Below are 1,115,704 nucleotides of genomic sequence, written 5' to 3'. Positions count from 1 at the left end.
TAAGAGCACCCGGCAGGCTCTGCTATCCTATCACAGATGCCCCTTGACTTCTGTAAGTCGGTGCCACATTGCAAACAGTCCCACAGGTGGCAGATGAAAATAGAAAAGAAGGGCAAGTGATGTGAAAGCAAAGGAGGAGATTTACTTTCATGCTATTGGGTTGCATGACCCGCCTAAAACGACCGGCTGATGAAGTCACAAAGACTTCATTTCCCACCCACCTAGAAAGCAATCCCCCCCCCCTGCAAATCCTCAGTATGGGTCTGAATTTCATTGTGTCACACAAATTCTCCCCTGTTTCTCCCACACTGCTACAGTGATATCCAAGACCAAAATGTTGTCTGGTATTGTCCCAGCCAATGAGGTGAAGTTGGAGAAAATGCCACAATATTAGAAACAGATTCAGTGCACACCACCAGTCATATTCTGAGGTATTTCAATAAACATAAAATTGGAAGACTGAGCACTCAGTGGCATGAGGAATTTGCAAGTAAGCCAGGCTTAAACACTTATATGGGGTGTTCCTATTTGCAGACCCAGAGTTCATTTTTTCATACAGTTTCGTAAATGAAATTGCTTATATTTCTATTATATCAGTGAGTTTGCACTGTTTTGCATACAAAACAACCATGAAAAATTGTGGAGGAAAAGAGGGCTGGCTAACTGATTATTTGTGGGGCGGACTTTTCGGTCTGTGCAAGCCAAATACGGTAACTTTGTGCCATAGCATTTGTGTCTGCAATCTGCACAGAACTTGGGAACTTAATAAATGTAGATGTTTACGCTTAAAACAGTTTTACATGAGCATCTACAAGGGAGCCATTCCAGCAGTGACTCAGAGCCAGATAACAATGTCTCGGGGCTATGGGAAACCATAAATGCTAATTGCTTGAGTGGCGCGGTCCCTGAACGGAGCAACTGTAGTCACTTAAAGAGGAATTTCTGTGCTCTTCCCTTCCCTCTAATATTAAAAATGGCATCATCATACTTTAAGATACCTTGAGATGAGGACAATTCCCTACCCTTGGTGGTCTCTCTCTGCACTGCAATGCATAAAATGAGGCTGTTTGGGGTCACAGCACCATCACTTCCCCTTGGCCACTCAGAGCTGTGGAACTTCTGCTTTCCACTGAAAATAATGAAAAATGGATGGCCTGCCTTTCCTCAGTAAACACTATGGATTTCTCCACCTAATGCTGGAAAGTATACAAGGGTACTTTAGCACCCTTTGTTATTTATGGCACTGAATTATGCTGTCCCAGGGATTACTAGAGGGATTTCCAGAGGATTCGCCATGTTGGTTTGTTGCAGCAGAAACAACAAAGGTACCTTAAAGACAAAAAATGTTATAACAGGATAAGCTTTCGTGAACTGCAACCCACATCATCAGATGCAGGGCAAGTGGTCCTCAGTTGTTGGGCATATATACACAAGGACAAGGGTTAGGTAGGAGTTAAATGGCAACTGAATTTTAAAAGTACAGTACTAACTGACACTTCAGTTAGATCACAAATGTATGCAAAATGACCCCAGCAGAAATGATTGGGGATAGACTATCATCTTACCATTGCTGGGTAATTTAATACTTTAAGTGAGGCAGAAAACCACGATCTCTATTCAGACCCAGAACAGAATTGAATGTTTTGATAATTTAATTTGGAAAAGAGATCCTGTTCTTTGGTTTGATCAGTGACAATCTCTTCTGCCCCTTTTCTGGGTGGATATCTGCAAGTTCCCTGGGATGCAAAATATAGCTTGAAAGTGGGACGATTGATCAAGAAAACATTCCCCTCCTGGTGAAAGGATTAGTAAAAAGATCAGGGTCCTTAGATCCCACTTTCATTAGAGCACCAGTAGCAGTAACCATTATCACAAGTTGTGGAACACAACACTTAGGGGGAAAACACAAGTGGCAGGGGCGGAGCAATGGATTTTAATCAAGGCTGGACACTGTCTTACTCCAGTGTTAGTTAATCTTGAATAACTATCATCAACCCCTACACTTTGATTTCACCAATCAGCATGCACTGAAAGGATGGAGAAATAGTCTGGGACTTCACTTTTCGTTTGGGTGATGCAGCCCTGCCCTCAAGTGGTGGGATTCTTGCCTCACATGCTCAAGGAAAGGCACATCGCTATTGGTTGAAGGGCTGTGGTTTTGGGTTTTTAATATTTTGGGCTGAGGTATTTTGTTTTTAATATTTTGGGATTCAATTAAGACACAATTAAGGACTTTAAAGTCCTATTAAGCACATGTTTAACTGTGCAAATGATGGGAATTTATTGAACCAAGTGATAGCCCTAATGCACGTAATGTACGACGAAGGAAATCCTTAACCAACCTGCTCCTGGCTAGAGCTGATAAAAACTGAAGCCCAAAACAGTGGCGACTGCAGGACACCAGGTAAGCTAAAGCGGAAGGAAGTTCATCACCACGCACCAGACAATCGGAGTTCCCTAGTCAACAAAAGTTTATGTCACAATATATTGATTAGTCTTTATGATGGGATTCTGGGCCTTTTGCTACAAATATGATGTGCAGGAGGAATTCCAACAGGTAGCGCCTTCCACATCACTGCCTCTCCGTGAAAAGCATCACCTGTTGAACTTCTGCCCGCCATGCGGGAGAACTTCTGCCGGGTGGGAGAGCGGGGATTCCACATGGATCAGATTTAGCCGTGAAGGGGGACAGAGTCGGGGTCCAGCTCCTTTAAAGGCACACACGCGCAAAAACACGCGCACGCCGATTCCCACGCCGCCCATCTCCTTTCTCTGCGCCAAGTGCCTCCGCCAGGGGGCGAGAGACGGGCTGGCCCGGCGCAGCCAGCAGCAGACAAAAGGCCCTTGCGCTCTCGCGCTCTCTCCGCGCCACCGCCGCCCGCGCGTTTCTCCCACCGGCGGCGGAGAGCAATGTGCTTGGGGCGTGCGCGCCGCCGGGCGGAGGCCGCGCGATGGCCGGGCGCCGCGGGCTGCTGAAGCGCAAGCCCAACTTCACGTTGCAGGAGATCGACGTGCTGATGAGCGAGGTGCTCCGCTACGAGCAGCTGCTCTTCGGCGCCGCCACCGTCAACGCCTACGAGAAGCAGAAGATCTGGTGGCGCATCACCCACAAGATCAACGCGGCCGGGCGCAACCAGCGCGACATCGGCGAGGTCAAGAACCGCTGGCGGGGACTGCGGCGCCGCGCCAACGACAAGATCGCCCGGCACCGCCTCCTGCAGCGCCAGGCCCTGGCCGGGGGGCGACCCCGCCTCGCCCACCTCCCCGGCAGCGACGGCAGCAGCAGCAGCGAGCCCCACAGCTCACCGGAGCTCGGCCCCGAGTGGGCCTCGCCCGGCGTGCGCCCCTCGGATGCGCCGCCGTCGCCTGCCGCTATGGAGGTTGTGGCTCTTCAGGGTGAGTTGTTCTCCGCCCACAGCCAAAGGTGGGGGAACCCTCAGGACCCAATGAGGCCTCTCCATTTGGCCCGCTGGATGCCATTTGGCCCTCGGGATGCTCTGGTTTAGCACCGCCCCCTCCGTAGGCCACGCCCCTCGCGCGTGTGTGTCCTTTGGGAGTGACGAATACCTTTTGCTTGCCTGAATAGATGTATGAGTGTGTGATATGCCCTGTGCACTTAAAAGTGCATGCGGTGTGCTTTTAAAGCACATGGCTTCCCCCCAAAGAATCCTGGGAACGATAGTTTCCCACCCACAAACCTCACATTCCCAGTACGCTCAACAGAGTTCTGAGGATTCTGTGTGTGTGTGTAGAAACCTCTGGATTTCATCTCTAGAATGTAGCTTTCCTCTCAAACTAGAAATCACAGCCATTGGCCCACCCACCACTGACATGTGGCTCCTGGAAGGTTGGCCCACAAAGCTTCCCCACCTCTGAACTGACCAGTGACCCTTTTCATCCACCCAGCGGTGGCACCAGAAAAAAATGTTTCTGAGTAGGAGGGGCAGAAGGGGCAAAGTATATTTCTAGATGGGCAAGTTGTAACCCACATCACTGAAAGAAAATCAACAGCATATATTGATGACAGGAGCCCAGCAATGGGAGTGGGGCTTGTTTGGAGGGTGATTGCCCCCCCCCGCCCCTCTCTGGCGCCACCCATGTAGCAGCCTCATGGAAGCTGAGGCATCGCTCTAGCAGCACTTAACTCTGTTTGGGCTAGTATACTCACGGCATGCCCATAAGGCACATGTATCCAGTGCACATTTAAAGCACATGACTTCCCTCAAAGAATGCTAGGAGCTGTAGTTTAAGGGCACTGCGAATTTTAACTCTGGGAGGGGGAAAACTACAATTCCCAGGAGTCTTCGGGGGCAGGAGCCATGTGCTTTAAATGTACAGTGGTACCTCGGGTTAAGTACTTAATTCATTCTGGAGGTCCGTTCTTAACCTGAAACTGTTCTTAACCTGAAGCACCACTTTAGCTAATGGGGCTTCCTGCTGCTGACGTGCCGCTGGAGCACGATTTCTGTTCTCATTCTGTAGCAAAGTTCTTAACCCGAGGTACTATTTCTGGGTTAGCAGAGTCTGTAACCTGAAGCGTATGTAACCCGAGGTACCTCTGTATGGTGTGGAATTGCCCCTGGACAGGTTTAAAACAGGGATGGGGAGCTTGCAGGCCTCCACACATTGAATTATAGTTCCCATCATCCCTCACCAATGACATTGCTGGCTGAGGTTGGTAGGAATTGGGCATATAGACACCTGACCACTGATGTAAAAAGTCACCTGGGGTGTATTTGTTGGACCAGCAAAACAAGATTTTGGTATAGCTAAGAAACACGAGCATCCACTTAGTGGTGAGAAGTATTTTGATAATAGGTTTACAGTTGCTGAAATTAGAGAAGCAAATATATTTTCCCATGTATCCATTTGTCCAATAAAAATCAATCCAAAATCTCTTTAGTAGTTCCATTATTGCACACCCAACATAAATTTGTTATTGCTGCTTGCAGACACTGTGGGGAGGCGTGTGAAATCAAAGCCCTATCAAAGGGCTAAGCTGCACTGGGAATAACACATTTAAATACCTCTGCTTACACAAAGCCTACCAAACTGGAGGCATGTGGGGAAACAGAACTGTAATTAACTAGCAAGTTGTTATCACATTTGCCACTAGTTTATATATACCGGTATAAAAATATAAAAAGTTCTCTTACTGCTGGAGTGTGAACTCTGGAAGTCTCATTGCACTTTATATTATTGTGATGTTGGGTGAAGGCAATTATTTTTCCAAACAGAGGCCACAACCGCACCCTGATTTAAAGCGGTATCATCCCACTATAAGCAGTCATGGCTTCCCCCAGAGAATCCTGGGAAACGTCATTTGTTAAGGGATGTTGAGATTTGTTAAGAGATGCCTATTCCCCTCACAAAATTATAATTCCAATAATACTCTGGGAAGAGGACTTGATTATTTAGCCACCCTGCCAATTGCAGCACCCTTAACAAACTACACTTCTCAGAATTCTTTGGTGTGTCTAAAGTGGCACTGTAGCACTTTAAATGTATGGTGCGAATATGGCCAGCATTTGCTTTCATAGCCTGCTCTCTCAGCTTTCTGTTCATTTGCGGCAGCGCCCCCTCTGCCTTGATGTATTTCCTGTTCTTTTGCCCTCTTGGCCTTCAGGCTAGGTTCATTTTTATCAAAATCACTATTCTTAACAGCATGGATTGGTCTTTGAAGTGCTGGCATTGCCATGCATATCACATGACAAGATAGGAAGAAGTTGCATTGATGATACAATGTAGTAGAGAGTGGTATCCTGATAATGCGGAGAGGTATTTCTTCACAGCAACAAAGGATGAGGGAAGTTAGATACAGCAAGACAAGAGCCTTTTAGACTGAGGGGGAAAGCATTTCTTCCTATGGCTATGTACACATATTTTTGTCAAACTGTTTTTACAGGTTGTTGACATAGTGGAAAGCTCGTGGTTTTTCCCCAGAGGTAAAAATGGCCCAAGGGCATGCATACAATTAGAAATCCCTCTTTCAAGCTACCTTTGACTGCCTGGAAAAAAAACCTATTACAAGGACCAGTGGTCTAACCTGGTACAAGGCAGCTTCTTGTACTCCATCTTGCAGTGCATTTTTTTCTTTTCCACTTTCTTGTCGCCCTGTACCAAAACATTTCTGTATGCTGATAGAGCCTTTGATATAGGTTCTTGGGACAACTTGAAGTTGGCTTTCTCTCTCTACACCAGTGTGGTGTAGTGGTTAAGAGCGGTGGACTCGTAATCTGGTGAACTGGGTTCGCTTCCCCGCTCCTCCCCATGCAGCTGCTGGGTGACCTTGGGCCAGTCACACTTCTCTGAAGTCTCTCAGCCCCACTCACCTCACAGAGTGTTTGTTGTGGGGGAGGAAGGGAAAGGAGAATGTTAGCCGCTTTGAGACTCCTTCAGCGGGATATCAAATCCAAACTCCTCTTCTTCTCTCTCTTTTTAACTGCATGTTCGGATGTCAGGAAAGCCCTGAAAGGGCTCATTGTTCTAGCTGGCTGCTACTTTGAGTTAACCTGATCTGTCCTCTCTGCTCTGGGCAGGTGTGAAGGAGGAGCCAGTGAAAGAAGAACCAGTAGATGTGAAGTCAGAGCCATCCCACTTCCTTCCCACTAAGGCCACCCACCAGCGTGGGAGCCAGGGGGCTGAGACGCAGCTGCTCAGGAGCTCTGCCCATGCCCCCAATGATCCTTGTGAGGGCTGGAGGAGAAGCCCCTCAAATTCCTCACAGACTGAGCTCTCAGAGGCCCTGGGTTCGGATTATGCAAGCATCACATTTGACCATGAGTCACCACCACCTGGGCACCTAAGCGACTGCAACATAGGAGATATGGTTGCTCCTGAGACTGTGCCGATTCAGGAAGGGCTGTCAGAAAGCAGCAGCCTGAGCCTAGCAGAGAGGCGGATTGTCCAGTCAAATGAGCAGCTGGCACAGGAGGTGCGTGCCTTCCGGCAGGAATATGCTGAGAGCCACAGGGAGACTGCCTCCATCTTGCACAGCATTGCTGAAGCCCTGAGTGGCGTCTGCAGCAGCCTGTCCGAGATCCGGGACCTCTACCTCCGCCAGCAGGTGGTACCCAAGCAATGAGGGGTCCACTGGCAGATGATCCCGAGCAATCTGGATGCAAATGCCCTTTCGCGGAAAGGTGCCAGCTACTCCAGAAGTGACTAATATGGGGAAGAATTTATTCAGCTATTGTGGAGTTACAGGTTTGTTTGTTTTCAGGACAGGTTTTCCTTTGGATTCTCCTTCCATTCCCAGCTCAATAAAACAGTGAAATTGATATCTCTGCTTAAGAATCAGTTACCGTATTTTTCGCTCTATAAGACGCACCAGACCACAAGGCGCACCTAGTTTTTGGAGGAGGAAAACAAGAAAAAAAATATTCTGAATATCAGAAGCCAGAACAGTAAGAGGGATCGCTGCGCAGTGAAAGCAGCAATCCCTCTTGCTGTTCTGGCTTCTGTGATAGCTGTGCAGCCTGCATTCGCTCCATAAGACACACACACACATTTCCCCTTACTTTTTAGGAGGGAAAAAAGTGAGTCTTATAGAGCAAAAAATACGGTACCAAGCAGGGCATGTCTGTGCTATTGGTGGCATCTAGCTAAACAGTAGTTTGTGCACTGTGTCACCCTGCTTCTGTCTCCACTGAAAATCCAGAGTCCTTTTTCTAAGGGGTGAACAACCCTGATTTTTCTACTTCCATTTTACTTACTTGGTCTCATTGCTCCAACTGCCCCTCGACACTGCTCTTTTTTCCCCTCTGCCGATCACAGTAATCAGCAGAAGGGGCTTGGTTTGCCCTGCTGAAAATCATCAAGAGATAAAACTTGTTGTGGAGTCCACTTATGGTTGCCCTGGGGGCAAGAACAGTGCCCACTACAACAGAATTATTGATTGTTGATCTAGATGGCAATGCTCTAGCATACATACAGTACTTTTAAGCTTACAGCCTCAGGTTGAAGTGGCAGTGGCAGGAATACAGAGATCCAGTTAGATTCCTATGGCTGGGTAAGACACCATTCAGAGGCAGAAGAAAGATTTCTCATGACAAAATTTGATCCAAAATTAAAACGTCTGTTAAGTGGTTGTCCTTGCAAATGAAGTCAGTTACATGGGGGAAATGTGTGCACATTTGGTAAGGAATGCTTCAGGGGGAGAGAAAGAGAAAGCTCTGAGGGTCAAGGAGGAGAGCAAACCTGTACCTCTGTGATGGGGAACATGAGTGCCTTCACCTATTGTTGGGCTGTCAACGCCCATCAGCCCAACTGGGGAGACTGATGAGTTGCAGTCCAGTAACATCTGAAGGTCTACAGGTTTCTCAAACAGTGCTGTAATTAAAACATGGGGCTGCAGTTCAGGGAAACGCTGTAGGGATATTTTTGCACACCAAGAGCACTGTTCCAAATTCAAGCCTGTGTTACCATGGCAACCAGGCTATAGTTAGCTATTTTATACTGGCTGGGCTACTTTGGCCTATATTTCCCGCGGCCCCCCCCCCAGCTTGCTTGATAATTTACATTTTAGAAGTGGGAGAAGCTTACCTTTGCAGCTGTTTGTAAACATTAATACTCTGAGTGGCCTGTGGGTGCACACCTCAGTGCAGAACCACACCGACTCACTTTCCTTCCTTTCTCCAACATACTCGTATTTTCCCCATATCAAGCTCTTAATCCTTCCAAAAGTGAGAAAAGCGCTCTTAAGTGTTGTTATTCTCCCAGAACCAGCTTCAGGTTTATGTACCATCCTGTATGCCTCACAGAGAGGAAGAACACACACGTAAAACAGTTGCTTTATCGGTATTTACAAGTTTAATCCACATTTTAGCCAACATTTTGTGATGCCAACACTTGTCATTCTGACTATAACATGAGCTCCCGGAAAATAGCAGGGCCATACCCCCCACACAGTGGGAACAAGGCTTGACCTAGGGTAGGGGTGGGGAACCTGGGGTCCTCCAAATCATCCTTTCCCAACTTTGGATTCCCAGCTGGTTGGACTACAATTCCCATCATCCCTGACCATTGGCTTTGGCTGATGGGAGTTGTAGTCCAGCAATGTTTGGGAACCTGAGGTGGGGGCAGGCTGTTCTAGATGTTGCTAGACTACTGCTTCCATCATCCCTGCCTATTAGCCATGTTAGCTGGTGTTGATGGAGTCCAGCAGTGGAGGGCACAGGTTATTTATTTAAGCTATTTCTATACTGCTCCATACTTCAAATAAATATTTGCGAGATTCTCCACCCTAGAGACAGAGGTCTGAGCTGAGATGTACTCCCAGACAACGTTCTCGGCAGCCCAGCTCCATAAGACAGCAACAAACCATGTAAAGTTGTGCTCTGGTCTTGCAGTAAAGGTCACATGCATGGTGCATTTTCCCTCTTGACAATGGGCCCATTGGCCTCATCCATTCCTAAGAGCCATGAGCTCAAGGGGAACTGCTTCACTGCTGTGACATCAACATTTCCCTTTTTGCACACAATGACCGCTTTTGTACCCTGACTGGTATATTGCGCCTTTGTTCCACACTCTTGCCTTGCTCCCTGTGCCATGATTCTACTCCAGAGAATTAAACTGTAAGAGTCAGTTTCCAACACTATCTGCTCCAAAGGTTGGCGTCAATGAATCAGGAGAGAGACATCACCCTGGACCTTGCATCCTCATCTCCACAGACCGAAGGTTGCTATCGTTTGAGAGGAAGGGCTGGTTTAAGCCTGCAGGAGCAGATTGGTGAGCTGCTCAGCCAAGACAAAGAGCCATGCAGCCAGAATACGGGCAAAGCTGCAGGGAGCACCAATAACTTCCTGGGGAAATGTGAAATAATGGCTACGCTGCAAAGAACATCATTTAAAGTAGATGCTCTAAGCTCCACCCACCCCTCAAAGGCCACAGACAAAGCTGAAGTGGAAAGGGTTTGTGTAAGGGATGCTGGATAAGTACCCAGCTTAGCTGTTTGTAAAAAAAGGAGGGACAGTGGGTGAGTAAATTTAATGGCGCATAACAGCCACATGTGATATCAGGCTCCTGGGGTATTTGGGTATCCTCCCACCCCACTTTCCCTAAGTTTCAGGACTTCCTTAAGAGACAAAACTTCAACCTGGGGCCATGAACAGCAGACGTAATGGATCCTTGTGCTTTGTCAGGGAACAGGGTGGACCGGTGTCCTTCTGTGAGATACAGACAATTGCACTTTGTTCTTCGTTGCCACCTTGAGACACCTCTTCCTTTCCCATCGAAGAGGCTCAGCTGCACAGTCGATGGAACGGTCAAGTGACACATATGGCATTTGTGGCGGTCTTAACACATGCTCTTTCCTGAGCCCAGGTGGAAAGCAAGGGGGACTATCAGCTTCCCCACAGTGACACAGGCAGGAATTGCAAGAATTGGGGGTGGCGGGTGCGCAGGCAAAGATGTAGAGAGTCATGATGCCTCCTACCATGCAGAGCAAAAGGTAACTAGTAGGGACACTGGCAATTGCTGAAGCTTGGGCTGGAGTTTCAGTGCAGCGGGAAACCCAATACAGGTTCTGTGGAAACGGCAGACCCAGAGAGAAAGGGCTCCTTTGGATAGTCTCTGCAAGGTCCTCCTCAGGTGCTGGGCTGTGACGGCTGTGGTGGGATGTAGGGTGGGGGAGCTGCAGCAGAAAGAGAGGGGCAATCAGGATGTGGCCAGAAGCACTGAAGGTTAAAGTGAGACTAGCCTCATAGGGAGGGGTGGATGTGAAAGTCATCCCTCAGCAGTTGCATACTGCACAGTGCACAAGGATAAGGGAGGTGTTGTCCCCCCACATCTCAGGAATAACCAGAAGAAGCTCTCGGGCCACATTCACACCACAGATTTAAAGCACTATGATACCATTTTTAAAAGTCATGGCTTCCCCTAAAGAATACTGGGAGCTGAAGTGTGCTGAGAGTTATGAGAAGACCCAGATTCTGCCTCCAGAGCTACAATTCCCAGAGCTCTCTGTGAAGAGGAATTTATCGTTAAACCACCCAGGTAGCCGTGATGGCTAGTGTGCCCATTGGGACTGGTAAGACAGAAGGCAGAGAGGCCAACAACACATGGAGCCAGAGCCAAGGACAGCCGTACCTTGGAAGTTGAACGGAATCCGTTTCAGAAGTCCGTTTGACTTCCAAAATGTTCGGAATCCAAAGCATGGCCTCTGATTGGCTGCAGAAAGCTCCTGCAGCCAATCAGAAGCTGCGGAAGCCCCATCAGACATTTGGATTCACTTGCGGGTTTACGGCGTTTGGGAGCCAAAACTTTCAAGAACTAAGCTGTTTGAAAACCAAGGTATGACTGCAGAGCCAACTAATTTGAGTTTCCCACCTCCACATCCTCCTCCCTGCTGAGTTAGCAATGGCTGAAATGCAGCCTACCCTACAGATGTAGGAGTCAACAGCAACCCTGATACCTGGGAGGAGACAGTGCCACCCCCTGGAATGAATGTAAGTTAAGAAGGCAGGCAGAGGCTGGCCAATGTTGGTAGAAGAGTTCACCATTTGCCCTGTTGGACCATCTTCCACTTCCCGGTAGTAACCTCTGTTCTGGAGATGTTGGTCTAGAACAAGGTGGCTAATCTCAGAAACCTGCAGAAGTTTCTGGACCACAATTCCCGTGATCCCTGAGTATTGTCCATGGTAGCTGGGGAAGATGGGAGTTTATGTCTAACAAAACCTGAAGGTTCCCAACACCAGCCCCCTCTTTCCCCATTTGGTGGCTGAATGAAATGCAACACTTCAATTCCTAAGGAAGGTTCTCTATACAGAAGGAGAGGATAAGACAAAGCTTTAACTAAGGCTCACTTGTCTTCAAGTCTAATTCCCCCCCTACTTTCTTACCTGCAGGGTTGTAGTATGGTGGCCCAGGTGGGTAAAGAGGATACTGTGCAGCTGGTGCTGTGGGAGGATAGGAAACAACTGGTGTATAGCCAGGATGATATGGTGCTGGCCCAGCTTTGGGATCCATAGGGTAAGGCCCTGGAGGCTGGGCAGGATAGCCAGAAAGTGGGATCTCTTGACCTGGGACAAAGGAAACAGATTCTGTGAGCATATGCTGGGCTGATGAGTCTACAAGTCAGGCAAGGAAAACCTGTGATGCTCTAGATGTGGCTGGACTGCAGCTCCCTTCAACCCTTCACATTTGGCATGCTGATTAGTGTCAATAGGACTTTGGAATCCAACATGTGAAGAGCCACAGATTCACCTCCATGCTTCCCCTAACTTGCTTTCCGCCCCCCTAAATTAAACAGCCCCCGACATTGTACCTCTTAGGGGAGGTGTTCTAGCCTCTGGTCTTTTGGGAGTCTGGTTCTGCAACTTTTTGAGCTGTACTGTGTTGTTTCTTAAGTGCACAGATCAGAACTGTGCACAGTATTCTTAGTGTGGTCTCACCATGGATTTGTATTAAGGCATTACAACATCAGCAGGCTTGTTTTCAAACCCTTTCCTAAGCCTTCCTAACATGAAATTTACTACTACTACTACTACTATTAAAGTGGCATACTGAGCCAATGTTTTCATTGAGCTTTCCTGGTCAGTCACCTGCTGGCTCAGATCATATCGGTGTAAACATGAATGTAGTGTGCTCATCATTTTACACACATTTTGGAATTATTTATTTTGGGGGACCAAAGCTTTCCATTTAATCCCCATAGCTTCATTTGCTGTTGTTTATGTTTTCACATAAGCTTTTCAGGGAAAGACCCTGATGTTGGGAAAGATTGAGGGCACAAGGAGAAGGGGACGACAGAGGACAAGATGGTTGGACAGTGTTCTCGAAGCTACCAACATGAGTTTGACCAAACTGCGGGAGGCAGTGGAAGACAGGAGTGCCTGGCGTGCTCTGGTCCACGGGGTCACGAAGAGTCAGACACAACTAAATGACTAAACAACAAACATGCTTTCACAGTCCACACATGCAAATAAAAGCACAGCTAAGTGCCCCAATCTACTAATGTGTAGGTCTACTCTTGCAGGTCAGTTGTCTTGATGAATATCCTTGCAGAAGAGGCTACATAGAATATTTAACTGGACAACAAACACAGTATGCTATAGATAGATTATAACATCTCCAAGACAGAGAACATGAAGGCCTAAGCCAAATGTTCTGTAAGGCCTGCCTTGCTGGATCTGACCAAAGTTCCATTTACTCTAACACTCTCTGTCTTCCACAGTAGCTAGTCAAATGCCACAGGAAAAATTCCCCATTGGAAAGCACATCTGAACTGTAGAAGTCCCATTGAAAATATGAATGCATTTTATAGAAAATGGGCTGATCCCCAGCTGAAGCCCTCTCTGCGTGTTATATGCTCCATTATGAGACATGAATATATCTTGTTATCCAGAACAGGTTTAAAACCAAAGAAAATTTGATTTGTTTTTGCTTTGCATGACCTTGAACATCCTTAAGAAAAATAAAAATCATAAAACTTTGATATTATCAGACCTGCAGCTTACCAGAACACTTCCACAAAAGCATATAAACAGTATCTGCATAAGAATTTGCAGATTGTGGAGATTCATATCATCTCTAATCCTGAGCTACTTGTGAGAAAGAAGGTCATGGCCCACATCACCAGGACTTCTCCTACCTTGATAGGGTGTCTGAAGGTGATGCCGTCGCTGGTACAAGTAGCAGCAGGAGCACAGGAAGCAACAGACAATTGTGGCAACAATAGCCACAAAGAGAATCACAGCTGAAGCGATGCCAGCAATGGTTTTGGGGCTATAGAATACAGACAGAGGTGATAAATGAGCTGTGCATACAATAGCATCTGATACCAAACCAGACATCGGAGATTCCAGAAGTAGACTTGATTGAGGTAGAAATAAATGGAGTTTTTCTTAATAATAGCAGGAGGAAATTGTGTTGTCAATATAGATGAGCTAAGTGACAGATTACTTTTAGCTGTACGTAAAAAAAAAGCACTCTCCCTCTACCCCATACCTATAATTACATGATTAAGAATAACAGTTTCATGTATTAGTCTGCATTAAATGTGTAGTCAAATGCTGCTTCTAGTTTTTAGCTACCCTGATTGTGGGTTAAATGGAATAAATAGTTAACTCACCAGGGCATCAACAGGAAGCCTTGATAAGCTAACTGGAAGCTGATGAGGGCAGAGTAGAACCCAACAACCTTTGGAGCAGATCCTTCCTGGGCACCCTTTGGAGGGAGCAGGGCACATGCCATTGATGGACAGGGGCAGAGACAAAAAGTAGGTGGGGTCAGAGGCTAAAAATGGGTGGAGCAACCTTTGTATAGTAGGCTGCACTCCAGCTGCACAAATGTCAGAAGTTGCTCACACAGCTCATCTTCTAGCCAGGCAATCCAGAGGTAATATCAGAATTCTAGGATATGTTCCATCCAGGCAGAAGTACTTAAGGAGGACATGGAGCAGACCGGAGGGCCAGACAGAGAGGCCTGGAGGGCCACATTCAGCCCTTGGGCTTGAGGTTTTCCAACCCTGGAGTAGGAGATCCCATGAGGTTCACCTTCACTAGGGATTGATCTTACCTATAATATCCATGATTTCTAACTGAGGTATGAGCTCTGTACTTTATGCTCAAATCAGTGAGGTGTGTGTATACATACACGTGTCTGCAGTAGGGATGTGAAAAGGCAGGGTTTTTCGTTCTGCCCTGTATTCCCAGCATGCAGCACTGTTTCCATTCTGCTGCATCTCACCTTCTGCCAAAAACAATGTTATTCATCTCGCTGTCCACTGTAGCAAATTTATGTAACTTACATCATTTATGTAATTAATTAAGTAAATTATGCCATTACCTTGCCACTGCATTACTCCACCCCTGTCATTTCAATGCAAAGAGATGCAATGCAAATAGGGGGAGGGATGTAATTAATTGCTTATTGTTTGAGGATGGAAAGCAGCAGCAGCAAATAACAATCATGTTCACTGGATGGATGTCTATTTTGGACATGGGGCAAATAAATGAACATTGGCAAATCCCACTCCCATTTCTGTTTTGTCAGAATTTTCCAACATCCCTCAGGGGCCATCTCCATGGTGAAAGCCATTCCCAGCTAGCTGCACAGCAGGAATTTTGATTATCAAAACCTCTCAGAGGAAATTATTCCCTTGCCCCCCCCCCACAGCCACTATTATGATCTGAACAAATTTGCAACCCCTCCATGGCTGCGGGATAATAAGAAGTCTGCTCACTTCTTTCCTCCTCAGCTCCATCTGGTTTAGCCTTTTCAAGTATTGAAGCACAACCTTGATCCTTTCTTCCTCTCTCTCTTTTTCTCCCAGCCCCTCCCTTCCTTGGCACACATCTTGCCTGTTCTTACCCAAATGCTATGCAGTGCTTTTGTTGCCGTTCAGTGAGGAGTTTCCTGAGGTCAATGCAGCAGTAACGCTGATAGCAGTCACCACAGCAGAAGGAGGGAAAGTGGCAGTCGAAGCCGGGATGCCATGAGCCATTGCGGTCCATGTACCACTTGCAGTCCTCATCAGCTGAGACTGTGGGGAGGTTGAATAAGTCATTCGTTAGTCTTTACCTGCCTCTGAGCATGTGCAGAGTACATTTCCCTCACCACTTGCCAACTGCAACCTGTCTGCTTCCCTACCCACATGCTTAAAATAAATGGCAGTCATGCCATATAACAGCACAACTTTATCACTGCTAGCATTCATACCAGAAATAAAACCAACCATCTATTTTCTTTCACCACTGGAATACAGCCTAAGGAACGTACTAGAATGCAATCCAATAATACAAGATAAAGTCTTTGTAATCTAGCTATTCCCTTCTCAAGATCCACTTTTACAAGGACCAGGATATCAGGATATACTGCACATCTTCCTCTAAATGCAGTATAAATTTCCTGCATGAATGCATACAAATGGAAAATTCGTATTGCAATTCCATATCACAATTCTCTGTTCTTTCTCTGCGATTGCTTTCAGAGGTGGACAATTTAGCCGCAACCAAAACGCTGATGCTCGAAGTAGAACAGCAAATCTGTTTCCAAACTTCTAACACTCTTCAGCCAAGGGGACACTCCGCTTTTCCACAGCCCAAATGTTGGAGTGGGGCCATTTTCCTTGGGGCCATTATGTGTGAGGGAAGGGTTAAATACTCCCCTTTCACTGCACTGCCAATCATGATTGCCTCTCCACCATAGAAATGGAGGGGTTAATGTGATAGTGTTTATTCCTGACAGAGAAGAAAATGACTAGGACAATCTATGCAGGCCATAACTGGCCAAAATAGTCACCCAGCAGGTCATCTACACATGGGGAAATTATGCACCTATTCTATAGAGCTTTTAAAAGTTGGATTTTAGGACTGCTGAGAGGAAAACAAACAAACCAGAAACTAAACAGACAAAACATGAGATAGGGGTGTTTTGTTCTCTGTGCAGATGCCTTCATTTAAAAAAAAGTGACAATTTCACAGTAAATTCCCTACCAAAGTAAGAACAGCCGGGTCACACTAAGTGAGACAGCAACACTTTCAAATTCTCTGTGGCTAAAGAATTCCCATAAATAGAAATGGTGTGCAACATAATAGCTACCATCAAGGGTACTTTAACCAAAAACTTCCATTTCCACTGAAGGGAGCTAGTAAAGATATAGCAGGTCAAGATAAAATGCACTTGAAAGTTTCCACTGAAGCCCTCTATTTAAATGGACAAGGCAGTATTGACACCCTCTATACATTGGCTGGGACTCCTAAAATAGCTAATGCTTAATCTTCATCCAGTTTCCAATCCAATCAAAGCAACACTGTATCACCTAACAAGTGATCAAGAGTCCTAATGCTAGTAGTGTCCTTTGAAATAAATGCACTAAACCTCACATGAACTCCTCTCCTTTGTAAACCAGGTAAAGGTAATAGTCTTTATTCCACACTGGAGGGGAGCCCCATCTGATGAAGGATCTTGGGCCCAGTGGCAAAGCTTCAAAGTGACAGGTGAGGTGGGAAGCTGGGCAAGGAGACCAGGGCAGGCTATTCTCTCCAACCTGCTATTCTCCAAAACAAATTAGCATAACAAACCATAATATCAGAGATGAAGCAAGGATGTTAGGCCTATTCAGAATGTCAGAAGTATGACTGTCTGCCTGCTGGACAGATGTTGTGGGTGCTCAATGCAATGAGCTCCTGGCCTCCAGGTAACATGTTTGTTGTTCTAGAGCAGGGATGTCCAACCTGTAGATCAAAGGGGTGCCCCAGGTAGATTGCGGGACAATAGGAAGTGATCACTGAGAAACAACTCTGGCCTCCCCCCCCAAAAAAAGCTAAACAACCCTTGGCAAATCTCCCCCCATTTAGTTGCCACCTTTGATAGATCACTGCCAGTTTTTTTATACTGGGAGTAGGATCACAGTCTCTTGGGAGTTGGACATGTCTGTTCTAGAGTAAACATCTCCCAATGGGGATATGTAAGAAGCTTTTGGCACACTTTCGCCCTCTTCACTTTTTCAAGTCCTACTTCAATTCCCTTCTCCTTTTCCCTCGGAAGCAGAAACAATTAACCAGACAGCCTCCAATTCCCTATGTCCTGAGCAAGAGAAGTAACAGATCACTGGGACTATCCAATAAAGCCAAATGTTGGAAGGACAGACACAGCACATAGTTAAACGGCACACTGTTGAAAGGTGTTGTGATGGCCACCAGTTTGGATGGTTTTAAAAGGAGATAAGACAAATTCATGCAGACAAGCCTATGGCAATGCTCGCTAGCCATTATAGATATCAGAAGTAGTGTGCTTTGGCATACCAGTTGCTGAACATTGCAAGTGGGGTGGAAGAGTGCTGTAGACTAGATGGGGCTTTGGCCTGATCCAGCAGGCTCTTCTTTTATTCTTTTCATGGGCTGTATTAACTCATTGTCACTCCTTATCTGCAGTTGAACAAAATGTAGGACAAAACTACTTTTCCTGTTGTCCAGACAACATGGTGCACATGTAGCCATTCTGCTTTTAAAATAAATAGACGAGGGGGCAGGTGCTGAAGTCACATGGATGTCCTTCCTTCTTGGAAATGTAGATGAGCATGCATATATAAAGCCTGTCGCAGGCGAGAAAAATCAGGCACACATAGATCATATTACATCAGACCTGGCCGTGAGTCAGGGCAGCAGGGGAACAGGAAACTGAAACTCCTCCGCTCTTTGAGACATGTAGACTGGGCAGCTGCCGTGGTTTTATATTGCCACCTAGAGTATCATGTTTTGGAAGTTCATACTCACGCTCCAAGTCCCCTTCTCTTCCAAATGTAATCTCCACATATGGAACATGATCAGCCGCCTTGGAATGGATGGAAATGGTGCATGCCCTGCTCTATACACACAGCGCGGCTTTGATTCATGAAACCTGCCTTATCCAGCCAGGTCCAGCTCCTTACTCAGGAATCCCACCCTCCTGTCATTCTGCCTGTGACCTTTGGGCCATAGCAACTGTCATAAGCTCTAAAATCTTTTAGGAAGCTGTATCGATGCACTAGGTGCATAGAGCATGCAGGGTCTGCTTGTATTTTAGCAGTGAGGAAACTATCTAGTACTTTGGGGCAATGATGGGGCAAATTGGCAAATCCATCCAGTTCAAGCTTATTTCAATGCCATCATAATGACCTGCACTTAAACCATACGTTATTTTAATACATTTTGTTTTCAAACTATGCTGAACTTCTGAAGGAACTGTCATAACCATCTGTCGTACACAAGCTATTTTATTTACTTATATTTTGTCCTTTCGCCAAGTAGCTCCAAATGATGGGCATGATTCTTACCACCACCACTATATTTTCACAACAATCTTGTGAGACAGGTTAAGTTACAACATCACACATTGATGTGGAGATCTGAACCAGCCCTAGTCCAAAACACCAACTACTAACACAGCACTCTGTTTTTTGACAAATGTTAGTCCCTTCAACATCTGCAATTCTAAAAGCAGCCCCTCCCCACCGTGCAAGCAATTCCCTTGCAGAGAAGGTGTATTCTCACCATGCCACAGAATCTAGAAATGTGTTTGTAATCTCTGGCAGTAAATACAAGATTAAGGCAAATCTCAAAAGTAATGATCTGATGATTACTCAATAAATACAATTCCCATACAGTGACTTCTGTCTTTGTACTTTTAATAATAATAATAATAATAATAATAATAATAATAATTTATTATTTATACCCCGCCCATCTGGCTGGGCCTCCCCAGCCACTCTGGGCGGCTTCCATAAAAACCAAAAATACAGTAAAATCACACGTTAAAAACTTCCCTGAACAGGGCTGCCTTAAGATGTCTTCTGAATGTCAGGTAGTTGTTTATTGCTTTGACATCTGCTTGAAGGGTGTTCCACAGGGTGGGCGCCACTACCGAGAAGGCCCTCTGCCTGGTTCCCTGTAGCTTTGCTTCTCGCAATGAGGGAACCGCCAGAAGGCCCTCAGCGCTGGACCTCAGCGTCCGGGCAGAATGATGGGGGTGGAGACGCTCCTTCAGGTATACTGGACCGAGGCCGTTTAGGGCTTTAAAGGTCAGCACCAACACTTTGAATTGTGCTCGGAAACATACTGGGAGCCAATGTAGGTCTTTCAAGACCGGTGTTATATGGTCTCGGCGGCCGCTCCCAGTCACCAGTCTAGCTGCCGCAGTCTAGCTGTTATGTTTGCACTTTTCTCTTTGTAATGAATCAATAATATATATATACATTTTAATAAATACAGTGACTTCCCTTTATCTTGGGTGTGCTCAGTGTCCCCCAGTCCATGGAAACTACGTTTATTATTTACGAACATATTTTGCATTTCTATTATTACTGTTGTTGTTGTTGTTGTTGTTGTTGTTGTTGTTGTTGTTATTTTATTACCCGCCCTTCACCCTAAGGCACCCAATTAGCACTACCCTCTCAGTCAACAATAAATGTTAAAATCATTTTAAAAAACCAGAACCCTAAATATTAAACAGAAATAAACCTGCACTACAAAATTAAACAATTACATAAAACCAGGTGCAGCAAAACATATATGAAAACAACAGAATTAAAAATACCAAAAATCTTTAAATAATCTCAAAATGTCTGGGGGGGGGGAATAAAACAAAATAGACAATCATGATCTAGATGCCACGCGAGATTCGAGGGTGTTTCACAATTGGGATGCCATTGCTGAAAAGGCCCTTCCTCTGACCCACTGTCCCACCCACAATACAGACTGACTGAGAAACATTAGCTAGAAGTTGCATGGCTTTGTGGGTTAAGAAAGTTGAAAAACAGCTATGAGACCACAGAACTACAGGGCTGACAGACACCTAAAGGTCATAGCCACCTGGTTCAAAAAACAGAAATGGAAATATACTGGGTCTCAGGAAAGAAAATCTCATCAAGGGTCCATATTTGCTGTGCTCACTTACTGAGCCAGGACTAGCAGCCAGGAAAGGCAATATATAAGTTTTTTTTTTATTATTATTTTTTTGTAGGAGGAACAGCTGCACCTCCCTTTCTCTCTCTCTGCAGACCACAGCATCACTCTTTCCCCTGGCACTGGAAGCCCAGAAAAGAGAAAAGGGTGTGCACAGCCACCATTAACACTCTCATATTACTTCTTCTATAGGGTTTGAGGCATGCAGTAGGAATAGCTCTGCGATGACAGGATGGAAAGGTAGAAAAGCAAGCTAATACAAGCGTAGCCTTCTAACATGTAAGCTATCCATCTGTAGGAAGATTTGGACATCGGAAAGGAATTTCTTCAGTGTCTTCCAACCAGAAATCTGAATTATATACCTCCCTATCTATTTCAATATGATCTTAGAGACGCTCGTACAACAGACTTGTTTTTGGCTAGATAGTCGATTTACTGAGTTTAATCACTCTTTAGTATTTTGTGCAGAGATATTGCCAAGCATGGAAAAAGCACTCTTGCAACAGAGCTTGAATAATTAACGTTTCTGGCATCAACTCCTTTAGTGCAGTAAAAACATCTCTTCCTTATACAAAACTGGAAAAAAGGAAAAACCACCCTCCTAGTATTATTGGGGTCATAAGCAACACAGATCCAAGACAGAAACAAATGTCTATAGAAAGATAAGTGTAGGTATGGACATATTTAACAGAAGCATCTAGCCAGATCCACTCAGAAGTTTTTCAGAATAAAAAGGTCTTCACCAACCACCCAAAGACTAAGACAGATCCAATCAACTTGATTAAAAAACTCTGCTTCTACAGCTTGCAGATCACAAGTGCACAGAATGTGGGGGTGGGAGTAGGAATCTCAGTATGGAAGTTGCCCCATATTGGCTCTGAAGCAATACCTCACAATACTGTACCTGGTCATTAAAATGGTACCACAGATGGTACCATGGACAGCACCACCAAGATGCACAATTGGATGCAAGAAACTCACATTAAACCTAATACAATGGTACCTTGGGTTATGAACTTAATTCATTCCGGAGGTCTGTTCTTAACCCGAAACCGTTCTTAACCTGAGGTGCGCTTTTGCTAATAGGGCCTCCCATTGCCACTGTGTCGCGATTTCCGTTCTCATCCTGGGGCAAAGTTCTCAACCCAAGGTACTACTTCCGGGTTAGTGGAGTTTGTAACTCCAAGTGTTTGTAACCTGAGGTACCACTGTACTGAGGTAAAGAGCAAGAGACCATGGCAATCATTATTATGACTGGCAGATGGATGGATGGATGGATGGATAGATAAATTCAACCAAACTCATGACAGTTGCAACCTTCTTAAGGCAATTCAGCACTTGACCTCTTACAAGACTTCTATCATGGATCTCAAATGTCATATTTCTGCTCAGTCTCCCCCTTAGAAGCATAAACTGGTAGTATTGGGAGGAATCCCAAGGGTCATCTAGTCCAACTCCCAGCAATGCAGGGATCTCTTGCCAGATGTGGGACTTGAACCACAACACTGAGATTAAAAGTTTCGTGCTCTGCCAACAGATATCTGCCTTCTTCTATGCCTCCCCCCATGCTTTATTTTTCCTCCCTTGTTGATTTCCCTCCCTTTAAGGGTTCCCAGACTTCATTCTCCCAGCTTCCCCCCCCCCCAACAGCAATTTTTCATTCAGCCTTTCACATTTAGCTAGCTACAAAAGAATCCACTCTTGTTACTGTAAGTAGATCCATTTCCCCTGCTGTCTCCACCATGGGATTATCTTGTCTTCCTTTGATTAATATTTGTCTGATATACATCTTCATCTGATTATGCTCAGTTAAAGCATTTAGCTCTGAAGCCACCAACTCTCTCTCTCCCTCCCCAAGCACACACCCAACAGCAAGTGAATACATCCTCAATCCTCTAAGAAGGTGACAAGGAGCAGCTCAGCTGCAAGAACATAGGCATCATTTAATGACTAGAAGTCTCTTATCTTCCAGATAGTTTTAGACAACACAAAGCATCTGTTTTTCAAGAATTCCAAGTTTTTTGGGGGGTTTTTTTTTGTTTTTGTTCTGATTCTTCCTTCTCTTTCAATTCTATTATTTTTTGGGTGTTGCTACAGATAATGAGGGGGGAAATAAACCGTTATCAAAACAAAGCAAAACAGAAAACCCAGACAACCAATCTGTAGAAAGGACTCTATGAATTGCAAACAGATATGCTGTACAGTATGTACTTTTGTTATCCAAGAAAATATTTTAATAAAAGGAATTTTTGTTATTAAACAGGAAACCCACACAAGTGGCACTGCATTGTACATATAATTCTAGAGGCTGAGTTCTTTAACCAGCTTTTAAATGTATCTGACAGAGGGGAATCTCAAATCTATAACTTCTATGCAGTATTTCATATAGTTATTTAGTAAGGAAAAGATGGAACAGCTACTTTTGAAATCTATAGGATAGTGAACAGAAGAAGAATGTTTGCTTTAGAAAAAATAAAGTTCTAATGAAAGATTACACTGAGCCCACTTAAGGCTCCTGCTTTTGTGTGCTGGTGATAGGGGTGATGTGTTTCTCCTCTGGGGGGGTGCTGTTTCCTCCTCTGGCCTTTTTATCAGTGTTAGCCCCTGTTAGGGACGCGGTTGGCGCTGTGGGTTAAACCACAGAGCCTAGGACTTGCCGATCAGAAGGTCGGCAGTTTGAATCCCCACGACGGGGTGAGCTCCCGTTGCTCAATCCCTGCTCCTGCCAACCTAGCAGTTCAAAAGCACGTCAAAGTACAAGTAGATAAAGAGATACCACTCTGGTGGTAGCCAATAAAGCGAGATGAGCACCGCAACCCCAGAGTCGGTCACAAGTGGACCTAATGGTCAGGGGTCCCTTTACCTTTACCTTTAAGCCCCTGCTGCCAAAGCTGCTTTTCTTCCCAAGAAAGGAAAGAAATATAGGTATCACAGATGAAAAAGCAGTCAAGAGAGTAATTTTGAACAGTAAAATGGTCATGGTTAAAGAGACTCTTCTACTCTTGATCACAGCCTTCCATGGCTGATTTGATTTTTAAAGGAAGAGGCTATTACTGATCCAGAGACCATCCCACCAGATGTTGCTGGACTACAATTCCCATCATTCCTGACAGCCAGATATGGTTGGAGTTGATGGGAGTTGGAGTCCAACAACAACTGGAGGATCATAGGCTCTCCTTCCTGTCTGGCCTACACCCCCACCTGCACACTCTTTTTGCTCTATAAATTAGGTTTTCACCCCCTCCTTTTTATGCAATGAGGCGAGCCCCTGGTTTTAAACTGATTAGTCTGCCACCATTATGCGTAGTTTGAGCCTCAGTTACTTAGATTTGTGACTCACATTTTCTCCTACCACGCTGACTTGCTCTTGCCAGAACCTTTCCTTGATTTTTTTTTATTTAAAAGCCCATCTCTTTGCAGCTGTATTTTGTGTTGGGAATAGCAGCATAACTTCTGTATGTGTTTTTAATTGTCGCAAATTGAAAACTGCTTTGAAAACTTTTTTTAATCTCAAGTGTGGGGCAGAGACTGTGGGTGGAACTCAATTCAATGTAGCACTAAGAGAGGAAACAAGGTTTACTTACACAGTGGGACATTTCCCCCTGCACACCCCCTAAATCTGTTCTGGGATTTCCCCCCCCCCCAACCCTCCAGAGAAGATTTAGGGGGCAGAGGGGATAGGAAAGGAGGGAAATCCCACTGCATGAGCAGAGCTCATTCCATGCATGCAACGCCTCCATTGAATTCCACCCTATATCTAGATCTAAGGCAGGGTCATCTGACTTGCCATAGATCTTAGATTACTCCTCTACTGAACAAAACTACTGCCACAGACCAAACACAACAGACTGTTACAGAAAGAGCCCCTAACACTCCATCTGCCAAAGCACTGGAGAGGTTTTTCTGCCCAGTAAGTACTGTAGCTTCAAGAATAAAGGGTTTTTCTGCTCCTCAGTAGGAAAACAGGACTAATAAACATTGGGGTGCAAGAAAAATAAGCTTTCTTCTGTCTCTAGGAACTGTTATGGAACTGTTTATTTACATAAAGAAGCTGGGTAGAAATCAGTGTCTGAAATCAGCAGTAAAATTGTGACTTACTAGTAAGTCAGTTTGGTGGTTGGACGGTAAAAAAAAAAAAAGGTAAAGGACCCCTGGATGGTTGAGTCCAGTCAAAGGCAACTGTGGGGTGCAGTGCTCATCTCGCTTCAGGCCAAGGGAGCCAGCGTTTGTCCACAGACAGCTTTCCAGGTCTTGTGGCCAGGGTGACTAAACCGCTACTGGCGCAATGGAACACAGTGATGGAAACCAGAGCACACAGAAAAGTCGTTTACCTTTCTGCCACAGAGGTACCTATTTATCTACTTGCACTGGTGTGCCTTCCAACTGCTAGGTTGGTCGAAGCTGGGACAGCGCAACAGGAGCTCACCCCGTCGCACGGATTCAAACCGCTGATCTTACGATTGGCAAGCCCAAGAGACTCAGTGGTTTGGACTGGGACCCGGGAGATCAGGGTTAAAATCTCCATTCATGAGACTCACTGGGGGACCTTGGGCCAGAGTTGTTGAGAGGTCGGAATGAGGAGGGGAAGAACCATGTATGGCACCCTTAATTCCTTAGAGGAGAGTTGGGATATAAATGTAACAAACAAGTACCAGTAATAACTCTAATGGGTATGTTAAGGGATGAGTAATCTATATTAAGTTAATCTGAGACAGCAGTCTGGGACAACACTCTGAGGAGAGACCATTTTTCAGAATTGAGGAATCAATTCTGTATCTCTCTCTTGTAAATATCATTGCTGGCATTTACTTTGTTAATCACAGGCCCATCATAGTTATCAGCACAATTTAGAAAATGGCACCCCACAAGAGAGACAGAGTTTATAGATTCCATACAGATACTGTTTTCATAAAACATGCAGAAATATATTTGAGGCTCTCAGTACTACTTGTTCCATATAGCAATAGTTGTTACCATAGGATAAAACGTGTAAAAGAAACAACAAGTGCATTCCTGCCGATACAGGCTTTCCATTTGCTTCAGATTTAAAGAAAAGCAACTACAGGCAAATTATTGGAGGGGCCTTAGTTCAGTGACAGAGCACGCAACTGGTACATAGAAAGCCTCATCAACCCCTGGCACCTCCAGTTAAGCAGAAATACTTCTGCCTTAATACAGCGGAGAGCTGCAGCGAGTCAGAATAGACAGTATTGGGGTCATAGGAGCCAATTCCTAGGGGTTGTGGGGGCTTCGGCCCCCACAATAAAATATTTTAGGGGGCCAGGTCCCTGCAAAGTTGATGGGCATTCCCATTCAAATGGTGTGTCTGCATGGCATCATGTGATCAAGAGCCTAGGACTTGCCGATCAGAAGGTCGGCGGTTCGAATCCCTGCGACGGGGTGAGCTCCCGTTGTTCAGTCCCTGCTCCTACCAACCTAGCAGTTTGAAAGCATGTCAAAGTGCAAGTAGATAAATAGGTACCGCTCCAGCGGGAAGGTAAACAGCGTTTTCGTGCGCTGCTCTGGTTCGCCAGAAACGGCTTCGTCATGCTGGCCACATGACCCGGAAGCTGTACACCGGCTCCCTCGGCCAATAAAGCGAGATGAGCGCCGCAACCCCAGAGTCATCCGCAACTGGACCTAACGATCAGGGGTCCTTTTACCTTTACCTTACCTGGGCCCCCACAATATTTTATTCAAGTTGGCACCCGTGATTGGGGTAGATGGCTCAATGCTCTGAATAAGGCAGCTTCATATTGTCACAGAGGTGCCTAATGTGAAAATGCTCAGCGTTTCAAGCGTACAAAAGTACGCTTAGTATGTTTCACTCCCAGTTCTTCCATAACATCTAACATGTTGGCTTTTCATAAGCCTTCAGTGTAGGAGTGTATTAAAATATGTGGTCCCCCAATTCTACCTTCTGAAGTAGAAGGTAAGTAAGTAGCACTGGGAAGGGCCATAGCTCAGCAGTTCAGAGTCTGATTTGCAAGCATAAGGCTCCAAGTTCAATCCCTGGCATCTCCAAGTAGGGCTGAGAGACACCCCTCCCCCAAGTCTGAAACTAGGAGAGTTGCTGCCAGTCAGTGTAGACAATACTGAGCCAGATGAACCAGTGGTCTGACTCAGTATACGGCTGTTTCCTGTGTCATAATTTTTTTCCTGAGTATTTGAATCAGCTCTGCAAACCTCAAACTGCAAAGCAACAATCTGAATAGTCAATTAAAAGAGCACTAGCAAGTACACTCTGGCTCTTTCTATAGTATAGTCAGATAACCCTGCTTTTGGGGGAAATAGAAAGGAATTATTGAGAGAGTCAGACAGCAGCATGTTCAGCTGCCAGGGATAAGTTACAGCATGCACTCAAGTCAATGCTCAAATCCACATTTCTAAAAAAAGAAAGGCATAGTTATTTTTGAAACTCACACTGAATAAGACATTTAATTCTCTTGGTCCCCTCTAATTACAGGTTCAACATCCTTCCTTAGCCACAGACAAAAATTACCCACAAAGAACTCAATGGGGACGTGGCAGGAAATGGAAAAAGGGTTCAGCAGGTAGACATTGGTACTGTATGTGCATTTTCAGTGGCTTCCAAGAGGTGCCCAAGATGCAGCAACAGAATACAATACCTACAAAGTGCAAATTCCATTGAAAGTTTTTCCCTGCACAAAGTCCACTGAGATGAATACTCACATTCTTGCACAGCTCCCATTCACTTCAATGGAGCACACTCAGAAATTTTCAGTGTTTAGTACGGCAAGTTTTTATTTGACTCTTTTCTGGCTCCTAAAACCAATCCATGAATTCTACTTATTTACTTGGGAAGATTATATACTACTTAATACAAAAAAATAAGGATTGCAATTCAGTGGTAGAGCATTTGCTGTGCATGCAGACAGTGCCTGGTTCAATCCCAGACATCTCCAGGTAGGGCTGGGAATGTCTGAAGTCCTGGAGATCCACATTGTGGATGATACTGGGCAAGATGGACCAATGTTCTAGCTTGGTGTAACGTAGCTTCTTAATATATCTAAAAGTGGTTTAAGATCCTCAGTTTAAAAACAATAATAATGAAAATTACTAATTGAGGGAATACATAGTTTGAAGTCAAAACTCTAAGAAGACTTAGCAGATTCCTGTTGGGTTTGTTTCTAGGCAATCCATATGGTCAAGGACCAGTTTGGGCGCGATACTCTCCGTAGGGTGTCTGCCTCCATAGGAACAAATCCAGAGAAATTCTACAGAGGCAAACATCACATCACTTATAGGAACATAAGAAGAGCAGTGCTGGATCAGACCAAAGGCCCATCAAATCCAGAATTTTGCCCCTACAGGGGCCAGCCATATGCTTATAGGAAGTCCACAAGAAGGACATGAGTGCATTGTGATAACCTTTTCCCCAGGGCTCTAATTCTCCAGCAAGTGAGTTTCAGAGGCTTATTGCCTCTGACAATGGAGGCAACAGATAGTCAACATTAGTAGCCATTGACAGCCCTATCCACTACTATCTATTGTTCCTCTTGTCCCCCTTTTAAAGCAGTCCAGGTTGGTGGCCATCACCACATCTACCTGTACCAGCAGTTCTCAACCTGTGGGTCCCCAGATGTTGTTGGACTACAACTCCCATCATCCCTGCGCTCTGGCCTTGCTAGCTAGGGGTGATGGGAGTTGTAGCTCAACAACAGCTGGGGACCCGCAGGTTGAGAAAGGTTGCGTTTAACCAATTCCAGTTTTAACTACCTGCGCTTTCAAAAAGCGCTTCCTCTCTGTCCTGAATCTCCCACCACCCAGCTTCCTATACTCAGAGAGGGGTTAGGAAATTCTCTAGATCCACTTTCTCGCCACACCATGAATCATCCATACACACCTCTGGTTAGCTTCAGTCTAAGATGTAACTCCCAAGGCAGAAAAGCTTGAGAAATATATGGGGTGGGGGCAGCCCCCAATTCACAAGCAAGCAGCAGCAAAGGGCCCACAGACAGAGCCACCACGTGGGGATCCGCAGGCTTCTAGGCTTCCTCCCATCTAATGAGAGCTGGGGGCTGAGAGCTGGGGGAACAGAGGAACAATAGATAGTAGTGGATAGGGCTGTCAATGGCTACTAATGATGACTATCTATTGCCTCCATTGTCAGAGGCAATAAGCCTCTGAAACTCACTTGCTGGAGACTCAAAGCCCTGGGGAAAAGGTTATCACGATGCACTCATGTCCTGCTATAAACATATGGCTGGCCACTGTAGGAGCTGGCGGGCTTCTTTAACCCAGTCGCGATATAGGCATTTTGCACATGCTCAGAGGCGTGGCTTCTCAGGTTGAAAAAAACAATCTGGGGAACAACTTGCCCCGGGTTCGAATTCCGGGGAAGAAACAGGTCCCCCCCCCCCCGCAAGCTTTTCCTCCTCCCAGCAGAGGCGCGCCCAGACCCGTGACCCATATTTCCAGCGGGCGCCAGGACAAGGCAAGGCTTCGGCTCCACAGGTCGGGCCCGAAGCAGGCGTGCCCCCCAGCGCCCCTGTTGTTCTCCTGGGGCGGGAGGAGGAGAAAGGCACCTCGGGCGGGGCAGCGTGTAGCCCTGGGGCGGCCCATCCTCCTGCCCCCCTCCCCACCTCGCCCGGGCCCCCTTGCCTTCCCTTCCCCTCGCTTCTCTCGCCTCCACCGCCTCACCGAAGCTTGCAGCAGCCAGACTGCAGAGCACCATCGCCGCCAGGCCCCAGGCTCCCATCGCGGCAGCTCCCGACGGCTCAGACCAGCTCGGCGCGCCCCAGGGCGACGCTGCGGGAGAGGGCGGGAGCCGAGAAACCGGATCCGGGGGGAGGGCGGGAGGCGACGCCTCCTCCTCCTCCTCCTCTTCTCCCGGGAAGGGCGGAGATCCTCACCCCACCCCACTGGCGAGCACGACGATGGGCCTCGGGGAGCCAGACGCGGAGGCTGCTCAGCGGTGCTTCCCCTCGGTGCGTCTCCTTGGCGCCGCTGGTGGCGCGGGGCGAGATCGGGGAGGGAAAGAAGGACTAGTTTACACGGCAGCGAAAGGCTGGAAATCGATGGCAAGAGGTTGGAAACTGGAGGGCTCTCACGTTTTGCTAGGTATGCGAGAGAAGAGAGCCGTGGAAAGCGGGAAGGATGCCCCCCCCCCCACTGCAGAATTTACAGTATACCTACTGCGATTTTTGCGCGTCGTGCGTTAGTTTCGTGGCGATGTGCAATAGCACCATCAAACACCATTCAAAACTAACACAATTACGGTTGAGTCCAGTCAACATGCTGAACATTTCCACAGCTGCCAGCATCAACGGCGGGCAAAGGCTGTGTTGAACAAGGGAGAGTTTTAACATGCGCCGAAATTGTATCCACGCATCATTTTCTAAGTGCTTGCAGACTGTTTAATTCTCTGTTCTAGGACCTTTCCTGATATCAACGTCAAGTTAACCAGTTGGTAGTTGCTTGGGCATCCCCCCCTTCTTCTTCTTCTTCTTCTTCTTCTTCTTCTTCTTCTTCTTCTTCTGGAAGATAGGGACGTTTGCCTGCCTTCAGCCCACAGGAACCCCAAAGAATTCTCAAAGAATATAGACGGAGCCTCTAAAATTGCATCTGCAAGTTCCTTTAGTATCCCTGGGAGCAGCTCATCAGGCCCTGGAGATATGTATTCATTTAAAGTAGCTAGGTGTTCTCTTATCACCTTTTGGGCTGCAGCTCCCTTTATGAATAATTTATTCTATCATCACCATCTTGTTGGGCACTGTTTTCTTTTTGGGCAAAGCAAAGGCAGAGGTAAAGTAGGTTTTGAGCAGTTCCACTTTCTCCTCTGCCACTCAAAAGCATCTCTCCATGCTTAAGAGTCACCTGTGTGGCACACATACACCTAGGTCCCCAGGTACATACTTGGAGCATCAGACTTGAGAACAACCAAAACCATCCCCACTATGGTTCCTTAGTATTATCTCACCATGGCCTGAAAGAAATGTATTCAGCTCAGTCATCAGAGGGCAAGGTCCTTTGTTGCAGAAGGAGCTTCTGAAGTCATGCAGGTGAACCAACCTTACCAAGCTTCCACCAAACCTATTCTCATTCACAAACTGAGTCTGTGAGCAAAATCATCCAAAACAATTAATTCTACAGTTCCTTGATCATACTACAAAAGCCCAGATAGTTATTCTGGGTAAAATGAGAATTTCAACTTTTATATAAACATATATAGCTAGCCCTTAAACCAGAAATGGCCAGCTCATGGGCAGTATGTGGCCTGCCAAGATAATTTTGCTGGCCCAAAGGACCCCCAACATTTATTGGTGGCAATTTCAGTGGTGCTGGTTGGGGGGGATTTCCCCAGGTTTCCCCAAAAACCCTTGGGTATAATATGGGTATTTTTCATCTCTGTAATTTTCTAAATACACCCCCAAAATGGCTCCCTTTTAGCTCTTTATAGTTCCATGTTGTAAAGAATGCTTTGCCTTAATTTCTGGCAGCACTATTAACAGTGATACTTACTGCGTTCAATAAATGAAACAGTCCAAATATTTTCTTTGCACCATCTACATCTGTTGTTGCTGCTTTTTGGTACTGTTTCTATTCTTTTGCATGCGCACACACAAGATAAGATAAAAATAAACACAGCACTACTCAGTAGCTGCCTGCAATGCTATCAGCAGCCAAAGTGTGGACCTTCAGCAATCTGTCCAGAGTTCTGCTGAATACATCAGAGTGGGGACAAGCAGTTGCAGCCAGCAGCACCACTTTAGCACTTAACAATAAGCACTGGCGAGCAAATTGTGTGTTGTGATTTGTAGTCTTTGTAATGGAGAACAAATGGTGTTGGGTAGGGAGGGGCAGTTGGACTGCTGTCAAATAAGCTTGAAGGCAAGGAAATGAATTTTGGAAGAAGAGATTTATTAAATAACTTTTAGAGGGAAGAGGAAGTTAAATGTATTAAATTGATTGGGGAGGGGGAGAATAGAAGTCAAGAATTTAATTCTTGACCTGGAAAGTTAATGGAATAAATTTGGGTTAAGGGTGGAGCATAAATTGGTGTCCTTTTGGAGGTTTAGACAGCATGAATTGGTGAGTTTTGGTTGTACTCCAATGATTTCAGCCTGGTGGGATTTTGCTAGCAAGGTACTGTTAGAGCAGTAAAGGACCCCTGACCATTAGGTCCAGTCGTGACCGACACTGGGGTTGCAGCACTCATCTCACTTTATTGGCCGAGGGAGCCGGCGTTTGTCCGCAGACAGCTTCCAGGTCATGTGGCCAGCATGACTAAGACGCTTCTGGGAAACCAGAGCAGCACACAGAAATGCCATTTACCTTCCCACCGGAGCGGTGCCTATTTATCTACTTGTACATTGATGTGCTTTTGAACTGCTAGGTTGGCAGGAGGAGGGACCAAGTAATGGGAGCTCACCCCGTCGCGGGGATTTGAACTGCTGACCTTCTGATCGGCAAGTCCTAGGCTCTGTGGTTTAACCCACAGCGCCACCCACGTCCCGTTAGAGCTGTAGAGAATTAAAAAAGCATTGATGTTCAGGCAAATCACCAGAAACACCACCCACACCCCACTCCAGAATTATATACAAAATTGTTACAACCAAAGTAACACCATGTATATCTCTAACTGCTATTAAAATAATCCACATTGTAACCGGATTCAAAAAGCAAGTAAAAACAGTGCAAAAACATTGTTGAGATGGATATACTTTGAGCCAAGCATCTTCTCATGCACCCACCTCCAGGCTTGGTTTGTACATGTTGAGAAACGGAGTGGCAATGTAAACGATAGGAAGGTTGAGAAGCTAGGAAGCTCCTTTGTCTCTTAACCTCATAGTAAAACCAGAAGCTTTCCTGGCCCATAAAATGTCCACGAGGCAGGAACACACACTGATGCGGAACTAGTGCAAAACTTGAAGGTGAGCCCATAAACAAGGGCTCGACTTCCCAGCTGTGGCACCCAGTATTTCACAGCAGACTCCTACAGGAGTCATCTTGCAACAGAGCAATCCTAACTGTAGGAATTCTGTGCCAATTATGCCAGCATAAATAGCACTGGCACAATTTAGCCCCTATTCCATTCTGGAGGCATTTGATTTACACCACCCTTTCTGCTGGCTATGTCCTGCTGCGCCACGTGATGGAGCTGAAAGCGGTTTGGGCCCAGGGGTGCCAACTTGAATAAAATATTGGGAAGGAGTTGTGATGATACGTTGGGCTAAACCAGGCATAGGCAACCTTCAGCCCTCCAGATGTTTTGGCCTGCAACTCCCATGATCCCTAGCTAACAGGACCAGTGGTCAGGGATGATGGGAATTGTAGTTCAAAACATCTGGAGGGCCAAAGGTTGCTTATGCCTGGGCTAAAGATTTTAGATATACGGTAATATTCAATTAGAATCATGGGAAAGTTTATGGAAGGAAGGTATGAATTTTACTGCATGCAGCGCACTTAAAGAAAATGTTATGAAAATGATGTATAGGTGGTATTTAACACCAGCTCAACTTGCCAAAATGTATAGCACAAGAACTAATGAGTGCTGGAAATGTAAAGAAAAGGAAGGTATCTTTTACCACATGTGATGGACTTGTAAAGAGGTAAATGCTTTCTTGGAAATGATATATAATGAGTTAAAGAAAATGTTTAAAAATACTTTTGTTTAAAAACCAGAAGCCTTTTTATTGAGTTTAGTGGGTGAAGAGATATCAAGGGAAGATAAAAGACTGTTTATGTATGCAACAACTGCAGCAAGAATTCTTCTTACTCCAAAAATGGAGACAACAAGAAGTAGCAATGAAAGAAGAGTGGCAGATGAATATGATGGACTTTGCAGAACTGGCAAAGCTGAGAGGAAAAATCCGAAACCAGCAAGATCAAGTATTCCAAAAGGACTGGAGTAAATTCATACGATATTTGAAAGATTATTGTAAGCAATTAACATCACTAGCAGGGTTGTTTGAAGACTTGTTATTGAAGGGGACAGGTTAGGTTACCCAAAAACCTGTGTAGTCACCCCCCCCCAGCAGGCCTCAAGACTTTTAAATTACTTTCTCTGAGGAGGATTCAGTAGCTAAAAAAGCATTAGCTAGCATTAGCTTTGCTGTAACAAAATAGGCTGAGAAAACAATGCTTTTTTGCTTCCCAGGCTTTCAGTGGCCTTGTCTTACCAATTGCAACTTTCTTCCGGAACGGCGCCAGGAGAGCGAGAAAGAAACAATTCTATGGAAGATTGTTTCTGCCAACATTCATGTGTAAACTCATGAGGTAGGGCTCCTAAGGAGGGGGAGAAGGGGGGGCGCGGGAATATATGCTAAGTGCAATGGCTGTAAAAGTTGTACTTGCTTGTGAATCAATCACGCAGGTGCCTTCTGTCATAGGAATTTTATAGTCTTAGATATATGGCGATGTTCATAACCGCACGTACATAGATCAGCACAGGAAAGCCAACCTGGAACCATTTTGATTCCTAAACTGAGCAAATGTTTCTCTGCATGGTCAAAATGGAAAAGTTTCCCCATTGTCTCTTCCTTCACAAATCCTGTCTTAATCTGTGTTTGAATAAGGGTGTGAGCCTTATCATTACAAGACTGCCCATGCAAACAACATGCAAATGTTCTGTTTTAGACCGCCTTATCTGAGGGGTGGTCTTAGGTTACACCCCTTCTGTGATGAATGCATAATGTTTCTGGGGGTGGTCTTGATCTACAGGGTGGCAATTTCAATAGTCTTTATAAGGCCTTGCAGGCCATTGTTCTGGGTCCTCTTCCTCTCCTGCGTGTGAGGGGAGTACCCTGTTGCAACAGATCAATAAAGATCAAGCTTACTAGCTGCTTTGCTTCTCAATATTCTCTGGTTGGCCTCTGTTATTTTCTCCTACCAATAGGGAACCTATGTAAGGACTCTATATGGGCTCTTGGATACCCCATAAGGGAAAAGGGCATATTTTTATTTACAACACTTCTGCTACCCCATGGCAGAATAAAGCTCTTTCTCTTAATTAACCCCTCGGTGTCTGTATTGGCTCCTTCTTCCCTCCCCAGCCGCAATGCTCTTCTTACCCGTGAAAAAGGCCTAGAAAGGCTACATAATGAGAAGCTTCCTACCTTTCTATATTAATTTAAATTTTGAGTTATTTTGTAATGTGTGTAATTAGAATTGGAAAAGGTACAAAATGCAATGATATAAAGGTTAATTTTGAAAGTCATGAGGCGGGAGGGAAGGAAGCTGACAGGCCCTAAAGAGCCAGGGACGTAAAGTGGAGAGTAATGATGTGAACGTATATTATTACATGGAAAATAAACAAAAATTGTGTGTGAGATATTGGGGGGAGGACAGGTAAGCCCCGCCCCACATAATCGATCACATGATGTGGCACATGCACACTATTTGAATGGCAATGCCCAGCAACTTGGGGCGGAGGGCGTCCCAAAGTTTTATTTGGAGGGACCTCGGCCCCTAGGAGTAGGTAGATTGGCACGGGTGCGAATCTCTCCTTGCTCCATCCTGCCACGGGGTTGCCGTGATAGCAGCGCGGGATTGGGGGGCGGGAAGGCCATGACATCCAGCCAGCTGTCGAGGAGTTAAGCGTAGGGACGGAGAAAGGTATTGCCGAGGCTCCTCCTGATCCTCGCACCCGCGAGCTGCTCTCCCTCTTCCCGGCTCCACAGCCCCACTTCCACCAAGGATGCACCGCCATCCACGTGGTCCCTTGCGCCCTCCGCGCCTTTCGGCTCCGCCCCCCGCCTCGACGCTCCCGGGTTTGGCTCCGCCCTCTCAAGAATGCCGGCCACGAGGGAAAGAACCGGTGCAATGTGAATAAATGTTCGCCTCTCCTCGAGGCCTGCTGGGGCGCGAGGTCATGTGAAGGGCCCGGACCCCCCTGCAAATCGCCTCGCATATCTCACGTCGGTTACAGTAGCTTTTTATTTCATGCATGCACCCCAAAGCACTTCTCTGGGAAACGCAGCGAAGTGCCACATGAGACAATAGGAGAGCTTTGTGAACAAGTTAAAAAGTAGAGGTCTCACTACTGATCCTGTCTTAGAAGAGGTAAAGCTCTGAATAGGACCAAAGCTTTCCCCCCCCCCCCCCAGATACAGTTTGGAATTATTTATATTAGTAATCTTACTGAATGGCTAAAAATATCACTATCTCAAATTGCCTGGAATAGCACAAATATTATTAAACTTCTTTCCTTCCTTCTTGTCTACAATGTCTCTCCCTCTCCCAATCAACCATGAAAGCGTTTTGCTAAATTTGTACAGCTAAATGTGAAACAATTAGGAAAGTCTGCCATCTTCTGGAAGAAAAAAGGATTCCCAAGTTGGTAATTTCCAAAATATAGTAGTAGCATGTTGCAGCAAAAACAACAGTATTGTGACACTATCAGTGTGGATCCATGGGGGTAGGGGAGGGTGTGTGTGTGTGTGTGTGTGTTTGTTTGTTTAATTAATTTCTATCCTGCCCTTTTTTTTTCAGAGGAGCCCACACCAAAGTAGTAAAACAATACAATTAGGACTGTGTGACTTGTTATCATTTCTATTATATAAAAACTCTGGAATGTGTTACTGTTGTCTCTGGCCTGCTTTTTGTCTCTTTTTCAAATTTCATACCTGTTTTCTGTGATAATTTTGTTCCGCGCTTGCTTTTGAATTTTAATATATAACAGAGTGGCTAAAGACAAACAAAAATCATTCGGCCTCCCAATTAGGAAGATGTGACAGAACAGGACATGCTGATTAGCTCCCTCCCTCCATCAAATTAGCATCTCATTTGCATGCATAAGGTCACAGGTCGAGGTAGGACTGTCTGAAGTCCCTGTCAGCTGTTGTCAGTCAGTGTAATGCTGAGCTAAATGGACCAGTGGTCTGACTCAGTATAAGACAACTCCCCATGTTCCATTACCCTCCATGTGTTGGAAGGGTAACCTCTGCACTGGGGAGGCTATTCTACTGCTGTATGATTTAGAATCCAAATAACCCAATGAATACAGCAGGCTCCCCATTCCATAAGTTGCCCTTCCAATGTATAGAGAGCAAAATAAGTACAGTGGGGGTGGTATTAAGCACATCCCCGCTCAGGAACTCTGTCTCTAGTTTCGGATGTCATGTATCTGATCCTGCAAGGAAAAATCAGTCTTGAATTTCCATCCAGCAATATGTGGTGTAGGATCAAACTACATGTCCAGAAAAATAAGTCACATGAAGCCCTGATCTGGATCAGAACCATGCTGCACAGCCAAGGAGTGGGCTTACTCTTCCCTCCAGTTTTTGCTACCACCCAAAGGTGCTTTGCCAAAAACAAAAGAAAACCAACACACACACAAAAAAAAGCAGTCACTAGGGAAAGGCATGGGGATCCACACAGTTTGTTTGTTTTTAAGTGGTCTGAGAATATAATTTTTAAATGCACACTTAACTTAATATGCAAGTTAGGCCCTTAGCGGTTCACCAATAATGGCAACTGTACTCCCCGTTACCTTCTCTCCTGCCTGGTGAGAGACTGAGTGTATCATACTGGGCTAGATTAATAGTTCCCCCCGCAACACCTGAAAGCTTCATTTATTTAAAACAACAATAACAGTAATAATAATACAGTAGTCATGGCTTTTTCGATGCCTCTGCATGCAATCTGACCAGCCCGGAAATTGAGGCTGCTTTTTTTTTGGCAAAATCTCCCCCAAAATGAAGTTTTTTTACCTCTTTTTAGGGACATCGCAAAAAAAAAAATTTCAACACTTCTTATTTGGGCTGCCATACGCCCGTGGATTTACCGGACATGTTAGCCGCTTTTCCAAAACTCCGCTCGACGATTACCGGTTATGTCCGGGAAATTCAGGGCGTATGGCAGTCCAACGACGGCAAGAAAAGAACAGCTTTTTTTCTTTCTTTTTCTTTTGCAGCGTTCGGGCGGAGTTATCCAGCGAGCGGGAGCTGACATCGCGCAGCTTCGTTGTGAATCCCTGTTGCCTAGCAACCCAGGCCGAGCCGAATCCATCCGCCGCCGCCCTCCTTCCTATTTAAAAGATGGTTCCCGAAGCCTGCGTCCTGGCGTCCACCATAGTGACGTCATCGAGGTGCGCCAGATGCGAAGGAGGAAGGAGACGTGTGGGCCTGAGGAGCCGAGCCGGGAATCTCTCCCCTCACGGGGAGGGTGCGGCGGTGAGTTTGGACGGGGGAGGAGGCCCCGAGGGCAGAAATGCTGCGCGGCCCGCCCCCTTCCATGTGCTGCTGAGCGGAGCTCCTGAGCCCCCGCTCCCTCCGAGGGCTTCCAGGGGAAGAGGTCCATGAAGCCCTGGGGAAGAAGGGAGAAGGAGAGCTTCCCTTTTCGCTGAGCCACAGCTCCCTTCCCAGCCGCTGCTGCTGAATAGCCAAATCTATAGGTACCAGTATTTCAAAATAGAGGTCTTGCCCTGCTGTGGGTTTTGGCGACCGCACCGGGAATAGTACCAAATTGGGTAGCTAAATCTTCTCCTAAGCACTGATGGTTGTGGTAGGTCAGGAGCGGGAGCCCCTTTCAGTCGGAGGGCCATATTTATTGCCTTCTGGATAACCTTCTGGGAGCCGCATGCCTGTGGTGGGTGGGGCCAAAGGGGGCAAAGTAGCAAATTTAAATTTTGCCTTTATACTTTTAGGCTAGTTTATACTGTAGCTCTCAACTTTTCCCTTTTTTAAAGGGAAATTCCCTTATTCCAAATAGGATTCCTTGCAAGAAGAGGGAAAAGTTGACAGCTATGGTTTATACACACACTCACACGGCTCTCTAACCGCCACCCGGAAAAGCGTGAGGCATGATCAGAGGTCAGGGGTGAGTTCCAACTAGGATAAATACTTGGGCGTGAAGCAGGAGAATTGGCTGGTGTTGCATGGCGAGGCACCTGAAGGTCCAACAGAGAGCCCTGGGGAACTGCATTTGGCCTCTGGGCTGAGATTCCCCAATTATGTGCTAGGTAATGGGACCCATTGCTTGAACTGAGGTCTATGTATCTCATTTAGGAATGCCCAATAATTGCAATGTTATGAGGGAAGTTCTGTAGGTTTGTTGGAGAATTCAGCTCCAAGAGAATATTATTCCCACACAGGAATGGTCAATGAATCTCTTCAGTTAACAACTGTTTGTGGTAGGGAGCAGAATTAGCTCTGAAATGGATGTTCTCTGCTCACATTATTTGCAAATGCATATGTCTTTGAACCATTACTTCAGTTGCTGCAAGTAAACACCAAGTAAAACTTGTGTGTACAGTAAGTTATCTGTCGTTACATTGATAAGCTAGGGGTGGCTAGGAGGTATAGCCTTAACAACCTTTGAAACAAGAAAGATTAGGCTATTATTCTGAGTTGTGCACCCTTGTTTTGAAGTGAGTTCCATCAAATTCAGTGGTACTTGCTTCTAAGTAATTACTACAGCAGATTAATGATTTTTGAGTATCTGCTGTAGTAAGTTCTTGAAGGTTTATTAACATACATTTATACACTTTATAAAACAAAGGCAAAGCCTTTGATTGTAGAAATCTTGTTCTATTGATCTACATTAGGAAATATTCATATATTTGTCTCTTTTTTAACTTCCAAATAAAATTGAAGTAATTAACATGGGGGAAAGTTAAATAGGTGGCAATATATGGTTTAACTTTGGCCACACTGTTGTGCTTTCCTGGACAGGTGGTTCTCCACCATTGTCCTTCCACTAAATCTTGTCTTTGTCTTTATTAGTCTGTAGTTCTGAAATGCTTTGATGTTCTTCAATTTGCCTAGCACACATCTCACTGTAAATAAATGTGTACTGTTCTGAGATTTTATTGTATTAAAACATAGAATTTCTATGTTTTATGATATGCCTATGCTTCTGTGAGGTAGGGATGGTGGTCATCTGAATGTAGTTGAGTAGCGCAGTTAGAAGTGAATCAAGGTAGACGACAGGCCCATGGGATAGAAGAGGAGAACCAGCAGAAACCAAGATCCTCATTCTCTACCTCTTTCAAGTTTGATGCCATTAGTGAAGCAGACTCTTCTCTTAACAGGTTACTCAAACTCTGAACCTACCTTCTCAACGCTATTGTTGACTGGAGTAATACACTATGGCTCCTAAAGATATAATGACTAATTCTCATGCCAAGTCCATTCTCAATGCAATGAACTCTCTACGAAAAAGTAACACACTTTGTGATGTGACCCTTCGTGTGGAGCAGAAAGACTTTCCAGCCCATCGTATTGTGTTAGCTGCTTGCAGTGACTACTTCTGTGCTATGTTCACCAGTGAGGTAGGCAAGATGCAGAGTACACACATTTTTGTTTTTATTCATGCAAATAAGAAAGTAGCTCGTAATACAACTTAAAAGTGCAAAAATGTCATTAAGGTTGCAATTCTGTATGCATTTATAGCTTGCTCTTCACCAAGCAGCCCTAATGCACATTATGCACAAAGCCATGTAATGCTTTTCACTTACTCAGCAATTAAATCCATCTTAAATTGCAATTAAGGTCAACAACAGCACTGCATCAGGTCTTATTCTGTACCCCTAAAGATCTAGACACTTGCCATCAAAAATCATACTAAGACAAGGCCATTTGCCCCTTGGAATGGGGGGCATTCCACAGCCTGGGGCCACCATAGAATTGGTGCTCTCCCGCACTGCCACAAGAATCATATGGTGGCAGTCTTGTTAGCAGATCTCAACATCCCAGTACAGTATAAGAAAAGTTAAATTGTAGGCTTCCTAATGTTTCAACTTTATGTACAATTTAGCTTTCTTGGCTATCTAGGCTTAAAAAAATGTTATCTCTGTTGCAAATCCACACTTTTAAATTGTTACTAAGCTGGCTGGCAAATGTGTTTTGTCTTCTGGTCTACCAGGAAGGAAGCTTTACAAATGTTGGTGGTTCTTTTTTAATTTGGCTGCAAGTGACCCATGTAAGTACGTAATGGGTAAACAAGCCATGCAGAATTTTTGTAGGGTAGAAAGGCATTACTATGTTCTCCTCTCAACCCTGAACTCAGTGTAATAAGGACACTGCTGTAATTTATATGTAGAGGTACATGTTAATTACTTTTGGTGAATTAATTTGCCTGCCCCTTGACAGAATATATTTAAAGCATGTTGTTAAAGTCTGTTTCTCTGATATTTAAAATAACATTTTTCAAAGTCGAAACAAAATAAATAAATAAAAATTCCTTCCAGCAGCACCTTGGAGACCAGCTAAGTTTGTTATTGGTACGAGCTTTCGTGTGCATGCACACTTCTTCAGATACATGCACACGAAAGCTTGTACCAATAACAAACTTAGTTGGTCTCCAAGGTGCTACTGGAAGGAATTTTTATTTATTTATTTTGTTTCGACTACAGCAGACCAACATGGCTACCCACCTGTAACTAGAACTTTTCAAAGTATTATCCTTATACCAAAATGTCTGTAGGGTATTTGTTATATGTTCCATTTGCTGAAATATTCATGTGAGATTATTAATGCTTTATATCTCTTCCCCATTGCCTACACTGTAGTTTTCCAAGTTATGTTTTGGAACCCTGTAAAACCCAGAGAATAAAAAAGTACTTCCCTTGTTTATAATTCACAGCTTTCAGAGAAGGATAAACCCTATGTAGATATTCAAGGGCTAACAGCATCAACTATGGAAATATTGCTGGACTTCGTGTACACAGAGACCGTTCATGTGACAGTGGAGAATGTTCAGGAGTTGCTTCCAGCAGCCTGTTTGCTTCAGCTGAAAGGTAATGACAAAAACATACAGTGTAGATCAGGAGCAAAGAGCTTCTGAGAATCCTTGATCTGTATTGCCCATTTTTAAAGAGATTTACAAAGTGGTGAACACAATAAGAAAACAAATATATTTAGACTAATAAACAAATATAAAACCAGCAGCTCCTAATACAACATGAGCCTAACCTTGTCTAAAAGCCCACATGAACAAAAGCATTGTAGCTTGAGTGAACCTATTCAATTGAGTGTGTCAACCACTCGGGTAATATGATTGAAAATGCCACATTGCAGATACCAGTGGGTGATACTTTAGTGGGCTGGGGTCTGAAGAAATATTTTGAACCATGCTCTCAGCGGGCAGAAGGTTTTCCAAGGATTCACCAGAAGTGTAGCTTGATTAATAAGGAAAGCCAAGAACAATATAAAAGTCAAGGAGGGTTCCTTTTTAAAAGTAGAAATTTTGCCATAATGAATAAAAGGATCACAAACATCTCTGCTTGTTCTTATTCAAGCACAGTAAAACATTCTTCATCAGGTGATGTTGGTGGGGATGTGGTATTTCTGTGGTTTCATGCCTCATGCATTGATTTTGTAATTGGACAGCAAATAGGAACTGTTCTCTAGTGCCACACTTTTTATATAGAAACTGGAATTTATAAACCGACAATCATAATGCATTCAGAGGCAACGTACAGAAAATTATACTACCAGCACTACATATAAAATCATTAAAACCCAGATTACACCATAGTAAAAGGTATATACTTTTGCAGATTTTCATACACGGACTCTTTAGTGAGAGAGTCTCTCCATTTTAAGATTGTTAAACTTAAAATTAAAAGATTGTTAATATGCACACTAGGAACTGCATCCCTGCTAGCACTTCTCGCCAGCCCCACTGCTCCTTACCAACCACCCTCCTCTTAAGCCTGGCCAAACCCCCCTCCCTTTTATGTCACATTTTGCATGGCTGCCCATTGGCCACACAGACTTTAGCTTGATGACATCCTTACAATTTTATTATATACTAAGATACTGAACAGTCAGTTATCTGAGTTCTGGCGGAAGTGCAATCTTGAGAACAAATGAAAATATAAAATTGTAAAACTGCTGTTGATTAGTACAGTGGTACCTCGGGTTACATACGCTTCAGCTTACAGACTCCGCTAACCCAGAAATAGCACCTCAGGTTTAGAATGTTTCCTCAGGATGAGAACAGAAATTGCACGACGGCGGCGTGGTGGCAGCAGAAGGCCCCATTAGCTAAAGTGGTGCTTCAGGTTAAGAACAGTTTCAGGTTAAGAACGGACCCCTGGAACGAATTAAATACTTAACCCAAGGTACCACTGTAGTTTGGGAGCGTTTTCTGGGTAGTAAGATATTTATGTCTTTGTGAAAGGGTAGATACTGTTTTTGTAATATGAATAAAATACAATAGTTAATTAAGAATGTATTTTACTGATGTCACACCATTTTTAGAATTTATTACCACCAAAAAGAGCCTCAATATTAACTACCAAGGAAAATGACAGGCTGGTTAAGATAAAAAGATGGCTTTTTATTTACCAGATTTGGTGTTTGTTAGGAAAATGGATGGATTTGTTAAGCACAGTTTCCCCCCCTCTTAAACACTTTTCAGAACAGTGACTTAGCCCTCTGAAGTGCAAATCATGTCATTTCTCACAGGAGTGAAGCAGGCTTGCTGTGAGTTCCTGGAAAGCCAGCTGGATCCTTCCAACTGTTTGGGGATTCGAGATTTTGCTGAAACACACAATTGTGTTGACTTAATGCAGGCAGCTGAAGTTTTTAGCCAGAAGCACTTCCCAGATGTAGTTCAACATGAAGAATTTATTCTCCTAAATCAAGAAGAAGTGGAAAAGCTAATAAAATGTGATGAGATTCAGGTAAAATATTTCTTCTTGTTGTCCAAAGCAATGCTATTAAGTTCTAGTATTTGATACAGGAACCAAACACAACCTAGGAATTAACCAGTAAAATACTGTGGAGCTGACCAATGGAATTCATACTTTGGAGGTTAGCAATTTACAGTCCATGAGCACTTGTAAGATCTTACTAGAATTCTGAGAATCCTAGTTTTCATTTCAATATAAAAGCAAGTTGGTAGCCTTTACAGTTACCAAGATCTGTTTAAAGAAGCAATGGCAAAAGAGAGAATGTGAATAAAAAGGGGTTAGAATGGATGCAAGGCTAAAATTCAGAATTCATGGCAGAAAGGGGGGCAGGGTACAAGATGGAAGTCTGGAATAATTAATACAGATTTACAAGGAAAGTCCCTGGAAGACCTAGAGAAGAGCTCTGCACCCAAGAGGAGCCCTTACTTGCTTCTCCAGGAATGCTCCCTGTGACACAATTTGGGGGTGTCTCCACAAGTACAGGAGGTTTCCTGTTGCAAACAGTAGCCCTTGAACTCTCAGAGGAACATGGGAGTGAGCAGAGCTCATGCCCTTGTGCCCCTTTTCCCACCATGTGCGTGTGTGAAACCAAGATTCTGAATGGCCAAACAAGGCTTTTGAGGCACAGTGTGGGGGTTTTTTAACATTTGGTCCATGCTCTGAAAGAGTTACAAATCAATACTTAATTTTGTGCTACAAAATCATTGGCAGTAAATGAATGAAGCTGCTGAAGAATGTTAAAGTGAGAAGTACAGTCTTGCTAGTTACTCTGAAAGCATTTTGTAAGGCACCACCCAGATCTTAAGCACATTTGCGCTTGTAAATATGATCACCCTTTTATCAGTGGGAAAGAGCCCTCTTTGCACCACACTCATGCTAACACTATCTTGTAAAATATATGTTTGTCGAGATTAACATTATGGGAGATATTTGCTTTATGAACAAAACCTGATTGTCTCTTAAAAGAGCAAACCCAAACAAAGTTGTGTTGGGTGTGTGTGTTATTGTTTTTTACTTTGATATGGATTTTTTTGTTTTTATGTTGTAAACCGCCATGAGATCCTCAGAGAGAGGATTAGTATAGAAATTGAATAAAGAATAAAAATAAAAGGAACTGCACTTTCTTCAGAGAAAATGCTTTTTGAAAGAAAAAATCTTGCATGGTGATGGTGAGGAATGTGTGCTGGTCTTGGGCTAGGGTACTGTTTAGGGAGGGTTGCAGGGGGGAGTTGTTGCTGTTAACTGATTCTATCCTTATTTTTAAATCTTGCTGTGGTTTATGTGGAAATTGTTCAATTTGGTTGTGTACTTTTTGATGTGTTTATTGTTTTTGACTGCTATGGTTATATTTGTAACTATGTCATTTGTTTCATGCTGTAAGCCGCCTTGAGCATGGTTTTAGCTATGGAAAGGCGGCATACAAATAAAAGGAAGCATATCACATCATTGACATTGCACATTATATGCTTGTCACAGTTACACGACAAAGTTACACATTTCCCCCTCTAGAGAGCTGCCTGTGCTTGCTTTGCAAGGTGGGTCTTGCTTTCCAAACACCATAATTTTCTGTGCAAATGCAGCTTCCCCACACCAGAAGTACAATCTATGCTGCACCCCCCCTTAAAGTAATCCCTCCTCCCGTGTCGTAGCCATCTATTTTTCAAAAGACTGATTAATTCCATGCCTTTTCTTATAGGTGGATTCTGAAGAGCCTGTCTTTGAGGCTGTTATCAATTGGGTAAAGCATTCAAAGAAGGAACGGGAAGCATCCCTGCCAGAGCTTCTGCAGTATGTGCGCATGCCACTACTCACCCCACGCTACATTACCGATGTCATAGACACTGAGGTAGGGCCAGTTGCCCTATTAAGCAGCTCATGGAATAAGTCCTGCAGAACAACTGCTGTATTTAGGAAAACCTCACTCATAATAGTAACTTTGTAATGTGTTCTAGCTGATCCTTTGCATATATACATGTTAGAATATGGGAACAAAGATTAGTACCCCTACAATTCCTCCTTAAGAGAAACCCTAACCCCAAACCCATCTACTTTACTGTGTAAGAACTTGAAAAAATATCTAAAGCAAGTCAGGTGAACATGCCTCTCAGCAGTGAAATGAATGACCCAGCCTAACTGCTCCCCATTTCCCCGCCTTCCTTCAGTAACATGTATTAATACTGGAGGTAGCCATGAGTTTTGTGATGCCTAAATAAAGAAATGAGAAAGATAATCCAATTCTGGTGTAGCCTTTGTGCAGAAAAAGGGGGAAACTCTGGTCTGTACATCATTAGTTGTGTATTTTTAATTTCCCCATCCATGTAAAAAAAAAACAACAACCCATAATTTTCAGTTATTTAGCCACATGCCTTAGCTATTCAGATGACTTAATATAACAAAATAACATCAGTTCTAATAAATGTAATACAGTGGTACCTCGCAAGACGAAATTAATTCGTTCTGCGAGTTTCTTCGTCTTGCGGATTTTTCATCTTGCGAAGCACGGATGCACCCTGGTATTAACGGTTTTAAGAAAAAGGAAACAAACTCGCAAGACGTTTCGTCTTGCGAAGCAAGCCCATAGGGAAAATCGTCTTGCGAAGCAACTCAAAAAACGAAAAACTCTTTCATCTTGCGAGTTTTTCGTCTTCCGAGGCATTTGTCTTGCGAGATACCACGGTACAGCTAATTTGCAATCTACCACACAAGTCAAGGTTCCTTTGACAAATATTTGCAGCTGCCATAGAAAAGTTAGGCTGCTTTCAGTGTGGCCTTCTTTTTAGTTTTAGCAATATTTTTGCAATTTTGGCCAATGGGTTCTTCCCTCCAATAACTGAGGAAGGAATTTCTGTGCTGTATCCTTGAAAATTAGGACAATAGAAGGAAGCTCGCAGAAGGCTACCTGCTACCCTACCCCAGGCAGTCCTTTGCATTGCCTCAAAAAGGGGACCTTCCTGAGTGGTGTGGGATAAGGCACAGGGCTTTGCTAAAGGAAGAGAGAATGGGCCAAAATCAAATTCACAAATCAGTATCCTTAGTATATAATTTTACATTCAAACCAATTAAGTTAATGCAAAGGTCTTCTGGAACCAGTGTTTTAAGTTTTAATCCTGGAAACTGTATTTGTATAAAGATTTCTGTTTTATGCTCCACCAGCTTTATTTTTCCATATCTTTTATTTTACAGTACTTGAATTAATGTAACTGGACTAATTTTAGATTAATTTCATTAAATATTAGGGTTTTTTGCAGTGGGTCATAATGTGCAAGTATTTCCATTCTTCTACTAACTATAGGGTATTTTGAAGAATTGTAAAAGTGTATAAAGAATTGGATAAAGTGAAAATAATGCCTGTATGTCTTCTGCAGCCTTTTATTCGATGTAGTTTGCAATGCAGAGACCTTGTAGATGAAGCAAAGAAGTTTCATCTAAGACCTGAACTTCGGAGTCAGATGCAAGGTCCCAGAACCAGAGCACGTTTGGGTAAGCATCAGAGAAGTGCATATCAAAATAGCTGGGGAAGAGTATGATTTAATGTCTTCTGCCAATTGGCAGGCTCAGAATGAAGCAATGCTTCAAGTTTATAAGGAGTCTGTTCTCTAGTGTACCTGAACTTTGGAACTCCCTGCCTGTTGACATTACACAGGTACTGGCACTGTAATCCTTTAGATGCCTGTTGAAAACTTTTGTTTCAGTGGGCCTATCCAGACATATAATTTTGATATGTAATCTGTTCTTAATTTGTTAAGCTTTTATTGCTTTTAGATGTTTTAACCATTCTTGAAATATTTTAAATATGTGTTATTTTATGTTTTATAATGTTTTTATTATGGAAATGTTTGCCGCTCAGGACCTTTTGGGAGGAAGGGCAGGATATGATTTTTAAAAGTAAATAAAGCTGTGCCATCAGACCTTCCCCCGGAGATATAGGGAAGGATGTGGGGGGCTGCTGCTCGTTTGCACAGACCTAATAAACATGTGGGTACAAGGACCCAGATAGCAGCTGTATGATGCAAAAGAAGCACCTTCACAGCTTTGTCTAAATAACTGCTTTATAGGAATAACCAGTGCTTTTTTTCTTAAAAAAATGTTTAGGGGTACTCTCATTTTGACTTAAGAAAATCACCATTTTATAGTTCAAATTGGGAAAATAAACACAGTAAATGGACACAAGTACAAAGATTCACAAAATGTTTAGGGGTATGTTTATCCTTGCGTATCCCCAGAAAAAAGCACTGGGAATAGCAGCTGTTGCCCCAAACACACCTTTGGGGAAGTAAAATTGCTGAAAGCTACCTGTAGTTAGCCAACATATTCATTTACATACCTCAGGTCCTGCACAATCATAAACAATGCTCAGAAAGCAAATAATTGTCAGCTAGGTCTTTTAATTACTTGGATTAGTGTGTCTCTGTGTGTGGTATAGATGGATGTTAACTGCCTTGCAAATACTTCTGCAAACTGTCTAGCCTCAGAAAATTTTGCTAGCCTGTCTGTCCATACTTGCCCACATAGCATATGTGACTTAAAAGAGAATGAAATTGGTTAATACTAGCTTGCTTGCATGCATGCCTGGAAGCTATTGTTAATCATGAAAGACAGCCATATAAATTGCATCTTTCAAACCTGGTATAAATGATAAATATAATTCTTAACATGTGTTCCAAGCAAAAGGGAATCTCTGTATATGATAAGCAAGCATATAAAAATACTTCTGCTGCAGTGTGGTATTTAATATTACTCTCAACTGAAGCATTGTGTAATGAAGGCTTGTTAGAAGAAAATGGAAGTAAGTTATTAGATGATATTACAGCTCAGTGGTAATTTTCAGATACTCAAGCCTTTGCCTATGACAGGCATACAGATACTTACTATTCTTAGATTCTGTATAAAGCTGAAAATTCAACCTAAATTTGTTAATGACAAACTGATGATGCTGGGAGAAAGTCAAAGCATATTTTTTAAGACAACATGTTCAGGATGTTCTGTAAAGTGAGCAAAAAGGCTTCTCATGTGGTATGACAAACATCCTTGAAGCTTCACTATTATCTTCTGGATTGGAGCAATTAACTGGAAATTAATAGAATGGACTTGCCAAGGGCAAATATGGTTGGGAAACAAAGCCCAAGTGCACAGCTGCAAAATGGGCTGTAAGGTTGTCAAGAGAGAGAGATGAAGATTATATGGCACCAGCTAAGCATGAGTCATCTGCGGTGGTGGTGTTGAAAAGAAAAGAGCAAGGGTTATTGGCTTGGATTCACAGACATAGGATATTAATACAGTTCAGTTTGGCGTTAAACCAAAACTAGATTCTTATTGTCACATTTATCTAGCCTTTAGTAGATTGATGGGCAAAATAGAAATCTTAAGGCTGTTGTTAAAACAGGATTAACTATTCCTCACAATGATGTAAGAAAAAGCAAAATGCAGTGAAATACAGCAACTCGTAGATAGGTTTGCTTACATGCTATTGAAATATTTTTATTAAAAAAATGCTTAAGCTTCATGATTTGCAAATTATGTCCTGTGTTTAAAATGGAAGCAGTATAGATTTAGGCATAATTCAAGGGTGGCAAGTGGAGGGGGGGACTACTAAGACTACAAAGTGCTATGAAACCAGTTGCTTAATAAAATAGTCAGGTGTCTCTTGCTGGAGAGTTTAAAAAGGTTAGGCAATCTGTCAAGAGTGGCTTAAGAGTATGTAGCCTTATATTTAACAACTTACCTAGCAGCCATAGGAATTCTATGTAGATGCGTTAAAGGCCTGACTGAGAGACGGATTTCTCCATCCTCCTCAGCCAGCCCACTTGGTTTCCAGTCTAGCAACAGAGGAAGGAAAGTCTCTTCCTCCACAACCATCACAGAAATGCAGTGGGAGAATGAAACACCCTATCCTTTCACCAGTCTGCAGTTTTTTTAGTAGCCTGCATTTTCATGCTGACCACGGGTGATGGACTTCTGTTCTCCACAACTGGCATGAAAATGCAGGCCACTTAGCAAGTTATCAAAAAATAAAACAAAGGCTAGTAGCACTTGTGCTTTTATTTTCAAGGCTGAACTAGTGTCACTCAGTTCTACTATTCTTGACCCACTACTTAGAGTTAAAGTGAGGATCAGTACACCAATAATGGAAATAAAAAGTATATACTCTAGGATATTAACCTTAAAGTGGTCCGTTTTTATTCAGGTGCCAATGAGGTTCTCTTAGTAATTGGGGGCTTTGGAAGTCAGCAGTCACCTATTGATGTGGTGGAGAAATATGATCCGAAGACACAGGAGTGGAGTTTCCTACCAGTATGTAATTGTTTGTTTTATTACATTTTTTTGCAACAGTAAAATAACAGGTATATACTTTAATAACACATGTTTGACCAGTCTGATTAAGCCTGCTAAGGGGCTAACTGCACTTACTAGCTGATGCATGTAACAGTGCCTCAACACCTTTTTTAAAAAAGAGAGATGAGGGGATTTAAAACAGCGAAGCAGCAGCTGGGAGTGCTTTACCATCTTCCTGCCCTCTGTTTTTCCTCTCAGATTGCTTTTCCTCCTTGGGGTGGACATACGTTTGCAACTGGAAATGCTTCTTTTGAACCTTGTGGTTGGAAGAGTTGCTGCAGGGAGGGCTTCACAAGGATGTGTATAATGCAGGCATCTTCTTCACGTAGGAAAATGGATAAACCCTGTAGTCCCGCTGTTGTGAAATTGTGGGCTGGATTCGGCCTGCCAAACCAATGCAGGTAGCTCACCACACATTGGCAAAATCTAACCATCCCTTGCAGCACTGGGCTGAGAGGTGTTTAACTCTCTGCAATGTGCGTATCTCACATGTGTGTCTCAGTAGCATGGAGCTGGCTAACATCTGGCTGAAAAAAGGGTTAGCCAGCTCTGCTGTACAGCATCACCTGTGGGCAATAATACATGTGTCTCTGACCAGGAGCTGGATGGTGACTTCACAACAAGCATGTGGGTGGCACACATGCTAGGATAATAATTACCAAGAACGAACTGCGAGTCAGAAGTCCCCAGTTCAAATCTCATCTCTTCCTTGAATTTACTGGGTAATCTTGCACAAGCCACACTCTTCCATTCCCACCAACACTCTCCTAATAATTTCCACCATCAACTCTTTTGGGAGGAAGAGTGACATAGGCTTTTAATAAAATACTGCCCTTTTTTGCCTTCATGGGCCATTATAAGGATTGTCCAGAAAAGGCATGTGAAACTATTTGAACCTACGAAAGCATTGTATGTACATAAATGTTAGAAAGGCCTCTTGTGTAAAGTAGTCTGAGATGAAGAATTGGGGAGGTTCTGGATGATGACTCACAGAGCCATCTGAAATTTAAATTAATGTTTTCTAAATCCCCTGGTGAGCTGTTTGCTTTCTGTATGTCAAAACCTTTTGATACTGCATTCCATTGAGGCTCTTCTCGTCTCATGCAGAGAACCTCAAAAGTGTGCTGCGTACTGAAGATGTGAGTGTGTGAAATTGAATATATTGAACATATTGTTGTAGATAAACAGAATATATAGAAATGATAAGCCCTGACACATTAGTGCAGCATTGTCTGTATTGATCGCACTATCTCTGTATGGCATCACTAGGAAATTGCAGGTGCCCATCATACCTAAAGATACCCAAAAAAATTGCTTCCATTTTTTTCTTTATGCATAGAGTATCAGCCGTAAAAGACGCTATGTTGCCACAGTTTCCTTGCATGATCGGATATATGTAATAGGTGGTTATGATGGCCGTTCTCGCCTCAGTTCTGTGGAATGCTTGGATTATACATCTGATGAAGACAGTATCTGGTACTCTGTGGCTCCCATGAACGTTCGTCGGGGCCTAGCAGGGGCTACAACCCTAGGAGGTATGTATTGGTAAATGTATTCTAATTCCACTACTGATAATCATTGCTGGAAACAATCTTAAGTACATTCATTTTGCAGGGAAATTAATTCATTTATTCAACCAACCTAAGTGCATATTTGTAAAATACTGATTTCAAATACTGTGATTTCTTTAATTCAGTTAACTGTTGTGTTACAGACATGATCTATGTTTCTGGAGGTTTTGATGGAAGTCGGCGCCACACCAGTATGGAAAGATATGATCCCAACATTGATCAGTGGAGTATGTTGGGAGATATGCAGACAGCTCGAGAAGGAGCAGGACTGGTGGTTGCTAATAACGTTATCTATTGTCTTGGTAGGTAACCTCCGTGTATTTACAAATTTTTATATGGTAGTGCCTCAGCTGCAGTCTGGTGAAAAGACTATGCAAGAAGCTGTAATTAGGAAGTGATCTTGCAAATTTCACAGCATTTGTAAGTTCTGTTTTGCCCTGGAATGCCCATCAAGTATGAAAGGTTTCTTCCGTGGAAAGCCTTTGAATTCAGAATTTCAATATCTGAACGCAGTAGGCTCCATATATAAACGTAGAAACAGAGCAAAGGCAATGAATTTTGCAGGACAGAACTCAGAAATTGTTGCATTGCATCGGTCCTGTATCTTTTGGTTTTTAAGAGGTGACTTAATATTTAAGAAACCATCCCAAAGAAATCCTTAGTAGGTGCTTGAGTTGTTCAGCACAGTAGATGCAGCAGCCCTCAGCTCCACAGGCTTCTCAGTCTACCAACCCTGAAGCCTCTGCCTCCAGGATCCAGATGCCCAAGCCAGCCACTGCCACTACTGGCCACCTTACTTCGCCAGCCAGCTTGGGGATCTGCTGCTGCTTCTACTGCTGCCAGCTGGCCAGTTAGGACTCAGTCTGACAGGAGGAGTGTGGGAACAAGGAAAGTTGGTAGAAGCAGTGGACAGCTGGCCTGATAATCCACTGCTGCAGTCGCCACCGCCAATCCCTAGGCTGGCTTGCTGCTGCCTTTCTCTTCCTGCAGTCCTCCTGCCAGTCTGACTCTTCATTCTAAAACGTTTGGCAACAGCACAAGAAAGTCTAAGCCTTTCATGATCCACCCTGCACTCTTCCTTTGCACCTCTTGACATCAGGAGAGGCAAAGGAGAAGTGGTGGCAACCAAGGCTTTTGGTGAGCTCTTAAGGAGATGTGGGTGATTTTTGTGCAGAGGTTGGCTTGGTGAGTGAAGTGAAGCGAGCAGGGGCAATAGCCCCTCGTAAAAGTAATACAAATAATTTAATGGGTTCCTCTGTTTTCAGGTGGTTATGATGGTCTGAACATCTTAAATTCTGTGGAGCGATATGATCCCCACACTGGGCACTGGACAAATGTCACTCCAATGGCCACAAAGCGCTCAGGTGAGAGTCCTGATCAAGGTGGGGAGCTGTGGGCAGTATACCAGCTGTCTGGTTTAATAGGGACCATCTGATTAGAGTGAGAATTTTGTTCTTGCTTCTCCCTGCAACTGTACTCCTACAGAGTAGAGCTCCTGAAGCTTCCAAATAATGAATCTGGAATTTGCCAAGGACACCAGGAACCAGCCCTCTCTTCCCAGCAGCTCTCCAACTACCACAGGGTTGTATCAAACAGTGCATGGAGTTCTGCTCATGCAATGTGGCTTCCACTTCTCCTCTCCCTGCATGCTCCCAAAATCTGCTCCAGACAGTCGCCCAGCTTCCTGGAGCAGATCTTTTTTTGGGTAGTGTTGGTTAGGATTAGGGTTAGAGAAGATGTCCTATTACACTGCACAAGCCTGTTTTGTGAGGACTGTTAGATACAATTCATACTATCTGAATAGCCTTTACAATATAAAACATCTGTTTGCTCTCACTCCTTTATACAGTGAAGACAGTTTGCATGCTGTCTTTAAATGTATATAAATGTATACTTTTCTTGGATATCTTTAAGCAACTTTGACATCCTGTGCAAACATTACAGTTCTGGGAAGATTACTTTCCCCCTGTCACCTTTGCAGTGGGAGACTGTGACTATTAATAGAGGCAGGCATTATGATAACTTCACCCACCAAGGGGCTTGTTCATTTTCAGAAGGCATCCAGATATGCCTTATATCCATCCAGATATGCCTTATTGTGGTATTTGGTGCTACATTCCATGGTTTTTCTTTCCCAGGAGCCGGAGTAGCCTTGCTGAATGATCATATCTATGTGGTTGGAGGGTTTGATGGAACAGCACATCTCTCCTCTGTGGAGGCGTATAACATTCGCACAGACTCATGGACCACAGTGACCAGCATGACAACCCCCCGCTGTTATGTGGGAGCAACAGTCCTGAGGGGACGACTTTATGCCATAGCAGGGTAAGGGGGCCAAGCTTCACTCAGAAATACCTTTAAGCCCTAGCATAGCTGGGGCAGTCTATCTATACTTTTATATAAGTGTATTAGATGCCCAGTATCAAGGCAAAAGGCCCATCTGATACAGTGTTTGTTTTTGCGCACCGAGGCACATGATCAAGATAAAATATGCAGACGGGGTGAATACTATTGGCTAAGGCCTTGCTTGCAGCCTCCCTATAGGTATCTGTGAGAACAGGATGCCGAAATAGATGAGCTACTGGCATACCAGGCGTGAGTCTTCCTTCTGTGAAATTGTAAACTGGATTGGTCCATAGGGTGGGTTTGTGGTAACATGATCAAAGATGGACATGGTACGTGTTTCCTTGCAGTGACCTCTCACAAAATACAAGAGTTCTGTCATTGTATAACTTAATAGGGATGGGTGTGCCACCGCTCCAAACTATTATCAAGTCATCATCTCCTTTTTAAGAGTTCCAGACTTCAACATGTTCTCATCAGTAATCTTCTCTCACGTGTAGGTACGATGGGAACTCGCTTCTGAGCAGTATTGAGTGCTATGACCCTATCATTGACAGCTGGGAAGTGGTGACATCACTGGGAACCCAACGGTGTGATGCTGGCGTTTGTGTGCTGCGTGAGAAGTGACCTTAGGGGGAAAGGCCTTGCGAGAGCACTTCTGTGGAACAAAGAGACTATGGGAGAAAGTACTGGCTCACTTGCAGCTATTGCTCTTGTAGCTGTGGATGCAGTGACCATTGCTACCTGGCCTGCACTGCAGACCTCCAGGCTCATCTTCAAAGCTACTGATTCCATTTAAAAAACAATCCACACACAAGGCACTTTGAACTGAAAACAGAGAAATCACATCCTCATGTAATGATAACCCTGTGAAAGTGAGTTGCCTAAAGCAGTAAAGATGTCTGTGCTTTCTGGCCTTCTGCATCTCTAGAACATTGGCACATACAAGGAAGTTTGAGCATGGCACCAACGATTTGTGCCTGAATGTTTCCATGTACCAAATATGCTGCAGTGCAGACATACTGTTAGTGAGCATTGTGTGGGCACACTGTGTTTGTTTTTGGACGCTTTTTAAGTTCTGCACAGACTTGCCCATGGTGCTGGGGAGAAGAGCCAGGGGCTGATGCATGCAACTGATAAAGACTCTGTGTGTTGGTATAAGCAATCTGGCCTTCCACCATAACGGAAAAGGGGGCAGCGGAGACTATACCCTGCTGGAATATTCAGTCTTATCTGCTGGGAAGAAAGGCAAGCGGACAGGAAGAAAATACTGAATTTCGTGTTTTTACCAATTTTACCTGAAGAGAGGGTGTGTGTTCTAGTACTTGTGAACAAAAACCTGTTTACATCTGCTATCTAAGCCAAGTTTTTTTTAGTGTTAGTGGAGCAGTGAAGTAGCAAATCTTGACATATTGGCGGGAAAGCGTATAATGTGCTCTGGAAAGGGTGCATCTGCCCAGGCCACTTAGGCTGCATTGCGAATGTCCCTTCAATCTCCACAAATCACTGAACATCTCTTCTCAAACCCACACTGGTCTTAAGCCTGATACCCTGTGCAGGCCTTCTGCATGAGCATTGTCAGCACAGGTTGTCTTACACTCAGCTTTTATTGTGCTTCTGCTTTAGCATCAAAGTAGGAGCATGATACGTTATATTTCGTTAAGAGCACACTGATGTTTACAGTGCATTGTAGGTTTACCTGGTGTCATTTCTCTCCAGGCCCAGTTACAAGGCATTTCACATGAACTGGAACATTTGCTCAAGGCATCTCTTTCGTGGCATATTTATGATTCTCCTTGCCTATTTTAATACCCCTCTGGTGTGTTATGCAGCTTGTACTAGATATGTGAATTCACACCACATTGCTGAAATGGACACCTGAGCCTGTGGATAATGCGCCTCCAACCCCTCATGGATGTGCCCTAAACTTTCAGCATGATCCTGGAGCTCTCTCTCTCTCTCTCTCATGACCCACTGAGCCTCTTCCTGTGTCACACAGCTCTATTGGGAGCCAAGGGGTGAATGTATTTATTTGCTGGGTGATATTGACTCCTTGCTTTGGGGATATGGTAGCATGGGAGAATGATGCACTTTCGAATAACACTGAGTTTATAAGTCCTGTCCTATCACATCAGTGTTTGTGATTCATTTCTTACGTATTTTTTAATAAAAGTATCTCTGGTACATGTGAACATTTGGTTTCTCCAAGTAGGTTGACTTTATTATTGCAGTAGCATTTATTCTTTAAACCATTTTAAAAAATCTAAAGTATTTGTTGAAGTGTGCCTTTTATGTAGGCTTCTTCTGAAGAGGTGCCAACTGGGCATTGGTGGAGTCTACATTTGCCCACTTTTCTCTTAAGTCCATCTTTTTTTTACAGCTTATTTCTTAAAGAGAAAGTAAAGTGATGGGAATTAAGAAAATGTTTATAGAGTAATAGAATTGTAGAGTTGGAAGGGACCCCAAGGATTATCTAGTCCAACCCCCTGCAATGCAGGAATATGCAGCTGTCCCATATGGGGATTGAACCTGCAGCCTTGGCGTTATCAGCACCACACTCTTAACTAACTGAAGATTATTTTTACTTGGATGCGCAAACTGCATTTGCGGCTTTCTTAATCTTGCATATGTTCAGATCTCCCTTTCCACTCTTGCTTACATTATAGTATGACCCCATTGCTCCTTTCAGGGAGGGAGCTGTCATCTATTGAGGCAGGCTCTGAATGAAATGAATAATGCATCTCATCATCTGGTAAAGAAGTTGCCAAGAAATAATTCTGTGTCTTTTCCTACTCTTTTCAGCCCTTCCACTTTTCTCTGTAATATCTTACCATAAAACAGAGGCAGGGAGCTTTAGCCAGGTATCAATCTCCTTACCCAAGAAGCCATCATATTCTTCTTCCTCTTTAGTACTGTATTTTAATCGAACTCAGTGAAATACATTACAGGAGAGAAAACTGAGTAGTATTCTGAACAGAGAACCCATGAGCACAATGAGTTGTTTGGAAGGCGCAATGGCCGCATGTGTGAATGGAGTCACGTTTTATTTTGGGACGACTCTTTCCTTTCGGTTACTTACATCTACCCCTCTAATCCCACCCGCCTAAAAACACACACACATACACACACAGTACGGCATGTATGCCAGCCTTCAATAATTCCCCAGTTAGCAAACACGAACAAAGAAGAATCTGCACTAGCAGGGCGTTCTTCCCAAAACGAAAGTGGGATGTGCGCGCTACCACCTTTCCTGGCATAACGGGAAGCTGCCTTCCAACCACGCAGACGTGTTCGTGACATCTTGCAAGCTGCCGGTACTGGGAACAAGGGCGCAGAGCCATTTGCTCATCTCCCCCCCCCCCCCCGCACTGGGTTCGTAGCTGATGAATTCAGCCGGCGTCTACTTTTACTATTTCCGTTCTTTATTATATTAGTACTAAAAATAAAAAAAACCGAACTGGTGCAACGGCAGGATTGCAAAAAGAAGCAAAGAGCTTTAGCAATTGAGGAGCGCTGGACTGCGCCGCTCGCTCGCTCGGTCTCCTCTCCGCTTTCCCGTTCCAGAGCCGCCGCGTAATTTGCGCGCGCGCGCCTTGCCGAGCCGGCCGAGGGGAACAAAGCGGGGCGCCTCTCTCGTCCCCGCTGGTGTCGCCCCGCCCTCGCCCTCGTGCGCCTGCGTGGCTATGGCGGCGCCCGGTTCGGAGATGGAAGCGGCGGGCGCGGCGGGGCCGGAGGAGCTGGTGTGCGCGCGGGGCCGGAACCGCAAGGCCGTCCTTTGCCAGCGCTGCAGCTCCCGCGTGCTTCTGCCTGGCACCGCCACCTTCACCCGCCGAGAGGTAGGCAGCGGGCGGGCGGGCGGGAGAAGGGCTTGCTGGGGCGCCGCGAGACCGGCTTGCCAAGGCCAGGGCGGGGTTTTCGGAGGAGCTTCCCCGGAAATCTCCCGTTCCTCCGGTGGTGCTTTGCTTAATAAGAGCCAGAGGTAGAAATCTCTGCCTAGCCCTGAAGATCCCTCCGTTATTTGGGGCCAGTCATTCTCTCAGACTCAACTAATGCTACATTGCAGGGAGGTTGCGAGTTAAAAATGGGATATATTGCGGGTGGGGGGTGGGGGTTTGATATCTGCAATGTTGAGCTTGTTAAAGTCCGAGGTATAAGTGAAAATAATGGCTATGAAAGGAAAGACGCTTGGCGACTTGTCTGGCTGCAGAATGGGAAGACTGGGAAGACACCCTGCAGATCCTAAGAGGCATACTTATTATTAACACATACTTTACAGTTATGGAGATCAGTCTTGCCTAAAATGAAGCCCTGAATCCAAAACCTAGATGGAGAGCCAACTTTGCAGACAGAGGCGTACCCAGGCTCCCTTGCACCCTTTGCAGTGAGCTGTCTCGCCCCTGTCTTCCCTTGCACCCTTGGCAAAGAGATCTATTGGTGTGGAGAGGTACAATTTTTGCACCCTCCCGGGCCTGCACCCTTGGCAGGGGCCAATCTGCCCAGCCCCTAGGTACGTTCCTGTTTGCAGCTAGTCACCTTGTGTATGCTAGGGGAGGCTAACTAGTGTTACTGGACTCCGATTCCCATCAGCCCCAGCCAGCGTGGTCAATAGTCAGGGGTGATGGGAGCTGTAGTCCAACAACATCTGGAGGGCCACAAGTTAGCCACTCTTGATGCATATTCAAAGTAACAGTGAAGAGACAGGGAGTTGTGTGCTTGGGAAACTGTAGAGAGCTCTAACTATCCCATAGTAAGTACCAGCATATCATGCCAGCCATGTCGCTACTTTCACGATAAAAGCAGCTGACTTGCTTGTTTTGTTGCTTGACAGCTTTTCCTCCCTGCTATGAAGAAGAAGACCGCCCTGGTGGGTAACAGTGACTTGGATGGGGATGTCCTACAGGACCACTGGCTGGTTGATGACATGTTCTCTTTTGAAAATGTTGGCTTCACCAAGGATGTTGGAAATATAAAGTTCCTTATCTGTGCAGACTGTGAAATCGGTCCTATTGGCTGGCACTGCTTGGATGACAAAAAGAGTTTTTACGTGGCCTTGGACCGTGTGTCCCATGAATGATGTGCTGGCTGGTAACCAAAAGATCAATGATCTTCCTGTCGGCTGGTTCAGACATGTTATAGCTACTCTTCTCTCTAGCAGACTAATGTCTACTTTGTAATGCCAACATGCAGCCTTGAAAACGGCTCAAGAATGGTGCCCTAACATGTTGCATTGAAAGAAGTGTCTGCTTATATTGCTTGTCAAGTGACTTACGACTCCCTTGAACCCCTTCTTCCCCGTTTAATTCTTGCCCTGAGTCCTGTTCTTGTCTAAAATCTTGCAGATTACATTGGTGTAATTTGAAGCAAAGACCTCGCTTTATTTAATTATTGAGTAAAAGAAAAATATTGAGATACACTAAACCATCTATCCCCTGTATAGTGAGCATATTAATGCAACTGGAAGAATTCTTCTAGCCTTTTTTTTTTTGCTTTTGGGCAGTATCATATCCAGATTTATGGTTTTCTGCTGTATTTTGGACCAAAGGGTGCATACTTTTGACTTTAATGTTTACAGACTTGACTGCTATATCTCTGTCAATTGACATTTTATAATTGACATTTTATAATTTCTATCTTATAACTGTTATTGAAAGCCAAGTCTTGGTTGCGGGACTTTTTAAATGTGGGAAAATAAGACGAAGCTTTTGAGAGAGCAGAAGAAAAGTACAAGAAAAGAATGTCCTTGGATGAGCTAACCTTCTAATCCTTTACAAATATTTGTATTTAATTAAATGTAAACCAAGCTTTTCAATTTGTATGTTGTGATCTTTCTATAAAATGTTGCCAGAGATAATGATCCTAATGCATCTTAGCTAATTAAAAACACAGCAAATCTTGACAAAGAAAGAATGCTTCCACTTCTCCGCATAGTCCTTTTCGATTTTTATTCATTTTCCTTGCCAAAAATGACCCACTAGTTCTATAGAAACAGAATTCTGATGTTAAAACAAAACAATTATCTGATAATATATATTAAATGTAAATCTCATTACTTTTGTGGAAATGAGAATTATGTTCAATAACAGTGATGGATAAAAACAAAGTAGCACATGTAGAAACACCCATCATAGGAAGGGTTGAGGGAGTTGAGACTGTTTAACCTGGAGAAGAGGAGACTGAGAGGAGAGATGATACCCATCTTTAAATATCTAAAGAGCACGCTTGTTTCCTTCTCCCAAAGCTAGGACCTGAACCAATGGATTCAAGTTACAAGAAATGAGATTCCAACTAAACATCAGGAAGAACTTTCTGAGAGTAAGAGCTGTTTGACAGTGCAAGGACTCCCTCAAGAGGGTGTGGACTCTCCCTCCTTGAAGGTTTTTAAGCAGAGATTGGGTGGCCACCTGTCATGGATGCTTTAGTTGGGATTCCTGCATTGCATGGGGTAGGACTAGGTGACCCTCGGGATCCCTTCCAATGCTATGATTCTGTGATAGATCAAAGGAACTGCTTGTAAATTAGAACTACAAAACATTGCTAAAGGACTTCATGAAGAGAAATGTCCAATGCTTTTGTTAGGCAAAAATATCCTAGACCAGCAATAGCCAATGTGCTGTTTTCTAGCTATTGCTGGACTACAACTCCCATAATCCCTGACTGCTGACCATATTGGCAGGGGCTGGTGGCAGTTTGGAGCAACTTCTGGATTTTGGGCTACCCCTGTCTAGTGAGTAGATTTCTAGTGCCAACACCCTGCTTAGTTGAGAAAACCCAGCTTTAGAGCATCCCCACCCTCTCCTGAAGACCTCTAGCCCTCTAAGGAATTAGTTCTATTGTTGACATGCTCTTAACCATCAAAACATTTCTCCTAATTTAGTTAAAGTCTGTCCTCCTATCGTTTAAACCCATTAGATCTTGTCCTGTCCTCTGGGACACCAGAGAAGAAGCCATTGCCCTTCTTGGCAAGCATCTGAAATGACCTGGAAAGTAAAACGGAGAGGGCATGATGACATTTCCATTTCAAATGTACACCTCATGGTGGCACCACTGCTCCAGGGCTGTAGTGTGCATTTTTTTGCTTCTGGGATCCAGCATTTGTCTTGCAAATAAGTGAATGTGTCCCTGTTAAAGCAGTGGTTATTTCCAGTGCAGCAGCTTCCTTCATACCTCTTTACTACATTTTCTTAAGTGGCTGATTCTCCTCAGTGGCTTTTGATACCATTGGCCATGTTATCCTTCTGGGCCATCTGTGGGAGGTAGGAAGCAGTCCTTTGCAGGGCTTCCATTCATATTCTGTGGCAGCTTCAGACAATAGCCCTGGGTGACTTCTGCTTGGGCCAGAGCTAGCTTTCTTGTGGAGTCACACACAGTTTACTCTTAATTGTCCATGCTGTTTGTATGAAGCCACTGGAAACAGCCATCAGGATTGGAGCACCAAGTCATCAGTATGCTGATATCACACACAATGTTCTATTTTCCACTTGTACCATGCAAGGCACTGCAACTGCTCAGTCAGGGCCTGGTGGTGGTAGTGAGCTAGATCTGGCCCAATAATTCATCCTCAGTGTAGTGTAGTAGCTACAGTGTTGGATTGGGACCTGGGAGATGGGCTCAAATCCCCAATCAGCCATGAAGTTCACTGGGTAGCCTTGGACCAGTTCACTGTCTCTCAGCCTAACCTACCTCACAGGGTTATGAGGATAAAATGGAGACCCAATATATCTGCTGCCTTGATTTCCTTGGAGGAAAGATGGGATAGAAATGTAATACAGTGGTACCTCGGGTTAAGTACTTAATTTGTTCCGGAGGTCCGTTCTTAACCTGAAACTGTTCTTAACCTGAAGCACCGCTTTAGCTAATGGGGCCTCCTGCTGCTGCTGTGCTGCCAGAGACTGATTTCTGTACTTATCCTGAAGCAAAGTTCTTAACCTGAAGCACTATTTCTGGGTTAGCGGAGTGTGTAACCTGAAGCGTATGTAACCCGAGGTACCACTGTATAAATAAATTGAAGCTGACTCCAAACAAGGCAAAAGTGCTATGAGTGTCCAGGAGGTGGCAGAACTAGCTGTTCTTGATAGGGTGCACTTTTTTTGAAGTGTGTGTATTTTGGCGACACTCCTGAAATCGTCTTTATTGTCACTCAAGACCAAGGTGGCCGTGGCTAGAAAAGCCTATGTCCAGCTTCAGCTTATGTACCAACATAACCATTTCTGGATAGGAATACCTTAGCCGTAGTTATTCATGATCTGATAAGCTACAACCTGATTTGCTGTGCATGGGGCTGTCTTTGAAAACTGTCTCGAAATCACAAGTAATGAAAAATGCTGCAGTAATAATGTTAATTGGAACAGCAGGCCATAAGCACATTACTCCTATCTTGAAAAAACTACACTGGTTGCCAGTTGTTTTCTGGGCCAAAATCAAGGTGTTACTTTGATGTTTGAAGGCTGAAATGGCGTGGGATCCAAATACCTTCTGGTATGCCTCCTTTAAACTCAACCTACCTGTGTTTTAAGATCAGCAGGTGACACCCTCTTGGTGGTTCCTAAGCAAGATTGTGAGTGGCCCAGGGAAGGGCCTTTTCTATGGTGGTGCCTTGCAAGTGGATCACTTTTCCTACAAAGGTGCACCTGGCCCCACCTCTTTATAGTTTTAGGCACCTGGTTAAGATGCACCTCTTTCAATAGGCATTTGGAGGATAAATGGGTTACAGTGGTACCTCAGGTTAAGTACTTAATTCGTTCCGGAGGTGTATTCTTAACCTGAAACTTTTCCCAACCTGAAGCACCACTTTAGCTCATGGGGCCTCCTGCTGCTGCTGTGCCGCAACTGCCTGATTTCTGTTCTCATCCTGAAGCAAACTTCTTAACCCGAGGTAATATTTCTGGGTTAGCAGAGTCTGTAACTTGAAGTGCATGTAACCCGAAGTACCACTGTACAGTGGTACCTCTAGTTACGAACTTAATTCATTCCAGAGGCCCGTTTTTAACCTGAAACTGTTCTTAACTAGAGGCGTGCTTTCGCTAATGGGGCCTCTTGCTGCCGCTGCGCCATCAGCACACGATTTCCGTTCTCATCCTGGGGCAAAGTTCTCAACACAGGGTAACTCTTCCAGGTTAGCGGAGTTTGTAACCTGAAGCGTTTGTAACCTGAGGCGTTTGTAACTTGAGGTACCACTGTATTGGCAATATTATTATTATTTTCAGCATCATTATCATTATTATTTATTTTTTATTTATACCCCACCCATCTGGCTTAATTTCTGCATGCAAATTGGTTCAGGCCTCTGACTGGAGTGATGTGCCCCTCCTACAGCAGCCTGCTGGACATGCAACAGTGGGAGAGAGAGAACAGGGTGGCCTCCCACTGCTGCTTGCTCAGCCCTACCCATAGTCAACATGTGGCCCCAGACAGACTACCCTCAAGGGAATGTGGCCTTTGAGAGGAAGATGCTTGGCCGCTCCTGTTTGAACTGAACTGGTGTACCATAGGGTGTTTGTCCCCCAGCCAAGAGAGCTGCCTCTAAGAACAGTGAGGAAAGGGATGCCACATCAACAGTTTTCATCCCAGGCACCTGTCAGAGGAGGCTGCTTCAGGCAGACCACCCTGCGATGGAACAAAAGGCCCCTAGCTACTGTTTAGTGCTAGCCGGAGAACATTCCTTCACGAGATACGATGTGTGGAGCGCCAGGAAATTTTTCCTTTCCTTCATTATGGAATGATTCCTGTTTCTCCTTTCTGTGCAGATCATGACTTGGCTCATTCTGCCAGGACAGGCTGAAGAAGAGGATGAGGTACTGGCTCTTTAGGCAGTGAGTACCATAGGAAAATTTGGGAGGTGGAGGGTTATTATAAAGGAACTAGATTTGAAGAACATTGCAGTGGGCCAGATTCAACTAAGTAGGTCTGCTGGCTGGAGCCAATGCCAGGACTCCTGCTAGCACAATGGGACTTTGAGTTCATGTTTAGAATTGGAGTTTTACTCCCAATCAACCAAGTTTCCCTTGTTTTCAGTGGAACTTAACTCATGACTAACATTTGCTAGACTGGGGACTTATTCTTTAACAACAACAAAAAAAAAGGAATATCAAATATCAAGCAGCTTTCCTTTAAAACAATGTTTATCATATTTTTAATCAATACTTTTTATATGCTCATGAACCATTGCATATACATCCATTTATGACAGGCTACAGTCCTAAGTGCCTAAAAGGAAGCCCCACTGACCCCGGCTTAAAGTGGAATTATAAAGTAGCCGTGCTAGCCCATTTAAAAGTTTTGTCTGAGAGAGGCATTGGGATGCAACTCATCTTGCTTTGTAGGCTGGCATGGGAAGGGCAAATAGGGAGGAACCTCCAGTCTTCCCTCTGCTGATCTGTTTATTCAGTATTATACTGATACTCTCAGAGCCCCCGGCCTCATTTCCTACTTCCTTTTCTTCATGCTCATCCTGGGAGATGAGACATCTTCATGAGTCTCTCCAGCAGACATCAGTGAGCAAACATAGCTCTATGTATCTCCAACTGAGTGAGAACTAGGATCTTTCCTATCAAGAATGTGTTTCCTTTAATAAGCCTAGCTTTCTTATATTCAAAACTCAAGAGTCTCAGTGTAAAGTGTGCTTCAACGGTGTTTCAGTTAAGCTTCCAAGTTGCATGTTAACGCCAAATACCATGAGAAAGTTCCTTATTGACCTTGGAGCAGCAAGGCATAAGAGCAAATTTAAAGCATGCATTATTGCAATCAAAAACTTTTATTAACTATTAAATTCTACCCCTAGAGACAGAGATCTATTTGTGTACTAGCGCTCTATTTGTGAACTGGCAGAAATCCAAGAACATGTTAACTCCTGGGCTGTCTCCTTTGACAGCCACCTATTACAATACTGAATTCGAAGAAGAAGAAGAGTTGTTAAGCAATAGGTATATGTGGGGAACATCTGGTACGATTAATTCTAGAAGGGATACTTAAATCATGCTATCAGATAAGAAAAAAGTACACTGTCCACTGCACAACATAAAAATACAAAATGAAAATGCAAAATACATAACATTATAACATAAAAATTAAAGACAACATAAAAAAACCCTCCTACAAGCACATTTAAAAGCCCATCTTTCTTTGGCAATCACTTGTAGCCGAATAAGATTGTTTTCCAATAAAACAGTCTTAACAGTGAGTGTGTAAGTGACTGTGGAGGCCAATTCTGGATCCACATGTCCTTCCACAGTGGGGACATAGGTTTCCGCTGAGGGTTTGCCAAAAGTGCCTTATTCTTGGCTTTCTCCTTTTTGCCCCGAGTTCATGCTTCTTCAAAATCCATGGCACCTTTGGTAAAGTATATTCTCCAACTGGAATGCTTGCAGGCCAGTGTTCCCCAGTTATCTTTTTTTTTAAATCATTTTTATTAAGTTTTCCATTTTAACAATCCAATCAAATCACATTAAATATTCCAAATTATACGGATACATATCAAATAATCCAAATATTCTGCCGAATTATAATTTTTTTATTGGGACTTCCCATGCTTCAAGTTTGGCAGGGCTCTGATCATCTCATATCTCTACTGCTTTTAATAGTAATTTCTAATAGTTCCTTTAAATCTTCCTGTTGTTTTCCTTCTTTCATGGCCTCTGAGTTGTTTCCACAAGCGAGTTGAAGTAAAATGAGGTGTTTCTGTGTGAATTTTATGTGTATGATTCCCCTCTGTCCGGTGCAGCATCTCCTCACACACTGGTGTTTCTGCCAAATCAATCCAAAAGTCTTTTCGCTGCTGGCAGCTGCCATCTTCTCTCAGTCCCAATGAAATCAATTCTAGGCGTCTGCTCATTAATTTTCCCAGACCAGTTGCATCAAACATTAGCCTTTCCCGGGGAGATTTACCAAATTGGACTTGAAATACAAATATAACAACATATTAAAGGCTCACCTCCCCCTATGACTATTTATAATTCTGCAGCTCGGTCTTATTCCATCATGGCGGATTTCCAAATTAAAAAGTGTTCCCCAGTTATCAGTGTTTATACTACATTTTTTAAGATTTGCCTTGAGAGCATCTTTAAACTTAGTTTGTTGTCCATTTTGCTTTCCATTCTTAAGTTGGGAATAGAGTAGTTGCTTTGGAAGGCATCCGAGCAACGTGACCAGTCCAACGAAGTTGATGTTGAGGAATCATTGCTTCAACACTGGTGATTGTTGCTTCTTCCAGTACATTGTCATTAGTTCTCCTGTCTTCCCAAGTGATGTGTAAAACTTTTCGGAGACACAGTTGATGGAATCTTTCGAGGAATTGGAGATGGATTTATAAGTGGTCCATGTTTCGATTGTTTAATCAGGCAAAGACCTAACGGAAGAGGAACAATTTGGCCTGGTGCCTAAAGATATGTAATGAAGGCACCAGGCGATTCCCACTGGGGAGAGCTTCCACAAATGGAGAGCCACCACCAAAAAGGCCCTTTCTCTTGTTGGCACATGAAAAATATCAGCTTCAGTAAGAAGTAGATTCAGCTAAAGAAGTACCACATTGTATTTATTAAAATGTGTTACCTGTTGCTTTTTATTACAAAATAATCCCAAAGTGGAGGTGCAATACCATAAAACAGTGTTTTTCAACCTTTTTTGGGGAAAGGCACACTTGTTTCATGAAAAAAATCACGAGGCACACCACCATTAGAAAATGTTTAATATTTTTTTCTTTAATGGCAAACAAAAACGTTCTCTGCTCAGCAGGGATCGATCCGCTGATCCCCGCTGAGCCGGCGGATGACAGCTCCGTCTCCGCACTGTGTGCGGAGAGGGAGATGTCAGAGCACCGCTGCTCTCTATGGGGAACTCCCATCCCATCCGATCTGATCCCCACCCAGGACGGATGGAAAATAGGGTGGACACAGTCCGGCGCCCACCTAGTGGGCGAAAATTTGATATATATATATTTTTAAATATCTTTCAAATTTTTCTCGCGGCACACTAGTGTGCCACGGAACAGTGGTTGAAAAACACTGCCATAAAACACCATAAAACCATGCAAGCCATCAACAAACAGTAAAACCAGACACCAACTCTATCTGAGGAATAACCAGAGTGCCCTTCCTCGGGTTGCAGCATTTTCAATCCCTGACAAGTGTGGCGCTGTCAAGAGGGTGCCCCTATTAGCACTTAATACTTGGGCAGGCCCATAAGTTAGAAGGTGCTCCCTCAGGTATCCAAGTTCTAAGCCAGGGTGAAGAACCTTTTTGGCTTGGCAAACCAGATCTTTATCTTCCCACCCCAACCCTGTGCAGGCCAGCTTTGACTAGTGAACATTACTACCCACCTGTCAGTCACTGGACATCATTGCTGGTATGCAGCCCCTGGAGGGCTGCCCAAGGTTAGCCAAATATGGTTAGCCACCCCTAGTTTACTGCATACTCAAATGTTTATTCATTTTTGCATTGCATTTATTAGCTGGACAATATACCTTAATTTATTGATGGATATATAGAGATTTTGGGAACAATGTCCCCCCCCCCTGTAATAACAAAGAAAGGAAAAAAGTGAGGAAAGATGAAAGACCCGCGGACATCTTATTTACAGCTAGCAGCATTGTGTCCTCTGCTGCTCAGTAATTATAAGAAACCGAAACATCAGCGCTGGTTTGAAAAGTTCAGTCTGCTATTTTGATCGAAACTGCCATCCCATTGCATCCAAACATATTTGAAAACCTGCTCCTTGCTCTCCACAATTCCATGTAAAATTTGGTTATGATATCTTGAGATGTATCTAAATGCATAGCAAAGCAGGCAACATTGCAAAGTATATAGTAGATTGGGAGGTAAATCTCTGTTCACTCAAAGATCAGGTATCTACTTTACCAATTTAATATAATATTTATACTATTGTTCAGAATTCTTTACCATTTGTGAAAATTGTGCATCAGAAACATTCATTACAATTATCAACTTCTTTAGAAGTTCTTTAGAAATCTATAATGTCTATACCCTTACCTTGTGTAATATTAAAGGGGAAAGTGGGGAATTTATAAATAATTAAAAACACTGAGGAAGTGCTGATTCGTTATGGAGTGATATCTGTATCTGTCATAGATTCCTAAAACCCACTGATGAAACTAGACACCATTTTGGCACAATAAATGCAAATCATATGTAAAAATTAGACCCAGGCATATCTCCACTATGATATACGCCAGAGAATTTCACCTCATCATTCTTCTTGCAAACTCAGAACATCTGGTTGAACAGAAAGAGGCCCTTTGCAAGATATCACTATCTTGCAGAAGGAAGTATATAATTATGCATTGCCTGGAGAGAATGGAGAGAGAAAAGCTTTACTCCCTCCTCTTGTAATATTAGAACCTGGAGACATCCCATAATGTTGGAAGATTCGGGATAGCCAAACGAAAGTACTTCTTCACACACACATAGCATTTATCCACACTTAACTTTCCTCCATGCTTTTGAGGCACAGACTGTGCCTTAAAGCTCTGTGCCTAAGCACCCTTTTCCCACTCTAGATCTTTCCCCGTGAAAACCCACTCTTTAAAGCTCAATCAGAGCAAGCGGAAATCCACAGAAAACCTAAATGGACGTCTGCTCTGATTAAGCACTAAAGGGCAGATTTCTGTGGGGAAAGCTCCGGGGTAGGGGGACAATCCAACTTGGACACTGAGCTTTTAAGCGTGGGCCTGTGCCTGGAAAAAGAAGGGCAAAAGCTATGTGTGGATAATAGTTAAACTATAGAATTCGCTCCCACAAGAAGTAGTGATGGCCACCAGCTTGGATGGCTTAAAAAATGGATTAGGCAAATTCGTGCAGGATAAGGCAAACAACATCTACTTGCCACCTTCACTGTTGGAAGCAGTATGCCTCTGAATTCTAGTTACTGAACCATGTGGCAGTCCTGAAGTGACAGGTTTAGTGTGGTTACCAGGGGTCAGCAAACTTTTTCAGCTGTGGGCTGGTCCACTCAGTGGCGTAGCGTGGGTTGTCAGCACCCAGGGCAAGGCAAGTAATTTGCGTCCCCTAACCCAGGGCAAGGCAAGTAATTTGCGCCCCCTAACCCAGGGCAAGGCAAGTAATTTGCACCCCCTAACCCCTAACCTGCCGCCGCTGCCAGCTTCTTCTTGCTGCTGCCTGGTCTGGTCTGGTGTGGTTCTCTCCCGCGCTCAGCACTGCACTGGGCAGCCGCTGCACTGTCCCTCCCCCAGATAGTCCCTCGCTCTCTCTCCGCACCGCACGCCTGGCACCCACCCCCTCCACAGTGGGCGGTGACCCGGCGGCTCAGATCAGATTCGCACAGCCAGCACTGCAGTGAGAGAGAGTGAGTGAGCCAGGTAGGGGCAGAGAGCTGCGAGTGTGAGCGCCCCCCCCCAGATGTTGCGCCCGGTGCGGCCGGCCCCCCTGCACCCCCCACGCTACGCCACTGGGTCCACTGTCCCTCAGACCTTGTGGGGGGCTGGACTATATTTTGGAGGGGGAAAATGAACAAATTCCTATGCTCCACAAATAACCAGAGATGAATTTTAAATAAAAGCATAAGTTCTACTCATGTAAAAACAGGCTGATTCCCAGACCGTCCGTGGGCCGGACTTAGAAAGCGATTGGGCCGGATCCAACCCCCGGGCCTTAGTTTGCCTAACCATGGCTTAGATATTGCGTTCAGGTTTGCTACCTGTTGGCCACTGTGCAAACAGAGACACTGGCCTGGATGTGCCATTAGCCAGAACCAGCAGGCTTTTCTCATGTTCTTCTGAAAGAGCAGCAATTTCACTCAGAGAGCCCATTCAGACAGCTAAGCTATTTTGTCATGTATTCACTCAAGTGTATTATATTGCCAATTAATTAGGGAATGTGCAAACTTCAGGTGCAAACGTGTTTTAAATTTGCATTGAATGTGCTTGAAATGTGTGGATCCACGTAACAACTGTGCTTTCCTTCTGCAACAAAGTAGTCATGTGATATATGTTGTACCCTAAATGTTGCAATTCATTCCTAATTATGGTTAACATTGTTGTAGGGATTAAGACATATTTAAAAGAGCAGGTTTTCTGAAATACATTTGATGGAGTTTTTGTACTGGATGAAAGACTAAAAAGACATTTGGTAATGAATGGATTAAGAAATATTATGATGCAATTATGTAGGCCCGATTCCTTCCTAACAGGTTAAACAAGAAATAAAGTTCTGCAGTCTTTGGTATGCAAAATAATATGGTACGGTTGCAAGTCTCATTTTTAAATATAGTGGAAATCTCGTAAAATCATGCATTAAAATTTAAATTAAAGAGAAGCTGTCTATACTCTTTGATTTTCAGCTGACAAGATAAAATTAGGTGTTTGATAGTGATATATAAATATTTTATATGCAGAGAGGAAATGTCCACATGGAATCATAGCTTAAACACTCCACATGAGAGCCAAAGTTCAATGCTCTCACTTCAGGACTCCAGCCAGGGGGGGGAAACTAGCACTCCAAAACACTGTCAGCTCACAAAGTCCAAAAGCTAAGCAGTTCTGTGTCTCTGGGCTTTTCTGAAAACTCTGGTCTCACTCAAAACTGCAGTCAATTGTTCTTCTCACAGAGAGACACCTTGTCATGCTTCCCTTGACTAAAAGAAAGAAAATTTCCCAAGGCTCACTTAGTTTTCTTGGGCTATCTTAGTTAACACAGACACACACCATCTTAATATAGCTATCAATTGTCTTGTCAAATCTAAGAGGCTAGTCAGGTATTTCTTCAAGGCAACTCACATGGGCAGAAAACCCACTCATAGTGATCTAATAGAAAACCCATAATAATCCAGCATTGCTGTTTTACACCTCATAAATCACACATTTATTATATCAACTCTTGCAATGATTAAATTGAGGAAGACTGTCCTGCAAACAGCCAAGAGTGCCCTGGGGCCCTGTTTTGGTCATGGGATATTTCTCAAGTTTGAGCTGGATATAGCCCAATGTAAGTGTAAAGTTCACATTGCAGAGTATAGTCAAACCTCAGTTTTCGAACGTCTCGGCTGCCGAATGCCAAAAACCCAGAAGTGAATGCTTCCGTTTTCGAACACACCTCAGAAGTCAAATGTCTTCTGAGGCACATTTCTCCATTTTTTTCAATGGTTTTTGCTGCCAGCCCTTTGATCCTCAGTTTTCGAACGTTTCAGAAGTTGAATGGACTTCTGGAACAGATTACATTCGAAAACCGAGGTTCCACTGTACCAGAGGCTGATCAAGAATGTGAGAAGAGAGCCAGGTCTAGCATCAAGATAACTCAAACCTCCCGGTCTGCAATAGCAAAAGTCTGAAGAGAAATTAAACAGTTATGCTAGCTGAAGCTGATGGGAGTTGTCGTCTAAAACACACAGAGGGCACCAGACTGGGAAATTCTGCAGTAAGACATATTCAAATGTATTTCATTGGCCAATATTTACTTCCAGTTGCATCTTCTCTACTACACAAACCCATGTATTGGGAGCTCATGTAGTTCAAAACAGGCACATCAGTTATTCACACATGTGGTGGCAAACTTGCGCGTAAAACCAGTTACCATTGCTATAAACGTTTAGGGTGCACATAGATAGCAGACACACAAAATATTCCCTGAGAAAAATTACACTTTATTTTAGCAGACAGAACAATCCCAAAAAGCCATCTTGGCTTTCCTAATGATACCAAATATTTCCTCTGTAGAAGGAAATGTATTGGGGAAATCTTTCCCAACAGTTCTTTCACTTACAAATCCTTCAAATCCTGTCTTGAGGGCATATTTTGTGTATGAATAGGGTATGCCTGTTACCTAGATTCAAGAACTAAAGTATCTGCCATCTCAAAAGCATGGTCAGGCTGTCCAGGCAATGTAATCAGTAAAACATTATAGGGTATCTTAACAGACAGGAGAGAAGTCATGTACTCAAATTTCTGCTATGGACAGCCTCCTTCTGTGATGTATGTATGGTGCTTTTGGGGTGGTCTTTGGTTAAGGGGTTGGGCAATTTCAAAAGTCTTTAAAGGGGCTTGCACACCTTTGTTCTTGGTTGCTCATCTCCTTGCAAAGGGTGGAGGGGAGGACTCTGTTGCAACAGAAAAATAAATATCTTCCTTCTTTCACTGGATTTTGCCGCCATCCATTGACCAATCATAGACTTAGAGGGCTCTAAGTCCATTTGGAATTTGGGTTGCAAAAGCCAACCCCAATTTTTCTAAAACACCATGCACAGATTCAAGCAGACTCATAAATAAAATCTACAGCCAAAAAAGTAGCCAGATGCCATCAAAAATTAGATTTATTTGTTCACCCAATGGCTCTGAACCAAGTGTGTGATGCTCCCGATTGCTGCAAAGCACAAGTATTTAAAGAACAATGAAAGGAAAAAAAATCATCGAAATGTATTATGTGGGTGTTTAAAAATCCCTCAGCCTTACCTAACACACTCAAGAATGCAAAATAATCCCTGGTCTCTCTTGCCTGGCCTGTCTGACTGGTTAATAAGTAAGTCACATACAGCAATTACAGCAGGCGGGCAACTCCCAGAGCTGTAAATACTCCTCCTGTGTTTCTCTTGCCAATACCAGCCCACGTTCCCCTTGCACACACACATACCATGTTAATTCCTGGTCAGGTTCCTTCCTTCCAGAAACCATGAAGCAATAATTAAATTCTCTATAGTAAGAGTCTCCTACTGGGAAAAAGCCAAGGACAAACCAGGTTACATTTGCTGGGCTGCTTTAAACGAGAAAGAGGCTTGCTCTCTCACACAAAAACAATCAAGAACAGAGTCTTCGGAAGTCTTGCATTCAAATTCTGCTGTGACCTCATTAGGCTATCTTGAACAATCTATTATAATCTTAGCCTCTTGTACAAATCCCTTCTGCAGTATAGGGATAATAATTCTGATCTCCCTAAAGATGGTTATTGTAAGGAGGATTTTTGAGATCATGTTTGGGAAGTGCTAAATATCATTGAAAAATGATATTTAAATACTTCTGTTATCATTTACAGTGATTATGGCTCCTCCATAATCATGGTGCAGAAACTGGTGGTATTGTTGCTAAATGCCAGGTCTGTCCAGAAAAAAACATCAAGCATCCATGATTTGATTGTGGATGAAGGGGCAGACTTGGTATATTTAACTGAGACCTGGGTGGATGGGTTGGGTGGCCCTGTGCTAATACAGACATGCCCATTCCAGAATTAGTCAGGAGATAAAAACCTATAACAGGCCCAGCTGCAAGATGTTACTAGTTAGGAATAGGTGGGTGTCCTAGAAACTTGGGTACCAGCCTTGAGATAAGGGGCTGTAAATCTCCAGAAGCTGGCAGCTATTTCATGAGACACTCAATTCCCAAGAGCCCTTGATCTACCCAGACCTCCCCTGCTGCTGCCAATGAACCTCAATTTGTCCAAAGCAAATAATAAAACATAACTACCCTAACTAATATTTACATATCACAGCATTTTACTAAATGGTGACAGGGAGTTACTACCAAAAAATCCATTCTCTTATTATCATTCCTGGAAATAATAGTTTATCTATGATTAGTTAACTATCAGCATAATCCTATACATGTTTACTTTGACAGGTATGTATTCCCAAACTCAATGGGACTTACTAGTTAGTAAGTGTGTTTGGAATGACAATTCACAGTATGTAACATATTGGCACAACATCAGTTATATTGTATCTGTTTTCTATCAGATTTCTGTCAGCTGTCTGTGTTGCCCTGAGGCAATAAGTAGACTTGACAAGAGTGCTGGTAATGTGTTGGCATGGGAACTAATAACTAATTAGCCAACTGATTGTTGATTTGGACAACTATCAGAGAAGGTGCTCGCTAAGGATGTGTTAATCCATGTGTAAACATACACTGCAGTTTGAGAAAAACAGAGAAATATACAGAGAACTCAGCTTCGGCTTTAGCAATATTTTAGGATGCTACACCTGCCTCCCTGCTACAAGTGTAGGGAACCTTTGACCCTCAAGATGCCACTGAACTACAATTTCCATCATCCCTGGGTTTTTGCTGTGCTAGCTGGGGCTCATGGAAATCGTAGCTTAGGAACATCTGGGAGGCTGAAGGTTCCCCACACCTGTCTTACTAGATGAAAGAGTGGACAAGACTCCAACACCTTTAATAGTTATGTAGGAGAGAGAATTTTGGCATGTGTAACTTGCATGACAAGCCCAACCTGCTGAATTCCCTACACAATTATTAACAGAGTGGGAGCTCTGCCTGATATTTCACGCAAGAGCCCAGCTAGATCAGAGTAAATATCTTCTAGTTCAGCATCTTGTTTCCCACAGATGCCCAGAGGAAGCCCACAAGCAGGGCAAAAAAGCACAATCTTTATCTTCTGCTTGGGCTCCCCAGTGAATGACACTGAAAAGCAGGAAGCCTCAGATTCTAGAGGGAGAAATACTACACAGCCACCATGACTAGTAGCCAATGGCAGCTTTATTCTCTTGTTGAGTTGTCCAATTCTTTTTTAAAGTTCTCTAAGCTGGTTGCCATCACCATAGTTGTGGTAGCTAAATTCCATGGTCTAGTATTGTGTGGAAAAAGTAGCCCCTCTTCTCTGTCCCGAATCTTCCACAATTCAAGCTTCTAGTATGGGGTTGGCGGGGGTGGGGAGAGACTTCCCTCTATCCACTTTCTCTACACTGTGCATACATTTATGCAACTTTATCATATACACCCCCAACACACACACCTTACTCTTCTTTTCTCCCAACCTAAAAAAAAGCTCCAAATTGTGTTAGGGTATTTACTCCAGTTCCCTGATCATATTGGTTATCCCTTCCTTCAACTCTGCAAACTTCTTTTTGAAATACAGCAATGGGAACTATATGCAGTATGGCTCTACCATAGATTTCCATCAAGGGCAGTTTTTTATCTCTGTCCTAATGATCGCTGATATAGAGTTCGGCCTCCCACCCTGCTCTCATTCTTGGAGACGTCACACGGGAGCAGCGGCCTTTGTGTGCCTGCTGGAGTGTTTAAACTGGGCAGCCGGCAAATTTTTCCCCAAATGCAAATGTTACAAAGTGCCAGTGAGCCTCTAGTAACCTCCTCCCAAAAGGGACCCAAACCTGGAAACTCTTGGAGAAGTAAGTTCATCACAACCATATAGAGCGATGGGTTCAAACTAATTTAAAGTGGATTTGTTTCCCAATAGCATCGATGGTTCGAAGTGTGTCGGGAATGAATCGATCAGTGCATCAACCCGTCGGATTCACGTCCAACCCACCTCCCGCCGGCTTTCATTCTTCAACCTGATCCGTCTCGCAAGCTCGCGGGTTGTCGCCAAGTTGTGCAGAAAAGCGCAGCCAAAACAGGAGTGCAAGTGGTTCGGCACAAGGTGGATGGAAGTCAAAACAAAAAAAATTCCTTCCAGTAGCACCTTAAAGACCAACTAAGTTAGTTCTTGGTATGAGCTTTCGTGTGCATGCACACTTCTTCAGATACACTGAAACAGAAGTTACCAGACCCTTCTATATAGTGAGAAGGTGGGGAGGGGTATTACTCAGAAGGGTGGTGGGAATGGGTGATTGGCAGATAGCTGTGATGAGCCTGTTGACGACTCTTAACGACTGCAATAGGTCTTACAGGAAAAAGCAAGGGGTGAGAAGGTGAAAAATGGCTTTGTCATGTATAATGAGATAAGAATCCAATGTCTTTGTTCAGACCAGGTCTCTCCATGTAGGTGGACGGAAGGTTTGCCTGCTCAAGGGACACGTCCAGAAACAACTGACCAACCCCCAGCCTCTGGGGGACGACGCACTTAGAAATTTTCCAAAATCAAGGAAGCAACGCCTTGTGCTGGACTCCGCAAGGCCGCAGTCAACCCCAGGTATATGAACCTGACATAGAAGCAGGTTCTGCCAGTGGTGGAAATAGCACGAGAGAGCGAGAGCTTGCGGGGTTCGCTCCTATCCCGATCATTTTTCATTTGGCGGGAACTCGTCTCCCAGTTTTGCCTCGTTACGAATTATCCTATGGCTGTCCGCGAATGGGCAAATTCATATCCGCTGCCCAATGGCGGCGGGCCGGGGGCGTCTCCCTTTGGCTCCCTATTCAATGGGGCGCGTGGGGCGGGGCAAGGGGACTCTGGCGCTGTCCAATCGGCTGCGAGGAGAGAAGCGCTCCTTCGGAGCCCCTTATATAAGGGATGCCCGGTCCTCAGAGCAGCTGTTTCGTGGTGCTGATCAGACCCGTAGCGCGTCTGCTGAAGCCAGAGCACCGACAACCTCACAGACTCCTCGTAGCCTGTCGGAGACATGGTGAGGGTTGCTTGGTTTTTTCTTCCCTCCGGTTCCTGCCTCTCCCTCTATCTGCCTATTAATAAAGGCGCGCGTTATGTGGTTTTTTGCCTTACGTAATGTCATGCCGTCGGGCTTTCCAACATCTTCCTTTCCGTTTTCTGTGCCGCGCTAGCGACGTTGGGGCGAGTGGGGACGTCGAAGGGCTTCTCCGTGTCCTTCGGGGCGGGAAAGAGGTGCGTAATGCGCATTTAACAGCGGCAAGTCTTTGCTAAGACAACGATCCTATCCCCGCTTACATAGGAGCAAGACCTGTTTAATGAAGCGGGGACTTACTTCTGAGTAGACGCGGTTAGGACCGCAGCCCATGCCGTCTATAGAAAGCAGCTACGACAGAGATGCAGGACTGTTCAGAGCGGGTGGACTGTTCCCCTCGATCGCCGAAGGCCCACAGGTTTCCCTAAGGGTGGCCTCTGTGAAGCTAGTAAAGCAGGATCGGGCCCTTCTTCGTTTCCTGGTTCCCCGCCGGAGTCGCGCGCCCAGCTGGTGTAGGCTGAGTTGGGGGGGGTGAGCTTCGGGTTTTTGCAAAAGGTCAGTGTCCAAAGTCCTCGCGTGGGAGACCAGCCAACAGCTGCTGCTGCTGCTACTGCACTTTTCCCCGATTCACTGTCTCGTTTTGCCTCGAGTTGCCCCGCTTGTCCTTTCTGCCAGCTCCTCTTGAAACCTCTGCTGCTGAGATTCTCAGTCTTAATCGTCTCTGGGCCTAGACATGCATTTGGGGATATGCAAGAGATGCCTACATGCCATCAAATCAAAGGACAAAAAAAAAAGGAAGCTGAGACTTAAAATGGTTTGGGCATGACTCATTTGTCTGGGAGACTTCGAGCTGACATCTCCGAGCCCCTTTCCTTTGTCTGGAATGGGAAGGAGGGGCAGCAGGGGCGAGAGTTTTTGATCCACCACCCTCTGTCCTGCTTGCCTCCGTTTTAAGTCCTTCAAGACTTAATTGGTTATTTTTGACCAGGTAGTGGGTTTTTGTGGTTTTTTTAAAGAATGCTGGAAGCTTTCTTGGGTATCTGAACTAGTTTGACGCTGTGTTGGCCACTCACTGCACTCCCCTTTTTACAAGTTTATAAAGCAGCATTGCTGCAAAATGGTGGGAAGTTTTTAAAGAAGATGGCTGCCTCTCTCAGTCCTTCCTTTCCCTGGTATTTCAACATCCTGGGGTTTTAGGGTTGTTGTTTTTAAGTCTGTCTCTTTGATTTTTAGCCCAAAGTTCACATTGCTATTTTGTGTTATCCGTTAATGTGAATTGCTCCGTCCTGTCAAACTGACTGTGTGTGTGTGTGTGTGTGTGTGTGTACACGTACACACATGCACAAATACACACTTCATTCTTTCAAAATTGGCCCCAGGGCTTTCCTGTTACATTCCATCCTTTTTTGCTAGTGAGTTCTCAAAGTACAACTTTGTGAACACACACCAAAAAACCCCAAAAGGCAAGAGAAACATTGCTGTAATGGTGATAGACACGAAATCTTGAAATGACTACAGAGACCTGAATTCTGTCTTAGAGGGCATTTCTTAACATCTGGCTAAAGTGCTGTACTCTGTCCATCAAAATTATGGCCTTAGTTGAATTTTAGATTACAAATGTCTTGCCTCAAGAGTGACTTGCAAAGAATTCCGATTATGCCAGTTAAATAACTGCAAGAAGGGATGTGATTTCCCCCCCCCCCCCTGCAGACATGAAATAGCAGGGAGCACTGTAACAGGTAGCAGAAATTATTGATCATTCCTCCTCATGATTCCTTAGGCCAAGGAAACTCTAATCAACAACTGAAGATTTTATCTGCTGAGTTTATTCCATTATGAAGCCAGTAAGCCTCATACACAAGCAGACACACTCAGGGTTGCAGTTTTGATAGGATTTAACTCCTGTGTATGATATTTCGACTGAACTAATGTTTGCAGGTTTTCACTATAGCTACAGCCACTGCCAGCTAGCTGTGGACCTATTTCCCTTACTTTGATTAGAGCATCTTTCTGTCTGTGCTTCATATTTTTCATTCTGCCTTAGCTGAGGTGTGCCTGCGTTCCATTAACAGCTGTCCCTGGCATTGGGGGGGGGTGTAGTAAAAGACTTGGGGTTGTAAACCAATGTTAGTTCCACTCACGTAAAAACTTAAGTTGGGTACAACCCTTGAATGTGCACAGATATCTGAGAACTAAATATCCAAATTTTTGGTTGTAGCTGCAAATCCTGACAATACTGCTGGATTGCCCAGTAAGCCACCACCACTCTCGATGGGTGTCCTATGAAGTGCACTGCTTAAGAGATGAAAGGCAGATAGCAGGAACATGAATCAGCCATGAGGCTGTTTTCTCAGTGTTGGCAAGCCAAGGACTGGATGTTCCTGTTCTGTGCCTTCCAGCTTGCTGCAGAAATGAAGGGAGAATCCTGTGGCACTTTTCACACTAAGCAAATACTCAGCTTGAAAGATGGTGGGGGCATTAAACCTCATGCACTATATCCTTGGCTATTTATCCAGAAACCACTAATAAGGTGTCAGCAATGTGGAAGGTGGAAAGAGACCTTCTGAAAGGGGAGACAAGTTTTTATGGGGAAAGAGCAGAATGAGATTTAAGGCTAACATTAAAAATATATACAATTAAGTTATTAACTGCTGCTTAAGCTAAAACTGAAATACTGTTGTGTGCTGTATAATTTAGATCATTATCCTTCCGTGGTAGAAGAAAATTACCTAGTATGGATAATTGATGAGAAAAATATCTAAATGTAAGAACTGGAGGGATATCTCAAAATAGGCCTTACAAGAGTATCACCTGAGCTTTGAGACACATGGGAGTAAAGTTAACAAATTAGGACAGCTAATTAAAAGTGCACCAATAGCTTGCTAATTGAGTTAGCTTTATCATTATTTCTAGATAAAGAATACTTTGGGGACAAGCTTAACTTCTTTTTTGCGTTAAAAATCAATAAACCAAGAAAAAGCATCAGTTAACAAGTAGTATGAGAGATGAATATTTAAATTACATTTGGGGGAAGGACCTTGAAAAAAACAGTAACTGGAATGGGGAAAACCTTAACTAGGGTAGATTTAGGATTTGTGTTAGCCCAATTGAAACATAATTTCTGTATGGCAACATATCACCATCTGGCTTGATGTTTGCACATGAACATCACAATCCAAACTGATGACAACCCCCTTGGAAAAAGACTACTTTTTTCTTTAAATGGACTAATCTGTGCTTTATTTGGCATATTTGTATACTGTTCTTTAGTCAAGACTCCCTGGGTGACTCACAATAAATAATTATTAATGCTGTACACAGTGCATTATAGGAATGTATATGAGAATCTAATTACAAAGCTCAAGCATCTTGGGTTTCTAATATTTTTTCTCTTGATTGGTTCTAGAAAAGCAGAGCTGCCAGGGATTCTAGATGGCCAAGGACCTTTTCTACTTCCTCCTTGGGCAAGATAGTAACTGGGAAATAATTTGAGCAGTAGACATCCTATACCCTTTTAAAATGTGGCTCTTTGGGGCGGGGAGTGTTATTGGGTTATTATTTTATATACATTGTGATCTTTTCTGTGAACCACCCTGAGACCTCTGGGTATAGGACAGTATATAAATTCAAAATTAATTGTACAGTTGGAAGAAAACATGAGGCTCACCTAGTCCAACCCCCTGCAATGTAGGAATCTTTTGCCCAACGTGGGGCTTGAACCCACAACCCTGAGATTAAGAATTTCATGATTTACCGACTGAGCTGTACAGCAGCTAAAGGTAAAGGGACCCCTGACCATTAGGTCCAGTTGTGACCGACTCTGGGGTTGCGGCGCTTATCTCGCTTTATTGGCCGAGGGAGCCGGCGTACAGCTTCCGGGTCATGTGGCCAGCATGACTAAGCCGCTTCTGGCAAACCAGAGCAGCGCACGGAAACACCATTTACCTTTCCGCCAGAGCGGTACCTATTTATCTACTTGCACTTTGACGTGCTTTTGAACTGCTAGGTTGGCAGGAGCAGGGACCGAGCAACGGGAGCTCACCCCGTCGCGGGGATTCAAACCGCCAACCTTCTGATCGGCAAGTCCTAGGCTCTGTGGTTTAACCCACAGCGCCACCCGCGTCAGCTAGAGAGGTGGTTATTGGCAAGCTGAGTTTTCAACCTAAATTAGATGGGCTTATTTGTTTTCAACTGAGTAATTCATATATTGTATATGCAATCAATGGTGAGCCATCTGCTATCAGTACTATTTTCAGTAGTGGCTAGGGTTGGCAATTATGGGACACAGAGACTATTGAATCCTCCTTTTTTATCCCACAGGACATTGGTAACTGTAAATTGAATTGTGCTTGGCAGCTTCTCTTTCAGTGCATATTCCCCTTTTAATGGGTTTGGTGGCAGTTTGCATTTCAGTTTCAGTAAAGAACAAAAGAGGAGGAAACTGGGCATTAACCTTTTCTGTCTGTCTCCCTTCCCCACAGCGTGAGTGCATCTCAATTCACGTTGGCCAAGCTGGTGTTCAAATCGGCAATGGATGCTGGGAGCTCTACTGCTTGGAGCATGGGATCCAGCCTAATGGCACCATGCCAAGTGACAAAACAATTGGTGGTGGAGATGACTCATTCAACACCTTCTTCAGTGAAACTGGTGCAGGAAAACATGTCCCTCGTGCTGTGTTTGTGGATTTGGAGCCAGCAGTGATAGGTAAAGTAAATACAGCCTGTGTGGCTGGAATGGATGTGAGATGGAATGTGGGACAGTTGTATAATGAAAAGTCTGGAAAGTGAGGATTCAGTTTTTCTCTGTTGTATTTTAGATTCTGTATTAAACACATTGCATGACCTTAACTGTAGACATAGCCAGAGCAAGGCATAGTATTTCTAAACATGTGGTTAACATATTTATCATTATTTAAGTTTAGATACAGTAATCCTTGAGAAATTAGGTAGTACTTTGCTGTGACTTGGATGGAAGTGAAGCCTGGGTTAAGATGTCACTTATGAATATCTGTAATGCTTGGTATGTGAAATACTGGATTTCAGGACTTTTGCCTCAGTTTTTACAAGAAAGTGTTTACAGATGGGGGGACGGGATAATTCTTGTGGTGAAAGGTTATATCCAAGTAATTATTACTCAGAGTAGACCAATTTACATTACTGGACTATGTCATGCCCATTTATTTCAGTGGATTTACTCGTGAGTGTAACTAACGGGTAAAACACTTAACATACTTACTAATCTTTAAGGCAGGCATAGCCAAACTTGGCTCTCCATATGTTTTAGGACTACAACTCCCATCATCCTTAGCTAACAGGACCAGTGGTCAGGGATGATGGGAATTGTATTCCCAAAACATCTGGAGGGCCAGGTTTGGCCATGCCTGCTTTAAGGTGTTTCAAGACTCTTTGTTCCACTCTGCTACAACAGACTAGCATGGCTACCCTGTGGAAATCGTAGCTGGAAAAACATTTTAACCCACATACTGGATACTGTTGCCAGCTGTTTATACATTTATACTATACTGTTTAAAAATCAGTTGTTCTTGTACTAACAAAACTTGTTCTAGGCAATCACTAGCAGTGCCTGTCAGTAGAAAAAAAAGTTCTCTTCAAGTTTTATAAACCTGCAAAACTACTTAGGGTGCTTCAAGCACAAGCAAAATTGTAAATTTTATTTGTTTCATTTTTATTGTACAATAACTTGTGGTTTTGTTTTCAGACGAAGTGCGGACTGGGACATATAAACAGCTCTTTCACCCAGAACAGCTGATTTCTGGCAAGGAAGATGCTGCTAATAATTATGCAAGAGGTCACTACACTGTAGGCAAAGAAATAATTGATCTCGTACTGGAGCGCGTCAGGAAACTGGTAAGTTCTGTTGCTTTTGCACAGTCAAACTTGCATTGAAACATTTTGCCCTGTTTAAAAATTAATTCTGAATGTTCAGTGTTCACTTGTCAATCTGTGCCTGTCAAAATGTAAATATCCTCGAGCTCTTTTGTACCTCCATCTAAATTTCTTGGGGGGGGGGTTAATTTAACTTTTGATGCTACGAGAACACGGACTGTTGCTTCATGTATTTTTTACTCTGGTTAGGACCATGTGGCAGTCCTGAAGTGACAGGTTTGGTGTGGTTACCAGGGGTCAGCAAACTTTTTGCCGGTCCACTGTCCCTCAGACCTTATGGGGGGCGGACTATATTTTGGGGGGGTACATGAACAAATTCCTATGCCCCACCAATAACCCAGAGGTGCATTTTAAATAAAAGGACACATTCTACTCATGTAAAAACACACTAAATCAGCAGGCCAGATTTAGAAGGCGATTGGGCCATATCCAGCCCCTGGGCCTTAGTTTGCCTATGTTTTGAGCAAACATACCCTCTTCCTTCCCTAGCCACTGTACAACCTCTTTGTCTAGGAGGTCCATGTAAGGACTAATGCAATGTTTTACATTGGTTTCTGCCATTTGTTATGGATTTGGTCTCATCTCTCATGGTTTTAGAATTGAGTCAGAGGAATGAGGCTATAGCTAACTACAGCAAGAGAATTCTGGGGGCTATGGCTTTCTTACTCTCTAAAATATTTAGATTGCAATCTTTGTTGGTCTGGTATAGATTTTCGCTTTCTCAATTTTTATGTATAAAATAGTATTGGGTTAGAGAACTGAAGCGCGGGGGGGGTGTATTTTGTGAGTTTAAAAAATAATTTTCGGCTGTGATTGCCCAAAGAATGTAAGTTATTGGGTGACTTAAATACACTAAATAAATAAAACTACATATGGCCTGCTCAGTCGATGAACTTGCAAAATTTTATTGTGACCTCCATGTAATAAGAAATATCTACCTCCGACTGGCAGATCTGTTTGGTTGGTGTGGGAACTGCTCACAGTTCCTGCTGATGAGTTCTACATTTGGTCTCTGCTTTTTTCTTACAAATGCTTAGTGGTTGAGTTGAATGATAAATAAACTTTTTGTTGCTAGGCAGAATACTACACAAGAAGATATAAAGGTGAATGGGCAAAACCCATTCTCAAATGTTAGGATTACTAGCCTGCTATAATGTCCTTTCCCCCCTCCCCAGGCTGACCAGTGTACTGGCTTGCAAGGATTCCTGATCTTCCACAGCTTTGGAGGTGGCACTGGGTCAGGATTCACATCTCTGCTGATGGAACGCCTCTCAGTCGACTATGGAAAGAAATCAAAATTGGAATTTGCCATATACCCAGCTCCCCAAGTTTCAACTGCTGTTGTCGAGCCATATAACTCCATCCTGACAACCCACACCACCCTCGAACATTCTGACTGTGCCTTCATGGTTGATAACGAAGCAATCTATGACATTTGTCGTAGGAATCTGGACATCGAACGCCCAACCTACACTAACCTCAACCGCCTCATCGGTCAGATTGTTTCTTCAATCACCGCCTCTCTCAGATTTGATGGTGCCTTAAATGTGGATCTGACAGAGTTCCAGACAAACCTGGTGCCTTACCCCAGGATCCATTTCCCTCTGGTAACCTATTCCCCCATAATCTCAGCAGAGAAGGCCTACCATGAGCAGCTGTCTGTCTCTGAGATCACCAATGCCTGCTTTGAGCCATCCAACCAGATGGTGAAATGTGATCCCCGCCATGGCAAGTACATGGCTTGTTGTATGCTGTATCGTGGAGATGTTGTCCCCAAGGATGTCAATGTTGCTATTGCCGCTATCAAAACGAAGCGTACCATTCAATTTGTTGACTGGTGTCCTACTGGTTTTAAGGTAAGCGCTGCTGATTGCATTCAAAATGGTCTGTTTCATGTCAAGATTTATATGTGGTTGAATAAGCACATCCCAAGTACTGTATATAATTTTACAAATGGTGTAGGCAGGCTTAATTAACTGTGTTTCAGTCTTAAGATGACCTAAAGGCATGCAGCCATCCTCTGAACTGGATGGTTGATCACAACCTTGGTGGAAGGGCATCTACCATTTCATGCTTTTGCAGAACCTACATGAAGGAGGTTGGAAATACTCAGTCAATACTCAGCTTGCCATATATATGAACTAACTAAAGCTGATTCGAACGTTGACAATCAGGACTTTTCAATATAAAAATGCCTTCTAACATTAGTCATGGTAGATTAATGTACTATTTGTGAAGGCAGATTAAAATGGGAGCACTAGCTCCTAACAAAATTATAAAATGATGTAGGCCTGTAGAGAAAAGAGAATTACGTTGATGACTAATGATGTTTCAGCTTCTAATGTAGGAGTGGGAAACCTGCATCCCTCGTGAGAGATGCCACATGAGAGAAGTGGGCGGGAAACAAAGGAAAGCTGAAATGGGAGGAGGTAGAGAATCTCTCTGTTCTGACTTCTGGCAAGAGCTATTTGTCAGTCCTTCCTGTTGGGTGAGGAGAAAAGGGTGCAAGAAAGAACATGCAGCCTATGGAAAAAGAGATCCCCCCACTTTGCTCTAATAGGTATCTGAAAGTCCCATCCATGTGTCAATTAAAAGAGCTTCCCACTACGCTAGCTGTGAAGAATAACAGCACAAAATACTGCCCTTTACAAATGGGTAAAAGTTTTCCCCATAACACAAATGCTACTTTGTGGGGAACGTATCAGGATACCCCCGGGAAATGGATATAGCTAGACATCTCTTACATTTAAATGTGAAGTTCTACACTCCCAGTGTTCTTAATGCAGGGTGATCTTGACCTTGAGCTTGCTGGCTTGTGTACAGATGCAGCTCCTTTCTGACTTGCAAATGCACACAAATTAGATATTATTGTGATATAGGAAACTTTACATTGTCTGCATTTCTATTGGTTGTTTTCTAGGTGGGTATTAATTACCAGCCTCCGACGGTTGTTCCTGGTGGTGACTTGGCCAAAGTCCAGCGTGCGGTCTGTATGCTCAGCAACACCACAGCCATTGCGGAGGCCTGGGCCCGCCTGGACCACAAATTCGACTTGATGTATGCCAAGCGTGCTTTTGTCCATTGGTATGTCGGAGAAGGAATGGAGGAAGGGGAGTTTTCGGAGGCCCGGGAAGATCTGGCTGCACTTGAGAAGGATTATGAAGAAGTGGGCACAGACTCCTTGGATGGTGACGATGAAGGCGAGGAGTATTAGACTTGCACGCATGTCTGTTGTATGGCTGTTACCATTTGCTACTGTGTAATAAAGTAAATGGGGAGCAAATCTCAAATGTAAACAGAACACCTGGCATTCCATGCCAGAGCGCTTGGAATAAACACTTTTATAACTGAGGTATCTTGCCAGTTGATGATGATGATGATGTAAGCATTAAAGCATCCAGCTGGATGCAAAGAAATAAAACCATCTTGCTATTTACTAACATGGAGTACTTGTCTCATTGCTGCATGCCCTAAACACTTGAAGCAGGCAGATTTTAGGGAGAGGAGATAGATCTTTGGGAAGAAGTTGGGTTACGTTGGTGGCTTAGCCACTAACAAACTTCAGTGGTCAATTTGCTTGCTCCTGCACTAGCAAGTAGTTAACAAACAAAAAGCCAAGCTGTTTTCAAACGTGCTTGAAAATGTTAATCATTGTTGTGAGTAGTGCATATAAATTCTACTTGTAGCTAATGAAATACTCCAGTCCAAGACATGCTTATTCAGAATTGCCAAATGCTAAATAACCAAAACTTTTAAATATTGTAATTGATCTAATTAAAAGTAGAAACAAAATAGTAAATGGCTAGCCCCTCACAACCTGCCCACCCACTGGAGGGAAAAGACACCTCTAGAACAAGATACCACATGCAATAGGATGAAAGAAGGTGTAGAAGATGAGAAAAGTGGAAGAGAAGCTGCAGAAGAACCCAGGTAAGATGGAATTGCTGGTTGAAATGAAAATTTGGGTATACTGTATCAACTGCAGAGCTGCTCCCCTAATAATGTGAACCACTTGATGCCTGTTCGTATTGTATGAAGATGGCATATTTTAGCAGCCTACCTATGTATTTGTAAAGAGTTTTGCTTAGCTACAGGTGGCAATCTAAAGTAATCTGATAGTATCAAAGGTCTGATTGTGGCACATGGCTGCTCAAATTCTACTTAGTTATATAAAATGTCTGAGGAGGCGGGAGGTAGGCCTTAAAATTACATACGCTTCAGGTTACAAACTCTGCTAACCCAGAAATAGTGCTTCAGGTTAAGAACTTTGCTTCAGGATAAGAACAGAAATCGGGCTTTGGCAGCGCGGCGGCAGCAGGAGGCCCCATTAGCTAAACTGGTGCTTCAGGTTAAGAACAGTTTCAGGTTAAGAATGGATCTCCAGAACGAATTAAGTACTTAACCTGAGGTACCACTGTATATTTGTGGTGTTCTGCCACTGGTTACTGTTTGGCAATGTGCCAGAGATCTAATAAATTTGGTCTTTGTTACTATTGCTGACCAATTCCTGATGTTAATCTGGAATATTTTAAACACTATTTGTTAATGGGGGTTGTGGGAGGAGAAAACTACATTTCTGATCAGATCCACTTTTGTAAACGCATCATGCTATTGGTGTATATTTATAGTTCCACATTTCACAGAGCTATGATGTGATGGTGTGGGTACAGTCTGAGTTCCCTGTTTATAATTTTCTGTCATTTCCTAAAGCAGGCAAGGCCTTTTTTAATATGTCACTTTCCAGTCACATGCTGTTCCTGGCACAAAAAGAAAAAAGCTTAAGACTCCCGAAAATAGGTCATGCTCTTATTTGCCCAAGCTTCAGTGGAGACATGGAACAGAATGGGTTTGATGTATGTTTAGCCTTGTATGTTTGGCCTTGACTACCAGTAACAGACGTTTTTCAGAAAGCTATGTGGAGTTCATGATTGCAGTAATTTTCTAGGCATCTTTATTTTTCCTTTAGCTTATTTTATGGGGAGAGATACTTCTCTGTCACAGGGAGCATTGATGCCTTCATAGGAAATACTTTGGCAAAACAGTCTGCCTAGATTAAATTGGCATATACTGCAGGATCTTGTTCTTAAACCTTGCAGATTAAAGAGGCATGACATCCCTAAATTACTTTATATGGCAATACACTTGTCAATACAGCGGTACCTCAGGTTACAGACTCTGCTAACCCAGAAATAGTACCTCGGGTTAAGAACTTTGCTTCAGAGTCCAGCAGAGATAAACACAGACAGCTAGGCTGGAGTTGTGAGCACTAAAAGCTACTGTATTAAGCATTATGCAGACCAAAGGAAAAACATGTCTCCTCTCTCTCGCTCGTCTTCCTCAGAGAGAAGTCAGAAGTGAAAGCAAAAAGAAAAGGAAACAGTACAGTAAACACCCGTTCCGCTGATTCCAACAATTGGTGCTGGAATGCATAACACAGACATGTGATGAGCCAATCCTACACACTATCTGCACGGAGAAAGGAATAGAAATCCAACACTGAGTAGGTGGGTCCTAAGCAAAAAAAAAAGGTGGGGTCAGAGCAAAAGGGAAGCCAGCCAACCGCTTCTCTCAATAACTGCTGGCCACTGCCCTATGTGGTGAGCTGCATGAGCCTCTTTGAGAAGAATCTTCTAGTTCTGACCTGGTTCAGCCCAGGCTTCCCATTAGACTCTTTCCAGCCTAAGAGGAGCCAAAGGACTTCTTTTTCCAGTTGGATTAGCTCATGGGAAGCCCTGCTTGTGACCTATAGGCATCAAGTTGGCCACAGTAAGGCCACTTTTATGTTCCTTCTTGAACAAGGCCTACCAGAGCTCTAGCATGTCCTGTATTTCTCACCATGCTGCTCTAGCAGAGTACTGCTGTCTTGTGGTTTGATCTCTGATGCTGATTTTTCTTCAGCATTCTTTACTTTGTTTTCCAGCTCAGCCACTTGATCACTTTTGGATCCTGGTAAGTCATCTGACACTGGACTCTTGTTTCTGGCTTTTGATATTCTCCAGACTGCTGCCCATTGGCATACTCTGACACCCTTGCCTTGGCCCCTGCTCACCACCACCACTCCAGCCCTATTTGAGGCCAGTGTGGTATAGTGGTTAAGAGCGGTGGACTCGTAATCTGGTGAACCGGGTTCGTGTCTCTGCTCCTCCACATGCAGCTGCTGGGTGACCTTGGTCTAGCCACACTTCTCTGAAGTCTCTCAGCCTCACTCACCTCACAGAGTGTTTGTTGTGGGGGAGGAAGGGAAAGGAGATTGTTAGCTGCTTTGAGACTCCTTAGGATAGTGATAAAGCGGGATATCAAATACAAACTCTATGAAACTAGGCCACATGTTGCAAGCTGCCCACCCTGTCCTAGGGCCTATGTTTGTAATAATAATAATTGTACCCCGCCCATCTGACTGGGCTTCCCCAGCCACTCTGGGCGGCTTCCAACAAAGATTAAAAAGACACTAAAACACCAGTCATTAAAAACCTTCCTAAACAGGGCTGCCTTCAGATGTCTTCTAAACGCCAGATAGTTGTTTATCTCTTTGACATCTGATGAGAGGGCATCCCACAGTGCAGGCACCACTACCAAGAAAGCCCTCTGCCTGGTTCCCTGTAACTTGGCTTCTCACAGTGAGGGAACTACCAGAAGGCCCTCAGCACTGGATATCAGTGTCCAAGCAGAACGATGGGGGTGGAGATGCTCCTTCAGGTATACCGGGCCGAGGCCATTTAGGGCTTTAAAGGTCAACACCAACACTATGAATGGTGACTTCCGGGTCGGCGCCATCGCCGAATGGCGGGCTCCTTCCGAGCTCCGGAGGGAGCCTGCTCGGCAGGGGCTGGGTCCTACCGCACCGGCGATGCGGGGACCCTCAAAAACCACGGCCAGAGTGAGGCCGTGGACATGGAGACTCGGCTGGCACCGTTAGCGCCATCCCGGCTCGTGAAGAGCCTTTTTAAAGGCTACGGATCGGGCGCCGGGGAGAAGCGTGGTGCTTTGAGTTCTCTGCTATCCCTGCCGAGCGCAGCCGCAAGCCATCCGGCGGAGAGCGCTGGCTTCTTCTATTGAAAATCTGGACCTAAAAGAACCCGTGAGTAATTGGACTATGGATTAAAAAAAAGAGGGATAAATTTTTAAAAATCTGGAGCGAACGGGGGAGGTGGAAAAAAGGAAGTCAGCCTACCCCTCAATTGTAGAAGAGCTAAAACAAAGGATTTAACGACTAAGATCGAGCGTATCTTTATCTTCATGAATTGGCAACTTTGCGAGGGAAAATTATAAGTCTGTGCTGGAGGAGAAAAGTGGAATTTGTATCAAAAAAAAAACAACCCCCCCCCCGAATCCCTGGAGCGATCCGTGAAACTACCTGGGAAAGAGCATCGGGAGTTTTGACAGCTGTCAAAGGCTGTCAAAATGGAAGAATAAAGCAGGGACTTCGTTTTGAGGACTTTGCCGGTTAAATTGTATATAAATTGTTTCAAATAAGGATTTATAAACTAGTTGGACTAATGGATTTGATTTGGAAGGGAACTCAGTTACTGCGATCCACCTAGAGGAGCTGAGCGACACTGCATGTGTTTTTTTCAGGAAACCTGAACAGTTGTAACTTTTAATCTCCTGGGAACTGCAGAAATGGAACATTGTTTTGTCTACAGAGGGCTACAAACTACAGGAAACAATGGACTTTTCAGTTGGAAAACGAAAGGGACATGACGCTTTGCTTCTGAACAACAAGCCTCTGCAGAAAATAAGAAGGTCATGGAAAAAGAACATTTTTGCGGGAAAATAGGGAAATAGAAGGAAGAGAGAGAATGACAAGAATATGGAAACATCATGAACTGGACAGAGTTGGGAACATTTGGGACATTCAGATTTGACAAGCTTATGGAAATTAAATGGGAGTTTTTTACTCCTGGATAGAAAAATCTGGAGAGAAAAAATGGGCCCCTTTTTGAGACAGACTCCTTCCAAGATTGGACATTTGTAATTAAATATGACTGGCAAACTACTAGAGGGATATGGATGAAGCGGGTAGGAACTTCAGGAAGACATTAGGATGAAGGGATAGAAGGAACACAACAGAGAAAGGGGGGAGGGAAATTTGGAATCCAAAGGTTGTAAAATTATTTTCTATCTTTATATCTTTTTTTCTTTCTTTATAAAATTTTGAAAGGGGGAACTCGTGGAAGGGAAAAAATCGATCTTAGGGGATGGGAATTTGGAAAAATTGGGTTATTGATGCTAAGTGAGTTATGGGATAAAAACTTGTTGAACTTAATTGCTTATTCGGAAGATTTGGAACACAACTGGGGGTGGGAAGGGGAAGTCCTGGTTTTGGTTTTGGAAGAAAGTGTATGAATTGGATCTAATTTGTTTTTAATTTGGAAAACTTTAATAAAAATTATATTAAAAAAAAAAACACCAACACTATGAATTGTGCTCGGAAATGAACTGGGAGCCAATATAGCTCTTTCAAGACCGGAGTTATGTGGTCTCAGTGGCCGCTCATAGTCACCAGTCTGGCTGCTGCATTCTGGATTAGCTGTAGATTCCGGGTCACCTTCAAAGGTAGCCCCACGTAGAGCGTGTTGCAGTAGTCCAAGCGGGAGATAACTAGAGCATGCACCACTCTGGTGAGACAGTCTGCGGGCAGGTAGGGTCTCTACCTGCATACCAGATGGAGCTGGTAGACAGCTGCTCTGGACACATAATTGACCTGTGCCTCCAAAATGACTCCCAGGCTGAGCACCTGGTCCTTCAGGGGCACAGTTGCCCCATTCAGGAACAGGGAGTCCTCCACACCCGCCTGCCTCTTGTCCCCCCAAAATAGTACTTCTGTCTTGTCAGGATTCAACCTCAATCTGTTAGCCGCCATCCATCCTCCAACCACCTCCAGACACTCACAGGACCTTCACTGCCTTCACTGGTTCCAATTTGAAAGAGGCATAGCACTGGGTATCATCCACATACTGATAGTAGTATGTAGTAACAGTGTAGATTTCAGCACATCTACACAGAAGTATGTGCCACCATGTGGGGTTCCTCCCAGGGAAAGGTGTATAGTGGTGATCCTTACAGCTTCAAAATCTGGCTAAAGCTGAAGCAAACCTGAAGCCCAATTATTACTTCCAAAAAGTAATGGCTGTTGTTTTAGAAACATTGATACTTTTAAAAACACACAAATACTCACACTGGAGGCCCTTTTGGACATTGTTTTGTGTTGGTTTTTATAACTGTTTACAGAGTGCTACCAAAAGCATGATAGGACTTCCTTCCTGTGTTGATCATTTCCCGACAAGTCTTTTTTTGCCGCTGTTGCTTCTTGTTCCATGACCCATGTGGTCTGGTTTCTTGTCGCCCACATTAATTCAAGAGAGTTTCGTGCCGTGGTGATAGATGGCTGCAACTAGGTTCCTTTGAAGGTCTGGAATCCCAGACCAGCATATTAAACATTGGTCGTCAGAGCTTAACAAAGAAACTGAATTTGAACTAGAAGGGGGAAGGAAAGGAAACTGCAAACTTAATCCTTCTTGCCATACAAATGACTAAAGCAGGGTTGGTGAACCTGTGAGCCTCCTTTTTTTTATCCTCTTACTCCAAGGAGTGCAGGGATCCAGAACTGGCCTCCACAGTCACTGATGGACTCACTGTTAAAACCGTGTTTATGGAAGACAATCTTACTCGGCTATGAGTGATCGCCAAACAAGAAGAAGATGATATTTCCACATTGCTCCCCACAACAATAACCCTCTGGAGTCCATTAGCCAGAGTGACTGGCCCAAGGGCACCACATGAGCTCTGTGACTGAGAAGAAATGTGAAGCTGGGTCACCCTTGCCTAAGTAAAACACTTTAGCCATTACTTCACGCTGGCTCTCTTTTTGCTTCTCTGCACTTGCTGTCTACCTCTTAATGCATCCAGACCTTTTAATACATTGGGGGGGGGAGGGATCCAGCACCCAGTTAAGCTCTAGTACAGTGGTTCTCAACCTGTGGGTCCTCATATGTTGTTGGACTACAACTCCCATCATACCTGGGCTCTGGCCTTGCTAGCTAGGGGTGATGGGAGTTGTAGTTCAACAACATCTGGGGACCCACAGGTTGAGAAAGGCTGCTCTAGTACAAGGCCAGAAGCCAGTTTTGGCTCTTGATCCTCATTCAGTGGGACTACATCAGTTTACAGAGGGGAATGAGAAATCCTCTCATCTTCATGTGAGTGTATGCATTGAATTATGCAGCATACATGTTTCATTAATGCACATCTGAAGCTGCAGCAGCCTTAAAGAAAAAAGAGGAGGAGAGAAATGAGTGGCCAAAAAATAATTTCAGCTGCCTTAAACTGAAGACAGCGTGCCTAAAGTGCTGCCTGTAGAAACTGTTGAATTGGCGCAGTGCAATCAACCTCCTCAGAAAGCAATGCAAGCAGACAAACTCTGACCACAAGCCGTCTTGTGATCCACAATCAGCTATTAGGGGACCAACTACCAGCTCAGCTGTGATTGGGCCAGAGCAATGGTTTCTGCTAGAGGTTAATATGGGTGTTAACATCAGTGGTGGAGCTTCAAGCTCCAGAGAAGGGGGAGGAGAGCAGGCAGGTGCGTGGCTGGTGTGCATCCCCGGGGGCATAGAACACTACCTGCAGGGGTGTGTCATGCGTCCTGGTGGTGTGGTGTGCTGCCTGCAGGGCATGGCGCCCAGCATGGGTGGGGGGGGCAGCTATGATGGTACCCCACCGGGATTGTGCCACCAGGGGCGGTGTGCTCCCCCCACACCCCTGTTCCTCCACCAGTGGTTAACACCAGTCTCAATAGTATGTCTTGCCATGGCTCATGGCTCTTTGGTTGGTTGTGAAGTCTCTGGATGCTATCTATGTTTGGGTTTGCAGACTTTGAAGGTGCCAGGGAGGTATCATTGCACTGTGCAACAATTACAGATGATGGTTCTAGATAAAACTTATCCAATCCTTTTAGAAGTTAAAAGCTGAGGTCCTGTTGAGGTGCAAAGTCTGAAATGAAAGCTGTTAATTGCCATTCCGTATGATAGATGGTGAAAGCGCAAGGGAAACTTATGCCACAGCTGATGACTCAGTGCTATGTGGGAAAAGGCATGTGTAGGTAGGTTGTGTGCCTAGCAAAACTGGTCTGGCCTGATCAGAAACAGATGCTCTTCATTTCTAAATTAATTTGTTCCCAGGAGGCTATTTGGCAGAATGAGTTTTCTAAAATTCCATGTGCATTGTGGCAATTGAATGCCCTTACTTGCAAATTTATTTAAGCCCCCAAGTGGACAGAGAGAATACTTTTGATGTTTGGTCTCAGATAACTGGGTTCCATTCATACAAACAATCAATCAGCTACTTGGTAGCTGGTTGAAATTCCTGCATGAAGGCTGCTCTGCTTAACAAGTATTTTATTTTCTGATGGTTGCTGGATAAATCAGCTACTTGCCATGACAAAGTCAATGCAAACAGTCTCTTATGATGTGTAGAGATATGGTGCAGTTACTTGGTAATTTAACTGGCTACAAACAAAAGACTTCTCCCATGTAAAGCACCATACATGTAAAGTCACAATTTTAAGTAGCCACAAAACGCGTGTTTTCTTAGTTGTGAAAAGGTACATCTCAATCTTTCTGTATTGCAGAATGTTTGTGGAATACTATGTGAGATCTGGCCTCTTTTTTTATGTACGCAGCACAGGGGTTTGCAGAAGGGAGATACCCGGTTACTGGAGTTAATTGCTATCTCACAGCCTTCTCCAAATTGGTGTATTCCAGATGTTTTGAACCACAGCTCCCATCAACTGTGCTGGCTGGCCCCATGTAAAACTTTCACCTCCTGGTTTTAACAGAACAGGCTGTTGTGGAAAGTACACATGCAACCCTGGCTGCTCTTTTCTGGTTAATTGGCAAACCTACATTGCGTATGTCATGTCTGTTTTCTCTACAATAACTACCAACCCCCCTTGCCAATAAATAAATAAATAGAAATGCAATACATATTAAAAACTAATATTTATAGTGCAGCATTTAAGATGTTGAGGTTATTTATTTGCCACACTTATACACCTTTCCGCCAAAGCAGAACAAGCATTATGGGAATCATAGAATGAGAAAGGGAAATAAATTCCTTGAATCACATAGCCAGAAAATAAGTTCCAGACATTCAAAAACTTTCCTAAGAGATAACCTATCCCTCTCTTAAGCAGAGGCCACTTTAAGGGGAAGATTATTTGAGCTGTTACAAGAGCAATATCAGAACAGAAATATAGATGTGTTTGCATAGCTTGTTGCAGATGGCAGGAGCTTTAAAGAGAATCTTGTGTCCTGCCAGGGTGGATACATATCTGGCTGCCGATAAAAACTCCCTCCACAAATCCAAGTGCTGATAAAAGCATGTGAAAGAGGATGTCCTCTGTATGTGTGGCTTGTTTTATTCATAGATGTTTGTTTCTTATTGCCATTGAATATTCTTTCTTCCCCAATCTGAGGCTGCTGTGTTTGAGTGTGAGAGACAGAGAGCAAACTCTCACTGCCTAACATCCCATCCCATTTGTCACTCAGCTTGCTTTGCGCTGGCCTGTATTCCGAAGCAAACTTTTTGTGTCCTATCGTTTGACCATTAGAGGCAAATGCATCCTGTTTTATATGTTGCCATCTAGTGGAACATGTGAATAGGAACAGATCTGGTATATGAGGAGTTTATATGATGAGTTGGCTAGTTTGCCAGAAATCGTCATTTTACTATAAACATTACAAATGGTTTCCTGTGGATTCTTGTTGCCTGGCCGTTGCTAATCCGAAATCTGCAAAGAAATCAAGATTGGATTATATTCGTTTTGGTTTCAGATTCCATGCACCCTACTTCTAAGAATAAATTCATCCTCCTAGGATGGATCTTATGTAGTAGACAAAATAGCACCATTCACACATGAGTGTGAGATTATGAGTAGGCATGTAGGCTTGGGGGAACCAATATCTATATCTATATCTATATAAAATAATTACACCATTTTACTCTGAATACCCAGCATCCTTCCAGGATTTGGTCTGAAGGCATATGGCACAGCCTCTTTGGGAATCTTTTGCATATCTCAGTCTGGTGAGATCTAACTCTGACCTGGATAGGAGACTGCCTGCGAATCCCATTACGTTGCTGCGATTTCTGTAATGGAAGAAAGGTGGGATAGAAATGAAATAAAATAATGCCAGACATTCACTGGCCTTCCTTTTGGCCCTATTTGCGTGCTTTAACTTGGATGGAATGTGTCCTTGAGCTGTGATAATGCCTCTTGCATGCGTAGATGGCAAGATTTGCCTGCCCATGAGGTAGACTGAAGCAGCCGCCTCGGGCGACGAAATCCTGTGGGTGGCATCACTGCAAACTCCTTGCCTACCACCTCACAAGATCTCACCAGAAGACACTGCCACTTAACCTCAGTAAGCATGACCTTGACAAGAGGTGGCATTTTTCTGTTTCGCCTCAGGCAGCAAAATGGGAAAGGTGGAGAGATGTATGTAAAGATACCATTGATTTTTTAGTGGTTGGCATTTAGCCTTTTGTGTAAAGTTAAGAGTTGCATCCATTGCTCTGCCCCCTTTTACTTATGTCCCCCATCCTGGTCTAAGCATACAGAACAGAGTGAAGAAGTCTGGCTAGAATTTGAAGGCCATGTCTGGTCCACTATATATGAGTTGTAGGGAACCAGTCAGTGGGGGAAGTGGATTATCAATAATATGTTGGCCATTTCTGTTTGCTGTTTTTTTATTGCAGGAGGAGATTGCCTTGGAATTATTCACGCCTTGGAGTCAGCTGGGAAGATGTTTGCAAGAGAGCTAAAACAGAATTTCTCAAGATGTCAATGGCTGTTGAAATTTTAAAAATCCGCTTTGATTTTGAAATTTTATTTCAAAATGTGAGTGCTTTAGACTGTGGGGTGCATGCTTTTTTTTTACTGGCAATGCAGACAATGTTTCTTGATTGGTTCCTGAATCCCACCTTACCCCTTTCAAGAGTGGCCAATTGCCAAAGAAGACAGGGCTACAAACAATTGAGTAAAAGAGGGTCTTTCAGGAAGTGTGACTAGCATGTGCTGAATTGACCTTGCTATTTGTCACTATTTTGCTTTGTTGCTCTTTTACAGTTATGGATTATTTCTGCTGCTTTTTCTGCAGCTTTCCTATTGTTTTTAGATGTTCTATGGTGGTTTTGTATTTTTATTAAATATGATTCTGTATTTGTCTAATGGAAGTTGCCTTGTCAGGATCCTAGTCCTAAAAGACAGCCTAAAATATCTTAACTAATAAATATTGAATGCCAAATACCAAGTAGCATTAAATATTGTATACAGAAGTGCTGAGCATTGGATATCAGTATAAGGTCTACAGAGGAGGAATAGGATTTTAAGGCTGTGGGTTTATTTGTTTTTAATGCAGGCACATATATTTGACCTTTATCATGATCATACAAAAGCCTTCTTAGCATAATGCATTTGATGAAAGCTTTCTTTACATCTGTTTAATTCTGTGCATTCTCACTTGGAAATAAGCCACACTGAAATCATTAGCATTCGCTTCTGAGCTTCTGTGGTTAGAATTGTGCTGTTACCTGGGCCTTACTTTCGGGCATAATGGCCCTTACTTTTGAGTAAACATACAAAGGATTGTGCTCCACTGTAGCTTTTAATACACACATGCCCTTTTTGCTAATTTTTTATTTATCCATCATAAAACAATCACTCCCTGATTCTGTAGACACAGCAACTAACTTAGATTACAGCTGTGCTGAATTTCACCCACAGAGTGTACTGGGAGGTGGGGCAACGCCTTGCTTTCCGTAACTCAGTAACTTCCTCGTGAAGATGACCCGCGTGGCTAAAAGGCCCACGCTTAAGAGCTGGCAAACCCGCCCCCGCAGTGTGGAAACGACGTCCCCTCGAAATTCAGGGTGGCGCTGTAAGTTAAAAGACCTGATCCCATGTGGCTCGACGGCGAAGACTCCCCTTAAGCTGCTGCTACGCTGGAGAAGTTGCCTAGCGCATACTTAGAGAAGGGCGCGGGGCAATGGAGAAGTCGGGATAATAGAGGGGGCGGTGTCAGGACCGCGGAGAAAGAGGAGTGATGGCTGCAAGGTTGGACGGCGGGGTGGGGGGGGGTGGGGAGGAGGAGGAGCAGGCTGGCCCAGAAATGCGGGAGCGAATACACGTGTGCTACGTGCAGCTCCCGCTGCTCCCCTGGGTCCTAGAGAGTTCCTCAATGGGGAGCCACCTCCGTGGGGTGCGGTGGGGTGGCTGCCTTGTCGATCGGCTCTTTGGCTCCACCATCCCTCTTTGCTGGATCGACCCCCGAGGGGAGCCTCATGCCCCCCCCCCCGCCAGCCCAACACGCCCTCCCTCCCTTTGGTAATAATGCTCGATGTGTTTCTTCACCAATGGAGGCGCTTCCTTCGACTCCCCTCGCCGGCCTCCATAAGGCAGACCCCTGGCAGATGCGGAGGGGGTGGGGAGGGGGCCTGGCTGCGTCCGGGGTGGGTTGCGCCTCCCTTGGAGAAGCTGACACCAGAGGGGGCTTGCCCCTTCCCTTTGTCCTGTTCAGCGGCCTCGACGGGGGCAGTGGCCGGAGTAGGGGCCCGAGGGGGTGTCTGTTTGCTAACCTGCACGCCTTTAGGGCTGCTCACACCCAGGATCACCCGGCACGAACCCCAACTTCCTCACCCTCTCCCAGTAATGAAATTGGGGGTGCGGAGGCGGGATTAGAGTAGCATGGAAGACTACACGGGGGGGGGGCGATACTCATCCGGAGGGTTGGGACAGCTGCTGCAGAATTGCTGGAAGTGATACAGGGGTAGGTGTGGAGTAGCTTTGTGCAATACTAAAGGAGGGAGGCATAACTACTAAGGAGTTCAGGCTGGGAAGAGATTACAATGGGCGTCTCCAGATTTGGGGTGTGTGTGTTGGGGTACTATTGAGAAGATGGCTTGATCTGTTTTCTCTTTAAGTAAAGCCCCCGCCGGCCGCCCCCCACCTCTGAGGACACACTGTGGGTGCTGAAGGAGGAGGTCTGGAGCGGACCCCTTCAGCAACCTTTGTCAGTGGCTCCATTTGGGGATGGGGGGGCGAGAAGAGGAGGAACCTCTTTTGTGCACAACTTTTGGAACAGTTCCAATATCTCCCCCACCCCCTTGGAAGGGAGCCCGGTCTTTGCTGGAAGCGAAGGGGTTCTGCTGGGGAGGGAAGGATTATAAAACGGGGGGCGGGGGTGACGGTGTCAGTTCAGCTCATGGAGAAGGTATGGGGCGGGGAGGGGAAAGATTGTGGCCCGGTGTGGGGAGAGGAGCAGCGACAAAGCTACCCTTTTTTGGGGGGGGGGAGCCCCAGCAGGGAGAACAGATCAGTGGGCGGAGCACTGTTAACAACTGCCAGCTCCCCAGTAGATCACCGCCCCTCCCCCTGAAGCGTGGCACCGTTTATCAAAATAGCTTAGACGTTAAGGCTGCAGCCTTACGCTGGAGAATAAATGCTATTGAGCTCAGTGGGGCCTACTTCTAAGTAAACCCGTGGTAGGATTGTACGATAGTTGCGCCGAGCAATGCCCCCCCCCGCCCCCTTCCTCCCATCCAACCATCAATTCCCATTGTCCTGGGGACTCCAGTGATCTGCCTACAGTCCCCTCTGAACCAAGGGGCCTCCACGTCTTGTATGAGAGCTAGGAAGCGACGGGGATAGCAGCGTTACAGTGCGGTTCCCCCCCCCCTTTGCCCCACGCACTGCTTTGCACTGGAAAGGGAAGGCTTTCCCACTGCACAGAGCCAGGCGCAGACAATGAAACAGCTCGGCCTCCCTCCCCCTCTGACGTCCCCCCAAGCCCTGGCCTATCCCAGAGAATAGAGAGGCTCTTTAAAAAAAGAAGTGCCGGCACTGAGGTGGCTGTCAGCTGTGAAGGATCCCTCCGCACATGTAAACATAGATCATAAAGGCGAAGAAGGTGGATTAGAGAGTAGAGACCCATGTGGTTGGCGTTCTCTGCATGGAGCTCATTAGCTTAGAGGCCTCTAGTGATCCCCTGTTGCTGGCGAAACTGAAGGGAATCTGTCATTGCAGCAGTCACGTTGTACTCCCCACCCCCACGCCACAAAGACAAATCCTAAAGTTTTGCACAACAGGACTAAACGGGGAGATTGTGCCAATCCTGCGGTACTCCTGCTTTACTTGATTTAATAAGAAGTTTGGCAAAAGGCCTCTTATCTTTTGGTTGAGGAGCCATTAACTTACACAGAACATAATATTTTAGGGATAAAATAATTCTTGTGGTTTAATACTGGAGTCCTCTCTCTCTCTCTCTCTCTCTCTCTCACACACACACACACACACTTGGGATAGATTATATGTATCCTCATTTCATTCCTCATTAGTTCTAAATTTAAAACAGCAGTATTACTCTGAAGGAAATGGACTAAAGATTGCAGTCTTGTAACAAAATGCATGGTACTAAAAAATGATCCATGCCTACTTGAAAGGCCACCCACAATTTATATCATGTGATGTTGACTATGGTGATCAAATGTATAATCTGTGCATGACTTAAAATGTACAAGCCACACAATAAACTTCCCTCAGTGCACATGGTATCCTCCCCCACCCCACTATTAGAGCTAAAATGCAAGCATAAATGTATATGCCCAGAAGGAAGTCCTACTGAGTTAAATGGGGATTACTCCCAAGTAAATAAGTTATAATTGCAGCCTTAAGCATTCTCTTGGAATCAATACAAAACCACCTGATTTTGATCATTGCTTTAGACAGAACTTCCCAAATTTTTCATGTTGGTGATACACTTCTTAGACATGCATCATTTCGAGAAACAGTGATCCAGTTTTCCTAGCAAACCTGAGGTTAAACTAACCCCTTTCTAGCCCAAGCAGAAGCACTGGGAGTGTTTGTGCGGACACACCTACACACTGCAGCCAACACACTAACGTTTTGCAACACACAATTTGGAAAGCTCTGGCTTTAGAAGTCAAGATCAAGAAATAATTGGGTTATGGGAAGTTACAAAACTAAACAAATAACTGAAGTTGGTGGGCTTTACCCATAAGCCTACATACAATATACGTAATCAGGCTGTTATTTGGTTTAATTTGAAAAAAGCAAAGGTAATATTAGAAATGCATGAGAAATAAATAAAACTAATGTGAGAGAAAACATACTGCTAACCCTATTGGCTCAATCTCCATTTTGAATTAGGAATGGTTTGCACATAAAGAAACCAAAATTCTATCTATGAAACAGTATAAAGTATGAATATAAAGCAAACCCAAACTCAGTTTTAAATGTCAGACTATTATTTGTTTCATGTACTGTACCTTGCTGAGACACATTAATATATTTTTGACAATGAAGTATTTTTAAAACAATGCATGGCTAAATAAAACCACAGAGTCCTAATCTTCCTTGCATGTGCCTTATTCTCTTATAGAATTAACTACTGCATCTGAAAACATGTGGCTTTGTTGTAAGTTTATTAAAAAAAGGTAAGAATCCTGCCTAATGAAGCATATTTAAACATGTGAAGCATATTTAGGCATATTTAAGTGATTCAACAATAGCACATTTAAAACATTTAAAGTTTTTCAGAATTATGTAATTGCCAATCATTTGGCAGTATCAATGTGAGAATACAGCATCCTTATACAAAATGTGATTTTCATCCCACCATATGTGAAACAAACTTATTTTAAATGCAGAAATATGTTGTGCTTTGTTTTAAAGGTGCCTCGGGCTGGCAAAATTAAAGCTACTTCACTTAAAACCAGCAAGAAAATATGCTCATAATCAGAATGTCAATCTTTGCACATTTGGGTGTTATCACATAAAAATGGACATTTTCCTGTTATGGACAAACTGTTCTGTCATAATAAGTGCCGAGTAAGTCAGAAACAGATATTTAAAGCACAGCTAGTTGAATAATTTTATTAGTTATTAATTATGGAAAAACGATGAAATTAAGTTTTAGAGTGGAAGGCATGTAATGAAGAAGATTGTTAGGGGTTCCTGGTTTTGTCAGAGAAACAAAATGGAGTGACTATGTTGAGTGTACTGTGTACCCTGAAACAAAATAATGGGTACCCAGACGAAGAACGCGAATTGCAAAGGTGGCTCCTTTTTCCTCAGTCCCGTTTTGTCGGCAAACAGGAGTCCAAATGGACTCCTGGATCTCTGGATCGATCCCTCCAAAACAATGAAAGCCTACCATGGGGCCTGAAGGCCTAACCTCGTAGGGAGAACACGCTCCCTCTTTCCAAAACAGACACATTCCCTTTGGCGGAGGGGGAAAGAAACCCAGCTGAACCAGTCCCGGCTGCAATACTTTCTCTGCTCCTGCTGCAGCCCCATTACTTTTCACGCATATGGGCCCCATGGGCGTAGCCAAGTCGGGCCCTATACTCGGCCGTCCCAGAAGAGGCCTTTCTGCAAAGAGCAGCGAGCACGCCCGCACGCAGGCAACCCGTGTTTTGCGCAAGCTCTTTCGGACGAGAGAGCTGGGCGTCCGCGAGCCAACCCGAACAAAGGGGTGCGGTGGAGAAAAGGGGCTGGCACCCCATGTGGCGTGGGGGAGCGGGCGGGCGGGTCCCTCAGGAGGCACTTTCCATAGGGCCGGGCCTCCTCCTCCTCGGGACTCTTTTTCTCCCCCTCCCCCCCCGCCCTCGCTTTGGCGGAGGCACACGGCCCGTTCCAGCGGCGCTCGGCGACGCTTTGGCTGTTGGGGGATTGTTCGGAACGGCTGCCTGACTCGGCGCTGCCCGTCCTGCCGGCGACCCAGGGCTGACCATGGCCGAGTTCCTGCCGCCGCCCGAGTGCCCCGTCTTCGAGCCCAGCTGGGAGGAGTTCGCCGACCCCTTCGCCTTCATCCACAAGATCCGGCCCATCGCCGAGCAGACCGGGATCTGCAAGGTGCGGCCGCCGCCGGTGAGTGAGCCTGGGCGACCGACCTGTGCGCCGCCTTCACACCCCCCCCAGCAGCGACGCCGCGGACGGCCGAGCAGGAACCGGGGGGGGGGAGAGACTTGCGTGCAGAGAGTCTGGGGGCAACAACAACATCTCTTCCCCCTTCGAGCCTTTTGCCCCCCCCGCCGTCCAAGTTCCTAAAAACTCCCGGTCCCAAGACCCCTGCATGGGGGGGGGGAGGTATCATTTTACACATCCCCACTCAGTAAACTTGTACATTTTCCGTCGGTCCCCCTCCCCCCTTTAAGCTTTAGCGCGTCTCGGGGGGCTTCCATTCGCCCCCCCCCTGCACGCCTTCAAGAGCCCCCCATTTACACCCATTGACCCTTGAATGATGGGCAAGCATTGGGCTTCTGGACGAGCTTTGAGAGAGTCCTCAAAGGCGTCCTTGTCCCCATATGGACTCGCTTTGGAGGCCAGGCTGGCGTTTACCCCACAGAAACGGGGTCATGGGTTGGAGTGCAGAATGGCCCTCTTGTGTCGCTTCAGCCCAGCGGACTTTGGAGGTTTGGCTCCCCGAGGGAGACCCACTCTAATATGGCTGCCAGTGAGCTTTCTGCCTCTCTCTCTCTCGCCTCCCTCCCTCCTTTCCTCTCCCCCTCTCTCGCCCCCATGGCTCTTCTCTCACTTTGGCCCCTGGCTCACTTTCCACTCGGGGAGCTCCCCTCCCGCGGCTCCCCCATCTCCTCTTCCTCCACGACCCAAATAAAGTTGCCTTGTGTGTCTTATCCCGCGGGTTGGGGGGAAAAAAGCAAGAAACGCACACCGTTCACACAATGAGGCACGTTTCTTCAGCTGCTAGTTTTCCAAATCAAACGGGGAAGTTGGTCCCGAAGTGCTTCCTTTGGGATGACTCGTGCTAGGGAAGCTCCCGTGGCAAAAGCCTCTCAAGACCCAGTTGAGGCTTTTGTTTCTCTGCACAGGATCATATTAGCAGCTAGTTAAGTAATAAGAGTGTAGCTTTTAGAGTGAGTGGGGAAGGGGGAGGTGGAAGAAACTTTATTAAGGCTCAAAACCTGCCTTGCAAGCCCACTTTTAAATTGAGGGAACAAGTTTTACCTCATAGACAACTACAGTGAAGAAAGAACACATTATTTATTTATTTTCTAAAGACTTAATGCAGCAGAAGTAGTTGATTTTTTTTTTATGGCTAGAAAGAGGCAGCCATTGTCACCGTTTTACCTTTTTATAGTAGGGTATTTTGAAGCTAAATAAGTGTTTGTTCCACATGGTTTGTCTAACAAAGTTTAAGCATTGTCAAATTCTTGGGGACTGGGCTACTAATATCAAGAGAAATACTTCATAGCAGTCACTGTGTTAAAACCTGAGACAGCTGCTTGGGTGTTGCCCTCCATGTTGGCATTGTGGTTGAGCTAGGACTGTGGATTTTCTTATTTCCATGTTTTCTGTACCCACAAAAAGCTTTTCTGTGGCCACTTCAGTTCCATCTGGGTTAATGTTAATACTGGCACCCATATTTTAAAGTTGGGAATATATAAATAGAAGCCATTGAGTTTTCAGAAATATTTTCTTTCAGAATCCTAGGCAGACATGGCCACCATTTTAGAGTGCGATACATAGTGGGAAGGGTGATAAGTCTTCATCATTACCAGTATAAACAGACACTACAGAGGGCTATAGAAGGGGTTATTTTGAGCCACTAACTCAATTCAGTTTTTAAAAAATTGTTCCTCAGTATAATTTGCTTCAGCTTTATTACCCCAGTTATTTGCACTTCCTTTTAAAAAAGGGTAAACTGTGATTGAGGAAGGATTTGAAGAAACAAAGATTTGTTTGTTACAAGGGGTATACACTACTTTCACTAAAAATAAGGCAATCTTCATTTAGGGAGGTAAATATGGTATTGGTAAATATGGATTCAAACAACTTACATTCTAGTTTAAATACTTGAAATGTTAATTTGGAGCTTAGTATAAATGAGATACTGTATATTGATGAACTTGAGTTCTGCAATGAAACTTGAATTTTATTCATTCTCTGTATCCAGTTACATTTCAGTATGACTTTCAGTCCTAACTGGAAAACATAACTGAAGATTGACCCTTGACTGAAGAAAGTAGCTTGTAGGAACTTTTCTTATTCTACTAGGTGAAATCTTGTCAACCTTTGTTCCTGTTAAATTCCATTTATTTCAGTAAGGTTTGTGTGCAAAGAGTGATTGGTGGGTGGAACTCACATATACACTTAAGTAGGGCAGCCTTTTGATTTGAAAGTAACTCCATTTAATATATGATCTTTTAAAGTTTCTCTTCAGTTTCATTTTTATGTTTTAATTGTACATGTGTATGCATTAAAAAGTCTGTGACTGAACAAGATAAAAACTGCACCTAAGATTGTGTATCATACCTACCTACATGACATCCATTTTAAATCCCTGTGTTTGTAAAATTATTGTTGGTGGTTGGTTGTGGTTTTAGAGCCTTTGAATAGGGTGGAGGTAAAGTGTGTGTGTGTGTTATGTATGTTGTTAATGCTGAGATGGCCTGGCTTGATTGTTTGGTCCCAGTGGTCCTACCAATCAAGATTTACATTTTAGGAAAATAAGTCATGAGACATGCATTTCACAGAAATTACTTCAGGCTTAGGTACATTCTGGAAAGGTAAAGTATTGCCAGGCTGCCCTTTGAGGTGATTTTTTAAGGAAGCACATACTACAGGCCTTTTATCATATGAAAGCATTGTGTCCCGTATGTTTGGTGACACCATATTTATAAAAGGGCCTGCTCATCTCTGAGTGGGTCAGAGCGCACAAAATATTGATGGCCCATGGATTAGTATCTAGACTATAATATGACCCTCAAGGACACAAGTTGGCCATCTCTGTTCCAAAGGATTCTTTGCTGGATGTTTGCCTGTTGTTTTTTTGTCACTTAATTTTGGCAGCACTTGGTAGCAAATAATTGTTTATAGGAGCCTGCTTTCTTGCTTTCAGCTCTACAGAGACAAAATGACATCCCTTTTGTTTCTGTTGCCTTGCTGAAGAGCTTTTTAAAAAGGGGGGGGGGAGGAGCAATGAGAATTGTATGTATGTAATAATCCCTCCAACCCATAACACTAATGCTTTGTTCTGACTCAAGATGCAGTCTGCTGCCATTTTGAATGAGGTACACTCTACCACCATGTTCTTTGAGTGTGTTTCTTTTAAACTTGTTACTCCAACTTTTGTTGGTTATATGAGCAGACAAATATTTTTAAAAGAGGGACATTTGTGAGAATTGTATGTTTTCAAATGAAGGTGTTGAATAATGAAGCACACAAATAATGATGTACAAGACAAAATGCCCATGGAATTTAATGTTGCCAAATAATGCTACTCAATGCTACCTCATATTGGTGTATTTGATGTGACATTAAACTCTGGACCGTAGGTTCCATCTGCTTTTAAACTGAAGATTTTTTTGCACTGGTCTCAGAATACTTAATATTATAGGCTGTAGTCCAGCACACAACCTGATTGTGTGCTTAGGCATGCCTAAGACCATGGATTTCAAAGGGTTTAGATGCTCCTAACTCTGATCAGGGTGATTGTTACGGATAATTGAGTCTCACTGAAATTAGTGCAACTTGTGTACTGAATTAAATCTACAGACGTAAAATCCTGTACACCAAGGAGGGAGGGAGGGATAAAGGAAGCCAAAAAAGAAAAAATGGGGTGCTAACCTTTATATTTTTAAAAAAGAAAAGAAATGCCCACACCATAAATTACCAGTCCAAAATGCCACCCAAAGGATAGTGGGTTTTGTGGACACCATCTGCTAAATGCCTACTTGTTGTAGAGATGCTGTAAAGTTAAGTGGGATGGATGATTGTTTCTCTGGAGCTCTATCCAGAAGGCAGATGAATCTTCACTCCCAGGCCTTCCCTGGAAAAGGTGCTGTAGCAAGCGATGTTCTGAAAATTAAAGCTTGTTCCCAGCTGTAATTGTGTTGATGGTAAAATGACTTCCAGATCTCCAAATGTTTCTTTCCATCTGCACCAGAACTATAAAGGCAATGTTGATAATGTAACTGAAAACCTCCTTTCTGGACTAAGAATTCGTTTTCCTAATAGCCCAACCAGAACTCATCAAAGGGAAATGTTTGGATTCAAATAATGTTCATTTCATAGAAAAAAAGAGAGTTAAAATGGCTTAAATGATCACATTTCAGCATTTGACATTGCCTTCTTGGTGGCGGCACTGAAGTAGGTTGTTGTTACTTGAATGAGCTGGCACAAGCCTTGGATCAGACCCAGGTTTTGAGCCCAGCTTATTAATAAACCACCATTTGCCAAGTTTGTAAACCAACAAACCACAATTTGTTTCTAACCAGGATATAGAAGCTTTACATCTTTCTTTTTTGTATGAAGGGGAAAGGAAGTGCACATACCTAAGATTTGTTTGAGTTTGTTCATTATTACCCCTGATGAAGCCCTTACTCTGAACATAAAGAATATGCATCTTGCTTCCAATTTTATTTATTATCAAGTGATCCTTTGATGTGAACAACTTTTATTTAGTTGGGGTAGCAGAATTACTCTCAACATCACATGCCTTATTCCTTCCAGTTGTAGAAGACTTAATATACATACCTTCATAAAAAGGTGAAACTTAGTCTGTTTCTTAGGCATTTTGCTTCCTGAAATGAGGTTATGATAGTATTGTTTACTATTCTGTATGAAGTGTCATATCTATAGCAACATGGAGTACAGTCTTCTAGCATTACCATAAGACGATAGCTTTCAATCAAGCTTGTGACCTCTTGACTGTATTTGCCTGGCAAAGACATTGTGCCTTTGACAGCAAAAAAGGAATTCAACAGGTGCTTCTCCTGGAATGGAGTTAGGAGGTCATGCATATTAGATTTTTGCTGTCAAAAGGGCATGATCTTTGCCAAGAAAAACATTTTCACCAGACCTAAACTTGCCAAAGCTTGCCACACTGGTACTTTGATTAAGTTCTAGCAGTTCCCTGTGTCTATACATTCAGGTGGTATAAATGTTAACTTCAAAATGTATGCCTTTCAAAATATGAACATTTGGAAAATCTGAAGCGGGGACCTACCTGCTGATGATGGACATTACCTTAAATCTAATCTGTATCTTAGTTTTCATATTCTACTGTTGGGATGGCACAATCAATGAAAAACCTGTAATTCTGGAATAGTTTTCAACACTTTCCTTGTCCATGCTATTGGTCTCAAGAGTACACTCTTATTTTTGGGAGGTCCAACAAAGGGATGTGGGAACCAACTCTACATTGCATGACTTAAAATTGGGGCTGTGCAATTTTTCAAATGATAGCTTCTGTTTCTCTAAGAAAATTTGTAACATGGTCCTTTTAAGTTTTCTTTTCAAGCCATTGTTAGTAAAGGATCACCAGTTGCATTACAGTTCATTTGCTAACTGCCACTTCTCTGAACTTGCTTCTTAGTAGTCTCAATTTGGTTGACTGGTTGTGAAAATCTGCAGTTCTTGGTGAAGGAGGTTTTTCCCAATTGCTTTCTTGCCCTTGGAAAGTCCTCATAAACCCGACATCCTATCTGAAGAAATCCCAGCCAGCCTCTACCTTCAGGTTATATCCCCAATCTTGGTCTAACTATAAAAAAAACTTTTAGGAGTTTGGTCTAGGGCTTGATCAGTGATGCCTTATTGAACATCAGTCCTCCCCTCTTTCTCAGAGACCTAGAAGTGAATTTTACAGAGACTATACCTTACATGTCTGATTTATATTAATGTAATTTAATATTGCAATTTCATTCCCAAGAGAAACTTCAGCTGGTAATACACAAGTCTTGCTAAAAGGGCATACATAGATCAAAGTGATTTCTTGTGCAAAACCTGTGCATTATTATCACATCCCTGTAGAAACATGTAGAAACCAATCTGGTTATTTGTATGAACTGTGGCATGCTGAGGCATGCCTAATGTGTTATGAACCAGACAGAGACAAGTGAATGCACCTAAGGCAGTGAACACAGCCTGGAATTGGTATACTGCACAAACTAAGAAGCTTGGTGAACATACACACCTTAAAACAACCTGGGCTGGAGAGTTCAGTATGAGGCACTAATTGGGTAGTACTTGTAAGATGGCACTTGAATACAAAGTACTTTTTGAATGATCAAGCTTTTTTGGGTTATCTGTGTGGGGCAATTTAAAAAAATGGCAAATTTAGTATTTGAAATGCTGGATTTATGCAGGTAATGAAGTTTTCAAGACTTAATTGACCCTTTTCAATGCTATTAAAACAGTTCCAGAGCATGCCATCAAATATATCTTTTGGATATTCCTACCAGTAATTACCCTTATTATTATTATCTTTAACTTGGCACATCACTGTTTTATGCTGTGGACCATGTCTTTGCATGTTTTCTTATCTTGAAGGAACATACTAGAAAAATAATTTCATCACTGTACCACAGTCCCTCGCTGTCTGATGTTCATACAGCAAGACTCAGTTCTGTGAAGGAAAACAACAGTTTATCATTAATCCTTCTATATTAAGGAAAAGGACTCAAGCAAATTTTTGATTAATTTCAAGACTTTGTGATGAGCTAGAAATTATACACACAATATTGTTGTAGTTGATTTATAACTCATTCCAAAGTAGCTTTGGGGTTGACAGCTACTTTGCATAAGTGAAGAGAAAAGGGAGAACAAATGTGGAGAAAATTAACATAATCAGTATTGGAAAAGTTAGCAATATTTTAAAATCCAAGTCAGGAAAAGGGATGATAGGTTTGCTAAATTTTCACTGTCGTAATGTGTGAAAAGGTTATGTAGCAGAGAAAAATAGCACTTGCAGTCTACAGAATTGGAGAACTTTATGAGATTTCAGAACATACACTTAACAGGAAACAGAGAGAGTTACCAGAGTGGGCTTGTATCAGGACCACTTTCTATACGTCTGCTTCACAAGTCACATTAAACCACACTTCAAAAAAAATTTTTTTTAATGAATGCACTGTAGTGAATGCCACTGGAAAGTTTTTTGCTCTCTTTGCTTGCTCCTGATGTGCCTTTAGGAAACAAACAACGTTGGCTTGTCCTGGTGTCCAGACCTGGGCTCGTGGTTTGTTTTCCCAAAACAAATGTTGGCCACTGCTTGTGCTTTTGAAAGAACCAGGAATCCTTTTTGGATATAATCACAAGCCAGACTCTGGAAGGAGCTGGGAAGGTAGAGTGAGAAATCCTTAGCTTCATGTGATAGCATGATAAGCATTCATATTAAACCATAGTTAACTTTGAACTATGGCTTAATGTGATGTGTGAACTAGACCATTTGAAAGCCATCTTTATATAGAAAAAAAAATGTCCTGTGTGAAATGGACCAAACCTGAAATTATGGGAGAAAAACTAGTTAGTTTTCCAGTATTTTCCCTTCTAAGGCAACGTGGGCTGGGGAATATTTGCAGAAGAAAACTAGTGGGTTGTTGCGTATGGGGTGGGGTGTTCTTACCCATCGGTTCTCTCCTGTAGGTACTGTCTGGGCGCTTACTTTCTCTCTCTGATTTTTGATTTTAGGACTTGCAGAGGGGGAGGAGAAAATTACATTGTGGGTAGCATTTGTAGGAGAAATTGGCAGGTCCGGGAGAGATTACGTAGCCCTCCTTTCTGCTTTCTGATCAGCACCTCCTGTGTTCCCTACTCTATCAGAAAATTTGGGATTGGAACCTTATTGTTCCTGAGAATGTATACTTTAGCCCTTAATGTCAGTATGCTTGCTGTAGCAGAGAAGTGGTAGCTGTTGGATTCACTTTCACCAGTATGGGACTAGATTAATTCTTAAATCTGTAGCTCTTATACAGAGGGCGGGGGAGAAACATAAGTGATGTAGCCATCTTGAGTTTAAATAGATCCACCTCTGATTTCTAGTTTAGGCTGTCCTTACATATTAGTATGGCAGTTGTGTAACTCTCCCTGTAAATTTAAATTTCTGCTGCCTTGTCTTTCTGGATGACAACAGAGGCTAACTGTACTTCCTTCTCCTTCCATATTTATGGCTAGAGAAGGTTAAGATGGGATTGTGATGCTTCTCTGCTGGCCTCTGACATTAGAGTGAAGCACAGTTAGTGGCAGAGGTAGCTGTGTTCAGCCTGGTGGAAGGCTCCCACTGATGGTTCTCCCATTGGCAGAAGCAGGCAGTACATTCTGAAATGAGGTATTTTGAGGTTGGGTCCACAAATTCCCTGAGTTTAATCCTAAGGCTCTTTTGGCTGCTTGAGCAGTGGATCCACCGCTCCATCACTCACTGAAAAGATCACAAAGCAGTATGCAAAGAAAAAGCAAAAAATGCAATAAAAATAGATACATTATGGAAAATATAAAAATCTATAAATAATACAATATAAGAAAATATAAGAGATCAACCTCCAAAATGTAGAATTGCACTCACTCAGTACACTTATCCTCTCTCAGTATCCACATCTACAAACTCCTCTGTACATCAGTCAGCCTACAGCTGCACACATTCACCCACACTCATAGAATCTATGTTCTCTATATCAGTGTTTCCCAAACTTTTTTGGGCAACGGCACACCTGTTTACTGAAAAAAAATCTCACGGCACACCACCATTAAAGCCCCGCCCCGTGACGTCAGCGCGCAGCGTCACGCCGGGAGGGACGCACGAAAGTGAAAGTTTTTTCCCTCCCCCTTGCCGGGGAACCTCCAAGCTTTGGGGGTGGGAGGAGGCAGCAGAGCGAGGGACTGAGGGACGGCGGCAACTGAGGCGGCGGTGGCTGTTGTGGTGGTGGCGGCGATAGCGGGCGGAGGAGGGGGCGGCGGCGGGGCTTGAGGAGCCGTCGCCGGGAGTTGCTGCTGCTGTTGTTGCTGCTGCTGCCCGGACATGCCGGCCTCCTCCTCCTCCGCTGTCTCGCGCTCCTCCCTTTTGCACGCGCTGCCCCGCCGCTCGGCACCACCACCGCGGAGCCGCCCCCGGCTCGACGCGGATCCTCGCCGCCGCCGCCTCTCACCGCCCGACTCGCCCGCCTCCCTCCCACGGCACACCAGCCAATGTCTGACGGCACAGTAGTGTGCCGCGGAACACCGGTTGGGAAACACTGCTCTATATAGACTTCCATACTTCAAAATATTTCCATATAAATACATATTTACTTTGACTTGGTACACATTCTTTTCCTTTTAATTTTTATTATTAAATTTTAGAGAGTATTATAAAAAAAATTAAAACAAGGAAACAGTGAGTTGTATTCAACTTAATCACTGTGCAAGTGAAACAATTTTTACTCACACGGTGCAACTTCCGTTTCCTCTCCTCTCTCCACATGCCCTCCCCACCCGCACCTGTTCTGGGCCTTCCCCTGGAACAGATTTGGGGGTGGTGTGTGGTCGGAGAAGGATGAGAGGTTCCATTATGCAAGCTAAAGTTGTTCTGCTCATGCAATGACTTGGATTAATTCCAGTGTTTGAAAAGATTAAACAGGTAGTAATATTGGTGATGACAGCATTCTACTGTATTAGACTAGATTTCCAGCACTGGTGGTTTTTGACATGCATTTTCTAATGCCTATGAAATTTGCACTGTATGGTGTGAGGTAGCATTTTTACCCCATATAATATTTGTGTTTGTAGTATCGGATGAAGTGTGCTCAGCAGAACCCAAAACACCCAGAGCCAGAAAACATATTCATGGGATATTGTATAAACAAGAAAGTAATGTTTTTATTTTAAATTGCAAACAATTCCAAAGTGTAAAAACGATATTTTAAAAATGCTCTGGAAATACTAAAATGTCTAGAAATTACAACTGAGAATTAACTTTAATGTTTTTTGGGGGGAATGTTTTTCTTACCCCATTTAGAAACCTGAAAGAAAACTTCCTGGTTAAAGAAAGGTCCCCCAAACGGTGTGACATAGTTTGTGCCAACCGACTGACATTTGCTTGACCTTTCCATGACCATTTGTCTATGAAAAAACAGTGAAGTGTTTTACTACCCCAATCCACTAAATTGGCTGGCGTAATAAACACACCCCAGTGGCAAAATTCAATGCTTTTCTGGGCCATTTTATGCTGCAGGTGGTTTTTGTTTACACTACTAAATCACTAAGTGGTAACTGGCTCAAACTTGGGAATGCTGTACAGCTGACAATTTGTGTGTGGTTATGTGTGTGAGTAAATTGCACAGTGAGAAATGTGCCTGCAGTAAGTATCTTACCCTGCAAAGCTGGATGAAGGTTAATGCTAGTAAGAAGTAACTGTGAACTATATTTTTCTGTTAGATTTTTCTATATCTGAAAATAAAGTGAACAAGATCTTTTAAGTTGTACAGTATACCAGTTTTGGTCTGTAAAAAAATTCTCTTCTCGGTACTGAATTATTTTTCCCCCCTTTCCTAGGATTGGCAGCCTCCATTTGCATGTGATGTTGATAAACTTCACTTTACTCCACGGATCCAAAGGCTGAATGAGTTGGAGGTAATGAATTAACTAATCGTAAATACTTCCCAGTGGCCACTGATGGATTGGGTGCTTAAAACTGTTGAGATAAATGCAGTATTTTTAATTAAAATAGCAGATCTCCTTTTCAGACAAAAAGAGGAAAAAGGTGTGGTGATTAGCCACCATTCTGTTGTGATATGTAAGGCTGGATAGAGAAGTTCTAGAATGCTACCTCTCCCTCAACAGTTTGAGGATCTGACAAAGACATAAATTCTAGCTGGAGAGCCTCAGCTGCTAGCTCTCTGGCTGGCTTCTCAAACATTTTGACCTTTTAAAGATGTCTCTTTGGAGACAGTTTTTCTGCCTAATGTTCAGCTTCCCGGGGATATATTATTTAAGTATGCTTTCTTTCATTTGGCATCTCATGGTATACAAAGGTATAAACAGATTAAACAATTAAGAACAATTAAAATCAGTAAAGATCCATTCCCAAAATCTTAAAAATACAAAAGTGATCCAAGGAAAATTAAAGTTTGATACCCTATAGTGGAATCAAACACCAACAAAAGCCTGGGGGCTGAAATACACTAGTGTTGGTCTGCAGAAGATGTAAATAGTTCCATAGGGAAGGTGCTGCTACAGAGAAGGCCCTCTTCCTGGTTACTGCCAAATTCACGTCTCTAAAGTGTAGCGCAACAAGAGGACCACCTCATCTAAGTAATGAACATGAGGATATCCTAAAATAGTATCCGCGTAGGAGTGAGATGGGAAATAAGATACAGAAAAGTGGAAAGTTTCAAATGTTCTAGAAATGTGAAGAAGGGGTACTTCATAAGCCTGGAAAAACCACACTGCTGGTTCATCTGGGAAGGACTTCAGGAGAAGTCAATCTTAGATTGTATTTCTACCACTTTTCCTCTAAATATCTTGGCTGTTACATGTTCTATGTGACATTGAGTCATGCCTACCCCTTTCCAGAGGTTAAGACGTGGAGGTGCTTCAGAAGTGCCAGTCGATGCATTTTGGTGGTGTGTTGACAGCTATTTTGTTTTGAACAGTCATTAAGCTTGTTCTGCTCATTCTGCAAGCTCCTTTTGATTACTTTTAACATTCCATTCTACCAAAAATATCATATGATTATTATTTTTGTCACTTTAAAGAAGCAGGAGTAAATAAATATATGTAGTGTGTATTAAAATGCTATACAGTATTTGCATTTGTTCAGAAGTGTTTTCCTGTGCATGCAAGACATCAGGTGGGACTTAAATGCCACCTAGTGGTAGCAGGCAGAATTCACTGTTTTAAAATTCTGAATGCTCTGGAGCGTTAATTCTCTCATGGACCCAGTCTAAAATTCTATCTCGCCACTTTTTTTTACCTCTTCTGATTGCATGGTTCAAGCCTTCCATTGCAGCGCATTCTTCATCTGGGAGCCCTGGTGGACTCTGTTGTGGGAACAATGTCCTTGTCTCCAGAGAGGATAGGCAAGGTCTAAGCGGCACTCAGTTCTGTCAAAATCATGAGTGAACCTCAGGGTGCAAATTCTGGGTCTCATGGCAATACTACATTCTTGACCTCTTCAGTAGCTGCTGCGCTCTCATTGAAGTTCCATAGCTGCCAAGTGACATATCCTCATTTCCCTGCCAAGATTGGTATGTCACTCTTTTCAGCGGTGGCTTCAGAAATCCTCCCTTCACCAGGGATTCCCTCTCAGACAACCCCCTTGGACAGTCATCATTTCAGATAGACAGAGGGCCTCTCTCCAGCAGCTGGATGCTCCAAGGCACCTAGTCCTCAGAGGAGACTCTCCTCATCAACCTGGAATGAAGGGCAGCCCACTTCATAGTCCAGCACTTTGCAACCAAGGGACATTTGGTTCCTAATCTCAAGGATTGAAAATGCTCAAGCCAGCTGACTGAGCAGGGAGCACCTGCTTCGTGGAGAATGAATGCTTCAACTTGAGGTGTTTAGAAAAATTGTGTCCCGCTTTTGGGACAGTCCAGGTGGACCTCTTCACCTCCTTAGTCAATCGCTCTGTCCTCACCATGGCCTCCAGGAATGCTTTATGCCTTCCCCCCATTCCTACTCCCCTCCCAAGGCTTGAGAAAAGAGAGGGTTCAGTTCACTTTGCGATCCCATACTGGCCTTAGAGGCCATGGTTTTCCGAGATGGGGACGGCATTCCCATGGACTCTTCTTTTGCATGACAACCTCTTGACTTAGGGAGAGCTTCATTATCCAGTTCCAGCGTGGCAGAACCTGCATGTTTGAAGACTGAGTGGAAGTATCTTAATCAAGTTGGGCCTTTCTCCCAGCAGCTGATACCATGTTGTTCTCCAGCATCCTCCTTCCTTTGATATATCAAAGCTCTTGGAAAGTACTCTCTAAATGGTGTAATAAGAAAGGGCTCTTGCACACACACAAAAAGTTGGAATCTCCGAATTGTTATTGCTTCAAGCTGGTTTGAGCATGGGCTTCAAACCTCATACCCTAAAGCTCCAGTCACCAGTCCTTTCAGCTGTGTTGTCAGAGAATCTGAGCAAGACTCAAGGCTCTCATCCATATGTCAAACATTTCCTTTGTGGTGCTTTGCTCAAATGTTCTCCCACTCACCATAGATTCCACCCATCTATGGGAATCCACATGGTGCTCCTAGCTCTCCAAAGATCTAGTTTCATGAAAGGACAAGTGCTCTAGAACATTCAGAATTTTAAAACAGCAAATTCTGCTTGCTACAGATAGATAGAGCTCAAGTCCCACAAGATGTAGTTTTTACATGCACTGAGAAGAACTCACATTTGGGTGGTGTACATGGTTGCTTAAAAGCACAACAGATTCTTCCTCCATACTTCTGCTTGCATCCCAGGATAATGATTGCTTCTTAACCTGAAGAGACAGTAATCACCTTTATTTTCACTTTCTTTGCTCATTATGCATAATAGATTGGAGAATATTAAATTGGTACTTGAAAATAATAACTAAACTGTATAATAAATCCACACTCTGAACAGGCTCAGACCCGCGTAAAACTGAATTTTCTGGACCAGATTGCAAAGTTTTGGGAACTTCAGGGATGCACACTGAAAATTCCACACGTAGAAAGAAAGATCTTGGATTTATTCCAGCTTAATAGGGTAAGTTTCACATGCTTTTAGGCTGAAGTCATGCTAATTTTCAGTCATAAGCAAGTAAAAATAAACTTGTTTGGTCCTGAAGGCCCTTGCGTTGATAAATATTTTAGAATGTAGTATCTAGATAAACGGGGATTAAGTAGTTGTATTAATTACTTAAAGCTTTGTTTTTGTCTGTGTTAAGGTAATAACTTCCTCTGGATCTAACATTTATTTATAAGATAGCACCTGCTCACTGGAGTTAAGCAGTTTCCTTTTCTGAGTTATATTTGTCGGAAATGACCCTGTAAATTTGTAAATCTTGATGTGCAATCCTTTTCATTTGCAGCTAGTTGCAGAAGAAGGCGGATTTGACTTGGTGTGTAAGGACAGAAAATGGACTAAAATAGCTACCAAGATGGGGTTTGCTCCTGGAAAAGCTGTGGGCTCACATATTCGTGCTCATTATGAGCGCATTCTTTACCCTTACAATTTATTTCAGACTGGAGCTAGTCTGCTGGTGAGTATAGACTACTTTTCCTAGATTGTGAACTTCTTTACAAATTGACTATTTTTCCATTGTGGGAAAGAGTTCTCCAATTTTCTTTTTTTGGTGAATGCTTTTAGAGTTCTAAAAAAGACTTACTACAGCAGAGTTATGGAAATTTTAATATAATTTTTTAAGGTTTCACTGAACACAAAGACGTAGTTGTATATTAGCTGCTGTTTTTAGGGTTTTTATCTTCTTGCTTGATCAAGAAGTTGATACTTACAATGGCTATTCTTGCCTAGTAGAAAGGAAGTGGCTTGGATTGCTTTGCTCCTTCCTCCCAGTTAGAAACAAGGTAGCTTTTGAACCACATCTAAAGCTGTACTTTGCTTTGAGGGCTCTATGCAGCACTTTTTTACAGTACACATTTTCAGTGTGCTAATCTTCTTAGCTTACATTGGTGCAGTTCTAGCCTGCTTGGGTTCCTTTCCTACCTTCCATTGAATGGGAGTAAGTTTTGGGAGTAAGCTTCTTACTTTATTGGACCCCAAAGTGGTTAAAGTTTATCTGCAGTTTCTGAGGTAGTTGTGCGGTTGGTATATAGAAAGCTGGTATGTCTGAAAAGACATGACACTGCTTTACTGAAAGAGTAGAAATGTATGTAGAAAGGATAGAAAGGATAGGCTTCATCTGATCAAAAACCAGTTTAGACCATCTATAGGAACATAGGAAGCTGTCCTATACTTAGGTCATTGGGCCATTTAACTACAGCAGCTGGCAGCAGCTCTCCAGGGGTTCTGATGGGACAATCCCAGCCCCATGTGGAGATTCTTGGACTTTCTGCTTGCAAAGCAAATGCTATATTTCACTGAGCTGCAGTTCTTTTATGGCCAAGAACTCAATACACATGCACTGGGTACATCCAGACTAGACTACTGTAATTTTATGTATGTAGAGTTGTTTCTGAAGACAGTCTGGAAACAGATGCCAGGATGCTTGTGAGGATTAGGCAGTTTGATTATATAATACTAATTTTGTATTGGTTTCATTGGTTTACCTTTTTGTTACTGGACTTAGTGCTGGTACTGATTTCTAAAGTCCTATCTCAGCGCCATTATTCAGGCAGCCAGGTCCCAGGGACATGGCCTATATAGTGATGTCCCTACCCTTGTAGAATTCCTTCTCCCTAGAACTCTTTAATTGGGTCCTAAATATTTATTCTGTCTAGATTTTGATTTTTTGTTCCCTTCCCATCAACTTTATCTAATGCTATTTTTGTTATGCTGTATGTCAGTTCTGTTCTAAAATTGTTTATTGCAAGCCCTAAAACGCAGGGTAGAAATTTATCAGATAAATAAGTGAACAGAATGGGAAGAACTTCATGACCCAGGTTGATTTCCTAGTCACATCTCTCTCTCTCTCTCTCTCTCTCTCTCTCTCTCTCTCTCTCTCTCTCTCTCTCGTCAAATGAAAATCATAGAGGGTTCCCCCCTTACCCACAAATACAGGAGTTTTAAAGATTTACAGATCACTTCTGGCAATTTCTAAATAATTGAAGTATTTTGAGCAAAAGGAGAGATCCAAATTATATATGTAACACTAGCTTTAAAACTAGTTTGGTGTGCTAAAAGGCATTTTTATTTTGGAATTTAAGAGAAGTTGTATCCCTGTCTGTACAGACTCCTCTATACCCTTCCTTCATTTCTTTTACACTGATCTTGTTTTCTTTTGCCTTAAAAAAAAGAAAAATAAGTTGAAATTATTTGGTTTGATATAAATTCAGAAGGTGGATAGGCTTTTAAACTGAAGTCTGAAATTGCAAAGAAAGCTGCACATTTTAGTTTCTTTATCACAATTAAAAGGCTGTGTTTGCATTACCTCCCATCTTGAGCATAGCATATTTTGAATTAGTCTTTGTTCATTCTTCATAGGAGTTGTGCTATTTGATAGCACATTAGAGGTCATTCTAAATATCCATAGTATTGTTTTTTGTCTTTTAAGACATTTACTAACCTATCTGTAGGTCTGTGTGGCACTGTGGTGCTTATTCACTAAGTTAGTCTACACAGTAAAGGCTATGGATGTATGGTAGTAATCAAAATAGCCATCAAACTCTAGCTGTGTATGTAATAACAGGGATGTCTTCATATTCAAGGATCATGCAGAAAGCTGTTCTACTAATTTTATCCCATTCTGCAATATGACAGGCCCTTTAAACTTGATGGTCTTTGTGTCATAAGCTTACATACAGTGGCTGTGTTTGCACATCATGCATAGAACCACCTCATTCTGAGGGGACTGTAATAGGCCAAGTGAAACATAGCTGCTGATGAGCTAAAAGGGTTTAATTAACTCATAGAAAGTAGGTTCCATTGTTTCCACTAAATAACCATAATGGTATATTGTAGGTTGTAAAAATAAAACTCATATTTTCTCAATTAAGTATATCTATATGTGTGTTTTTTCAAAGTTCTGAATGTTTTGGTTATTTGTAAAAATGCTAATGATGCAAGGACAAAACCTTTGAAGTAAAAATAGTAGATTTTTGTAGCAGAAAAGCAATTTTAGTGTTTCTGTCATTATCTTTGTTAATACATTTCTATTGCTTGTCCAGTAGAAGCCAGTAAACCATTGCAGTCTGTGTTTTGCTCTAAAGGCTATATAGTCACGGTAGCATCTATGAAGATCTGCTGCTTTGGCCTTGTGTAATCAGGTTTTTATAGTTATTGTAATAGGAACTTATAGAAGAGGATCTTTTTGTTCCATCTTAAAACAGGGCTGTCTTAATGCCCATGCACTTACTGAAAATCTAGTCCTGGTATAGGTGTCTTTATATTCCTGAAATGAAAACTTGCAGCTTTTCAGAAAAGGACCACTTAGAAGGAAATGACTTTCAAATAGCTACTTGTGACCCCACTTCACAGGGTCACAATTCTTTAAATTGTAACTCTCCAAGCTCTCTCTTGCAATAGGCGCCAGACATTTGTTCCAAACTGATGTGTTTAGTGGATGATGCAGTTCTGGAAAAGGTATGTTCAACATTTTTTTAAATGATGATCCTTTCCCGTTTCTCTTCTAAGCTGTTTCAGGTGCTTCCTCTATATCCACCTGTGCAAAATAGTTCTATATTCTGTCAAGTGCATCAAGGAATTGTGTGAATCTGTGTTTTGGGCACAGGATTTCAATTACATGCTTTTCAATAATGTTTCTATAAAAGCATGTTACAGTAACTTGGTTTATCCTTGATCCATTGTCTCTGGCCAATTCACTGTATTTTAATTTAGTGTGGAGTGTTCATTGCCTAACTCAGACAGTATTTCCTGTATTCCGTGATAGTGTGTTAGTGTATAATACAGAGAGGGAGAACTGAAGGCAAATGCTGTATAAAAATTGCCTCTTATTAATTTCTTGCATTCATTTTTAAGCAGCTATATATTTGTGATATTATGAAGTATTGTGGTATTTGTTGTTGTATATACCTTTGCAATTATTTACTTAAGGTTTTTTTTATATGCAAAGCTTCTACCCTTCAAGCAAGTGCTGTTGTTGGATGCAAAATGATTCTTTAGCAGCTATGATTATTCTTCTCCCCTGTCTATTACTTGTATCTTCATAGCTTTTTGTTTGAAGTCTAAATGTTCCTCAGGAGAACAATTAGCATTGTGATGAGAATTGACAACCTTCTATGGAATTTTGTTTTATTGGTGCTTCTGTAACTTTTGGATTCTTGAAAGCTGTGTGAAAAAAAAGTTAAACGCCATTTTGTGCATGTAGAGGTTTATATAAGTAGTTTGGTGAATGATTAAAATTCTGGTTATTTAAAAGGCATGGTGTACTTGGTCAAGCAGAGAGAGAACTTTCAGATGCATCCAGGCCACTTTAGCTTTTTCCTTGTCTGGGCATCCCTGTGCTACCACCATGTGGTGTTTGCCTATGTACCACATTTTGATCAGGCAACACTTCAGTTCAATTGTAGATTTTGTAAGTTCAGTTGTAAATTTGCTAGGAAACATATTTCAATGCACAGCTGGCAGAAGAGGAATGATCAAAAGGTTGAGAACTGTTTCTCACTGTGTTTGTTAAATCTACAAAGAATTCAGGTTTAGCTTTTTATGACAATGGCACCTTGGTGTCAAACCAGATGTGCATTTCTTTTTTTTAATACTGGGAAAAGCAACACTCTCTGTTTAATATCCCCCTGCTTCAAATCTGCTGCTAATCCTGCTGGGGGAAGGTACAGGTACAGGTACACGTACATTGACTTAATCTTTCCCTCCATTAGAATAGCAGTCAAGATATTTTTTTAAAAAAAAGTGGGCATGGAGAAAAAGTGTATTTTCTACATCAAGCAGTGTATAACTTTAGTGAAATAAATACATAAATATAAATATTGTTCTCTTTTTTCCCGAGCAGTAAAACATTTATGCTTGGTAACTACTTGTGTTCTTTGCTTCTTCAGCAAAACATTTAATGATTTGTGCCTACCTGAGGGCCAGTGGTTGGAGGGCTGCAGTTAGTATGTTGTACCAGGACTGACCCAATTTCAGATTCCTTTCTCTTTCATGACACTCCTTGGGAGACCTTGGGCCAGTCACCACTCTATTCCTAACCTTATCTCACAGCATTGTTGTGACAATAAAATATGCATGGTATGGAATAAATGTACACTATCCTTCTCTCAAGGAAGGAAGGGTGAGAAAAACATGTAATATTTCAGTATTTTCATAGCAGGTTTGGTATTTTCGTCCCACTGCCCAGAAAACTCAAATGTTATTATCAATAGCAATCCACAGAAATGGTGAAATTGTCAAGAATTCTATTGCAGGTCCCATGCAGAGTACCTTGGATGTAAATGATCGCAATCTACTTTTCTTCTATCCACTGTCATTAGTCGCCACCACTGCAAAACTGCCAGATTGTTGGATCCAGATTTACTTCTGCAGTTACTGATGGAATGCCGTATAGAACGAAAAACTTGTAACAGATTTATTTTCAAAAAAAATTGCCATTATTAAACCATTTTAGAAAGTACAGATTGGTCATTCCAATCCATCTGTAGTGAATATAATCATGTATGGTTTTTTACTTTAGCTACTAAAAATACTTTACATTGGGTTGTTGTTTTTTTAAAAAAGTGTGAAATATTTGGTAGGAAATAGAGAGAGGAAAAAATCACTTTTGCTTGTTTTTTTAGTGTCTTCAGAAGCCAGATATTACCAGTGGCACAAAGGACAAGGAATATAAACCACATGATATTCCTCAAAGACAGTCTGTTCAGCTGTCTGAAACTTGTCCACCTGCTCGTCGAGCAAAACGCATGAGAGCAGAGGTAGGATTGACTTTTCATGTATTGATTTCTAAAATGCCATAATTCAAAGCCACAGAAGTACTTTATAAGTACAGTGGTGCCTCGCAAGACGAAATTAATTCGTTCCGCAAGTCTCTTCGTCTTGCGAGTTTTTCGTCTTGCGATGCACGGTTTTCCATAGGAATGCATTGAAAATCAATTAATGCGTTCCTATGGAAAACGCCTTCCCCCGACCTCTTCTGGCGGGCGGCATTTTAAAATCGCCCGGGACAGCGGAGGACTTCTCCGCTGTCCGGGGCGATTTAAAAGCCCCTGGGAAGGCAGGCAGGGGGGACAAAGGCTTTCTCGCCCCACCGCTCGGCTTCGGGACATCGTTCCGATGCCGGGCGGCGGGGGGAGGCTTTCCCGCCCCGCCGCCGGGCTTCGGGACATCGTTCTGAAGCCGGGCGGCGGGGGGAGGCTTTCTCGCCCGGCCGCCCGGCTTCGGGACATCGTTCCGATGCCGGGCGGCTGGGGGAGGCGTTCCTAACCCCACCGCCCGGCATCGGGACGATGCCCCGAAGCCGGGCGGCTGGGGGAGGCGTTCCTGCCCCACCGCCCGGCATCGGGACGATGCCCCGAAGCCGGGCGGCGGGGGGAGGCTTTCCCGCCCGGCCGCCCGGCTTAGGGACATCGTTCCGATGCCGGGCGGCTGGGGGAGGCGTTCCTGCCCCACCGCCCGGCATCGGGACGATGCCCCGATGCCGGGCGGCGGGGGGAGGCGTTCCTGCCCCACCGCCCGGCATCGGGACGATGCCCCGAAGCCGGGCGGCTGGGGGAGGCGTTCCTGCCCCACTTCCCGGCATCGGGACGATGCCCCGAAGCCGGGCGGCGGGGGGAGGCTTTCCCGCCCGGCCGCCCGGCTTCGGGACATCGTTCCGATGCCGGGTGGCTGGGGGAGGCGTTCCTGCCCCACCGCCCGGCATCGGGACGATGCCCCTAAGCCGGGCGGCGGGGGGAGGCTTTCCCGCCCGGCCGCCCGGCTTCGGGACATCGTTCCGATGCCGGGCGGCTGGGGGAGGCGTTCCTGCCCCACCGCCCGGCATCGGGACGATGCCCCGATGCCGGGCGGCGGGGGGAGGCGTTCCTGCCCCACCGCCCGGCATCGGGACGATGCCCCGAAGCCGGGCGGCGGGGGGAGGCTTTCCCGCCCGGCCGCCAGGCTTCGGGACATCGTTCCGATGCCGGGCGGCTGGGGGAGGCGTTCCTGCCCCACCGCCCGGCATCGGGACGATGCCCCGATGCCGGGCGGCGGGGGGAGGCGTTCCTGCCCCACCGCCCGGCATCGGGACGATGCCCCGAAGCCGGGCGGCGGGGGGAGGCTTTCCCGCCCGGCCGCCAGGCTTCGGGACATCGTTCCGATGCCGGGCGGCTGGGGGAGGCGTTCCTGCCCCACCGCCCGGCATCGGGACGATGCCCCGATGCCGGGCGGCGGGGGGAGGCGTTCCTGCCCCGAAGCCGGGCGGCGGGGGGAGGCTTCAAAAGCCGTCCGGGGGCTTTTAAATCGCCCCGGACTGTCCCGGGGCGATTTAAAAGCCCCCGGTTAGGCAGGCAGGGGGGGCAAAAGTCTTTGCCCCCCCTGCCTGCCTTCAAAAGCCGTCCGGGATAGCGGGAAGCGCTTCCCTGCTATCCCGGACCGCTTTTAAAATGCTGGCAGTGGGGAGCAAAGCCTTTCGCCCCCGCCGGCCTTCCTGGACCTCTTCTGAAGTCCGGAGGGGGGGGGAAGGCTTTGCTCCCCACCGCCAGCATTTAAAAAAAGGTCCCCGAGATTTCCCTATGGGCTTTCGTCTTGCGATGCAAGCCCATAGGGAAAATCGTCTAGCGAAGCGTCGCAAAAACCGAAAAACCCTTTCGTCTTGCGGGTTTTTCGTCTTGCGAGGCATTCGTCTTGCGGGGCACCACTGTAGTTATTTTCCTTGCCAGAAATTAAACAGCAGTTCCAATATTTCCACATCATCGCTGCCTATGGTTCTGAGGAGCACATACAGTTTTATTTATGGACTGATGCAGACATACTCTTTAAGAGATTATGTGTGGGTTGTAGCATCACACTGCCTTTCCTTGTGGGAACAAATATTTCAGCCTTAACCACAGTGAAGTCTTGTGTTGGCACTAACAGCAACTGGATAACCAGGGTTCCCATTTAACAAGGATTTGAAACTAGGGTCTAGATTTCACTAGCATTTCCTCATATTGTCTGAAGCTGTTGACATCTTAAGTAATGCAGTTTATGTTCATACAACATTTCTTATACACATTGGGGTTTAAAATCTCTTGTAGTCATCTATACAACAGCTCTGTAGAATATATGTCATAATTTCCACTTTTGAGTAAACTGAGGCTGAGAAATGCTGACTATCCAGAAATCATGAGTCACGCACAATTTGGGTTGCCCTTGAAAACCGATGGCCTTAAGCAACATAACATTCTTTTGAATTCCTACTAGAATCTAGTTTATGAAAAATTTCCATTTGGGTGTCTTAGACTAAGTGTAGCATCCCTAAAGTTTTACAGTTCTCTGGAGAACCACCAAGGTGACTTTATCAATTGTCTGAATTGGTGTGTTTTTTTGTAATTTTAATCATATACTAGCACATCTGTTTTAAAGCAGCTGAATCTAAACTTTATGAATAGTCTAGGATGCAGCTTTAGCCTGGATTGTGTGAATTACCTTGACTTTGACTTAGGCATCCACCTACAGCTGTGCAGGAGCAATATCAGTACATGAAACTCCTACCTACTTTTAGTAGGGAACAAAATGTCTATGAATGGGACTTCTTCATTCTTCTAGTTTATCAGTAAAATATTAATTGTAGATGTTGGATACTTCAGGCAAACATTCCTCAGCATTGTCGTTACTGTGCTTCCATAAGAGAAAATCAAATGCCAGCAGGTGAGGAGGGAGTCAGAAGCACTCCTTCCTTTTCACCTTTGCATAATCTTACTATTGTCATCAATAAGTTATGGGGCAGACTATACATTTGAACACATCCAAATAACTATTCCAGCAGCGGTCTACTGTTGCATATTATAAGCTCATGACAGGTAATTCTGTACTGAACAAAAAGGAAGAATAAATAAAGATTAAGCTTAATTCCCCTCCCCTCTAGGCTACTAATATTAAAACTGATTTGGAGGAAACTACAGAAACCAAAACTCACAATTTGAGACGTAGAATGGGAACCACACCTCCAAAGCTTGAACCTGAAAATGGTAAGTGTATCAATGGGGTGGGGGTGGGGAATAAAATAGTAGGCATTTGCTTTTTAACATCCAAATTTTAGCTTGACCAGTATTCATTTGGATGTAGTATTTGCCAAAATGGTGGTGGCTTTGAAGCAAAATCTTTTATTTTAAAATAAAGCTTTGAAATTTATGAACTTGCTGACCTTTAACAAGAGAAAATACATTGCTGAGACTGTTGGTTTTTTAAAATGTAACTTCTGTAAAAAAATTAATTAACAAATTGTAAGTAGGTTGGTAGGCACCATCTTAGAAGAACCTATTCCCTTTCTCTTTCTCTTTGTTTTTACCTGACACCCACCCTGCAGATTTAATAAATTAATAAATATTCACACAATTTAATCACTTAAGGATTCTTTAAGTGGGTGTCAGCCCCATTTAAACTCTTTTAAAAGCAGTTCTATTTTGTCTCAAACACTTTTGAGTAATATTTTCTAAATGTATTTTGCTGAATCAGATAAAGAGTCTCAAGGCCTTGTGAAACGGGAAACGGTTGAAAAAAAGCAACCCATCTGGGAAACAGAAAGAGAAAAACCAAAGGGACGTTCTAAGAAAAGCTTTAATGCAGTGAGTACTCTTCTCCCCCGCCCCCTTTAATGCTAATAGTAGAAAATTATGGGCTTGTAGTTTGAACTTAGTAGTCAGAAGAAAAATAATTTCTTGGTATTTTGTATTGTGAAATACAGTGATGCAATACTTTTGATTCTTGGTTAATATAGAAAAGATATTATGTGTTAACTGTAACAGGTTTTTGCAAAAAGTTGATCCAAATGAGGTTCTACAATTACCTCATTCATTTAGAATGAGATCTCAATTTTGGCATTCAGCTGTCCAGTAGCCTTATGGCAAATTCCATCTGATATCTGTGTCATGTGCTCCATCTTGCTATGCAAATGGGAAAGCTGCTTTTTCTGAAAAGCTGAGATGCAGGAAGCTATGTAACTGTCACTGGATCCTTTTTCTCTTCTAGGAGACGGACTGACTGCATATTTCTTTATAGCAGCCACAGCTGAGATGATAAAATGAGATGCCCCATGCATCCCATTGTGCTCCTTGATGGAAGGGTGGGATAACTATTAGAAAATAAGGGTGTTTTTGATGGTAGCCCACCAGGTTTTCTTTACTCTTTTTTTAAAATCCATCTATTCATAGATAACGCACTCCAAACAACTGGGCCATTAATGGTGCAATGCGAACCTGGCCTGGCATCAGTAGGGTTTAATGAAGTGGCAGGATGCTTCTGCATCCCTGCCACTCAAGCTGCCCAGGACCGAAGGTTGCACCAGTTGGGAGTTGGCACAGCTATCAGGCTTGGGCCCAGTGCCATCAAGTCACAGCAGTGAAGTCCTGGGGCAACACAACTGTTTTGTGCCCTGTTTTGGAGCTTTCTGTGGAGCGCTGCTAGTAGGTTATACTTCTTCTCAAACATTCAGTTCATGAATCTTCTCACCAGTTCAAAGGGTGTTTGGATCACAGTGCTTCTAGCTTGAGATGTTTGTAAGAATAAAGAAATGAAATGTGTTTCTGCATACACTTGACATATCTACATCATATCTATCTGTCAAGTGTTTTCTTACCAAGAACCATGCATAGACGTAAGCAAGGTAATGATGGGACCAATCCCCCATCCCTCACTTTGGCAAATTTTTTTACAGGTGGATTTGTATGTCTGTCTCTTGTGCGGCAGTGGTAATGATGAGGATCGTCTGCTCCTATGTGATGGCTGTGATGACAGTTACCATACCTTTTGCTTAATACCACCTCTTCATGATGTTCCCAAGGGGGACTGGAGATGCCCCCAATGCCTAGCTCAGGTAATAATAAAATATGGGTGAAATATTTCACCCCCTAGCTCTCACAAATATAAGGTTCAGCACCCAAGTAGACTAAAATACATTAAGCAAAAATCTGTTTTTCTTTGACTTCTCCTCTACCTTGGAGGTTACTGAGTGGTATCCAAGTAATATGTCCCATCAACACAAGGGTTTCCAGAGGTACTTTATCGGCACAAGTGCCTTGCGCCTTCCCCAGATCTGCTGTACAGGGTGTATGGAGGTGTGGGGGGAGGAGTTCTGTTGCACAAGTAGTAATCCTTCTTCTGATGGGACTGCAACTTAAGGCTACTCTGGAGACAATCCACTGTTGTACACCTTCATCCTACCCAACCCCATGGTGCAATTACTCATTCAGTATAAGAGTTTGTTTAGATTCAGCATACTCCTAGAGCCCCATACCCTTCTTATCATTCAACAAAGGGTTGTGGTGGCTCCATTGTTCCTCCTGGAGACAATTTAAGATTCTTCTCATCATAGGGCACCTGCACATACCTAATATAGTGTGTGTCTGCCTGGGTCTTGTTACAAAACCCCTTCCAATACTGTCCTGTATTTATGGAGTTAATTTCACTCCTCTTATCAGTAGCTTTCCCACTTACCTTTTAGGCAGTTCCCTCTCCAAGGTTAATTTATGGGTCTGGGATATTAGAAGGGGCCTTCTACTAATTAACTTTTAAAGTCAGTTGCTCTGTGTCCCGGTCCAGCCTTATTCTCTCCACACACACCCCGGCCACACTCTTTTATGTTGTCAGAAGGGTACAGAACATGTGCATGCTTGACATCTTCTCTTACTCAGGTGATTTGTTTTACCACTATGGTAAATGTACACTGCTGCACTCCATCCAGTTATGGTTAGTTTTTAAATACATGCCTCGCAGGGACCTTTGGTTTAGATAATTAGATGTGAGTGATTGAACCCTGTGACCCAGGATTGGTGGGAAGCTCCCACTGTCAGCCCTCTGTCCCCCAAACTGCCAATGAGCATTCTCCCCAATGGTTTGTACTCATTTTGAGAAAAAGGTGGTGGGGCTTTTGAAGAGCACCATCTACATTTCTCTACTCCTTGTTTATCCTTGTAGTGCAACCTGCAATTCCTTTTGTCAACCTGTAAAAATGGATCCATGCTAGTCCATCTTGGATGAAGTCCATTTTGTTGTTTGTTTAAAAAAAATACTTGCTTGATGTATGGTATGTTTTCTCTTTGTTAATTCAGTGCTGTATTTTAATTACACAGGAGTGTAATAAACCACAAGAAGCATTTGGTTTTGAACAGGCAGCAAGAGACTACACACTTCGCACATTTGGAGAAATGGCAGATGCCTTCAAGTCAGATTATTTCAATATGCCAGTGCATGTATGTTCACACTTCTAATGAGTCTGTTAACTTGGGTTTCATTATTGGTTTTATTAAAATTTGCATTTGGGGGAAACTCTTGTGTTGGTATCTAGAAAACAAAAATGGAGAATTTAGTTATGAATTTGGAGTGGGAAACTAAACGCTGGCAGTAGGGTTTCTATCTCATCCTTATAAAGTGGGTGGCGATGCGATTATTTATAAGACAGAATGGCAGCTGTTTCCCATTTGTTTTTTTACGTGATAAAGTTGAAGATTCAGAATTGACACTCCCTGGGCAGAACCAGTGTGGGGAAGGAGTTAAGGTGTTGAAAGATTCTTGCCTCCCTTTCCCACTGCTATCCTGGCATTTTAAAGGAATTCAGTGTAACTTGCATTTTAATGAACAGGTGGCTACTTTAACAACTTGACGGCCCCAGAAAGGATTTACCGTATTTTTCGCACCATAGGACGCACTTTTTCCCCTCCAAAAATGAAGGGGAAATGTGTGTGCGTCCTATGGTGCGAATGCAGGCTTTCGCTGAAGCCTGGAGAGTGAGAGGGGTCGGTGCGCACCAACCCCTCATGCTCTCCAGGCTTCGCACACCTCTCCGCAAGCAGCAGGAGCCCAGCGCTGGGCTCCCGCTGCTTGCGGAGAGGTGCCTGCATGCCGAAGCCTGGGCGCGCTGAGCTCAGCGCGTCCAGGCTTCGCGGACCTCTCCGCAAGCAGCGGGAGCGTTCCCGCTGCTTGCGGAGAGGTGCCTGCATGCCGAAGCCTGGGCGCGCTGAGCTCAGCGCGTCCAGGCTTCGCGGACCTCTCCGCAAGCAGCGGGAGCGCTCCCGCTGCTTGCGGAGAGCTGCCTGTTTGAGGGCTGGGGTCGGGGGAAGCTCTAGCTTCCCCCGCCCCAGCCCCGCACCTGGGGGGGAAATAATTTCCCCCCCTTTATTTCCCCCCAAAAAAACTGGGTGCGCCCTATGGTCCGGTGCGCCCTATGGTGCGAAAAATACGGTATATCCTGCTTGGTACTTATTTATTTGCCATGAAACTTCCATACCGCCCATCAGCTAAGTCCTTTGGTACTAGTTACTACCTGACAAACTTATCTTGTCACCTTTTCTAATGTTTTCTCTAGCATTTATTCTGATTTAATGCATTTGTTAAAAGAGTTTAACACTGAGTTGTGGAGTACAATATCTTCTAACAGTACCAATGAAAATAAAAAAAAAAATTTACTGACTCCCTAAAACTGCATGTGTTTGTAGTAACAGAAAGCGAGTACTGACCCCTGCAAAATGTTGAAATGACCAGTGATACTTGCATGCATGTATAATTCTTATTGATGCCCATTAGAGACTATTAAATCTATGACCCTAGGAATAGGATTTCCCCAACCTAAAATATTTTAACTATTAACCTGAGATACCTGAATCATCCACTGGTCCATCTCATCTTTCTCATTGGCATGTCTCTATTCATGCAAGGACCCCCAAGTTTCTTTCTATGTGGCACTTCAACTGGTCCAGGGAAAGTATGAAAGTGGTATTTTCCTTTGTTTTCATGGTTTTCACCACTAAAGTGCACTTCTAGTTCCTTTCCAGCTCTCTTTGTCTGTCTTGTTTCATTGTGGCCTCTCCTACTAATATTTGCAGCATACCTGCTACATTCCCTCTGTTTTTTGATAGGAGATGGCATTCTGTGTTAGGGATAGTAACACTTAACCCTCACCACCTTACAATTCCGTTTCGGCCCTTTATATTTATAACATGCTGCTGTTTTATTTTTTGTTAGTGAGTAACTTTTACCTGCCTCTTGTTCAGATGGTTCCTACAGAATTGGTTGAGAAAGAGTTTTGGCGTCTTGTTAGCACAATTGAAGAGGATGTTACAGTGGAATATGGTGCTGATATTGCTTCAAAGGAGTTTGGCAGTGGGTTTCCTGTGAGAGGTGGGAAAATCAAATTAAAACCAGAAGAAGAGGTACGATTTGATTATTAACTAATATTTGGCGTGTAGGCTGTTTAGAGTCATATATAAAATTTCATGGATTCAAAGTAAGAAATGAGCAACTCAGACTGGCCCCAGCCTTTTGGCGGTTTCTCTGCTTGTGAATTAGGTGGTGGTTATGGTATTTTTCAGTTCCAAAATGACCATCTTGCTGATTCTTCAAGAGGAGGGAGGAAAGCACTTTGCTATCACTTTAGACGTGAATGAAATTCTGGAACAACAATATACTCCCCCAGATCAAGTACTTCCTTTCCAATGTGGTAAAATAAGCCAAAAATATCTCAGATGGGAATAATTTGAAGCCAATTACTTAGCTGCTCAGAGTTTCTATGCTTATTTCAACCATGGAAGCTTTTAAACTAGCTATTTAGTCCCAAATCACAATCTTTTGTTCACATACTATTTTTTTAACAAATCATACAGATGACTTGGCCATCAAATTGTTTTTTTGGCTTTGTCTTGTTTGTCTTTCATTCCTTTTTGGAGCACATAAATTCCAACTGTTGCAAAGGGGGGGGGGGGGAATCAGAAGACCATTATAGCCCTGGCTGGTGTACATCACCTTTGTCCTACAGTCCCATACCTCACTTCATTACATTTTTAGCCCAGGTTTCCCACCCACCCTTCCTTGTTGCACTGGAATAGAACTACTGTCATAATTCCACCCGACCCCCTGCCCTTAGACTCCAGTTTGAAGGAAGAGGACTTTGTGTGGCACAAAGCTGGGGAGGTTTGCAAAACAGTGAAATACCTTTCGCAAATGATTCAAGGTAAAGGTAAAGGTACCCTTGCCCGTACGGGCCAGTCGTGTCCGACTCTAGGGTTGTGCGCTCATCTCACTTAAGAGGCCGGGGGCCAGCGCTGTCCGCAGACACTTCCGGGTCACGTGGCCAGCATGACGAAGCCGCTCTGGCGAGCCAGCACCAGTGCAGCACACGGAAACACCGTTTACCTTCCCACTAGAAAGCGGTACCTATTTATCTACTTGCACTCAGGGGTGCTTTCGAACTGCTAGGTGGGCAGGAGCTGGGACCGAAAGACGGGAGCTCACCCTGCCGCGGGGATTTTAACCACCGACCATGCGATTGGCAAGCCCTAGGCGCTGAGGTTTTACCCACAGCGCCACACGCGATTCAAAGACACTATGAAATCCCCCTCCTTTCTCTGATTCACATGGCACTGGAATTAGTGGTGCCCACCCTATGGAACACCCTCCCATCAGATACCAAGGAAATAAACAACTATTTGACTTTTAGAAGACATCTGAAGGCAGCCCTGCTTATAGAAGTTTTTAATGTTTAATGTTTTATCGTGCTTTTAATATTCTGTTGGGAGCCACCCAGAGTGACTGGGGAAACCTAATCAGATGGATGGGGTATAAATAATAATATTGTTTGTTTGTTTGTTGAAATCAGTAAGAGGTCCTGCTGCTTTTCAAGTCTGAGAAGGGAAGATCTCGCTCTCTCTTGCACTGGGCTGTGATGGAAAGCAGCAGGATCTCTTGTTGCTTTCTGATTTCTGCAGCTTCATGTGAGTTAGAAAAGGCAGGGGGAAATCCATGCCATCTGCACTGAGAGATATTTTACTGGTCTGATGTTCAGCACATCAAGGAAATGTGGGAGGAAGGAGTAATCCAGGGTGGGAAAACCTGTGGCTCTCCTGATGTTATCGGATTCCCATCAGCCTCAGTCAGTATGGCTTGTGGCCTGGGATTATGGGAGTTGGAGTCCAGAGAACCACAAATTCCCTGCTCCTGAATGAACCCTTCTTGCATCCCCTTCTCTTCATAAGTTCTGTAAAATTACAGTTGTGTGTGGACATCCACATGTACCCATCTTCATTTGGCCCTTCAGCATACGGGTGGGCATTCCTGGATGCTAATGGAAAAGAAGTACATAACTGCAGTATGGAACCATTTTTTTATTTTTATTTTACAGCTGATAATTATGCCTCAGCAATGCTAAGATATCCTACTTCCAAGCAGCCCGGGTGATCTGTAATACATGTATTAGGACACAAGTGCAATCAGAACTTAATAGGAATATAAATTTATTTTACTGGAAAAGCTAATGTTAAAGCAATAGCTGGACTTAGGGTGGTAAAGTACCCATGCAATATTCTATGGCATTTTTTAGAGTTACGAATTTAGCAAAATGTCCTTTTTAAATGTGGTTTATATTAAACCTGTGGACTCTCCCATTTGCTTTGCTTTCAGGAGTATCTTGATAGTGGATGGAATTTGAACAATATGCCTGTGATGGAACAGTCTGTACTTGCTCACATCACTGCAGATATATGTGGAATGAAGTTGCCTTGGCTATATGTAGGGATGTGCTTTTCCTCATTTTGCTGGCATATTGAGGATCACTGGAGCTATTCCATCAACTATCTGCACTGGTGAGTTTATAGGGAATGGAGTATATAGATATGTTTGTGCAACCTGATATATATAGGTCACCAGACTAAATTATAATGTTTCCTTTCCTTTTAACATTAATATCTAGGTATTTGTATCTCTGCATACCTAAATTGTCTCCCCACTTATAGGACATAATTATGATCCTAAAACCTGCAAATGGTTGATTATTGTAGTTTATCTGCTTTTTTTATGTTTGCAGGGGGGAGCCTAAAACATGGTATGGAGCCCCAGGATATGCAGCTGAGCAACTGGAAGATGTAATGAAGAAGTTGGCTCCTGAGCTATTTGAATCTCAGCCAGACCTTTTACACCAGCTGGTTACAATTATGAATCCCAATACATTAATGTCTCATGGTGTGCCTGTATGTCATTTTGTTTTCACCCCTACCCCTTCTAGTGCAAGGTTCATAGCTTAAGCAGTTGTTTTGTAGTACCTGACAAACTTCAAGCTTTTTTGCAAACACTGTTTTCATGAGCTATAGCTATAGAAAGAGCAATACTGTCCTTATTTCTCAATAATTGATTTGAAACTAGCAAAACCAATTTTTGTTTGCTGTTCCAAGCTCGTATTGTGCACAAAAATGAGCACAATTCGATAGTGGATGATTATTAATTCCTCTGTTGCACATTGCTTGCTTTTTGTGCAAATTGTAGTCTCCAGGTAGGAATTCTGTGTCTGTAAAATGATGTAATGATTTTTCTTCAAGGGCACTACTTTGGAGTAATTCCTATAAAGGACTAAATGTGGAAAGTTACATCAGAATGGAAAATCTAAATGGAAAGAGTTATTACCGTATATACTTGAGTATAAGCCGACCCGGATATAAGCTGAGGCACCTAATTTTAGCACAAAAAACTGGGGAAACGTACTGACTCTAGTATAAACTGGGTCACCACACCACAAACCTGGTGGTAGCAGCATTGGTGGAGAAAGAACAAGTAGTCTGAAAGGGCTGCTTTCAGGCTGCTCGTTCCTCCTCTGCTGTCCCTCGTCCCTCCGTCACCGCATCTGCCGCTCGCAAGAGCAGGCATAGGAGCCGCGGTTGGGAGAGATACAGTGCACCGCCTCTCCCAACCGTGGCTCCTGTGCCTGCCCTTGAGAAAGGCAGGCGGTGGCGGCGGGACCAGTGGCGAGAAAGGGCATTTGGGGCGCTCCACCCTCCGCCTCCCGCCTCGAATATAAGCCAAGGGGGGCTTTTTCAGCATTAAAAATGTGCTGAAATTTTTGTTTATACTTGAGTATATACGGTATTAGTCTGTCTCCTCTCTCTCACCGGATACTACAAAGCTTTAAAGGTGACTTGCAGCAAAGAAGTAAGATATAAACATTGTATGCAACAAAACATCTGTGTGGATAATACTGAGCTCGATGGACCAGTGGTCTGACTTTATGTGAAGATAGAAGCATCCTTATAACAGTGATTATATACCAATTATCAGCTATTGAAATCCCCCTTCCCCAGCTGCAACAGTAAGATAACCATTACAACAGGGAGCTAACAAAACTCTTCAAGCAGCGGGAGGAAACATTTTACAATAAAATACCGAGGCGTCTTGGCCTGGTGCCAAAAGATGTGGAGTTATGGGTTGTTTACATACCACTTTTTGGCTCAAAACCCCCCAAAGCAGTGAATGACGTGGTAGTACAAAAGAAATATACAATAGGTAAATCAAAACAATATAAAATAGCTAAAGCACCAAACACTCCTGAGAGCTGCATTTATGTTTTCGCCACAAAAGCAGCTCCACAGCATTACGCATCTCATTTAATTTGCATCATCTTGTTCAGCACCAGTAGCATGTTGTCACTGGAAAACAGGTTGTAGGCTGGGTAAAACAGGTCGTGTCCAACTTGGTTTTACTCGTAGCAGAGACATTGATTACTTACTTTATTTGAATGTTCTCTTTGTACTATTACAAAACTTTAATAAACATGTTTAAATAAAAAAGAGCAAACCTGTTTCAATGACTAGCTCTGGGCTAGTCATGTTCATTAATTTCAGTGGCTCTACGCTGAGTAAAAGCTTAGTTGAATAGCTTCCTTAATATTTAGCCCCTTTATGTTTGCCAACATAATGTGACAGAGAGCGTATTAGAGTTAGAGGCTGAATCACCTGGATAATTGAACCCCTCAGTATCCATGGGTTTCGACAGCTGTCCCATTTTGTGAGCAGCAATGACTTATTTCTGATGATGATGATGATGGCTGTCATCATAGATAGTTTGAAAAAAAGGCTTGGACAAAATCACAGGATATTTCTGTCAGCACCAAATAGATTTGATAGGTAAATGTACAGAAGCAGTCCATACTTCTGGATACCAGATGGTGGGGACAAAGAACATGAAGGGTTGTTTCTCCCTTTACACCACTTTTATGGGTTTCCTGGATGCAACTGAGTAACTATGGTTAGAATCCAAATGGATGCTTGGTCTGATCTAGATGGCTTTTTAAAAGATTCCTAAAAATTCTAAATTTTCAACTTCAGCATTTTCTGGTTTGCTTTGCTTTGCCATAGATTTACCGTACCAACCAGTGTGCTGGTGAATTTGTGATTACGTTTCCAAGAGCCTATCATAGTGGCTTTAATCAAGGTTTCAACTTTGCTGAAGCTGTTAATTTTTGCACTGTTGACTGGGTAAGTTTTCCATTTTATTGCCATCTTGTTGGAAAGCATATTCTGAAATTTGAAGGTGTGGCCATTGTTTCCTTTAACCTTCAAAACACTTCTGTGAGTTGGATCACAGTGTGGATAGTATGAGTTTTATTCTTTTTTTAGAATATGAAATCAGGTTTTAAAAGATCTTTGGACACCTTGTCATCATCTCACCTTAAGAAGCAAACTAATGTTATACATTTTGTTTCTGATTCAAAATTTTGTAGAAGGGCTTCATTGTGCATATAGCATTCTTGACTGCTGAGGTCTTCCAATCCACTGAAGTAAAATGGATATATCCTTGCCGATGTATTCCAAATGCTGTGAATGGTTGAAAAATTTCAGTTGGAAGTGTGCTGCCAAGTTTCTGGTTATGCTTCAGTTTTGCACATAGCACTGTACTATCTTAATTAGCATTGAATTCCTTTCTGCAGAGAATGGTTTTAAATACGTATTTGTACAGGGTCCTAGAATGGACTGTGCTTACCTTGTTTATTCTGGATCAAGTGGACTGCATTCATTTAATATTTTGGCCAGTGATGTATTGGCAAGAACCTGTTGCTTTATACAGCTTCACCTCTCCTAAGAACATTAAGAAAATCTGTTTCTTGTATTTTTTTCTTCTAGTTGCCATTGGGGCGTCAATGTGTGGAGCACTATCGCTTATTAAACCGCTACTGTGTGTTTTCTCATGATGAGATGATATGCAGAATGGCTGCCAAAGCAGAGACTCTTGATGTAGTAGTAGCATCTACTGTTGAGAAAGACATGGCTATTATGATTGAAGATGAAAAGGCTTTACGGGAGGCTGTGTGTAAACTGGTATGTTTTATGAAGTTAAGCGATTAGCAGTGAGATTGTTTCAAAGCAAGCAGCTCAGTGGTAGCCACCTACTTTGCTTGCAGGTCTCTCTAAGCAGGCCATCTCAGAGCCCTGAGCCACTTACAAACTTTTGAGGCCCCCTAGCCATTGGTGGCTTACTTCTGAGATCCACTGAGTTCCATGGGGATTGCTTTCTGATAAGTATGTATAAGATTGCAGCCTGAAACCGCTAGTGTTAAAGGTGCCACAACAAGGGCCCCCATGAACTTCCAAGCTATGAGGGGAAAAAAATTCCTCCCAAGGTATTCACTTCAATACTTAAACTGGTGTTGAATATTGAGTGGAATGGGACTTGGGAGATAAAGGGTTAAAAACACTGCTCAGATGGATGAGACCTCCTGGCCATAGCAGTACTTTTGGACTGAGTGACTGAGTTGTGCAGAGAGTTGATAGGCCAGTGAACAGGAGCTGGAGAAGGTCCTCCTGGAGAATACACACTTCTCTCAGAGTTTAAATTGGTTGTGGAAGGATATATGGAACAGGAAAAAATGTGCCTTTGCGATTTTTTGGGGGGTGGTATAAAGCACTTGGTGTTTTAAGCCCTGGTTGCCCTAACGGCTCCACTGCCCCAGCCATAATAACTATGAAACATGGCAACAAACAAAAACAAAATACGGAACCACAACAGAAAAATAGACATATTTTGATTTTTTTTAAATTTAGGCTTTTCTACCCTTTTCCTGTGGAAATGCATACCGTATTTTTTGCTCTATAAGACTCACTTTTTCCCTCCTAAAAAGTAAAGGGAAATGTGTGTGCGTCTTATGGAGTGAATGCAGGCTGCACAGCTATCCCAGAAGCCAGAACAGCAAGAGGGGATTGCTGCTTTCATTGTGCAGCGATCCCCCTTGCTGTTCAGGCTTCTGAGATTCAGAATATTTTTTTTCTTGTTTTACTCCTCCAAAAACTAGGTGCGTCTTGTGGTCTGGTGCGTCTTATAGAGCAAAAAATACGGTAAATTACTGAGGTAAAATGGTACTTTCATGTAATACGGCAGTTGATATTAAGCATATGACAGAACTCCATATCAGTTAACCAAAAATTGTGTCTTTTAGCAAATCATCCATTTGTTTAAATTTGCATTTCTAAGGTCAGAGGGTGTGTCACAATCTGGTCCAATGTATATAAAAACAAGTTGTGAAACTTATCAAATTCCCCCAAAATAACAAGTGTTGAATTAAATTTGAGGCTTCCTTTGAACTTGAGGCCTCAGGGCAAATGGCCCTCCCAGGTCCCCCTCTGTTTGGCCCTGCTTCCAGGTTCAATTTCAGCATCTCCAGGTATGGCAGGGAATGTCCCTTCTCTCAAACATGCAAACAGTAATGAGGTAGATGGATCAATGTTCTGACTCTGCATAAGGCAGTTTCCTACATTTCTATGTCCTGTACTCTCAACTAGCAAGGAGAGAGATTCCTACTTCTATTCCTTGCATAGTAGCTGCCTCATGAATAGTCCGTATTAGAAAAAACAATTGGAATGTTTAGTCGTTAATGCAGGTAACATTTATTTTTTTGAAAAGTTTTATTGTTTGTTTACTAACTTTGGTAAGGTAATTAATGTCTTAGCTGTTTAACGTCACTATTTAAAATCCTTAATTCCAAAAAATGATAATTGTTGATAATTTTAAACTACATGATGGGGTAATTTACTCATAAATGTACAGTTTACATGCAGTGAATCAGTTTATTTTTATGGAAAATAGCTATGCCTGAATCTCTCAGGATGGTACGTTGCCATTCTTGAAATTTACTTACATCCATGAACTGTTTTGTTTTTGCTGTCCTATGAAGTGAATGACTGTTGTTTATTACAGGGGGTTACTGATTTAGAGAGAGTGAATTTGGAAATATTGCCCGATGATGAACGACAGTGCATAAAGTGTAAAACCACTTGTTACATGTCTGCCGTCTACTGTTCTTGTAATCCTGACTTATTGGCATGCCTGTATCATGTAGAGGACCTCTGCACATGTCCCGCTTATAAATACAAAATGGGGTAAGATTTTGTTTGCAAAATCTATTCCGAGGAATAGAAATGTTTCTCTTAAAGTATAATTGCATTTCTTTTTCCTGCTTTTGCTGAATATTGTGTGTAGTAAAAGATTGCATCTTAGAAGCTTAAACAACAAATTTTGTTTGGTTTCTTATCATAGCCAATAATAGGTTATATTTTTAAATAAACAGCAACAGAGCATAGTTGTATGTATAGGAGGGAGGGAAGTTACAGAAGCATAGCTTTTTCTGAGGTAGTTCTAGGTGAATTCTTTGCATTTTCAGTTTCATTTGGGGACAGGCAGTATATCTTTTGGATTTGCTCCCCCCTCAGTGTTTAGCTAATAAATACTTTAATATTGTAATACATTATTTTGGAAGAAGCTGATGGATTGAAAAAATAATATGCTTGGTCCTTTCTAGCTTATGTCACTTAAGTTATGTATAGCTTTTCTCTGTAGTTGATTTTATGACTTCCTTCCCAAGTTTTCCCCATCCTTATTGCTCTAAAATACTGTATCTCTGAAAAGCAGGTACAAACTACCAGGAAGTGTTTCCATGCTGCTGTTTGCCACTTTGTAGGTTATTGGGGGAGGTGTTATATAGACATGGTTGTGTTGCAGACCTGTTGCTGCGGCTATCACACTTTAGGTATACATATACCTGCATATATATATGCAGCCCTGCCATTTGATTTACCTGTTATCCCTTCCTTCTAAAGCAGGGGTTGAGGAGAAATTTAAAGAGTAGAGTGACGCGTCATCTACGGAGGAGGAAAAAACTTAAACACGTAGCAGAGTTCCCATAAAATAGACCAGAGGCAATTGTACTTCATCCAGCAGAGCTTTACTTGCTACTGAAGGCAAATGGGCATAATCTCATTTGCATGGAATAATAATTTTATTATTTATACCCCGCCCATCTGGCTGGGTTTCCCCAGCCACTCTGGATGGCTTATAGCACATATAAAAACGTAGTAGAATGTCAGACATTAAAAAAATTCCTGATACATGGCTGCCTTCAGATGTCTTCTAAAAGTTGTATGGTTCTTTATCTCCTTGACATCTGATGGGAGGGTGTTCCACAGGGAGGGCAAAGGTGAAAGCAAATCCCTCCCCATCCCATTGTTTTCGGAATCACTTCTCCACAGCTGTCTGGACCTTTGGACCACTTCTGTGGTCAGAAGTAATTCTTGATGAGAGAAGAATAGAAGGGGGAAACTGTACAGCCAAGTTCAGTTCCCTGTCGTCCTGCACTTTAAAACTTGTCCTACCCCATAGGGAATTGACAGAGGGTGGTCAACCCCACATCTTTTCTCCTTTCCTTTTCCTCCCCCATCGATTAGTAAATAAAAATGTGTCAATATGACGTAACTGCATCACAGGCTTAGTGATCCCCAGTTCACATTATTGAATTCTGGCTGTGGAGGTGGGAAAGCTTTAAAACACAGTGACATTGCATCATTCATTTTTGTTTCTTAGCTCTTAGAAAGGGGAGAAGTGGATCTGCTACCTTTGGAAGTGGCTACAGTCTCCGTAACATTTCAGCTTACTGTGCAGATTGTAGTAGAATAGTACATGCCAAAATGCTTCGCTTAGAATTTCAAATTTGCAAGTATTTATAGAAATTCTGTACTGTTTCCAGATATCGTTACACATTAGATGAACTCTATCCAATGATGAATGCACTTAAGCTGCGGGCTGAATCCTACAATGAATGGGCTTCTAATGTAAATGAAGCTTTGGAGGCAAAAGTTAATAATAAAAAAAGTATGTATCTTGACCTTTTTTGTTTTTGTGCTATGACTACATATTGTCAAATGTTATTAGTTTGATCTTATCAGGCTGTTATTTATCACATGTACCCAGAAATTCCACTAAGTTCAGTGATACTTACTTTCCACTAAATGTACATATGACTGCAGCCTAGTTCTGTATAGGTTGAGCTCTGTATAGGTTGAAGATGAGGAAACCTCATCTGTTACCAAGCCAGGTTCAAGCTTTTTGTATTAATTTACAAAGCCCGGAACAACTTAGGTCCAGGGTATCCCAGAGCTCTCCTGAACCCTTTCCCCCCAGCTCAGTCACTGAAATTAACTGCAGGAATGCCATTGGTCGTTCGCAAAGTTAATGAAGGCTCATTTTACAACTATCACCAGGCCACGTAGGCAACTAAGAATACATTCTTCCACAGTGTTTAATTAATGTCTGTTTTATATATTTTTATATGGTTTTTATTGTACAGTTTTATATTTTATTGCTGTAAACTGCTTTGATAAACCATATTTCACAGTGTATAAGACTAGGTTTTTTCCTAAAAAATAATGTCAAAAATTAGGAGGCGTCTTATAAATCTGAGTCCCCCAAAATAGGGGGGGGTCTTATACATGGGGGCATCTTATAGACGGGAAAATATGGGATATATTTTTAAGACCTTGCATTATTTTAAATAAATAAATAAATAAAATAAGAAAGTAGAATAGTTTACTATAAAATTGCAGACCCAAAATAGCGCACTTTACTATTCTAATTACCAAAAATTTTGGTTCTCCCAAAGGTCTCATGAATTTCAAAGCTTTAATTGAAGAATCTGAAATGAGGAAGTTTCCAGACAATGATTTGCTGCGACACCTTCGTTTAGTTACTCAGGACGCAGAGAAATGTGCCTCAGTTGCACAACAGCTTCTTAATGGCAAACGGCAAACTAGGTATGTTTAATATGTGTCTTGTAGCTTGATTTCAAATTCCCAGGGGGTTTATTAGGAAAACTTGCTTCATGTCTTTAAATTATTGTGAGTGTTTAAACATTTTTTGCTTCTAAAAATGCTGAATATAACCCTACAGCATAAAGTGCTGAAAATAGCTAAATTACCTACATTTTTATTGAGGTTAAATGTGATAGAAACGTGCATATCTATGCTTGGCATCATCAGTTACTATGATGATGGGCATTAAAGGTAAAGGGACCCCTGACCATTAGGTCCAGTCGTGACTGACTCTGGGTTTGCGGCGCTCATCTCGCTTTATTGGCCAAGGGAGCCGGCGTACAGCATGACTAAGCCGCTTCTGGCGAAGCAGAGCAGCACACGGAAACGGCGTTTACCTTCCTGCCGGAGCGGTACCTATTTATCTACTTGCACTTTGATGTGCTTTTGAACTGCTAGGTTGGCAGGAGCAAGGACTGAGCAACGGGAGCTCACCCTGTCGCGGGGATTCGAATGGTTGACCTTCTGATCGGCAAGCCCTAGGTTCTGTGGTTTAACCCACAGCGCCACCCGCGTTGGTGATGGGCATTACCTGGAGCTATAAGAGAGCTGAGCAATGTTCAGTTTCCCTTTGGGAGGAGTGCATGTTTGCAACAAATAACACAATGAAGTAATTGTTTGTTCGTTCTGCTGTTCTCAGATAGCCACATTGACCTAATTAATAGGAAATAGCTGCAGACACTCCTGCATCATCAAAGGAACCTTGGTGGCAATCTCCCATATCTTGAGGGGAGGGGTGTTGGCAGGAACAGAGTGTAACTTTCTTAGGCTTCTTTTAGCAATGGTAAACACCAAAGGAGATTAGAAGGAGCAAAATGGGAGTGGGAAAAGACACAGAGGCAAGCATCACATGGTGCTGAAGAAAATACTTTCTTTCAAAAGCACTCAAGTTTTCTATTTTTACACTTAATGTATTTTGAGTGCACCAGTTCTTTCAGTGGCAGAAGCAGCTTCTCAGTTTTTGAATGAGGAATTTACTGGTATGTTTGGTGTAGCAGTAGACAATTGGAATGAGCATGGTAAGCAGTAAGATGGCCAACAGCGACACCAAATTATTCAAGGTAGTAAAAATAAAAGATATGTCTCCTAACAGGGCATTAAAATGGGAAATACAGCTCAGTGCATGTAAGTTTAAAGTAACACACATTGGCACTAAATAAAACGTCATCAGTGATGTCAGCTGATGGGCGGTTGGACGGGGTTTAGAGAAAATGGCCTTGTAGACCAGTTTTGACTCGGTAGTGGACCAGGTTTGGCCTGCAAACTGGATGTTCTCCACCCCTAGTGTACAGAAAGTAGAGAGATGTCATCCAATGAGGCGAAATGATGGGAGGTTCAAGACAGATAAAAGGGAGTACTTCATATAGCTAAACCTTGGAATTCACTATTGCAGGATCTGATGGTGGCCATCAGTTTAGCTTTTAAAAGAGATTAGGCAGATTCATGGACAATAAGACTTGCAATGGCTACTACTCATGGCTACATGCTGTCTGCAGGTTCCAAGGGTGGCCTGCGTCTAAACATTAATAATTGTGGGGTAACATGTGACTGAGAACTTTCCCCATGATGTCTTTCTTGTGGGCTACCCATAGACATTGGGTTGGCCACAGTGGGAAACAGGATTCTGGACTAACAGACTTTTGGTCTGATCCAGCAGGGTTCTTCTAATGTTCATGTGTTGCAGTGTGTTTGTAAAAAAAAATTAGACCATTTTCTTCTGCACCTTTAAGATTTGCCATTGTTGTATGAAACTTGTGTTGGTCTCATTATTCTCTCAGAAGAGTAAAATTACCACATTCACACTTCACTTGGCATTGACCACACGCTGTTCCCCACCCCTAGCTTATAGGAAGTTTAAATAGCAGGTGAAAAAGTATCAATTGCAACAAAATTCCATCTGCTGTAGAAATTTCATGGAACAGCGGGGCAGAAATCCCTTTAAAAAAATCATTTCTGATTATGCAAATAATTGGAAGCATGTTGTAATTATGTCTGTTGATTGCAGGTATCGGTCTGGAGGAGGAAAATCTCAAAATCAGCTGACTGTGAATGAACTCCGTTTATTTGTTAGGCAGCTCTATGCTTTACCATGTGTCATCAGCCAAACAACATTGCTGAAGGTAAATTAGAGTGCTCCAGATAATAAATACTAAGAAAACAGACTCAGATTTCTGAATGTTCCAAGAATTTGGATAGAGAAACAAATGCCACTAGAGCCAACAACTTATTGGGACTAAACAAACAGTAGTTAAGCTTGTTGGGCAGGGTTCGGGCAATCAAGCAGTCAAGTCAAGTAACCTTTATTGGCATCACATAAGAACATTCAGAATACATTTAGAATAGGTAGGCCAGTATGATCTCGTCGCCACCACAGCAGCACAGTCACCTGCCAAAGGGCAGAAGAGGCGAGCAATCTGCCTCATCTCTGTGGGTTTCCAGCAAGGGCGGGATCCTGTAGCATACTTCAGTGACAAAAAATCAAATAGAGGAACTTAGCTACTGTCTTGGTGAGCTCCTGGTCTCTCCCCTGTAATAATATGTGCTCGCTTCGGCAGCACATATACTAAAATTGGAACGATACAGAGAAGATTAGCATGGCTCCTGCGCAAACAAACAGTGGTTTTAATAAACTATGGGTTACTGTTTTGTGCAAACCAGACATATATCATATTTTGGTGTATGTATTTGAACATAGTTTTAAATGAATGTAAATTGGCAGGTCTGCATTACTAATTTTCTATGCTTTCTTGGTGTAGAAACCTTACCCCAGGGAGTTGCCACTTCCTAAGAACAGGAAGAATATGAATTCAGATTGGAGCTCTTCCTGACCAAAATCCAAATCTAATAAAGTTGACTTGGTTAACTCATACAAAATTCTGAAACACATCAGAATTTTTGGTCATTATTTATTTAAGCAGATCTTGGCAAAGTTGATAAGCTCTTAAAATAAGATTTGTTCAGAAATCTTAAAATCTGAGGAATTATTTTTTTTTTACTTCTTGGAAACAAATATGCCTGGCATTCTGAAAAACCTGCTAGGTGGCTTGCTGTTCAGGTGAAAGTGACAGAATAGATTTCATGATATTTTGGTGGGAGAGTTTTAAACCCTTGACATATTTTGCTGCTTTATATTTCAGGATCTTCTTAATCGTGTGGAAGACTTTCAGAAGTATAGCCAAAAACTCCTCTCTGAAGAAATTCCCAGTGCTTCAGAAATACAGGAACTGTTGGATGTCAGTTTTGACTTTGATGTTGATCTTCCCCAGCTAAGTGAATTACGGATACGCCTAGAGCAAGCCCACTGGCTGGAAGATGTGCAGCATGTTTGCTTAGACCAAAATTCTCTTACTCTGGATGATATGAGAAGACTTATAGACTCTGGTGTTGGGCTCGCTCCTCATCCTGCTGTTGAGAAGGCAATGGCTAAGCTGCAAGAGCTGTTGACAGTATCTGAACACTGGGATGACAAGGCTAGAACCCTGATAAAAGCCAGGTAAAAACTGAATCTTCCTCTTTCAGAACTATTGCAGTTACCACACACTGCTGTCAAGTAATTATTTTCCCAAACTTTCACAAAAATGAGGAAAGGTGAGTCTGCAGCACTCTGTGTACAGGAAAGAAAGTGAGATGGTATATTCTCTGTCCCAGCAGGCAGGAAATGGTTAACCCATCTTCCACTTGAAGGCATTTGGGTGAAGACAAGTCCTACAATAATGTATTGAGCCTAGTTTTAACTACAGGCATTAACTTGTTTCTGACCTGTACCACTTTAGACTTCAAGATGGAGCCTTATGTGTCTCCATGCTTCTCTGTATGTATGTACAGTATACATGCATACAGAATCTCTGCACATAAAAAACTGTTGTCAGGAAAGTGACCAGGCTAGAACTCTGCCCCGATTCAGGTAACCATGTGCACTAGTGAAGACCAGCACAAGGGCTCTCACTAGTGTATATGCTTCGCTCCTCCCCCACTTCCCCAAATCCACTCAGAAGGGTCAGGAATACTCCCCAGAGCAACACATAGGAGGAGGAAAGATCAGAAGAGTGCAATGTTGAATTCCTCCCTCTTATGTTTATGTTATCACCATTGGGCTGAGAGGATCCTCCAACTCTTGGTCCCCATTCCCCTGGTTAAAATGTAAAAGTTGCATCTGTGGGGGATATTTTCCTTAGCAAAAAAGCATTTTGGGGTGGGGGAACAGAGTCTCTGTGTGTGTGTATGCATGTGTTTGCTGAACTGCCTTGCAAGCAGCATATGCAGGCAAAGAGAGCATGGAAGGAGACAGCTGCTTTGGCTTGCTCCTGCTCCCCAGCTGGACAAGGCAGTGGCAGCCCAGTAGCAGCATCACAACAGAGCCCTTGCACTGCCTTCAGGGCTCTCTGATGCAGATGCTGGGCTGCCTCTGCCTTGCCCAGCCCATGTGCCAAGGTAGCCTTGGATGGGGCAAGTGCGCTGGCCTGTCTCAGCTGCTGCTGCCTGGCGGTGGGGGGGGGGGAGTCTAATGGATCCCCCACCTGGTCTGCCGGAGGCATGGTGGGGGTCTCCTTTAAACTTCTCCATTGAGAGGTGGGCAGCTGAACACCCCCAGTGGAAAAGTTTAAAGGAGCCCCCACCTCCCCAGAATCCCTCCCCCCGCGTCCTCCTTATTGGCCTTCAAGAAACCTTATGCAGGCAAACCTTATGCAGGGAACCTTATGCAGGCAATTCTCAATTTGTGCATGTTCAGCGTTGGAAGAGAAGCAGGGTGGGCTTACACGTGTGATGACCTGGAATGTGACCCCCACATAAATGGGGGATTGCCTGTAATTTAAACTGAATTATATATTCATTTAATTTGTCTGTTGACATCCCATACTGACAATAAGTGCCTTATGATACTATAATTGTAGCAATTTAGCACTAGTGTTTGAGTGATAATACAACATTTTGATCATATATGTTTGTTTATTTTAAGACCACGGCAGTCATTAAGTAATCTTGAAGCAGCAGTGAAGGAGATTGAGGAAATTCCTGCTTACCTTCCAAATGGCATAGCTCTGAAAGAGGCTGTAAAAAAGGCCAGAGACTGGCTACAGGAAGTGGAGGGCTTACAGGTAGGAAAGATATATTTACTCATCATCAGTGATGTTCATTAGTGATTTCACTCTGACTTCATTTGTTTCTGTAGACTGTGTGGTGTTCAACTGCTGGCAGAAATTTAAGTTGGACAACTGATGTTTCCTGAGGGTAGGGATGGGGAGCCTGTGATCCTTCAGATCTTGTTGGGATTCCCATCAACCCCAGCCAGCATGTAGTCCAGCAATATCAGGAGTCCCACAAGTTCTCCGTATCTGCCTTAGATAGGCATGCAGCAGAATAATACAATTACTTTAATGTTTTTTTAAATAATGTTTCTACACTGTTAGGTTGGTGGACGTGTGCCTGTGTTAGATACACTTGTGGAACTTGTGTCTAGAAGTCGCTCTATTCCAGTACATCTTGAATATTTGCCAAGATTAGAATCATTAGTTGCTGAGGTTCAAACTTGGAAAGAGTGTGCAAGCAATACTTTTTTGACTGAGAATTCACCTTATTCTCTTCTTGAGGTAAGCAGTTTATGGTGTATACATGTTTGCTTTCAATTCAGTATTTGTGATATATACCCACCACATAGAAATTAAGAGTCAAAGGCTGACTGAAATACCACAAGTATCTTGTTCACACCCACAGGGTACATCAACTGAAAGTATCCCACAAAACTGGACAAGACACCTGACATAGATTTGTCCCAACTATGGTATTTGGATCACTATGAAATCAAGAATTTTGGCCTAAAATTCCCTAGCAAAACTCCCATAGCAGGCTCCTGAGGGTTCCAGCGTTTTCTTTCCTGTGGCAGATATCAGCAAACCTTTCACCTCTTTCAAAAGCTCTGCTGGACAGCTACTCAAGGATTTGATGGAGGCTGCAAACTAAGCCTTCATTGTTGCCTTCACCACTATGCAGTAGGCACAATTATGTGTTCTAGTAGTAAATGTTCAGTTACCCTCACAGCAGGCCTTATGCCTATTGTGCTTAAGCCATTGTCTGGCCTGAAGCTCCACAGAAAACCACAGGGGCATTCAGGCTCCATTGTGCCAATGGCCTATCACATCTCACCATTCCACAGTGAAACTAAGGCCTCCACATCTTATGCTGCCAGGAATTCACCTAGAATGCAAGAATCCATATTGACAAGTTCCTCACCAAGGCAAAGACAAAAGTATATGCTTTCTGTATCAGGCCAGTGACAAACTTATGACTGATCCATGGTTGTCATGGAAGCCATGATGTCCTGAGCTGGACCACATTAATCCTAATTGCCCCTCCAAAAGGTGGCTTTCATGGATCAGAGAGGTCTATGAGGACGATGTTATACATGATTGTGTGCAGTAACTAGTTTGGCCCTTGAGATTCCCAGATAACTATGATATGGGAAGTGGGATTATACAAGAAGTAAGCGCTGGAACTGACAGCCCTCAAGGTTCAGGTGACTGATGACTATCAGATTTTAAAAGATGTATTTTCAGTCTTCTGTTTAGTGTATGCCCCCTCCCATGTTTGTTCTTGGCTACAGCTCATGTTTAGTGATCAGTTAGCTTAACCATGAGTAAAAGGTAAGGTAAAGGTAAAGGACCCCTGGACCATGAGTAGCAATTCTGGTAAAGCATTAAGCCAAACCTTGGTTTAACGAGGTGTGGCACAATAGTAAAAAGTACTTGGGAGGAGTAAAATTATTGTGAGCTCCTCTCCAGGAGCCTGCAAGTTTGTCTTGCTGTGTTTTGCTGAACAGGTCAGTGTCTTGTTGCATCTCTCTTTTTTGACAGCATGACCTTGCATAGAACATCCTGATTCGGATGGATCTTTATTGCTTTTGCCACAACAGACTAACACAGCTACTGTGGATTGGCCATTTACAAGGAGGATACGATTATGTTGTTTTACACCAGGATGAATAATGGTTGTTCTGACTCTTCACCAGGTGTTGTGTCCAAGATGTGATATTGGAACATTGGGATTTAAAAGAAAAATGAAGAAATTAAAAGAGCCTGTCCCAAATGGAAAAAAGAAGAACACCAAATTAGAGAGTTTAAATGATTTGGAAAGAGCTTTATCTGAGAGTAAGGAAACTGCTGCTGCGGTATGTATACTGTTAGAAATGGGTTTGGAAATAGGTGTTCAGTAGATTAAGCTTTTCTCTTGCTTTGTTCTTTTATGATGCTTCATTTCTTCCATTTCCTTCGGTGTGGAGATGCACACTAATCCTTTTTTGTCTAGTACAGTCATACCTCGGGTCGCGAACGTGATCCATGCAGGAGGCACATTCACAACCTGCAGCGCAGCGTCTGCGCATGCTCATGAGGCAATTTGGTGCTTCTGTGCATGATGTCATTTTGTGCTTCTGCACGAGTGCCGAAACCTGGAAGTAACCCGTTCCGGTACTTCTGGGTTCGGCACGGTCCGGAGCATTCGTAACCCGAGGTATGACTGTATATCTTTTTGTGTTCTCTCCCAAATAAAGAGGGCATGTTTTAATACATTTTAAAAAATTGACTTTCTGAGGATTGAGATAAGATGTGTTTGGGATGGAACTTCTGTTAATGAAAGTCAAGCCTCTTACTCTGCATGTAAGTGTATCCCTTAACATTTGATGAAGTGTCAGACAATGTGCCATTAAATAAAAAAAAAGTTCAAAAAGAACGCATCTGGTTTGACTCCCTAGTTGGAATCATAGAATTGTAGAGTTAGCAGGGACCCTGAGGATCATCTAAAGCTTTCTTGCAAGCTTTCTTGGAGTGCTCTGATGGTGTTTCCTGCTTGGTAGGGGGTTGGACTCGATGGCCCTTGTGGTCTCTTCCAACTCTATGATTCTATGATTCTAAGATTTGGAGAAAATTATAGTTGAGCCCTTCAGTTTAATAACCTTGCTCTGAGGAATTTGACTGTTTTCATGTCATTTTCTTCCAGATGGCCACACTTGGTGAAGCCCGCTTAAAGGAGATGGAAGCACTGCATTCACTTAGAGCAGCAAATGAAAAAAAAATATTCTCCACTGAACAGGATGTAGAGATCAAAGTTTGTCTCTGTCAGAGTGAGCCCGCAGCACCAATGATACAGTGTGAACTATGCAGAGCGGTCTTCCATACCAGCTGTGTTTCAGTGCCCAGAACTTTGCAGGAACCTCGGGTGTGGCTCTGCCCTCACTGTCATAGATCTGAAAAGCCACCTTTAGAAAAGATTCTACCTTTACTGGCTTCCTTGCAGCGTATTCGAGTGAGACTGCCTGAGGGAGATGCTTTACGGTATATGATAGAGAGAACCGTGAACTGGCAACATAGAGCACAGCAGATGTTGTCCTCAGGGAATATAAAACTTATACAAGACAAAGTGGGCTCAGGTATACTGTACAGCAGATGGCAAACCATGGCAGGCCAGTTGCAAGAGACAAGTAAGGTAAGGTTCTCCTTGATAAGGGGAGCTCACCAGGATGTGTTGCGCAACATCCAACTGACACATTTATCTAAACTCTGAGCCAACAATACTGTGGTAAATTATTAAGGAATTACATGCTAATTCCCAGCCTTGGTTCACACACATTTATTACTTAATGGATTGTCCTATTAGGCCATGAATTCTACTCTCCCTCCTTGATACGTAGCCTTGTTGTGGATTTAAGCTGCCTTATGTTCCTGTCCTAAACTGTATCATTTAGAATAAAGTAAATCCTCCTTATCAGTCTTGCGTCTCTGGCCCTTCATCAGCTCCTCTGTCATGGACCTCCAGTCTGCTTGTGGACAAGCTGATCTGATGTCGGTCTGTTTAACTGGGTTGGGATGAAACTTGTTTGACTATTTGTCTTGGGGGGGTAACACCCCCCTCCCCCAAGGTGTAATTAGATTTGACTATGTGGTATTACAAGGCCAAACTGGAGAGAAGGCAAAAATTTGCCATCATTTTAAAGTGGTGTAAATGTTGACCCCTCTAGTGTCTTCCCCAAATGAAATGGTTATGTGTTTTTCATGGAAAATGAGGCTCCTTTCTCCCCTACCTTAATGTGATAGTCTTTTGTCTGCAAAGGACAGGCACATCTTGCATGGCAATGTGTGATAAGCTTTGCTCAATCAGACTAAAGGTCTAGTGTGGTATCCTGTGTAGTACTTAATTTTGTATGTCATGAATCTACTGCCAAGGAGTTTCATTGAGTTACCCCAATTTCTGATGTTATAAGAGAGAGTAAAAAATAAAACACTTTCACTTTCTCCATAACGTACAGTATAACATTGTTAACTTCTGTCACATTCCCATTTAATCATTTATTCTTATCTAAAAAAGCCCCAAATCCATTCAGGAAGGTGATCAACAATGTTGGTTGCCCTTTTCTTTCCTGTTTTCTATGTGCCTTTTTTGAGACGAGGCAATCATAACATGGAATTTGCTTTTGTTACTTCTACGCACATGGGTTGACATTTTTCGTTAGTTGTCTCTTTAACCCCCTAAATCTCCCCCAAGTCACAGACAGATTAGATTAGACCCTATTACTGAATGTGTGGTTAGAATGTTTTGCCCCTTCACATTTCAATGGCTTTTCATTTGCTACTTTTTGCTGACCGTCCACCCAGTTTGGTGAGATGCTTTTTGGAGTTCCTCACATGTTTGTTGAGTTTTCACAATCCTGGATAAATTGGTACTGTATTTACCGCAAACTTTGCTACGTCAACCCTAACTCCAGATCACTTATGACTAAATTAAATAGCATCTGCTCCAATACTGATAATGCCTACATGCATTACTCTGTTGTGGAAAATTGTTTATTCCTCACTTCTGCTTCCTGTTCCTTAATCAGTTTCCAGTCCAAAAGAGGACCTAATCCAGTGAATTCAGTTTGTTTTAGATGGTTATAATATTGTGTTTTAAATTGTTGTAGCCAGACATAGCACCTTATGGTGAAGAGTGGCTAATAAATTGAAATAATAATAATAGAACTTTCTAAAACTAAGATATTGGGCATGTCATTTTAATCAATTGTCAATTTAAAGTTACGTTTTAACACCATGATCATTCAAGTTCACAGCATGTTAAAGAAATAAGGTGGTGTTTAATTGTTTCTCTTTAATTAGGTTTCACAGACAATTGGTGCGACATCTTTCTCTTTGCCACATGACTGGAATAACAGACCCATGCATTTACACTCTCCTTTCTCTACAGGACAAAACTGCATCCCCCTTCATGGTAAGTATGCTGTACTTCTCATTCATCAGTGTGAAATCCTAAACATAACATTATGAGCTCCTTTGTGTAGGGTCTTGTAGGCAGAGAGTTTGTAAAAATAATTTCAATTTGCTTGATGTGCTTTGGAAAGAAAAGTTTTAAAGCTTCACCATTTTTAAACTTCACCACTGATAATTAAAAATTATTTTGTTTGTCACTCTAGCCATTAGTGCAGAGCTGAATGAACTGATGATGGAAGCCCAACTACTACAGGTTTCACTACCCGAAATACAAGAGTTGTATGAGATCTTATTCACAAAGCAAAGCCCAGTTGCAAAGACAGAACAGAGGTCACCAGTAGGACCAACAAGTGAAAAGGTAAGCATTTAGGACTGGGGTCCATCTCAGAAAGGCAGTGATTGCTTGAATCTGCTGGTTTTGAAAATCTTGTTTTAATTGCTGTAATGTAAGTATAGGCTCCACCCCCCTCTCATCAACAGTGCACATCACACAGAAGCATTTTCCTGTGTATCACTTTTATTTCTTCCCTCCCTCAACATCAGCCACCAGGAGATGATAGAGAGGGCACACTAGAAATCCAGCTCAGTTGTTTCTCTGTACCCCTTCCCCCAAAAAAACACACCAGATGTGCAATTGCAATGGAATTCTTACAAATGTTCTGTTGCATAAGCTTTGCCAAACCAAAGCTCTAATGTCCAGGTTTTTGTGACATTGCTTACAAGCTCCAAAAGTGGTTAGGGATAGCTTGCATGCTGTGGCAGTTCACAGCCGATATGTGTGCTCTCAATATTAATTCCCTTGCACTTAAAAGGTGACAGGAGTTTTTTTGTGTCTGTGTTGAAAAAATGGTAAAACTTTTTTAAAAAAGATCTCATTCTATATAAGAAAGAGATGCTTAAATATTATGCTCTTTCTATAAGAAAGAGATGCTGAAGTATTATGCTTAATACGTGTTTCTCATTAAATGTGTGGATGGCTACTGCATAGCATGCAGAAGTATAAGGAACTGGCTACGTGGTACTTTATGAACTTCTAATGCATGTTTCTTGTAGACTGATTTTTGTCGAGGGAAGAGAGATGGAATTTGCTCTGTGGAAAGGAAGCTGAAGAGACATTTTGAGAGAGGAGATTTCTGCGGTGAGATGAGAACACGAGTCAGAAAAATAGCTCCCAACAAGAAAAAACTGAAATTATCTCATTTGAGGGAACTGGGTACTAGCAAGCTGGAAAGAAACAGGTTGTTTGACATACAGCGGTCTGGTGAAAGCCAGTTGCTTCTTTCGGATATGTCCTTCTCTGAACAAGAAGAATCTGAAGATGAGGATGCCATCTGTCCAGCTGTCAACTGCCTGCAACCTGAAGGTGATGAGGTAAGTTGAAGGAAATATCTGTAAAGGATGTAAAAATGCATGGTTTGGTAGAATCATAGAGATGGAGGGGGCATTGTAGGCCACCCAGGACAAACAAACCCAGTTCTTTCAGCCTTTCACCCTAAGACTATTTTCTGAACACCAGTTTTTCTGTCTCCTCAAAGTATTGTGCCCAGTACAGGATATGGTACTAGTAGACTGCTAGACTTGTAGCTACAGAAAACTTGCTAGCAAACAGATATAAAAGTGATGTACTATATTTGTTGTTGTGTGAAGACTTTTAACTCTCTCTTTGTGTCTAGGTGGACTGGGTCCAGTGTGATGGCTGCTGCAATCAGTGGTTCCATCAAGTATGTGTGGGTGTCTCTCCAGAAATGGCAGAAAAAGAAGACTACATATGTGTGAGCTGTACGGGAAAGGACTCCCCATATCGAAAGTAACATGCCTGATGAACATAAGGACTCTACAACAGAAGATTAGTTTTTTTTCCCTCGATAAAGCCACTGGGCTGGTTTTAGAGCCAAGTTGCAAATGGTGCTACTTCTATCCTAATGGGATCATTTTTCAGACCTTAAAACAATTTGACACTTTTGTATTTTTATCCTTTAAGCTGTTTGTGGTTATTGAGGTTTGAAATGCTGACTGTTCAGACAGGGGTTTTTCGCCAGTTTGAAGGCATCAAAACATGCACCTTTTCATGTATAGCATTAAATTACCTCTCTGAAATTTACCAGCACATTTAATCAACTCTGTTTAGGTGCAAAACACTGCACTAAGAATTCCCATAATTCCTCTTTTTGAAGAAATCCCTGTTTACTCTTTTGAACATTTTTGAAAACTTTAGATTCCCCCCCCCCCTTTGATTTTGTAGACTAGGTTTATTTATCTGAGCAATAACTTCTGTGTCTGGTTTCAGTGACTGGAATTCTATTTCTGAACAGCGTGTGGTGCTTTTAGCATTGGTTAATGTACAGAAAGCAAATGTTTAGGTTCTAGTGTCACTGATGGACTAGTGATGTAGGAGACAAGAAAGCTCTGTAAAGTAATGGCCACAGCTGTATTTTGGCTTTTTCTTCTTTTTTGGTAGCTTGTATCAAATGTTGCAGTTTATATTGTGGAATAAACCCTTGGTTATGTTACAAAATTCAATGCTGGTGTCTTCAAAGATGTTGCATTGCAGCCGTTTCCCACCTTGATCACTTTTATGATGCATGTTTTCGCATAATTATGTTTTTAAAAGCATCCATGCCATTGCATTTTGAGACGTCTTTCTTTCCTTAATCCCACAGAGCCTAGATCTGCCTTGTAAAAACCTACTTCTTCATTACCTGTGGCAAATAGGTGTAGAAACTTAACAAATCTGTTTCTTTTCTAAGACCACGAATGTGTAGGCAAGTGGGTTTTATGAGGTAGTAACTTTTGTAGATATGTTTTACAAAGGTCTCTCAGATGACATAAATGATGGAAGGGCCTTGCTCAGTGTAGAGTCCATGCTCTGCAGGCAAAACATCCCAGGTTCAGTCCTCAGCATCTCTAGACTTGTCACAGAATTCTGATGGAAATCGGTGTGGAAAATGCCGATGTTCACTTATTTGTCCCATGTCTGGAACAGAAATCAATTCAGTGAATATGGTTGGTATTTGCTCTTGTTTTGAGTTTGCCAGTGGTGCATGATTGATTGCGTCTTTCCCCATTTGTATTGAGTTCCCTGTGTATTGAAATGAATGACCATTGCATTGAAATGGTGTGTAATAACGTAATAATAGCAATTAATGTAAAACTCTGCCAAATTGGAAAGTGAGTCTAATAATGTCAGAAGACAAACTGCAGCAGAATGGACATAAATGTCTTCTTCCACCCCTAGCATCTCCAGGTATGGGTGGGAGAGACCACTGCTTTAAACCCTGAGTGCCACTGCTAGTCAGTACCTGAGCTAGATGAACTAATGGTCTTATTCAATATGAGAGTCAGGATTCATCTGTGAGCTTTGTCAGTACAAGCCCTGCCCATGGCTATTTATGTATTGGACTGGTGTTCCTTTTTGTGTCAATTCCTCATAGTATATACTGGCTCACTTCTGACTTCGGTAAGTTTTTGGACAGCAGTCTTCACAACCAGATGCCATTCTTTCCCAATTCATGGGTGACGAGAATACAGTTTGGAAGTCTTGACCAGTGAGAAAAAGGACAGAAATATTCCTATCAGCTTTGATCTTCTTGCTTCTATCTCTATATAACTGCCACTACTAACATGTCCGACTGAGTTCAGAATCAATGTTATGTTAGATGATAGCTCAGTCAGCAGAGAATGAGACTCTTGACATACATTTGGCCTAAAATGTAACTTGCTAGCAGAACGATAAAACATTGGCTGGCTGTTATATATTTTTTTAAAATGCCAAAAAAATGCCAATACATTTAAAGCATAAAACATACTTGTAACACAAAAATCAAAAACTGGAATTCTTATTTACAGGCTTCTTATTTCATTTTAACTTCTGGAATTAGTGGTGGGAATATGCTATGGGATTAGTTCTTAAGACTTGCGCTAAATCTGACAGCTAGTGAGTACAAGCAGTACAAATTATGGATGCTATAGTCCAGGAGTTTCTTCTGTCTACCTTCAGCCCTTGTAGTGGTTCCAGAATAGCAATGGAAACTGTGTTTTATAATAAAGTATTGTCCCAACTGCAATGGGTTGGCTGCACTGACCAGTAGCACTTTCAGAATTCCCATTACTTGAGAACAAAGCATATTAAGACAGCCTTCCCAGCCTGGCACTTGCCAAATGTTGGGACTGCAGTTCTCATAATCCTTTACCCATTGTCGTGATGGTTGGGGTTGAGGGCAGTTGGGAGTCTCAACATTTGGAGCACCAGCCTGAGGAAGGCTACCTGAGGGAAAGCCTTTCCTTGAAAGCCATGCCCGAAACAATCCTAATGCCACATTCATTCATTCATTCATTCATTCATTCATTTATTTATTTATTTATTTATTTATTTATTTATTTTAAAAAAGAGCATATTGATCAACACTTGGGCGGAGGGGCAGAATGAAAAATATTTTGCTCCTTTATGAAGAAACCTGTTCCAGAACTGTGTAGAAAAAGATTGTGTGTGAGAGAAATACTGTCCTAGGTGTGTTCCTTTCCAAAATGCTGTGTTGCTTGGGTGGAAAATCAGTGGACACCTCTGCTAGCAGATTCTGAGGGAACGTGATTTTTGCAGACTAGCTCTTCCTGCTGTAGTCAAACTATGCCACCTCCCATATTTTCAGAAGTGTCCCTCAAGATTCGCTCTGATTTTGGGGAAATGCTTGTACTTGTGGGGGCAAGGAAGAAATGGTGAACCACCCCCTCTGTGATCATTGGCTTAGCAGAAGCACCTGCTGAATCAAAAGTCCTCTTGTGAGCTTAAGAACACCAACGCGTATCTTTGAGTTGGCACAACTCATCCAAGTTATACAGTGGTACCTCAGGTTACAGACTCCGCTAACCCAGAAATAGTACCTTGGGTTAAGAACTTTGCTTCAGGATGAGAACAGAAATCACATGGCTGCGGCTTGGCAGCAGCTGGAGGCCCCATTAGCTAAAGTGATACCTCTAGGTTAAGAACGGACCTCCAGAACGAATTAAGTTCTTAACCCAAGGTACTACTGTACCATGAAAACACAAAGTAGCAGCATCAATAGAGTAGTAACAAAAGTTTTGTAGACTGTTCAGCCCTTAGATTTTCAGAAATGTACCCTCTTCAGACCAATAAACATCTCATTTCAATTGACAATGTTACCTTGGAGCTAGTGCTGCCAGCCTTTCCCCTTATGAGAGATGCATGTTTAAAGGTAAAAACATTATTGGCCCATGACAGTGTTTTTATTTTGGGGAGAGGGGAGCACCTATTGTATGGGAGTGTGAGAAAGAGGGCCAATATTACATTGTTTTGCCAGGTTCCTGCAAAGGCCCTCAGCTTCGAAAGCACTGCATTGTGGGAAGGAAACAAAAAACCAGACTTTATCATATCACCACTGCACAGCCAGCATGAAATTGGGTTACATACAGTGGTCTGGTTGGTTCCCTGTACAATAGTGAGGTTATTACAGAGAGATTGCCATCATTTTGACAGAATCGGATCTAGAACACAAGGACGCTGGTATAAGAAAACACTGATCTTTCATATGGAAGCACTTAAATAGGGTTGTTTTGTCACCATGCCGGTCTATGCAAAGCAGTGTTTTCAAGCATTTACTCTAGAACACATGGGTGCTGATCTAACAAGCCAGTGCTGGAAACATTTAAATTGTCACCGTGTTGATCTATGCAAAGCGTCCTCTCAGGCATTCTCTTTAGTGAAAGCCGTTGCACAACAAAGCCAGTTAGGGAGCTTTGTCCTAAAATAGCAACAATGAAATTGGGTTAGTACAAACACTGTATTGGTAATAGACCAGAAATAATAATGTCTCTGTTCATCTGGATGTTTATAGGCTCTGTCATGCACTTCACTGGCATGACACATGTCTCACTACTGCCTCCCCATGAGATCTGAACTGGCATATTTAATTCTGGCTACAACCCAACTTTACCTCAGATTGTGCTAGTTCAAAAGGAAGATGCCTATGCTTGTGGTTTCATGCATCCATCTGCAGGACAAACAATGGGGTATTTATAGTACATGTTGGATTTGAGAAAAATCCACACATTTTTTCCTGTGGTTTTTGCATGATTAATTAAATGCATTTCAGCCACTCTTAAGAAAAGCATTGCAAGCCATTCAGCAGTTTGCTTCAGCATACAATTGGGGCATGAGGGGTGGAGGAAAAAGAACTTTGCTACATATTGATGCTGCAGGACATTTAGTGTGGCAGCACATACATTGGAACTTCCTGTGAACGAGGTCAGGTAGTAGGCACTTTCACTGTAATCTTAATGGTGCCTGTTTGAAACATCTTTTGTTTAGGCAAGCCCTCCAGGCATGTAGAAGTTGCAAGTATTTTTTTTTTCTTTTCAGCTCTGATTAATAAAAGTCTCCTCTCATCATCATCATTATTATATTTATATATCAACTTCGATTTGAAATTACAAGGCAATGTACAATAAAAAACACAGTACAAAATAAATCAGCAGACAATAGACAAGGACAGACATAAAATTTATAAATGCAACCAAATTCTGGTTAATTCTTAGGGCCTCTCGGTGCAGCCTTTGTATTTTGTATCCTCCATAGCACCCGTCCAATCCATATAAGGGAAGTCAGCTGTGGCAATACAGTGTAGCCCTTTAGTTCTCCTGTTCTTCCAGGGCTGTATGAGCAGTTGGCTTAAGAAAGCAGCCGTTATTGGGCTTTCAGCAATCTTCTCTCTCTTTACTGCCTCACCACTATTTGAAGTACAGCCAAGAGAATCATGCCAAGCTACAGCTCTGCTTGCTTTTAGCTCATAGTTCACTACTGAGAAGGATGGGTGAGTGGGAGGGCATTTTAATTCTGAAGGTGGCAGTGAGGGGAAAAAATGCTTGGTTTTTTAGAGACACTATTGTGTATGCACAGTGATGGCTGTTCATTAATAGCAATCATGCATGCTATCCAGCAGGGGCCCATGACATGTATACAACCAAGTGCCATCTCAAATATATTTTTTTCTGGTCACCACCCACCTAACTTTTGATATCAGGGACACCCAGAGGAGTTCTGATTACCTTAATATCCAGACAGTGGGAGCTTGCAGTCCTTTCAGATGCCCCTTCAGTACATCTCCACATTTTACCACTGCTCAGCTGACTATCCAGAGCTTTGCAATGGCCAGAACAAATCAGGATGAATGTAAAAAATGTAATTCTAAGCACACATGAGAGTAAGCCCATTTCAATCAGGGTTCCCTAACTGGTCAGAAATAAGTTTGTATAGTCCCTCGACAGTCAAGAAGCAAGGCCATTTCTCCTCCCTGTCTTTTGTCTTGTTATTTATTTTAAATTTTATTGATTAAATTTGTATACCACCCTTCACCTGACGATCACAGGGCCGTTTGCAACATACAAAATGAAAACAAAAAACACATCATAATTATCCTCATTCTCATCAACAAACAAACCAATAACCAGTAGGGAGGAACATGTGATCTTCGTTGGACTCCAACTCCCACCATTCCCAGCCAGCGTAACCAATGGTCAGGGGGTGAAGGAAGTTGTAGCCCAGCAAGGGCCAAACATTCCCCACCCCCTGCTTTAAGATGTAGGTGAACAGTCAATTTTTGTATTGTATCTGCCCATCCCTGTTTCCAGCAAAAGCTACTGAGCTGGACCCCTAAGCCAGCCAAAAATGGATGGATCCCACCGTCCATTTTTTTATTTCAAAAGTCAGCCTGTTCAGTCAAGGCGGGCGAGTCTGAATGGGGTCAAGAAAGGAGCATGGTAGCGGGGACCTGCTGGAGACCTGCGAAAGGGGATCCATCTTCACCCTGGACAAAGTGGTGAAGCGAAACACCAACAAGGAGACCTGGCTGGTCATCAGTGGGCGTGTGTACAACATACAACATCACCCGCTTCCTCAGTGAGCATCCAGGTGGAAAGGAGATTCTGCTTGAACAAGCTGGTAGAGATCCCATTGAGAACTTTGAAGATGTTGGCCACTCTTTGGATGCCCGAGAGATGCTTGACCAATGCCTTATAGGAGAGTTTCATCCGTATGGCAGTAATCCTAATGCCTCCAAGGTTCCAAACAAGTCTTCCTCGAAAGAATGAAGTTTCTGGACAGTCTGGCTGATCCCTGTTTTGGGAGCCATAGTCTTGGGATTGATGTATCCCTACTACATGATGGATGGGAAATTCTCCTGATTTGACCTTGCTGAACCTTTAGGACTGGGAACCATGCCTTGCCACTGAAAATGGGGTTTTACTAAATTTGATGAACATAGATTTTGTCCTTCACTTGCATCAGCCAGTCCAGCAGCCCTGCTGTCTGCAAAGCTAAGCAGGAATTTGGTGGGGCTCACTGCTATCTTTCTTGTAACTGCAGAAACAGCAACTTCCTGCCATTCCATGGCATAGCATTTCTGTCACCATTGATCATGAGTTACTTTTCATCCAGCAGCTTCTGGCTTGTCGTGATGGTGCCTCTGACCCATGCCAGCCTGTCCCATTAAGTACCAGCAGAATGAGATGGCATGCTGTCAACATTCCTCTTTAGCAGACCAGCAAGAGAAATGGCTCCACCAGCCCAGCGCAGACTGGGAACAGCGGTACACCTGCCTCTTCTCGGGTGTTTTCCTTCAGCTTCTTTCCGTACATGGTTTTTTGAAACGGTTAAATGGGTACATTTTTCTTTCAGTCTTCTGCTTTACATAGTCTACCTTTTTAATCTGCCTGATCTGTAATAAAGGACTCCTCCAATTTAAAAAAGAAAAAGAAAAAAGTTGTCAGCCTAAGGATGCGATGCTTCCATCCGTGCTGCAGGGGGCGCTCTCCGAGAACTGGTTCCGGCGGGATCCTCGCCGGCGCCGCTCTCCGCGCGAGAGCACGTCGTTGCCTGCGCGTTTGGCGCGCGGTGGCGGCAGCAGCCGCGGCCCTCAGCCCGCCTAGTGCCGCCTCACCCGCACCCGCTGCTGCCTTTCCTCCTGCCTCGCGCTTCCTCCCCGCCCCCCCAGCCCCGCGGAGCTTCTCCCTCGCCTTTGCTGCTGCTCTCCTCAGGGGCGCGGCGGGATGGCGGGCGTCGCTTCGGGCGTGGGGCCGGGCCCTGTGGCTCAGGGTCTGAAGGAGGCGCTGGTGGAGACCCTGAACGGCATCCTGTGCCCGGTGCAAGGGGTGCGCGCAGCTGCCGAGGAGCAGGTGAAGGTGCTGGAGGTCACCGAGGGTGAGTGTGGGGGCAGCAACGGCCGACCGGGCGGCGGGAAGGCTCTGAGGGGAGCCGAGCCTCCCGCTTCTTCCCTTTTGTGGGCCTCGGGTCTCCCCGGCCAGGGCGATGGGCAGAGAAGGAGATGGAGCTGCTCCTCGGTTCCGCAGTTCTGGATTAACCCCTTTTTTGGGATGGCCTTTTGTGGGGCAGGGGCTGGAAGGGACTTTTCGCAGAGCTCGAGGTGGGCGGGGAAACTCGTGTCCTGCCTCTGCTGCCACCGGTTCCGCGCTCCCTTCAGGGTCCTGCCCCAGTCTCGCCTCTTCTTCGGCACCGGAGATGCCGAGGCTTCCTTTCCAAGTCGTCCGGAGTTTATATGTCTCGGAGTGGGCTGCCTCCGGCGGCCCCGCTTCTCCTTTCGTGCCCATTGTGTATGTAAGGCATAAATCGGCCTTCGTCTGGTGAGTGTCGTCGACCTGATCCTAAGGGTCGCCGCAGCGCTGCTACCACACAACTACTACAGGGTGCAGTTAAAAAGTGGCTCCCTCCCTTTGGGCTAACGGCGGGTCCTTGGTCAGAAAAGGTTGAAGGCCATCGGGAAAGAGGGTTCCTCATGGGATAAGGTTGGGTGATGGGGGAGGAGGGGGCTTTGTCTCGGCGCCTTGCTGAAGTTCGCCTATAAAGCAGCCTTAAGGGTTTCCAAGCTAAAGTATTCAGACTTTAAAGAGCAGCACTGAACTGAGTGAGATAGTAATATCTCTGTAGTAAAATTGGTTGGCCTAAAGGGTTTCGTACAGCCAGGTTTTAATGAGAAAAAGCTGTTCTCATTAACGTTAAGTGTAGTAGACTTAAGTAGAGATGTAGATCTTAAAGCCTTCTGCAGAAATGTTTCTAAAAGGCGTTCTCTCCTACTTAGGTGTATACAGTACTGTCACAGGGTATACTGTCTTTCTCCCACTTCTCCTCTGGAGCATTGTTATGCTCATTGTGATAAGATAGCTGTGGGAGTGCCTGGTATATAAATATTCCCACACAGATTTTGATCTACCATGTGAACTGGTGCAGATCAAGAAGGGCTGAAACATTGCATGTCTGAATTGCAGAGTCTAAACGTGCTGATACTTCACTCCATAATTTCTCCTACTGGTTTCTTACTGGTAGGAGAACACTTCAATCTCCCAGGACATTCTATGCAAGATCTCAAAGTAGCTGTTTTGCTACAAAGGAATTTCATAAATAGACTGGAAAGAGAAGCTGCTGAATTGCAACTTATTACCAAACTTAAAACCATGGAGAGACCTGGTCTGAACAAAGACATTGGATTCTTATCTCATTATACATGACAAAGCCATTTTTCACCTTCTCACCCCTTGCTTTTTCCTGTAAGACCTATTGCAGTCGTTAAGAGTTGTCAACAGGCTCATCACAGCTATCTGCCAATCACCCATTCCCACCACCCTTCTGAGTAATACCCCTCCCCACCTTCTCACTATATAGAAGGGTCTGGTGACTTCTGTTTCAGTGTATCTGAGGAAGTGTGCATGCACACGAAAGCTCATACCAAGAACTAACTTAGTTGGTCTTTAAGGTGCTACTGGAAGGAATCTTTTTTGTTTTGACTATGGCAGACCAACACGGCTACCTATCTGTTTTGTGATGCTGTTCTTGTTGTTTGAAAGCTGTCATTTCTTGAAGGAGAAGTACCAATATTTATGCGTATTTGTACTATATTTTCTGTTTTGGCAGTTTTAAGCAGTTTGATTATGTCACTTCAAAGGGAACTTCCTTCAGACACCCAACCCAGCTGAAGCTTCTCCCAATGTGGTTTCTTTCAGTTGATGGAACTTCTATATCTGGCACAACTTAATTGGAGATGTCTGCTCCAAAGTACAAATGTGTGTTGAGGTATTGGTGTGGAGGGCAGAAAGATTAATTGTCCAAAGAGGACAGAGATGACACTATTAAAGTGTCACTAATTATTGCAATAAAAGAAATCAGTTGTATAGCCTTCTGAGAAGGCTTATCCATGAGGCTTCTTCACATAGGATTAAGCATTAATGATGTATATTTTAAGATCAGAAGTAAGTTGCACATGTTTTCTTTGTAACTTAGCTTTATCTGTACTTACCCTGCAAGCCAGCCCACTTTTTTTTGCTTAATTCTTATATTTTAAGAGCTGATTGCACTAAGGAATGCTGGATTGAAGAGAATTTACAGCACCCTATTGTGTATGAAAGTAATAAGAGTGCCATAGGTCATCACAACAGGATAATACTAGCCTGCAGAAAACTCTAGGCTGCCTCATTTTTTTTGAGAGCTCGTTAAAATATTAAACAAGAAGCAGCTTTGGACTCACTTTTCCAATGCTTAGAGTAACCAAGTCATAAACTATCCTTAAAACACAAAACTTAACCATATTGTTGAGCATGTGGGGAAGAGTTTTATGAGACATTCCAGATAATTACCTTTTAAAACAATTGAAGCCAAATGTCAAACTATATGAAATTTTATTTGGTGAAAGATGAGGAAAAAGAAAAGGGAAGGCAAAAACACACATAGATTCTTAAACTTGACTTAGCTAGTTAGATATTTCAGAGCACCTAGCAGAAAAGAGATTCAGAGAGAAAGCATCTGTGGTCACCAGGCTGAACAGTTTCAAAACACTGTTGATGGAAACTTATTTTTATATACATAATTTGTATTAAATTTTATTTTTAAAAATTGACAAAACATCTATCTTACATATAATATATAAAAACCACTTCATCATCTTGGCTTGAGACTTCCCTCCTCCTTAAGTAACATCATATTGATAATAATTTATATCTCTAATCTTACAAAACTTCTTGTAGCCCTACTAACAATGTCAATTGTTTACAGTTGTCTCTCAAATACAATGTAAATTTATTCCAGTCTTTTGAAAAGGTCTGGTCCTGCTGGTTCCGAATTTTCCCAGTTAGTTTCGCCAACTCGGCTTAGTCCATTAACTTCATTTGCCACTCTTCTTTTGTTGGGATCTCTTCCTGTTTCCATTTTTGGGCCAATAATATTCTTCCTGCAGTTGTTGCATACAAAAACAATATTTTATCTTGCTTATGTATTTCTCTATCTCCAATACCCAATAGGAAGGTTTCTGGTTTCTTTACAAATGTATATTTTAACATTTTTAAAAGTTCATTATACAGTAGTACCTCGGGTTACATACGCTTCAGGTTACATATGCTTCAGGTTACGGACTCCGCTAACCCAGAAATAGTACCTCAGGTTAAGAACTTTGCTTCAGGATGAGAACAGAAATTGTGTGGTGGCGCAGCATCAGCGGGAGGCCCCATTGGCTAAAGTAGTGCTTCAGGTTAAGAACAGTTTCAGGTTAAGAACAGACCTCCGGAACGAATTAAGTACTTAACCCGAGGTACCACTGTATATCATTTCCCAGAAAGCCTTCACTTTCTTACAAACCTACCATATATGGTAGAAGGTACCTTCTTTTTCTTTAGATTCCCAACATTTATTATTTTGTCTGTACATTTCTGCTAACTTCACTGGTGTTATGTACCTCCTATACATCATTTCCATTACATTTTCTTTAAGTGAACTGCAAGCTGTAAAATTTATTTCATCTTTCCAAAGTTTTCCCCAATCCTCTAATTGTATATTATAACCAATATCCTTTGCCCAATGTATCATAACGGATTTAACTTCCTCTTCTTTCACATGCCATTCTAAAAGTAGTTTATACATTTTTGACAATATTTTAATTTTAGAACTCAACAAATCTACTTCAAACCTGGATTTTGTATATTCAAATCTATTGTTTTTCTTATCTTCTTTAAATATTTCATTTATTTGACAATAATGCAACTAATCTTTCACTAAGCTTTTAATTTCTTCATATATTTTAATTTCCACTGATTCTCTATTTCGATCACCAAATCTTGATAGGTAGCCCAATTTCCTTCCATATTTAACTTTTTTACCCTTGTAGCCTCCAATGGCGATAACCACCATGGTGTTTTACGTTCTAACAAACTCTTTTATCTATTTATTGATGGAAACTTAAACCCAATATAAACCATCCTCTTAATGAGGGCTGATGGTCGTTTGGCCCAGTCATGAGTTAATGCTCCTGATGATAGTGATGGCTGATCATAAATTTATTTAGACGTGGGTCCACCTCAACAGCATTAAACTTATATTACATAAGGCAAGCCACTTCAGATTAGCTGACCCACTGGAAATAAAGGATTAATCTGAGAACGTACTATTGAAAATTAAACTCAGGATATATTCAGGGACTGCAGGCAAATTGACAGAGGTGCAGGATTTCAGACTTTTGAAAGGATAGTATTGGTCTGTTGACACACACTCTTACCCTCCTCCCCATACAAATTCAATGATTCCTAACCTATTTCTTACATAACCCAAGTGTCAGGTGCTTGCACCTACAGGGAAAATTTATATGCAGCTTGTAGTATCAATTATGAGCAGAAAGCTGCTTTGAAGATCTGAGGTCAGCCCTCCTGTTACAGAACAAATGAGAATTGCTCATTCTAGGAGTGGCTGCTTCAAGCGAGCTTGGGAACATGTCACACTTCTAGTTTTAGCAGCAAGCCCAGACTCTGTTGCATTATATGATCATGTAATGGTACAGTATGGGGTGAGTAACCACCATTGGGCCCTCTAATGTGTTGTACCTTACATACATCATTCACAGCTGTCACATTTTCATCCTGCGCCTTGTGAATAGGTTATTTATTTTAAAAGTTGTAGTAGTAGTAGTATTTGGCAGAACCTGCAGATTTTGTTATGCTGAAACTGGAAACACAGGCAAATTAACACTAGTTTGCCCTAGCAATTATTCAAGTAGTTTCTTTTCCGCCCTTGCAATTATTCAGGTAGTTATTTCCTATCCAAAGGGCTCTGAGTTGAATTTTAAGAGTTGTGAACCTATTGCTAGCTGAGGTGGGCCCTGAATCTCTTTCAGGTTTGAAAACGGGGGCATTTTTGACCCATATCACAGCCAAAGAGTCCATTTGATGGGAAAGCAATGACTGTGAGATTGCAATTTAGTGAAAATAGTTAATGGTTTTAAGTAATAACCTTGAGAATAGGCTAGTGTGAAGCTTTCTACATAGCATTGCTCAGGAAGAGTTTTGCAAGCTTCAGTTGAGATAGCATATGACAGTATCACTGTCAGAGCACTTAAATTATGTGAAAGAGCGTGTCACATGAGATGTATCTCAGTGGCCACCCCACAGCTGGCCATCCCTATTTCCCTGGAGACTTTCTAAGACTGCCCTCAGTCTTGCCTCACCGCAAATCACCAATATGTTTTAAACGTATAAAACAAGGGTGGCTAACCCGAGATCCTCCAGATGTTGTTGGACTACAGCTTCCATCATTCCTGACCATTGACCATGCTGATTGAGGCTAATGGAATTGAGAGTCCAAAGCCATGTGGAGAGTCACTGGTTAGTCACCTCTGGTCTAAATCAAGTCTGCATAATTAATCTGTGCTATATGATCCTGAGTATGCACTTTTTATGACAGCGTAGGAAGCTGCCTTATACCATGGTTGGGCCATTATTTCATCTAGCTCAGTATTGTCTACACTGACTGGCAGTGGCTCTCCAGATTTCAGGCAGGAGTCTCTCTCAACCCTAACTGGTAGTGCCAGGGATTGAACCTGGGACTTTCTCCTTGCAAGCCAAACCATGTACCACTGAGCTAGGTTTTGCTGGATTAGATCAAGGTCCATGCAAGAATGTCAACAATCAGCATTAAGGATGTCATCTTCTGCTGTTATGTGAATAAGTTAAAGTACTTGGTTTCATTTAAAACAGTTTGAATGCAGTATTGCTTCTCAGTAGTTATGTCTTTGCTTCATTATAGATGTTTGTCTTTGCAGTGATAGCATAGTTTGAACTTTACTGTAAACAAATATATTTTTCAAAATATTTTTGTCTTGTGTTTCTGTCTTAGGTAAATATTCAGCTGCTAACAAAATATAATCAAATTGAAGTGTACATTTAAATTAAAAAACAAATGTAACCACAATTTTAAAATATCATGAATCAGTATTTTTTTAAATGGCAGTATCAGCACCCTATGATTAAAGTGTAGCGCCCAAAAAGTCTTTTGTAAGGATGTATGTTTACATATTTTGTACATACCTTTTTGGGGAGGGTGTTCAATATTCTTTGCGGCACAACAGAAGATCCTGTCCCTAATGCCCACCAGCTTCACTTCTTATGGTGGAGGGGCATAGAGTTGGGATTCTGAAGTTGACTTCTGTGTTCAGCTGGATTCTTAAGACTGTTCTTAGTATCTGGTCCTATGCTGTTTAACATCAATAGCAGAACTTTGAATTTAGCCCAGGGACAAATTGGTAACCAATGGAGATCAGATGACAATAGAGAGATGATCCAAACTGTGAGTCCTACATAATGCCTTGGTTCACAGTGTAGCTGCCCATTTACTACAACATGAATGAAAGAGGCCATGTGCCAGCTGAAACCATAAAATGTATTCTACCCACCCTCACTATCTGGCTTCTAGGCACAGAGCTGAATCCAGGAGCACTCCAGTATTGAGTCTGATGTTCAGGGTGGTGCAGTCCTATCCAAAACAAGTTTTACATCTACCTCCCAGTTTCCAACGTCCTCACCCAACAATATTTCCACTTTGTCTGGATTAAGTTGCAGTTTGTTTGCTCACTGCCAATCCAAAATTGACACCAAGCAATGCTTCAAATCCTCCTCAGTCTTCCTGAGTTCAGATTACTCCTATGGTTACAAGACTAGGTAACCATAGTGGTCATATAATGATTCCACTAACTTGGAACTGGAGGGGGAAATTGCTTTCCTATTCTCACTTGAGGTTTTCTGGATCTCTTCCAGTATAGCCTAAACAATGTTCTTCTGCGAAGGGAGAACCCTCGGGGATCAAGACTCAGTCCTGAGCATGTGGTGTTCACTGAGCCTAGCTGATGGAGCCTGTACTTGGATAAAGGCCAGTTTTGCAGTTTTTTACTACTAGTATTGGCTTTGGTTCCACAAGTAGTTTGAGAAAATATTTCTGAACAAAAGAAACATTTAACATTGCTTCTTATTTTAATTAGGATGCTCCTGCTTTTATAGGAACTGTGCCCCATAAAAATTCAGGAGCAAGAAAGATGGACTCCTTTTGAATTTTTCATTGCATTCTCTATAGCAGGGTGGGGAACCTATAGCCCAGAGTCCTCCCCGTATGTCCTGCCAGGCAATTTTGATTGATGCGTGCTTATCTGCCCTTCTGGTGTCAAATGTGGGACATGTAAAGTCACTGCTGGGCCAGAAAGGTGCCAGCAAAGCCCTCTTCATGGTGCTTTGAAGTCCCAATTATCAGCTGATTGTTGGGGTTTTGAAGCACAGCTTAGGGCTCTCTGCAGTCACAGATGATCAGTTAATATTTTGGTGTTGGAGAGAGCCCTGCACAGCTGCAGCCCATACATTCAGCTGGAAACAGCTCCACAGAAAGCCTTGTATTCAGAGAGTGCTGGAAGAAGTGCTTTGAATACAAAGGTGTTCTCTGCAGAGGAAAAGGTCTCAGTTTTTAGGATCATTTACCCCTCCTTCCTGCATAGTGGTCAGCATATTCTGAATGTTGATGGCTGTCAGTCACCTGACATAATGATGTGAGGCAGGGCAGTCCAACTTTTCATACCAAATGGGCTACAAGAGTACTTTGACACGGAACCCATGGGCTGCACACTGCCTTGTCATGCAGGGTTGTGGGAACGAGGCTAATCTTGACGTTGGGAAATCTTTTTTGCCCCCCAAGGGCCACATTCTTTGGGGGAAAACCTGTCTAATGCTGGAGCCAAAGCAAGATGTGGATAGGTAAACAGGGAAGCATGACTTGATTGAACAATTCTTTCAGTTACCCTATCCCCCCCCTCTCTTTCTCTTTCCTACCCCATCTGTCTCTGCTTAGAAGTGTGGAGTGGAGGAAAATTTAAGGTTTGCATCAGCAAAAGGGGAACCATTTCTCTGATTTGTGGGGAAGTCCATTTACAAACAAAAGGGTCGTATTGTTGGAAAGCTCAGCATACAAATTACATTTCCTGCGAAGATATCACATATCTTGGCAAAAGAAAGAATTAGTGCACAGGTTGGGGAGCAGAAATACTCAACAGCTCTGCTGCAAAGCAGCATCTTCCCATTTTTCTTTGTGAAATTGCGAGAATTGCGAAGGGGGTGACTGGATGGGAACACCCTGTGAACCAGAAGTCCCACCCCTGAGCTAAAAAACTGCATATATAAAATTGAATAAGATGTCTTATTGGAGAGGCAGATAAGAAACTGCAGAGATGATGTTGGTGGAAATATTGAGGGACGGTACTAGCACTGCATCAATCATCAGCGGATTTTGCATAGGATAATTACAGGATGTGAATGTGATCAGTACGTACCTGCTGCAATGGTGTCCAAGTGCAGAAGCTTCTCTTGTGCCATAGAACTGGCAGAACTGGAATCTAGCCATAGAACTGGGAGACATTAGGAATTATTTGTTTTAATTGAATGTTTATAGTTTTAAACTCATATTTATGTTAGCGTAGTTATAAGTTCCTTTGTGAAAGCTTTTTACCTTTTAAAGGAGGTAGAAATACAAAATTGGGGTGGGAAATCTCACACCTCAAGACCACATGTGACCCTCCAGGCCCTTTGATTTCTTCCTGGGCCACATCGCTTAGCGACCATCCTCCATTTCCTCCTTGTGAGTTGATGCTTGACTGGAATGCTTGTTTATCTGGATGGATGATTGAGAAAGGTGATATATATGCATATGCTTTTGGAAACTTAAGCATTTTGTGTGACTGGGTCATGTTTGTTGCTCCACGTACTTCTGCTTTTAGCCCCACTCACTACTGGCATGTGGCCCTCCACCTGAAAGCAGTTTGCTGTCTCTGATCTAAATAAATAAAATATTTACTGCTTAGATACACACAGGATTGTAATTTTAAAGCTTCACTTTCAAATTATATGAGCTTCTTGCTTTGTAATGACCTTTTTGCTCTGTAAATCATTTGGTTGGAATGTCTGGTCCAACCAGACATTATTTTTTATCATCTGTATTTGTGTATTAGTAATGACAAAGTGTTATTTCCTTCAAATGGTTCAGATTTCTAGATGTCCCCTCTTTTCTCCAACTTTCTGCTATAACCCATTCATTGAAAATAACTTTTGTTCATAGGATTTTTGAATTAAAAGGTTGGTGGAGAGAAGCTAAGAATAGGGCAGGAACTATAGGGAATGGACTGTGCAAGGAATAAAGGGTCACACATGAAAAATGACAATGTAGTTTCCCCAGCATTATAACCTCTTAAACATGATAGTGTGTTACCAGTAGCTTACTTTTTTTTCTTTTAATTTCAGAATTTGGTGTTCACTTGGCAGAATTGACTGTAGATCCCCAAGGAGCACTGGCCATTCGTCAGGTCAGTCTCAAATAATTTAAAGTTAAAGTATTTGTTTGCTGAGCAGCTTCCTGTTATCCCTATAACCAGGTGAGCAATTATTTTGGTACAGAGGATGTTCACTTTCATGTATTACGACTCACTTTTCCCTGCCCCTTCCACAGATGTTAATACCACAGAGCTGAGTAGGAGACCCTTAGCACCACTTTCTAGAAACAGCTGCCCAAATAGGAGTGGAACCACTGTAAAACAGTGCCCCAGTCTTCAACCTTGAGAACCAGTGCAGAAGAATGCAGTCATCAGAACCTTGCCCAAGAAGGGAGTATTAGCTATGTTGAGATAGAAGCACAACATACATATTACAAAATAGTAAGCTACTGCTGAAGTATGTCACATTTTCTGGTATAATCATGATCCCTTTCTTTAAATAGACAGACTGACATGAATAAGTACATTCAATTTTTAACATTTTAAAGTTAAGCACATTTAAGTCCCATTAAATCAAAAGCGAGAGAGAGCACATGCTTAAATTTCTCTCCTTAAAAACAAAAGTGCTTAACTTAGGAAGGATCATGCCAATCCAAAGGCGAGTGACTTCTCTGGAATGTTGATACTGGAAGTCCTTATCTCCCTTGTCAGAGTGAAGAATGTAAGAAAGCTAACGCATGAACATGGTATCGTGTAAGACAGGAGGATGTCCTTGTAAAAAGTGTTCTTTTTGTCTATTGAAAAGTGCATTTATTGCCTTGCCTCTGAACGTTTACATTGTTTTATTACTGAAGCACAGACCACAACAAAATCTTCACTCTTTGCACATACCATAGATTCCGGTGTATAAGACGACTTTTTAACCCTGGAAAAGAGGTTAAAAAGTCGGGGGTCGTCTTATACACCAGGTATGGGCGGCACAGAGAGGAGCCGGCCCCCGCTGCTGCAGTGGCGGCTCCGAAGTAGCAGCAGCGAGCGGCAGGCTCAGCTCCGTGCTGGGAGAAAACTGCCTGGTGCGGAACTCGCCACCCATTGCTTCTTTGGAAGCAGCAGCAGCAGGCGGCAGGCTCAGCTCCGCGACGGGTGGCTTTCTCCTGGCGCAGAGCTGCCCAGCGTATTAAGCGACTGGGCCTATAAGACGAACCCCCAAATTGCAGCTGCCAATTTTGGGGGGGGGTCGTCTAATACGCCCAGTCGCCGAATACGCCGGAATCTACGGTATCTATGATGGCTAACATTCCTTTTCTTGTACTTTGACACCAAAGAAGCAGGCATCTTCTGAATTAGCATGTTTATCTAATGTTGAGAGCTATGCCCTTTCTGTGGGCAATCTAAGAGATAAAAAGGACCTTTGAAGACCTAAATTTCAACAGCTCAGTTTTGTTTTATCTTCCTTGCTTTCCTTCGCAGCTGGCTTCTGTGATCTTGAAACAATATGTGGAAACTCATTGGTGTTCCCAGTCAGACAAGTTTAGACCTCCTGAGACTACAGAAAGGGTAATACTTTCATTAATTGCTCAGTTACATAATGCTCAAGTTTGGAAGAGAGATGTGTTTCCTTGATTTCCACGTTAAAGCCATTTATAAATGTTTAGAGAACTTATTGTATAGGATACATCTTAGCTGGATATTTACTGATACGTGACTTGGAATAGTATATCATCTGTACATCCTACTGTGTTGTGCTTGGTGTCCCTTGCTAAGTTCCTCCACCATTCATTTTCCACAGGCAAAAGCTGCCATTAGGGAACTGCTTCCTAATGGGTTGCGAGAATCTATTAGCAAAGTACGTTCAAGTGTTGCGTATGCCGTTTCAGCGATAGCTCATTGGGATTGGCCTGAAGCTTGGCCTGAGCTTTTCAATCTGTTGATGGAAATGCTTGTCAGTGGGGATCTGAATGCAGTGCATGGAGCTATGCGAGTGCTTACAGGTATGTGAGAATTGTGTCGTCTTAACTGAGTAGTTCTTGCAACTTGTTTTGGGGCTTCCAAACCATTTTAATATGTTGACTTTTTTTAAGATAGGAAACTTGGTATTGTCTTCTTTCTTTGCCTTACAAATTACATTGTTCATACTGCAGCTTGTAATATTGGAAATATACTTTTAGTTCCCCCTCTCCTTGTACAAATTTCTGGAAGCTGCATAATGATAAAAGAATTTAGGTGTAGTAGTAGATGAGACTGATGATTCCAGTAAATCTTCAGCAAATAATCCACTCTAGCCATCTCCCTTGCACGTAGTCACTAGTTCATCTGTCTAGCAGGGTACATATAACTATGGTGTTCATAAATGTTAAATTAAAACAGAAAAAAAATCCAGTAGAACTGGGATTTATTTTTTATTACCTCTGCAGGGTTGGGCTTTTACAGAAGATTGTAATATAGCATCAGGCTAACAGCATTTTTTGTCAAATTTGTTCCCAATTGAATCTTGTAGTCCCCTGTACCATTTCAACTACACTGAATTCTTGAAACTCTGTTGAGTGAAATAAGAATGTTAGATACTTTGGGTTTACTCAAAAGGCAATCAGTGATTGCTCTGTTCATGTACTCCACCATCCTCTTTTTGCGGATTTTCATAATGAACCTCTGTGGTGCTATCAAGCCTGAGCCTTGGCTATACAATGTGAGAATTAGGGTGAATGTTAAGTGGATAATTTCAAAGCAGTTGCATGTAACTCCTTAGAGAGAATTAATGCTGAAGTCTGATGACTCCTGTACTGGATATAAGCCTAGTTCTCACTGAGGTTGTAAAGCTATGGCTGGTTTAGATGTTGGGGAGAAGGCTAGGCTAGAACTCTTCAGCTTCATAGTTTAGTCCTCTGTGTACAAATATTTGTTATGTGAGCAACCACCTGTAGTCTGAAACAACCCAGATGCAGTTTAACACCTCAGAAGGAAGTTGACTTCTGCTTTATGTAATCCTAAAAGGAAACTTAACCCTTGCCCATTTGTGAATATGTGTGTCATTAGACTGAACAGTATGGAAGTGAGATGTTACTCTGAATAATCTCTGAATAAGTACTTTGCTACTTTTCTTTTTTCTAGAGTTTACTCGGGAGGTGACAGATACACAGATGCCCCTTGTAGCTCCTGTTATTCTTCCAGAGATGTACAAGATTTTTACAATGGCAGAGGTATGGGTGAAAATAGATGACTTCCATCTAGTGGGAATAACAAAATTTTCATTAGAGGAACCATCCTACTAAGTACTAATATGTTTAGATCTACTATGCTCTTGCATAGTTAACACATACTTCCTCTAGCTTCTCTTCTAAATATGTACTTGAAGGATCCCTAGACAAGTTGAAATGTGGATGTATGGCATGGGTGTAGCCAGGATTTTTGTTAGAGGGGGCAGGCCTTTTGTTGGGGGGGGCAGAACCTCAGGTAGCTATGTATTTTTATTGATGGGGGCAGCTGCCCCTCCCTGTCCCCCCTTGACTACGCTCATGGTGTGTGGCAAGAACTATCCTCTAGGTGTGTTTTTGGCTCTGCTACAAGAAGCTGGTGGCCCCTATGTGGTAGCTTCTGCATAATATAGACAGAGAAGATGCCTTTGGGCTTTGTTTTCATATTTCCAGGTCTAGAGTGATATTTATAAATATACTATTAGCTACATGCTATATCAAGGATTACACCAACACAAGTTGTATATAATGGTTTCTTCAATGCTTATCTACCTCCTAAGCCAATTCTGTTAGTGCCCCAGTGGTCCTAGTATTTTTCTCACAGAGAGTAGTGTAGTGATTAAGAGCAGTGGACTCGTAATCTGGTGAACCAGGTTCAATTCCCCACTCCTCCACATGCAACTGCTGGGTGACCTTGGGTTAGTCACACTTCTCTCTGAAGTCTCTCAGCCTCACTCACCTCACAGAGTGTTTGTTGTGAGGGAGGAAGGGAAAAGGAGATTGTTAGCTGCTTTGAGACTCCTTAGGATAGTGATAAAGTGGGATATCAAATCCAAACTCCAGTTATTTGATGATTCTAGATGAATGTCTTACAAAAGGAAAATTTCTTACAAAAATGAGTGTTTTGCTTATTTTGGTTGTACAAGGAAATGATTTTCTCTCAATAGAAACAAATTAACAAAGTATGCTTGACAGAAAATTAAATGTCAGAACATTTCAGCTAGGAGTGCTTTGAAAGGCTAGTTTGAAAGTATATATTATTCTATCTTAAAATATCAGGGAAAATCTGGTGCTGATTTTAGGTTGTCTGCACAGTGAAAAATTAGAAAGCTAACTACTTTTTACTAGATATAATTCTGCAGAATTGTAAAACAGGGAGAACTAGTATTGTGGGTGGCAACTGCTGATAACACATTAACAAACACTAGCGTTTTCATATTTTGACAAGTTGCTTTTCCTGTTAGGTTTACGGTATTCGTACAAGATCGCGTGCTGTGGAAATCTTCACTACTTGTGCCCATATGATCTGTAACATGGAGGAGTTAGAAAAGGTAAATTGTTGATTCCTTATCTATGAGTTGTGTTGATTGTAGTAGTATAATATTATTTCCATTATACTTGACACAGGGTTGTACTAACTCTGTGATAGGTTAAAAAAGAGGTGGCAAGATCAAAAATTTCTTCTAGCATCATGACTGAAAGGAGATTTGAATGTGAATTTTTATGTCCAAACCCTCTGATCTATACCCTGCATTGTATAGGACTAGAGTGTATGGAAGGTGGCCTGTTGGTGCGAAATTGTTGCCAAACTGAGAGATTGGTAATTTCTATAATTTTTGAGCATGACAGTCAAGGAATCTTTAACTTGGTTATAATGTGTGGCAAGGGGAGACCTCCAGCAGTCTCCCAGGAATGGAAGCTGGTATGCTTAATCCATTTTTAGAGTCCATCTTGAGAGTAAAAAGGTAAAGGGACCCCTGACCGTTAGGTCCAGTCACGGACGACTCTGCGGTTGCAGTGCTCATCTCGCATTACTGGCCGAGGGAGCCGGCGTACAGCTTCCAAGTCATGTAACTAGCATGACTAAGCCGCTTCTGACGAACCAGAGCAGCACACGGAAACACCATTTACCTTCCCGCTGGAGTGGTACCTATTTATCTACTTGCACTTTGTGCTTTCAAGCTGCTAGGTTGGCAGGAGCAGCGACCGAGCAACGGGAGCTCACCCCGTCGCGGGGATTCAAACCGCCAACCTTCTGATTGGCAAGCCCTAGGCGCCACCTGCATGCCTTCATCTTGAGAGTAGTTGGATTCAAATGAGGCTTGCTGAATATGCAATCCAATTGGTTGACAGTATTTGAGTGTATTGTGTTTGGGGGTATAGGGAGAAGCCAAGTAATTGAGGGTTTATAAAGGCAGCTGCTGGAACTCTAAGAGAGAAGGGAAGCCAAGGGCAAGCTGAGCCATTTTGGGTGGGATTCAATAGGTTCATTAATTTCAGTGGGCCTACTGTAAGTCTTAGTTGAATACAAAGTTTGGAAACTAAGTGACAAATAAATGAGATGTAGGCGCAAAACGGCAATGGCGGTCCTCTTTACTCAGTGAAGAGGGGCTCCGCGAAAAAGGGTCCTCCGCTACGGCGAAGCGGAGACCCATCCAGATAAACCGCAGGCAGAGCGAGCCTGTGGCCGTGGGACTCGGCGGGTGCCAGAAGCCCCCCCAGAAGCGAGGAAGGGACCTCGTAAGAGGCTCCGGATCGTGAACGGGGGAGCGGCGCTGTGAGTTCATCGCTCTTTTCGCGGAAGTGAAGCCGCGCTGCTGTTGCTGATGAGCGCCGACCTTTCTTCTTGAAAAATATCGAGATTGGCTGCAATCTACCCGTGAGTAAGGGGTACCAAAGAACTGATTAAGGATTAACTTAAATTTGTCTATTTCGGCTGAAAACGGGAGGCGAGTAACAGGAAGTCCGCCTTCCGGTCCTGCTAATCGGAGCAAAGCAAAGAACCCGATGCGGGCTGAAGCGTTAAAAAGAGATTTTGAAAGAAGTAAGAAGGGGCATTAATAGACTGTGTGTTTCTAGAAATCGAAAAAGAGTGAAGAAATAAATGTTTTGGTTCAGTGTGCTAGAGAATCTTCCTCCTATTGTGAAGAGATGTGGAATTGAAGGGGATAACCGAGTTATTGGACTGCCAGTGTTGCAAATGAGTACTGTCAGGCTGCTGAAACTTTTCTCTTAACATAAACTGTTGCATTGATGGATACACTATCGCTTTAATACTGTCATCGAAACCTCTCCGTTACCTTGTGGCACTAATTTGAAACAGAACTTTCTGAAATCCTCCTTTCTGAACTTGGGGATTTCAGTTGAAATAGGAGCTTTGATGGTGGAAAAGAAACTTTCTTTCCTTTGAAAACCCCCCCTAGTGGATTTGCGGAGGCATAGTGGTCTGGGAACTGTATCTTATTGGGATTTTTTGTGGTTTAATTGTTTATACTCTGGACTTGCCTTTCTCATGGATTGAAAGACTATTTGACCTTGAACAGCAGCTGGGGAATGAGTGGCCCAGCGAAAACAAGAGCAGCTAAAGCTAAGGAAGCTTTAGCTGAGGAAGCTAAAGAAAAGAAAAAAGACAAGAGAGCTGGGCAGCTTGTCCAAACAACCTTGATCCATCATCGTAGATCCTCGGTGCCAACTGTATTGACGGCGCAGGAGGAGGAAGTTGAAACGCCTGCTACAGAAGAAATGGCAGCTGGAGGAACTGATCCAGTCTTGAAACAAATTTTGGAACAATTGGCACTTTTGAATAAGAAGGTGGACGATCAGTCATCTAAAATTGATAGAGCTACATCTACTATCAGCAAGTTAACAGATCAGGTTTCGCAGCACACTCAGGCTATTGAGAAACTGCAAGGAGCTACGGCGGAGAACTACAAATTAGCTGCGGAAGCCAATCAAAAAGCCGAGCAAGCGTGCAAGAAGGTGGAAGAGATCAAAGGGGAAGTAAGACCTCTGAAAAGACAGGTAGGAGAACAGCAAGCCTACCTGTCAATGGTGGAACTGAAAAGTAAGGAATGTAATCTTAGGCTGAGGGCTGTCCCAGAGTTGGAACAGGGCAACCTAGAGAAATTCTTGACGGAGCTGTTTTCTAAATTTTGGGGGGTTGAAGAAGATAAAGATTTCAAGATTGTGACGGCCTTCAGACTGGGAAGATCGGTTAAGAAAGATAAGTCCAGAGACTGTTTGGTTTGTTTGAGAACAAGAGAGGAAAGAGACAAGATATTAGGCCAACACTTTAAAAAATCCCTGGAAGTCGAAGGCAAAAGGGCAGAAATTTATAGAGACATTCCTAAATATTTGCTGGATCTTAGAGCCACATACACAGACTTGGCCAAATTGTTAAGATACAACGCAATCCCTTATAGGTGGGAATTTCCTCAAGGTCTGTCATTCACCTATAAAGGAAAGAAGGTAAGAATTAAAACACCAGAAGACCACCAGAAGTTCCTACACGACAACGAGGAGGACCTCCAAAAGAGAGCCGTAGATTCTTGGCCTCCACCACCGGGATTACCACCAGGATCCATACCATCTGGAGGCGGCCCGGCACCACAGCTTCCGGAAAAGGACGACAAATTAGATACCCAACTGTGATACCCAAGAAGTAGACCGGGATGTCTCTACAGCTTCTTAGTTGGAATATAAATGGCGGGAATTCTCCAGAAAAACGCAGAAAAGTATTTCATATTTTGAAAAAAGAACAATTGGACATTATTTGCCTGCAAGAAACACATGTGACAAGACTCCATAGAAAAGTGCTAATCAATAAAAGGTTAGGCCAAGAATTTATTTCATCGGATAAAGTTAAGAAAAGAGGAGTGGTGATTTATGCAAAGGAGAACTTGTCCCCAAAATTTGTATTTAAAGACGAACAGGGCAGAATTTTGGCAATTGAAATCCAGACACAAGGAGAAAAGTTTTTAATTCTAGGAATCTACGCCCCAAATGATGGAAAATCGGAATTCTTTAAGAAGCTGCACGAGATTATGCTGGACTATTTGGACTATAACAACATTATCATGTTGGGAGATATGAACTGTGTCGCCTCAGTGAATATGGATAAGTCACAAAGTGCTAATATAACGAAAGATGGCAGACTTCCAAAAACCTTTTTTGAAATGACTGACAATTTGGATTTGATCGACATATGGAGGATCAAGAACCCTCTAGGGAAAGAAGGAACTTTCTTTTCTGAGGCCCATATGACATGGACGCGAATCGACCAAATATGGATAACTAGAGGGCTGGCACCTAAGACCAGAAAAGTAGAAATCTGCCCAAAAACCTGCTCCGACCACAACGCCTTGAGAATGGAATTGAGACTAAATACAACCGGATCGTTCAGATGGAGAATGAATGACGCCTTGTTAAGAGATCAGGAGATTGTTAAGAAGGCCCAAAAAGTTTTAAAGGACTATTTCGAAATAAACTTAAAGACAAATGTGGAAAAAAGAATAATCTGGGACGCAAGCAAAGCAGTGATAAGAGGGTTTCTAATACAACAGAACACGATTAAAAAAAGACTCTGGAATGAAAAGAAGGAGAAGATCTTGGAGAAAATAAGAGAAGGAGAGAGAAAACTGAGATCCAGGCCTAAATCAAAGGAAGTATTGAGAGAAGTGAAGTTTTTCCAGGCACAATATTCGAAACTGATAAATCAAGAGGTGGAATGGAAAATTAAACAAATGAAACAAAGATCCTTTGAATCTGCAAACAAATGTGGAAAATTGTTAGCCTGGCAGCTGAAAAAGAGACAAAAACTTAACACAGTTACAAATCTAGAGATTGAAGGGAGAATGGTTCAGAAACCCGATGAAATTAGAAGGTCCTTTCAGAGATATTTCAAAGAACTCTATTCTCAAAGGCCACAAAAAAGCTCAGAGGTGGACCAATTTGTTATAACTAATGGATTACAAAAAATACCCCAGGAAATGAGAGCAACCCTGAACTGTAATATTACAACCCAAGAAATTGAATGCGCCATTCAGAACCTCCAACTGGGCAAATCTCCGGGACCTGATGGGCTTACTTCCAAATATTATAAGGTACTGAAGGACTCATTGACACAACCATTGCTGGAAGTTTGCAACCAGATTATGGAGGGGAGGAAGGCACCGGAAACGTGGAAAGAAGCCTTCATCACGTTGATCCCAAAACTAGAATCTGAAAAAACTCAACTTAAAAACTACCGTCCTATCTCACTCCTAAATGTGGATTACAAAATTTTTGCAGACATTTTGGCAAGTAGGTTTAAGAAAGTCTTAAATGAAGTGATTCATAAGGACCAAGCAGGCTTTCTCCCTGGTAGGCATTTATTTGACAACACAAGAAACATCATTGACATTTTGGAGTTTTTACAGATTAATTCAAACACAAGAGCGGTGTTGATTTTTATTGATGCGGAGAAGGCCTTTGACAACATTTCTTGGCTGTTTATGAAGAAAAATTTGGAAAGGATGGGAGTAGGGCGGGGGTTTGAAAATGGAATAGAAGCAATTTATTCAGAACAAAAAGCCAAATTGATAGTAAACAACGTGGTGACAGAGGAGTTTAAAATTGAAAAAGGGACACGACAGGGGTGTCCTCTATCTCCTCTGTTGTTTATTTCAGTCCTGGAGGTGCTACTGAACATGATTAGAAATGACCGGTTGACACAGGGAATTGTGGTCGGAGAGAAACAATATAAACTGAAAGCTTTCGCAGACGACTTGGTATTAACATTACAGGAGCCAGCCTCTAGTACTAAAAGAGCGTTAGAATTAATTTCTGATTTTGGTCGGGTGGCGGGATTCAAGCTGAATAAACAAAAAACTAAAGTTTTAGCAAAAAACTTGACAATTACTGAAATAGAGGAGTTCAGAAAAGAAACAGAACTAAATGTGGTTAAAAAAGTAAAGTACCTAGGGGTGCACTTGACCTCCAAAAATTTGAATTTATTTAAGGACAACTATGAGAAATGTTGGTCAGAGATAAAAAGAGATCTGGAAACATGGTCAAGATTAAAACTTTCCTTGCTGGGCAGAATAGCTGCTATAAAGATGAATGTATTGCCGAAAATGCTATTTTTGTTTCAGTCCCTCCAGATCGTGGATAAGGTGGAATGTTTTGGAAAATGGCAGAGGGATTTATCTAAATTTGTCTGGCAGGGCAAAAAGCCCCGAATAAAGTTTAAAATACTAACAGATGCGAAAGAAAGAGGGGGGTTTGCCCTGCCGGACTTGAGGTTATATTACGAAGCTGCAGCCCTCTGCTGGTTGAAGGATTGGATCCTATTGGAGAACACCGATGTCCTTGACCTGGAGGGATTTGATAATGCTTTTGGGTGGCATGCATATTTGTGGTATGACAAGGCTAAAGTTCATAAATTGTTCAAAAACCATATTGTCAGAAGGGCAATTTTCATGGTCTGGTCAAAATATAAAGACTTATTGGAGAGTAAAACTCCGAGGTGGCTCTCACCGATGGAGGCCAAAGCACGTAAAAGACTCAATATGGAGGCCCACTGGCCTAAATATTGGGAAATAATTGAAAAAATTGGAGATAAATGGAGGTTACAGAGTATGGAAAAGTTAAAAAACAAGGTGCGAGATTGGTTGCATTATGCTCAAATCCAGGAAGTTTTTAAAGCAGACAAAAAAGTGGGTTTTCAGGAGGAAAAATCGAAACTAGAAACAGAGTTGCTTGAGCCAAAATCTAAGCTAATTTCGAGAATGTATAACTTGCTGCTTAAATGGAACACACAGGATGAGATTGTCAAATCCTCTATGATAAAGTGGGCACAGGACTTGGGGCATAACATTATGTTTGAAGACTGGGAAAGGTTATGGAACACCGGAATGAAATTCACGGCATGTACTGCCTTGAAGGAAAACATTATGAAAATGATATACCGGTGGTACATGACCCCAGTCAAGCTTGCAAAGATATATCACCTGTCCGATAATAAATGTTGGAAATGTAAGGAAGAGGAAGGGACATTTTTACACCTCTGGTGGACCTGCCCGAAAGTGAAGGCCTTCTGGGAAATGATACATAATGAACTAAAAAAGGTGCTGAGATTCACCTTACCTAAGAAACCGGAGGCCTTCCTTCTGGGCATGGTAGACCAGAGGATGGTCAAGAAAGATAGAACTTTCTTTATGTACGCTACTACAGCAGCGAGGATTCTGTTGGCAAAGCACTGGAAGACACAAAATCTACCCACATTGGAAGAATGGCAGACGCAGCTGATGGACTATATGGAGTTGGCTGAAATGACTGGCAGAATTCGAGACTCGGGAGAAGAAGAAACGGAGGAAGTTTGGAAAAATTTTAAGGACTATTTGAAAAAGCATTATAAGTTGTATGAATGTTAAAAAATGCTCCTTTCTAGGAAGGTATAGCTTCAGTATCGGCAAATTTCTGAATTGATAAATAAGACACTATAAGACAGAAGTGAGGTAACGAAATATTTTTATTGTGTGGAAATTAAAAACTAATGCAATTGTATTGAAATGTTTACATCAGATAACACGATAAAATGGAAGATATATTGTTATGTATAAAACAAGTTAACAAATTGCTGAGGTTTTGGTTACACAGGGAATGCAGTGCTCGGGAGATGGGGGGAGTCCATTGGATTCATGGAAGTATGTATTTGAAAGTGGAAATTTGTTTATTAAAAACCTAATAAAATATTTAAAAAAAAACAAATAAATGAGATGTAGAGATTATGTGTAGCTTTAAAATCTGCAGCGATTAGAACCAGTTAGTTGTTTTTAAGGAGGAGGGAGACCATGAAGAGCTTTGGGGCATGTGAGTCAGAAGTTTCCTTCACTGTTTTTTCCAGGGATAAGCAGTTTACACATTGCTGTAACTGAAAACCAAATGATACTTTTTATTCTGGTAGGGAGCAGCCAAAGTCCTTATTTTCCCTGTGGTGCAGCAATTCACTGAAGCCTTTGTTCAGGCCCTACAACTGCCTGATGGACCTACATCAGATAGTGGACTTAAAATGGAGGTTTTAAAGGTAAGTATATAAAATACACCTGCATGTAAGCAGAGAACCTTTTTTTGAAAGTCTTGCTGTAGTGGGCAACAAAAATTGTGTTCTTAAGCTTTGTTTTTATTTACATGGTATGTGACATTATAACAATACTAATATAGCAGTTAATAACAGGTGCCATTAAATTTAGGTAAACAAAATACAACAGAACAGAGTTTCAGGAAATATCTTTCTTTAGAAACCCTTACATAGGAGTAAAATAGCTCTGTTAGGGAACAAAAATAAGTATTCATTTTACAAATGCTACTCCTGCCGAAGTGGTATGCATGCCTTGTTAGAAATTACTCCAGGATATTTTATAATATAGTTAATTTATCTAGAATGAGATTGGAGCTTATAAGGCTAGGGGTTTGTGTGCAACCCTTTGCTTGTCCTTTGTCAGAACCCATGAATTAGCTTTTCGTAAGCCTGTAATATGTTTCCGGTTGGGTTCTTAAAGATGGACATGGCTTTCTAGATCTCCCATCAGTTGCCAGCTGCTACCTCCTAATGACATAAATGAATCTATGGGTCATACTATGTCTATGGATCATAGAATCAGAGAATAATTCATGTTTGTGTTCATTTAATTACCCATTTCAGTAATAATATTCACTTGCATATATATCAGACAAGTCTATTCTTCAGATGGAGAAATGTGAATATAGTGGTTTTTAGAGGGAAAATTACTAATTTTGTAAAAAAAATGATTCTAAGGATCCTTTCCTTCTGCAGGCAGTGACAGCCTTAGTGAAAAACTACCCAAGGCATATGATTTCCTCCATGCAACAGATCCTTCCTATTGTGTGGAATACGCTTACAGAAAGTGCAGCCTTATATCCTTTTTTCTGCATTTTGAAATAAGAGGAGATTTTCTAGAAAGAAGTACTAAGGCAAGAAAAAGTAAATAGCAGTGGTGGTGTAAATTTGAACATGCAACAAGCATTTCACTCACAAGCAAATGACTCGAGGCTGAAAGAATTAGTTCTGTGGCATTTCTGAATAATATATCTTACTGAGAAGATTGACATGAGAAGGTGAAGGCATGCTTAAATATTTTGGCTACTGGAACAAATAGCAGCTTTGAGGGGACACCCTCAACCTAGGTCTGGTACAGAATGGGCCTCCTCAAAGAACATAGATGCATCTGTGTCATAACTTGTTGTTTGGATCTTAGATTATCTCATTATCACTTTCTTTGTATACCGCCTCTTCACAAAAAGGTTATGCTCTAAGTGGCTTACAACCCTGAGAAAAATGTATCACATAATCAACAGTTGCAAGAAAAAAAATCATTTTAACGTCTGTAATAAAGATGGCTGTGATATGCAGCTAGTTTGTCTATTTAAAAAAAAAAGAATTACCCACAATATGGTATTGATTTCCTGTTCAAGGGGTATTGTTGCTCACTTACGCTGACTGAAGTATAGTAATTTCATTGCAAAGGATTTGGTCCTTAAAAAAAGGTGCCATGATCTGGTAGTATGTCAACTGAATATATTTCTCCTTAACTAACATACCTATGTGAGAACAGAAGTAAATTACACAGAAGAAGTAGAAGACCCAGTGGATTCTGATGGTAAGAAACTCACTGTTACAGGTGTGATTGAAAAGCTATCTAAACATCTATAAGAAACATCTGTAAGAAACTCACAGCACATGGATCGCTAGAAGAAAGAAGTCATCCTTGAAAAGCATGCTGTGTGAATATTATAAGATTAAGTACTATTTGCTGAAAACCTTGGGGAAAAAATTAAAAACTGACTAACTTAGGTGAAGCCAATAATTTTTAATATATTTCTATATAACTATAGTTGAGATTTTAAATGTTAAAACAGCAACATAAACAACAAGATACTTGCTGTTGGCAAAGATTTGAAACTGTTAAAAAAAAGAAATAGTTCGACTGTCATGCAATAAGTTGAGTTAATTTTGAAAACTATTCATAATTTTTTCCTATCACAGAAAAAGTTTGACTTTAACAATCTTTACTTTTTTCAAATTTAGGTGAAGTTTTGGGCTTTGAAAACCTAGTATTCAGCATATTTGAGTTTGTTCATGCTCTGTTGGAAAACCACAAATTTAAAAGCACAGTGAAGAAAGCATTGCCAGAGCTAATATATTACATCATTCTCTATATGCAGATTACAGAAGAGCAGGTAAATATATTTACTGTACATTATTATTTAGAAAATGATTTTTTAATGCTTCGGTATACAGCCTTTAAAGCTGGTTAGAACTTAGTGGTAGAAAAAACAATATTTATGATTATTGAATCAGTTCCTTTGTAATAGTCTCCAGTGATCTGAAAAATAACATTGGAACCTTTCTGCATGTGTTGGTTAATTTAGTTGACGTATTGTGCTCTCCTTCTTAGATAAAAGTCTGGACTGCAAACCCACAACAGTTTGTTGAAGATGAAGATGATGATACATTTTCTTACACAGTTAGGATTGCTGCACAGGACTTACTGCTGGTAAGAAATAATATGCAGTGTTTTTGCAGTAATGGTAAATAGTAGTGATTTTTCACATGCAGCTTATACACAAATACAAACCCATATACGTAGAACGTGAGTATTTTCTTTAGAGCCACTTCATGTATGATTTAGTTGAGATTCCTACATTGCAGGGGGCTGAACTAGATGGCCCGCAAGATCCCTTCCAACTCTACAACTCTATGATTCTGTGATTTCATTCCCTTTGGATATTCCACTAAGCATCTTGGGAAAAGTCAATCCGAAACAGAGAATGAAGAGTTGAGGGCATTTCTGTCATGCCCAGATTCTCTGTGTTCTGGGACTATGTACTTAAACCTCTAGCTTGATTTTCAACAAGGTGTAGTGTGAAATGAGTTCCCTTTTTTCTTGTCTGCAAAATGTATCTTCTTGTCATATTTCTGTGTAGGCTGTTGCGACTGATTTCCAGAATGAGAGTGCAACAGCATTGGCTGCAGCAGCTACAAGACACTTGCAGGAAGCTGAGCAAGCTAAAAACAGTGGTGCTGAGCATTGGTAAGACTGGGTGGCAGCTATTCATTTGATGGTACTATCTCAGATTATTTAGCAGGCAACGAAAACAAATCAGTTTCATTGATTGATGTAGTCAGAAATGATATTAACTGACAGTCTTAACTATTCCAGTTTCCAGCTGTTAAATTTGTATTTATAGTGCATATGCACTATATTGGTACTATTCAAATGCCAGTTAGATTATCCAAATTATTGTAGGAATTTTTTTTGGGGGGGGGAACTATGCATCTTATAATCTAAGTTCCCAATTGGGGGTCCATGTAATACACCTAGTGGGTCTGTGACACCATTCACATAACAAAAGCTACCATAGAGATATCAAAATTTTCAAAAGTAGGGGTTCAGTGGCTTGACTCCTGAAAACGGGGCCCTCAGTACTTAGCTAATTGGGAACCACTTATCTGATTAAATCTATTAATGGAGTCAGATTAATAGAAAAGCATAAATTCATTCATAATACAATTTACAGCCGTTTTGAATGGCTTAACTTTCCTCCAGTCCCCCCAGTACAGCATTTTATAGAAATTCTTTTCCACTTTCTTTTTAATTATACAGTACTCCATGTTTACAGTTAATATATACAAATATTTACCTTTTGTGTTATTAAGGGTAACAAAAGATATTTGTATAATTTCTCCAGAAGTAAAATAGAAAAATGAATATTGGAAGACCTAAGTAACTTATTTATTTATTACAGGTGGAAGATACATGAAGCTTGCATGCTGGCTTTAGGTTCTGTCAAATCTCTTATCACAGACAGTGTGAAGAATGGTAGAATACACTTTGATATGCATGGATTTCTAACAAATGTAGTTCTTGCAGACCTCAACCTGTCAGGTACTTCATCATTTGGTTTACTGATTGGTTCCTAGAAAATAACCAGAAACTCAAGCTGTATTGGAGAAATTATTACCCGTAGATTTCTAAACTTAAAAAAGATAAACTAGCCTAAAACATTAACATCAAAATATTAACGCAGGAGGGAGACATTTGCTAAAATGAAGTCCATAAAATGTAAATAGCGGGAGCTTCAGTGTGGGAGAGGCACTTTACTCTGAGTAGACCCATTACAATTCATGAAGATGACTAATTTAAGTCCATTAATTTCAGTAAAGTTACAATGAGTAAACAGTTGAAGACCATTCTGTAACTCTGTATACAGCTCTTCTCAATAATATATTGGATCCTTCTGTTTAATGGTAATGAGGGAGAAATGCAGGAACACTTTTTTCCTTCTTCCAGTGTCTCCTTTCCTCCTTGGTCGTGCTCTTTGGGCTGCCAGTCGTTTCACAGTCGCAATGTCTCCAGAGCTCATCCAGCAGTTCCTACAAGCCACAGTTAGTGGTCTTCATGAAACTCAACCCCCTTCTGTTCGAATTTCTGCAGTAAGGGCTATTTGGGGGTAAGTAGGTCAAGAAATAGAACCTATATTAGTTGATTGTAGGCTGATAGAAGGAAATGTTCACAATTTCTTTCTGTGACAGGTGAAATGGTGAAGCTGTAATCTTGACTCTATGATTATGACAGTGCATATCTACTCAGAAATAAGCCCTAACCAGACTTATGTCTGGATAAGTATGGATAGGATTGCAGCCTGAAAGAAATATTGGACACCATTACTATATTACTGACTGTTGATGTTTTTTGGGTTTTCCCTCCTAGGTACTGTGACCAGTTGAAGATATCTGAAAGCACCCATGTCTTGCAGCCTTTCCTTCCCAGTATCCTTGATGGACTAATTCACTTAGCAGCTCAGTTTAGTTCTGAGGTCCTCAATCTTGTGATGGAAACACTTTGCATTGTCTGCACAGTAGATCCAGCCTTTACAGCAAGCGTAGAGAACAAGATCTGCCCCTTTACCATTGCCATCTTTCTCAAATATAGTAATGGTATGTGCCCAGGCAAAACTATTAATGATCATATTATGGATACAGATAATCTTCATGATACTATCTTCAGTTAACAGGGTTATGTATGTATTGGCTTTCCCAATGCCTTGTTGTGAAAGACAACAGTGAAATTTCCGTGGATAGGAAAATCCATCAAGAAATTGTGTTTGACATTCTCATTTCTTAATCCGTGAAAATGTCCCAGCTAGAGCTTGGTGAACTTGTAGTTATAATAATTAGAGCTATATATTATTTCAATCCTGTTTTCTCGTAAATAATGCCAGAAATTTTGAGGTGTGGTTGATCAGAATCTCTGCATCTTTCTTCACCCAGTTCTGGTAGCACCTCTTCCGCCCTTTGCATTTAATAATTACTGTTAGTAGCTAGGAGCAAGGGACATATTTTAAGTATGTGGAAATCAAGCATTCTTTCCCACTGTTTAGTCTTTTACTCTTGATTGTTGATACTTCTAACCAGATATCATGACATTGGGACTGCAGATGAGTCAAGCTAAGGCATCCCCACATATAATGCATGAATCACCAAAGGCAAACATCACAGCTGTGACTTTCTTTCTGACCTTTATAATTTAAAATAAACTGCTTTGTTTAGGCAGAAAGCAGGAACCCAGATATAATGGAATATATAATCTTCCACATATAATGGAAGAGCATCATATTTGATCTAGGAGGATTTAAAATTAGCACGCCTCATTTCCTTACTTCAGTAATATAACTTGATGTAATTTTATACTCTTGGTAATTGGGCATTTTTTTTGCTTTAGATCCTGTTGTGGCCTCACTTGCCCAAGATATCTTTAAGGAATTAGCGCAAATAGAAGCCTGCCAAGATGCAATGCAGATGCGATTGATCCCAACCCTTGTCAGCATCATGCAGGCTCCTGCTGATAAGATTCCAGCAGGGCTTTGTGCAGTAAGTATGAGGGTATCTTCTCAGAACGTGAAATGCTTTATATATCCTAATGCGGTTTATAAAAACAAATACTTTTTATTATTGAAAAATACATAATCATGGAAGAGAAGGGCATACAGTTGGATCGTGTCTTATGTGTGGGTTTGGTTTCTGACAAAGCACATATACACAAAATTGTGTACAGGCAACTCCCAACTTGCACGCAATCTACTTGCATACAACCGCACACATGCACAGTGCCAGGAACCTGAAAGTAGTGGGAGAGACCTGGAAAGTCTGGCTCACAGGGAGACTCCAGAGCCCCAAAAGGACGACCTCTTTGGGCTCTGGGGATGGTCTCTTTGCAAGCCACAAGGACTCTCCAGGGTGTTCCCCACTTACGCGCATTTCACTTATGCATGCAGGGGCTCGGAACATAACCCCCGTGTAAGTGGAGAGTTGCCTGTAGGAAGAAGAACCTCCATCACCAGCAGCAACAGGTCACTCTTCCTCTCACTGGCAGCAACAAGCACTTGAGCAACCCGCCAACTGCTGCTACAACCCAGCAGCCTTTCCCACCTTCTTTGGCACTTGCAGATCTGCCCTGCCTCTTCATCCCTTCTCCCTGTCCCCTGCCACTATGAAGCCTAGCACCTCCAGCTACCTAATGGCTTCCAGAAGTACAGCACTGCTGGGTTCACCTTCTCTTTTATTGGCAGCCAGCAGGGTGGCAGAGGCTGGGCACCGCTGCTCTCCCACCTTCCAAACACAGCATGTTGCTGACACATACTGGAAGAAGTGAGGCAGGGATAAGGTGCTGTGAGTTCAGTATTGTACAATAAAGTGGAACCAGTCTTTGCACAGCTACAAAGTGCCGAGCTCCCTGTGCCTCTCCCTCCCATTCAAGCAACATGCTATGTTTGGAAGCCAGGAGAGCAGTGGTACCTCACCTCTGTTGCCAAGGCACGTGTGAAGAGGGATAGGAGTGATGGGGCCAGGTGGGGTGGGCCATTGCTAACTGGGAAGCCCCCGGAGGTGCCCTTCTCCACTCCACTGGGGGCTATTCGTTGTGGAGAAGTGATGGGAACACCATTTTGAAACGGGATCCCCCCCCCTCGCTCCCCACTTGAGGAAGACCCACTGCAGCTGGATCTGCATAAACAGAATGCATGTAAGATGTGCTCCCACTGTATATATTTTGAGAACAATGCACATACCTTGTCTTTGTTCCTTTAGGTATCACAGTTAGTTATTTCAGTAACTGTTTCTTTGTGAAAAATAAACTATTAACCAGATTGAGAAAATTTTTCAGTGTTTGGACCAGGACGTGTTAGTTGAATTTAAATATAATTTATTTCCATGAGAGCTAGTCATGACTAATGTAACACTTCAAGTTCAACAGGACCTAAGTTCAACATCTTAATTTGGTTCCAGCTGGCACACTAAAACTACCACTCTTCTGACTACTCTTGATGTGACCTTCTGGAAGAATGTCTGCAAGAATATTTTGCAGATGTCAAAAATGTTTTCTGCAAATTGATCTGCTCCTTTCCTGACTTTGTGCTTCGTCTCCTTATTCCAAAACTACTCACCATCTATCTGAATTTTTCTTTTTCAGACTTCAATAGACATATTAACAACTGTTGTGAGGAATACTAAACCTCCCCTTTCACAGCTCCTAATCTGCCAAGCTTTTCCTGCTGTGGCTCAGTGTAGTCTGCACACAGATGACCATGCTACCATGCAGGTAATCATTTTTTGGAAGAGGGAAGTTTTAGTTAGATCTTACATTGTCTGTAAGCTTCTGAGGTGAAGCCAGCCACTTCATACTGCATATCATGTTTAGGTTTATGGACTGGAAATTGCAACTGGATCTGTTATTGAAAGCACAAGTATCTTGTTTTTATTATAATTCTTGGTCATAGTAACTTGAAATTTACCCTGCTTAAGCCCCCAAAATACTAGAGCGAGTGAGTACCTTGTGCTCCTCTCTTTTTCTTTTGGTAATTTATAATAGAATGAATTAAGAGAAATAAATGGGTTTTATAGTACTCTGAGAATATTTTAGTAGCTTTTTATTGTAGACTGATACAACTTTTCATAGGAGACTTAGACTATTAACACAACTCGAATTATATGAATGAATTGGAGAGAAGCAAGAAACCTAAAGACGAAATATATTCACAGAAGAATATTTGAAAGGAGGTTGTGAGTTAAGTCCAAGCTCCTCACATAAACCAACCTGGACATTGTGATCATCATCTGAGACCCTTCTCCATGTACCCCCAGAAATTCTGAAGGGTGTAAACATGAGAATGGGCCTTCTCAGTGGTGGCTCCTGTTTGTGGAATGCTCCCAGAGGCTTGCCTGGCATCATCTTTATCTATTTTTAGGTGGCAGGCAAAAACGTTCCTTTTTACATGGGCTTTTGACCATTAATTTGAGTGTTATTAAGTACTTACGATTTCTTGTAGTGGGGCAGGATCTTTAAGATCTGTCTTCTGTTTGTGTAGATTTTAAAAATAGTTTTTGGTTGTTTTTGGTTGTGCTCTTGTAACTGGTTTAAGTAGGTCACTTTTGTGAGCAAAGTGATGAATAAATAAAATAAATAATACATAATAGAGTTTGCATGTACTTCACTGACCTTGATTTCCTAGGAAAGGTAGTTCCCATTCAAATCCAAAACAATAACTCATAAAGCACAAACTAATGAATTATGGGGTCCTGTCCATCATGTCTTTGTTGGCACTGGTACTACTGTGCCTGCAATACAGGTAAGTTGTCATTGCTTAATAAAACATTTCCCCAGTTGAGTCCTTCACAGCTGGCTGGCTGTAGATCATGTTTATATTCAGATATACCGTATTTTTTGCTCTATATGACTCACTTTTTCCCTCCTAAAAAGTAAGGGGAAATGTGTGTGCATCTTATGGAGCGAGTGCAGGCTGTGCAGCTATCCCAGAAGCCAGAACAGCAAGAGGGATTGCTGCTTTCACTGCGCAGCAATCCCTCTTGCTGTTCTGGCTTCTGAGATTCAGATTTTTTTTTCTTGTTTTCCTCCTCCCAAAACTAGGTGCGTCTTGTGGTCTGGTGCATCTTATAGAGCGAAAAATATGGTAGTTCCATGATTTGTCTCCCATGTATGCAGCAGCTAACAGGACCAGAAATACATCCTGTGTTTTCATAGCATTCTCTCAATGTTAAGTGCATGAGCTCAGAATATTGTCATCATAACAGATTGTTCCCAAATACAAGCTTTGCCAGATAAAAATGTTTTGGTGGCACTCAGGACTATTTCCTAGCCCTCGCATAAAAGGAAAGGAGGAAGTTTGCATGTAAAAAATATTCCACATACAATTTTTGACTCGTACAATCTCTTGCCAGTTAATTTGTTTCCTTTGGGCCTATAATGCTGTTTGTTAAATGTCTGAAGCACTTGGTAGGTTGAAAGTGTGTGTTCTCACGTGCTTTGTTCTTTCAGAATGGTGGTGAGTGTCTACGTGCATATATTTCAGTCGCTCTGGAGCAAATTGCACAGTGGCATGATGAGCAAGGCCACAATGGACTGTGGTATGTGATGCAGGTGGTGAGCCAGCTTCTTGATCCACGCACTTCAGAATTCACAGCTGCCTTTGTAGGCAGATTAGTTTCCACATTGATTTCTAAAGCAGGGAGTGAATTAGGAGAGAATCTCGACCAGATTCTGAGAGCAATTCTTAGTAAAATGCAGCAAGCAGAAACACTCACTGTAATGCAGGTAAGAGGCTCAAAACGTAAGTTGATGAAATGAGTTGCCTTGCCCAAACCCCTTGATGTATTTAGCTATCCTGTAGTTTTATACATGAAGATGATCTGGCTTAGAGCAAAGCCAATTTGGTGAGGGATATGTTCACTAATGCCTGGCGGGATGGCATTCCAGTTGTAAGTGGGTGTTCTGAACTGAACTCACAAGTTTGTTTATCCATTGCTTATCAAACAGTATATTCCCTATGATTACCACAAATATTGTATTACCGTACAAAACAACTTGTGTTCATTACTGCTACTTAAGCAGAGAACTTCTAAAATTCTAAAATTATATTTGAGATGCAAAATTCTAAAATTATATTTGAGATGCATCATGAAAGATGACTAAGCTTCTTAGCAGGGTGCATGGGGACTAGGTGCTTTGTAACTTTTTCAGTCAAGTTCAGTGACTGATCCTGCAATTCCTTTTTGGTTTTGCAGGATGTTATTGTTGAGTTCAGTTTCAAGCATTGGTAAAACTACTGAAATTCCCAAAATACAAAAGTCAAAATGTCTATCTTACTTTATCTCTCTTGCAGTCTTTGATCATGGTATTTGCTCACCTGGTTCATTCTCAACTTGAACCACTACTAGAGTTTCTTTGTAGTCTACCTGGGCCAACAGGCAAGCCTGCCCTGGAGTTTGTAATGTCAGAGTGGATGAGTCGACAACATTTGTTCTATGGACAATATGAAGGCAAGGTCAGGTAAGGTGTCCATCCCTTGATCACATGTATGCCTTGAAATAATTGAGCATGCTCATACCTTCCATTTTAAAGAATCCTATGTCATTATAGTTGTTTGTTCCTGGTTTTGCTTTAATAACTTGCTCTTTGAACAAACCACTCTGCCCCAAATTTATAGATAAGGGGAAACTAGTTCTAAAGTCTTGTAAATAGGATGACACTAAGAATGGAGCTGATTTTCAAGTATGTGACTCTTAAAATTTTCAGCTCTGTAGCCCTGTGTAAACTCCTCCAGCATGGTATCAATACAGATGACAAGCGACTGCAGGATATCAGGGTAAAGGGAGAAGAAATATTTAATATGGAAGAAGGAATACGCACACGATCAAAAGCAGCTAAAAGTAAGTGTTAACATATTCTTTCAAGATTGAATCAGCCAGAAGTAAGAGGCATAGAAAGTCCATTAAAATATGCTAAAACTCCCATCAAAACCAGTGGGACTTAAGTGCCACTGACAGAGAATTAAAAGCTTTGAAAGTTATGACATGTACATCTTTTTCTGGTCTTTTTCAGACTAATGTACAATGCAAGGCTTACACAGACATAAGAGATTTGATAGTAGTTGAATGCATTAAATGCATGTTGGTCAGAAACAATGAACAATTGCTGACTTATAAATAGCAATCGTATATAGAAGAGTGCCATCTTTTGAACAATAAGATAAAGTGATGGTGACTGTGCAAAGGATTGGCATTTAGTCATCCAGTTCTCTTTGATGCTGCAAATGTAACTGCTCAACAGGATGTATACTCAGTCATTAGTTTAGAAAACAATGTTAAAGGGATCATTTGTTGTTTAGTTGTTTAGTCATGTCCGACTCTTCATGACCCCATGGACCAGAGCATACCAGGCACTCCTGTCTTCCACTGCCTCCCGCAGCTTGGTCAAACTCACGGGATCATAGTGAATGTATAGTGTTGAAAAGAGTTGACTACTGCTGCTTTTTGTGACAACTTTAAAAACTAAAGAGTTTAACAGATTTGGAATGCCTCTTCAGACAGTTGTGAACGTTTACGTAATTGCATTGAGTTTCCTAAATTCTTAGCTGTATGTATAGATTTTTTTTTCTCTGTTCCTCTCAGATCCTGAACGCTGGACAAACATTCCTTTGTTAGTTAAAATCTTAAAACTGATAATAAATGAACTTTCTAATGCAATGGAAGCAAGCTCTTCTCGACAAACTGCTGCAGAATGGAGTCAAGGTACAACACTGATTTGACTTTGTCTTTATGGTGGTTATCATTTGGTGCCATCCAATATGCTGCAGTGGTAAAGAGTTTCGGACTAGGCCTAGGAAGAACAGGTTCACGTTTCTATTCAGACATGAATCCCACACTAGGGCCCATCACTGTCTCTCAACCTAGCCTACCTCACAAGGTAGTGGTGATGATAAAATGGAGGGATAGGGACCCAAGTATGCTGCAATGAGCTCCTTGGTAAGATATAAATCTAATACATTAAAATATATGACTGTTGCTTCTGTAACACAAAATGTCAACTATGCCCGCATGGGGGGGTGCGTGTGTGTGTCTTTGGTTTTAATTTTTTAACCCATAAATCATAGAGAATGCTCACATGCTGTGGACAATCTTAGATTTGCACTAAGCTGCATGAAAGTTCAGGTGTTTAGAGAATAGGAGTTCTGGGTATAGGTCTTCTTACTTAGCAATGAGAGCTCTGCCCCCTTTCTATGCCCCAATTCTATGTAATTTTCCTCAGTAACTAGAAATACTAAGTATTCCATGGAACAAATATTTTCAATTAGAAGTATGTGAATTACTAACCAAAACAATATAACAAATTTACTTGGCAATAAATACAATTTTAAAATAGTACTTAATTGTAGGTATATGTGCTTAGAATTGAGTTTTCTATGTACCTATATAGAGCATTCCATTGTCAACCATGGCACTTTCAGTATATTTTTCTTTTTGGTGAGAATTGCAGCTTCCTTGGTAATATTCTGCTTGCTCAGAAATGTACAGCTCTGTCCAAATTGAAATTTCCAGTATGCCTCCTAGTTAAAAAGGGATGTCCAGGTGGTGAACATCAAAGCAAAACAAAAACAAAAAAACACACTCCTCATGGCAAAACTATTTTCTCTTAATCAACAGAGGAATCCAATGATATGTGGGAAGATCAAGAAGAGGAAGAGGAGGAGGAGGAAGAAGGGTTAACAGGGCAGCTATTGTCTGATATTCTTGCTACAAACAAGTATGGTGAGCAAAGCAGTTCTAAACTTGTGAAAATTATTTGTGCAGGGAGTGGTAGACCCAAACCTTTAGTAAAGTATTTTACAAACCACTTTCACTGTGTTGTTTAGAAATGTGACTTGTATAAGAACTGAAATAACACCAATTTATTTCTTCTTTCAAATGTATTCAGTGTCTACAAGAGTGTTGTAGTTCATTTCAGTGCAAAAAGTGTATGCAAAAAAGTCAGATTTCTGTAATTGTGCATCTTTGTGTTTTCTTGCCAATATGATGGCTCACATATCACATTGTTGGTTTACAGATGACGATTATTATGAAGATGATGATGAAGACGATCCAGATGCACTGAAGGATCCTTTGTATCAGATAGACCTACAGGTAGGTTGAATGATCAAGGTTTTGTTGCTGTTGACTAATCTTTTTTAATACTTATTCTAATAAATACTTACTCTAATCTTTTAAAATACTTATTCAAATACCTGAAATACAGTTAATACTGTTGAATACTGACTTGAATATTTATTCTCATCTGTTTAACATGCCCTCACAACAGCATGAAGCTACTGTAATTACAATAATAATAATAATAATAATAATAATAATAATAATAATAATAATAATAATTTATTATTTATACTCCGCCCATCTGGCTGAGCCTCCCCAGCCACTCTGGGGAGCTTTATCTCACAGTAATGCATAGCACCACACATAAGGCTGTAGACAAAAATCAGTACATCCACCTGGTGGTCAGTAAATAAGGGGACTCGGAAAGAACAATCTAGATTTCTCTGGGTTGCCAACCGGTGGTCCTGAATATTGGGATGTAATAGTGCTCTGCTGCTGTTCTTTAAAGAGAAAGGCTTTTTAAATTTTGGGACAGGAAGCATCTGGAGTTCTAATTTTGAGTGGGAAAATGACTGAAAATGTTCTGCTTCTTTTCCCCTTCCCAAACTGCTTTGCTGTTATATTATCCCAACACAAATTTTGTAACTGAGGATTAATGCCATTGAGTTGTTGTAGTCAGTGGAGGGTTTGTATTTGGAGAGGAAGGTTCATCTTTCAGGAAAGTTTCTTTTAACAGCAAGAGAGCTATATAATACTGAGTCTGATGTATAAGAAAATGAAATAAATCAAAATTGAAATTAGAATTTGATAAAACTCCTCTTTGGAGTTAAAATGCAATCATTTATTTTAAAATAACTAGTAAAATCATACCAAAACAAAATAAACTAAAACAACAGAAGCAATAAAAGCAAAGCAGTGACAGATTAGTATTAGTATCTGACAGGGAGCAATTCAGGTGGAAAAATAAAAAGGTATTTTGCCTGGCATGAAAAGAACATTGCAGTAGGCACAAGGCTTAAGGGTTTAAGACCTTTAAACTAAGGTCTTGAGCATTTTATATTGTTATCACTCTCTTGCATTAATATATTGTTCTTCTGTATTATAGAATAATTTCACGTATAAATAATTGTGCAGTATCCTGTGGAAATGAATTGACAACTATTTGTCTTCCTTATAGGCTTACCTTACAAACTTCTTATGTCAGTTTGCACAGCAGCCTTGCTATGCAATGTTCTCAGACCACCTCAATGAGAATGAAAGAAGAGTTCTTCAGACCATTGGCTTATAAATCCTGAGCATTGTGAACATATCTGGAAAATATTTTTCTGGTTTATTTCACGTTTTGTGACTTGAAACATCTTCCATTATTCACCAGATGTGATTATCTTTATTTTGAGGAACTGTTCCTTATCTTATCATGATGTAGGGTTAAGAGAAGGATTGTTGAAGGCAACAAGAGGCAGATGTGCATAGAATTTTGCACACTGGATTTGCACAACGGGAACACTATTCTTCAGATCAGCTTTTCAGGAGAAAATTTAAGTATCGTGCCCTAAAGCCAACTTTCTCTCCTCCACTGAAAAAGCACTTCACTGACTTTTCACAGCACAGCTTACTAAAATGAGGAAGACATCACCATTCGTTCGGATGTGTATTGAAACTGGGAAGTTTTGTCCCACTTTGCACTTCTGTTACACAGGGTAAATTATCTTGATCTTACCATATGGCATCTTTTTACCGACACTTGGCTGGAAATGGAATCCAGTTACAATACAAGAGCTTGGATTAAAACCTGAAAAATAAAATTGTTTACCGTTCATATATAGAAGTAAACGACTCCTATGTGAGCTCCGTTATTCTCATGATTCTTTACTAAAGCTATCAGGCACCCATTCTGAGCAGCCTTGCTAAAAACTCAGTTCCTGTGGTTACTGATGACTGGTTTTGCAACCAAACATTTTTATACAAAATCTTGATTGTATTTAACTTGTCTATTTACTCCATGAATACAGCTTTCATATACTTTTTGCTTCCTTCACATGCACAAATCACACAATATGGCTAAGCTGTAGTCCACAAATTAGTACGTGTATTTTTATAGGGCCATAAAATTAACATTTACTGGCTAATCTGCAAGTACAGTGATGCATCTCACAACACCTCTTTGCCTTTTTTCCTCCCTTTTTGGGAAAGAAATTAAAAACAAAACTGTTCAAACCTCCATTGTTATCATTCTTTTAAAAATATCCAGGTAACAAAGTTGCATCCTTTGGTAATCTCTTTAAAATTCACGTGTGAAAAGCATACCAGCCTTTAATTGCCACTGCATTGAACGAGGTATAGGCATCTTTAATTTAAGGTATTGCACAGCTTGTTTCACTGGTTTTTATGTTAAAGGTTATATGAGTCTTCCAAAATTAAACCCAGAGTTAATGATATAATTTAGTCATGATCTATCAACTTTATAAAAATACAGTAGAGACAGTTCATGTGTGTATTACAACAGTTTGGATGAGATACTGTATGATGGAGGAGAGTGATGGCTGCCAGGTCTGAAAACTGGATTTATAATACTTTATTCATGTTCAATGGATAAAATTTAATGAATCATGAGAAGCTGGAGGTTTGGGGAGTGTTTCAGTTTAATAGCTGTCAGAGCTTTCAGCCCCAACTTGAGACTTCAACTGCATAATTGCAGGACACTGCCAAGGAGGAAAAAGCAATAGGGGTTCAGCAAGGGAAATAAGATCTCAAACGTGCTGGGGGCAAGCTTAGCTTTGCATGCTGAGTGTAAAAAAAGAGACTGTTAATTGAGGGACCAATATTAACTGTAGTTCCACTCTCCCCGTAATTCAGTCGGAATGTATGAGCATATTTGGACCAGGTTATTATTTATTCATCAATGAATTGCTGTTTGCATATGCCTTAAGGCAATTTACAAATATACCATAAAACCAACTAAAATAGTTTTAAGAACAGTACAAAAAATAATTGAAGGTAAGTTTATTTTGTATTTTTGTTAAATCTAATTGAGATACAGTATGTAGGATGCATGTCTCTCCAACTCAAGTTGTTTCCTGACAGCATTTTTATACTCGCCTAATTTGCCAGTAAGAAGCAGTCTCATTGAAGTTCTGTTCTGCATTAGAGGCTGTTGCCTGAGTTACAGAGTTTTACAAAATAATAAACTTTTTTAAAAATCTACAGAGCAACAATGTCTAATTTTCTTTGTAGCATCAGAAGCTATAACTTCACTTTCTTATTGTCAGTCCATACCAACTTAATCTATTACTGCACAACATTATTTTTTTAAAAAATGCTTACTGCATGAAGATTAAAAAAAAAAACCTGTTTGCTATGTATCCACTTCCAGAAAATTGCGAAAATAGCAGTTAACCACATGTGTATCTTCAGGCAAATATTAGGCTAGGGCAAAGAAGCTGAAGTGAAAGCAATGGTCTGACCTATCAGTCATCTCTCTCATAGTCGTATATGAGAGGGTGGCATAAAACAATGCAATTTCTAGCACTCCATAAATTTAGGACCACTGTGCCAAGACAAAATATATAGATAGCTGACATTCTTGTGAAGTTAGCCATCTTAAATGTCTTCCTAATAAAAACCTATGTATATATGTGTTAAGTATAGTGAGGGGTAATCCTCCTACTTATTCCTGTAACAACCATCTAGGCAGCAAGACTGGAGATAGCTGAGAAAATTTTTTTTTTTAATAGTTTATAAACCATTTCTAAATTGAAGCTGAATCTAGACTATTTTATGGAAATGGTGTCAAATAGTGACGCCAACTTCTTGAAGAGGGCAGTATCGAAAGCTACGACATTTGCAATTATTTAAAAGATAATCTTTGTTTTTATTGTCTTGCCAAAAATATTCTGTTGAACTGTAAAAAATAAATGCCTTAAGGCTTTTTTGTGCAAGTTAGGAAACTTGAAAAAAGACCAGTTAGCTGAGAACAATCTTGTGACACAACCAACTTTAAAGACTACGGATGGGATTCAACTACCATGCCCTGCTAGCACAAGGATTTTTGCTTGTGCAACAGGAATCTCCTCCCCAAAAATGTTCCAGAGTACATTTAGGGGGGCACACATGGGGTGGGGAGAGGAAGAAGAGGTTCCATTGTGCAAGATTTAGTGCTATGTTTGGTTCTACCCCAAGTGTCCACTTGAATGGTTTCCCTTCTGTTTTCTAAGGTATGTCTATAAAATGTGTTTTACATAGGAGAACTGTAAAAATCACAACATCCTGTGTTTGAAGTACATAAAGCTAAAATGTAAACTCAGGAGTTAATAGCTCAGGATAGCATATTAAACTATTATTTAGGATACCAGAAACAGGTTATGTCTCATACATTCATTGTCCCTTAAAAAATCATCCTGTAACCTTAAACTATCTTTGCACACTAAAGGATGGACTTTGAGTACCTCATGTTTTTATTGCTCCTTAAAATGAATGCCTGCTATACATCTATGCCAGACTCCTTGATGAAAGAAAATGCAAGCAACTTCCCCCTTTTTATATGTATTTATCTTGCTGAGGAACTCTCCGAGCTTCATATAAATTGAACAGAGGTTAGATCTGGTCAAATGCAATTTTAGAAACTGAGCTAAAGCTATCCATAAATATTGTTTGTGTCTTGATTCTATGTAGATAAAATTTAATAAACACTATAAATGTTCAGTGTCTGCTTTATTCTACACACAAAAGCCTTCCTGTGCTACTATGCATCTATTTGTTTAAATGATGGAGGAACTCCTGCCTGTATTCTGACGACTAATCCTGGATATGTTCTATATTTAGTTTTACAACAAGGCTTACCGTTTGGTTAACTTTGCACTGTTGTCTGGCCAGCATCTGTACAAGTGCATGTTGCCTTATCAATCTAGCAGGTAAAGAATCATAACAAGCAATTTAGAGTGGAATTCTATTCATGTTTACTCATAAGTCCTGCATTGAATGCGTATTACTCCCAGCTAAGTACATAGGACTGCAGCCTTAGTTCCTGATGTTCTTTAGCCCTGGCAGGGAGAAGCATAATACAATCCAGGCTACATAAGGGCTCTCAGGAAAAGATAACTGGAAGGATTTATTTATCCAATAGAGAATTTAATTGCCATAAAATTGTTAAATACAAGGATGCGGTATCTTGCCCTCCAGATGTATCTCCAATCAACCTCAACCACCATGGCCAGTGATCCGCTGCTGGAAAGCCATTAGTGCCTCAGCCCTGGTTTACCAGCTACTAGCTACCTGATATTAGAAGGTGTGGCACCGGTGCCTAAAAATTACATCTATTTGTTGCCATACACCCACAATATTTGGCTAGCACTGCATTTCTAGCTATCATGCCTGGTTTGCAAGCTTTTTCCAGGGCATCTGCCTGCCCTTTTAAAAACCAGTCTGTGACGAACTATTCTAATGCAGGGAAAATGCTTGCCAATCTTGATCTTTCCAAGACTCAAAATTCCAATCCTGAGTGTGCTGCATCATCAAGATTTTGCCTAGTGTTAGCTAATGCTCTTGATAACAGTTCCACAAATAATACAACTTGATTAGGTGCATGATTAGGTACAACTTGATTAGGTACAACTCTGATTCTGTGCATTCTAACGAAACGGGGCTGCAGGAGGCACACAGCCTCCAACGGCTCTTAATCTTATCTCCTCTCTATTCACAAGAACTTGATACCTGTTTCGTGTGATTCTTTTGCCTTATTGGACATAGGGAAGCTTGATAAACACCGGAGTCTTAGTGAGAAATAAATAAACAAACAAACAAACCGTCCAGTAGCACCTGGAAAGTATAAGTTTTCGTGTGCATGCAAAAGTGTGCATGCACACCAAAGCTTATACTCAGAACAAACTTAGTTGGTCTCTAAGGTGCTACTGGACAATTTCTTAATTTATTTCGACTGCGTCAGACCAGCACCTGAATCTTAGTGAGAAAATTCAAGTTAAGACTTTTTTCTGGATTTGCTTCTTAAGGGTTTTAGCACCAGTGTGGAAAGCAGGCTGTCTTTCTCGGAGCTTACAGAGCAGAGCAGTTTTCTCTTTGCTAAAGATGGTTAAATGCTTCTTAAGAACGTTCGAAGAGCCCGAATTAAAATAAAGGCGCATGTAGCACAAGGGCCAGCCAGCTGCGCTCTTCTCTCCCAGCTTACGATTCCTAAACTGCCTCCGATACTAGTAGGCATGGAAAGCCCTATTCTCCATGAATTTGGCTAACTCTCTTTTAAATGTTTGTGGCTGAATGCCACAGTTAAACCAAGAGCTACGTTTCTTGCATTAACTCTCCACCACAGTGCTCTTATTTATCTTTATGACCATTTCTGAAGCAAACATCCAGGTCTTGTCTGGCGCGCTGGCAAGAAAGTGCTGCACGTCTGGCGCGGTAGGACCTTCAATGTGGCGCTTCCTAAGATTTTTATTAAAGCTCTGGGTCTTCTTCGTTGCCTCTGTTCTATGGGGCATCTCTGAAACCGACAGAGGCAAAAAAATGCCATTTCCAGGCGACGTTTCTGCGCGGCTGCTTCATTCCGCCTTCTAGTTTACGGCCCGGCCCTCCGAATGCCGGCCTCAGAACGCGCTTGGCATGCTGGGGATTGTAGTCTCACGTGGGCACGACGACGACTAAAAGCGCTCCTGGGTAGCGTCAGTTCCTCTGAGGCGAGACGGGAATGCCGGGAAGTGTAGTTTCTGCTCCGCCCTGGCCTCTACCGGCCGTCGTTGGCCCTCCTCCTCCTCTCTTGCCCGGGCCATGGCGGATGCGGCCGGCTCGGGCGGGCGCTCCAAAGTGGCGCCCAGCGTGGATTTCGACCACAGCTGCTCGGACAGCGTCGAATACCTGACTCTGAACTTCGGGCCCTTCGAGGCCGTGCACCGGTGGCGCCGCCTCCCGCCCTGCGACGAGTTCGTCGGGGCTCGGTGAGGAGGCTGCTGGGCGGCGGTGTGAGGGGGGGGGGGGCGTTGTCGCTGAGGGGAAGCCCTGAGGGGGCGGCGGCGGCTGACGAGTTATTGGAGGGATAAATAAGGCCGTTTTCTCTTCTTCGTCCTCTCAGCCGCAGCAAACACACCGTGGTCGCCTATCGAGACGCCATCTACGTCTTCGGCGGGGATAATGGGTGAGTCCTCCTGCCGGGAATCGCGGATACCCCGTTGCAGGCGGCAGTTCATAATCCCCAGGTCGCCTTCGCTGATGCCGCCGTCGCTTTCTCTCTCCCTTCCCTCTGTGCCTTTTAGCAGGGCGTTGGGGGGTGGAGAGTTTTCACAAACTCCCCAGCCTTCCCTGTCACTGTCCCCCTACCAGAAAGGCTCCCCTGTGGAATTGTTGCTTGTCACACGCTTATATTCGCAGGAGCCCCGCTAGGGAGAAGAAAAAAAGTGAGTGGCAACCCTAAACCCAACTCGAAAGTGTGCGGTGATTGATGGGGAAGGGTTTTTTTGGCCGGAGAGATTTGCCTTGGAAATCAAAAGCTACGCATGCAAATAAAAATACTTTGGTTTCTGATGTTTGGTATCTAAAACAGGAAATAGGGAAAAACAAAGAGCAGCCCAGAGGAGCTGAATTTGCTGTTGCTCGCTGTTGTGCTTTGGGGGTGAGGGGAGGGGAAGATATATATTTTTACATTATTATTTCAGTTTATAATGTATATAAAACAGAGAGAACAGTTATAACAACAGGCAAAAATTAAAAGACGAAAAACAAAGCTATAAAATAGGCATGTAGTAGTTGCATGTGAATTTAAAATAACAAATAAAGATTTATTCACTTTATAAGATCATCAAGCATCCTTCTAGCTTTGCCAGGCTTGTGACAGGGGTTGCCCTAAAAATGATGGTTGCTCTGTATGTGTCATAAAATAATGCCAAATCATATTATAAGTGACTAGAGTTTGCGGGGGGGAGCGTTACTGGATTGTTGTTTTTATTTTGTTTATATATTTTGTGGTTTTATATTTTGATTTTCTTCTGTGAACCTCCCTGAGACCTCCAGGTATAGGGCAGTATATAAATTAAATAAATAAATAGTCCTTGTCAAAAGCTCAAATCATGTGTGATTTTAGAAACTGTTTTCACAAATTACAGTTAACAGAGATCAACCTCTAGTTTTGCTTTCAGCTGAATATAAAGAAGTTCTGACACAAACTCTACTAAAGAAGCAAAAACCCAAAAGCCTACTTACTATCTTTTGGTTTCTTATGTTTGGTATATAAAATCTCTGTTTTAGAGCAAATCCAGGCAATATGGGAATAATAACAATGTTATTATGGGTAGTATTAGTATAATGGGTAGCATTAACAATCAACACAAAGTTACTGGCAACATATAAAACTAACAGTAAAAACTGAGCATTGCCTTGTCTCCAACATCATTCCCCACTCTCATGGGGACAATAATATTGAACTGTATAAGCTGCTTCCTCTTAGCCCATTCCCAGCATTATGCCATCTTTATCCACAATCTAGAATATAGCTGTCCAATAGTATTCAGCAAGAACTGTTGGCAATGCTGTTGAGTGGTTTAGCCTACCAGGATTATATTCCACTGATCTTGCGCTACTGCCAATTTGCTACTGAGCCACATTCAGAGTATTAGTACTGTAATGACTTGTCAAGTCCTGTACAACTTGGGATTTAAGTATTTGGAGCATCGCCTTACATATTGACTTGCTGATGTAGTAAGATCATTGGTGGGGGACAATAGAAGTCTATTATGCAGGAAGCTGGGAAAGGGCCTGCTCTGTGGTGGCACCTCAGCTATAAAATGCTCAGGGGTTGGGGATGATGCCTGCAAATTACTAAAATCATGAATTTTCCTTCACTGTCTCGTATGATAAGATGTCATTATTGCCACTGTAATAAAGAGAAGGCAAAGACTTCAAAGATAGCTAGGAAAAATCACTCGCAAACAAAACAACCCTCTGTCCTGGTGTTGTCATATCTCTCCTGTAACTGCTGAAACTTGGTAAGATATTAGAAGTGGATATGCTGGAAGAAATTTATGTTTAAAAGCATTTTGATTATAAAATTGGATCTTGATTATGGGACTCAAAGCAAGTGGTAGAATTATTGTGGGAGAATATTGCAATCTTGACTTAGTCCATGTTGAGGGATGGCAGATCTGTATATTTTCTCAAAGCAATTTACTAATAGAGACGAATGCACATTATATATGTGTGGCAAATTAGTTAACAGTAATTAAATCCAAATTATGATAGGCATAGCCAGGACGGTTTCAGCAAATAATAAATGTGTCATATTTAGCAAATCAGTGTAATAGCTGGTAAAGTTAATTGTAATATAAACAAGTGCTATAAATAGCAACATTTGCATATATTGCTTAGCCATTGTTTGGATTAACCATGGTTCAGCAAACTTCAAGCCATCTCACAGATGAGAAAACACACTATGGCTTGTTTCACCAAATCTTGGTTTGTGTTTTGTCTGCTCTTGTCTTATGCCCCTGCAGCTTGACAAAGTCTGGGGCAGAGTAGCCAAACAAACCAATGTTCATCAAGATAGTTGTATTCAGACATAATGATAGGCCATAGTTTAATAAAGCCAAGATTTGTAACCCACCAACAAAGGATGGTTCAATATTTTGGCTTGTTGCCAGAAAACAAATCCTGGTAAGCCCATACGCTGGTTCAAATATCCAAACAAACTATACTTTGGTTAAACAAACCAAGGCTTTGTGTTGTGAGTGAACCAGGTCAGTGTGAAATACTGTGTTTGCTCTCATTTGTTTTGGGTACAAAGCATCTCTTTTGTACTTTCTGCTGCTTAGAATGGTTGGGGACTAAAAACTAAATAACATGTTATATCTGAGGATAACTGTATATATTATTTCCCTTATTCTGAAGGAAAACCATGTTGAATGACCTATTGAGATTTGACGTGAAGGACTGTTCTTGGTGCAGGTACAGCTATATTTCTAGTGAATATATCATATATTATTTTGGCATCCATTTTAAAGCCTAACCAATTAGACTTTATAAATGGATGACAAAATTAGATATTACTGGCATGCTGCATTTTTTTAATGGCTAATGTATACTTGATAACTATCTACTATGGGTTTGTAATTAAATTACGTTGAAGTGTTATAGATGGGAAAAGAACGGCAATTTTGAAACTTGTAATAAGGCCTCAACCCTTTGTGTATAAAATTAGGATACAATTCTAAACTTGGAAGTTTGCTAAAAATCTATATTTACAATAATGTTTTCTTATAGTAAAACAAAATATATCTAGTGGCTGCTGTTTTCTGCAGTTTGAAGACTCTAAAATGTTCTAAGAAAATTCTCAAAATACCACAAATTACATGCGTCTGTAACAGTGTGAAATGAATAAATTATTTAATCAGATTAGAGTCAATTGAGCAATAGAAAATGCACCTAAAATGCACACCAAACTATGAATATTTAAATATACTTACAAATAAAATATTGTCACATTAATGAGTACTCTTGCATTTGTACTGCTTTGTGTTACATTGCGCAGGGCTTTTACTACAGGGACCCCTCCAGCACCCAGATATCACCATTCAGCAGTAGTCTATGGAAGCAGTATGTTTGTATTTGGTAAGTTATTAATAAGCTACATCATTATCTGTGAGCAAGTCTGAATAAATATACGTTTGAGGTCTTGCTGGATTTGTGAAAGTGCTGTCCAGCAAATACTAGTGCAAGAATTGACAAGTGGAATCATAAAAGTGTTTGTGTCATCATATAGTAGATAATGGCCAATTTGCCAGTTTTGTAGAGAGGGCACACAACTTAATTCAAATGGGTACCATGAATATGGATATCCAAACGAACAGCTTAATTCTTTATGTACAGTATTCAGGATACTAAAATATATGAATAATGCTGTATTGAGCAATGGAAATTATAGATGACCATGAAAGCATACAGATGCAGTAGATCAGAAGTGTGTGTGTGTGTGTGTGTGTGTGTTTTTAAAAGCATCATAGTTGAATTTTGGGCTATGCTCTCTACTGATAGCTATATAGCAGTCTGCACCCCAGTTGGTTTGCCTTGTTCAGCTCCATAATTTTATTAAATAATATTTTCAATCTGAAATTGTGCCTAATATCCCTTTTACTGCAATAACATTATCATCATCTAGGTGGCTATACTGGAGACATTTATTCCAATTCCAATTTGAAGAATAAAAATGATCTTTTTGAATACAAGCTTGCAACTGGTCAGTGGACTGAGTGGAAGATTGAAGGAAGGTAAAAGTCTGTGCATCAGTGTAAACCTTTTAAAAGGAGAGTCACTATAGTGAATATGATTGTAAAGCCTGCAAAGATACTTGCAATATATTGTCCTTTTTTAAAAAAAAGCATCAGTGCTAGTCAGCCAATAAACAACAGCAATTTTTGCACTGTTTAAATTCAGTAAACTCCACTCATTGAGTTTTTAGGACCCCACTCCCAGTGCTATGCACCACAGCCTAACCCATTCAGCAGGGTCCCAGCCCTCAAGCAGTAGCATAGTGGGAGGGGGCCCAGGGGGCAATGCCCCCATGCCCACCCATCAGCTGACAGGTGCCTGGGTGAGCGCAGAGAGTGCTCTTCACCCTCTGTGCCCCTGCTCTGGTCTGGCAGCGGTGAGGGCTGGGTTAGCACGCTCCATCCCTGCTGGGTGGGGCGGGGGAGTTAAGCAAACACTCCTGCACCCGGTGCCGACAGACAGCACTTTGGCGCTGCCCTTGAGAGCCTTATGTGGGGACTGCCATGTTGTGAGTAGGGGGACACGAAAGTTACCTTTTCCCTTCTGGCATTTATCTAGATACAGTTCTTAAAGTTTAGATACTACTAACCACTTCTTTAGGCATCAAGGCAAATATTGCTGGATGGCAAGATATTCATTCAAAGTTTACTCAGAGTGGACTAATTGAAAATAATGGATCTAACTCAGAGGTGTTCATTTATTTCAGTGGGTATGTTCAGAGGAAAACTTAGTTGAATACCATGTATTGCCTTTATTATAAATGTGTGTTCACGTTGTCATGTAAAATGAGTGATAGGTCTGTTCTTATTTCAGATTACCTGTTGCCCGGTCAGCTCATGGTGCAACAGTCTATAGTGACAAATTGTGGATCTTTGCAGGATATGATGGGAATGCGCGGTAGGTAGCATTTTTCTGGTCTCTTCTGGTTCACACACAATAATCCAGCTTCAGTGTTGCTAAATATGAAACAGGGTTTTTTGTCTTTCTGAGTTGTAACAAAAACTTCTCTCTCAGGACATCTGTGCTAGGTCCTACTGTTTTCTTAATTAGTATTTTAAGTTGGACCATGATGACATCTAGAAACTAGTTAATAAGACCTGATCTGGCATGTGTGCAGCTCATTGAGCAACTGAAACTGATGTGAAGGAAGATCAAATAACATATTTAAAGTAGTTTTGAAATATGTTCACTGTTGGGAATTGATAATTCCCATCCTTTAGAGCCTCTTGTGCAGACAAGAACAAACTAGAAGTAATATACTTTGTGCCAAATGCCTTGCTAAGCACTTTTATTTATTTAAACATTAGAAACCACATTTTCATAACATACAGAAAGGCAGTGTAATTCATAAAATGAGGCGAGAGTATGAGTTCCACAGGACAGGGCTTGCCACACTGAAGGCTCAGTCCCTAATAAAAGGCTTGCTGACGTCAGGAGTGTGGGGAGCAGCACAAAGGAAGTGGCTAATTCCCATAGTGTCTCCTGTTCATATTCCCCTCTCCCCACAGCTGCTTTTTGTAGGGGGGAAGGTGAAAAAGGTTTGTTAGATGCATGTATCTGTAATGTCTAGATTGGTCTTTATTCAGTCTCCAAATTGGAAGGAATCTTATTGTATATGTGAAAGGAGTAAAATATACTCCAGTCTGGTTGTGATCAGCTTTTAAAGAGTATTTTAAAATTGATCTTTCCTCTTGATGCAGACTCAATGACATGTGGACCATTAGTTTACAAGACAGGGATTTAACTTGTTGGGAAGAGGTAAGAGGAATGGATATTTTAAAAAGTAACTATTCATTTTAATGCTTGATATGGTTTGTGTCACTTATCTGATCTAGAAAAGCTTAGTCTTGTCAAAATTAAATTCCTCGGTAACAGTGAAGGTTAACCATTTCTCCAGAACACCCTGATGGCTTTGATATACATTTATAATGGAGCATTTGCCACACATTCTTTATTGAATCCAAGGGCCCACGAATTGTGATTTGGGTTATCACAGAGCCTTCTCATAGAATTTTAAAGTTGGAAGGACCCCAAGGGTCATCTAGTCCAACTCCCTGCAATGCAGAAATCTCAGCTAAAGCATCTATGAGAGATGGCCATCCATTCTCTTCTTCCAAGTTCTTTGCACTTGCCAGAGAATTGGGGAAGAGGGAGCTTGTTTTATCAAGAGCTTAGCAGCACAGCATGAGTAGCCTTTCTCTTCCCCCGCCTCCTTCATGTGGAGAGGAAGGTGTCTTTTAGTGCTGAGCAAGGGTTCTTGCTAGAGAACTATGGATACAGAAGGCTGTTTGGATCATTCCCAGGTTGGAGAAAATATGGAATAGCATGCTTTTTAATTTTAATAAAAGGGGAGATGCGTTCAGCTGGACCCAAATAGCTTGAGCCACCAATAGATATTGTTTACACACTTTCAACATTTCTTCATAATAACAAGGGCTATGAACTTACTAAAGCTGAATGTTTTCAAAGCTTAAACTTTTTCAGCATTCTGAAATCTACTCCTTCATATTTGCATGACCTAAACTCTTACATTTTCATACAACCGAACACCTGTGCTGCTGTCCTTCTCAGTTGATGTCTTTACTACTTAATTCAGTAGTTTAAGTTAAAAAATGACTGAATTTTATATGTTTTGGTGTAGTAGTAAACAATGAATAGTTGAATTTGTCAAGAATATTCTTGATCCATATGCTTCATTGTTACAATATAATTTATCACCAACATTCAGTGCAAAAACTGTTATTGGCAATATCTTCTTATTGAAGTCTCCAAAGTTTCAAACTTAGTTCATCATGTGACACTGATAGTAGAGAACCAATGTTCATAACCAGGTGTGTGCAGTTACTTCAATTCCACCTATGTATTTCCTGGTAGATTGTACCTTAAGTAAACAAGGCTGCAGTCCTATGCCTGCTTACATGAGAGTAAACCTCATTGACCTCAGTGGCTCATATATCTTAGTGGATATGTATAGGATTGTATTGCAAGATGTTAGTAAGTTTTGTGTTTTTAATACATTTGGGGCATGTTAACAATTGCATGGTTTGCTAAGAACATAGTTGTTGTATATGTTTTGTATATGTATATGTTTTGAGTGAGCAGTCCAAACTTGAAATTGACCTTTGGCTTAATTTCAAGATGAAATATGGTCTATTTTGTGTTGCTGCTTTTCAGATTAAGCAAACGGGTGAGATTCCTCCTTCATGTTGCAATTTTCCTGTAGCTGTTTGCAAAGAGAAGATGTTTGTCTTCTCTGGTCAGAGCGGAGCAAAGATCACCAATAATCTTTTTCAGTTTGAATTCAAGGAAAAAATGTGAGTATCAAAATACCCAACCCAAACAAAATTTTGGCTAAATTAAAAACAATACAGGAACAACCATTTTGTGCATGTTCAAAGCACATGTGATGGTGCATGTGTGTGCCATTTTGGGACCCAGATGAGGTGTAAAAAGGCAGGGCTGACTTATGTGTGCTCTGCCATCGCACGTGACGACGAGAAAGGAAACCCCCACACAAATTGGGGGTTGCCTGTGCTGTGAAATAGAAGCAGTTGAAGTATTTAATGTGATTTTTATAATGTGCCCACAAAAATATGGGGGGGTTTCAATTCAATAGGAAAAAGTATGAAAATACTAATAAAAATGTAAAGGGGGCTATAGCTGCAGCTGATTGTCATTTGGACTGGGTGGAGCAGTTTTAAGCCTCTTCTTCCTACCCCAGCACTGTGTCTGCTTTTATATTTTTTCTGCTCCCATCAAAGTTAGTGGGACCATGAGAGTATAAACACTTGTTTGGTTACTGAATTAGGCTCCCAGTTTGGGAGTAGCCATCCCTGCTTTTGTGTAATAATATTGTGAGATGACATCTTGCATTGTTGATGCATTTGACACACCAGCTTGGGGCCAGAAAGCCAAAGCAGTGTAGCTCTCCTTGCCCATGAAGGGCAAGGCTTGTCATTACAGACTGCTCTTCTGCTCACTTGATGTATATTGGGGCACTTATAATATATGCACCTACTAAAGTCACTTACTCAGACAATAGCTTGTACTTCTTTCCCATATGTTGCAAATGTTTACATTTATTGCTTACAAGCAAAATTCATTGTACCAATGCATTTAAAATAAGTTTAAAAGAAATAGCACAATCGTATGTCTGTTCAGAGATAATCCCACTGTATTCAGAATTGTCATTAGGATTGCAGTCTGAGTGAGTATTGCATCTTAGACAAGACAACAGATCCAAAACACATAATATACACATAAAGAAAAGAGCTGTAGCATTGATATCATACTACAGCTTGTGGTATGGTATGAGAATGAAAGATAACATAGTTGTGTGACACTGTGGGTTAAACCACAGAGCCTAGGACTTGCTGATCAGAAGGTCGGCGCTTCGAATCCCTGTGACGGGGTGAGCTCCTGTTGCTTGGTCCCAGCTCCTGCCAACCTAGCAGTTCGAAAGCACATCTAAGTGCAAGTAGATAAATAGGTACCGCTCTGGCGGGAAGGTAAACAGTGTTTCCGTGCACTGCTCTGGTTCGCCAGAAGCGGCTTAGTCATGCTGGCCACATGACCCGGAAGCTGTACGCTGGCTCCCTCGGCCAATAAAGCGAGATGAGCGCCGCAACCCAGAGTCGGTCACGACTGGACGTAATGGTCAGGGGTCCCTTTACTCTTTACCTTTATGTCTGTTCAGAAATATTCCCACTGTATTCAGGATTATCATTAGGATTGCAGTCTGAGTGAGTATTGCATCTTAGACAAGACAACAGATCCAAAACACATAACATACACATAAAGAAAAGAGCTGTAGAATTGATATCATACTACAACTTGTGGTATGCTATGAGAATGAAAGATAACATAGTTGTGTATATGGATTCATGTGTGCCTTTAGGGACTGAGCCACTAAAACCTTTTGTTTTCTACTTCAGTTGGACAAGAATTCCGACTGAGCATTTACTACGGGGCTCTCCTCCTCCCCCACAGCGGAGATATGGTCACACAATGGTTGCCTTTGATCGCCATCTCTATGTGTTTGGTGGCGCTGCGGATAACACATTGCCTAATGAACTTCACTGCTATGATGTAGATTCTCAGACATGGGAAGTTATCCAGCCAAGCCCAGATAGCGAGGTAAAAAAAGTATTAAGATTTAAATCTGGTGTGGGGAACCTTTAGCCCTCCAGATGTTGCTGAATAACCCCCCAGAAAGTTGCGATAAGGGAAATGTGGCCTTTGGGTTGAAAAATCTCTGTTTTATATTTTTGACAGATAAAATGTCTGCTCATGTTGTGTGTCTTCCCCCCAACCTCCCCTTCTAGCTACCAACTGGAAGACTTTTTCATGCTGCAGCAGTCATCTGTGATGCAATGTACATCTTTGGTGGAACAGTGGATAACAACATTAGGAGTGGAGAAATGTACAGATTTCAGGTAACACGTTAAAACCACTGGTGTTCATTTCATTTAAGATTATGATAATTATTATTTTTCCCAATGACCAAGTTTAACAGCAAAGAACAATTTATTTTAAAAGTTGTTATATTTGGCTTCATTCTAAAGTATAACGTGAAACTTTAATCAATGTAAGTTCAACCATTTCATCAACATTTCAAACAATGTTCTTTAAATAACTCATCTTGAAGCATGGCCCTGTGACCAGGAAGAGAGTGCCACATCTATGTCAACATTCATATCCATAACAATAGCATTAGGCAGCTCTCCAAAATAGTTGCCAGTATGAGTTTGCACCCATATAAATAGAAAACAAAGATGCTTAAATGTAACAGGAGCTTCATATTAATTTTTGCTGCACCTGGCTGATATATGCGAACTTCCCTGCCAGAGCATATATCCTTCTACCTGAGCACGGGGCATCTCATCACAGAATCACAAGTATGTCATGGAAATGTGTTATCCTCTGCCTACTTAGCGAAAACCTGATTTGCAAATATAAGAAGTGATGTGGGTGGCTGCTTGAACACTGCTATTCTGAGATGGCTCAGTGCAATAAGCTGTTCATGTGAAATACTTTTGTTCTAGCTATTCATATATTCCTGATTTTTTTTTTTTGGTATATTTGTGTTGATGTATGTTGAAATTCACTAATACTACACACATTTCAGATAGCTTTCCATGCAGAGTTGCCCCCACTTGGTTATATTTCAAGTGGCCACCTACACTGCTGTTGGCACCTGTGAATTAGGCCTGGATGCTTCTTTCGCACTGCTCCTGTTCAAATGTTGTAAGTCATTCTACAGCTGGCTGATATATGCTACAACAATACATTGGTTCCAATGGCAACTTTAATAATTACACTCTTGTAATATGGCAACACAACGACAGAACTTTTCCATTTCAGACTTTTAACAGAACTTCAACTCTCATTTTCAGTTTTCTTGTTATCCCAAATGCACTTTACATGATGACTATGGAAGACTGTGGGAAAACAGGCAATTCAGTGACCTGGAATTTGTTCTTGGAGAGGTGAGTGTGTTCTAATGGAAATGTTGAGCACAAGTTGTTTCCTTCCTGGCTAAAGAGATACACTTGTGATACAATACTACATCAGATGTTGCAAATTGGCTTTTTATGTGCTTTTTCACTGAAGAGTTTTCTCTATGTATAGGTTATAGGGGTAGGTATGATAGTGCCATGTTCCACTGTTATTTAGGAAATAGGGAAATGGAGTAGTACATTGAGTGAGGTCCAGTCAGAATAGACCCATTAAACTTACGTTCATTGATTTCTGTGGATATACTTGTAGTATGCTTAACTGGATATTGCCCATTATCTCTGCTTGTCACTTTTTGTACCCCTGGTTTCAGGATTTTAAAATTGCCAGCAAGACTATGTTAACGTTTGCGTGATATCAAACATGGATGGTGTAATATTGATGTTGGAAAATATTGAAATAATGTACGGTTTATACTAACTATTGCACATCTGTAGCAATCTCATTTTGTACAGGTACCTCCCTATTTCGCACAGTTGGCATGTGCGTGACCGCTGATGCAAGCACCATTTTTGGCACTGCAAAGGGGCAGGCTTATGTGCTTCCCAGTGCCTTGGAACATAACTCCCATGTAAATGGGGAATTGCATGTATTTAAAATGAAAATAAGGGTGGTTTTTCTGCTGTGTTGCATCTCATCAGCTGTTACTGCAGCAAGTTAAAAGATTTAAAATTCAGCTATCTGTCAAATCCTATAACTGTCAAAGAGTGCAATTCTTTTTCTCTCAACTGTTTGACAGAAGGAAGAAAGAGTGCGAGGACATACAGCCATTGTCACAGCCCGCTGTAAGTGGCTCAGGAAGAAAATTACACAGGCAAGAGAGAGATTGAAGCAGGTATGATTTGCTGAGAAGGTTTCCTTGTGGGACGCTTAGCTATTATAGCCGTCATTGTCATGGCATGCATTCTGAAAAACATTTTGAAGAATTGAGTCTGTGGTTAATCTCATGACTTCCAGATTTACAGTTTCATTGACATGACACAGCAATATCTATCAAAAAGGGTGACACATTATTTCTAAGTACCTACATAATAAGTTTGTCTTGATAAATTGAAAGACAGAGGTTATGATTGGATTCCGTTAACCTGGATGAGCACCTATGTCAGAATTGTTTGTTTTGCTTAAGAAATAGAATGTTCTAGGTCAGGGATAGCTAGCATGATAACCTGAATGCTATTGGACTATAACTGTCATTATCCCTGCACGTTGGCCATCCTGGCTGGGGTTGATAGGAGTTCTAGCCTAACAACATCTGGAGAGCACAACATTGGTGACCCCATTCTAGATTTTTAGTACTGAAGTTATGTTAAAAACAAAAGTTGGTTTGCCTGATATTATCTGTACATGGTTAAATGCATGAATGGTTTTGGGGTGCTGTTATGCTGTAAGATTGCCCAGATGGTTCAGTCTTTCCTTGTTCCCATTGTGCTGTTAGAAATCTAAGCAAGATGTTGATGAAGAAGGAGAAGGGACACCCCAGATGGAGACAGCAGGCAACAATGTCAAGCTGTGCCGCCTGCAGCCGCTGCTGGAGGTGACCATCCGGGAAGCTGAAGCCCAGCCTTTTGAGGTGCTCATGCAGTTCCTGTACACCGACAAAATCAAATACCCACGCAGAGGTAGGGTAGCAGAATGGCTTCCTAGGAGAAGTGTACATTTTCTGTCTCAGCCTCTTTCCGAGTTTCTTCACATAATAACTATGTAGTTTCAATCCATAAGCACATTGTTATTTATCTGTGCTTCAAGGGCATTTTCATGCTATGCTAGTAGAGCCCAATTAAGTTGTTCTTAATATTGGAACAGGGAACCTTTCCCTGCCTGCTGTCACACTTTTCTCTTTGTCTTCAGTACATTAAATTAAATTATTTTTTATATATATATTTGTGTTGTACAGGGCACGTGCAAGATGTATTGCTAATCATGGATGTGTACAAATTGGCCCTTAACTTCAAACTCTCACGACTAGAACAGCTGTGTGTCCAGTATATTGAGGCCTCAGTCGATCTGCAGAATGTGCTTGTTGTGTGCGAAAATGCGAACAAGCTTCAGTTAGATCAGCTAAAGGTAGGTTTGTGCAAGACTATGAATAAGATTTCATTTAAAAACCCTAGTCCAAATAGAACCAACCTAATTGGTTAAAGAGGGACGCAGGTGGCGCTGTGGGTTAAAGCCTCAGTGCCTAGGACTTGCCGATCGAAAGGTCGGCGGTTCGAATCCCTGTGGCGGTGTGCGCTCCCGCTGCTCGGTCCCAGCGCCTGCCAACCTAGCAGTTCGAAAGCACCTCCGGGTGCAAGTAGATAAATAGGGACCGCTTACCAGCGGGAAGGTAAACGGCGTTTCCGTGTGCAGCTCTGGCTCGCCAGATGCAGCTTTGTCACGCTGGCCACGTGACCCGGAAGTGTCTCCGGACAGCGCTGGCCCCTGGCCTCTTGAGTGAGATGGGCGCACAACCCCAGAGTCTGTCAAGACTGGCCCGTACGGGCAGGGGTACCTTTACCTTTACTTTAATTGGTTAAATCCCATTCTAGAACATTCTGTGGGAGAATAGACTTGCTGGTAGATTCTTCAAAGATAACTTGCAGGAGAAATATGACAGACTTGTGTTTTTCTTAAAGTGGTGGTGGTTCTTCAGATGACAAGCAACTATTTGTTTCCTTTAGGAACACTGCCTGAATTTTGTAGTAAAAGAATCACACTTTAATCAAGTAATAATGATGAAAGAATTTGAACACCTTTCCTCAGCTTTGATCGTGGAGATAGTACGAAGAAAACAGCAACCTCCACTTCGAACACATTCCGATCAGCCTCTCGATATTGGTAACGCACCTTCCTTCCTGAATGAAAGATAGTTTGTGGCTCTTGATGAATGTAAATAATGACCCAGATCCTGAACATGACTGACTCCAGTTGTTGCTGTCATTTAATTCTGCTTGCACAACTACTTTAACTCTTTCAAGAGTTGATAGAGGGATGTAGAACAAAATTCAGTAAAAAAGTTATTTTGAAATAAAATGTATCTTAAGAGGATAGTGTAATAACAACAACAATAATAATAATAATAATAAATTTTATTTATATCCCACCCTCCCCAGCCGAAGCCAGGCTCAGGGCGGCTAACAACAATAATAGTGTAGTGGCACTTCGTAGTTTTTAGCGGGGAGAGAATGGAAATCTGATTGTTGGCTAGCTCTTATTGATGGGCTGACAAGAGGTTACCATCCACTAAAGGGTCATGAAGACCAGAGACCTTGTTGCTGGTCTTAGTAGCTGGGTTGAGTGATGGTGTAACTTTTACCCAGATTGAGAACTGGAGTACCTATCAGTATCTGGTTCTGCATACATAGTTAGTTCCATTGCATTTTATTGCATAATGTTGGTAGAGGGCCATCCTTAAAATAAAACTCAGTGGCTTGCTGAAGAGAATCATTTGACCAAACTATAGAATAGGAAAGAGTGAAACTCTTGGATACCATTTTTCTGTTTGTAAATTATATTTTTAAGCCATGCAAGTCCCCCTCATTACTGATGGTGATCAATTTGGTTGATTTGAGGTGATTTTCTCTCAACACCCCTAGCAGTTGTGCTAAGGGGGATCACAGTGTACTCTCCTATTTAATATCTACATGAAGCTGTTGTGAGTGGTCATTAGGGGATCTGGAGTGAGGTGTCATGTGTATGCTAATGGTTCCAGCTCTTTTTCTCTCTAACATCTGATTTGGGGGAGGCTGGGCAAACCTTGGACTGGCACCTGGATTTGGCAGTGAGCTGGACAAACTAAGTCAGAATTCTGACAAGACAGAAACACTGTTGGTAGGGTGGTTTCTGATACCGGATCTGTGGATGTGCCTGCATCCATCTCTTTCACTAGAGACCCAGGTGACCTTGATGCCTTGTGCTTTCAGCTGGTAATACATTTACAACCATTTCTAGAATGGGGTAGTCTGACACCCACGTGTGGAAAATCCAGTTTGGATTGCTGTAGTGCACTCTACATGGAGCTGCCCTTTAGGTTGACCCAGATGCTGCAACTTGTGCAAAATGTGTTGGCTTCCTGCCATCATATTACACCACTTCTGAAAGAATTTTGCTGGTGGCCAGTTAGTTTCCAGGCTAAGTTCAGGATGCTGGTACAAAGCCCTAAACAGCTTGGGACCAGGATACATAAAAGACTCCTTACATACCCAATCAGTCGCTGTGCTCTGCAGGTGAGGGCATCCTGCAAATACAATCTTATCAGGAGGTCTGTTCTGCACAGCATTGAAATCCGACCTTTAGTCTGGTGGCACCTACCCTTTGGAACTCCCCCCCCCCCCGCCTTTATATCAAAGAGACACTGTTTGTTGTTGGGGTTTTTTTTTCCCCCCTGTTGAAAACTTTCCTCTTTCAAAAAACCTTCTAAGTGGAGATTTTTATCCCAGACAGTGTCTGTATTGGCTTTGAAACTGTTTTATATATATAATTACTGTTTGTATACGTGCAGTTGTTTTTATATGTGGTTTTTATTGTATTGTGAAGCCACTTTGAGATTCTTCATAGGTAGTGAAGTGAAATAAGTACTAATAATTTTGGACTAAATTTTCCTTTAATAATGTGATATTTTGCTTACTTCCTCCCTCAAAGGAAAGCAGTATACAACTGTGACTCATTTATTATTACTTTATTTTATTTTATTTTATTTATTTTATATACTGCCCTATACCCAGAGGTCTCAGGGCAGTTCACAGAAAAGATCAAAGATTCATATTCATTTGAACTGTACATTGATCCATTATTGTGTGTTACATTTATTCTCTGTATGTTCATGTTCAGGAACCTCATTGATTCAGGATATGAAGGCCTATCTGGAAGGTGCTGGACTAGAATTCTGTGATATAACTCTACTCTTAGATGGTCACCCAAGGCCAGCTCATAAAGCTATTCTTGCAGCCCGCTCCAGGTATGTTCACTTAGATGTTTTATTATGTTTTTGTATATGCTAGAAGCTGCCCAGAGTGGCTGGGGCAACCCAGTCACATGGGCAAGGTGCAAATAATAACATTATTATTAATTATTATTGCTAGATCAGTCATTCAGTGGTACAGAGTTATACTTTCAGCTGTTGGGGCTTTACTTTCTCCTTTCATTTCTCTTAGGTTTCTGTTTCCTTTCTGTTCTCCTTGTTCTTTTTATGGCAAGTTCCTGAATGGAGGGAGTTCCTGAGTGGAGTTCCGCTGCTGTTGGAATGGGGATCTCCCTTGATGTGTTATGGATATTGAATACACAGTGCAAAACAGATTTGATATCCAGGAACATCTGAGATCCATGTTAAAATAATTGTGCCCTCTGCCCCGGTTTGGATGTTGGCTTATATGCAGAGATTGGGGGGGGGGGGAAGTATACTGAAATCTGCTCCTGTTCTCACAATCAGGAGTAATGTCAAACAGTCTCTAAGAAAGATAGTATCTTACCATAGTCTTTAAGATGCCACAGGACTGTTGCTTTTGCTGCAACATACTAACCAGGCTACCTGTCTGGAAAGCATAGGTAACTTTGATTGTAAATTTGACTGGATACCTGTGCCACTACCACACTTAAACTACCAACTTTTGATGGAATGTTTTGCTAAGAGAGGTTGCAGAAAATATTGGGGAATGAGAAATACAAAAGTAACTTTTTTCTCTGGGATATCCAACTTAGTGTGTTGCAAGGGAAACAACACTGTCTTGTCGCACCTTAGAAGATTAGCATATTTATTACAGTGGAATCTCGGGTTATGTACCATCCTCCTTATGAATGGTCCGGGTAACGAGCTCCGCTAACCCGGAAGTAGGTGCTCCCGGTAGCGAAGTTTGCCCCAGGATGTGAGCGGAAGTCGCGTGGCAGTGGGAAGCCCCATTAGCGAAAGCGCAGCTCAGGTTAAGAATGGTTTTGGGTTAAGAACGGACCTCCGGAACAAATTAAGTTCGTAACTGGAGGTACCACTGTATAGCAAAAGCTTTTTTGGACCCGAGTCCACTTCATCGGGTGTTTGATGTAAATTGGTCAGCTTGTGCACACATGTGGGGAAGAGTGAAGTTAGAGGGGAACCAAATGCAAAAAGAATATTAAGAGTTATGTAAAAGCAAAACAGGACGCAGGTGGCGCTGTGGGTTAAAGCCTCAGCGCCTAGGACTTGCCGATTGAAAGGTCGGCGGTTCGAATCCCTGCGGCGGGGTGCGCTCCCGCTGCTCGGTCCCAGCGCCTGCCAACCTAGCAGTTCGAAAGCACCTCCGGGTGCAAGTAGATAAATAGGGACCGCTTACCAGCGGGAAGGTAAACGGTGTTTCCGTGTGCGGCTCTGGCTCGCCAGAGCAGCGATGTCACACTGGCCACGTGACCCGGAAGTGTCTTCGGACAGCGCTGGCCCCTGGCCTCTTAAGTGAGATGGGCGCACAACCCCAGAGTCTGTCAAGACTGGCCCGTACGGGCAGGGGTACCTTTACCTTTACCTTTAAAAGCAAAACAGATAAAGTGGCAATTGACAAGACAGCGTTGGTTATAACACAAACATCCTGGCACTGGTACGATAACACATTGTGATAAAAATCCATAAGGTTGTATCTAAAGCAACACTAAATAACTTACTGCATGAGTCGAACAACAGATTTGTAGGTGGCACAGGGGGAGGATGAGGGCATTGTTCAAGCCACATTGTCAAGTGGAAGTCATTCTGCTTATGCAGTGATTTAGTTTGAAACCCACTTTCTGAAGTCAAGCTACAAGGGACAGCATTGAATTTCTTGAAGAATTGTAATACGGCATAAGCTTTCATAGAGCAGAGGCTACTTTATGGATGCATGTAGTATAATCCTAAAGCAAATTTGCTGAAGGAAAGTATAGGGAAATAGGTTATTAAGAAATAAATTTAGAAATGCTAGTTAGTTGGTATTCATTAATCATTGTTTGTTCAAGACATGATATGGGATGTGTTTCTGAAACAGCTTGTTAAAATTCTGCATTTTGATAAGCCTAGACTTAAGCAATTTAATATATAAAAGAGGCATTTAGAAATGCCTTAGGCCTCCCACCATCCACTTTTTTCTTGCTGGCTAAAAATTAGTGAAACAATCTTATGAAAAGCAGACAGTAGCAGAAAAATGCCTTAATTATTTTGGCTGACCCTGTTTCTTCTTGCATCACCACATTTGCATTTTTTTCCAGTTACTTTGAAGCTATGTTTCGCTCTTTTATGCCAGAAGATGGGCAAGTTAATATTTCAATAGGTGAGATGGTTCCAAGCAAACAAGCATTTGAGTCTATGCTAAGATATATTTATTATGGTGAAGTGAACATGCCTCCTGAAGATTCTCTGTATCCTTTATCTTACTATATAGGCTGGATCTATTTCCTTGATACTTTTATAAAAATGTACTTAACATTTTAGTGTTTCCAGTTCACACATTTTTCTCAGCTATAAATATGCAAAAACCATACTGAGGTGAACAGTAATTATTTGTCAATCAATATATTGTACATCTGGGCTAAGTCTTTGAATGAATCTTAAAGGGTGTAATAGGATTTTGGGGAAAGGGCTAGCTTTGCATAGTCAAACGGAACAGTAAATAGAGTATGTTTTTTGTGAGCATTAACTTAAAAGCTCAGATGAGTTCATTTTTCTTTTGTCTCTCAGCATATTCCAAACACAGTTAAGACTGGAGAATCACTGAATATTTGCTTTGGTTCTCCCATCTGATGTAAAAATACAGGGTAGTTTCCCCAGGGCACCTTTTTCAGACTTTTTTGTATAGTTTATGATAGTGCTTAGTGCTGTTCCTGGCCAAAATCCTTGGACAGACAAACAGATAGTTTCAGTTTAGGAAGCCAGTTAGTTGGCAGTTTACTATAAGAATTGATCCTCTTCAGGGACACCAGTTCTGTTTTTTTGTTCCACTTTTTGCTTATTCTGTCTCTCCAGAATGTTTGAGTTCACAGAAAACCTGGAAACAGCTGCTGCATATATAGCATGGTTGATGTGGCAGTGCTATGCATGGCCCAGAGCCAAAGACAACTTTCAAGGAGGCAGCCAGCAGCAATTATAACAATAACACATTAGAGAGAATGCAGCAGACAGAGGTCAAATCTCTGTTCATCCTTATTGCCATTCCATTTAGGTTTATGGTACCTCTGTTCCTTGCAACTTGAAACATGAATTCTCTTTAACTGGCTTTTTTAAGCTACCTCTTTGCTGCCCCTTATTATTATGGATTCTACAATAACCGACTCCAGGCATATTGTAAGCAGAACCTAGAAATGAATGTTACTGTGGAAAACGTGCTCCAGGTACTTATTACCACCTAATCAGGAACTAACTGTAATTACAATTACAATTAATAACTGTAATTACAATTAGCTCCTAACGTATTTTTTTCTATGGAAACTTGTCAAATAAAAGACCCATAAATTTTTGTCTTGAAGGTTTGTAAGATGAATTCACATTCCCAGATGAACATTACGGCCACTGCCTAAAGAGGGTTAAATGCACTCCTTCCCGTAGAAAATGGTGCATAGGTTAGGATTGCATCCTATTGGCCCCATGGTGTAAAGACACCCTACAAAGTGGCTAAATCCTTAATATATTTCTACAACAGACTTGAGCTGACGCAGTATCATAGGAATTGCCCCAATTACTATTTTATTTTCTAAATGAAAACTTTTTAAATAAAGTTTTGTGGTTGTTGTTTTTTTTAAATGTTTGTTTGTTAAGTTTTATGGAAGTGCCCCAATTACTTTATGACTGCCATAAGATTAAAAATGGAGGGTGCATAATCAGTATCTAGTTCTATGCTGTTTTCTGCCTCAACTACAAGAAAACACGAAAATCCTGGGAGCGATCCTATACACAAGAAGCTGGAATAAAGCATGCCTGGCGTAAATTAAGCCAGTGCAAATACACTAGAATTCAAACTCATTTCAGGAGTCAGGCTACAGCTGGCTGAGGCAGCCTAAGCCTAGCAGAGGGAAAACAAGTTTTTAAAATAGTGTGTTACACCACCCTTTTGATGGCCTAATTTACACTCAGTTGCCAGTTTCCTTGACTGAGCTGTATGCAACTCCCCTTTCTGAGGGCTTACATTGGCTTAAGAGTCACTGGGCTTGGCTCAGCCAGCTGGGTCCTGGTTCTGTTGGTGTCTCTGTACCTGAGCTGCAGATGGGGAAGCCAGTGTAGCCTGTCTGTACTGGGAACCTCTTAGCACAGCTGGAGATCTTTTGGATCCTAATCCTGCTCACCCCAGTGGATCTTACAATAGGATTGCACCATTAATCTATAAAGACTGCTCTTAAACAATTAAACATTTAAAGTGGTTTGGTTTGTTGTTGTTTTTAACATTGTAAAAATGTAGAAACTCTTGTTTCAGATTTTAGAGGCAGCTGACAAGACCCAGGCTCTGGATATGAAGAGACACTGCCTGCATATCATTGTTCACCAGTTCACCAAGGTTGGTTGGATGTTTTCTTGGGTTCTGGGCATCTGCTGTCCCCTTTCACTGCCATGGTTGAAAACAGCTTAAGGTAGTCCTCCATTTCATTCTTGTTCCTCCCTTTGGACTGTGTGCTATGCTTTTATAACTTGTCTTTAACACTGATAAATATATAGTCACTAACATGATTTTTACATGTTTGTGGTTGTGTTTTCCATTTCTTCAGTGCCTCTTTACCTTTTATTTGTTGTCTTCTTAAATACTGACTGTTCTATGTACCTTGTTTCCATGTGTTTCATTTGGCCATATAGCATACAATGTCCTTTCTGGTAATGAATGTAAATAGAACTCTCAGTTTTCTATCCCAGGGAAAAGATCTTCTGCAACTTTGCAAAATGCTATTTTCATGGAATTGCAATATACTTTTGTGTTGGTCAAGATTTTTTTTTAAATCTCTGAAAATATTCTGAGAATCTAAGGAGACTTTAGATATGTGTTTCACAAGCAGGAGTTCTGCCACCCACCCCCAGACACACAGCATGACAATCTGCTCTTGAAATGCGATATGTCATAGAAAGGTCACCTGCTCAAAGGAACAAATCCTCAAAATTCCATATTGCTACCTCTAGCCCATTTCAAGAGCCCAATAAGGATGAAGAAATGCATAGCATTTAACAGCAGTGAAGCTGATTTGAAGTACCTTTGCAGTGTTTAATCCAAACAAGCCTTTCCTTTCTCATGGTTTTTTTTTTGGGGGGGGGAGAATCTACAGGGCTGTAGTAGAAGCTGTTGTGCATTGGGCTGATGGGCTAGTGTCTGTGATGTCAGTAATAAACTCCCTGTCCAACAGCAGACCAATTATATATATATTTAAAAGCCTGTCTTCTAACTTTAAATTAAAAATTATTGGATAAACATTGTTGGTCCACACCTGTCATCTCAGTTGCAAAGCCAGCAAGAACCCAAGCTTCCACTGTGGCTCAGACTATCCTTGTATTATTATTATTATTATTATTATTATTATTATTATTATTATTATTATTATTATTATTTAAAGACATCTAGCTCTTTGTAGGTTGGCCATTTTCTTTTAATTATTTACATTTTTAGAGTGTTTTGAAATATTTATAAAACCTCTTTCTGTTGACTTCTGAAAAATATCATAAAATGAGTTCCAGAAACACCCTCTGCTTAGTTGCAGAGAGATGAAAATTAGAAGAGACGAAGGGAGATGCTTTTTTTGGGGGGGGGAGGTTCCATCTTCACTAAACCCGCTTGCGTAACAAGTAAAAAGTGTTTCGTTATATTGGAATTCTGTTTCCTAAACTGATCAGTTTTATTAAGCTAAAGAAAGATTGGTTTTTTTAAGAATAAAGCTTTACGCCTCATTACAAAATCTTGTTCAGAGTTTAGTAAGTGTTAAATCGTGTGCCCCCTCCCCCCTGGAGTTTTATGTTCTGTTATTTCTTTGTGTTGGAGACCTAACTGTCCATGACAATGCAGTACCTTTTTTCCTCCTTGATAAATGGCAGATTTCCACCAATGTTAACAGCACTACTCTCTTTTATCCCTTGATAATGCTACTGTCCCCTTTTTGGGGACCTTTAAAGTCAAATACATATGCTGAGGGTATAATAGATTCCTGAAATAGAAATTTTATATATGAATAAGCCAATGTATTGTAATCTTAGTGAAAAGCCTTTTCCACCCTTGATGCAGAAATTGGTGGATGAAACTAGCAATATTTAATGGTCAAGAGGGTATTATGAGTTTCTTGTGATTTCAGTGGCAGGGGTTTTTTTGGGTAAAGTTTTCTATTATAATGTATAGAAAACACAGTATAATTATAACAACAGAAGAAAATTAAAAGTTGAAAAACAAAGCTATAAAATAAGCAAGTAGAATGAGTAGTTGCATGTGAGTTTAAATAACAAAGTCCAAGTAAAGACACTTGAGATTTCAGTTTGAGAAGCAGAATGTGTTATTACTTTACACATACCCACACTCTTTTATTATGAATATTAGGTATTGACACATAATAAAAATGCAACATGTTTTTGATGCTGTTTGTTTGCTTGCTTGCTTGCTTGCTTGCTTGCTTGCTTGCTTGCTTGCTTGCTTACTTTAGAAGTGAGATTGTACTGTCTACTAGGAAAAGTATGGCTGTTACTCAGAATTTAAAAGGAGTCAATTAAATGCAAGTCTGTTGCAAGTGCTGTGCTCTTTTGAAACTCTGGTTGCAAATGACACCAGTGTGAGGACTTTTTAAAGTAGGGAAAAGAATACAAAGTTTCAAAATACAAGGGTGCACACTTGCTTTTTTTAAAAAAAAACACAACCCTACAGAATCCTTTATGTTGGTTCCAATATTTAATTTTGAGATGTTTGGAAACCTAATCCCTGAATATGTAAATATTATGGTACATAATGCTTAGTGCTCTTGTGTGTATGTTTTTGAACAAATTAAGTGCTGTATTATATTAAAATGCTATAAACTAATAATAAAAATGTACCTGTACAAACAGGATACAATGAGGCTGAAAGAAGGCATTGCAAAACTTGCCCATATGCCCTTGACGTTCATCAGTTCCAGCACAGCTGTGTGAGCTTGGGCTGATTAGAGTTGTAGTCCAAAACATTTGTAGGGCATCAGATGGGCATGGGCTGTGGTGCCTACAAAATAAACAAATATCATTTTTATTATTCTATGTGTTTCAAACATTGTTGTGTTACAGTGAAAACTAATTCCCTCCCCCTCTTTTTTCCTCTTGAAGGTTTCGAAATTGCCAAACCTTCGGTCCCTCGGTCAGCCTCTCTTACTTGACATCATAGAATCATTAGCAAATCACATATCAGACAAGCAATGTGCTGAACTTGGCTCGGATATCTAAGATTTCCCGTATTCTTCATATTGCACTTTTTCTTCAAGAGATGGCACTTTTCCTACCTGTACCACCAGTCTCTGTCTAACCTTTGTTACCATTCCACGTTGATCTGGTGAAGAACGTCCTCAAAGCATGAAAACCTTTGAATGTGTGAAAGGTAAATTTGAACCTGAACCTGACCACAGGGATGCAAAGAGAAGATGATGCGACAGTTCTCAGGCATGTTGGCACTACTAAGAAACAAGCCTGATACAAATATTTACTTAACTTTATTACTGATAATGCCTCTTTGATTCTTTGTCCTTGAGAGCATCACATTTGAACCACCACAAAAAGGTTTTATCCAAACACAGAAGTTGCTTCCTTTTCCCATCAGTACACTTCTGATGCCTGGCACATTTAATCAGGTGGACTGAGATATAGAAGCTGAAGGAAAAATGATTCAGTGCCTGATGGCTTCAGGTAATTATGAATGCAGTAGAGCAGCCAAAACTGTGTTCTGCTTCTCCGCCAGTGTAACAAGTCACTACATGGAGCATCTGTTGACAAGGTGCATCCAGCATATATTTGTTAAGTCGTAGATGTTTTTCCTTTCCCAGCATCTAAGCAGATGTCACCAAAGACTCTTTTCAAAACAATGTTCTACCTTTCATTGTGTCTGTTTGTAGTTTAAAGGTTGAATATACTTTCTGAAAAGCAGAGCAGCAAAAAAATGTAAATGTATATTGGAATGTGGTGTACTCTCGAAAGCCTTTGACGCAATCTTTTAATTAGGGAACATTAATGCCTGATATTTTGCACACTTAAGTTCTCAGTATACCTTAAAACATTCACATAGAAATTGATCAAATAAAAGTTGTCTCCTTGTCTGTCTGCATTTTTTTTATTAAATGTGTTTTCATTAGCAACCTCAACATCCCCCCCCCCCCCGCCGCAAAGGGAGTATAGCTGAATTGCTGGCTTGCTTTCTTTTTGGTTGCTTCTCTACTCTCACTGTACTGCTTTTGGAAACAAAAATGTATTTGAATAAAGCAGACCTTTCAATTAACTAATAGAGCATGTTTTGCAGTTGAATCAAAATGTCAGTTACAAGTTTCAGTAACAGAGGCATGCACAGGTATGCCATATTGGAGAACTCAGAAGGTGATCTCAGGGTCTGGGTAGGTTCATATGGAAATAGGTATCTTGAGGTATTGTGGTGCTGAGCCATTTAAGGCTTTATAGGTCAAAGCCAACACTTTGAATTGGGCCCGTCTTAATTCTGCACAAACCGTCTTAATTCTGCACAGGCTGAAGTTTCTGAACCGTCTTCAGAGGCAGCCCTATGTATAATGCATTGAAGTTATCTAACTTTGAGGTTACCAGAGCATAGACAACAGTAAAAACAGAAAAAATTCCTTCCAGTAGCACCTTAAAGACCAACTAAGTTAGTTCTTGGTATGAGCTTTCGTGTGCATGCACACTTCTTCAGATACACTGAAACAGAAGTTACCAGACCCTTCTATATAGTGAGAAGGTGGGGAGGGGTATTACTCAGAAGGGTGGTGGGAATAATACCCCTCTCCACCTTCTGAGTATTACCTTCTGAGTAATACCCCTCCCCGCCTTCTAGAAGGGTCTGGTAACTTCTGTTTCAGTGTGCTGGAAGGAATTTTTTTTGTTTTGACTATGGCAGACCAACACGGCTACCTATCTGTACATAGACAACAGTAGTTAGGCTGTCCCTGTCTAGATAGGGGTGTAGCTGGGCCACCAGCCGAAGCTGATGGAAGGCACTCTGGCTCACTGAGCCCACCTGACCCTCGAGCAACAGCAATGGATCCAGGAGTACCTCCAAGCTAGAAACCTGCTCCTTCAGAGGAAGTGTAACCCCATCAAGAGGCAGGCGGTCTCCCACCCATCTGGTCTAGGGAACCACCCGCTAACAGTGCCTCAGTCTTATCTGGAATGAGTTCCTGTTTATTGGCTCTCATCCAGTCCATTACCGAGGCAAGACACTGGTCCAGCACTTCCACTGCCTCACCTGAAGATGTAAGGAGAAATAGTGCTGAGGGTCATCAGCATACTGCTGACAATGTACTCTGAACCTCCAGATAAGCCCTGTGAGAGAGATAACTTATTATCCAAATGTAACCATTACTGGAGCAAAGCACTTATTTTTAATAGTGGGGTTTACACTAGGTCTGACTAAGTGACCAAGGTGACTGGCTCTGGAGTGATTCTGCTGAAAACTAGCAGGGAGGTCACAGCTGGCTAGGCAGGGAGGTGATGAATGCCACCTTGTGAGAGGGAGTAGTCCCTGCCTGCTTGAAGGAGGCAGTGGTAAAACCATTCCTCAAGAAACCCTGGACTTGGAAAATCTAAGTAACTACTGGCCAGTTGCCAATTTCTCCTCCTTGGGCAAGGTTCTTGAGTGGGTGGTTGCAGACCACATCCATGTGTTCTTGGAGGAAACTGATTTTCTAGATCTATTTCAATAGGTTTAACACCCAAAAACTCCTCAGAGTGCCTTTAAGGTCCCAATACATTGTTACATGAAAAAAAAAAGTATGATCGTGATACCTATTGGTCACATACATGCGTGATCATAGAAATACATAAATGATTGTCTAAAAACAAGCATTCAACTTGTTAATTAGCATCCAACTTAGACATGGGTATCGAAATGGAAAAACACTCTGGTCAGCATTCAGTTAGGAGTAGGCTTAGGTCCCTAAAAAGCAGGCTTCCACAGGTTTCTACCACCACCTTGGACGTTGCCTTTTTGACACTGACAGTAAACTTCCAACCACAAAGTGTGTCAGGTTAACAGTGTAACTTTTTCTAAGAAGAGCAGGTACCAGCTAAATAGGTCATGCTGCTTGCGAGCAAAGTCTGACAGAGAGAGAAGCAATCATGGCTGCACTTAAATCAAGAGGGTCTCTCTCTGTCTCTTTCAGCACAATTGGTCCTCCATGCCACCTTTAAGAGAATAGGAGAACTGGAGTGGTGGTCCCATCACTCCTCCCTGGGCTTGAGCCTTCTCTTGGTGGTTCTCCAGCTCCTTCCTCCCACCATTCGTCTGCGTCCAACCAGACCATGACATTGTGCCACAGTCATCATAGATCTCTAACCTGCTAATTTAGCATTCCATATCTAGAATGAAAAAGCTAAACGATATTTCTCAGAACCAGTGGCGTAGCGTGGGTTGTCAGCACCCAGGGCAAGGCAAGTAATTTGCGCCCCCTAACCCGTGGATTTGCGCCCCCTAACCCTAACCCCTAGATGTTGCGCCCGGTGCGGCCGGCCCCCCCCTGCACCCCCCACACTATGCCACTGCTCAGAACTTGGTTTACCCCTGCTTTCTCACTTGGTATGAGAGCCACAAGTTTGCACATTTAAAATTACTTAGGTTATCTCTCAATACACTTAAACCTCTGTGGGGGGTGGGTCATAATTATAATCAGTGCTTTTTCCCAAGGGGTATTCAAGGGTACTCAGTACCAGCACTGCACCTCTTTTTCTAGGAAAAAAAAGCACTGGTCATAATAATTAGGGAGATGGAAGTGATAAGCATCACCTTGAAGCAAATTTACTAGTAAATAAAGGGATTCCGAGACTGAAGTAAAAAGGATAATAATGAAAAAAAATCACTTGAAAGTTCGCTCCATTATACAATGTTACTTAGTCATTGTGTTTAATAGAATTGGGTTGTAATTCAAGTCTGCATGTATTAAAAAATACCAAAGACGTTTTAAAGGGGTAGCCAGTGGTGGATAATTTCAGATTGAATAATCCAGGATAACAGCATCAGGAACTTTCACACGGTGACCACCTGCAATCAAGACACTTGATATCTAAGGTTGCAAGCGCCACTGAATTCAAAAGGACTGACTTCCAAGTAGGCATGGTGAGGATTGCGCGCCAAAAGAACTTTAGAGCCCGTTCTCTTGCTGATACTTCCCCCCATGCTTTGGCGAGCATCTTGGAGCCCTTCAGCCTTATTCTTTTTTTTTTTTTTTTTTTTGAGTGTCGTCTTTCCAACCCGGTCTAAGACCAAACCTCGCCCGCCCGCCCTTCTCCTCAAGCGGCGCCGCGTTTGCCACCCATGGTGCCCACCCTTGGCGAGCTTCTCCAAGGCGCGCCCTTCAGACAGGGAGACCTGGAACGGAAACCTTTCTTTCCCGCCACCTGGGAAGGAGGCTCTCAGGGCGGGCGGGCGGTGGGCACCGTCTGCGTGTGCGTCTCTGTGTGTGTGCCTGTCTTTGCGCGCTCGCGCGCGCGCGATTACCTCAAGGAACCAGCGAGGTTGAGTTGCATCGCGTCCCCTTCCCACCTCTGTGGCCGGGCGCATGCGCGGTCGGCCAGGCCCTGCTCTCCCTGCCTGAGCAGGTGCAGGGATGGGCCCCGCCATGGAGCGGAGGCAGCGGGGATGCCGTGGAGCCCCTGCCTGGGGGTGCCGCCGCCTGCTCCTCCTCCTCTGCGCCCCCCTGCTCTGCGCTTCTGGGGACACCAGCGTCGGCCCGGTAGGGACAGGGAGCGGCGAGCCGCCTGCTTGGGTGGGTGCTGTGAGGGAGACAAATGGGAAGCTGCCGCCCGGAGGGCTCCTTCCTCTCCATCCCCGGGCGTCGCCCCCGCTCCCAGCCCCCGGGCACGGCAACCTGGGGGGGGGGGGAGCGGCCTGCTGGGTCGCCCCCCGGCTGAAGGGGAGGGCAGGTGGAGGCGAGGTGGAGCTGGACCAGTTCGCCTTCCCAGGCTGGCAAAGCTGGCAGAGACGGGAGGGGCTGCTGGGGTGCCCCCCTTCCTCGCTCTCCTCCTGGCACGGCGGCGTTGTCTCCAATTAAATGAAGGTGGACGCGGGTCGAGGGGCTCCTCCCGGCGCCTGGGGGGGGGGGTGCTGTTGGCTGTTTTCCTTCCCTCAGAGGAAGGAGTGGGCATCTCCAGGAAGGCTGCTGATGGGGGGAGATATGTTTGGGTGCCGCTGCCTCGGAGGTCTGGCGTGGGGTCCTCAGGGGAAGGGGCCTGAGCTGCTCTCTTCCGCCTGCAGGGAATAAGGGGCGGCGGCGGCGATTGTGGGGGTCAGGGGGAATGCCATGGAGGACGGTGGCTAGGATGCGCGAGGGAGGAAAAGGTGAATCGGGGTGCCCTGCTCTAATGGAAACGGGCACATGAAACATGTGAGCCAGCTTCTCCCGGGGGGACGACTCGAAAATGTTCTTTCTTTTACGCCCCTAATGGTGCGTTCATGGGAAAGATCTGCCAGTATATAGGAACGTGCATACATGTTATTGAGCAGCATGCACCGCTTTTGTGGCCAGCAGCGCAGGCACAGAGGGAGAAGCACGGCGCTGCCTAAACGTTAATGGTGCTGTTGATTTTGGGTCTGTAATTATATTCCTGTACCCTCTTCCTTTTGCTAGCTTTTAATGGTGTTGTTTGGTACATGTCTCAGTGTTAATGCCTTCCATCAATAATAGGAATAATAGAAAAACACGGTGTGAAAATGCAGCCAGGCACAACTTTTAAGGACGAAGATATGCATGGTTGACAATGCACATTTTAGCGTTTAGGATGAGGTTGGCCAGTTAAATGAGGTGTGCTGTTTTGTTTGTCAATATAGCTGAGTGTTATTACCTACTCGGTCTTGAATATACCGATTTGGAAGGGTTAAATTAATGAGGTGGGTAGGAGGTAAGGACAGTCCAGTTAACTGCAACTGTAGAACCTTCCCAGAGCAGTGACAGGCTAGCAAACCTGTGCATAAAACTTCTGATACATGGGAACTGCTGGTCTGTTTCTTAACATTGACTGTTACTGACCAATGGCTGCTGGTGAGATACCCCAAGGATCTTGTAGCTGACATTGCTCTAACAGCAGCAGCAGCCCCTCACATCACATTCTAAGCCACTATTGACCCTGAGATAGGACAGAGGAATAAATTTTTATTGTTTGCATTTAAGAGCAAATCTGCCTAATCCACGTTTTCTGCAGCAATACATGAACAACCATTCTTCGAAATAAGCACTTTCCCAGATCTTGCAGCGCTGTCCTTCAGACAAGTGCTATGTACAGAAATGCATATACTCTAGTAAAACGTGCATTCAAATGTATATATTCTTGAAAATAACATACAAAATGCATTAGGGAAATTTGTTTGGCAAAAAAGGTATATTTTAGGCAATATTACATACAAGAGTGTGTACTGTATTAGGAGAAATTTGTACAAAAAGGCCAAATTTTCATGAACTTTTAAAAATAAATAAATCTCAAGCTGATGTGCAGATATGGATAACTGAATTTAAGACTGGAAGAAAGAGAAAGTGGAATTGGCAGGTTTGCACATCCATCGACTGAGGAAACTTTCTAAAGTAGTTTGGGAGATGGGGTGGGGATGTTGTATCATTATGGGTGCAGCCAAGCATTTGGGCATGCCTAAAGTAGCTGAAATAAGTTCCATTAGTTCCATCATCCCTGGCCACTGGTCCTGCTAGCTAGGGATCATGGGTGTTGTAGTCCAACATCTGGAGACCCTAGGCTGAGAAAGGCTGATCTGTAGAGTTGGGTGTGTATGTGCAGGTGAATGTTCCTGTAATGAAGGAGCTTGTGCTAATTACATTTAATATGCTACAGTTCTGTGGCCCCAATTTGGAGAAAGTTACATTTTGGTCGTTTGAAATCCATGGGACAAGTGGATCACATCACAGCTAATGTTAAGTGAAACAAATAGTACATTCTTAAAGATGTTTCCTTAGAAGGAATTCCATTCAGTTCAATAGGATTTACTCCCATGTAAATGTGTGTAGGACTGTAGCCTAACATTCTCTGGATAGGATTCTATGAGCAGAGAAACTACCATGGCATGTGTGCACCCCCAGTGGTAGTGCTGTGTGATAGCTGTGGATGCATTCCTGCCCTTAATTATGCATGGTTAAGTTTCCTTTAATTTAATGAGTTCTGTACCTGAGTAACTGGATGCAGGGTTGCAATTGCAGAGAGATCCTCCTTTACAGTGAAATATATGCATATCTGTTCAGAAGTAATTCCCATCCAAGTTCAGTTGGATGTGCCCCAAGGTAAGTGGGTATAGGATTGCAGTCTTATACTGTAATCCCAACCTCATTTAACTGTGAGTAAACCCCATTGAATTAAATGGGACTGACTTCTTAGTAGCAGTGGTTAGGATTTATATATTTATTTAGAGCGTTTGTACCCTGCTCTTTAGCCAAAAAGGCTCCCATACTATATATATAGATAGATAGATAGATAGATAGATAGATAGATGATAGATAGATAGATAGATAGATAGATAGATAGATAGATATAGATATAGATATAGATATAGATATAGATGATATAGATATAGATAGATATATAGTCCCTTCCTGCACACAAAATCAAACTCAGGCCCCAATTCTTAAACAGCTGTTCTTATAATGACCAGCTTCTGGGACAATTCAGAGGTAAGAGGTGCCTGGTGGCAAACTGATGGAATGAGCCCTGCTTCCTATCTTTCTCACAGAGGCAGTCTGATGAAATGGCTGCTTCAAGGTGAAAGTTGAGGGAGAGGAGTCCTGATGGAGCTGGTCTGTCACAGCAGAGCTGATGGAGTGAGCTCTGCTTTCCATCTCCCACTGACAAGCAGAAGGGGACAGATGGATTACAGCCTTAGTTGCAAACATAGGCTAATAGAGCCAAGTTTAATTGACAATGTGAATGATCAATAGATTAATTACATGCTATGCAATCAATAAATATATGTAAAACTATGCAGTTATGCTATCTGGATTTATGATATGGAGCAGGGGAAGAGTAGAGGAGGGAAAGGAAAGCTAGAAACATAGATGTAAAGAAGCATAAAATGAATTGAAACAATAGAGTCATTAACAGTATTTACCCCAAACAAAAAAAAATCCTTCCAGTAGCACCTTAAAGACCAACTAAGTTAGTTCTTGGTATGAGCTTTCATGTGCATGCACACTTCTTCAGATACACGAAAGCTCATACCAAGAACTAATTTAGTTGGTCTTTAAGGTGCTACTGGAAGGAATTTTTTTTTGTTTTGACTATGGCAGACCAGCACGGCTACCTATCTGTAACTGGAAGTATTTATCCAAGTATTTTTTAAACTAGATATGTCCTCCTGGGTGCCATTTTTCATGAAGTATGAACGATTAGTTCTCAAGCCATTTGCACTAGGAGTAGCTACCATTCTCAAGTTCATTCAAATGATAGAAAATAATATGACATAATTTGCTTGTTTTATAGAAGTATTTACAAGAAATCTATTCGAATATAGAAATGTTTGAATGAATAGTTGGGTCTCGAGCCCTGAATTATATTGTTAATGGGCGAGGTACACACTACCTGGCACAGGTTCATAGTGGTTGTTGTTGCATTGTATTGTGGAGGCAGCATAGCCGTGTATGAAAAGTATAGAGAAAAGCCATCCTCATAAGCAATTCATAAGCAATAGAAATGAGAGGCAAATATACTACAGGTACCATTAGGCATGCAATTTTCAAGTAAATGTATAGCTTCCCCCCCCCTTGGGTTTGACAGTCTACAGATGCATGAAGTCCTTGGTGCTTTACTTTATATGCACTTGCTAAGTACTGAAGTACTAAGTACTTTGTGGACTTTAGCATCAGATCAATGAACGCAAGGTGCAGCTGCTGTGTAGGGTGACATTAACTAGCACAGGGTGGTTCTATCATTAGGCTTGAAGCTGCTCTGTCTCCTTGAAGAGGATGTAATGCTAGGTTAGAAATGAGTAGTTGCAAAGTAGCTTTCTGGCATTCTTGAGTAAGACCCATTTGTATACAGGTAAATCCTGCTATTTCCATAAATGATATTTCTACTAGGCGCTTATGTGAATTGTTGAAACAGGCCTAAAAGGTAAATACAAAGATATATATATATATATTGCCATTTTTAGGGCAATTGCCTGTTTGCTTTGAGCCTTAATTCAAATCTCTGAATATTCTAAAGTTCACTTTACATTGCTAGACATTTGTTGGTGGTTGGTAGTCCTTTGAAACAAAAATATTTCTCCCCTTACACAAACTCTTGAGTTTGTCTTGAGTGACAATAGCAGAAAGATTTCATCCAACAGAAATTACACCATAGTTCTTCCCATAATCCAAACACGGATGTGAACCAAAGTCAGTTTAGGTGATAATGAATTTTTTATCTGCCCAGATCCTTTTTGTGACATGTTGAAACAGCAGTCAATATATTCCATCTGAAGGAATTGTTTGCTGATGCAGCAAGTGTTGAGACTGGGCTGTTAGTCATTTGAGGCATGCATTGTAGAACTCATAGAAGCTTTCCTTCATGTATCAGTTTGTCTGCTCATAATTAAAATATAATGCTAGAGAATATAAATTATTTAAATATCCATGAAACTGAAATTGTTGCAGAGCAGTTATGGCTGTCCTGCTTCAAGCTACTGGTCAACTGAGGCAATCCTTATGGGGAATACAAAATGCTGGAAGAAGTGTTTAGCACAGCCCTCCTCAGGTGTATGGAGCCAGCTATGTGGTTCTTTGGATCACAGCTATTTTACTCTAACCATAAGATTCACAATATCATGCAGTTTCTAACACTAACTGTAGAGTGAAGAGATGATCATGTTAAAATATTCTGTTGGGTCATTAGGAGTCCATGTCTCAGCTTCTATTTTAAAGAGGTAAATAAATACTGTAACTGTAACTTTCTCCATAATCACAGTAATGTTGAGTTGTGTGGTTACTGCTCTCTCCTTTTCGGTTCAGTTATTAATTTCTGTTCTTAGTGTATTTTGAGAAGCTTTAAACATTGTCCTCTACTCTATTGACTTGATGTCTTCATAAAAATAATTTTCATCTTTAAGTTTGGTTTTCTTTGACTTTGAAGTAGCTTTGACTTTAGTAGTTTTGAAGAAGCTACTAAAAGTGTTATTAAATACCTTTCCTCCACAGCAAGTTCTGTTTAATGTTTCCAAAATTATGGGTAGCATCTAACAAAATAAGTTGCATTAGCACAATGATTTGTGTTTGTGCAGTGGAGCTCCCCTTCCTCTCTTTCCCTCTCATACACACCACAAATATTCTCCGGGGGGGGGGGGATGACACAGAATAGGTCTAGGGGTGTAGGGGGAGGAGAGAAGTTCTGTTATACAACCCGAAATCCTTGCTCTAACATAACTAATTCATTGGATACCGTCCTGTGTTACTTTTTTATTATTTAGGGATATGTTTGTACATAGCATACGTGTGTGTATGAATAGCATGATCAATTAGGCTGTAATGTATGCTAACGTCTATCATAGTTTGTCTAATATCAATCTAAATTGGATACATCAGTTTACCAGTTTTTGGCAGTTAACCAAAGACCTCCACTAAACACATTCTTATTATGTAGTCCATGTTCTTTCACCTTGCCATAATCTGTTATAATTTTGATATTGAATTCCTGTCTGCTGTATCAGTGACTGATTATTGAAAACATTAGGCATTTGGGGGGCAATACATTAAAGATAGATCCAAGTATGGGCATAGCCAGGATTTTTGTTAGGGGGGACAGGCCTTTTGTTAGCAGCGGGGGGGGGGGGCAGAACCTCAGTTTGCTATGTATTTTTATTGAATTTTATTGATGGGGGGCAGTTGCCCCTCCCTGCCCCCCTTGGCTGATCCGCTTCACATGCAACACTAAGCTATGGCTTGTATAGGAAACCATGAGCTACTGTAGCTACCAGTTGTCCCACAGACAATCAACAAACCATGGCTTATTTATTTGAAGCTTGGTTTGTTTTCCAGCTACTTGAACCTTTGTAGCTTGATGAGCTCTGAGGTTAGGTGGCCAAACATCCCATGGTTAAGGAAGGGTGCTAGTTTTCCACATAATATCAAGTCATAGTTAAAACAAATCAAGATTCATAAGCCAACAACAGGCCATGGCATCAGATTGTGGTTTGTTGGCTACAAACGCGCCATAGTTGAGCCACTGGGCAATGTTCACACAGAACACTAAAAAATGACTTAATAATCCATGTGAATCAGGCCAGTGTTAGCTGGTTTACCCCTTTCATCTATCCAACAGGAAAAGTTAGTTCTGTTCACTGCATTCAGATTCTTACATATTAAATTATTTAATATAGCCGACTAAGGAATTAAATAGTGTTTCATAGCTGAAGCTAGAAAAAATTGAAACAAAGTAAGAAACATTTTTCCGATGACAGCAATAGGCTTTCTGACCACTGTCTTCCAGGGTGGTACATAAAATGCCAACTGTTTCAATTTCCCAGAACAGAGATGAGTTTTCTAGAATATTTGTTCCACCTATAGTTTTAATGTGAAAAATCCAGTGAACTGTTTCAGGCAGGCATTAGGATTCTCAGTCCCCCCCCCCTTCCGTTAACATTTTGTTTGAGTACATTTCCCTATACAATTCTGGCAGTATCAGTTATATGAACTCATGCACCTGAATGTTTTAAGTTCTCTGTTTCCTGAAAAGTTAATCAGATTAAAAGTATATAGAAGAGGGGGGAAATGCTTTGTGCATATTAAAATACCTTGGTCCTATAATTTGGACCTCAAAACTCATAAATGGGTTTTATTATTAAGTCCAAAAGAAATATTGTAACCCTGGGGGGGGGGGAGTTTCAGATCTTTGGGTGAAAATATAGAAACATGGGTTTCTGCCTTAGCTCTGCCACTTCAGGAATTAAAGTACTAAATTGGTCATTTCCCTAAGGTTCAGGGAACGCTGTAAGAAATGTTAATGCATTGTGGGGTTTTGAATGCCACTTTACTGATTCTGAAGGGGAAGCTGTCAATCATGTCAAAAAACTCATTTTATCCCATTTTATATGGCTGTTCTTCTTTATATAGTTTATGGTCACCTGAAAACTGGGGAAAAAAACATATTCTCACCTTCAAGCTTTCTTTTGCAGCTAATCACCCTTAATATGCTGTTGTTGGCATCTGTCTGTGTTGGTAGACAGATTGGTCTCTACAGCCACGGCAGGCGAGGTAAATTTCTAACAGTGACTTCACTTTACCTCGCCTGCTGTGGCTGTAGAGACCAATCTGTCTACCAACACAGACAGATGCCAACAACAGCATATTAAGAGTGATTAGCTGCAAAAGAAAGCTTGAAGGTGAGAATACAGGAGAGACATGTTTTGTTGCAGTTGGGGCAGATGAAGGTACCTGGTTATGATGCTGAAGATGCACCATGACGTTTCTTCTCTGCACTCCTCCCAGTGGTCATTCCTCCTCCGGCCACTGCAATGGATGCACGACCTGGCTGCCTGTCTCCAGGTACTGCGGTTGTTGATGCTGCCAGCCTTCAAATCACGTTTGCAGACATCTTTGTAACACAGAGTTGGTCTGCCAATGCGTTTGGTGCCACCCATAATAGTCCTCTAACTTAAATGTGTTATAGTTTTGGAAATTGTCTTCCTGCAGTCGTTCTGCTAGAATTGGAGAAAGTAATGATGTGCCTAGTATACAGAGGCAAATTTTTAAACATCCCAAGAAAGCTGAAAGATTTCTGAGACCCGTCTTAAGGTCAAAAGCGAGTGCAGGTAAAATTAATCTTTTGCATCCTGAAATAATGGGCATAATTCTTAGTTCTCCAAAATGTACAGTTACAGGAGAGTAACAAGGGGAGAGAATATGGGGGATCCATCTGTGTGGAATGCCAACTGCCTTGAAGGCAAGGCCAGCCTGCAACACTGCCATTTATGTCTACCATTACCTTTGTGGGTTGATTTTCTGCCTGGGAGGGTGCAGCTATACAATTCCCTTGTCATCACTAAGTGATTTCAGCCTGCTTTCTCTTGTCTCCCCTTGTCGCCTAGCTCTGCCCAATAATTGCTTTAAGTGCTTTTTATTTTTGCTCTCTTGTTTGATTATCACACACACACACACAAATGTGAAGAGAGATGCTAAAATTTTAAAGCTGAAATTAAAAGGGAAACTCGTAGTGGTGGGGGAAGTCACGCAGTAAAATGCAACTTACCAGGAAAGTCATGCCTTTTTAGTTGGTGCTAAAACACCAACAATTATTTTAATAATTAAACAAGCAAAAGTGCATTTTAGTGCAAATAAGACAGATTTTTAAAATTATCATCATCATCACCACACTCACAAAAATGGCATGCATCGGGTGTACCAGGAATGGGGAACCTGTGGCCCTTTGGATACTGCTAGACTACAACTCCCATCACCCCTCACCACTGGCCATGTTTGCTGAAACTGAGGGCAGCTGGAGTCCAACAATATTTTTTATGGCTGCAGGTTCTCCATCTCCTAGTATAGATGCATGGGGATAGCCTCACTTGCTCGATAAACACTGCACATATTACAGCTAAGGGCTGTATCCATACCACCCGACTTTTTCAGACTCAAGACAGGGACATACATCTTCTGAGATGATCTTCTGGGTGAGTCACATGACCCATGCCTTGCTCTCACCACCCCCCAAAAGGCAAGGGCAAGGGTATGGCGCTCAAAAGGGTTGCCGCAATCTTGCATGAAAAAATGGGGTATCCCATTTTCTTCTGGGGCACGTAGCAGGTTTCTGGTGCTGTGCATGTGGTGTCCCCTAGCATAAAGGGGCTTAACATTTCCTTTCCTCCCCCCACCCGCATCTCCGCAAATCTGCTCTGCAGGGTCCCCAGCCCTTTGGAGGGTGCACGTGAGGGCTGGAAGGAACAGGGCAGGAAGAAGAACTTCTGTTCCGCAGGTAGAACTGCATTGTTGTTCAATACAATCCGGTTTTCTGCATAAAAAAAGATGGGGAAATCCTACAAAATGATGATAATGACATATAGATGCCCCAATTAAAAAATGAGTTCCAAAAACATGATAATTTGGCTTGGTAATTTGGTGATTTGGTAAAATGTTGGTGTGAAAGAATTCTACTACTTCCTGCTTTTAATAAACACACCTTGAAAAAATATGAAGGGCCCAGCTTCTTTCTCTGAGGAATAAGGTTGCCTACCATTGATGTGTTTTTATTTATTTATATTTTAATAACCACTTACACACAGTTCTCAATGTGATGTGAAATAAAATCACCTTAAAAACAATTAAACAATTAAAAATAAACACACAAATAACATATATCCCAATACAGAATAGACACCCATGGCAGAAACCCATTCATGTAGCTGGAACAAAAATGTCCTCAATTGTTTCCAGAAAGTGTAGCCAGTGGACACTTGCTGTATCTTGTCAGGAATACTGTAACACAGAGCAGGGCTTTCAGTGTGGCTGCCCCTGTTCAGAATTACTGTGGAGCAGGCCTCTGATAGCTTTGGAACTTGCAGAATAACCCTCTCACAGACCACAGTGACCTAATAGGGGCATAAAAGATAAAAGGTATTGGTTTCTCCTCCTGTATGGTTAGAGGAAGCTTACCCAAGCCCTGAGAGAAGAAGGCTTGTTGACATTGTTGTTGAGCTGGATTTGTGGTAAATTGAGATCAATATGTCAGAATTTTTTGGATTGAAAAATTGGGCTTTTGTGATCAAAGATACCTATGATCTTAGTTTGGAGTGTTTAGCAATTGAGATCCTAGATAATTAGCAGAGACAAATAAAGTAGGATTTTAGTTTTGAAAGCATACCCAAAGAACAATCCTCCTTGATGAGCAATATAGGAGAACACTGCCTTTCAATGGAACCAACAGCTAGCCCTAAAATTGATGATACCTTATCCTGGAAGTCCCCAAAATTATTTGTGTAGCTAACTGATGAACAGATGTTGTGTCTGCCTAATAGCCTTTCTATGGCTTAATGACTCAGGATTTTGTTTTTGTCATTTTAATACATCTGGAATCTAAAAACTGGCTGGCTGATACCTCTGCCCACCCCCACCCCTTTTTACTGCCTTTATATATTTTCAATAATGCAAAACGAGAATCAAAGGAAAAAGAAAAACCCATAACAATAAAGCACCTCTGCCTTGAAAAAAACAAGGGCATTGTCATGTAGGAATCCTACCAGTATGTAGATTTGATTCACAAGACCTCAGGTATTTTCAGGTGCTTGAGACACTTATAGTAGTGCTGCATGAATTTTGTGTTTTGTCCATTAAGACCAGAGCTTTTAGTGTCATGATACCTACCCTTCAAAATGTGCTTGCAATGAACACTAGGCAGATACCTACAATATGGCATTTAGGTACCTGCTTAACATATACCTGTTCTCCCAAGCTTTCCCTGAGAGGTGATCCACCTATATTGACATACTAATTGGTTTATCCTGTATTCTGCAGTGTAGGTGATAATGGAAATGGTTGCAAATAAATAAATATGTGGTCACCCTGGGCTGTCATTTAGCAAATCCTCTGAAATGGATGCAAGTCAGTGTTGCGACACCATTGTGCATTATTATTTTTTATAAAATCTGTCTTATTAGAGCTAATGACATAAATTGAGACAACTTGTGTATTTTTATGTATTAAGTTAACAGCAGAGCAGGATTATGCAGCTTTCAAATTAAAGCAAAATACATTTCTAAAATATACTCAACAATGTGCAAATTACCTAGGTGGGCTGGCTGTATAGTTGAGGCAGAGAGCACCAAAGCTTATTTCTGCCTTTCAGGATGTAGTGGCTCAAATCAATGAAGTTTTGTTTCTCAGGCTTCGGGTGAGACATTTGTTTAGGATGTCATTAAATTGAACTGTCTTGAAATATTTTTCATTGTTAACTGCAAATATAAAATCATGTTGCAAATGACTCAAGTGATTATGATCAGTGCCTACCTACTGAAAATTAGTGGCCATGTATCCAATGGGTATAAGTTTTAATCTAGATTGTTATGGTATATATGTCTAACTGCATTTAATTTTTGATTTCTTCAACTCTTTGTCATATCATTATTTGCTGTTATTTTTGTCCTGGACTGTTGTTCTGGGATTGAGTTATTTAGCATTTTAAATACAACATAAATATATTAATATATATGTGTGTGTGTATATATATATATAAACAAAGTCATGCGAGTGAAAATCCATTGCACGAGTAGATGGGCACAACTGGATATTGCTATGTATTTATGAAAGAGAAAATACAAGTATAATTGGAGAAATGTTGCAGTATATAACAGCTTTGTGGGGATATTTTATATAGAAACAGTATGGAAGAAAGAGTTAAATCCTAACCCTCTTTCCAAGTCCCAAGCATGATCTCTTCCCTGCCTCTTCCCACCCTGTCCTCCTCCTGGTGTGGCTGCTTTTTGTTAAGAAAGAAAGGTCCTAAGCATGCTATTTTAAAAAAATGTCACCAACGCAACATTTTTAGTCCTCAGAATGTAGACTATTTTGAGTAAATTACTACTGTAGTCTGTAATAGTTGTGCAATAGAGCTACATTGGTTGATGTCAAAACCTAAGACATTACTGCTACGTTGAAAATATGTTGAATTGGTTTAACTTGTGAGCTCTGCTCTATACATGACAGGTCTGTAAACATCTTATCATCAGAATTTGCAAACATTGTGTGCATTATGCTGGTAAATCCTATGTAGGTAGCAACACCAGTTAAGGTTGCTTTATGACTTACTTTCAATAGAGAACTAACTTTTTCACTTTTTAATCTAATATCAAATTTTAATCCTAGCTGTTTACCTAAGAGTACATATTCCTTTTAAAATTCTATGGACTAATGGTGACTTTATTCCCTTCCCCCATTTTATATGCAATAGAGGGAGATCTTGAACAGGCACTGTCACATATAGTTTGAACCAAAGCTTTGTTTGGAAACAGGACAGTCCTTTGCTTGAGGCTGCCTCCAGTCAGACTGGACAGCCATGATCGAGACTAGAGGAACAAATAGTCTGATCTGTTATAAGACAATGTTCTAATTTTTTCCTTTGAATGTGTTCTTAAAGTCTTTCAAATATTGTTAATATTTAAATGCATTAATTTCCTACATTGTCTTGTCACACCCTAATTTGATTCTCATTGGAACTCTATGTAGTCTGCAGCACTTTGATAACACAAAAACCATGCGGACTACTATCATAAACAGATTTATATATTTTGGGTATGACAAAAAAAAAACCCCAAGAGTGTGAAACAAAAATGTGTGGGCAATCTACCCTCCACCCTCAGAACCACCTGGCATATACTTTAAAATAAGCACATCAGCTGAAATTGAGATATGTACACTAATGACCTGTATGCAGACAAAAGAGATAAATTTGCACACAAACTGTAATTCAACCACCCCTGGGAGGTTAGCAAACTAGCACTGATTATGGCAATCAGGCTTTGCTCATGTTGTACTTTTATTGTTATCCTCAAAACAGCATGTATTCAGATATACCAAGCAGAATGAATGAGCTCAAAATATGCAGCAAACTGTTTCAGCTTTGGATTTACAGTGGTACCTTGGGTTAAGTAATTAATTCATTCCGGAAGTCCGTTCTTAACCTGAAACTGTTCTTAACCTGAAGCACCACTTTAGCTAATGGGGCCTCCTGCTGCTGCCATGCCGCCAGAGCACTATTTCTGTTCTCATCCTGAAACAAAGTTCTTAACCCAAAGCACTATTTCTGGGTCAGCGGAGTCTGTAACCTGAAGCGTATGTAACCTGAAGCGTCTGTAACCCAAGGTACCACTGTACATTAAAACTAATAGAGTGTAACACTTTAAAAATAACACATCTAACCTGCTTATATATACTGTCAAATCAGACTATGTTGTAAACGTGGTTTCGCTTTACCATATTTTTCAGAGCTGGTTAAAAACCTATGGTTATCTGCTCCCTTCTGACACCCGAATGTCTGCTCTGCACTCAGGAAAAGTTATGCAGTCTGCAGTCACCACTATGCAGCAGTTTTATGGCATCCCTGTGACAGGAGTGTTGGACCCAACGACTATTGAGTAAGAGTTACTTCTGTAAACAGTTGAAAGCATTGTATTCACCAAAATCATCATTAATTGCTGGATGAAATCCTGTATAATGTGGACCTACATAAATTCACGTGGTGCTTATGTATTCTCTGGAACAGAACATGTCTCTGACTCCTGGCTCAAATGGCCAACCAAGCCCCATTTCTTGCTAAATAAATTTAACTGGAAATGAACTGATCAACTAACATAATCCATGTTAAATCCAAAATAAGTGTGTTCATACAGGGATTTGTGCTGGTTTAACTAAATCGGTTTAACAACTGGAACTCTGTGCATCACAGAGACATGCAAAAATAACATTGTGTGCAATGTATAATATAACCATTATTGTGTTTTGTCTAAATCCCATATATACAGAGGTATTGCAGTTCTATATCTTAAACCATTCTATAGTCTGGAAGATATGCTATTTCAAAATGCGTCTCTGACATAATCTGAGCCTGATCTTTACTGATTTGCGTAGTGCCAAACTGCATGAGATGTTATTAATGTGCACACGATTTTTCTTGCAGAAATAACTAGCAGAGCTGGACGGTTGTGGGGAGTGATGTTCCATATGGAACTCTGGCATGGAGCGGAAAGTTCTTTAGCCCTCTAGTGTGCTGCAATTGCAATCTGGAACAGGGGAACCCCATTCCTGCAATTTAAGTGGGCAGAGGAGCATTAGCTACTTCTGAAAGAAAAATCACACATTAAGAGCAAATAGTTTGGCTCTTATGTACACATAGTTATATGAATGTCAACTTTCCTCCCTTCCTGCTTCCTACAGCTCAGAATGTAGATAAACTGATTGGTAAATGTATTGATATTTTTACTTTGGTCTAATCTATAATGGAGGGACATGGGTGGCGCTGTGGGTTAAACCACAGAGCCTAGGACTTGCCGATCAGAAGGTCAGCGGTTTGAATCCCCGTGCTCCTGCCAACCTAGCAGTTTGAAAGCACATCAAAGTGCAAGTAGATAAATAGGTACCGCTCTGGCGGAAAGGTAAACAGCATTTCCTTGTGCTGCTCTGGTTCACCAGAAGTGGCTTAGTCATGCTGGCCACACGACCTGGAAGCTCTACGCCGGCTCCCTCGGCCAATAAAGCGAGATGAGCGCCGCAACCCCAGAGTCGGCCATGACTGGACCTAATGGTCAGGGTTCTTTAATCCAGTGTTTCCCAAACCTGGGTCCCCAGTTGATTTTGGACTACAACTCCCATCACCCTTAGCTAGCCAGACCAGTGGTCAGGGTTGATGGGAACTGTAGTTCAAAAACAGCAGGAGACCCAAGTTTGGGAAACACTGCTTTAATCTATAATGGATCCAAGTCATTGTTAAAATATTGTTTTAAGCTCCCTCCCCACTTTCCTGAGTGATTTGGAAATTCCAGAGACAGGTGCTTTTTTTGTTTGTTGTTGCTGTTGTTTTGCGGTTTCCCTGTGAAGAAAGAGAGTCCTGAAAATGTGTGGAGCCTTGAAAGGATAGGAGAAACTGCATGCATGAAAGTGGCACTAGTTCTTAAACATCTTCAGTCTCCAAAAGCAACAGCAAGCCCTCAAGATTGCTTCTTGCTACCCTGCTTCAAAAACTCTAAAAGCTCTTTTTCCGGCCCAGTTCAAGCTGCCCTTTTCTTTATTCCATTTCAGCGCCTGCCCTCCGGGCAGAACACCCTTAGGCAGGCAGGTGTAATCTGCATTCCTAGTTTATCTCGGTTGCCCATTAATTAGCATTCATTATTTGTAGCTGAACCACCAAACAGGACAGCCTAGCTCATAACCATGTCATTTAGCATATTTCCCAGACTCACTAGGGAATATTTCGCTTTCTAGGTGGATGAAGAAGCCTCGCTGTGGTGTTCCTGATCATCCCCACCTAAGCCATAGACGAAGGAGCAAGCGATATGCACTAACTGGACAAAAGTGGAGGCAGAAGCATATCACATACAGGTGTGTATAATCCAGTATTTTAAAGTTCAATACATAGATATTCAACTGAGTTCTATAGGGTGCGTGTGCATGTTTGCATGTTATGTAGCAATCAATATCCCCTAGGTAATTTTGACTTATTTAACAGCCTGCTGCATATAAATGCCCAGGATACACATTTTCAGTAAGGATAAGCAATTGGAGTCACCTAGTCCAAATCTCTTCCCTTCAGAGATACTGCCTGCTCCCAAATCACCCCAGAAGACATGTGACAGGAGTGGCAAGTCAAACCACTGTCTCCCAGCTTCTGTTTCCTATCTATAAAATGAAAATACAAACAATTATGGAAGCATTATATTATATTGTATTATATTAGTAACCATAGCATAAGTTATGGTTTTGAGCCCCACGTTGGGCAAAAGATTCCTGCATTGCAGGGGGTTGGACTAGATGACCCTTGTGGGCCCTTCCAACTCTATCGTTCTGTGATTCTAAGCATTCACACAAAAATGATATAACTCTTTTAAAATACTTATGTGTTTATACTAATAAAATTGTGCTGCCTCCACTGTCAGAGGCCGTATGTTTCTGAATGTTCGTTGTTGGAAGGGAGAGTGCTGTTGCGCTCAGGTTATGCTTGTGGGCTTCCCAGGGGCATCTGCTTGGCCACTGTGAGAACAAGGCTGTGTCACTAGATGGGCCACTGCCTGGTCCAAAAGGGCATTTATTATGTCTTATGCAAATACAGCACCACACGGGGCTTGATTCTTTTATGTGTTATACATATTGTATACATAGAGATGTGGGTGGCGGTGTGGTCTAAACCACGGAGCCTCTTGGGCTTGCCAATCAGAAGGTCGGTGGTTCAGATCCCCACGACGGTGTGAGCTCCCGTTGCTCTGCCTCAACTCCTGCCAACCTAGCAGTTTGAAAGCATACCACTGCAAGTACCGTATTTTTCGCACCATAGGACGCACTTTTTCCCCTCCAAAAATGAAGGGGAAATGTGTGTGCGTCCTATGGTGCAAATGCAGGCTTTCGCTGAAGCCTGGAGAGTGAGAGGGGTCGGAGCGCACCGACCCCTCACGCTCTCCAGGCTTCGCACACCTCTCCGCAAGCAGCGGGAGCCCAGCGCTGGGCTCCCGCTGCTTGCGGAGACTGCCTGCATGCCGAAGCCTGCGCGCACTGAGCTCAGCGCGCCCAGGCTTCGCGGACCTCTCCGCAAGCAGCGGGAGCGCTCCTGCTGCTTGCGGAGACTTGCCAGCATGCCTAAGCCTGCGCGCGCTGAGCTCAGCGCGCCCAGGCTTCGCGGACCTCTCCGCAAGCAGCGGGAGCGCTCCCAAGGCTTGCAGAGAACTGCCTGTTTGGGGGCTGGGGTCGGGGGAAGCTCAAGCTTCCCCCGCCCCAGCCCCGCGCCTGGGGGGAAAATAATTCCCCCCCCTTTATTTCCCCCCCAAAAAACTGGGTGCGCCCTATGGTCCGGTGCGCCCTATGGTGCGAAAAATACGGTAGATAAACAGGTACCACTGTGGCGGGAAGGTAAATGGCATTTCTGTGTGCTCTGGCTTCCGTCATAGTGTTCTGTGCACCAGAAGCGGTTTAGTCATGCTGGTCACATGATCTGGAAAGCTGTCTGTGGACAAACACCAGCTCCCTTGGCCTGAAAGTGAGATGAGCACCTCAACCACATTGGCCTTTGATTGGACTTAACTGTCCAGGGGTCCTTTACCTTTACCTTTACCTTTACCCATTTTTTTTCCGCTTACATTTTTTGGATATACTTAGTCAGACATTTTGTTAAAAAACAACACAATTAATGAGTGACTTGGACATAAGCGGGCATTCAATGCAGCAAGCAGTCTGACCCAGGCAAACCTTGACTGCCAAATTCCATGTATAAAATTAGCTTAAAATGGATTTCTCCTTCATTGCTAACTGCAAAGGAATTTATAAGTAAAAAGACAACAGGGTATTTTCTTTCTTTCTTTAAAGCCCTTTAATCATTTATTTTTGCTATCTTTAATCTGATGTCTGACACACTTACTCCCTCTAAACTTAGCTGAAAAGGTGACTTTGTTAGTTATTTTATCTTAATTTATTCCAACCTTGCAAGATGGAAGTGATTGCAAAGTCTGCTTCAGGGAGAATGCTACATTTCAGTCTGCCTAAGTGATGAATTTCAATAGATAATGGTATTTTTAGCTTACTTTATTAAAAAAAAAAAAAAAGGTAGGAGCCAAAAGTTCCATGTTAAAATTGGACTTAAATTAGGCTCTCCAGTCTCTTGTATTCTTTGCTTAGTTATTGGTAGAATGTCCATGAATGCATTCCTTTGTGTGTGTCGCCCCTTTCATTGAAGTAAATGGGGAAATCCCTTTGAAGTCTGACAGCTCCATATGTACCTTTACAATTTGCCAATTCCTTCCTCAACCTCCAAGCATGCAGCAATATGGCTTCGCCATCCTTCTCTCAAGCTTGCTGTGGCACAAGCAGAGAGTGTTGTTTTCCTGTTTGTTACCCTGGATTGGGATGAAAGTGGACAAATTGAACACTGTCCAAGAGCCAAAGATTCATACAGATTTTCTGTACTGGTGTTCTTAAAGCAACAGATTGAGATTTGGGATTCTTCAAGATTAGGGATTCTTTAGGACACCTGAAAGACTTTGTACACACCTCTAGTATGGACACAGCTATCAATCTAATGATAGCTGCTATAGTAACAATATCCTTCTTCTAGAAAATAAATAGATTGCTCCACCTCTCTTGGGTTGTGTTCAGGTTTAGAATCATAGAGTGGTGGCCAGGAGCAAAAGAGGACAGGGCCCCTGCACCTTTACACCTGCTGAAATTTAGCCTTCTATACAATTATCAAAAGTGCTGAACCCCTGCTTTCGTTTGCATCTGGCCACCGTAAACTCATCATGTGATAAGCCACTTAGTACAGATCAGAGAAGGACAAGCACTAGTTTCATGCAAAAGTGCTTACTTACTGTTTGTAACGCGTTGGTGCTTCTGGAAATAGATGTCTGTGTTTGTTATTTATTTGTGCATGCTTTATGTTGTTTATGGGATGGCATTAAATGGCATCAGCCCACATGTGCAACTGGCTTCCACTCCATGTGCAACACAGGACTTCCATTCCATTTCCTTCCCTGTACTTCTAGCAAAAAGCGTGCTAGAATGTCCCTGTTTTCTGAGGAATGTTGGAGGGTATGTGTTCGTAAAGAAATTGCCATCTTGTATGCATTACCATAGTGTGATGCAAGTTTTACAGAAATGTTTGTAATTAAAACTATTTGGATTTTTTTAATGCAGATTAGGGTTATTTGCATAAGTCAATTTGTATCGGAACATTTTAAAATTTTCTGATGCCCTAGACTTGAACATGATCTAATTTAGTACTATTTTTATTTTACTTGCATTTGGTAAACCAGAGATGGCTAAGCTCTAACTCTCTGGACCTTGCTCAACTATAGGTCCCAAAACTAAAGATAATAGCAATGAAAATAATTAATTACAACCTTGAGACTGCTAAACTTGCCTAATACTGCATTTACAGTTGGAAAAATAAAGCTCTGGACCCCACACCACCGTTTATATGGAGATAATCTTTTCCTTTTAGCTGCCTTGATAGGCAGCTATTGATTTAGTCCCCTATTGATAATTCCTTGTACAATTTCAGGCTGCAGTATTTCACAATTTTATCTGAAAATTTGGTAGCTACTTTTTAACTAGAGACTGACAACTACTAATGTATAGCCATGCTTCCCTCTAGTGGTTGATGCTGGTGACTACAACCAATTTTTAAGTGCTGGTATTTTAAAGGTTTTCAGACTTTGCTTTGGTTTCTGTGTTTATTCTTTTAGTTAGGAACTCTTGGGCATGGCATGGAACATTAAGTATTGCTGAGGATTCAAAGATATGGAGGTGTGACCATGTCTGTTCTTGGCTCTGCCCTTAGTGAGCAGAGTGTGTTCCAGAGATTATGCCTGTTAACAGTTGTCCATGAATGAATGGAGCTAACAAAGGCTGGAAGTCAACATGGTTCTACAGCAATGGTTCCATCAGCACAAACCTTTCAGCTTGCCAGGTGGAACACTCTCTGGCCTCTTCCCCCTGCATGTTGTTCTGGTGGTTCTCCTGTCCCCCACAGAACCAAATGGGGGGTACGGAGGGGGGAGGGAAGACTCATTGCACTAGCAGCACTTCTTGTGCTGACTGCTCCTGGTGCAACTGCTTAGTTTAAACCAGGCCAGAATATTTTAATAGGTAGTCTAAAATAAAATATTATAAATTGATCAATTGTAACTATTTTTAGTTACAATTAATTGCAATTTAAGGGCCATTACAGACCCAATCCTTTTCATTTCAGGTCCAAATAATGTTGGCCATATTGATAAAATAGGAGTTTCCACCCTGAAGGGTTATAAAGTTGGCTTATTGAACAAGCCATGCTTTAAGGTTAAGCTGTATTGCAAAACTATGATTAAACAAACAAACAAAAAAAGGAGTGAAAACCTCTGACCTCATGGCTATGTCATCTGAGTGTCAGAAAACTCGTTCCTGTAAAGATGTCATCTATCCTTTCTTTCTTGTAATTCACTGTACCTTACTTTGCATGTGAGGTGATTTCCCCCATCTCCCTTTCCTGTCACCTAACATTGTTTTTTATCAACATTTATTAATTTTTGTCTTTCTGGTTTTCCTAAACCCTGATTCTTCTCTCTCTTACTCTTCTCGTGTGAGAATCTATCAACATTCTCACCCTTTACTGACATTACTCTAATTCTGTGATATCCTGTGGTTAAATTCTAGATGAAGGCAATCCATTGATTTTGTACAATGGTGTAACATTTCATATGCCTTTTCCACCCCGCACATTATCAATGGCAACATGCTTTTTAGACTATAGTCTGCTAACATTCCTGAGTCAGTCACTTTTACCCATATAAGAAGCAAATGGTACTAGTAATAGATTCTGCAGTCGTTGTGGATAAAGTTGAGCATTGCGGTTGGATGGGATGCTAAGCAGTTACGCTATAGAGACAGTTCTGTATTACATATGGGGATTATCTGGGATTAATTCCACCAAGTGACCACACTGACAAGCTGATTGGCTTTCTGTATAGCAGCTTGTGCAGTTTATCCCACTGCCAGGTTTGCTGCTGTGTAGGGTTTTGAATAGAGAGAGATGATGTATTGGGGCCTCTAAACTATAGCCAAATAGGTTCCTGTTTCTGGACTGAGACAACATTGCGAGGAGAGGTTACACTGAATCAACCCGTCCAGTCTCCAGTATTAAGAAATGCTTTGCCAGTCTGGTAGCCAAAAGGGTTGAGCACAGCCTTCATAATTTGCATTCCAGATTCAGTGCAGAACTGTGATTAGGAAATAAAGGTATATTACTGTGTCCAAAACACTTCCCGTATGTCCAGTTGGGAGCTCAGGAACCTGTTATCTGACCAAGCCTTGAGTATTCATATTGAGAGGACAGTAAATGGCTCTTATCAGTGGTGGCCTTGTTGTTGTGGATTAGCTGTTGGAATGCAATACTTTTAAGTGATTACGTTTTCTGAATTTTGTTAACCCTCTAGTTATTATTATGTAGGAAATATTTGTAAACCTCATAATGTGTACCGTACCTGAAAGGACTCTCAAAAGATATCAAAGTGCTCAAAATGTAGTATTACAGTTGTGTCGATCTGAGTCCTGAAACATGTTTGTTAACATCAGAGAATATGAAATTCTCTGAATGAATCCTCCTAAATAAACCCCTTCTCATCTTATTCACAGTGTTCACAACTACACCCCCAAGGTTGGAGAGCTTGATACAAGGAAAGCCATCCGGCAAGCATTTGATGTTTGGCAGAGGGTGACTCCGCTCACCTTTGAAGAAGTTCCTTACCATGAAATTAAAAGTGACAGAAAAGAGGCAGATATTATGATATTTTTTGCTTCTGGTTTCCATGGTGACAGCTCTCCTTTTGACGGGGAGGGTGGATTCCTAGCCCATGCCTATTTTCCTGGACCAGGGATAGGAGGCGATACTCATTTTGATTCAGATGAACCATGGACACTGGGAAATTCTAACCATGATGGTAAGATGACGTGGGGTTTTTATAACAGTATTTTTGATATGATATTTCATGAGGCAGTTGGCTTGCAGAAGGGAAGAGGTGTCATCACAGGACTTCCTGTAAGAATGTGGTCCAAAGTTTGGTGATACTGAGGTGGACAAAAATCCGTGCTCCGCCCAAGAACATGAGTTTGCCCTCCAAAAAATAATGCCAGTTTTGCTTATAAATCCAAAGCAATATGAACCGACAGATGAAATTTAAATGGCACTCTGATCTAGCTGCCTGAGAAACTAGAACAATTCTCAGGGAAAAGGGAAAAGGGAAAAGAGAGAAAATTAATTGGTGAAATTAAGTTTACACAAAAAGATTAATTACTGTAAGTACTAAGTAAATATGACATCAAATGTTTCAGATGCATTTGAGATCCAAACTGCACTCAGATCTGTGTAATTGACATTTGAACAAGATGTACATTTCTAACACCCTACATACAAAAGTCCAAATAGAAGAATTAATTCCTGGATTTGGGGATCTGTGTCTACGCTAGTTGGACTTTAGGGATGTGCAATCTATTCAAACATCATTCTTGTGCATCAATGTTCAATGGGATAAAACAACCCATTAGTTGGGGCAAAAAGGCCCATTGATGGTAGAAAAGACTGTTGTCCAATCTGGGTTCAAATAAATTTTAAGTGAGTGATTCTGTAGCCCAAGGTCTGATGATAGCATCTTTTGCAGAGACGATGCTGTGCAGTGATGCTTTTCCAGTAAAGTCCGTGCTATAAATACAATTATTATTTTTTAACAAGGCTTCACTGTGAAATGTTCTCCTCTAATTATGGTGATTATGTGGGAAATACAAATATTTTAAATCCCAGTATATTCTTCAAGTAGGTAATACCACAGTATGAAGCCACCCTCCCTCTGAGGCTGTTACCCAGAGGCTGGGGGAAAATAATTGGATGTAGAGTGCTCAGCTGTGATGAGGGTACTTGGAGAAAATAGATACACTACTTGATTGTTTCAGGGATTTTGTTAAAATAATGGTTCTCAGAGGTCTCTCTCTATATATATATTTGCACCGATTCTTCTGATTTTGTATTATTGTTCCCCACCACAGTATTTTTCTGGTTTAATGTTGTGTGATGAGGTTGCCTTACTCCACTGTAGAAACTACATAAATATAACATAAACATAGTATCTCCTCCATGGATGTGGGGCTGTGGTTGCTGCTAAAATTGGCTTCTGCGTGGTTGGGACGCCACAGGACTGTCATTATATATACAATTGCTTAAGAAACCACTGTGGGAATCTTACTGTCCTACGGAGTTGCAGTGCTAGTATACATTGCTATACATTTCAGTTGTTTCATGTAGGAAGCCTGATATAAGTGGAAAGGCAGTGGCATAGTTACTGCCCAAAACTGCTTTCAGGGCTCCTTGTGAATGGATATTAAGCATTTGTTGTTTATGTACTACTCACACTTCGTATCAGATCATTGTGAAGTTGCCATTTCTCAGCTACCTCAAGTTAATGAAACCACATCCTATTTTACCACCACATTGAGCCATTATCATTTAAAAAATATTTTGTATGCCCCCAATCCTAAGCATCTTGCTTTGGTGCCTCTCCCAGTAAGCAGGGAGCCCCTCATGTTTAATTATTGAAAATGAAAATGTGTTTTTAAAGATTAGAGAGAAGGCAGAATAAATATGGAACAACTGCACAGCAAAATAAACTACAAATTCAGAGTTCCTAAAATGCATTGGTTAACTCCTATATGCCATCCTGGTTGAGACAGAGGTGGCACCCCCCCCCCCCACCCATGATAAAGTAGACTTTCAAAATCTGTATCCCAGGTAGGTGAACCCTTGTCCTCAGTTTCCTCAAATAATATCCTTTCAAAACTGACAGTGAAGTCCCTTTCTCCCTTGCTTTGAAAATTATACTGATTACCAAATCATACTTCTTTAGCCCCCACCGCTTCCATCAGCTATACAGCCAAACATACAGGGAAGGGCTGTAGCTCAGTGGTAAAACAGCTCCAGGTTCTGCTGGTACAGACTCCTGCTGGAAATATTGGAGAGCAGTCAGTGAAGCCAAACTAGATGGAACAATGGTCTCACGCGGTATAATGCAGATTTTGATGGCCCTGGACCTAGATCCACAGCAGGCTGAATCCTGGGCATTGACATTTGCATTGATTTTATATAAATATATATATGCAGGCTGTTGTTGGTGTGGCAGGTATAGAGATTTATTTGATTAACCTGACTGCTGGTGACCTGAGATGAATTCTGGATCACTTAGTACTTTTGAAAGGTGGTGAAAAGCATGAAAAGCCCAGTGTGTAATTAGGGGCTCCAGGTGCTCCGCAACAAAATTGTTCTATTACACAAACCAGTCATTTAATGGATTATTAGCTTCTCATGAACAATTGGGTACAGAGAAATCCTGGGCCTTCGCAGCCTTCCTGTAACTCAAGATGGCTTTGCTTCACCCATAATGCCCCAAGGACTGTTGATTGGGGGTGGTATCCTAACTAAGGCTGCGTGAACCATTTACTCAGCACTCACTATGTTTCTGGTGCTAGGCTGTAATTCCATGTTCACATGGCATTATCCAAAATGCATTCGTATCCTGTGCTTTGCCATGAAATATTACTGTCTGGTGTGTTTTTTCTCAAACCAGCCTCTCTCCATCTGGAATCCTTAAGTCATTCCTAATTCATCTCTAGCCAAGCTGTGAAACACCTTGGCATACAAATCTGAAACAAATGAAGTCATGAAGCTGTGCTAATGTGAACAGTTGGGGTGGCGTTGGGGAAGGGGGAGAGCCGTGAAATGCACAGCAGTGGTATTGGGGGGGGGACGGACACTCACTGCAGTCTGAGCCAGTAATGTCAACACCCCCAAACTATACTTGGAGAAGTCCATTGATGTTAGGGAGTCTATTCTTAGTATGATTTCATTGGGTACCACACCACATGATTTAGATAAGGCTGTTCCACATTTTGCTGTCATACCCTAAATTCAGATAGCAACTGTACTTTATTCATACATTATACTGCAAGAACTAAAGAGGACAGTCACTAGTGACAAAATAAATGCCTATGTCTTGACGCTATACTAAATTAGGAGCTTTTCTTCAGACCTTACCGCACCTTTCAGAGGACACATCAGTTTTTTTGCAGTTCCTAAACAATTTTTATTTCTCAGGTTGTTTTAAGATCTGCTCTTAGAACTCTCCTCTGTTGCCTTTCTGAAAATCAGGCAGCTATTACAACAGAAAAAAATTGACTTAAGTGGATGAAACCATTTCAACATTCTATCCACTTTCTTTTATCTACTTTGCTATATTATCTGCTTTGCTATCCTATTAAAGGGGCTCATCTAATCTTTGCCATCGTATTAAAACTATCTCCCTTCTGTCATTCCTACTTGTTTAGACCCCGGTCACATGTTTGTTTCATTTCTCTTACTTTTCAATGTGCTGCTACATGGTTAGGACTGCCTTTCACTTATTTTCAACTTACAGAACTGAAATAAATGAAGTGTGTCTCATTAATAATATTGTTGCCATGCTGGCAAAGCTTAATTCTCAGTTTAATAACAAAGTAGGGCAGTTATAGACAGATTAGGATCAGCCACATTTTACTTTAAATAATCATGGTTTTGTTGTCATTACTCTCAACCACACATGTGATTTATTTTATGGCCTACTTGTTTAATAACCTTGTCTTTATTTATCAGATTACTCCTGTTTTGACCGCTAAGCACCCCTCACTCTTTGAGGACATCCATTTTCATGTTGATAAGAATCAGTCCTCCCGATTTCCCAAATGAAACTGTTGTACTGTTTGTAACTGTTTATTTGATTTTATTTGCTCTGATCCCAAGACTCCAAATTGATTTTTTAAAGGCACAATTTTGTACTGAAAAACAGAATTCCAAAATCCATAGCCACAAAACTTTTACTACCCTTTGCCACAGTCCTTTGCTTCATGAGATGTCCTTGAGCAACAAAGCCATTTGATGCAAGAAAGGGCATGTCTAGGATGCATTTTTGCCTCCCTTATTTTGATGCTGTTCTGACTCTCATTAGCTTCTAGTCATCACTTTCCCTAAACTCCAAAAGCCCAGTGCTACATATTTTACTTTTAAGATGCTGATCAGGGACTTCTTCACAAACAGTTAATTGAATCTGGGGCATACATCTTTAGACTGAGGTTTTATATTTTCTCTCTCTCTCTCTCAACTTCTCAAAATATATTCTCTCAATTTTGCAGAGTGATTCAGTCATTGTCTCTTTTGCTGGTTTAATTACACATTGTCAACAGTCTTTTGCAAACTCCTATCACATTATATTTAGCGGACAACAAAGAATCTGTTGGTGCCTTAAAAGATGAATGTGTCTGTTGCACCATAAATATGAACCAGGGACTTCCTGGTCATACTCTTACCAATTGCAATGCACCAGCTACTGCATCTGATGTTCATCTAATTAGACCAGGTGCATTGCAAGACTTATTTTTAAAAGTATTCCTGCTGAGCCTCTATGGATGTTAACACTGATGCTTGTAACATCTTGCCTCTGTAGGAAATGACCTCTTTCTCGTTGCGGTGCATGAACTGGGCCATGCCCTAGGCCTTGAGCACTCCAATGACCCCAGCGCCATCATGGCTCCTTTTTATCAATATATGGAAACGCACAACTTTAAGTTACCACAGGATGACCTTCAAGGAATCCAGAAGATCTATGGTAAGATGGAACCTGGTTTATTAATTGCCATTGGCAGGATGCCAATTCCTCATCGCCTCCCATAAGCTCAGGCAACTTAAGGTACTGAAATATACAGATGTATATATTTATTTGGGATGTGTGGGCATGTGGTGGCTGTGCCCATGTTGTTGTTTTTTTTAATAAAGCTTATAGCAAGGGAAAGCGCACTTAAAATAACTCCCACTTATTTTTCATTACCAATCAATTGTTCGTGTAAATAAACCTCTTCAGGAAAATTATCAGGGTCTGGGTTTGACACACTGCAGTAAAAACAAAGTTGACTTCCAAAGCTGAAAGGCAGTCACCAAAAAACTGCCTCTTCCCATGTCTTGCATCTTGGTAACTGATAAACAGGGCACTCTTAGAATACTGTCATCAGGGAACCTTGAGGCCTTTCCAGATGTTCACTGTGAGCAATGAACAGGTCACTGAGCAGGTGAGCAGGAGGCATATGAAGTGACTTTCCCTTGTAATTGCATGGGGAAATTGCATTTCCCCCCTACTGTAATATGCTGCTGACTGGTAATATTCCATTTCCATCCTGCGCAACTGTTGTGAGTATAACCAACTAGTAGAGTAGTTGCTCAAGTCTGACAAATATTTCAGTGCTCAATCTTCCTCTTTTATTCCCTCCCCCTTCCCCCAAACTGTCAGCATTTTAAGAAGTATTTCAGACTGCAATATCAATACGGAAAGGAATTCTTAGCCAGATTTTAAAATGAAATCATTTATATACTACCAATTCCAGCGATGCTGCCCTTTCTCCCACAGCAACACTCTGCCACTGTTTGATTCTTTGCCTCCTTTTTCTGTTTCCATGTAGTTCTATGGACTCCCCCTTTCCAGTACTGGAACACACCTCTTTACTGACATCCACCCCCTTAAAATAACAATGAAGAGAAGAGCAGCAAAACACACAAACACACAAAGACACACACACACGAGCCATGAAAAGAGCTCTCCCTTTCAGTGTTATCCTGCTTGCAGCAAGGCCACACCCTTCCAATGGGATATTGTGGTGCTGGTACCATGTAACAGTGTTCCAAAAAAACTAAATTGTGAGGGCTTCTAATACCTCAGTGATTACGACATGAGAAGCAGCATAAAAATGAGAACTCAGTCAAGATGAAGAGTGTTCCACTGTCAGGATGTCACCACCGAGAAGGTTTCCCCCCTGGTAGCCAGTTCTGCTATCTTTTGGATGTTGAAGAATAAGGAAAACGAATAATAGATTACAACCAACATGTGGAGACAGGCAGTCCTTCAGGTACCCTAGCCCCAAGTTGTGAAGAGCTTTAAAAACCCAAACTGGCACTTTGACGTAGGAGTTAGTGCAGTTGAACCACCAAACATATGACCTTAATGCCTAGTCTCAGTTAGCTCAAGAGTACCAGGGGCTGGCTAGATTGCCAATGCAGTCAGTGTCTTGGCAATCGTCAGAGGCGGATGCGTGTATGAGATACTTCAGTGGCCTAATGAGGATACTAGAATGCAGGAAAATAAATTGGTAAGAATTTACCATGTGTGAATCAGCCCTCTTTATCATGCTGCCAAGTTGCCGGGGTGCAGAGTGGGGAGAGACTTATGATACACCCAGTGCAGTTGTGTGGTTAAATGGTCACCTGTATCCAACCAGATACACTACTCCTTTTGCAAAGGGCCCAACACTTTTTTCTTTGGCTCCAGCCTGAGACAGCTTCAATTTGCAGAATCTGGAGCTGGCTCCTACTGCTCACCACCTGAAAATAGCCACTTCCACCTTATACACCTCTCCTGACTCCAGCTATAGGACATTCCTTTACAAGGTTTGTGGCGAAGGGATACAAAGTATATGTATAAACTATGTGAATTTGACGTATGCTTTTGCAGAGGGTTGCCTCTGAGGGCCTTATTGTTATGCAGTGAGAGCAGTTACCTCTCATTGGGATTTTAGATCCTGATATTCTATACAGCAGATACAACAGCAAATTTTGGAAACAGCAACCTAGACAAGCGGAACTTTAAAAACCTAGATTACTTGGGGGGGAACCTTCAGGTTAGACTCTTGGATTAAGTTTTTGAGGTACTGGGATGCAAAGGAGTAAAATAGAGTGGCTTTGGGGACAAGTTAGAGTCTTATCATTTATTAGATTTTCTACCTATCCTTGACCATGAGGTCCAGGGTAGGAAAGAGATCTAATAATAATTAACTATGAGGTCCCAGGCAAGTGGACAGGCCAATTCCAATGCAAAGGTCAGGTGCTGTTGCTAGATGATGTTACACAAAAGTAGGAGCATGATTGGGATGAGAGAGCAGGAGACTCTTAATTTCAGGGTCTTGGGTTCAAGCCCCACATTGGAAAAAGATTCCTGCATTGCCGGGGTTGGACTAAATGACCCTCGTGATCCCTTCCAGCTCTACAGTTCTATGATTCTGTGATCTACAGCCAATAATTTTGACAGCAAGTTGAGGATGGTGATTGTGTCTGTGGTGGAAGGAAAGATTTTGAGAAAAAAATGGGAAGGAGTGTTCAAGCTTTGTGATGGTCTTTCAAATGATGGGTACAATATTCAAGAGGCTAATTAGTTTTCTCTCTTCCCTCTTTTTTATTATTTAGGCCCACCTGCTGAGCCACTGGAACCCACTAGACCTTTACCAACCCTTCCTGTTCGTAGAATCCATTCTACTTCAGAAAGAAAGCATGACAGACATTCGAGACCTCCCAGACCTCCTCTAGGAGACAGGCCTTCTACTCCAGGCAGTAAACCAAACATTTGTGATGGGAACTTCAATACTGTGGCTCTCTTCAGAGGAGAAATGTTTGTTTTTAAGGTAGTGAAAATCATCCTGTCAAGCTGTTTTCATTAATCTTTATATATTACAAATGCATGTATTATTAATTAAATGCCACCAAAATTTCTTGGTATTTTAATCTCTGCAGGTTTTTTTTTATTGGTAGATGTCTTGGTTTGAAGAAATGATAATAAAGTAGAATGTTTGTTGTGATAGCTGAAAGAATGTGTTTCCTTCAGTAACACTTAAATTAAGTGAAACTTCTTAAATCTAGGACAAAAATATATATCAATTTTTCACTTGCTTCCAAATGAGCTCTGCAGATGTAGTTCCTGTTTTCAGCATTTGTCCTGATCAAGGAATCTTCTCTAGTATTCCAGAATTCTACCTTCTTAATGAACAGTGTGTGTATATCAGACGTGTGTGAGACTCTTTGGATTGTATTCAATTATCTTTTACTCAGAGTAGACCCACTGGTCTGCTCAGAGTAAAAGATGAACACATCCCTCTGTGATTCACTCTGGTGCTGCTACTGAATTTTATTTTGAGACTTTAAACATATGTTTTTCATGTTTAAACGTATCGTACATAATAAAGTACACTATTATTTTGTCTGGGGTAATGATTTGGTCGCAGGAATAGCGAGAGAAGTTCTGAGCAGGGCAGGAAATTACAGCTTTTTGAGGTGGCAGTTAGTGGTCCTCTTTGGCATTTTTTTGAGGTGTCAGTTATTGCTTAGTAAGACTGGTTTTTTTTATGACTGGTGCCGAATATAAGATAACAAAGCAGAGGAGGAGTCTAATTCTGCCTGAGAGGAACACCGAGTGATCTGAAAGTTAAAGGGATGTCTGACGTTAGTAAATCTGTGGGTGCTGTGATATTATAAAATGAACTTCATCACTTCATGTTGGAATCTGATGTAGACATTTAACAAGACTCTTCTTTTTCCTTCTTCTTTTTCTTTTAGGACCGCTGGTTTTGGCGTCTCCGTAACAACCGAGTGCAAGAAGGCTACCCCATGCAGATTGAACAGTTCTGGAAAGGGCTCCCTGCAAAAATTGATGCTGCCTATGAAAGATCTGATGGGAAATTTGTTTTCTTTAAAGGTAAACATTTTGAGGTTGTATCCAATGCTGCGTGAGTGAACTTCCCCTTCCTGTTGTCCCCCAAACCTGCTCCAGAGGAAGGCAAAGTCTCATTGACTGTTGTTGATTATAGATGTCTTACCCACCCTCCTCTGCTGCTTTCTTGCTTAGGAGATAAATACTGGGTTTTCAAGGAGGTGACTGCAGAGCCAGGGTACCCCCACAACCTAGTGGAATTGGGCAGCTGTCTTCCCCGGGAAGGGATCGACACAGCTTTAAGGTGGGAGCCTGTAGGCAAAACCTATTTCTTCAAAGGAGACCGATATTGGAGGTATAACGAAGACAAGAGAGCAACAGATCCTGGCTACCCCAAACCCATCACTGTGTGGAAAGGAATCCCACAAGCCCCGCAAGGAGCTTTTGTTAGTAAAGAAGGCTGTAAGTATTAAGCTTATTTAGCAGCTTAGTAGTGTTTAATAATCCTCCATGTGTTGAACTTTGCATTCAGATTGTATTAAAGCCTGAACATTTATAAGATTACAGGCACATGTAGTCATGGACATTTTCTTGCCCTTATAACACGTATCCACCCACCTCAAAGTAAACTTGAGGCAGATATTTCTTTCATAGCACATGATATTCTTCCTAAACTGGGTGATTGATTGGTTTCCATCTGAGTTTTTCTCTGATTTTAATAATAATAAAAATATATATCAGTTTTTCTTATCCCCATGAATGCAAGTACAGAAGCAAAAGTTATTTTCTTTGCATAGGGTAAGATAGATTTCCCTCCCTGCTGTTATCCAATAAATATCATACAAACCATCTGTATTTCCAACATAACCACTCCTGCCATATACAGAATATTTTCTCTTCGCTGCACACCTCCAGAATATGTGAATGGCACAGAATGGAATAATATCTGTTTTCTTTTCCAGTTTATACCTACTTTTATAAAGGTAAGGAATACTGGAAGTTTGATAACCAGAGGCTGACTGTGGAGCCGGGATACCCCAGGTCAATCCTCAAAGACTGGATGGGCTGCAACCAAAAGGAGGTTGAAAGGAGCAAAGACCGGCGGCTCTCTCACGAAGATGTGGATATTATGGTGACTATAAACGATGTGCCTAGCACCGTCAATGCAATTGCAGTCGTGATCCCCTGCATTTTATCGCTGTGTATCCTTGTCCTGGTATACACAATCTTCCAGTTCAAGAACAAAGAGGTCCAGCAAAGCGTGACCTATTACAGACGACCTGTACAAGAGTGGGTATGACAGGCTCACCAGCTCGTTGGGGCTGACAAGATGGAAGAAGACTTAGACGACTATTGAGGATGGTGGCAACAGGCTGCAGACATTTTGAAAAAGGGGGAGATTGAAGGATAGCCTGCCAAACAAACATACATTCAAGAGACTTAGATGAGTCAGAGAGAATTCTGGGACTGAAAGAACAGGAACAAAATTCAATTAAACCCAGGTGGCCTTGCACGGTGGAGCCGCTTTCCTTCTGACTGACTGACTGCCTCAGTGCCGTGTATGTCTTGGTGTGACATTTTTCACCAACCCACTCAGTGAGTGTCAGAGACCTCAAGAGGAGTTTGCTTCAACCTTTTTTCAACTCACCCGAGCAATCTTCTTCAGTGCCCTCTTTCAAACCCAGCATTTGCCAGTGTAGCCAAACACCTCTCAACAAGTTGTTTTTTTCTACACTTGTCTCATCAAAAAGAGAGATAGTACTGTGGGACACAAAAGGAACACTTCAGGACCTTCTGAAGAAGACATTCTGAGGCTGAGTCATTCTGAAATATTTTAATTTATTACAGGAACCAGGCAATTACCTGGATACCGTTTTTTTCCAATACCTGCTGGTCAGATGTTTTGTACATTCATGGTAATTAGCTGATGTTCCCACTCTGCAATGGCAGACACACATAAAGAGCTCTTAGGAGATAATTCTGTGTAGACCACGACTTCAAACAGCTCTAAAGCCAGATCAAATCACAACAGCAACTAGGAACCGAAATTTGTGAATACAACCAGTCTGCAAGACTAAGCAATTGGGTTTGAACACTAACATGAATGCAGCCCTTAAAACTCTTTGTTTTTAAGAACCTGTCATGTACTAAATATTTAAATGTCATATTACCACTATTTTAAGTTGGCAACAATAAATTAATTGTTACCATTATAAGATTAAAGGCAAATTCTGTGATATTTAAGAATGTAAGAAGGCTCCTGCTGAATAATGCCAAAGGTCCATCCAGCCCAACATTGTTCTTACAGTGGCCAACCAGATGCAAGTCACAAGGACATGCAGGTTCCCCAGTGATTGGCACTCGGAAACATACCACCTTTGATACTGTATATGGTACTCTGCAAATACAAGTCCCCTTGATCCTTTTTCTTTTATAAATGGAGGCCAAGTGGCATGTACATTAGGATGCTTGATATTCTTTAACAATATTATGATGAGAATTGTAGTTGCAGTAGTGCAGGAAAGGAGTGGCATTTAGAAGGAAATTCATGTTTTTAAAATCTGATTTGTTTATTCAAGAGACACGTAATCATGAGTGGGAGGTTATCCTAAAGGTTGCAATTTAAAAACTTTAATCTGACAAATTCTCCAAAATGTATAAAGTACCGTATTTTTTGCACCATAACACTCACTTTTTTCCTCCTAGAATGCAAGGGGAAATGTCTGTGCGTGTTATGGAAGAAATGCCTACGGGTGGCATGCTTATGGATTTTCCTCCTCTAAAAACTATGTGCGTGTTATGGTTGGGTGCGTGTTATAGAGCGAAAAATACGGTAAATTGCCATATTTTATAGTATCGGTGCTTAAATGATCTTGGTGTGCCATATGTATCTTTAAAACAAGAGAGAAAGCTGCACGTATCTTTTAGGCTACTACACCGGATGGCATTCACTAGTTGTGCTCTTGATGGCCTGGTAGAAACTATCCAACTCTGCTTTCCAGGTAGGTATAAAAACTAAGTATTTCTGGTTTATTCATAGGCTAGACAAACCAAGGTGGTTTATTTTGATGCAGTATATTTTTGTCATTCCTGTTGGCAAGACATCAATCTTTTTTGCCTTTTCAGGAGATTCTCTACTTGCTGTTATGCTAGAGACCTATTGGAAATTACGGTATAGGAATGTAATAAGAGAAAAATCTTTTTGGGTTTTAATTTTTATTTTCATTATCACAAGTTCATGTTGCCAAAACTCTTCAGGACGACACCCAACACCACAGAGACCTTCCTTTCCTAAATTCCCCCAAAATCTGCTATGAAGGGTTCCCCAATCCTCTGGACCTGATTTTGAGATGGGACAATCCATTCTGCCAACTGTGTCTGTTTCTGCTAGTGACCTGATCCCAACCTTTTTTATGCCAAAATAATGGAGATGCAGGGTCCACTTGTGAGGAGAGGTGCTTATCCCATGTCCACTGACTGTGGTCTGCACATCCACTCTAGGCTTTCCACCCCCCTCAAACTGGGGCAAAAATCATGAACCATTCAAGATGGGGTTTCCATTCCCTTCCCTCCCCCACAACTATCCCAAATCCATCAAATTGGTATTATGGGTGAGACACTGGATTGTCCCAGTTTCAGCATGTAACAGTAACTAGAAGATACTTCCCTTATATTACCTTCACTTTCAGGTGAAAGTTTAGAAAAGCAAAGCCATGTCATACTTAAAAGCCGATACACTTAATACATTTGATGTTGCCTTGAAAGCTCATGCCACAAAAAGGCAGTCTGTAAGGTGCTACAGCATTTTGCCTTTTTTGCAGCTATTGATTAAGTATCAACTCAGGGGAGGAGGGCAAGCATGGTTTTTAGATAGGCCATGTTGACTTTTAGCAGTGCATGCAAGGAGTTGCTTCTGTCAACCAACATAAACCTCAGTAAATTGTGTGTGGTTTGCATGCAATCACTATTAATACAATGAACCTGAACAGATGTGAAAGTGCTACAAACAGTGAAATGCAGGTTGACAGGACTTGCTCATATGCATTTTGCCACCCCCAGATACTGATTTATATGTGAATTTAATTGTAGCACTGCAAAGGCTTCTAAGAGTTGGGCGTAGTAAAATATTCATACAAGTTGCAAGCTTGGGACTCGGCTATTCTATGGAACTCTTAATATGGTTTTGTTGTGCACCCGGGAATAACTTTCACACTATCAAGGTTTTTTTCAGCACAATTCCAAACACTTGTCCAGTAGCACCTTAGAAAACAAATAAGTTTGTTCTGGGTATAAGATTTTGTGTGCATGCACACTTCTTCAGATACCATCTGAAGTGTGCATGCAACGAAAGCTTATACCCAGAACAAACTTAGTTGGTCTCCAGGGTGCTACTGGACAATTTTTTAATTTATTTCAACTGCGTCAGACCAACACAGCTACCCACCTGAATCTAATTCCAAACACTGCTACTGTTCTGAAATTACTCACCTGAGAAGCATAAAATTTCCAGAGCAAATACTTGATATAATTTAGAAGTTGCATAACTGTCTTATGGCGATCCATTTTTGCTTTAAAAATAATTAAAATTGCCCCTAAAGCTTTATCTGCTTTAAACATCTTGGAAGCCTCCTGCTAATAGCTGAGTGGTCCCTATGTAACACATCATCAAGATCACATATGGTATTAACTAGATTTACAGTTTTGCTCCATATCTAATTCTGTCAGACTATCCACTTATTTAAAAGATGCTGCCATCATACGGACTCAATAGGATTTCATCCTTGTCTTGCAGCTCTGCTTTGAAAACACCTCCTTGCTGATACTTGATCTTACCCTAGTACCTAAATTTTTTTTATCTTAATCTATTATAATGTCCCATCTCATTATTATTTGAGTCAGATCTAAATTTGATAAAATCACATTATTTATTAATTCCTTATCTACACTGTTATGTATCTAAATCTACTTGTGTTACACTGCAAATCAACACATTTATTAAAGGAGTTTGTCATTTTGCCATACCACACAAAGTGCTCATGAAATCAAACACCAGCACATTTATTAAAGGAGTTTGTCATCTTGTCATACATTTTTAAATGAATGCTTGTCAGGACACTTGAACAGCATCTGTTGTTTCCAAACTCTCTAAAAATTTGAGACTGGCCAGTTTATTAATATTCCAATCAATCTGCCAGCTCCTAAGGTGTTACATTTCTGGTTCTCCTGGATTTCAGAGTTTTTGTTTTTTGCTATTTTCAGGAAGAAATATTTTGCTTTTCTAATCTGTTGATGGGAGCTTGTTTCTAGATTCCACACTTAAGGTGTTAAATGTATTTTCCATTTCTTCCATATTCATAATAGATTTTTTAAAAAACCAAGTAGTCTCTTTCCAACTGGTTACTGCGTAAGTTATTTGTTCCCCTTTTCTTAAACATTCTACCCATCACTTTTGCTAACATTTAAAGGCTGCTGCAGAAGGTTACATTTGCTTCACAGAGCAGTCTGGCTACTCTCAGAAAAACAGCCACATGGCAGAAGAAAATGTCTAGTCCTCTGTGCACACTCAATCTCTTAGTTGTCATCTGTGGGTCAGACAGCTAAATCAAATGCCCCTGCACTCACATCTGGGATACAGTGGTTTAGCAATTATTATTCAATGTGGCTGCACTTCAAGGCAGTCATATGGATGCTAGATATTTACAAGATGTTCCAATGCAAGCACGTATGGTGAGTGCAAGTTTTATATATATATATAAACATGCTTGAAAGCTGTTGCAGTAGGGCATTTTGCGTAACGTCAGTAAGGAAGTACTATAACTATAAAGGAGCTTTCAATAGCCTATGCTAAGAACTTGTTACCTTTTATTTATTTATTACTGCCTTGGACCACTACAGTTCATAAAGAAAATATGTTGTGAGCTGAACAATTTATTGTCACACTAGATTCCCTTAACATCATCAACATGTTAAGAACTGCAAAACCCCACTATTGTGGGAGGTGGGGAAAGTAATGTATTTGGGAAATAAATGTAAGCAAATAGTGTAAGACTGGAGGATTAAATGTGTAATCCAGGAGCAAGAAACCCGTGGCCCTCTAGATGTTATTGAACTCCCAACTCCTGCCAGCCTAGCCAATAATCAGAGATGATGAGAGCTGTATATTTGAACTGTCTGGAGGATCAAAGATTCCCCACTCCAGTGTAATACACCTTCAGCTGCTTTTAACTTGCACCATGCTTCATTACTGGGATGTGTTTGAGCTAGATGTAGTAAAACATGGAGTAGAGCGTGCTGGATCACCTTACAGAGGAAGACAAGAGTGATTTTGCGATAGCCAGGAACAATGAGAAAAGACAGATGGCACAATTGAAACAGGTACTTTGGCCAGTAAATTGCAGCAGGGGAAAAAAAGCTATGAAATCATAAAGTAGCTATGGAAAGCTTTCAAGTAAAAGCTAAATTGTTTAACAAAACATGTGTTCTTTCAAAACTCTTAAGTTTGATGCAGCCCTTATCCCTTATATTGAATTCCAGTATCAATATCCAGAACAACGGTTTCTAGCTTTAAGGTTTATTAGTTTTAACTGCCTTTGGCATTAAGCCTCAACCAAGTGACACCATCACCTGCTTCCAAGGATTGCTTCTATCGCTGCGCAACAAAGCAGAGCCTCATAAGAGGCTTAAGATACAGGTTGCAAAGTAGTTTCTTATGACTGAATTGTTAAGGAAGTGTGCATTCAACGAAGAGGTCAAAATAAATTATTTCCACCCAGGCTATTTCCTCTAAAGTAAAGGCTCTTCATAACTTCAGCAGATGGATGGATTGGTCTTTCACCTGGTCTTCCTCCACAGATAAAGGCCAGTGTCATTTCAGAGAACTGCTAGCACATGTTGGCTTTACAGAATTATAGGAATATGGCAAAAAGCTCCATGGCTTATTTCAATCCTTTTAACAGGCAGTGTCTGACTACCAAATTTACATAAGACAGCTACATTAATCTAGGCTGTAGGCTATGTAAAAATGATCCAGTAGAATTCCCAGCTGTGTCTGATCGAGAAATGATAGCTGGTTCAGGCACATGCCGGTGAATGCAGAAGGAGAGAACCATTTTTTTAAAACCATTATTACATGTAATGACATCTTTAAACATTTTTCTAAAACATACACTCACAATTTGAAAATTATGAATGAAAGCAGGCCATATTAGCAGAAGTAACAAAAAGGGGCACAGGTGTGTAACATTGTAGTTTAGAAATGCTGATTGTTGTATATCCTTCCTGGTCTAGGTCTGCAGAGTAATAAACAGAGCATTTACTTCAGTGAGCAATCAAGATCATAATCTGGCCTTCAGTGCTTCTGTGGTGGTCAGGAAGCAGCAGATCATGTCAAGCTAAAAAAGGAAACAGAAATGAAGGTTAGCCAAAAATACTTTTGGGGCTCCAGCAAGGCTGTCTTATTTTCATCTCCGTAATCTAAAAAACCAGGCAAGGTGCAACAGAGAATTCAAAACCTGTCACACTAATTGGACTGCATTGTGAAGGTCACTAACTGGATGCATGTAGAAATATCAGCTATACAGCCATGTCAGTACAGTGGTGCCCCGCAAGACGAATGCCTCGCAAGACAGAAAACCTGCTAGACGAAAGGGTTTTCCGTTTTGGAGGTGCTTCGCAAAACGAATTTCCTATGGGCTTGCTTCGCAAGACGAAAATGTCTTGCGAGTTCCTGCGGGGTTTTTTTCCTCCCCCCCTTTTCCCCAGGCCGCTAAGCCGCTTAACAGCTGATCCGCCAAGCCGCTTATCAGCTGATCCGCTAAGCCGCTAATCAGCTGATCCGCTTATCAGCTGATCCGCTAAGCCGCTAATAGGCTTGCTTCCCAAGACGAACGAAACGCAAGATGAAGAGACTCGCGGAACAGATTCTTTTCGTCTTGCGAGGCACCACTGTACTGAATTCTCACAATGGTCAGGAGATTAGACATGCCACATAAAGGCAAAGAGTACAGTGGCCTCCCACTTTATTCACTGCCCCTTTTGGCCATTCTGTAAGCCAGTAGCAAAGCACAATGTGCTCACACAGGTAGCAGATGCACGAGAAGCTGCAAGGTTTTTTTAAAAAAAACTGACAAAGTTTATTATTGTTGAATCGAGTCGTGGATCAAGTCACTGCAAATATTAATTACAGGCACTTTGCCTGGATACACACTCACACACATCCCACTTGCATGCCTCACAATCTTTTTTCAACACAAAATCAATGTTTACGCGGGTCGTCACAAAATAAATAGGCCTTGCCTCACTCTGGGCTGCTGCCTGGAAGTTGCTCTGGGCTGCTGCCTTGAGTGAGGGAAGGTGGCCTTTCACTGGCCAGCATCATGGGGCAGGAGGTGCCTTCTCCCCACCCCTACACACCCATCCTGGCAACAGTTCTGCTGGGCGTCCTTCTCAGCCCTCGTCCTCTGTGGCCATCCACCACCACGTGTACTAGCTCCCCTTAGGCAGTGGCCCCAAACGATTTCCAGGATGAGTCTCTCTCTTGCTCCTCCCTGCGCTCCCCCCCCCATTAAAGTGGTTTGCTCCCCACTTTATGCAATTTCACTTATGTGCATGGGCCCCCAAAATGTAACCCTCATGTAAGGGGAGTGAAAATGGTGAGTGGGATATATAGAAAAATGATGAATTTGCAAATGATGAAAGTGGTACTAGAACTTCCAGCAGATCAGTTTCACAGACCGTGACAAGCAGGTGAAAGTACTGAGACAACTGAAGAAAATGAACTATAATCACCACCATTTGTGATTAATCACAGGAAAGTTATAATAAGCAAAATGAGAATCCAGGCAGTCACCGACCTTGAGGCATTTACTGGATTTGCGAGAAAACAAGTGTCAAACCTACCTGTCAATCAAAGAATCTCTCATAGTAGTAGCAATGGTACTTGGCTGTGATTCGTTGAGTTTAAAGACACTCTCAATAACAGATAACTCTGTGCTGGTTGTGTCCAGGCCACAGAAGGCACACCAGTCATTCACAACCATTCCAGCTGCAATCACCTCACTGCCACGGTTAACAGTTCCAGCCTGGTAAAAAAGAGAGAGACCTTCATGACAGTACCTCTGGCTAAGAGAGATTTTCCCCCCCATGCTCATCTATAATGGCAATACCCAATGCACTAACATCAGAGTTATTACCTCCCACCACCTAGGATTAGATATATTATAAGCCAGAAGTAAAGTATATGTAACTGATAATTTAGTTTGGAACCAGTAGCCTTGAATACTTTTTAGTGGAAAGGCAGGATAAAAATATTTTAAGTAAAATATTTGAAAAGGCAATAGAAGCCAAGCCCTCCAGAACCAGGAAGGCATATGTAAGTTACCTCTTTATGTTTTATCATTATTTCAAAAATATAGCCCAGCATTCAGAAATGTCAGAAAAGCCAGGCCCCAATTCTCCACCCCACAATTCTCATTGAGTGGCCTTGGGGAAACCACTGGGTCTTTGCAAACAATTTACAGCACAAGTGCTCATCTACTGTGTGGAATTTAAACACAGGGTGTGTTTCTGTTCTGGGATTCTGCATTTCCACACCCCACTCCACGTAGGCTCCAACTACACATAACATATATTTCTCCATGTTATTCTCCACTTGTTTCAATCCTTTAAGACTGGAACCAGCTCCGCCTATGCAGAAAATGGGTGGCTTAACCCCTTACAGCTTAAAACCACACTATGTCAGCTTTCCCCCCCCCCCCAAGCTTGGGGGACAAATATACCGGTACATGTAAGGTATGGAAACTTCGTATCACAACCCCATCCCCTGACTCCCATGGCTGAGAAAGCAACTTGCTAAGAAGGGACAAAGAGGATAGAGTTAACCTCATTTTCCTCACACCCACTTTTGCTCAGAAACAGGCTACCCTGGCTGCTAATATGTAGAAATAATCATCAATATATGCAATCAACTTAACTGTTAATGTACACATCACTTTTCAGTGTTAGCTATAGTAACTGATAGGATTCTCTTTACAGTGTGTGGATTCTAAAAGGCAGACAATTTGGGTAAGTGAAGAGTTGAATCAAAAGAAGTTTGGCACTCCAAAGTTCTCTTTACAGAATTCCAGGAGAAGTAGCATCAAAAGCTTTTATCCCTTTTAAGTCAGTTTCTTAAGAGAGGTACTTGTCAAATAGCTCTAGACTGATCCTTTTGAAACCAATTATAATCACTAACACTGTATGCAGCCAATGTAACAATGGCACTCTGACATTTTTCATTTAATCAATGTTATTCCCAAAGCACATTTCAAACCCCTCTCCCCAAGACAGTCTAAAACACTCAGTCTTGGATGTCTTTCAAGTCATTAAGCATTTCTTGTTAATGTAAACATTCACTCAAATTCTTCATTGCTCTTCATATTCTTCTCCCCACCCTTTCTCCTAGTATACACATTTTTCTGTTTTGGGAAAAGAGAGTACTCTTGTGCTTTTATACATTGCCTAGCATCATACTAAGAAATAGTTTAACTTAGGAATGGTTAGAACTGGCGTTAGAAAGTGATTTTGTGTTTTGAATTGGCCAGGGTAAATACATAAATACAGAGGGTATGGTCTCTGATCTCAGTCTTCTGAGACCACTAGGTGTGGGGGGCGGCAGCAGCAGACAACTCAAACTCAGCCTGTTAACTTCTTCACAGTGTAAGAAAACTGGGCACTCCCAAAAAAATAATAATCAGCAGAAAGAGTAGTTACCACAAGTGGGACTTGTAGCAATGAGGAGAGCTCATCCTGGTCTTCAATGGAAGTCTTGGGGTGCACAAGTCCTCCCTGGTTGCTGAAAGCACAATAACTTCCCACCAACACTTGTTCTGCTACTGTCTGCCTAAATACTTCCACTTTTAGTACATCTGCTAAAATCTCTTCTGTCTCCTGTAAAAAAAATGCGAAATGTTTAAAACCAGCACTGTGAACACATCAAACCTTTCCTAATTAAAAGCAAATGCCATATCAATTTATCTCATTAAGAAATGTACACATGTTCGCAATATTAATATAAAGGCCTTTTTGAGAACTAAACTCTCAGTTTAATAAACAAAAACCACCACTCATGTTTAGAAGAGCCTGTGTTTAGATACTGGCCATGGAAGGGCTGTTGCTCTGTGCCAGTGCACCACCAGAGACATGCAGAAGGTCTCAGATTCAATTCAGGGCTGAGGAAGACTCCTGCCTTCAACCATGGACAGCCACTGCCAGTCAGTGTAGACAGTACTGACTTCTGTGAACCAATAAAATAAAACAGCTTCCTAGGTTGCTAGGTGATTTCAACTGAGCATGATCAGTTTCCATTGCCTCTGACCATAGAATCTCAAGTCAGTAGTGATCAACAGCACACAGCATGTAGTTCTTACTGCTAGAAGGAAAGCCATATTAAAAGCATTTACTACAACTAGAATGGAAGGGCAGTATAGAAATTTAATAAAATAAAAAATAATAGTTTAAATGATAACTCCTTTCTTCCATTCCGCCAAGTGCCTCTGTAACTATGTCTCTGGCATCCTGCCTTCCAGTTGTTGTAAAATTCAGCTGATGGTGTCAAGAGCCTGGAAGAGAGGATGCCAAAGTTCGCAGGCAGCTCAGCTACTGAACCTTGTGTGGAAGAAGGAGGCTCCTTTAACTACTATCACTACTTAACGTAAGTAGCGGTAGCATGCCAATTTCCGAAAAATTCAGATCAAAATAAACTCATTTACTCTGTCAATGTCTGGATGGACAAGTGCTACATAGTCATTGCACGTAGTGACATTGCCCAAGGCAGAGAGGCGCTCCTCCACTCGCTGAATTCGTACGGAGTCTGGAAGACTGTTTCGGATGTGCTGAAGCTCCTGGTCCGTGGTATTGTTTGGGACTAACAAGCCATGCCGGTTTCCTAAAAGTAAAGGGATGGGGGAGAAAAGAGACACAATTCAAGATTCAGAAGTAACAGGTCTTTCATTTTCTTTCTCCCCCAAACCTGGATGCCATAAAGCAATGAATGAAAAAAATCACTGGTTGAGTTTACAGGTCATAGTAAACAATACTTAACTGTTTACCATGAACACACAGATGGCTTCACTCCTCCCCTAGTGGTAGCAGAAACAAAGCATGATCCCTGGCTTATGTAGGGACTGGGATGTGTAGTTTCTTTTGCTCAAACAATTGGGAAGACAAGAACAAACTGACTTAAGATCATAGTTTGTTTGAAGAAACACAAACAGCCACTACCCAGAAAACAAATCCTGGGATCATGGTTTGAAGCTCCCATTTGCACTAGGGGAGAAGAAAAGTGGGGCCACCTGCATGTTCACAGTAAACTATTAACTGTGTGAACTCTGCCACAGAATCACAGAAATGGATCTAACCCAACTTCCTGTGACACCTTTCTTGCTTTTAATGGAGTACAGAAATGCATTCACAAAGCAAATAACTACAGACACCGAATGCAAGTAAACTAAGCCATATACTCCCACCCTAGTATAGGGTCACCGAATACTCATTCAGATATGTAAAATTTTATATAATAAATGCAATATATCTAGCTAACAAACTAGTGCCAGAAGAACTAAATTCTTAACTTACATAACTTAAAACAAGTTTATATTATTTTTTAAAAAATATATCGTCTTTCTGCTAGGTAACAGGTTTCTAAGGTACAAAAAAACATTTTTTTTAAATAGAAAGCAGTGAAAATAGTCTCCACCTTTAATTTTTATTCCTGGACCTGGAGTACCTCCTCTTGGGAATTGGACATTCTGCAGCTGCTAGATATTCCTGCAAACAGTGGTGACTTAAGTCGCAAGAGGACAGTGATATTAGCTATCTGCTTCCCAGCTCTTAGATAACATTATGTAAGAGTGCTTTAACAGTAATAATAACAGTATACTACCATCAGTTCACATTGCTGTTTACTGTTAATATTAATATTGTCTGAAAATTATTTTTCTCTTCCTTTTTCCATCCAGGTCAGTGTTGTCTACACTGACCAGTGGCAGCTTTCCAGAGTTTCAGGCAGGGGACATTCCCTGCCCTACCTGAAGATGGTGGAGATTGAATCTGGGAAGCAGATGCTGTATCACTGAGCTACAGCATTTATATTTTAAGAAGGATTAAGATAACCCAATTGGAGAATGCAACTTACCCACACACATTCTGCCAATGATTCGACATCCGGCAATTGAAGCATGAACTACAGGGATTGTATCCGAAAGCTCCCCTTCAAAAACACTAAAGCACAGCAGAATGAAAATTGTAAAACGGTACCAAATTCAACATGACTACATTGTCAAGGACTCAAATAAAGGAGAAACTTTCACAAGGATAGTCAGTCACATTAGCCTCTTTCAGCAAATACAAATAGCTCTCGCAGCATCTTAACCAGTAACAGATTTATCCTGGCATATGGCTTTATTGTGGCATAAACCAACATGGCATGACATGAGCTTGTTGCTAAACTGGAAGAACAATTTATCAATTGAAGAGGCAAACAGCCTTTGATGAAAACAGACAAACCAACCAACGATAAAGGGTCAGTGACTCTTTTTCAATGCTGGAGATGGACTCTGAACTCCATTCCATCTCTTGCCATTCTCCAAGGCTCAAAAAAAGAAGAGAAGATACTAAATTGCAGGTATATAACAGCAACAATTTATTTCTTATACCCCACCCATCTGACTGGGTTGCCGCAGCCACTATGGGCAGCTTCCAACAAAACACAGGGGTCGATGACGCATCAAACATTAAAAGCTTCCCCAAACAAGGGCTGCCTTCAGATGTCTATGAAAAGTCATACAGCTGTTTATCACTTTAACATCTGACGGGAGAAAGTTACATAAAGCCAAAACGTTGCTACAGCTCCTTTACAGATCCTTTCTGGGCCCGCCTCCCTCCTCATTCATTCCCCTTGAAAGAGTGCAATCCAAACTCCTCAGAGCCCTTCTACAAGTTCCTAGATGCATTTCAAACGCATGGGTCAGACTAAAAACAGGGATGATGAAGCTCATATCAGTCTAACATCAATATATAAGTGGCTAACTCTGAAACTGCTCCCCTGAGGAATAGCCCCATTGATTCTGAGCGATCAGTTTCAGTCTGGCTGGCAGACAGCAATCTTAAACACTCTTCAGAAACTGGGCCTTGCTCCCCAAGCCCTCATAACTATGGGTCCTTGGCCAAGCTAGATCCATGGTTAGGCAAATAATCATGGATATAGAGAGACAATAGAGTCCTATTGTACAAGGGTCCCCGATTATAAAATCATAGAAAATGGGAGATAAGTAGCCGCTCCAGCTACATATCTCTTATTTCCTCGCATCCAGAAAAACAAGAAGGGCTTTCACTCTTGCTAGAAGCTTGGCCTTGCCCTCACCGGTTCTGGAAGGCTCCTATAGAAGAGTCCCATACGCACAGAGACTTTGTGCCTGCTCATTAGGGGAAACAGGAAGCCCCGACCATATATTTTTTAGATGTCCTTTTTACACTGAGATTCATAGAGACACCATTCATCCTTTGCTGAAGAGGCTCGCCAATCTTTCAGACAAGTTTAAAGTTAAGTCTCTCCTCTTAGGCAAAGACCAGAAGACGACCTGCCTGGTAGCCAGATTCTGCTCCCAGATTTGTAGGCACAAATCTAGAATAAAATAGCTTACTAGGGAAAAGCTTAAGTCGCCCTTTGGGGCGCCTCAGGGTCAATTTTTATGGTAGCCCAAATCTCAGTTTTACAGGTTATGTATATATCTCAATTTTAACTCATGAGCTACTGCTGCAATCCAATCTAATTGTATATTTTATCTTTATGAACACTATTTTTATTGTGTTATGCGAGCTGGTCTTTGACCTTAATAAATTATCTCATCTGAGGGGAGGGCGTGCCACTGGGGGGGGGTGTGACTACTGAGAAGGCCTCCTCGCAACGAGGAAACAGCCAGAAGGCCCTCAGTGTCCTTCGGATATACAGGGCGCTGGCCATTTAGGGCTTTAATGGTCATCACCAGTACTTTGAGTGGTGCTTGGAAACAGGCCGAGAGAGCCAATAATAGATCTTTTAGGACTGGTGTGATGTGGTCCCACAGTCACCAGTGCGGAAGCTGCACTGGGGATTAAGAACAGTTCAAAACCTGCCACCCATAACTTGCCCGGGGCCTTAATGGATTCCCTCATAGTTTTAGCAATATTCGGGTGGGGGGGCAGGGAAAGAAGCCCGGCTGCCGAGCGGCAGCTTCCTTTTCAGGGGCCAGGCCTGGCTCCTGGTTTCAGGGTCCGAGTCCGGAGTTCGAAGGGCAGGAGAAAAGGGTGACAGAAATAGCCTGGAGAGACTCGAGGTGCGGCCAGGGTGAGAGGAAGGCCTTTTTGGGGGGGGGTGTTACCTGTAGAAGCCCTCTGAGCCCCCGATGGCCACCAGGCAGTAGGCGTTCGTGAGCTTGGCGAAACAGCCGATCTCGTTGTTATTCTCGAAGCTGGCCCGCACCGCCATTGCTGTCAAGAAAGCAGAGAGAAATAGGGAAACCGCCCAACGTCGCCCTCCGTCCGTTGCCTCAGACACGCGGACAGGCCGCAAGCCCCGTCGCCCGGAAACGCGCCGCGACGTCACTTCCGCTTCTTCACAGTCTCGCGCCGCCGTCGCGCACAGACGCAGAAGCACGTCGTGCGTACGGAGGCCGCATCCCGGGGGGTGACTTTGGAGTTTGGGTTCTTCGCTTCCTCAGTAACTCGAAGAAAACAGCGGAGAAGTCCTGGGTTCCCCCCGTGTTTGTGACTGGGCATTAACGTGTCCCACATCCCCAGTAAAAAAAAGAAAAGTTCCAAGTTTTAATTATATGTGGGGAAAACACTGCAGTATGCAAATGAGCGCTGGATTCGGGCGCCGAGAGGGCGCGAGGGGGAAATGTAAGGAGGCGTTGCAATTTGATGGGAAGTTCCTGTGAGGGATTTTTTTTTGTTGGGCATCCTCATCAGTCTAGCCCCGCAATAATAGTAATGGGTTGCACACCAGGGCTGTTAGCCGCTCTTTCAACCCCTACAACCTGTAGTTGTGGAAATAATGGACTTCGTTTGTACTGGTAGGGATTGTTCCTTTAAATGTTTACAAGCCCCAGAATTGTTTTTACCACATGAAGTAAGATCTAGGTTTGAAAAAGCCGACACTTCCTGTTGCTATATATTTTATTTTTCAGTGCTGCTGACCAATCGCAGTTATGCTAAAATCCTTTCTACTCCCATCGATTTCTGTAGCAGCTCCCATCTCCACCCCACAGGAGAGGCTGCAGTTCAAACTTGGAAATTCCCCAAGCCAGATGAATCACTTTTCAGTGTCTCTGATTACCACCTGCCTTCAGGTTGCCAGAGGCCATGACCCTTTCCCAGCACCACTTGGTGCTGAAAAGGCTTTCTCTCAATGTTGGGTAATGGAAAGAAGCAAGGCTTTTTTTCAGCCAGAACTTGCTGGAACTCAGTTCCGGCACATCTCAGGTGGGTGTCATTGCCATTATAAGAGAACGAAGGAGGTGTTCCTGGTGAGTTCTGGCACCTCTTTCTCTAGAAAAATAGCACTGTAAGTAGGACATTAAGCATCATATTGTTTGGTCTGTGTAGTAGGCAGAAGACCAGAGGTCTGCCTTAAAAGGAGTGGTGAGGGACTTTGTTGTCCCAGAGTGGTTGCAACTCAATGTTCTCCTCTGAGGGGTTGTCCACACTGGAGTTTAATGGAAATTTAAGGTTGCTTATGTCTCTGTTAATTTAGCAATGCCCTCATGATGCCCTCCCCACTCAGCCCCTATCTCACACATTCTCACTTGTAAATCCGGGTTTTCCCAATCTGAGAACAAGCCAAAAATTGGGAATGGTGTGTGTGTTGCCAAACCCATCAGGGCCAAAGGGATTGGGATGGGGCAGTGACGGTGGTGTTGCACTCAGTAAGACACCCAGTCCCTATAATCTAGTGGTTCTTGCAGGGGCACAATGCACCAGATGTTAATTCGTTAGCATTATTTCTGATGTCTAAAAGTTGGAACACCTGAGAACTGTAGCACCTTTGCTTCCCCAGAGCCTCCTGCATCTGCTAGCAGCAGCCCAGTAGCAAAGCCTCGACTTCAAAGGGAGAAACATCTGGCTGTTTCAGCATCTGTTTTCAAGCCAGAAGATTAAGCAGCAGAGAAGTTACTGGTATCATGGGCCAGGAGTCAGCTTTGCCTGCTGAACAGCCTGAAAGGGGAGAAGGTGGAGTGACTCCACTTGCAGCTGATCAGCTTTCAAGGATACAGAGGAGAAGGCACTGATGAGAAACAGCTGGCTTCAGCCTTCTTAAGCAGAGCATCCAGCTGCAGTCAGTAGTGCCTGGCCCTACTTTGCTGCTCCTGTTCACCTTGATCCTTGATCATTGGATTCCCTGGCCCCTGGACCATTTGACCACATGGATTGCTGTTCACCTGACCCTAGGACTGGACCTAACTTTGGACGATGACCCTGCCTACAGGCAAGTAAACCGTTGAGACTCTTCTGGTTCACTGGTCTCCCATTCCATTGAGCTCTGCATGTTGTTGCTCAGTATGAGACTGTGACAGTTGGAACATTTGAAAACTGTAAGGAAAATTATCCCATACATAAGCCTTTATCCTACTCTAGTAGCTCCTACTCTAGTGATGGCTCAGTTTGCACATCACTTTAAACCATATTTAAATTATCATTTAAAGGTGAATGCACAGTGTGCTGCTGTACAGGCAGAAAATCATGGCTACTCCACTCCTCTGCTGTTGCACCCTCCCAAAAATCTCTCCCATCAAGCCCAGAAAACTTTGCTAAACTAGTGCAGCTCTCAAGCAGCACATCCAGTCTTGATTTTGAGAAATAACAGGCATCAGTGGTGACAGCCTGCTTCTCTCTACTAAGTAAGGGTTCAAGTTAGTCAAAGCTAAATGTGTGTCACTGATTTCAGATTGGTAAGCATGCAATTAATCCTCCCACTGAAATCAGTGGAACTTCCAAGTACGTAACTTTGGACTGTGACCTAATTCTGTTCCATTGACTCAGGTGGAATGAGGATTGTGTAAACCCTTTATTAAAATCTGGTTGACCACCTATTTGGGATAAATACAACATGTGTTCATGTAATTAAACACACACACACAGCACAGTCTCAAGGAATTCAGAATTCAGGTTGTATAGGCTGCTGTTCAGGACATTTCCAGGCATCTGCATCAAACTTTGGAAAGGCTTCTTGTATATGTGACACCAGTGCTCAGTACTCAGAGGCCTAACTTGTGCAACACAAAAGTGTTTATTAAACACAAAGAGTCCATAATTATAGCCCTTCCCATGCTATCTTTCATCACAGGGTTCACAGGCTAGTTTTCAGAGATACAATCAAAGCAAACCAATGTATTCTCGGTGTTTTCTTCCTGCAAGAGCAGATTTATTTATTTTTACAGGAGCAAAACCTATGACTGACAAGGCACTGGGATTTATACAGTAGCTTTGCATAATTTCATATGACTAATCCCCCTACCACTAAGCATTTTTCATATTATCTGCTGCTTCCTCCGTTAGAATTAATAGTTTTATGCAGGGCTGGCCCAAAACATTTTGGCACTTGAGGCAAACCTCAAAATGGTGCCTCCTTGCCACCGTGGAAGAATGGCTGAGTGAAGATCTACATTGGGAACAAGGGGGAATAAAGACCTATATTGGAAATGAGTGGGAGGAGACCAGGAACACCTTCTATTTACCAAGAAGGTGTTGCAGAGGTAGTAGTTCCAGCCTCCACAGAGTGCACCGTAGCTGTTGCTCCTACTGTGGCGGCGGCAGCGGGCAATGCATTAATTGGAGGCCAGATATTCTGCGCCTGTGGATCCTGCTGCCTGATCACCTTGCCTCATGCATGGGTCAGCCCTGACTGACATTTCTGGGGGAGAAGGAAAGAGAAGTGGGCAAGTAACAACTCGGAGTAGGTGGGAGCATAGCTTTTAATTTGGCTTCTGCTGATCTTTACAACTTTTACCTCTGTGAACTCTTCCCCTTGGTAGCAATGATTTCTCGCGGCTCTGACTAGAGAGTTTTTCTGATTCCACTAACAAGCTGCACTGAAGTCTCTCTACCAGTATTTTAAAGTGGGTGGTTTGTGTGCCTCATGTTACTTTTTTATGGGTTGATTACATTTTTATACTGTTTTTCTCCACTGAGCTTGGGATGACATACAGGTCCACTCTACTCCCTCACTTACTCTTACATCAACCCTACATTTTGCTGAGAGATAGCAGTTGGTTCAAGATCCCCAATGAATCACACCAAAGAGACTTCCTAGTCATGATTCAATACTCTTAACTTCTACAAATGAGAGATTTAGTCAACCCCACCCATTATTTCAGGAGTCATTACTTATGCAATGGTGCAGATTAACCATTTTTCCAGCTTTCAGAATATGCCATCCTTTATATTACCGTATTTTTTGCTCTATAAGACTCACTTTTCCCCTCCTAAAAGTATGTGGAAATGTGTGTGCGTCTTATGGAGCGAATGCAGGCTGCGCAGCTATCCCAGAAGCCAGAACAGCAAGAGGGATTTCTGCTTTCACTACGCAGCGATCCCTCTTGCTGTTCTGGCTTCTGAGATTCAGAATATTTTTTTCTTGTTTTCCTCCTCCAAAAACTAGGTGCGTCTTGTGGTCTGGTGCGTCTTATAGAGCGAAAAATACATTAATTCTATCACCCTACAATATCAAGAGTTCGTCCTATAGCTGTCACATAGCTATGGGTTTATATTTCTGGCTCCTTTATAAGACTATTCAGGTTTTTTGTTTTTTAAAACTAAGTCTGATACACCCAACTATGAATGGGAGATTTGGGACTTCCATATTTTTGTATTATTACAGATATAATTAACCATTTGAATCAGGTCATATGTTTTTGCTAAAATGATAATACAAAATTACATCTCAAATCGACTGTGAACTAGCTTTGGTTTTGACTTGTTATAGTTGGTAATGAGATCCAATTTACTGTGACCAAGAGTCATTCTTTTTTCATCCCTGTGTATTTTGCTGCTGTTTTTCGTTGGCACATCATCAGAGGAGCAATAGGAACTAGAATCCGTGGTCTTCGGCTCAAAATGTACTGATTTAGTAGGCTTGTTACTGAGATCTAGTCTGCTGTAGCCATAAGTTGCTGGTTTTTCATCCTTCTGTATTTTGTTTACATCTTCCATAGCTTGAACAGTATAGGGGAACTTTTTGTTGACTTTCATTCCTATACTCTCAGGCAGAAGCTTCAAATCGTGCCCATTTCTTGTGTTGTTGCTGCTTAGTATTGGTGAAGATGTTGACAGCAAAGATGTCTTAAGTCTTAGTAGATTAGGTGCATCATTTAATTTAGCTGATGCACTGCAGCTAGAGTCCAGCAGCTCCCTGGGCTGGTATTTCAAGTCATTAAGTCCCAGGAAGCCTGAAACATTCATTCTTGTTTCACCGGGAGTCCATTCTTTAATTTCACAGTGTGCATTAGAAGTTGTCAGGTCTAGATATGGTGATCTCCTTATGCTTACTACACTTGAATTTGAGAGGCTAGTTGAGGGGCTTGTGGTCTCGCTCTCATTCATTTGAATACGCTTAGAAACTGGCTCAAGTTTCTGCAACAATCTGTGGGGAGAGGTTGTGGATTTTTCAGCTTTGGGGATGCTGAGTTTGTTCACAGATCTAGACTCGGCATATATGCATCGGAACTCTCTGTCAAAGTCCTCAACAATTTTTCCTTTGAAGTGTGTCACCAGACCAGTGTGGACGTGACTGCACAGCCACGTAAAACTGAAAAGGAAAGGATTCAGAGACCCTGTGAATCATCAACATACCAAATAACTCTGATTTCAAATAGTTATCTATTTGGATACTATGGAAATGCATTGGACAGTATAGTTAGCTGAACACATCAGTATTATATCAGTGCATGAAAATAATGGGTGGAGCAGTTTGAGGAGCAGTGATTCAGGATGAGTTCACAAGCATTAGGTTTGTTGGGCAATAATTGAAGCTATTACCTGAATATGCCAAGCTATTATATTTCATGGTTCTTATAAGATCCTAGTAACAGATATGGGGGAAAAGCTGGTAGGTTTGTTTGTTGTTGTCATATATTCAGTATGTCAGAGAAAAAGACCTTGCGGGCCATTCCATCCACACCAGTATTCCCTAGATTTGTCTTTGATTTGCTCCCCAGTCTACAGTGTAAGGAAATATCATTGGCCCTACCACTTGGCAACTCCAGGTGGTGCTGTGTTGGCAGCACATGTTACAGAGGTGACTTCAGAAATAGAAATCGAAGCAAAAATGGGGTGTTTGCTGCAGAATGGGAATAATCCTTTACAAGGGTTTAGCCCTGGACTTTATTTTGCAATATTAAGGGCCAGCTCTTGAGGCAAGGGGATATGAGAAAGTAATGGGTGTTCCTGAACATGTGTAAAGCACTTTCTGCTCAAGATGTGTTACTGGAGCTAATCTCCATATATATTGGTTTAAAATTTAGTTTAGAGGACAAGGTGTCTAGAGAGGCTTGACCTCCATCTTCCTCCAAAAGGTTTGCTCCAGGTCTGTGTGCCATTGGGGTTACAGTGGAAATCATCAGCTTACGATATGGCATTCTTACAATGGCAGCACCCTGTCAGAGAAGCTCACTCCATCTCCGCTCTAATTATCTTTCAGATTCTGAGTTTGGGACTCTTGAGTTTTTTGGTTCACTGTTCCCGTTGGTTGTTTCCTGCTGCTGAATTGAATTAGTTAACAGTGTTCTGCTGTGATTTACAGTTTATTTTGTCATGTTCTTATTTTTGTTCTTATTTACTGTTGTATTATGCATTTTTAATTTTTTTGTTAGCCATTTTCCAGAACTTTTTATAAAGAAACCGTTTCTTTAGAGATTTCCCACTGGCCTGGCATTGTGGGCAAACAAGGGAAGGACAACATGTGAATAATCCCACAAGTATTGTTGGGGTGAGGGGCTAGTACAGGGGTCAGCAAACTTTTTTAGCAGGGGGCTGGTCCACTGTCCCTCAGACCTTGTGGTGGGGGGATTGGACTATTTTTTGGAGGGGTGGATGAACAAATTCCTATGCCCCACAAATAACCCAGAGATGTGTTTTAAATAAAAGCATACAGTCTACTCATGTAAAAACACGCTGATTCCTGGACCGGATTTAGAAGACAGTTGGGCCGGATCTGGCACCCGGGCCTTAGTTTGCCTACCCATGGGGTAGTGGATCCAGGACCTGATGCGAGGCAGGAATAGATTAGTAGCATCAGTTGCTCCCTCTTCTAACTGGGGATCATTGAAATGCAAGGAGGAGGGTTAGTGAACCAAGAGCCCCAAAAGAGTGGCATCGGAGGGTGGAACTTCTGGACCCTTAATAATGATGTAGAAGAAGGGATTTCAGGAGTTGTAGGTTTTCAGCTCTGAATGACAAGCTGCAATTGCTAAAACATCCTCTTCTACATAAATATTAAAGGTACAGGAGACTTGTCCCATTTTGTCTGGTTTATTTGAAATTGGAAATGGGTAAATGGATTCTGAGTAGAATAGTTGAAGTGCAACTAATCCCAGCAACACAAGAATCCAGTGGGTGGGGTTTTAATACTGCATCAATGGTGCCTTGTGCTGGTGCAATAAGTTACCCTGTTCCTAAATGCCCTTGACAATTAACAAGTCTGACTGCCAAGTTATTATAAACTTCCACACCCAAGTATCCCTTCCTATTAAATGCCATTAAGAAAAAAATTGCCATTTTGGAATGCATGCATTGTAGTTCTTTGAGATGGCTTCATGATATGGGAACATTCCACTGGGTTCCCAGGCTTCCTGTAAGTTAAAATGAGAGGGCAAGGGAAAGGCAGCTATTAAAGTGTTGATGAATCTGTCTGGGTGGAAAGGAGTGAGTTGTATCAGTCAAGGAAGCTGCAGTTAAAACAAGACAGGGCTGTTTCCTCCTGAAGGCAAAGCCAAGGGATTGGCATGTGTGGCAGGGTAATTGAGGCATGCAGATAAAAAGGAAGGTGCACTTACTGATGATGAAAACAAAAAAAAATCCTTCCAGTAGCACCTTAAAGACCAACTAAGTTAGTTCTTGGTATGAGCTTTCGTGTGCATGCACACTTCTTCAGATACACTTCTTCAGTGTATCTGAAGAAGTGTGCATGCACACGAAAGCTCATACCAAGAACTAACTTAGTTGGTCTTTAAGGTGCTACTGGAAGGAATTTTTTTTGTTTTGACTATGGCAGACCAACACGGCTACCTATCTGTAACTGGAACTTACTGATGATGAAATACAGATGCTATGGCATCAGCAAGGAAAGGGACAAGATCAGTGAGTGGACAGTCAACTTGTGAAACTTATCTCTTTTATATAAATGTTTGTGTCAGTGTCACATTATCTCTGTTTACTTGGAAGAAGATTAGGGAGATCCATGTTCAACCACAATGTCTGGGTCAGTCATACTCTCAACACAATCTATTTCTGTGGAAGAACTGCCCTGCAAAATTCTGAGAAGTGTGAATTTCAAAGGATTGGCTGTGTTTTGGTTCTCATATACCCCACTGCCAAATTGCATGAACGAAGTAGCAAGCATATCAATCCTATTCACAGGGCCTAAAATAGCACTGGTCCTAAAGAAAGAGGTGGCATATCTTACATGTATTGTTCATGATATCTCACCTGTAGGTCCCTGCAAGGACTTCTTCGCCATCTATCAACACAAATTTCTCAAGTGCTTGTCCTGTAAGCTTCTTGCCAGCTTTGCTGTAGTATGTGTCTCCACTCACACAGCGTATGCGCATATTCTGAAATGGGAACAAGGCACAGTAGAGATCAAAGGGAGCAAAGACAAATGTCCCGTCTTTTCTGTGCTGAGCTTAAATATGTATGCAATGTGTATAGATTAATATGAAACTTGGAATTTGCGATTGCAATATATATATCTACATCAACAGTGTGTTTGGATTTAAGGGAATGTTTCTTTAAAAAATCCCATGCACATGTTTCCTTACCCCATGAAGATTAACAGCACAATTATATACAGTAAATATCAACTTGGAAGTAGGGCTCAGTGAGTTCATTGGGGCTTAATCCCAGGTGGGGATGCATAGTTGCAGTTTAAATATATATCTCAAAATATAATAACTGCTGCAGATATGAAAGACCAGGAGCTGTTTTGCCTCAGGTTTTGAGGCAAAATACTCTAAAATTATAAAATACTGGAAACCGGTTGTGGGGCCTCTATCATTTGACTCCTTTCAAATCCTGTTTAGATATTTGAAAACTATAGTAGCTGTAGACATAACTCTTTATCAATAAATGTACAATACGTTCGAACAGCCAAAATTGCAGTAACCCAAAAGTGGCAGAAAAGAAAAACCTCTATGATACAGAATGGTTATTAAGAGTGATGGATCCGGCTCATATTGACAAATATAGTATAGGTTAAATAATGTAGACAAGCAGGTTATTTGATTATTAGAAAATGGAAATAGAATGCTGTTGAACTGGATGAACTTGGTCTGATCCACCAAGGCAGAACTTGTATTTTAATTCCTGAAGAAAGTGCTTTGAAGAAGAACATAGTTTCAGAAGACAAAGGGCACAATTAGACATGACACCAGCAGGCCCATAAGTTTAAATTCATGTTTGCCCCAATTGTATTTAAAATATTTTCAATTGTATTGCTCCCTTGGGCAGTTTTCTTTTCAGTTGAGTTACCATACCAGAAATGAGCATAGATGGAAGAAAAGGGATATGTGTGTGTGTGTGTGTGTGTGATTCACTCTCTGGCCCCATGTGCTTCAAGCACGAGCTTTCCATAAATCCGTCTTTATATGTGATCAAGGCATATAAACAAATGTTTCTGTTGCCATCCTATCTGGTTTCACCCAAAATGGATGGATGGAAATATTTGGGTGAAGACCTCACAGTGTGTCACTGAGCCTGATGCATGGTATGTGCCTTTGTGACTTAGCCCTGATAATTGCCACTGTCTCTGCTCTTGGAGTGTTCAGCTGCTCCTGAGTGGTAGAAATGACATGTGAAGCCTCCTCTGCCAAAGCACAACCTCTGCTTTAAAGGCTGTACTTGTCCTGTTTGCTTTTCTGTCTGTCATCCAGCTGAACAAACATTCAGCAACACATTGTACTTCTTCACCTACATTGTGAAGGAGGCAGGGATCAAAATTCAATTTTCTTTTTTAAATGACAGTATAGCAAAACTGCAAAGTGATATTGGTGTTATACAAGTTTAACTGTTATGTCTTCCAAAAAAACCTGAGGTTTAGGTCTGGTGAGGATGCTAAGAATTGTTAGAGGTCTCTAGCCCCCACCCCTCTCACAGCACTATAATGACAGGCATATAACTGTTTTCCCCCTTTAATGTCCATATATTTTCTCACAGGTTGTTTTAACTTAGTAGCACTATACTAGCAAAACTAACTAGAAACGTACTGGGAAGTCATCCATAGTGAGTTCCATTTTATTGCACATTTCTGCAAAGTGCCTCAAGTTCTTTTCATCAAGGATCAGGTAAACCGGAACACGCCGTCTGCTTGATGCCTCCATCAGGTCACTGAGGATCTCCATATCTGTGAAGAGATCCATCATAATCGCAATCACCTGCACAGATGAGGGTGAAAGTGATAGGAGACATGTTAAAAAATACCAGCAGTAGATCTGTACTATTAAAAATTATTTTCAAAACATAGCAATGAGTTCCAGTATCTAAGTGATTTAGTTTGCTTTGGGAAAATGGAAGAGCAAGAGAACTTTGCAGATAAAGTGAGACAGACAAAGTGAGATTATTCTGGCCCTCTGTCCTAGGCTGCTCCCACACTACATCTTTTGTATGGAATATCGGTCCTTTGGTCACTCACTTTTTATGGAGAGCCTATGCAATACCGCTGACAAATAGGTACATCTTAGTGTTCTCTCTGCTGTTCATTCATGGTGGGGTTTTTTTCTTTCTTTCTAAATTTGACTTAGCAGTGTTGTTGTTTGCAATAAAATACCACTGCAGCACCAGTCTTTCAGATAATCCTGGGATTTATGTATTATCCAGACAGTGAGCATTAGAAAGCATTTTGACTAAGTGTAATTTCCAGACACACTTCAAGGGAAGCCCCATGTAGAACACATTGTGGTGATATGACTGAGGCATGTGTCACTGTGGCTAGATCTGCCTTCTCAGCTTGAGCAAAGGCACTCCTAGCCACAGCAGCTGCCTGAATAGCCAGGTGTAATGCTAGGCCAGGAGCTACAAGCCTGGTGCTTCAGGTAGAGGTCATCCCCATCACAACAGGTCATATTTCTGTTCCCAGATCACCTTATCTACTAACCAGCATTACTGCTATCTTGGCTCCATTAGAATCACAGAATAAGAATTGTAGAGTTGGAAGCCACACCCAGGAATTTCCATGTTTGGCACAGTTTAATCAAATCTTGATTCTAACTTTTATTTATTATAAGAATTATGGCTGCCTTGCACCCACAAAACTCTGGTACCCCAACACATAGCAGTATACAATGCAGCCACATAGCAGCCACATTAAGCAATTGTTTCTCTACAGTTTTCAGTGCATTTCCTCAACACTCCTTATAGCAGAAAGTTCAGGGCTTGTTTGTTTTGCAAGCGGGTTTGGTGTGCAATCTGAATTTGTCAGTATGCAATTGAATCCCGCCCACAAAATGGTGGCAATCTGGAAATGCCCCAAGGCTTAATTGTGGAGGGAGTTTCATAACTCAGTTTGGCAGGCCAGGACCTGAAGGGAATCCTGTACTTTGAAGTTCTTCTCATATCAAATAGATGGATTAATCTAAAGTATTTGTATGCTGCCTTTCATGCAAATATATCCCAGACTGGTTCCTAATAGTAAATTACAATAAAATGCAATTACTTAATGAAATACCAGGGTGGGGGTGGAGCCAACAACAACTCCATAAATAAAAACCACCCCACAAATTAACCACAACTTTAAAACAAATTCAGGAAGGATAATGGAAGTCTCAATTACAGTGTTTCAAATATAACATCTTTTACCATAAGAGTGAAACCATCCATTTTATATACAGTGCCTGAGGGAATTAAAAATGCCTTAACCTGGCAACAGTATACTTTACATATGAAGTATTTCTGTTTCACCATGAGTATTAAATATTAAGTTAATAGAGTTAAATATTAGGAGATTGACCATAGCTCAATGATAGCGTGCACACAGGAGTTACAGCAGTGAAGGAGGAGTATGAGCTGAAAAGGCCCATTGTCTAACTCCCTTGTTATATTTGCTTTTGGCTACTGCATGTTGTTTAAGTATCATAGAATCTTAGAATTGCAGAGTTGGAAGGGACCCCTAGGATCATCTAGTCTAGTCCAACCCCCTGTAATGCAGCTGTCCCATATGGGGATAAAACCTGCAGCCTTGATGTTATCAGCACCATTTTCTAACCAGCTGAGCTAGCTAGAGCACAAGTGATCTTCACATATTTTTTGCATTTAGTTATATTTACAGTTTTGGAATGTGTTTCTTGTATGTTATTGTTTTTCTATGTTATTTTGAAATTGTTTTTGTAGTGTTTGAAATGCCTTCCCATTCCTTTGTTGTAAGTGCTTTGAGCATGTTTTTGTGTATGGAAAAATGGCATACAAATAAAATGAATGAGTGGCTTAGAACAAGTGACATGTGGATTATATGTGCATGCGTATGCGCATGTGCATACATGCATTTGTAATCATGGGTTTGTAAGCGACCCTCGGAACTGTCCTGTCTCAGCTGCATCAAATGCAAAAGTGTACAACACATGCACAGTCTTAATCTGTGATATACAAAGCTGCTATAAGAATTGAATAGAAATATTAATTTCTCAAGGTGTGTCTTTCCCACCACAATGATAGTGACATTTCCTCTCTTCTATTCAGTTCTTTAGCATCCATAGATCTGGCAGCCCTGCCAACTAATGAGCTTAATTTCAGTGTCACACTCTTATTTCTGTAGGGGTTTTGTAATGATACCAATATTACAACATTCCAGTAAGCAGCTGAATTAACTGATCTCAACCATAAATGTCGATTAGCACTAAGTATTTGTACAAACTGGGAGTGCACTTAATCCTGCCACCCGTCATGTGTCCTTGCCACCTCTTCCTCAGGCAATACAGTCACACAGCTCTTGTCGGTTCTTATTATTGTTGGCATCTGAGACAATGGAGGAGTGCGCCTTTGGGGGTGAAGCCAAACCACACTGGAGACTTACAGCACCTGCTGTGACTGTATGGATTGTTATATTCCTCCAGAGAATCATGGGAGTTGTGATTTGTGTAGCGCCTCCTCAGAACTCTCAGTGCTTTTAACAAACAACAGTTTTTAGGATTCTTTGGGGGAAACCATGACTGTTAAAGTGGTAGTGTTTGGCGTGAATGTCATAGACGATTAAATGAAAATTAATTCTATTCAAATGAATAACAGATCTACATGTAAATGTATTTAGAAAACAAATCTATTCACAGATGTGTTGCAAGCTCTGTTAAGTACTTTCAGCAGTTACCAGAGCAAGCCCTGTAGACATCTTGACATAGCACACACATGCACAAACACTTTGGAATTACTCCTTTGAGAGAATAAACATCAAACATTTTACACTGAAGAGGAAAAACTACCATGGAGGCATGTTTTGAGGAAATATCCTAGAAAAGGAACTAGCAGGAACCTGGCATCCTATTCATTGTTCTTTCAACTCCTAGAAAAGCCACATGGACTGTGTTATAACATTTTCCACATACATTTCTTGGCTGACTCATCCCAAAGAACTCTCCTGTCTTGAGATTCTGTTGGGCTACAGTTTAGGGATGACCAAGAGGAGACTGCAGGGCCAGGTATGGTCCGGGAAGCCATTTTATTTGGTCCTTGGAGACCACACCAAATTTAATGATTGTATGATAACCATTTTCTCTACCGTTTCATGCTTTAGGGAAAACATTTTCAGAAGCTGGGAGAGATTATTTACGGTTTAATGTTGCTTCTGATTTTGAGTTTTGCACGTAATACCTGGGCCATGCATACACCCATCTGCTCCATGATGGCGAAGTTCTCGCTCCTAGGCTGCAAGGATGACTTTATACTAAAGAATAATAAAAGTGCATCTAATAATTTCTAATGGTGTGCGGCAAAATATTATTCTTCCCCCAGAATTCTTATAATGGTGTTGAAAATATAGATTGGCCACTTCTGCAATAGCTAAATATAACATACTTTCCACTACAATACTGAGCAATCGAGCGTCAAAGCCTGTCATGTAACCCATCAGATAAAAAACTCATACAAGGCTAAAATACTAACACACACATAAACACACACGGAGTTGACATAATACATAAATAATTGTATCCAATGCTGTCCAAATCCAAACCAAAATCCCAACCATCTGGAGTAGAGGTGCTGTGTGGGAGACTGCTGGGCACATGAAAGGAGGGAGAAGTTCAGATGTGGAAGTTGAAATCTGCTGCGTGAGCAGAGCAGTGGTGTTGGCTATAACCCAAAAATTCTAAGTAGGATATCATAAAAATGGGAGCAAACTACCAGGACTGGCCAAAGACAGTTTTCTGCCAGAGATGAAGGACAAAAGGGCACCCCACTCTTACTCCACATGCAGAAGGCAGCTGCATTTTACTACAATATTAGGAACAGGATGGTGTCCACCACCACACCTGGGACAGACTGTAGGGCACATGCAGCTTTGTTTGCCAACAGAAAAGTACAGAAATGGGGCTCAGAGGGAACAGGAGGGGGAACTGCTCACTTGAGGCAGTCAACTTACTCTTCCTAATGGTAGGACTAGCCTTGCAGTGGTACCTCAGGTTACATACGCTTCAGGTTACATATGCTTCAGGTTACAGACTCCGCTAACCCAGAAATAGTACTTCGGGTTAAGAACTTTGCTTCAGGATGAGAACACAAATCGTGCTCCGGCAGCATGGCAGCAGCAGGAGGCCCATTAGCTAAAGTGGTGCTTCAGGTTAAGAACAGTTTCAGGTAATTCCAGTGCAACACCAGAACCCCGATGATCAGCCCCATCTTCCCCTTTTGGATTATATATCAAATGCTCTACTTACTGTCTTGGCCTTGCCTATCAGAGACCGAAGTAATTCCTTTACATTGTGTGTCTTGTCCCTTTGGAAATACAAAGTGACTTCTGTTTGGCCAAATGATGAGACTGTGGGAACCTCTGGCCAACCGAGCTCCAGATCTGGGGGATCAATGTCTGACATAAATGGGAAGTATGTCCCAGATGTGACTCCAGAGAGGAGGGAAGCCCCGTCACCACTGTCTTCTCTCGTCAGCCCTGCCTCTCGTCTTTTAATTGGAGACCCTGTGATGCTTTGACTATGTTGGCTCATGTAATCCATATCTAACGTGGAAAGAAATGGCAGCTCCTTTTCCTTAGTAATGGCTTGCCGGTAGCCACCTTCTCCCTGTTCCAGGAAGGCATCCACAGCCAGCCTGGCCGTCTCGCTATGCTGTAGCATTGAAGGGGTGATTTCCACCCTCCAGGGCTTTTTCAGATCATCCAAACGGCTTTTCAGTTGCCCTGTGGTCCCTTGGGAGCTCCCATAGCCCCTGTGGAGCCAGCTCATTGCCTCTGCTGTTGGGTAGCCAAACATGATAGTACTCAGAGTTGCCCCTCTTGAGAAAAATTCTGCTGCTTTTTCAGTCAGGAGTCCTCCTGTTTGCTGTTTGGTTTTTGCTGGGTTCTTTGACAACGTAGCTCACGACGACTCTCTAGCTCCTGAGGATCCGTATCCTTTGTCCTCCTCAGCCTCTTCTAAACATCCATTCCTTCCAGGAAGAAGGAAACTTCTCTGGTTGTTCCAGTTTGTCTGCTGAAGGAAGAAGTAGTTGCTGGAAATTTTGGTGTCCAGGGCCTGTTTCGATGTTGCCTTCCTCATGGAAATGTCAAGAAGGATTTCCCCATCTTTTCTGCAGTAGCTGCTTTTAGATATGCTTCCTCAAGCAGTGAGACTCAAATAAGTTCCCGCCCTAACTAACCGTGAACAAATTTCTCTGTTGCAGTCAAAACCCTGAAACCTGTTCAGGCAGTTCTCATGCCTCAAGAGGAAAGAGGAATGCTGGGACCTGTTCTAAGGTCAGTGTGGATTTATGTGACTATAATAACTATACACAAATGAAAAAAGAATGTAGTAACACTGAGCCAGGCCTCGAAATAGGAAGGAAGATTGTAGTGCATTCTTTAGTGTACATTAGTATTCTTTTTTTCTTTTGGTGTTAATGGGTGCACACCTGTGCAATAAATTCTGCAAATTGCTGTAATTCAGGGCAGGGCAGTGGTTGTTTAGGGTCTCCAGAGCACATATTTTCTTTGAAGTGCACCAGAAAAGTATTAGGCAAACTTATTTTTTCACAATGTTTTAATAACCATGGTTTTTAGATTTAGGACAAGTTTAGTCAGCATTCTGACTATTTCTAGGTTATTTCATCTGAAGCTCTCCTCTGGAACTTATTCTGAGGGAAACTTGGAGGGTGATGTTGAGTTAGGGCCTTTTTGGCTGTGGCTCCTTGTCTCTGGAATGCTCTTCCCAGTGAGGTCTGTCTGGCTCCTTCACTGACATATTTTTGATATTAGGTAAAGACTTAGCTTTTCCACTAGGCTTTTGACGGTCTGAGTCAATTTTGTTCTGGTGCTAGTGTGCTGCTAAAGCTTCCTGCAGCTGTTATGGGCTGCATGTGTGGTGTTTTTAAAAAAAGGAATTGTAGGTGTTCGCTTGAAAATTAAAAGGTTTGAGATGACGTTTAAATGATATTATGAATTTATGTGTATTTTAAAAAATGTAAGCTTCTTGAATACATTTTAGGTAACAAGCAACTAATATGTCTAAACAATGTTGATAATGTGGTGTGGTGGGGATGCATAAGTAGCTTCTGCTATCACTTTCAGGGTCAGCCCAAGACATTTTGTTGCCTGAGGCAAAGGCCAAAATGGTGCTGCTCCCCATTTAATGTACAGAAGCTCATTGAACTGGCAACTGAATCTTATTTCTACACTGACAATGGTATAGCCTCCTGCACTGTATCTGAGGCAGCAGGCCAGTTTAGGGGTCCCAGTGGAGGCCATGAGTGGCATCCTCCAGCTAAGAAGAGGAAACATTTGGTGGGCTTAAGAGAAACAGCCAGAGGGCTGCCATTGCTACTCTACAGCACCTTCTGCCTGAGGCAGTTGCCTCTCTCTGCCTAATGGTAGGGCCAGCCTTGATCAATTTATATTTGTTCATTGTTATATCATACTGTTCTCATGGGCTAATAATATTGATATATAAATAGCATACATTATGCATTATATGAAAATGCCCATAAAAGCAAGCATTGCCACCGAGGATATTCAGTGCTCCTTACTTAGTAACAAACATTTATGTTGTGAACTGCCCTGAGATCTACAAGTACAGGGCGGTATATAAAATTTAATAATAGTAATAATAGAAATACAAATACAAAAAAGGAAGGGCAAAATATACACTGTGAAGTTGCATTGGTTTCAATGAGAGAGTTGAATGTATGCTTGTATATTTCCTATTGAAGTAAATGGAACTTTACTATACTTTTTTTGACTGGATCATTTCCTAAGGATCAGCCATGGCAGAATTCTATTTGTGTGTGTGTGTGTGTGTGTGTGTGTGTGTGTGTTTATTGCATCCTTCCCCAGTTTGGTACCCTCCAGACGTTTTGGACTACATCTCCAATCAACCCCAGCCAGTATAGCTAAATGTCAGAGACAATGTGAATTATAGTTCAAAATATCCAGACAGCACCAAGTTGGAGAATAAAACCTATTTGAAGTATTTTCTAGTCCTTAACTAATATTCCAGATACATTTTCTTAATAATAACAACCTAATTTTAAGGTTTGCAAAGCATATTGCCTTTGGATACGAGAACAGCAATTAATCCTTGCTGCTGACAGTTAGAACTGACATGTAGCTACTTAAAACTATTGCATTTTTATCAATGTTTCTGAACTGTGGGCATTACAAAAATATGGTTGTGTGTGATTGCCGATTGTTACACATGTAGAAATGTTCATTTTTCAACGGTGACGTCTGGAATTAGAGTAACCCAAGGGTACTTTGGCTTACAAAGCTTTCTGTTTTCCTGCTTCCTCCTTTGTCCTTTGTCCCGCTTTCCCCCAAAGCTACTCCTAAAGGCCAACCACACTCTGGGATGTGATGCAATGGTTTCAGTGGGGGTAGAAATCTGGGCAGCAGAGAGGCAGGGCTGACGTCTCTTCCCTTCACTCAATAAGCTCTTTGGACCCCAGACACTGATTTGCTTTAGCAGTTTGCATTCATTTTAATAAGAACATGAGATGAGCCTGCTGCATCAAGCCAATTGGCCATCTCATCCATCATCATCTTCTCCTAGTGGCCCAGCAGATGCCTGTGGGAAGCCCACAAGCTGGATTCAACCAGAAGAGCACTCTCCCCTCCTGTGGGTTCCAGCAACTGGTACACAGAAGCATTGCTATGGAAGCAGAGCAGATCCATCATGACTAGTAGCTATTGATAGCCCTCTTCTACATGAATTTGGAAGACCATCACATTTAAATACTGCTTCTGAGCACAAGCTTCTGCCTCTTTCTCCTCCTTTGTTGCCACCACAGGCACTGTACTCATCATAAAGGGGGCTGGAGCTGCAGAATTACTAATGGTGTCCTGGTGATGTGACCTAGCCTAAAAAAGGGAAGCCATATCTAGAGGCATGTTTGCCAGGTGCTACTTTGGTCAGGATGGCTTTTGTTAGGGGAAACATCATTTTAATTTCTAAGCCTTCCAAGTCCACCTAGCACATGGTCAAACGAGACATGAAATTTGGAGATCTATAATTAGATTCCTCCATTGCTATAATGATGATGATAATAGCCCCACTAGTGTGGTGGTAATGGGGGGGGGTGCAATATTGTTGGGGTTGTGGTGCTGGATCAGAGAACTTAACCCTTTCTTCCATTTTTCTCTTGGCTTGAGGCCAAGCTTGTGAGCTGAATCAGCCTTGCTCTTCACCCAAGGGGAGATAGAGGCAGTAGGAAGGAAGGGCTGCAGGGTAGGGTGATGTGGAGCGCTTTGTTGCCATGCTGCTAGCAAGAGGAGAGGTCAGATCCAGCCCCCTGCTCACTTCAACACAACAGCAGTGTCAGGGATGAAGGTACAGCGGGAGAGCATAGCAATAACTCTGTCTTCTTCCTAGGGCCATTTTCCCCTATCCAGTGTTCAACAACCTTAGGTCCCCAGATGTTGTTGGGACTACAACTCCCATCAACCATTACTGGCTAAACTGGGTGGAGGTTATGAGAGTTGTGGTCCAACAATAGCCAAGGACCCAAAGTTTAAGAACACTGCCCTAATGAAGGTAATTGAGTAATTGATGGAAGCAGGCTTGGAGAGTAAGTAGATCCTGGCTTTGCTTGTGAGTCTCGCAGGTATAAGAAGAGATGAAGGCAGAGAGAGAGAGAGAAAGAGAAAGCAAGCAAGCAAGCAAGCAAGCAAGCATACACCAATGTAGCAGCTTGGAGCTTCCCCATTGAATTGATGCTAGATAAATAGATATGCATGCAGTTGTGAGTTGCAATATTAAAATATTGCAAAATCCCTAATGAGAGGAAGAGAGTCCCAGCCGTGAAGGAGACACGCACTGCTCACAACATATTGTTGTTAGACATTTTTGCAAACATCTGGGTGTGTATAGTTACAGCCCTGGTGGCACATTCGAAAACAGTATTAATGAGGATAATAATAGTAATTAGAAATAATAGGCAGTATTATCTACTGCCCTGCAGTCACTGCTCTGCAGTGATCCGCTTGGGGTGGTCTTGACCAAGTTTAGCTATGATTCCTGCATTGTAGGGGTTTGGACTAGATGACCCTTGGGGTCCCTATGATTCTATGATAAAAATTCTGTGATTAAAAATTAGGAGGAAGTACATGGTGGCTAACTCCATGGGATGTCTTTTCTAACGTTGGACCTATATCAAATCCCTACAATAGCCTACTTTGCAGGGTTGTTGAAACCATGCACAGAAAGACTGTATAGCACCATCAAATTAAAAGTACAAAAACGCCCAAATAAATTAATCTATTGATATGGTTTCCAGTTATGATAAAGCCCTTTCTACTGGAACTTTCTAAACAAAAACTCAGTCACACCCTCTGATTCATTTTGAAAAGTGCTGCTGTGTGAAATTAGTATCTGCCTGTCATCTTGGCAAGCATGCAGTGACTATTTATTTTTCAACTACCTTCTCGGTAGTAATTGCAACATCAACTTTCCCCCCAACCAATTCCCATTCCAGGAAGCTTTGAGGCTATTTTATCACAAGAGAAAACATTTTTGTAGCCAAACAGTGGGATAGAAATCTTCTAAATAACAATAAACATTTGAGGAAAAACATAACTACATATTCACATATCGGAACCCTAAACTTAAAAGGAAACATTCGTCTAAAATGAACAGACATGGGAGCACAGTTGAATGTACTGTCCACTGACTGCTGTAGGAAATGGAACAGGCTTGCTTCAAAGACATGTTGCAACAGACACCTTTCAATTATAGATTGCAATTGTTTGCACAGGAGGAGGTATGATGCATATAGCGCTCTTAATGTGCCAGCTGTTTCGTGATCTCCATTTTACATGCCTTCACAGTGAACCTCCTCCTCTATTCTAATGAGATTAAATCATAGAGCCTTATCTAGATATCTAAGCAAATTCATGACTATGCTAGGATTTGCCCCCAGGTGTTGCAGAACCACCTGCGGTCAGTGTGTTGGACTCAAGCTGGAAAGACTAAAGTTCAAATCCCCCACTTGGTTATGAAGGGCCCAGCCTTTTCAACCCCAAACCCCTGCCCAGGCCACCAGAGCCTTGTGCTAAAGCACTCTTGGTAAGGGAGAAGGACAACATGCATTTGCCTCAAAAGTCTGGTCCTCCCTGGATCTAGCCTGTCTCTAATATTCCCTTCTGGATCCAGTGGGTGGTGGCTGACAGAAGCAGGTACACCTGGAGAAAATAGGTTATCTAGATATATTCAACTTTCAGGCCTGATTTTGCCACCAATGCAGCCTTGGTTGCCCTGACTGATGACCTTTCTTGGGAGAAAAGGGGACTGTGACCCTTCTTGACCACTCAGGAACCTTTTGACATTATTGACCATGGTGACCTTCTGGAGGGACTCAGGGAGGTGGAAACTGGAAGCACTACATTATAGTAGTTTTACTCCTACCTGCTGAGTTGCTGCCTACTGTTGCTTGGCCCCATGGCTTTTGAGCTGTGGGGTCCTGCAAGGGTCCATTATGTCCATTATGTATATGAAAATGTTGAGAACTGTCTCCCAGGGATTTGGAGCCTGGTGCCATCAGTATTCTGATGACATGCAGTTCTCTCTCTCCTCTCCCCCATTCCATGACAAGCAGGAGAGGCTGTGATGGCTGGATGGGGGTCAATAAACAGGCTGAATCCTGACAAGGAGGTCTGTGGGTCTGGGAATTAGGCACTGCACTCCCCCTGAAAGAACAGGTTTGTAGTCCATGACTACTTCTGGATTCCAACAGGTCACAGGAGTCTCAAGTGGCTTCTGTGGCTAGGAGTGCTAGCCCAGCTTAGGTTGGTTCATCAGCTATGGCCAATCCTGGATTGTGATAGCCTGCTTCAGTGGTCCAGGCTTTGGTGACCTCCCACCCAGACTACTGTAATGTGCACTATGTGGGGCTACCCTTGAAGACAGTACAGTGATACCTCGGGTTAAGAACTTAATTCGTTCTGGAGGTCCGTTCTTAACCTGAAACTGTTCTTAACCTGAAGCACCACTTTAGCTAATGGGGCCTCCTGCTGCCGCTGCGCCGCCACTGCAAAATTTCTGTTCTCATCCTGAAGCAAAGTTCTTAACCTGAGCTACTATTTCTGGGTTAGTGGAGTCTGTAACCTGAAGCGTCTGTAACCTGAAGCGTCTGTAACCCAAGGTACCACTGTATGGAGGTTTCAGTTAGTGCAGAATGTGGCTGGCAGGTTGGGACAGCCCAATGGAATCATTGTCTTTAGAGCAGTGCACTGACTACCAGTGAGCTACCGTGCCAAATTCAAGGTATTATTAGTATGAGCAGATAAAGCCCTAAATGGCTTGGGACCCAACACCAGCCATCTTGGCTCCTATACTTAGCAGAAGAGACCCTGTTAGTGATTACCCGTGAGAGGGCCTTTTTGGTGGCAGCTCCCCATTTGTAGAATGTCTTCCCTAGTGAGATCTATCAATTTCCCTCATTATTAACTTTAGGAAGAATTGTGAAGCATTTCAGTTTACTCGGGCATTTGATGGCTGAAAGACCTATCCCTGTCAACCCCAAAATTATTGGTAGCTGTAGGGTTCCAAATATTAGATGGCTCACTGTCAGACTGTGTGCTGTGTTGGGCCCACTGTAAATATGTGAGGCAAATTAACAATCTGTGCAGTGTTTCTTGCAACCCAATTGTCACAGGAGCCTACCAATCAGTAATCACACTGTTCAAAGTTGGAGTTAACTCTCTTGGCTGGGGCAACTGTCAGATGGGTGACATATAAATTGTTGTTGTTAGCAAATACATGATCTCTACAGACTTGGTTGAGTGTCAGGAATAATGAGCAGAGCAGGCATTCCCAGTGGTCTTGCTCCATGAAAATTATGGAGTAAATTAATGAAAATTAGTTGCTGAGACTAAAAGTCCCCACCTCCTCACAGCCGTCTTAAGTCCCCTTCTCTCCAGGGATTTCCCCAAGCAATCAGAGACTACGCCTGCAGGCAGCCAACCTTTCCTCTGCCCTTTTCGTGCCTCTTCTGGTTCTGGGAGAAAAGAGGGGAGCTTGTCAGCAGGAGGGGGAGACACCTATGACTCTTCACCAGCTTGGTCCATCTTTGCCTCCCTCCTCCCTCCTCTTGCTTCAGCCTCTGCCTCTGATTCTAGACTTCTCTCTGCCACAAACCCTCCCTGCTCACTAAGCCCTATTACCTCTTCAGCTTCCAACCCCTCCTCTTCCCACTAGTCTCCCTCTGACCACTCATCATTGTCCCACCACCATTCCCTAGACTCTAAGCCTTCTTCCCTTGGTCTTTCCCCAGCTGGTTCCTCCTGCCACTCATCTGTGTACAACCAGTCCACGTCACCAGTATCTTACCGTCCTCTGTTGACTGCAGCTGTACACTGACAGCCAAGATATCACTCTCATGGTTCCTTTCTCTTTTGCCTCCATTTGCAGCTCAACAGCCATGCGTCATTTTCTGGGGCCACAGAATATTAATATGGATCTAGAACTTGACACTCAATTCACTGAGAGGTACCAATATTTGAGTAGCCAATAACAAAACCAATAGTATTTAAACATGCTGAGGTCAGGGTCCCCTGGGCTCCACATGGTCCCATGGCTTAGAAGTGAGACTTCAACAATTCTAGACTGTAAACTGTGTATCTGATGCATGACAGCTTTGTACCGGTGCATCCCAGGCCTCCACTAAGGTTGGCTGACAGTATTGTACTCCCATGGCATTACCGGATGACAAGACAGTCCTGGGTTCAGGAGTGGGGGTTAATGTTTAAGTGAGTATTTTGAATATGAATTAATGTATGTAGCTTTGTGCCAAAATATCTACCATTACTTTTTCCATCTATTCCAGGAGCAGCAAGATACACACAGTAAAGTTTATTTTGGTCCTAGGTATACTTCACTCCCATTAAAAATAAATTAATCAGCAAATTCCTACACAGCTAAGCCTTCTTTTATGTAAATACAACACAGCTGTAATGAATTACAAGGTGTTATTATCTCTCTCACACACACTGCATAATACTTCACACATAAGAGGTTTTCTCTCCTTAGCTCAGTTTGCAACAAAAGCATCTTAAATAAACTGAGAAAAAAATGTTTGGTTTGTAATGTTTTCACAGAAGTGGAATATACCTCACACATATAAAGTTTCTTTATATGACTCATTTTATAACAAGTTAAACTGAGAAAGTTTGCTTTGGGGGAAAAAATAACAAATTGACTTTTTTTGTACAAAGAAAATTGGTAGCTGTTGGTGGAGCAGAGGCCTAAGGGTACATTCAGAGCAGCCAGCTTGTTGCACTTCATTTAATTGTAGTTTTGTTCTTTCTTGTCTTCATACTAATTTGCACACATCGCCCATGCATGCCTGCTTCCCGAGCTTGGAGTTGGGGCTTTGGTTTTCAGTTTCCCACTAACACATTGAATTTGTAGAGTTACCAGTGTACCCAGACACCCCCCTCCCCCAACAGAATGAATTCAGTGTGTCTCAGCAAGGGATAGTGGTGTTGCAAGCTCTTAAAAGAAGCAAATTTCCATTAATAGGTACACAGGTGCAACAGATTGAATTCAACACTTTTTCAAAAAAAATGCAGGGATTGGGTTGGTAACCTGTGACAAATGTTGTTAGACTCCCATCATCCCTGATATTGGGCAATGCTGGCTGAGGTTGCTGGGAGGGTTGAAGGCTCCCCATCCCTACAATAATGAATGAGGAGAGGAGCAGGACAATTACCAGGAAGGCAGCTAAGGTGAAACTTCTATGAAAGCCAGTCATTGAAAGACGTCTGTCTTTACTTAAAAGAAGTACAAGCTTCTTTCATGCAACCACCTCCCCAGGAATAATAGCACTAAATAATGCATTTTCTAGTCCACCCCATCACATAATTATCTGCTAGTAGCAAATACTGCTTGCCATAAGACTGCTTGCCTGGATGCACCCACTGAAGAGCAGGTTTGTGTGCTGGGGGTCATATTTGAGTCTCCCCAAGAGGATTAAACTTGACAGCCCTTTGGAAGGTATGAGGAAGAGCACAGACACATGCATAGACCTGGTTAAGCATCAAAAGCCAACTTCTGTGAATGCGCATGCTGCACAAAATGAAAGACTTATTTCTATATTGTTTTCAGTACATTTATTTGGATCAAATTTTAAAATGTGTGTGGAGAACTATCCTCCAGGTTTTCAGCAAAGGCATTACATGGTAAGGAAAAACATGAGAATTGTTTCTCGGCTTACATGTTGTACCATAAGAGAAACAAAATAGGTTGTGCCTCTAGAATGGAATAATGCGCTAACCTCCTTAATGCAGCACATACAAGGGCTGTTTTGAAGTGAATGAACTCTTGTTAGTCACATAAGATCCTGAGCCACTATTTTATAAAGTGGTGACCTGAGCAAAACAAACCCAAGAATAGGAAATGTTGCTCATACTGCAAAAACCTTCAGAACCCAGTTTGGAGACATGGAACCCTGAAGTGTTTTTAGTCACAAGTCTCAGGCCCAAACCAGCCTGACATGACAAGTATAATGTGCAGCTTAAAAAAATGCAAATAGCATCAGCTAGGGTGGGGCTGACAATAATCAAGATTGCATCAGGCAAGGAGGAGAAATGTAACGCCTTCCTCCCATGCTGTAATCCTCAGGTAAATTTCTCAAATGCAGATGGAACATTCAGTGGAAAGAAATTCCCAATTAATGCCAGCTGATGTTCTGCATTTTTTAAAACCTGCACATTAATATCATGCCTAGTTTGGCTCTCTGCCTCCCATGGGGTCATTAAAAAAGAAACAAAAAGTCTTCCATCTATTGGGTCATAAAAATTATTACAGGGGCAAGGAAGGAAACTGTCCCTCACTATTTGGATCAGCGTCATACTAACCTTAGTTGGGAATGGGCAGGCAATCCTTTCAAAAACTTCCGCATTTTTTCAAGCTTTGGAATTCTAGTTTCTCATTTGTCCCAAGACGCACAATACTTGTACCGAAGAACGTCTTTCACATCTATGCTTGTGCTTACCAGTTTTATGGAAGACAGAATTATGGTATGTTTAGACAGCTGATCCCCTCTTACTAGATGAAAAGCATATTGCCTGTCACTTTGGTAAACTATTTTGCTCTCAAGAAAAGGAAGCTCCATTCAAGAACCTGTGTGTTGGAACAGCCAGATAATGGAACTGAGAGGGATTCCTGAAATGAACTAGCAGCATTTAACCACAGATATAATACTATAAAAGTAGCATGTTAATATTTCTAAGGTGAAAATAATTACAAAAAGAGGAGTTCTAATCACTCTTTCAAACAGCAAATACAGCATTTATTCCTTTCTTTCCTGGAAATTCCCCCAGTATAAATCAAGTCTCACTTCCAGGAATTGTTCCACATATAGAATTAAACACAGTCAGCAGCAAACGTTTTCAAGCAGGGTGATGAAGATTTCAGAGTCCTTCATCATTATATGTGGGTAAAGCAGGTTTCACGATGCTTTGAGCATTTGTTTCCACAAGGGGGCGCCAGGTCACTTCACCAGACAGCAGCAGGTCTTCTCCAGGAATAGCATCCAGGTGCTGCACCTGACAATCACAACAAAATAATGCAAGTCACCCAAGAGAGATTCTAAATATGATACCACTCATCAGAAGTCTACCTGTGCAACCACTAAGGAAGTAAAGAGAGGGAATTTGGGATCTCATGGTATTTCAGAATAAAAAAAGGTAAAGGACCCCTGACAGTTAAGTCCAGTCGCGAACGACTCGGGGGTTGTGGCGCTGATCTCACTTTACAAGCCAAGGGAGCCGATGTTTGTCCACAGGCAGTTTTTCTGGGTCATGTGGCCAGCATGACTAAGCCGCTTCTGGCGAAACCAGAGCAGCACACGGAAACGCCATTTACCTTCCTGCCGGAGCAGTACCTATTTATCTACTTGCACTTTGATGAGCTTTTGAACTGCTAGGTTGGCAGGAGCTGGGACCAAGCAACGGGAACTCACCCCATTGTTGTGGGGATTCGAACCGCTGACCTTCCGATCGGCAAGCCCTAGGCTCCGTGGTTTAGACCACAGCGCCACCAGGTGTTAGTAAGTAAACCAGACATTTGTAAGATAAATAGGTAAAGGTAAAAGGTAAAGGACCCCTGGACAGTTAAGTCCAGTCAAATGCGACAATTGGGTGCGGTGCTCTTCTGTTTTCAGGCCAAGGGAGTCAGCATTTGTCCAGACAGCTTTCTAGGTCATGTGACCAGCATGACTAAACTGCTTCTGGTGCAACAGGACACTGTGACGGAAACCAGAGCACACAGAAATGCCGTTTACCTTCCCACTGCAGCGCTACCTATAAAGGTACTTGCACTAGCATGCTTTCGAACTGCTAGGTTGACAGGAGTTGGGACAGAGCAATGGGAGCTCACACCATCGCAAGGATTTGAAGTCTAATGATGATCAGAAGTCTAAGGACTGACCTGCTTCTCTCCACCTGGTTTGGCTCCATAAAGGACTACTGCTGCTGCTGGGCAGAGAGGCCTCCGGTTTTTTGTGTGTTTTTTTAATTGCTATTATTTTTTATCTATATCATTTTAAAATTGTGATTGTGTCAGGGGTTCAGGAGCAGAGGCACAGGGGAAGGAGGAAGTGGAGAGCGAAGGGGAACAATCCGAAGGCAGTGTAGGTGAGGATGACAGTGGGGCAAGACATTCCATTAGTCTGTCCAGTGATTCGGAAGATTCCCAGAAGAGGGCGCCTATAGCCAGAGCAAGGGGGGTCCCGGGGGGGACGCACCAGAAGCAAGGGACCAGCGGTGACTCCCAAAGCAGCAGCTGGAGATCGGGACCAGCTTCTCCACCGGAGCGTAGTGGGGGGGAAGGGTCCCACGTGTCAGGGCCGGTTTCCCCTTCAGGGGAAAGAGAAGATGAGTCAGGACTGACCACGCCCCTATCGCTGAGTGAGGGAACAGAGGGGAAGTCAGAGCCAGCTAACCCCCCCGAAGGGGGAAGCAGTGAAAGGAGCAGCGTAACGGTCAGGAGGAAGGTTACCGGCTGGGCGCGCGCGCCAAGTTCAAATGCACAGGCGCGCGGGACAGCCGGGAGCGCAGACTGGGAGCCAGGTCCTAAAGCACGCCGGAGGGAGGGGGAAGAATCCGCGGACTCAGCATCAGAAGAGTCCAGAAAGGGCAGCACCCCAGCGGGCAGAAGGACCCAGAGGAGAAAGGAGCAAAGGAGGAGGTGGAGCAAGGCTAGGATCTTGAATTGGTGTCTGGGGGGAGGAGATTCAGACGGAGCTTCAGCGGTCTAGCGTTGAGACGTAGAGCTGCGCGCCGCGGCTTTGGAATCGAAACTGGACCTTAATAAAGACTTTTGTATATAACAAGAACTGGCGTTGGTTCTCTGTGAGCTGTGACCTTGGGCAGCTCTGACAATTCTGTATTCTTAGTTTTAGATTTTATGATTTATGTGGAAATTGTTTTCCATTTGGTTGTGTACTTTTGATGTGTTCTATTTATTGTTTATGACTTTTGTTATGTTGGTAATTATGTAAATCGTGTCATGTTGTAATCCGCCTTGAGCATTGTTTTAACTATGGAAAGGCGGCATACAAATAAAATGATGATGCTGATGATTTCTCCAATATGCTTTCTTGGTCCAGGTCCTACACTCTAACCATTATGCCAATTGCCTGTGTGCAAGTGATTGGCATCTAGAGTAACCAAAACCACAGATCTTATTCTTTATATATCAGTTTTCATTTATAGTGGTAGGGATCATTCAAATGCCATTTCCTTTTTGCTTCTATGGGTGGTTTTTCTTTCTACAAAGCAAAAACTCTATCTCATTAAAATGAATATATCTCATTTTGGTTTAATGATGTTTGCAACCCCCCACCCCTGCAAAAACGCTTTACATTTAGAAAAGCATTTCTACTGGGTATTAGGGTACTGAAATATATGGTTAGTAGGATGGTAAAATTATTGCTAGGTGTGACTGGACAATTTCCATATGGCTTTGAATCTTTGTTTGTTCTATAATTGCCCTTACATGAGCCTATGTAGGTTGAGAAAAACTTGATCCCTTAACCATAGTTAAGGAATTGGAACTATGTACCGTATTTTTCTGTGTACAAGACAATATCCCTTTAGTCAAAAATTGGAGGTCATCTTATACACAGATTTATAAGTACTGGGTGAGCTGACTGGAGAAACAAGGCTGTTCCGAGGTGCGGTGGATCAAAAAAAGCTCAACAGCTTTTGGGGCGATTTCCCCCAAAACTGAACAACTTTAAAATAATTATTTCTAAATTTTGGGCTCCCTTAAGTAGGGGTCGTCTTATACATGGGGTCGCGTTATACATGGGAAAATATGGTATTTCTACATGCTTTCCCCTGGTTAAGGATTGTGTCAATGCTGCCCATAACCATGTTTGAAAATAAGTGCCTGTAAACTAGTATTTGAAGCAGATTTCAAAGGCTTAACAATGGTTAAGGAATTGGGGTGTGTGTGTGAAGAAAGGCCATTATTCCACAGTTGCAAGTACACCAAGCATGCATATTGTTTGAAATGTAGTGAGAACATCCACATTATAAATAGTTGTTCACCTGCTTGCGTATATATTCCACCATTATTTCCAGCTGCCTTGGGTCTTCACAATGCTTGTTGAACAGATTTCTCCAGATGGCTGCTGCAAGCACATGATCATCTGATAATATTCCCTAAAACGAAAGAAAAACAGCAAATTGGGAAAATGTAAACACTAAATAGGAAGTGGTTTCAGACCTTACAAATGGCTATTTAGCTGGACATTCCCTCTAAACTCTAAAGTGTAGCAATGTACGAATACAGCTTCAAACTTTCCAATAATAACAGTTTAAATGTTATGCTTTTAAACTAGCTTTTTATTGTGTAGTTTAATTGTGTGTAGATATTTTATAATTGATTTTATACTTGTAAACAGATCGGAAGCCGTTTTGGCTTGAAGTGGCATATGAATACTACTACTATTACTGCTTTTTTATGGTGTGTACATTGCCTTCCTTTATTGGTAGGAGAAGACAATGCATCAGAGAACTTATTAGCAGAGGAAAAACAAGCAGCAGATATAGTGATGAAACCAATGAAAACTTGAGCACAGTTCTGAGAAGCAGATTCAGTAGCCTCAGGGATCAGGTGCTGATACTCTATATTTCAAAAAAAATTAAACAAGTTGTACAAAAGTCTGCATGAGGCACAAAATCTTTACCCAGATTCATGCTACCTATGAACAACACATTCCCCACTAACATGCAGCACGATATGGGCAAAAGACAGCTCCCTTATGACCACATCGCACTCCCTAGCTTTAGTCAATGAGCATCATTAGCAGAAGCAGAACAAATTAGCCAAGACAAGCAAGTATGCACAAACACACTTCCATTGGAATAATCTCTATGGTTTGGAAAACACAGTATATTCAGCACAGAAATAATGCATCTTTTTTGTAGTGCATAATATGCACCTGCCATTTATCTTGTCTGCATACATTAGTATTACCTCATCATATCCAAAAATAGCTGCATAGAAATTTTCTGTCATGCTTCTCATACTCGTTTTCAGGGCAACAGAATCAATCTGAAAAATAAAACAGCAGTCAGTAGTAGTACTGGGGAAATCAGAAGTGAGCAGTTTCTTGCTTATCCAACCCACATCTAGATAGAACAGAACAAGCACCCTTGTTGGCCAGGGTTTGGTGGAAACATGTCTGGGTAAAAGAATTTCACAGAAGAGCCTTGGAATACATAAGGAAGGTACATGCTCAGTACCACATTATGCATGTATTTGCAATGCATGGGCAATATACTACTAAACAAAACTAAGGCAGGAAGAGTATCTTCCAAATATGGCTCCTAATATGGCAAGTAAACTACATGAAGCCACTTGGAGAACTCAACATTGACAGGGTGGGATACCTGTGGTAGTTCTGATTTTGCTAGGCTACAACTCCCACCATTGCTGACTATTGGTTATGATGGCTGGGCCTGACAAGAGATGGAATCCAGCAATGTTTGAAGGGGCAGTAGATTACTGTTGGGCCATCTTTTACTATAAGTAAAAGGGAGACCGAGCAGAATTTGAATGTCTAGCCCCCAAAGATCATGCTGGACCATCAGTTGCTGAATCTGACACACAAAAGAAAGCTATGAATAACACCATACACAAATCTCAACACTTTGATAAAAGAAACCAGTACTGCTTCATCAATGATGTCATCAAAGCCCTATTAATATGCATATAGCCCTGCGGTTACTGCCTTGTAATAATTTCCCCCTCCAACAGCTAATTAGTTCATGTCATACTATCAAACCTATGGCTTATATATAGTCCTCCATTAAACTGTTATCCTTCATAACATTATTTTTATAATACACGCATACAGTGGAACCACAAGGAAAAAGTTCTTTTATGTCAGTTACTCATATTTTTCCATTTATATAAACTATGAAAATTCATGCATATATTTTATAGGCCATCAAGATTTGGTCACTGGGCTATTACTGAATGTTTAATGAAAAAAGCGCTAAATAGAAGAAATCACAGGGTTAAATGATGACTGCAACCTCTGTAATGACTTAATTAAATTTTTATTGAGTACATAAACCATGATGTCACTTTTAGCCAACCAGGCTTGTACTTTCTAGGCATGTCAGAGACCATGGCTTTTCTCAATAGAACATACTCCTAAATAAGCAGCATTTCTATACTCTAATAAGGGGGAGCAGCTCTCATGTAACACACTCAATAAATTATCCTTCCATTTTTAAAACAAACAAATTCCATGAGTTATAATATATTTGCCATGCACTTTTTATGACATAATAAAAATGTTACCTTAAGGATTACTTAACACATACTACAAATGTTACAGCAGGCAATTGCAAGGGGGCAAAGAAAATAAACAGCACCATTACAGGGACAGGTCCTGCACTTTGTATCCCTAGGGGAGCAGCTCACTATATAAAAGCAAAAAGCAGCAGCTTTAAGAAAGAGATTAATAAGGAGATAACAAAGCTAAATAAACATGGCAATAAATAAAAATATGACTCTTACATTGGAGGGGGGGCAGTATCCTGGATAACATCACGTTTTTAAGAGGGCTATCGCAGTATTTGGAGGAAACTGGTTAATACTAGAGAAACACCATCTCATTAAAATAAGTAAATAAACTTAAAGAAGGGTTCTTTAGAAACATTCTTTTCTCAATCCCGTCTTCCCAGCACTGGCAATTCTCAACACCTGGCTTTCAATAGAAATGACTTCACTGACTACAAGCTTGTCTCAAGTGTCAAGGGCACTAGAAAAGTTTAAACTGCTACTCAATGCTAATGCTGCTAATAGCCACTGGATTTCTCCTGTAAATTTAAGCTCCTTCACACTTTGTCAAAAAACAGACCTTGGACTCCAGTACCTGCTTTGGTTCAAAATAGACAAGGATTCTTAGGAGCGATGAACAACAAATACAGTGGTGCTTCAGGTTACAGACTCCACTAACCCAGAAATATTACCTCGAGTTAAGAACTTTGCTTCAGGATGAGAACAGAAATCGTGCAGCGGCAGCACAGTAGCAGCAGGAGGCCCCATTAGCTAAAATGGTGCTTCAGGTTAAGAACAGTTTCAGGTTAAGAACGGACCTCCGGAACGAATTAAGTACTTAACCCGAGGTACCACTGTACTAGGTGTATGGAATCTTCAGAATTTCACCAAAGGGTATATATTAAAGGTTATATCCAAGAATCTCATAGCAATTTTGGAGTATACCTGCATATAAGATCACTGAGATCTATTTAGTTTTGAAAGAAGCCATTTAGTCTTAAGCAAGTCACTCAGAAGTAAGTTCCACTAATTCACCTGGACTTACTCCTAGGTAAATGTGTAGAGCTCCAGGGCTTAAGAACTATTCCCAGTCTCTCAGCCTAAGGATTTCAATGGCACTCATTTAAAATTTATTTTTGTTTCTTAGCAGTATGGTATCTATCAAGGACAATATAGAAGAACACCTTAGCTGCATTCAGGCATAGCAAGATCTCAAGCTCTCATGCTTCCCCCTCCACTGTCTTCTTCAGGCATGGCTGTAAGGAGACTGGAAGCTTTTCCTTCCACTCTGTATTAACTGTGTTTTTCCTTCACAACTAAATGTGAACAAAGTGTAGTTAACTTTAACTATGGTTTATTGAAATAAGCCACCTTCAAACCTTGGGCTACGAAGCTGGTTTCTTTTAATACACCATAGCGAAGTTTAACCACAGTGTAGGGTTCTGGTGCAATGCTAAACTGCTGTTAATCAAAAATAGAAACAAGTTTCCTATAGCTTCCTCGTGGTTGTAGTACCAGAAGAGGGGGGGGGAGGGGGAAGCCTGGGAGCCCAAGGACTGTTATGGATTGTTCCTGTAACAATAAAGAATAGTTTATTGATACTTCTGAATACAGTGGAACCTCAGGTTACATACGCTTCAGGTTACATATGCTTCAGGTTACAGACTCCGCTAACCCAGAAATAGTGCTTCAGGTTAAGAACTTTGCTTCAGGATGAGAACAGAAATCATGCTCCGGTGGCGCAGCAGCAGCGGGAGGCCCCATTAGCTAAAGTGGTGCTTCAGGTTAAGAACAGTTTCAGGTTAAGTACGGACCTCCAGAACGAATTAAGTACTGTATTTTTCGCCCTATAGGACACACTTTTCCCACTCCAAAAATGAAGGGGAAATGTGTGTGCGTCCTATGGGGCGCATGCAGGCTTTCGCTGAAGCCTGGAGAGCGAGAGGGGTCGGTGCGCACCGACCCCTCTCGCTCTCCAGGCTTCGTGGACCTCTCCGCAAGCAGCGGGAGCGCTCCCGCTGCTTGCGGAGAGTTGCCTGCATGCTGAAGCCTGCCCGCGCTGAGCTCAGTGCATCCAGGCTTCGCGGACCTCTCAGCAAGCAGCGGGAGCCCGGCGCTGGGCTCCCACGGCTTGCAGAGAGCTGCCTGTTTGGGGGCTGGGGTCGGGGGAAGCTCGGGCCTCCCCCGCCCCACCCCCACGCCAGGGGGGAGAATAATTTTTTCCCCTTTATTTCCCCCCCAAAAAACTAGGTGCGCCTTATGGGACGGTGCGTCCTATAGGGCGAAAAGTACGGTACTTAACCCGAGGTACCACTGTACAGTGTTTTATCAAAGTTTTCACCTAATGTCTTCTGGTGTCATACATTTGTCTTAACCGTTTCAATCTCTAGTCACATTATAATGTTTGCCCATAACGTTTGTTATATTTGAACACTGCATTTGTAAAAGTGAAAGTTTCATATGTAGCCTTGAAATATTGTCATATACACTGCAGGATTTCCCCCTCCTCTCTCAAATGTAGTGGGATTTCTAGATCAAATAAAGCTTAGCTCCCCTTAAGCGCTCCTCCTACCCAAGGCATCATATTCATGCTTGCCACAAAACAGTTAACAGTTAAATATTTTCTTGCCAATATTTTAAGAGTGCAGAAGGTTCCAAATTGCTGGTAAAATAAACAATGCCAGACTGTGAAAACTTCTGGCTGCCATGCTCTCTGATGTTAACAAGAGTTCCTTTATTACTATAACCTTTCTGAAGTGAATAAAAATTACTTCTCTGCCCTACCTCTGCCCTCAACTAAAAGGAAAAGAAGGAAAGTGAACCACAAAAAAGTTACACAGTAAGATGTCGAGAATCCTGGAGGATTCTTAAGTTTTAAACATTTGTTTATACGTTAAGTAAACACATTGTACCCTTGTTGCAAAACTTATGTCCCACTTATGCAACAGTTTCTGCAAATCTCCAAAATGTTTGTTCAATTCTGCTGAAAAAAATTATGTGCAAAGGACCCTTTATAAAAAAGTGTTCATCTGCTCTTTAGCTGTGTTCATCTTTTGGCGGTATGTGATTCTTAATTTGTAGCAAAAAATGCCACAACAAAATAAAGATTGCCAGTGCCAAAATACCAAGTGCGTTTTATTTGCTGGGCTTTCTTAACAGGCCTCAAACTTGCACATTTGTGGTTCAATCTAGCCAAGTTTAAGCACCTTAAAGCACTGCAGAGTTCGGTGACAGAGTTAAGCACATGCTTAATATCCCATTAAAATGAATGGGACTGGCAGTGAGAAGCAGAGTGACAATTCATAACATCTTTGAGGGGAAGGTAAGATAAGAGTACACATGGCTAAGCTAGGAAAGTATATCATCATTTATTGGGGAAAACAAATGAGATAACATTTATGATAAATTGATTGTCATTCATTGATTCACTTGCAGAACCAACTGCTTACTTAAAGCTTAAAGATGTTATAGTTAAATTACTTTATGTCCTCAGTTTATAGATAGGGGATATAAGTGATTAGCACATAATATTGACATGTAGTCTTTTGCATGTTATCTGGATATCATTTAATGATATGATATACTTTTAGGCAGCTGATTGATACCACCACCACAATTCCAGAGAGAAGGATCATCTTCCCCAGTTAGTTTTCTTAAGCAATAACATAATTGAGCTCAAGTGGTTCAGAATACAGCTGCAATTTGCAAGTTTGTTTTCTCTCTCTCTCTCTCTCTCTCTCTCTCTCTCTCTCTCTCTCAATACTCTGCTGAATAATTTACCATACGTTATCTGAACATCATGGTATTTGCTGACAAATGTTTTATTTAACAGTTGAGATTTCTATGCCATGTTGTATTTGCTGGTATTTAATGGTGTGGATGAAATACGTATAAGCAAGAGGTGGGCAGATAGTGGCTTGCAGGTAACATCTGGCCTGCAGCAGCTTGAGAATCACTCAGCTCCTCCTACGGGCTCATTCCTGGGCCGCTTTCAGTGGACAAGGGAGGACAGCAGCCTCCTTCCTGTTCCCTTGTAAAGCTGGCCTGTCCATTTCAAAAATGAAATCCAGAAGCTAACAAATGAAAAGCATCAGAACACAGGCTAAATTTCAGATCTCAACCTAAAATTCAAAAACCATTTTCAAAATCTGAAGAGCAGAATTAGAGATTTTGGCAAATGCTGTATATTTGTAATACTTGTTCTAGGTCTCTACAGGGTTATAACACTGCAGCAGGTCCCAACCCATCAGCTGAAAATCTATTCACTGGTCAACAACAAATTTGTTGTCTGCGTTTTTTCAGTTGATTTAGGACGAATCTGAATCCAAAAATCACATTGGTTTTGCTCAATCAGGTCAAGTTTTTGAGCTATGGCTACATGTCGTTTTTTTTACGTTTTTGTTCACATGTACGCTTGTGTGGAGCATTTTAGAAGAAGTTGGTGAGGGTAAAATGCCATGTCGAATAATTGTTTTGATTGGAAATGATTATTTTAATGACAAGAAGTATTCAGGTCCAAAAGTTCTGGGTGTTTATGTCGAAAAGGAATCAGTTTGAAGTCATAAAACCTTGAAATCTTCCATAAATTGGTGCGGCTGGGATCAACAGAAAGAACCGGAGCAGCCTCAAGTATCCTGATCTTCAATCAGCACGTTGTCCTGTAGCTCATTGTGGTGAAATTCCAGTGCCTATCTTCGGAGAACTTCCTGACATTAGTGACGAAGATGCCTCCAGTGTTGAAGGACATGAAGAAGAAGTGGTTCTTGAAGATGATGCTCCACATCCATTTTCCCAAAAGGAGTTGAATGATCTAGTTTGCGACCTCAGCTTGTCAAAGGACTCTGCCGAACTGTTGGCATCCAGATTGAAGGAAAAAAAACCTCCTCTCTGACAGTGCTCGCATCAGCTTCTTCCGCAACAGGCATCAAGAGTACCTCCGTTTTCTCTCGGAAGAGAAGGACTTGGTGTACTGTGCAGATATTGCGCAGCTTCTGCTCAAGCTTGGAGTGCCACAGTACGAACCCAAAGATCGGAGACTGTTCATTGACAGCAGCAAGCGACCACTGAAATGTGTTCTGCTACACAACGGCAACCAGTTTGCCTCTATACCCCTGGCTCACTCAAGTACACTGAAGGAGAACTATGAAGCAGTGAAGTATGTGCTGGAGAAAATTGGTGATGATCAGCATAAGTGGTTTATTTGTGTTGACCTGAAGATGGTGAACTTTTTGTTGGGACAACAGTCTAGCTTCACCAAGTACCCATGTTTTCTGTGCATGTGGGATAGTAGGGACCATGCTCAGCATTACACGAAGAAGGACTGGCCTGTGCGGGAGGAATTGGTGCCTTGCAAAAAAAGGAACGTCATCAACAACCCTCTGGTGGACAGAGACAGAATACTCTTCCCACCGCTGCACATCAAGCTCGGCTTAATCAAGCAGTTCACCAAGGCTCTAAACAAGGATGGTGACTGCTTGCTTCACTTACTTGTGCCAGGCTTTTTCAGGATTGACCATGGAGAAGTTGAAAGCTGGCATCTTTGACGGTCCTCAGATCTGTCAGCTCATCAGAGATCTAGAGTTTGGAAACTCAATGAACGAAGTAGAACTGGAAGCGTGGAAGGCATTTGTTCTGGTAGTGAAGAACTTTCTTGGCAACAATAAGGCCAGAAACTACACAGAACTTGTCAACAACATGCTGACTGCTTTCAGAAACCTGGGCTGCAACATGAGCGTCAAGATGCACTACCTATTTTCACATATGGACCAGTTTCCCGAGAACCTGGGTTCAATGAGTGACGAGTAGGGAGAGAGATTCCATCAGGACATGAAAGAGATGGAGACCAAGTATCAGGGTCGCTGGGACGCAGTCATGATGGCTGACTACTGTTGGACTCTGAAGAGAGACCTCCCTGCCGCTGAGCATTCCAGAAGTTCCAAGAAACGGAAGTTCAAGCCCTGAAGTTTGAAAAATGGTGAAGCAACATGCAATGTCCGTGTACTTACCTTTATCAATGCCCACCATTCAGTTTACAGTAAACCTGACCTGATGGAGAGAAACGGATGCCATTTCCTGATTCAGCAGTGCAAAAATACCCTAAATCAGTTGTAGAAATCTAGACAACATTCAAAAAGTAAAAAATTGTTGTCCAGTGATCTAAAACACATCCTGCAGAAAAAGAGTGGTGAGATCTTGGAGTTTGGTTAGCTATATAAATGAAGGGGCAGCTATGTTAGGAATTTAAATGTACCAACAGAAGTAGTGGGATGGATGCTGGGAGGTAATTTAATGATATCTAACAGAAAGTGGGAAAGTGCAGTCAGGATTAAAGACATGCAGACAAACACACAAGCAAGAAAATACATTTGGATGGCAAAAGAAGTTGAGAGCATAACTGGAGAATTACTGGAGAAATGCGAGACCTTAAGAAATAATGGGTTTAGAAACTTTAGAAAGGAAAAGAAGTAGCAACAAGGGAGGGTGTGGAAAGGCAGAGATATGAAGAGCATCATATGGACAGCAGATTGATGGAGGCACAAGAAGAGTACTATCAACATTGAATGACAGTATGGTTGAGCTCTAGGAGCAAGATCTTCTCTGGGGTAGCTCAGTCAATACAGTATGAGACTCTTAATCTCATGAGTTTAGGGTTCAAGCCCTGCGTTGGGCAAGAAGATTTCTGCATTGCAGGGGGCTGGCCCCTTCCAACTCTTAAATTCTATGATTCTACAAAAGTTCACTAGAGGGAGGGTCATGGCACTTTTAAAAAAATGAATCTGAGGGCTCAATCTTGATACCCTGATGCTAAATCAGGAGAACCCAGGGTGATCAGAAGCAGTATGTGGAACATCACCTCATAGCACCTTCTCATGTGGCTATACCTCTGTCATAGTTTCCCATAATTTTCAATGATGTAAATTCTATTTGACCTTTCATAGACAAGTTACAAATGAAAAGCCCTTTCACACTAACCAATGAGCTACCCACTACTGTTTATACCAGCCCATCTTCCCACCACTAGGAACTGACCTTTTGAAGCATGGAATCTGTTTCATACCAATATGTGGCTTTGGGTGGAGGCAATTCCAAGAAATCTATATAAGCCACCCTTACTATACTGACTTACTGACTGAGATGTATTGGCACTCCTAATGAACATTATAGCCTCTGACCACAAGTAAGAGAAGAGTAGCACAAAAGACAGAACTGTAAGAAGTGGATGTCTCACAGTCCCCCTCCCCCTTTGCTTGGTCTACTATCTCCTGCAATTTTGGAGTTGGAATTGCCATTCCCATAGTAAATATACCCAATAGAAATCTGCAGTGAAGTGAGGGCAGATCTGTGGGCTTCGACTGGCATTTTTGGTATAAAACATAAAAAAGGCTGTTTGGGCTAAATAGAAGAGACTGATGGAAGCATTTTGCATCCAGGGGACCTTTACCTTTTACATGCAAAATCTAACACTGGATTAGTTTTCTGTGCCAGACATGCATTCATACAGGCCCTACATCTGTAAAACTGTGTATGCAGGACCTGTTCTCATCTCTCACCCAATGTATGAAGGTTGTGGGAAAGAACAGTAAATGTGCAGAGCTCAGAGCCAGCTAGGGTGATCCTGATTTCCCTCCAGGGTTTTGGTAAATGCATGAAGAATAAGGTAAGATCTTGGGGCTAATTCAAAGAAGAAAACCAACGAATGAGAAATAGTTTCCATACTTTGTCAAGTTGAGAGAACAACTCGAATACTGTATCTTCAATAGTGAAGATTTGTTTATTGAATTCATACCTCACTTCTCCTCCTGAAAACTCAGGGTGGCAAACATACCCACATTTCAAAAAAGAATTCTAAAACAGTTAAAGTATTCTAAAAACAGTTAAAAATATTATTCCATCCAGTGATCTCAGGGTTGTTGCAAACAGTATTCTTTAGTATTCACCAAATGCCTGGGTAAACAAAAAAGTTTTCAAATTCCTTCTAAAAATTAATGATGGAGAGAGAGAGAGAGAGAGACACCTCAAAGTTCTACCCCAAAATGGACTTAATTCGTGTTCAGTTCACCTGCAATTATGGAAACTGCTTTCAGATGTAGTTCTGAGATTTTAAAATGAATTTTGTGAACTTGGTTAAACCGAACTGGTTCATTCCAAGCACCGCAAATGGCCAAATTCACACAAGTAGTCACCCTGCCACTGTTTTAAATGAAACTACGTAGAAGTTTTTTATGCACTCTATTGTTCATATGCTCACTGCATGGGTCCAAGTGTTTCCCTTGTTAAACTTACCCTCCTTTTATTTTGGGGGCTGAAAGCTCTCCAGATATGTATTGCTAACTTACCACATGGGTTTCCATAAATTTAGCTGCAGTTTAAAGTCACCATTATCCCATTGTTTCTGTGCATTAGTCTAGCCTTTCACTGGGATCGAACATGAGGGAACACAGTGACCATGTTTTCCGGTCACCATATGTCAAGATTGCTGGCTTATCATAGTTTACCAGAAATGAGCAGTGTGTTCCTGCATGCTGCCCAATGGTTCCTATTTCACTCCTATGCAGCATGAGCAGCAGAAACTAGAAGCCTCAATTAAACATGGCTTCCTATGTTGTCCAAACCCTGGACCATAGTCTGTTGCTCTTTCAGAAGTCAGCAAGTCTGTTGCTCTTTCAGAAGTCAAGTTTTTAAAAAATGGCATGGTAGAGAGCAACAAACTAGGATCCTGGGTTGGATGTAATGGGAATCCAAGCTTAATTGCGGCTTTCTGGTGTTTTGCTCCTCCCTTAGCGTGAGCAAGTGAGAGCAACTGGAAAGCATGCACTAGCACACTGCCTGTTTCTGATAAGCCAGCAATACTGGCTTACTGTGACATGTGAATTAGGCAGTTTTTACTCTCTTGCTCATATAGAGAAAAGCAACAGTACTATCAATTAAGTGGTTCTGGGTTACATTGTTTGGTCCTGTGAGAATTATCCATTCAGACTGATTTTACTGATTCCTTTCCTTGCTATCATTGGATCTGTTTGTAACCAGAAGAGATACTTCTAAATTGGAAGTGTGGCATCTATGAAATAGAATAAAACTGTGATTTGTATACTAACCTCTAGTGCCATTATAGTCTAGTGTTACTATAAATTAATCCTCAATGTACTGGTGGTGGGGGGAAGAGAAGAAAGAAAGAAAGAAAGAAAGAAAGAAAGAAAGAAAGAAAGAAAGAAAGAAAGAAAAGAAAAGAAAGAAGCATGAGTTTTATTTCAATTAATTGCAGAACATCAGGCAAGACTCTCCTTTTAGCCGCTCTGGTGTAATATGAAGTAATCCCAGTAAACTTCATCTGAACCACTCCAGAGTAACTGAATATAGAATAGGGGCTACTGTGTATAAATAGCTCTACCTAAAAACATAACAAAGACTTCATTGTACTCCACAGTGCAGGGCCAATAAATGAATTCAAGAGACACTTAGATGTGTTTCTGGAAAAGGAGGGGCCTGAGTGGTCTGGTGGGAAAGCAGGAAGGTGGGATTAAGTTAAATTAAAATGCGGTTGGCATGTTGGGCTGGACGGCCTCTTCCTGCTCCTATCATCTTGTACAGCTTTTAAAACAGGCTCAGCTACAAATCAGGATTTTACACTGAACAAACAAGTCTTGTACCTTGTGGGATAAGAGCAGCACTCCAACTTGAAGGCAAGGTTTTTGTTAGAAAGATGTTTGCCATTAGGAATGCTTATTTCAGATGTGATTTTAAGTCATGTTTTCCACAGTTTTTAAGTTTCTGTATAGAAAGTGAGAGCTTTGAAATTTTAAGCAGAAGATAACATTTCTAAGGACTGGGGCAGAAATAAAAAATAACTAGGGCTTAGGGATCAGGAACAGGTTGTGGGATTCTGTGCTTCCTACTTCTCTCTAGTTTGGTATTGCATGCTATAGCCATCAATCTACAGATGCACCAAGATTCTCCATATGCATTCAGAAGCATTGTGGGGATCAGCTTTATGGGGGGTCAGTGAATTCAAGAGACTCACTTGATAGATTTGGGGGGGATCAAGCACGGTGGTGGTGGTGGTGTGCAGAGCATGCACAATTGCATAGCAGACTTCCAAAATCCTAGTTAAAAATTTACATCAGTGAGTAGCCTATAGGTGCATTCAAATGAACATCTCTCCATTTATTAAGCTGAGATATACAAAACCTTTTGCCCATGCAATAACCCCTTCATAGCAAACAGAGACTGAACCAAGAAGACTCTAATTAAACATGGTTTCCCATTTTGTCTGAACTGGGAAACTGTATTTACACTCTTTTGGAACAAGACAGAATATTCAGTTACAATGTGAAGATATCAGCTTAATAAACAAAGATGTGACAATCCAAACCAGGCCTATAACTCACTGAGCGACATATACGAACATCTACCATTTATTTTAATCCTACCCATCCCCAGTTCAGATGTTTTGAAAATGAAAAGATGATTCAGGGTTTTTCTTTTTCTAGAAGCATCTTAACATACTAATTTATTTGTTTAGGTAGAGCATTAATTTGTGTTTTCAGGTTCCGTCCCTGGCTTTCACCTACGAAAACTACTGAGCAGCTGACAGATTAGACAGTTCATGCCTATAAAATGCAAGACAGACACAAGAGCAGAGCAGGATCAAAAGGAAATCTTTTATCGAGCCTAATGTTACTAGTAATACTTTGAATCACTGCATCAAGCCAATTTTCATGCTTGTTTTTAAGTTTGGTAGAAAAGTCACAAGTGGAAAAATTAAGTAAAGAACACTGGTTAGCCACAAAACTGGACACACCTGGCTGCATAACCACCAAAAGAAACTGACTTCATTAGTTCTAGGGGCAGGAGAGTAAAATTTATATATGAAATCTGCCTGCACCAGTAGAATTGCTGAGGCCAAAGGCTTTCTTTCTGTTTTTACAGCTGTGTCAAGTTTTGGGTCTCAACTCTTGCCAACAATCAAGAGTGCTGAAGGAGCCCAGGTTAAAGGGTCCCAAAACTTTGCAGCTGAGATTCAGATTGCAACAATTTTAACAACTAGTCTATGAATTAATACACCATTTAAAACAGGGATAAGCATAAATTTGAAGTGAAAATGCAATGGATTGCATTGGTTCAAACCATGATATCCTTACATCTGTAATACCAGATGGCATGTTCTAAAGCCAAACAAAGCCACCAGATCTGAAATATATAATTTTAACATCCATTTTCTCTACACATTGCCAGCTATGAAAGCAATGTTTCATTTGCCTTGCCAAAATATTATCTAAGTTTTATTTTCTTCAGCATAGTTATCTTTCAAAAGTATTTCAATTAACTACAGACCTTTTTATAATTTCTTCATAAAGCTTTCCCCTAAATGGGGTTTCTTTGTAAAAGTATAGCTGACCTTCCTTGTGCCTGTTACTTATACTGCTGTATCTATATGCTATGTTAGTATGAAATTACCGATTTATGCTTTTGTATAGAACTCAAAACGGATAGATCTCAAATCAAAATTCTGAAAGTCGAAAGTCCTTCTAACTTTGAGTAAACAAGTTTCATAGGTTGAAATCCCCCTTTTGGCCTAGAAAGGTATCATCAACGTTCTGGAATGAGCACTCATTGCTTTGAGCTAGTTTACTTTCTCTGCCATGAATTCTTAACATAAAAGTGAGTCCTTCTGTTTTAAGAAACATCATTCTTTGGGTCAGCAGAACAAGAAAACTATGGAATCAGACTTCCTTACAAGCTAATGATAACAAAAATTCTTAGGTAATATTAATATAATTAATAATAATTGCACTTTTCTATATGTAAAAATTCAGAAAAATATGTATAAAGCAAACAATGACTTCACATGTTTTATTCTGGCCTTCGTATACAGCTTAAGAAGCCAGTGCCAGATATCTATCTACAAAAAGGCAAGAACTTAGGGCTTTACAAATGTCATTCAATCTACACTCTTTCAATACCACTCCATTTTCTTCTTTATTACTAACCCATAACTGAAATGAAGCTTGCAGTAGTTTCAACCACACAAAGTCTCATTATAGTTAAATGATCCTCTAAATTAATTAATAAAGCAAGTATAATAGTTTGCAAAATCCCTATTAGCAGGGCTGGGGAACCAGAGAGTCTTCAAATGCTGTTGGGAGTCCAACTCCCCTCAGCTCCAGCCAGAATGGTCAATGAGCAGGAAGGAAGGAAGCTGGAATGCTACAACATCTGGAAGACTTCAGCTTCCTCATCAATGATCCATAGGTTTGCAGTATTTTTTTCTTGTACAAGTATTTTTATTTCTCAGATAGGAAATAGCAATGTTTTGAATTTTAACCTTGGCTACATTTAGAGATGCAACACTTCCAGAGATTTTGAAGCCATGGAGAATAATTGCTCTAGAATCTCAAAACTAAATCAAACATCACCAGAAGGAAGCAAGGAGCAATTCAAATAAAGCTAGGCCATGTATAGTCTTTTCACCATGATGGCAGCGCTCTCTAGATTCAGAAATGCATAAGGAATTTGTGTGCTATATATGCCTACAGTTTACTCAGGAATAAGGCACTCTACTGTAGACTATCTGATATAAAAATAACAATATTAAACATCCTTTTCTTAAAAACCATATCACTCATTCAAAGATAAAAAAATATTGCATGAGAAATTTTCTCCTTATAGTGTTCCCCAAAATTTTCAGTGTTCCCACTGGAAAGTTATTTTAAAGTTCTTGAAAAAATATTTCCGTGTTTTCCCCTAGGCCTTCACATCATTAACTATGAGTTGGTAGAATTACTACTGAGAAAGTAAAACTGAATACCTTATAAAAAATATCCCATGGCAATGCCAGGAGGGTTTTTTCTTTTTCTTCTTCTTTTTGCCTTCCCTTTTATTACATGACGGGCTTTGCCTTTTAAATCACATTGGTGAAACTGACCAAATCAAGCATATTTTCAGAAAGCATAATTTGACTGGATTTGACTTTCTGAAATAAATACTGCTTGATTAGCTAATTGTTAGCTTGTTGCTCTGGGCAGCTGATGGTATATCCTTGACCTTCCAATGCTCTGACTGCTGCTTACTATAATTAGTTCTCAGCATTAGGCGGCACACTTTTTTATAGACTGGAAGGATGATTTGAAAACCTCCACTGTGAGTACATCATAGGAGCAGCAAGCTGACTTTTTCTCAGGTACAGAATGATGGGAGTGTCTAAGAGAGTGGCTAACACCTCTCTACAGCAACCCATGAAGTCATAGCAACTGCTGTCCATTCTGTATAAGTAGTCAGAATGCAATTTTTTTCCATCAAGGATGAACACTTGCAAAGAATCAATCCACAGTGCAATAACTGGACACCATCATTAGATTATTGCTGATAACAAGAAATCACTGGCCAGTTGGTCAAACCTAGCATTTATACCTCATTTTGCCAAGGTCTGCCTACCTACTCTCCAATGGTTGAGGAGTTGCCTGCTAATCTCACACAGCTATGCTAAGGATTTCAGCCGAACCTAACAACATAGAGGGCTGCGGTGAGAATAAAATGGAGAGGGGATGCCACCTTGAGCTCCTTGAAGGCAAGGCAGGTGGGATATAAGTGCAATAAACAAAAAAAAATGGATGAATACATATTAGCTGTTGCTGTTACCTCAGTGTGAGATATTTAAATTTAGCTTAAGATGAAGTTTATGGCTAGCTGTACTTGCATGTGAGAAAAGATCATTCGAAAGATCATCTGTTCACTGTTCTGCTCCGTCATTCTTCCAAATATATTAAATAGTAAAATTTTAGATGGACCACATGGCTAAGGCAATCTGAATTCTGAAGCACTGGCTTCCTGACACCGACACAACATGACAGTCATGTGATAAAGGAATCTGTGCCAAAGAATACTTACTCCCATGACCTTCCCACGTTGCTCAACATCTTCCCACATAGAATGAACTATATAGCGACACATGTATTTTCCTGTTCGTCCTTCTTGCTTCATTCGTACTAAACACATCCTAGAGGATAGCAAAGGAAACACATTAGATTCTGGAAATCTTGACTTAAAGAGTATGAGAAGTACAAAGAAGGAGATGCAACTGGTGCATGACCCAGGAATATAGAGCAGCAGCGTGTCTGATAACAACGTTAGCACCATCCTGTAGACTGTAAGCTCCGTGGGACCATGGACATACCTGTTTTTACTATAAAACTTTGGTCAAATGTTCCCTGTATTAATAACAACAACAAAAAAAGAGGATCCAAAAGTGGCAGAGACCAAGCACCATAGGCTCTCACTGATGGAACAAAAACCAAATGTTTTTTTCAAGTAACACTTAGCCCAACGCTTTAAAATATGCTGTATATTTGGATGTTTAGTGCTGTCACAGAGCAGTGTTGCAGCACCCTGAATGAGGTCATGGAATCTGGAGAGTTTATTTTTTAAAAAACAGTACCTCGTTTACAACAACTGCCACTTGAGGTTAAATGACACAGGTTCTTAGATTTTCTAACTACATCAACACAGCTGCAAAACTTTTTATTGTTTTACCATAAGGTCATGTTTTGTAATATATTCAATTATTCAACAACCAAACCATATTTTGAGTATAGGGAAGTTTTGCTTTAGAGATGTATTAATACAGTATCTGGGATTTTAAAAAATACTATCCATGTTATTTTAAAAAGATAATTACCTTAGAAATATGAACAGGGCAAGTTTATTCTATGCTATGGGCATATATCTGTGGAACATATAATAGGGCCTCAAGAGAGGATATTTATTTATTTATTTATTGAACTTGTATACCATCCTATACCCGGAGGTTTCAGGATGGTTCACAGACCTACAGGCAGGTATCAACAGGAAAAAGCAACCTTTCAGGTGGCACTTCCTCTCCTTACCTGCTGCATTCCTAATAATTATCATGCTTCAGCTGATGCTATTTGCATTTTTTTAAACCTGCTAATTAAATGCAAAGATCCATTTAATGGCTAGCTTGGTCCTCTGATATCTTTGGTTTTCAACACCTCAGCCTGGAACAAGTTGGTGTGCAAGCTGTAGGATGTGTGTCCAAAATGCACGGCTTGTACTTGCCCACTGAAGACGGCTTCTGAGTACTATCCATCTCCTGGGATAGCCATCCTCAATTTTGTTTCAGGGTTTTTATTTTAGTCACCATTAAGCAGCTAGTGCTCTCTAATAAAACATCACAGTTTTCCACTCTCCTGTTCAGCATTTTAGAAAGAGGTAAACAAAGGAGGTTTGCACAATGAAATTGATGAGCACAGGGCTGCCTCAACCTGGCATCTTCAGCCTTAGGGCAAAGTGCAATCTGAGTTGTGAATGCAGGTAACACATAATAGCTTGTATGATTAAAGTATCATTGAGATGTAATTAGCTGCAAGGGTACCAGAAATATTTGGAATACATTCAACACTTACTTTTAAAAATACAAGTACAGCAATTAGCATGGCTGCTTTCAGCTGCTGTGATGGCCATCTACAGAGCTAGTTACTACGTATAGCAATTCTGTGAGTCTAACATCAGCAATGAAGAATGAACGTTCAGAGGATAAGATCATTATATTTATTATTATTTATTGCACTTATTAGTCAATTTTATTTACAAAATGTAACCCAAAGCAACTTGCAAAAATGGTTTCTGGCCACAAGATTCAGTTTCAACTTAAATTTGGTGCAGGGCCCAAGGCACAGTCCACTTCAGAAAAAGGAAGGCTCCCTTTGCCCCTGCTCCAGGGTGGATAAATAAAGCCTGTCACAGTGCAGGCAACTTGCTCCGGGGCTTTTTGTGTTGCACTCAATATGAAAGATCTGTAACTTTTATTTGGGGTGTGTGTGTGGAATTTAAGGAAATGGTATATCCTTATTAGGGAGCGAATTCTGACAAATTTCAGAAGGATACAAGCTGTGGTTTTCCAGCAAGGGTAGCCGTTGCAGTTGGGCGGGGAGGGGAGATAAAAAAGGAATCACTTAAAGTTAGTATGAATTTTTATTTGTTTTAGTCTATTGTGATTTTTACTTTCTCTATGTTTTAAATTATGGCTGTAAATTTTTAGTGATAATTTAATTGTTTTATCATTTTTGTAAACTGCTTTGATTTTTTTTTTCTACAGGTGGAATATAAGTTATATGAAACAAACAAACAAATAGGTACCAGGGGTGGGGTGGGGAAACAATCTTTTATTTTCGCAGCACTCACACTTCTGAACTCTCTGCCTATTGACACCAGGCAGGTACCATTGCTGTATTCTTTTCAGCACCTTATTAACACATTTTTGTTCAGGCAAGTCTTTCCAGACATGCATGTGATGAATGCATATGATTTAAGCTGTTTCATCTTAACTGTTGATTTTAATTATACAGTGGAACCTCGGTTTTCGAACATAATCTGTTCTGGAAGACCGTTCGACTTCCGAAACATTCAAAAACTGAGGATCAATGGGCAGTCAGCAAAATCCATTGAAAAAATGGAAAAATGTGCCTCGGAAGTTGTTCGACTTCCAAGGCATGTTTGAAAACAGAAGCAATTACTTCTGGGTTTTTGGCATTTGGCCTTCGGCTTCCGAGACACTCGAAAAATGAGGTTCCACTGTATTTGAATTCTTTAAATACTTTGTCTTTTATTAAAATGTTAATGCTTGTTTCTTGTAAACCGCTTAGAGAGTCTATTTCCAATCAAGTGGAATATAAGTTTCTTAAATAATTAAAAATAATTAAATAAACAAGATAGATATATGCTTCCGCGCTTTTGCTCATATTCGGCAAAGGTTATTTTTCTTCAACATTCCTCCTCAAGAACACAGATTGGAGAGTCAAAGTAAAACAATTCCATTTGATTACAAGCTTGACCTGTCAATCACAAGAGAGCATTTCCCCCCTTAGCTTCCCATCCTGGTGTCTACTCTCCCTTCCCTCACAGCCTACCTAGTATTTCCCTTTCAAGGTAAGCTTAAATACATTAGTTTTGCTGTTAGCAGAAACTTTTCTGCAACATTTTTAGACATCTTAATCACTGAGGCACCACAGGACCTCACTTTATTCAGGTACCTGGTCAGATCCCCAGTTCACCTTGGGACATAACCAAAATCCCCCCAAAGCACCCTATATTAGCTCAGGATTCACGTGTCTCTGCGTCACACCTTTATTTCCCCAACCCAGTGATTAATGTGCTCTAATAAGGGGCTTTCTTAAATGCATTCATGAGATGCATACATACTTTAATCTTTCAGGTGTCTCATTTTCTGAATGTAAGCTAACACCACTGGAATAAAGTTCATAATATCATTTGCAACCCTGAAGTAATTGAGAAAGCTTGGAAAAGGAGAGATGAAAAAAAAGTACACATGCTATCTGGGTCATGTGGTTACACTTTGTTCGGTGACACCTTTTGAGCGTCTATATTGGTAGACTCAAATCTAGTGCTATTAACTTTCAGAGAGGCAAGCAATTGGAAAAATAATTTCCTTCCTTCTGCATCATTGCTATATCACTTTGACCTTTTCAAACACGTAACTTTAGATGAAAACTATATTTTGCCTAATTATTTTTCTTGGCCAGTTATTTAACAAATGAAGGAAAAACTCACTTTCTGAGGTGTTAAATATTCTACATGCAACCAACCTGGCATTCACTTAATCTGTAGGTACATTTTAGAGGTGCAAATGTAAATGTCAATGGTATAATTTGTTAAAGGCTTCTGACAACCAGAAAGTAAAATCACCACAGGTTCTCACAATTCAAACCACTTTTACGTAAATGTGAGATTTTCCTATAACAGCTAAATAAGAGACCTTTCCATTCAAGGTGAATGAAACCTTTATATATTTATTTATTTTAAAGTTATTCCTAGCCATATCCTTCCCCCTACCAGACTTTAGAAATAACTACAAATATTAGGCTTCTTTGACCTTTGTTTTTTAAAAAAACTCCCCACAAGTCCAATATTTTTGTCACTAGCAGTGACAGACTTCTGTAGTTGGTATAGACGTTGCAGAATTCAGAAAATACAGCTTTTGAGGGGCAGAAAATATAGCTTTAAAGTTTTGCTTACCAGACGTGAAGCTGTGCTACTAAAAACCATGAGTTCAACGTGTCAGGCATCTGAAATTCTTAAAAAATATATATAATTATTTTAAAAACCCATTACTTTAATCTTTTTTTAAAAAAGTAAATGAATTTACACAAATGTATTTTTTAATGTTTGATGCTTTATTATGTTTTTATATGTATTGGAAGCCCCCCAGAGTGGCAGGGGAAACCCAGCCAGATGGGCAGGGTATAAATAATAATAACAAAATAAAATACAATAATAAATATTGTAACAAAATCAAATGTTTTCCTATGCAAAGTTTAAAAATGAATGATAATTTGCTATGCAGTTAATACCACAAGGGAGATAAATTGCCCACCAAACAAAATCTCCATTTTATCTGGATTGAGCTTCAGCTTATTGCTCCTTATCAGGTTTGGGACTGACCTAGTTTCTCTTTCACTGTTGGTGTGCAATTCATAGAACAGGGAGATGTCCAAACTGTTCTGGATGGGGCTGGATACAGTGGGGGTTCATGGGGCACCCACGGCATGCAGCACCTTCAAATGGTTAAGCCTGCTGCAGCCATAGGCGTAGCCACAGGGGTGCAGCTGCCCCCCATTAAGTAAATAAACAGAAATGCTTAACTAGCTGCCTGATTGTATTGCAGGTATTTTGATTTTGCCCCCCCCCCAGCATAAAGCCTGCCTCCCCCTTAAAATAAATCCTGGCTATGCCCATGGCTACAGCCTGTCTTTAAAAAAAAACAAAAAAAAATGGGCAGCAGCTATCCACACCCTAGTAACTTCTCATCTATATTACGGCAATGTGCTGTAGTGTTTTTTAAGACTTTTTGGAAACTTTTGTTACTGGAAAATTGAAGAACTAGGCTACTAACTAGGATAACTTCTTAAATAACTGTAGTGGCTGCAGTATATTTCCAGGAACAGTTCAATGGCTTAGTACTCAAGACACTTGACCACACAAGCCTGCCCAAATTTTACATTATATGAAGGCCCTTCTCTAAGTTCCTGACTCCTAAAATTGGGTGCTTACCAGGCAGAGGCAGTTTTATCACCCATTATGTGGAATGCCCTCTTGAAGGACCTTTGCCTGGTACCAAGTCTCATGTCTTTTCCGGCATATTTGCCCAGGCTTTTCAGCATGTTACCAAAGCTGTTTTAAACCAATGGTTCTGCTAGACTTAATACTCTCCTGTGCTTCTATTGCTTCATGTACATTTTAAGTTTAATTTTATTTGCTATTTTATTGTCAGAGTCACCTTTGGTTTTTCTTAAACTGGAGGATCATAGAATCACAGAATTGTGGAGCTGAGAGAAACCTCAAGGGTCATCTAGTCCAAACCCCTGCAATGCAGGAGTCATAGCTAAATGCAGGAATCACAGCTAAGCAGATAAACATTTTAAATAAACAACAAATGCTGTATTTTGAGTGAGCAAGGTGTTAACATAAGACCAAGATCATGAGAAGAGTTTGGATTTGATATCCCACCTTTCACTCCCCTTCAGGAGTCTCAAAGCGACTAACATTCTCCTTTCCCTTCCTCCCCCACAACAAACACTCTGTGAGGTGAGTGGGGCTGAGAGATTTCAGAGAAGTGTGACTGGCCCAAGGTCACCCAGCAGCTGCATGTGGAGGAGCGGAGACGCAAACCCGGTCCCCCAGATTACGAGACTACCGCTCTTAACCACTACACCACACTGGCTCTCAACTGTCAGCATTAATATACTTGCCTTAAAATGTGTCCTGCGACTTCTCACCTCTGCAGAGGAGAAAGACAACCTCCACTGTATCCCTATGGCTCTGGGGGATTTTCTCAGCTGTGACTAGTGGTGGTTCTGTCAAAGAATGCTCCCTTTTCAGCCTCAGACGATTGGTCCACATAGCTCAACATCGTCTGCATGCTGACTGACAGCAGATCTTCAGGGTTTCAGACAGGAAACAGGCCTGAAGATGGCAAGGACTAAAACTGGGATGCATGTACTCTAACACTGAACTATGGCCCCCTTCCTTCAAGCTGTAGCTGACCTCTGGAATGGAGAAATGATTAGCACTCTCAAAATTATCACTCCCAAATATCCACTCTTATGAGTGAGAACCAGATTGGCTCTCTAGTTTCTGGGAGCTTCGATTAATTAAAAAACTGCAGGGATGAGAGGGGTAGCAAGCAAAGACTTATGATGAACCCAACTGGTGTAGACCACTTGTGCGTTTGATCCTTGCTCTTCATGGCTTAAGATGGGGTGGAGAAGCTGACCTGGCAGATTTCCTAAACAGCCTACATCAAGGATACTTAAAGGATCAATTCCTTCTACCAATCTTGCCAATCCACCCAAATCACTGGAAGAGGTCTTCCTACATCTCCCAACCCCATTTGAGCATGATTAGTGGGAACATGTGGGGAAACTCTGTTATGGCAACTGTTCTAGAACTCCGTATCTTCAGAGATTCATATGGCACCTTCTCTGGTGACATCTCACCACTTTCTGAAATTTTTTATTCATTAGGCAAGCCTTCTGTCTGCAACTTGGTTAATTTTACATGTTTACTTTAGTTTTTGTGGTTTTATTGATTCTGTTATAAACTGGAAAGATGAGGGAAAATGGATTATGATTTCTGGTTGTTCACTCAATTCTCATTATACACTGATCTGTTAGTTGAAAATCACTCTCGTGTTTAACAGCCAAGTCATTAATTATTATTGCAGGGCCATATTAATGATAGCTCTCTTCCAAACATGGGCTTCACATTCCACATTCCATTCTGTGCTTGAATAATTAAAGGATCATAGGATGGTTGAAAAACAAGTTGAGCATACAGGAGTGGCAACAGGGCAGGAAACTCAGTGCTTAGGTTACCTGCAGTGACAGTGAAGACTAGTGTTTTCATATTGGTAAGATATGGTTTTTTTAAAAAAAGTAGGTTGGATATGAATGACCTCTTTCTTTTCCTTTTAAATATGCAATATGTTGCCTGTATAGCGGGCTTTGTTTCATAAGAACTGTTCCTTATAACAGGCAGAAATAAGTGTAGGCATACACACTTACAAGGAAATAAGCAAGATTTGAGCATTAAACCCACGCTGCAGGCTGTCCTACTTCCTCCATAACCTAAGGGTGGGGATGTAATAGAAGTGAATAAGAGATGAGAGATGGAAAACCTACTGTTAAAGAATTCCTCATAGTCTGTTTTCTCCACACAGCATGTGTACATTCGCAGGGCTGCTATTTTGATTTTCTGGAGAGGAAAAACAATTGCTTTTAGTACTCACAACATGCATAATGTGAGAGTTTTCATTAATCACACCAAGTACACTTCTTCAGCTATCAAAACTATACATTTGTTTAGGGACTGTAATAAAATAGTCTGGCTATCTTAAAACATTTGCATAAATAATTGTGGAGATGGCCTTCAGTCTTCAGAGATACTTATATTATTGTGCTACGTTTGTTGCTATTTAACTGTAAAGCACTCTCCCATACTGAAAACAAACCAAAATACTAAGTTAACTTTTGGGTTATCATATCAATGACTCCAAATGCTCAAACTGTCTAGTCAGCAGTGCACCATTTTTATCAACATCTGTCAAGGTTTTTTGCATGCATTTCAGCTCTTCACACATTTAGGCCATCTAAATTCCTGTTAATGACAATCAAGAGCAATACTGTTTTCTAATGTGTTTGCTGTTTCATTCCATTATATGGAGATCTGATGAGTAAGTTCATAAATGAAAAAATATTTGCATACTGTACTCACTTCTAAGACTAGCCCTTCCAAGGTCTTGTTTCATGTATACCATTTATACATTGACACATTAGTCAATATTCCAGCCAATATTTTTTTCTACTCCGCCAATAAAAGTTGACACAATTCCATGTTCTTAAGTCAAGAAACACATTATGTTTACTGGATTTTCCTGCCACAGAATGATATTTTGTTGGGCTGGCAATATTCTTAAACTTATACTGGCTAGTAGCCACCATCTCTTTTCAGTCCAGGAAATTATGACTAACCAATTTATTATTTACACTAACAATTTCTTGGGCAGTAAAAATTATAGCAATTGATTAATTAGTTCTTCAGGTCCTCTAATCCTAACCCTTCCCCTTTCTAAGAACTCCAACTTGTCTAGACCAGGTTTTTTTTTATAAAACCAACAACAGTGTAGGAGACTGCAAGCCAATTTCCAGACAGGTTTCTGGTGAGCCTCTGCAAAGTTAAAATAAAGACAAAGAAAGAGCAGGACGCTCAATACTCCTCCATCTCAGATCTGGGAAAAAGCAAGAGCAGCAAGAGAAAAAGACCCTCAAAGGGCCCATAAAGGAAATTATAATGAAAACAAAGATCATCTGGAAAATAAACTGAATGAGCCCACAGTGACAACATATCAGAGAATATATGGCACATGTGAAGGAGCACATGCTCTGTGCAGTTTTGAGTACTAGGCTCAATGAATGCATGTATACAAAAGATGGACTGAGGATCTTCACCTTAGGCAAATCACCCCACAAGTTTCAGCCCCATTCTATTCCCTATTATACTTGTTGCAGTGCAAGCACAAGATGTGTAAGAGAAGCAGATGGGAAAACCTCTGACTCAGTTGCTGAAATACAAAACTCACTTCTTCACTACAGCAAAAGTGTGCTCTGGCATTAGCTCAGGCTCCACCCACTCCAGATTTTTTTAAAGCCCCTTGTGTTGGCATTCCTGTGCTATGTAGAACTAGAGCCAAAGGATTCAAAAGCACAAGGAGTCCCTTTGTGCTGCTGCTAGAAGCCCAGAGCCTAATGCTATATTCCAGAATCTAGATTGGGCTCTTTAGTTCCAATTTGATTGGCCAAGTATTTATTTAAACTGCATCTCACAAGGTTGCAGAAGCACCCAGAAATCCAGGTGCTATTTAGTGAACTAGTTGACATTCTTATTTTTTTTCCTGTGTTGTTGGCAGTAAAAGTGGAAGCACACATGCTTAGTATGAAACAAGAACCCAAATGTAATCCCTGCCATCGCCAGCTAAAAGTGTCAGGTTGTGTGTAATGTGAAAGACCCTGGCCAACATCCCTAGAGAGCCAATATAAGTCAGATGAGGCAATGCAAGACTAAATGGGCCAGAAATGTCTGATCTGGTATAAGGCAGCTTCCTATAGGGCAAGCATAGGGAACATCTGGCCCATGGGGCAAACCAGGCCTGCCAGGGGTCCTCATTTGGTATGTAAATCCACTTCTCCTCAGCTACACGCATCTGACATCAAGGTAAAGCTGTGGCTACAAAGAACAAAAAGGAGTGTTGGAGTGCACTCCTGATCATTCTGCAAATGGGACTTGTATTTAGCACATTTTAAATTTGGTTCCAAATTCAATAATTGCTGGGATTGGCTCCATTAAGGAAAAAAATCTTCCTTTCCAGATGAACCCTGAATTTAAGTTGCACTTGCAAAGGAAGGAAAAAAAGAATCCATGTGTACTAAATCACCAGACAAGGTAATCAAGGTAGCTGATAGGCAGGCAGAATAACTCAAGTTATATCTAAAATATATTACTAACCATATTGCTATGTGAATTATCTATATGAAGCCACAGCGAGAAGTCATTTTTCTCTTCTGCAAGCTTATTCTGAGGAGACTGTGGAGCTCCTAAACCATTTGGGGAGAATGAGGGAGAAGCTTAATCCAGATATGACATAGATACTGTGGGTGGGACAGTAGACACCTTTGTATAGAGCTTTTCAGCCTGTCCTTGACACTGTTGCACTAAACCTAAAGGATCAGTTAGCAGTTAGTTGGTATTTCCGGAATTATTGCTGTCTGGGAAACCTCTGGTGGTGATGATAGCTTAGGCTGGTACTCCAACTGCAACCCTATGTAAAGAGAGGTCAGATCTCGCCTCAGTCATTCATGCATTTGTCACATCCAGATTGGACTACTGTAATGTTCTACATGGGGCTGCCTTTGAACATGGGTGGGAAACCACAGCTGGTACAAAGTGTAACCAACCGGTTATAGGTGAGTATAGCCAGAACATACTACACTGATATTGTATCAGTTGCACTGGTTGCCAGTTTATTTCCAGGCCCAATCCAAGGTTCTGGTTCTTACATTTTAAGTCCTGTCCTGAATGATCTTGAAAAGAATGCCTGTACTCATTACCTGTACCGTGATCTGTGTCACAGTAACAGCAAACAGGCTAGTAGTACTGTACAGTGGTACCTCATTTTAAGAACAGCCCTGTTTATGAACTATTCGGTAGAAGAACTCCGCAAAAACGGAAGTAGTGTTCCGGTTAGTGAACTTTACCTCGGTTTAAGAACGGAAGGGCACTGGCGGCAGGAGGCCTCATTAGGGGAAGCACGCGTCAGTTTAAGAACGGCTTTGGTTTAAGAAGGGAATTCCGGAATGGATTAAGTTCATAAGCCGAGATACCACTGTATAGGGCCTTCTTGCTCTACTACTAAGTTCAGTACAGTGGTACCTCGGGTTAAGTACCATATTTTTCGCTCCATAGGACGCACTTTTTTCCTCCTATAAAGTAAGGGGAAATGTGGGTACGTCTTATGGAGTGAATGGCGCTGCGCAGAGAGGTAGAGCTGCGCAGCGCCCCTTCAGTGAAGCGGGAGGAGGAACGGAGCCCCTTCAGCCACGCGCCTGCCTGGAAGCCGGAGGAGGAACAGAAGGGACTCCTTCTGTTTCTTCTCCAGCTTCGCAGCGAGGCCCCTGTCCTGCGCAGCCGGAGGAGGAACAGAAGGGACTCCGTCTGTTCCTTCTCCAGCTTCGCTTGAAGGGGCACTGCACAGTTCTTCCTCTCTGCGCAGCGCCCCTTCAGCGATGCGCCTGCCCTGGCTTCTGCCTTAGCTGTGCGCAGCCTCTTCGGGCAGGGGGAGCCTTCATCCCGCTGCCCTGAAGAGGCTTGGCACGGTTATCCCAGAAGCCAGAACAGCCACACGGTATCCCAGAAGCCAGAGCCCTCTTGCTGTTCTGGCTTCTGGGATTCAAAATATATTTTTTTCTTGTTTTCCTCCGCCCCCCAAAAACTAGATGCGGCTTATCATCTGGTGCGTCCTATAGAGTGAAAAATACGGTACTTAATTCGTTCCGGAGGTCCGTACTTAACCTGAAACTGTTCTTAACCTGAAGCACCACTTTTGCTAAATGGGCCTCCTGCTGCTGCCGCACCACCGGAGCACGATTTCTGTTCTCATCCTGAAGCAAAGTTCTTAACCCGAGGTACTATTTCTGGGTTAGCAGAATCTGTAAACTGAAGCGTATGTAACCTGAAGCATATGTAACCCAAGGTACCACTGTAGTAGAGTTATGGAACTGGAAAAATTAATCCCAAATGGAACTGTAATAACTGACAAGTAACTTCAGTGCTCTTTCTTTCGAATAACCTCTCAAAGTATTGTTGCACTCTGACACCATACTAAAGTTCCAACTATCTTCCACCAAGTTTTCCCTCAAGTACAGTAATTAGAACAGCAAACATCTAGATTTTGCTTCCACCTGGCTTTGTAAAATTTCTGATAGTTGGTGCAAGCGTAGAAGCTAAGCTTTAAGTTCTCATAAGATTCTTAGTTCTTTCAAGAAGACCAGCTCAAATAAGTATCTACTACTTATTTTTAAGAACCTTGCTTTAAAGAAATAGTATTTAATTTTACAGATTGAACAACTCCATATTACAGGAATGTTTACAGTATTTTGACTACATGGAAAATTATAAGTATGATAGTTATAGAAATGCTTAATTTAGTGAAAACTCCCATTTTCACATCCCAATGCCATAGGCAGTTTGACAGTATACCACATCCAATTCCAACTTGATAGCATGGGCAGGAGGGTCAATTGTGGTACTGAAGAGAAGCACCACAACATAAACCGTACTTTTGATTGATATAACACTAGTCATAGGTATGTACAACTTTCTAGTTCTCTTTAAAAACATAGTTGAGATCCCAGGAAATTGGTATCTGGAGGGCTCAGAAAGGAGGCAGATTTTCTTTTAAGCAGTGAGGATAGTTAGTGGGTGAAATGAATCCAAGAGATGTGATGGAATAATCATTTCCAGACCTCAGACTAAGTGACCGTAGGCTTGCTTGTGAACACTATTGTTGGTGCTTACTATGGAATGCAATGTTTGTGAGAGTCAAGGAATCCCATGTATGCTAGGCAAACCATCTGCTCAGTCAGTCAGTTTTTATAGATTCAGCTACATCCATGTCTATACAACATAAAATCACAATGCAATCCAAGCCAGCCAGATCAAAATTTCACAGGGCCCAGGATGGAGCTTCATACCAGCCCATGATGGTATATGGGGTCATTTATGGAAATGGGCCCTCTGAGAACTTTCCATGTTACTAAGGTGCCAGGCCAGCAGCAGAAGTGGTCCAATAATGCCAGTAGCATTATCCTTATCTTCAAGTAATAACATCTTAAAAGATCAACAGGCTTATCAAATCAATGATTGTAGAGATGGGATGGCAGACAGTTATTTTGTTGTGTAACATCAGTATATGCTCTTAAGATGTTTTCATCTAATCTAATTTTGATTCATTGTTGTATCTGGATAAAATTTTACTGCACTGCTTTTTCTATTATATTTATTGTGTTATTTCACTGTACACTGCCTTGTCATGGCAACTGCCCTGAAAGGAGGTCTATAATCTTTTAATAAAATAAAATACACACACAGGAGAAGACTAAAAGGGACTGAAATTAAAAATAAAGCTTCTAAACAAAAGCAGCTGGTGCATTTTCTGCTGGAAGAGGAGCATTCCAGGGACTGGGGGTGAAGATCAATCTATCTCCTGGACAAAGCTCAAGAGATACCACCACCACCACACCCGGAACTGCCCCTTTCCCATCCTCTTTAACAAATTTAGCAAGTCGCTGTGTACACCCCCACCCCATCCTTTCAATGTATTTTTAGACAGGTCATTCAAGGTGAGATATGAGCTCTGCTGTTGTTTTAGACATATTTTATGTTTATAATGTATTTTTACTTCATTTGGCCTTTTTTAACCCAAAGAATTTTAGTGCCTTTGAGCCCCTGGGGGTCAGACATATTGATAATAAAAAAAAACTGCTGTAAGACACTCTGGGATTAAGTGGAATATCAATAAATAAATCAGATGGTAGTTCCACCAGAAAATGTGGCACAAATGTCCAGCCAGTCCACTATAATTGGCTAAAATCCATACATACACAAGCTTTTAGCCATTCAGATACAAATGTGAAGTAGCATTGCAAACCTACAGATGTGTACCTGAGAGTGAGCCCCTACTGTACTCAGTGGGACTTCCTTCTAAGCAGACATACGTAGGATTGCACCATAAAAGACATTCAGACATGCTCTTGTAAGCAGAAGTTTGAACTACTTTATTCTGGTAGTCCTTCCTGATTTAGAGCCACTGAAAACAAGATGAATTTTTTACCCATTTGTTATATTTTAGTGGTCCTGTGAAACCCATTGCTTCTATTAGCTTCGTGAAAGCACCTACTTTCTCTTCAGATGGCTGAGGGGAGTCTTTGGCTGTAAAAACCTATAATAAAAGCAAAGAAATGTGTTAACAGGAGTCACATCTTAATCACCAAAGCATTGTCTGCAAATTAAAGCTACATTAAGCCAAAAGGGATACTTCACACATTAGAGGAAAGGTATTGTCCAGGCCAGGCCAATCTGGAGTAGGAGGTGGAGGCTGCCATGCCTATCTGCCACATGCATGGTCCTATTTGACCAGGCCACACAAATATGAAATCCGGTGTCTGTGTAGCCTTGGCGGTGTGACTTTTGCAATGTGGGCTCATCTGTGTTAGACTTTATGCTTCTATATCACATTTACATGTTATACACGCTTGTGGACCTCCAGTAGTCCTGAAGATGGGATAAGTGTACCCCACAAGGTGGGAAAACATGATCTTTCCATATTGTTGGGAAGAAATCAAAGCCATTACATGACAATAAAAACAATGTTTCTGATTATTCAATAATATTCTTAAGCCTTAAAAAAACAACCATTGTTTCTAACATGGGAACACATAAAAACCACAGAGCATGGTCTGCAACAGTAACAGTAACTCTGTGTTCCAACTGGCGGCTGGACTATTTGAAGAGAGTTAGGAATGAAGGCCACATGGTTGCCTATGTGGCCGCATGGTTGCCTATGTGGCCGCATGGTTGCCTATGAGAAATAAGAAGATGTCCAGCCCTATGAGATAATATATTATTGGCAACACATTTGGCCTTCCTGTTCTAATTAACCAGGTAATTTATGCCTACATAAACTTGAAGAAGCCAATGTGAGGCTGGTGCTTTGAAGAAATAGAGAAACCCATGACCAAAATCCATGACCAAAAGCACTATATGCAACATGAAAAACAAGATTCGACAAATTCATGGATATACCTATAGCTATAAGTCAGGATGAGAGGTTGTTGATCGCTGTCTAAATCTACTTTCACAACCCTGAAATGAACAATCGGAGATGGAAGATCTCACAAAATAGCTTATTTCTGTACAGTTAAGTTTTATCTTAACGACCTTTACTGTTAAATGTGTATTTGCCCCTTTAAAACTAGCATTATATTGGCTACTAATAGCAGCATACAATAACTTCATTAAAAATCATTCTAACGTGTGTGTAAAAGGAACTGGGCTCTGAAATGTAGTTCACATAGTACATTGTATAGACTATTAAGAACTGTACAGTTGTTAATTTTATAAGCCTTAAACTATCACAAGTGAAAATGAGAATACCTTAGGTTCAATTCAGACCTGAAAAAAGGTGAAGCAAATGGTTTGCCACTAAGCAGGTCTACTAAGCACATGTGATAATGCGTTCTGGAATAGACTCCTCTTTTAAGAATATTTAGTTCACTACATTTTCAAATTGTCTACCCAAACTCTTAAGCTCTCTTTTAATCGGTCTAAATACCATAATGGACTTCGAGTCTTTCGAAGTTAGTAGTTTTAGGGGTGCCATTTCAGAAGAAAGGCATGAAAGAATATGATATAAAGATATTCAGCAGTTCAAATGTATCTACTCTGAGATACATTTTATCTGTTTTCATGACTTGTAATACAAACAAGAACAACACAAGAACAACACAGCATGGTGACTTTTTTGTAAGCAGCAAAGATTCCCTTTGGCATGTAAGCATAGCACACAAGACCATTTATTTGTTTTCTAAGAGGATATGGCAGTATGTGAAGCTGCGTGATGGTCTGAAATACAAGTGTTTCTGATGAATAGTCACATGTGATCTGCAATTCCAGGGTAAGGAAAGCAGACATTGCCCATATCTACCCTCTAGAAATGGTACGCCTAAACAATTATTTATTTTATTTAACAAAATGCTTATATTATTTGATTGTAATAAAATCTCAAAACGGCTCACAAAAAAATTAAAATATTAAATTAAAATGATTGATAGAAGAGTTAAAAACATATATATAAATAATAAAAAGTAATTAAAATGAACAATAAACTAAAGTATCCTGATACTACCTTGTCATACAAATTAGTGGACATACTGACTAAAGTGTCCTCAACAGCTAGTACTTTCCAGTAGCTCTGCTACTGTCATTGCAGGAGATGGTGGATTGATGCTGGCTAAAATGATAACACAGCTGCCTGGAGCAACTGCTGTTTGAGCCACTTACAAAGTGTACATATGAAGTGCCCTGTCCCTGCCCATACTGCTCCCTTTTTCTGTGAAGATACTCCATGGGTGCATCTCTTTAAGCCAAGTAGTCTTCGACAGGCATCAAGGACACTGGATGGATGGCCCTCACACTAGAGGGTTTCCTAATGAAGATCCAATAACAACAACAAAACTATGAAAATAAATCACAGCAGTAGGCTCTACAATTAGGCATACACCTCATTTCTTAATTCCCCATGTTGGTTTCTTACTGTAGATATGAGCCTCTTCAGACAATTATTGTAGTGCCCCCCAAGTTGAACAAATCATAAGTCGGGTGGCAGAACCTATGATTCACAGGCCAGATGTGGCCCTCAGGGCCTCTCTTTTAGGACTTTGACTCTCACCGAGAGACACCTCTCCTTGGCCCTTTACCCTTACCAGCCCCACTTTGTCCCCTCCTGCACCCCACAGCTTACCTATGAAGTGGCTGACAATATGCCCACCCTTATGTTTACAATATGGATGGGGGAATAGATTAACTGAAGGCAGTGGATCTGCGATGATTAATGATGTGAGTGAATATGAAAAGAGCAAATGCTTGTGTGGGGATAGGTGTGTGAGAGAATAACTAGGGCATGTGATTGTGAAGGGTGTGTGTGTGTGTGTGTGTAAGAGAGAGAGAGAGAGAGAGAGAGAGAGAGAGAGAGAGAGAGAGAGAGAATGTAATGCATGCCTGTGTATAGGTGTGTGAGAAAATAAATGAACTGAATGGCTGTAGCCTCACCTACTTTTGACACCAGCCCCCAGAAAGTTAGCTACAAGGGAATGCAGTCCTTGGCTTGAAAAACATCACCCATCCCTGTCACCAAGATAGAAAACACTTTTCATGGTTTCATAAAGAGTAAGAAGTTAAGAGAAAACCCAATCTGACATTTTCTTTACATTCTGGAAAGAGGAAAGGTGAGGGGGTGGGATTAGAGAAATATATGAGCCAGTTCCAGCTGTGAAGCTTGCCAACTTGGCATTTTAAAAAAGTATTCAACCAGATGAACAAGTGAAATACAGTGTGCATTTAGCTGTGAAACTGCTGCAATATTTAACAGCTTTTGTATCTGAATTACTATGTAGGGCCCTTAGCATGTGACATAACCGAACTCACAATTAATGTCTCAGAGGCAGCTGAGTGAAAATGGACATACTCAGGACCAAAATTTTGTAACTGTATCTCAAGCATTTCCTAAACTACTTTCCAGATTAAGTTTCATCAGATGATATTTTTTTTATTTTTTTTAAAGTACTGGCTATGCTTATTCCAGGTTGTTGAGAAACCACTCACCCAGTATGGAGAGGAAGAATTCACTATTCACTTCAGGCAACTTGACAACAGCAAGTTGGGCCCATTGTTAAAGAGTGTCTGGGGTTTGTTGTTTCAAGCCCAAGTGCCAAAAAATTATTAGCGCAGGTACATGTGGGCTGACAAGCAATAAACCATTTTTGTGTCTTTTTTAAAAAAAAACTTTTTTTTTTTGCAAAACTGGCTTAGTTAATAACTGCAATTTAGCACTTCCATGTCAGTATTTCCCCTGCTCTACACCAATGCTCACAACTTTTTTGTCATTCAGTCTCCTTCCCTCTTTTGCTTTAGTCTCCAAATCTGTTAACCCTCCTCACAAAGTATGGCATAAAAAGCATACGGACTTTCACACACCAAAGGAATTTGGGATACATGTGGGCCATGCCACATGGCTGGCTTCAACAGGCTACAAGCCAAGTCATTTCCACTGCACACCTCCAAATCTAGAAAAAGGAGCAGTAGAACTCTAGTGACAAGATTCTTAGCCTTATATCTCCCCGCATATAGGCAAGAGGATTATACCTAGTGTACATTATGAATTTACCAAGGTGCAAAAATAGCTCATGCCATGGTGTGTGTGACTGGTTTTGATGATAGCAAATCTACAGGATTTTTTTTGAAAAAAAAAATTGCTTACAATATCAGCCTGGTAGCTATGAGATCAGCAGATAAGAATTTTTGAACTTTTAAATATATCCTCCCCCCCCCCCGTAACTTTAAAAAATGCTTTTAGTTTTTTTAGTGTTTTTTTAAAAAAAAATTCATCATTGCTACACCTGCCACCCTGGGCCCTTTTGGTAAGAGGGCAGATATAAGTCAAATAAATCACAAACACCATCAGGCACAATAAAGATACGTTGACATAAGAATTGCTTTGGATAGCTGTTAGCTGAATCAGACAAGATGCTATGCAAGATGCAACTAAAAACAGTTCTCAGAGATCATTTGCCCACTCTGATTTTGAATGCATAAAAAATTGTAGTATAAAAAGCAATCTCATTTTTCTTCCTTGTGGATCTTAGTAGTCAGAATAACCTAGTACCCTATTTGTGCCATCTCACCCCTTAGCATTCTGGTTTATAGCCATTTAAGATCTCCCATGAATTTGTCTGAATCATTGAAAGTATTCTGCCAGTTTCAGCAAGTGTCACTTCCTCAGATTACTCTGGGATTTAATGCTTCTCCTGCACAATAAGACAGCAAAGACTGTGCATTTAAAGTTTTGCTTGAAACCTGTTAACTCAAAAAATCCCAACCCCCAATAGAACCACATTCCTAGTTCAATAGGGGCAGACAGCATTTTTGAAATACAAGACTTCAGTTTGGTCTGACCTTGTTTGTGTGATGAAGTGTTCTGTTTGGCTGCTTTACTGTACCAATGGTTTGTATTAATCCACAGCAAACTTGGGTTAGTTGTGACTGGCCATTCTTGTGTCTCTGGTAAAACAACGAAGAGAAATAACCAAGCTTAAAAAAATAGTAGTATGGAAGGGCAACAATGGATCATATAGTTAGGCACACAAATTGCACATTAGTGTTTCCCTGTGGGAGATTTTCAGATCAGAGACTTGCAAAGTTATCAGGTTTATTATACACATGAGCACAGCACAACTTTGATGAAGAAAAGTAGCAAATGTATAAGGAAAGAGTTACATTGCCTTGGCCTTCTAAACTTACCAGCTTCATACACCAGAAAAGATGAAAAGGTCATGAAGACACCACACACCCTCAACCTAAGAAATATTGCAACTATCAGGAATCTCTTGAAAACATAAGAAGAGCCTGCTGGATCAGGCCAAAGGCCCATCTTTTCCAACATCCTGTTTTTACAGTGGCCAACCAGATACCCATAGGAAATCTGCAAGCAGAATCTTCACACAACAGCACTCTGCCTTCTTGTGATTCCCAGCAACTGGGAACAATTACAGTAAAAGTTATCTCAATGAAACTGAAAAGTCTGCATTCTTCATTATCTTTTGAACCAAAATACTTTTTGTATATGCTTGGATGTGGTATAGAGCTTATCGTATTTATTATTTGCTTCCTATTTTCATCAACATTCAAATAGCAAATACCCATGTCAGACCATTTAAAATATTGATAACTGTCCCATATCCTTGAGGCACTCATAGGCTAAAGCAAATGATGAGCAGCCACACAGCTTTCCTTTAGAATGTCTTTCTGACACAAGGCTTTAGTCTGATACCATTTCCAGTTGGTGCATCCATAAAACCACTGAGGAGAGCTGTGAGCCTAAAGAATTACACTCAATATTTAATCTGTTTTGTGAGGAATAATGTTCCATATTGTATATATCATGCTGGGCCTCGAGAAAGGGTAAATACTAGCATGGCAAGTCACACCTGGCTCAAACTATTCAGTTCCCTGAAATAAGAGTAAATACAAGCCATGGAAAGTTAACATTGGAATGTTAGAGAGTAGACTTGCTGGATCAGCTCTCAGACCTATCTAGCCCAGCATTCTGTTCCCACAGTGGCCAACCAAATACCTGTGGGAAGCTCACAAGCAGGACATGAGGGTACTCTCACACTCATGTTCTCCAGAAGTTTTATTCAGAGGCATTATGAAATACTAACCATTGAACCACTAGAGATTTGCAATGCATTTCTCTTAGGGCTCTGAAAAAAACAACTGAACAGTTATTAATTCCATGATAAGCTCTAGCAAAGTTCTCATTCTTGCAATTTAAAATAAAAATTGTACCTGGAGAGTGCCATGGAGCATCCTGCCCCATTGTTGCTGAGCTAATGTCGTTTGTATCAATCCACTGCATAATGCAATCCATTGTGGTACTCCAGCTCGGTGAGTCTATAAAATAATAGCCACTAATCAGCAGTGATTATTTTGACCAGCATTATCAGACACCCACCTTCCTATAACCCCATGTTTGAATAATACTGTAAAAATACAAGTGCTGCTCATCTGAAGATTCTGTATCTCCTCAGCATGATTCAGTATGAACAATTATAGTTCAAAGTAACATACTGCTAGAAGTTCAAATATGTAATGGGCATGCAGAAGTATCTGCTCAGGCAAACTGATACGTTCTCTACTAAGAGCTGTGAAGTCTTAACTAAAATCACAAAGATATGAAGAAAAACAACTAAATGTTCCCAGTGTAAAAGGACCCACAATCACTCTACGTGACTGATACAAGCAAAAGTCAGGAAATTATATAACTGGCTCCATGTGTCTAAATTATTTCCTGCCTCAAGACATTGTGTGTCTTACCACACCTTGCTCACTGCTATTCTCTTATATAATTATATCCTAGATTATATAATCAGGGTAACATGGCTTAACTTCTAAAAGATCCTGCCTGGCCAAAGAAGATTGGATAAATCAACCCACATGTCCCTTCCAGTTCCAGCCCTTTTGCTGACTACATAGCCCATAAGAAGAATGTTATAACAGACAATGAGACTTAAAAGGCTGCTGCTAGTAAGCAATCCTAAAAGCCAAAAAGAGGTTTAGCTTCCTATTCTTTAGGTTTTAGCCAGGAGTGGGGAGCCTTGGCCATAAATATGACTCTCCCCAGACTCACACCTCACCAGCCCTGTTTCATACCCCAAATGTCTTTGCTTTGCTGGAATGTGTATTTGAACTCTGATAATGCTTCTTGCTTCCCTGAATGGAGGGGGTGTGTGTGTTTACAAATATAAACTTTCTATGTGTTGCTTTCCCCACATTGCCTCTGGCCCTTTCCACCAGTGGCACACAGCTCCCAGAAGGTGGCCCAGAAGGATATACAGCACTCCAGCCGACAGATATGCCCCATTTCTGATTTAAGCCATACAGACACAGAGAACCAGGCATGAAATGGTGCAGTGAAAACAGAGCTGAAAAATGTGGCGCTTAAGTCAAGACCATCTCTGCAAAGAGTTTTGACTCAGAGCCCACCTCCATTGCCATTACAAATATTTTAAAAATAGCACTACTGTACTACTAATTATGACAGAGCATGAGCCAGACTATTAAATTAAGAGCTGAAGATCCTGGTTATACAACCAGAGCTTCTGCCTCAGCCGCTGAAGTTACTTTACAATCATTGTAATGGTTAGTGTTGGACTAGGACCTGGGAGACCAGGGTTCAAATTCCCTGCTGAGCCATGAAGCTCACTGGGTGATCTTGGGCCAGTCACCATCTCTCAACCTAACCTACCTCACAGGGTTGTTGTGGGGATTAATTGAGAGGGGGGTACTATGTATGCCACCTTGAGCTCTCTGGATGAAAAGGTGGGATATAAATGCAACAAATAATTTTATGCCTAATTCTGTGAAGGCCGGTGATGCTTCTACGACGGGTCCCAACAGAAGCAGCTACGGCGCTTTTTTCCTTCCCACAGCAACGTCTGTCACCTCGCCGAAGCCTCCAAGGGCAAAGCCTTCCATGGGCAGCAGGAACCCTCGCTCCCGATTTCCTCAGCCTTCCCACCGCCAACCTGCTCGCAGCTTGTGGGGCTGCCCACCGACAGCCCCCTGCGGACCCTTCTCTCTCCCCCCCCCCCCAACACACGCCCACCCCGCGCCCCTTGGCTGGCTCAAGCCCACCGCCCCGGAGAGGCTGCCCGAAGCCGGCCTCCCCAGCCCTGTCCCTGCAGGCCGAGAGAGCGGTGCCGGCCGCCGAGCTCACGAAGGCAGCGCGCAAAGGCAGTCGCCAACCTCACTCACCACAACCCTCACCAGCGCCGCCATAATCCTTCAAGGACGAGCTTCCGCTTCCGCCAAACTTCAAAGTGCTTCCGCTCCTTCATCCGATGCCGGCGCCGCCACCTAGACCCCCGGGATGCTCTTGCGGAGCGTGTCTGGCCGGGGGCGGCGGGGCGTGCGCCTGAAGAAGCTCCTTCGTAGCGCCAGGGGCGTAATAACGGAGCTCTATTTGCGGGAGCTGCCATAGGGGCGACCTGTGCCTGTGGGGCAGCTCGTATTTATTATGGGGAAGCCAGGAGACTTTCCGTAGGGGGTGAGGGGGGGCTGGCTGTTGGGAAACGCCGTGAAGGTTTCTTTAATTTTATCCTCAAAATCTGTTCCCCGTAAAGCCTCGGAAACTTGATGTATGGTGAGGAAGGTGCTTTCTAGCAGTGCCGGATTTACGTATAAGCTAAATAAGCTATAGCTTAGGGCCCCACTCTTTTGGGCCCCCCCAAAAAAGTTATAAAGGAAGAAAACAACTGGATGTACATTTCCAAAATATAAGATAAAAAACAAATGAAACAAAACAAAATAAAGATTATGAGTCTTTGTAAATTGTGTTTCTAAAGGAACTTTTGTTATTGCCAAATGCCAATGTGCTTGCATTATTAAGTTTGTTATGAATAAAAATCATTTTAAGTTAGAGCTTAATAATTATTTCACTGTTAATATACTTTTTCTTAATTGTATTTCAGTTCAGCAATTACTTTGAAAAAATACATATTTTGTTATGTGCAAATGGCTTTAGATACCTATTAGGTCCATAAATTACCATGTAGCATATATTCAACACAAAAGACAGTGACAATTTGTTGTTGACAAAGGACAGTTGGACATATAAAGGGCCCCATTAATCTTCAGTAGCTTAGTTAGTCCCACCAGTTAGTAGCCACAACCAGCTCCCCCAACACACATACCAAGGATGAAGTGGCAGGACCTAATTCTGGCCACTTTCTCTGTTCTCCTCACCCTCTTGTACGCTTAACCAGTGCCATAACTAGCCATAACTGCACCTGGTGCAAACCATACATTTGGTGTGACACCCATGTCAATTGCTGTCAATGTATGTTTAGATTAGAACCACAGATTTATAATTACCCGGTACATAAGAAAAGCTAAAAAAAAAAAATCAATGGCAACTGGTAAGATTTTGTCTAGGAAGGGTTGCGATTTTTAATCTTGTGGTTTTCTTCACAATAAGACTAGTACAGTATAGCACTCATTTTGGAAAGTATCATTTCATATTTACACTGTCTCACTAAAAAAACAACCTCCATCAATTATTCTCTGCACTTTTATGGACAGGGGAAGAGGTTCTGTATAAGAGAGCAACAGCATTTCCTCCGTGCTGCATTGGAAGCAGATACACACACTTTTTCTGGAAATACAACAACAATAATTTATTTATTAAACCTTGCTCATCTGACTTGGTTGCCCCAGCCATTCTGGGAGGCTTCCAATAAAAATACAAGGGGAAAACCAACATAAAACATTAAAAGCTTCCTAAAACAGGGTTGCTTTCAGATGTCTATGAAAATTTTTACAGTTGTTTAACTCTTTGACATCCGCAATCAAGCAGTCTTTCCTTACTAAACAGCTGCTGCTGCTGCAGTAGCTTTTAATGAGTGAATGCAGGAAAATGGTTAATACAGACCCTTGTTGCTACATAAGCCAGCAACCATTTCTCCTCCAATCAAATTCCCAAAAATAAATACAAAATTGATAGATATAGAGACACACAGTGTCCACTGTTCTCTCTCTTACCCCCCACCCCACCTCTAGAAAGGGCTACAAAACAAATACTATATAAGTATTTGGAAACACACTCTGTTGCTTTTCTGGTTTACCAGAACATGCTAAAAAGTATGAGGAGCTCTGGCCTTCAATGAAAGATTGGAACCTATAATGTTTGGAGGGGAGATGTTAACATGTAGTAAACATGTACTCTGAGGCTGTGAATGACCAGTGATCCTTTTCATATACGTGACTCCCACATAATACATGAACCATGCAATGAACAAGTGCAGATTCATATTTGGCATAATGTGTGAAGCAGCCCTAAACTCATTTGCAATCCAGCTATAAATCACTTTTTCATCTTCTGAATGATGGCATTATTAATTATCATAACTTTCAACTCTGAATGCCAAAGATGCAGGATGCTATCAGTCAGATGCCCAGGCCTTGTAAGTTTCCTTAAGGCTACTTCTGCAAGTTCTGCCTCTGAAAGGAGCTGTGAGGAGCCATTCATTGTGGCAGTCTTGGCCTCCTGTGGTAAAAGGCCCATTTGTGAAAGAGGAGCTGGCAAGAATGGAGTCATGATGAACGTGGAACAGTAGGAGGGAAAGACTTTCTTTAGCCATAAAATAATTGTGTTGTGAACAAGCTCCATTCTTAAACTGTTTATGCTTCTTAAGTTCTATACTCCAAAAAGCTAGACCATTTTCGGCAGTGTATTGGCAAGTTCCCAGATAGGCACACTGCCAAATCATATTGGCAGATGCTTTTCCCTGGCCTATTTTAAAATAAAGGGATTCCATAATCACCACTATTAACTTATTCCACTCTCTAACAATTTTCATATTTACAATTCTTTTTGTAATATTTAAGCTGAAAATGTTCTTGTAACTCAAAAACCATTGCTTCCTCCCTTACCTTCAGTAGCTATGGAGAACAATTGATCTCCATCAACCTTATAGCAGCTGTTTAGATATGTATTTGAAAAGAGTTGCAAGAATTCTGATAGCATAGGCGCTTTCAAGACTGGAACTCCTGTTGTTTTCTCCTTGATAAATATTTTCAGTGCCTTCAGCTTCAACTTAACCAGCTCTCAGATGCCTGGTTAAAACTATTTTATTCCAGGAGGCCTTTGCAGAGTGAATGCTGTTCTGGTGTGTTAATCTCTGATGTTTTAAATCTCTCATGTTTAATTATTGTTTTGAATTTTTGTATATTTTATGTTTCCATTTTGTAAGCCACTTTGAAACCCAGATGGGGAATAGTTTAATAAAATAAGTAAATAAGTTAAAAAGTTGCCTTCTAAATCCAATATATTCTTGCTTTCTTTTAAATTATCCACTTGTTTCTTAAAGTCATTGCCTGAACCTAGACACAATATTTTACTAGACGCTAATGGCACATTGGTTCTAAACAGTTGCCAGGCATTAAGATGATGCTACAATTCTTTTGTGACATGGTACCAGCTAGCTATTGATACACTCCATTTTAAGTAGGAAATCAGCCTTTGCCAGCTTGGTACCCTCCAGATGTTTTGAATTACAACTCCCTTCAGCCCATTATCATAGCTGTGATGGCTGAGGGCAGTGCTTATTTTCTGAGGGGACGCAGGGGTGCACATACCCCTAAACATTTTGTGAATCTAAGTTTGGCCTCATTGAGGAGCACTATTTCAATATGAGCAGGAAAATGAGAGTACTCCTAAACATTTTTTTTAGAAGCAAAGCACTGCTGAGAGTGACAGGATTTGTAGCAGAAGACATCTGGAGAATACCAGGTTGGCAAATGCTGTACTAAATAAAGGGCTGGTATGGCAATATAAGGTTTGAGAACTAGATCATGTATTGAAATCTAAGTATTGAATTCCCCCTCCCCTAATTTTGTGGTGCCTCTCAGGGAGGGGGTATAAATAACATTATACAATAGTTTTTGTCACTGAGAGCAAAATTCATTGAAGTTTATTAGCACATTTTTGTGTCTGGGTAACTTAGTGACATTAATTCTACCTGTCATTGACTGGTTGGATGCAGAGGAACGGTGGGAGGGACCAACTGGGAAATCCCCAAGGGAGTAAGACTCAGGGCCCGGGGATTGGTGGTGGGACAACGATGAGTGATCATAGTAAGAAGACTGGGAAGAGGAGGTGTCAGAAGCTGAAGGGGTAACAGGACTTAGTGAGCTGGGAGAGTCTGTGTCAGAGAGAAGTCCAGAATCAGAGGAAGAAGCTGTGTGAGTTGGGGGAGGGAAGCTAAGAGGCAGAGATGAGTCAGGCTGGTGAAGACTCCTGGGTTGTTTCCCGCTTCTGCTGTTCCCTCCTCTCCATCTCCCAGAACTTGAAGAAGTCTGAAACTGGCAGAGCTATGGCAGGCTGCACGCAGGCATGGTGTCCGATTGCTTGGGGAAAGCTCTGGAGAGGGGGAGACTTAGCTGTGGGGAGGCAAGGACTTTCAGTCTCGGCAGCTGATTCATGGGATAAGACACTCAGCTAAGTCTGAGTCATTTTTCTTTTTTCTTGTAATTAAGTAATCTCCAACTTCGAACAGTGTGATTTACTGCCGGTTCTCTCTTTGACACCACCACAACCCTGTTTCCATTTGCTCCTCACCTGAGCACAAGATGGCCATTTTGTTTCAAGTACACCCCCCCCCATATTAGCATGCCTGTTTCCACCAGCTGGCAATGTTGAAGACATGTTCAGATCTCAACAACCTGTTTAGGGGAGCTGTATTCTTAAGATAAGGGACACGGGTTGCACTGTGGGTAAAACCTCAGTGCCTAGGACTTGCCGATCATATGGTCGGCGGTTCGAATCCCCGCGGCTGGGTGAGCTCCCGTCCTTCGGTCCCAGCTCCTGCCCACCTAGCAGTTCGAAAGCACTCTTAAGTGCAAGTAGATAAATAGGGACCGCTTTATAGCGGGAGGGTAAACGGCGTTTCCGTGTGCTGCGCTGGCTCTCCAGCTGCAGCTTCGTCACGCTGGCCACGTGACCCGGAAGTGTCTTCGGACGGTGCCGGCTGACGGCCTCTAGAGCGAGATGAGCACGCAACCCTAGAGTCGGACACGACTGGCCCGTGCGGGCAGGGGTGCCTTTACCTATTCTTAAGATACTTAAATAACAACAACAACAACACAAGGGTCTTCAACAATACCTCTTTATCATTTGGGTGCAAGCCTAACCCAGATAAATGCAATTTAGCCTATTTTGATATTAAGTAACATTTTTAAATTAAAATTCACACATGCACATATAAAAAGACAGCACAAACCTTCATTTTACCCATTAGGAAACATGATAATTAGTAGGTCTTGTAACATTTGCTCTTGCACACTTCCTGAAAATTATCTATCGTGTGTGTATGCCCAGAACAGAAAAGGGTTGTGGAAAGGGAAAGGAGCAACTGAAGGGAGTGACAAGCTTCTGAATAAGATCAGCATAGCAATGAAGATTCATGACTCGAAAAAAAAAAATTGTGTTTGGAGCTAATGTGCAGGCAGACAGACACTAAAATCAAATCTAAATGACGCATTTGAAAGCACCTTTAATGCATGTTGCAATATGTTTGTGTGTATGAGTCTTGCATTCCTTGAAATTAGGTTTATGTATTGGTTATGTATACTGCTCTGGTGTTGCAGTACATAAATTGTGGCCTATTAATACTTTTATAAATGAAATAAATAAATAAAACGCCCAACTCAGGTACACTCCACCTGGAAGCTCTCTTCTGCAAGACAAAAGCAGGTACAGTGGTACCTCGGGTTACATACGCTTCAGGTTACATACGCTTCAGGTTAAAGACTCCGCTAACCCAGAAATATTACCTCAGGTTAAGAACTTTGCTTCAGGATGAGAACAGAAACTGTGCTCCGGCGGCACGGTGGCAGCAGGAGGCCCCATTACCTAAAGTGATGCTTCAGGTTAAAAACAGTTTCAAATTAAGAATGGACCTCCGGAATGAATTAAGTACTTAACCCGAGGTACCACTGTATAGCCCAGCTTTGATTTTAAACAAATCAACTGCTCCTGGCACTTCAAATGCAAGAATAAACATTGATACCATCTTAATAAACATGACCCTCAGATGTTAAGCAAATGCATAGAAATAGCTGTACAAAGATTAATCTGGAATTGAGGTGAAGTTTAAGCTCTAATATTCATTAACACTGAGGTCTTTCCAGACTTGTCCTCTCCAGAGAAACATATGTTTGGCATTTAGAAATAAAAGTGTTTTAAAAAAATATTGAGGATTGCCATATGCTAGATGGAACACATCCGAACTTGAAGATGTGGTTACCATAGAAGGCTAGAATCCATTATCCAATTTGACTTGTTAAAGCTACCTTGGGCATTAGAGCAGTCTACCTCTATTGCCAATGTAACAACCCCTCTGTCCCAAGCGCCTGTATGAAATTGTAAAAGACTGAGAATGTTCTGTTGTGAACATTCCATGACATTTCATCAGCTCAATCACTGCCAGAGGTTTCACTACCACAAAATTCTTTAGGGTATTACAATATAAAATTCGTGAAACCAACAAATTTAACACAGTTAGTGGAATTAATGTATTTGACACCAAAAGCAGTTTAATAATTACCGTATTTTTCGCTCCATAAGACACACTTTTTTCCTCCTAAAAAGTAAGGAGGAATGTCTGTGCATCTTATGGAGCGAGTGTGTGGTCCCTGGAGCCGAATTGCCCAGGGGCAAAAAGCAGATCGTGCTTTTTTTTTTTTAGAAAGAGGGAAGGGGTGGTGAAACAAAGCAGCTGAGTAGCTGATCGGCAAGTGCCTGGGAGGGGAGATAAGGGACTCAAGCTATAAAGGAGGCTGCCTGGGAGGTAAAGACAGCGAACTTGCAAGGAGAGGAGACAAGAAGCTTAAAGCAATGAGGAGAGAAATTAGAAGAAAAGGAGGAGCAAAAAACTGCTCCAGCTAAGGAAAAGACACTAAGGCAAACAAATGGGAAGGGGGTATTGAAACAAAGCCGTCAAGCAGCTGATCGGCAAGGGATCGGGAGGGAGATAAGGGACTCTAGAGATAAAGGAGGCTTCCTGGGCGGGGGGAGGTAAAAGCACATGGATCCTCAGGATTTTTGCATTGGGTCACCCCAAATTCACCATCAGATCACATAGCATGTCCATGGCTACAGCCTGCACCAAAGAAATCACACATCTACTGTTTCGTGGGGCCGCAGTGGTGCAAAAATATGGTTATAAAGCAAGGATCCACGTGGATTCTCAGGATTTTTGCACTGGGCTACCCAAAACACAGTCAAATCACATATCATGTTTGTGGCCACAGCATGAACCACAAAAATCATACACCCACTGTTTCGTTCAGAATATTTTTTTCCTTGTTTTCCTCCTCTAAAAACTAGGTGTGTCTTATGGTCAGGTGCTCTTATGGAGCGAAAAATACGGTAGTAATGCTTCTGGAACCTCCATTTTCACTTGTGGTCTGCACTTCCTTGAGGACAAGTACATATCAAGGAAGTTGCGGAGTGTTTTTCAGGACTGAGCTAATTTAATTGAGGTTTGTTTTGTTTTTATTTGCTGTAATGCTTTCCACTATGTAGTTGTGCCTTGTCTCATGTTCGGTGATCTCAGGTCTTGCTCAGTAGATTCCCCACAAATTAGTCATTGATCATTCAGTTGCTACTCTGGACTAGACTCTGTACTTTCTGCCAGTTCCAATCTGCTTTTATCCTGTTGGGACTTTTCTTTCACAGTTCTGAAGCCAAAATCAACCCGCAGCACAAGTTTCTTGACTTCCGTACTGCTTGTTGTCACCATCCGTTTTCTATCAATCATGCCAAGATTTTTCCTTCCCTTTTCCAGCCCATAGATTCAGGGTAATAACAAAATAGGTTGGCATTTTTGTTTGTGTTTTTCATGCCAAAGTTTATCCTTCCTTTGCCTCATGGCCAGGGTTAAAATTAAAGCAGATTCCTCACAAGTCCTCTAATTTGTAATTTGCTTACCTTCAATAAGAAAATAATTTGGACCTTTTAGGTATCAGGAACACAGATGGCAAGGTTTTGTAATCATATTGGTGCTTGGAATGGTTAGTGATTTTCAAGATTGAAGCTGCAGTGGATGACAGTACAAAAATGGCGGAGCAAGTAAAGCAAGTGGAAAGAATAGCTTGGAGGGAAGAGTGGCTGTCATCCTCCCCCTTTGTTGTTGCAAAAGTGGGATGGTGACATTTAGGTTATGGTGCCAATTAGCACAAAATATGGCAGCCAGACTTGTCTGGTACTCTTAGGCTGGGGCATTGAACTGATTTTACTTCAACTTCATCAGCTTCCCATGTGCTTCTAGGTCCAATTCAATGTTCTAGTTCCATCCTTTAGTGTGAAATGGCAAAGAGCACGGTGGGCCAATGTGTGGGCCGCAAGGCCTTTTTTGGCAGTCCTTGGTAATCTTAAAATACATTTAGGGCTCTAATCCTGCCTGGAAAGCCATACACAATACAAGCCAAATCCCCATGTTCACAAACTCTCTAAGGCAGCAGAGGTTGGCAGGGAAGTTGACAGACAATGACATGAAGCCAAGCTGCCACTGTGTGCCTCCAACTTTTCTCCCACACCTATCAACTGCAGATTAGTGGGTACAGTGGTACCTCGGCTTAAGTACTTAATTCGTTCCGGAGGTCTGTTCTTAATCTGAAACTGTTCATAACCTGAAGCACCACTTTAGCTAATGGGGCCTCCCGCTACCGCCGCTGCCACTGAATTTCTGTTCTCATCCTGAAGCAAAGTTCTTAACCCGAGGTACTATTTCTGGGTTAGTGGAGTCTGTAACCTGAAGCGTATGTACCCAAGGTACCACTGTATTCAGTATCTTATGATATAGTTATATATTAGAGCATGAAATAACAACCAGGGATAGGATCATAATATCCCCCATGTCATGGGACACTTCCAGATTAAAGTTTGTTCTGGAATTGGTGCTACTCATGCGTGCTTGCATTTCCCCCCAGCATCCACACAACATTGTTGGCAACAAAATACCTGTCTGGTCCCCCCATTTCCCCATTTAATCTGCATCTCCTGACAATAACTCAACAAATGTCCAGAGCAGGGTCATTGGAGACCAGTGTCCGCAGAACGTTACCCTTGGCCAAGCAAACCTGGATTTTGGCAAATGCAAGCTTGTTCTATAGACAAGCCCTGTTCCATATTAGATTGTTTTGATCATATGCATGAATGCATTTGGTGTGAAAAAGAAGGTCAAGAAGGCTGAGGTACCATCTATGAGAAAACATTTTCCAGATTTTGGCTTTCTCTAAGGTAATATGCAAGTGCAATTAAAACAGAACCTGGAAATACAGAGTACAGTAGCCTATTCAAAGCTTGTTGTATGAGCTGAACTCCCTTCATTGATAGTTTTCCAAAACACACAGCTGCAATAATCTTTATCCAGGGGCAGGGAATAAATTAAGTCTGAACACCTCCTCTACATATAGTGTGGTACAGTGTGCAGCCCTGTACGCTGTATAACCTCCTATTGGTAATGGAAAGCTAAAGCAGGCAGGAGTGAAAAACCTGTCTGACCAGCAAAGGTTCTCTTCTTTAAACAGCACACAAATGAGAAGAAAAATCTGACAAAGCAGAGGGCAGCTTAATCACTGTTCTGTTCTGTTGCTGTAACAATGTCTGCTGGAGTCATCAAACCTTCCAGTTGGGCACTGGGCCAAAACATATTCAGAAATTGACAGGGAGGGATGAAATGCCAGGAGCATCCTGCTGGGCAGCTAGTCGCAAACAGAGCCCCCACAGATGATCAGCTAAAGTAAATAAATGCGCCACTCTAACAGGAGTAGCAGGAACCACTAGCCTTAAAGTTGGGTAAAGTTTTCCATTCGCTTCCTATGATTTTTGCCTCCATCCTTTTATTTTAAGTCCACTCCTGGGACTGAAATCTGAAGACGGATCCTCTCAAAACCATGTAGTGGAGTGTGCATTAGTGACCTCTGCCCTGATACATTTGGTTTCATTATTCCAAGTTGCGGTGTTCAGACAGGGGAGTCTTACAACAGAGAGGAGAGTGTGTTCCAGTAAAACTGAACTAACTGTATCCAGATAGTAAAACATTTTACAGTATTTGCTGCCTGTGCTAAGCGAGTGGTCTAAAAAACTTGGTGAGCAGAGCTCATGCATAGCATACGTATAAAACTAAGAATCAACGACAATATTATGAGTTAATTGCATTTTAATAAGTGATGTGAAGATTGGTTTTGATTTCAAAACCATATTTATCACTCCTATAATTGAGCTTGAAAAGTTTGCTCTCATAAATACACTGCCTTATTCAATGGCAGTTGGAGTCATCATCACTTCCTTTTTTAAAAAGAAAATTCTTGGCTTCCCTTTCATTGCATTGAAGTATGACAGTCTAGTCAATAAATATGTTTAATAGATTAAATCATACAACATTTAAAACATCTATGGGGATCCAGATTTTGAATGACACAGCATCCAAAATGCATCACAGTACTGCTGGTAGAATAATTAATGTTTTAGAGAAGTCCCATTGCACCCTACATTTCTTACTGTAGGCTAGTCATAAAGTCATTCTGTGTAAACCTGAGGGCTTGTAATTGAACAGCATGATCTTCAGAATGTGTGTCTGATATATCAAAGGAACATGAAGCTAGCATAGGAACACACAAAGCTGTCTGATTCAGAATCAGACCATTGGCTCATTTAGCTCAGTGTATTTTCTACACTGACAGGCGCAGCTGCCAAGTGTTTCTGTTAAGTTGTGGGTGAACATATCAGACGACACAGTGATTCTTCAAACAGCTCTTGTTTATTCACAGGCCCGAACAGAACTGAACTGAAGCGTTCAGCCAGTCTGCTTATATAGAGCTCCACTACAATGCAACAGTAACAACTTGCTGTAACTATCCAATCACTGAATGTCACTTTCAATTCCTTATTTGCATATGTGGACCTGAGTGAAAACTATCTACAGTATCCCCCTGCTGGCCCAGGGTGAGAACCTCAGTACATAACAGTTCAGACAGAAGTCTTTTCCAATCCTACCTGGAGAAGGCAGAACCTGGGGTCATTTGCATGCAAAGGAGCTGCTCTATCACTGAGCTATAGCCAACCCCACTGAAATGTGTATAAAGGTATAAATCATTAGGGACAGCACAAGTGCCATAGCTAGGGGGTGGGGTTAGCTGGGTTTTTTTTTTTTGCCCCGGGTGAAGTCTCCAGAGGGGTGACATTGAGGTTCCCAGCCTGTGTGTGTACATGGAATAAATCCTAGTTTTGCCCCTAGACAGCACAAATATTCAAATAGGCAACATGAAAAAGCAGGCAACCCCATTCAGATGTTTCCAAGCAAGACTCGACAAAGTGGGCCCTGCTCACATTGAAAGCAAGTGCCACACACCTCTTCCTGTGTCCCCAAATCTCAGTAACTTAGGGCATAGAAAGGATGCAAGGTACTGCCAGGACTCAAGCAAAGCATCTTCTCCCTCACTCAGCAGTTATTCATACTCTGTCTCTCATTGCTCAGGAGGGGTTCCCAAACCCCAGAGAGGGGTGCATGTGGTTGCTGAGTGGGGAAGGTTGTCTGCTGAGTACTTCCTGAGGTAACGTTCCTTTGGATCCAAAGCACTTTTTAAAAACAACTAACAGAAAACTGCACATTTATAATAACAATATCACAATATCAAGGATAGTATGTTTCAGCCGCTACTGCAGATGAACAGATATTCTCTGCTCAGCATTGGATAAACACATGTTCTTTACATGTTATTTTCTGGAGAGAAAAAGAAAACTGGGTGGAGGGGGTACCCATCGTCCATGATATCTTGGGCACTAACATCTAGTACAGTGGTACCTCGGGTTACATACGTTTCAGGTTACATACACTTCAGGTTACACACTCTGCTAACCCAGAAATAGTGCTTCAGGTTAAGAACTTTGCTTCAGGATAAGAACAGAAATCGGGCTCCGGCAGTGCAGCGGCAGCAGGAAGCCCCATTAGCTAAAGTGGTGCTTCAGGTTAAGAACAGTTTCAGGTTAAGAACGGACCTCCAGAATGAATTAAGTACTTAACCTGAGATACCACTGTACTGCAAAACTGGCTTCATAGCTGGGAACTAGTTTAGTGTTTCCTTAGGTACTGCTTGCAGAGTTACAGAAATCTGCAAAGTTGGTTTGTGCCAGGAGCTGTGGTGGCACAGTTTAAAAAAACACACGATGGGGATTGAAGCAATGATGGCTCTGTTACACCACATCCAAGTCCCTAAAAACTTGCTGTCCACACTGTCTTATGAATTTTAGTGGCACAAAGCTGTTTCTTCGCTTCTGCACCTTTGCAGTCCCTAAGGATTAGGCGGCCTGTCAACTAATTTGACTGTTCATGCTTGACAATTATTTAACAATTGTTGAAAACCATCGTCACCTGATATGTAACTTTATGTCAAACTTGTAAAAAAAATACCCCTACACTATGCAGCAAGAATAACAATTCCTAAAATAAGATTAACCAAAACCACAGAGTAAAAGTTTTTAACAGTAAAATAAAAAGAAAAAAAAATCTTATCAGGCTTGGTTAAGATGTTGTAAAAGCAGTATCTTTTAACACCTTTTATTATACAAGGGCCAAGGGGGTTTTATGTTTCTTAAAAGCAGCTTCAAATAGCCCACATACTGGGTTACTGCATCTTTCATATGGCTGCTGTATAAACAAGCACATTTTATACAGGAAATGACATAACCATGTAAAAGTGTACATGGAGTTTAGGCGCATATTCAAACACTAATGGGAATGCATTGTTTTAAATGGCATACTTTTATGTTTACCTATTCAGCTTAGTGTTCATATTTTAGCCAAATGCAACAAAAATTACCGACACATACCTGTCTCATAGTGTACTGTTTATTTGAAATTTGGACCTTTACAAAGACTCACTAGGGACAGATAATGACCCTAGAAAGTAAATACAAATGAGACATTTTCAGTAAGAGGGAGAGAGAGGAGAGAAACCTGCCATCATAAAGGTGGAAAGCTGAACTTTTAACCTGTATTATTTTACCACTCATGTTTCTTCTCATTTTTACCATTTGGCTAATGTCAATTCCCCAGTGGACAGCAGGGCACTTGGCAATAACAATAATATGGGACGCCAGTCTTCACACTCTGTATCAGAATTCAACAGCTGATAAGAGAGTAATAGCTGTGGGGTTGTAATCCTTTGGCGTATTTCGGTATAGCTTTTCATGCTTCTAGATATGGGCTGCACATGCAACATATATAAATGTATATATTGTCATTAAATAGGACATACTTACAGGACAACGTGCTCATGGCTGCAGCCACATAGCATCATGAAAGCTCAGTTAACAATTAAAGTTAATGTGGGAACTTGAACTTGGACAAGTGACATGTTGGATCAGACCAATGGTTCACTGTAGACCAGTGTTGTGTCTTTCGAACTGCCAAACTTCCCCAAGGAAGTTCACAAGAAGGGTGAGTTGTTGATATTCATTTCTTGTTTGCTTCCAAAATCCATTAGATGGAAGTGCTACCACCAATAAATATATTCAGAAAATGTCTCTGGGGGTTTCTTAAGCCAAATGTGCTATTGGCTAACATAATTTGAATTCTATAATGTAGTTTATGTGTTATGAGAAGTACTTTAGGCTGCAGTCCTATAAAGACTTACCTGGGATGAAGTCTCATTAAATTAAATGTGTCTCACAATGGGGGCACGTGTATAGGTTTCTGCTGTTAATTATGTGAAATCAGTTTAATAAGGGGCCCTGACTAATTAAGAGTGAATTATTTCTTTGCTCAGTCTCTTTATACTAGATCTCATTTTATCATTCTTTCTTTTCTGGTTTGCTAGAACAATAAATATTTATTACTCATAGCCATAGCCATTGAAAAAAAAAGAAGAAAATGTGTAAAACACAAACACACACGAGCAATGAAGCTTCCTAGTTCTTATTTAACATACAGAGTTTAGCTAAAATAAATCCTTAACAATACCTTCTTGAAGGTTTCCATTTCTTAGGATGTTCAAATTCATGAATCACTTTTACAGTCCAATTACACTTTATTGAAAAAGTCCACATAGATTATCTCCACTGCTCTTGCAAATAATGTAGCTTGGTATGATCTTTCTTTCTTTCTTTCTTTCTTTCTTTCTTTCTTTCTTTCTTTCTTTCTTTCTTTCTTTCTTTCTTTCTTTCGCTTGCTTTTATATACCACCAACTCATGTACAAGAAAACATAAAACACTATAAAATAGTACAAAACCACCGTTTAAATGCATGGCTAATCAAGAAAACGTAAACCACTGCATTGGCCTATTGGCATAAAGAAAAGTCTTCAATAGATGCCTCAAGGTTAATAGCAAGGCTGCCTGACAAATTCCTGCTGGAAGAGGATTCCACCGCATGGGACTGGCACTCAATCTTCAACTTCAAGTTGAGGCCAATGAGGCCTCTGTAACACGCCCCCCAAATTAGAACAAATTGTGGGGCGCAAACAACGAACAGCCCCAAAAGATGCAATGACACTGAATGCCGACTGAGGGAGGGACCGGGTAGAAGGGAGAAAAGAATGGAGTGGCTGGGAAGAAAGGAAGGAAGCAGGGATACATAGATGGCAAAAGTATAGAATGTGCAGAAAATTCCTGCTTCAAACAGAGAAGCTACTATAAAATTTTCTTCACAGTAGAAGACAGAGCTGATCATAAATATCAATGGGGAAATTAAATGTTTTACACTACCTGGGATTAGGCACAAGTATGTCCAGCCCATCTCCACCCCCAGAAAAACAAAACAAAATGGCGACCTACCCCTACCAAAAAAAGTCCGCTAAGGACTAGGCATGTTCAGTAGGCATTATATGTTTGCTGACTGTTATGGTGGCTAGGGAGGAAGGGGAATGGAGTGGATGGAACCCTGAACAGAACTACCCAGCACTGCAACACTTTGTTGCATGGACTCACCTGTAAACTTATGATCCCAGTTATCCAATCTTCTTCCCCACCCCATTCCCACCCTCAAACATAGTGGGACTTACTAAAGGCAAGGGTATTCCATTAGCACTTTTTAATTTTCTCTCTCTTTTAGGTCCAATATGAACAAATTTCAAGTTTTAATTAGCAGTTCTGAAAAAACTTAGACTTTTAGTAAGCTTAAAAAGATCTAGTAGACAATCCTGAAAGGTGTTTTTTTTTAAGGTGGTCGGCCTCCATACATTGGCGCTATGTAGCAATGTATGCCACATCGTGTCCTCCCCACCGCCAGTCTTTCTTACTCACTTTTATTTTCTTTTTTTGTAGAACTATTTCCTAATATTTTTGGAAAGTTTTTCTTCTTTGGGTGGGGCCCTCCAGACTCATTTCCTTTTCCATTGATCACTACCATGCATGGGTTGAAAACGAACTCTGCCTGCCAAGTCATCTTTGCTTTGTTTTTTTCTTCATTACATGTGGGAAAGATCAAACTATGTCTTCCTTACTTTGGAGAGGCTCACTATGGCAATAATTGCCTGCCTCGTGCTCAATACACACAGGGAAGAGGTTCTTAAAAGGAAGTAAGAAAGATATTTCCGCAGGCCAACTAACAGTACGGGCTTAGCAGCAGACACAGAATCCAGGAATCACCATTTCAGGAGTACAGGAGCAGGACAAGAAGTTCAGAACTGGTCAGAAGCAACGAAGATGTCCCAAGAGTTTCCACATCCTGCCTGTCAAGCTTTTTAAAAACAGAGTGTTACACTCTCACTCATGAGATTCACTTGCTTTGCGGGTTTGCAGATGCACACTCCTCTGGGGAGGGTGGGTCTGCTCAGGTCTGCAGGATTGGTGCTTGGTTCTAGGGGAAAATACTACACTCTCCTATTCAGGCTCCTGATCAGATACTGCTGCCTCCTGAATTGCCGTCCCCCACAGCTGCCCACAGCCCAGCGCAGCCTCCAGTAAGGCTCTCCACTCAGCCAGGAGAACAGAATATGGAGCTGTCATCCTTTCCCCCACTTCCAAAGTGGCTAAAGTTGAGTCCCCTTCCCCAATCCTTGCTCTCACCAGTCAGCTCCCCCTACTGGTCGGTCGTTTCTTCCTTCTCCTGCGTTGGGGCCTGTCAACCCAAACATAATCCTGTTATTACTGTGAGGTGTACTACAGGTGTCACAACACTTATGGTTTTCAAAAGCATGAAGCACAACTTCTCAGGAAGGTCTGGCCATTTTGCCATTTTATTTATTTGGGCAGTATATTTATTTGGATACGTGTATGTTGAAGGAAAAAGCAACAGTATAGCTACGCTAATTTAGAAACAATAAAATATTAAAATTTAAAAGCCAAAGAATTTCCCCGAAGCTCTCTTTTGATTTCCCCAGATAGGGACTCAGGGCTGTTTAAAGCAAAGGACAAGACTATTCTCCTCCCAGACCATTTACCTCTTATGTTGTGTCTTTTTCAATTGTAAGCCTGATGGAAGGGTCTTTTATTTTTTAGCAATCTGTAAACTTCTCTGGGATCCTTTTTTGGCTTAAGAGCAGGGTGATCTTTTAAATATTTATATAATTGGCAGCTGAATCTCAACATGGGTCCTGGGACAGCATCCTCCACTGTACATTGCCATGGCAGGGTAGCTTTTTAGGGAAATGGGGAGAATGGTGGTGTTGGGCTTGCCTCCAGTGGCTGCCTCCTTCTGCCTAGTAGGGCCAGCACTAGATAGATCCTGGAGTTCGCCAGCCACTACCAGTTAGTGCAACACACCCTTTTGTTTCACCCTTATCCTGAATGTTATCAGGCATAATGGGGCAACATTTTAGTTTTCACAGCCAGTTTGTGTTCCAAATTGTTTCACGAGGCTCTTCTCCCAGGTGCTGTAAAGACCATGTGATCTTGCTCCCATCCTTTACCTGCTGATGAAATCCAGATGTTGTTATATCAAAAAGAAACCCTAGTGGCTTAGGCGTGTGCTGTCTAGACATAAAGCAAGCCTTCACCGTTCTCTTTGGGGTTTTAGTGTAGTATTAATGGATTATAGCTAAGGGTACAATAGCTATTTATGAATGGATTGACATGACCACTTTCTCCTGGCTATGGACAGAACGTTCCATGTGTTTTGTGGAGATACATATGAAGATCAGTCCTGTGATTGTGAATGGATCAAATGTGCATGTACTACAAACACTTGGGACGGACTCCATCCTTTGGGAGTATTGCAGCTGAAGTTCTTCAGCAAATTAATTCTTGGGCCAGCACTGAACTAGCCTTGGAGGCTTAGAAGGTATACTGGCTGGGTGTATCCTGACCTGATGAAAGTGCTCCGGTCACTGTGCCATCCAGATGCTTTGGACTACAGCTCTCACCAGACCCAGCCAGCAGGGATGCATGGCTGGCTGAGAAGGATGGGAGCTGCAATCCCAAACAGCTGGAGAGCACCAGGCTGGAGAAGGCTGCTGTCAAGCCACCCATGCATACTCTAGTTTAGTCAAGCATACAATCTCTTCTCTACAAGATAGTATAGGCATACCTTGGACATATTGTGGGTTTGTTTCCAAACCACCATGATAAAGCAAATACTGCAATAAAGTGAGCCACACATCCCCCCCCCCCCGTTTCCCAGTGTGCATAAAAGTTATGTTTACACTATACTATAATCCAGTGGTTTTCAACCGATGCGCCATAGCACCCTGGGGTGCCTTGAATGATGGTCAGGTTTTTCCCAGGTATCACACAGGAGAGCTGCAGAAAGAATATAGTCAAGGGAGCTTGTAAACCTCTGCTGTAGTCTAGTAAGCCAGCACCCGCCACAGGGGCAGGAGGGGAGAAGCCCAGCACCAGCTCCAGGCAGCTCCACTCCCTGGGCCAGAAGAGGGGTGGCAGGGGCAGGAGGCTTCCTTCCCCTGAAAGTGGCCGGGCTGCCTGCGGCTGCAGCCACAGCCTTGTAAGGAGCAATATCTGTGAAGAGCAATAAAGCAAAGATCAATAAAATGAGGTATGTCTGTATTTTGCTAGTAGCCAGTTGTGCACAGTTCTGATGGGATAGGCTTTGTGGCAGCATTAAGCCTCTCTTCTTCCTCTCTTCAGAAAGTTTTTCAAGCTTTTTATTTTTTTAAAAACCCGATTTTCAGATAGGCACAATACAAGCCTTTGATCAAAAATTGCACAAGGGGAGGGAAGAGAAAATCAGCTTTGTATTCAGAGGCAAGTATGTCTTTTGAGGAGCAAGGCAGATGAAGCTTGTATGTGTGTTTGAATGCATCCAGTGTCCCCTATCACTTATTTTGTCACAGTGTGTAAGTAACAAAAATAAAAAGAAACACGTTTTCACGAACACCATGACTGCAATATTCACCCTTTTGAGGGAAATTAAACTAATGTTCAGTTCTGCACCGAAGACAATTTCTCTACAGTCCCTCAAGAGCAGTCATAAAGTATGGGGAAGAAAGGTGGACTGAGGCTACATTTTTTATTTATATTTTTTATTTCCCAAACTTCTTCAGATATTGACTCAGACAAAGACCAGAGCTAGCGGCCCTGAGTCACTCAATAGCTATTTACTGAAATTAAGGTAACACCCACAGAAATGTTAGTAAATATGAATATATGAAGCTGACAAACTGTCTTAGTCCACCCGATCTAAGGTCCATTTAGGGACACGGGTGGGGCTGTGGGTTAAACCACAGAGCCTAGGACTTGCCGATCAGAAGGTCGGCGGTTCGAATCCCCGCAATGGGGTGAGCTCCCGTTGCTCGGTCCCTGCTCCTGCCAACCTAGCAGTTTGAAAGCACATCAAAGTGGAAGTAGATAAATAGGTACAATTTTGGCAGGAAGGTAAACGGCGTTTCCATGTGCTGCTCTGGTTCGCCAGAAGCGGCTTACTCATGCTGGCCACATGACCCGGAAGATGTACGCCAGCTCCCTCGGCCAATAAAGTGAGATGAGCACCGCAACCCCAGAGTCGGTCACGACTGGACCTAATGGTCAGGGGTCCCTTTACCTTTACCTTTTCAGGTCCATTTAATCCACTGCTGAATACTCTGACTAGCAATAACCTTTTATGGTCTTCAGCATAAACCTTTCCAGCAATGTTGCTTGAAATCTTTTAACACAAAAAGCCAGGAGATACTTAGGTTTTTACTATATGCTATCCATGTCCTCTGTTATTGGGCGATGTCTACCTCCTTCCTTTAGGGATTGTCTCGATCATCCACACATTATTGAAACCATTGCTCACTCTGGACATTGGCTGCTGCTATGCAGAGGCATTAGGTTCTCCAAGATTTCATCACATGCTCAGTTCTGCATGCATTAATCATTCTAGACTTCACAAACAGCTTGTTATAAAGTACTAGAGCAGCAAGCAATGAAACATCTGAGAATCACCTGCTACTCTTTTCTCATGCATACTTTGATGTTTTGTTGCTAGAGAAGCAAGGTGAAGCCTCCACAGCAAATTGTCTTGCAGCCACCATAAATTGTTAGAACAGCCCACACTAGTCCTTTGACAGCTGTTGAAACAGTGGTACCTTGGTTCTCAAACTTAATCCGTTCCAGGAGTCCGTTCAACTCCTGAAACTGTTTGAATACCAAGGCATGGCTTCCAATTGGCTGCAGGAGCTTCCTGCACTCAATTGGAAGCTGTGGAAGAAGTGTCAGATGTTCGGCTTTCAAAAAACGTTCACAAACTGGAACACTTACTTCTGGGTTTGCGGCGTTTAGGAGCCGATTTGTTCATGAGCCAAGCCGTTTGGGAACCAAGGTACCACTGTAACTGCTTATTGTTCCCTCCTTTTCTACCCAGTTGAGTTCAAGTGAAAGAAGCAACCAGACTTCTGGTACTAGTATATCAGATGCATTAGTAATCCATAAATCCCCACTTGCCACTCTTTGCAATGGGCTGTCTTGTGCTGCTAGCACAGGGTGTGGGAAGGAGCCAATAGGATTCTCAATGTGGCACCCCACTGGTGGGAGCCAATAACAGATTCTGGCTGGAAGATGGGGGCGTTGCCTGAGGTAGACTGGCAAGAGAAACTTCCTATAGGCCGCTCCAAGGGTATAAATTGCAAGTACAACCATAGCAATTTCCTCACCCACAAAACCTCTAGAGAAGATACAACTGCTGGCAATCAAACATTTGCGCAAAACCATAATTGCTCAGAAACAGAGCCCACCTCAGTCCTAGGTTCTCTTGTTTTGTTTTCATTAATTGAACAAAGCATTAAAAACAAATAGCTTTTTAAAATAAAATTATATTTATGGTAACTATGGCACCTAGATACACTTAACACTGTCAATAATTTAGTACATCTTAAGCTGTTATTTTACTACAAGCAATAGAGAACAGCGTGAATTAGAAGCAGAATAATACAACAGTTTGAACGTTAACATGAAAAAGATGGATATTTAATAAAGATATGAAGCTGAAATAAAATATACATTGAAAGAAATAGGTTTGTCTGCAGTTCTCTAAATCCATGTATAATGCGTACAATTTAAAACAAATTCAACATTTATTTATTTATTTATTTATTGGTAAATATACAGTTTTAAGAATTATGAAATGTTGCTCATACCTATTTGTGTTAAACTAGTTAGTTTAAACACTGTGGGTAGAATTAAACATGCTCTTCCAGTCATTTCATCTGTACAAGCCTTCTGGCTACCAGATGGAATGATACCCCTCCCCCTTTCTCCATGTGCTGTTCTGGGGGTTCTTCTGACACCCCCTTCCCCAATCAATTTTTTGGATCATGGGAGCAGGAGGTGAGGCAACGTTCCATTGCACAAATGGGGCTAATGGGGTTCGTTATGTGAATCTTGTCCACTGTTTTGTAGAGATATCCTAAAGCACATATGAAAGATATATATATGATGATGAAAACAGAGGATTAATCCTGCAAAGATGGATTGTTCAGGCTTCGAAACAGTGCCAGAAGGAGAAAGCGAAAATGTACCGAAGCAACTTGCACTGAATTTGCCAGTGTCCTTAGGAATTCAAAAAACTGTATCATGTGAAAATTAAATGTCCTTTGAAGAAGGTTTTCATAGGAAAGTTGTTACTCTGGTGAGTCTGTGCAACTCTAGGCCTGCCCTACTGTATGTCAAAGTGAATCAAGCTGCTTCAGGCAGAGGAATTTAGGTGGCTAGATGAAAGCAGGAACTGACTTTCAGAAGTGTTGGCTCTAGTATCTGGAGCACCATTTGGCACTCTGCTCCAGAGAGCAAAATGTCTTGATCTAGAACAGAGCCTGGAAGTAATAAATTAGTGTTGGAATGAGTCCAAAAGGTAGATACAAAAACATTACATTTCAGTAGATTTTTCGTGTCACTTCTTCTATAAATCTATTCTAGCTATTAGAAAACATACAGCCTGGTCCTATGAGTTGTGTCACTAGTACAAACATTTAAGGTGCAGTGCAACAGATGCTGCACTGATGCAACATTGTCTATGGCTTGGCACCATGAGCTGATCCAAGGTTTTAATGGCTACATCAGCATATTTCAAGCTGCTGTGTTGGCAGCTGTGAGCCTCTCCAAATGTGGCACAACAGAACTGCATACAATTGCTAATTAGTGTTGAACAGGACAGACAAGAAGCATGATGGAGGCATGGTTGATGTATGGCAGGGAACAATTGAAAAATGTAGCACCACAAACAGAATTTCAGCCACCATAGGGTATGCAGTATTACACAGTCCTCCATGCCACTGAGCTTTGATAGTAGCTTGTAGAGGCAACTGAGAGGCAGCAGAGCAAAAGAGGCTTTCATTAATTGCCAACCAATGCATTGCTTGTGACAGATGCCACAACAGCTATCGACCAGCGCAAACCACTCTGAGTGATATCACAGTGCTGATCTGTGTCAGTTCATTTTTGTCAGCTGCTAGGAAAGGCTTTGCAGTTAGTACTGTGAGAGATTGCGCTGCTGCTACCTGCAGCCGCAGGACTCCACTACCATGTCTTCATATTGTTTGTAGACTACATTATTAGCAGAGTCAATAAACAGGATGCTAATAGGACTCAGTCTTGTCGGAACACAACAAGTTGGAGGTGTCGACTCTGGGTCCATAGAGTTCATTAATGTTTGGATAACAGCATGATTGGTGGGTTCCAGATGGGACCGAAGAGGAAATTCGCAAAGTCCTTCACAATGATAAGCTTCATATTCAAGAGGGGCTATTATCCAGTCATCCCAGCCCATATCCTTAAAATTCACATGAAGTGCTTTTTTGCTGCATCTTGTCTTCAGATTCTTGTTGGGCCTCTTTCCTTGCCGAGTTGCTAAAGGAGCCCTTCTCTTTCTTCTCTGATTGAATAGGTATTCATAAACAGTTTTGTCATCCTGGCCAGATCTGGCTTTTATTTCATTGAAGAACAAGTCTCTTTTCTTTGTCCTACCAAATACTAAGAAGAGAGCTTTTTCATTGACTTGCCTCCCTGTTCTGTTAAATCCCACAGTCCTTAAATCAACAGGCCTTCCCCTTTCAAAAGCCTCCAGTTCAAAACACAAGTTAGCAGAGTTTTTAAAATTCCTAAAAAGCTTCCAAATGTCAAAGACTTCCCATTTTGCGGTATCTAAGATGTTGACTGTCCGAGAGTCCAAGAGGATGGATGCTTGCCTGCTTATGGAGCAACTGAATAGTTTCATTTGACATGTTTTCCCATGAGAAGTAGGCTTCCAGTTGTCAGAAGGTTTTTTCCTTAAAATACGCAGTTCTGCCCCCAGTAAGCCATCTTTTTCTAATGCACTGATATCAAAAATGTATTTCTGCTTTTTAACAGCTGGAGCACGGTCATCTAAAGAGAGAAAGAGGGAGAGAAGTATGTATACTGAACAGAAATTTGTTCAAAATTTCAATTTCTCTTAATAACACACAGTGACCTTCACTATTAGTGACCTTCACTATTCCTTGGGAATTATAAAACAATGCTATGGAAATGCTACAAGTTCATACTCCATGGAGATTTACTAAAACAACACTTCCAATTCAGACATAGAAATATTTCTGCATTATTTTAGTCTGTGTTCTTGTCCCCCAAAGTTAATCCAACAGTACATTAAGGCTAATCAATAGGACTTAGTTTCCATTTGACTGCATTTGGTATTAAGATTCCAGACGGCAAATTTAATACATTTTGTTTTATTGTACTTTTGGTGATTTATGTGCTGTCACTTGATTTAGCATTTGAAGGCATGCATTCTCTTTTATATACTATCTACCTATTGAGATACATAGAGAAAGTGTGTGTGAGAGAGAGTCTTTGTTGTCCATTAGCATGACACTTCCTTTAGTCTAGATAAAGTTGGGTTGCATCTCTTCTGAATCACTACACTTCTTTATATGACTTCAAAACTCTCAACATAAAATTGTATGATCCATTGACTGATCCAAGCTAAATTTACCAAGCATGGTTGCACAAATCATCCATTCCAATGGTGCTTGTGTCAGAGACCTGTGTACCCAACAGCACTGTCACTTGATCCGCCCAGCATTCACAGGTTGCTGTGGGGCCCTGTTAGGGTCTAAGGAAGAATGTGGATGGACTCCTGAGGTCTTGGAGACATCACTGAAATATTAAATCTCCTGCCTATTTCTTATAACAAGGTACATCTAAATTTGTTTGATTCATAACAACAGACAAACAACAAAATCAGAAAGGACTGACTGACTGACTGACTGACTGAAAATCAGAAAGACTTGAGAGTCTTCTTCCCCCTAAGTCTAACCCTTTAAACTGGTATTTTAGCTGAAATGGACTAATTGGGTATTGTTTACTGCCACCATACACTTTTAGTAGCATGTTCTGCAGGAAATAAAATCATTTTATTTCACTGTAAAACAACAACATAATCCTAAAATTACTAATATCACTGGGATAAAAGCATGACCGTTTTGTTTGGTAACATACCAAAAAGCTGATGTGAAAAATGCTCTTTAAATCTATATTGCATGGATGAAAATGCCTGGAGTCTGCCCAGATTTTTGGAAATACAGATCCCCTCTGCCCTTTACCTTCTGACATGGATTTCATACACTTGAAAGATAGGCAAACATTTTGTTTTCTTACCTTGCCCCTTGTCTATGAAGCTTGTAATTGTATTGGCAAGCCCAGTCTCCAGTTTTACGCTTCCATTAACACCTTTCCGTTCTGCATCAGAAAGAGTCCTGTACAGGGAGAGCATGTATTCATGTGGGGTGATCGCAGGATGCCTGAACGCCTCCTTAGATTCCCTTTGGGCAATAGCTTCTTTAGTCTTTTTGGTTTTGAAGGAGCTGGCATCTGAATTGCTGGTGCCAGTTTTCTTCAGTGGGGCCTTGGGGCCAAAGTTCTGTAGCTTCGGGGTCACCGTCCTTATTCCCGATTGTCTGTTTGAAGATTGAACTCCTACCTTTTTGTCTGTGCTCCCTGCTTTGGAGAGAGTCTTCTTTGAGTCATCAGTCTTTGCCAAGAGAAGTCCGGCTTGAGCATTATTATTTTTTGCCCTAGACTTTGAATTCCCAGCACTATATCCATGGTTCCCCGTTCTAAATGTACCTGCCCTTGGCAAGGGGTTTCTCTCTTTTCCATCTATGTTTGACAATCCTAATTTGGATCCTGGGTTGCCTTGACTTGCTTCAGCAGGACTCAGTGCTAAGGAAATGAAAACGAGGTAAAACCAGCTAAAGTGCCAAAGCAGTAGAGTAAGAAAGTGCAGGATTTTCATCCTCTGGTCTTCCTTTGAATGCCACCAAAGAAAAAATCAGAAAAGGTTCCTCCAGTTTGGCATAAGAAAACATGAAAAAAATTAAGAACCAAAGTCAGCAGAAAGCGTTTTATTTTAAGCTTAAAGCACTTTAAATCTACTTGTTTAATATTTGTATCCAGTCCCATAGTGGAAATGCTAATTTAGTCAATTTGGTCTTCTCCTGGTTTCTGCTAGCAGCTTGTTCTTGAAAAGAGAAAGTTTACCACCCCCCTTTCTTCTGTAAAAGTGACTAAAAACTTGAAGGACTCTTGTTTAAATCGGAGAGGGTTTTTTTTCCAAGAAGGAAGAATGGCGTAATGCTGCCTCTGTATTAAAAGGTTTTTTAAAAAGTTTTGAATCCCTTCCAGTGAAAATATTTCACACACAGAAACCTGCAGGTGCTCAGAAATCTTTTACAAACCTGAACTCAGGAATTGGAAGCGGAATTCCAACAAAAACCTATTTAATTACTCTCTGATGTCATGCTGTCTAAACTAATTTAAGTGTGATATATTTCTTTTAAAAAGTCTTCTTTGCCCTTTCCATTAGCATGAGTCATACTCTGCTTCGTGTAAAACAACTCTGTAGGACCCAAACTCTATAGAATATGCAATTTAAAGTGGCAACTTGTTGCCTCTTTTAGCCTTAAATGAACTTCTCATTTTAAACAAGACAAAGCCGTGTAAGAGAAAAAGTAGAAGCCTTTAACAAAATCAGTTGGAATAAATGCATTAAAGCATGCTCTAATTCACAGAGATGTTTTATAAAGTTCTTCTGAACATAGACGCTGACCTTTATTAGCAGCAATTTCCTTCTGTCACTGGGTGATGAAAGGATGAGAGTTAACAAGAGTATTAACAAAATAAACTCTTCTTTAATAAGCACGTTAAAACATTTATTATGACATATTTTTAAAAGTCTTTAAGAAATTAAGCAAAATCTCATGTGATGCCTAGCTAAGGGAATATTTGCTAGCGCTGCATAAAGCTTTTTAGAGTTTTTTATTTAACTGATTCTCTTTACCAGGATTAGTCAATGTTTAAGCAGCAGTGTCCCCTGCAGGAACCTAGAGCTCCTGTGAAAGAAAAGACAGCTTGTTTAAATAGTTTAGTATAAATGTGATATTTTACAGAAAAATTAAAAATTGCTATTACAAAGCAGACTGCTGGAGTTGTGAAGGTACTATATATCATAAATACCTTTATATGTGGAATGAAGCTTTCTTGCTGCATTGATTCCAGAAAACAGGATATAAACTTTGGGAAAGCAGACCGTGAATTGGGCAAATAATGTCTTCTAGATTGTAACAAAAACAGGTGAGCTTCGCTGAGCAATGTCTTCTGCGTGAAGAAGAGCATCCCAAATCTTTAATCTTGTACATGTTGCTCAACAAAATTTGGCCCCAAGATGAATTCTGCTGCATAGGGAATGTTTCAGGGTCTTCTTGTCCACCTGTGCACCACAACCTACATCACCTGCTGAAATATGTCCAGAAGTTATGACTGCTTTGTCCAATGCTTATTTTTGTTCTTATTTATTTATTTACTTTAGATGGAGGAAATGTCTGATTGGGGCTGTGTCCACATTAGGCATTCATATGCACCTGGGTCACTGTTTCCCTGTGTATATATTCTGTGCATCCAAATGTTAGCGCTTTTAGTTTTAAGCCTCTGAAATCTCTCTCAGTGTTTCCCATCCACATCAGTTGGTGGTGTTTGATGGGATTTATTCACACAGTGTGTTGCTGTCTCCTCCTCTTGATTAGGACTCCACCACCCACCATCTTTTCCAGGAACCTGTGGTCCACTGTAGACATGTGCACAGATATTATGTACCTTAATTTAAAATGAAATTATAGGTTTTTTGAGTTACCAAATTTGTGCAAAAGAGCAGGCAAGTAAAAAAAAAAGGGTGTGTCGCTCCAAAATGAAAACAAAGCGGAAGAAGTGTGGCAATAGATGGCACACAGTGAAACATCACCATGTATGTAAACAAACTTGCCCATGCAATGTACACAATGTGCTTCAGTGTCTTCACAGTTGGGTCACATGGGATTTTATATTGGATCTTATTCCCTTATCAGATGATTAGCATATCAGGAAAATCCGAATGGGGGGCAGGGAGAAGCTCAGGGTAGCATTCAAATGAGGAGGATGTCATTTGTCAGACAAAAATACAGAGGCACAAACAGCTTCAAATCCACATTAAATTTCAGTGTGTAAACAATTACAATCCCATATATACTTATCTAATGCATATATACAGGGTGAATCATAATGAAGTATACAGTTTCCATTTACTATGAATGGAAACTATTACTATTAACTCTTGTAATAATATAGTAGACCTTTTTCTTTTTTCACTTTTTCTTTTTATGTTGTTCAATTAAAACTGTTCTTTACAAATATTGTTAAAAAAAATTAAACTCCAGTATGAATAAGTCCAGGATCTTCCGTTAACCTTAAGGCACAAAACAAAACAAAAAACTGTGTGTGTCCCTCCAAATCAGGCAAAAACAAAACAAAATTCAAAGCAGAGCTGGTGGATTACTGATTTGATTGGGGAAGCAGGCTGGAGAGGGTTAACCCTTCTCTACTATGCCATCCCAACTCCAAAAAAATGCCCTCTAAAGCTGTTATTAGGATGGCAATTACTGATGCACCTTAGCACTACAGACGTTGCTGTTAAGTCTCCCAGTTGCTGCAGAAACACCACAGCTTTGTCACATGTAGTCAAGTTTTTAAATTCAGAATAATTACAAGATTTCTCCTGTATATGTCAGAAAAGTGACTTGTTTCTATTAGAAAAAGGAATGAGCCCCACCAGCTCAGAGAAAATAAAAAATAAAGGAGGTGTTAATTGGGGTTGAGGGTGTCATTTGATCCCTAAACCATTTTTTTCCTGCCAACAGTTGGTTTTGACCATGACCAGAAGCAGAAATGTTTAAAGAAAGTACTACTTCAAACATTAATTTTCTTACTAACTGTGCTCTAATAGCCTGAGCAAGCTGCATGATCTCCATTGTACAAATAGAGATTGCCGTCCTCAAACCACTAATGAGCGCTATAGTTTTTTATGCTGACGCAGCTCTTTGGGGACTGAGCAGTTCTTTAGAAGTTGAAGCACAGGGAATTTCAGCAGTTTGACAAAGAACACGTGAGGTGCAGTGTTAGAAACTCGGATATATAAGCTAGGCACCAAAGCTCCTTAAACCAGGCTTACTGTCATCAAAACGAAACGTCTAGTTGCCATTTTTATGCCAGAAGGCCCAAAAGTCGTCTTTTTCAATGACTTTTTGGTTCCTGACATTCATTCTGATTGTGCAAATAAAATATAAAGAATAGAATTCTACAGGATATGTTGCTAGTGTGTGAAAACAGTCAAGATCCAAGGATCCCCAGGCATGCACCTCCAGATGGTGGAGACGTCAGGCACCATTCTGACACCCGGGCATCTTCACTTGGTCACAAGTAGCCGATATCCAGCTGCAAAATGTGCCTAGTGCCTGGCAAATTTTGAGCGCTGGTGATGAGAAAGAAAAGCCTGAAGTAGGGTATATACAGTTATCCTGACTCCCCAAGGCAAGGCATTTCCCAATCTCCTCATTTTACCAGATTTTAATATGAAAACTTACTATATTTTCGGATGAACAATGTAGACTTGCTTGGGCTCAAGAGACTTTAAAGTCAGACACAAGCAGAGGGTACAGAGGAAGGAGAGGAAGATGGAGACAAGGGTAATGGGAAGAATATGCACTTAGGATTGGTTTAAGTGGAACAGGAATGGAAAACCCGTGACCTCCAGATCTTGTTGGACTCCATCAGCCAATGGTCAGGAATGGTAGGAGTTGTAGTTCGGCAACCTTTTCAGGGCTGCAGGTTCCCCACCTGTAGAGGATGAGGCCTAAGGAGTTCTACTATTATATGGGGACATACCCCTCATCCTAGTGTTGGGCTGGACCCTGCCCCCTTTAAATGCAGGGTTTTTTAATACTTGGAAAGTTTGAAATGGCTAGGATAAAAAAAACCCACATTTAAGGTGGCAAAACATTGGAGTGAGGATGTCTCCATATTAATGGGGAGACAGGCTGGTGCAAATCCACATATTGCTTCAGTGTGGATAAGCCCTTCAGTCTAATCTCCAGTTAAGACTTTTGGACTGCTTGCTAGAGGCCAAACCCTAGGATCTCTCATGAGTACTTTACAAGGGTCAACCCAGTTGTTAGTTTCCCAGCATTCAGTCTGCTAGATTTTTGCCATTCTCAGTCCAGCACACCAACTATCCTCCTCATTCTGCTGAGGGAATTGACTATGTATGTTTCCAGGCGGGGTCTTACTCTGCAAATGGGTTGTTGAGACGTTGTAAACAGGCAACAAATTTGTCTTGGTTGGATTTTCTGTGGGAAGAGTAAACCTAGAGGGGAAAATATGGCTGGTGTTTTGATGCCAATGATGTGGCTACTGCAAAAACAAACAAACACACCAAAAGAAAAACTTGCATGCATGAGGTGCACTGATCCCACAATAAATGTGTCTGGAAGCATTCTATGGTAGCATAACAAATTATTATTGTATGTCCATGGTATTACTGGTAGGTACCTCGCTCATTTTTTTCACCTACCTAGCTGTGCAATTTGAAACAATTTCCATGCTCTGTTTCCCCCTTCTTCGTTTCAGAGGCTGTGTGCTTTCTGAACCAGTGCTTGGGTACAAAACTCTAGCCATTAAATTCCCCCCCTGGCTATCTCCAGCACAAAAGCTTGTTCCCATTAAGTGGGAATAAGTCTCATTAGAGCTGTTTAGACAGCAAAACCTTCAGTTTCATTAGCTATATGGACAGAAACTCTTCATGATAGGAGCTGTCCATAAATTGTACAAGCAGAAAGTGGAGGCCGAGGGACTGCCTAGATGTATGCCAAATATATGCCACAGCAGGCTATGGCGCCCAAGAATGATTGCAAACTTTTAGAATGTCTCACTATATGGAATATCCTGGCGTAACCTTAGCTATGGCAGGGCTTGAGCTTCACTAAAGTAAACAGAAAAGTGAAGAAAGAATAGTGTGTTTCAGTGTCAAGAGGCTTAGCAAATATATGCAGGCAATGTACTCAGACTGCAACAGTACTCCGGAGGGAGCAGTTTTAAAAATGGTTCCTATCTACAAATCACTGCTCTTCAGACCTTATGTTTAGCTAGTTTCAGAGAGGAAAATCCCTTTGCTAACCTAGGAAGCCACCATATGATATAGTTTAAGCCGTCACAAAAAGACATATGGCCAACCATCTTCTTTGGAAGGAAATAATAAGTTGTACAGCACTAGAATGACACACTCTCTGCTTTGTAATAAAGCTAAGAAAACGTTCTCTGCAGGATTCTAAAGAACTACAACTTGGGTTTCATGCTCCCCAACTACTGGGAACACCTGCTGAAGAAGCCACTGATGTGAGTTTTATGCCATAGTTGAGAGGTAGCCCTTTATGACCAAGGAACCAAAAGGCTGCAAATACATTTTCTAAAATGTGCTCTCATAGTGGAGGCCCCTCAAGGGTACAGTATGGATACTGACAGCTTCTGTGAGTTGTTACAAGAGACCTGAGGAAGAAAGGGGCCTCTAAGGGGCATGGATACTGTGGGCTTCTTTGGCATTCACAAAAAAGGTTACCAATAATTTCTGTCCCTTTAAATAATAGAAACCAGATGTTGCTGTTGGCAGTGTCTAACAAATGACATTTCTAATAATTGGAAAGCAGAGTCCAAGGTCTCCAGCTTCTTGGGCTTATAAATCAATAACATTAGTGTCTTAATGCAAACAGAAGCATAAGAATCTGAAGAAGCAAGTGGCTGAGTACAATAATCCAAGGCGTGGAAACTTGGAGACAGAATCATGTGATTTGCTTGTCTGCAGCAGCGCCAGAACGTTATAGAAACAAGCTGCAACCAGTCTACAGAAATCAGAGTGTATCCAACAGAATTTATGCTAGATCTGAAGCACATGCAACAATCTTCTACATCTTTGAGCCAAAGTTAACATTATCCGAATATTTTCCTGATCAGTTCCATGTGTTTTTTCTTCTGAAATCAGTACTAACTTGAGAAATTATATTTTATTATTAGGTTTTTTTAATGCTTCATATGAAAAAACAAGAGTTCCAAAAAAATCTAAAGGAATGGATTCATAATTTCAGCAGGGCAAAACACAGATAGTACTTATGTAGTAGGACAGATGTGTGGCAGAAGAAATTTTACATTTTTAAGGAAGACTTTTCAGGAAAAATAATACAGTAGTATCTTGGTTTGCAACTGCTTTGGATTACAACCATTTTGGATTACAACCACGTCAAACCCGGAAGTGCGTGTCCCCTTTTTTGGGGGGGATTACAACCAATTTTTTTTGGAAGGCCCCATTGGCAAAAGTGTGCCTTGGGTTACAACCTGTTTTGGTTTACAACCAGACCTCCGGAACGGATTATGGTTGTAAACCAAGGTACCACTGTATGATGGAAGAAGCCTTTGGAGCCTGACAGAAACTGTTTGCAGTGAATGGGAGGCTGATACCACTACTGTATTTATTTGGAAAGAAGTTCAGCTGAAATAAAGTTGTCTGCCGGTGAACAGGTTTAGGCTTTGCCATGTCTGAAGTCTGGTATGGTCAACTGTAGAGGCACTAAGATTGCAATTATGATATGGATGCTGAAAGGCAAGGCCTGTTGGTCGAGTAAAGAACTGCTCAGCTTTGAAATTTCAACAGTGTTCATACATTTTGAACCTTTGGCACAATCAAGTTTTTAACGGTACTTCTTTAAAACAAACCATGAAACTGGAGATTCTCAGGTGCTGAATTCTTAATATATACCAAATTCTGTGCTTAAGTAGTATGATTCACAAGAGGGGTTCATATGAACACCCGTGTGCTGACAGAGCAAGCAGTTGTTCAGCCAGTGTGAAAGGCCCTACAGGCATACCTTCTTATACATAGAATGCTTCTAGTATAGCTTCCCATTTTATGTCTGTGTTAATTAACTTGGAATAACTATCCCAGTTCTGTTTTCACAATCCCTAAAGAGATTAGAATCAGTACTCGTAAAAGTAGTTTATATTATTATTATTAATTGTACACGTTAATTACATGCTCTCAGGGCAGGTTACAAAAAACGAACAGAACTGCTAAATGCTACCAAAATACACATTTACAGCAACCAATTCACAGGAGATAATTTACAACTCAGCTATCAGGTCAATTCCAACAGAGGTACTGAGAGCAACTAACATGTTATTGGGCACAGCTTGAATCTGGGCACTGAAATTTCTGTTTCTTACACCTGACACCATAATCCTAATCAACCTCTTTTGGAAATGTGTCCTATTACTTTTCAATGAGACTTACTTCTAAGCAAGCATGTAACCTGATTCAAAGGCCTAAAGTGGCAATTCTAATCCCATTTACCTAAAAGCAAGCTCCACTAGCATTCAATAAAACATAATTTCTGGAGTGTTAGGATTGCATTGTTCCTCTCCAGTTAAGACTGCTCCCTCATCCAGCCGATCCTGGGTCCCAATTGAAAGCAGGGAGACATCCTACCATGGTACTAGCATAAACCCCATTTCATGACTCAGATTTTGGCAACCTTAAAGGTATTATCTGGGAGCATATGTGATTGTTTTACATGTTTTAAATATGTTAACTTGTTTTAACTGCCTCATGTTGGGGAAAAGGTGGGGCATAAATGTTGTTGTTTAGTCGTTTAGTCGTGTCCGACTCTTCATGACCCCATGGACCAGAGCACGCCAGGCACTTCTGTCTTCCACTGCCTCCCGCAGTTTGGTCAGACTCATGTTTGTAGCTTCGAGAGCACTGTCCAACCATCTCGTCTTCCGTCGTCCCCTTCTCCTTGTGCCCTCCATCTTTCCCAACGTCAGGGTCTTTTCCAGGGATTCCATTTATTTATATTAGTATAAATAAATATATACTAATAATAGCAATAATAGTAATTAGGTAAATAAGTAAACAACGTGAAAGAGAACCCCTCTGTATTTTGAGCACAGGTTTGTAGCCTATCTTATGGAGAGCTTCTGTGGGCTTAAGAGCATAACTGCACATAGGAATGAGCTGTCCCTCGGGACGAACCAGACGCTTATGTACCCCAAACTGCGAACAGCGGGGTCAGCGCTTGCCCAGACTTCCCGACGCGGCCTGGACGGCCTTCGGGGCGCTGTGTGCGTGAACTGGCGGCGGCGAGAAGCCGAGATCTGAGGGCCCAAACGGCAAGCGCTCCACAACCGCCAAGGGTCCTTGTGTTTCGCTGGAGGGGTTGCCGTGAGAGGCCTAGCCTCGTCGCTCAGGAAATAAACGCGCAGCTCGAACTTCCGAAAAGCCGCTGCTATTGCCTCGCGCTATTCCGCTCCCCCCCGCTTTTCCTGCCGGCTGCATTGGCTACTGGGAGTCGGAGCTTCGCACTAGGCCTGTCCTGCCTGTGGGGATAATGTACCAGGCCTAGACAGTCCCCTTCATGGGCTCACAGGGGGAACGTGCGCCCTCATACGCCCGGGCAGCCAAGAGTCTCTTAACTGTGGAAAAGCGGGCCGGCACAAACGAGTCGCTTGCCCGCTTCCACTAAGCGAGCGAGCAGGCGGGTTTCCGTTGCCGGAGCGGAGAGAAGAAATGTAATAGGACTCCGGCGGCCCCCTTTCCCCGCCCACGAAAGCCTGCAGGCGGCAGCGGAAAGGAAGTTTCACCATCTCTGTGGAGGTGAGCATCCCAGGTGCACGTTGAGGCGTGCTCAGGTGAGGGCGGGGAGGCTTGCTTGCTGTTATATATTAGGCAGGGCAGAACAGGTGAGGGATAACGTGCTGCTATTGAGAATTATAACGGAGTGCCATCACCTCGCTCCGCCTCCGCTTCTGAGCCCAACCCGTTTGCAGAAAGGGAAACTACAGATCTTCCCGGACTCTGGATTGGAAGAATCTGCCATTAATAGAGGACACCCCCCCACCCACACAACCGCCTCAAAATTCGTGCAGATATATGTGGCTGCTTACTGTTGTTGCAAACTCAAAAGTTAAGGTTAAAAATGCTAAGCACTTGCAAGTAAGCCCCATTGGATTCAACGGAACTTGTTTTTGAATAAGCAGGCATGAGATAGTGCCAATCTGCATTACAAGATTGTTGTAAATAGTCTTGAGGTGCATTAGGTTAGGGAAAGTACCAGAGATGCATTTCTATGCAATTTCCAGCAAGTAAAACGCTTGGAAATCCATTATACTTTCAAATAAATGCACAGAGGAATAGGTTATGGACTCTGCACCATGAAAGCTTGGGTCTTGATAAGTTTTTAAGTGCCACAAGACAAAAAAAGTTGTTTTTTGCTTCCACAGACTAACATGGCTAGGATGTATAATGTTATCCACTGTAAAGTTGAGATGGATAGTTATCTTGTCAAGGACAAGTGGTGAGAAAAGAGAATTAATATTTATTTGTGCTTTTCACAAGTGGAATTCTTGCATAGATTTAGTTTGGTGTTGGAATTCGTACTTATTCCATGTGCATGTGTGACAATCCTACATGTTGTGATTTGCTACTATACAGAATGGACTGTAGGAATTTGTGTCAGAATATTGACAGAGTTGTGCAAAATCATAGATTATTGACAAACCATAACATTATATTGAAATTACAATTTCTAAAAATGCAGACTGATGCATTTACTTGAGAATAAGCAGCATAGCGGGAATTGTTTTTGAAAACAAACAAACATAGGATCGTACTTCCTTTGTAAGAAAAATGTATTGGATCAGTTGATGCAGAGAAGATTTCCATTTGAAATGTATTAGGCATTTTTGCTTTTACTCAATCATATTAAAACTTTTTAAAATGTCAGCTTGAGGTTGCATCTTGCATCTCCACCTGCTTTTTCTTGACTCTGTAACACACCGCTTTATGGTTTGTTTGTGTGTTTTTTGGTAATATTCCCATTCTCATAAAATATGACTAAAAAATGGCTTGACAAATGTCATAACTAATGCTTTTTCATTCTTTATACAGAATGGAAGCCTGCAACAAGACTGTTGAAATGGCTTTCCAGCTAACAACATTTATTTTTCTTCTGTTGGAAACAAAGCAAATTATTTCCCATCTTTGTGCATTTTTCCTTTTGAGGAAGTAGAGCCATCAGGGCCATCTTGTCTGCTAGATTAATTAAACCAGTCTTGCTTCTTTCTGCTTTGACCTTTAGATGGAAGGAGACCAAGCAGCAAGCAGTATGAAAACACAGACAGTTCACTTACTTCCAGAAGAGCAACTAGTGGCACTACATCACCAGATGGTGGAAAATCAGGCATCCTATCAACACAGACTACAGAATTCCCAGGAGGCACAGCATAGGCAGGCAGTACTTGTACAAAAGTTACAGGCAAAGGTAAAACCAGTACAGTATATTTCTAGTGATATCTGAAACAAGGAGATGATGAAATTTGAGTAGAGAGCTGTTGGTGGATGGAAGAAGGGTACATTAAGAATAAAGTGCTTGCTTGAAAACAAATTTCTTTCTGTTCTTCTAAATATACATTTTGGGCATAGAACCATTTTCCTGACTTGGCAAATTGCTCAGTTCTAAACTTGTGATATCCCCCATTTTTCTGTCTTTCTGAAAACCTGTACCCCCCGCCTCCCCAAAGCAATGAGCTGCTGTGCCAACCGGTAAATATTAGCACCATTGTACTACTTCAAAGGCACTCTGCTGTGCTTGCTGGAAGTTAAGCTGATGCATCAATAACCAGCTAATTTGCCATTTGATATAAATGGCAGTACTGTATTGCTGTATATTTCGCAGAAAATATTCTTGAAATGCTTCCTTAAAAATGTATTCTTTCCCATTTATTTTAAGAATATTGAATATTGAATATACATTGTGTTTAAGCCTGGTTTTAAAAGAAAACTATTCATAGCCATTTCATATGTATCTATGTATGTATGTATGTATGTATGTATGTGCAATGCACAAAATCATCCCTAAACAACTTGGAACAAACTCAGAACTCAGAACTCATGAAGGGTGTTGCTGCATACACACTCTAAGAGGTAATAATAATATACCAACTTTTCCTGTTTTATTGCAGGTGCTGCAATATCGTAATTGGTGCAAGGAGTTAGAAATGCGTCTGGAAGCAAATAGGGTAAGTTTCAAAGTATGTGAGTACCATTTTTTGTGGTTTTGCTATTGGTAACAAAGTGTTTGTTGGAGAAATTGGTGCCCTTGTCCTTGCTATTTTTCCTTGTAGTGTTCTACTTCCCTTTTGTGATCACTGTTAAAAGAAATTAGCATAGTTCAATATATGCTGTAATGTCCCAAACAATGGGCATGCTTATTTACATGGAAACTAGCAAGGAAATCAAATTATGACATGGCTTTGACTAGTCTTCTATTATGAACAGCAGGTGTGTGTGGAGGGGTGGATTCTCACTGGGATAATAGTGGGGCCAAGTGATTATAGTTCAATTTTCTCCAGTTATTTTCAAAAATAAGCCACACAAGGACTAAAGTTGTGAATGACACTGTGTCTTGTTTGGCCCTTAAGCATCTTTCATTAAGCAAGAAAGACCCTAAAAATGCAAACAAATGCACTTCAAGTTGTGCTCATCTCAGCTGTTCACTGGCTTATTGATTCATGGGACGTTAACAAGGAGATCCAGAAGTGAGGGAATAGACTATGGATGTTGTTTAGATTAAATTGCCTGCCTTTTTCGCAAAGGGGTCCCATCCACACCAGTGGGATCGTAAAGAGGACCGTAGTCTAGAGAAAGCACTGATCCAGTTGGAAGAAGAGCAGCAGAGGTGAGTGAGCTTTTGCAGAAGCTTTATCTTAGCTGGTTTTTGGGGAAAGCTGTGCAACAGCTGCAGCACCATCATTTCATCTTATCGGGACCTTTACAATAGAGATTTGCTAATCCATTGCCATTCTCCTGTGCTTCAGATGTGAGAATTTGGCTGGGGTGAACAACTTGCTCCGTGAGCACTTGGACAAAGCCAATGAGGTGAATGGGGCTCTCCGAGAGGATGTCAGCAAGCTGATAGCTGACTGGACAAGGGCCAGAGATGAGCTAGAGCACAAGGAGAGCGAATGGCATAAAGAGCGGGAGGTAGGAATGTGTCACTAATAAGATACTGGGTAGGGAAGGTGGATTTCCTTATTGATTAACCTTATATTCTAGGCACAAATACTCATTTCTGATTTGGCAGGCATTGGCTGGGATTAAGAAAACAGTAGAATATTAATTCAGGGTGCGTATAGATGTACATTGTTCTAGAAGTCAAGACACTGCGGAAATTGTTTCATATACTGTATGTTATACCGACATGCAGTTCCCAGTGAATGATTTTCAGAGGTAGTATCGTGAAGAAAAAACAACTGTATTCAATATAGATCTGAACATCTTTTATTGATGTGGAAAATGCTGTGTATTATGAGATTATCCTATACAATCCATGCATTCTAAGGTTAGAAAAGTATTTCTCAATCATTTGACTTCTTTCCAGACTTCTCAATAATTGGTCAGTCCTAAACAATATAATAAAAGCCTTTTCAAATTTCAGAGACATGTATTTTTTAACAGTTTAAAGAGACTCAGTTTTGTCGGTTCTGAAAGTCTTTAACATGATTCTGAATGCTGCTGGCAATAATTAAATATGCATTTTTGAAAGAAAGCAGTTTTTGTTTTAGGCTGGGAAAATAAAGCTGTGACTTGCTGTTGTCTTTACATATATAGTTCTTTGAGAGTTATATGCGGACTGAACATGATCGTCTCTTTGGCATATGGCGGCAAGTAGTGACCTTGCACCGTTATTTTGTGGAAATGAAGACAGCAACTGACAGGTGAGGTTTTTCTGTCAGTTGAATGTGAAGTCATTTGCTGAGCTAAAATAGCTGATTAATAGGAAAAAAACTGACTCTAGTTTTTCACATCTTTAAATCTGTAATTTAATTTTTTTTGTCCAGTACAGTATTATTTGTTTCTGTTTCAGGGATCTGTCTGAACTAAAGGCTGAGCAAGCAAGACTTTCTGGCTGTATACTTGTCAGTTGCTTACACTTAAGTTCAGGCACACAGCTCTTGGATACCAATAGTTTTGAAAAACTTACCCTGAGGGGACAGGCCCAACAGCAGCAACTTCATATCAGGCCCAAGAAGTTGGATATGGAAAAGGAAATATACCAGCAAGCACAAGCAATTGTGAGTTTGCATGTCAAAGGAGAATTAGCAAAGGAGGATCTTCATAACAGGTAAAGTACCTCCTTAAAAGGCCCCACTAGCTGCTGTCCTCATTTACTGTAGATTTTTTAAAGAGTCAGACGGGACATAATAACATAACAGTGCTGCTGAATCAGACCAAAGGCCTATTGAATCTAGTATTCTCTTAAAGTGGCCACCAAGAAACTCCTGCAGCCAATCGGAAGCTATGCCTTGGTTTTCGAATGGTTCCGGGAGTTCAACAGACTCCCGGAACGTATTGAGTTCGACAACCAAGGTACCACTGTACTAGAATCTCAGAGATCAGTCGCTGATCCAGAGAAGGGATTCAACCCAGTGTGGTTTTGTCTCTTAAAAAAATATTGACCGGTGATTCTTGAGCTGGGGGTGGTGATTCTTAAGCCGGGAGTGAGGGGGGGGTGAGGAAGAGGATAAAAAAGACAAAGGCTATATTTTAAGCTAGTGTAGTTGATGTGAAATGAGTTGTGAAGTATAGACTAAGTGGTTTGGTGTCTGCAACTTTGGGCATGTGAAGTCGGATAGGAGTATGTGTTGCTGCACAATTTGCTTCATAACTTTTTTCCTAAGGTGGCTGGAGATTTACATTTTTTTTTAAAATGAAAGCTCAAAATCTGTGGGCCCTGCCTAGGGCCACCAGTGAAGACTTTCACGGGTGCAAGGTTGGCAACCTCTGTGCTAATGTGTTAGTGAAAAGCCTGGTGTTGTAAATGCTTCTCTTCTTTTTCCAAGGGTGATAGAGTTGACTGCCTTGCTTGAACAATCTCAAAAACAGAACGAGGAGAAGGAAATGTCAATGAAGACTCTCAGAGACACTGTGGAGATTCTGGTATGTTAGCAACAGTTTGAAAAATAATCCAGTGGCTGTTGTGGAGAAACGTTCTTTTGTCCTGTCAGCACTTAGCACTGTCAGCACTTAGAATAGAGGTGTCTAAGAACTAGTTGTTGCGAAGGGTTGCAATTCTCAAGTGATTCTATAGTATAGAATGCAACAAGTGGAAAAAGGTTATCTGAAGTTTCTGAGGAAATCTGCTTTGGTTCTTTCTTCTGGACTTGCCTATAGACAGACTTTTTTTTACATATTTTCTTTGGCATCTTAGTTCTGGTTAGTGACGTAGCAGGCATTTGGAGACACTCCACTGATATGATGCTGTCATTCAGTACTCTTCTTAAACCTGTGCTCTAAAATATGAGCTATGTCTGAGGGAATTGCACCTCTGGAAGAAGATGTAAAGGTAAAGGTAAAGGGACCCCTGACCATTAGGTCCAGTCTCGGACGACTCTGGGGTTGCGGTGCTCATCTCGCTTTACTGGCCGAGGGAGCCGGCGTACAGCTGCTGGGTCATGTGGCCAGCATGACTAAGCCACTTCTGGCAAACCAGAGCAGTGCATGGAAACGCTGTTTACCTTCCTGCTGGAGCGGTACCTACCGTATTTTTCGCACCATAGGACGCACTTTTTCCCCTCCAAAAATGAAGGGGAAATGTGTGTGCGTCCTATGGTGCGAATGCAGGCTTTCGCTGAAGCCTGGAGAGTGAGAGGGGTCAGTGCGCACCGACCCCTCACGCTCTCCAGGCTTCGCGGACCTCTTCGCAAGGAGCGGGAGCACTCCGGCTCCTTGCGGAGAGTTGCCAGCATGCCGAAGCCTGCGCGCGCTGAGCTCAGCGCGCCCAGGCTTCGCGGACCTCTCTGCAAGGAGCCGGAGCGCTCCGGCTCCTTGCGGAGAGTCGCCAGCATGCCGAAGCCTGCGCGCGCTGAGCTCAGCGCGCCCAGGCTTCGCGGACCTCTCCGCAAGGAGCCGGAGCGCTCCGGCTCCTTGCGGAGAGTCGCCAGCATGCCGAAGCCTGCGCGCGCTGAGCTCAGCGCGCCCAGGCTTCGCGGACCTCTCCGCAAGGAGCCGGAGCGCTCCGGCTCCTTGCGGAGAGTCGCCAGCATGCCGAAGCCTGCGCGCGCTGAGCTCAGCGCGCCCAGGCTTCGCGGACCTCTCCGCAAGGAGCCGGAGCGCTCCGGCTCCTTGCGGAGAGTCGCCAGCATGCCGAAGCCTGCGCGCGCTGAGCTCAGCGCGCCCAGGCTTCGCGGACCTCTCCGCAAGGAGCCGGAGCGCTCCGGCTCCTTGCGGAGAGTCGCCAGCATGCCGAAGCCTGCGCGCGCTGAGCTCAGCGCGCCCAGGCTTCGCGGACCTCTCCGCAAGGAGCCGGAGCGCTCCGGCTCCTTGCGGAGAGTCGCCAGCATGCCGAAGCCTGCGCGCGCTGAGCTCAGCGCGCCCAGGCTTCGCGGACCTCTCCACAAGCAGCGGGAGTGCTCCCACGGCTTGCAGAGAGCTGCCTGTTTGCGGGCTGGGGTCGGGGGAAGCTCGAGCTTCCCCCGCCCCAGCCCCGCGCCTGGGGGGGGAAAATAATTTTTCCCCTTTATTTCCCCCCCAAAAAATGGGTGCGCCCTATGGTCCGGTGCGCCCTATGGTGCGAAAAATACGGTATTTATCTACTTGCACTTTGACATGCTTTTGAACTGCTAGGTGGGCAGTAGCTCCCTCTTAATCTCCCTTATTCTTTTTCTAGGAGGCTGATCGTTTGCGGAAAGAATATGAACAATCACTGAGCAATAATACACGTGAAGAGATACTTTCTCTTCAGCATGTGATAAAAGAAATAACTGAGGTAGACCTAACTGGAATCTGTCTTCATGTTGCTTCTGTAGAATTTCCCATGTCTGTATTTAAAAACAAAATTAATGAAAGCAGATGTGGTATAAACATATGATCTAAACTTTAAACACAGGTTTTACATATTTTGCACCTACTCGGGGCACTTCCATTTGTTCATGTATATCAATGTTTAAAAATTCTGATTTCAAGACTTTTGTGAGGACTAAGCGCTGCTAAGGACTGACACAAATTAAGCCCTGATACTACTACTACTACTACTACTACTATTATTATTAGTTGATTTCCCTTGGCTGATTATGTAATCCTAGATTTTGCTGCTGCCATTTTGCTGGGTTGTATTCTGCCCCATCATCATAATTTCCCATCCTTGAAAATGCAGTGGATCACTATTTTCCCGCAGAAGTGAAAGACAAATAGGTAGCGAGGTGCAGTGTTTTGATTGTACAGAACTGAGAAAGTAATGTTGGTCTTGGATTTCAGGCAGTAATCAATGAGAGTGATGCAACGATTGGCACCCCACAGGATGAGAACTATGCTGAGCCTTGTAGCTTCTTGCAGTTGAACCCTGGTGACCCAGAGAGGGCTGTCCTGCTGGTGCGTGAGGTGCTGACTAGGAGAAGCAATGAAGTGCAGGTGAGAACTTCAGAGGCTCCCTTGCCAGTAAGACTTTCACATCACCAGTAGTAAAACTCCACACCTCGTATAGCACTTTTCTCTGCCTTTGATGCTCTGCCTTATAAATTTCAGCCTCTTCCTCTTCCTGCTAATAAGTATTCCTAGTTCCCTCAAGCTGGTTTTGACAGTCATTTCTTTCCCAGACAGGTTTTGCATTGGTGATTTGTTCTTGCCACTTTTCTAATCATTCCCTTTTCCCATGAGCATTCTGCTTATGTCCAATCTTACAACTTTCTCTTTTTTATTTTTTTATTATTTTAATTAAGTTTTCAGTTTTACATTTCAAAATAAGCATTTTGCAAACTTTAAAATACCCAATGATTTCCCTCCTTCTCCTTCCATGGTTCATTTTACATGTCATACATTCCTGCATATTTTACTATTCAGATCAGTTTTCTTACTTTACATCAATCAAATATTATTTACACTGTTGAATTTATCTTAAAGATGCCATCTTTTTCAGCTGTGTACAGTTATTTTCCATTTATTCAATAAATGTTTTCTACTCTTATTTAAATATATGTTCTTCTTGCTCTCTTATTCTGTGTGTTAAATCTGCAAATTCTGCATATTCGATCAACTTAAGTTGCCAATCCTCTTTTGTTAGGATCTTGCTCAGTTGCCATTTTTGGGCTAACAGAACATGGGCCGCAGTTGTTGCGTACATAAATAACCTTTTATGACACCTTGGGTTATTCCCAATAAAAAGGACTCTGGGTTTTTTTTTGGGGGGGGGAATAATTTTAAACATTTTTTTCAACTCATTAGAAATCATTTCCCAATAAACTTTTTACCTTTTTACGTGTCCACCACATATGAAAAAAGGTTCCCTCCGCTTCTTTACATTTCCAATACGTATCTGATCTTAGCCAACCTATCTGGAGTTAAACACTATCTATGGATCATTTATAAATACTTCTCTTTTAGTGAGTAACATGCAATAAATTTCAGATCATTTTCCCAAAGTTTCTCCCAGAGGTTGAAATCTATATTGTGTCCTATATCTATTGCCCATTGTGTCATTGAAATTTTAATAAGCTCTTTTGTTTCCCATTCTAATAAAAATTATACATTTTAGACAGAAGTTTACCCTTATTTTGTAAAAGTTCTTTTTCAAATTGTGAGCTTTGGTCCAGAAATCCATTCTTTTAATCTAATTTAAACATATTGTGTGTCTGTTGATATTGTAGCCAATCCGTAACTTGGCTCCTTAAGTTTTCCATTGGTTTCAGTTTGGGTTCCCTCCCTGTAAAATCCAGCAATTCCCTGTAAGTCGCCCATTGTCTATCCATATTAATTCCCTTAATTGTAATTGCTTCGATGGGAGTTAGCCATAAAGGGTTTTTTATTTCCAGCAGATTTTTGTATTTCTCCCAGACTCTATACAGATTCTTTCTAAGAATGTGGTTCATGAAACTTGCATGCCAGCTAAATTCTACATCATGGCCTACTAAATCTAAAATGTCTGCATTGCCCAATACTATTCATTCTTTTAACCAACTCAAACAAGCTGCCTCATAATACAATTGCAGGTCTGGCAGGGCAAAGCTTCCTCTTTCTTTTGCATCTATCAGAATTTTTTGTTTAATTCTTGGCTTTCCCCCCTGCCATATGAATTTAGAAATATCTTTTTTTCCATTCTTTGAAGCAGCTTGGATTATTTACAATCAGATTAGATCAGAATAAAAACAGGATCCTAGGAAATATATTCATTTTAATGGCTGAAACTCTACCTAACATGGGGGAGAATGAAACTTTCCCTATCTCCAACTCTTTCTTAACCTCTTTCCACAATTAAATATAATTATTTTCAAATAGGTTGAATTTGGGAATTTGTCAGCCAAATTTCCAAACACTTAATTTTTTTGCTTATTTTTAAATCAAACATCCTTTCTAAAAAAATTATCAACTGCTCATCCATGTTTTTGACCAACATATTGGTTTTATATGGGTATATCTTGAAACCCACCACTTCTCCAAACCTTTTAATTTCTTCTAATGTTTTGGGAACACTCTCCAAAGTTTGTTCTTGTGTCAACTCCACATCATCAGCAAATGCCCTTAATTTACAGTCTCTACATCCCACCACAATACTTTTAATTTCTCTATTTCTCCTTACATTCTGAAGCAGTATTTCTAGTGTCATAATAAACAACAGTGGAAATAGGGGACAGCCTTGTCTCGTTTATTTTTCTAGTTGGCATTTATCTGAAAGAATATTGTTTACTAATATATTTGAAGATTGATCAGTATAGATTGCTTTAATTCCTGCTAGGAAAGCATTACCTATTTCCATTTTCTTCAGAACCTTAATCACAAATGACCATGAAATATTGTCAAAAGCTTTCTCCACATCTAGAAAGATTAGGGCAGCCTGTTTTTCATTTCTTACTTCCAGGTAAATTGATTGCATTTCTTATATTGTCTTTCATTTGTCGGCCTGGTCTCTGTGAACTGACTCAGTGTCTACTAGCCAAGATTGTAGCAAATAGTTTATAATCACAGTTCAATAATGAAATTGGTCTGTAAATTTTAGTCTTTGTTAAGTCACTGTCTTGGTTTGGGATCTGGGTAATGAATACGTCTTTCCATGAAGCTGGAACTACTGCTGTCACCAGAATTCTATTTATGGTGACCCCAACCTTACAACTTTCTCTGCCTGTACATAACATTCCTTCAGTCTTCAGCTGCTGCTTCTCTGTGGACTAATGCTTAACCACCTCTGTCTGTATATAATACCCCTTCAGTCTCTCACTTTCTCCCTAATCATTATGTTTTGCCTTCTTCTGCAGCACCTGAGACAGCAACTCTTGTCTAGTCAAAATTCTGTCAGCTCCTTGGAGAAGCAACAAGAACAGCAAAAAGACCACTGTAAGTTCCTAAGACAAAAACTTGAGCAGCTGGAAGGAGAGCAAGACACACTCATTAGCCAACTTCAGCATCTGCAGTCCATGGTGGAGACTTACCGCAGGTCAGACATGTAATGCTTTCCCCATCTTTAAAGACTTATATTGTAAAATAGATCCATATTCTCTTGGCTTGCAGTGTGCTTTCCTCTTGTCAAGTCAGTAGGTTGTCTCCAGTGCTAGTCCTACTCAGAGTAGACCCATTGTAATTAATGGACGAAAGTGGCTTTTCCAATGGGTTTACTCTGAGTAGCAGTTAGCTGGATGCAGCCCAATATCTCTCTGGATTTGAAGCACCTACTTAAATTGTAAACAAACCTTCATGTGTGGTCTGGGCTCTTCAAAGTTTGCCTGGGGCAGTTTGCATCCACAGGTTGGAGAGAGACAGTACTCAAGAAGTCACTGCCTTTCAGATGTGATGGTGTCCTCATTTCCCTGTATTCTCCAGTAGCTCAGATAGGAAAAGGAGGATGCTCAGTCAGTAGTAGCTAAACAAGTGCAATGAAACTTTGCAGTGTATCTCTGTTTTTTGTTTTTCTCTAACTGAAGACTTTTTCTTCTCAGTGACCATGTCACCCTGGATAAATCCAAGATAGAATTACAGCAACAGCTGGAAGTCTTGGAACAGGAAGTCCAGCACTTGCGCCGAAGCAATACTGAGCTACAGCTGAAAGGAGACATGGTGGATGGCCAAAAAGAAGAACAGCAGCATCAATTGGAAAGGATGCTGCGGGAGAGAGAATATATGTAAGCCTTTTGTCTTTCCCCCGCAAAGGGCAGTAAGTTTGTTGCTAGGGAAATACAGGAAAAAGAGAAGCTGGCAAGAGCATTCACAAACCCAGTTCTTACAACAATCCCTCTCCATTTTATGAAGGTTGTGGAAATTTGGAATCTTTGCACTTTCTTCACTCTCTTGTCAGGATTGTGTATGGGCTCTGCCAATTTCACTTTTAAAAATGAGCCCCTCTGGATAGCATTTGTGAAATTTGCAAAAAAAAATTATGGTGCTGTATGAGGATTTTTATGTTAGAAAATGAAATTTGCAGCCCCGGTTAAGCTTTGGAGTTCTCATGTACTTCACTACTTAAAATAAATAAGTGTATGTGTTCATTCAGTCAGGAAGACCGAAATGCTCTTGAAGGAAAGCATTCATTGTTAAAGAGTGAGTTGGTAGCCATGAAAGAAGCACTGGAAAAATCTCACCTTGATGGAGAACTGGTGAAACAAGAAAAACATGAACTTGCTACAGCGCTGGAGCAGGTACATTTATTTTCTTTTCCTAGCAATAGCCAAACACACTCTTGAATTTAAACAGGAAACTACATAGACACTCACTGTAGACAGACACTGGCATGTTCATTAAACTGCTGTAAAGTGGTGGTCAGTGAGTATAACAGTAGAGTTTACAAAAAAATATCAAAATTCTGGTATTGTCCTGTTCTGGGCAAGAGGCTGAGCTGCAAATCCAGTTCCCACAGCAAGTTTCCATGTTTCCTGGCCACCACATGCTCCCATCTCTTTCCCCATGGTTTAGTAAAGCCTGTGAAGGACAGTTATGGAGAAACAACATTGTAGCAGCATTTGACATTAGTGCATGTATATTGGCTATATGGCTTAAATATATGCATCTGGGGCAATTCTTTATAACTTACCTTTGATTAATTTTGGGAGGCTAAAAACAGGAACAGCTGCAACTTTCCTTCTTCTCTCCTGCCTGGCTCCATTGCAGCCATTCTTCCACTGAAAGTCAGAACTTCTTGGACTGCATTTGATTTTGAAAATAAAATAAAAAAGGAGGAAATTCAACAAATAATGTGTAATGTCTAGTTCCAGTCTAAGTAAAACGGTGCTAAAGATTTCTACTCAGAAGTGTTCTGGATTAACTAAAAAAAGAAATATATATATATCTGGCAATTGGAACGTGTTTCTGACAGAAGCATGTGATCCTTGTGACTGGCCCAGAGATTTTTTTTAAAAAACATAAACATACACATTTGGATTGGTTTTTTCATGATCAATCAGAATAGTGGTTTTTTCATGGCATTTAAGCTACATACTCATACATTAGTAAAATCGTTGGGTTTCTATTTAAGGAAGAAAAGGAGACATACTGAAGGAAAACCAGTGACATAATGGAAGATTAAGAGGGTATATTCTAAATAATCCAACAGATATTAATCTAGTCATTTCCCCATTAGAACCCTCAGTGAAGGTTCCATGCCACAGGGAGGCATTGAGGATAGAAGGTATCTTAAAAAATATGTATGTATCTTAAGTTTTACTCGAATGCTGCCATTGAAATTAATTGTTCTAAGTTAGCTATGTCCATTAATTTCAAAGGCTGTATTCTAACTGTGACTAATACAAGACACAACACATTGCCTTGAATGGCTTCAGAGAGTGAATCTTTGATCTTTGGTGAGTGGGAGGCATTTGACTTTCCTCAATGGGGAATCTGAAATATCCAGCTGTAAGCCCTGCATACTATTCGGGGGGAGGTGTCTCCTCACCATCAGGGACAACCTTTTAGGGAGTACAAGAGGTTGCTGCAGGAAAGTCCATTTGGACAGCATGATAAAATATGGTTTATTGTAAGCTAACAAAGTTAGGGGCAAGTCTTATTCTGCTTTTATTGACTGGTATTTCTTTGTTTTGTGTTTTTGGGTCCACAAGGCTGAGCAGTCCTTTGCAAAGTTAACTGGTGCACACAATAAGCTAAAAGCAGAAACTGCTCACCTTCATGATGCAGTTGCAAAGATGAGTGCTCTTAATGAAGCTCTAGCATTGGACAAAGTGAGCTTGAATCAACTTCTCTTGAAGGTAAGAAGACTGTTGCAGCTGAACTATTCTTATTCTGGGCAGCCTACAAAATATATGTAAGGAATTTGCTAATATGTAGGTTGCATTTTTAGCAGTTCGAAAGCACGTCAAAGTGCAAGTAGATAAATAGGTACCGCTCCAGTGGGAAGGTAAACGGCGTTTCTGTGCGCTGTTCTGGTTCACCAGAAGCGGCTTAGTCATGCTGGCCACATGACCCGGAAGCTGTCTATGGACAAACGCCAGCTCCCTCGGCCAATAAAGCGAGATGACTGGACTTAATGGTCAGGGGTCCCTTTACCTTTACCTAGAATATAGAAACAATCATACAATCAATTACAGTTCCCCCCATAACAACCCCAACTATGTCCAGCTTTATTAGTAGTAATAAACTGAAACATAAATTCAATAGTTGGTATTTTTCCAACGAGAGTTTTCATGGATTCCAAAATTAGACCCCTCCTATCGGAGGGATTAACCAAGGAGACGGTACAACCCTCCCGCCCTGAACCACAAAAGAGGGCTGAGCTGTACACCCCATGTCTGGGCCAGTCTCATAGTACCCCCACTCCTACAACTAAACACTACGAGTGTGCCAGTAACTCTTTGACACCCCAGGAGGAAAGAGAGCTTATCGCCTCCTTTGGAGAGTTACCAGCGATGGAACAACAAGAAATTATAAATAGGCTGGATTTACTTAAACTTCAGCTCCTAAGGATCGCCTGCAACGGAGTTCCTACGAATGATACCCACTCTAATTTAGCGGTGCCATGCCCCATGGAGGTGGAAACAACAATTCCCCAATACCCAGCATATAAGGTGCCTTCTGCAGTAGATGGGAAGGTCCCATTGCTGGAGGCAGACTCTTCTCCTCCCCTTCACGCTGGTAACTCATCCCTCCTTTTAATAGACTTATCTGTTCCCTCTGTGATTAACCGATCCAAGAATGGAACTCAGGATAACACCCCCCTGGATAAATCGTTGTCCCTTCACCCCTCCATGCCGGACTTGGAATCAACATACATCGAAGACCATCCACGTCCTGAGAGGGCAGTGGCCACCTCAAGTCAGGCTTCTCCACCAAAAATCCAACAATTATGTGAGGAAGACACCACAGTGCCGAGAGTCACCACAGAATGGACTGAAGACCCAGCAGGACATATAAACCAAATGATCACAAGTGGATCAGTTAGATCCCCAAAGAGGACGGATCCAGCAGACTTGGCAGGAGCCTCTTCAGGGCCTAGTCGGGCCCGACAGCTAAAAACGTCAAATATTATCTCTATTCACAATAGCTCAAGAGGCACACCTGCGCCAAAAGGAGAGAAGCCATCTACCATTAGTCAAAGGAAAATTACTGACTTCTTTAAATTTGACAACCCACCAAGATCAGCGTTCCCCCCTTCCCCATTGTGACTACCCAAACCTCAGTCAAATCTTCCCCCGTTCTCCCTTCTAAGCTGGAACATAGCAGGTTGGAAGGGGAAAAAATCTGACCCGGACTTTGTAAAACTAATAAACTCACACCAAGTAATTCTCTTGCAGGAAACATGGGAAGAGGGGAGAGTAGATATTAATGGTTTTGATGTTACATCATTACCGGCATGCCCGTCTACTAAAGGAGGCCGGCCTAGTGGAGGATTAGTTATAGCAATTTCCTTGAAAATACAGGCAAAACTCACGCTTGTAAATGCTTCCACCTTTGCAATTACAGCCCTGGTTACGGGGAAAAACTTTGAACTTGTTATAACAAATGTTTATCTTCCCCCTGGAGGCAACATTGCAGACTTATACAATAAATGGGGAATCTTGGAGGAACATCTTACTCTTTGTCACTCCAAACACCCCAATACACCCAATGTTATAGCAGGGGATTTCAATGCTCGCATTGCAACAAACTGGGAGTCCTTAACCAAAGCCAAATGGTGGATAACCCCTGAATTCATTAATGACCTCTCCCTCCATAATCAAAGACTCTCCAAAGACAAAAGGGTAAATGAAGCAGGAACCCTTCTTTACCAATTGGTACTACGTCTAAACTTAGTGATTCTAAACGGGAACTGCCCGCCTGACATACCGGGTGAGTTCACACACATAAGCCCCTCTGCAAACAGTGTCCTGGATTATATGCTGGTATCTCATGATATATTCCCCAAATTTTCCCATTTTAAAGTTGAAAATATTCAACTGAGCGACCACCTACCGTTGGTCGCCACAATGACTATAGACTGGACCCCAGATGGAGACAGACATCCAACACATTTGATTACGAACTCAGTACTGCAAGTCAAAAGTGTAAAATGGTCCGAACTACAGGCTCAAAAATTCTCAGCATATTTACAACAAGGACTAAAACAAGCATATTCAGGCTTAATTGAGGATTATCATGATTATGACCAAACCCTAAGACTATTCTCGAATCTGTCGGAAGATCTAACGTCTTTTTTCTCTGTCCCGACGCATATAATAAATCGAACAGGTGCATTGTGGTTCAACAGTGCTTGTAAACAGGCTAGACAACTTCTTGGTAACATCTACAAAGAGTATAAAGCCTCTGGGGCAACGGTCTTGCCAAAAGAATATTTCCAAGCAAAATCGGCCTACAAGCAAATTCAAAAGGGTGCCAGACTGGAATGGCAAGTGAATCAATGGCGGGCAATTATAGAAGCCTCATCATCACGGAACACCAGACAATTTTGGCTCCTGGTAAATAAAAGAACTAAAAGATACCCTCTAACTATTATTCCCGCCCCGGTTTGGGAATCTTATTAAAAAAATTACTTTGCCACAACTGACTGTATCGTTAACACAAGAGACAAATTTCAAGATCAGCTTCCCCTCTGGCCCCCTACCGATCCAGAAGACATCCATGACTTGATCGTCAACCTTAAAACAGGGAAAGCGCCTGGGCCAGACCTGATCCGGCAGAAGCTATAAAATACCACGCGGACTGGTGGGCCAAGGTCCTGGCGAACATCTTCGATGCAGTTAACAACTCTGGAATGATTCCGGAAGTATGGAAGGACGCTGTTATCGTTCCAATCCACAAAAAGGGCTCACCAGATGACCCGGGGAACTACAGGAACATCAGCCTGCTCTCAATAGTGGGGAAACTGTATGCCCGCTCCCTGTTGAACAGACTAATCCAATGGGCCGAAGAGAGAAAATTAATTGGGCCCGAACAAGCTGGATTCCGCCCAAAACAGTCAACAATTAATCATATTCTAATTTTACAGCATCTTGCCTGGAAATATTCCACCCCAAAAGGTGGCCAACTCTGTGTGGCATTCATTGACCTAAAGGCAGCATTCGATAGTATCCCCAGGAGCATCCTCTGGGAAAAACTCACCCGCTGGGGCATTGACAGAAGGCTTCTCTGGCTAATAATCAAACTCCATGAGAACTCAGCGGCCAGAGTGAGATTCACCCCGGAGGGTGATCTCACGAATTCAATTCCCATTAACAGAGGTGTTCGACAGGGTTGTATATTGGCTCCACTCCTGTTCAATTTGTTCATAAGTGACATGAGGACTCCCCTGATAGAGGCCCAAGAAAGGATTCATGCACCCCGCCTAGCACTTTATCGCTGCCCCTTGTTACTATATGCGGATGACGCAGTCATTCTTTCTTTTTCTAGAGTAGGTCTCAGGAGGGCCCTAAAATTTTTTGGATCATACTGTCACGCAAATTCCCTTACAATTAATTATGGAAAATCTAAGATCCTGATTTTCTCAAAGAGCCGGAAACTCCATAATTGGAGAATTGATGGGAGAATCATCGAACAAGTCTATAGATTCCAATATTTGGGAGTCTGGTTACAACATAACCTCAGATGGAAGGCCCATGTAGCCTATGTTACAAATAGAGCCAAATCTATCTCCTTGGCGATCTTGCGATTCTTCTTCACCGATGGGGCCCTTCATATCCCATCGGCATTGAAAGTCTTCAAGGCCAAGGTGATCCCGACAATTGCTTACGCCATCTCAACTTGGGGGACTTTTGCCAACCTATCTCACCTGGAGGTCATTCAAAATCAGTTTTTAAGAGGGATATTGAAACTGCCCAACTGTGTAAGTAATACAGCGTTACGCATGGAACTTAATATTGTATCCCTGGAAAATGCTCTGTGGAAGCACATACTTTGTCACTGGTTTTCTCTATGGCACAATCTCCCAAACTTGTACTTGATACAATGTATGTGGAGAGATGATTTCCAGAGCCCATGGGTAAAAAATTTACAGCTGAAAATAACGGCAATGGGAATCTCCCCATCCAAATTACTAGAGCAGGACATAGTTCCAGCTAAAAGAACAGTAACCAGTAAGCTAGAGGAGATGGACTTGCAGCAGAAAATGATCTTGGGCAATGGTACCTGCTCACCTCTAAATCTTGGTTTATTATCCCTCTTAAGGCTCCCAAACTATTTGAATTCTTTAACTTCCTCAGCTCATAGATATGCCTTTGTACAGGCAAGATTCAACACCTTCCCATCGAACGTGCTGAGAAATAGATTCTCCAATGGACAGATATCGCTCTTATGTGATTGTAATTGTGGGGCACCGGAATCGTTGCATCACATAATTCTTGATTGTGCTTTTCACTTATCGGCCAGGAGCAAGTTTCTTGCTCAATATCTTAAGGGAATTGCCGATGATACGTCTGAAGCCAAACTGAGATATCTATTAAATGATGATGACCCCCTAAGATCACTCATGGTTGCCAGATTCTTGGTCAGCGTCCTATCCCTAAAGAAGAGAAACGGACTCCTGTGTGGCTCGGATAATCCCTTTAAACCATGATCTATGTTTAGGATGTAATTAGGTGATATCACCATTGATGTCTTCTATTAATTTGTGAGCAGAGGGCGATGTTTATGCTACAAATTTGTTGTAATGTATGATGTTGGTCTTTTGTTTTTGTTTTGCTTTGGTTCTTGTCTGTTTTTTTGTAAGTTTTGGCGGTTTTAAAATTGGAGGTTCAAGTACATTATGGTGGTGTGACGGGCCAATGGCCGTAATAAAGATCAATCAATAGCTGTCAATTTAAAAAATGTTGTTCCACAAGTTCCCATGGCCTATAGACATGTTTTTTCTTCATTGCAAATGAAGTAAAAGTGGACCACATTTTGTAAAACTTTTGTAGATTCTTGTGTTGTCTTCTTTCTTGTACTTTATCTCTCAACCTTCCCATCAAGATAAAGGTCCAAACAATAAGCATACCAACTTTCATATGTTTGCATTCCATATCCTCCAGTGCCTTGCAAGAGCAAGACGTGCTGCAGTTATAATATGCATAATTAAGTCTCTGTATCAAAGATAATTTGCTTCAGCTGCAGATATTGAAATAGTGCCATTTTCACATCTAATCAATTTAAAAGTAATTTGTTCCATTTCCTAAAATACCCTTAACTAGAAGTTTTTAATCTGTGGCATTCTCACCACATGTGTATAAATGTTCCTTTATCCCCACAATTTCTCCAACATTGTAGAAAGGTATTTTTGCCTATTTTACTTAGTAACGTGGCGTGCTGGTACCATCTGTGGGTTAGCTTTAAGGTGTTTTCTCGTACACGAGCAGAATTAGCTCAAAAAGGAAATATTTTCTCATATTCTTTCCCATAAAACCTAATCAATTTCTTCTAAGTCTTTCCCATCTAGTTTTCAAATTGGAGGATTTTGATGTTTAAAAATTAACAATAGATTTATAAGCTATAAAACATTTTAAAACAAGGTTAGTGAATTTGTCCCTTGTTTGCAAATTTCTGTGATACTGATGAAGTGAATGACTTGAGTGTTTACCATCCAATTGTGGGAGAAGTTTGTTGTGTAGCTTTTCCAGACAAAGGGGTACCTCTGGTCTTTAAGCCAGAATAAGCCCATTGAAGGCTGCTCTTTTATCAGTTCCTTCCATTTCCTTGAATGTAGATGGAGCAGGAAAAACAGGCACTTTTGGACAAAGTTGATCACCTGGAAAGACTAAGGACCTCTTCACAGAAACAGCTCAACCAGATGGCGAGAACAAATGAGGAACTAAGTGCAGACAAGACTCGTTTACAGCAGTTGCTACACAAGGCTGAGGGAATGCAGGAAAGTTTACAGGAAGAGTTAAGAGTACTGAGAGATGAACAGAAAGAGACTTGTGAGAAGCTGAGCCAGGTGAGTGTTAGCAGCAGACTTGAGTTATCCTGCATGGACATTGGGCAGCAGCAGTGTTGTGCTTCTGAAGTTGGGTTCAGTTAGATTATGGAATTCTGCTTGAATAGTGAATAGCTCAGTTAGTTTGAAGGTGGTGCTGATAACACCAAGGTTGCAGGTTTAATCTCCATAAGTGACAGCTGCATATTCCTGCATTGCAGGGGGTTGGACTAGATGATTCCAACTCTACAATTCTATGATTCTAGGAATCTTTTCAGTAGCTAGTGCTGCTCATCACAAAGTTCATTTTACTATTCTTGCATAAGACAATCTTTTCAATCTTATTTGTACTCCATAAGTGTTTCTGGGTAAAGTATGTTTTGCAGCCATTGTAACACTCATCTAGATTTTCTTCTTTTCCAATACACATTCTTTCTAAAATCTGGCCACCGGTGAAGTGTCACAGTAAAACATTAAGTGCGGTGGCCTTCAGGCAATTATATATTTTGTACTCTGGTTCTCTCCTGTGTATAGATAATCAAACTTCTCCATAGCAGTCCATCTGTAACAGATCCATTTTTCTTTGTAATGTGCAGTTAGGCAGGTCCATCTCTTCTGTGAGAACAATTTTCTATCCTTCAAAAGTAGCTATAGATCTATTTCTTCTTACAGTGCATTATTGCTTAATGTGACAGCGCTTTGCCTTTTGCTATAAATTGATTTTCTTTCTCCTTCATAGGCTCATCACCAGCATGAGACATCTAGTACTGATTTGGAGCATGCACATCAGGAGTCAAGTCGTCTTGGAGAGGTGCTGGCCAAGACGTCCAGAGAAAAGGAATCATTAATGCGTGAGAAAGCCGCATTGGAAGTACGACTAGGGGCTGTTGAACGAGAGAGGTGGAGTTTTTCAGAGCAAGTGGCAGAGTACAGGTAAGAGGCTGACGAATGGAAGAACCTTGCCTATTTGAATGATTATTTAATGCAATCATTGTAGCTCTGGATTCTGAGAGATGACTTTCCATCAGAGGACTATGCAGCTTTTTGTGTCTTGGCTGTTCAACCATGTGGCAGAAGTAGTTCCACATCTGCAGAAAGAAATTCAACAAATGCACAACAGGAAAAATGTTTAAGTCAAGCCCAAGTTTGAAATCCTGTACACAGTTTGACAGGTCTGTTTTCCACAAAGCTGCAAAACTTACACTTAATAGTATTTCTGTTCTTCCAGACATTGTTTCTTGTATCAGCATGACAAATGGCCTGTGATTGTTGTCCTTGTTGTCTGTATATTTAGACTCTAACTGACTGGTGCACTGCTACAAATGAATGACCTCCTTTTGTTCATAGTGTTTCCAGGGTACTCAAACTGGCTTTGCTGGGATTACATTTATCATGTCATGAGCAAGAGATTAAAGTCACACCAATTCTGTATATGTTATTTGTAGATCAACGAAGGATCTTCTGGAATCAAGCCTCCTTCAAGCTCAGCTGCAGGTGTCTGACCTGGAAGTTACCAAGGGTCAACTGGAAATGAAAATCCAGGCAATCAACCAGGCCAAAGAAGTGATACAGGGTAAGATGTTTTCAAAGGCTTCCAGCAAAAGGTAGTATGAACAGAGCATCCTCCCTTCATGTCTGACTCCTGCTCTTTGTTTATTCTTACAGGAGAGGTGAGATGCCTTTGCACTGAACTGGAAGCTGAAAAGTCAAAATTTAAGCAAGAAAAGGAAGAAAAAGCACAACAGCTCTTGCAGGCCGAGCAGAAGTACCAAGAAATGCTTGACCACTGTCAAATTGTACATAAGGAGGAAGTTAATACACTGCGCCAAGAGTTGGTAAGCAACCATATGGTCACCTCTTTAATTCATGATATAATTTTTGGGGGGGGGGGTTGGTGGGTGGGAAATTGAGCAGAAGATAGAATTAATAAAGTGGCTCATAATACCAGATTTACAAGACTTATTTTTCCATTCAACTGTTATGCCTTGTACTAATTAAACTATTAGTCTTTTAAACTACCTTGCTTCGGATGGGTTGTTTTCAGCAAAGTGCTAAGGTGAATTGTTTGTCAGCTCAAGGATATCTCTGTGCACAATCAAGTGCTCCCCCCTCTCCTCTCCCTGTGCACCCTCTAAATCTGTTCTGGGGAACCCCTTACACTGGAGTAGAATTGGTGTGGGACAGATGCAGGGGGAGGAAAGGTGGGGAAGCCAGGTTTTGATGGACACAGAAATGAGAATCTTACCTTAGATTGCCAGGAATTTCCCATTACAGCAAACCTTAGCAGAGGTGACAAGTGGTGTTTTGTACACATAATGGTCCAGTGTCTTGATCCCTAAACTGTGGTTCTCTTATACATCTGCATCAGGATGCTCTCTCTGCCTTAGCTGATAAAATATTAGTGATATAATGTTATTAAAGTGTTTGAAGAGCTCTGAATACCTGGCATGCACATAGGCCATGTTGTAGTGAATGGAGGGGAGGGGTGGGTAGCTTCCTTATACTATCCACTGCATCGTAGTTAGTGTTATGGCTATAATAGCATGCTGCCTTGTTAAATGGATCTGGAGTAGTTGTGAGTGTGCATTTGTGCCTCCAGTTGCATGATATGTCATGTCTAAAATGTTGCTCCAAATCTTTACTCTTTGTTGTTGCTGTTGTTGTTGTTGTTGTTGTTTACTTCTAGTGTGTTTTTCAATATAAAACAAATTCATGAGGTGCTTGTATTATTGTTGCATATAATTTTTACTTTAGTCCAAAATCTCCCAGTCTTCCGCCATCGTTCAGTTCAGGAAAAATCTGTGCCTGGCAACCTTGTGGTACAACTAATTTGGCTTCTGCTACATCCAACTTTGCACAGACGCCTAGCTATTTTGTATTTTAGCTTGCCTCAACATCAAACATATAACAGCCACAGAAAATGGAGAAAATATTCTGTTGCAACAAAGTCCCTAACAGCTCTCCACACCCATCTATTGCAGTGTTACTCATGACTCTTTCATATTAGCTAGGCTTGGAAAACACCAAGTAACATTTGGAAACTGGAAAAATCATGATATTACTTAATCCATTCCATGTTCCCCACCTCATACACACACATAAAAGGCAAAAAATTCTGCCAAGAAGAGCTCACAGTGCCTCCGGCATAGCTTATGCCAAATCCAGTGGCTAGGAGAACAGCAGCTGATGTCTGTAGCCACAAGCACCAAATTTCCCAGTCTTTGAAACCCCTAGGAGCTCAAGCAGATCCTGTTTGTAAACAGTCACCCTTTTGGCATGGCTGCACAGAGAAAGGAGGACTGGCATTCCAGTTGAACAGTCTGCCAGTTCCATAGGCCAGTGACTGATAGGAAACTTTCATTTAGTACCCATAGGTGATAATTATTACTCTCAGAGCAAAGTGTGATAAATATCCTTCCCAGAAGCAAAACTCATAACACTATACACAGCATCTGCTAAGGTAAGTAGTAAACGTTACATCAGAGGCTAGAAGTGAGACTGTTTTTTCCTTTCTTTTTGTTCATTTATTGGAATTGGCTGAAATGCTTCCAGGAAGGTGAACGAGAACGCCACCGTTTAGAACTGGAGCAGGTGTTGGAGAGCATAGTCAAGGAAAAGGAAGAGAGTGAAAGTGTCTATGAGAGGAAGCTGCTGGAACTACAACAGGAGGTCGTTGCTGTAAAAATGCATATGGAAGACGAGCTCATTAAGGCTGAAAATGCCAAGCAAGAGGTAAAGTTTGACAGGTGCTTTTGACCTAGAGACACCCCCCCCCCCACTCCTGCCTTTCTCTTTTGGGACCTTGTGATAGAATGGTATCTGCAGGAGGCTGTCTCCCGCAGAGCATGATTGGATTTTGTATATAAAGGGTGAGACAATCTTTTAGGTATCCTAAAAGCATGGGCGTGGTCAGGTTTTATGTTGGGGAGGCAGGCTTTATGTTGGGGGATAACCTCAGATAGTTAAGTATTTTTTATTGATTTACTTGTTAGGGGGAGGCAACTGCTCCCCTTAGCTATGTCCATGCCTAAAGTATTATATGAGGATTGCTTAGGTGTTGTATGAGAAATGATGTATTTTAGGTATTATGTGAGAAGGAGAAAAGCTTTTCTCTATCCACTTATACTGCACCATGCATAATTTTATGCATCTATTTCATGTCCTCATTATTCACCTTTTCTCTAACTAAAAAGCCCCCATTTTCTGTAATCTTTCCTCCCAGGGGACCTGCTCCAATCTTTTGATCAGTTAGGAGTTCATCTGGAATGTTTTAAATTCTCTGCTTGCTAATATCTAGGTGCTGCTAGAAAAAGAGAATGAGAAGAAATCATTACAAGAGCTTCACCTTCAAACAAAACAGGAACTCACTAGTACTTGCCAGCAGCTTGATCATCTCTGTCAGGAAATAAAGAAGACTAAAGAGAGGGAGCAGGTAGGAGTAGACCAGAGCAGAAAAGCTTATGAAATCTACCAAGAATCCAGCAGAAAGCTATGGAGCAAATATGAAATAAAGTATATTAACATGATAGAAAGTTGGCTCAATAAATGGATAGTTTGGACCAATTACATGGTATATGAAAGTTTTTCCTAGGATTATGTGCACATGACTGATTTCAGAACTCTTGCCCAACCCAACTACATTTGATAATTCAGTTGCTTCATATTTGAAGAACTGCTTGTTGAATGTCTGTTAATTAAGGTTCAGACAGTTCCTGCATTTTTCCAAAGTTGTGACGTGTGATAGAACCAAAAGCAAGGAGATGGGTTCTAATTCTAATGCAAAATTGCATCTTATTCGCACCTATCAAATTTTGGCTTACATTTGGTAACTAAGGCATATATGAAATCCTTACACAAAAGTTTACCCAATGAAGCTACTTGCAGCTTTTTCTTGTTCTGCCCTCCATTTTTCCAATATAATTTGAGTAAGTTATATCCAAAAGCTGCCACCTTGTTCTTTTTTTAGAGTTCATTTTGATGCCAGTGCAAAGATTTTATCTTTCATTGCATGCTCCTCATGAACCCCATTTCTCTTTGTAGAGTATAATCCTTACATTTCCCCTAGATACTTGCTACGATTGTTAATATGCTATATTGAAATTTGCATTTTATGTCTGTTTCATAATTGTTCATCTTATTGTCATTTATTGATTTTTGACTGAAGCACTAAGTCTTCATCCCACAAGATTTGTGGCCTGACTGTTGTGAGATGTAGATCATTTTATCTTGTGCCGCAGTTGCTGTACATGTATTATAATTGCACATTATAAAATAGTTCTCTAATTTGACCAAACCTGAACCTTGGAAAATAACTCAACTTTTTTGGCTGGGTGGGGAGTGCAGGATACTTTGCAAGATTTGGAAGCTAAGCTGAAGGAGGCCCAAAGTACTATAGAAGCACTAGAAAAGAAGTACAAGGAGGAGCTCAAGTCTCTCAAAGAAGAAGTCAACTTTCTCCGTAAACAACGAGACTCTTTGCAAAGTCAGGTGATTTTACTTAAAACTATGTGCTAAGCACTTCGTTCAGTGCCAAATGTGTGGTTTTTCACAAGCTGCTTCAACAAGTAGAAATGGAAATCTCTTTGTGGGGTAAAACTAAGTTATGGGAACCTTTCCCAAACCATTGTGGAAAACTACTTGAAGTACTAGGAAACCAAAAAGCCATTATTTGAAACAGTTTTGGAAAATTTTTATGCAATACTCCAAGAAAAGCCATATGTTTGGTTCTGTATAAGAAGTCATAGGCATGCTAAAAATGTATTCTGTTTCACCAGAGTTCTTTCATGTTACTCAAATGGGGCGATGTCTCTATCATGCTTATAAAAAAGTCTGGCTTGGTTTATGAAGCAAATAAAAAACTGCATTCTGTTAAAGTGGATGTTTGAATTGACATGAAACTCTTGTTTCTTGAAATAAGATGCTTGTATCTATATTATCTCCTCATGTGTACTAAAATAAGTGGATACTGTAACTGCTGCATCTTTGCTGTTCTCCTGTCTATTTCTAGGTACAAGAGTTGCAGTCACAACTACTGACAGAAAAAGATTCTTGCCGTTTGATTAGCCAGGAGGCTCAGCAGCATTTAAGTGACATACAAGAGTTGTCCAGACAGAAAGCATTGGAAGTTGCACACCTCCAGAAGATGATGGAAGCAGAAAGAAAACTTCGAGAAGAGAGAGAACATCAAAACATGGAGTTGCAGAATCAGAAAGAAGAGATGGAGCACAGAAACACAGAACTGCATAATATGCTGCAAAGTCAATGGGAGGAAGAACAGCATCTGAACAGAGAGCTGCAAAGCAAGCAGGAAGAAATTGAGCACCAACGTGCCACAGTTCAGGCCCTGGAAAGGGAGCAGAGCCAGTGGGAGGAGGCAAAGCGCCAGAGTTCAGAGCAGCATTCTGCACTCCAGAGGCAATGGGAGGAGGCAAAATGTCAAAATAAGCAACTGCAAAATCAGAACATAGAGCTGCGGCACCAAAAAGAGGAGGTAGAACGTCAGAATGCACAGCTGAAGGCTGTGCTCCAGAGACAGCAGGAGGAAGCGGAACATGAGAGTGTGGTGCGTCAAAACCGTTGGGAGGAGGCAGAACAACGTTATTTAGAGTTGCAGGGTTGGAAAGAGAAAGTTGAACATCAGAATTCAGATTTGCAGGCCCTTCTCCATACCCAGCAAGAGGAGTTGCAATGTCGGACCAAGGAGCTGCAGGCAAAGCAGAAGGAGATGGAACAGCAGAGTACTGCTCTAGAGAAGATGAAGAAAGAACGGACTCAGTGGGAGGAAGTTGAACGTCAGAATTCAGATCTTAAAGTAGCATTGCATGCTTTGGAGCAGAAACACACCAGGTGAGCCCAACTTTCATAATTTGTGGCTGGACTAATTGTCTCATATGGCTATCTCACCTCCACACACCCGGTGTCTAAACAGTTAGGTATGTACAGTGGTACCTCAGGTTACATACGCTTCAGGTTACAGATTCCGCTAACCCAGAAATATTACCTCAGGTTAAGAACTTTGCTTCAGGATGAGAACAGAAATCGTACTCCGGTGGTGCGGTGGCAGTAGGAGGCCCCATTAGCTAAAGTGTTGCTTCAGGTTAAGAACAGTTTCAGGTTAAGTACGGACCTCTGGAACGAATTAAGTACTTAACCCGAGGTACCACTGTATACATAATTTTTCAGAAACTGCACTTTTCAAAGCTTCTCTTGGAGAAATACAGAGCATTAATTGTCTACTTCAGATTGCCTGATCTGGAACTTTTAGCAAAAAGCGGTCCTCCTAAAATCCCAGCCTTGGCTGGGATCAAATAGTGCACGGCGGTTGTGTCCTTCTCACACCGCCCTGCCAGCTCTGAGCTGCTTTGCGATGCTGGGATCTGATCTGAATGATTTGCCTAGTGAATCATATCCCAGCCTCACAAAGGAGTGCAGGGCTGACAGGGTGGTGTGAGCAGCACCCCCCAGAAAAATGCCCCCAGGGCCATTGCCCCCAGCCCCTCCTCCAACACTATGCCCCAGCTCCCCACCCCATTTATGAAGTTTGTAACTGGAATGCCTCCTTTTCACTTAAATTCCCCTTTTTGTCCAGTTACATAGAAATTGTATATACAAGATATATAGTCTGCACTTGAGGTTATCATTTGTTTATTTTTGCATAAATTCAGGGTCTTGTGCACATACGTTGGCACACTGTTTGTTTGCCATAGCCAAGTCTTTCATAAGTGTGTCATGGAAGAGAACCAAGGTGAAAAGCCAAGTCTTGTACTTGCTTGCCTTGGGTTGTTTTTTTCCCCAATCTGTAATAGAAGTCCTGCTTTTTTTCCGGTTTCAGTTTGGCTGCATCCTTGGAGGAGAAGGAACTCAGGCTCAAGAGACTGCAAGACAGTGATAGTGCTCACCAGGGTGAAGTCACCAAATTGAATACTGCACTACGGCAAGCAGAGCAGCTGCTTGCTGAGCATAGCCAAGAAGAGCAGGAGCTCACTAGACAGGTATTACCTGAAAAAAACTCAATACAGGGTGCAATACTGCTTTTTATTTTTCTGCCCTACTGCCAGCCCCCATCTGCTTCACATGGTGCTTCTGTTATACAGCCCCTCTCCCAAACATGGCTTCTTTTCCATAACACACTGGCTTCCAAATATACGTGTGTGTGTGTGTGTGTGTGTGTGTGTGTCCCCAGTATCATTGCAAGCTGTGTTGCTTTCCCCAGATACAATCCCTCAAGGAAATTGTGCTAGAGAAGGAGGCTGCCTTGGTAGCTCATAAGGAGCAGCTCGCCCGGAACCTGGAAGAGTCCCATGCTAGTGAGCAGTCTTTGAAGGACTCCGTGAAAATGCTGGAAGGTGAAGTAGCTCAGCTACGCCTGAGCCTGAGCAGCACGGAGAGCCGGGCAGTGGCATTGGCATCGGAATGTCAGCGTGCTTGTTCTGCCCGTTGGGAGGCACAGTCTCACTTGACTAAGCTACACTCGGTTCTGCAGTACATGCTGTGCAAAAGCCCCGAGACAAAGCTGGAGCATGGAGGGAGAGGAGACAAAGCTATTCGAAGCTCATTGTTCAGTGCAAGAGGTGAGTCTAATAAGTGGACTAGTATTATGTCCTTTGCAAGTAAATTGTTGAACATGTGACAGAGCCAGAACTCTGCAATAGGGGACGGTACCTTACTTATTTTCTAATATGATGTCTTGAAATGGCACACCCTTTCACGTTGATTCAACTTCAAATGGATTTGCTAAGGAGTGGCAAAATGCCCTAATGTTGCCATCTTTGCCTAAAGCTAAGATAGTGAGTGACACCTTGCTCCTTTCAATAGCAGTGGTATAAATTGCTTATTTAAGCAGCCCCTGCCAAGATGTAGCACATGTCAAGCCATTGGCTTTCTCAGGTATACAGGATGGAATTGATCTTTCCTGAGATTAGTTGGGATAGCCCAGAGGAAAGAACAGGCTGCTGTTGGAGGCAGAGCTGACTGATAGCACCAAAAGTCTTGAGGCCACTTCCTTGTAGGGATGGTACAAGGTTTTGTGTAGAAGGAAAACTCAACTGTGCCAAACAGTTAAGAACCATCAAATAACGGAGGAGTGTCAACTGTGTCCTGAGATTTGAATCAGACACAGAAGATTGGGGTGGTGGAGACTGGCCAAGGTGTGTAGATTAGATGGGATGGCAACACTATCATTTTTCTGTGGAATACTGCTGAAAATAAGTCATAGTGACAAGTCTTGGGCCTAGCTACAAATTACAGTGATACCTTGGATTCTTGTTTGTGTGACAGCACTGACATCTTGTGGACTGTGTAGATAATGCACTGGGTATGACGGTTACCCTGTGAGGTCAAACTTTTCAAGAGCTATGAAGCTGTTGCTTTGTGGGTACTTCCACATGGAACCCCTCTGCTGATTTCTTTCCCTTCTCATTCCACTTTTGTCAGAATACAGGGTAGCGTGGCATCATCTCCACCTTTCCAATTTTTTTGTTTTTACACCTATGGTATTCCATCTGCATCAGTAGGTGGTGCATATCTGAAAGTGCCTATCTTGTTCTTGGTGATTTTTGCCCACTATTACACTTCACTGAGCATGCATAGAAAGTATGAAGCAGGGTCTGATTTTTGTAATTGTCCAGCCACAGGAAATGTTTGACATACAGTTGTACAATTGCCCATACATTTCGTAGTACATCTCTCTTGCTGCACCTGCAGAGTTGGGTTTTTTTAAATAATAACTGGATGGGACTTGCACCTTGCCAACAAGCCCAGCTTATGCACAGCAGAATTGCCATCTCTTTCTCCTTCCTTTCAAAGTAAAAGCAACAGATGTGGCTGTTCTGGAAATAAAATGGTTCAGATGTGCCAAACTGGAACCAGGCAGAAGTGGCTATAGAGCTCACCTCAATAAATGCCATATGATGTGTCAGAAACTACATTAAAAAATGGAATAGCTTTGCTCTGAAACAGTCGCATCATCAGAGTTTTCGCATTTATACTGGACTTAACAGTAATACTTAGATTCTTCCAGGGAGAAATTGCTTTAACAAGGGTGGCATGGTAGGGGGCAGATGGACTGGAATGCATACAATTCAAGCACACGGTCATGTGGATCTCCCCACCCCAGAAGTGTGCTCGGGGACACTACAAATATGCGGTAAATAGGAATCCTCTGTGTCTTTTTGCTATATTTTTCTTGGAATATGCACTGAAGAGTTTCTTGCATTACAAGAAAAAGTGGACAGTAGCAGCAACTCCATATCTCTTGCAGCATCTAGTTCTGCCTTCAATGAAAAATAATCCTAGAATTTTCTATATCTTGTCTAACAACCCTTCAGCTAGACGCTGTTACAGAGGAGGTTTATTTCTTCAGAACAGGATAATGGGACGGGACTGTCTTTATCTCAGCTGAAGGACCTTTCTGCTGAGCTTACAGTGGAGAGAGTGGCAGAAGCTATTCAGGACCTGCGGCAAGAACTCTGGCAGACTCGCCTAGAACGGGTAATTGTTTCAGCCTTACTATTAATCCTCCATGTGGTGCCTAGTATACATTGTCAGCCTTGGTCAATCTGGTGCTCTCCAGACGTTTTGGTTACAACTCCCATCAGTCTCAACCAGCTGATGGTTGTCATCCAAAACATATGGAGAACACTAAGTTACCCAAGGCTGCACTAAGCACTATAGTAATAATTATCAAGATGTACCATTGTATTGAATTTACTTTTTCACTTGTGTTTAGCAAATGAATCTCTAGCTTGCTTAATATAATAATATATGCCATATCTGTTCTCTGTCATAATAATGGTTCTATGTGGCTCACTAGGAATGGAGATAAATATATGCCTTAAAAATACTATAGTTGGTTCTGTCCATCTGAATTTTCCGCTGCTGCTTCTACTAAAAAATTCTGAGCTTAGCAAAACTTGTTGCTCTGTGATTCAGGCTAACATCTGTCTTTTCAATAAACTTTGCTTTCTTTTAGTACAACTAGTTAACAGCTGGATATGCAGGAACTCACAATGCATTTTCCTAACAAAGTGACAAAACTGTGTCCAACAAAGACTGACGACTCTGTCTTCTAAAGCAATTAAGGCAACTGCCTAGGCCTCAATGTATTGGGATTTTGCCGTAGTGCCATTTGCTGTGGAGAGAAGATAATTTTAGGAACATAGGAAGCTGTCATATGCTGAGTCAGACCATAGGTCTACCAGTTCAGTATTGTCTACATTGACTCTCAGGAGCTCTCCAGGGTTTCAGATGGAGAAAATTCCAAGTTCTACACAACTTTTTACTGCTGACTTGGCCCTAAGATGCTACTGGGGGCCAAACTATATAATACACAGTTTTATGTAACTTTCCCCAGATACTTTTTATGTTTAATTTTTTAAGAAAAGTAGTTGGTAGACCCTGTAGCCTAGAGTAGAGATTTGGTGGGTGGGGAGGTAGAACAGTGTTTTTCTTAGTAGGCAGTTTTCATCTCAAAATTTCTTCTCACAGGAGAAAAAGATTTTGGAACCTCTACCTTTTCCTGCAAAAGGAAAAGTGGTTCAAATGGGGCAATTTTTGAGATAAAAACTAGTTGGCGAAGAAAAGGTTTACAGTATACTTTATACAGAATTCTGTGTGACATATAGTTTGGCCCTGAAAAGGGGGTTTTGTTCATAGTCTTTGGGGGTTCCTGGTCTTTCTCCTTGTTTTACTGTGCTCTTCTTTGGACATGTATATCTTTCCGCAGGGCCTGCAAGACAGAGCTGTTCCACCAGGCCTTTGGCCAGGGCATAGCCTGACTCCCTCCTTTGGCAATCTTCACAGAACTCTAGCCCAATGGTTGCCATCAATTTGATTTGAATTAATTTTATAATGGAATGATTTTAGAATGTTGTATTATTTTATTGTTGTGAGCTGCCCTGAGCCCGGCTTCGGCTGGGGAGGGCGGGATATAAATATATTATTATTATTATTATTATTATTATTATTATTATTATTATTATTATACCCCTTGCTTTTCTTGCAGGATGAGATGAGAAAGAATTCAGAAAAGCTGAAGCAAGACCTCAGTGAAAAGGAAGCAGAAAGAGACCGCGTCAGTGCCAAAGCCGAAGAGCTTCAAAAGTGGCTAGATCAAAGCCAAGAAGGTATAGACTCCTCATTTTCACTATGGTGCCTCAGAAGTGTCATAAATCTCCCAGAAGTAGAGATGTCTGCTCAAAAAGTGGAAGCTGGGGGAAATCCACAATATGAAAAACATTAGATGTCAATGTGTCGTGCATAGCAGGGGTTGGAGACAAAAAGATACCCTTTTTATGCAGAAAGTTTTGGGTGAAATATAAGAAGGAATAAAGGGAGGTATCTAGCAGCTGCGGGACATTAAGTTTTCCAGACCAGACATCTACAGTGTTTTTTTTAGAGAAATGGTTCCAAAATAGTTCCCCTTGCAGGGGGCGGGGTCACTGTTCAAAATAGCTGCAGCTTGTTATGTTTTTTTGTCTAGTTATGCCATTTCTATCCCACACTTCATTGCCAGGTACTTTCAGGGTAAAAAGCAAAAAGCAGGTGCACACAATAAAATTGAACCAATAAAACATTAACCAGCATTCAAAGTATTCAAGTATGCTCACTTAAATCTATTCATTGTCATATAAGAATCTGTAAGTCTCAAAATATTGACCTCTATCTTCACCAAAAGTCTGGAGGAAGAGGTAGATCTTTCACTGGTCCCAAAAACAAAAAAAATTACTTTTCTTCTTACATTCTGCATTTCAGAAAAAAATGTGAAAGAAGGCAGACGAGGCTCCCTAGAGTCTGCCTTGAAGGCAGAGGTCATTGCTTTCAAAGAAGAGAATGTGACTTTGCATGGGAAAGTGACTGCTTTGGAGAAGACTCTTGAGAGTACAGAGAAGCAAAGAAAGGATGTAATGGTAAGGCTAGCAGGTGGTCTGCAGAGGTCCAGTTATGAAATTGGACAGGCTCATGAATATCTGATGGGGAGTGTTACTGTTCTTGATGTGAGACAGCATCTATTAGGGATTTACTTTCCTTCTCTTACAGCTTTTGCAGAGCCATGCCCACTGAACCTACAGCATCCTCTACTTTTTGATAATGCTATACTTATCTCCCACAGCCTGTTTAATGCTTCCAGCTAATTCTTTTGCGTTTAACTGCAGGGAGTGAACTATCACTAACACAAATGAAGAAAACCCAGAAGAAATAATAATAAAAATAATAAAATTCAGTGAAGTGTCATAGTGCTGTAGTCTTCTATTATTCAGAGTCTGATTTTTAATTAGTATCTTATGATAAATCAAATAGTTGTTTGCTCCTTGTGTTATTCTGTTATGGCTTAAAGATTCTCTCCATCTGGAAGAAATATTGCATGCTCTCTTGTGAACATTTCAGAAAGTTATTCTCAAATAACTTGTCTATTATGTGAAGTGATGCCACTTCAGCAGACATTTGGTTAAAAAGAGAGGTAATCAGTTGGGTTTTTATGTAAAGCTTATGTTGAAAACCAATCTATTTCCTGTTAATATATATAGTTAACAATAAAAAACCAGGATGGTTCAGCTAACATCATTGCCAGCTTAGCACTCTGCATAAAGAGAGCAAAGAGTTGCAGTTTGCTTCTGCATTTTGAGTAATTATATTTCTGTTTCAGAATGAACGAGACATGTTACAAATGGCCAAAGAAAAGCTGACATGGGAACTGGATCTTCTTCGGGAATCTGTCACAGCCTGTGAAATTCGAGCAAATGCCATGGAGAAGATGAATCAGTCCCTAGAACAAGAGCTTCAGGCAACTCTCTCCACTCTCAAAATTAAACAGGAGGAAGCAGAGACTCAACAAAAGAGATTTATGACTTTGCAGCAAGATGCAGAAGTGCGAAAAGGTTTGCAAGAAAATCTGGATTGCCTAACTGTTACTCTAGGAAAAAGAGATGAAGAAATAAAATCCCTGCTACAGCAAAACAGAGAACTGGAGAGGCACAGAGAAGTGCAAAAATCTGCTGTGGAACATCTCACTAAAGATCTAGAAAAGAGAGAGCGAGAAATTGAATCTCAAAACAAACAAATTAAAGACTTGGGAAAGCAGAATAAAATACAGGAGGCTGCTCTAGAGAGACTGAATATAGATCTAGAAGAGACACTCCAGAATGTGAAATCTCAACAGGACAAGATCCAAATACTAGAAGACCTGTTACAAAACCAAAGCACTATAATGGAAAGCCTGAATTTGAATCTGGAGCAAAAAGTCAAAGAAATGAAAATCATGGAGGAAAAAATCCGTATTGCTGAAGAGAATGAGTCAGCACAAATTGGTGCTCTGCTGAAAGAGTTGGGTGACTTGAAAATAAGGTTGAGTGAGAAAGATTGGGAACTCGCATCTCAAAAGCAGCTACTTCAGGAACGGGAAGAACAGGGGGGGAAGCGGGAAAAGTCTCTTCACACCAGCCTAGAACACATGAAGGCCATTCTCAGGAACAAAGAAAGGGAGGTAGAATCCCAGAGGGGACAGATAACAAGATTCCAGCAGTGCGAGGCTCAGCGTGAGAACCATCTCCATGAACTGCAAGAGAAAGTAAAACAGATGACATTCATGTTGACCCAGAAAGATCAAGAGCTTGAGTCACAAAAGCAGCAGATAAAAGAGCTGGAAGGAGAAATGGAAACAGAACTAAAGGCTCTTCGTGAACTTTTGGGTAAGACGGAGGCATCCTTGAAGGAAAAGAACACAGAGTTGGTGTTTCAAATGAAACATGAAGAAGAACTGAAAAGGCAGTTAGGAGTTCTGCTTGGAGATGTCCAGCACAGTGCAGCAGTATTAAAGGAGAGAGATGGTAGTGCAGAGTTTCAGAAAGAGCAAATGCAGCAAGAGCTGCAAGAAACAACTATTGAAATGTTGGAGCAACTCAGGGTGTTGCTAAAGGAGAGAATGCAAGAAATTGAGTCCCTGAAAGAGCAGCAAGAAGAACACAAGGAGGAGAAAGAAAGGCTTGTGAGAGAAATGCAGACAAATCTTGAATTAGCAGAGCATGCTCAGAGAAATGGAGAGAGGCAGCTGGAGTCCTTCAAGGAGGAGAATTGCCAGCTTAAGCAACAAGCGCAAAAAGCAGCAGCACACACTCAATCTCTATTGGAGAAACTGGAGTTGAACAGATCTTCTCTTCAAGACAGAGACAAGGAGATAGAATCTTTACAAGGGCACATAAAGGAACTCTTGAGGCAGAAAGAATTTGAACAGAAAAGTATAGCGAGCCTAAAGCAGGAGCTAGATAAAATGAAGCAATTAATGTCAGAAAAGGAAGATGAGCTTCACAAGCAGGCTGAGCAAATTAGCACTTACCAGGTTAAAGTAGACGTCACTCTTGCAGAATTACAGGTATGCCAGAATCGGGCAAGTCATCTGGAGGAAGTAATTAAACAGAGAGAAGAAGAATGTGAGAGAGGCCACCAAAAGCTTCAGCACCAACACAAGCAGTTAAAAGAGGATGAAAAAGAAGACTTTTTAGAAGAAGGGGAGAAAAAGAAGAGAACTCAAGATGAGAGAGTGCAAAGGCTAATGAAAGATGAGATGAAGGAACTTCTTGAGAACATACAGCATCTTCAACATGCACTGAAGAAAAAAGATGAGGAAGCTGAGTGGCAGAGAGAGAATATTAAGCAGCTGGAAGAGAGAGTTAGTGTTAAAGATAAGGAATTGTTAACCTGCAGTGAACAGCTGAAGGAAATTGTTTCTCCTCTCAAATCAGAAGAGAAGGGAGACTGCAGTTTACAGAGCTATATCCAAAAAATTCTTATGTGGAAGGAGGAGGAGGCAGCCAAGAACAAGTCTCTTCAGGAAAAGGACCAGCAGTTGCAACGGCAAAATGAAAAAATTCAACACTTGGAAGACGAGAAAAGAGTAAAGAGACAGGAATTTGATCGTCTGACCGCTATTCTGAAAAAGACAGAAAGTGAAGAGATAGAATGGCGAGAGAGAGCACAGAAGCTGGGTTTGTCCCTGGCCCAGAGTGAAGAGGCCTTGAGAGCCCTGAGAGAAGAAATGGCTATTGTACAGAGCATGGTTTCGGAAAGGGATAAGGACAGGCTTCATCTTCAAGTAAGGATTTTAGTGGTGCTATTTAAAAACTCTGCAAGTTGATCTGTTATAACAAAGGGGATTAGACAAATTCACAGAGGATAAGGCTGTGAATGACTACTGGAATGATGGCTATGTTCTAGCCCCACTAATGGAGGCAGCACGTCCCTGAATAGCATGAAATCACAAGTAGAGAGGGTATGGTTGCACTTGTGTCCTGCTTGTGAACTTCCCACAGACATCTGTTTGGCCGCTATGACAGCAGAATGCTGGAGTAGATGAACCTTGGGCCTCATTCAACAGGGCTCTTCTTACACACTCTATAAAAATAAAGTAAGATTATATTTCGTGGTATGGTTGTATCTGTCCTTCAGTTCATTTTGTACTTTGTAGTAGGAGACTGTTTTGGCTAGATAGCATTATAAAAATGGGATTTTAGTGAGGTACCTCTGTGTTGCTCTCCAGATTTGCTGGACTACAACTCCCATCAGGCCTAGTTATTACAGCTAGTGGCCAGGGGTGATGGGAGTTGTAGTCCCGCAACAATGGGTGGGCACCACCTTAGTTACCCCTGCTGTAATTAGCAGGATGTGAGTAACTCATAAGATGAAGTAGGAGAGAGAAAGAACCAAGTAGCTGTGGGTTGAACCCTGACAGACACATCCGCATTTAGATACAGTTCACTTGTGCATAATACTTTAGGGACACAGTAAAAACATGTTTTAAAAGTCTGTGTAACTACTTGGGTACTTAGGTAAGTGAATAATATGGTTTGTTCCGCAGGAGCAGTTAGATACAGCTTTCAGAGCTCTGGAGGAAGAGAAACTAGTCACTAAAGCTCTGGCAGGAGATGCAAGTCTGCTACTCAAAGAAAATGACATGCCAGAAGTAAGGCAAAAGGAGGCTGGAAAGGTAAGATAAGGGAACAGGTGGGAAGGACACCAAAATAGAGAAGAACACTTGAATTCTGATGTAGAAGGGGCAGTTGCTGAGTTTCCCAATTTATGGCACATGTCTAGTTTAAGGGGCTAATTGCCTGATTCTAAAATTTCCAGTAACAACAGTGCTGAGACGAGGTTCTTTCCAAGAGAAGGAAAAGAATGTGCCCTATCCATGGAGTAAAGTGTCTGTTCTGCATATATATCAATTCCAGTATCTTTTATGGTCCCTTCTTTACCCCACCCTGTTTTCTTCATCATGCAGGATGTGAGAAAGGAGGGAGAGCTGACATGGATAGCTGAAAGGAGACTCTTATGCAAACGCCTGCAGCTTCTGCAGCAAGCTGTTGCCAGGCTGGAGAATGATAAACATGGCCTAAAGCAGCATAATATGCAGCTTAGAGGTGCGCTGGAGCAGGTGAGATTACAAAAAGAAGAAGAATCAGACTTAGTTCATGTGCCTCCTCCCCATTTCCCGGTGAAATTTAAACCTACCTTATCACTCATTGCCCACCCCTTAAGATACTGTAACGGTGCCTGCTCCTGATTTTTCCAGTGCAGACTTGTACTGCTTTACTGATTTAATGGGCCGGTGATCTTTTTGTTCTTTTCTCTCATACTCTGTCTTCAGAGATTCAGTGCTTTCTAGAATACCAATGCCCTGTGCAACCTAGCCTGCTCAGCTCCTGTGCTTGGGGTCATCCATTTTCACAACCTTCTTCTGCTTTGTCCTGATGATCATTGTCATAATCCCTTTTGTGAATGCCCTTGCCTGCTTTTTCTCTTGTCTTCAGGTAGAACGTGAACGTAGGAGACTGAAAAGAAGTCATGGAGACCTTTCTCTGAGCTCTGGACTTTCCCAGGCTGATTCTGGCACTCAGAAGGTTCCATCTCTAGCAAAGGTCTGAATACTTGCATACTCTTAAAACCCATCCATTATTTTTGTCCTGTAATATATTTTCTTCTGGATATTAGCATGCTGGTCTCTAAACTCTTTTTCAGTGCTATTGTTGTCTTCAGTTGTCCTTGGATAAATGGGAGAAAAAAATAAATTTCCTCTTTAGTACTTTTCTCCCATGTTGTAGGTATAAGCAAGTGGCTGAATCTTGTCACTTTTCTCTCTCTAGGAAGAAATTCAGGTTCTCCATAAGCAACTGGAAGAGTTACAAAAGCAGGTGAGCAGTTCATTTCTGTAGCACCCTGAGGCTTTCAGAATGGTGTGCCTCTTTCTCTACCTCTTCTTCCGTTTTGCATCTCCACTGTAGATGAGCCCCTATAGTAGAGATGGCTAACCTGTAGCATCTGCCCCTACAAGCCGTCCTTTAAAAGTAATAATAATTGGAGCTAACGGAGATTCATTGAAGCATTTTACCATCAGTGGCATCTGGACAAATCTTTTAAGGGAGAGAGGATGTATGCTTCCTCCCCACCTTAATCTGTTGAAAACTTAGTCCGTCCTTTAACATAGCTGTTTATTGCCGATCATGTCACTTTGCTCTTGTTCTTGTATAAAATGCTTACTTGCATAGCTTACTATGCAAACATTGAAAAATGTTAGAAATTATTAATAATAATAAACCTGGATGATAAAAAATGGGACTGAAGGTGTTCCTTGCTGAGATGCAGAACTGTTGAAAGCAAGATACTCAGAATCAAACTATCTAGTAGTTCCTGATACTGTCTTTTTCTTTTTTAGGTTTCTGTTCTACAAAAGCAGCTATCACTGGAGCGGAAGCAGAAGCAGGATTATGTTGACTGCTGTGCCAAAACAAGCCAGGAGCTTTCCTGCCTACACCAAGAGCTTTCTGATTCTTTAGCTGCTGTGGCTAAGGAGCCCGAGGCTGCTGTCCTGGAACTGGAGACTCGCAAGTTGGATGAAACCCTGAACCACAGCTTGGCAGTAGGCTGGGATGGTTTCTTTTCTGGAAAACAACCAATAAACTCAACACCCAAAACAGTCCAGAAGACCTCAAGATAGCATGAAGGAAATGGCAGGAGTCAGAAGCTCTGCAGAAGTGCCTCCATCAGAACAATCTGGAAAGACTCTTTCATCAACATGAACTTCAACCCATATTGAACTGCATATAATCATTAATATACAGGGGGCTTCACCTCACTCAACTAGGCCTGGACTCTAGGACCCATGCTGGCAATTTGTCTGTTCATTGTTTGGAGTCAATCATGTTAAAACAAGCTGTGAAATAACAAGAATAGCTGGTGGACTGCAAAATAAGCAGCTGAAGATATGTATTGTGGAGATTGTGTCATAGAACAGAACTCTGAGCTAAGGATGAGAATCAAACAAAAAAAGAGAACTGAATTTCTGGTGGGGAGAGTAGAAGTGAATTGCTGAAATTGAGTCCTGAGAGAGATGGGAGTTCACTAAAAAAAGTTCCAGCCAGATTTTACATAGAAGTCAGGTCAGAACTGTATGTTGGGGAGGGATTCTAACCAAAGCAGCATTATCTGAATTCCTTAATAATTTTATTGGGTAATGAGATTTTTTTTCAGAATTGATGTCTTACCCTGTTCTGAATGCAGCAGCTCATTGTAAAATATCGTTAAAGTTGTTCAATATTTTTGTACTAAATATTTTCTTACTATTTATAAATATATTCACTTTAACTTTTTTAACTCAAATACCCTTCCACATTAAATATGTCTGCTTTACTTGATCACTTCAGTTCCCATCATGTTTGTTTCTGTTTGTTAGGAAGCTGTACTTCCTATGCTGATTTTAGCCCTTAATGTCAGTATAAGGGTATAAGCTTGTGCTGCTGGACCTGCAACTGCAAAAAGAAACACACTCATACCTCTGAAATAAGTATGTGCTTGTCTCATACACTCCTTTTTTGAGATTTTCCCTCAGATCCTGTCACTGGTTGTTTTTGTAATGCACGGTGTCCTTTCTTCACAGCTTCATCAGCTTGGCAAGAACTTCTAGGTAAGCTGAGTTAAAATTGCACTCTTATTTTATATGAAACTTCTCTTTTTAAGTTTGCAAATTCCAGTAACTGCCCATGATCCCCATTTTGCTGGCTGGGAGAGCAGAGTTTGGTAGAAAGTTGCTTTTACAGTCTATTTTCGGGTTACACAGTCTGAAGCCAGGTACCATATCATCTGAAACATACTCCTGTTTATCTATAAAAAATTAACTTGCCCTATATCAAATTGATCTCAGGCTAGGGTTCATTTAAGACAAGTAATCCATCAAGAAAGAGATAATTTCTCCAATTTATTGTTTTATCTTAAATACAGGGTGACTAGTTCCTCTAGCACAGGGGTGGGCAACCTTTATTCTCCTGTAGTTGTCCTGGTACCACTTTTTCTACTCAGGCAAGAAAGAGAAAAACAGAACTGGATATCACCAGCATGTTTAATGAGAGGCGCAGGCTAAAGCTGGTCTGGGTGTCCAGCCAAAAACCTCTCCTACAAAATGTTCGGGTTGCCAACAAAAGTAGTCTTCTTCAATTGATCCCCCAAAGCCCTTTCCATTCCGCAGAATGCAGAATATATACACACACCCCTCGCAAAATCACTGCATTCATTCCTCTCTACATGGAAACAAGCTCCTTTCTTTCAATGGGACTTCCATTTTCAGTTGCGTCTTTAGGATTGCGGTTCACAACCCGAGTTAGGGTGAGGGGAGAGGAAAAACCCCCGTTGCTACTTTTAAATTCCTTGATGAGGAGGGAAATACGCTGTCCGGCCAGGGCTGCACTAAAAACCCGTCTAAAAAAAGCGGGACCGCATGTCGTCTTAGGTGGGTTGTATGGTATCCCACTCAAATCTATCGTGGCTGCCATAGCAACGGGGGGCGGAGCGGTAGAGTCCCCAACCGGAAGCAGGTTGTTTTTCCGGGTCACGGGGAGGGCGGGGTGGGAGTGCCCGTCATGGAGTCGCTCGGGAGGCTGAAGCGTTTCGATGCGTTTCCCAAGACGCTGGAGGATTTTCGGGTGAAGACCTGCGGCGGGGCGCTCGGTGAGAGGCGTCGCTTGCGGGGGGGGGGCGGCCTAAATTGTGCTCTGGCGAGGAGCGCCTTCCTTGCGGCGGGAGCGGTCTTGCGGCTCGCGGTTTTCAGACGCGACTTCACTCACGATGTGCTGCTTTCATTTGCGTGTCCCGTGTGCGAGTCTGTTACGTGCAGTCGCGTGTTCGCGTGTTCAGGTGACGGGCTTGGTTCTCACGTGATGTTTCATCACTTTAGCGACTTGCAGCTGAGCTTTCCTTCCCGGAAAGCCTCTAGTGTTTGAGACGTGGCCCTTCTGTCTGCGGTGTTTTTAATCCGCGCTGGTTTACTCGCACGTGTAAGTCTCCTCGATGGCAGAGGCAGCAGCATCAGGAAGGCTGGGCGTGTGGGTGCGAATGAACCAGCTCTGGAAGAGATGCAAAACATATAGGAAGCGGCGTCCTTTTACTATACTGCTCCGAGCGGCATAGCAGGTGTGTGGTCGGTTTGGTTGTTGTGCAGAGCCTCTTCATGACCAGGCAGGAGTGGGAAGAGGACTAATTCTCAAGAGGTGCCCTTAGTCAACTCAAGACAGCGACTGGTTTAAAGAGATTTTAGTATTTAATCAGGAAATGTCTTGTGTAACACTCCTTCAGTTTAGTAAACTTACTCTCCAGCAGATGTATTTTGCTAGAGTCTCCAATATTTCCATGCTGGCTGCAGAGGATGGGAATCTCCCATTTTTGTGTGCCCATTATGAAGACGCAAGAGACTAGTCTCTTAGCAACTAGTTAGAAATCTATCAAGTGTGCTGGCAGAGGAAGAAAAGAGCTTAAGGGAACCATCTTCCCTTTCTGCTCATCCAACATAAAAACCAAGCAGAGAAATCCATTGCTTCTCTACTAGCACACTATGCTCTCCCCCTACCTCACTTTCTCTTATTAATAAAACCTTAGTTCTGTAAACACCTACAGGGAAAGGAGTAAGAGGGTAAATCAAACCCCTAGCAAGTCTTGATGGAGCAGTATAGCTACCATTGCTACCACAGTACCACAGCTTGTGCTGGGGAAGCGCCTTTGCTGTTCAGTGGTACCTCGAGTTCAGAACTTAATTTGTTCCGGAGGTCTGTTCTTAAGCTGAAACTGTTCTTAACCTGAAGCACCACTTTAGCTAATGGAGCCTTGCGCTGCCGGAGCACAATTTCTGTTCTCATCCTGAAGCAAAGTTCTTAACCCGAGGTACTATTTCTGGGTTAGCAGAGTCTGTAACCTGAAGCGTCTGTAACATGAAGCATATGTAACCTGAGGTAGCACTGTACTATCTCTTGTGGCAGCAAGGCTGGCTCAGAATCCAGTGGGCCTTTTGCCAGCCTAGTTTCAGCCCTCAAATGCTCTGTTTCATGGGTTTCCCCTTGGCTACTACCTTCAATAATATCCATCTGCCATTTGAGGTGGAGTCACAGATAGAGGCAGGCAGGCTTGGTAGAGGGACAGTTGGCCCTATTCACACCCCTATTCAACACTGCAGATTGAGGAGTTGGATTACTCTCTAAACTCCACTGGACAGTATGGGGCTAACTTCTGAGTAAATATGCATAGGATTTCCCTGCAAGGCTGGATTTTCCATCTATTTTTGCTATTTTCCTGGTAGATACCAACACTGAACCAGCATAGTTTATATTTATAAATAAGCGCATGGGAAGCTTTATACAACACTTTTTGTAGTATTTCTTTGCATGTTCATATGGCTATACCAGGGGTTTTCAGCCAGTGTGCCATGGTGCTGTGGGTTTCCTTGAATGGTGGTCAGGGGTGTTGCAGGCAACACTGGCCTCTGCCCTTCTTTCCTTCCCTCCCTCCTCTGATGCCCTCTCACGTCTTTGCCTCCCCAAGGCTTACACAGCTGTTTGTTGCAGCAGCCCTGGCTTCAAGCTCCCCAGGCAAATTGTGCCTCTGGAGAGGAGAGGAGAAGAGGCTGAGGGAACACTCCAGAAAGGCGGGTGTTCAAAAAGGGCTGAAGGGCTGGTGGCTCTGCAGGCAAAAGTTGACATAACTGGGATCCTAAGTCCCACAGGGGTGCTACAGAAAGGATGTAGTTGGGTCAAGGGAGCCGTAGACTTTAAAAGATTGAAAACCTCTGTGCTATACTATTCAGAAAAGCCTATTGCATGTATCTTCCTTTATAAGAAAGTTACTGTATTTTTCGCTCTATAGGACACACTTTTTCCCCTCCAAAAATGAAGGGGAAATGTGTGTGCGTCCTATGGAGCGAATGCAGGCTTTTGCTGAAGCCTGGAGAGCGAGAGGAGTTGGTGCGCTCCAGGCTTCAGGAAGCTATCCGCAAGCCTTGGGAGCCCAGCGGGAACTCCCGCCGGGCTCCCAAGGCTTGCGGATAACAGCCTGTTCTGGGGGCTGGGTGGGAATAAGAATTTTTTTCTTTATTTCCCCCCCCCCAAAAAAAACCCCTAGGTGCGCCCTATGGGCCAGTGCGCCCTATAGAGCGAAAAATACGGTAATGCCCTATAGATGAGGGTAAATAACTCATAAGACCTAGTATGCCTTTGACTTAAATTAAACTGTTGGATTAGCACCCATCTTCTAATAGTAACAGAACTGGAACCCTTGCCTGGCACCTTCACTCCATATCTTTAAACACCAAGTGAAAACATTTCTCTTTAAACAGGCCTTGGGCTAATTAACATTCTATGTCGCTTTAAATGTGTTAGGGGTGTTATTGGTTTGTTTTATTATTTATTTTGTGTTCTTATTCATTTTTGTTGTTGTAAACCACCCTGGGATCTTCAGACTGAGGGCAGTATACAAATTGAATAAATAAGAACAATAACAATAGTGAAGCCGCAACTTCCAACCAAAGGACAAAATACTTACTGTGTATTTTTTTAAAAAATCCACCCCTGTTTAGTATGTAATCAGTTTGTTCCAGGAAACAATGCCTAAGCCAACAACCTGCTTGCTGTGCTTTCTAGCGGCTTTCTACTGCACAGTAGATTATTTTTGGAGAGAACCTTGGGGCTTATTTGCCAAGTGTTGTATTCTAATTGGTGCTTGTTTTGAGAGCACACCTCTTTTACTGAACACAGGAAACAAGGAAGTAGGATTTTCTTCCTACTATTTTTTACTTCGGAGTAATTCCAGTTCCTTGGAAGTAGTTAAGCAGGAAAAGAATTAAAACTGATTCTACCAAGATGCTTCATTCTGTTCTTAATGGTTTTTGTTTTATTGTATTCATATTATTGTACACTGCCCTGATATTTTATGAGTATACAAATACTTTTACAAATACCGTATTTTTCGCACCATAGGACGCACTTTTTCCCCTCCAAAAATGAAGGGGAAATGTGTGTGCGTCCTATGGTGCGAATGCAGGCTTTCGCTGAAGCCTGGAGAGTGAGAGGGGTCGGTGCGCACCGACCCCTCACGCTCTCCAGGCTTCGCGGACCTCTTCGCAAGGAGCGGGAGCACTCCGGCTCCTTGCGGAGAGTTGCCAGCATGCCGAAGCCTGCGCGCGCTGAGCTCAGCGCGCCCAGGCTTCGCGGACCTCTCCGCAAGGAGCCGGAGCGCTCCGGCTCCTTGCGGAGAGTTGCCAGCATGGCGAAGCCTGCGCGCGCTGAGCTCAGCGCGCCCAGGCTTCGCGGACCTCTCCGCAAGGAGCCGGAGCGCTCCGGCTCCTTGCGGAGAGTTGCCAGCATGGCGAAGCCTGCGCGCGCTGAGCTCAGCGCGCCCAGGCTTCGCGGACCTCTCCGCAAGGAGCCGGAGCGCTCCGGCTCCTTGCGGAGAGTTGCCAGCATGGCGAAGCCTGCGCGCGCTGAGCTCAGCGCGCCCAGGCTTCGCGGACCTCTCCGCAAGGAGCCGGAGCGCTCCGGCTCCTTGCGGAGAGTTGCCAGCATGGCGAAGCCTGCGCGCGCTGAGCTCAGCGCGCCCAGGCTTCGCGGACCTCTCCGCAAGGAGCCGGAGCGCTCCGGCTCCTTGCGGAGAGTTGCCAGCATGCCGAAGCCTGCGCGCGCTGAGCTCAGCGCGCCCAGGCTTCGCGGACCTCTCCACAAGCAGCGGGAGTGCTCCCACGGCTTGCAGAGAGCTGCCTGTTTGCGGGCTGGGGTCGGGGGAAGCTCGAGCCTGGGGGGGGAAATAATTTTTTCCCCTTTATTTCCCCCCCAAAAATGGGTGCGCCCTATGGTCCGGTGCGCCCTATGGTGCGAAAAATACGGTACATAAAGAGAAGAGATTTTTAGTGGGTGGATTGAAGACGTAATGACCACTAAAGTAGAAAGTGATCACTTAATCTAATTTAGGCCACTCAAGTACATATCTGTTAAGGCTGGGTGATATCTGGTTTTCAGCATCATGATCTATCAACAGCTAAATATAGCTGTCTGAAAAGTATCTCGGCTGCGTCTTCCTCCCCACCTTTCTGGGCTGGAGAAGAGTGCAGCATTTTGCAAAGGGTTCAGGGATATTTTTCAGCATGCTGAACAATTCATGTGGGGGTGCTGACCGGGTCTGTTAAGCCTTGCAGTCAAACTAAATGTACTGAGAGTGTACCTGCAAAAGAACACATGCAGAGCTCTCTTGTTTGCTGTGTGTTTCATGGAAAGATTAGAGGTGATGGGCTTATCTGACTGTTGATCTTCATGAGTTCATTATTTAGAAGATATCAGATCAGTTCCTGCTATCTCCAGGAAAAGACCCATTTGGAACCCAGGAGAGCCACTGTCATTCAGTAAAGACAATATCAAGCTAGAGGAACCAATAGTGTGACTTGGTATAAGTCAGCTTCCTATGTTCCCTAAAATATTGATAAGATCATGTGTAGTAGAAGTTGCAAGATATGACAATATGTTACTTGTGTTTTCCTTTCTCTCTCTCTGCAGTAACTGTAGTCAGTGGACTTGTCATGCTCTTACTGTTCTTCTCGGAGCTCCAGTACTATCTCACAAAGGAGGTAAATAAGTCTGTTTTTCTCATCCCCTGTGCACACACTCCCAAATACAGATTTTGCTTTGTCTTTGTTTTTTTATGCTAGAGATTTCGATAATTGTGGATAGAGTGCTAGACTAAGGCTGAAGCGATCCAGCCATGATGCTCATGGAGTTATTTGGAACATAGGAAGCTGCTTTCTACCAAGTCAGGTCATTGATGGGCCAGCCACCATCTTTTAGCCAAACTTACGTACCTCACAGAATGGTTGGGAAGATAAAGGGGAATCCAGCAAAGTCGTTGGGTGAGCAGAGCAGCTTCCATTCACGCAATGGAAGTTCACCTTCCCCTCCTCCCCCTGCACCCGTGCCATCTGCTCCAGAGGGTTGGAAGAACCTCAAGCAGATTGAAGGAAGAGATGGAGAAGTTTCATTGCATGAATGAAAGTTGCTTTACTTGTGCAATTACTTCGTTAGATGTCTCCTTGAATTACTTGAGGACTGGGTAGAATAATAGTCAAATACTAGCCACAGCTTTAGTGTACAGTTTATGTAAAAATCAACCAGAATTTTCATTCATGCTTTAGCTTAGGTTTCCTATTTTTGAATAGGCTTTTATTCTATAATGGGATAAAATAGACTTAGAAAATCTCCTGCCTCAGCCTGCATGCTTAGTGTCAAAGCTTTGGTGTTGTTTTCATAAATTAATGCAATTGGAATTGTAAGGTGCTATTCTGTCCCTCTGAAGCTCAACATCAAAAAAACTAAGATCATGGCCACTGGTCCCATCACCTCCTGGCAATAGAAGGGGAAGAAATGGAGGCAGTGAGAGATTTTACTTTCTTGGGCTCCATGATCACTGCAGATGGTGACAGCAGCCACGAAATTAAAAGACGCCTGCTCCTTGGGAGAAAGGCGATGGCAAACGTAGACAGGATCATTAAAAGCAGATACATCACCTTGCCAACAAAGGTCCATGTAGTTAAAGCCATGGTTTTCCCAGTAGTGATGTATGGAAGTGAGAGCTGGACCATAAAGAAGGCTGATCGCCGAAGAATTGATGCTTTTGAATTATGGTGCTGGAGGAGACTCTTGAGAGTCCCATGAACTGCAAGAAGATCAAACGTATCCATTCTTAAGGAAATCAGCCCTGAGTGCTCACTGGAAGGACAGATCGTGAAGCTGAGGCTCCAATACTTTGGCCACCTCGTGAGAAGAGAAGACTCCCTGGAGAAGACCCTAATGTTGGGAAAGATGGAGGGCACAAGGAGAAGGGGACGACAGAGGACAAGATGGTTATACAGCGTTCTCAAAGCTACCAACATGAGTCTGACCAAACTGCGGGAGGTAGTGGAAGATAGGAGTGCCTGACGTGCTCTGGTCCATGGGGTCACGAAGAGTCAGACACGACTAAACAAACAATTCTGTCCCTATACACACAATCTTTTACTTGCTTGCTCATTTAAGATCCTCCATCTAGGCGTCTTTCACACTTCCTTAATCAAAGGAGGAAATCAATACTGTTATTCTTTCCCCCCCCCCCCCCCCCGCTCTGAAGGCGTCCTACCAATGATTGTTGTGCCTCAAGGGGATTTTCTCTTTCTTCGCTACATACACTTTCAGGAAGAGGCGCAAGACAGAGATCTAGCCCATGTTCTGGGATTTGGTCATGATTGTGCCTTAAACTAAAGTCTATAATTCTGTTAGCCTGGTTATTCTAATTCTTATTCATGTCGACCTCTGACACTGTTTCTCTTAAGGTTCCTGGAAATTTCCCTCCCTTTTTAGTTCTCTGAATGTGGAATGCTTATAAAACAAACATTTACAAATCTGGACAGATGAAAATAAAACTGATTTTATCATTTATTTATTTTTTGCAATTAGGTGATTTTTCATTTTCTTCATTTTTAGATTCACCCAGAATTATATGTTGACAAATCAAGGGGAGACAAACTACGGATAAACATAGATGTTTCCTTTCCACATATGCCATGTGCTTGTGAGTTTCTTCTTTAACACTTGGCTTTTAATTATATTAAACCATGACAATGTGGTATGGCTTGGCATCTCATAGCACATTATATAACTTACGTGAACTTCACTGGAGTCAGTCATAAACGTCTCTACAGAGAAAATGAGTGAGAGACCAGGGGTTGAACCTCGTCCCTTACACAGGATGGCATTTTCTGTTCCTCTAGTGCAGGCTTCCTCAGCCTCGGCCCTCCAAATGTTTTTGGCCTACAACTCCCATGATCCCTAGCTAGCAGGACCAGTGGTCAGGGGTGATAGGAATTGTAGTCTCAAAACATCTGGAGGGCTGAGGTTGAGGAAGCCTGCTCTAGTGAATTATTGGTCCTTCCCTATGCCCAGCTAATGTGGATATAAGGGGTCTGCATTGCTGTTTTTGGACACTAATTCCTCTCATCAAATCCTCTTCAGTGAATTGGCCTAATTCTTAGAAAGGTCCTCTCAGAAAACCTTTGTATTTTGTACCATTTTGATATTTGATAGCTCAGTGGGTATATCACAGTGGTGGGGGACTTTGGCCCACAGGCCTGATTAGGCTTCCTGGCCTCCTCATTTGGCCTGCAAGGCCATTTTGGCCAAGCATTGCCCACTTGCCATCGCTTATGGTATCAGGTGTGGTGCAAGGAAGGATGTGGCTGAACTGAAGGGAGGTTTGAAGGCACTGACAGTCAGCTGATTGACGGTGTCACGAAAGCCCTGTGAACAGTGCTTTCCAAGTGCTGCTGATTAGCAGTGCCTGCTGTGCTTTTACCTGCATGGTATAATTTCAAACCATGTGGTTTGACAGGTGAATGGCAGGTGGGTGTCCCCCCGCACCTGTTGCCCTTGGCTCTTGGAAGTGGGGAAGAGAAGGATGTGGCTTTTCTCCCAGAGCCAGATCTGCACCCCGGTTTATAATGAAGTAAAGGAATCATCTGATGTCTCAAGAAATCTGCCTTCGCCTGTCCATTGTTGTTTTTCAGATTTGAGCATTGATGCAATGGACGTAGCTGGAGAGCAACAGCTAGACGTTGAACACAACCTCTACAAGCAGCGCTTGGATAAAGATGGCAAGCATGTGACTCCAGAGGCAGAAAGACATGGTAGAATACACTGCTCCCCCCGTGTGGGAACAGTATTGCAGACAAGATGCTAACACTGTGGCATCTGATTTAAAGGCAGCTAAAGTGACAAGCTCACACTCTTGTCTACTGTAGGGCCAGACATTTGCTGCTTCTCATGGAGGTGCACCACTGTTAACAATGGTTGGGTGTGCTGGGAATCTGGGGGTTGCTAGTACAAGGACCTTGTCTGTCTTTGTTTCAGAGTTGGGAAAAGAAGAGGAAATACTGTTTGATCCAAACTCTTTAGACCCTGATCGATGTGAAAGTTGTTACGGGGCAGAATCTGAGGACATCAGGTATGCCTTAATTCCCTCACTATTACCTAGAGGCAAAGAGATGAAGTTGGAAGGGAGCTGCATAACCATAGCATTTCCTGAACCTTCTAGGAAGGAGTGGGTTCCAGAATGCTTTTAGTCAAACACCAAGTGCTCGCCTATTCTGCTTACTCTGGAGGTCAGGTTGAGGATGATACTGGTTTCCTCATAGTTAATTGGAAGAGAGGATAAATAGGCAATGCGTGGATTTCATTAACCTTCTGTCTTTCAGATAACAACGGGCCTAACCCTGGGATCTTAGGTTGAAGGGTGGGTAAAAAACTAAAATAAATACAAAATCATCATAAGATGGTGATGATGATGATTTGTTATTATTATTCAGTGTACATAGCTCTGCAATGGTTCGGGTTGCCTGTTTCACCGATTAGAAAGGTCCTGCAGGTTGCTTCTGTGAGTGAAGCCATAGAATGATGAAGAGGTTACCACTTGTCTGTCACCCATGTGCTAGTAATCTGGGAACAGCTCAGCATGCTGCATCTGAGATAGGGAGATACATTTTTTCCACATTATTTACTTATGGGAAGACCTATAGGGCACATCTTTTTGTGTCCCTGCTGGTGGCTATTTCTTGCTCAGCAACCTTCGCCCTCTCCCAGCTGTGAGTTTTCTGAAGCTCCATGAAGTACACAGGAAGCAACTGGCAGGGTTTACACAGCTTAGTCCATTTCCGATGGAAGTATAGACTTTTATGCAGAACCCCATTTTCTTACTATGTGCTTCATAGGCGACCATTTTTGCTGATTTACATGCTTATTCTTTTTCACAGATGCTGTAATACTTGTGACGATGTGAGAGAAGCATACAGGCGGCGTGGCTGGGCTTTCAAGAATCCAGACACAATAGAACAATGCAAGAGAGAAGGGTTTAGCCAGAAAATGCAGGAGCAGAAAAATGAGGGCTGCAAAGTATATGGCTTCTTAGAAGTCAACAAAGTAAGTGAGTCAATTTTTATCACCTTACTCCAAAAGGTCTATTGAAATCCCAGTGACACAAGTGACCAAGAAGCAAGGGAAACTAGAAAAATGGGATCTGCACTGTGGTGTTGCCATAGTTTGAGTGTCAGTCTCTAGATTTTTGCAGGCATGCATATTACTGTTGAGCAACATACAAGATAGATACCATGTAGAATAGAAATTAATATAGTGATTAGCAAACGTTCACCGACAGTTTTTAGAGCCAGAACATAAACTATTTAACCCCGTGGAGAATACGGGTTGCATGTGGAGTATGCAATACGCTTTGGTCTACCACAAGTTTTTGGCAGCTTAAATCTTTACTGTACTTTGTTTAATCTTACAAAGAGGAATGTCAGTGTCTCCCTCTAAGCTCTCTTCCAGATTCCTTATAAGTTAGATAGTTCCTAATGAAACTGCTTATTCCTTCAGCATTTGGCACTAGCTTCTCTCCTGTAACTAACACCTCTGTAGCAGGAAGTGACTTTTTTGGACCAAATTTACATATGTAGACTACTAAATACTAGGTTGTATCGCTAAATGATAGCTTGTACCACTTCAGACTTCTGGGTGAAGGGTACTTCATTTCTCAATATAAAAAAGAAAGGGTGAGGACCACCCAACATACACAGTAGGGAGACCAGGCTAGAATCTTTCCTTTTATTTGGGATAGTGCCCAGACCAGTTTTATTCATCATATGGGGTGGAAGTGATCTAGCCCTGTTTGCTTTATTCTGTGCTAATCTACCGTATTTTTCGCCCCATAGGACGCACTTTTCCCCCTCCAAAAATGAAGGGGAGGTGTGTGCATCCTATGGGGCGAATGCAGGCTTTCGCTGAAGCCTGGAGAGCTCAGTGCGCCCAGACTTCGCGCAGCTCTCCGCAAGGCACGGGAGCCCGGCGCTGGGCTCCCATGGCTTGCGGAGAGTTGCCTGTTCTGGGGGCTGGGGGGGGGGAAATAATCCCCCCCTTTATTTCCCCCCCAAAAAACTAGGTGCGCCTTATGGGACAGTGCGCCCTGTAGGGCGAAAAATACGATACTTTTAAATAGTGTGGTTTTGATGGAGGGAACGATTCAAAAATGTGGTTCACCACTTGCAGACTGAAGTGGTAAACAGCCATGCTGGATTTTGTGGGTTTTGGGTTTTGTTTTGATTTTACATAATATTACATATTTTGGCAAAGATTGCGATTGTGCCATAAAAACATTACTTCCAATCCAGAGGACCTGATTAGTTTATGAACATGTGAGCTGATTTACTTCCCTGAAGGAAATATATGTGAAGTCCAAAAGCAGTAAGGCTGGAATGGGGAAAGGGAGCTACTTCTGATGAGAGGTGCTGTTCTTCCCCCAAAGGCTTCCGTGAGTCCAGAGTATGTGGTGATGCATAGTTGGGGCTGTGTCTGTTCAAGTGGAGTATTCTTCTCTCTTCAATGGTCAGTGTAGCAAGCAATCTGCATTTGCAGTTTGGAGGAGGGGTTCAAAGCCTTGGATATCATTTTTGTATCTTTCTCAATTTGGTGTCTCTTGACTTTAAAATATCAACTGTATGTTGATATAGTAATTCTCATAAAGACTGACTGTTTTCAATTTGCAGAGAAAGGCAATAAGATTTGTACACTGCTGTGCTTTGGACATTAGCAACCCCTGCTTGGATCTAGTTTGGGTGAAAGTGTATTGAAGTACAGTATATAGGTTAAACACTTCACCTTCACATTCCTTGTGGAGTGCCCTTTTTAAGCTTTACAGCTTCGCTTTTAAAAGTTGTTACAATCTTCTATGGAGAGCAGGGCAGTTTAATGAAATGTAGCTGTCTTTTACAGGTAGCTGGCAATTTTCACTTTGCACCAGGAAAAAGCTTTCAGCAATCTCATGTTCATGGTAAAGTAGTTTGCATTCTTCTGAGTGGGTTTTTTGTAATGTTCCCTTTTTACTAAATATCAGGAAATAATTGTAACTCATGCACTAAAGTAGGTATATAGAATATATACTGTTAAGGAGGAACTTTCTGAAGGGGTGTTCTGAGAAGTATGTTGGAAAACTGTGATGTTTCTATTCACATGAGAAATAAAGTTGTAACATTAGATCCTTTGAGGCAGTGCCTTCTATAAATGGGTTTTTATCAATAGCCACTTCTGTCCTGGCAGTGGTAAGACTAGCATTTCAAAGCAATTCAAATCCTGTTAATAATCTGCTGCCTTATACAGGATTATTTGACAACGTAAATGTATTAAATAATGAAATAAAAAATATTATTATCCCCTCCTCAGAGCCATGCCACTCAGAGCGGCTTACAAAATGAAACAAAAAATAAGCACAAGTATACTTACTATGCACAGCACACATTATATTTCAAAACAAATAAATAGGATATTTTAAGACCAAGATTGAAATTGCATGCAGTCGTTTGATGCATCAAATTTTTAAAGCATACATTTTATGGCAGGCTGTAGCATAGTTCTGTGAGCATGCTGAGCTTATTCCATTGCCATACAAGACGAGCGGAAATTCGGCTTGAATGTGCACTTCCAGTATATTAAGATTTTGCTACAAATGTTAGACTATGAATGAATGAATGAATTTATTAATACGGTCACAGACCAGCGTCAAATGTTAGACTAGATCGACTAACACAATTCAGGTCAGGAAAAAAGTACTTTGGCATCTGCAGCTGTTTGAAAATCAGAATGCACATAACGCATGTATGTGATGGTGAATATACTGTCTGCAATCATTGGCTGAAGGTTTCCTCTTCAATTTTGTACTGAATAGTCTCCATTTCTGGTTTTCACTCCTGGAACCATAGAAATGGTTCCTGCCAAAGTTTCTGTGTGAAAGTGTTATAGAACAGTGGAGTGTGGGGAACCTTTGGCCTGGCATGGGTCCCAATTTTAGCCTGTAAAACTGTTTTCCTCAGAACATGCCCACCTCCGTTATGTGATCTCAGGTGTGGGCAGGTAGAAATGTGGCTGGATCAGCTGCAGAACTGAGTTTCCAGAGAGAACTCAATTGTGCAGCCAATTCCTGCAGGAAGCATCTTTGCCAGCCCTTTGATTGGCACTTGGGAAGCACAGGGTTTGCAAAGCACTTTATGCAGTGCTATCCAAAGGTCCAACCTGGCAAGTTGTCAGGTACTTGCCAAGTGCTGAGCCCAGGGCTAGCAAAGCCTCTTGCACTGCACTTTCCAATTGCCTAACAACCCTTTGACTTTCAGACACCTGTGAAATGCTACGCAATAAACTTTGACAGGTGGGTAAATTGTCTGACATAATAATGGTAGTCCCACCTACTTGTCAGAGTTGGCCAGAGGGATGGTGGTGACAGATAAGGCACTGGCCCACTGGGCCAAAATGGTTCCCCACCTCTGCTATAGAATATTACTCCTTATTGCTTCTGTTAACTTGTTGAATGTATTCTGCTCTAACACGTAATGAAAGGAAGATGAGCTTTATTATTTTCTGTTCCTCCCTCTCCTCTCAAATGGGAACTTTGTCAGGGAATTTCCCCTTCTCCTTTTCTGTCTTGACATCTTAGTCTTTTACCAAAAGTTTCACAAATGGCACTTTATTACTGATGAGTTCTTATACATCTGAGTCGAAACGTCTCTGCTGCTAAAAGGAAGTCAGTGCTGAAATTCTCATCTTTTTCTGGAATCTTGTTTTAGATATCCTGCCAGTAGTTTAAGATCAACATGATTGTGTTTCCTTTACAAACCATCCAGCTTCTTCCTCCTGTTTGCGTGGAAGAGTAGTCTAGTCCAGAACAGCATAACATGGGATACAATAAAAAATATTGATATTGAACAACTGTACTCTTGCGTTCATGTTCCCCTTAAACCATAGCCTGTGCTAGAGGAAGCTTGAAAAAAAATAAGAGTATCTAATGTTGAGAGGCTGCTGCTATTGCAATAATGTATATTATCTCTGCTTTAGATCCTTCTGGAACAGTTGAGAGCAACCACCACTTACTGATAATACTGATTTATTTAGTTACATTTTAATTGTAGCTTCATAGGTTTTGGACTCTTCTTTTCAGAATATGAGCATTGCTCCATAGCTAATATTTTATCAGCCGAACTACATAGGTCAACCAACTGTCATTTAAAAAACTATTAATCTTCTATCTTTTTTAAGTTGGGAAAATATAAAGGTATAAAGAATATTATGGGCCAAAGCATTCTGTTTCTTTTCTGTGCACTGTCTTTTTAAGTTTTTCCTGTAATAATTGATTCAGTTTAAACATGATTACACTGGTCCAAGCTCGTCACTTCTCTGCATAAACCTTGTTCTACCTGTTTCAGTTGCATGAGCTCCCTTCTGAAGGGAATAGGTTTCGGAGTCTAGCAATCCGCATGACCTCAGTTGTAGTTCATGGGGCTGATCTTTGCTTTTCAGCATCTCCACCATCTGTTAAGGATAATGGATGCCGTAATGCTGGTCCATTATTAGGCTGTTAAATATCACTTATATCAGATGGAACTTCTGTAGCTTAAGTTTGTGAAGGACTGTAGCCTTGTGCATTAACCCTTGTGGCTGTAGAGAGAAGATGTACAGCTTAGGTGTTTTCCAGTGATTAGGGTATAGAGGTTGGGCATGGTGCTCAGCTCCCTGGCTCACAGTCTCATCATCCCAAATAGTTGATCCCTTGCTTATTACTGTTTCTTTGCATTACTAGCTGAGAAAATCAGTCATGGAAGAAATATGAGTTGTTAGGGAGGTTTAACCAAATTCTGATGTGGATGATTTGCATCACTTATTCTGGCTGCTCAGTGGTGTATGTGGTGAAGGACTTGAGATTTCTCCCAAATATGTGATACTAGGACAGCTAAAGTCATGCCCATTTTTCTTTCACAGTTGAGAGGCAGTTGGCCAGAGGCAAAATAATTCCTTGGTAGAATTCCTGTGCTGTAAGTGTCAAGATCCAACTTGCTAATTGTGTTGCTTGCGAAGGGCCTTTGCCAGTGCAAACTGTTTCACTATGCACAGAAGCATTGGCCGGGCAAAAGACGGAGATTGGTTGAGATTTATTTGAAACTAGTGATCAGTGCCAATTCATAACGTTTCCCATCCTCTAATCTTTGCTTACAAGACTGAGCAATATAGACCTCTGTGTTCCACAAGGCCATTCTTACCCCAGCCCCTAAAAGACCTAGAGCAGGGACAGCTTAGCCTTGGGAGGGCTGTATAAACACATGCATTCAGATCATCATATAGCATGCTGGTTTCCTCTGGTTTCCTTGTAGTTGGTGCCCTGCAGCATCTGAATGGCAGCCAATGCTGTATCTTTAGGAAGCAACACAGTGTTCCTTTTTAGTCCTCAGGCCACAGGTATATGTGAAGGTTCACATGCGCGATTCAGTGCTGCTTTGTGCCCCTTCACAAATTGCTCCAAGCCCAGAGTTTTGTTGGCAGAGTAGCCAGTGCTGCTTCAAAGCAAAACTAATGTCAAGTATTGCCTTTGTTTTTACATCCTTGCTTTTCAGTATGGAGCTCTGAATGTTTCTCTCTTTCTTTTCTTAACCCTGCTCATTTTTGCAGTTCACGCTGTTGAGAGTAAGTGTTGCTGACTTATTTTCTTTACTATTTCTGTGCTGTCTGTAATTAAACCAGTTAATTTCTCCAATTCAACCTTGGTGCTCCCTAAAGATTTGACAGAATTAAAGTATCAGTAGACACTGCATGTTTTCAGTCAAGGAACTGCAAATGGTTTTCACGTGGCTTTAGAAGGTCTCTTTTGTATAAAAAATGGCAGGTCATTTCCATTCTTATCTTCAAAATAATGTTCATTGAACATATGGAAGAGAGTGCAGGAGTAAGCCCTCTGCCCAGCCAATTGGATCTCACAGCATGTAGCGCAAAAAAGGACAGCATATAATAGTTTTAAAAGTCAGAAACAAAATTTAGCTTAGCTTTATATTGCGCTCATCTTAATACTGAATGAAATGTCTCCATACCCTATAAAGGCATTATGCCTAGACAGGGAAAACCCAATGCATGCAAGGACCTTCGGACGTATATCAGGTTATACATGTTCAGCCAAGCACAGAAGCCCCTTGGAGACTTTCTTCTGCAACTGGGGGTGGAGCAGGTTTGTGGTTCAGGGTATATTGAAGGCAGGGCCAGTGCAATTTGCCCTGAGGGCTAAATCTGTGTTGCCGTAATGCTTGAACAGCACATTTCTTTCTTCCCATAAAAGTGTGAATGTGCCTTCTGAAACTGAAGATACATATTTTAATTTAGTTTGCAAATGCGAAGACCTAGGCAGACTGACCGGTTTGGGAAGCTTTGCAGACAATTGAAGGCAGCTTCACGCATTTTAAAAATGCAAACCTAAAGACCTTGCATGGCATATTTAAAAAAGAAATGGACAAACTTGCGTTTTTCAGCTAAGCCTCTGATAGGAATACATACTCCAGACAGCAGGGATTGGTCTTAGCCGCCACATCTACACACAGGAGAACATGCATATACACACAGATACCCCTAAGTTGTAAGCCTGAGAGTGGAACATCTAGTATCTCTGTCCTAAATTCTCAAAATGTTAGTAGCTTCATTCCCAGTTGGATCTGACACTTACTGCCTTGCTCAAATTCCTGTCTTATATTACAATTATAGATTTGGTTGATAATTTGCAATGGATTCCACTTACTTAGATTTCCAAATGTTAGTTTGCATAGAGCTAAATAGCATAAAAAGTGGGAAGTATTCTATTTATTTAGTAGAACCTATTTAAAGGGATTAACGACTTGCTATCTGAAAACACCTAAAGTGGAATTACAACTAAACTGGGATAATTTAGCAAAGTTAAAAGCCTGCTCTGAATGCATTCAGAAATTAACATAAGCTGTATTTGTAGGTTGGGAAAGAATAAAGAGCTGCAACCTTGAAAACAGAGTTGAGAATTATGGTGGGCAGTATCTGGTGATGGAACAAATAGATGTATTCTAATCCTTGTGCATATGCTTAGAATGTGGCATATGAGTTGAGAAGTTGTAAACTGTTCTGAGGTTTTGTTTACAATTAAGGTATACATATTTTGTTCAACAAATAAAATATCTTCCAGTTGCGCAAGGAAGTTTGTCGTGTCCTTTACTTGGAAACTTGCTAGGATTGTGAAAATTTGCAGGTTTTTCTCTTTCTTTTAAAAAAGAACAGAGCAGTTAAATAACTTTAGGAAGTCTTTTCCTTTATGTAACATTTTGTTGTCTTGCTTCTCTTACAGTTCATGATCTGCAGAGCTTTGGACTTGACAATGTAAGTATCTGGGAAAGACATATTGAGTTTGAGATACTGATTCACATCTGCAGAGAAGGGAGTAAAGTGTCAGTGCAGATGATTTCCCCTTGTGCTTACTGGTGTGGCACCTCTGGCTTTGGCAGCAGCTGTGTAAATGATAGGCAAAAAGAACAAAAAGCAACATTTAGAACAAAACTGTTTCCCCCCAAAAGGTGACCACATAATTCATTGTATACTGGTGCTTTCAGAATCCAGTGAGTCACTAAGTACCTATCCTGAGCTTCTTGCCTTATTTTATTCTCACCCTGCATGCCACTGTGACTGCAGTTCCCAGAGGAGAAGAGGTGTGTAATTACAGGGAGAGGAGTGTATTTCTAGCAGGGCTTCTACCCTAAGGTGGTAAATGCATGAAAATTGCGCAGAAGAGAAAACATCATTAGCTGTGCTCAACTTGCGCAAGCAGGCACAGGTGCTAAAATCCTGCTGCTCTTATTGGAGAGAGTTGGTGATAAACACCTACCTACCTTTTGATCATCGGCTTAGTACTCTGCCTGCTCTGCCCTTTGCTGGTTCTGTTTGAACAGGTTTCCCTTTTTTTGTTTCAGATAAACATGACCCATTTTATCAAGCACCTTTCATTTGGGAGGGATTATCCTGGCATTGTGAACCCACTTGATGGGACAGTTGTCACAGCACACCAAGGTACTGGTCTGAAAATAAGTTTTGTTATAGTTTGTTTGGTGGTGTAGTGGTTAAGAGCGGTAGACTCGTAATCTGGTGAACCGGGTTCGCGCCTCCGCTCCTCCACATGCAGCTGCTGGGTGACCTTGGGCCAGTCACACTTCTTTGAAGTCTCTCAGCCCCACTCACCTCACAGAGTGTTTGTTGTGGGGGAGGAAGGGAAAGGAGATTGTTAGCCGCTTTGAGACTCCTGAAGGGGAGTGAAAGGCGGGATATCAAATCCAAACTACTACTTATATACAGCTTTTGCCCCCAAAGTGATGAATACTGTACAGTGGTACCTCGGGTTACATATGCTTCAGGTTACATACGCTTCAGGTTACAGACTCCGCTAACCCAGAAATAGTACCTCGGGCTAAGAACTTTGCTTCAGGATGAGAACAGAAATCGTGCTCCAGTAGCGCGGCAGCAGCGGGAGGCCCCATTGGTTAAAGTAGTGCTTCAGGTTAAGAACAGTTTCAGGTTAAGAACGGACCTCCGGAACGAATTAAGTGCTTAACCCGAGGTACCACTGTATTAATAAAAAGAAAGGTGCAGTAAAATACAGTAAGTCAGCTGTAAAAGCAGTACAAGATAGCTAATAATAATAATACCATACTTTTCTGTATGGTAGTGGTACCTTGGGTTAAGTACTTAATTCGTTCTGGAGGTCCGTACTTAACCTGAAACTGTTCTTAACCTGAAGCACCATTTTAGCTAATGGGGTCTCTTGCTGCTGCTGTGCTGCCGGAGCACGATTTCTGTTCTCATCCTGAAGCAAAGTTCTTAACCTGAAGCACTATTTCTGGGTTAGCGGAGTCTGTAACCTGAAGCGTATGTAACCCGAGGTACTGCTGTTTTTTTCTTTAAAAATCATGCTAAAAAGTGGAGGTCTTCTTATACATGGATAGTTCATAGGGTGGATGTTTGATCGATTGCTTCTGCAGCTGTCAGCAGCTATTGTGTGTGTTATTGATTGCTGTGTCAATGGGTGGTGTTGATTGGCTGGCGCTGGGGAAGTTGGGCGGGCAATTGGCAGCTCCTGCCATTGACGGGACAGCCGTGAGGTGGAGTTTGTGACGTGTGCGGGTGAGTGATTCTTGGCAGTCCCCCCCTTTAAAAAGCTCAACCACCCTGGGCAATCCTTCGCAACAAAAGCTCAATAACTCTGTGCCATCTCCCCCCATTTTCTTAAATTTGAGTCCTCCCAAATAAGGGGTGTCTTATAGACAAAAAAGTACGGTAGTAGTAGTAGTAGTAATAATTCCCTTCCCTTATAATAGAACCTAAACAATGAACTGGCCAAAATATGATGGCTACTGTCTTAGGACTGTCCTACTTAATCCAGTCACCATCTTTTAGCTCTTTTTAGTTTCTATCTCCCTCTCACTACATCAGGGTAAGCAAGCAGACCCTCATGTTTAGTTCATCAACCTACTTGCTGGTCCAGTGTGCAGGATCCTGGTAATCTATTTTCTAAACAATAGGCCATAGGAGATTTAAAATAATAAAAAATTAAAAACAAAAATGCATGCCTCTAATGCCACTCACAAATCATACTGAACATTGCTTCTTGGGCTGTAGTCGTGTTCTCACCACAGACACAGCGCTTGGGTGTTTCTACTCACATGCACTGAAGGGTTAACAGCCTATGTTATAAATAATAATTGTTAAATTTAGGTTTGCATGAGAAGGGAATAAAACCTTGTAAGTGAAGACTATCACATTTGTGGTAATGCCACACAACTTATGTATATATGCATTTATTTTAATATAAAGTTGGGCAACTAACTGGCTAGCTTCTGGCTCAGTAAAATGGGGAAGATGCCAGCAAGCTTCCTCTTCCTCCTGGCTGACAGTGAATTACAGGCAGAGGTGCATGCATGAAAGAATTGTCTTTGCCCTTTTCTCCACCCCCCACTTTCTTTACTTTCTAAGCCATTCCCAGCTCAGAAAGATGGAGTTATAGGGGCAGAGACTCTTCTCCCCACACCCCACAGCAAAATAAATCTGAATAGGGAAAGGGAACTAGCCTTGCCTTTCTTCCCTGGGAATGAAATCTCGAGTTTCTTTTCTCTCCCTCCCTCACCTGCTCTTTCATAAGACCCTGCTGGTAAGATTGTAGACTAAAGTCATTATAGCAGATATTATTACTATGTAGCTTGGACCTCAATAGAATTCTAACTTCCCACTTCAAAGTTATTGCTGCTTACTAATTATCTATTCAAATTCCTTCTTGCCCCACATCAATTTTGTTAAGTTCTGTATAAGGGGACTTTCCCCCCCGAATGGCTCCTATTAACACCATATTTTGCACTTAGCATCCATGATGTTCCAGTACTTCGTAAAAGTGGTCCCCACAGTGTATATGAAGGTCGATGGTGAGGTAAGATCCCCACATTTTCTTTTAAAAACAAACACACCAAGACCTAGCATTGTATTTTAATATAGAACAGTGCTGTCCAGGTTATTGCAGTGTAATTAGGGGTTGGGACATGAGGAAACGAGTTTTGTATATCTTATTACCAATAAGCCTCTGAACAATCAAAGCTCCAGATTTGCAAAAGTGTGGATGACAACCACATGGGGATTATTGCTGTTGACCCAGTTTCCTCAGGCTAGAGAATGTAGTGTGACGACAGGACAGTTATGAGTCATGGGGGGAATTATCTTGAGTGTATTGTAGGACTTGGGTAGGTGGTTTCTTTGTGTTGGGCAGAGGGGGGTAGAGAGAGAGGCCAAACTAAGGTATACTTAATGCTTCCTGCTGGGGAAGAATGCCTTGTGGCAAAATTCAACCCAGCTCCAAATCCCATATAGTCAATTGTGTGTCTTAACTTGTTTAATTAGAAAGAGTAACATTATGTTCTACTTATGTTCTACTAGGTGGTGAGATCAAATCAGTTTTCAGTAACACGACATGAGAAAGTAGCTAACGGGCTAATTGGAGACCAGGGTCTCCCTGGAGTATTTGTGCTCTATGAGCTTTCTCCCATGATGGTGAAACTAACAGAGAAACACAGGTGAGAAGTTTTCACATGAACCCATTTTACAACTTGCTTATAAAATTACGTTTCATTTATTCATCACGTGATGCATACAAACAGGTAGTAGAGGTAGTTGCAAAAAGCTTCCATTTGAAGCAGTTAACATTTTGACTGCCTTTTGAACCTAAGTGTTCATTGGACATGGTCAAGTGGGATTGTATTACTGTATTTACTCGAGTCTAATGCACCATTGAATCCATCGCACACCTTAATTTTTGTAATGTGATTTGGCCAAAAAAGGTGAGTGTTAGATGAGTAAATACGGTAATCCATGGGTTTCATCCCCCTGCCCCCAAGTTTTAACTTGTTCATTCATAATGTACACATTACATGGTAATCAACGTTTTCCCCCCCTCACCCCATATAGGTCCTTTACACATTTTCTCACAGGAGTCTGTGCCATCATTGGAGGGGTATTTACAGGTATTTGAATATTTTAATTGTTCTCCTCATCCTTAGCTTGCAAATGTTTTGATCAATACATCCAAGGCATTTTCAAAACTTGTTTTTACAAAGATGGCAGAATCGTCACTAGTAGTACAATGAATAGTACATCTGTTTTCTATACATATAAAATGAGCAAAAATGCAACTGAAGGGTGCTTATCAAACAGTGTCTCCTACTAGTATTTAGTGAGCAGCGTATTTTGGTTGTGTGATATGGCTCTTTGGGCAGTGCACTTTTTCCTCACTGCTTTGACAATTTAGGAATTCCACCCCCACCCCCCGAACACCTAAAAGCAACTTTGTGGAAGAAAGAGGGAGGGGGAGTCTTTTTTATTTCCCCTTTACATGCAGTGTCAATATGGAACATATATAACCTGACCTTCCTTTTCCTCCTTCTTCCAGTGGCAGGACTCATTGATTCTTTGATCTATCATTCAGCTCGGGTCATTCAAAAGAAAATAGAACTTGGAAAAACAACATAGATTATCAGGTGCAATCCCCTCTGAAGAACTTGAAGGAATTAAAAACAAATGGTCAGTGGTCATTTTGAGGGTGCCAAGAAGATCCCTGGACTTGTACCAAGACTGGAACTATCATCAGTCTCTCTTCACAAGTAAAATGGGGGATTAATTTAAACATCCATCTTTTGTGGCAGTGCTGTATACCCTAGATTTCAGTACTTGTCTTATATGTTGGCCTATCTCTCAACTTCTAGATCATGAAATGAAGAATATGGAACACAAGACCTTTTACATGTGTAAAACAAATATTTTCTATTTAATTTGTACGCAGTGCTACCCTTAGGATGTTTGTTTGGACCAAATTCTCAGGAAAAAGTTTTAATAAAGTCGTGTAATATTTGCTTTCTTTTTACTTATTTCAACACTCTGTATCAAATAGCATTGCAGCCAAGAATATCTGTGCTTGCTTCCCTGCTCCTCTGATACCTTATACTTAGCATACCACTTAAATAACAGTGGCTTTAGCACAAATGTAGGCCTGGGAGGTACTGTAAATATCAGCTTTTTGAAAGCAACCTATATTGTCCATAAAATGCAATGAAAGAGAAGCACAAAGCCAGCTATCGGAGATAGCCGATGTTGTCCAAATTTAAAGAAAAACATTTCAAGTTGACCATCTTGCTAAGAAAGTAATTGTTCAGAAGTGGTGTTACATGTGTATGTATGTGTATATACATACATACCTGCGCCGGGTGCAGTAGCGCTGGGCTGCTGAACTGTGATCTCTAATCCATCCACCTTGTTTCTCTTGTGGCTCAAAAGACCATCATTGGTCCTAGGATTTGGGTTCCCCTTTCTCGGACAAGCTATTTATAAAATGATATTCTGCCTTCAACTGCTAGTCTCTCAATGAGTGCCAGTTCAAAAGTGCCATTGTGGACTCCAGTCCTGCGGAAAGCTCCAGCGTACCGATTCTTTTCCCAGTAGTGGTGCCAGTTGCCTCTGCTGTCTGCTCCGAAACCAAATGCAGAGACCTGCCACACAAAACATTATGGGGAAAGAAATGAGAGTATGAGGCCTATGTAGCCCAAAAGCTGCTACCTAATCTAGCATTCTGTTTCTCAGAAGCCTGCAGGCTGGGCACAAGTGCAACAGACCTTTCCCACTGAGTGGTGGTCAGCTACATGCAGCCATCAATAATAAAAAATTCTTTAAAACACAATAAAAAAAGTAAGTTTTGCAAAAAAAATTGTTCATCCACAATAACAATGTCGCAATAAAAAAGATAAATAGAGTGCCCCCACCCTGCTCCCCATCACTTTCCTCCACTCCCTCTTCTGTTTCATAACATATTAACTTCTCCTGCTTGTTTTGTTATCTCTCTATAAAGCTGTCTTAAATTTAATAATCAATAATCTAACCCTGTAAGGAGTGGCCACATTTTACGGAAGCAGACTCCATTATATAAAGATTGCTGAAATTAACCTCGTCACTGCTAAGATTTTTAAATGTGAAACATACCCTACTACATTAACAAACAGAATTTACTGTAATAGCTGCTTAATAGATACCCTTCCTCCAGCGTCACTCCTAATTTAATTTGGGGCTTTGTGGAATTTTGGCAGGTTTAGTTAGTTCATTCTTTAAGAGGAGATGGATTTTTATGCAAAGACAATGAAACAAAAATGGAAAGTCACACTGCCAGCTTGTAGCATATTCAGCTTATTGTCAGGGCCTGCTTGTTTCTGTATAATTTGAGTAATTTTTAGGGTGTGTTTTTTTTTAAAAAAATCTCATTATATTGCAACTTAGTGATCAAGACATAAGACATCCAGCACAGTTTCAATACCAGCCACATGCAATCTCTTCAGTCAACTTCAGTGTTTCAAAACATGGGAGAGGACTATCTCGTTTTCTGAGGGACTCTGCCCATGTACTTTCTGAACTACCATTCTGTCACCAAATCAGTTGTGAGAAAAGTTGCTTTTTTAAACATGGCCCAAAGAGGCAAGTTGCCTCACAATCAAATGCACTACACCCCAATAGCAACAGCAGCCTGTATCTGTAGACATCTGGAGATCACTGTACATACCTGTTTGCAAGTATGGATAGCAAAAAGCAGCGCGGCAAATCCAGTGGATGGATACCTCCCAAAGCGCTTCATCCATTTATCGTGAATATATTTTAGGAAGGCAGGGTTCAGTATTAAGACCTGAGAAGAAAAACATTTGGACTGAGAAGCTCTCGCCTATTGTCATAGCCTCCTCTTCCTCAAATTGTCCCACCTGCCACAAGCATAGCTAATGAGAATGAGATGGTTTGTGACTCTTATGCTCAACATACTAAAAGCAAAGGTGTTGGTCTTTACTTAAAGCAAATTCATGCTGCTTGATAAAATTAAATCTCCCAAGTTCACATAAACACATGAAACATCAGTTCATATAAAAGTACAAAATAACCTTCAATAAATATTTCCTTAAAACTTAAGTAAAAGCAATCACAACAGCCCTTGCCTTTTTAAACATTAGTCGCTCCAGTCATGAGTAACCTAAGCCCAATATGTATTAGTTTTTCATTTCTGAACTTGTGCTATAGGGCTCAGGAGTGTTGAACTAGGACCTGGGAGAACAGGGTTCAAATCCTCACACAGTCGAGAATCTGTGTCAGAGATCAGTCACACCATCTCTCAGCCTAACCCACCTCACAGGGGTCACGTGATGACAATGTGCGGAGCAGGGGAACCATGTGCCACCTGGAGCTCCTTGGAGGGAGGAAAGGATGTAAATAATACAAATACAAGTTTTCCAGTACACTGTTTCATTAGCCTCAAAGGCCTAATGCAGTGGTTTTCAAGCAGTGTGCCGTGGCAGCCTGGGGTGCCTTGAATGATGGTCAGGAGTGTTGTGGGCAACACTGCCCTCTGCCCCTCTTTCCTTCCCTCCTTCCTTTGATGCCTTGTCGCGTCTCTGCCTCCCAAAGGCTTGCACACCCGTTTGTTGCAGCAGCCCTGGCCATGAGCTCCTCAGGCAAATGGTGCCTCTGGGGCTGGCCAGGGGGTACTTCCCAGGCCCCTGTGGGGCAGTAGGAGGAGGCACCGCTCTCTTTGTGGGGGGCAGCTCAGAGAACAGGGGGGGGGCGCCAGCTGCTCACAGGACTCCCAAGGAGAAGAGAGGAAGCTGAGAGAACACTCCACAAGGGAGGGTGTTCAAAAATGGGTGAGGGGCTGCCAGCTATGTATGCAAGGGGTGACATAACTGGGCCTCTGAGCCCCACGGGGTGCCGCAGAAAGAATGCAGTTGGTCACGGAAGCTATGGACCCAATGATTTATTTCAGAAGGTAAAACAGAATTTTACTCTTGTATTGTTGAAATTAATTAAGCTGTTCATTTTCTGCCGGAAACCTCAAGACTTCTGTTGTTCTACTCCATAACCTTTTCCTCGCCCCTAAGAGCTGTCCCATTAAGACTACATTTTATGTGAGCTCTGTAGTTGTGCTTTTAAGTGCCAAGGTCTTTTTTGTGTCTTCTTTTGTTTACAGAAATTGCCAATGTGGGGCCCCCAGTCTGGATCAAGATTCTAGCATAGGGGTTGGGTGGCTTTATACCCACTACCCATCCTCACTTGAGAATGAAAAGGCCTCCGTTCAATTTGCACTGCAGTGAAATCTTCCATTTGCTTCAATGCTATCCCTTCCCCCCCTCCAAATTGCAGGGGAGGATATGGATTGGGAACATAGCTGGGGCAGGAAGTGATTAAAGCTCCTCTACCTCCATTCTTGGGACGCGGGTGGCGCTGTGGGTTAAACCACAGAGCCTAGGACTTGCCGATCAGAAGGTTGGCGGTTCAAATCCCTGTGACGGGGTGAGCTCCCGTGGCTCGGTCCCAGCTCCTGCCAACCTAGCAGTTCGAAAGCACATCAAAGTGCAAGTAGATAAATACGGAGGGGAAGGTAAACGGCGTTTCCATGCGCTGCTCTGGTTTGCCAGAAGTGGCTGAGTCATGCTGGCCACATGACCTGGAAGCTGTATGCCGGCTCCCTCAGCCGATATAGCGAGATGAGCACCGCAACCCCAGAGTCGGTCACGACTGGACCTAATGGTCAGGGATCCCTTTACCTTTACCTTTTACCTCCATTGTAGGGTCCTGGAATAAGACTGTGGGGTCCACACTTACAATTTTTGTAAAAACAAACACTGCAGTTGCACATATCAGTCCTTAAATTCACAGAATAAACAAGCAATGACAGATCCGAATCAATGTATTGCCTGCATTCACAACTTACCTTGCTTTTGTCAGCTTCAATGAAGGGCTTGACTCTTTGGTATGTACTATGAAAGAAATGGAAGAATAGCATTCATCATTTTATTACTCTTACCATCAAACTTCCTATTTTTCTCCCTCCAGTGTTCAGTATACATAAAACCCATTCCTGGAGAGTCACGCAACTCCCTGAATAATGATTGACCGGGTGCACTCCAGTTATTACAAGCATATTTCCCTACATTTGCAGCACTGACCTAAGCCCATAGTGGACAAATTTGTAGTCTCAATGAAGCTTTTAAGGGTCACTTCAAGATTTCCCTACTGACTGAATGTAAAGGCACAAAGAAACCAACTCTGCTCTTAGCAAGGGATGTTTATCGTGAGGAATGAAATCCTCATCATGCACTGTTTGGAGAAGTACTTCATTTTGTCTGTCCTGAAACTCATTTCGCTTCATTGGTGACCCCAGATTCTAATACCATGGGAGAGGAATAAATAAAGCTCTCTCTCTCTTCATCCACATTTTATCTATGATGTCTCCCTTATAAATCCCTTCTAAACAAACCCCCCCCCCAAACATCATAACATTTATTCACATAGGACATGCTCCAGCCCCTTGATATTCTGATTTCTTTTTTCTGCACCTTTTCCAGTTCTATGCTGTCTTTTTAAGGGGTTCAAGCAGACCTGTATAGAATATCCTCTCGCAGTGCAGAAGTTGTGCCCAAAGGAACTTGCCCCATAAATGAATGCTTAAGGTTTTGTTCCTGCTGTAGTACTTGCCTAGCATTTTGTACTCCAGTTAGACAAAGTGCTCACCGCTTAATTTCTCCTGAGGAAAAAGCACTAGCCAGCCATTTGAGATCCAGAGGTTTGAAGGGGACGAGCACAAGATGGACGCCAGCATGCAGGTTCACAGCACTCTCTGGGTACATGAAATGGTGCGTGGTTCTTGTACCAACATCTTCCTCAAAGCCTGCAGTTTGTGCTGTGTTCATTCTCAAAGGACATAAGAAACATGATCAGATGCTTCACAAAATATCCAGTCCAGAAACATGGGGACGGTCAAAGTCTGAATCTGACACTTGATGGGCTGAGGCCTAGGGACATCAGTCAGATGCCATTCTTCAGGACTGTAGGTTACCAGATTTTATTTTCAAATCTGGAGTTGGGATTGTTATTCCCAGCAACTATTCGCATATGCAACTTTTGTCACACACATCCCAACTTCTCTGGCTGCTTCTGCCTTTGCATCTCCCCACCATTTCAGAATTTAGACTGTAATCCCCATTCTGGCACAAGGAACTGTTCTTCTTTGCTTATGGTAATGCCTTATGCCAGGGGTAGGCAACCTAAGACCCAGGGGCCGGATGCAGCCCAATTACCTTCTCAATCCGGCCTGTGGATGGTCCAGAAATCAGCGTGTTTTTACAGTAGAATGTGTAGAATGTGTCCTTTTATTTAAAATGCATCTCTGGGTTATTTGTGGGGCATAGCAATTCATTCATTATTTTTTTCCAAAACATAGTCCAGCCCACCACATGGTCTGAGGGACGGTGGACCGGCTGACCCCTGCCTTATGCACTCGAAGGGTCTAAATGATGCTGATGATTAGAATAGCAGCAACCATAGTAATCCTTTTGAATTACAAATACTGCTCAACAATATTTTGTTGGGTAATAATCCTATTAACCCTAATGGAAGGTGATGGCTTTATTAAGAGAAACATTAATTAGTAAATGATAAATGGTCTCTTCCAACTATGATTCTGTGGCTGTGGCTGAGTCTTCAGTGTTAACCATCAGAGAGAGAGAGATTTAAAGTATCAAGAGATCATACCCCCAACAATTATTTCTCATCAGCCAATCACTCTGACCTATTAACAAATAATCTCCCTAGCAAAGGAATGGTTTCTCATCAGCCATAATACTACAATACATTATAGCAGCCACACAAAAATACTTTTCAGCATTATTCACACTAATGTTATGAAACCCAACGTAGGGCATACAGTATATACTTTACTCCACTTACCTCAGCACAAAGTGGTGAGAGTCAATCTTTTTTCCATATTTAGAGCCCTTCAGCCTCCCTGAATTGCCCACCACAGCACATGTTCCACACTGGCTAAAATCCTGGGCTGTAACAGGAGGGGAGTGAAGGATGTCAAACAAGTGCTTTATTATCTTCTGGAGTTGGCTTCCATCCTGATATCCTTGCAGCCTCTAATGGAACAAAGCATGCTTTTAGTTGTATATATATATTTGTAATTTCCTCCCAGAATGTTGTTATGACCACCCTGGGCTCCTTGAGGAGGATGAGATAAAATTATTTTTATTATTAATAAATACTAACAGAGGACATTAAGGGAGGGGGCGTAGAACCTGCTTTCCAATAGCATCTTTTTTATATATAAAAAATGGAACTGCCTGCTTAAACAGATCACAAAAGAGAAATATTTGATGGTACAATTGACTGACTGCAAACTATTCTGAATAGAGATACAGAACAAAGGCAAATATATTTAGCGAGAATGCCTCATGCAAAAGTGGCTCCTGTGCTGTCAATTAGGAAAGCATTGTTCATGTGCTGTTACTGCTGCTTTTTTTATGTCAGAAATGGAAGACGTTTCTGCTGGGTGGCTTCTCCCTGCCACGCAACTATGAAAGCACAGGAGCTCTCTTTGGGTAAAGCAGTTGGCCTCTGTACATCTCCCACCCAGTGGCTTTCCTGGTGCTGCAGCCAGGACTCTTTCCTCATTATTGAGAGACTCCTGGGTATATATACAAGAGAGAGTTAATGGAGCTGGAAGGACTGCTTAAGATTGGTCAAACCAGCTGGCCAGATCGTCCTTTGGTTAGGGATATTATGACCATGGGCTAAATGATGAGTAATGGTTGCTTTAATAAATAGTTATAAAGCAATAAATAGTGACTTACTTTATTAATTTTATGGGGCCACCAGGGGGCGCATTGGAAGATGGCCGACAATAACATCTCTCCGACCCACATGAGGTAATTAAGAGGCTCCTATGGGAAGTATGCAGCCTTCTCAGCCCTCCCAAGGGGATGGGGGGGGACTGCCTTGCCAGCGGTGTCCATAATTCACCCCTGGATTCGAAAGAAGGGGGTGCGGACACTAGGCACAAGCCCTTGTGTGAAGTCGGCTCTTCCTGATGCTGTCTCCAATTAGTGCACTGGTTCGCTTTGGCTTGAAATATATAATTGGAAATACATAATTGGAAAGAAGCTAAAGCACATACATCAAGCGAAGATTGGGAGAAAGACTGCTGATTAATGGATCTCTGTGAGCGGAGCGACGGGCGGGACAAATAAATCAAGTGATGAATCACCATTAAGAGACTGGTATGTTTGGAGTGAAATGGAAAGGGGGTGGAGGAAAAAACTTTTCTTTTTTTTTGGCCTTATGTGAGTATTAATAACCCTCCACTCCAGAGAGAAGAATCGTTGCAATTTATTAATCACAAGCAGGAATTTAAGAACTGTGTGGAGTGAATCATTGATCAAAGAGAGGATTGGTAAACACCGGAGAACGGAGGAAAGTTTTATGACGCAGTTTCAAATGGCGTCTCGCCAAGACAGGCTTGCCTAAGAAGGACGGGGGAAAGAGGACCAGGGTCATCGGAATGCGAATGGTTATTGGAATGTGATCTAGACCTGGCAGAGCCCTCTGAGATATGTTTGGCAAGCCTGGATAAATCATCGGACAGACTGAGGGAAAGTTATTTACGGAGGTGTGGAAATGGCATCTGTCCTTATGTGATATGATTTTTGGAGAGTGTAAAACCCACACAGAGGATGTTTGTTTTCAACCCGCTTGTGAAGATTATCAGAGATCGCAAAGAAAGGAACATATGATAACAACAAGAAGATGAGGAAAGTAATAAAGAGACTATCTGGATAGAACTGGATAGAATTGTCTAATTAAAGCAGCAATATAAGTGATGTTTGGACCCCTTTTCGGAGCTTGAAGTATGGGTACCCCCAACAAAAATTTAAAAATCTGGCTGTATAATTTGGAACTAATGTGATTTGGAAATAATGTGATTTGATTGGCCTGTTAATAAAAATTATATTTAAAAAAATTATTGAATTTATATCTGTGCCTTCCTCCCAGAGTTGCTCAGGGAGACAGTTTGCCTGGCTAAATATTAGCAAATATCATAGCAGTGTACAACACTGCAATAAATGTGATGGGACGATGAGCTGCTTGTGCGTAAAATACAAGTCCCTCAGAGTTTGATCAGGTTTTCAAACCTCTGCCTGTGACGGAGCCCCTCCAGCATGGCTGCGTCAATCACTAGTAGAATCCGAAAGTGGCTGCTTTCGGAATCGTTTCCAACATAAAAGCTCTTTAACGGAAACACGTCGTCTGGCCTCTCGGCGTGACAGTTTCCGGCGAGGTGTGGGTGTCCCTATAGGAGGTCCTGAGACCTCCCCACTGTTTTCGCTGGAAGCGTCTCTGAGCCATCCCTCCGACTCACTTTCCCTTGGAGTTCTTGCTCGCCCTCTACTGGTTCCCTCTTCCGCTGCTACTCCTCTCTCAACCTCAGTGAGCCTTTGCGCCCCCGGCGCTTTAGATGGCAGTTCCCTGACATCCACCTCCCCTCCAGGGTCCCCTTCACCCCCTCCCGTCTCCTCCCCTACTGGCGGTGAGGAGGTAAAACCCCTGAAAGAACCTCCTTCGTCTTCCGACGTCGCGAACACTTCCCTCCACTTGTTGCTGTTCCTACTCTCTCGGTAATCTTCGTCATCGGAGTCCACTCCCTCTTCCAACTCCGACTCCGCGAACCCTTCCATTTCCTCTTCCTCATCGGTGGTGCCGAAATACTCCCTCCTAAACCTTGCTATCGGCTGAGGTTTCCTCGGGAACCTTTGGTGGAACGTTTCTGTTAAAACCTCGTCATTGACTTCCTCTGCATTCACCCAGGTGTTTTCTGACTCCGGTTCCCCTTCCCACGCCACCAAATACTCCACCTGATTTCCCTTCCACCTGGAATCGAGGATTTCCACTACATGGTTGCGGCGTTCCCTCTCTTCCAAGCCTGGTCCCCTGACGTACTCCCCTTCACGTCCCCCCCTGTATGGTGACAGTAACGACCTGTGGAACACTGGGTGCAATTTCATGTGGTTGGGTAATCGGAGTTTGAAAGCTACCGGGTTGACCTGCTGAATGACCTCAAAGGGTCCCAATCTTCTGGGCCTCAATTTCTTACAACCCCCTTTGAACGGCAACCCTTGGGTTGACAACCACACTTGATCCCCCACCCTTATGGTTTCACCTTCCCTTCTGTTCTTGTCTGCCTGCTTCTTATATTGTGCCTTAGCCCTTTCTAAGTTGAGCTGGAGCTGATGATGGATCGCTTCCATCTCTTCTACAAAATGTTCAGCCGCTGGGACGCTCCATCTCTCCCCTCCTTCCCCTGGAAATGCCCTGGGGTGACACCCGTAATTAGCCAAAAAGGGACTCATCCCTGTGGACACATTCTCCGCATTATTGTAGGCAAATTCTGCCAACGCCAACTTTTCGACCCAATCGTTCTCTCTGTCATTGACATAACACCTCAGATATTGTTGAAGAATGCCATTTGCTCTTTCCGCCTGCCCGTTGGTTTCAGGGTGCCGGGCAGTTGAAAAATTGACTTCCACGTGCAGCAAGCTCATGAGCTTCCTCCAGAACCTGGAAGTAAATTGTTTGCCGCGATCTGAGATCACCCTCAAGGGAGCCCCGTGCAACCTAAAGATGTGTTCTACAAACAACTTCGCTGTTTCTTCCGCTGTGACTGCATGTGAGCATGCTACAAAGTGGCACATCTTAGTTAACAGGTCTACTACTACCATGATGGCTGTTTTCCCCTTGGACTTTGGCAGATCCGTCATAAAATCTATTGATATCGCTTCCCAAGGCCGTTCTGGTGTGGGTAATGGTTCTAATAACCCTGCCGGCGCCCTTCTTTCCCCTTTGGCTCGCTGACATTGGTCACACCCTCTTACATACTCCCTTACATCTTCCCTCACCTTAGGCCACCAAAATTCCCTGGTAACCAACCACATGGTCTTGTGTTGTCCAAAATGTCCCGCCGTGGGGCTATCATGCAACTGCTTGAGTACTCTCCCCCTCAATTCACCTTCGGGTATATACAGTGCCCCTTTGTAATACAATGCCCCATTTCTTTCCTCAAAACCTCCGGGGCTCTCGCCCTCCCCCCTGAGACCTCTGAGCTTATCCTGGGCATATTCATCATTTTCCGTTTCCTCTACCAGTTCTCGTTGCCCCACCAGCGCCGCCCCACACACCCAGCGGTCCTCAGGGATGACATGTCTCTCTTCGATCACCCCCTCCCCTTCCCAATACTCTGGTTTGCGTGAGAGCGCGTCCGCCCTGACGTTTTCTGGGCCTGGCACATAACAAATTTCAAAGTTGAATTTGGAGAATTCCTGTGCCCATCTCACTTGTCGTTGGTTGAGCACTCGAGCTGTTCTCCAATACTCTAAATTCTTGTGGTCGGTGCACACTTGCACCTTGTGTTGTGCCCCAATTAATAAATGTCTCCACCTCCGGAATGCTTCGTGAATGGCAAGTAGTTCCCTGTCATACACCGTGTAATTCCTCTCGGATTTATTCAGCTTCCGCGAGAAGAAGGCACACGGTCTCCACTCCGACGCACTCCTCCCCGGTTGAAGAAGGACCGCCCCTACCGCCCGGTCGGATGCATCGGTTTCCACTCTCATGGGTTTTCGTAAATCCACATGCAGAAGTTGTTCTTCCGAGGCGAAAGCCCTTTTCAGTTCTTCAAAGGCTCGATCCGCCTCTACCGTCCAAACAAATTTCTTCTTGCTGCTGAGGCAGTCGGTGATGGGCGCCGTCAAGTGGGCAAAGTTCTTGATGAACTTCCGATAAAAGTTCCCAAACCCCAAGAATCTTTGCACGTCCTTCTTGGTCTTCGGTGTCTTCCATTCCAGTACCGCTTGGACCTTGCCTGGATCCATGGCCAATCCCTTGTCTGACAAGCGGTACCCCAGGAATTCCACCTCCTTGGTATGAAACTGGCACTTCTCCAGTTTCACCCACAGCTGGTTGGCTTGCAGCCTGCCCAACACTTCTCGAACGTCCCTCACATGCTGTTCCTCATCTTCCGAATACACCAACACGTCGTCTAAAAAGGCCACACAATTCTTGTAGAGCAAAGGTCCCAGAACGTGGTTTATAAAAGCTTGAAAACACGCGGAGCCCCCTTGTAGACCGAAGGGCATAACGAGGTATTCAAAGGCTCCCAAAGGGGTAAACATGGTGGTCTTCCATTCATCTCCCTTCCTTATGCGTATCAGATTGTACGCCCCCCGCAGGTCCAGCTTTGTAAAAATCTTTCCCTTCCTTACTCTGGTCAAAATGTCATCAATTCGGGGCATAGGGAAAGCCAGGGGCTCCGACACTGCATTGAGGGCCCTAAAGTCACACACCAGTCTCGGTTTGTCTGTGTTCTTTTTGTCCACAAAAAACACTGGGCTGCCCCCCACCGCTCGGGACTCTCTGATGAAACCTCGCTTCAGGTTTTTGTCAATGAACTCCCTCAGCTCCTGCATCTCCCTGTCTGACATGGCGTACAGTTTGCCTACTGGGAGTTGGGCCCCAGGGAGTAGGTTGATTTGACAGTCAAAGGGTCTATGCGGTGGCAGTTTGTCTGCTTCCCTTTCGCTGAATACGTTGCTCAGATCTGCGTATTGCGGGGGCACCTTCCCTTTGTCCATTACTTCCATCCCGGCTAGGGTGACTCTGTCTCCTCCCGAAACCTTCCCCTCCTTGCAGTGTTCTAGGCAATGCGCTGACCCAAAGGAGACCACCCTCTGATGCCAGCCCACTAGCGGATCGTGTAGCGCCAGCCAGCTCATCCCCAAAATGATGGGAGCTCCTCCCAAGGTGGCCACATTAAACGCTATCTGTTCGGTGTGCCTTGCCACCCTCATTATCATCGGGACAGTCTGTTGGCTAACTTCTCCCCCCAACAGCTCTCTGCCGTCAATCGTAGTCACCTGCAAGGGGTTACTTAAAGGGATGGTCTGTATCTGGTGCTCAGCTGCAAACTCCTTACTCATGAAATTACAGGAGCTGCCTGAATCCAAAAGCGCCTTGATCTTTAGTGGGTGTCCGTTTGGCAGTTCTAGTAACACCTCTATCACTAAAGCGGGTCTGGGAGGTTCCGGCATGGGCACTTTCACTGCTCTTTGGCCTGGCTGCTGTGCCCCGACGGTGGCAGCCAGGCGTTGGCTTTTACTTGCTCCTTGCCTTCCTCTTCCTTTCCCCCAACAGCTCCTGCCATCCCTTGCCATTCCTTTCTTTGTGGGCAGACTCTGGCAAAGTGCCCTGGCTGTTGGCAGAGATAACATCTCTTGGCGCTCCTTCCCTCCTTCTTCCGCCCTTCACTGGGATTTGAAACTGCGCGCGCCCGCGCTGTTCCAACTTCCATCGGCTCTGCCGGCGGGAAAGGTGGCTCTGGAATGTCTGGAATGCGGAACTCCCTCCAACGGTCTCCTTTCCCTTCCCGCTTTTCCAAAGCCCTCGCCTCCTGGCGCGCTCCTATGCACAACGCAGATTTGGTTAACTGATCCATAGACTCCGCCCTGGGCCCCCGGGAAAGCTCATCTTTGACGGTTGAAGAAAGCCCCTCTTCGAAAAGCATTTGGATGGGCTCCGCCGATAGGTCCCACCCCAATTTATGAATCAGCATAGTAAACTCAGTCCAGTACTCACGGACAGATCTGCTTCCTTGCTGGCAAGCCATTAACTGCCTTCGCACCACCCCCTGCTCAATATCGCTGGAAAACATCAGGTCCATGGCACGAAAAAACTTCCTCGTGTCCTTTAGGATCTCATTATTCGCTGCCATCAGGGGTCTAACCCAATCTTTCGCCCCGGATTCGAGATGGCCAATCACAAAAGCCACTCGCGATTCCTCGTCGGGGAAGTCATCAAACTGCAAGTTTAGAGCGTATTGCATCTCTGTTCTAAAGGCATGATAGTTCCTGGGATCCCCCCCGAATTTCTGCACCAATCCTGGCACCTTTCTGGCGAGCGGGGTGGTTTTCTCCTTTCCCTTTTCTGCATCCTGAGCCCTCCTCTCCTCAAGCCTCGCCGTTTGCAGCGCCAACTGGATCTCCAACGCCCTGTACCTTTCTTCCAGGCTTGGACCCCCTCCAGCTGCTCCTGCTCCTCCGGTTCCGGCTGGGTTGCTCATGATGCTTTTCCCTGCACAAGCTGGCTTTCGGTGACTTTCGGATTGCTGTGATGGGACGATGAGCTGCTTGTGCGTAAAATACAAGTCCCTCAGAGTTTGATCAGGTTTTCAAACCTCTGCCTGTGACGGAGCCCCTCCAGCATGGCTGCGTCAATCACTAGTAGAATCCGAAAGTGGCTGCTTTCGGAATCGTTTCCAACATAAAAGCTCTTTAACGGAAACACGTCGTCTGGCCTCTCGGCGTGACAGTTTCCGGCGAGGTGTGGGTGTCCCTATAGGAGGTCCTGAGACCTCCCCACTGTTTTCGCTGGAAGCGTCTCTGAGCCATCCCTCCGACTCACTTTCCCTTGGAGTTCTTGCTCGCCCTCTACTGGTTCCCTCTTCCGCTGCTACTCCTCTCTCAACCTCAGTGAGCCTTTGCGCCCCCGGCGCTTTAGATGGCAGTTCCCTGACAATAAATGAAAATAGTTTCCCAGAAAAACTGACCCATGAGTCAACTTATCCTTTTAAGGTAAAAGGGAAAGGACCCCTGGACGGTTAAGTTCAGTCAAAGGTGAGTGTGGAGTTGTGGTGCTCATCTCACTTTCAGGCCAAGGGAGCTGGTGTTTGTCCACAGACAGCTTTCCAGGTCATGTGGCCAGCATGACTAAACCACTTTTGTCACAACAGAACACCGTGACGGAAACCAGAGTGCACGGAAACGCCATGTGCTATCCTTCTAAGAAAGCCTGTAGTAATAGGAGAGACTTTGGTATCTGATGGTTGGACTTCATTAATATTTTTTAATATGACGCCTGGTGCAAGGCCAAAATTGGGCACTCCCAAATGGATCATCTCAGTTATGGATCTTCTCAATTTTGCGCCCCCTCAGCATAATGCCCTATGGGGGGAAACTGCCCACACCACCCAAAACCCAGTGCTGATCTGATGAAATGTAGATGTTGGAGCCTGCCTAATTTCAATGGGCTGGATCTCCAGCACAGACAGGTAAAGATTAGTGGCCTGAACAAATGCAGAGCAGGTTAAACATTTGCCAACTCTTCCTGCTCTGCATTTGGTGCTGCTATTCCTGTATGAGAGGGGAACTGCAGGACCATTCCGGGAGAAAGACCCACCTCAAAGTAATTTATAGCAGCTGGCCTTGATGCTGGACCTCCTGGAGAAGTTGGGAGTTAAAAACAAAACAAACACCAAACAAAAAAAAGGCATGCAGTGCACTGCTAGAACCTCTGAGCACTCAAAGAAGTAAGGAGATGTTCTGTGTTTCATTTCGCTCAATGGACACAGCAGGGAGGAGCCTTTCTGCATGTTTGTCATTAATGTGGTGCAACACTCACCAGCCACCACTGCAGAACCTCCGAGGGGACCTCTGGATTTCTAAGAGTCAGCAGGCAGTTTACTGAGGCATCAAAGTGATCACAAAACCAGTCCAACTTGCTATGCTCTGTGCACCTGTTCTGGCTGCACATCTTTCCCTCCCAGGGAGACTCCATCAGCGGCCATTCTCCAGAGGAAGGCGAAGGGTCCATATACACAGCCTTGTAAACCTTCCAGAGGAAAAACGCAAGGCAGAGGGCCAGGATGCACCACAGCTTTTTCCTGAACTGCATTCTTCACTCAGTCAACTGGATCTCATAGTTTAAAAACCTTCTATGAGGCAAAAGCATCATGCAGTGTGGTTTAACTTTATTGCCTATGTCAGACTTTTTGCTCTGGGAGTTTCCTGTTCACATATGATTGGCAGGTCGCTTCTTGAGTAGATACTGCTCCACACAGGTGCGCAGCTCAGCAGCTAAAAACTCAGAAAAATCAAGGTCCGACTCATTCTCCATTTATTCAGCCAGCCAGTGTTCTGTGGGTGTGAACCAGTTAAGGCCTCACATCAAATGAATGCTGAAACACACAGGAAAAAGTGTGATATGACGTTAGTATGGACTACAGATGGCAGAGGGAAATGCTTGCGGCAAGTTATTATTTTCAGACATTGTTCTGTACATTAATAAGTTTAATGGTGTAATATTTTCCTAAATGTCCATGCTGTTGGTCCCAAGCTTTCCTCCAGTTATGCTGCATGCAATTCAGTAGCAGTTTACCAGATGGGGCAGAACTGCAACACTACCTTCCCAGCAGTAGCATTGCTGCCATTTACTGAAAGGGCTGAGTTGGTGAACAGGTCAAGGCTGCTCAGGTGCTCTACAGAACTGCTGGTTTGGCTTCAGAATCACAGAGTTGTAGAGTTGGAAGGGACCACAAGGGTCATCTAGTCCAACCCCCTGCAATGCAGGAATCTTTCGGCCAACATGGGGCTCAAACCTACAACCCCGAGATTAAGAATCTCATGCTCTACTGACTGAGCTATCCCTCAACTTCCAAAATCACTGGTGCATCTGCACAGCCCCAACCTCCCTCCTGCCTCCCCATCTATGTTCTGGTAAGCAGCAGCAAGACCATGGCCAGGAAACTAGAATTGTGGCTCGGGGTGAGCCACTTCGAGTGTGATTTATACCCAACTGTAAACCACTGTCTGCAACCCATCCAGTTTCTATTTCTGGTCATATCCAAGATTTGTGTTAGTAATCAAGTTAGCATCTCATTAAACACATCCTGACATTTCCATAATTTGCTTCATACTTTCTGTATTGTCCCTCATCCCAGCCAGTTAAAAAGACAGCTTGTTCACCCATTCCCATCAATACCTGTGTTTTCCTTTCCCTCTTATTGCAGGGTTTGCAGATGATTTTTATGATATTATACGGCCCTGGCTATTTTTAGATGGAGATTCCTCTTCTCCAGCACTCCAGTAAGGAGTGTATCCACTGGTGTATCCATGCTAAAAGCCGAGATGACTAAAAATAACCCATTCCAAAGCAATAAAGCAAAAGACTTGTAAAGGGCATGTCATTTTGGGGGGTTTTGGTTTCAAAACTAGACTCATCAAAAACTTGCTTTTTTGCTTTAGAAACTGCCACGTGTAAGTGGGTCAAATATTAACAGAAAGCACAAGGGTCTGTTTTGTGCTGGAAGTTGTTCAAAGGAGGGTCAAAGGTTTTTCCTTAAAGGAAGGTCAAAGGTTAATCCTTGCTCTTAACCAAGACTCTCCTTGTGCCTAGTTAAAAGGGTGGAAGGGGGAGTGAAAATATGGTCTACAAGTCCAGCTAAAGAATATGGGAGTTCAGCAAAAGGTTGTGGAGTTAGAAACGTAAAAAGCTGCAAGAGGGAGAAAGTGATGAAACCATTTCAGAGACCTGAAACACTGGGAAGTGTTAGGAAACCACAAAGGGATGCAGAAGCTGAACTGAGGATACAAATTTTAAGTATTGGTTTGGTCAGAGAAGCAGACTGGTTTGTTTTGTGGTTTGTTTATTGTTTGTTTGTTTTTAAAGTATTGTTTCAATAAAGTATTTAAAGATTTAAAAAACCAAAATATATAAATCAACTACTCTTATGGGCAACTGCTAAAAATGTAAAAATTGGGGTTCCCCCTATAAGAAACCATTTTCTCAAAAATGTGTTGCCTTGCTAAACCTGTAAGTAAATACACAATGTGTTTTGGAAAAGCTTGGTGTGAGGTCTTGTTATTCACTCCACACACAACTGCCATCACACACTACCCAGTATTGAGAGTAGGATGGGTCAGCTGAAGTCCAGGTCGTTAAATAGCTGTTCAGTGGGGATGGGGGTGGGTTAGGGGGAAATGCGTGAATGGGGAGATATTTTCACCTGGTGGCAGCAGTGAAATTAGCAAGGATGAAAGGTTAGTTTGCTTACAGGCTACAGCCTGTACTGTCAAAGGAGAAATCAAACTAAACTGGAAGAACATGAAAATAAAATCCAGGCTTGTGCAAACACACCCTAAGCATTCTAACATAAAGCTTTAGTAATGTGAAATGTTCTCATTTCAGGATCACCAATAGTCAGCATGGATTTCTGAAAAATAAGTCATATCAGACTAACCTGATCTCGTTTTTTGACAGAATTACAACCCTAGTAGATGAAGGGAACGCAGTGGATGTAGCCTACCTTGATTTCAGCAAGGCATTTGACAAGGTGCCCCATGATATTCTTGTAAAGAAGCTGGTAAAATGTGGTCTTGACTATGCTACCACTCAGTGGATTTGTAACTGGCTGACTGACCGAACCCAAAGGGTCTCATCAATGGTTCCTCTTCATCCAGGAGAAGAGTGACTAGTGGGATGCCACAGGGTTCTGTCTTATTCAACATCTTTATCAACAACTTGGATGATGGACTCAAGGGCATCCTGATCAAATTTGCAGATGACACCAAACTGGGAAGGGTGGCTAACACCCCAGAGGACAGGATCACACTTCAGAATGACCTTGACAGATTAGAGAACTGGGCCAAAACAAACAAGATGAATTTTAACAGGGAGAAAGGTAAAGTATTGCACTCGGGCAAAAAAAAAAAAATGAGAGGCACAAATACAAGATGGATGACACCTGGCTTGAGAGCAGTACATGTGAAAAGGATCTAGGAGTCTTGGTTGACCACAAACTTGACATGAGCCAACAGTGTGACGCGGCAGCTAAAAAAGCCAATGCAATTCTGGGCTGCATCAATAGGAGTATAGCATCTAGATCAAGGGAAGTAATAGTGCCACTGTATTCTGCTCTGGTCAGACCTCACCTGGAGTACTGTGTCCAGTTCTGGGCACCACAGTTCAAGAAGGACACTGACAAACTGGAACGTGTCCAGAGGAGGGCAACCAAAATGGTCAAAGACCTGGAAACGATGCCTTATGAGGAACGGCTAAGGGAGCTGGGCATGTTTAGCCTGGAGAAGAGGAGGTTAAGGGGTGATATGATAGCCATGTTCAAATATATAAAAGGATGTCACATAGAGGAGGGAGAAAGGTTGTTTTCTGCTGCTCCAGAGAAGCGGACACGGAGCAATGGATCCAAGATTCCACCTAAACATTAGGAAGAACTTCCTGGCAGTAAGAGCTGTTCGACAGTGGAATTTGCTGCCAAGGAGTGTGGTGGAGTCTCCTTCTTTGGAGGTCTTTAAGCAGAGGCTTGACAACCATATGTCAGGAGTGCTCTGATGATGTTTCCTGCTTGGCAGGGGTTTGGACTCGATGGCCCTTGTGGTCTCTTCCAACTCTATGATTCTATGATTCTTCTATGATTCTAGGAACGACTTCTAAATATTAAAATAGTGATGCAGAAAGGTTATCTAGAAATGTTCCTTTAAAATGCTCTGAGTAATATATGTGCTGTTATCAAGAAGAAGGAAAGCTAACAAAAATCCCTGCAAGGCAAACACACACTGGTGCCACTAGATCATTTTGGACTCTGGACCTAATGATTTTGAGAGGAGGGTTTCGATGGTAAAGTTACTGCAAATGAGAAGCACAAAATGCACCCATCACCTCCAAAGGTACACAATGCACTGTGCCACCTACACAGGGTTGTATGCAATGTTAGTCCTACTCAGATGCATTAAAAATAATGGTCATGGCTAACATTGATTTCAGTAGGTCTGCTCTTGAGTATAACTTAATTGGACACAATTCACATGGTATAAACTGATCCTGTGCAAAATAAATCCCACTATGCTCAGTAGGGATTATTCCAGAGTAAAAGTTTGTGTCAGGTTACAACAATTAAATCACAGCCTCATCGCACAAAGTGAGATGTTGAGCTGGGACACCAGAAAAAAACAAAACACACAATGCCGGAAAGAGGGGCATTTTATCTTACCCATCCCTTTAACTCTATACTTTGGAACTACTGATATGTTGTTAGAGCAAAAGAATTAAGTGCATAAGTTTCTCTGGGTCAATAGTCAAGAACACTGTTGGATCTGAAATGCAATTATTCAGGACTGAAGGAAACACACTCTGTACATGTTTTGCGACTTTCATCTAATGACTTCACAATTCTAGGCACATTGCTTAGGAGCAAGTCCTATGAAACTCAGCAATATATTCTTCTGAATAAAAGGTGCCTAGGATCTGGCTGTAACTGAAGGGGAAACAGGTGTGTGGAAGGAATTAAAAACACAAATTACAGCTGCAAACACACTACACCTTTAATGCACGTTTGAAGCACGTTTCCTACTCAAAGAATTCTGGGCACTGTAGTTTATTCATCACAAACAATTCCCAGCCACTCTGAACAAACTACTGTGCCCAAAATTATTTGAGGGGAGGAAATGTACTCCGAATGTGTTTTAAAGATATGCTAACCGGATGGCAGGAAGTGAATGAAGACCAGTTTGTGAGCAATGAACAAGCAAATAAGAGAGAGGAAGGCGGCAAGGGGGGGTATTAACAAAAATGAAAGAAAGACACAACCCTCTGCACACTTACCCGGGAAGAGCAAGCCCCACTGAACGCATTGGGATTTACTTGTGAGAGTCAACACGCACAGGCACCGGTGGCTGCCCCAAACGGAAGTTTTGTTGCAAATTCAGCTGAGATAGTGGAGTTCCTCTATCGAGGGAGAAGCACTGGTTCCAGCAACGAGGGAATTGTTTCCCATTTCCTGCTAGTTTATCGCTGCAGCGTGGAAAGTTGCTGCAAGCACAACTATGACTCACTTGGAAAAGGAGGTTGCTGCGCTTGGCACCACTGCAAATAACAGCTTCCGAGGAGGGATCTTCTTCAGGACCTCAGCAGGAGATTGTCCCCTTCCCCACCTGGCTGAGATAATCACTAGGCCCCCCCACCTTGCACTAAGGGTATTTGCATTTCAAAAACAAAAACTAATGCAGACACTTTCTGCTAAAGAAAAAACTGGCTCTTTCCCCTCCTTTGTTAACCAGGCAAACTTTTTAGCATAATTGAGGTTATGTTTCAACAAGTTCAAGGACACCTCAGCAGACTCTACAGTGTTTTCAAAAAACAAGGACCTGCAGCGAAGACTGAACAGGCTGTTGTTTCAAAGTCTGCAGCTACATCTCGTGTCCCTGAAGTCTCTTATCAAGGCAAGCGACATGTTGCTACTATCTTTCAAGCAAAAAACATAGCCATGAGAGTCAATTACTGCTCTCCAAGGCAGCTCTGCATGACAGTCCTCAACTTCTGAGGGCAAAAACTAGGGAAGGAATTGTGTGGGAGGAGGGAATCCTGCTTGCACCCCGCCAACTACGCCAAGATTCCGTGGAGGCAGGAGTTTGTTTTCCCACACGAAGCTTTCATTGTTTGATTAGTCTAAATCACTCTGTAAGGTAAGCGTAAAGCCTACAATGGCCAGGCTCCATATTATTTCACCCAAATCAGAGTTAACATCTCTTATTTATTTATTCACATTTACATGGATTTTTGCACATTTCATCGGAAAGCACTACAGCTAGCAAATGCACTGTGAAAAATGCTACAAGGCAAGTCCTATTCTCATCTATCCTTTCAGAGGGTGCCTTAAATGGTGGAGGATGCAGAAATGATCATCCTCTGAGACCCTTCTTTGTGTGCCTCCTCCATGAGAGATCTGGAGGGTGGCAACATGAGAACGGGGCTCGTCTGGAACCTTCATTACATATCTTTAGGCACCAGGTGAAAATGTTTCTCTATAGCCAGGGCTTTGGCTGATTAACATCCTATGGCCTTTTAAATTGTTTGTGGGAGGGGAGTTATTGGTTTGCTTTATTGCATATTTTGTGCTCTCATTTTTCATTTCTTATGTTGTGAGCTGCCCTGTGATCTTTGGATGAAGGGCGGTATATAAATTTAATTAATAATGATAATAATAATAATGCTGACAGTGGAAAGAGATTCGTGCTGGTTGTCAATACAAGCTTTTATTCATTATTTCCAAGCACTGTGGAAATATGGGCTACAGATAAGCAACTTCTACTAAAAAATAATTTAAGGCATTAGGCAGAGTACTTGTCAGATTACTGGTACATGGTTATGTATTTATTTTATTAATTTCATAAAATTTATACACTGCCTGTTTGTGTGTGGGGTTTTTTTAAACAACCCTCAGATCATTTTACAAATACTGCAAAGGAACATTTGCTCTTCTTATGCAAATACTTACTTTCAGTTTACAAACCGCCAGAATGTCCCATTGATTTTAAAGGGGTATTTCCTGCATTAGCAACATTTGTGTGGGTCCAAATGCTAGTTTAATGGGGCCTCTCCCTTCTGTGCAGTGACAAAGCAGCATTGCTTTGGAATATAATTTGACATTTTACAGCAGCTTGTGAAGCAGAGCACAATTACTCCTGAAACACACTGTTACAGAGATACATGCACTATGTCTGATGCTACTCATTGCATTGAATAGTGTCACAGACCCTACACTGAGAATCCTAACTGTAGCTGCTGAAAGATAGTTTGCTAGTGTTACCAACTGCTTACCTTACCCAAGTGTTGGAGATCACACAGTCCAGGCAAACTGAATTATTGTTCTTCCTCTTCCTTGGTTGCACTCAGAATATTAATGAAGATTGAAGCCACCTCCCATGGCTGCATGCGGTAAGTGACTCATTTTGAAATAGTGCTTTTGAACAGGAACTATTGCAAAAATAGAAGGGGAAGTTAACAACCCAATGCCAACCACATCAGACTGAGGACACATGCTTTAAAAGCAAATGGTATTGTTTAAGCTGCAGGAAATGCTTCCTGCAGCATAGAGGAGGCCACTGTGTGGTTGGTCACACCTGCAGGCAGGCAGCCACTGTTGACTGCATTAGGCACCTAGGAGGCTGCCTTATACTCAGTCAGATCATTTGTCCATCTACACTGACTGGCAGCTGCTCTCCAGGGTTTCAGGCCAGAGTGTTTGCCAGCTGTACCTGCTGATGCCGGAGACTGAACTACTAACCACTGAGCTACAATCCTTCCCCAAATCACACTCTCCTCCTGCTGTTGCAAAATTGGCTCACACAGCTGTTCTGCTTAACCAATCAGAATTATCAACCAACTTTGGCCGCAATAGGCACCAACCCAACTCTCCCTATTTGTCTTCTGATAGTAGGCTTTCTCATATATTTTCAAGCTCTGTTGGTGGGAAATATTGGGATTCCTTGAAAGTTTCAGGAGGCTCCACAGTGAGAAGATCAGTAATGGTGGGCATCCACCAGATCTTTCATCACTGCTAGGAAATCCATTGGAATTCACAACAGCTGGGGAGTGTTGGGTGTATTCTAGGTACACTCTCAGTTTGCCAGGGGAAATGGCTAATTCCAGCAGGCTTACCCAGCACCCTGTAAGAAAAGAGCATGTGCCACAGAATACATACCAAAATCCTCTTTAACATACAGAGTTAAGCGGAGGGTACTCTACAAGCAGGCTGCCACTACAGAAAAGATCTGTTCTCCATTCCCTAACTCAGTGGATCTTGGTAAGTGAAGGGAGCCCCACCCCCACCCCAGGTGGCGGCTTACCAGAAGATCTTAGGGCTTTGAGAGGCATGTATGCAAACAGGTGGTCCTAATAGCAATCTGCCAGCAAAAGCTTCCTGCAACATGAATCCTTTACCTCTCTAGCTGCTTGCTAGAGAGGTAGCTAAGTAAGTTTCCTTTATAAGACAGGAGGAGTCAAACAGAAGTCCCTGATCCTTGTTCTTACAGGTTTCATTTGTGCAAAAGAAGGAACATGGTTAAACAGAGGTCAGATACTTTCACTTTCTCTTATAGGATTCCTACTTTAGGATAACAGTTTGAACAGTTTGAACAATAACATTTATTTGCCTGCAAGCTAGATTGCATTTCTGATTAAAAACTGAAGGTGGCATTTCAGCTGCCTGAATATACTTGTTTTAAATGTAATCTGTCGTCTGTGTGTGTGTGTTACACTCCAGACCAGGATGTTTAGTTTTAAAAGCCATTAATTTATACAGCCTATATAGGCTGTATAAGTCTGACCAAACTGCGGGAGGCAGTGGAAGACAGAAGTGCCTGGCGTGCCTTAGTCCACGGGGTCACGAAGAGTCGGACATGACTAAACGACTAAGCAACAACATCATATAGGCTTTCAGTCATCAGCCAATTTATTAACCTAACCTGCTTTCCCCCCTCATTTTCCTAGAGTTTCTTCTCTTTTGTAGCAACACAATAACAGCAATGCTTTGGGTTTTCCAGAAAGTGGTGATGTCCATTGTATGAAAGGTGACTGTCAGACTTGGCCTCTGCAGGTGGGAAGAGATAAGGATCTGACCCACTGGCCAGATCCGAGTTTCCCACCGTAGAGAGTGATATAATTTAGTAAGTTTAGTTTACTTGTATTTAATAAACAAAGCTGAAAGCTCTAAAACTGCCAAACTTGTCTAATATTTAATTGTAGTTGCCATTCATTCAGTTACCAATGAACTTTGGAAATGGAAAAATAAAGTGCTGAAAAAATTTGTCACTAATTAACATTCATGATACTATTCTTAACAAAGTTTGATTTATAAAAAGGTGTCACATTCCCCCTCACATAATAGGGGGGGAAACCGAATTTGATGAGGTTGTATATGTGAGTGTGGGAGTCCATAGTGGTTTGATGGTGATGGGCAAACTATCTGATGAAGCTGGAACTTCAGACTACCTGGCACATCCACAGATGTGGAGGCCATCAGAACATGTAATTCTCTTTTGTCAGTTTTTCTTACTATGCTTTCAGGGAGAGGTCAGTAACTCTAGACTGTATTTTAGCTTTCAGGCATTTATCTATGTGTAAGTAAGTAAATGCATCATATGTAAGTATTGAAACGTAACCTTTATTCTTGTGGTTTTTTTTTATATTGTATGTTTTTGTTTTGAACTGCCCTGAGATCTATGGATGATGATATACAAATTTAATCAAACAAACAGACAAACAAATAATGATTGATTGATTATACCAGGTGCATGAATTGCCAGTTTATTTCCAGGTCCATTTTAAAGTACTGAGCTTATTCTTTAAAGGTTTGGGACCAGGTTACCTTAGAGTAGGGCTAGGAAACCCTTTTTAGCCTAAACTGCATGCCACTGGTGGGTAGGGTTAAAGAAATAAAGTGGGTGGAGCAACAGATATGACTCTTACCTTTTGTACAGAAGGCTTCATTGCAGCTATGCAAAAGTCTCCATCCTTCATCCAGGCAAAAGCACTCGGAGAGTGTGCAGTAAGGCTGGTGGGAAGGGGTTATGGGTACTTGTGAGGGGGCTTATTCTTGGAGAGTCCCAAGGCCTAGAGGTTCACTCTTCCTGCCTTCACCTGTAGTCTGCTCACACTTTGAGATCAGCTTCAGAGACTCTGCTTGTGTGCCTGACTGTAAGAGCAATTAGGCTAATGGGAATTTGGGAGAGGGCCTTTTTGGCAGTGGCCCCATGCCTGTGGAACTCTGTTTCAGCTGAAATATATAAGGCTCCATTATTGTAGACCTTTAAGCAAGCCCAAAAGATCCACCTGTTTACAACTGCCTCCTCTTAAATAGTAATTTTATTGAGTTGAACTATATATGGTGCAGGTGTACAAAGTTATTTAATATCTACATTTCTTTTTTACTATTTGACACACAAAGCAGGTTTTCAACTTCCCTCAAAACCTTCCACTCAGAAGTAACACAGGAAAAGTGTGATTTCCAATCTCCCTTGGTAGTCTGACTAAGCAGCAGGAGATGTAAGCAAAAGAAAATTTATTACAGGAGTGGTGGTGGTGATAAAACATGCATTCAGGTGTACCAAAAATTTCAGGAAATAAAGAAACATGAGACAAAAATTAAATAGTATACAGTTTTGGACTGCAGTACATTTTCTTCTCAGGTGGAATCTTATCATTTGAAAAGATAGATAGGAAAGAGCTCTGATGATTCAGGCAATCCAGATTACATCTATTAACGCAAGGCAGCTGTAAAGATGTCAACTGCAATTCTTGGATATTTCAGGTTGGGCAGTCTTAGTAAGAATAGATAAATAGGGTTACTGTTATGTAAAGAAATGGTAATACTTTATTTGCAATGAAGTGTTTAATGCTTGTGCTGTTCAATAAGGATATACAGGGTGAGTCTTTTAATAGAGGTTCCGTGGAACATGTGTACTCTGTATCCACAGGGCCTCTTTTAAAGGACTCTCCCTGTAATTAGATCAGTTAGAACTATTATTTCTGAAATCACTGGTATGAATGGTAAAACTGTCCCGTTAAGATTGGAGTGGGATTAGAGATGGCTTGGAAAGCCTTCTAAGGAACAGGAACCAATGGTCCTCCAGAGGTTGCTGAACTCCAACTCCCATCAGCCACAGTCAGCAAGGGCAAGGATGCCGGGAGTTGAAATCCAACATCATCTGAAGGGCTAAAGATTCACCATCCTTGTGTTATATAAGCAGCAAAATCTGAATTTATTCACAGGGTGGGATACATTTGCAAAAACTGAAATATATTTTATGTGAGGGTTTGTTTGTTTTTTAAAGGAAGGTGGGGCTCCTTGCATCACTAGAAAAAGGTTGTTGCATGGGGTGCACATGGGATTGGAAACTTAGCTGATGGATTTTGCTTCATGGACTGGTTGATTGCTATGTTGGAATTCAAAAAGAATGTTTCCCATAGCTTGTGGACGGCAATGAAAGGGGGCTATTATGATTTTGTCCCACTTGTTTCTGCCATCAGGAACTATAGGCTCAGCAAGTATCTTCCGCTGGTTAACATTTGGGTTGAGCTTCATAGCCTTTTAGTCCTTCAGGTTATATGATTCTAACTCACAAAGGGAGCTCCACATTGTTGAAAATGCCTATTTTCCCATGCAGTGGAAGGGAGTAACAGTGAAGAGGTGGAGCTTTCCTAACAGAATACCTGGAACATATTGATCCCATTCACAGATACACAGTGTGGAAGCTGCTTTCCTATGGAACAACCGCTCCCCGAGTGTGCATGAATGAAGCAACCACCTAGAGAGGTAACCTAGAGGATCTTTCCCACCCAATTATACCTAGCTGTGAGGTTTGAGAATGTTTCAGTTGGAAAAGATGCATGGAGCTGGCTTCACTCTTGGATGTCTGGCATTCATACAATAAACCATAGCAATGACAGATTGAACCACCAAAAAAAGGGCTCCTGTGCCACTCTGAGTGTGTATGAAAGAGGCCAGTGAGTTTGTCAGATAATACAGCGTAGCTACAATTCTATTTAAATCAATGGATATTTTACCAGTGGCTTGAATGAGAAGTGGATTGCACTTTAGTCTATGATGCCTGATTCCTGGTCCAGCATGTCGTCCTACAAGATTGGTGACCAAGTTAGTAAATGTGAGAGGAACGCTACTGAAGTCTTGGCATGCTGCCTTCAGAGGCCACTCTTAAAGCAGAGGATTATATTTTCAGTAAATAATACAGTGTTCTTTCATCAACCCATCCTTCTATTCATGCAGAATGTAAACAAACGATGCTGGGAATAAACCTTTCCTGGAAGGCTGCCCTTCAATCCTGCCACACTGCAAAGAAAGAAAGAGCAGAAGGTGAGGCAGTTTTAACACAGAGAGAAAAACCTCAGTGCATTGTAATCACAAGTCTTACAACGACTGTATTTCTGAGACCATCATTCCCTATATTTATGGGATTGGGATGCGATGCAATATGATGACTGGAGGCAGCACCCGGCGTCATTGGGAAGCAATTGGAGCTCCAGAGCCCTGACCAGGGTCGTTGCCAATGCAGACCTCACTTTCTGAGCAGTACTGGGTCTACCTGCCATTTTAATATTCAATACACAATATTCCCTCATGCTCCAGGGCATTGTGGGAAATTAAAATTGTGTCTGGCAGCATTGTTGAAAATAAATGGTGGATAGATCCCCTGTCTGGTGCTGAAGCTGTTGCATGACACAGCCCATCAATGCTAACTCCTGCCAAGGCCCACATACCACAGGGCACTTTGCTGAGGACCCCCTCAAACCTGGAGCTAGTCCCATGGGGTAGGGTAACGATCAGTGCCATGATAAGGAATCCCCAGCAATCACCCAGAAGAAACTGTCACATACCCACCAATTGGAGTCCTCCTGTCCTTCTACTACAATTATCTCTCCGGTCTGGAAGGTTAGCTCATCTTCATGGTCAGCCTGGCAGTCATAAAGAGCTCTGACCCGACACACACTGGAGTGTTTCTGAAAATGGGCACCAGAAAGCAATGTCAAGCTTGCAGACACAGATAATGTAGTTCAGGGTTGGGGGAACTTGTGGCCTTCTAGATGTTTTTGGGACTCCTAGCTTCCATCAGCCCCAGCCAGCACAACCAATAGTCAGGAATGATGGGAGCTGTAGTCAAGTAACATCTGGAAGGCCACAGGTTCCCCCAACCCAGGTGTAGTTCATGTGGAAGGCCTCAGTCACTTACACATGAAGAAGCTTTATAGCAAGAAGGAAATGCTCAGAATGGAAGGAGTCTTTGTATTGTTATTTTCGGCAACTTGTTATGGATTCTTATCAAGCAGGGCTGAACGGTACATTTGCAAGCAACTGGTGTCAATTTAGTGAGTGAAGTCTCCCCTCAGTTATATTGTGATGCAGACATCATCACAATATGGCTGAGGAGAGGGGCCACCACCATGCAATTAATTTCTTCACCCCTGAATCCTGTTAGTGACAGACAGATTTCATTACCTCATCGCTTTGGCTCACTTGGTGATTCATAACATCCTTGGGGTTGACAATTTCACATTAAGATAAAAAGTGGTGTACAGACTACCCCCCATTCTTCAGAAGCTTAATTCACACACACACTCCTACAGTAGTCAGAGGCAGCTTAGGTCGCTGAAAGGCTACCATCCTTAGCTAATAGTACACTAAAATGAAGAGGGAAAATGAAAGCACTTAGTAAGAAAATGTAAATTTAAATGAACACACCAAACCCCCCCTTTTTGGCAGTGGTGGTGGGACATCATCTGATGATTCAAAGGATGATTCCAGTGAGGGGGAGGAAGTCCACTGGCTTTTTCTTGCATGTTGATTTTGCTCACAAATTGTCCCCTCTTCCTTTAAGGCAGCTGCAACACAAAACACAGCCCTGTTGTGTTATTTCATGTTGGAAGTGCAACAGTGGTGATCATTCTGTGTGCAACTTGTAGGTGAATTCTGTCAGTGTTAAAGTCAACTAGCTAAGAGGAGGACAGGTTAAGGTGTTGCTTAGCAACCATGCAGAGTACCATGTTGTTTGCTGAGGTATAACATGCTCTTATTGAATGTGTAGTTCTGCAGGAGATTTCCTCTGTATGATTGGTTAAACGTCTCCCTGCTATGTGCAAGGCCTGAAGTAAGAAAAACAAACCTCTCCATCCCTTTCTGCTCAAATTATGTTTTCTCTGTGGAATCTGGCACTAGAGTAAGGTTGCATTACATATACTACATATTTCAGTTTTTAAAAAAATGAAATTAGCAAGTGTTGTAGTTTACCCCTGCAGCCAGTCCACACACAGTTTAAAGACAAAAAGAAAATTGACACAGTACTAATAATTTACACCTGGTTTTTACCTTGCAAGTATAGCAGGATTTCTACACAGTTTCAGGAAAATCCAGAACAAGAGGGATGGCATTTTAAAACACCTAGTAGTGGAGGTGCAGTCAGGTAATAAATAGAGGCAAGGTTACACATCACCAGCAAGCACCTCGGAACCAAGTGAGACAATGGTACTATACTGGTTCACATCTGAAAGGATTGAACTACAATTCAACAGAAGCTCCCCACAAAGTACTTGCAAACCAGAGCAATACCTTGGGCGAGGAAACACAGGGATGCAACAGTTAGGGGAACATATCACCTAAGGCACTTCCAGACTGTTGCTGTTTTGGGGTGGGATTACAAAACAGGAAATTTAGCTTGTGCAATCCTAGGTGACTGGAAGTTATGTACAACAAACCTGGTTTCCCCCCAAGATTTGACTTTTTGCAGTAAGGGAAGTGATAGGAAAATGCACTTTAAAGTGTGGATAGCATTTGCTTTGATGCAATGTCATTTAATCTCCCCGAAAGCAAGTCAGGCTGAATGTTCATCAAAAGCCAATGCCCTGTCATCATACTGCAATCAGGAGGAATGCTCAATAAACAGGTCATTTGGAGGTGCCTCTAGATTTTGAAATGGTGTCAAAATGGAAGAACAAGGCTGATGTAGGAACACTTTGTGCAATTGAATACACAGAAATAAAATTCACAAAACTTATGATATAGTAGAAGTCCATAAGTTCAAAAAGAAATCAACTTTAAAAGGAAAGAATATGTGAAATATTGTTGGAGAACTGTAGTGGAGAGAAGGAAGTAGCTCACAGATGGTATTTGCTGGGGGGGGGGTTGGAGAGAGAGAGAGAGAGAGAGAGAGAGAGAGAGAGAGAGAGAGAGAGAGAGAGTTTTACCTTGTTGCCAGGAATCCACCAACACTTCAGGGAGTTCAGAAGAATCAGAACTAAAGGAAATAAGGGGGGGGGGGTTCATTCACCTTGAAGAATCCCTCATTTCCTAATCAATGTGCTTGAAAAACAGCAGCCACCTAGAAACTCATACCAACTGACAGGTGAGCAGAAGAAAGGCAGCTGTCTTGCAAATGAGGATTCTGACCAATATAAGTTTTATATTCACAATGCAAGTTAAAGTTGCTTCCATACTGCAACTATATTGCGGGTATGATTCCATCATATACCAGAAACTTCAGTTTGCACAATTAAAGTAAATTTGGTGCTCTTGCAGAACAAAACAAAAATTTTGGTGGTCAGGAAAGTATACTGGAAAGAATGGGATGACAGCAAAGTTGGGCAACATTACATAACCTCCGTGTAAATTCTGTGCAAATAAATCAGGATGAACAAACAGGAAATCTGGAAGAGCCCTAACTGAACTGCTTTGAAACCTCATTCTCTGCTCTTGAGCAGTATATACATAGACAGACAGATTGACAAAGACAAAGATTGCCCAACCACCCTATTTCAAAACACAGCTGGGGTGCACCAGGCAATCGGCTCTACATCATAGGGCCCCTCCACAACTGTGTTTTATCACAGAGGCATTCTGCAACATGTTCTTGACACAACAGCAGTGGTGGATTTATTCTGCTTTAGTTTGTTCTGCAGTGCTGCCCTAATGCTACCACATTATTGCTGTCCAGGGGGGTGCGGCAGTGCAACAAAAGTGGGACAAAAATAAACCAGAACAATTGTAGTATGCAAAGTTACTGAATCTCAGCAGTAAGTTACGATATATGAGCTGGCCAAAAATGAAGCCAGGAGACTGCTGCAAAACATTTGCAGCTGCAAACAGTATTGAAAGTGGGATCACATATGACAGCCCCAATAGCTTCATGAGCACAAATCATGAATGTGCAATAAAAAGGATGTCTGGAGGAGCCCCCAGACACCCATGGTTACCTCAACCTCCTAGATGAGGCTCCTTCTGGAGAGTAACGTCTTGGAAGCGAGAAAGATCTGGGATCTAAGACAGAGACAAAAGGGACTTTTCTGTTTACAAGCCGGCATCAGGTCAGTTTACTATAGCCTAAACTTATGAGCAAACAATCCTTTGATGACACAGTAAAACCAGTTGAGTCCCCCCCACCTTGTTTGCCGCGATGACTAATTTTGTGAATGTTCTGACTTGCCTCTGATATGCACATGCCCAAAACACATCTCACAATCTCTCAAAAATCCTTCAAAATGTGAATCCACCAAGAAGGCATTATAAAACCGTCTCCACATGTCAGAAGATTCACAAATCCTGTCACTGCAGCAAAAACCCAACAACCCCCAACTTGTGGACACTTAACAGCATCAATGACATGTCAAAATGGCTGTGAATTAGAGTGATGCATTCAGGATAGTTGTGGTCCATTCTCACTATCATGCCATGTCCCTGACTTTCATATAATCAACTTGAAGGTTATTTGCTATCTCAAGAGAATGCATTCATCCTCTCTCCATTCTGGATTGTTTGGGATGCTTCTGAAGTGATTCAGTATATTAATTGATGGGCATTTTTAAAGAAATAGCTAATGTGCTAAAATAAACCCAATTTGATTTTTAAAGGGAATTTTAGACAGATGAACTGAATTTGTGAACCTGCCACATCTTGATTAAAATAATATTTTTTGCAGGTTTGCAAGATGTGGTGGCCCACATATTCAAAGTGTGTCAGAGCATTCACAGATAATCAACATTTAGAAATGGTGCAGGAAGGCGTATGAAAAAAATCATCTGTTTCCTAACTTCATATACCTAGAGCTATGTTTCCAGATTTTAACACACTGGTGTCCTGTGGTAGTTTGTGAATAAGAAGAGTTAACGTCCCTAGTCAATGTCAGTAGTGAACCAACAATATACCTCAGCATAAAGCCTCCCCCCACATAGATCTAGATTTAGATATATTCCTGCTCCTCGTGTTTATAATCAATGCAGCAATCCTCAGCTGATTCAGTGAGCCCTCTTACCTGCAGTTGGGCTGGTAGGATTGAGTGGTGTGCTGGGAGAGGGCTCTGAGGAGGTTCGCTTATGTCGAATTGTCAGAGGTGGAGGCAGGATCTTTCTAGGTGCTGTGTCTGCAGGGAGGACTGACCAGCTGGGTGGGGGCAGTGGCGGAGGGAAGCTGGGGGCTGACCAAAAAAAGAGGAAAAGTCAGTGATAACACTCTTGTTGAAGGTTGTTGGACTGCAGGTCCCATCAACCTCAGCCAACATGCCCAGTGGTGAGGCTTGATGGGACTTGTAGGTCAACAATGTCTGGACAGCCATGAGTTCTGCACCCATGCCCTAAAAATGAAGGAGCTGGCCATCCATACATAGGTGCAAAATTTAAGATATATTGTATAGTTTGCATATAAATAGGAGATGCACGACACTGCTCACCATGGCAGTATTTACACTTGAAAGTAGCAATCAGTTACATCATCTTCACACCCACAGAGGTATGTGAAAGAAAGGATATCAACCTCTGCCTCCCTGTCTTCTAGGTCTCCAAAATCCCCATTCTTGACCAGAGTGAAAAGTGGATATGAATAATGCACTTTTGCCCTCCCCCCCTGCAAAAATGTTGTAGGGTACACTTTGCACATTGTGGAGAGACAGAAGCCAACATCTCTACCTAGGCAAAATGGGAGTACAGTAATTTGCTGTGGGTTAAACCACAGAGCCTAAGACTTGCCGATCAGAAGGTCGGCGGTTCGAATCCGCATGACAGGGTGAGCTCCCGTTGCTCAGTCCCTGTTCCTGCCAACGTAGCAGTTCAAAAGCACATCAAAGTGCAAGTAGATAAATAGGTACCGCTCCGGCGGGAAGGTAAATGGCGTTTCCGTGTGCTGCTCTGGTTCGCCAGAAGCGGCTTAGTCATGCTGGCCACATGACCTGGAAGCTGTACGCCGACTCCCTCGGCCAATAAAGCGAGATGAGCGCTGCAACCCCAGAGTCGGCCACGACTGGACCTAATGGTGAGGGGTTCCTTTACCTTTATGGTACATCAGGGAATTAGCCAACATAGGAATGGTGCAGTTATAGCACTATAATTATGTAGCTATAAAGGCAGTGATGAAATAGGACATTATCAATGCTGTCTAACCTTTAGGTGCATTGCGCGGTGGCAGCGGTGGGCCTGTACAGGCAGGGGGCGATGTTGCCACAGTGGGTCTAGAGGCAGAAACATGTGGCACAGCGTATAGCTCACGGAGCTTCTCTGGGGATAGTGGACTGGCTCCCTTGGAGAAGTCAGCTGGATTTTTCCATGACTGAGCGGCTGTTCCAGGCAGATTGTAGCAGCTCTGAGGACGATGAAAGCGATCTTTTTTCGCTGGACTAAGCTGAAACGAATAAATGTAAACCATGTTAATAGAGAGCAGAATAAAATACTAGAAACCTTACCCAAGAACAGCATCGCTGGATCAGCAGCCCAATTTAATTTAGTATTCTGCTTCCAAGAGCCTCCAGCCACCAGGACGCTTTCAAGAGGTCACAAAGGGCAACAGCAGTTCCCTGTTGTTTGGTATACTACTTCTGAACATGGAAGTTCCAGCTGACAGGATGCACACAATGCATGTAGACTAAATGGATGAAGGGCTTCTCCTTGAGACGTATTCATTTTTTACAATTCCGAGGTCCCTGTTCAAATAAGAACTAATAATTATAGTCAGTGCCTGATCCTGGAAACCAGATGCTTGTCTATTTTGGATCTAAGTTTGAAACACTTAAGTTGTGTGATGGCCCTTTTAAATGAGTTGTCAAACTTTTTTTCTTCAGGCAAGTGCCTCATGGTGGAGACTGAAGCCTTATTCACATTTAATGCCTAGTACGTGTGCACAGAATTGCAGCCCTATTTTCTAATAATAATAATAATGTAGCTCTCCTTTAAAAAAAAGTAATAGTTGCAGTCTTGAGCATGATAAAGAACTTTCCTCTGTGGTGAATAGCTCCCTGCAATCTTTGATTAAAACATGCAGGCCTGTATTCAACTACCTTGTTGCACATAAGCAAGTGCAAGGATCCCCACTAATGCAACAGGATTCCAACCCCACTCTCCTGCTCCCTCTCCTATGCCCTCCCCATATCTGTTCCAGATTGTTTGGAGAATCCCTAGAACAGTGAGTGGGAGAGGAAAGGGAAGATTATTCCCTTGTGCAGGCAGAAATGTTTGTGCTAATGGAATGACCACAACCCATGGGTTGCAACCTAGCACAAAATCAAGTCTGCTGAAATCAATGGCTTTGAGTGGCCTTGGAATAAATTGATTAAAATGATTCACATTAATAACCCCAGTAGTGGATCATTCTTGGGATCCTGCCAATTCTATAATTCAATGACTACAGAAATATCCATTCGGTTTTGGCTATTTTCACAAACTCCCTGCCAGAAGAGGCACCCAACTTTAAGCGACCAAATGTGTTTTAGGAAGGTGCTGAGAAATGGGAAGCAATGGGCAGACCTCCAGCTCACAAAACAACTGATCAAAAGTGCTGGGACCTTACCTTCTCATCCAGATCATCATCACTTTCAAACATGTCTTCTTGGCCCAGCCGCCACTCATATTCCACATGAGCTCGCATGTTGAACTGATCATTTTGAGCCTGCAATAGCTGCAAGACAGAGGACACTCACTCCCGTATCTCTTCACATTCTTTCTTATTATAGTTTGGAAAAGTTCCAAAGCAAACTTTAAGTTTGCTGGAGTCCTCCTAGCTGCTCTCTTTCGTATTCCAGAGTTCCAGTGGGGAAGTGGAAAGTCATACTGCCAAAGCATAAAAGGTGCTTCCAGAATATGGAGGCTTAATATTGTAAACAGATATCACAAATGGGTCATTGGGAACAGTTTGTTTTCTTTTAGTTTATCAGATTTCCCCTGGAAAAGGTAAAGTCAAATTAAAAGAGGGGCAGGGCAGGATGCAGGCTGGCATTTTGATGCCAATGACATTGTGTGGATACTGCAACTTGCAGCCATAATGAGCAGCCGTCCCACAATAAATAACCACCTGAAAGCACCCAGAAGAGAAGGGGTAGTGGGGGCTATTATCCCAACACCACAAATTGCCAAATTGTTGGTGAATTGGGGCTGTATTTCTCTCATTTCCTTAACTACTCACACAGAATCATGTTTTTCACTAAACAACATGCAAATGAAGAGAAGCCTTGCATATATATATATATATATATATTTGCTTTCGTAGATTTTCACGGGTACAGGAATGCAGGTTTTGGTGTCCTCGGGTGTCTTCCCGTGTAAAAGTTGGGGTGTCTAGGCGACGTTTCGACGAGGTCTCACTCGTCATCTTCATTCGTAGATTTTCACGGGTACAGGAATGCAGGTTTTGGTGTCCTCGGGTGTCTTCCCGTGTAAAAGTTGGGGTGTCTAGGCGACGTTTCGACGAGGTCTCACTCGTCATCTTCAAAGATGACGAGTGAGACCTCGTCGAAACGTCGCCTAGACACCCCAACTTTTACACGGGAAGACACCCGAGGACACCAAAACCTGCATATATATATATATATATATATATATATATATATATATATATATATGCTTTCGTAGATTTTCACGGGTACAGGAATGCAGGTTTTGGTGTCCTCGGGTGTCTTCCCGTGTAAAAGTTGGGGTGTCTAGGCGACGTTTCGACGAGGTCTCACTCGTCATCTTCAGGCTGGTGCTTTCGGCTTCTTGTTACTGGAATTAGCTTGACGTCCTAATCTACAAAAAACCTGATGGCTCCCTAGGACACACTATCTACCGGAAAAAACACACACCAACCGCTACTTACATGCACAATCACACCACCACCCTGCACAAATAAACTCCGTAGCCAAGACTCTCATCTCCAGAACCAAACGCCTGGCTGACAAAGACCACTTGACAACTGAGTTACAGAATCTCTCAAATGTGTTAATTGCCAATGGATACCAGCAAAACAGGGTTACGAAGCTAATCCAAAAAGAAACACCCCCCAAAAACCAAGACACAGAAGAAAACAATGGCATGGCCCTCCTTCCTTATATCAAGGGCACTACAGATAAAATTAGCAAAATCCTCCATAAACACAATATCAAAACAGCCTTTTGCACCAACCAAAAAATAGCCAATATCCTCAGAAACCCCAAGGATAAAATCCAGTTGGAAAACCAAGGGGTCTATGAAATACCCTGCAAAGTCTGCCCAGCCACGTACATTGGACAAACAAACAGACGAATAAATGCACGTATCGCAGAACACAAGAATGCCGTCAAAAAAGAAGAAAAAACTTCCTCTCTTTTCCAACACATGAAAGAAACAGGACACGAAATTAATTTTGCAGATTCCAAATTGCTCTTTAACATGGAACATCACCACAAGAGAATAATCATGGAAGCCATCGAGATAGAGAAACACCCTCACAACATGAACAAGCGTGACGACACATCCCGCTTGCCAGACATCTGGAAATTAGCCCTCCCCACAAAAACTGACACCAGATCCAGAGGCACACAGAACGCCATCACCAATCAACCACACCAGACCCAAACCCAGACCCTCTCCACAGATAAATTACAGACACCATCCAGTAGCCAAACCATGGTGGCACCTCCGGATGCTGCACCCCCCTGCAATCCCTACACAGTTCTGGCTGACACAGGCCACAAAACCACAGCTCGCCCCTATACACGAAGCCAAGCCAGAGCACAACTAAGTGCAGTACAGCCATCTTCTCAGAAAAACTCTTCACAAAGTTCAAGAGGTCAAGACACAAAGACTTTAGCAACTAATCCACACCTAATGACCCACCTAAGTGGTACTCAGGATATCACCCAAGAAATCACTCAAGATATCCCTCAAGTAATTAAGGAACAAAAGAAGAAAAGGCACACTAGCCTGGGAACTTCCTCTCTGCCCAGAACATTGGAGGCTATACACCACACCCCCTCAACAGTATTTATAGGAACTCAAACACTGAGATCCTGCTCTGTTCCAGTAACAAGAAGCCGAAAGCACCAGCCTGAAGATGACGAGTGAGACCTCGTCGAAACGTCGCCTAGACACCCCAACTTTTACACGGGAAGACACCCGAGGACACCAAAACCTGCATATATATATATATATATATATATATAATTTCTATACCAGCCTTTATCCAAAGATCACAGAGTGGTTTACAATATAAAAACCCAAAACTATATAACATAGCAACAAAAATAATACCCCCTTCCAGCTTAGAAGGCCATAGATTGTTTAATTGGCCAAAGGCCTGGGAGAAGAGGAATATGTCTAACTTGGTGGCTACCGTCTCCCAACTTCTCTCATTTTCATAGGTGAATTCACACAACTGCACTACTTTTACAGGGTATAGTTTTAAAGCGCTAGGTAAACTGATAACCTTGTTTTCAGCAAAGACCAAGTGAGAGTGTGCACACAAAATAAGCATAGGAGCAATGGGCAATGATAGTTTCATAGTAATTTGAATCTCCTGAAAATACAGAGCACTAGATATTTAATTTTGCCAAGAGCTCAATATTTGGGTATGTCCAGATTCCAAACACAGAAACACAGGAAGCTGCCTTACACAAAGTCAGACCATTTGTAAATCTGCCTCAGTATTGCCTACACTGACTGGTAGAGGTTCATCTGCATTTCAGACGGGGGCCTCATTCAGTCCAATATGGAGATGCCAGAGTCTGAACCTGGGACCTTCTGCATGCAAAAATGATGCTCTATCACTGAGCTATGGCCCTTTCTAAATACCGTATTTTTTGCACCATAACACTCACTTTTTTCCTCCTAGAAAGTAAGGGGAAATGTCTGTGCGTGTTATGGAGCGAATGCCTATGGATGGCAGGGGGATCTGCTGCAGTCGTGAGCAGAGGATCCATGGTTCCCCTTCCTTCCCTCCTCCGTGGCTCGCTTTGAAACAGCAAAGTGGGAGAAGAGCGGTTGAGTGGGGAGGAGAGAGGGACAGAGAGCCTGCTTGCTTTAAAGGAACAAAGCGGGAGAGGAGAGGAGCTGCTTACACGAGTCCAGAGCTGTTTTTTTCAGCGAGCCGGGGAGGAGGGAGAGAAGCAGAGCCTTTAAAGGAGCAAAGCGGGAGAGGAGAGGAGCCTTCTCCTCTTATACCCCTCTTCTGCATTATTAACAGCATCCTTCTCCACCCACCCCACGCGTGTTCCTTGTCCCTTCTGTGTTTTTCCTCCCCTCCCCACTTAAAACGTGGTTACAAAGCACGGATCCACATGGATCCTCAGGATTTTTGCACTGGGTATTCCCAAATTCACCATCAGATCATATAGCATGTCCATGGCTACAGCTGACACCAAAAAAATCATGCACCCACTGTTGCCTGGGGCCGCAATGGTGCAAAAACGTGGTTACAAAGCATGGATCCACATGGATCCTGAGGATTGTTGCATTGGGCTACCCCAAACTCACCGTCAGATCACATGTCTGTGGCCACAGCATGAACCACAAAAATCATACATCCACTGTTTCGTTTAGAATATTTTTTTCCTTGTTTTCCTCCTCTAAAAACTATGTGCGTGTTATGGTTGGGTGCGTGTTATAGAGCGAAAAATACAGTACTTCTCAAGCTCATTACTTCCCTATAGTGGCAAAGCAGAGATAAACCTCCCATTTCTTACCAGATTTTCACACACATCGTGATTCATTTGCCTAGCAATATCAAGGGCTGTCTCTCCAGCTTCATTCGCTGTTAAGAAATATCAGATGACACCAAATGAGTAATAATGAGAGCAACAGACTAAGCTCTATTGATATCATCATACTTTTAGGGACGGGGGAGAAATTTGATTCAGTTCACATATAAAGCTGAATCTTTCAAATTGACACTTTCCAAAAGAATATGGGAACTGAAACATGTCAAATTTTACATTTATCTGATTTTTTTGACTCAGTTCTCCAACCAAACAATGTTTACAAGAATGCATATATTAGGAGGAAATGTGCGTGGGAGAAATGAGGGGAGCTTGTCACAGCAGGAGGGGGAGACACTGCATGACTCTTCACTATCCTGATTCATCTCTGCCTCGTGATCTCCCTTTTCCCGCTTTAGCTTCTGCCTCTGGTCCTTGATTCTCTCTGCCACAGACTCTCCTAACTCACTAAGCCCTGTTGCCCCTTCAACCTCGGACACCTCCTCCTTCCAGGGCTTCTCCCTCTGACCACTCAGTGTCACCAATCCCTGGGCTCTGAGCCTTCTTCCCTTGGTAGGTTCCCCAGCAGGTTCCCCCCACCCCACCATTCCTCTGCATCCCACCAGTCTGTGACAAGTAAGCAGTTATTTCCCCTCCTAACTCAAACAATAATTTTTGTTTGGAAACCACTTACTGATTGTGATGTTGGCTCTGGCCCGGAGAAGGAGTTTTATGCATTCAGGTTTATTGTGAAGGCTGCAGTAATGAAGTGGGGTGTTGCCTTTAGAGGTCTGCTTCACCAGGCTCCCACTGGATGAGAGACAATTATTAGCCAGGCAGACTGTTTCCCATTTATAGAATACTTCATTTCTTTGATGGCTTAATTAACCAAGGACTGGAATCTATCTACCAATAACTCCCCCTTACTAACATTCACACTCCAGATAAATGTACATTTAGTCAGTGAGTCTAAGCAATGCAATGGTAATGCAATGAAGTATGGCTTGAATATGGGGAGCAAGTCTTGGGTTATGCAATTAAATACTGCTGAGAACTGGAAGAGGAAGAGGAAGAGATATACCTGGACCTTGCCATTACAGTGGTACCTCGGGTTACAAACACCTTGGGTTACAAACACTTTGGGTTACAGACTCTGCTAACTCGGAAGTAGTACCTCAGGTTAAGAACTTTACCTCAGGATGAGAACATAAATCGCACAGCGGTGGTGTGGTGGCAGCGGGAGGCCCCATTAGCTAAAGTGGTACCTCAAGTTAAGAACTGTTTCAGGTTAAGAACAGACCTCCAGAATGAATTAAGTTCGTAACCACAGGTACCACTGTACTGCCACAGATTCAACAGCAGCAATTGACATCACTTTGTTCTCTCCAACATTTCATGGGAGAGTTAGTGTTGCCATCACCACCCCTCCCCAGGTGTTGATAGGTGCCATTACACACACACATATTAAGCACACACACAGCTGATCCAGCTCTCCAAGAATTAAATTCTGTTTTTGTCCAGGGACTCAATCTTCTAATTAACATGACCAAATTAAAATACATGCATATAATTGTCAGCATCATTTTCAGGGCTGGAGACTCAGAAGATAGCACAACAGCATGCAACATATAGAGAATGCCTTTTGGCACACACCAGGCACAAATTCACACATGCATGCTCAGCACTGGATGACATGCTCAGCCTGATGATGAAAACGTCAGAAGAGCCCAAACAGTCAACACTTCTTCAAGTCCAAATAGCTTCCCTTCCTCCCCAAACAATGCAGAAGCCTTTTTGCAAGGAAATAGAGTGTGTGTCTTCCTACTCTCATTCAGGACCTTTCTGTTGTTGTTGCAAATAATAATAATAATAACAACAATAATAATCCCAAAACAAAACCCCTCAATAGTAGGTCTTGCCTCAATTTATCATGAGGCCTAGGGAGTCAGCTTACCTATTCTGCACCAGAAAATCTACAATATGCAAAGATGTTCGGTCACATACTAGAACCGCCAGATGGAGAAGTGTCTCGCCTGGCTCCTTTAAACAAAGAAAAAGAAGAAGACAAAGTGATTGTGCAACTATGTTTTGCTGCTTTCTTTGCTTATTGAAAAGTCCTAGCCATTGCTCTTTAGCATCAAGGAAATCACTTCCTGATGGCATTCATATCACTCTAAAAACTTCAGGGGAAGGCTTAGGCAGGCTCTTAATTGCATTTTGTAATCAGTTCCTGGCATAAACTTTGGGCTAAACTACATGCTATGTATTAAAATGTTTATATGCTGCAAATTATGCAGGCAACTCAAGACAGTTCAACAGCATATCCAAAAATATAATCTAAATAACCATTAAATAAATAAAGTACAGTGGATCTGCCATTATTTCTCCCTGACAGGGTTTTTTTTTAAAAAAGGGGGGGGAAGGGAGGCAATACTGTATATGAGATGCAAGAGGCAATGGGAGAAGTACATAGAATACACAGAGGCAAAGGGGAATATGACCCTGGGTGCCAAATGCTGAGTCAAAAATAATGAAGAGGAAACAACTGTGTGCTTTATTATGCAAGCAAAAGGCCTTGGAGAAACAGCCAAATAACTAAAGCAATGCTATTCAGTGACTCAGAGTTTATGAATCTCCTTAGTGTATAGCCTAGGCGCAAATACCTTCTTACAGGGTTCAATAAAACCTGTTCTGGTTGGACTGTGTGTGCTGCTTTCCTCCTGCAACATTGGTGTCATCTCTGCTAAAGTGTAGGTGTGCTTGTCAGCTCTTTGGGGCAGCAGAAGCCTCACCTGCCTGTACTCCAGAAGGGCCTGATTTAAATCCACCTTTTCAGCATATGCCTGAAGCAAGATAAATATATCCTTGTCTTTGACAGCATCCTGCAGATCCTTGAGCCTGGCAGCTGTGCTCTCTGTGGTCCTCCGAGCAACATACTTCCTATCAACATACTTGGAGATGATAAAATCCTTCCGGAGAGCCCTGTAATGGTGCAAAGCACAAATTGGAAACCATGGCTCTGATGGGGCATTTTGATGCAAAGCCAGCAGAAAAGCCGATGTCAAGAATAGCCTCTAAGTCAACAAGCAGCAAAAGTTCAGAACTTCAGTCTATGGGTAGAGACTATGGGCTTCACCAGATGACCTATTTACTGAGCATTCATCATGATTTGCTTACACAAAACCTACACGGTATTTAGGCTATGCCTGACCTCTATTGAGCATTTGTTCTGATTTGTTTGCAGGGTGGTTATACAACAATGCATTCATGTTGAATTTGTCCTGATTTGCTGACACGGCAGTTATAGATCTTCCTGTTTATAATTTGTTCATCCCACACATCTTAGTTAATTTCCCTGTCACTTTCCTAACTGCAAAAATATGTTTTCTTGAACAAACAAAAAATAAATAAATGGAGTCATTGTGACAGACTGCTACGATCCACTTTAACTGTGCAAACCTATATTCCTGAAATGTGCTAGAATTCCTCCTCCAAAACATTGACAGTCTAGAGGCAACCTATTCTTTTCTTTCCCACTCCCTGTTCTGGCTCCCCATCACATTGCTTTTTGCCTCTAATCACAGCTTCGGGTGGGAAGAAGAAAGACATTTTCAGAATTTTTCTCTGTGGAGTGCCAAATGTCACACCTGCAGATCCATAGAGCTAGAGGATCAGAAGGTCATACAGACGGATGGCTCTGGCCTTCTTATCTTAGAAATCTTCAACCCTGTTCTAGTACTCCAAAGTCAAGGTGCTCTTATCACTTGACAAAGCTGGTAAGGACCAGTTTAGGATATGCTTTATATTTTATGTAAAACATCTCACACCTTGCCCTTTCAGAAGCAGAAAATAAATCATTGTTTTAAAGTGTTCTCCGATAAGGGAATTAAGTTCAACATATGAAACCTGGCTTCTTTTTCCTTAGCCTAATTATTATTGGCTTGTGGTAACACAGAGACAGGTTTTTTCACTAGTGTCACCTTGCTGAAATACAAGAGAGGCCCATCAGTATTGGCATGCTGCCGGTTTTTGAAGTCACACCTGTTTAGACAAGCATTTGTTTGATCTTCTGCTTTAAACCTCCTGCTTTAATTGTTTTAATTGCTGTTTCAGCTCTTTTAATTGTGCTGTTTTAATAGTCTTGTCTTAGGGCTTATCTATACTTAACTGTCCTCTGTGCTTTCTCATCATGGTCCACACTTTAAAACTCTGTGTCTGAGCACTCTTTCTTTCTGCCCTGCAAAAACCTACGTACCCTTGAGTACCCCCCAGAAAAAAGCATTTACTACTACTACAGCTACACAACAGGGTTCCTATGTTTAACAGGGGTTGGGGGCAGGGTAGGCTAAAAAACTACCAGGATTTTACCAGGGGTCTTCCTATATACCTGGCTCTCTACATCACAACAGCAGTGCAGGAAAGTCTGTGTCCAGACAATCTCTAAAGCCCAAGTCCTCAAATGTTAACCTCATATCCTTATTACACATTCACTCTCTACTAATTTAACCCACATCATTTGTAAGATATTATGTCACAAGGAGTACAAGATATTCCTATAAATTAGTCAGGCAAAATCTACCTCTAGTGACACCATGCTGCCTTATTGTCTATCTGCTATCTTCTCCTACATATCTAAGAATGCACTCTATTAACATTGACAGTAGGACCTTGCAAACAGAGAGGTAGGACTTTTGCCTTCGTTCCCTGCTTTTACATTTCTCAACTGGATTATGGACTTGATGAGTCACTGGGTCTGACCAAAGTATACCAACAAAGTATAAAATATCTATATTAATAGATTCCATAGTTGCCATCTCTCACAATATAACCACTTAATGCACTGGATGTAATAAACCCTCTTTGAAAGTTCTTGCCACAATCAATTATAGACAATAAATCAATGGGTTTTGATTTGTTTTGTTTTGACATTTGGCTTGCGGTGTAATGTCCGAAATGTTTGTGCTTCTGCCACTGCCCACTCCCCAACACTCTTTCCCACTCACCAGAAAAAAACAGGGGGACAAAACAGAATTAAGATTATTTACATTGCACTATCAGTAGAAGGCTTTAGAGATGCGCTGGGAAGATTGGCTTCAACAATGTCATTAAACTGTGTGTTTCCAATATTCTTTGCCAACTGCAAAACAAATAAGATGTAATTTAACACACAACAGGAAATAAAAATATAGCTACGTCAATGCCAAGCATGTGCTTGCCCACAAGCTGCATCCTGGATGGGTCTTATGACAGAGAAAATCAGGTTAGAGTAGGAGAAATGTTGAACTATGGCAACATTTGAGTAGTACCTCTGTGTTATTTATGCCCTGCTTAGCTTAAATGTAAAGGAAGGAGTAAGGAGGAAAGTAACAACAGACACTGTGTGTGTGTGTGTGTGTGTGTGTGTGTGTGTGTGTATACACACTATGCATTTAAAGTACATTTAAACCCCATGATGCCCCCCAAAGAATCCTGAAAAATGAAGTTTGTCAAGGCTGCTGGGAATTGTAGCTTTGTGAGTGGCAAACTACAGTTCCCAAGGTTCTCTGAGGGGAAGCTATGTGCTTTAAATGTATGGCCTGGGTTAGCAGGCAAGGTGAAACCATGGTAACATCACAGAATGTGGCAGACCGCAAAATAATTGGGGTATTGAGGAAAACAGCATAATCACCGAAGGAATGTTGGAACCAAAACAGAGCTTATTAAAGAGGTGAATCAGTTGTACTTGGAAGGGGAAATGCCATCATGAACTTTGAATGGAAGGTGGTTGTAGTAGTGCAGAACACAGTCAGAACACCCTTACCAGAAGCTCTGAGGTTGCCAGTTTGTCCAAGGCTACTGACTGAATACGGGAATGATGGACACCCATCTCTCGGTGAATGCCAGAGCATTCAATGCAAATCAGGATTCCCAAATTAATGGAGAGCCAAGCTGGGTCTGTGTGGAGTAAGCAAGAACAAAACAGGTATTGTCACCTTGCTGAAGGTGATGGACAGTATGGTAAGAAATCTTCAGACTTTCACCTCATGGAATGTTCTCAACACCTCTGAGGGCCCTCAAAAATGTCAGTGGAAGGGGTGAACATTTGCTCAGTTCATTATAGAACAATTATCTTCAAAGCTTCAAACACATAAAAATGAAATGAAATAATAGGATGCTTAGTGAAAACTAATGACTTCCTAAAAATCACTGCAACCTCCCCATCCCCTGCCCACATGCCCTGGGTTGCTGTGCGAAAGAGAAACCTGGCAGACAAGCAGCGGCAAAAGAGACCCATCTGCCATGTCCAACAAAATCTCTTGCCAGGACAATTCCTCCATCCACGATCACGTCGTGGATGGCAGTGGTCTTATGAATCATTGACCTGGCATTGACCAGACCCTGAGGCAGGGATAGTCCTCAGACAATGACAGTCCTCAATAATGACATGATCTGGTCATAGCATAAGTCCTCCTTCTGCTCGTGATCACTGAGATTGGGTATCCCAATGCATCCCCCTTTGTAGAACCTGCCCCAGCCATTCAGGGTCAAAATGGGAAGTAGTTCAGCTGTCTCCTTTTGCACCTGATGCTGAGCAGTCACAGCACATGCTGTTTCCTGGCATGCGCTTTATCTCCTTGATGATAGCTCCGGTCAGGTCGTCCATGCTGCACTCTTCCCTGCCTTGTGCTTGTTTGAATGCCACGTTGAGAGCCTCTTCTTTACTATTGCTGAGGACAGAGACCCATCTGCAAGGCAGAAGGAAACTGCTGTCAGATAAACTGAACTTCCTCACCCTTTCAGTCGGCCTAGGCCTCTGTACTGTGGACTGCATGCATGGCTGCAAGTGGAAGTAAATCGAAGCCACAATCTGTAAGGAATCCAAAGTAAATACCTTCCCCATGCATGCCACTTCCTTAAGCAAAGGGATGCAAGGCAACAGATGAGCTTGAAGATGGCACTTCAAACCACACTATGATGTTGTTAGGACACTTTGCTAAGATGGAAGATGCTGGACCCATAAGCAGAGGTCCCACCTGCACCTGGGCCACTATAGCAGGAGACTGCAGTTCCCATCATTCCTGACCACTGACTGTGCTAGATGGGGCTAATGGAAGTTGGTGTCCAACATCTGGAGGGCCACAGGTGCCCCATTCCTGCAGCTGGGGGATGCAGGCACACATATATCCTTGTGAGTTTGGTAGGTATAATGTGACGGAGGTCAGCCTCCCCCTTCAAATTCAGTCTCAGTATATTTTGTTTTGTTTTTTTAAAAGTCTACAGGAAGAATAACAGAACCATGCATAATGTGTAGTTCTGCTCAAAGCCCTGTTAATAGATCAAAAATAAATGGTTGGGGCTTTCCCCTAACATGATAAAACAATAAACATAGGAGAAGTGTCACCTGTTGCACTTTTCCAATCCACACAGGTCTTAAGGGCTCCATCCCTCCTCCCCAATACTTACATGGTACATTCCTGTTCGTCCTCTGCTAGAAAGTGGTATGTTCGGTTATCTGAAATAAACACACACACACACACACACACAGAGAGAGAGAGAGAGAGAGAGAGAGAGAGAGAGAGAGAGAGAATTTGTTTTAGAAATATTATCAGAACACAAAATGATCCCACGGAATCTCCCAACAAACCATGAGCTGTAAACCAAGGTTTGTTTTTGATTTACCACTCATGGTTAATTAGGAGGTGATGAAACATGAGCCATGGCTTGGCCCTAGGTTGCACAACTGCAGCACAGCTGGGGAGGAGCAAAATGCTCTGGGGACCTGCATGTTTGCTTATTCTCACTAAACCATGATTAGGCTTACATTATGTGTAAATGAGGCCAATGGCTAACCAAGGTCACCCAGTGAGAAAGGAATGAAATTCAACGATAAGGTAAGGTTTAAGATGCATTCCCTCCCCGGACTCCTACAAAAAAAACCCTCTTCACCTGTACCTTTCCTATGAAGCACTATAGAAAAAGGGTGCTCTTTGAAATGCTTCCTCAGAAAATGAGGACTTACGTGAAATAAGATCAAAGCACTTCCTGTCATCCACGTTTGGCTTCACTTGGCAAGTGAGCAAATTCAGCTTGACTGGAGTGCGATTTAGCTAGGTGATGAAAAAGAAAAGAATATTGTAAGTCAGTTTCAACACTGTCCTGCTGCACAACCTGCATACAATATGGATTATGCACATACGAAACAGAAATCAGGTGGATCTCCACTACACACTCATCATTCTAATCACCACTAGACCAAACACTGGGGTATGAAGAGCAATAGCAAACATTGTCCAGAACCAGGAAAAACTCACTCCTGACCCCTGGGATAACAAGTACTTCTTTTAAAGGGATACTTCCTGTTTCACTTTTGTAGGGAAGGTGAGCTTTGGAAGTACCCTAATAAAGTTATTGTACGTAACTGGTTTCTGAAGAAGCTTATTCTCTAATCCATCTACGCTGAACAGGTTCTAAGACGAAGGCTGATGCCTACCGTGCTGTGTGAGATGGTCAGGTAGCCATACCTGACTGTGCATTTTCTCTTCTGCCAGACCTTTCTTAAGCTGAAAGTTAAAGGTAACATTACATTAAACAGAAAGTCTCAGGTGGGAGACCCAACCTGTCAAATACTAATTCCAACCACTTCACTAGGGTAAGTGCATCAAAGGGCATGATAGAAATAAACACGATGGCTGTCATCCTAAATTAATTTACAGAAGTTCATGGGAGGAGTGTCTACTGTTGTTTTCCCCTCTTACACTCACAAAAGTCTCTCCGGAAGACTCACTTGAACAAGCATCTTAGTGGCAACATCACATCTCTTACTTAGCCCTTGTTACAACTACATAGGATATTTCTAAAATGACATCAGGTTATGTATAAACATGACACAACTCAGTCTGCCAATTTTTGTGAGGGTAAGGCATGGACCTTTCACCAGCAGCATAACAAGCAGGAATTCAGCACCACATGTCCCTCTTCTCAACATGGAAATGCATGATGAGAAATTTCATCCACTGAAGTTTGGCTTGTTCGGTAGTTGCTTGTTTCTTTGTTTTGTTTATTTATAATCTGCCGTGCCATATAAAATCTTTCCAGGGCAAGCCTGAAGAGTGATTTGGTTCACATGTCACATTAAATCATAGTTAAAACAAACAAACAATGGTTTAATGTGAGCACATGGTGTGCTGGTGCATGCTGCTGAAAGGGTAGACACTTCTCTACTCTTTCACTACCACTGCTGGGAAGCAAGCCAGAGTCTGTTTTGTCATGCTGCCCAAATCCAGGTTTGTGGTTTGCTTCTCTCCAAACAAACCATGAGCAGTGAAACTAAGGCTTGCTTTTGGCTTGCTACTCATGGTCTGTTTAGAGGAGAAAAATCATGAGCCCAGGTTTAAATATCACAACAAGCCAAACTCTGGCTTCTTTCCTGGCAGAGTGGTAACAGCATGGGTGCAAGAGGAGTAGGCAGAACTTTTCAGCAGCATGTGCCAACACACTGTGCATCCACATCAACCCATTGGCTGCTTTAAACTTTGGTTTAATGTGATGTGTGAACCAGACCTATGAATGTGGAGAATGCGGCTGAGTTCAGGTTCTGCTTGCAGGCTTCCCATAAGCATCTGGTCTGCCACTGTGAGAACTGGACTTACATGAACCATTAGCCTGATTCAGCAGGCTCTTCTTATGATTTTGTTGCTGTAAACTGAGCTCATAAAATATATTTGCAGTTGCCAGATCTGAAGTGGTTTCACTTACCCATCACTTTTCTTAAAGAGACTCCCAGATCTCTCTGTGCCATACTGCTTATTTCCCTGTAACTGGTGCATGCTGTATCTCAATGGCTTGCTAACAGAATTCTGTTGGGAAACAGAACAGGTTTGCAGCACTTTGTAGTTTTTCTCAAGTACAAATCTAATATTGGCCCAGGGTTCAAAAATCCAAGCTTCACGCCCCTACAATTATTCCAAACCTCTGTTCACATTCACCAAAAACATTTGTGAAATAGAGTTCCTTATTTTCTGACTCCAGCACACTAGAATTTTAATGTAAACCCTCCCAATTTGCACATTCTGAACCAAGATGGAAACTGAAACACAGCTATCTCTCAAAATCTGTCCAAATTTTGCAATGCAGATCTCAAACCAAACAAGATACACAGAACTGCACATATTAAGGGAAAGTGTGCACACAAAATGAGCTTATTATGGAAGTAACATGGAAAAATACATATTGGGGAAAATTACTTGCCCAAATCCATATCAATGGCCACGATGCATACAAAATATGTATATTAGGAGAAATGTGCACAAAATTGCATGAAGATTTTTGAGTACTTTTTTTTTTAATCACACTGATGAGGAAACTGAACTTAAGACTGAAACAATGTGGAGCTAAGGGAAACCAAATTAGCTAATTCATCCATCCCTATTCCTAGGCAAAAGGAGGTGCTCCCTCACCAGTTTTACCTCTTTGGGCTCCAGCTGCAGCGCTGCTTTCAACTGATCGCGAAGAGAGCACAACTGCTTCTTCTCCTCATCCTGCTTGGCCTTCATCTGAAAGGGCAGCGCAACAAACATTCCATCAAGCAAGGGAGTTCTTCCATCTGCTGCTAAATCCCTTCAGTAGGCATTTCCTTCCTGTTTTTACATTCTGCACTGAGTAACTCTGCTATGTATACTGCAGAGATGGGGAGGCCGTGGCCCTCCAATTCCCAAAACAGTTCCCAGCCAGCTTGGTCAATGGTCACTCCCAATGGGAGCTATTGTCTAACACCAATATCATTTGGAGGGCCATAGGCTTCCCACACTTACAAAGACTAAAAGTAACTAAGGCTGATCACCACTTGCACAAGTCCCTGCTTAGATTTTCATGTGCCTACACTTTTAGGCCACATCCAGTTCTGTCACACTATTATAGTGCTCTTCTATGGCTCCACATGGCTGACAGGAACCAGTGCAGTTGAAAAAACAAGATATGCATTTTGTATTAATAATAGTTGTGTCCTCTGCACCTGAACAGAATATCACAGGGCAGTGACCTGACAATGGGTATTTTCTGCTTCTCCTCCTGCACTGTATAATGCCTCTTCTTCTGTCATACATGGAGCAGCAACCATCAATTGTTTCAGAAGTCTTGTCAAGACTTACCTTTTTGCCTCTTCCTGGCTCATAACATTGGAACCTGTTTTACATGTTTGAATCCTCTCATTTTCTGTTTTATTTCCTTTTATGTGTTTATAATATTGCTGTTTTATTGGTTTTAGTTCAATGATATTATACTATGCCTTAAAAGCAGTAGACATGGTGACAATATTATTGTGAAGGGGGAAATACATAACATTTGCCTATTCTCCTGCTGTAGCTTTTATTATTTGATTATGCTCTGATTTTTAGATAGCTTTTGAGTTTTTGGTTGCTTTCATTTAATTCTGTTAGCCAGCTTAGATCCTTTGTAATGAAAGAAAGGCAGGATATAAATCTTTTAGAGCACAATCATTTACCTGTCTACTCAGAAGTAAGCTCCACTGAGTTCCATGTAACTTACTTCAGGGAAAGTGTGTACTGTATAGAATTGTAGCCCTACAGTAAGGGCCTACTGTGACTTTATCCCAGTAAGCATGCATAGAAAAGTATCATGCTACAATGAAAAGTGATCTGAGAATGATACAAAAATAATGACCATTCAAAATCTCAGGGTGCTCCAGACCACCAGCAGTTTGTCCAAATGACTCAGGTGCATATTGGAACTTAAAGTTTGCACAATTTAAGTGGATTGAAGTGCTCTGTCACCCCAACACAAGAAATCAGCTTAAAAGCCAACAGAGTTTTTGTAGTTTTGAAAGTGATGTGGAAATGCATAGAAAAGTATGGGATAAATGACTGATTATAACAGGAAGACATCTAAACACTCAACAAGCAAATCAGGATGGATGTTCATTGCCTTTTAACTACCCTGTTAAAAACCCCCACACAAAACAAATGCTCCACTACCTATGGATGAATGAGGAATCAACAGATTGTCTGGAGGAGCCCTGACATATTCTCTAGTGCTGCTGTATTCAACTAATGTTTACTCAGACTAGACACACTGAAATTAATGGACCTAAGTTAGTCACGACTATTAATTTCAGCAAAGTCTGCTCTCAGCAAATGTTAGTCGAACACAACCCTCTGAAACTGATGAAGCATACTCACACTCTGAAGCTCAGGGGTAAGATTCTCTATAAACTGTTTGTGCTTCTCTGTTGCCTTTAAACATGCCTGGAAAAAACTGTCAGAAAAACATTGTGGAACAAAAGTAGAAAAAGGATATTCCCAGTTCCCAACCCAGAGGCAAAGCACAGCCATCATAGCTAGTAGCCACCGACACCCTTTATCCTCCATGGATTTGTATAATCCTCTTTTAACACATTCTGAGTTGGTAGTCATCACTGCCTCCTGTGCGAGTGAGTTCCATAGTTTAACTATGCACTGCGCAGAAAAGGGGATTCTTTAATCTGTCCTGAATCTTCCAACATTCAACTTGGTTGGACAACAACAAGTGTTAGTGGTATGAGAGAGAAAAACTTTATCCACTTTATCCATTCCGTGCACAATTATATAAACTTCCATCACGTCATTTCATACTCACTTTTTATCAGAAATATAAAATGCAAGCTTTCCTCATAGGGGAGCCACTCCACCCCCTCAATCATTTTGCTTGCCCTTTTCTGAGCCTTTACCAGCTCTACAATGTCCCTTGGAGGTATTCAAAAAATGGTTGTATAATCCAGGGCTTAATCCAGATTGGAATGTTCTGGAACTCCCTTAAGGCTGGGATGGGACCTTTTTTGAGTCTGGGGGCTGCAGTGGAAAATTGTAAGGGGCTACATTTCATAAGCAAGCAGGGCCAGAACCAAAAGTGGGTGAAATTGGGCAGCGCAGTATCACACATCTTGAACACACAGGCACAATCACACAAGTTACTTAACACAGACATATACTTAAGGGCAAGGCTTAAGGGTTGTAAAAATTTAACGTGGGAAAGCTCTGCTATGGGGAAAGAAGACTGTTCAGAATAAAAAAAAAAGGTGTGTGGAGAGAGAGATCTCACGCACACTATAAATGAATATCATAAGGCTCTCCTACAGAAGCTCATGATGTAATACTGTTGGGATGCTCAAGAATTTATTGCAACGTTGTGAGGAATGAGAATATAGGAAACTGAATGCACTTACTTGAACTGGGAGTTGCAGTGATTGATGTTGTTCTGCAGCAAGTCAACTCCTTTCTTGGTGTTAATCTCATTCACTTTAATTAGGTACTGGAGAGAAAGTGAACAGGGACCTGCTGAGTTTACTTATTTTGTTTTGTTTACTTAGGCCTCCTCTGCTCAAATAGAAAACAATCTTCTGCAGTGATTTGTTTTGTTTAAAAATGCTTCCCCCAAATTACATGACTTTTTTTTTTTTTTGTAAATCGTACCCTGCATCATTAGCATAATTAATTTGCTACATGATCTATATAATACACTAACTGTTCTTCAAAGACAGCACAATAAACTGGCTAAGATCTAGATTTCTTGTAAGCAGAACTCAAAGGAAGTTCCTGCTGCTGGAAAGTGATGCTGGTGGATATGTTGTTAAGATATCCCTTTAAAAGTAAAGGACCCCTGGACAGTTATGTCCAGTAAAATGCAACTATGGGGTGTGGTGCTCATCTCACTTTTCAGGCCCAGGGAGCCAGCATTTGTCCAGACAGCTTTCTGGGTCATGTGGCCATCGTAACTAAACCACTACTGGTGCACGGAGGACCGTGACGAGTGCCAGAGCAGCACCTATATAACCACATTGCATTGTACCAAAGGGAATACACTCTCTGGGGGAAGCATTGCATTTCGCCAGGTACAAAACACAAAACATTAAGACTTTAAATGCTGGAAAAATCTGATATCCTGAGCCACAATCCTGAAAACTGCACAGAAACAAAATAGAGGTTCAGTGCCGAGGGCCTTCTGGTTGTCCCAGGGAACCAGGCAGAGGGTCTTCTCGGTAGTGGCACCTGCCCTGTGGAACGCCCTCCCCCCAGATGTCAAAGAGAACAGTTACCAGACTTTTAGAAGACATCTGAAGGCAGCCCTGTTTAGGGAAGCTTTTAATGTTTGATGCTTTACTGTATTTTAATATTTTGTTGGAAGCTGCCCAGAGTGGCTGGGGAAGCCCAGCCAGATGGGCGGGGTATAAATAATACATTATTATTATTATTATTATTATTATTATTATTAGCACACATTTATTGTAGAGAAATGTCTTACACCCAGACTCAACTTCTGTTTGTACTGTAATATTTTTTTTCTAGGTTGGGCACAATATCATGTAGGACCTATTGTTTCATTCCATCAACAATGAAAGTAAAATCTTTAGCAGAGGAGAATTCCTTCTTAAAAAAATTATTGCATCTACTTGGCCTGCAAGTGCCCTGCTTATGGAGTTCAGAGATGCTTCCTTTTTCCTAGATGAAGTAATAGTTTGCAACTATTATTATTATTTACATAACAATTCAAATAATCTGATATGAGTATTTGTCCTATAAAGGGAAATAGAAATGCAGGAAACGATAGGAAGAAGCACTTTTTCACCTGCCCCACTCACCTCACACATGTGTAACTGGAACATCCTTCGTTCCTTTTCCATCTCCTCAGCAATCTCCCCTCCTGCAACCTCTGTCCGCACCATCCCATACTGTTTTGCCAGCTCTCGTTTTTCCTTCTCTATCTTTGCACTGAAATTTAGAAAGAGACAGTATTTATTAATGGCTGTGTGCAGGTGAAACAATTCCAAGTACAGAAGTCCAAGAATCATTGACTTAAGAGGAAAAGGCCAACTTACAGTTTGCTCTCATAGTCTTTATATGCTTTCTCAAAAGGCTTTTTAAAGTCCTATCAAGAGACAAAGAAACTAAGACTTAATAAATCTGGTTGTTGTTTTATTTCTTCTTCCCTATTTCAGTCCTTTCAAGACTCCTCATATTTCATACAGATTGCTAAACTGTTATGCTGCCCTATATGGGGTGAAGAGAATCAAACCTTTATTTTCCCTGCCTGCTATTTTCATGCTTTTTATAGTGTATCTCAATACTTGATCCCACAGGATTAAAAAAATTGAAAGAGAGCCATTTGTGCCTCCTTGAAGTTCTTGGAGGAAAGGCAGAATGCAAATGTAAAAATGAATGAATGAACAAAAATCTAAGCAATCTCACCGTAATAACAGGACAGAAATGCATTTTTCAGCATCTATTTACTCACCCCTTTAAAGTCTCCCTTTATCAGTGAGTCCAGGGAAAAGTGAATGTTGTGATACAGGCTCAGCAACTACAAAAAGAGAGAGTTCAATATATAGCTAGCACTAATGGCTTCTTCATATTATTGAGTGCTCTTCAGCAATAGATGATAATTTCAGGCATCATTTTCATTTAGAGAATACAATACTGCAGATTTAGGGCTTTGTTTGCTTGTAACAACCTAAATAAAAACATACAGATCCAACTGGCACTATAGGAATGCAAAAACAAGTGCAACAAGCAGGCAATCTCAATCTTTTGAGTATTACCCCAAACTCCTAAAGCATCTCTGCAGTCCAGTCCAAAACTTTACAGATCTCCTCAGAGGCAATGTCTTTTTTCAGAGATGCCAAACCAATTTCAGTAAAGGAAAACCAGAAGGCCTTTTGTATGAGAGGCATTAACACCAAATAGCCTAGTCTATTTGATATAGCAAAACACCAGTAATATGTGGCTTATAATTCCACCTAGTCCAGACACCTGCTGGAATCTGCTGGATCAGCCCAGTGGCCCATTTCTCACAGGGGACGTCATGGAGGTCCTTGAGCATTTTGTACTTTAGAAATGTGTGTTGTATTTATGATTTTTATTGCAAGCCCCCTTTGGAGATCCATGTTTTAATTGAAAGGTGGGGATGGAAACATTTAAAATATAGTAGAACAAATAAAGCAAAAATAGTTGCATTATTGTTTTAGCTTGTCAAAAAGGAATGGGAAAGGAGGGATCAAACTGTAGGCTTATTTGCAAGCCCTAATTTCAGTAAGTAAAGGCAAGGTAGCCTTTTGAGATTCTCCCATGGCCTTTGCTCTTCTCCTTAGGGCTCGGAAGGGAAGACTGACACCATTGACCATGCCCCTGTCATCATGCTTCTGTTTTTCAGACAAATCTGTGGGTGCGGAGAACAGTTTCATACCAGGCTCTTGACAGCATCTAGCAGCTCCCGTGAGAATGAAGCAAAGGTGATGAAGGCTTCAGCTAGCTTCTCATCACTGTTGTTGTGATAGTTCCCTGAAAACCTCTCCTGGGTAATAATGTGAGCTTCTAAGTGGTTAATGAGATCTGCAGAAGCAAAATTTGTTTGAACATTCATGTACGCCTTTCTGAAACAAACAAACAAAATTCCCTAAAATGATAAAACAGTGAGCTATCTGTTTGACTGAATTAGCAATGAAAGCCCTGACACATTAATTCAGGAGTAAGTCAAGTGGTTATGGTTTGTTGAGTTGCTTTCTTGCTAATAATCAATAAATTATGGAGTGATATTTTCTTAATGGCAGCTATTAACTACAATTTGTTTGTACGTGGCAAAAGAAAGGTACAATTTGGGCAGAGTCAAATGGAGGAGAGGGGCAGATGGAGAGAGCTGCCAATACGATGAAGGATTTTGACATTGTGCACCTGCTGCCTTTGGGAACCTGACCCAGCTGCAGGACCAGCAATTCTGCAACCGGTTTTTAGGAATCCATTTGTTTCCAAGGAACTCTACTTGTATTATTTTAAAGAGCTGTTGTAAAGATGACACCCCTGGATTTCACATTGCTCAGGGAAGTGAGGAACATGGGGAACTACTGATACAGTGGTACCTCGGTTTAAGAACAGTCCGGTTTAAGAACAATTTGGTTTACAAACTCCACAAAACCGGAAATAGTGTTCCGGTTTGCAAACTCTGTCTAAGAACAGAATCCGAACGGTGGAAGGGCACTGGTGACGGGAGGCCTCATTAGGGAAAGTGCATCTCGGTTTTAGAACGGTTTCAGTTTAAGAATGGACTTCCGGAACAGATTAAGTTTGTAAACCGAGGTACCACTGTACAGAATTCTGATCATTGGTCTGTCTTGCCTATGCTGCCTGGCAGTGACTTTCCAGAGTTCCAGACAAGAGTCTTTTCTAACTCCATCTGGAAAAACCAGGAGCTCTGCCTGGGACCTTCCACATGCAAGGAATGTGCTCTACCATTGTTGCCAAATTATAAAGATTTTGTTATCATTTTAATGTGTTATCACACATTTTAAAATATAGGGTAATGGTTCCCTGCATGGAGTATCCTAAGCACAATATAACTTGTTGTGAGTAAAGTTTTTGAGTGTGCACACATCAATAATGATGATGATGATGATGATGATGTTGCACTCCACCCCAACCTCCAAGCGGTGCTTACTCAGGGTTCTGTTTCCTTGGAATGAGGGACAGCACTGTCTGTAGTGTCTTTAGGATATATGGTTTAGTAACACATATGTACAACCTGAGCCTAAAATGAGGGGGTTCACAGCATAGCTGTCAAGTGTCCCTTATTTGAAGGGACAGTCCCTTATTGATGGATGTCCCTTAAATGTCCCTTAAATTATGTCCCTTAAATTTCAAAGGAAGCAGCTCCTCTCCCTCCCTCCCTGCCGGCCAGGGAGGATGGATGCTCCAACTGTGTTGCTTGGCTGTGTTGCTCACCCAATAAGAAGTCTAAGAACGACTGGGGGGTGGAGCTTGCATGCCTTGTGTGTGGCTGGTTAATGCAAGCTGAGGAGGCTTTTGAATGCTGGACACCATTTTGTTGCACGTGCTGCTGCAAACTTTGCAGTGCAAAGCCAGGCCGGGGAGCCATCTTGAGGCTGCATAGGCCTTGTGGTGCATGTGATTCAGATTCTATTCAGTTGAACCTCTGGTTACAAAGTTGGTTGGACAGTGTTCTCGAAGCTACCAGCATGAGTTTGAGCAGACTGCAGGAGGACAGGAAGATAGGAGTGCCTGGAACAGGTGAGGCTGCAGGTCCCTTATTTTGGCTGCAGGTCCCTTATTTTCAAATCTGTAAATTGACAGCTATGGTTCACAGCATTCAAACTTCAAAAGATCTTGCTTCTCCCATAGCCACAGCTGTGGTTTCTAGCAGAAATCTAGCATGGCTCTCCCTCTCCAGCTTCTGCCTGCAGACTGCTTTCCTCTCTCACACACAAGTGCCCTAGCTTTTGTATTCCAACTACCAATTAAGTGAGGGAGGGGGCCCACCCATTTGTTCTCTGGCACAGAGCAACTTGATCCTTATGGCCATTAACGCACACACAAAAAAACCCTTGCCTGACTAGTTCAACAATGAGATCCTCCAAGATATTTTAACCCTTGCTGGTTCCATGACCCCAGGAATTAGAAGGGACTCAGGCATCATGCAGATTAACCCCCCACAACTCACAACGATATTATTAATGCAGTATGCCATTTAATTGCCCAAGTGGCTTGCAAGTTGTTTACAAAATCAATTGCAAAAATATTAGCACACATATCTAAAATATTGTTATAAGTTTGAGGTGTTAAGGTATATGCCAGGCTCCTCTAATCTCTGGATCCAGCAAGTGTTAGAATTTAATCAAGGCTTTTAATTCTTGGAATAGTCAGGCTAGCCACCTGGTGAGGTGATAACCTGGATGACAGGTCATGAAAAGGGAATAAGGGGCCAGGCACAAGATGGCAAATGGGTGGAGCCCCCTCCCTCAACAAATGAAGTCAGAGTTTAGAGTGGAGAGTTGGAGCAGTAATGTGACCCAGAATCAAAGCAATGCAGAGAGAGAGAGAGAGAGAGAGAGAGAGAGAGAGAGAGAGTGAGTGAGTTATGCCAAATCTCTGCTTGAATCCAAGGTTGCAGCTATGGGAGAAACAAGACCGTTTTGGGGTGTTGATGCTGTGAAACCCGCCCCCCATCATAGGCTTAGGTATATATGGGTAAATAAACCATATATCATACAAGCACAACACCACAGTCTCCACTGTGACTCATTCCAAAAGGAAACACGAACCCCGAGTAAGCGCCTGGAATCTCACAACACTAGGAGATTGGGATGGCACGCAACAATGCAATAAAAGAAATCCATTAAAACAACACAACAATTAAAAGAACAAATTAGAACTATTAAAACAGGAGGCTCCGGTCAGGAGATTAGGGAATGCTTGTTTAAACAGGTGTGTGTATGCATAAAAGCAAGATGTGTCTTTCAAGATCTCATCCTATCAACTACATCTATGATTGCCAAATTCTGTCTGCAACCCTATACATACTTGCCAAAGAGCAGTTATTACCATTCAATTAATTTAACAGGATTTAATAGGACTAGTAGACATGTATAATATTGCATTGTAAGACTCTGAGAGGCATCGTCTTCCTATAAGAATTGATAAGTGGACACTGGTAAAATTAGCCCTTCTAAGCAACCCTTAAAGGTACAGGAAAATTCTCAGGGCCTCTGGGTTGGGCAGCCCATACCACATCCCCAATGACAGTCTGACCTTGTCCAGTTGTGTGCTCTGCTTTCACAGCTTTCCTCATTTTTTGCAGAACGATTCGATCAGAATCTAAAGCCTAAAGGCATTAAAGAAAAAAAGAAAAGGACATCCTAAGCACAAGCTGCTCTCCCAAAGCAAAACAAAGTTTATAAATATGCAAAAATTATTATACATGATAAGGTTATATTTTTCTAGGTGCAAAACAGAATTCAAGTTGCCCCAAGGGCTACTGGGATAAACAAACCAGTAAATGACCACTCTCCTCTATTTGGAAAATCAAATCATGTTGGTCTTCTATATCACGTCCAGCTGTATACCCACCCCATTGTTTTGAGGAGGAACTCTGGATAACTCAAAAGCTTTGTGCCCCTCACCATCATTACTTAACATTCTAAAGCTGCTCTCTTGAAGTTGTGGATGTTGCTTTCGATATTCCTGCCTCTCGTGCACACTGAGTTCATGCAACATTTCCGTTTCCTGATGTGCAAGCTTTTCTTTACAGCCCTCAAACTATTCATATTTCCAAATGGTTTCCTGTTTCCAGCTTTTCATTTTATCTTAACATACTGCCCTAAGGCTCTTTTACTGTTTTGCGGGTTCTGCTAAACTGCATTATGCAAAGCTTGATCAGGCATCCTGGCCTTTGGATGTCGCTTCACAAATGAGTCCAACATTTGGAAACTGAAGGGCAGATATGCAACGGATTTCATAAGAGGAAATGAGAAGGTGAGAAGGGCAGAAATGGTTTCAAGTTAGTCAGAGGACAGTTTGGTGGTGGCTCCCACACTCCTACACAGATAGCTGTGAGATATAATTGCATTTTGAAAGGGTGCCCTATAGGAACATAGGAAACCAGATCAACGTTGTCTATATTGACTGGCAGGCAGCTCTCCAGGTTTTCAGACATGGGACTGCTTTGAGAGGCTGAGATCTGAAACTTGGACATTTTGCATGCTCTACCGCTGAGCCACAGCTCTTCCCTTATAGATGGTAAGAACAATGTGGTTTAGTTAGTATCAGAGCAAAGCAAACAGATAGATCACATGGACAACAGTGCAATTTATTTATTTCTTTTAACACCAACAGTGCAATCCTATGCATGCTTTCTTGCCCCATTTTAGCCCTAGGTATACAATTGCCTTGCTTGCCAGTCTTCTAATAAATGCAAAGTTGCTGAGGGCAAGGACTTAAGCCACCAAGCCACTGAATAGGGATGAGAATAATTCCGAAGGCAATTTTATGTCCTAGGTCACTGTGACAAAGGGGCAAGTCAGCATGTCTTAGGATGTGCTTTCTCCTAGGTGACTTTGGTACCCATGGAAGGGGCCTTCCTTTGGGTTCCTTCTGTCAGTGAGGAGAAATCTGACAAGATATCAAGTAGAGGCTCTTGCCTGCAACATAGCTATGGAATCTGTTCCCCCAGATCTGGTCCTTCGGTCATTAGAAGGCAAGTGAATACTGCCTGTTTAGAAGAAGTGGTTTCTGTTAATTTCATTGGCTGGATGGGCAGTTTTGTATTGAATAAAAGTTCCCCTGAAGCTTGTGCTATTTGGTTTTTCAAGCTCATTTATGGGAATTGGTTGTTCTCTGTTAATCTCTATGGACATTGTGCAAGCTGTTTTTAGCTTCCTCTTTTGAAGGAAATGTGGGGGTACAAATCCTTAAATAAATAAAAATAACTGCACCCATCTTCGCTCCTCAGTTTGTCTATTTCCCTGCACAGAGTGAGGAACACCCAGCAGCAAATTCTCCTCGTGGGATCCCAAGATCTCCCCCTCCGCTTTGGCTTCGGCCCAGCCGCCACCACCTCCTTCCTTGAACCCTCTCTTACCTCCTCTAGGCTGTAAACGGTATTCCTGCATTTGCCCATGTGGCTGGAAAAGGAGGAGGTGGTGGGAGAGCTGAGATCCTCTTGGGTCTGGGAGATAAAGTCCTGAACAGAGATAAACTCAGGCATCTTGCTTCCTTAACGCCTCCTTGCAGATCAGATCCAGAGAAGAAGCAGCCTCAGACTGCCAGGCCACAGAAAAAGGGGAACTCAGGATTGAGAGGAAGCAGCTAAGGGTAGCTGAGAAGGCCACAAACACCAAAAAGGCAGAGCGACGGCCGCTGTCCCTCCATGTCCACAAGTTGCAAAGAGCTGGCCTCTTGCCACTGCTTCCCTGCCCCCAAACACACACACAATACTACTCAGAGTTTGTTAAATACTGTTTAACATGGGAGCCGACTGCTAGGGGCTGGGGTCCCTTCAGCCTCCCCAATAAAATATTTGAGGGGACTCCCACCCAAAAAAGTTGATTCAAATGGTGTGTGTGTGCCATGTCTAGTGATTGATTATGTGGGGTGGGGCTTACCTGCCCCTCCCCCCAATATTTTATTCAAGTTGGCACCCCTGACTGTTTCTGAATCCTCACTGAAACCTAGTAATTCATTCTCTCTCTCTCTCTCTCTCTCTCTCTCTCTCTCTCTCTCTCTCTCTCTCTCTCTCTCTCGGAGTAGGGTTATTCATTATGTTTACTACTTGAACAGCTACATTCTGTTTAAACCATCCAGTCCTACTTCAAATATAAAGAATCAAAATATGGGGGAGAAGGAGAGGCCTTGAAATCACCCATCAACACTTAGTACCTGAATAGTACAGACCAGGTTACCTGGTCACAATTTTCTCCACTATAGTGAGGTGTATTGCATTTCTAGTCGGCTGCTTAACCCTTGAGTTGCTTTTTAAGCTTAAAACTGCTCACCCTCAGTTGCTTCTTCACCTGCAGGGGAGATAAACACACACACACACACACACACACACACAGAGAGAGAGAGAGAGAGAGAGAGAAGATACGGGAACCCCAGAGCTTCATCAGAGTTTTAATTCAAAATTGTTAGAGGTCACAAGGTCACAGAAGGCCAATCTACTTTTTCAAGAGCACAAGTAAGTTGTTGGACTTACACAGTGTCCCCCCCCCCCGCACAATTGCCCCAGCAGAGCAGATCGGCATTTGGAAATTTGCCTCTATGTGTGAATCACTCTGGTTGTATATATATATATAAAAAAATCTGTAGAAATATGAATTTCTGGGGAAAAACACCACCCTGTAATTTGCAAAAGTGGCAGTGTTATTTATTTTTAAAGTGCATGTAATCTTTAAAGAACAGCAAAAATCATGTTATATCAATGTCATTATTTCACAGGGTAAAAAGACACAAGCAGCATTTCAGCTAATACAGGCAATATGGCGGCGGGGCGGGGGGGGGGCATTACCTTTGTCCAAGACAGTTTTCTGTTGCCAAGACAACACATTTTCTTTGCTCCAAAAGTGCAGTATGTTGCTGGGAAAATCGAATCGTTTTGCTAGATAATGCTGAATAGTTCTTCACACCATGGGGTTGCACAAATGTCAGAGGCACCTTTTAGGCAGCGCTTGCAATGCTTAGGAGTAACATAACCCTACTCCTTATCCCTCCAATCTGTGATTTATATATTTACAAATATCATTTGATGGATGAACTTGTGATCTAGCTGCCCTGCTCTACTAACAAAAATGGAAAACAGCACAGCTGTCTCTCACTTCCAAACATGATGGCATGTATACTGCTTATTGCACTAGAGTGTAGGGATGGATGAGAAATGTGATCCGCATTTTAATGCAAATTTAGCAAATCCACATTTCTCAAACCAATACATTAAGGAATGGGGAACTGCCAACCCACAGACCAACTGTGAACCACTAGGGGTATCAATTGGACCTGCCAGGCAATTCCTAGCAAACCACACCCACATACCAGACTCATATGATATGGAGACACAGACAGCAGTGGCATAAAACTATAAATTCCCTTTCCATTTTGCTAGGTTCCCATGCTTCTATATCTATTGCTATAGGTGGCCTCTTCTTATTTTCTTCTTAAGTGACAGTTGATTGCTTTAGCTATAAAGAGTTGCAGGGTCATAGAACAAGCATACCATCTTAAGAGCTAATGAAAGGCAAGGCGTTTAATGAATAATTCCTAAAGGCTCTTCAGAGATAATTGTCATCACATCACAGATGTGAGCAGGATGCCTGACTGCCTAAATATGGACAGTCTCTTCCCTTACTCTGACAGTTGCATTTTCAAAGTGCTCCAGGCACAATCAGCCAGCTGCACATGCTCCTTAAAGTCTTTGGCACAGAAGTCACTGTTATCTTCCTTTGTCAAGTCCCAACTTGGGGAAGAGGACAGAAAGCACTGTCTTTAGCCGTTTATTATCTTCTCGCTGATGTATCCCGGCATTGTGTAGAGAATGAGAACCAAGAATATGGTCAAAATTGCAATAATAAGTAGTGCAATTATGTACTTCTTGTACCGCTTCCAAATGAAGAAGACAAACGTCTTCATGGGATTCACAAACCAGTTGAAGGATGTTTTTGGGCGGCTGGGGAGAAAAGAAAGGGCAAGACTCAATGCAGGTTTGGACAAGGGTGTAGCAACAAAGTTAATGTTGGTAGCACATAGCTATCTCCACCCCCCAGCTGATAATAGGTCAATGCTCACAGTGAAGACAAGTCAACCTATACTTGAATGCCTGGAAATCCAAAGGTCATTTTGCATTTAATCAGCTTTCCCGTAAATAGTGCGTTCCAACAATATTAATGTATTCCCTTTAATTCACAACAGTACAAAGCAGGAGTGGGAAACCTGTGGCCCTCCAGATGCTGCTGGACTACAACTCCCATCATCCCTGGCTGATGGCCATGACAGCTGGACTGATGGGGGTTGGAGTCCACAGATTCCCCCATCCCTAGTATAGAGCAGGGGCTTCCCATAAGCTTGAATGCTTCCCATAGGCACCTGACCACCATATAACAGGATGCTGCATTAGACGGACCACGGCCTGAACCAGCCTGGTCTTCTCATTTACAAAGTCATTTATAGAAATCTTTAGATACTTACTTGGGTTTCTCTAAGGGTTCAGGCTCTTTCCGTGCCCGACCAACTGGGGCATTCTCAGCCTCCTCTACAGTCAGTAGCTGGAATTCGGCTTCCACTTTTCCCTGGAGAGAAGCACACTGTGAGCAAAATGTCTGACATACTGCAAGAGTCTGCTGTGCTTCAGAGACTCCCATCTGCTTGCTGCCAATGGTAGAGATCCTGCCAGTGGCAGTTCTGCCTTACAGAGTGGAGTGGGGGTTCTGGGCCAGCAGAGTGACGTTGGCATCGCTCTGCAGGTGGAGGCCAGTGGAGCTCAGCAGGACTTGATGGAAGGGGAGTCCCACTCAGCTCAGGCCACAACGAGTGGGTGTGGATTGCACCCTCAATGTACTACAGTGGTACCTCTGGTTACGTACTTAATTCGTTCCAGAGGTCCATTCTTAACCTGAAATTGTTCTTAAGCTGAGGTACCACTTTAGCTAATGGGGCCTCCCTCTGCTGCTGCACCACCACCGTGCGATTTCTGTTCTCATCCTGAAGCAAAGTTCTTAACCCGAGGTACTATTTCTGGGTTAGCGGAGTCTGTAACCTGAAGTGTATGTAACCTGAAGCATATGTAACCTGAGGTACCACTGTATTTGATTTGTGTTGTATGCTGCCTAGAGAAACAGCTTAACAGATAGCTAATAAATGTAAATAATTATAAAAATAAGTGCATCTTCAGTGAAGTTCTCTTACTGTAAGGATGAAGATATTTCCACTAGGATCTGAAAACTCAACGTCTTCTGGTTTTACAGAGCTCCTCCACTTCTTCTTCTTCTTCTTTTTCTTCTTCTGCTTAGCCTCCCTCTCTTCCCTTTCAATGTCTTCCTGGCCCTTGAGTTTGATGAATGGCCACCAGCCTCTCATTCGTTTGTTTCGGAAGATAGAGAAGCGGGGCATGGCCTTCTCCTTGGCCATCTTGATGGTGCACTGCTCTGAACTCTTGGCGGCTCTCACCATATCGTTCAGCTTCAATTCAATGGCTCCTTGAAACACAACAAAGTTGGGATAACATCATATACTGGCCACTTATAATGGGAGATTTGACAATTTCCCCCCAGATGGCTAGGAAACACAGCATTTCCATCCATAGGGAATTGCAGGAATTTTGTTTGCAGCTATTGGGCTACGATATGATTTACAGAATGCAGCCACTACATTTTTGTAGAGATCACAGCATTAGACTGGAGCAAACAGTCCCCTGGTTCAAAACAGGAACTTCCATCATAATAGAAGTAGGTAGAAAATGCACAGCTAAAAGGTACTTACAGTAGGGTTACCAGGACACCCCAAAAGTTGTTGAGCTTTTGGTCTTTTGATTGACTTGCCTAACATCCAGGACAAGGCACCTTTCAGAAACTCCCACTGGACGTCAATTCCGCCTTTAAAATCCCAGTAATGTATGGCAGCCCTAGCTTACAGGGTAGGGAAGCCTGAGATCATTGTCAATCTGACTGGGTGGAAAAAATATTTGCAAACCCAAATACAGCAGTTTGCCTCAGTAGACAAACTGAGACACAGTCAGCATATCTGGATCAGGGGAAAATTGAGGACCATCTGGCAAGGAATGAGCAAACAAAATTGAGCAGTATTCAGGGAACAGCAAGGCAAAGGAAACAAAGAGTCAGAAAACAGATTCAAGGCATAGCCCAGGAACTACTGACCAGCCTCTTCCACTTCCTTTTATAATAGCTAGGAGGCTGGAAGGCACAAAAGTAGGGAAGCTCAAGTAAGCCTGCATTCCAAGGCAGGGTGGGGCAGAGGAACTCTTCCTCAGCAACCAAGACATTTTACTTCTGGAGACAGAGAGCACGATGGCGCTGCCCCACAACTCCACATAAGAAAGCCAGCCAGACTAGCAACTGAATGCAAGAATGCTTGGTGGTTCGTGGGGCACCACAACAATGCTGGTGCCCCTTGCGACAGGGTGCCACAGAAATTTGAGAGCCCCAAGTCCACCACTGCAAAATGCACCCACCAAATCACCCCCTGGTGTATTTGTACACCGCACAACATTACATTAAAAGGGGAGGGGTAAAGGAACACAATCGCCTAAGCAGAAAGATACCTGGGAAAATCTTAAATGATCCTAACAGGTCACAACAGAGGCATCAAGAAAAAACTACATGATATCCTCCACGTGCTTCTTTCCTTCCATCTCAAGCTTTGTGATGTTCTTTGCCATCACAGCTATTCCAGAACGTTACATCTTCATTGGTTAAAAACATTCTTCTTCAACCTAAATTTGTCTTTAGCATGCAATTTCTTACCACTAGGATGTTGTAAATCCCCATATTACATGAGGAAACAGTAGGATGTACAGAAAGAGGAAATATGCAAAAAGATGGCATAGTAGGAAATACAGCTGAGATCTCTTTGTTGCTGTCCAATTTCATGCATTCAGTGTAATTGATATCTGGGCAGCAAACCATGTTCAGAATTTGCAACTTCACCCCAACAAAATCAGAATGAAGTTCAAAAATCTGCAGTACCTTGGTCAACCACTAGATGGTGCTGCCTATTAGTTTTCCCTTTTTAGAGCTTGTTCTTGCCCCAGTGTATTTACAAAATTTCATCCATTATCCCATATTGTTTTAATTCAATTCCATGCAATTTAATCAACAGGAACTGAAACCAAATCAAAACAATATGGAGTCATGAATGAAAGGCTTTGAGTGGTGTTTTACCATTTGTTTGCTTGCAGCAGACAAGCTTTTAATAGCTGCACTGAGAATTTAGACACAAATGGGCTAGATTACTTTTACTGAATATAAATTATTTGTATATGAAGGTGAAAAACAGATGGACTATAGAAAGATGTGCTTGCCAAGCACATGCACTCTCCTTTTCCTATCCCTAGAAGCCTCCTCAATTCAGATTAGCCGTTTTAGGAAATTGCACTGCTAAAAAAGCCTCTAAATGGATGAGTTCTTTTAGAAAGAAAAGGAGAGTTTCAGAAGCTTTGTAGGGCCAGTTTTTAACTTCCCTGCAATATATTTGTTGCACACCCTTCTGGAAACAACTAAGAAGAAAAACATTTATATATGCCCCAAACCTTTAAAAGGCACAGCGAGCATTAAAATACCTAGAAAGTCATTTGCTGCAATCCTATCATAGTCCCAGACCTGAAGGACCAGGACAGCTGGCTCCCGAAATTCCGATTCCTCCAGAGAGAAGATGGAATCCTTCTTCTTGTAAGTTATCTCTTTTTCTGTTGGGAGGTAGTCAAAGCGAAACACAAATCTCCAGTTGAAGTTGCCTTCCCCAGTCAAAGAGTTAAAGTGAACATCTGTCTCTTGCTTGTCCTTCTCCAGTCCTTTGATCCAACTGCAGAAGAACCTTTATTAGAATCTAGCAATAATTTAGCATCAGTTCCTGGCCCCACCTCACAAAAGGCACAAAACCCATAACGTGTGGGAGAAGGGGGAGGGGGTCCCATTGTGCAGGTGAAAATGGGACAGTTACTTAGCACTACATTGGATATAACCCAATATTACTTATTAATCAAAAGTTTAAACTCCTGCTAAACTAGCAACCCACTGTATTGAAACCAGAACAGTTGGCTGCTTATTCCATCAGGAATATCCTCATGTTTCTAAAGAAATGATAAGCTATACTTATCATTTCTTTATCATTTCAGACTTATCATTTCGGAGTATCTGAATCTATTGGTGAAAGCACCTTTTCACATAGATGTCACTGGAGATTTCTCCTGTTATTGGATTGACGTCGTCAAGGACCACATCGTCCGTGTTCCAGATAATGACACGCAGCTCATAGCTAGAAAGAATGAGAAAATGCAAAGTTCTGTTCAAAACTTATTTTCTGCATCTGTAAATTCTGGACAAAACTTTCCACAAAGAACGAAGAGTACCCTTTACCAATATGAGGGGCCAGACTACCCAGTATGTGAACAACAACAGAAGCATGCCAAATGATCGTAGGGTAGACAGGGTGCAACTGAGTAATTTTAGTCCTTAGACCAGGGGTAGGGAACTGCATCAGGAAGGCAGGCCAGATCCTTCTCTCTTCCACCCCCTGTGGGCCAGCTTGTAATGACATCAGGTGGGTGAAACCTAGCAAAGCTCAAAAGAGGTTGCTGTAACCATCAGTCAGTTGACAGTTACAATAACCTTTTTTTGCAGCAGCAGGTTTAGTGTCAATGAGCTGGGTTTGTGACTTCAGAGAGGCTCCCTGTAACTTCCAATCAGCTGATCGCTAGATAAAGTGTGAAGTTTCTGCAGCAGAGGAAATGCTTTCAAAGCCAGGTAATTTCCCCTTCTGCAGAGAAAGGGTGCGTGCAGAAATACTCCATTTTGAGTCCAAGCTGTTCCTCCCTTTTTGCTGCACTAGCTGTAACACCCACTGCCATCCAAGAGCATCAGGTCACCTGCCCAAACAAAGGCCTTGTCAGCTGACTTTGAGTTGGTGGTGGTGCAGCTCCTTGGTGGAAATGCACCCAAGTGCCACCAATGCCAGCTGACAGTGTGTTTGTAGGAGGGGAGGTTATTGTGTTGTTTTGGCTTTCTTCTATTTCTTTGTGCTTTTATTCTGTATTTTTTATCTTGTGAACGGCCCTGAGATTTTCGGATGAAGGGTAGTATATAAATTTTAATACAGTGGTGCCCCGCAAGACGAATGCCTCGCAAGACGAAAAACCCGCAAGACGAAAGGGTTTTTCGGTTTTTGCGACGCTTCGCTAGACGATTTTCCCTATGGGCTTGCTTCTCAAGACGAAAGCCCATAGGGAAATCTCCGGGGACCTCTTTTAAATGCTGGTGGTGGGGAGCAAAGCCTTTCCCCCCCTCCGGACTTCAGAAGAGGTCCAGGAAGGCCGGCGGGGGCGAAAGGCTTTGCTCCCCACCGCCAGCATTTTAAAAGCGGCCCGGGATAGCAGGGAAGCGCTTCCCGCTATCCCAGACGGCTTTTGAAGGCAGGCGGGGGGGGGGAGCAAAGACTTTTGCCCCCTGCCAGCCTTCAGAAGAGGTCCAGGACCTCTTCTGAAGGCGGGCGGGGGGCAAAAGTCTTTGTCCCCCCTGCCTGCCTAACCGGGGGCTTTTAAATCACCCCGGGACTGTCCGGGGCGATTTAAAAGCGCCCGGACGGCTTTTGAAGGCAGGCGGGGGGGGGAGCAAAGACTTTTGCCCCCTGCCAGCCTTCAGAAGAGGTCCAGGACCTCTTCTGAAGGCTGGCGGGGGGCAAAAGTCTTTGTCCCCCCTGCCTGCCTGCCTTTCCGGGAGAGCGGGAAGGCAGCGCTGCGTTTTCCGCTCTCCCGGGAAGGCAGGCAGGGGGGAGCAAAGACTTTTGCCCCCCGCCAGCCTTCAGAAGAGGTCGGGGGACAGACTGTCCCCGGACCTGGTCTGAAGGCGGTTTCCATAGGAACACGTTAATTGATTTTTAATGCATTCCTATGGGAAACCGTGCTTCGCAAGACGAAAAACTCGCAAGACGAAAAGACTTGTGGAACGAATTAATTTCGTCTTGCGAGGCACCACTGTAATAATAATAAAATAATAATAATAATAATATAGTAGTTGGGGCTTCAACTGTTCAGGGCTCTCTTTAATCAATAGTTGGTGCTTGTTGAGAACCTTACACTGTGCTTTGAAGCCCCAACAATCAGTTGATCGCTGGAGCTTTGAAACATCTTCCAAAGGACTCTGCGTTTAAACTTGCTTCATTTGCATTTCACCGGCATGTTAAAACAGAAGAGACTCCTTCTCTTTAAGGGGATACCTTTTGCATAGTGGCAGCCATTCACATAGCAATTCCTATACATCATTAGCACAGGCACCAGCAGGTCAGGTGCCTGTTGCAGATGTTTTTCTGCAATAGTTCCTACTAGGCGGCACACAATGTAAGAAAACGTTCTATAAAAGGCAAAGCAACAAATAGTTTAGGAATTGGTTCTCTTCCAGTTCACAGAGGGCCTTTACCTGATTGGGAGTCGTGGTTTGATGTTGACAGGAGGTGGTGCAGGGACATCGTTTGGAAACATATCGATCCACATGTGGAGAGCGCCCTGGGAGAAAACAAGGGGTTTGTTTCTGAGATTCAAGAGCAGTTGAATCTATCTAATGAAGGGAGAGGGAAACGTCCAGAATGGTGCTAACAAGTATTTATGAAATATTGCAGACATATTTTGAAACTCAGTGAAATGATTTTTATTCATCCTCAATGTTCAGGAGCTAATTTTCTTTTTGTTTCGAAGTGGTCTGGGATTAGTGCAACAACTCTCACTCATACATTCCAAAGTCTCTGCATAAGGTTTTACAAACAACGTCTACGTTGACGCAGGTATGATTTCCCAAGGCTTCAATGGAAAGGGAAGAAGCTAAGCCAGTCTTTGCCACCTAGTGTCCTCTGGTGGCTGGGGCTGATGGGACTTATAGTTCAAAGCACCTAGGGGGCCCTACATTGGTAATGGCTGGCCTAAAGACCTTTATGATGTTGGAAGAAGGTATGCATTTTTGGTCTCGAGTGCTGCCTCTTGCCATACCACCCTTTCTGTCTATATCTGCTATGTATAACAGCCTTGCCCTTCCTACAATGACAGGGGGGTGTTTTCCCCGCTGTGGTTGTGCTAGTGCAACATTCCTTGCACATGATCCTATAGTACCAATGTGCAGAAGTTGTATTATGAGTAAACCAACAGTCTCGTCTCACCTGTAGGAGACCCGGGCTGTCTGGATTGTAAAGGGACCGAACTTCTACATGTTCTGGTACTAATTTATATCCATATTCTGGCATTTCATCCCAGTGTTGAAGAACATACAAAGCCTTGTGCTCATCATAAGCAGACCAGGTTTCATCTTCGTTTTCTTTCTTGTCTTTTACAAAGGCTTCTATAATAAATAAATAAAATAAAATAAAATAATAATAATAATAATAATAATAATAATAATAATAACAACAACAACCAGAAGCCCTAAGAAAGGGGACCAGACAGAATCAGTACTGTTTATCAGTATCAACCAATGAAGAACGCCATGGCAAAGCCTAGGAATTATATACCGGTAACCTTTAGGAGGCATCTGAAGGCAGTCCTGTACTGTATAGGAAAGCTTTTTAAGGTTCAATGTTTTACTATGTTTTTATATATGCTGGAAACCAGCCAGAGTGGCTGAGGCAGCCCATTCAGATGGGTGGGGTACAAATAATCAATTATTATCATTATTATAAATAAATTATATAGGAATTTCAAAGGGATCTCACCACTGCTCACTTTAGCAGCTTTGGCTTTATGTTCTCCTTTGAAACACTGAACAAGTGTGTTGTAGTGGTTAGAGTGTCGGACTATAATTGCGTAGACCCATATTCGAATCGCCACTGAGCTGTGATGTCCACTGGATGACCTTGGGCTAGTCACTGCCTCTCAGCTTAACCCGCCTCACAGTGTTGTTGTGAAAATGAAATAGGGAGCATGAGAACAATGTATATCACCCTGAGCAACTTGTCAGAAAAGTTGGGTAAAAAAAGGTTTTGTTTTTGTGTTTTTTTAGCATAAACCAGTACCTTCAGGAAAAGCTTCAGGAGGGATCTTAAAAATCTTGTTGTTTACTTTGACTTCCTCCCGCCTGTACTCAGCTGAGGGGAGTGAATTCTTCTTACACAAACTGTCCAAGATATGTGTGGGTTTGAAAGCATCGCGCCACATGTTGTAGCCCTCTCTGTAAGGAAGGAACAGGATCAAACTTATTGGCCTGGTCTGCACATAATACTACACCATGGTTTGTTAAGTCAAAGTATGGTTTGTTTGAACATCTGAACCTAGCAGACTTACCATGGTTTGTTTTCTGAAAACAAAGCACAGTGTGAAACCATGGTTTGTTATTGGCTTAACTTATCATGGCTTGTTTTAACTTTAGCATGGCATTATATCTGAACCAACTACCTTGTTTAACCTTGTTTCATTTGGTGCTCATCTAAGCTACAAGGCAAGATCAGATGGAGAACAAACTAAGCTTTGGAGAAATAAGCTGTGGCTTGTCAGCTCATCTGTAAGATGACCTGTGGTTTGCTGAACAGATCAAATGATGGCTTAGTGTCATGTGAGGCCATAGCCATTACCTCCTACTGGGTGCAGAACTGAATGTGAAGCTGGTTTATTTCATCTTAGTGCTAGCATTCCAGGAGACTATAAAGCAGGGAGCAGAGTCCAACCCCTACCCACCACTATAGGAACAGGCTTCCTTGGGAAGGCTACAGAGTTGCTACCAGCCACTTGAAAGAGCAATACTTTCTGCAAAATAATAATTAAAAAAATACTAACAAAATGACAAGAAGGGTTTGTGGTTGCCTTGCTAACTCCTTCTATATTACATACGTGTCATATTGTGAGGCCACCCCACAGTTGGCTCTGTGATTGCTGTAGAATCGGTTCTCCAAGTCGATCTTTGTTTCCCCAATTAAGTCATCTGATCCGACCAAATCATGGTCAAATATCGATATGGTGAGTTCTGATTCTATGGGAAACGATATGCTCAGCTCCAGTACTCTGAAAAAGAGAGAGGCAGACAGGATGAGAATATATATGGGCAACTAGAGCAGTGTTTCCCAACCTTTTTTGGGCAAAGGCACACTTGTTTCATGAAAAAAATCTCGAGGCACACCACCATTAGAAAATGTTTAAAAAATTAACTCTGTGCCTATATTGACTATATATAAAGTAACTCTCTTTAATAGGCATCAAATAAACACAAAGAAAGTACCGTATTTTTTGCCCCATAGGACGCACTTTTCCCCCTCCAAAAATAAAGGGGAAATGTGTGTGCGTCCTATGGGGCGAATGCAGGCTTTCTCTGAAGCCTGGAGAGCAAGAGGCATCGGTGCGTACCGACCCCTCTCGCTCTCCAGGCTTCAGGAAGCTGTCCGCAAGCCTTGCGCGCCCGGCAGGAGCTCCCGCCCAGCGCGCAAGGCTTGGGGCGGCAGCCTGTTGCCCGAAGCACAGGGAGCCCTCCGGAGGGTGCCCCGTGCTTCGGGCGAGTGTCTGCGAGCCTTGCACGACCGGCAGGAGCTCCCGTCAGGCGCGCGAGGCTTGGGGCGGCAGCCTGTTGCCCAAAGCACAGGGAGCCCTCCGGAGGGTGCCCCGTGCTTCGGGCGAGTGTCTGCAAGCCTTGCGCGCCCGGCAGGACCTCCTGCCAGGCGCGCGAGGCTTGGGGCAGCAGCCTGTTGCCCGAAGCACGCGGAGCCCTCTGGAGGGTGCCCCGTGCTTCGGCGAGTGTCTGCAAGCCTTGCGCGCCCGGCAGGGGCTCCCGCCAGGCGCATGAGGCTTGGGGTGGCATCTGTTGCCCGAAGCACACGGAGGCCTCCGGAGGGTGCCCCGTGCTTCGGGCGAGTGTCTGCAAGCCTTGCACGCCTGGCAGGAGCTACCGCCAGGCGCGCGAGGCTTGGGGTGGCATCTGTTGCCCGAAGCACCCGGAGGCCTCCGGAGGGTGCCCCATGCTTCGGGCGAGTGTCTGCAACCCTGCGCACCCGGCAGGAGCTCCTGCCAGGCGCGCAAGGCTTGGGGCGGCAGCCTGTTGCCCGAAGCACAGGGAGCCCTCCGGAGGGCCCCCCGTGCTTCGGGCGAGTGTCTGCAAGCCTTGCGCGCCCGGCAGGAGCTCCTGCCAGGCGCGCAAGGCTTGGGGCGGCTGCCGGTTGCCCGAAGCACAGGGAGCCCTCCGGAGGGCTCCCCGTGCTTCGGGCAAGTGTCTGCTAGCCTTGCGCGCCCGGCAGGAGCTCCCGCCAGGCGCGCAAGGCTTGGGGCGGCAGCCTGTTGCCCGAAGCACAGGGAGCCCTCCGGAGGGCTCCCTGTGCTTCGGGCGAGTGTCTGCAAGCCTTGCGCGCCCGGCAGGAGCTCCCGCCAGGCGCGCAAGGCTTGGGGCGGCAGCCTGTTGCCCGAAGCACAGGGAGCCCTCCGGAGGGCTCCCTGTGCTTCGGGCAAGTGTCTGCAAGCCTTGCGCGCCCGGCAGGAGCTCCTGCTAGGCGCGCAAGGCTTGGGGCGGCAGCCTGTTGCCCGAAGCACAGGGAGCCCTCCGGAGGGCTCCCCGTGCTTCGGGCGAGTGTCTGCAAGCCTTGCGCGCCCGGCAGGAGCTCCCGCCAGGCGCGCAAGGCTTGGGGCGGCAGCCTGTTGCCCGAAGCTCAGGGAGCCCTCCGGAGGGCTCCCCGTGCTTCGGGCGAGTGTCTGCAAGCCTTGCGCGCCCGGCAGGAGCTCCCGCCAGGCGCGCAAGGCTTGGGGCGGCAGCCTGTTGCCCGAAGCACAGGGAGCCCTCCGGAGGGCTCCCCGTGCTTCGGGCGAGTGTCTGCAAGCCTTGCGCGCCCGGCAGGAGCTCCCGCTGGGCGCGCGAGGCTTGGGGCGGCAGCCTGTTGCCCGAAGCACGCGGAGCCCTCCGAAGGGCGCCCCGTGCTCCGCGCTGCCAGCTGCCGCCCGCAAGCCTTGCGCTCCCGGGGGGAGATCCCCCGGTGCGCAAGACTTGCCAACACCAGCGCCGAGAGGCGATGGGATTTGGGAGGGAGCTCGCTCACCGCCCCGTGTGTGCTCGCCGCCGCCGCCCCGCCTCTCGCCGCCGGACTCGCCCGCCTCCCTCCCACGGCACACCAGGCAACGGCTCGCGGCACACTAGTGTGCCGCGGAACACCGGTTGGGAAACACTGAACTAGAGGATGGGAAACAACCTATGGAAGTAGGCTCTGTACAACCACCCCCACTTTAATTCTTGTTGTAATAGAACCTGCACCATTTTAAACCTATGTATCGTATCTGGGTAAAGTCACACACATCCATCCATGACATCCAACTGGCAGAAGCCCCCTTTAACAGACCCTTCACCTTGAAGACCTTGAACTTGCCAATTTCCCTCCCCCATCTCATGTGGCCAAGTCATTGGCAGAACCCAACAATGCTCTCGTTTGTTCACCCCTCATTTCGGCTATCCTTTGATAACTGCTATACCCTTCCTCATCTTCCTATAGATCCAGCCCTCTTTCCTTCTTTGCTGCACCACCATCTTGTTAGAGATGCATGCACACCTAGGTGGTGCTGAGAATATGAATCCCTCCCTTTTGCATCTCCAACAATGGGACCAACACAAGCTACCCTTTGCAGTTGCCTAGGTTCACCTAGTGGTAAGGCAAAGTCTGCTATAAGCAATGTAGAGAGGATAGTAAAGCTGTGTTCTTACTCTCCAAAGACTGGATGCAGCTGCTTTGGGATGTACCGCTCCTTAGTGTCTTTCTGTTGCTGCCCGATTTTAACCACAAGGTAGGGATCTGCCTTGCCATTGGGGTCTGCAGGACTCAGATTAGTTGCCTAAAAAACATAATGCGTGGCACTATAACATTGGTGGAACAAAACCATATAGCATTACATATATTTGTCTGGAAACACCTTCATGAAACTTCAGGTTGAATTGGTAACAGAAAACTACTATTGCAAAAGATCACTGACCTGTGTTACGTGATCAAAACATCAAGAGTTATAAAATCATAGAGTTACAAGGAACTCAAAGACCATCATTTTCAGCCTCAGGAGGCAGAGCGACCTAGAAGTTAGCCACTTTTCCCCTTCCCCAAAAAATTATTTCCTGCCAGCCAGACCAATATGTCCCAAGCAGAAGCAGAACCATGATTGAAGTGCCTGTCACTTCAGAAGGCTTGCTTGCTGAAGCTAGGACACATGTTACAGGCAAAACTATGGTCACTAGCCAATTAGACCTGAATGGAGTGAGGAGGAAACCTAGGGTTGCCATACTTCAAAAAGTAAAAACTAGGACACACTGAAAGAGTGAGACAACCCCTGAGAGTGAGACAACCCTACTTTCCTTCAAAAGGGAACTTCAATGAAGCAGTACTGTTCTAAAGTGGAAAAGAACTGCTATGTTTTTATGGTGTGCTGAGATAAAGGAATATAGTGCAGGGTCTTCTTTATTTAGCATTCATCCTGATTATTTTGCACAAAGGTTATGCAGCATCTATGCTGATTTCTATATAGGACAGTTATATGACAATAAGCAGTCGGCCTGAGTTCATTCTGATTTGCTTGTGGGGTATTTACATGTCTTCCCATTAATTAATTATTCATCCATCCCTCACTTTTCAATGCATTTCCGTGTCACTTTCCAAACTGCAAAAAGGCTGCTTAAAATGGAGAGGGAGATTTGATGCACTGGGATGATAGAGCACTTTAATCTACTTTAACTGTGCAAACATAATATTTTCATATGCACTTGAATGCCTCCTGCAAAACACTGGGAGTCTGGAGGCTCCCTGCAAAATACAGAACATTTTAGAATGCTGTTTGCATCTCGGAATGGAATCAATGGCACTAGCAGTCCCAAGTCTCCCCAATCTAAAGGCAGAGTGGGGAAATTCCAGGGGCTCATTCTGTGACATCTCATCCTGAAATTCATGAAAGCACAGTTAGGAGCAGCTTGAATTGAATGAAGGGTTTAAATCACAGAGGTACTATCCACCTTGGGAGATCATCCTTGCCATAGCTCAAAGGAGATACAAACAGTGACAACAGAATCCCAGGGGACTTTGCAGGTTGTGGGATGGTTATGAATTCATTATCTGGTAATTGTAGCACAGGTTTCAAAACTCATGCCATTCCGTACAAATACTTACTTTTACAATATAAATTCGGACAAGGACCTTAATGGGTCTGTTTCTGGGGATGCCCTGGGAGATCTTGTGCTCTGCACCTGCCTCTTCAGCCCGATAGACATAGAATGAGCCCTGCAAAAGAGGGATTAAATAATAGGCAATCTATATCACTCTTTCTAGTAGAATGATATTTTGAATAGCCCTATACCTGTCAAAAGATTTTTCTTCTTGTTTCCTAGGAGACTGCAGCATGTTGAGTCCTGCAGTATCACAGCTCTACCACACCTCTGGTGACACATATATTGGAAGTGCAATAAATCACAGGAGAGATAGGAGAAGGAAAAGCACAGTAAAAGTAAAGCTATAACTCCATAAGGAATAGACACAAGGAGGTTTATTACTACATTCTGAGCAAAGTATTAGCCTTCATTCTACAGAGCAGGCTAGATCCGCCATTGCGTTAGTGCACAGGGTTAGTTGAATCCAGTCAATTACCTTGTATTTCCCCACTAAATTATCCTCCTCATTTCCATCTTCATCTTCATTGGCTTTCCCACGATGAAGTGGAAAAATACAGAGCCAGTCCTCAAAATTGTCAAACTCGTTTTCCAGCTCTGAACTGTAGATCTGAAATGAGAGACGTGTTAATTTTAGAGCTTTTTTGCCATAACAGCTGATAATAAAAACTAGCAGTACAGAGAACAGTTAGTGCAACCAGAGGCCTCTCCCCTCTAGTGATCTGTTTTCAGTTCTATCACCGATCAAGTGAATAGGTTATGTCATGTTGCTACAGGTCACTACAGGTCTCTACATTATTTTTTAAGTGGATCCATTAAATCCATTAAAACTTGTGACATAACAAATGTGTAGTCTTTAAGGTGTTGTAAGATGATCTTTGTTGGTTTTGAAGAGCTTATAAAAGAGCAGTCATCCACATCTCTCCTTATCATTCTTCACTGTGGTCTCAACCTCAAAGGCTGACAGAATAGAGCATTATGAACATTGGTGCCTTAGTCAAAAAAATTATGAGATGGTGGTATATAAATACTTTTATAAACAAATATCAATACACACATAAATAAGGCAGGCCACTCTTTCCTAGCCTGAGCAAATAGTGAAGTAAACAATTATTTCCAGTACTCCTTCCCAGTTTTTTTTATGTGGTAAATGTCAGGAGCAGACACAAATAAACTGGCAGGAAATGCCCAAATTGATGTGCATAATATACAAATTGGGGATGGGGTGGGCGCTGAAATACACCAGCCCTAGTCTCACAGAAATCAATAGGAACATAGGCAACGCCTTGTATCTAGTCAGACTGTTATGTACTGAAGTTCTCACCCTGGGCCAGCAGGGGGATACTGTAGATAGTTATGCAAATAAGGGATCAAAAATGACGTTCAGTGATTGGATAGTTTTAGAAAATTGTTACAGTTACGTTGTACTGGAGCTCTATATAAGCAGGCTGACTGAACCCTTCAGTTCAGTTCTGTTCTGGCCTCTGAATAAACAAGAGCTGTTTGAAGAATCGCTGTGTCGTCTGATATGTTCACCCACAACTTAACACAGACCATTTGGAAGTTAGCTCAGTATTGCTGACACTGATTGGCAGCAGCTCTTGAGGGTTTCAGGTGGGAATCTTTTCCAGCCCTACCTGGAAACACTAGGGATTGAACCTGGTGCCTTTTGCATGCAACCCATGTGTTCTGCCAATGAGCCATGGCCCTTCCCTTACTTATCCTTAATAGGACGTACCCTTGATAAATTAGGACAGGATTCTGTCTCTGAAAGACCTACCTTTAATGTAGCTATAAGTTTCCTTTTGGGACGAGGTGGCTCAACCTCAACTATCACGCCATCATCCACTTCCACGTCAAGAGAAGCAACATTTAAATTCCCTCCATCTAAATAAGACATTGAGAAATTAATGGGATAATTTGCTCAACTCATACAGTCAAGTATCACATAGATTTTCCATTCAACCCCTGCAGCTTTGAACAATTTCCAACAAAGTCAATGACCAGATTGTCGCTCTCCACCCCGTTCTTCTCCTTTATTCTTTCTAGCATCAGGCATTCATGCTTGCAATTGAGAATTCAGTGTGAGCACAGGGCAAAGAAAACCTGGAAGTGGTTCCACTGCAGACACCTGTTGCAGCTGACAGAACCAGGGCACATTGTAGGTAGGCACTGGGAGGTTTCTTCAAGCATAGTGCTTCATTAAGATGGCTGTGTGTGAACCAATCCTATGAAATATGAAAGGAGCAGTTTGCCAGCCAAAAGAGGTTCTAGACAGAGAAAGAGGTTTTTGAGAGACTGAAACCTATTACACCTATTATGAGAGCCAGTGTAGTGTAGTGGTTAAGAGCAGTGGACTCGTAATCTGGTGAACTGGGTTCGCGTCTCCGCTCCTCCACATGCAGCTGCTGGGTGACCTTGGGCTAGTCACACTTCTCTGAAGTCTCTCAGCCTCACTCACCTCACAGAGTGTTTGTTGTGGGGGAGGAAGGGAAAGGAGAATGTTAGCTGCTTTGAGACTCCTTCAGGTAGTGATAAAGCGGGATATCAAATCCAAACTCTTATTGTGAATTGACTCTGTGCCCAGTTATAATTCCTGTTCATTTTCTACATTTGCAAATAGACCGATATTCACAAAAAAGCACCACTGGTCTCTCTCCCGCAAAGGATGTTAGACCCATCACCTGCTATACTGGGGCCCCCCTCTGTTGTTGATACTGCAGTGGTACCTCGAGTTACAAATGCCTCAGGTTACAAATGCTTCAGGTTACAAACTCTGTTAATCTGGAAGAGTTACCTCGAGTTGAGAACTTTGCCTCAGGATGAGAACGGAAATCGTGTGCTGGGGGCGAAGCGGCAGCAAGAGGCCCCATTAGTGAAAGCATGCCTCTAGTTAAGAACAGTTTCAGGTTAAGAATGGACCTCCAGAACGAATTAAGTTCGTAACTAGAGGTACCACTGTACACCACACTTTGACTAGGTTGAGCAGCAAAGTATGCACAACTCCAGCAGAGTCTTCCAGCAGAAGATCAGAGTCTTCCTGCTTTCCAATAGTCAGTCTTTTCCAGAATCCCCAGTTAAGAAAACTCCTTTTCCACACAGTCCAGTTCAAAGTATAAAGTGTGTTTTGTCTCATGGTGCAAGACAAGCATAAACACACTATCTACATTAACTTTAAGAGACGCTGGTACATCATGAACTAATCTACTATAATACAGTTCTTTGGTTTTATAAATAAACCTCGTAAAGATTCAAGTTTACAGAGAGATTCACTAGCACTTTACTATGCTAGCTCACCATGCTGTACTTGACCATATAGCATGTAACCTTTGCATTCGGCAAATACCACACAATCATGCCAATATGGCTGAATCCAGCCTTGACTTTATACCAATCACTGCATGTACAAACATTCCTTAGAGAAAGCGAGAGTGGATGAGTAATGCTTTAGGCCTTTGGTCTTGGGTGGATACAAATAACCCAAAGATGTTTTTAACCACCCAGTGCAGCTGACGTGCTAACCCTGAACAGAATCCAAGCACAATTTCACCTATTTTCCCACATTACACCAACATAGGGAACCATGCATCTCACAGCTCAGGGAAGGGGAGCACAGACAGAACATTAATAAAAACACCACTTTGGTAGTGTTTGAACACCAGATATTCTGGAAAGTTCAGGTCCTGGGCCTGGCAATTTCTACAGTACGAAGATCTCACCTGGATCATTTGGGTCCTCTTCCTCTTCCTCATCACTGTAGGACTGTAAAATAGGTTAGTCATTAATCAGACTATGACAAATAACCATCAGTCACTGCTAACTAAGCAAATCTATTAACAATGTAAGATGAATTTCACAATAACACCACCCCCAAAACTCCAGAAACCCATAAAATTTGCTGCAGAAAGCCGAAGCTATATAACACAAATTTTGAGTTGTCTCCAGTATTAGACCTACTCAGCGTAGACCCATTGAAATTAATAGATATGGCCAACTTTGATTTGTTAATGACTGGCAGGAGAAATGCAGAAAGGGTAGCTTTAGCTTATTAGGGTGCAGCTGGGACCTCCATCAGAGTGGAGCCCTCCCACCACCAGTGCTCCTCTCCTGGACTCTGGGCACCATTCTAACACCCACCCACCCACCCACCCCTCATTCCAATTCAGTCTTTAAAGAATCCTGCTTTGTACTAGAACAGGGATGTCCAACTCCCCAGAGACTGTGATCTGCTCCCACTATAAAAACACTGGCAGTGATCTACCCATCGGATTGACCAAAGTTGTTAAGCTTTTTTTGGGAGTCCTCACCCAAGTTCTTGAGCTTTTGGGGGGGGGATGAACACCCAAAGTCAATCTGATGGAGGACATCCCTGTCCTAGAACATCAAAATCAGCATTCCACCCTAACACAAAGCTTCACAGGACCTGACAGTTTCTCATTGTGGCCTTGCTGGGAATCCTGCAAGGATTTATGTATGCTAGGGAGACCCAAACTGATTTATTAATGTGTGATGTTCTAGAAACAAAGCACCCTTTACTTCACATCCTAACCTCATATATTGAATTGTAAACAAAGTACAATAAGGCAGGACTCTTTTTGTGAAGATACAGAATACTTGCCACCTCTTTTGCACCTGCCCATAGCAGCCATTTTCTGCTGGCTGGCACACACAGCATTTCTATCAAGATATGATTACTGGCACCTTATTTCTTTAACCAAAAAAGCGCCTTTGTATTTGAAATAAACTGTTTGTTTGTTTTTTCATCATTTAATTGCCTTCCTGTTTTTTAAGTAGTTCTCAATCCATAAAAGAGCCCATCTTCTTGCTAAGTTTTCTTAAGGACATTTCCTACTCTCCTCCCATTCTTCTTTCTTCTCCTTCTCCAAATCCCATGAGGGGATTGCAGTATCCTGACGGGATATGGTTTTTCCTGCTTCCTCCTACCTGTCCTATGTAGTTCTCTACTGCAGTCATTTGCTTCACACCTGAGTCCCTCCCCCCTCCCCAATCTGCTGCCATTCAGATTTTTTGGACTACAGATCCTATCAGCCACAGCCAGCATGACCAATGCTCAGGAATGAAGGGAGCTGTAGTCCAAAGCATATGGACGGCAGCAGGTTACCTTCTATTGCAAATACAATTCAGTAGTTGAAATCCCATTACCTGGTTGTTTAATTCCTTTAATGATTCATAGTACTTAGACCACCAATCCAGCTCTTCTTTCTCAGGCTTTTCCTCCTCAAATTCTTCCTCCTTTGGCATGAGTTTATCAATTGGGAGTTTCTTCAGAGGTGCCTGAGAATAAATTATCTCAATCTATCAAAGGCATGTGTGAACATAAGGGCCCGACTGGGTTGGCCCAGAAGTTCCATCAGGTCCAGTGTCATTCTTCCAACAGTGTCCAGCCAGATGAAGCCTATAGGCAAGCTCTCCTCTATCCCCCCAGCAATGAGTAAAACTGCTCCCAAACATGGAGATTCCATTTAGCAATCTGGAATAACAGCTAATGGGAACTGGAGTTCAACAGTACCTGGAGGGCCCCTAGATTCTGAATTCTGTTCCACATGTTGCTGCTTTACTACAACATTGCTTTCCCTCATTCCAGATCATTTATGAATACATTAAATGGTACCAATTTCAATAGCAAATCATTGGCAGACCCTGTTGCTTATATCCCTTCTTTGTGAAAATTATCCTTTTACTGGATTTCACTGGATTCTTATTCTTCAGTTAGTTACAAGTCCACAAGAGGACCCATCCTCTTATTCCTGTTATGGTCATCCAGAAGTCATTCATGAAGGACTGTGTAGAATGTTTGCTACTAAAATTCTTCTACCGACACTCTCAAAAAATTCTAAAAGATTAGTGAAGCAGAAATTCCATTTGAGGGAAGCCATGCTGATTCTTCCTTACAAAGCTTGTTCTATAGGTTTGATAATTCTAACTTTAATCATGCTTTCCACCGATTTTCTGAGCTTCTTATCTCCCAGATTCTCCTGGTTTTATGTTGACTGCTTACTAATGCTCTGATATGGAAATGACTCACATCCCTTACACCATACTACCTCCCACAGTTTGTTGCAAGGCTTTTCCTACAAAGGAAATTTCTGACAGGAAAGATCAAAATGCTTTCCCTGGGGCAGATGTGCATGTGTAACATGCATAGCTCTCTCTCATACACACCACAACCCATGCCTACTGCTAGAGAAGAAGAAGAAAAGTTTGGATTTGATATCCCGCTTTATCACTACCGGAAGGAGTCTCAAACCGGCTAACATTCTCCTTTCCCTTCCTCCCCCACAACAAACACTCTGTGAGGTGAGTGGGGCTGAGAGACTTCAGAGAAGTGTGACTAGCCCAAGGTCACCCAGCAGCTGCATGTTGAAGAGCAGGGAATCGAACCCGGTTCACCAGATTACGGGTCCACCGCTCTTAACCACTACACCACACAGTAACAAAGGACTGCAACTCAGCACTCCCTTTTGTGATAAATACCTGGGATTTAGGATAAAAGGATGTGTCTGAGAATCTTCCCTGGGGACCCTACTGAAATCTGTGAGGATCTGTTTCCAATGATATCTATTTGCATTTACACCCCTGCTGTTTGTACCCCCCCCCCTTTTTTGCTGCTCAGTAAGGTTCCCCCACCATGAAGTATCTAAGCTTTTTGAATGATTCAGCTATGTGGAAAATCCATTTCTGCAATGTGGATTTAGAAAGGCACTTCCTATGAGCCACAACACTCCTCTAACAGCAGAATCTGTGACCATCCAATTGCTGTACTCACCTTTGCAAGCTTAAGGGGATTTACTTTGCTACCTATGTCTCCAGCAGCTGCACCAATATTTATTACTGTCTGACCAGCAGCTGCACCAATGTTTATCACTGTCTTCCCAGCAGCTGCACCAAGATTCAGAACCGATTTGGAGATTTTCGGCCGTGAGGCTTTCCGTGCTGTAAGAAAACAGTATAAATTGTATACTTTAGTATGAATACATGCCTTCACCTGCTGAATCATTTCTGCTTTACTAACCCACGCCATACATTTAAAGCACATTCAGTGCAAATTTAAAGGACACAACTCCCCCCAAAGATTTATGGGAACTGTAGTTTCAACCTCCCTGAGCTGCAATTCCCAACACCCTTAACAAACTATAGCTCTCAGGATTCTTTGGGGAAGCCATATGCTTTAAATGTGTGTTTAATGTGCTTTAATTGTATGGTGTGGCCCTGCCCTTTGCCACGCACCCACAACTTTCCTCTAATTCTCTTTGTTAATTAACTAACAAAGAGAAAGGATGTTGCATTTAGATGTACCACTGGCCTGACTCATCTTAAAACTCCTTCATGAAATACAGTCTCTATATGTTCACAGCATGGGTTTTAGGTGGAAATAATACAATCTGACTCTGATAAGATATTAAAAAAGCAAAATGGAGAAATACTGAAGCTTAGGTTGTTTGCAGTCTTGCTACCGTGCTCGACTTAGATTTTTCTTTCAAAGCATGGTGCTTTGAATGTTTTCTGCCTTGGCTTTGACCTTCTGGCATAGGAATGCCAAGAAATTAGATATGGCCATGAGCAGCAGAGTAGCTCTAGTCCAATGCCATGTGCAGGGTGTCACACTCTAACTTGACCCTCACACAATTCCACCCCATTGAAAGGTCCCTTAAAGGAGTTGGGATTCTAAAGACTCACTTTTGGATGGGCTGTCGTCTTCCTCTTCCAACTCATCTAGCTCTTTAGGAGCAAATTTCATAATATGGGAAACTATGTGAGTTCCCACCATGACAGAGCGTCCAAAGGCCCTCTTTTCCACCACGAAGATACTGAGAGGTGGGTGCAAGTACACCTGCTCTGGAAGCTCCTATGGAATACAATCAGGTGCCACAAAGCAGATTATTTATTCATTATTATTCATTTATTTACTATACATTGCTTGATGCCCAGATGACTTCTAAGCAGTGTACAAAGCACACATACATATAGCACAACATTGTTAATATGCAGAAAATTTTTAAATACACCAGGATCAAAATACAGGCAGCAACCATTTTGCGTGCATCCAATTGACACACAACTGAAGGGGGCAGAACAGGGGCAGGGGAGCGGCGGAATGGGCTTATGCTTAACCACTGACATGTGCAATGACCTGGCATGCAGCCCCCGCACAAACAGGGAGTTGCCTGTACCCAATAAAACAATGCAGTTAAAACTAACATCCATGAATAAAGTATACAATAAAGCAATCCTTTTAAAACAGCCCAGCAATGACAACAGAAATTAAAACAGTAAACTGAATTAGTAATCTTGGTCAGCAGTTAATATAAGGTCCCAAATAAGATTATTTACTGTATAAAGTGATTTGATAACTGGTGGGATGGTTTTATATCCTAGTTCAACAAGATACTGTGAATGTTTCACATCAACCTTGGCAACATTAGAAAGGGAGGTCAAGTCAAGTAAAAGGTATGGATTAAGAGTCAAAATATCAGAAATAAATCCAAAGCTGCTATAAGTAATCAATTCAGGCATTGATCACATATACTGGTTGGGTTGCATGTTTGCATGTATGTTTTAGTGGTATTTTTAATGCATCTTTTTTATTGTGGCATGGCCTTTCAAGAGGAGCAGGTTGTTCCATCATTGGAGCTTCCACAGCTATGATAGCAGAATTCTACAGCTCTGCTCAAGACCAAAGTATCAGTCATTCAGCAACATTCAGGTTGTTGCTCAGCCATTTCTACTGATAATCAAGCACACGGAAACCTCAAAGGTTCTCAGTGGATGGGAACATTATTTAGCAGAAATGTATACAATGTGGAGGCTAACTCAAGATAATGGGAGTTTCTAAATTACTGCCGTACAACTCTGGTTTTGTTAATCAGGTAATGGAAGGCGATCCCCGTCTTTTGACATCTGCCTCTTACTCACCACATCAACAAATTTGACAAGTTCATTGAAATTTGGGTTCTCTTTGTACACTGTAATCACTTCAGATTCCACTTTCTTCCCAGCACATTCAATGATCACCTGTGGCTGGTCAACCTCAAACAAGTTCACACGCTTCAGATCTCTCAGGCCCCAAAACAAGATCTAAAAAAAGAAAGAAAGCAGAAGAGTTGACTCTTCTGGGTACTCCATACAGGGTCCAATATCCTCCTTCTCTAAAATGGTCCTCTTCTTAAAAACCACTGAAGTACCTTTCCCAGTGCCCACTCACAGATGCATTCTAGATTAACAGACCTATATGACACCCACCTACTCTCTCCTGTTCTCTGTTTGTTGCAAACTAGCCTACGGTTGCAAGCCAAACCCAGCTGAGGAACAATGGATCTTAACACGGTGATGGTGCTGGCCTGGACAGAAGGCAGGGGAGTAGGCAAATCTCTGTGCCATCTTGGAGTTGATGTAGTGATTGGGCCTGGATTAGGCCTCATGTAAACACATGATGGTTGTGGCCTCAGTTAATCTCTGCCCCAGAACACCACCAGCAAGGATCCCACCAGCAGCATTTTCACTCACCCACACATTTGGTGGGCAGAACAAAGAGTTCTGTGCTATTGGAGTGACACTGGTAGAGACACCTCCATCCAATCCCTCCCACAGCCTGGTGCAAAGGGAATTTGGATTGCATTCTTAGTTACTGTGTGTCAAGCTAGATTCCTTCATTCTCTCCTCTGTTTATTTCCTTGCTGCTTTTTCACAAAATTGCGCCCAAATTGGCTCATACAACATGCTAAATGAGCAACAATTAATATGATAATTGCAATAACATATTAAGAATGATTAAAAATAACCATCATGTCAATACGTAAGGGGGAGAATCCCTATAATACTGATGTATTTGAACAGATTAAAAACAAAATGGTTAGGTTAAATAAATCCTTTGCCAGAAGAAGAACAAATAACGTTACCTCTATACGAAACTCTTTAAGGATTGGTCGGATACCTTCAGGGATAATGAATCGTCCAGAACGGGGGTCTCCCAGATATTCTGGCTCCTTGGGTTCTACATCACTAGGCACTGATGGCTGGACAGCACAGAACAACAATTTTAAAGTCTTCTCTATAGCTATGTAGACTTAAATGCCCACCTGTCAATTTATCCACCAATTATCATTATAACCAATCCTCACTTTCTAAAGTGAAAGCTGTCAAGCCTTTCCCCTCTAATCCCAGATGTATGAGCAGCACTGGTTGTGGGTGGTCAGCAGTGAGAGATGGTCATTGGTTATATACTGAAAGGCACTTGGGCACTACCTGTCTCGTTTCAAGTCTTTCCATAAAATTATTTCCCATCAATGCTTCAGGATCCTGCTATAAAACAAGGCCCCTCTACTAGGAGAACATGATGAACCTGAGAACTTGGTTTTATCACAAATTCTGGTTAGTTTTAAAACAAGCCAACATCAAACCAGGAAATATGAAGCAGGCTTGTTTAACTAGCCAGAGTTTATGATAAATCACAATCCCTGGTTTACACACAAGGCAAAATTAAATTACAGTTAGGGATAAGTACATCTATCAGTGTTGGTGTCTTTCTGTTTCTCCTTACTCCAATCAGTTCTCCACATTTCCATTTGCAATTTCTTTTTTTTAAAAAAAAGTCCTCACAATAGAGACGTCCGTATGATATTTTGCCTAATATGCACATCGCTGCAAGCAAATATTACACATTTTGTATGTTAGTTTCACTAATAAATGCATTATAATAAATACTAATACATTTTACACCAGCGTATACATTTTTGCACAGATTTCTTGACTGGAGAACTGCATTGCAAAATTTGGAGAAGGGGGAGTGTTGAAGGATGGTTGTGTTTTGGTTCATGTGGAAAGTGTGAATGCAATAGATTTGCCTTTAAATGCAAACTGAAACAGATTTCTCCCCCATCCCTAATTACAATGAAATGAAACATTGGCAAAGTCCTCCAGTACTGCACAGGATGAGGTGATGGAGCACATGTCCATGAGGTTTCACTTAAGCTCAGTCCAGCTCATCAGCACAAAACTTTACTGTTACATGAGATTTGGACCATTTATTTTTTTTAATTATGAGACTATTCGCAGGTTGTTCACAACCTATTCGAGCTGCCAAGCACATCCCTGTAGCTACGAGGTGGCAATGAACCCACTTACCTCTAAGTAGCCACTATAATCCAGTTCAATCAGCTCAAAGACAGCAATTAATTCCCCAGCTGCTTTGTGTCCCTTGTAAATGTCAAAAAACTGGAGAGCAGGTTTGCTGTATGGCTCATCTACCAGCTTCACCAGTGGTGTAACAAAGGCTCGGCCAAGGAACACAGGCGAGCCCTGGAGAGAAGAGGAAGCAGCTATCAGATATGGCAAGAAACATTATTTCAGGAACCCAGTTTCCCATTAGATCCAATGATGGGCATTTTACCCACACTGCAGCACCCTTTGTATCTAAGAGCAATGAGCTCCCTTACCTCCTTCTTCACTGTATCACAATCCTGCCTCTGCTTTTTACTTTACTCATGGAGAAAATTCACACAACTGAGCACTGCCCAGCAAGCCTGCTGCTAGAGTGACTTAAACTCTCCCCCAACTCATTGTTTAGATTAGGAACTAGATTAGTATGCACATTCAGCCCACCCAAGTGCTTGACTAGATCAACTGTATTGGTGTAGGTTTTTCTGCAACATGCCATGTATATTATTCCTTCAACCTGCTGGTGGTTCCCAAACCATTCTGAATTGCTTCTGCAGGAAAGCGGGGTTATGGCCTATGTGAGTTCCTTGTCCCCGAGAAGCTATTGCAGCAAAATAGAAAATTACAGCCACACAAAACAGGTGAGAGTTTGTATGTTCAAACTTACAAATTTATTGTAGTCAAAGATATTGACAACAGCAATTGGAGTCTCTGTCTTCAAGTCCTCCTTCTTTCCATCGATAATGAGCTGGTCATACAGAAGTAATTCATTCCACATTGGGCTGAGTGTCTCTTCCAAGATCTGAATTAACAGAGATTAAAGCTGCTTTTTAAAAAGCTCCTTTAGGATCAGGCTAGACCCATGCAATCCACAGTCATGTATATCTTTCACCCAATTTACTTTTTAAAACAAAAGCTGCCCCAGGAGTCTGTGAAATTAAGTACAGTGATACCCCGGGTTACATACGCTTCAGGTTACAGACTTCTCTAACCCAGAAATAGTACCTCAGGTTAAGAACTTTGCTTCAGGATGAGAACAGAAATCGTGCTCCGGCGACACAGCAGCAGGAGGCCCCATTAGCTAAAGTGGTGCTTCAGGTTAAGAACAGTTTCAGGTTAAGAACGGACCTCCGGAACGAATTAAGTACTTAACCCGAGGTACCACTCTAAAGGGAAGGACTGCTTAACCATTTCCCTTCCATTCTGCTTGTGGGCTTTTCATGGGTATCAGGTTGAGCAACCTGGAAACAGAGTGCTGGACTAGATGGGCCATTGGTCTCATCCAACAGGACTCTTATAATCTTTTACTATTGTTACAAAAGCCTGGTACCTGCCCCTCTCTCTATCAAGCAGTGGCAAGAGCTCATGGGGCCACAGGCACACATACAGGGTCTATGTCCCTTTGTAGAATGGAAGACATGGCAGAGACTGTCGTGCTTTAAGAAAACTGTTTATTCACCTATTTACACCTTTAGTCTGCATGGAGGGGGTCCTGATCTTATGGCATAGACATTCAAAGAAGCAGCAGCACAAGCTGGCTACAGTCAGCACACTCCAAAGATGGTTCTCCCCTCTTCTTCTTCTTTCTTTCTCCCGGAAACCCCTTGCTCTCCCCCCCCAACAGTTACCCTGGCAACCTTCCAAATCCCCATTCTCTGGTCACACCTGGGGCAAGAAGTTTGTAACGACCCTCAATGGCTCTCTATTGTTTCCTTAACAGCCCTAGCTTGGCTAGGCTACCCTTTGCAGCTTCTATTTCTCCCTTCATACCAAAAATAACCAAAATGGCATTTCTTAATTTTATCCACATCTATAACACCATTTCTCCACTAAAACACAAACAAAAACATCTCCCTGAGCCTTTCCCCACCTCTATCTTGGACCATTTCAATATTCACCTGGGCTATCAAATGTGTTTACTCACAAGTCTGCTGCAAATACACTTACACATGTAGTCTGGCACTGAGTTGAAAACACCACTTTTGCAAATGGATCAGAAAGGCCATTTTCATCAGCTGGGAGAATCCCCCGAGCCTGGTACAAATGGGCTCGCAGCTGAAAGTAACTGAAGTCTGCAAAAAGCAAAATGCACCTATCAGCTTTCCAAGATGACAGCCATGTGTGAGGCTCACACATTAGGTAGGACTTTGATGTGAATCATTGCTGTTTTCACCAAGTTTACAATGGGACAGAATGATAAATATATCCAACAGCATTTAATCACGAAAGAGAAACTGCTAGAACTAAAAAAAAAAAAAAGCTCCACATGAACATTTCATTTTTAAAGCTCATTAGAGTCTTGTGACACTTTGAATAACTGACTAATTTATTATGGTGGTACAAGCTTTCATGGACCGGGATCCACTTCAGATCCACTGAATGCTACCTTAACTACGGTAAGTTGGCAGGTATATGTTTGTGTGTGTCACACAAACATACACCTGCCAACTTAGCTAAGGTAACACACACACACACACACACACACACTCTTGAGTGATGAGGTGATGTTAGCAGTGAGCTCACTGAGGAGTCTTCCTTTAACATATCAGAGGCTGTATTTCTTCACTCTGGTATGAAATTGCTGAACAGTAACTTATCAAAAATATTCAGTTCTGTGTGGCATGAACGTATATTGCAGGTTCTTATCTCACTAAGGCGTTTGACAATAGTGGCATGTGTGATAAGGTGGAGCTGCTCTCCTAGCACTGGTGTCACTGCTGTTTATTGGAATGGGACAGGATCACTGCCACCAATCAGCTGTGCCACAGCCTTGTACAACCGGCCACGACGGTTAGGGCTGATGGGAGTTGGAGTCCAACAACATCTGGCTACCCTTATATTAGAATCTTCCATCCTGTGCTAGTTTTGAGTTTTGATATCTTTTCATTTCTGAAAGGACTGGGAGGTAACAAAAAGAAATTGGGCTTACCATCTCTGTTGAGCTGACTGGGTGGGATGTACGCTGGAATCCTTGCAGCCTGCACAGCCTTATCATATATTGGTTTGAACTCCTCTGGTAGCTCTGCGGTGCTGTTCTTCACATATTTAGTTACCCCAAGCCACATGTAGATTTCCAGTTTTGCAAAGATGTCACCACTCCGTGACCCTGGAACCTTTAAGCCCCAAATAATATTTTTTAGTTAAAATATGGCGAGGGCAAGAAGTGCTGATATAGTAAAAGCATGAAATAAATGATTAGGTCTGCTTCCACACATAAAGCAATGTTCTAAGTGTGTGTGGGGGAGGGGTGTCAGTCTGGGTGATAAACATGGGTCCCTTCCAAACCTATGATCCTGTGTATGTGAAGTTAGAATCTATGAGAGAAAACCTGCCATTTATGTGTCAAAAGAGGTTGCCCTGTTGCATAGAAACAAAAGGATGGGCCTTTTCTCTCCTCACCTGGTGGGATGCTATGCCACCCTAAGAGGGAGAGCAATAGGCCAAGTGGGGGTTTTGAGTGTGTGAGTTTGTGGCTGGTGCTGGAAGCTGGAGACACAGAGGCTTTATCTTGCTCTATGCTAGATCCCAAAGCTATGGCCTGGGGCTCTCCCTAGGAACCTAATAGGGAGGCAAGAGCTGTGGAGCCCCTCTAGCCTATGCTCAGGTTGTATATATGTGTAAATAACACCATATATCCTAAAGATACTAGTCTCCATTGACCATTCCAATACAGTGGTACCGCGGGTTACATACGCTTCAGGTTACATACACTTCAGGTTACAGACTCCGCTAACCCAGAAATAGTACCTTGGGTTAAGAACTTTGCTTCAGGATGAGAACAGAAATCGTGTTCCCGCGGCGCGGCGGCAGCAGGAGGCCCCATTAGCTAAAGTGGTGCTTCAGGTTAAGAACAGTTTCAGGTTAAGAACAGACCTCCAGAACGAATTAAGTACTTAACCCGAGGTACCACTGTAGCACTGTATCAGGAATTTTAAGAAATGTTTTGTTTTGTTTTTATATGTGCTGGAAGCTGCTCAGAGTGGCTGGGGAAACCCAGACAGATGTGAGGGGTATAAATAATCAAGTTGTTGTTGTTGTTGTTGTTGTTGTTCCAAGGAAACTGAACCATTGTTAAGTAAGTGCTGGAACCCCTAGAGTCTCTTGCTGCTTGGAGGGTCAGGTGCATGCAACAGAATTTTTATGAGCAAAAATGGTGAGCACCCACCTTGAGAAAGACCGTTTGTATCTTGGCACAGTCCTTGCCTTTCTCCTCTTCTACCACTGCATAAAGGATGTGTTGGGCAGGGATCCGAGTGTATGCGACACGCTTGTTGTTGCTAAACATCCAGATCAGGACATCAGGGATAGGACATTGGGGCTGGGGGCGGGAATGAGAGGGAAAGCTGAAATAAAACTAGCTCATTTTTTTAAAAAAAGTGCAAACATTCTTTTTCCTTATTTGTGGGGGTGGGAAGAGTTGAGTTTTTGTTTTTTGTTTTTAAATGGAACTTTTTGTTTGAGACCAAGAAGTGAAGGAAGGTGTGATTCATAGGCATAGGCAACAGATGTAGGGACCAGAGTGAGAGCTGAGCTTCTTCGAATTCATCTCAACCCTTGATCCTTTCATGCACCATCCATACACCTTTTGGTTTGGAAAACATCACACTGAATTCCTCACATGCACTCATATTTCTCCCCACCCCACTACCAAAAGGACTAGAAACCTGTTTGCTTTCTTCTTTCAAAACATAAACAGAAATTCTAAGGATTCTAGGGTATTACTAGAATATTATGCTCTCTGGTGCAGTGTTTCCTTTCTCTGTTGCTTGAGCTACCCTACTTGAATAAAGTATAGGAGCTCCCAAACCTGATTGCATTCCCACACCTGCAATTACATACCTCTTTAGCCAGGAAGCGCAGCTTTGACAATATTATCTTTGTTTCATTTACTTTCTCCTTGACATTGGTGCGAGTCAGGCGCCTTCTTATGCGCATCCCCTGTTTTGCATATAGTATCTGAAGACAAAAAGATCACATCTTCTAACCATGAATTTAACCACATAGGGGACCAAGCTGAGAGGTCCCATCTTCTTTTTCCCTCCATCAAAAGGTGAATCCCTTCTTCTGCTCTCCCACATCTCCTTGCAAACTGCCCATAGCAGAGAATCTCCAAATTCTATAGCTCTGAGCTGTAGATTGCTGAGGAATTTGTGTTTTCATAAGTAGAAAGTACTACTGTAATTTTAGAAATGTTTATTTCACTCAGAGAAAGGGCCTCTCTAGGTGGGATCACGTATGACTGCCCCAATACCATCATGAGGACAAATAATAATTAATGCACAATAAAAAAGACATCTGGAGGGGCCCTGAGTTTGAACTCGGGGAATGGAGCAGTAAGGGGAAAATAGTATGGGATGGAACAGTCAAGGCAGAATGCAGCAAGGGGAAGGATGGAGGCCATGCACTGATACCAAGGGTTAAAAGGAAAGAAAACAAGGAAGACAGGCAGGATAAAGCATAAAAAAGAATAAGCCAAAGTGTTCAGAATAAGGAGGCAGTTATTCCTTGCTTGGAACTTTTTCAGGTTCTTTGATGAGTAGTTCCTTTGACAAGTAGACTCTACTTATTAGAGAGACACATATGTTTTCAAGTAGGACCTGGCTGCAGCCTGATTATGTGGGGTTCCTATGATTTACTTCTCCCTTGCGATATTTTTTTCAGCAAGTACAATTAGTAGCTGTAAGTGGGGGGGGGGAGTCTCCTTATGAATAATTAATTGCTACATGAATGGATGCCAATTGGTAATCTAGATCCACCTCGCCAATGGGTTTCAAAGGTATGCACTGATCTGGGGAAACTCTGATAGCCACTGAACCTGGCAACACAATGAGGATACCATGTTTATATTGGGTTAGATGAAGGTCAGAGTATTTGTTGTCACATGGAACATTCAGATTCCTTTCGGCTCCTCAAGAGTGCATGCACACAGCTTGATCACATGACTTACAATGTTTTGTGGGAGAGATTTCATCCGGCAACGATCAAGGTTGTTTGGACGGGCCATGGGCTTTTTGTCCACGTTAAGAGAATACTGCCTGGAATCAGAGAAGCTGTGAGTTCTGAGCTCATGACAGTAGCATACACATACCACACAGGCTGTAGCTACACATATCACATGAAAACATGAGCTGAATTTAATACAGGATTGGGGACGATTCCGGTTCACTCTGCATTTTGGAGAGAACTTTCCCATTTCACCTCCCTTGGCCCATGCTTGGATCGAAATGCTGGCCTGTGGATTAAGCACCATAATCAACAGCCCAAACCACACATGGGTTTGTACTGTACCTACAAGATGGTCTGAGGGTTGCCTCTTTCTCCCTTTTAGCTTCTAGGATTTGTGGTTCTTGGACTCCAGGATATTATTTCAAGATGATTGCAATTATCTGTGGCTGAGGGAGCTAAAAAGCCAGCTTTATGTGAAAAGAAATCAAATATGTAGTACTAACCTACATCCAGCTACAAACTCCTCTAGCACCTGCCGAAGCCTCTCATCTGCCTTTGATCTTGGTCTCCTCAGGAGCTTCTCCACCTCTTCTAGTCCATGCTCCTGTTACGGCAAATACAATAATGATATCAGTCCCAGAAGCAACATGTATTCTCCTATGTTCTTGAAGTGTTCATTTATTACACTACATAATTGTGCTGAAGGGGGAAAATGATTAAAGCAAGCTGTTCTCACATGCATAAGGAGGAAGAATCCAGCTGGTCATTAACTTGTCCATGAAGTTATTCAACCCATACCTCTGGGTTTTCTCTCTGGCCAGATTTAAAAGAAAAGGGAGGTGCTTGCAGAAACCACTGGCCTAACTCACATTGCAGTTGTGGGCAAAGCTTTGTAACAGCAATTAAAACAAGCCAAGAGCTAAAACAATTGGCAACTGCCACATTTCTAAAATATTGTTATGAGTTTACTGTATGCATAGACTGTACTGTATGCAGTTACCCTCCCACCCACTGGGATCCTGCTAGTGTTAAAATATAAGCCAGGCTAGCTTCCTGTGTTGAAGTGATGGCCTGGATGATGGCCTGGATTAATGGAAACAAAGGAAAGGAGCTCTGTGTGATACGGCAAATGGGTGTGGCTCCTCCCCAGCTCATGGTTAGTTTGGTGGGGGGGAGTCAGAGTTTATTTGCAATGATGTAACCTAGAAGAAAAGCAGCAAGCTGGAGAGAGAGTCAGAGCAATGTTTGATTTCTGTTTGAATCGAAGGCTGCAGCTGTGGGAGAAACAAGACCTTTTTGGGGTGCAGATGCAGTGAACCCCTCCACTGAAGACTAAGGTTGTATAGATGTGTAAATAAGCCATATATGATAAAGACACCACAGTCTCTGCTGTACCTCGTTTCCAAAAGGAAACATAAATCCTGGCTAAGCGCCTGGAATCTTGCGCCACTCAGAGATGGGGGTGGGGAATACAAGTCAGTATAAAATCAACAGAGTTCAATAGAAAAGCTAAACGAAGCAGGGGGGAAAGATCTCCTTAAAAGTTGGAAGTGCAGGGGCCATGCATACTTCCTGGTATAAGGAATTCCAAAGATAACAAAGTAAGTATCTCATATATAAGCAGCAAGGATGTCATCCTTCATCAGGAACAGAGCTGAGAGTACTCTGAATCTAATCTCAATCATGCTTTTTCTCAGTCCAGTTAAGGATGTGTGGTGCAAGTAAAACAAGTATATCAGGACAAAAGTATCAGGGATTGACAGAGCCTTTAAAGGTAGGGCAATACTTTACCAAACGCTCTGCTATTTTGACAATCCAGTTGGAATTACAGAGTCTCCAGGTATAATCTTCCCAGTAGCTCCAAACATACACACAGGGCTTCTCATGCAGCATTGGCACGCAGCTGTAAGAGCTAAGAGCAGCAAACAGAGAAATTTTACAAACCTTCTACTAATAGCTAACAACTGTCTGCATGCAAGAGTTATACTCAGATATAGGTAAAGGACCCCTGAATGGTTAAATTCAGTCAAAGGTGACTATGGGGTGTGGCACTCATCTCGCTTCAGGCCGAGGGAGTTGGCGTTTGTTTGCAGACAGCTTTCTGGGTCATGTGACTAGCATGACTAAACCGCTTCTGGCGCACGGAAACGCCATTTACCTTCCTGCCGGAGTGGTACCTATTTATCTACTTGCACTGTTATGCTTTCAAACTGCTAGGTTGGCAGGAGCTGGGACAGAGCAACAGGAGCTCACCCCGTCGCATGGATTTGAACTACCAACCTTCTGATCAGCAAGCCCAAGAGGCTCAGTGGTTTAAACCACAGCACCACCCACTCCCTAATATCAGTAGGGGTGGCTTTACAGGATAAAGAACTGCTTTTCCCTTGATGTTTTCTTTCTTTAAAAAAAGCAGTGCCAAAGTACAGAAATATAGAAAGCTGTGTTTCTGCTACACAAATTTGACATAGATGAAAATCCATTCCACTTTCCCATGCCAAAATTAGATAGTAGCATTGAATAGTTCCTTACTGGATAATACAGTAATACTTAAAAGGCTTTCCTGATCAGAAGGGCTTATAAAGTTCTATGCAATAAGGAAGTTCGGGGAGATGATGTATGCAATGACATTGGGGAGCAAAACTTGTGAGTGTGTTTCTGTCCCCTTATACAGTTTTGCACTCAGGTGTTCAGACGAATGCCTCAACATAATTTTTTGAATGTACTATATTAGAAACGAATGAACGAACATGAAGACACAAACAGGGCTAAGAGTATGAAGAGTAATTACTTGTCATATTCAGTGGGTTCAGGTCTTAGGTTCTCAGTCATAGATTTATCAAGCAAAGGTGTACTTGGTGCTATGACTTCAATATCGAGCTCATCATCTGAACTGGGTTCCAGCAAAGGTTGCTTGTCTTCACTCTTTTCTCCCTTCTCATCTTTCTTGGAAATTTTGGTCATCACTTCTTCAGCTTTGCCATAGTTCCCTTGAAGATGAGTATAGTTATTCTTTATTCTCATTAACATTTCATATTTATAATGTTATATAATTATAAAAATAAATTTATAATATTTATAATATTATAAATATCTCTGGAGCATTAACAACTTGTGTTCATAACATGCATGCTCTAGTATATTAGAATCTATGGTTTGAGTTAGAGAGCCAGGAGAAATTCAAATCAGTTTGTAGTAAAAGCCAAACCTATCAAATTCACACTCATGAGAACCAAAACACAGCTTTCCTTAAAAATTCTTACTTCTCCGAGTTTTGCGATGCAGTTCTCCAACCAAACACCACTTACAAAAAATGCATATATTGGGGAAAACTGCATAAAAATTAAGATCTTCGTGAAAGTAGCATGCATTAAGTTAGGGGTTGTTGGGGGCTTTTTTGCAAAAAAATGTACATTAAAATGGCTTAAAAAGATGTGTTTATTAGGATAAATTCACATGAAAATACTGATGAATTTCCATGTGGATTTTAAAAATAAACAAACAAATACATCTGCAAATTGTTGCAAAATGTGGATAGATTAATAATTCTGGAAAAATTAGAAACTGAGAAAACTCAAACTGACAGTTCCTTCCATCCCTCATCTGAGTAAAAGCAATGAATTCCCATTTTCCTAGACTGTTCTCTTGCTTGTACTTACAGTGAACAAACACCTGCATGGGTAACCAAAAGCTTCCACTTTCTCAGGTACTTTAAGAGCAATGACAGTGAAGGCAGAGGCAAACAGGGCCAACTACGTGTGGAGATAATCCACTGGGGACATTTTCCAAGCCATTTTGCGAGTGCTAATCCTTAAGCAAAATGTGCCAGGCTGCAAACCTAGCCAATTTCACTGTGGCCTATTGCAGACAAGGCTGCATATTTGGTGTAGTTGCAGAGCTAAGCGTACAAGGTAGTCACAAAGAGAGGGGCATTTATATAAGAGAATACGAGAATAGAAAGTGTGAGAGAGAAACAAAAAAGGAGACGCATTGGGAAGAAACTGTTTTAAACTGAACACAAGTCTATGTCAAACTTACCTATGGAGATCTCAAACTTCACAGGCTTGCTACCTATTGCTGGCTCCATCATAGTCACCTCAAAGAAGGAGGCAAAGAGAAGGAATTCTTCTTTCACGCCCAGGGCATTCTGAACAACAACAAAGAAATATAGTTTCGAAACAGCCTAGGTATACAATATTGACCTCCTCAAATAATGATTCAGAAAACTAACTTGCAGAAAATTCCAAGTACTGATTTACGATGGCTGCTAAACATTGACACCAATTCAGGCTTCACACATCTATTGCTTGTATTGCAGGTTTATTCATGGCCTATTCATAGCCCCTTTGGGCTGGGCTCTAAAGAGAGACCCGTAGAAGGGTTTCTCCTCGTCCAAGAGAAGGCTGGGTGGGGAAAACTGGAAGCTGTTTTCTAACTGAAGAGTCAAGGCAAAGTTAATTCACTGTGTCTTAATACAGCACACTTAATACAAATGCCACCCAAGACAAACAAGGGCAAACAGCTGTGAGGTTCCATAGGTGATTAGATTAATGACTGGCTGGCTCAGCTCAGTTTCTGTTTTACAGGTCAGTATATGGATGGTATCATCTTGGGAGAAGGATGTGAATATTGGAGAAATAAGTCAACCACTTGATCTAGAGTTCTGAGTGCAAAAGAATACTCATGCAGAAGTCGATGCATTAGATGATCTGTCTTCCTCATATGTAAAGGATGCAAGTGCCTGTGAAGGCCAGAATATTATGGGACCCATATGACACTTTCTTTTGTTCAGGGGACTTAAGCAGCAACTAGTGGTAGCTACAGACACACAAAGCAACAGAGGCATGTATCCTGCCTTAGTCCCATTAACCCCACATCTGAAATCTGTCATGCAAGACAGCTCAGTTGTTTGTTTGATCCAAAAGTAGGGTTGCCACCCATCCCTTAAAATATGGATTTGTCCCATTTTGGCGGCACAGAGTCCCTTGCCTGTTTGTCCGCCCATTTGTCCAATTTTTGAAGTCATCATCCTCCATGAAAAAATAAAATCGTCATTTGCTCACTCCCCCTAACTTGCTTGTTTGGTGCAGCCTAAATGCTAGGCATCTCAGAAGCTGAGCCTGCCCTCTGGTTAATTGACATTCCAGACTCAAGTCAATGGCTCAAAGAGAATGAGGGAAACGTTTGCTGGAGCCTAAGTCTATAGTTTCAAAGGTCCATAGCTGTTTTGATTAAAAGAAAAAAGAAAAAACTTCCTTGGAACTGTAAGTCAGGCAACCTACTATATTTACTTATTTCATAAAATGTTATTAGATTTGCAGCCAGACCAGGAAGGGAAGGCTCTATGACATGGGTGTGGTGCTTTTCTCATTTCATTTGCCCTTTTTGCTATGATAGAGCAGGTCAGAGCTCTTTGTCCTTATCTATATAATTCTGTTGTATAATCACCATCTCTACCTGCTCACTGTTCCCATTGCAAACACTGTATGAATTGTAAAGTGCTGCATAGTTACTGTAAAAGCACATGTGTACCAAACACTTTCCTTTCCTCCACAGAGTCTAAGGGGAGCGTTATCTGATGGGGAAACCTTTGGTCCTTCAGATGTTGTTGAACTATCATTGACTATGTTGGCTAGAGCAGCTTTGAGCTGGAGTCAAACATCTGGAGAGGCAACATATTTGCTTAAGCATCTTGAAACAATTTATCACAACTCTTTAAATTTGAAATGTGAAAGGGATGCTTACAATTTCAAGATTTCAGAATTTCAACTTAGTACCTACCTTGCAACATAGCACATTTGTCTTACATAGTGCCTTTGTAAGAGACAATTATATTACTTTTGTAGCTGTCCAGGAAACGTTTCATCTCTATTCTGGAATTAACATATATGTGTGTATAGAAGAAGGCAATGCACACAGCCAGAGCTTTGCTTTAAGATCTAAATATGAGACTTACCTCTGGGAGAGGATGGAGGTCCTCTACCTCCACAATCACCTCACTTGGCTGGTCAGACTCCTCCAGGACGTCACCCTCAGCTTGGCTTCGTTGCTGCTCTTTGACAGAAGCTTTGGATTTCTCCTTGGCCTTTTTGCTCTTTTTCTTCAGCTTCAGCTTACTTAGGGCACCTTTGAGAGCTTCCACAGGCTTTTTCTCTGCTGCCTGGATAGTGCTAAAGATCTCCACACTAATGGCCATGAGAAGACGCCCGCGATAGAATATGCCTTCACCCAGACCTTCATTGAGATCTTTGTGCACATCTCGCAGGGCAGAATTCTTGGGTGATCCATATAAATTCACCCAGGTTGGGCCAAAGGTGGGATTAAAGCCTGTGGGAAAAGACATTTCTGAATTTGGTTCAGAATTTCACACATGTCATTCCCCACTATGGAGCAGAGCAGAGCAGAGACTCTTAGTGACCCTCCTAGATACTGCCTATAACCAAACAGAATTCAGCAGGAATGACTGTGGCCATATCCCATGGATTGCCTACATACCATACACGTAAAGCACACACACCCAAATTTTGGAAACTGTAGTTTGTTAAGGGTGCTGGGAATTACAGTTCTGTGAGGGGTAAACTATAGTTCCCATGATTATTTGCGGGTATATGCTTTAAAAGTGCTCTAACTGTATTGTGTACATGCAGCCTTAGATTTGGGTGCCCATCAGATCTCCCCTACTTGTGCTTCTACACACACAGAAATGGACATATTTGCATACCCGGCCAGCTGAGCTGTAGTACATAAATTAATATTTATTATATGCTTGTATGTATTCCATCCTTCAAATATATTCCCCGGATAGGGAAGAATATAAGATTAAAGATATAATCAAAATATTTAAAAACAAAAAACCCCACTCCAGACCATTCGGCAATGAGTGAAAGAATCATTTGAACATTCAGAAGTGCCTGCTGCTCTGAGGGGGCTCACCATTTCTGCCAGGATCAGATATTTGCTGCAGATCAATAAAGTGTGTGGCAAGGGCAACATCTCCAATGTTGGCATCATCCAACATTTGGACTTTTATTTTTCTGACAAGAGGCGGGAACATTTCAATGAAGCTGATCTGTTCGTTCCACACTGGTTCTGTGGTACTGCTTTCAACTGAAGTTTCTCCCTGAACCAAAGAAATGAATCAAAATTGCACACAAGGGAAAACAGTAGAAGTTTCTACTTTGAAACAACACAACATTAATTTTCCATTCATAATAACGTGTGGACATCCAATGAGGTGAATGTTGTAAGATTCAGGACAGATTTTTGAAAGCACTTCTTCACACAGCACATATTTAAACTATGGAACTTACTCCAACAGGAAGTAGTGATGGCCACCAACTTGGATGGTTTAAAAAAGGATTAGGCGAAGTAATGGAGGAGAAGGCTGTCTCTCTAATCAGTTTTCTAATCAGCTTCCTACATTCTTAGCACATACCCTCTCTCTATTATGATGCATTAGAAAAGCATTTGTTCAAGTTACATAGACAGGACTGTTGCGAGCCACAGAACAATGAACCAAACATTTCACAGAAATCAGTTGCTCAAGCTTAAACTTACCTGCTGACCAGAAAAAACAACTTGCACATATGGATCAATGAAGACTTTCTTCTCACCCACAATCTTTGAAAAACCACCCATGATTCCTGCACTCATGCTGGGCAGACCCTCTGCCTTGTACATTTTGATGCAGAATTTCGCCCACGGCCTTTCAGCTGGGACTCTTTTAGGCAGCAGCAAGTTCCTGAAAGGAATATATTTGAGTTCTAAATAGTGTTCACAGCTCCTAGAAAACCAGAGCTCCTAGAAAACCAGAGGCTAACTAAAATTGAAGGAAAGGCAATCACTGAATCAGAACAATGGCCAATTCCATCAGTTCTCTAATCTTGAATAACATTAGCTATCAATCCATTGCCAATCCTTTGGGAGAACACACTACATACCTCTCCATAACACAGACTTACTTTTCAATGTCTTCATTCTGACTTGTTGAGGTAGTGGGAAGGGAACTCATTACATCCCCCCGTGCAATGACAGAAATGTTGCATTTCACAAAGCCTTTGACTCCTGCCCTGGTGTCCTTGGGGTCATGAATAACAGCCCACTTCTGGTAAAATCTGTGATCTAAAAAGGACATAGAGAATATCTGATTTACAATTTTCTTGGATCCAATTATGGATCCAATTATGATGACCACTTCCATCACAAGTTCAAAGCCTCAGAGAAAAGCCAGCAGAGTTGTACCAGGGAAGTACCAGGGAAGACACTTAGCAAGCAAAAATCAATATCCATTCCCTGAAACCAACAGAGCTCTGCAGATTTACGGGAGGTTATGCACAGGAAATATGAGCTTTACTGAAGTCTTTCCATGGGCACGGTAGAAATTCCATGGAGCTTTCAGTTTTGATGAGGCAACACTTTGCACAATAAGGCTCATATATCCCCTGAAGAGTCACAATCCTGGCCAAGAGGGCTGTAGAGGGTTCAGAATCATGAGCGCTGGAGGCAGAGCCAAGCTATCCCTACCGTAGAGCAAAGTAAGATTGGCTGTCACAGACAACAAATGCTGCATGCACTCCAACATTTCTCTGATGAAAATAAGGACATTCCATTCCATGATGATAACCTGGGCAGCTTCCAACATATAAAAATAATATTAAAACATTAAAAAAAATCCCTACACAGGATTGCCTTCAGACTGCTTGGGGGTTGAATAACTCCATCCGCTCCAATGCAAATAGGGACAACCTAAGGAAAAGTTGGACATTCTGGGATCAAATCAGAAACCAGGGTGGCTTGTCTAAATCAGGGACATCACTGGAAAATAGGGACACTTGGAGGGTCTGTTGCTGGCAAGAGGCAACAAGATGTTGGAGGTCAGAGTTGTGTGAGCTATGCAGCCCTGCACCCTCCTTGTACATGGAATAGGGAAAGGCACAATGTTATCCTTGGTTTTCAGCAAAAATGTATTGGGGCTGCCTTGACTAGGCAGATGAAAACCAATTTTGCAATGTTCTCATTCATTACTTAATTGTAAATTATGTTGTTGTGAAAGAAAGAGTTCAAAATAGACCATAATGCAAGGGCGACTCATATCATAGGCTCAAAGCAGATAATGGAAAAGGAAATCAAGAATCACTTCCAAGTACTGTACCTGGCTGGTTGTATATAGTCGCTAGATCAACCTTGAATATCCCTATGAGTGCACCTAAGAATCGGATCTTCTTTGAATGGAAGACCTGCACAGTAATACAAACCACTTTCTCAGTATTGTCAAAAGGTGTGCAGAACGTGTTTAATGCTACACTAGTAGCCCTCTATCAGCAGTGGTGGAGGGAAATGAGCTAATAGAATTGTTCGGTGGTTCCAAAGGATAGGGGGGGCGGCAAAAAAATGGCCAAGTTAAACTGTACTATATGAAACATAAGACAAGTTTAAAGGATGAGGGGTGTATTTCAATGTTGTCAGTCTTCACTAATCTTGTGTTATAAGTCTACAAATAAATTGTAAAGCTATTTTTATCAACAATGGTATGATTTGTCTGGTGCTTCTTTTCAATTTAGAAGTTTAATCAAATTATTTTTCCTTCTGGCAATGTCAGGATGTTAAATATTAATAAAGTATTTGAAACAGAGTGTGGAACACATATGTATGTTGTTTATAAAAGCAGCCTCTATTTCAGCATTCCAGAGGACAGATACGAGGCATCGTCACACAGATGATCAAACCGTCCCATGGAGATGTTGCAAGGTTGGGATGTTGCAAGGATTTTACAAGGCAACCAGCTCATCTCTTCCACCCAATATAGAATGCATTAGAAAACTGTTTCCTAGGTACTTAGAATTCCTACCTCCTAGGACCAAGGCAGCCCAGTATAGCTGAGGTTCAGATTACTTTAGCTGCTCCTTCAAATTTCTCCTAGAACACACCATTTTCACTGGACATTTGGCTTAACTCATGAATCCTCATTTTCAGCCATAACAAAACTTTGGTGCACATAATTACATTTTATCTCATTTGTCCCTCTCCCACCACTTTGTTTGTTGTCTCTCGCACTTCTAGATTGCATGCTCATTGCAGGGAGGGACCTCTCTGATCCTCCTGCAAAGTGCCACCTACACTTAAGGCACTATAAAATATCATGAACAAAAATAGTACAGTAATGCCTACATTGGTTTGGATTGTAATGGTTTCCACTGAGGCAGTCATTCTTATGAAAGTAAGAATCAGCAAAACTTTGGAAAAAGAGGACGGAAACCTAAAGCAGAGGCATGGCTTAGTATCCCACCTATTTTGTTATGGTTCTTAGTACCCATGTTGCTATGCAATAGGCTCATGTTAGCTCTCTCCCCATAACAGTGACCCACAATGGCTGATACTTACAGAAATCTCTATGAGTCTGTGGAACAAAACATCTCTCGGTTCATGGAATTCAAATGTAAAATACTGGAAGGGAAAGGTGAAGAATTCTGACTCATGAGTGCTATCATATTACAAGGACCACAGTTGTGCCCCCCCCCCATGAAATGCTTTCTTTAAAGCAGGGGTCATCAAACTTTTTCATCCCATGTGCAAATTTGCAAACTGGGGAAGCTGCCATGAGCAACACGCAAGCACTGCAACCATCCGCATACTTTACACCTGCACACTTTACAGCCACACATATATGCACACATGGCATAAGGTAAAGGGACCCCTGACCGTTAGGTCCAGTCGTGGACGACTCTGGGGTTGTGGCTCTCATCTCACTTTACTGGCTGAGGGAGCCAGCATACAGCTTCTGGGTCATGTGGCCAGCATGACTAAGCCGCTTCTGGTGAACCAGAGCAGCGCACGGAAACACCGTTTACCTTCCCGCCAGAGCAGTACCTATTTATCTGTTTGCACTGTGTGCTTTCGAACTGCTAGGTTGGCAGGAGCAGGGACCGAGCAAAGGGAGCTCATCCCATCACGGGGATTCAAACCACCGACCTTCTGTTTAACCCACAGCGCCACATGGCATACACACATGCATTTGCTGCAATCTTGCACACACCAGTCACAACAATGCGCATACCAGCAATTAGGCTTGACAAAATTGTTTTTGCTTCCCGCCCCCCTCCAAGTCTAACTGAAGGCAGAAGGTGGTATTCCTGGAGAAGAAACCCTTCCCTCCCCAACTGCAACCCCTCCATCATCCCTTTTCAATTGTAATTAGGCCTGGGGGGAAACATTCCATTGTAGTCAACAGAGGACCTCTTGTGTGGGAGGCATTTTGAGTCAGGAGGCTCACAACTGGGGGGCGGTCACCATTAACTCACCCTTCCCTATTTGAGACCCCCCTGCTGAAAATGTTCCCCACCCCCACAGTTAGGCTTCACTGAAACTTTTTGGCTACAATAAGTTTGGCAGCCACTTCTCTAAACCTTTGAACCCATACCCAGCCCACCTCACTGAACCCTTCCCTCCACCCATCAGTTGGCATTGCCCAGTGAAGAGAGCTGATTGACAAGTGGTTATGGTTTTGGGGAAAATGGCCTCACAGGGAAAACTGGACGTGGCAGGGCAAGATTCATCCATAGGCCAGAGGTTCCCCACTCATGCTCTACAGAGGTGCATAAGCGTAGGACTTTCTCACATGTTGCGAAATTTCTGTACAGAAAGCACTCTCCCGAAGGAATAAATGGTTGACCCACATGCTGATGATCCAATAGGTGATCATGAACACAGGGTAATTTGATTTATATACTCCTGGCCTCCATGTGCTAGTAGGCTGCAGCAAAATTTTAGCAACTGTACACAGAACCATTACTCAAGCGTGCAGCTGCCAACCTTGATAATTTAGTTATGACTTGCATGTTAATGCAACATCTTTTGTGGCATATGCAAGAGCATGCGAGTCTTTTGAGAGAAGTTTGCGGCCTGCAGTCAGCTGCCTAACAGTGGCCAGGAACTAGAAGTTCTGAGTGGTGGAGTCATGGAATCTTGCCTGTACATTACATACCTCATTGTAAAAGGGACAGTTGGTTGACTTTTGTGTTGCTGTGCGTCTCTTCTCATCTCCGATTTTCACAACTACAAAAGGGTCAATATTCACTCCTACCAATTTCTGGGCTTCAATAATGTTTATGCCAATCTGTGGAGACAATACACTTCCTATGATCAGTCTGAGGATGTCATCATTATGGGAGATGGAATTAAATAAGAGGAAGGAGAAAATTGCTTGTTTCAAAGGCACAGGTGTCTGAGTTTTTTCACAAGTTACTGGTATGTCAGGGTCACTTGGGAATTTTCTTTCAATCTGCAGGCAGGCAGAGATGGGGAATCCATGGCCCTCCAGATGTTGTTGGAATCCAACTCCCACCAGCCCCAGGCAGCACGGCTAATGGCCAGGGATGATGGGAGTTGTAGTTCATCATCAAGAGGGCCACTCCTGATCTAACATGTCCTGGGCTAGTCTAATAGGAGTTTGATAACTTGGGAATAGTCCCATAAAATATCACATGCCCTCCCAGAAATCTTAAGGCAATATGAACATTCCCTTAAACCTTAAACCACTTTAAGTGGTTCTTAAAGAGTGTGGCATGACACACTTGTGTGGCAGGAGAAAATGGCAAGTGTGGCCAGAAAATTCAAGGGCATTTGAACAATTCATTTCTGTTGTTGAGGAAATGAGAGTTTATCTCAGATTAGACCTAATATAAATGAGGTTTAGACCCGGCAAAAGCAAATTCACATCTCTCATTGAGTTTGTATACATACTTAAGGTACATACAGTATATCAGAGGCACATTTATAATTGTATTTTGGGAATGGTTCATGTTCTTTTGCAGCTGCAATATTTTATACTTTCTGGATGTCCTATGATCATATTATAAAATAGTTGTGTTCTATCTTATAAATCAAGCACTGCTAGGAGTTGTTTCTTTTTGTTTCCAATGTATTTCCTACCAATACAAAATTTGATGTGGTATGAGCATATTTTTATTCTGAAAGTGTGGCCTCGAGATATATATATATATATTTTAAAAAGTTTGAGAGCCACTGCCTTAAATAGTTTACACAAGAAGACTGGCAAGTATAGTACCTGGAAGTTCTGTGGTCTAGGAGTAGCATACAAGTCCCATTTGGAAAAGACCCTAGAACGACTGCAATGGAAAGAAAACACTGATTAAACACTTCAGCAATGCCATTCCTTGTAAACCATTATTTTATTTTGGGGGTAAATAAGTAAAGCTTTTAATTTGATCTGTGACCCTTGTTAGCATAATTTAAAAGGGAAGGATAATAGAAGAAAACGAAATGTTGACTTCAAAATTTAATCAAATGCTTTTTATTGTCATCGCTCTCTCAACAGAAATTCAGCAAAGCACTTTCCACTTTAACTTTTAAACATTTCTGTGCCATCATTTTGTATTTTTATGTTATGAACTACCTTGTAATCTTCGGATGAAAAGCAGTGTACAAATTTAGTAAATAATACTAATCAGGTTTATGCAGACAATTAAGAATCTGTAATAATATGCAGACAATTAAGAATTTGGAATAAGTGATTATCTGTAATAATCACTTATTCCAATTTTTTTAGTGGTATTCTAGATGCTCCTTGGGGTTCCTTCCAACTATGAAATATGCTGTTCCTGTTGATAAATGATGAAAGACCCTCATATAGCACATACACACTGTTCTGAAAGGTACACTGTGCTTAACACCAGGTTCCTTTTTTGAAGGGATATCAAATACGGTAGCTATGTGATGACGTGCCAAGCTAGCTAGGAACATGAAGACAGACCCTTTTGTGTTAAAGTGCTTTCAGAAAAGTACCTCTTGACAGGAGTGAAGACAATGCCGGAGAACTCCATGTCAGACACATCATAATAATCATCCTCATCATCATCAGTCTCCAAGCCTTTGACAAGTTTCCTGCCAATTACTGCAGCCTTCCTATCCAGATCAGCAGCTCGCTTCACTTCATCAGGGCTGCAACAAACACAAGCTCATGCTACATGCAAAGGGAACTTTAAGAAGCACAAGATATATGCAGTTCCTACAGCCTATCAGCCTCTGAAGCTTTAAAAAAATCTTATCTATATCATTCATGACCAAAACTGAGCATCTAGTTCTTCCCTTTTTATTCATTTTTATCATCAATCATCATCATCATCAATAACTACACAATCCACTCCAAGTTAATCAATTTTAATCAATTATTACAGTGTAATAATCTATAAGACATAATAATGCTTAACTATGGCTAGACCTGGAGTTTCCCACCCCCCTGCTTTCCAGCAAAACAAAACAAAAGAAACACAAACCAACTAAAAACAGCATACAGAATATAAAAGCAATTTAAATCAACCCAGTATTGAAACAACACAATGAAACACAATGAAACATCCAAAGTTGTGCAGAGACAAAACATACTATAACTTTGAGTTTCTGGAGTAAAATGTTTACATATTGTGGGTCCTTCTGTTGCTTGTGTATTCCATCACAGGCCCATTGCAAGCACTTTTTGCCCACTATGTGTCATATCACAACTATGCTTGGCATTGCTACACTGCATCTAGCAAATATGGTAAGTCACCAACTTTGCAGTGTTGATCTCCCAGTGCTATCCTGTTGTAGTGCCCCAAGCTGACTCACAATGTAAGAGCAATGCCCAAACTCAAGGGCATTGCATCCCTGATTGCTGCCCAGGGCGTGCGTACGGGCATGCAGAGGGGGATGTACACACCAAGTGGGTGGGACATGCTGGGGGCGCAAAACTCACCCACTGGAGCCTGCTGGAAGCGCCTGGCTCCCTCCCGTGCCAGATCATCGCAGCATTGGAGAGGGGCAGTGGCAGCGCCCCTCTGATGCTTCCAAGCTGTGTGTGATCACAGCATCTGAGAGGGGCAGCAAGGTCACCTCTCTGACGCTTTCGCGCCTGGGTCAGGCCTGACCTGGGAGTGGAGCAGCTACCGCCCATGCGCCCCCAGCCCCAAAGGCCAGCCTGGGCATGGCTTCATTCCATAAGGGAACTATAGTGGTTGCGCCCCCTCAAAAAATGCACCCAGGGCAATGGCCCCCTCCCAGCCCCCCATGCTACGCCGCTGCCCCAACTTGTGGTTTTGAACCAGTGCATAAAAGCTTTTGTATTTGATCGAGTAACTCAGAATATCAGGTTATAAAATTGAATAGGACACTTACTCCAGCTCCTCAAATCCAGGGTTGCGGATTATAACCTCTGAGCTATATTAAACAGGGGGAGAAAAGGAATAATGACAAGCATGCACCGACTGCAGAAAATAGTTCTCTATCCAATTTAAGCTTTCTTGGGTTATTTCCATAATAGGGCCCTTTATCCCTGCTGAGGGTTTAAATTTCTGCAGTTAACTAGAAGCTGAATAATGACTATGAGTACACACACAGTTTAAACTGTTGCTCTAGTCTATTTCCCAGTTGGGACAGGGGCGTCATAAACAAGATATTTAAAAAGAAAGGATGTCAACAGTGAAAACCCTGGAATGCAATTGTTTTTTCTCCACTCTCTGGAAAACCTGAGTGAGTGAATGATATCAACGTTGGCTGCACTGACTGGTGAATCTTCTTAATGGGTTGCAGTCTCTCTTGGCCTAACATTTCATACCAACAGAGTGATTCTGATGGCAATCAGAACCCCTCAGATTAGTGGTTGAGAGAGGCCAGTTATGGAGCAATTGCTTCCAAAGCAACATTATGAGTAATATGCTTAACTGTGACAATTTCTCTTTCATGCCTCAAAACCCATATTGCCTGGGGTTAGTCATTCAATTTGTACTTGCATGAGCCCTGTATGTGCTGAAATCTTATCTTTGCTGATCTTACATTTCTGTGCTTGTTGTAGAAATGCTTTGAAATCTCCTAACAGGGGAGAGTATGGTGGAAACATACCTGTAGGAATGCTGATTGAATAGCAGACATCTACGTCTGTGCTTTAAAACTAAGGGTATAATCTAAACTCCCCCCTCCCACTGGTGGGACTTTGTGGAGCAGTGGAACCACTCCCACATTTGTAACCCTGCTGGTTTCAGCAAATATGGGGAGGATGATCAAAGTGGATGCTTTCCGGCTATAAACTGGTCCCAGGCAAGCTCAGTCCAGCTCTAGCCTTTCTCAGCCCTTGGAACACCCATTTTGGGATTCTGCCAGCTGTTGGTAGGGATCCTGCCCACCTGTTTGGTAACTAGGAGGAGGCTGACTGAGCTAGGTTTCCTGAGTGGAAGGACACTTCTGTCTAGTCCTACCATCTGCCCAGTGTAATTTTCTTCTCACATTATATCCAGTACCTGTCTTTCATCTGATAGACAAAATCTTCTTCAGCCCATGTTCCTGCGGCCCCATCAGGAGGCTGGTATCGCAGATCTAGTTCAATATATATCTATATGGGAAAGGCAAACCATAGGAAGACCACAACTGTTATAAGGCAGCTGGCTTGGGGAGGTTTTTTGCCCTGAAATACAGGATGTAAATTGGTATGGACAGTGGTGTTTTTTTCTTTAAAAAAATGTTTAGGGGTACTCTCATTTTGACTCAAGAAGAACACCATTTTATAGATCAAGGAAGGAAAAATAAATACAGTAAATGGACAAAAGTACAAAGATTCACAAAATATTTAGTATACATCCCCTGCATCCCCCCATAAAAAAGTATTGGGTATGGATAAATGCAAGCATGAAATACGTATGAACATTTTTAAACTGAAGAGAATATCGGAAATGCACATACAAAAGTAAGTAAAAAATAACAGTGAGCTAAATTAAGTGGAGGACTAGTATCTCAGTCTAACCCACCTCGCAGGGCAGTTGTGAGGCAGGGACCATGTATGCTGTTCTGAGCTCTTTGGAGGAATGGTGGAATTAAACATATAATAAATGGACCATTTTTTTGTGCACGCCCAAATCCAAAATCTAACCATGTTAGCAGTGGAAGATGTCTGCAGAAAGAATCTTCCATAACTCATGTAGGATCTATTTCCAGCAAATAGGAGCCTAACACATATTAAGTGCTTTGTCAAGTTAGCTGTGGAACTCAAAAGCCAGCTCACTGGTGCTTTTCAAGAATCCCTGGGCATAGCCAGGATTTTTGTTGGGGGGGGCAGGACTTTGATAGGGGGCAGAACTGATGTGATTGGTCAGTTAGTTAAGTATTTCTATTGTTTTATTTGAACTGGGGGGGGCGCAGTTGCCCCCCCCAGCCCTACCCTTGGCTACACCCATGCAGCTATCCCAGTATTCTGATGATAGTCAAACTACTTACACCTGTGATGCTGTGGTTTTTGTCAACCAGGGCCTCTCTGATGTTTAGTCGTCCAGATGTTACTAAGTGCTGAAGGCTTATAACTAAGGAACCAAGTAATCTATAATGAAAGAATAAGCAATGTTGAAACAGAGTACTAAAGTATGCTGGGGGATGATGAGACATGAATACAAACATATCAGTGTGAGCTGGTAACTCTGCATCATGGGTAGCCAATGCAGTACCCTCCAGATGCTATTGGACATCAACCCCATCCAGCATGACCAACAGTCAGGGAATCAGGGATGTGGAGCTCAGCAGTCCAGCAACATCTGACTATTCCTATTCCACCCATTGAAAAGACTGAGGAAGACTGCATTTCTTTGTGTGCAGGCAGGCATGTATACACATGTGACCATTAGGGTACCCAGGTATCAGCCAAGAGATCATGGATATATCTTTAACAGGTTAAAAGCACTTGAGTCTCCTGCACTTGTGCCACTGCTTCTCCAGTGCCTTTACCACCTCCTCCCATGTCTCTCTTGCTGTTTTGGAATGTTTAAAGGTGTCTGAGTTGAAGTGCTGGGACAGGAGAAAGGTTAGACTACCATGTGAGCCCTTCTTCTTCCCTACTTATAACGGACCCCCTAGGAATGCACCTTTTGCCGTGCACTGGTGGGTGTTGAATTCAGACGGAGGCCATTTTACATGCATCCAATTGACACGTGACCACTGACCTCTGGGTCCTTTTGTCCTGGAAGAGGGCAGAATGGGGGTGGAATGGGAGGCAGAATAGGGTGCAGTGGGTGGGGCGTAATGGGCTGTTATGGGGCAGGGCAGGGCAGGCTTATGCATGCTCTGCCGATGCGTGGGGGGGGGCAAGGAACAGAACGCCTGCTCAAAATGGTTGTCGTTTGTACAAGCAAAGGAGTAGTGTTTGCAATCTCAACCAGCTCTAGTGCTCGTACAACTTGATTGCCTTGCAATTGTTCAGTGGCAATGTTTCTCAACAATGTCCACTTATGTACCTGCCATTGCACCTCCCACACCCTGGTGACTTCACAAAATGTGATCCCATATTGACATTTGACCTCTCTGGGGTGGCTGCCTGTATGTGTCAAAGCATGAGTATTTGGCTGTAGGCAAAGAAGAGGGTGAATATGGATTAGGGATTCATCAGGTCAGTTTAGAACCCACCATCTGCTTCAGTTGAGCTCTGATTTAGACAACTCGCGATACTCCTCCATCCAAATCACCAAAATTTAATTCTGTTGATATTTAAGCCAAGGGCATATATTTTAACTCCACTTAACCCAGTTGTGCCATCCAGAATCCACTGGAAGGTCATAAAGTCATAAAGAACACAATTTGCCTGAGGCAAAGTACAGCAACAAGACCTTCCCAATGGAGGCATGTGTTGATTTCTGTGAAATTTGTGAAATGGACACATACATTGGTGACATCAGCCAGGCTTGTTGCCCTAAGCCTAAATCTAGCTAGTGCCTCACAGTCACCCGCTTGAAATAAATATGAACTTACCTATTACTGAATACCTTACTGCAGTTGTAAACTTTAACAATCAGCATCTCTTCCATAATCAGCTTTCCATAGTGTGGCCAGCGAAAAAGCTAAAAAGAAAAGACGAGCAGCAGAATTCATGGTGGGCTCCTGGAGCTCCTGAAGAGCCCACTTCCCCAGTTCTTCATGACATATACCAGCCTTCACCAACCTGGTGCCCTCCAGATATTTTGGACTATAACTCCCACCAGCCCCAGCCATGTTGTTGAGGCAAGTCATCCGAAACATCTGGAGGATGGTGAGGGCTCTCATATATAGTTAGATGGGTACCAAGGTATGGGGTATCTTAAAAGAACACATGAGAGTAAGACAGTCATCACATCTTTTGAGTCACAGAACTTCACACATTAAACAATGGTGAGAGAAGGCTTGTCATCACTTTCTCTTATTGCTTAATAACCTAACTTAATATACTGGGGAAATTATGATTTAATAAAAGTAGACTGTGGGGCAGAATGAGATTTGGTGGCTAAGAGCACAAGCATGCCTTCAGCCAGATCATGCTGCTTCACGCTATACATCAGCCTGGGGACACTATTTTGCTGTGGTAGACATGTCAAGTGTGAAGGCACTTGTCCATAAACACTTTGGGAGCATATGCTAATGTGTCATAACTGAAAACTCAATCCTCTTTGAGCACAATGTAATGCTTCCTTACCTCTCCAAAGACTACTTCCTGGCCAGAGTGTATCTTCTTTGTCTTCTGAGTAAAACCTTAGAACAAAATGCAGATTGTCATTCTAGAATAGTGGTTAACCCGTTCTCACAACAGCCAACCCAGATGCCTATGGCAGGGATGAGGAACCTTTGGCCCTCCAGATCTTGTTGGACTCCAGCTCCCATCAGCCCCAGGTAGTATGACTGACCAACAGTCAGGAACAATGAGTGTTGTACTTCAATGAATCTGATACTAACAGAAGCTTCTCTCTAGCCTTAGCATGCTGCTACTAGCATGTGTTTAGAAAACAGAGATCCAAATAATTTTGCCTAGAAAAGCACCACACCTCAGAAAACATTCCTGGTCACCCTTTGCCTTGCACTTGAGTTACCTGGTAAGGCCTTCCTGATAGGACTTCCCATGCTGCTGTGCAGGGAGAACTCAGAGCACTGACACCTTTGATAAAGCCACCTGTGTCTTTTTGAGGTATATACCAGACTTAATCACAATAGCACACCTAAAGCCAATTGCTATCTAAAGAGTGTTTTGGAAACCAGTTGTCTGAAGGGATATGCACAGGTGATGTCTCAGACTTCATCATCCCACTGTTGTTATTTAAAAGAAACAGAAACGTTATCCTTGCCATTGTGTATGCCCCCTTGCATTTTATCCACACAACAATGCTGTGATGGGTTCCGGGGCTGAGAGTATATGTCTGGCCCAGTATCACCCATGAAGCTTTGCGGCTGAATGGGGATTTGAAGCTGGGTATTCCTGATCTAAGTCAAGCATTCTAATTACCGGTACTGTTAGTATCCTCATTACTATATAGATAACAAAATGGTCTAAGCCCCCCCCCCCCCCGTAGCCATGGTAGAATGCATGCAAGGAGGAAGACTAAATAATGGTGACTTTAGAAGCTTTTCCCAGAACTGAAAGCAAAACTCTAGCTTGCATTTGGTGGTGTGAGCTTTTAATTCACTGTCATACTGAACTTTTGTACACTGTTACGTACTGAAGTTCTCACCCTGGGCCAGCAGGGGGATACTGTAGATAGTTATGCAAATGAAGGATCGAAAGTGACATTCAGTGATTGGATAGTTTTAGAAAATGGCAACAGTTACATTGTTCTGGAGCTCTATATAAGCAGGCTGACTGAGCTCCTCAGTTAGTTCTGTTCCAGCTTACAAATAAAGAGCTGCTTTGGAAGAATTGCTGTGTCGTCTGATATGTTTGCCCACAACTTAACATACACAAATAACTTTCTTTTAGCATAAGAGGAATTATCCCTGGATATGCGGAGAGGAAGCCTCTACATAGTATTAGAAGTTGTTGTATGACATGAATGCTCTAAATAAGGGGGAACCAGGGCACAAGGATTTCTGGGATTATAGAGAGTGTGACACAGGGGAGGGAGACAGGTTGCTAGATGAAATTATCATAATTTTTTGTTTTAATTTAAAGGAAAAAACTGTTCACCTATCTGGGTTTCTTGGTTGTACAAAGGAAACAAAGCTTAGCACATGGATTATCACCATAACTAAGACATGACCTGATAATTCACTGCCACTTTTTAACAAGCAGATGGGAACACCTCTTTCCTTTAGCACATATTTCATTGCAGTGGAATGGAATGTACACAAAGGATACTAGGCTGTTATCAGCTACTGAGTCAACAACTACTGGTGAGTTGCTGGACTTAAATAGAGACCAAAGAGGAAATGACTGACTGACAAAAAAAAGCTACAAGAGAAAGAAATCCCTCCTTGGACAGAGAAGTGAAAATGTTTCTGAGGTGGGTAATTCAAATCACTGGAAGCATTGCCTAAAAGATCTAAAAGAACCCTTGTAGCCAGAGCATAGTTACTTGGAGATGAATGCTACTTCATACATTAGGTTTTTCCTGCACAAGAAGTAATATTCTAGGAAAAGTGGGATCTTTTGATAATTCCTATATCTTGCTGACCTCCATTAAATTAACGTCCAATTAAGATTAACATTGCAGAATGGGTTTCTATATATATTTTTTTGCTGTCCTATCTCCAGCACAAAATATTGTCCATTCAGGTGATTGGACAATCTGAATTCTGCCTCCACATCTTGTTACTAGTAATGTGTACATAAATTAGGAACGAACAGGCCTTTTTTTAAAGCTAATTTAGATTTTTTTAAAAAAGACAATATTTTTCGCTCTATAACACGCACCCGACCATAACACGCACGTAGTTTTTAGAGGAGGAAAATCCGTAGGCATGCCACCAGTAGGCATTCCCTCCATAACACGCAGAGACATTTCCCCTTACTTTTTAGGATGAAAAAAATGAGTGTTATGGTGCAAAAAATACGGTAGCTGGAATTCACCAGAACTCAGTTCTGGCACCTCTCAGGTGGGCACCATTGTCATTATAAGAGAACAAGGGAAGCGTTCATGGTTAGTTCCAGCACCTCTTTTTCTAGAAAAATAGGACTGGGGATGAATATTTGCTCCTAAGTGGTTATAAGATTTAAGAGGTACTGTATTTCTTTTGAGGCTGTGTGTTTGTGACTGAGGAGAAACCATTTCTTTTTCTCTTAAAGAGAGCTGCTTCCCACAACAAATCTTCTATACAGCTAAGTACATCCTTGTAAGAAATTAAATATGTGCATATACAGTCCTGTGTATTTTACATACACATGGCTACTTCACCACATATTACAGTTGAGGGAAGCCCTGAATTGGGGGCCAGTTCCCATAGCACACTCTTGTAGTGAAACAGACAGAGACCGGTATGTTTGTTACATGTGATGTTGTACACACAGATGCAGGCACTTTCAAAACAGAGAGTGCTATCTGTGTTGCTGTTTTTTAAATGTATCATGTGTGAAGAGTTCCTCGGTTTCAGAACTTTCTTCAAGGTTATATGAACAAGCAGATTCCATGACAGAACAAGCAGGGCCACAGCTCACATAACAGACATGTTCATATAACTGAAAAGGAACGGCAGTGGTACCTCTACACAATGCACAGAGTCCCACACACCTGCATCTTGGCCCCCTGATGCATTTTCATCACCTCAGGCTAAAGCAAACAGATTCCTGGGCTACCAGTTCCTTCCCCCCTTCCCCAAACCTTGGATGCATTTCCTTTCCTTCCCACCTCACCCCGACTTCCTTCCCCGCGCCTCCCCATGCTCCGCACCTCGGAAATTCAGTTGCACCTGCCGCTCCCCTGTCCCTGGCAGGTGGGTGACCCTCTTGACGCTGACACTCAGGGCCATGGTGCTGCCAGGGCTTGGCTCTCTTCAGCACTGACCAGGCGTGAGGGCTGGCTGCTAAACAGTCCAGGGCTCCACCTGTCTCGTCACTCAGTGAGTCAGGCTTGGGGACTCACCAAGCAGGTTTGGCTGCCCAGACCCCACCTGCAAGTCACACATTATCCAATATTGGCAAGTACGTTCAAAGTGGGTAGGCACCAATCACTCCAGGCTGTATTCAGTACTACAGTGGTACCTCAGGTTACATACGCTTCAGGTTACAGACTCTGCTAACCCAGAAATAGTCCTTCAGGTTAAGAACTTTGCTTCAGGATGAGAACAGAAATTGTGCTCCGGCGGCGCGGCAGCAGCAGGAGGCCCCATTAGCTAAAGTGGTGCTTCAGGTTAAGAACAGTTTCAGGTTAAGTACGGACCTCCGGAACGAATTAAGTACTTAACCTGAGGTACCACTGTAGTGCTTCTCAGAGTAGGCCCATGGAAATTAATAAGACATGACTGAATTCCTAGCATTAGCTACAGCCCTCTATCCTGCCCACTCTGATTCTCCTTAATACAAGCCATGTGCCTAACGAGCATGAGTCACAGCCAGCTGAGGAACAGCAGCCATTTCCCCCTCAGCGGGTCAATGAGGTAATTTTAAATTCTGGACTTAAATGGACTGACTGAGGATGGGGGCTCTTCAGATATGTTTATTATTCACAGACTTTGGACCCTTTCATCCATACTTTTTATCACACATTCATGATTTGTGCTCCTCATGCTATCCAGGTGCTCATACATAATCTCATTTTCAATACTACTTATGCCTGCAAAAATGTTGGGGTGGTCACACTGCTTCATTTCCAGTCAGTGCATGTCCCATATCTTTCTGCTAAAACCTTGTGGCTTTTTATACCACAAATATTATGGTTTATTTTTGCCACGCTTTTCTTGCACGAAAGCTCATCTGGACAGTAATTATATGGTAGGACTGGGGAAGTGTTGCAGAACTAATAACGCAGAATAAATTCACCACAGATCCATTACTATTGTGTCACCAACATGTAGCAGAATGCACCCACAATAAAGCAACAGTCTGGAAGGGCCTTTCATGATAAGTAGGCTCTAGACTGTGGGGCTCTAGACTTCTCTCCCCGCCCCCCTGCTACCTTTCTCAGACTCCACCACAGTTCTTTGTTCAATATATCTGAGGCCCCATCTATCTCTCCACTTGACCTTCTATATAATGCCCCCTCCACACAACCAATGGAGGTAAAGAATCAGATCAGAAGCTGCAAATTTACTTCAAGTGATGTTTTCAAGTCTGGAGCAGTGTGCAAGAGCCCTAATACAGTGGTACCTCAGGTTACAGACTCCGCTAACCCAGAAATAGTACCTTGGGTTAAGAACTTTTCCTCAGGATGAGAACAGAAATCGCACGGTGGCGGCGTGGCGGCAGCGGGAGGCCCCATTAGCTTAACCTGGTACCTCAGGTTAAGAACAGTTTCAGGTTAAGAATGTACCTCTGGAATGAATTAAGTTCTTAACCAGAGGTACCACTGTATTAAGTATCATTTCTTCATATATATTTAGAATATCTAGTGAATAACATAAATTCACCACCAATCCTAAATACATTTGGAGGTTCCATAATTTCTGCTTGAGTGCCATAAACAACACTTCCCACAGTCCATATTGTGTTTCCCCTCTCTTTTCTAGTTGTTGACAGAATAGGTGGAGCACATGTGACTTGCCTCCTGCTTAGTTCCAAGATTCTGTTTGCTTCCTTTGCTGAGAAACTTGAAAATGAATTCCCTTGTCATGTACATGTTTACAGTATTATTCTGTCCTGTTTCTTTCTCAGACCATTTAATCTCTCTCAATATTTTAGTTAGTTCTAGCCACAAGGGCTGGCCCACCTGTGAGGGAAGGTGAGGTGACCTCCTCAGGTAGCAGATTCCGTTGTAGATCTTCATTCACCCTTTATTCCCTGGCAGGGAAGGGGGCGCCATTTTGTGGTTCATCTCAGGTGCCTAAATATCTTGGGCTGACCCTGCTGTTTGTTCTGAGGAACGAATTGAAGAAGGTATCAGATCAGGAGCTGCAAATTTGCAGACACATTTTCCTATACTGAACCTGCTTGTGGTTGTACCTCAGTGTAGTTGGGACAATGTGCTGGGAATCAGTCTGTGAATGGTCCTGCTTTGCAGCAGGGGCTTGGTCTTTCTGACCTCTTGGTCTCTTTTACCCCCAACACATAACCAGGGTGTAACATGTGTGTGTGTGGGGGCGCTTCTGGAGCGATTGCCCTGGGTGCATTTGGGGGGGGGGGAGGAAGCATGCTGGTCATGATGCCCTCCTCAAGTCAGCTCTGCACTGCTTTCCAAGGTCTGAGGGACTGGGATTGATGCATGGCTGTTGCGTCCTCACACCACTTACCCCAGATTCCAGTCTTGCAAAGTGAGTTCACAGTCATAAATGTATCTGGCTAGTACTCAGCAGTTATCTCTCATCAGTCTACCGCTGATGAGAGAAAATCAATCTGCCATGAGGCTCCCTCTCCCGGAAGTTTAATTTAATTGGTTTTCTCCCCCATCCCCCCTCCCGCACATAGCTGTGCCACACTGGGATTTATCTAGGCAAAGTGTGTTTTCATATTGCACATGAACCCTCAGTCCACCCTTTCTGTGTTGGAGCCAAGCAGTAATGATTTATATATGGCATGGAATGAATACCTAAGGCAATTTTCTCTTTTTCTTGTGTTTACACCTTCTGGAAACAAAGCTCATGGGTGTGTGGAGTGTGATTTATGATCAAGAGAAAAAGGGCGATGTCACGAGTTACCACTTCTGTGTATGCCAAACAGCTGCCTACTAGGGAGCAGGGTAGCACAGAGGACTTGCTTATATCTGGGTTCTCAACAAAAAACATCAGTTTTAGGACTGATTTCGTGAGCTGCTTTTTTCCATATAATTTGGTGATGTTTGAAATCACAACTTGGTGAGCTCAAGTCCAAAACTGAATAATAGATCTCTCCTCCATGAATTTATCTAATCCCATATTAAAGCCATCTAAGCTAATGATCAACCCATCTTGCCGCCTTTGCAGACTACCTCAGTGTAACAGGTTTACATTGGCTCTGCATTGTTATTTTTACTGATTTTTATTTTAGTACTCTTGCTTGCTGAATACTGACAAGGAATATATTTTTTTTAAAGAATGGTAACGAATGCTACCTTGCAGAAATAGGAGCTCGTGCAACTTGAAGCAACCTGATTGACGCAAGGATTGTGATTCAGTACTTCTCCAGTGCTGTGCCAAATAGGAACTGCGTGGTTGACTTGAATGACATTAAGTTTATAAGGACTTCTACACATACTGGAGGTAAGACTATTAAAAGGGGAAACTGAAGCGCCTGTAGGCTACAAATATGCTGTGTAACTGCATTCCAACCACTCCCCGTTAGGCTAGAGGTATAAGCCAAGTAGGAGGGCAGCTGCATGCGTCACAAGTGCACAGCACCAGAGGAACATGGATCCTGTGTTACAGGCTTTACCACCATTGAGAATAGCTCTAAGTCAAATCACATTTTGGGGAACTTTTAAGCTTAGCAATTTAGCACCACTAGTGGGCAGATAACTGCATACACTCAGCTCAGATGTGCTTCTTACTGTGCCCCTTTTAGTTTGCAGCACACCTAAATGCAAGGAAGTCACACCTCTCTCTTCTGCTCACCTTGTGTATGACTTAATTAACACATGAGCACACATAGCCCAACATAAAAGACATTACCCCCATTTGGGCATTATTGCTCCTGTGTTTGTCAATATGAGAGTGATGTGCTGAGGAGCTCTGCGACCCTCCCTCCAATAACCTTTGCAATAAGAACCTAACAGTTTGTAATGACAGAGTCTTTGCACATAGTAATGGGGGTTTCAAGTAACAAAGAAGCCTTAACATCAATTTCTATCTATACTTGTGAAATTTTATTAAAATTAAGAGACTGAAGACACCTTGAGTTTGATAAAGAAATTTAATGGAGTTTGTGGTACACAAGATGATAATTCTTACATGAAGAACTGAATCTTTTCGGCATTAATCAACCAAACCAAGCAGTGCAATAGAATATCAATGTAATAGTTTCCAAAAAAGCAAAGCTTACTTTGGTAAAATACTCCATTTTCTACCAAAGAACCAGGCTGTCATTCCAAGTTGGCCAATAATATTTCCAGTGAAACAGTATGTGTGTAGCATTTCTCCCATGAGAAGGCCCTGCCAGTTATGCCAGCTGAATTCTGCCAGACCAGCAAGAACTGATAAAGAGACCCCCAGACTGCTACAGCCATGATGTACAAAAGGCATAACTTATTCTGGCTGCAATAAAGACTGTCTTAAAAGGGACTATAGTTTAGTAGCAGTGCATCTGCTTTGCATGCAGAAGGTTCCAGGTTCAATCACCAAAATTTCTAGTTAAAGGATCAGATGAGAAAGACCTCTGCCTGAGACCTTAAAGAGATGTTGCAAGTCAGAGTCAACAATACTGGGGTAGATCCATAAACAGCATTATCTGGAGAGCTAGTCATACATATATTCTGGCGTATAGTATTGGGGATTACCAAACTATGTGCCAATAGGGCACACTAGTATACTGCAAAATAACACACAGCTCACACTATAGCTACCCACAAAGCATCACAATTGCTCAAAAAGCACTTGGCTAAAAGGAGAGCAAGATGCTAAGATGCATTATTAACTCAATTTGCAAGAGGTATACCTCCCAATTTTCCACAGAACTGATTAAGAATATTTATGTTTCTGAATGTTAAATGGTGTGTGCTTCTCCTGTTACTCCAGGAGAAAAACCAATGTTGTGCCCTAGGCACCAAAAGTATTGACTACATTGACATCTGCAGAAAATCAGGACCGCTATAAAAGAATGGCAGCTTTCATAAGGAAAGGCACAAGCATTTCAGACTTCAACATACTCCAGTACAGACCAGCGTTTGAGTTCAAAAAGTACCTGTTCAGCCAGTAAATTACTGTTTAGCTTTGGAAAAGTCACTATCTGCAAAATGGAAATGTGAATGACAGAAATAAGTGGTAAAGCAATGTAAGCATTGTATCGCAGTGGTTTATACAAATCAAGAAGAAGAAAAAGAAGCAAGCAGCTTTCATCATAATGCATTATCACTTTTATTGTACTGAAGAAAATAATAATCACATTAGAGTTTAATTCGTCTGCACATAGCATCTTTCTTAAAGTTCAGAAATGGATAACTTTCAATTGTAACAGATGCAGCTTCCTCAACCTTGGCCCTCCAGATGTTTTGAGACTACAATTCCCAACATCCCTGACCACTGGTCCTGCTAGCTAGGGATCATGGGAGTTGTAGGCCAAAAACATCAGGAGGGCCAAGGTTGAGGAAGCCTGGTGTAGCATATACCTGCAACAGAACAGCATTCTGAGGTGGCAACAGGAATTATACTATTTCAGAATGCTTGGAGGAGGTGTCATTTTAAAATGTTACCTCAGATAATTTTTTAAAGGAAATCTCTGCTAAGTTTTCTACCTGCAGGAAGAAGATTGTTTGTTAGTTTTTGTTTTTAAATGCAAGGAAGCATTAAAAACACTGAATGCTACTTACTGTACATGCAGTCTGGTGATACGGTCCATTCTCCCACTTTAGAAATCTACCACCTCATTCTTAGAAACTGCTTGAACACATGTAACCCACCAGAAGTAACAGCAAAGGAAGGTCCTAGGCTTGTAGTATTCACTGTATATTTTGTTCCTGGAGAACTACGTGTACATTTCACATAGCTGTTGAAATGATAAATATTGCAGTTCTAATTGAAACATCTGTAATTTGTATATCTAATTTATACAGGATCAAATTTATGCATGGATCAAATTGCAGTTTCAAAAGAAGAGGCTATTTAGGTATTGTGCAGGGATTTTACTCTAATGTAATTTTCTTATATTTTGGAATAATAATTAGTAATAGTTGGTAGTATTAAATATTAAAGTTCTCCATATACTGTTTTCCTTAAATCCAATAAAGATTTTATATGATGTTTTAAAGTGCTTAAATCCAAAAGCTGTAGGAAGCATGTAATACATTTTATAAACAATACAGCTAAAATAATGTTGCCTAAAGCAAGCATCCAAGCTTTTGCTACAAATAAAACTACAGGATTGTAAATATTGCAATAAACCTGGGACAGATAGTGCAGCAGTTGCTTAACAGTACATCCACACACATCCCTTTTCCTAAGTGATAATTCAGAGACAGAAACACAAATTATCTCACTTGCTCTCCCCTGCATATCGGTACACAGCCCAGTTTGAAACACACTGACCAAAATGCCCTTGAGAAAGAATTTTTATATGTAAACAGCACCTTTGAAGCAAGAATCTCTTGATTTGCAATTGATTTTGGGACCTGAAGCTTAAGGTTTCATTGTAAATAAAGTACTAAAACATTCATTGGCATTCCATAAAGGCATAGTAGAAATTAAGGCAATCAGTGATTTTGGTATATATCAATGCAAAATGATTTCTCTTTCTAGACACAGAAGAGACCATCCAGCAATACATGGTAAGCAATATATAACTATATATGTAAACTTTATAGCAGCTAGATTTCAAATACATTCTAAACTGAGAGAAGCAACCACTCACAAGACAATTCTTTTTAGTGAGCTGCGTGAATACCTGGCCATTTTTTTCCCTTTAAGTTTTTTTTTGTAATTTTAGTACAAATATTTGGTGTTTTCATAATTTGTTATGAATGAACCTTCACAACTGACTAAAAAATGCAGTGAAGGGTTGAGCAGATTAAATAATAATATGGGAATGGGATATAAATCAACAAAGGACAGAAGCAAGCATTAGCAGCCATTTTGTGAAAGCCATGTCCCAAGCTCCATTCGGGTTCTGCGACTTCAGCAGAAAAATTAAAATTAAAAAAGCTTTCTTTTAAATCAAGGGCTAGGTTCTTGACTTTTAAAAAACAAACAAACCCAAGACTCTTCACTAGGATTGTGTGCTGCACAGCATGGACAGAATGCAAATGGATTTGGCCATAAGGTATTCGTCAGTTTTCTAATAAGAACTGCCAAGAGCACTAGTATTCCTATATATTGTCTGCAAGTATATCATATTCCCTGTATATGTTGGAAGTACAGAAATATTGTTTTGAATGCAGAGTAATATATAGGGGACAGGACTATTCACTGGAAAGCTCTATATGCAGTATTTTTTTCCTTGTAAATGAAAGGTATTGTGCTTTATGGCTGTTTTTCTGAAGGCAACTTCATGGGATTCAGGCCAAGCATCTTGAAGTAGGATACCAGTTGCTTAGGAACTTCAGCTAACACTGACTGGTTAAGTGCCTCACGAGGAGCCTGTAACGAAGAAAGAGCAAGACAACATCAGTGACGACAAGAGCAAGAAAAGGAATGGTTTTCATAGTTGGCTTTGGACACTGTATTAATTTTTAAAAAAATTGTACAAACAATGCTATGAGAAATTCTGGGTCAAACGGATTATGGTTTACTAAACCATGGTTTAGCATTACATGTGAACTGTGTCCAGCAGCCTCACTATGATTTGTTTACTGCCAACAAACCACAATCTGAAGTTATAGTTTGTGGTTGGATTATGAAACTTGGCTTGTTTTGCCTACATTGTAGAATTATGTGTGAACCAAAGAGTTCTCAAGAAGTAAATAATATTGCCTGCTGACAAAGTATAGCTCTCTGGAAGAGTTAGGTATTCTTCAACTTACATTCTGGAACCTCCTGAAGGGCACAAACTGGACAATATCTCGTGCAGCTGGTTCCCCTGACAAGGACTTTAGAACACCATCGTCTCCATCAAGGAATTCCATGGCTTTGAACTCAGCGCTCCCAACTCCAATGATAATGATAGACATGGGCAGCTTGGAGGCATTGACAATGGCTTGCCTGGTTTGGTCCAGATCAGTGATCTCCCCATCTGTGATTATCAGCAAGACAAAGTATTGCTGCAAGAAAATTAGATTAGTCAATAGAGGTTGACTTCAAATCTTAGGCAAGAGTTAAGGAAGGGACTGAAAGGCTGATGTTTTTATACTTCTGTGTTTGCTCAATTATAAAGAACGATCTGCACACTGTTTCTCACAACTTCGTAAAGCATGAAAGAGTAAAAAAAAACTGGATTGAAAACAATAAAATACAGTAAAGTAACTTTAAAAACCCAGTTCAATTCTCAAATCAGCTATTTCACGTTAGCTTTATTTGAAATTATTTTGGATAGAATTAATAACCTAGGCTTTAGTACTTCAAGGGTTCACACACACTTCCATTTGTCCCGTGATTTCAAGTTGTGGGTCCAATAGGTTTTAGGTTTGTCCCACTGCTTTCTCATGGAAAATCCGTTGTTTATTGCTGAATCAGAACAAACATCAATCAGGTTTTCTGTGGATTGACTTTGTTCTGATTCAGCAGTAAACAGGTTTTCCCGGGGAAAGCAGTAGGAGAAATGTAAAGCGTCTTGGACCCATGACTTGAAAGCACCAGACAAACAGAAGTACAGTATGTCCTAACTCTACCACATGGGAATGAATTGCAGAGAAAACACAGAATTCAGAGGGTAGAGCCTGATTACAAATCCATTCAGTATGTGAAGTTTCATGGTAGACTATGGCTTCACAACAGTGAAGTAATGAAAGAATACTAGCACACCTTTAAATAAATGCCTCTTGTGACTTTCCCCCCCAATCCATCACTTAAAAACAAAAACATCCAAAATATTAAATCAAACAGACTCACAGAAGCAGTATTTTGCTGTGCTGCCTGAGCAGCAAACCTGGCAACATGATTTATAATTGGGGAGAAATTTGTTGGACCATAGAGACGAATCTGAGGCAGTGCCTGGCGATATGCATCCACAATTCCCTGGATTCCTGAAAAATGGAAACACCAATTGTTATTGCAATAGTTCGTGTATGTATGCTGCTTATTTCCCAGTGTTCTCCATAAATCCTCCCACAGTTATTCAACTTTTATCCTTTCTGTCACAAAATGGAAATGGCAATCTAATGTGTGCACAATAACTGAAGCTGAGCAGACACACCTTCCCCCCATTTCACCACATTTGTAGGGTGTGTGAATCAGTAATTTTCAGAGGATGGCAAAACATGTGCTGCCTGCAGGACACAGCATAATTCTTGGAGCCTTGCAGAGGTGGTCACTGGCTGCCAAGAGGACTGTGGCTACAGAACAGGTGGAGTGGCAAAGAAAATATACCAAAAGCACAAAAGTCCTGACAAAAACTCTAGAAGCTCTGCTGGTCCTGTTCTTTATTTTTAATGGAATATACTCTCTGATGCACACTTTGTCAAATTCGATTACTGGGTCATGAAGATTACTAAATGCTTACCTTGGCAATAGGGATTTGTAGGGTTAAAGTTCAATGCAAATTCATGGGATACCTGGGAAAGAGACACACTTAGTCATGTAGCCAAATACCAATGCATTTGAATTAAGAAACGCTTGAACTAAGAAACTCACCTTCCAGTCTGGAGGAACTTGAGCTCCAAACCCAAAGGCAGGGAACAGTTTGTCACTGAAAGATATAGGGGGCAGAGGAGGAGGAAAGATAGACATGTTACCTTCAACTGAACAAAAACAATTCATAGTTACCACTGCTGCAAGCTGGCAGAAACTGCATGCTACATCAGAAACCAAAACTGCTAAAAGCGAAGCAAGCAGTAAGAGTGCAGGGGAGCGAGGCTTCCAGGAGCCAAGGTTGTAATTGAGTTGACTCCTCCTTCAGTTTAAAATGCCAGGAAAAAATGCACACTCATCCCATGAGCAGTGATCATTTTCATTTATACATGACTGTCTACAGCTCTTGCTCTCAAGTACTGAGACTCAGCAGTGTCATTTTATAAGCAAGCAGAAAAGCAAAGCAATCACTTACTCTCATGAAGGAACCAACAAAACAAAGAACAATCTTCTGCAATTCAGCAATAACCTGAGATGCAGGAGATGCATAATACATAAAGGTTGAAGGGACTGAAGTTACTCAGTCAAATACATCACTTTTAACTCTATTAAATTTCACTTATTACTAACGCTCGAAACTAGAGCAGCTAAAAATAGTTTTAACATACGTGTCATAATCCTGTACCACGTTCCCCACACACCAGATGGCGGTCAGGTATTCATTTATCCCATTTGGACTGATATAGTGAAGAGAATCTGGTGACTTTGGATCTCCATTGGAGCCGGTGAAATCTACACCCACCTGACACAATAACAAAGAACACAAAGATAAGATTTCTTTCTAGAAACAGGCAACCAAAGAAAGCCCAACATTCATGGAAGTTGACTTCAAGCATACCTAACACCAGTGAAGAATGCTGCTGAAATAATCACTAAAAAACTCAAGGCAGCTGAAGAAAGGTCAAACATTAGGTTCCCCCAAAATGCAACCAGGGAGACTATGTATTAGAAAGATCAGTGAATTCATTTTGTTTATTCTGGCAGATATACAAGCAGCAGACTTATTCACTGACAGATCTAGTAAACTGGTTTTTGTGCAGTTTAAGTGCAATGGCTTTTTCACAGGAATATATAAATGCTTGAGTTGTTTTAACTTAGGTGGAAAAGGCATGTAAACAGGTGACCCAACTCACAGTGAAATTAATTTGGCAGCCTCCCATGATGTAATCCAGGAAAGAATATTCCATTTCAATCTGAAAAAAAACAGCAGACAACTGTTACAACTTCTACGCTACAATCACAGAATAGCAAACTCTTCTGTATGAAATGCTCCTTACTTTGCAAGACTTGACTCGAACAATGCCCGAGTTTTTATAGCTCTTCTTCTTTCTCTTCTTCTCAGGGTGAATACACTCAAATTCCACCTACAAAGAAAGCAACACACATCAAAGGAACTTGTTCTAGTTAATGAAATGAAACCACATAGTTCACATTTTAAGATACACAGGACAAGACCCAAGGTAGAAAAAATAATGGTAGCCATGCATACTGGCAAGTGATCACAGCTTGACCGCCGGGTCAGCCCGACACCAAATGGAACCATGCAGACCCGTTGGGAGCTCGCTTTTGACCTCTGCGGGAACCCTCAATGTCCTGGTCGTCCCCAGGACCTTCTCTGGGGCACTTGTTGCCTGCGAGCTGCCTAAAAACTCCAAAAAGCAGCAACCAGTTCGTTGCGATAGCAAACCTGGCTTCTTTTCCCCCTTGCGGTAAACCAGGAAGCAGAAATTAGATATCTTGGGTTGCTGAACACAGATGACTTAAAATACAACATCTATTGCTTCCTAGGAACTTTAAAGGGTGCTGGGAATTGTAGCTCTGTGAGAATCAATTTATTGTTTCTATGATTCTTCTTTGCAATGAGAAATAGGTTCAATTAGTTAATAAAAGAAGGTAAAAGTAAAAGCTCACCGGAGAGCTGCCACCTGCCTTCTGTAGCTGGGAGAGGTTAGTTTCAAAAATGCCTATCAAGTCATGTGACCCATCACTATCATAATCTGAACAGTGCACCTGAAAGGAAAGAAACAGCAGGCAATGGACAAGCAGAACTTTATAAGAGAGAATGACTGCTGCTCACCGCTTGGTCTCTCGCTTCCAACAGCTTTGCAGTGATGCATGTGAACTCCCCTATCAAATCTGAACTGGTGCTGTCATCCATATCACTAACTGAAACCTAATAGTAAGAGAGAGACCCAAAAATGAGTCCTTGAGGAGAGCCATGGGTACGAACCTGTTTAGTAGGCAATGGAAATGCAACTAAAATGCTGAGCAGATAAAAAAAGAAGAAAATGACTGTTCCAAGGCTAAATTAAGTAAAAATCCAGTTATAGAAGCCAAGCAATCAACTGAAATTAAGTCTTATATAAGCCTTATAAAAAGAAACAATGGGAACAAAACAAAAACAGCACAAAAACCCAAGACATTCAACAGCAAAGAAGAGCCTTAACACAAACCGTATAATCCAAAGTTCCCTCTTATTTTAAGAACTTTGCATGAATACTCTTCCCTGGTGATATCTAGTCATGCAAAAACCTGCAAGCCTCATTCTCAAAAGTCAAATGAAATATGACCTGAATGTCCATGCTAAGCCATTTAGATAGTCTCCAATGGAAGGAACACAGGACTCAATTGAGAACTGCTATGTGTTTGGGGCTTAAAATAACTTTGAGTAATGCTATAGTTTAAACAAGAGGTAGCTTTCAACACTGCCCTTGTTTACCAGCAGATTTAAAAGATAGGAATTACGTCTAGATACAATATACGGCTTACATATAGGTGGCTTGATGGTAAATATATTATCTTGAATGCACATCCCTCTAATTTGTTTGTGACCAACATTCAGTGATGTGTTTTTAGGAGTAAAGTAAGATTTAAAACAGCACAAGCCAACAGTGTGCATCCTAGAACACCATCAATTGAAAAGCAGTACCTTTCAGTAATGGCATAGATAGGGGGGGAAATGCAGCCTTCTCACCAGATTAGGAGGTGACAAGTGCTCCTGGTTTACACTTGAAAATCAAATTGCAAACCTGACTGAACCAAGGAGGCGATGCTCTTTTCATCTTTTATCCCCTGGTCTATCTACACACCAACCATTATCACTCTTGTCTTGGATTTAGTTTCAATTGGCTCTGCTTAGTTTCAATCTCCCTCTGCTCAGGCAGGGAAAGCTTTTGCAAGTGCAGATCCAGAAAGATACATGAATGTAAAATGCTCTTCTCTCCCTGCTTGGGTGGGAAGGACATGCCCTTTATAGGTGCAAATCCAGCATGCTCATGCATATTCTGAATAAAGAAAGAAGAATGAGAGCACTCCAGCACAACCCCAAGGACAGTTACTAGAAGGTTATTAGAATGACTGTTCACCTGATTCCCCTGGGAATGGCTGGGCAGGTCAAGAGCTGAGTCAACTTACCGCAGGCCTATTTACACATGCCGGGTCCCACAGTTCTACTATCAACTGCTCTTGCTGTAAGTTCTTACAACCCCCCTAAAGTCATAATTTCCTTCATTATTCTCCAAGTAGAGATAATCTACTGACATTGCTAACACACCTTCAGTTACATAACCAGGACATGACCCTGGTTAGAAATACCCAATCTAGTTGTGATTGCCAAAAATGGAAGGTTTGACAATGAGCAACAGCTGAGGGGATCCTCAACATTTATGTTTTATTCCTCCAATTGTGACTATCTCACTAAAGGTATCTAGCATCTTCCATTCCTTTACGTGAGTATAATACTCCCTCTTCCACATATACAGCTCAGCTTCTCCCAAGCAGCCTTAATTTACCAAGACAGCCAGCACAAAACATAAGAGCTGCCCATCTGGATTGGATCAAAGGACCATCTAAGTCCAGCATTCTGTTGTGACAGTAGCCAATGCCAGGGGTGGAGACCTGTGGCACCTAGATGTTGTTGGACACCAGTTACCGTAAGTCCCAGATAGTATGGCTAACAAGCAGGGGTGATGGGAGTTGCAGCCCAGCAACATCTGGAGGGCCAAATGTTGCCCACCCAAGGGCTGTGGGAAGCCTGCAAGCAGGCTAGAAAGTCCAGGTTGTGAAATTTGGTTGGCCGATATATTAATAATCCTATCTTAAATGGCAATTTTACTGGGCAGTGGATATGACTTCACTTCTGAACATCAGCAAATTAAGCATATTAAACAACTGCATTAGATACTTGGAAGTGCATTTTTTAAAAAAGCAATGGACTCGTGGAGGCTTTGCAGTCACTATATAGTTTAGAATGTTTGGGTATGAAGATAATAATTTCATTAATTAAGCCACAAAAACCATAGCTTAAAAACAGAGCCAAGCATCCTCCAAAGGGCATTTGGGTACACTCAGGTCATATTTTCAAGCTTTCCCACAGAACCAGCAATACTACAGACTTACTTTTGAAAATTCAAGCCGCTATTTAGGTCTTCATGATCTTGGTCTTCCATAAAACTACATTTAAGCGTGTAGGATTAAATAATATTATTTATTATTTTCAGACATAGTTGTAGTCCACAGTGGATGTACTGCAAAAACTAGTCTATACAGAAAGACAGCTCTGGCAGATGATGTTTCCAGGTTAACCGATAAACAGAACAAGGGTTCCTGCTCAGTTCGAGGGATGGAGAATAGCTCATATTGCCAGTATTTTCAGTGCTGCAAGTATATTTCAAAGAAATAAATGGGTAAGCACACAGAAGGAAATCTGGTGCAAAAATAATGGCAATCTAATTAAATTATTGGGCAGCCACACATTATTTAGTTTTAGTTCTTTCACAGTCAGACTTCATATTGCAAAAGATGTTTATAATTAAATCAAATGGGTTCTCTAACCTGTATTTTATTTTTATTTTTTAAAGTTAAATCATTGTCATCACCTTCATTGGTTTGTTGAAGTCACCACCACAGAATGTTTGCAGAGGAACACTGAACTTTCTCCAGCAGGGATTTAAATTGTTCTTAATTACCTATAAAAGAAATCCAATTACAATCAAGCGCCTGAGATCTCTCCTCATCCTACAAGTACATTATGACAATGGCATTCCCTCACCTAGATTTCCGCAGATTATTATTATTTAAATAATAATAATTCTGTTCCAATAGCTGCATAATAATTTTCTGGATGAAAAGTAGAGTACCATTATGATAAGACATAACTCATTGCTTATAGGCAAATATCTATTAATACACTTGATGTGTAATAAACATGTATGTATTTTCTGTATTTTTTAAGCCAATTTCTAGTTTCATACCTAGATAAATTTAAACATGCATCTCAGCTGAATGTGCACAGTTTGGCATAAGTATGAGATTTTGGGTGGCTACAGCTGCAAAATTTAAGAGCTGCTGCAGTGCCTTCCAGACATCCCAACTGGCTTGTACATCACTGCCCAAATATGAGGAACTTCTAGTGGGTTGAAGTCTGAGAACCACTAGCAGAAGAAATTACTATGTAATGCAGCCCACTCTGCCCACTGAAAAGGTGTTTCTGAAGGTCGGAAGCCCTCCGGAAGAGTGTGGGATGAGGAGGTATCACCCAAATTCTGGCCGAAGAACCTTGGATTGGCAGAGCTCCATTTATGCATAATGCCTCTGCCTGATTTTGTCCAAAGAAGTAGCAGCTCCATTTTTTTGCAACTGAGTTCATTAAGATATAGCATCTCCTGAAGTTCAAAAGTTGAATCACTGTGTAAATCCTACCTCTGATCGGTAGACAAGCTGCCATTTTCCACCATCACTCTCCTTATAAAACTCCAAAAATGGATCAGATTTGCCTAAAAAATCCTGCATAGAAAAAGAACCTTGATCTTTATACAAATAATAATTCAGGATGTAAGAACTTCTAGAGCAATATACCTTTCTGCTATTCATATTATATCTATTATTACTGGCAACCCCCCCAAAAAAACATTCAACGAATAACAGCTTATTTTCAGTCACAGATGTTTCTGTTGGGTCCCTTTGTTCATTTAGTAGCCTGCAAATAATGCACCCCTATGCTCAGCCAAGGCAAACTATAAAGTGCTTTAAGCACCAAAATCCATGGTGGCGAGAGCTGAAATTATTATTCTCTAGGAAATCTTTACTTCAAGAATTAACTTCAATAAATGAAAAAAGCTTTACAAAATAAAAATAATAATCACCTTTAATTTCAAGTGTGGTCTACACACATGCCTCTCACATTCAACCTTCCCCACCCCACCCCCGCCCCCTTCGAAGCAACAGACAGGTCCATTCTCATGTAAGCCCTTAATTACTACACTTATTGCCATTTCCTTCTTGATGGTTCTGTCATGACATACCTTGTGAAACCTATTCACACAGCTACTGCTATAGAGCCAGTGTGGGGAAGTGTCCAGGGATCTAGTCCCCACTCAACCATAAAGCTCAGTGGGCCAGTCAAGCCTCTCAGCCTAATCTACCTCACAAGGTTGCTGCGAGGATAAAATGGAGTGGGGAGAGCTCTGTACACCACCTTGAGCTCCTTGGAGGAAAGATGGGATATAAATGTTGGTTCAAGAATGGAATGAACTGGAAAGAGAGTTACTTTCAATATACCATTTACCTTTTTGTCTAAATTCCGGGCTTCAACATCTAAGGACACAACTCTAGTGTCTTTAATCTCTTCTGCAGAAATCTAAAAATTCAAGGGGAAATAATTTCAGTGAGATTTTGGAAAGTATTTCTAATGTGAATAATGCAGGCCATTCAAATACACAAATTATAAAACAAATTCACCAATGTACTTCACAGTTAGCTTAACCAAAGGAGAAATAAGTGAAGCTATTATGTTCCAAATACATTCGCATGAAGCAGCAGTGTTATTTACTTCCTAAATTCCTCCTGTGATAATGTGACTGCTGTGGAATCCAGAAGCTGTCTGAATTACTTGCAAAACGGTTTTGGTTTTTTTAAAGCAAACCTGAACCACTTCATACTCCACACATACATTTGACAATAATGAGGTTTGTTGTCCTGTTTCACTCCCCTCATCTTTTCATTGTTTTTTTAAAAAATGTTTAACTATCAGAGGTCTGATTTAGCCCTATTGAAATGAATGGGAATGGGAAACTACAAAATGTCTATACTATTCCCAGCAACTTCTCAAAATAGGATAGGCAAACCCTTAGCATGTAAGCCTATATAATGAATTCTGTAGCACTTACCATATTTTTTGCCCCATAGGGCGCACCTAGTTTTTTGGGGGGGGAAATAAAGAAAAAAAATTATTTCCCCCCCAGGTGCGGGGCTGGGGCGGGGGAAGCCCGAGCTTCCCCCGACCCCAGAACAGGCTGCTATCCGCAAGTGGTGGGAGAGCTGCGCGACTTCGCGCAGCTCTCCCACAGCTTGCGGAGAGCTTCCTGAAGCCTGGAGAGCGAGAGGGATCGGTGCACACCGACCCCCCTCGCTCTCCAGGCTTCAGCGAAAGCCTGCATTCGCCCCATAGGACGCACACATATTTCCCCTTCATTTTTGGAGGGGAAAAAGTGTGTCCTATAGGGCGAAAAATACGGTACCTATTTTGATTTTTTTTAAAGGCCTGTACATTCCTGTGTACACACAACACACCCACCAACAATTTCAAAAAGGATCACAGGGGTTTGTTGGTCTCCAGGAGTAAATTTCAACCTAGGGTTAATTCTGCTTTGCTTTGACATAGGAGTTAACATAGTCTAAACTTGAAATGTTTATTTCTTATTTGGAAAAAGAAAATACAAACAGCAAACCTCATTAGGCCATTGAGGTTACTGAGGTACATTGGCCCACTTCCACTATTTACTATGAGGCCAGTATTTCACTTAGATATTATTTGGTTTCTGTGTTGTTTCCTCTTCTGTTATAAGCCAATATCTCATCGTTCCCTTTTTCTCCTCCAGGGCTTCCTGATAGCCCAATAAAAAATTTAAATAGACATTGAGATTTCCAATGTACCCCAATAGCTTTTGTATTGGATCACTTTTTTTAATATGATACTTAAAAAACACTATTTTGTCTGTTAAACTGGAGTAATTCTGAAATCGATCATAATTTTTAAATTTATGTTTATTTCAGATAGTTCTATATCACTTAATATTTAAAATTAATGATATATATTCTTAAAAGAAAAACACTCACAATTCGATTTGTTCATAAAACCAGAAATTTACCTTAAAATGCCTGCTGAAATAAGGAAGACTTTGTCATGTGATTGAAGTTCAGCAAAGGATGCCTGTCTAATCTCAGTTGGGCGGGAATTCCATAAACGTGGAACACCCCCCCCAAACACGGAATGAATGGCTCCTAGTAGTTATGAGCCACACAGTTGAGCTATGGGGGACCACTAACAAGGATTTTAAAGGGTTCCCCAAAGCAATTATTGGTGAAAAAAATTGTAGAGGAACCTTAAACTAGCCAGAAATGAGTTTCTTACCGTAACAGTGCCTTTTCCTGCAGGTTTTCCTTTCTTCAACATTAAAGGCTGAGTGACAGTTTTACTCGACACAATCTAAAGAAGAATGAAATCTATGCATCCATTACAAAAGTCACATAAAGTGATATATTCTACCCTGAGGCAGAAATGTGAAGGAAGAAATATCATCGGCAAGAAGCCAATTAACATGCTGTCAACACAACAGACATTTTTGCAGCTATCAGTTATAACAGCCAATCATAACTATTTACATAGTGTGAATTTTTATCATGAATCCCAAAAGCATTTGCCAAGATACATGTCAATGTAATTATAGAAGTGTAATGAGAAACAGATTTGAACTTTTACGTGATTTAACCATTTGGATTTTCAGACAGTTCCCAAAGCCTCAGGATGCTTTATTTTAAATTAAAAGGACAAACGCTATAAGGATCAAGTAAACTCACATGCCAAGGTGATGAAAGGACTGTGTAACTCAGCCCTAAGAACAACATCCAATGCTGTAACAACAATGTTATGGCAGATGACTTGCTGCCACCAGCGCAGCAGCCCCTTATCCAGAGCTTTCATTGTCGGCAATGTAATACTTCTCCTTTACATCCACAGGTGTGGCAGTGGGTGTGCCGGACTGTTGCCTTGCCTTGGTAATGGACTGGATAAGAGCCAGTAAAGTGAAGCTCAATCCAGATAAGACAGAGGCTCTGTTAGTGGGTGGTTCCCTAGACCGCATGGATGGGAGGTGGCCTGCTCTTGATGGGGTTCCACTCCCTCTGAAGGAATAGCATGGAGGTGCCACTGGATCCATTGCTGTCGCTTGAGGCTAAGGTGGCCTTGGTGGCATGGAGTGCCTTCCATCAGCTTTGGCTGGGGACCCAGCTGCACCCCTATCCAGACAGGGATAGCCTAACTTCTGTTATCTATGTTCTGGTACTTGGGGTTGCCTCTGAAGACAGTTCAGCTGCCAGGTTGCTTACAAGGGCAAGACGGTTGGAGCATATAGCACCAATCCTGGCAGAACTGCACTGGCTGCCAATTAGTTTTCAGGCCCAATTCAAAGCACTGGTTTCAACCTATAAAACCTTAAAGGGCTAAGGACTGCAATACCTCAAGGGTCGCTTTCCATCATATGAAACAACTCGGACCCTGCAATCACTATCCGAGGCCCTTCTTCATGTGCCTTCTCCAGGAATGGTCAGGAGGGCAGCAACATGAGAACTGGCCTTTTCTACTCCCTGCTTGTGGAATGCTGTCCCCAGGGACTGGGGAGGCTTGCCTGGTGACTTTGTTATATATTTTTAGGCAGCAGGTAAACATATTCCTCTATGGCCTTTTAAACTCACTCACTCTCTCTCTCTCTCTCTCTCTCTCTCTCTCTCTCTCTCTCTGTGTGTGTGTGTGTTTATATTGTAAATCACCCAGTGATCTTTGAATAAAGGGTGGGATAGAAATTTAATAAATAATAATTATTATTGTTATTCTCCTTGCTGCCAACATAACATTGCTGCATTGTAAGTTTTCCTACCCTATTTCATTGGCACATGTGGGGGTGAGCACTCCTGCAATGCCATGCCGCACCCCACATTTTGGGTTACTTAGAGTCAGCATACATCAGGCATAAGGTAAACATCTATTTCGAAGCCGAGGGGTGGGACTGAGAACAAATCTATTATGGAATTATTGTCATGTGCAATAGTCACAGTGAGGTCTGGTTTTAGGGTTGGCAAGACTGATGTTTGCTAGTGTCCAGCAAACAAGCAGGCCTATAGAGTCCTGTACCACCACGCAAAAGGAGGCAATTGATGCAAGTACGTCTACACTTAACTGAAAGCTTTCAGAAGATTAACTCCTCCTTTCATCTGTGTAATTAAAATATTAAAAAATAGCATTACAGTACATGTTTTCCAGTACCTGTCCCAAGGTGCACTCTGCCCCTCCAAGAAAGTCGTCATCATTTAAGTCATAGGATTTGTTATCAATGTCGTAAATGCCAAATTTCAGTTTCTGAACTTTCTCAAAATAATAATCAATTCGCAGCTTCTTTGAAAATTGAGGATTCTGGCAATTCTTTATTTTTTCAGTTCGATCCAACTGTAACAATACAACAAGAAAAGGAAATGTCATGCTTAACACTCACATTCTTCAACAGAAAACTAGAGGTGCGATCTAACCAAAGTTAAGTACTTTCTAAGTTCTACTTTCAGTGGGAGAGATTTAAGATTGTTCTTAATCCCTCTGAAACTATTTGGATTTACAAGTGCTTCGTTTTAACTTAAGAGGAAGAAAAATGGTTGAATATGCCAAAGTTATGCAATTTTAGGTGTTTGGCTGCATCTCCTGTTTGAAATTCTAGAGCACCTCTGCCACTCAGTGACAAAAATACTGAGCTGAGCTAGAAGAACCAATCATCTGACTTGATATAAAGCAGTTTCCTACACAACACTTTCCTGTGGCTGCTTACCACAGGGGAAACAGTTCATGGAAGCATATCTTCCATGGTGGTCTTCTCGTTAAGGACCAAAGAAGCAAAAACACAAAGGAAAACACCAATGTCCTTTTTTCCCCTGTAGGTTCAGGTCATAAAGTGGCCTGAGTCACATGGAATGCTAAGTCAAACTATGACATATTTTGAACAAGCAAGCATGCAAATACACAAAGCAAAAATCATGGCCACTTTGCTCCTCCCCTAAACCATAGTATGAGATTAAAATTATGTCTGATCCTAAGATCATTGTTTGCCTCACTCCAAGTAAACCACAAAGTGCAGCTAAAGTTTGTTTTTGGCTTGCTGCTCATGGCTTGTTCGGAGGAGACAAAACCATGAACCTGGGTTCCCATGTTATGATATGCTAAACCATGGCATGGCTTAGTTTTGATTAGTGCATCAGCAGTAAGCCTGGGGGGCAGCTGCAGATTGTGCTCTGTGTGCCCACATACTTGCTTGCTCAGGCTTAGTCATTATTTGGAATTGGCACTACATGTGACCCAGGCCAGTACAGAAATATACTGCCTTCAATCTTTCCACCATCAATTACTTGTAGAAGTTACAAAAATGAACAAGAGTTTTAGGCAATCATGCTGGTCCATTATATATATAAAAATCCCCACAAGTTGCATAATAGTAATAGTTTTTTGTTAGGAAAAACCAAAACGCCAAAGTTGTGAACAGGCTTCTGATTTCTCCTGAACACTTTTCCAGGTTGAGTAAAACCAGAAGGGGAGGAGAAGAAAAAGTTGGGTATGTTGACTCTGGGGCAACTAAAGATGTATTGTCTCCAAATGCAACTTCAAACAGTAAAAAGATTTGATAACATAGTGGAACTTTCAGCATTACAATGGGAATATTAAAAATGCTGATGCTATGTTGCTGCCGGCCTCCTTTCTCCACCAAAAGCCAGAGGGAATGAATTAGCAAATACTAAATTCAGTTAAAAATAATTTATAAAAACTTCCATGATTAAAAAGCTTGGGCTACGTAAAAGCCCTGTATTATTTTTTTTAAATGGGACATAGAAACAAAACTTGTGATATTTTGTTGTCATTTAGCTCATTTAATTGCTTAAACTTGTAAAATATTAATCCTCAATTAATTTTAATCAAACCGTTAAGTGTTCAGATGTGTTCACATTGCCAACTTCTGGTAGTTTTCAAATTACTAGAAACAATTCCTTACTTCAGTCCATTGGTTTCCACCAACATCTTGAAGCAGGACACATAGAGGGTCAGATTTTGAGCCAACATCTTTATCAAGCAGATTATCGCATGATATGGACAGTTCCACCTTTGTCACGCAGTGCGCCATCTGTCAACAGAGTGAAAGGAGAATGTTGAATACTCATTAAACAATTAGGTCATAATAGTAAAAAATATGCATACAGAATCACAACAAATCTTCAGAAAATTTCATCCCTGCAAACTGTTTTAGTTTCCTAATACTTTCTTTGGACTGCCATGTATTCTCTTGTCTTAACAGACCATAAAGCTAAATACATTTTCCTCCAAAAATAAAATAAAGAAATAAAAAAGTAATGATCAGATACGATACACTGCTTTAACTACTTGTCTGACACTCGCAGAAAGATTTGGCCAAATGCCATTTAATACGATGGTGTTCGGGTTGCTTCAGTCAGGTTTTCTAGAACATGAAAACTGCATGAAGCTGCACTTTGCTTGTACACATGCATATTTCCCTGCAAAAAAGCCTCTCCTCCTGCAAATGAGGGGAGGGGTTGTGGGCGGGAGCTGAGCTCCGCCTCAAGAAGGGGGCGTTAGCCCCCTGCCACCCACTCACCTGGCTGGCGCATCACGCCCACGGGCAAGCGCCCAACCAGGTGCCTTGGAAGGGGCGTGGACTGCAGCTTAACTCGCTGCTGCGCCAGCCACGCGGCCCTCACTTTTCGCCGTCCCGTGGCGAGTAACCCACCATCCACTCCCTTAGAGCTCAGGGTTTCAGTTTTTCTCTTGGCCTTGCTATGGGCCTTAGGTTGGTCGCCCTGGTTGTCTGGGGGGCCTGGTAGGAATTTTTCCATTTGGCATTAGGCTTTGTGGTTTTTTCGCCTACCTCGTAGCAATCGTCACAACTTTCGTGGTATTGGTGGGTAGGTTAGGCATTGGAATAATGTGTTTGTGATGTGTGGAAGGGCTAGGTGTGGCCATCGCCTACGCCTTCAATTTTGGGTATTCCGTTAAAGGAATCCGGAGGTCGTGTATTCTGTCCGATGCCTGTGTGGCGGGAGGCCATGGCACGACCCTCGGTGACATCAGGGGGAGCTTATAGTTGGATTAGCATCAACAGGCTTCACCTACTGGTGAATCAACCCCCTTGTTTTAGACTCACCCCTCTCTGAGTGGGTGGAGTCAACTGACGTGATCCAATGCCTAAGCTAATACCTTTTCACTTGCTGTAATCAATAAAGTTGTGGCCTTTTCTTGCCCATTAACCTTATATCACGTGTCCGTGTGTTTTCATTCCACTATGCGGGGATCGGGTCCTCGAACCACAACATGTAGTGTAACATTCAAATGGACCAAATGCAAAATGTGATAATCTGCACATCAGTTTCACACTAATGTCAATGGAAGGTAAGCAGGAAGAGATGTAGCCCTGCTTCAGATGCTACAGAAGCAACACCTGGCCCAACCAACCCTTTCATGCATCTAAATTTAGCTGATGTAAAAAAGGATTGTGTGGGGACACCATTTAGGCTTCCCAAACCACTGCAAAGAATAGCTGTGCACACCTGAGAAGGTGCAAGAGCAACAGAAGGTCCCAAGAACAGTTAACGTTTGTTTTGTCTCCAAAACACCCTTTGTTTTGTCTCCATTTTTTTTACTGGACACCCATTGTTCATGTTTCATTCCTTGTAGCTCACACTCCTTCACACATTGCCTCCACAACTGGCAAAGTCAGGACATGATAAGCAGATGCCATAAGACCATCACTCATTACTCCTGTGATACGACTGCAAATCACTTTCTCACACAAATACAAAAGGCGATTCATAAGTAATAATCATCCACAAGTTCAGAAATATCCAAAAGAAAAGGAAGCCTCTGGGCAAACAGGACACCTTCTATAAGACAGGCACTCAAATCACGTGACTATGCACACTCAGAGGAGGTATCAGGGTCTGACAGGCAGATATCTCTGATTGGTTTGTAATCCAACAGATGAAAGGGGCTAAATAGGTTTGAGGCCCTGCTAGATTTGTTCATACTTCATGGAATGGCAGATTCAACCCTGCCAGTTTGTTCTAGTTTCAGAGCCTCATAGATCTTCACTTTCTTTCAGAACTCCCACACTGGAAAGGTGGAAGGGAAAGACTTCACCAAAACCTATCTTCCCTCTCATAGCAGCACCAGACGACAATTAATCTGAAAGCATATGCCTTGGCAGAATAGCTATGTTCCTTTTTAAAAAAAGCATTTTTATTCAAAATTTCAATAGCATACAAACATAAATGGACGCAACACAAAACTCAGTACATCTGTTGTTATATTTGCCATATAGTCCCAAGCCAGTTATGTTTCTTCAAAAATGTCCTTTTCTTAAATCACACTATTATCGGTTTATGCTGGTTCCAGGCAAATCTGCTATCCCTTGCAGTTAACCAAGTTTAAATGAGTTGCAAAGTTCCCATTCTCCTCTCACTTAAAAAAGCATTAGCTACTTTCCCAATGGCACTGCTAGAAGGAAGTAGCCTGCAACTCACCTACATCAGGTACTGGCAGACTTCAGGCTTGTGGGATCTTGCTTTTTTACTAGAACCCCAAGATCCTTGAAACACACACACTAAGAATTAAAGAATTCAGAGCCTAGGAACTCATTTTGAGAGCCTGAATCGAACAAAGCTCACAGTCCTTCCACACAGGTTTCCCAACCTTTCTTCATTCCAGCAGTATAATGTGTTGGCAGCACTTGTTAATTCTGTTACTGCTTTTTTCAAGCAACTGAGAGTCAGAAATTCTTGTAGAATGTCCTGAGATCTACCAGCAGACACAGATCTATCTTCTGCCCACCCTAAAAGGAAGGAAATTCACCACAAGTGCTACTGCTCAGAAGGCAAGGGACACTCAACCAGAACTTTTCTTTGAAAATCACCCCCAAGTTAGGGCAATAACAGCAGTGAAGCAGAGAAAACTCATCTTCTTTCCAGCCACTGATCAAACTCTTGTCTGAGATTGCCTGGTCATTCTACAATTTACTATGGTGCTGCCCAAGGCAGGCTGGACTAAGCAATCTTGCATTCTAACTAGCGGGCTGGTGAGAGTTGCAGCCCAAAACATGTGGAGGGCATTAGGTTTTGCAAAGGGTGCTTTAAATATTACAAGCTACCCATGAATGTCACTTCCAGGTAATATTCAAGTGTCCTTTTGCAACATTTCTTTCTGCAGAGGTATAAACCAGGATGTGTCCATCCAGCAGAAGTTCACCCACCTTGGGTCAGGTTATATAGATAAGGCCCCTGATAGCTTCTACTTGTGTTGACCATTTTACCTGGAACATCTTACAATGCTCTTCCCAGTGACTGGATTCAATAGCCTATTGGTTTCTAGTGGTGGGTGATGATACTGTTTGCTGTTTTGAGTTGTGTCCACATAATATGAAAGCCCTGGGAATAGCTTGTTGGTAAATCTTTCTGCCTGGATTGAAGTATGCCACCAGCTTATCTCCAATCATCCTTTGCATTTGCTTTAGTATCGCCACTATGGAGTCTCATAAGAGGAGCAATTTTCAGCCTCTGGAAAATTAGGAAGCTGCCATACACTAAAACAGGACAATTAGCACCTTCCTGTCTACACTGACCGACAGCAGGATTAACATTCCTAGCCATACCTGGAGATGATCAGGATTGTACCTGAGACCTTCTGCATGCAAAGCAGATGTTCTACCAATGAGCTATGCCCCTTCCTCTTTGATGGTTTGGTCAAGTCCTTTAATAAAACCCTCCTGTATATAACATCTCAACCACAAAGATACAATTCCTGATCCTGTGTTGTTTGCTTTTCAGGCAGTCCCACAGGTCTCCCTGGAATTATCCCCTTCCTCTCTCCCACAGCTCACAATCTTCCATAGGGGAATCATGGGACAGAACGAACACAGCAACCCTGGAGCCTCAGATACAGAAATCAGTAGTGTTTATAGATGGTGTTGATTACATACAGAATAGCTTGACTAGGGTTCGGATAAGAAAAGGTACCACAAGAAGGAACGACAATATACCTGGGGATAAGGATTTTTAATAAGCCTAAGGTTACACAATACTTGTCAGATGTCTGAAGTATTTACTCTGAATTTGTTGCATGGCTGGCATGGGAGGAGCATTTCTCTCAACTCGCCAGGGACAGATGAATTCACCAGCCGAATTCGTTTTCAGCTAATAGGGATAAACATAATGCAGCCCAGGCAGAATAAGGGCAGTGTGCTAAAAGAATAGGCAGCCTCACTGATGTCAAATTTGCACAATTTCTTTAATCCAACAATACAATACCACTCCCAGGAAGGTGCAACTGCCCAAAAGAAAGCAGGATGCAACATACAACAACAACAATAAACTTTTATTTATATCCTGCCCTCCCCAGCCGAAGTCGGGCTCAGGGTGGCTAACATCAGATATATAACCTTGGTATAAAATCAAACAATAATTAAATTACCTCCTAAAAACATGTCAAAATCAAATTAAAATCTAATTAGATGACTTTCTGCAGGGTTAGGGTTAGGAAATTTAAGTGCTCATCGATTATCTTATATGGGCCTGTGAGAATGGTGGGAGGCCTCTTTCAAATTAGTTCTTATACAAAAAGAAAAGGGGAGTCAGGCTGAGCCCTGACCAAAGGCCTGTCAGAACAACTCCATCTTGCAGGCCCTGCGGAAAGATGTCAGATCCCACAGGGCCCTGGTTTCTTGTGACACAGTGTTCCACCAGGCTGGGGCCAAGGCCGAAAAGGCCCTGGTCCTGGTCAAGGCCAGCCTAATCTCTTTGAGGCCCGGGATCTCCAAGGTGTTATTATTTGCAGACCATAAGGTCCTCCAGGGGGCGTACCAGGAGAGGCAGTCCCGTAGGTATGAGGGTCCTAGGCTGAGTTAGAATACTGTGGAATTATGGTGTAGCCTTATTGTATTGGTCCTCAAGCCTAATGGCTCAACTTGGATCCGGCGAGATTTCTGGCAGGTCAATGTCGATCCTATGTTTTGTGTTGGTACAGGCTGAGTAAAGCCTGTTTCATCCACATTCATCCTTTTCAACGGACTATTGCTTTAAGAGCATGTAACTTCAAGGCTAGTCGACTGCAATGTCCTCTATATGAGATTTCTCGTTTTTGTCCCGAAACTGCAGTTAGTGCAAAATGCAGCGGCATGATTGCTGACAGGAGTCTGTTGGCATATTACACCTGTGCTTGAAGATCTGCACTGACTGCCAGTTCACTACCAGCCTGAGTTGTTCTTATTGGTATATAAAGTTCTTAACTGTTTGGAACCGGTTTACTTAAGGGATTGTCATACCTCATGCGTGCAGTTTCACTTTGATCTGCAAAAGAGGCACTTCTGCTAGCGACATACAATATCCTTTCTGCGTTTGTAAGGAGTCTTCCTCTGGCACCTATACTTTGCAGCTCACTACTGACATTAAGCTAGAACCATCACTATACTCCTTTTGATGCCTATTGAAAACTGTTCTCTTTTGGCAAGTCTATCCAGGCAGACGGTTTGGTTATATCGGTTCTAAATTTTGCTTCAGATGTTTGATTGTGATTAGATGCTTTTAATATATTTTTTTTTAAATTAAAAGGTCCCCTTTCAATAAATTTTGTAAGCCAGTTTCATGGCTCCTCTAATGTAAAAGTGCAGAGTAAGCACTAAAATAAATCAAGCTATTTTTGCCTGTCTTGCTCTCACACATAGCCAGCTCAGAAACTGATCACAGCAATAATGTAAGAATACTTATCCAAGTCAGACCTAAGTTTTAGGTAAGCTAACAAGAGAAACTACTCACTTCGAAAGCTCTAATCCAATTGTCAGTGCATACTGAATTATTAGCATATGGTATTAAGGGAACATAAAGTACAATTAAATTTTATATTGATATAAAAGCTGTATGATCAAGGTCTGATCACAGAATCTGTAGAGAATACATACAATTAAAAACCATTCACACAAACAGAAGCAATATATGAAAGCTTGCATTAGAAGAACAAAGAATACTTTATTCTTCCTATTAAAGAAAACATACATCTTCTCTTTCTTGCTCACAAACTAAAGTAGATGATCAGTGGTATAATCTAGTGTGTTATTATTTGTGCTATTGTATTTAAATTGTCTTTTATGGACCACTTTGAGCGCAATGTATTTGTGTAAAATGCAGAACATAAATAAATACATAAATACTATCGGCAACTTCCTATGTTGCATCAGTTGCATCATTTCAGCAAATACACTGGTGGTTACAGCTTGTGATTTGTCTGGAGTGAGACAAACCACATGTCCAGGTTCAGATGATGCACTAAGCCAAATTGTGGCTTAGCTCACAGTAACACAGCAGCAGTACCAGTGAGGACAAGCAAAGCAGACATTATCTATTCTCAAGAACTGCACCTTAGCGCCAAGCCATGATTAGACTTAGCATTACATGTTGACTGAGCCAATGTCTCAATACGCCCCCACAATTAAGGAGAAACTCCCTACAAATAGAAAGCTAGAATACCAGGGTGCCTAGGTTAAAACCTTCTCTGCAAATGTGCAATTTGTTATTGGAAGCGGGGCCAGTATGGTTGCAATTGTCCACCAACAATCTGAAAGTTAAGCTCTGTCATCTTTCTTTTATATTATGCAATTCCTTTAATTGCTACTATGTTCATTCAGTTTTAAATAATTGCTGCCTTTGATAAGATGAATATATAAGCTTCTCTTTAACGCTATGCAGACCTCAAAACATATTCCCCTAGGCATATTATTACAGTAGAAAAAAGGAAAGGGTTTAAAGGTAAGATACCGTGCAATGCTCTGATTCGCCAGAAGCAGCTTAGTCATGCTGGCCACATGACCCGGAAGCTGTACGTCGGCTCCCTTGGCCAGTAAAGCGAGATGAGCGCCGCAACCCCAGAGTCGTCCATGACTGGACCTAATGGTCAGGGGTCCCTTTACCTTTACCATTTTGTACAAGAAATACTACATTCGTATGAAGTATGCTACACTTCAGAAGCAAGTAATTCTTTTCAAAGGAAGGAATAGCTCCTAAGGTCACAGAACAAGGCAGAAACAAGTTTTTATAGTTTTTATAAAGGAGTGGGAAATATGTTAGGTGCTTACTCTGCAAAGTGAACTTGTATTTAATTTGAGCAAGACGCAAGATCCTCATCCACTGTATTCCACACGATACGAAATTGACTTCTTATTTGTGGTTCTAGGAATGCATAATCCTATAACTACACAATGGATGGTGGTGTTATTTGCTACTTTGCTATGCAGGTCCCACTTAACAAACGGAATGTGTTCTCTGGAAATTGTTCATTAGGCGAGCATTCACATTCCAGATCTACAATTTACTCTATTTCCTATGAAAATATTTCTAATGCAGGATTTTCCAACCTTTCCCCATTTCTCTCCATGGTTTTTTCCTGAAATGGCTGCAGCCAATCAGCAAGAGAAAGGGGGGAAACGGATTTATCTGATCTCACCTGCTCCCCGATTTGTCCACTCTCTCTTACTCTCTGATTTGTCCTATCTTGCCCCACCTCCCAGCCCTCTTTCTGTGGTTTCTACCCAAAAATGGCTGCCACCAACCAGCAAAGCACAAACAAGGATGTTGTTTGTTTGGATAAGTGAATCTGGAAAGTGTACAGCAGGTTTGGGCATAATTCTTTATGTGTGACTAAGTGAATCTTCGGCTAGCGGATAGCCGGATGTGTGTATATTGTTAAAGCCCTAGGAAGGGAGAACTAAAATCAAGCAGCATGAACAAAAACATTTTAAAATCACATTTAAAATCTAAGTTTAGAATTACTGTCTTGAAAAAAGTATTCTATTTTAAACATATCTGAGGGGTAGGCATGTTAGTCATTTGCAGCAAAAACAAAGATTCTTGTGACATCTTAAAAATTAACCAATTTATTATGTTACAAGCTTTCATGGATGACAGCTCACTTCATCAGTCGCAAGACCTGGAAGGAGAGAGGGATTGGAGTCACAGTGGTCTATCTATCATTATTCTACCCACTGACCCAGGTGCCCAAGAACTGTCTTCCCGTTTAGATTGTGTCTATCTAAGGTGTGTATTTAGGACAGAATATGGGTTTTGCTGGTGTACCGTGCTGCCCATTAACCTCCACTCTTGAGCTAAGGTATAGTCTCAGTGGTAGTGCTACAGTCCCATCATCATGGTAGGGTTTAAGCTTACTGAGGCTCCAAACCTCTGCTGGTGTGAGGCACCAATTAAAACGGCCCATCAGCTGATGGTTCTTGGAGGCTTGCCTTTCACTTCAAGAGGCAATCCTGTTAAAGCACTGGTCCGCCTTTGAAAAGGGGAAAAGGCCTGAATAGTGGACAAAATTACTCATGAGATCTCTCGCTGGGATTTTTCTTTTTTTGGTTGGGGGGGGAGCAGGGAGTGATGTAATAAAGAAGGACAATAGCTAGAGCAATACTGGCAAAAGACTTGAGCAAGTCCAAATGAATACAGGGTAGAAACCATCTGAAAACCTACTCTATGGCAGAGATGACAGCAAAGAAACTGCATTTCTGCCACCACTGCATTCCACAGTCATCCAGTGCAACTTTTTTGGGTGGTCAATGATGAGTTACATCTTGTTTCATAAAATAATAAAGACAGTACCAAATGCTTTCCATCCAGTCTCCAATACTCCATTCTTGGGAAAGGTGCTTAAGCATGTGGTGGCATAATAACTTCAGGATTTTTTTAAATTTAAGACTGATTATCTAGAGCCATTTGAATGCAGTTTCAGGTTGGTTATGGGATGGAGGCAGCTTTGATCCTCTTGGTGGACAATCTACTCCAGGAACTGGACAGGGAGAGCATGTCCCTGGTGGTTCCGCCAGACTTCTCTGGGGCTTTTGTTACTATCAACCATGGAATCCTATTTTTGTGAACTGCCTGGTTGTGATAGGACTTGGAGGCACTGATTTATGGTGGTTCTAGTCCTTTGTGCGGGGTCAGTTCCAGAAGGTGGTGCTAGGGGACTCCTGCTTGATGATTTGGCCATTGGGCTATAGATCCCTCGTGACTCCATCTTGCCTCAGTGCTAACCACTGTGTGTGAGCATCCGTGGTTTTGAGGTTCTGTGTTAACAATATGCTGATGATGCTCAATGCTACCTTTCCTTTCCATTTAAATCCAAGAAAGCTCTTCAGATTCTGAATCATTTTTTGACACCTATAAGACTGTATAAGAGTGAATACACTGAAGCCTGATTCAGACAAAGCAGAGTTGGTCCTGGCCTTAGTCTATCTTAGATGATAGCAGACCTCTTGGACACAGGTTTGCAGTTTGGGTGTGTTCCTAGCTTCAACCCTGAACCTGGAAGCCTGAGTTTCAGTGGTGGCCAAGTGCACTTTTGCATAGTTTAAGTTAGAATGACATCTGCATCTTTCCCTGGCTATATCAGGTCTTCTCACAGTGACACATGCTGCTCTTCTATGCCACAAACTGCTTTCAACACAGAACCAAAATATATTATATATAGTATTATATATCAGTATCACAAACACCTCCATGTTGGTGTGTATGTGTGTGTAGAGATCTGATTTCCAAGGTTAGGCATTATAAATGCAAGAAAAAGGCCTTGTAATGTATCATTTTGCCTTTCCATTTGACCGAGAAAGTCATGAAACATGACCCAGAGACGTGAAAATACAGGAATGGCATCTTGCACTGCACCAAAATTGTCCACTAAGCCCTTGTAGTCATCTGCAGCCTTAGCCTTCAGGTAAGTGATCCTGTAAGTGATCTTTGTCTCTAAAAAGATACAATTGTTTAGTGCACACAAACTGCATGACCAGACATTTTGGATCATATACTTAGGATGTATAACAAGTTTCAATTTTGTAGCAAACCAAAGCTTTAATCGCCACAAGCAACTGCTTGTCCAGAAAACATGGATTTCAAAAAGGGAGACTTAAACTGGCCTTTTTTCATGGAAATGTAAATCAGGAACATCTACAATGGCTGTTGGATGACCCCTGCCAATGGGAAATAGGGAACGCCTGGCAATCATTAGTGCTTCTGAAGAAGTACAGCAGTAAAAAATCAAAGTAAAAAAACTTCCTTAGGATGGATGGGGAGAGAAATGTGTAACTTATCACCAGTGATGCTACAGACACTAGCCACAGGCTGCCAACCAAACTATATTCAATCCAAAATGTACATTAGCTAGCTTCTAAAATCCCAAACACCACATTACTGAGAATGGCAGTAAAATGTTTGGCTCACATATGCAACTGTAACTGGGTTATAGTTACAGTGCAATAAGACAGTCTGAAAAAGCCCTAGAACTGTAAAATGCATTCAAAGTCAAATGATTTTCTGAATATCCTCCCCTTTAGCACAGAAGAGTATGAAGATAAACAGGACTGCTGTAGTATACAGTTGCTTTTTCCTGCAACACTTCAACTGTTTTGTAGGTTTTGTGCTTTAGAGACCTCTTTTGGAGTCTAGAGGTTCAGAGTCTATTAAACCCTCAAATTTAGATTTGTTGCTTTTATCTTGATGTCAGAGTTTATGAACAGGTAGCCCACCAACAATTTGTAAGATTGAGAATCAGCTCAAAAGTTTGCATTTACTTATTAAAAGCTGAAGAATGAGTCATAAACATATGTCTGAAAACATGTTCTGGAAGCAGTAAGAATTATTTCATTAGTTTACAAGCATTCAGACAAGTAATACTGATCTTTTTACTGAAAAAGTCTAATAAGGAGAAGTATGTAAACAATTACTGTGTAAGGTAAGGTCTAAACCCAAAATGAGCGATGCCACCCATGGATTCAACAGTGGTCAAGCTAACAAATTCTTTCAAATGCTCATTCTAACTAGTCAAATGGTACAATAATGAGAGACAGGTGCCTTTTATAATCATATTTCTCTCTGCCCCAAAGAGTTTCTTAATCTGCATTTCAGATAGGTGCTAAGAGTTTACAAGAGAAAGGAGCTAAGAACACTAATTTACAAGTTAAAATATACAATGGGTGGCAAACCTGAAAGCAGGGTGCAATGTGGCAGAGAAACCAACAGCTAGCTATCACATAACATAGCCTAATCTACACTATTTGCTACTCTCATCTCATTCGACTGCATCAAAGGATAAATGCCCTAGTTTGTTACACTCTTTGAACTCTGCATGTGACACATATGCCAAGAAGTTGTCTGACTGATACTCCTCGATGAATTCACCATACTGTATTTCCTTTCTACAGCTGAACAGTGCCAAGATTTAGTTTCCACAAATGCTTACTAGGTAAGGTCTAAACCCGGGCCAGAGTTTCTAACCTAAACCTTTGAACAGGGATTTTTATGCATCATAACCCTAACTGACTGAATAGCAGGTTAGTTTCTTTTCTAGAAGATAGGAAATTGAACCAAGTGCCATCATGGAGCAATATATCTTTTGTTTACTCCCATTTAGTAATGTTAAGTCAGATCACTTATATGCAGTGCTTTTTTTCTATATATAAAAAAATGTTTAGGGGTACTCTCATTTTCCTACTCATATTGAAATACTGCCCCCAATGAGGTCAAAGTTAGATTCACAAAATGTTTAGGGGTACCCCCAGAAAAAGGCACTGCATATATGCATGAGATTTCAGGTACTTCTTGGCAAAGAGCCAATAAGATGTTATATGTTATTTCCATTTTCTAGACCTTTTGAATATAATAGTGTCACTAGACTTTATAATGTAATTTATACAGCAAAAGCTGTGCCTCTTTGTTAAGTTCATTCTTTCAGAATGGGCATACGAATCTTCCCTACTACACTACCGACACATCAGTCTGGTCAATTAATTATATTTTAGAATCAATAGAGAATCATGAATTTGGGCGCTCATCTTAAATTGTTTCTATTTTCATTTTCGTATGTTTTTGATAAGGCAAAGCTAAGATGATTTGGCCAGAGACTGTGTTGTACTGGTTACATCTTATACTTGTACTATTTTTTAGCTTCTAATAACTTTTGACCACAGAAATGGCCTGCTGATATTCTAGTAAATCACTTTCCTGTCTATTTAAAATTGAAAACTGTGTAGTTGGAATAATTATCAATAATTCTCAACAGATGGACATTATTTTGCATTTCTCAGTCAGAAGCATTGCTTGCTTTTTGTTCATCAGCTTAATCCAGACTGTTCAGAATGTTCCTTCTGCATTTTGGTTTGTATTTGATGCATTTCTCATACTTATACCCATTTTCCAGATGTGAAAAAATGAAAGCAGTAGTAAGCAATAATGTGACATGTATCTCAGCATCATTGGATCACCGCAGTACTTAATTGAAGCGGTGGAAGAAATTGCTCAAGAGAATAGCACAGCAGTGAAAATGTTCAAAGATCAATTTATATAGCAGCAGTTCACTTGTACACTCATGGTTTTATTTATTTACAGATTTCTACTGCACTCTCTAAACAAATCCCCAGGGTCACAATATGCACAGAATATGGATAGCAGCATTGTTCAGTGAATCAATACACAAGGCCGTGTTATTTAGCCTGCTGCACTCAACAGGTGATTTCCTTCTATGAGGAAGGTGGATTCTATAGAAATGGGGCAACAGAGCAGGCACGTAACTAGGTGAATAACCCAAACCCCTATCCTTTTCTTTACCCACAGACGCTATAATGCTATGCCTATATTTGAGGTTATCTACCACACTTTGATTAGCTTAAGAATTCAAAGACTTGCTGTGTGAGCTTTAGATGCTTAAATGAAGCATCTCACACCCCACCCCCTGACCTATCCCAAAACACTACCCACAACATACCTACTTCATTTAGCGCTGCAGAAAGAATCAACTGCACCATTCTAATCCCTCCCCCAGTCACAGAATCATAGAATTGTAGAGTTGGAAATGGCCCCGAGGATCATCCAGTCCAAGTCCCCTGTAATGCAGGAATATGCAAACCTGCAACCTTGGTGTTATTAGCACCACACTCTAACCAACTGAGCAATCCTTTATATGTGAGCACTTACCAGCAAGTACATTGCTGCAGATTATGGTATTGCAAGATGAAAAACCTTACTTGGTTGAACCATCATTTACTGCTTCCAATGTATTCCCGATCATAGAATCATACTGTTGGGAACCTGAGGATCATCTAGTCCAACCCCTTCCACGCAGGAATCGTTTTCAATTACCCAGGCCACTGCATACTACAATCCCTACTAATCCATTCATAATACTCAAACCTCATTAAAGTTATAGATTGTGGCTTGCGTTTTACTGAGAGTAGACCCATTGAAATTAACGGGCATGTTAGCCATGTTTATTATTTCAACAGATCTACTCTGGGTGGAACGAGCATCTTTAGTGGCTTTCTACGCTCCCCTCCCCCCCACAACTGCCAATATGGCAAGTTTATGGTGTCATGAACCACTTATTTCCTTTGCCATGAGCTTGTTGAATGCTAAGGAACTTTGATTGTATGAAAGGGGTTTTTAAAAGAAGTTTTCCACTAAGTTTTCTTAACTCTTACCGCCTAAGCTTTCCAGATCAGTAACTCCCTGATCCGTAGTTTGCAGTTTCATACAGTTGAGTTAAGCTGACCAGAACTTCATGTACTACTTAAGATCAAGAAATGCTATTATTTTCTATCACTTCCTAGCCTGGGCTTATTCCTTAAGTGATATAATCATCACACAATAAACTAAGTTGAATTCCATATTTCACTTGCGTTTTTCAAAGTTGCTGTCTCATTTTAGATTCTCCGATTTGTTGCCGCACATGTAAACAAACGTTGCTCAAATTTCATTTTCAAAAACTAGTTTAGCACAATGCTAAACTATTCAGACTTTCTAAAAAGCTGGTCTTACAAGCCACAATATTGGTAGGTAACTATTATATTTGCTAACTAGAAGGGGTGGGAAGAGATTTGTGGCTAGTATACAACCTAGTTCAGCAATGTTTTCATTGCCTTCATAGCTTTGGCATGAATGTAACTTAAGTTAAGAGTCTCTCATCTGCAAAATAGTTCTTTAGTTAAGTAGAAATGTATTGAGTCTCTGATGAATTACATTTTCACCTGTGAGTGTTCTTTCTATTTTAAACATGTCTTAAACATGTCTGTTTAAGCTATCTACTTAATAATGTCTTTGAATTCACTTGACAGGGTCTTTTTTTCATTCCTACTTTTCCAGTGTGTGTGTGGGGGTGCCTTTTTCACTTTTAATACTGCTGTTATTACTGGGCTCCTTCAACCTGCCTATATAGTGTAATATTATTAGCATTTCATGTTTGCAATATATTGTAGATACAAATTTTGGAACTTCTGTCCCATCGCAGCAGGCTGTTTGTGCAACCTGATGCAAATGCTCATTCATATGGAAGCAAGACATGGATGCACACTGCTATCCACATTTCATGTTTCTGATTTCAGGATGCTCATTGTTGTCTGCATCGCAGTGTCGATGAGAACACACATCCATGCTGCTAATCTCATTCAACACTTTATACGATGGCTGAACTGAAATCCGTTTCATTTTCTGTTATTCTCATTCTCGCACAGCGACTTCAGTGTTTCATCCAAAAATGGCACTTCATAGGGTATGTATGTTTGAGTGTATTTGCTTTAGAAGTACAATACCCTGTATTATTCAAGAAGCTGAAGCAGTGGAACCGTGATGGGAGATTTCACCTCAATGACAGGCTTCTCTGCTTTCCAGATACAGACCACTCTTTCACAGACCAGGTAAAACATATACATCACTTTTGTTTAGAAGCATGCAACTAGCCTTCCATATGGGAAATTTGTCAGAGGTTACATTGAAGAGGAAGCTGAGTGTTTATTACTTTTCAAAGTTCAGCTTATTAGCTGCACAGTCAATGCATCTGGCCATGCATATCGCTCATCTGGCCATTTCCCTCACTACCAGCTGAAGATACAATAGGAAATGATGCTCTATCTCTCATTGTAGTTATGAACGATGGACAACGGGCAATGTTCTCCTGCAATATTCTTGATTCCAAAGTGCCTGACAGGCAAAACAGTGAGACTTTTTGAAAAAAATAACAAACTGCTTTGTGCTGCATATACAAACCCCAACTGTGCCTTCAGAAAAGAATCCGAAATCTGTTTTAATCTCCTTCTTGACTTGGACTCAGAAGGTTTTATTTTACAATTAATCCTTTAAATGCCTATTGTTTGACCAGCTTCAAATCCCAGCATACCCAAGACTCTTCATGAATTTAGGCACAGTAGCAGACGTTTAATCAAAAACTGTAGCGTGAACACATTGGGGGACAGCTCAACTGCCGAATCAGCTTCGCAACATTGGCAGCAATAGTTAAGACCACAAATAATTCCCATAAGCAGGATACTCTTGCTTTATAGTTCTACTAAATGGGCATCTTTATCCAAATTCTATATACATCTAACAACCACGAATATAGGCTAAGCTTATGCCAGTGCAAATCCAGTGACATCTGGTTAGTCAGTCTCCTCCATGAGAACAAGTTTTCTACTACGCTTAAAGGAGTAATCCCTGTGCCTATCACTGCTGCATTTACATTTTTCTGCTGCTATTTAGCAGTAAAAATTTCGAATTAGAACATACAGCATTAGTTATTGCTGCTCCAGATTCAAAGCTGTGCAACTAGTGGTAGAAATGGATCCCCTTGTAGAGTTATAGAGTAGAAGGCTGAATTAATTTTTCATTAACTCCTGCTAAGGTGTTCTGAGGAGGTCATATATTTAGAAGAATACATAAAAATCATTCACCAGAGTAACTATGGATAGTGCAGCACGGAGGTGCAATCCGACAATTAAAATACTCCTACGCTGGATGAAAACACTAAGCTTAAATGCCAAGGACTCCTTTGTATGAGACATTATGGCTATAGGTGAAAGAAGCAAATACCAACATAAACCAGTCTTCTCTGAGTATGTTATACATACCCAAACATACAGCTACACATAGCAAACATGTTTATGCAAAAACGTTCAGTTTGAATGTCATTTCTACTTTTCCTCCATCCCAACCTCCCTTAATATTGCAACACTACTTTTTTAAGTTTACTGTATCCTTCCTTGCAGCACATTATTTACTATACTTGTATCATTTTACTTCCAAGTAATATATGATTTCAAGAAGGATACTGTCAAAAGCCAAACCACCTTAATGTACATTTAAAACAGTTTACACACACAACCTAAAAATGCATGTATGATGGGGCATATAGAGTGGAACACACATTTGCAACCAGACAAGTGAAACAGCTGTCAAGTCATCTGTCACCTGCTCTGTATTCTCTGAAAGGCTACCAGCAGAGAATGCTAACTAGCTAGTTTCTGCCCTGTAATCCTACAGAAACCAATAAGCCAGTGGTTCCCATGCTTTCCCCCACATGGGCCTTTTGAAAATTGCTGAAGGTCTTGGAGGACCACTTACCGACTTTTCTGTTGGTTGTGGTAATTGTATTAAATTATGATATATGCTGCATGATTTTAATTGTGTTTTAATTGCATTTTATTCTACATATTGTATTACAATTTGATTTCCATAGAATGTATTAAATAAAAGAAGCAATTAAAATACAATTAAAGATCAGTATGGCTATTTAATGAAATGGATGTGCATTCAACCACAAATCCACATTCAACCACAAATCCACAAACACACTGTGGACCACCTGAATGAAGCTCTGTCCCCAGGCGAATTTGGGATCCCCTGGAATAAGCCATTATAGATACAGTTTCATTATCTCAGTGAAACCTTCAGTTCCCATTTGTGATGATGATCAACATATCCTCTTCCCTTAACTATAGAGAAAACAGCTGCTCAACTTAGAACCTTATTTGTTATTTACTGTTTGAAAGTTGGGGGATTTTGCAAGCCTACTCTAGCTGAAAACCGACCAAACACCTGGATGTATTACTGTTTAGTGTATTCCCCACCATTTCTCATTGTGTATGCTTAGTTCATTCTTTAGCCACTTGTTTCTTTCCAGCACCAGATCTATACTGCAAGTACTACATGGTAAATTTGTTACAAAGACAACACTGGTAATGGTTCATGGTTGTCTTTAAGATACCATTTTAACAAAACCTGAGTCTTGTAACTCACCTGTCATCGACTGGCAATCAATGTCTAATCTTCACCTTTTAGAAGTTACTGTACTGAATACCTGGAAACATCGTAAGCTTGTATACAAAGCAGCTTCTGTAGGCAGCATGAAATGCTTCTGCATACATGTGAGGAAATTCAATGGCCACCTCTCAGTTTCATTAGAAAAATCATGCATTGATTAAATAAAAAACTCTCCCTACTAAGCAAGTGCATAATTTGCATATAGTTATTGTTAGCATTTCTCTTTGGAGTAGCTCTATTAGGAAAATCTATCATTTATAATTTTTATTTATTAAATTTGTATACCACCCTTCAACTGGAGATCACAGAGTGCACCAGTGAAGCTAAGCAAGAGCGAATCCAATTACTGGGTGGGTAGGCAGGAGGCTGCTACTTAAGCTGCTCTGAGCCTTCATTCTAAAGAAGAATTTCTAACAGCCAGCCTTGCACAGAAATGAAACAAAAGAATTCTCAATTCTTAGCAGCACCAAATTTTAGGTGGTTAACTTTGAGTGAATAATTTTTCCAGTGTTGGCTGCACATTCCTTATTACATGGAAATGTGTTCTCTAGTTTGGTCTAATTTGAATTTCTACCAAATTTGATAATCTGCTTTGAGATTATGCAGAACTCTTCCCTACTGAATTTCAAGTTCTTGACAGACTTTCCTGTTTCAGCAGGCACTTTAGTTATTTATTATTTTTATTTCATAAAATGTATACCTGTATGCCAGGTTTAAAGGTAAGATACGCACAATAATGATGAGAGGGGCAGACTATTCTTTGTTCCTGGTGCATTTCAAAATCTATTTTTTCAAGGGATGTAGTCTTTACAATGACCTTAAGGTAGCTAGTACTGCTCATCCACACAATGACTACAATTTTTTCTGCACTAGTATTAAGTCCGCAAAGTTCAAATCTATCATCGTATCTGTTCTTTAGGAGATTTGACACTTGTACTGTCTTGTGATAGAGTGAGAAATATTTTTGGTCATCATCACTGAGTGAGTAAGCAGAGCCAACTGCCTTACAGCTTATAGACCTTTGAGGTGGTTTAGGAATACTACCATGAGGGCCACATGAGTCATAGATATGAACAAAACACTTTGCTAGAACCCTGAGAGCTAATCCAAGCAAATTAAATGCACCGACTGCCAATCAACCATGTAGCTAGACGTTTTACCTACCTTAAAGTGATGTATATTAAATGTGATGTAATTCTCTGGATTCTTTAGCATCACAACCGTATTCTTGATAGGCCAGTGTCAAAATACCACCATTTTCCAGTGATAGAACCAACAGACAAAGGATGACTGACAACACTGATTTGCTAAAGGAAGTTTTCAATCTATACAGTATAATTTCTAGTATTCTATAGTCAAAGTTTAGATTTTAATTTTATTGTCCATAGTAATAACCAGATCCAATACACAACACTAGACCTACAGCTTAACAGTAAAGAATGCAAGAAAAAAATGTTTGAATAATCCAAGCAAAAAAGGATAGTTCTCCCAAGGGCCATGCATACACCTTAAATTAAGCATCGCATTACTTGTATGCAAAGTTTCACTGTTCTGAAAACTTTAACAAGGTTCTATAGCAAGGGTTTCTGAACTGTGGTCTGCGAGCTTCACCCAGGTGATCCATAGCATGTCCACAATAAATATTCATTTGAATTTTATCTTTTCATTTCTCATATAGTATTACAATTTTATTCTCTGGAATACAAGTTGTAATACAATTAAATACAAGTAAAAATCACACAGCATCTGCAAGTGCATGACAATTGCTACAACAGGAAGAAAAATAACTAAGTGGTCTGCCATCCAATTTTCAAGTGGCCCATGGGGGGGGGGAGTTTGGGAACAACTACTCTGGAATTAATCTATACGTATTTGAGAAATATCTGTTAACTACACCTAAACAAGTTTAAGAGAAAGTATCATTCAGCAAATCCTGGTTAAAAGGTAGAGAACAAACCTCATATTGAACCTGCAAACTAATGTTCTGCTGCACCATAGTAACCAATTTTAGCACAAAAATATCTGTCTCTCACATATGACACATTCGGTTTTTGGTGGAAGGCCCATGTATTAATAAACTTGTGAGCTAAACCATCTAAGTGCTGAATACATTTAAACTTGTTCTGAGTAAAAGAAGTACAATTGAGAAGAAAGGAATAACAACAATTTTATAAACTTGTTACTAAGTAATTATTTCACCAAGCTCTGTACTGCAAAGGCCAAAGCTAGCTAACCTAAAAATCTCAAAATCCACAGAAAGGCTGCCAAAAAAAGTTCTCAGTTGCCACAATTGTAGCTTGAGTACCTGCAACCTATCACTTTTCATATGCTCAGGCATATTTTGCAATAAACCTTATTGCTACCAATTAGAACTTAGTATTGCACCAAAAAGAATAGTTACAACAGGGGACAGTTGTGCACACACACCTAAGCTACAACAGAATTTTGTTGGACCTAGGAGAGACCCACATTCAAATCCCCACTAAGCCATGAAGAGCACTGTGTAAATCCTTGGACAGTCACTATTCTTCATAAAGGCAGCTGTGAAGATATACTGGGAGAGACATATGTCCTTGGCCACACACACAACAAATAAAATAATAAAGCTGCCTGTACACAAGTCTGCATAAATACATAAAACCACGAATTACATGAAAACGTTGAATATAAAGTCCAAGTCTCTAGGTATCATGGACAGAGATTAAGTGCATGGGCAATAAATAAGGAGAAGCAGAAGCACGCAAAATTAAGTTGTGTAATTTAGGCAGGCTGCAGGAATTTTCTTCTTTTAATGCAGAATTTTGCTTTTTAAAAAATACAAACACAAAGCCAAGTTCCTCGCACAAGTAACCATGCTATGTAGAATAGAAACACCAAAATAAAGCATTTTTCACTATGAGAAATTATCACAATTTGAGAAATCTGGCAGTGTCCCTTCCATATGCTCTTTACAATCAATCATTTATGCAGTGTAAGGACTAATGTCTTATGCATCGGCAGACCAACAACAGATCAAAAACAAATTTCTGTATGCTGCAAGTCAGCAGTGTTTTCCTCTCACTTTAATGAGTGGATGCTTATTTGCCAAAATCCCACATGCAGTCCCTAAAAAGTGGCCTGCCAGCAAGCTGATGCCACAGATATTGCAGCCTCAACAGCTCTTCTGCCTCTGTGTTGCTGGCTGGCTGAATTTGGCACAAGCACTTCCAGCTGCTGACCCCTATTTTGTGTACTGAACTCAATACTGCCTACAATGTTGTTAATGCCGCACCTCCTCTGGAACGCAATTCCTTTCGGCATTATACAGGTGCCTTTGCTGTGCTATTTTTGGTGCCTGCTAAAAACTTCTTTGTTGAGGCAATTTATTCTTTGTTGTAATATTTATTATATATTTTATGTAAACTTCTTAGAGGTGCTTACAATTAAACATGATATAAATTGTTATCTGGTTAAATAAAAAATACACAGAAACCTGCTTATGTGCATAGGTTTCCTTAACTGAATCACCAAGTGGTAGCTTTATTTTCTAACACAATATCTGATATATATTTTTTAAAAATGAAAGTCCTTTGTTTTAACACAACAGCGTCTTCTAACAGAATTTTTTTTTGAGTCATTATAAATAGTTGCTTTTACAGTGAAGTGTCGTAACATTGGGCACCATCATGTTTGGTGTCCTCTGCTTCCCAAAAGCCACTAGCTCACTTAAATGGCTCTACTGTTTGCTCCTCTTTATAAATCAATATTGTATCACATCTCAAAACGTCTATCTTCCATAAAGGTTTCTCACCCAAAGACAAAATGCCTAAATGTGTGCAGCTGAACACGAAAATTATTCCTACCACCTTTATCTCTCTTCTATACGTTTTTCTTCTTTCTCATAGTTAGAATTTAATAAGTAGCTTCCTCATGGTGAATAACTGTGTAGTATTTGATTTAATAAAGTGCCGTATACTCTGGCAGTGTACTGTTAGGTGTTTTTCCTGAACACTGCTTCAAATACTCTAAAGCAGAAAGGCAGTTTATAAAATTCTAATCAAAATCTAGAAAACTGTATTATAGAATCACAGAATTGTACAGTTGGAAGGTACCCCAAGGGTCATCTAGTCCAACCTCCTGCGATGCAGGAATCTCAGTTAAAGCATCCACAGCACCCAACCTTTGCTTAAAAACCTCCAAGGAAGGAGGGTCCACAACCTCCCGAAGGAGACCGTTCCACCGTCGAACAGCTCTTACTGTGAGTTTTTTTCTGATGTTTAGTTGGAATCTCCTTTCTTGTAACTTGAAGCCACTGGTTCATATAGAAGTATATTAATTTCATACTCTTAGAGAACATCAGCTACATGTTTAGAAACAAGACTCACTATGCCTTCTATAATATTGCTCCTTAAATAACGTTAGCAGAGCAAAAAATATAATTAAATCCATCTAATGCTCCCCAATGTTAGCTAAAGGCTAGCAAAGTTAGGGGCTAGCTAAGTGGTTTATCAATTTATTCCATCAATTCAACATCACCACTCACAGTACTCTATCCCCATTAGTCATGCACTGAATCTCCAAAAGCAGGGGTACTCACAGTAGGTTCTCTAAAGATCTCAATGAATTTAGACATTTGCACAGAAGCAGACGCCCTTCAGAAGCCCCAATTCTGAACTTTCAATCAAGACCAGTACTTTACTTGTACTCAATGGCTTGGATCCAAAGATATTTCCTAAAAGCAGAAAGGCACTTCCATTTGTACAAGGCAGCCCTCTCAAGCGGTACCCATTTCCTGCTGCAGTCACATGCCCCATCAGTGTTCAAAAGGACCCTTGACCTTCAGGAACAGCTTTCCAGGGGGCACAGAGGATTGATGTGTGGAAGATGAGCCAAGAAAACCCCATTGTGCGAGCAGAATTCCACTCATTTTCTCCCAGGATCCAACCAACAGAATTAAGATTAAAACATATTATATACTGGCAGGATAAGTTCCAAGCAGCTATTTAAAGTGAAGTTTGGACATCCTACAACCAACACTATGCAGTATGGATGTTAACAGCAAAGATAACTGTAGAAAGGCAAATTATGCCCAGGAGGCACTGCAGCAGGCACACTAGGTGAAACTGGTGAAAAGTGTTTTATTTAACAGATGCCACTGGGACCTCCAATATTAAAGACAAATCTAACTGGAATCTGAAAGACATATTGCTTGTATTTCTCTGGCCTTTCATCTCTAAACAAATATTATTTCGCTACTCCAATGAGGGTTATAATCTGTTGTACACTGGAAATCATACTGCAAATATAATCTTATACATAATTACCTAAGAATAAGTCCCATTGAACTCAATGGGGCTGACGTCTGAGTAAATAGGCATAAGATTGCACTGTAAAGTTTTCTTAGATAAAATAAGCAAAATTTAGCTGTTTGTTCTACTCATTTATTTGGAATAAAAAGGGACTCTAGTGTGGGAAGAATAAATTTCTGTTAATGCAAGGTGGGTTCTGTGGTGTCTTGTAATTCCCTTCTCCATATACATAAAAGATCGTCTAATCCTGGAGTGGGTGAGACAGCACATTCTGTAAGTGGTTTCTAGGATCCAATCCATCTTGCAGAATTTTCCAGGAAAACATTGTCTTCTCGTCAAAACTTTAACACAAGTTCCCAAATTAATTTTAGCATGTACACCACTAAGAAAACCCCTACAATAACATCACTTGAATTTTCCAATATCTGATATGTATATTGATGTGTTAAAGTGTCAATATAGCCACTGACCAGAGGACATGATTAACTGGAAAGTATATAAACACCAAATATAAATATTAAGCTTTGGGTATAGCTTTAGCAAGATCAGCTGCAATTTAAAAAACTTCAGACAAATATATCCTCTCATTTTAAAAGAGATTTACTAGTGCACTATTTTTTAATTTTTAAACAGTATACAGGATATGAATCAGATGAGATTTCAAACACCATCTGCATAACAATCTGAAGAAACACGTCTACAAGAGTTTCCTAGTACCCTGCTGTATTTTCTAGAGTATTTGCAGAAGTATCCTAACAATCCCACTTCAAAGTGAAAGGAAGCGTTCAAAACCATTAAGTGAGAGAGGACTAAAAACCACCAGTTTAATTGAAGTTAACATCAACAAAAGCAATGCTAGGATTTTTCAATATTTAAGTACGGTTACCAATTCATCTACATACTACTTTCAAAATTCAACCAATTCTTGAAATAAAACATTGGGCTAAATCCAAAGGTTCCATTCCACTCATTAAAGGGACTGCCCATCCATGGAAATAGCCACCAGTGATTGAAAGAAGTCATTTCAGTCATGAAACAGACCTTTTCAGTTCAACCTCATTATTTTACTTTTCAGGATTTGTCTTCCTGCAGTCATACCTATATGATTGCAAACTAGTTGGCAATTAGAGAACAAACTTTAAAAATAGAAGTAGAAAATGCTGATTCCCTATTCAGGCCATTTCCTCAAAATGTACCGTAATATTTTTATTGACCGTTCAATAAAAGAAGTCTGCTGTTGAAACACACCAGACAATTAAAAATAGATAGCAAGAAACTTCAGAAAGACAGTTTTATTAACAGGAGGCTTAGTAATTTTAACAGTGTAGTACAATCATGTCATTTTTCAGGAATGCACCATCTCTGTTCCTGTCAAAACAGTTTCAAATCCATGAATTACAAAATTTGTAATACAGCCACCACTTCATTGCAACACTTTCACACAATCCTTGAAATTACTGTACTGCAAAATCCTCTCATGATGCAGCAATTCAGCATGTTTTTTCATTCACCTAACACACTGGATGACTAGAATAGAATGGTTGCCACTTGCACGTCTACATTATGCCAGGCTGTGCACTTCAGATGTTCCATCATACCCAACTCAAATGGACACTGTTTCCCTTTAACTGGGATCAGAATAGCTTAAAATGTTTTTTAAATATACAATGATTTGCAAGTGTTTTTTTCAGGCAACTTGTTGAATCTAATCATGGACAGTCTTTGATTTGCATCTTCCCTCTTTCATAAGAGAGTTCTGCCAAGAAAGTGACAATTCTACACAGAATTTGAACAATGTAATCTATTGGAAAGACTTTAAGAACTCAATTTGTGACGGGAGACATTTCAATGCTTTAATATCTTAAGTGATCATAGCAATAATTCACAAGATTTCATGGAATCATAGTAACACAAATGATTGCTAACATTAACACTTTGCATCAGTCCCTTATGTTCACTTAATAAACCAAGAGATTTCAGAAGGGTGTGGTTCAAAAATATACACAACATACAGAGTGTACAAAAACCAAGTGATGAGGACCCTATCCCAACTGTAACATACAATCCTAACAAATCCATCTAATCAAACAGTTATACTTTCAAATTGTGGCATGGTATGGCACCTCCATGTATTCAATATTAAGCATACAGTAAAGATGCAGAGTAATAAATGAAGGTATCTGCACTTGTGGCAAAAGCCTTATTCTATACAGTCAGTTGAAATATGAACTAAAATTATTCCACAAAAGCTGGAATTTTACAGATTGCTCTGTTTATGTATAGGAAAACCGCCTATATGTTTCTCAATGTACATAATTTCACTGTCCATACACCAAGAATCTTTGAAAAAATAAGGTACATAAACAATCTGTGTATACTTAGACTTTATTCAGTTGCAAAGTTAAACTTGGGACTTTTAAGCAAAATAACCCCCAAAAAACAAAAACAAAAAAACTTTGACCTGTGTAAACAAATAAATTCAGCCAGCTTTTAACCAACTCTAGACATAGCTACTTCCTATTTTACAATAGCTTGCAACAGCACCCACTAAAAGATCACTAACTTCATCAAGACAGTTTTCCTCATCCAAGATTTAAAAAAACCAAAAACACAATCTAGACTCCTTGATAAACATTGCATGGTTAATTTAGCATTAGCAAACTTTTTCTACTTATGAGAATCCTTCTTTATGTATCTGTACTGGTAGAACAACTGCACATTTCCCCTTGCAGTGATTGCTCTGTAAACAATTAAACCAGTCAAATCAAAACAAATGGAAAGTTTAAACAATTTATAGGTTCTAACCTGGAGCTACTATAAAACAGTCTGAATGCATAAATCACAGCACTAATATCTATTCTACAAACATTTTATATTACCAGCTACCCTAGAACAAGTTTGACTTTTCTTGAGCCTATTGGCCTGTCATTCAGATCAACAACAGCTGCCATTGCTTCATCACGAGATTCAAATGCAACCATTGCTTCACCTGTTGGCATGCCCTTTTCATTGTATTTTAAGCACACTGAACCTGGGATTACTTGGTAACCATAGAAGAAATCCAAAATTTCATCCACTGATACAGTAAAGGGCATATTCTGAACTTTAATGACAGTTGGCCCTGGCTTTCCAGAGCCAGCTCCAAACCCAGGTGGCCCAGCAATATGCAAGTTTCCAGGTCCAGGTCCAAACCCTGGAGGTCCACTTAAATGTCCAAGCGCACCACCAAGACCTGGAGGTCCACTACCAAAGTTAGGAGGAACAGTTAAATTACCAGGCCCATTTCCAAAGTTCTGAGGACCTCCTGTGAAACCTGATGGCCCAGTTAAATTGCTAGGCCCACCTCCAAAACCCGGAACATCAATTCCTGAACCAGGCAGACCAGGCAGGCCACTATTTCCAATAGAAGGCATCCCTGGCCTTGAATCACCAAAGCCACCACCTATTCCTGGAGGTGGAAGAGGGGGGCCAAATGCATTAGACCCGCTGAAATTGCTGGGAAAATGAAAAGGAGGACCACTGTTTGCATCTTTGGGGCTATTACCTATGAAAGAATGTTTATCCCCACCAGCATTCTGCACTCCTGGCATTAGTGCACTCCCTTGCAATGGCATTTTCAACATTTTTTTCCCCTGGGAGGGAGGATTTCTCTCAATTTCTCTCATTTCTTCAAGGGAAATAACTCTTAGCACAACATCTCTCCCATTTAGTTTCTTTCGATGCAGGCGCTCTGATTTACGAGCATCTTCTTCAGCTTTGAATTGGACCAGTGCTTGTCCTAAACCTTGCCCATTAGTATCAACAAGAATTTGTATAGAGTTCTCTTCCACTGCCAGTCCCTCTAGAAACTGAAGGATTTCCATTTTAGTAATGTTGTAGGGAATATTGGATATATGTGCACATAGTTTAGAAGGACCAGTCTCCCCTTCAGTATTCATAATGATCTCACGCTGATCATAGTTGAAGTTCTGCAGTCTTTTCCGAATCATTTCTATCTTTTCTAACATAGCTTTTTTTGTTATGGGATGTACTTGAATGAAACGATTTCCAATGTACTGCTTATGATGACATAAAGCTGCTTTGTAGTCAGTTTCATTTCTGAACTCAACAAAACCTTCACCAAGTGCTTTCCCATTGGGTCCATAAGCTATGTAAATACTGTCTTCCACAATATCAAGCTTTTTAAAGAAATCTATTACATGCTTGTTCTCAGATTCAAAAGGAAGTCCTTTTAAATAAACACAGAAGCCCTGGTCATGTGGTGATCTGGATCTGGATCTTTTCTGACCATTAGGTGATTTAGACAGAGAGAGAGTCTGAGGAGAAGGATGATTTTGTCCAGAAGGACCCATGGTTTGCTTGAATGTTATATGGCCTCCTGCAGACACCCACTGTCTCTCTGTTGCAGGACCAACTTCGACATAGCGCTGAATCATCAGCATCCTGTTTCGCTTCAAGGCTTCAAATGTATCTTGAGGAGAACAAAACTTAACTAATCCATTTCCATTATTTCGTCCTACATGATCTTTCAGTATATGCACTGCATCCACACGAAGTCCATGAAAAAAGTCTTTCACGTCAGATTCTGTTGCTGAGAATGGCATTCCATGCACACTGACATACAGATCATCTGGATTGATAGGAAGTGATTTCACAGCACTTTGAGAATTGATCTGAATAGGATTTATGGGACTCATGAACATTGGATTCAAGTTAGTGCTCAGATTCATGGCTGTTCCAGATCCATTCATTCCTGTAGGCAAAGGTGCTACAGGTGGGGGATTCATTGGAGGCATTCCTGATAAAGGAGGCAGAGGGGTCATAGGTGGCACAGGAGGTACAGGAGGTATTGGGGGAACAGGAGGCAGTGTAGGTACTGGAGGTGGGACAGGGATGGGAGGAATGGAAGGCATTGGGGGCAATGATGGCAGAGCTGGAATTGGAGGTATTGGTGGAGGTGGTACTGTGTTCATTGAGGATGCTGTACTAGGTATGGTGGAACTAAAGGTGGGACTTCCAAAAGTAGCACCAATATTAGGAGGAGCAGTTCCCATGCTGGCAGTGGAGAATGTTGGTATGTTTTTGTTGCTTTCATGAACTGAAGTAGCTGCAGTAACTACACTAGGAGAGGGACTGTTAAAGTTAGGTACTGTCGTAGGAAGAGTCACCCTGCTACTTATTCCAGAACTAGGTGGAGGCCCAGACCTGCTAGCATTTGCTGGTGGCATATCTAGATTTGCTGTTTCAAAGCGCCTGCGACTGAGTTCAATCATATTCTGCATTTCAGTTTTACTGCTCAGCAACAGTGTTACTTTGGACCCTTTAATGGTACCACCTGTGCGCATCATACCCAGCCTTGCATCTTCATCAGTGGCAAAGACGATGAAAGCCTCACCCAGCTCACCCCCTACAATATGCACGCCCCCATCAGGAATGGTCAATCCAGAGAAGAAGTGGCGAATGTCCATAGTCCCCGCCACAATTGGGAGACCTTGTAAGCGGATGACCACAGCCATGCTGCGCTGAAACACACACACCTGCAGATGAGAAAAGGCAACGGCTAGGTCAGACTATTTAAGACACCATATGCTTAACCTAGATACTTATGTTTAAAAGCTCCTGCAGATCTTAAATCAATTTACAATTTGTGATCTTTATTCATGCAGCTTTCTCTACAAAGTACTTTTAAAGGACAATTGCATCAAAGCTTTCCAGTAAATTGCAATATGGAATGTTAAAGGCTGTTAACAAGAACACAGTCAAAAACTGGAACAAAGACAAATCCTTCTGGAGAACACCAGCTTCAGATATGACAATCCAAAAGCAAACTTCTTGCATTAAGCTCATTTAGCTCAAGGCTGGAATAATTTTAGGCTCCTGTGCACCAACAAACTTTTTATTTTTAAAACACTTATCTTATGTCACAATCTTATACTTCAGTCCCACACAGGAATGCATAACTACTTCAAAATCCTATACATCACATTGCTTGGTATCTAGAGACATGAAATCTCTCCAGCCTATTCCTTGCTCCTCACTTTTGTTCTTTTTTTTTTTTTAAAGAATCTCCTCCTACTCTGCAGCTTTCACAAAGCCATTAATTCCTTTATACAAGCAAGCTAATACTTGGTTTGGTGTTTGGATGGAAAACTCTAGAGTTACCAGGCACTGCAAGATGTATTTTAGAAGTCAGATAGGAACCAGTAATACACCTCTCCTACACCCTGTGTTTGATTATGTTGCTGTTTCAGATAATGCCACTCTGAAATAGCTACATAGTACTGTTAAAAGCCTTCCTAAATTAAAAAAGGACTGGCATCTCTAGGAAAAATAATGTGATAAAGGAAATAGTATTTAAAATGTTCATGATTTCTTTTTTTTAAAGAAAAAAACCTTTTCGTTAAAAGAAAATGTTTTTAAAACCATTCATCAGCTTGCTAACATGAAGGGAGAAAAACTTACATAATTGCTTTTGAAGTATCATAACATTTTCAATAAATTGGCTTTGATTTAGTTGAAGCTCATCAGAAGAACCTTCCTTTTTCCTTATGGTTGCAGAGAGAAGTATAAAATGAACTTTAGCTGAAACAACCAAGTAGCCAGTAGCCAGAAGTATGAAAAATAAATGCTCCAAAGGTGCCATGTTGCCTGGGATTTACAAGCACATTTTCCCATTACTAAACAAATCAGGAAACCAGCTTATGCCCCCAGAATACTGAAAGCAAATTTCATTTAAACATTTTTTCAATATATCTATGCTAAATCAAAGAGGCAACGTTCAAAGTCATCCACTAATAATGCTAAATCTCATGAAGATACAGAGAGTACTTCACATTCATCCTAATGTCTAAGTGCTGGAAGGGCTATTGATGTACTGGATACTGTACATCATATTTGGTGAAAATGTGATGTCACAGTCTTTCTGAAGTTCATTTAGTTCCTGGTAGAAATAATTATAATTATAATAGTTATTGTTTATTTAAACCCTTCCCTTCAGGCTGATAACAGTGGTTTTGTGTTGTAATATATTTTGTCCAGTTTTACAATGTTGCTTATATTTACTGTAGTAAGTACTCTTAATTAAAGAGTTTTCTTTTAAAATAAAACAGGTTTGAAATCTGCAGTGTCACCTTTAAGATGTTATGACAGTCACAGATACAAATTACTATGCAATAGATTTGCAAATGAGAAATAGGAAAAGGCTTTTAAAAAGTTTATTAATCCCTAATTAAAAAGCATAAGAAAATGTAGATTATTCAAATGCAAGCAAACAATTTAGTACAAGTTAAAGCAAGCATTCAAAACTAGTACAACATATTAGTGGAAGATGCTGTATTGTTTTTAATATTCAGTTGGAAGCCACCCAGAATCGCTGGGGAAACCCAGCCAGATGGGCGGGGTATAAACTATTATTATTATTTGGACAGCAACATCTACAAAACATTTATTCTGCAGAAGTCTTATAATCATAACCTAAGCAGCAAAATCAAAAGAGTGAATAGGCCTATTCAGTAGATACGGACCTCAGCACATCATAAAAAGGCTAAAACTTTTTTGTTAAAAGATCGAATAAACTGTAAACCATGTTATATAATATTGAGGGTGTCTATGACTAGAAGCTTTGCCCAGAGGCTCAAGTTCTATTATCGTCAACTGGTTTTTGAAGAACATTCAATTTTGCATGTTCAAGACCCACCACAAATATACAGTGGTACCTTGGTTTAAGAACAGCTTAGTTTATGAACAACTTGGATTAAGAATGCTGCATACCCAGAAGTAGGTGTTTTGGTTTGTGAACTTTGCCTTGGAAGCAGAACATGTTCTGCTTCCTGTTGAGAGTGTTGCATTTGTAAATTGAGGCCCCTGCTGCTATGGGAAAGCACGCCTTGGTTTAAGAACGCTTTGGTTTAAGAACGGACTTCCGGATTAAGTCCATAAATCAAGGTGTATTGTCTGAAGATACCTTGTTGCATACCTTATTACCACAGTTATTCAACTGGTGCTCCAGGATCTAAAGCAGACTGCAACAGCAGAACTACTGCCAAACAAATGTGGTCTGTGGAAGTGGTCTGAACACAAGTTGGGGGCGTAAAAGAGTAGGCTTATGTATGCTCCGATGTGTGCAGGCACCAGGAATGCAACCCTGCACAAATAGGACAAAGCCTGTATGATGAAAATTAAGTATAAATGCTCAAACACATGTCTGCACTTTAGACTGGTCCTTGGTCTGAAAAAAGTAGAAGCCTCCTAATCTGACCTACATATGTATTTCACTTGCACTATGTGCACCAAAATTCTGATCTTACACAAAAACAGGGACATGCTTTCAATCAGCACAAGTAAGCAATAGTATTGTTTACAGCCAAATCTTTCTCTGCAACCTTAAGGAGTTTTGAGATAAACCAGTCCAGATATATACATTCTATTAATCAAAACTATTAAGTCTGTCTTAGGAACCTGCTGAAATATTGAGACACCAAAGTCTTGTTCCATACTTCATCACCAGAAATGTCACTGGTAGACCATAGGAACAGGGCCTTTTCTGACAATGTGCAACTATTTTGGAACGTCATTTTGAGAGATGTCTACTTGGCTCCATCTTTATTTGTTTGCATGTGGGTAGTTCACAAAGCTTTTGTCTTTTATACTTACCAAAAAGCTATGCTGTGCTGTTTATTTTATACCAAACTGTAGTTACTGATGTTTTAGATTTAATAGCTGCTTTGATTATATTTCAGATAGAGAGAAGGATAAAAATATTTGAAACTAAATTATTAATCTTTGGGCCACTATCTCAAAGAATGCATTTCTTTCATAATGTCATAAAGCTCCTAACATGGCCTTCCATTTTAAATAATTCATTCATCTGGAGATACTTATTAAGAAATACAAGACACAAATGTATGCACAGCCATTTAACAACAGTTCATAAATGTTACATAGAAGACTGAGCAGCAAAATAGTACAGTTCTCCAGAAAACAACAGGCTGTAGATATAACCATCATGGTATATGTAAAGAATGTATTTTGGGGGGCACGGATATATAAAAATCTGATTTTGCAAATATATAGCTAACACTGATATGCATCACAAAATGTATTAATTTTTTCAGACTAAACACCAAAGAGCTACAATTATATTAAAAATGTATTCAAACACCAAATGCAAATTAAAGACTTAGCTGCCAAGCTTCAGCTAGGAGAGTAGAACTCACCTGGGTTTTGTTTGTTTTTAAACCTACATGACTAGACAATTTGGGTAACTACACAAAACTTGCTATACAGAAGAGTTAATGGTGTTTTAAAAACCACATAACCCTAAAAAGACCTCAATCTTAAAGAATTCTACCCACAGAAAGTTTTAACAAAAAAATCACAACTTGAGGCCAACAAAGGGGGGGGGAGAAACCTCCATATATTTTTGGTGATTTAAACTTTTTAAAGTAACTCATGTACTGGCTCTATCTTCCTGAGTACTTTGAATTATCCAAGCGTGTTCAGTAAGTATAAATACATCTTCTGTATCTTACCTGCCAAGAGAGGTGTGTTTTTTTTCCTTAACAAGTAGTAGAAGCCAAGGCAATCCTGTGGGCAACCAATTAAAACCAACTTTTAGACTGAAATAAAGAATAAATGGAGGCAAAAATCAATGTAAGCAACACATAACTAAAAGTTAGCAGTCCACAATGTGCTGTGTATTATGACAGTCTGGGACAATGTCCATCATAAGGCACTCCAATACATGGGAACCACAAGTTTGAGAGTGCATGAAATATACATTCCTTGGTCTTTTCCACAGCTTCACACATTTTGATAGCAACAATTACTTTTATTTTAAAACAAAAAATATTCAACATGAGAACGAATACAAACAAAAAGCCAGAACACATTCATTACAGAAATTAACTTTGCATTCTCTCTTCAGATAGCTGATTTGTCTCATTTCATAAAGAGGGCTAGTTTATTTTTCCTGATCAAGAAAACTAGAATAGCTTTCTAATGCTACAACTTCTCACCCAATTAAGAAGTACTTTAAATAAACCAAAACACAACATCCTTTCAAAGTCATTTCACATTTGCTGAAGCCAAATCAGACTGCAAATACCTTACAATACACTTCCTCCTATTTCTTTAACTTTGCTTTGCTTATTTTAGAGCTGCAGAATCAAAATACAATCCAACATAAATTGCAAACAGGACAATCTTCTTCTCAAAGCACAGGACCAAACAGTATTTCACAATCATTGTGTCCAACATTCAGCAAATTTATATACACTAGTACTTAAACACACACAACCCTAATGTAATCTGGAAATCCTGATCTGCAGATCCTGAAAATACTTTCCATTGAAAGAAAAGAAACAAAAACGAATACTGAATTCCACACATCTCATGAATGGCTTGACAGGCAGTTCTATGAACAGGTGATATCTGTAATTATGCCTTATTTAAAGAAAACCGTATATTTGCTGACCACAGGAAATAACAATTAATCGAAACAAAGACTTTCAAGGAACAAATCAACATCAGCACCACAAAACTTAAACAGTGTGAATTCCCGCATAAAATCTGAAGTAAAACACCTGTCTGAACAGCAAAACCCAAGAACTCATTCACTACCTGACCTTATAAACTATTTACAATTCCGGATTAGGACATATGTTAATTCATGTGAGAATTATTCAGCACAAGCCAAACTTCAGCATCTGAAATCTTTCAATTATCCTGGTGACAATTTTTTGTACAATTCGAGAGATCGCCTTTTTTCATTTCTAAATAGCTTAATAATGTTCCACATGGTCATTTCACTGCAAAATATAAATGCTAACAGATATTTTTCTCCAACCAGTTCCCAGTGCACATTTCTATTCAACAAAAGGGTCTGCCGTCATGCTCAGTTTTTCCAATAACTATTTTCTGTGGTTTATGCCGCATGCATAATTCCAAGCAAGAATGTTCAGAAATCAAAAACCTTTTCAAAAAAAGCATACTACCAGATATGCTGAGATATTCTGTCATATTAATTTATCCCTGGTCTTAATGACTCCTTCGTGCCCAATGAATACTCTTTGTACGTTGCCCTTGAGTCCCGAAATATACACCAAAATCCTATAGAACCTATGATAAGCTTCTTTTTTACTCATGAGGTAAGCAGAACATTCCTAAGTACAAAGTAACTTTCCCACACCAAGCATTTTCTTGGAGCTTTGTTTCAAACAAACAGTATTAAAAATGTATGATTACTATGCTTATCAGTAGCTGGGGAAGGGAAAGTGTGCTGGAATAAAGGGATTCACAACTGAAGACTCAAAGTCAACACAAAACTAAAGCCAGTATTTCCTAATAATCAAAATACATAAGAACAAATACTTTTTTAAAAATGAAAAGCCTTTTTATAGCATCTTAACAGTTTGTACCTATATGTAAGTTCCTATCACCTTCCTTTATCTTTGGCTAATAATCATCAATTACTTTACCTACTTACAGCAGCCCTATTGTTTAAAAAGCAAATATCCTTCCATTTATGTCCCTCAGAGGAAATAAAGAAACTAGGAAAATACAGCAAACAATGAAGCTCTCTTTCATGAAGTCAAATTTCGGAATGATAAATTAATTTTGTATACAAATGATGTCCTTATCGCTCTATAACGAATGAATTTGTTATATAACCTGATGAGCACGCCCATGTCAGTGAAGATATGAAACAGATCCACCCCAGGAGTCCTAAAGAACAACCATAAACTCTGAAGTCATCCTCCAGAACCAAATGTTTCTTAAAACCTTTTTAGCCAACTTAAAACAGCGACACCGGGTTTCACATGTAAGGTATCATTTCATGCCGCGAATTTAAATTTTTGTTAACCACGAAGGGCCCAGAAATTTCACAGAGCGCAGTTAACCAAAATAACAACCAGTGGTGTGTGTACCTGGAGACCACCCCACCAAAACAAAACCGTGAAAACAGGACGCTAGATCTCAATCGAAAGCTTTCGAAAATTCATCACGGCGTTGTTCACACTGAGTCCAGTACCACTTCGAATCTGCACAAGGACGAGTCTTTATTTGACTTGGACGCCAGAGAATCGGGCGTACTGCGACAGCTTTTGGTCGATGCAAAAAAAAAAATAAGGGGAAAAAAATCCCCGCAGCTCAGGCCATTTTGTTTTACACTACCGAGTTCGCTTCCATTCGCCCCCGTCATCCCCTACAATGGGAGCGCCTGCACCGCCCTAAGACCCGGTCCCGGGGATGCTCCCAGGGAAGCCCGGCCACTTATGAAGGGAGCCGCCGATACTCACCTACCCCCAAAAGAAACGGGGGTCACAAACCCACGGGGCGCATAGGCGGCTCTTCCACTACCCCGAACCAGCACCGTCGCTCAGGCGCAGCCAAGCAACCCTGCGCACCAGGCCCAAAATGCCTTAGCGAGGCTAAATGCCTGTCCAACCTACAGACCCCACGCGAGAGTTACAGGCCAAGGCCTTGAGGAGCCAACGAGGCTCCGGAGCGCGGCCCTCACCCCCCCCCCGCTCCCTTCAGGCCTCGTTCCCGCCCTCCCGCCCTTTGTGCAAGCTGAGGTGGGAGGGGAACACGCTCCCCCTCGCAGCCGAGCCGGACAAGCCCGGCTTTCCCCACCTATTATGATTCCCCGGCGAGCCGGAGGCGCCGCCAGGGAAGTGCTAAGTTCTTACCGAGGGGCCTGTACGGGAAAAAAGTGGGTTAGAAAGGAAACTAACTCGCCACTCAGGCCCCGCTCCCCGCGCTGAGCCCCAGCGCCAGCGACCGAGCAGCGCCACAAAATGGCCGCCCGCCTGCACAGCCTCCGGGCCGTCTGCGGCGAGGAGAGGAGGGTGTGGCCTGCGGTAGGCGGCGCCGCGAGAGCGTGTGTGGCGAAGGCAAGCGGAGCGAGCGAGGGGGGTCTTCCCTGGTGAGGGAAAAGCGCGGGCGCATCTTCGAGGTGGCCTCCTGTGGCACCTTCGCAGGCTTCGCACGTTTGGTGTGGCGAAAGCTTTCAGGTGGTCAAAGCCACTCCGCCAAAGACAACAGAAACGTAGTCAGCAGTAGCCGAAAGGGGGTGGGGTGGGGAAAGTTTTGTAAACATTAGGACCAACCTGCCATGAAATACAATAGGTGCCAATACTTCTGTCACATTTCCATGTGATCAAACCCAAATATATTCAACATAAAAAGAGAGAAAAAGCAGTTCCGTGCATGCTTACCCGGCAGTAAGTTCCGCTGAGCTTCACAGGGGTTACTCACAATGGTGTTCAGAATCGCAGCCCCATTCACTTATAGCTGCAAGGAGGGTGCTAATGTCAGTCATTTCTCTTCCTGCTTCTGTTTATCTTCTTCTGCTCATGGTAGAAGTTAGCCTCGCAAGAGCAGCTGGGTCATACGTTTCTGCTAGCCCGACATTTCTGTTTACCAAGATAGTCCTTTCCCCCGTGTTATCGCCTGTAAATCACTGTATCTGTGTTGCCATAAGGGGAGAGTTGAGTTGCCTTTTCTTTTCCTAAGAAGAACGGTGGTGGATTATGGAACAATTCTTTTCTATGCATGTTTAACTAAAATATAGTTATAAACTATATTTAACTGATGAGTGCAACATTTCCAGGTTGCCTGGGTGGGTCGCTTGCTGTTTTTCAATGTACCTTTGTTCAAAGTTCATATTAGTAGTAGCAATGGGAAGCAGTGTTTTCCACTAGGTACCTCTTGATAGGACTGTTGTTGTTTAGTTGATTAGTCGTGTCCAACTCTTCATGACCCCATGGACCAGAGCACGCCAGGCACTCCTGTCTTCCACTGCCTCCCGGAGTTTCGTCAAATTCATGTTTCTAGCTTCTATAACACTGTCCAACCATCTTGTCCTCTGTCGTCCCCTTCTCCTTGTGCCCTCCATCTTACCCAACATCAGAGTTTTTTCCAGAGAGTCTTCTCTTCTCATGAGGTGGCCAGAGTATTGGAGCCTCAGCTTCATAATCTGTCCTTCCAGTGAGCACTCAGGGCTGATTTGCTTCAGAATGGATAGGTTTGATCTTTTTGCAGTCCATGGGACTCTCAAGACTCTCCTCCAGCACAATTCAAAAGCATCAATTCTCCGGCGATCAGCCTTTGTGGTCCAGCTCTCACTTCCATACATCACTACTGGGAAAACCATAGCTTTCACTATATAGATCTTTGTCGGCAAGGTAATGCCTCTGCTTTTTAAGATGCTGTCTAGGTTTCTCATTGCTTTTCTCCCAAGAAGCAAGGGTCTTTTAATTTCGTGGCTGCTGTCACCATCTGCCTTGATCATGGAGCCCAAGAAGGTAAAATCTGTCACTGCTTCCATTTCTTCCCCTTCTGTTTGCCAGGAGGTGATGGGACCAATGGCCATGATGTTGAGCTTCAGACCATATTTTCCCCTCTCCTCTTTCACCCTCCCAAGAAGCAGGGGTCTTTTAATTTCGTGGCTGCTGTCACCATCTGCCTTGATCATGGAGCCCAAGAAGGTAAAATCCGTCACTGCTTCCATTTCTTCCCCTTCTGTTTGCCAGGAGGTGATGGGACCAATGGCCTGATGTTGAGCTTCAGACCATATTTTCCCCTCTCCTCTTTCATCCTCATTACAAGGTTCTTTAATTCCTCCTCACTTTCTGCCATCAAAGTTGTGTCATCTGCATATCTGAGGTTGTCAATATTTCTTCCGGCAATCTTAATAGGACTACACAACTTTTTTAAAAAATGCAGATCTGCTAGATTTCGTTCATATTTTTACAACTTCCAGGCTACAGTATACGAGTGCATTGTATATATTATGTTGTAAGTATCTTGGACCTCAATGGTCCACCTTTCTCTTCTGTCCAATTATCTAAAACTGTTGAAGAGCACCCTCAAGTCTCAAAGTCAGCAATATTTTTATTTATTGATGGCTAATTTCTGAAATCATGGAACTAGATAGATGCCTGTTCATGAATGTCCTGGAATTAGGGGTGAGCAGTGAGGAGGCCATGATTGCTGATAATACATTACCACATTATTCAAAGTGGCAAGAACAAATTGAGAGGATCTTCAAAAAGGATCTCCAAACTCTGCACAATAGCAAATATATTGCAATATACGCAAGTGCAAAGTGATGCACATTCAGACAAAAATTCCTACCATCTCATATATGCTTATGAGAACTACTTGCTCAGTAAATCAGTGTATATATTTTCCATCCCAATGAACAAGAATTCACAACTCAAAAAAGTAAAAGCTGCTTTTATCTCTTTATTAATAGATGAGTGCCACATTACTAAGTTAAACATAGAAAAGCATTTTTGTGCCAATTTTAACTCAGTATTTTGTTTTTAACACATTATCTTTTATCTGTCTGTCTGTAATATGTCCTTTCTCTTTCATTGTACTTATATTGCACAGAATTCCTCTAAAACAACAAAAATAAATGTCTGAAAAAGTCTATGTGTACAGTGTAAGAAATAGTGTACAGTGTAAAGCTGTTCCAAAGCTGTTTTATTTTTAATTACCTGGGGGGGGGCGGGGATTTAATGGCTTGCCCACAAAATTTAATTTAATTTTGTGATATGGTAATAAAACTGTCATCATTGTAGTATCAATGCTTCTTCCGTTTTAAACCATGCTTTTGAAAACTTCTGTAACGATTTTGCAAATAAAGAACTCTCCTACATGAAGCAGTTTTGCCAGAACAGGTTTGCAATAAACATTATCTCAAGGAAGCTGATACAATTTCAATGGGAGTATATGCGTTGTGTGTATAGTACTCGTAGTTAAGGCAAGTGATACTTAATTGATTGAGTGCTAACAGTCCATTCCCTAGGGTCAGCAGCCATTTCCTTCAAAATGGTGTGCACACAAAGCTGCATAAGACAAGTGTTCATTTATTATAGACAGTTAAATTTCCTTCCTGCTTTTATTTCAGAAAGCAGTAAAAAAAAAACTAAAAACTTCCCTTAAATAGGTGTTTTCTTTCTACTACTAGAAAAAGTAATACCAGTAAAAAAAAAATCTGATACAAATGAGGGCACACATTTCTGAGTACCAAAAATACTAGCCTCACCAGTTTAACTTAATCTAGCACTGTCAGGCACCCTGAAGTGAAAGGCAATGACATTGATTTATTTTTTTAAGTGATTATCAACCTGGGATATTTCTAGACAGACACAATCTCATTCTCAAGACCATAGCTTCTTATCAGCAAAAACCAAAATATGTTGCTCTACAGGAAAAACATTACATTGAAATCTTCCATTGTCACTCAAAAATAAATCAATAAATAGCTCAGAAAAAATTATTCTGGAAAGCAGGAGAAAAAAATTGTGAAACCAAATCAAGGGTAAAGGTAAGGAAAAGGTGAATTTGTGAAAAAGTGAATGTGATCTGCATTTGGGAGCTAGTAAACCTTAGGCACAGTTGAATTCATTGCTATGTAGCAAATGCCACTGCTCAAATATAAAACATGGACTTTTTAGATGGAAGACTGCCTTCTGTAAGAGGATTACTTCTGACCATACTGTCTGTTTGAACACAAGTTTTGCAATAAGACAGATGTTGCTGAAACAGATGCAAATTATTCTAGGGAAAACCTACAGTAGAAACAAACTACTTTTTTATTATCTTTACAATAAGACAGTAGAAGATTTGGCATATCAAGCTGCACCAATGTCACCTCCAAAATAAAAGTACTGCAACTTCTTTGGTTCCAGGAAACTAATGTCCATTCGTATTTGATGATTTGTAAGCACAGTTATTTACCTGAACAAACATTGCCTTAGATTTAGTTTTCAGGCTCTAGATTTAGAAAGCGTAACTGATTACCCAAAGATTTTGTATTTTTAAAACAAGCACAACATGGTTTTACTCAGGAATGTAGAGAAAATATTACTTTAATCTATATCCAAGCAGTCCAAGATAACAAGTGATTTCCTTGCTTAATGTTGTGTCCATTTAATGCTCTTCAAATCAACTCCATCCTGTACCATTTCCCACAGTGGGCTGTGAAATGAGAAGGAAAATTCAATGACAGTCAGAAATACAAATAATTTGACATCAATAGAACTTTCAGGAAATAATTAATAAGAACAAAATATTATTTTAATCGAAGTTCCACAAAGAACACTTTCTAACTACATAAAGTAATTATGTCTAAGAATGCCTCCTATCTTCCAAAATACCCAATTAAGATGTTTTGTTATGGCAAAATTTCACCAAGGTTGAATGCCTGAACCCACGATGGGTATTACAGTATATTGAGACACTAGCAATGGAAATAAAGAGATTTATATATGAATTTCCACCCTTCTAAACGTGTATTTACCCTGGCCTTTGACACCTGAGAAATATTTATATTAGGACCCACCTGATTCTGTGACTTAAATAATGGGACTGCATGCATATTTGGGCTTTATAAGGATTGTGCCAGTTTGCTGTAAATATCTGGCTGGACCACAGCTACAGAGATAACAAATAGTATATTCCTTCCCCTATCTTGATCTGCTCTAACCACTGAGATTCCGTGACTTCTGGCAGTATTTCCTTTCCACAGACAGACTTTTAAAGAAATCCTGTGATGGTTAATGTCTAATATTCAGATTTATATTTTTTTACCTCATCTCCCTTAATCTCTTCACATGCTGTATGCATTTTTTTACGGTATAATCTACCTCCTCTTCAGTTGTGAACCGGCCAATGCCAAACCTGCAATTAAAGCAAAGAGCTTATCAGATGCAACATAGCACACATAAAAAGATAAAAAGGGATTCTTCGCTTGATGGGTGTAATATAATTGAATGTGACTGTCTAGAACCGGCATAGGCAAAGTTGGCCCTCCAGATGTTTTGGGACTACAACTCCCATCATCCCTAACTAACAGGGCCAGTGGTCAGTGATGATGGGAGTTGTAGTCCCAAAACATCTGGAGGACGAGTTTGCCTATGCTTAATTTAGAACTATAAGCCTTGCCTTATGGATGAGTGAGCCAAGTCTTCATCAGTTCCAATTGCACGCAACACATATGATGGTTCCAGAGACGCAGATGTGCAAGCACTAATGAGAAAAAACAATATGTTGGCATTTTGTCCTTACACAGAACTGGTATAGAAATCAAAATAGCAGACAGCTCTAGAGTAATATGCTCTTATTATAACTCTATCGCTGCCCCCTAAAGATTTACTAACTACAGAAACAAACCAAGAAGACTAATTATGCAAGAGAAGGGTGTGTAATTGCATAATTAATAGAAGGTAAGGCATTTCAACTGCAGAAGCAAAAAATAAGGCAGAGTACAGCAACAGATTGATGTTAGAAAAAGAAGTGTGAGGTAGGGGGAAAGATCAGACAGGGTGGGTAATATATTAAAAAGTGTGTTATGTGATCAGGAAAATAAGAATGACCAAGTTCTTCTTATAACTTAGGGGGACTAAAATACTGGAAGGAAAGGGCAAAAAGATATTAGCAGCAGGAATTAACCATCTAGTAGATCCAGTTATAACTAAAAAAGCTTGGTTAAATTATGTAATTTGACATTTGCCAATTGAATTTTAAAAGGAATCAGAAATATTTGAAAGGAGTCAGCAATGCTAATAGGACACTCCTTATAAATGGAAGTAAATCAGCCCTGGTCAGAATAAAGAAAGATTCTGGATTAGATGGCTCATAGATTTGTTCTAGATCATCAATTCTAGTAACTTGAAGTGGAAAAGGCCACTTTTATTCTGCACTCCTTTAAATATCTGGCATGGGAGTTCCAGGCAATCTCTCATCTGCACACTGACCAGACTAAGACTTGCATAGCTTTAACAATAGACCGCATAATGTGTCCTTAGACCATATTCCAGGCTCTCTCTTCTCTCTCACATATGTAAGACTTATAGAAGTCAGTTGGGCCATAACCTGTTATACCTGGGTCCACCACCTGTTGTTAATACTACAACACACTTTGACCAGTGTCATCAGCAGAGTATGCACAGCTCCAGCAGAGTCTTCTAGCACAACATCAGAGTTTTCCTGCTTTTTAATAGTCAGTCTTTTTCACAGTTCCCCTATCCATTTCAGTTCAGTTGAAAGTATGTAGTGTCTGTTGTCTCATGGCACAAGACAAGCATAAATACACTAGCTACATTAACTTTAAGAGATGCTGGTACATCATGAACTAATCTAGTATAATAGAGTTCTCTAGTCCCAGAAACAAACCTTGTAGTGATCACTTGCCCTTACCATGCTAGCTCACCATACTATACGGAACCGAAACATATAGCATGAAACATTCACCAAGATGATAAAACCTCACACTTGGCAAATACCTCACATTGATGCCAATGTTGCTGAATTCAACCTTGGCATTATACCTGCCTCTGCATGTACACACATTCCTTAGAAAAGGGGAGGATGCATGAGTCATGTTTTAAGTATTTAGCCTTCAACTGTTTCTAACCACCCCGTGTAGCTGAGTCTTTCTCTAAACAGAATCCAGAAATGAGGGATGGACTGCTGAAGAAGAAGAAGAAGAAGAAGAAGAAGAAGAAGAAGAAGAAGAAGAAGAAGAAGAAGAAGAAGTGGTGGTGTTTGGACTTGATATCCTGCCTTTCACTCCCTTTAAGGAGTCTCAAAGTGGCTAACAATCGCCTTTCCCTTCCTCCCTCACAACAAACACTCTATGAGGTGAGTGAGGCTGAGAGACTTCAGAGAAGTGTGACTAGCCCAAGGTCATCCAGCAACTGCATGTGGAGGAGCGGGGAATCAAACCCGGTTCACCAGATTACGAGTCCACTGCTCTTAACTACTACACCATGTTGGCTCAAGACACGGTCCAAGTGCTTAGTGCAATTTCACCCATTCTTTCCAATTTACACCAACAATATTACCTTCCAGAAGACAGAGCCACATCTTTAAGTGCCATCAGCAGGCTTTCTCCTTCCACATATGCAAAGGATAAGTTAATGCAGCCTGCAAAGTTAACAAAGCAGTGTCAGCTTCTTTTAAGATTGCACTTTAGACAACAGGGTTTTTGCAGAATCATAGAATGATAGTATACGAAGGGACTACAAGGGTCATCTAGTCCAACCCCCTGCAATGCAGGAATGTTTAGCCCAACATGGGGGTTGAACTCAAGACCCTGCTCTTAAATAATCTGAGTCTATTTTCCCTTTATGGAATGTTTCTTTTTCATTTCCTTCGAATGTGAATGTCACCACAGCTCTGATCACCAGAGAGCTAAATGCTAATTCCAGAAATGCATGCAGAACAACTGTCTCACCAGCACACCCATAATTTTTATTTCTAAACAACCTAAAACTGGCTAACTGTGCAGAAGACAATGAAGTGGAAGAAAATATTGAGCAGCTCTTTGGACCATTACAGAATTCTTCACTCAGTCTTTAAAACAGTGATTTATCCTAGTGCTCTGCCTAAAACATACAAGTCAGAACTAAGATGTAAAACAATAAAAAAAGCTTGTGCATAATCTGCTATTCACTGGGATTGATTTATGCAGTGATTTAAGGTCAGTACAGAAGCAGAAGACATGTGAATTAGTTTAAACATCGTGTTTCAGTGACTACAATCTCTACTTAATTTCATGTTGACTTCATATGCTTAACAGAGCAACAGTGAAACTATTTAGAGTCAACCAAAGCTTTAGCACTGATGCTGTTATAATATTATCTCAGTTTTCATCTAGTCATGAATATATAGAACATTGTATAACAGAGGATGAGAATTTTGCAATATTCAAGCTATTGGTTGAGTTTCTGGGCTAGTACCCGATGAGCACAAGATTGCTTTCAATTCTAAAACAATACTGCTGTACCAGATTAACACTTAAATCTGTTTTAAAATTTCCAATGCTATATTCATTTTAAAAAGAAACCCTAAATGGCCAAAGGCAATTTCTGAAGTAAAGAGGAACTCAACATTCTGCTAATAATACCTGGATAACGATGAACTGGATCGCCGTTCATTACTACATCAGGAATTTCAGACATTATGTTTGTAACTAATCTGCCAGCTAATAAACTAATTCGCTTATGGTCATACTGAAAAAGAAACAAGAGAACTTATTAGCTATTCTACAAACATGCAGATGAGCCTTGATTGATGTACTAAAAATGTTCTATCAGTCAAATCTGGCCTGTTAACCAAAAAGACAAGGCAAAATAACACAATATTTGCCAGAGCAATTTCTCACACAAATAATAACCATAGCAAAATTCAGCCCCAAGTTAAATATGAGAGTTACGGTTATCAAGCTGATGCTGGCTATGTGCAAGTGGAATAGACTTCCATCTGCACAATGGGACCTACCTCTCCTCTCCCTTCCATGCTCTAATACCCCCAAATATGCCCCACATTTTCAGGGTACATGGGGGATGGAGGAAAGAAAGAAAGGATAGATTCATTATGTGAACAGAAGTCTGCTTGCACAACATTGGATTCCACCCCCTGAGTTTGCTCTACTATCCCACAATTGCTGCTGTAAAATTCAGAAATATGTAGCAGGAAAATTCTATAAGAAATTGCCTCCATAATTGTTTTAAAATTCTATGCTCGAGAAGAAAGAGAGATGCCCTTGAAATAGAGGCACATCTCTGTACAATTATTATAATCAATAAACACTAGTTGTTCTAGAAACTGCTTGCCTTCTCTTACCAACAGCAAGACAGAGACCAGAAAGGTTCTAACTGTAACGTTAGAGTTTGTAAGAAATATGGCACAGAGAACTACTTAATGAATGAACATAGCACTACTAAAATATCTCAGAAATACTCAAAACCATCTCAGAAAATTGTTCTGCCAAGAAGGCCAAGTTTGCTTTGCTTATATAACTGCTTTTACATATTATAGGAAAATAAAGGCTGAATTATGGAGCACGATTAGTTCTCTACAGTATAGAGAAGGGCATCATATTAAACCCTAATCATTATTGTTAAAGGAATGTGTTGCAGACTTTCAACCATCAACAAGGCTTCAAAGAACATGGTAAAATAAATGGATCAAGAAAAGTTACACAACTAGAACTGCTCTTTATACCTCCATCTCTTGTTGTGCCAATTCGCAAGCTGCTCCAAGACCAACTGCTAAAGGAGTTGGCACAGTCCCAGAACGTAATCCTCGCTCCTGGCCTCCCCCACTTTGTATAGGTTCCAGTCTTACTCTTGGTCGCCGCCGAACATAAATTGCACCAACCCCTTAGAAACAAGAAGTTACTTCTGTTCAGTACACAGGTAGACTTTCCATACTGTATGTCTCCTAGCATATTTAGAAACATTTAGAAAAAATCCTTCAGGAACTTTTAATCAAGATTCTTCGTCACAAGAGATGCATTTTAAACATTCAGGGCAACATCCAGTGATGTTCCGCCACTTGTGCAATAGGAATCTGGTTGCACAACAGAACTTCCAGTTTCTCATTTGAGCTTGCAGCCCCCTATGCACCCCCAAAAATCTACTCCAGAGGGTATCCAACCCTCTGGAGAAGATTTTTTGGGGATCACTGTAGGGACCTGCAGTGGGGGGAAGAGAGGAAGAAGAAGCCCTGTTACATGAACAGAACCATTCACATTTTGTTGGATCTCATCTTCAGATATTCAATTTACATTTCTAATTGGAAGAATCCTCGTTTGCTAATTTCTATAAAATAAGTATCTTCTCCTAAAATTTATCAAAATCCTTGAGGTGTTCTTCAACAGGATCTTCCTTTGTCATTATTTAACTCCAGAAAATGAAAAATAACTGTCTGGCATCCTAATCTAATATTCTGGCAGAAAGTCATGCATACTGCCACATCCATACACACAGTCTATTATAGACTGTGTCCTTAGTGTCCTGTGCAGTAGTTTGCATGGAGGCTGCTGCATATAGATCTGTATAGTGTAAGGTATGTGGTTAGGCATAGCTTAATCCATTTGTAGATGTAGCTTGTTCCACATATAGCTGTCTCCACATCTTGGATAGCAGACTAGTGTTTAGGAACCAAGTTGTGTTCAAAGTGCTCAAATGGAAGAAGAGGAGCAGTTTGGATTTGATATCCCGCTTTATCACTACCCGAAGGAGTCTCAAAGTGGCTAACATTCTCCTTTCCCTTCCTCCCCCACAACAAACACTCTGTGAGGTGAGTGGGGCTGAGAGACTTGAAAGAAGTGTGACTAGCCCAAGGTCACCCAGCAGCTGCATGTGGAGGAGCAGGGAAGTGAACCCGGTTCACCAGATTACAAGTCTACCGCTCTTAACCACTACACCACACTGGAAGTACTTATTTAGAAGAAAGCTATTTTGAATGAAGCGCCCATCCCTGCAAGACTGTTGCAGGCTTTCCTCTGCTATTCTTGTTTCCTCCTTAAATACTATTGCAGGGATAGGGAGCCTGTGGCCCTCCATATATTTCTGGACTACATCATCCTTGATCATTGGCTATAATTGCTAGGGCTGATTAGAGCTGTAGGCCAGCAACATCTGGAAGGCCACAGGTTCTCCAGCCCTGTACTAAGGTCTCTGTTTTTCATGGTGCGTTGACAAGGGTTAGCGATTTCTCCAAATGTTTATTTGACTACCAAATCAAATAAACCTGGCCACCTTTATTAGTAAAAATGAAGTAGTATCTGATATAAGAAATATCAATACCTTTGGGACCATAGATTTTATGGCCACTGATGCTCATTAAATCAATTTTCATATCATTGACATTTAGAGGAATTTTCCCAACTGCCTGTGCAGCATCTGTATGAAAGAAAATTTTATGGGAACTGCAGATCTGACCTACAATGCAAAAACAACATGGTTCAGAATGAAATATTATTTATATTTTATGAAAATGTTGAAAGATTTTAAACATACTGATTTTATCAATCAATTCAAATGTAATGCTAAAACCGAGAGGTCATCACAAAATAAATCTGGGAACAGATATAATACAAATGATGTCTGTGTTTCACTGTACTGTTAGCTTTCAACTGCTGGGAGGTGGGCATTTAGATGGGAGTGAAATGGCTCAAAATAAAAAAAGGGGGGGGGAATCCTCCACAGTCCTGCTCCAAGAGTAGGCACATAAACAACAACCTTGAAATTCTTTTTTTAAAAGGTTTGGAAATCTGGTCACAGATCTCACATGTAACATCTATTTTGACCTTCACAAATTATTGACAGACATAGAAAAGCTGTCAGCTATTGATTGTGAGCCAGTGATTTGTTTCTAAGTCACCACAATTATGTAGCTATTCTATGCTTCAACAGTGTGTGCTTCATTGTCGAGCTTTATAAGTATTTGGCAATTTAGCTCAAGATATGACGTTTGTTTATTTGTTTGATTTAGTATTTATTTCAAATTTCATAACCAGTTTTTTGAGGAACTTCTTCCATAAAGCATCTTACAATCTTTCATAAAATCAATTCCACCCAAACTGTCAACTTACCAATGTCCTTAACTGGCTGTACCACTCCTATTTCATTATTCACCGTCATTACTGAAACCAATCCTGTGTCTGGTTGTATTGCATTTTTTAGATCCTGGTGGAAATCATAGAAGAGAATTAATTCAAACTGCATTAGCACTGCAAATGAAACTTATTTTACAATTACACTGCACTTTTAACATATAAGCACCATTATATTCAATAGGGCATACTCCCTGTGCTAAGATGTGCACTCTAAATGGTTAGAGATATAAATCAATTTATTCTACTAGTACATAAAGTGTCCTTTCTTTGAATGCAGCTGCTAAACTGATCCAATTTTGTACAATATACTAGGTAAGCAGTAAACCTCACCCTTTTGTCACTGCAACCCAACAAACATTTCACCAGTTTTTACTTAGACAGCTCTCTGTAGCATCCATATTCTAAGTGGAAGACTGCATTTTTGTTAACATTCCATTGCAAAGGACTGAAAAAGGGAGAAGCTGCAATCACATGAATACAAATTTGGAAACAAGTGATTTACCTTTAAATCTATAATCCCATTTTTCTGTACAGGCAAGTATGTGACTTGAAATCCCTCAGCTTCTAGTGCACGGCATGAATCCAGCACACACTTGTGTTCTGTTTGTGTTGTAATTATATGTTTCTTTCTGGATTTATAGAATCTTCCAACACCCTTTACACAGATAAAACGGGGGGGAAAATTAGATCAAAACTGCTGGAAATCCGTAGTTTCTATAAGTATCAAGTAAAAAAATGTAAAATGCCCAGTTACCTTGAAGCTTCAGGCAATAGACAACAAATCCTAGGCACATTTACTCAGAACTAGGTCCCACCAAGTGCAGGGGGGTTTACTCCCATAAGTGTACATAGGATTGCAGCCCCAAATGGTACACACTTACATGGGAGTAAGCCCCACTGAGCACAATGAGATTTACTTGTGAGTAAATATGCAAAGGATTGCATATGAAAAACTATTCAAGTAATCTTGGCAATTTTCAACTTTAGCTCAGTTTTTTTAAGTAAGTGTCATGGTTTCATTTTTACATATTTTCATTTTTTACATATTTTTACAACATTTTTCCTCAGTGCAATTATGGGAAATAGCTACAAAGCAAAACTGTAGCCACAGAAACCTTACAAACTGCAGTGCAGAGAAGAATCTTGAAAAGAGACCTGTCGGTTAGTTTTGATAATGCAACTCTCTCTTTGCATAACTGTTTTAAGTACAAAGCAGGCAGAATTAGGTTTGGTTATACAATAGGCCTCTTAACATCAAGAAACATTAGTGCAATCTACTTTAAGGAAGGCAGAAGTTTAATTCAACTACCAGTACAATCTTACATGCATGTCTGCACAGAAGGAAGTCCCACTGTGTTCAATAGGGCTTACCTTTGAGTAGACGTGCATAGGAGTGTGCTGTGAACCTGGTTAAGTTTACACCAAGTTGTTTTAGGAACTTACAGTATATTGCTATACGATCTCAACCAAGTTACAATTACAATACATTTATATCAGAAACAACAAAGTAGATATTTAACATGACGCAGTATGCTCATCCTGCAAATGCAAAAACAATAACATTATCCAAATAACTTTATGTAGAGAATTGTGACTTCCACCGACTTTAAAAAAAACTGCACACAAGGTAATAGGTTTAGCACTTTTTAAGACTTGCCTATACTTTTATTTATTCTCAGGTAAAGCCAAAAAATATACACAGGATTGCACTGATAGTTGCTGCAATTGTATTAAGCTTCTGCCTTAATTATAACACAAGACAGGACAGTAATATTTGAACATCCAGACTACTGTGAATTGTTTTTACATCACCATCACTTGGCATTACAATATACTCATTTACCTTAATTGCTATGTTGTTTGATTCTGTTGCCCCACTGGTAAAAATAATTTCTCTAGGATCTGCTCCTATTAACGATGCAACTTGCTGTTTAAAAAAAGACAGAACACAATAATATAATGTTACTACTTTGAGGCAGAAAACCACATTCACCAGACAATTTTTGTAGCATCTTTCAAAACCCAACTGCTTCGTAAGTCAGCAAAGGCAGATTTAGAATTAAACTGCATTTTTATGCCCACAGGAAGTGCAGCCACTTCTTTATATTAAAAACAAAAAAAACTTGGTCCAGTAGCATTTGCCACCTACTGCCTGGTCACTAGTACCCTCTTTTAGAGGGAAGGTAGCAGCAGCACATATACAGGCATTCTTGGAGGACAGATTACCTTAACCCACTAACCCACTGCAATCTTGATTCAGGTCTGATTTCATGGCTGAATTGCCTTGGTTGCTGATGGGTTGTCTTTATCAAAAAAGGGACAGGGGAGTGTGACCCTGTTGCTATTACTTGATCTCTCAGAGGCTTTTGATGCCATTAACAATAGTAACCTCCTGGGATGAGTGTTGGAGGCACTGTGTTGCAGTGGTTTTGCTCCTATCTCCAGGGCTCCTATCTCCAGGGCTGATTTCAAAGAGCACCGCATGGGAGTTTTGTCGTCCCCCCGCAAAGTGTGCTATGGGGTGCAACAGGAAACCGTCCTGATCCCAGGGCTGTTTAACATCTGTATGAAGCTGTTAGGTGTCGTTGTTAGGAGATTTGGAGTAAGGTGTTACCAGTATGCTGATGACACCCTGCTCTATCTATTTCTCTCTGAAATCTAAATCAGATGAGGCTATGCAAATATTAAACATGCGTGGATGAAGTTGTGGGATGGATGATAGCCAATAAACTGAAAATGAATCCTGGCAAGATGGAAGCTCTGTGGGTAACTGGGACCCAAGTCCAGAAGGCAGCTCAGTTGCCTATTCTGGGTTGGACTGCATTCTTCCTGAACAATCAGGTATGTAGCTTAGGTGTACTGCTGACTCCAACTTTGTCACTATAGGCCCAAGTAGTCTTGGGCTCAGAGCACCTTCTTTCAGCTTTCTATCAGTTTTGGCTGCACAAGGATAGCTTGGCCACAGTGGTCCATATATTTATCCCCTCAAGGTTGAATTACTAGAATGTGCTCTACGTGAAGCTGCCCTTGAGGTTTGTCTGGAAGCTGCAACTGGCACTGAATGCCAGGCTTTTTCAGGATAGCACTGCTATTGTTCATGTTGGTTTTACATTGGGTTTAATGTACTCTTAACTGTTTTATGTTTGTATCTTGCTTTTCTTTATTTTGTATACTGTCTTGCCAAAGGCAAGGTGATTCTTTTAAAATAAAATTCAGAAGCAATACAAAATACACAGGTGAGTGAGAAGATTAAAGATTTTATTCTAAAACAGCAAGCAATGTATACAAAGCAAGCACTTCAATCTGCTACTTGGAAGCCCACAAGAAGTGGCAAAGTGACTCCCCCAGGTAGCCTCAGTTTGCACGGCCCTGCAGCCAATCAGTCCGTGCATGAGCTTCAGAGAAACTCTGCCCAAACCACCTGATTTTATAGATAGCCTTGTGCCTTCCTAGACTGGCTACCTGCAGATAATCCATAAGCTGCCCCTTCCCTCCCTCCCAATGTCTCACTTTCTCAAAACAATGTCCAATAGCAAAGAAGGTACCCAGCATTATCCTCCACAACTGATTAAGGCAGCTGTGGTGGGGGGGGGATCACCTTCTCGTTCTCAGGACATTAAAGACTGTTCTCACACCAGCAAAAAAATTAACAACAGCGAGGGAGGGGGAAGGAACAGAGGCAGGAAGGGTAACCATGTAAGATCACTAACTCCTTGATACAATTTGTCTTCTGGATGAAATTCCCATACATACACTGCCATGAGATTTGACTGATAAGCAGTTCATAAACAAATTATAAGAAAAATGCAGAAATCTCACCTGTCTAGCTTTTTCCATAGCAGATTCACTCTCCCAACCATAAGCATGAGTTCTTGAGTGTGGGTTACCATAAAAATGCACAAGATAGGGAAGCATGGTATCCAAAACCCTAGGGTCCTAGAACAAAATATTAATAGTTATTCTATTTCATTTCATCATTAAAAAAAAAATCTGTATCGAAGAGTTTTCCCCTACACACCCAAATGCTTGGAACACACCTGTTATTAAGGCTACAGACTTCTTTCTGTTTGTGTACACAAGACAGTACGGCCAGTATGGCAGCAGTCTTTATTTCAGAGTAAATAGGATTAAAATGTGATTAAGAACAGGCTGTAAATGTTCAGCCATGTTCTCTTACTACTAGATCCAATGAGAAGTATCTGACTCAGTCAGACTCTAGGAATTATCATTTCTACAGTTCTAGCCTGAGTACATCTTAGTCAGATATCACATTGTATTATTCTCTCACCTATCAAACATCTCAGGGTAGACAGGAAACTTGGGCACTTACCTAGCAGTAAGCCCCCACTGAACATAGTAGGATTTACCTCTGGGTAAATAGTGCAGGACTACTCTGTAAACAATGTGTTTGTTTAAACAAATGCTCCTCAAAAGAGTACAGTACTTAGTTCACAAACCAGAGGAGTTGTTGCTTGGACATCCATGTACAATGGTCGAAGCGAAGTTTCATCAGCACTGCTTATGCCTAGGGAAAGACAACTATATGAGTGACAAATGCAAATTTGCAGAAGATATCATTTCTACTATGGGGTGGAGGACTTATTCCAGTATGTAGTATAATATGAAGATTAATTAATGCACAAGCAATTCAGACAGGTGGTTAAAACATATTTTTCAAAAATACTTCCACTTTAAGTTCAGCTTCAGAAGCTGATACACAGGACTATATTGTTCAGGCAGCTATAACAAAGCATTTCAACCAGAAACTGGCATTTTAAAAGTTTGAAACTGAACCACCAGCAGAAATCCATTGAACTGAGCTCACACAATAGTGAAGTGTTCAAAGAGCAAGATTATCTCCATAGCTTAGCTATATGTAACATATAAAACATTTTCAGATTCAGAATGTTTGGTTCCTCTTAGGATTGCTGAGAAAAGGTTTCCAACCAGTGATGCAGCGGAGCAGGAACATGGGAGCTTCAGTAGTTATTCATACCTGGAGCAATGGCATCTGATTGGGCAGTATTTGCCAGCACTGCAAGCTTGGAAGTTGGATCTGGTCTGGCACATAATACTTTTATTAGGTAGGCTAGGCTCAGACTTTAACTGGCCCAAGGTCACCCAGTGAACTTTATGGCTGATTGAAGATGTGAACCCAAGTCCCTCCCATTCTAAAAATGGGCATTATGCAATGTATTGCTGATCAACAAAGAAGCCTACTCCCCACCCTTTAACTGTTCTTAGGAATGTAACCATGTGAGCTGTCGCGATGAGTTCCTGCCCTTCCAACATTACTAACTACGCCACTTTTGCAAACCCAAGGTTGGGCCTGTAACTTTCAAAGGGCTGTAATCCCACCCGCGTCATCTCAACGATCCCTTGGGCTGCGACAGTAGGACTCAATCGCAATGCCGTTTGCTGCAGCTGACGGGAGAGAAAGTTGGACGGACCACCACAACACCGGGAGGCGTAGCTATTTATTTACACGTTCTCTTTCTGCGTTTGAGCTCTTCGCATCGTGCCATGGGGCTAGTAGTAGCGTCGCTGCGGCGGCTCTACCCCGTCGGATCTTGCGGCTCTACGGCCCCGATCCTCTACTACTTTCACATTCAGCCAAGGTTGTTTCCAGATGACAGCAAACCCACTTCAGAGAGTAAGCCCTCAACAGGAAAAAAATGAAATACTGAGCAAGCTGCCTTAGGGAAGAAAGGACCAGGCGACTCTCACTCGTGTTTGGTTTTCCCCCCCCTGCGCGAGCTTCCCAAGCCCGCAGCAGCGGAAAACATAACATTGCCCAGGAGGCAGATGCCAGGGCAGCCGCGGAAGGGAGCCGCCTACCAGCTGCTTCTGCTGAAACTCGCGATCCGCGGGGCGTCCCGCCAGGCTCGCTCGCCCTTCTGGCGGGATTGCAAAGGACAGAGCGCCGTTACCTTGCTGCTGCGGAGCCCCTGAAAGCCGCCTCCTTTGGCCGGCTAGCAGTCCTCTCAGAGCCCGCCATGTCGCCGGCCGCACCGCCATCATCGTCCCTCCGCCTCCCGTCCTTCGCCCAGCCGACAGGCACCCACAACAACGACGCTCGCCTCTTCGCCTCCCCCCGGGAGAGCCGTTTCCTGCGACGTCATCGGAGTGCGACGGAAGCGCAGGCCGCGCTGAGGGAAACTCGGGTGGAACGAAGCGCGGAGTGGTCGAGGTGAGGGGGGACGAGGGAAGAAGCAGGGAAAAGGCTGTTTGCAGGCGGGCCCAGAGAGCGAGGTGGTCCAGGGGGGGCTTTCTGACGTTGGGTATCCGGGTGGGGGTGGGGTGGGTCTCTTTCGGTTGCCATAGCGATGCCGCCGTTTGCGTCGTTCTCGTCTCCCGCGTCGTTGGCCTTCGTGGTTTCAGCGAAACTGAGAAACTCAATATTTACGATATTTAAAGACCTCGGTGTTCGTTGTCACGTAACCTAAAAATTATAAAGTCGCGGGTGTTATTCTGGAGCCCATCTTATTGCGCCCCCTCCCCCGCACATCCCCAACAAAGATCTGTCAGTCTTTTGTGAATTATTCCTCTTTTCGTCTCTGTATCCCTTTAAAAGCGGCAGTGTTTCCAGAAACTGGTCCGTTTCTCCATATTGGAGGAAATTGCTGATACTCGCACAAGAGATAAGCAAGAATATAGGGATTTTAATCTTTAAATTACAATGGCTATGCTGCTGGCTTTTTGGTGTGTTGTTTTTTAAATATAAAAAGCATTACGTAAGCGTCTGCGAGTTCAAGGTCTAGATTGCACCACATTACAAATAATGGCTAAGGCAGCAGAACTCCCTGGAAGATTCAGTGGGGATATAGATCCTTCAAGCTAAGGTTAACAATATATTTGCCCTGTTGTCAGGCCCTTTTGGTTTGGGATTGTTTGGCAACTTGTGTGTTTGAACTTCTGCTTGCTAAACTACTACAAGTGTTACATAGGGGAAAGTATTGCTCCTTAATTTAAACATTTAATAATTTAAACAGTTGCAAAGTAGAACTTGGTCTAAGAACTTTGTCTTAAGAGACCAGACAGGGTAGTAAATGGAAATAGCTTAAAATAATTTAAACAGTTGCAAAGTAGAACTTTGTCTAAGAACTTTGTCTTAAGAGACCAGACAGGGTAGTAAATGGAAATAGCTTAAAATCTCAAAGTTTATAGTTCATTTCTAAGTTGCTGTTCATTCAATGAAGTTGATTTGTAACAGTTAAATTTTGCAAAATGAAATTAAAACTTTTTTTAAAAAAATAATAATGTTGAGTTCAAAGTGCTTTTCAGCCTAGTCCTTAACTGACTCGCATTTATCATTTGTACATTTCTATCACACAGTTGATTGGCAATCCCAAAGAAAATGTGACAGAATAATACAGTACTAGGTTTAGTGCAGGAAACTAATTACCGTATCTTCACACAGGTAGTGATTACTGCATGTTTAACTCATTTGCCTACCTGGGGCATTTTGAGAAAATCTTTGTGGTCTAAATAGAACCATATATCCCCCTAACTTCAGCTTCCATAAAAAGACACATTTGTAGCAAGTTTTATTTTGGATGAAGCAAATCAAATTATGAATTCTTATGGTGCTACTGTTGAAAATTTCTTGGTGTAGGGACTTCTTTTTCACCTTTGTTATTCATAACAGTCATGTACATTGATCACACTTTCATATTTGGAGTGGTCCATCCACACTGGTGCTGTGGATTATCTTCTGCGTGGAAGCGATAGATATTCTTTAAGTATTTTTTTATATTTTTAGATGCCTGTGACAGTGGGGCCATATGGCCAATCCCAACCCAGTTGCTTTGACAGAGTGAAAATGGGCTTCATGATGGGCTTTGCTGTTGGTATGGCAGCAGGTGCACTGTTCGGCACATTTTCTTGTCTCAGGTATGTTGGAATGTAGTTGAATGCAACATAAATCCTAAGAAGAATCTTCTTCGTTACCTTTCCTGGCTTAGGAACAGAGCAAAATAATGCAATATGATCATATCACAAGGGTAACCATTTTGAGCAGGGATTCAGTTTCCAGCCTAGCATGAGTCAGCAATGCAGATATAAGTGTGTCCCGCCCTCATTACGGCCATGGTCTGCACTCTTCCAAGTCCATAAGGACCCATGTGTCAGCAATTGCATGTTAATTGGACGTGCCCCAAATGGCCACCACCTGTACTTAACAATCTTTTATGCTTACTTCCCCATCTATTCTGCGGATTGTTGCCAGATAACAGACCATGACTGCAATCCTGTACATTTCTGAGAGCAAGACACATTCATGAGTATAAAGCTTTAGATAAAATCTATAGTAGAAATTACTTCAGCTGGAGAATAATTAGTACTAAAACTTTGTACTCTTAAACTGTGTTGGTGTATATGTACTAGCAAAGTAAAGGATGGGGTTTGGGATTAATACTAAATCTTAAAAGATGTGTGTTTTCAAATGACCTATCATTAACCTTTTCTCTTTGAATTAGAGTTTAGTTTATGGGAAGTGCTTCTGTTTGTTAAGATGCACTGGCTGGCAGACCACCCAGTGCTTACTATGAGCTAATTTGTTGTATAGGTCACTCCAAAGTACCCACTCAAAATTAGTGAAGTTTTTTTACATTGATTGCATTTCCCAGTAATCAGATACAAAATTATTTTCCCGTGATTATTGTGGGAAGTAACCACCTCTGTCATTGTTTCTTCTTTTAGGTTTGGCATGAGAGGGCGAGAACTGATGGGTGGTGTTGGCAAAACCATGATGCAGAGTGGTGGAACTTTTGGGACATTTATGGCAATTGGCATGGGAATCCGCTGTTAATGTTACTTTTCTATCACGAAGACCAATGCCCCTGCAAGCTGGAAGTTCTGCTATGTAGTAGAATAAAAATCTCTGCACCAGGATTGAATAATCCATCAAAATAAGTTTCGGCCTTTATTGCTTTGGCAAGAGTTTGTAAATCTTTTTCTCCGTAACAAAAGTGGCAAAGGCAGTGGAGATTTAGAAGTAATGGAATCTCTGTATACAGTGAATCTCTATGGATGTGACCTCAAATAAATGATCAATTATAGGAATCATACCCATTAGAAGATGCTTTTTAATTGGTATCAAGTGTTTCCTGCATGGGTATGATTAGTTTATTACAAGATCAGCCATTGTTTATCAAAGGAATCTTCTGTCCGCGATTTTGTAAGCCAAACCAGGGAGGCTTGAATTCTTGCAAAAATCCCAAGTTTATGGAGGTGGAATAAAATTGGACGAAAGCGTGTATGTGACAGGATTAATTTGAATCATTGCATGGATAATCAAAAGAAGTTGGTACCAAGTGTTTGCAGTGTAAGCCTAATAACAGTTTCATGTTTAAGTTGCACTTATTCTGGGAGAGTAAAAGTAATTTTCATTACATGTTTAAAGAAGTCCATAGCTTTCCACTTGGTGATAACAAGAACTTCCTACTGTAGGATTGGATCACTACTATTATAGAAGGGGAGCTCAGGCCCTCTTCTGCCTTCGAGAGAAGGGGATAATTAAATAACACAAGAAAATGAGAACTTGTTTGGGTATGTTGTGAATTGATTTGGCACATTCACCAGATTAACTATTTTCACTTAATAGGCATAGTTAGTTATATAGGGTGCCACCCAACTGAATGGTGTCACTTATAAAATAATTCATTTTTACAGTTTCTCATTTAGTTTCAAATTTGTCTGAGTATAGCCTTCTCAAGATATAACCAAATTAACAAAACTTTTAGTTTAAAAATGTTGTTTAGTTTAAAAATGCTTTCCATCAGTTGTCAAGGGCCACACACTTTACAGATAGGTTATTTAGGTGATATAGTATCCTATGTTGCAATTCGAGCTTTAACAGCTGCATGGCTGTTAGCGGCAGACAGGTGAACCTAAGTTCGATTTTTTTGTGTTCACTGGAATTCACACATGGGAGTTGTAAGTACCCATCTGGCAACCTTTGCCATCCACATAGACATTATAGAGTAGTCCAGAAGAAAAGGCCATCAAAGTCATTGTGAGGAGTAAGAGATGATACAACACTGGGTATGGACTTGCTTCTGCACTACTTGTGCTGAGCAGAGTAGTACACTGCTCCAACTAACAGGCAGGCCTCACTAGGTTTTCCCCCTCCATTGGTGAACTTCGTCTGTCCCATGTCTCATTTGTACAAGAGAAGATGATAGCTGTGTATGCTTCCAACATTTAGTAACAGCAGCAGTCAATCTGTGGTCATGCAAACACTCCTGAAATTCCAAATGTGCCTGTAGGCCCAAGGTGGTTAGGGACCCCTCCTCTACACCATGACAAATGTAGCTTGGTTTTTAAACTAATAAATTCTGGTGGATGTGTGTAAGGAAAAACTGAGTGCACTAAGGCGAACAGAGGGAGGGAGGGAAAGAGAAACTCAAACTGTTGCTGATTTTCCAGCATTTTAACTATTCACAATTTGCATTTTTCTGGTTACACCTAATTTGAGTTCTCAAAAATAATGCTTTTGGAGGCCTTTAGGAGAATTTTATTGAGTGGTTCTTACAAAGATCATTGCAATATGAAAGTCATTTGTTGATAGAAATATCAAGCTGTTTTGTCAAACACATTGAAGTAACCCAAAAATATATTTCAGAGCTCACAGAGCTTAAAAAAGAGCAGATTATATGCAACCAGACAAAATATATTCCTGCATTTCCTACTTCAACTTTCAAACTTAGGTACATTCCCTGCAATCAATGGAACTTTAATCTGGAAATGCAGAGATAGCTTTGTTTGGAATTCTAAACACACCTTACACCTTATTTACAAGAAACTTTTACAGAGACAATCAAAAGTTACCATCTAGAAATAAAATCTTCTATAATCCTCCAAATTTTGCCAACTGGTCAACATTAAGTGAGCAGAACAGCTGGCCAAAGAAATCACTCAGTAGCCTCTCAAATTTTTGATCCATACAAAACACACTAAATATGTCCAGTTAAATCTGATATTAACCTTTAGCAGAGCATCTACATTTAGGTGAATGTAAAATGTAATACCTGCATTAAAAGAAAAGGCTTGTGAAACATTAAAATTTATGTCCTGTCCACCTTTTACAGAAAAATCTTTTCTATGAGCTACATCTGTTCCTACAGATCACTTTAGCCAAATGTTCTAAATGTACAAGAATTACAAGGCAGAACAAGTAGTCAGCTTTGTATACAGTGGGAATGCTAATCAAGAGAATGAACACACAGCATTCCTGCTTACTCTATTTTTTGTTTTTCGTTTAAAAGTAACAGGAAATGTACACAAAAGGACTTTACAGCCTTTCCTTTTGTCTTCTTCTAATTAAAAAGGTAACTCAAGTCTTCCTTCAAAAATAGCTATGTACAAAACTGACTAAATCCATCTTCATCGCCGAGCAGGAACCAAGAGCTGGGTTGCATTCATAGAATCAGGGAAAAGGTTGTGGTATGTTGGAAGTGGTACGTACGCTGCTGTGATCATTTTACCTAAAAGAAACGAGAGAGGGAAAAACTGCTTAAAATTCTTGCTTACTTTTTAAACAAGAATGAACAAAATGAGAAAGGTGCAATGCCTATGAAGTTCATTACAAGACCTCCAAGGAATATTGTTTTAGTAAACTTCTATCCTCACAATGCATCTACAATGCTCAGGGAGGTTTTCAACAACAAAAAGAAGAAAAAACCATAAAAATCATCTGTCCAACAAGAGCAATACTTTCCAGATTTAGAACTTGTTAATCAGTCCAATGAAAAAAATATTAAGGTTACAGTAAGTTAACAGTAAAATATCACTGAGTAAGGCAGGGGTTTTCAACCAGTGTGCCATGGCACCCGGGGGGCCTTGAATGATGGTCAGGTGCTGCAGGGAAAGGTGCCTCCTTACACTGCCTTACAGGGGCCTGGGAAGCACCCCCTGGCCAGCTCCAGAGAAACCGGGGAGCTTGTAGCCGGGTCTGCTGCAACTAACAGCTGTGCAAGCCTTTTGAGAGGCAGAGACGCAAGAAGGCATCAGAAGGGGGAGGGAAAGAAAGACGGACAGGGGCCAGTGTTGCCCGTGGTCCCCCTGACCATCATTCAAGGCACCCCAGGGTGACACAGCACACTGGTTGAAAACCACTGCTGTAACGTACAAAAATCTGTCTGGCAAAGAAGGATGGGGCATCAAAGGCTACACTAAACTTAAATGGAACTGTTGATACTCTTGTAATATAATTGTTGGGAAAGTATCCTGGGTAAGGGATGGCAAACTGAAAACAGGTGGAAGGGTTATATATCTCACCCAGCAATTGCCCAAGTGGGAAGAAATAACCTTCTTCCCAAAAATGTCAATTCCATCTGAGTTCAACTGCAAATCATCAATCTATTCTAGACAATTAAAAGTATTAGAACTTATTTAAGCGGCACAAATCAACATGTGTTCTAAGGGCACTGGCTTACTAGCTCTGAAGATAAATTTGCAAGAAGTATGGTAGAGATGCTGTCGTTCTCAGTGGAAGCCTGCAAACTGATACCACTTCTCCCAAGTACTTGTGATTACCTAGTTTTATAGGTGGTGTTCTAAGAAACAACTCCCCTAACTATTTATTTCTCAAAGTCCCAGCTGCTTATCTATACCTATTACCTGTTAGACAGCAACAAGGCAAATATTACCTGAGGGTAATAGGGCGGTATATAAATTCTAATTCTAATAATAATAGTAATAAACAACTTCAGTTCACATACCTGCAAACCACCTTCCATGTAATGCATTGACAGCTGCAATTGCTGCAGCTATTGAAGGGCATTTGACATACACATTACCCTGAAATACAAACAACATTTACTGCATTTAACAGAACCGTTCACTTGCAGTTCAACAGAAATCAACAATTCAAGTTGCTGGAACAATACAGATTAAATGTGAATAAATATTTTAATCCGTCAAATGAATTTAATATACTTATATCCTGCCTTTTCTGCACAAAGTTAATTCAAGGCAGCTTATGCTAAAGTACATCATGCAAGTAATAAAAAAAAAGGAAAAAGGAAAGCAATTTGTTCTGAATGTTTAACCTGATACAAAGGTCTGATGGTAGCATTTTGTACCAACTGAAGTTTCCAAAAGCTTTTAAAGGGCAGTGCCACAAAAAGCTTGAGGTAACGAAGGCTTGAAAGACTGTGGCATGGTCCAGTTTCATCAGAAATGGTTGTATCTGGCATATCAGTCAAAGGTGAGCACATAGCCACCTGTGCATCTGAAAGCAGAACTAGATTAAGGAGCACTCCTACATGATTTTGTAGGGCAGAGATGGGGAATCTGTGGTATTTCAGTTGTTTCTGGACTACAATTCCCACCATCTCTGACCACTAGCCATGTTGGCTGAGGTAGGTTGGGAGTTCAACAACATCTGGAGTACTACAGGTTCCCCATCAAAGTTTTAGGTGCATGCAAATCTCATTTAGGTTTCAAAGTGTTATCTTTTTTCCTTTAACTGAGATGGCCTATGGCAGAGCTTTCCAAACTGTGTCATGACATGTTAGTGTATCAGCTGTGGTGTGGTGTGTCACATGAACACTCCCCACGCTCCTCCCAGGGTTGGAAAGGGGTTAGTCTAACCTCCGGTTTGCTAGTAAAACTGAATTACTGTGTCCATGCAGTACTTACTGAACCTATATTCTTTGCAGCCAGTGATTCAGGATTCATAAGCATGTATTTTAACCTTGCAATGATGTAAATAGTAATTGAATCAATGTCTGTACAGTGGTACCTCGGGTTACATATGCTTCAGGTTACATACGCCGCTAACCCAGAAATAGTACCTCGGGTTAAGAACTTTGCTTCAGGATGAGAACAGAAATCGTGCTCTGGACATCCGGAACGAATTAAGTACTTAATCTGAGGTACCACTGTATAGACTTTTTGTTCACTGACAACTGAGTAACAGAGTTTTCTGGCATCACACAGAGAATACTATAGTCTGGTCTGTTTGTAGAACATAAAATGCTCCCAAAGTACTTGACCATACTATTAGTAGTACAGTGGTGTAAAGCCACATCTTGTAGAAGTATAGGAACAGATAGAAGTTACCACCTTTGGGTACTGATTTAATCAACATACCTGAGCTGAATTTTTGTCTACATAAATATGGACAACGCCTCCATGTTTGTTACACTCCTCAATCACATCATCCTTAATTTCTGTATCCCAGCCAGCGTCTTCTTCACTGAAGAGTAAGACAATACACAAATTAATTAATTATTCTTCATATGTATACTGAAAATAGAGAAATAAAACAGATTTTACAAAAAGAGAGAGAGAGAGATTAACTTACGTTTGAGGATTAAACATATTGGAGAGCTGGAAGCACTGTGTTGCAAGTGGTTGTACAGAAGCAGCTGCAGCCAACACTGGAGAGGAAAGTGTAGAGTAAGTTTCTCCTTATTTTAAGAAGCACAAAATTCAGGGTGGGATACACCTAAAAGCCCTGTCAGCAGAAGCCCTGTGCGTAACAGACTTTCTTCATTTCTTTCCCTCCCCCGCAATTGGCTGAGAGAGGCATGCCAGCGGAGGCAGATTGGTTCCCCTGGCAAGCTGATACACTTGCACAGGCAGAACGTTTGTAATATCACAATGCCGAATTCCACCCTCAGATTACAACTAAGACTTTAAAAGTATCAGGGCAAACTCTATTGAAAATTTATCATAATACGACGTTACAAAATAGAAAACCAAGGTTTACAAAATATGATTCTGTTGCAAGAATACATTTCCTAATAAGCAGTCTTTCACATTCAATTTTTTAAAAACTGGAGTTCTAGTTCAAAGGCTTTAATATGGGCAAGGAGGTCAGGAGATATATTTTGCATTCAATTTGTTGAGCACTGTGCTAACAAGTAACCTGACTGCATTATGTCCCTGTCAAGAAGCACCAAGTAACTTGAACAGCGATCTGAATTCACGGGTTGTAATTAACTAAGTCCTACTTAGAGCAGAGGTGCCAAAGTTAATGAACCTAATTTTAACATGCCTTATTAACTTCAATAGGCCTACTCCCATCCCCATTTCTGAGGACAAGATACTGTTTGAAACATATAGGGAGGAATTTAACATTGTGCTAAGCAGATTGCTCTGTTGGAATTTCTGATGCAATGATCTCTCTTTTTCTCCCCCTGTGCACTGTTTCCAGGGTGTTCCCTGCCCCTCAACCAATTTAGGAGAAGGATAAGTTCTTGCAAAGGCTTCCATTGGCAGGGCTTGTTATTTGAATATTGCACATACATTTTGCATTACTAAAGTCGTAAATAATGCCCGGGGGGGGGGGGGTCAAAGGGGCTCCAATAAAACAACATATGGCTCCTTTAACTAGGGAGACTGTCAACTGTTTATTTCTTCCTTCATCTTGCACCAGACAAATAAGTTTGCATAAATGTCCTTAGATCAAAAGAGCCTATGCTTTACAAAATTAAGATCCAACTCAGAAATGGCCCTGGAGCAAGTAGAGTACAACTGAGTGGACTGTCTGAGAACAATAAGACTACACCCAAAATCCCAATAGTGTATATATAGGTTTTTGAGTGTCAGCACGTCCACACCAGAATTGGTGAAAAATGAAATTCTTTTAGAAGAGGAACTGGAAAATAGAAATAAACCTTTTCTATCTGACCCAGTGCTTTATTATTTACTTTAACAAAAGACAACAGCTCAAATGTCATCTTCATACTGGATCCACTAATATCACCTTATCTTAACTAGGTGAGCATCCATTTCTCCTTGCTACCAAGTTCTGTAGCCAAGTATGATAGGCTGAATGCAGTGGAAGTTTTCTCCTGTGTCCAAGGCTTGGACAGGGAAAGAAAAAGGATAAATTCATGCTGTATCTTTTCTTCTCCAAACTGTTGGGAACTGTCTAAAGCTTCTGAGAGTTCCTCTCGCAAGTAGTAAGGAGCACTTGTCCTTGCTCTCAGGCAGGTGGAATTGTAAATGCCTGTCTTTCTAGCAATACACAACTCTATTCAAAATCAGTCTCACCTTCACTCTGCTGTGAAAGTCGTGTCTGTAAATCTAAAGAAAAATATTGCAGAGAACATTTCAATATAATATTTGGAATGCAAATTTCTCTCTCACACCCCTTAACGCTCTAAAGAGTACCAACCATTCCTCTAAGAAAATTTGTCACTGTTTATTACATAAGCTAGCAGACAAGAAGCAATAAAAGAAAGAGGTCATATGAAAATTTCACAAGCAATTCAAGACTGGTTATGCGAAATGTGTCCTGTATATCCTGCCTATTCTGGACACGATTATGTGTACTCTCTCTGAAAGAACAGATTCATAATTCAGGGGTTCTCTGTCACTTTAGGCTCAGGTAGACTCAGTGACTAGGAGTGCCTTTTACAAGTTATGGTTATCAACTATGGCTGTTCTTGGACAGGGATAGCCTGATCACTAGTAGCTTCAAAACTCATTACTACAATGATTCTGTAGAACTCCCTCACAACTGATATTATACAGGGCCTTCTGATAGTTGAACTTCAGGTGCCTGAAAACCTTTCTATTTCAGCAAGCATTTAAATACATTCTGTTTTTATGATTAATTTTATTTCCTACATAAAATTTTATTCACTGTTACTTTTGTAATCTGTTTGTACCCTGCTTAGCAATTTCTGTGACTAAGTGGTATATAATTGAAATAAATTAAATAAAGTGATACAGAAAATTGCTGTGGTTGTGCAAATCAGCTAACATATCATAATCAACAGGTGAGTAAGTTATCTTCCTTAAGAATAACTTCCAGAATACAGTATTTAGAAAAAACAATTTTACCTGCTACAGCGCTAAATGCTAATGATCCACTCATCTGTAGAGCTTGCTGTGCAGCTGGAGGAATTTGCAAGCCAGTACCTGGAATAGAAAGCCATTAATCTATCTTGTGCTAGAGGGTCTACATTTAACTAGGATACTAAAATTATGAAAAATTGTTTTGTGCTACAAGTACAAACCAGAATGAGCCCAATCAAAGTTACTAGCTTTACAGTTATCCCTTCCCACTTCCACAAGGTTTGGGAAGACTTCTGCTGTGTTTAATTTCCAGACAGCACAGTTTAACAACAAACTCTGATTAGTTAAAGCCAGTGTCATTACCCATGGTTTAAAGTTTACTAACTTTGAAGCTTACAAGTTTATTTTAAACCTTGATTCTGATTAGCACCTTGTGACAAGCTAGGATTCACAAAACTCAAAGAAAATGCAGCAGGCATTTATTTCCCAGCTGCACAGGAGGAGGAAAGAGAAATAGGAAGTGCAGCTTTAGGTTTGTTCACCTCATGCCCATAGTACTAAATCATGGTTTTAGCACTGTATGCAAACCAGCTTAAAGTCTTGGGAATCAATGTAGCCAAACTAGAAGGTCTACAACATGGAGATGACTATGTCCCACTTAGCTAGAAAAACTTGGCAGTGAGCTTTCCTTTAGACTGAAATCATATAGTAGTGATTGATTTATTGCTCAGATAAATCTTGGCGTCCAGCCCGCTTCGGCTGTGCAGCTCCTGGCCAGGCCTCGGACTTCAAAGGCCACATTCCGATGCTCTGAGCACAAACGCAGAGATCAGCAGCGGTAAGGGAAGCTTCAAAAAACTCCAGTGCTTGCTTCAGTGTGCTTAAATAAAGTCCACTCAGGATCTTAGCAGCTAAAAGCAGTTTTATTTACAGCAGACTATCCATTGTCGAACAGCATTGTGAAAACACGTCCACTCTCCTCAAAAGCGAAAGTAGAGAGAGAGAACAAAGACCTGAGAGACTCGGAAATGACGCAGTCTCCCCCCTCCCAACAGTAGGCAGGGCGTACACTCTGAGCTGTTTAACCCTGTAAGCTTAGGTTCTCTTCACAAAAATACCATATGTACTATGCTTTTTACAAATGTACTTACCCTCAGCAAGTCTTGCCATCAACTGAAGACGGCCAGTTGTTCCCAAGTCAATTCCAGTCCTTTCCAGTTCATCACTGTCCAAAAACGAGCTAGCACTGGATGCATCTGTACGTTCAGTTACATGACCTACTTTCATTGGCCTGCCAGCTAGTTCAAACCCATTTAGTTGTTCCAAGGCCTTTTTAGCACACTCAGAGTCTGAAAACTAAAAAAATTAATCTATGGTCATTTAAAATACAGTTTTAAAAATGAAACTATTAAGTTTCAGTCATCAAGCTAATACTAGAACCCTTCAAATAACTGGTTTAGTGTGACAGAAGCCACAATGTATTTGATTTTTTTGCTATAAAACCATAGGTACAGACATTTACATGGGAGCCCAAACTAACTGCCAGGCAATGCAAACCATGGCATACTTCCACCGGGTTTAAGGGGTTGTAGAGTTTGTCAACTTGATGTTTGCATTTAGTAATTTTATGTAACTTGAGAAGTTGCACACTTGTCTATGGACAATTTTGCCTTCATCCTTTCATTTTCAATTTGCTTTTATCAACACAGCAACATACAGTCGTACCTTGGAAGTCAAACGAAATCCGTTCCGGAAGTCCATTCAACTTCCAAAACGTTCGGAAACCAAAGCTGCAGAAGCCCCGTTGGGCATTTGGGTTTCAAAGAATATTTGCAAACCGGAATACTCACTTCCGGGTTTGCAGCATTTGGGAGCCAAAACGTCCAAGTAGCAAGGCATTCAGGATCCATGATATGACTGTACTCTACTGAATGCTATTATCTGGTAGTGAAGCAGCCATCTTCATTTAGCACACTCCAACTTGAAGTCCAGTACAATAGCAGTCGTTGCTCATGTTTAATAAAAACTGGAATTATTCTACCATTGTGAACATACCCAAAACTTGGGGCTTAGTACCTAACTTTCAGAATTATTCATGTTTATGACTTAAAATATTTTATCTTCAACTTCTTTCAGGGCACATTATAAAAGGTGTGGTACATATTGTAATTTTACACATGTAAACTAAAACTAAGTTAAGGATCACAAGTCTAAAAAAATCAGAACATCTTAAGATCTAAGAATTTTTACTTGGAAACAATATATTCAATTGACATCAGTAGAACCTGTTTGCCACAATAAACTTTATAAACTTACAGTAATAAATCCATATCCTTTGGAACGTCCAGTTTCACTGTCCATCATCAGCTGAATGCTTTCAATCTGCAAAGACCAGTACTAATTAGTATATAAGACCTACTGTCATCAATTTTTATTTTATAGAACAGGATGTAGAAGAAAACAAAGTCTGTTTGTCCAGGACCATAATGCAAATTGGAATATGCACAGAATGTTCTAGTAGCTCCCTTGGATGTTTGAAATCCTCAAGATTTGGATCGTGAAATCCTAAAGAATAGATGTGTCACACATAATACTAAATCATACTTTGGTGCTATGCCTAAGTGCTCCGTTCTCAGACCATCAACTGCAGTTACAACCAAACATTCCAATTGTGATATTGCCTGAAAACTGGGACTGTAAACTGGAGAGTGAGGAGGAAAGGGAGCACAAGATGTGATCCCATGGTGCAAAACCACGGTTTGATGTTATCACAGTGTTGTTGAAAGCACAAACCAGAATAATATTGCAGTTAGATAGATGAAATATTATTTTAATTTTTACAATCTGCTATGAAAGCAGTCTACGCAACTTGGCATCCACTACTATAGAAGTGCAACTGTAAGTTACTCAATCAAGACTGGTCTTTAGGGTCAAATGAATACATGTAGTTTTTATTTCTACTTGAACTAACATTTTTTAAAATCAGAGAACGGAAGTTAGGCAATTAAACCTTTCAGGAATTCATAATTCTGTCACTACTACTAGGTGCAGTTGTCCCCAATGAACTAAAAAACTTACCCGCCCAAAAGGTTCAAAGATTCCACGAAGCATATCTTCAGTTATATTGAAGTGTAATGATCCCACATACAGTCTCATGGGGCCTGCGCTTCCTTTTTGTAGGTTATTAGCCATTGCTGCTGCTCTGTTTTTCTCTGCCTAGAAAAGTTATCCCAAATAGAAACAATACACATTACTAAATAAAGTTTAAATAAAGTTTAACAGTTAACTGTCCTACATTTAACTGAGGAATGCTTCAGACTGTATTCAAAACTGGGTGGGTGTGGGAGGGAGAGGAGTACACTACAGAGTAGGTCAAGTTCAAAAATTGTATTCTTACATTAAGCAAAAAAACAAAGCATGCATATTAGCAGAAGCCCACCAACTCACTGTATGTTTAGTGCACTCAAAAATAAGTACTAAAAAAGGGGGGGGGGCTTCCAATTATTCAAGATTAGGAGTTTGCTGTCATCACCAGTATTTTTAGTGCCAAACAAGTTTTAACTAAGCATTCACCATCTTAAAAATGCAACTGTTTATAAATTAGAAGTGATTTCCACCTTTTGGTCTACTATCAAGTACTGTTTATCGTAAGTAACTAGGCACAAGCGTTAAGAAATATACTATTATTATTATTAACAATAATATTCAAGTAGATGGCATTTCAATTTGCAAATAGGCATGCTAGTTTATTCTAATAAACTTTTTTATCTGCCATCTCTGTCTCTTAGCTGTTATCAATCATTGTTTGGTCAAACTACTTTTGAAAAGTTCCCTAATCTTCAACAGCACTTTGAGGTATGGCACAGGTTGACAAACTCAAACAACTGAAGTAAAAAATATACTGGTCATATTCAAGCGCCGTGTATAACCCTAAGTGACACTTCAGATCTATCCAGAGTTGAGAATGGAATGTAAGGACTCGATCACAAGTGACTCATAGAATTGTAGAGTTGCAAGGGACCCGGAGGGTCATCTAATCCACCCCCTGCAATGCAAGAATAAAGTGCACATGAAGTAAGATTTACTGATCATAACGGAGTTAGAACAGAAATTAGTATCAACTTACTTGAGATGCTTGTACAATAATTGGTACCCCCAAAACTCGCTGTCCTGTTAATCCAATTGCCAAAGGTACTGAACTAACGTCAACAAATTCCACATAAGCAATTCCCTTGGAACGTCTGGAGTTTCTGTCTGAAATCATGCGTACATCACGGACCTAGAAAAATGGGAACAGATAAAACTTGTTTTACCTATTTGAAAAGTTTAATTGCATTTCCTACAGAGTGCCTTCAAATTAAAAATTATGTTTTCAATCCTCTCTCATGCCTGCAGATAAACTTGTGAAAACATACAAGCAGTGCCATTTTTCAGTATTCAAGGAATGGTGCTTCAGTGCCCTAACAGGTACCCTAGTGCCCCTCAAAAACTTTCAATTGTTCCTTCAAATAATTAGCCAAGTATTTTCCAAATTTTGCTACAATGTTACCATCTTATTTTGAAAGCAAGACACAAAACAGGGACATACTGAGGAAGCCAGCTTGCCTTCATTCCTGACACCCGCTCTGCACTGCGCTCGGGGTGTGTGTTAGAGCACCGGGGGGTGGGGGTGGGGGGGACACGGTGCCCTGAGGGAGGGCTGGTGTCTATGTGTGTGGGGGGGGGTGTTCTGCAGGGCACTAACTTAGGGATGGGGCATGACTGGACTCGAAACGAAAAGATGCAGAAGGAGAAAGACTGAGGTGGAGGGAAAGAGTGAGGATGCCGTGGGGGTGGGGGGAGGCAGGGAAGGAGAATTGCAGAGCAAGGAAGAAGCAACTCAGAAGAGTTGAGAGAGAGAGAGAGAGAGAGAGAGAGAGAGAGAGAGAGAGAGAGAAGCTGGCTTCTCAGATCTGTCCAAACTAATATAAAAATATAGTTTGACTTTTCTCACTTGCTTAGTTACTTGTTCATCTAGTAACTAATTGAATCTATCATGATGATATCCAAACATAACTACTGTATCTGTGAAATAAAGATCCCTTTATCCCTCTCTCTATCTTAAACGACTTTGGAGGGTAGTAGATCGCCGCCAGTTTTTGATACTTGTTGGTAGATTGCAACCTACTTGAGGTTGGACATGCCTGTTCTAGACAATCTGGTGTAGTAACAACTGTGAAACTTTCAGAGTCAAAAGTGTCAGCATCTTACACCATCAGAAAAGCAAGCAAATTATGGATGGATCCTGAGATTCTGTTTTTGCCAAATCCCCTCTCCCCACACCCCTGAAAGTCTACTCCAGAGGGGAAGAGAGGAAAATCAACAGAACTGCCTTTTCCCCTGATGTTAGATGGAGGCTGCACAGAATGGCACCTTAGGATCCAATCACATTTTTTGCCAACACGCACAAGTTACTTACTTTCTCCTGTTTCCAAAGTGTTGCAAAAATAATGGAACAGGACAATCCTACTGTAACTTGTTTTTGTGCATGTCAGACATGTCCAATCAGTCAACCACAATCGACCAATAGATCACAGGAGTGATCCTAGTCTATCGTGGGATTAAATAAAGTGGGCAAGGAATGTCGCCGCACGTTCCCCTGGCTCCTGCCGCAGGGAAGGCAAGCACAAGGAATGTTGCCCAGCTCAACCTTCCCGCCAGCAGCAGGACCCAGCGCCAGGGGGAGGGACATTCCTTGCCTGCTCACTTGCTGTCCAGCCCGGTTGCAGTGGCGGCCCCATGGGTCCCTCCACCGCTGGGAAGGCAGGCTTGGGCGAAATTCCTTGCGCTTGATTCCCGGCCTTCACTGCTGCAGCAGTGGCCCTGGGTCCCTCCACTGCCGCCAGGAAGGCCAGGCCGGGCAGCAAGTGCAAGGAATGTCACCCAGCCTAGCCGTCACTGCTGCAGTGGTGGCCCTGGCACTGGGTCCCCCTTCCGCCGCAGGGAAGACCAGGACAGGAGGAAAGAACAAGGAATGTCGCCTGGTCCAGTCTTCCCGGATGTGGGGGTAAAAGGGGGGGCAGGCATGATCCGGATGCACGTCAGCTATGCGGCTACCTTTGATGGGGGGGAGAGAAAGGGCTGCGGTGGGGTGGAGAGCTGGATAAGTGGAGGGAGAGGGAGAGGGGCTGGCTGGGGGTGGGAAGAGAAGCCAGCTGGCTCCTCAGAGAGAGAACTTTTGCCTCCCTTTCCTTCCCACCCCCACTTAAACTCCCCCCTCCCGCATCCACTTAGCTACCTCCTTCCACACATGTACCTCGTCCCTCCAAAGACAATGGGTAGATCACTGCCTGCATTTTAAACTGGGAATAGATCACAGTCTCTTGTGAGTTGGTCGTGCCTGGTCTATGTTATTTTAGCTAGCAAGTCCTCATGTGAAAGCTTCTTTAGATTTAGGCTAAAAATTCAGCAGCTTAATCTTACAAATCATCCCAAATACACCACTGTATCTTAAAAGGAATTTAATATACAGAAAGTTTGAAAAAATTCTGCTCAGTTATTCTGCTTTAAAAGTATTAGGATGACACCAGAAGAAATTTGAGTTATTGACGCCTCACCTTTCCTACAGTAGAGAAAAACTCTTCCAAATCTCTTGGCCTAATTCTTGCAGCAAGCTGCATACAGAATACTGTTCGAGCATCTCTCTCCTCTGGAGTTAGATTATCAATAGGCTCTCTGAAAATAACAGATAAACCATGGTCAGTAATTTTCAATTTTAAAAGATAATTTGAACAAATTTGTTCTGATATTCATTAAATCCATTTACACTCAGACACAGATGGAGGTTTAACATTCAAATAGCACATGCTTCAAGTAAGGCAGACAGGTGCCCCTGTTTTTCAACTGCACCAGATATCTACAGTTCCCTTTAATGAGATGTGTCAATGTCTCAATATCTCAGAATTCATTATTTATAGGGCAAAAAAAGTATTGCCCTCAGAAAAGGGCTCTTTCCTGTGTAATGTATATTCCTACCCCAATATACAAGAATGTGTAACGCCGATGAAAAAGACAAAATAGGGTTGGGAGAAGGTGCTCGGGGTTAACAAAGGATGTTTTAGAGGTCTTGCACCCCGATTCTACAAGTATGCCTGGAAAAATCTGTTAATTTAATGGACATACTTCTAAGTACGTACACCTTACCTAATCCCAGCATTAGAAAGGAAATGCTTTTAACCTCAACGTACTTTAATAGTTGTGTATGTCTGAAATGAAAGAACGTATTCAGCCATTTTACAAATTTATGTCTTTCGATATTCTATCCATACAAAGGCAGTAATCAGTATAGCACTGGGCAGCAAGAGAAATGCAATGATGCATAGAAAAAATGAAGGCATATCACTGTATTTATCAAGCTTAAGCAGAATAGCACTTTTTACACACAAAAATGCATTATCATATACTTTGCAACTGAAAGGCAATATTACAAAATGTTTCAATCTCCCTCCAAACATTATTTACACCTTACCCTTGCCAAATGTCCACATTTTGCGGACTATGGCAAGAATGGGAGTAAGGTCTAAACCTAACAGCACTCTGTTCGCAAAGTGACCATGACTCCAGTTACAAGACTGCTAATCTATGCCTGACATTGTGATCACTCTTTAATTCAGTCAATCCCCCTATTTTCAAAGCAAGTCCCCTATATGTGGACAGGCCAGACAAGAACACATAGGGGCCGAGATCTATACATGGGTGCCGCTAGCAAATTTTGGCAGGAGAGATGAATTAACAAGCTTAAGCTCACAGGAGCCCAAAGATAGTAGCTAGGATGAATGCAAGAAAACAGCCCAATGCTTGTTTTCTTTCAGCCTGGCCTGATGGGGAATGACCCTAATTGCCTGCCGCAAGTACTGAATTAAGCAGTGAAGGATGGCTTTTCAAAAAATGGAGGAGCAGGCAGCTGAGGCTAACATGACATTTGCCCATTGGATGCATGAAACTGCGAGTTAACAATAATCTCTGTAGGCCATAACTGCACCCCAAGCTCCTGCAGCTTAGCTGCCATTTGGGTCATCTTACCCAATGGTTCCATAGGCCTAACTTAGGGAGACATTCCAGCGCCTCTACTCAGCCCAGATAGTTCCTTCCTTCAGCAGAAGTTGTTCCCACAGACCTGAGACACATCAGTGTGGTATGGAGAACAGCTGAAAGGAGCACAATATCTCTTGCTGCTCCATCTGTGAAAATTTTTCAATAATCTACTTATAGATCGGGATACGGGTGGCGCTGTGGGTTAAACCACAGAGCCTGGGAGTTGCCGATCAGAAGGTTGGCGGCTCGAATCCCCATGACGGGGTGAGCTCTCATTGCTCGGCCCCTGCTCCTGCCAACCTAGCAGTTCGAAAGCACATTAAAATAGGTACCGCTCCGGCGGGAAGGTAAATGGCATTTCCGTGCGCTGCTCTGATTCGCCAGAAGTGGCTTAGTCGTGCTGTCCACATGACCCAGAAGCTGTACGCCGGCTCCCTCAGCCAATAAAGCGAGATGAGCGCCGCAACCCCAAAGTCGGCCACGACTGGACCTAATGGTCATGGGTCCCTTTACCTTTACTTATAGCTCATTAATGTCAAATGCATAAGTCACCTTCACACAGAGGTGTATCACAGATGCCTTTCAAATGACGTTCCTATTAATGGCCAGAGAAAGCAAAAGGTCGTACTACCAGTAATAAAAGAACATCAAATTCTGTAGTGCTACCAACATCCACAACACTTCAGAACTGCCACAATCAATCAAAATAGGTGCATTCTATGCTACTCATGCCAAATTAAAATACTAACAATAACCTTGGCTTGCAGAGGCAGCACACTAAACATGCACAGAGAGCATGTTCTGGAAGCTGAAAGGTGAGAATGAGATTTGCACAGAAAGCAACTGAGACATGTCATATAATATTCAACACTGCACAGTCAATTTAAATAGTAGTATTCAACTGCCTACCTCACAGGACTCTTGTCTTTTCTAAATGGACTTTTGCTCCTGGATCGTCGTCTACTGTGGAAAAAAGGATACAACCAATTATGAAGGTATTAAATACATCAAAATAGATAATTAAATAGTCACCATAAAATAAGAGAAGGAAACCTTATTTTAATGTTGTGAGGCAAGCCAATCTTTCCTCTGATGGCACTGTTAAATTTTGGACCAGAACTAGATAAAAAAAAGACAATATATTACTAAGCAAGTTCATTATTGGCAGGAACAATCTTGAAAGAAACTAAATGCTAACTGGTGTTCACTTTACAAGTATATTTGAAAGCAAGTGGGATGCAGTAAGGCAGATATGTGAAGCATATCCAAAATTAACCTGAGATATCATTTTGACATTATGAGAAAGTCTGGGCTAGTTCTCAGATGATTTAGTGTGACATATATATGAACAAGAAGGCGCGCAAGCGAAGTCTCAGGCTTGCATGGTCTGTCTTATCCTCCCCCTGTATGACAAGGACTTTTAATTTCATGGAGTTGGCATTATGTATGAACCAAATATTGTTATTCCACCATTACAGTGATTACCCACTCTGATACTGCAAAAGAAAATTGTGTCACTGCTACAGTCATACTGTGATTTCAGATCCCACATGATACTGGAAACAGATTTCTCTTAAGTTGTCTGCTTAAAAGTATTTTGAAAAACCTAAGCCAAGGTACAGAAATGTATACATCTTAAAATTGAGGCTTATGCAGCTATATTAAAAGGTTAGTTTGCCTTTTTTTAAAAAAAAAACTTATACTTTTATTACATTTCCTGCTTATTCAGCAATGAAATATTAGAACTAAAATGACATTTTTTGCGCAACATACTAGGGGCTTCTGTAACGGCCTCTGAATCGCCGTTCTCTACTTCTTGAACGGCTGCGTCTCCGTTCTTTACTTCTACTGCGCTTCCTCTCCCGACTTTTGCTCTTCTTCCTCTCACGATCACGACTTCGTTTGCGCTCCTTACTTCTACTCCTCTTCCTGTCATGGCTACGACTTCTGCTCTTGCTCTTTTTTCTCCTGAACAGGACAAACAACACAAGTTTAGGTGTCTTTTTTTCAAAAGCAGCAAATAATAAGATCCACTTAAAAGTTAAAAATTCCCATCAAGTAAGTTATGGCAACTGCAGCATGAATGCAAATTTTCTTTATAATGTACATTATTTTCAAAATAATGCAATCATTCTTTAATCAAATTACATAATTTATTCTAAACCATTTATACAATAGTTAAAAGCAATGCACTGGGTATGTACAAGCCTTCAAGGTGACAGCACACATTCACAAGCATACCCTCAACCAGGATAAACATACGGGTACCTCACTCTTTAAAATATCTACCTCTCTCCTAGGAGGAGGAATATTTTATCAAACAGAAGACACAAAAATGTTTAAACTGCAGATAACTATACCTACCAAGTTCCTTTGCAGAAATGTCAGGTTCATAGTTGATTCTGAACTGTTCATTTAATGAGACTCTCTTTCCACTCTACTGCCTGCTCACGCTAGATATGTTCCAAATGGAGAAGGTCCCATTGGAGCAAGTAGCTTGGATCCCAGGTGCCCTTCTGCTAGCGGAAAGCCTCTTCCACTCACAGAAGGGCTGTTTCCGACCTAGCGGAAGAGCATTGCATGAGAAAAGCAACCCCAAATCCAAAGAATTGCTTCTGTTTGCATAAGCTATTTTCAAGACATTATTACGGCCCACTAGTTTCTCCTACAGCTTCCTTATTCACTATTTCTCTCATACTGTAGACACAGTATGCTACCTTGTGCTGCTGGCTTGTGAGAAATATTTTACCATCACTTGCAAGAAAATTCAAACAGCACTAATACCTTGTCTTCTTCCCCTCATTTATCTTGATCCAAGTCAATGATTTAGCCCCTTTAGAGTTATATATTCTAAACCATTTGCTGCTTATAACAGAAATGCAAAGTATTTTTAAGAGGGGGAAAACCTACAGAAGTAACATAGGGACCCAAAGACAGGTTCAAATGTAAGAACATATACATACTGCATTACCTCAAAAGACATAATTAGTCTATATTAGGGTTTTTCCATGCTTAAAAGCAGGGACAAATAATGTTTCCACTGTAGAGGAAGAGGCAGACATGTACCAAGAACTAAGGAACTGGTTGCCTCTAAGTACACATCTCAGAACAGGAAGATATTTTTAGTAGCAGAACTGAGCTCACAATCCTTTCACATGAAAATTCATCCTTAATTCCCCTTAATTACTTTTTTCAGTAGCATAATATAGGGAGCCCTTTTGGTTTGCTGGTAAACAGTTGGAGTCAGAAACTGTTGCAGTTCTGTTGCAAAAAATCCAGAGGTACTCCCTCCTGTGCCTCTGCTTTAAAGGATTTAGAGCATACCGTATTTTTCGCACCATAGGGCGCACCGGACCATAGGGCGCACCCATTTTTTGGGGGGGAAATAAAGGGGGGAAAATTATTCCCCCCCCCCAGGCGCGGGGCTGGGGCGGGGGAAGCTCGAGCTTCCCCCGACCCCAGCCCGCAAACAGGCAGCTCTCTGCAAGCCGTGGGAGCACTCCCGCTGCTTGCGGAGAGGTCCGCGAAGCCTGGGCGCGCTGAGCTCAGCACGCGCAGGCTTCGGCATGCTGGCAACTCCCCGCAAGGAGCCGGAGCGCTCCGGCTCCTTGCGGAGAGGTCCGCGAAGCCTGGGCGCGCTGAGCTCAGCGCGCGCAGGCTTCGGCATGCTGGCAACTCCCCGCAAGGAGCCGGAGCGCTCCGGCTCCTTGCGGAGAGGTCCGCGAAGCCTGGGCGCGCTGAGCTCAGCGCGCGCAGGCTTCGGCATGCTGGCAACTCCCCGCAAGGAGCCGGAGCGCTCCGGCTCCTTGCGGAGAGGTCCGCGAAGCCTGGGCGCGCTGAGCTCAGCGCGCGCAGGCTTCGGCATGCTGGCAACTCCCCGCAAGGAGCCAGAGCGCTCCGGCTCCTTGCGGAGAGGTCCGCGAAGCCTGGGCGCGCTGAGCTCAGCGCGCGCAGGCTTCGGCATGCTGGCAACTCCCCGCAAGGAGCCAGAGCGCTCCGGCTCCTTGCGGAGAGGTCCGCGAAGCCTGGGCGCGCTGAGCTCAGCGCGCGCAGGCTTCGGCATGCTGGCAACTCCCCGCAAGGAGCTGGAGCGCTCCCGCTCCTTGCGAAGAGGTCCGCGAAGCCTGGAGAGCGTGAGGGGTCGGTGCGCACCGACCCCTCTCACTCTCCAGGCTTCAGCGAAAGCCTGCATTCGCACCATAGGACGCACACACATTTCCCCTTCATTTTTGGAGGGGAAAAAGTGCGTCCTATGGTGCGAAAAATACGGTAAGTGTTCACGAAACTCTATTTGTTGACCCTGGTTTATTAGAGTGGTGCATTTATTTTTTACTTTGGCTGTAATATCTTAACAAGAGTACTGAATTTCTTAAAAGTTGTTTAAGCTAACACCACCTGCCTATAATTTGCACTTTTCATTTCACATGGTTTATTGCATCCAGAGTATTCAACCTTGTCCAGGAGTAAGGACAACTGGAATTAATTCAAGAGTTAAGATCTCACTCAGATTCTATTCTAAACAAAGAGATCGAACGAATTCATAGTACTATTTGAATCAGTTATGTTTCTACCCCATACATAGGAAGACAAGTAGGTTATGAATCAGATAGCTTCAGTGAGCAAAAACCAGGGCCTTGGTTTGTAATCACAAGGAGGACCATTTGTTTCTACTGTGATTTGTTAATTAAAATTCAAGAAATCCATAGGCTAAATAATCAACTCAAACCTAAGGAGTTTACCTAGCATGATATTAGTGAGATATTATGGATGGTATTCCTCTTTGCAGTCAGATATCCTCAAGAAACATCCTTATAGAAAACAATTCTTCTTTGATTCCCAGATGACAAAAACTGTCAATACAGGAATAACCAGATGAAATATTGCCAATATCCCCCTTCCCAAGGAAAATGTATAGATTAGAGACCCAATACCTAGGTAAGGAATTATTGCAACATTTTCATATACCTGGAACCTACAAGCCCAGTAACTTAAGGCTGCCTGCTAGTTATGATATGTGGGGTTTTTTCCTAGTTCGCCTTTTCTTTTAAGCGGTAAGACTCTTGTATCAGTTATGTACCAAACATGAATATGGCAAGTAAAACATTTATGGGAACTACAAGAATTTTCCTACTGCAGGAATAAAAAGAAACTCTGAGAAGATACTGAAGTTCAAACTTGGACCTACAATTAATGTTCATATCATCATTATTAAATAACAAGTGTGACCAATTGTTTCTCCATTAAAATATAAAACATAGCATGTGAAATTTACCCAAGTTGAAAATTAGGGTTTCAACTCCTTTCTACCACAAGTCAAATAATTTAAATTTCTAATAAATCTGTCACATCAAGAATGCATAATGCATGCTTGCATATGCCATCAGGAGAAAGCTGCAGTTTACTCTCATAACAAAAGATTTCATCCCAGTACTGCCTACACTACAGGAATGAACTTCTGTAAAGAAAAGATAAGGGCTTTCTTAAATTGTCTTTCTTCCTTGTGGCAGCACATTGCGAACGCAACACACAGTTACAAGTTGCAGCTCAAGAACATGATTTTCATCCAACCAACAGTTTGTTGGGTATATAGATAGGCTTATGGTTGCAGCAAATGTGCAAACCAACCCGCTTTTTATGTTGATGGCAATAACTCTACCTGTATCAAATGACCTGTTGGAACTTTTAGAGGCTGGTATACTAGCAATAGCATTAAAAGTGGGCTGGTTTGTATGCAGCACTAAAATATAGCTTAGTGCTACATGGGATAAGAATGAAAAAAGCTTCAGGTTCACAGACTCCCATTCTAGTTAACAGTGATTTAAAATAAGCCAGCTTCATAACCCATGGTTTGAAATTAGCTCGCTCCGAGAAGTCAGAAATTATGGAAAGTGAACCAAAACACTGAGGAAACCTTTCTCCCAACTGCATGGAAGCAGAGGAACAAGAGACCTCAAAGCTTTACTCAGGCTCATTTCAATTCATACATGTAAAACTAAACCGCTGTTGTGCGTGTACAAGTTGAATAAGAAAGTATTACTGAGCAGATTGCTCATTTCCAAATATTTTAATAGCTTGGGAACAGCAAAGACCAATTAAGTGGAAGAGCTTCTTTCGAATCATGAGAATGAAGAAGCACTTCAGAAAACCTTATACACTATATGAGAAAAAATTAATGCTTGGAACTAGACAAAAAATCACGTTCATGCTGTGCATGGGAGGTCAGTGATAGTGCATCCTAAAGATTAACTATGAAGAATGTAATAAAATAAAACCACTTCATGTGCAGCATGCTGCCCCAAACTGAATATAAAGGGAAATGTAATAAATGGGCACCAGTCATGCCTAATACAGGCTTCAAATCATCATTTCTTAACATGCCAGTAATACAAAATGCTCCACAACACAGTACATATGTACATACATACATAATCAGGCTACTATAATGAAGCAGACAAACTGGTAAAAAGGTATGTTCCTTCTAATCAACAATTCCTAACCAAGCTGGTGCAGCAATAAAACTGCTAGCACATTTGCAAAGCTAAGCTGGGTCCAATATGGTTTCAAATTAGATGGAGGGCCACCTGTTGAAATTCCTGCATTGCAGAGGGTTGGACTAGATGACTCAGGGTCCCTTCTACAATTCTTTGATTCTATGAAGATGATCACCACTTTGGAGGATTTGCTTTTTTATTATTTCTGCAGGTGTGTGTGTGTATCAAATTACACACCTTCCATTGGACTTGTAAGCTTGAGAGTTAGTGTGGTGTAACTGTTAAGAGTATCAGACTAGGACCTGAAACTTGAATGCACACTTGGCTATGAAGCTTACTGGGTGACCATAGGCCAGTCACTGCCTCTTAGCTCAACCTACCTCACAGGGTTGTTGTGGGGAATAAATGAGGTGGGAGAGAGCTATGTACAACATCTTGAGCTCCTTAGAGAATAAGGTGTTCTAAATTGCAACGAATGATTAATGTATTTAACGTAAGCAGTAGTGCACACAGTGACAAAGGTTTTCTGGAAAACTAGGGTAATATGCATAGGTTAATTTTCCATTTGCACCAGAAATTTTTTTATGCCCAGGAGCATGGGTGGTGGACAATCTAGCCTGTGGGCCAATCTTGTCCTGTCAGGAGGTTGAAGTTGGTCCATGAGGTCATTTTCCTGAAACCACACTGCCTGTCTATCAGCTGACAATAGTTGTGATGTCATCTAATGGGCTTGAAGATGGGGTTGATTTAACACATTCCTGTTCCGAGCAAGGAATGAGTCTACAGCCAAAGCAGCAAGATTTAACCCCTACTTGTGAGCCGAAAATTGGGGGGGGGGGCATTCCTGATTCTGGAAGGGTTTTGCATGGAACTCCCAGATAAAACAGAGCGGGGGATTGGGTTGGTGGCTTCTGATAAAAATCTAGCTCACAGAGCCAAAAAGGTTCCTCAACACCTGCCCTAGAGAGTCATCTAATCATGTTTATTTTACTTGTATTTAGTAAACAAAAGGCAAAAATTCTGAAACTGCCAAGCATGCCTAATATTGTATTTGCAATTGATATCCATAATGACAGAAAAGCTCTGGAACTTTTTCCACCCTACATAAAACCAAATAATGCTGTTTTCCTAATAAAATACATGCAGTCATCATGACTGTAAAAGCTTGTGCATTTGCTACGATTCTACTTTGTTTCAAGTTAAATTACAGCACACATCTGCAAGAAACTGAAAAGACTGATATCAACAGGTAAATAACATGTTTACTAGTCACCCGCCCAGAAAATTAACCTTAATCCAAATTGGATTTGTTGCAGTTAGTTTTTGCTTAGTTTATACTAAAATGTATCCTTTTTGCATATGGTAAATGGCTAACTGTTCATCAGAACATTATAGGCAACTGAGGTTTTGGTATAAACAAAATCTGTGTTGTTTTATGCATATTGAATGTTTTGCACCATCCATTCTTCACTTTTAGGATCTTACCACATATATACCCACTCAATTGCTTCAATCTGCAGAACTGGCACTGTTACAGGTGCCACGTAATACTCATTCCACACTTGCAGTAATCAATCTTTTAGTGGCAGCACCTACAGTTTGGAACTCCAGGCCTGACAGGTTCCTTCGTTGTATTCCTCTGTGCCTGCTTAAAGCATTTCTGTTTAGACAACTCTATCCATAAATGTAGAACCTACATGAGATTTCTGTCTCTTGGCTACTGTGGCTTTAATAATCTCTGAATGTTTAAATAACATGTTTTTAATAGAGGATTTTAATGTTGTATGTTAGGTAAAGTTACCCATGACTGTTAGGTCCAGTCACAGACAACTCTTGGGTTGTGCGCTCATCTCGCTCTATAGGCCGAGGGAGCCAGCGTTTGTCCGCAGACAGCTTCTGGGTCATGTGGCCAGCATGACTAAGCCGGTTTGGGTGAACGAGAGCAGCACACGGAAATGGCGTTTACCTTCCCGCTGGTGCGTTACCTATTTATCTACTTGCAGTGCATGCTTTTGAACTGCTAGGTGGGCAAGAAGTTCTCTTAAATTAATTTATATAAACTTTTTTTGCACAATGCTTTCACTAATCACTTTGTTATATTGTAGGTCATTTCCCATCATTTTGGGCCTTTTTAGCTATGAATTAAGCAAAAGGTCAGGATTTTAAAGCCCTGAACAAACCAACAGGGTATGAAGTCTACACCTTTTAATGCACCCAGACAGGAAAAAACCTTCATGAAATTGTCCATGTCCATAAAAGTTTAGCTCAGGGATGGGGAACCTCTTACCCTCTTGGCGTGGCCTATTGTCAGGGATGGAAGGTGTAGTCCAGCAACATCTGAAGGGCCACAGGTTCCCCATCCCAGATTTAGCCCATGAGATCAGTGAGGCTACATAAAACTACATTAAAAAAACAAAAATGTTTAGCACTTTTTCCCTGTTCACCCAATGGCTGACAGGACAAAGTCTCTTGTAAATTCTTGAGGGTGACAGGAGATGGCAGAACATTCCTCAACACCTAGGACAAGCAACAAAAAGCTAAGTTAACATCTTCCCACCAAGATAACATTTAATAAAAAGGAGACTGTCCAGCCAGTTTTTTGTTGCCTGCTGTGGTTGTAAGACCATGAGTTTCAGGCTGCCTTGCAGTTAAGTTAGTACAGCAAAGGGTCCAAAAGGCTTTAATGAAATATTAACTCATATTTCCTCAAGCAAACTACTACAAAGGAATTAAAAAGGTTCTGAAAAGTAACTTACTGTGAGCTTTTGTAAAAAAAAAAAAAACCCACATCCTTTTTGAGAGTAAATCCTCTTTCTTATCCCACTGACCTATGACATTATTAACTTTTCATACAACACCGTCAACCTATTATGATATGAACAAACAGGGGATTTTCTCTAATAAAAGCAAGTCAGGAAGCCCACAATAGTATTATTCAGGGTATTTAAATTTTCACTTTGGGTGGTATCCAGTGGAGACTGTCAGCAGACAAAAGGGAATCTGTCAATGGAAGGGAGAAAAAAGTTTTATTAATCTCCCATTCCCCCTAAGGTACCCCACACACTATCTAAATCTGCTCCAGAAGGTTGGGGGAGCAGAAATAATTAAAATAACCTTTCAACAGCTGATAGTCACCACTGGACACCATCCACTGAAAAAAAATGGCCAACAAGGCTGGTAGAGAAGCTGGTTTTCTTCTAACACCATTACATTTGGATAAGAGAGAATACAGCATGACTCCTTCTTCTATGTACTGTGTTCCACTTTATAAAAGTAAAACCACCAGGGAAAGGAAATTAGAAGTTTCCAGTTACTTCCACTATCAAATACTGCAAAGAGAAAGGAGCTATCTACCTTCCCAATACAAGCTGTCTTTACATGAACAAGGCAATCTACCTCAGATACTCCCCAAGTGTAATTTAGGAAAATGAGTCTTATTTCTATATTGTGCACATTTTTAAACATTAGTTTACTCCTCTCATTTCCACAAGAAGGGCCACATTCTGCACAGGTAGCAAAGACATGCTCTCAGAAGGCAAGAGTAGACTGTACTTTTCCAGTAGTGGTTTTTTGATGGGATAGCTCTGGGAAGAAACATATTATTCTTTTTAAGAACGAAGTTCAGTCTCTTGTGCTCTCTCGTCTCTCAGCAGTAAGTTTAAGTAAACGTTTAGTCACTGTTGATATTAATGAAACAAACCACTGTCCAAAAAGGATCTGTTCAGCAGGGAGTGGGGAAATTATTCTGTTTTCCACCACAGTAAAAGACTAGCATTTGAGTTTTTATTGCTTAGAAAAGCACAGCCCTATGCAAAGGCAGTTTTGCTTAAAGTGGTATTTTGTTTGTTTGTTTTCTCAGCTAACCATTGCTAAACAAAGGAACTGATGCCTCAGAAATTGACTGGTTTTTTCCTGGAGATATTTAAAGAAAGGATATGCAAGTTGACCCCAAGAATCCCTTTTATTTAAAAGAAGCAGATCATCTCACTGGAAAACTATTTAACTTAGTTTTTAGAACTATTCCAGTTCTGTTTCATTAGCCCTCTCTGTTATATTAAAATATTTTGCTTCCATTTTCTAGAAGAGGGAAAAAACTAGTGGAAACCAGCAACTCTCACGGTGTTTCCAAATAGCTTATCAAGATACTGCCAAACACTGTTCTTTTGTCCTGCCACTATGAGGCATGACTGGCTGGAACTCGAGGCAAAGACTGTTCTGTGGTGACTCCAACCTTACAGAATTAGCTTAAAAGTCACCTTAAACCCATCCACACATACTTCTCAACATTCCAGAAAGATAGGTATGCTAGCCTAAAGTAGTTCCAAGGTGCTTCAACAATACAGGTTCTTGTGACCAAAGATTCCACAGTCAAATTTATTCCATTTGGAAATTTACCTTAAAAAGTTCATACCAGATTCACTTGGGCTACAATCCCATGTCCATTTATCTGGAAATAAGCACCAATGAACGCAATGGAACTTACTTCTGAGCAGACATATTATGCCATCAGTCTTTTAATGTACCTTTTAACTGTTTTTTTTAAGTTAGGTAAACTGTTACAAAAATCTAAAATCATGTATCTGTCATAGACTATCTATTTAGCTGTATTTAATTTCTTTTGAAAGATGACCCAGCGGAAATTTTTGGAATTGAACAAGGATTCCAGTTGTCTCTTTCAAAAGTTTATGTTGGGAGTAAAATATTCTGTTTGCTTAAAAACTGAAGAACACTAATATTACTGAGGGAAGAGGGCCTGGCTGCCAAGAATGTTTCCTAGGAATAACGACAAATTCAGTAATACCAATGGATACTTACTTCTTGCTGCGCTCTTCATGGCCATTGGCACTGCTCAATTTGTTCTCATCCTAAGCAGGGTTGATAGAAGAACATCGTGAGGACGAAGTGGAAACATTTCAAGTGGTCAAAAGGGTAATGGGAATAGGGATAAGAAAATACAAAACAAAAATTTTAATACTAAAATTATTTTACATTTAATATGGAGTGCTACTAGTTAATGTAGACTTGTTTAACCACTTTGTTGCTTATATTTAAGTCATACAATTACAAATACAAGAATTACTATTAAAAATATATATTTAAATCGTACAAGCTTCCTTACGTGACTTTAAAGTTATCCTGAAGTTTTCAGCACTCAAGTGGTTAAATAAATAAAATGTAAAAAGAAATTTCAGGTTTAAAACATTTTCATGTACTATAATCCCTTTGACCAGTACCAAGGCTATATCTCTGCCTAAGCCCCAAGTGGCCATGCTAGCAGCCAGCCACTATCGATTTCCTGTGACCGATGCCAGTCCTGAGATCTTCGCCCATTTTCGTTGGAGGGTTGGGACTGTAAGAGCTTGATGCCACCTCTGTCACACATCTCGCCCTGAAGCAAACAGGGATTCACACTGCTTTAGTAACGTCGACTCCCAAGTCAGTCATCAATAATCCAACCAGTCCAGCCTAAATATTCCCTATTTCCATACCTGTTTACATGGAAAATATCCATGTTAAACTAGCACACAAGATTCTTAACATTACAAATTATGATTTGTTTCAAAATGTTACATAGCTAATAAATATTACATAAAACTAAATATGAAAATTTAAAAGGTTACAAACACTTGTTCAAAACTCATACCGCACAGCTGTACTAAACATACTTCAAAATGAACTAATAGTTGCTGTTATGTTTATTGTAGTTATCACACCAGTTACACCATGAGTTCAACTGCTACATTACTTAATTTTTTGTATATATAGATTTGTGAAGCCAGTGCTACTGCATGCATAATTTAATAGTTTCACCAATATCCAGTGAAAAACTAAATACATTTGCTGCCTGTTTAGATCTAGACGCTAGGTATTAAATATTCAGAAATGTAGAAAATTATATCAAAGTTGCTAAATTAAATAAATAGAAGAGTACTCTGTCACAACGAACGGTAGACTGCAACAATATTTTGTTTTACTAATACTAAAATGTGAACTATTCAGGGATCCAAGAATTTTTGGAAAGGTCTTTCGCACAATAGTTAATTGCCTCCTGTCCTGTTAAAGATTAATCACCCGTCTATCTTTTTTTAAAAAAAGAGGTCACTCTTCTTCCATTAAGCAGTCTAAGTATTTGCTTGCCATGAACTTGGGGAAGAGATTATTCTTGGAACCCTGCTATTTGCCCAAACCACTGCATTCACCTTGTTGCTAATCCAAAATTGAGCTGGTAGTTTTTAGGAGTGTTTTCCGTTTGTTTGTTTTTTTGTTTTTACCTAGGGGGACCACGGTACAGCGATACGTCACTCAATTACTACCTTATGATTGACAGTTCACACTGGAATCAAAGGTGAATTCATGGGAGTAGAGGTGAGATATCGTTAGGCAAGTCTACAAAGAGAGATAGATGGGCATTTATTCATCACGCTGAAGTGAAACTACTGCACAATATAATTACATTAACAGCATATAGTTACTCGTAAGATACACGTAACGCACGTCCAATAAGATAAATCATGAGGGCTCCGGGGATGTTAGTTTACAGTTCAGCAGTAGTTTCATGAATAATGCTAAATGAATAGTGATAAAGCCCTTATTAGCATATTTTCTCACCTTCTTATAAGGAGCTTCAAGCATTGCTTCAATATCAATATCATCAGCCATTTTTCACGACACCTAGAAAGAGGAAAAAGTTCCTTTAGTCAAGCATGTACTAATCCAGACTAGTTCAAAAATTAAGAGCTTGATGATTCTGATGGTGACAAAAGTTGCATCAGTCCACACTTCCAAATGATTCATAGATTTATATTCTGAACATTCTTGAAACTCTAGGTCAGTTTTGACATAACACTGTTAAAGTGAATGAACCATGCTTCTTCCTACTTTTTACACCCTTTCTTCTTCCTCTAGTGCAAATGAAAGGTACCAGTGTCCACAAGCGTTCATTTCCATTTTTGATTAACATTAGCTTTTGTTTTACCGAACTCTGGACCAACTGTGATTAATTTTAACTATGGCTAATGGAAACAAGCCAACCTCAAACCATAGCAGGCTGGCTTTCATTAAGTATAGATAAGATTTACCAGAGCTTAGGGTTCAAACATGCTAAACTGTAGTTCAGCTAAAATTCCAAGTGATAACTTATAATCTCCTAGGTATAGCTATGCTGGAGGAGAGGGAAGTGTGTGAGCTCTAAGAGAGGCTAGGCTTAATCCTGTAACACTAAGCACGGCTTCAGCATTATGCCTGCAAAAAGTCACCATCTCTGGAAGCATGTAACACATTCAGCCAAACACAAAACTACGCAGTTTTCCTATTATCCAGAGAAAAAGTAAACCCGGTTCCCATGTTTGTAAATTACTTTTGTAAATACCTACCCAACATACATAAACAGAAGCATATTTGCTAATAAAACATACTAAAATATCCCTTCTCCAAATAGCCATAATAGGTTTTATTACTCCAGTAATACCTGTGTAATTAAGATAATAATTTGCTGAAAACCCCTCACCAAGTCATTTGACTTTCAAAAACAACAAACTATTGTAATTCTCTGTTGGCTTTCTGACTAACAGAGGTAAAGATTTCTTAAAAGAAATGTGATATTCAGCTCAGGTTACAGTTTCTCTCTCTCAATTTCTCTATCATGGAGAGCCCAGACTTTGTCAATGGGCAAGAACACAGATGCTGCAGGCTCCAAGCAACTGCTGAAAGCAAAACAAGCAAGAGCATTTCATACTCTTGTTAAACCAGATATGCACTAATATCAAACTTTTGGAACCAATTCAATTATCAATTCAATGTAACAAATAATAATCTAGAAATTCCAATTGTTTAACCACATTTTGAAAAATGAACTCTTGAAAATGCATATATGCATATACCCTCCCATAAAACTGTCCCTGGAATGCTCTAACATTTTTGGTTGAGCATTTTGTTACTGTAAATGCTGTTTGCTCAAGGTTAAAAGTTGACTGATGGAAAACATTTCCCTAAAATCAACAGTGGATACAGCTATGCAGAATTATAAAAGGGAAGCCATTTTGTGTTGTTGCCTTACCTCCAGGGTGTGGGAGAAACATCCCTGTGGTGAAAAAAAGCTCAATAGAGCTTCAGATTAGAAGTTCCTCACGAATCTGATGATTTCCCATCACCTGAAATCTGCCATGAATCATTGACTCCTTGGGTCAAAAATTCGAAACAGATTAGTTAAACTATCCCAGAAAATATTTCGTATGGAATCAGCTGTTGCAGATTCCCCAATTGCAAGGTATCAGCAATCCTGAGCTTGTTTTAATAAGGATTATGGGCAGGGACACAGGTGGCGCTGTGGGTTAAAGCCTCAGCACCTAGGACTTGCTGATCGAAAGGTCGGCGGTTCGAATCCCTGCTGCGGGGTGCGCTCCCGCTGCTCGGTCCCAGCGCCTGCCAACCTAGCAGTTCGAAAGCACCTCCGGGTGCAAGTAGATAAATAGGGACCGCTTACCAGCGGGAAGGTAAACGGCGTTTCCGTGTGCAGCTCTGGCTCGCCAGAGCAGCGATGTCACACTGGCCATGTGACCCGGAAGTGTCTCCGGACAGCGCTGGCCCCTGGCCTCTTAAGTGAGATGGGCGCACAACCCCAGAGTCTGTCAAGACTGGCCCGTATGGGCAGGGGTACCTTTACCTTTACCTTTATGGGTAGACTACTCTCAGCTACTCTCTGAAGAATGGAGAAAAGACCCTCTTAAGAATATTAGGGGGTGGGCAGGGGAAGGACTAGCCATGTGAAAAATGAACATAATATTTTAGCTGCAGTTCATTTTCAGCTTTGTATTCTTATTAAAAAAGTGTGATTCAACATTTTGTAGATGCACTCATAACCTAGGTTTAACATGGCATTTAGCTCCTAGCTTTCATATCTCAATTTCTAACACTGAACTTTTTTATGACTGCTTTTATACAGCACAGTAATATTGTTTTAGGGGTTTCAAAGAGTGTTGAAAGCAACATAATAATTGCACTCACGTAATTACTCCCACTAGTGCAACAAAACTGCTCCCTCTCCTGTTCACACATGCAGACCCCCAAATCTCCTTCAGAAGGTGGGGGGGGAAAGCATTAGAAACTCAGAAATGTAAACTAATCACCAAATGCCATCTTAAACCTGGGTTATGGTCGCCACATAGGAATGTCTAGGTACCTTTTTTCCTGCAGTGAATTTTATTATTTTTGTTACTTTTTATTCATTTCCCTTCTGTACTGCTTTATATTTTAAAGAAAAAAATCTCAAAGTGGTTTACAGCACATTAAAACATCAAATAAAATAGTCCAGAATAAAACAACTGAAGCTTCAAGGAAAGTATTTCAGATGCTTCCCTAAGGGGATATTTTGCTTTCCCCATATTTATTTACCTACTTAATTTATATAGCTGCCCCAAAGCAGAAGCACTCTAGGAAGCCAGTGTTGTGTACTTGTTAGAGTGTTGGAGCAGGATCCGGGAAATGAGGGTTCAAATCCCCACTCGTCATGAAGCTCACTAGGTGACCTTGGGCAAATCACAGCCTCTTAACCTACCTTACAGGGTTGTTGTAAGGATTAACTGAAGAGGGGTGAACCATGTACTCCTTGGAGAAAAGGGTGAGATATAAATGCAAAAAGCTCTTCTGCATACCTAGTAAAGAAAGCTGGAGGGGCCAGCCAGATGGAGATGTCAGTCGCCAGCCTGGCATCCAGAGATCTCCATATGGTCACAATTGGACCCATGCCAGTCGCAAAACGTGCCATGGGTATTTCAAACACTGTTGGGGAGCCCTCAGAGCAAATGTGAAGGGCATGTGAGAAAGAAAGGGAGAGGAAGTTCCACTGCTTAAGTATGAGAGTTCAGAGAATACAACACTGTGTTGATAACTAGTGAAGTTAAAGATAGAGGAGAGTACTAACTAATGTGTACAGTGATGTTAGTGCAAGCTTATCTGCTTTGCATTACTTCTGATTTCCAACAGGTATGTATTTTGCTTAGCATGTGTCGAGTTGGATGCATTTGGGAAAAGTGTCTTTCAAGTTTGCATTTATTAAAGAAGATGTGCCAGTAAGTAAAATGGTAATGCCATGCCAGAAATACCCAATGTAGAACAAATAACATAAATTTTAAGATACTGTACACCAATTTCTTCTCTGTAAAGCAAACTCAGAAACATGAGAAAATCCCCAAAGCAAAAAACATGCTGGCACAAGGGAAATTATTGTACGCAAAAAACAGGTTTGGCCAAAATTTATTCTATCCCAGTTTAAATTTGAAAAATGCACGAAACTCAAAAACCTAACTCTGACCGAACTTTTACTGTATCTGACCAAACTTTTACTGTATCTGAAGAAGTGTGCATGCACACGAAAGCTCATACCAAGAACTAACTTAGTTGGTCTTTAAGGTGCTACTGGAAGGAATTTTTTTGTTTTGACTATGGCAGACCAACATGGCTACCTATCTGTAACTCGAACTTTTACTATAATTTAACAAAGCCAAACCACAAACTAAATCATTAGACAAACCTGAAATAGTGGAGGCAGGTAACTAAGAACAGGAGCTGAAAATACCTGGTGAAATCTTGATTAAGCCAAGAACTTACATTCTCTCTCTGCCTCCCATTACATTAACACCAATACAGTACAGGAATAATACTGCCCAAAGGTTAGGCAAAGTTAATGATTGCTAGTGAGTATAGCTCATTGTTCAAACATAGCTGTTCTTGGGGGCCCTTTCGGAAGACTGAAATATGACATAAAATAATTTAAATTTGCTAAAGAGATTTTGGATAGCCACAAGATGCAAAATATTACTGTCCGATTGTACAAGTTGGACATACAGGTATCCATATTAACTTAGGCCAGGTATGCCAAAATAGTTGTATAATTAAGGGTTAAGAAACTGATTACACAAGTAATTCAAGATATTCAACTTTTAAAGAACGCTGCAATTTTCTAGCATTTCACATTTTTATTGACACACATTTTGACATTGTCTAAAATTTGCTACATTAAGCATAACTTTTTCAAAACAAATAATCCTATTGAAAATGGAAACATAAACTTGTTAAAGTCAACGGCTTCAGTCCCTTAAAACTGAATCCAGGACCCTCTATCAAAAAACCAGTCAAATGTCTGTTTTCTTTCTTTGTAGAAGAGTGAACGATGATGTCAAGCATTATAAATGTGTCACAATACACGCTTATGGAAAATTATGAGTAAATGTGTCGCTATCCTAACAACAGCATAGCTATTTACTTTTCACTGAACATTAGAAACAATCTGCTTCATCCCTTGCTTGTGTGAAGTGTGGACTTTCAGACCAGAATCCAAATAACTGCTCAAGCCCAATGCAATGGGCTTGTACCAGTCCAGGGGCATGCCTATGGAGAATATATTTTAATCATTCTCAAATAAGTCTCATTATTTCAGTGGGTCTACTCTGAGTAGACCAATGTTAAGGAAGTGTTGGCATATGAAATTTCAGATGTGGTTTGAAGAGGCATAAACTACATAACAAAAAATTTGAATTATGATCTTATTCAATATAAAGGTTCTGTTTGGTTGCCAACTGATGGTTTAATAATTTAAGAATGATAAAATGGAAAGCTTTACTTAAAATGAATCCATTTATCCTGATAGGATTCTAACTCTTAAACTTGCACGCTTTTCATGCTTTTGTAATTAAACAAACTGCAAACTCTGCAGAAAAGGGGGAGTTCATTCCTCCTCCCAATATGCCTGGGGAGGGGGGAAACACAAAGAAAACAAGTCTTCCTACTCTCCTTCCAGCATGTATTACGTAGGCTTTTTATTAACTGCCCTTATTAGCTCACGGCATCAACCTTTCGTAAACACACTACACAAAGTTTTATGGCGCTTGGCACGAAAACACATGAACTAAAAAGTGGCTAGAAATCTTGTGTTTTGGAAAGTGGTCCGATCACCGTGAAGCTGAGGAAAGTCGATCGGGTCCATGAAAACTGACGTGTTAAGACTACAAGCCAATTCCCTATAACCAAGTCCCAGTCGACTTCCCCTTCTTACCCTCCCCCTACCCCGCAGCCACTGGCAACGCGTTGCGAAACAAGAGGCGAATACTGTGCCTCAAAAAAACGAACACCGAGTCTGTCGGGCCGGGCTCGCACGCTTCCAGGGGGAAGGGAAACGAGGCTGGCCCGCCACTTAGAAGGCCCAACGCAAAAGCAGGGCCTCCTCCGGGCCTTACGGTAAGCGCGCGGCCCCTCGAATCGCCCCTCAAAAAGGAGGCCTTCAAAGAGACCGAGGCAGTTACCTGCGCTGCTGGGGGTCCCGCTTCTAGCTCAGGTGTCTGTGAGGAGGGCGGCTGCTGCAACTACCTCAGGCTCCGGATGTTTCGGGCGGTGGGGAAGCAGGCCCCCCAACGGCAAAATTACCCCGTCAACGACGGGAAAGAGAGATGGGGAAAATCTAGGCCTCAAAAGATATTTTACGGATAAGGCCAAAGCCGAGGAAGTTCCACAACGAGGAGATTCGGACTCGGCTCTAGCAGAAACGACTGCTCCCTGAAATGGCGCCCGCCGCGTCCTGCTGCTTGGAGGAGGGTCCGTGCTGGAGATATGGGGACACCCAGAGCTCTCCGCACGGGCTCTCGCGAGATCTCGGCACAAGAGGGCTGGGTGCTGTGCAAATGGCGGGTGTCCGCCAAGCACATCTCGCGAGGAAAGGCGTCTCGCACAAACGCGCCTAGTAACTCGCGAGAGTAACGTGTTGTTTGTGTAGCCTCATTCAGAACCACCGTCTCCCTCAGGGGCCTAAGACTCTCGCGAGAACAGAAGGCTCTGCGAGCGTCACAATAAAAGGTTCAAAGGTTAAGTGCTGAGCCTATGGGTCAAAAAATAATCTCATTCCAGGCATAATTCTTTTGCAGTGCAATTCTAGGCATGTTTATTCAGAAGTAAGTATCAGTGAGTTCAATGGGGCTTACGCCCAGGTAAGTGGGCATATTATCGTAAGCTGAATAATTTAACTGCAAATTTAATTTTCCCTGACATTTCATTATACATATGGGCTGCTAGTACCTTTGAAAGAGACCTATACTGATTAAGAACTATATTTACGTATCAGGATTAAGTCCTTGAAGTCCAACATGTTATTACTTATTTGGACAGTGAAATGCAATATAATTATGAAAGTACACATACTTATATATTATAAATATTATAAGTTAAATGTGATAATGTTCATGCTGAGCTAAAGTTATAATAGCATTTTAAAAAGGGAATGTTTTGGTAGGCCATGTTGGCAACTCCCATAAAAGTGCCTTGTTCATTTGGTTTGTGCTGTAGCCTTATGAGGCTTTGCCCTCAGGTGGGAAAAATATTGCGCCTGGGAAAGGGAAGTGGGAGTTAACAGACACTCAAGGAATAGTTTCGGAGAAAAGGCTTTTATTTTTACCATCCATGAACTGGTAGAAGGAGCAAGTGTTGATAAGTCACAAAAAGCATGCACAAGTTCACAATCATGTGCACAAGCATACGGTATATACCCCTTCCAGATCCCTCCTCCTCCTTCCAGAGTTCTGCCCCATGAGTTCCTCTGAGCATGAACAGAAAGCTGTCTTGGGACTCTTGGGCTCTTGGTGCCCTTCCCAGGAAAGAGGGGGGATTTCAGAGTGTTCAGATATGTTTCAATCTCTTGTTCTGGCATGGTTCCCGGACAGAAAGCAAGTTGCAATGTGGTTCTTTAGCAAGGCCAGAAGGCATGAGAAAGGCCTGAGAAACAATGGACTGTTCTCTACCTTTGTTACAGCAGAGCGGAATGTTTCTGATGCTTCGCTGCTGAGAAAATGATTTTGAAAAGCTTTGAGAAGCTTTGAGCCTGCTTTGGTGGGGGTGACTTCAGGCCTAGGTGTCTTCACCTTCCTTCAGTGCAATCAATATCATCCAATAAATCCCATGTTTACTTGACTTGTGTATATTATCTTCTGTTTAAAGAGGAGTTAATCTGCTAGTAGCACTTGATAAATCTTTTTTACAGCAGACCACGTATAATGATTATAATCAACTGATTGATTTAAAAATTGATGTTAATCTTAAGAAAATCTAAAAGAGAGTTAATTAGAAAAATTGATTTAAGGGTTGCTAAAAAATGGTAAAACAAGGATGCAGTGAAAGGGAGGTATGGGGAAGTCAAATTTTATTTGTATGTATTTGTTTTTTGAGATATATGTGTCTTCTTTTGTTTTGTTTGTTGTATGTTGTATGTTCTGAAAAGCATTAAAAATTATTATAAAAAATAAAAATTGATGCTTTTTTCTGAGATGCTACAAAAATGAGACCAAAAGGCAAAGACCAAACAGAACAGTTTTTGTTTATTTTGTTTACTACTTAAGAAGTTTTGCTTTGGACATATATATGTATCCAGAATTAAACTTATATGGATTTTAGCTTGCCACCACTGGTACTGCTCTTCCTGCACATCCTGGGTAAATGTTCAGGCATGATGCCATGATGGGGATAGGGGGGAAAAAGAGATAGTCCACCAAATGGTCATCTTGGATCACCTGCTTTTCAAAGAATTTGTGTATTTTCCAGAGCAGACTCCATAAAGAGAATGGGTAAGAACTAATGAAGAATGGGGACAGACTCATTAGAGGAAAATTAAAAAGCATAGCAATAAACGTGAAGATGGGGAAAGGAATAAAGAGGAGTGTGCATTTGTTGGGACATCTGTTCTGGATTCAGCCAGAGATGTGTTCTGTTACAAACAGCTGCCACAACTAAATGCCAACACACGATCAACAGTTCATTAGGAGATGTGAAGTAACTCTATATAGGGAAATATGAAACAAATGTCACATCCACACCATACATTGCACTTAAACCATCTTAAAAGTGGTTTACACATAGTATATGTAAAAATGTAATTCTATATAAATATTTCCGTTATTGCCTGATATACCTACTCAACTGTATTTAATGTTCTGTATTGAAATCCCAAACTTCCTGAAATTCAAATGCTAGACATTCTCTTTTACACCACAGTCCTAACCTTGTTTACTTAGAATTAATAAGGCTTACACCCAGGTAAGTAGGATTAGCATTGATGCCATAATAATTCTTACTTGGAGGTATGAGTCACATAATTAGTTTAGTAAACCTGGTAGCATGCCCAATAATGGCTGGTGAATCATTTTACTTCATAAATCTAAATTCTGTATTTTGTGTTTCCATTTTTTAGCAAGATTAATTAGACATATGTGGCAGAAGCATTATCAGTCTCTCAAATACAACATATTGATTAATATCATCAAAGTCATTAATTTAGGTAATTATAGCAGTCCAGGAACACCTAATGAAAATGTAGGAATAAATTAGAAAATAGAAAAACAGCGTAATGGTGGAGTGAAATGAGAAAAGGCTACAGATACTCAGAAGTTTATAAGATCTAGGGTATAATACTACTACTAATAATAATACCCTACACATCTGCCTGGGTTTCCTCAGCCACTCTGGGCAGCTTACAGCACATATAAAAACATAGTAAAACTAAAATTCAGCTTTAGAAGGATTAAGTTGATGTAAAATCATGCAAGAGAAACAGTTGCAAGCAGGAAGAGAGTTTAAACAGAGTGTGATAAAATAGGAGAAGATAAGCAAAGCTGCAGATTATTGGCATGGGAATTATTACTATTATTACAAGACTAGATGACAGCTACAAGTGGGAAAAGACCAAGTAAAAAGCTAAGGACCTTCAAGATCTGATGAAAAGGGGAGAAGAACCATTGATACATAGAACAAGAATTACAGTAGGCCCAAAATTTACACAGAGGTTACATTCCAGGAATTGCGTCTAAAGGCAAAATTGTGTATTGTCAAAATCCATTGGGTTCAATAGCAGATAGGCTTGCCAAAGTCTTTTCCCCAGAACCCCACCCACTTTCCACCCCCTTTTAATATCTTAAATTTTTTGCCATGTGCGTAAAGCTAAATGCACATGGCAAAAAAATGTTAAATGCATGCAAGTGGCAGGCTTACAGTATTACAATTATATATACAGTGATACCTTGGGTTACAGACGCTTCAAGTTACAGACTCCGCTAACCCAGAAATAGTAACTCAGGTTAAGAACTTTGCTTCAGGATGAGAACAGAAATTGCATGCTGGTGGTGCGGCAGCAGCGGGAGGCCCCATTAGCTAAAGTGGTACCTCAGGTTAAGAACAGTTTCAAGTTAAGACGGACCTCCAGAACAAATTAAGTTCTTAACCCAAGGTAGCACTGTATAAGAGTGAAGCCAAGAAACAGTTGACCACAGAAACTTAGAGTATGAGGATATGGCAAATTACGGTAAAAAGGGAACCACATCACTAAGGCTCCTTTGTTTCAGTATTAACAAACCAGGCATTCAGTAAGAACATTGTTGAGAAATTCTGGCCCATTGAGAAAACTTTGCCCTTTAAAAAAATCTCTCGTTAAATAGAGGACTAAAGGCCTTTCAGGGACCTCTCAGATAAAAAGTGTATCATGAACTTACTAACAGCCACTATAATCACCGCACTGGGGGACACTTAATGTGGATTTAATTGAAGCATGGCTTGCACAGACACGGGATCTAATCATCAATGACAAATTAATGACACATTTAAAGGAGATATGAATTAGTAAAGACTCACTACCGACTACATAATATGGTACGACTTTATTGTGTATGCAACATCCACTGAACATGGTTGCAAACCACCAAGAACACATGGAAGTCTCTTGTATGACACACTTATTTAATAAGACTGACAAATTTCAATGGCTGCAAATTCTTTTCCCTTTTCCTTTTGTTGTTCACTCTGCAATTCACGTAGGGGTGGTTGATGTTTTATTCCAATATGTTTTTCTCTTTTAAGAAAAAGCAATAAACTATGTTTTGTTTTTTTGTTTTTTAAAAAAAGGCCTTCCAGGGAGCATTGATATGTTGATTTCTTTAAATAATACAGTGAATACCTTCCAAAATAAATGGAATAAAATCTGATCACTTCTATTTCAGAGGAAACATGGAAATGGATTTGGAATAACTGGGAAATATAACATAATCAAGGCTAAACGAGTATTTGGTGTGGGGAAACAGTATCATTGGTACTTTATTTGTTCAAATGTATTCATAACTTGAATATCAGCTATTCTTGGAGACAAGAAGCTGTTTTCGTTTACAGTGGTACCTCAGGTTAAGTACTTAATTCATTCTGGAGGTCCGTTCTTAACCTGAAGCACCACTTTAGCTAGTGGGGCCTCCTGCTGCCGCTGCGCCGCCGGAGCATGATTTCTGTTCCTATCCTGAAGCACAGTTCTTAACCTGAAGCACTATTTCTGGGTTAGCGGAGTCTGTAACCTGAAGCGTATGTAACCTGAAGCATATGTAACCCGAGGTACCACTGTATATATTTGGAAATATTTCAATACTAAAACACTTTGGTGCACATGGCTTCTTCCCAATCCTCCAAAATCATTGTTTGGAAGATCAAAGAATGTGACATTTGTATGCTGCTACTGTGATTTGAGGGACACAGGTGGCGCTGTGGGTTAAAGCCTCAGCGCCTAGGACTTGCTGATCAAAAGGTCGGCGGTTCAAATCCCTGCTGCGGGGTGCGCTCCCGCTGCTCGGTCCCAGCGCCTGCCAACCTAGCAGTTCGAAAGCACCTCCGGGTGCAAGTAGATAAATAGGGACCGCTTACCAGCGGGAAGGTAAACGGCGTTTCCGTGTGCAGCTCTGGCTCACCAGAGCAGCGATGTCACGCTGGCCACGTGACCCGGAAGTGTCTGCAGACAGCGCTGGCCCCTGGCCTCTTAAGTGAGATGGGCGCACAACCCCAGAGTCTGTCAAGACTGGCCCGTACGGGCAGGGGTACCTTTACCTTTACCTTACTGTGATTTGATTGACCCACCTTCACAAGTAGTCAGAAGTTCTAGGAGTAGAATTATAGGTTAGTTTCCCTTTATTAGGGAGTACTGGAGACATATAGCACCTTTGTAATATTTGCTTTATTTACAAATACACAAGCACCGTGGAGGTAAAAACACAGCTTCAGCAAATAGCATCACCACAAATATAACAGCAAAGAGCAACTTGTGTCTACATATACCACTTTCCCCAGGCTGTAGTCCTAGTTTCAGTTAACTCCAGACAGAAAACTCCAGTTTGCTCATTCTTAAATCTTTCCCTCACACAACCATTTTTGTTTAAAGCACTAAAATGTATTTGTCCAGCCATGTCAGGCTATGCAAGTAGATTGCCTTTTCATGGTGGGGTGGGAGATATCCTAATGATTAGCTTCCATTGTGGGAATTTAACTGTCTGACTGTAGACATGACACTGAACTATGGTTAATTGTATCAAGAATGTGCCTGGGTGAGCCTCAGGTTCACAACCTCCATCTTCCCCTCTTCTCCTCTGGCGCAACCATGAAGTGGAATTTATAAGCTTTGGCTTTCATTTTCAATAAACCACAGTTTTGTGTTACATCCAAACTTTAAAGTGATTAATCTTAATTACTATTTGAAATGAGACAGCTTCAAACCATAGATAATAAAACCTGCTTGTTTCAACCAATGAGTACACAAATGGTTGAAAACAAACAAGAGAATTAAAAGGAAACTCTTTAGCTAAAGATAAAAGAGTAGAAAAGGAATCAAGTATACAGTGGTGCCTCGCAAGACGAAATTAATTCGTTCCACGAATTTTTTCGTCTAGCGAATTTTTTCGTCTAGCGAATTTTTCATCTTGCGAAGCACGAAATCCCATAGGAATGCATTGAAAATCAATTAATGCGTTCCTATGGTCAAAAAAAGTCCAAACAAAGCCAAATTTGGTACAACAAGAGTTTATTAAGTGCTCTTTAAAGTCACACATACTGTAAAGAGCATTTCAAAATTCAAACCCAGAATTTTTTTTAAAAAAACAGCAGAGTGGCCCAATGGTCACAGAAAATCATAAAAATGCAGGAAAAAAACCACAAGCTTCCAGATTCTTGCAAACCCCTCCCCAACTGTTCCCCCAGCCACCCAGCACACAGAAATGCAAATCCAGATTTTTTTTAAAAAAACAGCAGAATGGCCCAATGGTCACAGAAAATCATAAAAATGCAGAAAAAAACCCACAAGCTTCCAGATTCTTGCAAACCCCTCCCCAACACCAAGTCCTTGAATTCCAAACACCCCAACCCAAAATCCAACCCCCCCAAAAAAAGTTTTAAAAGCTTAACTTACAAAAGAAGTTTTGGCTGCAAAAGAAGTTTTGGAAAAGCTTCAAAAATCACCAAAGTCTTTAAAAACCTCAAAAAAGGCTACTATGTACACTGCGTTCTATGAGTTGCTTCTCAAAGTCAAGTCGCAACTGTATTAATGGTGTTAAGAAAAAGGAAACAAACTTGCAAGACGTTTTCGTCTTGCGAAGCAAGCCCATAGGGAAATTCGTCTTGCGAAGCAGCTCAAAAAACGGAAAACCCTTTCGTCTAGCGAGTTTTCCGTCTTGCGAGGCATTTGTCTTGCGGGGCACCACTGTATACTTAATATATTCCTGTGCTTATGCTTATGAATGAAGATGGAAGGTTGTGAGATATATATATATATATATATATATATATATGCTTTCGTAGATTTTCACGGGTACAGGAATGCAGGTTTTGGTGTCCTCGGGTGTCTTCCCGTGTAAAAGTTGGGGTGTCTAGGCGACACCCCAACTTTTACACGGGAAGACACCCGAGGACACCAAAACCTGCATATATATATATATATATATATATATATATATATATATATGTATGTTCATAACCCCACCCCAACCTCGTCGAAACGTCGCCTAGACACCCCAACTTTTACACGGGAAGACACCCGAGGACACCAAAACCTGCATATATATATATATATATATATATATATATATATATATGTATGTATGTTCATAACCCCACAGAAAAAGTCCTGAAACCATTTTATGCCTCACAAATTGACCTCAAATATTTATCTGCAAGGTTGAAGGAAAATGGAAAAGCCTCCCCATTGTCTTTTTGTTCACAAATCCTGTCTTAAGGGTATGTCTGTGTATGAATAGGGCGACCTGGCTCAGTAACTAAGTATTTATCATTACAAAAGACTGGCCAGGCTCCCCAGGCAATCCAATCAAGTGACCATTAACAAGTAACCTGCCAGACAGAAAATAACGCACTCAAATTTCTGTGATGTAGGTATGATGTATCTGGGGTGTGGTCTTGAGCTCCAGGGCAGGGAATTTAAAATGTCTATAGAAGGGCAGGCACATCTTGGTTCTGGGTCCTCCTCCTTTCCTGCGTGTGAGGGGAGCACCCTATTGCAACAGTCAATAAAGATTAGGCTTACTAGCTGCTTTGCTTCTCAATATTCTCTGGTTGGCCTCTGTTATTTTCTCCGACTGATGGAGAACCTACAAAGGGCTCTGTAAGGGCTCTTGTGTCCCCCATATGGGAATAAGGGCAGATTTTTGTTTATTACAGTTGTCTTTGAAGCTGTTTTTCTATTTGCAAAACAGACTTCCACTTTCTCAACAGAACATCACCCTTGTTTCTTTTTCCCTGCAGCCCCCAGCACACGCTCAAAATCCAGAAGGTGGAGGGCCCTCCAAAGCAAAATAGGCAGGGGGCACAAAGGGAGGTGAGGAAGGCTAAGTCCAGTTTTGTGAGTGGAACTCAGTGCATGCAACATTGGCTACAACCCTGTGATTTTTTTAAAAAAATAATAAATAAATAACTTATTAATTAATATGCTGATTAAGTGCCAAAATCACCTCTTCATGGTTTACTGGTGTAAAGCCAGATACAAAACACATAATTAGAATTTGAACTAAACACATTCATACAGATGAGCACAGAAACAAAGATGTTATTATGTTAAGAAAATTAATACAATTTTACATATAATCTGTTTTATTACAACTTAAGTTAGGGAAAATATTGTTTCCTGATGATGGTGTTATATTAATGAAGTAATAATATATGTTTAAAATTAAAACATTGGATGTTTATTTAAGCTGACTGGTTATTTTTACATTCAGTGGGATGCACTTAAAAAAAAAAGCTGAGGACTACAGCCTTAGTTGTTTTTTAAGTTAACCAGTCTTTTGGCTCTTGTCTTGAACATAGGCCAGGTAGCAGCTGGACAAGTTCATCTCTAAGAAATGACTCTATCCCTGGGAGGGTAGCATCCCTGGACAGATTGTGGAGGTTTTTAATTAAACAGGGTAAGCTGTAGGGGAACAGGAGACACAACAAGGATCTGTCTGAAGCAAAGCTGCTTTAAGCAGTTTTATTTTATCCTGTGTTGGTGTATGCACAAGTTATCCAGAGGAAGAGATTTATGAATTAAGAGCCAAAGCATAGGGCGGGGTGGAGCTTTGGCAGCTATAAGAATATGTCATTTTCATTTGGACGGCTTGTACTCTCCTGTATGATAACTACCCTAATAAGCTGTTTTCCCCTTTGTGGGCTTTTAAGAGACATTTAGGGGAAAACCTGAATTATTTAACATACAGAACTGTGTAACACAATTCTATCTTCTCTTTAAAATAAACCATAGCTTTCCAGCTCTTGAGGCAATCCCGTTTTCTCCTTCCTTTCCTATTCCAGAGGGTTTAAAAAACAAAACCTCTCACACAGAGGGGAAACAGTTTAAAATTATTAACCAAATCTAGGCAGACATAGTTTAAAGAATGTCCTGGTTGAGCTGTTTACAGTTCGTTGCACATAAGATAGTACCCAATGATTCAAAAGGATTTCACAATATGACTCCTCTAAGTCCTGATAAATAATTTACCAAAACACAAAGTGTACCACTAAAAAGCAAAGAATACACATGATAACCAAAAAAAGCACAGCAGCACTGAGTACCTCAACAAAGTTTATAAACTAGCTATTTCATTTTTCAAAAGCAACTAAGTACTGGAGCTCTTCCAGTAACACATACTCTCCAACATTTCTCTGATGTAAATAAGGACGTCCCATTCCATAATGCTAATTTTATTTTTTATACACCACACATCTTATTGGGTTGCCTCAGCACTCTGAGCAACTTCCAACAAATATAAAAGCATAAATAAAACATTAAACATTAAAAAAAACTTCCCTACAGGATTGCCTTCAGACGGCTTGGGGGTCAAATAACTCCATACTCTCCAATATTTCTCTGGTGAAATTAGGGACATCCTAAGGAAAAGTGGGACATTCTGGGATCAAATCAGAAACCAGGACAGCTTCTCTAAATCAGGGATGTCCCTGGAAAATAGGGACACTTGATGGGTCTGGTAACAATGCTACATGTTGGTACATGTACACCTTATCCTCTTACAGGCATGGTGAATTTCTGGCCTGAAGACAATATTAATCCCACCAGAAATCCTAATTTGGCCCACAATACCATGTTTCCCCAGTCATACCAACTTTTCCTACATCTGTCACCACATCTGATATCAGGTCAGGTTGGACAGGTAAAGCTGCAATTTCAAAGGATCAACGAGGACCATTAGAAAGCACACCCGATTGTTCCTCTGCAAGTTGTCATCTTTTAAATTTGGCACCAAATGCAAGCTCATCTGGGATCGCTTTCTCTCAGAAGCTGCTAGTCAGAGAATAATTGTTGGCATCAATCTGTCTTGAGAGACAGTGGAATGTTCCTCTAAGAAAGAAGTCAAACAGCTGCATTAGCAGCACCAACGTGAGCTCCTTGGGACACAAGCCTAGGCAGTGTGTATGGAGGTCCTGGCCTGCTCAGATGATAACACCCACCCTCTCAGTCTTGCTGATGTGCAAAGGAAGGCAGAGCAATGTGTCTGTCACCAGCTTGGCTGCAGGAGTTGACAAAAAGCAGTGTACAAAACACCATCCAACTGTCTTAGGGACTCCGGTCCAGATTTGTGTAAGGTTTACTCCTTAGCCTTTTCTTCTCCTGAAGACATCCCACAAGGCAGCAGAGGTTTAGGATCAGTGTTTCCTTGCCCTAAATGGGCTACCTTTCCGGGCCCCATCTACCCCTCACTCCCCTCTACAGCACAAGTAGAAACCATGTTATTGACAGTTGAACCCACTATTGGTCAAGTCCACTGCAATCTGCTGCAGCTTGTCTTTGCATGCAGGGAGGTCCCTAACTCACTGCGGGTTTGAGACCCATTGACTACTCTCACCTGGTTTAGCCGGCCAGTCAAACCATTACCTGGGGGTGGGCCGCTGTTGCATGCTGGCAGCTTGTAGGAGCTACAGGTGAGAGCTGAGTGCAGGGTGGGAACCAAAGGTGGACAAACTACCACAGAAGGAGCACGGCATGTCCCCCACCAGTGTATATGGTACAACTGTAATATTGGGGCTTAAATATTTGTATGTGTCAATCTACAGGATTGTGATCTATGCTGTTTGAGATACTGTTAACTGCATGCTTGAACAAATATATTATTTATAGCATTCTGTTTCAAAGCCCCTGAAAAACAATTCTAGTGAGTCTCCCAAAATGGGAATAAATATTTGAGGGGTTCAGTTTATCAAAGTATATGGATCTCAAAGTTTCTTATGCAGAATATGCCAAAGTTAGTTTCAAGTTTTTACTGACACGAAAAAAAATAATGCCAGGCTAACTAGATGAGAGTTGTAATTTAATTGGAAAGAGCTGCCACCAGGGGCTGCAATTGCATTATATTTGAAAGAAGTCCACAATAATTGGCATGCTTTCCGAAGGAAGAAAGTTGGCTGTCAAGTGACTTGTTCAAGGCCATTAGACCTTGTTAGTGAGAATAGGATGCTGGCCTGAATTATTGTAGTTTAATGAGTCTCAATAAATGTCCCATTGGGGTTTCCACACACAGCACTCTCCTTTCATATCAGTAATGCAGATATGCTTTATTGCAATAGAACACAGTATATGGTGCTCTATATCCCATAAACCATAGAACACAATGAATACTTTATTTCACCTGTTTCCAAGCATGACAGCCCTGTTGCTTGATGAGCAGTGTTCTGGCAAAAACCTAATTGGGGAACATCCTCCTTATTAGGCTGTTCATAAGGAAATAATACAGCATAATTCTAAGGAAGAAAATTCTTTTATGTTCAGAGTTCCCAATAAACTGTATGAAATATCCTAATTTCACAGTGACATAGTTCTATTAAGTTTCTATAAAGAAAGTTCCATACTATATAAAGCAAAGGTATGTCTCATATATATATTCTTATTAGATGTTTTCCTTAAGTGTGACAATATATTGCCATAAAACTGGTACTTACCTTTTTTATACCATCACATACACATTATTTTGTGCATGTATTTTCTGACTGAGTCTTAATGTTCAAAACAGTAAAGTGAAATAGCTTTCCATATTCCTCATATGGGAACTGTAATGTTGATAGCGCAGTGTATACCTGAGAAGTTAGGATAATTTTACTGTGGATCATTTAATATAGATTCGGTATCCCCAAAATTACTTCAACTATCCTTTTATATTTATTCTATTTATAGGGATAAGAATGTTGAGAATCCCACCCACCCACCCTCTATGTTAAAGACTGCAAGAACAGAACCAAGTGGTTTGGATAATCTGAAGTAAAAAGGAGGCAATACTGAACCAAGTTATAAAGATATCCCCAAAGTTACATTTCCACACATTTTCCAAATTTAGTTCATGCCTAATCCTTGTTTGTGATCACCGAACCATGAATACCTCTTCTTTACTAATGTGCGCAGTAGAATGCCTGTGTGTAAAGACACTTTGCTTCTTATTAATCCAGAATAACCATTACCGCCTGCTTGTCTAGGCAATCATTAAAACGGATAAAATAAAACAAACATGCTCTGAAAGAGCAAAAATAAACGAAATATTTCCTATTCAGCTACCTCGTAGGAAAAAAAGTGGTTATTAAAACGGTTTACAAGATGAGGTGGTTTTAATTTGGGCATGTAGTGCTGAAAAGCGTGACCTTCGATTGACGGGGAAGGAGAACCGACCGTCTGCTGCCGCGTCTATAAAGCTTCGCCGACTCGGGAAACAACAAGCGCTTTTAGCACACTAAACTCCCGCGGCCCCTCGATAATGTTTAATCCCAGGTCCGCTTTCCTTTCCAGATTTCACTACCAGGCCTGAGCTGGCTTTCCCCACCAGAGGGACTGGAGAGCGGGGTCCCTCCGCTCCACGGGAAGCCAGGAGGGGCAGCGTCGGCGTCGGCAGCAGGCGGGATCGGGTTTCACATCCTGATCCCGACTCGCCCAGGAGCAGCAGCAGCCTTCGCTCAGCCGGAGGGGCACAAGGAGGGAAGCCCGGGCGGCGCGGCCCGAGCGGAGGACATGGCGGAAAGGTGAGTGCAGCCGTCGGATCCCAGCCAGCAACTTCGGGACGGAGGGGATCCCCTGTCCGACCGCTCGCCTCCCTACCTGTGGAGCTGGGTGGGGCGCAGGGCTGGGCCCCAGACGCAGGGAAAAGTATGGAGAAGCCTCCGCCGCCATTCCGCGCTCCTTTCCCCGACGAGCGCGCGGCTGAGGGGAGGAAAGAAAAGTGTGCGGGAACTTTTGGGCGTCCCGTTTGGGGGGGTATGAACGGCGAAAGGGCACTTGGCCTCTTCGGGAGCTCCTCTTAGTCGGCTTTGGTTTTCTGAGGGAATTTCCTAAAACTGGGGGAAGGGGAGCGGGACAATGGGCGGGAGGCGGCGGCGGAGGGGAAAGTATTGGGATTGTGGTGAAAGAACAGTTGCGCGACCCTGTTGGAAATGAAGTTTAATCCGCCCCCCGCCTCGGAACAGACCGGCTAAGTGTCCCCCCACGAAGGTGGCATGGTGCATTTTCACATGTTCTGGTTTTTGGTCGACTTATCGTGGGAGTGAGTGGCTTTAGGCGGCGGCGGATTACCGCGCTATGTCGGTGGTTGCTTCGGTGGGGGCATATAGTCTTACAGGCGAAGAATGGATAATGATGCGCTGGTGCATCATGCTTGAGACTGCAGCCTTGCACACTTGCAAGTACTGTAATGACTCTCGCCTCCGGGTGCCAGCCATACTTCCAGTAGCTAACAAGGATTGCAATTCCTGCTTCATCCAGAACCGTGACCGGAAAAGCGCTGGAAAGATCACCTTTGCATAACTGAGTTAAGTTAACCACGCTGGTTGTGAGCGTGACAACGGGAGCTAAAGGTCAACGGATCTGCATTGTGATCTTGAGTGGGTACTTTTAGAAATCACATGTGTTTAGGGTTACTACAGAGCCCAAGTATGCCGTGGCTGACATATGCAGTAGGATGTCACCAAGCCCCTTCTTATTACTGGGACTCCATTTCCCATCTGCAAACTTGGCATGCGGGGATGTATGTACAGGGTCTTGGGTTCTAAACTGCAGTGGAACATAGATAGATGCATGCAATCCATGCACATGTTTATGAACAGTAGTGTTGCTTCTATAGGGACTGATCATGCACTTGGAAAAGTCGTATCTTATGTATTGACTGGGACAGGCACCCATTTGGTTCTTTTGTCCTATGCTGGGATCCATGAATAGGTTAGTACTGTATACAGATCTAGCAGTTCTAGTCAGGAGGCTATTTTATTTGGCTGATCAGCCACTGACCTTCCGAGCCTCTCTTCTGTGATGTTGGCAGCTTTGCGCTGTTGGTGCCAGAATATGGAATGCAAAATAGGCAACCTGATACTTTTTAATGGAATGGATTCTATTTTTATAAGTGTGCATGTGTTTGTAGTTGTACTTTCTGAGTAGTATAGATATACAAAAATATAGCTTGTATGTGTGCACATACTCTTATATCAACAGAAGTTGCTGGACCAATAAAAGATATACCAATACTCATTTTTTTATCATTAGTATATCCTTACTTTATAATGTACTCTTACAGAACACAACTTTTTAGAAAACATGGAGAAGTAAATTGTTTTACAACAAGGGTTCCCAAACTGTGGTCCGCAGTAAATATTCTTGTTGATTTTTAAATTTATTTTTATTGTTTCTTTTTCTTGCATTGTATTTTATTATTTATGCATAGAATTGTCTAATTGGAAGGGACCACAAGGGTTGTCTAATACAACCGCCTGCAATGCAGGAATCTTGTTGTATTTTAAATTTTATTTTATGGAATTAAAATTGTGATATAGTAAAATGCAATGGAAGTAATAAAAACAAATTTAAAACCATACAGCATTCTACCTTGGGTAGAAAAATTAAGTGGTCTGCCAAGATTGTTGGCAGTTCTGCACTGGTCCATGGAGGAAATGTTTGGGAGCCACTGTTCTACAACATAGGGCTACGATCCAAAGAACTGCCCAAATTAAAGAGTTCATGCCCAATATGCCTTTGGCATTTTTCTCTGAAGAACAGTCACCACACTCACACAGAGGAAATACGGTATATGGCAATCAATAGTGTGTGTCTCAAACTGGTTTCCCAGTGTGACATGGGGGACTGCTGTTTAGCGCAGAAGTGCAGTTTATTTCTGGGCATATAGGCTTTGGGACTTACTTCCATGTGATTTGCTCCTTAGTAAGTGTGCACAAGATTGAAACCTCAATGTAAACATGTTGATCCAAGCTGTTTGTACTAGAAAGGTCTTTGTGCACTACTTTTGGATATACCCTTTTATCTTTTTGTACTTTTTTTTTACCTTTTATGCTAGTGTGCTTTTGTTTCTTTTGTAACCCACTCCCATGTAGAACTATTACTTCCAAGATAAAAGTGAAGGTCATGTGTACTTGAATAGGAGCATTTTCTTGGAAACATTGAAAACCAAATATGTACTGTTTTTACTCTGCTTGGAGACATGTGCATTCTTCAGAGGGATTCAGCAATGTCATATATCTACAGCTCTTAAATTCAGGATAAACTGCTGTGATTTGTTTGTCTAGGTTGGTTTCACCATTTGACATTTTGAAAATTATGTCTTCATTGAAATGTTTGAGGTGCTGGTTCTGGGCCAACAGTTCTGTTTGAATTATTATTATTATTATTATTATTATTATTATTATTATTATTAAAAAGGTTAAAAGTGAAGCTTCCAGAAGGTGTACCATAAATATAGAAAAGTCAGAGATCAGTGTTGTAGAGTGAGCCTCTCCATGTGTAAAACAGTGTAGATAATGAAATGCTTTGTATGCATGTTTTTTGAAATTGCTACAATGTTTAAATATGTTGTGACCTGTCTACATCAAAGTTAATGATCCTTGAAAAGAATCCTCCCTGTCTACCATGGGATTCACTTGCTTTGTGTGAGGAAAAAGGAAGACATGTTCTTAAAAGCAAGACCAAAGTAAATATCACATCAACTGCTTTTATTACCTCACAGTATGTAAAGGCTTATTGGGACAAAAGAAGAAGAAACAAAAATGGTGATTCCTCAAACTTTAAAAAAATAAAAAATAATATGAAATCCCAGTCGCTATCTAGATTTTATGGAATACATGTATTTCTAAAAACTTTGATCAGATCTACACACACACACACACACACACACACACACACACACACATATTTACTACAATCTAGTAGTTATCTATTTCGTCCGTTTTTGTCCCAAGTACTCCTGGATGCATCTTACAATCCGTTTCAGAACCTAAGAGGTTAATAAGGTTATATGTCTGCAAAACTCTTCCTGTATTGCAGCTCACGTTTAGTTACAATCAAGAGTGGCTTACTGGGAGGAACAAGGCAGCAGGAATGGTGGCACTGCAGAAGCACAACCAGGACCAGTGTACGTTCCCAGCAGTGTGTTCACACGGCACTGACTTCCCTGCCACCTTGTCCCTCTCTTCTAGTACAGTAAGCTGCAGCTATCCTAATACCAGGAGGTGACATGGTGTGCACCTTTGGTAACTGTTCTTTCAATCTAGTTTATTAGTCACTGAGCTGTGTATTTGTGGGAAATGTAGTCTAATTCTTTGGATCCAGATAGTCTGAAAATGGTGATGTGAGCTGAGATGTCAGTGGATTTTTGGAATGTGGGGATTTGGGCCATGTTCAGGTTTCAGAATGGGTTTAACTAATTGGAAAATATGGGGACATACCTGCATATATGCATATGTTAAATACCTGTATATACCTGTATATGTTAAAGAAAGTACATTTGAGTTTTTATAGAATCATAGAATTGTAGAGTTGGAAGGGACCCCGAGGGTCATTTAAATTTTATGATACTTCCAAAGAATCAGCTTTGGGCCATAGATTGTTGGATTCAGATTTCTATAGGTAGGTACCATGTGCCAGTAAGACAACACATCAAGTCAGTTGACATACGAGACATTTTAGCTTTATTAAGATTGAGATAGAGGTCTTGCTTGCTCCAAACAAAAAGAGCAGGGATTTTTAAAAGTTAAGATAAAAAGCAAGTTGTTCTCCTGTTCTTTTTCTGTATTCTGGTTGTACTAGAAGTAGTGGATAGGCCTCTGGAGCACTTGGCAGCATGCTGTGACCAGTTTCATGACACTTGAGGATAAAGTTGTTCAGCCCCATAGTGTCTTAAATATTGTTGTTGCAGCTGAGGTATCCAATAGTGTGTTCCCATGCTCTGTGGGATCAATTTTGGATTATGCTGCTCAGTGATGTGGACAGGTTTCATGCAGTGATGCTGTTGGCTTCTTGCAATCTTGACCTCTGTCCATCCTGGCTGGTGAAAGCCAGTTGGTGGGGGGTGTTAACGCGATAGATCCAGGGTGTGGTGAGCACAACTTTACACAGTGGAAAGCTGCCTGCTGCTGTTAAACACTCCTGAAGACACCCACTTCAGAATCTATGGTTTATTATAACAACTACCATCTGGTTGCAAGTCCCCCCTTTTTTCATATGGTGGTGGAAATAGTGGTGGCTGAGAAGGCCGCAGCATTTCCTGGAGAATATGACTCAATTAGATCCGTTTCGGTCAGGTGCAGTTTTGGGACTGAATCATCCTTCGTTGCTCTGGTGAATGACCTATATTGAGAGCAGGACAGGAGGAATGCAACTCTTGCTTCTTGATCTTTTAATACCGTTCACCATGGTATCCTTCTGGACCGTCTCTGTGGGATGGAAATTGGGGGGTGCTGTTGTATAGTAGTTCTGCTACTACTTACAGGGGTCATATCCAGAGAGCAGCATTGGGAGACTGTGTTTCAGCCCCATGCTCATTGCACTATGGTGTCCTACAGGGTACAGTCTGCTCAACATCTGCGTGAAGCCATTGGGAGTCTGGGGGCAAAGTGTCACCAGAACAATGGTGACACACAGTTCTACTTCTCTGTAACATCTGAGTCACGAGAGGCTGCACATGATCTGGACTGTTGTGTGGGCACAGTGGTGGAGTTGACCAGAAAGTTGAGGATGAATCCTGCGAAGACAAAGGCATTGTGGGTTGGTAGTTCCTGTGTCCGGGGAATTGTCCAGTTGCCTGTCTGGATGGGGTTATACTCTCTCTGAATGAACAAGTTTGGAGTTGTGGTGTGTTCTTGAGACTATTTTTTGTCACTGGAAGCTCGGGTAGCCTCAGTGGCTATGAATGCCTTTTTGCAACTGTGGCTGGTACTCCAACTACAGCCTAAATTGGGCAGGGATAGTCTGGCTACAGTGATTCATGCATTGGTAACCTCAAGACTTGGTTGTTGCAATGTGCCCTATGTTGAGCTACCCTTGGACCTGGTCTGGAGGCTCCAGCTGGTGCAAAATGTTGCAGCTAGACTGTTGATGGGAACAGGCTTATCACCAGCACATAACTCCAGTGTTCAAAAGCTTCCACTGGCTGCCCATACACTACTAGGCCAGCTATAACTTGTTATTGTATTAACTTACAGAGCCCTTAATAACTTGGATCCAGGATACCTCAGGAACCACCTGATTTGTTATATCCCTGCTTAATCACTGAGGTCTTTGCAGGAGTCACTGTTAGTGGTCCCCCACGGCTCTGATGCAGGGCCCATATCCACAAAGAGCTATGTGTTCAGTATTATGGGCCCAATTTTGTGGCTTTCGCTTCCAGTTGAGGTCAGAAAGGCCCTCTCCCTGTTGCACTTCATTTACTGAAGACTTTGTATTCCAGCAGGCTTTTTAATTAAGTTGCTATTTTATAGTTTTAATTCATTTGTAGACTATTTTATTGCGTCTCCTGTACATTCCTTAGAGATTACTGTAATTAAGCAGTATATGTATTGTTGAAATACTGCTGCTACTACTAGTACTATTACTATTACAGCTAATAATAGCTAGATAGATAGATAGATAGATAATAACCAAGTAATAGCTGTGTAAGCCTCTCAGCAATGACTTGTATCTCTCTGCTTTTTAAATGTTTATTTCTATGTAGTGTTTGTTACCTAATAAATATATATATATTTTAAAAACGGCATGAGTCTGCACTAATGCACGTTTTCCTAATCTTTCTGTTTGAAGTAGTTCTTTACATGTTTTATAAATATTGCTCGTTCTTTAATCTGGTCTGTGTTTAGCCTACAGCCTCCCCACCTGTGCAGATCAGCAAATTGTAGGATTAGAGCCTCTTGTCCAACAAAAGGGAACAAATGGCCTGTATCGTAAATCTTTCTGAACAACTTTAGTGCAACAGGAAAATCCGTATTACAGAGTGAAGACTAACAAGTCACGTGTTAGCCAGTACAATTCTATACATGCCCCACTGAATTCAATGATGCAAAAGCCAGGTAAGTGTATATAGGATTGCAGCCCAAGCTTTGTATATTTTAAAAGTTTTAAAATAAAGAAATTAAGATTTGGTTGCTTCCTCTCCTTCCTGCTTTACAGCTGAATAATGCCCAGGGTAATGTTGTCAAGGCAAAATGACTTTCTAGTTTAGAATATGTGTCAGTTTTCAGGTGGCAGAGTGATCAAAACTACCTTCTGATAACTTTGTCCTCTCTGGGTTTTAGTCCTGTAGTGTTTAAAAAGCAGTTTAGGTAAGTCATAGTAGGGGTGTTAGGCAATAGAGGGCACTGAGTGTCTCTTGCTGGTATGACGTGTGTGGTGTCCCTCTGACAACTCTTGTATTTAACATTAATTTTATTAAAGAAGTGCTTTAGGAGCCCTGTAACCACTGGTTTAACAAAGCAGTGCGCACCTCTAAGAAGAACCTGACATTAGATTTCACCCTGGAGGAAAGTTAATAATCCACATTACCTAGAGAGTGAGTTAAATAGTGCTGATATTTCAGCCTTGGTTGTGAGAATACTGAATATGCTATGTATCTAAATAGGCTTGGAGTCTTATTTGAGGTGAGACACATAGCTGCTGAACATATAAAGCTTTGCTATACCAAGCTAGTTCACAATTCACGCTTAGCAATGATTCGTTTTCAACTATTTATTTATTGAATTTGTAAATCCCCTCCTCCCAAAGGAAACTACAGTGAAAACAGATCCACAGTTTAAAAACAGAAACAAAGCATTTACTCCACCCCCCACTATGACTTCACTATGAATGTGGTTTCTACCCCTTGCAGGGATTTATCCTGTGCGTGTCATCCATGGCACAAAAAAGCCATGATATGGCTTGCACAGTCCTGGATTGGGGTGTCCCCCCCCCCCGCAACAAACCAATGCGCGGTATGCCAGAAATAAGCCAGAAATACAACTTACGGTACTTCTAGCTTACCGCTTGTAGTTTTGAAATAAGCAGTCATGCTCCAGGATTGTGCAGTGTGGCAAACCATACTAAGTTTTGTTTGTGTCATGCATGGCACCCATGATAGGAAGGCACAAAAGGTGCATTCACAGTTAAGCCACAGTTTAAAACAAACTATGGGTTAGCATGGCATACAAACCAACATACTTTGTCATTAGTCACTGTGACATTGGCCAGTATGATTTTACTCTGTGACTTGAAGTGGATCTGCAGGGTCTTGGTCAGAACTATCTTTTTCAGTTTTGCTACCTGAGATTACTTACTTACTTTTAATTGAAAATGCTGAGAGTTTAATTAAATATCTTCCAGATACAACACATATTATCTACCACTGAACTACATTCCATTCCCATTGTGTTGACCTTTATTTCAGTGATTTTTCCCCCATAATAGCATAATTTTAATATCAAAAACCCTCAAATGCTTAGTTTGGTTAAGTTTAGTTGTTCTTAATGTTATAATTTTACACTAGTTTAAAAGTAGATAAAATTATACAAACATAGGTCCTTGAAAACGAGCAGCTCCCAAAAAGAAAAAAAGAGCCAACACTGATTACCTAGTATAAAAAATATAAAACCAAGTAAAATTTACAGCCTGGTCATAAACACATTTGCATGTAAATCAATTTCAGTGGCACTTATTTCCAAGTATGATTAGACTTGTTTGTTTGGGAGTGTCCCTTTGAAATCAGTGAGATGTATTTCCAAATAAATGTGTTCATGTTGCGGCATAAATTAATAAGTGCATTTCTTTACTTAAAAGATTCTTCTAAATCCAGAACCAGGTGCTGCCATAAGCTCCTTCATGCTACTGAACTTCTTTTGACTGAATATTTGCTAAGGGCTGGTATGATGGACTGTATTCTACAATTATCATTATTCCCATCATTACCTTCCTGGTAGACCTGCTTTCTCCTTAAACTTGATTTGAATTAATGTATGTCCCAATCCTTAGCATAATTTACTTTGAAGTAATTAAATCACTTACATAATGTCATCTTGGGACTCAATTTAAAAAAATAATAATTTTGCCTTCTTTGGCAACAACATCAAGAGAGACAATCTGCTCCAGTGGCGTAGCATGGGTTGTCAGCACCCGGGGCAAGGCAAGTAATTTGCGCCCCCTAACCCGTGGATTTGCGCCCCCTAACCCTCAGATGTTGCGCCCGGTGCGGCTGGCCCCGCCTGCACCCCCCACGCTACGCCACTGATCTGCTCTGATTATCATGTGGTCATCTTGCAAGTGAATCAGATATCTGGCCCTGCATCACTCTCTCAGCTGCCTTTGGTGTAGCTGCTCTGGCCTCACTGAGCATCTGCTCTGCTTTCACCTAGGATGCTTGAACACAGAAGGGAATGGAGAATTTGAATTTTGAAGTCAGTGGCTGTTGTGAGAAATTAAACCTCTGCATTTACATCATTAGATAGCACCTTGTGGGTGCAGTCTCAAAACCTTTGTTGAAAAGAACAGTCAGTTCTAGCTGTTCAGAAGTTACAGCGAAGGTGGGAAATATTCTTGTATCTACCCAATACAAGAACTCTTCAGTCATTTTGATGCTGAAAGAACCTTCATGCAGGGAGCTTAACTGTCCTGTAGATAAAAATAATTCTTTATCTGTTAGTGTATTATCTGGCTACACCACATCTACTCTTGATAAGTAGGAAAACTCCCTCTGCCAAAACTGGAAATGCTTCCAGCTTGTAAGCGTTCAGTTGTATATTTGACATGTAGCCCACAAGCTTATTCTAGAACCAACTCCCTATTTGCCTCCTGGTATGGAACAGTGTATAAGCTTTATAACAAAGTGATGATGTGGAGAATGCAAAGTAGAATGTTGCAAGTCCTACAGATCATAAAATGGCAGGTAAAAAAGATTCATATTGACGGTAACTTACGTTAATGAACAAATTTGTCAGAGTTGGTATAGAATTGGTTTCCTGTGTGGTGTAGTGGTTAAGAGCAGTAGTCTCGTAATCTGGGGAACTGGGTTCGCGTCTCCGTTCCTCCACATGCAGCTGCTGGGTGACCTTGGGCCAGTCACACTTCTCTGAAGTCTCTCAGCCCCACTCACCTCACAGAGTGTTTGTTGTGGGGGAGGGAGGGAAAGGAGAATATTAGCCGCTTTGAGACTCCTTAAAGGGAGTGAAAGGCGGGATATCAAATCCAAACTCTTCTTCTTCTTCTTTTAATAATTACATAGATGAGGGATTATGTAAGGAGCAGCTCAAGTCTTCTGTGCAGGTATTAAAGGTACAGTACCACTAAGACTTGTTGAATCTGGGTGCCCAAGCTGATGCAATTACTGTAGGCTTGGACAAGCTCATGGTGGAACAGATAGCTGTATAATGCATACTTGTTTGACAAGGACTTAGTTTCACAACCTCTGAAATTTTTAAAAATAGAATCCTTTGTAGACAGACACCGAGTATCTAGAAGATTTCCACCATCAACCTCATAATGTGAGTTGATGCAAAACTAATCAAATTGTGTGTGTGTTTTCCTGAAATGCAATTGAAGATTTGAAAAATAAACACACATTTTTTTTAAAAAATGTATTCCTCTGTTGACTCTTTCACATATCCCTTAGTAAGTCCCCCAACTTTTGCCTTTTTCCTGGTTCACAATTAGCTGTCATTAGAATACATACATTTTCCTAATGCTTTATTTGGTCTTAAGTCTGTGTTGCCTCACTGGAATAGTGTCTTGTTCTAACATGCATACTACATGAAAATCCCCTTAGGGCCTTAGGTAGTCAAAACAGCCAGTAATGTCATCCTTTATAATATAAATTTAAACTAGGGTAAACATGATGATCTGGTTTAATCTGCATTTATGAAAGGTTTCTGTGGGTAATTTTTTTTAGGATGGTCTACCTGGAGGTTCTTAATGCCTCATTAAACTCTCATGTGTAAATTAACCTTATATGCTAAAGTTGGCTTTTTCAGCAGGAATATAAAATTATCTTTGCATTTAATTTAAGAGCAGAAGCCTACACACAGTGCATTTGTAGGTGTCAACTATTATTGCTAGGCTGCAATCTGAAAAACACTTTCCTGAGTGTAAGCAACTTGGAAGACATTAGGACTTAACTTTCAGGTAAACATGCATCGAGTTATAGCATAATACATTTGTTAATCTTCAGGGTGCCACAAGACCCTTTGTTGGTTTTGCTCCAACTGACGAACATGGCTAACCCCTCTGGAAATTATTTGTAACTTAAGTACCATTAGGCATAATTGCCCATTCACTTCTATGTAAAAGTAGGCAAATACCTGTCTCAGTCTCTGTAGGAAATTATTTGGAGGGGGAACACCTCTAACTTACTGTACTCTTCCCTTCCCCCACTGTGCTTTCTTTCTCCTTCCCCCTTGCATTGATCCAGCTGTCCCTCATTTTATATATTAATTCATCTAAAATCGCTCCTTTCCCCTTCTGTACGTACAAACACTAATGCAGATTAGAACCTCAAGGCAACCCATAAGCAAGGATGGAAAGGACTTCCCGTTTCATCACACTGAGGGGTTTTAAGTTTACCTGCATTAGATGTTTTGCTATGAAACTAAAGTTGTTTTAAAGGTACCTTATTGACCCAATTAACTGGTCAGTTATTTAAAAGTATTGCAAGCTTTTGAGCCCAAAAAGGCCTTCAGTCATGGATGTTTCAATGAAGAGTTAAAGAAGGTTTTCTGTGGGAAAATGATATGGGTGATTTTCCTCTGCGGTGCTAAACTGAAAGTGTACATGAGGTGGAAGCATTCTTTAGCAGAGATATCAACTAGGGCAGATTTTTTCAAACACAATACCTCTTTTAGCCTCTTCCATCTACACCGATCCTGTCATTGTGGCTAGTAGTCATTAGTATGAAGATTGGCACAACCCGCATGTGGTGTCTGGTTATAGATATAGAATCTGTAGATCTGATATTTGTAAAATGCTTCATCTGGTGCCAGTTGAAGCAGTTTAGAAGCACTGCATCTATGTGGCTCAGTCCTATTCTCAGACTTATTCTGGGTATTCAAGGCAGCTACTATCTGCCATCCTCTCAGATGTAGGTAGATGTTTTCCACAGTCTTCTCTGTCATCAGTGGCGTAGCGTGGGGGGTGCAGGGGGTGCCAGCCGCACCGGGCGCAACATTTTGGGGGGCGCACTCGCAGCTCTCTGCCCCTACCTTGTTCACACACTCTCTCTCACAGTGCTGGCTGTGCGAATCCGAGCTGCCAGGTCGCCGCCCACTGTGCGGAGAGAGAGCGAGGGAGGGACTATCTGGGGGAGGGACAGTGCAGCAAGCTTCGGGCCACGCAGGGCTCTTCTGACGGCGCCGAGCCCTTCGCGGAGGCTGCGTCGCCCGTACTTCAGAAAGCGGTGCGTGAAGTTTCCCCGCAGCAGCCAGTCGGCCCCGGAGCACGTGCAGAGCGCCGATTCCACCTGGGCGATCCCGGCCGGCAGTCCAGTCAGCGACAGCGCCGACACCGCGCTCCTTCCTCCCCACGAGCGCCCCGTCGAGGGAGGCTGGTCCTCCGAGCCAGGCACGGCCGAGCGCGCCTGCCCGCCTCCTCCCGGCCATCGGGGGAGGGACCCAGGACGGGGAGCCACCCCGGGCGGAGGCGGAGTCGCGCAGGGGAAAGGCCGCCCGCCATCTCCGCGGCCCTCTGCACATGCTTGAGGGCGCCGCGGCCTCACTCCTCCAACGAAAACCAGATCCAGGGAAGGAAGCCCCGCGCAGCTGAGAAAGAGGCTCCGCGAGCATGTGCAGAGCTTTCAAACTGCTAGGTTGGCAGGAGCAGGGACCGACCAACGGGAGCTCACCCTGTCGCGGGGATTCGAACCACTGACCCTCTGATCGGCAAGTCCTAGGCCCTGTGGTTTAAGCCACAGCACCACCTGTGTCCCAGCAAGGAAATAGTGAGCAAATAAAGGATTCTGCTCCCCCCCCCCATGCCTCTGCTCCCGACATCACCACCACTCCACGAAATGCAGCTTTCCTGATCTGGAGGGGTCTGTTGGGTGCCTGAGTCATATTTGCTGTCTGAAATAAAGCTTGTCTTCTGGTTCTTATAGCCTGCATTTTGCAAGGCCATTTGTGTTCATTCTTAATCAGATGCACAGGGACATAAACATGAAACAGTTTATTATTCTACCCAAATATCAGTAAGACGGGCCAAAAATAAGTTATAAATGGTGTCAAATGAGAACAATAATCAAACAAATCTCAAGGTGGCATGAATGCAACCAGTGGCGTAGCGTGGGGGGTGCAGGGGGGCCGGCCGCAACATCTGGGGGTTAGGGTTAGGGGGCGCAAATCCACGGGTTAGGGGGCGCAAATCCACGGGTTAGGGGGCGCAAATTACTTGCCTTGCCCCGGGTGCTGACAACCCACGCTACGCCACTGTCTGTCATTAGTGCACTAAGGTACAACTAAAAATGAACAGCAAGATTGATGATAGTGTACAGTACAAATGCTTCCCATGGATTCATATTTGAGACGCTGTGTTCTTTTTTGCACAGTCCAGAATGTTGTAAAGGAAAGATTGTTTCTGTGAACACAAAAGCAGCTAATAGAAATTGATCAGTGCGAGAGATGCAGGCAAGATCACATGAAGAGTAGGGCTGGAGAGGCAGGGGCCCTAGTTAAAGAGTAAAAGGGGCTTATGCACAAATTCTGCCTGCTACTTGTCTGTCCACAACTCTTCTGCTCAGCTACTTTTTTCACCATCAAGTTACTATTTCCAATATCAGATCCTGGCTTGAGGAAAAGTCCCAGATGGATGGGCTGTGACAAAAGCAGGAGAATGCTATCGACACCCTCTGCCATGTCCCACCTTTGCATTTTAAATGGAACCCTACTCCTGCTTTATATGTGGTTGAGGCAGGCCTCTATTGAAATATGTGGCTGCTAATATCACATTTTATTTGGGGCCCCTTTTTAAATGTTTCTGATAGTTCCTTTTAGAAACTTTTCAGTAAGATTCTATCTCTTTCAGACGTACTACAGCTTGGATTTAGAGCCATAGTCTGGAAAGCAGTGCCACTTGGGACTTCACACTGCAACTGAGAGAAAATCCTGAAAGAACTAATTCAGAGTGACTTATTTTCTTAAAAAGCAGTTGACTGGAATATGGTTTTTGAAGGAAGCTGGCTTTCTCTTGAGTTCTGTTTCCCATCATTGCTTTCTCATAAAAGCAGAGTGTGAAGTCAGAGTTTCCATTTGCAAAACAACAAAATTTTACATGTTGCTGAAAGCCAGGGGCCCTAAAATCCTTCAGTAACAAAATCCACCATTTCCTTCAACCTCAGAACCCAAATTCTGCGATTGTAATAAAATGAGCATATATATATATGAATGAAGTCCCATGTGTTTCTATGTATCACACAACTTTGTGTAGGTTCATCGTTCTGGTTTTATAGAATGTAGAAATCTAGTTTGAGCTTCTGAGCAAAACATAGAAATAATATAATAGCACGGACACGGGAGAATGTGGCGTGTAGTTTTGTGGGATGCCACTAATGCTAAGTGAAGAATCTCCTGCGGGCTTTCATTTTTCTTCTGTGGCACAACAGGGAGCATTGTTAAGTGCGGTTAAGTGCCTTTAACTCGATGGTGATTTAAGCACATTAACTGTGCACCCGCTTATACCTTTTTTTAACTATGTATTTTTAGGTGGCTCCAGGGTTTAATCAATTAAAGCTTTTATTTTGTAATCCATGATAGCAAAGTTTTAATCAGTTAGTTAAAAGCACATGGGTTTTTTAAGGTTAAGTTGAAATAAAAGTGTGTACAGTACCCAAGTCTTCAAGACAGGCTCATCAAGAGCTGCATTATCAGTGATCTTGACAAGTCCATGCACCAGTGGAGATTTAGCATCCTGTTTTGCTGGGATCAAGGTGTCATCTTTGATAAGATACTCCTGTGCCCCATGTCCATGTGGGGCATGGCTTGGCAAAAGAGGCATTGTGTTCTATAGTGGATAGCTCAGTTGATTAGAGCATGATGCTGATAACAGCAAGGTTACAGGTTCAATTCCCATGTGGGACAGCTACCTATTGCAGGGGGTTGAACTAGATGATCCTCAAGGTCTCTTCCAACTCTACAGTCCTATGATTCTATGAAATTAGGGCCCTGCCAGGCCTGACTAAAGGCTAGAGCTTTCCCACTGCTGTCAGAGAGGATGTAGTGACTGCAGTGCTCCTCCTCTGGAGAGTTGCCTAGAGCTAAGCCAAACACAGGCTTGTGGTTTGTCTTGCTCCAAACAAAGCATGGACTTTACAGCTTCCTTCAGGCAAGATCTGAAGGAGATGACACACGAAGTGAACCAGGGCTTATCTAATGGGAGCACAGCAGCAGGAGACCTGGGGAAGGAGAGGAGTGCAGCAGCCAATCTCCTTGTGCATTTGTGCTAAGCCATGGTAACTGAGTCACTTTTAAGGTCTCCTTTGGCTGAAAGGTAGCTTGGAACTACGGATATATCACTTTAGCACAATTTAGAATTACCAGGTCTTCTCAACAAATCAAAAACTTTTTAAAGGCTCTTGGTCACCTGCAAAGATTCTGTGCTTCTCTCACCTTCAATAAGGAAAAACAGCACAGCATAAGAATAGGGCAGCTGGATGTTGTAGCCAGTGGACACTTACAGGAATCCTGTCGAAAGCCACCTTCCTAGAGCAGCCTACACACAATTTAGTATGTGATCCTGGCAGTTGGGGTCAAATAATTCAGGATGCATCCCAGGCATGGGGAACCGTTGACCCTCCAGTTACTGTTGAACTACAGTCCCAGCCATCCCTGGCCATTGGCCATGCTTGCTGGGGCAGATGGGAGTTGTAGTTCTAAAGGTTCCCACACTTGAAAGACATGTTGCCATTGTGCTTTAAATAAAAGTGGTTTTCAGTATGTTGCTGAGTTTTCCAGCATAATCTCACAATGTTACTTCGAGCTGGAAGCATCCTTAAACGGACTGTGCATTTGTGAAACCCGAAAGGGGGATTGGGAAAAAAAAGTGCTTGTTTGCATAAGTTTGTTAGCCCTCCGAAAGGGCTAAGTTGTATTCTTAGAGCAGGTTTGAAAAGAAAGAAAAGAAAAAGAAAGGGATAACTAAAGCTGTTAGTTTGACAGGGTTATATGGTTGTTTAATTAGGAGCAGTGGTCCGTGCTAGGAGACATAATCTTATTAAGCCAGGGACAAACCTGCCAGCAAAGACCTATTTGGTCATACCCATCAGACTCCACTGAAACTTAGCAACTGCAATTAATCTCTCTGCGCAAGGAAGCCGAAGCTATAAAAGGGAATGTGTAGTATCTGCTAGGAAACTGCTGTGGGTAAAATGTTGTACGTGGGGCTGCACCCCACAACAATGAAACAATAGCAGTGAATGTTTATTTAGTGAAATGGTGGTCTGATCATACATCAAGATATCTGAAATACACGGCAGTTGGCACCAAGGCCCTTTGGATGAGGTGTAGGGTTCTTTAACAGCTTGCCAGAGATTTCACAATAGCCAGCAAAGGTTTATTTTGGCTTAACACAGCAGGGAAAATGTAAATTTAGGGCAGTATGCCACCCCAGAGGTGCAATCCACTCCAAAAAGCACACACAGAGAACTCAAAGCTCCTTTTTTTAAGTAAGTCAAAGATAACTTACGTTCCTTTTGCCTTGTTTATGGATTTCGGACACTGTTTTCTTAAATGTAGTAGATGAAAGTTTAGGGAAAGAAGCAAAGTTTTACTGGGGCATCAGTCTCAAATGACTAGATTTATGTCCAGCTCTCAATTATAGAGAGGAAAAGATGCAAACACAGATGTCACAGTGTAGAGGGTCGTCTAGATCAGGGATTCCCAAACTGTGGTTTGCAAGCTTCTTTCAGGTGGTTCAGGGTGACTCTGAATTTGTGGTTGTGGTTCATCCATTAATATTTATATTGATTTTTATTGTTTCTTTTATTATGTTGTATTTTATGGTATTAAAATTTAAATTCTATGTAATTCTGCGTAATCATGCAGCATCCAGCACAGTGCACAACACAGTTGCTACAGCACAAAGACCAATAATTAAGTAGTCCACCAAGACGCTCAGATGTTTTTAAATGGTCCAAAGGGAAGAAAGTTTGACAGCCACTGATCTAGATTTTCCAGCTGAAATGCTAAATTAAGGGCAGCACCATTCAAAACAAGGTAAAAGGGCCTAGAGTGTCTTGTAAGCTTGCTATTACATTCCTCCTGCAGCTATCACAGTTCAGGGGAAGTATTCTGAATGTGTTGGAATCCCACAATCCGTACAGTCTGAAGTCATCCCTTCTGTTTAGAATTTGACTACTTAATGGAATAACAGAAGACTAATACAATGCAAAATCACGGAGGAAGCCAACTTATTAGACTAATAAATTATTTTTCTTAATTATTTCTGAGTGTACAGGTATAGATAGAGAGTGCACCAGGAAGTCCTCTACTTTATACTCTTTGCTTAAATTATTGTTGTTCTGGGTATGTGTAGGTTCATAATTAAATCTGCTCTACAGCTGTTTGTCAGACTATTTTTGTGGACCTTGGGCAAACCAGTTCTTCCTGGTCTATGGATGCACCACAAGAAATAAGATTCCTTATAAATATGAAAATTAGGCTGTGATTGCAGCCGTGTTGGCAGGACTGTCTCTTGTGCCAGGTGTGCATAAGGGCTAATTTCATCTTGCTGCTATGTATAGAAATACTTTGTTTGAACTCCAAGTGCAAAGGTTTTTGTTTGTTCTTCACAGGCAGCCCTCTGGTGCTAAACACTATTTCCAGAACAGCATGCAACAACACCTTGGGATCTAGTTATATTTCTGTAGATTATTTATAGAATAAAAGGGCTTGTAAGGGTATTGGGTCATCTGTCTCATTCTTTGAGACAGATTAAACCATTCTTAATGCTAATCTAGCTTAATTGAAGGGTCCTGTTTTGTTGCCTCGATGGAAGAATCTTGTTCTTTTGCCCATCTGCCCTTTCCATAATGTTTAATGTTTCCATAATGTTTAAGATTGGTTGTTGCCTTCTGCAATCTTAGCTTTTTTCTTTGACCTCAGCTATTATGGACGCTTTCTTTCTCAATGTTGCCTTCCCTCCAAGATGAATCTATACTGTGCCAAAGAAAATTCACACTAATGTTCCAAGTAAGACAGATATAATGTAAGGCTATGTACACACTAAAGCACACGACTTATCTTATAGAATGCTAGAAATGGCAGCGTGTTAAGGGTGCTAGGAATTGTAGCTTTGTGAAGAGTAAGCTACATTTCCCAGAATTCTTTTAAAGGTGCTTTGCGGAGCCATACAATATCCTGTTTGCTTAAAGCTGATTGATTTGCATGTTTGAAAATGTAGAAGTCTTTTGTCTGAAATTTAGAGTTGAGCAGTTGAATGGAAGAAAGGGTTGGGTAAATGAAGGCCCTATGTGAGTAATAAGCAGTTATGCTGCCTCAATACAGTCCCTTAAAAGGTCGCCAAAAATAGCTTTTTGTTTGTAAGCGAAGTCAGGCTTGGAATCTATAGCACCTGTGAATATAAAAGTTCCATGTGCCTATTTTGGCGGGACTTCTGTTCCTTTACATTTGATGTGCCCACACCAGACTTTCTTTGATGATTCAGAGAAAGGTGGTATGCTGAATTATGATGAGTGGCTAGGAACAACTACATCAGACAGCCACCATAGCTAGCAAACTTGTTGGCATCTGCCTGTCTCGGGGGGGACAAAGGAGAATGTGCCTTAGGTAACATTTAGGTACCCTAAGCGTGAGCTGGCCACTTTTAATTTTATTCCCCTATATGATGAGATAGGGACAAGGAATCATGGGTGCTAATTTACCATTTGCCCAATAATAAATGTTGGAAATGCAATGAGACTGAAGGTACCTTCTATCACCTTTGGTGGACCTGCCCGAGGATTAAAGCCTTTTGGGAAATGATTTATAATGAAATTAAGAAAGTCCTTAAGTGGACTTTTCCTAAGAAACCTGAGGCTTTTCTCCTGGGCATGGTTGGCCAATTGGTGCCAAGGAAGGATAGGACGTTTTTCATGTATGCCACTACAGCAGCAAGAATCCTTCTGGCAAAGTATTGGAAGACACAAGAACTACCTACTCTGGAAGAATGGCAGACGAAGGTGATCGACTACATGGGACTGGCAGAGATGACCGGTAGAATTCGTGACCAGGGGAAAGTGACAGTGGAAGAAGACTGGAAGAAATTTAAGATATATCTTAAAAATTGTTGTAAAATTGAGGAGTGTTAAGATGTCAAGGAATAAGAAATAGAGAATTGCAGCTGTAATCAATAAATTAAAGAAAAAAGAATGTAATGAAAGTGAATTAAATAATTAGTTAACTGGAGGAGTTGCTAAAGAAATGTAAAACAAGGATGCAGCAAAAGGGAGGTATGGGGAAGTCGGGGAAGTAAGGTGTAGGAAAATAAGAATATGAAATTATACATGTTTATATGTTTGTATGTTTTTGTCTTGTTTATTGTTTGTTTTTATTATGTGTTTGGAAAACAACTAATTTTTTTTTTTAAAAAAGGAATCATGGGTGCTGTAGAAGAGAAGCAGTGGCATGGAATGTACCACTTGCACGGTGGACATCTGAAGGCAGCCCTGTTTAGGGAAGCTTTTCATATCTGAAGGACTATTGTATTTTAATATTTTGTTGGAAGCCGCCCAGAGGGGTATAAATGATGATGATGATGATGATGATGATGATGTAGTGTATGCATGGAATTAACAGCATAACTGCTTCCGATATCAAACTAATTTCGGGTTCTTGGCATCTTTTTCAGATTCCAAGTTAGTTTGGAAGATTTAGAGTCCTACAGTAGCTTCTTAAATGAGCAGATGGTTAGCATGAAAGAACCCTGTAAACATGATTCTAGTAAAATATATTCTAGTACTTCTCATAGTATATATTCTTGCTCGTTTTTTGATACCTATTCATTTGAGATCTGCCAAATTCTCCTCTCCTCCTCCTTAACATCCTAAATACTACTATTATCCTCCCTGTTGTTACCCATTTTATATTATGTACATCTATGAAACTGCTATTGAATGTTAGAGCAGGTTACTATTGGCTGTTTGGAAGGATTATAAAAGTGAGTAATTTGCTGACTAACCAACCCCCACAAGAGAAACCCCTTATCATTTGTTAGTGGCCTCTGTAATTACCACGGAGTATATATATATATCAGTGTACATATTCATTATCTAAAGTTTCTAAATAGATAAGCCAGTGTTTCTCTCATCCATTCACAATGGAGTTCACCTTTTTCTAGTTAGTTTGCCTAGATTAGTTACATTAGATTAACTACTAAAGAGCAACATCTGTTATGAGAATTCATCTCTCTGGGTATAATCTCATCTGCATATTCCTGTTTCTCTGGATGTATCTGTTAGCCATAGCATCATGCTGGCCATCAATAAACCTCTTTTGGCCCAGTTGTTAACTACAGAAATAAGAAAACATTTCCTTTCATTCCATTTCACTTTTAATTTATATACCACCTTTCTATATTATTATACACAAGGCGGTTTACAACAACAAAATATATCACAAAAATCACACCCCTTACAATAATCTGATCCAATATAAAAAAAAATCTTAATAGAAACGCAACTTTAAAATAAACAACTTATATCAAATAAAGCAATATTCAACAATCAATTAGAATATAATAGGACACAATAAAATTAACTCTCAAAATATCAGCAAATAATTACACAGAAATTTACTCTTAACAATTACAGTAAATAATTGCTAAAGTATAATCAATAAAAAATAACAGCAAGTCGCAATGCATAAAATACCACCATACATACATAACCAAATAAAAGGGTGAAATTGAGAAACAAAGACATGCAACTTATAATTAAAACAAAAACATGTTTTAATAATTTAGCAACGTGCCCTCATAGGCCTTTCCCTACAGTCCTTATGGACAGAAGATGTGTTAAAAGTACCCTCACAGACCCTTGCTGCCTCCAAACCTTTATGATCTCAGAATCTCAAATAACCAGAGTTTTGTCATAATTTGTGGTGGTTAGTGGACTCCAAGCCTTTCTTGACAAAGTGCAGGTCAGGCTTCCTCAGCCTCGGCCCTCCAGATGTTTTTTGGCCTACAACTCCCATGATCCCTAGCTAGCAGGACCAGTGATCAGGGATGATGGGAATTGTAGTCTAAAAACATCTGGAGAGCCGAGGTTGAGGAAGCCTGGTGTAGGTTGATGCTGCATAGTTTTTATTTGCCAGAGTTCATTGTTGTGCAGCAAGTATCAGAGTTGGATGAGCCAGTGATCTGTAAGAAGGTTGGGTGAAATGGTGATGCCTGCTAAAGTGGTAGCTGAACATTTAAAAGAGTGCACTCTCCCCTGTTTAGAGGTAACTGAAAAGGGCCATATTTCATTTCCTCAGAATCAGAGCTGGCTAGCTATGGCTGCAACTGAATAGAACAGTAACTGTCTTGGCAAGTGGCCATTCAAGACACAGTCAGGAAATTCTAACGGATGCAGCATAACCTCAGCTGCTAACACTTTGTTGCCACTCACTTTCTTTTTATACAATGCATTTCCATTCCTTCTGGGATAGACTTGTTTGAAAACCAGTCAAGAGAGAAGTTATATTTCAGATGCTGAGTTTTGGACTGCATAAAGTGCTGAATTGGACCCTAGGCATCCATACCCAGGACAATTACTGGTAAATATTTATTAAGCAGATACTATCTGTGACTTAATAGAATGTGTTTGTTTTCCAGCCTGGCACTGAAATATGAAGACATTACTTAAACACACTTGTGCTTGATTCTGTCTGTGCTTGAACTAAGTCCCAGGGGTAGGGAGAATGGCTGGAAGGGGAGCAGAGAGACTGGCAATGAATTTATTGGCCCAGCACTATGCAGTGAGTGGAGCTTTGAATCTGTAAGAGAGAATATGCCCATACTTTACTATCTCTTCATTTCGTGATGCAGCAACCCATAGAAAGAGTTTTGGTAGCTTTCACTTGGAACTCTTGTGTTGCCTAGTGGGGATAATACATATGAGCTACATCTTCTAGTACTGCATAATTTAAGTTTTAAACTAGAAGCAGTGTCCCAAAAAATGAAGGTGCACCGATATGTGGGGGCTTGCATGATCTGCAGGGAAATGTTGTTTTGGCTTGTGAACACCTGTGCTGTTCCAGCTAATCTCCTGGTCTGCAGTTTAGACTAATAAGGATCAGCACAGCAAGATTTGGCACAGTCCCTGTTGGCACATCATTGATATTGGGTTTGCTGAATAGGCACGGCTGACACCAAGGAAATCTTCTGGTTAGAAATGCCTTTAAGAAAGCTGGGAGGAATTGATCTGTGTTGTCCTTCACACGATAATTGTAAATGTTATCCAGTCGCCTGATCACTGTTGCCTTGATATTTCTGTCATGTGAGTTGTTGAGAGGACATCAATGGAAGCGACATATTCTATAATAGAAAGGGAAGCTTTCCCATTATAGGTTTTAATTCAAAAGAACACAAAAAGAGCCTGCCAATGGCCCATCTAGTCCAGCATCCTGTTCTTACAGTGGCCAAACCTGCAATGGGAAAACTGCAGGCAGGACTTGAGCACAACAGCTCTCAGACTTGGGATTCCCAGTAACTGGTATTCAGAGGTACATACCCTGCCTCTGACAGTGGAGATAGAATGAGCCATAGTGAGCTCATAGCCTTTGATAGCCTAGATAGCTCAGTTGGTTAGATTGTGGTGCTGATAACGCCAAGTTGCAGGTTTGATTCCTGTATGGGACAACTGCATATTCTTGCATTGTTTGGGGTCTAGATGATTCTCAAGGTCCCTTCCAACTCTCTGACAGCTTTATCCTCCATAAGTTTGTCTAATCCTCTTTTAAAACAATCCAAGTTGATGGCCATCGCTGTTTCATGCGGGATCATGATCTGTAGTTTAGCTATGCACTGCATGAATAAATACTTTATTTTATCTGTCCCAAATCTTCCAACATTTATCTTCATTGGGTGTCCACAAGTTCTAGTCTTAGAAGAGAGGGAGAAAAACTTTTTTCGACCCACTTTCTTCACACTGCATTACTTTATAAATTTCTATGAGGTCATCTCTTGCTTGCCTTCTCCCTAAACCAAAAAGTCCCAAAATGCTATGATCTTTTTCATAGGGGAGTAACTCCACCCCCTTGATAATTTTGGTTGCCCTTTTCTGAACCTTTTCCAACTCTGCATTATCCCTTTTGAGGTAGGGCGATCAGAACTATACACAGTATTCCAAATACAGCCACGCCATAGATTTGTATGATGACATTATGATACTGGCAGGTTTTTTTTGCTTCTCTCTGTTCCACCAGGTTCCTGTTATTCACACTATATCAATGCCATCCTCTAAGACCAAGCACTCTGGTTCACCCATCTTGGCTCAGAGGCTTCTAGCATTAGCATATAAACACTTGTTTACAGCCCCTCTCCAAATGTCCTTGGCACTTTCAATTTGATCTGTGGTGCTTTGTGTTGCCGGTTAACTCTGTTCAACAATCAAGCTGTGTTGTGCTTGCCTGCTGTGGGATAAAAAGTATTGCTCACCCCAACACATGTTTTTTCTTATCCTTCTCCTCCTCAGTTATCAAATGTGCTCTTGTTTGAAAATAGATCTGTTTTTCACAATGAAAATATCTGAAAACTGGATGCAGAATTAAACCCCAAGGTATTCCACCCGAGCCTTTAAAGTAGCAGTTTTACTTATGTGTTTGTGTCCTGCAATATAAACAATGACCGACTATGTTTAGATTGGTTTGTTTACGGCAAATGCTGAAGAAGCCCATAGTTTGAAAATGTTTTGCTAGACCTACACCTTGTGCCTTTCATTTGCCGATTTATTAACCACTCTCTGTTTATGGAACAAACATTTATGTCACATTATTCAGTGCAGTTTTGTAAACAGATCTTTACTTTTTCATTTGGTTGGCCATTTGGCTTCCTTTCTGTAGGTTAGCAGCATCAGGAAAATGGTTGTTCTTCCCCCTGTTCAAAAGTCACAATGTGCCTCTATTTGGATTTACAAAGTAATTGGAAGTTGAAGGAAACGTGTAATTTTGGATCCTTGTGGACTAAGCAGTTTTCTCCTTGTTGTTTGGCTTATCGCCAAATTCCTACACTATCCCAGAGTTGTAGTGATTTAGTTGAGTCACACTTAACAAGCTTGGACAGCTAATATGTTCAAGAGTGCTCGGCTTTGAGAGACAGAGGGAAACAACTGTGGATAGGGACAGCTGCAATCTGAGAGAGTTCCCGAAAAATGAAACTACATAAGTTGAAATGAAAACAACATTTATCTTTGTTTGATAGGTTTAATGACTAGTCTCTTGTGGACTTTGCTACCTGAAAAATAGCCAAATCCTTCCCAAAGTACACAATTATTTGCAGGTTTTCAATGAGTTCTCTCTTTTGGCTCATAAAAGACTGGCAACTTCAAAATCCCAGAAAGAAAGAAAAAAGGCAGAAGGCTATTATTTGCTGATAGCAGATGCTGAGGAATGTCACACAACATTTTGTTTTGTTCTGGGACTTGAATATGTAACTTCAGAGTCATAGTCCTTTAACTGGCTTGCTGCAAATTTTTACTCTGTTGAAGTTAAGTCTTCCAGAATGGAAAGTACATTTCCTGCAAGACTGAGTCCCAGGCCTTTGCATGGAGCATATGCAAAGTGGTTGTTTTGTTTGAAGATCTGTTTGGTAAATAGAGGGCTTTGGCAGGGAAGCAAACAACTGACTCTTTGGCATTTGGATAATGTGTGGGGTGATCAGGAGGAAAAAAAGCTACAATAGTGTCCCTTGCAGAGCAACTGCAAATTAGACAGAGCCATGCTACAGTAAATAACCCATGCCTAGTTCATACTCTGCATTAAAAGAAACTCCAGACTTTATATTCTGAATCACTATTAGAATATACAAAGGATGGCAAGCTGGAAATAAAAGCTGTGTCTTCTAAACACAGGAGGCTTTTTTTCCAGGTTTACTTCCATAAATTTAAAGGTAGGTTTAAAAAACAAAAACAAAAGCTGACACTGTAAATAATTAAAATCCTGCATCAAACTGTATATGGCATTTTAGAACATAAGCAGCCCAGTTTGTAATGTTTATCGTTGATATAAGATGGCCGTAAAATCAGGTTTACTGCTCATTTTTAATTTATTTACCACACTTAAACCCCGCATTTCCTCCAAGGATTCGAAGGCAGCGTATATAGTTTCCCCCCTCTGGTTTTTCCTCACAAAAAACCTCTAACGTAGCTTAGGAAGTAGTACTTTCTCACAGAGGCGGAGCTAGCTGCTCTGGCACCCGGAGCGGCATACATGCTGTGCACCCGGGGGCGTGGCGAGCATCCCAGGGGGCGCCTCCCACGGCGAATGTACTGGGGGCGTGGCGGCAATGTCACCCCCCCTCAGGGATTACACCTAGGGCGGGTTGCACCCACCACACACCCCCTTCCTCTGCCAGTGCTGTCTCAAGGTCACCAAGTGAGCTGTGTGCTTAGGAGGGAATTTCAGCCTGGGTCTTTCAGTCCTGGCCTAATACTCTAACCATTTGAAAGTTGTTTTTCACCTATAATGACTTTATCCAGCCCTGCCAATAGTTCAGGAAATATTTGTCCGTGATCTGGTCCTGCACCCAGGAGACGTATCACTTTTTAAGTGCCCCTGTTTCCATCCAGAGAACTCTTCCTTCATTATTTGAAAGTGAGTGAGCTTTGGCTTGAATATTCAGGGGTGCTAAATCTGTCTGGCCTTCTCTTATCTTGGGCAGTCATAGCACAGCATCTCCTGCCCATGTGCACATACCATGTACCTTTGCCTGTTTTTTATTGGTCAAGTTCCCCATATTTTCCAATCAAACTCCCTCCTGAAAACACTGGGGAAAAGGGGGTGGATTTTATTTCACAGTGATATCACAGCAACTAACATAATGCTTTTACAAAAGTTACCAGGTTTATTATTATCATTATTTTATTTATTAATTGCTTTATACCACAAAGGTCTCAAAGTGACTTACAAAAGCCACATATATATCTCAGTGAGTTGAGTGCATGCTTTGCCGGCAAAAGAAGCCAAATTCAGGCCTGGTATTTCCTAGTAGGTTAGAAAAGCCCTGTCTCTGAAACTCTGGAGAGCTCCAGCCAATCAGTGCAGACAATACTGAGCTAGGTGGACCAACAGTCCAATTTAATATATGGCAGCTTTCTGTTGTCTATGACTTGCCTGAAAAGCATGCACTCTCAGCTGTGTACCCTCATTTTGTCTCTGCAGGGAGGAGCTAATAGCTTGTGTCTAGCCTAGTGGTAGCTTGCCTTGACATTTAAATGTGTGTTGCATTATGTATGGTGTTGTTAAGTCATATTTTTAGTGTACAGTGTTGCATTTATGCAAGGTGCATAACAGCTTTTGTAATGATGGATAAAATGCTGACGGTTGTTTCCTATAACGTCCCTACTTTTGTTCCCGACGGAGATGGCAATGGGTCCTGTGTTCACACTCCTTGTTGTTGTTCAGAGCACACGCTGCACTGTAATACAATCTGTGATGGTCAAAATAGTTTGCAGCTGTGTAGAGACTTGGAAGGTTTAACTAATTACACAAGCAGCTTGTCCAGCACAGAAAATCTATTTATAAAATTCAGTTGTATCCCTTACAGTCTCATTCACATTGCAGCTGAGTGACAGGGCCTGATGCCAAATCACCTGAGCAGTTTTTGAGGTTATGTCTGGATGGTTCCTAACCTGCTTGGCTAGGATTCCAAACAAGCAGGCAATGGTCACTAGATGCTGCCCTCCATACAAACACTTGAAACAGCAGCTCCAAATGACAAAGACCCAGATTGTCTAGATTCAAATAACAGCAACCTGCCTTGATCAGAATCTCCTGAATGCTACTAAAGAATTATGGGCACATCTGTGTTCTCAAAATAAGGATATTGTTTGTGCATGATGAGTAGCATTTAGCAGCTGTTCACCTTCCAGCAGTTCAGAGGAGCGTGACAGCAGTGGAAGGACATCAAGCCCCTGGCCACTATCCAGTATTCCAGGAATTCTGATGGAACTTTATTTGCTTCAGTCAGACTCTGGCCTGTTACCTTTCCATTCAGTGCTGAGTCTCGCTTGCTGCTGTTGGCGGGGGGGGGGGGGAGTTCTAAGCATACCTTCTCTGTTCCAGTTGAACTAGGATTCTGGACACATTCCTCAGGACTGGGCCAGGGAAATGAGCTTTGCCAGGGCCAGTGTGATATTTATATTTAATGTGCAGGAGTAAGAGTGAGAGAGTAAGATCCACAAAACCCCTTAGGAGATTCTGGATGAATAGACTAGGACCAGAAACTGGAGGGGTGTGGGAAGGTGTGGTCAGTGGGAGGCAGGATCAGGAACCACAAGGGCAATCCTTTCAAGATAAGAAGCAAAAGGGAGTTGGAGCCAAGGTCAGGAGACACAAAGGTCAGTTCATTTACGTGTGTGTGTGTGTGTGTGTGTGTGTGTGTGTGTGTTTTCTGTTGAGTTCTGTTGCTGATTTCCCCCCTTAAATCATCTCCCACAGAGGTGGTGGGAGGGGAAAGAAAGGAGACATTCTGCAGTTTGATGATAGTGGTTTTGTTCTTTGCCTAATCCCTTCTGGCAGCATTTTTCCTTTTCTGTAGAGCTTTTGCCCCCAAGTTTTGAAAATTAGCGAATGGCAGAAATTTCATTTGCCAGGAAGGTAAGCTTCTCTGTGCATGTCCTTATGTCTATAATGTGCGGAGATCTTGATGCTCAAATAATTCCTTCAGTGTTAATCCTGTTTGTTCCAAAATTTGCTACTGGTGTTTCTGTTAAACCTTCTAGTAATACCTACCTGAAGAATCATAGTCATACAAAACACATGCTAAGGCCTCAGACAATAACAGTAATCTGGAAAAAACTTCGGTATTGCACCAGCTCAAGGTTTTAATCGGCAGATGAAATTCCTTTAGTAGGCTCCCTGTCCCAGTTCTGGCTTCAAAAGTGGAGGCAGACAAAGATGGTCAGGCTGGCAAGCTTTGCTTTAAGTGATCTATTTTCCCTGCAGACACTATTTGGCATTGCACCTATTCTTTGTGCGTAACACTGGCCTGCATTTTGTAGATTTGTTTGTTTTTAGTGGGTTTGTGGATGTGTGCATGTTGACCACTTTATTTAGGAAATCAAACTCAGAGACCCTGGTCCTATTCAGCATCACATTTGTATGACAAGGATGATCAGACACTAATTTGAGGATTAGGCAGGCTGCAGGGTTCATAAGCCAGGAAAGGAAATCAGACCAAAAGAGCCAGGACAAAAGGCAACAAGACCTTTCTCTCTCATCTCTTTCATCACCATGTAGCATCGTAGTTGTTGGTGTTCAGAGGTGCCATTGTGCAAATTCAACTTTTATTTTAGAAGAAATGTTGAAAGTTGGAGCCCAGAACTCTGAAGACAGGGAAGCACCTGTGTATCAAAATGTACAAATATAAATATATCAGGTTAATGAAGAACAAACTGATGTTTAAATGGAATTCTGTAGTAAGCACTGGTACACATACTACTTTGGAGACATTCAGTGACATCAAAGTGAGGCACATCCAATATAAGGCAGGAGAATCTAGAATCAGTAATTAAATAAAACAAAGTTGGGCAAAATGATTCCTGAATTGCAGGGGGTTGGATAACCCTTGTGGTACCTTCCAACTCTACAAATCTATAATTCTGTGAAATCCACAGTTTTCTGGGAACCCTTTTCTGTGTCCCAAATAATCAGCTACAGTTTAGTTAGGCAGGTAGAACAAGGCCCAGCAGTTGAGGAATGAAGCATTCTGAAATCATTAGAACTAGGCAAATATGTCCAAGTATAAAGATTCTGATTCTATCCCCCACCCCCTAGGAAGCTGATTACATTAGCCTATGCTGACCACGTTAAAAGGACACAGCCTGAAATCCTATTCACACTTGGGATAAGCCTCACTGAACCCAATAGGATTTATTTCCAAGTAGCTACACATAAGATTGCACTCTGAAGCAGAGTGGTAGAGTGCAATGTACCACTTGCTGATAGTAGAAACCATTTCTTAATGTTTGCATTAAATACCTCGTGCAAGTAAAAGTGACTAGCATATTATTAAAAATGTTCATACAACCAAAAGTACTATATATTATGTATATGAAACCAGTGGTCATTTCCCAAAGTTTTCTTGTGATCCAGGCTGGAAAGTATTTTCCTATAAATGTCTCTTTGAGGTATTGTAGCATATGCTGTATATTTTCTATTCTAATCTTCCCTGTGTTAAGCAAGAAAGGCCCAGGATATTAACTTTTAAATTTCAAGGGGAGTACAGCATTTCAAAAATCCAGCTCTGGAGCAGGTCCCAGGCTTTGTGAAGCCGTCAGCCCAGAGACATACCCTGGGGCTTCTAGAGCTTGTGCTCATAACAACATGCAATTAAACTAAGGATTGGTTGTTTGTGAATCTGGCTGCATTTCCCTCTGTTTTTCTTATTACTTAGGCTCTTGTGTGAATCCTGGTCTTCAAAAGTTGAAGGAGAGGTGACTGTAAGGCACTATGCTGTGTGCCTTACCTTGTAAAAAACCCCACTCCGCCCAAGAGCTTTCAGTTCAGAAGTTGATTAAAGGAGACAAGGACAGAAATCAACGTATATTTTCAGTGCTTACTCTGCATAGTATTCACAGACCCCACAGAAAATATACACTTGTTTTCTGCCCTTACATCTTTTTGCAGTGTAGGACAAAGTAAAGGTAAAGGGACCCCTGACCATTAGGTCCAGTCGTGACCGACTCTGGGGTTGCGGCGCTCATCTCGCTTTACTGGCCAAGGGAGCCGGCGTACAGCTTCCACGTCATGTGGCCAGCATGACTAAGCCGCTTCTGGCGAACCAGAGCAGCGCATGGAAATGCCGTTTACCTTCCTGCCGGAGCGGTACCTATTTATCTACTTGCACTTGATGTGCTTTCAAACTGCTAGGTTGGCAGGAGCAGGGACTGAACAACGGGAGCTCACCCCATTGCGGGGATTCGAACCGCCTTCTGATTGGCAAGTCCTAGGCTCTGTGGTTTAACCCGCAGTGCCACAAAGTAGTTGTGTTTAATTAATTTATGCCTATTGGACACAGTATGTGAATATCTTACTGCAAATATACCCCTTAGTGCACTTCATTCAGTTATTCTGTAATCAGCCCTGCAGATAAGTTGTACAGTGGTACCTCCGGTTGTGGATGGGATCCGTTTCAGAGGTCAGGTTGGATCTCGAGGTTTCCGCAACCTGAGGATCGCTTCTGCGCATGCGTGCGGGGCGAAACCCAGTAAAATACTTCCAGGTTTGTCATGCGCGCATCCCAAAGTTTACATAACCAGAGGGTTACATAAACAGAGGTTAGAGTGTATTGGTTATTCAAAGATGTACAGTTGCATAGGAATAAGCTTCTGTATTGGTTTGCTTCGCGGGATCAAGGACACAGTTCTCCTGCATATATCTTTTCTCCTTATGTGAAATAGGACTATTTTGCCTTACAATTGCCTTAGATAGCTGGGTATTGATTATAAATTTATTATTAATTATAATGTCACCAGGTTGTACTTGTGTGTAGTGAAGTTGGCATTGTCAAGGCCCATCATTGTGCTATTGTGATCACAGAGCTATGATTGGAAACCTGTGATTCTCCAGAAGTTGTTGGACTCTAGTTCCCATCAGCCACGATCCCCATGTCCAGTCGTCAAGGAAATAGAATCCAGTATCTGGAGGGCCACAGGTTCCTTACCGCAGCATAGAGATTTCAGTCTCTCTGCGCAGTCCAGAACAACAATGGGAATGCAAATCTTTCCATTCCCTAAGTTTCTCTCTCTCTCTCTCTCTCTCTCTCTCTCTCTCTCTCTCTCTCTCTCTGTGTGTGTGTGTGTGTGTGTGTGTCCTCCTCCTGAGCTGCCATATCCCTATTTGGTCAGGTCCTCAGTATGTCTGGGTTTGTGGGTCTGCCATGCCATGAGGCTCTTGTAGGGCTGGCTGAAGAAAGGTTGGCTACCCTTGTTCTAGTTAACAGTATTTATTCTATATTTTTGCAGAACAGGAATATATATATGCCTAACTAAACAGACTCTGGTGTATTTTGATGATACCTATTTACAAAGGCAACAGACACTTTGTGAAACTGGCTGCAGTTATATTTACCATGGTTTCTCTGTAATTTTCCTGACAATGTGCATGATAAGTGTGGGCATATATATAATTGCTTGCTTTAGGGGTTTCAAATTATAGCTTTTCCTGGTTTTGGCAGAAAATCCAGACAGAGAGTATCATGATGTTGGAAATAGAATTTGTTTTCCTCTAGGAACTGACCATAGCAGCTGGTAAAGTTGTATGGCGAAATAAAGTGTTCAGAGAGAGCACAAATTTGAAGACCTTCTTGGAGCAGCCTTTCTTAAATCTCAGTGTTCATATATTTATTGTTCCGGGAAAGGGACAAGACTTGACCAGGGGATCCAAATGAAAGCAGACGCAGGTTAGATGTTTTGCTATATTATATGGCAGCATATTTAGAACACTGCTAATATACTGGATGAGAAGATTGTGCCCTTACATCTTGTCTCTTACTAAGAGAATAAGCACCAGCGTTGGATCACAGTAAAGGATAAATTCTAGAAACTGAAAGACAGGTGTTCACTAGTTCCACCAGTTTGAAACATTATGGTACCTCAGGTTAAGTACTTAATTGGCTCCGGAAGTCCGTTCTTAAGCTGAAGTGCACTTTCCCATTGAAAGTAATGGAAAAGTGGATTGATCCGTTCCAGATGATGACAAACACCCCCTAAAACAGCAGTTTAACACAAATTTTACTGTCTAACGAGACCATTGATCTATAAAATGAAGGGAATAAACAATGTACTGTACCATAAAATAAATAAGACAGTATTGTAGATGAAAAAATTAACATTTCCCCCCCTTACGTGCACTGATGATAATCATTGTTTGGATGAGGGGCTTTTATCCATTTCTGCAGTCACACAATCAACCAGTAGCTGAACTGGGCTCCACACGATCCCCAAAACAATGGCAAAAGGCAGAGTCCCCCAGAAGTCCCCCAAACGAAGGAGCAAAGCAGAGACAAAGGCACAGGGCAGACTCACATAAACACATCCCAGAATCCCTTGCAGAATCCCAAAATTTTCCACCTCCCCCCAGTGTAGGTGGGCTTAGCTGGCTAGGTGCCACTCATCTTGCTACAGTTGGTGGGGGGGGCAAGGGCTGGCGAAGGGCTTTTCGGCTCAGGCTCATCTTTGTTTTCTTAACAGCTTCACTGCTCTTGGTCTTCGTTAGATAAGTGTTCCTTACCTAACTTTGGGGTTGGGATGCGACCTACTGGGCATCCTGCAGATGTCGGGGCCTGGTTCTTGGCATTCGTGGAGGCCTCCAAGAGCTCCATGGCTGGAGGCTGATCGCAGAGCCTCCGTAGGTCCTGCGGATGTCTGGGCTTGGCTCCAGGCAGCGGCAAGGCCTCCGAGACCTGAAAAAACGTAACTCGAGGCGTTCATAACCAGAGGTACCACTGTACTGTATATCCTTGGAATCTGAGCCACATTCTTTGGGAGCTTTATCACTTAGTGAAGCATTATAAGATTCTGCCCACCCCCCTTCCAATCTGTTAATTTGACTACTGTAATCTTTGAACCAGTTTTTTTTTTTTTATGCCTGTGTATTTTAAAAGACATTTTCATGTAAAAAAAAAAACCTATTTATTATCTCTGGCAATAAAACACAAAAGAACCTTCATTAGCTTCTTCCTAGGTATATCTAGGCAAGACTATGTCTCCAAAATAGCACTATCTAGATTTCTAGGTTCTCTCATTTTAAATGTTTTTCTTACGTTAGTCCTGCTTTCCCCTTCATTATAGGGTTGGGTTTTTTAGGAACTTGGGTTGACTGCAAAGGTTAGATGTCTAATTTAGGAACCCATCTTTAAATGTTAATCCATCTGTAGCTCTTCATTTGTTTTACAACAGCCTGTTCCCAAAAAAGCAAATCTGGATGTATGTGTGCACCCTTTTTTACTTCCCAACCCACTATACTGCTTGTTACTTACTTGAGGATGTTGTAGGAGCTATATTGTATAGCACTGTTTGTAGTAAATTTTGTTTGCAGATCTTCTTGCATTTCTGCTGCCATGTGGGTGTCTGCTTAAAATACTTCTGAAATAGAAGTCTACTGTGCTTCTCTGATGGGACTATATTGTGTATTTAAACCAAAACAACTGAGTGTGAGATGAAGAGAATGGAGAAGTATAGCTAGGTTTGCACATCCTCGATATCACCAAAACATTTTCAAAATACGTAGGATACACTGAAAAGCCACAAATGCCATTGAGGTTTCTCGTAAGAATAACAATTGCCCTGCTGCATCAAATGGGAGATTTGTCTGTTGTTATTACCATCACTTTCTATATTTATATAATACTGGCTCTCTGGAATGCACACAATATTAAAAAACAACACTATCTTATAAAAATACAATTAGCAGCATAAAATACTTCCATCAGAAAGAAGCGTAAAGACAGCTGACAAAAAGACACAGAACACCAAGCATGATTCATAACAATAAGGCTTTTGTGTGTGAGGGGGGAGGTGACAATTTCAGCACCAGGGCACCACCACCAAGAAGGCCCTCATCTTAGTACTCGCTCATTTTACTTCACTTGGGAAGTGCTTCTGGAACAGAACCTAAAGAGGATCTCATGATGTGGATTAAAAAAAATGGTATTTCAGGTATCCTAGTCCCAATTTCTTCAGGGCTTTTAAGGCGAAAACCAGCGCTTTAATCTTGGGCCCAGAAATGAAGTAGAAACTAGAGCAGTTAGTGAAGCACTGGCGTCATATGGTCACATAGCCCAGGCCCAGTTAACAATCTCACAGTTTGGTTTGGGCCAGCTGCACTTTCCAGACAGTGTCCAAAGTGGCCTCATGCAGAACACATTCCTAGTCTGCATTCTGTTTCCAAAGCAACCATCCAAATACTTCTTGAACCTTGCAAGCAAGGCTTCAAGTCACTGGTTACCCTTTGTTAATCCATAGATTGCAACTTGCTGTTGGCATGGCAGTGCAAAGGACAATTTTTTAATTTGTAGCAAAAGTGTGTCAGAACTAACCTACTGGGTATGCGTTTCTGAAACATTCCATTTCATAAATACTGTACAAGCAGCTATTGTAGAAACAGCAAATAAACCTCTGGCATATCAGCATTTTTATTTAATTTCCCTTGTGATTTTAGAGCAGTCCATCTTGAGCACACCATTCATGGTCCTTGGATTACTGTTTAAGAATTACAGGTACTGGTGTATTGCACGTGTAATTTTACCTTATTTGCAAGGGACAACGCAGAATGTTTCCTTCTTATAATCAGTTGTCTGTACAGAGTTCACCTACAAAAGCAAATCCATAAGCATTCTGAAGGGTTACAAACACAGCTGCTGAAACCTTGGAATTCTTGGTTGCAAGTAAAAAATAGGTATAAAAAGAAAATTCCTGGATGCCAAAAGCAAAGTTTGGGGCAAGTACTCTTTGGTGAGAGAACCCCAACAGAGATTAAAAATCACAAAATATGCAGCAAAGTAAAGCATGGAAGTATAGGTTGTTAGACCTTTAAAATACGCCCTTCCAATATCTTTCCAAAGTTTTGATTTTCCCCAGCAAAAGACCATATGGTAAGTTAAAAATGATAAACTTACAAACTCCCCAAAGGTCAGATTCATGTGCTTTTCTATACAGAATCAGAATAAGTTGCACCGGCAGGAAAACTTGACTTGGTTTCAGTGGTGAGAGAGCCATGCAGCCTGAGCTTGGAACAACCAGCTCAGACCTCCTCGCATGTTGAGCTTCTCAGGTAGACTAAAAGGGAACAAAGGCTTGATTATAGTACCTCCCAGGGTGAGCTCAGCCTCACAGGACAGCTTACTCCTGTATGGCTTTAACCTGTTCATGCATTAATTAGACTTAAGCATGTTGGTTATATGAGGCTGGTTATCCCACAGGAATGATGTACAGTGATGAAGGGAGAAGCTGATAAGTTTGCAATGCATGGCTTAGCAGGCTTTGTTTCCAAATTGTCCTGTTTTTTCTCATGAGCAAGGAGAAGCTTGCAGCTGTAAGCTAAATCCGGTATTTAGATTAGCTGGAGAATTGAAAACGATAGGCTCACCTTTTTATTTCTCTTCTGCAAAATAACTTCTAAAGCAATATATTCACCTTAAAGGATCTCTTAAGGTGGGAGACAGCTTCATCCATGAGAGGCCACTTCAAGGTACTTTAATGAGTATTCCCACTCTACCAATCTCTGTTAAGACACAAATAAGTAAATGTGAATCTTAATTAAGTCACTGTCTCATCTGCAAAACTTAAGTGACAAAGCCTTCATTTTTATCCTTCTAAGCCAGGCTTTGTTTGAACTGCTCTTTATTTTCCAAATGTTTGCATTTAGCACACATATTGCCCCACTGGTGTGGTAAGTCATTAACAAGGAATGCTTATGTTTGCTAGGTGACGTATCATGTTGTATCTAGCTTTTTCATATACCATCTGGAGGCTCTCAATCAAGAGTATATTTAAGTAAAGGAAAAGCTTTTTCATTTACTAAAAGGAGGACATAATTGGAACAAGAACAAGAATAATTACTAAATTGGAAGCACTTGGTTTGGTGTGGTGTGTAGGGGGCATATCCAGATGTTAATATTTTTGATTTTAGGAATAATTAACATGAATGTGTGAATTGCCTAGAAAGTGGCGAGCACATTGCTTTCTGGATCTATTAAAAGTGTGGAGCACATTCTCAACTAAAATGAGTTAAAGAGACCTGCCTTTGAGTAACCACATCACTCTTTTGTTCTGCTTATAGAGATACCTAAATCCTAGTTGTAAAGTGGAGAAATATTCAAAGCTGGTTGAGAAGTTCTTTTGCACTCCCTCTTTGCAGTTCATCTGGCAGTTCAACGTGCTTGAACAATGTGATTTGTAATCCAGGAGCTTGTGGATCTTGGCCCACAACATTACTGTTCTCTGAGGCTCTGAGTGTACTTACTGAGACGCCTTGCTCACATTACGCAACTTGTGCAAATTAAAATGCCAGGTGGAAATTCACAAGTGCAGAAGAAGGTGGCCCCAATCTGAATTGGGTCTCACTCTTCAAATATCCTTCGGCTCTCATCAAACCTGGATCATACAAAGTTGGCATGCTTTGATCAAATGCCTGAATGCCATTGGGTGTTATATTTTGATTTTGTCTTGCTCAGGAAGTTCCCCAGTAGCAAACTGTCCAGAGCTGTGGTTTATTTTGACAGGCTGTAGCTTAGTGGAAAGAATTTTTATATTTATGAATGCAGAGGAAATGCCTAAGATCTATAAAACAACACAGAGAAAAGAGACAGTACAAATGGCTGTTTGGCTTGTGATGTAACAGAAGTTTGATTCAGGAACCAAATTAATCAATAACCCAACTCCTTCAATTAATAGACAAGCTTGTTACTAAGTTACTGAATGAGAGGGGAATTTGACAGTTTGCCCCATAAAATACTGAGCACTGGATAAAGAAAGATTTTATCCTAATTTATTTAGTATTCCTAAATTTTATTTTAAAAGGAAGTGTTAATGCACTAACGTTCATAGTGCCTTATGCATTTAGGGACAGGTTATATATTTTGTCATGATTTTGTCTTCGTTTCAATTTCTGTTGTTACTAATGCAATGGTAACTGCCTTTGGGTGTACCAAGATAAATGTTTGTTTCAGAGCTAGAGTAATTATATATTGGTGTGCAAAGAATGCTTAGGCGGAAACTGCAGAGAACAGCTGGCCCTGAATTATGTTGTATTAAGCATTTTCCCTGAACTTATTTTCTGATCTAAACATGTTTAATCTTTAGAATGTATGAAATGCTTTCTGTGATTTCCTTTCCTTTCTTTCCTCATACATGACCTTGTTTATGAAGGTGTTTTAGCCATTTCTAGCTTTATCAGAAATAACTGGGATGAGGAAGAAGAGTTGCCACCATTCATGCTCATCCTACAAATTCCCCTTCCCCTTCCTCACACAGCAAAGTCAGGGCTTTGAAAGAGTAAGGAGCAGCGGCACTTTAGGGAAATTTAGGGAAGTACAGAGAGTCACAATAATATTTTATTGTTCTCTTGGTTTTTTAATGATGGGAAGGAAAACCTAAATCCTGAAGGTAAGTTAAGCACAGTTAGATCATTAAATAAAATTTATGTGGCCTAAAACACTTTTCTTCCACCCAGATGTTTGGCAGAAGTTGCTTTACGACTTTGTAACTTGTGGCCCATGACCATGTCCATTTTATAAAGTAGTGGCTGTCTTCTATAAATATTCGCATTTTTATTACTTGGGTGGAATCTACACATGCATAAAAAATGCTGTGAAAATGCTTTTTTAAAAAAACATTTTGAAAAATATATTGAATTTTGCATAGCTCACTTTCGCCATCTAGTGTTGCATTTATATATTGCACTTTACAACCCATTTAAAATGTTTTATTTGCAGCTGTGTAACTTGAGTCCTTAGTTTCCAGATGTGGTTCCTTGCCCTGAATATGTCTTCAAAGTTTGCTTTAATAAGCTAGGATCAAACTGGTTTCAGATTCTGAAACTATCTTCTCTAAGAACAAATCACAACTCTCCTACGTTCAGCTGTAAGATGGAACTGTGATTTGTTTTTAAAGTGAAAGCATGAAAGGGGGAGAGTGGAAGAAAGCTGAGTGATACTGAGGCTCATTGCAACTTGCTCCCAAATCATATAAACCATGGTTTATGTGATTGTCTGTACCAGCCCAGAAGATCAGTTCCAGTCATACGAGTCATCTTTGTATATGATCAGTCAAGGTTATTAACATATGAGTACTATTTTGAACAAAACTAGCAAGAAGAATTGTAGAAGACTTCCCTGCAATACATTTTAACCATGGGAGTGACCTGGTGCAGTACTATTTCTGAATACTATTACTTAAATTGAAAGCTCCTCTTTTGTTTCCTCTCTCTTCTGTGTTAAGCTGCATGAGTTAGAATGAGGAACACGCAAATTTCTTTCCAATGAACGTTCTTGAAACAGTTCTGATAAATCCATAGATTTCTTTATATTACATCATACTGTACTATCTTTTGACAGGGTTGGGATTTAGATTGCAACTTCATCGCTCGGGCACGTTATCTGAAAGCCTGTAGATTTCTTTATGGTTTAGGTACTTATTTCTCATTCTCTCAGACTCTTGCCAGCAATTTTCTTTGTTTTGTCTTTAATGGTAGTGGAATTGTGTGTTTTTGTGAGCAATTGCAGTACATTGTCTAAGGCTATAATCCAGTGTGCACACTTGGGAGTAAGCTTCACTAAGTACAGTGGAATTACTGGCAAGGAAACATGTATAGGATTGGAGTTCATAGCTTTTCAGTTTCTCATCTTTTCAAACTTGGAGCACAAACCTAACCATATCTTTTCAGAAGGAAGTCATATTGAATTCAATAGGGCTAACTCACAGGGAAGTAGGATTGTTACCTTAGATTGTTAGATTCCAGTGCAGATTTCCTATTCCTTATGTTCTTCTTTACACATACAGTGGTACCTCAGGATGTGAACAGGATCTGTTCCGGAGCCCCGTTTGCATCCCGAACGGAACGCAAGACGCGATGTCGCGTCTGTGCGTGTGTGGGTCGCGTTTTGCCGCTTCCACGCATGCGTGTGATGTCATTTTGCGCGTCTGCACATGCGCAAGCGGTGAAACCCGGAAGTAACCCGCTCCATTACTTCCGGGTTGCCGAGGAGCGCAACTCGAACGCTCTCAACCCGAAGCTCATTCAACTCGAGGTATGACTGTACATACACTTGGAGGGGGGGGGGAGAAAGAATACATAAGATATATGCTCGCCCACGATACCTACCCCCACCCTTTCCCCTTCCCTGCTGACAAAATCAGCAGCCCCCTCCCTTTGGAGCTCGCCAAATAAGCTACCCATAGAGCTTGCCACCTATCTGCCTCAGTCTCCCTTCTCCACTAAACTTCTCCTTGCCCTCCGATGCTGCTTTGATGACCCAGCAGCTCTCAGAAGGCTGTTATAACGCTGTTGTTTGCTGAGCCAGCTATTGGTAGCCAAGCAAACTGTGTGATGACAGCCATCCCTTTTTATTATATGTAAGGTTTTGTGTATGTATACACACACATGCACACACAAAAATAAAATATGGTTTGTCATGACCCTTGTTAAATGTTTCATTGTTTTTAACCTGTGGACACGGAAGTGAATGTTGGCTACCAACTAAACCCTTGTGTTAGAACTGCCTCTGCGGTCAAAGGTTAATGCAGCCAGGAGAGGAAAACAAGCTATAGTTAGCAACAATGCAAACAAACTTATGGATGAATGCCATTGGAATAGTTTTTGAAGTTGCTTTCTATAGCATACCCCCCTAGCTGCAAATATTCCATCCTCCCTCTTTCCCAGGAAATAACAATGCTTCAAATGACAGGTTTTGTTTTTAGAGCCAAATTCTTGCCAGTTTTGCTCCTGGCCAGAGCACAATGCTGTGTCTCAAATTGTTTCATCACATAACCATTATATGCTTGCATTTTTTCATTTTTAGGTAGAGGTAGTTTAATTTTTTTTGTCCTTTCCGCACATTACTCTTTAATTGTGAACATTTTGTTTAAAACCTTTGAAGTAGATCTCCCTCTGAAAGCACAAGTTTTTGCTATTCAGTCAAGGTGCATGCTTTTGTCAGGTCCTCAACCAAGAGTTTGAACAGCATTAACCTTTTGTTTTCCTCGTCTTAATTGCAGTAACACAGGCAGGTGTGGGGCTGCCACACTTCTGTTGAATAGAGATGGGAATGAATTGAGCAATCCACTATTTTTTTTTGAAATATATATTTTAATCCAAAATATCCTGTTAAATTTTATAGCTCCAGATCTTACACTCTACAATTATTTTCATTTTAGGACATGACACGCACCTTGTTCTAGCTTAGTTATAGGTATGGAGAATCAAAACATATGTTTCCTGACAAAGTTTAGGAATCTATTTACATTGCTTCCCCTGCTTGACCTCAGTCCCAACACCTCAGGTTTTGTTTTTTATCTCTTCATTTTTGTGTATATAAGCATTCTCTGGGTTTTATATTCCAAAGCTGTTGCTTTTAAGATTTTTTTACTCTGCTCTTCAGAACAGCTTACATATATAAGTTCAGTAAACAAGACAGTTTAGGCTTACAGTCAAAATGACTCGACACAAAAGGAACACACATGGAGGGAAGAGGAAAAAAGCAAACTTAGCCACCAGTTATTAAATTTACAAAATTATTCTAAGAGCCAGTTTGAACACAAATAATCCAGAGAGAGAATAAACAAAATGCAGTTGGTCTTTGTCCTGTTTCCTCCCTCTCTCTGCTGCATCTAGATGGACTGGCATTACCAGATTATTTCTCATCGCTGACTAGTTCTCCTTTCCCATCAAAATCTGTCCAAGCTACACTTTAATTTATTCATTTTAAATAATAAGTAGAAATACATGATAACCAACTGAAATGAATGTCTTTAAAGTTATACTTCACAAATGGACTCAAGGAAAAAACCAGGCCATTTCCCCCAAGATGTTAGAGGCTGATTACAGCCCTTCTCTGAGATGAACTAACGAAATGTGATACCATTTTTCTTCTAACCATTTTTTATTCATATAGTGTATGAGATTTTCAATGCTTGGCTTAGAAAAACAAGAGATTAGTGCAGCAAATAGAATACTGGTTTGGACAATATATTAAATAGCAGATACAGTTAATTGCATGGGGTTAGAGTTTTATCCTTCCCACAACCATCTCCAGATTTCACCTGGGAATTGACCATGCATTTTTGGCCTATGCAGATGGTCTAGTAGGGGACTTACGTCGCACTTCTCAGCGTGATTGTTGGAATTTTACATCTGTGAAGACGGTTTTCCATCGATTACCTCTCCTGCCCTGGTGTGCTTGGCTCTCTTGATAGGTTGTAAACACCATAAACATGATAAATTTGAATCCTAGGTTGTTAACATCCCCTTAAAATACTAGTGTTTTGTATGATTATTTTGCAAAAGCGTAATTCAAACTATAGTTTGACCTGTCACAACACAGTACTGTGCAGCAGTGCACTGACTTGGCGAGGTAGTAATGGATAGTAATTTGTCAATGGTGTGTCTCTGGGTACTCCCATCGAAGTTTTTTATCCCCCTTCTTTTCACTGCTTTTGTTGTTGGTAGATTAGAATATAGGCATCCTTTGCTATTGTTGAGCAACTAAAATAAACGAGAAATATTCTAAAAATCAGAGGAAAGTTGGAAATGGCTCTCCTGCTTTGCTTACTCTTAAAAGGCTTCACAGAATGTGAGACAAATTGTTCTTGTGCTCTTTTATAATCGTCTGATTCTTTGTAACTCTTCCGAGTTGGAAAACCAGCACCACAGGCATAAGTAGCAGACTCTGTGCTGCTTTCTTTTTTTAAAAAAAAAAAAAATCAAAGAGCAAGGACAGTAAAACTAAATTAGGTGCTTATATTTTGTTTTCTTTTTGTCCTCATGATTTTTGACATTCGCCTTTTCACATTTTTCCAATTGGCAAGACTTGAAGGAGGTCAGAAAAGGGAGAAATGATGAGGTCATTCTGAGATATTACTGAATCCTCTGTGAGTTCTCATTGTGCTTTGGTTCCTTTCCAGCACTGCGAGTTTGTACTTGTAACTTGGAAAATCTTTGGCCTAGTTCTCACAAACTAACGATAAAGAGGTAAACCTGTGTCCTAGACTGTACTGCTTTAGCCGCCAGTTGAGGACTAACAGGACTGAATGTTTATTCAAACAAAATAATTCCCTGCATGATAGACTGAATAAAATTAACTGTTTAGTTTACAAATGTACATCTACTTGTATCTACATTGTGATGTTGCTGTATCATGTAATGTTCTTATTACAAACTATCTATCATCTATCTATCGTATCTATCTATCTATCTATCTATCATCTATCTATCTATCTATCCTCCGCAGATAGAAAGCTAACCTAAGAAACAGAAGGCTAAGCTAGAACCCCTAGTCAATGTGAGAAGGAGTCATCCATTATTACATTTCCTCCTTTGGCTGCCTCATGTTTTCTTTACTATAGATGAAATTGCCCTCAGAACTTGGTTTGGGGCAGAGGATGGTCTTAATAAACTATATTCACCACCAGCAATTCTGGGGTTTACCTAAGATGCTCTTCTCAACTGACTTGACTGGAATCATTCACTAGGCTATAAATCTTCTGCTGCAGTAGCTAAGATCCAAAGATCTGTTTAGGATTATGCAAAATCTTTCCCCCCCTTTTAAAGATTTGTCCCACATATGCTTTTTGAAATTGTCTTTAGTCGGGGGGTGGGGGAATCACTACTATTCAGAAATATCAATACTAACATTGCTTGCCTTACTTCATGTTCACAGAACTAGTTTTACAGTACTTCAGATTGTGGCCATTGGATGGAACTTCCCACAGCCATCATGAACACCAATGGTCAGCTAGCCACCTGCTCCATATTATACAGCTGTGAGGAAAGAAACATATGGGCACAGTGCCATGTATATACTGTGTGCTGTTTAGTGTGCCAGCCTGCTTCCATACGGATCTGTTCCCTCTCCCACACAGACATCTGGTATCCCTGCATCCGTACTCCATGTGTCACAAGATTGGGTAGATTGGTTGAGAAGCGGTCATATGCAGTGCTGTGTCTCAGCCATAAGATTGGGCCTCATGATCTGCTGGGTCAAAAAAGTGTATGAACACTCTGCACCTTATGACCGTCTAAAGGGGAAGTGGTGCATGTAGATATGGGGAAGTTTTTACACAAAGTATTCTCTACAAATTAGTGATACCAATGTTGTTTGTACCTAATGAGATTTAAAAAATAATAATTCTGGCTACTGTTAAATACAGATTTCCCCCTCCCCCCAATTTCTTTTATGTAGTGTGATGCTTGCAACCAGTTCTTCCTTTTATCTTGCCACAGATAACAGCGCCTTGCAATTAGCATGTTGGAAAGCTTAATGCTGGATGATGCAAGAGAACCAGTCAAAAACTAAAGCTGCTTATTGGACCTTAAATAGCACGTTATACAAACATAGTAGATTCCTGTTTGCTGCTAGGCATGATTCATGGTCCACATTCATGCCAGTGCAGAGATTATGTTGCTGCGCTTTGCAGTCTGATATTTAAACTATGAGAATTCATAAAATCCTCTTCATTCTAAGGCCAGCTGTGTCTGCTGAGTGGAAAAAGTACTCGGGCTTCATTTGAAAGGGGGTATATCATCATAGCAAGCTCCTGCAAATACCTTGTGATGACATGCAAAGGATTATGAATCATACTAAGCGAAGTCAAGGAGTTAAAAGCCGTACAAGGTACTGACCTCTTGTCCACCATCTCATTTGCTGCCATGCAAACCAATTTTTCTGGCAGCGAGTCCTGGCACCAGATCATTCTCTGGAGGACCACTGACTGGAATTTGTTTTCCTAAGTGGTATTCAAGGTTCCCAGGCTGCTCTCTTTTCAAGTCTCTCTCTGGTTTGGTGGGTATAACTTGAGTGTGTAGTCTGACTAGCTGAGCAGACATTTGTTGGCTTTGGGGTTTCTGGAAAACATGTCAAAGCGCTCAGTTGAAACTGGGGGTATGGCTGAAAAGGTTACTCCTGAACGAAGTGTCTTTTCGTATAGATCTTGGAACAAATGGCGTTTATAGCATAATTATAGGGGCATATATTCACTGGAGCATTTTGTGCTCCTGGTTTGATATTTTTAGTACAGAAGCAGAAGCACAAAAATTGTCAGAAGAAAGTAAGTCCTATATTAGGCAGGATTTTGCTCTCCCCTGTGCTTCTTAGACTCAGGTTGAATGCTAAAGGAGAGCAGAGCTCTGATGTGGATACAGCAACAGTCAGACTTAAACTGAGCCCTGTGAAGGAACAGCGGCTCTGTCCCAATTGTAAAGTCCACCTTCATTGAAAAGTGTGACATCCTCAGGCTGGAGTGAGAACCAATTATTCACTGAACCATCTGAGGAGGATTAATAGTAGATAGAACAGCCTTGCACATACAGTAGTTATTTAGGGGGCAGCCTAAATAAATAAATAAATAAACCAGTATGGTTTAATGAACACAAGTGCTTTGTGCCTTCCTTGCTCTTGACTGTGCCGTGCAGGGAGGGAAGAAGACTGGAGGGGTGTCATGTGGAGGTGTGTGTGCCAGAGGGCCCTGGGTGCACAAATTTCTGAGGGCATGAACCAGGCGCCCTCACCTGGGTGCTCCTCCATCCGCCAAGGGTCTCGTCGGCCAGTCAGGTTCTCCAATGCATGGGAGGGCAGGCAGTTCAGTGCGGCCATGCTTTCCTCTGGTTGGGGTAGAGTTGCTCCAGCAGCATCAGTGGCAAGGGCTGGGCAGAGGTCCCCCCATCCGGTGCACGCGCCCCTTGCCTGGTTCACACAAGCCGCTGGACCGGAGCAAGCCACAGTCTGACTTGGCATTCAATTTGCATTAAATGTGAAGCCAGGTCTTTGCAGGTTCATGATTTGTTTCCTCCAAATAAACCAATGAGAAATAGTGGCTTCTTGTGGTTTGTTTGGAGAGGAACAAACCATGAGTCCGGTTTCAGACAGAACAGGCAAGACAGACGCTGACTTGCTCCCGGTGTGTTTCCTCTGCCATGCAGCACAGTCAGGAGTAAGGATGGAGCAAATGCTTATTAAACCATAATTTATTTCAAACTATTGTTCAACCTTATGTGTGAACCAGCTCACTGCCTGCTTTGCTTTACTGTGGAGGTGGTGAGGGTGTAGCTTCTCCCAACCTCAGCAGTGTATAAAGTCTAGAAGAGGGTGTGCGTTGAGCTTGCAGCTGCTGTGGCAGGATATTCATATACTGTCTCCCTGGTGGGAGAGGAATACGTGGAGTTTACCAGTCAAGGGCTCACCATAGTTATTCACCTCTTTGCCCTGGCTTTTTGACACTTATTTTTCGGACCCACCTTATTTTTGTGATTGTAAGTTGTTTAAAACCGTTTCTAAAATTTAACGTTGTAACCCATCCATCCTGGGACCTTAGGGTGAAGGACAGGCAACAAATAAACACCAACAATGCAGGAGAATAGCAAATTTCCCAATATTTATTCTTAATCCAGCTGTGCATTGCAATTTGAGACCTGTAAATAAATGGGTTGCGGAAACTGTAAAATCTACAGGCCAGCAATAAAAGGTTGGATAGGCATCTGCTAGGAATCTTTTAAGTAGGGCAGTGTCTGTTCCAGTTCTCTCATTCCTTTTTTGTGGACCATTCTAGCATCTTCTGAATGATGTTAAATGCCAAAAGTGTGACAAAGAAAGCTGGAGATGACAGTGCAGGAAATAACACTCACAGACTCACTAACCACTTTATAGGCAAAGCATTAGACCTGGTGCCTGGTCATTGCTACATGATGTGATTATCTATCCCACAGAGCACTTGGCTGATTTATTTCTTGTTCATACAGGCTCTAGTCCTGGAGCAGGTGGGAGAGGGGGAGAGAAGAGAGCTCATTGCAAGGATATTAATAGCCCTTAGATCAGTTGGTTTTCTTTTAAGCACATCTGGGTTATTCCGTACATTAAGGCTTCCCCTTTCTGAGTCACTACACTCAGTCAAACGATTGCACTTTCTCTTTGGAAAGTTACTCATTCTCCAGGCTTCTTGTATCAATCAGACTGTATCCATAGTTTTCACCAAATAAGGTTTTAGAAGATTATAAATTAAGCAGGGGGGTGGGGACCATAGATAAGGTCACTTTAAATGATACAGGTTCATGAACATAATATGCAAATTGTTTCTAGCAGGAAAACAAACCTTTATTCAGAATAGTTTTATTGACATGATAGTTTTATTAACAATATTTCTATCCCACCTTTCTGCCCAAGTGTTGGCCTCCTGAGAAATTTACATTAAATATAAGATTTTTGTTTAAATAAGAAGGCAGGAGTGACTGTGCTCCATCTGCCGCTCTTTAAAAGTTCTGTAGTAGCTGATGGGGAAATAGTGTTTGTCCCCATTGGAAGTGAACTACCCAGCAACCAAGGCCAGGTAGCCCTACATATTTTTGACCCTGGGGCTGGGTCACCTCCTTTTGGGGCAGCTGCATAGACTGAGGCTACCAGCTCTTCCTGGCAGTAAGGGTGCTTCAAGCAACTGGTGGACTATAATGTTAACTGTTTGCTCCCAATGTCTGTACCTCAGATTTGTGACTTTCTGTTTACTGAAATTGAATTTGGTTCCTTTTCTGCCTCCTTCTGCAAAGCTGAACAAACCCAAACCCCTGTGTTGCAAAATGTGACAATCTACAAAAATGCAAACGCAACACGCTGGCTAATAACTTTTGGTAAATATATAATCGGTATGATGTCATTCAAAATATACGAATATATACATACTAGTGAAGATCATACTGGTGGATCAGTGCTCACTGAATAATTATGTATATTTCATTGATAATTATTCGCTGATGAAGACTTTATTCCGAAACAGTTGAACTATTCCGGATGCACTGTCCTTTTGAGACTTTGGAGAGACGTCTTCCTTTGAGAATTTTGTGAGACGTCTTCCTCTGAGAGACAGTTTGGCGTTCCTTGCTATTCATTGGTTGGTTGAATCTTTGTTTGACTCTGATACATATAATAACTTGCAGTTACTTGTATATTTTGTGAGATGTGTTGTATGATATATATATATATTGTTTTGAAGTGGCTTATTCGTACATTTTGAATGACATCATACCGATTATATATTTACTAACCTCAGTGCCTAGAACTTGCCGATCGTATGGTCGGTGGTTCGAATCCCCGCGGCGGGGTGAGCTCCCGTCTTTCGGTCCCAGCTCCTGCCCACCTAGCAGTTCGAAAGCACCCCTAAGTGCAAGTAGATAAATAGGTACCGCTTTATAGCGGGAAGGTAAACGGCGTTTCCATGTGCTGCACTGGTGCTGGCTTGCCAGAGCAGCTTCGTCACGCTGGCCACATGACCCGGAAGTGTCTCTGGACAGCGCTGGCCCCCGGCCTCTTAAGTGAGATGGGCGCACAACCCTAGAGTCGGACACGACTGGCCCGTACGGGCAGGGGTACCTTTACCTTTTATTAGCCAGCATGTTGCATTTGCATCCTTCTGCAAAGCTAGCAGATATTTTCAATAAAAGAGGCAGCTTTGAATGCTTCTTGATATAACTTGCTTTGTCCTAATATCCAACATTATCATGCCTGCCTTGTGTTTTTGGAGTGATGCATGCATGTTGCTCTTTACCCATGTAACTTGAGCACCTTTACTAAATCACAGTCTAGTTCAGGCTTTTGTAGTTAGTCACTTACCTGATCTACTTTGTTGAATAAAAAATGGACTCCTATGGAAAGAAATAAGAAAGGTAGCATAGCAGTGAGGGGAAAGAGTAGTTGAGACAAGGGAAAGGATGGTAAAGAATCATGCTCGAGTTGGAACTACAGTAATTAGACGTTACAGAGGAAATCACTGGTTCCCAACCCTGGATTTGCCCCTGCAGTTAATGTGAGAGTTAGATATGGCATTTGCAGAACAGAAAATTGGTGAATGGAAGGGAGTATTTAACCCTTCCCCCACTCACAATACTTAAAAGTTTGGTCGCGCCCCCCCAGCCAAGCTCCAAAATTGTAAGTTAATTCAGCTAGCAAAATGGCAGCTGAGGTGGGGTGGGTGGGGTTTGCAAGCATTGGCATAGGAGGCATAAAGCATTTGCTCCTCCCACCTGCCAATCATCTCTACATTTTAAATGGTCTCATCCAATTTGGGAGGTGGTTGAAACCATGCATTTGCCCAAATGACGTCTGGTTCCAGCCTCAGCAAATAGAAGGGAAGTGTGCATGATTGTCCCTGGAACTTCAGTTGCCCACGGGATTCAGCTGGCCTCCTCAAGATGTAGTGTATGCAAAGGGTGCTTAATCCTGAATTTAACTCTCAATAGTATTTGAATGATGCCGGCATTGATCTGCTGCTTTCTCTCTGACGTTATAAAGGAGGCAGTACTCCACAGAGCCACTGGCGTTCTGTTTCAGTTCATGGGCATTCAGTAATAGTGCTGTTAACGCTTTCACATGGTAGCAAATCACTAGGGGACTTGGGCAGAGAGACCATCACTGCTTATTTGAGGTGGAACATCTGCTGAGTTGCACTTGCAACAGAATAGCTTGTGGTTAGCTCTGGTTGTCAGAAAAGGTTGTTAAGTTTCTATTCACAAAAATGGTGGAAGGATGTATGGCACTGTCGATTACTGTATAGGAAATAAAATATCATCTAAGAGTGAGCCTGAGCTATGTCTCCACCTACCAGTTCCTTGTTTGCCTGACTCTAAATCTTTGGGTGATCTATGCTATAGGAATTCCTAATTTTGTATAGGATATTTTCTTTCTAGGCTGTATCTGACTTCTCTTGTTGATTTGAAGGGCATTTGTTGTCCGTATAATATCAGGTACTTACTGAAAAACAAAGGATTCCACCAATGAAAGGGAAACTCTTGACCAAAAACAACTCCCTTTTATTCCAAGGACACCTAGTGTGTGGATTTTATTATTGCAGGCATATTGTTAAACACATTCCACAGGCAAACTCAACCATGATTGCCAGTTCTTGTAATTTTAGTAGCTCTCAACCCTTACAAACCTTTTTGAAGAAGTTTTACATCCTTCATGGTTGTGAAGGACAACAGTATTCCATACATGCTTAAAAGCAAAACTTCAGGCTAAAAGACTGGGTTTAGAAATCATGAACAATCATGGTTTGTGAGTTCAGCCTAAACATTTTGATTTTGTTTGAACATTGAGATTTGAAAACAATTGGCATAAACTCCTGAACTACGTTTATTTAAGTTCTGTTTGTGTAGAATAGTTCACCCATCTGCAGTTGAGGACATACAAGTTACTGGTAGACATAGTGAAATGGGCACATTTGTAGGATGTGAGGAATTAAGCCTAGAAGCCAAATGGGACACCATATAGGTTCTCAAAAGCACAAGTCTTGAAGTTCCTGCTGACATTTCAGAAAATCCAACAATGTGTATTCAGGTCTAATTATGTATTTTGAAGTCTGATGTTAAGATCCAAGGGTTAGGATATTGTCTTAGCACAGAGAGTAGGTCAGAGGAAGATAGACAAAACGTAAAGAAAAATGAAATTTGATTTGACAGATCATCTGAATGAAGCAAAGCGTGCGTGCGTGCATAAATAAATAAATAAATAAATATATCACATACCTCTGCCCCTTCCCTTGTCATACGCACACATGCACTAGACACATTATTACATATCCTCTCAGAGACCAAGCCATGCAGGCACGCACACTCATACATTCACTCTCAGAGGGAGTGCTGAATTCACAGCACTGAGATCCCTATGCCTGTTTAAGAGATGATGTGGGATGACTGACAGGTGGGTAAGGGCCACTGACATGGGCCCGGCTTGCTAGATTGAGGGAACTGGTGGGCCAGAGGTTCCCCATTTACATAAATGAAAAGATTAAGGAAATGTGAGAAGCTGCAAATGGCTTAATGCAGACAGAACGTTTGTTAATGACTTCCACAGCTGTGTGCGTAATTATGCAGCACATTTTTGTAGCGATTTCTTGGTCCGTTGTAAAGTTGCTTTCATTACAGAGGCCCTGCATACAGATTTTCAATGGGGACATTTTTCTGTGGCATGCTGAATATTACAAAGTGGAATCTGAGCGTACTAAGAATTTCCCTGACAAAGCAGTAGCATTCAGATCAGACAAAGTTGGAGCCACTGTTGTTTACACTTGTGAGAACAATGCTTTGGTATTTAAAGGCTCCCAGGCATTAATTCCCATAGCATTGCCCCCTTCCCCAGGGTGAGGGACTGGTACAATTTACTGCTAACTCTGCCTAAGCCCCCATCATCTCAACAAATACAGTTTATTCTGTCTAAATGTTGAGCTTAAAGGAGAATAATAAGTTTGCATTGCTTTTTTGAATTAGATTTAATAGTTGAGATTGCACGTTATTAATACTTTAAAACATTTTGGAGTACAAAATGTGTTGCTGTCCTTTATTTCTTCTTACAAAAGAAAAACCCTATAAGGTAGAAAAATGTGCCTTTTCTGTCCTGCATGCAGATTGTAGCGGGGGGGGGGGGGCTGCGTCTAAAATATAGCCATGCAGTAGAAACTCCCTATGTGGCAAGCACTTTGTTTAAATTTCTTTGTATGTAACTTGCCATCGTGAGAATTTTCTAAACCACATGGGAAGCCACTTCATACAAATTGCTTATCGTGTGAAATTCTGTCTGTTGTACTTCATGTGGCTACAAATATGCAATTTGCAGGTTGGGATTGGACATATTAACAGATATTTTACCAGGAATCTGATGCGGCTAAACTATGTTTTGCACAAGGCTGACAAATCCATGTTTTAAACATGGTAGGTTGTCTGTGTAATCATTGTTAGATGTAGGTTTGACTTGGGTTCTATAATCAGTTGGTTCTTACGCTGTGGCCATGAGCCCGTAAGACCGCCTAAGCAGCCATTTGACTCGCTGGACAAGATTATATTGTGTGTTGGCTCCAACCAACATTGCCTTTTTCTTTTGCTATTTCAGCTCAGATTGGGTGGAGATCATTGAGCCCCGTTCTCGAGAGAGAATGTATGTCAACTTGACAACCGGCGAGTGTGGCTGGGAGCCACCGTCCAACCTCAGAGTTCGTCAGTCAGATGAGAACCAGTGGTGGGAGCTCTTTGACCAAAACAACAACCGTTTCTACTACTACAATGCCATCACGCAGCAGACAGTGTGGCATAGGCCACAGGGTTGTGACATTGTGCCACTGGCTCAGCTCCAAGCCATGAAACGCAATTCCAAGTCTGACTTCAGGACATCCCAGCACAGGGGCAGCACAAGTAGTGATGGGCGAAACACTCCCGTCCAGATGGCTCTCTTGCAGGAGATGGAGAAGGGTAAAGAGGACAACAGCCTGGAGAAGAGACCAGAGACTGGAAGGTAACAGTATTCTCTTTTGTATAACTAATTAAAGGGGCCCATCCACATTCCAGCTTCTAGAAAAAGTCATAGGACAGAGATAGCCCTAAGGTGATCTGGTTGCTGACTATGGAAAAAAAGGCAAGTTGAAGTTATCTGTCCTACTCAGGAAGTGCCCCTTGAGAAAAATTTTTGAGAAAAAGTAACTGGACTCAAGGGTGTATAAAACAATCTCAGTAAATCTCATTGTAAGAACTTTTGAATGCTGTGTGAATCAGGGTGTTTGAGCTGGACTAAGGAGACCTCAGCCCAGTATATCTGAAGGAACGTCTCCACCCCCTTCGTTCTACCCGGACACTGAGGTCCAGTGCCAAGGGCCTTCTAGCGGTTCCCTCACTGCGAGAAGCCAAGTTATCAGGGAACCAGGCAGAGGCCCTTCTCGGTAGTGGCACCCGCCCTGTGGAACGCCCTCCCACCAGAGGTCAAAGAAAACAACAACTACCAGACTTTCTGAAGGCAGCCCTGTTTAGGGAAGCTTTTAATGTTTGAGGCATTACTGTATTTTAGTATTGTGTTGGAAGCCACCCAGAGTGGGTGGGAAAAAAATAAATAAATAAATAAATAAATAAATAAATTATTATTATTATTATTATTATTATTATTATTATTATTATTAATAATAATAATAATAAAAAAATCACCCAGTCAGGGTGATATTGGGACATGAAATGGTCTCCTTGGGGAAGTGGTAAAATATGAATGTAATAAGCAATAGTCAGTAAACCATCACTTGAAGGAAATTTTGCTGAACGTAGCTTGCATGGGAAAGACAGAGTTGGAGAGCAACTGCAAAGGTTGAAGTTCATTTGCTTAACTAGGCTTTTGTTTTTGAATTTGAGAGAAAGGACTTGAAATAATCTCTTATGCATTAACATGAATGAGCATTCCCCCCCCTTCTGTTCTTCATGAGATTAGCATAGTTGTGTGAAGAACGGGTAAAGGCTGTAGGTTGGCAAGAGATGTCTAACACATTCCTTTGCATGTTTACTCAGAAGTAAACCCCATTGTGTTTGACAGGCTTGGTTACAGTTACATGTGTGTAGGATTGCAGCTTTAAACTGTCCCCCTGAGAGTGGGTGATCTATGCCTTTACAAGTTAATATATCCGTGAAGGATTATGATTCAGAACAGAGAATAAACTTAATAACAATATCATTTTGTAAAAATAATTATGTCTAGAAAAACTTGGCAGTTGCAGAAATCGTCATGAAATGTTTTCAAAACATTTCTAGTCTGTTGTGTGTTGTTATTGATCGTTGTTTGTGTTTCATTTGTCCTCTATTTTGTAAGATTTCTGTGAACACAAAAGCGACTTGGAAGTTATCCTTGATTTTGCTGATATTGAAAGCTTTGTAGTCATCTTACTTTCTGGATAAGGATTAGATGAACTCCAACTCATTTGACTTACAGTCAGTTCAGACATAATAAACTGGCACTAGTATTTTGGTGCTATCGTATCCTGGAATGCAATCCAAGCCTCTTTTCAACTGCTTATAACAATTGTGTTCATTGCCTTCAAAGTCCACTAAATCATTTGATAGAGAGCAGAGCACTAGGCACATGTGCAGAATGGCCACAAATGTGGAAATATGTCATATTCTGTTTTCAACAAACAGGGCCGTCTTAAGCATATCCGGCGCCGTGGTGCAAAGATCCCTCTGCCCCCCCTTCCCCAGAGTTGCTAACCTTTTTAAGGGAGGACGGTGCCGCCAGCAACACGCCCAGCTTCATAGGGCTGGAGGAGGCGGGCAGCAGCTGGAGGGCAGCTCCTCTGGCAGGGAAGAGGCGGAGGCTGGACGCAGCGGCTCCCAGCTCAGCTGGCTGCTTTGTGCCATGGTGGCCATGGCAGGTGGAGGCTCCGGGTGCGGCGCTGCTTCAGCGTGGCATGGCGGAGGCAGGCAAAGGCGGGGAGCTGATGCTGGGAGGCGCCACATCCAGCCTCCGCCTCTTCCCTGGCACCCTCCAGAACCTGGCGCCCTGCGCCACTAGCCTCGATGGATAAGACGTCCCTGTCCAGGTTTTACCCAGACAGATCTTATTTCCTGAGTGCTAATTATGAGGCCTAAAAATTGAATAAAGTAATTAACTTCCTTTTATTCTTCCTGTGAACACTGGTACCTGAAGCCCTTATAAGGTGTTTAGAATGGACTCAGCAAGTAATTTTTTAGCTACTGCCCCTATGGAAAGTCCTCCAAAAATGTAGAGTCCAGTATTTTGTTTCCAGGAGAATCCAGCTCAATGATTCATAAGCGGGGCATGAAAGCAGCAGACATCCCTGTTGTCTTGTCCCCGCACCCTAAGTATATGGTTTCTAGTCTAAACCTATTCTGTTCTCCATTCTGGTGGATTGACAAAGCTATAACTCTCTGAAAAGTGAGATCACATTCCGTAAGAAGAGTTTTCAGATTTTGGCCAGGACTTGGAATGGCAAAATCCTTTCTTCAGGCTGCAGCTGTCAGCCCATTCTTTCTTTTCCTTGCTGGAGTGTTGTGCTGGAGGCACTGAGAGCCGTGCTTGAAGTTGTAGTGCTTAAACTTGTCAACAACTTGCTGAAGAAACTCAAAGTGGCATTTCATTTGTTTAGGTAGCTCACAGTTTTCTGTCCCCCAATAAGTCAGCCCAAAAATCATGGAATTCATTTCTTGCGCAGACTTGGCTAGCTGCCTGTGTGCGTTTTGGTAGCAAGTAACACTGCATTGTAAGAAAACAAGTTCGTTGCTTCTAGCCAAGGGTGTTTCCCTAGCACTATCTACTCCAGTTTTAAGCAATATTTAAACCTTTCCCCGTTGTCACAATTTTTAACTCTACTATAGGGCATATAGACACAAAAAATCTTTATTACAAGTATCATTACACAACCAGCATGCACTTTAATGTTTATAATGTAGAGCTCAGTTTAATTATATATAAAGAGTATTTTATTGATTATTAGTTTTTCTGTTACCAGTAAGATAATATTCCTATATGTGAATCCTATTTGTTCTGAAGTTTTACATGTAAAGAAAGCTACAGACCTTGCATCCTTAATCTAAAGGGCTTGCTAAAGGACAATCAGGATTTATTCCTTTCTCTGTGCCTCCTGAAATGAAATTTGTTGTTTTATGCAGGCAAGAGAGGGGATCACGTAAGGCAACAATGAAGGAATTTGTCCTGAGTACAGACCAACACAAGGGAAGGGGACAATAGGTTCTGTTCAACATAGCACTGAGCAAAATGTTCTCTCAGTGCAAGGATTTCTCCTTGTGCAATGGAATGTACTGCCCCCATGTGCTCCCTAAAATATGTTCTGAGACTTCACCCAATGCATGGGAGCAGATCTGGGGACAGCACAGAGCTCACATGGGGGAAAGGAATTATTTGAATGCCACCCAGTGATTTTAATCAAAGTTATATAGTTCTATCAAGGACTGTTAGCCCTCATAGCTAACCAGAACCTCCATGTTCAGAGACAATATGCAACTGAATACTAATTGCCAGGTGTTTCTCCTGGCCTTGGCTATGGCAAAATCACGAGTGATGTAATCATAGTTCAGAAATCTGATAAATTCACTGTTGGTGACCAAGAGGGACAAAGCTGTGAAAGGCTCTTTCATGACAGATCAGAAGACATTCTTTACCCATTTTATAAAAGAGAAGGAACATTTTACCGTTAGTACCCAAAAGCAGTTGTGACATTTGGGAAATGTTCTGTCATGCTTAGCTCTGACATGGCATCAAATAGAATCGTCAGAGGACAAACTAGCCACCTTGCAGGTCAAGGACTTAGAGGATCAGACAAGGTCCCTTAGAACCAGTGCTGAGAATCCTCTTGAGTTGCCTTTCAGTTGCTGGAAACAATGGAGATTTCTGGCTCCTTGGTCCCAAACCCATTCTCTCCTCCTTGCCGAGTTGCACCTTGCCTGGGATCCCTGTGGCAATGACCTTGGACTATTGCCTAACCTTGCTTTTGGATCAGGTTTTGAACCTAAAGTGAGTTTTCCGTGCTTGACCCTGGTTGTTTGGACTGCAACACACCTTCAACCCCACTCACCTTTGTGAATGTTTTGCTAAGAGGATTATACCATTCTCTCACATTGGATTCTATAATAACATGGTCCAGCCAAGTAGACTTTCTTCACTGCTGGCACTTCAGCAAACCAACATGTCCCAAAAAAAAGGATTTGAGCATTATGCATGTGTTTGGTATATTGGGGGGGGGGGGGAGAGGCAAATCTCCCAAATGAAACTGCTTCAGGATATCAATCCACAACACATGATACTTCTGCTATGTGTATTAGACTTTGAAGATTAGACTACTATAGCACATTTCCACACATAACACTTTAAAATGCTTACTGAGACAGTCTTCAATTTTTAAAAAATGCCTTATTTATTCTTCCCTGGGTCCAAGAGAGCATACGTGGATTTCCCTAAGAGTGACAGGCCCCAGGTCTCAAATGGAAAATTGAGGAATTACAAAATATAATGGCCTTATTAGCCTAATAGCCTTATTAGCCTAATAGTCCAGCCCTGCCTGCTCTTTGAACATGGAACTGTGCAAAATGAAGTGTAGATTGTGCTTGAAAAAAAGTTGATTCCATCCACACCTATGGGGAGCTCAGTGGGAACTGGGCTTTTTCAAACCACACTCACCCGAAAACACTGTTTTCGGAAAGAAATTGACACCTTTAAAACCATGTTTTCAGCCTTGGGATCACATCTACTGAGCACATAGGCATTTGTATGATTTTTTCCAAGGGACAGTGGCAAAGTAAATACTCTCCCTACCTTAAAAAAGATGATCATATAGTTATGTAATCACTTAAAATGCTACTATGGAAGATAATTGGGAAGAAACGCCATCTTTAGAATGGTGGAAGTATTCACAGATATGATTAAGTTAAGACTAGTCCGTCTGCTAAAGTCGCACAAAGCCCACTGGGACTAAGCAGAAATGGACATGGCTCCTTTTGAAAATACAAAAACCAGTCTGTGTCTGACATTCATTATGCTCAAATCTAAATACAACATTAACCTCAGCCTGGAAAATATCTCTATGAAAATCAAAAGCTTTGCAAGCTTAGAAACCTCCCCCTTCCCAAATATAATCCAACAAGTGTATTTTCTGTATCTTGCGCCTTAAAACAAAACAAAAAACTTGGTCTTCTTCCGATTTTTGTTTACTTTTGGCCATGCAAAAAAACAACAATGAAATAGAAATGGGCTGTGTAGGTTTATCTTCTTCCCAATCTCTAGATGTGAAGGCTTACAGTGTACCCCGCTTCCCCCTCCCAGAGCTGGGGGAGTCCTTACCCAAATTTGGTGCCAGTATGTATACGGGAATACAGTGGGGGTGAAAACTGTACACTGACTTTAAAATAAACAGTTCCAATAAAGATGCACATGATAGACACACACACACACACACAAAAAAAAAAGGCTTTGCAAGCTGCATTTTGAAACCTTGGCTGGTCCTCATAAAAAGGGTATTACATTCACTGACTGGTAACCCAGTTGAAGTCAGACATATGATTGTATTTGAAAAAAGGGTTTGTTTGCTAAAACTAAGTCTACAAGGTTAATCATTTCCATGGTGATATTTCTCCATGTTCTGAGCGGGTGTTTCGGAGCAATAAGGTGAGCTTTTGCTACTGATTGCTCTTCTTCCAACTGTTAATTTGTATATCTTTTGTGTATGAAGCTGAGAGTTTTTCAGGTAGTGAGAGCACTTATTTTAGTCTCCCTTCTTCTTTGGATCCCAAACCTAACAGCTAAACTCCATTTCTCAATGGATTTCTGTCTCTTTAAAAATCTTCCCTGCTCCATGGATTAGTTAGCAGGGCCCCTCTTAAATCTCCCAGCTATTGCATGAGCCCGAGAATACTAGGGTCTGCTGCTTGAAGAAAAATAAAACAAATCTGATGACACAGAATTTCAGTGAGGCAGAACTGAGACAGAAGTGCAGACAAAATATTATAAAGCCATAAGTTCACATAATCCCATATGAACAGCTGCCTATGACGTTTTTTAATCGTCTGATATAGACAAAGACAACTGCACAAAAAGGATATAACACCTGTTGAAAACTGTGCAGAATGCAAGCCCTTTTGCATTTTTGACACACGTATAGAGTTGGCACCTATGAGGCTATTTTTCTAAACGAAAGCTGGCAAAGCCTAAAAGAATTAAGCAAGCTGGCAGCCTTTCCCCCTGGTGGTATTGAGACGCATCTGTTCTAACCTATCAGTCTCTTACATGGAGAGTTCTAAGGTTTCAACAACGTGGCAGGTGGAAGAGCTTGCCTTGAGACCAGCTTTCATAGAGGAGGAAGAAAGTGGTGCTTAAAATAGAGAGGTGAAATAGCAGGCTTTGCACAAGCTGCATTCATTTCTTAGGGCGTAATCTTGACTTTTGCACACTTGTGCAGTGTTTTTTTTAAATTTTTTTTAAGGCCAGTCTTTTGCACCAACAGTGCTGTAGCTTTGCCATTACAAAGTAGTATGTTAATTCACAGGGTTGCACTTGAGAAATGCCCTTGTCCGAAGATGTCGGGGTGGGGTGGGGGGAATCCTGACATTGCCTGCCTTCTGAAGTACGTCTACTGCCCCTTAGAGTCTTTTGCTCTACCAACTGAGCTACCAAGGCGGATAGCTGAAGTTCTCGAGGCAGCTTAGAATATATTTAAAACACAATAAAAGGGGCAATGGAACAGTGTTTTCTAGAGCTGAGCAAAGGTGTATAGAAATCTCCCTCCCTCCCCCACCAGTTTTCTGTTGTTGCAACGTGGCACTCTGCAGCTGCAACTCCTGGCCTAGAACTGACTGTTGAAGCAACCAGGTATTAATTAGTCCCTCACAGGCCAAGGCCTCCTCATTGGGCGGTGGCTGCTGCTACTGCTATATTGCTATCTTTCCTCACAGCCTTAGGCTCTGATGGTAGATGAAGGAGGAACTGTGGGAGCAGAAATGTTAGGAGGCTCCCAGTCCTCAAATGTTCCAGCTGTGTACAGTGGTACCTCGGGTTAAGAACTTAATTCGTTCTGGAGGTCCGTTCTTAACCTGAAACTGTTCTTAACCTGAAGCACCACTTTAGCTAATGGGGCCTCCTGCTGCTGTCGCTGCACCGCTGCTGCACGATTTCTGTTCTCATCCTGAAGCAAAGTTCTTAACCCGAGGTACTATTTCTGGGTTAGCGGAGTCTGTAACCTGTAACTGAAGTGTCTGTAACCTGAAGCATCTGTAACCTGAGGTACCACGGTAAAATATACACTCTAAAGTTGTTTTTAAAAAATCATAATCAACAGTATGGCTGTATCAGATGTAATGGGTTGAAGCCAATGAAATATTGCACTTGAAAAATGACTTCCGATTAAACTTTCCCTACTTCTCCTTTCCCTGTGTGCCCCGCAGATCTGCTCTGGAGGGTTAGAAGGACCCCAAGAGCAGATTTAGGGAAGCGGAGGAGAGGAAGGGAAAGTTTGATTGCATGTGCAGAAGTTTTGTGAGTGCAATGCCTTCACTTGATACAGCCCAGTTTGTTTTATACTTATTTGCTGTAGTAATTTATATTGCGCTTCACCATCATGCTCAATATCCAAAATGACTGGACTTAATCCACATTCAAGTTTTTTTTCCTGAGGACTAGTTTGTGTATTAAGTGAACAGCGCCTGTTTGTGCAATGAGAGTATTCAGGTGACAGTTTGTGGAGATGTTGTGACAGAATCTCTCTCACCCAGCAATGGTTCACCCACCTTTTAGGTTTTACTATTTCTCCGTGCAAATCTTGAGCATGGTGAGATTCTGCTGTAAATTCAAGATGGCATCCAGCATGGCTGTTCTAAATGTTAATAAAATCCAGTCATAAATCTTTGTTGAGGGAAGTGGGGAGAGATGTGTCAAGTCTAGTTAGATTATTAGTGTGATTATACTAGATCTTTCTCAACTTTGTGTTCTTCAAATGTATTTTGAGCCATTGGTAAATATGCTTTTGGGTTTTTTTGTGGAAATAGTGACTCTTGCCTCTCCATAAGCTTTTCCTGAGCAAACTTGGCATAGTCGTATTTGCCATGCCAGTTTATATTAAGGATATTTTGCTCACTTGTATCCTATCATATGCAGGATGCAGCCCTGTGTGTTTCCCTTTGTTTCTTTGTTGTGAATTTAAAAATATTTCCTTTTCTGAAGACAAGCTAAAAATAATTTTGGGGAGTCATCAAATTAACTGTTCTCTGTTGTGATTGCTACTAATTCTTCTGAAGAGCAGAACTGGGGATTAAATTCCTTGGGTTTCCTGACCATTTGTTCTAACTACCCAACTCTCTCTGCCACTGCCACTTGGATTCATTTGTCATCAGACCATCACAAAGCAAGAGGGTTTAACAAAGAAAAGTACATAGCCATATGGAAGTAACACAAGTCAAGGTAAACAAAACTGAGAGAGTTCCAAATAATATATATCTATTGTGCAACATAAACAAATGTAAGATTCTAAAATTCACAGGCAAATAGTGTTTACCATGAAAAAGTTGCCCCTATTTTAATACATGTTCAAATAAATCAAAGTTACACAAATCTGAATAAAATAAAAACAGTAACAAACTTAAAATTCTGAATATCTCTGGCAAGACAGATATTCTCCTTTTAAAAAATTCTCCTATCATCAATTACTAGGGTTAAAAAACATGCAGTCTTTACAGTAACGTGTCTGTCTTGGCTACAGAGCAGAAAGTTTATAGCCTCATGGAAGGTCCTCTCCACATACCTCCCAAAAATTTGTTCCAAGTATTGTTCCCTCAGTACTTTATACAAAAAGCAATATATAATAAAATGTACCAGGTATTCAACCAAATTTAAACTCTGCTGCTTCATCAAAAGACCACTTGGTTAACTAACTGATGCAATTAATTCATTAAATTACTCAGTCTTCATGCAGATAGATTTGACCCACTTTGAGTCTGGCATAAGTTCCTGTAAACTTTGTATGAGCAACCCCTGCTTGGTTGGGCAGAAAACTGATTTAGGGGCGGGGGTTAGTGTTACATATTTACCAGTGCAATCTGCAATAAGATGTTGCAGTGTGAAGTGTTGCCCAACTACTCTATTCTCTCCCCCCACAACAGCCAGCCAGCATTCCATCACCACTGAGCATGCTACGCCCTTGTTGGACTGTTTTGGAATATTTTGTGGGTGGGTGGTGCCGTGGAACGGCACTCGGATAATTGAGTTCGCTCCTAGTATATATGATATAGTTTGGTTAATCTGTGGTGAGTCTTATTGCAGGTAGCTTAACTCAAGACTAGAACCATGAGGCCTAAGCAACCACACAAAAGCTATAATTAACTGGAAACAGAAATGAAAACATTATGTAGGTTAACCAGACTGCATTTCATGCTGCGGACCAATGAATTCGGAATAAAGTTTTCACATAGGCAAAACTTGAAGAATAGACTAACATTTCCTGGTCGTGCTGGTTCTTGTATTGGCAACTGTTTGGTAATAGGAAATAGAAGGAAACTGTTCATTAACTTCAGTTGATGCCGTCTGATTTTTGCAAACAAGTGTTCTGCCTGTCACGTGCTCTGCTCACCTGCCCAGATTATGTCCCCACCCCAGCTGTCATACAACAGTGCTGTACAGTGGTACCTTCAGTTATGAACTTAATTAATTCCGGAGGTCCGTTCTTAAGCCCAAACTGTTCATAACCCAAGGTGCGCTTTTGCTAATGGCGCCTCCTGTTTACTCGCATCCCCGGGGAAAGTTCGCAACTGGGTGCTCATAACCCAAAGTGTTCCCAAAGAGGACAGTACGTAACACGAGGTTCCATTGTACAGTGGTACCTTGGGTTACATACACTTCAAGTTACAGACTCCGCTAACCCAGAAATATTACCTCGGGTTAAGAACTTTGCTTGAGGATGAGAACAGAAATCATGCTCCGGTGGCGCAGCGGCAGCGGGAGGCCCCATTAGCTAAAGTGGTGCTTCATGTTAAGAACAGTTTCAGGTCTTTGTCCTCCTCTTACTCTTTCTGTCTCATAAGAACATAAGAGTGCCATTGGATCAAACCAAAGGCAACATCTAGTCCAGCATCCTGTTCTCACAATGTCTAACCAGATGCCTTCAAGCAGAAACCTGCATACAACACCACTGGTGTCACTTTTGATTACTATCAGTTAGTATTCATGTTGCCCCCAACTGTGGAGGTAAAACATATCAGTAGCCATTATCCTTCATGGTAGCCTTATTCACCATGAATTTGTCTAATCCTCTTTTAAGCCATCCAAGTTGACAGCCATCCCTACAATTTAGGAATTTGGGGGTTTCAATGCAATTCTCTGGATTTGGTGAGAAGATGGGCAAGTGCTAATTGCCTGGGCAAATAAATTGGTGGTGAGTTGCATGACTGTTACAACACATGATTTTCTGGAGTTCATACTAGTAGTGTGGAACTGCATATGGACCTGGATCGAATCCCAAGACTCATTTGAAAGAGAACTCATTTATTTACTATGCTGGGAGGAGCAGCATAAAAAAAACCTTCTCATAAGCAAGAATAATCCTACAATATGAGAAAGCAGCCAGATCCTCTGTAGCAATGAGGCATGATAGCATTTAAATGGTTGCTATTTCTACTTTTTGTTTCATTTGTTTTCCTCCTTCTTTCAAACCTTATAGAAATGTCACTCTGGCATTTGCCCTTGGGGAGTGACACATTCAGTTCCAGGAACTTTAAAGGCAACTCTGAATATATGCAAATTATGTGGGTGGAAATCAGTGGAGTGCCGCTAAGCCAATCATTATGTCAGCACATGCATTTCTGTTTGCCCTTCTCCACCCCACCAAATGCACTGTTCTGTGGGTTTTCCCTATCCTCCAGAGTGGATTTGGGGAGGAAAGCCCAGTTACGCTAGTGGGAATCTTTATATTGGCTTCTGCTAGTGGAAAAGGGGTAGTTGAATCCAGCCTACTGACATTAGTAAGATGTCCATGTTTAAAATCAAATTCACTTATATAATATTTCTAAAGGACCTGAGGTTTACTAGGTGTTAAATAAAGTTTTTAGTTTTTTTAAGGAAAACCTGCCCTGCTCACAAGCTGTAGAATCTAATAGAGATGGGGAAGGAAGAGGAAAAATAAGCAAACTCTTATTCTTAAAGGTTTGCTCATTAGAGCCCATCGTTTATTGTAGTTCCTAGATGACATAAGAAGAAAAGAAATGATTGCTGTTACAGTGTAGAAGTAAAATGCATACAAGGGGAAAGAAACAGGTGTTGAACTTCTAGAGTCCTCAGCATTCATTAGAAGAGCAAGGGAGGACACTGCTTAAAAATTAAGCCCACAGGTTTTTTCTTTGCTGAATGGGACAAAGTCTTCCTTTCCCTCAAGACTCAACAGAAATCAGCAGACAACAAAAATATGATCTTTACTCACAACTGAAAAGTAGCACTGTAGAGACCATATGCAGTATTTGGATGTTGAAAAATAAATGCCTGGTGTCCTATGGAGTTAAACAGGGGAGGGCTTGTCCAAGGGATAGGGGACAGACTCCCTGAGAGCAGCATTTTCCTGTTGCAGGTATGATTTATTATTTTTCCATTACTAACTTGAAAAGCTCCGATAGAAACAAAGGAAATGCCTGCACAATGGTTTGATATGGAAGTTGTTCCTAAGACAATAATTGTGGACAGAACAATACTAAGTGTGTTGTATCCTGGGGAGCAGGATTAACCTCCAGGCTGGCATAGATGATGGGGCTCTCAATCCTAGGGCCTCTCAGAGCAAATAAGAATCTTTGAAGCCATTTGGTTCAAGGCCACTCACCAAAACATCTCAGAAATGCACTGTTTGGGGGCCTACTCCTGACAGAAGCACCACCAGCAGTAGATCTCTGCCCACGTATCATTCCATGGACATACCATCCTCCTCCATGGCTGATGCATGCATACCCAACCTAAGCTCCTCTTCACTGGAGGTCCAGTTGGATATTTAGATAAAATTTTGACTGTATTTTACACTTGAAGGTAGTACTGCATTTTTGGCTTTATTTTCCTAAATGCTTTATTTTCCCCATACAGAGACACCCCTACCCGGTGGCAGCCTTTACCAGGGACTAAAGCAGCCATGCTGGTCAAAGTCAACAGCCTGAGACAAGTTAATTCCACCTCGAGCAATTCGCTTCAGATGCAGAACAGCGCGGAAACCAGCAGCCAGAAATCTCTGCATGCAAAACAAGTTATATATGCCCAACCTCAGGCTATAGCCCCAAATCCAGCAATGCAGAAACCAGCAGCTTCAGCAGAAACAAAACAGTCAATGCAGATTAAGAAGACAGAGAATGGAGGGTTTTGTCTAGTGTTAACCAATGGGCTCAGTAGTCCTTCAGGAAGTCAGACGCAAACATCACAGCCTTCCTCTCCCAAGTATGCTTCTCCAGCACCAATATATGATGAGCCATCAATTGATTCCCCGATTTATGATGAGCCCCCTGTAGATATGGACACTGGGAGTGTAAATGTGAATGGGACAACTCCACAAATGTCGCCAAGCAACAGCTTAAATAAGAAACCCCAACCAGTTAAATTATTACAGCATCCAAGTATGCAGCAGCACCAAGCTGGAAAAAAGCATGTGAGAAATCCATCGGCAACAGAGTACAGCCCTGTTGGAAGAGAGTATATTAAACATATGGTCAATGTTGACCAATCATCCAGAAATCCTAACGCTACAGGTGTGATCGTTGATGGCGTTGCTAAACCACAGCTAGGGCAGCTTAGTTCCAGGGACAGCTTCAAACACTCTTGGAAAATCTTGGAGGCAAACGTTCTCAAAAATATGGAGGCCCACCACAGTCGGCAAAACAGTCTTCAGGTTCAAGAGTATCCTACAGTTATAAGTCAGCAAGACTCTGGCTATTCAACAGGACCTTCTCCAAGCCTGAGAAAGAGAAAAGGAAGGCGACAGGCTCCTGGCCAGGGAAGACCTGGCTCTGTGGGCAGCAACAGTGAACTCAGTGCTCTGAATGACAAGCTGATTGCAGAAATGCGTGCTGTGGTGAATCGATCAGCAGCCTGCAGAGGAAGTAAAGGTAGCTTAGATGCAGAAATGCTGGAAAATGCTAGTTTGCCAGAGGGTAACAAAATTAAGTTTCAGTCGGAGCGCTTGAAAAAATGTAATAGCAGGAGCTCAAGAGATGATGTGACTTCTAGTAACAGGTCATTATACAGACCTCGAATGGACAGTAGAGGGAGCCTCTCAAATGATCCAGCAGTACAGCAAGACACTGTGAGGCAGAAGAGAACCTACGAAAAAATAGATTCTTTAGAAAAGAATGCGTCCAGTCAGATAAATATGTCTTCGTCTGAATCAGCACAGATCCCATCCCAGGTATTCTTTTGTTAACAATCTTCTCTTATCAGGCAGCAAGGCATTTTGTGGAAGTGGAGTTGATGAAGCCTTTGGATGCAGTTGGCCAAGTGGCAGTGGGTTGGATAGTTTGGGGGCACCTGTGGTGGGGTTACGTTTAAAAGGGTGTCACTAATTATCAAATCGTTTGAGCCCTCTTAAAATTGCTTTAGAAGAGATATAAATATAAATCTATATAAATCTGTCAGGATAGCCAACAGAAAGTCTACATTCCTAAAGGAGCCACGAGCCACTTCTCCTTGCTCCACTTCTGAAGCAGTTAGTGGGACCTGAAAGGCCCTCTTGACTCCATGCCTCATGCCACTCATTCAGCAGTGGAACAGACTGACTCAGAAGGAGGTAGACTTTGTTAGGGGAGTTTAAGCAAAGACTGGATGGTCACCTGCAGGAACGCATCAGCAGGGGATGAACTGGATAACCTTTAGATCTTTCCCAGGCTCTATAATTCTATCGTGTGTGTGTGTGTGTGTGTCTGTACATTATACGATGTCTGTATCGTATTTGTCATATCCTCTAAAAACTTAACAATTACGACAACATTGTCATCTTTAGAGAATTTTTGGAAAGTTTTATTTATATGTTTGGACAAACCTGGAATCATTCTTATATTACCTAGTTTGCTAAACCTAAAGGATTAGAACCTGTGACTAGTGAATCTGTAGATCCTGACCCCTCCAATCCCCCAGACAGGTTTTCTCCCATTCTGTAGCATGCCCTTCACTGCAGCCAGTCAACTGACACTTAGCTTCTGGAAGACATTCAAGGCTTTTGCTAGCTACCTCCAAAGTCTGAACTGGAGCTTCCTCCCCTCCATTTCCCCTCTAGCTGTTGTCACCACGCAAACAAGCTGTGAAGACACCTCCCTGCTTTTCCACAATCCCATTTCAGCTCTTTGTGGAGGCTACTTTGCAACTTCCATGCTTTATAACACATAAGATATTTAGTTGGTGCTTTTTAACAAGCTCTTTGTCTTAAAACAATTCAATGCAGCGTAGTTTAAAAAACAAAATAAAGCTATGGTATTTTGTCCTTCTACAGCAATACTTTGAAATGTTAAATGCTCTGAGCTAAAAAGCAAATAAAAAAATCCAAAATTAGATTTTGAAAAGTAAAAAAAAAAAAAAAGTTCATGGTGTTAATAATTTTTAGAATGAGCTGACAGTATTGAAAAATTCTACTTCTGGAGGACTCCTTATGGGTTTCCCCTACAGCCTAATGCACTGAGGCAACAACTAAGAGAATCCAGCATGACAAACCTGTCACTAGCACAAGGGACAGCTGTCCTCCTTGTGACAACACCAGGACCCATCCCTGAGGCTGTTGTTCATCTGTGAGCACCCAGATCTCCCCAGCTGTTCTTTTGTGACAGAACAGAGATCATTGCACCTCATAAGGAACAAAATAAACAAAGTTACCAGTAATAGGGCTCCATGTTTTTCCCTGCCTTCTTACAGAGACAGATATGTAAGCAAGATGTTGTTCAATGAAAACTGGAGCTTCTGTAGTAACAGTAACAACAGTAACTATTATTACTGCATTTATTTGTTGCTTACTACAAAAATGTGTCAAAGCAAAGTACAATTATGTAAAAACATGTGTACACAACATTTAGAATGCACCAGGAAAGATAAATGAATATGAATTGAGTAAAGGTGCTCATTCTGCAATAACATAAATAGGAAGATTCCTATTCAACCCTATTAAAGGGAGTACCATACCCTATGACCCCAATTAAGAGCCAAATGCCTGAGTAAACATCCTTGCCTAGCATCTAAACATTGATAAGGATGGCTTAAATTGCATATTTCTGAAGAGAGCATTCCATTATTGGGGAGCCACCATTGAAAAGGCCTGTTCTTATTTTGCCACTTCCCTCTGAGGGGACATACAAAGAAAGGCCTCATATTACAAAAACAGGAACCAAGTTAGAAGGGTGTGAAAGGGTGGGTTTGACTTGAAGTTTCAGACATTGACACAAGGACATCGTGGAGAGGGAGGGGGAAAGGGAGACAGAGAGCTTTTCAAGTTGTCAGTAGACACTGGGACTTATAAAAAGACTGCCCCCTCTTTTGGAAGTGACTATAGTTAGCTGTTCTGCTCAGGGAAATATGAGTAGCTCAGCTTTTTTTTTTTTTTTTTTTTAACCATTTTCTTTCTGTTCTCCATTTCAGCCTGGAACAATAAGGTCTGATTCCCAGCAAGAAAATAATGACCAGCCTGGCACCAACATGGGGTACCAGTTTCCCTTCCACACCATACGAAAGCCTATCTCTCAAAGCAGCATGGCCGACTGGGCCTCGAAAAACCTAAATATGCACACTCAGGGCATCTTTCGCCGAAGGCTCTCCATTGCCAACATGCTCTCCTGGAACGGTGGCTCCATCAAAAAGCCAATGCTCATCACCAGCAACCACACCATTAAAAAGGAAGCTTGTGAAATATTTAAACTGGTGCAAATCTACATGGGTGACCGCCAGGCTCGGATGGACAGGGATCACGTGGCTTTGATCACTGTTTCCAAGTGCTGGAGCATTCAAGGTTTACGGGATGAGCTGTACATACAACTGATTAGACAAACAACAGACAATATGTGCTACCGAAGCCTGGCATGGGGCTGGGAACTCATGGCCATCAGTCTGGCCTTTTTCTCCCCATCACCCAAGTTCCAGTCTTATCTAGAAGGCTATATCTATCGTCATCTCAACCAGGTCAATGATGAAAATAGTAAGTGCCTTATCTAATAAGGGTGAAATACATTGCAGCACAATAGCAAATAAAATGAAGCAAAGATCCTGTTCAGCAGGAGTAGGCAACCTTTTCATTTCCAGATTTAGGGAAAAGGAAGTTTTATAATTATTATCTATAGGACACTGTAATTTTTAATATATTTTATTCTTACTGTAATATATTAGGTACTGTAAGTGAAAAGTAATAACAAAGCTCAGTACATTCTGATAGTAAAGGAGCTCAAAAGAATGCAGCAGGATTAAAAGCAACAGCTATTTCTTTGCTAGAAAGTGAAATAGATCTGGTGTTACAACAAAAAGTTTACCTGACTCTTTCCACAAAGCAGACTTCTTCTTTTAATACATTTTTTATTAGTTTTCCAATGAACCCCAATAATAGCCAAATTTTAACAATTACAAAGCAGATTTCTCTCTCCACACCAGTCTTGGAAAACAACTAAGAAGAAAAACATTTCTGCTATTTTAAGGTGTTGATCTGCTCCCATTGAGTTTGTTTCTTTGAGTGAAAATATCTAGCCTCTTTTTTGGGGGGGGGCAGCAATTTGGAATGTTCCATTAGAACTTGGTGATAAGCTATTATAAGAATTCTAAGGGAAGGCTGACATAATTAAGTAGATGGAAAAAAACAGTGACATAAATAATTGCATCAGATGTATCACATTTTTTTTAGATCACAGCTGGCAAGCTCAGAGTAAATGGCCAAATGTCTTTCATGTTGCTCTGTTTGTCAAGATATACATTTGGGGAATTGGGTTAACCCGGTTCAAGAACTTTTGCTCTATATCATGTTAAATGCTTTAGAAAGTGAAGAGAAAGCATTCAGTGCAATGGTTTTATTCCAAGTACACTATTCTGAAGGTTGCTGAAAGAAAATAATTGGTTAGGAGACTTCATTAGTAAGAAATGAGACCCTTTTTTTTGTCCCTGGCATCAAATATAACCCCTTCAGCAGCCATAATCCTGAAAAGTTTCCGTCCATGAATGGTAAACATTCCAGCTGATTTTTAATCAAATTAATAAACCGAAAAAGAATTTTTTAGAATCTGAACTTCCTTCTTCTTACATTCATTGTTAAACTGATCTTGATGTTTGTAATGAAAACTGATCTTGACATGTAATGAAAAGGAGATGGATAGAGCTGATTTTGTGATGTGTGAATTCAGTAAATACAGGCCCCTCTTCTGCCATGGCTGAGTAAAACAGGGCAGTGAGCATTTAATGTTTTTGCCATCACTCAATCAACGATGCTTTGGATTTTCAGTTACCCAGCGCATTAAGGAGCTTCTGGATATGAAAAACAAAAAGAACTCAAAATCCAGGAAAAAGAGGAAGCAAAATACAGAGGATGAAGGTAAAAATAACTGAATTATGAGGAGGGCTAATAATAGAGGAGACACAACTACACATGTCTGTGTTTGTGTGTCATTGACCTCAGATATAGTTGTACGGGCTTTATTGTAGAAAGATAAGACCTAGGAGTTGTACAAGCTTCAACATTTTGGGAATGGAGGAAATTGCAAAATGGCTACTGATAAAAATTTGTATGCAACACTTGATAGAGCGGTATTTAATGATTAACAGCACATCTTAACCACACTTTAAGTCGACCGTGTTTCCAAATAAAGATGGGTTGCCATCTTACTTTCACAGAGCAAACTGGATCTCTCCATTCAGATGGGATTAGTTAATAATTGACTTCAAATGCAGGGTTTAGGAGAAACCTTTATTTAGCTATATTTGTACCCTACATTTATGGTAGATGGGTGGGCTTCCTTCCCTTCTCTTCTAGTCTGAGAACTTTGATAGCAAAAGTCCTGAGATGGATTCAGTGTAGACAGGCAGCACTGCATTCCCATCTTATCTAGCAGCTAAAGCGTTCCTTTTGAATTTAGAGAGGGCTGGATAAGCCTCCTGTCTGAAATTAGGACAATACTGAGGTAGATGGAGCAATGGCGCCCTCGCTATGAGTTAGCTTCCTGTGTTCTGTGTTCCTTTGGTATTCAGAGACATGTTGCCTCTGATCCTCAAGGTAGCACACAACCATCATGACTAGTCATTGGCAGCCTTATTGTCCATGAATTTGTTTAATCTTCTTTTAAGGTGGTGGCCATCACCACATCTTGTGATAGGGAACTCCATAGATTACCTATGCACTGTGTGAATAAGTACTTCTGTTTGTTTTGAATGTTCAGCTTCACTTAATGTTCTTGGCTACTAGTTATGAGAGAGGAAGAAATACCCTATTCTCTTTCCTCACACCATGCAGTTTTATATCTCTCTATGTGTCCCCCCTTCCCTTACATGTCTTTTCTCTAAATTAAAAAGCCTCAACTAAACTAAAACGTTTCTCCTCATAGGAGAGTTACATTATCTGAAACTGTGCATTTGATTCGTATGTTGAACTACTTTTGTCATTTTATTGCTTCCAAATTACTCAAATTACTCAATTTGGAGAGGTCCTTTTGGAGCTCTTCACAATTCATTTATGATTTTCCAATCCCAAATAATTCAGTGTTGACCTTCAGTGATTTGCTTTAATATTGCCCAGGGTACCTCATTTTGGCTAGTTTAGGATGACCCTGTTTCTGGAAGCACAGGGCAGTAAGAAGGCCTCTCACACATGGAGCTGCTTACCTGCTCCAGAATTGTACTGGTGCTCCCTCAGCACTCATCCACAAAACACTATGTCAGCCCAAGCTCAAGTCTCACTGAAATTAATTGGACTTGATCTGGCAAAGTAATTTAGGGGTCTGGAGCTTTGATTTCCATCAAGGATTAAGAATGCACTAGGAGGTGCTCCTCAATATATGTGATGACAGAACCTGGCTGGTTCCATTATCTGAAGCCAGAAGATGCCCAGAGTAATTTGCCCATTCACCGTGCCCTTTTCTGTATTCCCAGAAGAGCATTCTTCGTCACCTGGACCCCAGACTTGTCAGAAAACATGATTTAGTGAGGGCATTTCAGGAAAGAGAATGTATCTGTACTTTGTTACGTTCAGGACTGCAGCACTGGAGGGCTTTTGTATTCCATTTTGCATAGCAGCAGGAGGTGGGATAATAATCCAAATAAATTAGAGGGTTGCCATTTCCAGCTTTATGTGCCTATATGAGACTGAAGCATGTATACAAAAGTGAAATAATGCACATCTATTTTATCTCATGTTAGGAGGCAGAACTGCACATGCAGTTTGTAAGACCTGTTCAACTCATTTCTCACAGACACCTCAGTCTAGCAGCTCCCTCTGAGTGCTTTTCCAGACAGTGGCCAAATGACATTTTATACTAAAGTCTGTCAGAAACTAATATTAGTCCTACAAAGTGCGGGAGAAAGTGATCTGTTCATTGCTTTGTTTTTGTTTTAAGCAGGGGAAGTCTAAGCGCTAGCGCTGGAGAAAAAGCACATACAGTTTAGTATTATGTGTGTTTTTGATGGGTAAAGGTTCAAAAAATGTAGAACATTGCTATGGGGGAAATATTGCCTTTCTGATGTTCATCAGAACTTTTCTCCCTTCTAGAATACTGTATGTGTTTTCCTGCACTGGAAAAAAATCCCTCTTTTAAAAAATAAAAATTCACAAAATGCCATGGACTTTAAGGAGTTGTACCACTTGACCCCAATTCAATTACATTTCTCACAGCACTCCAAACTGCAATGGATGTGATAGTTGGAGGGCAAGACTATTTTGAGTGCCAGGCTAATGAAATAACCCTGCGGCAGAAGTGCTATCTTGAGAAAGGATATCTAGATCTGCCACAACAAGTGCACATTTATTGCACAGTAAAACAGTAATAAGGCCTTTATAGCACTTATTTTATCACTTGCTCAGAAGGATAAGCTTGAGGGTCAGTTAGGGAGAATACAAACATTTGTGCTCTGGGGCCATTTTCTCCTCTGAAGTTCTCCACAACTATTCTAAAACTCCCATTTTATTTATTTCCATTTGTTAGGTCTGCCTATCAGCACTTATGCCAGATACTGCTACCGGAAGCTGCAAAAAGTTGCAGTCACTGGAGGCAAAAAGGTGAGTCAGTGTCATATTCTCTTCTAGTAGTTTAAGTGAACTGTTCTCTTGCCCCTTTGGCATTATTTTGATGGTGATCAGAAGCATAGATTGGAAAGCTGCAGACATTAATGGAAAAGTCAGTGGTAGATGTGGGAATGATATGCCTGAAATCTTCTACTTTTCCTTTTTTAAGACAGAAAAATTCAGTGGAAAGACAAAATAACATGAAATCTTCATTTTCGTAGGTCTTGAATATTCATACAACAAATGGGTGGGAAGATGCCCTGGTAATCAGAATTAAGATAGGGGGCCTTGGAATTGTACTTATAAAACACATGCTGCAGAATTGGGTGAGCAAGGTCACATATAGTAAAACACTTATGTGAGTTCTGGAAATCTTATTTTTTCCAAAGTGAAGAATGAATTTCTAGCACTCACGGTTTTTGAGATCAATTTCATTACGATGCAGACATTTTCAGCATATTTATCATTACTGGAAAAATGGCGTACTCTTGCCTGGCATAGATGTGATCATCTGACTGAGTCATGTGCACACTGAGGCTGAATTCTTCCTGTTACGCATGACATCAAAGTACCATAGAGGAATTATACAAGTTCTTGTCTGCATTGGAAATGTTCCATTACCTTACGTTTGCAAAAACGATGAATAAATAGCTAATATGAGTGCACGCTCCACTAACTTATCAGCAGCAATTGAAGGCCAGAATTACATTTACAGAGGAATAGTACTAGGATGACAGTTCCATGGACACACATTTTTTCTGCTATGACCATTTTAAAATGTGTATCATTTTAGAAGTACTTTTCTTGGGAAAGTGCATTAGCTCGGTGGCAGATGCATGGAGACACTCCCAATCTTATCTCTGCTGGCATCTCTAGGCAGGGTTGAGAAAGACTCCTGTCTGAAGCTACGGAGAACTGCTGCCAACTCAGTGTAGAAATAATGAGCTCAATGGATCAATGGTCTGATTTCGTGTAAGGCAGCTTCCAGTGTGTGACACAGTCATCATATTGAGTCTCTATGCCCCCACTGCAGCTTTTCTTCCCCAGTGGAGAAGTGGGTAGGCTGGTTAGCATGTCACACTAAGCCAAGGGAGAGCAAGATGGTACCCTCCAGATGTTGCTGGACTAAAACTTCCATTGCTCATGCTTGCTAGAGCTGATGGGCATCGGAATCCAAAATCTGGAGGGCACTGCATAAACTACCCATGGCTTAATTGTGAATATGCACCCCCCCCCCCTCCATGGGTGCTGCATACAGCACAAACAGGCCACAGCTAACATGCTCATCCACACAGGTTCTGACATAGATACCGGTAATTATTTTAAAAAATTCAGAGCAAACATAAAATGCTTTCCTAGGATGCATGTGATTGTTCCTTATGCAAATCTGTTCATCGTTGTTTCCCATCCTTTCTTTTCCTTTTCCTTTTTTGCTTATAGGGTCTCCGGAAGCCTACAATTGAAGAGATAATACATGCCAAGAATGCTATTGTAACACCTTCGCTGTTTGGCAGTTCTCTGGAGGAAATCATGTTACGGCAGCAGGACATGTATCCTGATAACAAGCTACCTTGGGTACAAACACAGCTGTCTCAGCAAGTTTTGGAACTAGGGGGAGAACAGACTGAGGGAATATTCAGGTGAGGCTGGCTGACCGGAGCTACATAAAGGATTGATTACTGTATAGCTGACCGGATAGTTGGAGATGCATGGCATTTCTGCTCCTTGCCCTAGTGGAACTGCATCCTCTCAAGCCTCATTTTTACAAACAGTTTTAGGAGAGGAAGCAGCTTTCAAACCACAGCAAAAGATTTATGAGGTCTCCAGGGACTCATGCCACCTTCTCAGTCGCTTCCAAACAAATAGGCTTATGCTAGTACATATGAACTCGCTCCTAAAACCTGAGGCTAAAATCTCTAATCTACCCATCTGCATATTTTGGATTGGGGGTGGGGAGAGAACTGTGGTACATGCACATCAGCTGTGCATGTTTTCTGTGATTTAATCTCCTCCTTTCCTAGAATATCACCGTGTATGCGAAGGCCATTTAGCCATTGCTAGCTTTGTCAGAGTTAGCTAGGATGGGAAGAGGAATTGCCACTGTTCACCCCCCACAGACACACACACACAGTATAGATACTACCTAATCTAGGGCCTTGAGTGGGGAACTTACATTGTTTTTGCACTCTGTTCTGAAAATCAAGGGCAAGGAATTGCATCTGGAAACAACTAATAAAAATATTTATAGAATGAAGAAGCCACTACAAAAAAACTGGACAGGCCCCATAGACCACAAGTTGAAAAGTTGTAAAGAAATTTCTCTTGTATAACATGGGGAAGGGGGTGCGTTTTTAGCTGCTTAGCTTGTTTAAACCATTCAGAGCCAGAGCTTGATTTATGGCAGTGCTTGACATCTGCATCATAGTTGAAGGAAGGAAGTCTCATTGTGGTAGTTTGTATCCTCATACTAGGGCTGCTGTTGATAAAGGCATTTTTAGAAATATAACATGCCCCAAACATGTCTACCATGCCAATAAGGCCATTGTTTTGGCAAAAACTGTTTAAAAATGAATCCTCTATATTAATTAAATACTCATTCTCAAAACATGACTCTTCATTTAGCCACAGCCGCCATGCTCAAGAGGGAGGAATTAGTAGATTAACGAGACCCCCCAAATATTGCGGCTTGGTCTGTTTGTTTGTTTATAGCATTTTAAAATCACATTCTTCTGCCATAAAAGGCTCCCTGAACAGTTTACAAATGTTGATGATAATGATGCCTTGAGGCTTAGTCTAAAAGTTTGTAAAAGTCATGACCTGAAAGGAAAAGAGTTTGGGAGATAAGGGGGTAAAAGCAAACTCTGGCACTATTTCTTAGTTAATAGAGTTCTTGTAATGACCAGCTGGAATCGAAAAACTCAAGGAGAAGAAGAGCCAAGGTTTCTGGTCCTTAAGCAGAGCAGGTAGAGACGCCTGTAGGAGTACCCCTCTCCCTACCCCCTACCCCCAACCCCCATTTAAGGGGAAATATCAAACAGATGCACTCTAAACTGCAATATTTTGGTTCGTGTCCTACTTGTTTAACACTAACTATGGCATTCTTGTCAAACAACTCTGTACATGGCTTTCTGAAATATGTAGTCTCATCTGTTCCTCTGGTTCCTGGATCTGTGGGATTTGCTTCTTCTGTTCAGTTGGTCTTTACTGATGAATCTCTGTGTCTGCTTTCAGAATTCCTGGTGACATTGATGAAGTCAATGCACTCAAGCTACAGGTTGATCAGTGGAAAATTCCTAACAACGTTGGTGATCCCAATATACCAGGTATGGATAAACAACGTAGCTGCTGTATTCTCGCCCAGATTTGTTTGTTTCTTGATTACTTTATGAAAAGGTCTCACAACAACTTACAAATTAAAAGTACAATCACACCATAAAAACGGTCCCACCATCCCGACCTCTGCACAACAACAGCACACACACACCGCCCCCACATTTGCCAACTGTTGCAAGAAGAATTATTATTCAATCATCTGGGAGAACATTCCAACCAGCAGGAGGAAGGCTGCCCTGCTGAAAAGGCCTGTTTTCTTTTTGTGATCCTGTCCCCCGTCACAGCCTCACCATTAATACATTACTTTTGTGGGGAGGTGCTCAAATCCTTCAGTTCCATGGAAAATAGACCCAGATTGACAATATAACCGTTTTCATTCATGAGAGAATGGGAATCAAATAAATAGCAGGAACTTAACTTTTATTCAGAAGCCTTTAAAACAGGAGATCTTTGATTTGGGACCTTTTCCTAACCCAAGAAACTCATTCCCTCCCCACCCACCCTCGTTCCATACCCACTTCCTTCTTTAAGTGCCAAATCCCAACTGCTCCATTTCCAGCATTCTGCCCTCCAGTAGATTCCCTCTTGCCTTAACATTTCAGTCACACTCCAAATCACAGTACACTGAGATAGATCCATCTTGTGTTCTTATGTTTCTTCCCTCCTATCTAAACCAAAGCTTTTAGTACCTACTTCTGAAGCCACAGGCCATTGCTACCCTAGCCCCTTTAGGATTTGTGTCCTGTGATTTCAAAGGTCTGAAACCATAAATCTCAGTGAATTGGGTGATGCTATCTTTCCTCTGGGGAAGAACAGAGTCTTACTTAGCATAAGATGGAGGAGCAGGAGTGTTGGGCCCTTATTCAATTAAACATCTGCTTCAGGACAGATGTTTCTGACCCAGATACCTTATTTGTTAAGCTGTTGTTGTTGAAAGTGCCTGTTTTTTCCCCTTCTTGCCCTTGCAGCTTCTTTGCTGAAACTGTGGTACCGGGAGCTGGAGGAGCCTGTCATCCCACAGCAATTCTACAAGGAGTGTATCAGCAACTATGAGAACCCTGATGCTGCTGTAGCAGTAGTGGAACTCCTGCCTGAGCTCAACAAATTGGTTTTGTGTTACCTCATCCACTTCTTACAGGTATGTAGGAAACTGCATTTCTGAGACTAGAAATCATTCTGAAGCAGCAGACAGGCCACAGGCATTCTGAAGCAGCATACGATAGCTGCACTCTGGAACGTCTCGCTTTACTCTGCATTGAAAATATTCTGGATTATATCCAGTTGATATACTTCCGCTGATGGAAGGCTCTTTAATCCAGCACAGCCTTCCATCAGTGGAACAGGGATTAAGAACCTCTTGAAGTATTTCCTCTCTGCATGTTGCCACCTCCCATGCTGTTCTAAAGGGCTTGCCAACTCCCCAGAGCATATTTGAGGTGGGGTGGGGGCTGCCGAAAAAAAGGGAAGTACCCGATGAATGTTTCTATCTCTGCTCCACTGAGAAAAGGCATTGCTAATTCAAAGAACCTTCCACTAGGGGAAGAATGACAATTGAATAAAACCCTCTGAAGATTCAATCTTCATTTCTTCTAATGTGTATCAGAGGCAGTCTTGGCTGCAGGTCTTAGGACCCACAATAATAATATAATTAGATCTCCTATATGAAATTCTTTCTTAAAGTTGACAGCATATAAATACTAGCAGGAGTAAGTGATTCTCTGTGGGACAACTAAATCTTCTGGGCTATTTTCCAGAATTTTACATCTATATATCTTTGAGTTTATTTGAGCTGCACCTTCTTTATTTCACAGATTTTTGCTCAGCCAACCAATGTGGGCAAAACCAAGATGGACGTAAACAACTTGGCCATGGTGATGGCCCCAAACTGTCTGCGATGCCAATCTGATGATCCCAGAGTTATCTTTGAAAACACCCGCAAAGAGATGTCTTTCTTGCGCATGCTAATTGTGCACTTGGACACCAGCTTTATCAAAGGAGTGGTGTGAAGGGTTGGCTTCAGGCAACACCATGTGAAGGGAGTAAGGATCTCTTGCCAGTATTACCTTCTTTGAGCCATGGATCTTCCCCTCTGCAGGCTCCAGGCTCCTCGGGTTGCTTCTGTTGCTTCGACAGCTGTTTCCTCGCCCCAGCAACACCGCTAACGTCTCCAAGGAAACCCTATAATAATGAAGTCGTCATACTAGAAAGGGTTTTGAGGCATCAAGGAGCCAACCCTCAGACCATGCTGTGAGGGCACTCCTAAGAACCTGCAGCAGTTGATTCCTAGGAAGTCAAGATGCCAGGGGCAGCAGCCAGTGCATTGTCAAAGCACAAAAGTCGGAACCGCTTTGCATTACACTGGGAATCCACTGCACATTCAAAGTGGAATGTTCATTGGGAACCAACTGCTCTCAGATACTGGGATTTTGCTTCTATCACCCGAAGATTGGAAACTTCGCTAATCAAGCCTCACCCCCAGAAGGAAAAGGGTTGTTGTCTCAGGCTACTATAGCACATATCCTGCCTTGGAGCAAACCTGCTGCAGCCAGTACTGCCATTCAAATTGCTGGCTGCATCCTTCTCCAACTCTTCTACCTGTCTTTGCTACCTTAAAACACACCACTCTTACCAAAGGTTCAGTTTGGCAGCACTGGATGAGCTGTGGCTTCCGATCCAGGTTGACTCTCCTCATGCCTGGAGTACTTTTACTACTCAATTCATATTAGAAGGACCAAGTGGAAGGCATTGTTGGAAACAAGGTCAAGCTATTTGACTGCAAACTTTTCCCACAGTGAAAAGCAGTCATGGACTGGAGTTTGGGAGACTGCCTGTTGTTGTTTTCTTCTCCTGCTGTATAGTATCTTAGAAAGAGGCTGATTAAATTTCAAGCTTTTTTTTTTAGCCCAAATATACTTTTTCATTGTTTGGGTTAGATGTCTCAAATGGCAATGATCCTTGTCCCCTTGAGTTTAAGCTAGGTCACAGCAATGTAAATAGCTTACAGATTATTTCTCCAGAATGGAACTTTCTCTATATGTTAAAAAATGCAGTCAGTTATGACTCCTGCTGCCTTTCTCCTCACTTCAACATAGACTAAAATCGGGTATCAAGTTGTTGTGAAGATGTTATGAGCAAACATGATCAGCATGAAGGCTTTTACTGAGCTCAAGATACGCCTTTTGTGTTCTGCTTCCCACTCAGGCTTACAAAGCCAAACTAGACACAACACGAGAACTCCTTGATCAGATCTCCTGATATCTATTTCTTTGGTTAAAAGAAGCTGTAGGGAGGCTGAACTGGTTTGGAGCTGAACCCTTCATGTCCATTGCACTTTCCAGACTTACATTGCCCTTCCAAGGCTGCTGTTAGCTGAGAAGCATGATCCAGTGCGGTAGGAAAATCAGTATCCGTATAATACCTGCCTCTTCCCTCATCTCTGAACTTTAAATTGGGCAAATAGTGAGAGGAGTAAAGTGTTAAGTCCCCGCCAGTGACTGCTTTTTAAATGAAAGAAAAAGACATTGGGAGATCTGATCATGGATTTCCTTCATCCATATTAGTTAGGACCTCAGTCAGTACTTCTGGTTTGAAAAACACAGGTTGTAGTCTTAAGGTAGAAGAGAGCAATTATGCTAAGCAAGAAGAGCAGTTTGATGCCATAATACTCTGAACTTCATTTCACCCTTTCACAGAAAGTTGGATTTTTCTCACCGAGGCTGAAGTCTTCTGACCACTTTGCCCTTCCACTAGTCAGGGAGTCCTTGCTGATTAAGGGGAAGGGGTAGGAGTAGGACTGCTGCCTCAGTACTTCTACACCTTTCTCTTGCCACTTTCCTGACACATACCTGAAACAGGAGCCTTCCATGTCCTTGCCTCTCCGTCATTTTGGAAGTGGGTGTCGCTCCTTCAGAAAGCCCTTGAACAGACTTGCAGGCTTGGGTTCCTTGAGAAGAGGCCAGTTGATGGAAATGACAAGGACAGAATCTTGGAAAATTGAGTCAGGTTGTATATTCTTTTACAGTCAGTGCTTTGAGCCTTTCCTGTGCCAGTGTGATGAGTCTTCGGAACGAATTAGAACTTCTCAGATAGTGGTTGATGTGATCTTAATGGATAGAGGAATGCACATTATCCTTTGATCTCCAGACACTGTGACTCTTACTAGATTATTCCATCTCATTATGTGGAACCAAAGTATGCTACTGTTTCCCTATTTGAGCCAGTTCTGCTGTAAAAGATCCTTTAGCTTGGTTTATTTGGTAATGCCAAAGTTCCCATTCACCTTTATAGTGTGCCTTTTTCTAGCTATCTTTTGAGAGTTAGCTTCTTTTCAATTAAATTATCGAGAAACTTGGGGATTCTGATTTCTTGTATTTGAACAGAGCCATTCTCTGGGACCCAAACTACATGTTATTTGAACATGCACATCTCACTAGTAATGTGAGGAATAGGTGATGCAATTTGCATTCATGTTTCCCTACTTTACATAAGGCAGGTGGCTACAGAAACTGCATTGCAGCATGTCACATGTCTTTTCCGCCCCTTACATTGCCAGGGAGACACATGTGGGTGATATCCACACAACTGCCCATAACATGTTGTCTGAGCTGAATCCAGAATTCAGGCAATCACTGTGACATGTGCAGAATGCTCCTTGCTATCTCTTACTGAGCTGCACTTGATGAAGTAGATTAGCCTGAGTCTTCCGAGGAGCTGGGTGCTATTCAAAAAGGCTCCTTTTTCAGAATTTGGCCAGTGCTGTTCACTCTTTGTGCCAGGTTGTTAGAACTGGAATCCTACAAACACTTATTTGGAAGCAAGTCCCATCAAACTCAAACTTATTCCCAAACAGAGTACCTTGGGCCTGCTTCTATTACAAATCTTGATATAAAGTTATTTTCTCTGTTTCACACAGAGCTCATATCCATGCAGCATACTAAGGACTTGACTCTGTTTGTGGCCATACCATAGAGCAACTACATTTTACACAAATAATTTTTTTGAAAAATGGGAAGTGTTGACCAATTTTTAGTATGCCATACACCCCCGCTCCTTTAAAAAAGGCTTTTAAAAATTGTTTCGGGATGTCCTCTGGGTGCACAGGTTTCCCAGATTTAAACACTGCAGCCAACTACAGGGTGGGTAATGATTAAAATTCTCCCTGGCACTTAAGTATAACAGAAGCATAGATAGGCTGTTATATTAATGCTTTCCCCCCTCAAGGGCTGTAAAATAGGCTAAAAATTACACTGGATATTGTTTTCTTTTTGCCAACATGTTTGTAAATGTGAATCAGCAAAACATACTGTCCCTTACTGTTGTTAAAGAATAATTAAACATCTGTGGTTCATCATTGTTTTCTATGTGTTTTTAAACACCGATTTAGATATAGACAAACTGTGCCTTGACTAAGGGCATGAATTTAAACTACCTTTCATAATATCTGCTTTCTCCCCACCGTTTCTCCTGGCTGAATAGTGACTATAACTTACTTACATTGTTAATGGCAGACAGTCTTTTAAAAAAACATCCTACTTTTGAGTTCTTTGTGGTGGTGTCTCTTTTGTGGTTTTGGGTCATAGCAGAGTACTCATTTTACCAGAACCTCAGGTACCACCTCTTCCCATATGAACCGATATGGACCATCATCTGAGGCCCTTCTTTGTATGCCCCCTCCATAGGAGGTCTGGAGGGTAACAACACAAGAATTGGCATTTTCATTGGTTGCTCCCCGTTTGTGGAATGCTCTCCCCACCGAGGATCACCTGGTAGCATCATTCTATATTTTTCAATGCCAAGGAAAATATTTCCTCTTTAACCAGGCCTCTAGCTTCTTAACTATCTGTGGCCTTTTAGAGTGGATGTTTTTAATATATTTTTGTTTCTCAGTTTTAATGTATGTATTGAGGGGGAGTTGTTGTTTGGTTATAAGCCACTTTGAGTTGCCTTGGGCAATAAAAAGTTAGATGATGATGATGATAATAAATGTTAAGCACATGCAAAGCAAACAGTTAATACTATGTAGGTTTGTATAAAAATTGGTCCTCACCCTCCACAGATCGTTTTCCAGGTTACAGTACCAGGGAATGCATATTAGCTCCTAATCTTAGTGCTAATGCAAATAACAGCAAGGTTATCTCAGTCAAAAGGTTGATACTGTACACTGCAGGTCAATATTTGTGAACTCTGCAGCTTGACGTTTTCTGGTTAGGAATATCTAGAGGAGTGTATGAAAACAGGCTTTATCCCCCCTCCAATTCCGTTAGCTGACTGTTTACCAGCCATTCCTGCTTGCAATTTGTTGTTTGTCTTCTAACAGTAGTGATTTCAGCTCATTGGCTTAGTCCAGAAAAGTGAAATAATAGAATGTGTTCTTGAGCGTGCGGGAAGCACCCTTCCCTCATCGCAAGAGCTGTCTCAACACTGCAAATAGTCCTACATGGTCACAATTATTTAAGGACATCAGTGAATCAGGATGGTCAAGGGTGGATAGCACTTCTCAGCCCAAGGTCCACATTCCCTCATGGGCAATCTGGAGGCCACACGCTTGTGGCGAGGCAGAACCATTTTAAAAATAGGTGGAACAACAGGTAAAAGTCACACACCCCTCCATCGCAACAAGCAAGAGGCATTAACAAAGTTCAAGGACACATTCTGGCTAGTCAAGAGCACTCAAGGGCATGAAGCATGGCTGGTGAGAGGTGTGACGTGGGGAGAGCCACATAGACTCCTAGAGGGCTACACTTGGCCCAAAGTTTCTCATCTGTGCAGTAGTGGATATATGCCAGACCCTGTTGCAATATTCCATAGCTCTCAGATGATGATGCATGGCTGTGAATGCTCCCACTGCTGCACCCTGACATTTCAAAAGATTGCACAGCTAATAGATCTGATGTATCCTATTATTTTCACATTTGAGTTCAAGGGGCAGAATTTTCAACTTAAAGCCTGTAGCTTCCAGCCAAAAACGAGCTCTAGAAGCTAACACTGGATGTTCACGTTCCAGTTTCTGTGCAGAACTGGATATTAGCTTCTCATTGTGGACATCAGAGCTGAGAACAAATTGTGATGGTAGACATGAGAACATGGAATTTTCACTTCAATCTACCATCTATTTAGCCCCCCCACCCCACCTGGAAGTACTCAGTACTTCAGGGGAGATGCAACTTTAAAAAAAAATGCATATGCGTAAAAACACACAAAAGCAATGGTTCCACATCATCTAATAAATAGGTGTTGATACTCCCAAATAGACAAGCTGCTTGGGGCAGTTTCCACCAGCCAAACAGGGCAGGGATCAAGGAGGTATATGATTGGGCTCAATCTTCAACAACTTGTCCATGTTATTAGGCAGAATAAGTAAAATTCTGCCCATCAAAACTTGGCAGGGAGAGAGTACCCCTAAACATTTTTTTAAGCTGCTCATTCTCGATAATCTGCAAGCTGATTTCTTCAGTTAATGGAATGAAAACAAAGGATGTGTTTAGGGAAATACTGCCACCCTATGGCCAGTGTAAGAATCTTAACTATATATGAAGAGGTCTCTAAAGCCGGCGGAACTCGGCTCCGTCACGCTTTACGCTGTATTCTGATTATGGTCAGTGATCCCGTCGCCAACATCAGAGATTCTGATTGTTGCTCAGAGCAGCGGACTGAGGAGGAGTTATGTTATATAACCTTATTTAATTGTTTCCTCCAAAACCTGAAAGGGGATAATCTGGTCCTGATTTTCTCCTGGAAAATGTTGAGAAGAAACATTAAAACAACATTTTTAAAAACCAGAAAAATAACAAACAAGGATAACCTGCATTTTAAAAGAAAAGAGCACCCTGAATAATCAGCAAGATTCTAAACCAACTTGCTTCTCCTCCCAGCAAAAATGGCTCCTAGCCACTCCAAACCAAAGCGGAGAGAAGCAATTTATTTTGCACACCCACCCATGCCAGGGGGCCAAGAGCCAACATGGCCAACTTCAAAGTACGCCCCTGGTTGGAAGAGTGAGTGAGCAGAAAATTGCCTTGATACCGAAGCCGTCATGTCTGCATTGGTCAAAAAATTCATATTTATGTATTTTTGTTGTTGTATAAGCTCACAAGCCAAGGTGCAACACTATCTTTGAAGAGTGCCTGCACTTCAGAGTTGACCACTACACCAGTGGCTGTGGTTGGGATCAGAGAGAACTTGCTGTGTACAGTGGTACCTCGGGTTACAGACGCTTCAGGTTACAGACTCTGCTAACCCAGAAATAGTACCTCGGGTTAAGAACTTTGCTTCAGGATGAGAACAGAAATCATGCTCCGGCGGCGCGGCGGCAGCAGCAGGAGGCCCCATTAGCTAAAGTGGTGCTTCAGGTTAAGAACAGTTTCAGGTTAAGAACGGACCTCCGGAACGAATTAAGTACTTAACCCGAGGTACCACTGTATACGAAGCACGTACTCCAGTCACTGAACTCTGCCCTGTTCCCCGCGTGAAAGGTTTGGTATGTCTTAAACGTGGCCTTAAAAGCGGTCCATAATTTGCGGCTGATGGCCCCTCTCTCCAAGGATTTAATACACCTGAGTCCAACAGCAGCGGGTATTGAAAAAAGCACGCGCTTGTTGCCCGTGTCGTGAGTTCCTCTCACTTGGCCAACTCACACTGGACAACGGGAAAGCAGCGACGCCTTCCGGGTCCCGAGAGATGGATGCGCGCGTGACGGGCCGCCAACGCCTGGATTTTGCGCGAGGGCCCCCGAGCCCTCTCCGCCGGAGCCACGCCCCCTGGCCCTTTCGCCCCTCCCACAGGAGGACCCTCCCCTCCCCTCGCGGCGGACGGGCGGGCGAGCTAGCGGCGCCGCAGTCGCGTCGGCCATTTTGTGGCGCTGCTCAGTCGGCGGCGCTAGGCTGGACTCGGCGAGCGGATCATTGGCGGCCCCTGCCCCCGCGGCTCGAGCCCCTGGCACGTACGAGAAGCAACCCCCCTCCCCGGTAAGGACATGGCGCTCCCTAGGCGGCCCTGCGGAGAGAGGGAGGCGGGGGGGGGGAGGAAGGGAGCCCGGCAGCGAGCGCAGAAGAGTTCCCGCCGCGGCCTCACAAAGGCGGAGAGGGGCGGGGACCAGCCGCGGCTGTGGCGGAGAGGAGGGAGTCCCGGGGCCCGGGCGGCGCCTCTTCCCTCCGGGCTCCGGGTACCCGGAGGCTCCTTCAGCGGGAGCCGGGAAGGTGCTTGGCTGGCCTGCCGGTCCCTCCGGCGGCGTCCGAGCGGCTTTCGGCGCCCGCGTGGGACCGGCGCTCGGCTTCCCGAAGGGGCCCGTCACGTCTCCCGCGCCGCCTCTTGCCCTGCGAAGGGGCGGGCGGGTGTCGGCGGCGTGTCTCTTCGCAGCGCTCGGCTTCCTCCCGGCACCATGCTTCTTGTTCATCGGAGGCTGCTGCTGACGCCGCTCGGCCCCCGTCAGCGGAGGAAAGCCAAAAGGGCAGGCGAGCTTCTCCTCCTCCTCCTCTTGGGCAAGAAGGGATGCTGTGTTTCTAGGATGTCAGTAACGTGACCTTGATCGTGGCAGGTTCTGCATCAGCCAAGACTCCGCTCATCCCTTTCAAGGCGCAGCGTCCGGTTTGGATCGAGGCGCAGTTGCGCTTTCATTCCCCGCCCCCCCTTTAATAACACGCCAACTTACGCATCTTTTTGTACCACAGGACTGGTGCGCGTGGTTTGTTTCACTGGCTACTTTGGCTTCATTGAGAGCCCCACGATTAGTGGGGTTTTTTTTAAGGAAAGTGATCTAGTAGTGGCCGCAATAATTGCCACTTAGGGTGTAGTGACACCCTTGATAATTGTTCCCTCTTCTCCTTGGGCAGAGATTATCTCTTGTAATAATTAAAGGTGGTGATGAATTGCTGGGACCTGGAGTCTGTATTATTTTCTTGACAGTCATAATGGGCGTTGCAGTTACATAACATATGTTTTCCTAATTGCTTGCCCTTAGGGCTTATATTGTTAGAATAGGTCAGTGCCCTTCATGGTGGCTGTGGGTATTTGTTTGTAAGGCCTTTTGAGAAATGTGGTTTCACTTTGCGTGTTTCAAATTCACTTTGCTTACCTTTTCTGTGCCTATGGGAAAATAGGCTGCAGTGGCAAGTATTCTTGGGTATTTTACCTAGAAACCTAGATATATTTTGTTCCCAAAGAATTGAAAATATTCAATCTGCCACAGAAAACCACAGGGGAGGATGTATTTTAACTTCTTGTACAATAAACATTGCCTGTGGGATCAAAGTAAATTCAGGACCAAGATACTCAGAAGAGCTTTTATCCAGAGTTGCTAAAACTTTAGTATATCACCTGCTTGTAAACTATATTTACTTTTCCATTCTTGTTAATGCTACTGCATTATAATTAGATCCTCTTTTACTTGGAAGCTAAGATATTAGCACACAGTGTGTTTCAGTGGCAAGATGACAGAGCTGATCTGTAAATCAAACAGAATACTGCCATCATCCATGTTATTTTTTTAATGAAGGGAAAATATGATATTTAAATAAATAGTAAATTGAAGACATAATTAGCTGGATAGTTTTACTGACCCTCCTCATTTTTCTAAATGCAACAATAGATAACTTTTTAAGCAAATGTGCCAAGGTATTTCAAACCCAAAGAATGAAAAGGTGTATGCTAAATTTGTGTATGCTAGATTTATTATACAGCACAGGCAACCTCTCTGCAATGGTTTGGTTTTGCCTCAGACCCTACTATGCAGCACAGGAGAGGCCAGCAGAGCATGGGGGTGATGACACTTTGCTGTAGCCAGGCTCCCAGTGCTTATTGCCCCTGCTCAGATGTGCCACAAACTCCTGCTGTTTATGCAACTTGTGGTGTGTATGCTGCAGACTGACCACACAGCCTGATAAATACCTTCAAGGAAATTGTACAAATATAATCCTGTTGCTTTGTGTGATTATCGGAAAAATCAAAGTAGCTGTATTTGCAGTATCTTCATTTACCCACTCCTTTAAACTGCTGTGTATGTAGACTTAGGGAATGAAAGTAATTAAAGGGGTACAGCACTTGGTTTGTATGTAAAATATCCCAGGTTTAATTAATGGCATTTCCTGAAACCCTGGAGCGTCATTGCCAGTCAGTGTAGGCAGTACTGAACTAGATCCAGCAATGGTCTGACTCGTAAGGCAGCTTCATATGTTGCTATGATATGCAAACTGAGCAGGGGCAGAGGAGGAAGAATTAGTAGCTGGTGGTTCTAGTAAGCTGGAAGTTTCATTTTTTCAAGTGGGGTGGTAGCAGAAATCAGTGGCTGAATACAGTTGTAATTTGCTCTATAACAGCAGCAAATTTATTCCTCTAGTGTGGGTAGTGTTTTGAATACGCTGTCTAGGCCGAACCTTAGCGCCGCATTGTAGTACTCTCTTTTAAAGTATTGTATCAGTGGGCATTACAGAGCATAACTGATCGTCTCCAGTTAACATGAATTTAAATTAATTTAAATCACTACAAATACTTGATAGACTCAGTCATAGAGTACAGAACTAATGCACTTTTAGAACAGGAAAATACAATTGGTGGCAATGTATAAATTCATCACACACTATATACAGTATGTTACAATATGATATGAATATATTTTGTAATTGGGTATTGGTACCCAAATAGGGAAGAGGTCTTTTAGATGCAGAAATGGTAAATAAAATTTACTATAGATTTATAAGGAACAGCTTTTGCAAATGCAGCAGAAAGGATAGAGAAAAAACAGAAATATTGATGACTTCTGCTAAACATTTTTCCCCAGATAATTTTTTATTATTTTCTTTAAATATTCTTTTTCCAACAATCCTTATTATCACAAAATATTCCCTTTGACTCTGCCAAACATTTACTGTTACTAGAATCAGCCTTGGGGAATTAAAACCTTTCCCAGTAGTTTTGTGTTTATCTGTTGTATAATATTCAGGTTGTATCTTTTCTTCAAACAACAAGCAATTCTCAAAAAACAATGTACACAGACATGCCAGTCTTGAGCATTAAGCTACATGCGCTCACATATTGTCAATTTTATTTCTTAAGCATTGACAGAGCAATTTAAAATAATATATAACAATATCTTAGTGATAATCACATGGGGGAAATGCTGATTTTATGCAGTGGTAAAAATGCCAGGGCAGGTCTTTCCAAAGTGTAGTCATATACTATTGGTAGGTAGCTCCACTCAGCAACATAACAGCAGCAATCTGCACAAGCTGCAGTTTCCAGACCAACCTTAAGCGCGTCCCCACAAAGAGTGTATTAACAGAAATCCTGCCTTGACGTTACCAATGTATGAATCTCTGTGTCTAGGTTGTCCAGGAACTGTCACAGCTGGTGCACTAGCCAAAGTTGGTAAAAGGCACCATGGCCACTTGGGCCCCCAGTAACAATAGTGGATGAAGGTGTGCCCTCAGACTTTGCACCTGTTCTTCAGAGAGAGTGCAGTCCCCCCCCCCCCCGCAGAACAGGCAATGTGTCCACTCCCCAGACCCGGGAACCTCCTACTGACAAGGCCTTTATTTTATCAAGATTTATCTTATTGACGCTCATCAATCCCTTTGTCCAGGGAGACTTGCATATCTATTCCTGACTCTGATGTAACAGAGAAGTAGAGCTGGGTGTCATTTGCATACTGATGACATCACACCCCAAATTTCCTAATGACTACCTTGAACAGTTTCATATTCAACAGCAATAGAGACAAGAAGTTACCTGCTTCACACAAGACCAAGATGCAGGCACCCAATGCCATGCTGTAAAACAGGCCTTGTAGGTATGCATGGACCCACTATAATACAGTGGTTTACTGAAGACTTAGCCACTATTTTTGGATAAGCTATATGATCAGCCTACCTCTTTCATGTACCACGGGGCAAAGCATTCCCCTCCTTAAGATTAAAAAACTTGCCGGCTTAGTTCCAGCAAGTATGGAAAACTGCCTGTGAAACAGCAGAATATTTACCACTTTTTGTTGTCAAGCAATTTAGCTTCATCAATACAATTTGCATGTTTACCATTAAAAGAGGGAGGGTGACATCATTTTGAAGGTCTGTGCATGCGTGAGCGGTGAAACCCGGAAGTAACGCACTCCGTTACTTCCGGGTTGCCATCGAGCGCAACCCGAAAGCGCTCAACCTAAAGCACATTCAACCTGAGGAATGACTGTATAAGCTTTCGTGTGCATGCACACTTCTTCAGATACTAGTGTATTGTGTGCATGCACACAAAAGCTTATACCAAAAACAAATTTAGTTGGTCTCTAAGGTGCTACTGGACATTTATATATATATATATAGAGAGAGAGAGAGAGAGAGAGAGAGAGAGAGAGACAGACAGACAGAGACTGCATCAGACCAACACGGCTACCTACCTGAATCTCTCTGTGAAAGTAAATGATTAGGCAACCAAGGCCAAATCAGTTCTGAACCCAGACTGGAATGAGTGTAGATAATCAGTTTCCTCTAGGACAGGATGATCCAACACACGGCCCAAGGCCTAGGGCTTTTTTTGGCAGCCATCAGCAACACTTGACCCCTCCCAGCCCTCACACTGCCTTCTCAGAGCTGGGTAAGTGAAGCACTGGACTTTGGAAAGGATGCATGAGGGCTCTGATAGGGTCCTAGAGTCAGCACCTCACTTACTTGGCTTTTGGAAGGCAGCATGAGAGGTGGGGGGAGCGGCATCAAATTTTGGCCTCCCCATCTCTGCATGACAAGACAGTGTGCGGCCCATGGATTCCCAAACAAAGTATTCTTGTGGCCCACTGGGTATGAAAATATTGGCCCACCTTGCTCTTGGAGCACCTGGAGCCAAACTGCTGCCACCACCACCCTTCTTAAGCATCTTCCCTAAAAAGTAGTTATCATAAGCCCCTGTGACCAAGTTGTTGTTTTTCTTCTTCTTCAAGAGTGGCTGCACTACTGCTTCTTTAAGGATGGCAGGCACTGCTTCTGCACACAAATATGCATTTACCATGCCTTGGACTTACCCAGTAAAACACAACACCCGTCACAAGCTTGTTCAGATCAGCCACAATGAGAAAAGGTTGAGAAGTTGCCAGGTCAGTCAAACAGCTATAAGCACCTTGTCCCACATCCCCAGGCCTCAAAGGCTAAAACTGCTCTCACAAAACCAGATTACACCTTATCTAGACTTTTCACAGCCGTGTTGTCCAAATCATCATGGATTCAGTAAATTTCATCATTGAAGTGTCTTGTAAACTTACCACAGCAGACTTCCTATGCTCCTGTTTATTGGGATGGATGTTAACCTCTGTTCCATGGCTACTTAAGGATGAGATGGAGGTGGCAGAATATACTTTCTCCGCCACCCGTTATCACCTCACAGTAGGCACAGTCATGCCCTTTAGCATGCGCTCAATTGCATTTGTGGCAAGTCTTGCACCATATGTGCTCTAGCTGTCATCTGACCTGCTTCGTTCTTGAAATCTCTGGAGGCAGACATTCTTAATGGGTTACTTACCTCTGCAGGGGAGAGCTGCCAGCTGCTGCTGTAAGACCAAATCTCACGAAATGGTTGGACCATAACAATTAGTTATTTCAAGTCTCTCTCTCTCCCCTCCCCCTGCCTTCCCGATTATACTTCCCATACTTGGAGGCAGTAACTAAATTGAGGGTCTGCCCTGCACAGTTAAAAGTGTGCATGAATCCTCAGTAGGTAGTCAGTCCTGGATAAACAGTTCTAGGTAATAAAAAGAAATGTGGAAGCAGAATCCTGGGGGAAGAGATGCGGAAACTGGACAGGAACAAAGAGTAGCCAGCCATAGTGGGAATGGGATCACCACCTGTTAATTTGTTGCCCATAGGTGCAGTGTCACCTGCAGAACCTCCATCTGTCTCCATGCCTGCTAGTGCCAGTTATCTAATGGGGATGAGGTAATCGCCTCATCTGCCACTGCCTCAGCTCTCTTCATACAAGTATTTATTTAACAGTTTCTTAAATGTAATCAATACAAATCTACATTTTTAGAGCTTTGAATTTCAAGAAAATAATTAAAGTATTTTGGGTCATATACCAGGCAACAACTTTTTTAAAAAAATACATTAATGTGTCAGTAAAGACTTAAAGGGTCATATGTGCTTAATTACATGCTAAATGGAGAAAAAAACATTTGAATGTAGCCCATTAGTTTTTGATGTTTTATGTAGTTAAGAATACTTTTCTCATTCCTAATCCTTTGATAGGTTTACATTACATTACACAGCATTATTTAAAGATAAGGAAATTCAATTCAAGGGGAATCCTTTTATTTTTGCCTTCGAAATTCCACTTTGGGGTTGAGATCAGTGTGTATACCTAGAATTGTTAATACATTTCAGCATTTGGGACTGGGTGTGGGTCAAGGAAGATATTTTCTAAATCTTTGCTCCAGGAATGCTGCCTGTTTTTATAGGAATGTTAAAACCATAGTAGTGATGGTCTTAGCCTTATGTGGCAATTGCCTTTTCTTACCTGCAGGTGTGTTTTTCAGCGCAGCCTGGCTGTGGCCATCCACTTGCAAGGGATCCTAATTGTGTCAGGCATCATGGACATTCACCACTCCTACTTTGGACTGACCAATTCTGATGAGGGCATGCAAATTGCGGGGGGTGAACTGGGTGAGATTTTATTTGTTCTTGCCATTACTTATGGTATGATGCACAACACATGTTGCCACTGAGTATTTATGATTATATTACTTATCTCAGTGTATCTCAAACTTCTTTATTTTATTGTGCCATGTAGCTCTGTAAACCTACTCCAGTAATGTGTGCTACATGTGATGTGTGGAGAATCTCGTAAACAGTTGTGTTCATTCTGCTGCTTCATTAGTATATGTTTGCTACTAATCAAATATTGCTATTAGAGAAGAATATGCTTCCTAAAGTTCCACACCAGGCCCCCTATCTATCTTAGCAACCTTCTTCTCTGATAAGAGTGGTATGATGAGATAGTGGGGATGCAGTCACTCTTACAAACTCAGTGTGCATCCAGTGAGTGATGTCTGCCAGAAGGCATTCAGCCCACAAACCTTGGCTAGTGAAAGGAGAAAGATTCCATATCTTCAGTGATACTATCTTGCCTTTGAATGTTTTACCCCATTCAGGTGTTCTGTCTCTTCCACCCTCCAATTTGAGAACCACTGATATACTAATAAAACAGAAATCATAATCATCATGAAATAAGTATTATCACTGATTTATTAATTGGTTAACCACCATCTCAAAGCAATTTGCCCATAAGGTGTATGACTAATATAAATATAAATTGGACCAATATATCACTAGGCACATTCATCAGAAAAAGTATAGTATACAGTGGTACCTCTGGTTACGAACTTAATTCGTTTCGGAGGTCCATTCTTAACATGAAACCATAATTATCCTGAGCTGCGCTTTTGCCAATGGGGCCTCTCACTGCACGCGTGCCACCGGGATGCGCTCACATCCCAGGGGCAAAGTTCACTACCAGAAGCAACTATTTCCGGGGTAGCGGAGCTTGTTACCTGAAGCGTTTGCAAGGAGGATGGTACGTAACACGAGGTTCCACTGTAGTATAGTAAAAGCACATTATGTAATTACTTCAGTGACAAAATGGTGGAGTGAGTGGGAATGAAGGCATGCAGAAACATTGTAGGACATTGATATGCTCCAATTCATAAACCACCATGAAATTTTACAGCCAAACTTGAAAATACCCAGTTTCATACAGTGGTACTAAGCACAGTTAATGCTAATCATATAAAAAGGTCCCTTCATAACTGCACTTAAGACTGTATTTCCAAACCCTGGTCAGCATTAATCATGGCAAATATCAGTACAGATGCAATGATAACCTACAGTTAAGTGAACAAGAGAAAAAGTAGGAAAACCTGTGCCAAAAAGTGGAGGAGAAAGAGGGCAGTTTGTGTATTCCCAAGCATGGGTCACTTCCACCTGCAGTTTAGGGAGCTAGTATTATATCTACTGGGCCCCATAATGTCTACCACACATTAACATGAGTAAACTAGCAGGAGCAGTTAATATGAAAAATAGTGTGATCATCTGTGGTTTCTTTAAATCTGTAAATCATTACTGCAGTATAAAACCATTCTTTTTTAACCTGGCACTTGGAGTCCGTGGCTGCTTGTCAAGAACAGAGCTTGATGTGCAGGTACTATCCCTCTCTCTTGGATTGGTCTTCAGACAGAGACATAGTATTACAGACATTCTGTGCATTGTGGAAATGGAACATAAAGGTTATGAGTGCTGAATCTTTTCCAGGCCGGATACAGCAAAGGAAATAGAATATGCAGTTGTATGGAAGCATGATTATTATCATAGAATCGGTTTAGGGTGTTGAAGAACAGAATTGGAATCTAGAGACAGGCCTTTGGTGAGACCAGGAACAAAGTGCAAGGAGGAATAAATAAAATGAATAATGCAGGATGATAATAGTCCAATAATAAACTGACTTGACCAAAGTCAGTTGGATATAGTCAGTTCCATTGTGGGAGGAAATAGCCTTTGGACTCCAGTAATAAAGCATAGCTGCCCATAGCCAAATGCTAGCCTTGGTGCATGTCCTGAACTCACCTGCCTGTGGTATGTTCAAGCTCAACATGACAGAATAAATAAAATGCAGTGTTCTTGAAAACTAGGTTACTTTTCAGTGCTATTAAGAAGTTGGTGGTGGAAAGCACTTATCTGGTGGGAAAGTCACTAATATGAGCAGCTCAGCATTCTGTAATACATTTAATTGCATCTACATATTAAATGTCTTAAAGCTTTTGGGGGAAAAGTAGTTTCTGTTTGAGGGAGAACCACCTAGGAAGTGGAGACCACACATTTTAAGCATATTATGCCCTGTGCATGAGGATTCAGCACACACTCAATTCACACAGATGGTTTAAAATGTATTCAGGCTCCTTCATCCATTCAGTTGGAAAGCCCGTGAAGGCTTTTGATTTATCTCGGAATTATATTCCACCGGTGAGGTGTCATGGTCCCTTTGGTGACTATTGGATTAGCTGCTTTGGGTTACAGCCTTTGGCTAGGCACTACATGCAAAGGGGACTTAGGAGACCTTAAACTTATTTTTTTAAAAATACTCGCTGCTTATGTACCTGATAGCCGCTACTGGAGGCCTGCTTGACAGTTTCTGTACAGTAGTTCTTGCTAATAGTGCTCAGTAGGCTTAGAAATTTAGGCAGTTATTTCTTTGGCCTAAAGACAAATTTTTTAGTAACCGACCCTGAACCAAAAAGAGAACAGGATAGATAGAAATATCAGTCACACCCTTTTTCTCTCACACGAAATCTGTTCCTTGCCCGGCTCTGTCAAAGCTTTCCTGTCCCTTCATTCATTTTTCCCATATGCAGAGCTGAGCTAAGTTGCTACATATCTTTGTCTATGCCTTCTGGGCCCAGAATCCAGTGGCACAGATGGACAAGACTTCCTTTCTTTCGTGTTATATATTGAATACATAGTATTGTATTAAGGGAGAAACCCTGTCTGCCTGGTTTACAAAGAGGTGGGCGAAATTATACCTTGTACAGGTGTCTAATAGGTTGGTTTTCTGGGTAAGAAACAGTAGGACACTCTGCAGCTGTTGACTGGAGCTAGTTGCCAGCATCTTGCTCTGCATGCCTAGCTTTAAGGTTTGCTTTACATACTGGCTTTTCAAGTCAGAGAAGGCAGGCACATGGTTATGAATGTCCCATTCTAGTGTGTTCCACAGTAGCAGGATTGGCTATCCACATAGACCTCTTTTGATAGTTTGTAGCTTGTGTGTTTGTGCATGTGTGAGGGAGGGAGAGAGAGAATGCGCACTGCAAGACCAATAAAATAAGCTGACGTGTAAAATTATGGAATCTTGTTTTGAATCTTTCATACCTTTTTGTCTGATAAAACATAGTGTTCATCAAAGTGCTGATCTGGCAGGCAAAATACAGTTACCACAAATAATTGTGCTAACCAAGACCAGATTTTCACCAGCAACACATTACAGAAGGTGAAACCTTAGCAGTGTGTGTGTCTGTCTGTCTGTCTGTCTGTCTATTAGTCTTCTATTTCTGCCTAAAGTGGGAACAAATTACATTCAATAAATATGTATTTGGTTGCATCACTGCACCATATAGGCCTTGGGTAGGGGTCCAGTTTCAGTAGCTTATGGAAGCCTCAATTCTCTTTTCGGTTGTGCAGCTATTTAGGAGAAGAGGGTGTCATTCTTTATCACATGTTTAGTAGAGGTCTTCAAGTTATATTTTAGCTCATGGTTCCATATGTCTCAGTATTTTTTTTCTTTAGATGTGCAGAGAAGGCTAAGCAGGATCATGTTTGCATTGCATTTAAGATGGGAGATGTGTTGCCACTCTTCAGTTGTATTAAGACACTCTACTCAGTGTGTGTCTCATCACTTGCTGGTATGCATGACAAGACAAAGTCCAGCCCTCCTCTGCTTGGACGTGGATGGCGAGTAGGGATTGTCCCTGATGTTGGACTGTACAGGAAGCACAGCCCAGCTATGGGGAAGATCCCTGTCACACCAGGGCTGCTATTCTTGGTGCTGGGGTGTCCAGAAAAGCCTACCACCATTAGTTCAGAGCCTACCACCTTTAGTTCAGAGCTTGATGGGTGGCGATGTTCCCTACACCTGTGTTGGGCTTACTGATCTGCGTGCCTCTAAAGCCTTTCAAAGGCACTGCATGAGTAGAATGACTTCTGTTAGTGCGATGGGACGTTCCCTATCTTCTTCCTCCTGCACCCCCAACCTTCTGAAGCAGATTTGGGTGGTATGGGGAGCACAGGGGAAAATCTGTTACATGAGCAGTCTTTCCACCCACACAGTGACTTCATTGGATTCAGCGGGTTTGGCAGGCTACTGACAACTGCAAATTTTGGCTTGTCTCGTTGTGTATAGGATTTGTTATTGTAGTCCAATTGTTATGTTGTTGACAGAGCCATGTAAACCAGCAAAACCTTTTTTTTAATAGTTGAAACATTGTTAATGCCCACTGCTTCTTGGTAGCTCACATTTATAGCACCTCAAATTTCAGCAGAAAATTGTAGTTTACTTCACAATAGCATTTTAAAATTATGATTTTAAGCTGTGCATCAAACTTAGAACTGAAAATAAAAGCAACTTTAGGAGTCAACAAATGTTCTAGTTTCCAGGGTGTGTGTGTATGTGTGAAAGCTTTTAGAAAAAGGCGCTGCAGTTCTATTGTAATGTCTAAAACAGAAGTCACTAAGAGCCACCATGTTGAGGCTGTTTCATTTTGCAAATGATTTTCATGTTCTAGATCAGTGGTGTGCATGTTCCAGATCACTGTTCCAGAACAGTGCTTTTATATGCCACTGTTCATTAGTTTGAGACTTACAGTGTTAATGAAGGAGTTGATCAATCACAAAGCAACCTTAACAAAATTGCAGCAGTAAAAGCCTGTAGTGCTGTTAGCATGAACTTGAAGCAAAATGTGCAAGAACAAAGGCATTGCAGAAAAGATAATACAGTATATATTTAGTAGTGTATATCAGATAGCCCAGATAATCCAGTAGCGTCTGTTCAGTTCTCTGTAATACACTACATGCACTAAATCTAAGATTCCTGTACTGTGTAAAAGCTAGCACTGTTCAGTGCATCATATCTGTAAACTTGCAGGACTGAAATTAAGGACCTCTTCAGACAATGCATCAGCTTTGTGGTTACTCAAAATTTGTTCTGCATGATACCTGGTCCATATGGCAAGGATTGTTGTTGGTTTTTTTAAAAAAATACATACTATTAGAGAAACATTTAGAGATGACAATCCAGGTGGTAAGCAGTTGCATGAAACAACATGTTACGTGGCAACAACACAGTAAACTCGAAAGGTGGTGGCCATAGCACATGGATCAAATTGTAGACAGGTAGCACTGGAAACAACAAACAGTGATGTACAAAACTGTGCCGAATTATCAATAAAAGATTGACCACAAAGAATTTCATTTGAGAAGCATTACAGATATGTTGGTACCTGAACACCGGAGGGAGCCCCTCAACAATGATAGTGTTTCCACAGTACACCCAGGTGCTCAACTTTGACATCCAGAGATGAGTTTTAGTAAGATCTGGGGTATACAAAGCCAGTCTTTGTAATGAAGAGACTATATATTTAAAGGCACTCTTTTCAACATACAGTATAAAGAATGCAAAGAAAACTTACATAATTGAAGCTGTGGAATATGAATTATTTTAACTAATTAGACAGATTAGCAATTGACACAGGTTCTGGTGATTGATATTTAATTGCATTTTTCAGGGGAATAAAAGCAGCGGCTTATAACAAAATGAGAAAACATCCACCAAACAGAAGAGGTATCAGCTTTGAAGTGGGAGCCCAGTTGGAAGCCCGAGACAGATTAAAAAACTGGTATTTCTTATTTCATGATAAAACTTGGATACATTTTTGTGATGCTGTCACATTGTGCTACAAACAGGGAGTCAAACCAACAAAAGTTCCAGTTCAGGTCTGGTTCTGATTCAACTGCAATCAGACCAGAAGCATTTCAGTAACTGGTTCAGAGTATCCGAACCACCTCGTCTTGTTCTACTTTATGTGAGAAAACGTAAATGGTGGTTCACATATATGATAAGGTGATTAGTATCAACGTGATAATTATCCTAATGTCAGTAATACAAAATGTTTAAATATATTGTACAGATGCAGCTATTTATCTGACAATCTTTATGTCACATTGTAAAAGTAGAAAGTTTCAAAAACTTAAAGGCCTAGTTTGGATGTAATGGTATTGTGCACTGAACTTTAGTATTCCTATCTTCCCTTCGTTTACACACTCAGCTTGGGAAAAAACTGCCTGGTTAATTCACAGTTTATGTGATATCTAAATCAGAAAAATAGTTTAATCTCTGCCTGCAAACTCTATTGGCTGCATTTGTACACAGTGCTAAAATATTGTTTAGCAGTACTATATGCACTAGCTGGAGTGAGTCAGAGCAGAGGTTCATGCTCCCACACTTCCTTCATTTCTTCTTCATTGACCAGGAAAAGGACATTTACTTTCCATAATCTGGTTTATTACAAATGCTGGCAAAAGTCCTGACTGCATTGACAGTGGGGAAGCACTCAAGCCTAAGGCCTTCCTCAATACTTTTACAGCTTGTTCTTTTAGCAGGAAACCATGATTTTAGCATTGCATTCTTCTCAATATTAGTTCTGTGAATGCATTAGTAGTTTATTATAATTCTTTGTTTTTGGAGTCAGTAAGTGCTATCTTTTCAGTTTTTAGTCAAACCCTTATTCCAAACTAATAACCTGCCCTTTTTTCTGATTGTGTTCTCATTCTTGTTTTAAACAGTGATGTGGGACAGGATATTTTCGGTAATGGAAAAAATTGCATTGCTATGTTTTTCCACATGAAAAAAAGACCCATTTCTAAAACTGCATTGTTTCATAAAATTAATTTGTAAAAATAATGACTGGATAAAAATAACTAGTCAAATGAATTGTTCCCCTCAAAGTGTGCATGCAGATATAGCACTGAGTATGCTAAAACTGAGCATTTTAACCATTTTCAGTGCCTTCATTGTCCACCTTAAAATTTGAGGAAGCATATGTTACCTAATTGTAATGTCAATATTGATAAGTGTTTCATTAAAAAATAGTACAGCTTTGCATTCACTTGAATATAACATCAAACATTTCAGTTCAGATACTTTTGGCTGTTTAGGAAATGAGATATTTATTTGGCACATAATATTAGCATAGTATTCTTTAATAAAAATGATAAATAGATAAAAATGACATTTTAAAATAATTTTTTTAAAATAAATAGAGCAGAAATTATAAATTTGATCACAGTGGATCACAGTTGAATTAGGGGGATAATAAAAGTTTGCAGACAGCTAACATCACCAATGATTATGTAGGTTCTGATTATGCTGGGTTTTCAGTTTTTTTTAAAAAGGGTTCGGTTTGACTCCCTGACATTAACTTTGTTCTGATTGCAAATGTTCATATAGTATTTATTGATTTTGCTCCCCTCACCTAATGTCTGCTGATCTGTAATACAGTGCAATCCTATACATGTCTACTCAGAAGTAAGTCTCATTGAGCCTAATGGTGCTTACTCCCAGGTAAGTGGGTATAGGATTGCAGCCTTTGTGTTAAATCTGTTGTGAAGTTGGTACAGGGTTCAGCCTGAGTTTCCTGCACAAAGAACACCCATCTGCACTTTCTTGAAAAATAATCTCTGATTCAGGATCTGGAATCTCCATGACTATTCAGAGTAGACAGTACTAGACTACATGGACAAATAGCCTGATCTGGCGTGAGGCTGTTTCCTAAGCCACAGTGAGACCTTCTGCTTTACACCATTTTGTTACTACAGTATTACTGTTTTTGAGGTGCCAAGTGTAAGGGATCTAGGAAGAGGCTCTAAAAAAGACATTTGAGTCAACAAGTCGATCATTTGGGGATTGCCTTCTCCCATGTCATCCTAGTCGCTCTCTAAGATCAGAAGGAATGGTTCTTCTCTGTGTCTTTCCTAGAGTGGAAGCACAACCGAGTGGGACAAGAGAAGAGGCCTCTAAATAACTGGTATCATGGGATGCTTTGCCTTGTGAAATGTGGTTGGATCTCTCCCTTGATGTTTTTTGTTTGCAGGCTATTGAAGACCATTTCATTGTGACCTTTTATTTTATGACACATATATGGATATATTCTGATCTTTTTTTTTTTTGTTATTTTATGCTATTTTTATGGAAGCATTATGTTTTATATGTTGTAAACAGCCGTGAACGGTGTATTTACTCTAGAAGGGAGCATCCTCTAATCAATAAATTATAAAAAAGAACAATATGGGTAGGGTATATCCCATTCCCCTGAGGTATAGTGTCCATACTCTTCAATACCCTGCACCTTGAAATGAAGGACCCCTGTCAAGTGGCTGAAATAAAAACTTTGATCATGAGGAATGCTTTAAAAGGGGGTGAACTAGTGCATTACTTTTTCATTCTGACTTTATGGAGGTTGAAAGTAGAATGTGATATTGTAATTATTATCTGGGCGGCTTCAAACAAAAATTAAAAATACATTAAAATGTCACACATTAAAAACCAATAATAATAATAATTTATTATTTGTACTGTTCTGAATTGATAAGTAGAACTTTGTTTTGTGTTATATGAATAGAGAATACTGGAAAGTTCGCTTTTTGACGTTGCTTCTTGAGGACCCACCATGTATAGGAAAACTGAAAATCAATCCTTTTTAAGAGACTGAGCTGAACCATGACACTGCAGAACACTGATACTAGACATTTGTATAGAAAGGACAGCTACACATTTCATTTTAAATCATTCTGTCTCTCTTGGGTTAATGTATTATGGAAACATGCTTTCATGAGAACTTGTTTTGGCTAGATCAAGGCTATAGCAAATGACGTATCTAAAACGATGCATTCTGGACAGTTTGCAGTCTGCTGAAGATGAGGGTTGGTAGCATTGGAAGTTTATAAAAAAATAAGAGTTTATTTTTGAAATGTTTCAATGAATGAACTAGTGTCACTAGTTTGGTCACTGAAGATAATGTACGCCACTTAGAAATTTGAATAATGAAGTGGTATACAAATGTCTTAAATTTATTTGTTAAATTTATTGATCACTTTTTTTAGCAAAGGACCACAAAGTGACTTACATTGTATAAACAAACACATACATTAAACCAGGCATGAAAGAAAAACCAAGAAAAACAATCCTATTTTTAAAGGTAGGATTAAAAGTTCCCCATCCACTAAAGGGGACCACAGATAATTAAGAGCAAAGCCCTGGTGAAATTTTATTTTATTTTATTTTATTTTATTTGGTGTCTACATCTATACAAGGATGATGCCAGGTGAGCCACCCCCAAGGAGAGTATTCTAAGCACAAGGAGTCACCACTGAAAAGCACTGCTCTAATGTTGCCACCCTTCAGACCTCCTGAGGAGGGGCACACACAAAGAAGGGCTTCAGATGATGGTTGCAGGGTCGAGGTTGGTTCATATGAGGAGGGGTTGTCCTTGATGCATTGAGGTCCTTAGCTGCATAAAGCTTTATAGGTCAAAACCATCATTTGAATTGGACCTGGAATCTAATTGGTAGCCAGTGCAGTTTGGCCAGGATTAGGGTTAACTGCCTAGAGTCTCTTGCCCTAAGCAACCTGGCCATTGAATTCTTTACCAGCTGTAAATAATAAAATAATCAGCTCAGACCAAGGGCTCCTAATACATTAGGGAGCTCAGATATGCATATGAGACTGCATGTATAAGCTAGTGGGTCACTGTTGCATAACGATACAAACCTACTTGTAGATGAGCTTTTTCTGTCTATGCATGTATGAGTGTGTTGATTTTATCTATTCTTGCTGCCTATGTGCTGCTTACCTTTTCATTTGTTATTTAAAATATCTGAACAACTAGAAACATAATACTGAACAGCTAGTTAATTATAGTTTCCTTGACAGTAGGCCTTATAAACAGAAACCTCTTGAATAAACACTCCATTGCACATAATGTGCAAGTAAAATACAACAATACTGAGTTGCGAGAGAAAATTGTAGCTTGTTAGGCAGATGCTGGTGTTATGTCATTCTCCTTGCAAGTATAGATGGGGGTGTGTATAATCAGTATATTTCACATAACCCTAGTTGTTTTCAGGAGCTAAGCTTTCTTGATGCAGTAGCAACACAGCAAGAATTGTATTAGACTTCATGATAATTGGCGGCAGAAGGTGGGTTGCCGTTGTCAAGTTATAAAGCAACCTGGTCTGCCCCTTATTGAACTTGAGTTTATATGCAAAACTGTGATTCTAGGTTTGAAAAGAACAGCATTAACTTTTCTGAGAATTGTAAACTTAGTAAACACTTGACTAAAGAATGATTTCTTGGGAAAGTGGGACCTGTGTGTATCATTCTGCGCTGGTGTTTCCTCCCCCCCTCAATTACCAATGCAGTGTCCTCAATTTCTGTTGGACTCCCAACTTCCATAAGTGCTAATTGACTAGGGCTCATGGGAGTTGTAGTCCAATGACAGTTGGGGCGTGTCATATTGATTATTCCTGGTTTTAGGCATTTGAGTCTAATGTAGCCTATAGGCTTTTGAAGAAGAATGTAGATATTACTATAGCAAAATACAGGTTTGGAGCATGAAATAAAATTAGTTCAGAAGTGTTAGATGAGAAGTTGTATTATTAGAATTAGTTTTAAATTACTATATTAAGTATACAAGAACTTTAGTCCTTAAGAAGTTGAAAATGATTGGTGGTTATAGCCGATGTGCTATTGTATAGAATTCTATGGTTGTTAGGGTATTCTTGCTATTGGGTCCAGTTTAGAGATAGGACTTCTAAGACAGGTAATTAATGGTGAGCAAGGAGTGGTAGAAGAAGAAATGACATAAATGACGTAGGATTGCTAACCATTGATAAGTAGGGTTTTCTTTTGTTTTTTGGCTATGCTCTGGAAGTATGTTAGCCCAAGCTGATGCCTTCCAGATATTGTTGGTCTACAACTTCCATCATCTCCAACCATTGGTCAAGTTGGCTGAGATTGTTAACAGTTATCCAAAGCATTTGGAGGACACCAGGTTGGAGAAAGCTGCTGTATCTGATACTGATGTTTAGTCAAGGATTTGTAATGTTCAGAACTTGTTTTTTCAATTCCTAATTCTGAGAGGAAACTGATCTGCCAGTATATCAAAGTAAAGATACAAGGAGGGGGGAAAGTATTTGATCCCCTGCTAAATTTGCTTGTTTGCCCTCTGACGAAGAAAAGACCAGTCCATAATTTTAATGGTAGGTTTATTGTAGCTGTGAGAGACAGAATAACAACAGGAAAACCCCCAGAAACACAGAAGACAAAAGTCAGAGATTGATGTGCATTATAATCAGTGAACGGGACGCGGGTGGCGCTGTGGGTAAAAGCCTCAGCGCCTAGGGCTTGCCGATCGAAAGGTCGGTGGTTCGAATCCCCGCGGCGGGGTGCGCTCCCGTTTCTCGGTCCCAGCGCCTGCCAACCTAGCAGTTCGAAAGCACCCCCGGGTGCAAGTAGATAAATAGGGACCGCTTACTGGCGGGAAGGTAAACGGCGTTTCCGTGTGCTGCGCTGGCTCGCCAGATGCAGCTTTGTCACGCTGGCCACGTGACCCGGAAGTGTCTCCAGACAGCGCTGGCCCCCGGCCTCTTGAGTGAGATGGGCGCACAACCCTAGAGTCGGACACGACTGGCCCGTACGGGCAGGGGTACCTTTACCTTTACTTTACTATAATCAGTGAAATAAGTATTTGATGCCCTATCAACCAGCCAGATGTCAGGTTACCTGGTATGTTCACTGTATGTAACGAGCTGAGATTAGAACGACTCTCCTGCAAGTGGGGAGGGGTTGTGGGTGGGATCCGATCCCCGCCTCAAGCAGGGGGCGTTAGTCCCCTGCCACCCACTCACCTGGCTGGCGCACCACGCCCACAGGTAAGCACCCAATCGGGCAGCTTGGAGGGGCGTGGTTTGCAGTTTAACTTACTGCTGCGCCAGCCATTCTGCCTCATTTTCCGCCTTCCCGTCGCGAGTCAACACGTTCCAGGTCATCCTCCTGCTCCTGCTCAGTAGCAATCATCACCCCTTTAATCATCTGCAGTTCACTGCTAGGTTTGGAGAAGGGCCTCTGGGTTTTATCCATATCTTTTCCTTCAGGGCTTTCTGTGCCTGCTTCTTTCCTCTTTGCTATACCCAGCTTCTTTGTCCCATTCTCCTGTTTGTCTCTAGAATATTTTTTGGTGCGCAGATTCCCTTATCACTCACGCTCGGCTTCAGTACACTCCTTTAAACCGGGCTATCGCCGCCCCCCCCCTTATTTTGGCAGTTAGGCATTGGAATGTGTTTGTGGTGTGTGAAAGGGCTAGGTGTGGCCATTGCCTACGCCTTCAATTTTTGGGTATTCCGTTAAAGGAATCCGGCGGTCGTGGATCCTGTCCAATGCCTGTGTGACAGGGGGCCATGGCACGACCCTCGGTGACATCAGGGGAGAGCTTATAGTCGGATTAGCATCAACAGGCTCCACCAACTGGTGAATAAACCCCCCTTTTAGACTCACCCCTCTCCAAGTGGGTGGAGTCAAGTGACGTGATCCAATGCCTAAGCCAATACCTTTCACTTGCTGTACTCAATAAAGTTGTGGCCTTTTCTTGCCCATTAACCTTATATTACGTGTCCGTGTGTCTTCATTCCACTAAGCGGGGATCAGGTCCTCGAACCACAAGCACCTGCTGTAAGGGAGAGGTCTTACCTGTAATCCCAGCTCATTACAGTACCTGTACAAAAAAAAAACTTATTGACAGAAGCAATCAATCTAGCAGATTCCAAAGTAGTCACCATGACCAGGACCAAAGAGCTGTCCAAGGATGTCAGGGACAGGATTGTAGACCTGCACAAGGCTGGACTGGGCTACAAGACTATTGCCAAGCAGCTTGGTGAGAAGATGACAACAGTTGGTGCAATAATTCGCAAATGGAAGAAACACAAAATAACTGTCAACCTCCCTCAGTCTGGGGCTCCATGCAGGATCTCATCTCGTGGAGTTGCAATTATCATGAGAACGGTGATGAAGCAGCCCAGAACTACACAGGGGGAACTTGTCAATGATCTCAGGGCAGCTGGGACCATAGTCACCATGAAAACAGTTGGGCAAATTTAGCAGGGGATCAAATACTTCCCCCCTTCACTGTAGGAAATAGGTTTTTAAATTTTTTTTGCTGCAGTTATATACAGTATAGGCTTCTAGGCAATTTCACAAGTTTTAAACAAGGGAACTTGTCCTAAATTTTAATATAGATGTGATTGCAATTGTATAATACAAAGAAAGAACATATTCACATGCCATTTTGTTCTGTACTTTGTGACTAAACAATCTAAATATGTAGGATATGAACATCATGCACTTTATTTAACATTCTAGTAGCATGATCTAGTAGCAAGAGATCAGATGTGCTTTAGAAGCGTCACCATCTGCTTCCACTGGTGAACTTTCTCCCCTTTCTGTCTGTCCTCATAATTTATTCTGAACAAACTTCTGCTTTGAGATAAAAAATTGCCAGAACCATCTCCCAAGCTAAGGTGGTTTTTGGTCGTCTCATCTGATATCAGTAGGGGATGATGAAAATGTTCTCTGCTTGAAGAGGGATTGATTACCATATTTTTCGTCCTATAGGGCGCACCGGCCCATAGGACGCACCTCGGGTTTTTTTTGGGGGGGGGGAATGAATTAAAAAAATTATTCCCCCCCCCAGCAGCGGCTGCCGCCCCAAGCCTTGCACACACCTGCCCGAAGCACGGGGCACCCTCCGGAGGGCTCCGCGTGCTTCGGGCGGCAGGCTGCCTCCCCAAGCCTCGCACGCCTGGCGGGACCTCCCGCCGGGCGCGCAAGGCTTGCGGACACTCGCCGGGGCTGCAGGCTGCTGCCCACAAGCCTTGTGAGCCCGCAGGAACTCCCACCGGGCTTGCAAGGCTTGCGGATAGCTTCCTGAAGCGTGGAGAGCGAGAGGGGTCAGTGCGCATCGATGCCTCTTGCCCTCTAGGCTTCAGCAAAAGCCTGCATTCGCCCCATAGGACGCACACACATTTCCCCTTCATTTTTGGAGGGGAAAAAGTGCGTCCTATAGGGGGAAAAATACGGTAATATGATTTGCTAAAAAGCATCTTGCTCCGTAATGTTTGAGGACCAATCAGGAGGAACTGATTATTCTCTAGGAAAAAGCATATAGGTCTGAGGAGTTCTTCTCAGTTTCTGTACCCACATGATTATTGCACGCTTGAAAATTCCTCAGTTACTTTGTCATATGGGATAAGCTCTTGTTTGTTCCTTTTGGAGTTACCCTTAACAAAAGTGTAGATTGAGCTATTGTAGAGATGTACATGTTGTATGGATCTGTGCTTAGTTTTTAAAATAGACTAATTCTTAACACTACTGAGTGACATTAAGCATTACAAAAGTAGATTTCCTATTCTTCTTTGTCCTCCTTCAGCCCCTTCCCCACCCCATATTTCCACAAGGTCCTGTAACTTTCCAAGACAGATTTGGTGGGTATGCAGTCTGTCTGCCAACACTTGGGAACAATTGGATGTCACCTATCGATAACAGCAGTGTCAGGTCGTGGTGCTGACAAATTAGCATTGCCTATTGTCATCATCGTTAGGATACCAAGCAGCTATTCCTAGGGGTTTTTTTGTTGTTCTCCGATGGCATAAGATTTTTAACTTTCTTTCATATACTGCTGATAGCACCAGCATGGTTGTTTAGCTAGAACATTAGTGTCAGGGAACTGACATCTAAAGCGCCGCAGGTGCAAAGGCTCCCTGAGGTTGAGAGAGCAGTAGCAGCGGAAGAGGGAACCAGTAGAGGGCGAGCAAGAACTCCAAGGGAAAGTGAGTCGGAGGGATGGCTCAGAGACGCTTCAAGCGAAACCAGTGGGGAGGTCTCAGGACCTCCTATAGGGACACCCACACCTCGACGGAAACTGTCACGCCGAGAGGCCAGACGACGTGTTTCCGTTAAGGAGCTTTTATGTTGGAAACGTTTCCGAAAGCAGCCACTTTCGGATTCTACTAGTGATTGACGCAGCCATGCTGGAGGGGCTCCGTCACAGGCAGAGGTTTGAAAACCTGATCAAACTCTGAGGGACTTGCATTTTACGCACAAGCAGCTCATCGTCCCATCACAGCAATCCGAAAGTCACCGAAAGCCAGCTTGTGCAGAGAGAAGCATCATGAGCAACCCAGCCGGAACCGGGGGTGCAGGAGCAGCTGGAGGGGGTCCAAGCCTGGAAGAAAGGTACAGAGCGTTGGAGATCCAGTTGGCGCTGCAAACGGCGAGGCTTGAGGAGAGGAGGGCTCAGGATGCAGAAAAGGGAAAGGAGAAAACCACCCCGCTCGCCAGAAAGGTACCAGGATTGGTGCAGAAATTCGGGGGGGATCCCAGGAACTATCATGCCTTTAGAACAGAGATGCAATACGCTCTAAACTTGCAGTTTGATGACTTCCCCGACGAGGAATCGCGAGTGGCGTATGTGATTGGCCATCTCGAATCCGGGGCGAAAGATTGGGTTAGACCCCTGATGGCAGCGAATAATGAGATCTTAAAGGACACGAGGAAGTTTTTTCGTGCCATGGACCTGATGTTTTCCAGCGATATTGAGCAGGGGGTGGTGCGAAGGCAGTTAATGGCTTGCCAGCAAGGAAGCAGATCTGTCCGTGAGTACTGGACTGAATTTACTATGCTGATTCATAAATTGGGGTGGGACCTATCGGCGGAGCCCATCCAAATGCTTTTCGAAGAGGGGCTTTCTTCAACCGTCAAAGATGAGCTTTCCCGGGGGCCCAGGGCGGAGTCTATGGACCAATTAACCAAATCTGCGCTGGCCATAGGAGCGCGCCAGGAGGCGAGGGCTTTGGAAAGGCGGGAAGGGAAAGGAGACCGTTGGAGGGAGTTCCGCATTCCAGACATTCCAGAGCCATCTTTCCCGCCGGCAGAGCCGATGGAAGTTGGAACAGCGCGGGCGCGCGCAGTTTCAAATCCCAGTGAAGGGCGGAAGAAGGAGGGAAAGAGCGCCAAGAGATGTTATCTCTGCCAACAGCCAGGGCACTTTGCCAGAGTCTGCCCACAAAGAAAGGAATGGCAAGGGATGGCAGGAGCTGTTGGGGGAAAGGAAGAGGAAAGCAAGGAGCAAGTAAAAGCCAACGCCTGGCTGCCACCGTCGGGGCACAGCAGCCAGGCCAAAGAGCAATGAAAGTGCCCATGCCAGAACCTCCCAGACCTGCTTTAGTGATAGAGGTGTTACTAGAACTGCCAAACGGACACCCACTAAAGGTCAAGGCGCTTTTGGATTCAGGCAGCTCCTGTAATTTCATGAGTAAGGAGTTTGCAGCTGAGCACCAGATACAGACCATCCCTTTAAGTAACCCCTTGCAGGTGACTACGATTGACGGCAGAGAGCTGTTGGGGGGAGAAGTTAGCCAACAGACCGTCCCGATGATAATGAGAGTGGCAAGGCACACCGAACAGATAGCGTTTAATGTGGCCATCCTGGGAGGAGCGCCCATCATTTTGGGGATGAGCTGGCTGGCGCTACACGATCCGCTAGTGGGCTGGCATCAGAGGGTGGTCTCCTTTGGGTCAGCGCATTGCCTAGAACACTGCAAGGAGGGGAAGGTCTCGGGAGGAGACAGAGTCACCCTAGCGGGGATGGAAGTGATGGGCAAAGGGAAGGTGCCCCCGCAATACGCAGATCTGAGCAACGTATTCAGCGAAAGGGAAGCAGACAAACTGCCACCGCATAGACCCTTTGACTGTCAAATCAACCTACTCCCAGGGGCCCAACTCCCAGTAGGCAAGCTGTACGCCATGTCAGACAGGGAGATGCAGGAGCTGAGGGAGTTCATTGACAAAAACTTGAAGCGAGGTTTCATCAGAGAGTCCCGAGCGGTGGGGGGCAGCCCAGTGTTTTTTGTGGACAAAAAGAACACAGACAAACCGAGACTGGTGTGTGACTTCAGGGCCCTCAATGCAGTGTCGGAGCCCCTGGCTTTCCCTATGCCCCGAATTGACGACATTTTGACCAGAGTAAGGAAGGGAAAGATTTTTACAAAACTGGACCTGCGGGGGGCGTACAATCTGATACGCATAAGGAAGGGAGATGAATGGAAGACCACCATGTTTACCCCTTTGGGAGCCTTTGAATACCTCGTTATGCCCTTCGGTCTACAAGGGGGCTCCGCCTGTTTTCAAGCTTTTATAAACCACGTTCTGGGACCTTTGCTCTACAAGAACTGTGTGGCCTTTTTAGACGACGTGTTGGTGTATTCGGAAGATGAGGAACAGCATGTGAGGGACGTTCGAGAAGTGTTGGGCAGGCTGCAAGCCAACCAGCTGTGGGTGAAACTGGAGAAGTGCCAGTTTCATACCAAGGAGGTGGAATTCCTGGGGTACCGCTTGTCAGACAAGGGATTGGCCATGGATCCAGGCAAGGTTCAAGCGGTACTGGAATGGAAGACACCGAAGACCAAGAAGGACGTGCAAAGATTCTTGGGGTTTGGGAACTTTTATCGGAAGTTCATCAAGAACTTTGCCCACTTGACGGCGCCCATCACCGACTGCCTCAGCAGCAAGAAGAAATTTGTTTGGACGGTGGAGGCGGATCGAGCCTTTGAAGAACTGAAAAGGGCTTTCGCCTCGGAAGAACAACTTCTGCATGTGGATTTACAAAAACCCATGAGAGTGGAAACAGATGCATCCGACCGGGCTATAGGGGCGGTCCTTCTTCAACCGGGGAGGAGTGCGTCGGAGTGGAGACCGTGTGCATTCTTCTCGCGGAAACTGAATAAGTCCGAGAGGAATTACACGGTGTATGACAGGGAACTACTTGCCATTCACGAAGCATTCCGGAGGTGGAGACATTTATTAATTGGGGCACAACACAAGGTGCAAGTGTGCACCGACCACAAAAATTTAGAGTATTGGAGAACAGCTCGAGTGCTCAACCAACGACAAGTGAGATGGGCACAGGAATTCTCCAAATTTAACTTTGAGATTTGTTATGTGCCAGGCCCAGAAAACGTCAGGGCGGATGCGCTCTCACGCAAACCAGAATATTGGGAAGGGGAGGAGGTGATCGAAGAGAGACATGTCATCCCGGAGGACCGCTGGGTGTGTGGGGCGGCGCTGGTGGGGCAACGGGAACTGGTGGAGGAAACGGAAAATGATGAATATGCCCAGGATAAGCTCAGAGGTCTCAGGGGGGAGGGCGAGAGCCCCGGAGGTTTTGAGGAAAGAAATGGGGCATTGTATTACAAAGGGGCACTGTATATACCCGAAGGTGAATTGAGGGGGAGAGTACTCAAGCAGTTGCATGATAGCCCCACGGCGGGACATTTTGGGCAACACAAAACCATGTGGTTGGTTACCAGGGAATTTTGGTGGCCTAAGGTGAGGGAAGATGTAAGGGAGTATGTAAGAGGGTGTGACCAATGTCAGCGAGCCAAAGGGGAAAGAAGGGCGCCGGCAGGGTTATTAGAACCTTTACCCACACCAGAACGGCCTTGGGAAGCGATATCAATAGATTTTATGACGGATCTGCCAAGGTCCAAGGGGAAAACAGCCATCATGGTAGTAGTAGACCTGTTAACTAAGATGTGCCATTTTGTAGCATGCTCACATGCAGTCACAGCGGAAGAAACGGCGAAGTTGTTTGTGGAACATATCTTTAGGTTGCACGGGGCTCCCTCGAGGGTGATCTCAGATCGAGGCAAACAATTTACTTCCAGGTTCTGGAGGAAGCTCATGAGCTTGCTACACGTGGAAGTTAATTTTTCAACTGCCCGGCACCCTGAAACCAACGGGCAGGCGGAAAGGGCAAATGGCATTCTTCAACAATATCTTAGGTGTTATGTCAATGACAGAGAGAACGATTGGGTCGAAAAGTTGGCGTTGGCAGAATTTGCCTACAATAATGCGGAGAATGTGTCCACAGGGATGAGTCCCTTTTTGGCTAATTACGGGTGTCACCCCAGGGCATTTCCAGGGGAAGGAGGGGAGAGATGGAGCGTTCCAGCGGCTGAACATTTTGTAGAAGAGATGGAAGCCATCCATCAGCAGCTCCAGCTCAACTTAGAAAGGGCCAAGGCACAATATAAGAAGCAGGCAGACAAGAACAGAAGGGAAGGTGAAACCATAAGGGTGGGGGATCAAGTGTGGTTGTCAACCCAAGGGTTGCCGTTCAAAGGGGGTTGTAAGAAACTGAGGCCCAGAAGATTGGGACCCTTTGAGGTGATTCAGCAGGTCAACCCGGTAGCTTTCAAACTCCGATTACCCAACCACATGAAATTGCACCCAGTGTTCCACAGGTCGTTACTGTCACCATACAGGGGGGGACGTGAAGGGGAGCACGTCAGGGGACCAGCCTTGGAAGAGAGGGAACGCCGCAACCATGTAGCGGAAATCCTCGATTCCAGGTGGAAGGGTAATCAGGTGGAGTATTTGGTGGCGTGGGAAGGGGAACCGGAGTCAGAAAACACCTGGGTAAGTGCAGAGGAAGTCAATGACGAGGTTTTAACAGAAACGTTCCACCAAAGGTTCCCGAGGAAACCTCAGCCTATAGCAAGGTTTAGGAGGGAGTATTTCGGCACCACCGATGAGGAAGAGGAAATGGAAGGGTTCGCGGAGTCGGAGTTGGAAGATGGAGTGGACTCTGATGACGAAGAGTACCTAGAGAGTAGGAACAGCAACAAGTGGAAGGAAGTGTTCGCGACGTCGGAAGATGAGGGAGGTTCTTTCAGGGGTTTTACCTCCTCACCGCCAGTAGGAGAGGAGACGGGAGGGGGTGAAGGGGGCCCTGGAGGGGAGGTGGATGTCAGGGAACTGACATCTAAAGCGCCGCAGGTGCAAAGGCTCCCTGAGGTTGAGAGAGCAGTAGCAGCGGAAGAGGGAACCAGTAGAGGGCGAGCAAGAACTCCAAGGGAAAGTGAGTCGGAGGGATGGCTCAGAGACGCTTCAAGCGAAACCAGTGGGGAGGTCTCAGGACCTCCTATAGGGACACCCACACCTCGACGGAAACTGTCACGCCGAGAGGCCAGACGACGTGTTTCCGTTAAGGAGCTTTTATGTTGGAAACGTTTCCGAAAGCAGCCACTTTCGGATTCTACTAGTGATTGACGCAGCCATGCTGGAGGGGCTCCGTCACAGGCAGAGGTTTGAAAACCTGATCAAACTCTGAGGGACTTGCATTTTACGCACAAGCAGCTCATCGTCCCATCACAATTAGTTATGGCGAAAAGTGTAAGGTCTGCACACCAAAAGCATGGATAAAAACCGTGACTGGAAACCATGACTTAAAAATTCAAAAGACACAACCATAAGCACATAAACTGTTGGCTCTTTGTTAATGTTGATTTCAGGTGTTTGTCATATTTCCTAGAAAAAGAAAGCAGTTTTACTTAATAATAAAAAAGCAGCAAGATTAAATTAATCACAAAAAGTTGGAAATTGAAGCTATTTGTATATCATATTCGTATATTTACCAAAATGTATGGCTTTGTAATATAGTTACTCCTTCTTCAAGACAATTATTTCCATTTTTTTGGCAAGAATATTTTAAATTAACTTTCTTTGCATAGGTATCCAGCTCACATTGAAGAAATTGATTATGAGGAAGGAAAAGTGCTAATCCATTTTAAACGCTGGAATCACCGCTATGATGAATGGTTTTGTTGGGACAGTCCTTATTTGCGCCCTTTAGAAAAAATACAGTTAAGGAAAGAAGGATTACATGATGACGAAGGATCTTCTGTAAGTAAAAGCAACCTAAGTTAAAGCTTGACGTCAACCCAATTCTTTGCAAACTTGTGAATACAGATTTAATTGTTTTTTATAAATATTATTGGTATAATTAAAAAAGAAACTTGCATACTATTTCTTCTTAGCTGGGGTGGGATAGAAAAAATGATAAATGAAATATGGTAACCTTGGGCAACATTGCTGTTTATAGACATGTTGTTTGTCACTGTAAGGCATGGGTGGGCAGTCCATGGACCTATTTGGGCCCAACACAGATGCCAATGTAGCCCTCAAGGCTTCGCCCCTCCAAACCACACCCACATGCCCCACACCTGACTTCAAATGTGACATCAGGTGTGGGGCAGAAAAGCAAGTGGGTATAAGTCAATGCCTGTTTGTTTATAAGCAGGGTTTGCAGGTGTCACCAACAGTGAGACCTCCACTGAGAACTTCTCTGAAGGCTCTTGCTGTGATCCCTTTTGAAATCTATTCGCATGTGCAGATGGACATATTTTCTCTACAGTCCCTCCCACCTGTTACTGTTGACCCACAGGGGATGAAGGAGTTAGAGATGCAGCCCATTTACCTGATTGGTTCTCCACACCTGCTGTGAAGTTTGCTTTACAGTGCAGTCTGGTGGGCCAGATTTCTTACCCCAAATCCATGTGGTCCAATTTGATAGGTGGATGTCACAGTAACATCATGCGATGAATCACTTGAAGTTCCAACAATCAGCTGATAAGCCGTGCTTCAAAGCACTTTTGAACTCCTGCCAATCAGGTGATTGGCAACATTTCAGAAGACCCCTTTGGCCCTGTCTGGTCACCTTTTTACTTTCCCGTATATGGCATTGTGTATGATGTAGGTGATTGGCATGTGGGTGTGGTTTAGCTAAAGTGGCCTGTTGGCTTTAATTAGGCCTGCAGAGGTTCTACTCTTGCTTACTCAGAAGTAATTCCCTCCGACTTCAGTGAAGTTTACTCCCAGATATGTGGGTATAGGATTGTATCCTTATTATTGTCATTTTTCATGGCAATTTCCCATTTTTTATACAAATAACACACTCTTCTGCACCCAAGTGTTCAATAATCTTGCTGTTTATGATGATCACCCTGCCTTGACAGCCCCATAGGCTGAGTACAATTATTAAAATCGTTTGTAAAATAATTGGTGGGGAAGTCTGCTGCAGGAATGTTTTGTTTACTGCATAGATTATTTTATTATTGCTATGATGCAGCAGTGTATCCTGAACACTCACTTCTCTATGTTTTAATTTTTTAGGGATTTCATATAAATGACCAAGTGTTGGCTTGCTGGTCTGATTGTCGTTTTTATCCAGCCAAAGTTACTTCTGTTAACAAGGATGGTAAGGCATAATTGTTAATTTCAGAGTACACTGTAGAGATACATCCTTTATGACTGCTTTCAGAAGTCGTCTTGAAAATGAGTAGCTGCTGTATATGTTCCGTGCTATTCCCAATTTTTATGACCACTGCTTATGAATGTTATGAATATTTGAATTGGTATGAACACTAATTATGTGAGAGTGAAAAGGTAATGTGAGACAATTTTGTGGATTAATTTCTAGTAGTATGGGCATGTGTAAGTTCCATTCGTTTGGATCCAGACATTTCTTTTGGTGGAAGAAGGGTGTGGAGGCAACTTCTCAGATTCCCCCCTGCAGCTCCTTATGCTCTCTCAAAACCTGCTCTGGAGATTGGGTGAATTCTCAAGAAAAAGAGGTTTTTGGTTAAAATTGCCCCTACCACCTTTTACCTACAAGAGCAAAGGTGTCCATGGAATGAAGGAGCCTTTCTGTTTATAGAAAGCTAAGTTTCACTGCAATGCAATAGCTTTTCGTATTTATTTCCACTCGATGGAAATAAAAGCTATTAAGCAGATTTGAAATCTCAACATTTTCCTTTGTAAAAATAGAATTTATTGCAATCAAACCCAGTTTTTCACAGTGATGGAAACTTGGGATCTGGAACTTCTGAAGATTGCTTTTACCCCACTCTTGCCTATTGCCCATGATATCTGAGGTTGATTGAGTTGTAATTCAAAACACCTGAAGGACACCAGGTTGGGGAAGACTACTCTTACGTGTGAATCACTTTGTGTTTATGCTTTGAGTAATTAGCACACTGTAGAGTTGCTGCTTCAGTTTATAAGCGGAGTTTCTTTTAAATTTCAGGTACTTACACTGTAAAATTTTATGATGGTGTAATTCAGACAGTCAAGAATATACACGTCAAAGCTTTTTCCAAAGATCAGGTATGAAACTTACTTTTATATTTTGATTTGGTTAAACTGATTTGAGGCCAGAACATAAATTACAGGGTTGTTAATTCATGTGTTTTATTAGTGGACATACAGTCTAAGATGTAGGGATGAAGTGGATTCTGGTTCATACAACATCTTGGATTAAATCTACACATTTTGCCTACTGAGGACCCATGCACAGATCAGAACATGGATCTCAGATTAAACAGCATGATTGTTTCATGAATCTGTGCATATGTTTGCACTGTATTTACAAGATTGTCCAAGAGGAGCTTTTCCCTACAGTGTCCTTCCGCATAGTCTTTTTATTTTTATTTTTTTCATGTTTTAATATAATTTTTATTAAGTTTATAATATACAAAATTCAAATTCCAAATACATATTTCCATAAATCTAGTGGACTCCCCCCCTCTTCCGGACTCTGCATTCTCTGTAAAACCAAAACCTCAGCAATTTGTTGACTTATTTTAAACATAATAATATATCTTCCATTTTATCGTGATATCTGGTCTCTAGACATTTCAATCCGAACCCATTAATTTTTAGTTTCAACACAATAAAATTATTTCATTACACCACTTCTGTCTTGTTGTGCCTTATTTACCAATTCAAAGATTTACCGATACTGAAGCTATAATTTCCTAGAGAGAAGCATTTTTTAACATTCATACAATTTATAATGCTTTTTCAAATAGTCCTTAAATTTTTCCCAAACTTCCTCCGTTTCTTCTTCTCCCGAGTCTCGAATTCTGCCAGTCATTTCAGCCAGTTCCATATAATCCATCAGCTGCGTCTGCCATTCTTCCAGTGTGGGTAGATTTTGTGTCTTCCAGTGCTTTGCCATCAAGATCCTTGCTGCTGTAGTAGCGTACATAAAAAAAGTTCTATCTTTCTTAGCCACCCTCTGGTCTACCATGCCCAGGAGGAAGGCCTCCGGTTTCTTGGGTAAGGTAAGTCTAAGCACCTTTTTTAGTTCATTATGTATCATCTCCCAGAAGGCCTTCACCTTCGGGCAGGTCCACCAGAGGTGTAGAAATGTCCCTTCCTCCTCTTTACATTTCCAACATTTATTATCAGACAGGTGATATATCTTTGCAAGCTTGACTGGGGTCATGTACCACCGGTATGTCATTTTCATAATATTTTCCTTCAAGGCACTACATGCCGTGAATTTCATTCCGGTGTTCCATAACCTTTCCCAGTCTTCAAACATAATGTTGTGCCCCAAGTCCTGCGCCCACTTTATCATGGAGGATTTAACAATCTCATCCTGTGTATTCCACTTAAGCAGCAAGTTGTACATTCTCGAAATTAACTTAGATTTTGGCTCAAGCAACTCTGTCTCTAGTTTCGATTTTTCCTCCTGGAAACCCACTTTTTTGTCCGCTTTAAAAACTTCCTGGATTTGAGCATAATGCAACCAATCTCGCACCTTGTTTTTTAACTTTTCCATACTCTGCAACCTCCATTTATCTCCAATTTTTTCAATTATTTCCAAATATTTAGGCCAGTGGGCCTCCATATTGAGTCTTTTACGTGCTTTGGCCTCCATCGGTGAGAGCCACCTCGGAGTTTTACTCTCCAATAAGTCTTTATATTTTGACCAGACCATAAAAATTGCCCTTCTGACAATATGGTTTTTAAACGATTTATGAACTTTAACCTTGTCGTACCACAAATATGCATGCCACCCAAAAGCATTATCAAATCCCTCCAGGTCGAGGACATCGGTGTTCTCCAACAAAATCCAATCCTTCAACCAGCAGAGGGCTGCAGATTCATAATATAACTTCAAGTCCGGCAGGGCAAACCCCCCTCTTTCTTTCGCATCTGTTAGTATTTTAAACTTTATTCGGGGCTTTTTGCCCTGCCAGACAAATTTAGACATATCCCTCTGCCATTTTCCAAAACATTCCACCTTATCCACGATCTGGAGGGCCTGAAACAAAAATAGCATTTTCGGCAATACATTCATCTTTATAGCAGCTATTCTACCCAACAAGGAAAGTTTCAGTCTTGACCATGTTTCCAAGTCTCTTTTGATCTCTGACCAACATTTCTCATAATTGTCCTTAAACAAATTCAAATTTTTGGAGGTCAGGTACACCCCTAAGTACTTTACTTTTTTAACCACATTTAGTTCTGTTTCTTTTCTGAACTCCTCTATTTCAGTAGTTATCAAGTTTTTTGCTAAAACTTTAGTTTTTTGTTTATTCAACTTGAATCCCGCCACCCGACCAAAGTCAGAAATTAATTCTAACGCTCTTTTAGTACTAGAGGCTGGCTCCTGTAATGTTAATACCAAGTCATCTGCAAATGCTTTCAGTTTATATTGTTTCTCTCCGACCACAATTCCCTGTGCCAGCCGGTCATTTCTAATCATATTCAATAGCACCTCCAGGACTGAAATAAACAACAGAGGAGATAGAGGGCACCCCTGTCGTGTCCCTTTTTCAATTTTGAACTCCTCTGTCACCACGTTGTTTACTATCAATTTAGCTTTTTGTTCTGAATAAATTGCTTCTATTCCATTTTCAAACCCCCGCCCTACTCCCATCCTTTCCAAATTTTTCTTCATAAACATCCAAGAAATGTTGTCAAAGGCTTTCTCCGCATCAATAAAGATCAACACCGCTCTTGTATTTGAGTTAATCTGTAAAAATTCCAAAATGTCAATGATGTTTCTTGTGTTATCAAATAAATGTCTGCCAGGGAGAAAGCCTGCTTGGTCCTTATGAATCACTTCATTTAATACTTTCTTAAACCTACTTGCCAAAATGTCAGCAAAAATTTTGTAATCCACATTTAGGAGTGAGATAGGACGGTAGTTTTTAAGTTGAGTTTTTTCAGTTTCTGATTTTGGTATCAACGTGATGAAAGCTTCTTTCCACGTTTCCGGTGCCTTCCTCCCCTCCATAATCTGGTTACAAACTTCCAACAATGGTTGTATCAATGAATCCTTCAATGCCTTGTAATATTTGGAAGTAAGTCCATCAGGTCCCGGAGACTTGCCCAGTTGGAGGTTCTGAATGGCGCATTCAAGTTCTTGGATTGTAATATTACAGTTCAGGGTTGCTCTCATTTCCTGGGGTATTTTTTTGTAATCCATTAGTTATGACAAATTGGTCCACCTCCGAGCCTTTTTGTGGCCTTTGTGAATAGAGTTCTTTGAAATATCTCTGGAAACACTTTCTAATTTCCTCGGGTTTCTGAACCATTCTCCCTTCAATCTCTAGATTTGTAACTGTGTTAAGCTTTTGTCTCTTTTTCAACTGCCAAGCCAACAACTTCCCGCACTTGTTAGCAGATTCAAAGGATCTTTGTTTCATTTGTTTAATTTTCCATTCCACCTCTTGATTTATCAGTTTCGAATATTGTGCCTGGAAAAACTTCACTTCTCTCAATACTTCCTTTGATTTAGGCCTGGATCTCAGTTTTTTCTCTCCTTCTCTTATTTTCTCCAAAATCTTCTCCTTCTTTTCATTCCAGAGCCTTTTTTTAATCGTGTTCTGCTGTATTAGAAACCCTCTCATAACTGCTTTACTTGCGTCCCAGATTGTTCTTTTTTCCACATTTGTCTTTAAGTTTATTTCAAAATAATCCTTTAAAACTTTTTGGGCCTTCTTAACAATCTCCTGATCTCTTAACAAAGCGTCATTCATTCTCCATCTGAAAGATCCGGTTGTATTTAATCTCAATTCCATTCTCAAAGCATTGTGGTCGGAGCAGGTTTTTGGGCAGATTTCCACTTTTCTGGTCTTAGGTGCCAGCCCTCTAGTTATCCATATTTGGTCGATTCGCGTCCATGTCATGTGGGCCTCAGAAAAGAAAGTTCCTTCTTTCCCTAGAGGGTTCTTGATCCTCCATATGTCAATCAAATCCAAATTGTCAGTCATTTCAAAAAAGGTTTTTGGTAGTCTGCCGTCTTTCGTTATATTAGCACTTTGCGACTTATCCATATTCACTGAGGCGACTCCGTTCATATCTCCCAACATGATAATGTTGTTGTAATCCAAATAGTCCAGCATAGTCTCATGCAGCTTCTTAAAAAATTCCGATTTTCCATCATTTGGGGCGTATATTCCTAGAATTAAAAACTTTTCTCCTTGTGTCTGAATTTCAATTGCCAAAATTCTACCCTGTTCATCTTTGAATACGAATTTTGGTGACAAGTTCTCCTTTGCATATATCACCACTCCTCTTTTCTTAACTTTGTCCGATGAGATAAATTCTTGGCCTAGCCTTTTGTTAATTAACACTTTTCTGTGGAGTCTTGTCACATGTGTTTCTTGCAGGCAGATAATGTCCAATTGTTCTTTTTTCAAAATATGAAATACTTTTCTCCGTTTTTCTGGAGAATTCCCGCCATTTATGTTCCAACTAAGAAGCTGTAGAGACATCCTGGTCTACTTCTTAAATATCACAGTTGGGTATCTAATTTGTCCTCCGTTCCCGAAGGCTGTGGTGCCGGTCCGCCTCCAGATGGTACGGGTCTTGGTGGTAATCCCGGTGGTGGAGGCCAGGAATCTACAGCTCTCTTTTGGAGGTCCTCCTCGTTGTCGTGTAGAAACTTCTGGTGGTCCTCTGGTGTTTTAATTCTTACCTTCTTTCCTTTATAGGTGAATGATAGACCTTGAGGAAATTCCCACCTGTAAGGGATTGCGTTGTACCTTAACAATTTAGCCAAGTCTGTATATGAGGCTCTAAGGTCCAGCAGATATTTAGGAATGTCTCTATAAATCTCTGCCCTTTTGCCTTCAACTTCCAGAGATTTTTTAAAATGTTGGCCTAATATCTTGTCTCTTTCCTCTCTTGTTCTCAAACAAACCAAACAGTCTCTGGACTTGTCTTTCTTAACCGATCTTCCCAATCTGAAGGCCGTCACAATTTTGAAGTCTTTATCTTCCTCAACCCCCCAAAATTTAGAAAACAACTGCGTCAAAAATTCCTCTAGGTTGCCCTGCTCCAGCTCTGGGACGGCCCTCAGCCTAAGATTACATTCCTTACTTTTCAGTTCCACCATTGACAGGTAGGCTTGCTGTTCTCCTACCTGTCTTTTCAGAGGTCTTACTTCCCCTTTGATCTCCTCCACCTTTTTGCACGCTTGCTCAGCTTTTTGATTGGCTTCCACAGCTAATTTGTAGTTCTCCGCCGTAGCTCCTTGCAATTTCTCAATAGCCTGAGTATGCTGGGAAACCTGATCTGTTAACTTGCTGATAGTAGATGTAGCTCTGTCAATTTTGGATGACTGATCGTCCACCTTCTTATTCAAAAGTGCCAGTTGTTCCAAAATTTGTTTCAAGACTAGATCAGTTCCTCCAGTTGCCATATCTTCTGTTGCAAGCGTTTCAACTTCTTCCTCCTGCGCCGTCAGCACAGTTGGTACCGAAGATCTGCGTTGATGAGTCAACGTTGTTTGAACAAGCTGCCCAGCTCTCTTATCTTTTTTCTTTTCTTTAGCTTCCTCAGCTAAAGCTTCCTTAGCTTTAGATGCTCTTGTTTTCCCTGAGCCACTCATTCCCCAGCTGCCTCTGTTCAAGGTCAAATAGTCTTTCAATCCATGAGAAAGGCAAGTCCAGAATGTAAACAATTAAACCACAAAAAATCCCAATAAGGTACAGTTCCCAGACCTCTATGTCTCCGCAAATCCACTAGGGGGGGTTTTCATAAGAAAGAAAGTTTCTTTTCCACCATCAAAGTTCCTATTTCAACTTTTCTAGTCCCCAAGTTCGAAAAGGAGGCTTTCAGATAGTTCTGTTTCAAAATAGTGCCACAAGGTAGCAGAAAGGTTCCAATATCAGTATTAGAGCGATAGTGTATCCATCAATGCAACAATTTGTACTTAAGAAAAAGTTTCAGCAGCCTGACAGTACTCCTTTGCAACACTGGCAGTCCGATAGCTCGGTTATCTCCTTCAATTCCACGTCACTTCACAATAAGGGGAAGATTCCGTAGCGCAATAGACCAAAAGATTTAATCCTTCAATCTTTTTAATTTCTAGAAGAACACAGTCTGTTAATGCCCCTTCGTACTAATTTCAAATCTCTTTTAAGCGCTTCAGCCCACATCAGGTTCTTTGCTTTGCTCTGATTAGCAGGACCGGGAGACGGACTTCCTGTTACTCGCCTCCCGTTTTCAGCCGAATTAAATGAATTTAAGTCAATCTTTAGTCAATCTTTAGTACCCCTTACTCACGGGTAAATTGCAGCCAATTCCGATGATTTTCAAGAAGAAAGGTCGACGCTCATCAGCAACAGCAGCGCGGCTTCACTTCCGCGAAAAGAGCGATGAACTCACAGCGCCGCTCCCCCTTTAACGTTCCGGAGCCTCTTACGAGGTCCCTTCCTCGTTTCTGGGGGGGCTTCTGGCACCCGCCGAGTCCCACGGCCGCAGGCTCGCTCTGCCTACGGTTTGTCTTAATGGGTCTCCGCTTTGCCGCAGCGGACGACCCTTTTTCGCGGAGCCCCTCTTCACACAGTAAAGAGGACCGCCATTGCCGTTTTGCGCCGCCTCCGGAAGTCCCGCATAGTCTTTTTAAATGTTCCCAGGAAGCAACTGTATCTTAAGACATGCGGTTCCTGCCTGGGGAATTGTAAGGATAAAAAGGTGACTGCCTTCATGACCTATGAGAACTGCCATATTTCCCCCCGATACAATGTCCTTGTAAGGGAATGAGGCAATTATTGAGAGAGGACTAGACAAATTAATGGAGGCTATCAGTGGCTGTGAGCCATATGTTCTATAGCTACTGTTGGAGGCCATATTCTTCTGAATACCAGTTGCTGGAAATCCACAAGTGAGGTGAACGCTGTTATACTTAGGTCTTGTTTGTGGGCATTCCTTACATATCATAGGATGTATTCAACATAGCGCTAAGTAGATCACTCACTAAGTGGATCTCCTTGCCTGAAGGAGTGATCTGCCCTCTCCTTCCATGCAGTGTTCCAGGGGTCTTTCCAACCCTCACAGAGCCAACTTGTGTGTGGGGGGGGGGAGTTTTAAAAAACTGTAAGTTGCTCTGAGAGGTCCTTCTCTCGGTTCCCATTCAGAACCAAGATCTGGTGTATGTTTACCAGGCAAAGGACCTTTTCAGTTCAGCTCTGACATTTTAGAACACACTCTGCAACGAGGTCTCAACTGGTACCTACTTGGGTATTTTTTCAGCATGAGGCAAAGACTATTTCATTTCCCCAAGCTTTTAATCTTTTGATTATCGGCTTTATTCTGCCTTAAGTATTACTTATTTCTGCTTTTATAAATCTAAGTTTATTTTGATGTATTTGTTTTATTGTGTGTTAAAATTTAATTCTATGCCACCCTGCTAATTTGATTAAAACACAGATTATAAATCTTAATAAATGTAGAAATTCCAGACACTCTAACCAGTTGTCCCCCATGTAATCTCCCATGAGCACTGAGTGTTGTCATATGGTACTTGTTTCCTTATGTACTGCTATATAGTTTTTAAGTTTTTTTATATGTGCATGCAATCATATTAGGAAAAAGGAACCAGACAATAGTATTAAAGCTGTACAGTCACAGGATTCTTTTAATTATATATTGTGTGTCTTATTAATTGGCTTATTTCAGTGCCTCCCCCTTCCCAGTTCTGTTTAATTTACAATGGAAAGCAATCACAATTTTTAAACTTGCTTTTAGTCTATTGTGAGTAATTCAAGACCCAAGGAGAGAGGTAATGAAATCCCTTCATCTCCTGAAAGATGGGAAAAGTTTAAAGAACCGAGGAAAGCAACTGAGAATAGTAAGAAAGACAAGGATGAAAAGACGTTAAAGACTGAACGAAGGTCTAAACCTGATAAAGAAGGGAAACTAATAGTTCCTTCAGAAAAGAGCAAGGTGTCTGAAAAGGCTCTTCCAAAGGATGGCAAAGAAGACAAAGAGAACATATCTGAAAATGACAGAGAATTCTCAATAGATACCCAGATTGAAAAGAAACCTGAAAATGATAATGTGAATAGCCCACCAGAAAACCTCAAAGAAACTAAAAGACGACGTGGTCGACCACCTGTGGTGCCTCCTGCAGGTCAGTGGTAACAGTCAAGGCTGTGTCTCATTCATATATGATGGGTGGAGAATCTGTTGCTCCCCAGATGTTGAACGTCAATTCTCAGCATTTCACAAGCATGGCCAGTTGCCAGGGGTGACAGTAGCTGTAGTTCAGCATTATCTGGAGGGTCACAAGATCCCCCATCTCTTCCTTCTCCTTGTGTAGATATCCCAATTTAGGTGATACAACAGATTTAACTAGTTATTTTGCTACTTTAATTTGAACTGACCATCAACACACACAAATTAGTGTAAGTTTTCTACGCTTGTTAAAGCCAAGAGTTACAACAGTGATTAGGGTGCAATATCTGTTATCCAGTTCCTAAGGAACTTGTGATGTTAATGATACATGGCTATTATCTCAGTTGGTACCACTACATGTTATAGAATACTCCCCCCCCCCCCAAAAAAGGAAGATGAAACTAGAGAATTCAAATCCTAAGCTCCATAAAAGTTTTATAAAACAGTAGAAAAATGTCATTTCTCTTTAAAAAAGAAAGAAAAAATCTGGTTACCTCTTCTCTTGGTATGTTTAGAAACCTTTTCCTTGCTCTATTTATATATTTAGAGCAAGGCTCTCAAACATTGCAGCCAATAACTTTAGAACTGAGAAGGCGGAAAATACCTAAAGGAGGAGAGATCCCTTCAAAACGTCCCCGACTCCAGAAGAACATGTGTGAGTATTTTATTCATTTACTTAAATAAGCTTTTTTTGCAATCAACTGGAATAGTAAATATTCTTAAAGAGAGAGAGCGTGCAAATTTTAGGAAAACTGGGTGGCATTCAACTAAGTTTTACCCAGAATAGACACACAGAAATAAATGGACCTAACTTAGCCATGTTCACTAATTTCAGTGGGTCCACTCTTAAGTAAAGCTTAGTTGACTATCTCCCATTACATTTTGAATTTAGGCACATGGAGGCTTTTTCATGTATTTCTACTAACAGTGGAAGATTCCTTTTCTGGTTTTATTGGGGAACGAAAGGACAAAAATACTTCAGATGTGCAAATCTATCCTCTCTTGCCACGAAAGCCGAAGTAATGCATTTTCTGTGTCAGTTCCCTAGAACAAGGGGAACAGGATCTGGCCAATGGCCCACATTGTTATCTTGGCCATCCCTCATGGGTCAAGTTTGACCCACCAGCTATCACAATGATTTTGGGTCACTTTCCCCCCACGAACCTACAGAGCCCCTTTCAAGAGATTCTGAAAAATAATGCTTTGTAAGGAACGTGGCAACCCTGAAAATCAGCTGATTTCGCTCCTGCTAATCCCTTTTCAAAACACTTTACAAATGCAAACACTATACAGTCATTGGTTTTTCTTGCAGTTCTCTTTGCTCACCAATGAACCAAGGCGAGATATAAAATAGAGGGATGTGTGTAATGGCTAAATAAGCAGAGATAGGACTATTTTTATGCTCTACTGGTCTCTCTCTCTCTCTCAAAAATGCTTAACTTTACATTGCAAATCTTCATTTGTTTTTTAACATGCTCTGATCTTTTTAAGTACATGGTTATCTGAATACTTGGACCTTATTTTGACTCATTTTCTGATTTTTTGTAATAACTGAATTGTATGAGGATGCTTAGCTTGAGTAACTTTAGCTTTTTTGCATACATTTCATCCGTTTATATAAATAACAGTTTAAAAAGTAAACATAAGTTTTTAAAAAACAAAAAGCCAGAGAACACTTGAGATGTACCTGTTTTGATGAGGTTCAGTCTCATGTTTCCTGCATAATTTGGCTTGGTAGGCATTGTGTAATCTTTAACATTTTTGTTTTGTTTGTTTTTCCTCTCCCAGTGTTTGGGCATGCATTTCAGGCCCTGAAACTCTTTTGTTTCAGTGCAGGATTGATACTTGAGGGCAGACCTCTAACACAGCAACATCAGGGACACTAGAGAGCTGGTGAGAGGCTTTTAATATCATGCTCCCCCCCAGCATCTCAACTGCCCCATCATCAAATTATGAGCCAGAAGCCAGCCTTCTATCTGCTCTGCATGAGGAAGAGTTCCACTCCTGAGTGACAGTTACATCTTCCCGAAGGGGTGCAGTTTGCTTGGGTTTGCTATTGGCCTCTAAGGCCCGTAGCATCAAGAGCAACACACAGCTGAGGGGGAGCCTTGAATATCATTTTCTCAAAACTGATTACATGTCACACCATCATCTTGTATTGAATTTTATTATCTATTGGAAATCTACCTTAGAGATGCTAGATCAAAAAACTGTGTGTAAATATATAAAATAAAATTCTGAAGTACTAGCATTAATTTTTTTTTTTTGTGAGAACCACCCGTCTAACTGTTTAGACACCATGAGAGGTCAGATTCATATTTGGTCCATTGAGTCAGTTTTATTCCACACAGCAGACAATCTTACCCACTTTCTGTTACAATAGTTTTACATTCTTTTTATGAAATCGTAATTTTATATCTTATAACCTGCCCTAAGTGGTGTGTATTCACACTAGAACAGTGAGATAAATGCTTTAATAAATAATTTAACAATAATGAAGGGAAAAGACTGGGCATTTCCCTTTCTATATTGAGTTTACAGAAGGAGCCAGTGACGGTGACAAAAGGGGTCAGGGGGGAAGTTGCAGATTTACGGATAAAATATAAAGTAAGAGTAGTTCACTATATGCCTGAGTATTTGTTTAATTTCTTTTTAAAAAATACTACATGGGACATATCTAATAGTGTCTTCTCAATTGTGCAGCAGACTTCCTTCCACTCACACCAATGGGACTTCCCCTTCCTCTCTCCCCCACCCCTCAACTCTGCTCTGACGGCTTAGGGAACCCTCTGAAGTAGATTGTGGGGCAAAGGGGGTGAGGAGAGGAGAAAATAGAGTGGAAACCCTGTTGTGTCCACTGGCACAGCTGTCTTATCTGTAACAACCTCCAGCATTATCAAGAAGATCCAATAATTCAAAGACTGCTTCTCACTGGACTGTGTTTGACCCTAAGAACAACATGCCTTTCACTAACCGTTGGCAGTGGATATAATACAGTGGTGCCTCGCAAGACGAAATTAATTCGTTCCGCAAGTTTTTTCTTCTTGCAAAGCACGGTTTCCCATAGGAATGCATTGAAAATCAATCAATGCGTTCCTATGGAGACCGTCCGGGGACAGAGGGGAAGCGCCGCGTGCCTTCCCCTCTGTCCCCGGACCTGTTTTAAAGCAAAGGAAGGGGCAGCGGGGAGAATCGCTTCTCCCCGTTGCCGCCCCTTGGTTCAAAAGGGGTCCGGGGACAGAGGGGAAGACGCGCTGCGCTTCCCCACTATCCCCGGAGCTTGCGGGGCAAGCTTCGTTTTGCGAAGCAAGCCCATAGGGAAATGCGTCTTGTGAAGCGGCTAAGAAAACGAAAAACTCCTTCGTCTAGCGAGTTTTTCGTCTTCCGAGGCGTTCGTCTTGCGGGGTACCACTGTACCTTTTTTAAAATGCCCATCAATAATAATAAGCTATTGCTAGTCAGTAGGTGTGGAGGCTGAGAACCTACATCCATGCTTCTGGGGAAGCCAGAAGGGAAGAGGAATTGTGTTACATGAAGAAGAATGGATGTGGTCATAAAGATGAAAGATAATTGCCACAAGGTCAACACATTGTGTATAATTTTATGTGTATATGAATGTATGTAACCGTTTGGTGAAATACCTTTGGTGGTGTAATAGGTTGCATTTGAATTAAACATGTAAATATTATGATAAAATATTATGTTAAAATTTGATTGGTCTTAAAATTATTTTTAGCGCAAGAAAAGTTGAAAAATGCTCTGGACAATGAAAAGGATTCTATAAAGAGACGATCAAGACATTCTACCAGTAGCAGTCATGAAACTTTAGATACTGACTTCATTGCACCACTACTGGATGAAGTTGGGTCTTTAAAAGAGCCAGAATCTATCCCAAAAGAAGTTGAAGAAGGTAAACAAGCTGATTTTATAAGAGCCTGTCTTTAATTATAAGCCACCCCTTGAACTTTTTTTTTTAAAAAAATCTGCACATTAGTTGTAAAGTTGCATTGAATGTCACATGTAGTGTTGGCCCTCATTCTAGTTTATTTCTTGCTTGAGTTCTCTTAGGGTTTTACCTTAAAATGTAGATTTGGCGGTTAAAGACTTTTATGTTAACTCTAAGTGTTTTGTATTTGTGTGTTCTATTCTTCACTTACCCACCCTTTTGACTTTTAGGTCCATTAGAAGCATGTGTTGAGTCTGACCAAAAGATTAATGAAGAGTTGCCTCCATCTTCCGAAGTATCTCAGACTTCAGTACCTCAGATTTCAGTAGATGACACCAGATTAAAGGAAGAAAATACAGCAGAGCCTTCCTCTACACCTGAATTGCAGGAGATTTCAGGGGCATCTGTTACAGGTAAAGTTTATACTAATTATATAAAAGTTAGTTTGAAGGGCTTTGGGCAGTGTAGTCCAGATTATCCACTGTGCAAAAGGCTTTACATATCTACACAAGGCTAGTATGTTACAGTTAAAATGCATGTGTTTCTTAAGTTTACATCTTGTGTTCTTACAGTAACCACTGCTTCAAAGAGAGCTGATGTTTTTACCGCTTCAAAAGCTGCAATAGAACATGAACCCAAGTTTAGATGCAAATTCTTGGATTGTTCCAAATCCTTTCGGAAAGCCAAACTGCTGCATTATCATATGAAGTATTTTCATGGTATTGAGAAGTCACCAGAACCACAACAGAGTCCAGCAACAAGAAGCATTCAAACAAGAGGCTCTGTAGCTTCTGAAAAGGCCAGTCAAGAATGTTCTAATAGAAGACGGACGACATCTGGTTGCTTATGTGAGTGTTTTGCCAAAAGCATTCTTTCTCGTAACTATTTTGAATTGGCCTTTAACATTCTAGTTACATTTATGAGTCTGAACCACTTGAGTTACATTTAATCATTAAAATTCAGCTTGTTATTTTTCTATTAATCACTTAATTTACAACATGGAGTTGTGCAAATTAAGTATAACCTTTAGGGGCACAATATAATGAGCCAGCAATTTGAGGAGGAGGAGGAAACACACATTTATAGCAAATGAGTAGAGATTGGTACTGGAACACACAGAGATGACTAAAATTAAATTGTACATGACTACTGATCTAGAAACACTCTAATCATGCATAAATACACCCAGTACTTTTTTCTGGGGGGATGCATGGGTTCGCATACCCCTAAACATTTTGTGAATCTAAGTTTGGCCTCATTGAGGGGCAGTATTTCAATATGTGTAGGAAAATGAGAGTACTCCTAAACATTTTTTTTAGAAAAAAAGCACTGAGTATACCTGAGTAAAAGCTTACTATTTTATCCTGTAAGAAATAATATAGATTTTTAAAATTCTCTTAAGCTAATAAAGAAAAGGAGAAGAACAAAGAGAAAAAACCCAGAGACATTGTAAGATCAAAATCAAAGAAGAAGAAAAAGAAGAAAAAGAAAACAAAATCAGGTAATAATGGGGGATATGGCTTCATTTAATTGTCTTTCCTTTCTTGATCAACGTCATTTTCTTAGCAGAAAACACTACTAAGACAATGTTACACTGGAGACATCAGTGTAAACAAGTATATATGCAATTGTCTTTTTAACAGAGAAGTGTCACTGTTTGCTTCAGAGACAGGTGATGATGGCATCTAGCAGAGGACGAGGCAGATCAGTCCAGCCTCTGATTGAGCTTGTATTCTGTGACAATGTTGTTGGACTCCAACTCCCATTAGTTCCAGCCAGCATGGCCAGTAATCTGGTTATGGAGATTTTTAGTCCTACAATATGTGGAGGACACAGGTTTCCCACCCCTGTTCAAAGAAGAGACCCTGCCTCCTACTGAATGGAGAGCAGAGCATCTTAGCATTCTGGAGTGGTTGTTGGTGATGGGTAAATAATGTGGATGGGGGTCTATCCTTGTAAGCAGAGGAGCCTACAAGTATGGACACTGTCTACACTAACTACTTGTTTGTTAGAGGTGTAGAACCAGTGCAAACATGTACTGTTAATTCTTTAACCATGGAATCTTGGGAATATTCATTTTTAAAGTGTTAACACTTCCTAATCTTTACAGAGCATTCAGGGAGTGAAGAAAACGTTGACTTTCCCCAAGATCTTTCCCCTACGAGATCTGCCATTGCAACGAGATACAATTCAGCAAATCGGCCTTGTGCACATTCGAGTACGCAACTGCAGGGTGCTGATTCTGGGCATCGTAAACACAAATCAAAAACGAATGGTGAGATTGATTTAGTTTCTACCTCAATAGTCTTCACTTTAGAACTTTGAAATGCTAGTAAAGGAATTGAAAATTTGCAAAGACTTGCTGCCTAGGATGGAGCACATTGACTACTGCAACAACACATTATCATAAAGCATGATGTATTTGCCTTGCAGAGACATGCCAGCTCAAAGACCTAAGACTGATTTATCAGTTTTAGTTAAAGGGATTCTTCCAATTCTGTCTTAGCAGGTTTGCTTGAGCCTGGCTTGTTTTTGTAACTTTCCCCTTTCTTCCAGTTTTCTATTCTTTAGAAGTGTTAAATTTAGTGTGTTTGCACATAATAGTAAGTCAATAAGCTTGATTTAATAACTACTGTGAAAACTGTGCAAAACTGCATGCTGGTGCATGCAACCCAGTTCTGCTGTGCAAAAGCTTCTGTTCTGCTCCTCTCCTGGCATGAGTTGATAAGCAAACTAGGAAGGTGATAGCTTGGTGTTACATCCAAATATGAAATTATGGTCTGTTGCTTCATAATAAGCCCCGATCACTGGCTACTCTTAAACCATGGTTTGTTGTTGACTTATTGATTGTGGCTTGTTACAGTACAACAAATCATGGTCCTGCATTGACACATAAAGCTAAGCTATCCTCATTGTTTACTGTGCCAAAAGAGGAGAAAAGCAGGAGTGATTGGGCCGCATGCACAGTATGGCTTTACTAAGATAAGCATGGCTTCACATGTCAGAATGCAGTCATTGTTTTAGACAGTTGGGTACTATGTGTCTATTCTCTATATTTGTTGATGGCTTAGAATAGCCAGAGCTAAGCAACAACGTAGAAAAGGGGGGAACCACTAATGAATATTGAACAAATGTTTTAGAAGCACCTGAAGGTTACACAGATTTTTAGGTGTAGGGTAGTACTAAGGAAAGTAGTATTAAGGTGAATATCCGGAGAGGATAAATTCTCTGCCTAGCCTAAGAAGCAATGACAGGAGCAACTCAACCGTGCCTTAAATATGGCAAGGCTGATCATATCCAGGGGTTAATACACAACTGCTAGCACCTGTGAAACACTGTTGAAGCTGAAATGAAGTTTTTGTAAGAGGTAGATAGTAAAAAGCAGACCATATGATCAGCCCTGAAGAAGAAGGATCAGCACTGAAAAACAGGCATAGTTTATACTTTATGTAGCTGCCATAAACATACTTGAACCATCAACCATTGATACAGAAAGAACATGGCTAAAAATGACACTCAACTTTCTTTTCCTGGTCCCATTGCACATCTAGACATGTCCATGTGTAGTTATTTCAGTGAAGGAGAAGGCATCCTAATCATAAATCTTTAATCTTGATAAGTTCCTCCAATTTGCAGATAAGTAGTTCAATATATGACTCTGTTAATTTAAAGAAGTATTGTTAAGTACTATCTGATGCTTCTATACACGAATAGTTTATAGATATATTAGAAAATATTCAGTTGTATTAACAAAAGATCCAGTTACTCCCTAGCTGCATCAGCTGGTAACGTCTTTGTGCTACAATATCGCTTGCCTCTGCATTAGTTTCCCATATAAAGCTTTGACTTACAAAAGTATTGTGTTATGGGCATGGGGTATACAGGTGTGTTTTTGTGTGAGCTCAGAAGAAAAATGATCACCTTATTACTTGTGGGCTATTGTGGAAAGAAGGGTGTGTATCTTGTAAAGAGAGCAGCACTTTAAGTAAACTAATTGTATATGGAAGTCGGTTCCTGTTTTTTCTTTTGGATTTGTCTCATAGTATTTAATAATATCTGAAAGCATTCTTACAACAACTGTGAAGAATAACATTTTTTTGTGTATTCGAGTCCTTGTTAATAGAACCACACTGTGACCTAGTGTGGCTCAGAATTGTGTGCTTCACTGCTCCTAGATCAGCCACTCATCTATGAACATTAAGTCCTTGATACCTATTTTAAAATGAATTGAATTCCACCAGTTTCCATTCTAAATTCTTGCATTTAAATCATTTGTATCTTTCCAGAATGCTCAACCTTCAGGCTGAAATCTTCTAGATTTGGTTTCTGCTTAAAGGTGACTTACATTTTTTCTAATCTTAAACCAACCTTTACCTACTTATAAGAGGTAATGTCCACTGCTACTCTAAAGCAAATTAGAATTTGAGGTTAAATGCATTTTCCATTTCAATCACTATATGACATCTTTAAAAAAGCTGAAGACTTGAAAATAAGTTCTCCACAGCAAATTACTTTGGATACAAAAATTGAGAAATTATATCTCTAGATCCAGATCTAATTATTTCCTGAGCAAACTCATTGAAATCATAGGGAACTTGGAACTTTTTGTTGCAAACCACCTAAAGAGATGCCAAACCTCAATGACAAATTAAGTGCGTGTAACATGAAAATCACATACCTCTGTTATTGGAGAGTTTTGTATTTATTCTGCTCACTTACTTTAATCTACTTTTCTGTTGCTTCCCACATTATTCTCTGTGTGTACTAAAATGGTATAATAGTCATAAGGGTTATGATATTTACTACATTTTTTGTTCCTCTTACTAAGTTCTCACTGCTGTAATAGCTGTTTTTCATAAGTGTTTTTGTTCAGTGTAAGAAAAGTAGAAACAGCCAGTTTAAATAAACAGCACTTTATCATCTCTTGAAAACATAGATGATATCTTAAAGAGTCATGCAGTTGTGAAATTGAATGTTGTGTGAGTGGGCATCCTTTCCTCCCCATGTGCTCAAAGAATATTCTCCTGAGGGTTGAAGGACACTCTGGAGTAGATTTGGTACAGTTAACTACAAGTGCAGCACTTTTAACTTTCCTCAAATGAGTAATTGTCAGAGCATCCAAGGGCACTATTGATCTGGGAGTTGAACCTTTTTCCTGCCCCTGGTGATCCTTGAGCCTGGGTTAGTTTTTAATCCAGATTGCCATCCATTTGCTTAGTTTTGTAGTCCTCAAGAACAGAAGCAACTAACCACTACATGCTGGTTTCTAGCATTAGAATCTGTTTGGTTTAGTGTCCCCTTAGGAACCAGCTTTTGTGTAGATGGAAGTGGTGTAACCATTGCTTCCATGAGTAGGCAGTATAAGCAGATTACTATTGGGCTATGGCCAGAGAAAATACTGTCAGAAACTTTCCTTGCAGCTATGGTAACACAGGAGCAAGCCCTTATTACTTGATGGCAAGCTCTACAGAAAAAGTAAGCATGTGTAGGGTTGTAGTTGCATGTTGACATGATCCAGTCAAAGCAAAGCATACAAGTTTCATTGATTTCAGTGAGACTGGCTTCCTTTTATTACATTGTTTCTTGGCCCAGTTTTCAGTCAAGAAATTGAGGGTTTGGCTGGGTTTTACTTTATGTCTCACGTTTGTTTAGTAATGGATACAAATTTAACAAAGCATCTGAGTCTGGCACAGAAACACAATTTTAAGCATAATCTGGAATGTGTGAAAGTCTTATCAATGGATATTCTTTTGCTAACATTGTTTAGAATGACCACCTCCTTTGGCAGCTTTCTGGAATTACTCACACAGATTTTATTCCTATTAAATTCTTTGCACACAGAGGATGATACCTTGAGTGAGTCATCTGCAGATAGTCTGCTTTGGAGCGACGATGACTGCAGTCAGGACATTGATGTAACAACTAATCCTGATGAGGATCTTGAATACGACGATAATGACTTTGAAATTGTTCGGTGCATTTGTGAAGTGGAGGAAGAAAATGACTTTATGATTCAGGTACATGGTTGTAGATTGTGAGCGTAATGAAGTAAATTGAAACACATAAGTAATTATCAAGTACAAATTGAAGTTTTGTTGATATATTTATAGATTTGTATGGTTTTACTTTGCTATATTTTCATGAAAGTCTAGGTTGCATATTTGTAAATAAATAAATATATTGCAGTGCTCTCCTGCATGCCCAAACAGTACTTAATTAGGAAGATTCATTTGTGCACGTTTTATAATAATGTGTGTGCATAGATAGATAGATAGATAGATAGATAGATAGATAGATAGCAGAGAATCCTCATTACCAAACCCCAAAATGGTGATGCTATGGAGCTTAACTGTTACCTGAAATTGCTTTATAATAGAGTAGATGGTGTCAGATATGAAAAACTTTAATTGTTTACATTTGCCTCTTCTATTACTTTCTGACTTCTTTTTTTGTGTTGAAAATATTATCCCTAAGAATGAATTGTTCTTACCTGTAACATTTGCTTGTGCATTTCATGCTTAGGTGAATGCTAATGTAGTAGCACTTAGAACAAATTCTTAAGATTTTAGAATGACATAGAGCTCTTTTAATCTTCCTAAGAAAACCCCCAAAATTCCATTACTGTACAAACATGTTGTGTCCTCCCTCCCTGTAACTCAAGGCTGTACTTCGCCTGTGTAAAGAAGGGGTAGGCATTTTTCACTCAGGAAGCTGGAGAGGTAAGCCCTCCTCCCTACCATCCAAGTTTACCTGGCTTGTTAACTATAATGGTGGTAGCGATAGAGGATGGCCTACTTCTCCCATCTGATGCCTGGCTTGGGAACAGGTAGTGATGTAGTCTTCTCATTTAACATAGTCCTGAGGATGACATATCTAAGTCTCCTGGTATCTGGCTCACATTCCAGCCATTCAACTGCTGCTAGAGCAGCAGTTTAGATAAATAGGTGAGGGAGATGCAGGCTGAGAGTTTTGAGATTCATAAGAGGGAAAGACCAGAAGATCCTGGTGGAAACAGAAGATCCATTAATAACACAGGAAAAAATGGGATTAGATTTGAAATAGTTCAGTTTATTGAGGGAAATAGTTTGGTATGCTTAGCTTGATACAGCAGTTGTTGGGGCCAATTTGGCCTCCACTAGTTCTAATACACAAGACTATATGTCGTATTTTCCTTCCAAAGGTGTTACAGTCACATAGGAAAACTTAAGTTTTTGCTTCTGACATAATTTCTCTATAGATATATTGACCTGATATTTCCTGATTAATTTTCTTGCTCCCTGATTTCCATGTTGCATAGTTTGTAATTTTCCAGTTTAAGGGGAAAAAGAATAATTTCCCATAATAACTCTTCTCTTTTTCATTTATTCTGTTTGCAAAAGAAATATGCACCAGCAATATACAGTCATGTATTTAGGCCTCTAAAATACCTTTAAAGTGTTTGTTTGTTTGTTTGTTTGTTTGTTTGTTTGTTTGTTTGTTTGTGTGATGCATACTTTGTATTGATCTAGTTCTGTTTATTTGATTTACAACAGTGTGAAGAATGTCTCTGTTGGCAGCATGGAGTCTGTATGGGTCTATTAGAAGATAATGTACCTGAGAAATATACCTGCTATATTTGTCAAGATCCTCCAGGTACAAAGATTTCTAAGGTTGCAGAGTCTTCTAATAGTATGTAGTAATTATTATTATTATTGTCTTGTCTCTTTTAAATACAACCTATTTGATTTTGTTATTGATTTATCTCCTGTTAATTTGCAAGTTTACATTATTATACTTCTGAAGACATACATTAGATGGAACTTTGTTTTTCTTGTCATTTAATTCATACTGTTTGCGGCATTCCAAATGAAACAACTTACAATGATTGTAATGGAAGTGAGGTAAATAACTTATTACTCCCTTGGTTCCATGACTGCCATTCTGGGGAGACCAGTAGTGCCAGAGGCTACAAGGCATGTTCCTTGTAACCCCGGATGGGCGTGGTTTCCAGGGATCCGAGGCAGATGCTTGCAAAAGGAAAGCAAAGATTGCATCCAGTTTAACTGTTCCTCCCTCTCATAGCACACACATAGCATGAATCAAATGACTATAACATGAGAGGTTGGAATAACCCTGAGAGTTTGGGTTCAAATGCATTCAGGACCCCAACAGCTAAATTTTATGAAGACTCTTAAGAATAGAAAAGGAAGGAAGGGGGCAAATGGAAGAGGCAGGAAATAACAAAAAGAACATTTTAGTTCAAGTCTCATCTATTCCAGTATAGCTACTTTGATAAGGGCTTCTGGTCTCCTCACATATAGCAGCAGATGGTCAGTTGAGGAACAAGAGACTGTTTGGCAACAGTCATCTTTTGAAGAGTTTCTGACCTAGCTGGGTCTTGATTGACAGGTGGCTGTATCCAGCCAGTCAGAAGTCAATCGTATCCCTCAGGGACGTAGCTTGACACCTTATGGGAAATGCATTATGCATTATTATCGGCCAAATCTCCATCTCCCTGCCAGACAGAACCTATTCTGTTTGCATATTCAAGGGGAGATGTGACTTCTCCACTAAAGGAGAATGGAGAATAAGCAATTTGGGGCCCTCACTGCAATGACAGTTGTATATAATAGCATGTGGAAAAGAGGTTAAACTGACCTGTTTTCAGCCAAATGACTTCTGTCAGTATAATTTGTACCTTTTGAAAAGGAAAAACTGTTCTTGTGCCTCTAGGATACAGCTGTGTAGAGATGGTGACCAGAATACACCACTGCAACAGGCAAGCCCAATTCTGGCTTTTCCCTTCTCTTGCACTCCTCACAAGGAAGGTGCTGCTGAAACCAAAACAAACTCACTGTCACAGCAGCACCTACCTTTTCATTGCCATAAGGAAACAGTAGCTTTCTCCTCACTTGGAGCCAAGGATTTTGTGTGTTTATATTCAAGTGCAAAGATGTGGTTAACTAAGTTTCAGATAAAGATTTCTGTGTGTGTGTTTATACAGAAGAAAGTTCCACTATGTTCAGTGGGCTAGTGTAGATCTGATTACATCCTTTGTGTCTTTTACCAGCTTCCAAGCCTTCTTAGACTGGCTTCAAATGAAATTCTGCATCATAGGACTTGCATTTTGATACTTGCTAGTTTTTACTTTAGTTAAATGATATCCAATTCACTATTTTTTTAAAAGCCAAGAGAGAATTTGAGTATTACTAAATGTCATCCTTGTTTGAAGCAAATGGGTGGGGAGTAGATTTTTTTCTTTTGCAATCGCACTTTAAAGTTGACTTTGTACTATTCCTTTTTAGAAGTTACTATTATTGGAGAGTGGGGGAAGAGAATAAAGATTAAGTAGTAGAATATGTGAATTTTTTGATCAAGAGTTTTCATATATTTACTTTTGTAATCTTACCCTCTCATTATTCTGCTTCAGGTAAGAGATCCAGTTTGAAATACTGGTATGAGAAGGAGTGGTTATGCAGTGGTCACATGCATGGCTTAACATTTTTGGGAGAAAATTATTCCCACCAGAATGCTAAGAAAATAGTTGCTACGCACCAACTTCTTGGCGATGTGCAAAAAGTGATAGAAGTACTGCATGGACTTCAACTGAAGATGAGCATTTTGCAGTAAGCATTGTTTTTGCAAGTTCTCATTTGAATCATACTGCTAGATTTTTGAATAAGCAAGTGTGGTTAGCATTGCAGATCTCTGTTGTGTATGGCGTTCTGTACTGTAGACCTGAATTTGTAATAGGCTAGTGTGGCCTTGCTGCTAACCCATCTTGAGAACTGGACACAGTGACCTTCCATCTCATGTGCTTTTCCCCTCTTCTAGTATAACTGCAACGGGAGAGTTCAGAAATTGTCACTTTCATCTTAAATTAACCACAGCTGGCCATGCTGATCTCAACTATAGTTAGTTGAAATAAACCAACTTTAAACCATACTTTATTAAGCTGACCATAGTTTATTGACTACAGTTGACTGCACACTTGACCATGGTTAATCTTAGCAGAAGTGAAAACTTCTGATATTCTTGGAGAAAAGGGGTAGGTCATCTGAATCGTCTGTAAAAGTTTTTAGTCTTGACTCCCACTTATTTACTTTTTTCATCAGAAGCAAAGAACATCCTGACTTGAAGCTCTGGTGTCAGCCTTGGAAACATCTTGAAGTTGATGAAAAATCACACAGCACGCGCCTCATTCATATTGATGAAAACTGTTGCAAAGAGGAGACTACAAGTTACAGAACTTTTAATGGAACCATTGAGAAACCTTCAACCATTCCTTCTGTAGAGGAATCATATATCACTAGTGAACACTGTTACCAAAAACCTCGAGCCTACTATCCTGCTATAGAACAGAGACTTGTCGTGGAAACCAGAAATTCAGACATTGATGATGGTGTCAATAGGATAAGAGAGAATGGAGATGATACTGTAGTAGAGAGATTAGGATGGGAGCTGGATAGAGAAATACACAAGTTTGAAAATGAATCGAAACATAACTACTCTAAGGTATGTTGCATTGAAGTATTTCTGAGTTTCAGCAGGTGGGAGAAGGAAAATCTTATCTCCAACACAAATAGATATGATAATCCCTGCACAGGGAAGAGCTGAGCTTGTATACAGAGGATGAGGCAGCATACCTGTCCATACAACTTGGAAATTCTGAGTAGTTGCTGATGGAAATAGAAATATACATATAATGCATTGCTGGCCAACAATAGAAAATAAAATGCAAAGGTGAGAATTGCAGGCTGTATCTAATGCTGCTCCTTGCACCGACAGAAGGCTCTTTGATCAATTGTAGAGGAAACTGGAAGGGAAGTGATTTCCCCCACATCTTAGACTGTTCCGGAGGTTCTCTTAACTCCTTAAAGTAGATTTTGGACACATGCAGAGGGCATCACCAGGAGGGGGAATCGGTAATATCATCTCGCTCCCTATTCCACTGGCAAAATCCTCTGCTGATTCAAAAAGCCTTCTGTCAGCACAAGGGACTCCATTTGATACAACCTGTGCAACCGAAAACCCCTCACATCGGAAAATTGTGATGAAATTTCAGAGTATAGACTATTTGTCAGGAGAGCTGTATAGAACTAACGTGCCTATCTATTATTTAGAAAGGTTACATTCTGTTCTAATTTGGGTGTCCCCTTTTTTTAAAAAAAAGAAAAGTTAACTAGCTTTCAGAGTGGAAGTATTTTCTATATAATACAACAGTATTTTTTCTCTGTGATTCTCTTAGGGCTTACTTCTGTGATGACTGTATATGAACCATATATTAAGACATATCCATAAGAGTACACAAGCTTTAATATGTGTTGTTTTAATGTTTTGTTAATACTCCATATTATTTTCTCAACTGTACTCTGAAAAACAGCTTGTAGTCATAAAACCCAGAGTTCTGCAGCATCTGACAAAGGAACTTACTGATATACAATAGAACCTTGGTTCTCGAACTTAATCCGTTCCAGAAGTCCGTTTGACTCCCAAAACGTTCGAAAACCAAGGAGCAGCTTCCAATTGGTGCAGGCGCCCCAGAAACAGCCGACAGCCATCGGACATTCAGCTTCCGAAAAGCGTTCAAAAACCAGAACACTTCTGGGTTTTCAGCATTCGGGAGCCAATTTGTTTGTCAACTAAGCCATTCGAGAACCAAGGTTCCACTGTATCTATTTATACTTTGTCTTTTGATCCAGAAGTAGCCCCATTTGTAGAGCCAGATTTTCCTTTAAATTACATTGACTGATTTAATGCCTATAAGCATAATTAATTTGTGTATTTTGATAGGTAAGAGAAAAAGTCACATCGGAGGAAGCCATTGAAGTAAAACTGCTGGAGAAAGACAAGGAAGGAGTTGTGAACTCCCAGCTGCAGTGGCAACTTAACCTTCTGGCCCACGTTGAGTCTCTGCAAGATGAAGTTACTCATAGGATGGATTTAATTGAAAAGGAGCTGGATGGTAATGATTTGTTCTTCCCTTTTCTACAACCTTTGCCAGTTTACAAAGTTATCTTTCCAGCAGCTGGTGGAGCATGAGACTCTTAATCTCAGGGTCATTGGTTTGAGCCCCATGTTGGGCAAAGAGATTCCTGCATTGCAGGGGGTTGGACCAGATGGCCCTTGTGCTTCCTTCCAACTCTATAATTCTATGTAACGTGTAAACACATTCAAATTTCTTTCAACCTCTTTCCTAATAAATCTTTGGCATAGCTGCCATGCTCAGAATTCATATTGTCGTTGAGCTATCCACCACAGCCCAATATATGCCTTTCCTGTGTAGCCATTGCCACCTGAAATCCCAAGAGTGTACTTGGGAAGTTACGAATATTTTGCCTTAATTGTGCACCACTTTATAGTTTTGAACCCCATTTGCCATTTTCTTGCTCATTCATCTAGAATGAGGAGAGTCTTTTGGAGCCGTCACAGTCTACCTGAATTTTCACTATAGTAAATCCAGATAATTTGGTTTCTGCAAATTTGCCCACTTCAGTGTTCATCCCTAATCCAGGTCTATGGATGAAGAGGTTAAATAGCACTGGTTCCGATAACACCATCACTCCATAGTGGATAAGTGGTGGGAGCTTATTGCTGTTCTCCGTTTTCTTTTTAGCCTTTTACTAATCCATAGCATTGCCTGCCTTCTTACTCTATGACTTTACTTACAAACCTTTGGGGAACCATCCTGACAAAAGCTTTTGGCAAGTCCAAGTGTATGATCCTACTGGATCACCACATCCATGTGCTTATTGGCAGAATTTCAAAATGTGATGAGGCAGAACTTTCTTCCCTTTGTAGAACCCATTCTGATTTGTTCTTTTTATATACTTCGTTTTTCTAGCAGATACCCTGGTACAAACGTTAAGCTAACTGGCCTGTCATTTCCCAGAGCCTTTTTTAAAAATTGACATTTTGTTGGCTATTTTCCAATCCTCTAGTACAAATTAGTTACCAGTGACTGATGTGTGCACATTTTAAAACACCATTCTTTTTTTCTTCCAGTTTTGGAGAGCTGGTTGGATTATACTGGAGAGCTGGAGCCACCAGAACCACTAGCTAGACTCCCCCAACTCAAACATTGTATAAAACAACTCCTCACAGACTTGGGCAAAGTGCAACAAATAGCACTTTGCTGTTCCACATGATACTGGAGACTTCTACGTGATGGCTGGAGCGCATCACATGAATTGATCACTCTCTGTTAAATGGAATAGCATGCTTGTTGCATGTGATGCAGAACTGACTTCAGGGAATTGTTTAGGGACAAGGGTCACTCTTCAGAAAGTGATGGGGTTGCTCTTACCTTTTGTTCATTTGGCTTTTGCTAGGCATTTTTAACATTATGGAAAGGGATTTAGTCTTGTCTTCAGAGGCTAGGAGCAGGCTGGTAATAAGACTTTTCACTCCTTGTATCAAGTTGTTGAATTCAACATTCATGTTCTTTGCATACATACACTGACAAAATTGTGCCACTGGAGAACAAAGTTCTAAGAGCCAAAAATGATTAGTTGACCAAGGCTGTAAATTACATTCTGCATAGTTTATTTAAATAACTAGTGCACCAGACAGTCATACTTTATTTCTAATGGTTTATGCATAACCACAGTATTTAATCAATAGAGAAGACGTTATTTTCAAGCCTAGCAAGTATGAATGTCTAATTTAATTGTAAACTGTTACAAGAGGTTTGCAGATTATGACCTGAAACTTGTCTACTATTTTGAATAGATGTAGTAGAAGGTCACAACTTGGTTGCACTTCTTTTCTTAGTAAATGATTGTTTTCCGTATTTATCATGTCATTGTAGCATGACTTAAGGTACTGGGAAACCCTCTTTTTTTGTTGTACTTCTGTACATTCTTGAATTTCTAAATCTGGCCATGCTGTGCCTCTCATGACCTAGTGCTGACGAGACACCCTCATGGCAGGGGACAGGGCGGTCGGTGAGATATAAGGTGTACTACAGATTCAGATTTGTCTGTGATGGACACGGTGTAGTTTTCTACCCTACTGTTAATAATTGCCATTCCGGTTATAGTTTGAAAAGTAGTCTTTTTCAATATTATAAACTTTCTCATTGTAGAGACTTGTAAATGTGTGGTTTTGGGAATCAGTTTATTTTATATTTGTGTAAATGGAACCTCAAGATCTATGCATGAGGTACTGTCCCCAAAGCATGGGGGCATTATGTTAAAACAGTATGTTTCAGAATCCCTTTTTGTACTTTTATTTAGTTTCCTTATTTGTATTATTTGTGAGATCAAAGTGAAAATGCTGCTTATGTTGAAGCTACATTATACAGTACCTTTTGGAAACATTGGTGTATTGTAAGTATTCGTTATGTTTTTAAAAAAGGTTTGCCTGCAGATCATATTTCCATAATTGATTTTTGTGTTGGACAACACCTGGGACAAAAGTTACTTCAAGCTGGACAAGAATGGACTATTTTTCATGGATTGTGTTCTGAATGTTGGATTTTTTATTACCTTGATATCAGTTGTTTTTGACACCACCAAAGTTTTAAAATTAAAGCACATTTGTGAGTTGAAGACCTGTTAAGTGACAAATTGATAATTATGGATATAAATCTGTAATGTTTATATGCTGCAGAATTGATTATGTAAATTTCAGTTAGCCAATGTTTGTCATAGGAGTAACAATTACTTCAGTTAACATTTTGACCAGCTAATTTTTTCAGAAAGAATTATTACACTATTCTGAGTTGAAACGAAGGCTTTTGTGCCAAGACTAATTTCAGGGAATAATTTGTCTCCAATTTATTGGCACTTATTGATATGAGTGTAACATCTGTACAGCAGATAAACTTATTTTGCTGTAATAATTTGGAATAAAGCTTATGTGACCATTAAATGACACCTGCCTGTTTCAAAGTAGCATAGTGCTTGTATTACGGGAGTGTTCACAGCAATATTTAGTTACCCAGCCAACACCAGCTTTATATCTTTCCCATTGTGAATAATGAAGGTGAGTGATTTAACAGTTGTGGTGATCTGCTGATGTTTGAGTGGTTTGCGGTTCTTGTTGTTTTGCCATGTAAACATCCTTTACAGATGTTGAGCGAAGTGAACTCTTAAAGTGAACTTTGCTGAAATGCAGAGCTTTATAGGAGTAGTCATAAATACACAGCCAAGCTTTATTATTTAAAAATATTATTATAAATACATATATATAGTCCTCGTAAATGAAGCCCATGTGTAACTACATGAGGCTGCCATCTTGCTGAAGCTGAGCAGGTCTGGGTTTGGTCAGTAGTTGCATGGGATCCACATGATGGAAGACCAGCAGAATATAATTATTAAGTAGATAAATTAATGTGAGAGAGCATTAAAAGAGGTCAGTACTGAAGTCCTGTCTTCCACATTCCAGAAGTGCTTCCCAACAGCAGCCTTATTTGCATCTTTCTCACTTTTCACTGATTGTGTTCTCTGGCGGCAGCTCTTCAGTCATTAACAGGTAGGAAGTGACAGCTTCCCTCAGGCCCAAGCTAATTGGCGAGTCTTCTGCTAGCGGATTTTCTGCCAACAAGTCTGAGCTAGACAGGAGAAAACATTGAAAGATTAAAATATGCTGTGAAGCAGAAGGATAAACATCCTTCTCTTGCAAAGACGTTCTCATTATAGCATTCTGGTAGATTGTTCCCACACAAAAGCAGGCAGACTTCCCCACTGCTTATCCCAATCATACCACTGTCAGAAACTTGCTTTTATCTCTTGTTGCTATTAGCAAGTGCAACCAAATGCTTCTCTTGCAGCAGAAGTATTTACCCACTACAGATTAAATGGTCTTATGCTTGCTGCAACCAGTGAATCATCACAGCAGCGACCGTCTGCAAAGATTGCTGTCTTCTCCTTAGAGGAAGGATGCCCGACCAGAACATGGTTTTGAAGGCTGATAGTGCAGCAACATGAATTCATACAAGCCAGAGCCCAGATAAAGAGACTGCTTAGGAACTCTGTGCTGAGTTCTGTGCTAGAAGAAAAGAGGATAATAATAAAATACCTGCTGATCTCCTCCCAGTTGAGAGCTGGCTTCTTTACTACCATTGGTTGGGAAAGATTAGACTTCTGCCACAATGTAGAGCCTTGGATGAAGCACGGCTCCTTCAAGCAGCAACATAAGCCATCTCCAACTTCTGTTAACAAAAGGAGGAAAGAATCTCCTAATCTGGGCCTTGCATGCATAGCCACTAGGTATTCCAGACCAAGCGCATAGTAGTAAACAAAGCTAAACTGCACTGATCACCACATACTTGTTTCAACCTTGCTATTTTAAACCAGTGTGTTGGTGCCAGCACAAGAGGTGAGGAGCCTTTTCCAGCTCAAGGGCCACATTCCCCTGTGGGCATCTTGGAGGTTGCATGCCAGAGCAAAAGATGCAGCTCCTAATTTTGTGCAGTAGACTGACTTGCATGTAAAGAAGGTGGAGGTTTCTACACACACGCATTCAAGGCATGGTCACAATTCAAGGATACATCCAGCCAAGCCGAAGTACTTGGAAGGATGCAGAGCAAGCTTGTGAGTCAGATAGAAGCGATTGGAGGGCCCACCACACCACTTTAGCATGAGCAAGGAAAAGGCATCCTGTTGCGTTCCCCAAGGCAAACAAGCAGGCTGCAATTTGTGTGAGTGGCAGCACAATTGCACACCACCCAGAACTAGTTTCACCAAGCATAGGGTTGAAACACATGTGCTGAATGAAGTTGAGCAGTGCAAAAAGTACAAAATAAGTTGGGTATCAAATTGTGATTTCTCATGGCCAGGGAAGCTCAGCTTTCCCACTCCTTATTCTACAGAAGCAACGTGAGCCTCTTTTCCATCTGCTGCCCAGCCAGGAAGTTTAGCAGAGGAATAGCAGGCAGTGTGTACAATTGCATGTGTGAAGAGCAACCATCCAACCTGTTAAAGTCATGGATGAGGAATTTGTATTGCTCCAGTGGTTGAACTTCCAACTCCCATCATCTCCAGGCAGTATAGCTAATGGTCAAGGATGATGAGAGTTTGTAGGCTGTTAACATCCAAAGAATCGGAGTTTCTTGTGCATGAAGTGTAATTTCCAGTACAAAGTGCACAAACAGAGTCAGTCTGTTATCATGGACTGGAGTCTGTTACAGTAATTCTTTTAAGGTAGTCTTATGGCAGCGTATACTACAGGCTTTTTCCTGCAATGATAGCTGCCGCTTATAGAGCCCTGATGATGCCTCTTAAGCGCACACTTGTTTTTTCTGACAGGAGTGCACGGCAGCTATTCTCTTCTATGGCAGAAACTAAAGATGTTACACTTGGATCAAACCTGCTGATATGAGAGATGCCTCTTTCATCAAGAGTCCATCTCATTCTCTACACCCATCTATCCCTCACTTGCTAGTGCAAAATGACCGCCTACACAGGTATAACAGATGGACTGGTCCACATCCTTACCCACTGAACTTTAGCACAGCTCTCATCTTTTTACACAAGAGGATTTATCAAGGCCTGACTTCAGTTTTGGAGAGGACTTGGGCAGGCTGCTCTCCATAGAGCCTCCCAGTGCCCTCTGGCATTTGGGCTCGCCTGCTGCAGCCTCCCTTCTCGAGGGAGCCAGTGTATCCAACCCACTACAGGCTCCTACGCACTACAGCAGGGGTCGGCAACCTAAGGCCCATGGGACACAAGTGGCCCCCAGGGGTTATTTAACTGGCTCCCGAGCTACCCGCTCGGCGAGTACCCACGTGCTGCACCAAACCAGCACGGTGTAGGGACTCACTTTCGTAGCGCCAAAAATCGAGTCTGCGCAGACGCCAAAAATTGCGGGCACGCACGCAATCCGGCGTGAGCAGGTGCAGGAGGAAGTGGCTGGCTGCTGTGAGAATACAGCCGCCAGAGGGCCCAAGGTGTCGGCCCAGTATGCCAGGTGCTGACACCAGGACTGCTTTGTAACTACTGGAGGCCGCCTCAAGCAGGAACAAAACAGAATTTAATCTCTCCCTTTTATCAACCCGGAAGCAGGGAAAAACAAAATTACCAGAATAGTACTCCACCAGCTCCTGCAAGCTCGAGAAGGTGAGGCGAGGGGAGATGTACAGCCAGCCATTTTCCATGCAGTTAATGCGATAGTGTTTCACGCAATCCCAGGAAGCATGAGTTGTGTGTCTGATAGATAAAGAGTAGCAACCTGCATGTGAGAGAGAACACCGTCAGGCCACAAAGTAGTATAAAATCATCACCTCTGAACTTTCTGAGCCACACTCTTCAGCCCACTTTGTTCCCTAGAATCCAGCAAGTCAGAAGGTTTCTGAAGAGACTCAGTACCTTTCTTCATTTGGCTCTCTCTGACCAGAAAATAACCTTCACTGTTGGAAGGCAGCAGCAACAGCTCCTCAGCCTTTGACCGGCTAATGCCCTCATAAAGCCACCTGGAAGAGAAGCGCAGGCCACTGTTACTGCCCAGAACCCTTGTCCCATGCAGGCTAAGACTGGATCCTCCAGGGATATACACTCAGGCAGCTCTTGAGGGGGGGGGGGGCACACATCCTGAACTGCCCTGCTGCTGCCCAAATTACTCCCAACCAGACCATTTATATTGCTGCAGCATAAACAGGAAAGCAGAAACTCCTACCCGTGAGAGATTTTGGCAACATGGTTGCTGGGAACATAGCAGCCTTTGCCCGTGGTTACTGACTCCACTTTCCACCATTCACCATCTCTGTTAAAAGAAAAGCATATTGTAAAATTGAGCATCAAGACTTTCCAATGACCTCTTCCTTGAAGATCTTCCCTATTCATAATTGAGAACTAGGGAAAGGGGCTGGCCATTACCGTGACAAAAATACTTATACTGTTTCCAGCAGCTTTCCTTTTTAAATAACAGGGAGAAAATCTGTTTTTGATAGATGGGGATAAATACAACATCACACTAGAAGAATGTTCAGCCAGCATAAGGATTTCTGCTTATACAATGGAACATTCTCCCTCTCTCCTCCCCCCCCCCCGTGCCCCCTAACTGTTCTAGGGGTTCCCCCAACCCTTTGGAGCAGATGTGGCTGGGAGAGGAGTGGAGGGGAAGTTCCATCGCACAAGCAGAAATCCTTGAGATGAGGGGATTCCTTAGTTGGATAGTACCCAATGTTCAGTTTCCTTAGCAGCCCAGATGGATCACACAAAATTTCATCATATAACATGAGGTCTCGTGTGCTGGAGACCATCTATGCGAAAATGTATTTATATACTATTTGTATTTCTGTGGTGACAAATGGTTTCTAAAAATTAAGTTTGACTGGCTGACTTGTTTCTTACATTTGTATACCACCTTTTTCTCCAATGAGCTAAAGGTGGTCTACATGGTTCTCCCCTTTCCATTTTCTCCTTACAACACCTCTGTGAGATCGGCTAGGCTGAGGGACTTTTACTGGGCCAAGGTCACCCAATGAGCAGGGAATTCAACCACTGGTCTCCCAGGTCATAGTCCAATACTGTTATACACATTGGCTCTCAATTATCTTTTATATATTTTGTGGAGACTCAAGTAGAAGCCAAAGGAACTGGGCCTTAAGCACAAACGACAGCTTAGCGTTTATCACACTTCAAAAAGTCTCAGAGTTCAGGCCAGTTCCACAAGGACACCCTTGTTCCACACCTTCGTGTATGTCTCAAGATGGGTAGGGGGAATTCTGTCATTCATCATCTCAGTGCAAGCACTCACTCAGATAGCAAATTCAGCTGCTCTCCCATCCACAGTATTGGCTCTGCATGTCCAGAAGGGAAATTACACACAGCAACAGCTATAGGGGTACTCTCACCTACAAGTTAATAAATAAAGACATAGTTAACAAACGACTTACAATCTTTCCATGCTTTGAGCTTCCCTCCGATGTAATCTATGTGGGACTGCCCTTGACGAGTATCAGGAAACTTCAGGTGTCTTAGGAGCAGGGTGCACTCTTATTATAACAGCTGCACTGCCTTCTAGTTCATTTCCAGACACATTTCAAAGTGCCCTAATTTCAGGCCCTAAATAGCTTAGGCTTAGGTTATTTAGCTGGCACAGGGGCTGCTGTTAACTTTTAGAGCTCTAGTTGACTGGGTTTTATGGGTTTTTAGCCTTTCTTTGTTAACTGCCCAGAGAACATTGATGATAAGCCAAGTACAGTAGTACCTCGGGTTACAGACACTTCAGGTTACAGACTCCGCTAACCCAGAAATAGTACCTCTGGTTAAGAACTTTGCTTCAGGATGAGAACAGAAATCGTGTGGTGGCGGTGGCAGGAGGTCCTATTAGCTAAAGTGGCACCCCAGGTTAAGAACAGTTTCAGGTTAAGAACGGACCTCCAGAAGGAATTAAGTTCTTAACCTGAGGTACCACTGTACTGGCAACAAATGATCTAAAAGGCTTCCCATACAGAAGCTGTGCAAACCTTCAAATCAGCAGAGGCGGCTTCTCTTGACATCCCATTGTTGGCTGGGGCACCGCAAAAGGCTTATTGATTGTGGGACTCCCTCCCCAGGGAGGTTTGTTTTGCCCCCTCTTGGCTGCCTTCCCCTGCCTGATTAAGACATTCCTGCTTCACCAGTTAGTTAGTTAGCCAGCAAAGCTGAGAAGTGTTTAAACTAGTAGTGGCAGCCAACTTGGTGCCTTCCATATAGGGTTGGGACTTCCAATTCCCATCAGTCCTACCCAACACATCACCAATGGTCAGCAGTGGTAGGAGTTGTAGTCCGAGACTATCCAGAAGGCACCACTTTGATTCTCCTAGTCCCGGATCATCCTTCCCCCACCTGGTACCTTCCACTGTGCTGATGGTCCCAAGTTAGCAGTGGTCATTCATTTCAGTGGATCTACCCCGAGTAGGACTAGCATTGGATGCAACCCTAAGCTTTCTATGTCCAGGGATCGGTAACACAGAACAACCTCCCACCTTGTGGCCTGACACCACGGCTGAGGCCAAGGGCCTGGCTGTTCTGCACGTTGGACTGTGGGCTTGGCTGAGTAGCAATCTGCTTCCTCCTGCTGGGCAAACTTCCCATCACAGTCTGCCGTCAGCTGGTAGATTTAAGTAATAGTGGTCTAAAATCACAGTATCGAGAGAGACCTTTTAACAAGAGAGAAAACAGAGGGTCATCAGCATCAACTTCAAGGTTGCATCCAGCCTCCCATTGAGCTTCCATTCAGTTGCTCACCAATGATATAAGAGCTTTTTCTACATGCTAAAACTAAATGCTGATCTAGGTTCCCAGTTTGGAGTCCTCTGTCCTTGGCTCCACTCAGTCACATGCTCCAAAGGACCTTGTGCTCAGCACCTCTTCTATCAGCCATTATCCATCATTTGCTCTGAACTCTGTTATCTGCCAAGTGTTTGAAGTGTCCTTGCATTGTGTTAGGGAAAGAGGCAAGAAGCCGCAAAGCCATTTGCTGCCTCTTTAAGATGTTACTGGCTTCATCATTGGTTTGGTTATTGGTTTGAGTCCGCAAGGCAAGTTAACATTAATAGCCCAAGCAAGAATTAGTTAACCCTGGAAAGAGACTCAAAATCAGAGGGGTCATGTAAGCTGGCCTGGCCTGTGAAAACAAGCTGGAGTTATGCCTCTGTAAAGCATTATAGTCAGGCTAGATTAAGAAGGACTGAAGCCTTGGAGTTGTACTACTCTGCAAGACTGCAGTACCAAGAAAAATATGGATCTTTATAGTACAAAGGTAGACCATCCTGGTTAAAGGAAACAAAATTGGATGTGTAGGACGCTAACACTGAGCCCTCCCTCGCCTTCTTTTGTATCTTTAGCCATGTGAAGTAAGTTGGTGGGCAAAAGTGAGCAAAACCCATGAGAAGCGAGTTTAAAAATGAAACTACACTTGCTCCGAGTGTTGTGTTTTTTGTAGTCCATGAAAGCTTATGCAACAATAAATTGCTTAGTCTTTATCTGAGGAATCTGATAGCTCAGTCAGTAGAGCATGACACTCGACTAGATGACCTTTGGAATCCCTTCCAACTCTACAATTCTATGATTCTATGTATTTCCTTACTTCGTGAAATTCATTTTTTGGATAAGTGGGGCCATATTTGGGAAACTGCTATAGGAACCCCCAACCACTTTAATCCAGCCTTGAGTTGCCCAGGAGGGGGTGGTTAACACTCTTCAGTGAAGACTATCCTACAGTAGAGGTGAACAGATGAGGAATCTCTGCAGTACAAAACACAGCCAAGTTAGGACATGTCACACTCATTTGAAAATACAGAACTTATTGCCTTAGCCATAAGTTTGATGTACTCCCAAGTACTTTGCAAATCAGTTTGGACTGTAATGCTGAGAGCACATGCCTAGGATGGCAGTGTTAAGATACCATCCATTTCTAACCTGGTTACAATATACACTGGCTAATGGTGTTTGGAAGTGATGGCTCCACTATCTTTGAAACTTATGTCTCACCCACAGCTTGGAAGCTAAACAGATTACCTATTGAGAAAAGAAAGAATCTGAGTAGAGTTTAAGTCCGTACTCAGTATGACCAGGCAACAAACATCAGTTCTGGATCTCAGCCCTGGTGGCCAGTAACATAGCTATCTGCCCCAACAATTAAAAAAAGCTTTCCTAAAGTTAGCCAGTATTGCTGTTTCCTGTTAGTAGACAAAGCCTCATTATCACTCTTCACACCTCTGTGGTTTCCACCTTGGTACCAGGGACATTCAAGGCTCCTCTTTCACCACTATTCTCCTACTTATCTAAATCCTACAATGAAGCGCACTTCAGCAAAACATTTCTTCACCTACAGTGGCCTCTTTGCCCCACCAGTCTTCTACTACTATCACCATAAAATCTGCCAAACCCTTGGTTCCATTTCTCAAAAGCATCATGGTCTCTAGCTCCATAACAGTTCCTCCTGCTTCCAGTGATGTGACTGTGAGCACCACTCACCTGTCTATCCCAGCACCAGATGGCCACAGGCTCTTCAGAAATCACAGCAAGATGGTGATGCAAGAAGTAAGAAGCTCTCTTGCAAAACAGGACCCTTGAGGACAGTTGATAGGGTGGAGCCCAACCCCAGTTCCCCTGGCTGTAATAGTTTCTGGATAGGAGTCAGAACACTGGGTTGCATCTCTCAATACATAGGGATGCACCAACACAAATCCAGACCTATTCCTTTAATGAACAGTGTCCAAAGAAACGCACCTGACCAGATTCTCTGCATTCAGTGCTCTTCAGTAGTTTGGATTTCTTGCTGCAGCATCTTCCAAGCAACAGGCTGTCCTCTTGTTCTGTACACAAGTAAAATCCAAGCAGCAGAATCCTCTTGGCCCTTCTTCCCTGAAGCACAGCTTAAGCCAACAGCCGGTGAGTTTGTGCTGCTCTTGTTGTTTGACTGCATGTTCTTGAGAAGAGCTGAATCTCGAGAACCCACAAGCTGCTCAATTTCCTTTTGACGCAAGTGGAAAAATGGTTGGTGTGACAGAAAAAAAGGGGGAGGAAACCACACAGAAAACAGATGCTTCTACAACACTGTTTGACTTTATTTTACCACAAACTAGAGTCAGGTAATTGTAGCAGGCTAGATATTACCTGTGGATGGGTGGTCAATTATGGAGAATGGCCTTTATTGTCCCCCAAACGGACACCATTGTTCTAGAATCTAGACAGACAGGTACACACTGTAAACCCAGAAAGTGTCTTGTGTAGTGGTGGTGGGTCAGTTTAGAGAACCAAAGGGCACAGATGTGGAGGTGGCATACCTGCCCTCCAGTCTCTTTTCTTGGGCATCTATTTTGCAGCCAGGCTCCCACCAGGCATCAGAGCCTGGCTGAAGGGAAAGGGATGCTGAGAGAGGTTGCAATGGAGAAAGCAGCAGGGAATGTGAGGGCTTTGCGCTCCTCACAACCTGCCCTGTTTACTCCTAAAACGGGGCAGCAGGTCCAGCTTTAGCTACCTGGCTCTGCCAGCATCAACCTGCTCAGGCGTTTGGTGGCCGAAGAATACTGCGTTAAGATCAGTGGATGAATTAATGTTTTCAATTGCTTTTAGAATGCTTTTGCTTTGTTTTTAAGTGGTACGTCTGTTTGCCTCCCTGGGCTTCTTGGGGAGGGGAGGACTGGATATAAATTCAGTAAATAATGACAACAGCCGCCTTACTTTGGTCCTTAAGCAATGCAGTTGGTTGGTTAGCTTATTCAAACTTTCATGTGACAGGAGGCCTCAGTACTATTAAGTTCCTGCCTACCTGCCATTTATGAGATTGTATCTTTCACAGCAGCCTAAAATAAACTATCACCACCACCATCTCCAGCTGGTGGCACCTCACAACCAACCTAACGCCTCACGAAAACAAACAATGGGTGAAACAAAAGTGGTGCAAGTGGTCAGTGGAATAAACCTATTTTCTGCTCTTTCAGGGCAATACTTGATGGTATAATAACCATTTTATCCAACTATTTTCAAGTTGTTTTCTTACCATGAGATGCAGTTCTGATAACACCTCTGCAGTTTCCTCAGTCCCATGGAAAGTAACGTGAGTAGCGAACATCATGAACATTTTCCATGAGCACTCGTATTTCTCTGTATTTAGAGATCCCGATGAAGCACTTTGTTCCCTGATGTTCCTGTTCAACTAGTCACAGCCCCCAGATTGCTACATCAGGAAGTTTAGATGTCTGATGTAGATTTCTTTTATATTAAAAAAAAAATTCTTCCATGGACAAGAGGAGCTTTCTGGCAGCATTAGTCGTAAGTATTATGTATGCAAAGACCTCACAAAGCTACCCTCAGAATAACGTGAGGCTGCATTTGCGTAGGCAGCACCCAAAGGTCACAAGGGCACATTGAGAAGTAGATGGAGGAATCTGGGTTGATAAGGTGTCAGACATATATTCATAACATATTCAAAACAGCCACTCAAAATCATTTTGATCAAGAAACCTGAAACCTCCACAATGCTTCTCCATATGGTATATACACCGTATGTACGTTAGCGGATCATTCCAGGCGTTAAGACCTCTGGTACTATCAATTCTGTAATGGTGTGTGTTAAGAGACAAGCAACTCGAATTGTAAATAGCAAGGGAGTGTACACATTTAAGCAGCAGGAACGGTTTTGTTAACTCCGTCTCAAAGAATTTACTATGCTTGTGAAGTTCTGTGGTAATGCTGTCCCAAGCAGAGAGACATACTCTCATGTGAGAATTACTTTTGCTCACCCTTTTGTTCAATTTGTTGCTTTTTAGTTACAGAAACCACTCTTTGGGGAAATTCTCTTGTGCAATATAAAAGATCTGGAGGTGGGGGAGAGTCAGGGATCTCCGAGAAAACCACATGCACCTGAGGACATTTCCCCCTGAAGGTCTTTGCCCACCCCCAACCCCCGGCGGCAGCATAACTCCTAGTGCATGCATGCTGCTTTCTGTTGTCCATGTGCAATTTTTTTTTTTTTTTGCGGAGGGGAGAAACCAGTGTGCTTTTCTTTTTTAATGGACTTTCCTGCATACCTCATGGATCTCTCCACATCTTAAAGGACCCAACAGAGCCTTGTTTCTTTCACATTTCTGGTACTTGCCCAAACTGAAATACTAAAGTTTATGAATGGGGACTGTACTAGGTCAAGGTGGTGTCATAGCCCTGGGCATGAGTCCAAAGGTGAGCTGGCTAAGACTGCAGCAGCTGTACTGGTGCTGGCCTTGAGCTCACAGAGTCCAAGCAAGGAATCTTAAATAGCTGCCTCCTGCCCTGTGCCTGCCCAACAACATGGGGAGTGCATCAGGTGGGAGGCCACTGAAAGAGATTAACACTTATTTTCTAGATGTAGCCCTTTAAGATCCACATTCTTCAGGCCAACAGGGTGGGAACAGTGGGGTGGGTGTGTGTGTGGACTCATAAGGCCTCAGTAAGAACAATATGCTGGCTTAGAATTATCTTTGGTGTTGTGACTACTGATCTGCCTCATAACCATGGGTTCCAGCTCAGAACAAAATATGAAACGTCATGAGTAGTCTGGGAAAGAGAAGTTCCCGTAGGGCAGGGACATCCAACTCCCAAGAGGCTATCTACTCTGGGGGGCAGGGGGAATCTAGCAGTGATCTACACATTTTGGGGGCGAACCCAAAGTTGTTAAGCTTTTTGGGGGGAGCAGGCCAAAGTTGTTGAACTTTTTTTAGTTTTTGCAATCATGCACCATTGAAGGGAAGAACAAGGGGGCTGGGCCAGATGCTCTTTTTCCCCCGGGGAGGGGAGGGGCCCTGCGATCAACAGCAATCAACTGCAATCTACCACTATCATCTGGGGGTCGACCTGTCAATCGCGGTGGGGTAAGGGGACTTTCAGCACCGTGTTACCCTTCATTTGTTCATACTCTTCCCTCCACCACCCCAATCTCAAAATTCTGGATGAAATTTACATGCTATAACTACACAACTTGTGTCTCTTTGATATTTTTATATTCTCTACACCTCAGTCTCTCTACCATGGCACTCAAAAACGACTCAAAAATATATGCACTGCATAGAAACATTGACAGGACACTAGCTATGCTGTCCATCAGGGTTTTGTGTTTTTGAACATCGGAGAAACTCACTGTTTCATTTGATGACCAAGTCATTTGATGACAAAATCTGATAGTTCTGAGCTCTGGAAATTAATGGAGACTAGTCCAAACATGGAATAAACACACAGAGCCACATTAACAATGAGACTCGATTATAGCTTTATTTAATTGGTACGAATTTTCCCTCCCAAACAGAATCTTCCGCTTCCCTATTTGAAACAGAGCTGAACCTGGTTTTTCCAAGGATCTTGGCCCCATGAGCCAAGTATATTCTGCCACCGTATTATGAATAAGTCAGCAGCACATCAGCAATTATTTCACCCTCTTATCAGATCAGAAATCACACACTTCTGGTCTTCTGTGACCCAACGGGAAGCAGAAAGGCAGCAACCTTTCGAATTCAGGAGATCAATATAATCTGGGAACTATCTAGCTCCAAGGGCAAACCTACCCACTTCTATCAAGACTGCTGAATTTGTCAAGACAATAGAGTTTAATATCAGCCTATGAAAAATATATAAAAAAACAGGCCCTAAACAGAGCACACTGTTACATTATACAGTACACAGATGCATTCCCTTAGCTCAATACAAGCTCAAGACGCCTGCATGATGCAAGCAGAACAAATCATAGACCCAATATAGTCCCACCCGCACCCCAAGTTTTTGTAGCAACGTAACTGCTTGGGGAAAGGCTATAAAATTGGCTTGTCTGTCCCTCCATATGTCCAAACCATAATCTGAAGTCTCCGCTGACCAGTTTGCTAAGTTACTCCCACATATTGCAAACAGCATGTTTCATAATTAAAAGCCTTGGGGATTTCCCATGAGGAGGCTATAGCAGTGAATAGGGAAGTTTGCAGAATGCCAGTTTTAAACCAGGAAAATGGGGGTGGGATTGGACTACATACACTTTAATAGAACTGGCATTGCAATTGTAATGCATCAGCGTCCAGCAAGTTTAGCAAATATAGAATAAACACTTCCCAGTTGTTGAACATCAAAATTGCTGCTACATCAAAATTGACATTATTACCAGAGAACACTGTGTGACTACTTGGACCTAGGCTGAAAAAACAATCCTCCATCAATGATTTAGAATTCTATGTTTTTTCAGTTAATATATAGTTCACTTTACTCAACCATTAAATATATTTTGGAAAATTCATTTCATTTTTGGAGAGTGGCTGTCTAACAGGTGTAATTGATTGTGCAAGTCACTATCATGAAACAGTCAGGGTAAGATATTTGTATGAACATCTTAAGCCAACTGTTTTCTTCTTCTTCTTCTTCTTCTTCTTCTCCAGCCTGGGAAAGCACTGGCCCCCCTGCTGCCCACCCCCAGGGTAGCAGAAGTCAGTCATTCTAAATATAATCCAGCTCCCTTTCTAAAGCCTCTACAACCCAGCACTCTGGCTATCGCAGAACGTATAAAATCCCTTGTACACTGCTGAATAGGACACTTTCATCAGAGAGAGCTAAGCTCAAGAGAAACCTTGCTCTTTCTTTAATTGGTGTCCCAGCAGCCCTGGTAGGAGGTCCTTTTGCATGCCTTTCACCCACCTCAGCTATGAAAGACTTACACTTCCCTACAGTGTGAAAATATGCAGCATATATGCTGGGATGCACTCAAGAATTCAGACAGTGCAGGATTCAAGACCCACCCACCCCTGAAGTTTTAAAACACTGAATCTTCACCCCTGCCCCAAAGACATTGTAAAGACTGCAGCCAAGAGCCCTAATAACCTTCAGCAGAAGCACAACTAGAAAGCAGTTCTAAGTGCACAAGCCACAGAAATTATTTGGATTCAAAACAAAACAGGAGACCCACCACTTTCACATGGTTTGACATCACAGGAATCGGGGCCGGGGGGGGGGGAAGGAATGGCAAATACAGTAACTCTCTCCATTAGCACCAATGGAATGTTAGCGCAATGGATGCGTACAGATGTGACGAGCGCGCTGGGGAAGCTCACTTGCCACACTTGTGCCACACACACACACAGTCTGAGCTCAGGAGGATTCTGCTTTTCCAGTTTGAGTAGAAGCTAGATTAGCACAGCATTGATTGGCCAGCCCTTGAGTCACTCGTAAATGTTCCCCACCTGCCCAAAGCATTGCTCTGTGCAGCGCCGATTAGCAGACAGCCATGGTTGAGTCATGAAACCTCCCCACTTTCTCAGAGCATGTTCCAAAGAGTAAAAAAAAACTGAGCAAATACCCGCACAGTAAAATCCTTTTTGTCAAAATGCTAAACATCACAAGAAGCAGGTTACGTATGAAGGCCGGGAGCGGTGGTGGCGTGGAATAAACGCAAAGCGGACAGCTCACCTGAAACATGGCGGCCGTGTGGTGAGAAAGGAGAGAGAGACTGCTTTAGATTGTGTGTCAGCAAAGGAGCAAAGGTAGGGGGAAAGTGTTGCTCACCCTGCACAACCAACCCACCCCACCCCAAAGGCCCACAAGCCCACTCCTGTTTTCAGGAACGTCTGTACACAGCCTATGTTTCTGTAGCCAATGCAGGAAAAAAAGAAAAGATTCGGAACATAATGCCAAAGAGACAAATAGCTGAGAAGGTGGCAAGTAAGATGGGCAGGCACAAGGTGGGGAGGGGGACTTATTAATGCCACATGTTTGGGTGAACACTGGATTCTGGGTGGGTTCAGAAGGGGAGAAGAGGGATTGTCTGGATACAGAAGATGGTTGCTTGCTTAGCAGGATACTTCCATAGTCTGAGGAGCACCAGCTGCTCCAGGAATTCCAGTCGCTGCCTCCCCTGGGTTGCTGGCTTGAGACCGTGTTTGGCTGCTCTCTCCAGAGCCAACGCTGGAGGACGACTGGGTCCGGGAGCGGATCAGTCTGGTCATACTTGCAGATGGCACTGGAAAGAGAGAGGCAGTGAAGACCAGAAATAAGCAAGTTTTGTTTTACCTTACTAGAAAACGCCTTCGAAATGAAAGAAGCGTAAAGTGGAAGGGGGGGGGAGTGGTGCTGCAGGAAAACAAACAAAAAAACCACATGGCCTTTTCGGAGCTGCCTCCAAGGCGATAGCGCAATGTTACACTGGCAAATGCAAGTTTCCAAGACCCATGTTTACCATGGTGAAACAAATGTGGGGGGCATTGTAAAGGAGAAACAGCGGGTGGGAATAGGTGCTTAATCCCTCCAACGTCCCCTGCAGATACAATCCCAGCCAGCTGCTCCACCCCCACATTCCCTAGTTGTGCTTTCATTTTGTACCCCTCCAACTTGCAAGTGCCCTCTCCCCCCACATCTGCTGTATGATAGGGTTGCCGTATTTCAAACAGTGACAACCCGGACAGAAAAGTTGTTGAGTTTTGCCCAACGCTGTTGGACAGACATTGCTAGAGACAGCGGTCTTCCGGAAATTCCAGACATATGGCAAACCTATGTATGAGGAAATTCCGGGGTTAAGAATTCTGTTTTAATTTAAGCATATGGTTCCATTCTCAGATATGAAAATGAAATGCACGCATATGATTGAGGATGCTTAAGGCCTGATGTGCATAACTGCCAAAGACTCATTGCAATGCAGTCACCTCTCTGTGTGTGCATAAGAGTGCATAAACTACTATGCTCACATAGTAGTTTAAAAAAAGAAGAAGAAGCCAGGAATCATAGATTTTACTCCTGGATCATCACTGAGCTGCAGAACCATGCAACAGTCAACCAAATGCAAATGAAACCACTAAGAAAATTGTAGCGCAAAAAGCGTACAGTGGGATGGCCTAAGAATGCAAAATGTCGCCAGGCCATGCTAGAAGCAGAGTAACGCGTCAGAAAAAAAAGTAACTCAGTCAAACCAGCCACACACTTGTCGGTACCTGACTCAGTGCTCAGGTGACTGAGCTGCACGTAAGGGACTGGAAGCAAAGACAAGAGAGGGAATGGGAAATACAGGTTAGTGTAGAAATGACATGCCTAGAAGAATATACGCTGCTTGAGCACCAAGCCTGAACACTCAGTCTTTCAGTATTTGCAACATGGTAGAACTTCAAGCAATGTGCTTAACACCACATAAGATGACCTGCAAATATAGTTTCTACTTTCTTGGGCCTTTAAATGTCAAGTGATTCTCCCCCCCACCCAACCCTAAAATTAATTTCTTTCAATGTACCTTCTTTTTGCTACAGGCACACAGATCAGGAAGACGGGTGATGTAGGAATTTCCCCCCGATGAAGTTACCTGTAGCAAAAGGCTTGATCCTGTTTTGAATACAAGTACAGGGATGCCAATCTAACCACAGGATTAGGTAAAAGTAAAGGGTAAAGGGACCCCTGAAGGTCCAGTTGCGGCCGACTCTGGGGTTGCGGTGCTCATCTTGCTTTATTGGCCGAGGGAGCCAGCGTACTGTTTCCGGGTCATGTGGCCAGCATGACTAAGCCGTTTCTGGCGAACCAGAGCAGTGCACAGAAACGCCGTTTACCTTCCCGCTATTTATCTACTTGCACTTTGACGTGCTTTCGAACTGCTAGGTTGGCAGGAGCAGGGACCGAGCAATGGGAGCTCACCCCGTCGCCGGGATTCGAACCGCCAACCTTCTGATTGGCAAGTCCTAGGCTCAGTGGTTTAACCCACAGCGCCACCCATGTCCGTAACCACAGGATAGACCTTGGCAATTAACATTTTCCTTTCTGGAACTCTCCCAATTTAACCCACTCACTGTGGAATTTGGAAATCTGGACAAATATGCCTACAGTTCAGACAAGGCCTTCTTCCAAGTCCAGCAATATGCATGGCTCATATTGGCCAACAGTGAAAAACACAAAGTCTCAATAGGGGGGAAAAATAGACCTATTAGCCGCCTAGTGGGGTCTGAATGACAGGTAATTCCCAATCCTGCCCTCTGTGAAATAAGACAGTGTTGTTATAACTTACTGTAGCCCATTCCCTGCACGAAATACTTGAAGGCTTCAGTCAGTTTCCCAGGCTGAAAAAATAAATATAAATATAAGCATAAACATAAACATTAAAATAGCCATTATTTATACCCCTAAAAGCATACAAGATGCAGGAGACCCACTAAAATGAGAGCTCACCTGAACGACTTGAGGGAGCCCTCCACAGTCTGCCATCTGCAAGAAGAAATGGGGAAAGGAGAGAGTCAAAACCAAGATAAAATGACATTCAGCTGAAAATGCTGAGCAAACAAATGAAGCCTAAATTAGCCCAGCAAGTGGTGGACTATAGCATCAAGCTGAGACACAGTGTCTATTTCCAGCAAACATAGCTTTAAATTGAAGTTTCCTCAGGGAAAGAAAATGAATGGCATGCTGAGACAGGGAGCCTTCAGTGACATTAGCCACTGGGGAAGACGGCGAAAGGGAAGTATATTTAATAGGGTCGAGGTTAGCCCTCATTTTCTGGGTTTGGACTAAGAGGAAGCACAGCTGTTAACAAACCCATTCCCTGCTGCCATTGCAGCGCAGCCTCCAGAGTACACTTAAATGCTGGTATACAACTCTGATTTCTTCCTCTGTCATAATACTAGAACCCAGGGACCTCAAAGGAAGACTCAAGGCAGGCAAAAGAAAATACTTCTTCATGCAGGGCATTGTTAAACTATGGCATTCACTCTAGCATGAGATAGTGAAAGATATCAACTTGGATGGCTTTAAAAGAGTATCACAGAAGTCAATGGAGAATAAGGCTATCAGGATGTCACAATTGCTATTGCCCTCTGGATCTGCTTACGTGCTTCCCATAGGTCAGCCATTGTGAGAACAGAGTTATGAACTAGATGGGGCCTTTGGTCCAATCCAGCAGACTGTTCTTATGTAGTGGAGGATGGCAAACCAGGAACCACAATGAACTCTGGAATGACAGCCCCCAAGACAGCCACTCATAGTTGATAGTTACCTTCAAGAGTGTTGTATTCATTGGATCCAGCCGTGAATTGCATTCAACCTACAAAGCACAAAACAGCATTTATTTCCCCCTCTCCGTTATTTATCTAATTCATAGTTATTACCAAGGATCCAGTGACGGTGGGGACTGGATACAGGAATATCATACTTCAGCAGCAGCACATCAAAGTAAGGGATTTGCTAGATAAGATACAATGTCCCTGTTCTTTCTCGGTAGTAGCGCCCGCCCTGTGGAACGCCCTCCCGTCAGATGTCAAGGAAAGAAACAACTATCTGACTTTTAGAAGACATCTGAAGGCAACCCTGTTCAGGGAAATGTTTAATGTTGTATTGTGTTTTAATTTGTTGGAAGCCGCCCAGAGTGGCTAGGGGAACCCAGTCAGATGGGCAACATAAGGAGGAGGAGGAGGAGGAGGAGGAGGAGGAGGAGGAGGAGGAGGAGGAGGAGGAGGAGGAGCTGGGATTGAGAGTTTTTCTGGGTATCTGATGTGACTGATATACCAGCACCCATATGAAAGATGCATGAACATGTAGACCAGAGGTACCCAATGTGGGGAACTCCAGATGTTGTTGGACTCCAATTCCCATAATCCTCAGACAGCACGGACAAAGATGATGGGAACTGTAGTCCCAAAACACAGAGTGCTCAATGTTGGTTATATCTAATAAAGTCTAGTTATGACATCAAAAGCCAATACAGTGAATAAAAAGTTGGACTTGGAAGTCCTGTGTTCAAATTTCTGCTCAGCCATTAAGCTTGCACAGCCTTATCTAACCTGTGAACTATAGCAGCCAGAGAAACTATGGTACTGAAAACTCATTTGATTTGAGAACAGAGAATTTGAGAGTGAAGTGGCAACACCAATTCACACAACCACATCTCTCAGGGCTGGTGTTGATGTTATTTTACCCACTGAAATCTTTGTGAGAGCAGAAGGGAATGAACTGAGAGACAGAGAGACAAAAAGAGTCGCTCAATATACATTGCCTTCATAACATCAGAATGGGCTGCATGGATCTAGACACAAGTATCTAATCACCAGCACCCCAATCTGTGCCTAACTGGTAGGATATGTATGTTGAAACTTGCCCAGATATTAACTACAGTTCAGTGCTGAGATCCCCCACCCTCCCCTTGAACGTTACGACACCAGGAGGAGAAATTATACCTGTGTCAAAGAGCTTTGACAGCTCACCAGTAATTAAAAGTATTTCATAACTCAGCTTATGACAGCTGCCAGACTTACTGTTGCTAAATTTTGGAGTACTTTGAATGGCAATCTTTTTGAAATCTGATTTTTACAGATTTGCGACTTGGCTCTGATAGACAAGCTAACAGATAAAGTACGGCAATGATGGATTAATAACAAAAATCAGACTAAGTTTATTTAAAAAATGGTTCCGCTTTCTTTCTTATGCCCTCACAAAAGAACATGAATATAGACCACTGGCAAATTCAAGGAGACCTCTGGAAGGACACCTTCATTTGCACAGCAGAATAAAGGTAAAGGTAAAGGTACCCCTGCCTGTACGGGCCAGTCATGACCGACTCTAGGGTTGCGCGCTCATCTCGCTCAAGAGGCTGGGATCCAGCGCCGTCCGAAGACATTTCCGGGTCACGTGGCCAGCGTGACGAAGCTGCTCTGGCGAGCCAGCACCAGCGCAGCACACAGAGACGCCATTTACCTTCCCGCTATAAAGCGGTACCTATTTATCTACTTGCACCCGAGGGTGCTTTCGAACTGCTAGGTTGGCAGGCGCTGGGACCGAACAACGGGAGCGCACCCCGCCACGGGGATTTGAACCACTGACCTTACGATCAGCAATAATTCCTTGACTATTCTGCTATCACAAAACTGTATTTTGGGGGGTGGGGAAATGGGAACTTTGTTATGATTATATATTGTGATATATGAAAATCAATAAGCGAATAGTTTAAAAAGCAATGGCCTGTATTTTATCCTCACACAAATTCAAGACTCATGGATAGAAGCAAATATGTCACTTGATACTACCATATTTTTCGTCCCATAGGACGCTCCGTCCCATAGGACGCACCTACTTTTTTGGGGGGGGGGGAAATAAAGGGGAAAAAAATCCTTTATTTCCCCCCAAAAAAACCAGGTCGGGGAACAGTGGGATGGCGGCAGGCTGCTATCCGCAGCATGGGAAGCCCTGCGGGAACTTGCTTGCCAAGGCTTGCCAACACCTGCGCAAAGCACGGGGTGTCCTCCGAAGGGCGCCCCGTGCTCCGCGCTGCAGGCTTCCGCCCGCAAGCCTTGCGTGCCCGGGGGGAGTTCCCCCCAGGTGCGCAAGGCTTGCCGACACCTGTATGAAGCACATGGCGTCCTCCGGAGGGCGCCCCGTGCTCCGCGCTGCAGGCTGCCGCCTGCAAGCCGGGCGCGCCCGGGGGGATCTCCCCCTCGGCGCGCAAGGCTTGCAGACACCTGCGCAAAGCACGGGGCGTCCTCCGGAGGGCGCCCCGTGCTGCAGGCTGCCGCCTGCAAGCCTTGCGCGCCCAGGGGAACTCCCCCCGGGCTCCCAAGGCTTGCGGATAGCTTCCTGGAGCCTGGAGAGCTAGAGGTGTCGGTGCGCACCGACGCCTCTCGCTCTCCAGGCTTCAGCGAAAGCCTGCATTCACCCCATAGGACGCACACACATTTCCACTTCATTTTTGGAGGGGGAAAAGTGCGTCCTATAGGGCGAAAAATACGGTACTTGAATGGATTGTGTGAAATTTGCAGAGTTCTATCTTCCAAGAAAGGAAGGAAGTGGAGAGTAAGGAGTATAATAACCAGGGATACTTACCACAGCTTCAACTGCTGGTGAGCTGTCCCCAACCACTAATAAGACAGGACACCTGTACAAAATCCACAGAATAAAGTTGTAGTCTGCACAATTTAAACAAGCATCAACTCCTGCTGTCATAAATTCTGCTGTTTTATTTTTTTTCTAAGAGTTGCTAGCATTTCTATAAAGCAACCCTAAACTAAGAAAATACCATCATTTGTATTATAGTTCCTGTTCATTTGAATACCCTACATTTCTGGTCTGCAATACACCTCCATTGTTTTGCAACAAAACATCCCACCATACTAGCTATTGCGAGTCTTGGGAGAACCCCCAGAGAAGATTTGGGGAGATGCAGGAGGTGTGTAGGGGAGGGAAAGGTTTGTTGTGCAAGTAGAAGACATTCCGTGCACACAGTGACTTCACCGGATACAACGTCATGTTCATGAATACTTCATTATGCTATATTTCTAAATTAGATCACTATTTCTTAATGTACTTAATGCCAGTGTACATTCATTCATTCATTCATTTAAACACGCATGTACCAACTGATAGAGCCACTGGGAAAGTGAACTCACCATATTTTGTTCACAAATGGATCACATTTGTTTTTTGTTGTTCCAGGGGGTAGGACCAGAACCAATTGGTTTGAATTACAAAAAAAGGGGATTTCAATTGAACTTTAGGAAGAATCGCCATGGTGAAACAGAATGCCTAGAAGGCATTCCTTTGTTAGAGGTTTTTAAGCGGAGTCTGCAGAGCCATGTATCTATCAATGGATTTCCTGCATCAGCAAGGGGTTGGAGTTTAACTGACTTGGAGGTCTTTTTCAACTTTAGGAGAAATGAATTAAATAAAACTAGAGGCAGTTAGATAGCCTGAAGTAGATATTTAGGGGGCAGATAACTCAATTAGTGTCCAATTTGCAAGTTGTTCTACCAAAAGCATTGCAAAAGGAGATAAATCATGTACTACATTAATATTTTTAAAGGATGTGGAACTCTAGGTACACGGGCAATGGGGAAACAGAGGAAATAGAATATGGCTAACTTAGAAAAGGAATTCCACATAATTTCAAGCACAGGTTCAAAGATGACCAAGATAAACTTACTTGAGTGTTTTTCCTGCCTCTTCAGTCATACCCAAGATTGGCCTCTCAATGTCCAGATCTCTACGGCTACGAAGACAATAGGAGAGGACCAAGTCAAACAAGGCTGGGAAGGAAGCAACGTGGGAATCGCCTAACTCAGGCACCCCCCAATTTGGCCCTCCAGATGTTTTGGGACCAGAACTCCCATCATCCCTAGCTAACAGGAGCAGTGGTCAGGGATGATGGGAACTGTAGTCCCAAAACATCTGGAGGGCCGAGTTAATACACTGCGAGGTGCACAATTTCCCCCTTGTTACCAACAAGAGCCACATGTGCTTTAGTCCCCATCCACCCCTCAGCTTAACCGCATGACTACTTTATCTCCTAGTTGGTTGCTCTATTCATAAGCTAGAAAGCATAAAAAGAATGAAGCAACCAGACTAAGATTTTGCTTAGATAAAAAAGCCCTGGCAACTAGAACAACATTATAGGGTCACATGTCGATGGCACTGGATCTTAAACTGAAGAAGGGAACCTGGTAAGCGTCTTGAATGAGAGAGGATTCTATACCAGTCATGTACCTGTTATAGGAGGTGACAAAGAGCTGTAAGTTCTCCTGATTGATGTCCTGTGCAATATGAAGTCTGTAGGTCTGGATCAGCTCCAAGTTAGCTTGCAGTTCTTCCTAGTGAAGAATGACAAATATTCTAATCAGTTGTCTTGCTAACCATACTATTAAAAAAACCCAAAACCAGCAAACATGCTAGTAGTTTGTCATACGGAACTACAAAAAGTCCTTTCAATACAAGCTTTCAAACATCCCTTTCAAGACTCATTTGCTCTAGTTTGCCTTTTACAATGTTTTTAATGCAACTGATTCCTGAAACTTGGCACTTCTTTATAATTCTGATTATATGTTTTTTTAAAACACTCTGATGTATTTCAAATTAAACTCCTTTAGTTGTACACCACATCGAGAGGCCTACGCCCTAAGAAACAGAATATAAGTATTACAAATAAAACACTTGTATGAAGAGCTCCAATGCCTGGTCATCCCAGAATGCTCAAGAAAAGGGTAGCAGAATGTCAATACACACTTTTTTTTTACTCATCCAACAACTCCAAACTGAGACAGTAATAATGTTATTGTAAGCATCTACTGAGATTAGGATCAAAGCAGTTCTTTTTATTTAAAGTTCTTTATATTAGAAGAGTCGAACACGACTAAACAACAACAACAATATTAATAGGCATTTTTGATATTGGATCCAGCAGTTGACTTACATGACCAAAATGGTGAGCCAGAACAATGTCCACAATGTTTGTTGTCCACCCAGAAAACTGGAAAAAAAGAAAAGTCAAATTATTTCAAGTGGTGGTACTACACAGTAGTCAAGCAACACAGAACAGGCTGCAGTCACAACTCCAACACCCATTTACTTTTGAGGAAACCACATTAAATCCAGTGGGATTTTACTTCTGCGCAGACATGATGGGGCTAATGAAAGTTGTAATCCCAGATCTGGAGGGGACCACACTGGCTACCCTGATGTGCATAAATCTGGCAAACAAGTATGCAGCAGTGCATATGAAGGCAAAAGTAAGTATTTTTGTTCTTGTTTAGAAGCTCCATCCCACTGGCTCTTTCTTATTTATTTTTTAAACTGCCTGTTGCATTCCATATGCATTGCAATAGAAAAAAGTACTGTATTTTTCTGTTTATAAGACTAATTTTTTCCCTAAAAAATAATGTCAAAAATCAGGGGGCATCTTATACTCTGGGCCATGAGTAGGCAAACTAAGACCTGGGGGCCGGATCCGGCCCAATCGCCTTCTAAATCCGGCCCATGAACGGTCATGGAATGAGCGTGTTTTTACAGGAGTAGAATGTGTGCTTTTATTTAAAATGCATCTCTGGGTTATTTGTGGGGCATAGGAATTCGTTCATTTTTTCTCTCAAAATATAGTCCGGCCCTCCACAAGGTCTGAGGGACAGTGGACTGGCCCCCTGCTGAAAAAGTTTGCTGACCCCGACTCTTGGCCATCTCTCCCCATTTTCTTAAATCTGAGTCCCCAAAAATAGGGGGCTTCTTATAGACGAAAAAATACGATATATAGAAAAGTATATTCTTTGGCTCTGTGTCAGCTATATGGCTGGGTGTCTCTAGTGATACAATGTAAGTAATTAGATTAAAGTACAGAAGAGTTTGACCTTTGCTTAAAAAAAGCAAACAAATGAAAGGCAAAGCAGTAATCAATAATATCAAAGCATTCACTAAAACATAATTTCAGTAACTGAATAATGTAAATCAGCTTTGGCATCCCAATTATGGAAGAGCAATCCTACCTTAGATGCTGCCCAGTCCATCCATCCTTTTCCGCATGGGTCAATGTTAACAAGTACCAGACCTTCCACCAAGTCAGGGTGATGCAACTAAAAAATTAAAAAACCATTGTAAATTGCAGGTGGAAAAAGATTTAATCCTCCCTTTCCCCCAAAGATTGGCATGAGAATCTGGGACACGGCTTATGTGACTCAGCTGTCTAATATGATAAGAGTAAGGAAAGAGAGTTTTTTAACCTGAAAAACAGACCACTTTTGTTATATAATGTAATAATAAGGTTCAAGATATGGTACAACCTTACTCTTCATTAGCAGTAACTGAATTATTGATTTCAGTCTCGGTTAGTAAAGCGTACTTGATTATATATAATTTTGTTCCTAAAAGCACGATAACACGAGCCAGAAAGATGAAACTTTTATGAAATAGCTTAATTGTTTTTCTTAAGTTCTGGTTAGATTAAAAAAAAAATGGAAATGGAAAATGAGGATTTAATACATTTTAATTCAAAATGAACTTCTTCTTTTTTGAGGAACATGTCTAGTGTGTATGTTCCCAAATATTGTGCTTTAAAACGCAAAGGAGTATGAATGACTAGCCTAGATCACAGCAACTATAAGGCAACCACATATGAGCCATGTATTGAGCTCCTTGAAAGGTGGTATATAAATGCAATACAACAAAATGAAATGAAATAGCCACAATATTAAGGGTGTATGCCAAAGAGCTCAGTTTAGCCCGGGAAATAATACATGAGAAGACTAGTAGACTTAACTGGCACTTAACAGTAAATTTACTAGTTTGTTGATTGATCATCCTCCAGGAATTGAATAGCAGCCCACAGAGATCTGTCCATCACTTTGAATTAACTGTCTCACCTTTCATCAAGTTTTTATGGAAGTCCTTCCTCCAGAGGGGTTGGGACATCCATGATTCAGGCCACTTGCTCTTACCAGTATTTCTCATTACTGCACTCATCTCTGCTATGTGTGTTTTTATAAACAGGCAGCCCTATTCATGGAGCACAGAGAGACAGAATTTGTTCACATAGAGAGATCAAGAGTCAGAGGCTACTTACTGCAAACTTGCTAAGGATATAAGCGCCAGCTCCAACGCCAATACCAATTACGCTTTTCAGACTGAAAGAGAGTTCAAAGTGAGAACATGCTTCAAAGCCCGTAACATACCCAGCCATCGTCCTTTAGATCAGCAATGAGATGGGTGATCTGCTGGAAGGGAGCTACTGTGGTTCACGGTGAAGAAGAATGGGGTGGTTACAAAAATACTGCATGTATAATTTAAATGAAACTGAGCAACTGCTTCATTTCTATGCATCCAAAACACATGTCTCTCCTCTATTCCTGGGGAAGGTTCTGGGGAATGGGGACATGCTATGTGGACATCCTGCTGTGAAGCAAATTATTAAAGGTCTGGGTGTCTTTGTATACTTGCCTCAGGTGCGTAAGAACAGCAGGGAGCATTTCAGCTAATTCATCAATAGAGGGATACTGGTATCTGAAACCATAAAAAGGGGGTTAGTTAACAAGAGAGGCTGCCAATAGCTGACATACATTAACTCAAAACCTAAAGATGTTATTGTCAAACACACAATTCTGCAAGGAGGTTCCAATAATAATAGATCCTGGGGCTGAAGCATGACATATAGGAATAAATATGTGTACTGACCAAAACCACACAATTTAAAAGTTGAAGTAGCTCACAAGAGACCTTCGTCTTGCAGGCAACACTCCCAATAGCATACATCTCCCCCAGCTCCTAAGGGAGACTCTACAGCTACCTCCACAGCAAAGATGCAAAAACAGGCATGGCAAGTCTGGCTCTATTTGCTTGCCTTTGTATTTCAAGCTCTCTCAACAATAGTGGTAGAATTCTGTACAGCAAAAGGAGAGCAAAGAACTAGGTAGAGCCCTTGCCCAAAATCCTTCCAATCCATACATTATCACATCTACATAACTTCCACCTCATTAAGGAGTGCTACAGCATTATACAGGGGACACGGGTGGTGCTGTGGTCTAAACTACAGAGCCTAGGACTTGCTGATCAGAAGGTCGGCAGTTCAAATCCCCATGACGGGGTGAGCTCCGGTCCCTGCTCCTGCCAATCTAGCAGTTCGAAAGCACATCAAAGTGCAAGTAGATAAATAGGTACCGCTCCAGCGGGAAGGTAAACGGCGTTTCCGTACGCTGCTCTGGCTCGCCAGAAGCGGCTTAGTCATGCTGGCCACATGACCTGGAGGCTGTCTGCAGACAAACGCCAACTCCCTCAGCCAATAAAGCAAGATGAGCGCCGCAACCCCAGAGTCGTCCACGACTGGACCTAACGGTCAGGGGTACCTTTACCACATTGTATAGCAGAAGTACTATAGAAAACTACAAAACGGAGACCACATGAAAAAATGAGATTAGCAATTAAACTACAATGCAGCAGTTAATGAAATTTGGATTGAAGAATTCTCTTTAAAGCTAGGCTTTCTTTTTTCCCAGTGGAGAGAACTGCACAAATAGGGTGTCACCACTGAAAAAGCCTCGTCTCAATCTGTCTGATGTGTCTTATCAACATGCCATACAACAGGACCTAGAGACTGGTCTTAAAACCTGCCGCAGGCAACCCCAGGGAAAGAAATCTGAGAGATGCTACTGCACTTACCCAGAGGGGAAAGGGGGAGCCCCTTCTTGCTGTCCTGGTGCATCAACATGGCACACAGCAAAGTGCTGAGTGATTTCCTGCATGTCTTCAAAGTTGAAAAAAGCATTGAAGCAGGACTTATCTGTAAGAGAAACGCTGGGAATGACCAAATGTGAAAGCACTGCTCCATTCTGACTTTAGGCTCATGTTTTCAACTGTGACCACACCAAGAAAGAAAGAAAGAAAGAAAGAAAGAAAAAGAAAGAAAGAAAGAAAGAAAGAAAGAAAGAAAGAAAGAAAGAAAGAAAGAAAGAAAGAAAGAAAGAAAGAAAGAAAGAAAGAAAGAAAGACTGGAACCAAATGTGTGCCATGGTTCTCTCTTGTCCTTAAATTCATCAGTACGAATATAGTTGCTGAACTTGCAAACCAAAAATTGCCTAGGTCTGCTTACCTAGAAATAAAGGGGACTTACGGTTTAGGCCAATATCATGGTATGTGAGGATGGCGGGCCTGTTTCCTTTTGGGGTGCCCCGCATAGTGACATGAACAACTCCACAAGCTGTCTCGATGTCATGCTCCTACAGGAAAAAACAAACAACCCACCTGGCTATTAGAGAAAACAAGCCCTGAGGAGACATCTTGGCTAGGAAGCAGTGAGCCCCCAGCAACAGGCTTATTAATCATTAAGGAAATGTGTTTCCTGGTTAGACATGGAGCACTCAAGGTGACTTACAAATAATAAAAAAGAGTTTAAAAATGGTCACACTAAAACAAGTTGGAATACTGCTTTTCCTTTGTCAACTAAAAGAGAGATGATAACGAAACATACATATTACCACTGGCAAGTTGTGGAGAGGGAGGGTATATAGTTTATGTTTTATTCTGTCCATGTTTCATTCTATCAATAAAAACCTTTAAAAAACCACAGGCACAATTCAATAAATGCTTTAAAAAAACCAAACATTTCCAGTGGCTGGTAGAACTTGCATAGCAAAGGTGCCAGCTGGATCTCTCAAGGAAGAGAATTCCACATAGCCAGTGTCACAATAGAAAAAGCCCAGATGTATAACCTGTATGACGTCCCATCCACAGTATCATATACTTGCCACCTACATCAGCAGTTCAAGAACCTGACGACCAATTGGGTGCCTGATACAGTACATGAGATCTCAGGTTGCACACCACAGTCTGAGTGAAAGCAGCAATGGATGCACTGAACAGAAAGACACTGGCAGTTATTCTAATCTATCCCAAGCCCTAATCGGAACTCACGGGACTCTTGTAAAACAGATAGCAGATACAGTAGTACCTCTGGTTACGAATTTAATTCGTTCTGGCAGTCGGTTCTTAACCTGAAACTGTTCTGAACCCGAGGTACCACTTTAGCTAATGGGGCCTGCCACGCCATTAACCCGAGGTACTACTTCCGGGTTAGTGGAGTCTGTAACCTGATGTGTTTGTAACCCAAGGTGTTTGTAACCCGAGGTACCACTGTATAGAGGAAAACACAAACGTTGTCGATACACCTGGCGCAGCAGCTTTTATGAAAGCAGATACTCTATGATGATTAGGAAACAAAAAAGGCCCCTTAAGATAGAAACATCAGCTTATGTTATTGAAATTTAACGTGCCCAAATAGTGCATTGTGAGTTATGCCTGGCTCAAAACCTATTTAGCTGCATGTAAATTTCACTAATTTATATGGAAATTGCTTCTCCATATTAATACATGGTATCTGCTTCTCTCTCTGAAAGCCACCTGGTCAGCCTTTCTCAGTCATTTAGTGACCCCTCCAAATTGTCCTCTGAAGAAGACGCAGACGTGCAAAAAGGATGCCAAGCAATAATGAAAGCAAACTAGCAACTATGAAGTATATGAAGTTAACAGGGATGGAAGACCTTGGTTACTCGTTTACATATAAATGGCAAAGGTGATGGCAAAGATGGAAGGAATTAAAACGAAAGTCAGAGCAGGCTCTCAGCAACCCTCCTTGCAAAAGCAGAATGTAAAAGCACAGTACGAGCCTCTAAGACAGCTTCCCCTGGCCCGAAATCCTCCAGTTGTGGATAGACCAGAACTCCCATCATCCCTGACCACTAGTCACGCTGGCTGGGACTGATAAGGAGTTGGAGTCCAAAATCATCTAGAGGGCACTAGATTTCAGGAAGATTGCTCTAGCCTACTAGATCTTAAGGTGATATTTCATTTTTATTAAGGTCATGGAATATTATCATAATATGGATAAAGGTCAACTGTATTTCATAAACAGGAAAAAGGTTGTGACGTACACACTAGAAAAGATCTGTGTTAAAAATAAACTGCGTATGTGAAAGTGTGCCCACCAGAAACTACTGTTGTGGCGTCTGTCTGTCTCAACAGACAATGGAGTGCATATTCAGGGGTGAAGTCAAACTACTGCATTAGTAGCACCCAAGTAACCTGCCTGAGGTGAAAGCCTAGGTAGTGTGTGTGGAAGTCCTGGGCTGCCCAGATGTTAATCAACCCCCTCTTGGCCTCGCTGACGTGGTCCAAAGGAAAGCAGACCAATACGTTTGGCACCAGCTTGGCTGCAAGAGTTGCCAGAAGGAAGCATAAAAGCTGCCATCCCATGGTCTTAGGGACTCCACCCTGGATTTGTATAAGGGTGTACTCCTTTGTCTTTTCTTTTCCCAGGTCAACTGACAGTATGACCACAGCAGTCTGCTTTTATGGGATACAACTGTTGTTTCCTAGCAGCTGGGCACTGCAGCTAAGCAACTGCAGGTATGTTCAGAAAAATAATTTGGAGTGGGCAAAGCAATGTAGGCAGGGAAAGTAAGGCCTCAGCAACCCCCCCCCCAAAAAAACCCTAATAAATCTGAAAACAAATGAAAGGTAACAAAGGGCTTATCCACACTTTGACTTGTCCTGCTGTCCCCCACCACCAGAAAACTTCTCTTTAGCGCTCAGTCAGAGCAACCACCTCTTCCCCATGTTCAGATCTATTGTGGAAGTGTGGATAAGGCCAAAGAGTGTGAAAGAAGAGTTGGGACATCTGATCTCCCAGTGGCTTGGGGAAAGATCCTTACAGCCTGGACAGAAGGCGTCATCTTTTTACAAGAACTCAGCGTCCACTTGGAGCAACATGACACAGCTGATTCTACGGCTCAAATCCTTCCTTTTCGCCTTCACTCTGAACTCCTAAGCTAGCACTCAAGTGGTCAGTGTGCCGCTCCTGATTAGGAGTTGGTGTCAATATATGTGTGTCTGAGTGTGTGTGTATATATTATTTTTTACATATAAATTAAAAGCTATTTGATGTTCTGAACTGCATTCAGTGGACATGGTGCTCTTACCTCCACCTCTCATTAAATATTGAGGTTGGGCTTTATGCACAAAACCTTCTACAGACATGCCTTACTAAGTTTTACTCAGACGAAGATGACTATTGCTCATATCAGTGCATGTAATTCAGCAGGACAGCCTGTTATAAGGACTTTGAAACTTAAGCTCTGTTCATGTGCTACTTGCATGTAGAGCGAAAGCACGGGAAAAGTAGCCATGGGGTCATGCATTTAGTCCCACCCCCAGTAGTGAACTGCTCCTACATCTGCACCATGTTGAGTATAACATCTGCAGGGAGGAGCTTTCTCTGTGCAGGAGTTAGTGTCCTGCATCGTGAATCAAAAGGGGAGCTCCATGCACAGAAAAGACTCCCTGCTGCAGACATTATGCTCAACAGGACAATGGCAGAAACTGGAAGAGCAGCATCATGACTTCGGGGGTTGTGCTAAATGCGTGGCCTGAAGGTCCCCTTCGCCACACTTGCCCTTTACACATGAGTATTGCATGAACAGGGCTTAAGTCACAACTGAAATAGACCAAGTTTCAGGTATAGGAACTGACATTGCCTGAAAATACTGAAATAATATTGATGTTACTCCCAAACATTTCCACCAAAGACGGTGTGGGGTAACTAACAGGTTTGGATTGGATTTAAACAGCAGATGGCACTAATCCTCCTTTTAGTTTGCAGTGCTTCCCGCCCACTTTGGGGAGACAGCAGCCCTGCCCTAGAAGATTCATTAGGTGAACATGGTGTGAAGTCTGATTGCTTTCTCAAGATCAGCCTGCTGCTGGCATCCCACGTGAGGCTATCAAGAGCAGCTCTGACGTCTGCTTCCACATTTGAAGTGTGAGCAAGCTGGTGTATGTTATGTACAGGAAGGGTGAAGACACGAGTTGCACATTATCTGCAGGAGGCTGCACAGATTACAGTGACACATCTGCACCGTTGTTTTTAAAGACAAAGAGGTTTAATTAACAAGAGCAAAAGATTTAGCAAAAGGTATTTAAGAAGCAGATCAGCAACACTTTCCTAACTTTGAGCACACATGCAGTAAGTCTCAGAGGATTACTATTTCTGGTAGGAAAAATATTAAGCAAGTATGAGATGTATGCAACAGAAATACAAGGTGTTAAAAACCCCCACCCCTATGTATTTTGCCTTGGTGACAATTATACAAAAAATACTGAAAAAATGGGTCATTTCAGGGACTAAAGTAGGAAACCTACAGAAGGTTTTATCCTATAAACTCTGCAAACACAGTTCAAAGTCCTGTCTTTCTGTTAGCTAGTATGCATTCCATGGTCTGGCCACACATGGATGTTTCTGCTCTGCACTGTAAAATTAGCACATGTGACCTTATCAGCTTCATGAGCACAATAAAAGGGACAGCTCATGCCACTCATGGCAAGAGCTATGAAAAGCTGCATGGCTGTAATTGTCTGGCATCTATTACAGAACCCAAGCTAACAATTTTAGGAAACTGAGTGCAGTGTTGCAGAATAAAGCCTAAAGACAGTCTGGCCAGTTTTGATGCAGAAATTAAAATCAGGATGGGATAATGGGTCTGGAAAGAATGCAAAACCTCATGTAAACTCAGAGCTTAACAATACCGTTTCACAAAGCAACTGGTAGCTTTAAAGCAAAGCAGTTTTAGCTAGAGAAAATGCTGTCAGGCTTGCAAAGTAGGCAGGAGGAAAAAAAGATATCCATGTATTCCATGATAAATGGGCCATGGGCATAATTAGGCCCAGCACAGGTCCCTATTTGGCCCACCGGGCTGTCTTCCCTAAACCACACCCACCTGTCTGCAGGTAGAGATGAAGCTGCCCATGCCCAGTTTAGTTCCTTAAAAGTATGCTCCTGATTGTGCATCAACAAGAGAGGCTTACTGACACCAATGGTCAGCTGACAGACAGGCAGAGCAAGCCCACCTTGGAGAACTCTCAGCAGCACAGCAGACTTCTACAGAAAAGCACAGCTTGAAGCCAGCGTCTATCAGCGGCCTGGCAGTAAATTCAAGTCCTGCTTGGCTGATCTTGGATTTTTCTTCCATGTGGCTTGCTGCACTACAAAGGAAAAACGGGTCACCTGGAGTCATAATGACTTCACGTGATTGACAGGTGGGCAGGCTCCACTCACCTATCAAAACTGCCAACTGATGAATTCATTTACCCATCCCAGCATTTACCCAAACGAAAACAAAACTACCCCATACCAGAGCTAGTTGTTATGCCCTGCTTGACCAAGGTACTTAAAAGGCTTCACACCAAGTCGTCTTTCAGCATACACAATAACCCAAGCTTTTAAGAACCATCAATCAAAGCAAATAAATCTCTGTTACAGACACTTAGCACAATCCAGACTCAACTGATTTCAGTCCTCTTTGGCCCATTTGGCTTTAAAAAGCATTTAGACAGAGGGAGTTCTGCAGATGACATCTTTGGCTCCTGACTAGCAAGGGAAATGTTTACAGCGGAATGGAACCAACCACTATTCAAGTGAGAAAAATTTTACAATGTGCTCAACAATCGAGAGCAAGGGCAAGAGCAAGATTGCTTATGTTCCTCACAGCATATGACCTTAGTCCTCTTCACTTGTAGATTTTCCTTGGACTCTCAACTGATAAAAGGACAGAAGGGTAAGTTGCCAATTCAGCCCAACTGCTTTTCCTTCTTAAAAATCTGTCCTCAGATTCAGTGTGTTGAAGTAGTGGATACAGCATCGGACTAGGACCTGAGACAACAGGCTTTGAATCCCCATGCAGGCAGCTATAAAGCTCAAGGGGTGACCTTGGGGCAGTCAACTTGTCTTAGCTTAAGCTCACGGGGTTGGGTTGTTGTGAGGATAAAATAGGGAGGGATAGAATGATGCATTCCATCTTGTGTTCCTTGGAGAAATGCAGAACATGGATGTAACAAGAAAACTAAAATATTCACATGACTATGATAGCCTACGTATTTACTGCTTTGTGGCCACAAAGTTATGTTTGTTCAGAAGAACTGTGGGAAGCTAGTTGCTCAGATTTTAAAACTAGCACACTGAACTAAATTATTCATACCCACACAGAGCTGAAATATTAATAGAAAAACAGCACAGTCTATGCAAGCAGGCACTGGTTTCTATGGTATTTTGTATAAATAGATCAAGGTGTAAATTAAGAGTGATGCTTTGTGAAATCCAAGCATTGTCGAGAGATAAAATATGCAATCTAATGATGTGAAGTCCTCAAACACACAGCATGCACCCAAGGGCACAGTCCAGTCAGCAATTGTGTCTGCACACATCACATCCCTGTTAAAACTTTGCTTGGGCCCCTTGCTGCCTTATACATCCGTTTTTAAATTACCACAGCAGAACGCTGAAAGAATGAGGTGAAGCCAAGTCTTCCCCAGAACACACAATACTGTACAAGCTTGAAACCACTCTGAAATCAGTAAACCACTTCTTAGATGAGACAGCTTTGGGGAACTAGTCTTATAAAGATTGGACCAGAACAGTGGCATAGCGTGGGGGGTGCATGGGGGGCCGGCCGCACCGGGCGCAACATCTGGGGGTTAGGGTTAGGGGGCGCAAGTCCACGGGTTAGGGGACGCAAATCCACGGGTTAGGGGGCGCAAATTACTTGCCTTGCCCCGGGTGCTGACAACCCACGCTACGCCACTGGACCAGAAGGCGTTCCTACACCAAGATTGTGTTGATTAATTTTTCCAATCCCTGCATCCCTTGTTCAGCAAAATATAGATTTCAAAATTATGAGCAATAAGCAAATTAGTCTGAACAAAACGCTGCTCTTAGAAAAATAAACTGGAAACAGGGCAATTTAGGAGGGAAGAATCTATTCCTTCATCAAAGTCAGGAATCTGTTTAATCTGGAGATGCGGCTGCTTGAAGACCAGAAAGGATAAGCCCTAGAAATATGTTTATTTACAGCACAACCGTATGGACATCTATTCAGAAGTAAGCACCTTCCCTGAATTCAATGGTTGGGATTACTGCAATAAGATCAGTGTGAGACTACAGCAGCTAGGTTGGTTGTGGGGCAAACTACTGCCAGCATACAGCACCTCACTTATGGGATTTTCACTGGCTGCCAATGTGCTACCAGGCCGGTGTTGGTACTAGCAAATCTCAGGAACAGGTTACTTGAGAGACTACCTTATCCCCTGTATACCAGTAGATCCCCGTGGTCTGTAGGAAAGTTTCTCCTGGATGTTTATCTGCGGTAACACTGAGCAGGGCTTTCAGAGTGGCTCCCTCATTTTGTGGAATAACATTCCTTTTGATACAATAGGTACTCACTATCTACACTTTCTGGAAACAAGTGAATACATTTTTGTTCTGATAAGCTTTTGCCACGAGTGTCTATTTTGCATTGTTTTAGCTATAAAATATGTTCAGGTAGTGCAGAATGCAGCAGCCAAACTGTTCACAAGAGCAGGCTGATGGCAACTTGTTACTCCACTGTCTGAAAGAGTTGCACTGGTTACCAGTCTGCTACTGGACCAGGTTCAAGGGTTTGTGCTAATTCAGAAAGCCCTAAATAACTTGGGCCCGAGGGACCTTGAGGATCTCCTGATTCCTCATGCTCTGCCTTGATCACTGAGGTCTTCTGATGGGGCACTTCTGGTGGCCCCATGTGCCCCTGAGGTTTGGCTGGCCTTACTACTACTACTACTACTACTACTATATGTGTTACCCATCCTTCACCCTAAGGTCTTAGGGCGGGTTACAACATTAAAACACAACATAACAAGGCAATATGAAAAACAGCTTAGAGCAACTTACAAATACAGTGGGTCCTAAAGATACAGAGCACAAGCATCAAAAGCCAGGGAAAAGAGGTGCATCTTCAGCATTCGTTGGAATGTGTATAATAAAGTTGCCAGATGCACCTTTGCAGGGAGCGAGTTCCACTGCTTTAGGGCTGCCACAGAGAATGCCCTTTCCAGGGTCACCACCCCTCAAAGCTTTTGAAGGTGGAAGGACATACCAATCATCTGAGAGGGTCTGTAGGGAAGAAAATGGTCTTTCAGGTATTTGGGGCCTGAGTCATTTAGGGCTTTGAACATTAATGAGAGCAAGCACCTTGAATTGAGCCCAGAAACAAACTGGCAACCAGTGTGGCTGTTTGAGCACAGGGGATATATGGGACCTAAACTGAACCCCAACCAGTAATCCAGCTGTTGCATTTTGGAACTGCACATTCCAATACAAGAGCAGATTGCAATTACTAGAGTCCAAGGCTTTAGTGTGGCTGGCCCTGCTCTGTGGAGCTCCTTGTCTATAGGGGTTTGGCAGGAGTCACCCCCTGTTTTTAGATACCTTCTGAAAACCGTATTATTCAGACAGACCTTTTCAAATCTGAAATTCTTTGCCAGCCAGCTCTCACTACTGTGTTTTTATTCCATATCCTGCTTTGTGATATATTATATGAAAGTGTGGCTTATAAATACTTTAAATAAATAAAGGGCACCTGGTTGGGGAAAGGGAAAACATCTTGATGTTCATTCACCTTGACAGATGAGAGACATAGAATATGTCTCTCCTAGGGTTTCCTGCTGTTACAAGCAAACTACTACAGATGTTAACAGAAGGAAAGGAAGCAAAGGCATGGACAAGGTGTCCTTCAATTTCTGAAAATAGCAGCCAGTAGATCTCGTGAAACAATAAATGCATGAAGTCCAAAGCAATTTGGAGTAAGCGGCCCCCACCCGCCCCGTTCCCCTGCAGCTTCATCTGTGCCTCTGAAATAATGGCTGTCACTGTTATCATCAAACACCCATGGCAACTACTCTGAAACATTGTTGGTGATGTTTCATAATGTAATCAATTAATATAGATAGGTTATATATACATTACACTGCTGGGGTTTTAACAGATTCTCTTTTTGCCTGCTGGGGTCACGAATTCCTCATGCAAAATCAATACCTGGCAAGGCAGGAGCATTGGACAGGAATATTTTAGTGTGGTCATAACTATCTCCATCCTTTCTCCCTCAATTCCCATGCATAACTACAATCTCCTGAAACAATGCTCTATGGGCTGTATCAAGCCCCCAAAGTTTTTTGTGGCTTCCACAAGATTTACCCATAATGTTTAATTTTATTTAAATCTTTCAATTGAGTTGAGTTGGATCTCCTACTGTGATGTTATGATGCCAAAACATTTTGGGAAGGCCGGGCCCACCAAATTTGTCAATTTAGAATTTAACTTTTAAAAAAAATTGATCTGCTTTTTTTTTTACTCAAATGTTTTGCACCTCCAGGGATCTAGACAAAAGTTTTTTAAAGCTTTTTTTTTACTCAATTTAATACTGAATATTTCTTTTTCTTTTAAAGGGAGAGCCTTTGTGAAGGCAGCCTTGGGTACTGCACTTATCACTGCATATCCTTTTACACCTTGACTACACTATCTTTGACTTGCAGCCCCCATAGGGCTGACCATGTAACAATACAGCCCTTGGACCAAAAACAAGTTAGCTACCCTAAAGGGTTAGAAAAAGAATGTTCCAAATTAAAAGAACTACCAGTAGCATTATTTGCACCACATAAGAAGTGAACTAATCTCTACGGTTTCTGTGATGCCTCGAGAGCTCACAGAGTTATTATGAGCAGCTTTTAGAGGAGCAGTTTGGTGCGCTCACTCATGAGGCAGTCACTCAACAAGACTGATGCACTTAGAGACACAGGCTTGGGGACTCTTCCAGCTGTCCAACCTCCCCCACTGTCTGACTGACACCCACCCTGTTGATAAGGAACCCCTCCACCCCATGAATAGGGACTGAGAGGCAGCCAGTAGGACTGACTCCCCTTCCCCCTCTCTTAAAGGAAACAGGAGTGGACTGGTGTGCCAGTAATTTTCTGCAATTTCCTCTTCCTCTGACTCTTCTTTCAGTAACTGCCCTGAACCAGTTGTGATCATGGGCCTCATGACAAGCACAAAGCATTTCACATTTTCAGGAGTAATCATCATGTTTTTAGACAGTAGCCATGGAAGGAACTCCTTGGCTGAAATTCCTCCACACCAGTGTGAAATCTCTCAGAACCTTGCTTGTCCCAACCTTGTTCTGTGGACAGTGTCAGAATATAAACATTTATTGCTCATCTTTATTCACTCATTCATTGCTCAGGGCTTCCTAGGTCCCTCATAATAAGGTTTGTTCCAAGTGTTAGCGATTGGGTCAGATTAAACATATGACTGGCAGCAACTGCAAAACAGAAACAGAGGCAGACTAAATGTAACACGGAACTCTTAAAGACAGGCACAATAATACAGATGCACCCATGACTTTACTAGCAGCGGAGGTCACAGACACCATCTGCTCACCCACAGACAACCCTTGCAGATCATTTAATCTATCATCTGCTCAAGAAGTAGGACAAGCTCCTACATTCTCATATTTCAATTGTGCAAAGGGATAGAAATATATTTAAAAGTTTATATAGTCTGAGCAGGGTTTGGCTAATTGAAAACAAGCCTTGACCACAAAAAGAAGAAGAGTTTTAAACCCCGCTCTTTCCAGTGGCAAGTTCAGGGGGTAAGAAGCAAAGTGACTGCAGGCAGATTGCAGCTGCTGGGAAAGATGAGCAAGGTATCCTCACATTTTTTGAGAAGTCTAAAATAGAGCTGTTATATGTCCAGAATTTCCCAGACCTAGCCGGGATTCATCAGTTAAAAATGGCATATGGGTGGAATTTTCGCAAATCAGTTAAAATGTCCAGGAAAACCATATCCAGGCAGCCCATACAGGAAGCTAAACAATAGTTTAAAAACTTCAAAAAAAGCTCAACAACATTTGTGTCTAGATTTGCACTTTTTGAAATATGGCAACCCTACATGAAATGTATTAGAAAGGGGGCAGAACCCCAATGAGGACTGAGCATGCTTAGTTGCCATGGGTTATAGAATGACACTGGAAACAAAAAATGGAACTGCTAGGTGGAAGCAAAGAGAATACCCAGATTGGAGGGAATGGTTGGGTAGAAACCTGAGCAGAATAACTCCTTTTAGGAAGTAGGATACACTGGGACATTTTGTTGTAGGCTCCAGTCACAACATGATATCTTGTTTGATATAAGAATGGGAATTAGGTTGCACAAACCTGGAGATATCAAATTGTCATTTAATAGCAAAGCTACTCCATACGATACAAATATGAGTCCATAGGGTCTTGACTTCATTCATAAAGAGCAGATTTAGGGGGAAACACAAAACGGAGGCTATTTTCTTCTGTCCAATCAGGACAGAACACACCCCAGCAATTATTCAGTGCTGTTTCTAGTAAAGGAGTAAGAACCAGGGTATACACATCATTATTTCTCATGAGACTAGGCGGGCCAGGAGAAACAGGTCTCAACCAGGCCCTTCACAAGATATGAGCTGCTATTGTGGTTCTGCTTCCTCCCTATTCTACCCTCAGAGAATCAAGAGAAAGTGAAATAGTCAGCCAAAACTCTTTTTGGTGCTCTTTCCTACCTGGAGAACCTTGACTGCATCCACAAAGTGGCTTTCGAACTTATCTACTCACCCACAAGCAATTGCCACTTGCCCCCAGATTATGGTTACTTGAACTACCATATTTTTCGCCCTATAGGACACACTTTCCCCCCTCCAAAAATGAAGAGGAAATGTGTGTGCGTCCTATGGGGCGAATGCAGACTTTTGCTGAAGCCTGGAGAGCGAGAGGGATTGCACACCGACCCCTCTCGCTCTCCAGGCTTCAGGAAGCTATCCGCAAGCCTGCGGAGCCCAGTGGGAACTCCCGCAAGCTCCGCAGGCTTGCGGATAGTTGCCTGCAGCCCGAAGCCCAGGGAGCGCGGCACTGCGCACCCTGGGCTTAGGGCAGCTATCAGATAGCAGCAAGCTCCTGGAGCGATGGCGAGGTTGAGCGCAACCTCACCATTGTTCCCGGACCTATTCTGGGGGTTGGGGTCGGGGGAAGCTCGAGCATCCCCCGCCCCCAGACCCATAAGCAAGCTCCGGGGGAAAAAAAATTTCTTTTCTTTATCCCCCCCCCCCAAAAGTGCGCCCTATGGGCCAGTGTGCCCTATAGGGCGAAAAATACGGTATAATCTGTAAGCGAAGTCTAAGATGCAAATTATTTAATAGCTGCCCAAGGAAAACAAAATTGAGCAGCTATTACACCAGTAACAAAGGACTTTAGATCAGTCAAGTGTTTGTAGCAACCTGAAGTATTTTTTCCAGGTTGAGTCCAATAACCTCTTGGTGAATAGATCAACAAAATCTCAATGGCTTTGTCTGACTGTAATCTATGCAGTTGGAGTTCAACACCCATCAGCTTCAGCCAGCAAAGCCAATAATAGGAGTCAGAGCCTAGCAACATGTGGGGGACATCACAGTGGCAACCCCAGTTTCTGATAGTTTCTATCTATCATCTATCTATCTATCTATCTTTCTATCTATCTATCTGGCATTCTATCCCAAACATAGAACTCAGATTCAAGGTTGCCATGTTGTCTCATAACCAGCCAACAACTAGACCCAGAACTGCTTAGCCTTTCACACAATTGCTGCCTCATGTGCCTTCAGAATGTTCCCTGGGACTGTGACCTATTTTCAAGGTTAACCCACTAAATAAAGGAAGCTCCAAGGCACTTCCTGCAGGTCTTAACCTAGTAGAGGCTTCAAAGCATACATGTTCAACGGATGCACATTAACACCTGTCTTGTGGAGTCGGTCAAATATAAGGAAGCAATATCCATTAAAGTTTTGACAGATGCTGCTGCCTGAGGTGCTGATGCTACAGAACTAAATTCTTTCCAAAATTCTTGATGTGACTATTATCTATGAGAAAGAGCATTAGCCATGCAGATTCAGTATTTGACAGCTGAAGGAGTTAAGATGCAGTTTAAAGTCCTTGCTTGCTCAGCTGCCCACTTCCTTTCCCCCTCAAATTTCCTTTGAAGCTAAATGTGAGCATGTCCCCTTCCTTTTCCATTATCTAATTGCAGAGACCCTCTGCATCTATGCCTAAGCTTCTGGTGTGCCCACATGATTTCTAAAAATGGTGCCACCCTAATTAACCCTGGTATGAGAGACCATTTGCACTGTCTTTGACTCAAAGGGACATCACCTAGGTTAAAATAGTGGAAGGCCACTTGAACCTAATAAAGGATATGTGCATTTGTTTTTCCAGTGAGGTACATTATACCTTACTGTGTAGTTCTTTGGCTTATCAAGAGCACCTTAGCCTGAAGCAGCTGAAGGCTATGGGAAATTTTAAGATTCAATCTTGCCCACGCAACCCTTCTTAAATATGTTGTAATTCATGCACAGTGTTTAACTTGTGTAAATAAAAGACTAAAGCAGGCAGTCCTCAGAAGTTGTCATTTGTATCATACAAGGCAAAGAAGATTTATCAACACACAAAGGCTGTACATAGCTCAATTTTAGGAGCAGCTAAAATTAATAAAGTGGCAGTAAGGAACATCCTGTTCAGCGGTTGCTATGGACACAAGTTCACTGTTCATCCACTCTAAAAGATTAAGAAAAAGAAGTGGCAAGCATCACCTGGTTTATGCTCAATTCGTGTCACACTCACCAGTTTTGTTTTACATTAATTATAGTGCAATTGCCCTGGGTAATTTTCATAAGATCTCAAATGTGCATTTTCTCTATTTCTGTGCCTGCTTGTGTTGAGTTATGCTGGGATGGCTGAGCGGTTTTGTGTTGAGTGTGTGTGTGTGTGTGTGTGTGTGTGTGTGAATGCTTGAGAGATTCTCTTAAATCCATTTCAAACTGAAGTTTCTGGCCTTAAATTCACCTTTGCACAACATTGAACACCAAACTGGTCCAACAAATGAGGTAAGTCAAGGGTGCTTCAAGTCAAACCCAAAGGGCATAAAAGGATGTTCAATTTCACCGGTGTGTGATCTTTGCGCCCTGAAGCTGAGATTCTGGTTCCCTTTTAATTCAAAGTTATTCTAAGCATATGTCAGGTGTTAACAATTCCTAGCCATGCCTCGTACAGATGCCACATCAAGATTGTTGGTTAAAATTCACATCACACTCTGCTCATGTTTGGCAAGACATCTGTGAAGACAAGCTCTTAAGCCGGAAGTAGAGTGACATTCCTACCTTCAGTGCAGATGTGGCTAAGACCCAAAACAGGGCAGAAACATTTTTAAAATATAAATTGCTACCCAAATGTGTTAAAAATAAAAATAAACTTTAATCTATGATAGTGAATAGCTGACATTGATAACCAGAAATCTGGAGGATGCCCTAAAACATGAATGGACACTAGTAGAAAGATATCACCTTTTTCAGATACATTTCAATGTTTACCATGTGCATACAGGAATATTACTGGCCAGCTCCCCTTATCTATGCAGATCAGCCAAAAGACTAATTTCAGGTGACAAAATTGTATGTTATACATTCATTGATCACTAAAGAAGATTCCTTGGGGATTCAAATGCATTTGGTCTTTAGAACTAATCTAATGCTGGATGTTAAGGCATTGTCCTGTACAGTGGTACCTTGGTTTACAAACTTAATCTGTTCCGGAAGTCCGTTCTTAAACCAAAGCATTCTTAAACCAAGGCGTGCTTTCCCATAGCAGTGGGGGACTCGATTTACAAATGGAACACACTCAACAAGAAGCGAAACATGTTCTGCTTCCAAGGCAAAAACTCACAAATCAAAACACCTACTTCCGGGTTTGCAGCGTTCTTCATCCAAGTTGTTCATAAACTAAGCTGCTCTTAAACCAAGGTACCACTGTATTGTTACGGTCATTAATATGTTTAATTTATATTCATACTTTTTGTAGAGTTGAAGTCAAATTTTACTTTTCGTACAAATTTTAGTAGCAATTTATATTGCATTTTTGGTCCTACCCAATTTTGTTCCTAATTCCATCTTTTGAGGTTGGCTTGGCATTTCCGTTTTTCTGTATCTTGCTCATGTGGCTAAGACAAGATAGGACAACAGGCCAAGCCACAGAATGTAATAAACTGGCTACTTCATATAATAATTTTTTAAACACTGAAAACACCACTTTATGATTTGAGGATTACAAGCCCTTCCTACTTCATTAATTTCTGAGATGTAGAGCTTCAAAACAGATTTGCATCTTACAAAAATTACACACACAATTTAACTCTATGGTGCTTCAAAAGTCCATGGTGATCAACTCCAAAATCTGGCCCTTAAGATCTGGAAGCAGACAAGTCCTGTTCAACACATACTGCCGAACACACTGTTAAATGTACAGAAAAAACAGCAAAAGGTATATGGGAGCCAAAACTCTTAGGTTTCTCAAGTCCTTTTTTATTTTTAATTCGGGCAACTATCTGATCAACAGAGATCCATTGTCGTTCTTGAAGGAAAGCCTGACAATGCATGCCCGTTCTGGTTTCAGGTACTTACCTGACAGTCAAAGTCCTGGAAGTTTCGAGCTGAATTCTGTCAAAATAAGAATAAGAGCCAATGAATAGCCCAGATTCCAGAACAGCCTCATAAACTTTGCTTTGCAGCTGAGTTTTCTGAAAACTCTGCTCCGTCATATCACTTTGCAGCAAACTATTGTCAGAACTGAAGCTTCTTTTACTTCATTAGTATGAATAAATGCAAAGGACGAGGTCATTACAATTAGCTTTCCTCCATCCCCAACAGCTGATGCCAGAAACAAAATTATTGTACGAACCACCAAGGATAGAAGAGAGGCAAGTGCCACAATTCCACATGAGTCGGTACACATTTATCAGTCCCAGAAATAATCATTTTCAAACACTTTCAAGCATAGACAAACCTGCTCATTTTTCAAAGGCACTGTGAAAATACCATTCAAAATTATTTCCATTCCAACATTTAGTCAATATATATTAGGAACTGGTGGCGCTGCTGCTCAGTTCATGCAAAAGGTTAGAACACATGTTTTGCATACAAAGGGTTCCAGATTCAATCCCTGGCATCTTCATGAAGGGCTAGGAAATAATTAACTGAAAACCTGGGTGTTTTCTACCACTAACTGAAGAAAATGCTGAGCTAGATGGACCAATCAGTGGTCTGATTTGGTAGTTTCTATACAGTCATACCTCAGGTTGTGAACGTGATCTGTGCAGGAGGCGCGTTCGCAACCTGCAGTGCCGCTGCACACGCATGTGACACGATTAGGCGCTTCTGCGCATGCGCGTGACACCATTTTGTGCTTCTGCGCATGCGTGAGAACCGAAACCCGGAAGTAACCCATTCTGGTACTTCCAGGTTCGGTGTGGTCCATAACCCGAAAATGCGCAACCTGCAGCGTTCGTAACCCGAGGTATGACTGTATTCCTATATTTCGTAATTTTTGCTCTATAAGACTCACTTTTTCCCTCCTAAAAAGTAAGGGAAAATGTGTGTGCGTCTTATGGAGCGAATGCAGGCTGCACAGCTATCACAGAAGCCAGAACAGCAAGAGGGACTGCTGCTTTCACTGCGCAACTATTCCTCTTGCTGTTCTGGCTTCTGAGATTCAGATTTGTATTCTTGTTTTCCTCCTCCAAAAACTAGGTGCGCCTTGTGGTCTGGTGTGTCTTATAGAGCGAAAAAATACAATAACTTCTTAAACATGCATGGTCATTTAGACAAAACACTCAACCTCTGGCTACTATGTAATTTATCACTGGATCTGGCCATGGCTTTTTGTCTATATTGATATAAAACTACTAGTTCCACTCCCTTTAAAAAGAGGAAAGACTTTTTGTAGCGTGTGGGCTTGGTAAAACGAATATTTGTTACCGCCATTCATTTCTTTAAAAAACCCAAGAGTGGTTTACAACAGTTATATATAAAACCATACAATAAAAGCCACATACTAAGTTAAAACCAGAAACCAGCTATTATGGAAATATGTATTCTTAATTGCCCACATAAGCCTGATGGAATAAAGTTTTTTAGCAGGCATCTAAAAGTTGATGAATATGTTAAAATAGTAAGTGGACGAGACAGACACAGTAGCGAGAGGAAAAACCGGATGACCCACAAATGTTCAAGGCACACCACAAGCTAAAAAGAGAAGACCAGTGTAAGACTGGATTTTGCAGAAATAGCTGGAAAACATTGGCTCATCACTGTAAATCACCATAGAAAAGTTAGTGATCACACTATTCACCCACACACTTGCACACCCTTGGAAAGTGCTAAGAACCGAACCAAAGTAAGAACCAAAGTTAAAACTGAAATGAGAAAGATATCCTATGCATTCTTTGTGAAAGGTACCTCAAATTATGTACTAAAGAAAGGCTGAAATCATCAATTAATGGGCTGGATCCTGAGAAGAGTGAATGCAACTCCACTCATGCAACGGGCTTTCCTGTGCCCTCCCTGCACCAAGCCCCCCCCCCCGGCCACTCCTGAGGATCCAGGCATGGATAAATCAAGAATCCTGAAGGTCTGCCTTTTGCAAGAAGTGCCCTTCCACTTACTCTTGCATAATGCATTCTTCTTATGCTACTTGTAGGGAAGGACAAGAAACAATGCAGGGCACTGAAGTCCTTTGCCCTTCCCAACCAGTAACCCCACCCCACCCCACCCCGGCTTTGGAGATTTCATCAGAAGTATATGGTATTATCTTTACAGCTCATTCTTTACGTATTCCGTGCTATTATGGATTGATGCATTAGACTCTAGCCCAACAAACTTATTTATTTTAAAGTGTCATAGGACTCTTCATCATCAATGTTCAAAGAGATAATAGAAGCTACAACAGAAGGAAGAGTACCCATCCCAGGGAGTTTGCAATCTATAATTTGCAACACGGCAGGCAAAAGACAACAGAGATAATATTTAAGGGGGGGGGGTTGTGTTCAGTTATACTGAAGTGATGGACTTTACAAAAAAAATACGTAGAACTTCTCAGAACGTTAAGTTCTGTTTCTTAAGCCCAAACAGTACAGAATTCTAAATTACACACAACCCTTATGTACCGCTCACAGATAACATAAAATGACTAGTGCTTTGCTAATGCTCAAACACAGCAAGAATTACCTTATCATTCAGGAGGGGCTTGATCTCCGTCAATTGGACATCTTGCAATTCTTCCATGTTTACCGAGAACACCAACGTTAGCTTTCAAACAGCAAAACACTCTAAGAGAGAGCAAGAGAAAAGACCAGCGTTAAGATTGCAAACACTGAAAAAGATGCCAGGACCCCACAGAATGAATTGAAAGCATGGACTAGGTACTTGAACACAGCCACGGAATAGGTTCGTGCCTCCTGAACAGAACGGCACCTGCTCCCTTCACAATGCAGCACTAAAGAAGGCATTATTTATGCCTGACTGAATCATAAACAAATGACCTCTCCTGCAAGGCATCCCTGTTAAAATATCGGTAGACCAGAGGTCTAATCTGACAAACTTCCTCCTTCAGAAGAAGTGCAACCCGATTTCATGAACATGTGAACCCTCCACCCAAAGAACCCACAACTTCCCAGGATCATTGGTCCTCATCCAGTCCACCACTGCATCCAGAAACTGGTCCAAAGCTCTCATGACCTCTCCTGATTCAGATGTTATGGAGAAGTAGAGCTGTGTATCATAAGCATACTGGAGACACCTTGCTCTAAAACTCCTAATAATCACACCCAATGGCTTCATACATGTATTAAACAGAACTGGGGAGAGAACAGCACCATGCAAAACCCCATAGCACAAATGCCAGGGGAGGGAGGTGAGAAACACAAACCCAGTGCTACTCGCTGGGTACAACCTTAAAGATACAAACAGAACCACTGTAATATAGTGCCTCCATCACCCATCTCACTAATTTGGTCCAGGAGGATATCATGGTTGATGGGTTTCAAAGGCCGCTAAGCAATCAAGCAGAAGTAATAAGGTTGTACTCATCCCGTCCCTCTCATGATAAAGGTCACCTATGAGGGCACCCAATTCAGTTCCAAAATCAGGTCTGAACCCAGACGGTACTTGATCCAGATACAGTGGTACCTCGGGTTACAGACGCTTCAGGTTACATACGGTTCAGGTTACAGACTCCACTAACCCAGAAATAGTACCTCGGGTTAAGAACTTTGCTTCAGGATGAGAACAGAAATTGTGCTCCGGCGGCGCAGCAGCAGAAGGAGGCCACATTAGCTAAAGTGGTACCTCAGGTTAAGAACAGTTTCAGTTTAAGAACGGACCTCTGGAATGAATTAACTACTTAACCTGAGGTACCACTGTAATCAGTCTCTTCCAGGAATATCTGCAGTTGCTCTACAACCACCCTCTCTATCACCTTTGTCAATAAAGGGATGTTAGTAACTGGTCTAGGGTGGGCTTTCTGAGGCGTGGATCCACCGCTGCCTCTTTAAGCACAAAATGTTTAAATATGTCTATAGTTTTGAATAAGTAAAATAAGGCTACTGTTTCCTTGCCACCACTAGCTTGGTGTTAATCTCTTCAAAATGTGTGTTGGCACTGTTGAAAACCTGCTATTTCTTTAACAGGTTTTTTCCCTTGCTACTGTCTCCTCCTTTGGTGAAATGATTCACTAATGAAAATGGTGAGAGGCTTGTAATGGTAGCCTTGCAAGCATCTCAATCTGCAAGTTTAAGAACACTGTTTAAAATTAAACTCTTTTCAATTTTATCTGCAAATAGCTAATTTAACACTAGCAAACAATGTAACCTGCTGATGCATTAGACAGGTCCCTGGGAAGGGGAGTAAAAATCTGTGTGTGTGTGTGTGAGAAATTAAGGAAGGTTTGAAGACAAGGAGGTCTTTGGTGGGGCCGTGCAGGAGAACAGAGGAGAGTAGGAAGGGAAAGAGGAGTATTGACTTGCAATCCCAGTAGTGAGCAAGAAGAAGGGAGGAGGCAGGGAAAGGACAAAGGTTTAGGAAAAAGCCATTACAGTACAATAACTATATTTAAAGGGACAGGATCCAGTGATTAAAAGTGTACCTAAACTAGCAGAGTACAGGTCCCATCAAATAGTGTCTGAATTGAAGACACACCCTGAAACTGAGTTTTAGTTGCAGGTAAATGTAGCACTAAAAATAAACTGCTGATAAATAAGTGGTACAATCTAGTGCAAACTTGATGCACCGTTAAAAAACCAGCGGCTTCTTTACTGTTTGGATTATAAAATATCCAGGTGTCAATTAAACGGGCAGTTCTCAAATAAGCACCTCTGACATTCATCACCTTTTAGTTGATAGTGTTTGAGGGCAATTTGCCTTCTAAACAGTCAGTAGAGAAGTTAAGATTAAATTCCACATTAGGCAGGTGTAGCCACACGGACAGTCTCTCTGCTTTGACCAGAAATTATCACCGGAGTCCATAAGAACTTGTGAATTCTCCCAGAAAGGAATTAACAAAACCCTTCCCATTTCCTTAATGTGTACGCTGCTACTGATAATTAGATTCATGTCTCTAACACACTTTTTTCCAGAGTTGATACTATTACAAGTCTAACACCTGGAATGATTCAATATAACTCGTTATACATATGGTGCTGTGGAAAAACAGTGTCCAGGGGGAATTCAAGCCTTGTTCTCTACAACTGGTAAATATAGTCGGCTGACGTTTCCAAGGCAACTGTGTGTGCTCTCTGTGGATATGGATGAGAAGAGTGGCGTAAGGCTGGCCAAAAAGCTCTCCTGCATAAACCTTGCTAGCCCTTATTTTGGGACTGGTATTTACCGGTAGGTTCTTAAGCCTCCGATGCCCAAAGCACAAAAACTTAATAGAGGATGGTGAAGCCTCCAGATGGGTGCTCTTGAGGCTCCCAGCCTCTGTGTGTTTGTGTACACAAATATGCAAAAACTGGGTCTTGGCCCAGGTGAAATAAAGTCTAGTTTCGCCCCCACTAACTCTAGAACAGCATCCTCCTAGAACAAATTGTGCCTGGAGGCAGTAAACAGAGCAAGGAGACAAAAGGGGGCTCTGCTGCCATCTCTAGATCAAAATTGGAATTGCTTTTTGTCACTCAACTCATTTTGGACTAAGGAGAGTCTACATAAAAACAGACATGCCAGCTCTGTTAACCCCAAATGTGTAGGCAGTGGGGGACTTAAAAGAAAGGTGATGGAAACTCCCAAAGAGCCTAAACTTAGACTTTGAAATAACCACAGAAAAATGATTCCAAAGTTCTGCAGAATGACAAACTGAATGGTGCTGGGAACCATTCTAGAAGGTGAAACCTGCCTCTTTGCATATTTAAAGGAGCAAGTTACATCAGTGAAGGCTTTCCCAGCAAAAAAACTTGCTACTACATTTAATCTGGAGGTACGTCTCAGAGCAGCACCTAGCACTCCACAAGATTAAACTATAAAATTTTTGAACTATGAGGAAAAGTTAAAAAATAAAAATAAACAAAGTGGAAATCACATCTGAAACAACTGACTGCAATTTTCCTAGATCTGTCCTGGAAATGCTTCAATGACAAGATTTTTAAGTTGCTTGTTATCTCAGGGACATGCTATATTCACTAGAGATATAAGTGATGGATGGCTATAGAGGTAACCAAGAGACACTTGACAATCAGCCAGCAGTGACACATAAAGGAGAAATACCCAATGAAGTAGCTCCATTAGCACAAGAACTTGCATTTGTGCAACAGAACTTCTCCTCTCTCTACTCCTCCAGCAATGGCCTCCCCAAATCTGGGTTGCAGAAAACCCCAGAATGAGGAGAGAATTATTCTATTATTATGGAACTAATGGAACTATTTTGTTGGATACCTCCCTAAATCTAGATGGAACCAAATGCAAACATCAGAGTCATTAGCTCACAGAATTGTAGAGTTGAAAGGGACCACGAGGGTCATCTAGTCCAACCCCCTGCAACGCAGGAATTTTTTTGCCCAATGTGGCGCTTGAACCCACGACCTTGAGATTAAGAGTCTCGTGCTCTACCAACTAAGCTATTCTGACACAGAAAGAAAAGCAGATTAGTCCTGTTAACAGTTTGCAGCCAATGTTTTCTGGAGTAATTACACCTACCCAATAGTTACAGTTGTCTCACCAACTTTGCACCACTCTTGAAAAATGGACTGAATTATTTGGTATACTGCACAAAGAGGAAGATGTTCTAGTTTAGGAGGATAGCACTATTATTATTATTATCTCCTCCTTTATATTATTATTATTATTATTATTATTATTATTATTATTATATTGCTACTTTTTTACAAAAAGTCTCAGAGAAGTTAAACAGAAAGATTTTTGTTTTTCAGAATCTGAGACCAGGAGAAGGAGACAGTGGAAGAAGATTGGAAGAAATTCAAAATCTATCTTAATAAATATTATAAGATTGATGAATGTTAGATAGACAGGGGTCTTAAAAATATTGTGGCTTTTTCAGAGACCTTGATTAAGGAAAGGAATGGATTTATTGAAAAATTTGCGGAAATATGGGAATGGATTTGCTGACAGGATAATTAAATTAGAAAACAGAACGGGGAGGTATGAGGAAGTCGGGAAAAATAGGTTGAGAAAATAAGAATGGAAATTATACTTGTTGTTTTTTGTTTGTTTGTTTTTGTTTTGTTTTGTATTTGTATGTTTATAATGGAAAATTTAATAAATATTATATATATTAAAAAAAAGATTTTGTTTTTTAAAAAACCAAAATAAAAACATACACAATACTAAAAGAATTTATCTACCAACAAACAAGCCAGAGGTTTAGGAGCAGGGCTTTAAAAAGCAAAAACTAGAGTCCTTGATAAAAGAGACAAAATAATGATTGCATCATGCAAATGATCAGGAATATAAAAGGGAATGTTGAACCACCAAGATTGTTCTGCCTGTTATGAAAAAAGCTCTTACTCGGTTACACTAGCAGCTGGTAAACACCTGCACAAGGGAGCAGAACATAGGGTGGAAAATTCCATTTGTCAACATAGTTCAGCTACAAATCTAAGGCCTGGTTCACGTGTATCACTAAGCCGAACCACGCCCCAGCATGAACCCACAACCACGCAGGTGGTCACAGCAAAATTTATGGCCACTTCGCTCCTCCCCCAGTTATGTTGCTGCTGCTACACAACCTGGAGCTAAGCCATAGTTTGGCTGAGTGTTATGTCCAAACTCAAGCTCCTGGCTTGTCTTGCTTCAGACCATGCAGCCAAAGTTTGTTCCTTACGTGTGGTCTGTAGTTTGTCTGAGGACGACAAGTCATAAGTCCGAGTTTTGCTTTTTAAAAATATTTTTTACTAAAGTTTTTCACAATACAATAACAGCTACAAAACAACAACAACAACAACAACAAACAGAACTAGTAAAATATGGAGTCCTCTCCTAGAGGCTGTTCTCAGTGCCTACCACCACAGAAGGTAGCAACCTCTCACAGCTGTCACCTGTGGTCCCTCCTTTTTCCTCCCAGCCTCTCATCCTAGGAGACCAACATTTCCCTGTCTCCCACCCAGGGTTCTCCATCAACCACCCACCAACCATATGAGTACACAATTCCTTTAACAAACGCCCAACACATAGGACTCCAAAGAACCCACGTCTGACTTCTGATGTACCTTGTACCCACCTTAAACTGTAAAACCTGAACAATACAAGGTATTTTAATCTTCAAACTTCAGACATAATCCAGTCTGCAAAACTCATTGTGTGTGGTTGTGTGTGATCAGACCAAATACCCGTCTTGTCCAGCATTCTGTTCCACAGTGGCCTATGACGTCAACACTCTCTCATGTGCAAAACCATGTCCAAAACCATACAATATATACATTTCATTAAACTGACGCAGACCTGGTGATAAAAACAACCCAATCAAATCTGTCGCACTCTGCTTCGCTTTCTTGCTCCACTCTTGCTAATTCTACTTCCTATCCCTTTATTTCATTTAACAGCCAGGTTCACGTCTGCTGAGTGAAAGCCCCCCCCCCAGTGGGGAAATGGTGCAGGCAATGCCAACAACTGAATATAAGGTCCCCAGAATGGAAAGGACAGATGGTACTGGAGGAAGCACTACATTGTCTGAGCTAAAGATGACAGATTTCAATGAATTATTAGAGGGAGCATCCCCTATCTTGATGAAGGTAGCAATTCAAGAAAAGTAACTAGGGATTTATTATAAACTAAAGTGGAAATATCGATGCAAATCAGGATGTCAGCAAGTATATTGGGAAAGTTGATTTCTTTAACTCTAAATGGGTTGGATAAATGTAAACTCAAGTCACAGTCAAAAAAGTGTGCATCAATCATAACTCATTTGCTCCACCTGGAAGCTCATCTTTCAATATCTTTCACAAAAAATAAATTTACTGTTGCTTACAGTGCCTTCTGTTCAGAAAATCAAATGGCCAGCAGGGTCTTTTTCTTACCTAGTTGGGTATTTTATAAATATCAAAAGACACAGATTCAATATTTTGGGGGGAATGAATAGCTGCTCTTGAAATTAAAAGCAAGCTGTTTACCAGGATTATACAATGTTTGTGTATGTAGGTAAGAGACTACTATATATAGTTCTCTCTCCATGGGAAAAACAATTATCCCTTTGTAATGCCATAATTATATATCCTTAAGTTTCTCCTAGATTTTCATGTATCTTTTCAAACTTAAATTCACTACAAGAGCTTTCCTGAGAACATACAAAATCTTATACACTCAGTTCAAAACCTGTTTTTAAAATGAAAATTAAGAATGCTAAATTCTGTTCCCACAACCAGATTCTGCACTTGGACAGAATAAAGGCACACACACAGTCCTGAATTTATCTCTTTGTATTACAATACACAGTATTTTGATTAGAGAGAATGGGCAATTGCAAGGGGGAAATATTATTAGAGCAGAACACAACATTTCTGTGTAACTGAATAATTATTGTTGTCATCATAACATTTTTTTCAGTGTAAATGCTTCTTCCGAAAGTGTGCAAACTCCCAGTTAGTTCTCCCTGCCTCCTTTAAGTCAGGGAACCGCAACCAATAGAACCAGGAGAGTCATCAGACTATCCAGGCCAATGGTACAATGATCAGTGAATGCAGAGACGATCTAACAAATGAGATTTTCTATCATCTCTGTACATAATTCATTGTGTGTGTGTGTGTGTGTGTGTGTGCAAGACATTATGTCCATTTAAGTCACTGAGAACTTTTTAATGAACTGGCAACTATGGCTAGAAGTAGAGAAAGCTTATATGGCTGGCAGCCTAGAATTTTGAGGTTAGAAAAAGATTTTTTGTATGGGTTTAATAGATTCTGTATAATTCTATCACTGTTTAGTTGTTTTTTAATTATTGTTTACTTGTGCTGTTTGTGCTTGTTTTTATCTCTAAGCTACCTTGAGGTGGGATAGAAAAAACAACAGCAGCAGCAGCAGCAACAACAACAACACAGAGTACTGTCTACACTAGAACTAGTGTGTGCATTTGGATATATTTACAGTAGCAGTTACTCATCTCATGTTGAGAAGTCTCTGAGCAGCACTGTCCATGAACCAGCTAGGTTTACAGTTATCTCTAACCTGGAGCCCTCAGATGTTTTTGACTCCCATCAGCCCCACCCAGCAGGGCCAGGTAAGATAGCCAAGGACCTGCAAATTCAACATATTCAAAATTATGATGAGGCTTTGAGGTCTTGCGACGTAAACTACATTAATTCCAAAGGATTGGAGTCACCAATATACAGTTTAATCTCTACTCTCAAACTTCTGGTGTTGGGGTATTCGCAGTACGGTCAACTGTGCAGGAGTTCTGTTCTCTGAGCACGTATAAGCTCGCTCCACCCCACCCCCTACCACGTTTTAGGGTGACTTCCAGGTTTGGCACCGTGCACAATCGTGCATCTTTTGGACACGTGTTAATCTGTCATCACTGCCTGTACTGGTCATGTGTCATCAGAGTCTTTATTTTAATATAACCTCTTATTATTTTATACTTCTAACCTGTGCTTCATTTCACAGCAGCAAGCTTCCTTCCTTTCACACTTCTAAGCGACTATTTTTTCCATACATGTCTTATGAAGGTTTTTATAAATCTGTTTAAATATGGGTTATAGTTCACTGGGTTTTTTATTTAGTATTAGCATTAGTATTATTAGAATACTAATAATACCCAGAGGTCTCAGGGCAGTTTTAATACTATATTTTTCTGCAACAAATACATTCTTTAGGTGCCTGACGTAACAATTCTTAATGTGCTGAATATTCCTTCTTTGTAAATGAATCCAGATTTTTTATTAGATTAAGACTTCACAGGGACACAGCATAGCAGAACTGAACCTGAGAATCAGATTACTGGAGAGAAACACAACATGTTAAGCGGGATTGGCAGGCTGTTGCAACTATTTTAAATAGAAGTGGGGGCTGTCTTTTCTCTCTTCCCTCTCAGAAAGTAAGATGAGAGCAGAGGTTTAAGCCCTTTATAAGCTGACAAAAAGCACCAGCTTATAAAAAGGACTTACTTGGTGCCTCATGTGAAAGCTGACCGAGAAGGGCAAGGCTGTTTTTGTTTTGTTTTATTAAAGTACATAATATACTCCTCTAGCATGTTTTGTTTCCCAGCACAAGACACTTACTGGTCAACGCCACATCTGGACAGAAGAGAAAGGAGAAGCCTTCATCTCACTTATACTTTAAGAACAGCAGGATCCCAAAATGCTTTACATGCAGGAAGAAAACAACCCATGGGAGTTGGTAGCTTTGAGAACTAGCCTAATACATTTGTCACTTCAAGAGCAAGTGATTTCATTTTTTTGTAGGGTGAAAAATAATGAAGTGAGTATGGTGGTCCCCTCTTGCTAAGTGCCTTTATTATGTTTACTTCTAAAAACTCATTTAAGATCTCTATTTAAGAGTGAATATTATTCCTTATCTCAAAGTCACCAGACGCTTAGCATGCCATGCTGAAAATACTTGCTGGTTACTGGAAGATAAAATAAGTCATTACTTGCAGTAGCTAAACATTATTGTGATCTGATTTTGGCTATTAACACCAGGAGCAGTGGCAAGAGGGTTGGCTACCAATTAGCATGAAATCCAATAAATGTTCTCAAGCTTACTCTGGAACATATGAACTAAAATGATGAGAAATGGGTAGCGAACACAAATATAAGGAAGGGAGACTTCTGGACTAGGGAAAAATATAGGAGAAATGAGAGCTGTTAGTATATTTTTACTGCAGTCAAGGTCATAAACCATGCAACTGACCTGTAGAAATACAGTACCCTTCATGAGATTATCCTGCTTACAATGAAGAAAATGTACCATTGCCAACTTATTTATACTGAATCATCCCTGCAGCAAAGCTTCTGAACAGCAGTCTCCTATTTTCAGAGAATCAACAGCTACAAATTTGTAAACATATTTGAACCTGTTTTAAATAATCACGTATGAAGAGATTACAGGACGTGGCTTTAAGTGTTCAGTTCAATTGTAATTGTTATATTTTCACACCTCAACAGAGGTGAGAAGAGGTGATTAATTTCTACAGAGCCTAGGTCAGTTATCAATGTATGATTGCTTTAATTTCCCATAAAATTATGTATGATGTACAATCAGGTTACACCATCCTCCACTGTTCAAAACTCCATCACTCTTTCTTGCTACCGAAGCACTGGCTGGAAATTTATCCACTAGGGAAGACACAAAGTAATAGAGCACAGAGCAACATGCATTATGAAAAGCCTTACCAATCCAAGGAATTGGGTTCTGCTGTCCAAAAAGTGCACCTCCATTCTCCTTTACCTAGTATCAACAAGTGTTTGTACGAAGCTCAGAAGCACAACCTTAGATCAGCCTTTCTCAGTCTGGTGCTCTCGATATTTTTTCAGACTACAACTCCTAGAGGCGTACATAGGCTCCCATGCACTCTTGGAAAGGAGCTGAATCCACCCAACCAACACCTTGTGCCCTTGGCAAGGAGCTCCACCAAGGTGCCTAGGGAGCATGTGGAACAGCGGGCTCCTAGTCACTCCAAGCCAGAGTGGAGAGGCACAATTTTTGCACCCTTGGTGAGGGCCAACCCTAGGTACACCCTTGTTACTCCCATGAGCTCCAGTCAGCTTGGCCAATGGCCAGGAATAATTAAGAATTGTAGTCCAAAAGCTATTGAGGGCACCAGATTGGGAAAGGCTGGCTTAGATAGTTATGAGAACTTTTCTCCAGCTCATTTCACATAGACTGCATACACACTTACACAGAAGTTAAGTTCCAGCAACTTCCACTGAACTAATCAGAACGCATTTCTGAATAGACATATTTAGGATTGACTGGGTTTTTTCCACCTTAGAAGCTCAGTGTGCCAATATTCAAACAATTTCTTACAGGGCAGGAAGACCTACTAGGTGCAAGAATCCACTTGTTTATAAAGTTCCATGTATATATCTATCATCGCACAAACAGTAACCTGTATGAACATTTCCATATCAGATTATTTTTGTAGAGTACAACTAGCATTTAACATTTCAGTAGCCAAGTAAACTATCTAGCTTTCCCCATCCATATAGGGCACTAGCCTTAAAGAAAATAAGCAGCATCTTGAGCCACAAAAGAACTCAGATATCCAGATCATTTTTGCAAAAAGTATTACATATAGGTGAGAGAGTGATTAAGAATATTAAAAGTAGCTGATGGCCTACTTTGAAACCCTGTTTTTAGTTAATTATGTCTCATTTATTTCCATGGAATGTGTATGTATGCGTAGGATTACAAACAATTGATAGTGAAGCAGCATGAGGGCAATTAAAGGTGTGTCCCTAAAGGTAGCAGGGAAATCCAAAGGTGGTTTAATAGACCAATGTTTCCCAACCTTGGGTCTCCAGCTGTTTTTGGACTACAACTCCCATCATCCCTAGCTAGCAAGACCAGTGGTCAGGGATGATGGGAATTGTAGTCTGAAAACAGCTGGAGACTGAAGGTTGGGAAACACTGTAATAGACCATCCTTTGTTTTGTCTGGATCACACTGGCAGGTAGAAGTTTACTTTACATTTACCCTCTCACTGGAAACAATGAAGGAAAAGGAGACCTGGTCTAAAATGTCTCTATGTCTGGGGGGGGGGGGGGATACACACGAGGACTTTAGAGCCAGCTGATTTTTCTGGTCCTCTCCTGACATGTCTCCGAACGAACAACCTTTAATATGTCCCTTTCAGCACTACCAGTCTTGGGAATTCCAAAGTCACTTGGGACAAGGCATTGCTGGCTTTCTGTGGTGGTGGTATTACCAGAAAAGTGCTCATTGCCTTCACTTGATTTCTGCCTCAGCTCATTCATCTTTGGCAGGTAATGAACCTGGGGAGTTGGACCATCAAAAGGAACCCCCTTATTTTCTGGTAACAGTAGAGGAGCAGGATTGGACATCAAGCTCTATCTTCAACCATGGCCAAGAGGCTCCTATATTTCCTATGGCCCTTGGGACATCACAGAGCAGGCATCACAGAGATGCATGCTTAAATATCTGCACCAGTCAATTACTTATCATACATATGTTAGAGATGATTTAGTTACCACTTAAACCAACTTGTAACTGGTAATTGGAACAACACAACAATCAATCCCATGTGCAAATTTAGGATTTTAATTTAGCTTTAAAGCACAGCTGCTCTCCAAAGAGAAACATCTCTTGCAACATAGAAGCAATTTCCTCTACTATATGAAACATGTTCATTAACCAGCTTCAAAAATATTTCCTCAGTGCCTTATTTACCCGGTAATCTGTTGAATAGGGCAGTTACTTCAATTATGGGGAATTACCTTCAGTGAAATACACTAGCACCCCCTCTCATACACACCCATTTTAAACATATAATAATCCCTCACCTTCAAAAATAAAAACAGTAAGGCCATCACAAAAGGCAAGGGGCTGCCTCCTTTTATGTACGTGTGGGAAAGATTACCCGCTAACAATACGGCTGCAGTGTGTGTTTTAACTAGTAACGAGCTTCCATCGGTTAAAATGACAATTTCTGAACCATGCGAAGACAGCCCAGTCTAGATACAACGGTAGTTACATCTGAATGGAAAAACACTCAAAACTATTAATCCTCCCGGCAAGCAGGGAAGCCTAGCGCGGCTGCTCATTAACTCTCCTGGAATTGCCTGCAAACGACACAAATGCTTTTCTGTTTACTGTATATGAATAGCCTTCGGCACATTTCCCTCTTTCTCCAAAGAAAAACAAGAACAGCACACGCACGCACACTGGAGAAAATGGAGGAAAGAGTGAAAACGGCCCGCGCAAGGCGCAAAAAAACACACCCTTTGCTGGAATTGTCTATCCTAGGGAGATTCACAGCCCGATCCCAAATGAACATTTAGACGGAAGTTCAACGGGGCTTCCTATTTAGGATCGCAGCCTTAAACTGTTCACACGGTCCCCAGACAGCTTCCCTTTCCCTACAATGCTCGAGTTTAAGCAGCACTGTAGACCCTCCGTATCCTCTCCAAGTAACTCTCCCCCAGAGTCTACTACGACGCCGTTTACTCTAACTTAACTGGTGGTCGGATACGAGGAATCCGCTAGGTGTCCTTTCTCCTCTCCCTGCATTGCATTCCCTCCACCCTGCCCTCGGGCGGCGCGCTGAGCTCCCACAACTGAGACGGGCACGGTGCAAACCTGCAGCATCACCCGAAGGGCCCACGATGCAAAGCCCCCAATAATGCACAGCAAGAGCAGGAACCAAAGCGACAGGTAGCCCCCCGCACCCCTCCCTCCCCAAAGCGAGCCTCAATGTTGTCTCCGGGAGGACGGAGAGAAAGGGAGGACAAGGCCGAGACCTTCCCGCCAGCTTTCTCCGGGGACAGAGGCAGGGAAGCGAAGGGAGACTAGGGAGCGGAAGACGCGGAATACTCCGGCCGGAGGGGAAGAGGCGTCGCGCCTCAGCCGCTACCCGAGGAGTTCCGAAAGCACAACAAGCGCCGCCCCAGCGCCAAAGCACAAGGGAAGCAGCCACAGCAAGCAAAGCGGGCGCGGAGGCACCAGAGCGAGCAGCGCAAAACACAGCCTAGAAGCAGCCACCTACCTCCTCTCAAGAAGACACGACCGCGCAGGTGAACCTGAGCCGCTGCAGCTGCCTCTCCCAGTAGCAGCAGCAATGCCAGCATGTGTGGGGAAGCGACTACGCAGGCGCGCTGCGCCTCGGTGCGAGTTCCCCAGCTCTCGCGCAAGCGCAGAGTCGCCTCAATGTTTAGGACAACACAAGAATATTGCTCGTTCGGCTTGGAGGGAAATCGGGGAGGGGAAGGAGATGGGTTGGCAGCGGCGTTTAGGGTGGGTTTTAGTACTTGCAAGAGGTACAGTTGCGCTTTGGTAGAAACGCAAGGTGTCAGGTGCATTTGGAGCATTTTAGAACATGTTTCTCCTGAGCTCGGGGATTTGTTTATTTAGTAAAGTTCACCATCCTTCCATCCCCTGTTGCACTCATCTTTCTTCACTTAAGCAGTCTAATAGCATAGGGAAAGTAATTTTTCTTGTTCCTTTCAGAGGTGTTAACTTTGGGGATGGGGCTCAAGATCCCTCTACCCCAAGGGCGCTACCCGCCTCCTCCCCCCCCACAGGCTGACTTGATGGGTTCAGTTACAACAGCAGCACCGGACCAACCCATCTCTCTGTTGTGTCATACAACAGTTTTCATGATTCTTTGAGGCTTTGTACCTGTCTGCCAGTATTTGTTTTTGTAGAGCTGACAGGCCTTTGGAGATGGGGGATATTTGCCCACCTCCAGTCTGCAGGGACCTCACCTGTTCTCCAAGAATCCTCATAGATTATAGGCAGAGTTTCTGAGATTGCACCAAGAAACTCCTTTAGTACCCTTGGGCTACATCAGGCCCTGGAGATTTGCATTCATTTAAAGTAGCTTGGTGTTCCCTTACCACTTTTCCTATCTTGGGCTGCAGCTTCCTCCCTGCATCATTTATTCTGTTATCACCAGGTTGGGCACTGCTTTCCTTTTGAGTGAGGACAGAAATAAAGTAAGTGTTGAGCAGTTCTGTCACCCAACAGCATTTTTCTGTCTTCACATAGAGGACCTGCTACTTGCTTATTCTTCCTCTTGCTTTGAACATAGCAGAAGAAACCTTTTGATTTTTTTAATTTTAACCTCTCTTTAATTTTAACCTCTAGAATAAGCCTAGGCTTATTCTGAGCTTTGACCCACCTGACCTCCCTTTAACTGTTGGGTACTCATGTATATTCTTCCTTCATGATTTCCCCTTTCTTTCATTTCTTATACATGCCCTTCTTAAATCTCAGCTCATCTGTAAGCTCATGCAACTACACTGGCTTCTTTAGATGCCTCCCAGTTTTTTTCTTGTTGGAATTGTCTGCATTTGGGCCTTCAATATTTCACCTTTAAGAAACCCCAGTCCCATCTTGGACCCCCTTCTCTTTGAGTATTTCTGACCATGGGATATCACCCAGTAGTTCCTTAAGCTTTTTGAAATCAGCCTTCTTAAAGTCAAGAGGACTTGTACACTCAGTTTTCTTTTGTCTCTGCACCCGGCTTTCTATTGTTAAACAATTGCATTTCAGAAATCCTTGCACCCCTGGGTAGATGGGAGAGAGTTTGCTGGATGAGGCGTGCTAAAATGAAAGATGCAGCAGTGCTTTTTGGAATGCAGTTGGAATTAATGAATGCAATTGATGGGGTGGAAGGATGATAAAGGCTGCTGTGGTAGTAAGATGCAGTACAAAGGGGAAAGTATGGTTTAGCCAGTGGCGTAGCGTGGGTTGTCAGCACCCGGGGCAAGGCAAGTAATTTGCACCCCCTAACCCGTGGATTTGCGCCCCCAACCCTAACCCCCAGATGTTGCGCCCGGTGCGGCCGGCCCCCCTGCACCCCCCACGCTACGCCACTGGGTTTAGCTGCCACTGCAAGGCTAGCAAAACAAGAGCCAACCAAGATTCCCTCAAATTACTCATTCATCTGGACCGTATAATGTTTACAAGGAAGTAAACCCCATGAGACTTATTCACAAGAAGCTAATCATATGATTGCAGCCTTCAAGGACAATGTCCTCTTCACGTATTTGGAAACACAGGCGCCCTTCTTCATTATATTGTTTCGTAGATCCCTTTGTCAAACCTTGATGTTGATTTTTCAGGACTGAGTCATGGCTCAAACCGAGCCCTAAGGAATTTAATATTTCTTTTTAGTTGTTGGGGGCAGGGTGGAGAAGGTTTGCTTTAGAGAACAACAATTGAAGCAGGCGTTCATATCAAACAGGGAAATCAAATAAAGTATTAGATGATAAAATGGGCTGAGGATGAGGTTAACATGTGTCAAAGAACAAAAATGTATATTTTTGTGATGCATAGGGGTGGGAATATTCATTCTCAAAATAAGTTCTGTATTGAAGCTGATATGTAGCAAGTTTAAGACAAAGACAAATAAACAAAATGTTACCAGGAGATAGATATCATGATCATGTTCTGCTTGTGAACTTTTGGTAGGACCTGACTAGGTGCTGAAATTAAAAATGGTGTTCCCCCAACTTGGTGACTTCCAGATGTTATGGAACTACAAATCCCATCAGCCCCAGCCAAATACAATATTGTGAGGGCAGCCTGTTGGAGAAAGTTCCAGAATGGAAAGTCTAAATTTGAGGGGTGAGGAACAATTTCGGATCTAACAAGGTATAGTATGGATTTGCACATGTAGAGAGGGTTGTAGTTCTAGGATTTCATTTTCTCAAGTAGTGCAGCCATTTCAGAGAATTTTCTCAGGACAGCCAGAATGCTCTCCATATTAGTGATCATCTGTAACACTAGGCTGAGGAAGCCTCATTTATTGCCTGACCTACAAAAAGAACAGGATTGTTTAGAAAGGATTAAAGGGTCAATGGCCTTTTGCTGTCACCAGCTGAGCTGCAGCAGTATTATTTACAAGCTTATTTTACTCCAGAGTGATTACTATTGAAGATTTCTAAATTTAAAACTATGTACAGAATGCCATGGCTAGTGGAGTCCCCTTATACACAAGGCAAACACAGGAGAGTTGCCATACCACTATAAAAACACATAGCCCTAAACAGTGGTAAAAGGTAAAGGTAAAGGTACCCCTGCCCGTACGGGCCAGTCTTGCCAGACTCTGGGGTTGCGCGCCCATCTCACTCAAGAGGCCAGGGGCCAGCGCTGTCCGGAGACACTTCCGGGTCACGTGGCCAGTGTGACAAAGCTGCATCTGGCGAGCCAGAGCCGCACACGGAAACGCCGTTTACCTTCCCGCTGGTAAGCGGTCCCTATTTATCTACTTGCACCCGGAGGTGCTTTCGAACTGCTAGGTTGGCAGGCGCTGGGACCAAGCAGCGGGAGCGCACCCCGCCGCAGGGATTCGAACCACCGACCTTTCGATCGGCAAGTCCTAGGCGCTGAGGCTTTAACCCTCATTCTGGAGGTCCGTTCTTAACCTGAAACTGTTCTTAACCTGAAGCACCACATTAGCTAATGGGGCCTCCTGCTGCCGCCGCGCCGCCAGAGCACAATTTCTGTTCTCATCCTGAAGCAAAGTTCTTAACCTGAAGCACTATTTCTGGGTTAGCGGAGTCTGTAACCTGAAGCGTATGTAACCTGAGGTACCACTGTATATGTAGTGTAACTGTAATGAATGCAGGTCAAATGAGGACCAGGAGACCAAACCGTAACATTAACTTTATAGAGCAGGTGGGATTCCCCCCACCCCCACAGCTCAACATAATTGCAGTTGTAGAACAATAAAATGCACATAGCACTTTGAGAGAGTATGAAATAGTGTCATCCTTCCCAGATTTGAATGCACTGTTAAACTAGTGGGCAGAGGAGAAATCAACATACCCAACAGCAGTACAGAACAAAGCTGCCAAACCACATGTTCCACTGTGAAAAATCATGGGAACCCAAACTCAACAAGGGCAGGCATTGCCCTAGGAGGTAAATTTGTTGGCTGAGTGATTGCATTGGATTTGGAATCAGTCATGGTTTCAACAAATGTATTGAACGGTTACAGTACAATCCTATACGTGCCTAATCAGAAGTAATCCCTGTTGACTTCAATGCGACTCTAGCAAGTGTGGACTGCAGGTTTAATTAACCAGTAGAAAAACTATGGTGCTATTCCTATGAAGTAAAAATTACTTAAAGGTAAAATCTTAAGGATTATTATTTTAGTTTTTAAAATGCAATGCAGGGACTCTGTAGAGATAGGAACAGCAATTTATTTCACACTAACTCCATGGCAATTTATAGCACAGGTGGCGTTCAATCATACTTTCCTTACTGTCAAAGCATGCAGATAAGTCATATGACTGTTGTCCTTTTCACTAGCGATGATGTATTGTTTAGCCATTGATTCGAAGGCATACCAAATCAACTACCGTATTCAAAAACTAAACCAAAATAATGTTCGGAGCTTCTCCCTACTCTGCAAAATAATAACAAAGCCTGTTTTTAGAAACTATAATGATAGTATGTGTGCTATCTGTAAGAATGAGAGTCTAAAGATAAGGGATGTGAATTAATTTGGTATGTTCTTTGGTCAGTTTTATTTTTCTGGATGCATAAGCAGTAAAACAAAGAGACTGTGAGTCCTAGGATTTCATTCTAGTTCAGGAGAACTATGAATATTCGCAACACAAGGCTGCCTGGATCTGGCTGAAGTGGAGAGTGTTTTTGCTGTCCGCATTAACCTAGTTTGTTAACCCTATGCCTAATTAAGCAAACTGCCTCCAGGAAAAGAGAATGGTAATTAATTTTAAAATAGATAAAAGGGAGGAGGGGAATGCAATGTAAGAAACAGCCATGTTGTGAGGGCTGCAAACCTACAACCAAGACTGGCAAAATAAATTAACAAAATCAAGGTTATGTAAAACAGGCTTCTATCGGTGCCAGTTCTAATGAGTTACACACTATCGTGTAAGCAAAAAAAGGAAGCTGGTGGACCTGTCCATACTGCGCATAGATTAGAATTGTGGAGTTGGAAGGGACCCTGAGGGTCATCTAGTCCAACCCCCTGCAGTGTAGGAATCCTGTGCACAGCCATCCTGGGTGGGCTCCAACCACCAGCCTTCTGGTTAGCAGCCAGATGCACTGACCCATTGCCAATAGGGAAGAAGTCTCAAGATTGGAAAGCTTTAATTCCTGGAATCCTGCATTGCTTCTTCCTCTACTGTATTCCAGTTTCTCCTTTGCCTTATATATGCTGCTGGTCAGGGAATTCAGAAGTGTTTTTAAGGGGGCCCTGTCAAGACAGGATGAATGCTACCTACTTTTTGGACACGTTTCTGTCTCCTTGATTTAGTGGACAAAAACGTTATATAAGCTCTTATATTCAACATTGATGAAATTAGTCATATGTACGACTACGAATAAATATTCATATTTGTACATCTGAGTAAATAAATGTAATAACTAGCAGTTGATGCTCTGAATTTTTTATGTTAATCTGGCAGCGGTGAGACTCTAGAGCTTTCTGCTTTATCACCCCAGCACCACCTCTGGCCTCCATCCTATTGGTTCTGTACTGACAGGGTGGGGAAAACCCATAATGGGTTTTTACATTCATTTGGGGACTGTTTCATTTTTGTGTGGTAGGAATTGCCACCAACAGGAAACCCCGCCCCCACTTAAATTATATCAAGGCACCTCTCTTCCACTTAGCTGTGGTTCCTTCCACTGCATGCAGTGTTGCCAGATGCTGGAATTCCCTCTTCTACACAGCTATGCAACTATTAAAGGTGAAGGGGCCCTGCTCTCTTTTAGGTACAGCCACCTGTTTGCATGCTACACTTTGGAAGGAATGGAGGAACTATTCTTCGAGGGGAAACCCTGATTTAATTTAAAATCAGAAGAAATCCTGATTTAAATTAAAAATCATGATAGACATTATTTTTAATTGGCTTGAAATTAAAGTTGTCTTTTTGAGCTGTGCAGTATGCATGGCACAATCCTATGCATATCTACTCAGAAGTCCCCCATTGGATTCAATGAACTCACTCTCAGGAAAGTGTGCATCATATCCTACCCTCATGCTGCAGTCTGATAGCACTTAACTGGGAATAGGTCTTTTGTGGGACATACAAAGCAAACCAATCAGAAAAGAAATAATGACATCTGTTGACATCAAAGAGACATGAAATGTAGAAGTTCCTTGATACGATATGCCCCTCAAGCTTGTTTGTGCAATGTCTGCATCCATAAGAAAATGTAGGCTGCTATCCTTAATTGACCCAGCCTTGCAAACTTTCAAGCTAAACACAAATGTTGATCAAATTCCAGAGGAGCAGCCATATGGGCCAGAACTGGAGGCAGGCAGCATACACACATGTCTACATCCTGAAGATGGTCCCATGCAGCAATGAGCCTTCTTTGAGCCTAATTGTGGCTCCTTTTATTTTATGATTCCCTTAAGATGAAGATCTCAAGGTGGTTCACAGCATAAGATAAAAACAAAAACACAAAATGCATAGTAAGAACAAAACAAAGACACATTTACAAAGAATGTTAAACAGCCAAAGGCCTGGTTGAACAGAAATATTTTTGCCTGGTGCTTAAAGATGTATAATGAAGGTGCCAAGCAAGCCTTCCAGCGGAGAGCATTCCACAAATGGGGAGCTACTGCAGAAAATATCCATTCTCATGTTGCCACCATCCAAACCTCTCGTGGAGGAGGCACCCAAAAAAGGGCCTCAGATGATGCTCACAAAGCCTGGGTCAGTTCATATGGGGAGAGGCAATCCTTGAGGTACTGCTGCAGTCCTTAGCCACTTAAAGGTTTTATGGGTCAAAATCAGCACTTTGAATTGGTCCCAGGAACTCAATGGGAACTGGTGCAGTTGGGCTACTGATATGCTCAAACTGTCTTGCCCCAATGAGCAACTGTATTCTGCACCAACTGAAGTTCCCAAACCACCTTCAGAGGCAGCCCCACTTATAACACGTTGCAGTAATCTAACCTAGAGGTTACCAGAGCATAGGTGATGGACGTTTGGCTATCCCTGTCCAGATAAGGGAGCAGGTGGGCCACCAACGAAAGCTGATGGAAGGCACTCCACACCACTGAGGCTACCTGAGCCTCAAGCCACCTTCAAAGGGAGTGTAAAACCCCATTAAGAGCAGGCAACCTCCCAGCCATCTGGTATAGGGAACCACCCACTAGCAATGCCTCTGTCTTATATGGATTGAGCTTCAGTTTATTGGTTTTCATCCAGTCCATGACTGAGGCAAGACAACAGTCCAATACATCTATTGCCATACCTGCAAATGTAAAGGAATAAGTAGAGCTGTGTGTCTTCAGCATGTTGCTGACCACCTACTCCAAAACTCCAGATAACCCCACTTAACAGTTTAATGTAGCACAGGGGATAAAATTGAATCCTGAGGAACCCCACATTGAAGGCTCTACAGGGCCACAGAGCACTCCCCAAGCATCATTCTCTGGAAACGACCATCCAAGTAAGAACAGAACCACCACAAAGCGATGCTACCAACCTCTATCGTGGAAAGCTGCTCCAGAAAGATACCATGGGTAATAGTATTGAAAGCTGCTGAGAAGTCAAGGAGAATTAACAAGGGCACATTTCTTCTGTTTCTCTACTGACTGATGTCATAATACATGGCAGTTTCTGTGCCAAAACTGGGCCTAAATGCCAACTAAAATGGATCTAGAAGATCAGTTTCCCCCAAGATGGTCTGGATCTTTTCTGCAAGCACCTGCTCAAGAACCTTGCCGAAGAAGGGGGGATTAGCAACTGGCCAGTAGTTACTTGGATTTTCCAAGTGCAGGGAGTGTTTATTAAGGAATAGTTTTACTACTGCCTCCTTCAAGCAGGCAGCGACAACTCCCTCTCGGAGGGAGGCATTAATAACCACCCTGGCCCAGCCAGCTGTCCCCTCCCTGATAGTTTCCTTCAACCAAGAGGGACAAGGGTTCAGAGTGCAAGTGTTTGCCCTCACCGATCCAAGCACCTTGTCCACAACCTCAAACCTTACCAACTGAAACCCATCCAACACAACAAGACTAGACCGTGCTCTGGATTCCCCTTGAAATTCATGTGCTGCAACAGTGGAGTCAAGATCCCTGTGGATGCAAGCAATTTTATCCTAAAAATGCTTTGCAAACAAGTCAGTGAGTCTCCAGTACTCTTTCCTTTCATGGAGACTGATCCTTTAAAAGTCTGAAATCTCTTACCCTTTGGATAAGTGTTTATATGTGTGAGGAGGAAGAGTTTGAAACACAATGTTTTTCATGTTTTGTGAGATCAACATAGCAGAAATAGCAGCTTACATTTATGTTACAAATTCAGCATTTTTACCATTGCATTTTGCTTCCTGCTGATCATTTCCAAGTAAAATACCATGAAAAAGAAAGTAAACACACCTGCACACCCCTACACACATAAAAAGGCTAGCAGGAATCCAAATTCTGGTTCCTAACGCCATCTAGTGTCTGGCTTCTGTACTAAAATATAGGAGTAAATAGTCTACCAAGAGCTAATTCAATGCTTTTTTAATTAGGACTGTGTGGAACCCCCAGTCTGAAGGTATCTCCAAGGGGTTCCACAACTTTTAAAATCTCTTCACCTTTCCTTCCTGCACCAGCCTGTCACTCACACTCTTAAGAGTGGGAATGTCTGTTTGTAACATGTGGCCTAGTCTTAGTAAAAGCTAAAGGGACCCCTGACCATTAGGTCCAGTCGTGACCGACTCTGGGGTTGCGGCGCTCGGACGTTTTTGTGCTGACTGATGGGAGTTGTAGTACATCTGGAGGGTATTGGGTTGGTGAAGGCTGTTCTGAACTTTCTTTTTGTTTTTTTTAGCCATCCAGTTTGGGCTTGTTAAAGTTATAACTAAATTCCACAACAGAATTGCTCTTAGGCTGAGGACAGCATAGTGCAGCAGTACTAACTATTCCTCCTCGTTGGCTATAGTCATATGCCTTCTCAGACATTGCTTTTTATAATTGTGCAAATGGTTTGTGCATCCATTATGCATGTGTTTAAAACATTAGCAAACTTTGATTTATTGTTGTATTAAAGGCAAGCTTTCTAACCTCCTTAAAGTGTGGTGTAACGGCAGTGTCAGCCCAATACATTTTGGTACCAGAGGCAAACCACAAAATGCTTTCTCCCCTCCCATTAGGGAAGAAGGGGTGGGTTACGATTTACAATGTGACCAAGTGAGGGGGGTGGAATCAAATCAAGCTTGCCTGACTGTTGATGTGGGAATCAAAGCCCATCATGGGCATAGCTGTCAACTTACAGATTTGAAAATAAGGGACCAGCAGCCTTGAAAATAAGGGACCAGCAGCCAAAATAAGGGACCTGTAGCTTCGAGAACACTGTCCAACTAACTTTGTAACCAGAGGTTCAACTGAATAGAATCTGAATCACATGCACCACAAGGCCTATGCAGCCTCAACTTAAGATGGCTCCCCGGCCTGGCTTTGCACTGCAAAGTTTGCAGCATCACGTGCAACAAAATGACGTCCAGCATTCAAAAAACCCCTCAGCTTGTATTAACTAGCCACACACAAGGCATTCAAGCTCCACCCCTCAGTCGTTCTTAGACTTCTTATTGGGTGAGCAACACAGCCAAACAACACAGTTGGAGTCTCCCTCCTCCCTGGCCGGCAGGAAGGGAGGGAGAGGAGCTGCTTCCTTTGAAATTTAAGGGACATCATTTAAGGGACATTTAAGGGACATCCATCAATAAGGGACAGCAGCAGGACATGGCGCTGGAATAAGGGACTGTCCCTTCAAATAAGGGACACTTGACAGCTATGCATGGGTGGGAAAGAGGCCCAGTCTAAATCATGACAGGAAGATGCAGAGCACAAGAGACTTCAGAGGGAACCCATGGACATAGCTATCAAGTAAATAAATAAAAACACTTAACTAAAAATAGAAATTGTAGAGACTTTGACAGATTTTCCTGAGCACTTGGAGTCAATATAAAGTAATCTAAAACAACTGCTGTTGAGACATTTCATTCCAAATCTAGAGCTGGACAGAGGTTAATGACAGGTAGATGTCTGGCCCCAGCCTAACAAAAATCCTGGCTTCCTGCCTTCCTAACATCAAACCTGTGTGGGGGACTATGTCTGGTCCTTCAAGGGGCAAACCTTTGCACTTGTGCTCCATCGCCACCTGCTTAGGACCCTTCTAGGAGCTGCTCCCTGCAAGGTCTCTAATTAAAGGCCTACTGTCCTAGGGGTGCATGGGTGGCGGTGGGTCTTTGTCGTTAAGCTTGGATAGTATGGCTTTTGAGGTTTTTTTTTACAAAAACCCTTGAGATTTTGCTGACATAAAATTTTTGCAAGCTGCTTGTTATTGCTTGAATTCTGCACATTTGAAAACTTTTTGTGGGCTGTATTAGGGGTCTTATGCCTATACAGTACCACTAATAACACAGCGTGGCTTACCTCCGCGTAGACGTGTACGCATAGGATTGCATTGTTAGGAATTTTAACAACAAGGACGCAACAGCAGGACAAATTAAAACGAAACCGGCCCCTTTAAAAGTGTCAACGAAAGGGATGAGCATAGAACGGCATTGCGCATGCGCACACCGCCCAAGCCTGCCTGAAAATTCTTCCCTTCACCTTACTCTCCCACCGCTTTTCAAGGGAAATATCACGCACGCACGCGTACTTCCGGTGGAGAACGACCGTAGGGGGAATATGAGGACTTATTTCGCGCGGCACGGAAGGTTCTCAAGACGCGTGCGCGCCGCGTAGGGTGGAAACAGGGGCTCTAGGGTGTGAATTTTCTGGCGCGGCCGGAAGTGTCCGGAGAGACCTGAGCGCAGCGTCCGATTTCTCTCCCGCACCCCCCGCCCCTCACCCACTGCGGGCACTATGGAACCGGGAGCTTGAAGGAGGAGCTGCTTGCCTTTGCCCCAGACATGCTAGCCGGCCCCCTTGGTGCAGGTAAGCGCGGCCAGGCGACCCCCCCCCCCTCCGCAGAAGAACCACGGCCCACGACGCGCTCTCCCTTCGCTGGGCCCGCTCCCTCACCCGCTCTGACCTCTGCGCTCCGGGCTGCCTCGCTCCTTTATTATTCCCGGGTTGGAGGCCTCGACGCCCGATGCTGCCGCCTCCTTTCCCGGGAGGGTGTAGCCGGAGCGGGGGGCTCTTCTCCGGGCTGCCTCCCACAACGGTGTGCGCGGTTGTCCCTGCCCGGGAAGCAGCTCCTCTTTCCCGGCAGACCGCTCCTGGTAGAAAGTGCTCCCTTTGGGAGAGGAGTTGCTCTTGTTTCCGGTGGATCCAGGAGCCCCCCATGGGGCGCTTAAGCAAAGCTAGGCCCTGCCGAGGCGAAGCAGTATCCCTTTCCCCACTCCCACCCTCTCGAGGAAGAGCCCCTACAGCAGCTGCCTGAGTGAGTTAACGATTGCACTCGAGTTTGTAGTTGTTGTTGCTGCTGGGCAAGGTTGGCCAGCTGGCAAATTCTGGGTTCACTTCTTCTCCCAACTCGGAAATAGGTAGCAGGATTTAAACTTAAACAGCCAGAGACACATGTTTATTAGGCAAAGATGCTGACACTGTTGGTCAAGCTCAGGTGGATGGAAACTATACTGATGGCATGTCATCAAGAGGGACTTGAGGTATAAATGGAGCCATGTGTTGTCATGAATTTGTTTGCGCCTGTTGCTGCTTTTACCTTTCGGCACTCCACAGCTTTCTGCAAAAAAGAGGGGTAATTATAGTGCTTTGCTACAGAGGAGTTGTAAAAATTGGCAACACTGATGTGCAAGAAGCACTTTGAAAAAAGCGCTATGTATAAATGCTACGTATTAATACTGTTTGTGGAAAGAGTTTATTCCCTTAAAGCAGGGGAGCAGAACCTGTGGGTCTCCTGTTATGGTTGGCTCCTCATGCCCATCAGGTGCAGCCAGCATAGCCACAGTCACAGATTATAGGAGTTATTGCTGAAAACATTTGGAGGTTGAGAGGCTGGGGACGGCTGTCTCATTCCATTTGGGGTAGCTGTAGTCTGTAATCCAGTCTGTGTATTTACTGCCTTTTATCCTAGTTGTTTGAAAACCTAACTTGAAATCCTGGCTTCTTTGAAGCTAGAAGTTATACTCTTACTGACAGGATTTTGCTGTTTTGTCTCATGCCTGAAGGCAAACAGCCAGTTACTCTACTCGCTGATTTCCCCAATTTAGTTGTTTTTTAAAGTTATTGCTATGAAGATCCTGTTTTTACTAAAAAAACAGGTTTGCAAAAGGACTGCTTTTCAAAACCTGGTAATGTAATACCTTGGACATATTCATAAAAAAGAATTCAGTGTTGCACTCTTCTGATTGTTCTATCTGTGCAAGTATTGTATTCCCCCCCCCCATGCAGTTCTGGGGGCTTTCCTGACCCTCCCCAAGCCAATTTCATAGGCAGGAGGAGAAAGCCTCATTGTGCAAGTAGAAGTCCTTATGAAAGTAGAAGTAGAATCCTGCCCACAATACCTATGAATTTGTATGTGGTTATATATTGGTTTATGTTTTGTTTTGAAGTTCTAAAAAATAAAAGTAAAAATGCAGCAATTAACCTAAGAACCTGGCAAATTATAGGCTCAGATCATGTGCATATATGCCATTTTCAGCCCTCAGCAACCCAATTGGAAAAAGTACTCAGAATAGTAACACTTCTTGAAAGACCATACATAAAATAACTTAAGATAATTATTGCGAATTAGCTGAATAGCATTTCTTCCCACTCTATATCCCTTCAGTGGTCTACATGCCATTCTGAATATATGTGTGAGCTGTGCCCAAAGCAGCTTACAACAAACATTCAAAATATCAAAATACAAAGCAATGGGGTGGGGTTGTTGCTCTTGCAAAACATGCAGTTGTGGTATTTCTACTGTGGCAAAGCAGTGTGGTTGTACATCTATGAACAAAAAACTCCACATGAAGCAGATCGAAAATAAGTACCTATACCAGAGAGTATGTGTCATTGTTCTTGTTATGTGAAAATGCAGAAGAGCAAAAAGGAGATCTTTGTTTGGGAGCACAATATACCATAGTAAAATTTTGTAAGAGAGAATGGGGAAGGTGTCTACCTTTATGGTGTGGTGCTGAAGGGGCATTTTTGCATACTCCCTCCCCTCCCATAACAATACAATGCACTAAGTAAGGAATCCTCTGGAGCACTATTCTTTTGTAATCATAATGGTAGCAGACATAATGAACAAGAACAATAGAACAGTTATGCAGATATATAAGAAAAACTCAGCATTTGAGAAAAATAATGCAACATGTGGATGCATTTCTTGTATTATAAACTTAAGACCCCAGATAAGCTGGAAGCCGGGAATGCTTTTTGTCAATTATGTTTAGCGCGTAGGCTGTGCACATTTGGAGGTCAGTTATCTTGCTTTATTTATCTGCTTTTTGTAACATGTAAGGTTTACTACTGTAATGCAATTATGTGAATCTGCCTGTTAGACTATTGTGCAGAATGGCACTACTAATTTCCTGACAGGGAAGTGGGAGCATATTCAACAGATGTGGCAAGTACATTGGCTTGTTGTTTGCATCTGTGTCCAGCTTAAGCTTCTGGCACTTGCCCTTTAAAGCCTTTCATTTTTTGAGACCTAAATACTTGAGAGACTCCCCCTCTTGTTTTGAACCTCCATACTGTCTGCATTCTGTAGATCCCATGCTCCTATGATCCTCTTCCCTTTGTGGGTAGACTAGAAGTAGTGTCCATACTGTAATAGCCCTAAGTATTACCCATTTCCAAGAGGTACATTGTTAATCTCATTGCCTTCTTGAAGGTGGACGAAACCATTTATCTTGGTAGGCATTCACAAAAAAAGGTTATGTTTCTGCTCTTACTACATTTTTGTTTTTATATTATACATCTGTAAATGTTTGGGTTGTGTGAAGTCTGTTGATTTCAAGCAGACAGACTGCTTGGTAAATATGTTTAGGATTGAAGTGAGTGGCTCTGTTTGGTCTTATATATGGAGATTTAAAAGCTTAGAAATACTATCCTGGCTCCAATATAATCGGAACAATAATAAACAAATAGTAGTAGTTAAAATGTTCCTTAGGTGAGTTCTATAGGAAAGGCTTAGATTCAAAGCCCAAAGGAACCAACTCCGAAAAGAAAATACTTGGCTTGCCCTCAAGGCTCTACAAACTTTGTTTGGAAAAAGCCAGCAGATTTAATTAAATCTTTATTACTTTTTAAAAAACCACACACACAACCAAAACTATTCTGTAGGACTAGGAGAAGCTTTGGGTATGGTCAAGTAAGTTACATATGTTGTTGCCTCCCTTCACATCAACTGCCCTGGGAACTCTCAGGTTGAAAGGAGGAATACAAATCAAATAATAACGGAGTAGCCTCTCCTACAGCTCTGTGTGCAAGATATGTCATCAACTTCTCCATAATGTACTGGCCCTCTTCACCAGCTCCCTGCTCTAAAGCTCCTCCTAGAACTGGGGAGTTAAGAATTTTAGGTGTTAGTACAGGGTCTGCTGGTGTTTGGGGTTTTTTAAACTCCATCCTCTTCTTTCTTCTTTCCTATCTTTTGGGTCTCAACCGTTCTGCTTCTCAAGCTCTTTTGGCTCTCTGATCGCCCTTCAGTACATAGCGCTAATTGTCCTTGGGCCTTCTGTGAAGTTCCCCCAAAGTGTGCAATGGGGAACCTGTGGAGTGTGGACCTTCATATGTTGTTTGAATACAACTACTCCCATTCCTGAACATTGGCCGTGCTGCTGGGACTGATGGGGTTGGAGTCAAACAATATCTATAGGACCATAGGTTCCCTATTCCATCCATGTTACGTGTTTGAAGAGGTTGCCAAGGAAGCAAGATGACACACAATATTTCAGTACATTATTAAATTCTCCATTAGGCTATAATTACTGATGTTTGGATTTTGGATGTTAGGGAACAAATTAACAGTGGCTGTGTTTGGACGATAATACCATGGCTCAATATGCACAGACCTTCTTGCCCCTGTACTTAGCCCCATGGCTCCCATTCTTGGTGTACCACAGTGAGCCAGGAAGTGCTCAAATGATCATAGTTGCCTGTTTCATATGAAATGGGAAACGTTGCCTAGTTTGGAATGAGGTGGTATTCTAGACTAACTTCAAAATACAGTTTTAGGTTCCTGGCTTATTTGAAATCTGCTAATGACCATTTCCTATTTCAGCCGAAACAGGCAACTATGTTCAGTTAACTTCATGTGGTACAGCAAGAGTGGGTGCCATGGGGACCAAACTACAGCACACTGAGAGACTGGACTACATGCATGTGCTTGGTTACTTCTCAGCTTAGCTAATAAAGATGAATTATCTTTCTATTTCTGCCTATTTCTAAAGTTGAATTAATGTGTAGTGTACAAACTTTAAAGTGAAGAAAAATCTGTTGGCATCCAATAGATCTTGTCTGCTTACACAAGTAGTACACCAATTGGGCATGGAGGGAAATAATTCCCTCCCTGCTTGCTGCAGTGCCCCCTAAATTGGGTTTAAAGAGTCCCCCAACCCTTCAGAACAGATTTAGGGATGTGTGGTACTGCATGGGGGGTATTGATACTTGCCTGCCTCCCTATTCTGCTAGTGTTTTCTTTCTGTCAGCCGACAGTTACAGTAAAACCTGTATAATAATTAGCCTAACAGTAAGAAGGGTATAAAAATAGAATGACACCAGGGGGGAAATGCAACAGAGAAGAGATGAGCTTATATTAAAGGAGGACAAGAGGATGCTTGCTGAGAGGAGAGAATTCCATGCATCAAGGGCCGGAGGAGTGAAAGAGATGGCATCTGCACAGGAAATGGCACAAGGAAATGAAGGTTTAATAATAATATTATCATTTCATGAATGAAGGGAGAAAGGAAAAAGTAACTAAGACAGATAAGGGGTAAGAGCAGGAAAATACTTGTAAATTGAAACTTAATTGGGTCAGTAAAGGAAGACCGTGAAGAGAAGCACATGGGCTTGCGTTGCATGTCATGCTAAGCCAAATAATGGTAAAGCATAAACCTAGTGGTTCCCACAGGGCAGATTCTGGCCACTTTGCTCCTTTCCAGTCATTTCACTGCTGTGCAGTGCTGTGCTAAGCCATAGTGTGGCTTATCGTGTCATCTGAAGGTTAAGCTCCCTCCAGACTAACCATGAACTATAACCAAGGTTTGTCCTATGGCTTAGCCGATTTATAATTAGCATATTTAAAGGACTACATGTTCTAATGATCCCACCCACTTATTGAGGTCCCTGGGGAGGTCCTGTTCTGTGTTCCACTATTGTGGCTGGGAAGTGCAGTTGGGAATGTGGAACAATGCCTTCTCAGTTGTAGCAACCAGACTCTGGAACTTCCTCCTTCCCCTATTAATTTTTCACCACTGTTTTCTGTCCTTTAACATGTCCTTTAGTTGCCCCTCCTGTATTTGGTAGTTTTGATGCGGCTGACTTTTTCTGTGGCTGATTTTGCTTCATTCTGTGCTGCTCAAAATTTTATCTCGTCTGTCTTTTCTTAATAAAGCATCATAGTTTTTGAAAATTCTGCTAACTTTGTTTTATTGTATGCTATTTTGAGGATACCTTAAACAGAAAAGCAGTTTTAAAACTTCAGTTTACACAGAGCAGAAACCAGATTGGGAAGTGTCAAAAGGGGAATTGGAGAAACAAAGCTGAGGCATTGGTTGTCGAAGTGTAGGAATGAAAGAGAGAACAGAAAAAGAATAACAGTTCTAGGGAGGAGGAGGATTCAGAAGGCTTTTTAAAGTATCAGGGGAAATAGCATAGCATATATAAAAGCAAAGGGAACAACACCAGAAGAGAGAAAGAAATGGAGAAAAGGACAGGGAGGCGGGGACAGAACAAGAGATATACTGGATAAAGTAAAGAAGTAGTGGTGGGTTTAACTAAAGAAGAATGTTGTCAGAAGCAGAATATAGAGAATAGCAAAAGGAGGATGAAGATTCGGCAAGAGTGACAGAGAATATTGCAACCCAACGAAGAAGAGCCTAGTTAAAGAGAGCACTTTTACCGATAAAAATAAGGCGAGATGAGTAATATTGCTTAGAATTAAAGCACGTGAGCAGAATGAACGCATGAATTCATAATGAGTGGAGTTACTGAGATTTGCAGAGATGTTCAGCAGCTTTGATGTAGGAATAAAAATAAGATAAAAAGGGAGACTGCTAAAGCAGAATATTAGTTGTATGATGGAAACCAGAGCAAAATAGTCTAATGTGTGACCATTCAGAACACAAAATACACAACTGCAGAATAAGGAGATTGCAAGAGAAAAGACTGATGAGTTCCCACAGATATCCAAGTGTAGAAAACAAAGTTCTCAAATGGTTCAGAAACGTTGGGACATGTCCAACACTGCAGTTCTGCTAGTGCAGCAAACTTCTGCTTGTGCAGCAGAACTTTCCCCACTCCCCAACTCTCAAATCCACTTCAGACAGCTGGAGCACTCTCTGGAGCAAATTTTTAGGATGCACAGGGGGAGGAAGAGGAAAACGTGTTGCATTAGTGCACAGTGTTGGATACAGCCCTAGAGGAAAAATTAAATGGAAGAAATTAAAGCAAACAAAATGAGTTGAGAGAGGAAAACGAGCAGAATGAAGACTAACAATCAATTCATTTCTTCATATTGCAAGATCTAAGACTGGGTGTTGAACCTTTTTTGGTCCAAGGGTCACATTTCCTCATTGTCACACCCTCCACTCAGGGCTGTTTAGACCAAACATGGCATGATCACACCGCATATCCTCTGCCTTCCTGCAGCTCAGCTGATCTGTGAAGATCAACAGAGGAGCATGGAGTATTTTATTTCCCATTGTGGTGCTCAGCTGGGCAGAGAGGTTTAAACCACTCTGCCCTGCCCAGCACTGTGATGCTACGCTCCAGCTCCCAGCCCAGTTTACGGTTGGTAATGATGCTGAACAAAGCTCCTTTCCTCTAGCTACCATTGGTCTGAGCAGATTGGAGTTCTTAGGAAATGTCTGAGCACTCTATACAGTTTATGGAGCACTTGGCTCAATGGTGGCTGGTGGAGTGGCATTTCATTCTGTGCCACTGGTAAACTGACCTGGGGTCTAGCAGACATTAAAAACAAAAGACTAGGCAGGCTGTAGTCTTGTTTTGCCAACGCAAAATAAATTGGTGTATAGAAGAGTGGGTGAAAGCAAAAGAACTTGTGTGAGGAAGTGCTGAACAAGATTCAGAATGTGAGTCAATATGGATATTGAAGTTGCTAAGAATAAGAGTGGGAGTGGAGAAGAATGAGGTAACTGTAGACTCAAGGATCACAGTAGCTGGCTTCAAAGAGAGAAGGTGATGACAGGCTTAGCTCTCCTGTCTACAACTGACTCCTCTCATCTGAGAAATGCATATGAAAACCAAAAGAAGTGGTTGCAAGTAGGACAGCAAGTACAAAGCAGAAGAAACTTTTTTAAACCCCCCCCCCCAGTAAATGTCTTAATTTCCTCCCCCACCCTGGACCAAATGAATATTCTTGCTCTAAGTCTACTCCTGCTTCTTAGTGATCCGCTGGATGTGGGACTGCTCTCTCCTTGTCAGAAGGCGGCATTTTATACTTCATTATCCTGAACTAGTTGGAATGTCTACCATCCTAATGTACAGTCCTTCTGACAGAGAAGTGGCAAGCATGTGACCGTTTCCTATTCTTCCACACAGGAAATTTCTGGCTGTAAGCCATTTTCTTGTCCAGGAAATAAAAGTTGATTCCTTAGGAAGTGTGTGGGAGTGGAGGATATCCTTCTGAATGTATCAGCTTTGTTCTGAGTACAGTACTTTCTCTGTTTGTGACAAAGGTGAAAGAATATATTTGTGGGAGGAGGTTATAATGCTAAAGGGTTTTAGTTCAGCTCCCCCACCCCACCCCTTTGGATAAATGTTATTTATATACATCTCCCAATTTTATGGCAGTCCTGATTGAAAGGCCACTTTCTGTCAACTCTTTCCTTTTGGTACTGAGTGGAAGATAGACATCTATTCAAGAGAAGAAGAAAATCTATTGCACTACTGCAGATTTTTCTTTTAGACTTGTAGGGGAAGTAGTGCCTCTGATACGTTTCCTTCTCTAATATACATGGCCAAGCATAGTGAGCAGGCTTAGATACATTTGGGATTAGGGGCTGGCACTTCCAGATCGGAAGATGCAAGTTCCAAGGATTCCTGAGTTCTGCCAGTTCCATTTTTAGAAGTTAACCAGTTTTATGTCAACATAGTGACTGGCACTGAAGGGACACAACTTATTAGTACTTTTTGAGACAGGCTTTCTTAATGTAGCATGTGTACACGCTACTTAACTACCAGAATCATAGAGGTACCCTTTTGCGTAAGCACGTGAAACACAAGATGACTAGTTGAGCTGTTTGTGAAGTTCCAGGTATATAACCTACTGTAATACATTTGGTCACTCTGCTACATTTTCCATGGATACGATGCATCATTCATGAGGTTCTGCTGATCATTGCATAGACCATGTCTTGCATAGTGTAGGCCACGGGTCCTCAAACTTTTTAAACAGAGGGCTGGTTCACTGTCCCTCAGACACTGTTGGGGGCTGGACTACAGTTTGGAAAAAATATGAACGAATTCCTATGCACACTGCACATATTTTATTTGTAGTGCACAAAAAACAGGAAAAAATGCAATATTTAAAAGGAAGAATGATTTTAATCAACATAAACTTATAAAAAATTTTTAAAAAATAAAAAAAAAAATTTTTACTGCATCAGACCAACATGGCTACCTACTTGAATCATAAACTTATAAGTATTTCAATGGGAAGTATGGGTCTGTTTTTGGCTAATGAGATGGTCAATATCCGGTTCCATATTTGTCACTGCTAGTCGTAGCAAGTGATGCAAGTGTTCATCAGTTAGTCTGGATCTGGTTGGAGATTTCAGATGTTTCATTCGGGAAAAAGTCTGTTCACAGACATAGGTGCTGCCAAAGATGGTTGCAATTTTGAGTGCATGGTTCCTGAGATTAAGAAATGTCTCAGAGGGGAGAGATGCATTGAAATTATTAAGGCTGCTTGATTTGATTGTGTCTCATTGGGAGTTGCAAGGAATAAATGCGGAGGGCGAAAACCACAGACCTTGAGCTCTGAGAGAAAAAATGTGGGATGGAAATTCAGTAACTGCTCAGTCCCGCTTTGGGGGGTGGGATTCGGATGAACCCATACCCATTTTTTTTCAAAGCCTGCCTCCGCCTGGGCTCCTCTTGGATGGCAGGCAGACGTTTACTTGTGAGCAACCTGATGCCGAGAGGGGATTCCTCGCAAGCAAACATGCCTTGGATCACAGCCCGAGCACTTTTCCCAGGACAAAAACTCGCTAGGATGGTGATGGCCGTCTTTTTCCTTGGACATAATCCCCAGCAGCCCCAAGGGGGGCTTCCTCATGAGTAAGCGCCAGAGCCCTGCGTTCCTTGTGAGTGACCTTCTTCCCCCTCCGTGCGTAGCTCACCATCAGTGTGGAGGCCACCGCAGGTGCAGGAGACAGAGGGCGAGCTGCCTGGTGGAGGCGGTGGCTGGAGCCACTGAGCTGGACTGCAAAGACAACAGTGGCTGGCACTGGATCAGGTGGCATACTATGGTGGAGGGGGTGATGGAGCACAGGGCGCAAGCAAGCTGCATGGTGGCTGGGGATTGAGGGAGGCGGACACACGTGGGGAGAGACAGGCTGGGAGGCAAGGCCAGGAGGGGGGAAATCCTGACCCGCCTCTTTCCCTCTCGCCTGCTCTGCTTAAAGGCACCATCGTGCAAGCTCTCCAAAGCGCGTCGAGTCTCCTCAACAGCTTCGCGGCGGGTTCTGCAATGGTTGGGCGGGCTGGATTTAGGACCCTGGCGGGCCGTAGTTTGAGGACCCCTGATGTACGCATTATAGCTTTTATATGCAGCACTCTATTAGAAACAATGTGCCTTTATTCCAGCATTGTCTGTATACAGCAAATTCACTGCCATATTATCCCATTTTAATATCTTTCCTGAACTATTAACTAGTGTTTCTTCTAAGGCTTAAAACCAAAACAAAGCAGCTCTTTATTTATTTATGGCATTTATATACCACACCTCATAAATATTCCAGGGCGGTTTACAATGCACTTCTATATCTACATTATACTAAAATTTCTATTTCATTTTCCCAGTCCAGTGGAGATGGCTTACAGGGGCTAACGGTATATAGCAAACCACATCAAAAGCAAAAATAGCCACAACCCTCTCAACTGAAATATTCAAATAACATATGTAGAGTGAAAACAGCACAAAAGAGCCTTCATTCATGTCTCAATATGGCAGCAACTGCATCTTCCCATATAGTCTCTCTGAAGTTCCTTCACTGTGGGCAACTAAACTGGGTGCACCTTCTAGCCTTTGAGAAGGGTTTACTTGTATAGGCCTTTGTGGCTAGAAGGCGGAAACCCAGGGCAGCAGCAAGGGGGAGAAGAACCAAGATAAATGTGGCAGGTCATGTGCAACTGCCTCCCCAAGTGCAATACTGACTTAACATACAGAATGAAGTCTATCTCCTAACCCTAGCCTGCTCCTTAGCATGCACTTATTTTGTGTGGGGTGCTTGGAGTTGCCTCCGTGGGATACATGGTGCGCTGCTGTCTCTTTGAGGTTCAACTTCTTCCTTTTTCTGTGCTCCCTCTTCTGAATATTTTTCAGTAATGTGAAGCTAAAATGTGTGATGAGACCCAATCACCATGGCAAGCTTGTGGAAGTGCATGGCTTTTCTGCACGGAAGAGGTTTCAAGCAGCTTCTGTGTATTAGTCAGTTCATGAGAGGTGGCTCTTTGTTGGTCTGAGCGATAGTTGAGAAAGAAGTGCCAGTACACTCTGACACTACAATAATATTATTGCACTCCAGTGTTGTCAGTTGCATGAACTGTTTCCAGTGGCCATAATAGGAACCAAAGTTACAATCTGGATAAAAATGGAAAGTAACTATTAAAAGCACATTCTCAAGTGTCAGAGAGGCTTGCTGGTTCTGCTTTCCAGCTAAAGCAAACTAAATAATAAACCATGGTGAGTGGAAGAGTTATGTCAGCTGATAAAAGTTCAAGGGGTGGCAAAATAACAGCAACTTCTGTACTGCAGGATACGCATCTGCACATGAAAAACTATACGTTTCATTAGGCTAAGGGTTGCACTTCCTGGTGCCAAGTGTTTGCAATATGCATGGCTATATTTTGTGGAAACAGTTTCCTTTGCAACCAAAGTAATATCAATTAAAATTAATTTTAAGTCTGTTTTTTACTTTCCCCCCTTCCAGGTACAGTCTACTCTGCAGTATAGAGGCATTATGTACTCAGAGTGGAGGTCCCTACATCTTGTACTTCAAAATGATAAGGGTCACACCAGTGTACTTCACAGCTATCCTGACAATGTGGGGAGAGAAGTGGCAAATGCTGTTGTGCGTCCCCTTGGCCAAGTCTTAAATGCTCCATCGGCAGCTGGCAGTGAGAGTTTACTGAAAACAGACAAAGAAGTGAGTATACAAAATCTGTAGTTCCCCAGTTGAAGTACATATAGTCTCATCATTACAGGCATTTAAGAGGGCTATAAAGACCCATTTGTTTAGAACAACCTTCTCATTTATAGTTTCTATGATGTTCTGCTTTGATTCGGTGCTGAAATTATTTTAAAGCTTTTTTCTTTCTTTTGTAAGACGGTGTGTTGCTTATATGGCTGTGTTTGTTGGTATTTTATTGTTAATTGCACTGTTCTTTTATGGTAGGGATGGGGAACCTGTGGCTTTCCAGAGGTTGCTGGACTACTTTTTGTATCCCTGGCCGTTGGCCATACTGGCTGGTACTGAAGGGAGTCCAACACCATCTGAAGGACCACAGGTTTGCAAGCTGTGCTACATGGCAGTAATTTAGTTAGATGTAGTGCTCATTATGGGATGCGGGTGGTGCTGTGGGTTAAACCACAGAGCCTAGGACTTGCCAATCAGAAGGTCGGCAGTTCGAATCCCCGCGACGGGGTAAGCTCCTGTTGCTCAGACCCTGCTCCTGCTACCTAGCAGTTCAAAAGCACGTCAAAGTGCAAGTAGATAAATAGGTACCGCTCCGGCGGGAAGGTAAACGGCGTTTCCATGTGCTGCTCTGGTTTGCCAGAAGCGTCTTAGTCATGCTGGCCACATGACCCGGAAGCTGTACGCCGGCTTCCTCAGCCAATAAAGCGAGATGAGCACTGCAACCCCAGAGTCGGTCACAACTGGACCTAATGGTCAGGGGTCCCTTTACCTTTACCTAGTGCTCATTCTATTTGATATATTGGAAGTCATCCTGTGAGGGTTTAAACATAAAAAGTGGCATAAAAGTATATCTGATAAGTAGATTGGCTCAGCAACCCTGTGTACGAGCGCTTTATCTCTCGCACAACACAAAGTGTGATCTTGGCATGAGCAACCTGGCTTGAATGTCAAGGTAACTTAACTGAAGGAAGTCAATGGAATCTACCTGATATTGGGTGATTCTCCCAGCAGACTCCCATCTCATGTTATTTGGGAGAGTCCTACCTTCTTGAGAGGCTCTATGAGGTCCTCAAGTATATGTGGGGCGAGAGGGTACAGGAAGCTTCCATTTAGGCTCAATCCTGTACCCACTTAACTGTGAGCCCCCTTCAGCTGAGTGGGATTTACTCCTGAGTAGACATGTATAAGATCCAAAGTCAGGTGGATCTTAGAATCCAGGCCTACATGCTATGGTATTTCCAGGTTTAAAATAATACAGTTGTTAGAGGATGAATTTTCTGTTATCTCTTACTGTGTATCCTTTGTATTTCCAGTGTTAACAGTGCTATGCTGTGGTGCCGGTTTTCATTTGGTCATGTAACTTTCCACTTCTTCTTCTCTTAGGTAAAATGGACCATGGAGGTAGTTTGTTACGGACTGACCCTCCCTTTAGACGGTGATACTGTAAAGCACTGTGTTGATGTGTACACAGACTGGATAATGGCTCTGGTCTTTCCTAAGGACTCAATTCCTCTACCTGTTATTAAAGAACCAAACCTTTATATCCAGAGCATTCTCAAACATCTACAAAATCTATTTGTACCAAGGTGAGAGCAGTGGAGAGTGAATTATTTCATGTAGGCAACATGATTACAAGCCAAGTTTAATTGTAACCAGCAGACATTTATTTAGAAGTGTAGTTAAAAGAATTGTTGTTGAATTAACATGGAGGGTAAAAGAGCCCCATAATCTACTGTTTTGGAGGTTGGATTTTAACACGTGTATTTAAGAAAGCATATGCCCATAATTTGCAGCTGCAAAAAAAGAGGAAAAAAAGATTTGAGAGGGTGCATGCTGTCTCTGGTGAAGATGTCAAAGCTGGAATAAAAAGTTCATTCTGAAATTATCCAAATTTTATATGCGCATATCTCTGTTGCTGGATTTTGTGCTAATTGAAGTTGAAGCTTATTTGTCTTTCCTTTTTGTTAACATTTAAATTTGCTGAGCAACAAAAAAGCAAAATGTCCACGAACAGAGAAAAGAAAGCTGTCTGAGAATGTAAAATATTTATTCTAAAAATCTATACCCTACATATTTTGAAGTACAGTATTGGGAACAGTCCCTGAAAAATAGTTCATCAACAACAATATTTTGTTACTGTCAAATATAATGGTCATGTACATTAATTTGGGTGCACTGTAAGGATGGAGGGAAGTGGGTTTTTATAGCCTTTCTGCTTTAAGTATGTGGATTAATCTCTTTCCTGAGCATTAGACAATTTGAATACCATTGTCATGTGAACAGTATGAATGCACAGGTGTACTTGTAGTATGCAGAAGCACAGACCCTGCATTTTCAGTTACAGATAGGTAGCCGTGTTGGTCTGCCATAGTCAAAACAAAAAAAAATCCTTCCAGTAGCACCTTAAAGACCAACTAAGTTAGTTCTTGGTATGAGCTTTCGTGTGCATGCACACGAAAAGTGTGTATCTGAAGAAGTGTGCCTGCATTTTCAGTGTCTTCTGTACAGCCTGTATGGCAATTGGAATACCTAGGGCTGCCTAGTGGCTTGAACAAGAAGCAGAACAAGAATCTGTTTGCCATTTAGTTTTCCCTGTAGCAAAGGAGTGAATGTCGGAGCAATCCATTGCCTCTTGGCTCCAGTAAAGTCTGGTGACCACTGGCCACCGAAGAGCAAACAAGCTGCAGGCAGCTTTAATATTGGCATGCAAACATCAGAATTCATTTACTTAGATTTTGCTGCCCTTTGGGCTCCACTTCATCTGATGCAATTTACTATATTTGCAATAAGGCTATCTCAACTCAAGCCTGAACAAGCCTAATGCAAACCAACACTCGTGTGTTCTGGCCCACGGGAGTTCAGTAGCTCCTGCCTGTCCTGGACAGTGAAAACAGGAGATTTAGTGTTCTCCTGTTAGGCCTACTATATGGAATTGGTAGTTTGTGTTCAACCTGGTGGATTACAAACTATCCTGGTCTATTGTGAATTTAGATGTTTTGCAAATCTTTTGAAGATGAGTGGCTTTTCTAAGATTGCGTGAAGATAGTTTAGCTCCAGCTTCATTTACAAACAATTCTTATTAGAGGTGCAAAACATCTGTTGTAAGAATGCCTCCAATCCCTTGTCTAATTTATCTTTGGTGGGGGGAAAGTACTCTGTTTATGCAGGCGTAAGTAATGTTTTTCTTCTTCTACAGGCAGGATCAGGGTACCAGTCAGATTAAACTATGTCTTCAAGTTTTGAAAGCTGTCCAGAAATTGGCTCGTGAGTCAAGCACTATGTCTAGAGAAACATGGGAGGTTTTATTATTGTTTCTACTACAGATTAATGATATTCTGCTGGCAGCTCCAACAGTGCAAGGTTTGGGTCTTTACCTTTTCCCCCATAACTGTTTATAGTGTGTGGCTCTGGCCTGAGTGTGACAATTTAAGAAACTTATCTTTTTTCCTTTCCTACCATTCAAAATTTAGAGGGACTATTGTCATGAAATGAATGGTGTTGAAATAATTATTGTCCAATTCTGATTCTGTTTAATTTCTTAATTTGGAATTGCTACAGGAATTGAATGATACTTCCATTTCTATTACCATTTGAAGCAGATGCCGCTTTTACTGACATGTTGTTGCTAAGGCCCTTTTACTCTCGTTTATTCATTCAGAGGTGCTCTAGGGCTAGGCAGTGATTTCTAGACTTCAACACTGTCATGGGGAGTGGAACTGCCCTCTGGCAAGCAGCCATCTTTTCTTGTAATGGTGAAACTGAAGTAGCAGGCAGAGCTTGTGCCATCAGCTGTGCAGTGCTCTTCCCCAACTCCAAAAATGGGAGGAAAGATGAAGGTTATTTGCTAGCTTCATAGCCAAGGCACCTGGAGAGCCTTGGCCATTCAGAGTCTAACGAGCAAAAAATCCCTCTTTCTGCTAAGTTGAATGTAGCCTAAGAGCTACTCAAGATGCCTTCAAACAACAGTGCACAGGCCTGGCATACTGCCTCTCTGCCTGCTTTCCCTTGAGAAAAGGCAGAAAGGGCTTGCTGGGAGAGAAGGGGCACAGGGCTTGACAGGCAGGAGGCTGGTGGCTGCAACTTCTGTCTTGTCCAGCAAGAGCCCTAGCACTGAGAAGCTGAGAAACTGCCCTGGCTGTGGATGCATCCACTTGTTACTGTTTTCTAATAAGTTTGCAATCTTTAGGCAAAAATTAAGGCTGCCATATACTGCATACCAGTGCTGCATTGTTTTGGAATTCATGCATAAATTAAGATAGGATATTTCCCCCCACATCCATTCCCATATTTCATCTGGTTAGATTTTCTTTCCTGTCTCCCAATTCTTAAATTTGAAATTCTTACATTTTTAAGTGCATGAACATTCTAGAGTGCTCTTGATGTTCTCTATGATAGATCTTGAGCTGTGTTAACTTTTGCCATCTAATAATACATGAATTACTTATTTTAGATTAATATTTAAAAATAGCAATGGGATTTGAGGTAATTATTCTTTTTAATCATGGAAAGTCTACAAACCCAAGATAATTTTAACTTTACTATCCCATTCAAATAATTTTACACTTTGCACATCAGCTTATTTTGATAAGATCCCCACTATCCGATTGCTGTTTTTCTCCAAGGAATATTTGGAAGTTTCTTCTTCAGTGATGATAAAAAGAAACCCCGCAGGTATTTTTTTTAAGTGCTTTTCTCTGTTTTATTTCTTTTGTAGGCGGTATTGCTGAGAATTTGGCAGAGAAGCTGATTGGTGTGCTGTTTGAAGTCTGGTTACTAGCCTGTTCCCGGTGCTTCCCCACGCCACCTTATTGGAAAACTGCCAAAGAGATGGTAGCAAACTGGAGGCATCATTCTGCAGTGGTGGAGCAATGGAGCAAAGTAATCTGCGCCCTTACAGCCAGGTAGCTGAAAACCTATTGCTTTTTTTTCATACGTCAGCCTGCCACTGTACACTAATAATGTAGTTATTTCCATTTTTATGTAGTGTGTTTTAGTAGAATCTCTCCCTTCACCCTCAAAAATCCATCATTTTGCTACAGAAAAGGGGGACTGCTTTTCACTCTCAGGTACCATACTTGACTGTGCCCCATGTATTAAAAATAAGTTTTAAACCTTGGACCTAGTTCTTACCGAGGAGGCAAAAACCTGTGCCTGGGAAGTAATACAGTGGTACCTCCTCGAGTGTCCGGGATCCATTCCGGAGTCCCGAACGCTCGACGAAAGAGACGCTCAACAGAGCATCGCTCTGTGCGTGGAGCAGTTTTGTGCTTCTGCGCATGCGCGAAGCGGCAAACCCAGAAGTAACCTGTACTTCTGGGTTTGCCACGGACGTCCGCCGAAATGGACAATCGAGGCAGAGGTATGACTGTATTTCACAATATAGGTCAGAGCTCCTATGATGGAATGCTCCACCATATATATTTTTAAAAATGCCTGCACATAGTAAATTGACATGTCAGGGAGAAGCCTGCATTCTGACTCGGGATTACCAGCTCAATGAGAACTTGGCATCAGTGTCCTGTCCAGCCTGGAATGCATATCATTGTTGGTCAATGAACTGAGGTGGAGAGAAGGGGCTCTTTGCAGTGTGTGTTTTTGTTTTTAAGGAAGACCTGAAATAGACCTAATCTATCTGACCTTATTTTAATGAAAGGCAGTGGCTGAGAGAACACTCTCAACATTTTTGTTCTCCTTTGTTTCTGTTTAACAGCCTGATGCAAAGCGTGAACTCTTTGACAACTGACATAACCAGATAGTATTTGTTTCTGGTATAGCTTTTTCTTGTCTCTTTTGTATGTAGAAAATGGCAAGCTCTGTGTCTCCCTTGCACAAAACACTTCTTTGCACATATTTTGGTTTCTCTGTTGTCCCTATTTGTATCTGGAGTCAGCTTTTTTTTTTTTTTTGGATGCAGGAACTGCAGCATTAATTCAACTCTTTATTGGGTTGAAAATGGCATACTTTCTGGGCAAACCACATGTCAAAAATGATAGAAAGAGCACAATTGTAATATCTCATGTTGATGGTTAGGGAATGGTTTAGGATGACACATGGGCTTCTCTCCACTGGCCTCCACCAGTGAGGTGGATTCCAACCTGGAGGAAGCCCCATGCTTCACCTTAGTGAGAGGGAAGCAGATATCACCAAAGAAATATGGATGCATCGTTTATAATTAGGCAGAGTGAAATCATGCAGAACTACAAACTCACTGATAGTCTGACTTTTCCTCCAGATTGCTACGTTTTACATACGGGCCGTCGTTCCCACCTTTTAAAATCCCTGATGAAGATGCCAGTCTGATTCCTCCTGAAATGGATAATGAGTGTGTTGCCCAGACTTGGTTTCGCTTTTTACATATGCTGAGGTACTGTACATAACAAAAAGCATGCAATGTTACTAGTGTATTTATCAAAATTTGATACGTTATATATGTGAGTCCTCTAGAGGGTGTGGCTTATTGGAATCAGATGCCCTAGTTGTGGTAGGGATGTATAATATTGTGGCAGATAATGCTTCACAGGTGCCTGTGACAAGATCCAAGTTATAGTAGGATCAGTTCCTAGATCTTTCTGTCTAGCTTGCATGTGATAGAGATACAGTAGTACCTCTACTTGCGTTCACCTCCGGTTACATGTCCTTTGGGATACATACGTGGCAAACCCAGAAGTATTTTTCTGGGCTTCATCCCACGCACATGTGCAAAAGCGCTAAACCATGCCATGTGCCGAAGCAGCACCTCCGGTTGTGAATTCCTTGGGATGCGACCGGAGCTCTGGAATGGATCCCATTTGCAACCAGAGGTACCACTGTATAGTCATTCTGGAATTTAGTACCTGATACTTGTTTGCCTTCAACTATTCTCCTGAACACCATGTATAGTTTTGCCCTTCAACATTTCATTCATTGCTTCAGATACTTTTCGTTTGCAATTCTGTATACCCTTCATTTTGGTTCCCTTCAGATATTTAGCAGCTACACACACTGAGTAGCCTATTTTTATGTACCTTAGTGCTTCCTTGTCTCTTCAGTTGCATAGGGTCTTGCAATACTGTCTCATTTCATACTCCTCAGCTAGAGGCAAATATCATGTGCCCCAGGGTAACTGCTGCTAATAGTACTTTTAATTTGCAAAAGACTTCAGCATTTTTGTTTACTGGGTGTAGCTGATCACTGTTCTTATAAACAGATGCTGTCAACTTCTTTAAAACTTCCATAAAAGTTAAAGCAACTTTGAAAAGTAGTGTGAGAGAAGGTAGCTAATAATAATAAGAAGTGGATACTTGTGAAATATTCGAAAGTGGCCAACATAGTACAATGATTTGTCTATCTTTTAATTGGTAGGTTTAATCTTAGAAAAGCTACTTGTTTTTTGACATTTCTAACTTCTAGCAGATCTTTTTTATTAAAAAAATGAACATTTTAAAATTTCAATATTTAGTGTATTTTACTTTTTACATCTGTTAAATGTATTATGATTAAACAGAGTCTTTTCTCTCCCTTGTAGTAATCCTGTGGATTTGAGTAATCCAGCAATTATAAGCTCAACCCCCAAATTTCAGGAACAGTTCCTGAATGTGAGCGGAATGGCTCAGGAATTGAATCAGTATCCCTGCCTTAAACATCTGCCTCAAATATTCTTTCGTGCTATGCGTGGGATCAGTTGCTTAGTGGATGCATTTTTAGGTAACATTTTCTACTCTTAATTTATAGGATGTTACTTGCCTTTTGTAAGCAACTCAAATAGATGTTAATACTTTGTATTGGTACATCTAATATTTCAGATGTTTGTCTGTGGGGCTGTTTGTGTTAATCATTATTTTCTCCTTGTCATCTGTGCAGCAACTGTATTCTATTTTCATCATTTGGGAACTAGTGACTTCTGGACCAAATTGAGCTCCCAGTTCTGGTACCATCTGCCCCTCTCACCTATCCAACCCCACAATCTCAAAATAGGTTTGGATGAACAGCTTTGGGGGCAGTGAGGCCCTTGCAACAAGATATTGGGGTTTGATCTGCAACTAATTCCTAAATAGGGTTCCCATATCTTACTTAGAGGTTCTGAAAAGTAATTGATAATATATTCAGCTAGATGCCTTAAAACTTGTCATGATTTCAACTTGTTACCTCCAATAGAATTTCATTCTCAGGAGTTTCTCAGCAGTTGTGTTTGGTGTTAATTAAAACTGCCTCTTCTTGTGAAACCATAAATGCTTTTACTAAATATTCATTTTCCTGAAAAACTGCTTTATGGAAATGTTTCCATTGCAGTACATAATATAGTAGCAATATAATTTCTTTTTTCTCCAGGAGTTGCTGTCTTTACAACCAGTGGGTGTGAAAGATTACCCAGATATGGTATTAAAACTTGTTGGACTCTCCTGGGTGACAAGAATCTGGGGGCAGGGGTGATGATTTTAACAGTGGTTGGGGTTTGCATCAAATCCTGGAAAGCTGCAGTATTCTGTCATGATAGAAATTTTCTATTAAATTGATGTGGTTCTTCTTAAAGATAATGCTTCAAAAGTTTCTGGTTCTATTTTAAAAAATGGTTGGCATACAGATACTCTTGCAACAAAAAAATCTGCTTGGTTGCAGCATTATGGGTTACGCATTTTAAATATGAACAATAGGTTGGTCGTTTAAAAAATAACCACCACCCAAATTGTTAGTATCTCTTACAATATGGTATAAGTCTCTCTCACTGTAACAAGAAGACATGCTATTTTAAAAACATAACTTTAATACCTTGTCCATGATTAAATATGGGAGGTCTTGCAATTAAGAGGTTGAATCCAATGTAGTGCTAAGTAAGTCACTCTGTTAATGCAATTATTTTGTGCAGATTTGGAGACAACCTGGGGGCAGCGGGTGGGGGAAGTCTGTTGCGTAAATCCTTGCGCTAATGGAATGTGTGCATTGGATACCACCCAACCTTTCTACTGAGATTTGTCTATATGCAGATTTATGACACAGCTGTGATGAAATGATCTCTGTCTTGAATCTGGGCTGATGGATATTGGATTATGGAGAATTGATTATTTAATTTTTATACTGCTAAATATATTAAAAATATATAAGCGGTGTACAAAAAACTGAAGCAACAACTGACGACTTAAAATACTACAAAAATACACAGTTACATATGAAAATGTTACATTAATATAAAGTTATATAAATCAATATTGGTTCTTTTCCTTCCTAACACACCCTCCCTCTCAGCCTCCAGGTTCTTACCTAGGGTCCAAACAAACTCTCAGCTTACCCACAAAAGTCTCACAATGAGAAGAGTTCTTGGAAACAGTGAACATTGCCCTAGTCTCTTATTCTAGACTTGCTCTTTATGGGCAGGCCCAAGGTGGATGCCCACAGCTGTGTCCCATCCGCTGCATGCTCCACACCCAGTTCCAGGTATAGCAGGCCCTGTTGAGTTTTCCAGAGGGTCCAAAGATAGGAAAAGCCCTCCCCCCCTCACTCACAGCTCTTTCTTTGTGCTCTGTCCTGTCCTCCTCTTCCAGCTGCCGGAGAAGGTGGACTCTTTAAGAAAAGTACAGTAAACTGAACAGTGTGGTCCTTCTACTTTGAGGAATGCTGTTTAAAGCTTGTTGCAGTATGAGAGAGAGCGCTTCTTCTTAATTATGAGGAAACCATATAATTCATATTAACATGGCCATTTAATTTTTTTTATTTTTAATAAAATAACAAAGTCTGAATTCTTGGATGAATTGTTCCTCATAACAGAATACTGCTTCTTTGTTTATGAAATGTAGCACAGTTCCTTTTCAATTGTGCTAATCATTATACCAAGGCAGATGGAAGAGTACTGCCAATCACAGACTTGTAAATTGCTTCTGTCCTCTTATTATCCATTACTTAAGGTTGGTTTTTTCCTGATATTCTGCTTGTCAGTAAAGAACTGTTGTATGAATAGCATGCACTTGTGACTTGAAAATGTTATAGAACTGTGGGTATTTAACAAGAGTCCTTCATGCATCATGAATAGCGCTTACCTTGATGCAGATGCTTTATACTCCTCCATGAGTAATACTGAAATGTTGAAAACAGAACAAAGAGGATAATTTGCCTGAGAGGGAGATGCAAGCGAGCACTGAGGCCTTGTTATGTAATGTTGCAATGCTATTTACACTTAGTTGGGAGTGTAGGATAGTATAGGTTTGGGGGATGTCAGGTTGGCAGTGGGCCTGTGATACATGAGAATTCACCAAAATGAGAGAGATGTAACTGCAGGACCCTTTTAGTAGCTTTACCTTCTATACTAATCTCTGCTACTACAAATATCTGTGTCACCATTCCCTGTATGTGTACTTTTTTTACAATAAATGAGTGTAGAGGGCCCTCCAAAATATTAATAAGATCAACATTTGCCTGCCTATTAATTATTGTGAAATAACTGAACTAATTGCTTCTCAAAGATAAGTATTGTTTTTACTGTCATTTTGCTTTCCAAAGGATTAAATGTGATATCCAGTGTAACAGTGGCACAAAAGAAATTAGCATTTGTGTTGTTTCACTAGTGATTTCTGCTTGTGCAAGCGGTTGCACAAACGCTTCTTTACCGAGTAGCACACAATAATGTTATAAACAATGTGCACTAGCAGTTAGTAGTATCTTTCAGAAGTAGAAATCGGCCATTTGATACACCAATTGGAGAAGGTTGAAAACAGGGTTTCCACTAGGGGAAGACAAACCAGGAACAGGGCTTAGACACAGAGCTGCTAAGCCAAACTGTGTGTTAATTCACAGCAACACAGTGGCAGCAGGACCAAAGATCCAGGAATGTACATGTTTGCTTGTTAGCACTAAGCTATGGTTTGGCTTAACATTATGCCTGACTCAAGCTGGAGGCTTGTCTGGGAGAGATAAGCTGCGCGCCTGGATTTAGACATCATGCTGAGCCAAACTTGCAGCAAGACTAGATGAGGAGCAAATCTGTTGTAGTGGGCTCCCGAGGAACCTGCGTGCTTGCTTGACAGCACTAAGCCACCATTTGGCTTAAGCTTATATTCCTTAGCTATCTTAGTTTAATGGAAAGAGATTTATCCTTTTAAAAAAAGTCAGTTGCAGCCTGTTTCTGCTAGATCAAAATGAACTGACAGTGGCAATAACATGGCTGGAAAGAAAGTGGCTTTCGGGCGGCCTTTGTTCCTCTTTGCTTCCTGTTGGTCTTCTTACTCTTCTTACCTTTAGGTGCAAATGTGCGTGTTGCTCCCTTTTGAAAGGTAAGCAACAGTCTTGTATGTAGTTACCTAAATACTTTCCTCGATCACTTTCCAATCTTAACTAAAAACTAATTTCAAAACAAGATATTTTTTAACACTGGTGCTGGTATGGGAGGAATTAATGGATATGTGTGTGTTACTACTTTGCTGTTTAAATGCCCAGTGCGTTGGATTTTAAAAGAACTTAATGCTGAGATTCCCCTTTTTCTTTTAGGTATTTCAAGGCCTCGGGCAGATAGTGCTCCGCCCACACCAGTAAACAGATTGAGCATGCCCCAGACTACAGCTGTCAACACAACTCCACCTCACAACCGAAGGCATCGAGCTGTAACTGTAAATAAGCCAATGCTGAAAAACAGCACAGTGAGTATTTACGCTTAGTAAAGCAATGGTTTTATATGCTTTACGTAAGAGAAGGTTGTGTCGTCAGACATGACTGAGTATATGACTTTTCAAAAATTATTCTCTAATGGGATTATTTCCATCTCTCATTCCAATAGGCTAACACCGCTCATGCTTCCAAAGTACAACACCAGCCATCTTCCACTTCTCCACTATCTAGCCCAAACCAGACTAGTTCTGAGCCTCGACCGCTTCCTGCTCCCCACAGGCCCAAAGTCAACAGTATATTGAACCTCTTTGGATCGTGGCTTTTTGATGCAGCCTTTGTTCACTGTAAGCTTCATAATGGAATTAACAGAGACAGCAGTATGACTGGTAAATATTGCCTTTCCATTCTGTACACTCCCTTCTTCCTTTGCTGGCACTTCCTACCTGCAAGATTAACTCCTCTGGCTAACCAAAACAGAAATCTGACAAAGCAGCATGATTAACTGATGTCCAATATCATGTTAACCTCTTGCTTTTCTGCATAATATAGGAGCTAAAGTAGCTAATTTGTGGTTGGGTCAAATGTTACTGCAGAAACGAAATTTAAGATTTGCCCACATGTTAGGCTGAAGAATATAATAAAGCCGAGGGAAGCATTAAAAAGCACCATTTTGGGAGCAACTTCCCGTACTTTGAATCACTTAAAGCAGTTCATTAGTAGGGGTGGCAGGCAAGCATCATAACAGGACCTGCCTGCATCATTTGGTCTTTGTTTAACTTTACTTTTGAGAGATAATTAGTTTAGTTTTCATAAATGGCCCCACAGTGCATTCCAGTGGTTGGTCAAATACTTAAACTTCAAGGGTTCTGTAAGTTGTAGCTTTCAAATCTCCCTAACTACTGCACCAATTTCATTTTTTGTTTTCTCATTGTTTTCCTAATTTCTGTTTTCGGAGCTATCCGTAGACATATGACAGAGGTGATCTCCAACTGAGATAAATGAGTTCATTACAGCAAATGTGTTGTCTTGGGGTTCGTTGCAGGAAACAAAAAGGCTTGTCGTCACGATCATATTATGCCAAAGTTGAATTCCTTGTTGCTCTGCCATGAAATGTTCTATCTGAATAAGACAATTCATAATAGCAAGGACTAGTGGTAAAGGTGGGGTTTCAAGTCTAGCTAGTTTACATAACTTTCATTACCATCTTACAGCCTGTCTGTTCCCACGTGTGTAGAAAATATATGTCTGTCCTGGTGAATGGCATGTGTAGACCCAAGGAGCTTTTGTGGAGAATGAATTCCAGTACTCCACAGAGCTTGCACAAGGGCAGCTCAGTTGCCTTTAGGAAATCAAAGCAAAACCACATATTACATCCTCTAGAGTTGTCCGCTTAACCATATAGATTTAATAGAAATCTCATACAACTGTGAACTACTATTGGGTTGAAAGAAAAATTACATCTCTAAAATTTCACATGTTGATCTATTATTCTCTCTCTTTTGAGGTCTTGAAGCTTATTTAAAAGTGTTACAAAACACTTTTGCAAGTGTTTGATCCTATGATGAAAATATAAAACAATTATTGAGTACAAATGTCAGCATTGCATTAGTCAATATCACTTTAGTTTGCTTTCCTAGCACTCAGATTATATTGAGAAATCTGGCTTAAGGGAGGCATGTTTACAAGCATATTGAGAGCCATGTTGTCTTTTCTATGTATTGGCCATTTTTCATTACTTCATCTAAATCTGATTCAGTAACTACAGTTCTATTTTGATGTTGTCAAGGCAGTAGCAGTACCATCTTGTTTTTCACTCTCCAAAGATGTATGTGGTTCATAAGGAACTCTTGATAAATTGCCACACATCTTTCTCTGTCCTAGATTTATTGATAAAACATGCCCATGGGGTATTGTGGAGCACGTGTCCGTGATTCATAATTTTCACTTGTGTGTTATCTCCACTTTGTAGTCCTATATCTCCTTAGTTCTTAGATAAGGGGATCTGGTCCAGTGGTAGACCCCATGCTTTATTGTTTGTTTGTTTCAATTTGTATGCCACTTTTTCATATAAATGTGCCCAGGCAATAAAAAACCTCCAAATAAATACATCATTCAGTAATACTCCAAATGCAAATTCACTTCAAAAAATAAAATTAAAAAAAATGACAGCCCAAATGATTCAGCTTGATAATATGGATATTATAATATTTTAAATTCATTATAGAATAAATTATAAATCATTAAAGCAAATAAATTGATACCAGGAAGTTAAAGCATATAAACCAGAATGATGAACATTTCTAGTAGTTAGTACACGGCAGTGCTAGTAAATAAAGTGCATAATTTTTTTTCTATAGTGTGTACATCATACCTAGCAGCTTGGTCATATTCTCTTAAAGTGCACAAGAATCACCTCTCATTCATCCTTGCAGGGAGCCACAATTTTGTTGCCAACAGATAGCTTCAATCACCTCTTTCAGTCTGTCTTCTCACCCCAAACTGCCGTTAAAGCCATCAGAAAAGCACAGAAATTTAGATTGTGTATATGAAACAAGCACACCTCTTACATGGGGAGGCCTCACCCAGCATTCCTCCCTTTTGTGTCCCAAAGAATGAGATATATACGGTAACTGCCTTCACTCACTCCACGGTCCCCTGCTGTGATTCTATAATGCCAATTTTGGGGGGAGAACTTCCCAAGACCACTTAAAATTTGTTGTTGTTAATAATAATAATAATAATAATTTTAAAAAAAATTGTCCACAGCCACTCCTACACTTTGGTCACAGCCACTTTTGGACTTTGTCCATGCCATCTCCCTTTATAATTGAAACATTACTTTGTTCCAATATTTTGATCTAGTGAGAGTTGTGTGTCTTTCCCCCCTGCAGAATTGTACAGTGGTGCCTCGCAAGATGAAATTAATTCGTTCCGCAAGTTTTTTCTTCTTGCGAGTTTTTCGTCTTGTGAAGCACGGTTTCCCATAGGAATGCATTGAAAATCAATCAATGCGTTCCTATGGAAACCGCCTTCAGACCAGGTCCAGGGACAGTCTGTCCCCCAACCTCTTCTGAAGGCTGGGGGGGGGGAACAAGGGCTTTCTTCCCACCCCCAGCATTTTAAAAAACCCCGGGACAGCAGAGGACCTCTCCGCTGTCCGGGGCAATTTTAAAGCCCCCGGGAAGGCAGGCGGGGGGGGAGCAAAGACTTTCGCCCCCCGCCAGCCAAGGCCGGCGGGGGGCGAAAGTCTTTGCTCCCCCCGCCTGCCTTCAAAAGCCGTCCGGGATAGCGGGAAGCGCTTCCCTGCTATCCCGGACCGCTTTTAAAATGCTGGCAGTGGGGAGCAAAGCCTTTCGGCCCCCGCCGGCCTTCCTGGACCTCTTCTGAAGGCCGGAGGGGGGGAAAGGCTTTGCTCCCCACCGTCAGCATTTAAAAGAGGTCCCCGGAGATTTTCCTATGGGCTTTCTTCTTGCGAAGCAAGCCCATAGGGAAATTCGTCTTGCGAAGCAACTCGCAAACGGAAAACCCTTTCGTCTTGCGGGTTTTCCATCTTGCGAGGCATTTGTCTTGCGGGGCACCACTGTAGTGGAAAACTTAAGTTGAGTGTTTCATCACTTTGCAGTGTTACCAGTCTACCCATTTGCATAATCATGTACTGTTTGGAATAAGCTTTCCCCCTTCAGTGTAGCCACTATTTTATTTTATTTTATATTTTATTTTATTTGCTTCAAGGATTCTTTTGACCCTTCAGCAGTAGACTAGAAAATGAATCATGCATTGATGAAAAAAATTCCCTGATGTCGATGTCTTTTTGTAACCCTTGCATCTGAATAGACAAGCTGTTGTGGCCAATGCAAAGCAAGCAGTTGCTTAAAAGAAGCATTGGTCTTTTGCTGTAGGAGGTGTAGACGGCCAATTCAAAACACCTCCACCGTAGAATATGGAAGGTACCTGTTGACAGCAGCTACAGATTGCAGAACCCTTGAAGAAACAGAGGAAGAGCCCTCGCTTTCTATCTGAATTGTTCTCCTATTCTTAAGGGTTGCAGGGAACCCTTTGATAGAATGCAGAGAAACTAGGTGGCCATTCACACAATATTTGAAGCCAGGTGGGATGGGGTGGGGTTTGGGGGTAAAAAGCTGTGACCCAGATGTTGGAATGTAATTCCCATCATCCGTGCCTGATAGACATGCCGGCTGGGGGCTGATAGGAGTTAGAATCCAACAATATCTGGACGGCCACAGGTTTACCATCCATGTGGGAACTGCTTTGTACAAATAGTTATTTGGGATTCATTGAAAACAAGCAATGGGTTGTAGCAGGCTAAGTTTTACTCATAGTAGAGCCATTGAAATTAATGGACCTAAATTAGCTATGTCTCTTAATTTCTGAACAGGGCTAACATTGAATTCAACTCAACACCTCCCCACTCCCACATGAATCCCTTTTCATGATTGGTGACACTACAGTGGGAAAAATCATCCAATGCCATTTACAAAGCCAGGCAAGGCACTTGGTTGTTCTTATACTAAGAAACTAGCAGGCTGAAACGAGTTTCTAAGATTATTTGCAATCTTCTAGCTTTCCCTTTTCCACAAAGTGAGGATAAGCCTGAGTTCCATTCTACCCTGTACTTCTTTTGACTAAAAGGAAATGGTTGGGCCATCTTGAAGGTCTTCCTGTATGGAAATTTCAGATAAGTAATATGTGGGACAATCAGACAGTGGTGAGCTGGTTACTTGTATTTTTTTCTCCTCCGCCCCCTATGATTTCCTTCTAGTGCAGATTTTCAGCTGGTGGTATATGAAATAAAGCAAAATACTGCCTGAAGTGTGAAGGGGCAATATTTCTACTACAAATATTGAATGTACATTAATATAGATACCTAACCCTTACGGCAGTATATTTTTTCTAACTTTTGTTCATTGTTCTGCATGAAATCATAATTTTAGACCCTAATGCTAATTTCCTGTGTGTTTAACAAGCCTACTAGATCATAAGCTTTGAATCAGTTTTTCAAAAACCTAAAAAGCTGCTTAACTTGTTGTTACAGTTTCACCATCTTTAAAGTATTTTATAACTACTGCTGTCCTTTGATTTGTTTCCATTTTATTTCTATTATCTTGCAGCATCTTTTATCCAAATTCTTCTTTCTTATAAATCTTGTAAGTAGGAACTAGTAGCTTCTCTTTAATTGCAGTCATTTTTTTCTTTTTTCCATAATCCCATTTTTTTTTAATTTTTATCATCATCATCCCTTGTAGCTTTTGCTCTTTACATGGGAAAGACAAATAACTGTGTGTGGCTTTTTAAATGGGGAAGATTGTTGGCAAAAGCAAATTAATCTGCCTGAATCAGTCCCATCATTTTCTGTACTCTAGTCTGTGATCATGTCATGAATTTAAGGACTTTGCACTAACCGTGTTCTTTTCTAAAGCTTATTTTTATACAGAACTAGTATTTTGATTTGTATGCATTTTGCATGTAGTCCTCCCCCCAATTATAATAATTTGCTGGATAGTTTATTCAGGACAAAAATGGCTCATGGGAAGACGCATAAAGATTTGGGCTTAGCTTTCTAAAATATTTTTTATTTTTAAAAAATCAGTGAAGAATTTTTAAAAAAACAATACATCTGACCTTGGCATGCTTCTAAATTGTCAATCTGTAAAATTTGTAACATCCATCAAAATCATGAGCAGAGCTTCTGTTTGTAAGACTAGCTGATTTAGGCTGCAATCCTATGCACACTTACTTGCGAGCAAGTCTGATTTGAATTCAGCGAGACTTCCTTTTGAGTAAACATGCTTAGGATCAGACTGCAAATGACTTGTGCCCGGAGTTCCCTTAATAGCGTAGGCTTGTTCTTACTTAGTTGTTTTAGGATTGGTGGAATTAGACTTGTGCATGTCAATCCAATTTTATAATTCACCTTCTCTAGAAATTTCAAAGCAGCTTTCAGAAATCAGGCAAACCACTATGGAAATGACATTCTTCTTGACCACTTCCTCCTATCTGGCTGACAATGAGAATTTTTTTGTATAGGGCATCACTGACAATATAGGATTATAAATGTATGAAACTAGACTTTTGTTGAGGAAAAGATAGTCAGAGCTTCTGGGTGGACTTTAAAATAAATTGATTGTGTCTTGTCTTTAACCCAAAGAGATTCAGGCACAGCTTCTACATATGCGCAGGAGCTTCTATCTTTGCTCTTAGCTTCTGAGGTCCCACCTTTCCACCATCACCCCTCGTGCTTCTCACAAAACGGAATCCAGAAGGTGGTAGGGCTATGGAGCAGTCTCTGATAGAGTGTGAAGATCTGTAGACCAAAAGGGGGCATCTTTATATGAATGTGGAGGGCACCGGCATTTTCTGTAGGGCTGTGGATCCTAACCCTTCTTCCTGAATAGCACACCCTGCTCATTGGTGATCATCCCTTTTAGGGTTTTTTTGTTTTTGTTTTAAGCAGCGTGAGAGGGGAAAGTTCTGAAGTCAACCACCCATTATTTTCTTTTCCCAAACACGGTTTTCGTTATAATTTGGCCTATGTCTTAAACTCACGAAATTGCAGTCTTAGTTTCTGTAGCACAGATGGTACCTAGAGTAGATTCATGACGGTGTCAAAAGATGAAGGGAGATCATTAGGGCATTAAGATCGATTTGTGCTGTTGAAAGCATAGAACTAGCTTTTCGAATGGCAAATAATTTATGGAGCAGGCTAGGAATATGAGTGGCCCAGACCTGAAAAAAATATTAGGGGCTCTATTGAGGGACCTCCTTGTTTAATGCATGTTGCTGGGAATGTGAATGGAGTCGAGGCTTCTGTGCTTGGCAGCATGGATTGTGCAGCATAGAATACTATGGGAAGAGATGATTACACTTGTGCGTGGAGATTAAAGGGATATAATTTCTCACTTCTTACCGAAGTAGTCAAATGATCCCTAAATGCTTTATAAACAGAGGCAGCAACTCAAATGCAATGAACTAGTGGCTTTTATGATGACTACATTTTACTTGATCTTTGTGTCCCAGATCCCATGAGCCTATTGAGTATGTTGACCAATATAATGAAACTCTGTGCTTCTCGTTTTGTTTTAGCTATAGCAACACAAGCTAGTGTGGAGTTTCGCCGGAAAGGATCACAAATGTCTGCAGACGCTATGACATCCAATCCCATGTTTGATGCAGGCGAGTTTTCAGACAACTATGAATCGGGCAGAGCAGAGGCATGTGGAACACTTTGTAGGATATTTTGTAGCAAAAAGACTGGGGAGGATATACTGCCAGCCTACTTATCCCGGTAATTATTTAATCTTAATTATCTTCTCAGAAGCCCTGTTCAGGGGAACTGTTCCCGCAGTCTGTCCGCGCATGACATCTGCCATTTAGCTCCGCCGTTGCCATCACACACTTGAGCTAGCCTGGCTCCCAGCATTTGTGCATACCAGAAGTACATCTGCAGGGCAAGAGTGCTTGCCAAAGGCTCTCTCCTTGCAGAAGTTTGCATTGTACTTGCAGGTGCCAGAGGACAAGGCTAGCAGGAATGTATGGTGATGTGGGCAGAGCTAGTTGGCATGGCCCTCCTTGCTCATTGATTGAACACATGAGCAGTTCGCCTGAGTAGGGCTCGAATCTGCTGCTGAGTATCTGTGTTAGATAAGAAGGGGTTCTACAACTTTTGAAAGCTCCTTTGTGCCCAAATGTTCAGGGTTATATGAATCCTAAGTAGGAGACCCATTGAAATTAATGAGTCTCCTCGGTTTAGAGTGAATAAATAAAACAAATCTGGTCAATCGTATGTTTGTAGGATAAGTTACTGTCCTTGCCATTTAAGATACAGAGTAATCAGTCAAAGCGGATGAATAGGAGAGGTTACTTCACGGTTCCATTTCCCCCCCGGGTGATGAAAATACAGTATTTCACCCACAATGTGCTTTTTTCTACCTAGGGTAGAACTTAATGTAAGAGAAATAGAGCAAATAGAAACACCCTGATCATTATGTTTCAACAGCTGTATTGGACAGTGGAAGAGAGTGGGTATAATGCGGCTCAACATGATAATTGCCTTTATATTTATATGCATTTAAATACAGAAGCCCATGTTCATTTTTTTTTATGTCACTTGGAGAGAATGTTCAACTAAAAGCAAGCAATGCATCCTTTATCTGAAACATTAAAATGTTGGGTAGAGCTATGTTATGGGTGACAGTAGTAAGGCACAACTTCATATTGAGCTTTCTTCCTATTTTCCATGTAATTTTGAGCAAAATGTTGTGGCATCATATTGTGTATTTCCCCCTGTTCTGTATCACATGGAATACTATGTTTGGGTAACTGTATCTTGGAAAGAATATTGTAGAACTGTAAAAGGTGCAACCAAAATAATCAGAGGGCTGGAGCAACTCCCCTGTGAGGAAAGCTCAGTGTTTGGGCCTTTTCAATTAAGGAAATTTCTTTGATGTCTGAAGATCATTTACACGACTCCAAAATGTTAGAGAGACTCCCCTGAGAACTGAATGACATTTTGGTACAGAATAAGTAATCAAAATGTCTGAAGGACATTTATTGTGCTGATCAGCCTATGTGTCTTTGCTTACACAGACAAGGTGACAGATATTGTTATATCCACCTGAAAATGCTTCTGTGCTTCTGACCCAGTCCCAATAGCATTGGATTACAAATGTTTTCTTTCTTACAACTCATTAAGCCTGTCTTTCTCTGCCAGATTTTACATGCTTTTAATTCAGGGTTTGCAGATAGCGGATTCCGTTTGCCATCCGGTTCTGGCTAGCGTTATTCTAAACTCTCCTGCATTATTCTGCTGTGACCTGAAAGGGATTGATGTCTTAGTTCCATACTTTATTTCAGCCATGGAAACTATATTACCTGACAGGTAATTATATATATATATATAATTTCGTTTTTCTGTTTTGTCTTAGTAAGTGAGAGAGAGAGCCTGTCTAGGTGGCCTTAAGAAATTGCTTAATTTCAGTTTGCTTTTATGTGTTCCCACTTTCTGCTTCACTGACCATGCTGTGAGCGTTCCTATTTTCAAGAAATAGACTGGCAGCCTTGGGAATCAGATTAGCTTTCAGCCATACAAGTGCTTCAACAGACCACATGCATCTTGCCCATGTAACAGTGCAAAGCTTTGAAACATATTCGGATTCTGAGGGAATGTTAACTGTTTTAATTCCAAGTTGGGGATCTTGCTTTTTAGCTTTAGGCATAAGTACTGCAATCCCCTATGTTGCTTTCTGCTTACGAATTCTTACAATAAAGTGAACACAATGGGCTCTTATGCAAAGCCAGCGCTACCAGGACATCAGAAAACCCTGAGGCATACACTGTTTATGACATAGGTGAAATTTGTGCAGCAGCTGCTGTCCTTTAAAAAAGGGTGGTTTTTGCTTTGAAATCGAATGTGTTGGTGGCGATTTTGTTTAAAAACTGTTTTTTTTTTTTGTCTTCAGGGAACTCTCAAAATTTAAAACATACGTGAATCCTACAGAATTAAGAAGAGCCTCTATCAATATCTTACTCTCCTTGTTGCCACTTCCCCATCATTTTGGAACCATAAAATCAGAGGTAATGTATTAGTTTTTCAGTGACAATTTATATAGTTTTAACTTGGGCATAATGTATGCTTGTACTTTCAAATCAACAGTTAGGACGAATTACTTCTGCAATGATGTTGATTTTTTAAAACTTCACTGCTGTTGTATAGGGGGAAAAAAGAAAAACATTCACAGAATGGGTAATTATTTGTGGTCTTAACATAAGAGTTCTTGCAGCAGTGAACATATGCTTACAAAGGAACACTTCAGGATTTGAAAAAGCGTATATTACACTGTTACAGTCATTTCTAGTAGAGAGCAGATATGACTGGCAGTGACACTACAATAGGACTCAGGCGAAAATCTATGTTTGTTGGGCATAAATTAGGTTTGTTGAGTGAGAAAATTGTGTTATACTTCATTGATTTGCTGGTTTCATTTTGCTAGAGTTGAATCAAATCCAATTTTGCAGTCTGTTTAAGGGCTCCATTTGGCATTCTTCCTGTGTCAAGTTTTTCACTTTGTTTCTTTTTGGGGTGGGGCATATATTAGAAATATTAGATGGCACTAAAGTAGATATTTGTGAAATTTGTAAAAGGTCATTAAGAATACATGGTAGCACTCCTCGTGCTAATTCATGCATATGACTACAGATTATAAAATTTTTTTATTATTTTTCAGATTGTTCTGGAGGGAAAATTCAGCAACGATGAGAGCTCATCCTATGATAAACCAGTAACTTTCCTTTCCTTGAAACTGAGGCTTGTGAATATACTAATAGGAGCACTGCAGACAGAAACTGATCCCAACAACACCCAGATGATACTAGGTTGGTGTTTCTACTTGATCTGTGGCGTGTGCATTTGAAAATGTGCATGCCCTTGGTAGTTTATAGTTTACAGTAGAATTTACGAGCGCAGAGAGAAAAACCGCAGCCAACCAAAGCTTCCGTGGTTGAAGGAAGCAGCAGAATGCATCATAGCGGGGCAAGCCATGGAACTGATTAAGAGGCAGATACAGTAGCAAGTGGCCAGGAAGCGGAGAGGGGAGTGGCCTGGATATGGCTTCACTCCCTGAGAATAATCCAGACCAAGAGAGTGCCACAAGTATTGGAGTTGGTATCAAACAGTACTACACGATTGGCTCTTCTGGATCATGTTATTCCTGGGATCAGCAGAATATTCAAGGATTTTGCCCTTAACCTCCAAGTGGGTGCTCTTCATGTTCTAGCCCTACAATAATTTAGCAAGTATTTTAGCAATGACTCCTGTCATTGTAAGGACCATTGCTATGTGAAAAAGAAGAAAAAATAAAAAGGCATGTGTTTGAAGATATCGCATGTTCTGCAGCAGGGGCAGAACTCCGGCACTTTTGGACAATGGCTTTGCAAACATCATGTTACTGAGCTGAAGGAATAATTTGGCTTATGGTATGGTATTGGTATGGTGGCCAGGGGAAAAGTTCTAGAACCAATAGCATTCGAGTTCAGCCTTGTTTTACAAAGCACACCTGTTTTGCCTTTAAAACTGAACACCATATTTTTCTGAGCACTCTCTACAGTTTTAGCTCTCGTTGATTACGTTCCTGTGTTAATGTATGCCATTCTCTGTCTCTTTTGTTTTATCTAGTTCTGTATTTCTGGGGGAAATCTTCAAAGCTGCCTTTTGCTTTTGGCTTATAATGTTCATATAAATTATATCACTGGGTTAAATTCAAAGCATATAGACAGGTTTGCAACTTCTGCTGTAACATTCTGCATTATAATTTGCATTCTCCAGGTGCCATCCTTATATAGCCAGGAAGGCACCATCCATCCACAAAAGGGGGGTATCAACGGGCTTATTGCAGAGCTGTTCACCCCTAAAAAAACCACAAACCCTTAAGGAGGAACTCCAAAACAGCCCAATGAAGACTGAACATGCTCAGAGCAAACAGAAGTAAAATGTGGGGGTGGAATGGAGTATCTTAGAGGGTATGGTTGGATGACCGGAATACCGGAATACTAAACTGGTGCCTCCCATTCTGCAACATTTTGTTTTAGGTCCCCTTTGTATCATTAGATTTTTTTTCTTTCCTTGTAGTAGCACATAAATGTCTGATCTTTTCAGAACATTCCCTCTGGGCTTTCACTGCAGTGACTTATTTTTAATGCAATCTGAATAAGAATTTTAGTGGAGTTTTGGCAGAACACTCTGGCCTTCATCTTAAAGGTAGTGAGACCTCAGAGGAATTGAAGGGGTGATGACTGCAATAAGTCATACTCAGTGGGTTTATTCTAACACTGGATTTCATCCAAAAGTGTCTCTTCATCAGCTAAAGTGGAATTTAAGTGGAAAGGAAGTTTTATAGAAATTTAGTTGAAAGCAAGTTTGTTTAGGGCCAGATTCAACTACTTGGTTCCATAAGTGGAAGCCAGCACAAGGTCTCCTCCTCTCCTCCCCTGCAGCCCTCCCTCCCCTAAGCCTCTCCCAAATCCATTCTAGGAGGTTGGGAGAATGGAACTGATGGGACGATCTCCTTAGTGCTACATTTTATTCTACACTTAGACTTGTATTATGACATAAAATTTGGATCATGATTGTTAGCTATCCTAGATCAGTATCCAGTTAATGCATCCCACTTGTGCAATGGGACCTTCCCCCTTTCTCTCTTGCCTGCAGCCTGTAGGATTGGGGGAAACTGTAGAACAGTTTTAGCTAAGGTTGGGGTAGGGTGGGGGGTTCCACTACCCATAGAGAAATCCTTCTGCTGATGGACCGTGACTTACTACTGCTTTGCATACAATCCCAAGTGTTAGGTATACCTATATTATTTTTAACCCACTTACAAAAATGTTAAGATGATAAAATGTGAAGCAGTAGCAGTGTAGAAACAGCAAAATAGAATTTGAAGGTGGGGGACCTGAGACCTTCTATTTTCCTAGCAGATTTCCACTGAGCTTCTCATTGGAGTGGGATTCGTCAAACTTCGAAATTTCTTTCCAAGTTGTTATTTACTATTTCCAAAAATAGGGATCATAGCCCTCCTGTTGCAGGGTGGGGATGGGTGTTACTTGATGGATTTTCACAAAAAGATGAGGCGAGTGTCCATCTGGCCAGTACTACTAAAATACCAATTTGCTAGATGAAACAGAATTTTACCAAAATTTGAGGTAATTCTCACAAAATTCAAAGCTGAGTATTCACACGTATATTATTGCCCTTGGATATATTGGTATAAGGTTTTTTTAAAAAAAAAGGTACATACTTTAAATACAAAATTCTATCATTTTTAACTCTACAGGTGCAATGCTGAACATTGTGCAAGATTCTGCGCTCCTAGAAGCCATCGGCTGCCAGATGGAGACGGTAAGATGGGTTGTTTTCCTTGTTTTGGAAAAGGGTGCCAGATTCCTTGTTGGTGTTACATCAGGTTATCGCATAGCCAGAGCACAAAGGATGCCTGACTCAGTTGTGGGAGGGTAATCTTCAGCCCTTCAACAGCCTGTTTTCTAACTTGACAGAATGGCAGCGAGAATACTGTCTTGAAGAGCCACAGTCGCACTAACAGCGGCATTAGCACGGCAAGTGGAGGAAGCACAGAGCCCACTACTCCTGACAGTGAGAGACCAGCGCAGGCTCTGTTAAGGGATTATGGTAAGGAATTGAACTTCTTAAACATTTGCATTCATGCCCTGGTATGCAGTTCCCATTTTTAAAATGATTTTTTTTTTTAATGCTAAGGAGATTTCCATTTGAAATAATGTAGACAGCTTGTAGTCCTTAATAATATAAAAAGCAAGGGAAAGAGTGTAACAGATGCTTTATTATGAACTAGCAAAATCATTATGATGGGTTAGTGAGGAAGGATTATGGGTAGCAGTGGGAGTGCTGGGAGCATTCCAACTCTTTATTTAGTCAACCCACCAGTTCCCCTGCTGCAGCTTTTCTGTTCCTTCACCTCAATCCCAGGGACTGCCACCACTGCTTTCTCATTAGACTAAAAGCCTTCAAGATACTGCCTGATAACACAGGATGTAGTTTGGTTTCTCTGAGATGATGCCATTATCCGTGACCTCTTCTGCTCAGCTGCTCCTGTGTCGGAGCACTCTGACCCCATTGCAACTTCAGGGAAGATAAAACTGAATATATCATGTGGTGTCCTAGTTCTTCATTGTTGCTTCAGTTTCATGCACTTTGTATGTTTCCTTCTATCGAGGGCTGATTATGGAGTGTCGGCTAATTGTTGTATGCCATGTTCTAGCGCTCCAGTTTTGTGCCTGCTACAAATGTGTTAAAAAGCAGTGTCCTGCAATTAAAAATTAAAAATTTGCTACAGAAAGCGGGAGAGCAGTACAGTATTTGTTTCATCTGCAGCAGTTTTATACGTCTTTCTTCAGCAGTTGAGTTTAACCTGAAATGTCTGTTTTGACAAGAAATGCTTCTGTTTCACATACTTAACCCAGTTTGCTGTGAGATGCTGCTGTTTTATGGTTTGTCATATATGTGCCTGGGGTTCATAGTGACTACCCAGCTGTCTGGATTTATGCATGTCTGAATTTGATAAACCAAAGAGCTCAGTCAAGTGAGGGTTTGAAGCAACCTAGGTGGGTGAAGGCAGGAGACCTCAGACAATCAACTTCCCAGAAAACACAATAGGAGCCTACATTCAAAGTTTAAAGGGAGGAAATTGGCAGACAGACAGTTCTCCTTCCTCTACACGGAAGATTCCTCACCGTTTTTACTTGGCAGAAACCTCACCTTAGGGATACCACCTTTCTTAAGAGCAGCAACCTGCCTCAGCTACTTAAATATTTAAATGGCTCACTCATGCCACTGCCTGTCCTTAACAGGCAGAAAACTTAGCACCCAGATAAAGTACCAGGTAGGTTATTGAAACACAGGCAGTGTTGAAGGTCCAGGTAGACTCTTCAGAGAGTTTCCCACATTGTGCCTTTCTTGAAGCAATGCAGCATGTAAGCTGTTTTTGAACCCAGCTTGATTTTGAACCAGATGCTTTAATGAAGTGACATCACCGTCCATTAACTAAAACCCATACAGGCTGCTTGAAACTGATTATTTGGCTTAGAAATATGGAGGTAAAGGTACCCCTGCCCGTATGGGCCAGTCTTGACAGACTCTGGGGTTGTGCGCCCATCTCACTTAAGAGGCCAGGGGCCAGCGCTGTCCGGAGACACTTCCGGGTCACGTGGCCAGCGTGACATCGCTGCTCTGGCGAGCCAGAGCCGCACACGGAAACGCCGTTTACCTTCCCGCTGGTAAGCGGTCCCTATTTATCTACTTGCACCCAGAGGTGCTTTCTAACTGCTAGGTTGGCAGGCGCTGGGACCGAGCAGCGGGAGCGCACCCCGCCGCAGGGATTCGAACCGCCGACCTTTCGATTGGCAAGTCCTAGGCGCTGAGGCTTTAACCCACAGCGCCACCTGCGTCCCTAGAAATATGGAGGTAGTCATGATCAATTGACCCAGTTTTGGACATTCAGCTAAATTGTCGTTGTTGTTTACTACTACTACTACTACTACTACTACTACTACTACTATGTGGTTTTTCACCCAAAAGTCTCCAAGCGACTCACAGCAAAGAAAAATGTATAACGCATAATGCAATAGGGAAAAGGAGGGGGGAGAATCAAATAATACATGATTTTCACATCACGAGCTAACGACATGTTAAATGGAAATGAATCCCAGCAGTGTTTTTAAAAAGCAGTGAAGCTTTAGGCAAGGGAAACTTCAGAGTAGAGAAACAGCAGGGTTCTTTCCTAGTCCTTTCCTTGCCCATAATTTATCCATTGAGGCGGGCAGGGCTTAGTAAAGCCATTCCAGAGAACCGATTTGGAGCAGATAGACAGGATAAAGCTCACTCATTTCTGCTGTAGAGATCCCTCTCTCAGAATTGCTTGGCTTTGCATCAGAACCAGTTCTGTGGATATATAGTTAATGAATATTATTTGTATAGCCCCTTTTCTCTTCAGATCAATTAATACAACCAAACAACAACAACATTCATTTTGGAATTCAGTTCCATTGTGATCCTATTTTTTTATTTTTTATTTTTGAGCCTAAGCTTATCCTTCCAATAATTTTTTTGAAACACTTAATTCTAACTATGCAGTTTAGAAAGATCAGTTGTCTAGAATTTTATTGTTCTATCCTGAGGGCAGAATTCACAAGCTGTAGCACCACATATTGAATGGACAAAGATAAAGATAATGAATTTCCCTTTCTAAATTTTCATGTAACAAATTTCTGGCCGCAATGAATTGAAATGCTGTTTAAAACTGTAACAAATTGATTTCCACAAGAGATCTGATTTATCAACATTTATAAAGTGACATTTCCCAGCAGTATTTTACAGCATCAGATACTTTGTTTTCAAGTATGAAGTTCACTCTGACATGTTTAAGTGTCTCTCTTACCAAATAGCAGCGGCCTTAAAGTGCATCTGCAGCTGGCAAAACCTGCTGGATTAACATAGGAAAAAGAATGTTTTGGAGACATCAGCCTGTGTGTTCCCAAAAATTTCTTTATTAATTTCTCAAAGCCAAACAAAACCCACATACCTAAATCAGTAAATAGCTTCTTTAGTTAACATTCATAGTCTAAAAAGTTACTTAATCTGTGTGGATTGTGAATGTTTTGCTTCCCAAATGGATGTGTTTTCTGTGTGTACTGTGGCTGCTTGAGCTTCTGCCCGATGGACTGCTTTGCTGACTGTTACTAATGCTTAGTTGTTTTCCCTCCCTGTGGTGTGTGGTATTGGGGTTTATATCCTAGCTCTTCATACAGATACAGCTGCCGGACTCCTGATTCGCAGCATTCACCTGGTAACACAAAGACTCAATGCACAGTGGCGGCAGGAAATGAGCATCTCATTAGCTGCACTAGAGCTTCTTTCTGGTTTGGCAAAGGTGAGCATCAGGCAGCCTGTTGGGCTGTGGGATTTGGGCTCAGGTTTTCTGTCTCTCCCAGCCACAAGTTCTTACCTGATGATAACTGTAGAGAGTTTTGCCACCTCTTTAGTGAAAAGGAACATCTGGCAGAGCTGGCAAAAATAATTTGTTCTGCGCTGAGGAGCCAACTCCTCCCACACAGTGTGTGATTTTCGTTTTTCCTCTTGGAAGCGAAATTGCCCTGGATAAATAATTCAAGGTGAAGAGAATGTTTACTGAAATAAAATAAATGGCTAAAAGACAGCAGGGTTTTTTTCAATCCAGCTAGCTAGAAAGGCACCAAATTCCAGCACTCCTATGTGTCTCTTCTTTATATATCATCATTTAAGCTTTTCAGTTGTGCTTTTACGGCTTCAGAGAGTATTGATTTACATTGTTTCTTAGTTTTATTGTTATCAACTGCAAGCCTAATTTGAGAAGTTTCCAGCTGAACATCTACCTTTGCTGCTTGCTTCAGGTGAAGGTTGGTGTTGATTCTTCTGACAGGAAGAGAGCAATTAGCTCTGTGTGCTGTTACATTGTGTACCAGTGCAGTCGTCCAGCTCCTCTCCACTCCAGAGATCTGCACTCCATGATCGTAGCAGCATTTCAGTGTCTGTGTGTCTGGCTCACGGAACATCCAGACATGCTTGATGAAAAGGCAAGTGAAATCACACTGTTTATCTATCTATTAATGTGCAAACCACATTATTTTTCTCTAAACGGTAAAAAAAATGTCCTCCTTTCACCGGGTATAATAATGTGTTCCCATGTTTTGTTTCTAATACCAGACTAGAGGCTGTACGACCTAAGAGTAAAGTTCAAGTGGGCTGGAGGATCAGATTTCGCCACCCAGCCCCGTTTTCCCCATCACTGTTCACTTGTAAAATACCAATTTTGACAACAGCTCATCTATCTTAATTAGACAGTAAAGTTGCGGCGGAAGGTGGGCATAGAAATGGTTCCTGTGGGTCTGTCAAGCTTTCTGTTCTTAAATATTTATTAGAGTTAACAGATCACCAAAAAGTCTGACACACACACACATACCGTGCCATATCCTAGAAGCCACAGACGTTTGTATACCCCCAAATCCAGCTATCGTACTTGTCAGTGGCTACTACTGTGGCATAATGCAGTAGGCACTCTTTTGTTAGCAGAACAGTAGTGTGATAGGGGCCAAATTGGGAGGCCTAGAGGGTCTAATTTTCTTTATTAAATTTATATGCTGCCCTCCATCAGGGGATCACAGGGTGGTTTACAGTATAAAAACACAAAATACATGACCTAATAACAAACAAAGCAATACAACCCCCCCAAAAAAAATGTGAGCACAAGTTCTCTGTTTAACACTTCTGGTGCACTCTGATCTTTGCCTCTGCCCTCTCCCTCTTGGAGTTTGAGGCAACACTCCACAGACGCTCTCCCCCAAATTCACCTACCAGGATGTGTCAAAGAAGGGGGGGGGAAACCAGCTTACAAAGTCCAGGAACCACGAGTGAGATCCTTTAGCAACACAAGGGCTGCATTCCTGTAAGCTAGTGTTGGATAGCATCTTGTAGATCAGGGGTAGACAACATGGTGCCTTCCAGGTGTCATAGATGAACATTAAATTAAGAATATATGAAAGCAGTGTAAAGTTCTTCCAAAGATTTTAGTCCTCATAAGTACAGTGAATTTGCCAGACAGCTGAACATTATGGCTTCTCTCTATCCCCAGGACTGTTTAAAAGAAGTATTGGAGATTGTGGAACTGGGCATCTCAGGAAGTAAGTCCAGGAACAGTGAACAAGAATTCAAGAACAAAGGAGATAAGGAGCCCAATCCTGCTTCCATGAGGGTGAAGGATGCAGCTGAAGCCACTCTCACATGGTATGGAAAATAGTTCAGTCGGTTGGTGGTAGGAAATTGCTTAATTTAGAAGTGAGAGTCAGGAGTATTAGGAAATGATCTTTCGGAAAAGTGGTTTTCATTTATTTAGGTCCTAGGAGTAGAAAAGGTGTTTACGTCCTCTGTGTGTTAAATGTTGTTTACTTTGCAGATGAGCAGGATTTTGTCTGTTTCTGCAATCTTCTTTTGAATCTCACTTGTCTGTTTGTAGTTCTAGCTAACATTACACCATCAGTGCATCTAACGAGATGTCATAGCAATGTGTGAGTGTATTTTTCTGTGATAATGTATTTTGACTTAGCCATTTTCTTTGGTTTACAGCATCATGCAAATACTTGGAGCATTTCCTTCACCCAGTGGCCCTGCCTCACCTTGCAGCTTGGTGAATGAAATCACATTAATTAAATGCTCCCGTCTTCCTTCCATGAACAAATTCAGCTTCCGCTACTTCGTCTTGGACAACAGCGTCATCCTTGCAATGTTGGAGCAGCCTCTAGGGAATGAGCAAAGTGAGTCTCAGCTGACAGTAGGGTGATGGTAAAAATTCGTATGCCGTGTTATCAAGTATCTACCTGTTTCATTACATTGGTGTCCTGCTCTACAGAACATTGTGGAGTATTATGCAAAGTATTAGGAAACTCTGGCACAGTAAAAATTCGGTCAGCAAGGATGTTCACATAATCACTGGGTATACAATAATATTTTTTATAATCTATGCAAAATCCAGCCATCCATTTTCTCCAGATATTTCTCCATTTTCAGTGTCTCACTTTCATAATACTATAAAATGTTATCTCCCCACACACCCCAAAAAGCCCTCTTTTCTTAAAATCCTCCCTGGATAGATTTCTCCATGTAGTGCAGTCTCTGGTATGGAGCTCAGCCGATCAATACCTGAATCTATAGTTGCCTTTTTATTTAAAATATTTATGCTTTGACTTTCTGAAAGCCAGAAACATATCATAAATAAAACTGCAACAGACTAATCAGTAGCAGTCAGCACAGAACGAATAACCAACAAAACACTTGAAATTCAATAACCTGCCGCGAAAGCTATTGGACAGCACAAATTAATAAGTTTAACCCATCTCTGGAATAGAACAGATTTACCTTGCCACCTGAAAACTAATCTGGCAGAATAAAACAGCCCTCTCTGGAAAGCTTGTTCCAGTGTTACATATTCACACTTATTTCAGTTGTAACTAAAGTCTAGATGCGTACAGTCGGTGTGCTACTGAGACAATCTAAATGATGATCATAGTGAACACTGGAAAAACTCCCTCAAGCCAAGCTCTCTGTTGAATATTCTGTCTCAGTTTGTTGTGCAATTTGAATAAGTTATGCAATTGAGTCTGAATTTTCCATGTTTTGCTAACTCAGGTTTTTATTTTCAAATGATAATACCCTTTGACCATCCTTGCACCAGGAGGTGGGCTATTCGTAATACTTTTGGGACATCGAAAGCACTTTGCATACAGTGGCCTGGCTCACACATTGCACTAAGCCAAACAATGGCAGCACAGCAGCAGAACCAAGCAGGAAGGAGCAAAGTGGTCACAATTTTCTCTTTGAGAGCCAGCATTCACACTAAGCTATTGTTTGGTTTAGCATGATGTGCAAGCCGGGACATTATCTAGGTAATCTTTTCAACAATCCCATTAGATACATCAGTGCTCTTAACCCCATGATGCAGATGGTGGGCGTTGAGATTGAGGGAAAGTGGACTAAGGTCAACTGCCATGCATGAATTCTTTCAAGATCTGAATTGGTTTGATAAAATGAGTCCACCCTTTTAGAGTTGTACTATAGGCATTCAACCTAGTTAAACACAATTTTGGTCTGGTTTCTGTTACCTTGACTGAGTAACAACTTCAGCTGAGCTCTTGTAGCTTGGCTTTGAACACCTGAGGTGCTCAATGCAGTTTTTACTGCATCAGGTATTTTTATTGACCGTATTATTGGCCAGCTTAATCTCAACCCCTCCATCCTTTCTTTCACCTGGTAAACTAGGAGAAACTTCCCATGGTGTTTTCAGTTCCAAACTGGTGGCCAAAGAGCCATCCAATTCTTCTCGCCGGCAATGGCACATTTCTACCCACAGGGGGCAGGATTATTCTGCTGCTTACAGATTTTTTTGTTCAGCTTGCATAGCTGCAGGTTGTAGGGCTGACCGTTTTTCTTTGCTTGCTTACACATATGCACAGTTTCATGTTTAATTTCTTACTTCTGCCATATCGGGATACTTTTTCATGCGTGTGTGTTTCCTTCTTCAGATGACTTTTTCCCTTCCGTCACAATTTTGATCCGTGGGATGTCCGGAAGACATGCCTGGGCCCAACAGCTTTGCCTCTTGCCTAGAGGAGCCAAGGCAAATCAAAAGGTCTTTATCAAAGCCCATAGTGAAAACTATGCATAATGTTGCCTCCAAACTGCTGTGAGATATATGCAGAGAAAGTAGTAACGCTATACAGTGGTACCTCGGGTTACATACGCTTCAGGTTATATACGCTTGAGGTTACAGACTCCACTAACCCAGAAATAGTGCTTCAGGTTAAGAACTTTGCTTCAGGATGAGAACAGAAATTGTGCTTCAGTGGTGCGGCGGCAGCAGGAGGCCCCATTAGCTAAAGTGGTGCTTCAGGTTAAGAACAGTTTCAGGTTAAGAACGGACCTCCGGAACGAATTAAGTACTTAACCCGAGGTACCACTGTAGTATCCTTGATGGGTTACTAGCTTTTCCACCCTGTTGCTTTTCACACCTCTGAGGTGCCTTCTAGAAGACTACAATATTATTCAGTCAAATGATCAGAGATGGGTACACATGGATGCATGTATATAAATGTAGAGTATGCACATGGTGTGTGTTGAATGTCCCCTTTAATTCAAACATAGATTCATCAAATCTAATGGTAGAAATCTACCCTTTGCATGCCTAGCTGTAGCTGGAACCATGCAGTGGGGTTTCGTTTTTGTAACTTGCGTTGCTTAATTGGGAGCTCTGTGTGCCAAAAATATATCAGGCTGTGCAAAATAATATTCTTTATTGGCATTTAGTGTGTAAATATTTTCAGACATGGGTGTGACATGTTAATACATACTCTTGTTTCCTAAAAAGATGGTAAAAGCAGTATTCTTTCTACATCTGTAGCTTTCCATATTTTTCTGCTTTGAATTTTGTATTCAGATTTGGGGCACATTCTTAGTTAAGGCAGAGACTACCAAAGTCAGCTCAGGATCTCTAATTTTGGTATGGAAGAAACCATTCTGGAAGCTACTATAAGTGTTGCTTTAGTTATAACCTAAAAGTACATCTCAGTCTAACCACCACCCCTGCCCCTTCTCCAAAACTCTTGACACCTGTTTCAGCAATAAACCATTGTTTCAGAAATATCATCCAATATTTGACACATTAAGAAAATTATGACATTGTTCTGTTTCTTGAACAGATGTTTGCCCCAGAGCCTCGTCCTGCACCTAAGAATGATGTTGGACTCAAATACAGCGTGAAACACCGGCCGTTTCCTGAGGAAGTGGACAAGATTCCTTTCGTGAAAGCAGACCTGAGCATTCCAGACTTGCATGAAATAGTTACAGAGGAAGTAAGAGACTTGAAGTATTTTGATTTCTTACCCCCTGTGTGTTTCGCTCCACAAAACGTGTTAGTCATTACCTCTCAAGTAGAATATATTTTTTCTCAGCAACTTTTACTGCTTTACCTGTACTCAACGTTGGTGTTACTGGCCAAAAGGGTGGGAGCCTGGCCCAAAGTGTGCATTTCCATAGCCCCATACATCAAAATGCTCCCTGCCTGCTCATCTTATAAACCTAAGTGAAGCATTTCTGGAGCAGATGCTTTTCAGGAAGCTGCTGCCAAAGTGAGCTAAAATGTCCTATTGTTCTTATCCCTGTGAAGGTGAAAAGTCAGCTTGTTGCTTCTGTTAACACTTCTTGCAGCTGTTCTTTGAAATCAGGCACTGATTTAGGAGTGTCACAGTGCATGTGCTGAACAGCAGGTGTATCCATCTCTCTTAACCCAGCAGCTGAAGAACATCAGCGGTCACAATTTTATTAGAAAGCTGGGGGGAAATTACAGCAGCTTTTTCAGGCGCTCGTTGTCAGTGCTGTTTGGCTTGGCAAACAGGTAGCACCATTTGTCGTAGGCTGCTACTGCGCTCAGCAATTTCTGGTGTCTAAAATGAGGGTGTTAAATATATGTTTCAGCTGGAGGAGCGGCATGAGAAGCTGAGAAACGGTATGGATCAGCAAGTTCTTTATGAGAAGTCTATAGATCAGCAGATGGAGGAAGACTGGAGAAAGAAGAATTTCCCTGACCCAGTCACAGAGTGTAAGCCGCCGCCTCCTGCACAGGAGTTCCAAACAGCACGCCTTTTCCTCTCTCACTTTGGATTTCTGTCACTAGAAGCACTGAAGGTGACTGGAGGCTTCCCTTAATTGCTTCAAATGCTGCCATTATTAGAGACTATTACTGTTTAATATTGGGTCCAACCGCTTATAGCCTACATTAGACAGAGCTGTGCAGGAAAGCAGAACAAATTTGGGTACATATAACAAAGATGTTTGTGGCATCCTGAATATTATAAATTTGTTGGTCTTCAAGGTGCCACAAGACTCTTTGTAAGGTTTTCTTTTTCTTGCAAAAGACTTAGCACAGCTACTCCTGAATATTTATCTAAATTACTTTCAGAAAGTGTTAACCATATGCGGGTGTAAGGCTGGCTATTGTATCTACATGGTTTTTTAAAATTGGGTTTATGTGTATGGGCGGAGGGGCTCCTTTTCTTCAGATTTTAAAATTAGGTCCTTGTTTCATTGTTGTATGTAGAAGAAATGTGCCTGTCGTTTTTATTAATTAGTACAATTCCTTTTTTGTATCCACACACCTCTATGTGTTGCTATATAATAAAGCTGTAAGGCTGTTGTCAAGTTGCAGTTAGTGTGGCTGCCAGTAGATGGCCACAGCAATTCCAGCATCATGACAGAACAGGTGGGAAATCAAGCAACGTGGGTGATAGATGGCACAGTGGTTTAAAGGAAAAGGGGTTAGAGGAACTTCAGAAAGCAGTTTGGCAAACTCTGAAGTGCCTTTCCCCCTTCTGTTAAGCATCTCTCCCGTGGTGTTGGAAGAGGGCGGGGTGTGCTTCAGAGAGCAATTTGGCAAACCATTCTCTGAACTTCCTTCCCATCCTCCTTTAAAAGGGGGTTGGAGGGGAGGGGAGGTTTGGGTAAGCTGGGAAGCGATAGACAAAGACATGTATATGAGACTACTAATATGGGCTCTTCCTCTTGGATCTTCTTTAGCAAGCTGATTGCATATTAACAAATTTAAGTGACTGATAACAATTTATAGGTAACCACAAAAGGTGATCATGTAGAGGTATAAAATCTACGTTGCTTTTTGTTTGGTTAGGAACCTGCTAACAGCAGACTACCTCCTCACCTGATTGCACTTGATTCTACCATACCCGGGTTTTTTGATGACATTGGCTACCTGGATTTACTACCATGTCGTCCTTTTGATACAGTTTTCATTTTCTATATGAAGGCAGGTCAGAAAACAAGCCAAGAAGTAAGTGGCATGCTTCTAATTTAAACTCTATCAAAAAGTGTATTCAAAACATAAATATATATTCTCTTGAACTAGAGGAGTAGAAGAGTGTGTCTTTCACATCACTGGACGTGTATCATCGCTAAAACCCCTTAGAACTGGGTAGCACGATGCTGTGATGGCACACGGTGCATATGCAGTTTCTTTGCATTGCCTAGTCCAAGCTTTCCCCAAGCTGGTACCTTCGAGATGTCTTGGACTACATTCCCATCACCATTGGTCAAGGACAATGGGAGTTCTAGAATTGTGGAATACATACTGCCCTGGGGTAGATTACCAGTTAACATCTGCTCCAGTGTTGTTTACTCTGCTAACTAGATGGCTTGATACTTCAGGCCAGCACTTCTAAACACCTTAGAAATGTGCATATATAGCCTTCTTAACTGCACTGCTGGCCTATTTTCTTCCAGATTTTGAAGAATGTAGAGTCTTCCAGAAATGTCCAGCCACACTTCCTAGAGTTCTTGCTCTCCCTTGGCTGGTCAGTTGATGTAGGGAAACACCCTGGATGGACGGGGCATGTCTCAACTAGCTGGTCCATTAACAGTTTCTGTGATGAGGAGGGATCTGAGCAAGGTGAGAGGTGTTTGTGGAGGTTTCTGTCTGCTTTAATACTTTGGGTCACCTTAGTGTTCTAGAGAGGGATAAAGGCAGAAGGTGCCTTCTTCCCCCTCTACCCCAAGACCTGGTAGATTGCATGCTCCTCCAGAAGACCACTGCAGATCTGCATTGGATTTGGAGTGGGGGTGACTGCATATTCACCGCTATCATCCCATTGTGATTTGGGAAGAAGGAGGTTTAGCACTGCCCCTTTGTTCCTTATGCATAGTTTTAGAAGGGGTGGCCAGAGAGCTGTTCTTATACTGCTTTTCTTACATCACTGCTGAGATTACTATCCCCAGATATTCTGGTGCAGCAGCAAGTGGTATGCAGAGAAGTGCCTGCAAGGATCTCTCCAGATTCATGAAAGGTTTGGGGTGGGTGTCCTAGAAAGTAGAATAAGTTGTAAAATTGGGGGGGGGGGGATGGGATGAAGTGCATAACGAGACTGGAAGTCCTTCCCTTTAACCCCATCTTTTATTTGCTGTGTTCTCAGATGAAATAATTCCTTCAGAAGACATTGGGGCAAGTATCTTCAATGGGCAAAAGAAAGCACTATATTATGCAGATGCTCTTACAGAAATAGCTTTTGTGGTTCCCTCACCTGTGGAGTCCTTAAGTAAGTGTTCTCTGTGTGTATCTGTTGATTCCGTAGCTAATTCCAAAGAGATTTCCTCAGTTGTGTCACAAGTGTATCAAATATTTGCAAAAGAAATGGGTGTGCCTTGAAAATTCTAGAGTTGTATCCAATGCTGCACCAAGGAGTTCTCCTGGCGCAATGAGTGTTTGCTTTCCTCTCTTCCCCCTGTGTATTTGTTACATCTGAAGTGTAATTGCCACTCATGTCTTTGTGCCTAACTTCTCCCTTTTGGCTTTCAGCTGATTCCTTGGAAAGCAATGCTTCAGACCAGGAAAGTGACTCCAATATGGATCTTCTGCCTGGAATACTAAAGCAGCCTGCACTGACACTTGAGCTCTTCCCCAATCATACAGACAATCTCAGTTCTTCGCAGAGGGCAAGTCTTTGCAACATTGACCAATGAAGTGTACTTGATATGCAAGTGATAGTCTTAAAGTCAAATAGCCTCTTCCTGTATTAAATAATATGAACTGTTTCATGATGCACTAAATAATACTTGCAAAAAAAATGTTAATTCAGAAATAGAATAATTTAGTAGGAGCGAGCTTCCCATTTTATAGTAATTAAGGTCCTGTCTTCCCCTTGGGTTGTGTTGGGTTCTTTTTTTTAGGACTATCACAGTTATCAGACGCTTAAAGTACAGTATTTTGTACCTGAGGAAATTTTCCCCAGCAAGTGCCTCCATTGCCATGGTGCATCAGAAACAAATCAAAAGGAATCTAAAATCATTGGAGATGTTTAGGCCTCAGCCTGACAACAGTACAATATTTATTGTCTTTTTAATGAAGTGTTCACAATAGGTTGTATGCATTATAATTATTTTCCCCAAAACTTTTGAAAAGGACAGTCTGAATTGCACACTTGTAGTTTTGATTATTTGGTGACTGTCTTCTTTTTTCTTTTGTATTTTCAACAGCTCAGTCCAACTTCCAGATGCAAGAGGTTACCGCATGGTCGGGCTGTTCCACCAATGGGACCTGAAACCAAGGTGTATGTGGTCTGGGTTGAACGTTATGATGATATAGGTGGGTGAATCTTAGGCTTTTATTATGGAGTTTGCATGAGCAGGCAGGACATAAAAGCCTTAGGTTTCTACTCTCCCCTTTCCCTTCTTCTCCTCCTGGCTGGGAGAAGGACCCCACTAGTGTTTACGCTTGGTAACCCGAGCTCAGCATTCTGTGCCAGCCACAGATTGTGGTTTAAAACAGCCCTTGTCAGTTTCTAAGCAAACCATCTTCATAACCCAGGCCCCCATGTCCAGTTCTTGTTTTATTAATTTGCTTGTTTCAGCCATTTGTGGGTAGTATAGAAGGTGTTTTACTTAAGATTATTGCAAGAAGCATTGGTTTTAAAATATAAAATGGGGGAAAATCCCAACTTGTTTGTTTAGAAGAGGCTGGTTCTGCTTCTTCTTGCTCCTCTCGGGGGCAAACTGGTTCTGCAGCAATCCCCATGGTGGCATTTGGAGGAGGGTTGGGCTGCTGTGGCAGCTGGATGGTGACAATTCCTCAAGCTCCTCCTTTCTCCACTCTGCTCAGGGCACGATGGTCCTTCAGACCAATTCTAGTTACATGTCTTTAAATACCAGTCACTTAACATGATTTGGTTTCTCATTTTGTACTATCTCTTACAACATGAAAAGGGAATATTTAATCTATCGTGAATATGTTTATCTTGCAGAGAACTTCCCTCTCTCCGACTTGGTTTCAGAGACCAGCACTGGAGTAGAAACTACAACAAACAGCAGCACTTCATTGAGGTATGACCTGAATTTATCCGCATTTCCACCTCTGCCATTTGCATAGAAGTTAATTCAGGTTAATGCATTGCTTCCTGCTATTTCTTTCACTCTTGGAAGTACTCTGCTCACATGCAAGCTGCGTGTTGAGTGTTCATGGATTTTAGTCCCAGCAGCCCTTAGAAATATGTGTTGGCACTTGAGAAATGTTGCAGAAATTCATGCGTCCAAAGGGTGTGGTTACATGGTCCTTCCCCTTCTTTCAAACACATATTTTGGGCCCAGAAAACTGTCAGTCTGATGCCTTATATTCCTCCTATCACGCAATATTTTTATGGCATTGCCCAGATTTTGTTCCTTCAAATAACATTCAAGGTGTACCCAATTTCTACACTTTTGTGTATTTTTCAAGTTTTTATTTAATTTTGAAAAAATGTTGGCTGGCCCAGCTGTTTCCATTTTGAAGTGTTTGCTTACATTGGTAACGTTTATGTGTTTAAGGTCCGCAACTCCTGAAAAAGAGGTTCCAGTGATTTTCATCCACCCCCTAAATACTGGATTATTCAGGGTTAAAGTGCAAGGAGCTACTGGGAAATTCAACATGGTCATCCCACTGGTGGATGGAATGATAGTAAGCAGGAGAGCATTAGGTAGGTGTTTTTAATTAACATTGGATGATTAAGCAACGCTGACACAAAACCCTACACATATTAAGTAAAATAGAAACATCGCCACCCAAACCCAACCCCCTTCTTCCCCCCACACCTCTTTCCTCCTTTTCTTCCTAAAGTCTCAACAAATGAAACTGATTTGTAAAAATGTTACATGGTAAAAATATGAGAGAGAGAGACATTACACATACTTTTGTAAATCAAGAAAATCTTCAATAAAAGTACATTAAAACAAAACAAAACAGAGCTCCCCTTGGAGTAAGGGAGGAATAATAATAAAAAAAATTGGATGATTAACGTAACTCTTCTCTTTGGGGCTATGAGTGCAATTTAATAATGCTATCCCTTGCCACATCACCAGACTATTTCTGATGTTGCAAATTGTTCTGCCTGGAAATAAAAATGCCTCCATTTCTCCTTTTTCAATGAAGGAGATAACCTGGAGTGCTTGGCTGGGATTCTCAGCAACCATAGCCATGTCGAAATGTATCGGTTTGTGGGTGGCTGAATGGGTGACAAATGTTCAGATACTGTGTTCATATACCATCTTTGATCTCGTTGGGTAAGGTAAGGTAAGAAGGCAGGGAACTAGCCTTTTCATACTAAGGCAGAGTAGCACTTACATTTCAAGACAGTCTCTTCGTCCAGATTTATTCCTAAGTAAAGTTGACAAGTATGAGAAGATTCCAAACCTCACAAGTGTCGCTGGGATGCAGAGAACACTTTTTCCTTTTAGCCTCAGAAAGTCCTAAAAATAACTTTCCTGGGGGAAGAAGTAAGTGGCATTAACATGTTTTTTTTCCCATTTAAGGCTTCTTAGTGAGACAGACAGTAATAAATATTTGTCGAAGAAAACGGCTGGAAAGTGACTCGTACAATCCTCCACATGTCCGTCGAAAACAGAAAATAGCTGACATTGTCAATAAATACAGGAACAAACAGCTGGAGCCAGAGTTTTATACCTCTCTTTTCCAGGAGGCTGGGCTCAAAAACTGCAATCCTTAGACCAATATCCTCCCTGAACAATTAGATCAGAGCTTGGTGTCTACGGTAATGGGGGGGACCCTTCCCCACCTTGCAAGTCCTGTATAAAGAAACCACAACCTGAGCATGACTTCTGCTTCTGCTGCAAGGAAGAAATGAGGACACAATATAGGCACTTTCCCTGAAAACCAGCTTCACTCCATCAGCTGCTGCAGAGGGACAAACTTTCACCATCAGTCACTATTTAGTAATATGTAGTGGATGTGTAGTAGAGAGAGGGGGTTAACTGCACTTCTCATAGCTTTCTATGTTGACCTATAATGCCATATTCTGAACGTAAAGAACTAGCACCTGAAGTTTGGTATTTGGCTTCATAGCAGGTTGGGTACAGGTGCATTTTTTTCCCAGACAGAGACCATGAAATTGCAATAAATTATTGTGCTATATCTTGTTTGGTTTGCTTTCCCACCTGCAAGCAGGCCTATTTATTTATTTTTAGCTCCACTCAGAGGCTCCATTTCTGACTCTCCTCCTCTAGATCCAAGATGCATGTACCCGTGGGTCCGTTGCTCAAAGTTTCTTTACCTTTGTAGGTTGCAAGCACCCTCTACCTACTGCTGGCCAGTCCAGGATAAAAGCTCTGGGGTATTGGCGAGGGATGGGGAAGCAAAGAAGGTTGGCTCTTTGAGCTAAGGATGGTCCATTTAAGTCAGCTTTGAGACAAAGAAAAGCCTGTTCATCCCAATTGTATTTATGACCAGTACATAATTTCACCTGTATCTTATGAATGCTAAAAATGTGATTTCTCATCTGACCAGTCCACCCTTATAGAAAGAAGTGAAATCCTTGTCCTGGAAAAGATGCAATCAGAATGTATGTCCATCTCTGCATGTAAGAACTAGTTACAACCACCCTATTGTGAAATCTGATTTCTGAATTGCAAATGTTCTTTACAGAAAGGGATAGATGCTTCTTTTCATGTCCCACAGTTCGTTCATTCATTTTACTGAAAGAGGTCGGTTTCTTTTTTAAAAAAGGAGTTATTCAAACCCTGGCACACCATAGCTGTCCAATATCATTGGAAGTGAAGACCCATGCAAGTTAAGGTTATTAAAAAGTGCACTAGAAATTATCTGATAACTATGTGCCCTTCAGAATTGTTACAAGTGTTTGAAATTAAATGGTTTTATCCTTGCTTTGCACTGATATCAGTCTGGAACCATATATTACATGCATGGCTTCTGCCAAAAAGAACCGGGAATGTTGTCCCCACCCTTAACATCTAGTAATACAAAGTCAAGCAGCTTCAAATTTCCCTGGTGTCCCTCCACTTCATTGGCTAATGTGTGTTGTATTACTGGATGTTACTGGAGAGGAAAGAAATAGCTACCCTGTCCAGATTTAAAGAATAAATTATTAGATCACTTGGTTTTCTTGTGCTTGATACTTGGATGCAAGACAGGGTATCATTTTCTTAATAAAACCTTTTTGGAAGCTGATAAAACCTTTTAAATATCTACCTGCACATTTTATAAATGGAGGCCATGTTTTCCAAAAGGGAATCCAGAAAATAATGCTTTGGGCAAGAACTTTCTTGATAGCTATTAAAAAGTCAAATTGCATTTTCAGAAATAAGAGATACAAACCTAGTCCACATTTATTTGGAAACAAGTCCTATTGATTTGAATATATTTGATTCATAGTAGGCATATAGTATGATATTTAAGCAAGCAATAATTAAGTTCCTAAGTTCCCAACACAGTTTACGTTTGAGGTTTTTTAATGGTTCTCTTCTCTTTTTTTACCATCAGCCATAATAGAATGCATGCAGATTAGCACACTTTGCTTTACTATTGCCTAATTGCAGGAAGTTGCTGGAACGCGTTCAAGGATAAAATGTGAAGAATACCTATTTAGAAGCAAACACTCCCAAGATCAAGATGATTCACTTCATAGCAGCCCCTTAGTATTTAAGATTCATCATTGGGGAGCCAGTATAATATCCTTACAAGTCTTAACCTAGTACTGAAACAAGGCTGAGAAATTCTAGAGCAAAATTAACTCTTGATTCTTCAGAAGCATATATAATATTAATAATAATAATGCAAGTGGCTTACAATTGACAATACAATTTTTGTTTTGCTTTAATTTGTTCATTTTTTGCTTATGGAACACATGGCCAGTAGTCTTCTGAAGCAAATGAACTACTCTCCCAGTGTTAGTGAAACACAAGTTGGTGGGCCTTTTCAATGTCTAAAATTAATATGGTCTGTTCAGTTTCTGTGCCCTTTTGCTTTTAAATACAACATTGGAATGTCCTTTGAAAAACAGTTGACTTCCACTTGTCTATTTATTTATTTTTTAAATACCCAGTGTTCCCAGTATGCATAGCATGGAACTTTGAAAACTTTTAACTGATGTGTTAGCCATAAGAAACATAGACATGAAAGCTTTTGTTTTGTTAAAACCTTTACCTTTCTCAATGTTGCTATGCAATCTGATACTTCAGGGCAGGAAGCAAACTGTCCATTAATAGAACGTGCAAAAGTAAGTTATATTTTGACTCTTTGAGATCCTGAAGAAAAGCTCTTTTGAAACTGGTCTACAGCAGCAGTATCCCCCTATATCTTTTGATGTAGTTGAATTATGACAAAGAAAGCAGAGTGGCAAGGTCTGGAGCAATTGGCGAAGGGCTTAGCAAAAAGAAACTTGGTCGCTTTTGATGGCTTTCCAGTGAGGCTATGTGTGTTAAAGCTAATCTTTGAGGCAGTACTTGCTTCATAACGGTTATAGCAAAAATATTTTATTACACAGCACTCCTCTGAGAGGTGTACTTTTCGTTCATAAAAGCTGCCAGGGTGGTCATTTAAAAACCCTAAAGAGCTTCCTGGTTTCTTAGGGAAGATTAAACAATGGAGCCTGCTGCTTACTTTGAATTAGCATGCTAGCGTCTTGTCAGCTTGTGGTGTAAGTCCACATATGAAAAATAAGGGCGCATCATAAAATCACTCTCAAAGTCTGGCATGTTTAGCTGTCCTGCTTAATCGATGCACAGATTGGAACAGCAAATAGCACTGCTAGTGGGGATGCAGGTTGTTCTGATACTTGCATAGCAGTTACTTAGTACTGAACATTTGCCAGTATTAACCTAGTGCACGAACACTAAACTTAATTGAACCCTCTAAGATACTGTTCTGATCTAGATGATGATCTGTCACATTTAGTCCATGGATTAAATGGCACAACCAATGCATGCATACCACAAGAGCCGTGCAATAACAGGTTGAGCAGTTGGGCAACTTCATATAAAAATCAATGGTTTGAACCATGTATGTACTTTGGGTGAAGCCATTAGTTTGTTTTAACTAATGACCTGCCAAAAGCATCCTTTTGAGTTACACAGACAGGACAGAAATGTATTAAATCCACAACAGCTTTTGAACTGGGTTAGAGGCATGGACCAGTTTGATGTTCAAGAGTTTAAATAATTTGCTTTTAATTACAGCCTCTCATGTTCAAAAACCTTCTGTTTAGTAAAAGAAATTTCAGTTTGTTAAACTCTGCTGTGAAAATAAGGGCCGAATGCTTGTAAAGGTCCCCCCTCCCCCAGGAACTCATTTCTATTAAGCCAGTGTATTCTTGCCCCCAGGAATTTACTTCTCCAAACTTTATAATTTGCTTGATGCAGCCTTAACTTAGCCTGTATTTTATTTTATTTTTTTTAAAAAAAACCCTGCTCTTGAGCAGACATGCTGCCCTGAATCCACATTTGTGTTATACTTACTTTTTCTTCCATTGTGTACTTAACAGCACACAAGTGGACTTGGAAGTTGTGGCCTAAATCTGCATGCAGGAATTCTTTTGATTCTGTTAATAAAAATACTATGGAGGGAAATAACAGCAGTGATTTCTCCAAACAGCACTGAGTAATTAATGGAAATGTATAAGGGCTCACTTTCGCTGTGTTCTCCCAAATGTGTGTGATGTGGTCCTTTGGTACAGATGCTGGTTGTCTGTTTTTGTATGTGTGTAAATGAGAAGGCTTCCAAGTGCACTGATAGCTCCCTGTCCCCTGTGCAGAACTATTGACTGACCAATTAACTGCAATACAATGTTCTGTCTAGAGCTCTCTAAACATGACTGCCTTTGAAAAATTGGTTCTTTTTAGGTCAGGTTGAGGCATCAGGCTTGTAAAACTCAATATAACATTTAAATTTCCAACTTTTTTTTTGGATACCATTGCACAGGATAATCAAAAGAATCGAAGTTTGTAGACCAGGCTTGGTTCTTAACATTTAGGTTGCTTGTTTCCTATTACCGTTTCCTTTGGGTATCTTAACTAATATGTATTATTTGTTTTCACTCTGGTCTCTTGAAGAGATAAAATATTAGGGCTGCAGTATTTACCACACAAACACATACAAGGGTTGTACTCAAGTCCTCTTAATAAAGCACCATACACTTGGAAGTTAGTCATCTTCACAACAATTTCAAATCAAAAATGTCAGTTTTAGTACCTTTTTGATAGTTTCCATTTAAGAAATATAAAGCACCTTTAAGCTGGTCCTTCAAATATATTTTAAATGTAAAGAAAAAATAAAATGGGGAGGGAGCTGAGTGGAATCATGACTGAAAGAGTAGCTATTTTGTATGGAGAGCAGCTGTAAAGCAGCTATAGAAAACGCAGCTTGCTTCTGGTCCTCGGTACCAGCCCTATTTTCTTCAGTGGGTCATAAGCTGTTAGGAGTGCCTTGAGGATTGGACTGCCCATTATCTGTAGCCGCTTCCCAGGAGGGAAGTATACAATTGTCATGCAGTGTTCATAATATTTAGCCCAGGTGGATTATAGAACTATAATTCAACATGAACAGTAAACAGAAGTATAACACGGTGATAGTTACACAATTGATGGAGTGCATCTTTGAAAGACAACTGGGTTTTTGCAGGAGTACTTGGAAGGAGATGGCTAGATACCATGTGCTTAATCATGTACAATTATGTATAAAGTTCTGTATGTTGCCAAGACATGATCTTTTTGTTCTTCTTGTATTTTCTGTAAATATTCCTACCACTCAGTTGTAAAGGCAGACTGTAAATACAAAGATGTGAAGCTATGTTCCTCTGTCTCTAGTACTTTATCTTTTGTTTAGGGAAGGCACAAAGGCTTGTTTGTATTTATGCCAACTCTTTGTCTAGAAGAAACACATCAGATCTTGAATGTAACACAATTAGTCAAATAAATTTTAAAGATTATTCTTATGTATGAAGCTGATGGTCTTCAGTGTGTGAGCTCCTTCTCCTGTTATCCTTCATATGCAAATGAGAATGGGGAATTGCATAGTGTCAATGGTGCTTCCAGGTTGGCACCAATGGCAGTAGCATAGAAATTATGGAAGACAAAAATATTTCATAGGGTAATTTAAACTTCCTATCCCCTTTTTTTAATATAATACAAGAACATAGGGAAGACTTCAATGCCAATCTTCTGATCATCCTGTCGGCACAAGCAATTCTGCTTGCCACATGGGACAACCCCCACACTCTTTTCCCCCTCTCCAATTGTTCTTGAGCTTTGCCTGACCTTCCAGAATGGAGGTGGGGGAGGCAGAGAAGGTGGAGAAGCCCTCTTGCACTCTCAGGAGCCCTTGTGCTGGCTTCTGGTAGCACATTGAGTTAGCTGAATCTAGGCCAACAGAGCCCTGCTGGCTCAGACCAAAGGCTCATCTACTCTCGCGTCCTGTTCTCAGATCGGTCAACCAGATAACAATTTCTGTCCTGTCTGTGCTCATAATAATATCCTATTATATGGTAGAGGTACATTTTGTTGTTGTTTAGTCGTTTAGTCGTGTCTGACTCTTCGTGACCCCATGGACCAGAGCACGCCAGGCACTCCTGTCTTCCACTGCCTCCCGCAGTTTGGTCAGACTCATGTTTGTAGCTTCGAGAACAATGTCCAACCAAGAGTTACATTAGTAATCTCTTTTTTAAAAAAACCTAAAAAGGAAGGTGTGTGCTGTCCCCTTAATAGGGCTGAGGCAGAAAGCTAGGGATTATCTAAGAAGTGATTTCATAGCAAAGCAAGATTCACAACAGGGACTTCCTCATTCATATATGTTACAACATAGGAAACTGCCTTGTGCAGAGACAAACCATTTGGTCCATCTAGCTCAGGCATCCCTAACCTTCAGCCCTCCAGATGCTTTGGACTACAATTCCCATCATCCCTGACCACTGGTCCTGTTAGCTAGGGATCATGGGAGTTGTAAGCCAATACCTCTGAAGGGCCGCAGGTTGGGGATGCCTGTTCTAGCTCATAACTCTCTACAGTAGCAGCTCTCCAGAGTTTCAGAGAGGAGTCTTTGCTGGCCCTGCCTGGAGATACCCAGGACTAGACCTGAGTCCTGAGTGCAAGACTTATGTGCTGCCCACTGAGCTAAGGGAGTGACTCTCCATCCTGTGAAACCATCTGGACCAGCATCAATTTACACCATAAACATGTGGGTTTGTACGACTGATGTGCTATCCCTTGCAAAACGCTGCTGCTGGAGTTGCCCTAAGTCACCATAAATCTGTGAATAATTAATCTGATCACCAGCTCATGGATAATGCAGGTCTTAAAAATCTCTCAAAATAGAAATTGGGAGATGATAAAAGTTTGTGGCAGTCCCACTTTGTTAAATTTATCACTAATAATGCAGGGATGGTTTACAAGCAAGCTTCAGTGTACAGACACCTTTTTATTTTTACGGTTTGCAAGCTAATTGCTCGCAGAAGTGCAAATCAATGTGGCTCACAGTCTATCACATAACAGAGCTGAATACAGCTTCTCATTTCTAAAAGCACAACTGCAATGTTCTCAGAAATCTCTAAATAAAGCGACTTCACCTTCCATCTAAGTAGCTCAGCCTTGGACCTATAGTTTGCTTGCATGACATGGAGGAGGAGAAAAAGAAGAAGAAGAGTTTGGGTTTGATATCCCACTTTATCACTACCCAAAGGAGTCTCAAAGCGGCTAACATTCTCCTTTCCCTTCCTCCCCCACAACAAACACTCTGTGAGGTGAGTGAGGCTGAGAAACTTCAGAGAAGTGTGACTAGCCCAAGGTCACCCAGCAGCTGCATGTGGAGGAGCGGAGACGCAAACCCGGTTCCCCAGATTACGAGACTACCGCTCTTAACCACTACACCACGCTGGCTCTCGCATGGAGAGCTCTTGCAAGTATTCATGGACCAAAGAAGCCACATCTATATATATATATTTTTCTTGTAAAAGTATACACATTCAACTTCAGTGGGGCATTTCCCTCTCCTTAAATGCACCTCAAGGCTCCTATTTTCCAAGATCTGGATTTGACTTTGTATTCATACTGCACTGCCAAAATGCTCACCACTGTGGTTGGCTTTCCCGAAAAAGAACCACACACATAAGCAACAAGAACTAATGGAACAGCCCCAACATGGGAGGTCATGCACATGTCAGGAGGAACATGTGCTGAACATGTTACAGAGCCTGTTTGATTGTACAAAGCAACATCAAATTGTTAAAACATCTTGGCTGCTGTTGGCAGGTAGTATTGTACATTTGGTTTAGAGGCATATGAGATGAAGTCCCGCCATGTGGCACTAAATGCTTGTGGTTTTTCCTTGCCTTGCATCAAATGTATTCACCTTTAGATCACTCTTAAGGTCAACTTCGCCCATTCCATACACTGGAAAAGCTACAGGTAAGAGACTCAGCCTCTTGATGTCAATGTCCATGTCTCATTGCCCCCTCCCCGGCTGGCTTCCACAGCCGCTGTTCCAGATTGTTGCTGCTTCAATGGATCTTCCCCTTTCCTTTCCTAGCCCCCCTATCTTTTATGTTGCTGCACATATGCGCACAGCTTAAATCATGGCAATTAAATGCCCATTAAATGCAGCAGCCGCAGCAACAGCACAACCCAGAGAAGGAGTGCTATAACGGTGATATGAATTCAAGAGCTTTGTCAAAAAGAGTGTGGCTGTGCTGCTTGAATCCATAGATCTCACACGCCTGGCCATCTGTACATTTGTGTTCCAAGTGTTTTTCCTCATGCAAGCCAGGTGCCTTAAATATGGCTATTCAATATTGACTGCAAGATTCAAAAGACTATGGGTGGTTCTTTCAGCCTTGCTTTCATATAGCACACTCTTTTCCTGCAATGCACACTACACCGAAGTGGTTCTTGTGCAAGGGGAAAGTCTGTAACAAGGCAGATATCTGTATGCTGCAGGCATTACTCTTATCACACCTATATTGCTACACCAGAAATAAAAAATGTCCCATATGGTTACCTTGGCTGCTATCCTTTTTTCACCGAAACCTTTCACAGATTTGCTTGTCTTGCTTGACTAGGAAAAAGGATGCTACAACTCACACAGATGCTTCACTGCATATCTGTGCTAGTTTCTGGGTTGGTTTGCCAGGAAATTTAAAACTGCTGTTTTATAAAAAAAAACTCCGTCAATGAACCTAGCCTGACTTGCCTCTAACACTGCAAATGTTCTATGCAGCTCTGCAGTCCCCTGGCTGCCAATGGTTATCAATGGCTGCTTTGCTAATGTTTTATTTTGAAATAGGTACAACCCGCTCTGTGAAGAGGCAGGTGCAATTAAATTCTATTAGGGGTTAGAAACAAGAAGAAGATATACCAATTTAAACAACAAGATAATTGGGATATGCTTATTGTGTGGATATTTTTTAAAGTTACTTTCCACAAAGACATTAAGAATATGTCTCTGTAGTTTACACCACTGTTTTCTCTTTGCAGATGACTACCGAAGCATTAAGTGGCATTAATCTTAGCGCCCAAATGCATTCAAATTCTGTGTGTGTTCTCAAAAGCAGTCTTTCAGATTTCAGAATAACCATTTGTAAGCAAGCACCTATATTGCAGAGCACTGAAGTTCCCTGTTTTCTATAAATCAGCATCTAATGCTGTGCATAAATGCAATTTGTCCCAATGGAGTTTTGCTGCTGTGCAAGAGCTGTGGCACTCTCAGCTATGCCCAAATTGTACCCAAACTCACCAGCACAATCCAATGGTCAGAAGGTTGGAGGGATGCAAATACTTTCTAAGATTTATTGGACTTGAGGGGAGGGTGGAATATCCCACAAAAGTGACCCATTTGACAAACAATTGCTTTAGAAGATAGTTGGTCATAATGTAGAAAATTATGAAAGCCCAAGAAGCATGGCATTACAGTGCAAAATGTTTTTCTGGGCAAGAAAGCATTAAGCTGATCAGTTTGCAGCAGAGCAAATATCCTGCAAATGGTTGCTCATTCATTGCATCAAAAACATCTTAAATTAACTTAAAGACAAAGGATGATAGTCAACATTAGTCACCCTGAAGCCTTAATTACTTGGGATCCATTTGCCCGCTTACCCAGGACGCAGAGGTGACAAAGAAGCACCAGGGATTCAGTTCCTTCGGAGAAAAAGTTTATTGTGATCTGCGCAGAGACCACCAGCGGAATTATTTCCAAAGGCTGGGGGGGCTAAAACACGTAAGCAAGCAGTTTTTATACCCTAGCAGCACCTCCCAACCACCCCACCACCAGTAACGTATCATATCATATTCCCCCCTTTGCCTTATGGCCTCATTGGGTGTTGCCAGAGCATTTTGGCAGTGCACTCCTTTCGCTTATCAGTCAAACCTGCATATCTTATTTGCTCCAGATGCATTTCTCCTCCTGCTCTCCGGGCGTTGCCTTCCAACTGTCAATGCACCCCCCCTGCCCACTCCCTTCAACCCAAGTGTAGATCATTGAAATCAATGGATTTTTAGTCCATTGATTTCCATGGATCTACTCTGAGAATGAGTAACATTGGATGTTGTCAATGTAATAAGTTTTCACAGACCATTTTATTAATCAGATTCATTACCTTCAGCTGGAAGATCTATACATGGATGAATGAAGAGGGGCGGGGAATCTTTTCTTTAAAAACTGCCTCTGTTTGGGAGACAATTGCATTTCCCTGGCATTCAAACAGGGCCTGGTCTAAAAAGACAGGCAGTTTCAGGTCAGCACCTAGAGCATTTTATTAATAAATTAAAACATAGTGGGTTGTAGCCAATATTTTAAAGTCTGGGTCTATTATTGTTAATATTGGGTCGACTACATCTTACTGTAGCTGAGAAAATACAGCTCTGCACCAGCTAGCAAAGCAACTGCAATTTGGAATAGCAGCTACATCACAGCCAATAAGCAACAAAACTATCTCCCCAGGCTCAGTTCAAGTTGCAGGTTTTAACCTTTTAAAACAGTGGCTGGCAGAAGATAGATTGGGATCTACTGGTAGGTCTCTTGCTGACATGTAGACTTTCCTCATGCAGATAGACAATGGCAACACATGGGCATGTGTGATGCCTAATGCCAAGGCAGGGCCAGCAGCATGGCCCCATTACTGGTAACCAGATGAGGCCTCCCATGGCAATTACGTTACTCCATCCATAAGAAATTCCATCTAGGCAGAAGGGGGAGTTAAGATGCCCTTTTTAAAAAGGACTTTGATTAGTTTGGCACAGTTGAAGGTTGGTTGTTGTTGTTGTTGTTGTTGTTGTTGTTGTTGTTGTTGTTGTTGTTGTTATCTTTGCTGGCTGGTTGTTAGCTTTGTGGATTTACACCCAGTGCTCAAGGTGACCTACATAACCATAAAACTAATTAACAATGTTTAGAAATCAAACTACAAAGAGAATTAAGCGAAACCAATTAAACACAAAAGCAGTAGATAAGAGCACAGAGGAGACAACAGCAAAATGATGAACGCCAGACAGAATAAACACTTGCTACTCACCAGCGGGACACTAGCAAAGAACGTTCCAAATGAACTTCCTGAGGCAGGGGGTTTCACATTCTGGATGCCACTGCAGAAAAGACCCTCTCACACATCCCTGTCCCTGAAAACCTGGTAGTCAAAAAGGCCTCACCAGATGTGGTTGTTCTTGTCGTGTTGCTGCAGCTGTTTTGAATGGAATTTTATTATTTACAAGTTGTTGCTTTTTATTCTAAGTTGGGGACACAGAAGAAGGTGATTGTTCTGAGGGTGTCCTCTGAAAGCAATTTCATCCCAACAGTCCTCCAAAGTGCATGGGCAGATTCTTTCACCTTGAAGTGCCCGGAGACCAATCCTCCCATATATCCCAGGCTGAAGGTAATAAAGGGACAAGTCCCTTACTTGCCTTCAGCCCGACTCTCAGTGTATGTTAGCTGAGGGTTCAGTTACATACTGTTGTCTGCTGTATGGCCTGGGAGTATTAGTCTTTGGTTGAGGGCCTCTTCTACCCTGCACCCTCTCCTTTTTCTTTTGTTCTTTTTACTCCCAGTGCATCTGTAGTCTACTCATATATGGTTGGCGTTTCCAACCCTGTGTTTGGTATTCTGCCTAGGGAACAAATTTAGCTGCAAGGCACTGCACAGATAGACACATTGATTAATGGTCTGACTCCATATAATATGGCTCACAAGAAAGAACCCCCTTAGTTCATCTAACTCAGCATGGACTAGCAGATGCTCTCCAAGGATTAAGATGAGGCCTTTCCCAGTCCTACCTAGAGATACCAGGAATTAAACTTGAGTTTATGTTCTACCACTGACCTACAGGGCACTTGTGATGGGGCCTTGCTCTGAAGCATAGCAGCTTATACCAAAGCAGCTTAATTTATTTCATTCAGAAAACCTGGAAGAACAGAACTTTTCTCTACTTCTGTTAAGCTTTCTCTCCAGGGTAGTTTCCTGGGCTCTAGAAGCTGCATGACTGCTTGCAGCAGGTACCATCTGGCTCCTCTGAACAATATTTAATATAAATTTAGACACAGCCAATGTGCCGGTGGTTTAATTGTGTGGTTTAATTGAGCAAGACTTACACTAATTTACTTAATAACATTTTAGCTGTTTGCTTAGCTGGAGGAAAATGTGAATATTATTCTTGGTTGAAGCAATTCAGATGGGTATGAGTCTTCAAGTTCGGCAGAAATTGTGTTTGCGGGCAATCTCGTGGCGGGTGCAGTTGTGCGGGGCTCACATCTGTTAATGTTGGCAGCGCAGAAAGCATGAATTCTGAACTCAGAGGCTTCTATGGCTTAAGTCCCACCCTGCATATGCATAGAGATGCAATGAGAGTAAGGTAATAAGAAGTAAGTGTTAGAGTGAATTGTACCAGTTCATATTGTAGATGCAAAGACACATTTTTCAATGTTCCCCACATCAAAAACAAAACGAAAACCTCTACAAGCAAAAACATCAGGAAGAACGATTTGATTAGGATTCTGCTGTCTGTTATCTACTTACACATATATATTACCTAGGGAACATTTAAAACTGTGATCCTCCACCCTGAAATTTGAAGTAGTACCATCCATTCTATTAACTCAGAACTTTACCACAACCATGTTTATTCCTGTCTTGGAACTGTGATTTGGGTTGGGCTCCACAAGACCTATTAAATTGCCCTTCCTAGTCTGGTTCAGTTTCCATGTACTAAATGCAAAGTTCGCAACCTACAAAATATCTAGATAATTACATTTTCTGGAATCATAGTAGAAAGCTATTATCATATAAGCTACAACATCACCCACTAGATGGTGCTGCTATATATACCTGTACATAGGGTGCTTTGGCCTTGTATACCTGAAGGAGCATCTCTACCCACATTGTTCCGCCTGGACACTGAGATCCAGCTCTGAGGGCCTTCTGGCGGTGCCATCATTGCGAGAAGTGAGGTTACAGGGAACCAGGCAGAGGGCCTTCTCGGTAGTGGTGCCTGCCCTCTGCAATGCCCTCCCATCAGATGTCAAGGAAATAAACAACTATCTGACTTTTATAAGACAGCTGAAAGCAACCCTATTTAGGAAAATTTTAAATGTTTGATGTTTTATTGTGTTTTTAATATTTTGTTGGAAGCCACTTAGAGTAGCTGGGACAACTCAGTCAGATGGGTGGCATATAAATAAATTACTATTACTATTCCTTAGTGCTTAGCTTCGTTTTATGTAGGTACTGGGGTCTGAAAAGGTTAAAGATACATGGCCTAGAACCCCCAGAATATGGCAGCACTCAGGAACAACCCAGAACAATATTCAAGGAGGACCCAGGACACTTGGGGGAGACTGGCAGAAACACAGCTTGGCCTCTGAAGTAGAGGCAAAACAAACCCCAAGTCCCAGCATTTTAAGAGGCAAACCAACATCCTTAAAGTCAGGATAAGTGTTCAGTTACAAGGAAGACTCCTAGTGAATAAAGTGTAAGTCCTCACAAGGAGAACATTCTGCATAAACCTCTAAGGGGCTTCAGCTAAGCTCTGGGTAGGATTCTGGCAGCTCTTGGCTTAAAAGCCTCAAAACAAGACTGGAATAATGTCTTTCAAGCCTGTGCACTCACTTGAACTACGGCCATTGCGTCCCCAGACCATGGACTGCCACTTGACCTTGTCTTTGTCTGTGCCCTTGCCTGAACTGCTAGCTGTGTGCCAGTCTCTCGGTAGCTTGAGGGCCTTGCCCAGCCTGGGCATGGCCTAAAACAGGACAGTGAGGCAATGGGGAAGTTGGCATGGTGCAAACACACTGGCAGAGCCAATCTGGTGTTCCTGCCAGTGTATTTGCACTGTGCCAACCTCCCAGCTGCCGCTTCACTCTTCCTCCCTGTAAGCAACAATGACCCACTTGCCAGGAAGGCTAAGGACAATATAGCCGAAAAACACACTATCCCCTGGAAAGGCTGTCTCATTAAACATCAATGGATCTGAGTAACTCAGAATTTGAAAGATATGGTTATATTTCACCATGATAAACTTATGAATGAGGTATATAATGATATAAAAAAGTGGATGCAGCCCCAAATCTCTCCTTTTATTTTCAAACATTCCTTTAAAAGTAGTGAACAGTTTGCATTCAAACTGGCAAAAGTTTATGTTAGTTTTTTTGTGGAATTGAGAAAGCCCAGGATCACAGCCAAAACACTATGCCAATAAGCTTTCACAGGCTGCCTTCCATTTCCTTGTGTTACATAGAATTAAAAGTGGCTGTGCCATCACTTTTGAAATTTTGGTATGAAAAGACACAACAATTAATTTTGAGCAAAAAGATTTGTCAGCATATTAAGAAAACTTTCTGTCACTGAAGCAAATAAGATCTTACTAAGATTAAAATATATCCTTGCTAGGGAAATGTATTTACTATATGGCAAATATTTAAAAGTCAATTTAGCCCTGCTTTATCACCTCTCACAACAATATATTACAATGCTGAAATGGGAGAGGACCATGGTTGAATCAAATGCTTTTTAAAAAAATTAATTATTTGATCACACAGAACTTATTTTTTTCAATTCCTACAGATTAAAAACACAACCAACAGTGCACCATTTGCTGAGAGACTGTGCAGATTTTGAACTAATAGTATCTACTGAACAATTGAAGGTCGTAATTAGCTGCTTGTCCAAATACTTATTACCACCCAAACTATAATAAATAATTACCAAATAAAATGGGGATGTGACCCCAAGAGAAATATAATTTGACATTTGGAAATGGACTTGCAAAAATATCCTCTAATTTACATTATGCATAAAGCTTTTATAAGTTACTATGTGGGGTAATATCTGACACCAGCAAAACTGCATGCAGATTTTCCAGTTGTGTACAGAGACACTACACCCACCCACCCCATATATATGAAGTAAATAATGTCAGGTCACAGTAGCAATATGAATAATCCATCAATCCTTTTTGAAAATATATATACAGTGGCACCTCAGGTTAAGAACTTAATTCGTTCTGGAGGTCCATTCTTAACCTGAAACTGTTATTAACCTGAGGTGTGCTTTTGCTAATGGGGCCTCCTGCTGCCGGCCCGTCACCGGTGCATGATTTCTGTTCTTATCCTGAGGTAAAATTCACAACCCGAGGTACTACTTAGCAGAGTTTGTAACCTGTAATAAGCAATCCATATGTCCAAGTAGAAATCCAAATGAGATCACTGATTATAACATATAGTTTGAATTTGATTTTAATAGAAATAAAAAAGTATAATCACATATGCAGTTCTAATGTTGCCTTGAATGTTTTTTTCCTGGATTTTCTGATATGAATACTTTGTCGTCAGCCTATAAATTGATTTTACAATAATGTTATAATTTTTTTTTGGTATTTGATATTATAGTTTCTGCCAGCAGTTCTGTTAACAAAGTGATTGGTATTATTTATGCATACGGATGCTGTGAGGTTAGTATAAATCATTCTAAACCAGCTAATGAATTCAACACCCAGCCCAAATCTACTAAAAACTTGAAAGAGGTCATGCCACTCAACCCTATCAAATGCCTTTTCTGCATCAAGATATAACACAGTTGCAGTTTTTGCTTATGAATTATATTTATGCACTTGTATATATTTGCTGCTGATTTTCACCTTTAATTAATCCTGTTTGGACTTAATGTGTGTAATTATCTATAAAATTATTTAGCTTCTTAGCCAAGAACATACACCAGATTTCAAAGCATTGATTAAGATGGATGATAGGCCAGTATGACTGTCATGAACTAGCAGGATGACAGGCAGGGGAAGAGGATCCCAGTGAGGGGTAGCCAGGACTGGGACACACCAGGGGATGGGCAAGGAAGTACTCACAGGGTGGTAGAGAATGGCAAGGGGATGAAGATCAATGCACAGGAACCAGAGCAGCAGGACACATTACCAGAGCCAGAGGGGCCCCTGTCCCCACAAACATGACAGGCTCTGAGGCATAGGGAGCAGCAGGAGCAGTGCTCTAGGAAGCTGAGGCAAGTAAGGGCCCACTTCCCAGCTCCTGAGCTGGTCAGGTGGGGCTAACTAGCTCTGAAAGTAGGGGTGTGATTCCTCAGCTGGAGTAGGCTTGGAACAGGTGAGGTCACATGCCTCAACAACCACAGACGCTGAAATCAGCATGCAAAGTACAAAAGGGAAGCAGAATTTGTTTGCTATATCTATATGATATACTGTTTCATCCTTCATGTAGATGCCCCTTCAGATTTTGGTCTTTTTAAATTGGACTGATGACAATTCACCTAGTTACTACCTTTTAAAAATATACACTGAAAGTCTAGTTGTTCCTGTACTGCTTCCATATTCCTTGTGAAAATGTCCCTTTATGCTACACCTCCTATTGTTTTATTTGTGAGGCAAGTTTTAATTATTTCCTTTTTCCTTTTTAAAAAGGAAGTTTTTGTATTAAAATCTTTGTGGATTTCCCCCAAATAGTAGCTTGATTTTAGTTCTGAATTAGTTATGAGGATCTTGCTTAAGCTCAGCTTCATTAGTCTTTTTTTACAACCACCAATTCCTTCCTTAATAACACATTCAATCCAAAGGGGCACCCCATCTGTACATTATCTTTCTTTCTTAGCGTAAATAATTTAAATGTTTTTTTTAATATCCCTGAATTTATGTTCCACATGTTTTCAAAGGATATATTGCCTTTTCTTCGAATGGCTTCCTTCACTCTGTTACTGATTAAGTGTATAAAAATATCTCTAGGTAACTTTTTCCTTCTTTAAAAAGTCAAAATTAATTCTGAAAGCAGCTTCTATCACAATAACACATTCATTAACAACTTCCAAATAATCTTTCAAAATTTCCTTTCATGGGTTGCCTTTCCTCTTTTTTCCCCAGGACACGTCCTCTTTTTCAGGGGTATGTAAAATGAGTCATCATAGTGATCCAAGTAGAAGTCTGCAAATGTGTCCCCTTTTTTGCTCTTCAAAATATGACAACCCTACAAGTATCCTACTAGATCTTATCGTTTAACTTCTTCCTGAATATTCCTTAAAATTATATTTTATGGATAACAGATCTGATTTCTTCCTTTGACCTTAACTATGTCAGCCTTATGTTCATGCTGCTTGCATCTTTTAGCTGTAACTTTTGTTGCTCTTTCTGTTTTAATTCTTCAAGATCCTCACGATACTTCTGAACTTTATTTTAATAAACATTTTAGAGTTTGCTAATTGTTTAATATTCTCACTCAAGCCTTCAGTTTTCCCAACCCACCCTCACTAATTACTACCCTTCTATTTTTCCTCAACTGCTTTTATTGCAACTAAATTCTATTGCTTTGGTTATGCATAGTGATTCCACATAAGCATGGATTTGCTATGTGGTAACTATGGGGTAAGGGACACAGCTGGCGCTGTGGGTTAAAGCCTCAGCGCCTAGGACTTGCTGATCGAAAGGTCGGCGGTTCGAATCCCTGCTGCGGGGTGCGCTCCCGCTGCTCGGTCCCAGCGCCTGCCAACCTAGCAGTTCGAAAGCACCTCCAGGTGCAAGTAGATAAATAGGGACCGCTTACCAGCGGGAAGGTAAACGGCGTTTCCGTATGCAGCTCTGGCTCGCCAGAGCAGCGATGTCACACTGGCCATGTGACCCGGAAGTGTCTCCGGACAGCGCTGGCCCCTGGCCTCTTAAGTGAGATGGGCGCACAACCCCAGAGTCTGTCAAGACTGGCCCGTACGGGCAGGGGTACCTTTACCTTTTTAACTATGGGGTAACTGGGACATGGGTGGCGCTGTGGGTTACGATCCCAATCAGCAGCTGTCCCCGGTCGCGGCCCCATCGATCAAGGGAAGATCGATATCTCTCCACATAAACCACAGATCCTAGGACTCTGAAGGGTGGCGGTTCGAATCCCCATGATGGGGTGAGCTCCCGTTGCTCAGTCCCTGCCCCTGCCCACCTAGCAGTTCGAAAGCTCGTCAAAGTGCAAGTAGATAAATAGGTACCGCTCTGGCGAGAAGGTAAATGGCATTTCCGTGCGCTGCTCTGGTTCGCCAGAAGTGGCTTAGTCATGTTGGCCACATGACCCGGAAGCTGCACGCTGGCTCCCTTGGCCAGTAAAGCGAGATGAGCGCTGCCACCCCAGAGTGGTCCGCGACTGGACCTAACAGTCAGGAGTCCCATTACCTCTACCTTAATTTGTGAAAGGACCTTTTCCACCAAAGCAATGGTGCAATGCTCACCCTCTTGAGATTTGGTTAATACCAGCACTGTGGGTTTGAGGCTTCAAATTCTTTAAATCTGAAAGGAGCCAAAGCTGTTGCACAGCTCTGCTGTTGAAATTCGTTATTTGTCTTTGTAACATATTGTTATCTTTGTATAATATATTGCATAAAACAATTGTCAGTCCATGTTGTGGTGGCCTCGGGTGATTATCCTACATGCATATAAACCACTGTTTGTATACATATGGAAATCCCTGATTCTGTAGCTTTGTTTACATCAACCAATCACATAGGAAATCCCATCTCTAATTACATGTTCATATAAGAAGGACACGATGCCTGTCCGACAAAATTCTGAGCTGAACGTTCCGGCAAAGCATTCACATCTGTTAATGGATGTTTGTGTTTGCCCAGAATGTTCTCTTCTCTGCAAAGGAAAGGGGAGGGGGAGAGCTAGGAGCTGCCACATCAAGAGTGCTCTGAGTGTTAAAGCCTTGTGCACATATGATGTTAGGTTCTACACATCCCAGTCTAAGGATATCCATAAGCCACAATGAATCGGTGACCAATGCAGTCCACTTGTGCAGGTAGAGGCTGCCCAAACAAAGATTGTGTAGGTAGCCAGTTTCCAAGAAAATGGCTCTTCTCCACTTTCTGCTTCGTTCTGCAGTTCGTTGCATGCCGCATGACTGCCTTCTTTTCTCCAAGAGCCAGCGGCAAAGTGGAATACACATGCTGAGCACATGGATATCAGGGGAGTCGTTTCCGTGGCAACAGAAATCATGTGACAGGAACACATGGAGACCAAGAAAGTTGTCGCTTAGCAACAATAATCAGATAAAAGATCTCTGAAGTTCTCTGCTCACTCACTTGTTTTTGTTTCTGTTGCTGCTTTAAAAAAAAAACAAACCACACATTTCAATAGGAAACCCCTTTTATCCTCTTTAAGAGAGAGGGAGATCTTCAGCCATCTAATCCAATAGCACACTAGCATATTACCTACTGTAGAAATGGAGCAAAATTGAAATAGCAAGGTTCTCCAGAAATCACGTAATGCTTACGCAGTGGAGTCCAGAAGGAGATCCTTGTTGCGGGTTTTACAACGGTCACGTAGTTCCTACAGCAGAATATTATAGCAAAGTTTAAATATTATTTGGTTGAATTAATATTTTGAATACTGTATTTTGCAGTATTGTATTCAAAGATGCTTCTATATCTACAGTATACAGTGACTTCAGAGGCAAAGAGACTCAACTTAGCTATGTTTATTAATTCCAGTGGGTCCTCTCCGAGTAAAACGTAGTAGCCGAATACCACCCAGCATTGGGAATGGCATACTTGATAGGCTTTATGGGAAGATATAGGATGACAGAGTCAAATAGGATAATCCAAATAACTGTGCCTCCATTCTAAATATATTTTGGATTAATAAATATGGAAGATGTTTTAATGTTTCACTGGATCTATATTTCCAGATTGGAGCTGCCAATAATAATAATAATAATAATAATAATAATAATAATAATAATATTCCTACCCCGCCCAACTGTCTGGGTTTCCCCAGTCACTCTGGGTGGCTTTCAACAGATTAGATTTAGGCTGCTGCGTACATATTTAAATCACACTTCCCTCCTCTGAAGAATCCTGGGAGTTGTAGTTTACCTATGAGCTACACTTCCCAGAACCCTTAACAAACTACAGCTTCCAATACATGTACCAAAACACAGCAATTCTTTTAAATTTGCACTTCTCTGAATTTTGTAATGCAGTTCTCCAGCGAAATAATGTGCGCAAAAAAGGCTTTTACTGGTGTAAATTTGCATAAAAATGCAATTATTAGAAAAATAACATAAACAAGTGTTATACTAAGTGACATTATTCTGCAAATATGTGTATATTAGAGAAAATTGGATACAAATGTGTATATTAGGATAAATCTGCAGTAAAATGGTGGTGGTTTTTATGAGGACTCTTTAAAAGAATTCACCAACTGATGTGGAAATGTGAGAAACTGAACTTAAGAATGTCAAAAACTGAAACTGGCAAGGTTTGCCCACCCCTAGTTGTGGGGAAGAAAGTTAGAAGGGAGTCATTTGGGTCTCTGTTCCAGCTTCAGTGAGAGTGTTTTAGCCTCTGTGACCACTAATATTGCATCATATTACCTCAGGACCAACCACTGAGGCAGCACACTCTCTGAACTAACTTCCCCTCATCCCTGCTCCATCCAGTTTCCCCCCTTGCACAGCTAGTGGTCAATGGATAGTGGATACCTGTTAGTGAAGCACTAGTGCTAAGCTAGCAGAGCTTCCCTACAACAGTGCAATTTTGTGGCGTAGCGGTTAAGAGCAGTAGCCTCGTAATCTGGGGGACCGGGTTTGCATCTCCGCTCCTCCACATGCAGCTGCTGGGTGACCTTGGGCCAGTCACACTTCTTTGAAGTCTCTCAGCCCCACTCACCTCACAGAGTGTTTGTTGTGGGGGAGGAAGGGAAAGGAGAATGCTAGTCGCTTTGAGACTCCTTCAGGTAGTGATAAAGCGGGATATCAAATCCAAACTCTTCTTCTTCTTCTTTGTCCTTGCCCATGTACAGGATCATCAGAGAGATCCTGACTTAGCCTCCTGGATGTAACTGGAAATAGATTTACTCCGTAAGAACTAAACAATATACACCAGGGAGAAGAATCGGTGGAAGAAGACTGGAAAAAGTTTAAAGACAATTTACAGAAATACTATAAAATCAATGAATGTTAGAAAAATGTTGGAATGAAGTTACATGGCTTTAGTAGAAATGTTATAAGGAATTAAGTATAAATAGATTATTAATGTATTAAAGGGAAAAAATAAGTTTAGAACATGTTAAGATAAATTACAGGACCGAAAACAGAGGAAGATGGAAAGGAATTGCTGAAACAGTTAATTGAAGTGGAATACAAAAAGGGAGGTGTGAGGAGGTCGTTGAAACAAGTGAATGAAAGATAAGATATTGAAATTATTGGATGTATTTTAAATTGTTTTTGTTTTGTTTCATTAGTTTAATGTTTTAGCGTTAGTGTTATGTAGTGTCTGTGTTTTTGTATTGTATTGTATTGTTTTGTTTAATTCTTTTTTTCTTTTGTAGTGTCTAAACTGTTAATAAATATTATTTAAAATAAAATAAAATACAGTGGTACCTCTAGTTATGTCAGGTCCCATATGAAACCTCTATTTTGACAACTGTGAAGTTGAACAGGGTGCCACCCCTCTTTAGCATGTTGCTGATCCACAAACGTTAGGCCAACAAGCAGTTCTAAATTTTTATGGGCAACACAATGGCTATCTTTTTCCATTGGTAGGACCACTGCAGAGAAAAACTTGTTAACTTTCATGACTGAGGATTATTTTCCTAACATTGCTAAACTGTGGCATTCGTTTTCTCTCTTTAAAGTGTTCACTACATATGTGGGCCTGATTCATTATTATTATCTAATAAAAGATTATGTGACTTGCTTTCATGTTTTTTCCCCCAATTACACATTGAAATTGTTACCACTATGACCTTGCAGCTGCTGGATTTTCTAAAATTAGCCGTAATGATGCATTTCTCTGCGATAATTAATTATCTAAACTGAGGAAATTGAGTAGTAGAACTGGTGCACATGCTGCTAATTATCCTTTATTATGTCATTTTTCTATGCAAATAAAGAAATATTATGATAGCTTTAAATATGGTTTTTATTAGCTAATGTTCTTGTTAATGTAGCAAAGAGTCTTTCCTCAATTTAATAGCAAAACATTGGCTGCAGCAATCTTATTTATGCATTAATAAATGATGATTAATCCAAATTAAGTTTGTTTTGTACAACTGAAAATATATAACCAAGATTGGGCACTTTCCTAACATGAAATATGAAGATAATTAATACATGGACCATGACAAAGATGGATTTTTCTCTTTGCTCAGCTTTCCCCCCTCTTGGCTCTGCCTGTGAAGAACCATGGAAAGGATAAGTGACTCTGTGTCAGGACTGAAGGACCTTTTGCCCTGCAGATGATGTTAGACTCCAACTCCCATTATCAATCCCCCTTGTCCATGCTGGCTGGGGCTGATGAGAGGTCCAGCAACATCTGGAGGGCCAGAGGTTCCCCAGGCCTGCTCAATGTGGATTGTATGCTATGCTGGCCTTTCTGCTGATGGAAGGCAGTGTCATGAACTGGCAGGACAAGAGGAGGAGGAAGAGGGCAAGCTGGGGATACAGAAAGAGAGGTTGGTGTAGGAAGTACTCATGGGGTGATGGAGATGATGGTGTGGGGATGGAGGTCAGTGGACAGGAACCAGAGCAGCAGGACCCCTCACCAGAACCAGAAGGTGTCTACGTGGAATGCCCTCCCTTCCTGTGCAGCACCAGCACTGAATGTTTTTAGATGTCCCTAGTAGAGATGGAAGAAGGTCCAGGACCTCCATACACATTGCCCAGGCCTGCGGGCTGGAGAGGTCACTTCAGTGCTATTAATGCAGCGGTCTGACTTCACCCCCAGAGGCATACTCCATTGTCTCTTGAGCCAGATGGATGCCAATAGTTTGTCTTCTGCCCAAAACTTTGTTGTTCATTTTGCTGTCCACTAGGGAAAATTTGGTAATTTACATACTGCATTTTTCACTCTATAAGACACACCAGACCACAAGACGCACCTAGTTTCTGGAGGAGGAAAACAAGAAAAAAAATATTCTGAATCTCAGAAGCCAGAACAGCAAGAGGGATTGCTGCGCAGTGAAAGAAGCAAGTAAGGATCTGTCTTTTTAGAAAGATCTCTGGCTTAAGCTTGGCTTTGGTTATTTACCTTTTTACCTTTGCTGCTGCACACTATGATTTCCCCCACATTTAAAGATTCTGCTTTATTATACAGGTGTGGGTTTTGTTTTTATTTTTGCTGTTTTGTGCCCTTGCCAGGGTCCTGGGGCTTTGTAGCTACCCAAGAAAGCCAGGCACTGGTGTCAGCCTGGTATTGCCTAATGCGGACAATCAATAAGTAGGCTGCATGTATTTTCTGCATGGAGGTGCTCCGCTTACAGGAATTTTGTCATCCTTAACATGCACTTCCCCCAGCCCCTGTACATACACTGTTTGGCTGAGAGCTGGAGCTATTCCAAGATGGCTAGTTTCTCACTGCTACATTCCCACTGTATGTGTGGTCCTGCTTTCCCATGTGGGAGATGTTGCTAGGCTGAATTAATGCTTTGCAGAGCTCACCAAGCTGTAGCTTTCAAAAGAGATGTGATTATTAGTTGTCTCTTTCAAAGAACTGTGTCTTGCAGGCAGGCAGATGGGTGTGTATGAAGAGGAGAAAACCCAAATCACCTTTCATTGGTAATGATGAACCTTTCCTTGCAGATGCAGTAACTGATGCTATATTATTAATGGATGGCAGATTCACCCAGTCTTCTCACCCTCTTGCAACGCATGAAAACTCAACCTTGGGTAAACCGTATTGGTGAAGCGATTCTTCTTCTCTCAAAAGATCCAACTGCTTGGCTCTCAGAGCTCTTCAGTGTGAGCTGCTGTTTGGGCAACTGCCAACCTCGTAGAAACCCACAGCCTCTTCCCCTCACTCTCACAGATTCAGAGTCAGACTCTGACAGCAAACATCAAGGCATGCAACAGACATAGACACAATGAAAGCAATGCCACAGAGACTATTTTGCCCGTTTCTACATGTAGGCATATTTCCTGAACAAATGGGAAGGTGAATGACTCAGCAAGTCATATACAGTACTCAACCTCACTGCTGTTGCTATGGTAACCCAGGGCACCTGGCAGCCTTATCTCAGAAGATTCAGGTATGTGTGTGTGTGGTGCTCCTCAAGACATGAGCCCAAGCACTATGCAATTTAACCCATTGTTCACAACCCACCAGCAACTGGTTCTGTTCAATAAAAGCTTTAACTTTGCCTTCAATATAGTTTCTTTGTTAGTAGGAGCCCAGTATACCCCTTCCTTCTACTTCATTTCAGCCAGCCCCAGGATGAGGCTCTGACTAAGAGGGTGGTACAAAGATGCTTCTGTTACCAGGGCAGGGGGCCTCTGACACATGCCATTCTCTGCCTTCTTGTCTCCACTGAGCAGGCCTCTCAGAGCTCACAAGTGGAATAGTCGCTGTTGCTGTGGTGAAGGAGGCTATCATCTGGTGGAAGGAAATGAGGAAAGACAATCAGTCAGTCAGTCAGTCCCAGTGTGCTAATAGTCAGCAGGGCTGATGGGCCTCCTTGTGGAGCTCTGCCTAAGTTCCCACAGTGGCAGTCTCATTCCCCCATCGCAGCTCCTCTCCGCTGGTTCAGTGGCTTGTCTACCATTTTCAAGGGCTACTCAGTCAGACGATATCAGGGATAGTGTTGCACCTTCATTATGGCATAAGCTTTTGTAGGCAGGATCCTGCTTTGTCTGATGGATAGCTGTAATGAAGTATGCTCTGGAATGAGGCTGAGGAATTCTACAGTTGTGTAGCGTGATTTGTTCAGCAAGTTTAAGTGTGTCAGTTGCTGTAATATTGCTTACACATATGAAGAATTCATCTTTTCAGTCCTCAAAGCGGTCTGCCAACACAAATCCACTTCATTTGAATGGACCTTCTGTCAGCAGAACATCCTGCGGATTGTTGGCTTACAGTGTGTCCCATTAACAATGAGGCTAACTTGCTTGATATTAGCTATTTAGTTTGCCATGAAGAATAATATTATTCATGTCTGCAATTCATATTTAATAGCTGGACTAAAATTGCTCTTGCTCAGTAATTCAATTTCTTATAATTAAGTAGTAGTTCAATTACTCAGTATAAATAATAGCAATCCAGCTACTCAGGGCTCATTCATATTAACATACCGTAGTTCTCCCTGATGGGGAAAATTGCATTAGGAAACCTCCGCTTCAATATTAAGCATTTGTTGTGGGGTACATTTTTTTTATTGAAATAAGGGATACATAGTTTTAATAATACCACAAGAAAAGTGAACCTGTGCTAAAAATTTGACAGACTCTGTTTTGCAGGCCAAACTAGGTGATCTGTGAAATGTGTAATTGCATTTCACATATTTGCTTTTATGTTTGTTTTAAAGCAACCGGGGCGATCAGAATCCAGACTGCGGCATGTAAGGAGAGGATTTAACTCTTTTCGTCTTTACTATCGCCTCAACCTTCCTCCACCACCCAGAGATTATATTCTCCTTTGGAGGAAAGCTATCAGCGGCTGCTAATTCATTTCTAAAACTGAACTGTACTACCAGGAAGCCTTAAAGGGTTTATAGGATGCCTCACAAGCACCTGGTGGAATTGAGAATGAACCTGATTCCCCATATGCAATGATCGGGTCTGTTTTGACCGTGATTATTCAAGAAAGAGATTTTGGGCACCTGGCGGATTGCTCAATGAAAATGTCAGCTCAGTGCTCAGGAGCAATGAAAAGGGTTTATTTTATGTAGGGGATTATTAGGAAAGTGATTGGACATAAAATAGCTGTTATCTTAATGCCGTTCTATAAATCTGTGGCATAGCTATGTTTGGAATACTGAGTGGAAGTTCCTGTTGCGCCATCTCAAAAAGGGCATTGTGGTGCTGGAAAAGGAGCAAGCAAAATCGTCAGGGGAGCACAGAGCATTGGTGATGGTGGGGAGAGACGCACCTGTACCATTCACCATGTTTCTGATGCGTTTTCAGAAAATCATTCTCTTTATCAAGTGTCTTTATGAATCATTCTGTTTATTCAGTGTCTCCCGGCCACCTTCTCTTACAGCTCACCTAAACAGTCTTCCAAGAAGCACCAATGGAAATCCCTTGAGAAAGATCGCCTGCTTCTTTTAAAAATGTGCATTAAGAACACAACCAGTGGTGCAGCTGTCTTTGTGTGTTTGTTTGGCCCTTTCCATGGCAGCATTTTGTCTACATTATAGCACCTTCCCTCCAAGGAAAGACATTTTCTGGGTTTTTTAGTTTAGAAAATAGACTAGCAAGGAAAAAGCTCATAATATTCAGAATGGTTAAGAAAGCAGATTGGGAAAAAACAAAAACCAATAATGTAAGGATAGCAGAACTTAGACATCTTAGGAAGAGGCATGGCTTTGATATAAGCGGTGATATATTGGGAAGCTCAGCACACTTTTGCTCTAAACACTGTGGCTGGAAGGCACTCTTTTATAACCCTGTTAATGTTTTTAATCAATGACTTAATTAGCCAAATAAATTCTGTATAATATTGTAAAAAAAGAGAAAGGAAAATATCAATTTAAATACTGCTTAAAGAGAGTGTTAGGCTGCAATCTTAACCCCACTTAGATGGGAGTAAGCTCCACTGAATTCAATAAGACTTGCTTCCGAATAGACATGGTTAGGATTTCAACATTATATGCTATAATATGTAGCCCACCCACTCCTATTTTAGCAATGTGTACCCCCCCCCCAATCAAAATACTTTCAATATACACTTCCATCCCCAAAAAACTTAAATGTTTTATTCAGATTGGCACACCTGCCTTGGGTGCATCTATTTAGAAGAAATTGCTGCAGATTCTGTCGTATTATGGAATTTTGCCCTTCCTTCCTTTTTTTTTTTGCTTTCTCTTCTTTATTTTCTTTCTTTTTTTGGGGGGGGGTGGCAGGAGGGTGGAATCAAATTTGATAGCTATGCTTAGAAATAAATCTGGGAGCAGGCATGTTCCTCCCCAGGGCATCAAGCATCGTTTCCTCTGAGCTGCCACTAAGCACCAAGATGATACATCTCAAAAAACGATGCTGTCCTCCTCCTCCTTCCTTGGGGAAGTTGTTGGAGGAGGAGATTAGACAATGGACAGAGCAGCACTAAGGTGCTATGCAGGCAAGCTGCATGCATAAGATACTTACTTGGCAAGAAGAGAGATTCTTGGCTTTATCAGGCAGGCCTTGTGTAGAAACAAGAAATGAACACAGCACATGCAGGGAGGCAGATATGCTGAGATAGCTGGACCTCCAGTGAATCGGCTTGTCTACAATAGTGACGCCTGCATCTATAAATAGCATTAAAAAAGCGGAGCAACAGAATGCTGCATCTCTCTCTCTCTCTCTCTCTCTGGAGTGCAGATATCAGAAAAGAATTCCCACTCGCCTTGACTAAATGTGCTACATGCAGTTACCAGGGACTAATTTTGGGAAGTATTTTCTCACAATATATACCCACACTCACATTTACACTCTCCCCTCCATTTATGTTTCCCTTTTTTAAAGGGAAATTCCCTTATTCTGAATAGGAATCCTCGCAAGAAAAGGGAAAAGTTGACAGCTGTGGTTGGGGGTAGGAATGGCAAAGGAAGGCCAGCACTCAGAAGGTCTTTTCTCCTTTGTAAAGTGGTACCTCGGGTTACAGACGCTTCAGGTTACATATGCTTCAGGTTACAGACTCCGCTAACCCAGAAATAGTGCTTCAGGTTAAGAACTTTGCTTCAGGATGAGAACAGAAATCATGCTCCGACGGCGTGGCGGCAGCAGGAGGCCCCATTAGCTAAAGTGGTGCTTCAGGTTAAGAACACTTTCAGGTTAAGAACGAACCTCCGGAACGAATTAAGTACTTAACCCGAGGTACCACTGTATTATTATTTCTACTATTCTGTTCCAAACACACTAAACCAAAGGAACGTTGGTTATTTCCATGCTGGGGAACCTTAACACAGAACCTGGACCTCTCTTTCTGGCCCTTGGGATCCTACCTGGGCCATACTTTTCTCCGGCCATGCCTCCTATCCCTAGGGCACACCCCTCAACAGTCCTGCTCTGCGGTCCCCTTGAGTGATTTTGCCTAGATGGAACATGCCCTTGAAGTGTGAAAATGATGAAAAAGAATGATGAAGGGGAAAGGGTTCTTGCTTGCCTGAATGGAGAGGGGGGGGGTAGGTAAAAACCTCTCGACTTTTCCATAGCTACAATATAGCATCCTGTACAAAGGGAATAGATACACCTGTTGTTCCAATCACTTTTACCTGTGTCTATACCTGACAATGGCATATTTGATTTCTGCTTGAATCTAAGGCTGTAGCAATGGGAGAAGACTTCCCATGGGGTTAATGCTATGAACCCCTCCATCGTAGGCTTAGGCTGTATATGTGTGTAAATAAACTGCATATCATAAAGACACCACAGTTTCTGCTGACCCTCATTTTGAGGAAAACGACGAGCCCTGGGCAAGCTCTTGGAACCCCTGGAATCTTGCACTGCACAGAGATTGGGGTGGTGTTCAACGATACAATTATGTACTAAGAATGCTTTATTTCCAATTATGCGTTATTGCTTAAATTTAATATGAGGAAATTCAATGGTGATTAGATGCAGTCTTTGTATACTATAAATCTGAGTATTATTCAATGACCTGTGACTAAGGATGTCGGAGAATTCCAACGAAAACAGAGATGGGAGTGGAAATTGCCAGTGTTCGTTTATTTGTTCCTTGTCTAGCACTGAAATCAATCCTGCAAATATGGTTGGTGTCAGAGCTGCCTCCAGGTCCCAGCTCACAGAGGACCAACGCTAGCCGGTGGTAATGTACAAAAGTCTTTATTGAAGTTCAGTTTCCATTTACAAGCCGCAGCATGCAGCTCTACGTCTTAGAACCTAGACCGGCGAAGCTCCGTCTGAGTCTCCGCCCCCTGTACACCAGTTTAAGACTCTAGCCTTACTCCACCTTTTCCGTTGCTCTTTCCTCCTCTGGGTCCTTCTGCCCCCCGGGGTCTCCTCCTTTCTGGACTCTTCTGACGCTGACCCCCCTGACTCTTGTCCCTCCCTTCGGCGGGCTTTAGGACCTGGTTCCCTATCCGGGCTACCTGCCGTGCCGCTCGCCTGTACATTTGAACTTGGCGCGCGCGCCGAGCCGCCAACCTTCCTCTTGACCGTTTCCGCGCTCTCCGATGGAGGCGTGGTCCATCCTGACTCATCTCCTCTCGCTGGTGGTGAACACCCTGGTCCCAATACCTGGGACTCCTCCCCCCCACTGCGCTCTGGTGGGGAAGCTGGTCCTGATTTCCAACTGCTGCTCTCTGAGCTCCCGCTGGCCCCTTCCTTCTGGGGTGTCAGCGTCCCCCCTTCCGATTCGCTGGAGAGACTCAGGGAATTCCTCGGATCACTGTCATCGCCTACGCTCCCCTCAGATTCCTCCCCCTCGCTCTCCATTGCCTCCCTCTCCTGTGCCTCTGCTCCTGAGCCCCTGACAGTTGGTATTTGCTACAGTTGTTCCTTTTAGTCTGCAAGTGCTATGCAATTTGTTATTCCACACCCCCCAAAAAAAATTTGCGTTGCCTTACTGAAATAACACTGAAGTGTCGGTGACACCAGTACCAGAATGTAAAGCCTCATTGCATTATGCACTATTGAGCATTGCCAACAGACAGCACCCAATTTTGTGATTTTATTTATTTATTTATTTATTTAATTACATTTTAGAAAATGAAGGGTAACCTGGAAAGAGAGTCAAACCCTCTATGGATGATGCTTCAGTAGCTGCCATCACCCTCTTCTTCCTTAAGAAAAGAAGCACACGGTAGTATTTAATACTTCTCAACTGACAGTGGGTCAAACCACTAAGGACTGCAGCTAAAGAATATGGTTTTTAAGATGGTTGGAACTGGTTTGAGCGAAACTAAGGGAAGGGTGGACCTTACTGCTGCCTTCTCCTCTCTCTCTTCCTTGTTTCTGCAGTTTATTGCTAGTTGTCATTTTGGTTTGGTTTTGAAACATTTTATTATGTTATATGTAGATGGGAAGCTGCCTTATACTAAAGCTTTGCACACACCAGGGTATGTATATGTGTGCCACTGAGATCCAGTTTTTCCATGTGCACTTTAGTGCTGAAATAAAGGTCTTATGTATATAATAAAGGTTCATAAATGTACCAAGTAAACACGCACATAGATGTATAGGCCACATGTCTGATGCTGCACAGGAGAGCAGCCATGGAGCCATTTTGACTCCCAGGTGTTTCCTCTGCAAGGTCAAATGGAGGAGCCTCCCCATTGTCTTTTCCTTCACAAATCCTGTCTTAATGGTATGTCTGTGTATGAATAGGGTGAGCCTGTGACCTGGCTCAGGAACTAAGTACTTATCATTACAAAAGACTGGCCAGGCTCCCCAGGGTATCAATCCAGTAAACATTAACAGGTAACTTGCCAGACAGGAGGTAAACAACCCACTCAGATTTCTGCTTTAGCCTGCCCTTTCTGTGATGTAGGTATGATGTATCTGGGGTGGTGGTCTTGAGCTATACCCCTTCTGTGATGTAGGTATGATGTTTCCGGGAGTGGTCTTTGACTCCAAGGTGGGCAATTTAAAATGTCTATATAAGGGCGGACACACCTTGGTTCTGGGTCCTCCTCCTTCTCCTGTGTGTGAAGGGGGCACCCTGTTGCAATTATTCAATAAAAATCAGGCTTACAAGCTGCTTTGCTTCTCAGTATTCTCTGGTTGGCCTCTGTTTTTTCCCTCCAACCGATGGAGAACCTACAAAGGACTCTATAAGGGCTCTTGTGTCCCCCATAAGGGAATAAGGGCAGATTTTTGTTTATTACAGTGCCCTTCCATCCACTGGGGGGAAGACTTTGGTAATATGGCACCTTGAGTGAGGACAAAATTTGACATGCCCCCTTCCCCCAAAAATCTTACTTTCACAATAATTCCTTTGAGTAAAGTTGCTTTTTTATGTATCTTCTCAGTAGGTGCCTGTGTGTGGAGAAAGAGAGAGAATGTGTTTTTTAATTCTTATTGTTTTGTGCCCCCTCAGCTCAGCACTCTGGGTGAGGGAACTGACCCACCACCCTAAACCTGGTGCTACATCCACACATTAGTGCTTTCAATTCAAATCTCTTTGTGTGTTAACAGCCCACACTAATGAGTAGTGCTTTATGGGATCATTTTATAACAACTGTTGTTCCTTTTTTTTTAAAGATAATAAAATATGGGGTTGGCTTAGGGGGGCATCTCATGTTGTTTGCCCCAGGCTCCAGGATACCTAATTCCGGTCCCGCTTGTTTATTCCTCATATTTTATTATTTCCTTTTGTGTGCAGTCTCAAAGGTCATGAAGCGGGTGGGGAAAGGCAGTTGCTCCACTCCACCCAAAGTCCTGCGACTGGCCCTCAGATGCTTCCCTCCCAAGGACCGTAGGAGAGTTGGTCTAATTATCCCTCTGTGGATGGCAGATGAAGATGATGGACTATATGGGATTGGCAGAAATGACTGGCAGAATCCGAGACCAGGGAGAAGAGTCGGCGGAAGAAGATTGGAAGAAATTTAAAGACTATTTACAGAAATATTGAAAAATTAATGAATGTTAGAATGATGTCGGATAGAAATTAAGTGGTTTCCAGCTGTAATGCTTTAAGAGAATATGGAAAAAAAGGTTTAGAAATAGGTTAAAATTTATTGATAAGGATTTGCTGAACTAACAATTTGAATTGGAATACAAAAAAGGGAGGTATGAGGAGGTCTGGGAAATAAGTTAATGAAAAAAAAGTAATGGAAACCTTATGTGTTTTTAAATATTTTTATTTTTGTATTTTTGTTATTATTTTTCTTTTTTCTTTTTATTGTATTACTATTGAAAACTTTAATAAATATTCTTAAAAAAAAAAATAATTATCCCTCTGTGGTTTTCTTTTGGTCTGAACCAAAGCCTTGACCTAATGTACTAACTCAGGTCCCAAGTTCATCTTTCAGCCTAATTTACATGTGTACCATTCACTCATATTCATATACATAAATCATTTTTAAGAAATGAATATTTTCAAGTATCCATAAATAGCCCTTGGCATATGCTTTAATTGCCCCCTTATCTTTGTTTTCTCTGGAAACAATACAAAAACATGAAAAATCTCTAACTTGAATATGGAAATTAAACAATTCCCCACAGGCTGCCTGTAAGCTCCTAAATAGTTTTTTCCTTTAAACCCAAAATTTCAGGGAGTGCTATATTCAGCAACCAATTTATAATCCAGATGGCTAGCAAGGAAGCTTTTGCTTCAGCACCTGCTGCTCCAAGGCAGGTTTGTTGTTTATCCAATCAGGCCCATCACCAGGTTGATACAGTATCTGGGCAGCCAATTAGATGCAAATGACCAAACAGCAGGCCTTCTTGCTCCAGCACCTGCTTCTCTTGTTTAGGTGCAGGCATCTTCAATCAATTGCATTGCCAGGTGCATATTCCAGCAGCAGTGAGGTCATGTCTTTATCACAAGCAACACCTTGTGACTGGCATAAATGTCCCAGATCTTCCCAGGTAATCAACCTTGAGGTTGAACCAGAGTATCGCTGCCATCACCAGAACCCTTCCTTATGACCAGATGTTATGGAAAATTGGAATAGTCTCAACAATCTGCTATCTTCCTATGAGTCTAGGCATAGGCATGCACTTCCTTAAAGCCAAATGCTTTTATCTCTCAGCAATCTAGTCTTACCAAGCCCACAAGAGCCTGTCCCCAGAGCAGCATTTAGGCAATTCTCTCTCAAAGATGGAGGTGCAGCAAACTCCAAGGGGCCATTGGCTCAGATGTGGGGTCTTCAACAGGAGCATATTTATTAAGAGAAACAAGAGTGTCATTGAACCAAAATAGAAATGATCTTAGCACTAGGTCCAACTTTAGATTCAATATGGAATCCAGGGTATATTAACCTACAGGGGTTCTATTTGGAAATTAGGTCATCAGTCCAACTCTGCTTCCATCAGATCATCTTGGTAGTAGATGGGACCAAAGAAGAGAGTGAGATACAAGACCACACTAGAGAACAGAAAGGCCACGATGCTTAAATAAAGTTCAAGAAGGCCTTTTGTGCTCTTTCCTGCCCAGATGGATCAGTTGCCAACCTTGGTGGGTAGAATGTACAGGTCTCAAAGGTTCTTCGGTAAGAAGGCTGCCATTTACCGGTACCTGTCTACAGGACAGAAGCACACAGTTTCCAGGACCTTCAGACAGGCCTTACATTTCAAACAGTGTCATATTCTCCAGTTATATGATTCCCACCCCCATGTGACTTTGGGATCGAGGAGGGGGTAATAAATGAAATATACTGTTATGTACTGAGGTTCTCACCCTGGGCCAGCAGGGGGATACTGTATAGTTTTCACTCAGGTCCACATATGCAAATAAGGAATTGAAAGTGACGTTCAGTGATTGGATAGTTACAGAAAGTCGTTACTGTTGTGTTGTAGTGGAGCTCTATATAAGCAGGCTGGCTGAACCCTTCAGTTCAGTTCTGTTCTGGCCTGTGAATAAACAAGAGCTGTCTGAAGAATCGCTGTGTCGTCTGATATGTTCACCCACAACTTAACATATACAAACTCTTACTCATTCAGTGTTCTCTCCTTTGCTGTCTACCCCTTTCCTTTTTTGCTCAAAATTCTTTGTTCGCTGTTTCTGCATAGTCTTCAACTGGGTCTCCATCTCACCCCACAGGTAAGAAAATGAATTATGCTGCTGTTTCACACAGGGAAGTTTCCTTTCTTCATAAGCAAGTTGGCCCAGGTAGAAGGTGAACAAGTTTGTAATTTAGAGTTCGGCAACAAACAGGTGCTAATTGATACCCTCGTGACTTTGGTTTTGTCCTTTTTAGCAGTAATTGCTTAATGAATTCTTGGTGTGTAAAGGTGCCTGCCGGTTTCTAACAAAGGAACATCTGGGCTCTGAGATCAGCAGAGAATAAAAAGGGGAGTTTAAATTTTCTTGCTCCTCCCCCTCTTTCCCACCAAATTCCTCCCTGGCAGGGAAGATTGGGCTGTATCATACAGCTGCTGTTGCCAACTCAAGACAAACATTGAAGTGTACATATGGCTTTGTGCTTCGAAGATGGCTACAGAAGCTAGAATCTCCTATCTAACAAGTGCTAACTTTAGATACCAGCCTGGTTGCTGTTAATGTTAAAAAGTGGAAATTGAATTGTTGTCCAGCAATAATTTCTAGAGGCAGGCAGACAATACAGATTATTTTAGAAATGACCTGAAGGCATACAATGAGTCTTACTCAAATAGTGATCTTGCTTAAATTGGCTATGCCTAAAAATTTGAAATCCTCAATACTGATTTTGTTAATAGCAGCAAAGGTTGTACAGGCATGTACGGTAAGTGGAGAAATCTTCAAGTACAGTGGTACCTTGGGTTACAGACGCTTCAGGTTACAGAAGCTTCAGGTTACAGACTCCGCTAACCCAGATATAGTGCTTCAGGTTAAGAACTTTGCTTCAGGATGAGAACAGAAATCATGTTCTGGCAGCGCAGCAGCAGCAGGAGGCCCCATTAGCTAAAGTGGTGCTTCAGGTTAAGAACATTTTCAGATTAAGAACGGACCTCCAGAAAGAATTAAGTTCTTAACCAGAGGTACCACTGTACTATCTATAGGAGAATGGATGTTGAAGCCTTTGGAGTTGGCTGAACTAGACAAATTGACAGATGATATAGAGAAGAAATGGCAGTTTTCAGAATGTTAAGCCTATAGAGAAATATGGACACGCTTTTGTCAATTACTGAAGGAGCGTCTCCACCCCCATCATTCAGCCCGAACACTGAAGTCCAGTGCCGAGGGCCTTCTGGCAGTTCCCTCACTGCGAGGAGTGAAGCTACAGGGAACCAGGCAGAGGGCCTTCTCGATAGTGGCACCCGCCTTGTGGAACATTCTCCCATCAGATGTCAAGGAAATAAACAACTACCTGACTTTTAGAAGACATCAGAATGCAGTCCTGTTTAGGGAAGTTTGTAATGTTTGATGTTTTATCGTGTTTTTAATATTCTTTTGGGAGCCACCCAGAGTGGCTGGGGAAACCCAGCCAGATAGTCAGGGTATAAATATATTATTATTATTATTATTATTATTATTATTATTATTATTATTATTATTATCACTACAGTATTATTCTTGTGTAAATTATGGAGCTGTAAGTAATGCTTGAAAGGAACTTTTTTTTGGAAATAATAGTTTGTTTCACATTTTACAATTCCTTAATGGAAATGTAATTTTAAAATTACAATTCTCTTTTGAAAAAAGTGTCTTAGTACTCCCTCCCACCCCAAGCAAAACACAAAAATATACAAGTATGAAGCACCAGGCTGTTTTACAGATGTATTTCCTACCCAATACAAGTTTTTTTAAAGACAATCCTATCACATGTGGCAGGGACGCAGGTGGCGCTGTGGGTTAAAGCCTCAGCGCCTAGGACTTGCCGATCGAAAGGTCGGCGGTTCGAATCCCTGTGGCGGTGTGCGCTCCCGCTGCTCGGTCCCAGCGCCTGCCAACCTAGCAGTTCGAAAGCACCCTCGGGTGCAAGTAGATAAATAGGGACCGCTTTCTAGCGGGAAGGTAAACGGCGTTTCCGTGTGCAGCTCTGGCTCACCAGAGCAGCGATGTCACACTGGCCACGTGACCCGGAAGTGTCTTCCGACAGCGCTGGCCCCTGGCCTCTTAAGTGAGATGGGCGCACAACCCCAGAGTCTGTCAAGACTGGCCCGTATGGGCAGGGGTACCTTTACCTTTACCTTTACCTTATCACATGTGGCAGAAACAGATATGACTAACCAGGAAAGCGATCTTGGGGTCATGGTGGATAGTTCAATGGAAACGTCAAACCAATGCATAGCTTCTGTGAAAAAGATTAATCCCATGCTAGGGAGTATTAGGAAAGAGATTGAAAATGTGTTGTGAGGCCTTGTACATAATCTGCGGTAAGGTCACATTTCCACTATTTCTGGTTGCTTCATATCACAGAGGATTTTGTAGAGTTGGGGAAAGTGCTGGAAAAATGGTCAAGGTTATGGGGCACCTTCCATACCAAGGAAGGTTATACTGTTTGGAAATTTTTAGTTTAGGAAAAAATAAGGGTGTGAGGGACGCATGCTGGAGATTTATACAATTACACACAGTATAGGCAGGTCCATTCAGGCATTTGCCTGCCTTCCTGCTTTCAGCCAAGCCCAGAGGATGGCATTGCTTATCGATTTCTTCCTTCTTAATCTCAGTGTTTCCCTTGCAGGATGGAGGATGGGAGCAAAACTAGAATTGGTTGCCTCTACTAGTCATTGGCTCTGGCTCCACTTGCTGCTTTGACTGTCTGCTTTCCACCCTGCCTGTTGTAATGGGCAGCAGCCACTGCTGATTTTGCATGGTGTGTAGAGAAAGAGGACAGAGAGAATTCTAAAACTAGGAGTTGGGGTCCAAGGAATTAAACTGACTGGTTTTAGTTTAGTTGTACTGTGTTGCTAAAGGAATCTTCCTGTGATTTGACCTACGCCTCTTTGTTCCCATTTAGTACATTTTCAGTTCAATCCAATGCATTTTTGCTCAGAATCAAATCCCACTGTGTTCTGTTAATTATACAGTGGTACCTCGGGTTACATACGCTTCAGGTCACATACGCTTCAGGTTACAGACTCCGCTAACCCAGAAATAGTACCTCGGGTTAAGAACTTTGCTTCAGGATGAGAACAGAAATCATGCTCTGGCGGCGCAGCGGCAGCAGCGGGAGGCCCCATTAGCTAAAGTGGTGCTTCAGGTTAAGAACAGTTTCAGGTTAAGAACATACCTCCAGAACGAATTAAGTACGTAACCAGTGGTACCACTGTACTCCTAATAAAGGATCTCAGCCTTAGCCTGAGTCCTAACCAGGACCAGACCTACCATTAGGCAGAGTAAGCAGACCTGGTGCTCCTGTCCTTGGAACATGGTGCCAATTTGCCCATCATGCATAAATCTCTTTTGGTTATGTCTTTTGCCGCAGCCAGAATGTAAGTGGCTTCCCACTGGAAATCTGACTCACCTCCTTCCCAAGAGGAGTGGCTAGTGAAAGTGTGGGACATTGCATTATCAGAACACCTGACACAAACAGAGAGTCCTTAATGGTTCACCAAAAATAATTCACTTTTATTTGACTTGGTATAAGTTTTTCTCCTATGTTAGCTTGTCTGCACAGCTCAGTAAACCCCCTGCTCTGCAGATAAATATTTTTTCTTGCACTCACCGTTCTTACTGCATTTTGTATGTGCTTATGTCAATAACCGTTCTGTATGAAAAATGAGAATACTTTTTAAAGTAATAATAATAATAAGCAGAGTAAGGTGCTGCCTTTGTGGCAGATAGGGTGGTAATATGAGTACTCATTAGTTCCTTGTCCATTCCCCTCTCTTGGAGGACCAATCTATGTGAACCAGGTGACCTGCTGTGCACCTTTGAAGCTTTCAGGTGCATTGGAGGAAATGGCACCTGCTGAAGATGTAAAATTAGAGTGCTAGTCTGGTAAACTTCTATATATGGAGGGAGCCCATCTGACCTCAGGCAGAAACAGGTATTAGGCTGTCTCTGGTTCCAGCTAGCAACCTGCATGGGAAGTGAATTCTGTCATGAATCTCTGGCAGCCGGGATTTGACAGAGAAGTTTTCTGAATGGGCAGTGCCGGACCTTTATTTTCCTTGATGGCAATCTGAACTCCCTCTTTGGCTGACTTGGAGGATATGTAAATGGCTGCCACAAGTTTGGAAATTCTTTCTTATTGGTGAAGCAAGATGGCATGTCCCTATCAGCTTCCTCAAAAGCCACAGCAGTTCCTGAATGCATGGTATGCAGCCATGAGGGACACAAATAAGGCCATAAAATCAGGCAGAGATGCATATTTGTGAGGAGAGCTTTAGACATCTGTACTGACTTTAGAAATGTGTACGTTGAATACTAATTTGATCCCTCCAGTCCCCAAAGCTCTTTCCCAAACGATCATTGCATTTGTTATTTCCCTGTAGCCCAAGGCTAAATGATGAATACAGTATTAGCTGGTGGTCTAGGATTGGGGTGGGGAGGCTGTTGTCAACCCACAATATAATAAATCAGATTTCAAATCTTTCGGAATAGATGAAAGGTAGCGCTGTTATTCTAAAGCTGAAATCAAATAGGGCTGTGTTCTCTGCTTTGACACATTTATTTGCTTGCTTGTTTGTAAGATGCCATCTTGTGGAACATGCTTTTTAGTTGTATTCTAAAGTGATGTTTAAATCCCCAAGGTGACTAAAGACTGAGTATAGACAGTGATGTTGCAAACCTTATTTGAGGCTCCAAAATGTGTGTGGTCAGCTTGCTGCCTTCATTGCTACAAGCAGGGCTGTCTTAAGCATATCCGGCGCCATGGTGCAAAGATCCTTCTGGCGCCCCCCCGCCCCCGTTTCCCAGGGTTGTCAACCTTTTTTCAAGGGTGGAACCATAAGCTGTTGACCTTTTTTAGGAAAGGTTCCCCAGAGTTGTCAGCATTTTTTTAGGGAAGGAACACCAACAGTGCCAGAGGAAGCCTCTTAGGACGGGACAGCGCTGCCAGTGGGGCTGGAGGATCATAGAATCATAGAGTTGGAAGAGACCACAAGGGCCATCGAGTCCAACCCCCTGCCAAGCAGGAAACACCATCAGAGCACTCCTGCGGGCAATGGCTGGAGGGCGGCTCCTCCGGTGGGGAAGAGCCGAGAGGCTGGAAGCTGGCCACTTCATGCTGCAGTGGCCATGGCAGGCAGATGCTCTGAGCACGGTCCTGCTTTGGCGCAGCATGGTGGAGATCCACAGCGCCTGATGCCCAGCTCAAAGACGAAGATGTTGGGCAAGCGAGTGCACTGAGCGAGCAGGCCTGCACCGAGTGAGCGAGTGGGCCTGTGCTGCTTCCATGAGCTTTGACTTGGTTTTTTCCCTTTTAGCCTTCTGGCACCCTGCAGAATTCAGCGCCTGCAGGCTAAAAGGGAAAAAGGCCAAGTTGATGCTCGGCGCGAGCGGCGCACACACCTTCGCTCACTCAGCGTGCTCGTTCAATGTTCCCCAGACTCTCACCTGGCACCCTTCAGAACTTGGTGCCCTGCACCACTAGCGTCTATGGGTAAGACAGCCCTGGCCACAAGTGGAAGAGGTCTACAGCATTCCATTGTGGAAGGCGTAAGAGGAGCCCCATGGGCCTGTTTACAGTAGTCAGTTTTCAGTCTCGCTTGCTTCCTCAGTGCTGTGCTGTTGCCTGCTCCTCAGCTTTGTAGGTCAAAGATAAAACTATCCCAAGGCAGTGGATGGATTGGGTGATATAGATGGCCTGCACTGCACTGCTCTTTACAGCAGGACTGTCTCATATGTTGGACTTGATTCACAGCACACTTGTCAAAAGAAACTGACTGCCACTGGTCTATACCTAGCTGCTTCTGAAAGTGTTCCAGGACTTAGAAAACATTAGAAATTTTGAAATGATGGCCTGAACTACTGTTGCCTTACCAGGTGTCTAAAACACCAAGTCTCAAGTGTTAAAAGAACCAATATTCAGTGAAGTGAAGCTAGCAGTTTATTCATGAGAACTGAAAGATCAATACAACTATGTTAATATTTTTATCCTTTATAACTGTCAGCAGAAGTTTGTCTATCCAGAGACTTGTCAAAATAATTATTATCATCATTTAATGTTTGTTAAAGCATCTAAAATATACCCAAAGCTTAAATTAAAACTTCCTACACACAGGCCCCCAGTCTACATAATTCAGAAGGAATGGATAATCAATATTCTCTTCAGAATTTAACATTCTGCTGAAAAATAATACGGCTGTCCTGTTATGTATTTCTGGCTGTGTGAACAAATATACTGTACATTCCAAATGAAAAGCGAGAGATTATGGGTTTCCCCACAATTGAATATGGGAAGAAAAAACTGCCTCTTCATTTTAGAAAATGTCAGCTTTTAAACAGAACAGCCTTTTAAAACAAATATGATGCCTATTCAATGCTCTTTAGAATGTAAGATCCTTACCTTACACAGGGTGCTGGTTCCAAGGAACCACACAAACTCTGCCTGTCCAAGGACACTTGGGGTTCGTGTTTCTTCAACAGCAGACTCTTCTCTACAATGGTTCATGGAAATTTTATTTTGCAACTGATGGGATTTTTGAAAAAACAGCTATGTGTGTGTGTGTGTGTGTGTGTGTGTGCTGTTCATTGGGGGAGGGGGCATTTTACACATTGCCGAAAAAGACAAAAGGCATTGCCTCCACCCAAAAAAGACTAAAAAGGATGTCAAAATTTTGCATATGTTAATTAGAGAGAGAGAGAGAGAGAGAGAGAGAGAGAGAGATGAAGATTTAGACATAATTGGTATAATTTAAATTGAAATATGTTTCCCCATAGTGAGAAATATTGTGACCAAGTGAATGGTCTGCTGTCATGGTGCTGTTAATGGACATCTTCAGCGCCCCTGCTCTTCGTTCATAGGGGCTTTATTTTCAAACTGGACAGACTGAATAACCTTTCAAATGGAAGACTCCTTCAGAGGACTGCCCTTTGTCCTAATTGTTGAAAGGGGCTGCTTGGTTGGCACTGACCTGTGACAAGTTTTTTTCAGTGGTGGTTGCCTGGCATTGGAATATTCTCCTTAGTGAGATGTACCTGTCTTCATCATTATTAACTTTCAGGAGGAATTTGAAAACATTCCTGTTTACCCAGGCCTTTGGTGGCTGAAAAACTCTGTTCCTGGCAACCACAAGATAATTGGATAGAAGTATGTTTTTATTGTGATTTAGAATGTTTTAATCAGTCTTGGAATGCTATTGCTTTGGTGTGTGTGTTTTTTGTTTGGTCCCCCTTTTTTCTTTTAAATGGTTTATCTATTTGTTGCCCTGGACTCCTTGAGGAATAAGGGTTGGATAGAAATTCAACAAATAATAAAACTGTGGGGGCAGAATCACCACAAATATATCCAAGCTCTTGAGTACACCATAATTACTCTACTGATCCTGGCTACAAATTCACCTGAGCTTTGTTGCATCACGTTTTAAAATTTTTATTTATTGATTTTGGCAATTTATATACCACTTAATTATAATGATCGCTAAGCTGTATGCAGCAAGAAATAATATTTTTTTGGTTCTCTGCCATAAAGGAAGGAATACTTCAAATCACAACAAATTTTAAAAGGCATAATTTACTGGACTCATACATGGGGACCATGCATATTTATTTCAGTGGCACTTATAGAGGCAGAAAATGCAGTGAGTAGCACAGTGAGAGCAGCAAAGTTGACCAAAAGTTAAGGAAAAGGTTGCTCCTGTCCTGCACTAGTCTTCCAATATTGGTGAGGCATCTGCTTTTCCAGCTGGAAGGGGAATTAAAATGGAGGTGTCACGCAACATGTAATATAGCACAATATGATCTAACAAATTATCATATAGTGAGATAGCACTATGTAGCTGTAGGAAAATGGAAAGAAAAAGATGAGCCAATAATTAAAGCCCCTTGACAGAAATGTCAAAAGACTGTTCAAGGGCCAAATAGCAGGCTATTTACTAAGCTCACTGTTGCATTCAGCAGGAAGCAATAAAAGGGACAGAACTGACAACTAGGTAACTTTAATTAAAGGCACAGAAGCCCTGAAAAGCCGCAATAGCACATTGCATGTCCTTACTGGACAGGCTTGTGCTGAAATTGCATTAAAAACTTGCCATGTGGGTAGAACAGAAAAACCATTGCAATGCAACGATTTGTTATCAACCATGTCACCTGGATTCTTTGTAAAATCTAGTGAAGAAAGGATGCAATGCAGAGAAAATTGGAATTGGAAGCACAACCTGGAAAAGGAAGGGACAGCGTAAGGGTCTGCCTCATGTTTGCTCTTGTAGGTTTATTTTTTGGTCATCTTCTCAATTATTTGCGCAACATAGCAAAGAATTAACCAAAGGGAGAAAAAGAACTTTGGAAAAGAGAGACATAACAAAAGTGTCTCAAAATAAACAACATGCCAGAGTCTTTCACAAATGGGATTTATTCATTTTTCCAAGTAAAGAGATACAAATAATCCGTACATACTTTGGTTTGGTTTATAGGCTGCCCCATCTTGTTATGCTGATACATAATTGAGAATGGTGTCATTAGAACATCTACAACATTTGCCATGTCCATGACTGCTGATGAGCGATGTTTTCCATGGTGACTATGTCCCATATTCAAAGTACACATAGAAGAAATGTTTGTTTGGTTTTCCCACATTCTAGCTATGACTCATTTCCCTGCAGTTATCATGAATTATCCATTCCTTGTGTTTCATGCATTACTTGCAAGTTGCAACTATATTAACTATATTAAAAAGCATAGATATTGGAGAAAAAGAGAGTTTGGTTGTTGTTGTTGTTGTTCTTAGCATGGATAATATTTCTCATTAATTTCCCAAACTTCTCACTATTGGAGCAATTAGACAGCTCTGTAACTTCCTGGATCTCTTTTGGATTTTGAAGTGTCGGGGCTCATGATAATTGTGCAAAAGAGATCATTACAGTAGATACAGATTTTCTTGTCTCTTCACAAGCAGCTGCAGCTGTTCAAAAATTCTGTTTTGTTCAACATCACTACTACTGTAATAACAGCAGGAAGAGTGGGAGGCTAACTTGTGGCTCTCTAGATGTGGTTGTAAAGGTAAAGGGACCCCAGACCATTAGGTCCAGTCGTGACTGACTCTGGGGTTGCGGCGCTCATCTCGCTTTATTGACCGAGGGAGCTGATGTACAGCTTCCAGGTCATGTGGCCAGCATGACTAAGCGCTTCTGGCGAACCAGAGCAGTGCACGGAAATGCCATTTACATCGATGCACCAAGATTTATAGTAGATTCTGGAAAATACTGAGGCTCAGACTTTGACAAATCTCTAGACAGTTGACATGGTTTATGGGGGCAGCTGTCAAATATGCCTTTATATTGCATTCCCTTGGGATGGAACACAGAGCTCAAGCATCATTTTGGTGGGTACAAACTTGTAATGCAGGCCCCTGTCCCACCCTACACCTACAATCTCACGGCTTTTCTACCATCCACCTGAAAAAACTAATCATTCACTATTTTTATTTCATATACTATTCGGCTTGAAGAAGAGTTTTATAAAGATTTTTATTTTGTAACTTGGTTGTTGTTGCTCCTAATAAAAATATTATCCTGTTGATGTTATCTTTATTTTATAAAAATATTTGTGTACCGTTATTTCATTAAAAAAATAATCAAAGTTGTTTACAACCATTATAGGACCACAATAAAAATACATTAAAATTTAAAACAGATCACCAGCTATTACAGAAAGGTTTGCAGCAAATATTCAAAGGCTAATATAGAATACACCTCCTAATTTGCTAGTTGAAGAGCACCCTACTCAACTAGATCAATGACATGAAAGGCTTGGTTTCAGTTTGAAGTCCCATGAGCTTTAGAACTTGGGGGACAAGCAGCGATGCTCCTAACAGATGATCTCAGTGACTGAGCTGGAATATAAGCGTCCAGGTAGTCCCTGGACCTTGGTTATTCAGGGCTTTGTAAATTAATACAAGAACCTTGAACCTGGCTCGGTAGTAGATGGGCAGCTAGCGCAGAATGTTTTTACAATCGTGTCACATGTTATTGGCAATGTGCTTCCATCAGCAGTCTGTTGCATTCTGCTTTTATATTAATATAAGAACATTACTGCACACATTTGATAAATAAAACAGTTAACTTAAAAATTTTATTTTTCTGGTCTTTTTCATTGCAAAAGCATGTATAATTTCCCCAAATTCTCTTCCAAGTTGACACTCAATAGACAAAATAGCTAGGTGGCTTAACTGTTCTTGCCCATAGTATAAGGGATGCAGTTTTTGTTGACTGCTAGTTTGCTAAAACATTACTCAGGTTCTGCCAGAGTCACTGACAGTGTGCAAAAAATCCACAGAGCTATGGACACTTCGTTAAAAAAACAGTAGCAGTTGTATTTTTGTAAATCTCATATAATAAGATACTGGGAAGGGGCAGGGGGTGGATCACAAGCTTTTCCATAGTAGGCATATCTATATCTGTATCTATATCTGTATCTCAGATGCAGCATTTGATAAGGAAAATTCTACAAAAGATCTGAACAATACTTGTGAAACAGACATTTAGACACTTCTTCTGGTTACTCAGATGCTAGTGTCACAGATGTTACAAAAGCAACAGAATGTAAAACAAATGTTACTAGTTTCTTTTGATCTACAGTTTCACCTCATTTCCCATTTATCAGCACACGGACAGCAGCAGTTGGATTTCATCTCCTGGAATTCTTTAATACTAAAATGAAAGATCTAGCATGGTGCCTTTTGTAAAGCTGACTTCCAAAATTATGTCGTCTTCTTTACATGACCATGATATTATTTGCTCCAGTGATCTTCTAAGAACGGAACCAGTTACCATTTTTGATGGGATCTCTAAAAACAGAAAAGGGGACATGGGTGGCGCTGTGGGTTAAAACCAGAGCCTAGGACTTGCCGATCAGAAGGTTGGCAGTTCAAATCCCCATGACAGGGTGAGCTCCCGTTGCTCGGTCCCTGTTCCTGCCAACCTAGCAGTTCGAAAGCACATCAAAGTGCAAGTGGATAAATAGGTACCGCTCTGGTGGGAAGGTAAATGGCGTTTCTGTGTGCTGCTCTGGTTCGCCAGAAGCGACTTAGTCATGCTGGCCACATGACCCAGAAGCTGTACACTGGCTCCCTCAGCCAATAAAGCGAGATGAGCGCCGCAACCCCAGAGTCGGTCACGACTGGACCTAACTGGACTGGACTGGACTGGTCAGGGGTCCCTTTACCTAAGAATAGAAAGAGTAAACGATATAGGCCACGTAAACAATAGCTTGGGTTTCTACAGTGGAAGCACAGGGTTTCTTTAACATGCAGAAAATATATGAAACTTTCCTTATTTGAACCCAGGTATGATTGTGCATTGCAACTGATAAAGGATGTAAGGTGCCATATGTTAAAAAAAATAAGTAAAATTCATATTTTAAAATGAATGTGTAGGAGATAGTGAAGGAAGGCATTAGATGAGAACAATTGCAGGGCAAAGTATTTTGTAACTCAGTTCATCATTTATTTTGGAAATTTGAGTACAATGTCTGGAGAAATAAGGAAGATGACATGCTTGGTAAATCTGTCCAGAACAAGAGCTGAGAGAAAGTAAAGGAAATAAGTGTGGTAATATGAAGATGGATTTAGAAGAACTATAACAGACAAATGGAAGTACAGAACAGAATGTGTTTAAAAATAAGTAGTGCAGTGTACCTTCTTGATGACAACAGCTGTAAATGGAGGGAAAAGGAATCTATTGCAATATACCAATTCCTCAGCTTACCTCATAGAAGTAACTGAGAAAATGGAAGTCTGAAGATGTAAACTAGAAAATTTAACTTCTAACACGGAACTATAACATTTTAGCCAAATGTTTGCAAACTTTAGTATTTTGAGATTTCCTTACTACAGTTTCTATCAGTGTATTTCAGCAGACGTATTTATTTCCCATGTGGGTAACAGCATGCTTCTATGACTTTGGAAAAGTTGCAGCTTTGTTTGGTACTTTGGTCTATTCTTAATTTGATTGAGGACTGGTTTATATGACCAAATGGACATATTCAGAATGTTGGTTGAACGGATCTGTGCAGAAGGACCAGCTTGACCAGATAAGTGGGCAACTCCCTAGTTAGCATGGGTATGATCATCTACTCCCAGATGATAGTGGTACTCCAGTTGGAGGTCTTACACAGTTGTTGTTTTTTAAAAATATATAATTTGTATTTAATTTTGCAGCAAGAAATCAACTTCTCACCTAGAACGTCTTTTTTTGGTGTATGTATCCATAGGCATACTGTGTAACATATTCATACTGGGGATGGGCTTCCAGCTTAGTAGCAGGGAAACTGCTTTGCATACAGCTCCCTGGTTCAGTCCCCAGAATCTTCAGTAAGAGTGAAAAAAACCATCCAAAACCCTGAGGAGCCACTTCCAGTCAGTGTAGAATATACTGATCTAGATGGACCAAGTTCTGACTTGGTGTAAGGCAGCTTCTTATATTGAACCCTTCACGGTCTTTATACAACTTGTCTAAACACCTCACGTCTTACCCATTCCTTTGACCCTCAGAATAATGCATCTCTCCAAAAGGAGAGATTTTGGAATATTGGTGGTTTAAAGTGACTTGTCCATATAAGATAGGACGGGGAATCACATTACAGTATTGTGTCCCTGACTGACCATTCTCCTCATCTGCATACTATGGTGAGTCAGCTTCAGACCATCTATTCTAGCAAAGCAGCTTTGAATGCTGGTAGGATGTTGTTGCGTTCAGGTCATGCTTGGGCTTCCCACGGGCATCTGGTTGGCCATTGTGAGAAGGGGATGCTGGGCCTGGTGAAGAAGAAGAAGAGTTTGGATTTGATATCCAAACTCTATGTCACATAGAGGAGGGAGAAAGGTTGTTTTCTGCTGCTCCAGAGAAGCGGACACAGAGCAATGGATTCAAACTACAAGAAAGAAGATTCCACCTAAACATTAGGAAGAACTTCCTGACAGTAAGAGCTGTTCGACAGTGGAATTTGCTGCCAAGGAGTCTGGTGGAGTCTCTTTTTTTGGAGGTCTTTAAGCAGAGGCTTGACAACCATATGTCAGGAGTGCTCTGATGGTGTTTCCTGCGTGGCAGGGGGTTGGACTTGATGGCCCTTGTGGTTTCTTCCAACTCTATGATTCTATCCCGCCTTTCACTCCCCTTCAGGAGTCTCAAAGCGGCTAACATTCTCCTTTCCCTTCCTCCCCCACAACAAACACTCTGTGAGGTGAGTGGGGCTGAGAGACTTCAAAGAAGTGTGACTGGCCCAAGGTCACCCAGCAGCTGCATGTGGAGGAGCGGAGACGCGAACCCGGTTCCCCAGATTACGAGGCTACCGCTCTTAACCACTACACCACACTGGCTCCATATATGTTCATCTATATAGGCTATACTTTTGCTGTATCTCTATCAGAACTGCAGCAAACCATTCCTTCTACAGCTGGGTCATCAAAAATAAGCAGCAGCATCTTAAGTAAGTATCGGAAATTGAACCAGAAACTTGGTTCATGCAAAACTTGGGCCCTACCATCACGTTTAGCATATGGGGAAGCACTTGGTGTGATTTCTTTGTGCCATGCCCCTCATCTGCTAAGTCCATCCACTTCTGCTATGCCACAACAAAGCTGCACTGAGCTGTCCCTGTGGTAAATGTGGGTGAATTTGGGCACTAGGCACATTGTGAAGTAATTCCATGACTGAATCGGCGTGCAGATGTTTGGCAAGGATCTACTCTGCTCATGCTGTATCAGCTTGTTCATATTTTCCAAAGAGTAACACCCTACTCACCAGCCTACGTATGGGGGAAAGAAAATAACATAACTGGCAGAAGGCAAGAGGTCTTATTTCAATGTTTCTTTTCCAGGAATGTTCCATAGGTGCACCATTCAACCGGCGTATCAACTGCGCACATTAGCCTGGAACCAATAAAATAACATTAAAACCAGTTAGCAAAAGAAAGGTCTTCAGAATGTGTTTGATTAACTCCCACTGCAACCATTACTCAACAGATTTTTTTTGAGGGGGAGGAGAGGAAAGCTAAGCTAAGGAATAGCTCGTTTAGATTGGCGCTACCCTACATCTCTTAGAACAAGGAAAGTTGGCATCCTTCCCCTCACCCCAGTATTGTGCCCATTTCTCCTTCCCACACGCGACAAAAAAAGACCTGCATCGTCCTGCTCGGAGGTTGCACATTCCACCTCCAGACACTGTGCTTTAAATGCAGGAAATCTCACATCCGGGACATGAAAAGCGAGCAAAGACGTGGAATGCAAAGGGGGAGAGGTTCTCCCCCGCTTCTCCTCCCCTCCCTTCTTCTCCTCCGCTTTTAATGCTGGCTGAAGTAAGTAAAAAACCCCTTGATTGGAGGATACGGGAGTGGGGGGCGAAATCCTTCTCTCCTCTGCTAGCCTTTGGAAAGTTGCAGCTACAGTTGCGTTGGGCAACCGAGCTGGAGAGCTGGAAGGGGGCGGGAGGCAGGGCAGAGAAGGACCGGGGCTGCAGATCCGGGAGGCAAAAGGAATTGCGGGGAGGGTGCGGGGGGGGGGGAATGCTCGGTCCTCGCCACAGCCAATCCCGGCAGCGATCACATCAATGCAAATAGGAGCACAATGGAGCTAGCAATAAGCGCGCTGCAGCCAAGCTTGGAGCGGGCTGCGCTTGGCTGACGGGCCGCCTCTCCAATGGCAGGCGCCGGGGGGCTGCGGGTGGCCAGTGGCTGCAGCGCGGGGGCGTGCCGGGGCCAGGCTAGGCTGTCCTTGCAGGGTGTCTGGGCTAAACTTCACCAAATAATAGCTGTTTGTATTTTGGCTGCTGCAGGAGCCATTTTAGGTAAGTTGGGCTCTGAACTTTTTATTGGCGCGCCGTGCGCGAGTGAGGGGTGCGCGGGGCGCGCAAGGCGGCCGGGGGCCAGCCTATGAATGAACTCTGCGCTCGCCGGGCAGGGCAGGCGGCAGGGGCCAAGGAGCCGGCGGCTGGTCAGGCGGCCCGGGCTCGGCCGGCGGGCGGGGAGGGAGGGGGGTCTTGCCAAGCGCTTAGTTTCTCCTCTCAGACACTGTCATGGCGTTGGCGAGGCTCTGTCCTTGGGAAGCAGAGCTGGGCGCCGGGGGAGGGGGTGCTGCGTGTGATGGTGCCCTTGCGCAGAGTTGCAAGGAGGGAGAGGATGCCCATGTGGAGCCGAGCAGGGATGCCCCGCAGGTTCCCCTTGCAGCGCAAACCTTCCCCCTTAAAGCGCAAGGCTCGGGGAGGAGAGCGAGCGGGGGATGGGGGAGGGAGGGAAGATGATCTGCAGCTCCTCCCTCTCCCCCTGTGTGCAGGCAGGCTGTGGGCTGGGGCTGCCGCCGCTGACCCTCTCACCCCCAGAAGTTCTCTGCGCCTGCCCACTGTTTTGCATGGGTGGCGATCGGGAAGATGCGCCGTCCAACCCCAGCTGCGACTCCCCTTGGGTCTAGTCCCACGCACTGCAGTTTGCTTTCTCTCCCCCCCCCCAGCCCTCCCTCCGAGGCGCTCACGCACAGAAACGCGCGCACACACACACAACGCACAGTCCAGCCCACCTGCCTCTTTTGCAGATCCATCCACAATACGGCCATGAGTCATGTGCATTCCTGCAACCATGACCAAGTTTGGTGCAATTCCGGGGCTAGGGAGAGATTAGCATCGAAGGAGAGTTGGAAACTCAATCCATCTCTCTCTACTCCTCCTTTCATTGTTTTGCGTCCGTGTTGCCACCTTCCGAATTATGCCGCCGGGAGGTGGTGATGTTTTGTAGAGGGCTTGTAAATATTTGCAGATTAAAAGGCAAATCGGGAGGCCCTGAATTCCCAGGGTGAAAGAGCAACTCCCCATCTTCTTTGATTTTGTGACCGCCACAGCGCTGTATGTTTTGAGCTAGGAGACGTGTTCGGTAAGCATTCCAGAGTTTACAAAAATGGTACACAGCAAGCCTGCATGGCTGTGTGTTTGTGTGTCTGTCTTGGAGGGGGAGACTTGGAACCTGCAAATTGTGTACACTGTCCCTGTGGACTAGTGACTTAAAAAGTATAAGTGTAGTACAAGGTGAAGCATACTGAAATGGGACTTATCATTGAGAGAAGTGTTTTCCAATAACCTGGGATTCCACATGGAGTATGAAGTTTACATATTAAAGAATGGGTATAGACCTGGTCTGCTACCAGTATGTGGTAAGAAAGACCGCAGAAAAGAAGCATCTCTGCTGTGGCATACTGGCATTCGTTAGACTGATACTATACAAGCTGTGATTTTGATGACATTTTTGTACTCCCCCCACTATTGTAGCAAAATGTCAATTCATTGCCAGTCTCCTAACACTGCAACCAGCAAAACAACTCATTAATTTCAAATCTGGAATATCATCACCCACAGCTTCTTGACCTAGGGCAAGCAAGGGCATCTTCTAACCCTGAAGTGGATTGGAAAACACAAATGAAATCTGCTAATGAAAGCAATTAATGAGCAAGGCTTTCTAGGCTGTAAAAGCGGCAACTATTGGTGCTGCCAGCTGATCCGTTCCTTCTCTTTTGCTGTGTGCAGAGCAGACACAGATCTTTTGTGACTTTGCAGTGGTAGTCGCAATAGAAGAGGCATGGCAAGTCACATTAGAGTCACTTCTCATTCACTCTGTTGTCGCTGTCTCCCTGTGAACTTGTAGTCTCATTACGCAGCCGTAATCCTCATCATTTTGATCACTTCTTTGGGGAATTCTTTATGTCTTCTACCAATGACTTTTTACTGGTAATCGGAATGGATTTCTTCGTATTGATCAATAAGCTTCTCAGTCTAAATGCTATAAGAAGTCAAAGGGAAACCCACACACTCCCAAACAGAATGTAAAAAAAAAGGGGGGGGAATAAATCATACGTTGTTGCTGCCTGGTGAAACCATTTTTTATAATATACCAAGCGTTTTCTCTGTATTGACTTGCCTTTATGATAATTACTCAAAACTTTAAATAAAGTTGGGAATGTCTGAGACTGGTGAGCCATTTGATATTTCCGATGCTACTCTTGACAGCAGGGTTAGATGTTCTGAGAGCCAGTCTAGTGTCAATGTGATTGATGGACTGGATCAGTCACAGCCTCTCAGCTTTGGCTACATTGCACCATGGTTGTAAAGATGAAATGTGGGGAAGGTATGCTTCTCTGAGCTCCCTGGAGGAAATATGAAATAAATGTGTAATAAGTGAAAACAGTAAGTAAGTAAGTAAGTAAGTAAGTATTTGCTAGCCTGCATAGATTTTTCAAATTTATTAGTTTGATCCCTAGACTTAAGCTTATTTCTCACTTTGGTTGTGAACCCATGTCTTGACAAATCTAGAACTCGAAGACCCTTTGACATCAGCTTTTCTATGTGGAAATAGGGTTTTGTTGTTGTTGTTGGCAGTTCAAAATTAGGCAGATGCCAGGTGCATTTTGCACCTGGCTTTTGACCACTTGCGACCAAGTGAAGATGCCTGGGTGCCAGGATGGTGCCTGACGTCTCCACCATCTGGAGGTGCATGCCTGGGAATCTTGTTGGTCATGGTATGAACCATTCAGTGATGAGCAGCTTCTCACTAATCTAAAGCAGTTATAGCCCAGACACAGATTTACCACATCTAGTGAGAACTAGGTTTTAGCTGAGCCAAAAACATGTTCTTAGGATGAAGCACCCTTCTTCTCCATTGTATCCTTGTTACTGCAATGCTTTGGTAGCATTGCAGTGATTTTATCCTGATGCTGCAAGGGAAATGTGCAGGATTGTTGTCTCAGTGATAAAGTGCTTCTTGACTTAACTTGAAAAAGAGGTCCCTCTTTTTTTAAAAAAATGTAGCGTGTACTTGTCAACTGCTGTTAGTTTGGAACACCATATTTTAGTAAAATGACTGTCCTGTTCTTGTTTTCTTTGAAATAAGTCCCACTTTGTTCAGTTGGGTTTACTCATAGTATGTAAGTGATGCATAGAATGACAGCTGTCATTTACTGCAAGGTGTTGCCTGTATATTTTAATAATACATGTATTATCCTGTCATTTTGCATAAAGTTCCAAGGCGGAACAGTGGTACTGCTAAGTTGTTTTGAGCAGTCCTGAAGAGAAATTTCAGTAATAGTGTTCAAAGTTGCACCCTAGTATTGGGAGAGGCTGAGATGTCGTATCTCTTGGGACCAAACAGGAATTGAACAACCTGTTCCTTGTATTCCTTGGTGAGAGATTGTTTCTGCAATCCCTGGTGGGACCTTTGATGAAATCACTAAATCTCTTTGGGATGTTTCCTCTCTGATGTCTTGAAAGCACGGGGCTCTGAGACTTTGCTACAAAACTTAATTTATTTGTATTTGTCCATCATCCCACTTGCTGAACGTAAAACTACATTCATACTCATCCTTCATTAGCAAAGATACATGAATTTAAGGTTTTCTTTTGTAAATTAGTTTTTTGTAAATTTGTATTTTGTAAATTTGTTTTTAATTAATTAATTAAACTGGAATCCACACAAAAAACAAATTTACAAAATAAAAACTACAATTCATGTATCTTTGCTAATGAAGCTGGTATCATTACAATTATGCATCTCTTCATTTTCTTTAGCATTTGCAAAACTTGGTGGTAGAAAGGAGAGCCAAATGCAAGAAGAGAAATCATTAATAAAATGATGGAGGAGATTAGAGGCAGTAGACTTTCATTCAAAGAGGCAGATATGGAAATAGGCTTGAGCTTTTGTAAGTAACAGGAGATTTTGTCAGGATAATTTGAAATCTCTTGTTGAAAGCTACATAAGGTGTGCATTCATGATTGCCTTTTTGGTGTTTGTGTGTGTGTGTAAGTTAGCATTCCTCAGGTGGGAACAACCAATTCTTTCTCTTTCCATGATAATCTGGCTGTGGAGACTGCTGATTGGCTCACCTTTGTGACAGTCATGTCAATTGCAGAGTTACTCCCGTAATCCGTTCAAGAGTAGTTCAAAGAGTTTTTTTTTAAAAAAAATGAGGCGCCAAATAAATGTTTCATGAAATTAACATGCTGTATGCTTGGGAGAAAAAAATTATCAAGCAAAAAAACTTTATCTGAAGAAGAAGCAGCAGCAAAAATGGTGCTGGATTTGGTGCCAGGTACCTGTGGGTAAAACCTCAGCGCCTAGGGCTTGCCGATCGCATGGTCGGCGGTTCGAATCCCCGCGGCGGGGTGAGCTCCCGTCTTTCGGTCCCAGCTCCTGGCCACCTAGCAGTTCGAAAGCACCCCTAAGTGCAAGTAGATACTGTAAATAGGTACCGCTTTCTAGCGGGAAGGTAAACGGTGTTTCAGTGTGCTGCGCTGGTGCTGGCACACCAGAGCAGCTTCGTCACGCTGGCCACGTGACCTGGAAGTGTTTCCGGACAGCACTGGCCCCCGGCCTCTTAAGTGAGATGGGCGCCCAACCCTAGAGTCGGTCACGACTGGCCTGTACGGGCAGAGGTACCTTTACCTTACCTGTGGATTAAACCACAGAGCCTAGGACTTGCCGATCAGAAGGTTGGCGGTTCAAATCCCTGCGACGGGGTGAGCTCCCATTGCTGTATCCCAGCTCCTGCCAACCTAGCAGTTCAAAAGCATGTCAAAGTGCAAGTAGATAAATAGGTACCACTCTGGCGGGAAGGTAAACGGCGTTTCCGTGCGCTGCTCTGGTTCGCCAGAAGCGGCTCAGTCATGCTGGCCACATGACCCGGAAGCTGTACGCTGGCTCCCTCGGCCAGTAAAGCGAGATGAGCGCCGCAACCCCAGAGCCCGCCACGACTGGACCTAATGGTCAGAGGTCCCTTTACCTTTACCTTTACGTGTGGTAAAGGAGTAAAGGAACCAGAGCATTCAGTACAGCAAAAAATTAAAGATGCGCTGGTTTCTGGGTATGCTAGTCACACCAGTAAATATCAAGTGGTAATTCTTTTCCTGGGCAGTATTACTTCAAGCTACAAGTAGGAAGATAACATGTTTGAATTCTAACCCCACTAAGCAAAATAAAATCTTTTGTCTGGGACCATGGATTGCTCAGTTGTCACAGTATAGTGCAGATAATGCCAAGATTGCAGGTTTAATCCCCCTATGGGGCAGCTGCATATTCCTGCATTGCAGGGGGTTGGACTAGATGATCCTTGGGGTCCCTTCCAACTCTACGATTCTATGATTTTGGAGAGCTCCTGGTGGCTAGGATAGGCCACAGTGATGAGCTGGATGGTTTGGTAGCTTCTTTGAGAACAATTCAAACATAGTCACTTTCCTCCCTGCCACCAGTATCATGCAGGAAACATTTTACCACCTGGTACTGCGAGGTCTCCCTTTAGAATTCAGGCCAATGGTGTAGCATGGGGGTGGGGGCACAGGAGCAGTTGCCCTGGGCTCAAAATTTCAACACCCAATGCTGCCTTAACACAGCTGCGTGCTTCCGTCACTGGGCTTTGTTGAAAACAGCTTCTCCATGTCAACCAGGAAGGGACCTTTCCAGACTGCGGCTGCCATTTCCTGGGTGACACGGATACCTTTAGGGAGGCAGTTGAATGCGCATGCATACAGTGGTACCTCGGGTGACAGACACTTCAGGTTACAGACTCCACTAACCCAGAAATAGTACCTCGGGTTAAGAACTTTGCTTCAGGATGAGAACAGAAATCATGCAGCGGTGGCACGACAGCAGCAGGAGGCCCCATTAGCTAAAGTGGTGTTTCAGGTTAAGAACAGTTTCAGGTTAAGAACAGACCTCCGGAACGAATTAAATACTTAACCCGAGGTACCACTGTACTATGTTCATTTGATGTTTTAAATATTTTGTTGTGAGCTGCCCAGAGTGGCTGGGGCAGATGAGCGGTATATAAATAATGACCTTTGTTGTAGTAGATGTATTACCTACTGGAAGGGCTTTTTGGCTTATATAGAAATGCACAGGAAGAATTTCTTCCCAGTGGACCAATCAAAGGCCTGGAACAGAAGTACTGTGGGTTCATTGGCTAGGTCAACTGAAAAGGGACTCTTCTGTACTGTACTCAATCTTTGGGTTCTACTGAGTTGTACTCAGAGTAGACCTGTTAAAATTAAAGGACCTGAATTAATTAATGCCCATTAATTTCAACACATCTGCTCTGACTAGGACTAATAATTGGCTACTATCTTCTGGAATTCTCTTCTGAGAAATATCTATCAAACCGTTTCTTTGCTTTCATTCTGCTGCCAGGCCTGGGACAACGTTGCTATAGAAAGATTTTTCCTGGCTATTAAGTGATTATCTTGATGCAATTTGTTTTTGTCTTTTTAGTTTCATTTGTATTTCAATTGTTACGGATTGCTTCTATTTACATTTTTGCTGTTTGTGAAATTTGCTGCTTTATGAACTTATTTTAGTGGAACAGAGAGCAATAAATTTATTAAAATAATGGTATAGACAGGTACTGGTTTGTGATGTGATCTGCCCATCCTATGAACACTTACTAGGGCCCTATTAAACATACCGGTAGTTGAATTTTGAGTAAGGATGCATAGTATCATACTATAAATCTCAGCACTGGTGCACACATGAATTGCTGATGTCTAAAAAGAATAAAAATGTGTTTCAGAAAATCAAAACTAAGAGGGTAAGGTTGATTTAGTGTTTCTCTTGTTTACATTCAAACATCCTGAAATGTGTGCTATTTCTTCTTCAACTATTTGTATCAAAGCGAAAGAAAATCACCAATAGTTGCTTTCTAAGAGCCACTTCAAAGGTGATAGTCTTCCTTCACATATCATAGTACTAACATAATCATAATAATAGCATTTTAGAGTATTCAGACACTTCATATACATTCATTCTCTACTGGCTATTGACTGAAACAGACACACAAAAACACACATTCTCAGTCATGTGAGTGCTACGTATATGGGGGAAAGGAGGAAAACCATACGTTAGGTGCGTGTGATGTCTGCAGATGCACATTTGGTGTACATGCCCTAAGAGGCACCATTCAGTTGTGGCTTTCCAGTGCATCTATGCACAGCAAGAACAGATGAATATGTACGGCTTGCAAGTTCCCCCCTATTTGTTTATTTTCATAATTTACATCCCAACCATCTGTCAAAAGTACTTTAGGTGCCATACACAAAAATGATACAGTAGTAAACATTAAACTAAAATAATCAAGCTAAGTACTATAGAAGTGTGTGGTTCAAGAAAATACTTTCATGTAAGATGAAAGTCACATTTTAAAAGGTGCTGAAGAATGTGACTGACTGCTTTTAGGGATTTGTGGTAAATATTAAGTAGTGTGGCATCATAAATTGAGCAAACATTTTTACAATGTGTTTTTGTTTTCCCATCATGCAATGTGCAGCTAAGCTTTGCGTGGTTTAGTGGGGTGCAGCTGTACAGTGGTACCTCAGGTTACAAACACCTTGGGTTACAAACACTTCGGTTTACATACTCTGCTAACCCGGAAGTAGTACCTCGGGTTAAGAACTTTGCCCCAGGATGAGAACAGAAATTGCGCACCGGCAGCAGCAGGAGACCCCATTAGCTAAAGTGGTACCTCAGGTTAAGAATGGTTCCAGGTTAAGAACAGACCTCTGGAATGAATTAAGTTTATAACCAGAGGTACCACTGTACTCTATTTCATCATGCTGTGGACCAGAATACTACCTGGAAAGTACTGTGACAATGGTCATTGAATGTTTGTGTTAGAAACAGTTTCCTCTCTCATCTGTATTCTGCAAATTTTATTTCACTCTCTCTTGTTATTAGGCATTCATGATGCACGTAGCTGATGATGATGACTAGCTCTTTCCCAGATCACACTGTACTGACTGAAGAGCCCAAGTCATATGCTGGATGGAAGAATAGACTTGAATCTGATTTCATATTCTTTCTTGACCACTAGGTTGGTGGCCTTGGGCCAGTCCCAGACTTCCTCTCAGGGCTGATATTAGGAAAGCATGAGATAACGCCATGTACCCTGAGCTGTTAGGAGGAGGGATGGAATACAAATGTGATAAATGAAGTCTGACTCTGGTGTAAGCCATTTATTAAAAGGCTGCCTTTGTGCTTCCTCTGTTTGCTCTCGGCCGTACCAGTTCTCTAGCTGATTTTTCTACTACGTTAGCAATAGCACTATCATGTGGATACTCACAGGAAAAATAGCTACCGCTCAGCTCCTCCTTTTCTCCTTAGCCTAGAACTAAGCCTTTCTTTGGTTTAGCGTTCTTTCCAAACCTAGACACATGGTTTGTCTCACTCCATGCATAACCAAAAACGCGAACCTTTACATGCTACAAGTTGCTTTACTTTTGTAACGAAAGACCTGAGTTTCCTGCTTCAGTATTGTTAGTTTTAAATAATTTTGATTTGTCAAAAGGCATGTCAATAATTATTCTGACAGTATTTTCCCTTTATGTCTTCAGAAGCATCGTAAAGATGTACAGGTGGATTATGCAAAGCAAATTTATTTTCTTTGGCCAGTTTTCTTTTTGGTCAGGAAGGTAGCTTGAGAATGTGAACTTCTTTTTAAGAACAGCTGCAGAAACCACAAGCTTGAGGCACCTGTGCCTTGTATGATCTCTGAGACACAAACTACATGTGATGGCAGTATTTGCTGAAACTTGGGTCTGCCTATGTTGTGTATAAACTGGGGTGGGGAGCTCTGCTTCTTAAAGCAAATGGGGCATACTGGTGAGGAGAATAAACCCCTATCCTCTTACACGAATATATGTAATTATTGAGTATCTATCTGACAGTTTACACTCAGTGGTCTGCAACTATTTTTGAGAAAAAAGAGAGGTCATCATCTGATGACCCCCGTAGCCTCCAGACTGGCCTGCCTTTCTCTTTAGCCTATAGATTAGCACAGCTGGGCATCTTTCAAGGGCATCACAGCACTGATCCTTTTTATACCTCAAGAGCATCAAACTCTTCACAAAATGCTTGAGTAGCAAATTCCAATACCGTACAGGCAACTCCCCATTTGCACAGTGTTGCGTTTCGGGTCATACTATGTGTTGGCGGAGCACGCATAAGCCCACCCTGCCCTGTTCTGCCCCCTTCTGGGGCTGAAAATGGCGTGCAAGTTAGCAGGCACCCATGCCTTGGACGCTTGCAAAATATGTAACAAGTGGCCAAGTTCCCAAGCATGCTGATTGCAATGAAAACTTCACTGAAATTTCATATTTAGCCTTAGCAGGATTTCTATACGACTATGTCAGCCCTAGATATCCCTAAATGCCAGTGGGTTTAAATCTGCAGAGAAAAAGCATTATAACACAACTGAAAGTCAATTAACCCTTGATAGTTATTCTCATTCTCTTATCATTCTCCCACCTGTGCCTTGTATATTTTAAGCAAGAGCTTTGAGAAATCTAATACATTTTCTCTTTTGTGTCTTGTTAATTATTGTGTGTTGCTATTAATTCATTGTTATTAGATCATTTCTGTATCTTTTAATGTATATTGTAAATTGCCCTTTTAGTAATGTAAACTTCCCTGGGATCTTTGGTTGAAGGACAGTTTAGTAGTAGTAGTAATAATAATAATAATAATAATAATAATAATAATAATAATATCCCTACTCACAGCCAAGTTCTATTACTAGAAGGCATCTTACCTGTGAAACAAGTGTTGTGTCAATGTTGGAGGGGAGAGGCTTTGTGTGGGTGATGATGGCAGCTGTTTTAGCTTGAACCTTAGGGTATAGGCTTTATTTTTTAATCCTCTAAATTAAGAGTTGCTTTATGTGTGTGTTTATATATGATAAGAGAATATAGGACTTGTGTTTCTAAGGAAAGTCAACTTGTTTTGTTGTATATTTGGGGGAATTGGGTAAAAAGTAAAGAATTCTCTGAAGTTTTCTTTAATGGCCTGGTCTATTTCTATAGACACTGGCCACATAGTTCCTGGTGCCCAGCAAGGACTCAACCAGAGCAAGCCCAAGACACAGTGGTGCCTGGGGCAGAAAATCCAAATGCTGATGATCATGTATGTTTTCCTCTACTGTCAGAGGCAGTCTGCTTCTGAGTTCTAGCACCTGGAAACTGCAGGAGAGGAGAGTGCTCTTGTGCTCAGTTCCTGCTTGTGAGCTTCCCTTAGGCATTTGGCCACTATGAGAACAGGCTACTGGACTACATGGTCCACTAGCCTTTCCAGCAGGCTCTTCTTATGTGTTTACCACAGGATACAATCCGTCAGGAATGGCTTCTCTGCAGCTACTTCCTGTGCAATGAACAGGAGTTGTGCAACAGCTCAGTAACGCTCCCGTGCAGTTCCTATTTATTTCATTGGAGCTTGCACATGAGAAAATTCCCGGTGGCGATGATATCTGTCTCCCTCTCTTTTATCTGAGGCGCCTGTCTCATTTTTCCTCTTGATAAAGGCTATCTCTATCCTGCACTGGTGCATCGGGAAGGGGACATAGTTCTCTTAATGCTAGATCTTAAGAGCCCCTGGGCAATTGCAGATGGATGATATAAGATGCTTAGTACTAGGTCTAATGTTTCTAGTAGTTACTGCAAAGGTGGGAGTTTGCAGTGTCAGTCTTTGTGCAGCAACAGGGATGTACACATATAGTTGGGCTGTGCATTTGTTGTTTTGACCTTTAACGCACCTTCTTACAGTTTTAATGGAAGATAGTTCAATTAATTTAAATCACAGGAGAAAATGTATTTGTTTGTAGGCAGGCGATTTTAGGTCCACTGATTTTTCAACTTAAGTAGCAACTACAGCCACGTGGAAGCAGTTTGAAGGAAGAGAAGAGCCTGTGAAAGGGAAAGGAGGGCAACGGGCCAGTCTTAACCACAAGTCTATATGCATGTCTTCTAAGGAATAAGCAGGCACCCCTAAATTGAACAGTTCTATCTTGTGCTTTTAGTCTGTAATGCTAATGTTATAGTAACAGTGCCTGTGTGGGTGTGGTTTTTGAGACAGAGATTTTCAAAGAACCGGAACACTCCTTTTACGGGCTATAAGCCTCGTTTGGGAAACGTATGGCTGACTTGCAGGTTCTGTGCGACATATCTCTGGAATCCTGTGAAGGCCAGCCCCTCTTCTGGAAACAAAGTGTTTCTAGTTCTCATTGTGATGGAGAAAGCTTGGAAATGTGGTTGCTGTGTTGTAAAGGCAAAATGAGCTGGAAACGTCTTTGTGTGCAGATTTTTAAAAATGTGGCTACAATAGCAGCAGTGCCTTGCTTGAGGAATGCGCTCCTTCTGGAAGTTCAGTCGGTGCCAACATTGTATAGATTTAGGCACCAGCTGAAAGCTTGCTTTTTTGCACACGATTCTGTATGATCAGTGTGTTTCAGAGTTCTATTTTGAATTAACAAATTAATACAATATTATTATATAGAAAATATATACCGTGATTTAAATTTTTGTATTTGTACCCATAGGTGGTCCTGGGGTCTTAGGACGGTTGTGATGTTAGCCATAAACAAACAAACAAACACAAACAAAAAACCAGAAGGTTATTTAGATGTTACATTTCTGTGCAGTTGCACCATTAGGGTCTTCAATGCATTCTCTTGGACCATTAGGCCCTGCTTATTCAACTTGTTTTGACAGGCAAAAAGACTGTTAACAACACTGGAGAACCCATGATCTAATGCAGGGATGTTGAGGATGCCCTCAATAGATTTCCTAAGGGACTGTGGCTCTTGGCTGAAAAAAAGGCCCCCTACTCTTAATGTGGGATGTGGGTGGCACTGTGGTCTAAACCACAGAGCCTAGGGCTTGCTGATCAGAAGGTCAGCAGTTCGAATCCCCGCGACAGGGTAAGCTCCTGTTGTTCGGTCCCAGCTCTTGCCCACCTAGCAGTTCTAAAGCATGTCAGAGTGCTCCGGCGGGAAGGTAAATGGCATTTCTGTGCACTGCTCTGGTTCGCCACAAGCGGCTTAGTCATGCTGGCCACATGACCCAGAAGCTGTCTATGGACAAATGCCGGCTCCCTCTGCCTATAGAGCGAGATGAGCACGCAACCCTAGAGTCGTCCGCGACTGGACCTAACAGTCAAGGGTACCTTTACCTTTTCTTTACTCTTAATATACACTATGCAAAACTTGACACATTGTGGTTTGCTGTGTTTAAAAGGTAACCTATGAAATGTGTCATAGTGCTTCTTCTGAGGTGTTGATCTGTGTCTGTATATATTTTTGGGGTGTTCATGGAGGGGTAGTACCTATGCTGGGGGGCACGTTATGCTCCTTCTGGGGTAGTTTGTCCACCTTTGCTCCCAACCCTGCACTCAGCTTTCACTTGTGGCTCCTGCAAGCTGACAGTGGCCACACCCTGGGAACGGCTTTGATTGGCTGTCTAGTCCAGGTGCAGGTAGCTGATGGATCTTAAACCTCAGTGAATTAGGCATTTCTCCTGCATGCGAAGACAATCAAGTGCTGACCCACCACTGTCCGCCTGCTTCAATGGGTGCTTGGAGCTCAGAGGACTGTGATATCTAAGCCTCTCAGAACATAAAGGGCACAGTCCAGGAGAATGATCTCCTGTGCTTTCCCCCTTGAAGTGAATGGGAGATATGCAAGAGCAGCAGAGCTCGCATAGGAGACCTTCTTGTTAAATTATGCCCATGGTTTTGCAGTGCACCTGAAAGGTGAATAAAATACTGAACAATTCTTTTAAAAGACATGAATGGTAGTTTTCAATGAAGAAAAACGATAGTGCGTTAAAAAAATCTACTTGAAATTAACGTTATTTCAACCCGTGTTAAACCTTAAGCTTAGTGCAATTTATTATGTCACTTGAATAAAGTTTAGAAATATGCTGACTCAATGAGCCCTCATCAAACTTTAATGACTTTTTATAGGCAGGCTGTTTCCCCTCCTTCTTATACGATGCTCATGCGGTAGTAAGGAACAGATTTAACAAGATTTCAAGGTGAATCTTTATAAATATAGATCAGGTTGTCATATATTGAAGGATTGTGGTTTTAAAGCAAACACTTAATAACGTGCTTGATTTTTCACACTTCCGTGAGTTGTGCTAAATTTAGTAGAATGCCTTGCAAGGTGTAAAGTGTGCGTTTACAGCAAAATGGGTCCTGCATCCTCAGACTTGGAAAATACACATGCCTGATCTTACATGTGTGACCTTGAACTTGGAGGAGTGTCGTATTCCATGACGCCTCATAGGTTTTGTCAGATTGATGGTGTTTGAGGTTTGGAGGCAGCCTTGATTTTAAGGGCCTCTAGCGGGTGGCTCTGTGGGTTAAACCACTGAGCTGCTTGGGCTTGCCGATCGAAAGGTCAGCGGTTCGAATCCCCGCGACGGAGTGAGCTCCTGTTGTTCGGTCCCAGCTCCTGCCAACCTAGCGGTACTGCTCTGGTGGGAAGCTAAACAGCATTTCTGTGTGCTGCTCTGGTTTTGGCAGAAGCGGCTTAGTCATGCTGGCCACTTGACCTGGAAAAACTGTCTGCGGAAGCCAGACAAACACCGGCTCCCTCAGCCTGTAAAGTGAGATGAGCGCCGCAACCCCAGAGTCGTTCGCGGCTGGACTTGTCTCAGCCCTTTCTAAGGGCATCTAGCTAGTAACTAGCACTACTAGCTATCATGGGTTATCATGCCCAAATCCTTTGCCAGCTCCATGATAGTTGAGAACTGAGTTCTGGTAGCGGTAGTAGTGCTGTAGTCCATTCCCCTCTTTATTCGTGTGTGTCCTCATGGGGCTGAATATTCAGCTGGTAGCCGTCTGGCTTTTTTTGACCTTGCCATCCCAATGCTAAATGCCAATGGGACTTGTCTGCCTGTCTGCAACAAGTCTAGTGATTTTCCAAAGCCATTGATTACAGATTCATCAGTCTCAGACACATTTAAAGTTACTTTACAGAATATGGTTGGCCTGTTTGGACTGATTCCCACAAAATAGCCTCTTCTTTATCTCATAGTTTTGCATAAATTAATTTTAGTATAAATTATTTGTTGATAGAACTAACTTTTAAGTAAGAGGAAATACAACTCCTCTGCCCTTCCAGAAGAAAAAAAAATTGGGCGATCAGTGCACAAACAGTACATTGGTTGCTGTTCAAAGAAATACGTTGATTACTTAAAAGCATTTGAAGTGTAGTAAACACATATTCTGTTAGGTCTCTTCTTGAATTAAAGTATATGTTATTGAGCTTTAAATGGCTGTGCTCAAACAAGAAGTCTGCTCTAAGTCAGCCTTTGTCAATGTGGTGCCCTCCAGCTGTTTTGGACTTCAACTCCTCTCAGCCTCAGCCAGCACGCCCAAATTGTTATCCCAAACAGCTGGAGGGTACTAGGTTAGTGAACACTGCCAGAAACCCGGGTTACCATGAATGAGCAGCTAGTGCAGTCTGCCGAATTGTTCACACTGTGTTCCTCTGCTACTGCCTGGGGGTGGGAGGGTTTGCACAGAAAATGTCGTTGTGAACAAACCAAAGCTACAGCCTTTGCTATAAAAGGAAAACTGTCTTCACATAATTGTGCAGGTGTAGAAGGCATCGCTGCGTTTAACAGCGAAACTCAGGAACTGAACGTGTGTAATTTTAAACAGAGTACCGACTTAAGGATCAGCAGGAAATTGGATTTTATGGTTATGTTTTATACATACAATGTTCAGAGTTACTATAAACCAACATATATCCATTGTGATAGAGCACCAGGTGCTATGATTGTAACCAAAATATTAAACTATTTTTGAATCAGTATACAACTCAATATATTGCATATTATATCCATTTGCATACTTAAAAATGTGGAAAATCTGTAGTACACATATTTTTTTAAAGAAAAGCTTTTTAATGATTTAAGCAAGAACCTATACTTCAGTGGCATAGAAGAATAAAGAAAAGCAATGCAATTAAATAAAAACGAAAATTGAAATACACACATACAAATGCAAATGTGGGTCATTTCATTCACAGTTCCTGGTGTGTGGACGGGGGTAGTAGAATTATATATATATAAAAGGATATTGTCCTTGAGGTCTTATGATAGTCTCATTTAAAGCTGAAAAGTTACTAAGTTACTAAGAATTCCAAAGAGCAGCATATTTCATAGTAAACGTTTTAACATTTTTGCCATCATTAATGCATAAAATATTTCTTGCCACATTGTTGAAAGTTAATTTGTTTTTGCTTCTCCTCTAGTGTGCCTTAATTTTTGAGTTAATTTTTCTACAGCAGCCTGGGCCACATTTGACTGTACCATAAATGCTTATTTAATCCCTCCAAATATTTCAATTTTCTTGCAGTAACGATCCTGGCAGTTGACAATAAATATAGAATAAATTATTTATCCAAACCGTCTTCATTTGGCCCATCCCATATCCCCAGTAATGCTGGCAAAGAGGCTGGTTACAATTCGTGTTTTGTTATTAAAATAATTTCTGAGAACACCGTTGCCCCAAAAGCTGCCACTGGGGGACACACCATAAGTGAAAATATAAACCTTTATTCTTTTCCCCTTTTTGTGGCCAGCAGCATTTTGGAGACAGATTGGCTCACAATACTGAACCTTCAGTGCAGTTTTCAGGACAGCCAGAACAAAACAGAAATGTTCATGTGAGCTTCTTGTTCTCATGTAGTCCGCCATGTAGGCACTTGAGGCTTAAGAAAAATCCCACCGGGAAGATAAGCATGTTTCATGGCTCTATAGACAATGGCTCTGAGCATGAGATGCTTGTACATGTTATATGCAAATCTCTCTTTCTGTCTCAGAGGGGCAGTGAGTGTCTCAATTATTCTGATCAGCCAGGTCTTGGTAAAGATGTAAAGATATCCGTTTTTTAGGGAGATTGTTTATGGAATAATTGGACTTGCCATTAAGAGCACTGTAGAAGAGATGCTTTTAAATTTGTGGTCCATGGGAAATTTTCTGGTGCGTTATTTTGCCATAGATAAATGTCTTTTTCATAAGTTTTAGTAGCAACCAATAGATGCCAATGGCAAATACAATAAAAGGCAAGTTTGGCAGCTTCCAAAATTATAATTAATGTTTTTCTAAGGTGATTATCCCTAGCGAGTAGGTAAGTCAGAACATCATCCACAGTTTTGGGGGATACTAACATTTCAGCAGTTTTCAGTGCTTCCCTCCCCCCCCCCAATGCAAACAATGCAATGAAAATTCAGTGTACATGCGGTTGTCTTTGAATGTTTGCATTCCAAAAGACATTATTCTTAACAGAGCATTGAAATCGCATTAAGTACACTGTTAATTTCCTCCCTTAAATATTTCAGGTCAAACTGTATTGTATTGGGACAAAAATTTGGGGCATTTTTAAAGCATGGTTTACTAAAACACACGTAATAAACATGCTAAATTAGATCACTCTCTAGGGCATCAGAAATTTTCAGTGCAAATTAGCCAAATTTGTACGGGGGGGGATGTATTGAATTTTATTTTACAGTTCAAAATTTTCTGGAAAACCCACATTGCTATCCATGGACCACTGCACAAGCGCTTCATTCAGGTGAGCCACAGAAAGGTTGTAGAGCAGTGAGCATATTGGCACTTTCATAGAATCAAAGAATTGGAGAGATGGAAGGGGCCACAAGGGTAATCTAGTCTAACCCCTGCAATACAGCAATTTGCCCTTCACAAATACATTTCCCCCCCTGATAACAGAGATCAACTGCACATAATGTTGCTCACAAAACAGGCATATCCATTGCATCCAATGTGAAAAAACTATATTAAAATATGAATCACGTGTGTGCTTCAATTTGTAGAACAAAAAAAGTTTATTAAGTGGCCTGGAGAATTGGTGGTTTAGAGGAAAGAAGTTATCTGGTAGCTGCAAACTCGCTTGTGATTCTCATTGAAATGAAGGACTATTGTCCATATGGCAAATAGCCGGAGGAGCAATCCTCGTGTTTTGACCCTTGAAGAAAACTTAGATAATTTACATAACAAAAATTGTTCTGCTAATATTTACAGAGAATTGAATGAGTGAGAAATTTTGAATGGTCTATATTTTCTGCTAAATGAGGACAGAACATGTGGCGGAGGTGCTGGAAAAATTTTAAAATATGGCAGAACCAATTAATCATTTATGTCAAATGATTAAATTCAATACTCTGTGTAAAAAAATACTTTTTAAACTGAATAAAAAAGTTGTGGCCATTGGTTTGCAAGTTCCTTTAAAAAGAGTGTCCTCTGTTACTTTGAGACACTTGTTTCTTGAGCTCCTGCTGGTTTAGATATTGTACTTGGTATGGCATTGAGATGCTATTTTACAACCTTGATGGATTGATTATGCTTGCTTTGAAATCAGTAACTGTAATTTTACCCTACTGATCACTTTAGATCTTTGGCTGCCTTTAATACTGTTGATGGTGGAGGACCTGCTGCGCTTTTACAAGAGCATTCTGGAATGGTGGTGGTTGATATTTTCAGGGGTGCCTCTGAGGATGGTGCTGCAGCATCTTGAAGGGTCCTCTCCTACCCCCCCTTCTTGTTCAAGATACATGTAAGAACTCTGGGTAAAATGGAGTGGAAATCAGTTATGCCATGCATAGGTTCTGCTCTAGCTTCCTGTACCATCTGATCTGGCCCTGCAGTTTCAGTGCTTGATTCAGATCCTTTTGTGGAAAAGCTCCTAGCTTCAGGTAAGCCAATGAGGTAAAGCAAAAGTAAAGGAATCCCTGGAGCAAAGGAGGAGGATTGGTGCATCTCTGAAGATGACGTTTAGCCCACTTTTGTCAGCTTTGTGGCCTTGGCATGGGTGTTCAAATCCATTGCTGGGATTTTGATTTTGTAGCAGTTGCCATTCCACTCTTCATGTTGTGTATTGATGCTTTCTCCTGTTCTGGCAACTTCTAACAGCATCTGTGCAACTTAGCTGACTGAGGTGCATGCATACATACATGCAGAAAACGAGTCAGCCTGCCTTCTCTCTTCTGATAGAGTTACAAACCTGGTGGATCAGGGGAATGCTGTGCAGATAGTGTATCTTGATTTCAGTAAGGCTGTAGACAAAGGCTCCCATGATATTCTTGTGGAGAAGCTGGTAAAATGTGGACTGGGCAAGGTAACTGTTAGGTAGATTTGTAGCTGGTTGACTGATCAAACCCAAAGAGCATTCACTAATGATTCTTGATTATCCTGGGGAAAATGTGATAGGTGATGTGCTACAGGGTTCTGTCCTGGGCCTGTTGTTGTTCAACATGCGTATAAATGACGTGGATGAAGGAATTGAGGGGATGCTCATCACATTTGCAGATTTCTTTATCGATGTAGTCTTTGAAGCAAGCACTATCCCTTGAACTTAGGGAAGGTTATGATAAATATTCAGGGTGGAATTCAACAGTGTTCTCTTGCATCCATGGTTCTGGTGGTTGTCCTGACCCTGCTCCCCAACCCAGTTTTGGGGGTGCTAGGAGGAGGGGGGAAGCCTACAAGCAGAGCTCATTGTGCAGGGCTTCTGCTGACATGGCTGATTAGGTGAATCTTGTCCATTGATATACAGTGGACACTTGGATTGTGAACATGATCCGTGCTGGATGCACGTTCGCAACCCGCAGCATTCGCAATGCGCGTGCATCATGTGTACAGGTAGCCGTGCAGCATGTGTACAGTTAGCTTCTTTTGGTGCAGAATTTGGATTACCTTGCTGCTGAATTTCAGTGTGATTTGTTTTAAAGGGCATTGTACACACAGACACACTGCCCCTGCCTACTTTCCCTTGGGCCAGCACATTTTTGCATGCCTTTCGGCTGTGAGCCCTGTGCTTTGATTGCCTTGCTGCCCTTGCTACCGAGCTGCTGTTTTGTTTTCTACTTGGCACAAATCCCTGCATCCTTCTGTGCGCCCCAACAATGGAAGGAAGGTGGGGCATTGGGGAAGGGAGTGCAGGGAAAGTGGGGCCTGTTGGCTTCCTAGGAGGCCTGGGTCACATCCTGCTAGGCTTTGCAGCTCTGATTCCCGAGGCAGCGAAGTGAGAACACAACAGAGCTGCCACGCTGGAGTTTCAGCTTGGTTTCCCACAGCAAATGCACACCCCCACCCACTCCGCACAAGAGCCCGGCAGCTGCAGTGTAGACGTAAACAGAACTTGCTGCAGAATGCTGTGGAGAGGAGGTTTGCTTCCTCCATATCTGAAGGCGCTGAATTATCTCTCTATGCTGCAAAACGCACCTGTCCCTCTCTCCTTTCAAGCATCTTAGCAAATTCCTGGGAAGGGGAGGAGACATTCCTCTGTGGGATTGCCTGGCATGGCTGGCTGCATCTTTCGCAGAGAAGCCCTTCCCCCACTCCCCTTCAGTCCACAGGAATGTTGTTGTTTGAGTTCCCACTGGATTGCACCACAGATACCTTGCTTTCAAGTGGCAGCCGCTTTTGCTGGCCAAGACATGTCCGGCTGAGCTGCCCTAGCTGTGAACAAAAGCTGCGAGCTTTCCTCGCAGACCTGAGATGCTGTATGCATCTCTGCTTACTTCGTGGAATTGGAGAAGGGCAGCAAGACAGGTGGCGGTGCTTCAAGTCATGTACATCAATTAACAGCCTTGCTGCCAGCCAAAATCTCTTATATGGCAGCTGTACCTGCAGGTTCCCGTTCAAAGCCCTAACCTGTCCAGGTTGCTGTTTTGCATATAGACGGAAATTCGGCAAGCTTTCCAGTATTGTGGGTTGTATTGGAAATACACTGCAAGTCATAAATGGCATGTGTAAACGTGCGATTTACTTACTTGTTTTTAAGTATATTTACCCCATTTTTCTTGCAAGTAAACACATTTTAATTTTAAAAACAATTCCCTCCTTTCCCTAAATGTCTGGGGCTGCTAGGAAAGTCACTGTAAAGCAAAATGTCAAATTACAAAACTGAAATAAGTGTGAGAGAAAACATAAAACATGACCCATCATAACAGCAACATCATAAGACAAACCCACCCCCATAAACTATCATCACCAAAATGGCCACAGTATAACAGATAAAATATATACAGTATAACAGATAAAATAAATCAATGAAAAAAGCACTGGGGGGAAAACATACACAAAAACCAGCCATGGCCAAAATTTAAAGCCAAAATGCTAGCCTTCCCATGACAAAAAATAGGTTAACGGGGAGCTGGTGGTTGTTAATCAGTATTCCAGAGTGTAGGAGCCACAACAGAAAACACTTGCTCATGTGCCCAGCCACTGCATTATACTTAGCAGGGGAATGTGGAAAAGAAGTATCCAATATGGAGTGGAAAGCTTAAGGAAGAAACATAAGGTGGGTTTTAAGGTACCCAGGTCTCAGGCCTTTTAGGGTTGTAAAGATTTGGATCACCACATTGAATCTAGCTCAGAAACTAGAAGGTAGCCAGCACAGATCAGATAGAACATATAACTCTGGTACTGTTTGCCTCATCCCAGACAATAGTCTAGTGGCAGCTTTAGTTCCACGTAACTAATGTCGTTTTGGATATTGGTGTAGTGAACATGGAGCCGCAGTCGTTGGTCTTAGCTTCTACTGCAAAACTTACTCTGAAATTGCTGCTTCAAAAGCAGAATTTAAAATAAGATAGTTGTTGTATATCTGTTATTCTGCTATCAGGATGGTAGAATGTAAAAGTGGAGTGGCTTATTGGCGGCTTATATAATCCTTGGTATCCATTGAATTGTGACACTGGGAGCATTAGAGTCAGTGCATAAGTGTGCTGAATTGCTTGCAAGATTACTTTCATGGTAATCTTTTACTTTCAAGTAACATGGTATGTATCCCCAAACTGTCCAAAATCTTCATTGGGACAATATCTGTACTGTATTAGGATAAACAATAATGGCAGCGCAGATTCTGAAGGGCTAGTACAATGTGGTTCCATTGACTCATATCTGTCAGGATTGATGCTGCCACGTTCTAAGACAGCTAAAACCTCTGACCAGTCCCAGCTTGATGACTGTTACTGATAGAGATTCTGCTGTGTCTGTAAAATTGCCATCTCTCTGTGTGATATTTTTCATTGGGAAGCCTGCTTAGTTCAGGCTTGTTTTTGACTCAATATAAACAATTCGTTTGGGTGGTTTGTGCATTTGGAAGTACTGTATAGCTTTCACTAAAAGGTGCTGGGAAGGAGTCAGGTGTATGGAGTCAGGGGCATGGCTTCAATATTCAGTTAAATGGTGTTGTCTTTGAAAGGACACCTTGGTTCTTGAGGGAAATTAGTATGCTTTGTGGCAATTGAGGAGGGATGCTTCTAGCTGCTGATTGGAAGGCAAAACATCTGTGAGCCCATGAATTGGCATTAAAATCCTTGCCATAAAGCAAAGTCAACGGTTTTATGGACACAACTAACTTTGCAGCCTGTAAAAAACAGGCTTTAAAACTCTTATGAGTATTCCTTCAGTGACCTGAAGATTTAATCGGAAATGGGCAGGATTTTGAATGAGATGTCCAAGGCCTGGGTTGTGCAGCTGTTCAGTTTTATTCTAGTCATTGTACCTATTTTACACATTAACCTTTGCTTCTCTAAACAAGGTATCATTTAGGAGTTTTTGAGTCTGCTAAGTTTTGGAGATGTGATAAATGTTAACACATATGTTACACTGGGAAAAGCCCATAGCTCAGTGGTAAAGTGCATCTTTTGCATGCAGGTTCAATTCATGGCTTTACCTGGTGTTAGTTCTTTTTTAAAGATTTCAGGCCTCCGGGCTGGGAGCTGAGATCCTAGGAATCTGCTGCTGGGAAAGAAGATGGCGCTAGGCCAAATGAACCAGTACTTTATACAGAATATGCATGCTCTTCTGTAATATTGTTTGCAAGTGTGTGTGCATGGTTTAATTGCAGGTGTGTGTATAATTGCAGGTGTGTGTGCATGTATGTGTGTGTGACAGAGAGATAACATGTGGGAGCAGTTGCATGTTTTTAAAATGGATTAAATGGTGTTTCAAAATCTAAACATTAAAAATACCTATTCATAAATATCAACACACCCACCCCACTCACACATGAAAATAAAAAGTTCACCACAGCCAATCACAAACAAAAAACCACACTCTAGGCCAACCCTAGCCTCTCTTACCACCAAAGAAATGCAAGCGAATAGTAAAGAGAACCTGCACAAGCGACACCGACACAAACTCCCCCCCCCCATACATTAAGTAGAATAGAAACATTGCCACCCGACCCCACCCCCACTCACCAAGCCCCCCTCCACCTCTTTCCCCCTTTTCTTCCTAATGTAACACTAATGTCTCAACAAATGAAACCGATTATGTAGAAAATGTAACTTGGGGGGAAAGACATTGCACATACTTTTGTAAACCAAGAAATCTTTAATAATAAATATGTTTAAAAAAACAACAACATTAAAAATATCTTTGTGGGTTTAAAAACTAACTTCCCTTTTAGTTTATCTTCAGGTTTTCCCTGGTTGTTGGGTGAACTAAAAACAAAACAAAACCATGTGTTCAGTAGCTGGCCCATTTTTTTAATGCCGAATGTGTCTCAGTACAGGTGTGTTGATGGGAAACACAGCAGGCACAGATTAGATTGTGTGGAAACTCAAGGGGTTTCCATACAGTGCCATCCAGGGCATGTTGAGCCAAAGGATGCGGGTGGCGCTGTGATCTAAACCACTGAGCCTCTTGGGCTTGCTAATCAGAAGGTCAGTGGTTCAAATCCCTGTGACGGGCTGAGCTCCCGTTGCTCTGTCCCAGCTCCTGCCAATCTAGCAGTTCAAAAGCACACCAGTTCAAGTAGATAAATAGATACCACTGCGGCGGGAAGTAAACAGCATTTCCGTGCACTCTGGCACTCATCACAGTGCTCTGTTGCGCTAGAAGTGGTTTAGTCATGCTGGCCACATGACCCGGAAAGCTGTCTGTGAACAAATGTCGGCTCCCTCGGCTTGAAAGCGAGATGAGCACTGCAACCCCATAGTCGCCTTTGACTGGACTTAACCATCCAGGGGTCCTTTACCTTTTTTTTTACATTGAGCCAAATGCATTGCAAAATGGCAGTTGTAGAAATGGCAGAACAGTAACTGAAAAGCCAAATAGTGCACAAGTAAACAAAAACAACAGTGTGAAAACTAAAGAATTGCGTATTTTAAACCAGTTGATTGATTTCACAAATGTGATAAAAATACAGAAACTTACTCCATCACTCAGAAAATTGTCCAAACAAATGGCTGGCTCACAGGGAAGGCAAGATAAACAAAACATTGTATTTAGATAAAGATTACGGTTTGTGCCGAAAGGGGACTTTTCTTTCTTTAACGTAGATACGTACCTTGTGTGTAGCTGATGCACATCTTTTTTGTCTCCAATAATTTAGGTAAGTATTGACAAGAGATCATTGCCATTCTTAGTTTCAGATAGCTGCTAGACTGGTATGATGGCAATTCGCTTCCCACGTGCACCTTGTCTTGAACTTCCTGGAGAAATGGAGAAAATAGTGGTTGTTCTGAGCCTCTTCCCTTGGTAGCCTGATCTGTTGTCCAGGTCATGCCATTGGGATGATTAGTTCATATTTCCCTCGCTTTATCGTATATGCTAGGGATCCTATGGGGATTGTCTTTGTTGCTTTGTTATTGTTGGCATCTGTTTTTCTTGGGAGACAGTGGAGGAGTTGCGCTTTTGCGGGTGAAGTCAAACTGTTGGAAGATTTCAGCGCCTGCTGTATGGGATAGACATGTTTTGTTGCAGCTGGGGCAGATGAAGGCATCTGGTTGTGCTGCTGCAGATGCACCATGGTGTTTCTTCTCTCTGCACTCCTTCCTGCTCTGTATAACAGAAATAATATATGTACCGTATTTTTCGCTCTATAGGACGCACTTTTCCCCTTCAAAAATGAAGGGGAAATGTGTGTGCGTCCTATGGAGCGAAGACACCATAGCTCCAGGCTGGAGAGGTAACGTGCGGCTATGGCAAGAGCTGTCTGTGAACAAATGTCGGCTCCCTTGGCTTGAAACGAGATGAGCACCGCAACCCCATAGTCGCCTTTGACTGGACTTAACCATCCAGGGGTCCTTTGTTGTTGTTGTTTACTCGTTTAGTCGTGTCCGACTCTTCGTGACCCCATGGACCAGAGAACGCCAGGCACCTCTGTCCTCCACTGCCTCCCGCAGGAAGCACTGCGCAGAGAGGTCCTTTACATTGAGCCAAATGCATTGCAAAATGGCAGTTGTAGAAATGGCAGAACAGTAACTGAAAAGCCAAATAGTGCACAAATAAACAAAAAACAACAGTGTGAAAACTAAAGAATTGTGTATTTTAAACCAGTTGATTGATTTCACAAATGTGATAAAAATACAGAAACTAAAGCAGCCCCCCGCGACCCTCTCCCGGCTGGAGAAGTGACGCGTGACTATGGCAGCAGCCTCTCCGCTGCGCCTTTCCGCTGCTCCCTGACCTGCTCTTTGGGGCTGGTGGTGGGCTTCCCCCTGCCAGCCCCAAAGAGCAGGTCGAAAGGAACCTGAAGCCTGGAGAGCGAGAGGGTTCGGTGCGCACTGACCCCTCTCGTTCTCCAGGCTTCCAAGGTAGCCGCCTGAACGCACCTTAAACGGCACCTTGTTTTAGAGTGGGAAAACAAGAGGGGGAAAATTCTCCCACTCTCTGCGCAGCGCTTCCTGCCGCTTCGCTGAAGAGGTGCTGGGCAGAGAGCGGAATAATTTTTTCCCTTGTTCTCCCCCCTCTAAAACAAGGTGCGTCCTATTGTCCAGTGCGTCCTATGGTGCGAAAAATACGGTACATTTGGATATTACAAGGGGTTTGAGTGGCATTAACCAAATACTTTCTGAGTGAAGGCTTTCTGACAGATTTCTGAATACAAATTCATGGAAGCTAAGATTATGAATGGATACTGATGGTTATGTGCTACCTACTTCCAGGTTCAGACACAACATCTCTCTGAATATCAGCTGTTGGAAAGCAACAACAGTCTTGGTCTCGATTCCTGTTTATCAGCTTCTAAAAGATTTCTAGTTGGCTGCTGTATGAAAGAGGATGGTGAACAAAATAGGTATTTTATGCATACATACATACATACAAACAAACGTTTATTTGTATGCCACCTTTCCATAGTTCAAAACATGCTCAGGTGGTTTACAACATGAAAAAAATACATAACCTCAATGCAACAAAAGTAGTCTTAAACAATAAATTAAACGTTTAAAAATGCTAAACCAAACTGAACAATTTGCTGACTCTTCTTAGGTGTCTGGGCTTATAAGGTGTGTACTGGTATGATTTTTAGCCAGTCACGAGAACCCCAGAAATACTTCCTCCTCTTCCTCCCTCCTTTGGCTGGCCCCTTGCACCTCTGCCTTTCAGCCTTACGAAGTTCAAGAGGGTGCCCATTTTGCAGAGGATCCTTCTGCCATAGGAATCCTCTGATACAGAGTTCCAGATTCCAGCTTGACATCTGGTGGCAATCTGAGTGCCTTGAGGGATTTTTTAAAATAATTACCTTTGCTACCAGATGCACTTTTTTGATTTGCGGTATTTCTGCACTACTTTTCTCGAGGTCAGTGCCAATATGTGTAAATTGAAGAGGTGAAATTTCTCAAAATTTATTTCCAATAGTAAACGTCAATTTCTTAGAGAAATTGGTTTGTTTTGTTTTGCAGTTGGTGTAATTTGCTATAGTTCTAATAAATTAAATAGTGTTTGTAACTTGACAGGGTGGAACTGTGGTGCTTTCTGGTCACAAAAGAACTAATTATGGAAGAACCTGTTACCATGGTATTTCTAGTGTTGATCCTAGTGATGCTCTCTTCTTTATGGGTTCTCTGTTTAGCTGGGCATGATCCAAGCTGTACGGTTTTTTCTGTTGTTGTTCCATATGTATGTTTTGAAAACACTATAAACAAAGATTAAATATAATTCACAGTTATTTGACAATAATTGACCTTGTATTTTTGATACATTGGTCGGATGCCCAAGTCGTATGTTTCCTGTTCAGCATGATGCACTGGCATAGATTCCATATATTCACTGGGTGCAAAATGAGTCTGCCTGGATTTTGGGGTGGCGTGGAAGGTGGTCGGGACATTTAATGCCTATATTTTACCAGTTCCACTGGGAGTTGGTAGATTTCGGGGCCCAGTTTAAAGTGCTAGTACTGATCTTTAAAGCCGTAAAATGTTTGTGGCCAGTTAATCTGACTGACTATCTTCACCAATATGAACCACCCATGCAGTTACAAAGCTTTAACGTCCCGCTTTGTAAAATTTAGATTGGCAGGCATAAAAGGCACAACTCTTTCAGAGGCAGCCTCTCCTCCGTGAAATTCCTTCCCAACACATCTGTGTGTATGACCCATCAGTACAGGATTTTAAAGGGATCTTAAATACCCACTTATTGCAAGCTGCTTTTTCATAAAGATTTTATGAGCTGCTGAAATTGTTTGAAATTGTTCTAGCTGATTTATAACGGCACATTGCTGGCCTACTTATTGGTTTAAAGTACTGTGTCAAACAGGTGCTTTTAATGAAAGGTGATATTGTATGGTTATTTTATGTAAGCTGCTTTTTAAGGGCTTTGCTAAAAATATTTTAAGTAAAATAAATAAATAAAAACCCAGCCAGTCATGCTTTGGAAGTATGCTTTCTGTTCCTCTGTAGGGAATCTGCTTGCTCTCTGCGCTCTGTTGTCCTTTCTTGCTTTTGCATCTTGCCTGCCTTGGGAGCTGTTGTCTTTCAGGTGTTGCTTCACCCTGCAGAGACCATGTCATTTCCTGTCTCTCTTTCAATCTGCACTTTTGCATCATGAAATGCTAAGGGATAGAGAACTGGCATGAATCTACTTGTGCCCATGAACTGCTGTCCTCTTCCCCTGGTATTTGCACTATTGCTGTCAAGAATGTGTGTGTCAGGTGTTGTGTGGCCTCCCTCCCATAAATCCACTCTGGAGAGCCCCCAGAACAGTGTGGGGGGCGAGGAGGTGGAAGATTGTAACTGACAAGCTGAATTTCTTACACTGATGGAACAATTGTATTAATGCAACATTAAATTCCACCCAATTTTTTTTCCCTCACTTGCTCCTTCTCCTGGTGAATATCTGCATGGAACCCTTGTCTGTAAATGGTCTCCTTACATCTGTGATAGCCCTCCCCCTAAGTGATGAGGACATCACCACCACCACATTTATATCCCATCTTTACCCAAGGGAGCTCAAGGCAGCACATATGGTTCCCCCATCGCCATTTTATATTTGCAGCAAATGTCTGGCCCAAGATCATTGAGTAAGATTCATGGCTGAATGGGAATTTGAACATGAGTCTCTCAGAGCCTAGTCCAGCACTCTGAACCACTAAACCATGGGATTCATCTAATCATTCGTTTCAGCAGAAGCCCTGTGCAATGATTTCTGCTTGTTCTACCTTATGAGCCTTACCATTAGAACAAGTTCCACATGTCTCATCATCAGGTCAAACCACGTGATGTTGAGAAAACAGGCAGGGAGATAGTTTTTTCAATCTGCTCTTGGGAACTGAGGGCTGCGCCTAGATTCAGCAAGTAGCAAGTATCTTGTGGAAAGTTCTTAAACCAGCCTTCTCTACCAACTCACCCACTCTGGTGAGTAACTCTGCAGTAACAACAAGGGTTTTTTTTGTAGCTGGGAAGAACAGTTTTCTTCGCAAGAGTAGCTTGCCTCAAGCTAGAAATACAGTGGTACCTCGCAAGACGAAATTAATTCGTTCCGCAAGTTTTTTCTTCTTGCGAGTTTTTCGTCTTGCGAAGCACGGTTTCCCATAGGAATGCATTGAAAATCAATCAATGCGTTCCTATGGAGACCGTCCAGGGACAGAGGGGAAGCGTCGCGCGCCTTCCCCTCTGTCCCCGGACCTGTTTAAAGCAAGGGGTGGCGGGGAGAAGATTGCTTCAAAAGGGGTCCGGGGACAGAGGGGAAGGCGCGCGCGCCTTCCCCTCTGTCCCCGGAGATTGCGGGGCTGGCAACGGGGAGAAGCGATCTTCTCCCCACCGCCCCTTGCTTCAAAAGAGGTCCGGGGACAGCGGGGAAGACACGCTGCGCTTCCCCGCTATCCCCGGAGCTTGCGGGGCAAGCTTCGTTTTGCGAAGCAAGCCCATAGGGAAATGCGTCTTGCGAAGCGGCTAAGAAAACGAAAAACTCCTTCGTCTAGCGAGTTTTTCGTCTTCCGAGGCGTTCGTCTTGCGGGGCACCACTGTAACTGTTTGCCTTTTAGAAGAATGATATGCACTCCCTGCTCCGTGTTGCAGACATGCCACTTTCTACCTTGTGATTCAGCAGTGTATGTTGAGTAGTTATGGATCCTTCACCTGAATGTGCTTTCTGCTAGTGTCCTTTCCTGCATCCTAGTTCTGTGAGCTTGCCCTTTCTTTTTACTCAGGATAACCTTCCCTGCAAACTTGAGCTTCGTCTACCAGATTACCCAGTTTGTACACTGAGGACTATTGCAGACACATACTAGGAGGGATCACCACTAAGTTCCAGATTTTATTAACAAATTTGCATGATCATATAGTGGATCCAGTTGGAGCCTATTCAGGGGTGTGGGTGGCCATAGCATAATCTGGACCTGGAGGGTCTGAGTAGGTATCTTGGTCATGAAGTACCAGTAAGCAAGGCAGTACAGCTTTGTTGACGAGAGAAAGGCAGAAGGCCAGCAGTCCAGGGGTTTTATGCTACCAGGTGGCTGATACTACATGTACCTCCTCCTTTCTGTATCTGAAGAAGGCTCTGAGGCTTTAGCACACACAGCTCATAGTAGCGTTTCAGGCTGGGTCCAGCCTAAGGCCTTCAGGCTTCTGCTTCATGCCCCAGAGTCCCTGAGGTTATCTTGTACCTTAAAGGTCTAGCTTTACTTTTAGAAATCTTCTGTGGACAAATTAACAGATTGTTGCTGTGATGTGAATACATAATGGCATACTGACAAGCTGCTAGTACCAAGATTAGTACTGTAGTACTGCTAGCACAATTGTGATTTCAACTGCAATGCAGAAGTTGTTTATGCATCTTTTTGCTTGTTTGTTTTTGCAAATCTGGCCTCGTGGGTCTGAATGAGTCACTTTTCATAGCTGAAAAGTACGTGATGGGTAAGAGATATTTGTCAACTTCTGATTGAAATCTGCTGCCCACGGTCCAGCAAAACTTGGCTGTGGCTATACAGTGGAGCATTTGTGGTCCTTGCATTTCTTACTCTGTCAGCTGTGTAGCTTGAGGCTACCATGGATAGTATCTGTTTTAAAGTAGATTGAAGTGGATTTTGTGGATTCGGTAACAGCTTTTCTCCTGTATGTGTTATGTGTCTCTGAGAATTCCCAGGAGAACCCAGACGGAAAGGATGCATAATTGGAACTTGATTTTGTTTCAGCCTCGTTGGAGGAATGTGTCACACTTGGGAAAATGAAAATAAATCAAAGAGAGCAGGGTAATAGGCAGATGCTTCAATCCCAGCAATGGTACTAGCAGAGAGTCGGCTACTTAGAACAGCCTCAGTGATGATTCAGTTGCCCAGTCTGATAGTCTCACCTGTTAGGAAATGTTTATTTCTGGCTGTGTTGAACGTAGCTTGATGCTCCTGCTCCTGCTTATGGGATGATTTTGCATCTTGATAAGGAATATCAATAGTATTCTGAGTTAACATAAAAACCATAATGGAATGAAGCATAAAACCTGTCCATTTCTAATAATTGGCAATGAAGTTCAAATTAAACAGTCGAAACACTTAACGTAGTACTCCGGCAAAAACACCCTTATCTTCATGAGAAAACTGCAGATTCATTAGAAAATTAGGCAGCCTTGTTTGAGATTAAACAGAGATTTTAATTTCTGTATATTTAATGCAGAAGCGGGGATGTTGGCATATCTGCTTGTCAAAGTGTACAGGTGGATCTTAAATTGGGATGCTGGGAGGTTTTGCACACAGGAATAGTGCAGTAAAGGAACAAAATCTGGCAGCTGTTTTAGGGATAGAGGAGAGGCACGTGCTTAGTGGTGATGGGAAAATTCATGTCCCACATGAGATGGCCTGCCAAAGTGCCACTGTGAAAGTACACAATTGGTTATTGGAGGTCAAAAAAGGGTTTGGGGCACAAAGAAAAACCTGCTTTGTAGGAATGTAGCCTTTATCCCCATCAAAGCAACAACATGGAGGCACAAATGAATAGGTTGTAAAGCAGGATGAGTTAGGAAGAAACATGCAGAAAAATAGTACTGATGATAGATGAAGAATAATAAGAAAGGAGATATACAACTGGGACTTAAGCTCCTGGACAGTAAGAAGATATTGTGGCAAGTAAAGCTGCATAACAAATGAAGCATTGCTCAAGTGGTGTGCCATGATTTTTGCAAATATATTCCTTTTTCTCTAGCACTGTGCTCAGTTTTCTAGTTTACAGCAGAAGGCAGCTGTGCACAGTATTGATGGGTAGGCACCTGAGAAATCTTACATGTTTGTGTGGTTTTAGTTAAGGTGATGAATTAACTTTACATTGCATAAATGTACAAATAATGCTTTAAAAACGACTAACACGTGGTTTGGATGCAGCTACTCTATTCTGCAAGAGTGGAGTTACCTATTGATATGGTCTGCCCTCTGAGACTTAATGGAATCTGATGGCTTCCTGAATGCTGGGAGGGATTTTCTAGCTGACATGCCTAAAGCTCAAGTCTCGCTTGTGGAATGGTGAGATGCACAGAGCCGTTGACACAATTGCTCCTGAATACCATTTGCTATCTCTGGAGTGTGTAGGTCAACATGGTACTCTAGTGACCAGCATGTGACAAAATAAGAGGGTCAGCAGCTAGAGCTCAGGTGGCATACATCTCAGTACAGACGAGGTTGCACCATTGGGACTACCATACGGTAGTGAAGAAAGCTTGGTTCTCTGCCACCATCACATCTGTCTGGCAGATGAATGAGGTTTTGTCATCCAGGCAAGAGAGCATTGCTCTGACATCTTTGGAGACCTGCTGCAACAACTTTACAAGGCACTTTAGAGACAAAAGTGTTTAGACAGTGGTGGTGTCCAGTGCACTGTCCATTTCATTTGTACTGGATCACTTTCAATTATTGTGGCCTGAGGATGTGACCAGCTGCTTGAAAAATTGTATCTGGCCACCTGCCCCCTTGATCCTTCCCCATTTTGGCTTCTTAGAACTTACCACGCTAATCTCTGCAGTGGCTTCCAGTTCACTTCCTAGCCTAAGTCAGTGTGCAGATCTTGTCGTTTAAAGCCTAAAAAGCTTAAGACAATTTTACCTGATGGATCTCCTCCTCCTGTACTAAATTAAATATTGAGAGGCTCTGCTGCAGGTGCCCCCACCAAGAGAACTTATGTGGTTAGCTACCAGGTAAAGGACCTTCTTTGTATTGGCACTTGGTTATAGAATGCCACCCCCAGAGACGGTTGCCTGGCATCTTCCTTGTGGTCTTTTCAGTGGCAGGTGAATACATTTGCAATCCACTGATTTTTAGATCTGTTATATGTTTTTAGTGATGCTGTGTGCTGTTTCTACTGCTGGAATTTTTATGCTGTTTTTATTCTGTGGTTTTTGTTTTATTTTATTATGACACTGGGTAATATTTTATGTTAGACATACTTCGAGTAAGGCCCATTGAAATTAATGCACTTAAGTGGATTTACTGTAATCAATATTGGATATCACCCACCATTGTTTGGCAACTTACAGATAAAATATTTTGTAATGGGATTCTTATCCTTTTGGCGCTGCGTGCTTGTTGGTAGTTGAGAGATCATCATATGCACTTGATGATATGTTACATTTGCACAGCTGAGGCAGGTTCTTTTACTCTTGATACTTATGAAGGGTGTACTTGAGCTGGTTTGCAAATCATCTCTTGGTTAAAATCTTTGTACCTAATGGATGCAGCAAATTTGAGGCTCTTGGGCTTTAGAATAAGAGGTAAAGTAAAATCAACTTTGCTGGGTCGTCCAGCGTTTCTGGGCTGGTGCCATCCTGTGGAGACTGGGTAGCTTTGCAGCCTTGTGCAAGCTTGATTTAGAAAAAGAAAAAGATGGAGAGGCTGCCTAAATGCTTCCAGGAAGCTGAGACAATCCTCTCCTTGCTCCAGACATGCCTTCCTGGTTTCCCTGACCCCACCTTTCTCTGGCTTTGCTGAGGCATGATTTCCATAACTGATTCCCCCCTTCCCACTCCACCCAATTAAGATGGCAGTAATGAAGCCCATATTATGCATGCATGGTGGAAATTTGACCTGCAGGAAATTCCCAGCATGCTGTGCTCAACTAGCCTGCTCCTTGTTCTCTGGCTTCTTCCTGCTGCTGTGTTGCTTGCCGTGTTCTTTGTCACATGGCTTTCGCCTCCTAGCTGAGGAGCTACTGTGCGGCTGTAACCACTTTGGAGTAGGAAAGCGAAAGAGACACAAAAGAGATCTCCGTTGCTTGTGGGAGCAGCATCAGCCCAGTTTCTCCGCCTGAGCCAAAAATGCTGAGCGTGGTTTAAGTAGGGTTATTCAGAAGGGCATCAATATTGTTCTTTCAGAAGCTGTAATGATCTCCAAATTGAGATTTAATTTTTAGGAAAAAGAGTTGTGTGTTGGATTTATTTATCAACAATAAAAGAAATTAACAAACAATCTGGTGGCCTTAGACTTTTTGGTCTGTTCATCCCTCTGCCCTAGCAATCTACCAGCAACTCTAGCTTTATAGCAGCCAGTTTATTTCATTTAGTTACTGAATATATTTACTGTGGTACCTCGGGTTACAAACACCTCAGGTTACAGACTCTGCTAACCTGGAAGTAGTACCTCGGGTTAAGAACTTTACCTCAGGATGAGAACAGAAATCACATGCCTGCGGCACAGAGGCAACGGGAGGCCCCATTAGCTAAAGTGGTACCTCTGCTTAAGAACGGTTTCAGGTTAAGAATGGACCTCCGGAATGAATTAAGTTCATAACCAGAGGTACCTCTCTCTCTCTCTCTCTCTCTCTCTCTCTCTCTCTCTCTCTCTCTCTCTGTGTGTGTGTGTGTGTGTGTGTGTGTAATAATTTTAATTGATTTTCTTTTCTTATAACAATTATTCAATATCATTTAACATCCATTTCCAGCTTTCCCCCTCTCCCTGTTGACTTCCCCCAACTTCCATTTCTGGTTTGTTGCATCAGATGTTACATTCTGCTCTTTATACAAAATGATCTGTTATCACTAATTATATTTCTTCTTCTCTGTAAATAAAGTTGCAAATGTTTATTTCAATCCTGCCAACGAGCCCATTTTTGTTGTTGTTTCTGCAAGTATGTTGTAAAGGGTTCCCATTCTTTTCGAAAGTCACTATTGTCCTTTTCACGCAATTTGTCCGTATACCACTGTATATGTCACCTTTCCTCCAAGGAGCTCAGTATATACTTCTCCTCTTCCCCATTTTATTCTCATGTTATCCCTGTCAAACTAAGAGGCGGTGACTCTGCCCAGGGCCACACAGTGAATTTCACTGATGAGTGGGGATTTGAACCCTGATATCCCAGCTCTTAGTCCATCACTCTAACCACTGCACCACACTGGGTCACAGTGTAACTCAAGCAATGCCCAACAGTTATCAGTGTGCAGGTCATTTCTCATGTAGCTCTATTTTTCTGCTTCTTCGTTCGTTTATTAATACTTATATTGATTGTTCATTTTAAAACATATGAACAGGAAGAGGTGTGGAAAGGAGTAAAAAGGGGGCAAGAGAAAAGATACAAATTGGGATGTAATCAGTGTTGTTTTTTCTGGAAAAAAGTTGGGGGAACTCACCATAAAGTTAGTTTATCACAGTACCAGTCACAGTGGCATTCCACACACCCACACACCCAGCAGTGGCTAAATGTAAGATGTGATTAATAACCTCAAGCAGACAGTGATCTGAATTACAGATGGCTCAACTTTATTGACTACAGATATAGGTGGATTTTTGGTTCAGGCATTGGGCGTATATTCATTCCCGTTCCCAGCCCCCTGGACAAAATAATAATAATTATTATTTAATTTAAAAATGCTCAAAAATACCCCTGGATTTAATAGCGATCATAAATGCCTCAGGTCATAGCATTTTTTAATATTCAGAGTTTGGAACTATTATTGTTGTTGGGCCTGGGCACAAGAGACAAGCGGTGTAAGCATAGAGTTCTGTGTATACTGCCAAATGTTTCTAAATATGTATTTGTGAGTTGCTCTCTGTCAAAACAGGATCTTCAGTCCATTGAACGATTGAGGATGGAGACTCTTATGAAGAGCCCTGTTCTTTTGCCAGCACTGTGAACTGCACCACCCATTTCAGTACTTGGGAAACTGAAGTGAGCTTGGATTTGGTTTTCACCCATCCAGGGCATAAAGTTCAGAAGGCAAAGTAAATCCCTGTGTCGGAGAGATCAACTCCAGAGCTGAAACCAGAGTGGGTGGGCATGGCATTTCGAATTTATTGCTCTGCAACACAAATTGAAGCAGGGGTACAGCTATTTGAGGGTTGCTTGCAGTATATAGCACATGGCCTCTTTTGCATCTCAAAGAGGTTGGGCTTCCAGTTGACTGTACTTGTTTATAGTCATCAAACCAACCTTGTCAGTGAAAACCCCCTGCATCCCTTGAAATGAGCTCTGGGAAAGTTGGGAGAACCCCCAAAACAGCATGGAGAGGGAGGGTAGAGGGGAATCACTCCGTCTGGCAAGCAGCAATTACACAATGTTAAATTCCACCCACAGTATACACATAATTGAACTTGGCATATGGCTGATTGTAATGTTTCTCGCCAGTCTTATTTCAACCTTAAGTACTACACCACTCTGTCACATGTATTGTTTTGATATTTAATGGATACCATTTATTTCCTAATTGTGCTGCTAGGCTGACTGTGTCTCTTTTGGTTATGTCCCTTCCCCTTCCAGGATACTGAAATGAGAATGGCCTGGCTCTGACCCCAGAGTGTGCACATTCTTCTTTTCCCCGCTTTCCAACTAAAGAAGATCCTTCATCCCTCTCCTCCTCAAAGAAGGCAATGTATTGCTCCTGGAGAAGGTAAATGCATGTTTCTCAATCTGCATAGGTATGGGAGAGCAGGAAGTGGTCTCCAACTGTTGCCGGACTTTTATAGGCCCATATTTTCAAGTGGGAAAGGATATTTTTAATTGGTAGAGTACTTTATTTTGTTTTTATAAAGCCCCAGGATGATGATGATGATTGATAATAATAAGTGTTTTGTACCCCACCCATCTGACTACTTTGCATCCCAAAGCAATTGCACACATTGCACAACATCTAATAGTGTTTATACTCAGCAGGTCACTAACCAACTCCCTCCCTCCCTCTTTAGCGTATCTGTATGTTGTATGCATTAACTGTCCCCCATTACATTTTTAAATGTAGAATTAAGAATTAAATAAATCTTAGACGTATCATTAAGGTGCATAATGTTTGAGGTTCCCAAAGGATCTGAATGGCTAAGGTTTGGAAGACCTCTACTTAACACTCTGAGAAATCCCTGTTTGACATCAATGGGATGGACAGACCCCTGATAAGCCTTCAAGGGCTGGGGAGCTACCATCTTCCATGACCATAGGCAATGCTGACCGGGTCTGGTGGGAGTCCAATCACATCTGGAGGATGGCAGATTCCCCATCCCTGCTGTAGAGTTATAGGTGTAATGAGGAAGTTTCAAAACTATCTATCTATCTATTGTGTGGCTCCTAGTCATGTAAATAAGTGCCACAGGATTATCTGTTTAGACTCCAAAAGGCCCTTCCTTCTTGAGTAATACAGAGTATTTTTGAGCAGGACTTATATCTGAGTGTGTCACTGCTCTTTAGAGAGGGTGTTGTATTAAAAATCAGTGGCGTAGCGTGGGTTGTCAGCACCCGGGGCAAGGCAAGTAATTTGCGCCCCCTAACCCGTGGATTTTAGCACTCCAGTGCGAGCGCCCCCCCCCCCCGATTTTGCGGCCGGCCCTCCTGACCACCCCCCCCACGCTATGCCACTGGGGCTGGGGGCGAGCGAAGGAGCCAAGGACCCCCCCCTTAAAGCTCAGCAGGAATTTATTTATTATTTGCGGAGCCCCCGCGAGCCGAGGCAGCCGAAGCCCCCTCCCCTCGGGCGCCTCCCCACCCCCTCCTCTCCTTGGGCTGTAGGTGGAGTCCGCGCTCCGAGGCGCTCCAGATCCGGGCTTGACGAGCGCCTCACCTCCTCCCGGCCGGGTCCTGGGGCTTCCAGCCGCGCTCCGTCCTCGCCCCCCCCCCCCACGGCTGAGACTTGCGCTGAGAGCCGGAGCCAGCGGCGCCCCCTTCCGCCGGGAGACCATCGCCCGCCCGCCGGCTTCCTCTCGGAAGGTTTTGGGGAGCGCAGGGCGCGGCGAGGCCCCTCGGAGCTCTCCTCCCTCCCCGTCGGCAGAAGCAGCCGCCGCCTGTGGCTGGGCCGAGGGGATGGCGGCGGCGGCGGCGGGGTGCGGAGGCTGCCCGTGCCCGGCCAGGCGTCGGTGGTGGCGTCGGCGCTGCTGCAGCGGCTTCTCCTCCCGCGAGCAGTGAGTGGGCGCAGCGGCGGCGGCGAGCCCGGCGGAGGAAGGAACTTGTCCCTTCCCTCTGGACTCGCGCCCCCCCGGATGTTGCGCCCGGTGCGGCCGGCACCCCTGGCACCCCCCACGCTACGCCACTGTTAAAAATACTTTACAAGCAGTTCTTGTGTGTTTTCAGTGTTAACATGACCTTTTTGTCTTGTGTTTTTACAGAAGTAATATACACCACAAATTTGATGATAATGAAAATACAGAAGAAAGAAAAACAGGTTGGCAACCCTTTCCTTTGTCAATCTCTCTCTCTCTCTCTCTCTCTCTCTCTCTCTCTCTCTCTCTCGTGTGTGTGTGTGTGTGTGCGCGCGCGCGCAAGGGAGGGAGAGGGAGAAGGAGAAGCATTCCCTAGGGTCCTTTATTTAACTAGATTTGAGGAAGTTGAGTCCTTTTTGCCATATGGTGAAAGGAACCTCCTTAACAACTTTAGTTCCTGTGGGCAGCAGAATCCCCAAACCTCTTAATGTGAATAGCTTGCTTAAATCTAATCCCACTATCATGCAGTTTAAATCCTAGGAAGCGCTATCATAAGATAAACAATTTTTAAAATATAAATGCAAGTCCATAGTTACAGTTCATTGTTAAATTCCTTACTGTGGTGTAGTGGCTAAGAGAATGAGTTATGAATCAGAAAGTCCCTAGTTCAAATCTTGCCTCTGCCAGGAATCCCATTAGATGACTTAGACAAGCAATTCCTTCTCTGCCTCAGTCCTCCTTTCTGCAAAACGAGAATAATAATACTGCCTTACCTTACAGCAGGGTTGGGGACCCTTTGGTTCTCCAGATGTTGCTGAACTACAACTCCCATCTTCCCTGGGCGCTGCCCATGCTTACTGGGACTGATGGGAGTTGTAGTTCAGCGATATCTGGGAGGCCCAAGCTTCCCCACACCTGCCTTGCAGTGTTTTTGTAAGGATTATAACAAGATAATGACAGCTGAGACGTTATAGGGGGCTGGACTAGATGACCCTTGGCAGTCCTTTCCAATTCTACAATTCTCAATTCAATTTAAAGACTTATAAGCATTATTCAAATGCTAAGTGCTGTTTTTGTTATGGATAGTAACATACACTTTGTTCCTATCACAAAAAATGGCACATACATTAATATGTAAGTAGTATGTGAATTGATTTAAATTTGATCAATCTTTTGAAAGCCAAAAAATTAACTAAAAAAATCTTCATGCCTCTGAAAGGCCATTCCTTCCTCTGTGTGTCTGATCTGCTGCTTTTGCTATGCTGGTGCCATTTATATACCAAGGATGCCTGAGAAATTGATGAAGCAGCCATCATTGTATTTTCTGTGTGTGCACACTGGCAAACCTAACTGTGGCCTATGTGATAAAGGGAAGGAGCTTGCTTTAATATATGGAAGCATGGAACAAACCAATCTGCTCTGTGCTGTTTTGTGTCCTGCCTTGTTTTAAATGGGGATTTTAAAAGTGAGTTTGTTAGAAAGGAACAAATCTTCTCTTCTAAGCCTGTTCTGAAACAAAGTCTTTAAAGTGATGTTGGCCAACAACTTTATCCCTTTCTGATATTTCAAAGGAACAAAAAGAAACTAAATTCTCACCTGCCGATCCTACTGCTAAGGTTTCTTCCATCATTCTAGTTAACCTTGTATCCCAGTTCTTGTCTCCAGAGCAGCACACATTTTGCCACTTCCGTCTTGGTCATGTTGTTCTTCTTTGTTCTTTAAGAAACAGCTGTTTTGCTGGTAGCCTTCTCCCAGCCATGCCCTTTTTCACGCATTGTGCAAATTGATGCAACTTGCTTCTTCTTTTAATGGATGATAAAATGCCCTTTTCTCATTCTCATAGCATTCGCTTTCTGTATCCAGCACATTATTATTATTTATGCTGTTGCTACTCTTTAATTTATCACCTGCCCTTCACCCTAAGGTCCCAGGGTGGGTTGCAACATTGCAACACAACTTTAACAACAGCTTAAAACAACTTACAGTTACAGAAATAAGATAAGATCTGAAGGCAGCCCTGTTTAGGGAAGCTTTAAATGTTTAGCAGACTATTGTATTTTAATATTTTGTTGGAAGCTGCCCAGAGTGGCTGGGGAAACCCAGCCAGATGGGCGGGGTATAAATAATAAGTTATTATTATTATTATTAGCCCTTAAAATATGCACCTCAAATGGTCTAAAGCCAGGTTGACATGCCTAGTTTGCATATCGTTATTTTGCCCAGTTCTGTATCCAGTATTTAGAAAATGCAGGGGGGGGGTTGGCAGAAACTGAGGGGCACAGATACAGGAAATACAGGAAATAGTGACCAGGAGTGTGCAGGGGTACCCATAATTCAGTGACAAAGCACATGTCCTGTGTGTGTGATGTCTTTGGAGCTTCCACTTAAAAATAATTTGGGCAGGAATTATGGGGGAAACTACTTACAGAAAGGGACCAGGTAGACGGATACCGTGCTAGACATACAATTGGTCTGATTCACTGTAAAGCCGCAGTAAAACCCCATCATTAGAAACCGTGCCAGCATGTAGGCTTGGCTGTTGCAACTGAATTCTAAAGGACTGCTCTTGCACCCTGTTCACACAAACACACGTTTTGTCTCATTCCAGTGATGTAGTCAGGCAACTTGATGGGCTTAGGGAGGAGCCCCTCTGTAGATGGTAATGTATATTGCCCCACTTGCTTCAAAACGTGGTAAGCCAGGATGGCTGCATTTGCCCTGCCACCCCAATTCATCCTGCTAAATAGGACCCTTGATATCTGCTTTACAGTCCTGCCTCGATAGCACCACTGCCTAGTTCTTTTTAGCCTTGGAGAGTCTGCATTGCTGCCTTGGGTGTTTTTCTCCTTGCATGGAGCTGGGATGCCAAGATTTATGCTTTCCCTTGCAAGTCTATTTTTATTGTATCCACATAATGCAAGATACCATCGGAGCCTCGGCATTTACATTCCTCTTACTAATAATTTCTAGTGAGCCTGTTAAGGGGTAGGTATTGTTGGTGGACTGTAGGATGTGATCTGCAAGAACCGATGATCCCTGGAAGGGGAAAGAACAGGCGGTCAGAAGGACTGCTGCTACCTTACAGGGAGAGAAACAGCCGCTGGTTGTTTTTTCACCTATGCAGCAGCCAAAACTGACCTCTAATGCTGTGTGTTTCCCATACAGGAAGTCTAGGTGGGAGGCTGGCTGAAAGAAATGCTCAGCTGGATGTTCTGGATTTGACATGAGAAATATTTTAAGTGATTTTCAAGGGTTTGTGAGGCAGATGAGGTAACAGAGGAATCATTGTGTGTGTCCCCAACACTCCGCCTTCATAATATCAGCATCTTGTCAAAGCTTTTTCTTTCCCCCCACTTTTCCTTCCTCCAGTGCGAGCAAAGGGGGCATTCTAGTTCCACTGGTTTTTCTTCACTTGTTGACTAACTTGAGAGTTTTGGGCTTGAAGGCAGGCAGGGGAGAAAGGAGAGCATTCAGGGCAGCAAAACTGGTTATTCTTCTGGGACTGAAAAAATCTCCAATTTAACTTGGAGGTATGATGATGATGATGATGATGATGATGATGATAATAATAATAATAATAATAATGTTTGTCCCCTAGATTTGGGGCTAGTGTGGATTTTAGAAGTGGGGGAGGCTGACATAATGTGCAGGGATCCGAAGTGGAATGCTTTATTAAGCTCTGGTGCACTTTCGCATCTGTAGTTTTTCTGAATAAAACAGCAAATATGGGTAGCTACGTCTGGGCCAAATTACACATTACACAGTAGTGTGTTTGAATAGCAAACTTAGGTCTGGGCACGCCTTGTTCTTAACAATAAACAGCTGCAGGGTGGTGGTGGGGTCTCCTAATCTGGATTGGGAGGTTAGAGGAGTGTGTGGAAAGGGTTTTTAACACTTGGTTAACCTTTAGTGCCCCTGTGCTATTTGGATTAAAAAAAAATCCCTCTTGAAGCTTCTTATTGTCCCTGATGGTACAACTTTGAACCTTCATAAGTTGCCTCTCATTCAAATTTTCAGAATGGTTACATTAAGAAGAAGGGGAGGGAATGCAGTGAAGTAGTTAAAATTACAGGGGGGGGGGAGAAAAAACCCAGCAACCCATCATAAAACCAACAAGACATAGGGTGGAATTCAACATTGTGCTATTATGAACATTCTGCCTGCACAAGCATTTCAGTTTGCCAGACAGAACAATTCCCCTCTCCTCTCTCCACTCACTTTTCTGAGGGAATTTCCTGGACCCCCCACTGAGCCAGTTCTGTGGCGTGCAGGATGAGGAGAGGAGAAAAATCTCCATTGGGTAAGTGGAAGTCATTGTGCCATGCTTCCACTGATGGAGTTTCTTAGGTGAATGAACCTGCCTAAGAATCAACAGGTGGGTTTATGAACTTAATCCATTCCGGAAGTCCGTTCTTAAACCAAAACCATTCTTAAACCAAGGCGCACTTTCCTTAATGAGGCTTCCCACCACTGGTGCCCTTCCACCATTCGGATTCTGTTCTTAGACCGAGGTAAAGTTCTCAAACTGGGACATTATTTCCGGTTTTGCGGAGTTCATAAACCAAATTGTTCTTAAACTGGACTGTTCTCAAACTGAGGTACCACTGTATCCTTAGATTTTAATTGTTGTTGGGATCTCCTTGCTACCATTGTGGTTTATCTACACGTTTTGATTGTTTTAATGAGACACTTTTGTAAGTCGTTTTGTTAACTTAGATTACCAAGCTATAACGATTATGTTAACATGCCTTGTGCTAGCCAAAGATGGCTTATCTGGAATGTAATCTGCTTCTAGCTGAATACTTTTTGCGTTTGCTCATAAGTAGTGAGGATTGCTCTTGTATGGTCCATGCTGGTGGCAATTTATTTCGTTACTTACACCAAAATATGTGCTTTTTGTTTTCCCTCCCAAAAAGAGTTGCAGCTTACAAAATTTAAAATAAGCATGAAAATAATAATGTCCCGTAGTTAAAACACCATTTCCAGACTAAGAGCAGCATCAGTAAGGAAAAACATGAAGGGGTGTTTAGTTAGCGTAAGCTTTTTGACTTCCACAACAGAATTTCCTCTCTTTTCTCCCTATGTGCCACTCAGATCTGCTTGGACGATTGGCGAAAACCACAGAACAGAGTTTGGGAGCGAGTGGGGTGGGGAGGAGAGGGAGGGGAAGTTCTGTTGCGGAACTCCTAATGTTGGATACAACCCTTAGAGGCAAAAATATTATTTGTATTTCAATAGATTTATTTTTATATTGTTTAATTTTTTTAATTTTTTTTACTTTGTAACTAGTATCTTGTATGTTTTTAGCTTTCTGTATTTTACCTGTGTTGTTTTAATTGGTGTAAGCTGCTGGTTTGAGTTCCAGTCTGGGAAAGAGGTGAGATATAAAGAAATATAATGATAAATTAAATTCTAGCAAGAACTGAATTAAAAGCTTGTTTCGAGAGAACTAATATTGGAATATAACTAGGGAGAAAGATACCTGCTTAAAGCAGGTGAAGTTCCACATATGGGGTACACCGCAGAAAGAAATCCACATTTTGCTTGTGCAATAGACTTGAGCTCTCTGGTTGGCTAAAAACCCACCTGACTCTTTTCTTGTATATACAGAAAGGATTAATGATACTCGCAGTGTCTGATACAGTTGAGAAGGGCCTATTGATGAGTGAAGAGCACGAGCACTTAACTGCTGCCAATGTTAAGTGTTGTTGTGAAAAGTAGCATTGTTGTGAGAGATAGGATCACTCTGGAGATGGGTGAAAAATGAATTCTGAAAAATGAACTGAACAAATGTTTCTCCCTGAAATGGCAACCCATGTGGGGTTAAGCTTTGCTTTGTCTCACCTCTTTGGTTCTGTGGCTCTGATGATACAGAGTAGAGTAGAGGTATCTTGGCAAGGTCAGGGCTGACTGGCCTGGAATGTTTCCATTTGCAGCCTGTACCTAACAGGACTTTTAGGGAAATTTATAACATGCAGGGATATGGGAAATTAGATATGGCACCTATAATACCACTGTGATTTCCCCTGAAATGTCCCAGAGTTACCAGGGGCCTGCCCTGCATGGTGGCAGTGGATTGAGGCTGGTAACTAGCCAGTTCTGTGGGTTTTCTTTTCTTGTATGTTTCATAAGGCTGTTCCTACAGTTAGGTCTGAGAGCTGACTAATACCTAAAGAGGAGGTGTGTCGGAAGGCAAGGAACAGGCAAGAGGTTTGGGAGAACGTGGCCTGGAACATCTAGGTGAGGAAGACTTGGGTTGCTGACCACATGAGACTGGGCATGACCAGGAAGGAGATTATATATTTCTCTCTTCACTCCCCTCTCCTGCATTCCTACCCTGTGTTTTCCACCATCATCAATACCTCCCTGCCTCTTCTCTTTTGACCATCACTATAACCTTCTAATCTGTTCATTCTGTCTCTTCTTCCTTTCTCCATCTCACACCCTTCGATCATCAAGAACACGCCTCTTTAAATTCATGATCATCTCTTTCATCCTTGGCCTTTCTAACTTCACAACTCTTTTGGGACTCAGTGCCCAAGATAGTTGGATATCCTCCTTATTCCCGACTTATTTAAGATCCACCTGCTTTTTAAAAAACAGAAACCCTTGTTTTCTTTTCCTTAACTGCATTACCTTCTCCTTGCCTTCCCCATCTTTCCCCTTTATGTTTAAATGAGATTGCGAGCTTCCAGGCATGTCCTTGTCCTTGGTTTGCCTTTTGCACAGTGTTTTGCATTTCAGGTTCAAAATAGTATACACCTGTGCATTGTATAGGGTATTTTATACTTTTAGAATGGGGACACCTTTTTTTTCCAGGCCAGAATCTAAAGTTCGGGTATGTTCACAGACAGATAAGGGAAAAACTTACCTCAGTTATTAAGGGTTTAACTTTCTCTCTTTGTTCTAGTATTTCCCAGTGCCGGAGAGGCAGTCTGCTTTTTTAAGCCAAAATAGCTTTTTTTCTTTGAAACCTGTTCAGTGAAAAAATAAAGTAAAGGCCCGGCTGCTTTTCCCTCTCCTGTATGAGGACACATGCAGCTTGAAAAATGAATGGCAGACTAAGCACCCTTTTTTTGGGGTGTGAGCTAGAACACACCATTTCTGTTATTTCAAGTTCTTGTACCGAAGGACACATGTGAAGCAATTTAGTACAGTGTTTCATGGTGATAGGTTGGTGCTGTAAGGTTGCAGATGTGGAGCTGAAGAGCTCATCAAGGGTGGCGGGTTAATTAAATTTTAGTGGCCTCTATTGAAGTATTTTTTTCAGAGCTTGCCTAAAGAACGCTGGTCTCTGCAAATACACACAGGCAAGCAGCTAAAAAAAAGTAGGTCATACTTTTGAGGCCTACTAACCTTGACAGTTTGCCTTTAAAGTGCATCTCTCTCTCACTCTGTTCACAGCAGCTCCTGATTGGAAGCAGATAAGTTTTTTTCTATTCCCCCTCCATCCTACTCTGGGTGTACTTGAATTCCCATTGGCTTTCACTGAGATTCATAATGCCAGGTCCAGGACAGGTTTTGGGAAGTTGTGCAACATGAACACACACACACACACAGATTTTTTTTGCTGATGTTTCTATTCTCTGCTCTCTTTTATTATTAGAGATACAAATTCTATTTGCAAATCTGCCAACCAGCATTAGATGCTGAGCCATTGCTTTAACAGAGCCAAATAAATGCAGAAGGATTGTAAGACCTGTCCTATCTTCCAGAGGTATGGTAGTTCCTATGTACAGTGGTACCTCGGGTTACATACGCTTTGGGTTACATACACTTCAGGTTACAGACTCCGCTAATCCAGAAATAGTACTTCAGGTTAAGAACTTTGCTTCAGGATGAGAACAGAAATAGTGCTCCGGCGGCGTAGCGGCATCAGGAAGCTAAAGTGGTGCTTCAGGTTAAGAACAGTTTCACGTTAAGTATGGACCTCCGGAACGAATTAAGTACTTAACCCAAGGTACCACTGTATATCCAACTACAGGTGTTTTCGTGGTATAGAACCGACCTGCCTTCATCTGTAATCCAACTGTGCTATTGCTACTATGATGATCCCAGAGATGCAAATTAACTTTAAGTGAGATATTTTGTTATGATGGTTTATTGGTGAAAGTTTGAAAATGCAAGGTTATGGAGGCATAAGCATGCAGCTAAAATGGAGTATTTTGAGCAGATGTCAAGTCACACATGAGAAGGAAAAAGAAAAGGAAGTGTCTATGCTGCTATTGGTTAACTGCATTAGAATTTCACATGCCAAAGATGGACATGGAAAACTTGCATGTGTCAAGAGAACTTTAAGTGTTAATGGAATTAGAAGCTGCAGTTGGTTTTAGGAAGTATAATTTTCTGAAAACCTATTTATTTATTCTTCCCAATAGGGGACCTGAGCTAGTAGGTAATGATGTGGCTGCAGAACAAATAATTATGTTGACTGTGTTAATTTAAAGCATGGATAAGGCTGCAACAAATTTTATCCTGTTTTGATTTTCTTATCAAAAATAGTACAGTAGATAGAAGTAAAACATGTCTGACTTTCAACCAGTTCCCACAAAATGATTCCACCTATCCCTTTTATAGGAACATGTACCATATATAATAATATTCAAAATGAAGGATGGACCAAGCATGCTGCTCTCCCCAAAAATAAGTCTGCTACAAATTTGCAATTAAATAATTTTTTAACAACTTGGGTTTTATGTGTTTTTCAACAATTTAACATTCATAATGTCCAGAAAGGGACGTAATGCAGTCATATTTATTTAGGTTACAATACTTAAAACACTTAGCTAGGAGTAAGTCCTATTGAACTCAATAATACTTCCATCTGGGTAAGACTGCATAGAATTATGCTGTTAAAATTGTATGCTTAGCCATCCTGCCTCTTCAGGTGATTAAGAAAGATTTTTAAAATAATATAAAACTAGCTAAGAAATACAGTGGTACCTCAGGTTACATACACTTCAGGTTACATACGCTTCAGGTTACATACGCTTCAGGTTACAGACTCCGCTAACCCAGAAATAGTGCTTCAGGTTAAGAACTTTGCTTCAGGATGAGAACAGAAATCGAGCAGCGGCAGCAGGAGGCCCCATTAGATAAAGTGGTGCTTCAGGTTAAGAACAGTTTCAGGTTAAGTACGTACCTCCAGAATGAATTAAGTACTTCACTCGAGGTACCACTGTAATCTTCAAACCTAAGAGAACAAGCAAATATGTCAGAAAAGAGCAATATTTTGTTAGGAATTATACAAATGCATATTAATTGTTAACTTCTTTATTAAGAAGTTGTGTAGAAATAGACGCAGACTGACTTATAATACCGATTTAAGGAAAAGGTGACTGCTTCATCCCATTTCTTTCAGTGTTAATTTTAAAGCTGTATTTTTAACTAGGTTGATTTTTCAATTATGAAAGAGTAGTACATTTCAATAACTACTCATTTCAAACAGCTATTTTGAAAACTAAATTTAAGATCATTAACTGCTCAGATTATTTTGTACTTCAGGGTTCTTCCATTCTAGTTGTACAGGTGTAACAAATCTAATTCAGTTCTGAGGTTCCTGCAGGACTCAGATAAGGTTTGCTGAGGCTACAGTAGTTCATTATTTTTTTTTTGTTTCCATTGTTTTACATATTACACACTATAAACATCAATGGAGGAGAGGGCACGTCTGTTGCAAGTAAATGCACTATATGAAGCTCAGTTCTAGTCACAATTTTCTTATTTAGATTGCAGGATGTTTATGATTTGTATTTCCAGATTCCCTGTATAAAAGGACACCAATGTTCTTTTACATATTTGCAATCAGTTATTGAAGATGGCCACATCAGTTGCAGAGGTGTTTAAATGCCATTGGTTTAGTCTTTTCCAAACTATTTTAAAAATCACATCAGTATCCTGCTCTTCTTCCAAGTAGCTCGAGGCAATGTACATGGGATCATCTCATTTTATTGCTGGAATAACTCTGTGTGGTAGCTTAGACTGAGAGAGGAATGACTTGCCCAGGGCCAATCTGTGGCGTTTCATGACGGAAAGGAGATTCTAGCAATATCCGAATCGTCAATGCAGATGAAACGCTGCTCTGGCTCTACAAGTTAAGACTGTTTTTCTCAAACTTGGATCTCCAGCTGTTGTTGGACTACATCTCCCATCATCCCTAGCTAGCTGAGTCTGACCACGGGTGCCTCTCACTTTGTATTGTCCACACCGACTGGCAGCAGCTCTCCAGGGGTTTCAGGCAGTGATCTCTCCTAGCCCTACCTGGAGATGCCAGGGATTGAACCTAGGGGGAAGAAGAAGAGGAGTTTGGATTTGATACCCCATTTTATCACTACCTTAAGGAGTCTCAAAGCGGCTAACAATCTCCTTTCCCTTCCTCCCCCACAACAAACACTCTGTGAGGTGAGTGGGGCTGAGAGACTTCAAAGAAGTGTGACTGGCCCAAGGTCACCCAGCAGCTGCATGTGGAGGAGAGGGGAAGCGAACCCGGTCCCCCAGATTATGAGACTTAACCACTACACCACACTGGCTCTCACACTGGGGCCTTCTGCATGCTGAGTAGATGCTCTACCACTGAACTATGGCCCTTACCCATTCTCTGAGGAGAGTCTTCTCTGTATATACAATGGTTTCTCTTCAGATCATATACATCTTTATCCTGGCAGTGAAATTATATGCCTTTCAGTGCTGGGTTAAAATCATCATCATCATCATCATCATCATCATCATCACGACCATTACTTATACCCCGCCCATCTGGCCGGGCCTCCCCAGCCACTCTGGTGGTTTCCAACAGAATAGTTAAAACACAATAAAACATTAAAAGCATCCCTAAACAGGGCTGCCTTCAGATGCCTTCTAAAAGTCAGATAGTTGTTTATTTCCTTGACATCTGGTGGGAGGGCGTTCCACAGGGCAGGCACCACTACCGAGAAGGCCCTCTGCCTGGTTCCCTGTAACTTCGCTTCTTGCAGTGAGGGAACCGCCAGAAGGCCCTCAGAACTGGACCTCAGTGTCCAGGCAGAACGATGGGGGTGGAGACACTCCTTCAGGTATACTGGGCCAAGGCCATTTATATAAAACCTTTTCATTTGCAGAAGCATTTTAAAATACTGTCTTTTAGGAAAGGCACCTCATTTTTCATCAAGAGTTCATACTATGTGAGTAAAGGGACCCCTGACCGTTAAGTCCAATCACGGACTACTCTGGGGTTGCGGCGCTCATCTCGCTTTATTGGCCGAGGGAGCCGGTGTACAGCTTCCGGGTCATATGGCCAGCATGACTAAGCCACTTCTGGCGAACCAGAGCAGTGCACGGAAACACCGTTTACCTTCCCGCCGGAGCCATACTTATTTATCTACTTGCACTGCATGCTTTCGAACTGCTAGGTGGGCAGGAGCAGGGACCAAGCAACGGGAGCTCACCCTGTCGTGGAGATTCGAACTGCCGACCTTCCGATCGGCAAGCCCTAGGCTCTGTGGTTCAGCCACTGAATTTACATTTTGGCAGATCTGTGCATGGCCGTTTTGGGTGTTACATTGTATGGTGAATCCTTCTGTTTATGTGACGTTGGGTAGATCCCTTTGTTCGGAATCATTGTTGACTTTTACCAGTTCAAGAATAGCAAGATGCTGAGGAATCCTGTTTCCTAAGTTTTTTGTTTGTTTGTTTCTTTTATTACATGGCTGAGGATGACTCTGCTAATCCATGCCAGGAGTCAGGAGAGCCATTTCTTTCTCCCTGAAATTGGCACCTCTGCCTCACTGCAGTGAAATGCTCTCTTAAGTTTTTGGGTGTACTGTTATGTCTTTGCTGTGGAATAATGCAGCAGCTGAAAAGTGTTACACTGAATTTGAAAATACACAGGAATTTTATAGAAAAACTCAATTTAAAACAGGGGTTGTCTTGAATGTAGCTTCATTGCAGCTGTACTTTTCCCATGCAGCCATGTGATAAGCTGGGTTGTAGCACTGCATTGTACAGTGAAGTGTTTTTTACAACATCTTTACTGTTCTGGATATCTGATGTTCAGCCAGGTTTGTACAACCAGGTTCATGTGTGGCTGCATGTGCTTCTTTGCAAAGGTTGCAAGTAGTGGCCACTGTGGTAAATGGTTATCCGTTGGTACTTGTTTATTTGTTGATGGCGATAGCAAAGCTTTATCTTGCTCCTGCAGCCATAGCCTCGAGACACATTTTCCCTCATGTTGGTACCTGCCAAGGTGAGTTTAGTGAAGTTGTACTATGTACCGTCAGGTGTTATTGGACTACAGCTGCCACCATCCCTTTGGCTGATAGGAGTTGGCAAGATTTGGAGGACCGCTGTGCTAGATTAAAAGTGAGTATGAGGCAAAGTTAGGGCTAGCAGGATAGTGGGAAAGGGTTTATTTTGCTTGGGATGTGCTGTGCCGTAATGAAATGTTGGCTAAGTTGTGGTTACATTAGGACAGAGATGCCACTTGGTGAATTTGTTTGCAAGGGGCTATTTGGCTACCTGCTCTTTCACCTTATTTTTATGAGAACTTGCACAATGGGTAGAACCCAACTAAACAATTTCACTACTGCAAGCATTTTTAGCTGTGTAGTAAGAGCTTCCCCACCCTCCACCCTAAATTTGCTCTGGTGGGTTGAGGGAACCTCTGGAACAGATTTAGAGATGGTGCAGGGAGAAGAGGAAATGCAATAAATCCTAGTGGAACTGGATTTCCATTATTTCTGCCCAGCTTGTTGTCATATGAAATGCTTCTGACAATCAAAGCAGTACACATACCTATTCTTCTTCTCTACAATTTTCTCTATACAAATTAATCACTTAAAGTGCACTGCCATATATCAAAAATGGTTCACAATTAGTTCCCTGTCCTGATATAATGGACTTGACAGGTATGTCTTCAGGACAGCCATTGCTGTTGTGGGAGGGATATTACTACTACTACTACTACTACTACTACTACTACTAATAATAATAATAATTTTCAGTGGTTTTGAAAGGCTGGGAGTTCTAAAACAACTGGGGGAACAGCTGTGTCAAGACCTTAGTCACCCTTTCCTCTTTCTTCATAATCATACATCTTTGTATAGGATCTTGGCTATTTGTGATGTAGTGATTAGAGGCCAGCAGTGGTAGCTAGAATTTCTCAGAGAACCAAAATTTTATCTTAGAGACAGGGCCTGCTACATCTCTTTTATACAAAGCAGAGATGGTATGTTGCTGTGGCAGCTCAGTCATTTACACCCTCCGGCTAGCATAGCAGGCCAACAGCAGGTGTGAATTGTCAGGTCAACAGCAGCTTCAAATATCTGGACGGCTGGCTGTGTCATGAAAGACGGGAGGAAGCTTATTTTCTCCTCCTTCAGAGGGTAGAACCTGAACCAACGGATACAAATTGCAAGAAAGGAGATTCTGACAAAACATTAGGAAGAACTTTCTCATGGTAAGAGCTGTTTGACAGTGGAATGAACTACCTCAGAAGGTGATGGTCCCTCCTTCATTGGAGAGTTTTTAAACAGAGGTTGGCTGGCCATCTGTCAGGGATGCTTTAGCTGTGATTACTGCATCACAGGCAGTTGGACTAGATGGCCCTTGGGATCCCTTCAAAATGTGCATTAATTCCTCCAACTCTGTAATGTATGTAGAGAATGGCTTCACATATTACCTGTTCCAGCATTTACTTTGATTTCTGAGTATGTATGTATCTTTTAATAATCAAGTGTCTCTTCTTTTGCCGGGCATATGCATTTTTCAATGTCATAATCCATAGTCCTGAGGCAGCCAGTCATGCATACATTTTTTTAGGGAATGCACTATTTCTAGCACAGAGAAAAATCCTAGTAACGTGGTAGGTTGCCTAGGACCTGGATGGAAACTCTGGCATCAGTGTGGATTAACTGAGAGAAACTTTCTGCTGTTTTTGACAAAGCTAACTTTTATTCAAAATCATGAGAGAAGGACTGGTCACTTGTCATTACCTTGTTAAATACAGCAGCCAGGATTGGCTCTCAAGCTCTCAGCAGCGATACACACTCCTGTGTACATGTGTGGTGACATTTCTTTCTGTGTTCTCTTTGCAGCTGCCAAATTTTAATGTGCTGAGTCATTCCCCAATGTCTGATGCCTCCATCACCTTTGAATGCAAGCCACAGTCCCCTTTTGCTGACAGCACAGATCAGGAAGATTTGCATGACCTGGTGACAATCTCCGACTTGGCCAGCGTGAGCCTGGCCCAGAAGGACCAGCAGGATGTGGTGCCTGTTGAGGTGCCCGATGAGATTGTGCAGAACATGGTGACATCCCTTAATGGGATGCAGGACGACAGGGGTGGGGGCACCGGGGTGAAGAAGAAACGGAAGAAAAAAGAGCTGGGGCAGCAGGAACCAGGGGGTGAAAGAGAAGCCAAACCAAAGAGAAAGAGAGAGCCTAAGGAACCAAAAGAACCCAAAAAGACCAAGGAGCCTAAGAAGGCCAAGGAGCCCAAGCAGGAGGGGGCAAAGAAACCCAGAAAGCCTCGGGAGCCCAAAGTCCCAAAGGAGCCTAAAGAGAAGAAGAGCAACTCGGAGTCTCCTCCCAAAGCCAGACCCAAGAAGACCAGGTGGGTGTTTGCTCATTTCATGTTACCTTTTGTTTGTTTCCCCCGCAGCCATTTTTCTCTCTGCTTTGCTTTGGCCTGAATGTTGTGGGTGGTTTTTAGGAACAGGCTATTACATCTACACTTCTCTATACCACAAAGCGTAGTGCATCCCAGAGGACTACAGAATGAAACACCCTTGAGCTAAAACCTGTAATGTGCATATGTCAAATGCAGTCAATAGACTCACTTTTTTGCAGCCTCTGGTTCCCCCCCCCCCCCAGAATTGAGTCCCACCACTTATAGGAGAATGGCTCAGACGTTGATAGGAAACAAATTGCTTAATGCTGTTGTGGAATAAAGGCAGCTTGGTGATTTTGGCAAAATGGGATGGAGAGCCTATTTGGTTTATTGATGTTTCTGTGCTAGAGGGACTGGATATTTAAAAGTATGTTTTCTCTTCGGGGTTTCATAAAATTAGTACCTAGCAATAGCATTATTAATCATATTTATAGTAATTTGTTCAGAACCATGTGTCTGCCTTCTCAGTATGGTTTTTAAAACTGCAAGAGCTCCCATTTCTGTGCCAGTGTGGAAGCGTAATTTGTTTTCGTTGAACACAGTGAAAATGATTGTTCCCTACTTAGATTTCTCTAAGGCTCCTGTCAAATGTAGCCACAGTGGTATGGGAGTGCTATGATGTGATTCCATAGCTGGTCAGGTGGGGAAAAACCATGTGATTGGTCTTGCCCATACTGTAGTGTCTGCATTTGTCTTGGAATTGTTTTGAGATATTTTAATTGTTTTGTTATCTGTATTAATCATCCTGGAGTCCTTTGGGAGGCAGGGAAGGATATACATGCAGTTAAAAGTGATAATTCACACACAGCCTAAACCTAAATGGGCTCACACTACTGTGGTACCTCGGGTTACATGCGCTTCAAGTTACATACGCTTCAGGTTTCAGACTTCACTAACCCAGAAATAGTACCACGGGTTAAGAACTTTGCTTCAGGATGAGAACAGAAATCGTGCTCCAGCGGCGCGGCAGCAGCAGGAGGCCCCATTAGGTAAAGTGGTGCTTCAGGTTAAGAACAGTTTCAGGTTAAGAACGGACCTCCGAAGCGAATTAAGTACTTAACCCGAGGTACTACTGTACTTGGAAACGACCCCTGTTCCTCTCAGACCACATTTAATGGGGACTTAAATCTCAAGTTCTGACTGCCTCCTGCAGTAATACTTGGTGTTTGAGGTTGGGCAGTCCCCCCCCCTGATGTCACATATTTTGGTTTAAGAAGAAAAGTAAGTAAATGGTTGCAATAAATAGGAGGTGGCTTAATTGAAATCTGTCTTTGGTGGGAGTCTTCTATAGAAAAATCCCCAAGTATAAATGAGGCAAGAATTTTGACCTCTTGGTAGCTTTATTCATCTTTGTTGGGGGGGAAGTGGAGCTAAATGTGGGAATAGGGGAAGGTGGGGGGAATCGAAAGTCCTAGTTCGCCGATGACAAGAGTCAGAAATAGAACCCATTTCCCTCCTTAAGCTTTCAGGTGACATGGGTATCCTAGAATACAGCCCATTTTCCTCAAAAAGACATGTGATTGTTTTTCTATGTCTGTTGTAGTGCAGAACCGTAATAAACGAGGGTGCATGTGTTCTTTGTGTTGCTGCCTGAACTAATTTCTTTAATTACGAGCTGGTCAGGAGAGAAGGGCTGATCTCCCTTGAGAGTGTCCTTAATTAAAGATAGGCGTAGGTAATGTCTCCTGCCTTTGTTGCTCTCTCCCCCTTTGATTTGGCTAAAAGCTTTCACAGAGTCACTTGCTTTAAGAATCCAGGGGTGAAGTTTCCACTCCCCAGCAATCCATGCTTTCCCTGGGGTTATGGTTGGTCTTGTGCAGGTAAACAAAGGACAAGCACCAGGCTAATCTGAAAGCGGACTAATTATCCCAGCATGTGATTATTTTTGCGTTCACTTGAAACCTGTGAAAGTGTTCAACGTTCATTTGCCACCTGGGCTGAAGATTTGACTTGCTGTTCTTTAGTGGTCAGGAGCATGACACATTAGATAGAGAATTCTGTGTGGATTTCATCATGCTTAAAAAGAGAAATCGGTTTCTGTGAAGTCATGCACCTCAGTATGGCATTGGGATGGTGCAGTTTTATGGCTGAAGCTAGGGCAGCCTGACCCTATATAAACCTTCTGGCTAAGAGACCACAAGAACGATCATGTACCCCACCCTGAACAGCTGGACTGAGAAGTGGATGGTCAGATCAGCAGCACTGGAGGAGATAAATATCCAGACACCAGCATAATGGCTATTCCTTAGCTAGAACCTACTGAACTTGGATACCGTGAGCTAGAGACCCCTGAATTAAGACCTCCAGTCAACAACCTCTGGGCCTGCACCCTCCCAAAGGACCTGTCCTCATCCTCACCAGAGACATTATGTGTCTCCATGTCACTCATTTTGGAGGGAAACATCGCTTTAGGAATGGGCAGAGCCTGGGAGGTTGTGATCTGGTCCTGGAAGAATGAAAGGCTTCAATTTGCAGGCTCTCTTGGAACTCTCCAAGGTGCTGCATCTTTGGGCCTACCTTGTCCCTATTTGTCCTGTGGAATTCTTGTTAAGGACCTCAAAAGTGTAGAAAAAAAATAAATTATTTTTACCAGGTGCCATAAGATTGACTTTAGTGATCAATTTTAAAGGGGTTTTAAAATAATAATAATAATAATAATAATAATAATAATAATAATAATAATATATTTATACCCCGCCCATCTGGAGACCCAGCCACTCTGGGCGGCTTCCAACAATACACTAAAATACAATAACCTATTAAACATTAAAAGCTTCCCTAAGCAGGGCTGCCTTTAGATGTCTTCTAAAAGTTTGGTAGTTATTTTTCTCTTTGACATCTGGTGGGAAGGCGTTCCACAGGGTGGGTGCCACTACCGAGAGGCCCGCTGCCTGGTTCCCTGTAACCTGGCTTCTTGCAGTGAGGGAACCACCAGAAGGCCCTCAGTGCTGGACCTCAGTGTCCGGGCAGAACGATGGAGGTGGAGACGTTCCTTCAGGTATACTGGACTGAGGCCGTTTAGGGCTTTAAAGGTCAGAGAGAATGAGAGAAATGCCCACCCAGGTAGGGTAACAGTGGGAGAGGAGTGCAAAAAGGAGAAGAGTTTTAGAATGTTAAATTCATCAGGGGGTGGGTTTCTTGTCAATGACACTCGTGACTGCCTTATATTATGTTGCTCTTCGTAATTTGTGGACTAGAGCCACGGCTAGGAGCAACTTGCTTGTGACGAAAGGGTCATTCTTGCTACTTAGATTCTCAATAAGGATTCAAGTCCATTGGTCCTGTCACAAGACATTTTAAAAAGAAGAGAGCAGGGAAGCATTCCTTCTGAAGTGACAGTATAAAACATGCATGCAAATGGAGCAATTGCTGCAAATTCTCTAAGCGGCTGGTAATCGTGGCATAATCTCCTCTAAATTATTTCTAATCACAGTTAGCTCCAGCATTCATGAATGGAACCGTTGTTAATTGTGACTGCAAAATCAATGTCTGGGGACTTGCTGCTGAAGCAGAAGCTACAGCACCAGTGCATTTCCAGAGCTTCTGGCTCATTCACAGGCATGTGGTTGCGTCGCAAATGCCTGAAAAAGCTGTTGGCAAGAATTATTTTTTTGCACAACCTCCAGCTAACAGCAATTTCCCATGAAGCAGGGGTAGGAAGGTTCAGCGGAAACATGATTTTAAAATAGACAAAGAAAGATAAACCAAAGCAAACCATTTCTTATTAAAGGAGTGGCAAAAGCAAAAATAAACTAGATGAAAACAGCCCTGAGTAAGGAATAATTCACTTGAAATGCGATTTCTGTGGTCCCCGTGGGTGTCTTGTTCCTGTCCACCACCACTCGCTTGACCTGGTAAATTGGTACAGCTCTCCTGATTTGTATACGCTGGTACCAGGTATGTGAAACTGATCTGGTATTTGCCTGGTGCCTCTGAGTGCTTTGCTGAGACCAGTGCACTGCAAGTAAGCATCATTGATAGGGAAAGGACATTAAACCTTGAACATGAAACTCAGCTGTGCTTTGGGTTATGTTTAAAAAAGTTATGTGTTTGAAGTTTGTCAACTTTTAATTTGAGAAACATTGTAGGGAATTTGGCTTAAACTGTGCCTAATTGTGCATTGTCTGGTTTGCAGCTGGTGGAAGCGTAAATTGATGGGGCCAGTTATGGGGGCTACTCCCCCCTCCCCATTTACAACAGTCTCACTGGCTACCAGTCCATTCCTGGGCACAATTCAAAGTGTTAGCTGTCACCTACAAAGCCTTACACATCAGGCTGTCTGAAAGGTTACGTTTTTCTATATGATGCTGTCCAGGTTTTAAGATTCTCGAAGAGAGGTCCTTCTGTCAGTCCTGCTAACATCAGAACCATATTTGATGGAACTTAAGAGAAGACCTTCTTGATGGCTGCTGTAGAGGTCCTTGCCAAGGGAGTGTGACGTTAACATATGAGAGTGCTGGAGATGAAATAGTTAAACAGGTTACCCAATCAGAACCCAGGGGGGTGGAGTCAGAGGGACTATAAAACCAGCTCTGGGAGGGGCAAAGGGAGGAGTTCGTTGGGAGTTGGGTGGTTGGTTGGAGTGGGAGTGAATTGGGATAGAGTTTGTGGGTAGGTTGAGTTAGTGTAACAAAATAAGCTGAGTCAGGAATAGTTAGGGCTAGGAAGACAAGTAAATAGCTGAGAGGTGGTTTAGTGAGTGAGAGCAGGTAGCAGAAGTTATAGGTCTGGATAGGCACCCCATGAATGTAATTGACCGATACCATTTATGAAACCACACGCTTGTTAAACTGCAATAAATAAACAAAAGTTTATGTTCCATTTACCCCTGACTGGACTCAGTATTGTACCAGGTAGGGTCTAGGTGGTGGCAGCGAGAAATAAAGTGGTGGCACAGGGATCAATAGACGGTGAAACATCCGGGGACCCTGTGTGATCGCCACAGGGAGGTCTGGCTATTCCCATCTCTTAGTGACCTCCTGTTGGTAGGCAAGAAGATTTTTATTTAGACAGGACCTGAACTCATAAGCCAACTATTGTAAATATGTTTAAATTGGTTTGAAGTGGTTGTTTTTCTTGCTGTTTAACCTGATGTGTTTTGAATTTTAATGTTGTTTTTGTTGTATTTTATTGCATTTGTATTGTTAGCCACCTTGAACACCATCCGATGCATGAAAACAATTGGAAAGGGCTGGGTTAAGCTGTAGCAGAGGAAAACAAGGCACAAGAAAGGAGCAAAACCAAAGAATTATGCTCCTTTTGGCCACTGGCTGAATCTCTAATGGTCCAAGCAGCTGGAACAGGCCCTCGTCAGATTCTTAAAACTTTGAGTGTTTGCTGGAACCAAATTTCCAAAACTCCAGCAAATAAAGGTTATTCATTGTATTCCTGCTATCATGGCGTGCTCCTCCCCACCCCCCAATTATTTGAAGGTCTGCATTGTATATTGTATGAGGCTCTTTTAGAAGCTATGCAGGTTTCACGTTGCACCAAGGTCTACTAGGAAGGAGAAAATATGATGCTTTGGAACTCCAACTGCTAGCTGTTACCCAGTTCTGTCTCTGTCCTTAGGTGAAGCACACAGTTACCTTGGCAGGTAGAGAACAGGAATAAAGAGAAAACTAAGCAGTTATTATCAGAGGTAGAAATCAATTTTAGTTGGTATGCTAGGTTAAAAAAAAAGTCAACAGAAACAAAATTGGGTAGCTTTATCCTAGCAGTTAGAGGGAATAACCTCTGATAATGAAACCCGCTTCACAATTTTTACTACCTAGCCTGATGAAGAGCTGTGGGGAACTTGCCATTATTTTGTGACATTTCAGTTGACCTAATAAAGGTATTGACATAATGTGCATTTTGGATACATGGAATGGATGATTTACTGAACGACTTACTCTAGCTGCCCACTTTTCTTTTTTAACACAGGCACTTTTGAGGCTGTCTTTTCATAAACAAGACGTTAAAAAAATGCTGTGCAGTGAAATGTCTCTGTATTTGCTTGCTATAATATTTTTTCTCCTTTTCGTGTTGAAAAGATTTTGCAAACATCTTTTGCTTACTTGTTCCCGGAAAGGGAGAAAGTGTAACCTGTTTCCTCCAGCAAGACCAGTCAGTTTGTAATTCAATTGACACAGCTCTTGTTCAGCCCTGACTCTCTTTGTCCAAAGAATACCCAACTGCCATGTGACATCATCAACCTCTCCTAGCCCTACTTCCCCACCCCCATTTGTTTTTTAAAATTGTTTGGAAGCCCAGAGAAGTGTTCTGTTTAATTTGACACTGAACAGGCGTGCATGTAATGCTAAACCAAAACATGGCTTGATTCAGATGTGGTTTTTGGGAAGAACATAACTGCCATTGGAAGAGAACCATCCAAAGGCATGGTTTTGTGTGTGACCCTTTTGATCCTGACTGAAAACGACCAAGTACTCTCAAAGGAATAGTGGCACAAAGGGAGACACATTTTAGGGAGGCATTTTGGGCAGAAACACAAATTATTACACCAAGCAAATGATTACACCAAGCTGATGTCCTTCAAAATGTACCTGCGATTTCATATTCCTCTGACACTACTCATTTATATCCACAGCACGGAGCAAGGACCAACTCCTGTTGAGAAGAAGAAAAAAGGGAAAAGGAAAAATGACACTTCAGTGGACAGCCTTGAGCTGGATCAAAGCCTCCTTTCACTGTCTGGGCAGAGCCCTGAGGAGTCTGCTGAATCAGCTGACAGCCAGGTAGGCTAGGGCTTCTCACCTTTATGGCATGGGAGGCTCTGTCTTGAGAAAGAATGACTGCTATCATTGGGATTCTGTGTGTGACTCTTCAGGTATATGGCCAATTGCTGTTCCAGTAATGTTCCTCCTATTTAGTTGGAGAGCTTATTTTTTAATCATACGTTCCTTGCAATGTGAGTCCCAAAGGATACATCTTGATAGCAGTTTGTGCCCAAAACCAGAAGTGTGGGAATTTGCCAAACTGTGTATGTCCAAAATGCAAAGGCCTCGTTTTTTTAATACTACATGACCCCTTCCCCTCATGGATAGCATGGTTTGTACTGATCTTGTGCCTGGTATTGCTTGTGCTGGAGAGAGGTGGGAATCTATATAGTATAGAATTGATTGTTCAGTATAGTGAAATATAGGGGGATGTGCTGTGCGTGTATCTCCTCCTTTAAAAATGACAAGACCCTACCGTCTGGCCATGCATCCAAGATACAACTGGTATGAAGAGAATGCTCTCCTCTCATCTTTTCCCTCTGCTCTTGCAATTGCTGACCGAGTCAAAGGTACCCTGGACAGCTCCATGCTCAGGCTGAATACTTCATATGAGCAGAGCTCAGATGTTGCTTCAGCAGCTACCACCCTCAGACCGAGCCTTAAATAGGAACTGCAGCTCTGTCTCTGTAGCTAGCACTGCTTTTGCTGAGAGGGAGCACTATGATCAATTTGCTTCTTAACAGACCCAATAAGATTATGAGTCAAGAAAAGAGACGCAAAGAGGAGATAAAGGATGCTGAAGGAGATGTTCTGTTAAATCAGTGATTGGTGAATTCAACAGGGAGCTTGCTCGGAGAGTATTTGCAGCATGAAGGGAGTGATGGTTTACTCAAGGGCAGCTCCAGGGAAGACACAGGACAGCAAAAGTGATTCTGTGGAGTGAGCTGAATTGTGCTTAGAGCTTCCCAAACAGAAAGGGCTTTTGCCTCCCTTTCCTTTTCTTGTCTATGGAGACACTGCCTATGGAGTTAGTGAAGATTTCCAGGAGCATATGGTGTTGCAATCAGAAGGATATTTGCTGTTGGAAGGAAACAACTGAAGTGGGGGGCATGAGGTTTTAGATGTACTTGGCTAAGTGCAGATTCTCATCCACCAGAGTAAGTCATTACCTGCCTTGTGGTTTGCTTTGTGCTGGTTTTTTTCCTGGAATCTATGGGGCCTTTCAACATGCATAGGACTGTGAAAGAGCAGATTCCCCTGTCTTGTGGTGTTCAGCACCCAGGACCAGAGGTGCTGATGTTAAAGAGTTGGCTCCAGATTTATCCTTGGTGTAGGATGCTTGAAATGGTGGTCATGGCAGATAGCAATGGCAGAAAAGTTGTCCCTTAAATTGAATGGAAAACGTAATGGACCTCTGCGCAGTTTTTTTGCAGTTTTATTAGCTACACCACATAGCATCAAGTGGAATTGGATGCATCACTCCCCTAAGACTTTGGATGAGAGATTGAATGGGAGAACCCTTGTTATTTGCATTGGTGAATGTTAGCAAGGAAGAAGCAGAGATTTTACAATTGCTGTGTACTTGAACATGTATGACAGACTGAGAAACATGAATAGTTCTATGGAATAGTAAGGTGTGATATCTTTGGAAAAAATCACAAAATAGTGTACTGGTGGAGGGCTGGTGTTTGCTATATTACATTTGTCCTCTTACGTGTAAATTAATAAATAAAAATGACCGTGTGGTTAGAGGGGGCATATGACTGTGTCCTTCAAACGACTGCTTAGTTCATCCTGCCAATGCCCTAGTTTTGCAAGGGCTGGGAGAGTACCAGCCAAGCTCTGAGTCCTGTTCCTGCTCTCTGTATTAGCTGGACAAGTGCCAGATCTGAGTCAGGAAATTAAGTGTGCATCCCTCTTCTCTTATGTGTGTTTGATGCACAGAAGCGCCGCTCTGGCCGCCAGGTGAAGCGCAGGAAGTACAACGAAGACCTGGATTTCAAGGTGGTAGATGATGATGGTGAAACAATTGCTGTTCTGGGAGCTGGTCGGGCTTCTGCTCTCTCTGCATCTACCTTGGCCTGGCAGGCAGAGGTAAGGCTGGGGCTGTTGAGGAAACAAGGTTTGCTTCTTTGCATCCAAATGTCATTTTCTGATATGGAGGAGAAATGTAATAGGAACATAACATGTGGATGTCTGGGTTAATACTGGCAAACGTTTGAGAGCAGAGACACGTATATGCTGGTGCTATGGCCATATCATTGAGGATCCAAGAACATGGAACATGCTATGTACAAGTAACCAAAACATGTAAACTAACTTCACTTCTTAAGCTCCCAGTTTGTTTCCAGTGGTGGTCTGAATAGGGCCTGATGCGTTACTTTTTAATACATACAAAACAAAAATGGTAACATGGATTTGATATGCAGTTATTTGTGAGCATGTATGTTGTACAGGCATATTCACTGATGACGCCACATTTTTAAAATTTATTATTACATATCTATCACAGCTTTCCTTCAAGGAGCTCTAGGTGGCATGCATGGTATCCTCTCTCATTTTATCCATGCAAAAACACTGTGAGGTAGGTTAGGCTGAGACACCGTGACTAGCCCAAGGTCACCCAGGGAGCTTCATGGCTGAGCAGGGATTTGAATGTGGGTATACCTAGTCCTAGTGCCATAGCAAAGCACACCACAAAGCACCTAAGCCAAGAGCAGCGCACCACCTGAGGCAAAGCAGGAACATGCTGTACTGCCACACCGCAGCCTCCTTTAGCTGGGCGGTGTGGTGGCTCCTGTTTCTGCTGCCTGAGGCAGCTTCCTCACCCCACTGACCTCATGGGCGGCCCAGCCCTACATGAGCAGAATTACTATAGAACATCCTTCATTAACCTGGTGCCCTCCACATGTTTTGGACGATGTCAGGCTGATGAGAGTTGCAGTCCTGGAGGGTGCCAGGTTGATGAAGCCTGACATACACATTTGCCTGTCTTTTAATTCCAGAAGAGGCCTTGAGTTGGGATTTGAGAGCTTGAGGATTTCCCCCTTTTTAACCTGTGCAATTCTGGGGCATCAGATGCCGCTATTGCATCAGAATAACTAACCTTACTGTCTCGGGATCCACAGGAGCCTCCCGAGGATGATGCCAACATCATTGAGAGGATCCTTGCCTCCAGGATGGTGCAGAAGGAGGTGAGTAACTCTCTTGCCATGAGATCCTAACTGGTCTTTTTCTAGGCTGCACGAAGTATGTTGGGCGAAAGGTCTCTAGTGGGTAGAGTTAGGCCATGGCAACCCGTGTGGGGTTGCTGTAGGAGTTTGACGTCAAACTGACTAAGCTTTTTGGGCTGGGGCTACGTTGCCTCTATGAACCGGTATAACATGGTATGGGTCTTAAACAAATGTTCTGTACTGTTAGTAGTAGAAGCAGTTGGTGAATTGAGTGGGGAGATTGTGTGTAGGGGAGAAAAGTGTCCTTCTGAATCAGGCATTCACTCTTCGTAGAGTAATTACAGTCGTACCTTGGAAGTCGAATGGAATTCATTCCAGAAGCCCGTTCGACTTGCAAAGCACGGATTCTGATTGGCTGCAGGAAGCTCCTGCAGCCAATCGGAAGCCGCGGAAGCCCCGTCGGACGTTCGGGTTCCACAGAAGGTTCGCAAACTGGAACACTCGCTTCCAGTTTTGCAGCATTTGGGAGCCAAAACGTCCAAGTACCAAGGTGTTCGGGATCCAAGGTATGACTGTATACGATGTGAAGTGGAGGAGGAGAAACTGTGCATTAGATGCAGTACATGCACATATCATGGAATGGGAAGGTGGACCCATGTAGTTGAGTATATAACATTTAGAGAAAGGAACTGGATAATGATTCTTCCTGCAAGATTTGCAGGGTTTTTTTTTATTAAAACAAAAAATTCAGAATAGTTAGGCTTTTAACCTATTATTTTGATGAAGCAATTGTACCAGGTATTGTCCTTGACCTTTTACTGTGCCTGAGAAACGGAGTCCAAGGTCACAGGAAAATCTAACTCTCAGCTCAGACATAGGGAGGGGCAGAAAGCAAGCCCACAACAGCTCAAAATTGGAGGTAGGGAAGGCAGAGGCTCGCTGCGCCTCTGCACCCAATGACTTCTTTGAGCTTGGTGCAGAGAGAAGCCCACTTGTTTTGCCTCCTGTCTCCAGTCCCAAGCTGAAGGGAGGAGGTGGAGATGTGGCTGCTTACTTAAGGTTTGGGTTCATCTCGCTCGCAAGAGTTTGGCCGAGTTTTAAAATCTGGGACTCCATATTAATATGGGCTGATGTATTATTTACCATGTCGCAAGTGGGTTTACAGCATTTGCTGTAGAGTAAAGCATGCTTTAAAGACAGTCTCCAGTCTGCTTGGCGATAGGGCTTTTCTTACAAAGTTGTCAGGAGTGGCTGCTCTGTGCATTTTCTGGGGTTAGAAGAGATCAGTTCTTGTCCATTGACAGTGTTGTGTGGCCTGTGTTATCTGCTCCTGAAGCGTATGGGGAAAATTTAGTATCAGACTTAGGTCCTGTATGCTGCATTGTCCTTCCTTGCTGCCTAGGTTTATTGAAAGTCTCAAGAGTTCCATTACTGATTGGGGATGGAAACAGAATTTTCTGCCTTCCCTTGCTCCACCTCTGTGCTTCTTGACAACTGGGCTCCAGCATTCGCCCTCCCATGTATCATGCAGGAAGGTGCTTGAGTCTGTTACACTCTGTTCTGCTAGATCAGAGCAGAACAGTTCAGGTGAGATCACGCTGGCCGTACAGTGTGGTCCTAGTAACTCTTCCATGTAAATGAGGCTTACTGAGCACTTGCTGTTGTTCCAGACCTACCCAGGAGGAGCAACTTACGAGCAGGAAGAGTTCTACGTAAAGTACCGCAATTTGTATGTATGGCATGTGGTTTTTCTTCTTTCCAGCTTGTTTACGCATTGATAGTGCATTTGTTCCTTCCACTCACTCCAACCTCACTGCTGTGTCTTTAGGGAACAAGTGCTAATTCCTTGCACCTTCTTGCTTTGTCTTCGGTTTCGCTGCTTCAGTGGTCCGCTGTCCTGTAGTCTTCAACCCCCCCCCCAATTCACTTGGGTAGAAGGTCTGCTTCTTGCAGCCTACTTCCTTGTTTGTAGTTTGACCTGAACTTCCCTTTAATTCCCCACTCCAAGTGAGTGATCTGTATTAGAAAGTGAGACTGACCATTGCTTACACGTGCTGCTCATCTGCCATGCAGTTCTGTTTCACCCTCCCCCCATTAAGTTTCTGGTTATGGGCAATATTCAACTAATGCATCCGGTCAGCACAAGGGATTTCCACTGGCACAATGGGGCTCCCTCTCCACTCCTCCCCCTGCCTTCTTCCCATATGCGCTCCAGAAGGTTGGTGGGAACCTCTAGAACAGATCTAGGGGTTGTTTAGGGGAGGAGAGGGAGATGAAGTCACGTTGCGCAGGCACTGATGGGACATTTTATGAAGCACTGCATTGGATACAACCCTGTGGCTTTTATGGCTCTGTTTTTTATGATGTCCTAGAATTGTGTTCCCTTGGGGGGATTTTGAGGGGGGTTTTGAGGGGGGTCAAGCTCTGTTTCTTCATGCCCTTTATGGTGTTTTCTGCTCGTTTGCAGTTCTTACTTACACTGCAAATGGGCCACAATGGAGGAGCTGGAGAAAGACCCACGCATCTCCCAGAAGATCAAGCGTTTTCGCAATAAGCAGGCCCAGATGAAGCACATTTTCACTGAGGTGAGCATTGACCCTGGCGGGCTACTCTGACACTCCCTCCTCGAATTATGTGACGTGTCGTGTGTCAGGGCTTAATTACCCAAGGGTGCTTTTTCTCAGCATCACCAAGGTTTGTGCGTGTATGGAGGGCCCCCATTGTCACTGCTGTGACCCAGCTGCCTCAGAGGAGGTTCCAGGAATGACCAGAGTTTCACCAGGCCTCTTCTTCCCCTTACTTGCATATGCACATGTGCTTGAGCTCTGTAGGTAGATTGGTCTCACTTAGAATGAAATTTAATATGAATTTATCGCTCTTGCCAGGCTTGCTACCTGCGGCTTTTTCCATGCATCCCTGGTGGGTATAAATCAGAGCAATATGAAATTGAAATTGCTTTCTAACTGCGGCTGCGAATCCTTGGAGTTTTGAGCCCTTTGTCTGTACAGGTTCTTGGCACGAGTGTGAAATGTTTCTGGTGGAAGGTGCCACATCATTCCCTTTTGTCTGCGATGAGCAGCTGCTCCTCTGCTTGATGCACTGGGGTCCTCACCTCCTGTCTCCTAGTGTGAGAGCCAATTCCCACACTGCTTTCCATATTCTTTTGTGGCAGAACCATTGAGGTTTTTAAAGAGACACTGCTGTGATAAGCAATCACATTTCTGCATTTCTTCCCTGAATTAGCACCTCTGTTACAGAGAGAAAGAGGAAGGAAGCACTGGCAAGAATAAAGAGCTGCTGGTTTCCACCTGCTCATTATTTATAAGCTGTCAGTTAATCCATAGCCTGTCTATTGGCCCAGATAGCTGAAAATGCGAAGTTGCTGCATTTTGAATGGGGCAGAGCTCTGTTTGATGACATTTTGCCCCATAACAGTTCCATGAGAACCAGGGTAGCCAGAATCTTTTTTGGGGGAACATGATCTTGGATGTTCCTATCTTTGTGTCAGAAAGCATACTGTGCCCTTGCTAGATTTAACAGGGTGCCATACCTTTGCATGTTTGTGTTTAGGCATATATTGTGGAATTTTCACCTCAAGTAGGAAGAGGAAAAGGATGGCTTGATGGTTCATTGTGGCCCTTCGTGGCTTTCCATTACATCTGTGTAAGACCCTTCCAGTTAAGCCCTGGTCGAACACTCAGGAACCTTATGGACTTTCAGGAAACCTAATTCAGTTTCTTGCTGCTGCTCTTCCTTCCTTGATAATCCTGCACAGGCTTCTGCAGACAAAAAAGAAAAGAAAAAATCACCTTGAGGAAGGGTGGTGATGCAGACGTTGGCAGCAGAGAGCTTCCTTTCAGACAAGAGAGGCTCTTAGCTGGTAAATGATGTGTGGGGTGTCATTTTCTGTTTTGGGCTTCCAACTTCCTTCCGCAAGGTAAAATCTTCTTTGGCTTAGGGAGGAACTAGCACTGGAGGCAAGGCCCCAAACCTGTTTCAAGTTTGACCCAAAGGGGGCTGGATCCTGCGCAGAATGGGCCAGCACACTCCGAGTATGGGGGGTTTGCATTTCAATCTCTCTCTGCCACATACCATCCGCATCTCTCAAACGAACCTCAGCATAGCCTGAGAACACCCCTCTTACTTATGCACCTTCGCTGTTTTAGAAATGTGAAAGCCTGAGCAAAAAAGGTTTTTTTAGTAGGAGGGTTTGGTTTCCATTTTTCTTTTTAATCCCCTCTTCCCCAGTATGAACATCAAAAGAGGGCTTGGGCAGAACCCCCCTTTTATGTCACTCAGGTATGTACATTTGCCTGTATGAATTGGAGTCATCAGATGAGGGGTGTAAGGAGAGGTAAGCAGCCTCTGCTGCTTCTGTTAGAAATGCTGGAGGAGTTTGGTGAAGACTCATTTGCTTGTGTAGGAATGAGTCATTAGGCAGAACCAGTGTCCAAGGACCTTCAGTGCTTTCTCAGTCCAAAATATAGCTCCTGTATTGAAAAATAAATAAAGTTGCTGACCGGACAACTAATGCTTTTTTACTGGCTTATGAAAGAGGGAGTGCCTGTGGCAGCCTGTGTGGCTTTCTTATACCACAATAATCCAACAGATCCTGGCTTAATGGCTTCAGAAGCTATTGTTGTAATGCTTACTTTGTTCAGTCAAGTTTTACCCTGTCTTGATGTATGTCCTGTTGTTTTGTATCCTTTTCTGCCAGCCTGATGAAGATATGTTCAACCCAGACTACGTGGAAGTTGATAGAATTTTGGAGGTGGCTCACACGAAGGACTCTGACACCGGGGAGGTAGATGTTGTTCTAGCATGGTTGCTCCTTGCAGTTGACAGCTCCTTATTAATCCCTCTTGTTTTCATGACGGACCATAGAGTGTGTGCAGTGTGAGCGCCAGAGTAGTGTGGCACTGATAAGAATGCCAGGTGCTGATATTTAATGCTGGGCATATCTGTTGCATGCAAATGTCCCAGCTTCAACCCACTCACCTCTTCCCTTTTCTTTGAATTAGCTGTTTGGGGGTGGGATGGATTAATTTGAGTCATGCTGTTTAACGCAAATCTAATTTATTCATCACTGTGGAGGGCATAACTAATTGCTTTTAAATATTCTGAATATGCATGCTTCTTCAAGATAAGAACTAACTAACCAACCAAATGGTCCATCACTGGGCCAAGATCTTCTGCTCACCCCTGAGTTAAGATATATGTGCAGTTTTTTATTATTATTTTTAGAAAAAACAGCCCCTCCTCTGCCTTAGGAATGTTTTTATGATAGCTAGTTGTACAGTTGCATCTGTCAGCATCCCTGCACTCAGTTCCCATCGGTCTTGATGCAAACCTTCCTTATCCTTGGTTTCCTTCTCTGTAGGGATTTGTGCAACAGATTTTTATGTGCTTCCATTTGCTTAAGGCTCTTGCTTTCTTGGTATATATACAGAACAGGGTTCCCAAAGGAATTCTGTCACTTGCGCTTTGTCACTTGTTTTCTGCATCTCCTTTGTTTTCCATGGATTGCAGGAGGTGACTCACTACCTGGTGAAATGGTGCTCATTGCCTTATGAGGAAAGCACTTGGGAGCTGGAGGAAGATGTCGACCCTGGAAAGATCAAAGAGTTTCTCTCTCTGCAAATCCAACCAGAAATCAAATCCCTGGTAAGAGTTAAGAGAGAAACTTCAGTTTAATAAGGAGGGAAATGTTGTGTGTTGATGAATTTTAGCGTTAGGTTCTTCTCAATCCTGGCACTCTCTCTTAAGATGTTGCTTCTACCCTTATCTTCTCTTGATATTTTTGCTGAGGCTGTTCAACTCACAGCAGTAACCTTCCTCTCTTTCCAGCCCTTCCCCCCCCACTTTCATCCAGATGTCTCACAGAGCATCTGCTAGTTTAGCCTTGGCTATTCATGTAGTGTTATTATCTGCTGCTTATCATCATTTTGTGGTTGTTTGATAGTGGCTCTGAATATCTTTTGTGCTGTGAAATCCAGCTGGATGGTGCAGAGATGCTTTGTAGGTGTCATGTTCAGTACATAAGTTTGTAACTACAGTGGGACCTCGGGTTAAGCACTTAATTTGTTCTGGAGGTATGTTCTTAACCTGAAACTGTTCTTAACCTGAAGCAGCACTTTAGCTAATGGGGCCTCCCGCTGCTGCTGTTCCGCCGGAGCCCAATTTCTGTTCTTATCCTGAAGCAAAGTTCTTAACCTGAAGCACTATTTCTGGGTTAGCGGAGTGTGTAACCTGAAGCGTATGTAACCCGAGGTACCACTGTAATGGCTCACTGACATGAGCAGAGCTGACCCCCCCCCCCCCCAAAAAAAAAATAGGTAGTAGCTTCCCTGAAAACAAGGAGGACTGTAGTAGGCAAATCCAGTCAGGCTTATAAGATGGAAGTGGTGAGTGACTGATAGTCACGATGTCTGTAGATTACCTCCAGTTTCAGTGGCCTTGTGCTGAGTCCCAGTTGCTGGGAAAAGGGAATAGGAGAGTGCTGTTTTGCTTAATTGCTTATGTGATTCCTTGCTTGCCCTTCACCATAAGCTCCCAAGGGCAGGTTACAACAATAGAATATGCAGTTTAAAAAAGGAGATAAGCCATTACAATGATAAAACAAGTAAAATTATGAAACTGTATTGGAAAGGACCTGGGTCCCACAAAACAAAACAAGACACTCTCCAAAGGGAAACAATTATTTTTTTCCACATCTGGCTTGTTGGGCTTCCTATAGATGTCTACTTTTCCACTATATGGGAACAGAATGCTTTTGCTCATTTTATTTTTAATTGTGTTGTTTTATTGCTTTGTTGCTTCCTGGGCTCATTTTGGCGAAAGGACGTGACATAAATTTAATAAAAAATATTGTTGTTGGCCAAGTAGTCCAACCTGGTGTGAGGCAGTCTTTTATGTTTCTGATAAATTCCTAGTGTGTTCCACTCATCTTCATTAGGAGGATTTATTCATCAGTTTGTCTGGCTGCAGTCGTGTACACATTTACTTTCGAGTAATTACCACTGGACTTACTTCTGAGCAGCTGTGCATAGGATTGTGCTGAAAGAGTCATATTCTGTCTCCTTTCTATGAAGACCTGGATGGAGTAGGAGCTGTGCCTTAATGTGCTGCTGATGTTGAGCAGAGCTGTGGCTACTTCAGTGGCCTCCTAAAGAAAGTCCAACCCTTTGAATGTCCCTTGCTGTGTAGCATGGCTTATGGATCTATATCTCTTTTCAGCTTTTCCCCACCCTTTGAAATAGCTGCTGTAGGAACAATTTCATGTAATAAATAAAAATAAACAAATGTTGCTTTCCTCAAAGGAATCCAAAACTCTGGATGGGGTCATGTGTGGGATGTGTTTGTGCCAGAGGGCTAAAAATGAAATGCTTCCCTAGAATGACTTATGTGGATGGGTTTTTGGTATTGTTCCATTGTGTTATAGATCCTAATGAGTATCATATTATAGGTCAGTAAGGAGTTTTTCCCCAAGCCCTTTTTGCTTACTTTAAAAAACAAAACAAAAAGCTTTTGCCTCTAGGATGTGGCTTCAGTCACCCAGAACTACTTGTTCTGTAGGGGTTCTGTTCTGCGGCATACTGTGATCTGAATGATGTAAGTGCCCTAGTTTGTTCTTTGTGCCCTGAACCACTATGGGAAAACTTATGAGCACATTGCATGTCTTTACTTTATCAGGCTCCTAGTGTATTCTGGCCTAATACAGCATTCTGGCCATCATAAAGTTGGCATGGAACACATGTGCTTCCATCACTTAGGTTCACCCCTTCTGCTGCCAGTAGAGGTAGGTGGGTTGAATTTGATGATGGGGTTTTCCCTTTCAGCCCTTGGGAATCTGTGAGTGCATGGCACTTTTGCCATAGCCAGTACCATACCATAAACACAAAATGTAGCTTGCTATAGAATGTGGGAACTAGTTAGAAGTGCTAATCAATTATGAAAATATCTTTCCCAAGATAAGATTAGTCTTTGCACTAGTCACTGTACTCCTTTCTTATTTCCCCCTCCAGGAGCGTCCTGCCTCTGAGTCCTGGCAAAAGTTAGTGAAAACTCGGGACTATAAGAACAACAACCAACTGCGGGAGTACCAGCTGGAGGGAATGAATTGGCTGCTCTTTAATTGGTACAACAGGTGAGTTGCAGATGGCACAGGGGCATCTTTGGTAAATGTCATCAGTAACAATGAAGTAACAACAGGAGTTGTTTGAAGGGGTGCTGTTAGCATATTTCAGAGGCTACAAGGGTTCAGCTGGGTTTTGGGGATTTTTTTGTTGATTTGGTGTATAGTTTAATTGGTTTGACATCTTAGTCACTTGCAGGGTAGCTGGAGCAAATGTGCCTATAACTTATGCTAGGAATGTGGAGGCAGGAGAACTGTGCAACTGTTGGAAACGTGCAGCATGGGAACCTAACCCCGTACTGTGTGCACATGTTGCTTTTGCTGCAAATGCCTGAGGCTATTTACCATCAGTACTAGTTAATTTGGCACTCATTTCCGTGGGATGTAGACATGAACGCTTAAGAAGCAAGTAGGTGGGGGGAAAGCACGCCAGAAGGTTAAACAACTTGTCTAGGTAACACACTTTGTCAGTGTTAAAGCCAGGAATCATCTGCAGGAGGCCTTGCTCAGTTGTGTGCTTCCCAGGGATTGTGATACCTGCTTGTGGTGTTTCCCATAGGAAGAACTGCATTCTGGCTGATGAAATGGGTTTGGGGAAGACAATCCAGTCCATTACATTCCTCTCTGAGATATACCTGATGGGCCTTCGGGGGCCGTTCCTCATCATTGCCCCACTCTCCACAATCACAAACTGGGAGAGAGAGTTCCGCACGTGGACTGAGATGAATGCCATCGTGTACCATGGCAGCCAGATAAGCCGCCAGATGATCCAGCAGTATGAGATGGTGTACCGGGATCCACAGGTTTGTGATGCTCCCTGGTCCCCAGGCACCCCTGGAATCCTTGCTGCTACTGCTGTGCCTGGGTGTGTTTTTAAACTTCCGTTGGGAATGTGGCCTGCAGGGTTCCTAACAATGATCTGGAGCAGGGTGGGGAGGCTTTACTACATTGGGGAGTCTAAAACCAAGGAGTACATGAAAAACAACAACAACAATGTTAGAGCCCTGCAAAGGTCCATCTCATCCAGTGTTCTCCTGGTGGCCAACCGGAAACCTATGGGAAGCTTGCACGCAGGACCTGAGTGCAATTTGCAACAACTGGTATTCAGAGACAACCCACCTCTGACAGTGGAAATAAAACACAGCCAACATGACCAGTCCACTTGTAGAGTAGTTGAGGGTAGTGTGAGTGGTGCAGCTGACTCAGTAGCGGCACATGTTTGGGAGGTTCTGAAAGTGAGGTTCAGGCTGCACCTTCCCCCACTGTCAGAATTGAACAAAACTTTCAGAAAGCAGAGAGTGGGGCTCTACCACCTGGATACCTTGGGGGAGAAACCTAATTGGGAAGGGCTGCTTGTCCTTCAGTTATAGATGCAGACTCCAGGTGCAATTAATAGTTCCCCTTCTCTACTTATGGGTATGCTCAGTGAACAGTGGAGTTATGCTAGGTATGGGCAACTGCTGAGTAAGGAGAAGATTACTGGTGATGTAGTTCCATGGCCTCTGTTTTAAGTGGAGCTTGCAAGTCCCCTTCTGTTGAGCTTGACTGGCACTTTTCAGGCACCAGGTGCCTCAGTCAAGAACTTGAGGGACTCCTGCTACCTGAGCAGTCCTAGCTGCTAGCAAACTCTCCCATCTTGTTTTGGTATCTCCAGGGCAATCCTCTTTCAGGGCTCTTCAAATTTCATGTAGTCATCACCACCTTTGAGATGATCCTGGCTGACTGCCCAGAGCTGAAGAAGATCCAGTGGCGCTGTGTGGTAATCGATGAGGCCCATCGGCTCAAGAACAGGAACTGCAAATTACTGGAAGGACTGAAACTCATGTCTCTGGTGAGGCTTTCCAAATTGAATTTCTTCTGTGCACTTTGGGAATCCAACCCTGGTACGAGGTTACTGAATGCTGTGCACGGGCACACCGATTACAATTGCTGTACTGTGGCCAGGATCCTGTTCCACAGTTGCACAACACATGTCCTGAGGTTTGCCCAAGATACCGTATTTTTTGCCCTATAGCATGCACTTTTTCCCCTCCAAAAATGAAGGGGAAATGTGTGTGCGTCCTATGGAGCGAATGCAGGCTTTTGCTGAAGCCTTACGAGCGAGAGGCGTCAGTGTGCACCGACCCCTCTCGCTCTCCAGGCTTCAGGAAGCTATCCGCAAGCCTTGGGAGCCCGGCGGGAGCTGCCGCGGGCTCGCAAGGCTTGCAGGCAGCAGCCTGTTCTGGGGGTTAGGGTCGGGGGAAGCTCGGGCTTCCCCCGCCCCAGCCCCAACCCCCCGGCTAGGTGCGCCCTATAGGGCGAAAAATACGGTAATTGTGCTTTGTCCCTGCATGGCTCTGAATGGGAAGTTCTAGCAGCCTTCTAGCTATGTGCTGCATGTCTCTCATGCACACCAAGGGCATACCATAGCATAGCTTTTCCAGTTATTCCCTTAGGAGAGTCACTGTGTCTGGATGAAACCATCAGTCAAAACTTGTGGACTCTTAGCATTTTCTACAGCGGGCAGTTTGGGAAGTTAAGTGCTTTCCTGTAGGAAGATGGCTTGGAGCCATCTGGCTTGCAATAGAATGTTTGCTTCTCCCTCAGGTGGCAATGGTTTGGGCAGGGCAGGTGCTGGCTGTAAAGATGTGAGAATGGTCTATGAGAAGCTGGCTTCTCCGAGAGCTGAAAGTAGACCCTTTGACTGGCAGTGACCTGTCACCAGCTGCCTCTGCTCCAGAAGCAAAAGCACTGCAGGGCCACAATGCAGGAGTTAGCGCCCTGTCCATCCTGTTGCCTCAGCAAGTGTCCTGTCCTGATCTCTCCCTGCATGGCAAATAGGAACACAAAGTGCTCCTGACTGGGACACCCTTGCAGAACTCGGTGGAGGAGCTCTTCAGCCTGCTGAACTTCTTGGAGCCACAGCAGTTCCCATCTGAGACAGCTTTCCTGGAAGAGTTTGGGGACCTCAAGACAGAGGAACAGGTAAATAGGAAAGGTTGCAGGATTGACTCTCAGCTGGTGTGCTGAGCCGGGGCTCACTTCAGTAGGGCGTGTGTGTTTCAATGATTCTCTCCCCCCCCCCCCATGTTTTTAGTTGCTTTTATCTGTAAACCGCCTTGAGTCCCCGACAGGAAGAAATCAGAGTATAAATAAATATATAATAGTAATAATTGTATGTACCACTTTTCTCCCAACTAGGCATATTTGTTGCATATGCTTGAGGCTCACAAAAAAGCAGTAAGCGGGCTTTGCCCTGACATCTTAGAATTTGCATGTCTGAGTTCTGGGCAGTTGCTTACTTAATAAGTATGCTAGGTCTGGCATATGGAGAGGCTTTGTATGTGAAGTTCCAGAGTTGCTGTCTGAGCTGAGATCCCATGCAGTGTTAATGGACTATCTTTCTTCTTGATCCTGGCAGGTAAAAAAGCTCCAGTCCCTCCTGAAACCCATGATGCTGAGACGACTGAAAGACGATGTGGAAAAGAACCTAGCACCCAAACAGGAGACCATCATTGAGGTAGAACTGACCAACATCCAGAAGAAATACTACCGGGCTATCCTGGAGAAGAATTTCAGCTTCCTGTCCAAGGGTGCTAACCAGCACAACATGCCTAACCTCATCAACACCATGATGGAGCTGCGCAAGTGCTGCAACCACCCCTACCTCATCAATGGTAAGGGGTGGGGCTGGAATCTGGGTACTCCAGCACACTTGGCCTGTGATGCTGCTGCAGTTTCCTCATCCGTAGTGAAGTGGCAAGAGTTACCGTAGCAACTTGCAGATGAATCAGGTGTTTCCTTAGGGGGTGATGGTGCCATCAATGGTTCCAACAGTGGGGACGGGAGGAGTTCTAGTCAACAACATCTGGAGAACTACAGGTTCCCCACCCTTGGCCCAGAGGTATTAGGGCTGCCTCCTGCGCCCCCATCACAGTTCCTTTACCAAAGTCTCAATGGTAAACAATGAGCAGCAACAAAACAAAGCGATAATGTGCTAGGGATGCTTTGGGAGTTGATTATGAACCTTGAATCGCTGGTGAATTTTCCCCCTCTCTCTTTGGGCCAGGGGCAGAGGAGAAGATCCTGGAGGATTTCCGTAAAACCCACAGTCCAGATGCTCTTGACTTCCAGCTACAGGCGATGATCCAGGCAGCAGGCAAGCTGGTGTTGATTGATAAGCTGCTGCCGAAGCTGATTGCAGGCGGGCACAAGGTGCTGATCTTCTCCCAGATGGTGCGCTGCCTTGATATCCTGGAGGATTATCTCATCCAGAGGCGGTCAGTACAGCCCAAGAGCTCGCACCACAGAGCATCACCTGGATCAGTGATATCCTTCCAGAGCATGCTAAGCTGCTAGGCTTACTGTCATCTTCCAATGCACTCATATATACCATTTTCTTCTCCCCCTCTGCCTAGATTCTCTCCTTCATCCCCTTATTGTTTTTCTCTTTCCCCATAGATTCTCTTCCTTTACCCTTGGAGGCAGGAAGGGAACAGCTGTGTTGTGAAAGCAAGCACAAACCCTCCATCCCTTGCAGCTGTCATAACTCACTTTCCCTGGATCCATTCTTCTCTGTGCATTTGAGTCACAATTTGCCTTGACTCACTACCATGCGGGATAGCAGTCCCTACTGAGAATTCAGTACCCATAGAGGGAAGGAACCATAGCTCAGTGGTAGAACACATGCCTTGCATGGAGATATTCCCAGGTTCAATTCCTGTCATCCCCTGTGAAAAATAGGATCGATTGGTCACTGCTAATCACAATAGACAGTAGGGGGCGAAATAGACAGATAGTTTCATCTGGTATAAGGCAGCTTCTTCTGTTCCTAATTAAGAAGCAGTCCAGTCATTTTAAGTTCGATGTCATGCGGTAAAGCTTTGTGGCACCTTAAAGGTTTAACACAGTTATTATAGTGTAAGATTTTGTGGAGTAGAGTCCCATTTTTATGATGTGGGCTCCAGTCTTTGAAAGCTTGTGCGCTAACACATTAGTTAGTGCTTAAGTTGCCACAAGGCTGCAACAGAGATGTGGCAGCCCCTCTGGAAATCATAGCAGTTCACTGTGATCTGTATCTATGTAGTTGCTTTCTCACTGTGAGACTAGATGGCTCTAGCAGCCCTCCTGCAGTTTATCAGTTCTGTAGTGCACACCTTCTTTTCTGAGTGAACCAGCCGCTGCTGGCTTAAAAGTGCCTCCCTGGTGGAGACCCGCTCTCTAAGTAGCACACTTGCAGCTGCCGTCTCAAATCTTATTCCAGCTGCTTTCTGTAATGTGACGAAGGCTGCTAGAAGTCGCACAAGAAGTAGCACATCACAGTTGGGAAAATCCTGGGCTTTAAGTTGCCTGGTGGTTAGAACTTTAATCTGGGACCTAAGAGACTGAATGGTTTTTTAAAAAACATGTAGTACTAGTGCCTATTTGAAATATATTTCCAGCTCTTTGCACAGTAATCTACTTGCTTTACTACTTCTTGACTATTGGTGTCAGAGAACATCTTACGTAGATGTTCTCTGGGGAGGGGGAGTGGACTTTGGGTGAAACTGGGGGATTATTTTAGGGGACCAGCTTGGTTATAGGAGGGGGGTCTTGGAGCACCAGGTGTATTTGCTTATATCAGAGTAACTCCTAGATCCTATGCATGTCTATTTTAAAAAACCAGATACAGATGGTGGTGGTGGTGGTGATATTTTAGCACTTTAGAGCATGGCCACAAAGCATTCTATACACAGTGCCTCAACAATCCTGGCAATAAGCCTGTAACATAGGCCAGCAGTATTCTCTTCATATTATAGAGATTGGGGTAAGGTTAAGAGATATTGGCATGACTGAAGTCTCCCAAAGAATTCATAGCTAGACTGAGATTTGAAACAGGGATGGCTGCTTCATGGCCATTGCTCTTTTCCACAACACCAGAGTAAGGAAACTGGGTTTGCTTAGCTTTACCAACACAGCTCTAGTTACAGATAGGTAGCCGTGTTGGTCTGCCATAGTCAAAACAAAAAAAATTCCTTCCAGTAGCACCTTAAAGACCAACACAATTAGCAACACAGCTCTGTTGCTAATTTGGCCACAGTTGGAGGCAGAAAGTCCTGATTCTGTGGTGCTGCTGTTCCTTTTTTGCACTATTCCCAAGGTGACCTATTATGCCTCCCTCTTTACACAGGTACACCTATGAGCGCATTGATGGGCGGGTGCGTGGGAATTTACGCCAGGCTGCCATTGACCGCTTCTGCAAGCCGGATTCAGACCGCTTTGTGTTCTTGCTCTGTACACGGGCAGGAGGGCTGGGCATCAACCTTACTGCTGCTGACACCTGCATCATCTTTGACTCAGACTGGAATCCACAAAACGATCTGCAGGTACTGCCAACATCTCTGAGATGGGACCACATGGTCCAGAGGTCTGGCTAAAAGCTTGTGGCTGTCTGTGGGAACAGAGGCTATGTAGAGTGACCATGAAAAATGTGGAACTCACTCCTCAGAAGGCAAAAGGGTGCTTGAAGGGGCATGAACCTGACACTCCCATCTCTTCCACATCAACAGGGTATCTCTTCCAGCTTCAGCTGTACATGCATTTTTAGTTTTCAGTGGATTTTGTACTCATAAAAGTTTTCCCAACAATAAAAGTAAACTCTAATATGCCCCAATTTGGAAATGCTTTGGTTGTTTGTGAGTCTTATGGTGGTGTCTATTACAGTCTTTTATACTGGGAAGCCTTGGCATTGCTGTTCTTCCTCCACCTGATGGGTTCAGATGCAGTTCTGAGAGGGTTAAGAGAGGTGGTGGGGGAAGGATTTTGATGGTGATGTGGATGGAGAAAGCTCCCTTGCTTCCTCCAGATCTGCCAGCTCTGTCTCCAGTGATGCCTTCCTTGTCTCTCTCCTGTAGGCTCAGGCTCGCTGCCATCGGATAGGCCAAAGCAAGGCAGTGAAGGTCTATCGCCTCATCACTAGGAACTCTTACGAGCGGGAGATGTTTGACAAGGCCAGCTTGAAGCTAGGCTTGGACAAAGCGGTGCTGCAGGACATAAATCGCAAGGGGAGCAACAATGGGGTAAGGAGGCCTTTTGGAACCATGACCTTTGGGTCTGCTAATTTTCATTCCTTTCTGTAGACTTCATAGAATCACAGAGTTGGAAGGGACCCTGAGGATCATCTAATACAATCCCCTGCAATGCAGGAATCTTTTGCCCAACGTGGGGCTTGAACCCACATCCCTGAGATTAAGAGTCTGATGCTCTACTGACTGAGCTATCCCAGAACCTACTTTTTGAAGTTGCCAGTTTTTTTTTCTGTTCGCTGTCCAAGGTGGGGTTCTCTTTTCTTTTTGTTTGTCTCTTTGGAAGGTGCAGCAGCTCTCAAAAATGGAGGTCGAAGATTTATTGCGAAAAGGCGCTTATGGGGCTTTGATGGATGAAGAAGACGAAGGCTCCAAGTTCTGTGAGGAAGATATTGACCAAATACTGCAACGCAGAACCCAGACCATCACTATCCAGACTGAAGGGAAAGGCTCCACATTTTCCAAGGTTGGTGTATATTGTTTGCTGGGGGGCAAAAACCAGCTGAGCCTGTAATAGTCCTCTTAGATTTTCAGTAGCGTGCAGGCATATGAGAGCATGCCTTTGGGAAGAATGGGATTGTGCTCTGCTCCATTATTTTCTGCAAGCCCCTCTGATTCTCACAGGCATTTGTTTTTGTAAAGGTTGAGCTTCCTTTCTGGTTTCATTGCCTTCTTGGTTAAGGAGTCTCAGACTATTAGAATGCTACCTTCTTCCTGTGACACTAAAGATGTCTGCTAAAGAGATCACATTCATCCGGTGCTATACCAGTTGCACTGGCTCCCGGTGGAGTACAGGATCAGGTTTAAGGTGCTGGTTTTAACCTTCAAAGCCCTATACGGCCTAGGGCCCTCGTACCTATGGGACCGCCTCTCCTGGTATGCCCCACAGAGGAACCTACGGTCTTCAAATAAAAACACCTTGAAGGTCCCAAGCCACAGAGAGGTTAGGCTGGCCTCAACTAGAGCCAGGGCTTTTTCGGCTGCGACTCCAACCTGGTGGAACGCTCTGTCACAAGAGACAAGGGCCCTCCAGGACTTGACATCTTTCCGCAGGGCCTGCAAGACAGAGCTGTTCCACCTGGCCTTTGGTCAGGGCGCAGCCTGACTCCCTCCTTTGGCAATCTTTACAAAACTTTAGTTTATGGTTGCCATCAATTTTGATTTTAATTCATTTTTATAATGTTTTATAATGTTGTACTGTTTTAATGTTGTTAGCCGCCCTGAGCCCGGCTTCGGCTGGGGAGGGCTGGATATAAATAAAACTTATTATTATTATTATTATTAAAGAAATACAGAGAAATACAGTTATGAATCAGAATTACAATTGGACAGTGGGTATGAGTAGCAAAGAAGAGGAGAAGGTGTTCAAACCTCCCTGTTGGAGGCACTGAAAACCGGTTGCTGGGAATCACAGTTGGGCAGAGTGCTGTTGCACTTGAGTCCTACTTGCGGACTTCCCACGGGCACCTACTTGGCCTCTTTGAGAACAGAATGCTGAACTAGATGGGCCATTGGCCTAACTCAGCAGGCTTTGCTTATGTTCTTATGATAGATAGATGATAGATAGATAGATAGATAGATAGATAGATAGATAGATGATAGATAGATAGATAGATAGATAGATAGATAGATAGATAGATAGATAGATAGATGATAGATAGATAGATAGATGATAGATAGATAGATGATAGATATACATAGATAGATAGATAGATAGATAGATAGATAGATAGATAGATATAGATAATATAGATAATTTATTACGGTCAGAGACCAGCTTATAAAACACACTTGGGGTACAATCCCAGAAGGAAAACAAACATTTAAAACAATGTACAATAATAAATTTAAAATTTATAAATGCGATAAGCGTATAGACACTTAAAACTTTAAGATAAGATACCGCAGAGAGGGATGCGGGTGGCGCTGTGGGTAAAACCTCAGTGCCTACGACTTGCTGATCACATGGTCGGCGGTTCGAATCCCCGCGGCGGGGTGAGCTCCCGTCTTTCGGTCCCAGCTCCTGCCCACCTAGCAGTTCGAAAGCACCCCTAAGTGCAAGTAGATAAATAGGTACTGCTTTATAGCGGGAAGGTAAACGGCGTTTCCGTGTGCTGCGCTGGTGCTGGCTCGCCAGAGCAGCTTCGTCACGCTGGCCACGTGACCCGGAAGTGTCTCCGGACAGCACTGGCCTCTTAAGTGAGATGGGCGCATAACCTTAGAGTCGGACATGACTGGCCCGTATGGGCAGGGGTACCTTTACCTTTACCTTACCACAGAGAGATGACCCAGAGTCTTAATGAAGTAGTTTGGGTTGGGGGATGGTCTGCGCCTATAGATCTGTACACAGAATCTGGCAACCATCCGGGATGTCTTATGTTGTTCTTATGTGTTTGACGGAGCTGAATCATTAGACTGAATAGTCGTATGAATTGTTTCTATCTAGCATTTGCCTTGTGACTCTGGTGTTGGCTCCAGGACACTGGAGCAACTGCCTCCCTCAGTTATTCTATCTTCTTAGCACAGCAGGTTCATGGGGGTCTTGTCAGTGAACCCTCTGGTGGGGTGTGGGATGCCAATGATACTGATCGTTGACACAGGCCCTGTGTGACCCCAGCCATGCTCCTTGCCTTCCCTATATTAGTGAGATGTTTGTCCAAGGGGTCTTGGGAATCACATTGTAGTCTATGTTGCATAGCAGAGAATTGGCACCAAGAGAGTTCTGGGGGTGAGACACTGTGTTTGTTTCTCACCTCTGCCTATATGTATCAACTCTATGTTTGGCTGACATGCTGGGTTTCTTGAAACCAACCTGCTAAATGCAATGCCTAGTATGTATAAATATCCAGAAAAAAACACCGTTTAGAAATCCTAATCACGTATTGTTTATGCCAGGGCCTAACATCCCCAGGATGTTGGAGAAAGCCAATTGCTGGGCATTCTCTAATTTAACTACCAAATTATTTGTCTGCACCCCGGTGTGGTTTCTTTTTGAGTGGTTCTGCATAAAGGATTCATGGCTCTCCTTTGTTCTGCTGCTGTGTGAGGTATAGTCTGTTAATTTTCATTTCCCTCCCAGGCCAGTTTTGTTGCTTCCGGAAACAGGACTGACATTTCATTAGATGATCCCAACTTCTGGCAGAAATGGGCAAAAATAGCAGAGCTGGATACAGATGCAAAAAATGAGAAGGTAATTATGATGTTACTATTTTGGAACTGGAAATAAAATGCGTGCATGCACAAACATATACACCTACATAAGTGTTTGCAGCAAGCTCTATTCAATGGTGCTTTGGGCTACTGTTAGTGTATAATGGAGGACAGGAGCTTGATGCAGATCATCTGAACATCTCTTCTGCAGGAACTTGGGTCATGCCATCCCTTTCCTGAACCTGATTCTTAGAATCCTTTCTAATACTATAAATTCATGCTGAGGTCCTTGGTCTGAGGGTTGTCCTGTTTGAGCAGTTTTTTTGACCCACTCAGGTACAGCACAGTAGTACAACCTGGCCCTGAGTCAGCATATCAGATTCTAATAGCTTTATTCAGCTGATAGCTTTGACTAGCAAGTGCATCTGACACAACTTGTAGATTTAGGTTATGTCTGTGTTATGTGTTGAGAGAGCTATTGTAAGTTAAAGCCCATTCCTTTTTCAAATTATCTAGCAATGCCTGGTATGTCGTAAGTATCAAACGAAAAAGTACTTATTTATTTTAATTGTTTCTAATTCATACATGAAGAGTCTAGTAGTCTCCCATCCAACGAACTGATAAGGTCTATAGTGGCTTAGCTTTAGCAAAGTGCTCCCCAGTCATTCACTGGGCCCAACTTTGTTTTTTCTTAACAACCTAAGCTTTAGTTTATTTCAAATTAAACTTTATTCTTCTTCATCTCAGGGTGAAGAAGTCTGTTTTAAGTGTATAGATTTGCATCTGTCTGCCTTCCTTCTTTTCAGCCACTTCCTTCAGTGTAGCCTGGTATTTAATGCAAAGCAAGTCCTGTTGATTTTACTTCCAAGCAAACTTGCTTAGAATTGTGGCCTATAGTAATGAACTGATGTGTAGTGTGAAAAACATTTACTTACTACATATGTATGTCTACAATACATATGTTTGCATGACGGTGCACATGTGAAGACACACACACACTTGCATAAAATTGTCCAATATAAGATAGAACACTGTCACTTAAAATCCAGAGGAGAAAAGAGAACTTTTTAAATCAAGTAAACGTTACTTCTTCAAGATGCATCATAAAACAAAACACAGTGATTGAAGTTAGTATTAACATTCTGAATGAAGCTGGGTACAGTTTTAAGCAGCCTTTCAATTTTAAACCAGTCTCTAAATTGAGCGCCAGATGCAATTTATCCTCAGCTCCCACACTTAGCAATTTAGATGCTCTGTGCTGTGAAATCAAATCAACTGACATTGTAAGAATGTAAAATTCAAGCATATAATTAAAGTCTTTTTCTTTAAAACCTGATCTACTATTTTCTACCATTTCTTTTTCTTTTGCTGATTTCCTTAACATTGCTGTTTTTAAGGTGAAAAATCTGCACACGCCAATATAAACAGCAGACATTGGAGGGAAACCTCATTACAAATAAATATTTTATATCTCTTTAAGTTGTATTACCTTTACAACCACCATTCACCATTTTGTTTGAAAAGAGTGCTGTTTTCAGGTTTCATGTAAAGTTCTGATGAATTAACCATTAACAAATTAATACCTGTATTTTCAAAATACTGGAGGTAGATGTTCACCCCTTTTGTCTTTAAACTCATGTTGACAGCTGTGGCTTTTGCATAGGAGCATAGAATGAAAGGAACCCATCACTTTGTACTGGACCAGGGAGAGATGCAGACAATGGTTCAGGCTTTGGATTTTGACAGTCCAATAGCTTTGCATTGTCCTTCTCTCATACTGATGTCAGTTGTAGCAACTAAAAGTATTCCTGTTCTTGCTGCCTGTAGTCTGCCAAAGGCAAGACTGCGTCCCCAAAAGGATACCATATCTCCCATTCTTTCCTTCCATGCTTGCTTATCAGATAGTTGCTGCTGTTAAAGGGAAAGGAACTCCCCCCCTTCCCCCGCCTTTGAAAGGTATTAGGTGGCTCCAGCCATCACAGTCAGTCTTCTTAGTTGGAGGCACTGAAAACAAGAGTGTGGTTGCTGCGTTTTTTGGGGGGAGGAAGAAACACTGAAGTGTTCAGCTCCCTGGAAGAAAAACAGCATACGCGGCTGCCACCTCCTGAGCCCAGTCGCTGTACCTGCTTGCTCAGTCAAACAACTGGTTCAGTATGGTCCAGCTACCTCAGGCAGAACCAGTCATCTCTGGTGTCTGCCCTATTTATTAATTAAAGTTCTATACCGCCCTTCATCCGAGGATCACAGGTCAGTTTACAATATAAAACCACAAAAATGCATAAATAATAACAAACAAAAGCAATACCCCGCCCCTCCAGTTTAAAAGGCCATCTATTGTTTGAATAGCTAAAGGCCTGGGAGAAGCTGGATATTTTTGCCTGGTGCCTAAAGATACGTAACAAAGGCACCAGGCAGGCCTCCCCGAGGAGAGCATTTCACAAACAGGGAGCTACCACAGAAAAAGGCCTGTTCTCGTGTTGCCATCCTCTGGACCTCTTACAGAGGAGGCACGTGAAGAAGGGCCTCAGATGATGATTGCAGGGTCCAGGTTGGTTCACATGGGGAGAGGCTTTAAAATGTAGCCTAAGGATAATGCCTTCTAATACTCCAGCTAGGGCAAAAGAAGCCACAACAGAGGGAATAATGCTATGCAACAGACCACTGAGATATTTTCTTCTTGTTTTCCTGCCATAACATAACACACGTGCAATAATGAACATGGGCGGAGAGAATAAAAGAGTTGCTCTGAAGAACAGGAAAGTGGGGGCAGGTGCACAGTCTCAGTTTTGTCTGTGGCCAACTCTTAAAAATAGATTTACCAACTCATGGCAATTTCAGCTGTGATTTTTTTTTTTAATATAAAAAAGATGTATATCAGTGCTTACTTCTGAAAAATCTGTAGATGTTACAGTTTCAGAAAGAAATGGTTAACCATCCCAGGCAGCTTTGGGTGCAGATTCAAGTAGTTACATCTGTTCTTCTTTTCCCTTCCCTTCACAGGAGAGCCTTGTGATTGATAGGCCCCGTGTCCGTAAACAGACCAAACACTACAATTCCTTTGAGGAGGATGAACTTATGGAGTTCTCTGAACTAGACAGCGACTCCGATGAGCGACCCACACGCTCGCGACGCCTCAATGAAAGAACGCGCCGCTACCTACGGGCAGAATGTTTCCGTGTGGAGAAGAACCTGCTTATATTTGGGTGTGTCTTTTTGTTAAGCTTTTCCTGGGAGCCCAGCCCCATATTATCCTGGCCCTAGAAGGTGGGTTCTGTGGTGTGAGCAATCTGTGAAGTGTTCAGTGCAGAATAAGTGTCCAGTCTTTCCCAAATTTTATCAGCCATGGCATTTTCTGCAATGCCTAGAGGGAAATCTGTGGGAGGAATAAATACTTCTGGGTCCAAAATCCAGAACCAGTGATGAGGATCCCTCCTTTAGCAATACCCTGCTCATTTTCCTCTATAGTTTCCCTTTCTATGAGTCCCTCTTCCTTTTCTTGAGCCTGGCCAGGCTTCATTGATAAAGTGCAGTGTGGGAAGATGCTGGAAAAGCGCCAAGTGTCCTTATTAGTATGTAAGATACATCTCGTGTTTTTCAAGCTGGGGGCGCTGGAAAGACATATTGACCCATGGCCGGTTTAAATGGCATCTCAACGAGAAAGACATGGAAATGATCTGCCGAGCACTCCTAGTCTACTGTGTCAGACATTATAAGGGAGATGAGAAGATAAAGAGTTTTATCTGGGATTTGATCACTCCTACAAAGGATGGACAGAACCAGGCCCTACAGAACCATTCAGGTACAATAAGCTCATTTTGTTGTTGTTTTATCACCTCCTTTAAGCTTCAGCTTTACCTCAATGCAATGAAAGTAGGAGCTGAATAAAAACTTCCGACATGGGGTCCTTTTCTAGCTAATAAAGCACTTGCTAATAAAGTGTAAAAGTTTTAAGTCCTCCGTTTAGTGAATGAACCTTCATTTGTAATCTGCAACAAAGACACTTCTCAGATCAGAGCTGCATTACTTGCATAGAGACATGGTGTGAAAAGATTTAAGACTGAACACAGAGCAGTTATCTATTGTGATTCTCCTGTGTTCCCTGCTGGGAACAGGCACATGCAGAGAAAGCAGCAGTATTTGATCCCCTGCTCATCAGCTAATGAGCAGGGAGTTCAGTCCTGCACAGAACCGTGTAGAGAGCAGGAGTGCTATTTCTCTTGTGTATTTCCCATGGGGCCATGATAGAAGCAGACCCCTATCCCCACTCCCCTGTGGCCCAACTTCACAGGTGGGCGGAATCACCCACTTTTCAGTCACTTGATGTCATCATGATGCCAGATGACATGACAGGTGGAGGGCCCTGTTCATCTGTCACAGTTCATATGAGGAGATAAAAGATCTGGCCATAGATCTGCTATAGAGCCATGTTGAATCTGCAGTGATGCTTATGATTCTCCCCCCTGCCTATTGCAGGCTTATCAGCCCCAGTGCCAAGAGGAAGGAAAGGCAAGAAAACCAAGAACCAGATGCTGCTCCCTGAGATCAAGAATGCTGACTGGCTCACCACCTGCAATCCAGAGATTGTTTTACACGATGACAGCTATAAAAAGCATCTAAAACAACATTGCAACAAGTGAGCAAATGGTTGGGGTGCATTATCCATTGTGGGGTCTTGTTTGATCTATCAGCTGCTGCGCATGTTCACTATGGATGTACCTCAAACCTTTTTTTGAGGAAGTCTGCTCCTGTTTTTGTACCTCTGGAACCAGGAGTCAATTCCCCCCCCCCCAACTTGGTGAGAACTGTTTGAAGAAATTGAAGTTGAAGTTTGGAAAACTGTATGGAGAGGAAGCTGGGATTTCCTGCTGTGGATCCATGAGAATTAAGGATAGTTCCCCAGCTCAGATTTTTCCAGACTGTGTAAAATGGACACGTGAAATTGGAAAACTTCTCAGGGACATGTGCTTCCACTGCTCCTGTTCCCCCCAGGTCTGGTGCAGGAAACAAGCACCCACTCATTCCAGTGATTAGATATGTTTAGCTTCTCTGTTTTGGTGCAAGTCATTGAGAGAAATGCATGCTCTCTGCTTGTTCAGAACATATTTGAATAAAACCTGGTGGATTTTTGCAAAAAAAATAAATCATGATTTTCTGAAAGAGGCTATGGAACTGGCAAATTTTGCTCACTTCTCTACAGTGCACAGTGAACACAGGATTGGAACTGTGCTCCCCTGTGTCCCAAATGCAACCCAGCTGGCACTAGGTAGTCACCAAGCGAGTGTGCTTCTTCTTGACTGTCCGGTTTTAGAAAACCTGGGATTTCTGCATTATATTTCAATACGTTTCATTGACTGCAGCATATCATCTGGCCCTTCACATACCACCTTTTCTCATGTATTTTCTTTTTGTGTGCACGTATGTTGGGTAGTAGGGACGCAGGTGGCGCTGTGGGTTAAACCACAGAGCCTAGGGCTTGCTGATCAGAAGGTCGGTGGTTCGAATCCCTATGACGGGGTGAGCTCCCGTTGCTTGGTCCCTGCTCCTGCCAACCTAGCAGATCGAAAGCACGTCAGAGTGCAAGTAGATAAATAGGTACCACTCTGTCGGGAAGGTAAACGGCATTTCCGTGCGCTGCTCTGGTTCACCAGAAGCGTCTTAGTCATGCTGGCCACATGACCCGGAAGCTGTATGACGGCTCCCTCAGCCAGTAAAGTGAGATGAGCACCGCAACCCCAGAGTCGTCTGCGACTGGACCTAACGGTCAGAGGTCCCTTTACCTTTATGTTGGGTAGTAACTCAAGTTATGGCACAGTAAGAGTAAAGAGTGAATCACAGCTGCTTATTCCCCAGCCTGCACACCTAGTGGCTTCTCTTCTAGCACTGGGATCTGGTCCCTGCAAGGCCAGCTATCTAACAAGGCTGCAATGACAGTTTCCACTGCCAGCAAATGAACTGGCACATCCTGGAGACCTGTAGATTGGCTTGTTAGGTTTGGACAGCATATTGGAAACTCAAGATTTTGCCCTCTGAATCGCTTGCTGCTCTTCCTTTCGGTAGGGTGCTGCTGCGTGTGCGGATGCTCTACTACTTGAAAGCCGAAGTGTTGGGGGAGGCAGCCGACAAAGCCTTTGAAGGAACTCCTGCCAAGTATGTTACATTCGCCTTCTGGAATTTTGCTTTACAGTCCCCCGGTGCTGGAAACATACACAGCATGTGCTTGAGTTGCTGCGTTCGAGCTGGGGGGTGTGTGTGTGTGCGCGCGCGCAGGTGTTTTTGCACTCAGCAGGAAATTGTAGAACCCTGCGAATGCATATTTTTACCTACTGCAGATTATATTTGTAAGAAATCTGTGGAGTCTTTGCAGGGTATTCATGGTTCTGCAAATACATGCAGATGACAGCAGCAATAAGCTCACCTGAATTAGAAAGGAGATCCATGCATGTCAAAACTCTGATAGGAGACCTATCCTGGAGACAGCAACAAAATTAAATATTTTAATGAACCGGTTGATCCTGACTGGTGCAACTGTCCAGGATTTCACCCAGGTCTTTTCTAGTCTTACATGGAAATACCAGGAACTGAACCTGGAACATTCTTAGTGGATTTTCACAAGTTCACACTCCCAACATTTTATAGAGATGTTGGAACTTGCTGAAACTTATGTGGTCTTAGTGAAGGACAAAACAGTTTGGAGAGATCCTTTATGGACCATTTGTTTTGATGGTGGCCCTGCTGTTGTGGAATTTCCTTCCCCATGAGTTCCATCACACCTCTTCTGTGCTACTCTTAAACTTAAAGACTATTTCATTCCCTAATTTGTATAAATGAGAGGAATGGCTGTGCAGAACGTTCTTGGGATATAATCTTTGCCTGTCCTTCACAGAGATCTGGATTTCCTCCTGCCAGACATTGACTACATAGAAATTCCTGTGGATTGGTGGAATGCTGAAGCTGATAAATCCCTCCTTATTGGCGTTTTCAAACATGGTATTACTTTTTGTATGGCCTGGAATATGACTTAATTCCTAGCAAGCATGCACAGGGTTGCTCTGTAAATCCTGCACAGGATTTTATGATGGGATTGAAATGCCTGTGTGTTGTGTGTTTAGGTTACGTATTGGGTGTTTAGGCTGTATAAAAGGGGTGGGGAGAATAGTTAAAATTCAACTCGTATTAAACTATATATTTTGTAGGTTTTAATGGTTAGATAAAAAAAAGAAATAATTGTGGACTGTAATGTGATATTTTAGCAATAATAAACATAAACCTATTTTGTATTTATTTCTTTAACTTGCATACCTCTGTTTGCCATAGTAAGGGGCAATAAGTTATCCAGGGCACCGAATACTTGAAATCCTGATGGGGCCCTTCTCTGGCGACCTGTATTATACCTGTATTATGTCCACATACCCTTGCCTGTATTATGTAACATAACAAAGTTTAACTAATTCAGCAACAACACTGCATCATATAGAATGGGCAGGCCACTTATTTTACCTCCTACTGTTTCTTGCTGATTATGTGGACCTTAACGGAGATGTAGTAGTAGGGAGTTAAGTCTGGAAGCACTCAGCTGAATATCACTGAACAAAAAACCTCTGGCTTTTGTCAGGTTACGAAAGGTACAATGCTATGCGAGCCGACCCAGCCCTGTGCTTCCTTGAGAAGGTAGGCATGCCAGATGAGATGCTGCTGTCTGCAGAGCAGAGTGTCATCGATGGAGTGCAGGATGCTCCAGAAAGGTAAGCTTATGCTGGGCTGGCAGGTATTGATCTGTCACAGGAGCAGAATTGCTTAAGTGAACACTATCCAGACTACATGCTGATATTGCTGTGGGAGCTGTACACAAAGGCTGTTGGTGATGTTAGCTATTTGTAGTGATGCTGTGGATTGGCAGATGGGGAAACTTGGTCTATATGAATTACATCAAAAGGTTATGCCTTGGAGCAGTTCTCTCCAAAAGTTAAGTGTGCACCATTCATGCATACAGTCTTGAGAAAGCATATCCATAGTGGGTGGTGCTTTTGGTGATCCCCAAATGTTAAATCAGCAGAAGGTGGGGATGGAATGATTGTTGGGCTGCCCGTGACTGTGCTGTCACAGCAGTCTTCGTTATGAGGCAGGTGCCTACCTATAGCACAGGTAATAATAGCCAGCACTGCTTGCCTCTGCTTCAGTGGAATTAATGTTTGGAGAATTCTGTCAGAATGACCTTGCCTTACAAAGCTTCTGCAGACTAACCCCCTCTTGGATTGCTTTGTTTAGAGGGAACGTGGATAAAGAAGAGACAAGTGCAGAGAAGCTGGACGGGCTGCAGAAACAGGAAGTAAGTGTGATTTTCTAGGCAGGGTCTCTGCCATGGGAGCATATTCACCCAGTGCTTTTCCAGCTGCACTGGCTCCCGGTGGAGTACAGAGTCAGATTTAAGGTGCTGATTTTGACCTTTAAAGCCCTTCACGGCCTAGGACCCTCGTACCTACAGGACCGCCTCTCCTGGTATGCCCCACGGAGTACCTTAAGGTCCATAAATAGTTTACCCTAGAGGTCCCAGGTCCTAAGGAATTTAGATTAGCCTCAACCAGAGCCAGGGCCTTCTCAACACTGGTTCCGGCCTGGTGGAACGCTCTGTCTCATGAGACTAGGGCCCTGTGGGATCTGATTTCTTTCCACAGGGCCTGTAAGACAGAGTTGTTCCACCTGGCCTTTGGCTTAGAATCAGTTTGGTTCCCTCCCCCTCTTTCTTTTTCCTTTGTCCTCCTGTGAAGAGCCGGCATCCTAATGTTTTAATGTTGTATTTTAATCTTGTTTTTTAAATTGTATTTTAATCAACTTGTTTTTATTATCGGTTGTTAACCACCCTGAGCATGGTCTTGGCTGGGGAGGGTGGGGTAATACGTATTTTTCACCCTATAGGTGAATTTAAAAAAATATATTTCCCCCCCCCCCAGCCGTGGGGCTGGGGCGGGGGAAGCTCGAGCTTCCCCCGACTCCAGCCCCCAAAAGCGGCTCCTATCCGCAAGCCTTGCGAGCCCCGCGGGAACTCCCGCCGGGCTTGCAAGGCTTGTGGATAGCTTCCTGAAGCCTGCATTCACCCCATAGGACGCACACACATTTCCCCTTCATTTTTGGAGGGGAAAAAGTGCATCCTATAGGGCGAAAAATATGGTAAATAAATTTATTATTATTATTATTTATTATTACTATTATTACTATTACTACTACTACTACGCTGCTTCCATTATCTGTTCTGATTTTACTGCATAATTCAATGTTGGCTTTGTGTATTTGGCTTTTGGCCCAGAAGCCAGTGTCTCTAAAGTAAGCTCTCTTGATGTGGGCTTGTTTTTATTTCATAGGAAACTTCAGATGGTTGTGGTGAAGTCACTGAGAAGAAGGAGGACACCATGGCAGGTGAGGCTGCGCTTCTAGATGTTTTAGGGTGTGTAGGGGTATTAATTTTACCGATTAGAATAGCAGCTTATACTAACTTCCAGAGCAAATAAAAACTGTCTTTCAAGAACCTATCTTGCAAAAGATCCTGCATTATTCATTTGAAAAACTCCAATAATAATTTTATATTCCAGGTGCTTTGCAACTTAGCAAGCCTTCTGAATGATAGCTACTATTTTCTGTTTCTGTTTTCTTTTTTATTGAATTATGTTGCATACACAAACAATTAGAACAAAACTTAGTCATGAAACAAATTAAGTAAATAAAAAAGAATCAAAAATTAATAAGGAAAAGTAAAATTATAATATAGAAGAAGAAAAAAGAAAGAAGTATGAAAGAGAAGAAAAGAGAAAAAAAAGAAATGTGTGTGTAACTGGGATAACAGTAAATCATTCATTGTTAGACTAATATTTTACAAACTGATTCTTAAATTAAAACACAGAGAACTACATGCAAAGCTACATACAAGTTGCTGAAAGATAGTCAAAGCAGAAAGCTTGACAGCTTCCTTAAAGGAAGAGAAATGGGTAGCAAGGGAGTTCCACAGTGATAGAATCACTGCAGGAAAAGGCCTTGGTCTACAGATTAATCCTAGAGCACCGATTCCCAAGTGGGCTGCTGGGTCATCAGCTGTTATTACCTTGCACAGCAGCACATAAGGATATTTGCAGTTCTTCCTTCTGGATCAGTGGTTAGAACTGACAGGTGGGCTTAAAGAAAGACAAAAATTGGAGGGCGTGAATCTGGACTTGGTTGTATGGTACAGAAGCCAGACAGGTAAAAGGTACAAGGTTATTAGCATTGTTAGATGACACAAATATCGCCTCTCGCCATGGAGCAAAAGCAATGAAACTCAGCAGGCTTTGAGTATGAAATTGTATTGCTGAGGGGAATTTTTTTGTGTGCGGCAAGCTTTCTGCAGAGCAGGGTTTTGTTTACAATTTAAGATCAAACTTCTTTTTCCCCTTTGGATGGGTGTGTGGCTGCATGTTTCTGAGAGAATGGGTAGGCTTCAGTTTATGTGATTATCATTTCCACATAGTTCAGAGGCGTAACATTCAGAAAACAAAGGAAAGAAAGCAAAACCAAACAAAAAATAAGGTGACCTTTGAATCCCAGTGACTCAGAAACCCAATGCTGCCTGCATATCCCAACCATGGTATTGAAGACTGATGGGCAGGTTATGTCCGTGTGTATGTAGGTGGGCTGAAGTACTTAATGATTCAGTAGGGATGTTTCAAGGACTCTGCAGCGTTTGTGTTAAATACTAATGTCCTTGCTGATGTTTGAAGCCCAGGATGGCTCCGACCCAGACAAATCCAGCTGGCCTGTGTCATCCGCCCTCACAGCCAGACTGCGGCGTCTCGTCACTGTCTATCAGCGCTGCAACCGTAAAGAGCTCCCTACTAGGCCTGAGATCATTGGGCCTTGTAACCATGGTTATTGGCTGCAAGAGGAGATGTTTAGGAGAGCCAACGAGATGGACCCTATCAACAAGGAAATGCAGAAAAGGTAATATAAAACAGTGGGCTGTGAAGAGGCTTGATCTTATTTGAGCACGGGAAGGACTGTTTTAACATAAATGGGCAAAAACTGCTAATAACGTACCCCAAACACTGTAGATAGCTCAGGTTCATAGCCTGCATGCTGTAATTTCAAGCTTGCAGATGCTCCTACCATTACTGGAATCCCATATGCTTTGATTCCAGATTGTGGCATAACGTAAGATACCAGAGATCACCCCAATAGGCAGGGAATGTTCTCGTTACCCCAGGAGCCAGCAAATACAGTATGCTTGCTATGATAAGTCCGGCAGGTGTGAAGAGCAGGCAGTCTCTCGCCCAACTTTGAAGCTGCAGGAGTGAAGGAGATTTTTGAAGGAGTTCTACAGTGACACCTGCCACCTCTCCAGCTCCAAAACTGGGAACTGTTCGGCTGCTACATTATCATTATCATTTGTTCAATTTGTATCACAAACTAGAAAAAATAGATTGACCAGAACTAATACATAATTGTGACAAACTGAAAATTGGAATTTTTTGAAAGCAAGTTTCATGAATGGGTGGATTTGTGTTTCCCATGCATTGCAGGTGGACCAGAAGAGAGCAAGCAGATTTCTATCGCACGGTCTCTTCATTTGGGGTAATGTACGATCCAGAGAAGAAGGTTTTCGACTGGACCCAGTTCCGATCCATTTCACATTTGGAGAAGAAAACTGATGAGAGCCTAGAAAAATATTTCTATAGCTTTGTTGCAATGTGCAGGAACGTCTGCCGCTTGCCCCACTGGAAAGAAGATGGTGAGTGGGAACTATTTGGGGCTTCTAAACTTGTAATTTAGATGATGATGGAGGACATTACCCTGCTTCTTTCCTTTTCAGTTTTTTTCCCCTGCAAACCCCCCCCCCTGCTAAATGTCTTGAGCAACAGACTTGTAGTATTTGGACCGTAGTCTAAAGACATTCTACCATTCTACCCTTGATGGTTTTCTCTACCCTCCCTCCCTCTTCTATGCTCATAGGCCCAGCTGATCCTAGTATCTATGTGGAACCAATCACTGAGGAGCGTGCCGCAAGGACCCTATACCGAATTGAACTGCTACGGAAGGTCCGTGAGCAAGTGCTGAGGTGTCCGCAGCTGCACGAGCGGCTCAAGCTTTGCCGCCCAAGCCTGTACCTTCCCGTGTGGTGGGAGTGTGGTAAGCATGACCGGGATCTGCTCATCGGTACAGCTAAACATGGGCTGAACCGCACGGACTATTATATCATGAATGACCCCCAGCTGTCATTCCTGGATGCCTACAGAAACTATGCTCAGCACAAAAGGACAGGGGTCCTTGGAACAGAAAACTTGTGTTGCCACCACCAAGCAAATGCTAAGCTGTATTGCTCCCCTTCATACAATCAGGTGGAAAGAAAACATGAATCTCCGGAGACCGAAACGGAGAGCTGTCTCAAGCTAGTGGGCTCAGGCAATAGTCTCTCGCGGACAGACAACATCTCCCAGGATAGCAGCTGTGAAAATTTCATGTCGAAAGTCCGGGGTATGATTTCCATTAACTATGATGAGAGCTCTTTGCCTGACTCTCTGATGTGCATGATGTATGATGAGAAGGCATGCAACAGCGAGCATAGCTCCCTTGCCCGCGACAGTCCCAGCTGCACAGATGTCAGTAGCAATACTACCAAAATAGCAGAGGGCAAAATAGATGGGGATGAAGATCTCTCTAGCTGTGATGCTGAGACCACAAGAGAGCCCTCCTACCTGGATCACTTGCAATTTGGCAGTGACCAAACGGAGGGTCAGAATGCAGCCCAGGAGCCCTCATCTAAGGAAACTAAGCCCTCCAAGAGCTTTATTGTGGAACCCTGTAATGCCCTTGAGCACATAGAGAGTCCGTACACTAACCCAGGATCAGTACCGTTTGAAAGAGATGGCATGGAAGGGGTCCTGAGCATAGGAGTGTATGGCCCCAGTCTCCATAACTTTGATATCAAAGTCCATCCTGAGAAGAGATTCATGGGCTTGTTGCATGAAAAGGGCTTGGAAGAGAAATCAGTGCAAAGTCAGAGCCACAGTGAAGAAGAGGAGGAGGAAGAGGAGGAGGAAGAGGAAGATCATTTGGAGACAGCTACTGACACTGTGGAAGATTTGAGAGGTTGCTTAAAGACCCTAGATGGTGGTGAAGGCAAACCCATTGTGCAAGAGGAGCAAAAGCATAGTTCATGTCTTCTCACTACTCTGGATGCATTCATGAAGGAAAGGAATAAGGAGCTGGTTGAGTCGATCTCAAGTGAGCAGGCAGCATCCAAATGTGATAGTGAGCATGGGGCTGGGGAGGACGATCAAGCTGAATTTGAGAGCCTTGAGGAGCACACCCCGGTCTTGCAAGAGATCCAGACCTGCCACCATCACCACTACCACCATTCTGCACGAAGCCAGACGTCAGCAATTCAGATGGAGCTCCTTAAATCACATCCTGTTTGTATGGAGGCAGACCCCTGGGGAGATGACACAGAGGGAAAAAGGGGCAGCCCTGTTCCACAGCCTCTCTGTGGGAATGAAATGAAGAGGGAAGAGGAAGAGTGTGAGAATCAAGACCTAGAGAAGAGGGATGAAAGCAGCCAAAATCAAGGTAGAGTAATGTGGGGGGTATCTTTCTGCCAGTGAACATTCCTGCATATCTTAGTAATTTTCATTTTGAGGTGAATTGTAACTTGACACTAAGTATAATATAAAAAGACAGTATTAGCATGACATCAACATCTTCTATCTTTACAAGTGCCAGAAAACTGACTGTGGCTGCGGATTAACAGATTTCAACTCCATAGGATCTTGCTTCATGCGTGTTGCATTTTATACCCTTTACCAACTGAGTTGGCTCAGTTGGTTGGTTAGTTAGTGAAAATGAGCTTTTATGTATACTATTTGAAGGTTAGGATCAAGCTAGGCCACTGAATCATAGTAGCTGAATTATTTAACTGCTTCTGTTTTCTTCTGGTGTTTTGTAGCAGTGCTGAATTCTGTTGTTGCAAGCTTCCAGAGACACTTAGTGTTACATAGCAAACTTCTGCCCATAATTAGCAAACTTCTTCAGAATCGCACATGCGCACATTTAAATTTACCAACACTATTCTTCAAATATATGGGAGCTGCTAGAGGGTGTCATAGATATCCAGAGAACCATGCAGCTCTGTTGTGTTCTTTGTTGAAGATCCACCAATGCCTCAGAATGCCTTTGAAAGCAAGAGCGATTTGATGCTTTAATAAAGCTTACATGATGTTTTCCACTCCGTCTAGATTGTTTTGAGAAGTTTTCTGAAGATGAAAGTAAGAGTTCCACATTTGTTGTTCCCGGAGAGATTGATGAACTGCAAGATGTCCGGGCACCTACCATTGCTCAGCTTCTGCAGGAGAAGACACTCTACTCTTTCTCAGAGTGGCCTAAGGTGGCTTGGTAGCTTAAGTATGCATGATTAAGGGCTTTAGGTCAATGTTCCGCAGGGACTGAGATCCACCTACCATGTTGTTTTCACACAGGTGCAACCTGGCTTGTGTCTGAACCCTTTTGAAAACATATTGAGAGAAGTAGAATAGATTATCCGGCAACATTTTGGAAGCAGCATTGAAGTATTTCTCCAAGTTGAATATTTCTCTGTTATACTTCCTGTATTATAGTGTCAGATTTTGTCAGATATGGGTGTTAATATCAATAGCTGTCCAGTGTCTTCAATAAGCAATGTGAAAACACCATTGTGTTTGTGATTCCAGTGGCCTATAGCCTTTTCTTTGTAAAAAGGCCAGGCACTTCCCTTCTGAAAAATGTCTTAGTTTTGAAGTATTGAGGTTTTCTTTGAAGAAAAAAAATGTTTTTATCTCTTTTTAGTTATTGGTCTCATGTTCTAAGTGTGTGGTCCTAACAGGACTTCAGCCTAAATGACAAGAGCCTCTGGCAGGCCTGTCATTTATTGTTTCCCTCCTATACCCTTTATCTTATTTTGAAAGGGGCATCCTGGTGCTCTGCATTTGACTTCCACCTGCAATTCAGGGTTTAGAACCCCGGTGTAGTTATTATCACCCATTGTTGAAATATTGCTGAGGCAAGTTAATAACCATCAGAATGCTACTGATGTTAAAACTGCTCCCAGTGTTTTTGTGTATGTATGTCCTAACAGGACATTATTGGGATCAACCTTACATTAAAGGTAAAGGGACATCTGACCATAAGGTCCAGTCGTGACCGACTCTGAGGTTGTGGCGCTCATCTCGCTTTATTGGCCGAGGGAGGCAGCGTACAGCTTCCGGGTCATGTGGCCAGCATGACTAAGCCGCTTCTGGCGAACCAGAGCAGCTCACGGAAACGCTGTTTACCTTACTGCCGGAGCGGTACCTATTTATCTACTTGCATTTTGACGTGCTTTCAAACTGCTAGGTTGGCAGGAGCAGGGACCAAGCAATGGGAGCTCACCCCTTCACGGGGATTCGAACCGCCGACCTTCTGATCGGCAAGTCCTAGGCTCTGTGATTTAACCCACAGCGCCACCCGCGTCCCCCAAGTAGCTTTAAATTATGATGTAGAGAAAGGAGCAAATTGATGTGTGGTGGAAGGGTAGACTGTAGAGGTTTATTTTCCAGCCTGTGTTGCTTATTGGTAGACGTCCAATCATACTTTCAAATGCAATTTTTAAAAATGCAACAGAAATAGAGAATGTATCTGCATAATGGCTCCAGTCATTTTCTTGGCTGAAAGCTGTCAATTTAAAACTTTGTATGGTATGTACCCTGGAATGAACTCTTTCTACAGGAGTGACCAAGTGTCGTGTATCTTACATGCACAGGCCTGCCGCCTTGCTTCCGCTATGCAGGATGGTTAACTTACAGGCTGGTCAAGCTATTAGCCTCTGTATCACCTGGAAAAGGAACACCTGAAGCTAAACTAGTTGCCTAGTTGTAGTTCTTGGAAGGATTAGAACTTACAGCACATGCAAGCTAGTGAAACATATCTGCTTCTTTGACAGGATCGGGTGATCATTAACCGCATAGACAACATCTGCCATGCCATCTTAAAGGGCAAGTGGCCTTCTTCCAGCCAGCCATTTGAAATACAAACTGTGATGCCGACTCCTGCATTATCCAGCAGTACTGGCAATAGAAACAGCTACACTGAACCAGAGGCCTCCGAACCCAGCTTCAGCAATGGAGTGATAGCTGCACAGGTCCAGAAGGTGAGCTTGGGTGGACGTCTTTGCCTGCTGCACAGTGTTACTTGTATAATGTTTCAAACTCATGTCCATAAGTAATAAACATATGCTCAATACTGCATCACCTTACTGTTCTTAAAAATACCGACACTATCATTCTGGCATCCTTTAAAAAACAAAGTTGATAGCTACATTCAGGTACAGTATTTCTTTTTGAAAAGGGTGCTGAATTTATAAGTTGCTTGAGAATATTAGAAAATTATGTATGCAGTCTCCATTAGGACAGATTGTTGTAACTGTGCCTTTCTATCCACTCCTGGTTTAAACACAGGAAGGTTTCCTGGCGCCCACTTTCGTCAAAGATGAACACAAGCACAGGCAACCATATGAATTTGAGATGGAGAGAGATGCCAAGCAAAGGAGCCTTGAACAGCTAGTGGCTTCCCACCCCCACCCTTCCATCGTGTTGAACGGCTGGCGGGATGCAGCAGTAGACCTCTCAAGAGTGCCTGATGGGTCACCAGCAAGCAGCTCTCCTTTCTCCCTGAGCACAAATATACCTAAGCTAGGGACAGTGAATGCTCTGCAGGGCTCCCTTGGCATGGACTTGTCTGGTATCCTTCAGGCAGGGTTAATTCATCCTGTCACAGGACAGATCGTCAATGGGAGTCTACGAAGAGATGATGCTGCCATGAGGAGGAGACGGGGCAGGAGAAAAAATGTAGAAGGGATAGACCTCATATTTTTGAAGGAGAGAACCCTCCAGACAGGGCTGCCAGTAAGTAATAATCCCCATCCTCTTTTATTCCTCTGCACTTTAATGATTGCTTAGTGCCAAGTGCAAATGTTGTGTTTTGTTTTATTCTTATTAAACAATAGTGTCAAGGTACTGGGGGTGGGGGTCTGCCCCCTGTGCAACCTAATCAAGGAGAAATCCACACCCCTCCCCAAGGAAATAGTTTGCCATTCTTGCAGTCTGGGTTTAGCTAGGGTAGTTGCAATGGCTGGATCAGATATTGTGTTCATTTTGCAATGACATTTGGAAAATTCAGTATTATTTCTGCATCTCAGTAGTGCCTTTCTTTCTCACTCTTCCCATTATATTATTCAGGAAGATCAAACCCAGACTGTACCAAGTAATCCTAACCCTGATGGGCCAGCCATTACTACCTCAAGTCCGCAGACCGTTCCAGGCACTAATGTCCAGGCAGAGAAGATTGTTCCAAATAAGAGTCTTCTGGACTGGCTGAGACAGCAGTCTGACTACACGCTTGAAATCCCTGGCTTTGGCACAGTAAGTACAAGTCTCATATTCCAGTCCTGTGCACATTTACTTGGAAGGGAGCGTCACTTATATTTTCACTCATATTCCTTTCAGAACTTTTCAGAAAAGCCTAAACAAAGGAGGCAGCGCTGTAAGGACCCTAGCAAATTGGACATAAATTCTCTCACGGGGGAGGAACGCGTGCCTGTGGTCCATAAGGGTACTGGGAGGAGGGTAAGCAGAAGACTTTACTATTCTTGTCTTTTACGTGATTTGGCACAATGTCAGTTCTAAATGCATTCAAATCCTGCAAACCTGAGTTCCGTCTTAACTGGCTTATTTTGTTTTGGAGAAGAAAATGCAGTTTCTCTCAAGTCTGTCTTTCCTTGCCTCTCTTCCTACATATGAAGTGCATATGTGCAAAGAGCAACACATAAATTACTTAAGTGTGAATATCCCCACTTCCATGTAGATCTGCTTATAGGGAAGGAAATTAGCCTGCTGCTTTCACACCAGATTGCTACATTCCTCACAGACAAATTGACTGGTAAGGAAGGATTGCTGCCTGCTGTAGGGCATAGCTGGTTGGAGCTGTACTTGCTTCCTTCCAGCAAATTGACTCAAACAGATGGAAGGTGCAGCTTGCTGTATCACATGGCAAACTGCAGCTTTTTCTCCTGGGTACGCTCTGCTGGCTGGAAGGAAGCAATGTTCCTTGCAGTGTTTTTCCAGGCAATATGAGAAACATTGTGGAGGAGTATTTCTTTCGTAAGGGAAAACCTAAGGAGGGACACGGGGATCAGGAGGGTGGACTATACCAGCTGTTATGAAATATCATGGAGAAAACATTTGGGTGACCTCCGATGTCCAATATGCTAATTTTATATCTCAGTCACAAGAAAATACTTACTCACATTCACAAAAGTTCCCACTGCATCTACATAGGGGTGGACTGCATGTTATGTTCGTACAGTCGTACCTTGGTTGCCAAACGCCTTGGAACTTGTACGTTTCGCCTCCCTAACGATCGAAAACTGGAAGTGAGTGTTCCGGTTTTTGAACGATTTTCGGAAGCTGAATGTCCAGTGCGGCTTCCGATCGGCTGCAGGACGCTCCTGCAGCCAATAGGAAGCCGTACCTTGGTTTTCAAATGGTTCCGGGAGTCGAATGGACTCCTGGAACACATTCTGTTTGAGAACCAAGGTACGGCTGTATTTGATTTACATCTGTAGGTTCCAGCAGATGCTTGTAAGGGCAATCCTTTTAGGACATTGTCACAAACAGTAACCTGTACAACATCCTCAGATTTCAGTCAGTTACCATGTACCATTTTCCTTCTGGAAACAGCAAAAAAGTAGGCAACTCAGCTTTGATTTCTCTAGGTGTTTCATCATATATTACTTATGCAATGTTGCTTAGTCTTCTCTGCAAAATAAGTAATCATTTTACTGTGTTTTATAGTTAGGGGGAGCCATGGCACCAGCACTGAAGGAACTGCCAAGGTGGCTTGATGCAAACATGGAGTATGCTGTTGCAGCAGACTGGTCTGACATTGTTAAGCTTTCAGTAAGTTAAAAGGTTTTCAGAGAAATATCTATCTTGTAACTCCCCTCCACCTCTTCCATATCTCTTTTCTAATTAGTTTTCTGAAGAGGTAGCACAGCTGTTTGTCTTTCAGTACAATTGAAAGATAGTTAAGTGTGAGAGCATGCTGTATACATAAACCTAGGCTTACCTGCAGATGCAGAGCTGGCTTTTGAATTAAATATGCGAACACAGTATCTTTCAAAATGTATCCTGATCCCTTGTTCTTCACTGATCTCTCTGAATTTAAGGGAAGATAACAAATCACATAATCCATGCATTTCACATTTCCCAAATCATTCAGATTTGCATCCTTTGTGTGCTCACAATTTGGTTAGGCTTCCAGTTTGAGCAGTGGCCAAAAGTACTTTCCTGCTAACTTCATCTGAGGATGGCTGGAACTGTTTCTTTAAGAAGGCCCTTCTAAAAGTACTGAAACACTTTTTAAAAAAATAAAAAAGAGTAAGCAACTATTAGCTAGCAATAATTAATTATAATTACATCCCAGTCTTATGCATGTTTACTTGGATATCTTGTGTTCAGTCAGGCTTACACCTTAGAAAATGTCCATATTATCACAGCCTTAAGACTGATCCTGTACCCTCTTGCCAGGGAGTAAGCCCTATTAAACTTAATAAGATTTATTTTTTTGGGTAGACATGTATAGGATTGTGGTGTGGGGGTTGCTGATTATTTTACCAGCAAAGCACAGAGACTTTGTTTTTGCACAAATTACATTTTTGTTGGTCACACAGAGAAGCACTTGGGGATTTATATTCCACTAGAGAGCACAGCTGAAGGCACATGTGATTGTGTTAACGTTTGGAATTCTATTTCTTTTCTTTTCCAACTCAGGGTTTTTTACCTGAAAGCAAGTTTAACCGTATTCTGACTGAGCCTGTACTCCGAGATGCTGGGCCTCGGCGGAGAGGAAGGAGGCCAAGGAGTGAACTTTTTAAAGCTCCTGGCATAGTAGCAGATGCTTCTTCAGGAATGGGACCATTATTCATGAACGGACTTATTGCTGGAATGGATTTAGTAGGACTTCAGAACATGAGAAACATGCAAGGCATTCCTTTAACTGGGCTGGTTGGGTTTCCTGCTGGATTTGCAGCAATACCTGCTGGCGAGGATGTCAAAAGTGCTCTGAGTATGTTGCCGATGATGCTACCAGGCATGGCTGCTGTACCACAAATGTTTGGTGTTGGAGGACTTCTTAATCCATCAATGACAACTACTTGTACTTCAGCTGCTCCAACTTCATTAGCAAGCACAACTAAAAGTGGTACGTCACACGCAGAAAATGATGCTGAAGACAAACAAAGTGGCCAAGGTGCAAAAACAGAAACTCTGTCTGAAGACAAGTCTGGTCCTAGTTCATTTTCTGATCAGTCAGAACCTGCAATAACTACCAGTAGTCCTGTAGCCTTTAACCCGTTTCTTATTCCAGGAATGTCATCTGGACTGATCTATCCCTCAATGTTTCTTTCTCCTGGTATTGGTATGGCATTGCCAGGCCTTCAACACACCAGACACTCAGAGGCAACAAACCTAGAAAGTCAGAAACGGAAGAGGAAGAAAACTAAAGGGGAACTTGCAACTGCAGAACCAGATACTCTCTCACTGTCCGACAGGGAACATGCAAACAGTCAAAACTGTACAGAACAAGCACCATCTGTTTCAGAAGAGAATGAACAGGATGTACCAGCGGAGGAGGAGGAAGAAGAGGAATTCAAAGATATTAAAGATATCAATTAGAACTTTTGTTTCCTTCTGAAAAAATAATATTGTGGCTTGTAAGTTTCTCATCCCATAAATATTTGTTACAGCCCTCTGTTCCCACTTCACCTTCATAAAAAAACCTGTGTTTCTATAAGTAATATTATCTACCTGATTCCTGGTAAGATAACTATGGTGACATGTTAATAGTTGCAGGGTCTTGCCATAGAGATAAGCAGTGTTCTATAATTGGTACGGGAGGCAGAAATTTCTTGTTCAGTTGTCCAGCTGTTCATCCCTCCCTTCTCCAAAACAGTAGTAAATAAGTACTTGGTGATTGCCAAAACTGCTTGCTTGTTTGGGAGGGGAAATAATTTCAGTAAGACAATGCTTCTCTAATGATGGAAACACAAACACAGGAAAAGGTAGATGTTTTTACAAAGACACTGAATTTAAAAAATCTTGTATTTTGGGGTAAAAAGCACAGTTATAGTAAGTGCTAATGTGTATTTTTTGATTTAAAGTATTTCCCTATTTTATCATGGTTACTAGATTAGTAGTATAGACAGAAGTATATAACTAATGATTGAAAATGCATATATTCATTTCTTTCTTTTTTTTTTTAAAAAAAGGCATTAATGGTAGATAATTTCCTCCTGTTCACACTACAAAGTTTTGGAAACAAACTGCTGTAAGTGAAAAGATTACCTGAACTTTTATATTTCTAAAACCAAATCTTGCTTTATGTTTAAGGTGGATTTCAGTTGTCCTTTCTTTGATTTTAGGCCATTTCCAGCTCCTGCTAAGAAACTGACGCACATCTTGCATATTATTTTTTTTTAATGCAGAGGCAGGAGCTTAATAACTTCCAGTTATTATTTTTATTTTTCTATTAGCTGTTTCTCACAAAGGCCCTTAACAATAATTCCCCTTCCCCCAATGAAGAATAAACTACTGGTTTTAATCTTCTTATGAGGGAACAGGATTGGCTTTTATCAATTCTACTACCCTAAGAAATTTTATTTTTTGAAATCAGAATTTTTAAAGCTGTGAGATGGGCTTTTGTTAAGGACTGTTGACAGTTTCAAAGCTTGAGTTTATCCTCTGTTTCTAGTATTAGACTGTGAAGAAAACGTTTTTGCTCCCCCTTTCCATTCCTCTTGATCCCATTCACTGTTCAGTGGTATTTCCCAATGTCTCTGCACATACATTTTGTGTAAGTGTTTCAGATGAAACCCATTTAAAAACATAAGTAGGCTTCCAAAGCTCAGTGTGTTGAAACGCCCTCCACAGGTAATCTTTACATAGACCTCTTTATTCCCACTCCTATGTCACTTTTCTTTCACTTGGGCTTGTTCTAATTTATAGCTCATGGTTCGAGACTTGAAAAAATACACACTTTGTGGTGCGATGTTTAAATGGCAGACCATTAGAGGGGCTTCGGAGTGTATGCTCATATTCAGATTCACATTTGGTTTGTCACAATTTACTGTATTTTTTACTTATTTTTTCTGTTACAGTTTTGCTAATTTATCAGATGGTCCAAATGTTTTGACATAACTATTTCAGTTTGCATTATTTATTTATGATGCTTTTTTCATTGTCTTTTATACATTTGGGATTATAAAGTATGTACATGTTACAATTAGCATCTCAAAGAAGTCTGTTACCCATGAACTAAAATTAAGTCTGTATGTTGCAGTGAATTTATTCTGAGTTTTCTGGGTTGGAATCAATTTCAACAATTTATGATTATGCTATTGCAAGAGATTGAATAATGACATAGGCCCTATTTAAATAGCACCCTGTAGCACAGATGCTGTATCACTCTTGACAGATTTCTTAGAAATGCTGCTATCTGTTTAACTAACATTTTGTTCAGTTTTGCCTCCAGTGGAAGCAGAGAGGTTTTTTCAGCTGTTAAATCCAAAATCAATATAATTTATTTATGTAAAAAAAAAAAAATCACTTGATATATTTTTGAACCTTTTAAGTACTAACTTTTTATTTAGTAGAAAACATGTACTTGCCCTAAATCCTTAAAATACAAATGCTATAAAACTTCATATATCTTGAAAGCCTTACTGTGAATGGATGCAGGTCTCTCTCTCTGGAGTCTATTTGTAATATATAAAAAGATTATTTGCCAGAGCTACACTCGTAAGGAACAGGGTTGAGACTAAACTTTTATTTAGTTTGTCAGCATGTGCTATATACCTTGTTCTTTCTTATTTAATGTGTGTGTGTCTGAGTGTGTAGGTTTCTCTTTGACTTTTAATGTGTGACTCTTTTGCAGTGATGGAGCTACTCTGGCTTATTTACAATGAAAGGCATCAATGGCTACTTATTTTTCCCCATAATCATCTTGGAGAACAAATGCAGATTTCCCACTTATTTCGTGAACACTCACATAAACATAGATGCTTCATCTAATGTGCTATTAAAATAAACTGTCTGTGCTTGTAAAAAATGATAAATAGATTTAAAAGTCAGATTTTTAATTTTTTTATTTAGTGCCTATATCATGCATTTTTAAAAATATTGGCAGAGCCTTGCGAAAGTTGTATATACTTTTTTCTAGGAAATCTATTTCTGATTGTTTTGCTTGACTTGGAACTAAACATGACTTGCCTTTTTCTCAGCATGAGCACTGTTTTGGCCTGTAGCTTATCTTTCTTTCATATTACTTCCCAGACGACCCAAGAAGCCCCACTGTATAAACTATGCATTACTTTTATGACTGGGTAGATTTGATTTAATTGCACAATACAGTACTTACATACTTTTCAGCAAACTAAAGCATAATACTATTTTAAGCCATCCTTCTATCAGACAGTGCTTTCAAATATTATTTAACATTAACATTCCATATTGTTTTGGCACCCAGGTGGATGGAGGTTTCCAAGCTACACAACTAGAGCTATTTCCAGTTCAAGGACCAGAAGACACTAAGAGAGTTTCATCATTTAAAATCTAGTGATTCATGTACATCCCATAGTGAATTTGCACAGCACATCTAATTAGCAAAAATAAAGTATGTAGTGGTGGTTTCACCTGTTTAGATCCTGAGAATTTCAATTCAAAAACTGCCATGGTGAAGGGTGTCAGTAACTGTTTCCAATGTAAGGCTTCTAAAACTCTCTTAAGACACTATCATGCTCTTAGGAATATTTTATAGTGATGTCTTTATTTCCTAAATCTGCCAGTATTCCTTAAACAATGTAATTTCAGAGTGAAACGAACTGTAGGAGGTTTGGATTATTGCATCATGCAACAGAATGGCCAAGATATAAGGACCTCAAATGCTGAGCCTTTGCATATAGGACAGCCACAATATAAACACAATTAAATGTTTTGTTATGCAGTGTTCTACTTGAGCAGAAATCTCATTTTCATCCCATAAATGTTTATATGTTGTAAAACCTCTTTTGTTATCCAAAATCTCTTATAATAATATAATTCACCAACCAGCCTCAATGTTGTATGGGTATGGATTGTGTCTGATAGATTCCCCTTCTGTTTAGGAGGCCGGAGAATGCTGTTCTTTGTGCAGGAGGCAGGCCTGAAGTGGCTTTCACCAGCATGGGACAGATTGTCTTACCAAACTACAGTAGCTGAAAACCATTATTTTATGCCTTGAACTAGATTCAGTATCAACTAAGAAACCACCTGATTACTGAAATTTATTTGAATGGAGAACTATAAAGGAGGTCTGACTACATTCTGAAAATCTTTTCCTGCCATCACTGCAGATTGATAATTTATCAGAGATACATGAACATTTACTTCCCATCTCAGTTCAACAATTACAATTACGGTACCTCCTTTTTCAAATGTGTAAAAGCACTGGTATTCCTGATAATAAGTTTTTAAATCCTGAAACCACCCTACTTGTCCCCTTCCCCCAATACAGCCCTAATTCATAGCACCCAAGCTATAGAATTGTCCAGTCAACTGAAGAGCCAAATGTCCTGTCTCTCAAGTATATTTAAAGGAGATAACAGAAGAAAAAATAGTTGCCTTCCAAAGTGCAGAAAGAATGTTGAGGAGCCCCCAGGCCAAGCAGCTAATGACACATTTCCGAAGACTGATAACTGGGTTCTAAGTGTGCTGTCTCAATGGGTTGTTTTTAAAGCTGTTGATTAAAGTATTTTTGGTCACCTTTTTAGAAAAATTGATTAAGTGGTAAAATTAAATCTACATGTAATCAAGTGTACATTTTTGAAATATTGAAGAAAATGTGGGACAACCTATGGTCAAAGAAACAAAAGCTACCAATTGTTGGAAAGAGAGGCTGTTAATTTTTTGTTGTTGATCCTTTTCGTATTATTTAATTTTTCATATTTCCTCACCAAAATGAGAATACTTCAGCAATGTGTGCCTTTAATTGTCAGAGCCTACTGGATTAAAATGTGTCTTCATTAGTTAGAATTAACCCACAACAACTGAGCAATTTACTCATTTGTTGATTAATTAATCAATTTAAGGTGATACATGTTTGCAGCGCTAGTTATTTTATCTACCTGACTAGGGTAACACTACAACCTTTTGCCCCCCAAACCTAAAATGCTGGAGTACTCTGAGTGGCTTCAATTGGCATAGTCAATAGAACTTGCTTGGTTCCAGATCATGCAGTAACTAACATGGCTCACAAATCTGTTGCACACTATTTTCCAAGGAAGTTAAAAGTTCTTCTGGGTAGTTTGAGGGAGTGATGTTGAACACTAATCATACATGCAGTCCGACTACTTTTGTGGCTCCATAGCACTGCTCCAGTCAGAGAAGTATCTTGGACTGAGATAGTGAGTGGTCTCCTGACTGTCTGAGTCAATGGCTTACTTTTCAGTGTAAAGGTAAAGGTACCTCTGACCATTAGGTCCAGTTATGAACAACTCTGGGGTTGCAGCGCTCATCTCACTCTATAGGCCAAGGGAGCTGGCATTTGTCCGCAGACAGCTTCCAGGTCATGTGGCCAGCATGACTAAGCTGCTTCTGTCGAAACCAGAGCAGCGCACGGAAACGCTGTTTACCTTCCTGCTGGAGCGGTACCTATTTATCTACTTGCACTTGAAATGCTTTCAAACTGCTAGGTGGGCAGGAGCTGGAACCGAACAACAGGAGCTCACCCTGTTGCAGGGATTCGAACTGCCGACCTTCGGCAAGTCCTAGGCTCTGTGGTTTTCAGTGTAGGTTCACCCTGATCTAGATAAGGGGGGGGGGGGATTCAAGCATAAATTGAAAGCAACAACCTGGGTGTGGGTGTGTGCATTATTTCTTACCCCAGGCTTGTAAATTAAAATGCTTGATTTGTTTAATCAGCCAGTTTTTCCTCTCTCATTTGTAAACAGTCTTTGACAACAAGGACCAAAACATATAAAGCATTTTTTTATAGCCATGATAGCGCCATTTAAAAAGAAAGAAAGAAAAGTCCAGAAAGTTAGGGCAGAGTTATTAAAAAAAACTAGAGGGGTGGGATGACCTAGGTAATAAATAGCAGCCCTTCCTCGTCTCCGTTTATTACTGTTTATGATGTGAAAGGTGTGGCTCGAGCTCGTCCAGAACTGACCCCCCCCGAAGCTTAAGATTTTATCAGGAAGCCATTCCAGATATATAAGAATTTCCTGTTGCTATGAGGAAATAACTGCGGTTTTTGTTTGTTTATTTATTTTGAACCTGATCTGGAAAAGTGACAACAACTTCTACTGAGGAAGTGTTTCTTTACCCTGCTGTCCCTTGGACAGATACCCCGGAGAACCGATAGGGAGGCTAGCAAAACGTGGAGCTGAGCAGCTCACCCTCGCTTGACCATGTCCTTTCCCTCCTCTTGACTCCCTTTTTTTTGGGGGGGGAACCACTTATTAGTACGGTTTGGGACATCGGAGTGCATTTTATTCCCCCCCCCATCCCCGCGCACGACCTTCGAAAATGTTTGCGAATCTACCGATGGCGAAAACGCCGCTAGATATTTAAAGAGGCTTCACCGGGCGGGGGAGGAGCCCGAGTCGAGCGTCGCTCGCTGAGTGGCTGAGGCCGTTTTGGCGCGCTCGGCGCAAAGGATTGTGGGCGATCGGGAGGCCTGTTTTTACGCGGGGGGTCTCGCGGGACGGGGTGGAAGCATCATGCCGGGGGAAGACGACGACCCGGCCGACAGCCAGTGCCCTATCCGGGCCGCCATAGGCCACCTCTGCCAGGAGCTCAACTTGGACGCCAGCAGCGCCGCCGAGGCCCTTCGGGATTTCACGGCCCTGCGAGGCACCTACAGCCTGGAGGTGGGAACCAGCCTGTCGTGCGGAGGGAGGGAGGGAGGGTGGGTCGGTCGGTCGGTGAATAGACGTCTCCCCGCGACCTGCCCTCCAGTGGCCTCAGCGCGCCGGGCTGCGTGAGGGTTTTAATTCGCCTCAAGGGACGGCACGGCTGAGTCCCACCTGGGCTGTGGGCCACTATGAAGGGCTTTTAGGGAGCTTTCAGTAGCTTCAGGCCGGGCTCCGGACTTCGTGGGTCCCCTGGCAGGCTGCCCTCCCACCGACCCCCGCTGTTGCTTGCTCTCTCCCGCCCCACCGGCGCCGACCCCTCTCTTGCACCTGCCGGCTTCACGTCTCCATTCACTCCTGGCCGAGCTGTTTGCTTACTCTGGGTAACGGAGGAGCAGCCGCCAGCCTCCTCCTCCACGCCAACTTGCCTGACAGCAGGCGACGGCCTTTTAAACGGGGGCCTCCCACAAGAGCCAGGAATTAAGTCGAGGTCTTCAGTAAACAAGTACCAGTGAGGAACCAACTTTTCTTTCTCCACTGCTTACATCCATTTGTGTTGTCCCCGTCACCAAAATGGATTCATTACTATGCAGCTCAGCTTTCACTTAAAAGTGCATTATTCAGGATTCTTAAGCTGTATTTAAATAATCCTAGCCTTCTAAGGAGCTTTGTAGGTTCTGATGAGTTGTGCCCTGGACACTTTTGCCTCCCATACCTTGTGGGCAAGGACTCGGGATGTTTCCTTTTAAGATGGACTACGGACATGGAGAACTCCACCTGCTCTTGGGCCCCAAGTTGCTACCAGGCAACCAGTTTGTTTAGCATTCGTGCTGATTGCTTTGCACAAAGTTTGCAGAGAGGGGATGGGATGTTGACTGTTTACTGAGCATTCATGCTTATTTATTTGCTGAGAGATTTCTCGAAAATTTCCCGTCCCCCAAGTTGATTCCAGTACTTAACCACTCAGTCAAAATGTGCGTTAGGCACAGGATTGAAAGCTTTGGAGTTCAGTGTTGAGCTCAAATATTTAATATTGTACATGTAAGAGATTAAAGACTGAGTCAGGTTTCTAGGATTTTGGTAGTTTTTTGCAAGTTGAAAGCAAAGTGTTGTCTCCTTGCTGATAGACATTTGACAATGGCAGAAGATAGCTAACCTGGCTGGCCTGAAAACTTTGTTAGATAAAAAGTTGTGCCATATTTCTTCTCCTTCAGTGACACATTTCCATGTTTTCATTTCTAATGCTAAAAATTGAAGCAGGAGCTGAAAATAACTTCTCAGCACACGTTCTATGACAGATAATGCTGTTGCTTAGTAACTTTGCAGATATTTGACTTGCATCCAAGACAGTGACTTTAAAACTTGGTGTCTTTTTCAGGGAACATTTCATCTGCTCTGTGTTTAGCAGAGAATTCTGCATGTGTTCAGAATCTAGTTAGAAAACTTTTATAATTGTCCAGTCATGTGGGATGTTGGTGAATTTCAGTGGACCTCAGAACACAACATACCTCAAGAAAAGATTGGTGGCAGTGGACAAGCTGTCTTTCATAAAAGCTTTTCATAGAACTTTCTCTGTGAGCAATCTCAGAGTACCCTGGAACACAGTTTGAAAATGATTGAATATGGGCTTGTCAGAGTTTGCTTGAGAGTTAATGCAAATTCAGAATAGCTATCCAACTCATAGTGCTTGTTTTGATTAGAATTTAACGTTATTTATTCTATTACATCTTCTAATAAGTACATCAAGCAGAGTTGGTACCAAGTTATTCTTTAAGAGAAGTTTAGTAGTTAGTTTAGTTTAAAAGAATCAAAAACCAGAGTATAAACTGAGGATTGTTCTCTTAAGGGCCATTGTTTATTTATCTTTGCAGGGGGAAACAGTACATTGGTTGGCCTGTGCGCTCTATGTTGCTTGCCGTAAGAGTATTATCCCCACTGTAGGAAGTGGCCTGAGGGAAGGAAACTGTGTCTCACTCACCAGGATACTACGCTCAGCAAAACTAAGGTATTATTTTTTTGAAAATAAATGGGTGAGTGCCCATACCGCTTTTAGCTTTTTTCAGTCTGAAGACATTAAGTAATTTGGTGTGCTTATGATTTTATGCTCCATAAGTTCATAATTTACTATTTTTAAAAAAATGGGTCTGTGCATATAGCGGTAACCTTAGACATGAAATACTTAAACTGGAAATTTATTTTCAAATTGCACAGTTGCCTACTTTGAGGTTTCAGAAGATTTTTGCAGATTGAGTGTAGTTAGGCAAACTCCTTTAGTGTTAGAAACTACCGGTAAATAGCATAGCATATGTCAAAGGATAATTCTAACACTAGTTCAAACATATATGCATACTTGTTGATTGCTGTGCTAATGTAGTTTCTTCATATACCTTCACGACATCTCAGACCTGGACTTTGAAGTGAAGTCAGTTCATGCATTCAACTGTGAGCCAAGTAAACATTTTGTAATCAAGTGATTTTCTTGCTTGTGTAAATGGGTCTTCTTCAACAACACAAGAACTGTAAAGTACATACCTTGTATACTGATATGAACTATAGTAAAGACTACAATCCAATGTCATTCTTTTTTAAGTTTAATTCAGTTTTTTAGTAAAATGAAAAAGTGGATGGACATGTCAAATATGCCTCAGGAGTTTCGGGAGCGAGTGGAGAGACTGGAGAGAAACTTTGAAGTGTCGGCAGTGATTTTCAAGAAGTTTAAGCCAATATTCCTGGTCATATTTAAAAATCCTGATGAGGAACAACCAAAGCTACAAAGAAGCAGGAAACACAGGTACTACTGAAATGCTGGGGTATTTTGGATCATATATTGTGTAAAATAATAATGAAGCTAATTGTAATCCAGCTGTTGCCAGTTTGGTACCCTCTGTTTTGGACTATAACTTCCATCATCTGCAGCCAGTACCAGGTTGGTGAAGGCTGATGTAATGTTATACAATTCCTGTGGTGCCCAACTTGAGATAGGCACAAGAAGCATTCTGCAAAATAGTATAGTTTGGACTACAAAAGAACTAGGTAGTCAGTGGGATGGTGATAGTGGTGGAAGGGTTCTTGAACATGACAAATGGAAGTATGGCTAATAGAGGAATCCATTGTACTACTCAAGTTTAAAATTGCGACTGCAGTTTATGGTAGTTGCTAATTAGATTCAAGTTAATGCTCTAGCTGCATAACTTCAAAGAACAGTTTTTGGAAGAACAGTTTTCTAGAACTTAACCTTGACTTTTATTTCTGTAGACGGGTGCCCTGCAATGTTAAAGACCTATTCAACTTTTGTTGGACGTTATTTGTTTACACAAAAGGTAAGTCATGATTTAACTTGATTCCATATATTCAATTGAAGGGTTATATGATCTTAATTGTGTTTATGTGGTTTGTTCCAAAGGGAATTTTAATATGATTGGAGGTGATTTAGTGAACTCATACCATTTGCTTCTGTGCTGTTTGGATCTGGTTTTTGCAAATGCACTTCTGTGTCCACATAAGAGAGATCTATTGAATTCATCTTTTAAAGGTATGATGATTGCCCCCAATGCATTTTTTTTTTGTACAAGTCTTGAAATTTGTTTCTAATTCATCACAAATACTTACTTTTTTCCTTTTGGTTAAGGTTTGCCAGAAGACTTCCATACAGCTGATGTCAGGACTTCTGAAGGGCCTCCATGTATTATTGCCACACTATGTGAATTACATGATGGTCTTTTGGTAGAAGCCAAGACCATAAAGGAACACTACTTTAAACCATATATCTCGAAGCTCTGTGATAGAGAGGTATACGCTCAAAAGTCATTGTTAATTATTGAGTAGGTTATAAAGGACTGATGATTGGCAAAAGTGTTCTATTGGTAATTTTTTGTTTATTTTTAATCAAAACTTCAAGCCTGCTTTAAACACATATTTATCTTTGTCTGATATAAATAGGGGAGAACATTTCTGGGTGGTCTTTCTTTGGTTCCGACTAAATAATGCTTAAGTGTCAGAGCCGCTTGAACTGATGTTACACAGCTGTGCTGTCAGAGACTGGCTTGCTTGTTCTTGTTTTATTTATTATTTGAACTGCTTTTCTGTTTTTTTTTTTAATTTAGATTTTAAAAGGAGATTGTCTTTTGGATTGTAGTAACTTTGCAGACAACAAGTAAGTTCCGCATTCAAAAATTACCGGAATGCTTTTATTTCAGTATGTGAATCTGGTGATAGAACATTTTGGAAATGGCTCTTCTGCCATCTGATAGTATTACTAATGATGAATTGCAAGCTATGGCAGTAAATGCACACTGGATTTTAAAATACTGCGCATTTCTATTCTGGAGTATTTCTACACAATATCCTGAAGGACGTTATCTTGTTTTCCTGCACAATCCAGGCATGCGGATTTAGGAAGCTGCTTCATGTTGCAGTCTCCAGCTCTAGTAAATTAACTTGGTTTGGGGGCAAATTCTTTGGTTTACTTTGAACAAGCAGAACACTAATACACTTCTCAGTCCCTTCTCCTTCACTTTCCCTACTTGCAGCTGGGAGAAACAAATCATGAGACTTGGACTAGTGTTACATGAGAACCAGCTTTTGTGGTATGTTTCTCTCCAAACAAACCATTAGTGGAAGCCAGGAACAAACGCTAAACCAAATATGGTTTGTTTCTCCTAGCTTCAGGCAGGCTGGAGCAAAGTGGGAGAAACTGAGAAACTATGCTTGTTAACAGTAAACCAAGGGTTTGCCCCAGAATACAGCTAATTTTCCAGAGTCATGGTAAGCCACGGTTTGTTGCTTACTATGACATGCAAGCATAAGAAGCCGCCATTGGTATTTTCAGCTTAGTGTTGTCTACACTGACTAGCAGCAGCTCTCCAGGGTTTCAGATAGGAATCTGTTCCAGCTCTACCTGGAGATGCCAGAGATTAAACTTAGGACCTTCTGCCTGCAGAGCAGGTGCTAGATCAATGAGCTGTGGCCCCTCCCTTGACTGTTGAGTCAGGAGGTGAACTTCATTAGTGGATTTCTTGTTTAATAGGCTCTGCTATTTAAACTTATTAAAACTTGTTTTATAGGCTCTGCTATTTAAAATTCTATAGGGAAGTGATAAACAATTTGCAATGTCCAAGCACATTTGTTTGTGTCCTGTTGGTGCTACCAGATTTGAATCAAGTAGAAAGAACTTGATCGTATAGTGTGGCAGTGCCTAAACAGGCACCTTCACTATACAGTTGTACCTCGGCTCCCAAACGCCTTGGGAATCTAATGTTCCAGCTCCCAAACAATTGAAAACTGGAAGTGAGTGTTCCAGTTTTTGAATGTTCTTTTGGAAGCCGAACATCCAACGGCGCTTCCATGCCTTTCGATTGGCTGCAGGAGCTTGCAGCCAATCAGACGCCATGCTTTGGTTTTCAAATGTTTCAGAAGTCGAACGGACTTCCGGAACGGATTCTGTTCGACTTCCGAGGTATGACTGAACTCTTTTCAGCACCTGCTAAAAACATTCTTGTTTAGAGAAGCGGGTGGCGCTGTGGGTTAAACCACAGAGCCTAGGGCTTGCTGAACAGAAGGTTGGCGGTTTGCATCCCCATGACGGGGTGAGCTCCCGTTGCTCAGTCCCTGCTCCTGCCAACCTAGCAGTTCGAAAGCACCTCAAAATGCAAGTAGATAATAGGTACCGCTCCCGCGGGAAGGTAAGCGGTGTTTCCGTGCGCTGCTCCAGTTTGCCAGAAGCGGCTCAGTCATGCTGGCCACATGACCCGGAAGCTGTACGCCGGCTCTTTTGGCCAATAAAGCGAAATGAGCGCCGCAACCCCAGAGTCGTCCGCGACTGGACCTAATGGTCAGGGGTCCCTTTACCTTTACCCAGATGCTTAGAATGCTTAGTACTTTAATTTTTATATGCTTTAAAGTACTGCTGTATTTTTTTTTCTTGATTTACTGTTTTACTTTTGGTAAACCACTTTGAGTTTTGGTTGTTGTTGTTTTTTAATCAAGTGGTATATAAATTTTATGAAAATAATGGTGTAAAACATTTTAAAAGGCTTTTCCAGACCCCCTAATTGCTAGTGCTTCCTTTTTCCATTCTATCCCAACAGTTGGCTTTTTTAAAAAAATCAACTTGTAGAAACTAGAAAACCATAGGTAGAAGAGTAGAGGAGCACTGAGAGCATGTGTGTATAGCAATGGGTAAAATATAAAATCTTACCAGTTTGATTTCTTTTAACATTAATTCATAATAGTGTATATTGTCTTCTAGCAAAGCGTTGAATAAAGAATATGAAGAATATGTTCTGACAGAAGGAGACTTTGATGAGAGAGTTTTCTTGGGAGAAGATGCAGAAGAAGAAATTGGAACTCCTCGGAAGTTTCCTACTGATGTGCCATCTGGCAAGGTGATGACAAGAGCTCATGTAGAGTGTTACCTTCAACAGCATTTTGAGAAGGTAATGTTAGTTGTCTTACAGAAGTGTGCTTGCTTTCTTAGTCTCCAGCAAGAAAAGTGGATGAGGTATTTTAAGTCAACATGTCTTGAACTCTGTACATAAAAAGCAATAGTAAGTTATTTACGTACATTTTTTATGCCTTTTCAGGGGACACTGCCCTCACAATACAGCTTACAAGATTATAATTAAACACATAAAATAATTACAATTTCAAAATTTTAACCATAGATTACAAAAATTGGAAAAAATAACTCCCCAGCACAACTCAATCTAAAGCAAACTGCAAGAAAAATATATTCATAGTTGTTGCTTGTTCTTTAATGAGCAGTGATGAGGACATTCATATGTCCTGAGAGAGAGAGAGAGAGAGAGAGAGAGCGCGCGCGCGAGAGAGCGCATTCCAAACATGTGGTGCCACCACTGAGGGAGCACTTTTCTTAGTACCCATGTGCCTAACAGCACTCATCAACAGGCCAAAAAGCAGGACCTCTGTAACTTAATGCTTAGGCAGGCTCAAATGTATGAAAGAATTATACAGTGTACCTAATCCAAACTCTGTTCTTAAAAACACATTTTAAAAGGTGATTTGTCCACATTGAGAAATAAATACCTACACTTTTCAGAAGGACAGGGGAATTAATTGGTTTTCCTGACTACGCTGCTTGCAGAAAGTAAACAGGTGTTACAAACTAGGGAGAAATGGTTTCATCTTTACAAACTTTTTAAAAATTAAGACGCGATTAATGCAATATCTAAATAACTTTTTGGCAGATTGGGGGAGAACACCAATACAGTGGCCTTGTTCATACAGTACAGTAAGCCAAACAAGAGTGTACCACTGGTGGGGAACTGAATCTGACCAGTGGACCTGATCCTCTGTTGCACTACTCTAAGCAAGCCATTTTGATAGGAGAGTGGGGCCAGCCCACCTGTCAGTGGATACAACCCATAGTCTAAAAAAGAAGTAGCGGTGTAACATACAGTTCAATTCTGAACGGTCAGTAGTTTCTGGGATCGTTATTTTGGGTATGTTTTCGTTGTGTCATGTTCTGCATCTGTGATCTAAAGTTTGGTGTTATTTGTGAAGTTAACCATGGGCCAAAACAATTGAAAGATGTTTCTCTTTGACTTGGTAGAAAAGATCCTTCACACCCTCAACTCCATTGACTGGCAGGAGATACCTTAGAGAGAAGGAACAAGTAATTACTCCTGTTGCTTCCGCAACACAGAGTGTAAGCCGGTTACAAAGCATTGTAGCAGGGCTAAAAAATGCACCTAGTGAACAGCTTATAGCTATTTTTGAGTAAGTGGATACTCCTTTTCTTTCTCTCAGATCTGTAGGTCTTCCCCCATTCTGGTTTTTGTCAAATGATCTAATCATAATCTGGGGGGTGGACCCAAAGAAACATATTGTCTTTCCTGGATTACAACTCCAATATTACATGGAAAATACATAATGACTTGTAGTTAGTAATTCATTAAGTTGCTTCTTTCTGTTTGGTTCCCTGAAGTTGTGTGAACTGATTTGAAATACAATAAGTGTATAGGTACCGCTCCGGTGGGAAGGTAAACAGCGTTTCTGTGTGCTGCTCTGGTTCGCCAGAAGTGGCTTAGTCATGCTGGCCACATAACCCGGAAGCTTTCTGCGGACAAATGCTGGCTCCCTCAGCCTATAGAGCAAGATAAGCGCCGCAACCCCAGAGTCGTCCGCGACTGGACCTAATGGTCAGGGGTACCTTTACCTTTACTATAAATAATGCAGTTAAAAATTAAAACTGATCATACTCTCACGTTATCCAACAATCTTCCAGCTAGTCATGGCAGCAGTAGATGTTTATTCTATAGGAACTGGACTTTATGGCTTCCCAGCCTTGGGTATTCAGGGTTGGGGGTTAGTTAGGCTCAGTTCTCTTACAGCAAGAAGAAGTTAGATGGAAATGGAATTCCAGAACTACAGAGCTCTGTTTTGGGAAGTGGTTTACTAAATTTAGGGCATTCTTTTTCCACTTATTTTGTGCTAAGATTATTATAAGGCAATGATCATTTGGGAGGTTAGTTATACAGTACTTCAAAATGTTCAGTCACTCCTTGTTTAGAATAAACAATTGTTAAGTTGTTGTGGGGAATGGCTGAAGTAAGGCAATGTTGCACATCCAAATGAGGAATGGAATAAATAATTTAAAGCTAAATAAATAAATAAACAACATCAAATCTATAAGTCTAATCCTTGACTTTCTGTAGACTAAGCCTTTCATAACAGTTTGGTTCACACATAACGCTAAAATATGATCTGTTTGAACGCATGAGCCCAGGAGATTAACCATAGTTTGTTTTCTGACAGCAAACCACAGTGTAAAGTCATAGCTTGTAGTTGGCTTACAAGCCATTGCTTGTTTTAAGTATGGTTTGATGTTATGTGTGAACCCAATAGCTTTGTTTAACCATGGTTTATTTGGGCATCCCACCCCTGACATTCATCAGGTTACAAGAGCAGCTGGAAAACTAATCTGGGGAACAAACCTATATTTGAACAAAAAAGTCATGCCTTTTTTGCATGTCTGTTAGACAACTCATGCTTTGTTGAGCAAACCATTGTTAAAATGTAACATTATGTGCAAATGCAGCCAATGTATTCTAGTTTAAAATGCAGTAAAGTGAAGGCGTTAATTACCAAAGAATGTGGTAAGCGGAAGCCTTTCTATCAAAAGATAATTACATAACATTTCATATAGTACGCTAATTTATTGGTTTTATACTATAGGTCTTGTATACAAAATCCTGTGGAAACGATCATGAACAGAGTGAAAGAGATAGGGGAAGTTTTCTGTCAGAACTATACACGGTCAACTGATGATCAGCCAGGATCTCACATAGGTAGGAATGGAAGTAACAATAACATATTCAGGGAAGTTTTTAATGTGTGACATTTTAATGTATTTTTAATCTTTGTTGGAAGCCGCCCAGAATGGCTGGAGAAACCCAGCCAGATGGGCAGGGTACAAATAATAAATTATTATATTATTAATATTATATTAAATTTCATATGTTTCAAAGCCAAAGGTAACAAAAACACAATTTTCAGTTCTTTGTGTAAATGGCATGTTGGGAATACTTCATGTAGCTATTTTAATATACTGTACTAATTTCCATCTTTAGGGGAAGAGTGCTGTTCCTTAGGTAGCTATAAAGATTACCCATACAAAACAGTTATCAGCTGTCTTATGGGACCCCAAAGTTTGCAGAAATATAGAAAACTCTTCAAATGCCCCCTCTCCCTACATTCCAGAGAGGCTTGAAATGACCAAGGAATGTTGACTGGTTGCCTGGCTGTCAGTTAGGTGAGGGAATGGAAAGCTAGGAGGAGAGGGAATAGAATAGAATGGCTGCGATTCTGAACAGGGAGCACTCCACACTGCAACATTTTGTTTCAGGTCCTACTTGTAGCTACCATGAATTGTCTGTTGCAGGCTTCCTCAAACTTGGTCCTCCAGATGTTTTAAGACTAGAATTCCCATCATCCCTGACCACTGTTCCTGCTAGCTAGGGATCATGGGAGTTGTAGGCCAAAAACATCCGGGGGGGCCGAGTTTGAGGAAGCCTGGTCTGTTGCATTAACCGTTCCATCCCATGCATGCTCACCAAAAAGTAAGCCCCCTACTGCATTACTCTTACAGGATTGCAGCCTGAGCCATTTGATGTTTTCTTCATCAATATGAAGTCACAAACTTTTGGGTATTACTATAGAAGTATAGTACAATTAAACTGTAAAAAATGTAAACACTTTCTGTTTAAATTGCAGATTTTGCCGTTAACCGGTTAAAATTGGCAGAAATCCTTTATTATAAAATCTTGGAAACCATAATGGTACAAGAAATGCGGAGGCTACATGGCAAAGACATGTCTGTAAGTAAACCAACTCGGGTGTGGGGTGCAGTATGGAAAGTCTATTTTGGTGAGCAAAATCCAAGGATTAGAATTTTCAGGCGTTTTCTCTCATTCTGAAGATTGCATGAGGGGTTCAGTGATAGTTTGCATTCAGAAGTTCCTAGGTACAGTTTCCAGAATTTCAAGGTAAAAGTTGTTAGGCCAGAACTCTGCTTGGAACTTTGGAGAGCTCTCTAGTTAGAGTAGGCAATAATTAGCTAGGTGGACCAATGCAAGAGCAAGAGTATTGGACTAGTTGGGCTTTTCACCTGATCCAGCAGGGCTATTATGATCTTAATGAACTGGTTCTGTATAAGGTAACTTGAATGGGCTCAACCTTCCCTTGTACTACTTCCCTTCTAATTAGTTCACTTATGTGCTGTTCAGATGATAGTACCTTCCAAACTGAGGCAGCCATCTCTCTTCCTCAATCCTTCCCCAGAGACAAAACTGGTCTCACCTATATTAGCTTTTTAGGGTGAAGATACTCTGTTAATCTATTTATTAGAAGCTTCATTTTGTATAAGTATTAGTTTATTATTACTGCAGCAGGATTTTATAAGACTGAATAATTCAGTGCTCTGTTAGGAACTTCAAAAACCCATGTCTCTATCACCTACAGAATCTGCTCTTAAAAATATAACCACTGGTAATTCTGAAGAAATGTCTTGTTACCACCAGTAAAACTTGAAATGAATGTTTGCCTGATATACTTCACCTAGCTTCTTACTATATGAAACATCTTTTTTGAAGTAGAATAATTGACAGAACTTCTAAAAAGAGAGAAATCAGAAGCAGAACAGGATTATTAGGCATAGAGCTGTGCTAATGTCCGCTGTGAACTCTCTAGTGTTTGAACACCTTCCATATAAAAAGGTAAAGGTACCCCTGCCTGTACGGGCCAGTCTTGACAGACTCTGGGGTTGTGCGCCCATCTCACTTAAGAGGCCAGGGGCCAGCGCTGTCCGGAGACACTTCCGGGTCACGTGGCCAGCGTGACATCGCTGCTCTGGCAAGCCAGAGCTGCACACGGAAACGCCGTTTACCTTCCCGCTAGTAAGCGGTCCCTATTTATCTACTTGCATCCGGGGGTGCTTTTGAACTGCTAGGTTGGCAGGCGCTGGGACCGAGCAGCAGGAGCGCACCCCGCCACGGGGATTCGAACCACCGACCTTTCGATCGGCAAGCCCTAGGCGCTGAGGCTTTTACCCACAGCGCCACCCGCGTCCCCTACCTTCCATATAACTAAGTTTCAACTCCTGACAAAACAGCTTATCTCAAGTTTGATTGGCAGGGTTTAAAAAGCATGCTGAATTACAATTTCTTATATGACTGAGAGGTTAAACATTCTGCTTTTTCTTTCTAGGCCCTTTTAGAGCAAGATATTTTCCACCGTTCCTTGCTGGCATGTTGTTTGGAGATAGTGCTGTTTGCATATAGTTCACCCCGAACTTTCCCCTGGATCATTGAAATTCTTAACCTCAGACCATTCTATTTTTATAAGGTAAAGCACAAACAAGGCACTGACTTCATGTATTGTATATTAAGTTGTCAAAGGGCTGTTTCGCAGACTATGCATGCTTGATAGGAACAGTAGTGGTCAGTGAGAGTGCCTTGGCAGTGCAAGATTGTTGCATGCATAATTAACAGGTTTAGATGTACACTTGAAGCCTCTTGATGCACACATAAAATGTAATGTGTTAGTGGCCCAGGCATTTAGTATCGGTCAAAGTTAGGTCTAACTTCTGTCTTATGAAACAAATATAGAACTTGTATGTTAGTGATGAAATTGTTTAGCTTCCATACTACTTTGTAAGGTGGAGATGCCATCCAATGAAGGGTTGAAGGAAGGAGTTAGAAGACTAGTAAAAGAAGGCCTAACTGAATTAAAGTTGGTTTGCAATTTGGCAAATCCTTCCTTCTGACTTCTTACAGAAATGACAGCTAGATAATAATGCCAGTCAGTTACTATCTTTTGATAGGTAAAAATTTTGTATGCTGATGAGTATTTGTGTTCTATGTAAAGTAATTTTCTTGGCTACTGTGTAATGTACTATGTGGGGCTACCTTTGAGGGTGGCTTGGAAACTACAACTAATCCAGAATGGGACTGCTAGATTGGTGACTGGGAGCAGCTGCTGAGACCATATAACACCAGTTCGAAAAGATCTACATTGGCTCCCAGCATGTTTCCGAGCACAATTCAGAGTATTGGTTCTGACCTTTAAAGCCCTAAATAGCCTCGTCCCTTTATACATGAAGGAACATCTATAATAATAATATTATAATAATAATAATTTATTATTTGTACCCTGCCCATCTGGCTGGGTTTCCCCAGCCACTCTGGGCGGCTTATAACAAAGATGAAAGATACACTAAAATGTCACATATTAAAAACTTCCCTGAACAGGGCTGCCTTCAGATGTCTTCTGAATGTCAGGCAGATGTTTATCGCTTTGACATCTGATGGGAGGGCATTCCAGAGGGCGGGCGCCACTACCGAGAAGGCCCTCTGCCTGGTTGCCTGTAACTTGGCCTTTCGCAGTGAGGGAACCGCCAGAAGGCCCTCGGAGCTGGACCTCAGTGTCCAGGCAGAACGATGGGGGAGGAGACGCTCCTTCAGATATACTGGACCGAGGCCGTTTAGGGCTTTAAAGGTCAGCACCAACACTTTGAATTGTGCTCGGAAACGTACTGGGAGCCAATGTAGGTCTTTCAAGACCAGTGTTATATGGTCTCGGCGGCCGCTCCCAGTCACCAGTCTAGCTGCCGCATTCTGGATTAGTTGTAGTTTCCGGGTCACCTTCAAAGGTAGCCCCACACAGAGCGCATTGCAGTAGTCCAAGTGGGAGATAACCAGAGCATGTACCACTCTGGCGAGACAGTCTGCAGGCAGATAGGGTCTCAGCCTACGTACCAGATGGAGCTGGTAAACAGCTGCCCTGGATACAGATTTGACCTGTGCCTCCATGGACAGCTGTGAGTCCAAAATGACTCCCAGGCTGCGCACCAGGTCCTTCAGGGGCACAGTTACCCCATTCAGGACCAGGGAATCCTCCACACCTGCCCACCTCCTGTCCCCCAAAAACAGTACTTCTGTCTTGTCAGGATTCAACCTCAATCTGTTAGCCGCCATCCATCTTCCAACCGCTTCCAGACACTCACACAGGACCTTCACTCCTTCACTGGTTCTGATTTAAAAGAGAGGTAGAGCTGGGTATCATCTGCATCTTTACCCACATCATTCAGACAAGACACTGAGGTCCAGTTCTGAGGGCCTTCTGGTGTTTCCTTCACTGCAGAGAAGTGAAGGTACAGGGAACCGGGCAGAGGGCCTTCTTGGTGGTGACTCCCACGCTGTAGAATGCCTTTCTGTCAGATGTCAAAGAAATAAACAATTTCACGACTTTCTGAAGACATCTGAAGGCATCCTTGTATCAGGAAGTTTTTAATGTCTGAGGTCTCACTGTTAGTAATAATAATGATATCCAAAATGTTTGGGGTTGTATTATAATTATTTATTAAATTTGTATACCACCCTATACCCGTAGATCTCAGGGCAGTTCATATATGAAATTCCAAAATTAAAAACTGCTGGACTAAAAGAGTCTGAAAGCAATTTAGTTTTTATGGGAATTTTTGGTGTGGCTGAGAGAAATTTGAAGACTTTGGAGATGAGGTTGGCCAAAAATGCTGAAAGAACACAGGAGAACCTCCAAAATGCCAGATGTAAAGAGCTGTAGGAAAAATGCTTTGTATATACAATTCTTAATGTGAGGCAGTGAAAATGGTTAGTGAAGTAGATTTTTACTGTGTGTCTGACCAAAATACTCTTTTCATTCAAGGTGATTGAAATATTGATTCGATCCGAAGAAGGACTCTCTAGAGATATGGTAAAACATCTCAACAGCATTGAGGAACAGATTCTTGAAAGCCTAGCCTGGACAAAAGATTCGGCTCTGTGGGATGCCCTCCAAGCATCAGAAAACAAGGTCCCTACCTGTGAAGAAGTATGTTGACAGGCAAATAATTAAAGTTGAACACATGGGCGTAATTTAAGTCATATCCCTCACCCCTTAAATCAAGGAGGGAAATTTGTGGCGAACTCAGTTTCCCATTAAAGAAATATTTGTATAATAGACAGCAAAACAGTATTATTCCTACCTCTTCAAAATTGTCATATTTTCCTTCCCAGGTAATATTTCCATGTAATTTTGAAACAGGGAATGGAGGAAGAGGACTAGGACATCTTCCCATGATGCCAGTATCTCCTATAGTGCATCCTCGAGTAAAAGAGGTTCGGACAAATCTTGGGGAAAGTCTTAGACGGGGTAAGCTCATCATCTCTCTCCCCCTTTCTTCAACATCTTACTAATGTTTTCTGTGTGTAAAATAGCTTGTATTTAAAAGCGTCTCCTTGTCCAGGTAGTCAATTAGAATTGGTCATCTGGGTTTTAGTTAAAAGCTAGAAGAAAAGCATTTCAATGTTTTTCTTTCTGAAAACCTTTCCTTCCTTCAAAATTTTGAAAGTTATTTAACTGCCTCTATACGTATACAGTGGTACCTCTAGATATGAACGGGATCCGTTCTAGAGCCCCATTCGCATCTAGAGGTAAACATAACTAGTGATGGCGTGTCTGTGCACACGTGCGTCGCTTTTCGGCGCGTCTGCACATGCGCATGACATCATTTTGAGCGTCTGCGCATGTGCAAGCAGCGAAACCCAGAAGTAACGTGCTCCGTTACTTCCGGGTTGCCGAGGAGCGCAACTCGAACGCGCTCAACTCGAAGCATATTTAACCCGAGGTATGACTCTATCTGGGTAGTACTGTCAGTCATAAAAGCCTCTAAAGGTTGCATTCATTGTTGGTAAACCTCTGAAAAGCACATGCCAATGGTAGGCTGCACCAAAGTGACCAGGCACATAGAGAGGCAGGCATACATACCCCCACCCAACTAATCTGCACCAATCAGCAGAGGAATAAGTGGGATTTCCTCCACAGTGCTGCAAATGGGGAGGAAGATGGACCCAGCTCTCTAAGGTGCCTCTCCTGCTTTTTGTGCACCATGATTGCTAGCAGGTCAGAATGCTCCAGAAACTGGAAGGAACTCCAGCCTGCTTGCAATAGTGACATGCAAGTGGGAGAAGAGGGGCTGCTCAAGGCTGATTGGTCATTTTAAGCAGACCTAACCAAGCTTACAGACCGTAGGCTTACAAACACTGGCCTAGATAAGAAAGTGGAAAGTGTTGACCTTCTTAAGGAGGAAAACAAGTTTTACGTAAGTGACTCATTGAGAAGGGTTGCTTCTGCTTGAGGACAAGAACGCACATTACTTCATGTTGGTAATATCACTTATGCAAAGATGTTTATTTCTAAACAAGTTGTTTCTCAAAGAAAAGATCCGTCAAGGAGTGTTAAGAATCAGCAGCCTAAATGAATGTTAGTCTCTCACACACTGTAAACCGTAGATTGCTGAGCTTCATTATTTTCCTTATTGATGTATGGCTTGTGACAAATGAAAAATTCCATTCAATGGTAAATGTGACCTTGTTGTTTAGGCTCTGGGAAAGAATTTTTGTGCAAATGGGAACTTAAATCGATAGAGATTATTTAGAAATTGTGAAAATGTAGTATTGGCGCATGACTATTCTGTGTTTCAAAATTTAATTACTGAAATGATAAAGTTAACATTTTGTTGTGACACATTGTCCCCTCTTTCATTTTAGATATGCAACCATTGTCTCCCATTTCTGTTCATGATCGCTATAGTTCTCCTGTGGCAGGAAGTGCTAAGAGGAGACTTTTTGGAGATGAAAGCCCAAAAGAAAAACCTGCAGAAAAAAATATGACTGAAGGGACTAGGTTGAAAATTGCCCCAGTGTCAAGCTTTGTTGATGAAAATGTGCCTGTTTCAACTGAGCAGACGGTTCTTGCAATGACAACAGCTACAGTAACAGGACAAAAGATTACATTGCATGGTAAGTTGAATATATATTGCAATTTATAATATAGATTATAATGCTGGTAATCTTGGAGAAGAGTAATAAATGTGAAACCTTTGGCTATAAACACTTTTGGTTCACTGAATGCCTTTTAACTATTGTGGGAAATTCACTTTGGTGTGTTTATTTATAAAGGCACTATATGGTATAGCTATATTGATGAGTAAATAACATGCACATCAATACACTTACATAAAAAGTTTTTAAATAATTTTTCTGTTTGCAATTAACTTTTGCAAGTGTGTTGTAAATACATAAATTGTGACTTGTGGATATACCCTAGGTATTGCAAATAATACTGGAGGGATCACTTTGATACCGATTTCAGTCAACTTGTCTGAAGAATCTAAAGCGGACAGCCTTGGACAAGCCCCACTCACTGCTCAAGCTTTAATCAGTGTGTCTCCAAGTCATCATATGACTCAAGCACAAGAGGCATATCAGCCAGCGGGAAGCAGGCCAAAGAAAACTGGATCTCTTGCACTATTTTTCAGAAAGGTAAAAAGTGTTTCTAGAAGATATTTTTTGCTAAAGTTTCTAACGCCCCCCCTCCCCCCTGCCACAAAATAATGCTTCGTAGTAATAGCCCTAACAAAATATTCTACATTAAAGCCAGCAGGATTTACGTTGCAACATTGTACAAAATAGATTTACTCCAAGTCACAACATGCTGGCTTGGATCTAAAGTTCCACTTGTGTGAATGGAAGCACTGACCCCTGGGGGGGGGGGAAAGAACCAACAGAAGCTGGAGAGCATCTGTTTTGGAATCAATCGTCCCTAGGGGAAAAGGATGAAATGTTTTTAATCATCTAAATGGAGATGGGATATAACTAAGCAATGAGCCTACAGTAGAGCATGAAAATCAATTAAAATGGGTGTAAGGGAAAATGCATATGCCAGACACATTGGGAAAGAGACACCTTGTATTTATATGCTAGCGTTAGAAGCCTTTGGGCCAAGATGGGGAGTGGCTTTAAAGGGGAGCATTTATGGTGGGCCACAGCATTTTGAACGAGGCAGGAGAAATGTGCATACCACTGTTTCAAACATCTCCTAAAACATAAAGTCTGTATTAAAGAGCAAAATTGCCTGAAATGAAAATAGTGTACACTTCCATTTCCTCACATTCCTATTCCTTGTTTGTCCCTCCGCTCAAATTCCTAACATTCCAAAAAAAATCTGTTAAATTCACTTAGTGTTACATGGTAATTCATTTTAGGTGTATCATCTGGCAAGTGTGCGGTTGCGTGATCTGTGCATAAAACTGGATGTTTCCAATGATTTGCGCAGGAAGATATGGACATGTTTCGAATTCACATTGGTTCATTGTACAGATCTAATGAAAGATAGGCACTTGGATCAGCTCCTAATTTGTGCTTTGTTCATCATGGCAAAGGTAAGGCATTCTGTTCAGAATGCAGTACTGTTTTTATGTTATATTCTGGCATGAATTTCATATTGCCATTCCAGCTGCCTGTTTATTGATATATAAGTTGTTCAAATACAAACCTGACGATTCTGTGTTTTTTCCATCCCAAATTCTTAAAATTAGTAATTTCCCTTTGTGTCAACCAAATAAGAACAAATTGTGGCCTGCTCTCTATCACAGCATGGATTAGTTGTTGCATGAAAAACATGGATGCTTTGATACTGAGCCTTCAAAACTGTGTTATGTAGCAGTCCCTCAGACCTTGGGAGGAGGGCCGGACTATATTTTGGAAGAAGGAAAAAAAAAGAACAAATTCCTATGCCCCACAAATAACCCAGAGATGCATTTTAAATAAAAGCACACATTCTACTCATGTAAAAACATGCTGATTCCCGGACCATCTGCGGGCCGGATTTAGAAGCCGATTGGGCTAGATCCAGCCCCCAGGCCTTAGTTTGCCTACTCATGTCCTAAAGATTTATTGAGTTGTCAAGCAACACAAAGAGCTACAGTAGAAGTCATTGGAAGCTCACTTATGCATGTAGAAGCGCTCTCCCAACCCTTCAAATCCATGCATGTCTACAGGAATGTTTTTATTGAGTAATGCATTTGGCAATGTTCTGTTCAGGTATCCAAAGATGAAAGAACATTTCAGGACATAATGAAATGCTATAGAAACCAGCCACAAGCAAATAGCCATGTAAGTATGTTCTCAAGCTACAAACATATTGTTAAGGCATTTAGTAAAGATAATATATTTGTTACCTAAATATCACCTGCACTTTTGAGAAATTGTAAACCTTTTCAATTTACCAGCAATTCCAAAACCTGCATTTTTCCATGTGCTATAGGTCTACAGAAGTGTTTTACTGAAAAATGCGTCCACAAAGGCAGCGTCAGATATAAAAGTGGAAGAGATGTCAGAAGAAAGTAAGTAAATAGATCTACTATTTTTAAACTTTAATTGAATGGTTTAAGGGGAAAGAAATTCCTGAATACATACATTCAAAACGGGGGGGGGGGGGATTCATCTACGTTTTACTCAGAGTAGACCTATTGAAATTAATGGCATTTGGGTATTCAGTTGACTAAAACTGAGGTGAATACCACCCTGATGCCCATGTTCTATAAATCTGATGAAAAGATAAGACTCTAAAGTTGGTGGTAGAATCAGATACTTGGACTTTTAGTCAAGTCCTTTCATGATAGATTCTTCAGACCAAACCACCCCTAGCAGGAGATAGAAAAATGACAACTGTGTGTGTGGCTGGGGAAGCCGCCCAGAGTGGCTTGGGATACCCAGCCAGATGGGCGGGGTATAAAAATAATTAATTGTTTGTTTGTTTGTTTGTTTGACCAAGGAGATTGTAGGAATAACCAGCATGACACACATAAGTAAACATCCATAGGATGGTCCTATAAGGTTGGGATTTAAGGATCTCTTTAGGCACATGCAGGTGTATCCATTCATGCAATCTCTGAATATTTGCCCCCCCAAAAAAAATAAATAAATAAATTGCAGTTTGATTAAAACTTCTGTACTACTACAGAAGGGGGGTGTACAATAATCTTAGAATACATTTTAAAACATGAAAATATAGGAAGAAAATGATACAAAAGTAGTTGGGAAGAGTTAAAATTATACTATACTGCATTAACACAGGCCTGGGAGCAGAGATGTGTTTTTACAAGATTCCTAAATGTCATGAATGTGGATGACCCCAGTGCAGAGACCGGCCTTCATGGGAGCAGGTGCACCAGCACTTTGAATTGTGTTTGGAAATGGTCTAGAAAGCAGTAAGGTTCTTTCAGTGCTGTTGAAATATATTCCCATTAACCTGTCCCAGTAAATAGCAAATAGCCTTCAGGAGCATCATATAAAAATGCATTACAGTTGCCAATCCTAGATGCTACTCAAGCATGGGTTGGGCTATTTCTGTCCAGGAGGCCAGAGCTGGCATACCACCCTAAACTGATGAAAGGCACTCCTTGTCACAGAGTCTCCTCGGTCTCCAGTTACAAGATGAAAGAAGGCAAGATGAGACCTGTGTTGGGTAATTTGGCCAGAATTCATTACATGGTGAACTGATTTTATTACTGGTTTGACATTACATACATTGGCTCAATCCACATTTACTACAACCACTTAAGACTGGGGATGTTGTACCTAAGTTACTTACTTCCAAGTAAACAAGCAAAGGCTTGTGCTGTTGGACCGATTATAGCAGCACTACAGATTGGGTGGGTGGTGAAGAGAGAAGTTATCTATCTGCCTGTATCTCTACCATTTCAAATTTCCCCGCATCATTTTAATAATAATAATGGCCTATGTTATTTTTCTTACACCTTCATTTCATTAGACTTACCCAGGAGGATGAGCTGTTCACCTATGAGAACAAAACCAGAAATTCCCAAAGGCTTGGAAAAGGAGGAGAGAGGGGATCTTCCAACATTTTATGACACCGTCTATTTAGGAAGAGTGCAGGTCTTTGCACTGAGATTAGAACCCACATCAGATAAACATCACCCAGAGGTAATCACCCAGATAAGAGTAATTGGGGGGAAACTATGTGGACTCCTGTTAAATCTGTTTGTATTAATCAATTATAAAACTTACTTTGTGTAACCAATAAGAAGTAGTACCGTGGTGTACTTTGGGTCATTAGCCTTCTACATAAGCATAATTTGAATGGTTGCAAATTTATATTCAAAATATCTTGAGAAATCGTTAGGTTCTCCGAAAGATCCTTCAATACAGTCATACCTCATGTTGCGTCAGCTTCAGGTTACGCCTTTTCAAGTTGTGTCCCACAGCAACCTGAAAGTACCAGAACGGATTACTTCCAGGTTTTGCTGCATGTGCAGAAGCACTAAAGCGTGCACACACACGCAGGTGTGGCGCTTCTGGATGCGAACACTTTGACGCGCCTCCGGGATGGATTACATCCGCAACTCGAGGTTCCACTGTATGTAAAAGACCTAACAGCCCTAAATTTCAGTATTACTATGATGATAAATAACCTAAGTTTTAAGTAATGCATACATAACAAATGTGGTATGTTAAATAGAATTGTTATTAGATGTGGTGTATTCTAAAGAGAGATTCAAAAAGGTGCATGTTATATTGTTCTCTCTCAACTGCTGTACAACAGGTTCCTCCAAGTCTTGGATAGCAGAGAATTCTCTTCAAAGCCTAAGATCGAATTAATGGTATCTATTTGATGTTGAATTGGTATTTTTGGTGAATAAGTTATGGAAGCAGCCTCGGGAATCTCTTCAGTGGCTGAAAAAGATCCTTCAAAATTAAGAGTGTAACATACATGGTTTAGAAAATTGTATAGATGGTCAAATAAACTTTGTCACAGTTGTCATTTTTGAGCTTGTGTTCTTCCGTTAAATCTTACATTTGTAAAATTAGAGAATGGCCTGTCTGTATTTAACTCTGCAATTTTTCTTTCCAAGGTTGAAGCACCTTCCCTTTCCCCATTTCCTAGCATTAAACATCAACCTGTATCTCCTCGGCGGATATCCCAACAACATTCTGTTTATGTTTCACCTCATAAGAATGGGGCTTGCTTGACACCTAAAACTGCCCTCTTATATAAATTTAATGGGAGCCCTTCTAAGGTAAGATTAATGCTGTTTAAGTGTTTAAAACCTTCTCCATACCTTTTTGAAGTGCCCTAATACTATATGTGATTGTAATAATTTAATCAAAGATTGAATATTATACCGCACTTCTGAACATTTTTGAAAGCTAAGGGTAATATCTAGTTGAGTTGGTGCATAAGTGGAACTGACTTGATATTCTACAGTACAGATTAGAGGAAGGGGAAGTTTGTGCAATGTTGGATTTCCCTCTAATATACTCTAATAAAGACACATATTAAGCTCTTTTTGTTTTTATCTTTAATTATTACCAGCTTTGATTGTAATTCTTTAATTTTCAGAGTTTGAAGGAAATCAACAATATGATAAAACAAGGAGGACAGAGGCCTAAGAAGAGAGCAATCTCAATTGACAGTGACACAGAATCACCAGCAAAGAGACTGTGCCAGGAAAATGATGATGTTTTACTGAAACGCCTTCAGGATGTTGTCAGTGAAAGAGCAAATCATTAGGTCTGCAAGAATACTATGTGGGCCAAAGCTTGTTAAGCTCTGTCTCATGTAGCTCAAAACACTGTCCTCTTTCAACTTTTAATTTTTGCTTATGTTACCTGGATGGTGGACTAGTCAAAACATTGAAGTAGTTTTATGGTACTTCCTTTTTAAAAGTGGAACTTTAGAGTTAGATCCTTTTTCTACAGCTTATAAGTGCAGCTATTTGCTTTTTAAGTTTTATTCTGAAAGTAGGAGCCAGTTCCTACTATGAGAAGGACCAAAGTTTTCAGATTGCAGCCACCACATGTTAGAGATGTAATAACCAGTCAGTAGTTCCTTAGTGTGATTATTCTCTTGGTTTGAAGTTCACTTGGAGAAATAGCTTGGTTTTTATTTGTTGAAAGAACATTATTACCTTCTGCACATTATTTTAATGTGACATAAGTTGGACAGTGCTTACTTTTAGTCATTCATGTAGTAAAACCAGGTATTTTTCACTTCCTAATTGAGAGTGAAGAGGTATCACCTTTTTATCTGATGCTTGGATAGTGCTTTGATTTGAAGCATGAGCATGACTTTAAAGGGCTGTACTCTTAGCTGCAGGTAGGATGGCTAACTGTCTGCAGGATGAAGTGAAATAGGGTTTGGGATTGTTGCTGGTGCAACAGCAGAGGTGAAAGTAGCCTACAATTTTCTATTGTAGGCTGTATGGGGGAAATACTATCTTCTGTTATCTTAGTATCTCATTTTATTTTCGTTTCTTAAAAGGGCTTTTAGACAGAAGCACTCTTTGTAACTTCCGGAGCTTACATTGCTTTCATTGTAGTTATTGATGCTTACATACTGTAAGCCAACTATGAAAAGCATGTCATACTCTGCAGTTGATTTCTTAGTTCCTCAGGTAACATGCCTGCTTACACTTTGATGAGCCTGGCTATGCATTGCAGCTGCTTACAAACAACCATATCTGAGTGTCTGACATCCGAAATATCTCTCTCCCACAACTGTCCCCAAAAACAGGAAAGGCTGCAGTGGCTTGAAGCACCAAATGAACATATGCCTTTCTCTGATCTCAGGTAGAAGAAATTACCTCCACCAAGTCATAGGAGTAGGAAATGTACCATGTTTGTGAGAAGTTATGATTGCAAATTGAGTATTAGTAACTTTCCCCCCAAATAAACATGGTAAGATAATACTTTTTTTAAAACCCTCAACCAACAACAAGAAAAGAAATGCATCCTTTCTTTGGACAATACATTTTTCCAATTCCTGTGATTTGCTGGGGCTCCTTTTGCTTAAAAAAGTGGGGGGAAATGAGGATTTAGCAATTGCTTCAAGCCACTTCTTGTTTGCCCATTGGGGGCATTCTAAACATGCACACTGGTTGCTTCTCCTGTGAGAAGCTATAATTTGTAGCCAATGTTACTACATTCCTATTAATAAATACTGTCCCCCAAAAGTATAATTTCGCTTGTGTAGTATCTACACAAAAGTTAGCCTTAATTGGGTGCTTTTGTACATAAGATATATGTAACTATTGTAGAATTTAGTCTTCATTTTCTATTACTGGCATTGGGTACCAAATTAATTTTGAACTCTTTATGCTTAAGGGTCTCTAAAGAAGAGATTTGATGAGGAGCACCCAATGAAGGTATGGGATAGACTTGGTTCTCTGGTTGGTAGGACAAATCGTCAGCCCTGCTGGGCTCACGCCAATAGGGCAGAAAGTGTGTCCTGCTTCCCACATGAAATATATTCTATCCCATTGGTCTTAAATGGACTGGTTTACTTGTTTTCTTAAACTAAGAAAACCAGTCCCAGGAGTGGCATATGTCCCCCTTTATCTGAGGGCATGTCAAGGGATTAGAAAGGCTTGGAATCCCACAGAAACATGCTGAGGATCATCCCCCCCCAGCTGCTGTTGGGACATGGGGGACAGCAACTAAGATTTCCATGGCTGCACTGAAGTCTTCCAGTCTAATAGGTGGAAAGGTGAAATAGAAGAACCATGGTTTCCAAGGCAATGAAGCTGATAAACAATTAGTGCTTCAATACAGAAAATGTCAGTGTATTTGTGTTTTAATAATTGGATAGGGAATGAAAATCCCCAAGTGCCACAGGATCTAAAATGTTGAGCTTTTTATAAAGTTAGTACCTCTGTGGCAATGACGGCTTTGAAGGTGTGTTACTTGTTACATTTTTACCGTGTAGCATATAAATGCACTGAGCTTAGTAGACTCAGCTGTGTGTACTGTTATTTTTTGCATTCCCCCCACATCAGTTGATCTTAATTTCTCAAGGGCTCTTTCTCAAAGTATCTGCCCTCCAAACCTATCTATATTTTCTTATCTCAAAGGCTGATGCTGAATTTCTTATTAATAATGATTTAATAGGTTGTATTATATTTTGTACTAATTGCAACTTGGTCTACAAGAGGTTATTGATCCTGCAATATTTGTCTTGATAGAATTATATATTTCCATAATACTTTGGAAAAAAATCCTTGTAAATATGAACCTTAATTAAAACACTTGTTTCTGATAGCTTTCATTTTGATTGGTTTCTCTTGCTCCAGTATGGAAATTGTATGCAGGGCCCAAGATTTTCTAAGTAAAAAAACCAAAGGTGATCGTCAATTTCCTGTTTGGTGGTCCATTTCCCCACACTTTCCACACCGATACTCCTCTGATTGTACCCTTATGTGGTGCTCAGATGAATTGGTCATAGTTAGTCTTCACAGAACCAAGGGTGAAGCAAATTTCTGTTGAACAGATTCATTCAAGGGGCACAGGAGTTCATGATAAGTGCTTGCAGAATTTCTATCTATTGAGGGTGTGGGGAGAGAGAGAGAGAGAGGATGCTATTGAAGAGGGTGGTGCTCATGACATTCAAAATTCCACTTGCTTCCACAGGACCCAAATGTATGTTGACACCTAACTAAGACAAAGGAGTGGTGGAGATGCTCATGCAAATTGGGCAGAGTAGCAAATGCCTTAGAAGACAGAAGCATTATTCAGGATTATATTGAAAGAACGGAGAACTAAATC

At 42.0% G+C, this 1,115,704-nt stretch overlaps 30 protein-coding genes and 5 long non-coding RNA genes across 99 annotated transcripts; 18 read left to right on the top strand and 17 right to left on the bottom strand.

The window, feature by feature from the left end:
* Window positions 1–2,184: 2,184 nt before the first annotated feature.
* Window positions 2,185–7,280, top strand: LOC309371616 (uncharacterized protein). The gene is made up of 2 exons (XM_081914461.1): window positions 2,185–3,396; window positions 6,540–7,280. The coding sequence occupies exons 1-2, from the start codon at window positions 2,952–2,954 to the stop codon at window positions 7,082–7,084; spliced, it is 990 nt and encodes a 329-aa protein (XP_081770587.1). The 5' UTR covers window positions 2,185–2,951; the 3' UTR covers window positions 7,085–7,280.
* Window positions 7,281–8,788: 1,508 nt separating this feature from the next.
* On the bottom strand, window positions 8,789–29,210 carry SHISA4 (shisa family member 4). The gene is made up of 5 exons (XM_081914485.1): window positions 29,049–29,210; window positions 15,313–15,484; window positions 13,592–13,725; window positions 11,841–12,020; window positions 8,789–10,633 (listed from the first exon to the last, which is right to left on the bottom strand). Exons 1-5 carry the CDS (start codon window positions 29,104–29,106, stop codon window positions 10,587–10,589), a joined length of 591 nt encoding a protein of 196 aa, XP_081770611.1. The 5' UTR covers window positions 29,107–29,210; the 3' UTR covers window positions 8,789–10,586.
* An 8,162-nt stretch (window positions 29,211–37,372) lies between these two features.
* KLHL12 (kelch like family member 12) lies at window positions 37,373–55,429 on the top strand. 8 transcript variants are annotated; one of them, XM_081915499.1, is made up of 13 exons: window positions 37,415–37,522; window positions 38,357–38,481; window positions 39,382–39,621; window positions 40,935–41,088; window positions 42,764–42,981; window positions 44,687–44,836; window positions 46,356–46,470; window positions 49,175–49,281; window positions 50,663–50,858; window positions 51,038–51,196; window positions 52,160–52,258; window positions 53,033–53,219; window positions 53,738–55,429. In XM_081915499.1, the coding sequence occupies exons 3-13, from the start codon at window positions 39,439–39,441 to the stop codon at window positions 53,862–53,864; spliced, it is 1,695 nt and encodes a 564-aa protein (XP_081771625.1). In that variant the 5' UTR covers window positions 37,415–37,522; window positions 38,357–38,481; window positions 39,382–39,438; the 3' UTR covers window positions 53,865–55,429. The 8 variants fall into 8 exon arrangements, with proteins under 8 accessions (XP_081771628.1, XP_081771625.1, XP_081771626.1 ...); XM_081915498.1 differs by having other exon boundaries at window positions 37,439–37,743; XM_081915500.1 differs by lacking the exon at window positions 38,357–38,481 and having other exon boundaries at window positions 37,429–37,522.
* A 1,476-nt stretch (window positions 55,430–56,905) lies between these two features.
* On the top strand, window positions 56,906–59,046 carry RABIF (RAB interacting factor). Its single transcript, XM_081914528.1, has 2 exons — window positions 56,906–57,073; window positions 58,066–59,046. Exons 1-2 carry the CDS (start codon window positions 56,921–56,923, stop codon window positions 58,309–58,311), a joined length of 399 nt encoding a protein of 132 aa, XP_081770654.1. The 5' UTR covers window positions 56,906–56,920; the 3' UTR covers window positions 58,312–59,046.
* Window positions 59,047–75,355: 16,309 nt separating this feature from the next.
* On the top strand, window positions 75,356–84,864 carry LOC309371607 (tubulin alpha-1C chain-like). Its single transcript, XM_081914436.1, has 5 exons — window positions 75,356–75,503; window positions 80,000–80,222; window positions 81,237–81,385; window positions 82,600–83,280; window positions 84,345–84,864. The coding sequence occupies exons 1-5, from the start codon at window positions 75,501–75,503 to the stop codon at window positions 84,636–84,638; spliced, it is 1,350 nt and encodes a 449-aa protein (XP_081770562.1). The 5' UTR covers window positions 75,356–75,500; the 3' UTR covers window positions 84,639–84,864.
* Window positions 84,865–94,067: 9,203 nt separating this feature from the next.
* Window positions 94,068–98,342, bottom strand: LOC309372568. Its single transcript, XR_014169561.1, has 3 exons — window positions 98,175–98,342; window positions 94,419–94,573; window positions 94,068–94,214 (listed from the first exon to the last, which is right to left on the bottom strand). It is a non-coding gene; the product is annotated as an uncharacterized lncRNA (long non-coding RNA).
* A 2,806-nt stretch (window positions 98,343–101,148) lies between these two features.
* KDM5B (lysine demethylase 5B) lies at window positions 101,149–152,653 on the top strand. Of its 2 annotated transcripts, XM_081914374.1 has the most exons (28): window positions 101,149–101,372; window positions 111,771–111,848; window positions 114,823–114,945; window positions 115,271–115,441; window positions 118,384–118,440; window positions 120,606–120,740; window positions 123,869–123,971; window positions 124,459–124,568; window positions 125,657–125,815; window positions 127,071–127,190; window positions 128,988–129,146; window positions 131,389–131,570; window positions 131,792–131,954; window positions 134,109–134,228; window positions 134,874–135,068; window positions 136,942–137,123; window positions 138,764–138,888; window positions 139,676–139,826; window positions 141,889–142,003; window positions 143,021–143,376; window positions 144,841–144,979; window positions 145,292–145,471; window positions 146,887–147,045; window positions 147,873–148,358; window positions 150,023–150,134; window positions 150,337–150,491; window positions 151,187–151,504; window positions 151,807–152,653. In XM_081914374.1, exons 1-28 carry the CDS (start codon window positions 101,235–101,237, stop codon window positions 151,942–151,944), a joined length of 4,629 nt encoding a protein of 1,542 aa, XP_081770500.1. In that variant the 5' UTR covers window positions 101,149–101,234; the 3' UTR covers window positions 151,945–152,653. The 2 variants fall into 2 exon arrangements, with proteins under 2 accessions (XP_081770500.1, XP_081770501.1); XM_081914375.1 differs by lacking the exon at window positions 118,384–118,440.
* A 6,390-nt stretch (window positions 152,654–159,043) lies between these two features.
* IPO9 (importin 9) lies at window positions 159,044–196,881 on the top strand. The gene is made up of 24 exons (XM_081914393.1): window positions 159,044–159,341; window positions 168,737–168,798; window positions 170,176–170,262; window positions 170,495–170,696; window positions 171,814–171,902; window positions 173,141–173,227; window positions 180,622–180,741; window positions 181,492–181,592; window positions 182,277–182,335; window positions 182,764–182,915; window positions 183,134–183,232; window positions 183,663–183,769; window positions 184,485–184,624; window positions 185,030–185,189; window positions 185,450–185,676; window positions 186,461–186,609; window positions 188,207–188,335; window positions 190,070–190,345; window positions 190,914–191,080; window positions 191,327–191,460; window positions 192,202–192,321; window positions 193,234–193,338; window positions 193,634–193,710; window positions 194,855–196,881. Exons 1-24 carry the CDS (start codon window positions 159,191–159,193, stop codon window positions 194,963–194,965), a joined length of 3,111 nt encoding a protein of 1,036 aa, XP_081770519.1. The 5' UTR covers window positions 159,044–159,190; the 3' UTR covers window positions 194,966–196,881.
* A 2,970-nt stretch (window positions 196,882–199,851) lies between these two features.
* LZTR1 (leucine zipper like post translational regulator 1) lies at window positions 199,852–224,822 on the top strand. Of its 2 annotated transcripts, XM_081914401.1 has the most exons (20): window positions 199,855–200,621; window positions 200,756–200,818; window positions 203,560–203,616; window positions 204,200–204,279; window positions 204,827–204,935; window positions 205,750–205,833; window positions 206,637–206,694; window positions 208,111–208,250; window positions 209,871–210,072; window positions 210,261–210,371; window positions 211,332–211,424; window positions 212,192–212,287; window positions 212,888–213,071; window positions 213,347–213,516; window positions 214,113–214,269; window positions 216,262–216,388; window positions 218,632–218,781; window positions 219,645–219,750; window positions 220,827–220,907; window positions 223,664–224,822. In XM_081914401.1, the coding sequence occupies exons 1-20, from the start codon at window positions 200,455–200,457 to the stop codon at window positions 223,778–223,780; spliced, it is 2,352 nt and encodes a 783-aa protein (XP_081770527.1). In that variant the 5' UTR covers window positions 199,855–200,454; the 3' UTR covers window positions 223,781–224,822. The 2 variants fall into 2 exon arrangements, with proteins under 2 accessions (XP_081770528.1, XP_081770527.1); XM_081914402.1 differs by lacking the exon at window positions 218,632–218,781 and having other exon boundaries at window positions 199,852–200,621.
* A 3,254-nt stretch (window positions 224,823–228,076) lies between these two features.
* MMP24 (matrix metallopeptidase 24) lies at window positions 228,077–260,925 on the top strand. 2 transcript variants are annotated; one of them, XM_081914422.1, is made up of 9 exons: window positions 228,077–228,312; window positions 241,486–241,634; window positions 243,478–243,594; window positions 249,367–249,671; window positions 254,250–254,411; window positions 257,030–257,244; window positions 258,173–258,311; window positions 258,462–258,728; window positions 259,229–260,925. In XM_081914422.1, exons 1-9 carry the CDS (start codon window positions 228,154–228,156, stop codon window positions 259,564–259,566), a joined length of 1,851 nt encoding a protein of 616 aa, XP_081770548.1. In that variant the 5' UTR covers window positions 228,077–228,153; the 3' UTR covers window positions 259,567–260,925. The 2 variants fall into 2 exon arrangements, with proteins under 2 accessions (XP_081770548.1, XP_081770549.1); XM_081914423.1 differs by having other exon boundaries at window positions 228,078–228,279.
* Window positions 260,926–263,303: 2,378 nt separating this feature from the next.
* On the bottom strand, window positions 263,304–273,871 carry EIF6 (eukaryotic translation initiation factor 6). The gene is made up of 7 exons (XM_081914479.1): window positions 273,662–273,871; window positions 271,438–271,523; window positions 270,014–270,189; window positions 269,016–269,192; window positions 267,165–267,346; window positions 264,157–265,657; window positions 263,304–264,117 (listed from the first exon to the last, which is right to left on the bottom strand). Exons 1-6 carry the CDS (start codon window positions 273,766–273,768, stop codon window positions 265,648–265,650), a joined length of 738 nt encoding a protein of 245 aa, XP_081770605.1. The 5' UTR covers window positions 273,769–273,871; the 3' UTR covers window positions 263,304–264,117; window positions 264,157–265,647.
* A 66-nt stretch (window positions 273,872–273,937) lies between these two features.
* LOC309371632 lies at window positions 273,938–328,951 on the top strand. 3 transcript variants are annotated; one of them, XR_014169226.1, is made up of 4 exons: window positions 273,938–274,181; window positions 275,338–275,766; window positions 289,368–289,440; window positions 328,937–328,951. It is a non-coding gene; the product is annotated as an uncharacterized lncRNA (long non-coding RNA). The 3 variants fall into 3 exon arrangements; XR_014169227.1 differs by lacking the exon at window positions 328,937–328,951 and adding an exon at window positions 303,175–303,294 and having other exon boundaries at window positions 273,939–274,181; XR_014169228.1 differs by lacking the exon at window positions 328,937–328,951 and having other exon boundaries at window positions 273,942–274,181; window positions 289,368–290,907.
* FAM83C (family with sequence similarity 83 member C) lies at window positions 276,549–289,348 on the bottom strand. Of its 2 annotated transcripts, XR_014169223.1 has the most exons (5): window positions 288,410–289,348; window positions 283,757–283,924; window positions 281,982–282,106; window positions 277,995–279,084; window positions 276,549–277,737 (listed from the first exon to the last, which is right to left on the bottom strand). XR_014169223.1 is itself a non-coding variant. In XM_081914424.1 (4 exons), exons 1-4 carry the CDS (start codon window positions 288,956–288,958, stop codon window positions 278,214–278,216), a joined length of 1,713 nt encoding a protein of 570 aa, XP_081770550.1. In that variant the 5' UTR covers window positions 288,959–289,348; the 3' UTR covers window positions 277,908–278,213. The 2 variants fall into 2 exon arrangements, 1 of the variants encoding a protein (XP_081770550.1); XM_081914424.1 differs by lacking the exon at window positions 276,549–277,737 and having other exon boundaries at window positions 277,908–279,084.
* Window positions 299,441–340,853, bottom strand: UQCC1 (ubiquinol-cytochrome c reductase complex assembly factor 1). Of its 4 annotated transcripts, none has more exons than XM_081914469.1 (10): window positions 340,709–340,853; window positions 338,741–338,845; window positions 337,349–337,453; window positions 332,451–332,558; window positions 326,188–326,260; window positions 323,024–323,081; window positions 318,860–318,968; window positions 303,659–303,736; window positions 302,728–302,841; window positions 299,441–299,718 (listed from the first exon to the last, which is right to left on the bottom strand). In XM_081914469.1, exons 1-10 carry the CDS (start codon window positions 340,730–340,732, stop codon window positions 299,584–299,586), a joined length of 909 nt encoding a protein of 302 aa, XP_081770595.1. In that variant the 5' UTR covers window positions 340,733–340,853; the 3' UTR covers window positions 299,441–299,583. The 4 variants fall into 4 exon arrangements, with proteins under 4 accessions (XP_081770595.1, XP_081770596.1, XP_081770594.1 ...); XM_081914470.1 differs by having other exon boundaries at window positions 340,721–340,831; XM_081914468.1 differs by lacking the exon at window positions 340,709–340,853 and adding an exon at window positions 340,397–340,444.
* A 19,835-nt stretch (window positions 340,854–360,688) lies between these two features.
* Window positions 360,689–366,135, bottom strand: GDF5 (growth differentiation factor 5). Its single transcript, XM_081916120.1, has 2 exons — window positions 364,525–366,135; window positions 360,689–363,252 (listed from the first exon to the last, which is right to left on the bottom strand). Exons 1-2 carry the CDS (start codon window positions 365,159–365,161, stop codon window positions 362,384–362,386), a joined length of 1,506 nt encoding a protein of 501 aa, XP_081772246.1. The 5' UTR covers window positions 365,162–366,135; the 3' UTR covers window positions 360,689–362,383.
* Window positions 366,136–372,813: 6,678 nt separating this feature from the next.
* On the top strand, window positions 372,814–413,314 carry CEP250 (centrosomal protein 250). Its single transcript, XM_081914356.1, is given in 35 exon segments — window positions 372,814–372,926; window positions 373,168–373,784; window positions 373,786–373,962; window positions 375,411–375,593; window positions 376,294–376,350; window positions 376,927–377,009; window positions 377,149–377,314; window positions 377,942–378,048; window positions 378,198–378,455; window positions 379,174–379,270; window positions 381,000–381,098; window positions 381,587–381,739; window positions 384,574–384,752; window positions 385,252–385,434; window positions 385,803–385,947; window positions 387,361–387,507; window positions 393,429–393,659; window positions 394,378–394,571; window positions 395,084–395,211; window positions 395,304–395,473; window positions 397,191–397,370; window positions 397,936–398,070; window positions 398,982–399,125; window positions 399,646–400,484; window positions 401,470–401,629; window positions 401,851–402,208; window positions 403,999–404,126; window positions 405,640–405,760; window positions 406,389–406,543; window positions 407,281–409,722; window positions 410,485–410,613; window positions 410,905–411,057; window positions 411,434–411,541; window positions 411,767–411,814; window positions 412,336–413,314. Coding segments are annotated over 34 exon segments (8,235 nt in total). The 5' UTR covers window positions 372,814–372,926; window positions 373,168–373,688; the 3' UTR covers window positions 412,618–413,314.
* A 1,192-nt stretch (window positions 413,315–414,506) lies between these two features.
* Window positions 414,507–436,252, top strand: ERGIC3 (ERGIC and golgi 3). 3 transcript variants are annotated; one of them, XM_081914452.1, is made up of 14 exons: window positions 414,507–414,620; window positions 419,477–419,547; window positions 421,433–421,520; window positions 422,512–422,598; window positions 422,855–422,948; window positions 423,754–423,919; window positions 425,765–425,822; window positions 429,479–429,493; window positions 431,163–431,194; window positions 431,782–431,878; window positions 434,218–434,282; window positions 434,783–434,919; window positions 435,311–435,366; window positions 435,792–436,252. In XM_081914452.1, the coding sequence occupies exons 1-14, from the start codon at window positions 414,533–414,535 to the stop codon at window positions 435,869–435,871; spliced, it is 1,134 nt and encodes a 377-aa protein (XP_081770578.1). In that variant the 5' UTR covers window positions 414,507–414,532; the 3' UTR covers window positions 435,872–436,252. The 3 variants fall into 3 exon arrangements, with proteins under 3 accessions (XP_081770578.1, XP_081770576.1, XP_081770577.1); XM_081914450.1 differs by having other exon boundaries at window positions 422,512–422,631; XM_081914451.1 differs by lacking the exon at window positions 429,479–429,493 and having other exon boundaries at window positions 422,512–422,631.
* On the bottom strand, window positions 436,137–457,822 carry LOC309371617 (CMP-N-acetylneuraminate-beta-galactosamide-alpha-2,3-sialyltransferase 2-like). Of its 4 annotated transcripts, none has more exons than XM_081914464.1 (7): window positions 457,687–457,822; window positions 450,704–451,242; window positions 442,148–442,338; window positions 440,933–441,112; window positions 440,133–440,178; window positions 437,943–438,062; window positions 436,137–436,884 (listed from the first exon to the last, which is right to left on the bottom strand). In XM_081914464.1, the coding sequence occupies exons 2-7, from the start codon at window positions 450,974–450,976 to the stop codon at window positions 436,717–436,719; spliced, it is 978 nt and encodes a 325-aa protein (XP_081770590.1). In that variant the 5' UTR covers window positions 450,977–451,242; window positions 457,687–457,822; the 3' UTR covers window positions 436,137–436,716. The 4 variants fall into 4 exon arrangements, with proteins under 4 accessions (XP_081770590.1, XP_081770591.1, XP_081770588.1 ...); XM_081914465.1 differs by having other exon boundaries at window positions 450,704–451,259; window positions 457,694–457,775; XM_081914462.1 differs by lacking the exon at window positions 457,687–457,822 and adding an exon at window positions 455,693–456,117.
* Window positions 457,823–460,919: 3,097 nt separating this feature from the next.
* On the bottom strand, window positions 460,920–496,848 carry LOC309371594 (arf-GAP with SH3 domain, ANK repeat and PH domain-containing protein 1-like). 6 transcript variants are annotated; one of them, XM_081914394.1, is made up of 29 exons: window positions 496,649–496,848; window positions 495,736–495,916; window positions 493,908–493,980; window positions 490,555–490,700; window positions 489,607–489,672; window positions 489,191–489,240; window positions 488,954–489,083; window positions 487,541–487,626; window positions 486,519–486,594; window positions 484,782–484,877; window positions 484,081–484,181; window positions 482,816–482,885; window positions 482,345–482,432; window positions 481,789–481,837; window positions 480,907–481,070; window positions 480,146–480,279; window positions 479,391–479,482; window positions 477,138–477,327; window positions 476,300–476,385; window positions 475,040–475,155; window positions 474,334–474,401; window positions 470,208–470,315; window positions 468,809–469,046; window positions 467,689–467,850; window positions 466,634–466,697; window positions 465,629–465,678; window positions 464,130–464,269; window positions 463,272–463,390; window positions 460,920–462,722 (listed from the first exon to the last, which is right to left on the bottom strand). In XM_081914394.1, the coding sequence occupies exons 2-29, from the start codon at window positions 495,859–495,861 to the stop codon at window positions 462,635–462,637; spliced, it is 2,976 nt and encodes a 991-aa protein (XP_081770520.1). In that variant the 5' UTR covers window positions 495,862–495,916; window positions 496,649–496,848; the 3' UTR covers window positions 460,920–462,634. The 6 variants fall into 6 exon arrangements, with proteins under 6 accessions (XP_081770520.1, XP_081770522.1, XP_081770521.1 ...); XM_081914396.1 differs by lacking the exon at window positions 496,649–496,848 and adding an exon at window positions 496,556–496,638; XM_081914395.1 differs by lacking the exon at window positions 496,649–496,848 and adding an exon at window positions 496,533–496,618.
* A 155-nt stretch (window positions 496,849–497,003) lies between these two features.
* Window positions 497,004–558,178, bottom strand: LOC309372751 (fer-1-like protein 4). 2 transcript variants are annotated; one of them, XM_081916585.1, is made up of 46 exons: window positions 552,445–552,646; window positions 551,221–551,440; window positions 548,043–548,098; window positions 547,346–547,434; window positions 545,828–545,927; window positions 544,858–544,949; window positions 543,740–543,781; window positions 542,372–542,527; window positions 541,635–541,695; window positions 540,552–540,683; window positions 538,952–539,014; window positions 537,723–537,807; window positions 536,533–536,692; window positions 536,129–536,312; window positions 535,505–535,691; window positions 534,528–534,898; window positions 532,610–532,718; window positions 531,363–531,561; window positions 530,366–530,486; window positions 529,078–529,178; window positions 528,576–528,663; window positions 527,468–527,584; window positions 526,794–526,946; window positions 525,558–525,741; window positions 524,576–524,700; window positions 523,296–523,430; window positions 522,596–522,769; window positions 521,371–521,487; window positions 520,388–520,549; window positions 519,152–519,320; window positions 518,241–518,407; window positions 516,617–516,748; window positions 515,173–515,215; window positions 513,234–513,340; window positions 511,932–512,063; window positions 511,458–511,568; window positions 510,014–510,141; window positions 507,178–507,348; window positions 506,367–506,521; window positions 505,518–505,696; window positions 504,788–504,873; window positions 502,533–502,631; window positions 501,937–502,178; window positions 499,548–499,837; window positions 498,831–498,931; window positions 497,004–498,312 (listed from the first exon to the last, which is right to left on the bottom strand). In XM_081916585.1, the coding sequence occupies exons 2-46, from the start codon at window positions 551,297–551,299 to the stop codon at window positions 498,132–498,134; spliced, it is 6,135 nt and encodes a 2,044-aa protein (XP_081772711.1). In that variant the 5' UTR covers window positions 551,300–551,440; window positions 552,445–552,646; the 3' UTR covers window positions 497,004–498,131. The 2 variants fall into 2 exon arrangements, with proteins under 2 accessions (XP_081772711.1, XP_081772712.1); XM_081916586.1 differs by lacking the exons at window positions 551,221–551,440; window positions 552,445–552,646 and adding an exon at window positions 553,195–558,178.
* Window positions 558,179–558,294: 116 nt separating this feature from the next.
* CPNE1 (copine 1) lies at window positions 558,295–608,146 on the bottom strand. Of its 7 annotated transcripts, none has more exons than XM_081916981.1 (17): window positions 608,019–608,104; window positions 604,857–604,911; window positions 572,908–573,036; window positions 571,146–571,325; window positions 569,238–569,312; window positions 567,393–567,464; window positions 566,528–566,611; window positions 565,705–565,794; window positions 562,739–562,837; window positions 562,105–562,191; window positions 561,961–562,020; window positions 561,436–561,569; window positions 560,831–560,885; window positions 560,700–560,751; window positions 560,090–560,223; window positions 559,066–559,302; window positions 558,295–558,682 (listed from the first exon to the last, which is right to left on the bottom strand). In XM_081916981.1, the coding sequence occupies exons 3-17, from the start codon at window positions 573,034–573,036 to the stop codon at window positions 558,566–558,568; spliced, it is 1,605 nt and encodes a 534-aa protein (XP_081773107.1). In that variant the 5' UTR covers window positions 604,857–604,911; window positions 608,019–608,104; the 3' UTR covers window positions 558,295–558,565. The 7 variants fall into 7 exon arrangements, with proteins under 7 accessions (XP_081773107.1, XP_081773106.1, XP_081773111.1 ...); XM_081916980.1 differs by having other exon boundaries at window positions 604,857–604,943; window positions 608,019–608,069; XM_081916985.1 differs by lacking the exons at window positions 562,739–562,837; window positions 604,857–604,911 and adding an exon at window positions 562,905–563,000 and having other exon boundaries at window positions 608,019–608,146.
* RBM12 (RNA binding motif protein 12) lies at window positions 596,604–600,842 on the bottom strand (the record flags this gene model as incomplete). The annotated part of the gene is made up of 1 exon (XM_081916770.1): window positions 596,604–600,842. The coding sequence occupies one exon, from the start codon at window positions 600,840–600,842 to the stop codon at window positions 598,209–598,211; it is 2,634 nt and encodes an 877-aa protein (XP_081772896.1). The 3' UTR covers window positions 596,604–598,208.
* Window positions 608,147–610,558: 2,412 nt separating the features above from the next.
* On the bottom strand, window positions 610,559–625,807 carry NFS1 (NFS1 cysteine desulfurase). The gene is made up of 13 exons (XM_081917081.1): window positions 625,684–625,807; window positions 624,211–624,278; window positions 623,573–623,689; window positions 621,597–621,680; window positions 620,256–620,408; window positions 619,730–619,823; window positions 618,942–619,076; window positions 617,353–617,510; window positions 616,253–616,358; window positions 615,189–615,270; window positions 613,288–613,371; window positions 612,934–613,023; window positions 610,559–612,321 (listed from the first exon to the last, which is right to left on the bottom strand). Exons 1-13 carry the CDS (start codon window positions 625,772–625,774, stop codon window positions 612,258–612,260), a joined length of 1,326 nt encoding a protein of 441 aa, XP_081773207.1. The 5' UTR covers window positions 625,775–625,807; the 3' UTR covers window positions 610,559–612,257.
* An 8-nt stretch (window positions 625,808–625,815) lies between these two features.
* ROMO1 (reactive oxygen species modulator 1) lies at window positions 625,816–629,010 on the top strand. Of its 3 annotated transcripts, none has more exons than XM_081917418.1 (3): window positions 625,816–625,943; window positions 627,516–627,646; window positions 628,454–629,010. In XM_081917418.1, exons 2-3 carry the CDS (start codon window positions 627,516–627,518, stop codon window positions 628,560–628,562), a joined length of 240 nt encoding a protein of 79 aa, XP_081773544.1. In that variant the 5' UTR covers window positions 625,816–625,943; the 3' UTR covers window positions 628,563–629,010. The 3 variants fall into 3 exon arrangements, with proteins under 3 accessions (XP_081773544.1, XP_081773545.1, XP_081773546.1); XM_081917419.1 differs by having other exon boundaries at window positions 625,931–626,005; XM_081917420.1 differs by lacking the exon at window positions 625,816–625,943 and adding an exon at window positions 626,164–626,178.
* A 1,236-nt stretch (window positions 629,011–630,246) lies between these two features.
* RBM39 (RNA binding motif protein 39) lies at window positions 630,247–663,677 on the bottom strand. Of its 4 annotated transcripts, XM_081917005.1 has the most exons (19): window positions 663,372–663,675; window positions 657,685–657,747; window positions 657,390–657,462; window positions 656,310–656,464; window positions 655,891–655,940; window positions 646,358–646,552; window positions 645,638–645,703; window positions 645,494–645,547; window positions 643,108–643,225; window positions 640,638–640,790; window positions 639,590–639,727; window positions 638,828–638,893; window positions 637,663–637,867; window positions 636,557–636,634; window positions 635,762–635,794; window positions 634,065–634,140; window positions 633,851–633,956; window positions 632,476–632,554; window positions 630,247–631,239 (listed from the first exon to the last, which is right to left on the bottom strand). In XM_081917005.1, exons 4-19 carry the CDS (start codon window positions 656,343–656,345, stop codon window positions 631,139–631,141), a joined length of 1,554 nt encoding a protein of 517 aa, XP_081773131.1. In that variant the 5' UTR covers window positions 656,346–656,464; window positions 657,390–657,462; window positions 657,685–657,747; window positions 663,372–663,675; the 3' UTR covers window positions 630,247–631,138. The 4 variants fall into 4 exon arrangements, with proteins under 4 accessions (XP_081773131.1, XP_081773130.1, XP_081773129.1 ...); XM_081917004.1 differs by having other exon boundaries at window positions 656,310–657,462; XM_081917003.1 differs by lacking the exons at window positions 656,310–656,464; window positions 657,390–657,462 and having other exon boundaries at window positions 663,372–663,677.
* LOC309373208 lies at window positions 634,147–635,755 on the top strand. Its single transcript, XR_014169841.1, has 3 exons — window positions 634,147–634,513; window positions 634,552–634,863; window positions 635,104–635,755. It is a non-coding gene; the product is annotated as an uncharacterized lncRNA (long non-coding RNA).
* A 340-nt stretch (window positions 663,678–664,017) lies between the features above and the next one.
* Window positions 664,018–755,721, top strand: LOC309372779 (rho GTPase-activating protein 39-like). 4 transcript variants are annotated; one of them, XM_081916688.1, is made up of 12 exons: window positions 664,018–664,049; window positions 671,659–671,731; window positions 676,178–676,407; window positions 726,425–726,823; window positions 738,914–740,222; window positions 742,433–742,985; window positions 744,270–744,359; window positions 746,959–747,032; window positions 748,479–748,678; window positions 750,270–750,361; window positions 751,340–751,509; window positions 752,183–755,721. In XM_081916688.1, the coding sequence occupies exons 1-12, from the start codon at window positions 664,033–664,035 to the stop codon at window positions 752,375–752,377; spliced, it is 3,402 nt and encodes a 1,133-aa protein (XP_081772814.1). In that variant the 5' UTR covers window positions 664,018–664,032; the 3' UTR covers window positions 752,378–755,721. The 4 variants fall into 4 exon arrangements, with proteins under 4 accessions (XP_081772814.1, XP_081772816.1, XP_081772815.1 ...); XM_081916690.1 differs by lacking the exon at window positions 744,270–744,359; XM_081916689.1 differs by lacking the exons at window positions 664,018–664,049; window positions 671,659–671,731; window positions 676,178–676,407 and adding exons at window positions 702,858–703,184; window positions 705,242–705,281.
* A 10,133-nt stretch (window positions 755,722–765,854) lies between these two features.
* On the top strand, window positions 765,855–815,885 carry PHF20 (PHD finger protein 20). Of its 2 annotated transcripts, none has more exons than XM_081916717.1 (18): window positions 765,855–765,994; window positions 771,658–771,768; window positions 786,551–786,722; window positions 787,992–788,076; window positions 788,905–788,984; window positions 796,653–797,037; window positions 797,629–797,736; window positions 800,818–800,991; window positions 801,258–801,440; window positions 801,600–801,875; window positions 802,430–802,528; window positions 803,138–803,302; window positions 806,869–807,044; window positions 808,560–808,659; window positions 810,437–810,632; window positions 811,122–811,521; window positions 812,800–812,971; window positions 814,012–815,885. In XM_081916717.1, exons 2-18 carry the CDS (start codon window positions 771,686–771,688, stop codon window positions 814,152–814,154), a joined length of 2,997 nt encoding a protein of 998 aa, XP_081772843.1. In that variant the 5' UTR covers window positions 765,855–765,994; window positions 771,658–771,685; the 3' UTR covers window positions 814,155–815,885. The 2 variants fall into 2 exon arrangements, with proteins under 2 accessions (XP_081772843.1, XP_081772842.1); XM_081916716.1 differs by having other exon boundaries at window positions 808,560–808,695.
* Window positions 815,886–816,145: 260 nt separating this feature from the next.
* On the bottom strand, window positions 816,146–827,278 carry SLA2 (Src like adaptor 2). 7 transcript variants are annotated; one of them, XM_081917291.1, is made up of 8 exons: window positions 823,914–827,043; window positions 821,921–822,069; window positions 820,708–820,810; window positions 819,625–819,711; window positions 819,318–819,421; window positions 819,031–819,180; window positions 817,030–817,162; window positions 816,146–816,562 (listed from the first exon to the last, which is right to left on the bottom strand). In XM_081917291.1, the coding sequence occupies exons 2-8, from the start codon at window positions 822,027–822,029 to the stop codon at window positions 816,433–816,435; spliced, it is 816 nt and encodes a 271-aa protein (XP_081773417.1). In that variant the 5' UTR covers window positions 822,030–822,069; window positions 823,914–827,043; the 3' UTR covers window positions 816,146–816,432. The 7 variants fall into 7 exon arrangements, with proteins under 7 accessions (XP_081773417.1, XP_081773418.1, XP_081773416.1 ...); XM_081917292.1 differs by having other exon boundaries at window positions 824,169–827,043; XM_081917290.1 differs by having other exon boundaries at window positions 821,921–822,094; window positions 824,169–827,042.
* A 380-nt stretch (window positions 827,279–827,658) lies between these two features.
* On the bottom strand, window positions 827,659–884,649 carry NDRG3 (NDRG family member 3). Of its 5 annotated transcripts, XM_081917159.1 has the most exons (17): window positions 873,536–873,651; window positions 860,605–860,705; window positions 858,004–858,039; window positions 842,755–842,860; window positions 842,304–842,424; window positions 841,089–841,151; window positions 840,715–840,775; window positions 839,642–839,728; window positions 838,579–838,635; window positions 837,876–837,979; window positions 837,316–837,381; window positions 836,220–836,271; window positions 833,404–833,451; window positions 832,584–832,619; window positions 832,423–832,474; window positions 831,368–831,406; window positions 827,659–830,403 (listed from the first exon to the last, which is right to left on the bottom strand). In XM_081917159.1, exons 2-17 carry the CDS (start codon window positions 860,659–860,661, stop codon window positions 830,234–830,236), a joined length of 1,155 nt encoding a protein of 384 aa, XP_081773285.1. In that variant the 5' UTR covers window positions 860,662–860,705; window positions 873,536–873,651; the 3' UTR covers window positions 827,659–830,233. The 5 variants fall into 5 exon arrangements, with proteins under 5 accessions (XP_081773285.1, XP_081773287.1, XP_081773286.1 ...); XM_081917161.1 differs by lacking the exons at window positions 858,004–858,039; window positions 873,536–873,651 and adding an exon at window positions 884,511–884,649; XM_081917160.1 differs by lacking the exon at window positions 858,004–858,039 and having other exon boundaries at window positions 873,536–873,652.
* Window positions 884,174–941,444, top strand: RALGAPB (Ral GTPase activating protein non-catalytic subunit beta). Of its 4 annotated transcripts, none has more exons than XM_081916615.1 (31): window positions 884,174–884,413; window positions 895,768–895,983; window positions 897,358–897,560; window positions 899,171–899,334; window positions 900,689–900,875; window positions 902,207–902,338; window positions 903,479–903,657; window positions 907,426–907,574; window positions 907,712–907,928; window positions 912,672–912,707; window positions 914,644–914,845; window positions 916,271–916,438; window positions 917,019–917,133; window positions 917,784–917,931; window positions 920,385–920,449; window positions 920,605–920,737; window positions 923,890–924,011; window positions 924,511–924,693; window positions 925,749–925,900; window positions 926,240–926,427; window positions 928,192–928,298; window positions 929,365–929,517; window positions 930,140–930,349; window positions 931,347–931,505; window positions 931,955–932,120; window positions 932,641–932,763; window positions 933,024–933,160; window positions 933,701–933,809; window positions 934,465–934,543; window positions 935,024–935,172; window positions 936,005–941,444. In XM_081916615.1, exons 2-31 carry the CDS (start codon window positions 895,798–895,800, stop codon window positions 936,196–936,198), a joined length of 4,515 nt encoding a protein of 1,504 aa, XP_081772741.1. In that variant the 5' UTR covers window positions 884,174–884,413; window positions 895,768–895,797; the 3' UTR covers window positions 936,199–941,444. The 4 variants fall into 4 exon arrangements, with proteins under 4 accessions (XP_081772741.1, XP_081772740.1, XP_081772743.1 ...); XM_081916614.1 differs by having other exon boundaries at window positions 884,175–884,413; window positions 923,878–924,011; XM_081916617.1 differs by lacking the exon at window positions 912,672–912,707 and having other exon boundaries at window positions 884,176–884,413.
* Window positions 941,445–981,082: 39,638 nt separating this feature from the next.
* LOC309373204 lies at window positions 981,083–983,823 on the bottom strand. The gene is made up of 3 exons (XR_014169832.1): window positions 983,694–983,823; window positions 983,318–983,445; window positions 981,083–981,098 (listed from the first exon to the last, which is right to left on the bottom strand). It is a non-coding gene; the product is annotated as an uncharacterized lncRNA (long non-coding RNA).
* Window positions 983,792–1,085,132, top strand: CHD6 (chromodomain helicase DNA binding protein 6). Of its 7 annotated transcripts, none has more exons than XM_081916569.1 (39): window positions 983,792–983,870; window positions 1,019,290–1,019,419; window positions 1,021,119–1,021,174; window positions 1,035,002–1,035,519; window positions 1,042,166–1,042,313; window positions 1,044,240–1,044,389; window positions 1,045,424–1,045,489; window positions 1,047,139–1,047,197; window positions 1,047,936–1,048,053; window positions 1,050,186–1,050,272; window positions 1,050,998–1,051,132; window positions 1,053,493–1,053,614; window positions 1,054,162–1,054,405; window positions 1,055,257–1,055,433; window positions 1,056,423–1,056,566; window positions 1,057,003–1,057,258; window positions 1,057,651–1,057,861; window positions 1,059,751–1,059,946; window positions 1,060,475–1,060,639; window positions 1,060,929–1,061,111; window positions 1,063,725–1,063,835; window positions 1,066,796–1,066,998; window positions 1,067,395–1,067,594; window positions 1,068,269–1,068,428; window positions 1,069,853–1,069,942; window positions 1,070,679–1,070,782; window positions 1,071,408–1,071,537; window positions 1,072,061–1,072,121; window positions 1,073,152–1,073,206; window positions 1,074,538–1,074,757; window positions 1,075,336–1,075,544; window positions 1,075,766–1,077,379; window positions 1,078,045–1,078,193; window positions 1,079,763–1,079,969; window positions 1,080,277–1,080,723; window positions 1,081,057–1,081,239; window positions 1,081,324–1,081,443; window positions 1,082,671–1,082,775; window positions 1,083,649–1,085,132. In XM_081916569.1, exons 3-39 carry the CDS (start codon window positions 1,021,142–1,021,144, stop codon window positions 1,084,549–1,084,551), a joined length of 8,283 nt encoding a protein of 2,760 aa, XP_081772695.1. In that variant the 5' UTR covers window positions 983,792–983,870; window positions 1,019,290–1,019,419; window positions 1,021,119–1,021,141; the 3' UTR covers window positions 1,084,552–1,085,132. The 7 variants fall into 7 exon arrangements, with proteins under 7 accessions (XP_081772695.1, XP_081772699.1, XP_081772698.1 ...); XM_081916573.1 differs by lacking the exon at window positions 983,792–983,870 and adding an exon at window positions 984,254–984,358 and having other exon boundaries at window positions 1,060,938–1,061,111; XM_081916572.1 differs by lacking the exon at window positions 983,792–983,870 and adding an exon at window positions 984,254–984,358 and having other exon boundaries at window positions 1,060,932–1,061,111.
* LOC309373266 lies at window positions 1,058,984–1,059,764 on the bottom strand. The gene is made up of 2 exons (XR_014169921.1): window positions 1,059,624–1,059,764; window positions 1,058,984–1,059,524 (listed from the first exon to the last, which is right to left on the bottom strand). It is a non-coding gene; the product is annotated as an uncharacterized lncRNA (long non-coding RNA).
* A 5,448-nt stretch (window positions 1,085,133–1,090,580) lies between the features above and the next one.
* RBL1 (RB transcriptional corepressor like 1) lies at window positions 1,090,581–1,115,198 on the top strand. Of its 4 annotated transcripts, XR_014169683.1 has the most exons (23): window positions 1,090,582–1,090,781; window positions 1,092,635–1,092,768; window positions 1,093,354–1,093,554; window positions 1,094,019–1,094,083; window positions 1,094,167–1,094,295; window positions 1,094,392–1,094,552; window positions 1,094,867–1,094,916; window positions 1,097,011–1,097,197; window positions 1,098,334–1,098,500; window positions 1,099,959–1,100,071; window positions 1,100,997–1,101,100; window positions 1,102,488–1,102,625; window positions 1,104,966–1,105,130; window positions 1,105,316–1,105,451; window positions 1,106,849–1,107,100; window positions 1,107,408–1,107,622; window positions 1,108,345–1,108,521; window positions 1,109,183–1,109,254; window positions 1,109,406–1,109,484; window positions 1,110,915–1,111,087; window positions 1,112,017–1,112,181; window positions 1,112,505–1,113,309; window positions 1,113,341–1,115,198. XR_014169683.1 is itself a non-coding variant. In XM_081916699.1 (22 exons), exons 1-22 carry the CDS (start codon window positions 1,090,632–1,090,634, stop codon window positions 1,112,673–1,112,675), a joined length of 3,153 nt encoding a protein of 1,050 aa, XP_081772825.1. In that variant the 5' UTR covers window positions 1,090,581–1,090,631; the 3' UTR covers window positions 1,112,676–1,115,198. The 4 variants fall into 4 exon arrangements, 3 of the variants coding, with proteins under 3 accessions (XP_081772825.1, XP_081772824.1, XP_081772826.1); XM_081916699.1 differs by having other exon boundaries at window positions 1,090,581–1,090,781; window positions 1,097,011–1,097,146; window positions 1,112,505–1,115,198; XM_081916698.1 differs by having other exon boundaries at window positions 1,112,505–1,115,198.
* The last annotated feature ends 506 nt before the right edge of the window (window positions 1,115,199–1,115,704 follow it).

The sequence above is a fragment of the Podarcis melisellensis genome (genome assembly GCF_964234715.1).
Source record: "Podarcis melisellensis genome assembly, chromosome: 6".
In the NCBI taxonomy this organism is placed as follows: domain Eukaryota; kingdom Metazoa; phylum Chordata; class Lepidosauria; order Squamata; family Lacertidae; genus Podarcis; species Podarcis melisellensis.
This window is presented reverse-complemented; position numbering and strand designations above follow the sequence as displayed.

Excerpts from the sequence above, each read along its gene's own strand:
- ROMO1 (XM_081917418.1), top strand. The coding sequence starts at position 627,516 with ATGCCTGTGACAGTGGGGCCATATGGCCAATCCCAACCCAGTTGCTTT. Across the intron at positions 627,647-628,453 it reads GGCACATTTTCTTGTCTCAG|GTTTGGCATGAGAGGGCGAG; the intron begins GTATGTTGGAAT and ends TTCTTCTTTTAG.
- EIF6 (XM_081914479.1), bottom strand. The coding sequence starts at position 273,768 with ATGGCGGTGCGGGCCAGCTTCGAGAATAACAACGAGATCGGCTGTTTC. Across the intron at positions 271,524-273,661 it reads GGCTCAGAGGGCTTCTACAG|TGTTTTTGAAGGGGAGCTTT; the intron begins GTAACACCCCCC and ends GCTGTGCTTTAG. Across the intron at positions 267,347-269,015 it reads TGCTACAAGTCCCACTTGTG|GCTGGAACTGTTAACCGTGG; the intron begins GTAACTACTCTT and ends CTTTTTTACCAG.
- LOC309371607 (XM_081914436.1), top strand. Across the intron at positions 80,223-81,236 it reads TTTGGAGCCAGCAGTGATAG|ACGAAGTGCGGACTGGGACA; the intron begins GTAAAGTAAATA and ends TTTTGTTTTCAG. Across the intron at positions 83,281-84,344 it reads GGTGTCCTACTGGTTTTAAG|GTGGGTATTAATTACCAGCC; the intron begins GTAAGCGCTGCT and ends GTTGTTTTCTAG.
- LOC309372751 (XM_081916585.1), bottom strand. The coding sequence starts at position 551,299 with ATGGCCCTGAGTGTCAGCGTCAAGAGGGTCACCCACCTGCCAGGGACA. Across the intron at positions 547,435-548,042 it reads AGGAAGTAGTCTTTGGAGAG|CTTTTTCGCTGGCCACACTA; the intron begins GTAAGGAAGCAT and ends TTTTCTTTTTAG. Across the intron at positions 525,742-526,793 it reads TACAAACGGTCTTTCTCAAG|GTTCCAGGGTCACGGAGTGG; the intron begins GTGGGTGCTCAC and ends TGGGGCTTAAAG.
- CHD6 (XM_081916569.1), top strand. The coding sequence starts at position 1,021,142 with ATGATAATGAAAATACAGAAGAAAGAAAAACAG. Across the intron at positions 1,066,999-1,067,394 it reads AAGAACCTGCTTATATTTGG|CTGGGGGCGCTGGAAAGACA; the intron begins GTGTGTCTTTTT and ends GTGTTTTTCAAG. Across the intron at positions 1,070,783-1,071,407 it reads TATTGGCGTTTTCAAACATG|GTTACGAAAGGTACAATGCT; the intron begins GTATTACTTTTT and ends GGCTTTTGTCAG.
- SLA2 (XM_081917291.1), bottom strand. The coding sequence starts at position 822,029 with ATGGGAAGTTTGCCCAGCAGGAGGAAGCAGATTGCTACTCAGCCAAGC. Across the intron at positions 820,811-821,920 it reads CCGTGGTGTCAGGCCACAAG|TTGTAGGTGAGAGTACCCCT; the intron begins GTGGGAGGTTGT and ends TTATTTATTAAC. Across the intron at positions 819,181-819,317 it reads AGAGAGCCAAATGAAGAAAG|GTTGCTACTCTTTATCTATC; the intron begins GTACTGAGTCTC and ends TCTCACATGCAG.
- MMP24 (XM_081914422.1), top strand. The coding sequence starts at position 228,154 with ATGGGCCCCGCCATGGAGCGGAGGCAGCGGGGATGCCGTGGAGCCCCT. Across the intron at positions 241,635-243,477 it reads TTGGACCCAACGACTATTGA|GTGGATGAAGAAGCCTCGCT; the intron begins GTAAGAGTTACT and ends TTCGCTTTCTAG. Across the intron at positions 258,729-259,228 it reads TTTTGTTAGTAAAGAAGGCT|TTTATACCTACTTTTATAAA; the intron begins GTAAGTATTAAG and ends TTTCTTTTCCAG.
- RABIF (XM_081914528.1), top strand. The coding sequence starts at position 56,921 with ATGGCGGCGCCCGGTTCGGAGATGGAAGCGGCGGGCGCGGCGGGGCCG. Across the intron at positions 57,074-58,065 it reads CCACCTTCACCCGCCGAGAG|CTTTTCCTCCCTGCTATGAA; the intron begins GTAGGCAGCGGG and ends GTTGCTTGACAG.
- UQCC1 (XM_081914468.1), bottom strand. The coding sequence starts at position 340,429 with ATGGAAGGCTTTGCCCTTGGAGGCTTCGGCGAG. Across the intron at positions 303,737-318,859 it reads AACGTGGGAAGGTCATGGGA|ATTGATTCTGTTGCCCTGAA; the intron begins GTAAGTATTCTT and ends TTTATTTTTCAG. Across the intron at positions 302,842-303,658 it reads CTATTTTTGGATATGATGAG|GGAATATTATCAGATGATCA; the intron begins GTAATACTAATG and ends CTTTCGTTTTAG.
- LOC309371617 (XM_081914464.1), bottom strand. The coding sequence starts at position 450,976 with ATGCAGTTCAGGAAAAAGCTGTGGTGCATCCTGGCCCTCTGCCTTGCG. Across the intron at positions 440,179-440,932 it reads TCCTCAGGAGAAATTAAGCG|TACATACCAAAGAGTCAAGC; the intron begins GTGAGCACTTTG and ends TTTCTTTCATAG. Across the intron at positions 438,063-440,132 it reads TTGAAGCTGACAAAAGCAAG|GTCTTAATACTGAACCCTGC; the intron begins GTAAGTTGTGAA and ends TTTTCTTCTCAG.
- RALGAPB (XM_081916614.1), top strand. The coding sequence starts at position 895,798 with ATGTACTCAGAGTGGAGGTCCCTACATCTTGTACTTCAAAATGATAAG. Across the intron at positions 902,339-903,478 it reads CGCTTTTTACATATGCTGAG|TAATCCTGTGGATTTGAGTA; the intron begins GTACTGTACATA and ends TCTCCCTTGTAG. Across the intron at positions 903,658-907,425 it reads CTTAGTGGATGCATTTTTAG|GTATTTCAAGGCCTCGGGCA; the intron begins GTAACATTTTCT and ends TTTTTCTTTTAG.
- RBM39 (XM_081917003.1), bottom strand. The coding sequence starts at position 657,735 with ATGGCTGATGATATTGATATTGAAGCAATGCTTGAAGCTCCTTATAAG. Across the intron at positions 633,957-634,064 it reads AATATGTTTAATCCTCAAAC|TGAAGAAGACGCTGGCTGGG; the intron begins GTAAGTTAATCT and ends CTTACTCTTCAG. Across the intron at positions 631,240-632,475 it reads ACATGGAAGGTGGTTTGCAG|GTAAAATGATCACAGCAGCG; the intron begins GTATGTGAACTG and ends CGTTTCTTTTAG.
- KDM5B (XM_081914374.1), top strand. The coding sequence starts at position 101,235 with ATGGCCGAGTTCCTGCCGCCGCCCGAGTGCCCCGTCTTCGAGCCCAGC. Across the intron at positions 134,229-134,873 it reads ATTTTTGCACTGTTGACTGG|TTGCCATTGGGGCGTCAATG; the intron begins GTAAGTTTTCCA and ends TTTTTCTTCTAG. Across the intron at positions 139,827-141,888 it reads AATGGCAAACGGCAAACTAG|GTATCGGTCTGGAGGAGGAA; the intron begins GTATGTTTAATA and ends TGTTGATTGCAG.
- NFS1 (XM_081917081.1), bottom strand. The coding sequence starts at position 625,774 with ATGATGGCGGTGCGGCCGGCGACATGGCGGGCTCTGAGAGGACTGCTA. Across the intron at positions 623,690-624,210 it reads TCCAAGCAACAACTCCTCTG|GACCCTAGGGTTTTGGATAC; the intron begins GTTTGTGAACTA and ends ATTTTGTTCTAG. Across the intron at positions 615,271-616,252 it reads TCCAGTTCATCGTTATCCAG|GCTGCATTAACTTATCCTTT; the intron begins GTATTATTAGCA and ends TTAACTTTGCAG.
- SHISA4 (XM_081914485.1), bottom strand. The coding sequence starts at position 29,106 with ATGGGAGCCTGGGGCCTGGCGGCGATGGTGCTCTGCAGTCTGGCTGCT. Across the intron at positions 15,485-29,048 it reads TCTGGCTGCTGCAAGCTTCG|TCTCAGCTGATGAGGACTGC; the intron begins GTGAGGCGGTGG and ends ACCTCCCCACAG. Across the intron at positions 10,634-11,840 it reads ACCATACTACAACCCTGCAG|CTCCCCCACCCTACATCCCA; the intron begins GTAAGAAAGTAG and ends TTTCTGCTGCAG.
- ERGIC3 (XM_081914450.1), top strand. The coding sequence starts at position 414,533 with ATGGAGTCGCTCGGGAGGCTGAAGCGTTTCGATGCGTTTCCCAAGACG. Across the intron at positions 414,621-419,476 it reads GACCTGCGGCGGGGCGCTCG|TAACTGTAGTCAGTGGACTT; the intron begins GTGAGAGGCGTC and ends CTCTCTCTGCAG. Across the intron at positions 422,632-422,854 it reads TCCAGAGGCAGAAAGACATG|AGTTGGGAAAAGAAGAGGAA; the intron begins GTAGAATACACT and ends TCTTTGTTTCAG.
- IPO9 (XM_081914393.1), top strand. The coding sequence starts at position 159,191 with ATGGCGGGCGTCGCTTCGGGCGTGGGGCCGGGCCCTGTGGCTCAGGGT. Across the intron at positions 159,342-168,736 it reads GGTGCTGGAGGTCACCGAGG|AATTTGGTGTTCACTTGGCA; the intron begins GTGAGTGTGGGG and ends TTTTAATTTCAG. Across the intron at positions 168,799-170,175 it reads GAGCACTGGCCATTCGTCAG|CTGGCTTCTGTGATCTTGAA; the intron begins GTCAGTCTCAAA and ends TTTCCTTCGCAG.
- LOC309372779 (XM_081916688.1), top strand. Across the intron at positions 750,362-751,339 it reads TGGTGATCCCAATATACCAG|CTTCTTTGCTGAAACTGTGG; the intron begins GTATGGATAAAC and ends TTGCCCTTGCAG. Across the intron at positions 751,510-752,182 it reads ACCTCATCCACTTCTTACAG|ATTTTTGCTCAGCCAACCAA; the intron begins GTATGTAGGAAA and ends TTTATTTCACAG.
- PHF20 (XM_081916716.1), top strand. The coding sequence starts at position 771,686 with ATGAGAAAACATCCACCAAACAGAAGAGGTATCAGCTTTGAAGTGGGA. Across the intron at positions 788,985-796,652 it reads AAGCTTTTTCCAAAGATCAG|TCTATTGTGAGTAATTCAAG; the intron begins GTATGAAACTTA and ends ACTTGCTTTTAG. Across the intron at positions 807,045-808,559 it reads AAAATGACTTTATGATTCAG|TGTGAAGAATGTCTCTGTTG; the intron begins GTACATGGTTGT and ends GATTTACAACAG.
- FAM83C (XM_081914424.1), bottom strand. The coding sequence starts at position 288,958 with ATGTTTGGCTACCCAACAGCAGAGGCAATGAGCTGGCTCCACAGGGGC. Across the intron at positions 283,925-288,409 it reads TGATAGGCAAGGCCAAGACA|GTGATTGCGATTATGATGGA; the intron begins GTAAGTAGAGCA and ends TCATCTGTGCAG. Across the intron at positions 279,085-281,981 it reads GTCCTTGCAGGGACCTACAG|TTTTACGTGGCTGTGCAGTC; the intron begins GTGAGATATCAT and ends TTTCCTTTTCAG.
- NDRG3 (XM_081917159.1), bottom strand. The coding sequence starts at position 860,661 with ATGGAAGAATTGCAAGATGTCCAATTGACGGAGATCAAGCCCCTCCTG. Across the intron at positions 842,425-842,754 it reads CCATGATATTGGCCTAAACC|ATAAGTCCTGCTTCAATGCT; the intron begins GTAAGTCCCCTT and ends TTTCTCTTACAG. Across the intron at positions 839,729-840,714 it reads ATATCCTTAGCAAGTTTGCA|TTGCATCACCCTGACTTGGT; the intron begins GTAAGTAGCCTC and ends TTAATTTTTTAG.
- KLHL12 (XM_081915499.1), top strand. The coding sequence starts at position 39,439 with ATGGCTCCTAAAGATATAATGACTAATTCTCATGCCAAGTCCATTCTC. Across the intron at positions 50,859-51,037 it reads AGGGGCTACAACCCTAGGAG|ACATGATCTATGTTTCTGGA; the intron begins GTATGTATTGGT and ends GTTGTGTTACAG. Across the intron at positions 53,220-53,737 it reads CGACTTTATGCCATAGCAGG|GTACGATGGGAACTCGCTTC; the intron begins GTAAGGGGGCCA and ends TCTCACGTGTAG.
- RBL1 (XM_081916698.1), top strand. The coding sequence starts at position 1,090,632 with ATGCCGGGGGAAGACGACGACCCGGCCGACAGCCAGTGCCCTATCCGG. Across the intron at positions 1,094,553-1,094,866 it reads CGAAGCTCTGTGATAGAGAG|ATTTTAAAAGGAGATTGTCT; the intron begins GTATACGCTCAA and ends TTTTTAATTTAG. Across the intron at positions 1,098,501-1,099,958 it reads CAGCTTATAGCTATTTTTGA|GTCTTGTATACAAAATCCTG; the intron begins GTAAGTGGATAC and ends TTTATACTATAG.
- LOC309371594 (XM_081914394.1), bottom strand. The coding sequence starts at position 495,861 with ATGCCTGAGTTTATCTCTGTTCAGGACTTTATCTCCCAGACCCAAGAG. Across the intron at positions 489,673-490,554 it reads TAGATGCTGTCAAGAGCCTG|TTGCTGAGCCTGTATCACAA; the intron begins GTATGAAACTGT and ends CTCTTTTTGTAG. Across the intron at positions 470,316-474,333 it reads ACGATGTGTGTGAAAATCTG|CTATTGCAGGCTCAAAATGA; the intron begins GTAAGAAATGGG and ends TCTGTCTTGCAG.
- CPNE1 (XM_081916979.1), bottom strand. The coding sequence starts at position 573,036 with ATGGCGCACTGCGTGACAAAGGTGGAACTGTCCATATCATGCGATAAT. Across the intron at positions 562,192-562,738 it reads AGGCAGGTGGCAGCTCTCCG|GTGGAATTTGAGTGTATTCA; the intron begins GTGAGCTTTTAC and ends CTTTCTTTGTAG. Across the intron at positions 561,570-561,960 it reads GCTGCCAAATTAATTTCACT|GTGGGTGTAGATTTCACCGG; the intron begins GTGAGTTGGGTC and ends TTATTGTGTCAG.
- LZTR1 (XM_081914401.1), top strand. The coding sequence starts at position 200,455 with ATGGCGGATGCGGCCGGCTCGGGCGGGCGCTCCAAAGTGGCGCCCAGC. Across the intron at positions 200,622-200,755 it reads GACGAGTTCGTCGGGGCTCG|CCGCAGCAAACACACCGTGG; the intron begins GTGAGGAGGCTG and ends TCGTCCTCTCAG. Across the intron at positions 219,751-220,826 it reads CTGTGGAAAACGTGCTCCAG|ATTTTAGAGGCAGCTGACAA; the intron begins GTACTTATTACC and ends CTCTTGTTTCAG.
- GDF5 (XM_081916120.1), bottom strand. The coding sequence starts at position 365,161 with ATGAAAATCCTGCACTTTCTTACTCTACTGCTTTGGCACTTTAGCTGG. Across the intron at positions 363,253-364,524 it reads CTTCATAGACAAGGGGCAAG|ATGACCGTGCTCCAGCTGTT; the intron begins GTAAGAAAACAA and ends TTCTCTCTTTAG.
- LOC309371616 (XM_081914461.1), top strand. The coding sequence starts at position 2,952 with ATGGCCGGGCGCCGCGGGCTGCTGAAGCGCAAGCCCAACTTCACGTTG. Across the intron at positions 3,397-6,539 it reads GGAGGTTGTGGCTCTTCAGG|GTGTGAAGGAGGAGCCAGTG; the intron begins GTGAGTTGTTCT and ends TGCTCTGGGCAG.